The sequence below is a fragment of the Zalophus californianus genome, chromosome 14 (genome assembly GCF_009762305.2).
Source record: "Zalophus californianus isolate mZalCal1 chromosome 14, mZalCal1.pri.v2, whole genome shotgun sequence".
NCBI classification, from domain to species: Eukaryota; Metazoa; Chordata; class Mammalia; order Carnivora; family Otariidae; genus Zalophus; species Zalophus californianus.
The window spans coordinates 31971390-33016449 of record NC_045608.1 but is presented as its reverse complement, the minus strand read 5'-3'; the positions used below and the strand labels follow the sequence as shown (position 1 = coordinate 33016449).

Sequence of the window (1045060 nt, the reverse complement as noted above, 5' to 3'; positions counted from 1 at the left end):
AGCCAGGCATGTGGCCCCACATTGCCCAGGAAGCCTAACTGCTGGCGTACTAACTCAAGAAAGAGCAGTGGAGAGGGACCAGCTTTTGGAGAGAGCATCACTATACCGGGCGGTGAAAGCACTTGCGGTGCGTCTCCTTGAGAGACTGGGAAAAGATCCCTTCAATCGTTGGGCGAGAGAAACGGCTTCGTGCAGGGGCACCTCTCGAATCAGCTCTACTTTCAATGAAAGCAGCGTTAGTCCCGCCAGGGTGCGAGGAGGCCCGAGCCGCAGGGGGCTCCCTGGAAGGAACAACGCTGTGGGGAAACCGTGCTTTAGCTCCCGCCGTTCACTAGGTGAGAGGATGCCGTGTACCGTGCACTGTGGCTGGGAGCCCGGGGAACGGCCTCCCTATGTAATGCCGAGCGAGACAAAGGCCGGAGCCGGGGATGCCTCTCGACTCAGCTCTCGTTTCTGGGGCTAATACCGTTGCCCCGTGTGTGTGGGCAGGCCGAAAGCCAAACACCTACCTCCGAGGAACCACACTGTAGGGAGTACGTGCTTCAGCGAAAATCGCCGTTGCTGAGGGTGGAAGCTTTCTGCTGTGTGCGTACGAGAGAGCCCTGCCGCGGAGTCCAACACCGTCCTCTGGGTGAGACTCGGGCCGAGGCAGAAGGCAGACACGACTCTGCACTGGTTTCAGCAAGCTAGCCCTGCGGCCCCACTTCTGCAGACAAGTCCAATGGCTAGCGTGCAGCTCGAAGCAGGGAAGAGAAACCGTGCTTCAGCTACAGCCGACATCCCCGGGGGAGAAAGCGGCGTACGGTGTACCCTCGGTGAGAGCCTGGGGAACGGGTCCCATTTCGTACAAGCGAGGGAGAGAAGCAGGCCGGTGCGGAAGGCACCTCTCGGCTCGGCTCTTGATACCTGAGGCTAACGCCACCGCTCCAGAGTGGTTTGGAAGGCTCAGAGCGCAGCACTGCCTCGGCAGGAACGAGACTGTAAGGAAGCCCAGCTTCCACTTCCGTCGCCTCTGCCCAGTGTGGCCCCCTATTCAACTGTGCTTGTGTGCCAACCTGGGGAGTGGGTCGCAGCCGAATTCCAAGGGAGAAAGACCTGCTGCGCCCAAGGCACCTCTCGACCCAACTCCTCTTTCGCGGAGCAGAGCCGTCCGCCCGCTGGGTGCGTTTCGTCCTAAGTGCCATCCACCAAGCGCAGAGGAAGAAAACGGTTCTGCTTGCGGACCCAAGCGCCTCGGCCAAGAACGCCCTTCCCGAGCGCAAACCTCATTTGCTGTGTGCGTGTTTGTGGAAGCAGGAGAAATGGGACCTAGACGTTATGCTGACTGAGAAAGAGGCCTGCAAGCAAGGCTGCTCTCGACTCCCTTCTTGGGTGAGGAGGTGAGCCCTGCTGTACCCTGGGTGCCTGGATGCCTAGGTACCGAGCACAACCGGAAAGAATCCACGCTGTAGAGTTACCACAGGGTAGCCTGCATTGCTGCTCTTGAAGCTGAAGGAATCGGACAGTGTTCGTGTAGGAGAGACCGGGGAACCGGTCCCATCCGTGAAACCGAGTGAGAAACAGGACCGTGCAGAAGGCAGCTCTCACTCAACTCTTCTTTGTTTCATGAGGCTGGGCGTGTGGCCCCGTCTGTGCTTAACCTGGCAGGCATAAAGGCAGGCACCTCACTCGAGAAGACAACGCTGTAGAGAACCCGTCCTTCCTCTCCCGTCGCCTTTCTTCCGACTGGAGGCCTCTGGCCGTGAGTGTGCGTGCGAGTCCTGCAAGGGCCTCTGAAACCACATTCTGAGTGAGACTCAGGAGGGGTCAGAAGAAGGCAGAAGACGGCTCCCCTCTTGTTTCAGGAAGCCAGGCCTGTGGCCCCACATTGCCCAGGAAGCCTAACTGCTGGCGTACTAACTCAAGAAAGAGCAGTGGAGAGGGACCGCGTTTTGGCGAGAGCATTGCTATCCCGGGCGGTGAAAGCACTTGCGGTGCGTGTCCTTGAGAGACTGGGAAAAGATCCCTTCAATCGCTGGGCGAGAGAAACGGCTTCGTGCAGAGGCACCTCTCGAATCAGCTCTAGTTTCAACGAAGCCAGCGCTCCTCCCGCCTGGGTCCTTGGAGGCCCGTGCCCGAAGCGCCTCCTTGGAAGCAACAACGCTGAGGGGAAACCGTGCTTTTGCTCCCGCCGATCACTGGGTGGGAGTAAGTCATGAACCGTGCACTGTGGCTGGGTGCCCGGTGAACGGCCTCCCTACGTAAAGCCGAGCGAGACAAAGGCCGGAGGCTGAGACGCCTCTCGACTCAGCTCTCGTTTCTGGGGCTAGTACCGTTGCCCCGTGTGTGCAGGCAGGCCGAAAGTCAAATACCTACCTCGTAGGAACCACAGTGTAGGAAGTCCGTGCTTCGGCGAAAATCGCCTTGCTGAGGGTAGAAGCTTTCTGCTGTGTGCATGCGAGAGAGCCCTGCCGGGGAGTCCAACACCGTCCACTGGGTGAGACTCGGGCCGAGGCAGAAGCAGAACACGACTCCCCACTGGTTTCAGCAAGCCAGCCCTGCAACCCCACTTCTGAAGGCAAGTCCAAATGCTAGCGTGTAGCTCGAAGCAGCACCGGGAAGAGAAACCGTGCTTTAGCTACCGCCGACCTCCCCGGGGGAAAATGAAGTGTCCGGTGTACCGTCGCTGAGAGCCTGGGGAACGTGTCCCATTTCGTACAAGCGAGGGAGAGAAGCAGGCCAGTGCGGAAGGCACCTCTCGGCTCGGCTCTTGCTACCTGAGGCTAACGCCACCGCTCCAGAGGGGTTTGGAAGGCTCAGAGCACAGCACTGCCTCGGGAGGAACGAGGCTGTAAGGAAGACCAGCTTCCACTCCCGTCGCCTCTGCCCAGGGTGGCCCCCTTTCCAACTGTGCTTGTGTGCCATCCTGGGGAGTGTGTCGCAGCCGAATTCCAAGGGAGAAAGGCCCGCTGCGTCCAAGGCAACTCTCGACTCAACTCCTCTTTCGCGGAGCAGAGCCGTCCGCCCGCTGGGTGCTTTTCATCCTAAGTGCCATCCACCAAGCGCAGAGGAAGAAAACGGTTCCGCTTGGGGACCCAGCGCCTCGGCCAAGAAAGCCCTTCCCGAGCGCAAACCTCATCTGCTGTGTGTTTGTTTGTGGAAGCAGGAGAAATGGGACCTAGACGTTACCCTGACTGAGAAAGAGGCCTGCAAGCAAGGCTGCTCTCGACTCCCTTCTTGGGTGAGGAGGTGAGCCCTGCTGTACCCTGTGTGCCTGGATGCCTAGGTACCCGGCAACTACCGCAAAGAATCCAGGCTGTGGAGTTCCCGCACGGCACCTAGCATTGCTGTACTTGGAGCTGGAGGAATAAGACAGTGTTCGTGTAGGAGAGACCGGGGTACCGATCCCATCCGTGAAACCGAGTGAGAAAGAGAAGCGTTCAGAAGGCAGCTCTCACAAACCTTTTGTTTGTTTCATGAGGCTGGGCCTGTGTTCCCGTGTGTGCTTGGCTTGCAGGCGTAAAGGCAGGCACCTCACTCGAGAAGACAACGCTGTAGAGAACCCGTCCTTCCTCTCCCGTCGCCTTTCTTCAGACTGGAGGCCTCTGGCAGGGAGTGAGCGTGTGAGTCCTGCAAGGGCCTCTGAAACCACATTCTGAGTGAGACTCAGGACGCGGCAGAAGAAGGCAGAAGACGGCTCCCCTCTTGTTTCAGGAAGCCAGGCCTCGGCCCCACGTTGCCCAGGAAGCCTAACTGCTGGCGTACTAACTCAGGAAAGAGCAGTGGAGAGGGACCGGGTTTTGGAGAGAGCATCGCTATACCGGGCGGTCAAAGCCCTTGCCGTGCGTGTCCTGGAGAGACTGGGAAAAGATCCCTTCAATAGTTGCGCGAGAGAAACGGCTTCGTGCAGGGGCAACTTTCGAATCAGCTCTAGTTTCAACGAACGCAGCGTTTGTCCCGCCTGGGTGCATGGAGGCCCGAGCCGCAGGGGGTCCCTGGAACGAACAACGCTGTGGGGAAACCGTGCTTTAGCTCCCGCCGTTCACTGGGTGGGAGGATGCCGTGTACCGTGCACTGTGGCTGGGAGCCCGGGGAACGGCCTCCCTATGTAAAGCCGAGCGAGACAAAGGCCGGAGCCCGGGACGCCTCTCGACTCAGCTCTCGTTTCTGGGGCTAGTACCGTTGCCCCGTGTGTGCGGGCAGGCCGAAAGTCAACCACCTACCTCGGAGGAACCACACTGTAGGGAGTCCGTGCTTCGGCGAAAATCGCCGTTGCTGAGGGTGGAAGCTTTCTGCTGTGTGCGTGCGAGAGAGCCCTGTCGGGGAGTCCAACACCGTCCTCTGGGTGAGACTCGGGCCGAGGCAGAAGGCAGAACACGACTCCCCACTGGTTTCAGCAAGCCAGCCCTTCGGCCCCACTTCTGAAGGCAAGTCTAATGGCTAGCGTGCAGCTCGAAGCAGCACCGGGAAGAGAAACCGTGCTTTAGCTACCGCCGACCTCCCCGGGGGAAAATGAAGTGTCCGGTGTACCGTCGCTGAGAGCCTGGGGAACGGGTCCCATTTAGTACAAGCGAGGGAGAGAAGCAGGCCAGTGCGGAAGGCACCTCTCGGCTCGGCTCTTGCTACCTGAGGCTAACGCCACCGCTCCAGAGGGGTTTGGAAGGCTCAGAGCGCAGCACTGCCTCGGCAGGAACGAGCGTGAAAGGAAGCCCAGCTTCCACTCCCGTCGCCTCTGCCCAGTGTGGACCCCTATTCAACTGTGCTTGTGTGCCAAACTTCGGAGTGGGTCGCAGCCGAATTCCAAGGGAGAAAGACCCTTGCGTCCAAGGGTACTCTCCACTCAACTCCTCTTTCGCGGAGCAGAGCCGTCCGCCCGCTGGGTGCGGTTCATCCTAAGTGCCATCCACCAAGCACAGAGGAAGAAAACGGTTCCGCTTGGGGACCAAGCGCCTCGGCCAAAAACGCCTTTCCCGAGCGCAAACCTCATCTGCTGTGTGTGTGTTTGTGGAAGCAGGAGAAATGGGACCTAGACGTTACCCTGACTGAGAAAGAGGCCTGCAAGCAAGGCTGCTCTCGACTCCCCTCCTGGGTGAGGAGGTGAGCCCTGCTGTACCATGTGTGCCTGGATGCCTAGGTACCGAGCACAACCGGAAAGAATCCACGCTGTAGAGTTACCACAGGGTAGCCTGCATTGCTGCTCTTGAAGCTGAAGGAATCGGACAGTGTTCGTGTAGGAGAGACCGGGGAACCGGTCCCACCCGTGAAACCGACTGAAAACAGGAGCGTGTGGAAGGCAGTTCTCACTCACCTCTTGTTTGTTTCATGAGTCTGGGCGTGTGGCCCCGTCTGTGCTTAACCTGGCAGGCGTAAATGCAGGCACCTCACTCGAGAAGACAACGCTGTAGAGAACCCGTCCTTCCTCTCCCGTCGCCTTTCTTCAGAATGAAGGCCTCTGGCAGGGAGTGAGCGTGCGAGTCCTGCAAGGGCCTCTGAAACCACATTCTGAGTGAGACTCAGGAGGGGTCAGAAGAAGGCAGAAGACGGCTCCCCTCTTGTTTCAGGAAGCCAGGCATGTGGCCCCACATTGCCCAGGAAGCCTAACTGCTGGCGTACTAACTCAAGAAAGAGCAGTGGAGAGGGACCGCGTTTTGGCGAGAGCATTGCTATCCCGGGCGGTGAAAGCACTTGCGGTGCGTGTCCTTGAGAGACTGGGAAAAGATCCCTTCAATCGCTGGGCGAGAGAAACGGCTTCGTGCAGAGGCACCTCTCGAATCAGCTCTAGTTTCAACGAAGCCAGCGCTCCTCCCGCCTGGGTCCTTGGAGGCCCGTGGCCGAAGCGCCTCCTTGGAAGGAACAACGCTGTGGGGAAACCATGCTTTAGCTCCCGCCGATCACTGGGTGGGAGTAAGTCATGAACCGTGCAGTGTGGCTGGGAGACCGGGAAACGGCCTCCCTACGTAAAGCCGAGGAAGACAAAGGCCGGAGGCTGAGACGCCTCTCGACTCCGCTCTCGTTTCTGGGGCTAGTACCGTTGCCCCGTGTGTGCGGGTAGGCCGAAAGCCAACCACCTACCTCGGAGGAACCACACTGTAGGAAGTCCGTGCTTCTGCGAAAATCTCCGTTCCTGAGGGTGGAATCTTTCTGCTGTGTGCGTGCGAGAGAGCCCCCCAGGGAGTCCAACACCGTCCTCTGGGTGAGACTCGGGCCGAGGCAGAAGGCAGAACATGACTCCCCACTGGTTTCAGCAAGCCAGCCCTGCAGCCCAACTTCTGCAGACAAGTCTAGTGGCTAGCATGCAGCTCGAAGCCGCACCGGGAAGAGAAACCGTGCTTCAGCTACCGCCGACCTACCCGGGGGAGAAAGCCGCGTACGGTGTACCGTCGGAGAGAGCCTGGGGAACGGGTCCCATTTCGTACAAGCGGGGGAGAGAAGCAGGACGGTGCAGAAGGCTCCTCTAGGCTCGGCTCTTGCTACCTGAGTCTAACGCCACCGCTCCAGAGTGGTTTGGAAGGCTCATTGCGCAGCACTGGCTCGGCAGCAACGAGCCTGTAAGGAAGCGCAGCTTCCACTTCCGTCGCCTCTGCCCAGGGTGGCCCCCTATTCAACTGTGCTTGTGTGCCATCCTGGGGAGTGTGTCGCAGCCGAATTCCAAGGGAGAAAGGCCCGCTGCGTCCAAGACAACTCTCGACTCAACTCCTCTTTCGCGGAGCAGAGCCGTCTGCCCGCTGGGTGCTTTTCATCCTAAGTGCCATCCACCAAGCGCAGAGGAAGAAAACGGTTCCGCTTGGGGACCCGGCGCCTCGGCCAAGAAAGCCCTTCCCGAGCACAAACCTCATCTGCTGTGTGTTTGTTTGTGGAAGCAGGAGAAATGGGACCTAGACGTTACCCTGACTGAGAAAGAGGCCTGCAAGCAAGGCTGCTCTCGACTCCCTTCTTGGGTGAGGAGGTGAGCCCTGCTGTACCCTGTGTGCCTGGATGCCTAGGTACCCGGCAACTACCGCAAAGAATCCAGGCTGTGGAGTTCCCGCACGGCACCTAGCATTGCTGTACTTGGAGCTGGAGGAATAAGACAGTGTTCGTGTAGGAGAGACCGGGGTACCGATCCCATCCGTGAAACCGAGTGAGAAAGAGAACCGTGAAGAAGGCAGCTCTCCCAAACCTTTTGTTTGTTTCATGAGGCTGGGCCTGTGTTCCCGTGTGTGCTTGGCTTGCAGGCGTAAAGGCAGGCACCTCACTCGAGAAGACAACGCTGTAGAGAACCCGTCCTTCCTCTCCCGTCGCCTTTCTTCAGACTGGAGGCCTCTGGCAGGGAGTGAGCGTGTGAGTCCTGCAAGGGCCTCTGAAACCACATTCTGAGTGAGACTCAGGACGCGGCAGAAGAAGACAGAAGACGGCTCCCCTCTTGTTTCAGGAAGCCAGGCCTCGGCCCCACGTTGCCCAGGAAGCCTAACTGCTGGCGTACTAACTCAGGAAAGAGCAGTGGAGAGGGACCGGGTTTTGGAGAGAGCATCGCTATACCGGGCGGTCAAAGCCCTTGCCGTGCGTGTCCTGGAGAGACTGGGAAAAGATCCCTTCAATAGTTGCGCGAGAGAAACGGCTTCGTGCTTGGGGAACCCTCGAATCAGCTCTAGTTTCAACGAAAGCAGCGTTAGTCCCGCCTGGGTGCATGGAGGCCCGAGCTGCAGGGGGCTCCCTGGAAGGAACAATGCTGTCGGGAAACCGTGCTTTAGCTCCTGCCGTTCCCTGGGTGGGAGGATGCCGTGTACCGTGCACTGTGGCTGGGAGCCCGGGGAACGGCCTCCCTATGTAAAGCCGAGCGAGACAAAGGCCGGAGCCCGGGACGCCTCTCGACTCAGCTCTCGTTTCTGGGGCTAATACCGTTGCCCTGTGTGTGCGGGCAGGCCGAAAGCGAAACACCTACCTCGGAGGAACCACACTGTAGGTAGTCCGTGCTTCAGCGAAAATCGCCGTTGCTGAGGGTGGAAGCTTTCTGCTGTGTGCGTGCGAGAGAGCCCTGCCGCGGAGTCCAACACCGTCCTCTGGGTGAGACTCGGGCCGAGGCAGAAGGCAGAACACGACTCCGCACTGGTTTCAGCAAGCTAGCCCTGCGGCCCCACTTCTGCAGACAAGTCCAATGGCTAGCGTGCAGCTCGAAGCAGCACAGGGAAGAGAAACCGTGCTTCAGCTACCAACGACCTCCCCGGGGGAGAAAGCGGCGTACAGTGTACCATCGGTGAGAGCCTGGGGAACGGGTCCCATTTCATACAAGCGAGGGAGAGAAGCAGGCCGGTGCGGAAGGCACCTCTCGGCTCGGCTCTTGCTACCTGAAGCTAACGCCACCGCTCCAGAGTGGTTTGGAAGGCTCAGAGCGCAGCACTGCCTCGGCAGGAACGAGCGTGAAAGGAAGCCCAGCTTCCACTCCCGTCGCCTCTGCCCAGTGTGGACCCCTATTCAACTGTGCTTGTGTGCCAAACTTCGGAGTGGGTCGCAGCCGAATTCCAAGGGAGAAAGACCCTTGCGTCCAAGGGTACTCTCCACTCAACTCCTCTTTCGCGGAGCAGAGCCGTCCGCCCGCTGGGTGCGGTTCATCCTAAGTGCCATCCACCAAGCACAGAGGAAGAAAACGGTTCCGCTTGGGGACCAAGCGCCTCGGCCAAAAACGCCTTTCCCGAGCGCAAACCTCATCTGCTGTGTGTGTGTTTGTGGAAGCAGGAGAAATGGGACCTAGACGTTACCCTGACTGAGAAAGAGGCCTGCAAGCAAGGCTGCTCTCGACTCCCCTCCTGGGTGAGGAGGTGAGCCCTGCTGTACCATGTGTGCCTGGATGCCTAGGTACCGAGCACAACCGGAAAGAATCCACGCTGTAGAGTTACCACAGGGTAGCCTGCATTGCTGCTCTTGAAGCTGAAGGAATCGGACAGTGTTCGTGTAGGAGAGACCGGGGAACCGGTCCCACCCGTGAAACCGACTGAAAACAGGAGCGTGTGGAAGGCAGTTCTCACTCACCTCTTGTTTGTTTCATGAGTCTGGGCGTGTGGCCCCGTCTGTGCTTAACCTGGCAGGCGTAAATGCAGGCACCTCACTCGAGAAGACAACGCTGTAGAGAACCCGTCCTTCCTCTCCCGTCGCCTTTCTTCAGAATGAAGGCCTCTGGCAGGGAGTGAGCGTGCGAGTCCTGCAAGGGCCTCTGAAACCACATTCTGAGTGAGACTCAGGAGGGGTCAGAAGAAGGCAGAAGACGGCTCCCCTCTTGTTTCAGGAAGCCAGGCATGTGGCCCCACATTGCCCAGGAAGCCTAACTGCTGGCGTACTAACTCAAGAAAGAGCAGTGGAGAGGGACCGCGTTTTGGCGAGAGCATTGCTATCCCGGGCGGTGAAAGCACTTGCGGTGCGTGTCCTTGAGAGACTGGGAAAAGATCCCTTCAATCGCTGGGCGAGAGAAACGGCTTCGTGCAGAGGCACCTCTCGAATCAGCTCTAGTTTCAACGAAGCCAGCGCTCCTCCCGCCTGGGTCCTTGGAGGCCCGTGGCCGAAGCGCCTCCTTGGAAGGAACAACGCTGTGGGGAAACCATGCTTTAGCTCCCGCCGATCACTGGGTGGGAGTAAGTCATGAACCGTGCAGTGTGGCTGGGAGACCGGGAAACGGCCTCCCTACGTAAAGCCGAGGAAGACAAAGGCCGGAGGCTGAGACGCCTCTCGACTCCGCTCTCGTTTCTGGGGCTAGTACCGTTGCCCCGTGTGTGCGGGTAGGCCGAAAGCCAACCACCTACCTCGGAGGAACCACACTGTAGGAAGTCCGTGCTTCTGCGAAAATCTCCGTTCCTGAGGGTGGAATCTTTCTGCTGTGTGCGTGCGAGAGAGCCCCCCAGGGAGTCCAACACCGTCCTCTGGGTGAGACTCGGCCGAGGCAGAAGGCAGAACATGACTCCCCACTGGTTTCAGCAAGCCAGCCCTGCAGCCCAACTTCTGCAGACAAGTCTAGTGGCTAGCATGCAGCTCGAAGCCGCACCGGGAAGAGAAACCGTGCTTCAGCTACCGCCGACCTACCCGGGGGAGAAAGCCGCCTACGGTGTACCGTCGGAGAGAGCCTGGGGAACGGGTCCCATTTCGTACAAGCGGGGGAGAGAAGCAGGACGGTGCAGAAGGCTCCTCTAGGCTCGGCTCTTGCTACCTGAGTCTAACGCCACCGCTCCAGAGTGGTTTGGAAGGCTCATTGCACAACAATGGCTCGGCAGCAACGAGCCTGTAAGGAAGCGCAGCTTCCACTTCCGTCGCCTCTGCCCAGGGTGGCCCCCTATTCAACTGTGCTTGTGTGCCATCCTGGGGAGTGTGTCGCAGCCGAATTCCAAGGGAGAAAGGCCCGCTGCGTCCAAGACAACTCTCGACTCAACTCCTCTTTCGCGGAGCAGAGCCGTCTGCCCGCTGGGTGCTTTTCATCCTAAGTGCCATCCACCAAGCGCAGAGGAAGAAAACGGTTCCGCTTGGGGACCCAGCGCCTCGGCCAAGAAAGCTCTTCCCGAGCGCAAACCTCATCTGCTGTGTGTTTGTTTGTGGAAGCAGGAGAAATGGGACCTAGACGTTACCCTGACTGAGAAAGAGGCCTGCAAGCAAGGCTGCTCTCGACTCCCTTCTTGGGTGAGGAGGTGAGCCCTGCTGTACCCTGTGTGCCTGGATGCCTAGGTACCCGGCAACTACCGCAAAGAATCCAGGCTGTGGAGTTCCCGCACGGCACCTAGCATTGCTGTACTTGGAGCTGGAGGAATAAGACAGTGTTCGTGTAGGAGAGACCGGGGTACCGATCCCATCCGTGAAACCGAGTGAGAAAGAGAACCGTGAAGAAGGCAGCTCTCCCAAACCTTTTGTTTGTTTCATGAGGCTGGGCCTGTGTTCCCGTGTGTGCTTGGCTTGCAGGCGTAAAGGCAGGCACCTCACTCGAGAAGACAACGCTGTAGAGAACCCGTCCTTCCTCTCCCGTCGCCTTTCTTCAGACTGGAGGCCTCTGGCAGGGAGTGAGCGTGTGAGTCCTGCAAGGGCCTCTGAAACCACATTCTGAGTGAGACTCAGGACGCGGCAGAAGAAGACAGAAGACGGCTCCCCTCTTGTTTCAGGAAGCCAGGCCTCGGCCCCACGTTGCCCAGGAAGCCTAACTGCTGGCGTACTAACTCAGGAAAGAGCAGTGGAGAGGGACCGGGTTTTGGAGAGAGCATCGCTATACCGGGCGGTCAAAGCCCTTGCCGTGCGTGTCCTGGAGAGACTGGGAAAAGATCCCTTCAATAGTTGCGCGAGAGAAACGGCTTCGTGCTTGGGCAACCCTCGAATCAGCTCTAGTTTCAACGAAAGCAGCGTTAGTCCCGCCTGGGTGCATGGAGGCCCGAGCTGCAGGGGGCTCCCTGGAAGGAACAATGCTGTCGGGAAACCGTGCTTTAGCTCCTGCCGTTCCCTGGGTGGGAGGATGCCGTGTACCGTGCACTGTGGCTGGGAGCCCGGGGAACGGCCTCCCTATGTAAAGCCGAGCGAGACAAAGGCCGGAGCCCGGGACGCCTCTCGACTCAGCTCTCGTTTCTGGGGCTAATACCGTTGCCCTGTGTGTGCGGGCAGGCCGAAAGCGAAACACCTACCTCGGAGGAACCACACTGTAGGTAGTCCGTGCTTCAGCGAAAATCGCCGTTGCTGAGGGTGGAAGCTTTCTGCTGTGTGCGTGCGAGAGAGCCCTGCCGCAGAGTCCAACACCGTCCTCTGGGTGAGACTCGGGCCGAGGCAGAAGGCAGAACACGACTCCGCACTGGTTTCAGCAAGCTAGCCCTGCGGCCCCACTTCTGCAGACAAGTCCAATGGCTAGCGTGCAGCTCGAAGCAGCACAGGGAAGAGAAACCGTGCTTCAGCTACCAACGACCTCCCCGGGGGAGAAAGCGGCGTACAGTGTACCATCGGTGAGAGCCTGGGGAACGGGTCCCATTTCATACAAGCGAGGGAAAGAAGCAGGCCGGTGCGGAAGGCACCTCTCGGCTCGGCTCTTGCTACCTGAAACTAACGCCACCGCTCCAGAGTGGTTTGGAAGGCTCAGAGCGCAGCACTGCCTCGGCAGGAACGAGCGTGAAAGGAAGCCCAGCTTCCACTCCCGTCGCCTCTGCCCAGTGTGGACCCCTATTCAACTGTGCTTGTGTGCCAAACTTCGGAGTGGGTCGCAGCCGAATTCCAAGGGAGAAAGACCCTTGCGTCCAAGGGTACTCTCCACTCAACTCCTCTTTCGCGGAGCAGAGCCGTCCGCCCGCTGGGTGCGGTTCATCCTAAGTGCCATCCACCAAGCACAGAGGAAGAAAACGGTTCCGCTTGGGGACCAAGCGCCTCGGCCAAAAACGCCTTTCCCGAGCGCAAACCTCATCGGCTGTGTGTGTGTTTGTGGAAGCAGGAGAAATGGGACCTAGACGTTACCCTGACTGAGAAAGAGGCCTGCAAGCAAGGCTGCTCTCGACTCCCCTCCTGGGTGAGGAGGTGAGCCCTGCTGTACCATGTGTGCCTGGATGCCTAGGTACCGAGCACAACCGGAAAGAATCCACGCTGTAGAGTTACCACAGGGTAGCCTGCATTGCTGCTCTTGAAGCTGAAGGAATCGGACAGTGTTCGTGTAGGAGAGACCGGGGAACTGGTCCCACCCGTGAAACCGACTGAAAACAGGAGCGTGTGGAAGGCAGTTCTCACTCACCTCTTGTTTGTTTCATGAGTCTGGGCGTGTGGCCCCGTCTGTGCTTAACCTGGCAGGCGTAAATGCAGGCACCTCACTCGAGAAGACAACGCTGTAGAGAACCCGTCCTTCCTCTCCCGTCGCCTTTCTTCAGAATGAAGGCCTCTGGCAGGGAGTGAGTGTGCGAGTCCTGCAAGGGCCTCTGAAACCACATTCTGAGTGAGACTCAGGAGGGGTCAGAAGAAGGCAGAAGACGGCTCCCCTCTTGTTTCAGGAAGCCAGGCATGTGGCCCCACATTGCCCAGGAAGCCTAACTCCTGGCGTACTAACTCAAGAAAGAGCAGTGGAGAGGGACCGCGTTTTGGCGAGAGCATTGCTATCCCGGGCGGTGAAAGCACTTGCGGTGCGTGTCCTTGAGAGACTGGGAAAAGATCCCTTCAATCGCTGGGCGAGAGAAACGGCTTCGTGCAGAGGCACCTCTCGAATCAGCTCTAGTTTCAACGAAGCCAGCGCTCCTCCCGCCTGGGTCCTTGGAGGCCCGTGGCCGAAGCGCCTCCTTGAAGGAACAACGCTGTGGGGAAACCATGCTTTAGCTCCCGCCGATCACTGGGTGGGAGTAAGTCATGAACCGTGCAGTGTGGCTGGGAGACCGGGAAACGGCCTCCCTACGTAAAGCCGAGGAAGACAAAGGCCGGAGGCTGAGACGCCTCTCGACTCCGCTCTCGTTTCTGGGGCTAGTACCGTTGCCCCGTGTGTGCGGGTAGGCCGAAAGCCAACCACCTACCTCGGAGGAACCACACTGTAGGAAGTCCGTGCTTCTGCGAAAATCTCCGTTCCTGAGGGTGGAATCTTTCTGCTGTGTGCGTGCGAGAGAGCCCCCCCAGGGAGTCCAACACCGTCCTCTGGGTGAGACTCGGGCCGAGGCAGAAGGCAGAACATGACTCCCCACTGGTTTCAGCAAGCCAGCCCTGCAGCCCAACTTCTGCAGACAAGTCTAGTGGCTAGCATGCAGCTCGAAGCCGCACCGGGAAGAGAAACCGTGCTTCAGCTACCGCCGACCTACCCGGGGGAGAAAGCCGCGTACGGTGTACCGTCGGAGAGAGCCTGGGGAACGGGTCCCATTTCGTACAAGCGGGGGAGAGAAGCAGGACGGTGCAGAAGGCTCCTCTAGGCTCGGCTCTTGCTACCTGAGTCTAACGCCACCGCTCCAGAGTGGTTTGGAAGGCTCATTGCGCAGCACTGGCTCGGCAGCAACGAGCCTGTAAGGAAGCGCAGCTTCCACTTCCGTCGCCTCTGCCCAGGGTGGCCCCCTATTCAACTGTGCTTGTGTGCCATCCTGGGGAGTGTGTCGCAGCCGAATTCCAAGGGAGAAAGGCCCGCTGCGTCCAAGACAACTCTCGACTCAACTCCTCTTTCGCGGAGCAGAGCCGTCTGCCCGCTGGGTGCTTTTCATCCTAAGTGCCATCCACCAAGCGCAGAGGAAGAAAACGGTTCCGCTTGGGGACCCGGCGCCTCGGCCAAGAAAGCCCTTCCCGAGCACAAACCTCATCTGCTGTGTGTTTGTTTGTGGAAGCAGGAGATATGGGACCTAGACGTTACCCTGACTGAGAAAGAGGCCTGCAAGCAAGGCTGCTCTCGACTCCCTTCTTGGGTGAGGAGGTGAGCCCTGCTGTACCCTGTGTGCCTGGATGCCTAGGTACCCGGCAACTACCGCAAAGAATCCAGGCTGTGGAGTTCCCGCACGGCACCTAGCATTGCTGTACTTGGAGCTGGAGGAATAAGACAGTGTTCGTGTAGGAGAGACCGGGGTACCGATCCCATCCGTGAAACCGAGTGAGAAAGAGAACCGTGAAGAAGGCAGCTCTCCCAAACCTTTTGTTTGTTTCATGAGGCTGGGCCTGTGTTCCCGTGTGTGCTTGGCTTGCAGGCGTAAAGGCAGGCACCTCACTCGAGAAGACAACGCTGTAGAGAACCCGTCCTTCCTCTCCCGTCGCCTTTCTTCAGTCTGGAGGCCTCTGGCAGGGAGTGAGCGTGTGAGTCCTGCAAGGGCCTCTGAAACCACATTCTGAGTGAGACTCAGGACGCGGCAGAAGAAGGCAGAAGACGGCTCCCCTCTTGTTTCAGGAAGCCAGGCCTCGGCCCCACGTTGCCCAGGAAGCCTAACTGCTGGCGTACTAACTCAGGAAAGAGCAGTGGAGAGGGACCGGGTTTTGGAGAGAGCATCGCTATACCGGGCGGTCAAAGCCCTTGCCGTGCGTGTCTTTGAGAGACTGGGAAAAGATCCCTTCAATAGTTGCGCGAGAGAAACGGCTTCGTGCTTGGGCAACCCTCGAATCAGCTCTAGTTTCAACGAAAGCAGCGTTAGTCCCGCCTGGGTGCATGGAGGCCCGAGCTGCAGGGGGCTCCCTGGAAGGAACAATGCTGTCGGGAAACCGTGCTTTAGCTCCTGCCGTTCCCTGGGTGGGAGGATGCCGTGTACCGTGCACTGTGGCTGGGAGCCCGGGGAACGGCCTCCCTATGTAAAGCCGAGCGAGACAAAGGCCGGAGCCCGGGACGCCTCTCGACTCAGCTCTCGTTTCTGGGGCTAATACCGTTGCCCTGTGTGTGCGGGCAGGCCGAAAGCGAAACACCTACCTCGGAGGAACCACACTGTAGGTAGTCCGTGCTTCAGCGAAAATCGCCGTTGCTGAGGGTGGAAGCTTTCTGCTGTGTGCGTGCGAGAGAGCCCTGCCGCGGAGTCCAACACCGTCCTCTGGGTGAGACTCGGGCCGAGGCAGAAGGCAGAACACGACTCCGCACTGGTTTCAGCAAGCTAGCCCTGCGGCCCCACTTCTGCAGACAAGTCCAATGGCTAGCGTGCAGCTCGAAGCAGCACAGGGAAGAGAAACCGTGCTTCAGCTACCAACGACCTCCCCGGGGGAGAAAGCGGCGTACAGTGTACCATCGGTGAGAGCCTGGGGAACGGGTCCCATTTCATACAAGCGAGGGAGAGAAGCAGGCCGGTGCGGAAGGCACCTCTCGGCTCGGCTCTTGCTACCTGAAGCTAACGCCACCGCTCCAGAGTGGTTTGGAAGGCTCAGAGCGCAGCACTGCCTCGGCAGGAACGAGCGTGAAAGGAAGCCCAGCTTCCACTCCCGTCGCCTCTGCCCAGTGTGGACCCCTATTCAACTGTGCTTGTGTGCCAAACTTCGGAGTGGGTCGCAGCCGAATTCCAAGGGAGAAAGACCCTTGCGTCCAAGGGTACTCTCCACTCAACTCCTCTTTCGCGGAGCAGAGCCGTCCGCCCGCTGGGTGCGGTTCATCCTAAGTGCCATCCACCAAGCACAGAGGAAGAAAACGGTTCCGCTTGGGGACCAAGCGCCTCGGCCAAAAACGCCTTTCCCGAGCGCAAACCTCATCTGCTGTGTGTGTGTTTGTGGAAGCAGGAGAAATGGGACCTAGACGTTACCCTGACTGAGAAAGAGGCCTGCAAGCAAGGCTGCTCTCGACTCCCCTCCTGGGTGAGGAGGTGAGCCCTGCTGTACCATGTGTGCCTGGATGCCTAGGTACCGAGCACAACCGGAAAGAATCCACGCTGTAGAGTTACCACAGGGTAGCCTGCATTGCTGCTCTTGAAGCTGAAGGAATCGGACAGTGTTCGTGTAGGAGAGACCGGGGAACCGGTCCCACCCGTGAAACCGACTGAAAACAGGAGCGTGTGGAAGGCAGTTCTCACTCACCTCTTGTTTGTTTCATGAGTCTGGGCGTGTGGCCCCGTCTGTGCTTAACCTGGCAGGCGTAAATGCAGGCACCTCACTCGAGAAGACAACGCTGTAGAGAACCCGTCCTTCCTCTCCCGTCGCCTTTCTTCAGAATGAAGGCCTCTGGCAGGGAGTGAGCGTGCGAGTCCTGCAAGGGCCTCTGAAACCACATTCTGAGTGAGACTCAGGAGGGGTCAGAAGAAGGCAGAAGACGGCTCCCCTCTTGTTTCAGGAAGCCAGGCATGTGGCCCCACATTGCCCAGGAAGCCTAACTGCTGGCGTACTAACTCAAGAAAGAGCAGTGGAGAGGGACCGCGTTTTGGCGAGAGCATTGCTATCCCGGGCGGTGAAAGCACTTGCGGTGCGTGTCCTTGAGAGACTGGGAAAAGATCCCTTCAATCGCTGGGCGAGAGAAACGGCTTCGTGCAGAGGCACCTCTCGAATCAGCTCTAGTTTCAACGAAGCCAGCGCTCCTCCCGCCTGGGTCCTTGGAGGCCCGTGGCCGAAGCGCCTCCTTGGAAGGAACAACGCTGTGGGGAAACCATGCTTTAGCTCCCGCCGATCACTGGGTGGGAGTAAGTCATGAACCGTGCAGTGTGGCTGGGAGACCGGGAAACGGCCTCCCTACGTAAAGCCGAGGAAGACAAAGGCCGGAGGCTGAGACGCCTCTCGACTCCGCTCTCGTTTCTGGGGCTAGTACCGTTGCCCCGTGTGTGCGGGTAGGCGGAAAGCCAACCACCTACCTCGGAGGAACCACACTGTAGGAAGTCCGTGCTTCTGCGAAAATCTCCGTTCCTGAGGGTGGAATCTTTCTGCTGTGTGCGTGCGAGAGAGCCCCCCAGGGAGTCCAACACCGTCCTCTGGGTGAGACTCGGCCGAGGCAGAAGGCAGAACATGACTCCCCACTGGTTTCAGCAAGCCAGCCCTGCAGCCCAACTTCTGCAGACAAGTCTAGTGGCTAGCATGCAGCTCGAAGCCGCACCGGGAAGAGAAACCGTGCTTCAGCTACCGCCGACCTACCCGGGGGAGAAAGCCGCCTACGGTGTACCGTCGGAGAGAGCCTGGGGAACGGGTCCCATTTCGTACAAGCGGGGGAGAGAAGCAGGACGGTGCAGAAGGCTCCTCTAGGCTCGGCTCTTGCTACCTGAGTCTAACGCCACCGCTCCAGAGTGGTTTGGAAGGCTCATTGCACAACAATGGCTCGGCAGCAACGAGCCTGTAAGGAAGCGCAGCTTCCACTTCCGTCGCCTCTGCCCAGGGTGGCCCCCTATTCAACTGTGCTTGTGTGCCATCCTGGGGAGTGTGTCGCAGCCGAATTCCAAGGGAGAAAGGCCCGCTGCGTCCAAGACAACTCTCGACTCAACTCCTCTTTCGCGGAGCAGAGCCGTCTGCCCGCTGGGTGCTTTTCATCCTAAGTGCCATCCACCAAGCGCAGAGGAAGAAAACGGTTCCGCTTGGGGACCCAGCGCCTTGGCCAAGAAAGCTCTTCCCGAGCGCAAACCTCATCTGCTGTGTGTTTGTTTGTGGAAGCAGGAGAAATGGGACCTAGACGTTACCCTGACTGAGAAAGAGGCCTGCAAGCAAGGCTGCTCTCGACTCCCTTCTTGGGTGAGGAGGTGAGCCCTGCTGTACCCTGTGTGCCTGGATGCCTAGGTACCCGGCAACTACCGCAAAGAATCCAGGCTGTGGAGTTCCCGCACGGCACCTAGCATTGCTGTACTTGGAGCTGGAGGAATAAGACAGTGTTCGTGTAGGAGAGACCGGGGTACCGATCCCATCCGTGAAACCGAGTGAGAAAGAGAACCGTGAAGAAGGCAGCTCTCCCAAACCTTTTGTTTGTTTCATGAGGCTGGGCCTGTGTTCCCGTGTGTGCTTGGCTTGCAGGCGTAAAGGCAGGCACCTCACTCGAGAAGACAACGCTGTAGAGAACCCGTCCTTCCTCTCCCGTCGCCTTTCTTCAGACTGGAGGCCTCTGGCAGGGAGTGAGCGTGTGAGTCCTGCAAGGGCCTCTGAAACCACATTCTGAGTGAGACTCAGGACGCGGCAGAAGAAGACAGAAGACGGCTCCCCTCTTGTTTCAGGAAGCCAGGCCTCGGCCCCACGTTGCCCAGGAAGCCTAACTGCTGGCGTACTAACTCAGGAAAGAGCAGTGGAGAGGGACCGGGTTTTGGAGAGAGCATCGCTATACTGGGCGGTCAAAGCCCTTGCCGTGCGTGTCCTGGAGAGACTGGGAAAAGATCCCTTCAATAGTTGCGCGAGAGAAACGGCTTCGTGCTTGGGCAACCCTCGAATCAGCTCTAGTTTCAACGAAAGCAGCGTTAGTCCCGCCTGGGTGCATGGAGGCCCGAGCTGCAGGGGGCTCCCTGGAAGGAACAATGCTGTCGGGAAACCGTGCTTTAGCTCCTGCCGTTCCCTGGGTGGGAGGATGCCGTGTACCGTGCACTGTGGCTGGGAGCCCGGGGAACGGCCTCCCTATGTAAAGCCGAGCGAGACAAAGGCCGGAGCCCGGGACGCCTCTCGACTCAGCTCTCGTTTCTGGGGCTAATACCGTTGCCCTGTGTGTGCGGGCAGGCCGAAAGCGAAACACCTACCTCGGAGGAACCACACTGTAGGTAGTCCGTGCTTCAGCGAAAATCGCCGTTGCTGAGGGTGGAAGCTTTCTGCTGTGTGCGTGCGAGAGAGCCCTGCCGCGGAGTCCAACACCGTCCTCTGGGTGAGACTCGGGCCGAGGCAGAAGGCAGAACACGACTCCGCACTGGTTTCAGCAAGCTAGCCCTGCGGCCCCACTTCTGCAGACAAGTCCAATGGCTAGCGTGCAGCTCGAAGCAGCACAGGGAAGAGAAACCGTGCTTCAGCTACCAACGACCTCCCCGGGGGAGAAAGCGGCGTACAGTGTACCATCGGTGAGAGCCTGGGGAACGGGTCCCATTTCATACAAGCGAGGGAGAGAAGCAGGCCGGTGCGGAAGGCACCTCTCGGCTCGGCTCTTGCTACCTGAAACTAACGCCACCGCTCCAGAGTGGTTTGGAAGGCTCAGAGCGCAGCACTGCCTCGGCAGGAACGAGCGTGAAAGGAAGCCCAGCTTTTTTTGACAAAAATCTCTTGGAAATAAGTGATTATAGCAAGGTTGCAGGGTGCAAGTTAATATACAAAAGTTAACTGCTTTCTTATGTACCAGCAATGAGCAAGTGGAATATGAAATTAAAAATGCAATATCATTTACATTAGTCCCCCCACCCGCCAGATGAAATACGTAGGTCTAAATCTAACAAAATATGTATGAAATCTATATGAGGAAAACAAATCTGATGAATGAATTCAAAGAACTGAAGAGATGGAGGGAGGTTCCATGTTAATTTATATGAAAGACTTGATATTATCAAGATATTGGTTCTCTCCAAATTGGCCTATAGGTTCAATGCAATCCCAATCAATATCCCAGGAAGTAATTCTGTGCATATTGATAAACTGTTTTTAAGGTTTACATGGAAAGGCAAGAGACCCACAATAGTTAAGACAATATTGTTGGAGAAGATCAAGGTTGGAGGACAGGCACTACCTGACTTCAAGACTGGCTATAAACTACAGTAATGAAGACAGTGTGGTATTGGCAAAAGAATGGACAAATAGACCAATGGAACATAATAAAGAGGCCAGAAATAGACCCCCATAAATATAGTCAACAGATCTTTGCCAGAGGAACAAAAGCATTGCAATAGGGCGGAGAGTCTTTTCAACAAATGGCACTGGAACACCTGGATAGCCACATGCAAAAAAACAAAAACAAAAACAAACCCAAAGAGATGAACCATGAGAGACTATGGACTCTGAAAAACAAACTGAGGGTTCTAGAGGGGAGGGGGGTGAGGTGATGGGTTAGCCCAGTGATGGGTATTAAAGAGGGCACGTTTTGCATGGAGCACTGGGTGTTATATGCAAACAATGAATCATGGAACACTACATCAAAAACTAATGATGTAATGTATGGTGATTAACATAACATTAAAAAAAAAAACCCAAAAAACAAAACCCCAAAACAATTAGAAACAGACCTTACAGCCCTCACAAAAATTAACGGAAAATAGACTACAAACCTTGCATTTAAATGTGAAATACAAAACTATAAAACTCCTAAAAGATAAGATAGGAGGAAACCTACATGACCTTGGGTGTGGAGATGACTGTTTCAACACAACAACAAAGACATGATCCATGAAAGAAATCATTGACAAGTTGGATTTTATTAAAACTAAAAACTTCTGCTTTCCAAAAAAACAAACAAACAAACAAAAAACAATGTCAAGAGAATGAGAAGACAAAGCACAGAATGGCAGAAAATATTTGCAAAGGATACTCTGATAAAGGACTACTATCCAAAACATACACAGACCTCTTAAAACTCAACAACAAAATAAACAACCCAATTAAAAACTGGGCCACAGACCTTAGCAGACACCTCACCAAAGAAGACATACATATGAAGTAATGTTCCACACCATATGCCATCAGGAAATGCAAATTAAAACAATGAGATACTACTATGCACCTATTAGAATGGCCCAAATCCAGAACATTGATACCATCAAATATGGCTGAGGATGTGGAACAACAGAAACCTCACTCATTGCTGGTGGGAACACAAAATAGAGCAGCCGCTTTGGAAGACAGTTTAGTGTTTTCTTACAAAATTAAACATAGTCTTACCCTATGATCCCGAAATTGCACTCCTTGGTATTTACCCAAAGGAGCTGACAATTTATGTTCACACAAAAACCTGCACATGGATGTTATAGCAGCTTTATTCATAATTGCCCCAAATTGGAAGCAACCAAGATGTCCTTCAGGAGGTGAATGGATAAATAAATTGGTACATCGAAATAATGGAATATTATCCAACACTAAAAGCAAGTGAGCTAACAAGCCATGAAAAGACACAGAGGAATCTAAAATGCATATTTCTAAGTGAAAGAAGGTAATCTGAAAAAAAAAAAAACATACTGTATGATTCCAACTATGTGACATTCTGGAAAAGGCAAAACGATGCCGACAATAAGAAGATGAGTGGTTGTCAGACGTAGAGGGAAGGAAGGAATGAACAGGTGGAGCACAGAGGATTGTTAGGGAGGTGATAAAACTCTGTATGAATGCATAATGATGGACACATATCGTTATATATTTATTTTTCCTGATCAGGATTTGTTGTTGTTGTTTTGATCTATGGATTTATAATTTATAAATTGTTTATAATTTGTAGTAAATTTGGAAAAATCTCAACCATTATTTCTTTTTTTAAATTTATTTATTTGAGAGCGAGAATGAGATAGAGAGAGAGAGTATGAGAGAGGGGAGGGTCAGAAGGAGAAGCAGACTCCCTGCTGAGCAGGGAGCCCAATGAGGGACTCGATCCCAAGGACTCCAGGATCGTGACCTGAGCCGAAGGCAGTCACTTAACCAACTGAGCCACGCAGGTGCCCCTCAACCATTATTTCTTCGGATATTATTTTTTCTCCCCTCAGCTTTCCTTCTGATACTCATATGCTAGATGTATTGATATTGGACTCAAGTTTCTGAGGCTCTGTTCATCTGCTTTGGGTCTTTTTATCCTCGAGGCTTTAACTGGAGAATTTCTATGACTATGTCTTCAGGTTTATTAATCAAATTTCTGAAGTGCTGACTGATAATCCCATTAAGTAAAAATTTCCTCTTGGATGTTGTATTTTTTGTAGCAATAAATTCTATGTGTTTTTTTTTTTTTTAATTTCTTTGATCTCTCTTCTCATATTTTCTTTTAAATCCCTGAGCAGTGTGGGCATACTTGTGATAGTTACTTGAAAAGCTTTTCTCTTCTAATTCCATAATCTCTTTCATTTCCCTAATTCTATTGACTTATTTTTCTCCTGGCTTCCGACCATATATCTCTGCTTCTTAACATGTTTAGTAATTTTCGGTCAGTTGCTGGACATTGTGTATATGTTGTTGAGTGCTGGATTGTGTTCTCTTCTTTAAACAATGAAGATTGTTTTGTCAAGTATTCAAGTTGCTTGTGAATCCACCCAATCATTTTGAGGCTTGTTTATAATCTTTGTTAGGGTAGATCTCAGTGAGCCTTAACTCCCCTGATGTTCTATCCACTTTGGCTGGTCAGAACTCAAATATCCCCAACCCTGTGTGAATTCTGAGGATTGTTCTGCTTATAATTCTCCAGAATTTCTGCCTACCTCATGGAGCTTCACTGCACACACAAGCAGCTTAGTGTGGAGCAAAAAGCCTAAGGGGACATCTTTGAGATTTGTGGCTCTTTCTCTGTGTTGCTCCTTTCTCTCTGGCTCTCTGATCACTCATCCTTCTGGAACTCTGGTCTCTCACTCCTCAATGCACAAGACTGCCGGACCTTGCATGACAGTCCAGAAAGTGCCTCAAGTACAAATTTCAATAATCATAAGGTGCACTGTTCACTCTTATTCCCCTTTCTCAGAGATTACAGCTCTGAGTCCAATGTCTTTTTAGGAAAGTGTTTTTGTTTTTACATATCTGTCCAATTTTCTACCTGGAGGGGAAGTTTTTTTCTGGTTACTACCTCATGGCTGGGAGGAGAAATCCCTCACAGTCTTAAAGTTTGTGTTGATATTTTACCTTTTCCTAAAACCATTTTGGAAAAAAAAAATTATGGGCTAGAATGTTTTATAAATTGTTTCTAGAAGAAAATATCCCTTATTTACTCCCAGCCCTCCTTTAGAGTTTGGCCTAACATTAGTCATCCTTTTCTGTATAAAACAATTCTTTATAAAATAATTCTTATCTGGTTCCATCTTCCTGGTGCCTTGGTTCTGAATACACAACAGGAGAAACAAAGTTACCTACATTTAGATATCTGGGATAATCATGGAAGTGGGCACATGTTACATACAATAAATATTAAGGGTGTTTTTGTTGTTGTTGTTGTTTTTTGGCAGAGTAAGTACTCAGCTTTCAAAAGAAGCAAAAACTATGGTGCTAATAAAGGGAAATATTTTAGAAGGGGAAGAAATGTTTAAGAGTTAATAAGACTTAGTCCCCAAGTCAATATTGGATATTAGGGATGAGAGAAAGCCAAGCCTAGGCCATCTGGCACATTTTTGGCTCCTGAAAGTGTGTTCTCGGGGGTGCACACAAGAGGAATAGCAGGTTTCAGAGGAAGATAAACCATTGTTTCTCAGCCACACTAAATTGGGGGGCTCTTCTGACATGCAGGTGGAGATTCTCAGTCCACCGCTGGCTCTGTGGAAGCACCTGGGAGAACGGGGTGGAAGACAAGGGGTGGAAATAGAGGAATTTGTGACATAAAGGTAACAGCCGGCATGTGGGGGAGGGCGTCTGGGGAGAGGGAAGGGAGGAGGCCAGAGCAGAATGAAGATCTAGGGCAGACGTAGAAGTGTGTTTTTTAGTGGTTTATTGTCTTTTTAAGATAAGTATATGAAGCATGCTTATGTGCTGTGGCTACACACCATATACCCAGCAGGGTGGGTGGGATGAAGATTCAGAAGAGGGAAGGGACCATTGATGAAATGGGGTTTCCAATGAGAGGTGTGGTAAAATCCAGAGAGATAAGAATGAGCTCATGTTTAGACAAGAGGACAGACCCTTGTTCTTAGAGAAGGGGAAGGACTGCACCATAGGGCCCTCGCACGTCCCATGCAGACCATGGAGGCAGGGTTCATCGTCATCTGATCTGAGTCTTGGCAGAACGCCCGTGATCCTTCCAGGAATATGGCAAGTGAGGGGGCCTTGGAAGGGCTACTCCTGAGGCCATTCTTACCCACCTCCCTGCCTGGCACGAAGGAGGCTCCCTGTCTCGTGAGAGGCTGCCCTGGACAGTGTGTCATGTGCTTCCCTCTTCTGGTGGGACTAGGACATCCCCAGGCCGCTCTTGGGCACAGGCTGCAGCTATAAAGCCACTAAGGTATATTTTACAGTCGGCTCTCCTGTGATAGAGTGACCTTGGCTCATGACTGTTCCCTCGTTCCTCCAGTTTGGTGTCATCCCATGAGACTAGGAATGTGGGAGGCTAACACCAAGACAGTCTTGCTTCTGCTGTTCGTGTAAGTAATAAACCACTCAGAACCATTTCCCTTGCTGGTCAAATCCATGCAAGTGTGGCTTCAGCCAACCTGTGGTCCAGTGGTCACTGCTGCTTGGGGACAGCTGTACGGCTTGACAGAAAGTAATGTGTGGAGACAGACATGTTTGGTGGAGAAAGGGGGGCAGGAAGCACTTGTACGGTTCACTCTGTCCCTGAGAAATAGGCAAGGGTTTCCGGGGGTTTTAGCAGAGCAAGCACTTAGGAGAGGAGGAAGTTTTGTGGAAACCGTGAGTGACAGAACTGATGGACGCTGGGTGGCACTGGGTGATGTGGGTGTCTGTGTCCTGCGGGAGGGTTCGCTGCCCGGGGAGCATGGGCCCGGCCACCTGGTGGGTGCTCTGAAAGCCTCTCATGGGAGGTAGAGCTGTCCCTTGCCAAATGACAGATGTCCTGGGAGAGGCAACATGGTGACTGTCCCACAAGGGGATGTCCCGTGTCCCTCACAGCCCCAAACTGGGCCTCATGCTCACTGATAGGTAGAGTGGAGGAGGGACTCTAGGGGCCTCTCAGCCCAGAGGGATAAAGCTTCTTTTAGAAATGAGGTCCTTTGTTCAAGCACTGTCTTTCTCAGAAGCTGTCCTACAGAAAAGACAAAAGTAGAGTGACTCCGGTAACATGAAGCGTGGGGTCCTGGAGATTAGGACTCCAGGGGTCTTGGCGGGAAACCCATCTACAGGTTTTGTGGAGACAGTTCAAAAGCCATAGGCTTGATGCAACCCCATCTTGGTGCAAATGAGGAAATGCAGGCCCTGAGCAGAGAGGGACACCCCACAAACCACATGAGTGACTAGCGACAAGATCAATACCGACCCAGGTTTTTGATCCTTTGACCAGTGCCTCTTTATCCTCACCGTGTTTGTTGGAAAATTATCCCATGCAGGTGGCAGGAAACATAGGACTGAGTGAGGTGTGCACGGAGAAGGATGGGGCAAGGGTCCCTCAAGGGGGGCACTGGGGTAGCTCTTCCTTTGCTTAGGCAACCATACTTGTCCTTCACTTAACAAACACTCACCAAGCACCTCTGTGTCTGCATGATAGTAGGCACAGGATATGGCAGTGAAGACCGTTTTGCCCGTGCAGAGCATACATCCTAGCAGGGGAGAGAGACCCCCAATAAGTCATGACAATTTTGAATGTAATAATACTTAGATTCATCTGTGGGGTGTGTGTATACAGTTGATATTTAGTTCTAGGGAGAAGAGCATGCCATTTGATTCTTATGACAACTTTGGGCTTACAGGTGAGGAATCAGGTGGTCACACAGTTTAAGTGACTTGCCAATATGTCACAGCTGGGTCACACAAGAGCCCAGTTTTGTGGGGCTCCGAAACCCAGGCCCCGGGCCCCACCTGGCACGGCTCTGCCTCATTTCTGAACCTGTCCCACTTTTAGCTTCCATCTCCCACTCTGTGCAAACCCGCCATCCTCACCCTCCCCTTCCTCATGGGGGTTGAGGCCACAGAGGGAAAGCTGCCCCCGAGGGTGGCCCAGATCCCCCCAGAGTGACACAGAGCTCGGCACAGGGAGGGCACCTGAAGGCATGTGGGGAGCAAGGGCTGTCTTCCAACGGAAGTCGCGGCCTGGGGAGACTCTGTCAGGAGAGATGCTCATTTATTTCTCCTGTCTCTTCTTCGGCAAATTTTACTACCAAGGGTCTAGTTGGAAATTTTATGTTGGATTTGCTCACAGGTATTTCTGGAACATTGAGTATACGTGGAGAGTGAAATCCCTCCCTGGAGGGTGCCCAGGAGGACTTCTGCATTTATTGAAATCTCAACATCAGGGAGATCGTTTCACTTCACGGGAGCAAACACCATGAACCAGGGAGATCTCTGCAACTGAGAGGTCACTTCAAGATCCTTGCCTCCTTCCTCTCATTTAGGAAAAAGGAGTGCTTGCTTATAGCTAGGACTATTTTGACCTGCTTATAAGTGGGTCATGGATTTTGAATTATGGTCCCTGAACCTGGAAGAGCGTGTGTGTCTGTCCCTTAGGTTCGCTGCATTTCTGTCCCATGAAATCTCTCCCTGCCATTCCACAGTGTGAGCAATAGTGTGTCACCGAAAGCTGGACACTCCAGCATCCCACAGATGTCAGTCCTCAGATAGGTTACCAGATCCAAGGTTAGTCAGAAATGCTTCACTCAAACCCAGTCCAATCATTCTGAATCTTCTCCAAAGGTCATTTATCTTACGATCATCAGTATGTCAATGAAAGGGGGAAAGCGAACTCACTCTGTTTTACTTACTATGATTCATGTGTCCATTGTTCTAGAACCTGAGTCCTGTTTCATTTTGGCTTTCCCCTTGGCAAGAGCTTCCTCCCACATACTAGTTCTGTGTGGTCACTAGCACCCATTTCTCCTGAGCTGTCATAATGTTCAAGCCAGTCTTCATGTCCTTCCACGGGAGGGCTGGCCACTGGAACTTCCCAGGGCAGGCGAGAACTGTCTGACCTTAATGGGAAGCATGCCTTAGTGCTGAAGTCACGCCTTCCACAGCGGGGTTTACGTGGAGGGCTGTGGCCTGCAGCACCCAGCACTCAGTGAGCGAGAGTTGGGACGGATAGACTGACTGGGACCTGGCGAGGCCATGGGGCCAGGCAGATGTGGGAGCTGCCGCCCCGGGTACTGAGGAAACCTGTGGGACAGGAGGTGTTGTCTGGCTTCAGCACAGCCAATCAGACAGGACAGAGCGTGGAGTTCAAGTTCCAAATCCACTGCTAAGCAGACTGGAAATCCTGGGCCAGTGGCCTCCCTGCTGTGTCTCGGTTTCTTCATCCCTCCTGCGAGTCTTCCTCACAGATGTGGGGAAGATCAAAGGGCATGACTCAGGTGAAATGCTGAGTGCAGGGCCTGGATATGCTCCATTTCCCTTTGATGAGCACCTACTGTGTGCCAGGCCTGGGAGATGCAGAGAAAGAGGGGACGGCCCCTCCCACCCGGAGCTCCCAGTCTAACCCAGTGGTTCCCGCTGGAGCTGGTCTCCCAGAGACACTGCGTAACACCCACGACAGTTTTGGCTGCCCTGGCTTGAAGCAAAGGGTGCTAAAGGCATCCAGCGGGAGAGGCCAGTGGTGTTGCCAAACATCCTACAACATGAAGCACAGGCCCCAACAACCACCAATCAGCTGGCCCCCAATGTCAGTGCTGCTGAGGTTGAGAAACTCTGTACTAACTGCAGAGGCACAGGTAAATGGACTGTTGAAATTCAGTGTGAGGAGGATTTTAGGAACGGTGTGAGCCAGGTGCAGAGGGAACTTCCCCTTGTTCACCGTGAGGCCGAGTATTGGGTGAATGTAGTGTGATGCCCACAAGGCCCCCAGGCCCCGCCCATTTGTCAGGGATGCCTGGAAGGGTCTGATCCCTGCTTAGCTTGACCAGAACTCCTGCCCTCCCCACCCCCAATATCAGCATCCAGGGGAAGTCCACTTAAAATGTGGTGGCTCAAACAATGAATCATGGAACACTACATCAAAAACTAATGATGTAATGTATGGTGATTAACATAACAATAAAAAATTTTTAAAAAATGTGGTGGCTGCCATGGGCCAGACACCATGCTCCGCACTTTGTCTGCATTGACTCGTGTAAACCTATGCAAGGCCTATGAGAAACATCCTAATTTCAATCTCCTTTTGAGAGCTTTAGTGGCCTGAAGCTTGTGGGCTTAACCACGATACCATGAGTGTGTCTGTAAGGGAACCCCAGGACCTCACCGACCAGGAGGTCTGCCAGCACCATGGATCAGGGAAAGGGTGCCCAAAGCCAGTGGAAAATTCTGGAAGCTCTGAGTCCTGGGAAGAATTCCTTCCTTTCACAGTAAAGACAGAAGACCTCATGGAGGGTCTTGAGGGTGGAGACCGAGCACAGCCCGGTCCTCTCTGCAGACCTGTGTCCCACCCAGCTCACAGCGTTTGGCTGAATGCAGGAGGGCTGCTGGGAGCTGGCTCAATGTCGCTCCTCTCAGTTCATCAGTAAATTCAGCTCAAACTCAGTGAAGTCTCAGCTGTCCCTATGAGAAACACAGAATTGTTTTTAAAGACAAGCCATGTGGCAATCATGATCAGACTCCTTATCTGAAAAACATAAATCAAGAAGTTCATTATGTTTCTCTGAGAGAAAGCAGTGTGGAATCAGTGTAGGTAGCAGCCTGGAAACATTTAACATGAACTGCAATGAGGCAAGACCCTGGAAACGGTGACACTCGACTGGAAACACAGCAGAAGTGTGCCTACAACTCAGAACAATAGGGATCAGGAAAATGCATTCCATCTCCTGCTGGCAAGTCACACACACACACACACACACACACACACACACACACACACACACACACACGGCTGGCAGTGCTGCCTATCTTGAGCCTGGTGGCAGCTATAGGAGTTTCTTCATTTGTAAAAAATGCATCAAGATGAATGAATGAATGCACTTGAAATTTATGCATTTTAGTGAATAAAAATTATGCCTCTGTATTTCTGTGAACACTGACAAAAATGTTTGCATACTTTGCAGTAAGTATGTTATGCTTTAAGTTTTACAAGGTTACAAAAAACAGCTGATAAGTGAGTCTTTGATAAAACAGCAAGGAGACAACAGACTTGCAGGAGGCCCCACAGGCACAATGTGCACCAGAAGATCGGTGGGCCAACCATGACCTTGAGAAGCACTGCAGGAAGACATCATAACCAATAATTCACTTTGAAGTGTGTATGCAAGGTAGGAGCAAGGTAGGGGTTTGGGAGGTCCACTGACAATGATGACAGAGCCCTAAGTTTGAGAAAGGCCAAGAAAGATTACCATCAGGATTTTTTTGGGTGGATACAGGCGGCAAAACCCCAGATGGAGCTCACTGTATGGGGAGAAAGAGAGAAGGAACTGGACTTTTCTTACATTTGGAGCATTAGAGCAGTGGCTGGTTGTGGAAAGTTTGTGGTGTAAATCCAAAGTTACCTGGGGACTGAATAAGATCAGCGAAAATGTCCATTCCAAGCTCTGGAACAACCCTCTGCCTTCTAGAAATTCCATAACCTTCTGAAAAGGTTTGTCTTCCTGCCCCCCCATTTCTAAACTTAACAAAAAACCCAATAGGCATCATTTTTAGAACAGTTTAGATATACAGAAAAATTGAACTCACAGTACGTAGAACTCCATATACCTCCCGGCAGTTTTCCTGCATACTATCTTACATTTTAATGCTATATTTATTTCATTTGGTGAACCGATATTGATACATCATTATTAACTAAAGTCCAAAGACTCTATTCAGATTTTCTTAGTTTTTTTTTTAAAGATTTTATTTATTTATTTGAGAGCGAGCGAGCGAGAGAGAGAGAGCATGAGCAGGGGGGAGAAGCAGAGGGAGAGGGAGAAGCAGATTCCCCGATGAGCAGGTAGCCTGATGCGGAGCTCAATCCCAGGACCCTGAGATCAGGATCTGAGCTGAAGGCAGACACTTCACTGACTGAGCCACCCAGGCGCCCCCAGATTTTCTTAGTTTTTACCAAATCTCCTTTTTCTGTTCTAGGACCTCCCCCAGGGTACCACATTGCATGTAGTCATCATGTCCCTAGGCTCAGTTGCTTGGCTAGGGCAATTTCTGACTTCCCTTGTCTTTGATGACCCTGACAATTTTGAGGAATAGTGGTCAGGTGTATTACAGGCTGCTTCTCCAGAGAAAATTGTCTTATGTTTTCCTCTGAATAGACTGGGATTACGGAAACAAGGCCACAGAGAAAAGTGTCATTTTCATCAAGAGTGAAAAAAATGCTCCACATTACTGGGCATCAGGGAAATACAAATCAAAACCACAGTGAGATACCACCTCACACCAGTTGGAATGGCTAAAATTAACAAGTCAGGAAACCACAGGTATTGGCGAGTATGGGGAGAAAGGCGAACCCTCGTGTACTGTTGGTGGGAATCAGCTGGTGCAGCCACTCTGGAAAACAGTATGGCGATTCCTCAAAAACTTGAAAATAGAGCTACCCTATGACCCAGCAATTGCACTACTGGGTATTTACCCCAAAGACACAAAGGTAGTGAAACGAAGGGGCACCTGCACCCCAGTGTTTATAGCAGCAATGTCCACAATAGCCAAACTATAGAATGGATAAAGATGAATGGATAAAGAAGATATGGTGTATTTATACAATGGAATATTACACAGCCATCAAAAAGAATGAAATCTTGCCATTTGCAATGACGTGGATAGAACTAGAGGGTGTTATGCTAAGCGAAATAAGTCAATCAGAGAAAGACAATTATCATAGGATCTCACTGAAATGTGGAATTTAAGAAACAAAACAGAGGATCATAAGGGAAGAGAGGAAAAAGTAAAACAAGATGAAACCAGAGAGGAAGGTAAACCATAAGAGACTCTTAATCATAGGAAACAAACTGAGGGTTACTGGAGGTGAGGGAGGTGGGGGGAGGGGGTAACTAGGTGATGGACATTAAGGAGGGCATGTGATGTAAATGAGCACTGGGTGTTATATAAGACTAAAGAATCACAGGCCTGTATCTCTGAAACCAATAACACATTATATGTTAATTAATTGATTTTAAATAAAAAATGTTAAAAAAAAAAAAACAAAGAGTGCAGGCTACCAACATGATTTGTGGGCAGTGATGATGACCTTGCTCTCCTGGCTAAAGTAGTGTTTGTCAGTTTCTCCACTGTGGAGTTTCTCTCTTTCCCCCCTTCCACACTGTCCTTTCTGGAAGGAATCTCCATGCACAGTGCACGCTTTAGGAGCAGGGAGTTATGCTCTCCCGCCCTTTCAGAGTGGGATAACTACAAATGTTATTTGGACTTCTGCACTGGTGATTTGTCTCTTCTTACACATTTATTATTTTTTTGAGGTATAATTGACATACAACATTATATTAGTTTTGATGTACAACACAATGATTTGATATTTGTATATATTGCTAAATGAGCATAGTAAGTCTCATTAATATTTGTCATTGTACCTAGTTTCTGAATTTTTTCTTGTGCTGAGAACGTTCAAGATTTACTCTTTTAGCAACCTTCAAATATACACTATTATTATTATTATTATTATTATTATTATTTTAAGTAGGCTCCAATGTGGGGCTTGAACACATGACTCTTGAGATCAGGAACTGAGCTGAGATCAAGAGTTGGATGCTTAACCCACTGAGCCACCCAGGTGCCCCCAAATATATACTAAGTATTATTAACTATAGTCTCCATGATGTACATTTGACTCTTCTTACTCATTTATTAATTTCATCAGTCATTTATATCATTATGGACTCATGGATATTTATTTTATAGTTTGGGTTATAATCCATTCCTACATTATTTTGTTGCTCACGTTGCTCCTGCTTTGGCCACTGGGGGCTCTTTCAGGCTCCTGTGTCCCTTTGACATGCCCTCATCAATGTCTTCTTTCCTTCTTTCCTCCCTCCCTCCCTTCCCTCTTTCCTTCCCTCCCTCCCTCCCTCCCTCCCTCCCTTCATTCCTCCCTTCCTACCTTCTTCCCTCCCTTCCTCCCTTCCTTCCCTCCCTCCTTCCTCCCCCTTCCTCTCCTCTTTCTATAAACATTTCTATATGTAGCCATCTGTATGTATGTAAGGTTAAACACGAGCTCTTACTAACGTCTCTAACTGCAATTCAGTACCTCATGGGTCATTCTAGCCTCCTCCCCTTGCTGATCTGAAATTTCAACTCTACCAGTGAGAACCTGGCTCCCACCACCCACCGTCTCTTTACTCAGCCATTCAATTCCAGCACACACCTATGGCAGCAGCAAAATGGTTAGCCATATCCCCACGGGACTAAGTTTCATTGAGTAGGGTACAGTACCTACCTGCAGTGCCTCATGCCTTTAGTCTTACAGACTCCATTCATGCCCAAAGTTACTTAGGTCAGCACTTGTTCACCCATGCCTTCAATGAGGTTTTTCACCTATTCGTAGTAAGTTCTCTTCTCTTAGCTGTGAAAATTAATAAAAGGAAACCTCATTTGGAATGGCACTGGGAGGCTGCCAAGGGAAGCTCTCAGCCCTGCCACTCAGTTTCAACTGCAGACCCAACGGAAGAGACCCGTCTTGGAAGTGGATACTACTTTACTACCCTCCTCCCCTCTCCACAACAGCCCAGCCAATGAGAGACAGTGACAACCCAGCCAATGAGAAGCCACTAAACTTAGGACTCCCAGATTACTTCCAGGGACTTTTAGTTTATAATAGCCTTGTCAACCGCTGCCTTTTCTCTGTAAAAGAGCCTCCTCTTTGTTCTTGGGAGTTGCCTGTGGTTTTGCCGGGGCTTGCTTGTCCTGTATTATAATTCTCTTCTGTTCCCAAATAAGCCATTTTTTGCTGGTAAAATAACTGACAGTTCTGTTTTTAAGGTTCACAGTACCAAGGCTGCATTTTGGGTGAGGGGATTCTCCCAAGCTCCTAAACTAAAAAAAAATAAAAAATAAAAAAATAAAATAAAATAAAAAAATTGCATACATTAACATTCACTCTGTGTTGTAAAGTTTTATAGATTTTTACAAATGCATAATGTCATGTATCCACATTACAGCATTATGCAAAACACTTTCTCTGCCCTGAAAATCCCTTGAATTCCATTTACCCATCTGTTCCTGCCTCCTTCCTAACTCTTGTCAATCACTAAACTTTTTATTGTCACATACTTTTGTCTTTTCCAGAATGTCATAGAGTTGAACTTATACAGTGTGTAGCCTTTCCAGACTGGCTTTTTAAAATTTAGCAGTATCTATATAAAATTCCCCCCTGTCTTCTCATGGCTTGATAGCTCATTTCTTTGTATTGCTGAATAGTATCCCATTATATGGATGTACCAGTTTGTTTATCCATTCACCCACTGAAGAACATCTTGGTTGCTTCCAGTTTTTTGCAATTATAAATAAAGTTGATATAAACATCCATCTAGAGGTTTTTGTGTGTACATAAGTTTTCAGTTCACTTGGGTAAATACCAAGGAGTGCAATTGCTGGATCATATGGTAAGACTATGTTTAGCTTTGTAAGAAAGTGCCAAACTGCCTTCCAAGGTGCCTCTACCATTTTGCATTTCTGCCAATAACAAATGTGAGCTCCAGTTGCTCTGCATCTTCATCAGCATTTGGAATTGTTAGCTTTTTGGATTTTAGCCATTCTAACAAGTGTGTTGTGGTCTCTCGTTATTGTTTTAATTTATAATGCCCTAATGACAAATGATGTGAGCATCTTTTTATATACTAATTTGCCGTCTGTATATTTTATTTCATGAGGTGTCTGCTCAGATCTTTTGTCTTCCTTTAAAGTGAGTTTTCTTATTTTTGAGTTTTAAGAGTTCTTGGATACAAGTCATTTATCAGATATGTGTTTTGCAAATATTTTTCTCCCAATCTGTCTTCAGCAAAGCAGGAGTTTTTAAATTTTAATAAAGCCCAACATAAATTCTCTATCATGGATTGTGCTTTTGGTGTTATATCTAAAAACTCATCACCAAACCCAAGGTCACCCAGATTTTTCTCCTATGTCATAATCAAAAAATTATATAGTTTTGCATTTTACATAGAGCCTTATGATTCATCTTGAGCTAATTTTTGTGAAATGTGGTAGGTCTCTCTCTCTTTTTCTATTTCTCTCTCTCTCTCATCTATATCTAATGTATTTGCAGATAGGCATCCAACTGTTCCAGAACTCTTTGTTGAAAGGAATATGCTTCTTCCATTGAATTGCCTTTGCATCTTTGTCAGGGATCGGTTGACTATATTTGTGCAGGTCTATTTCTGGGCTCTCTGTTCCAGTGATCTATTTGTATGTTCTTTCACCCATATCACACTGTCTTGAATTACTGTAGCTTCATAGTAAATCTTGAGCATGGGTAATGTCAGCTCTCCAACTTTGTTCCTCTTCTTAGAGGAGGACTGTGTTGGTTATTCTGAGTCTTTCCATATAAACTTTAGAATCAGCCTGTTAACATCTACGAAATAACTTGTTGGGGATTTACTGGGATTGCACGGAATGTATAGATCAAATTGATAAGGACTGACATCTTAACAATATTAAGTGTTCCAATCAATGAATATGGAATATCTCTCCCTTGATTTCCTCTAAGTTTTGTAGTTTCTTCCATATAGGTCTTACACATGTTTTGTTAGGTCTCTATTTAAATATTTCATTTTTGTGCAAATGTAAATGGTAATTTACATCAATTTCAAATTCCACATGTTCACTGCTGGTATATAAAAAAAAGCAATTGATTTTTGTATATTAGCCTTTCCTGGGACCGTACCATAATCACTTCCCAGGAGGCTTTTGTTGCTGTTGGTGGTGGGGGTTTGTTCTTTGGGATACTTTGCATAGGTAATCATGTCATCTGTGGATTAAATTATGTCTTCCTTCCTACTCGGTATACCATTTATTTCTATTGCTAAGACCTAGGACTTCCAATACGATTGGAAAGGACATCCTCGTCTTATTCCTAGTCTTTGGGGTAAAGCATCCAGTTTCTCACCATCAAATATGTCATTATATATATATTATAGCTGTTGGATTTCTACAGATATTCTTTCTCATTCTTTATCAAGTTGAGGAAATTAACTTAGATTTCTAGTTTGCTAAGAGCTTTTATCATGAATGGATGTTGGTTTTGTCTAACTTTTTTTCTGAAACAATATGATCTTATGATCATTCATCTTTAGCCTGTTGAGGTGGTGAATTATTTGAACTGATTTTTGAATGTTGAACCAGTTTGCCTATGTGGACTAAATTCCACTTCACTGTGATGTGTAAGTCCTTTTATACATTGTTGGATTTGATTGACTAATATTTTGTTAAGGATTTTTGCATCTATGCATAAGAAATACTCTGGTTTTTCTTTCTTTTAGTTCTTCCTCTGCTTTTGGTATGAAGGTAATCATGGCCTCATAGAATGAATTGGAGTTGTTCCCTCTGCTTCTGTTTTCTGAGAGAGTTTTAAGAGAACTGGCAATATTTCTTCCTTAAATATTTGGTAGAATTCACCAGTAAAACCATCTGTGTCTGGTGTAGTCTTTTGTAAGATGATTATTTATTGATTCATTTTCTTTAATAGTTACAGGTCTATTCACACTATCTATTTCTTCTTGTGTGAGTTTTGGTAGTTTTCAAGGAAGTGATCCATTTCACCCTGGGTATCAAGTTTGTCGGTAGGGTTGCTTATAATAATTCTTTATCCTTTTAATGTGTATGAGATCAGTAGAGAAGACCCCCTTTTCAAGTCTGATGTTGGTAATCTGTGTCTTCTTTCTTTGTTCTTGGTTAGCCTGGCTAAGGGCTTGTCAAATTTATTGGTCTTTTCAAAGAATCAGATTTGGGTTTTGTTGACTTTTCTCTATTGATGTCCTGTTTTCAATTTCATTGATTTCTGCTCTAATTGTTTTAAGTTCTTTTCTTCTGATTGCTTTGGACATAAAGACAAGACTTTCAGTTCTTGTATTTCTCTGAACTCAAGGCATTCTTTCTTACTGCATATTTTTTCATGATTTTTGTAAAGAACATGACCTGAACAATGTGGAATAAGAGGAAGCAGCAGATGTGTGGGCAGCTCCCTGGAGTTGCCATGAAACAACAACCAGATGCAACAGTGTGTTGGCATTTTGAAGAGTGGGGCTCCTTCCTGATTTCTGCTGCTTAGCCTTGTTAACATTGGAATTGGACAGTCGGAAGCACGGCTGAACACTGTGTGTGCCCCTAAAATACTCCTTCTTGTCAAGCAGTGTTTTCACAGGACCCCTCGGTCAGAGTGAGACCTCTCAGGATGTGGATCCTGCTGGAATAAGCCTCCCATAGCACGTCTCCATCCAGAGAAGGAGGGGAGTCCCAGTCTGTGAGCAGCAGAACCCACTCTTGGCCCCATCCCCTGCAGATCAGACCTGCTCAAGTATCCCTTGGCAGTCAGGGGTAACTGAAAATTGGACCCCTAGTTTTACAATCCCTGTTGTTTTGTTGGAGATGAACTGAGGTGTCAGTTTCTTCGTGATAGCAGGGTTGATTTGGAGGATAGCTTGAGAACCATGAAAGGAACCATTTTCCAAAATCTGAGTAAGGAACAACTGCCATTTTCCTCCTCAGCAGACCTTTTAAATATACAGGGTTGCCTGAATTCCTAAGGAGCCTTCAAGGACAGATCAGGCCATGTTGGGCAGTGTGCATTGGGGTGGGGGTGGGGTTTACATTTACAGTCTCATCAGCGGATCCCAGTTAAGTGTTAAGAGTGTTAAGAGTTGTTCTGGAAACAAAGCCCTCTGGAGACTGCTGAGTCCCCATCAGAGAGCACAGGACCCAGCCTCCAAGTACAGGCTCCTTTGTTTGAAAGGTGCTCTCTGAGCAGCTCTGTAAGGACCACAGAACAGGCCCACAGCATCCCCTTCTGGTCTCAAGGCAAACACCTCCTCATGGGCCAAAGCCCTGAGAGCCCAGCTGGTTTCTGTCTGCTCAGTGTGGGGGCAGCCTTGATCCCCATGCGCTCAGCCCCTCCTAAATCAAATCCCCACTGCCTCAGACTCCTCCTCTGCAAACTCTGGGCTCAGGGCATTGTCCTCCATGAGTCCTAATGATTTCCCAGAGCTGTGCATGCTCTGACTGGGCTTCTTACTAACAAAATGGGGAAGGATTTTCACCTGGGCTCCTTTCATCAGAAACTGAAGGGTCACAACATCCTTACCTCTTATTGAAGCTGCTCTCCCTCCACAAGCCTCCATGTGGTCAGGTGCCCCCCATGCTGACATGGATTAGAAGCCATTCTTGGAATAATGCTGGTCAGGGAGGCAGAATGGGAGACTAAGGGGCAGAGTGAGCATGGGCTCTGACCCCTTGTCCACAAGTAGCACGTGCTTCCTCTGAGGAGATTTTGTGATCAAAGCAAGACCACAGGTGATCCACAAGAGTTTGTAATCTGTCAGAGAAAGCAACGCCCTAGTGAGAAACAGCTATGCAGTCTGCACTCACTGCTGACACAGTGGACCCTGTCCACACCCACACAGGACAAGCATGTTCAACACAGCAATGGGTGTATTTATTAACAATAACTCAATGAACAATAGCCCCGTGATTGATCACAGGCCTAATTTTCAGAGTCAGGTTTATGGGTAAATTCAGGGCATCCCTACAAGCCTACCTGCCTGTTGAGGTCAGTATTCCACCTTTTGGGAGGCTCTCTGGAGCAGGATTTAAAGCATCTCCAGGAGGCTCTACCCCATGGGCCCTAGAGGCCCAGAGCCAACACCACTGTCTCCCCCACATTTGGGGGCCGAGGAGTGTGACCTCTCAAAGTCACCAGTTCTCCTCTCCCGCTGACCAGCTCAAGCTCATGGACCATCTGATTTAGGTTTTCCAGGTGTCTAACCATTGTGCTCTTGACATGCTCGACTTCTGTAGGTGTCCACAGAGCTCACTGTGTGACTTTCAGAGTAAGAGGTGACAGCCCCATAGGGAATGGGGGACAATCAGAGCACCCGGTAAGTGTCCTAAAAGGTATTTTATCTCTCAGCGACTTTGGCCTTGACCTTTTGTCCTGAGTGAGGTCCCTGGTTAGGACCCAATCTGAGTGCTCCCCAGTCGTGCTGAGGAGGCCTTGGCCTCTCCCGGGGAGACAGAAGATTTGCCACGTGTGTCCATAGCACCGCTGAGGACTCAGCTGACAGGAGACAGAGAGGGCCTGTGTCATGACAGGAACTGGCCAGGCCATGGAGATGTTGCCACCACTGTCCCCAGCATGGTTCTTGGCTTCAGGATCTTCACATTCATATCAGGTGCAGAAGGAGGTGTGGAAAGGAGCCCATGGAGGCTGAGTGCTGGTGGATCAGGGGCCTGATGTGTATCTGCTTCAGATCTATCCCATAAGGAGGGAGATACCTGAGCATAGGAGGAGAGAGAAGAAGAGTCCCCTGCTGCACCATGCCTGTCACCAGTGCAGAACCTGGGGAGAATGGGGAGGAGACGGGTCCAGGCCAAGGTGCAGCCAACTCTGAGCTCTTCACCCGGAGATCTACAGATCTGCTCGGACCCCCTCAGTGTCCCTCTCTGCCACCCACATCCCTGAGGCAGGGGCTCCTCATGCACATCCACCCCCCCACCACTGGAGAAGTCTGACAGCTCCAAGACCATCAGGAGGGGGCTCACAGGTGGACCTGTCTGAGGGTCACTCTCCTCCTACCCTCCACAGTGTAGGGGGGGATGCATAGGGAGGAGGATGCAGGGGAAGAAGCGCATGAATATCCTGACCTAGAACCTAATCTGAGCCCAGATCTGAGTCTGCAAAGGCCCTTGGGTGTCCCTGAGGGAGGTCTCACTCCCAGGGGGACTCAACTGCTGGGAACCTTCTTCTCAGGGAGGGCAGGGCAGGGGTGGTCACAGCTGTGTCCAGGCAGCCCTGAGCTCCCTGTCCCTCCACAGCTGGACCCAGACATCCTGTCTTACTTCCCAGTGCAAACTAAAGACATGGGTCCTTTCTGACTCTCTAGTAAGACATGTCGAGATGGATGTCAACTGCACAAAAGTGCACATCGTGTGGTTCCTACTTATGACCACAAGTACTGTCTGTACAAAGTCAATCCATTAATTGTACTAGGATTTAAAACTTTTTTTAAAGATTTTATTTATTTATTTATTTGGCAGAGACAGAGATAGCGAGAGAGGGAACACAAGCAGCAGGAGTGGGAGAGGGAGAAGCAGGCTTCCCGCTGAGCAGGGAGCCCGAGGCGGGGCTCAATCCCCGGACCCTGGGATCATGACCTGAGCCGAAGGCAGATGCTGAATGACTGAGCCACCCAGGCGCCCCTAGAATTTAAAACTTTTATCTACAGGTATTATAAAGTAGAAGAAGTGTGAATTATGCCATAAATGGAATAATACTTCAAAACCTCTAAATATTATCATTTCTACAACAATAAACCCAGATGTCTTCCCACCATGAAACCCACTGCATGGAGTAACTCGCTGAAGAGAAGCTCAGTTGCAAAGTAATGTGGGTGCTGCCGTTTGCTTCCATGGCAGAGATGGTATGTAAGTGTGAGCTTTAAACCATCTTCATGCGCACAGACGTCAGTCCCCTGTAAGATGGGAGCCGGGGCTGCAGCCACATGTCACTCTCAGCCCTCAAGTGGCTGCATGAGGTACCTGGAGCCTGGGAAAGAGCGTCCAGTTCACAGCACCTTCACGTGTCCTCAGACGTGTGCAGACGGCACGGACAGACCCCATAGCTGACAGATCTGGCGACTGGATGGCAGAGCCACCTCTTGTTATGTGTGAAGCACACAACTCAGTGCCATTCACAAGGGGCTCAGGGCACTGACTGGGAAGGAAAAGAATTATTCTGGAACTTGACAGCTGCAGGTGCCAGGCAACAGGTGTCAGTGTCACACCTGGTCCCCTGCTGACCTTCACCGTGGGAGGAGCCTGCTGGTCAACCCCAGGACAATTAGAAATGCATAGCAGACAGGTGGAGAAAAATCAAATATTTGAGTTACTATTTCTGTGATGAGAAGGGTTATGTACACTTAAGTATCTTCTGAAATATTTGCTGTAATACAGTATAGAGAGACATGCTTGAAAATCCAATTTTAAATTGCATAACTGACTATTTTAGATATGTTGTCAATTAAAATCTTACTTAGTTGATGTGCATTATTTGGTTCCACACATATAAGTTTAATGTATTTCATTTTAATTACTATTTCAGGAATAAGGATGACTAATTCTGTAAAATAATTTACTCAGTTAAGAAAAACTAATATACAGAGTTTAAACTTTTGAAGCACTGAATTAGCTGACTATACAACTGGACCAATTACATGAAAGACCCTAAGTCTTTGATGTCATTGTTCAATTGTATGGGCTTGTAGATGTGATAAAATAACTACAGGTTGAACTTTAAAGATACAGAAAGAGTGTGTTGCCTCTATAATGGCCTTCAGTTCCTATGAGGACCTCTCTTGTGAGCACCACCACCACCACTAAGTATAAAAATAAAATATGTCTACGAACGCACAGAACTTTGGCTTTATACTAAAATTCAGCTGCTACAGAGGAGGCTTGCAATATCATTCTTATCCTCTCCCTTCTTTGTTAGTGACACAGGCCAAGTGGGACAGCAGACACACAGACTCTCACGTGAGCAGAGTGACATGTGACAGTGACCCCAGGGGAGGGGTGGGTGCAGTGGGCTGTGGGGCCGACACCCGAGCAAATCACTCTCCGTGGGCAGTGGAGACCTGGCAGGGAAGATGTCACACACACTAGACTGCGTGCATGACCAGACATCTTATGGCTACACGAGACTCACATCAGACAAGAGGAGCGTGCACGCGTGTGAGGAATCCATGGCAGGGAAGTAAATGGGAAAACAAGGAAGGAACATGTCAGACACGCTGAGGAGAGGGTCCCATAGGACCCATGTCTTCCTGTATCTGTGAGGGGAAGGACAGAGGGAATAAAACAGGAGTCTTGGCTGTCAGGTTTGGAGACTGCAAAGAAGAAGGGGCTCCCCTGAGTGAGGACAGGACAACAGAACCAGCAGGGAGAGGTGACAGTCAATGTGTGTGGAGGACACAGGGCAGGTGCCATCATGGCAGTGAATCCCTGTGGTCACAGCTGAGAGTCCAGCTCCTCCCAGGCGGAAGGTGGTCGTAAATGCTCATCCCCTTCAGGGCCCTTAGGAGGGATTAGCTGGCACCCAGAAATATCTCAGCAGAGCCTGGTGTGTGCCTGAGAGCCCTGTGGCTGGATCCTGTGGAGAAAGGGAGGGAGACAAGGAGAGGTCCCCCAGGCCGCTCTGGGACCCATGCAGAGAAGCACTCTTTTAACAAGTGTGGATTCATTCATTCTCCCCAGTCCTGTGGATCCAGGAGCTGATGCCCAAAGACCTCACCCCTCAGCTCCATCCCTCCCGTTCCTCTCCCCAGGTCTGGGGGTCTGTCCGTGGCAGCAAAGGCCAGCCCAGGGGTCCTGGGGCACAGAAGCAGGGACTGCATGGTGGTCTTGGGAAAGGAGGACATGGGGTCTCTGGAGAGGGGGCTCCAGAGACTCCAGACCTCAAGGAACAGGATCTGGAAGGATAGATGATATTGTGTGAGTCATTGATTAGGGCTCTCTTCCTCCTTCTCCTTTGTGATGCAAAGTGAGGCCAAGTGTAGTAAAATAGATACATATGCTCTGCCTTTATTTTACAGGAAATACATTCCCACCCATTGGAGAGGCCCTGGGGGTTCCCTGGCTCCACTGGATGGTTTGTTTGATTTTAAAATGAGAGGAAAAACCAAACAGAAAGAAACAACAACAATCACACAAGGTGTGAGCACCTTTGAGCCGAGCTGCCAGGGCTTTTTACATACCTGACCCAGAGACCGCATTTTATGTTAAAAGCAGGGCATTCAGACAATGTGGGTTCTGAACTCCAGACTCACTGCCAGTTCCAGGCAAACAAACACTGCTTTGGCGTGAAATCTCTGTTATGGAGGGGAGGCTCCTCAGAAAAGTTCATCTCTTTAATTGGCTTTCTCATTTGGAGGCAAAAAGCACAGCCTGGGGGCTGGGATAAGCAAACATATGCATCTAGAGGGGGCCTGGCTGGCTCAGTCCCTGGAGCATTTGACTCTTCATCTCAGGGTTGACAACCCACGCTGGGTGTTGACATTACTTAAAAATAAAATCTTAGAAGAGAATATACATACATGTGTAATGATTCCTAAAACATAGTATGATGTTGTGTGCTGCCATCTGGATGGATTTCATCTTCTGTTCCACACGTCTTACAAGGGAAAATATCTTAGTGATGTGAATATGTATTAGTATTAATAGACATTCTGTTTTACATTTTAGAGGCTCCTTGGGCACCGTGTGTAAGGAAAGGACAGAGTTCCATCGGGGCCCCATCTCATGCCCGAATCCCCGGGAATGTGTTCTACTGCTGTCACCAGTGAAGGGATTAAGCACCTCTGGACACGTGTCACCGCTTGGACCCTTGGGCCCCAGGACTTTGTCACCCCCCTCATGTGTCTCTGTCACTGTGCTTAGCGCCACTGACATACACCTGACAGGAAGCCCCACAGAAGCTTCTCGATGAAAAGGACCAGAGAGAAGGGCCCAAGGGTTTCCGTCTCACTTCCTCGTTGCCTGAGACGCGGTGAGGAGCGGTAGCTGCGCCCACTGCCAAGAACTACAGCTCAGTGATAGTCCGCCTCGGCCTCAGCCTGCAGCCCCGAGACGCGCAGAAGCCCCGCCTTGGCCGAGGCGTCTTTGGAGCCCGAGAAGCGGCCGGGGACCCCGGAGCCCTGGTGTTTCTCGGAGTCTGAGGAGAACCTCAGCAGATCCCGGGGAGGGCTCCCTGGCCGCTGCTGGATCCAGTAGCTGTCAGAGCCGCCCACACCGATGTCCCTGCTCAGGGTGCAGGTGAGTCCCTCAGTTGCTTCCAGAGCTGCAGAGAGGGAGGGCGGCCGGGTCAGCACGGGCCGAGAGGGGTGAGCGCAGACACAGGTCTCATGGGCAGGGACAAGTGTAAAGTTTCTCAGACTCTGTGACTGAGGAGCTGACACCAGCTGTAGGGCTGTCTTGTGTCCCTGAGGCCTGTCCCTACGGTGCCATGAGAAAGCAAAACAAGAAGGACAGGAATCCAGGCCATGGTGACACAGACCCAGGTCCCCACAGTGGGCTGGGCTGCCCCAGGCCTCCTTTTCTCCTCCACCCTCTGCCCCAGGAGGGGCTGTCCATGCAAACGGAGTCCACCCAGTGACTGCCCAGCCCCTCCCTGAGCCCTGGTGCTGGAGCTCAGCTCACAGACACACTGAGGAGGATGGGGGTTGGCCTCACCCCTGGGGAGAGCCCTGGGAGGACGCACCTGCTGACAGGACAGGTCCCTGCTCTGGGGAGTCTGCCAGACAGGAGAAGACACAGCAGCTGAGCCGCCTCAGGGAACACAAGACCCAGGCTCCTGTCCCAGGCTTCATTGAGTGAAACTCCCTCCTGAGCCTCCGCGGAGGGTCAGCCACCGTCTGGGCCCACAGCACCCCCTGCTGGTCACAGGGCGCACACCTCACAAGGCCCAAAGCCCTGAGAGCCCAGCTGGTTTCTGCAGGTCACCACGTCCCTGTCTCTATTTATACATCCACGTTCTGATTTCTAGTACAGGTTTCTTCTGCAATCTGACAGTTGAACATTCTTATTTTAACATGGCATAATGTGAAGGAGTATTTGCAATCAATTTACATGATTTTTTTTTTAATCCCACACCTAAAAAATAACCTCTCTTTGGCTTTTCTGACACGTTAGGAAACATTTCTAGCCGATGCAGAAAGTAAATGGAGCTAAAGCACAGACGCTCACAGAGAGTTCAAACATCTGGCAGCTCGATGCTACGATGGTAAGTGAAGTTCTTTTTTTTTTTTTCCATTATGATCAGATAGCCACCCTAGAGTACATCATAAGTTTTTGTTGTAGTGTTAGACAATTCATTAGTTGTGTATAACACCCAGCGCTCATCCCAACACGTGCCCTCCTTAATACCTATCACCCAGTCACCCCCTACCCCCCACCCCTCTCCCCTCTCTCCTCTATAGGTGAACATTTTCAGGGGAAAATTAACCATGCTAACATCAAATTAGGAGATTTATCCAAAGATCACACACACACAAAATGAAGAAAAAAACAAAAGCACGTGCTTCATACTCTGAAGTAAGAATGACACTTTCCCCTGAAGACATTTGTGTGAACATTTGTGTGAACGTTATAAAAAACCCTTTCCCTGTGCAGTTGCTAGGGAACAGAAAGAATGAGAAGGGTGGTTGTGGATGTGATGATGGATTTAGGAACAGCATACAATTCCCAGAGTAATAGATGAACGAGAAGCCACAAATTTGGAGTTCGTCCCATTATTCAATTAAAAAGGTGATTGCTCATTTCTGAATTGTTAGTAAATTGTTTAATGAAATTTTCATGATCATTTTTTTCCCTTTATAATCATCTGTGTTCAGAGACTTAAGCAACATCAGACATATATTCATATTAAATTCAGTGATATTTATTAAACAAAGTTATTCCTGAAAAAGTAGTTAATGTGTAACTATATGTATGAAATTTTGAGATGAAGAGGACCTGAAAATTAAGGGGAAACAGAACAATTAGAAAGGATAATTGAAACATCTGAAGATGTATGTATCTGTTCTCATCCATCACTACAAAATGATGAAGCAAATGAGGAGAAACAGAACAGTCATAAATACCATCTATGGGTATTGTTCATAAGGAAGCTGCATGTATTGCGTAGTTCATCGAGGATGAGCAGGGACACCATGGTTTCCACAAGGATTCCTGACCACTAGAAGGAGCCCTGAGACAACCCTGCTGATTGTCCCGGTCATTCTCATGGGTCCGCATTACTGAATTACCGTCCCTGAGGACTGTCTAGGGGCAAGTAGGAGCCAGCGCTGAATGGGAGAAGTGGGAAGCTGGATGAGGGAGAACCAGGGCACCAGGAGCCCCTCACAGTGAGAAGGACAGACAGCAGCTGTCCAGATGTTCCATGGTGATGCTGCTTGATGCAGCCAAGTGCTGCCCTTGGGCTGTGCTTTCAATCCCTGAAGGACATGCCCATGCACCCCTCCTGCCCTGGGCTAAGGTAGCAGCGAGTCCCAAGGCAATGTGTGCAGTGACCCCCCCCCTTCCCCCCACCCCACTTTCTGAGGGCTCAGGGGCTCTCTCGCTAACCGGGGCAGCTGACATACTGTACATATTACTTACCTCACATCTGCTGTCCCTGCAGGTTCATGCCCTCAAAATCTTTCCACTAGTGTCCTCATGGAACGCCTTTCTATGGATTGAGATTTGTGAAGGGCAGAGGAATCCTGGCCATGCTGAAGCCCCCAGACTCTGCTTGCAGAGGACAAGTATTTGGAAATCTGACACTCCCACCCACAGGTGTCACTGATCCTATGACCATTTGCCCTCATAGGCCAGGTATCTTCATACAAATCTGTCCCTGTGTTTGACTGTCCATCTATCCCTGCCTGGACGTAGGCCAGGATGACAACTCATGGTGATGGAGGATGAAATTTGATGCAGGGGTGTGAGTCAGTGCTGAGTACTCATGTGGTTTCTGGGGACCCAACATGCAGAAAGTCTCACTTCACTGAGGACACTGCTTGGTCAGTTATGCAACACTCAGTAGAGTATTTTCCTCGTTGGCTTAGCCAGAGCCCTGTCCCTTCTGGACAAGCTCAGCCGTGCCCCCTGCTGAACTCAGAGCCCCCCTGACACCACCCAGCTCTCCTGGACCATTCTGATGTCAGATGGATTTTTCTGATGGTACTACCCAGGTGCATAGAATGGGTAGGTCTCCTACACCATGATTGGGACTGTGACATTAATTTTTTTTTTTCCAGGTCACTAATGAACTCCAGAAAGCCAAGCACAGAATGTATTGCACAGTGATTATGTTACCAGATATTCAGAATTACCTGGCATTTGGATTTCTTCAGCCCTGTACTGGAGCCATCACCAATCCATGACCAGCTTGAACTGGTCCTTAAGATTAAGGTTTTATCTTCCCCAGAGTTCCCCCATGTTCGTAACTGGAATTGATTGTCCATGTGTTCCTCTTATAGGGTGTCTCATTGTGCTGTTGTTCTTGTTGGTGTAAGGGTGTCCTGTTAGGTTGCCCCAGCCCACATTGTACAGGACTTGACATTTGATGTCTGTATTCGTCATGAGACTATAACAGTGTTGGGAAAAGCGTCTTCTGCTCATTCATACCTCTCTTGGTTTCCATTTGCCCTGTAAACCTGGAAATTCCTCATTTTCTTCTGCTTCTCTGATATAGTGAACGTATTTTTAGTGGAGTTGTGTAATTGTGCTTAGTAAGACAATTGGTATAAGAAAGTCATTGCTATAGTGGAACCTCCTCTGAATTAGAGGTCCTCCTTCCACTTCTGAACTGCAGGACCCTCGTGAGCTGTTACTCACCAGCACAGGGTCTGATCAAGTTTGTTGAGAGCTCCATGGACCATCACTTAGAAAAACAAGACTATCTAGAAATTTTCCTATAATAAAAGTTTATCATTTTCATTTTTACAGTCATCTTCCATCCCTTCATTGTATCAACCCTTTTTTTGTACATATATGTCTTTCTTCCCTTAAAATTTTAGGAGGCACATTCTTCTAACAGACCAAAATACGCCCAAAATCTAGTGTGTGGCAGTTATCTATGCACTAGCCTGATCATATTTGATCATATTCTGCTTTTTTTTAATTTTGTTCTGTTTTTGTTTGTTTTTATCTTTTTCTTTTTTTTCTCCTCTTTCTTTTTTCTTTTTTTCCCTTTCTTTTCCCCTGGTTTCAGGTCTTTTCTGATTTGTATAAAGTATATTTGCTGGGGATGTTGTTAACCTGTTAGCATTTTGTTCTCTCATTCATCTAGTCTCCTCTGGACAAAATTACAAGACGAAAAAAATCACCTCAGCAAAAAGAACAAGAGTTAGTACGGTCAGCCAGGTACATACTCAATACGGACATTAGTACAATGTCGGACCTAGAGTTCAGAATCATGACTTTAAAGATACTAGCTGGGCTTGAAAAAAGCATGGAAGTTATTAGAGAAACCCTTTCTGGAGAAATAAAAGAACTAAAATCTAACCAAGTTGAAATCAAAAAGGCCATTAATGAGGTGCAATACAAAATGGGGGCACTACCTGCTAGGATAAATGAGGTAGAAGAGAGAATCAGCAATATACAAGACCAAATGATGGAAAATAAAGGGGCTGAGAAAAAGAGAGAGAAACAACTACAGGATCACGAGGGCAGAATTCGAGAGATAAGCAATACGATAAGACGAAACAACATTAGAATTATTGGGATCCCAGAAGAAGAGGGAAGAGAGAGAGGGGCAAAAGGTATATTGGAGCAAATTATAGCAAAGAACTTCCCTAATGTGGGGAAGGAAACAGGGATCAAAATCCAGGAGGCACAGAGAACCCCTCTCAAAATCAATAAAAATATGATAACACCTAAACATCTAATAGTAAAACTTATGAGTGTCAGAGACAAAGAGAAAATCCTGAGAGCAGCTCAGGAGAATAGATATGTAACCTACAATGGTAGAAACATTAGACTGGCAACAGACCTATCCACAGAGACCTGGCAGGCCAGAAAGGACTGGCAAGATATCTTCAGAGCACTTAACGAGAAAAATATGCAGCCAAGAATACTATATCCAGCTAGGCTATCACTGAAAATAGAAGGAGAGATAAAAAGCTTCTAGAACAAACAAAAACTAAAGGAATTTGCAAACACGAAACCAGCCCTCCAAGAAATATTGAGAGGGGTCCTCTAAGCAAAGAGAGAACCTAAAAGCAGCAAAGAGCAGAAACGAACACAGACAACAGACAGTTAACAGTCACCTTACAGGTAATACAATGGCACTAAATTCATACCTTTCAATAGTTACCCTGAATGTAAATGGGCTCAATGCCCCAATCAAAAGACACAGGCTATCAGATTGGATTAAAAAACAAGACCCATCCATATGCTGTCTGCAAGAGACTCATTTTAGGCCCAAAGACACACCCAGATTGAAAGTGAGGGGGTGGAAAACCATTTACCATGCTAATGGACACCAAAAGAAAGCCGGGGTGGCAATCCTTATATCAGACAAACTAGATTTTAAAACAAAGACTGTAATAAGAGATGAGGAAGGACACTATATCCTACTTAAAGGGTCTAGCCAACAAGAAGATCTAACAATTGTAAATATCTATGCCCTGAACATGGGAGCAGCCAATTATATAAGGCAATTAATACCAAAAGCAAAGAAACACATTGACAACAATACAATAATAGTGGGGGACTTTAACACCCCCCTGACTGAAATGGACAGATCATCTAAGCAAAAGATCAACAAGGAAATAAAGACTTTAAATGACACACTGGACCAAATGGACTTCACAGACATATTCAGAACATTCCATCCCAAAGCAACGGAATACACATTCTTCTCTAGTGCCCATGGAACATTCTCCAGAATTGATCACATCCTAGGTCACAAATCAGGTCTCAATCGGTACCAAAAGATTGGGATCATTCCCTGCATATTTTCAGAGCACAATGCTTTGAAACTAGAACTCAACCACAAGAGGAATGTCAGAAAGAACTCAAATACATGGAGGCTAAAGAGCATCCTACTAAAGAATGAATGGGTCAACCAAGAAATTAAAGAAGAATTAAAAAAATTCATGGAAACCAATGAAAATGAAAACACAACTGTTCAAAATCTTTGGGATACAGCAAAGGCAGTCCTGAGAGGAAAGTATATAGCAATACAAGCCTTTCTCAAGAAACAAGAAAGGTCTCAAATACACAACCTAACCCTACACCTAAAGGAGCTGGAGAAAGAACAGCAAATAAAACCTAAACCCAGCAGGAGAAGAGAAATCATAAAGATCAGAGCAGAAATCAATGAACTAGAAACCAAAAGAACAGTAGAACAGATCAACGAAACTAGGAGCTGGTTCTTTGAAAGAATTAACAAGATTGATAAACCCCTGGCCAGACTGATCAAAAAGAAAAGAGAAATGACCCAAATCCACAAAATCATGAATGAAAGAGGAGAGATCACAACCAACACCAAAGAAATACAAACAATTATAAGAACATATTATGAGCAACTCTATGCCAGCAAATTAGATAACCTGGAAGAAATGGGTGCATTCCTAGAGATGTATCAACTACCAAAATTGAACCAGGAAGAAATAGAAAACCTGAACAGACCTATAACCACTAAGGAAATTGAAACAGTCATCAAAAATCTCCCAAGAAACAAAAGCCCAGGGCCAGATAGCTTCCCAGGGGAATTCTATCAGACATTTCAAGAAGAATTAATACCTATTCTCCTGAAACTGTTCCAAAAAATAGAAATGGAAGGGAAACTTCCAAACTCATTTTATGAGGCCAGCATTACCTTGATCCCAAAACCAGACAAAGACCCCATCAAAAAAGAGAATTACAGACCAATATCCTTGATGAACATGGATGCAAAAATTCTCACCAAAATACTAGCCAATAGGATCCAACAGTACATTAAAAGGATTATTCACCATGACCAAGTGGGATTTCTTCCTGGGCTGCAAGGCTGGTTCAACATCCCCAAATCAATCAACGTGATACAATACATTAACAAAAGAAAGAGCAAGAATCATATGATCCTCTCAATAGATGCAGAAAAAGCATTTGACAAAGTACAACATCCTTTCTTGATCAAAACTCTTCAGAGTATAGGGATAGAGGGTACATACCTCAATAACATAAAAGCCGTCTATGAAAAACCTACAGCGAATATCATTCTCAATGGGGAAAGGCTGAGAGCTTTTCCCCTAAGGTCAGGAACGCGGCAGGGATGTCCACTCTCACCACTGCTATTCAACATAGTATTAGAAGTCCTAGCCACAGCAATCAGACAACAAAAAGAAATCAAAGGCATCCAAATCGGCAAAGAGGAAGTCAAACTCTCACTCTTTGCAGATGATATGATACTGTATGTGGAAAACCCAAAAGACTCCACCCCAAAACTGCTAGAACTCATACAGGAATTCAGTCAAGTAGCAGGCTATAAAATCAATGCACAGAAATCAGTGGCATTCCTATACACCAACAACAAGACAGAAGAGAGACAAATCAAGGAGTCTATCCCATTTACAATTGCACCCAAAACCATTAGATACCTAGGAATAAATCTAACCAAAGAGGCAAGGGATCTGTACTCAGAAAACTATAAAATACTCATGAAAGAAATTGAAGAAGACACAAAGAAATGGAAAAACGTTCCATGCTCATGGATTGGGAGAATCAACATTGTGAAGATGTCAATGCTACCTAGAGCAATCTACACATTCAATGCAATCCCCATCAAAATACCATCCACTTTTTTCAAAGAAATGGAACAAAGAATCCTAAAATTTGTATGGAACCAGAAGAGACCCAGAATAGCCAGAGGAATACTGAAAAAGAAAAGCAAAGCTGGCGGCATCACAATTCCGGACTTCCAGCTCTATTACAAAGCTGTCATCATCAAGACAGTATGGTACTGGCACAAAAACAGACACATAGATCAATGGAACAGAATCGAGAGCCCAGAAATGGACCCTCAACTCTATGGTCAACTTATTTTTGACAAAGCAGGAAAGAATGTCCAATGGAAAAAAGACAGTCTCTTCAACAAATGGTTTTGGGAACATTGAACAGCCACATGCAGAAGAATGAAACTGGACCATTTCCTTACACCACACAGAAAAATAGACTCCAAATGGTTGAAAGACCTCAACGTGAGACAGGAGTCCATCCAAATCCTAAAGGAGAACACAGGTAGCAACCTTTTCGACCTTAGCCGCAGCAACTTCTTCCTAGAAACATCACCAAAGGCACGGGAAGCCAGGGCAAAAATGAACTATTGGGATTTCATCAAGATAAAAAGCTTTTGCACAGCAAAAGAAACAGTCCCCAAAACCAAAACACAACCGACAGAACGGGAGAAAATATTTGCAAATGACATATCAGATAAAGGGCTAGTATCCAAAATCTATAAAGAACTTATCAAACTCAACACCCAAAGAACAAATAATCCAATCAAGAAATGGGCAGAAGACATGAACAGACATTTCCCCAAAGAAGACATCCAAATGGCCAACAGGCACATGAAAAAGTGCTCAACATCGCTCGGCATCAGGGAAATCCAAATCAAAACCTCCATGAGATACCACCTCACACCCGTCAGAATGTCTAAAATTAACAAGTCAGGGAACGACAGATGTTGGCGGGGATGTGGAGAAAGGGGAACCCTCCTACACTGTTGGTGGGAATGCAAGCTGGTGCAACCACTCTGGAAAACCGTATGGAGGTTCCTCAAACAGTTGAAATTAGAGCTACCGTTCTATCCAGCAATTGCACTACTGGGTATTTACCACAAAGATACAAATGTAGGGACCCGAAGGGGTACGTGTACCCCAATGTTTATAGCAGCAATGTCCACAATAGCCAAACTGTGGAAAGAGCCAAGATGCCCATCGACAGATGAATGGATAAAGAAGAGGTGGTATATATACACAATGGAATATTATGCAGCCATCAAAAGGAATGAGATCTTGCCATTTGCAACGACGTGGATGGAACTGGAGGGTGTTATGCTGAGTGAAATAAGTCAATCAGAGAAAGACATGTATCACATGACCTCACTGATATGAGGAATTCTTAATCTCAGGAAACAAACTGAGTGTTACTGGAGTGGTTGGGGGTGGGAGGGATGGGGTGGCTGGGTGATAGACATTGGGGAGGGTATGTGCTACGGTGAGCGCTGTGAATTGTGCAAGACTGTTGAATCACAGATCTGTACTTCTGAAACAAATAACGCAACATATTTTAAGAAAAAAGAAAAAGAAGAAGATAACAGGTGAGGAAGAAAAGGGGAGTATGTCAGAGGGGGAGACGAACCATGAGAGATGATGGACTCTGAAAAACACACTGAGGGTTCTAGAGGGGAGGGGGGTAGGGGGATGGGTTAACCTGGTGATGGGTATTGAGGAGGGCACGTTCTGCATGGAGCACTGGGTGTTATGAACAAACAATGAATCATGGAACACTGCACCAAAAACTAATGATGTAATATATGGTGATTAACATAACAATAAAAAATTAAAAAAAAAAAAAAAGAAAGGTCCACCTGCGAAGGTCAGAAAGCCCTCCCAGGAGTGCTGGGGAGTGACATGGGCTGGGGGGCATGATGTCTGAGGTCAGCAGCGGGCGCAGGTGGCCTCCTCCTGAGAGCTCAGGGTCTGGGCCAGGAAGACTAGGAAAATCAATCACTGACCTTTGCACACTAGGGCAAGCAGAGTCTTCAGTGTGTGTGACTTTCCTGCACCTGGGCTCCCAGGGGCCACAAGAGCCCTCAGCTCAGATTCACACATGCCTCATATTTCACCCTCCACTGCACCACGGATTACATTGTCCAGGCCTGATGTTCATGGAAAGATAGATGGACAGGACGATCACATAACAAAAACACATTTGCTCTATGAACTCAAGCTGCAATGGTCCTTGGGCAAAGGAGAGGGCACACAGGGGAAGGGACTGTCTCCATGACAACAATCAGGGCTCAGCAAGCAGGGCTCAGGGGCTTCTCCACCATGGCCTAGATTCTTTTCTTTACCTCCTCACTGAATGAATAGAGTTTCTTTTAGGGGAAAATGAAAGGGTGGGGCAGGCGGAAGGGCTCTGCTTTCTGCTCCTGTCATCTGCGTACAGGTGGGTGTCATCAAATCTTTCTGCTACCTTCTGACCTGCCTTCCAGGGTCCTAGGTCAGATGGGGCTCATTCTGTCCTCCACAGTGTTTAAGTCTTTGTAGAAAAAAATGGTTTATAATATATATTAAAATAGAGGGTGTGTTGCATTCTAGCAAATCAATGGAGGGAACACAACCCAAAAGAAGAGTATCAGATGTGAAAATTGCAGGAAGATCTCACTTATGAACTTGCTAATAGTTGCACAAATGACCCAAAATATGAGCTACTAGAATCCATGTTATCTGGGAACCTGGGTAGTTCAATTGGTTAAGTGTCTGCCTTCAGCTCAGGTCATGATCCTGGGGTCCTGGGAACAAGCTCCATATGGGGCTCCCTGCTCAGTGAGGAGCCTGCTTCTCCCTCGCTCTCTGCTCCCCCACCCCACTTTCTCACTCCCTCTCTCTGTCAAATAAATAAAATCTTAAAAAAAAAACCATTTTATCTTAGGAAAAATTGACCTTGACTGTCAGGGAGAATTTGGGCTGAGACTAGGTTGTGTGTGGTCTCTCAGTGTGAGGAACATAGAATGTGGGGAATCAGATATGAAGTGGCATGGACCATGGATCAGTTGCCCAAATGGGGTAGAGCTCCTGAGCTCCCAGTGCTGGTTCCCTGACCCTCTCTGGAGGAAAACAGTGGAGTCACTAGACACACCTCAGGGGACACACCTGGTCAGCCTGCATCAGCATCCCCTCAGAGATACAAGCACTGCCCAGAGGAAGCTCCTCCCTGACTCATGCAGGACCACACAGGACTCACAGGGGGTGCTGCTTCATGTACTTCCTGCATGTGAGGGGCTCCAGGGATCCTGGGTGCTTCTCCCATCTCCAGCCTATCAACCCCACCATTCTGCTCTGGCTGCAGATCCCCAGCGTGAATAGGACCCTGGTGTCTGGGGAATGGAAAACGTGTCCAGATGGGCACCCACAGGGACCCTTGCTGCTAGTTATGACTTCCATGTGCTCATGAGGCAAGACGCAGGAAGTTCCCGAGCCCTTTATCTGCCATCATTTCAGTTGTTATTTCATACCGATCTTTTTCTTTTATTCCAATACTTTATAGTGACTTATATAAACTGATATCATTCATGTTTTCAGCTTTCCAATTTTTTTCTTTTGAGTGTGAATACTGCTCCTTACCTCAAAATTTGATAGATAAGAAATTACCTATTGTTTTCTATTTTTTAAAAGATTATTTATTTATCTGACAGCGATAGAGAGAGTGAGAGATGGAACACAAGCAGGGGGAGTGGGAGAGGGAGAAGCAGGCATCCGCTGAGTGGGAAGCCTGACATGGGACTTAATCCCAGGACCCTGGGATCATGACCTGAGCCAAAGGCAGATGCTTAAGGACTGAGCCACCCAGGTGCCCCTACCTATCGTTTTCTAAAGTGTCAGGGATGCATTAGTTTAATAGGAACATCATTTAGTATAAGTATTTTTCTCTGATATGAGTTGGGGCTCTCAAACACATGAAGAGAAAGGGAAAATAATCATGCAGGATTTATCAAACCAACAATTTACTAGTGATTCCAAAATGAATGCCAATGATTTTTTTTTTAAGATTTTATTTATTTATTTGACAGAGAGAGAGACAGCAAGAGAGGGAACACAAGCAGGCAGAGCGGAAGAGGGGGAAGCAGGCTTCCCGCTGAGCAGGGAGCCCAACACGGGGCTCGATCCCAGGACCCTGGGATCATGACCTGAGCCGAAGGCAGACACTTAATGACTGAGTCACCCAGGCGCCCCAAATGCCAATCATTTTTATATCTCAAACAAACACCAGACCTCAGCCTCATCTTCCCCTATTCTTGGAGACCCTTTACACCCCTGCCACTCCTCCTTCTTCCCAGGCCCTTCCCCAGCCTTCCCAGTCCCTCTGATCCTCAGCAGAGCACAAAGGGAAATGGAGTTCAAAAAACTCCATGAGGTCACACCCACTTGTTCATCCAGTGTCTTTTTCATTTCTGATAACGACATACATGTTCATATTTTGTTATACTTGATGTAGCAAACTGTCTCATAATTTCATTGTGACCCTCTGACCTTTATCCACAAAACTTGCAGGTACATTGAAGCTACTTCATATAATTGGCAGCTTCTTAGAACAAAGGAGGATGTTTCCCCAGCCTGGCCATCCTGCTCAGTGTGATGCCCCCACCCCCAGTTGGCTCCCGCTTAGCAACTGCAGACAGGATCCACGACTGATTCAGAGGACACCAGCATCCCTACATCCCTCAGACATGGGCTTTGAGATTCCCTGTGTCCTCATTTCTGGAGGAGTGACTGCTAAGATCCTCCAAGGAGACAAGAAGGAATATATCTGGGAAGGGAAGAAAATGTTCCAGGGTTAGATCTGAGGTGAACTAGAAGCAGGGCCAAGAGGTGGAGCACACACCCATTTCCTTATTCAGCTCTCAGGCTTCCCAACAAGGAACCTTGGGATGGAGGTCACCAAGGTCATTGGGGATGTGATTTGGTGAAAGATGTCCCTCTGACACTTAGTGTCCCAGGTCACCTTGCAGTCATTGGTGTGTCTGAGGCCCCAGCATCTGCTCCTTTCAAGATCTTCCAGGGGACATGTAAGGAACCCTAGGGCAGGGAGAGAGAGGAAGCTGATTTGCATGAGGCACCTTCTCCTCCTAATGGGTCTGGAGACATGAAAAGGTCCAGGACACCCCATCCCAGCTTAAAAGCCTGTGAAGACCGCATACTGTGAGCGTCCCCAACATGCCTGGATGATGCTCCTTCTCGGGCTTCTTGCATATGGCTCAGGTCAAGGGTAGGGACTCTGGTGGGGGGGGCACATAAAAGCAGGGTCTCAAGCACTTCTTGTCTCCCATAATAGCATCTTTCTCTCCTGTTGGTTCTAGGAGCAGATTCTCAGACTCTGGTGATCCAGGAGCCACCGCCCTCAGTGTCTCCAGGAGGGACAGTCACCCTCACTTGTGGCCTTAGCTCTGGCTCAGTCTCTGCAAGTAACTCCCCTTGCTGGTTCCAGCAGACCCCAGGCCAGGCTCCCTGCATGCTCGTCTATAGCATAAGCAGCCACCCCTCTGGGATCCCTGATCACTTCTCTGGATCCATCTCTGGGAACAAAGCCATCCTCACTATCACGATGGTCAAGTCTAAGGATGAGGCCAACTATCACTGTTGGCTGTCTGTGGGTGGTGGTCTCTACATAGTGATTTAAATCTATGAGGAAGTGCAACCAGAACCTCCTCAAGTGCTCAGAAGGGCTCAGCCTTAGAGACAGGAGAAGGGGGGGGTAGTGGTCACCACCGCCACCATGGGAAGGGAAGCTCCATGGCCCCATTCTCCTCTTCCTTGGTTCATGGCCATGTGTCCCTCATCCTGATGATCCCAGGGTGTGTCCATCTCTCCAGAGTGACCCTCCCACACTGTGCTTCCTCTTTCATCTGCCTAAAGTGTTGAGTGGGGGCTCAGTTCCATTATATATAAATCAATACTGAGATTCAACCTGTTGCTACCAATAAGGACTATTATCCAGAGAGCATTGGTAGTTATAACTGTATTCATTAATTTGATAATGAGAGCCAGATTAATATTTTTTTAAATTGGAAGCTTCATAAAAATGCAATCCTCCTTCCTAGACCTTCTAAATCTGAAACCTGTGTTGGTTTTCATAGATCTACATTTAACAAGTCCTCCAGGAGATTTGTATGAATGCTAATGTTTGAGAAGCATCTTTTTTTATTATTATGACATTATTTCTGAAAACATCTCTTTAGAATGCAGTGAGAATAACATCTTCTGACTCAATCATTCCCCACATCCCACTGAAGACCAAAGAACACTGAGAAACAGATTCAAAATCCCAATCCACTGGTGGTCACAACATCCTGCTGTGGCACAATGCATGCTGGGAGATACAGAAGTGAGGGACAATATGTGACCAGTGGATGTAGATTTGTAATTCGGCCTGGAAACTGTATGATCTGAGAGCATTATGGTCCCTGAGTACAATAGGCTGCCAGGGAAATAGTGAGAGACGCATGATAACATAACATTATCTATTCTGTTTGGTCCCCCTGCCACTAAATGAGGCTGTGCAATACTTGACATTATATTTGGGTGGTTTCTATTACTTTTGTTTCAAAATACACCATCTGCATTAAAAATTACTAAACAATTCTGAAAATTAAATTATCAGTTTTTTATTCCACAATGATCTTATTCTCTTTAAATTTTTTATTGTTATGTCAATCACCATACATTACATCATTAGTTTTTGATGTAGTGTTCCATGATTCATTCTTTGTGCATAACACACAGTGCTCTACGCAGAACGTGCCCGCTTTAATACCCATCACCAGGCTAACCCGTCCCCCCACCCCCTCCCCTCTAGAGTCCTCAATTTGTTTTTCAGAGTCCATTGTCTCTCATGGTTCATCTCCCCCTCCGACTTCCCCCCCTTCATTCTTCCCCTCCTGCTATCTTCTTTTTTTTCTTAACATATATTGCCTTATTTGTTTCAGAGGTACAGATCTGTGATTCAACAGTCTTGCACAATTCACAGCGCTCACCATAGCTGAGTGAAGTAAGTCAATCAGAGAAAGACATGTATTTACAAGGATGTGGATGGAACTGGAGGGTGTTATGCTGAGTGAAATAAGTCAATCAGAGAAAGACATGTATCATATGACCTCACTGATATGAGGAATTCTCAATCTCAGGAAACAAACTGAGTGTTGCTGAGTGGTGGGGGGTGGGAGGGATGGGGTGGCTGGGTGATAGACATTGGGGAGGGTATGTGCTATGGTGAGCACTGTGAATTGTGCAAGACTGTTGAATCACAGATCTGTACCTCTGAAACAAATAAGGCAATATATGTTAAGAAAAAAAAAGAAGAAGAAGATAGCAGAAGGGAAGAATGAAGGGGAGTAAGTCGGAGGGGGAGACGAACCATGAGAGACAATGGACTCTGAAAAACAAACTGAGGGTTCTAGAGGGGAGGAGGATGGGGGGATGGGTTAGCCTGGTGATGGGTATTAAAGAGGGCACATTCTGCGTGGAGCACTGGGTGTTATGCACAAACAATGAATCATGGAACACTACATCAAAAACTAATGATGTAATGTATGGTGATTAACATAACAATAAAAAAAATAAAAAAAAAAGAATGCAGGGGCAGCTATTGGAGGACCCTCAGGAGAAAATGGTGCTGGGCAGATTGGGGAAGAAGACCAGGATTTAAGGACCTCCAGTGGTGGTGAGTTTGCCATTTTCCCTCCAGCATCACAGCCTGAATCGCAAGTAGCTGGAAACCCACATGTCAGCTGTGGGACACAGGCAGAGAGCGCTCAGGGGAAGCTGCTACCTTCAGCTCCAAGTCGAAAAATGCGACTACTAATCCCCAGAAAGGACAGCAGTGCCCTGGGCTTCCTTTTCTTTCTTCTTTCTTGTTTTCCCATTCTCTCATATCCTGGCCCTAGGACAATCCCATTGGTGGTGGCCGGTGAAGGGGCCAGCAGGAGCCCAAACTCAGAGAGGGGAGTTTCCTTCTATGTTCAGTGGAACTATGACTTCCAAAGGGCACCGACCCCGGGGACTTTCCTCTCCCTGTCCTCCCTCTACTTGGGCCCAAATGCAGTCCTAAATGCATAGGTGGCCAGCAGACCAAAGTGACTGGAGCCTTAAGCTTTGGCCAGAGAACCCTAAAGGGGGCCTCAGAACAGTGGAATGCCTCAATACATTGAAGGTGGAAACCATACCAAGTACACTTTCTAACAACAGAATTCGATGAGTGATTGATGACAAGAGAAAATTTGGGAAACTCACAGAGACATGGACTCAAAAACACACGTAGGGCAAACGAAGAAATCACAAACAGAATCAAAAAGTATTTTTCCATGAATGACAAGAAAATGCAATATACCAGAACTTAAAGAATGCAGTCAAAGAGTGCCTAAGGGAAATTTATAGTAGTAAAAAAAGAAAGATGAGGAATGATTCAAACCAATCCAGCCATTCCACCTTAACAAGCAAGAAATAGAAAAGCAAGCAAAACCCAAAGCGAGTAGAAGAGAAGGAAATCACAAAGAATAGAGCAGAAATATGATAAAATAGAGAAAAGAAAATCAATACAGAATATCAATATAACAAAAATAGGTTCTTGAAAGGATCAATAAAATTGACAAACCTTATAGACTGCCCAAGAGAGAAAACAAAAAACAAAAAACAAAAAAACCCTGGAAGAGTCAAATTACTAAAATCAAGACTGAAAGAGAAGGTGTGATTAGTGACTTCACAAAAATTAAAAAATATATATAAGGGAATTCTGTGAACAATTATTGTGATAGCCAAGATAACAAATGAGAGACAATTCCTAGAAATCCACAAACCACCAAAACCATCTCAGGAAAAAATAAGAAATCTGAATACATCTACAGCAAGTAAAGAGACTGAAGTAGCAATAAAACTTCCCATGAAGAAAAGCCCACAACCAAATGGCTACTCTGGTCAATTCTGTCAAACATTGAAAGAAGAATTAACACTAATGCCTAACAAACTCTTCCAAAAAATTAGAAGAAGAGATTTACTAATGAATTCTATGAGGTCAGAGTTACCCTGATACTGAAACCAGACAAAGATATATAAAAAAAATACCCCAACACTACACATCAATATCCCTTATGGATAGAGATGAAAAATCCTTAATAAAATCTTAGTAAATGAAGTCCAGCAACATAGGAAAAAGATATACTATGACCAACTGGGATGGAAAGTGAAGTTGGTTAATATGTGAAAACAGATCAATATAATAAAAACTTTAAGAGAATAAAGGACAAACACCATATGATCATCTCAATGGACAGGAAAAGCACTTGACAAAATTCAATACTCTTTCATAATACAAACACTCACCAAACTAGGAATAGAAGGGAACTTCCTCAACCTGATAGAGCATCTATGAAAAACCTGTATTTAGGACAGTTAGTGGTGAAAAATAGAAGGATTTCCCACTAGGATCAGTAAAAACACCATTATGCCTGCTTTTACGACTTTTGTCCCATGTTGTACTGGAAGCTTCAGCCAGGGTAGTTAAGGAACAAAAAGATATAAAAACATCCAGTTTTGAAAGGAAGAAGTAAAACCATCTCTATCTGCAGAGATATGATTTGGTATTTAGAAAATTTCAAAAAAATGCACTTAAAAAAACCTATTCAGACAAATGATGAGGTTAAGCAAGGTTTCTGGATGAAAGATCCACACAGAAATCACTTATATTTCTTTACACTGGCAATGAACAATCCTAAAATAAAATTAAGAAAAGAATTCCTTTTTTAATAGCATCAGAAGAGTCAAATAGGGGGCGCCTGTGTGGCTCAGTCGTTAAGCATCTGCCTTTGGCTCAGTTCATGATCCCTGGGTCCAGGGATCCAGCCTTGCATCAGGTTCCCTGCTCAGCAAGAAGCCTGCTTCTCCCTCTGCCACTCCCCCTGCTTCTGTTCCCTCTCTCACTGTCTCTCTCTCTCTGTCAAATAAATAAATAAATAAATAAAACTTTTTTTTTTAAAAAAGAGTGAAGAGTAAAATAGGAATACATTTAATAAATGAAGTTCAAAACTCATACACATTAAACTATGAAGCATGGCTGAAAATAAAAGTTCAAAAGATCTAAAGGAATGGAAAGACATCCCATATGCATGGATTAGAAGACTCATATTGTTATGATGGCAATGCTTCTCAAATTGTCTACCTATTCAAGAAATCCCTATCAAAATCCCAGCTACCCTTCCCCCCCCAGAAATTGACATACTCATCCTAAAATGCACATGGACATGCAAGGGACCCAGAATAGCAAAACTCTCTTGAAAAAGAAGAATAAAAATGAGTAAAAGCAATTTTTCATTTAAAAGCTTACAACAAAGCTACAGTAATCAAGATAATGTTCTACTGGCATAAGGATTGACAGTTGGATCAAGGGAACGGAATCCAGAGTCCAGAAATAAACCTTATATTTATGGTCGATTGATTTAGAAAAGGCTGCCAAGACAATTCAGGGGGAACTAATGGTCTTTTCAGGAAATGAGGCTGGAACAAGTAAACAGCCATAGGCAAAGGAACAAAATGGACCCCTTCCTCACATGATCCACAGGTATTGATTCAAAAGGATGATAAACCTAAGTGTGAGAGCTAAAACCACAACTAGAAGAAAACACAGGAGCAAATTTTCATGACCTTGGATTAGCCCAGGGGTCCTTAGATATGACATCAAAAGCACAAGCAAGAAAGAAAGATAAATCTGACATCATCAAAATTAAAAACTTTGGAGCTTTAAAGGAAAACATCAAGAAAGGGACAAGACAACCCACAGACTGGGACACAATGTTGGCAGATGTATATCTGATATGGAACATAAGACCTCTTACAACTCAGTAATAATTGACTTTTAAAAAATAACCGAATTTGAAAAATGTGGGCAAAGGATCCCAGCAGATATTTCTCTGAAGAAGATATGGGAACGGCCAAAAAGCACAGAAAAAGATGCCTAACGTCATAACCCTTAGGGAATCAGGAATCAAAACCACCACGAGCAACCACGCCCCACCCTCCAAGATGGCTGCGGGCACCAAGACAGAGAGTTGGCAAAGATGGGGAGAAATAGGAACCTTCGTGCAGCGCTGGCAGAAACGTGGGATGGATCCGCCACTTTGGAAAGCTCTTTGGCCGTTCCTCAAAACGCTAGACACAGAGGTATCATCTAGCCTGGAAGTTCGGCTCCTGGGTTTCTACCCAACAGGAATGAAAACACAGAAACTGTGTACATAAATGGGCATGGCCGCGTTACTGGTCATCCCTCCAAAGTGGAAGTAGACCAAGTGTCTATCTACTGATTAAATTGTAGTCTGCGCTCTATCCATGCAGTGGACTCCTTTTCAACAATAACATAGAACGAATTACAGAAACATGCTACCGTGTGGATGAACTTCGAAAGTATGTGAAATGAAAGAAACAGTCACAAAATACCACCTACTGTATGAGGCCCTCTGTCTCAAGTGCCCAGAAGGCAGATCTATAGGGAGAGAGTAAATTAGTGTTTGCCTGGGGCAGGAGGGTGCAGGTGATGTGGGGGGTGAATCCCAAGGTACAGGGTCTCTGTTGGGGGTGAAGAAACTCTTCTAAAATTTGATTTGAGATGGATATACTAAACATACTAAAATATATTATTTATAAAAATATATATAAAATATAAAATATGTAAAATAAAATATACTAAAATAGTATATACTGAAGATACTAAAAACCACTGAATTGTCAACTTTAACTGCTGAGTTGTATGGCATATGAATTCTCTCTCTCTCTCTCCATATGCCTACATATATATTTAAAGAATCAGCACACAATTCTGGCTGATTCTTAGGACCACTTCACCATTGACATCAGAGTTTATGAGTGTTCAAGTATCACAATAATCTGGGCTAAGGTCTTACTGGGCGGCTGCTGTTTTGGCAGGGGCAACAGCACTGGGCTTTGGGCCCTACTCAACATGATGGAAGCCTCCATTAATTTGGGTGAGTGCCAGCAGGTCCGTCATCTGTGTTGTCAGGCCCTAAGCAACCCCAAACCCCACATCTCAAGAGGACGGTGGGATAAGCCTGCTACAAGGCAGAGGTCACATCTTAGGGCTGTCCGGGCGCACAACTCCAGGGGTCACTGTTGACATTGTCATCTGTGGAGGGGGTGACCTCTCCTGTGAACAGTTGCACCTGGACTACTGCACGGCATAGGAAGCTGTGTTCTTACATCCTCTCCGTGAATTCTCGAAGCCACTACTTGCCACCAGGAGATGTTTATTTCTTCCTCAATATCCCTGTGGCCATTTAACAGCGAAGCAAAGAAGACCAGCTAGGACAGTGAAGCTCAGGAAACCTCCCCGAGTTTAGGCCTCCTGCAGCTTCCGGTTGCTGCCACCCTGCAGTGCTTGTGGCCACTTCGGGAAGAAGAACAGACTGCAGGAGATGTACTGAATACATTTTCCATTGCGGGAGCTCTGGTCCCTATGAGGCGTCTCCTGCCAAGGCCTTCAGGGCTGGACAGATGATGGACATGTCGCATAGAAGACAAGGCATGAGGGGGACAGCAGTTGAGGCTCATCTCCAGTGTCTGCTACCCATGGGAGGCCAGTTTGCAATGAGTCACATGTCACACGGGGCTCCTCTTGGGTGGGTGCGGGGCATGTGCAATGCAAACCATGGAACCCCCACTTCAGCACCAATATTTGTGTCAGTTCTGGTCTGAGGTCCTGATCTTTGGGGGCGGGAACGAACATCTGGAGTCCTAGGAAAATGCCACCCTACAGGAAGCCACATGGGGGCTTACTGGGGGTGCCACGGGGGAGGGAAGAGGCTCTGGGGGGTGTATTTTACCAACCATCTCTTCATAGTTTCACTTTTATGCACCCCCCTCCATTAGGGTGGGCCTAGCAAATGACCCCGATTTAAGAAGGAGCCCCAGGAGCCCCCAGCCACCTCCAGACTGGGTGACGGCCTCTGAGCAGCTGCGGCTCACCTGGGAGCCAGAGACAGCAATCCTGTCTGGCCCACAGCAGGCTGTCACGTCCCAGCACACACTGTTTCTGCCGTTAGTGATCGCCTGCCTGGAAGCCCACATCTCCACCTACACACTGCACAGCCCACCCACGACGGGCGGGACCTGCCGCGGAAGCTGCCCATGGTTTTCATCCTGTCACGACCCTGCATCCAATAGTAATTACCTGGAGATCGCAGTCCGTGACCCAGAGGAGATGCTGAGGGCCCACATGCCCTGGACTCCTGGCCGCGTGCACTGCTCAGACCGGCAGCGCGCTCTGCTCAGACCGGCAGCGCTCCAAAGACTTCTTTTTTTTTTTTTTAAAGATTTTATTTATTTATTTGAGAGAGAGAGAATGAGAGAGAGAGCACATGAGAGGGGGGAGGGTCAGAGGGAGAAGCCGACTCGCCGCCTAGCAGGGAGCCCGATGCGGGACTTGATCCTGAGACTCCAGGATCATTACCTGAGCGGAAGCAGTCGCTTAACCAACTGAGCCACCCAGGCGCCCCTCCAAAGACTTCTCTTGTCCCCTGAGCTGGAGCCCGGCTCTACTTGTCGCTAGAGGGAGCTAAAACAGCGAGAGGCAGGGCCATTTCTCTCTCTCTTCCAACCAGCAGGAATTAAAAATTCGGCCACTTACAAGAAAGGTAGAGCCTGCCATTCACATAAGTTTCTCATTCTTTAAAAAACAGCCAATCAATCATTGCAAGACACTTAGCGGTCTCCCAAAGCGACACTCAGGCCCAACGCGAACCACGTGGCCCCCAAAGCAACTGACGATGACATGCGTGACTGTCCATTTTCCCTTTTCAGCAGAAGTTGTCCTGTCAAAGAGCAAAGGTCAGGCTGCTGACCTGACCTCCCGTGGGCACTTCCCACTGGGCATAGGAGAAAGACCTGACTCCCTTGTTTGGAGGGAGAACCAGTGGAGACCTTCCTTTCCCTGGGGCGACAGGTGCTCCCCTTGACGGCACATCCGACATGGGCAGGCAGGTTTCACCCCTTCTACCCCGGGTGCACAGGGCGCTGTGGGATGCGTCCGAAGGGAGACTCGATGAAGGAACATGCCCACTGCACGCGTGTGTCTGTGGCACCAAGGGTACTGGGGGTCACAGGAATCACGGGGCAGATGCCACTGTCACGTGTCACCTTGCTTCAGGAGGAGGTGTCTCTGATTAGCCCTGTCCCCCCGCTTCTTCCCACCTGCTCTGAGACATGAAGTCCACCCACTTCACTTCACACCAACTCACTTCCCAGTGACCAGGATTCCCACAGCTGCTCTTCTGCCTTGTCTTCATGGAGTTTGGGGACACCTATTTGCAGGAAAGCAAAGACATTTAGGTCCCATTTGGTCCTAAGCTCAGGATGAGGAGCATTATGAGATGAGAGGTTGTGGTCCATGAGGAGGAAGACAGGACAGTCCCATCTGACAACAAAGGCAGACGTGTCCACACAGTGCCTGAGGATCTGGGCACAGAGAGACAAAGCTGGACGTGTACCTGGGGAGGGGGTCAGAGGCAGCTTTCCAAAGAAGAAGCCCCCGGAGTTGGGTCCTGGGCAGGAGGGGGAGGAATCAGGGCTAAGAAGGCTGAGCAGTGCTCCACATGCTGTGAGTACAGGACCTGTCAGGTCCTGTAGGCTTTAAAAACACTTTCAGCATCTCCTGCCAGTGCCCTCAGCAACACAGCTGGCTCGTCAGAGTGCGTGCAGGGTGTTAGAGGGCCCTGGAGCCCGAGATCGATGGGTAGGAAGCCCTCTTTCTCCTCTGGGGATTATGGGGTCCTGGAGGCTGACACCAATACGTGAGGAGAAAGCATGGGGAGAGGGTGGGTGCCAGGAGGAGATGGGCCGGGAGGACAGGTACCCTAGGGAGGAGCTGGAGTGGGACCCCTCCCTGAGAGTAGAGGGAGATGAGGGGCCCCGGGTGCAGGAGAAGCCTGCAAGCGCCTCAGGGCATGGCCCCCCGGCTGTAGCCTCCGCGGCTCCCCCTTCCCAGCCAGGTGCAGCATCAGCTCAGCGCTGCTGGAAAATACCGGTGCACCAGTGTTCGCAGCAGCTCTCCTCACAGAGCGCGGATGGCCAGGACAAGCCACATAACCAACAACAGCTCGGGAGAGACACAAAGTGTACATGCACACAGTGGAATATTCCCCAGCTGAGAGAAGGAACAAGGTGCTGACATGTGCAATGTACCTCAGAAACGTGTCTGGTGGAAGAAGCCAGCTCGAGAACACAGAAACTGTGAGACATTCAGCATCGGCAGATTCCAAAATCAGACAGTAACCTCCAGGCTGTAACCCTAGGGAAGCAGGACAAGGGGAGGGAGGGACAGCTGGATGGAAAGGGGGCTTCTCTCTGGGAAGGGGGGTTGTGCCCATGAGGGGGTGATGGCCCTGCCAGAGCGTTAGTGTGCCCCGTGCCATACCGTCTGCTTCCAGGCTGTGCGGGCGGCACACTTCACGCTGCATGCATTTTGCCCCGATACACGCCAACCAACCAATGCAGCAGAGAGCACAGGGCTGGCCTGCAGGCCCCTGGTGACCTGGCCGACCAGCACGGCTCCCTGTGCCTGCCTGCCTGCCTCCCTCCCTGGCTCCAGTCCTTTCCTCTGAGCATCTGCCCTGGCCCCTGTGACTCAGGCTGTGCCTCCAGTGGCCCCGGTCCAGGGTGCACGCCACCCATGGGCAGTTCAGGTGCTGCGGATGGAAGCTGGCCGGACGTGCGCTCCCCTCACCCCAGCCCCCCTGGGGACCAACGTGGGCCCAGGTGCTAGATAGGACTGGAGCCCCCGACTTCCAGACGGCGCGAGGCACTTCCCCTCCCTGCCCATGCTCCTGCTCGGGCTCGGAGGGCTCCTCTGAAGAGAGTCCCATCTGCCCCAAACGCTGGCTCCCTGGACCCCACCCCATCAGCCCGACTAACCACTGGCGACAGACCTACCGAGAAGCCAACACAACCTACACTCCAGGCATCATACTTCACTCATCCTCACTTGGTGCAGAAGGTTGCTTAACCCTTCCAGGAACACTTTTTTTTTTTTTTTAAGATTTTATTTATTTAGTTGAAGGAGAGAGACACAGAGAGAGAGGGAACAAGCAGGGGAAGTGGTAGAGGGAGAAGCAGACTCCGTGCAGAGCAGGGAGCCTGATGTGGGGCTAGACCCCAGGACCCTGGGACCATGACCAGAGCCAAAGGCAGATGCTTAATGACTGAGCCACCCAGGGTTTCTAACAGTAACCTCTCCAAATTTCGAAAGGTCACCGGACACATTTCTGTGGGCTGGCCCAGGGGCTGAACCACCTTCTGCTGCAAGCCTGGGGCTCTGTCCTCAGAAGGAATTCCTGTCATTCCTGGCCTGAAGCATGACCCTCTACCTGCCCCAGCTGATCTGAGCAGGAGCCCTGGCACAGGGTGGGAGAGCAGACAGGGCCCTCGGGTCAGACAGGAGCCCAATCTGCTCTCAACGAGACATCACCTCTCTCTGGGAGCCTCCACAGAAGGGAAAGCCCTGGGAACAAACTCAGGGGCTCCATCTTAGCTAAAAGGGGTACAAACAATGATCCACATTGCTTTCTGAGACCTGAGAAGGGGCCTTGACCAGGAGGTCAGGCTAATGTGCTGGGGTCCGCCAGGACCGTGGGCAACTGAGCACAGACTTCCCGGCAGAGGCCAAGGACCTACAAGCCTGGATTCCCATGGAGGCAGCAGCGTCACTCTGGGAGCACAACCTGGGATGCACGAGGAGGGCTCCGGGTGTGAAATTAACCCTCAGGTCTGAAAGCAAGACTGGACGGGTCTTCCAGGCCACTGGGTCCACCCAGCCCTGGCAGGTCCCGTCTCTCCCAGCAGGGACCTGGAACCTCCCGGCCGCACACCAGCACCATGCTCCTCATCACGGGCATGCTGCTGGGCCCCTGAGAGCACCAGGCCAGGCCTCCGAGAAGGCGGGGGCCCCCAGAGCTTACCGGCCTCGCCTATGAACACTTCCTCAGGCGTGCTGCCGGGCTCTCGCCGATGATGTTGTAGGCCGTCAGGATGACCTCATTATGCTGCTACTTCTTCAGACCTACAGGTGGAAGGAGACAGGGGTCAGCTGGCCCGGGAACATCTCCCTGCCTTGGAACCACACCAAGGGGCTGGGGCCAGGCCATGGGCGTCCCCAGAGGGTCTGTGGAGTGGCCTCCTCCTCCTTCCCTGGCCCCGGAACATCAGGGAGCATCAGGCCCTCTCCCAGAGGGGAGAGTGGAGGCGGCAGAACATGCAGTGGGCTTGACTTTGGTCGGGAACCTCTCCATAAGAACAGATGGAGAAAGACCCCGGCGTTTAAGGGGAACGTGTACTGTTTTTACGTACTATTGAATATTTTAATTTTGCAATTTTCCAATTGCTTATACTTTGCATTTCTCTTTGTAGTACTACTGAAAATGTCAAAATAATTGTTGCTCAAAGAATAGAAATCATTCACTAGATCTACCCAGAAACGAGACCCTAAGTAACATCTAGCACCTAGATGTGATTTCCTCAAATCTTCCTCTTACTAAGATGCGGTGCTAAGACTCACCTAGCACGGATTATCAAAAAACTAGGTAACTCCCACCTCCCAGGGGCATGATGGACCTGGAGCAGGTTGCCAACCACCCAGGCAATGAAATGGAATGGCAGGAAAATACAATTTGATCATTGATGTTTTCCTGTCAGAAAGATGTCAGAAAAAAGGTGGGCTGGAATTGTGAAAGAAGATTCAAAATGAGGTAGGCTTTGCTAAGAGAGCCACTCAAACTAGAATGGAAAGGACAATAACGAAGTAAAGCATATGCACGTCTCCTGTTTCAATTTTAAGAACACCAGGTACTTTTGACTTCTGGCACCTGTAACTGCTCAGTTGCAACTCGACCACCTCCTCCAACACATCCTTCTCCTTTGGACTGAAAGAGAGACAATGTAACAGCTGTTAGCTGCCGGCAATCATGGTAATTCTTTCAAAACCAGTGCCTGTGCTTTTCCTTCATAAACCCACACTCCCTGCTCAAAATTAGGGGCACATCTGATTTCTCTCCATGCTATGTCTCCCAGATGACTGTCCCTAATACCCCAAATGGAAGTTTCAGGTGTTTTCCACCATCTACTTCTTGATTGACAGGAATTATGGACAAAAGCAAAGCCCACTTTAGGGTATCTATGCATCATCAGGTTATGACAAACATCAGAGGAAACCTGAAAATGCCAAAGTACACTTAAATTCAGATTCCTGAAATTGATTTGTTTACAGTTAAATCTTTTTGGAAAATCTGTTTCACAAGAATCAGCTCTGGATGTCATAAATAAAATTTTTATTTTGATATCACATCAGAAATCCATCCCATGTCATCCATCATAGCCTATAAGGTACTCTAAATAGCTATACTAGGAATCACACCCCCAACAACAAAAAATCCTCTCAAAATCATAAATTAAAATTAGTTGTTATCTGACATTTGCCAAAGTGACAGAGATTACTTGATATTACTCAAAAACTAAGTTCTTAAAAGTATACATGAAATGACATAATAAAGCTTTCTAAAACTGTGCCAGGAAAATGATCTCTTTAGATATCAATTGGATAAAATGGTATGATTGCATTACCTAAAGAAACAAAAACATTGTTTTCTAATGTGTAAAGTTATGCTGTTACTCAGGTTGTTTTTCAATCCTATTATGTTTTATAAGTCATAAAATATTTTAAAGAAATCACTTTCTATTTGTTGCCTGGAACTGCCTATTTTCCCTGGCATTTTGCCCAAGGGGTTCTGAGTTTTCACTTTGCAAGGGACCACACAGCATGTATCCAGTCCCCCAGGTGGTTAAAAGGTGTGTGGCCCCCTGCATGACAGCTCTAGGGAGTGGAAGGACAAGGGGTGAAACCAGCAGACAGGTTTTGGGTCCGAACACTCAGAGTGAACAGATTGACTTCAGCAGCCAAGAGGGTCCTGCCCAGCTGTAACCTGTCTTATCTCATGAGTCCATGTAAGGAAACCCCCTGCAAGAGTAACCTGGACCCATGACCTGCATGCATGCCGTGGGAGGCCCCATCCCAGTGGTGGGGAGGGACCCCCTGTCCACAGGGAACTATCCTCATTGCAGCCCTGGCATTCAGGATGGAGGGTAGGAGAGAGGGAGGTCAATGCAACAGGGGCCTTTATAATCTGAAAGGCATGAGAAATCCATTGTTTTCCAAGAATATTTTTCTGTCCCCAGCAGAAAAGGAAGCTTGGAATCCAAACTAATGAAATTCATTAGAAAATGAGGGAGATATGTTTGCAAACTTAGCTTGTGGCTCAGGAAGTTCACCCCTGAGACAACACTAGTAATTGACATCCTTGGCTCCAACGGGCTCCTGGAAGGAAAACAGGGCCATCCCGCAGAGAGGGGCCCTGTAGGAAGGACTTATTTTTAAAACATTTGTTTATTTATTTGACAGATGAGAGTGATTGCCCACAGAGTGGGGTGAGGGGCAGAGGGAGAAGCAGACTCCCTGCTGAACAGGGTGCCTGATGCAGGGATGGAACATGGGACGCTGGGATCGTGACCTGAGCAAAATATCAGATGCTTAACTGACTGAGCCATGCAGGCACCCAGGCAAGACTTTATTTTTTACTTATATTTATTTATTTATTTATATTTATTATGCTCAGACACCATATATTACACCATTAGTTTTGTAAGTAGTGTTCAATAATTCATTAGTTTTATATAACACCCAGTGCTCATCACAACAGTAAAGATGTTTTTAAACAAGGTTTTTTAAATAAAAGATTTTAGAATAGCAGATATAAAATGAAAATTTAAGTCTCCTATGTGGCCCCTCCAGGGGTATTTTTTTTTTTTTTAGTTTATGTAAAATACAGTGCAGTATTGGTTTCTGGAGTAGAATTCAGTGGTTCATCACTTACACGCAGCACTCAGTGGTATAAAAGAGGACAACAAGTGCCCTCTTTTATACCCATCATCCATCTACCCATCCCAGACCCACTTCCCTCCATCAACCCACAGTGTGCAGAGCTGCCTGCACTCTGAAAGTTCTGTCATGACCAACCTATCGCCATGGTGACCAATGATACAACTTTTCCTTCCATTTCAACTGTCACTCTGTGAGCCGAGCCCTTGCAGTTTGGTAAAAGGTGTGAAGGTTCCCATGATGGGCAACCTGAATTGCTGTTCTACAGGTATGTTCCTATGGATTTTCTGAATTCTCTTCTCTCAAGTTGGCTGCCTCACTTCTAGAGAAATTCGTTTCCTGTTTTTTCTTTTCATGGCCACCTTCCAATTTGTCCACACTGATAGATGAATATTCTAGGTTTTCCGGATTAGTTACTTTTGATTGTTCAATGAAGCTGGCTTCCTTAAATAGCTTCTAAATCCAGAAAACTATACTATTTCTGAATACCAACTTCGTACATAGTCATACCGAGAACGCACACAGGGAACACACCACACTGCTCTCATTGGATCAGGAGAATCTTGATGCCATCCAGCAACACATTATAGGGAAAGGAATTACAAATCATTTCTTCGCAATGTGGATGACAAAATCTGGAAGCAGCTGTGAGCAGTTTAAATCCAGACATTTTTAGAAGGAGAGAAACTGGAATATCTTGTGGTATTTTCATGGGTTGATGTGGAAGGGTTCACTTGCTGTCTGGATGATGCTTGGGAGTGAACCAGAAGGGACTGTGCCATCGGGTAGGTGGAATGAACATTTGGCAGCTGAGTAGTGGGCTGTCTCCCTTCAAAGACAGTCCTGGGGTGGGTTCTCAAGGCCATGTGTAAGGAGGGGACTCTCTAAGAGGAGACAGGAGACTGTCCCCTACCCCTACAGTGTCCAGAAAGGATGAAGAGACCTGAGAGTAGAGAGTGGAAGTGGAGGAGGTAGGAAGGAGTAGGGAGGAACTCACTCCAGCCAGTGTAGCCTCACTTTAGTCCCGGCCCCTCAGACCATTCCTTAGATCAATAGTAGGACATTCAGCATCATAGATTGACTTCCTTAAAGCAAACATCCCCAGCCCCGATGGCCACTTCCATGATAATTCCTATGAATTGCTGCTCAGGATTGGTGAGCTGAAGGGAAGCGAATTCCTGGTAGGGTCACAGTGTGACAGTTGGTTTGGAATGGCCTGGATTTTGAATCCACCTGGGAGCCAAGCAGACTGCCCATCACAGTGGATGGCCAACTGGCCTTTAGGAAGACCCTGGGGACTGAGCTGACATTGCAAAGAACTGGGGGAAAGTGGCCAAGCTGTACTTCCCTGATGCCTCACTGGGGCTCAATTTGGAAGAATCTGTGGCACATCTTACTTCTGGGACCCTAACATAGAGGTGAATTGGGATTGAAATTGTTCTCATGGCACAGACACCTCCTGCAGGCCACAGGTGGATTTGAGAAAGTGAGGGCTGCTCTTGGTTCAGGGGTTCAGGACATTTTCTCGGGGGCCCTGGGCAGGTGTCAGGTCCTCAGGATCTCTCTCCCCAGGGAAACAACTACATTCCTGTCCAGGATCCATCACTCACCAGCATGGCCACTCTGGATAGTCACTTCATTTCCCTACCTTTCAGCGCCCTCCACTGTAAAATATGGGTTACCACCCCATATTTTCCGCTCTAATGGTGCTGGTGCCGGGATAACAAGAGTGGATGATACACTTTCTCTGAGAGCTATAAAGCTTCATTCCCATGTGAAGGATAAAGAGTGAGCTTCCAACCTCCCATGCAGTGGAGTCATCCAAGTCCCATACCTGGATTCACCCACTACCAGGTGTTTAGCTCATTCTATAGGAAATCAGAACCTGAATACCTCCAGAGCAATGGTGAAGCATCAGTCCTTAACTATGTCCAATCTCTACTTGGAGGAAATCACTTTTAGCGTCCCAACAGCACACGAATGAATAGGAGGTATGAATATTTCCACATTTCAGAGTAGGAAACTGAGACACAGAGGGCTCTCAGTCACTCTCTCAGGTATGGGTACCTTCTAAATGGGATGTGAATCCAGGCCATCAGGTGCGGTCACTGTGCTTTGCTGCATTTCTATCACGTCTCTGCTACATCATAGTAGTTGCCCACAAAACCTATCTGTTGGGGGATGTCAAGGCACACCGCATCGCAACATCTTCCTAAGTCCAGCGTTGAAGGGGGAATGTCTGCTAGACAGCTGGTGAGTAGGGGGAGCAGAAGGTTGAACTCAGAGTAAATTATGACTCCTGCCCCAATGGCAAGATGCCAACAATGCTCTCTATTTCTATGCAGTTCCCAGGACTGTGTGTGGAAAGAGAGAGGGAAGTTGTGGAGCCCCCCACAAGCACGTCGGCCCCTTCCAGACAAACCATTAAAAGAATCCGTTTTTCTCTCCACAATCAGGTGTTCCCAATTGCGGACACCGAGGAAGGTACTGTGGAAGTTTACTCATTAAGTTGATTTAAGGATAATTCTTTCATTCAATAGCACAGACATAACAGAAGAATATAAAAATGTTGAGATTTTTCTATTATTTCATATGTATAGATTTAAATTTATTAAGTCCATCACCAGTAAGTATAGAAGTCAGGATGAATTTCTCCCTGAAACTGGATCCATATGTCATAGGAATAAAAGGGTCTACTAGCCAAATGTATGGACCTTAGCTATTTTTTGAACACAAGTCAGTATAGATCTCTCCATGAAACTCTGTTTCTAGATTTTTAGTAAGTAAGAGACAGTATTTTGAACCAGTTTAGATTAATATAAAATTGGAACAGATGATTACAGGAAGTTTCCATACCCCCCCACTTTCTTCCATTAACCACATCTTACACGTGTGTACTACATACCTTACAATTAACGAAATAACCTCACAACATTTTATGAACTAAAGTACCACATTTACATTAAAATGCATTCTTTGTGTTTACCATTCTACTAGTTTGACAAATGCGTAATGTCAAGTATTCCCGTCCCGGTAACAGACAGAAATCTGTGCACCAATGTTCGAGACAGCAGTATTCCCAGTAGCCATAGACAGACACAACCCAAAAATCCATCCTGTGAGGAAAGGATGCATTAAATGGGATATGTACACATAATGGAATGCTATTCAGCCATAAGAAGAAACTAAAGTAGTCAATATGCTATGAAATGGATGGACCTTGAAAAACTAAGATGCTTTTTGAAAGAAGGCATGCACGGAAAGACGTGTGTTACACGATTCCACTTTTTGAGGAAACAAGGGCAGGGCAATTCATAGACCCAGAAAGTAGAAAGTAGGATGGAGGGAGGAAGGGGTGAGGTGCAGTCATTTTCATGGGTACAGAGGTTACTTCGGATGGAAATGCTTTGGGTATAGACGGTAGTGCTGACTACAAAGGCTTACGAATGTAAATAGTGTCGTTGAGTATACACTCATTAATAAAAGCATAAACACTACGTAGATTCCATCCCATAAAAACCTAATAATCCAAGGCAACAGAGGACAGATTCCGTCGCAGCATATATGCCATGATGAAAGCTGAACTGGTCCCGTGACAGGGGAGGAAGTGGGAATGTGCCTGGCCTTCATGGTGGGTTGGAGGGCTCAGGGGACTATGCCATGAAACACACTGTGCCTTGAGTGCTTCCCATTTTGAGACTGACGATTTCCCACTGAGGAGATCCCCTCAGCTTGAAAGCCACGGTCCCATTTCTCTTTTCCCTGCTGCTCCTCTCCTCTGTATTTCTTTGTACACCAAGGAGGTAGGCCAGGCAGCAGATCAGGCCTTGCTTGTTCACCGATCACATACATTCACTGTGGTCCCGTGTCCACATCAAGCAAAACTCCCTGAGTCATTCCTGAGCCATGCAACCAATACCCTGACAGAGTAGCTAGAGAATCCTAGGTGATTCTCATGAGGGGTCCCTTACATCAGTCCCGAGTCTGATGATTCATGTTTATACCACCTTCTTGTGAAGCTTTTGGCCCAATCCTGCTTTGGTGTTTCTTTGAAGCCTGCCTGACTCCAGTGTGTTCTTTCTGCCAGATCCCATTGTGGGGAGGTGGCCTGGTGGCCTGGTTAGGCTCCTTAGGTGACTGCTCTCTGCCAGGGTCCTTGTTCTATCCATTCTGCTTGGAGGCTTTGATTTTAGTATAGCGACTTACATCGGAGGTTTTTTTCTCTGTCTTCCGGCATTATTGTGTTTTCTGTTTTTTGTTTTGTTTTGTTATGTTTGTTGTTGTTGATGTTGTTTCTTTTTTTTTAATGTTTTCTCGGTCTCTTGTCCCAAGTGCAATGCAGGACAAAAGCTGCTTGCTATGAACCGCTGAGGGCTCAGGGCAGTGCCGAACCATGTGAGACGCAGCCATCTGCAAGGTTCATTAATATTTCACTGCCATGCTTCAGTCTGGGTGCCACGAAGCAGCATCATTCATAATTTAATGCTACTGCCGTGCTGTTCCCTAATGTGTCATTAGTGTTTTAGGATGGCCTGGCCCACAGAGTGCTCTGCATATGTGCTGGCAACCTCAGAGGTCAGGCTCTAGGCAGCTCCCCTGTGCCAGGGCGGGGAGAGCATGCTGCACAGAGCAGCCCAGCTGAGCCGTCTGCTAGCCAGAGGCACCAGGAGTCCACAGAGGTTACCCCAGAACTTTCCACAGCTCAATCCATCTCTGTTTTTGCACAAAGCCTTCCTACATGGAGACAGAACAACATTCATGGACATAAAATTTTCCTAAGAAAGAACTTTGCTGAGATTGAGATTGTACCAAAAATATAAACAGATGAATGCTTTATGAAAAACAGCTAGTAGACAAAAACTAATTTTATTTGGTCAGATTTTAAGCACCTATATTTCCACACTTGGAAGTGTATGTCCTTATGATTTGCTTTGTTTTAGACTTGCTAAAAAGCCATCTTGGTCCCCACGTTTTGTGTATTTGGTTGAATATGCCATCGTGTAGGGAGGTCAGGGTGGGGCTAAGGGATAGAAGTGTTTCACCCTGGTCTAGGTGCTCTGGGCATCACTCCAGGTGATGTCCTGCCCTGGGGACTCCAGAATTTTCCACTCTCACCCTCTCATATTTCCTACTCATCTGCCCTCCATATATCAAAACAGACTCTCTGAGATGATCCAGTCCTCGGCATAACTTCAAGGCAATGTGCTAGCTTTCCTGATGGTGCTGGCATGTAGGAATTCGCTCTGGCTAAGGGTAGAAAATTTATATTTTCTTTTCATATCATCTCTGGTGTAATCCAGTGGGAGGAGAATGATTTCATGTGAGGTGTGAGAGTCTTCTTAGTGTTACTGAACCCGTTCCAAGGGGGAGACTCGCCGCCTTTTCTAGTTGTCTTTGAGACCAAACTTGGGGCCACTGATTATGTCTCCCAGATTGTCATTTATTAATGAGGCTGACCAGACATTTCCAATTATTGGCTATTTGGTTCTGGGCCTGGAGTCTTCCCTTGTCAGCCATCATTTTTGTAAGGCTGCACACATTCTTCACTCTTCTCAGTAAACTTGACCTAGTTTTTCCAATGGATATTTGAGTAACGCCTGAGCAAATATAACTGATCAGGAAGTGAGTGAAAGGAAATGGACCCCTACCTTCCATCTCTCGAGCTCTAGTTTGTCAGTTGCTTTAGACATCCCTTTCATGGGGGTGGTGAGGACAGAACTTTGGAGGCAACTTGGGAAGGATGGCAGAGCCCACATTTGTTGTGCATCTTCTATATGTTATCATGATACCTTAGATATAGAGTCATCTGGCCAGATCCCCTCGAGGGCAGGATGGAAAGGGAGCATCCTCAAACCTGGCCCATTGTCAAAATCATCTGAAAGCATTTAAATACGTAAAGATTTGTAGACTCTGGCCTCCTAAGTAAGAGTCCTGGGGAGTCCAGAGTTTGTATTTTTTGACAAGAGCTGGAGATTATTCTAATGATTAGCTAGTGGACTAGATGTACTATCCTTAAACACAGATCCATGACCAATAGTTCAGAATCAGCTGGGCACTGATTAAAAAAGGGTATTTCTGGGCCCTAGGTCTATATGATCTGATGGTTGAATCTCGTAGGCTTCAGAAATCTATAGCTTTCTAAAGCTTTCTGTTGATTCTGGATCCTCAGAAAGATCTGGAAACTCTTGGAGTAGAGAGGATAGATGGAGAGTGGAAGCCTGCAAGCCCACAAAGGGGCAGCTGCAGTAAGCCATGAGGAGAGTGGGGGCAGAGTCACAGTACAAGAAGAGCAGAGGTTTAGGGGACTGGCCCAGAGAGACACCTGCTGGACTCAATGGCCTGAGTGAGTCTCAGACTCTCTGAAGTCCTCAGCTTGAGTGAATATTCTTTTCTTTTTAAAAAACGATTTTATTTATTTATTTGAGAGAGAGATTGAGAGAGAGGGAGAGCACATGAGAGGAGGGAGGGTCAGAGGGAGAAGCGGACTCCCTGCTGAGCAGGGAGCCCGATGCGGGACTTGATCCTGGAACTCCAGGATCATGACCTGAGCTTAAGTCAGTCGCTTAACCAACTGAGCCACCCAGGCGCCCTTGAGTGAATATTCTTAACAACTGTAAGGCAGGAAAGATAAAGAGAGCTGAGGTGAAAATCATGATTTTGGTTTTGGTCATATTGAATTTGAGCTGTCAATGGGTCACTAATGTAGAATTCCTCCGAGCAGTTAAGAGAAGCAGAACAGACAGAAAAGAAGTCAGACTGGATGTCTAGAACTGCCTGCATAGTGGGGATGTTCCATCTGTGGGCATGGGTGACATTCAATATCTGTGACACCAGCTTGGAAGAGAGAATCTTAAGAAGAAAAATGGACCCTAGGGAGTCTTTCAGTGCTGATCTTAAGTACTTTTAAAAGGGTTGCTTTGTATCTTGGGTGCATGGGAATGTGCAGGCACAGTTCTGTTCCTGTTGGATGATAGCTTGTCCTGTCTATGAGCTGGAACTTGGGTTCCTTATGAGGAAGAGTGCACATAGCTGCTCCTCCAGTAAGAGCCAGGCTCTTCACATTCCTTCTGTGACCCAGAAACTCCTGGGCTGTTCTGAACTCCCATGATCGCCTCTTAGTTTGGGTTGGAAACTGGTTGGTATCATCTTACACAAGGCAACAATGCCATCAATAAGCCTAGAGCCTGATGCCTCCTGAGTAATGGAAAGACATCTTTTAAAAATATAACCCAACTATATATAACTTATACAACTCTCCACACACACACACACACACACACACACACACACACACACAAAACCAACAAATAATCTGATTTAAAAATGGGCAGAGGACCTGAATAGATGTTTTCCCAAAGAAGACATCCAGATGACTCACAAACACATGCAAAGATGTTCAACATCACTCATCATCAGGGAAATGCAAATAAAACTCACAATGAGATCTCACTTCACACCTGTCAGGATGGCTAGAATAAAAAAGACAAGAAATAACAAGCGTTGTTGAGGATGTGGAGAAAAAGGAACCTTGTTGGTGGGAATGCAAACTGGTGCAGCCCCTGTGGCAAACAGTGTGGGGGTTCTTCAAAAACTTAAAAATAGAACTACCAGATGATCCAGTAATACTAGATATTTATTCAAAGAAAATGAAAACACTAGTTTGAAATGCACCCTTATATTTATTGCAGATTTATTTAAAACAGCCAAAATATGGAAGCAACCTAAGTGCCCATCTATAAATGAATGGATAAAGAAAATACATACAATGAAATATTACTCATTCATAAAAAAAAATGAGATCTTGCCATTTGTGACAACATGGTTGGACCTAGTTGGTATTATGCTAAGTAAAATAAGTCAGACAGAGAAAGACAAATACCATATGATTTCACTTATATTTGGAATCTAAAAAATAAAACAAACAAAAAACAGAACAAAGCCATAAATACAGAGAACAGGACTGATGGTTGCCAGAGAGGAGGGGGTGGGGGTTGAGCAGAATGGGTGAAGAGGAGTAGGGAGAGTCTAGTCTCTGGCAGGGACTGCCTGGAGGGCAGATCACTTGAAGGCCTCTCTTCCCTCCCTTCCTCCATTCTGAAAAACCAAAGGCCGCTTCCTGAGCCTTTTCCTAATCCTTCCCCTCTGTCCCAAGTAGCAACTGAAAGGGGACTTAGCAGAGGATGAAGGTCGCATAGACTGAAGGCCAGGAGGAACCAAGAAAGGGCCTGGGGAGGACTGAGCAAATGGAAGAGGCTGAGAGCTGTGAGGAGGGGATGGGGCATATTGGGGACACCTGGGTGCTTACGGTGGCCAGGGCAGACCATCTGGCAGGTGCACGTGTCAGAGACTGCACCCCTGCACCAAGCCCGCAGATATGGGAAATAGACAAGGCAGCTTCTCCCCCATCCAGCCCCTCTGGGCCTCTCCATACATGACATTGTTTGATGTAATACAGTGACCAAATGCTTTCCAGCATCCGTGCATTTGCTGACACAAGCCTGGGCTCCAGCCACCAAGCCTGACGAGCTCACTGAAATGAAGCAGCCAAGCTGCCAAGCTGTGCTAGAGCACCCTCCCAGAATGAACCCCCTGGCTTTTTCCAGAACTCTTGCTCCTGTATGTCAGAGCTGGTCGCCTGGCCTGGGACTCATCCACATCTTTGGATGCTCCTTCTGCATTATCCCCTCTCTCTCCTGCTTGTTAGTGGCCCCTGGCCACACCATTCTCCCATGGGCCACGAGTTGGTGATGGAAACTGCATCTCTTAGTTTCCTGGGTGAAGGTGGCCTTTCAGAAGTGCTTTCCCAGACCCCAGTGGTGGGACAGAGGGCAAGGCAACAGGGGTCTGGAACTCCTTAAATAGCATTGGTGGTTTCCTTTCCTCCTATGATGTTACCTGGATCATTAACTTCAGTTCCTTACTTTGCAAAAGGTTTTAAACTAATGTTTTGTTTTAGCTCTAGATAATTGCTTAACATCCCCCAAAGTGATGGAACTTGTCCTGAGTCCGAAACCCTTGGGTCCCTGGGCATGGCATCTAGGGCAGGGGAAGGCCTGACTTGTGGTGCTGGGCTAGCAGCAGGTGCTTGGCTAAGGGCTATGCCCCACGCGGTGCCTTATGTCCTCCTGGCTGGTGTTACTCACCTGTACTTCCCGAAAGAATGAGAATTAGAAATGTGGATGTGTGGAAATAAATGTTAAATAAAGACTTCAGAGAAAGTCTCCCGGCAACCTATTAAAAATTTTCCCTAAATCTACTGATTTCTCTTACCCTAAATGTGATTCTTGATGCATTGCTTTAGAGCTGCAAAACAGCTGCATCCTGCGGGTGCCACTGAGTGCCAGCAACATATATGCCTATGGTGGTGGCCTTCCATCAGCTGCCCCAGCATTCGTCTGCTTTTGTTCCTGGGAAGGGGCTGTGCAGAGGCTAACCTCGCATCCATGTAGCTGCTCCGCATACTGCGGAGTCAACCCCTCCCATAGCCTGGATAATTAACCACACATGAGGAGGAACCCTTGCCCAGGAGGCAGACTTTGGAGGTCTGAATAATTCTATGACAAGGGACAAGGGACAGTGGAAGCACTGCCACTTTGTGACTCAAATAGGAAGTACACCCAATAGCATTCCCATATACTCATTGCCCCCACAATTGCGCAGGCTCCCTCATTATCCCTGCCCCCCACCAGAGTGGTAGGTTTATTACAAATGACACATCATAATCACCCAGAGTCCATCATTTACATTAGGTTCACCCTTGGTTTTTACATTCCATGGATTCGGACAAATGTTTAATGACTTATATCCATCATTACAGTATCATAAACAGCATGCCCTAAAAAGCCTCTGTGCTCCATCTGTTGATCTCTCCCCACTATACCCCTTCCCCACCTCACCCCAGGCAACACTGACCTCTTTACTATCTCCACAATTTTGTCTTTTCCAGAAAGTCATATGGTTGGAATCATACAGTAGATAGCTTTTTCAGACTGGCTTCTTTCGCTTAATAATATGCATTTAAGTTTCCTCCATTTTTTTCCCATGGCTTGATAGATTTTTTTTTAATGTTGAATAATATTCCATTGTCTGGATGTATCCATTCACCCACCAGAGGTAATCATAGTTGCTTCCAAGTTTTGACAGTAATGCTGAAACTGCTATGTGCAGGTTTTTGTGTGGACAAAAGTTTTCAACTCCTCTGGGTAAATACCAAGGAGTGTGATTGCTGAATCATGTGGTAGGAGTATGTTTAGTTTTGTAAGAAACTGCCAGATGGTCTTGCCAAGTGCCTGTACCCTTTTGCTTCACACCAGCAATTAATGAGAGTTCTTGTCACTCCACATCCTCACCAGCATTTGGTGGACATTTTGGCCATTCTAGTAGGTGTGTAGTGGTATCTCACTGCTCTTTCAATTTACATTTCCCTCATGATATATAATGAGGTTGATATCTTTTCATATGCTTATTTGCCATCTGTAGATCTTTGGTGAGGTACTTGTTAAGGTCTTTGGCCCATTGTTTAATCAGGTTTATTTTTTATTGTTCTTCATACATTTTGGAAACAGTCCTTTATTAGATGTGTCTTTTGCAGATTTTCTCCCAGTCTGTTGCTTGTCTTCTAATCCTCTTGACATTATCTTTCAAAGACTAGTTTTTAACTTTAATGAAATCGATCCAGCTTATCAATGATTTCTTTCATGGATTATGCCCTTGGTGTTGTATCTAAAAAGTCCTTGCCACACACCCAAGGTCATGGTAGGTTTTCTCCTATGTTATCTTCTAGAAGCTTTACAGTTTTCTGTTTTACCTTTATGTCTGTGATCCATTTTGAGTTAGTTTTTGTGAAGGGGACAGGTGACATCTTACTCTCTCTGCTCTCCCTCCCTTTCCTCTTGCGTCAGAGCTGGTTTCAGAGTCCAAGAAGGCAAAACAAGGGTTCTTCCTTGGGCCTCCCTAAATTCTCAACATGTATTATTTGCTTCTGCTGTTTTTTTGTTTTGTTTTGTTTTCTTTTCATTAGAATGTCACCTCCATGAGGGCAGGGTTCTCCAAAGCCAGTAATTTCAAACTTACTTAAAAATCAGAATGACCCTTTGAGCATTTAAGACTCAAGTTGTTCAGGCCCTATATCCTCAGGTTTGGGTTGACAAAGCCCTGAGGGGATTGCAAACCTGAGAATGTGCATGTTTTTGTAAACTCCACTCAATTATCTGATGTGGTTCAGAGGTGTAGAATCAGCCTGTTGCATATGGAATAATTCCAGGAGTTGCTGAGGCATGAGGTTAGAGGTGAGAAACCGATCACAGTCAGATATCTCTGCTTTATTAGGAAAATAATGCCTGTTTGATTATTCATTTAGCACATTCATTATGAACTCAAACTTTCTGATTTTGGAAAGATTACAAAGGAAATAGAAGCTTAATCATTTACAAATTGCTAAACATATCAACCTACAAATTGTAGTGTTTATACCCTTTGATAGGACCGATTCCAGAAAATACAATCTGTAGATCTCATGGGGTTCTAGTTACTGGATTGGAGACTAAGAGTCTGCTACTACACTGGAACTGTGGAAGATTTAAGGCTTTCTTCAAGGGTAGAGCTTAGATATAAAAGCATTGTAGATGGAAAGGGTAGGTCTGGGGGGCTGAAAAAAATGAGTATATCCAGGAAGTCTACTGCCCAAAGAAATGACTGGCCCTGCCAGGCATAAGGACGCCATGACAGCTAGACCGATTCCACTCCCCATCCTCCAGCCTCTAGTTCCTGTCCCCTCCATGGGCTGTCTGATGGCAGCAGGTTCAGACATACCACACTGCTACTTTCTCCCACACCCGGCTGGAAGGGCTGTGATTCAGATGAGCAACATTAATTTATTTCACTGGGTGGCTTTTCTTCAATAACTGACACCTACAGAAATCATGACACCTTGTGCAGATACATTTCTCAAGTACATTAATAATTTCATCTTGACCAACTAACCCCTTTGTTGAAAACATTAAGCCCACATGCAAATACAAAGGGAAAAGTCAGGATAGCATGCAAGAATTGGTTAAGGAAGAGACGAGCATTTTATAAATGATCATGATATTAAGACCAGTACTTTATTTCACATGTGAAAAGGTTACTTGTGAATAATCTTCTTCCAGGTTTTCATATATTTTCCCTTGTCTGTGTTCATATTGACTTTCTTTGTAACTAGAAGATTGCCTGGGGGGATCTGGTTACATAACATGGTGGTTCCTAGCATGGTGGGAAGCATGGGTTATGAACACTGGCTATGCCACACTGGGAAAAACATTTAAACTCTCTTTTTTTTAAGATTTTATTTATTTATTCATGAGAGACAGAGAGAGAGAGAGAGAGGCAGAGGGAGAAGCAGGCTCCCAAGGAGTAGGGAGCCCGATGTGGGACTCGATCCCAGGACCCTGGAATCATGACCTGAGCCAAAGGCAGACGCTTAACCATCTGAGCCACCCAGGCGCCCAACATTTAAACTCTTTGTGCCTTAGTTTCTCATTTGTAAAATGAGAAAAACAATACCTACCCTTTGGGTTTGCTATGAGCACTAAGAGATAATCCATGTGAAGCCCTCAGCAAGGGGCTTGCCCCTACTAAAATGTCAGCACAGGCTGGTTGCTTCTTTGGAAGACACAGTAAAGGACGGACAGGAGAGTCACATGTCAGAGAGCACTTCACCCTCTCTTTAAATGTTCTTCTGCAAAGTCCATCACAATCGGGAATAGAGACACCACCTCCATTCTGGAACATGATTGATTTCCTTTTCTCCTTGTGTTTTGGCTGATCCAAGGAGTAGACTTGCCCAAGGGAAGGATGACATCTCAGTGACTCAAGAAAGCTCTTTTCCTACATATGGTTGAGAGCAAGTACCCAGACTCTGGAGGGACTCTGGGTTTGACTTATCCAGGTAAGCCCAGGCATGAGAGTCCCTGGGACAGGAGGGGAAGGGTGGGTTGTCTTCCCTTTGACAGTACTGGCTTTGAAGCTTGTATGCTTCTGTCAGCGTGAGTGAAATGGGGTAACTGGTGAAGGGCAATATAAAATCCAGCCAACTGCCCATGTCAAATGATATTCCTCTAGTCTCACTTTGGTGATTTCTTGAAAAGTCACAGTCTATTAAATCATTGATCTTTACGGTAGTATTTTTCTATATTGCCCATGTCTGGAGCATTATCCTATTCATCTGAGCTAATTTATTACTATCAAAGAATACAGAACGACCAGGCCATCAAGCACAAAAATCAGATTTTTAGGTTGAAAAAGAAACCGGAGAGATCCTAAAACTTTACCAAATGCCCATGTTTGACTTGGGTATGCCTACCTACCTGGGTGAGGGGCAGAGGGAGTCACCTCCATCACCCTTTGTCCCATTATGTGAGAAGTTCAGTGATATCTCCATGTGGAAAAGGGTGCATCTCACTGTGCCTTCCCTGCTCCCACCCCCAAAACTCAGTAGCCTGGGAAAGAAATATTATGGGGCCACAGAGATGGGATTGGGGAAGAACTGCTCAGTCATACCTAACCTTACACCAAATATACCATAAAGGTGTTCAGGAATCTAGGGGCCCAGTGAAGTCTGACAGGTGGGGGTGCTCACATTGGCAGCACAATGGAGGGCTGACCAAGGCTAAGTTAGGCAGGAACAGAGGCTGATGACAAGGAGACTTTAGTGGAGAGGTTGTGCCCACAGGAGGCTGGGGTTCAAACAGAAGGCTGGGCTTCTAGTGGCAAGGTGGGGTTCCAGTGGAGGCTGGCTTTCCAGTGGGATGCCGGGGTTCCGACAGGAGGCTGAGGTCTGGACAACAGGTGTGCTCCAGCAAAGCAGGCACAGTTCTAACAGTCAGATGGGGCAGGCAGTATTCTCAAGGGAGAGGAATCAAGTCCTGGCCCCAGCTATGCTCTGGGCAGGTACCTAAGCTTCTCTATGTCTCTGATTCCTTATGCTTTTTACTTTTGGCCCATAATAATGAGTCAATGCCAATCAACTCATTCTTTCCCTTCTCCTTCTTCTTCCTATTATTATTATTATTATTGTTATTATTGTTATAATTATATGAGTGGCTGGTATATCTGTCTCTAGCAATCTTTTCTGGGCTCACTGTGATAGAGTAGGGTCTGGGTGCAAGGGGCTAGGGATTTTTATCAGGCTTTCCCTGAACACTTGAAAGAAAGTCAGCGGCTGGTCCCAGAGTCCTGGAATGATTCAGAAGTTCTTCTCTTTCCACAACTTCCCACCGGGACCCTCAGCACTTCCCTCCCCTCTCCTCACCATCTCTGGCCCCACTTGTGCTATCAATACACGCCTTTCTTCTGGAATGCCATGAAATGGAAACCCACCCATAAAAGACTCTGGCACAGAACTTAGTCTTCTGTAGAAGAAAACATAAGGGGTCCCAAAGTCTTACGCAGATTTAAACTTTAATGGCTTTGGATAAAGAAGATGTGGTGTATATATACCATGGAATATTATGCAGCCATCAAAAGGATTGAAATCTTGCCATTTGCAACGACGTGGATGGAACTGGAAGGTATTATGCTGAGCGAAATAAGTCAATCAGAGAAAGACATGTATCATATGACCTCACTGGTATGAGGAATTCTTAATCTCAGGAAACAAACTGAGGGTTGCTGGAGTGGTGGAGGGTGGGAGGGATGGGGTGGCTGGATGATAGGCATTGGGGAGGGTATGTGCTATGGTGAGCGCTGTGAATTGTGTAAGACTGTTGAATCACAGACCTGTACCTCTGAAACAAATAATACATAATATGTTAAAAAAAAAAGATAGCAGGAAGGGAAGAATGAAGGGGGGAAATCAGAGGGGGAGATGAACCATGAGAGACTATGGACTCTGAAAAACAAACTGAGGGTTCTAGAGGGGAGGGGTGGGGGGATGGGTTAGCCTGGTGATGGGTATTAAAAAGGGCACATTCTGCATGGAGCGCTGGGTGTTATACGCAAACAATGAATCATGGAACACTCCATCAAAAACTAATGATGTAATGTATGGTGATTAACATAACATAATAGTAAAAAAATATTGACATTCAAAAAAAAAGAAGTATGAATTCTGCAGGCTTGGAAAAGGCAACGCTATAAAGGAGAATTATTTAAACTGTTAAGATGCTACTATCTTTTTTGATGCATTCAAGTTACCACAGTGTAGTGCTGACGGTTCTAGTCAGTCTTCAAATTGCAAACCCTGAGCAGGAGCAACTGTAAGGGCTGCATTTGCAGATTGTTCAAGAACAGGAATGCACAGGCTGGCCTGCACTCCTGACTCACCAACCACACGAGTGATGGAGGTGGGAGTGAGCCTCGCGGGGGCCTCTTCTCTTTGGCCACTGGCCTGGGGGAGGCCACCCTCACCATTGCACGTGTGGGATAAACACTAAACCATAATATTCAAAATTCACAAAGCTGAGGGGGTGCCTGGATGGCTTACTCAGTTAAACTTCTGACTCTTGATTTCAGCTCAGGTCATGATCTCAGGGTCGTGGGATCGAGCTTCACATAGGGCTTCGTGCTCAGCAGGGAGTCTGCTTAAAATTCTCTCTCTCCCTTTGCCCTCCTCCACTCTCTCTCTCTCTATTAAATAAAATCTTTAAAAAACACACAAAGCTGAATAAGCATGCAATATTTAAATAATTAAACTTTTAACTGATGATTTCTGTAAGCTTGGAGCATTTCCACTTCTGATCTGGGACACCCTGTATATAGCCTCACATAGCTACCATTGGAAAGAAAAATAAGGACTTCTGTACGCAACTCAGGAAGTTAGAATAAAGAATAACACACACACACACACACACACACATACACACACACACACAAAGAAAGGAAAAGAAAAGAAAGGAAAAGAAAAGAAAAGAAGGAATAAGAAAGGCAGAAGTCAAGATTTCTAAAGTAAAAAGCACATTAACTATAGGGGAGATTACCAACCACTCCTTGAAAATAGTAGGATAAATGGACAGAAAAATTGAATTAATAAAAATACGTGTGATCAGATTGGATTAAAAAACAAGAACCATCAATATGCTGTCTGCAAGAGACTCATTATAGACCCAAAGACACCCCCAGATTGAAAGTGAGGGGGTGCAAAACAATTTACCATGCTAATGGACACCAAAAGGAAGCTGGGGTGGCAATCCTTATATCAGACAAATTAGATTTTAAAACAAAGACTGTAATAAGAGATGAAGAAGGACACTATATCCTACTTAAAGGGTCTATCCAACAAGAAGATCTAACAATTGTAAATATCTATGCCCCGAACATGGGAGCAGCCAATTATATAAGGCAATTAATAACAAAAGCAAGAAACACATTGACAACAATACAGTATTAGTGGGGGACTTTAACACCCCCCTGACTGAAATGGACAGATCATCTAAGCAAAAGATCAACAAGGAAATAAAGACTTTAAATGACACACTGCACCAAATGGACTTCACAGACATATTCAGAACATTCCATCCCAAAGCAACGGAATACACATTCTTCTCTAGTGCCCATGGAACATTCTCCAGAATTGATCACATCCTAGGTCACAGATCAGGTCTCAACCAGTACCAAAAGATTGGGATTATTCCCCGCATATTTTCAGACCACAATGCTTTGAAACTAGAACTCAATCACAAGAGGAAAGTCGGGAAGAACTCAAAGACATGGAGGCTAAAGAGCATCCTACTAAGGAATGAATGAGTCAACCAGGAAATTAAAGAAGAATTAAAAATTCATGGAAACCAATGAAAATGAAAACACAACTGTTCAAAATCTCTGGAATACAGCAAAGGCAGTCCTGAGAGGAAAGTATAGAGCAATACAAGCCTTTCTCAAGAAACAAAAAAGGTCTCAAATACACAACCTAACCCTACACCTAAAGGAGCTGGAGAAAGAACAGCAAATAAAGCCTAAACCCAGCAGGAGAAGAGAAATAATAAGGATCAGAGCAGAAATCAATGAAATAGAAACCAAAAGAACAGTAGAACAGATCAACGAAACTAGGAGCTGGTTCTTTGAAAGAATTAACAAGATTGACAAACCCCTGGCCAGACTGATCAAAAAGAAAAGAGAAATGACCCAAATCCACAAAATCATGAATGAAAGAGGAGAGATCACAACCAACACCAAAGAAATACAAACAATTACAAGAACATATTATGAGCAACTCTATGCCAGCAAGTTAGATAACCTGGAAGAAATGGGTGCATTCCTAGAGATGTATCAACTACCAAAACTGAACCAGGAAGAAATAGAAAACCTGAACAGACCTATAACCACTAAGGAAATTGAAGCAGTCATCCAAAATCTCCCAACAAACAAAAGCCCAGGGCCAGATGGCTTCCCAAGGGAATTCTATCAGACATTTAAAGAAGAATTAATACCTATTCTCCTGAAACTGTTCCAAAAAATAGAAATGGAAGGAAAACTTCCAAACTCATTTTATGAGGCCACAATTCCCTTGATCCCAAAACCAGACAAAGACCCCACCAAAAAAGAGAATTACAGACCAATATCCTTGATGAACATGGATGCAAAAATTCTCACCAAAATACTAGCCAACAGGATCCAACAGTACATTAAAAGGATTATTCACCATGACCAAGTGGGATTTATCCCTGGGCTGCAAGGCTGGTTCAACACCCACAAATCCATCAACGTGATACAATACATTAACAAAAGAAAGAACAAGAATCGTATGATCCTCTCAATAGATGCAGAAAAAGCATTTGACAAAGTACAGCATCCTTTCTTGATCAAAACTCTTCAGAGTATAGGCATAGAGGGTACATACCTCAATATCATAAAAGCCATCTATGAAAAACCTACAGGAAATATCATTCTTAATGGGGAAAAGCTGAGAGCTTTTCCCCTAAGGTCGGGAACGCGGCAGGGATGTCCACTATCACCACTGCTATTCAACATAATATAAGTCCTAGCCACAGCAATCAGACAACAAAAAGAAATCAAAGGCATCCAAATCGGCAAAGAGGAAGTCAAACTCTCACTCTTTGCAGATGATATGATACTGTATGTGGAAAACCCAAAAGACTCCACCCCAAAACTGCTAGAACTCATACAGGAATTCAGTCAAGTAGCAGGATATAAAATCAATGCACAGAAATCAGTGGCATTCCTATACACCAACAACAAGACAGAAGAGAGACAAATCAAGGAGTCAATCCCATTTACAATTGCACCCAAAACCATAAGATACCTGGGAATAAATTTAACCAAAGAGGCAAGGGATCTGTACTCAGAAAACTATAAAATACTCATGAAAGAAATTGAAGAAGACACAAAGAAAGGGAAAAACGTTCCATGCTCATGGATTGGAAGAACAAACATTGTGAAGATGTCAGTGCTACCTAGAGCAATCTACACATTCAATGCAATCCTCATCAAAATACCATCCACTTTTTTCAAAGAAATGGAACAAAGAATCCTAAAATTTGTATGGAACCAGAAGAGACCCCGAATAGCCAGAGGAATACTGAAAAAGAAAAGCAAAGCTGGCGGCATCACAATTCCGGACTTCCAGCTCTATTACAAAGCTGTCATCATCAAGACAGTATGGTACTGGCACAAAAACAGACACATAGATCAATGGAACAGAATCAAGAACCCAGAGATGGACCCTCAACTCTATGGTCAACTCATCTTCGACAAAGCAGGAAAGAATGTTCAATGGAAAAAAGACAGTCTCTTCAACAAATGGTGTTGGGAACATTGGACAGCCACATGCAGAAGAATGAAACTGGACCATTTCCTTACACCACACACAAAAATAGACTCCAAATGGTTGAAAGACCTCAGCGTGAGACAGGAGTCCATCCAAATCCTAAAGGAGAACACAGGTAGCAACCTCTTCGACCTCAGCCGCAGCAACTTCTTCCTAGAAACATCGCCAAAGGCAAGGGAAGCAAGGGCAAAAATGAACTATTGGGATTTCATCAAGATAAAAAGCTTTTGCACAGCAATGAAACAGTCCCCAAAACCAAAAGACAACCGACAGAATGGGAGAAGATATTTGTAAATGACATATCAGATAAAGGGCTAGTATCCAAAATGTATAAAGAACTTATCAAACTCAAACCCAAAGAACAAATAATCCAATCAAGAAATGGGCAGAAGACATGAACAGACATTTTTCCAAGGAAGACATCCAAATGGCCAACAGACACATGAAAAAGTGCTCAACATTGCTCGGCATCAGGGAAATCCAAATCAAAACCTCAATGAGATACGACCTCACACCCATCAGAATGGCTAAAATTAACAAGTCAGGAAACGACAAATGCTGGTGGGGATGTGGAGAAAGGGGAACCCTCCTACACTGTTGGTGGGAATGCAAGCTGGTGCAACCACTCTGGAAAACAGTATGGAGGTTCCTCAAACAGTTGAAAATAGAGCTACCATACGATCCAGCAATTGCACTACTGGGTATTTACCACAAAGATGTAAATGTAGGGATCCGAAGGGGTACGTGCACCCCAATGTTTATAGCAGCAATGTCCACAATAGCCAAACTGTGGAAAGAGCCAAGATGTCCATCGACAGATGAATGGATAAAGAAGAAGTGGTATATATACACAATGGAATATTATGCAACCATCAAAAGGAATGAGATCTTGCCATTTGCAACGACGTGGCTAGAACTAGAGGGTGTTATGCTGAGTGAAATAAGTCAATCAGAGAAAGACATGTATCATATGACCTCACTGATATGAGGAATTCTTAATCTCAGGAAAGAAACTCAGTGTGGCTGGAATGGTGGGGGGTGGGAGGGATGGGGTGGGTGGGTGATAGACATTGGCGAGGGTATGTGCTATGGTGAGCGCTGTGAATTGTGCAAGACTGTTGAATCACAGATCTGTACTTCTGAAACAAATCATGCAACATATGTTAAGAAAAAAGAAAAAGAAGAAGATAGCAGGAGGGGAAGAATGAAGGGGAGTAAGTCAGAGGGGGAGATGAAGCATGAGAAATGATGGACTCTGAAAAACAAACTGAGGGTTCTAGAAGGGAGGGGGTGGGGGTATGGGTTAGCCTGGTGAAGGGTATTAAAGACAGCACATTCTGCGTGGAGCACTGGGTGTTATGCACAAACAATGAATCATGGAACACTCTATCAAAAACTAATGATGTAATGTATGGTGATTAACATAACAATAAAAAAATTAAAAAAATAAAATAAAATAAAAATAAAAATACGTGTGAACATAACCACAGATATCTATGACTTAAAACAATTAAAAATATCTTATTTTTTAAAAAATACCTCTTACTCCCAACAATGTAGGATCCTGAGAACCAGTCACTTGTGCACACTGAGTGTTCAAATGCAACTTTCTGCCGAACAATTCATGTAGGCAGGCCAATGAGATGTCAGGCTGTTATCCCTAGCTGGGAAATTAAATGTATTCTTCCTTGGTGAATACTGTGTTGACAGGCTCTGTTTAGAGGAATTAGGGTAGGTAAAGGCATGAGAAGCCTGGTGTCTGGTGCCTCCTCAGTCACTCTTTACCTTCCCTGCTCCCTCCAAAACGAGGCCAGCAAGGACAAACCCCACCGACTTCACGACATCAGCAAGACGTGTGTGGAGCATCCCTGATGCAGGAGGCAGAGGAGAGAAGCAATAGATCCTCTGGTGGAGCTGGATCAAGAGCCCATCATGGCAACACTGATGATCCCTGGGCACCCTGGGAGGGAATTGCACAAGTCCTCATTCTGGGGTGAAGGCAGGGGGTCAGCAGCAGGGGCTGAAGGAGCCAGGCAGGCTGGGCCTGCAAACTCTCAAAAAGAACTGATTGAAACTGCCTCTCAGCACCAGGCCCCACAATGCGGGGACACTGCTTGGAATAGAGGGGGCAGAACAGGTACAACTGGGGAGAGAGGCCCTTGGAGGGTGGGTGGGGAGAGCAGTGCCAGGGGCCTCAGAAGGGAGGGCGCATTTGTGGACACTCCAGAACTGTGGGCTCCAGAGTCAAGGAGCTAAAGGAGCCATCCCCCACCCAAAAGTTAGGGAACTAAGGTCACACACACAGGAGCCACAGAAAGGGGCTGCGCTTAAATACAGTATCAAATTCTTATCAGTAAAAAAGAGTAAGAACAGGATCAGGTCCTTAGAGACAAAAACAGTTTACCAGAAAGACATCTCCGCAAAATGGGTAGAAACTATAACCCAAGATTTCAAGACGAACTAGAATAGATTAAGAAAATAACAGACAATATTAAAGAACAATAGAAATCAGGATTTGAAAACTAGTGAAAAATGAAAATAATTATTTTAGAAAGGATAATTAAACAAAAGGACAATAAGAGAGTTCTGGCAAGGGACAGGGTCACCCCACCTTATAGATGGGATCACCTTATGCACAGGGTCACCTTATGGACAGGGGTAACTGGCCCAGGCCACCAGAGAGGGGAGGGCCAGGGCTGTACAGTGGGGGTGGGAGGAATGTGCTGGTGCTCAGGGGTCCCTGGGGGACTCAGTGCTGAACACCCAGACTGAAGAGTAAAGAGGTAAATGCAGCAGCTGTGACCAGAGCTCATCTGCAGCTGCACGGTGGGGCCGCTGTCCCTCTGCCTGATCCTGCCTTCCTCGCTGACCACTCTAACTCCTGGGACCACGGCCCAAATGTCCTTGGTGGCTGTTCATTTCAGAGGCTATCTCCAGAGAACCCAATCTAAGGTGGCAGGCCGCTCTCACAAGGAGCATCTACTGGGCCAGGGCTTAGAATGTGGCTGTGTACTGTAGAATGACCCCTTAATGTTGTCGGATACACGAGGCTGAACGGGGAAGTGACCTGCTGGCCTGGGGGTCCCCTGCCCCATGGTGGCCAGGCCAGCACTGGAAGACCTCCTCACTATCTGCCATTTCCACTCTATGCTCCACAGCCCTCCCTGGAAGAAGCACTTCCCTTCTACATTTCTTTATTTCTATCTTTTAAATTTCCTTTGACATTTCCCCCTCTGACACATGGGGAAGCTTTTTCTTGAACCTTGGAAATTATTCTCTTGAGGAACATTACCATTCTGGTATACTTTGACTTTACACTTTCTTTTAAGGAGCTTTGCCTACTTCTCCTCTTTCCTAAATGTGTCATAACACGTTCTCTGGAAATTCCCTTGAGTTGACATCTTTATTTTTATTTTTATTTTTTTATTTTTATTTTTTTTTAAGATTTTTATTTATTTATTTGGCAGAGAGAGAGAGAGAGAGCACAAGCAGGCAGAGTGGCAGGCAGATGGAGAGGGAGAAACAGCTCTCCGCTGAGCAGGGAGCCGGATGTGGGGCTCGATCCCAAGACCCCAGGATCATGACCTGAGCCGAAGGCAGCCACTTAACGGACTGAGCCACCCAGGCGCCCCTTGAGTTGACATCTTTAAAAGAAAGAATTCACAACCAGAAAATATGCACAGTGATTCTTGCTGTTGTTGGGAAATCAGAAAGTGGTCCAAAGAGTTCCCCTAAGTAGTCTGAGTTTATTGCTATGATGACTGGAGGAGTTGACTTCCGAAGTGTGGAAGTATGTTGGCTTTCACGTTTGAAGAACAAATATGCATTAGTTTTCTAGAAGACACTGAACAGCTCCATATTCACTGTAACTTTTGGAAATTAATTTGTTACCACTTGTGTCCTGTTTATATTATTCACATAGAATAATATAATCTTATTATTTGCATGAGAAAGGCAAATCCAAAAAGAAGTGAATTCTTCTCTCAGTTGATTTTTTTAAACACTTTGTACATAGTATTGAAAACAATCATTTTTCCTACTTAATGCAAAAGAGGCAGAATGAAGAATATTCTTGAAATGACTTTGCAAGATGTGCTTTATTTTAAGTCAGTCCTGAACCCAAACTACATAGGATCATGTTTTTGATGTATTCTAGTCCATTCGATGATTCCTCACAAACTGTATTTTAATACGGAATGAAAACTACATTTCAATCATAAATTTTCATGCTACATTGTTATTTAATGAAGAGGTTGTATTACCAATAATAATAATTTAAGAAAAGGCCATTTTTTATTTCCCCAAGCTCAATATACATATTTCTTTCATAATTATGAACTTAAAAAACCCGTCTCAGATGTAAAAATGTGAATTGGAATATGTAAACTTTTGATATACCTGAAAAACAGGAAGGAAAATGTCACATACTGGAAAACATCATTGCCTTAAATCATCGAAATGGGAAAAAGCGTGTGAGGGATGGGGAAAGGTAGAAGAGCATTCATGACCTCAGTTAGTAAAGAGTTACAAAGTCAGAGTATTCATTCCACACCCAGCTGGGCACCATTTTGATCCTTCTACCTGGAGCCTGTGTCTGACGAGGAGCAGTAACTCTGAAGCAGAACAGCCACCACCACTGAAGCGAGTCACGAGCTGGGCCTCAACAGCCGGTGTCCACATATTTGTTTTGCTGTTTTGTTTTGTTTTTTTCCTGAGAAGTCACTGGTGTTTAGTGGAAAGATTTTTTTATTAGTCTTAGTTAAGATAAGGCAGTAAGAGTGTCACTAATGTTAACTTTTTGCTTAGAACGAGGCTTATCCTTCCTCTGGTATCTTCATGGGTCTTTGGCTCCCTTTCTTGTTTCCCCCTAGAAATCCATTCAGGAGTTTCAGCCTCCTATTGCTGTTGCATATTTTCGGGTGTGCTGAGGCCATCTGTTCTCCTCACAGCAGCTTCCCTGTGGTGACAGAGCACAGCGTTTGCCATTATAGGATCTCTTCAGGTCCCTGCGCAGAAAAACATGGGCGTCTTTCTTTCTTCCTTCTTCTTCTCTCCTGTTTCTCTGAGGGAAGAGACCCATAAATGACTCCTTTGCATAGTCAATCAGAATGCAAGACACTGTTGACTAAAACATAAAACAAGTAGCCCTGATTTTTGGAGAAATGGAATTACAAATAACTTTTTCAACAGCGCCTTCATTTGCAAGGTAGCTTAGATTGCAAAAGGAAGTCAGCTCCTTTTGAACACCTGTCAGAAGAGAAACCATTTCTGTCCAACTAGAAATGCTTAGCTCTTATGAGAATATTGTGCTTTTTTAAAAATTCAAATGTTAACTTGATTTGCAGTCTGTGTCTTAATGTATCAATTTGTTTTTTCTCTAGTCCATTTGATCATGGTTTCTGGTGAGCGGTACAGGAATATTAATTTGGCATAGAGATCTTCCTCTAATTCCAGTTCCCCTGTCTCTCGAACTAAAAAAATATCTGTGCACAACTTCAGGATTCGATCCACATTTGGAAGCTCTTCAAACATGATGGAGTGAGAAATCCCACTGAAGAATTCACGGACAAACTTCCCAATCACAAGGACAACTGAAGCATATAATCCCATGATACTGAAAAAAAAAAAAAGTAGAAATTGTATCTACCAGTTAAATACAGTTAATAGAACACATCTAAGAGAAAAAAAAACAAACAGTATTTCCCTCCAATTCCATGAAGACATGATAAACTTATCAAAGCTTAAAGTTTTTCCCTTACAGAACCTATAAGACTTAAAAAATGAAAATTAAAAAAAAATCCCAATTCTGGAAATGACCAGTGTTAACAGTTTCATGGATGAACTTCAGGTAGTTTTACTGCATATATTATATAAAGAAACCACATACTATATTTGGTAGAAATGCCATTGTACTATGTACATTTTTCTGCACCTAGCTCTTTATTTTTATAAATACAATTTTGCATAGACAATTATTTTTTAACAGACATTCTTGTCTTGTTGGGGATATATGTGTCCTAGCATTTAAGGATCAGAAAACTGTGAAACAGTAGCTTCAGGCCATTCTGGACATCGGACCATGTCCCAAACTGCGACGTCTGACTGAGGCCATGTCTGCTAAGGTCAGAAGACAATCTAAACAGGAAAGAGGTAACCTTACATCAATTTTTATGTTTAAACACTTAGTGGCCTCAAACATAACAGGGAGGGTGTAGAGTGAAGAAACTGGACATAGGACTTCTAGACCTGTCCTTAAGGGTGTTACTGACATCAGGCATTTTGACTTCATTTTTTAAAATGATGGGCCAGTGACCTATGAATTTTAAGGTTGCAGCTATTAAGTTCAAGGATTCTAGGAAGATACAAGGCTTCCCATCCTGAACTTTATATGATACAGAAGTAGACTCTTGTAACTGTTGACTGTAAAATAAGTTCTTACCCGTAGCCAGCCAAGAACCCCAGACTTGGGGGGCTGACTTTGTCATTGAAGACCACCAGTTCCAAGGCCTGGGCATGCTGATTGAATATTCTATTGCCAGTAAGGTTGAGAACCCACCACTCACTGTTAGATTTAGTTGTATTGTCTCTGGACAAAATGATGGTGATATTCATGAAATTATTTTCTGGAAGAGGAGAAAAATGAATTCAAGTTAGCATGAGACTATTAGGATTTAATGCACATAAACAGTCCTCAGATGGCAAAACCTAGTTACTACTGTCCATAGCGTATGGTGCCAGGATAAGTAGGACACAGGGACATGGTAACAATGTGAGTGGAGAAAGAAAAGTGGGCCCTAGGTGTACATAAAGTTTCTCCTTGTCACAAGACAAGTAGCTCACTGCTGCTGAGTGAGCATGGCAGACACATCACAGGAGAGAGGGAAGACCCATCACCTGAGTGTCTTTGCTGATAATTCCAAACAACTAGTTAGACATTTAAAAACCCAAATCACCGACTTTTTAGTCAATTGACTAATTCAATCTTGTTACCAGCATTTATTGCATGTCTTTGAGGAGGAAGACACCCTGTCAGGTGATAAGGGTTACAAAGTTGAGTACAGCATGATTCCATATCTCAACAGGAACAGGCCATGTATACAAGTGGGACTTAATGGGCATGTGGCAACCACTATAGGACCTGCACCAATGAGGCTGTTAGCATGGGGAGACTACATCTGCTTGGTAGGATCCAGGAGGGCTTCGCAGAGGAGACGGCTTCTGAGTTGAGTTTTGCAGAGTGAGAACTTCAGTAAGTGGAGATGGAGGGGGAGAGGAGGCTAGTTCAGGAAGGCTTGGTGGCATGAAGCTCAGTAAAATTCTGAAAATCCATGATGTGTGATTAATGATTGCTTTCGTTAGAGCACAGAGTCAATATAAAAGAATAGGAAAAGGGTGGAAAAAAGCTTGGGAGTTCTCTGAGCAAGTCTTTCTAAGAAAATACCACCCCTGTCAATGATAATAGGGCCTCCGTTGAGAGTCCTGGTGGTGGACTGTGAGGGCAGGGGCTGTGTCTGCATTATTTCCTGCTAAATTCCTGGATCAGAGGAATCTGGGACAGTGCCTTTAGACATGTCTAAATGAATGTCTATTTGATGGATGGATGGATGGATGGGTGGATGGGTGGATGTATGGACTGATGGAGAGTGAGGCAGGAAACTGGTAAAGATAAAGAAACCCTTACCCAGGACAAATGTGAACCACCCAGAATGCTCAGGAACAAAAAGAATCTTGGTTCTGAAGTCTAGAGAGTTCTGAGAGGGAACATCTGGCCCAGGTTTGAATCTAGTTTGTTCACATACTGGCTGTATAACCACTGCTGAGTAATTCACACCCTGAGCCTCAGTTTCCTCCTTTATAGATTGGTGATAGCCACCAACCTATGCTAAAGATCAGACATAACTCAGTAAAGATCATCAGAGAAGCTGTGGGGTTGGCAGGACCCAAGAGCACCAAGACCATGTGGTCTGGGCAAGAAGTCATTGGCTGGACCTCAAATGACTCACAGCCAATAGGCCTGTGTTTGCAGAGCACAGAACATGTGGCTGAGAAAGGGGAAAATAAGGGTGGGGAGGGGCTGGGAATCTGGGCACAAAGTGAGGCTGACCCTGGAGGGAGGAGCCCCATCTTCCTGAAGCTGAAAGGAAGGGGGGGCACTGGTGAAAATTTGAGACCCATTACCAGGGACAGGGAGGCAGCTGAAGGAGTGCCCTAGCAGGCTTGCAGGATCATCTGATGAGGTGCAGCAGTTGTGAAGGGCCCACTGAGGGACAGAAGCATTTCAGAGGGAATGACTCATGGTTGAGCAATCTGTGCTCTTGGACTAAGCATTTCTAGAACTATTTGGACTGAAAGGGAAATACCAAAGTTCTCAATGCATCTCACAATTACCGTGTAAGACATATGTATTTTTGACTGTTGAGGAAGAAAAGCATAGAGATGTAGGACCCACCCATGCTTGTCTTCCAAACCTCTATCCTGCCTCTACTTCTGGTGATCTCAATGGGGGCTTCCAGTTGTTTACTTACATCTCATCAGACCACTGGAGCCTGGTCTCCGGTGCCTGATGCACTGCCTGGTGACCATGAGCGACCCACATTGACAAAGGAGTGAACATGATTTGGATAAAACTGCTTTGTCCTTCTACCTTTATCACATGTACACATCTGCTCTGATCCAGGCAATTGATGAAGTCAAACAATGCTTAGTAATTAATGCTTAAGAATCCCCAAACGTCAACATCCTACCATCACTGTTGTTTTGGGTAAACACAGTCCCTAGAGACTAACATTGATACTTAACCATCCTTGGGCTGAATCAAGTAGATTTCCTCCTCCATTTTTATTATTCTTATTGTGGGGCTTTCATATTTAATATTGCATAAGGCCATTTTCTGCCAAAGAGATGGATGCTAATAGAAACAAGTAAACAGACTGATGAATCAGTAACCAAAGCTGCTAAATGTGGACTTAAGCTAATCATGTCCTATATCAATGAAAACCATGAAGAATATGGCTGCTGGTGCCTGATTGGATCCTTCTGGCTGGTGACTGCAGCTGGGAGTCTCATGCTTCCTGTAAGCCGTGTCTCACAGGGAAAGAAAACTGGAAAGCAGCTTGAGAAAGGCTGAGAATGCAAACTGTAGACACTGAATAAAAGGATTTTAAAAAGTTCTGAAACAATTCCTTCTCATCCTTACCAGACAAAAGTTGCTTTATGGGTTTTGAGTTCGAATCACTAGGTGCTTTCACATAATATGGGTAGATCTTCTCTATAGTCCTGTGTGTTAAGAAAAAAAGGGGGGAGAGTAATAGAGTTTTAGTTGTTTTATCCACATAAAACTGATTTTTTGTTGCTATTTTTGACCTCATCTCAAATAAATGATGGTGAGTCTTTATACTTCTACGCAATGTGATGTCATCACAATTTCTGGGTTCCATTATAATCAGAAATTTCTGAAGCCAAACAAATTCAGTTGTTCTATTCGAATACTTAGGTAAACTCTGTACATGAGCTAGTTAATGCCTTAAAAACCGCTACAGAGATTTCCCACATCTGCGACCATTTCTGAAGCCAGGAGCTGTCTTTCGTGCTGGCATCTAAGTCCTTACTCTATGGAGATACATAATTGTATCTATAATCAAGCAGACTGCATGAATCTATCTAGTGCCAGGAGTGAGGCCCAAGGAGACAACTGGTAGCCTGGACCTGTCCCTCCCTCTGCTGAGGACAAACTGAGTAACATGCGCAGGTCACTCTGTCCCTCTAGGTCTGTTCTCTCATGGGGAAATGATGGGGGAAGATCTGACAATCTTTGAGGTTCCTTCAACTTTAGTGATTAAAAAAGGCTGTCTTAGGGAACACATGTGAGGACTATATCATGGCTGTTCTTATACTCAACACATCAAAGTGGGGCCAGCACAGACTGGAGGTTAGAACTAGACACTGGCTGGTGAACGTCATTTAGCAGTTTTGCACCCATAGCATTTCCCCCTCCTCCTACTAGTTCTCATATTAGAATCTAAACATCCCAGCTTGGATTTGTTTGAAGTGGAGTACTTATATGGCAGGATAATATATTAAGATAGAGTCCCCCCCCCCCCCGCCCAAATTTCCTTTTACCCCTTGTCTTCCCCACATCCCCCATCCATTAGCCAGGCATTCAATGAGCCCAAGTCAGGAGTAATAGTAGAAGGAGGGTCTCCCGGGGTCTTTCCCTGGCTTTTGCTGATTATGGTTAGATAATCAGCTTAGATAAGAACAAGGTTTGCTACCCAGAGACAAGATCAGGACTCCCGGGCCTATAGGTGGACAGAGAGTGAGAGTGAGAGGGTAGGAAGACAGAGCTGCTTTAATGCAACACAACGAGGCTTCCAAGTAGAGTTCACTTGAGTTACTGAAGAATGGAGAAAGTTGCATTTCTTGCATATGTGAATTTGCAAATGGAGATTTTGTACTAGATATAGCCATCTATTAAAGCTAATTAGCAGGAGGAATCACTTACACTGGTGTTCTTGAACTTTCTGTGTTGTTGCCGGCTATCATTTTAGCTATATTCTTACGTGTAATATTTTTAAGAGGAAAAGAAAGCTTATCCGTTGCTATTTCTGCTTTTGCACCCAGACTCATGTTTCTGTGAAGAAAGATAAAAGGCTCGATGTCAGTGATTATTCAGAAGTCTGGAAGAGAGATTCAAAAATTCATCTGACTCTTCATTTTATTAATCTCACCAAGTCTTCATTGGGTCCACAACTGTCAACCCCAACCTTTTCTGTCCACCTCACCTTTACGTCCAGCTTCTTAGACAACCAAGTTAGTAAACCCCAGGGAGGTCACAAACACCTTTAAAACAGATGGCAGGTGAGGAGGCTGTCTGCTGACTAAAAGAGAAACCGTCTTGAGGCTTTGGTATGAATTTCTGCAACACTCTTTATATTAATCCAATGAGGTTAGTCTCCATGGTGACTAATAGAATGCATGTTTTTAAAAGAATGTTCAATCAAAAGTTGATCTTTAATGTTGTTAATTTTTTGGTAGCTCTTCAAAGAAAAGGCTAAAAAATAAATTTTTGGCAGTCTAGAATTTCATGTGAGGAACTTGGGATGTAAATTCTAAAGGAGAAAATAAGATTCAGGAAGGAGTTCTTTCAATTCTGAACAGCCCCCCTTTGAAATCTTTCTTTACTATTTCCTTGGAAATTCATTTTAGATTGGAGAAGCTTTCTTAGGTCCCTATCATGATTCTAGAAGCCAGGAATCATGGACCCAAATGCACCTATCACTTGACTTCCCAAATAAGCTTGCATAGAATCCTGAACCACAAGACTGTGATAACAAACAAACAAACACCAAGCCTTTCAACTACTTTATCGTGTCGAGGTTCCTCAAGTGCTTCACTAACACGATGGGTTTTTGAATGCAGGAAATTTTCCTAAGACATGCTCTTAGGAATGGATAAGGAAGATGTGGTGTGTGTGTATAGATATAGATATTACTCAGCCACCAAAAAGAATGAAATCTGGTCATTTGCAAAGATGTGGATAAAGCTAGAGAGTATTATGTTAAGCAAAACAAGTCAGTCAGAGAAAGACAAATACCATATGATTTCACTCATCTGTGGAATTTAAGAAACAAAACAAATGAGCAAAGGTGAAAAAAAAAGTGAGAAGGAGGCAAACCAAGGAACAGACTGTTAACTACAGAGAGCAAACTGTTGGTTATCAGAGGGGAGGTGGGTGGGGGATGGGTGAAGTAGGTGACGGGATTAAGGATTAGGGCACTTGTGATGAGCACCCGGTGTTGTATGGAAGTGCTAGAATCACTATATTGTACATCTGAAACTAATATCACACTGTATGTTAACTGGAATTTAAATAAAAACTTAAAAAAAAAAAAACAAAAGAGCAAAGTAGTGGCTGCATGCTGGCCATTGGCTCAGGTTGGGTGAGAAGGAGTCTCAGCTTTCCCCCTCTTGGGGCTGCCAGGCTGCTCTCACACACCACGCATGGAGAAAAGATCTGTTAGGGTTTCCCCATGTTGGGGGATGTAATGAGAATTGCGGTTTCCAAGGCTGCAAGTTCTTCATTTCTTCATAAGACCAAAATTCACCCTTTCAGGGAAATCTTACAGTCATCAGACTATTTCATTTTATAAGTCCTCACCCTTTTCCTTTTCACTTTACCTCTCTCTCTTGTTCACAAAACTCATTGCCAGCCTCTCTTTAGAGACTGAAGTTAGTAGGAAAAAGGAAAACTAAGAAGGTCTTATTTTTGCCAGATTCCCAGGCAGATCATTATTTAATAAACACAAAGGTTAGCTGTAGTATCAAAAAGCATGTCAACTAAAATCCACATCAATTGAATTTTTCTTTCCTTCTAGCCTCCCACCCCCACCCCGAGTTTGGATTGGGGGGAAGGGGGAAATCATACATGGAAAGACAGTAACTACCTCTGAATACTCCATGAAAAAACAACAGAGAAGCTACTATTGGGGTCCATGAGTTCCTCTATCATTTTCTGCTTACTGGGAGGGCTGATGGTCCACAAAGAATTTGAATTTCCTTCCAGTTCTGCTACTGTTATGTCTTCTTTTTCATAATTTTCCAGAAATTGCATAGCACCCTGTATGTGCACAAATACACATGCATAATTAGACCATATACATGGTGATGAATAAATAAAAGTGATTACTCTTCCTTTTAACTGACTGCAGAAAGAGGATTTCTTCTCTGGGAGGACAGTTTCTACAGTGGATGGCCCTGGTGCTCCGTGGTACTATTTTGTTCCCTTCTGCATTGGGATGGGCAGCCCCAGTCATACAGAGCAATCTCAGTACCAGCATAGGTATGGAATCATTCCAATTAATAAAGAAAAATCAACGGATTTGGTGTCATTTTTCCTCCCCACTAAGAAGGAAATTTATCAGCTCTTGGGGTGTTCTCTCTCATGAGACAGTCAAATTTAATCCACCCACAATATCGTGGTCCTACCTTCACAGCTGCATATCCCTTGAGATGAGTTTGGGCAGCGTGCATTATAGGCTGATAATTTCATAAAAGAGCTAAGCATCTGTCTGCCTGATCATTTTCTTTAAATAAGAAAGTATTATTTGTAAAGCAAATCTTAATTATGAAAAATCAATTTATCATATTATTGTAAGTTTGCAATGGGGAGAAAAGAATACATCAGCCACAACTTTGCCAACAGAATATTATCACCATTATATGCAGTAGGAAATCATTTAAAAAATAATAGCATATATTCTTCTTCATTTATGTTTTATCTTGAGAAATGTGCATGCCACGCATAGTCTTTGTAATGATTACCTTGTATTACAAAAGAAGTTGCTTGGAAAATATTCAGACAGCATAGCATGTAAATAAAATTAAAAGTGGTAGCCCCCTTCTCCCATGTCGACCACCCTAGAGAAGCCAGTGCCTATCAGATTCACTCGATACATTTGCCATAATTTATTCAACCAGTCCCTACTTGTTGAGCCCTCTGTTGCTTCCAACTTTTGTCAATACAGAGCATGCCATCACAAGCAGGTACCTGCATGGAGCTTTTCCAGTATTTTAAATTACTCCCTGAAGATAGATTCTCAGAGTAGATCTACTGATCAAACGGATCAGTATCTACCATAATTAAAAACATTTAAAAATATAAAAGAGGACCTACATCTGTTGAGCTTACATTAAAATGTCCTGAATTAAAATTATGTTTATTGACACTTATATCCAACAATACAGACATAATGTCTCAGATTATCCAAGTGGCCACTGGCCACTGGTAATCCCTGAAGAGTCCTTCCCACCACCACAGGCCATGGCAGAACAGTGAATAAAATGACAAGCAGTAAGCTCACCTAGGTGAAATGTCTTCACAGACATCTACTATATGCATTTACTTACAGTGTCCCTAGAGAAAGCTTTCATAAATTTATTAAACTTTGGCTGATCCATAACTTTCAACTGGCTTTGCTGGGCACTCATTGTGAAAATGGGCTGGAAAACAAAGAAACAGTGATGTCAACACTCCCGAGGCTCGTCTCTGCATCCTGGGTTAAAAGAGAAATCTTTACACAGTATATCATCACCCACTGAGTACCCAATGGCAACTGGCCTCAGGGATCTCTTTTTGAAGTTATTACTCCGGTGCCCCACACCAGAACAGAACTACCCTTTCATTGTCTTCTGTGCTTTATCTCATATGTCACATATTTGCTGACCAGTTAAAATGCAGGGGGGAATCTGGCCGCAAGAGCTAACTGAACATCCTGTAGCTGGTGGTCAGGAAAGACACAGGCAGGGACATCAGACCTGGGGGGTGGTACACAACAGTTACCTGATACCCTCCCAGGGTAATTGTGACCGAGACATCCAGGGGCTGGTTGATGACCCCCGCCACAGATTTGATCAAGGACATGAAGAGAAGGGGAAACCAGACAATGCAGATGAGCAGAACGATGATCATGCCTCCCATGCCGTACTTCACCACTTTCTTCTTCTTCTGCCCCCGGGGCTGTGGGTATCTCTGCAACAGATGAGTCACACAGGGCTCAGGCTCCTGGCACCAGAAACAGGCAGGGGGGGGACGTGTGCTCTTCCCACAGGACCCGACTGAGGCCTGATTGTGCTCTGCTCACTCTGAAGTAGGGAGAGCAAACTTGTCCGCACGAAGTTAGGTAGTGATGTGAAGCTGTAATGAGTTCCCAACACATCTCCACAGTGGTACCATGAGGGGACCAATGGGACCTGAGAGACCTTCTCCTTAAAACTGTTGTGTGTGTGTGTGTGGGGGGGGCACCTGGCTGGCTCAGTCCATTAAACATCTGCCTTCAGCTCAGGTCATGATCTCAAGGTCCTGGGATCGAGCCCCACATCGCACTCCCTGCTCTTGCGGAGTCTGCTTCTCCCTCTCCCTCTACCCCCTGCTCATGCTTGCTCTCTCTCTCTCTCAGATAAATAAATAAAATCTTTGAAAAAACAGTAAACTATGACTAGGACCGAGTGGCCTGCGTTTGTGAGTGTTCATATGCCAAGACTCTGCCTTTCAGGAAACTGTTCTGGCTTCATAAAGTGTATCCATAAAGCCCCTGGAGCACAGCGTATTCGACTCTGAATAATCCCCAAGAAAAAGTACTGTTAAAAGAAGCTTACTCTTCTGCTTCACACCAGACAAGAGATTGTCACTGGTAAAGTTTCAGTCTCCAATGGGACAGGGTAGAAATGAGTGCCAGGTTCGCTTGGATTCCCTTGACACTGACCTCCCAGATGCCTAAGTTCCTCTGGGTGGCTCAGGCGGTTAAGCATCTGCCTTCCACTCAGGTCATGATCTCAGGGTCCTGGGAGGCTTTTTATTTCTTGAAGATAAAATAACAATAATTGTAAACCTTTTGTGGGCAGGAGTGCCTAGTGTTGTAGGGCAGAGCGACACCGGCCTGCACAAGGAGGACGGGCAATGGGTGTCACCTCCTCACTATGTTATTAAGAAGGTTGCACGTGTTGGCTCAAAGGCAGTGAAAGGCTTGTAAGAGCCAACAGATGGGGCCGACACAGCTGCTCCCATGAAAAGTGGCCCTGTATCAACATGTGGCAGTCGTGTGAGCTCTGACTCAGAAACCCCCTCATAAGAGCTCCCCACCCATTCGTCCAGAGGAAGTAGTACCTCAGTTTCCAGTGCCCCCGGGGACAGGCCCTGGGTCTTGGGATGCAGTCCTTCTCCCTTGCTGTCAGCATAGAAGCTCATCTATTTTATGGAGAAGCTGGGCTATGTGGTGTGTGTTTGTTCACTGCCCATCTTTCTCCAGCTTTCCTGTAGGATGGCCGTTCCTCTCCCCTACTACTAACTTGTTCACCTCAGATTCCACACTTTCCAGCACCCCCTCACCCCTCCTCCTGGTTCCCATTGGGACCTTCTTCCTTTGGCTCTGATACTAAAAACTTTTGCTTTTCTTTTTTCTACTATTCTTTTCCTTAACACCTATAGAGGTTCAGATCCTCTCCATTCTGAAATTATCCTCTCAACTTGCCTCTCTCTTGAACTGATTCTCTTTTGGCCTTTCTCTTGCCTGTGCTTGGTCCCTCTGAAAGGGCAGCCACAGGATGACCCTGGGCAAGTGTGACCAGTGGTATCCAGCCCAAACTGCCCACATGCACAATTGTGAGCAAAGGAAATGGTTGTCATTTTTAAGCCACTAAGTTTGGGGCGCCTGGGTGGTTCAGTCGGTTAAGTGTCCAACTCTTGGTTTCAGCTCAGGTCATGATCTCAGGGTTGTGGGATAAAGCCCCGTGTTGGACTCTGTGCTTGGTGTGGAGCCTGCTTGGGATTCTCTCTCTGCTTCACCTTCTGCCCCTCCCTGCCCTGTGCTTTCTCTCAAAAAAAAAAAATCTCTCTCTCTCTCTCTCTCTCTCTCTCTCTCTCTCTATATATATATATATATATATATAGATCACTATGTTTGAGGTTGTTTGACTGCAGCAATAGACAACTGATAAGGTAACTGCTGAATGAATAGCTCCTGGAGCTAGAGGAGGACCCGCGCTTCCCAGCACGAAGGGTCCAGGATGTGAGTTCTCCTAGTGTCACTATGTGTACATGGACACCTCCTGAGGCAGCCAAGCTGTGATGGGGTAGCTTCGAGTGCTAGAAAATTCTTCATATGCCATTGAAACTTACCAGAGCTTTTGCCCACCTGTCTTAACTCTGTTATCTTGAGTCTTACAAATAAATTCAGACGTTTCCTCTATTTCCCAGTATTTCGAATAGTTACAAATAGCTATTGTTTTTGCCTCCTTCCATTTTTTTTCTACTTCAGACAGAATAATTCTTGGTTTTTCTTATTCTTCTTCATTCTTCATGATTTCCAGACCTTTTGGCACCATGACTGTTACCTTCAAAGTCCCTTAGAACAGCTCTCATATCTCTCATATTCTGTCATTTTAACAGCTTTTCTGCTCCTTAAAAAATCAGGACAAGCTCTTTGATTTTAAGTTTACTGCCAGCCCTATTTGCTTCACTCCGACAAACTCCATAAACACAGGGGCCACAGGTCAGTAGGCCCCTGACCGTGAAGCTGAAACTCCCAGAAGCAGCAACAGAACATACTAGAAAATATATAGACTAGAGGGAGCTTTTCCAAAGAGGGTATTATCGAGAAGAGAAAAAAAAAAGACACTTTATACCACCTCAGCTAATGCTTGTTGAGTGGTCCTATTGCTATTATACAACAGACTCCTGTTTCAGATGTTAAACTTTTGAAAAATCCAATAAATAACAGTAATTTCATCCATATTCAAATCTTAATAGTCAATCTAACAGAATAAGCAAATATTTGCACTTCAAATTCCTTTGCACAAAGATGTTATATTGTCCCATCGCTCATCAAAGAGTGAATCAGAGGGTGAGCCTGAATCCAAGCCACCTGACCTCACTTTTCTCTACCATACCACATTCCCTTCTGCTCCCAAATGAGCCATTTAAGCATTATTGGGTCACACAGCAATATATCATTTCTTCTTTTTAAAATAACTAAAATATACATTTGCCAAGAGGGGAACACATCTGGATGCTATTGCTGACTAAGGCATCAGCGAGTCCAAAATTCCCAAGTCCAGGGGGTGGAAACCAATGGGACACTTATAGGTCCTCACCGTTTTTGCCCCCTGCCCCCATTTGTTTGGCCACAAAACTTGCAGAGGTTCACATTAATCTTATAACCAGCCTGATGGAAGGGAAACAGAAAAGGATCAGGCATTTTTATTGGCTTACTTTTTCAGACTCCCGCCAACACTTCAGGATGAATATGTGAGCATAGATGTCCTCCACACAGATCCAGCTGGAGAGGCTCAAGGTCGTGTCTGTCCATACCCAGTCCATCACAGCCCTCAGCTCAGTCAAAAAGGGAACGAGGCGGAACCTGCCAGAAGCCACATCTTGTTAGATGGATAGTTGTGGGGTGGCCTCCATCACCCTCCCAACCCCAGGAGCTCATGTAGTTCCCTACTGTGTTAGCCCTATGACTCAGGAACAATTAATTCTCAGGGTGACCCTTATGGTAAAATGCAACTGGGAATTACAATCTCTTTCCATCATGAGTCAGTGTATAAATTATATTTCCATTCCCTTTTTTGATTTTTTTTCTTTTTGCTGATGGTCTTAACAAATTAACGTTTCCCTTTTTATTTATTTTTTATTCTTAAAAAATTTTTTTTTATTTATTTGAGGGAGAGAGAGTGAGAGAGAGAACAGGAGCATTTGGGGAGGGGCAGGGGAGCAGCAGAGGGAGAAGCAGGCTCCCCACTGAGCAGGGAGAACAATGCGGAGCTCAATCCCAGAACCCAGAGATCATGACTTGAGCTGAAGGCAGACTCTTAACCAACTGAGCCACCCAGGCGCCCCAGGATTCCCTTTTTAAATAAGTTTGAAGGTGTCCTCTCCAATTTTTCTCAACAAAGGTTTGTAGTTTTCATTGTACAAATCTTTTTGGTTAGATTTATTTCTAAGTATTTCATTGTTGTTGGTGCTGTTGTGAATGGGATAGCTTTCTTTGTTTTGTTTTTTTTTCCATGATATTTTGTTTTTAGCATATGGAAACACCACTGATTTCTGCATGTTGATTTTTACTTCCTGCAACTTTACACTGAATTCATTGATTACTTCCAACAGTTTTCTGGTTGGGTCTTTAGGATTTTCTATATTTCTTCTGCAAAAAAACCCCTATAATTTTACTTTTTAAAACATTTGCTTATGAGAATCTATTGCTCTGAGGATTACAGAACATTGGGGTTTTGCTGCTGAATGAGCTAGGAAAAGTTATATAGCTGGTACGTGAAAGATGAGGGCAAATGAGAGCTGTCAGAGGGAGCAGGACATGTATTTGACCACACACAGTAGAGCCCACACCTGGTGGACTTAGTAGGTGCCTAAGTTTAATAAGATTCTGGCTTATCTTCTTGTATTTAGGAATGGGTTGGCCTGGGTTCCTCTTAGGTATGGAGACTATTCCTTGGGTTTATTTTTTTAATTGAAATTGAAATTTTATTTTTTATTTTTAAATATTTATTTATTTATTTATTTATATTATGTTCAATTAGCTGGCTAATTATTCCTTGTTTCTTGACTAACACAGAGCTTCTCTCTGGCTGGAGAACCTGGGTGGACCTCAGGGCCTTCACAGCAGCTTGGGTTACCACTCAGAAATTCTCCCCTAGGCCACTCGGCTCTGCCAAGTGAATGCTAATCCAACCCCTGGAAGAAGTATCAGGCCATCCACAGAACAACACTAAGTGACTCACTGAGCATGCTCAACACCTCTTCTGTGACTAAGTCACCATCCCTAGGTCTGGTACAACAGTGGAACCAGCAGTGCCATGAGCAGCCTGGCCTTTTATGCTGTGGTATAAATTCTAAGGGAACAGAGAGGAGATACTACCAAAGAAATCCTCACACAAAGAGCCAATATGCTTCATTTGAGTAGCTAACTCACTATCAGGAACAAGCAAGTCATGTGGCATTTAGGTTGACTCTAGGTGGAATAAAATGGCCCTCATCAATGGAGGAACTCATGGTCAACACAAAATCCCAAAGGTATTTTGAAACAGTCCAGATTCCAAATTTCTATTCCACTGTGCCCAGAAATATATTAATACTTAAGGATCACATATCCATATTTTTCATCCTGAAATATTACCACAGTAATTATGCAGGATACAGCAATAGAAAATTAACCCATGTGTCTGATTCTAGAACAATATACTGGCCAGGTGTGTGGCAATTATCCAGAGAAAGGTATTTAAAGGGGCATATCTGTCTTTTGCCAAACATCGCTCAGAGTTCCGTGATGATCCATATTGCTACGTCAGCATTCTGCACCCTCCTGTTCTTCCCAAGGAAACCAAATGCGTTTCTATTGCCAGTCTCCCCTCCATCAGTGACTGTGACAATTCAGAGTGTCCTTCCTTACCCTTGAAACAAGAAGAGGTTGACATAATTATAGCTCTTGGTGAGGAAGTTTCCAAGGACTCGCGTTGGATAGCCACAACGGATTTGGTAGGCAGACAACCCGAAGTAAACACATTTCACAAAGTACCAAAGCTGAGCAACCAGGTTCTGGCTGAACTTCCTAAAATGTAAAAACACAGAAAAGTGAAATAATGGAATATTCTTCGGGTACAATAGCACACCAGTGTAGGATTAAAAAAAAAAGAAAAGCCTAATTGTCCCTCTGGTGCTTAGAGTGCATTCAGCCCACTGTAAGGAATCCTCTGTACATAGTAGATTACTTCAAAGACAAAGAGTAGGGTAAGAATATCTAATAATTAAAAAAAATATAAATGGTGCCTCCTATGTATTAGTGCGTAATTCAGTTGTTTCAGCCATAATTAAACTTATTTATTTATTTTTAAATTTTTTATTGTTATGTTAATCACCATACATTACATCATTAGTTCTTGATGTAGAGTTCCATGATTCATTGATTGTGCATAACACCCAGTGCTCCATGCAGAATGTGCCCTCCTTAATACCCAACACCAGGCTAACCCATCCCCCCACCCCCCCCTAGAACCCTCAGTTTGTTTTTCAGAGTCCATCATCTCTCATGGTTCGTCTCCACCTCCGACTTACTCCCCTTCATTTTTCCCCTCCTGCTATCTTCTTCTTTTTCTTTTTTCTTAACATATCTTGCATTATTTGTTTCAGAAGTACAGATCTGTGATTCAACAGTCTTGCACAATTCACAGCGCTCACCATAGCACAACCCTACCCAGTGCCTATCACCCACCCACCCCATCCCTCCCACCCCCACCACTCAGCAACACTCAGTTGGTTTCCTGAGATTAAGAATTCCTCATATCAGTGAGGTCATATGATACATGTCTTTCTCTGATTGACTTACTTCACTCAGCATAACACCCTCCAGTTCCATCCACGTCGTTGCAAATGGCAAGATCTCATTCCTTTTGATGGCTGCATAATATTCCATTGTGTATATATACCACCTCTTCCTTATCCATTCATCTATCGATGGACATCTTGGCTCTTTCCACAGTTTGGCTATTGTGGACATTGCTGCTATAAACATTGGGGTGCATGTACCCCTTCGGATCCCTACATTTACATCTTTGTGGTAAATACCCAGTAGTGCAATTGCTGGATCGTATGGTAGCTCTATTTTCAACTGTTTGAGGAACCTCCATACTGTTTTCCAGAGTGGTTGCACCAGCTTGCATTCCCACCAACAGTGTAGGAGGGTTCCCCTTTCTCCGCATCCCCGCCAGCATCTGTCGTTTCCTGACTTGTTAATTTTAGCCATTCTGACTGGTGTGAGGTGGTATCTCATGGAGGTTTTGATTTGGATTTCCTTGATGCCGAGCAATGTTGAGCACTTTTTCATGTGTCTGTTGGCCATTTGGATGTCTTCTTTGGAAAAATGTCTGTTCATGTCTTCTGCCAATTGCTTGATTGGATTATTTGTTCTTTGGGTGTTGAGTTTGATAAGTTCTTTATACATTTTGGATACTAGCCCTTTATCTGATATGTCATTTGCAAATATCTTCTCCCATTCTGTCAGTTGTCTTTTGGTTTTGGGGATTGTTTCTTTTGCTGTGCAAAAGCTTTTTATCTTGATGAAATCCCAATAGTTCATTTTTGCCCTGGCTTCCCTTGCTTTTGGCGATGTTTCTGGGAAGAAGTTGCTGCAGCTGAGGTCGAAGAGGTTGCTACCTGTGTTCTCCTTTAGGATTTGGATGAACTCCTGTCTCACGTTGAGGTCTTTCAACCATTTGGAGTCTATTTTTGTGTGTGGTGTAAAGAAATGGTCCAGTTTCATTCTTCTGCATGTGGCTGTCCAATGTTCCCAACACCATTTGTTGAAGAGACTGTCTTTTTTCCATTGGACATTCTTTCCTGCTTTGTCGAAGATCAGTTGACCATAGAGTTGAGGGTCCATTTCTGGGCTCTCAATTCTGTTCCATTGATCTATGTGTCTGTTTTTGTGCCAGTACCATACCGTCTTGATGATGACAGCTTTGTAATAGAGCTGGAAGTCTGGAATTGTGATGCCGCCAGCTTTGCTTTCCTTTTTCAGTATTCCTCTGGCTATTCAGGGTCTCTTCTGGTTCCATACAAATTTTAGGATTCTTTGTTCCATTTCTTTGAAAAAAGTGGATGGTATTTTGATGGGGATTGCATTGAATGTGTAGATCGCTCTAGGTAGCACTGACATCTTCACAATGTTTGTTCTTCCAATCCATGAGCATGGAACGTTTTTCCATTTCTTTGTGTCTTCTTCAATTTCTTTCATGAGTATTTTATAGTTTTCTGAGTACAGATCCCTTGCCTCTTTGGTTAAATTTATTCCCAGGTATCTTATGGTTTTGGGTGCAATTGTAAATGGGATCGACTCCTTGATTTCTCTCTCTTCTGTCTTGTTGTTGGTGTCTAGGAATGCCACTGATTTCTGTGCATTGATTTTATATCCTGCTACTTGACTGAATTCCTGTATGAGTTCTAGCAGTTTTGGAGTGGAGTCTTTTGGGTTTTCCACATACAGTATCATATCATCTGCAGAGAGTGAGAGTTTGACTCTTCTTTGCCCATTTGGATGCCTTTGATTTCTTTTTGTTGTCTGATTGCTGTGGCTAGGACTTCTAATACTATGTTGAATAGCAGTGGTGATAGTGGACATCCCTGCCGCGTTCCCGACCTTAGGGGAAAAGCTCTCAGCTTTTCCCCATTAAGAATGATATTTCCTGTAGGTTTTTCATAGATGGCTTTTATGATATTGAGGTATGTACCCTCTATCCCTATTCTCTGAAGAGTTTTGATCAAGAAAAGATGCTGTACTTTGTCAAATGCTTTTTCGGCATCTATTGAGAGGATCATATGATTCTTGTTCTTTCTTTTGTTAATGTATTGTATCACGTTGATGGATTTGCGGGTGTTGAACCAGACTTGCAGCCCAGGGATAACTCCCACTTGGTCATGGTGAATAATCCTTTTAATGTACTGTTGGATCCTATTGGCTAGTATTTTGGTGAGAATTTTTGCATCCATGTTCATGAAGGATATTGGTCTGTAATTCTCCTTTTTGATGGGGTCTTTGTCTGGTTTTGGGGTCAAGGAAATGGTGGCCTCATAAAATGAGTTTGGAAGTTGTCCTTCCATTTCTATTTTTTGGAACAGTTTCAGGAGAATAGGTATTAATTCTTCTTGAAATGTCTGATAGAATTCCCCTGGGAAGCCATCTGGCCCTGGGTTTTTGTTTGTTGGGAGATTTTGGATGACTGCTTCAATTTCCTTTGTGGTTATAGGTCTGTTCAGGTTTTCTATTTCTTCCTGGTTCAATTTTGGTAGTTGATACATCTCTAGGAATGCAACCATTTCTTCTAGGTTATCTGATTTGCTGGCGTAGAGTTGCTCATAATATGTTCTTGTAATTGTTTGTATTTCTTTGGTGTTGGTTGTGATCTCTCCTCTTTCATTCATGATTTTGTTGATTTGGGTTCTTTCTCTTTTCTTTTTGATCAGTCTGGCCAGGGGTTTGTCAATCTTGTTAATTCTTTCAAAGAACCAGCTCCTAGTTTCGTTGATCTGTTCTACTGTTCTTTTGGTTTCTAGTTCATTGATTTCTGCTCTGATCCTTATTATTTCTCTTCTCCTGCTGGGTTTAGGCTTTATTTGCTGTTCTTTCTCCTGCTCCTTTAGGTGTAGGGTTAGGTTGTGTATTTGAGACCTTTTTTGTTTCTTGAGAAAGGCTTGTATTGCTCTATACTTTCCTCTCAGGACTGCCTTTGCTGTATTCCAGAGATTTTGAACAGTTGTGTTTTCATTTTCATTGGTTTCCCTGAATTTTTTTAATTCTTCTTTAATTTCCTGGTTGACCCATTCATTCCTTAGTAGGATGCTCTTTAGCCTCCATGTCTTTGAGTTCTTTCTGACTTTCCTCTTGTGATTGAGTTCTAGTTTCAAATCATTGTGGTCTGAAAATATGCAAGGTATAATCCCAATCTTTTGGTACCTGTTGAGACCTGATTTGTGACCTAGGATGTGATCAATTCTGGAGAATGTTTCATGGGCACTAGAGAAGAATGTGTATTCTGTTGGTTTGGGATGGAATGTTCTGAATATGTCTGTGAAGTCCATTTGGTCCAGTGTGTCATTTAAAGTCTTTATTTCCCTGTTGATCTTTTGTTTAGATGATCTGTCCATTTCAGTCAGGGGGGTGTTAAAGTCCCCCACTATTATTGTATTGCTGTCAATGTGTTTCTTCGCTTTTGTTATTAATTGCCTTATATAATTGGCTGCTCCCATGTTTGGGGCATAGATATTTACAATTGTTAGATCTTTTCGTTGGATAGACCCTTAAGTAGGATATAGTGTCCTTCCTCATCTCTTATTACAGTCTTTGTTTTAAAATCTAATTTGTCTGATATAAGGATTGCCACCTCAGCTTTCTTTTGGTGCCCATTAGCATGGTAAATGGTTTTCCACCCCCTCACTTTCAATCTGGGGGTCTCTTTGGGTCTAAAATGAGTCTCTTGCAGACAGCATATTGATGGGTCTTGTTTTTTAATCCAATCTGAATGCCTGTTTCTTTTGATTGGGGCATTTAGCCCATTTACATTCAGGGTAACTATTGAAAGGTATGAATTTAGTGCCATTGTATTGCCTGTAAGGTGACCGTTACTGTATATTGTCTCTGTTTCTTTCTGATCTGTGCTGCTTTTAGTCTCTCTCTTTGCTTAGAGGACCCCTTTCAATATTTCTTGGAGGGCTGGTTTTTGTGTTTGCAAATTCCTTTAGTTTTTGTTTGTCCTGGAAGATTTTTAACTCTCCTTCAATTTTCAATGACAGCCTAGCTGGATATAATATTCTTGGCTGCATATTTTTCTCGTTAAGTGCTCTGAAGATATCATGCCAGTCCTTTCTGGCCTGCCAGGTCTCTGTGGATAGGTCTGTTGCCAGTCTAATGTTTCTACCATTGTAGGTTACATATCTATTCTCCTGAGCTGCTTTCAGGATTTTCTCTTTGTCTCTGAGACTCATAAGTTTTACTATTAGATGTCGGCGTGTTGACCTATTTTTTTTGATTTTGAGAGGGGTTCTCTGTGCCTCCTGGATTTTGATATCTGTTTCCTTCCTCACATTAGGGAAGTTCTCTGCTATTATTTGCTCCAATATAGCTTCTGCCCCTCTCTCTCTTTCTTCTTCTTCTGGGATCCCAATTATTCTAATGTTGTTTCGTCTTATCATATCGCTTATCTCTCGAGTTCTGCCCTCGTGATTCTGTAGTTGTTTCTCTCTCTTTTTCTCAGCCTCTTTATTTTCCATCATTTGGTCTTCTATATTGCTGATTCTCTCTTCTGCCTCATTTATCCTATCATTTAGTGCCCCCATTTTTGATTGCACCTCATTAATAGCCTTTATGATTTCAACTTGGTTAGATTTTAGTTCTTTTATTTCTCCAGAAAGGGTTTCTCTAATAATTTCCATGCTTTTTTCAAGCCCAGCTAGTATCTTTAAAGTCATGATTCTGAACTCTAGGTCCGACATCGTACTAATGTCCGTATTGAGTAGATCCCTGGCTGATGGTACTAACTCTTGTTCTTTTTGCTGAGGTAATTTGTCTTGTCATTTTGTCCAGAGGAGAACAGATGAATGAGAGAACAAAATGCTAACAGGTTAACAACGTCCCCAGCAATTATACTCTATGCAAATCAGAAAAGACCTGAAACCAGGGGAAAAGAAGGGAAAGAAAGAAAAAAGAAAGAAAAAAAACCAAAAAGAAAAAGATTAAAAACTAAAACAGAACAATACAAAAAAACCCGAATATGATCAAATATGATCAGGTTAGTGCATAGATCAGTGCCACACACTAGATTTTGGGCATATTTTGGTCTGTTAGAAAAAAGTGCCTCCTAAAATTTTAAAGGAAGAAAGACTTATATATGTACAAAATAAGGGTTGATACAATGGATGGAAGATGACTGTAAAGATGAAAATTATAAAAGATTTTATAAAAGAAATTGATACGATAAGAAGTTGTTTGAAAAAAGAAAGAAGATTTTTTTAAAAAATGGGAGAGAATGTGATCAGCAGGAGACTAGAACAAAGCCCTACACTAGTGATTTAGGGTATATTGTGATCTGTTAGAAGAAACTGTATCTCAAAATTTTAAAGAGAGAACAACTTATATATATATATATGCCAAAAATAAGGGTAACTCCTATGAAGGGATAAAATATGACTCTAAAAATGAAAAATAAAAAATGTTTTTTTAAAAAAGGGATTGATAAGATGTTGGTTGAAAAAGGGAAACAGAGAAATTAAAAAAAAAGTTAAAAAAATTAACTTTGAAAAACTAATGAATCATGGTAAAAAAAGCCATGAATTCTATGTGCAGTATTCCCCGAGTGCTGGAGTTCTCCTGTTCTCCTTGATCAGTAAACTTGGTCTTGGCTTGCTGGCTGTTCGTGCTGATCCTCTGGGGCAGGGACCTGTTGCCGTGGTTCCCAAATGTCTTTGCTGGAGGCGGAATTGCCCCGCCCTTGTCGGTCCGGGCTAAGCAAGCTGCTTGGGTTTGCTCTCAGGAGCTTTTGTTCCCTGCAAGCTCTCGGTACAGCTTTGGAGGATGACAGTGAAAATGGCAGTCTCCCAATCTCTGCCCCAGAGGAGGCAAGAACTCGGGGCTCCGCTCCCCAGAGAAAAGCAGCCAGTCACTCCCGTGTTCCCGGTCTCCGGCCGCACTCCGTGCTCACCCAGCCTGTGACCGAGCATTTTATCTCTGGCACCCGACCCCGTGTGGAGTCTCCAAACCCAGCAGATCCCTGAGGTGTGCTCCCGCGCCGCTCCACCCGGGGGAGGAAGGGGAGTCTCCCCGGATCTGCCGCTTGTTGGGTCCCTGCTGGAGGAGCAGTGGCCCGACTGTGTCGCCAATCACAGTTTATGGCAACCCCGAGCTGAGAGCCCGCGCCTTGGCTCCGTCTCTGCAGCCAGCTTCCCTGCTCCAATACCTGGGAGCTCTGCCGCACTCAGGCACCCCCGGTCCTTCTGTGACCCCAAGGGTCCTGAGGCCACACTGTCCCGCGAGGGTTCCACCCCCCGCTTAGCCACTGGAGCGACGTCCCTCCGCGGAGCCAACTTCTAAGTTCTGATTTTGTGCTCCGCGGCTCTATCACTTGCCAGAAGCGGCCGACGGAGGCCCCCTCCCCCGCCGTCTATCCTCCCGAATATCGCCTCGGATTCACTTCTCCGCACGTCCTACCTTCCAGTAAGTGGTCGCTTTTCTGTTCAGAGAGTTGTTGCTATTCTTTTCTTCGATCTCCTGTTGAGTTCGTAGGTGTTCAGAATGGTTTGATCCCTATTCAGCTGAATTCCTGAGACCAGACGAAATCCAGGTCTCCAACTCCTCCGCCATCTTGCTCCGCCCCCCTAAACTTATTTATTTTTAAGCAAATTTACTAATATTTTCTCACAATGTGAAAGATGCTCCTATCATGATCCAAATTAAAGCTCATCAAAAAATGCATTGTTTTACTTCAAATGATCCATAATTTGGAAGATATAGGAGAGAGTATTCTGAGAAGTGAATTCCCTCCTCCCCACTTTTTTTTTTTTTTTTTTTTGCTATACATCTATAAAGATAGGTCATGGATTAACAGTTTCAACACCCAGATTTGGGTTCCAGTTGTGTTTACAAGCTATAGCATTTGTTCATCAAGACATCATGCTCAAGACATCCGTGGCTTTATTTGAAGATTTTTCCCTATCTCTGAAAATCTATGATTTCATGTGTCTCCAGCAATAGAAACCATAGTCCCTTCTCCTGGTGAATAATTAACGAAGAGACCCACAGTGCTGGACAGTTCATAAATGCTAGCATAAATTGGAGGAAAAACTTGGTGGAGCTAAATTTCACACCAGAATAAAAATCTGGAACCATTTTCAAAGGATGGTGAGCCACAGGACCATTTTTAACTTTGGATAAATGCAGAACTCTGCAAGAGTCTTAAACATGGTCAATACATTTTTAAAAGGAAATAAAAAATAAGACATATGGCTCAGCAAGACCTAGTTATCATCTTTCCTGGGTTTAAAATTAAGAGCAATACTTAAAAGTTTTTTACACATGCAATGTATTATTCTTTATATTTTGGATTTGTCTTGTTAACTTTTAATTTTGACATTAGAAGGAGATATGTGTTATTTTTTAAGTGAAAATAGCTCTTTAGTTGACCAGATCTAAGAACCATCCAGGAACACACGGACCTTTGTGTCTCAGGGCCTAGGAACCTCTATGTAGATCTCAATACCTAGAAATCTCAAAAATATTGCTTATAAGTGTCTCTACTATAGAGATACCAGCTTTGGTATTTCAGGTCCTAATAAATTACATATATTTGACCATGATCTAGCACTTGACAAGTTATGAATAAATAAATACTTTCCAGAGAGCCAATATCAACTATCCCTTCCTTCTCCTTTTCTAGGGACTGTTTCTATTGGTACAACAGTAGGAAAAAACATTCTTTTAGCTCTTCAGGGACATGCCCTTGGATTTTACAAATAATTTATACAAAAACTGCATGAGGAAAAATTCTGTATTTATCAAAATTATAATCAAAGACATAAAACTGTGCTGTCTTCTAGCCCTTATAAAAGGACCAACCCATATTGTGATGAGCACCGGGTGTTGTATGTTAAGTGTTGAATCACTAAATTGTATACCTAAAAGTAATATTACATTGTATGTTAAATAACTGGAATTTAAATAAAAACTTAAAAACAAACAAACAAATATTTCCCTTCCTACAACCTTAACGTGAATCAACTTGGAATAAGTCATAGTTAATCTGTAGTTACTGAAGTAATCATGTTAAATCTAATTAGGGACATTAAGGTTGTCCCATATTAGAAGACTCTTTTCTTTGGTGGTCTTTCCATGTTTTATTGCTGGAGGCTGGAGTCATGTCTTACTCATTTCTCCATCCCCCACACAACACCTGCCACACAGTGCTTTGTAGACTGTCAGCAACCACTGAAAGTTTGTAGACTAAATCACGTGCACATACACAGAAAAAGCCATTTATCAGATTAATTATTCAAAACACCGGAGCTTCTTGATGCTCAATATTATAACCGGTAGCCATAAATTTTTTCTGTATAGTTTAAAACTCCTAATCTGTTCCTTCCCTTGTTCTTTTCCTGTTTTGAAAAATATTTAGACAATATGACTATTAATGAATATTTTCTTTTGCACAATAATGAATTAAGTTTTCAGTAACAGTATCTGAAGGAGAAAAAATGAATTTGGGATGTTAACAAATAATGGCAGCATGGCTTGAAATGTCATGAAAGTATGCTGTCACTGACATACTGGCAATGAAGACTCAAGGCTCACCAATCCTAACATCTTGAATTAAATATCCAAAAATAAAGATAGGGTAATCCACTGCATTAGGAATGGTTGTTTAGGTGAGGCTCAAATGTGAGGTCCAGTGAGACAGACATGATCTCTGTGGCCATTTTAAAAAAATGTTTATAGCAGCTTACACATGCAGTGTGATCGTAATTGCCAAAGAAGTATAAACTACCCAAATGTCCTTCAACTTTTCTATATTTAAACACTCTTCAGTACATTTATACAATAGAATACTACTGACCAACAAAAAGTAAATAAGTACTGACACATGCAACGACATGGATGAATATCAAATACGTTACGCCAAGTAGAAACAGCCAGCCTCAAAAGCCATAGAATGTGTGATTCCATTTATATGACATTCTGGGAAAGGCAACATTGTAGGAACAGAAAATGGATGTACCAGAAGATAGAGGTGAAGGAGAAGGGTCCAACAGAGGGTACAGGAGAGTTTCTGGGTGATGGAACTGTTCAATATCTTTTTAACTTTTTTATTATTTTAAAGATTGAGATATTTTTGGCATATAACATTATATTAGTTTTAGATGTACAACTGCAACCAAACTTTTCAGTATTTATCATAGTGTCTCAATCCCTGGAAGCCATTGTGTGGTCCTTCCCACATGGGGCCAGGTCCCTGCTTTATGCACAGGGGAGTCATGGCCCTTTTCACCTGGTCTACTGCCCTGGACATAGCAGGTGCTCAATAAATGAAAAACTGACTTGAATACACATGATTGTAAATCACAAAAGAAGTTTTCATTCATTCAGTCATTATAACAAACATTCCAGCTCTGTTTGGTTTGGAAGGTACTACTGCCTAATTACTGTTACTTTTCGTGGCAAAGAAGACTTTATAGTTGAGATTGGGTTAAGGTCCTTGAGGTAGGAAGAGCGCCTGGGTTATCCAGGTGGGCTGAATCTAATCAACGAACACTTAGAGGGAGAAATCTCAGCTGTGGTCAGAGGCAGCCACGATGGTGGAGCAATAGGCAGAGTGGCGCAATGAGGAGAGGACCCCACACACTGATGGTGGCTTTGAAGGCTAAGGTGGAGTCATGAGCCAAGGAAGGCTGGCACCTCCAGGAACTGGAAAAGGAAAGGAAAGGGATTCTCCCCCAAAGCCTTTAGAAAGAACCGCAGCCCTGCCAACACCTTGATTTTAGTCCAGTGAGACCTGTGTCAGACGCCTGAACTACATAACAGTAAGATGGTACGTTTATTTTGTCTTAAGCTCTAAATTGGTGGTAATTTGTTATAGCATCAATAGGAAACTCATCCAAGTGGGAATAACCCAACTATTTGGCGATTTGATCCTGCTAAAGGATTCTCAGGGGCTTTGCCATTGCCATATTTCTGGAAGCATCAGTCTTTGTGAGGACTCTTCTATCTGGACAGGGCAAGATCCATGTTCTCGGGCTCTCTTCTGGGGATGGAAAAATCAAATCCTTTCACAACTGCATAATGAATAGTAAGCTATATTATTTTAACATCTGCTTGGAAGTGAGTACAGGATGCTTCCCATGGGAGGAGGGGTGTAGCATACAGTAGGGTCAAGACGTCTGTGATTGAGATCTGGTCTCACCACTAGCTAGCTGAGTGACTTTGGGGACATCACTCTTCTGTTTGGGTTTCACCTACCTTCTTCTGTGAAATTAGTAGGTCTAGAAAGCTTTTAAAGGTCTCTTTCATCTCTGAAATTAAGAGTTTCTAGGAAGGCTGGTGGAGAATGCCTACTGATGCTTTCAAATGTCACAGAAATAATCAACATGCATCATTCAACTACCATGGGTGTTGAATATGGTTTCTCTGAATTGATATATATATAGAATTATTTACAGAGAAAAATCACATTTACTCTATTTTAAAGACTAACGAATAAGATTCACAATGTTCTCATGAACAAGTTCTAGTACTTTTACAAAAGTTTGCCTTAATCTGAGTTATTTTTATCAGCCAAGCTATGTTTACTCTCCCCATACACAGTATGGTGTGAAAGAAGTACTGGGCTGTTGGTAGTCTTCTAGGTAGCTCCTTTCTTTACTTAGTCCTACTTCAGACTCATGGAAAATTATCCTAATTCCATTTTTCCTTTTAAAATATTTGCATTGCCACTAAAACCAAAAGGTCAAAGCCTAACCACTCAAGTGAGAGCAGACATGCAACTCTAGCACTGTCAGAAGAGATTTGGATCTCCTTGTCAGGAATGACATTTGAGTCAAGTTATGAAGCATACAAGTGAGGGAAGTTTTCATGACTTTCTAGTCACACTTTGGAAAAGCATTAGCCAGCCTGATTGGCATGTTATTCATGAGGCTTGGCCAGGAATGACCTTTGAGGAAGGATAAAAAGATCAATTTTACTGTTAAACGTGAAGACTTTTAATGATATGTTAATTAAATAGATCATTCCTATTACATTATATAGGTGCTTCCATGTGCCCTAGTGCTGACCCTTTGCTCCCATTACCTACCACTTATAGCAGTCCCCCTTATTTCTCTTCTATCCACTGACTCATTCATTTGTTCATGCATTAAGCACCGACTTGGTCCCAAGTAGTGTTTCGGGTGGAGGCAGCCCGGGAAATCTACAGTGAGGAGGAAGAGTGGGTTGGAGGTGGGACAGAAGGGCAGTGAACAAGGTCCTTTGAGGTGCAGGAGGATGTAGCATCCTCCAGGAACTGAAGAAGGTCAATATGGTCGGAGCTTAGAGTTCAAGGAGACAGAGTGAAAGGTGGTAGCCTTTCACCAAGGATCTCACCAGCCCTTTTCCCATTGAACTTTAGGCTGCTCTTTTTATGTGCCCCCCCCACTTCCCTTCCCATCTCCAGCACATCTTAACCAGCAGCAATAGTTGTATTAACAACAGGAGCATCATGGCGTCAATGCTCCCCCCCTCCACTCTCCTTCCTCTGCCAGGGGCTTTCCAAACACTGTCACATTGGATGCCCACAACTACCCTATGTGGCAGATACTACTGTCATCTGCCACCCACAACCCCTCTATATTTTCTTCTACTAAACGGTCTCCATTTTTTTCATCCATTTTTCACATGACATAGTCTGATATCCTCTCATCCTCTTAGGAATGCCCATAAGATCATGCTCCAGTTCACCTCTGTCTACTAAGGTATAGAGACAATGACAATGGAAGGACCCTGGTTTTCTCAGATTGCTAAGGCTGTCCTCTCATTCTGAAAACCCTATTTCTATGAATACATATGGACATGCAATGAAAATGTTTTTGAGGAACCAATTCACATTTTGGATTCATACCGAATTTAACATTGATGAAGACCTCTAACTTTTCCAACCCTATGGTGCTGTTCTGCCATGCCTCCATCTTTACCTGGTGATTTTGTTGTGGCGATGCATATGGGATGATAACCTTCTGGAATATATTTGCATTAAAGTGGGTGCATGCCTCCAGCTTCCACCTTACCTCTCAGTCACACCAGGCAAGATGAAGAACATCCAGAAGTGAATTCCAAACACAAGAATGACCTGAAAAATGACCTTTCCCAGCACAGTCTTCCTGAGGTATAGGGCTCGGTCCACCACCATGGTTCCAAACTGAATGAGGACCATCACCAAAAATGGCCCAGGAACCTGGTCCTCCGACAGTGAAGAGGTGATGTCTGCTGCTGCTGAGTGTTTCTGGGAAGGAAACAACAGGTTCAGGCACAAGTGGCATTTCACAAGACAGTATCACTCTTGCTCACTGGATGAATGGTGTCCTTTGCCCCCAACCTACCCCGAAGGCCCAGAAGCCAAAGACGATGATGACAAAGTCAACAGTGTCAGCCAGGAACATGAGCACATACACGTCGGTCACAGCACTGTAGTCTGGGTGGATGAGGTTGTAGAAGAACTGTCTGATGGGCACATATATTTGCAGAGTCCTGCAAAATAGAGACCCCCAGCACTTGCTTCAGGAGGGGCGGGATGGGAGGAATGACCAGACACCACCATTGTTCCATTCCTTTGCATCCCTCTCTCCAAGCAGGTCACACCTCCCTCTTCAGCCTCAGCAGAGTCTGCTGTGGGTGGTTCCTGCTCTAACAGAGAGTAGACAAATTCATTGCCAAGAAAGGCACTATGGCCCTTTTTGCTGATGAGACCACAGGCCTCTTCTCTTGCTTGAAGCATAACAGTGGTCTCAAGTCCTAGAAATGAGGCGCTGGGTTTGTCACCTGATTCATCAACTCCCTGTCTGGGAGGCCCTGAGCACACCACTTAGTTATCTGTGTTTTTGTTTCCTCTGTTGTAAACCTCGGGTAAGAAGCAGACCTGAGACCCAGGGCTGGGGTGAGAATTATATGGGACTACATGGCAGTGCTTAGACATGGAGTCTGACCCGAGCACCAAGGACACATTAGGTAGCCCCTGCTCTTCCCCTTTTTGGGTCCTGTGCCCCTCCTGGTTCCCAGGTAGTGCCTTGGGCTTTTAACTGCACCTTGTTCTGTCCAGCCTCTGCCTTCAATTCAAGGCCATGTTCAGGTTGGATGGCGCTCCTGGTCTCAGAGTCCACATCCAGGGCCAGCCCTGCTCAACCTCCTCCATTCCCATTGCTCAAGAGCTGCCTATGTCCCTGGCACTTGGGTGGGTGGGGGGAGAGTGCATTTTGCTGGAGACCAGCTATGTGATGTTGAACCTCAGTTTCCCCTCTCTAGGATGAGAGTGTTTCTCTAAGTCCCTTCCAACTCTGACATCATACACCTCTCCGTCTGGTTGGACGTTAGCATGATGATGCTTGGAAATACATACCAGGAGTCCTTGAAATCATTTATTCTATTCAAAAAGGAAAACTATGTTTATAAATGTAATGGATATAAAAATGAATCACACAGAAAAGTGATTTTTAAAAGCAACACATCCCCTCACACCTGTTAGAATGGTAATCAGCACAAACACAAGAAATAACAGGTGTTGGTGAGGATGTGGAAAGAAGGGAACCCTCGTGCACTGTTGGTGGGAATGTAAATTGGTGCAGTCATGGTGGAAAACAATATGGAGGCTCCCCCCAAAATTAACAATAGAACTATCATATGATACAGCAATTCCACTTCTGGGTGTTTATCTGAAGGAAATGAAAACTACTAACTCAAAAAGGTATCTGTACCCTAGGTTCAGTGCAGCATTATTTACAATAGCCAAGACAGGGAAGCAGCCTAAGTGTCCATTGATGGATGGATAACAGAAATATGGTGTGTGTGTACACACACACACACACACACACAACACGGCATATAATGAAATATATAATATATGGAACAAGTCAGAGAAAATCTGATAACATATGATCTCACTAATACATGGAATCTAAAAAGAAAAATCAAAACCAAAACCCCTTCCTCATAGAGACAGAGAACAAATTGATGGTTGCCAGAAGTGGGGGCTGGGCAAAATGGGTGAAGGGAATCAAAGCATACAAACTTCCCTTTATAAAATAAGTTAGTCCTGGGGATGTAATGTACAGCATGGTGACTGCAGTTAATTAATCCTGTACTGTACATTAACCTTAAATATTCTCATCATAAGAAAAAATTTTTGTAACTATATGTGGTGTTGAATGTGAACTACACTATTGTGGTGATCATTCCACAACATATGCATATATCAAATCATTATGTTGTACACCTGAACTTAACCTAATGTTATATATGTCAATTATATCTCCATTAAGAACAATACAATAATGGGCCATTTTCTTCTGCTTACACAGATGATGTCTGTGATATGAGAAGTAACTTCTCTACTCTTTAGCCCTGGTTTATATGAAACAATTGATACCAGCTCCCTGGCCCTAAAATAAAACACACCATCCAAGTGTCTTCAAGCACTCACTTCTTTATGGTAAATGCTTTTGCTTTGATTAAATGTTCTTGAAGCTTTTCCATATAAAGTTCCCTTTTGCTTTTCTGCTTGATGCTTAAAACACTGCTTCCTTTTTGACTGCTGTTCCGGGTGCTTGTGCTGCCTAGAAATAAAAAGAAACCAAGATGCGCTGAGTTACGGGTTTGTTGACATGAATACCGCAGAAGCCCTTGGAACCCACATGGCAGAGGGATGGCTTGAAGCGGATTTAGAAGGTGAGTATACACAGGTGCCTGTAAGAACAGTGACTGAGGACTTGGAATCTGCAGTTTCAACTCTGCCTCCACAGTAAAATGCATCTGTGGGCTTCTACACCCAACACTGGCTCTTCCTGGGGTTGTTATGTGATCTTTATCCCCGGAAGAAAGAGACTAGAGGTGCTAACTGGGGCCCCAGGTTGTGGGAGTTCCAGATTGGGTCCATGACCCATGTCTTTTTCATGTCCAGATTTCTCTAACTGTAAAATGAATATTGGAAGACTAAAAGGTGTATTCTGAAGATGAATATGCAGGTGTTTGGAAAGCTTTAGGCATTAGCACTATAAATACAAAAACCCAATTTCTCCAAGAGTGGCAACTGTCGGGCCTATCTATCTGCTGATGATACTCACTAGTTAGTACGAAATGAACAACTAGAGTATAAATAGATGGCTTTGCTAAAAGTTCCCTTGATTGAATCTAAAAATATTTTCAAAATAAAATGTGATTTATAGCATTCTGGACACACCCAGCAGAATTCTCTGGATATGACTTAAAAACTAGCATGTGCCCACACGGGCAGTGTCCTAGCCACTTTTCACAATTACCTGAAGTCTTTGTCCTGGGAAGGAATCAGACATTTTGAAGAATAATGTGACTGCCCCAGGTCACACAGCTGAGCCAGGATCTGACCTCGGGTCTGTCTGATTTCAAAGTACTTTCTTCTCATATCACAACATCTGTCTCCTTGATAGCACCCAATAAACACCCCTGCCCAAGACCCAGACCCACTAGAACCAGAACAACCAGAAAAGTCAGGAGTTATTCTAGCCTAAGTATATCATGGGACAGATACCTCTTTTGGACCTGTTGGAAGAAAAGCTGGATCTGGGGGATATCTGGGAGCTGCTTCCTGATCGCTTTCTCCGGATGGCGGTGGGCTGCTCCGGGAAGGATACATGTACCGACTCTGCCGATGTGGCCAGATTGATGGATTTCAGAGAATCGGAGGAGGCTCTTCTGCCACGACTGAGGGAGAGCTCATCATCTGACTCTTCCTTGTCTGTGCCACTGTCGGTTATGTCATCTTCATCCCACAAGCCATGGCACTGAGAAAGCATAAGGGACAACTCAGGGGGCCGTTCCAAGGGAGGGAGCTATATTCTGCCCTACAGTATCACATCCCCCATGATTAGAAAGCCAAACATGAGATATGGTGACTATAGTTGGTGACACTGTATTATGTAACTGACATGTGCTAAAAGAGTTAGAATTTAAATGTTCTCACCAAAAAAAGAAAAAAAAAGGAAAAGAACACAAACACATATGGGAGGTGATGGGTGGTAATTAGCTCCATGGAAGGGGTCCTTTCACAGTGTATCTGTAAATCACATCACCACAGCACGTTCACGGCACGTTCACATCACACTTTAAATCTACTACAATTTTTTGTCATTCATACTGCAGTAAAGCAGACAAAAGATTAGAAAACCAATGGATTCTAGGAAAGCTTATTATCTAGATGCTTATGATGGTTCCAGTAGAGTGAGGATGAGTGGGTGCAGATCAAAAGAGTTTGGCTAATTAACTGACAAATGGAGGCAGATGATGTTTGGCAGACGGAGTAAGGGTGGAATTAGAATCACTTGACTTGTTCCTGAGTGAAAGCACTTTCTAGAACATATTTCTCTGTGCTTACAAGTAACATTTTAAATATCAGTGGGTGAATTTAGCCCCACCGCACCATGTTCACCAAGTATCTATACTTGGATAATGATGCTGCCCTTCCCTCAACCTACACAGTAAGATGTGAACCCCTGGATCACCGATGGCTGAGTCAGGAACAGAGCAGCAAATACTTTACCCAAAAAATGTTGGTTCTCATATAAGACAGAGATTATGATGCACTCTGCAGAGTCTGGATTTTGCTTCAAAGAATGAGCAAAAGGGGCTGGTAGGACAGACAGGAGGAAGGACAGCAGAAGAGGCTGAGAAAAACCAGGGACCTTGCTGGTGCAAGATGCTGCCTGGACAGCAAATCCCCCTTCCAATGAACTTGCTGCTGCTGCTCGAAGCTCCTCAGTAAGCCCACTGCCTTCTGGGTTCCCAGACTGCCAGGCTATGCATTTATTCCTTAAGACCTTGCCCAGTCCTTCCTCTGACACAGGCTGTAGAGGATAAGAGCTCCAGGCCAATTTGCCAAAATTCAGTTGGTCAAAAAATAACTTGGAGAATGATCAGTTCATTAAAAGAAAAAGTCACCTAATTCACAGACTATTCTTAAATATTAATAGATATATTGTTTCTAAAAGATATTCAATGGATGCTATTCTTATAGCAAGCATTTTAGATTTTCATGAGATTTTTCAATTACTATTGATTTCTTTTAAATCACTTATTTTCTTTTAAATTATTTTAAAAGTTGTTTCTTTTGCCAACATTTGAACATACTTAGATTCTTTTACTACTTTCATAGTAGCATATTTGTTAGTTATTTCTTCCAATTATTTAGAAAATTTCTAGCAACTTGTATCAAATAGGATGGTTTTAGCCACTTTTGAAATTTCCATACAGTTTGAGCTGTTTGGTTTCCATAGCAGCATTGTTTAATAGGTTTCCAAAGCTGTAGGGTAGTTTTGTCTTCTTATGAAAAGATTTGTCATCCCCAAAACTATTTTTCATATCATTAGCCAAAATTTCAGCATAATAGTACCTCAAATACATTCACCATATATATGAAATTTTCTAAGAAGAAATCAGAGTAAGCATATCAATATGAAACACCAAAATTTTGTTTATTGTATGCTTTAAATATACAATTATAGCTCTTAAACCATTTAAATATTAATGAAAAGGCAGCAAAAATGCCTAAAGATTTATAAAAATTTTTAATTGATTTTTTATTTATTTTTATTTATTTTTTAAGATTTTATTTATTCATGAGAGACAGAGAGAGAGAGAGAGAGAGAGAGAGAGAGAGAAGCAGAGGGAGAAGCAGGCTTCCCCACTGAGCAGGGAGCCTGATGAGGGACTCAATCCCAGGACCCTGGGATCATGACCTGAGCCGAAGGCAGACGCTTAACCATCTGAGCCACCCAGGTGCCCTTGATTTTTTATTTTTAGCTTAAAAAAATTTTTTTTTAGAGAGTGTGAGCAGCAGGGGTGGGGCATAGGGAGAGGGAGAGAGGCTCCATGCCCCACGCAGAGCCGGATGCAGGGCTCAGTCTCACGACCCTGAGATCATGACCTGAACTGAAATCAAGAGGCGAACGCTTAACCAACTGAGCCACCCAGGTGCCCCCACAAACTTTTTAAATGATGCACAAAAGTTGCAAGAGAGTTCTGAAGTGACCCAATCTATATGATCATGTCTTTTTTTTTAAAAATTGAGGTGCAATTGACATACAACATAATACTACCATGTCTTAAATGCAGAAATTTAAATTTCTAGAACTAAAGAAATAATGTTAATATATTTGTTAATATATTCATAACAAGAATTAGTAAACTGTATGAATTCAGGTAATTTATCAGAAGAACTGGAAATTTTAGCCAAATTCAATTTTGGCTAACTGGTTTCCATGGATAATATACCTTTACAAACCCACCACACCCCTGTGACCCAGGTAAGCCTCCCCCTGAGTGGAGGGTCAGGGACTGGCACATTTTGCAAGGTGGTGAAGACAGAGTGAAGATCCTGACCAAGGTGTACGCAGAGGAAGCCCAGTTTGAAATAGCATACTGAGTAGGACAGAAGTCGAACACATTGTTACATATGTTTGTATGTGTGTGTGTATATTAACTTATGTCAGCTTGTTCTAAAAAGGAACTAATAAAGATACTACTTGATAAAATGAATTTGAAATATTTTATAAAAGGAGACAGGTTAAAATAAGAGAAGTAAGGTAGTGACAACTGGCACATTGATACATAAAATGTATATTATGCAGCAATTTCTAATTTTTAGAGTTGAGTAGTGTATTTGCAAGCTTAGCTAATAGTTCACAGTGTGCAAGAAGAAAAACCCACATGGTTTTTCAGGGGGATGACAAGAGTTGCTGAACGTGAGACAGACCATCCTGTAAACAGGTCTTGCCAGAGTAGTGTAATGAATGGCTCTCTCAACAATAAGCTTACAAGAAGCACAGCTTTGGGCTTCATGCAACCATTTAATGTATGGTCTCTCACTAAAACTAATAGTTTCATGACAAGAAGTATCCAACAAAAGCAATTCTACTAAAAGAAGGCAGGCAGAAGTTGGAATCGAGATGAGAGGCAATATGATCTGCCCTAAATTGTAGCTCTCTGGTGTTCTGGCTTAAACAAGGAGCAGAATTTAGTGTATTAAGCATGAAGACATTGCACACCATCCAAGCAATTCCCACAAATATGGATTAAGTATGATATGTTCATAATAGAAGTAGAAACATGGGGGAATTTTCTTCCAAATTTATAACAAGTTCCATTATTGAGCACATAGTGTTAGAGAAAATGTCCACTAAATGAACGAGAGCTGCTAAAGAAAGAAAAAGAGCATAAAAGTAGATGCACTCAATGGCCCCCTGGCCTCATGACCAATACTAATGTTCAGGTTCTCCAGGGATATCACAGGTGGCTGCAATTATCAATATGTGCTGGTCAGATATTAATGTGCCATACCTTCAAAATTGACCGATGGAAGAAAAGAGCCAGGAGCTGAATGAGATCGTAAAGGACATAACCTTCTTTCTTTTCCACTCCTATGATATTAGGTGGGTGGTAAGGTTTATCTTTGTTCAATTCCACATTCTTGTTCCAGGGAAAGAACCCAAATTGGAAGAAATACTTGACCACAATTGCCACCTACACACGGATGATGGAAATTAAAAAAAAAAAAAACAAAACTCCTTTTAAAAATGGCTATATATAAAAAACAGTGATTTAAAAAATTTAAAGATCATTTCATAATTTTGATGATAAGAATGAACATAATTATGTGGAATAATAACATTATCCTTCTCACATGGACTTTAGACCAAGAGTAATATTTTACTCTTGTGAGTGCCTCTGATTGCAGATACATGAGGGTCAGTCCGGTTACTCACAACACCTACTTAAATGATTTTCTCTATTTTTGAGGAGTTGTCTAATTTATACTGACTTAATGAGATATTTATATAGTTATTCGGCTATTAAAATATGGTAATGAGGAAAAACTTGAACAAAAAGAAGTTTATATTTTATGTATTTCTTTGATTTGTAATCTATCTGAGCATCTCAGGCAGTTTTGATGCCTATTTTCACTTTCCTCTGATCTCTTTCTTCTCACGATTTTATTGTTCCCTGGAAGTTCTCCTCAAGAAGAAATAAAGTAAATAAAACAAAGACTTGCCAGTTGTGGTGACTAGTTCAGGGTATAAATATTGTAGAGAGGTGGTTTGCGACAAAGACACATGAGAAATTTGATGTGCCTCATTTAAGCATCCCTCTAACATTTGTGTCACCAGAGGATAATTACAATATATGTAATTCATCAATAAAAATATTTCAAAAGTCCTCTTTTGACCCAGAGTCTCATTGTACCTCTTCTCCCGTCTCTCTCCTTCTTACAGTCAAGCTTCTGCAAAGAACAGTCCTGTGTTCCTTATCGTCTGAGCAGCACCATCACATCCCGGATGCCAGAACAGAAACCTGAAGACCATCCTTGACTTTCCCGTCTCACTCACACCCCAAACTGTTTTAGTCTCTTACTAGAACTTCTCATTTACCCATTCATCTTCAGCCTCATTGCCGTTGGGTCAGTTCACATCCTCTGACCTCTCACCTAGACAGTTTCCCAGCTGGTCTCCATGCCTTCACATGATTTCATTTTGTGTAAAACCTTGGTAAAGACAAGCATTACTGGGTCATGCCTCTGCTCAAATATTTCCATACGAGGGGGAGAAAGTCCTGAGCACAAACCCTGTTGACATTCCCAAGATCCTGCTACTGTGTTGTCCACTCACAGCCTGCCTTCCAGCCATCGCAAGCCACCTGTCATTCCTGGCACATGCTACAGCGTCATATGCCTGTGTTTCTTTGCATGGGTTATTCCCAAAGACTTGCAGGTCCCTTTGCTTTCCATTCTTTGGTGACCTTACATTCATCCCTCAAGACGCAGGTCCAAGATGTCTTCCATTGAGAAGTTGCCATGATAGCCTCTCTCCACTCCACTCAGCCTGCATGAGGCACAGTATCCATCTTTCTTGTATACTCTAATGCAGTTTTGTGTCATATTACAGGGCAGTTCTTTGTTTACAACATATGTTTGCCACATTAGTCTGTGAGCCATTGAGAAACAGAAAAACAACTTAAAAAAAACCAAACTTATTGTCCTTTTCTCATGCCTAGAACAGTTCTAGGGTTTTCTTTTCAGTTCTAGGGTTTGGGCACATAGTCTAAGTTGTAGAGTGAATTAACATCAACTTAATTTTCCACTTTCTCACTCCTTGGTGTGATGGAGAAAATGGAGAACCCAGTTTAACTTAACTAGGAAGAGTTTCTTTTATGATGAAAGCTACATATAAGTAGCTCTTGTTCCCTTTTCTAAGTTCTTAGTACGTGCCCTTCTTCGACTTCTAGGTTAGAAACTCCCTCACTCAAAGGTGTTAGAGAGAACAGACCCATTCCCCAAATAGAAAGTCATTTATGTCCCAGATCACAAAGTGATGTAGTGGAAGTAATACTTAAAAATGATTGCTTTGGCAAGATTGTGATGGACAGCCTACTTAAAATAATAGATATGTATTTGGCTTTACATCTTTTATTTTTATAAGCATTTAAATGTATTTAAATAATTATTATGGAAATGAGATACATAATACTTTAAATTGATGCTTTTGAGATGATTTGGCAAATAACCTTATTTTATTTTACTGAATTACCTATAAACCCACAAAATTTCTAGAATCTAAATGTATATCCATCATGAGTTCTTTCCTTTAAGGAGCAATTACAGTACCATTGCTAGCGAAAACTTTCCCTTATAAGACAGGTAAGGAAATCAGCCTTCTTCACAGACCCCAGAATACAAAGAACTACAATAACCCCAGGCACAAAGTCTATCGAGCCTCCCATTTTATGCCCAATTTTATTGCTGTCATGAAAATTTGTGATCTTCTATATATTTAATAAGGAAGAATAGAAAAGTAGGTTTAGACAATTGGGAAGAGTGTCTCCTGTCCCCTCACATGTGACAAAAATAAGGTAACTTACCCTGTGTCATTCAGATTTTTAGATAGGCACTTATATGGCTTTGTGTTTTGGTGTGTGGAAACTGGCTTTTAGGCTTAAAAATGGGAACTATGCCTGTGGTACCAAAACTATATTCAAAATACTTACTGTATTGTTTAATTCAGTGTCCACTCACTGGACATCCACCAGCACCAGGCACTATACTTAGTTCTGCATAACACATTATCTCAGTGGTTAATATCATAGGATGGATGACCAGATTTCAAAAGCCTACCCCACCATTTGCCAGCTGGGTAACTTTGGGAAATTATGTAGTCTCACTAAAGCTGTTTCCTTCTCTGTAGCACCTATTTTGTGTGAGGTGTGTAATGTAAAAAGATATACAATTGCTAGCACTAAACAGCTGTTAATAATAATCGTGTGCCTATCTAAGAGCATCCATCTAGCTGAATATCTTACTTCAACTGTCCTGAAGACAGGGCAGACCTGCCTAGAGTGAACGCCAAAAGTGATTTCCAGGAAGGTTCCATCCCAAGCTTACCTCTGTGTAGACAATGGCCATCATCCAGAATCGTCTACTGGGCCTGGGGACAGACAGCATGGCCCAGAGGAAGATCAGAATGGGGAGCACAAGGGTGATCATGGAGGCAGAGACCATGTGGTTTAGTATGATCACAAAATAGCACACCATTTCTGAGCGAGCCACCAGAGTGTTGTACATGGCATAGAACAACAGCAAGAACCGGGGCTGACCAACGTAGAATTTCTCTGACTCTTCAAGCTCGTCATCATGGAACATCCTGTTAAAATAAACAACATGATAACAAATGGTTCTTTCATTTCTCCAAATTACTGGTTTCCACCTTGCATGATCCCTCCTGTCCCTCCCCGTTTCGCATGTCCCCAGATTTCCGGTGGAGTCAACCTAATAGCCTATTACAGAAAGAAATGTGGGCACCAGAGTCTACTCTGGACAGCGTTTGCTAGTTCTATCGTTCACAACGGAAGCACCCAGCACCGTGTCTGTTTGCTTGACCCTCGAGGTGGACGGTTGTCCAAGGGAGTTTCTCTACCTCCAAGCACAGCAGGCACAGAAGCCCCCACGGGCCTCTTACTTGTTCAGCAGCAGCTCGCTGGCCGTCAGCTCATGAGTCAGGGGCGGTAAGATGCTGGACTCGAGCCTGTCCGAGCGGCTGTCGTCAGGACTCACGGCCATGTGGCTCTGGCCTGCAGAGTCATCCCTCGAGCCGAAGGACAGGCGCTCGAAGCTGACTGCCTTGCTGTAGGACGGCGGGGCCTCCACGTCCCCGTCCTCGGTGGAATACTGCGGCAGCTCAGCCTCCGGGGTGAGGCCGACTTCTGAGGCCTCCGAGGCCTCCTCCAGCCCCACATCCGCCGTGGCCTCCCCGCCCTGCCCGGCATCTCCGGCCGCCGCCTCGTCGTCCTGCTCGGCCTCCACTTCCGCTATGGTCTCCGTCGTCCCCTGGCGTGAGTACAGCATGGTGCACTGCGTGGGCTCGCTGTCCGGAGAGAGGGACGGCACACAGCCCGGTCTTAGTATCCTCCCGACTCTCACGACACCTTCTCAACACTCCCCAATAAAAACATTCAGAGAAAACTAAATACCCCATCCCCCCACCCCCACCCCGCCTGCTTTATTCCTTCAGGATATTCCGGTCTGGTCTGCAGAGACTGCAAAATGGCAGCCCCTTAAAAGCAAAAAGCCCACAGTGCACACACACGGTGGTTGAAAACCTGAGCAAGTCACATGACATGGCTCATAAGTTGCTAAACCCACCTATGCACAGAGGTGGTCTAAATCGGGTCAGGACTCACAGCCATGGTTTATTTACAAATCAAGACAGAGTTAGCGCAGCATACCTACCATTCTATTAAAGGAGGGTGCCTACTGGAAACAGGAAGCCTCCTTGCCAGCCTGGGTCTGTGGGTGTTGGCCAGGAGGTACTCTACTCAGTTCTACACAATGCATCCACCCCTACCCATAAGGGGAGGATAGGAATGATAAAACATTGGCTAAATTAAACAACTGCATGCTTTATGGGGTAAAAATGGCATTCTTCTTGAATATCTGTTCCTCCCCCCTATTTTTCCATACTTTGCCTTTTTCTTCCTGATGCTTATTACATTTGACTGAATTTTCACCATCTTTCCAGCTCCCAGCCACCCCTACTGGATTCTTTGCTTTGCACATGGGAACACCACCATTTTCCCACCCCAGTGCTATGGACCCTTGGCCCTTTGAACTGTTGGCTCAACCCCAGGGTGTACTCCTGCTCTCTCTCCCCCAAAAGACTTCAAATTATTTTCTTCTACCTGCTCCCCTTGGGGTGTTCATTCTCCCTAAGCTTCCCTACTTAGCTTAACCTTTTGTTTTTAGCAACCTGTCCATCTCTCTTGTACCTCTCCTTCTTTAGTCCTTTATCTCCTCGCGTTACCTGTTATGTCCCTGCTGGAGACTTTGGAAATGAAAAGACAGCAGCCACGCCAGGGAAATTCATGGCATGCCTGTTTTCATTGTCCATCCCAGCCCCCTGAAGGGGAGAAGGGCAAAGATGTTCTGGAGTTGTGGGATCTGGTGGATGTAGAGCCGTACTCTATTAGACTCTGAAATTGTACTGTTATTCGAATGGCATATAGTGAGCAGCTAGGGTCCATACACATTGAGATTCTCAAATACACAGATTGTACCCATTTTTTTTTGTCACAGACACCAGTGTGAACATGTCAATAAGTGAGTGGATGGATGCATGGATGGGTAGATGGGATGGATGGATGATCAGACCTAGGCAGAGCCCTTCGTGGCATCCTGAGACTGAAGAACATTTGTGTGAGCGCTTGGTGCCCACTCATGTGTTTAATGTTCCCAGGACCTTGGCCTTCAGTATGGACATCACATAGAAAGCTCTCGAAATGTCAAGGCAAACTGGATTTTTTTCTAGGACTTACCTCGATTAAACAGCCTCCTAGGAAGGTCATGAAATTGGTCACCCTAGACAATTTTCAGAGCAGTGGAGCCAAGCCCACATCAAGTCTAACTTCCAGTTGGACCCTAACCAATTACAAGCATGCTCTTTATGGTTTTGGATCAGGTCTAGCCCTAAGGGATTCAGCTAGTCCTGGTACCTTCAAGACTCAACCAAGTGGAATGGAATAGCATGTGCCTGCCAGGGAACATCTCAAACTGCCAAGGCATTCCCATCAATGCCAGGCTCCAGCATACTGCAGCACTGTTTTAAGATATTCAGCTGCCAACTAAAATAAGTTAACACCCCTCTGATTTGCCACTATGTACAGTCAACATTAAAATTTGTCTTGGATTGGGTTATTTTGGTGTCAGGATAAGCACAACGTAGCCGATGTTTCTGTGCCCCCATGGGCCATTCTAAAAGGCAATTCCAAAAAGAACTTTTGGACTGTATATAAATAATTTCATTTCTAAATGATTATGCTTTTATGGTAGGATTTAATGAGACAACTCAAGCCCAAAGCAGTACAAGTTATAGTCTACAAAGGTGATATATTCTACTGCATCATAATACTCTTGTCTAAATCCAATGGCAAAATATATTCTAACTTTTACAGAATTATTCTTATCAACTAAAGAGACTACAGGTGGTATATATATGTTTTTCCTCTTGCATGTATCTTTCCCGACACATTTTTCCCTGTGAGGACTGCCTACATGAGCTCTCAATCAAGGAGGAAGCATGCTTATTTCTTTAAAAATGGAAAGTGTAAAATACTTACAAAACGGAGGACAATGTTTATGATAAGGATTTTTAAGAAACTCCTAACAGACAAAAACTGAAGAGCGGTTAGTTTCAGAGAATGCCGTCCTGGGAATGAGCAGTTATGTCCCAGAATGAGGGGCGGTGATGCTCTGGTGAGTCATGCAAATTCTTAACATAAAAATTAATAAAACAAACAAACACATCACAAGAACTTATATCTGCAATGACATGAAGGGAAACAAGTGAGAAAATTCTGGAACGAAGCATGCACGAGTTAAGCACCTTGATGCTAAACTGCTACTGTCAGCTGATGAGGAGGACATATCCATGCTGAACATTTTACGAAGCCTAGGTCGAGCACGCTCACTTGTTTTAGGAACAGTTTCTTGTCCATCTAAATCATCAAGGGTAGACTGCCTTGAGAACAGCATGGTTGCTTCGGTGTAGCAGCTAGCAGCGCAAACAGTCACAGAGACACAGGGTTAAAACACCAGTGGTACATCAGTTTACACGCGGATCGATCGACCGACACACTGCCATGCAGCAAACCACACGCGACACCAACACTATGGACGCCGAGCACCACAGCGGGGCTCAGGGAAGGGAGGTCAGGAGGGGCCTGGTCGGCTGCGTGGTAAGACACAGCGGTTCTCAATTTGTAAAAATGTATCAGCTGGTGATAAATCATGAATGGTCCCCTCTCCGGGTCGGGCAGGGAACAGGAAAAATGACAAGTCCCAACATGCCTTGCGCAGAGTGGAATTCATACTTTTTAACTTTGTAACTGAGCTTTTTGCTGTTTTCATTAAAGGAAAGATGTTTTATTTGGAGCTCCCAATTCTGAGTTCATTGAAAGTATTTTGTAACCCAATTGCGGAAGCAGAAATATCTGCTTGTGTAAAATGTATACAGAACATTTCAATGTTTTAAAAATAACAGTCTCCAACAATGAGAGAGGGAAGCTCAGAAATGACCACAAGGAACTGAATTGTCCACCCTGTTTTTCTGAGTGGTATTCAGTTAAGCCAAACTAGATGCCTTGCGTGGAGAAGAGATGCTGGTTTGATATGCAACCGGATATAAACCAACATCCAAGAAAAATAAAAAAAGAAATGGTACAAAAAAAAAACAAAACAACCAAAAAACAACAGAGGAAGTCTAGCGACGGCAGGGTCATTTTGTCTGTTAACTTCTCATTTTGCCTAATTGCCTAAAAAAACTGAATTTTTTTCTTCTGGATCATGTTTTGGGACTTGACAGATATTATTAGGGCGAGAACCCATTGGCTAAAATCCTCATGTTGCCCCCACGGAGCAAAAATCAGGGAGGGAATGGTGGCGGATTCAGGACTGAGCACTGCGTGAGCTACTAGAGGAGAAGAAGCAGACACAGTTACAACTTAGGCATCATTTCAGTGCTGATGTATAGTTTAGCCCAAAGGGGGACAAGCACCCCAAAGAGCCTCTGAAGGAGGCTACTAGAATAAGAATCTTCCACCCCGAGCACCAATGGCCTGGCTCCTGAACATCTGTATTTAATTTCCTATTTTTAGAGGCGCACCCCCATGGCCTTTTAGGGGTTTGCAGGCAAAAAGATACCGTGTACCCTCCCCTGCGGCCCTGCTCAGATTTTCTGCGTGGGAATCACTGTTGGAATCCTGAAGTCTGACTCATCTTGTTAATGCCTGGGCCCACTGTCGCAGCAGCTGACCCTCACATCCCACACCAGCCCACCCGGTTGGGTTCTGTGGAGTGTGACCAATTGGTGGTCCAATCCAGGGCAGTTTTAAAAGTGAAAGGGAAGAGGAGGAGCTTTCTGATAACAGGCCCAGATGACAAGCCTGAAGGGACAGCTGCTGTCACCTCGTTGATCAGCCCACACTTTGAGCCACCCCGGGGCACACGGCAGCCTCTTAGGTGACATGTTTCAAGGGAGAACCACCTCCTTCATATCTAGGAATGCTCCTTAGACTGTCATCTAATGTGTCTTGCACAACTTAAAAGAATTAGTTTCTGGGAAAGTAGATGATATCTGATTTCATAAAACAACCATTAAAACAAGTGCCATTTTACAGCTGGATCTGAAGGAAATAGTGACTTTTGCAGTAAGTCAAAGGGAATACAAAGTCATTTGTTAGGCTCTCATCCCATCTGCAGTATGCCCAAAGGTGAAGATGGGTGACAGGGATGCCAGAGCAGGACCGTGGCCTGTGGGACAGCCCCACCCAGGCAGGGTACCTGCACAGGGGGCGGGGCCACACCGAGCATGCGCAGCCCCACTGGGGGCCAGTGCTAGACCCTAATGACGCAGGTGTCTCCCAGTGAACTTCCACCCTTGGAATCCTTTCTTGGGAAGACTCCTGCCTTTCTAGAAATCAGGTGGCTTCCAGTAGACTTTAATGTGGACAGATTTTGTCTGCAGATTTGACAGCTTCCTAAGGCAAAAAACTAGAAGTGGAGCTCAGCCATTAAGAAAAGGGCAGGTGTGTTAATTCATTTATTAACGACATAACGAACCCTCTTGTTTCTCCCCTTTCTTTAGGTTGAAATGAAAAGTAAAAGATACATTAGGAACTAATTTTAAAGGCACTGGTTTTCTACTAGTAAATTCATTGACTGATTGACCTAATCTTGGGTCCGATTTAAAGGCAGTTACTTGATTTTATTTTCAGTCTTCTTCTTCCTTTTTATCCCTCTTAGATTGTGATTTATAATATTAAGTTAATTTCTTAGCGGGGCATGTTGTCAGTTGTTATGCAGTTAAAGGTTACTAATACAGGAATCAAGTATGTTTATTTTATGGACAACTTATTTTCAATTCACTCTTTAATACTCTCTTTGATTTGTTTGATTCTGAGTTTGGTTCTTGAGCAGCTATTCTTAGGTCAGGAGGTCTGTGAAACCCTTGAAAATTTATGGAAAAAATTTGTATTTATTTGTACTTTTTCCCTTTGGGAGATAGTATATCTTAGCACTTTTCTCATCTTACCATTCTCCCCCTTTTTTTTCAAAACCAGTTCTTTGGTCATGAATAGGTTATAAAGTAGGTGGATTTGGAAACTCTGTGATCCCCTGTGGACCTTCATACACCCCTGTAACTAGGAAGCAGCATCTCTCAGCATCTTGAATATCCACTACATTCGGACAAAAGTTTTTTTTCACTCAAACAAATCTTGTCTCCCCCTGCCTCTGCCAACACACTTGCACATTTTTGCAAACGTGCTCATGCAGTGTTTATTTATTTTTAAGGGAAGAGCTATCCATGAAGCAACTTGGTATAATGTGGGTAAAAATGGATTTTCAGTTTTTGCATAAAAATGAATCAAAGCGAAAATAATTCTGTTTAAATTACTGATCTACATAGAGAAAATTGTTGAAACAAGAACAAATTTAAGAACGCTGGCAGCTTCCAAATAGGACAGTTATTTATGGTTTGCAAAAAATAAAAATAAAATACAAACCATAATGATTTTTTTGTCTCGATGGAGTCTTGCACAAAGAAAATGAAGCTCCCCTTTCAAAAATGCAGGTTGTGGGGCATTTTCAGGAAGGCACACAAGGGGGCGCTGTCAGAACTTGTCAATCAAGGAACATGACACTAAATTTTGACTTTGTAACTTTGCTTTTACTAATGGTTTTGGAAATTACTGATTAAGAAATGTGGGCATGTTTGGGTGGAGAGAGAATGAGAAACTTTTATTAGCATGCCCACTGTTGTAACAATCGCTTATTTTATTCTAGAAATTAAAAGCATCTGGAACAGGATCTCAGTTAGCAAATAAATGTTTTGACCTTGAAAGTCTTGAGAGTTTCTGTCCTCAGTGTCTCTTCTCACAGAAATCTACAATAGCTAAAATATGTCTGTTTCTTTGGAACTGACAAATTAGCAAGGATTATTCCCAAATTAAATCGAAAACATAATGCCTTTTATTATCCCTCAAAGAACTTTAAAAGAATCGCTACCAATTTTGAGGGATGGGCGGAGGGCAGGAAGGGATATATCCAAGCAGAATTTTATCTGTACAAAGATCACATTTAAATCAATATATGAATATATATGTTTTTTCACAAATAAAAATGAAGTTTTGGCATACATTCTATTTTAAACCTCGGCTTTTACTCAATTGCAGGGAATATCTTTCCATACCAATAAATATAGATCTGCATCAATAGGTAATTATTGGGTAGCAAGACAACAGGCACAATTGGAGAAGCTCAAATATAGCAACTCAGCAGCAGTGAAACATAGCCCTTCAAGGTAACCTTTTTTTTGCCCACCTCTCCCACTTCAGGCTACAATTTCAACTTGTGGTTATCTATTTGGGATTTGGTATCAATAAAATAGTCTCAGTTCCCTCCCCTCCCTTGTCCTGTAACATTTGCGTTATTTGTGGAGGACAGATATTCCGCCAGGCCTCTGAGGCTCTGCACAGTGTATGACGTGGGACTGCAGGCCATCCAGGCCTTCTAAGACAGGAGGCTTGCAGGCTGGGTCCGCGGCCCTTCCCACGGCAGGAATCCCAATCCCAATCCCAACTCAGTGGGTCTTTCTTCCCAGACTCCAACTACTTAGAGATGATGTATCTTTATGTGTCTATCTCACAGTCGAGTTCAGGGCCTGGCATGGAAGAGGTGCTTTTAGACATGTTTAATGAAAGCAACAAATGTCCTCAGTGATAACGTTCCTGACCTGTGAAAATGTATACAAGGTGTGATTCGTCCAGTCTAGCTAATCACCCCATTGGCATGTCAGCCACCTCCAAGGACACGACTTCTGCTTCAACTCAGAAGCTAGCTCTGTGCGAGCCGCAGCAGCTTTCTAGAGCCCTGAGGCAGAGAACTGGTGAGGCTCTACCGGGACAGGCAGGAAGAAAGAAAGGTCAGTTCTCCAAGTTGGCCTGGAGTGCAGGAAGAGGCCACGAGAGGCAGCACATCACGGTGATTGAGAGACTGGGCTCTGAGCCAACCCTTAAGGCTTTGGATCCTGACTCTCTTTTACAGTACTTCCTAGCCATGTGGCTCTGGGTACGTCACTTAACCTCTCTGTAACTGAAATTCGTGTTCTGTAAAATGGGGATGATAACATGCATCCTGTAGGGTCTTAGAAGGATACAGTGAGGTAACCCATATACAGTGCATCCTGCTTGCCCATGGCGAGGGCAAGGCCCCTGTAGTGAGACAATGCTCATGGTCACATGGGCCAGGGAAGATGGAAGCTAACAGAATCCCTTCTTGAATTTTTATCGTGGATCACAAAGTAACAATTCTGAAAGGAGAAGATCAAAGATAGCAACAGATGGTAGAAGATTCTAGTATAGAAAATACTCTGTGGGGCAGCATTTTTTCAGAGGAATTAAAGATGCAGCCCTTGACACAAATAGTCATTTTGTACCTTATGTGCTAAAAAACAAAAAGTCATTTTGTGATTGGGAAGGCTCATTTGGACTTGCCTCCAGCTTGGAAGTCTCTGTCCTGTGCCTGCGAGTCATACTGGTATTTCTAATATGGCCTATTTTTTTTTCTTTAAGTAGTGTGGAGTCCAACATGGGGCTCAACAGGGCTCAAACTCACAGCCCTGAGATGGAGACTCGTGGTGAGATCGAGTTGGACACTTAACTGACTGAGTGCCCCAGGCGCCCCTCTAATAGCCTATCACTGATACCTGATTTTATCTGGCTCAGTCGAGGGGAGGACAGTATTCCTTTTGCTTTGTTGCATGCAGGGAGGTCTCCTGAAGGGGGTGGGGATCCATGTATGTTTTTGATTAACTTTCACCTCACACATTCATGTCTCATATTGCTGAAGCCCAGCTTTTCACTTTGGTCAAAAGCAAACCCATTGTTTAGAACGGGAAGTACCTGGAGATACTGTCATGTGAATCTAAGCTATCCATCCTGTGGGCTGGCTGTGCACCGGAAGCAGCGCCCGGACGGTCATCAATGGTGTCCAGTCCAGACTCTCTGGAAAGGTTCATGATGTGGTTCTGGTAGTACATGTGGATGCTCTCCCGAGTGGGAACGTTGCCCTGCGGAGGGGAGACATTGCCACAGTCCTTACTTGCCCATGCAGCCACCTGGCATTTCTCAATACCAAGAACTCTCAGTTGGCATGCCCACCTTGTGCAAAGATTAAAACAAAGCTAGTCAAGGTGGGGATTGATGGTAACTCATTGCATTAATGGCCCCCAATATCACTGGGCAAGGCTCCCAAGAAATCCCTTCTTGGTTATGGGTGAAAATAGTCAAAAGGCACAAATTTCCAGTTATAAAATACATAAGTCCCGGGGACGTCATGGACAGCATGGTGACTGTACGGCACATGACTAGAACTTAGTAGTTCCCATCACAAGAAAAAACAATTGGAACAATGTGTGGTGATGGATGTTAAGTCGACTAACTGTGATCATTTTGCAATATATACAAATACGGAATCATTATATTGTACATCTGAAACTGATATGTTACAGATCAATTATATTGCAATAAAAATAAGATAAAATCTTTAAAAATCAAATCCTTTCTTATATGTAGATAGTTTGGCTAAGTGATAGTAACTTTTTCAGAAACAAACTATTAGTTTTAAATACTATCTATAAACTGTATATAACTATGTTTTATTGTTCTGCATATATCTTAATTTTTCTTCTGAGAAGTTGCAGATCAAACTTCCCAGACTAAACAACATAATCCATCAAGAGACTGCAGAGTCTGTGCACCTGCAAACTCATGAGGGGAAGGAACAGAATGAATAAACTGGCCACTGTCTCAGGACTCATGTGTATGTGTGTGTGTGTGTGTGTGTGTGTGTGTGTATGTGTGTGTGTGTGCGCGCATATAGTGTCTGATTATTTTAATTCTGTGCATGGAACAGATTTAAATATACAGAAAAACAGAGGGGCTATGTAAAGACCGTCCGAAAGACAGACTATAGATTTTGTGTTATCCTATTTGGAGCTCTTGACATTGACTTTTAAAATCTTTAGAATGTGGGAAGAAGAAAAAGAATTGTACCAACAGTGTTACCTTTTTAATTTCTCTGGTCAGCATGCATCTTTCAATTCTCAGAACTGTAGATATATCAATATGCTCCCTTGAAATGGAGTTAAGCCAAGTTGTGAAACTATCCACTGTTGCCAGAAACAGAACCCAGGTGAATTTCAAAATATTAAATATCCTCTTGATGATATTATCTAGGAAGAAGAAAAGCGACAAGATTTCAAAGGAGCAAAATGCCATCAGCCATTTTGCTGTTTTGTGTAGCACAGTGATATTTTACCAAAGGCAGACCTGGTTTCAGACCTGCATACCTAATACGGAGTGACGCTGTGACACTCAGCGCAATGGGGGGCGTGGAGGAGGACAGGCAGTATAGGAGGCTACGGGTGGGTCTTTCTACACATGCACTGGCAGCATCAAAACCAAACTGGGATAGAATTTTTATCCTGTGGTCAAAACATCAGTCAGAATAGGTCCATATACAGATAATAGGTTTGATAAAGAGTTGAGATTGCATTCAAAGATATTTCTGTTGTTGACACAGGGATAGAAACAGTCTATCTGTCCAGGAAACCAGATCCTTTAATGCTTTTTCTATAAATTTCTTCTTTTCTTAAGTCATGATTATTTTTGGAAACAATTCTATTGATTCAGTAAGACTTTTGATGCTTGGCACTGCAGCTGCGTTTCAGTTAAATCACTTGCCAGCTATTGTGTAAAGAGCTCGTACATATACAAGGAGCACACTGGTCCGACTGAGTTACCTTCATCATTCCTAGTTCATTCTACTGAGCTGGGCCAACTACAGAGTTCTGCACATAGGATCGATCCTGTCCAGACCAACAGACACTGTGAGATTCCTGATGTTCTTGGGTTGTCTTCCCTAACAGCAGCTATGATGTGGGGAGCCCGGCCAAGCTGCCAAGCATGATAGGCTCTGCTCAGACTGCCACCATGTCTGGGACATCATCTGGGTGCATACACGTGCCTCTCTTGTGCCCTCAGGGAATCCTCAAGAGCTCCCTGCTCATCCTCAAGTTTGGAGGAGGTTCCACAGTTGTGACCTAACTTATTTTAGGTCAGAATCAAAATAAAAGAGGGAAGATGGCATCTTAACTGTCTGTCTTACCCCTCCATTCCCATAAGCCAATGGTTTCTCAACTGGTACACAAGGAATGCTTCAATCCACCAAATTCTGATCCATGTTAATTTTTTAATTTGGTATTTGAAAAATTTTGTCTTATTAGCGATTTCAAACACTGCAGTAAAATGAATACCTAGTGAACACCACAATGAATTAAAAACTGCCTTAGTGTTTATTAACGAAACCCTAAAACACCACCACCAAGAAAAGCAACTGGTATCCCTCAACCTTCCCACAACCAAAACACCACAGTCTGACTCCGAATTTAATTTTGTAATAGGGGAAAAAAGTTATTTGTGAATTGGGTTGCCTAGAAGGAAGGCAGAATTTCTCTCAGGGAAAGGTTTGTTCTTTTCCAAAGGAGAAGCATTGAAGGGAAGTTTAGCTATGGACGGTGTGGCCTCAGGACAGAGTCCAGGTGGGCAAGGTAGAGACAAAGAAGAGTTGAACAGTTCTACCTACTGAAGGAACAGGAATCTTGGAGCTGCCAGCTGGTACCTGGGGAAGAAAGTGGGAATGATCTAATGAGCCAGGCCCCAGAGGCACCAGCTGGGGAGAGACCCACTGAGGCAGGAATAGTGATCACTGACTTCCCTTGGAAACTGTTGCCTACCTCCGCCATCACTGTCCCCCACCCCCAAAGCCTCTGTAAAATGCCATCACACCTAACACTATTCCATGAGGCGTACTTTAGGAAGGAAATGAGAGTATCTTCTGTTGAGCAAAGCCCAGGAAGGGACCAGGCCCTACGTGAAGCTGAAGGGAGGGAGGTCCTGCAGATTCCACAGAAGAGCCATTCTGAGCCAGAGGCGGCCAGGGGCACCTATATCACTCTTGCCCCTCCCCCCCAACCCGTTTTGGGTTTAATCTGAACAAGGTGCTATTTCCCTCAGTGCTTTGGGTGGAATCTCCAGCTCTGTTGTGTAGACATAAAAAGAAAGTCTGAGCCCTAGAAGCTTGAAGGACTTGGCAGTTACACCTATTAATAAACTTTAGTAGCATCTCACATTTTGGACAATTTATTTTTTTTCTCATATTCACAATGAGGTGGTGATGATACATATGATTATTTCACAGTTTTGCGGAGCATGGTCCTGATGCCAAGACTAAAATTGCCGTCTTGGAGACACAAATAACACACACTTTCTTAACTCGAGTGATCACAAACTAACATGAGAAATTGCATTTTTAATTTTTATTTATTTCTTAGCCAGAGAGGCAGTAAGGCACAGTGATGAAGGGCACACACTCTGGATTTAGACTTTTTTGGGTTTAAATCCCAATTCTACCCCTTAGTGGTTGTGTAGACTTGGAAAAGTTACCTAATCTTTCTCTGCCTCAGTTTCTTATCTGTTAAATGAGGATGAGGGTTTTCGAGGTAAACAGTGAAGATGTCTAACGCTCTTGGAAAAGTGCCCGGCAGAGATGTGTGATCTAAAGTGTTAGCTACTATTATTGTATGTAGCTTTGCAGCAATAATAGAACATCTGTTTCCACATATGTGTGAGTCAAATACTCTGGAATACTCTGGAAATGGGGGTTCAAGTTTAAGAATTGTGCCAAAGATGTGTTAGACAGCCTTGGGGAAGTCTCCTTTGGGGCCAGCAGATGACATCCTTGGAAGTATCTGTGTCCACAGTAACAGCACCTGAAAATCTGGCCTGCTGATAAATAATGTACACAGGAGTTCCAACCCTGTGACATGGAGGAAATGGCATGTTTATGGAATTAGAGAGGCATTTGAGTTCATTTCATTTGGAAGCTTTTTTTTTCCTTCAGGGAGAAATCTTCCTCCCAGTCACATCCTAGGTGAAGCCCAAACGGCACTATGACTGAGCTAGGAGTTAGAAAACATGGATTCGATCCCTGACTCCGTCGCTTATTAGTAGCTGTAGAATCCTGAGCAAACTCACTGGGAATTGGTGTTCCCTTCAGTCAAGTGACGACTTTGGCCTAAGCTTCTAGAGTATCTCTCATTTCCCCCACTGTACTTACCTCTCATTTAACTCCTTCTTTCTCTGTCCTTTAAAATTAATTGCCAATATTTTTTTGTGCTTTTATTTTGGTGGCTTCCATGGGACATTTATAATTTGCTCCCCAAAATCCCTTTTCATGGGTATTTGGGTAAGATAATTTACAAATTAACTCTAATCCAACATTTAATCCAACAGAGTAAGCGTCAGATCTACTTTAAGGATTCACTTGGAAATTTCACTAGAGATGAGATTTCAAGGGACACTGATTATTTAGTCAAAGTCCAGAAACAGTATTTGATGAATTATTTTTAGGCAGCCTTCCATGACATACCTTCTGGGAAAGCAACATTTTCAAATTTCCCCCAGCTCATAGTTGTCTGTGTGTGGTTACCTGGTCCATCAGATTTCTTTTTGACTGGTTCCTCCTCTCGGTCTTCCCACTCCACAGGACCTGCTGAGTGTGTTCAATAAACATGAGTTAGATCCTTTTAGGTTAAATTAAATGTCAACACTACTTTTCTGGACTAAAAGGAATTCTGTAATTAAATCTAGAATATTCTGCCTAATTTAAGAGTTCTCGGGGAGAAGTTGTAAGAATTCAAAGCTCTCAGAATTCAAAATTCTCTTTACTCCAGAGTAAGAATCACGTTTAACTGGGGATAAGTGAACTATGATGCACTGGCTAAATCCTGACAGCTTCCTCTTGTTAAATGGCCTATGAGTTCAACATAGTTTTTATATTTTTGGTAGTTGAAAAAAATCTTAAAAAGAGCAATATTTTGGCATGTGAAAATGATGTGAAATTCAGATTTTAATGAACAGAGCCACATGCATTTGTTTACACATTGTCTGTGGCTACTTTCCCCCTATCCTGGGAGAGATGAGTTGCCACAGAGATTTATGGCCTGCCAAACTTAAACATTTACTATTGGGCCCATTACAGAAAGAGTGTGTTGACTCCTGATACATACCATGACATTTTAATTTTGAATACCTTGAGGTGATGTTACATATTTTAGTGTGTCACCCCATAGAATAACATTATATAGGGCTCCACTTCATGTTTTAGCCTCTTATTTCAGGCTAAGGATGTCAGATCTAGCAAATGGAAATATGGGACAACCAGTTAGAGTTTATGAAAAAAAATTAATCTTTTTAGTTTAAGTCCCATACAGTATGTCCACATTTTACTTAGGCTAAAAAATTATTTGTTGTTTATCTAAAAATTCAACTATCACTATATCTGGTAGTACTAAGACCATTCATGAACTGACTTCAATTAACCTTTCCAAATGTATTTTCTACCATGCTGTTTTCCAACACATCTTGTCTTTACCAACTAAGCTGACCTGCTCTTTACTTTTCATACACAGTTTTTCTTTCTTCTGCCAGAATGATGTCAGGCTCTATTAAAACACTTTTTCATGAAGTACTTCATTCCTTTATACTCTTAGCTATAAGTCCTCCTTCCTCCTTCTGGCCCCACACTATTTTATCTATGCTTATTTTTTAAGTGGAACTTTGCAGTTTCTACATCATTAGGGATTTTTCCCCCTATACTTGTGTTCCCCATTTGTCAAGATAGAAAGGTTGGGAGTCAGGATGCCTGCATGAATTCCAGACCCATCTGGATGGCTGTGTGACCTTAGGTCAGTTCCTTCACTCTCTGGAATCTCATTTCCTCAAAGGATCAAATGAGTTACAGCCTAGAAAGCACTTATAATGGTACCGGGCACTTCAGAAGGGCTGAATTGATGTGCTTCATCTGTCTCGTAGTAATCTGGAAGGTACAAGCCCTTCTACCAAAGAAGAAGGGGCTAAATAAATATTAAAGGAATAAATAAAAATCTATTTTCATCCCAACACCTTTTAATTATTGCTGTCTTTGATCTGAAGGTAAGTATCTGTACATGGACTCATCTTCATGAAACTGAGTAATGAGATATTTACAAGATGATTAAAAACACATTTTTAGAGCTCATCAGAAAATTCTGTAAGAACAAATGTCTGAGGATAGTAAATGTAAGTTGGGGGGAAATAAAGAGGATGGTAAGGGGGAACTTGCAACACCAAATATTAAAACTAACTCGATAGCCGCTGGACTCAAAAATAGATGACCCTGGCCCAGAGCTAGACAGTAGGATAGTGGACCAAAGTCCAGAGTCCGGAAACAGGCCAAAGAATAAATGGGAGCTGAATATTGACAAAAGTAGCATCTAAATTCACTAGGAAAAGGGAGAATAATTTCATAAACAGGGATAGCATAATTACCTATGTAAAAGTAAACAAATTAGATCTCTACTTCACAGAATAATAAAAATTCAAAATATAAATAAAATTGGGAGGAAATAAAGGAAAATAATATCTGGGAGAAAGACTTTCTTAAGCAACATGGAAACCCTGAAACTGCAAAAAGAATTCGAGACCTCTTTGACATCAGAAAAAATTAAAAATTGTTTAGATAACATAGATCAAAAACTAAATCAAAAGATTAAACACTGCATGGATAAAAAATGCTTGTAACACATGAGAAAAGGATAATATCCATAATATATAAATATTCCCTAAATCAATAAGGACAAACAACCCAATAGGATGATATTATGGAAAATGATAAAAATGTTTAAATCTCAGATTTGGAAGTACAGAATACCATGACAATATGAAATAAAAAACGCTCAGTCTCATTAGTTAGGAAAATTCAGATGAAAATAAAAGCCATCTGTTATCCCTTTGAAAGACAAACAAAAAAATTCTGTAGGATAAGGCTACAGGGAAATGGATACCCCTGTACCTTATACCTAGGAGTGTGAATTTCTAAAACCTTTTAGGAAAATATATATTAAAGTAAAGAAAATCACATCCCCTTATTCAGAAATCCCACTTTTGATAATCTATTCTGTGGGAAGTCTGTGTTCTTCCTGACTTTTCGCTTTGCATTTAAATATACACACACATATGTATGTATGACTGTATGCATTTTTGTGCGAGGCTATCTATGATAGCATTATTCATTGTGGCAAAGATTTGGAAGCAAACTTAATGTCCATTAGTGATGGGATAGTTGAATAAATTATGCATATCCATATTATAGATGATTTTGCAGCCATTAAAAAAGGATGATATAGTTTTATAAATACTTAATTGGAGAAATGTTCATGACACATTGCTAATGAACATACCAGAGTGATCTGTATAGCATGAACTCATTTTTGAAAATAAACAAAGGAAATGGTGCCTGCATGCATTTACATACCCACATGAGTAAGGAGTGGAAATGAACACCACACATGGTGAGGACTTGGCACCTGCGGGGATGGGTTTCCACAGCAGATTATCACATCTACCCCTTGACTGTTCGACTTGTTACATTGGCTGTGTCTTCATTTTGTCTTTTGAACCAATAAAGTAGAATAAAATTAAAGCTACCAGGAGGCAGCAGGGAGCTGAATGGTCAAAGAGGAGAGAGAGTTTGTAGCTAGAATTCCATTAGTAACTATGCTTCCTTTTCTTTGATTTTTGAAGACATTTTTAATTTCACAAAAAAATCTATGTCTATTTTCTTTGTAAAGAATCAAAGTGTAACAGATAAGCCTAAAGTTCCCTGAAATCAACCACCTAATCTCAGTCTCTCCACAGAAGAGTCTCCTCTCCTACTCCTCTCCCAGAAGTAACCACTGTTATTAATTGCTAAGTATTCTTCCTGATCTTTCTTTTGCATTTATACACTATTATATGCATCCATTAAAAATGCAAAATCCTGTCTCGAGGATCATTGTTGGCGTCCACGGTTTCGTAAATGGTTTTAAAATGTGTATGCCATTTGCACCATAATACTTTTCATTTAACAATATGTCAAGTTCAAAGTACCATTGATCCTTGAACAACACAGGTTTGAACTGTGCAGTTCCACTTATACTCTGGTAATTTTTTTATAAATACAATGCAGTTCTGCAAATATATTTTGTCTTTCTTATGATTTTCTAGATAGCATTTTCTTTTCTCTAGCTTACTTCATTGTTAGAATACGATATATAATACATATAACATACAAAATATGTATTAATCAACTATGTTACTGGTAAGGCTTCTGGTCAATAGTAGGCTATTAGTAGTTAAATTTTGGGGGAACCAAAAGTTATACAAGATTTTTGACTGTGTGGGGGTCAGTGCCCCAACCTTGACATTGTTCTAGGATCAACTGTAATCCACTCATTTTTTAAACTACTGAATAGAATTCTAAGTTTTTGTTCATATTCGTAGTCATGGGTCTTGTGCACATGTGCAAATATTGCTTCAAGTTAAGCCACACATCTAGAAGTGGGACTGATCTGTAGTAGGATATGTACATTCAATATTTAAAAAAATTTATTATTTTTTTAAGATTTTTAGAATTTTTATTTACTTGTCAGAGAGAGAGAGAGCACAAGCAGGGGGAGCAGCAGAGGGAGAGGGAGAAGCAGACTCCCCACTGAGCAGGGAGCCCAACAAGGGGGTCAATCCCAGGACCCTGGGATCACAACCTGAGCAGAAGGCAGAAATTTACCAACTGAGCCACCCAGGTGCCCCAACAATTTTTTAGATTTCCACACATTGCTCTTCAAAGTTGATGCACTACTTTACTACACCATTTATAGTGTTGTATGGGTTATAACTCAAACAAACACTTATCTTCCCACTAGCTCCAAATAGTGATATTAACAAATGTTTGGGTTTTTGCCAATCTGATAGGTAAAAAAACAAACAAACAAAGAAAACAGTATGTCAAACTATTGTTGTGTTTCTTGCATTTGTAGTGAAGCTGAGCTTCTTTTGGCTATTTCTGTTTCCTGATCTACAGATTATTTTTCATATCTATTCATCTATTAGGTTGAATTTTTCTTTTACTACTCCTTAGGAGTTCTTAGTATATCCAGAATACTAATCTTTAGTCTGATATACATAATGAAAATATTTTTTCTGAGTGCCCCACTTTCACTTTCACTTTGCTTCTGGTGTATATTTGTAGCTTAGAATTTCCCCTGTCTTCAGAAATGTGTTCCTATTGTATGTTTTCAAAGACAATGTTGAAGATGCCATTGGTAGTTACATTCCATTTTTGGCTCCTGATACTGTTTGAGGGTGTTTTTCCTTTTCTTCTTAATTGTATTTCCAAAAGTTTATCCATCTTACTAGTTTTTTCTAAGAACAGCTTTTCACTTAATGATAGATCTTGTATTTTTTTTTCTGTGACTTAACATCTGCTTAAAAAATGAATTTTTTCCTTCTACTTTCTTAGGATTTATTTTGCTCCTCTCTCTCTTCTCATTTTATAAAATGTATCTTAACTTAAATTCATGTTTTTACTTATTCCAGGGGTCAGACATGAGCAATGATGGACAAGTAGAACTCTGTGCACTCCTTAGAGTATGAGAATGACGTTCCTCCAAAGCTTCTGTCCTTTGTAGCTCCCTGTTGTTGCTCAGGGCCACAGAAACAGAGTGCTGATGGGACCCTGCATTCACACAACACTTACCCTCCCCAGATCCTTTTCTCCTTCTTTTCTGTTCTTCTCTTGCAGACCTTTTTTTCTCTTTGCGTCTCTGTCGGAGTGCTGTTTTAGGGTCAGTGATCCAGGCTTGATAAACAAACTGAAGGGGGAAAGTTCAATTATTTTCTGGCTTTTTAATAATTTGAATGAAAAGAAAAGGGACCAACACCAAGCTTCCTGACTTTGGAAATATATTATATATATACATATATATATATATTTTTTTCTCCCAGCACAAACTAAATCTCCTGCTCCCATCTCCCTCAGTATTCTGAGTTGACCTGTGCTATTTCCATTATCATGAAATAAAATATGAAAACAGACATTGGAGGAATAGATTTCATTTGGTATCACAATCATGAGATACTTTGGGTAACCACCATTCCTCCCAAGTCCCTATGTACCACTACTACTTGTGAGGGTTACTGATTCTTTTGTATCACACACAATAGGAATAAGCTGGGCTCCTTGCTAAGTGTCACTGGAGTAGTTTTCTTCCCTTGCAAATAAACTTTGAATCAAAAACAAGATATCATTTATGCATTTATTTTGGTAAAATAGTTTTGCACATTTGATACTCTCCCTTGTGAAAAACAGCTATGACCAACAACTTGAGAAAGGGTTTTATAGATCAATTAGTATTTGGAGAGGAAAAAACAATGTGATATTAAGGTTAAGGAGTTATTCCAGAATGTTATGGAAGGAAAACTGTGGTGCTTTTGGTTGTCTTTTGTCATTTTTATTCAAGACCTGAAAATGGTTACATGAATATAATAAAACCGATAACCACCATAGAGCAACTTTCAACAGCCCGCCCACCAACAGTCTCCCAAGTCATGCAGAAGGAACCAAAAGAAAACCTCGATCCACAAAGTCAGCCATCTGTAATCATGAAGCCAAGCAGGCATGCTCCTCATGCACCCACAAACACACCTGGGTCTCAGGGAAGCTGGGTTTTCTGTTACGATAATAAAGTTAAAGGAATGTTTTGTGGGGACACTTTCACTGTATTCTATGTTATTTTCAGATTTCTGAAATCTTTGAAAAACACAGGTAAGCAAACCACTGGCATGGTGATGTCAGTAAAAGTAAAGAGGGATCCAACTTTTCAATGTATGGAAATGTAAAGGTCATAGGTGACTAAGGAAGAACATTTCTTTTTTCACTAGTAGAAATCTGAATCTATGGGCAATTAACACCAATGGAACATCAGTATTATTTCCGAAAAATAAACCCAGGAGGCAAAAAATAATCCTATTTTATGCCAAAAATGTCTTTTGAAGAATGAAAAGATTAACTGACTCTGGAAGAAGGACCAAATGAAGGAATTCATGGTAGATGTGTACTAAGCATGCTAATTGGGAACTCCATCAAGAATATCTTTGCCACGTATGTAAATTCCCTTGCTTATTAAACCTGCCACTCACCAAAAAGAATAGCTTTGAGGTTTAGTACATTAATAAGCAAACTTGCTTCAGCAAAATAATGATTCTTTTACAAAAATCTGAACCGCTAAATGCAAGAAATTTTCAGGTTTAAGAGCAACATACGATGACAATTCCTTTAAAGAAAAGGTTACAACAATATTGCTTTTAGATAATGCCAGAATCCCCAAAATAGAAAATAAAAAAGTAACTCAGGATCTGTGAATGTATTAGGTGTATAAGTTGGAGGAATTCTTTTGTTCTGGAGGAAAATGGGGAGGGAGGGTGAGAAGGAGAGAGAGAAGGCATTTAGGACAGAATTGCAGAACTCCTCTTGAAGAAGGGTGAGTGCCATTATTAAAAGGAAATTCCTGGTTCTAGCTATGATCCCTAAATGATTAAGCTTATCAGTGCTTTCTCACTGAGATGAGAATTTACATAATTCATATAAGGGGAAACAAGAGAGGGGGAGACAATCTTATGAGGAGTCCCTATTTGTAGGTAAATTATCTTACTATTGATGTTTAGAACTACAAACCCTGTATAGTGCCAGGAATATTTGATAAAGGCCAGTCTAATTGTTTTAGGAAATGATGATAACAAAGTATGAGGAAAGATTGCAATTCTTACCGAGTCAAGAAATAGAAGTTTCTTATGGGAACTTCTCAGTTCTCACATTGTAGTTATAACCACCACCCAAGTTCATGGGACACACATACCACTAACCAAGTAGAAGAAAATACATGAAAATGTCCATAAATGACCTTTGGTTTCTTCACATTGCCACTACTAGTCTGTATTCTTAAGATAAGATAGCTTATCTTAAATTTTTATTTATTTATTTATTATTTAGTTAGTTAGTTACTTCATCTTAAGTTTTATCTTAAGTCTGATCATGTGATTTTATCTTAAGTTTTATCATTTATGTTAGGGGGAAATAAGGTTCATTTTACTGAAAATGTACTATGCAAAAAGCATTTAATTTTTAAAACAGGAGAGAACTTTACTGAAGTGGATGGAGATTTTTCACTGAAATTGGTAAAATTTAAAAACTATCCTTTAATTCATGTGTGACCCAGGATTTTATGTTGTCTGTAAGAAGTTTTTTTGTTTGTTTCTGTTTTCGTTTTCTAGTGGGGAGTCTGCTTCTCCCTCTGACCCTCCCTCTTCTCGTGTTCTCTCTCTCATTCTCTCTCTCAAATAAATAAATAAAATCTTTAAAAAATAATAATAATAAAATAATAATATATATACCAAAGAAATATATCCCAAAATATTCTCTTTTATTCTTTTTTTTTTTTCCTAGAGAGGGAGTTGGGGGGCAGAGAGGTAGAGGCAAAGGGAGAGAGAGAATCTTAAGCAGGCTCCATGCCCAGTGTGGAGCCCAATGTGGGGCTTGATCTCACAACCCTGAGATCATGACCTGAGCCTGAGCCAAAGTCAAGAGTCAGAGGCTTAACCGATGCATGCAGGTTCTCCTCTGTTTTTATTTTTAAAGTAAGATGGAGGATAATTATGTTGCAATCTTTCATATGAATTCTTAAATATGAATGGAGAGGCTTATATGGTAGTCATAAAAGGGAAAAGAAAAAAGAATCCTAAGTGAACACATTGAATATTAAACTAACAATCAGAATCCTGGCATTTTAAAAATGGGAGGAACCTGGAAGTTCAGAACCCCCCTACTCAAGATGGACCAGCAGCTGTCTTTCCTCTGGGGGGGCTCAAGCAAAATACAGAATTATAAGTGCCATAGGCAGGACCTGCTTAATTTACATAACCTGCATTTAAATAAGATCCCAGGTGAAATGGGAGAAGTGCTGGCCTCCCTCACTACCCAAACATCTGCTTAACACATGAGCATAAAGACCTGAGAGTTTAAGTGCCTGCCCCAGATTATGTCAACAGAACCAGCTTTCTATAGAGTACACGAATAGTAATTCATTATTTATGATTTTCAGTAATGAGTGACCACAGCATAGGTAGCTGGATAATTTCTGCTGTGCATTGGATTAATTGACAAATAGCTTTCTCACAGCTTATTCCACACTCTCTGGGGTGACATGGGAGTGAGAAGCTATACAGATCTAATGGGCAGCACAGCCACAGGAGGGGTCGAACTAAAGTCAGAAGAGTAAATGGAAGACGACATCCAATTTAGGGAAGATGGAGACTTGAAAGGGAAGCCAACAAGGAGATGGAGCAAAACGAGTCTTTTATTAGCTCGTTCATAATTTTACCAGCTTTCTGAGAACAATTAGCACACATTTTAAACATCATGACTGATGCATGCAACCAGATGTGACCCTTTTAAAATGAGATGTGACTTAGGCAAAACTACAAGAAGAACAGAGTAGATGATTATCTGCATTTTCTCTCTCTATGTTTCGAAAGGCTCTGGTGTCATCTGAAAAACAAGAATCAAATAATAGGAAATTTGGCTTCTCAAAACTCTCCTTGGAAAGGTTTGCCTACTATTTTAAGTTCTTATACTTCCTCCTTTGTACAATCTATAGAACAGGGAAAATGCAGATGTAGGGCAACAGGGACCCGCTTGTCTAAAGTTCTATGGAGCAGAGGGTCACACACCACATGTCAGTGAAACATCAAATACCTTTGCAGCTCTGATTAAATACTGAAGAATAGTTTTGGGAAGTTTAATGACAGACTTTGGCAAGGCTAAAATGGCCGATGCAAACTTCCCAATAGCTCTCTACAAAGAAGGACAAAGCAAGAGTGATTAGTAGAAAAACACCAATAACTAATAATTTAACATATGACATCCGTAAGAGTTCATCTCTAGAATTACATCAACTAGGTTAAAACGTGCCAATCACTGAAGCTAGAATAAAATGTGCTCTGCTTGTAGGTTAGGAATAAGGAAAATAGTCATTGCATGTAATCCATAAACATGGCGAGGATGATCATGTTCTCTCCTTTGCTGAATGAGGAGTGATGGTTATAAGAAAACTCATTAGGATAAAAATGAACAAGTCATTAGTATCCAACAAGCCAGCCGCACACATGCACACAGATACCGTCTTAAGAAACACACTCAGGTTGCGATGGGGCCAGTGAGGAAGCATCAGAGCAAGGTGTCTCCACAAATAATTTGGTTCTTTAATTTCATTGGGAATACAGGGGTGGATGTAACCCTCCAGCTTGAGAAGACCTGGCCAGCAAAGTAACCATGACCTTTACATGGACACATCATGTGGCTTAATGGATATCCCTTTATGTGTCTTGGAGTATAATAACTGAGAAATAACAAACCTAACTTGTGATTCCTTCACAAAAGAAATATATACCAAGCTTTCACCCCATATGTAACTCTACTGACCAGTCCTCATCTTTAACAAGCATTGATTAGACATTCCCTGGATATACCATACTGGGCTTGTGAGTTATGTAACTAAGAATGATCTGGCAGGTTCTGAGAAGGAAAGGCAACTAAGCTGAAAAAATCAGAACTGTGCTCAATATTTTCAAGATTTCAATCAATTCTCAAAACTTTGGCAACACAAATGAAATGGATTTTCAAAATCTGAGGTATCATTTAAATGACCATTTGTTTCAAAACAAAGCAAGTGCTTTATTTTTATGATCAGCTATTTCACATATCAAAATATATATCCACTCAAGCGATCCAAAGTGATGGCAGAGAAGTCTTCTTCACCTCCTACTTGTGACAGAAAAATAAAGTTCACCCAAAGATTTATTTTTTGTTTATAGCATCAGAAGATTTTTTTTTTTTGCAAGTGAACGAAGACCTGATGAGAACAGTGTTCTTGCAGTAATTATACTGATGCTGAGAGCAAGCAGCATTACAGTTTAATGAGGAATAAACAATTTCAGGTGGAAATCAAAAGCTTCTGGAAGCTATGACACACATGAACATGGTGGCAGAAGTCTAGGCCTGCAATCAGGGTCTGTCAGAAAGAAAAGCTCTTCAACTAGTGGAGGACCTGGTTTTCCCAACCCCATACTTACCTGGAAAGCTGACCTTCTTGGAGGTTCTTCCTCTTCCTTTTTTAATTCTTCTTCTTCCTCCTCTTCGCTATCCGTTTCAAACAAATAATAATCTCCACTCCTGACCACTAAGCAAAACAGAATATTTACTTATTTCTTGAAAGAGATATGAGACCATTTAAGGGCTTATTAATGAAATGCCCCCCCTCCCAAAGATATACAAATTTTCCACAAAAGGCCACAGCAAGAGATGTTGGTAGGGAGGAAAAGACAAGAGATGAAGAGAACTCATTCTGGGCTAACATTACACGGTGTTGGCATGGTTGGGTCTAAAGAGTGCGAGGCCTTGTCTATACGGTGTAAGAAAACCAGCCACTACTGGGTTCATCTGATAGTTTCTTCCTTCTTCAGTGTCAATTTTACAAGATGCATCAGATCAACTCTGCAGCAACCAGTTTTGTTACCAAGATGGCCAAAATAATGGATGGAAAACTGTTAAGAGTTTCACAATTCAGACAATTTGGCAATTTGGGTTCTTTAGATGAGGCCAAAGTGAAGTGGAGGACTTGGTGTTGTCTGAAGGGGTCGAGTGTGTGGTAGAAATACCAATCAGGATGATTCAGGATCAAGAATCTGCATCACCAACTTCCACTTCACTTTCTACTGTGCAGACCTGGCTCCTCCACACGTGACACAGGGACATGACATATATGGCAAGACATTTGAAAAAAATTCAAAAAAACAAACGAACAGCCCAACAACAACAAACACATTGTCATGAGGAGGAAATGGGCAGGTAACATGAAAAAAAGAATATAACCACAAAAACACCACCACCACACTCTAGCTGTTTCTACACGTAGCACGGGACAGACTGAGGCAGGGCAGACAGGGTCTGTACGGTTTAGCACTGGTAGGCTTCTGGTCAACCAGGAGCTCTGGTTGCTTACTAAAGTGTGAGGGGAACCGTACTGACCATAAGACATAAAGCACAAACAGTACGGATTGCCGTTGTCTTGCCTGATATTTTCCCTGCAAGAACATATTGCTGTGTTAAAAGTTAGGAGCAGAGAAAGCGGAAATGTCCAGAGGACTTAAAGAAATTTGAGAATCCAATCTTTATCGGTTTGAGCATTATTTTAAGTTTATCAGGGAAAAGAGACCCAGCATATACATTTCTGATGCTACAAGAATATCATTGCAGGAGAAAATATGAATGTTTTCAAGTTATATTCAAGTTTTCAAATGCTGAGGTGTCTTTTGGATGACATCACATGATGTCTTTGGTTTTCTCTTGGATTCATACATTGTAAGGTAATGGAAAACCTTGGCTTGTTTAAAATTATTTGCTTGAATATCACTAAACATGGTCAAAAGGTAAATAATTTTGCCCATGATTTCAGACATATGAAGCCTCCATCTGTGAAGATGCAGAGTGAATGAATTGGGCCTTATATCCTTGAACAGAAGCACTATAATTTGTTATTTTTATTTTGAAGAAAGAACCAGGCCCAGAATACTGGGTCGAGGCCCGAGGGAATAAATGCAATACAACATAAGGTAAGAATAAGCAAGAACAAACCAAAGTTACAGCATTACATTTGACAGTGGAGAAGACCATTAAAGTAATGCCTTCATGTAAGCTCAGACATTTGCAGGAAAGTTATATGGATTCTATGTTACATGGTCATTTGGTAAAAACAGAGTATCACAAGATTGAGCATTTTACCCTCATTATAGGCTCTAAAACCAACGATAGCTTAAATTGTATTCAATCATACCTTCTATGACTTTTACTCTTATGGACACAGGGAGCCCAAATATGTGCTCATCTCAAGCAGTCCCAACACTGATTTGATCATTTAAAAAACTATGAATGTTTATGCAAGAAGTAGAATGAACACATTTTAAAAAAAAAGCAGGAAGTATTTAGGAAAGTCTCCTATTCTTTTATAAAATGTTATTGAAATAAAGGTAGAAAAACCACAGAGAATGTTTTCTTTAGTGCTAGCTGCTAATAAGAAGTAGAGAAGCTTTTGCATATACCCTTGTGAGTTCAGAGAGAGATCCTGCCTCCAGCCTGTGTCCACGAACATATCATGGATATTGATGTCATTGCTGCATTGAGTGTGGAAATAACTTTTAAAATCCTACCACATGTATCCCCAGAAAGCTGGACCTCGATTTCAGACATTTGACAATGAAGTGAGGCTTACATTGCTTTAGGCAGTACTGTATTGGCACGGGGACATACTTTCCTTGAATGGAAGGTATCATTGAATAGCAATAATGCGATCGTCTGTGTGCACATAGGTATGGAAGTGGAAGGTTTGCCACCTACAGACTATGCCAGTAATATGAACAACATAGCGACATTATTGTATCATTGACAGACTTACATGAGGGTATTCCAACTACATATATTCTCGTACTCTGCACCTGCATGAAATATCTATTTAAAAGCCCAGTGACTCAAGAGATCAAAATAAGGGCTTTTAATAAAGTGCTTCCAGTTCTAAAAATAAATTTTGGAACTCATCATGGTCTAAATAATAATTCACATATTCATTCCTTTCCTTTCCTCACAAGCCTGTAAAAGGAAACACATTTTATGAAAAATTTTAACACCATGGTCAGAATCTGATTCCAAACTATGAATTACACACATTCCTGCATTATTGCACCAAGAGGTGTTGTAACAAGGCATGTTTAATTTAATACCAGTCTTTAAGAACTTGATATAATGAGGGTGAAATGAATCAGAAAACTAAAGTCAATAACCTTCATAAGAAGTTCTTTAAATTATTACCAACTTGTAAGATGATTATCAAAGACCATATCCAATTCCTTCCAAAATGCAATGTTTAGATTAAGAAAAGGAAAGACAACTATGATTGCAATGGGAATGAGAAAACATTCAGTATGACACAATTTTGAAATGGATAGGTCTGTCTAAACTAGCAAAGGGCCCTTTAAAAACAGAAAGATAGGCACAGTTTACTTGTGACTTGATAGAAATAGGCTTATAGCACTGCATTATAGGAACGTTAGCATGATGAACATGGCCAATGAACAATAAATTAAAGAGTCACACAGAATTTTGACCTGAATCTTTGTCTTTTGACTTGGCAGCAAATGAAACAAAACCCTTTAAAACTCATGAATTTTTTTTTCTGTATCCATAAGCCTAAAAATTCAATATTTGGGATTAAACTTAATTACATTCAGGTATACTGAGCAAATTTTGTATAATAATTTCTGAAATTGGCTTGCTGATTTTAAAAAATTAATTTGGGGGTGAGAGAAGCCAATATCATATCTCAGTGATTCCAAGAATTAGGCACAGCAAAAGATTCGGATCGATTTGACTTTCTAGTGATTCTGAAGATCCTGTTAGTAGAGTCTCTCCCACAGTTGTGCGATGCTGTGGGCCTCCGTGATAATACCTGACTGATCACATTAGCTAGGCATAAAAGCCTAAAGATATTATAAGTAATGTGCAAAATAATTAGTAATTATTCCATAGTCTAACAAATGTAAGAAGGATCAGATCAAAATGGATCATTCCATTCTAAGACCACCCACTGGCCAAAAGTGAGTGTATTTCTTTTGCTAAGCAGAACAAATACAGCCACTGAGTTCCATAATTCCTCATTCCTCTTTATGATCAGGAGGGAAACAGTAATTCTCTGTGACTATGAAGCTCTGCTTTTCCAAACCACCTTTGCTCTTAATTGGTCATGGCTGAGTTTGCTGGTGGCTGTGCAGCCGTGCCACACGCTGGGCTTTGGATTGGGAGTGTAATTTGAGAGCCTTTAGAAACCGGGAGGAGGAAGAGCGAGAAAGTGAATGCATTTTAAGTGATCCTCATCTTTATATTTGATAAATTGCCAAAAAAACCTTACATGCAAATGAAATCAAAGCTCTGGGGAGAGAGGAGGAGAGACTCATTGGCATCCCCGCCTAGTGCCTTACAAAGCGGGTCACAATGCTTTGAACTGAATGATTATTCTCCCAGAATATAAGCCAAAATGAGCCAAAACTCATTTTTAATAAGGGTTTTCAGCCATAAAACAAATATACATCAGCAGAGCTCTGGACCTCAGAATCAGATAAAATGGTAGCAATTCTTCTTCCCTTTCTGAGCCCATAAATGGTGCTCGGGAGTGTGTCAGCCACATGCTGGGCTTTCTTTAGCCCGCATGGTAACCAGCTGATTTCTCTGGAAGAGTCCATCTCTGGGGCCCAGAGACCCATTTGCATCAGTTTTCTTAAACTCTGACCCCCTATCAAGTCACAAGGATCAAACCATGCACGGAACACACAGGTTATGGGGACGCCTGAATTCTGGTCAAGGATATAAGGGTTAGAATTGATGAAATCATAAGAGGATCAAGAAAACCTACTGGAAGCATGATCAACCCAAGGCCGCCACCACTGCTTTTTTTTGCCCTTGGCTTTCTGTTTGTCTGCTTCTCCTAAAATAAAATATGTCCAAATATTAATTCTTAGGAAGTGAGAAAACAAATTTTGAAAACCATGCTTTAACAACTCAATGGTCAAAATCTAGACAAGTCGCAAAAGTACATCAGAGGTCAGGGAAAGGAACAACACTGAATCTGAAATGTTTACACATATGAGCAAGTTGATTTCACAAGGCAAATACTAAGTGTTCTATGAACATTATGCCACATTTTCACTTCCTTTTTAGTACTGTAGGGCATATAAAGAAACATAAAAAAGAAGGGATTATCTCTCAAGAAGGCATCTCACATTGAATTCTTCATTGAATTAACAGAAAAAAGCATCACCTAAATTTTATAAGACAATTTAGTGGCAAATAATTTGTAAAAATGCATATATTCCAATCATCAGAAATTTCCTTGTGATTATTTTAAAGCATGGTTGGAAAAATATAAGTTTATTGCTGATTAGTAGATGCTATGCACTGGAAAATACCATGCTTTATTTCTCCATTCCCTCCAAACAGAAAAGCACGCAAACATTTATAAGAAGAACTTTTAAACTTAATTGGATATAACAAATCTATAATCAGATATAATAAATATATATTTCATTTTCAGTTTCATTGGAACAGACAATAATTGAAGGATATCTTAGCTACCATTATTCAGATGCCACATAAAATATGCATACATACTTCATTTTTGTATAAAATTTATAGAAATCAAAGATAACAACAGTAGACTGTGTATCTGAAATATCTTCCCTAAAGGAATAAATTAAGCAAATCCATGCTCATTGTCTTCAGAAACACATCTCTGTGAAACAGAAGCTAAGTTATGGGTTGACTAAATTTGTTTTGCTGAAGAGGAGATACTCATAAAATCATGGAGTCATTAAATATGCCCTTTATGAAACAAATACATGTATCCCATTCACAATCAGAAGATAAAACTTGCTAAGTTAAAAAAAAATTGGTAATATTGGCCGAGTAAGAGTAATGTTATTTAACAGCTCTACCCATCATCATGCTATCATTCAGCGTTAAGCTACTTGAACAAGAGGGAAATGTCTCAACATACTTTCATCATCCTCTTCAGAGAGTTTTTGGATGTCCTGGCCTTCCCCTGATTCCTGGGTCAAGCTCAGCATCCTCTCCTTACCCTTTTTGTATTTCTGTTGCCGGGCTTTGATGCGATCCATCCTGTCAAATAAAATAGCAGCAGCAATGCCAAGAACACACCCAGAGTCATCACATGGTCAGTTTGGGTTTAAACTTGTATGGATGTTGCTAAAATCACAGACAAAGCAGCCAACATTTGGGACTTATGAATTTTTTTTTAATCAGCAACAAGTATCTCCTTGGGGATGTCTATATGTGTGTATATGTATACAACCATGTTATTTTGCTAGTCTTACTAATATGGTCATAATTATGTTAAGGTTTGATATACAATACCTTATATCCACTTACACCTTGAACCGTTGCCATTTTGAACACAGTAAATGATGAAATGTAAGTCCTTTATTCTTCTAAGTTTTGCAATTTTTTAAAAATAGGATCTATCTAGGTCACATAGTTGTGAAGATCCAATGAAAAGGCGTAAAAGTGTGAGAACTGTTTTGTAAAAAGCACATTGCTCCCCAGATGTTCATAAGGATTCTCTTAGACCACATGACTCTTCTATATTTCAAATCTAATCTCTTATCGGTTCTGGAAAGAATGTATTATTGCATCTTTAATTATTGAGTCAGTGCCTTTTATTTTGTCTGCTTATTCAGGAAGCCCAACTATTCAGAAACTACAACGCTGAACTCTACTTCCCAGACGTGCCCTCCTGCGGTGTTCCATTTCTTAATTCAGTTTCTTAAAATTCTGCTCAAATTTTTAAGCTAAGTGCCATTTCTGCTTCCTGCAGCTTAAACAACACTTTTAGCTTCTCTTTTGCAATGATTATTACCTTCATTCTTTTATATTCTGACTTTCTCTCACCTAAGAGGAGTTATTCTTAAACAAATGGAAAAACTTGGTGAAGTGAATGATATTAACAGGTCTCCATAATGGGTAAATAGGAACTCATTCTAAATCTGGGTCCAAATTTGTTACTTCTCTTAGCCTGATATAGATAACTAGAAACAACAATGGCAACAGTTATACCATAACTGCTTATATAACAGTTTCTATTCCTCACATCTTTGATTGTGGAAATAACCATGCCATGGGATGGTGTAATTTATGCTAGCAAACATTTTTGCCTGGGAGAAAGGAGCTGCAAAATGCGGTCAGAATGGAATGAAGGAGTCTCAGCAAACTTGGGGAATTTTCCTGGTGGAGTGATCGAGTCTCTGCTTTCCTAGAGAAAGTGGCTAGGTTTTGAATTCTATGGCCATCCGCTCTTAAACACAGCCCCAAATGAAGTGCTACCAATCCTCAGAAGTTACATTTACAGGTAAAAACTTCACTCTAAGAAAATTCGTTTCAAGGGCTATTTTAAAAATTAACTAATTAATTTGAAAAAGAAATTCTCAAATCTCCTAGTAAAGTCAGTCTATTACTTGATTTATCCAGAACATGATGGTAGAAAAAAAGTCTTGAACTGAATACAGGGAAACAAGTATTTGTATTTGTATTTGTATTTCTAGTACTGCCTCTAGTTTGTTGTGGATTTTAAGTCATCTAATGTCATGGGTCATCAGTTTCTTCCCAGAGAGACTGTATTATAATATCTTTAGAGATCCTTCCAAAGCCAGGACTCTGTATTTATTCCCTTAATCCACAGATAGAATGAACATTTACTCCAACTGAATGGGACCAGGAAAGACCCTGTTTCATTCATTAGCTCATTTAATCTTTATAAAAACCCAGGTAGAATTGTGAACCTCAATTTAAAACAGAAGGCTGAAATTCAGAGAATTGGAATGACTTGCTCACGGTTCCAGAGGAAGCAGTTGAACCAACCAAGACTTGACATTGGTCTTGTCCCACATAGCTCCCCTTTCCACCACATTGCAGCTCTCTTTCTTTTCAACTACTTCCATTCTCAATCCAGTGAGCATAAGCCACCGCCCTTATGCAGAGCACATACCCAGAAACTCCTTAACACCAATAGGTTTTTCAGGGCTATTGAGGCTCCCTGGGAGGGGAGAACCAGCTGAACAGGATCAGACAAACCACAATTACAAGGAAAGGAGAAGGAGAGTAAAATCAAGCCTCCTTACTGCCTCTTCAGCTGATCCATTGACTTTTTCTCTTCTTCAATTCTTGCCTTTACAGCCTTTACAATTGTGGCCTGGAAAAGTTCAGCCCCTCTAGAGAAAAACAGGAAATAGAGAACAAATTAGTATTTCTATCCTTCTACTTATCTTCCCCTGAAAATGATTATCAAAGGTTAGAAAACATTTCTTTTTGGGCCATTGACTAGATAGAGTCTCCTGGCTGGGAGTGGGATTCCCAAGACCCTGGTATAGGAACCCCTTCCCAGTGGATGAACAGGGCACAGCCTCTCCTGGGAGGGAGTGGGCTGCTCACAACCATAGGAGCTCAGTCAAACAAACAAACAAAAACAAACAAAAAATGGTTTGTGTTTTCTAAGACATTAAACAGAATGCACCCCTTCAAACCTGTCCCACAGAACCTTACATCTCAGCAAAGCATTTCTCATCTGACCTTATTATAGTTGTCCCATGAGGGACCATTGGCAAGGAGGAGTGAGTTCAGATTAGTTTTCTACTCAATGAGCAGAAAAGGGTATGGAGTGAGCTTGGCTTCCCTAAGGAAAAATGCAAAGTTGGAGTTCAAGCGCCATCACTGGGATGTTCAGATTCCTGCCTCTTTGCTTCTCTTCTTCCTATCCTTCCATTCTCTTCTGTTTGTTCTCACTTTTTTAAGCCAACTCTAGGGTCCCCATTGATCTATTTCATCAGCCTCTCTTAATATGTGCAATTCTGGTCCATTGTCATTGGGTCACATCTGCTTGGTAAATCCCGAGTGGGTAGGAAACCAATGGTGTGCCTGCCCTTCGCTGGGCTGTTGTCAGAGGTTCAGAAAAGGCGTGACTGGGCACATTATCAGCTGACCCCTCATAGGCCCTGGAAATTCTTCTCTGTAGTGGCTATTTAAAACTCTCTACACTTTTCTCAAATCTGGAATTCTGTCAAAAGCTTTTCACTCCTAGTAAATAACCTAGTCTCCCACTTCCTGGAAAGAACATAAGTCATGAGGCAACAGTTTGCTCAGCTGCCTACCACCTACCCTGTAGACACCGTTTCCTGCATGGGCAGTAAGAGAGGCGACATCCTCACCTGCAGCCTGCCTGAGCTCTGGTCCTTCACCCCCCTGTAGACTGAGGGGCTCCATACTGCCCTTTCTTCCTTTTTCTGCATTCTCAGCCTTCCTGCTGCCACCAGATCCTCCTCAGAAGTATGTAAACATGCTGACATCTTACTAACCTTAGAAAAAAAATCCATGCCCACTGCACAGTTTTCCATCACTTTCCACAGCCTCCATCACTGTCCCTGCATGAATATCTCACAGCCACTGTCCCCAAGTCTTTCCCTTCAACCTCAGCTCACTGGTGTTGGGCTCTGTTCCCCAAGTGTTGAGGTCACTGCCTTCAGTGCTCAGTTTTCAGTCTTGGGTTTGTATGTCCTGTCTGCTGGACTTCTGCCTTGAAACAGCCTTCCTCAGGCTCCTAATGCACCATGCTCTTTTAGTTTTCCCTCTTCCTTTCTGGCTCAGAGTTGCTGGTCTTCTCTGCTCATCTCTTAAATGTGGATGCTCCCCAGGGTCCTCTTCTCATTCACATGCTCTTCAACCACTCACCTGCTCTAAATCCATCTGTGTCATGATGACCCTCAGTCCATTTCCACCTGCAGACCTATCCTCCCAGCTCTCTGTTAGACTCATCATGGGTTTAGTTTCACAAGCCCATGAGCCCTACAGGTCCCTGGTTGTGGTTAGCATTCTCCCAGCCTAGAGCTTCTCGGCTTCTTTACATTTGGGATCGGCACCACCCTTGGCTTCAGCCAGTATCCAGCCATATCACCCTCTATCCTCCTTTCCTTTCCACCCCCACCTCCCTTCCTTCCAATCAACTATCCAGTTGTGCCAATTTGACTCTTACGTATCTTCCTATTTTATCCCATCCTGGTCAGAGCCACTGTCTCTGTCCTGGATCATCAGAGCAGCCACCTACCTGGTCCCGTGTCCTTCACAGCACAGGCAGAGTGGGCTTCTGAAACGCAACTATAGCCACATCACTCCCTGGCTTCTTTGTATCTGTGGGATCACTTCTTTATAAGACCCATGATAATCGGACCTCTCCCTATCTCTCCAGCTAACTTGTCATCACTCACTATCTTCACCCTCAAATTTCTGTGTCTTGGCCACGCTGAGCTTCTCAGGGTTTCTTCATCAAAGCTTCCCCTGGTAAGTTCACTTGGGCTGTGTCCCCTGCCTTCCTCCTCTGACTCCTGTTCACTCCTCAGGCTGCAGCTTAGAATGGAAGCTGCTTTGGTTCCTGCCCCTTGCCAGTGGTTATGTATCCTTGATACAATTCCCACAGTTTCTTGAATGTCCCCTACCATCACACTAGTCACAAGCACTGTGTTTGCTTGCTGATATGTCCCTCTCCCCACCAGCTCTGTGAGGGCAGGACCAAGCAGCCACTTTCTTGGAACAGAGTGGCAATGAGTATATCAATGAATGAATGAACGAATGAATGCCTATTCTTCGGAAATTCTGTTTATTATTAAGACATGGCTTTTCTTTTGCAAGCACGAGCTGTATTCCAAACCAAAGAAATCGGTTTCCATAATATGAGGAATATGTTTTCTAAATAATTATGACAACTCCAAGGAAAAGATACTGGCTTACTATTATGTTCTGGATGTCTAAGGACCACATGCTTGGGAGAAGGAGAAAGGCCTATTTATCCACACAAATACCTGCTGCTCTATGAGTAAATAAAACTGCTGTTAGGATTAGATGGCATGGACAAATCCCCAAAAAGAAAGAAAAAGAAAAAAAAAAGGACAAGACATTGGGCTCTATAAAACTGATGTCCTGGGGGTTAGAAAAACAATTTTAATGGTAAATTCCAGGGTCAATCTTGTACATAAAATGAAGTCACTGTTCATCTATATAGTGAGGGCTTAGGGTACCACAAAGCTCCTCAGATTAAATGTAGGTCCCCTACTGAAAATTCTTTCTACTGGGCTCCAAGTTAGTTAACAAAGGCCAGGAATCGCTTCCCTATAAATGGACTTCTGAAACAAACATTTTGTTTATCCTGGCAGAGGAAAAGAATAGTCTCCAGGAACACTGGTGGTATAAACAGAAGTGTGTTAGTCTAAACCACAAATCAAAATGATAGATTTTTTGGAAATTTCATATGATACAAGCTGATGTTTATCAGGTTATTTAGCACCACAAATCTGAAGGGATCTAGCAAGGCTGGTGTCTCTGAGACAGACACAGCAGTCTAGGGCACTACAACCTCATCTCAATTTCATTCCCTTTAATATCTAGTTTTCTTCCCAGTCTTTTCCCCAAAACCTACAAGATCAGAGCAAAAGCTGAAAAAAGGGTGGATGGAGTTCAAGAATATGACAGCAGTAATGGAATAGAACCAGTGGCCCAGAGAAAAAAATCAGGTCACTGGGGGGAAAGATTGAAAGGATAAGAAAAGACAGATAAGGGGGTTTAGAATGAGCCTGAAGTATCACACTCCTCAACCTAAGGTCTGAATAATAATACATAATTGTGTTTTTCTCCATTTTCAGGAGTTTCTTCTAAACACAGAGTCAGAGAAGGGGAGTGTGGGCTAGTCTCTAGACCAACATGGCTTGTGTTACTGCTTTGGCTAAGGCCAGAATGAGCTACGTCTAGTGAGGCACTTTGTGCCCCGAAGGCTCTAGACAACCAGTTGTCTTTGACCTTCCATAGTGTCCCAGATCCTTTTAAGTGTGATTCTGAGCCAAAGTCTTTCTTGTTACTCTTCTATTTTAGGTTTTAAAGGTCTTGTGCTAAACCCTTCTTGGACTGGTTTTCCTAGAAGGAATTTCTTAATTTCTTTTTTTTTTTTGGCTTTTTATTTTTTTTATTATGTTACATTAATCACCATACATTAAATCATTAGTTTTTGTTGTAGTGTTCCATAATTCATTGTTTGCATATAACACCCAGTGCTCCATGCAGAGCGTGCCCTCTTTAATACCCATCACCAGGCTAACCCATCACCCCACCCCCCTCCCCTCTAGAACCCTCAGTTTGTTTCTCAGAGTCCACAGTCTCTCATGGTTCGTCTCCCTCTCTGATTTCCTCCCCCTTCATTCTTCCCTTCTGGCTATCTTCTTCTTCTTTTTTAACATATAATTTATTATTTTTTTTCAGAGGTACAGGTCTGTGAATCAACGGTCTTACACAATTCACAGCGCTCACCATAGCACATACCCTCCCCAATGTCTATCACCCAGCCACCCCATCCCTCCCACCTCCCCACCACTCCAGCAACCCTCAGTTTATTTCCTGATTTTAAGAATTCCTCATATCAGTGAAGTCATATGATACATGTCTTTCTCTGATTGAGTTATTTCGCTCAGCATAATATGCTCCAGTTCTATCCACGTCGTTGCAAATGGCAAGATCTCATTCCTTTTGATGGCTGCATAATATTCCATTGTGTGTGTGTGTGTGTGTGTGTGTGTGTGTGTGTGTGTGTGTGTATGTATATATATATGTATATATATATATATATATACCACTCTTCTTTGTCCATTCATCTATCAATGGACATCTTGGCTCTTTCCATAGTTTGGCTATTGTGGACATTGCTGCTATGAACATTGGGGTGCACATGGCCCTTCTTTTCACTACATCTGTGTCTTTGGGGTAAATACCCAGGAGTGCAATTGCTGGGTCATAGGGTAGCTCTATTTTTAAATTTTTGAGGAAACTCCACACTGTTTTCCAAAGTGGCTGTACCAACTTGCATTCCCACCAACAGTGTAAGAGGGTTCCCCTTTCTCCACCACCTCTCCAACATTTGTTGTTTCTTCTCATCCATTTTTGTCATTCTAACTGGTGTAAGGTGGTATCTCAATGTGGTTTTGATTTGAATTTCCCTGATGGCTAATGATGATGAACATTTTTTCATGTGTCTGTTAGCCATTTGTATGTCTTCTTCAGAGAAGTGTCTTTTCATATCTTCTTCCCACTTTTTGACTTGATTATTTGTTTTTTGGGTGTTGAGTTTGAGAAATTCTTTATAGATCTTGGATACCAGCCCTTTATCTGTAGTGTCATTTGCAAATCTCTTCTCCCATTCTGTGGGTTGCCTCTTTGTTTTGTTGACTGTTTCCTTTGCTGTGCAGAAGCTTTTTATCTCGATGAAGTCCCAAACGTTCATTTTTGCTTTTGTTTCACTAGCTTTTGGAGATGTATCTTGAAAGAAGCTGCTGTGGGCGATGTCAAAGAGGTTACTGCCTATGTTCTCCTCTAGGATTTTGATGGATTCCTGTCTCACATTGAGGTCTTTCATCCACTTTGAGTTTATCTTTGTGAATGGTGTTAGAGAATGGTTGAGTTTCATTCTTCTGCATGTGGCTGTCCAATTTTCCCAGCACCATTTATTGAAGAGACTTTTTTCCATTGCATGCTTTTTCCTGCTTTGTCAAAGATTATTTGACCATAGAGTTGAGGGTCCAAATCTGGCTTCTCTATTCTGTTCCATTGGTCTACATGTCTGTTTTTGTGCCAGTACCATGCTGTCTTGGTGATCATAGCTTTGTAATATAGCTTGAAATCGGGCAACGTGATGCCCCTAGGTTTGTTTTTTCTTTTTCAACATTTCCTTGGCGATTCGGGGTCTTTCTGATTCCATACAAATTTTAGGATTGTTTGTTCCAGCACTTTGAAAAATGTCATTGGAATTTTGATTGGGATGGCATTGAAGGTATAGATTGCTCTGGGTAGCATAGACATTTTAACAATGTTTATTCTTCCGATTCATGAGCATGGAATATTTTTCCATCTTTTTGTGTCTTCTTCAATTTCTTTCATGAGTGTTCTGTTGTTCCTAGAGTATAGATCCTTTACCTCTTTGGTTAGGTTTATTCCAAGGTATCTTATGGTTTTTGGTGCTATTGTAAATGGAATTGTTTCTCTAATTTCTCTTTCTACAGTTGCGTTGTTAGTGTATAAGAAAGCAACTGATTTCTGTGCATTGATTTTGTACTCTGGCACATTACTGAATTGCTGTATGAGTTCTAGTAATTTGGGGGTGGAGCCTTTTGGGTTTTCCACATAAAGTATCATGTCATCTAGGAAAAGAGAGAGTTTGACTTCTTCTTTGCCAATTTGAATACATTTTATTTCTTTTTGTTGCCTGATTGCTGTTGCTAGGACTTCTAGTACTATGTTGAACAATAGTGGTGAGAGTGGGCATAGTTTCTTAATTTCTTACGGGTTCTACAAGCAAGCTCAGGCAACAGCACAGTGCAATATTACTTCCAGACAGATTTTTTAAGAGAAACCACTTGATTCCATGGCCTGACCTACCTCGAAGCCAGGATCTGTGAAGCTTTTATATCAGCCACAACATGTAGGAAATAGTAACTCATGAAAACTCTTCTTTGCAGGAGAAGGAAGGCAAAACATATACTGTCCCAAATAATTCCTGCTTCACCACTGGGTAGTTTACATGAGGAATCATCATCAGCTGGGGTAAAAAAGTAGAAAAAAAAACAAATTAAAATTAACATCCATTTTCATTTTCATTTTATAATATCTGTAGCACAATCAGACTTGAGGAATCCCACAGGCATAAGAGCGACATTCTGATGCATGGACTCACTTATGGATGCGTTTATTTACAGGCAAAGATACACATTTCAAATCCAATATCAACGTTGATTCATAAGACTGACCACAAGTGACCTCTTGACAGTGTAAGGCACAGGAGGGTCTCTTTGTCAGGGATGGCTCTTGAGTGTTTCTCTCTCTTAGAGGGAGAGAGATCTCTTTCTCCCTGAACAAGGGCCATGGAGAAATAATGTCTGTATGTCCCAATGCCAGAGGCAATGCTCTGATACAAACAAACAAACAAAAACAAAAAACAAAACCACCTCTTCTGGCAACAATGATCTGGGGTAACCAGAAGAGCAGTTAACACAGTATTGTCTATTAGAAGAAGAGGTATCAACAAACATCTTATCCTAAATCAGAACAAATTCTCCGTTACTCTTCATCCTGGGCAAAGCATAGCCTGGATTGGAAGCCACAGTGGGGAGAGTGTCATGTTCAAGTTTCCCCATCCTGGGTGCCAAGGAGGACTGAGCATGGTGTTATCCTGGGTCATGGTGCAAGAGGCAGAGGGATGGAAATGGAAACTTCTGGAACTGTAGAGACCCTGAAGGTCCTCCCAGTTGTTTTCCTGAGTCTGAAGCGCCCTGAGCTTCCTGAGGAGAGAAGGACCTGGAAGCCAGAGGAACTTTCTGACAACCCAAGATTCTAGCGTCAACCACCACAGGCCTGTGGCCTTCGGTAACCCTTCCTAATATAACTCAAAGAAGTTTGGGGAGTATAATGGGCCACAACTAGTCCCCAGACCTGCCAGAGTCTGAGAAGTTTCCAGAGGATGATCAAAGATGCCTAGAATAGGAGCACTTCATGTTATGGACGATAGATTCATAATGAACTACAGTCCTACTGCCTTCATCTAGAGGTCGAATTGACTGTCACTGTTTTCTCTTTTCTTTATGTGCTTTGGCTCAATTTTAAAATTAGAACAATACAACCATCCTTTCTCTCTGTCCCTACACTTCCAAATTTGCCTTGCATACTTACGCATTTTATAGCCTTTGACAGTGCAGGCCAGGCTGAAAGCTTGGATCAACCAGCAACTATTCTGAACCAATTTTTCAATGTATCCACATGCTCCTATCTGAAAAACAAATGGGAGTGGCAAATTGTGAAACTCTATGCCCAGAAGAAGAGGTTGATGCTTTGTGATCCTACTCTGTGTAAGAATTCACAAAGTCTCCGTACCAATGATTCCAGGAGATACCTGTAGAACCTAAAATCTCAGTCAGCATGGGATAGTGCACTTGGTGCTTTAAAAGCACCATGATTTCCTTGGGGAAATAAACCCCATGAGTAAAGGCAGAGTCTTTAGTGTGATGATTTCAGCACTTAGAAGCACCTGTCTTTCCATAGAGAAAATCTTGGACTTCTGTAGGAACAAGCCAAACGCTGATATCAAATGGGTGAACAATTACGCCCAGGACTTTGATTTTGGTAGTTATTCTCTCACAAGATCGGACAAATTAAACCTATGCTGTTTGCCGGGAGATCATCACAAACATCAGCTGCATGGCATTCTTAAAACAGGAAAAGAACACGCATTTTGAGCCTTTTTTGGTTAATTCTCTGGGCAAAGGAATATTCTTTATTGATTGGCATGTTGTTGTCTCTCTCATAACAATGATTTATGTTAAGTTCACATGCTGAGGGGGAAGACGTTTAAACAGACAACCATTGCAAGCCAATACATAAAAGGGATGGCTGAACTGTGCATATTTCCTGCGAACATGTGAGGTGGGAGTATATTTAGAATTTGTTCCCAAGTTGGCAGTTACTCAGCTTGAGTCTCTGCACCCACTGGAACATGCTCTTCACATGACTATCTTTGTCCTACACGGCCATACTTGTGTTTGGGTTCTCTACGTTGGGAATGTCCTCCTCCCTTTGTCTCTCTGGACACCCTTGAATCTAGTTTTCAAGTCTCTGCTGGGTTCAAATGGCACTGCCTCCCAGAAGTCTGCTCCCAATTAATTCAGGCAAGGCATGAGGCACTCCTTTTTTGTTTTGGTTTCCTAAAATGTTGTGATATTTAGCATTCACAGACCACATTATAATTATTAATAAGTAGGTTTGTCTTCCCTTTAAGATTGTGAGTTCCTTAGGGTAAAACCTGAAGGCAATACCATATCTAGTTCTTCAAGGCAAAAACAGTGCCTAGCAAGTCTGCAGCATAGGTTTACAGGATGAATGAATGAATGAATGAACTTTGTGGCCATACGTTTCCAGGACTGGTTGTAAGAATCAGCCTCTGGCAACAGATCCCTCACTTTCAGACGGCTATCGAATGGAATGGTGTTCTGTTGTTCTCTCTGTCCAAGAACTTTCAATACTACCCCAAATGTACATAAATATTGGTGGGGTAAAATTGCTGCATAAGAGTCACTTTTACTATCAACTGATCTTAGACAAAATTTCAATGGTCTTAGACAAAATAAATGACTCAAATACATATTCATGGTGACACAGACTTCGTTTTCCAAGATCTCTAAACACAGCAATACACGTGCCAAAAAAAAAAAAAAAAATGAAATGCCCGCATAGTAGACTTGCCTGGTGAGCTCATCTTTCAGTAACCAGGAAGGTGAGAAGCAGGAAGCTATTACCTTACGGCCCCTCTAATGCACTATCAGTACTTGGCAGCAGCAGGTGCAAGGATTAACTCTGACTTAGGGCCAGCTAGAGATGTATTAACTCCTTCAGCTCATGAAAGGTTGTTGTTTAATTTCCTGAGATAGTAAATACCTTAGAAGGTGTCCCTGTGGCCCAAAAGATTTTATGCAATCCTGGGATGACTAGTGGGCCGAGTGAGTTACCTGCTCGGTCAGGGGGGAATGTGGTGCCCTGGGACATGGATATTTAATAGCAGAGCAGCTAAACTTTGTAGAGGAAGGATGTGTGTTTTGCCCCCACCCACTACTGGCTTATACTTCCATAATTCTTTCTAGGTAAGCCAACACAATATCAGTTTTGAAGAGATTCAATGACTAATTCGGGTCATAAAAGGGCCTTTTTGTAGCACAAACTGTGAATGGTGACAAATGATCCCTCAGAAGAAACAGGATTTTAACTTAAAAATACATTTTAGAATGTATTCCTACAAATCCCTATCCTTCTGCCATGTGACCTTGAGATGGTGGACATGAGCAAACAGGATTCTGCTTAATGTGGCAAAACGAGAGTAATAAATGGTTCTTTGAATTCTGACTTTGCATCATCTTATTTGGGGCTTTTAAGAGAGGAGTGTGACGGGCAATTGGGCTTTTAATAACCACTGAATGGACTGTTTACTCTTGTGCTAAAACCACAAATGTGTTATACAGTGGGAGGCACTTACTGACAGTATGTTTTTCATCGTAATCACAAAAACGTTGTAGGCAATCAGCCAGTCCCAGTAGCGCAGGATGCTCTTGATGGGTTTCAGCAGCAAATCACCCCCAAAGAGCAGGAAATAGAAGCAGGCTACCAAGTAACCCATGCAAAAGATGCTGATCCTGGTTGTTCCCGTGATGAAGATGATCGTGAGGACAAACCAGAAGAGGTAGCTGAAGATGATCACTTTGGACATGTCTAGGTACGATCTGGAAAACAAAACTGAACCATCAAACGACGACAACACACGTAAATAAACAATGAAGGCAGGAGATTCTACTGTAATGAGGGACAGACGTCGTACCATCCATTTGACTCAATATGGAAGCACTTTGCAAGTCATACTGTGAGTTCTGTACTCATCTTTCATTTAATACTGGGCAATCCTCACCCAGTTAGTAACAGACGAATAGGTAAGTTGTAAAAACACTTAACAGTACTTTATTTGGGTCAAATTTCCCACACACAACTTTAGTCGCCTTCTACTAACTAGATCCTTCAAGAAGAGTTAAGACACAAAGACTGGCTAGAATAAGAAATCTCATCTTCACCTTTCATGTAGAAGATTGCTGCTTACTCTTTCCATGAAGTCCTTTCTTTGTCTTTAAGTGCATGCCTTCCGGTGTGCTTATTTATTTTTATTGTCTCAAGGTAACATTTAAAATGTGTAATTAAAGTAAATAAATTACATTTTTGGCTTCATTATTGCATTTACAGGGATTTAATTGTACTTGGTAATTTATTTTTTCTTATTAGCCAAAAGTTCAGCATGTTGTTTTTGACAAATTAGGCGCCCATATGAATACTGCAAATCAGGACATTGTTTATCATTGTTGCTCTGAATCGTCCGAATGATCTTTTCAAGTTCTTGATTTTAAAGGCCCACGCTCAGCCTAGAAGACATTTGCTGTATAATTTGGTCAACAGTTTCCATTCTATTTGTATACTGTCATGATGTCTTTTTTTTTAAATAATTTTTTATTGTTATGTTAATCACCATACATTACATCATTAGTTCTTGATGTAGTGTTCCATGAGTCATTGTTTGTGCATAACACCCAGTGCTCCACGCAGAATGTGCCCTCTTTAACACCCGTCACCAGGCTAACCCATCCCCCCACCCCCCTCCCCTCTAGAACCCTCAGTTTGTTTTTCAGAGTCCATCATCTCTAATGGATCGTCTCCCCCTCCGACTTACTCCCCTTCATTCTTCCCCTCCTGCTATCGTCTTCTTCTTTTTTTTTTCTTAACATATATTGCATTATTTGTTTCAGAAGTACAGATCCGTGATTCATCAGTCTTGCACAATTCACTGTCATGATGTCTTAAATGACAGGAGTTACATACTGAGTTTTTATTTTTGGTTTGCCTTGAGCAAGGTAGTTGGATGTTTTGGCCATTATAATGTGAAACCACTTTTTTCTTTACAGTACTTGACCAAATTTGTGTGTCTATGATATTTGTAAATACATGCGATATCTGTGTTTCTTATCATAAGCCTATTTAGTTTTATTCTCAGTAGGGTTTTTGGACTGTACAGTGTTTATATGATCTGAACTCCTTATACATAAGAAGGTGTGTATATTAATCCAATTATGGACTTAAAATATTTTAAAAGTATAAATACCCTTATTTGCTGCAAAGACCAGTGTGTAGACATTTGCTTTTTAGCAATATTTTTAAGTGCTCCATTTTAATGCCAAGGAATAAGTCTTTTGGCAACACAAACTGGTCAATAATAGGTAATGCAGGTATGTTCAGGTTAAGCCAACAATGTTTTGCATTTTTATGCTTCTTTTCTGTCAACACTAATGAAGTCAACATTGCCTGAATGTCTGAATAATGAAACACATCCCTGTTTAAAAGTATGTAACTGAAAAAGAAATAAAAAATAAAGGTAGTTTTTAAAAAAAAATTTCCCACACACAGCAGTATCTTCTGCCTATTACTAGAGTACTCAAAATTCCTCCCTGTCTTCCCATAGGAGGCATGAATAATTGTATGGCAAGGGAAAGTCTAAGATACAGATGCCTCCTGAAGCAAGAGAACAGGTGAGACTGGATTCTCTTAAATGAACTAGAAATCGATAGACAAAACAAATTGTGTTACATTGAAGGTCTTACGGGAGGTGGAAATCCTTCCTTGCAGATGAGAAGTCATTCTCACAAAGCACACACAGCCACAATGAAGCCTGGAGGCTCTGTCCAACACTCAGCCTCATTAGAGAAAGCTGTTCCTAAAAGGTACATTGTCGGATAAGCAAACTTCTTTGACCTTTACTCTTTTGGGAGTAAAATACTCAATCCTTTAAAATGCTTTCATGAAATTTCCCTCTCAAATCTATTTCACCCTTCTTTGACGTTACAGCCAAAGGAGACTGTATAAAATGCTGGTATTTCTCAGCATCCCAGGAGCATCGTTGGTGAAATCAGTGATTCATTTGAGACGTAATACCGGAATCCCACAGGGCCTTCTCGTGTGTGTATGTGTGTGTGTGTGTGTGTGCGCGCGCGCACGCGTGCATGCACACTTTGAGTCAGCAGACTTGGCCTGCTGGCATTTTGAGTGAGTGTGTGTGCATGTAGAAACGTGTGTGTTACTGTAACATGTGCTTCCTGTGGATGTCCCTTCCTTGCCCACAGTTGTTCATTCCTACTCAAGGTGCCCCAGCCTCCGCTCCTCAGCACTTACCCTGCTTCAGGCTCAGAAATCACAAGACCAAGCTTGAAGGTCACATGGAAAACCCCAATGTGCCCTGAAGAGGAGGCTCAGGGACCCCGGAGCAGATGCATGAGCCCTGGGGACATGTAGTGAGGTGAAGAGGCTGCTTTCCAGAGCTGCAGAGAAACATGTACCCGCAGAGAGGGCTCGGGGATGCCACACCTCCCACAGCAAAGTGGTCGCTAGCTTCCCACTCACGACTGTGGTGTGTGACAGGTTACTGCCTGAGATGCACTTTTCTGGCAGTCCTCACTGAGAAATGGAATTAAAAGCTTGAAATAATTCAGTTTTTCAAAGATACCACTCTAAAAATCAGTGGTGCACAAAATTTTCGAGTTGATGTTTTAGGTTTTTCGTTAAGTACACTGTAGAGTTGAATACTTATCTTTCTCCAACTCTTCAACCTGATGTGATAAGACATTTGATTTTGTTCTAATTTCCTGTCACTGTGAATTGTTCAAGCATTGCTGATTCATGATAAAATGTAAACATGTGCTGTTAACGATTTCTTGTGGATTTTACTGTTCTGCCTTCGGATAAAAACTTTTTTGCGAGCCTAGGTGGCTCAGTTGGCTAAGCGTCTGCCTTCGGCACAGGTCATGATCCCAGGGTCCTGGGATTGAACCCCACATTGGGCTCCCTGCTCAGCGGGGAGTCTGCTTCTCCATCTGCCCCTCCCCTCACTTGTGCTCTTTCTCAAATGAATAAATAAAATCTTAAAGAAAAAAAACTTATTTTTCTCTCTTTCGATAGGTAAAAAGATCAGCTGCACTGATATTTTCTCTTAGTATCACAGAGAAGAGGTAAAAAGTGGAATTCATACCTTATCTTAGTGGTGAGTGTGGTATGTTATTCCTAAAAGGAATCTTTAGGTTTACATAGCTTCTCATTTTATTTCGTTGTTTTATTGTTAATTTTTGTTTTTATTATGTTTTAAAGATTTTATTGATTTGAGAGAGAGTGAGAGCATGGGCAGGGGGAAGGACAGAGGCAGAGAGAGAGGAAGAAGCAGACTCCCCACTGAGCAGGGAGCCTGACACTGGGCTCCATCCCAGGACCCTGAGATCAGGGCCTGAGCCGAATGCAGATGCTTAATTGACTGCGCCATGCAGGCGCCTCTAGCTTATCATTTTAAAGCAAATTCACTCACTGGTTTGTTCAGTACATGCTAAGCTCTTAGGCCACTGAGAGGCACATACGGGCCTCAGCACCCAGGTTTTGGAGCTAGGTTGATTGGGTTCAAATCCTTGCTCAGGCTGGGGGTGGGATAGGGTCTTCAGATAACAGTCCCGTGCAAACACGATTCTCTGGGACTCAGAAGGCAGGGAGCCAATCTCAGGTGAGGAGAGACACACCGGCTGGTGCAAGACTGATCTGCACGCTGCGCACTGCTGCACAGCCTCTCCCAGGAACAACAGCAGACCTGGAGGGTGGATGCTAACTAGTGAGACTCAGGGAGTCCAGAGGTGCGGGGCTGGTGAGGAGGCATAGAAACCCCCCCCCCCACTTCTGACCCCGACCACAGGGGGCAGAGCTGGACTGTGATTGCTGACCGTGGAGGCAGGGGGCGCCCGCCATGACGGGGCGGCAGGTGAGAAAAAGCACGAAGACTTGGGAACCCAGAGAACACATAAGGAACACAGAGTGAGAAATTTAGTCAGGTTTAAATGCAAACTCTGCTGAGGGGACGATCAAGCTGCCAAGATCAGCTGCCACCAGACTGTGGAGGACAGTGGAGAACAGAGAAGGTGCTACAGTCTACGCCATACCACCCTGAATGCGCCCGATCTCGTCTGATCTCGGAAGCTAAGGAGGGTCGGGCCTGGTTAGTACTTGGATGGGAGAAGGTGCTACAAGGGACAACCCACATACCAGAGAAGATAGCACACCAGGGGAATGACAGCATGGGACAGGCTGTGGTTCCCAGCCTGCCACGGTGCCCACTGAATATGGAGGACCAGGAGGAGGACAGGGGAAGGGGGAGAGGGTGGGGAATGGGGATCAGGAGGGACAGGGGTGAGGAACGGGGATCAGGAGGGACAGGGATGAGGAACAGGGATCAGGAGGGAAAGGGATGAGGAGGAGGGACCGAGGAGGAGGAGGAAGAGAAGACAAAGATGAGGGACAGTGAGTCAGAGGAGGGGTCTCTGCTGGAGCACCAGGAGGCAATATCATGGGCTCCCGTCAGTTTGTGGGGGGAGAAGTGGAGGGAAACTGAGGGGAAATGCGTGGTTCATGCTGAGAAAAGCAGAAGGAGAACTGTAATTCAGAGACTCAGCCTCTCGACCACCGAGCCCTCTGCCTGCATTTATGAGCCTGGCATGTACCATTAGCCGCCCAGTTTCCCAAGAATGGTGGAGAGAGAGTTGGAAGTGGAGCTACGTCCTCCAAGTGACACACACATGCAAAGTGGCTTTGGACTTGCGCAGCCACCCTCACCTGCAGTGGATGAAATCTGGCACGGGGTTATGCTGGCTGAAGGAGGCTGCGTCAAGGTTCATGCAGATCTCCACGTTGTCCCCTGCCATGATCCGCACTGCAGCCTTGTTTTCGTCCTCGAAGATCTGCCTTTGCAGGGAGGCACACAGGAGCAGCATGAAGTCATCTGCGGGACAGAGGGATCGCTGAGTCACTTCTCATCCAGGTTTCCATGATGCAGCAGACAGTCCCCACAAGGGATGAGTGAGTCATGTTCCCAAAGTTCCCAGTGTACAGTTTTCCCTGGATTCCAATCTAGGGCCCAAGTCCCACCTTGCCCGCCATGGAAGATGCAAGGGTGGGGGCACAGTCAGGGAGAGTGCAAGTATCAGTTGATAATCCCTAGTCTCCTGACTTTCTTATGGGATAATGTTTATTTGCATTTATCTCCCACCAAAATTTGGAGGAAGACAGTTGAATGTGCTTCCCCATCTTTATTTTTCACTTGGGGTAGAGGCAGGCACCTGTGGTTTTCTTCACGCTCTCCATCCCCCATTGTGTTTGTAACCAAAAGCTTCCCAGAGTGGACGGACAGGGCAATGAAGGTGGAGAGCATAGGTGAAGATCATGGCCAGTTATGGGCAGGCAGCCTCCCATACATTAAACCTGAATGTGTGGAGGCAGCATGGTCCCTCTGGAGGTGACCCTCTCGTCTTAGGTGGGGCTGCTCTGATGTTGGGATCATCAGCCCACCCTTGGAAGGGCCAGGGCTACAGTCTGGTGCTCGAGAGTCTGAAATTTGGGAGCATGTTCCTAGCTTCCATAGTCTTAGCATTAGCTTTGGTCTGTCCATGGTGGCAGCGTGAAAGAACCACTTTGCAAAAAACAAGGCCTCCTCTGCAGTCTACCTCCTAGAAGGTGGATGAGTAGAGTGGGGGGAGGGCAGCAGGAGAGTGGGTATGTGCGTGTGTTGGGAGGTAAAATACGGAAGTGGAGATGGTATTTCCAATGTTTATTTATTAATTTTGCAAATGGAGTGGGGGCCAGTAGAAGCCATTAAGGACTTGTGACATTAATGCATCAAGACAAGCTTTTACATGATCACCAAGTGCATTGGAGGAAGCAGGGGCACTGATGCACAGCACACCAAGAAGGATCAGCAAAGAGAAAACCAAACCCCAGTGCTCTGTGGTCCCGTGGCTCCAACACTTACAGACAAGAAACACGGGGTTGGGCCGCACAATGAAGTCTGGGAAGTACAGCCACTTTATGATGTTGTCATTGAAGCTAGCACCCTTGAATCTCCATGGGTAATCTGCAGGGCAGAAGTGGGAAAGAGCAAAATCAATACGCTTCTTCCCTGCCCTTGCCCCAACCGTCCACGACACAAGGGCTGATTGCAAGAGCAGCTGGCTTCTGGGGAAGGGCCCACGCACCTCTGCAAGGAGCTGCAGGGATGCCGATACAGATGAAGTACTGGAAGGTGATGATGCACGCCAGGAAGCAGCAGTACTTGGGCCAGATCTCTGCAATGGCCTTTCTTCTGCGCCGATATAAGACAGCTATCAGCCAGCAGGCGTGAATCATGGCATAGAAATCCATTCGCTGACCAATTACATTAACTGACATTAGGAAACAGGTCTGTGTAAGGATGAAAAGAGGCAAAAAAAAAAAAAAAATCGGGTTTACAGGGAAGGGGAGTGGTGTCACCTGTCAGCCCTGTGCCGGTGGTTCAGAGACCTGCATTCCCATGGGGTGTCTGTCTACACATGTTCACCAAGCCTTGCCTCTGTCCGATGTCTTACAGCTTGTATAAATTGCTTCCAAGGAAATCAATGACTACATCACTGTGAATAAGAACCACTTCAAACTGTGAAGAGAATAAAGCTACGCTCTCTTCATGAAGCATCACTGTTTCAAATTCTTTCTGTTAAGAGGCAGGCACTACCACAACCATTTCAGGTCAAACCAGTTCATTTTGGCGAAAGTTAAACTCTCAGAATGCACAAAACACAAAGAAGATTTGTAATACATTAAAGAAGCCAGTGAAAATGACAAAGTGGTATCTGTGCATCTGCAAGGCTACAAAGATCCAGAGAGGCCAAGTTCACTGCGGCAGAGTAGGGAGCACTGGCCTTGGTCTTAGAAAACTTTCAACCAGGCCAGGTGAACCCTACAGCAGAATGTCCTCATGCTGATCTTGAAGAGACAGTCATCAGAGCACAGAGATGTACAAGTAAGCTCTAGTGGCCAAATGGCCAAAAAAAGCAATTGGGATTTTCACAGAAAAAAGAAAAAAAAAAAACAAAACAACAAACCCACATCAGCAAGGAAACTCACCTCCAGACCAAACTTGTAGAAGAAGTAATTTATGAAATATTTGGCACAATTAATAAGTCCATTATCTAGATGGAGTCTTGTAATGTCATGAAAGATGGTTTTAGACACCGGGGCCGTGAGGTTGTTTCGACCTCGATAGTATTCCTGATGGCGGTAAATTGTAACCTCAAAGGCCAGAATGGCCAGCATTAGGAGATTATTCTACAAAGCAAGAAAACACAGTTGTGTGAAGCCAAATGCTTTAGCTTGGTCACTTTAAGTAACCCCCATAATCAATCTTTTTTTTTTTCACATTCTTGGTGTCTAAAAGAACAATGCTTTATAAAATCCCACCTCTATAGAAGTCTTGAATTCAATGTTCATTTTCCCTATGGTAGAGTAACAAGGTGGAGCTACCTGCACTGTGCAATCAGGGTAATTTCCAGGATGCTAGGATCTAGAATCTCTAGACAGAAGGCTGGTGATGCTCATTCCTGTTTCTGAAAAAGAACACTAGCCATAGGAAGATGCAGTGACTAGTTGCCTTGGGAGGGTGGTCCAAACTTGTTTGCAACTTTAAGTGCAAAATGATACAGGGCCATCTGGGAAACAGATGAAGCTGCAGGGGAAGTCTTTCAACACCTTGGAAATTTGGCTAGAGAGAGCTGCAGACTGACAAGCATGCTGCTGACCATAACATAATCATAGTGAAGATGAAAATAGTTAATGTTGATGGTACCGCATGTGCTATTCTGATTGCTTTTTTCAAATATCAGTTTCTTTTAGCCTTATAACAGTTCTTGACAGTAGGTAGCATTTGTATTGCTGCAAATCATGTCTGTCCTATGAGAAAAAAATGGGAAAGCTACCCACAAAAAAATGGGATGCTTAGTATTTTTAAAATTCCAGGTGATGAGTATAAATGCTTTATTTCTAAGTGCTTCTGTCAGTGTGGTATGAAGACCGCTCAGATTATCCATCAAAGTAAAATGGGAACAGTCCGAAGCATATTTTTTTCATTAATGTTTGTTTTGACTATTTGCAAAGTTTCTTTTCAAAGATAGGTTGTTAAAAATTGTATTATCTATAATGATAGCTAGCTGGAATTTTAAATAAAAACTTGAAGAAAAAATTATATTACCTTTCAGCATAATATAGGTCTTTTATTAAACATTGTAGAGAAACAATTTAGACAGCAAACATTTCTCATAAATGCTCTACCTACTTCTCAGGAATAACCGCTATAGACAATTTGGTATATTTTACTCGATATTTTTCCTTGTATCTAGAAGAGATCACACTATGCATGGTGTACTGAAATTTGCCCTTTTTTAAAAGCTAATATATTTTGGATGTCTTTCAACATCTCACATTATCAATCTACCTCAATCTTTTGGTGGTTATATAATATTCTAGTGAATATATTTGTCATACTTTATTCAATCAATCTCAAACTACTTGATCAATTTCTTTTCAGCACAATCCAACACTGATGGTAATGTTTAGTCATTTGTTTCAAAGGTGACTCCAAATGTCACATAAAAAGGCGAGGTTACCACTCCAGCAATCCTCAGTGTCGTTTAAAGAGAGCACATTCTGCATGGAGCACTGGGTGTTATACGCAAACAATGAATCATGGAACACTACATCAAAAACTAATGATGTAATGTATGGTGATTAACATAACATAATAAAAAAAAGGCGAGGTTATTATCAGATACGATATCAGAGGTCTCAAGGCAAAGGCTCTCAGGCGTTAACAGTGCAGAGGGGCATGCGAAGTATGGTGGAGGCCTTACCCTCAGGTAGACAAGCAGAGGGGAAGACTTCCTCAGGCCCACCCATTCTGTTGGGTCAATAGGAGCGCTGTAGAGCTGAGACTTGTTCAACTGGTGGATGGGTATATTCGTTTGGTTTTCATTTGGCTGAAAAGAAGAGAACAAAGAGTTTTAAAAAATGGTTGCAGAAATTGGAAGAGTTCAGATTTTTCTCCTCAAGCTTTGTGCAAAGGACACAGTGGGACTGGGAGGGAAAGATCCACTTCAGGGGGGGCGATCTCAGCAGGGGAAGAAGGTTAGGGCCAGGATGTATCGAACATGGCTGAGGTGACTGAAAGGCCGGACAGAATGTGCTTGGGGGTGTGGGCTCCCCAATATCTGTGTCACTTCCCTAAAGACCAGGCAAGAGGAGTCCCCTGTCTTCAAGGCTCACCAAGGAACAGTTAACAGAAAAGTTCTCAGGCTTAATGGTTTGCAGCTGGTACAACATTTTGCAGACGATGATTACACATGTCCAGACAGTGCAGACACTTGAAGCCAGACGGCGCAACTTGGCATATGGCAGAGCAAAAGCCCAAGAAATCAAAAATACATAGTTGAACAGAGACACCTGAAAAGATAAAATCAGAAATGGGGACAAAAATACATAACATGGCACAAGAGCCACAAAATGTGGCAACTCGATTTATTCAGTTTGGCAAAGTCTGATTGAGCTCCTGGCATGTTTGAGGCATTGCCCTAGGTGTGTGTGTGTGTTTGGGGGGGGGGGAATCTTGTATGACAGAAAGATACATAACCAGATGACGTCAATATAGCGTAGCAGTGGCTCAACCACAGATGGGAACAGGCTCCTGTAAGAAGACCCAGAAGGGGTCCTTGGCCCCATCTGGAGTGCCCAGAGCATTTTCTGGAAGGGATCCTGCCTGAGCTGGGCCTTGAAAAATGCGTAAACTTAGCCAGGCCAAGAAAGGTGAGAGGTGCCTTCCAGGTAAAGGATGTACAGGTACAGGCAGGAAAGCATGATGGGACATGGAAGGGACAGGTGGCCACAAACAACTGGAAATTCTGGACTTGAACATAGTGAATGGCAGCAGTAAATGAGGCTGGAGATGCAACTGAGAGTCACACTTTATGGACCCCTTTTAAACCATGCTATGGCCTGGGAACCCTCTGTGCGGAAAATAGAGAGTCAAGAGTTACCAGCAAAAATCTTAAGGAAAGATTTTCATTTTGTTGAAATAAGTATAACTGAAGAATGAAGATGCACCCATCAGAGTTCAGTGACAGGTGAGGAGACCCACTCATGGGTACTGCCAGGAGAACATGACCAGGGCCCAACTAGGGCCGTGGAGCAGGGATGGAGAGGAGTCACAGGTTTGAGATGAGAAGTAAAACTACCTGGAGTTGTTGACTGGTTGGCTGGATGGTGGCAATGGCTGGGGTAAAGGAGGGGGTGTAAGGAAAGCCTCCCAGGTTTCTGGCTTGGGAGCCAGAGCCCTGAGAGGATAATAGTGCCACTACTGAGACAGGATCTTGGTGGGGGTCAGGGGCAGGTGTAAAGAGGGAAGGCAGTGACATCAACTTGCTTTAGACTCTGTGTGTGTTTATCAATCTGGTAAGATGTCTAATCATTTCTAATGGTTCTCCATAGCCAACAGTTCATGGAACAATATAGAAGGACGGCCATTTCACTCATCCGTGGAAAACACTCAGGTGATTAAAATAATGATTAAAATAAGATCTGGATATTGTTAAAATAATGTTGTAAGAACACTTATTATCATCAGCATGAATTAATTAACATTAATAGCACATACTCAGTTGATAAAATTCAACATGTAGCCAGGGCTAAGTACTGTGGGCTATAAAACGTTTCGTCACCTGATTGGCTGACAAAACTACAAAACAAGAAATGAGGAGACTCTGGGACAGCATTTAAGTCTGTAATTTAGTAGCCACTACTTTTCTACTTGTCACTGTCCAGGCAAGGAACCTCTCTGAGAATAAAGCGCTGAAGTATTAGGGTAGTAAGAACTGCCTTTCAGAATTAATTGAGGAGGAAAGAAATACCACCTTGTGAACTCTACAGCGCTCACAAACACAATAAATGTTACATTTTAACAAAATATTTTGATTGGCTAAATGACTCTTCCTTCGTCATCAGCCAGTGTCATGTTAACTGGGATATTTAAAAACATTTCTTTTCTCCTCGATTAATTCTGTAAGCCTATAAAAGCTACTAAGAAATTAACTCTGTTATTCTTTTTAGTATGCATTTAAGGCACTGAGCATAAAAACAGCACAATGAATTTACATAGAACTCTTAATATTTTGAGTGTTAGAGAAAGATACATTTTATGAAGTCCTAACTAGGCTCAAGGTAGCATATCCTGTGTGGATTCCTGGCCTCAAGAAACACATGGGGTAGTGCCAGTGAGAACCGTGTAGACAGTCATGACAATATGGTGGAGGGGATGTCTGCCTGGGCTGAAGTTAGCTGTCTGGGAGCATGGGGCTGATCAGCTAGTCCAGGGTTAGGGAAGACTGTCCATGAGTGTTCAATCTAAACTGAGGTTGGAGATACAAATGGGAGTTAGCCAGGCAGGGGAACAGCAGGTGTGGGGCCTTCTGGCAAGGGAGAGCATGGGGTGGACATCCTTGGAGTAGCAAGTGGCTCACCATGAGAGCAGTGTGATCAGGGTTCCTTCAGAGGGCTTTGGAATCCATCTAGGCTAGGGTGTCTAGGAAAGAAAGTGGTGAAGTGGTCTAGGGCCGGATCATGAGGGTCCTGTAGCTAATGCTTGTGAGGACAGGAGAGCTGTTGAAAGTTTTTGAGTCGAGGATAACATGAACATATTTATGCACTGGAAAGACTGTTGTGGCTGCAAGATGGAATCCATACTGGCAGGAGGAGAGATTGGGGCATGGTTGGGCATCTGGTAGAGTAATCTAAAAGGGAAATGACGTGGAGATAGGGGGCTCAGGTTTAGAGATGTTGAAGGTGTTTTGGGACACTCAAGGATGAGGTCATATCCAGCTGTGACTTGGAGATACGGGCCTGGAGTTCAAAGACCGGATGGCATGAAGACACAGATTTACAATTCTTGCATGTAGATGGTGAGTGAACCACAAGAACTCATGAGACCACTCACAGAAGGTCTAGAATCAGAAAAGCGGGCTGCAGTTAGAACCTAGAGAAGAGAGGAGTTGGTAGGAAGAGAAACAGCCCATGAATGAGGCAGAAGGGAGGGGCCAGGGAATTGTGCTGTTTTGGAAGACAACAGAAGCTCTTCAAGGACAAGGAAATGATTGTCAATAGCCAATGTCATAGAGAATCAAGTAAAATGAGGCCTGAACAGTGTCGGTGAGGTGGGAAAATGGACTCGGAGAAGCACCATACTTCATCCAACATAAACATGGTTGATGATGGTCTTATCCTTTCCCTGATGGTGGGAATGTCGTGGAAAGTACTTAAAAATTTTACAAAAGACAAATATCTGGGCCCCAACCAATATCTGATGAAGCAGAATTTCTAGGGAAATCACTGGTCATCCATGTATCTAACACGTGTCCAGGTGATTCTTATTATCAAGAAATTTGGGGAAGTAATTTTATGCCATACGCCTCCCTCACAAAACACTTTTCCACAAATTTCACTTTCTCTGAATATAAACTTCTAAGGCTTGAGGCCACCACCTTGAGAGAGGAGCCCCTGAGAACTGTGGTCCCCACTGTAGAGTGGCCCAGCTGGCCTCCTCCCTCAGAGCACCTGCAGCCTTGGTGACCGCCTCCACAGTACGACCCCTGCATGACATGCCCTCCCTTGCACCCACAGCCTCCTGGGATGCCTTTAATGTGACTTTGGTTTCATTTGCCAGCCATGACTATCAGACTGAGAGCCAAGGCAAGAAATGTGTCTTTCACGCCTTTGTGCCAACATCTAGTGGAGTATAAGCATTCAATTTATTGTAATTTAGTTTAAGTGCATAATAGAGGCTAAATAAATGGTTACTGAGAGTGAAAATAATAATTAAAACATCAATTGACATGTAGGGTAAATATCAAGCTTGCAAAGACATTTTATTTCCTTTAGCCAGTAAACTTTACTGAGCTGCCACAATTGTCCAGGCCCCATAGGAGCTGCTCAGGATGCTAAAATAAGGTGTGGTCCCTTCCTCAAAGAATAACCTGATCTCTCAGAGCTTTCTGGGAAACTTTGAAATTAGAAACATATAGCTGCATATAAAAAAAGATGACAATGTTAGATATATATATATTTAAAATCTAGGTCCTTCCAAAGTGGTGTCCCTCTGGTAAGAGATAATGATGTAAAAGAATGGCCTCTATAATAAATTCTTTCTCATGGTCTCTTCTTCCTCTAATGCCCATGATGATAACCTTATAAAGGTTTAATGTTTGACCCCAAAATGACCTGAGAAATGACTCTGAAATTTTGTGAAAACAAGCAGCCTGCTGATGGCCTTGGATAAGGAAGAAGATTTCACTGGGGTCGTTGACTTTGTTCTCATTTTGCCATTTACTGATCAGCAATTTTTGAGAAAGGATATCTTTTGTACAAATCAAAGTTAATAAGCTATGAATGGAAACTATGTGTAGCAAATGTCATCACTGATGGGCTTCTCTGGTTGAGGATGAGCCAAGCCTTCAAAGGAGAAGAGGCCCCTGAAGGAATAAATCAGCAGCTCAGAGGTGCACAACATCAGGGGCTGCTGGTCACAGGTGAACAATGCCCCTGGAATTGTGCAGCATAGCTTCCTTCCTGCCCCCGCCCAATGTGAACCCTAGACATTTGTCTTTGTTATAAGCAGATAAGATTCAGACATATCATATCCTGGATTTGGCACATGGCTCCTTATAAGAATCAGTGTTTGTCTTTCTTCCCCAACTGTATACTCATTAGCATAGAAAGAGTTCAGTTGAAACCTCGTGAGGCACCAAGTTAGAACCAATGGAGGCAAAACCTTCCAAAATGAGGTGCTAGCCAGCCATGTAGAAATTTCAAAACAAAACTGTTGATGGGAAACCGTTTAGAGGGCTTTTCAAGCTCTTGGGGAGGGTACAAATGGGTCAAGATGGTGAAGCTGACAGGAGGGAGTGTGAAGAAATTTCTTCATAGGAGGTGCTTCTGTCAGTGCCCACCCCCCACAAGGTGATGGGGTAGGAAGGAAGGGATGCTACATTCTCTACCTAAACCCCAAACAAGGAGCTTCAAACAGTACCATAAAGAGATGCTAATTTGTGTATTCTGGAATCTGGACACTGATGGCCAACTTCACCCAGAAAACCCAGCTGGTACAGCTTTGGTGACTAGGCCAGGAGTTACCTCATTGCGAGACACATACACTAGCAGAGCACAGACTGCATGAGTGCGGCCCTTAGACCTGAAGGGGGAAGAGAGAGGGCCCGGAGCCGTCCTATGTCCTGCTCAGTGACACTGCCTGCCCGGGGAATGAGACTCCAACAGAAAGGGTCAGGAGGAGCCGATGCTGGAACCAGGCACTAGAGGAGCCCCTGAGAGAAGGGGGGGTTTAATCAGCCCCAGGCCACTGTGAGGCCATCCTAAGAAAGCACACCACCATTCCCACCTGAGGCTGTGGTCCAGCATGGGAGGCCTTATAATGCAAGTTAGTTCACTGGAAGGAAGGGCAGAGAGGGAGGCAGTGAAGGGTGTGTGTGTGAGAAAGAAAGAAGCTGCTAGAAGAGGAAACGCTTCTATCTGGTAAGAGATTAGAGTTTAGTGCTGGTGAGGATGCAGAGAAAAGGGAACTCTCGTGCACTGTCGGTGGGAATGCAAACTGGTGCAGCCACTGTGGAAGACAGTATGGAGCTTCCTCAAAAAGTTAGCAATAGATCATCTACCCTATGATCCAGCAATCACACTGCTAGGTATTTACCTAAAGAATACAAAACACTGATTCAAAGGGATACGTGCACCCTGATGTTTATAGTAGCATTATTTACAATAGCCTAATTATAGAAACAGACCAACTATCCATCAACTAATGAATGGATAAAGAAGATGTGGTACTGGAGTGTTACTTAGCCATAAGAAAGAATGAATTCTTGCCATTGGCGACGATGTGGATGGAGATAGAACATATTATGCTAAGCAAAATATGTCAGTCAAAGAAAGACAAATACCATGTAATTTCATTCATCTGTGGAACTTAAGAAGCAAAACAAATGAGCAAAGGGTAAAAAGAGAGAGACAGAGAGGCAAAGCAAGAAACAGACTTAACTGTAGAGAATACACTGATGGTCACCAGAGGGGAGGTGGGTGGGGGATGGGTGAAGTAGGTGACAAGGCTTAAGGAGGGCACTTGTGATGAGCACCCGGTGTTGTATGGAAGTGCTGAATCACTGTAGTGTACATCTGAAACTAATATCACACTGTATGTTAGCTCACTAGAATTTAAATAAAAACTTAACAAAATAAAAAATAAAAAGACTTCTAACTTCATGAGAACAAAAAGAGATCAGAGTGTGGTTCTTTTCTGTGACCTGACAAGTCTAAATAATGAAGTGAGATTCTGTTTGCTTTCTGAGGTAACTATAGGACTTTCTATTACCTGGGAATGATCAGAAAGTTTTGCAGTCAGGGACATGGAGAAAACTTTCTCTGTAGAATACATTTTAAAGGGACAGTTGAGGTCTGAAATGAAGTGATTTTTATGATTACAGCCCACGTGTTCTGATCGCTTGATACTGCAGTGACGTTAATAAGAATCAGTCATGAGGGGAAGCCCAGAGGCTGAAGTCAGTGCGTGGAGGACAGAGCTCATGATGTCCAAGGATCAGGCAGGAACTCACTCTTTGGGGCCGGAAACCCCTTATGCAGGTGGAATAACAGGATGTGAAACTAGGGTGACACACTTTGGGGCTAACTTTCTCACAAGGGGATTCTGGCAGATGTTAGCAGCAATGGGAGCAGTTTTTCTCTGAGGCATGAACATCTGATGTGCTTTAAAGTTATAAGTGAAAGAGATGGAATTAGGGAGGAAAGTTCTGGAAGTCTACACAATGTATGAATCCTAGAGAAGGAAATGGTCATACGGCATCAAAGGCCTTTTTCCTAATGGTGTAACGGGATGAACAGGTCATGACGCTTTATCAACTTGATAGTCTATGTACAAGACATTCTTGGGACTCATTAGGATGATTTTAACAAATATATGCCTGCCTTTTGTTTAGGATTTGTAAGAAGTGGTATCATTGAACTCTTCCTTTCTCTTTCTGAACTCCATAGGATGGATTTCAGATAGTGGATTTTCCGTGCCCTACTCACACTAACTTCTTTCATTTAATGCCCATTGGCATCATAAAATGTCTTCTCTGCAACAACTTCTCATGCCGTCCAAAGACATCTGTACATCAGATTTGGTTAATTCCGAAATGACCTTTGCTATTTGTAGCCAAATGCCTTCTCTTGCCCTTCTTCGTTGCTCTTTAATTCTCTACCCTTGAATTCTTTCTGAATTGGTCAATTTACGTCTACAGATGCTTAAACATCTTTGTCTTCAATGAATACACATGGCAGGCTAGATTTTAGTTCTAATTAATGTATAGACTGTTAACAGTGGAGTGCATGTCCCTTTCTGCTATAAATCTCACAGGTAGAGTAGTTTCTGTTTTTATTCCCACCTGGCAGTGATGATGGATCCATTCCAGATGGTTTGTATGAAGTAGAGAATTGTCTAGTTTAGACTGGGGAGCTCACATTAAGGTTCATCTCTTAGTTACCTACTTGTGAAACTTTTAGGTTTATGTTGTTGTAGTTGTAATATGATATTATTTAACTTTTTAAAAATTAGAGGCAGGAGTTCCCTGACTGAATTTTTAGAGGGCAAAGACTCTTTGAATTGTCACTCAAAACTAGTCCAGAGAAATGAGAAATATGTGTAAATTATCTGCTGAATAAATTGAAAAGAGCTAATCTCTTCATAGTCAGCATCAAATAATTGTTGGCTGAATGATGCCTCCCCTCCTTCTAGATGAGAAAAGAGAACTGCAATACAATGTTGAAACACGGTGTCTTGTCTCAAAACATCCAGTAATAAACAAGGTGAACTCTGGCACAGATTTTACTAAATTTGGGAAGCTGAGTTTACTCCTTGGTAACATAAACTGGCATATTATTGTTTTCCTCAAAGAGAGTTTATGCACAGGTAGTACAAAAGAGCAGCCTACTCTCGCACAATTCAACTAAAGACTCCATGGAAATAAGTAACCCTTCTGATATGACCAAGCCAAGGAGGAACTAAGCCAGGAGCTTCTTTCTGCCCTGCTATGTTTCCTACGTCTCAGGACAACTGCCCTTTGGTTTTCTACATGTCAAAGTGTATGTGCTGTCTCTGAGGCTTGGTGTTCTAATTTAATGGGGATTTCATTTAAAATAAAATCATGGACAGTTGGGAAAGGAAAGCGATGACCCACTGTGGTTTTGTTTGGCCTGAAGATACAACAAATGTTCACTTGCCTCTTTCACAGAAACCCAGATAATGTACGATGAAACAATTTTGATGATATGTAACTCCAAAATCCACCACATGAACACCTGCAGCTTGTGGAAATACTCCAGGAATTTTAAGAAGAGCACAGTGAGGCGGTCAATCACCAGATGCCATTTGTTCCTTAAATCTGCAAAATAGGAAATTCACCCAAGGGCATAAAACGTTGTGGGTTTTTTTTTTTTTTTTTGCATTATTATTTAAAGCAGATCTTGTAACATTCAGGTTGGAAGGAGAAGCTGCAAAATAATAGTGATGGATGAATTCTAAGAATTTCAAAATCTGGAGGAATGGGGTCTAAAAAGTCCCACATCATGATGATTTAGACGTCATGCACCAAGACTCTAAAGGACAAGGTTGCTCTCCTTAAATTCATTAAATCAGCATGAAGGAGTATTTTTTGACCTTATTTACTCTTATTTACTTTATTCCCTAATTTCTTGGGAATATTAGGTAACTGAGCTCCCTTGAAATGACACTTATCTTCCAACAACCGCGCTTCTGTAAGTTCCGGGAGCTTAAAGAGGGAGTGGACAAAGCTCACTGGTCACCCCGTTGGAGCGAGCGGCAAGAGCCTGCTCCTTGTTGCAACTGAGAGTGAACACTGAGTGTCTGAATGACCCAGTCCCAGTTCACGAAATGGGGTCAGACTCACCCTAATCATAATTTTTAATCATATTAGTCATCTCCTTCTTTCCACCTTGTGCTAAGTAGTAATATTTTGCAGACTGGGGTCATGCTTCTGTTTAGAAGGGTTGTTCATGTGAATGGAAGTCACCACAGAACTATTTTGTGGCATCAGAATGTCACCACATGTGTAGACAAAAGCTCATGAGCCCAGACAGATAAGACCTGAGCATCTCTAAGTAGCTTCTTCTTCACATGGCTGGGGTGGTTGTGGTAGTTATTGTCTTCAGTTCTAAAAGTTTCAGAAGGTCTCAGTTATTGTGAAAAATGCTTATATACAATAGTATAATAGTTGATACAAAGATTTCAGTCATAACCGAGCATAATTTAGAGGTGTAGATGGCAGGTATATGAGGGAGTGCCAGAACAAAGTACAATCCAGTTTTTGGTGAGATCCTTTTAGTAAAGCTCAAAACCTTCATGCAGTAGTAGAGCAAATCTTAGTCCTGGGTCCTTGGTCCCACCGAGCTTTGTTCTCCTTCACCCTGAGGAACAGCCAATGCTTAGACATGGACAGGGCCATTCTGGGTCCCTCTCAGGGTCTTCTGAGATGAGGGGGTAAAAGGGACCAGGTTTGGGGGAATTTGCCTTTGGGAGGGATCTTCTGCCTTGTGCTTTTTCATTTTCTAATCCTTTAAAGCACAGAGCACCAGAACAGACTAAGCATTCTGCCTTCTCTGTCAGATAAGGCGTCCTGATCACCACGGACGCTCAGTTCTCGTCATGCCCTATGAAACGTTACCTCAAGGCTATAAAGAAAATCAGAAAAAAGAGCCTAAAGAATAAAGAGGGAAAACCTAAACTGACAATGACAACAAAAAGACCTCTAGGACTTGGCTAGACATGATAATTATCTCATCGCTCATTTGCCCCTCCAGTTCCTAGGTCCTAAAACATTAGGACTGAACTATAAGTATGCTCTTAATTACCAGTTCCCTGGAGAAGTCCCAGACTGGTTTCTTTGAGAATGCATTTGAAAAGGCCCTGTCTAGAACTTTCTGAAATTCTACATAGTTGCCTACCTCTGCTGCTGGTAGGAAACATCCCTGACTAGGTTTCTGACTGAGCCCAGGTAAGAACCACACACACAGCCTGAGCCTGGCGGGGACCACCTCTGGTGGCTCAGGAGCTGACAATCAGCCATCTGCTCTCTTCTGCTACCTCAGGATCACAAGGAAAGGATGGGAGCAATTGGAACCGCACTGTTGTAACTATAGCAGCCAAAAGACCACAGCCCAGCTTCTACTTCATGGACTGGATCAAATCTCTATCCACCTGGAACAAGTCTGTTTCATTCACTGAGTCTGTCAGCCAGGATTTTCTGAGCCCCTGTTGGTCGTGGGCGGGTTACCTGATGTCTCTTCCTCCTCCTCTTCCTCCTCGTCCTCCTCTTCCTCCTCCTCCTCGCTGTCTTTCCCAAGCTCAGCCTTCTCAGGGCACCCCTCTGGTTTGTCATCCCCACGCTCGGCCAGCTTCCTGATGTCCGGCTTCTCCAGGCTGGCGGTCAGATTCATCATGGCAAGGTCCGGAAGGCTGCCTTCGGGGTGGGCCAGTCTGTTGGCAGAGAGCAGCCAAGTCAGGAGAGGAAAGAGTGCGGGAGAGATCTGAGTGAGGGGCAAGTAAAAGGAGGATAAATAAAAATGAAAATCAGTGCAGGTGCACAGGCCTTGCAATGTGGGGTTGTTAGTGTCTTGTCACTTTTTTTTTTTTTTAAGCTCTTTCTAAAAACAAACTGTAAACTCAGTTAGGTCTTGTTAGCTTTTCCAATTCGGGTTCTAATGATTAGTCAGAAATGAGAGCTATCAACACCTAAACTTGACATTTTTCCCGGAGGAGAAAATGGTCAGAGTTTAGGATGTAGAAGCATGAAATGGCAATCATGTAGAGCAAGCATTTCATGGCTTCACGGGGGACTTACTCATTTTGGTGGATTGGTAATTTTTTCTTGATGCTGCTCAAAGTAATTGAAATAGAAAGGAAAAAAAAAAAGGAGATGAGAACAGAAGAATTATAAGGAATGTCAGAGATCACACATCATGCTACATATCATTCACTATCGCATTCCTGTATGCGTTTGTGGTAAGTCCTAATGCCAAGTGCATTCCAGGATGGCGTCAATAGAGTGCTTTTGCTATGAACCCTGGGTTTGGCGGCTGAGTTGAGAGTGGACAGGATTGCAGGTCATAAAGGGAAGAACGTATAGACGACAGAGGCAAATCATGTCATGCTCTTTTAGTAATGCAGCAAACCATCCCACAAGAATCCAGTCATTCACACTCTAAATAGGATTTTTAAAAATTACTCTTAAATAACGTGTAATCGCAGTCAACCTTTGCACAGGCTCATCCCACTCTGCTGTCATCTAAAGCAATATGCAGTGGAGGCAAAATGCTTTCAGGAGTAAGAAGTCTGCATTAGGTCCCAGTCTGCAGGCACTGGTGCTTACTGGGGGACTAGCAGTCATGGGGACATGGGGTGTGACAGCCCAGGTGAGGCACGGCGACAGTTTCGCTGAGCCCGGACAGCAGCCAGAGCATTACAATTTATTTCATACTGGACAATAATGAGTACCATCTTCCTCCTAAATTGTTAGAAAGTAGATCTTTTTCCTCATAGCCAATTTGAAGGAACATTTGTGGGCAATAAAGAATATCAGGGAAAAATCCACTGGAAATACTGAGAGTCTTCTCCATTTATAATAATTAATGTATATTTCAGCCTGGTTGTAACAGGATGGACAATTAATAATGTTATCCTGCCTGTATAATTGTGGGCTCTGAGCATATTATTTAACCTTTCTGAAATTCACTTTTTTTTCTGTAAAATGAGTAAGTTTGGCTAGATAAAAACCTACACTTATTTGCAACTCATTGATTTTATATTTGAAACACATCTGTGAAGCTGGGTAACTATTGCAATGAATCTGCATTGTCCTTAGACTTTTAGAGTTTTATCATTCAAAAGTAATTCCTCTTAACAGGGTGCCAAGCAGGTAAATTATGGAATGCAGAAACATTGTGAATTGAATAAAGAAAGACCATCCTGAGGATGGCTCCACATTGGTGGAAGGAGTTACGATGACATACCACTTTCTTATTTTCCAAAGCTAGTCAATCCACCCTCCTGTCTTTGGGGAAGTTCCCCCCACCCCCCACTCCTGAAACTCCAATACCATATTTTACACACCAGCACTGCATGTCAAATCACAGGGGGCATATATGCTGTTCTTGCTTTGCTGGGACTCTGCATGTGAAATGGTGTTAAGTGTAAAAGCAGTCAGCTGTCACACAATTGCCAATATTTATATGTTCTCTTCAGCATTGGCAGGGGACGCATTTTGTAAGTGAGAAGATACCTCTCATTATGACATTTGGTGGAAGGATGACCATCTTGGAGTGCATTTTTACCATTCTACATCAGTACAGCCACGACTTAGTACTGACAAGAAAAACAACTTGCCAAGAATTAGAGCTAATTAATGGAATGAAACTTACAGAGATGAGGCTGTTTCTGCAGCTGTCATGCTGGCTATATAACAAAAAGTCCTCAAGCGAAGAGATCCCCAAAGTGTCTTGCCATAGGCAGGGCATATTGAGGGGAGATTAGCGAATGAAGGAATCAAAGAGAAACACTAGAGTAAACCTTGTGGAAGTGTGTCCAGAAGGTGGACTTCTGGAAACTTGTAACAGTCTACAAGAGATCTGGGACAAGATAATGTTGGGGAGAGAAGAGAACCGAATATCTGTGTCTGAACCAAGTATCTGCACATTTCCGTCTGACATAATCCTTGGGAGGAAACCAGGTATGTAAGATCCAGATGCCTTCTGGAGCAGTCTAAAGTTGGGAGCTTGTAATGGATGACAGAGAAAAAAGGGAAAACCTGTATCAGCCTGTTGTTTACTAGACTCTAGGAGTCTGTTAACTGAGAAATTGCATGAGAAAATCTGTGTGCACAAAATATGTACAGATGAAAATAGTTTTAGTGCCTGGAGTTTATGATTTTACAAAGGACACCTGTGTAAAGTCTTTCATTTTTCTTCAATTTTTTCATAGCAGTTTTTTTGAAGGCAATACAAAATAAGGTTAAAGCATGCTCATTGGAATCAGAAAGACTCAGATTCAAGCCTCACCTAGACAACTTACTAGCTAGATGATTTAGCAAAACTCCCTACTCTGTCCCCTAAGTCTCAGTCTGCTGATCTGCAAAATGGAATAATAGCACCTACTTCACAGGATGCTGGGAAAACTAAGGTGATTTCTGTTAAGCTGTTAATACAGTGCTTCGCGCACAGGGAATAGTTTTAAAGTAAAGAACCATCTGCTAATGATAGATCTTCATGTACCACTTTGATAATTTGTATCATGAAAAGGCGGAGTTAGAAATATGTCTTTGCAAGGGACCACACCATGCTGGACACCACCATGCTGGGACAAGGGCTCAGCTTGGACTATAACTCTGTCATTAGCACATTCTTAACAGAACTTGTATATTACAATGGCCATTTGGAAGAAAAAGAGCAAAGGTTTCTTCTTTGGGAGTCTGTGTCCACCATTCTCAACCTTCTGTGCTCTCTGCTGTCTGCCCACCACCTGCCACCATGCATTTGCTGAGGCTGGGCTGCTGCGCAGGTGGGGCTCTCTGCACAATGTGGAGCTCATGGGCAGAACTAGCCCCCAGTTTGCCATAGTGAACAGCTGGACTGAATCTCCTCTCCTAGAAAGCCTGTGTACGTCAGTGTAGATATCCCCCGCCCAATAAATTTTAAAAAGGGATCCTGTTATTTCAAAAAGTAAATTGGTAACCACACTCCCTGAAACTTACAATATAGGTAATTCTGTGCTGATCTTCGTGTGCAGATGATCTAATCAGCACTTGAAGGAGATTTATAAATAGACATGGTGATCAACTGGATTCTCAGAGAACCCCCTCCCCCACTTCCTTAAAACCCACCTTTTTGCATGCTTTTCCCCACTATGGAGTTCATTTTCTTTTCTTTTGCATTGTCTTTATCCATGCCTATAACTTCTTCACCTTGCTTTTACAATGCTCCGGGCTCTGCGCTGTAACCCTCTTACTGACTGACCATTTCTCCTTCCGCAGTCTAACAAAGCAGGTGATGTTCTCTTTGTGTTTTCACTCTTTCCTTCTGCACCCACAGCTTTCTTTATACGGTTCTTTATACGGTCCTTGATGCGTGCATCTCTCCATTTGTATCTACTTAATTTTAATCTAATGATGGTTCTGGGGGCTCTTCCTTTGAGGGTGGAAAGCCAGTCTTAACTCTCCTGGGCTCCCTTGCAAAATGTAGCACTGGGCTTGGTATACAACGTGACTCACTGAAGTTTGGCCAATAGATTCTACACACACCACATGGGCATTCTTATTTGAAACAGAAGAAACAAATTATGTTACATGGACAGTTGAAGAAACCTAATTCTGTATTGGGAACTAACTTTGAGTAAATATATGAAACCACATATTAAGGTAGTTTCCATGAAAGAAAATGGAAAGTCTACCATTGTAACATCTCCTTAGTCTAAATTCCACTTATTTTTATGACTGTTCTAATTTGGAATATGTAGTAATGTAAACTGCACCCACCCTATTCATTAGACTATTAGAGAAAAGAGGTGTCTTGCAAATTTCTAGTGTTTATAACTAATATTTAAATAATATTTATACTGCTTAAGATTATTTTCTAGAATGTATACACACTTTTAGAAGATGGTATTCACAGATGAGCACTTGATTTGTAAGTTTAATATCACATCTTAAATGGGCATGGTAGTAATTTCCTCCAAAAAAAACCTACTCAACAAATTGGGTGTAACATGGCCCTAGGTTCGCCATATGACACAGAAATGACCATTATTCCTGTTGAAATATTCTAATTCATTCTGTTTAGGAATTCAGTTGGAACTTCCTCTCAATTATTCGTATCATCAAAATTTTATCAGTCACCCACTGTTCTTACCACCCCTACCTCACACCTTGTTAGATCATGCCTACATTTTAATCAACCCAGAAGCTGAATGTAGGTATGTCTTCTCTTTCATCCAGAACTTACATTTACAAACACTTTATTCTGCTTATGAAATAACACTGAGCATACAAGGAAGAAATTATGGAAGAAAGAAAGCTTAATTAAAGGATTGACTTACTATTTTCATCAAGACCAGGTCCTATTCAAAATTGGACATGCTTTACACACAGCCTTTCAGAAACACAGTGAGGGAAGAGTTTATTGGGTAACATCTTCCCTGGGGAACGACTTTGGCCTTTTTTAATAAGCATTCAGACTAAAATGAAAGATTCCACAGCAAAGAAGATAGTGCTAACAGTGGAATGTTTTGAGTCTTTAATTATTTTAGATGACTCTGGATCTTGATCATTCTAAGAATTCCTGAGTGCATTCCCTGGCCTTGTGACTTGGGTTAATGGGGATAGGCATTCTCTCAAGAGAGAAGTCTGAGACAACCAGAACCATAACTTGTATCAGCCCCTCCTGTTAGAGCCCATCAAACTGACTTCTGCCTTCTTAAGTGTCCCAGCCATCTCCTCATATAGCAAATGATAAATACTTTACGGGAAGAAACAGAGACAGAAAGAGATGGATGGACAGGGGAAGAGGGAGAGAGGGAGAGGGATGGATGGAGGGATATGGGAGTAGAGGGGAGTGAGGGGGAGAGGGAAAGGAGGAGAAGGGGAGGTGAAGAGAGATTGAGAGAGAAGTTCCTTATGTTTAGAGAGATGAAATTTCAATAGTTGCTCAAGATGTCCAGCTAGAGTCTTTATCTTACTTCTCTGCCTATCAGCTAAAAACCCGAGGTTGACTCTCCTCTCTCAGGTTGTCAACAAAACTAGCTCCCAAAGGAACCAGCCAGTCTTCATCTCTCCTTCTTCAGTGATCTGCACAGTGATGCACTAATTTTTCACACTTCTTTCTAGAAGTTTTGGTCCCCAGGCTTTGCTATTTGGTTGTCTGCCTTGGGATGTTACTTAAGAGAAAAGCGAATGGAATAGAAAACCAACAGATCTTTCAAAGAGTTATTCTGCTAATTGGATTTATTGCAAAATACATGTTTCTATGAACTAAATTACTGGCTTAGGAGTGGATATTTTAATTCACTTATTTAATGAAGTCAGGATAGCTTTAGGAAATTAGATCCCAAAGGATCTTTTTCTCTGTACTCTTAGGGAAGTTGAGGATAACTCTGCAAACAACACTTATCAAAGCTTACTCTTTATTATGTGTGGTCATCTGCATGTTTTATCTCCCCAGCTGGGTGATAGGGCTCGAAGGTAGGGCCCTGTCTCAGTGCCCATCTCTGCATCTTTTGTGAAATCTGGTGACGTAAAAGATCTTTCTTCAATATGCTAATCTTTCAAGTTGGGGTATATTTGAAGAAACCAATATCTTAATTTTCTTTTAACCATATAATTGTTGTAACTATTACCACTTCGTTCAGGAAATATCCACTGAGGGTCAACAGATGGGTGAGGCCCTGAGGTAGGTGATAAGTGGACACGTGGTGAATTATACAAGGACTCCAGGCCTGAGGAGCTGACGCCTCTGGCAAGGGAGATAAGACAGGCAGGCAGACAGAGTGTCAGAAGGCAGCAATGGTACACTGGGCTGTGAAAATTCAGAGGAAGGGCAGAATATTGTAGCGGGGAAAGTTGGCATTTGTGGGCAGGTTTGTGGAGGAGGTGGTTCTTGAGCTGAGCTCTGAGTGATGTGTTCAAGAGGGCAATAAGCTCTCAGGCAAGCATTGAGCTAATTTACCAAAGAATAAAAGTAACGGGGCATCCATTTGAACCAAGACCAAAGGTTGAGCACCAGCTGAAGACCCTTGGAAACCTCTGAATCCACTTGCAGCACCATTCAGGATAAACATGAAATGGTTTGGTTGGCAAAATACATCCATGAGCATACCTGAAGACCACTGTCCACTATCTGATGACATCATTTACTATCTGATGACATCATTTTTCGTTTACAAAACAGCGAAGTGTTTAACACACCAAGAAACCGTTAAAAACAAACAAACAAACAAGAGAGAAAACATTGAGGTACCCACCTATTTATTATTAGATATACGCGCCCATTGACTTTGGCATGGCTACGAGGTGAGAGATGGAAGCACAAGGTGGCATGCGGATGAGGAGACAGGTGGGAGAGAGAAAGAGGAGACTGTTAGAGAGCAAAGAGGTAGACTGTCTTGCAAGCTTTAAGTATTCAGGTGTGTGCTCATCGATACTTCCATGCACGACGACGAGTCAGGGCAGCCAGGGTCAGGAGAATGCGAAGTTAGATTAGTCAGGAAAAATGCTTGAAGGGAACAAGTTGCTCCATTCTTCTCGTCCCTCCCCCTCTCACACACTTGACTAAAAATTGGTAATGTTTCAATTTTCAGAGCACAGTTATCAAGTAAAAGACAATCTAAAAGATGAATTCTTGCTCTTTCCCCCAAATTAAAAAAAAAATCCTACTAAGTAACCATATGCAACATAGTATTCCCTAGGTTTTCTAAGACTGAAGTTAAACAAAGTCATTTTGTTTCTATATGCATGTTCTAAAAGAAAGTATGGACAAATTGCAGGGATGGATATTTAATTATACAATGGATATTTCACACATTATTATTAAATATATATGTTATCAGAGACTGTTATTCCCAATTTGTGGGCCAGATTTTGTAAAACATCTACAAAGGAGGCAGGAGCAGAGAAGGCAAAGCATGACAGTCAATCCCAACTCTGTAAATACTTCTTTCTCTTCCTCATTTTGATCTTAATGTGGTCACTTATTAAGGGCTCCAGGGACAAAAAAAAATATTGTTAGTAAGGAAAATACCCGGATGGGAACAAGTTGCTTAAAAAGATGGGATATATATCCTACGCTCAAAGTTAAAATTTGGGGACTTTTATATTAAACTGTTACAGGAAATCCCAAAACACAGAACTTGAATTTGAACCAAACCTTGAACTCTATAAGGTCTTAGAAAACTGTTTTTCGAAGAACTAAAAATGAAATCCCATGTTCCTAACCTCTTTAGGTAGCTGGCCTTGTATACTCTCTCATCACTCTATGTCTTCTTGGTAGAAAATTGTTCAGGGCATGCTCGGGGCTAAATCCATGGCCACGAGGAAGGCAAGCAATGACCTCAAATGGCTACAGATCATTTAGATCTTCTTTCTCCTCTTGCCATGGCATGGAGGGTGAGGGCTGTGAGTGGAACAGCCATGGAAACGGAGCATCTCCACATGAGACTGTAGTCCTTCCCCAGAACCTACATAATTAAATAATGTTCTACATGCTTCCAGGGAACTCCGAGGAACAAATTCCATTTTCACATACCCTAGGTCTCAAAAATTGTGATTCTTTTGGGCTGGTACAATCTTTGTTGAGCTGCATGGTCTCCTACAAAACTGTGGTCCTGAAAATCTCTATTTTCCTGGAAACTGTAACCTATATCTCTATTTGATTGTGTGACATTAGATTCAAAGACATGATAATAAGAGCAAGGGCAGGAAAAAGCTCCTACATCCTGGAGGAACTTGGCACGAGGAGAAAAATAGAGATCCAAGGGAAGAAAGGCATTTAGAAGAAAAAAAAATTAAAGGCATCATTAGCAATTGCCAATCATTACATTTCTTTTACAAACATATAAATATACTTTGCTTACCAACAGGTTTTTCTTGATTATTGAATATGACCTTTTGAACAAATGGTGCTGGTTATAATGAAATAAAGCATGTTACCTTATCAGAGTTAAACATCAAATACTAATTTTATCCCCAGCATTCACAAGCAATGTCAAAAAAGTCCTCAAAAATACTTCTACTAATTATTGATAAATCTCATTTTCCTATAAGGGCACTGTGTTTGTAAGCTTTTAATCTTAGGGTGACTTCTTTTGCTAACAAGTTTGCCTAGAAGTAATCTCTCTTAGGGGGCTCCCAGACTTCTAATAACTACCTTATTTTTCCTAATACTTGATTATCACTGAGGGTAGCCACTGACCCCATCCGTGTCCTCTCCCTGGTGGGGTGTTGGGAGGAGACAGGTTTTAGCTGAGCTTGCTTATTGATGGTGCCTTGACAGAATAAGAAATAAATGCCCGATAACTCTGGATTCTACTGGTTGGGAGCCATTCACAGACTGAAAGGCATCTGGAGCATACTCAGAATAAAAAGGAAATGTAAACTCTGGTCCAAAAAACACAAAATGGAAAAGAAATCTGCTGGCCATCAATAAATAGATAGAGATTATAAAATGGTTTTCATCACCAAATAAAAGAGTCTTGGAGTTATCTACGACTCCAGTCCCTAGTATAGAAGAAAACTGAACATTTGGTAGTTCATAAAACTGTGCGTGATGAAATACTACTTCATCTTCTTTTGCTGTGCTCATTGTTTCCCTTGAAAAAGAATTCAGAGCGAGTCAAAAGGACTAAAGGGGATTGTCGGCTGGCACCTGCCCTCCCTCCATACAGCCCTTTGCTTCGTTGGTTGCTTAACAAGGGTTTTTCCAGGAAATGAATCATAAGCTAAATCTGAAGCAAAGAGAGAAATCAGTATGAATGTTCATTAGAAGAATGCTTGAAATTTCCCTGTAAGGGAACCGACTCTGAAATTTGTGATAAAACCATTGTGGTTGCAACACACAGGGGCCTGGAGAGAGACACCTCATCTGTTGCTTGTAAGCATTTTATATATTTATAGATGAGAAGACAACAGAGAGCTGATAAAAGCAAACACTGTTCATCACTTTAGTTCCTTACATGATCTGCTGATTAGTAGTAGACTGCACTTTCTATCCTTTTAGTGGAAGTTCATTTCCAAAGTGGAAGGAAAAATTCTGCACATCACATTTTGGTACGCTCTTGCTTCTTCACTGGTTGTTAGCACAACAGAAAACTCATCCTCTGAATCAGCCAGATTTCCTTAATGTTCTAAAAACACATCACAGCCCAGACACAAAATAGCCATCGCCAACTCTCAAGTATTTGCATCTGCGCAGCTAATTTAAATTTACTCACGTGACGATCAAGATCACTTTGCATTAACCAGTCATGAGTCACTATGTATTGTTTCAGAAGTTGTCATAAAATACTCCACATTTTTTTCTCATTTCTTTTTCTTACTCACAGGTGGGTACCCATGGAAAGCTTAAGGTTGAAATTCTAAGGTTAGTTATTGGCTTCCTGCAGGGGCCCAACACTCTCCACAGTAATGACAGTTATCTTTCTAAACTCTAAGGGTCTAATCATGTCACATTTTTTGCTGTATTTATATAGCAGATATATAAATATGTTTATATATTATATGTATTCTAATATATATCTTATATGTTACATATTATGCTTACCTTATACATTATATTCATATATATGTATTTCTATTACAGAAATATAAATAAAACTAAGTGTAATAAATGAAAAAAAATGAAGTGGGGAATTAAAGTGGTTGCGCCCAGAGCAAGAGGCTCGTGCTTCTTGCAAGCTCTCACCTGTAGATGGCGCTGTCTTCCTTGCTAGGAATGGACTTCAGGTCTGTGAGCTCCAGAAACCGATCATGGAAGTAGTGAAGGTGTAAAATGCACACCAACAGAAAGGAAGTTGGGATGAATATGCGAGTGAACAGTTCTGCCACGGTAAACTGTTTTAAGCCAAGATCCTCGAGCCTGTGAAACAAAAGAAAATGAAATGAAACAAAAAGCAATTGCCTTTCTTAGGCAATGAGCGCACTTTCTTTTTGCTATAAATCATATCATAGTCCTTCACTGTCCGGTTACACCATTTCTTGCAACCCTCTCTCCCATGCATTTGCTTTGGTTTTTGTCTCCATCAATCCAACTGACCTACTCTTCCAGCGGTCAGTAACAACCTCAATATTGTCAAATTCAGTGGCTGCTTCTCTATCTTTAATTCTGCCTCTAGTCCTTCTCGAAATAATTCTGGTCTTGGTGCCGCCACACTGGCCTGGTTTTTCTCTTCTGTCACTGTCTCCTCCTTTTTTATTGGACCTCCAGATGTGAAATAGCCCCAGACTTCAGTGTTGAGTCTCTTCTCCACTTATTTTTCCCTAGGTTATCTCATAAGTCCCAGGGATTTATACATCATCTTACCACCAAATGACTCAAATGTGCATTTACAACTCAGGCTTCTCCCGTGGACTCTTGTGCCCAAATGTTTACCAGAAGTTGTTGGTTTTTTTTGTTTTTCACAGTTATTTCATATTGTCTTCCAAACACTGTTCTTGGCTTCCTAGTTTTGCTCAGCGACGCTCCTCTCCAGCCCTGCCCCCCACCTGAGTCTTCCCTGGTGCCACCGCCTACCCTGTGCTACATTCTGGAATCAGGAACTCTGTCTTTTTCTGCCTTCACATCTCATTCTCACATTTCTGTCGGCCTCCTAGGCATCTCTTGAAGCTGCCCACTTCTGTTACCCGTCTCTGTGCCACCTACTCTAGATGAAACCACCATCATTTCTCACAGGACCCCTGCTGTTGCTGGCTAACCCGCCCTGTGGTTTCTACTCTTGCCCTCTGACAGCACTTTTTTTCAGCCCACCAAGTGTTCCTTAAAGACTTAAAATTTTCACCCAGAATAAAATGCCAACACCACTACCTATGAGCCATGCACATCCTGGGCGCCTGGCTGCATTCTCCACCTCTGCTCCGTCCACTGTCCCCCTTGCTCCTGGCAGCCGAACCGTCCTCTGCTTCCTCGTTCATGCCAAACTCAGTCTTGTCTCACGATCTTCACATTTGCTGCCAGGATGCTTTTCTGCATCTCAGCTCCCAACTTGTACACTTTCCTTAAGCCCTTCAGGTGGAGTTTAAATGGCACCTCCTCAGGGAAGCCTGTCCTGACCACTCTATTTATAGTCTGTATCCCCCACTGTTCACTGCCTCAGCCTCTTGTTTGTGTCCTTCACAGACTTGCCACCATTTGTAATTATTTTTTTTGCACAATTAAGCAGGGTTGTTTTTTGTTTTTTGTTTTGTCTCCTCCACTAGAATGTAAACTCTGCAGTGCTTAGACTCTGTCTGTCTTGCTCCCTGATGTGTCCCCAGGCAGAGTCAGTGTCTGGCACCTGGGAGGCGTTTGATAAATATTTATTAAATAAATGTTAAAGATGTGTCAGCCTAACTACATGGCGAACTTTCCTTTTAAACTTTTCTTTTAGCCACCTCAGTATATTCATTCAGCTCTGTGTAACTCATTTCAGAAGTTTACAGCAGCAAATCCGAAAAGGCTACAGTGCATGCACAGATCTGTCACACGCACATGAACAATTATTTCCTCATCAGTAGTCTTCTAGCACTTTTTCTATGGCATCAAGCACTCCTTAGAATCTTTGCACCAGCTCCATAAATGAAGAGAGGCGGATGCTTTATATTATAAGCCTATGAATCAACTGAACTGCTGAATGAGCTCAACTTGGAAAGTAGAAGGCCTGACCAGCAAAGGACTAAGCAGGTATTTCACGTGCAGCGGACATTTAAAAACGTTATTTCATTAAAATGGGGTCAAAAATGCACTTTTCGGTCAATATTCATCAAGTACATACTCTACATGTCAAGCCCAGGGCTCGGCAGAGAGACCACAGACTGACCTGTTCTCAAGGAACTTATAGACACTGATGACATCAGTTTTACTAAAACCTCCCCTCCAGATGGCTGAACACCATGCATGCAGCTCTTCATCCTGTTTGTCCCTTTCACAGTCCATTTTACACCAAATTGCTTACTTTTCTTTTTTCAACCCAGTCATATTTTGCCACAGTCCTGGGAAGTTCTCAAACTGATATGTGTAGATAAAGATAAGCACCAGCATGGTGTAAATAACCACAGACATCCAAAAGTACTTTAGAATTCGCCTCCACCACTCGTAGTGCACCTGTGAACCGGATGTTGAAAAACAAAGAAAAAAAGAATTGATTTATAAAAAAAAACTTACAAAAGCACCTCATTTATGCAAGTGTGACAGGTGATGATATTGACAAGTACTCAAAAATCAAATCTATTTCATTTTTTGGTTTTGAGGCTCTGTTCCTCATAGAGTCCACTGGATCTAGATTGGAGTCTCAGTACTGAGAGCTGCTAACTATATCTTGGGGTAAGTCGCGGGACCATTCTGAGCTTCTGTTTCCCCATCTGTAAGTACCTACTTTGAGAGCTGGAAAGAGGATGAAATCATCCTATTCATAAGCTAGTCTATTGGAGGCGTTCAAGGAATGATATGGAAGATGTTGCCATCATGGTAGTTATTGTTGGGAGAAAACTGCCTCCGTTTTGAAATTCCAGTATTTAAAAGTATTTCAAAACTTCATCAATTTTGGTTGAGATATTTTTATCTCTACAGGTGAATGAGTGTAGTTGCTTTATTTGTCCTGTTGGTTGCCTGCATGAAGAGTGTCCTGTTGCACTTGTTTCTATCCCTGAGTGACAATTTTTCTAGAAGTTAAGACTGAATTGGTGGAGGGGCGCCTGGGTGGCTCAGTCATTAAGCGTCTGCCTTCGGCTCAGGTTGTGATCCCGGGGTCCTGGGATTGAGCCCTGCAACGGGCTCCCTGCTCGGCAGGAAGCCTGCTTCTCCCTCTTCCACTCCCCCTGCTTGTGTTCCCTCTCTTGCTGTCTCTCTCTCTCTCTCTCTCTGTCAAATAAATAAATAAATCTTAAAAAAAAAAAGACTGAATTGGTGGAGAGGCTAACTCATTTTAGTAGAATCTTCTATAAATTCTAATGAATAAAATACTAAAGAGTTGATGCATTATGCACATATATGTGTACACGCACACACAGTCTCCTGATTCTAAAGTCTGAAGTACAAGTGAACTGGGAATCAACCCATATTTTAGATTATCTGGCCACTTTTCTTCACTGACTATTCAAAAATGAATTTAATTATACAGGTTTTTTTTTTTTATCAAGAAGTTTTGAAAAACTCATGAACTTTTTTGTTTTTTTACTTTTTAAGAGCCCCAAATTTTAAAATAATGAGTAAGCTGAAGATAGTCATTTCCCCTTTTAGGCCTTCTTAATATATAATGTTTGATTTGCATTGATCACTTTAGATAATCTGCTCAGGGGATGACAGTTATTTAGAATCTTGTCAAAGGAAGCTCAGTGTATTCCCAGGACAGCTACCAGGATTTAAAACAAAACAAAACAAAACAAAACAAAAAACAAACAAAACAAAACAGGACAATGGTTTACATACCTGATACAAGGCCACACAGAACAGAAACAGCACCATGTAGATGATTTTGTACATCACAATTTTACCCTCGAAGCTGACAAAGAAGAACATTCCTCCGCAGACGTAGATCCAATACTTGATGAACATGGCCACCACCAGATTGCCCAGCACTTTCATGATGTCCTGGTCGTCATCTTCCTCCACTTCCTCTTCCTCTTCCTTCTTTCTCTCTTGCTTCTCTTCCTTGGCTTCCTCTTCCTCCTTCTCTTCGGCCTCTCCTTCCATTTGTATATCTTGCTCATCATCTTCAAAATAGAAGACTGTGCTGTTATACTTAGCTGGTCCCCTGCCTGGAGCCTCACTCCGACTGGGTGTTGTGTGGGGGGCATGGAAGCGCATGTTTCATGTGTTACTCTGTGATTTGAATGATTTCGCACTGTTCCAGTAAACAAGGCAGCATTTATAATGCATCATAATCAAGTTGCATAACCTTCATGAAATATAGTTTAAAAGATATGAACCTGGTAATATTTTATGCTCATCTTTTACAATACCTGATTTCATTTCCAGGATCCAATGACAGCTTTATGTACTGCAGGATCTAGAAAAGTTAAGTACAGTGCCCCGGACCCCGTCCCCTCCATTCCGTGGTTTTGCTTTCCACCATTTTAGTTACCGAGGTCAACAGCAGTCCGCAAGCAGATGATCCTCCTCCTGACACATGGTCAGAAGGTCCATAACAGTCTAATGCCATGTCACCTGCCTATGTCATTTACCCCATCTCATTGCTGGGCCTTTTCTTATTTCATAGCATCACTAGAAGGCCAAGTACAACACGAGAATATTTTTTGAGAGAGAGTGAGACCACATTCACATAAATTTTATTACCATGTATTATTATAATTCTTCTATCTTATTACTAGTTGTTCATGGATTACTGTGCTTAATTTATAAATTAAACTTTATCATAGGCTTGGAGGTACAGGAAATGACATAGTATCTTTAGGGTTCAGTACTATCTGCAGTGTCAGGCATCCACAGGGGTCTTGGAACGCATCCCCTATGAACAAGGAGTCCCTTGCCCATGACAATAACACAAGTTAAAATGACTATATCAATTTCAAATTCTGATTGTTTCCTGGTTCTGAAAGTGTGACCTTGGATAAACTATTTAACTTCTCTGAACCTGTTTCTTCTTCCCTTAAGTGGGAATCAGTTTTGTGAGGATTGAATGAGAGCTCATTTCTGTAAGCTCCTTGTGAGCTCCCATGTGCGCACTAACTCGGCCCCACTGGAGCCCTGGTTTTGCATCACTCCAGGTTAATGCTCAGCTTTTATCTGCTCTGAAGTATAGAGGCTTTCTGATGTATGTGGGGAGCCCTCTCTCTCTGATTCTGCTGAGCACAAAACTCTCTAGTCACACCAATTTACCTTTTTCTTCATTTTCCTGACTTCCGATTTTGATCTCAGATAAAAGAGCTTCCTTTTCTTGAAGAGCTTTTTGCTCGGTGAGGTGCTGCCTCAGCAGGAGCCAAAAAGTAATGGTGAAAAGTATCTGAAAGTAGAGAATTAGCAGAACAAGAATTAAGCCACCCATTTGAAGTGTAAATTCATTTCAACATATACAATATTTTCTCCACATTTCAGTGGAAACACAATAAATAAGCTTCTCTGTATGAGACAGAGTCGGGTAGCCACTGGATTTCACCTGAAAGTCACTGGCTTTGAAATCCCCTTTGCTGATTTCAAAGACACGAACAAGCATGTCTGAGGGCCAGGAGGTCATTCGGCAGCGTGTGGGGGCCCAGGGAAGGTGTCCCAACAGCCCAAACTACTTCCATCTGGGCCAGAAGTCAGCTTTGGCAACTGGTCTCCCCGGAGGTACTAGTCCTTGCTTTCCTGTCCCGACTGTGACATAAACACAGTTGCAACAGGAAGACATATTTCTTCCATAATACTCGTTGACTCTGCAATGTTCCTTGGGATGAAAAATTCCACAGATGGGAAAAAGAACATTTCATCCCAGAAAACAGAACCCTTTAATATCCCATTCATCTCCCAAAGCTGAAGGAAGAATTGTTCTAAGTGTCCATACTTGTATGTTAAGGTTTTGTGGAGAGCTAGGGGAAAAAAAAAAGCTGATGCTTTTGGGGAGCTCCTTCTTCAGGGGATATAGGACCTGGCACATAGTGGTTGCTTCATACTAGCTTTATGGCAATACAGTTTACCATGCCATACAATTTACCCATTTGGAGTGTGCGACTCAGTGGTTTTTAGTAAAGTCACAAAGTTGTGCGACCAACACCGCGATCAATTGTAGAATATTCTCTTCACCCCACAAGAAGCCCCAGAACAGTCACCCCGTTCCTGCCCACCTCAGCCCTGGCCAACCACTAATTTACTTTCTGTCTCTACAGACTGCCTAATCTGGGCATTTAATGTAAGTAGAATTACTTACTAAACATTCTTTGGCCGGTGGCTTCTTTTATTTGGCATAATGTTTTCAAGGCTTATTCCTGTTGTAGCCTGTGCTGGCCCCTCACTTCTTTTTCTTATTTGGTAACATTCCATTGTATGGACAGACAACATTTCATTTCTCAGTTGATGGGCATTTAGGTTGTTACATTTTTTTGAGGCTATTAAGAATAACACTGCTATGAGCACTCATGCGCAGGTCTTTGCGTGGACATAGGTTTTCAGTTCTCTTGGGTATAATATCTAGGAGTAGAATTGCTGGGTCTTATGGCAATTCTATGTTTAACCTTTGGAGGAACTGACAGACCATTTTCTGAAGTGGCTGCAGCCTTCTCCATGCCCCTCAGCAGTGTATGGGGTTCCAGTTTCTCCACGTCCTCATTAATACTTATTATCGTCTGACTTTTTTTTTTAAAGATTTTATTTATTTATTTGAGAGAGAGTGAGCAGGAGAAAAGGAGCAGGGAGAAGGGGAAGCAGATTCCCCACTGAGCAGGGAGCCTGATGCAGGGCTCGATCCCAGGACCCTGAGATCATGACCTGAACTGAAGGCAGACACTTAACCGACTGAGCCACTCAGGTGCCCCCCATCTACCTTTTTGATTCTAGCCATCCTGGTGAGTGTGAAAGTGGCATTTCACTATGGTTCATAGTAGGATTTTAATAAACATTTGCCAAAGACCTGAAAAAAGTAGGCAAACGAACCAGACAATTTTACTCTAACTGCCCACCTGACAATCCATAAATATCCATTTCTCCTTTGCCTTCAGGATAAACCAGTCCCAATCAGTCCAGGACAACATGTTTAGGGCCTTAAGAAGTCAAGAACCAGAGTGCCTCCATTTCTGAAAACTTGGCATTAAACTTCTGGGAGTCACAACAAATTGAACTATAGCTGCAATTTGGGAAAGAAATCTGTCTCTCTAGTGCATGTCTAAAGAGCTTAGGAATACTCAGGGGCAGAAGGGGCACCTTTCCTGGAAAAGGTGATTTACAACCCAGTTTGGAAGGTGCAGTTGATGTAGTTTGATAGAGTGGGGAACACACTCTAGCAGCTGAAGGATGCTACCGAGGAGCTGAGTCTGGCTCCCCCAGACTGGCCAGACCTCTGAGGACCCAGGACATATTCTTTCTTTCTCTCACTTTCCATCACAGTGACCCATTCAGTACTCTGCAGTGTGTTTAATAATGTACTTTGACAAATGTCACCATGATATTTTATGATCTTAGGTTGTGTTGTTATCCTTGATAAGGCCTTGCATTTTTTTTTAATTCCTGGGTACACTAAAATACAAGTGCAGGCCCTATTTTCTCCAGAATAACACTGTTTTTTTAAAAAACAAATAATATATTTATTTCCCCAAAAATGTCCCCAACCCCAAGAGCTATTTTTTATTTTATTTATTTATTTGAGAGAGAGAGCAAGAACATGAGCAGGAGGAGGGATAGAGGGAAAGGAAAGGGAGAAGCAGACTCCCCACTGAGCAGGGGGCCTGACATGGGGGGATCCCAGGACCCCGGGATCATGACCTGAGCCGAAGGCAGATGCTTAACCACTGAGCCACCCAGGCACTCCAGAGCTGTTCATTTTAGATTAGACAGGAGGTAGTTAAACCAGTTAGCTGGCATACGTTTCAGATGTCCCACCAATATTCCAAGCCAGGTTGAAATGGATTTGCATAGTCAAAAGATGAGGTTTTGAATTTCTTTTATAAGGAAAAGACTAACTTCCCAGTTTGGGATGTGTGTTTAAGGGGAGAGAAGGAGAGGGAAGAGTGTGAGACAAAAGTGACTTGTTAGCGAAAATATTCTGTGGGACTGTCAGCATCGAGTGGGGTTTGAGAAAGGAAGGAAGTTGCCATGGTCTGTGAACACAGGGGATTATGATCTAATGTCTGTCATTACTATTCACCTGTTAGGAGTTTCTCCTTTACCCCAGTAGCCTTCCTCAAAAAGTCTGTTATGAGAACCAATCCTTGGTATCTACTAGCACCCCATTCACGCCTGGTTGCCTTGGATACGGGGTGTCTGGTAAGGTGTAAAAAAAAGTGCTTGCTCTGGGGAAAGGTGGGTTTCGTGTGCTGTAAATTCATGTCCCTTTCAGAGAGTGATTCTCTGCCTAGAGGAGAAAGGTGTTCAAGGCTCATGGAGTCAGGACACGAGACTGCTTTCACGGTCTTAACAAAATGTCATCAACACAATGGACACGTGTGTTTAGAGTCTGCCACGCTGCCCACAAAATAGAAAGGTTGGGGCATATAATCTTCTGAAATAAAAGCTATTAAAATGGACCATGAAAATAATGAGTACTGAAAGATCATGAACCTTGTTGCTACAAATGAAGGCATATCATATAATCTGAAGAAGGAAAAACAAGAAGGGTCATACTTAATTTTTGCTGCTAACAGTGTTTTTTAAGACATAACTGAAGAAAAAATGTTTTTACTAATAATCAATGATTATCTGTAATAGCAATGCATTCAGCCTGTTTTGAAAACTGAGATCAAAGAAAGTCCTCTAATACTTGGATACATTTTACACTGTATTTTCCTATTTCTCTATCTAATTTCTACTATACTGTAATTGACATTAAAGTATAGTGAACTATATTTCTCCTTTCAGTGGAAAGCTTTGTTATTTTAAATAAAATCTAAAAGCATGGTGTGATATTTATTCGTGTTTAAATTATAGAGACCACTAAGCATTATAAATTATTTCTTAGAGTTTTTAATCTATTCATTTTTGTAAAGCACTGAATATTTGGAACCCATGTAAGTAAGTCTGTGCTTGGATATGCTTATTATGATTATTGTGGATTTGTTTCAATGTTTTGTTTTCTTGTTTTCCTATTCACTTACCTTTGAGGCAAGTTCTCCTGGTTCTTTCTTTTCCAAGAATCCTGGGACCTTTTTAATTTCGGGAAGTTCAAAACTCCATATATACTGTAATATCAGCAGCAGATTTCCATAGACGACCATGAAAGGAGAGCTGATCATGGCATATTTTCTTCTGTTGCGAATCATCCAAAGGGTGCATGACCAAATCAACAACACAAATGTCAACCAGCTGTGATACGTGATGCTCCAAGCCTCAAGGAAGAAGGGAAAAGACAACACACAACGGTGATGAGTACAATGTAGTGTTCCCCTGCTCTGTTAACTTAGAAGTTCTCTAAAAAATATTCAATCCAGTGAGAAGAGAGAGTGGTGAAATCACAGACAGACATCCCAACCTGGGGCATAGGGACGAACTGAAGAGAAAAGACTTGATCTTGCCGAGAAGAACATTGTTTTTTAACTTCCCACACGGAATGGAGCCAAGGGCACGGGTGTCTTCTTTCTAATGTTTTTTCCCTTTAGGTATAAAGGTCTTCATCTTCACCCTACTTTACAGTATTAAAAGCAATTTTAAGTGCTTTATCCCTTCTTTTTCCAAACTAGCTTGGGAGTGATTTACGTCACTTAAGAGTGCCAGGTAGGGGCGTCTGGGTGGCTCAGTTGGTTAAGCGTCTGCCTTCGGCTCAGGTCATGATCCCAGAGTCCTGGGATTGAGCCCCACATCGGGGTCCCTGCTCAGCAGGGAGCCTGCTTCTCCCTCTCCCTCTGCCCGGTGCTTCCCCTGCTTGTATACTCTCTCTCTGTCAAAAATAAATAAAATCTTAAAAAAAAAAGAGTGCCAGGTAAATGTGGCCATAGCTGGGCTCCGAAATGGAAGCTGTGGGTATCACTAGAGTAAGCACACAAGTCGGGACTTAGAGATCACTCTGGGATTATCTAAGAAGATGTACACTGTAGAAATGAGAAAGTTTACACAAGGAAGGTGTGTCTTTGGCTTCTGCACACTCCAAACAATAAAACCAAGTTCATTTAAAGGCCAGCCTCAGCTTCTGTCCTGTAAGGGGTAGGACTAAAGAGCCATCAGACTCACTGGACAAATGATACATCTTCTTTCATTCACATGAAATTTACAAAGAATCAGAAATGTATCTCAAAGGGCAGCTACCAGAATAATACAAAAATCAGGCTCAAGACTATTATTAACTTCCAGAAATCCATCTTTTCTTACCATGATCTCTGATACTAAATCTTTGTAAAAAGATGTTTAAAAGCATTTTCTAGATATGTTTGAGGTTAACTGAAATCAATTGTATTCCTGAATATCATGAACTACCAAGAGTTAGTTTGAAAGTCCAAAATGTTTTACAAGTCTATTTTGCTTCTGGAAAATAGATAAGTATTAAGATAAATTGAAGTCAGTATAGAACAAACAGATGTTTCCTCTCAACAATTTGCAAATTTGTCCTAAAGGACAGCTAGCTTTCTAAGTGTTGAATTATTTAAAATTTTTGGATGAAACATATGATAAACAAACATTTTTATATGATAAATATATGATAAACATGGAAATAAAATTGCTTTTATTAAAATTAGTGACTGATAACCATTAGCAAGGCTGAATTATTTTCATGAAAATATGCTTTCTTGGAAATACTGTTTATCAGAAGTTAGGTAACATTAAATGCTTCTACATTTGCATTAAATAGTGTATTTAATGCATTTATCTCAGTATGAAATGCAGATGTGACTGCCATTTTTGTGTGTGACCTAAGAGAATAATCTTCAGAGATATTATAATTCCAGCAGATTGTTTCCCCCCCACACACTATTCTTGGGAAGGTGAGGATGATAGAGGAAGAAAAGCAAGTTATGAGGATTTTTTTAAACCTCTTTCCTTTTTAGTATTTAAGTCACATATGCCTTTCAGTCATGGTAGTTGGGATACTTCTGCATTACGTGCAGTTTCCAGAATGTCTGATAGTGTAGTAAATTTGTACTTTGTAGTTTTGAATAAATACATGTATCATTCTAACAGACTTGGCTCCTCAGGACTGCCCTTTCTGTCTGTGTTTAAAACTCTGCTGCTGTGGGGTGCTTCCACAGAAGTCAGGCACATTAAGAAACATTAATATTAAGCCTCCATTAAAACAATGAAAATGGAACCAGACAAGGGCACATCTTTAATGAAGGATCTGCTCTGTTATGTTGTTTTTACAATAGATTTTTTCTACTAAGTAGCAAAATGTGTTTTTTTTTAAAGCTCTCTTTCTTTACAAAAAAAAGACCAAACTAGGGGCACGTGGGTGGCTCAGTCGGTTAAGCATCTGCCTTCAGCTCAGGTCATGATCTTAGGGTCCCCCTGCATCGGGCTCCCTGCTCAGTGGGGAGTCTGCTTCTCCCTCTCCCTTTGCCCTCCCCTCCCCCTTTCTTGTGTGCACACGTACTCTCCCTCTCTCAAATAAATAAATAAAATCTTAAAAAAAAAAAAAAGACCAAACTTAACTGGCTTAGTTTTAGAAAGAGAGAAGAAAGGTGTATATATACTCTTTTGAGTTCAGAATCAGAATTGTAAATTGCATTTATATTTGGTATCTTAAAATTAGAATTTTGTTACAGTTTAAATTAGAGGTTGATATATCAAAAATGTCAAAAAGTACCAAGAGCACAGAATTAATATTATTTAAAGAATAGAGTTTGCAACACTAAATGAGCCATCTTTAATTTCAAGGAGCTTTCTCTTTGCCAGCCCTCTCTCAGATGTGTAGTGTTCCTTACTAGAAGCTGATGTTGACTGAACATACAGGTGCATTTGGAAGACATTTTGAGGGAGTCCCTGGAGAAACTGTGCTTAGGTATTTTCCCCCTAGAGGTATAGAATATTTTCATTTTTTATCATCAAAGTTTTCATGGCATCTCACCATTGGCCACAAAATATGGAAGAGTTTTGTGATTTTTTAAAAGATTTCATTTATTTATTTGACAGAGAGAGAGCCAGAGAGCACAATGGAAGGAAACAGCAGAGGGAGTGGGAGAAGCAGACTCCCCACTGAACAGGGAGCCCAATGTGGGGCTCGATCTCAGGACCCCAGGATTATGACCTGAGCTGAAGGCAGACACTTAACCAACTGAGCCACCCAATATGTAAGAGTTTTGTGTTAGATAAGTGTTAGGCTTCTCAAAAATAAATCAGATTTCCCATGCAAGTTTGTTTTTAAGAAGACTTTCTTTTGTCTTCTATCTCTAGGCCAAAGGACTATTTTTTTGAAGCTATGATGCCAGAGATGCAAGATGTACCTGCAAGTGAGTATGAATATGCATCAACTGAGCACTCACAATCGGAAAAGCTCTTGGGAACTCTATTTAGTTGCTTGATGTTCATCCTGGTAACAATTTATTGCAGCTAAGATGGAGTAAAGTCTCACTCAAATTTAGGGTAAAATGTGAATGTAACTTTCAATGTCTGAAGGAAACAAAAGCAATCTATGTTAATCTTGGACATCTTCAATACCACACAGAGAAACTACCCAATAGATCTTTTATTTTGTTATATTTATTATTATTATTATTATTTTAGAGAGAGAGGGAGGGCAGAGGGAGAGAGAGAATCTTAAGCAGGACCCATGCCCAGCACAGAGCCCAATGCAGGGCTGGATCTTACAACCTTGAGATCACAACCTATGCTGAAATCAAGAATTGGGTGCTTAACCAGCTGAGCCACCCAGGCACACCCCCAATAGATTCTTTTAAACTGGCAAAAAAGGGAACAGTCTCATTTCACAGGCTAATTTGAGAGAGATGTACTAATATTTAAAAGGAGGTTAAATAGAACAGAACATGATTTTGAAATCTGTAGTAGGAAGATCGGAAGAAGAATAAACATAACCAACCATCCCCACCAAGACACTGGGAAGATTAGATATTTGTGCCAGCCACGAGAGGATGGTGGGGCATCTGTCAAGCACGCTGACTGTCCCCTCTCATACATACCATCATGGCAATGAGGGCACAAATGTAACTTTGTTTCATAATAAACTGAAACACAGAGACCATGGCGTGAACTTTAACACTTCGTTTCTCCTCATGGCTCCTTTCCTCCTCAAATTCTTCCTTCTCATCCTCTTCTTCCTCTTTCTTTTCTAGATAGAGAAATAATTTATATATCTTTATGCTAATACGTAAATTCTGGGTAAATGTCCCCAGCACTGTAGCACATATATAGTTTCAGCAGAGACATTTTTTTTAATATTATTATGTTAGTCACCATACATCACATCATTAGTTTTTGATGTAGTGGTCCATGATTCATTGTTTGCGTATAACACCCAGTGCTCCATTCAATACATGGCCTCTTTAATACCCATCACCGGGCTAACCCATCCCCCCACTCCCCTCCCCTCTAGAATCTTCAATTTGTTTTTCAGAGTCCATCGTCTCTCAGGGTTCGTCTCCCCCTCCGATTTCCCCCCCTTCATTCTTCCCCTCCTGCTATCTTTTTTTTTTTTAACATATTATGTATTATTTGTTTCAGAGGTACAGGTCTGTGATTCAACAGTCCTACACAATTCACAGCGCTCACCATAGCACATACCCTCCCCAATGTCCATCACGCAGCCACCCCATCCCTCCCACCCCACCCCCACTTCAGCAACCCTCAGTTGTTTCCTGAGATTAAGAATTCCTCGTATCAGTGAGGTCATATGATACATGTCTTTCTCTGATTGACTTATTCACTCAGCATAATACCCTCCAGTCCCATCCACGTCATTGCAAATGGCAAGATCTCATTCCTTTTGATGGCTGCATAATATTCCATTGTGTATATACACCACATCTTCTTTATCCATTCATCTGTCGATGGACATCTTGGCTCTTTCCATAGTTTGGCTATTGTGGACATTGCTGCTATAAACATTGGGGTGCACGTACCCCTTCGGATCCCTACATTTGTATCTTTGGGGTAAATACCCAGTAGTGCAATTGCTGGATCATATGGTAGCTCTATTTTCAACTGTTTGAGGAACCTCCATACTATTTTCCAGAGTGGCTGCACCAGCTTGCATTCCCACCAACAGTGTAGGAGGGTTCCCCTTTCTCTAGCAGAGACTTTTATTTAAGACTTCAGAGATTATTTCCAACTAACAAAGCCCTCAGAATTCAAACAGATTCACTAAGTGCTGCCTGGTCAGTGTAATGGAATCCTGCCCTTAGAAATCCCAGAAAGAACATCTCAATTTAAGAGAATGTGGAAAGTAGCATGTAATATGGTTCCCAATGACCCTACCTCCTGATGTTCATGCCTTTGGGTAGTCCTCACCCCTTGAGTGTGGGTTGGACCTCTGATGAGCTGCTAACAAATAGGAGGGATGGAATATGATTTCCAAGATTCAGTTTAAAAAGATGGTAGCTTCCACCTTGGCTACTTTCTCTCATTTTCTTACTCATTCTGAGAGAAGCCAGCTGCCATGTTGTAAACTGCCCTAAGAAGAGGTCTGGATGGCAAGTAACTGGTGTCTCTGGCGAGCAGTCAGCAAGAGCTTGAGGCCGGTCAGTAACTACATGGGTGGGTGTGAAAGCAGATTCTCCTCAGGCGAGCCTTCAGATGAGACCACAGCCTAAGCCAGCAGCTTATCTACCACTTCACTGGAGACCCTGAGCCAGAGAAGCCCATCCTAGTCACACCCAATTCCTGCCCCACGGAAACTGTGACAGTAAATGTCTTAAGCCACTAGGTTTGGGAATAATTCATTATTCAGTAATAGATAACTAATACAAACAGTATCTGCAGTATGGATATGGTGAAGGTGCAGAAAACCAACCAAGCAACCAACTGACCAACCACTTTGCCAGTGTGAGCTCGGCAGCCCATGGTTTCCTTTTAGGTCATGCTGAGGCAGAAAAGTCCTACTAAGGATGGAAATATCATGTGAAAAGGAAGAGAAAGTGTGGAGGGCTGAGGGACCAGCAACGGGACAGTACTGGCATAGTGGTGAAGGAAGGATTTCTCCTCAAGATCCCTCCCACAAGGGGCCTCCGCCGGCCGCTTCTGGCAAGTGCTAGAGCCGCGGAGCACAAAATCGGACCTTTTAAAAGTTGGCTCGGCGGAGGGACGTCGCTGCAGTGGCTAAGCGGGGGGTGGAATCCTCCCGGGACAGTGTGGTCTCAGGACCCTTGGGGTCACAGAGAGACCGGGGGTGCCTGAGTGCAGCAGAGCTCCCAGGTATCAGAGCAGGGAAGCCGGCTGCAGAGACGGAGCAGAGTCGCGGGCTCTCAGCTCTGGGTTGCCACAAACTGTGATCTGCGGCCCAGTCAGGGCACGGCTCCCCCAGCAGGGACCCAACAAGCAGCAGATCCGGGGAGACTCCCCTTCCTTCCCGGGGAGGAGCGGTGCAGGAACGCACTGCAGGGATCTGCTGGGTTTGGAGACTCCGAGCGGGGTCGGGTGCCAGAGATAGCAACGCTCGATCACAGGCCGGGTGAGCACGGAGTGCGGCCAGAGACCGGGGACACGGGAGTGACTGCTTTTCTCTGGGGGCGCACTGAGGAGTGGGGCCCCGAGTTCTCGGCTCCTCCAGGCGGAGACTGGGAGGCCGCCATTTTCGCCCTGGTCCTCCAAAGCTGTACCGAGAGCTTGCAGGGAACAAAAGCTCCTGAGAGCAAACTGGAGCAGCTTCCTTAGCCCGGACCGACAAGGGCGGGGCAATTCCGCCTCCAGCAAAGACATTTGGAAACCACAGCAACAGGCCCCTCCCCCAGAAGATCAGCACAAACAGCCAGCAAGCCAAGACCAAGTTGATCGATCAAGGAGAATAGGAGAACTCCAGCGCTACGGGAATACTGCACATAGATTCATGGCTTCTTTTTTTTTTTTTTTTTTTTTTTACCATGATTCATTATTTCATCAAAGTTAATTTTTGTTGACTTTTTTTTATTTTTCTTTTTCCCTTTTTCAACCAACATCTTATAAATCCCTTTTTTTAAAAAAAAAAAACATTTTTTATTTTTTTTTCATTTTTAGAGTCATATTTTATCCCTTCATAGTAGTTATCCTTGTTTTTGGCATATATATATAAGTTGTTCTCTCTTTAAAATTTTGAGGTACAGTTTCTTCTAACAGATCAAAATATACCCTAAACCACTAGTGTATGGCTTTGTTCTAGTCTCCTGCCTGAACACATTCTCTCCCTTTTTCTTTTTTTTTTCCTTAAATCTTCTTTCTTTTTTCAAACAACTTATCTTACCAAGTCCTTTTATAAAATCTTTTATAATTTTCATCTTTACAGTCATCTTCCATCCCTTCATTGTATCAAACCTTATTTTGTACATATATGTCTTTCTTCCTTTAAAATTTTAGGAGGCACTTTTTTCTAACAGACCAAAATACGCCCAAAATCTAGTGTGTGGCACTGATCTATGCACTAGCCTGATCATATTTGATCATATTCTGCCTTTTCTGAATTGTTTTGTTTTTGTTTTTATCTTTTTTTTTCTTTTTTTTTTTTCTTTTTCTCTTTCTTTTTTCTTTCTTTCCCTTTCTTTTCCCCTGGTTTCAGATCTTTTCTGATTTGTATACAGTATATTTCCTGGGGACGTTGTAAACCTGTTAGCCTTTTGTTCTCTCATTCATCTATTCTCCTCTGGACAAAATGACAAGACGAAAGAAATCACCTCAGCAAAAAGAACAAGAGGTAGTACTGTCAGCCAGGGACCTACTCAATACGGACATTAGTACGATGTCGGACCTAGAGTTCAGAATCATGACTTTAAAGATACTAGCTGGGCTTGAAAAAAGCGTGGAAGTTATTAGAGAAACCCTTTCTGGAGAAATAAAAGAACTAAAATCTAACCAAATCGAAATCAAAAAGGCTATTGATGAGGTGCAATCAAAAATGGGGGCACTAAATGCTAGGATAAATGAGGCAGAAGAGAGAATCAGCGATATAGAAGACCAAATGATGGAAAATAAAGAGGCTGAGAAAAAGAGAGAGAAACAACTACAGGATCACGAGGGCAGAATTCGAGAGATAAGTGATACGATAAGACGAAACAACATTAGAATAATTGGGATCCCAGAAGAAGAAGAGAGAGAGAGAGGGGCAGAAGGTATATTGGAGCAAATTATAGCAGAGAACTTCCCTAATGTGAGGAAGGAAACAGGCATTAAAATCCAGGAGGCACAGAGGACCCCTCTCAAAATCAATAAAAATAGGTCAACACCCCGACATCTAATAGTAAAACGTACGAGTCTCAGAGACAAAGAGAAAATCCTGAAAGCAGCTCGGGAGAAGAGATATGTAACCTACAATGGTAGAAATATTAGATTGGCAACAGACCTATCCACAGAGACCTGGCAGGCCAGAAAGGACTGGCAAGATATCTTCAGAGCACTAAACGAGAAAAATATGCAGCCAAGAATACTATATCCAGCTAGGCTATCATTGAAAATAGAAGGAGAGATCAAAAGCTTCCAGAACAAACAAAAACTAAAGGAATTTGCAAACACGAAACCAGCCCTCCAAGAAATATTGAGAGGGGTCCTCTAAGCAAAGAGAGAACCTAAAAGCAGCAAAGAGCAGAAACGAACACAGACAACAGACAGTTAACAGTCACCTTACAGGTAATACAATGGCACTAAATTCATACCTTTCAATAGTTACCCTGAATGTAAATGGGCTAAATGCCCCAATCAAAAGACACAGGCTATCAGATTGGATTAAAAAACAAGACCCATCCATATGCTGTCTGCAAGAGACTCATTTTACACCCAAAGACACCCCCAGATTGAAAGTGAGGGGGTGGAAAACCATTTACCATGCTAATGGACACCAAAAGAAAGCTGGGGTGGCAATTCTTATATCAGACAAACTAGATTTTAAAACAAAGACTGTAATAAGAGATGAGGAAGGACACTATATCCTACTTAAAGGGTCTATCCAACAAGAAGATCTAACAATTGTAAATATCTATGCCCCGAACATGGGAGCAGCCAATTATATAAGGCAATTAATACCAAAAGCAAAGAAACACATTGACAACAATACAATAATAGTGGGGGACTTTAACACCCCCCTGACTGAAATGGACAGATCATCTAAGCAAAAGATCAACAAGGAAATAAAGACTTTAAATGACACACTGGACCAAATGGACTTCACAGACATATTCAGAACATTCCATCCCAAAGCAACGGAATACACATTCTTCTCTAGTGCCCATGGAACATTCTCCAGAATTGATCACATCCTAGGTCACAAATCAGGTCTCAATCGGTACCAAAAGATTGGGATCATTCCCTGAATATTTTCAGACCACAATGCTTTGAAACTAGAACTCAACCACAAGAGGAAAGTCGGAAAGAACTCAAATACATGGAGGCTAAAGAGCATCCTACTAAAGAATGAATGGGTCAACCAAGAAATTAAAGAAGAATTAAAAAAATTCATGGAAACCAATGAAAATGAAAACACAACTGTTCAAAATCTTTGGGATACAGCAAAGGCAGTCCTGAGAGGAAAGTATATAGCAATACAAGCCTTTCTCAAGAAACAAGAAAGGTCTCAAATATACAACCTAACCCTACACCTAAAGGAGCTGGAGAAAGAACAGCAAATAAAGCCTAAACCCAGCAGGAGAAGAGAAATCATAAAGATCAGAGCAGAAATCAATGAACTAGAAACCAAAAGAACAGTAGAACAGATCAACGAAACTAGGAGCTGGTTCTTTGAAAGAATTAACAAGATTGATAAACCCCTGGCCAGACTGATCAAAAAGAAAAGAGAAAGGACCCAAATCAACAAAATCATGAATGAAAGAGGAGAGATCACAACCAACACCAAAGAAATACAAACAATTATAAGAACATATTATGAGCAACTCTATGCCAGCAAATTAGATAACCTGGAAGAAATGGGTGCATTCCTAGAGATGTATCAACTACCAAAATTGAACCAGGAAGAAATAGAAAACCTGAACAGACCTATAACCACTAAGGCAATTGAAACAGTCATCAAAAATCTCCCAAGAAACAAAAGCCCAGGGCCAGATGGCTTCCCAGGGGAATTCTATCAGACATTTCAAGAAGAATTAATACCTATTCTCCTGAAACTGTTCCAAAAAATAGAAATGGAAGGGAAACTTCCAAACTCATTTTATGAGGCCAGCATTACCTTGATCCCAAAACCAGACAAAGACCCCATCAAAAAAGAGAATTACAGACCAATATCCTTGATGAACATGGATGCAAAAATTCTCACCAAAATACTAGCCAATAGGATCCAACAGTACATTAAAAGGATTATTCACCACGACCAAGTGGGATTTATTCCTGGGCTGCAAGGCTGGTTCAACATCCGCAAATCAATCAACGTGATACAATACATTAACAAAAGAAAGAACAAGAATCATATGATCCTCTCAATAGATGCAGAAAAAGCATTTGACAAAGTACAACATCCTTTCTTGATCAAAACTCTTCAGAGTATAGGGATAGAGGGGACATACCTCAATAACATAAAAGCCATCTATGAAAAACCTACAGCGAATATCATTCTCAATGGGGAAAGGCTGAGAGCTTTTCCCCTAAGGTCAGGAACGCGGCAGGGATGTCCACTCTCACCACTGCTATTCAACATAGTATTAGAAGTCCTAGCCACAGCAATCAGACAACAAAAAGAAATCAAAGGCATCCAAATCGGCAAAGAGGAAGTCAAACTCTCACTCTTTGCAGATGATATGATACTGTATGTGGAAAACCCAAAAGACTCCACCCCAAAACTGCTAGAACTCATACAGAAATTCAGTAAAGTAGCAGGCTATAAAATCAATGCACAGAAATCAGTGGCATTCCTATACACCAACAACAAGGCAGAAGAGAGACAAATCAAGGAGTCTATCCCATTTACAATTGCACCCAAAACCATTAGATACCTAGGAATAAATCTAACCAAAGAGGCAAAGGATCTGTACTCAGAAAATGATAAAATACTCAGGAAAGAAATTGAAGAAGACACAAAGAAATGGAAAAACGTTCCATGCTCATGGATTGGGAGAATCAACATTGTGAAGATGTCAATGCTACCTAGAGCAATCTACACATTCAATGCAATCCCCATCAAAATACCATCCACTTTTTTCAAAGAAATGGAACAAATAATCTTAAAATTTGTATGGAACCAGAAGAGACCCAGAATAGCCAGAGGAATACTGAAAAAGAAAAGCAAAGCTGGCGGCATCACAATTCCGGACTTCCAGCTCTATTACAAAGCTGTCATCATCAAGACAGTATGGTACTGGCACAAAAACAGACACATAGATCAATGGAACAGAATTGAGAGCCCAGAAATGGACCCTCAACTCTATGGTCAACTGATCTTCGACAAAGCAGGAAAGAATGTCCAATGGCAAAAAGACAGTCTCTTCAACAAATGGTGTTGGGAAAATTGGACAGCCACATGCAGAAGAATGAAACTGGACCATTTCCTTACACCACACACAAAAATAGACTCCAAATGGTTGAAAGACCTAAACGTGAGACAGGAGTCCATCCAAATCCTAAAGGAGAACACAGGTAGCAACCTTTTCGACCTCAGCCGCAGCAACTTCTTCCTAGAAACATCGCCAAAGGCACGGGAAGCCAGGGCAAAAATGAACTATTGGGATTTCATCAAGATAAAAAGCTTTTGCACAGCAAAAGAAACAGTCCACAAAACCAAAAGACAACCGACAGAATGGGAGAAAATATTTGCAAATGACATATCAGATAAAGGGCTAGTATCCAAAATCTATAAAGAAATTATCAAACTCAACACCCAAAGAACAAATAATCCAATCAAGAAATGGGCAGAAGACATGAACAGACATTTCTCCAAAGAAGACATCCAAATGGCCAACAGGCACATGAAAAAGTGCTCAACATCGCTTGGCATCAGGGAAATCCAAATCAAAACCTCAATGAGATACCACCTCACACCCGTCAGAATGGCTAAAATTAACAAGTCAGGGAACGACAGATGTTGGCGGGGATGTGGAGAAAGGGGAACCCTCCTACACTGTTGGTGGGAATGCAAGCTGGTGCAACCACTCTGGAAAACAGTATGGAGGTTCCTCAAACAGTTGAAATTAGAGCTACCATTCGATCCAGCAATTGCACTACTGGGTATTTACCACAAAGATACAAATGTAGGGACCCGAAGGGGTACGTGTACCCCAATGTTTATAGCAACAATGTCCACCATAGCCAAACTGTGGAAAGAGCCAAGATGCCCATCGACAGATGAATGGATAAAGAAGAGGTGGTATATATACACAATGGAATATTATGCAGCCATCAAAAGGAATGAGATCTTGCCATTTGCAACGACGTGGATGGAACTGGAGGGTATTATGCTGAGTGAAATAAGTCAATCAGAGAAAGACATGTATCACATGACCTCACTGATATGAGGAATTCTTAATCTCAGGAAAGAAACTGAGTGTTACTGGAGTGGTTGGGGGTGGGAGGGATGGGGTGGCTGGGTGATAGATATTGGGGAGAGTATGTGCTATGGTGAGCGCTCTGAATTGTGCAAGACTGTTGAATCACAGATCTGTACTTCTGAAACAAATAACGCAACATATTTTAAGAAAAAAGAAAAAGAAGAAGATAACAGGAGAGGAAGAAAAGGGGAGTATGTCAGAAGGGGAGACGAACCATGAGAGATGATGGACTCTGAAAAACAAACTGAGGGTTCTAGAGGGGAGGGGGGTAGGGGGATGGGTTAGCCTGGTGATGGGTATTGAGGAGGGCACGTTCTGCATGGAGCACTGGGTGTTATGAACAAACAATGAATCATGGAACACTGCACCAAAAACTAATGATGTAATATATGGTGATTAACATAACAATAAAAAATTAAAAAAAAAGATCCCTCCCACATGTCAGGAAAACTAATTTGATTTCAAAGATGAAGTAATGAGTGACACACTTATATGAAATGTCTTTTCTGTCCTGTTCAAATTCAATGGGCTACATGTAAGCGGGTTGCATTAGGGAGTTGCTCTGCACCATGAAGAGGATACATAAAACACTGAAACACCAGTGAGCATGCATAGCACCTTGCACAGGCTCCAGAACTAAGCCTCTAAGTGAGGTGGTGGTCTTTCCTCATACCGAAGCCCACTGCCCTCCACCCCTCCAATGTTGGGACTGGAGTCTATAAGGGGAAGTCCACGGATCAGAGACAGGAAAACACTGAGTCTGATGGATTCTACAGTTCCTGGTGCTACTTCTCTGGTTGTTACACTGTCTGCATATATAGATTCAAATTTAAAAAATAACTTTCCAGCTTTTGTTTTACCTTTGAAAGTTCAAGTTGTGATGTGAGTGTGTGTGTTTGCCCTCTCAGCAGCCAAATTCTGTTCATTTCTCTTTATGTTAGGTCATGTGTAAAGAAAAGATACCTGGCTATGGCCTGAGTGTCTCAAGCTTTAAAAGTCGCAAATGCTGGTTCTTGGGCCTGGCCTTTGTGATTCTGATGGCAAAGCACTGAAAAGCACACTTTAGAAAGTACAGTATTTCCTTGAGCTATTTGGTAAGTGAAAACCTTGGTTTAAGCCCAACTTACAAACTGAAGCACATGCACGTAGGAAGCAGAAATGGGTAATTAACCCATGGAGTCTGGTGCTCCGTGGAGATGGCAGGTGCCACATGGGGCTGGGAGGTTGGGCAGGGCTGCTGGCTTAGGGACCTGAACTCAGTCTGAGCTTACTGAGGAAGGCAGCAGAATGTGCCTAACCCTTTGTACTGCTCAGTGGATGCCAGGTCAGGGGCAACTGCAGGGTGTACTGATAACTACACAGAACACTACAGTAGAATAAGCCTGATAAAGAATTATGAAAAAAATTTCATTAAGCTGAATGTATCAATAATGTAGGCTGGATAGTTGCTGAGTTGCTGACCATTTACTCAAGGTAGGATCATGTGTAACAACTCTAGGTTTAATTCCATATAAATAGAAAACACCTGCATGTACTCTGCCTTTTTTTTTTTTTCTCCCATGTTGTAAACTTAGTTAATTCTGTCTCTATGAATTGTTGACAGGCATAGTCTCTGTCAGGGCAGTGACAACAGCGGTTGGGTCAACTCTGGCCTCGCAGGAACGAGGGGCTAGTGTTGCCAGATATTCACATTCTTCAAGGGATTCCAGAAACTTCCATATCTCAGTCAGAGCTGCACTTTTAAAATGCTGGTTACTTTCTTTCTTTCACTTTAGAAAATGGTACGTAGGCCAACAAAACAAAACACAACCCAAGTCACAGCCACCAATTTGTCATCTCTAGGAACTGCCTGTTTTCCTTCAACATAATAAACTGAGAGACAAGGGGAAAAAAGGCCTAATACTGGTTTGGACCCTCGCGCCCCTTTCTCTTACTAGACAAAAAGAACTCTTTCTGAAAACATTCATCCATTAACCAGCAAAACTACTGACCATGATTATAATATCAAATTCTAGAAAAAACAAAACACACATACACACATAGGTTTAACACTATAAATAAGTTGACATGTTTAAAATAATGTTTTACTCTTTATTTTTCAAAGTTTGCCCCAATTGTACCATTTATTTTGTATAGAAGGATAAACCACCCATAGCAATATGCTGGGGCAAAACACAGAACTGAAGGAAAGGAGCTTCATTACACTGACCATGGAAGACAACACCTGTTAGAAAAAATAAAACCGACGCAATAAACAACGAAACGCAAAGAGATGCCAAGCGCGTGCATGAGAGGAGATTAAAGCAGCAGAGCCAGCTCCTTACCTGAGGAGTCTTCAGAGGGCTCCCACCGGTACTGTGGGGTGGAGTACAGGTCGGCTTTGGCAGGGCCGTTCTCGATGGGCAGACTGGGGTGGATGGTGTGGTAGTCTACAGGATTGCCGTTCACAGTCACCAGCAGGCCCTGGCAGGGGAGCGCGGAGCAAAGGCACACCTGTGACAACAGCTCCAGTTTTCAGTGTAGACATTGAAAACTGCCTCCTTGCCTTATGCTAGCTAGATAGAACCCTGCAGTGAGACACTGATTGAGAGCTGAACAAGGCCGTCAATTACCCACTTGAGCAAAATGAATTGCATACATTCCTCTGTTCACATCTTTATTCCAGAGTGGTCCCAGTAAAAGTTGAATCTGATCTTCTTGTACTTCTGCTCAACACCATGCAAGGCACCCTCTGTTCTCAGGACCAAATGTAAAGGCTGGGAAAGGCAGGCTGAGGCTTCCTGATCTGGTCCGATCACCTCTCCAGCCTCTGTTCTCATGGCTTCTCCTCCCAGCCCTGTTTTCAGCTATTAGAACTACAGACCTTTCCTAGGCCCCAGCCAGAGCACCCCTGCCTTGGACCCTCCCCACCCTGCCCACACTCCAGTGCAGCTCTGCAGAGGACTAATGCAGTCTCAGGTTAGCTGGCACCCCCTCTGGAGATCTTTGCTGATGCTGCCAGCTTGCAATTCCTGTGATGAAGCACTTCATATACTAAGTGTAATTTCTTGTTTTTTTCCCCTTTGGCTTTATGATATGAATGTGTGTGTGTGTGTGTGTGTGTGTGTGTGTGTGTGTGTGTGTGTCTGTGAACATGCAAGACTTCCAATTCAAATTATGTAATAGGTCTATCTGCAGAGAAAAATGCTTCTAAAAACCCTCCAACGTGGCTTTTAAAAGTTTAAATACATTCTGTATGACTATAGTCGAGCTCTTTTATATGAGTTAGTGTTATAACAGCAATAAACCAGATACAATGTCTACAAGAAAAATATTCAAAAACTTAGGGAAATTTTATAGATCATTAAAATATACTCAAAGGAGCTAATTCCATTTATATCACTTCTACATCACTTACACGAGCATAAATGATAATTCTAAGAATATACTAACATCAGATGGTTTGTAGTCATCTTGGGTCATGGATAAAAGCTGCAAAAAGCAATGCAGGACAGCAATGTTAATATGTAAGCAAAAAGCATTGCAATGTTTAATATATATTTGTAAAGTTTTACTATGCACATACCCATTCCTTCAACTAGCTAGACGCTAGTATGTTAAAATTGCCATGCAAAATATAGAGGGACAAATAATTGAACCGGATGTTGCTATTTATTGTAACTGTTTTCCAGCTTCTGATGTTAACTTTTAATTGTAACAGCAAATAACCAGTCATAAACCATGTGACTATAAAAGTTGATCTACTTTTCAACTGTTTTGTTTTAATAGAATAAGCTGCTTCATTTAATACTCCCCAACCCCTTGAGACCTCTGCAGAATTTTGAAAATATTTACTTTTCAAGAAATAGAAGTTTCATACTAAAGAAAAATTGATTTGTAATGCAGGTTGAGATTATTTTAAGATTTACATATTGTTTACCACAAACTAATTATTACATGACTATGCTTTTAAACTATATTAGCACCAGGTAGTTTGGACCCCCCCACAAATAATAAGCACTTTCTGTGCTAATGGTTCTCCAACTTTTTTGGATCAGGATTCATTTATAATCATAAAAATCACTGAGAGTCCCAAAGAGTTTTTAATGATGTGGGTCCTATCTATCAGTATCTACTCTACTAGAAATTAAAATTAAGGCCTTTAAAAATATTTATTAGTTCATTAAATTTTTCTTAAAATTTAACATGTTCACATCAATCATTTCGTTCAAATAGCTATAGTTAAAAAACAAATAGTAAAAAAATAGTAGTATTTTATGCTTTTGCATATCTTTTTAATATCTGGCTTAAAAGAAGACAGCTGGATTCTTGTATCTGTTTGTGCATTTAATCTGCTGTGATATGTTATTCTGGTGGAAATATACGAAGAAAATCTGGCTTCACCGAGCTTTGTAGTTGGAAAAGAAGAGAGTATTTCAATTGGCTAGCCAGGTAATTGTGGACAGTTTTTTTTGTTTTGTTTTGTTTTGATACTACACCAAACTCAACAGGTGGTAGTAACCTGAAGATGAGCTGCTACTTGGAATCTGAAATTGTATCAATGAACGTTTCACACTCTGTTACGTTAAAATCCAGGGCTGTATCATGTGTTGGTGATTTGCAATCAGTGAGTTATACAGTCTACCAAATATTGACACATTTCATTACACAATATTTAAGAAGCACATTTGTTAATTTGATCTCACCACTGATCTCATCAGGGAGGTCCTCAAGTATGGGGAAGTTTTTAAGCTCTGAATAGGGGATACAAGTTTTCTAATATTCTAATTTTCACTCAAAAGTTCAAATTTTACTACCGGCAACAAACGCCGTCAGCTGTTCGCCTTGAAGTGTTGGGCTCACTTCATTTACTTCTCAGGATTTCTCTGCCAAATACCCATCTCTGAATACCGGTAATTTGTCCACTCGAGGCTCCTTCCAGGGGCTGTGGTCTGCGGTGGGTGACAGCGAGTTCAGCTCACACTTCCTACACCCGGCCAAGTGCTTCTCAGCAGGACGCCATCCCACTTTCACACGTGGTACTTTGTGCGACTTCCCATTTTGCCACACAGGATATTAAAAAGACTTGAGCTCCAAAGTGGAGATTTAAGAAAATGGATAACTGTTTTTGGCTCATCAAGGATATTCCTAAGTGAACTGACCTGGCTGCTTTGTTTTCTCTGAGTGCACAGCCCCGAAGGGCAGGGACTGTGGTTGTGGGGGTTCCTGCCACCCCCTGGGTTGGCTCAGTGCTTTTGTATCAGCAGAGTGCTTTTGTATCAGTGTGTCAGCACAGTGAAAAGAAGGGATGTATTTTAAATCTTATTTAAAAAGAGTTGTGAGCTCGTGGATCCCCATGAGGGTCTCAGGAATCCCCAGAGGTCTGCAGACCTCCATTTGAAAAATTCCTGAGCTATCCTCTATGGCTATCTGTCGTTTAGTAAAAGGAGCAGGATAATCTGACACATGGCATGATGAGAAAGGCCCCTGAAAATCCTGACATCTTAGGGCACTACATGGGCCCCGCAAGGCCATCCACTGCCTAAGGCAGGTCATTCATTGTTTTGCCCTCACTCAGCACATGGCAGCCATGCTGAGAATAAGGCCACGTGCCTTAGAGGAACTCACCTGCCACCAAATAAATTGGAAAATCTACTCCTCAATTCTCTAGCATTCTACCAAGCAAATACTTTGTATCTGTCATTACAACATTGCAAATGGGCATATTTAATGAGTCAATATAGCACTGAGCTGAGTTCAACATGGTCAATAAATGCTCAAAGGGTTATATGAATTACTCATTGTGACTCACTTTTCCTTTCAATCCATACGGTTGCCTCAGTGTAGTAAGAGATACTTAATCATATTCATATAGACTGTTTTCTTCTCTAAGTGGTTACTTGAGTTATTATTGTGGCCGGCTACCCAATAAAGTGAAATTATTTTCTGCAATGTATTTCAGCACTGAGACTTTCCCTGCCCGGTGCTAACAGTTGCTCTGTTATTTTTTGCTTGTTTTAAACACAAATTTATTTTTTTTAATAAAGTCTTTCTTTTGAGGATGAAGAGACTTCATGGAAAGCACTGAAATATACAATGGTGTTCTCCTAGGGTATGGTGAAACCATATTTTCCTTCAGAAGCACTGGGTTCCCCTCTCTGAATAGAGCTCTCTGCTACCAAGGACATCAAACTATTTCTATAAACTATGGGCAATCTGAGTTTGCATATGACATGTGACTCATATTCAGCAACATAACACAAAAGAAGCAAAATAAATTAGGAAATGGCAAATGCTTTCTTGTGGCTTACTTTTCTCTCATCAGTTGGGTAATGGGTGGCATACCACAGGCTCCGCCTCCTCTCGGCTGTCACTTGGATGGGGCCACAAGTCCGGGCTCTGTCCTCTTCCTTGGTCCTGTCATCCTGCACCTGAGACACACGACAACCCACAGGACCAGCTCTGCTTCCAAGAGCAGTTCCTTCAGTGGCCTGGCTGACCCAGAGAAAGTTTTTCACCCGTGCCTTGATAATGATATATTTTTTTAAATTAATGTATACAATATATGGGATTTCATCAAGACATTTTTAAGAATGACACCAGTGCTACCTTGTAAATGCTCAGCACATCAATGTTACCCCCGATCCCTCCTAAGCCCCGTAAATAACAGAGATAGGCTCTCATGTGCAAGATCCACACCTTCCCACTGTGTATTCCAAACTACACGATGCAAATGGTTTTTAAAGGAAGAACCTTCAAAAAAGTACTCAGTGCACTGTGTGACCCAGCCATGGGCAATCTTTGATTAAGGAGAAATTAAGTAAATTAAAGAGGGCACATACTGAATGGAGCACTGGGTGTTATGAGGAATTCTTAATCTCAGGAAACAAAGTGAGGGTTGCTGGAGTGGTGGGGGGTGGGAGGGATGGGGTGGCTGGGTGATAGACATTGGGGAGGGTATGTGCTATGGTGGGCGCTGTGAATTGTGTAAGACTGTTGAATCACAGATCTGTACCTCTGAAACAAATAATACATTATATGTTAAAAAAAAGGAAGATAGCAGGAAGGGAAGAATGAAGGGGGTGAAATCGGAGGGGGAGATGAACCATGAGAGATGATGGACTCTGAGAAATAAACTGAGGGTTCTAGAGGGGAGGGGGTGGGGGGATGGGTTAGCCTGGTGATGGGTATTAAAGAGGGCACGTTCTGCATGGAGCACTGGGTATTATGCACAAACAATGAATCATGGAACACTATATTAAAAACTAATGATGTAATGTATGGTGATTAACATAACAATAAAAATTAAAAATAAAAAAATTAAGTAAAGGCAGAATCATCGATAGCTTACACACAGCAGTAAGGAACAACATATCTAATGAACAAAACCATCACCTTGCCTTATGGGGCACTGGCCTAAGTTAGACAACTGGTCTAAAAGAGACATAGAGTATAAGGGGCAGAATGCCCTTGAGTGCTTTTGTATGGTTTTCCAACAAAAAGGGCATTAACACACCACTGATACTGAAGTGCAGGAAGGGAACTTAACAGTCTTGGTGCCCAATTTCCAGGTTCCAGTGTGCCAGGGTAGAGCACCCATGGGGAGTACCCAAATGCCCTGGGTGGGAATTCATGCTTGCCAGGTGGGAGCCATACACTATTTAACTCTCGACACCCGCTTCTCTCTCTCTTTCTTTCTCAAACATGCATCATAGACTTTCACCTCAGAACTCACATTTGCTGGCTGGCATTTTTCATGAAATGTGCCAGGTTATCTGGAACTATGATATAACCAGCCACCTGTCTTCCATTATTGCCTCAATGAGAAAGTGCTGTGTCCCAGCCCATTTAAAATATTGGCCGCCTGAAATGTTGACGCTGGTATGAATTAGGCCCTGTTCTCCACACACCCCTCTAGACACTGCCGTCTGTAAGACTGCTATTAACTCGACTTTCCTTTGCCCCCAGAGGGCCCAAGGCTGAGGAAGCCGAATGTCTCATGGGCCTGAGGCGCTCTAACACAGCCTTCACCCATATGGAAGCATGAAAACACGGGCACACAAGCCCCTGCCGTTCTGTGGGGCTGCCTGAGATCTCACAAAATGAAGAACACCTGGAACTCTTATTGGATGCCTTAAAGTAGTTTCCATCCCTTGTAAGACATTGCTCAGAAACCATTCCCATGATATATTTTAATTTCTTTGGTATACACTTTTATTTGCACATATGGCACATCCCTTACCTTCTGTGCGTTTATGGAGGAAGTGAACACAACGACTTCACGTTAAAGCATTTTATGGGCACATACACATTTTGGAAGAGAGTTGGAGAAAAATGTAACAAAATGATTGGGATTCCTTATGACCCCATAAAGCGTTTTGTTACATGCAGCCACCATCAGTGGGCCCAAAGAAAGACACCATATGAGAACCCTGTGAGCAAAAGTGCCTCTGTGGCCCTGGTCACACAGGGCTGTCTGCCCAGTGGGGAGGGGATGTCACACAGGAGGGAGGACAGGACAGAGCCCCATTTCTGCAGGGAACACTTCTGGGGAGGGTCGGGGACGTGCATCTCCCCTAGTGCCATTGTACTATCTGACTCGGATCCATTTACTTGTTTTGGGTGGTTTTTTCTCTTGTAGAATGTCCAGTTCCTCTGACTGGGGTCCTCGCCTGTGGGCGATGCTCTATCCCTGGGTCCCAGCTTAGCGTCTGAGAAAGGTGGCTTTCAATAAATATTCGCTGTCCGCCCATCAGGCTGCATGAGTGAATGTGTGGACAAGTCTTGTGGGTGTGAACACAGAAAAGACCCTAATCTAGAAGTGATAAGAGAGGACGCAGGACTTCATGCAGCCATGCTCATTAGGAATGGCTTCTCAGGTGTGGACGCTCCCCTGGTAGGTGGTGGAGGAGAGGTGTGATAACCCTCGTCTACGCTACTTTCCTCCCTCGTGTGCCGATAAGCTACCTTACGACTGAGCTCCTTAGAGTCAATTAGAGGAAGAAATGAAAGTGGCTGAAGTTTTCTCTCACCAAAACGGAAAAGAGAGAAGCTGCCCAGGCTCTCTGGCCCTGCTCTCAGAAGTGCCATGTACAGTGTTAACATCCCACGGGAATAAACCAGTTCTCTGTCGTGCCTAAAGGAAACCCCATGGTCCCCACACCGCACAGTGGGGTACTCAGGAGCCTCCAGGCACCACTGAGAGCTGGGGTGTCTTCCATCCACAGATGTCAGAGGTCTGAGAAGTTTCTGAAACTCGAGGCACCATGAGAACAGGCTGGGTAGTCCTGAAGGCGTAGCTTTGTTGTCAAACGTGGGTTCGAAGCTGATTTCTACTGCTCAGATCAATTTACCTCTCTAACCTCATTTTCCTCATCTCTAGGATGGGTACACTACCTATTCTTCAGAGTTACATAGTGCATGAAATGAGATAATGTATAGGAACAGCCTCGCGTATGGTCTGGCACTTAGTAAGTGCTCAATGAAAATGTCTCCAGTTCTCAGCACTGACATTCTTGCCAGCACGTGGTGACACATTGAAGGGAAACCTGGCTTTGTTCTAAAAGCATCTGTAGTCACATAGTGCTCTTTGCAGAAATAAAACACGAGAACCAGAACACTATAGCTGTTTTGGAATATAGGAATGAACTATTTCCCCTGGAGTTTCAAGATTACTTTGCCCATAAGATCTCTAAAACCTTTCGATCCTTACAAGGGGCTCCTGTAGCCAGATGCGGATGAGTGTTGCCAGCGTGTAGTACATCACCAGCAGGACGATGGGGTTGGCGTGGTGATACCATGACAGGTCTGGGTTTGCTATGATCTTCCAGGTGCTGGAACAGTCCGTGTGAATGACTGATTTGATACCAAACAACCTGTTTAAAAACAAAGGAAAATATTAGGAAGATACAATAAACTACATGTCCCTAACTTAGAATAAAAACATCTTGTTTTTAATATACTTACGAGCTAGCCTAGGCTAATCCATGCTAGTCTAGATATTTCATTACTCTTCTGTATATACAACTATATCTTTAAATGACATGTACACATACATATAATATACATATAATATAAAATATACATCTTTAAATCATATATGTGTGTTAGTGTGTGTGCATGTGTGTAAAATCAATGCCAACAATAGCCACCGGATCTTTACACTGGCTCAAAAATCGATCAAAAATCTATCTAATACTATCGAATCTAATATGATGTAATGCTAATACCATTAATCTAACTAATTGATCTAATAATAATTCCTTGCACACCTATTAGAAATTTACATTTTAATTTCTAATCAGCCCTATTAAATCCCTGAATTACTGAAATGCCAAGTATGTGGTAACATGTTACTAAGGTCAGTTAAATGAGCACCTATTTTGTTTTTGGCAGGATTTAGCATTAGCTATTGAGCTAATGCTGATATTATTGGGCAAATATTGAAATTGGACACAGTTCTATGATTCAGCCATAAAAGCCAAATACTATATACTAGAGTATCTGAAAGATATATTTCTGTCAAATTTCATTTATGGGCAATTTGATCATTTTAAAGCTTTATAATTAATTATTCATTTTGAAATATAACTTTATGAGGCTTGTTAAATTTTGAAATGATTTACTTTTTATGATATTCCTACTATATAATCAGAAGGTATCTGACTCTATAATGGGAAATTGTATAAATATGATTCATTTAGAAATTCATTTTATACAAGCTTTTTCTAAGAAAGGATTTTACTAAGTGAATAAAACTTTTACGTTAAGTGAGTCTCTTTCTATCGTTTGTATCTCTTACATAAGAACTTCCTCTAATTCTTATGTTACATTCTTCATTCAGTTATAAGATCTTCAAGGACTACATGTCCCTCACTTGTAAAACCCCTCAGGGCTCTTACTGTTTTCTATCACAAGGCAAGTGAATTGCTCAACATAGATTTTAAAGTAAGCTAAACAGAAACTAAAATTTCTTCAATTTTATCAGAAAAATGTTATATTAGAACTTGCTCTTATTACAGGGCTTTTCTTCTAAGTCTAGCCAGATTCTTTGTAGTTAGCATTAGAAAGAAAAATTTCCTGCTAACAGAAAGAGTTAAGTCCCTCTTAAAATTGTGTAATGTTCTGAAAATTGTTTTGCAGTCCTAGATTAAAATGTCAATTTCCTGTATACAGTGTGTGGAACTGAAAGCTTTGAAATTTTGAATCAAACATTAGCTGAAAGTCTCTGGATTAATCAGGCAGTAGGTTTCAGCCCCCATGTCTTTCCTCTTCTTGTCCCACATCTGGCGCATGCGCTAGCAATGACTTCATCAATCATCGGTTTACAAATACCTGTGTTGCCCCATCAGAAAGTCAGTAGTAATTTCTGCAGCTGTCTGTAAACTGAACCACATGCCTCCTGAAAGTCCACATTGACACTCCACAACTTACTGTTGATATCATGGCTTATTCCAAACTGATTTTGCAAAGGATCAGTCTGATGTTTTGTACTATAAGTATGGACTACCAAGCATGGGTAAGAAGCTACAGAATGATGGATTGTCATACCCTTTAAGGAACTTCTTCTAACAGAACTGTGCAAATACTCTAAGACATAAGAGTTCTCTTTTCTTTTTTCTTTTTTTAAATAGCCTGGATACTATAGAAAAATTTTTTTTATGTAAGATGGGAAGTTTGTACTTGACATTTCACATCCTTTGTGGCATTAAAAATTCCAGGATGCTGTGCAACATCCAACTATTATTTAAATTACTTAGTTTTTTCTTGTGAGCCTCCCATAATCCAGAATTGCTTCTTAATATTGACATTACAAAGAAAAGTGGAATTATCGGACCTGGCCTCCAGGAACTCACTCTCGATCTCACCACAGTGATGGGACATGCTTGTTTGAGGAGAGCAAGATGCTACAGAACCCCTTCTGTCTGGGGGTGTTTCTGTCTGGGAAGGGTAGTCAGGAGGAAGAATGTTACATGTCAGGATAGTAAAAAAAAGGTTGGATGAGTAAATGAGAGAAAAGAGAAGTCCTGTGAGATGCTGCCAGGCTATGGGGTTGAGCTGGGAAGAGAAATTGGGCAAAGGAAGAACAATCCTCTATTTTTGTTACTGGTGCATCACTGGATATTTATAAGCTTCCTTCCATCTTGATGATTCTCACATAACTGTTACTGTATTTACAGTGGTCCTAGTTCACATTGATTAAATAAAAATACCTATATTGTTTCTCGGTCATTAAAATACTAAAAAATGACTATCTTATATTTCTACATAGAAATGTCTCTTTGCCTGAGAAGTGTGGTGACACAGCTGTGGAGTTATACACTCCTGCTTATTGCTTATTTAGAAGCAGAAAGACAAAGTTTCTGACCTCTATGTATTTGGAAGATACTTGGACACCAGTCTGGTCTGTCAATAATAGACAAGGGTGCATTTGGTAGGTGGCTCATGGTCTCTAAAAATCCAGTTTCTTATAAAACCTAACAGAAGAGGGGAGGAGCAAGATGGCGGAGGAGTAGGAGATCTAAATTTCATCTGGTCCCAGGAATTCAGCTCCATAGGGATCAAACAATTCTGAACACCTACAAACTCAACAGGAGAGTGAAGAAAAGAATAGCAGCAACTCTCGGAACAGAAAAACAATCACTTTCTGGAAGGTAGGATGTGTGGAGAAGTTAATCCCACACGATATTCAGGAAGATAGAGGGCAGGGGAGGGGGCCTCCCTCAGCCGCTACCCGCAAGTGATAGAGCAGCAGAGCACAAAATCGGAACTTTTAGAAATCTGCTCTGCAGAGGGATGTCTCTCCAGTGGCTAAGCAGAGGGTGGAACCCTCACTGGGACAGTGTGGTCTCAGGACCCTCGGGGTCACAGAAAGGCCGGGCCTGCCTGAGTGCGGCAGAGCTCCCAGGTATCGGAGCGGGGCAGCCGACTGTAGAGATGGAGCTGAGGAGCGGGCTCTCTGGTTGGGGTTGCCATAAACCATGGTCCGTGGCACAGCTGGGCCACTGCTCTTCCAGCAGGGACCCAACAAGAGGCAGATCCTGGGAGACTCCCCTTCCTCCCCCGGGAGGAGTGGCATGGGAGTGCACCACAGGGATCTGCTGGGTTTGGAGATTCCACACGGGGTCGGGTGCCAGAGATAGAAATGCTCGGTCACAGGCCGGGTGAGCACGGAGTGTGGCTGCAGACCGGGGACACAGGAGTGATTGACTGCTTTTCTCTGGGGGCATACTGAGGAGTGTGGCCCCAAGTTCTCGGCTCCTCTGGGCAGAGATTGGGAGGCCGCCATTTTCACTCTTGTCCTCCAAAGCTGTACAGAAAGCTTTCACGGAACAAAAGCTCCCGAGATCAAACCTGAGCAGATTACTTAGCCCGGACCTGACTGGCAAGGGCAGGGCAATTCCACCTCCAGCAAAGACATTTGGGAACCACAGCAACAGGCCCCTCCCCCAGATCACCAGGAACAGCCAGCCAAGACCAAGTTTACCGATCAATGAGAACGGCAGAACTCCAGTACTATGGGAATACTGCACATAGAATTCATGGCTTTTCCCCCATGATTCTTTAGTTTTTCAAAGTTAATTTTTTTAATTTTCTTTTTTTTTGAATTTTTCCCTTTTTCAACTAACATCTTATCAATCCCTTTTTTAAAAAATCTTTTTTATTTTTCATTTTTAGAGTCATATTCTATCCCTTCATAATAGTTAACCTTATTTTATATATATATACATATATATATATATATATATATATATATGAAATTGTTCTCTCTTTAAAATTGTGGGATACAGGTTCTTCTAACAGACCAAAATATACCCTAAATTTCTAGTGTATGGCTTTGTTCTAATCTCCTGCCTGATCACATTATCTCCCCCCTTTTTTTTTAATCCTCTTCTTTTTTCAACCAACTTCTTATCAATTCCTCTTATAAAATCTTTTATAGTTTTCATCATTACAGTCATATTCCATCCCTTCATCGTATTTACCCTTACTTTTGTACATATATAAGTTTTTCTTTCTTTAAAATTTTGGGAGACACTTTCTTCTAACAGACCAAAATACGCCCAAAATCTAGTGTGTGGCACTGATCTATGCACCACCCTGATCATATTTAATCATATTCTGTTTTCCTTTTTTTGTTTATTTTTTTTATCTTATTCTTTTTCTTTTTTCTTTCTTTCCCTTTCTTTTCCCCCAGTTTTAGGACTATTCTGATTTGCTTAGTGTATGTTTTTCTGGAGTTGTTGTTACCCTGTTAGCATTTTGTTCTCTCATTCATCTACTGTCCTCTGGACAAAATGACAAGACAGAAAAAATCACCTCCAAAAAAAAAAAAAAAAGAACAAGAGGCAGTACTGACTGCCAGGGACCTAATCAATACGGCCATTAGTAAGGTATCGGAACTAGAGTTCAGAATGACAATTATAAAGATATTAGCTGGGCTTGAAAAAAGCATGGAAGATTTTAGAGAAACCCTTTCTGGAGAAATAAAAGAACTAAAATCTAACCAAATCGAAATCAAAAAGGCTATTAATGAGGTGTAATAAAAAATGGAGGCTCTAACTGCTAGGATAAATGAGGCAGAAGAGAGGATTAGTGATATAGAAGACCAAATGATGGAAAATAAAGAGGCTGAGAAAAAGAGAGATAAACAACTACTGGATCACGAGGGCAGATTCGAGAGATAAGTGATGCCATAAGACTTAACAATATTAGAATAATTGGGATCCCAGAAGAAGAAGAAAGAGAGAGGGGCAGAAGGTACATTGAGCAAATTAAAGCAGAAAACTTCCCTAATTTGGGGAAGGAAATAGGCATCAAAATCCAGGAGGCACAGAGAACCCCTCTCAAAATCAATAATAGTAAAATAGTATCAATAGTAAAATAGCAGTAAAACTTATGAGTCTCAGAGACAAAGAGAAAATCCTGAAAGCAGCTCGGGATAAAAGATCTGTAACCCAAAATGGTAGAAACATTAGATTGACAACAGACCTATCCACAGAGACCTGACAGGCCAGAAAGGACTGGCATGATATCTTCAGAGCACCAAACAAGAAAAATATGCAGCCAAGAATACTATATCCAGCTAGGCTGTCATTGAAAATAGAAGGAGAGATAAAAAAACTTCCAGGACAAACAAAAACTAAAGCAATTTGCAAACACGGAACCAGCCCTCCAAGAAATATTGAAAGGGGTCCTCTAAGCGAAGAGAGAGCCTAAAAGTAACATAGACCAGAAAGGAACACAGACAATATATGGTAACAGTCACCTTACAGGCAATACAATGGCACTAAATTTATATCTTTCAATAGTTACCTGGAAGGTAAATGGGCTAAGTGCCCCAATCAAAAGACACAGGCTATCAGATTGGATAAAAAGACAAGACCCATCGATATATTGTCTGCAAGAGACTCATTTTAGGCCCAAAGACACCTCCAGATTGAAAGTGAGGGGATGGAAAACCATTTACCATGCTAATGGACACCAAAAGAAAGCTGGGGTGGCAATCCTTATATCAGACAAATTAGATGTTAAACCAAAGGCTATAATAAGAGATGAGGAAGGACACTATATCCTACTTAAAGGGTCTATCCAACAAGAAGATTGAACAATTGTAAATATCTATGCCCCGAACATGGGAGCAACCAATTATATAAGCCAATTAATAACAAAAGCAAAGAAACACATCGACAACAATACAATAATAGTGGGGGACTTTAACAAGCCCCTCACTGAACTGGACAGATCATCTAAGCAAAAGATCAACAAGGAAATAAAGACTTTAAATGACACACTGGACCAAATGGACCTCACAGATATATTCAGAATATTCCATCCCAAAGCAACAGAATACACATTCTTCTCTAGTGCCCATGGAACATTCTCCAGAATAAATCACATCCTAGTTCACAAATCAGGTCTCAACTGGTACCAAAAGATTGGGATCATTCCCTGCATATTTTCTGACCACAGTGCTTTGAAACTAGAACTCAATCACAGGAGGAACATCAAAAACAACTCAAATACATGGAGGCTAAAGAGCATCTTACTAAAGAATGAATGGGTCAACCAGGAAATTAAAGAAGAATTTAAAAACTTCATGGAAACCAATGAAAATGAAAACACAACCGTTCAAAATCTTTGGGATGCAGCAAAGTCAGTCCTAAGAGAAAGTATATAGCAATAGAAGCCTTTCTCAAGAAACAAGAAAGGTCTCAAATACACAACGTAACCCTACACCTAAAGAAGCTGGAGAAAGAACAGCAAATAAAGTCTAGACCCAGCAGGAGAAGAGAAATAAGAAAGATCAAAGCAGAAATCAACGAAATAGAAACCAAAAGAACAGTAGAATAGATCAACGAAACTAGGAGCTGGTTCTTTGAAAGAATTAACAAGATTGATAAACCCCTGGCCAGACTTATCAAAAGAAAAAAGAAAGGACCAAATAAATAAAATCATGAATGAAAGTGGAGAGTTCACAAACCACACCAAAGAAATACAATCAATTATAAGAACATATTATGAGCAACTATATGCCAGCAAATTAGATAATCTGGAAGAAATGGATGCATTCCTAGAGGTGTATCCACTACCAAAACTGAATCAGGAAGAAAGAGAAAACCTGAACAGACCTATAACCACTAAGGAAATTGAAGCACTCATCAAAAATCTCCCAACAAACAAGAGCCTAGTGCCAGATGGCTTCCCAGGGGAATTCTACCAAACATTTAAAGAAGAATTAATACCTATTTTTCTGAAACTGTTCCAAAAAGTAGAAATGGAAGGAAAACTTCCAAACTCATATTATGAGGCCACCATTACCTTGATCCCAAAACAACGACCCCATCAAAAAGGAGAATTGCAGACCAATATCCTTGATGAACATGGATGCAAAAATTCTCACCAAAATACTAGCCAATAGGATCCAACAGTACACTAAAAGGATTATTCACCATGACTAAGTGGGATTTATTCCTGGGCTGCAAGTTGCGTTCAACATCCGCAAATCAATCAATGTGATATTATACAAAGAAAGAACAAGAACCATATGATCCTCTCAATAGATGCAGAAAAAGCATTTGACAAAGTACACCATCCTTTCTTGATCAAAACTCTTCAGAGTATAGGGATAGAGGGTACATACCTCAATATCATAAAAGCCATCTATGAAAAACCCACAGCGAAATCATTCTCATTGAAGAAAAACTGAGAGCTTTCCCCCTGAAGGTCAGGAACACAGCAGGGATGTCCACTATCACCACTGCTATTCAACCTAGTATTAGAAGTCCTAGCCACAGCAATCAGACAACAAAAAGAAATCAAAGGCCTCCAAATCGGCAAAGAAGAAGTCAAACTCTCACTCTTTGCACATGATATGATACTTTATGTGGAAAACCCAAAAGACTCCACCCCAAAACTGCTAGAACTCATACAGGAATTCAGTAAAGTGGCAGGATATAAAATCAATGCACAGAAATCAGTGGCATTCCTGTACACCAACAACAAGACAGAAGAGAGACAAATCAAGGAGTCAATCCCATTTACAATTGCACCCAAAATCATAAGATCCCTAGGAATGAATCTAACCAAAGAGGCAAAGACTCTGTACTCAGAAAACTATAAAATACTCATGAAAGAAATTGAAGAAGACACAAAGAAATGGAAAAACGTTCCATGCTCATGGAGTGGAAGACAAATATTGTGAAGATGTCAATGCTACCTAGAGCAAGCTACACATTCAATGCAATCTCCATCACAATACCATCAACTTTATTCAAAGAAATGGAACAAATAATCTTAAAATTTGTATGGAACCAGAAGAGACCCCGAATAGCCAGAGGAATACTGAAAAAGAAAAGCAAAGCTGGCGGCATCACAATTCCGGACTTCCAGCTCTATTACAAAGCTGTCCTCATCAAGACAGTTTGGTACTGGCACAAAAACAGACACATAGATCAATGGAACAGAATCGAGAGCCCAGAAATGGACCCTCAACTCTATGGTCAACTGATCTTCGACAAAGCAGGAAAGAATGTCCAATGGAAAAAAACAGTCTCTTCAACAAATGGTATTGGGAAAATTGGACAGCCACATGCAGAAGAATGAACCTGGACCATTTCTTTACACCACACACAAAAATAGACTCAAAATGGTTGAAAGACCTCAATGTGAGACAGGAGTCCATCAAAATCCTAAAGGAGAACACAGGCAGCGACCTCTTTGACCTCAGCCTCAGCAACTTCTTCCTAGAAACATCACCAAAGGCAAGGAAAGCAAGGTCAAAAAAAACTATTGGGACTTCATCAAGATAAAAAGCTTTTGCACAGCAAAAGAAACAGTCATCAAAACAAAAAGACAACCGACAGAATGGGAGAAGATATTTGCAAATGACATATCAGATAAAGGGCTAGTGTGCAAAATCTATAAGGAACTTATCAAACTCAACACCGAAAGAACAAATGCTCCAATCAAAAAATGGGCAGAGGACATGAACTTTGCTTTTTTGCAAAGAAGGCATCCAAATGGCCAACAGACCCATGAAAAAGTGCTCAACATCGCTTGGCATCAGGCAAATCCAAATCAAAACCTCAATGAGATACCACCTCACACCCGTCAGAATGGCTAAAATTAACAAGTCAGGAGATGACAGATGTTGGCAGTGATGCGGAGAAAAGGGAACCCTCCTACGGTATTGGTGGGAATGCAAGCTGGTGCAGCCACTCTGGAAAACAGGATGGAGGTTCCTCAGAAAGTTGAAAATAGAGCTGCCCTAAAACCCAGCAATTGTGCTACTGGGTATTTACCCCAAAGATACAAATGTAGGGTTCCAAAGGGTACGTGCACCCCGATGGTTATACCAGCAATGTCCACAATAGCCAAACTGTGGAAGGAGCCAAGATGTCCATCAACAATTGAATGGATAAAGAAAAGTGGTTTATATATAGAATGCAATATTATTCAGGCATCAAAAGGAATGAAATCTTGCCATTTGCAATGACATGGATGGAAGTGGAAGGTATTTTGCTGAGTGAAATAAGTCAATCAGAGAAAGACATGTATCATATGATCTCAGTGATATGAGGAATTCTTAATGTCAGGAAACAAACTGAGGGTTGCTGGAGTGGTGGGGGGGTGGGAGGGACGGGGTGGCTGGGTGATAAACACTGGGGAGGGTATATGCTATGTTGAGCGCTGTGAATTGCGTAAGACTGTTGAATCACAGACCTGTACCTCTGAAACAAATAATACATTAGATGTTAAAGAAATAAAAGAAGAAGATAGCAGGAAGGGAAAAATGAAGTAGGGGAATCGGAGGGGGAGAAGAACCATGAGAGACTATGGACTCTGAGAAACAAACTGAGAGTTATAGAGGGAAGGGGGGTGGTGGGATGGGTTAGCCTGGTGATGGGTATTTAAAGAGGGCACGTACTGAATGGAGCACTGGGTATTAAACGCAAACAATGAATCATGGACCACTACGTTAAAAACTAATGATGTGATCTATGGTGATTAACATAACATAAAAAAAAAGAATTAACTTAGTGCTTAGCATGAAAAATAAAAACAAAAAACCTAAAAGAATTGGGGGTAGGGAGGGGGTGTAAGCACATGAACAAAGAAAGGGCATTTTCCAGAAGATCTTATGCGAAGTGCTTAAGATCCACAAACTCTTCTATTTTTCAGAGGATGGCTGGAGAGACAGCTTCCTGTGTGATGGTCAGTTCCCAGTAGTAACATATCAGAACCTTGGGGCGCATACTCCTGCTTTGGTATCTGGCCTGTCTTGCTCTGCTCTTTATTTCATTCCCAACATCCCTGACCACAGAACACGTCCTCAGCTTCTTCCTGGACAATTATAACACAAAGGGCGGTCTCTAGCTTCTCTCCCCTCTACAGTGTGACCATTGCTAGAGTCACCTTCAGAAAACTCAAATTCAGCACTCCACCTTCCTCTTCCTATTTCCTATTCATTAGATGTCTGGAGAATAAGCCCAAGTCCCAGCAAAGTATCTCCCAGGCCTTGAGCAGCCAGGTCTCCTCTCCTTTCTCCCAGACACCAAGAACTCAAGCTACACTGGGCTATTTAGGGTTCACCATAAAAATCTCAGCCCCTTTGGTCTTGCTCCTTCTTGTTTTACCAGGGCGATTTCCAGGTAGTTGTGACTTTTCGGGGGTTTCCAAATCAACGATTGGGGTATGTGTGCCAGGGAAACTGTCCCAACACTCCTTGGCAATGCAAGTCCAAGGCAGCAGGCCAGGAAATGCTCACAGACTCTCAGATAGCCTTCAGGACAACTCCAGCCCCACCCCCAACGGCATCCCGTACGTAATCTACACATAACAGTGTATTCCTTCCAGGTATACTCAGCCACCCCAAATTACTGCAGGGGTCCCCAGAATACCAGTGGCCCAGGAATGCATAATCATATAACCATCATAGCCCATCACCTGAACCCTCATGCTCATTGATGACAGTTGTTCTTGCAGAAAGCATTAATTCTTCATTCTTTCTTTTGGTCCGAATGGTTGCTATAATTAATGTAAAGCTAATAATCTAAAAGCAATTTCCAGTACTCTTCACTTAGGCATGTTTTTCTTGTTCTTTTCTGTTTTTGTGGGATATCCTGGACATCATCAAGGCCTACCTCTAGGGAGCTAGGGAATCCACCTCTGGGAAACATGATTTCTTTTTTTTTTATTGTTATGTTAATCACCATATATTACATCATTAGTTTTTGATGCAGTGTTCCATGATTCATTGTTTGTTCATAACACCCAGTGCTCCATGCAGAACGTGCCCTCCTCAATACCCATCACCAGGCTAACCCATCCCCCTAACCTCCTCCCCTCTAGAACCCTCAGTTTGTTTTTCAGAGTCCATCATCTCTCATGGTTCGTCTCCCCCTCTGACATACTTCCCTTTTCTTCCTCTCCTGTTATCTTATTCTTTTTCTTTTTTCTTAAAATATGTTGCGTTATTTGTTTCAGAAGTACAGATCTGTGATTCAACAGTCTTGCACAATTCACAGCGCTCACCATAGCACATACCCTCCCCAATGTCTATCACCCAGCCACCGCATCCCTCCGACCCCAACCACTCCAGTAACACTCAGTTTATTTCCTGAGATTAAGAATTCCTCATATCAGTGAGGTCATATGATACATGTCTTTCTCTGATTGACTTATTTCACTCAGCATAACACCCTCCAGTTCCATCCACGTCATTGCAAATGGCAAGATCTCATTCCTTTTCATGGCTGCATAATATTCCATTGTGTATATATACCACTTCTTCTTTATTCATTCATCTGTCGATGGACATCTTGGCTCTTTCCACAGTTTGGCTATTGTGGACACTGCTGCTATAAACATTGGGGTACACGTACCCCTTCGGGTCCCTACATTTGTAACTTTGTGGTAAATACCCAGTAGTGCAATTGCTGGATCGAATGGTGGCTCTAATTTCAACTGTTTTAGGAACCTCCATACTGTTTTCCAGAGTGGTTTCACCAGCTTGCATTCCCACCAACAGTGTAGGAGGGTTCCCCTTTCTCCACATCCCCGCCAACATCTGTCATTCCCTGACTTGTTAATTTTAGCCATTCTGACGGGTGTGAGGTGGTATCTCATTGAGGTTTTGATTTGGATTTCCCTGATGCCGAGCGATGTTGAGCACTTTTTCATGTGCCTGTTGGCCATTTGGATTTCTTCTTTGGAAAAATGTCTGTTCATGTCTTCTGCCCATTTCTTGATTGGATTATTTGTTCTTTGGGTGTTGAGTTTGATAAGTTCTTTATAGATTTTGGATACAAGCCCTTTATCTGATATGTCATTTGCAAATATTTTCTCCCATTCTGTCGGTTGTCTTTTGGTTTTGTGGACTGTTTCTTTTGCTGTGCAAAAGCTTTTTATCTTGATGAAATCCCAATAGTTCATTTTTGCCCTGGCTTCCCTTGCCTTTGGCGATGTTTCTAGGAAGAAGTTGCTGCGGCTGAGGTCGAAAAGGTTGCTACCTGTGTTCTCCTTTAGGATTTGGATGGACTCCTGTCTCACGTTTAGGTCTTTCAACCATTTGGAGTCTATTTTTGTGTGTGGTGTAAGGAAATGGTCCAGTTTCATTCTTCTGCATGTGGCTGTCCAATTTTCCCAACACCATTTGTTGAAGAGACTGTCTTTTTGCCATTGGATATTCTTTCCTGCTTTGTCAAACATAAGTTGACCATAGAGTTGAGGGTCCATTTCTGGGCTCTCGATTCTGTTCCATTGATCTATGTGTCTGTTTTTGTGCCAGTACCATACTGTCTTGATGATGACAGCTGTGTAATAGAGCTGGAAGTCCGGAATTGTGATGCCGCCAGCTTTGCTTTTCTTTTTCAGTATTCCTCTGGCTATTCGGGGTCTCTTCTGGTTCCATACAAATTTTAGGATTATTTGTTCCATTTCTTTGAAAAAAGTGGATGGTATTTTGATGGGGATTGCATTGAATGTGTAGATTGCTCTAGGTAGCATTGACATCTTCACAATGTTGGTTCTCCCAATCCATGAGCATGGAACGTTTTTCCATTTCTTTGTGTCTTCTTCAATTTCTTTCAAGAGTATTTTATAGTTTTCTGAGTACAGACCCTTTGCCTCTTTCGTTAGATTTATTCCTAGGTATCTAATGGTTTAGGGTGCAATTGTAAATGGGATCGACTCCTTGATTTCTCTCTCTTCTGTCTTGTTGTTGGTGTATAGGAATGCCACTGATTTCTGTGCATTGATTTTATAGCCTGCTACTTGACTGAATTCCTGTATGAGTTCTAGCAGTTTTGGGGTGGAGTCTTTTGGGTTTTCCACATACAGTATCATATCATCTGCAAAGAGTGAGAGTTTGACTTCCTCTTTGCCGATTTGGATGCCTTTGATTTCTTTTTGTTGTCTGATTGCTGTGGCTAGGACTTCTAATACTATGTTGAATAGCAGTGGTGAGAGTGGACATCCCTGCCGCGTTCCTGACCTTAGGGGAAAAGCTCTCAGCCTTTCCCCATTGAGAATGATATTCGCTGTAGGTTTTTCATAGATGGCTTTTATGATATTGAGGTATGTACCCTCTAACCCTATACTCTGAAGAGTTTTGATCAAGAAAGGATGTTGTACTTTGTCAAATGCTTTTTCTGCATCTATTGAGAGGATCATATGATTCTTGCTCTTTCTTTTGTTAATGTATTGTATCACGTTGATTGATTTGCGGATGTTGAACCAACCTTGCACCCCAGGGATAAATCCCACTTGGTCATGGTGAATAATCCTTTTAATGTACTGTTGGATCCTATTGGCTAGTATTTTGGTGAGAATTTTTGCAACCATGTTCATCAAGGATATTGGTCTGTAATTCTCTTTTTTGATGGGGTCTTTGTCTGGTTTTGGGATCAAGGTAATGCTGGCCTCATAAAATGAGTTTGGAAGTTGTCCTTCCATTTCTATTTTTGGAACAGTTTCAGGAGAATAGGTATTAATTCTTCTTGAAATGTCTGATAGAATTCCCCTGGGAAGCCATCTGGCCCTGAGCTTTTGTTTCTTGGGAGATTTTTGATGACTGTTTCAATTTCCTTAGTGGTTATAGGTCTGTTCAGGTTTTCTATTTCTTCCTGGTTCAATTTTGATAGTTGATACATCTCTAGGAATGCACCCATTTCTCCCAGGTTATCTAATTTGCTGGCATAGAGTTGCTCATAATATGTTCTTATAATTGTTTGTATTTCTTTGGTGTTGGTTGTGATCTCTCCTCTTTCATTCATGATTTTGTTGATTTGGGTCATTTCTCTTTTCTTTTTGATAAGTCTGGCCAGGGGTTTATCAATCTTGTTAATTCTTTCAAAGAACCAGCTCCTAGTTTCGTTGATCTGTTCTACTGTTCTTTTGGTTTCTAGTTCATTGATTTCTGCTCTGATCTTTATGATTTCTCTTCTCCTGCTGGGTTTAGGCTTTATTTGCTGTTCTTTCTCCAGCTCCTTTAGGTGTAGGGTTTGGTTGTGTATTTGAGACCTTTCTTGTTTCTTGAGAAAGGCTTCTATTGCTATATACTTTCCTCTCAGGAATGCCTTTGCTGTATCCCAAAGATTTTGAACAGTTGTGTTTTCATTTTCATCGGTTTCCATGAATTTTTTTAATTCTTCTTTAATTTCTTGGTTGACCCATTCATTCTTTAGTAGGATGCTCTTTAGCCTCCATGTATTTGAGTTCTTTCCAACTTTTCTCTTGTGATTGAGTTCTAGTTTCAAAGCATTGTGGTCTGAAAACATGCAGGGAATGATCCCAATCTTTTGGTACCGATTAAGACCTGATTTGTGACCTAGGATGTCAATTCTGGAGAATGTTCCATGGGCACCAGAGAAGAATGTGTATTCCGTTGCTTTGGGATGGAATGTTCTGAATATGTCTGTGAAGTCCATTTGGTCCAGTGTGTCATTTAAAGTCTTTATTTCCTTGTTGATCTTTTGCTTAGAGGATATGTCCATTTCAGTCAGGGGGGTGTTAAAGTCCCCCACTATTATTGTATTGTTGTCAATGTGTTTCTTTGCTTTTGGTATTAATTGCCTTATATAATTGGCTGCTCCCATGTTCGGGGCATAGATATTTACAATTGTTCAATCTTCTTGTTGGATAGGCCCTTTAAGTAGGATATAGTGTCCTTCCTCATCTCTTATTACAGTCTTTGTTTTAAAATCTAATTTGTCTGATATAAGGATTGCCACCCCAGCTTTCTTTTGGTGTCCATTAGCATGGTAAATGGTTTTCCACCCCCTCACTTTCAATCTAGGGGTGTCTTTGGGTCTAAAATGAGTCTCTTGCAGACAGCATATGGATGGGTCTTGTTTTTTAATCCAATCTGATAGCCTGTGTCTTTTGATTGGGGCATTGAGCCCATTTACATTCAGGGTAACTATTGAAAGGTATGAATTTAGTGCCAATGTATTACCTGTAAGGTGACTGTTAACTGTCTGTTGTCTGTGTTCGTTTCTGCTCTTTGCTGCTTTTAGGTTCTCTCTTTGCTTAGAGGACCCCTCTCAATCTTTCTTGGAGGGCTGGTTTCATGTTTGCAAATTCGTTTAGTTTTTGTTTGTTCTGGAAGCTTTTTATCTCTCCTTCTATTTTCAATGACAGCCTAGCTGGATATAGTATCTTGGCTGCATATTTTTCTCGTTTAGTGCTCTGAAGATATCTTGCCAGTCCTTTCTGGCCTGCCAGGTCTCTGTGGATAGGTCTGTTGCCAATCTAATGTTTCTACCATTGTAGGTTACATATCTCTTCTCCCGAGCTGCTTTCAGGCATTTCTCTTTGTCTCTGAGACTCGTAAGTTTTACTATTAGATGTCGGGGTGTTGACCTATTATTATTGATTTTGAGAGGGGTTCTCTGTGCCTCCTGGATTTTGATGCCTGTTTCCTTCCTCACATTAGGGAAGTTCTCTGCTATTATTTGCTCCAATATACCTTCTGCCCTCCTCTCTCTCTCTTCTTCTTCTGGGATCCCAATTATTCTAATGTTGTTTCATCTTATCGTATCACTTATCTCTCGAATTCTGCCCTCGTGATCCTGTAGTTGTTTCTCTCTCTTTTTCTCAGCCTCTTTATTTTCCATCATTTGGTCTTCTATATCACTGATTCTCTCTTCTGCCTCATTTATCCTAGCAGTTAGTGCCCCCATTTTTGATTGCACCTCATCAATAGCCTTTTTGATTTCTATTTGGTTAGATTTTAGTTCTTTTATTTCTCCAGAAAGGGTTTCTCTAATAACTTCCACGCTTTTTTCAAGCCCAGCTAGTATCTTTAAAGTCATGATTCTGAACTCTAGGTCCGACATCGTACTAATGTCCGTATTGAGTAGGTCCCTGGCTAACGGTACTACCTCTTGTTCTTTTTGCTGAGGTGATTTTTTTCGTGTTCCAGTAAGTGGTCGCTTCTCTGTTCAGAGAGTTGTTGCTACTCTCCTGTTTGATCTCCTGTTGAGTTTGTAGGTGTTCAGAATGGTTTGATCCCTATTCAGCTGAATTCCTGAGACCAGACGAAATCTAGGTCTCCTACTCCTCCGCCATCTTGCTCCGCCCCCTGGGAAACATGATTTCTAACTGGAATAAATTTGTCCTGCCCAGCACATCCACAAAAACGGTATTTGTAGTCTTAGTTTGTAATTGGATTATTGTTAGTTTATGTGTTTATCTCTCTGCCCAGCTTGATTCTAATTCCTTCGAAAAAGGATATGTGTTTTGTCATCTTGCTTTGATGGAATTACCTAGCGTATAGCAAGTTTTAAGTGTAAGTTTATGGAAATGAATTAAAAGCACCAAGACTAAGTTATACCATGAAGTTATAGTAGGTGACCGTGGTTATAGTAGGAGTAGAGACTAAGGGATAGCAATGTTCCTGCTTTTGAAAAAGAAAAAGAGAAAGAAGGAATGGGAAGGAACCATAGTTCACAGGAGAATTCTAGAATTTTTAGAGAAACATTACTGCAGCCTAGGCCACACCAACCATAATTTTAGTGCCCGCAGTCTGGGAAATAAGAACACAGACTAAGAGCATAACAAAGGCACTGCAAGAACACTTTAAATTCTATCTTGAATCATATGTAACATAATTATTTTTGTTCTCTACAGTCTGCCAATAAGAATTTGGAACTTTATCTTTTGGATGGATCAGTAAATAAATGTATATAGTCAAGAAGTAACTTTTTCAACTCAAGAAGTTGATAATTAAGAAGAAATAAGAGATTCAAATACCCAGTAAGAGCAAAATATGGAGCATTCTGGATCATTCCTTCAAGACCCCCAAACAGCACTTTACCCAGATTATCATGTGTAAAAATTCATTCCACACCTTTTGCCAAAAGAGGACATCACAGCTGCATGAAGTATCTCTGATCACAGAACTTTGGTTATCCTTCCCCTGCAGGCCCAAGTGGACAGCTGACTCTCAGCTCTGTTGGGGGCTTTATAGGCTCATTGTAGACACCTCTCCACCTGCCAGGGGGCACTTGCTTTGCATTTTTTTTTCTTTTCCTCCAAAGCACTCATAATATCTGACAACATATGGTGAATATGAATTGGCAATGTATTTGTTTCAATTTGCATATGTTGGCAGATTTATAAAACCTCCACCTGGTTTCAGGTTCACTCCAGACCACATCTGCTTGGTTGCTAGTAATACAGAAACCTAGCCGCTTGCAAAAAACTATATAATACTGAAAATAACACCACCACACTTTTAAAAAATCTTAATTGTGGTAAAATACACGTATCATGAAGTTTACTATCTTAGATGTTTAATTGTACAGGGCAGTGGTATTAACTATAGTCACTGTGCTCTGCCACCAGAACTATTTCATCATGCAAAACTGAAACTCTGTACCCATTACCCAATAACTCCCTATTGCCCCCTTCCCTCAGCTCGTGGCACCCACCACTCTATTTTCTGTCTCTATGGATTTGACTCCCTAGGTTGCTCATACAAATGGAATCATGCAGTATTTGTCCTTTTGTGTCTGGCTTATTTCACCGAGCATTATGTCCTCGAGGGTCATCCCTGTTGTAGTCTGGGTCAGAAGTTCCTTCCTTTTTAAGATTGAATAACATTCCATTGTATGCATGGACCACATTTTGTTTATCCATTTCTCTGTAGATGAACACTTTCACCTTTAAGTCATTGTAAATAATGCTGCTATGACCACAAGTGTTCAAATATCTCTTCAAGTCCTTGCTTTAAATTCTTTTAGACATATGTGCAGAAGTAGGATTTTTGGATCACAGGGCCGTTCTATTTGTAATTTTGTGAGGAACCTCCACGCTGTTTTCCATCGTGGATACACCATTTACATCTCCACCAACAGAGCAGAAGGGCTCCAATTTCCCCACATCGTTCCCAACATTTGTTATATGTTCTCCTGTTTGATAGTAGCCATCCTAGTGGGTGTGAGGTTGGACATCACATTTTTCACTTAGCCTTTTCTTCTTCAGATCTCAGAGCTCTTTATGATCCAGGCCTCTCATGATACAGGAAGCATATTCTTCAGTTAAATAAGCATTTGCTAACGAGAGTGGATGAGTATGCAGTTAGGTTGATAGAAGTCTAGGCAGGTTTTAAATCTTCTTATGAAACCAGGGAATATATTCTTTCCAACTAGAGTAAAATGATTGCTTTGGGCAATAATTGTCTAGAGAAACTATCTTTTAACAATCTTCTCATTTTAACCTTAGATCCTTCAATAGAAATAAATGGGGGACTGAATGGAGGGAAGAAACAGAAAGGGCAGGGGAGACAGGTATTTCTTAGGAAGTTTGAGTGCGAAGTGTGGGCTGTAGGTTAGGAATCAAGCTAAGAAGGAAGGAGTCCTGCTGAAGCATAGCTCCATCAAGATAAGATTTTCCCATTGTCAGACCTCCAGGGTGCTTGCTTAGCCATTTTTATTCCAAGACCATTTTCCCTAGAAAGGGGTTTGGTGACAGACTCCAAGAGTCCCAGTGCTCCCCATGCTGAGTATTCTGGAGGTTCATGAAACACAAGAAGCCAAATGAATCAGCGGTCATTATCACTGACCATTATACACACTCACCTGAGTCAGGTGAGTACCCAGGAACAAAAAACAAATAGACTTCAAAGAGGGAAAGGTGAAGGCTCCCTTCTGTAATTAAGTCAAGGTTCAGAGGGAAGAATAGAGCCTTTGAGATGAACTGTGTTTGAAGGTATAAAGCTAGCCCTAAGTGCAGTTGCCCAGAAAAGGTCCTTGGGGACCTGATCTTTTATGCAAACATGAGCACCCTGAAGAAGTTTGTGGAAGTAACTCAGGGGTAAATCATCAACTACTTAAAAATAACCAACCTTTCTTTTTTCTTCCAGCTCTGCCCGCTCTTTCCCTACCCTGATGACCATAAGTCTAAGGGTAACAAAATGTGGGTTTATTTTTAAAGGTCAAAAAAAAAGTGATGAAGATTCAGGTGGTACATACTCTATAATATTTTGATTTTAAAGTTAATCAGAGTTAAACGGCCTCAGCATGAACTCATAATAAACTTAAAAATAATCGGAGGCTGTAGGGCTCAATGAAAAAGAACAGGAATCTAGATACGAATTCCAATCCTGCCTGAATTATCAGCTGTGTGACCTTGCATATGGCATTTACACTTTTCTGAGCCTCAATTTCCTCCCTTAGAAAATGAGGCTAGTCAATATGTACCTTGAAGAGATATTGTGAGAATTAGAAATGACAGACACAAAATTTAGAAATGATTCTCCTGCCAGTTCAACTTGGAATTGTTGAAATGGGGTTTGCAAATATCCTATGTAAAATAGTTTCGGATTCAAGCACTATAGCCAGTAAATTTCTTTTCAAATCGGACAGGTATTAATTTCTTCCTTGCATAAAAATATAGATCCAGATAGGTCAAGCTGGAATGATATATCTATTTTTTTGAACAGCAGTTTACATACCTAATATTTGGATTTGGTGATGTTAATGGGAAATAAATGGAGAATAGTTTCTTGACAGTACATTCAGGTTATAATCTAAATATTCATATGTACTTTTTAAAAAATATTTATTTATTTGAGAGAGAGCAGGGGGAGGGGAAGAGAGAGAAGCAGACTCCCTGCTGAGCAGGACCCAGTGCAGGGCTCCATCTCAAGACCTTGAGATTATAACCTGAGCCAAAGGCAGATGCTCAACCAACTGAGCCACCCAGGTGCCCCATAAATATCCCATAAATATCCATGTATACTTCCTTCTCATACAGAGAACATACCTTTCCTGCTCTAAGGAAAACCATTTCAAAATTCTACCCAGTTACACAACTCACCAGCAGGATCCCTACGTGATGCTTGGTCATTTCTTACAGTTCAAGAAATACTCCATATAGTTCTGCAAAATTGCACCAAACAGTAACATCACAATTGCAGCAAAATCTCCCATTGGGAAATAGAGAGTTTGGGCAACACACCACACTACCCGGCTGTAGTTATTATCAAATCCTACTAGACTGGAATTGATTGGGACAACTTCCTGCCTGGCAGACCAGTGAGTCTCTTGTTGGCAGCTCTTGGTTCTTCTCATTAGGAGGGACTTCTTTGTCCATTGTCTCTCCTGATCCATTAATCTCTGCCCCTATGAATCCCATCGACTCCCCAGACTCATCTCAACTGTTATGTGTGATTGACATTTTGGTGTATTTAACATCTATAGTCCTCATTTAAGCACAGATCACAATGTCTCATATCATTAGTCTTCCATTATATGTCTGTGTCCTGTGTCCTGAAATAGGTTGTAAACTACCTAAGGGCCAATATCATGCAGTTCTTGGCATCTTCTATAGCACCTACAATAGTTTTCCAAACAGCCCCTACTCAGATTATTACAAGCATGGCCCTAGGAGTAGCCTTTCTAATACATTTTCAAGAGTAATTCAAGATATCTGGGGCACCTGGGTGGCTCAGTCGTTAAGCGTCTGCCTTCGGCTCAGGTCATGATCCCAGGGTCCTGGAATCAAGCCCAGCATCAGGCTCCCTGTTCAGCGGGAAGCCTGCTTCTCCCACTCCCCCTGCTTGTGTTCCCTCTCTCACTGTGTCTCTCTTTCTCTGTCAAATAAATAAATAAAATCTTTAAAGAAAAAGAGTAATTCAAGATATCACTTATAGATTTTAGATTTCAATCATGTAATCAATGCAAAAACAATGCTGCCAACACAGCATTGCAAAAGTGTTTTTCAAGGACTCAGGTATGAAGGTCTTGAAATCGCCTCTTTCTTTGATCAGTCTGACACTGTCTTCTCTATCAATGTTTAACACCTTACTCAACAGCCCAAAGAGGAATGGTTCAAGGGTGGTTGATTCAGTGAACATCACTCAGGTGTGTTCTCTTTTCTCTCCTGATGTCCGCAATGCATTGCTGCTGTGCACTCTCACGCTCTTTCTTTCATGGTCATGACTTCAGTGCTGCGTCCTCAGACATGGTATCTCCACAAAAGTTCATTGATAGGTGGAGGAAAGAGGAATCTCATTCCAAGAGTTTTTTATTTTCAGCCCCAAGTTTCTACCTAGAATCACTTCTCTGTAATCTGAAGAACATCCCTTAATGCTTTGTGTAGTGCAGGGCTGCTCGTGCCAAATACTGTTTCTATTTCTCTAAAAAAATTTTGACCTTTATTTTCTCCACCTACATCCTTGAAGACACATATATACATTGATTTTTTTTCTTTTCTTTCAGCAGAACTTTAAAGATGTTGCCCTATTGCCTTTTGATGTGCATCATTTCTGGTCTATGACAATTCTTATCATTGTTCCCTTTTCCATACTATATTTTTCTGTTGGGTTGCTTTTAGTATTTTTCCCCACCACAGGAATTACAAAATTTAATTATATTGTGCTTTGGTGGGACTTTTTTTGTGTTTGTTTAGATTGAGGTTTGTTGAACTTCTTGAATTTGTGGGTTTATATACTTCATAATTTGGCAAAACATTTGCCCATTATTTCTTAAAATATGTTTTCCTGTCCTCATACCTTTCTAAGACTCCAATTACACTTATGTCAAACCTCTTGAAAATATCCTACAGTTCACTGTGGTTCTGTTTATTATTTTAATTTTTCAATGTCTTTTCCCTCTTTGTACTTAAGAGTTTGAATAACTTCTAAGTTGATTAAGTTGATTCATCTTTTCTTCTGTGGTACCTCATTTGCTCTTAAGCACCTTCAGTGGATTTATTTCATTTACGGTACTTTTTTAAACCTCTCCCAGCTCCATTTGTTCTTTTTTTTTTTTTAAAGATTCCATTTCTGTCTTCATTTTGTTCATGTTCTTTAATCTTGAATATAATTAAAAGAGCTGTCTTAAAGAGCTTGTCATTCCTAGGTCATCTCTTGATTATTTTTCCTTGATTCTGTATCTGTCTAATAATTTTCAACTGAATCCTGAATATTGTAATTTTTATATTATTGAGTGTCTAGATTTTGTTGTCCTTTTTTTATTTTTTTTAATTTAAATTCAATTAGCCAACGTATAGTACATCATAATTTGTTGTCCTTCTTTAGAGAGTGTTGACTTTTGTTTTGGCAGGCAGTTAAGTTCCTTGCAGATCAGTTTTATCCCAGCAGGTTTGTTCTTTTTTTTTTTAATAATTTTTTATTGTTATGTTAATCACCATACATTACATTAGTTTTTGATGTAGTGTTCCATGATTCATTGTTTGCACATAACACCCAGTGCTCCACGCAGAATGTGCCCTCTTTAATACCCATCACCAGGCTAACCCATCCCCCCACCCCCCTCCCCTCTAGAACCCTCAGTTTGTTTTTCAGAGTCCATCGTCTCTAATGCTTCGTCTCCCCCTCCGACTTACTCCCCTTCATTCTTCCCCTCCCCAGCAGGTTTGTTTGTAAGTTTGATTGTTGTAGGTCTGGAGTACCCTTTACTGTGTAACTAGTTTAACAGTTACACTGTTAACAGTTAGACTCAGTAGAGTAGTCTCTCCATTCTGATTGGCTAGAAAACTAAAGTGCTTTCCCAATCCTCTGTGAGCTCTGGGACTTACTGAGTTTACACTTCCTCAATGTTTGTTCTTTCCCCAGGAGTCTTGCTTTGTCTGGTTTCACCGAGTCTCACCCTATGCATGCACCCTATGCATGCAGTTGAAGTATCTGGGTGACCCCATGCAGATTTCTGGAGCTCTTTCTCTGTCCTGCTCCCCCATTAGTCTGTGCCACAGATTTCAGCCCCCTCAGCTTCTCCAAACTCTTATCTTTCTGCAGCCCAGCAAGACCACCATGCTCTGCTGGGATTCACCTTCCTATACAACATGCAGTAAAGTTTATCAGGTAGAAAGCTGGAGTAATCATAGAGCTTACCTTGGTTGTTTCCCTTCTGTCAAGTACATTAATCCTATATTTCCAGTTGGCCAGTGTTTGGAAACAGTTGTTTCATATGGATTGTCTAATTTTCACTGTGATTATGGCAGGAGTAGGGGGTTCTATTTAGAAAATTTTTATCATAGATTTACCATCTGTAAACACAACCTGAATAATAAATATCTAATCCAAAGGCCCATACATAAAAATGAATGATGATGTTCTTGACTCACTTTTCCTCTTCCCTCATTTCAGATGCAACCCCAAAGTTTTCCAGGTTGTTGTCACCAGGAATATTAGTCACGTGTCACCCCAGCATCTTTTTCTGTGTCTCACCTTCGACAACTTGCCCCCCACAGGAACGCACATTCTCCCGCATCTCCCCCCATGCTCACCTTTCTTCAACTCTTACCAAAGAACCTCAAGAAGACTTCTTCTTTTCATTCTCTCTTCACATTATTTGTAAATCTCAAAGTGATTTAGGTGACAAATTATAAATACAATAGTGCTAGTGAGGAGTATGTTTCAGGGAAATTCAAAAGTTACAGATTTTGTAATGAAAATAGATGTAAGGACAAGTTCAGTCACTTTCTAAAACATGTTTCCCAAACTACCTATGAAGACCATTTAGGAAATACCTATCCATTGCGTACAAATACATTTGTAAAATACAGTAAAAAGTAATTAATAGAAAAATAGTCACATGCCTGAATGCCACAGCAATGCCAAACTGCTATATAGGTTTTAAATGCTTTCTCTATTTAGATACATTTCTGTATTTAACTTGTTGAAAATTTGTTTCAAACAATTCATGGAACAGCAATGACCTGCTACATAGAGTATCTAGAGCCCTTGTCAGAATACTGTCAGTAGTCTATTACTAAAGGTTTGACCATCTCTAATTAACCTTTTCCTCAGATGCGTCTTTCAAAATAAATATTTATTTCTTAAATTCTACATATCAGTGAGATCATATGATTATTGTCTTTCTGTTTGACTTATTTCATTTAGCATAATACCCTCTAGTTCCATCCACATCGTTGCAAATGGCAAGATTTCATTTTTGATGGCTGCATAATATTCCATTGTGTGTGCATGTGTAAATACATATATATACACATATATATGCGTGTATATATATATATATATATATATATATATATATATATATATATACATATACCTCACATCTTCTTTAAGAAACAGGGCAGAGAATCATAGGGGAAGAGAGGAAAAAATGAAACAAGATGAAACCAGAGAGGGAGACAAAGCATAAGAGACTCTTAATCTTAGGAAACAAACATGGTTGCTGGACGGGAGGGGGTAGGGGGATGGGGTAACTGGGTGATGGACATTGGGGAGGGTATGTGTTGTAATGAGCACTGGATATTATACAAGACTGATGAATCACAGACCTATACCCCTGAAACAAATAACACATTTTATGTTGATTAAAAAAATAATAAAATAAACATTTAGAATTGCTCTTCACAATATAATTAATATTCTTAAAACTACCAATATAATGAACGATGAAGATGATAATTCCCTTATTGCTGTGTGTACAGGGGGAGATTCTTTAAAATCATTGAGGAAAGACTAACACATATTTTCTGTTGTGCTTTGTGTCATAGGGGTATCTGACAGCTAGCTGGACTAGGAGCTCCGTGATCTAGAACTGTAAAAGGAATGCTGGCACACCAAAGTGCTTCCTTCTAAATCCCAGAACCTGGAAAGAATGGAAGGAACCGGCCAAGATCTGATGGCCTCCAGTCAACCAACGGGAGCAGCTCTCGTGGGTGAAGAAGGTGGCTCTGACCTGGCACTTACCAGCTGCCACACTTCCTGTTGGATGTGACCCGCATCTCTCTTTGCAGTTTTCTATTTAGTGAGAACAGGATAGAGAGCACTAAGCTGCTCATGCGTGTCTACTTCCCAAGTTTCTAAAAATAGTGCAAGCCAAAAGACAGCCAAAAAAACAGAGGCATGATACTTTGGATTAAGCTAGCTTTCATAAATGAAACTTGAAAGTTAACATCTATATCTAACCCAAATAAATCAGTGGTTCCACAAACTTTTGGAACTGGACTGGACTGAAATCTGTGTACTTCTTTTATGTTATATTAGGTCACTATTTTTAAGTAAACAAAGTATATCTTAAATTAAGACATTCTTGAATATTATATAACTTTTTTTTTCAAGATTTGGAAAGTATTTTCAACCTTTCACGACCTTGCAGCCAATGTTGGGAACATCTGTTCCATTATACGGTATTACATGGGTAGAGGCATAAGGTGTGAGAATGTACACTGGTCCTCGGAAGTATCTGAGAATTTCTCTTTTAAGACAGAAAATGTTGGGACACCTGGGTGGTTCAGCTGGTTAAGCGTGGCTCAGGTCATGATCTCAGGGTCTTGGGATCGAGCCCTGCATTGGGCTCCCTGCTCACTGGGGAGTCTGCTTCTCCCTGTCCCTCCTGCCCCTGCTTGTGCTCTCTCTCCCTCTCTTTAAATAAACAAAATCTTTTTTAAAAAAAGACAGAAAATGTTTCCATTAATTTGTCTTAGTATTTTTGTCTTTTTAATTAAAAATAATTTTAGCTTTCAGATTGTTTACTTTTGAATAAGTAGTAATTTTCCTATTGTATATGTGACTTTGAATTGTTGACTTATTGCCTATTTTGGAGATTTCTCCTAATAAAAACTACCTGAGGCTTCTATCCTTATCCCCTTTTAACTATGATGCATTTTTAACTGTCCACTCAACAATGAAAGTATTTAAGAGAAACACTGCATACAGCCCTGAATTTTTTCTTCACACCCACTCCTGAAATCACTAAAACACCATCTATTACCCAGTGAATGTGGAAATAAAAGACAGCCCGAGAGCTGTGTACTATTTTGTTGAATGCTTGAGGGAATAATATTCTTCCTTGAGTTAGTTTTCATTCTCTTATATGGCCTTGCTTCAGTTGAAACAAAGTGTTAGGGGCGCCTGGGTGGCTCATTTGGTTAAGCATCTGACTCTTGGTATTGGCTCAGATCCTCAGCTCAGGGTTCTGAGATGAAGTCCCGCAGTGGCCTCCTTGGTCAGCAGGGAGTCTGCTTGGGAGTCTCTCTCCCTTTCCCTCTGCCCCTCCTGCCACTCATGCACACTAGCGTGCATGCACACACACGCACGCGCTCTCTCTCTCTCAAATAAAATAAATAAATCTTAAAAAAATAAAGGAAAGAACAAAGTGTCTGGAGAAAATGAAAAGGGAGAAGGAAATACAGTTATGTGTATTCAACAGGTACCAATATAGGCAAGATAAAGTACATCTTTGAAGTATCACAGGGAAGAAGAATCCTATAATAATTTGTCCACAGTGCAAGAGATTGAACTAAATTACATATAAATAAAATTATTTTAAATTTTAAAAACTGGATGTAAAAACAGAACTTATGAAACATTTACATAGATGTCCTTTGCTTAAATAAAACAGATACTAGCATTCTGCCACATTTGCTTCTTCTCTTATACTTAAGCAAAAAAAAAAAGTTAGTGGCCTTGACCATCATTCTCTTGCTCCTCTTCCCCATTTTCTACCAAATACTATCTTGAGATTAGTACATGTCATTTCCATAAGCATTTACTCACTTTTGCTACATAGGTCTACATCCATAAATAATGCCTACTAATTGTTACATGAATCTGACTTTATATAAATGGTTATATTTGTATATACTCTTAAGCACATATATAATAAGAGATCATTTTAATTTCTGGGTGCTATTTCACTGCATAAATAAACCAAGTACTCTAGAAATCCAGAAATGGAATATTTTACAGGAGAAGAAAGATACAAGTATCATTAATTTGTGGGGAAAACGTACTAAAAATAAAGGCAATAGGAAGGTGACATAAAATCCTTCAAGATCTCAATATTTTTAGAGCATTTGCTTCTTTTTTTAAGATGATGGATTTCTTTATTTTTATTTATTTTTATTTTTTATATATTTTATTTGTTTATTTGAGAGAGAGAAAAAGAGATAGCAAGAGACAGCACAAGCAGGGTAGAGAGGGAGAAGCAAGCTCCCCACTGAGCAGGAAGCCCCATGTAGGGCTTGATCCCAGGACCCTGGGATAATGACCTGAGCCAAGGGCAGAAGTTTAATTGACTGAGCAACCCAGGTGTCCCCTGCATTTTCTTCTTATATACGGCTTTCTCTATGGTACTTTTCAAAGCTTCTTTAGGATTTATGTGTTAGATATAGACAAATTCTTGCATATGTGTATACATGCATATTTAAGGATGTTTATGGGGCATGGGCAATAATGGGACAAAGCTACTAAATTTTTAAATGACCATGAAGGGTATGTCCAAGTAAGTTACGGCATATCCATATATATTATGGAACACTATGCACCATTAAAAATGATAAAGATTCTCTCTACATATATGACATAGAAAATGTTGCAAGGGATATCTTAAAGTAAGTTTTAAATCTTGGAATAATTTGAGATTTACAGAAAACTTGCAAAGATTTCATAGAGGTTTCTCCACACCCAATCTCCTCTATTGTTAACATCTTAAATTAGTATAGTAACTTTGTCACCACTTATGAACCAATACTAGCACATTTTTTAAAAACCAAAGTCTGTGCTTTTTTTCAGATTTCCTTAGTTTTTACCTAATGTTCTTTTCCTGTTCTGGAATCCCATCAAGAATAGAGAATCACAATTGGTCATCATGTCTCCTTAAGCTCCTCCAGATTGTGACATCTCAGCATTTTCTTGTTTTTGATGGCCTTGACAGTTTTGGGTACTGATCAGGTATTCTGTAGAATGTCCCTTAGTTTTGGTTTGTTTGTTTGCTCATGGTTAGCAAGAGTTATGGATTTGCGGGGGATGGGGGGAGGACCACAGAGGAAAAATGCCATTCTCATCACATTAAACCAAGGATACATGCCTTCAACATGCCTTAGTATCGATGAGGTTAACTGACAACTGAGCTGAGGTAGTGTTTGCTAGGTTTTTCCACTGTAAAGTTATCCTTTACCTCCTTTCCTTATTTTACACTTTGGAAAGAAGTTACTATGTTCAACCCACACTTACAGGGTGAGAAGTTATGCCCCACCTTCTTGAGGGGTCAGTATCAACATGAATGATGTGGAATTCTTTCATATGTGAGAATTGTCTCTTCTCCCCTATTTATTTATTAAATCATTTACTTAGATCCATATGGACTCATGAATTTGTGTTTTTTTAACTTAAAAAATTTTAAGTTAGTTTTTGATGTAGTGTTCCATGATTAAACTTTTTATTTTGAAGTAATTGTAGATTCACATGGAGATTCACAGGTGGATCCCCTGTACCCATTACCCAGTTCCCTCCAAGGGTAATAGTTCGCAAAATGCCAGTATGGTATCACAACCAGGATATTGACATGGACACATTGAAGCTACAGAACATTTCCATCACCACCAGCATCCTTCATGCTGTCCTAGCCACTTCCGTTCTGCTCCAGCTCCTTCCTTAACCCTTGAAATTGTTAATCTGTTATCCACTTCTATAATTTTGTCATTTCAAGAATGTTACATAAATGGAATTATGCATAAGCTTTCATTATCTTTGGGATAAATGCCCAGGTGTGCAGTTGCTGGGTCTATAATGCTTGAACGTTTGACTTTTAAAGAAACTGCCACACTGTTTCCTAGAGCAGCTGTGCCATTTTACATTCCTATCAGCAACATATGAGATGTCAGGTTCCTCCACATCTTTGCCAGCATTTGGTTTGTCACTATTTTATATTTTAGCAATCTGATGGGTGTGTAGTGATAGCTTATTGTGGGTTTAATTTAAATTTCCCTAATGGCTAATGATGTTGAACATCTTTTCATGGGCTTATTTGCCATCTCTTCATCCTCTTTGATGAAATGCTTTTTCATATCTTTTGCCTATTTTTGAATTGGATTGTTCGCTTTTTTACTCTTAAGTTGTGAGAGTTCTTTATATATTCTAGTTACTATCCTTTGTTGGTTATGGGGTTTGCAAATATTTCATCTCAGTCTATGGCTTGTCTTTTCATCTTCTTTTTTTTTATTTTATTATGTTATGTTAATCACCATACATTACATCATTAGTTTTTTGATGTAGTGTTCCATGATTCATTGTTTATGCATAACACCCAGTGCTCCATTCAGAACGTGCCCTCTTTAATACCCATCATCAGGCTAACCCATCCCCCCATCCCCCTCCTCTCTAGAACCCTCAGTTTGTTTCTCAGAGTCCATAGTCTCTCATGGTTCTCTCACGCTCCGATTTCCCCTACTTCATTTCTGCCTTCCTGATATCATTTTTTTTTAACATATAATGTATGATTTGTTGCAGAGGAACAGGTCTGGAATTCAACAGTCTTATACAATTCACAGTGTGCACCAGAGCAATATCCTCCCCAATGTCTATCACCTAGCCACCCCATCCCTCCCACCCCCCACCACTCCAGCAAAACTCAGTTTATTTCCTGAGATTAAGAATTCCGCATATCAAATATATGTTAAGGGGAAAAAAAAGAAGAAGATAGCAGGAGGGGAAGAATGAAGGGGAGTAAGTCAGAGGGGGAGACGAATCATAAGAGACGATGGACTCTGAAAAACAAACAGAGGGTTATAGAGGGGAGGGGGGTGGGGAGATGGGTTAGCCTGCTGAATAGTATTAAAGAGGGCACATTCTGCGTGGAGCACTGGGTGTTATGCACGAACAATGAATCATGGAACACTACATCAAAAACTAATGATGTAATGAATGGTGATTAACATAACAATAAAAAATATAAAAAAAAGAATTCCGCATATCAGTAAGATCATATGATACATGTCTTTCGCTGATTGACTTACTTCGCTCAGCATAATACCCTCCAGTTCCATCCACGTCGTTACAAATGGCAAGATTTCATTCCTTTTGATGGCTGCATAATATTCCATTGTGTGTGTGTGTGTGTGTGTGTGTGTGTGTGTGTGTGTGTGTATCTGTATCTATATATATATCTCATTCTTCTTTATCCAACATCTGTCGATGGACATCTTAGCTCTTTCCATAGTTTGGCTATTGTGGACATTGCTGCTATAAACATTGGGGTGCACATACCCTTCAGATCCCTACATTTGTATCTTTGGGGTAAATACCCAGTAGTGCAATTGCTGGATCGTAGGGCAGCTCTATTTTCAACTTTCTGAGGAACCTCCAACCTGTTTTTCAGAGTGGTTGCAGCAGCTTGCATTCCCACCAACAGTGTAGGAGGATTCCCCTTTCTCCACATCCCCGCCAGCATCTGTCATTTCCTGACTTGTTAATTTTAGCAATTCTGACTGGTGTGAGGTGGTATTTCATTGAGGTTTTGATTTGGATTTGCCTGATGAGGAGCAATGTTGAGCACTTTTTCATGTGTCTGTTGGCCATTTGGATGTCTTCTTTGCAAAAATGTCTGTTCATGTCCTATGCCCGTTTCTTGACTGGATCAGTTGTTCTTTCAGTGTTGAGTTTGATAAGTTCCTTATAGATTTTGCATGTTAGCCCTTTATCTGATATGTCATTTGAAAATATCTTCTCCCATTCTGTCAGTTGTCTTTTTGTTTTGATGACTGTTTCTTTTGCTGTGCAAAAGCTTTTTATCTTGATGAAGTCCCAATAGTTTTTTTTGAGCTTGCTTCCCTTGCCTTTGGCGATGTTTCTAGGAAGAAGTTGCTGAGGCTGAGGTCGAAGAGGTCGCTGCCTGTGTTCTCCTTTAGGATTTGGATGGACTCCTGTCTCACATTGAAGTCTTTCAACCATTTTGAGTCTATTTTTGTGTGTGGTGTAAACAAATGGTCCGGGTTCATTCTTCTACATGTGGCTGTCCAATTTTCCCAACACCATTTGTTGAAGAGACTGTCTTTTTTCCATTGGACATTCTTTCCTGCTTTGTCGAAGATCAGTTGACCATAGAGTTGAGGGTCCATTTCTGGGCTCTCTATTCTCTTCCATTGATCTATGGGTCTGTTTTTGTGCCAGTACCAAACTGTCTTGATGAAGACAGCTTTGTAATAGAGCTGGAAGTCCGGAAATGTGATGCCACCAGCTTTGCTTTTCTTTTTCAAAATTCCTCTTGGCTATTGGGGGTCTTTTCTGGTTCCATACAAATTTTAAGATTATTTGTTCCATTTCTTTGAAAAAAGTGGATGGTATTGTGATAGGGATTGCATTAAATGTGTAGCTTGCTCTAGGTAGCATTGACATCTTCACAATATTTGTTCTTCCACTCCATGAGCATGGAACGTTTTTCCATTTCTTTGTGTCTTCCTCAATTTCTTTCAAGAGTATTTTATAGTTTTCTGAGTACAGAGTCTTTGCCTCTTTGGTTAGATTTATTCCTAGGGATCTTATGCTTTTGGGTGCAATTGTAAATGGGATCGATTCCTTCATTTCTCTCTCTTCTGTCTTGTTGTTGGTGTATAGGAATGCCACTGATTTCTGTGCATTGATTTTATATTATGCCACTTTATTGAATTCCTGTATGCGTTTTGGGGTGGAGTCTTTTGGGTTTTCCACATAAAGTATCATATCATGTGCAAAGAGTGAGAGTTTGACTTCTTCTTTGCCGATTTGGAGGCCTTTGATTTCTTTTTGTTGTCTGATTGCTGTGGCTAGGACTTCTAATACTATGTTGAATAGCAGTGGTGAGAGTGGACATCCCTGCCGTGTTCCTGACCTTCAGGGGGAAAGCTCTCAGTTTTTCCTCACTGAGCATGATATTCGCTATGAGTTTTTCATAGATGGCTTTTATGATATTGAGGTATGTACCCTCTATCCCTATACTCTGAAGAGTTTTGATCAAGAAAGGAGGCTGTACTTTGTCAAAAGGTTTTTCTGCATCTATTGAGAGGATCATATGATTCTTGTTCTTTCTTTTATTAATGTATTGTATCACGTGATTGATTTGCGAATGTTGAAGCAACCTTGCACCTCAGGGATAAATCCCACTTGGTCATGGTGAATAATCCTTTTAATGTACTGTTGGATCCTTTGGCTAATATTTTAGTGAGGATTTTTGTATCCATGTTCATCAAGGATATCGGTCTGTAATTCTCCTTTTTGATGGGGTCTTTGGTTTTGGGAATCAAGGTAATGGTGGCCTCATAAAATGAGTTTGGAAGTTTTCCTTCCATTTCTACTTTTTGGAACAGTTTCAGAAAAATAGGTATTAATTCTTCTTTAAATGTTTGGTAGAATTCCCCTGGGAAGCCATCTGGCACTAGGCTCTTGTTTGTTGGGAGATTTTTGATGAGTGCTTCAATTTCCTTAGTGGTTATAGGTCTGTTCAGGTTTTCTCTTTCTTCCTGATTCAGTTTTGGTAGTGGATACACCTCTAGGAATGCATCCATTTCTTCCAGATTATCTAATTTGCTGGCATATAGTTGCTCATAATATGTTCTTATAATTGATTGTATTTCTTTGGTGTGGTTTGTGAACTCTCCACTTTCATTCATGATTTTATTTATTTGGGTCCTTTCTCTTTTCTTTTGATAAGTCTGGCCAGGGGTTTATCAATCTTGTTAATTCTTTCAAAGAACCAGCCCCTAGTTTCGTTGATCTATTCTACTGTTCTTTTGGTTTCTATTTCGTTGATTTCTGCTTTGATCTTTCTTATTTCTCTTCTCCTGCTGGGTCTAGACTTTATTTGCTGTTCTTTCTCCAGCTTCTTTAGGTGTAGGGTTACGTTGTGTATTTGAGACCTTTCTTGTTTCTTGAGAAAGGCTTCTATTGCTATATACTTCCTCTTAGGACTGACTTTGCTGCATCCCAAAGATTTTGAACGGTTGTGTTTTCATTTTCATTGGTTTCCATGAAGTTTTTAAATTCTTCTTTAATTTCCTGGTTGACCCATTCATTCTTTAGTAAGATGCTCTTTAGCCTCCATGTATTTGAGTTGTTTTTGACGTTCCGTGTTTGCAAATTCCTTTAGTTTTTGTTTGTCCTGGAAGTTTTTTATCTCTCCTTCTATTTTCAATGACAGCCTAGCTGGATATAGTATTCTTGGCTGCATATTTTTCTCACTTAGTGCTCTGAAGATATCATGCCAGTCCTTTCTGGCCTGCCAGGTCTCTGTGGATAGGTCTGTTGTCAATCTCAATCTAATGTTTCTACCATTTCGGTTACAGATCTTTTATCCCGAGCTGCTTTCAGGATTTTCTCTATGTCTCTGAGACTCATAAGTTTTACTGCTATTTTACTATTAATTCTATTTTACTATTATTGATTTTGAGAGGGGTCTCTGTGCCTCCTGGATTTTGATGCCTATTTACTTCCCCAAATTAGGGAAGTTTTCTGCTATAATTTGCTCAATATACCTTCTGCCCCTCTCGCTTTCTTTTTCTTCTGGGATCCCAATTATTCTAATATCGTTCTGTCTTATGGCATCACTTATCTCTCGAATTCTGCCCTCGTGATCCAGTAGTTGTTTATCTCCCTTTTTCTCAGCTTCTTTATTTTCCATCATTTGGTCTTCTATATCACTAATTCTCTCTTCTGCCTCATTTATCCTAGCAGTTAGAACCTCGATTTTTTATTACACCTCATTAATAGCCTTCTTGATTTCGATTTGGTTAGATTTTAGTTCTTTTATTTCTCCAGAAAGGGTTTCTCTAATATCTTCCATGATTTTTTTCAAGCCCAGCTAGTATCTTTATAATCATCATTCTGAACTCTAGTTCCGAGACCTTACTAATGTCCATATTGATTAGGTCCCTGGCAGTCAGTACTGCCTCTTGTTCTTTTTTTTTTTGGAGTCTTGTCATTTTGTCCAGAGGACAATAGATGAATGAGAGAACAAAATGCTAACCGGGTAAGAACTACCCCAGAAAAACATACACTAAACAAATCAGGAGAGTCCTAAAACTGGGGGAAAAGAAAGGGAAAGAAAGAAATAAAGAAAAAAGAAAGGGAAAGAAAGAAAAAAAAAGATAAAAAAATAAACAAAAAAAATAAAACAGAATATGATTAAATATGATCAGGGTGGTGCATAGATCAGTGCCACACACTACATTTTGGGAGTATTTTGGTCTGTTAGAATAAAGTGCCTCCCAAAATTTTAGAGAAAGAAAAACTGGGGGCAGAGCAAAATGGTGGAGTAAGAGACCTGGATTTCGTCTGGTCTCAGGAATTCAGCTGAATAGGGTTCAAACCATTCTGAACACCTACGAACTCAACAGGAGACGGAAGAAGAGAGTACCAAGAACTCTCTGAACAGAGAAGCGACCACTTACTGGAAGGTAGGACGTGCGGAGAAGTGAATCCGAGGCAATATTCGGGAGGATAGACGGCGGGGGAGGGGGCCTCCGTCGGCCGCTTCTGGCAAGTGATAGAGCCGCGGAGCACAAAATCGGAAATTTTAGAAGCCGGCTCCGCTAAGGGACGTCACACCAGTGGCTAAGCGGGGGGTGGAACCCTCATGGGACAGTGTGGTCTCAGGACCCGCAGGGTCACAGAAAGACCAGGGGTGCCTGAGTGCAGCAGAGCTCCCAGGTATTGGAGCGGGGAAGCCGGCTGCAGAGACAGAGCTGAGGCACAGGCTCTCAGCTCGGGGTTGCCATAAACTGTGATCTGAGTCCCAGTCGGGCCACGGCTCCTCCAGCAAGGACCCAGCAAGCAGCAGATCCGGGGAGACTCCCCTCCCTCCCCAGGGAGCAGCGGTGCAGAAGCGCATCGCAGGGATTTGCTGGGTTTGGAGACTCCACACAGGGTTGAGTGACAGAGATAGAAATGCTCGGTCACAGGCCGGGTGAGCACGCAGTGGGGTCAGAGACCAGGGAGACGGGAGGGATTGCTTTTCTCTGGGGGTGCAATGAGGAGAGGGGCCCCGAGTTCTCAGCTCCTCCGAGTGGAGATTGGGGTGCCACCATTTTCACCCTGGTCCTCCAAAGCTGTACCAGAGCTTGCAGGGAACAAAAGCCCCCGAGAGCAAACCTGAGCAGCTTGCTTAGCCCAGACCCACAAGGGCGGGGCAATTCCGCCTCCAGCAAAGACATTTGGGAACCACGGCAATAGGCCCTTCCCCCAGAAGATCAGCCCGAACAGCCAGCAAGGCAAGACCAAGTTTACCGATCAAGGAGAATGGGAGAACTCCAGTGCTAGGGGAATACTGCACATAGAATTAATGGCTTTTTTTAAGCATGATTCATTAGTTTTTCAAAGTTAATTTTTTAACTGTTTTTTTAATTTCTCTTTTTCCCTTTTTCAACCAACATCTTATCAATCCCTTTTTTTAAAAAAACATTTTTTATTTTTCATTTTTAGAGTCATATTTTATCCCTTCATAGGAGTTACCCTTATTTTTGGCATATATATATAAATTGTTCTCTCTTAATATTTTGAGACACAGTTTCTTCCAACAGATCAAAATATATCCTAAATCACTAGTGTATGGCTTTGTTCTAGTCTCCTGCCTGATCACATTTTCTCCCTTTTTTTTTTCTCTCGTTTTTTTTTCTTTTTTTTTTAAATCTTCTTCTTTCTTTTTTCAAACAACTTCTTATCAATCCCTTTTATAAAATCCTTTATAATTTTCATCTTTACAGTCATCTTCCATCCCTTCATTGTGTCAACCCTTGTTTTGTACATAAATAAGTCTTTCTTCCTTTAAAATTTTAGGAGGCACTTTTTTCTAACAGACCAAAATACGCCCAAAATCTAGTTTGTGGCTCTGATCTATGCACTAGCCTGATTATATTTGATCATATTCTGTTTTTTTGTATTGTTTTGTTTTTGTTTTTATCTTTTTCTTTTTGTTTTTTTTCTTTCTTTTCTCTTTCTTTTTTCTTTCTTTCCCTTTCCTTTCCCCTGGTTTCAGGTCGTTTCTGATTTGTTTAGAGTATATTTGCTGGGGACGTTGTTAACCTGTTGGCATTTTCTTCTCTCATTCATCTATTCTCCTCTGGACAAAAAGACAAGACAAAAAAATCACCTCAGCAAAAAGAACAAGAGATAGTACCATCAGCCAGGGCCCTACTCAATATGGACATTAGTACGATGTCAGACTTAGAGTTCAGAAGCATGACTTTAAAGATACTAGCTGGGCTTGAAAAAAGCGTGGAAGTTATTAGAGAAACCCTTTCTGGAGAAATAAAAGAACTAAAATCTAACCAAGTCGAAATCAAAAAGGCTATCAATGAGGTGCAATCAAAAATGGGGGCACTAACTGCTAGGATAAATGAAGCAGAAGAGAGAATCAGCGATATAGAAGACCAAATGATGGAAAATAAAGAGGCTGAGAAAAAGAGAGAGAAACAACTACAGGATCACGAGGGCAGAATTCGAGAGATAAGCGATACTATAAGACGAAACAACATTAGAATAATTGGGATCCCAGAAGAAGAAGAAAGAGAGAGAGGGGCAGAAGCTATATTGGAGCAAATTATAGCAGGAAACTTCCCTAATGTGAGGAAGAAAATAGGCATCAAATCCAAGAGGCACAGAGAACCCCTCTCAAAATCAATAAAATTAGGTCAACATGCCGACATCTAATAGTAAAACTTACGAGTCTCAGAGACAAAGAGAAAATCCTGAAAGCAGCTCGGGGGAAGAGATCTGTAACCTACAATGGTAGAAATATTAGATTGGCAACAGACCTATCCACAGAGACCTGGCAGGCCAGAAAGGACTGGCATGATATCTTCAGAGCACTAAACGAGAAAAATATGTAGCCAAGAATACTATATCCAGCTAGGCTGTCATTGAAAATAGAAGGAGAGATAAAAAGCTTCCAGGACAAACAAAAACTAAAGGAATTTGCAAACACGAAACCAGCCCTCCAAGAAATATTGAAAGGGGTCCTCTAAGCAAAGAGAGAGCCTAAAAGCAGCATAGATCAGAAAGGAACAGAGAAAATATACAGTAACAGTCACCTTACAGGCAATACAATGGCACTAAATTTATATCTTTCAATAGTTACCTGGAAGGTAAATGGGCTGAATGCCCCAATCAAAAGACACAGGCTATCAGATTGGATTAGAAAACAAGACCCATCAATATGCTCTCTGCAAGAGACTCATTTTAGACCCAAAGACAACCGCAGATTGAAAGTGAGGGGGTGGAAAAGCATTTACCATGCTAATGGACACCAAAAAAAGCTGGGGTGGCAATCCTTATATCAGACAAATTAGATTTTAAAACAAAGACTGTAATGAGACATGAGGAAGGACACTATATCCTACTTAAAGGGTCTATCCAACAAGAAGATCTAACAATTGTAAATATCTATCCCCCGAACATGGGAGCAGCCAATTATATAAGCCAATTAATAACAAAAGTGAAGAAACACATTGACACAATACAACAATAGTGGGGGACTTTAATACCCCCTTGACTGAACTGGACAGATCATCTAAGCAAAAGATTAACAAGGAAATAAAGACTTTAAATGACACACTGGACCAAATGGACTTCACAGACATATTCAGAACATTCCATCCCAAAGCAACGGAATACACATTCTTCTCTAGTGCCCATGGAACATTCTCCAGAATGGATCACACCTAGGTCACAAATCAGGTCTCAACCAGTACCAAAAGATTGGGATCATTCCCCGCATATTTTCAGACCACAATGCTTTGGAACTAGAACTCAATCACAAGAGGAAAGTCAGAAAGAACTCAAATATGGAGGCTAAAGAGCATCCTACTAAAGAATGAATGGGTCAACCAGGAAATTAAAGAAGAATTAAAAAAATTCATGGAAACCGATGAAAATGAAAACACAACTGTCCAAAATCTTTGGGATACAGCAAAGGCAGTCCTGAGAGGAAAGTATATAGCCATACAAGCCTTTCTAAAGAAACGAGAAATGTCTCAAATACACACCCTAACCCTACACCTAAATAAGCTGGAGAAAGAACAGCAAATAAAGCCTAAACCCAGCAGGAGAAGTGAAATCATAAAGATCAGAGCAGAAATCAATGAAGTAGAAACCAAAAGAACAGTAGAACAGATCAACGAAACTAGGAGCTGTTTTTTTGAAAGAATTAACAAGATTGAAAAACCCCTGGCCAGACTTATCAAAAAGAAAAGAGAAAGGACCCAAATCAACAAAATCATGAATGAAAGAGGAGACACCACAACCAACACCAAAGAAATACAAACAATTATAAGAACATATTATGAGCAACTCTATGCCAGCAAATTAGATAACCTGGGAGAAATGGGTGCATTCCTAGAGATGTATCGACTACCAAAACTGAACCAGGAAGAAAGAGAAAACCTGAACAGACCTATAACCACTAAGGCAATTGAAGCAGTCATCAAAAATCTCCCAAGAAACAAAAGCCCAGGGCCAGATGGCTTCCCAGGGGAATTCTATCAGACATTTCAAGAAGAATTAATACCTATTCTCCTGAAACTGTTCCAAAAATAGAAATGGAAGGAAAACTTCCGAACTCCTTTTATGAGGCCAGCATTACCTTGAACCCCAAACCAGACAAAGACCCCATCAAAAAGGAGAATTACAGACCAATATCCTTGATGAACATGGATGCAAAAATTCTCACCAAAATACTAGCCAATAGGATCCAACAGTACATTAAAAGGATTATTCACCATGACCAAGTGGGATTTATCCCTGGGCTGCAAGGTTGGTTCAACATCTGCAAATCCATCAATGTGATACAATAGATTAAGAAAAGAAAGAACAAGAATCATATGATCCTCTCAATAGATGCAGAAAAAGCATTTGACAAAGCACAGCATCCTTTCTTGATCAAAAGTCTTCAGAGCATAGGAGTAGAGGGTAAATACCTCAATATCATAAAAACCATCTATGAAAAACCCATAGCGAATATCATTCTCAATGTGGAAAAGCTGAGAGCTTTTCCCCTAAGGTCAGGAACACGGCAGGGATGTCCACTCTCACCACTGCTATTCAACATAGTATTAGAAGTCCTAGCCACAGCAATCAGACAACAAAAAGAAATCAAAGGCCTCCAAATCGGCAAAGAAGAAGTCAAACTCTCACTCTTTGCAGATGATATGATACTGTATGTGGAAAACCCAAAAGACTCCACCTCAAAACTGCTAGAACTCATACAGGAATTTAGTAAAGTAGCAGGATATAAAATCAATGCACAGAAATCAGTGGCATTCCTATATACCAACAACAAGACAGAAGAGAGACAAATCAAGGAGTCGATCCCATTTACAATTGCAGCCAAAATCATAAGATCCCTAGGAATAAATTTAACCAAAGAGGCAAGGGATCTGTACTCAGAAAACTATAAAATACTCATGAAAGAAATTGAAGAAGACACAGAGAAATGGAAAAACATTCCATCCTCATGGATTGGAAGAACAAAGATCTTGAAGATGTCAATGCTACCTAGAGCAATCTACACATTCAATGCAATCCCCATCAAAATACCATCCACTTTTTTCAAAGAAATGGAACAAATAATCCTAACCAGAATAGACCCCGAATAGCCAGAGGAATCTTGAAAAAGAAAAGCAAAGCTGGCGGCATCACAATTCCGGACTTCCAGCTCTACTACAAAGCTGTCATCATCAAGACAATATGGTACTGGCACAAAAACAGACACGTAGATCAATGGAACAGAATCGAGAGCCCAGAAATGGACCCTCAACTCTATGGTCAACTCATCTTTGACACAGCAGGAAAGAATGTCCAATGGCAAAAAGTCTCTTCAACAAATGGTGCTGGGAACATTGGACAGCCACATGCAGAAGAATGAAACTGGACCATTTCCTTACGCCACACACAAAAATAGACTCCAAATGGTTGAAAGACCTAAACATGAGACACTAGTCCATCAAAATCCTGAAGGAGAACACATATAGCACCCTCTTCCTCCTCAGCCGCAGCAACTTCTTCCTAGAAACATCGCCAAAGGCAAGGGAAGCAAGGACAAAAATGAACTATTGGGATTTCATCAAGATAAAATGCTTTTGCACAGCAAAAGAAAGTATCATCAAAACCAAAGAGAACCGACAGAATGGGAGAAAATATTTGCAAATGATATATCAGATAAAGGGCTAGTGTCCAAAATGTATAAAGAATTTATCAAACTCAACACCCAAAGAATAAATGATCCAGTCAAGAAATGGGCAGCAGACATGAACAGACATTTTTCCAAAGAAGACATCCAAATGGCCAAAAGACACATGAAAAAGTGCTCAACATCGCTCGGCATCAGGGAAATCCAAATCAAAACCTCCATGAGATACCACCTCACACCCGTCAGAATGGCTAAAATTAACAAGTCAGGGAACGACAGATGTCGGCGGGGATGCAGAGAAAGGGGAACCCTCCTACACTGTTGGTGGGATTGCAAGCTGGTGCAGCCACTCTGGGAAACAGTATGGAGGTTCCTCAAACAGTTGAAAATAGAGCTACCTTACGATCCAGCAATTGCAGTATTGGGTATTTATCCCAAAGATACAAATGTAGGGATCCGAAGGGGTACGTGCACCCCAATGTTTATAGCAGCAATGTCCACAATAGCCAAACTGTGGAAAGAGCCAAGATGTCCAACGAGAGATGAATGGATAAAGAAGAAGTGGTATATATACACAATGGAATATTATGCAGCCATTAAAAGGAATGAGATTTTGCCATTTGCAATGACGTGGATGGAACTGGAGGGTCTTATGCTGAGTGAAATAAGTCAATCAGAGAAAGACATGTATCATATGACCTCACTGATATGAGGAATTCTTAATCTCAGGAAACAAACTGAATGTTGCTGGAGTGTTGGGGGAGGGAGCGTTGGGGTGGCTGGGTGATAGACATTGGGTAGGGTATGTGCTATGATGAGCGCTGTGAATTGGCAAGACTATTGAATCACAGATTTGTACTTCTGAAACAAATAATGCAACATATGTTAAAAAAAAAAGAAAAAGAAGAAGATAGCAGGAGGGGAAGAATGAAGGGGAGTAAGTTGGAGGGGGAGACGAACCATGAGAGACGATGGACTCTCAAAAACAAACTGAGGGTTTTATAGGGGAGGAGAGTGGGGGGATGCGTTAGCCTGGTGATGGGTATTAAAGAGGGCACAGTCTGCGTGGAGCACTGGGTGTTATGCACAAAGAATAAATCATGGAACACTACATAAAGAACTAATGGTGTAATATATGGTGATTAACATAACAATAAAAAAATTTTAAAAAAGAAAAAAGAAAGAAAAACTTATATATGTACAAAAATAAGGGTAAATACGATGAAGGGATAGAAAATGACTCTAATCATGAAAATTATAAAAAATTTTATAAGAGGAATTGATAAGATCAGAGTTTGGGTGAAAAAAGAAAGAGGAATTAAAAAATAAACAGAGATAATGTGATCAGGCAGGAGACTAGAACAAAGCCATACACTAGAGATTTAAGGTATATTTTGGTTTGTTAGAAGAAACTGTATCCCAAAATTTTAAAGAGAGAATAACTTATATATATATATATATATATATATATATATACCAAAAATAATGTTAAGTATTATGAAGGGACAGAATATGACTCTAAAAATGAAAAATAAAAAAGATTTTTAAAAAGGGTTTGGTAAGATGGTGGTTGAAAAAGGGAAAAAGAACAAGAAAAAAAAGAAAATTAAAAAATTTAACTTTGAAAGGCTAAGGAATCACGGGGAAAAATGCCATGAATTCTATGTGCAGTATTCCCCTAGTGCTGGCGTTCTGCATTCTCACTGATATTTAAACTTGGTCTTGGCGGGTTTGCTCTCTGGAGTTTTTGTTCCCTGCAAGCTTTCCGTACAGCTTTGGAGGATGAGAGTGAAAATGGCGGCTTTCCAATCTCTGCCTGGAGGAGCCAAGAACTTGGGGCTCCACACCTCAGTGAGCCCCCAGAGAAAAGCAGTCAGTCACTCCCGTCTCCCCAGTCTCTGGCCGCACTCATGCTCACCTGGCCAGTGACCGAGCGTTTCTATCTCTGGCACCCGACCCCATGTGGAGTCTCCAAACCCAGCAGATCCCTGCAGTGCGCTCCCGCACCGCTCCTCCTGGGGGAGGAAGGGGAGTCTCCCTGGATCTGCAGCTTGTTGGGTACCTGATGGAGGAGCAGTGGCCTGACTGAGCCGTGGATCACGGTTTATGGCAACCCCAAGCTGAGAGCCCGTGCCTCGGCTCCATCTCTGCAGCTGGCTTCCCCGCTCTGATACCTGGGAGCTCTGCCGCACTCAAGGCACCCCCCGGTCTTTCTGTGACCCCGAGGGTCCTGAGACCACAGTGTCCCAGTGAGGGTTCCACCCCCGCTTAGCCACTGGAGCAACGTCCCTCCGCAGAGCCGACTTCTAAAAATTCTGATTTTGTCCCCTGCTGCTCTATCACTTGCCAGAAGCGGCCGACGGAGGCCCCCTCCCCCACTGTTTATCCTCCCGAATATCACCTCGGATTCACTTCTCCGCACATTCTACCTTCCAGAAAGTGGTGGCTTTTCTGTTCAGAGAGTTGCTATTCTTTTCTTCAATCTCCTGTTACATTTGTAGGTGTTCAGAATGGTTTGATCCCTATTTAGCTGAATTCCTGGCACCAGAGGAAATTTAGGTCTCCTACTCCTCCGCCATCTTGCTCCGCACCCCTCTGGATCTGTGTTTTATATGTATTTGTATCCATATGCACTCATGGATCTGGTTTTAATCCAATACTGCTTTCTTTATTTTGTTGCTCAAATTATTCCAGCTTTGACTACTGGAAGTTCTTTCAGTTTCTAGTGTTCCTTTGACAGGCCTATTACTTTGTTATTTTCTGGCACTACAAGATGCTCCAGACTCATAGTCCTTGACTAAACCCTAGAGACAGCCATTTCTCCCAGGAACACTGGTTCCTTTTGGAGAATGGTATTAGATACCAAGCCCTGGGCACTAAGTGTGCTCATTGTCACTGGGGAGTCACCCACTTGTATGCCCTCTCACCTGACAGAGCAAGGAACTACTTGTGTGCATTTTTACCCAAACACACACACGTATCTGTATATATTTGTGTATGAAACCATCTGTATCTATACTAATGTACACATGAGTTCATACTGATGTACGGATGTCTCCAACTCTATACTGCTATCAAATGGTTCTAGCCTTCTGCCCTTATCTGTGAACTTCCACTCAAACAGTGAGAAACCTGGCCTCCAATCTGCTTTGTATTTACTTATTTATTTAATCCCAGTATACATGTACAGCGGTCTCAGAACTATTAACACATAGCTCTATGGTATACAACTTTATCAACTAGAGTACAGTACTTATGTACTGTTCCTTTTGTCTCTGGTCTTACGATCTCTACTCATATCCAAGTTACTTAGGGTAAGCACCTTTCTCCAGATTCCCTTCAGTGAGGTTCTATCATACATTAAAACACAGATTATTTTGCCCCAGTCTGCATTCCATGCTGGGATCGTCCAGCCTCCTAATTGATTATTTTTAAATTTGCATACTTTGAGGTCCACTCTGTATGCTATAAACTTCATTGGGTTTTGACAAATGTTTGGTGTCATGTAGCCACCACTACAGTATCATACAGTGTAATTTTGCCATCGTAAAATGTCCCATGCTTCACTTATTCAGCCTTCTACCATCCCTCCCCACAAACTTCTGCAAACCACTGATATATTTACCATCTTTACAGTTTTGCCTTTTCTAAAATGTCACATATATGAAATCATACAGTATGCAGCATTTTGGAACTGGCTTTTTCACATAGCAATATGCATTTAGGTGTTATTCTCTCTGCCTTACTCTGACCTTACATATGTCCTTATGTGTATGTAAATATATTGGGAAAATGTTTGGAAAGATACTTATTACTGGACTCAGCTATTTCTGGTGAAGAGGAATTGAGTTACAGATAGCAACAAGGCAGAGGGAGGAAGCTTCTGATTTTATTTTATATATATGTATAATATATATATATTCTGGCTAATTTAGTCTTTTTCCAATGAACATGCATTACCACTGTAATATTAAAGATTATTAAAAATATTCCATTATCAGGGCTAGTATCCAAAATCTATAAAGAACTTATCAAACTCAACACCCAAAGAACAAATAATCCAATCAAGAAATGGGCAGAAGACATGAACAGACATTTTTCCAAAGAAGACATCCAAATGGCCAACAGGCACATGAAAAAGTGCTCAACATCGCTCGGCATCAGGGAAATCCAAATCAAAACCTCAATGAGATACCACCTCACACCCGTCAGAATGGCTAAAATTAACAAGTCAGGGAACGACAGATGTTGGCGGGGATGTGGAGAAAGGGGAACCCTCCTACACTGTTGGTGGGAATGCAAGCTGGTGCAACCCCTCTGGAAAACAGTATGGAGGTTCCTCAAACAGTTGAAATTAGAGTTACCATTCGATCCAGCAATTGCACTAGTGGGTATTTACCCCAAAGATACAAATGTAGGGACCCGAAGGGGTACGTGCACCCCAATGTTTATAGCAGCAATGTCCACAATAGCCAAACTGTGGAAAGAGCCAAGATGTCCATCGAGAGATGAATGGATAAAGAAGAAGTGGTATATATACACAATGGAATATTATGCAGCCATCAAAAGGAATGAGATCTTGCCATTTGCAACGACGTGGATGGAACTGGAGGGTCTTATGCTGAGTGAAATAAGTCAATCAGAGAAAGACATGTATCATATGACCTCACTGATATGAGGAATTCTTAATCTCAGGAACAAACTGAGGGTTGCTGGAGTGGTCGGGGGTGGGAGGGATGGGGTGGCTGGGTGATGGACATTGGGGAAGATATGTGCTACGGTGAGTGCTGTGAATTGTGTAAGACTGTTGAATCACAGATCTGTACTTCTGAAACAAATAACGCAACATATGTTAAGAAAAAAGAAAAAGAAGAAGATAGCAGGAGAGGAAGAATGAAGGGGAGTAAGTCAGAGGGGGAGACGAACCATGAGAGATGATGGACTCTGAAAAACAAACTGTGGTTTCTGGAGGGGCGGAGGGTGGGGGGATGGGTTAGCCTGGTGATGGGTATTGAGGAGGGCACGTTCTGCATGGAGCACTGGGTGTTATGAACAAACAATGAATCATGGAACAGTACACCAAAACAAATTATGTAATATATGGTGATTAACATAACAATAAAAAAATTAAAAAAAAATTACTCTGAGAACTACCAAGATGTGATTACATCAACCATTCTGAGAAAGACATGAGGAACTGGCATCATCTTCCAAAATTTCAGCTACAAGTTTTGCAGCAGTTACAGATAAAAGCAACCACAACCTTGGACAAGACCACAGCCGTGTACCCTTCTCTTCTCTTTACCTCATAAAAACTAAACCTTCTTCAGCTCGGGGAACTAAAATTTTGAGGGGCTTCTTGATGCACATGAAGTGAATGCCTTTAACTTCTATATGAGTATTTTAACTATCTTTTTTCTTTAACAATGTCAAAATGAAAAGTAGTTTCTGGTAAAAGAAAATCACCTATCCAAAAAATAAAGAACTAAGCAATTACATCTCAAGGGCATGTTATTACATAAGCAGGTTTTATAAGCAAAGGAGACAAAATATTGCCTTATCCCAAGGCAAGCTTAACAATGAATAAATCTAGGAAGACTCAAAATAGCATGATGGAATTTAATTAAAATAAAACCAATCTTGTAGATAGTCATATGTCACTGAACTTCAAACTTTAATAATTGGAGACAGGATGTTGAAGTATTACTTGATATAAACCTTTCCCACTTTCTTAGAAGTGTGCTAATAATGGAAAAATTTCCCAAGCTTTTACAGTTTGAAGTTGTTGGAGTTTGAATACTCACTAACTAAACTGGGTATTGGACAATAAATTCATCAAAATGAAAAACGGAGCTGCTGCCCTGTAGGGATCCCTATTTTAATAAAGTGGTTGGCAGCTCTGGTGCATTGTGACTGCTCTCTTCTATTAAAGGAGCCAAGTTTTCCTTCCATCACTTCCTAAATGAGCCTGAAAGAGCTCTAAACTAAAGGTAAAACCTACAGAGAGAACGGGTTCTAGGGAGATCATGGACTTAACTGCAGTGTGTAAGATTTGTTGTCCAGGTAGGCCGAACTGCAAACTCTGATTCTTCTCACTACCTGATACTTACACCAGTACTACCACCATGCAGGTGACAATACTGGGTCATATGTTCAGAGAGATTCCAACATCTGCAGTCTGAACATCCACAAAAGTATCAGAGCCTTATAATACATCCCACTCCCTTAATATCTAAGGCTGAAAGTTCCATCTCATCCCCTATCAGTACCAAAGTGCCATGTCCTCAGGGTTCTGGCAAATGCTCCTTGATTGCTTACATGAGTTCAATGTATGCAGAGATAAACCACACCAAGGCAGGAATTCACAGGTAAACTCGTCTTTCATGAGAAGTGATGTGCATTAATTTCCTGTCTGGCCATCAGTGGTTCATGGCTCTGTCCTGCTGTCTCCTCTCGGCTTCCCCAAACAAACCTAAGCCCGGTCAGGAACTGTCGTCCCTACCCCCAGCAGCTCCAGATCACCATCATCTTCCAGTTGTTGTTCAGCTCCTTCCCTCTCATGAATAATCCTGACTCCTGGCTCAAGCTGCTCATGCCCCACCCCCAGACCTTTCCCACAGCATGCTGTGTCCACATTGATCTCTCTTCTCTCCTCCAGTTTTTACCCCTTACTTACCTCAACTGTTGAGAGCTCCCTTGCATCTTTATGGTCATATATGATTTGTATCCAGTTACTTCCAAGGCCTTATGTTATTTGATGGGTACTAATTTCCTACTTGCAGGAGTAGAGAACTCATCTCAGTGATCTCTGAAATTCTCCTAAGAACCAGGGTTGAAATTTATGCTTCTTTGCATCACACAGAGCATGTAACTCAGCCTTTTCTCCAGCTGAGATGTTCTTCTATCGCCTAGAGACGCTGGTAAAATGTTGGGTCCTAGATCCTGGCTCTGTGCATTCTGCATCTCCATGACGGAGTGAAGCCCAGGGGAAAGCACTTTTTAAAACTTGTCCTCTAGTCCCCAACCCCAGAAATTCTTATGCCATGAAAATTTGAAAAGCTCTGATCAACTCAATGGCAGTCTAAAACAATGCTGAATAGATGCAAATGAAATGAAGTTGGAAACATTCTCATTAGACCAAGAACATTTCTAATACCTAATTTCTCAGTAGCATTGAAAGGAAGTGAGAATACTTGTGAAGGAAAGGACTCCTACAGGCAGACAAGGTACTGGGAGAAGCCATGCACGTGTTTCACTGAGGTTCCTCTGTAGGGCTACTGTCTGCACCCCGCGAGGTGGGTGCTATTATCGTGCTAACTTTACAGACAAAGATACACACAGAAAGAGTAATTTGCCAAAAGCACATGGTTCCTGGAAGTGGCTGAGCAACATTTGAATACAGACCAAATTGGCCCTCGAAGAGGGGAGAGGTATTTTGTCTTCTCAGCAAGAACAGAAATGGTAGGTGCTTGTTAATAATATTTGTTGAATGAACAAAAGCAGGAAGGAAGGACATGGGGAATTCGAACAAATAGAGCTCTGTAATCATGTCAATCCTTTCGAAGTGATAATCAGCGAGCTCGCCCACCCACCGAAATGTGCTGTGAAGTGCTTCTCTTTGTGGTTTCTTGTACACCTGAAGAACTTGTTAGAATGCCAATTTCCAGGCCCCCAGCTCTGAAGATTCTGGATTTTCAAGTCAGGTGGGACTCGGGGATAAGCATATTTTTTGGATCAGTACTTCAGGTAATCCCTACATTCACCCTTGAAAGACCCTGAGGGGCAGCTCTCCAGGACCTGCCCTTTCCACCGGAGGCCTGTCTCCCCCACCCTCCACAGCCTGCTCCAATGAGCCCACTTCATAACTGTGCAGGATCGAAGGCCGAGGAGAGGCATTTTCTTTAGACCTGGCTTGCTGGCAGCTGTGGCTCGGTGTGGCTGGGATGCGACCACCCCGGAAGGATGCAGTGATGGTGGGAGTGGCACCTGGTGAATGTCTGAGGGCTCGGAGAATGCTGGTCTGGGGTAGCAAGGTGATTAAGGGGGACAAGGATGAAACAGAGACCTGAGGCACTGGGTTCACCTTTTTCCCACCTTCTCTTCTGCTTTGGTACTTGGAACCTACCGTGGCTCCTGTAGCCTCTCTTCTCTCTTGGAGCCACCTGAGGCCCTTTTAAAGTACCACTGCCTGGCCCTACCTTGAACCACCTGGAATCTCTTCAGGTGGGGCTGAAGGTGGCAGAACAATTATAAAGCTCCCCTATGGGTTTGTATTTGCAGTCAGAGCTGAGAAGACCTACCTGTGACTATGCTGCCCACAAGAATGAGCAGCTCTACAGTACAAATTGTATACAAACGACCCAAGTTGTAAAGACCTCGCCTCATAGAGGCCTCAAGAATGAGTCTCCCTGCTTCAGTCTATTCTACCCTCAGGCTTAGACCAAGCTCATTAAGTTTCTAGGTCTCTGGAGCGATCCCTTCTTCTTTCCCCTCAGCTTTCACTCAAATATGCTTTCTTTCCTCAGTTTGGAACCTTAAGACTCCGCTTATAAAAATATATCTGCAAGTCATTTGTTTGGAGAACTCTTTAGTTTACTCTTCCCCTAAACCAAAGGTTGCCCTTGTAAACACATCCTTGGCACTGGCTAACATTCCTTCTGAATGCTTGTTTTTACTGCTTTTCTTCAGCACTCATTAACTTTGTGTGCAGTAGGAAAATGGGGTAGGGCAGTGATTTGGACTATGGGTTTCAGTCAGGTTTGACTTCAAATTCTGCCTCTCCCATTCCTGTCATGTGACTTGGGGTGACTCACTTAGCTTAACTACATCTTGCTTTTCTTTTCTTTAAAGTGGGGATACTAGAACCTACCTTACAATGTTGGGGGGGGATTCAATGCACTGATTAGAACATGCCAATAGTAAGGGTTCAATAAACCTTAACTATTGTAATTATGAACCCAGCCCCACCATGTGCCCTGGGTGCCTACTCTGCCTTTTGTGTCTTCACAGAGTCCTAGAGCTTTCCTGCCAGGCCCCTTATATCTACAGCCTGCATTAACACCTCATCAGTCCCACGAGGTGGATATTATCCAACCAATGACGGGATGGAGAAACCAAAACTCCAAGAGCTTACGTAACAGGCAGTCCCACAGAGAGTGAGCCATGGCACATGGGAACCCAGGCTGGTTGGAATGCTAAAGTCCCACACCTCATGAGGTCAAGCTGCTAAGCAAAGGGAGAGTTCCTGGATCAGTCGCTCAAGAAAGACTTCCCTTCCCGCTTGAGCAAGAAGCACCCAGTTTCCTTTCCTCACACCACCTCCATTTCTTCACTTTTAGAAGCATATCATCATAGGCTCTCCTAGGTTGAAGGCCATACAAATGACCTCAGTCTATTTGGTAAGGAGGTGGAAGACAGGGGATGAGAAACAGACATTCCAGATTTAGAATTTGAGCAAGAAGCCACGGAACAGTGTTCACCGTCCATTATAAAGCATTGTTCTAGAAAGAGAAACTTTCAAGATATCTGTTCAATTTTTTCCAGCATTTGTTACACCATCATTGCATCAAAACTGTTACACTGGCAATATGCCTGTGACAAAACTTGACTACACAGTAAAACTCCTCACCAAGTTCGTACATTGATAACATTCCTAGTAATTCTTACTAAATCCCAGTTCTGACTAGCAGTATCTTAGCCAAAGCTCCATTACAAAGATCCAATTAATGCTTTTATATTAATTTTCTTTATGGAAAAACATCCCCTTACTCTGATAGTGTAATTAGTGGCACTGCCAGAAACTGATATAAATGACTCAAAATTAGCCAGTGTCACTTACACTTCAATTTTCTCCCTATTAGAATGTAAAATAAAACTTCTGGTTTTCTAAACACTTTGCGTGATTCTCTTACTGGATTACATTAAAAAGTTCCTTCAAAATGTAATAAAATAACTCTAAGCCAGACATAACTTCTCTGGAATCACTCTCCAGATCTCCAAATTTAAGAGTCCTGAGTTATACTCACTTATCCCCCCTGACTTATGATTACTAGAATTTATAATGCCATACCTTAATAGTGAATGATAAAGCTGTCCCACGTCAACAAGCAATCCAAAGCCTATTGACTCAATTGTTTTAGGCCCTGGAGATCTATTTTAAATCATAAATATTTTTGAGCTGGAAAAGATTTAGCAATCACTGGCCTCTACCTCTGCTACTCCTGTCTCTACCCAGTGCCCTCCCCTCCCTTCTTTTCTGGTCCAGATATGATTTGCTAAAGGTCACAAACCACACAGGAGGGCTAAAACTAGAAGAAAGAACTCTGGAAAACTATTGTCAGTCCATTGGTAATTCCTCTACTTTGCTGCTAATGACTAGATTTAGGTAATGAGGAATATGATATAATGCAAATAAATCAATACCACCGAATGTGGCACATAATAGCTGCTCAAGAAATTCTGGCTACTGCTCTTCTTATTGCCATTATGATAAAGTATAACATGAACTTGGTGTAGGTCCAGCTCCCAGCTTTTTTATAATACCATATTGATGTTGCTCACAAATAAAAGTAGAAAAATGTCCTCTTTAAGATGGAATAGAATGACAATCCTCCTCAGGGTAAAATGGGTCTCTTCAAGGGTGGTAATATTTGGCACAGATTGGGACAGCATGGGTGAGATGGTAGGGAGAGCAGGTAAAACTTACCTCATTGCATAATTAATTAGGTTATTCACCAAGAAAAAAAATCTATTTCTTTCATCCTGGTAATGCAATCAAAGAAAGGAGATGTGGGCCCCTGAGAATACTCCAAATTGTAGATGGGGTTTCTGCAAAACATATATGCACTCTCATACATGCTAACTCTGTATGCATACTGCTTCTTGTATTAAACAAAGAAATCCTCTTTGCACAGAAACAATCTCCCAAGCCAGGAAGAACGTGAATGAGGCGAGGGTGTTGTGCAGTCTGGTATGGACATGAACTGGACACGAATCTATGCTTCTGGTGGGCTTCATTTCATGAACAGTCTTCACTAACTTTCTTTTTATGCTTTTCCAAGTCTGGAATGGAGAAAGTCTGTGGATTCAGTGATCCTCAAAGAGAAAAGGAAGTCCCCTCTAAGGGGGCAAGACAGAAACTCTTGAGGTCACCTTTTCAAATTGCCCCCACCCAGCCTGCTATCATCCTTCCCCCCAATCATTCTGACACATTTCCCTGAAGAATGCTCTAGCACCCTGAATCCTGGGACAGGGTAGGGGAGTGGGACGGAGAGAGAACTGTTCTTGAGAATATTGGGGCCAGAGAACAAGCTTGAAAAGCAACAGTAGATGCTGGCAGAATCTCTTCCCAATCCAAAATTGCATGGTGCGATTAGCACAAGTAAAGGTCCCAGATCTAACTGCTTGCAGAGGGGGAAACAGAATTGGTTTTTTGTATGTGAACAAAAGCAAGGACACGCTGTCAAAAAGGCAAGGGAAATCTGATGGGCACAAAAAGTGATGTTTGTATTCCCAACCCTTTTAAGAAGTGTCTTCAATGTTAGACAAATGTCTTTGCTGGAATAAGATTGAATCTATCTTTAAGTGATTTTTCCAGCAACCTTCTCTCTCTTTCTTAAGAAATCTCAGCCACATAATACTGCTTTTTACACATGAGTTTTTGCCACTTTGGCTTCCAATTCCCCTTTTCCCTCTGCATTGCATCATATGAAAAACACAGCCAATGTTTAACGATCTTTTTTCATTAGTTTCTTACTTGTGCTTTAAACACATTTCCCTGCCAAACCCATAGACACTTTTCGTGTGTGTGGGAAAATTGAATTCTGACAGGTTTCACACTACATTGTTTTTTTAAGCTTGGAAAAACTTTGCATTGAGTCCCCTGGGCTCTGCATCATGGCTTTGAAGTCTTTTTTGGCACACATGAGTCTTAACTGTTTGCCAATTTGCTATAATTGGGCTTTAGGCTACATGTGCAGAACGCTACTTTGTAATAAAGGCGTTCTGTCCAAAGGACAATTTCGCACCAGGTAGAAGGTGTGCCGTCTTCAGAACTGGGATTGCTGACAGACAAGCTGAGGCCATTTAAAAGGCTTTTCCATTTAACTATTAAGGCACTCTACCCTTCTCTGATGTCACATGTAGGTTTCATAAGAGAACATTTATATTCTATGAGTGTTTCAAATTTGTGGTCTATTTCCCTTGCCTGAACACATTTTCACCTCTGAGAGAAATGTGAGAAATGAGTCAGGACCAGAACTCCCAGGGTTGCTGCTCGTCCAGGCTCCTTCCTGTGCTGCTTCCTAGGACAGTAAAGTCCAAACTTGGTGCATAAGCCTCTGTGCTGGGGAGCACAAGATAAGAAGTAGTAAATGTAGGCTTTTCAATCACACACGAATATAACTTTCCCTAAGCAGCTATAATGTAAACATGAATTCAAATGCCTTGTTTTGAAGTCCTACATCGTTAATAACAAATGAAGTTGCAAAGTGGGAGAGAAGGAGACCAACACCCAGTAAGTGATTCCTCCGATGAATCAAGTACTTTGTTAAAAGGCTTACACCAACTCCAATGGGTATCTGCTATTGCTTCCATTTACATGGAGATTTGGGATACACATGACTAAAAGTTAGCAAGTGGTGAAGCTTATGAATCCAGGTCTCCTGGCTTTAAATCACATTGCCCTATTTCTCAGATGCAGTAAATGGTGGGATAAGAAAGCCCTGAAATGTTCAGGAAACCCTAAAGAAAGAGCATTAGTTTTACAGGGGTTCCATTACAGGACCACTTATTAATTCATCCTTTTATTTGCTGAGTCCTGACTCTGTGTTGGGTACTACCATCAGTGCTGGGGATACCCAGATATATAAGATATAAAGAGCACCACACTGTGTATATAGTGGAATGCTTTTAGGAAATTGGCTCTGACCTACTCTCCCCATAGGAAGATGGTTGTCAAGCTTCTCCCCTTACAGAATTCCTTTCCCTGGATGGTGGGTGGAGGGAGATGATAGCTTACCCCACCTCCTTCTGAGCAACAAAGCAGCAAGAGTTAACTCTGAAGGGCACCGGGGCTCCTCACTGACCCCACAGGAGGGGACATCACTTCCCAAGAGAGTAACTGCTTATCTGCTCTTGCATTTTAATTTACAGGAAAGGCAGTGATAAGAAACATGCAAATTAATGACCAAGGAGTTCAGGTAGTGCTAGAAATGTCAGAGAAATATAAGGAAGAAGACTGGATAATCCACTTATGGAAGTATACTCTAACAGGAGAAAGCAATAAATTTTGTGTTAAGAAAAGTTGTAGCTAACTAAAAGCTACTCAAGGAAGAAACAAACACATCTAGAAGAGGAAACAATCAGCAGAAGTCTAACTACTAACTCAGATTTTCTCACTTCAGGTCCAGGTAAAATGTTTCCATATATTCTGGGATAAAGTCCTAAGCTTCTGAGGTTCGTGTCAAGGAAATGACAATAACTTTCCATGAAATATCCTTGTAACATGACCCAACAAAAGTACAAGCTGAATGGACCATTCTTGGGAATTTTCTTTTTTAGGAAAAGAACATAAGTAAACATAAACATTTTAATATGCAAGATGCATCATGGAAATATGTTCAAAGTAATTTTAAAGAAAGGCAAAGGTCATCTTTATGAAAAAAATCCTCATCCATCAACACATGTCTGATAAGTAAATTATTGATTTGTCCTAAAATAATTTCTTATTTATGTCTACTGTCATGGAAATCAAATTAATATAGGATTTGCTCTTTCAGGTCATGCATGTTCGTGTCAGGTGGGATTAAAAGGTTTATAAAAGTGAAATATTAGCTTAATGGTCACATTAACCAGTTCCAAACCCAACGAAGCATTAGGATGAATGTTGGAGCTGTTTCCTTTTCACTCTGGGCAGCCGTGGTCAGGAAGGTGACCACAATTTCTCATCAATATTAGCTTCAGGTATGATTTCTTCCACAACTTTAAGTGAAACCAGTCCTTTCAAGAACAGGTGGGAAAAAATCTAGCTCAATAAAAGTAAAATATGTATAGTTTATAAACAAGCACTCAAAATGTCAGATTTTCACAATAAAAGGCCCATTTCTCATTAAAAGGTATAATGGAAAAATACTGGAATTGAATCCATTAAGTCAATTTAAAAGGTATCTACAGAAACAGATTAGATCTGCTATTGGAACCAGGCTCCTATTTGTTATGGTTGCCAGATTCTTCCTTACTGTTCTATTTGGGGGCTGGACACCAGATTTTCCAGAGTAGCTGGAAAAATGTAGAAACAAAATACATCTCTCTTGCTCAGTGACTTTTCACTGGATGTTCAGATTATTATCCAAATCCTTCTCATCAGTTATGATACAGATGCACTAGTTTCATGTGGGGTGTGAGGACAGCCTACATATGGCTGATAGAGAAAAGGCTCCTTCGTGTGTTTACCAGCATCATGGTCTAGGATGATTATAGAGGAAGGGATAAACAACATTCTGAACTTCTGTCATTAGCACCACTAATGACACAGAAATTTTTTTCTTGTCAAGGTGAGTGACAGCAATTGGATTTACCTTCTTTACTGGAACAACCAAACATACATGAAACAATGATCTGATAGACAGTGTATATCAGTGAATGAAGAGTAGTAATCTCTGAAAAAAAATGAGAGAAAACAAGATCATCTCTAAAATTATCCAGGTGTACTGCATTGAATTTCCAGTATGGAAATTCCCTCCCCTGATGCTGGGAGGAGAAGCCCAGGCAGTATATGGCAAATTCTCTGAGTTGAAGAGATGTTTGAGGAGAGTTTAGGGAATTCACAGTGGTTAAGTTTCAGAGGACAGAGCATCTAAAAGGAAGAGACTATTTACAGAGAGAACTCCAGAGACCAGAAAGAGACATCCTTGTCACTCTGCTGAGTAGAGTCCAGGGCCATGTATGGAGATGTATATGAGGAAACCATACTACACTATCAAAAAAACCACCTGGAAGACTTAGAGATAGCAGTACCTAATGTTCATAGACAGCATAGAATAGTGCCTGTCTCACCAATCAGAGTAAAAACCCTTATGATCATGAAGCATTGGGTAGTGTATCCAGACAAACCTTGCCTCAGTAGGGAGGAATAATTCATCCTACACTGAGCACTGCTTTCATCCCTCCTAACAAATCTTAATAAGACCTGCTTCCCAGAACACCCCTCATGGATAATTTTAGGAATACAAAATATTCAGCACCCAAGGTAGGTAAAAATAACATCTGGCATCCAAGAAAAATTACCAGGCATACAAGAATGCAAGTAATTATGACCTAATAAAAAGGAAAAAAAAAATCAATCTTGAAACTGACCTAGATTTGAGAGCAATGCTATATCAGTAACCAAAGTCAGATATTTCATAATATACAAAAAATTAAATAGTGGCATGGAAGATATAAGGAGACAAAACCTAAACTAAACTTCTATTGATAAAAACTAGGGTATGAGAAGAAAAATACAGTGGATGAGATTAACAGCAGATTAGATACTGCAAGAAAAATATCAGTGAACTTGAAGTAGAAAGTATACAAAATGTAACACAAAGAGAAAAGAAAATAATAAAAAAAGTGAACAGAACATAAGTGAGCTGAGGGACTATTTCAATTAGTCTAATATACGAATTATTGGAGTTCTCAAAAGGGATGTGTATTAGAATAAATAATGACCCCCAAATTTCCAGATTTGATGAAAACTATATACAAACATTTGCAAGATAATAAACCTCAAGAACAAGAAAAATAAAGAAAAATTATACCATACTGAAAACTCATGATTATGAGAAAATCTGAAAAGCAGCCAGAGGAGAAAGACATGTTACAGAGTAACAATTCTGAGAACTGCAGGTTTCTTGTTAGATATAGTGCAAGTGAAAAGATAGTGGGACAACACCTTTCAGGAAATAAAAACTTCACCCTACAGTTCTACAACAAGCAAAAATATCTATCATCAACAGATTTGCGATACAAAAAATGTGAAAGTAATTCTTTCATGAAGAAGAAAATTAATGAGATGAAAATATGGACATAAATAAAGGAATGAACAATATCAGAAATTATAATACATGAGTAAATACATGCTTTTTATTAATTAAAAATACTTAAAATATGGTTGACCCACAAATATAACAGTGTGGAATGGGCCTATTATATATATATGTAAAAAACATTTAACATATATAATGTATTTATATACATTACATATATTATAATATGTATTTTATATTATATTTATATATTATATATTTTATATTTATATAATTATATATATTTTATTTAATATTAAAATATATGTATAGTTTTATATTTAACATATAATATTTTATACTTAATATATAAATTTATCATATACATAAAGTAAAATGTATGACAATAGCACAAATTTGGGAAGAAAGAAATTGCAGTTTACCATTGAACAGTTCTTATGTTACACAAGAAATGGTACTATAATATACTTAAATTTGAATTAATTATGCCTTAAAGCAACCACCAATTTACCAAAACAAAAGCGATAAAATGAAATCATAAGAAATTTTAATTTACACAAAAAAGAGAAAGAGAAGAAAGAAGAATAAATGTGAAAATTCAAAAAAATCAAGAGGATAGATCTCAAGTTAAAATGTTAATAGTCACACTAAATGTAAATGATTTAAGTACCTCTAATTAAAAGGCAGAGATTGCATGTCAGGAAAGATAACTGACTAGAAAGTACTAAGAATCTGTCTCATGATCTAGACAATGATTGTACTGGCATAAAATTTATGAAGTAATTATTTTGGAATTCTAGAGTTTACTACAAGTCTTGACACTTCTAGAGAAATGCTTGGTTGGAAGCCATATTTAATACGGGTCAAATTCAGCCTTCTGTGTCCTAGTAGTTATACATCTCCCATGTTCCAGCCCCCTCACAGGCAGCAATGGGGATGGTGGTTTCCATTCCTGGTATGGCTTGCTGGAGCCAGAGTGGGCAATAAGGATCTTGCTCTCCAAATATCAGAGCTTGTATCTGAATTGCAGATTGCTGTTATTGGTCACTGAAGTGCGGGAGAGAGGTTAGCCACCATTGTTTCAGTCTCCATTGAGTGAAACAGCTTCCAGGGGATTTAAAGGAGCCACATCTGGGTTTTTTTTGGGGGGGGCATTCAAGAGCAAACATGTATAAGGAAGAATTTAGAAAGCTATCACAGACACACAGGGAAAGATACAGACTCATGAAAGACCAGGAAAGACCTGAAGTTTTCACCTCAGGCTGATCCCCAGCCAGGACACTCTGCAATTTAAAATAAAACAAAACAAAACAGCAAATTCTGGGAATTATTTCCAGAATTATCACATTATAAGATTCAAATACCCAGTTTTCAACAAAATATCACAAGGCACATAAAGAAACAAGGAAATATTACCTATTCAAAGGAATAAAAGAAATTGAAAGAAACCATTTCTGAAGATGTACAGACATTGGACTTACTAGACAAAGGCTTTTTATTTTTTTTTTTTAGGGATTTTTAAAAATTTATGTATTTGAGAGAGAGTGAGGGAAAGAGAGAGAGAGAGCATGAGTGGGTGGGGGAGAGCAGAGGAAGAAGGAGAAGCAGACTCCCTGCTGGGCAGAGAGCCAGACATGGGGCTCAATCCCAAGACTCTGGGATCATGACCTGAGCTGAAGGCAGCCAGCCACTTAAATGACTGAACCATCCAGGAGCCCCTAGACAGAGGCTTTTTAAAAACTATCTTAAAGATGTCAAAAGAGCTAAACAAAGACATGAACAAAGGCAAGAAAATGACATATGAACAAAATAATGGTACTGATAAGGAGAAATTATAAAAAGGAATCAAAAAGAAATTATGAAGCTAAAAAGTACAATAACTAAAACGAAAACTACACTTGAAGGGTCCAAAAGCAGATCTAAAAGGGCAGAAGATTAAGTAAACTTAAAGTGAGAACAATTGAAATTATTGAGTCTGAGGAACAGGAAGAAAAAATAATGAAGTGAAATGAATACAGCCTAAGGAACCTGTAGCACATCACTGGAGAGGACCAACAAATGCATTGTGGGACTCACAACAGAGAAAGAGAAAGGGGTAAAGAGAATATCTGAAGAAATAATGGCCCAAAACTTCCCAAATGTAACGAAAAGACATGAATGTTCAAGAAGCTTATAAACTTGAAAAGATGCCCACTGAGACAAATTATAATAAAACTGTCAAAAGCCAAAGAAAGAATCTTGAAAGCAACAGGAGAGAAGTGATTCATCACATACATGCAATCCTCAGCAAAATTATCGCTAATTTCTCATCAGAAGCCTTAGAGTTTAGAAGGCAGTGGGTTGATATGTTCAAAATGCTAGAAAAAAACAACTGTCAACTAAGAATTCTATATCTGGCAAAACTATCCTTCAAAAATGAGGGAGAAATAAAGATAAATTACGATAAACAAAAACTGAAAAAGTTCATTACCAGTAGGCCTGCCCTGCAAGAAATGCTAAATGGGGTCCTGCAGGATGAAATGATATGATGTTAGATAGTAACTTGGAGCCATAAGAAGAAATAAAGACCTCCAGTAAAGGTAAATAAATGGACAATTATAAAAGCTAGTGGTATTTTAACTTTGGTTTATAAAGCCACCTTTTAAATTTTCTACATGATTTAAAAGATAAATTCCTTAATTTCTCTTTCTTCTGCCTTGTTGTTGGTGTATAGGAATGCCACTGATTTCTGTGCATTGATTTTATATCCTGCCACTTTACTGAATTCCTGTATGAGTTCTAGCAGTTTTGGGGTGGATTCATTAAAATTCCATGTGGAAAATTTATGAAAATGGACCATATTGTGGATTAGAAAATGAATTCTATTCTCTGACAACAATGGAAGTAAATTAAAATCAAAAGAGAAACATCTCTGGAAAATCTCCAAATATTTGGAAACCAAATACATATATAAATAGCCAATGGATCAAAGAAGAAAGTCAAATGGAAATTAAAAATATTTTGAACTGAATGAAAAATAAAACATGGTAGCTACACTTGTGGTGAGCACAGTATAACGTATAAACTTGTCTAATCACTATATTGTACACCTGAAACTAATATAAACATTGTGTGTCAACTGTACTCAAAAAAAAATTTTTTTTTAAGGGATGCCTGGGTGGCTCAGTCAGGTAAGCATCTGCCTTTGGCTCAGGTCCTGATCCCAGGGTCCTGGGATCAAGGCCTGTATTGGGCTCCCTGCTCAGCAGGAAGCCTGCTTCTCTCTCTCCCTCTGCCCCTCTTCACTGCTTGTGCTCTCTCTCTCTCTCAAATAAATAAATAAATAAATAAATAAAATCTTAATTTTTAAAAAATCTACTATATCAAAGTTTGTAGGATGTTGTTACAGTAGTATTTAGGTGGAAATTTAGATCTCAATGTAATTAAAATTTTCTAAACACCTACATTAGAAAAGAAGAAAGATATCAAATTAATAACCTCAATTTCCACCTTTGAAACAGCAACAGAGAAGACAAATAAAAAGAAGAGTCAACCCAAAGTTTAATTTAATTAAATCAATTAAACAAAAAGGAAGTAGAATAAAGAAAACTAAAAAATCCGAGTTGCAATCAATGAACAGAAAATAGAACATAGATAGGGAAAAAATAATGGCTAGTACTTTGAGATAACACTGACAATTGATAACATCTAGCTACACTCACCAGGAGGAAAAGAGAGAAGGCATAAATTGCTAATTTCTGGAATAAACTAAATAATACCACTACAGATTCTACAGCTATTCAAAGGAAAATAAATATTATTAACAACTTTATGCCAATAAAGTTGACATCTTATATGCATAGGCAAATTCCTTGAAGGATAGAAAATACCAAAACTCATTCCAGAAGAAATAATGTGAAGAGTTTATATCTATTAAAGAAATCACATGTGTGGTTACAGACTTTCCTACAAAAGAAACTTCAAGCCCATATAGTTTTACCAGTGAATTCTACCAAACACTTACAGAAGAAATATGAATTCTAAACCAACTCTTCCAGATCATTGAAAAACAAGAAATACATCCCAAATCATTCTATGAGGCAAACATAACCCCATACCCAAACCAAACACACCCCAATAAAAGAAAATGACTGGCCATTATCTGTAATGAAATATGGATGTAAAAATTCTAAACAAAATTTTATCAATTAAATTCAATAATACATACAAAAAATATTGCTGCTTGATCATGTGAGATTTATCCTAGGAATATCAGGATGGTTTAATATTAAAAAAATCTATTCACCATATTAATTGCCTAGAGAAAAATTAAAAATTATGATTTCAATAGATGCAAAGCATCTGACAAAATCTAATATGCATTGTGGAAAAAACTCTCAGAAAACTAAGAATAGGTGGGGATTTTTGTCAATATGATAAAAAGCATCTATGAAAAACCTACGATCAACATCATACTTAATGATGGAAGACTGAAAGTTTTCCTCCGAAGAGGGAGAACAAGACAAGGCTGTCCACTCTCACCACTGCAATTCAACATTGAACTGGAATGTTGGCACGTGTGATAAAACAAGAAAAAGAAATAAAAGGTATCCAGACAAAAAAGGATGAAAGTAAACTATCTTTATTCATAGATGACATGGTAGAAAACCTGATGGAATCAGTAAAAAAAAAATCTTGTGGAACAAATACATGTGCTTAGTAAGGTGGCAGGATACAAGATCAATACATAGAAATCAATTGTATTTTAGCAATGAACAATCAGAAATAAAAATTAAAATTGCCAGTGGCAATGACATTAAAATCACGAAATCCTTAAGGGAGAACTCTGACATTAGATGTGCAATACCTATGAATTAAATATTAAAAAGCACTGCTGAGAGAAATTGAAAAAGACCTAAACAAAAAGAGAGATATAACATACTCATGCATCGGAAGACATAACATCCCCAAAAGATTATGCAGATTCAATGCAATTCCAACCAAAATCCCAGCAGGCTTTGCTGGAGAAATTGACAAACTGGTTTAAAATTCATATGGAAACATAGAAGTCTTAGAATAGCCTAAACAAAGAAACAAACAAATAAAAACCGAACTAACACTACCTAAGTTCAAGACTTAGCAGCCACCCCTTATCTGTTCTTTCACTTTCTGGAGTTTGTCAGGTACCTGTGGTCAACTGTGGTTCAGAAGCAGATGATCCTCCTGATGTATCACCAGAAGGTCAATAGTAGCCTAACATTATGTCACAAGCCTATCTCACTCACCTCACTTCATCTCATCACAGAGGCAATTTATTATCTCACATCACCTCAGGAATAAGAACAGTGGGTACAGTGAGACATTTTGAGAGAGACAGACACCACCTTCATGTAATTTTTATTACAGTATGTTGTTTTAACTGTTCTATTTTATTATTGTTGTTAGTTTCTTAGTGCACCTAATTTATAAATTAAACTTTATCTTAGGTATGTGTGTAAGGAAAAAGCATAATATATATAGGGTTCTTGGTACTATCCTCACTTTCAGGCATCCACTGAAGGTCTTTGAATGTATCCCCAGTGGGGGATGACAGATCAATGATACAGAATAGAGTCCATATATAAATGTAACCACAAATACATGGACATTTGATTTTTAACAAAACACAAAGGCAGTTCAGTGTACAAAGGATAATTATTTCAATAAATGATGATGGAACTATTTGAAATCAAAGGCAAAAATCCTATAAAACTTCTAGAAGAAAATACAGAATTTGGTTTGGCAAATATTTCTTAACTACACACCAAAAGCATGATTCATAAAAGAACAACAAAGTGCACTTCACCAAAAGTAAAAACTCTACTCTTACAAATTCATAGACTGGGGAAATATTTTCAAAAACATAGATGTGATAAATAATAAATGACTTGTATCTTGATTTTCTAAACAACTCTTAGAACTCATTTCTAAGAAAACAAATAGTTCTGATGATTTTAAAATATGGGTAAAATATTTTAATACACACTTCATCAAAAAAGCACACGAATGTAAAATTAGCTCATGAAAAGATTCTCAAGCTTTTTAGTCATTAGGAAAATGGAAATTAATTTAAACCCACAATGAATTGTCAGCACACACTTATTAGAATGCCTAAAATAAAAAAAAAAAAAAGATTGACCACACTGAATTAATGAGGATATAGAACTGAAGGTCCCCACACTACAACGTGGTTACATTTCAATTAGGCATAGTGAAAGAAGCCAGATCTACTCCTTGCCCCCTACCCAATAGGCAAATCATAATCATAATCAGCACAGACGGCATGATTCCATTTATACAAATCCTAGAATATGTAAACTCATGTAGTTACAAATAGCACATCAGTGGTCATCTGGGGATGGAATGGGAGGAGGATAAAGGGCAGGAAAGAAAAATTACAAAGGGTATGAGGAAATGTGGGTTTGTTGGATATGTTCATTATCTTGCTTGTGGCAATGGTTTCGTGGGTATGTTTATGTCAAAACTTACCTGATTGTACATGTTAAATATATGCACTTTATTACATATCAATAACACCTCAAGGAAGCAATCACACTCTTTCACTAACAATAAATAACTAGCAAGTTTATAAAAACCTTTGCCAAATTTTCTCAGTAAAAAGCCTCCATAGAGAAACTCAGGAACAAATCAAAGCATCTTGGGTCATTTTCAGAGTTCATCTTTTAAGCTCGAATCAGAGTTGCTTAGAACTAAAAAGGTGATCCAACCGCAGAAGTTACGGCATAAGCAACATTCGGAACATTAGTAAGCCAAGCAGTTATGAGGCAATATTGCTCATTATATTTATTCTCAAAATACTTCAAGAGTCAACTGAATCGGTTTATTTATAATCAAACTAAAAAAATTAATGAAGTGTTGCTGCAACTAATGAAAACCCAGACCATAATGAGAATCTTAACTCCAATAAACAAGATGGCCACACTTTCCAATAAAAAAGCTTAATAACTAAATACTTTTTTTTCCCAAAATGCCCTTTCTCAAAAGATCACTTTAGATTTAATTTTTCATAAGCTGTTATCATAACTTGAAGGAAGAGTTCATCTTTCCATTACAAAAAATTCTACCATCTTTATTTTGCTATTAATCTTTAAAGTTGAAAGAACCTAAATGTACCATCCAGGCATAGTTTATAATATGTTCATTAATGCCAATCATTTGGAGCAAATTTAGAAAAAAATATAATTGCAAACTATAACTTTACCCTTCTTCATATTTTGAAAGATTAAATGTAAAATGAGTCATTTTTTTCACCTAACAAGTGTTCATTAGAGCCTGTGGTATGCTAGGCATGGCTCCAGATGCTGAGAGAACACAATGATAGATTAGATGTGGTTTCTGCCCTTGAGTTGCTAGGTAAACCCTCTAGCACCACTCAGTGCCCAGATGTAAATGTTATGCGTCCAGAAGGACTAGTTCAGTCCACCTCCATTAGGTCCAGACCAACGGGCTTCCTCATGATGTTATGGCTACTGATGTCCCACATATGGGCTCACACTGCAGACCCCCTAGACCTCTGAGAGGGTAAGAAAATGCAAAGACTGGGTCACCCAAAAGTCATCTTGGAACCTGGTAGTATAAAGGGTTCTTCATCAATATTCTAGGAAGCCAGTGGAAACATTACTATTTTGTGAAGGTAGTGATGCTCAATACATCAAATAGGGCACAAGCTTCAGAGTCAGACAGAATCAGGTTAAAATCCTGGCTCTGTCCTTTAATAAACCTGTGGCCTTGATGTGTGACTCAACCTCTCTAAGTCTCAGTTTTGTCTTTGAAAAAATGTGCATAAAAATAACAGTACCTCCCTCCTGGGATTATTATCAAAATTAAATAAGATAAGAAGTGCAAAGCAGTAATGAAGTGTTTTGTACAAAGTCATGTACCAAAAATAAAAGCTATTTCTAAGTCATGCAGTAAGCACCTACAATTATATTGCCTAAAACCAAAATTGTTGTTTGAGCTCAAAGTTTACAAATAAAATATATAAAAGATTATAGCTATATATTGTTATTGAAGTTCTGATCAAAGGCTTGAATCCCTATTTTTAGACAATTTATTTAATAAGTTTATTTAATAAAGCCTCTTTACAGTTCTTACTATGTGCTAGGAGCCATTTTTTTTTACAAATATTAACTCACTTAATATTCATGACAAACCCATGGGGAAGGTACTATAGCTATTCTAATTATCCCCATTTTATACATATTCAGGTATATATATAAAATTTCAACTTAGGTGTGCCTATGGAATGTGTTTTGTTTTATAGGGAGGACACTGAGAAACAGAAATAAATACTGCTAAATTTTCCCAGAGCCAGGACTGATTTTTTGTTATCAATAATACAGTGACAGTGATGAGACTTTTATGGGAAGATGAAAAGAGTTACTTCATTAGAATAGATTCTACTAAACTACTAGATGCCATGCAAGTTGGAAATCAGCAAATAGAGAAAAACATTATTATTTACTAACCCTCACATATAATTTATGTAATTTGAGAGAAACCACAATATCACCAAGATGGCGAAATAGGTCATTCCTGACTTCATTCTCCCTCATAAGAAGAACTAATAACTATTCAAGAACAAGCACCAGTGAGAGAATCCTAGAGCACAGGGGTGAGGCTGAAGCTCCCCTGCACCACAGACACCAAGGCAGGCTGCATTAGAAGGGTAAGAGAAGTAGCTACAGTTGACTGTATTGCCCTTCCCCCAGGCCAGTGCAGTACCACATGGAGAGGTCCTCCTGAGCCTCCAGTTCTTCTAGGGAGAAGAAAAATAAACTGGTGAGGGCAGGGAGTGGACAACGATTGCCTCCCAGTATTATGGTCACGCCCCTACTCAGATCTCAACCCGAAGGGATTGCAGGGGAATCTGTGGGGCTCAATCACTGGGAATCAGGCTATGACAGAAAAGGGGGAAAAGGCTTGCAACAACCAGCACATAGAGCCTGGCAGATTGAGCTCATACCTGCCATGCCCGAGTAGCAGCTCCACCCAGCAGTTTTGCTCACTTGCAGAACCTTGTTAGGGGCATACTCAGACCAGGGAACTCAGTGGGATACATATCTGCCTGATAGGGATCCTCAAAGGAAGAGTTTTGTTGGCCCTAGAGCCCAGTTTGCCCATGCCCATGTAAGGAGTGGAGTTGTTGCCCCACCAACTGTGGAGTATCTTCCAGCCCCATCTCACCAAGAAGGTTGGCCACAATTCATGGAAGCTATGATGCCCAGAGACTCTCCAGTTAAGGGCAGGAAAAGCCAATAGTTTCCAAAACAAAGGCCATGGCCTTGTTCAACCAAAGAACAAAGGGTGTGGATTAGCTTGAGTTAAGACAAGGAAGTACTTTACTGGTTTTAGAGCTGCTTTTCTAGCTGCATCTCAGCAGAGAATTAATTTGTAGTCCTATTCATCCCTTAACAGCCTTCACCCTGCCTGACCAAGGAATCTAACCAGAGCATATGGGAAGCTGTGCAGCCCATTCAATGGCCCTATGTATGTGGCACTTTGAACACAGAGCACAGACCATGGCTTCCCCCAATGAAAGAGCAAAACTAGTGGCTTCACCTAACAAGAGAATTCAGGGCACACTGGCTTGATTTGGGTCCCCAAACAATGAGCTATAAAGGTACTGAGACCCAACTTGCTGCCCTGCCAGAGTAGGGAAGCTAATTCATGGCCTCTTCTACTACTAAACAGAGTATGCAGTCCTGACTATCTAGTAAGCTTCACCAGAGAATCCAGGCAACTGCAGAGCCTATCATACAGCCTTACTCAGGTGGGAACCAAGTCAATAGTCCTATTTTACTGTTGTCTGCCAGAGGTATACACCAATCATACTCATCCTCAGAGCTTGAACAGTTCTTTCTCCTAAAAATAGACCATAATGGAAGGTCCCACTTGTCCAAGGACAGCACCAGCAGGCACATCCAGAAAACCAAAATGAGCTGATTTGTGAAGAACACTCTCTGCCAAAGCAAACCTCTTAAAGGCTGGATAAAGAGGCCAACACTCAAATGCACAGATAACAACATAAAGAATCAAGAATCATGAAAAATGAGTTAAATAAGACACTACCAAAGGAAACTAATGAAACTCCAATAACTGACCACAATGAAATGGAGATCAGTGAACTGTCAGATAAAGAATTCCGAATAATTCTCCTAAACTTCCTAAAGGAAGTTTAGTGAACTATAAGAAAATACAGACAACTCAATGAAGTTAGGAAAACAATGCATGAACAAAACAAGTTCAGCAAGGAAATAGCAACCATCAAACAAACAGACAAACAGAAATCCCAGAGTTGATAAACACAATAATTGAACTGAATAAATCAATAAAGAATTTCAACAGTAGGCTCAACAATGCAGAAGAAAGAATTAGCAACTTGGAGGATAAGACACTGGAAATTACTCAGTAAGAAGAACAAAAGGAAAAATAGAATGAAAAAATGAAAAAAGCCTACAGGAATTATGGAATACAATAAAGAAACAATATTCAGATTATGGGAATTCCAGAAGTAAAAGAGGGGAAAAAGGGGACAGAAAGTATATTTCAAGCTAGAATGGCTGAAAACTTCCCAAACTTGGAGAAATGGACATCTGGGTCCATGAGGCTTAAAGGAGCCCAACTAGGTTGAATCTGAATAGGACTACACTGAGACAGATTATAATTAAATTGTCAAAGACAGAGAAAGAATTTTAAGAGTAGCAAGAGAAAAGAAAGAAGTAACATAAAATTATGGGTAGATATCTCAACAGAAACTTTTCAGGTCAGGAGAGAATGGGATGACATATTCAAAGTACTGAAAGAAAATAACTGTCAACCAAGAATTTTTTATCTAGCAAAGCTGTCCTTCAGAGATGCAGGAGAGATACAAACTTTCCTGAATAAACCAAAGTGAGGAAGTTCATTATCCCCAGACCAGCCTTATAAGAAATGTTACAGGGTGTTCCCTGAGTGGAAGTACAAGAACACTAATTAACATAAAACAATAAAAGGTAGCATAAACCTTGCTGGTAATGGTAAACATATGGCCATAGTTCTATAGTATAGGATTATGGTTCATAACTCATTTACATCTCTAGTTTAAAAGTTTAAAAAAAGTAGTAAAAGTAACCATAATTATAATATTCTGTTATTAGTTACACAATATAAAAACATGCAAATTGTAACAGCAATAACCTAAAGTGTAAGGGGGAGTAGAAGTAAAAGTGTAAAGCTTAAAAATTCTATTGAAGTTAAATTGTTATCAGTTTAAAATAGATCATAAGTTTAAGATATTTTATGTAAGCTTCATGGTAACCACAAGGGAAAATCTTGTAGTAATTACACAAAAGAACATAATAAAGATATCAAAGCACACCAATATCAAAGGACATCAACACACACACACATACACACACACAAAGACAGCAGAATGAGAAATAAGGAAAAAATGATTCTACAAAATAACCAGAAAACAATTAACAAAATGACAATAGTAAGTCTTTACCTATCAGTAATTACTTTAAAAATAAACAGATTAAATATGTTAGTGGAAAGACACAGAATAGCTGAATACATTAAAAACAAGATCCAACAATGTGCTACCTACAGTACGCTCATTTAGCTTTAAGGACACACTGAGAATAAAGGGATGGAAAAAGACATTTCAAGCAAATGATAACCAAAAACCAAAAACAACAAGAAAAAGGAAGGGTAGCTAAACTTATCTCAGATAAAATAGACTTTAAAGATGGGAAAAAGAGGGATGCCTGGGTGGCTCCGTGGGTTAAGCGTCTGTCTTTGGCTCAAGTCATGGGCCCAGGGTCCTGGAATCAAGTCCTGCATAGGACTCCTTGCCCACCAGGGAGCCTGCTTCTCCCTCTCTCTCTGCCACTCCCCTTGCTTATGCTCTCATTCTCTTTCTCTCTCTCCCTGACAAATTAATAAATAAAATCTTTTAAAAAATGGTAAAAAGAGACAAAGAAGGTCATTATATAATGATAAAGTTGTCAATCCATCAAGAAGAAGATATAGTAAATATTTTTGACCCCAACTTTAGAGCATTTAAATATATAAAGCAAAAGTAACAAAGCTCAAAGGAGAAGTAAACAATAATACAATAATAGTTGGGGATTTTGGTATCTCACTCCCAATAATGGATAGATTATCCAGTCAGAGAATCAATAAGGAAACAGCAGATTTGAACAACACTGTAGACCAAATGGACGTAACAGACATATACAGAGCATTCCATTCAACAAAAGCAGAATAAATATTCTCAAGTGCACATGGAACATTTTCTAGGACAGACCATATGTTAGGCCACAAAACAAGTCTTAGAAAATTTAAGAAGACTGAAAGCATACCAAGTATCTTCTCTGACCACAATGGCATAACACTAGAAATCAACAAAAGGAAAATTGGAAAATTCATGAACACATGGAAATTAAGCAACACTCTCTTGAACAACCAATGGATGAAAGAAGAAATTAAAGAGGAAATAAAAAAAACTTTCTTGAAACAAATGAGAGTGGAAATACAACATTCCAAAACACATGAGTGCAGCAAAAACAGTTCTAAGAGGGAAGTTCATAGCAATAAATGCATACTTTAAAAGGCATAAAGGTCCCAAATAAACAACACACCTGGACACCTTAAAGAACAGGGAAGAGAAGAACAAATGGATCTCAAAGCTAGCAGAAGAAAGGAAATAATAAAGATTAGAATAGAAATAAATGAAAAATTGAAAAACAGTAGAAAAGATTAACCAAACTAAAAGTTGGTTCTTTGAAAAGAACAAAATTTACAAATTTTTAGCTAGACTAAACAAGGAAAGAAGAGAAAGGACCCAAATCAACAAAATTATAAATGAAAAAGATAACATAGGAAATCAAAGAATCATAAGAGGCTACTATAAACAGCTACACACTGACAAACTGGACAACCTAGAAGAATTGGAAAAACTGTTAGAAACATACAAATTACCAAGATTGAATCAGGAAGAACTAAAAAATCTGAATAAACATAATAAGGAAATACAATCAATAATAAAAAAATCTTTCAACAAACAAAAGTCCAGGACCAGATGGCTTCACTGGTGAATTTTACCAAACTTTTAAAGAAGAATGAACACTAATCTTTCTTAAACTCTTCCAAGAAAACCAAAGAGGAGGGAATACTTTCAAATTCATTTTATGAAGCCAACATTACCAAAATCAGAAAAGGACACTACTAGAAAAGGAAATGATAGGCCATTATCTCTGATGAATACTGATTTAAAAATTCTCAATAAAATACTAGCAAACTGAATTCAGTGGCATTGAAAGATCATTTACCATGATCAAATGGGATTTCTCCAGGGATGGAAGGATGGTTCAACATACTCAAATCAATCATTGTGATATATCACATTAATAAAATGAAAAAATAAAATAACCACATGACCACATGATTATCTCAATAGACACAGAAAAAGCACTTGACAAAATTAAACATCCATTCATGATAAAAACTCTTAACAAATTAGTCATGGAAGGAACATATTTCAACATAATATAGGTCATATGTGAAAGCTTACATCTAATATCATACTCCACGATGAAAAGTTGAAAGCTTTTCCTCTTAGATCAGAAATAAGACAAGCTTCCCACTCTTACCACATCTATTTGACATAGTACTAGAAGTCCTAGCTACAGCAATCGGGCAAGAAGAAGAAATAAAACATATCAAAATTGGTAAGGAAGAAATAAAATTGTCTCTATTTACTATATTATACAGTAAATAAATTATATAAATAAATTATATATCATTCCATATATACATAGAAAATCCTAAAGACTGATTTAGTATAGACAAATCCTAAAGACTCAATGAAAAAACTGTCAGATACAAATAATGAATTCAGTAAAGTTGCAGGACACAAATTAACATACAAAAGCCAGTAAAGTTTCTATACACTAACAATTAATTTTCTTTCTTTAAAAACATTTTTTTTTAATTTATTTGACAGAGAGAGAGACAGTGAGAGAACACAAGCAGGGGGAGTGGTAGAGGGAGAAGCAGGCTTCCTGCTGAGCAGGAAGCCCAATACGGGGCTCAATCCCAGGACCCTGGGATCATGACCTGAGCCGAAGGCAGACACGTAATGACTGAGCCACTCGGGTGCCCCTACAACTAATTTTCTGAAAAAAAAAAAAAGAAAAAGAAAAAGAAATTGATTCCATTTATGATAGCATCAAAAACAATAAAATACCAGGAACAAATTTAACTAAGGAGGTATAAGATCTCTTGGTAGAAAGCTATAAGACATTGATGAAAGATTCCTAAACAGATACAAATAAGTGGAAAGATATTGGATTGGAAGAATTAATATTGTTAAATGTCAATACTACTGAAAGCCATCTATGACTCAATGCAATCCCTATCAAGATTCCAATGGAATTTTTTACAGAAAGAGATAAAACACTCCTAAAATGTATATGGAATCACAAAAACCCCCAAATAGCCAAAGAAGTCCCGAGAAAGAAGAACAAAGCAGGAGGCACCACACTTCCTGATTTCAAGCTATACTATAAATCTATAGTCATCAAACAGTATGATAAGAATCTGTCTTTTCTGTTTATCTACATGAAAAGACGGATGTTCATCGAACCTATTGTGGTAATCACTTCATAATATATATAATCCTACCACCATGCTGTATGCCTTAAACTTATACAGTGATGTATGTCAAATATTTTTCATTAAAACTGAGGGGGAAAAATCATGCTGTATATGCCTTCTACACAAAACCTACAGAGAAAAGTAGAACTAACATTTTTTAATTGCCTTCTGATTGCCAGGCCTGGGCAGACCCTTGTATACATCACTGCATCAATATTCACCATGGCTCTCCCATTTTGAAGACAAAGTCTAAAGAAATTAAAAAACAAGACAAAGTCTCTCAAAAATAAGAGATAAACCGGGTCCCTGAGAAACACTGAGTATGAACAGAAATAGAAATCTCTAATTTCTTCAAAAGTGAAAGCTACTTTCTACATTAACCTTGCTAATTAACTTTAACCATCAGGGATAAAGCTATTTTTGAATTTTGTAAATAAATAAAAGCAAAACCATCATTTTTTTCTCAAGCAAAAACTAAATATTTGCCAACACCACAAGTAAGGAACCACATGTACTGTAGCCTCCTTAGTTTCTCGCTGAACTTGACATTCACTAACTGGGGACAGGTACCACAGAGCAGCGCAGTGGGACCACTGTGGGTGCCCTGACACCGAGAGTGACCTCTCTGGGAAATAATCGCCCCATACATCGCATAGCAGGCGGCCCCATCTGTGGCTTCAAGTTCAGGAAAAGCCTAAACAAGTTTTACTTTACCTTGGTGCACAAGGAAATGAAATGCAAGTATTGCAGGAGACAGAGCAGAAACCAGACGGAACAGAGATTTCCTGAAAGCAGTGTGATCAGCAGTGTTAGAGCCTGAGGGTACCTGGGCCACCCGAACCCATCCCTAGAAGGGAGACACGTTCACAGCTGATCATTACGGGCCAGTGCTGCAAGTGCAAGGAAGCAAGTTTGCATAGAGTAATTGCCCAGAAGATCATTCTTGTGCTTTACAGAAGGAAACATGGAAGGTTCCAGAAGGAGGTGCATGTGCTGGGTTTGGAGGAAAGAATAGGAGCCAGTGGGATGAGGAAGTAGGACATTTCCCATGAAGGAAACAGCACAAGGGGCAGAGTAGCTCAGTGTTCTCAGGGAACCGCAGCTGAGGTGCCAGATAAGCTACGCTGTCAGATATGGGGAAGTCCGTTTGAATAAGAAAACTATTTTATGTACGTTAATATGATGTCTACAACAATAAAATCAGGTGCTTTTAAATACACATGCCACGGGGCCCAGCATTTGGTGAGTATTCTCCTATTTAATACATGACTCTTCTCGGAGACGAGCACTATTCTGGTCCCTATTTTGTAGGTAGGGAAACCCAAGCACAGAGCATGAAGTAACGTGGTGTGGGAATGCTCTATCTAGAAAGTAATGGGGCCAAGATTCGATCCCGAGGTGTTGGACTCCAGAGAATGAGTTTGCAAGCTTTAGCACAATCCTCTCAATATCTATCATAAGAGAATGGAGCCCCACTTTGTCCCTGATCACCAGGATAGCACTGGGGCAGAAAGTTCCTGCCCTGTTGCAGCGTGTATGCAGGGGGGCTGCTCTTGCATGTATGAACCTGATAGAATGAGACGACGGCACTGTCAGGTCAGCCACTGTCTAGTCCCCACAGAGAAGAAAGGAGATTTTCCATGAAGACGGAAAGGAGAGCCTTCCTGGGAGGCGCTCTCAATAAGCAAAAGGTGAGAAATTTGGTCCATAACATTTCATTAAGCCTGAAATTCTGGAAAGTGAGGTTGGGAAGTTTTAGGGCCCCTAGGGTAGACAGACATCCTGTGCCAAGGCTTGTCCCCCTGATCAGAAGCAGGAGCTGCTCCGCACGCAAGGCCAGGTGTCGTGGCTGGGTAGGGCACCCCATTTCTGAGGGACCCTGGGTCCACAATGCACCCACTTGTGGTCCTAAGTGACCATAAGATTATGGCAAACTGCCCAACTGGACTCAGAGGTTCTATTGATTTTGCATCTATTTGTGGAAAGCCAATTTCTCTTCTGGCTTCTATTTTTCATCTTTCAGATAAGTGCAGGTGAGCCCTGCTTGAGACATAAGAACAAGGCACTCCATCACTAAGAATCTTTTCAGAATGAAACCCACAGTTTGGTTATCATTGTATACCTACCAACTCTATAATTCTATAGATATCTGCCGGTGCCATCTTTTAACAAAAAGGTAAAGGAAAAGTGTTAACTTCTTTGGGTGAATTTACATTTCTTACCATGAAAATGTCCTGCTTTACATTTAGTCCTCCCCACCCTCCCCCTCCCCCCACTGGACTGCTTTCAGATGAAATTCTTGCCAACTGGTCTCCATTAAAAACAGTTTAGTCTTTCTGTGCTGTTTTTGTAACTAAACCTTAGATTACTCCAACGCAGTACGGGTATAACAGCAATCTGGGGCTGGGGTGCAAAAGCACATTCCTTTAAATCACCTGAATGACAGAACAGCTTATAAAGCAAACTGCAGCAGACCTAACAGAAAAACTGATTGCATTGTTCCATTTTTCTAAAGGACCCACTGGCTTTCCCAAATCAGAAGAAAGACATACAGCATTGAGGCCTTTATTATTCCCTATATATTATTGAGATTTTTATGACTAGCATTAAGAGAGTGTAAATATAATAAATGAGATTGTACTCTTCGTGCTTGTTTTATAACATTTTTCATAGAATAGTTAACTTGTAATGTTGGAGTTTTAGGCTTTTTCTTTTTTACATTGTTTTAATACTGAAATAAACATAAGCTTTTCCTTCACTAAACATAATGTGTTTTCTTATCATCATTATTTATTTAAAAAGGGTAACATAGGGCAAATCACTGTATATTTATTTTATAGAGAATCCTACTTTCACAGAGAATGGTCCAAAAATCTTTCTCATTCCTTCCCGCCTTTTCATGTTCAAACTTCACATCTTCAAGTGAAGAAGGCAGCAAATGAAGAAATTGAATTTGGGCAAACAAGTCCAATGTCTGCAGTTAACTCCTGCAAATGTTCTTGGAAAGTTCAGGAGTTGGAACGAAAGCCAGTTGCAGATCAGAATAGACAATTTATAAGAATGACCTACTCATCCCAATGCGTAACATATGCAAAATGTCCATGAATAGTGTTTCAAGTGTCTCCATCATAATTAAGAAAACAATTGGCATTTTAGTCTCCTGTCACATCTTCCACCCTGGCCTACATCAGAACTTTTACCTGTTTTACCGAGATAACTCAAGATTAACAGACAAAGAACCCACTTCTTGTCAGGATTGTTTTTAGAGAAGTTCAACTCAAAATTACTTTTGGTATTACCTCCACAAGGAAACATGGTCAGTGGTATGCTGCCAAACTGTTACAATGGGTTTTTAATTCATGCTACTAATAAGTAGAAGTTTATAGCATTCAAACGCATTTTAAAGCCTTTCAAGGTGCCTGCCATTCATGACAATGCAGAACAAATCAGGTCCACCTGCTCTTGGCCCCATCCCTACCCAGCACACCTTCTGCACTTTTAATGCAGAAAACCTGCGGGACGCAAATTGTCCAAGACTCAGCTTCATAAATGTGGCCAGTGCTACAGGTAGGGAAACAGGTGAGGATAAGCACAAGTGTAACTGGAGAAATCTGAACACGAGCCCACCACCTTTAATCTTGCGTCATGTCTTTCAAAATATGAGGTGTTTGCTGTCTATAGAAATTCCCTTGAAAATACAAAACCTTTAGAAGAGATTACACACTGCATTAGCAAAGCCAAATTTTGTTTAGTTCACCATTTTTGTTAGGGACACCTTCCAGAAAAAGCAGTTGTCATAGGGCTCTATATTCTATTAAACAAATTACGTTGACTGGGACATTCATGAGCTTACATACAGTTATGTGGATTTGTTCTGAAGTTTTATTTTGCTTGATCAACCCTTAGAAAACGGTATGTGCATTATGATTCAAAGTTTGTTTTAAAAATGCACATATATGCCTAGGAAAAATTCTAGAAGAATATAGACTCAGAAATAAACAGTATTTATTTCCAGAGGTTAGGATTACATTTTTAAAAGGTGGTTCTCCTTATCTTTCATTATATTTTTCCAAATAATCATCAACAAATATGTATTATACTCATGATAAGCAAATCAATTCAATTTTTCTAAAAATAAAGATAATTCTGACCAGAGAGCGTTTTTGAAAGCTTTTGAGAGAAGAAAAATGGCTTGGATTGTTTTAAGAACAACCACATCCGAAGCTGGATATATGCGCTGGAGTCTCTGTGGTTATGAAATTTTTGACAAATGTCCACACAAGATGAGTTTCTTTTGCCACTTTCCAGTTTATTTTCTACCAACTAAGAATTTGGGTTTAATAACAATGCACTGGAATTTTGCCTTATGAAAAAAGCTATTATTTTAGATACGTTAATTTCCAAGCTTTCTACGATTAAGATGCAATGCCTTGTTATCACCAAGTGAATGGGGGGAGGATGGGAATCTACAACAAGGCAGTGTATTTATTTATATTTATATTTCATTGTTTAGCTCAAACTGTCTATGCTCTAATAAGCAACTTAACTTTCAATGACTTACCTCTACGAGATTATAGTAATGGACCTTTTAAACTGTTTAAATGGATCATCTACAAAATGTAATTATAATTACATGTAATGTGATTATTATTACATGTAATAAATTATAATCATAATTTTGTTTGTGACAATTTGAGTGAACAATAAATACAGTATGTTATTACCTCATTCGGACTATTATTTTCTACACCATAGGTGGGCAAGCCTTGTTTACCATCTGTTTGGCTACAGCTTATGAGCTAACCATGGTTTTCACACATTTTTTGTTTTGTTTTGCTTTTATGTTTTTGAGTGGCTGGAAAAAATTAAAAGAAAAATAATATTTCATGAAATATGAAAATAATATGAAATTCAAACTTCAGTGTTCACAAAGTTTTACTGGAAGAGAACTGCACCATTCTTTTAAGTCTGCCCATGACTGCTTTTGCTAATTACGATGGCTTCTGAAAAGAATTGTGACAAAGTCTAAAACATGTATTTGCTGATCCTTGATACAAAAAGTGTTTTCAAGGTGGTTCTGAATATTATCTGTATTTCCCAACATCAGTCTCCAGATGGCAGAAAAGAGCCTTAAACTAGGGGGAAAGGGGATTATTGGCATGTAGAAGATATTTACATTCCCAATTAAATCACCCCCTGAAAGTCAGCCCTTCCAACAGCGCAAAACATTTTTTCTATGCATGTTCAATAAACCAAAAATTAAACGTCTAGAAGAAACCAAAGGATTCATTTAGTCTAGAACTACTGTCTGTACTGAAATTTAGCATTTATTCGCTCCTGCCTAAAATAAATAAATATTACATAAATGTGCACCATTGAAGAGGCTTCTCAGGTATAACCAACACATGAAATTGTAATATATTTAAAGTGTAAAATGTGATCATTTGATATACGTGTACATTGTGAAATGATTACTTCAATCAAGTTAATTAACACACCAATGACCTTACAACATCCCCTCCGCTTTTTTTTTGGTGAAACTGCTTAAGATCTATTCTCTTAGCAAATTTCAAGTATACAATATAGATACTATTAGCTATAGTGAGCTTGCTACACATTAGATCTTCATAATTTATTCACCTCCTAAGTGAGTTTGTATCCTTTTACCAGCCTGTCTTCCTTCCTCCCCACATGTCACCCCCAGCAACCACTTCCCTAAACTGTTTCTATGGGTTGACTCTTTTGTTTAGATTCCATATACAAGTGGACAAGTCTGACTTATTTCATTTGCATAATGCCCCCAAATTTCATCATGTTGTCATGAATGGCAAGATTTCCTTCTTTTATAAGGCTGAATGATATTTCATTGTGTTTAAATACAGATATATGTATGTATGTACATACACACCACATCTTTTTTCATCCATTCATCTGTCAATGGGCACTTAGCTTGTTTCCATATTGTGTTTCTTCAGTTTTGCTGTGTCTATAACTTTCTTGTCTCTATAGACTGAATTATACTTGTTAAGCCTCCAGATTATGCCAGCTGGGTTTAGAATTAGTTAGGTTGTAAGTGTGTTGAGTACTAACTTGTTTTAGTGGTTTTAGAACTTGAATTTTTTTCTAGCATTGTGTAGACATAGCTACAAACTAGACAGATTTTATGCATGAATCAATAAAAACAAGGTAAAGGGGGCCACACACACACTGCTGCTTCATATTTACTATCCCATGAAAACCAGATAAGGATCCCTTGAAAGAAGGATGCAAATCTATATCATCAGGATGATAATATTACTTATGTTCTTTTAAATTGCAGGTTTCTCATTTCTCAACAAGTGGACAAAAAGCACTTATACCACTTCCCAGACACATCAGAGACAAGGAAACTGGCACCGTTTTCATCCCCCTCACATTCTCTCCCGCCATTTCTGTCCCCCTTTATTTTTTCTGTAACTTCCAGTTATAAACTTTTCCACAGAGACAGAAACTTAAAACAGGACAATGGGTAACCTGATGCCAATCATACATTTTCTTGTATGCCCACACAATAATCATGCACCTGAGAATTAACAATGATTCTATACAATCAGCTAATAACCAATGAACGTTGAAACTTCCCCCATTTAACCTCAAAATGTCTTTTAGAGATTTATGGTTGAACCAGGATGTAATCTAGGGTTGGGCTTCACATCTGTTTGCTGGGTTTCCCCAGTTCTCCTTTAAACTAGAACCGTCCCTCCCCTCACTGCCTCTACACACACTTCTTTTCATGATGCTGAGTTTTCTAGAGATCAGATCATTTGCCTTGTAGAATCCATATTTTGGATTTCTCTGATTGTTTTCCTGTGGAGTCATTATTTTTCTATCCTTTATAAATTACTGTAATCAGGGGTTAGGTCTAAAAGTTTAACAATATGATGCTGTATACTTCATATTGCATCACATCACAAGTGTGAAATGTTGAGCTATCCCACTTTGGGTAGTACTAGTTTGATCAACTGGTTGTGGTGTTGATCACCATTACAAAGGTTTGATTTTCCATTTGCCATTGGCAAATAATCAATGAGGTTATACATTGTCATTCTGCAAACATCTTTTAGCCCAACAACCTTTTTCAAGTAATGGTTTCAGTTTGCAATGAGAATCACTATTTCATTAAGAACTGAGAAACAGGAATTTTCTAATTCTATTATTCCTTCCCCTTTCATTAGCTGGTGTTATCCTGTAAAGGTCGGTTTTGTCTCATCATGAGAATCACCTAGAACTCCTTCAAAAAGTCAAAGTAAATGCTGGATTCTTTACTCTTAATTCCCATTTTTCAAAGTAAGGAGTTGGTGTAATGGTTGTCTTCAGTTGAAGCAAATTAGCTCTCTATCTCTCTTTCCCCATGAATTCATGCCTTCTTATTTTTATATTTTTACAGTCAATTCATTATTATTTTTGATGCTCTATTATTTGGCCTGTGAGAGCATCCTCCAGCTGGATGCCTTAACGCTTTTTTTTATTCTTTGATTTAAAATGTTCTTATGGGATCTCTTTCCACAGCTGAGACCAAACAACAACCTCCCCTCTCTCCATGTCCCAGCAGCACCTCTGTCTGAAGAGACCTTCTACTTCCTTCTAGACGTTGTCATTCAATAACTTGAAAGCGCTAGATTGCTTCTCCCATCCCCACCAAACCTTTGCTGAGTGCATCAACTGGCAGTGAGAAGAACCCCTGCAAATTCAAACAAGATCATAAAGGAGGGCTAGCTCCCCTTGAAATGTCTTCACCATTTCTCTTACCTCGCATAGTAGTCATTGGGTGGAACCGCTTCTTGAAAGAATTGGAACTGGTATAAATAAAGTCCAATCAAGTGCCCCGCAGTGAAAATAGCCAGCAGAACACAGAGACAGCTGAACAGCAATGGATCGAATGTGCGGCACCAGGACCACCAGGTGCACAGACCCAAAAATACAAAGAAGTACACAGATGAGGTCAAAGATGGCAACATCATACCTAAGGAAGAAGAGATACGGTCATGACAAATTGCACAGAACCAGAAAATCATTTACCACTCAGGAAATGTAACTCTTGGAGATTATGGACATTTCCTTCATATGCTTTCAGGGATGGATCAAGTTATTAAAGTATGAATCACATTTTATTTATTAAATCAGAACTTACGCTATTTTTGTTGTGAAAAAAAGTCATACATAAAGTGATACTTGTAAATATAAGGAAACACAATATGATGAAGAAATTCTTCCCACGGTGTTTGAGCAGAGTAAATATCTACTTTTCAAACAATAGAATTTAGCATATTTGCTTGCCTGTTTCCATCTTTCTACTTCTCCCCCAATTTTTCAGGAGTACTTGTGTGTCCATTCCAACTTTCCCTGATATCATTTTTTATAATCACTTGCTTTTTTGTGTGGTTAAGTAGGATTCATAACAATATTACATCTGTGGCAAAGTCTCACTAAAACTTTGCCCTACCCAACAAAATTTGATTCGCACTATTACCACAAGGGGGCACGTAAAGTGAGGTCATTCTTTGACAGGCATTTAAAAACCTTGGCAGGGGGCATTTTGAAATGATCCTTTGTTACAATATTGGGATATATTTCTTGAGAAATTCTATTCTCTTTCCCACTTTTTAATTTCCCTATGAAAAAACAGTCACGTTGTTTCATCTCGTGCACTTTCAACAAAGAGGTATGGCCTAAACTTCCCAGCGGCCCTGGAGCAGCGCCAACAGTGGGCTGGAAAGAGGGAGAAGATGGAGATAACATTATTATGGAACAAGCGGTCGGCAGCCAAGATTTGAAGGAAGTGAGTGTCTGTGCTGCAAGATTACAATCTGAGGAAGAAAAATAGTATATCCTGGAGAGTTAAATTAAGATTACTAACGACCCAATGTAAACAGACATGCTTTCAGAAGGCACACATATGGCTCCGGAGGGGGACACCAACATTGCTCCTCAGAGCCCAGTGCCCTTCCTGGGCTCTGGGGGAGAAGAGTGGTTTTTCGGATCTACACATAAAACATGACATCACGTAAGACATAGGAAAAGGTGGCTTTACGGAGGTTGACAGAAACCAACTAAAAACCCAAACGCTACAACTGAACAGGAAAAATGATTTCTGTTGTGTGTGCTGTGTACACGTGGCTAGTTTTCCAGCAGCTACAGTTATGAGTTTGGTGTCACAGACCAGGATGGTTTCTTTCTGTATTTTCTCCTCAGCCATGTCTTTCATTATTCACCAAAGTGCTACCTGTGCTCCATTCGGTGCCGGAAACGCTCACCTGACGAACCGAGTAAAATCGTCACCACGACCTTTCCCGCGGTGGTGATCATGTTGCCGATAAACTCCTTAAGCTTGGAGGCCACAGAGGCGAGTCTGCGGAACATTTTTAATTTTGTGCTCTCTTCCACCTCGCCTTCAACACCGTCCCCTTCATCTAAATCCTCTTCGTAGATCAGTGCCTCTTCTGGATCTATTTTTTCTCCTCCAGCCTAAATAACGGAGAAACACAAAACACTGCAGTCCAGAACTCTGCCTCCCCACCCCGCAGATTATATGGTTTGTAATTTATGGGTCAGTCAGTGAGGTAAACTTCACAAACCAACGGAAAACTGCAGACAACCACTTATGTCCCCCCAGGTCTCAGACAGTGCTTGTGAAAGCCCAAGTCACTTGGATCTTTCCTAAAGAAGTAAACAGGAAACATCACCAATCAAAGGACCCTGAACAGCATGTTGTCTGAGCCACATGAACTCATTTTTTATAAGCAGAAGAAGAAACTGAAACATCTATCAAAATCTTCACTTTCATCAATCTGGGTTCGGTTCCTCACATTTATAGTCTGCCACCAAGGTGATAGGTAGTTTGATGAGAGTTATCTATGGCTTGAACCAAAATGGTGGTTCAATCAGTGCTTATGAAATCCCTTTTCTTTCTGAAGTAAATTCTGTCCATTATTTTAGTGTTTCCTGGCCATGGGAGGGTGAGTGGTCTTGGGTTACTTGACTAGATATACAGTCACTTCCTATTTTGTCCTTTTAGAGAATGATATACTGATTCAATCCTGAATGCTTCAGCCCCTCAGTACTATCATCAGAGATTTAGGGAAGAAACACATGGTCAGAATATATACGTATTTCTATGCATTATTTTATTTTATTTTTTAAAAGATTTTATTTATTTGACAGAGAGAGACACAGCGAGAGAGGGAACACAAGCAGGAGTGGGAGAGGGAGAAGCAGGCTTCCCGTGGAGCAGGGAGCCCGATGCTGGGCTCGATCCCAGAACCCTGGGATCATGACCTGAGCGGAAGGCAGACGCTTAACGACTGAGCCACCCAGGCGCCCCTATGCATTATTTTAAACTGGGTATACAAGGTGTTTTTGTCTGTTTTGTTTTCAGAGACTACCTCAAAAGGTTTTTTGGCTAATTAATTTTTCCTAGAAGGTTTAGGATTTTTTTTTTTAAAGTTGTTAGAAATAAGCCATCATTTTAAGACAGAAGGTTGTTTCAGATGCATGAGGTTTTATTTGCATTTGCCCCTAGGCTGGCAGTCTTCTCTTAAGCCCAATTGAAAATGCACTAGCTGAAGAGCCAGAAGGATTCTCAGGCCCAGTTCAGACATCTCTTTTAAGGTTTAAAGAGTACAGCCCAGCCTTTCCATTTTTCCCCTTTTAAAGGTTTTTTTTTTTTTTTTTTAGCCCAGCCTCTCCATTTTCCTATTTTAAAGGTTTTCTTCTTGATACACTTAGTTCAGATATTTAAATAATATTCACTAATGGGAACAACCTCTAACTATGCCCATGTGCACTAAAGGAAGCCAGCAAAGGAAGGCTGGTAGGAAGCTCCAACTAGTCCTGAGTGGCCTGAAGAACTCAGAGATCTTCTCTTTGCCTAGAAGGTACACGCCACTTGTAACTTCAGCTGTCTATTGCTGAAGCCAAGGGGCCAGGATGCATACTCACCCTCCACACCCCACACACAGATTTAATCTCGGGCCTATTCCAAGTCTATATACCCAAGGTGGGTTCTATTGTATTCCATCATGACACATTTGCATCTTTTCCTGAACGAAAAGGAATGTCTCATGCTTATTCATGAAGATTTCTCTACAGGTTCAGGGCCTAGTGTGTGCTAGTTATCTCCTAAGAGATGCAGTGATAAACATGTAGGCAAGTAGAAAATTAACAAGCTGAATATCTCTCAGTAACAAACCCTAGTCAGAGAATTAAAATAGGGTGATGTGACTGTGAGTAGCAGGGTGGCTATTTTAGGTTCTGAGGTCAGGGAGAGCCTCTCTGAGGAGGTGACATTTAAGCCACTATCTGAATGTCACAAAGTCACCAGCCATGTGCAAATCCTCAGCAAGAACATTCCAGATGGAGGGAAGACCTGGTCAAAGGCTCCGTGGTAGGTTCAGAAAGAAGGCACATGTTCTCTGACATACTTCATCTTCTACCAATTCACCCTCCCCGTTGTCAGCTGAGCCCCCTTCCTACTTCATGGAGAGAAGTGGGGCTAACCCTGGGCTGGCACATCACCCTGCCGAGCTAACGCTCACCTGTGCGGCAGGTAATCGGGCCCCCTGTCCTGTGACTGTGGATGAGCTGCATGCCCTGAGACACCAGGGAAAAGGACGGCCCCCGCCACCCTCACCACCCCCTCCCGCATTCCCTCATGCTCCCTCTCCCATATCGCCCCATCAACAAACAAAACATGCCTCACCATCTCCAACCCACACCCCTTCCGACCCGTATTTGCCTCTCAAAGTGACTCTCCAAGAGTTGGCTAAAAACATGGCGTCACTGCCCGTATGCCTCATTTCTCTTGAATTCACTCTAACAGAGTTTGATTGCCAATCACTCCACATAGTGAGGGCTATGACGTGGTCTGTTGCACATGGTGATGCCAAGGGAGACTGCAGTGAGGAGGCTATTGCTGTGGTCGAGGAGGAGATAGGAGCTCATGCAGCTGAAGAGAGGCTGGTGTCTCTGCTGTTTGTCTTAAAGGTCAAGTCAGCAGAACTCGTCGGTAAATTTGATGTGGAGGGAGGAGGGACAGAGGAAAATCAAAGATAGTTCCTGTATTTTTGTTATTATTGAGGAGATGGGGATGGGGATAAGCAAGGGGGAAGTGGGTTGGGGAATTCAGTTCTGAGATGCCCTTCAGGTATCTTGTTGGAGATGTTACAAGGGCTGCCAGCACAGGAATCCAGAGGGCTGGAGGGAGGTGGACACTGGAGAGGTCTCTCTGAAGTTCAGTGGTAGAGAGATGGTTTCTAAAGTCAGGGGTCTGATGAGATTACCTGGAGAGAATACAGAGCTTGCCCACCTCTCAGGCACTACCGCACTGGGAACCAGCCTGTCTCTCCAGCCTCACCCTCATCTTTGCCTGGAAGCACCTGCTGTAGGCAACCACGTGGGGAACCCAGAGTCCACGGGCTCTCTTGGCCTTGGGACGCGTCCTTGGCTGTGAGGTCCCCTCCCAAGCTCTGAAGGCCCCCATGTCCCATACCAGCTTGTCCCTTCCACCTGTTCTGGCTGCCCCAAGAGTTTCTGTGGGGACCCATCCAGAGAAGCTATTGCTATGGCACCCACACCACCATCCACATACAAACCATCTGTTCGTGGGGCATGTGTTGCTTAATTTTCCCCTCACAACAGGGTAACACATAAAAATCCTCCCTGAGGAAGAAAGTTGGGCCCAAACCTTCAGTCACCGTACTTGAAAAAGGAGACCTGGAGAGACAACACAGCTAGAGCTGCCTGGGTCCCAGTCAGAAACACACTCCTAACTTTCATAATAAATGGCTTATTATTCAGCTGTAGAATTGCTATGGATATAGATTAAATCAAATAAAGTTCTCTGGTCGAGAACCTTTGTGAGGTTAGACAAACGCATTTCCTTGACTTCTCTTGGGCGGGACTGGGGCCCCTGTGACTTTTATAAACATACCACTGTACTTGAGGGTTTTCAGCATTTTTGTACCGGAATCCCTGGGGCCCTCAGTCGGAAACGCTTTCTAAACCTGCCAAGCTGAGAGGGAGCCGAAAGTGAGCCAGGTTGGCCTCTGTGAGCCCCCACTGTCCAGGCTGGGGCCAGAACTGCCATTAGTCACATCAGGCCTGCTTTTTAACAGGCAGGCTTTCTCCCCCTAAATGATTCGTCTGGTGAAGTATAAACACTGATCCTCTGGAACAGCGTCCACTCGCTCAAATGTATTTACTAACAAGCAGCCTGGCTTGTGGGAGTTGTAATCTCTCCCGGCATTCGAATGCAACCAGACTCTGGCCTTGAAGCTAAGGAGTAGCTATAAAAGAAGATTTAATTCCCCTGGTTCCAAAGCGATCTTAGAAATTTAAAAGAGAACACTTTACGGTTTAGAAAGGCAAAAAAAAAAAAAAAAATTCCATATTATTTATGGAACTTGTCAACATCTAAAACTTATTTGAAGACATGTAAATCCTTTAACCTGCCTTTGCTAAAAGTTCCCCACTTCAAATGCACCAACATGTATTCCCGTGGCAGCTCTGGGAGAGGGTCTGAGCTCCAAGCAGCCGTCGCATCTCACCCCCACAGCTGCCTCCCCACACTCGGCACATGGCAGTCATTCCCACACAATTTGGACAGGGAAGATACGACAGTTAGTTTTGGTGGAACGCAAGCATCCATTTTTCTTTAGCAACGAGCACCCAAAGATTCAACCTGGGTGGGGGTAAGTCCTGGTGATCACCCGGGAATCTTTAAGAGAGCAGGCACCTACCTTCACCTCAAACTTCCTAAATGAGAAATTCTGGGAGCGAATCTCAGGCCCCCATATGATCAAAGACCTGCCCTATGTGATTCTGAAGCAGCCAATCAAGACTCCATGCGAAGGCTTCCATCCACAACGCCCGATCAACAGATTCCATGCTCAGCATGGACAAAACTGCAAACATCTTGTTGGAATCATACGCTAGGCAGACTCCCTTAACTGGAAAATACATGGAAGTAATTTATCTGTGGAACCTCCTTCCGGTTTCAGTCAACCTTTACGTGTTAGGCCAGAACTTCTCATCAGATGAATCCACTTTCTTCTTTGTGGCTAAAACCATGCTATAAAAACATGTCAACGGAGTATATCAAAGTCACAAACAAACGATCTGGAGGCAAAGGGAACGTTTTTCTGAAGTGTCATGAGTTGTTTATTCATTGTTCATTATTAAAAGTTAACAATTTACCTTTGCAGAATGGGTTCATCTCAACAGAAGAGCCCAAGGAAGGAAAAGGCAAGTGTGGTGCCTCACTGCACAAAGACAAACGCTATGGGCACCGTGTTGCCTGTGGAAGGGAGTAGAGAGGGTGCCTCGTCTGTGTGATGTCACCGTGTGTTATGTAAACCTAACGGGACAGCTTCGTACAGATAAACAAATATTTCCTTCTATGGCCACACTTGTTTTAGGAAGATTATTTTTCCAAACTTGCAAGAGCAGTGGAGCCTGGCGCCACCATCCACATCCCCATCCCTCCCTGACACTCTCATTCCATAGCTCTGGGATGAGCCCTGCATCAAACCTTCCAAAAGGTCCCAGGCCAAATCACCAACTTAGAGATTGCACCAATCTTTGAGAACCACCTGAACATCATTTGAAAAGGAAATGAACAATAATGGAAAGCAGCCAAATTGGACTAACCATTATTTTAAAGGTTTATATCTTTAGGGTTTATTTTAAAAACTCACCTAATGGCACACCATAAAACCAAGTCAGTATTAAAACACACACACACACACACACACACACACGTACACACGTACACACACACATACACACACACATACACACAATCTGATACCATCTATTCAGTTTGTCTCTGGTTAGAGAGATTATTACTGACCCTGAACCATCCATTTTCTCTTATAAGAAACAGCTGAGTTTAGCACTCCTGACATACCCGGTGTTCCCTCTAGAAATAAAGAATTCAGGAAGTGATAACGGCCGCATTTTGAGGGCACACAACCCTTCCTTTTGCTCCAAAATGTCCTGAAAGATTCAGGACCCATATAATACCTTCAGATGGGCTGAGATGTAAACAAAATGCAAGTCTGTTGTTAAAATGTTCAAAGGCTGAGCCCTTAGCTCTAGCTGCTCTGGAATCCACTCATTCCTTCCCCATTCTCCAGGACTGTTCCTTCCTCCCCTCAGAACTTTCCCTGAGCCTGAGCTCTGCTCTGAGCACTGTGCCAGGTCCAGGGTGGGAATCCACCCTGGGACCCCAGAAGTCTGCCCTTACTCGGAGGAAATAAACCAAGTGTATGTAACTGTTTATAAAGTGAGAATATAAAATCCTAATTACAGGGATTTGGAATGCCCAATTCCAGTTATTCCCAAAGCAAAGATGATGAAAAAAAAAAAAAAAGGACAAATGTCCTGGAAAGCAAAGCAAAAAAAAGAACAGTCCATGTTAGACCTTCCTTTTTGCCCATCCTAGTACATAGTAGGTACTGAAAAAATAAGCGTGCCCATGGATAAATACACATGCTTCTCTGCAGTCACAGCCAGGAGAGATCACTGAAGACAGATGTGTGGGGTTCCCTGGCCCTGCCAAGTCCTCTGATAGTTTGGGGGAGAAGCAGCTCTTTGCAGATAATCCTGGCCCAGGGCTGACTCCTTATGGTTTGTTGCTTTAGTTTTATACTTTAGGTTGCTTTGTGCAAGCCTCCATATTAATCAATTAACCATTTAACTTGATTAAGTATATAAGTATTACTATGTGTCCGATCTCAGGTTACTTTGCTAACTTAAGGTTTGCTGCAACAGAGAACAAGACAGCTTATACTTTAGTGAGGGAGATAGCAAATAACAACAACAAAAAGTGGTATGTAGAATAATTACAGAGTGGGATAAATGTTATGGATATAACAAGACAAAGACCAGGGAATAATCTGGGCGAGTGGGAAAGGGGTCACCTGATGATGGAGGAAGAACTAGCTGTGAACGAGCAGGGAGTGAACTCTAGGAAGAAGGGAAAGAGCTAGTTGGTTCTGGGCACAGAGAAGCACAGAGAGGGAGTGGGACAGAGCCCAGGATGAGGGTATGGAGGCAGGAAGTGCCATGGCCCTCAGGGTTAGGAGCCTGAATTTTGTTTGCATTTAATGAGACTCCAATGAGGTGTTTTAGCTAAGGAAGTGACACAGTCTGATTTATAATTTTACAAGGATAATCCGGATATAAAATTTATAATTTTACAAGGAAGTGACATAGTTTGATTTATAATTTTACAAGGGCAATCCGGATAAGGCAGAGAGTGTGGTAGCAGTGGAATAGACTAAGAACAGAGGCTGGAGGTGGGGAGATCCAGTTGTAGGTTATTTCGTGGTCTGGTTGAGAGGTGGGATGAGGACTGTGGCAGAAGAGACAGAGAAAGGCAACCAGATGTTAGACAAAATGTCGAGGAGCACCCATAGGACTTGTTGATGATAATGGATAAGGAGGCCAAGGAATCAAGGGTCTTACCAGGGCTCGGGGCTCTAGCAACGGAGTGAACGGCGATCCTGTGAACTTGGGTGGGCAGTCAGCAGGAAGGCTGGGTGGAAGGAGGGAAGGGAGCTCGAGCTCCTGCCCTCAAACATGCTACCAATACTTTGAAAGAAACATGGGGAATTAAATGACATGAAGTTGGTGACAATTCCATCTCAGTATTTACAGTTGAGAGAAGGATGGAAAGCACGACCAGCCTCAAAGGAGTGAGGGAGATGCAGACCGTATGGAGCAGGACCAGGCAGCAGGGGTGGGACACAAAGGTTCCTCTCTACCCACCGTGCCTGACCAAGCTACCCTCACTGAAGGAACACTGGGCTCTGCAATCTCCCCAGACAAGTCTCCCTTGTGGGTGCTTTGTTGTTATTTGCAATTCAAATGCACAAGATCGCCTGTCAAATATATCAAGGACAGAACAAAATATTCTGAAAATTTCTACAAACAGTGATCTGGACATATTTTTAAGGGTAAAAGCCGACTTCGGAGCTTTGATTTTCTTAAAAAATAAAGCAGGGAATAGGCACACACTGTTAAATGATGTTAAATGAATGAACAAATGGGAGAGAAATGAAGGTGTATTTAATTTGCAATAGTCTTATTTTAATAATGTAAAAATATTTGAGCTGCCTTCATAATTGCTTAGTCTTTCCTTTATTTTTACTACTGGTCACATATTCAAGTCCAGGCTGGTCAAAGTTCACTCAACTAGCATATGCCCATAATATAACATCCCTGCCTTTCCATGTGATAAAGTGAGTATGCTCTCCCCATGTGTTTCTCTCAGAGGAAAGGATGAGAGGGACTCCATGGTCTCACCTTGTGTCCCGGGAGATGTAGCTGAAAGATAGTGGGGGACACATTTAGCCATGGATCTAAAGATAACTTGTCTCCATGATACTCATCCTGAAGCTCATACTGTAATACTGAGCCTTCCCGAAGCTTTTTGAAGACAACAGGCCAATGATTTCCTCCAATTAGAAACTCTTTATTTAAACTAATGACATCTAAAATCACCACAATTAAAGGTTCCCCCAAACTGTAAATGTGTTTAACCCAGAGAAGACAGACCCAGGGAGCTACATTTTGGGGGACATAGGACAGTAAGTCCTTGCCTAGTTCCTGAGAGTGACCTTGAGGGGCAGCAAAAGCCAGGAAGCTCAAGCCTGGTAGGGCAAGTGGGCGGTTACCCAGCTTCTTACCCTACTGAACGCTGCCATGTTTCAGATGATCGTGTCTGCGTGCCTGAAAAGACAGGATCTAGAAAACTTAAAACAGGTGATTTTGGACTAAATCTCAGGGGAGATGCTGAATGCCTTATTAGAAGGTGACAGTAAAAAGATTGATTTCTTTCATTCTTTGTTCCTTGCTCTCCAAAAAGAAAAAAAAAAAAAGAAAAAGAATAGTAACTTCGAAAACCTCAATGCTGAAACTTGAGGCATAGCCCTGTTGGTGATTTTATGTGTCAGAATGCAGATGCCGTGGGAGGCTAATGGACATTAGGCATCAGAAAGGAGGGTACAACATAATAAAATAAAATTTTTAAAAAAAGGAGGATACAGGTTTTGTGGCTCAGAATGAACTTCCAAATAAAGCAGGATCCAAATATTGCATACCTGAATTTTTAACAGATGGTGGATGCTTATACTGAAATATTATTTTTATGCTTTGTATTTTGATTTGTCAGACTATTTAAGCAGACCAAGTCATGACTAAAATTCCTATTTGAATAAACATTTAGTTGCTCATAAATTTGGATTAATAATATATTAGAATACTATTTGCTTCCAAAAGAATAAAGCCTGAAATCTCATTAAATAGTTAGAAAGCTAGTAGTACAGAAATATACAAGGTAACAGCAGTTTGGTGAAATTACAAAGCGTTTCATTGCACAGGTGACCCTTTCCTACATGACTTAATTTTCATAATGTAACTCATTTTTTTTTAAGATATAAGATTAGGGATCTTTCACCCAGTTATGATTTGTAGATCTGCTTCTCAATTGCAATGAACAGATAAACAAGACTACAGATGTGTCAGTTGAAAGAGAACCTTTCTTGGCACTTGAGGAATTGGCTCCCTTACTGAGCTCTGTTCTCTGTACAATGCAAGATTCTCTGTAACATTGCAAGATCTGGGCAGATCCTCCCACCCACTGACTTTCCCTGGGGCTTTTTTTTGTGGGGGGAGGAATCCAGGGATTTGTGATGCCCTTTAAAACAGCAAACTTGAGCCTCATTATCAAGTTGAGCAAGATTAGGAAAGACTCTTGAGTCTCCTTCAGGGATTAGTTCCTAGTTTAAAACAATGCTGGATTTGAAAAGAACTTCTCGCAGGCACCAATGGATTAATCTTGCCATTTCTCCACTGAGATAAATGAAAGAAGAAACAATGCCAGCAAACACTATTCTTTCAAAGGATCCTCAAAAACCAAACATTCTACAGTGCAAATGTCAAGATTTATAAAAGGGAGGAAATATGTTGGGACCTTCCAAAACAAAATAAATTCTCCTACTTATTTTGGCCATGTGCTTCTATTCTTTTCAGACTCAAGCCAGATTGTTCACATGTAAGAAATATTTCCTTGTGGATTCATCTCAGAAGAGTCACACACCAGCCTGCTCCTCCCGGGCCACCTGGGGGGCTGGAATGCACTAAGAGAATGGAAGTTAAGATCTAAATGAGGCCAAAGCAAATCTAAAGGGGAAGAAATTCAACCTCATCATAATGATATTTCGTATTTTTCAAAGCTCCCAAATAAATAATATTTAGAATGTCTATCATCTTATTGTTATTTTTAAATAATGTGATTAATAATATAAAGAGTACAGATATTTAAACAGGTTTCAATTGGAAGAGAAGTTACCATAAGTTTATCTTTGAGAACTGTGTGAAATCCAAAAGGAAACATGATTTTAGAACTAATCCATTTGACGGTTCTGTGTTCTCTTCTTCACCAGATGTGTGACCTTAACATAACCTGAAATCTGCCAACTTCCATCAGTCAGTGTAGGCTTCCCTAGTCCTATGGCAAAAAAGCATCTGTCCTTAGTGACAGAAGTTCTTTTTATAAGAAGCTCTGCCATTCATTTAGGGCTATCTGTGACAAATAGCACAGAAGGAACTCTCTTACTGAGTGGGTTGGCTTCAAACTCACCACCCAACTTTACTTTCTATCATTCTAAGAGGACTCTGAATTTGAAACTGCTCTGGGGCCTGTCCAATGGAGAAGAGCAAGGTGAGGAGAGCAAGTAGCATCTCATTAAGCACCCCAATGAGTAGGCGCTGCACTAGGTGTGTTTTATTTGACATTTCATTTAGTGCTTACAGCAAATCCATGATGTAGGATTATGACCATCCTCATTTTGCAGAAGAAAGAGAATAAACAAGTTTCTCAACATCACATAACCACTGTTAGTAGCTTCTATGTCTGCCTTCAGAGTCTACTCCATTTACAATAAATATCCTTTATCTTCTATTTATAATATGAGGACAACTAAAAAACAATTTTGCCTTTATAAATAATAGTAATGAAAAATCCTAAGTCTGGAGGGTTTGTGGGGTTACTTTCACCAAACTTGGACAATTTTTGGCGATAATTATCAAAGCCAGATGATTTTCAAAGTTGTAACTATTATAAATTGAAGTTCAAATACAAAACTGGAAATTAAAATTTTAAGTTTTGCTTTAAAATTGGAAAGCCAACAAGAAAAGGCACTTTCATAGTTTTACCCATTTTTAAGACACTGACAAGTGCTACATAGTTTGTAGACTTAAATGCAAGATAGGGTTAGTTGCTACCTTGCTATAATTGTTTTTTACACCAAGTACTTGTTAATATTTGCCTTAAAAATAGCAGAATATTGATATGCAATGTGATTGATGTGATTGTCTTTTTTACCCATAAATGATTTTCAGCAGTAGTATCATTTCTAGATTGTATAGATCTGTTGAATTATAGCCTCACTTTATTGTTCTGTTTTTAATAACTATACAAGGTAATTTGCTGCTTATTTGTGAGGCACATAGGTCATTTGCCATAACTGAGACTTGTCTTCCTTGAGGCTTTTGTGATTACCATTCTCAAAGTAAGTGATTTCAATTAACTTCAGTTTTGCAGGTTAAAGTTCTTGCCAAAACTTCTGAATAAGAACATTTGGTAGCTGTGTCTTGGGTCAACTGTCCAGAGGAAGTTTTTTTTTGTAATTTTTTCTTTGTAAATTTCATCTTTCAATTACCAAACCAATTACTTTGTAAACTGATGTTGCTGAAACTCATATAACAAAATACAGTCATTAGAATGGATCAGTGTTCAGAAACAGGTCCAGGGACAGGGACGAGCTGTCTAACTTGCTCTCCATATGCCGAGTGAGATCTGACGTGCTCGTTGATCCTCCTGAAACTCTTTCTGCTAAAATACATAGCTAAAAATTAACATACATTTTCCTCAATAGCGTTATCTTTTTCCAATTCTCACACTTTCCCAAAGGTATATATTTTTTCTCTGGAATGCTTTAAAATAACTTGATCAAAACATGCTAACACAAGTCCACTCTGAAGAGCAAGGTGCACGGACCAGAAAGCTTCCCTTCAGGGAGGAATTACTTTTTTTCTCTCTAAATATTTTGTAATAACTAAGGCATCTAGACAATGGGCCATAATATTATGAATCTAGAAGGTTAACCATCTGAGATAATATTAGATGAGAGTGGAAAGAACACTGGGTCAGGATGAATGCTCCACGAAGGGCAGCCCTCTTGTTCCTTGAACTGGCTCCTCATGGCCAAGATATGGATGTGAATGTCTACCCATCAGAACCACACCAGGGGCTGTGCAATGTAACTGAAGCCAAGCAACCCAAAGCTTAAGTGCTTTGCACATTTCACTCTTACACAACTTATTAGAAGGTTCAAAGCCCTCAGAAATCAAAGAAGGAGGATAGATGCATGAAATCAGATTTACCAATTCTTCATTTTCAAACTCTGAGTTATACTGTGCTGCTTCTTCTGTCACTGGTTTCTGAACAATGTTTCTGCAGACGAGCCAGATGGTCAGGCTAGCAATGAACATCCCGATATCAGGCACGAACACTCTGATCCCATTGCCAGCATCAGCTCCCTTTAAGCTATGGAGGGAAAAAAAGAAAGGGAGGGGGAGGAAATTTAGTTGTTTTTCTATTTCTATGGTGACACTATCTCAAAATATGTCTGTATCTCATTAATGAATTTTAAAAAAGCAATACTCAGTTTCTGCCTACAAGACACAGGAAAGCTTTTCATCGACCTCAGAGTCTTAATGTAATCTGCTAAGATTCAGGAAGGCACCAGGGTTTCACTGGAGTTTCAGAAATATTATAAAGATTCCTAAACCAAGTCTCACTTCTAAAACATGCTAATGAACTATATTGTCTTTAAATGAGCCACATGCGCAGTACAGACCCAGGTGTCAGCAATCTAGCTGAAGCAGTTAAAAAACTAGACACGTACTAGCAGTCAGGAGATATTGCACTTTAGATGGAAATCAAAGCTGGAGGGAAAACAGAAAATGTTACAGCAATGCTTGAAGGCAGGACCTCTTCGTTATTTTGAATGTGTAGTTGATTTTGTTTTCCCTATTGTTCTAAGAAAGGCAGACCTGATAGGTTTCTTCTTTTAATATTGGAGAATGGACAGTGGACCTTAGAATTGGAAGGTTTGGGTTCAAGTGTAAGCCCGACACTGACAAGCGGCATTCCACTGGGGAGCTTCCCATGGCCATATGTTCCTCCTCCGTGTCAAAGAGATCCTATTCTTTGCCTTCTTTAACTCATTTGAGTCAAATGCAAGTGACTCAACGTTTATCAGAGATAAAACCTGTTTAGGGACTAAGCGTGTGTGTGATCAAATACATACTGGATTCATTTACATTGTATATATTATATATTTTGACAAAAACATAAAATATAATAAACAGCAAGATCCCCATTGCCTAGATATAACCACTGTTAACATTTTGATAAATTAAAGCATTGTTAATGATATCTACCACTAACTGAGCAATTGCTCTGTGTTAAGAATTTGGTACATAGTATTTCATCCAACCAACTACCATATAGAGTTAGGTATTTTTATTTATCCTCCTTTTACATAAAAAAAAAAACAATCTTCGGCTCCAAAAAGTAAAATTATTTCCCTGAAGTCACACAGATAGAGAGCAGAAATATACTCAAACTCCCTTTAGGTCCAAATTTTATGCTCTCGACCATGGCATTCTCATGTATGTACCTGCCTGGTTTTTCTTTCCAAGCTTCCTTGATACCTCAACACACACATTGAGAGTTTACAATGCTAAGCTCATACGTTACCTATTGCTTTGAAAATGATTAGTTCATTTAATATATCACTAATATTTTTATGACTCACTGATGATTTTTAAACATCAGCACTTTCATGATCAGATAGCATGTAACTATTCCACTACTGTTGTACATTTAGATTGTTTCCATTTATTTGTTACTAAAATAATATGTAAAAGTTAAAACTTAATTACTAAAGAGTCTAGGAAAAAATCTTCGGACCAGTCTAATTTGCTTTTTTAAAAAGTGGTCTGAAAGAGAGCATGCCCCCCATAAGCTTTGTTGTTTATACATGGCTATAAACCCTTCTGAACAGAGAAACATCAAAATGGGAAGAAATCCTTTTACCTCCATAAATGAAACAAACATGACTGTGTCAGAGGTATTAAAAACATTGCAAATTCCATTCATTTGCGGTACGAGGAAGAGAATTCAATTAAGAAAACTTCATCTAAACTACACTTATAACAGTGAAATCTAATGATTGATTTTATCACAGGACAAAGGTAGAAGTTTGTTGTATACTTTTAAAGTGATCAAACAGAGCAAACAAAAATTAGTATCATTACAGTGAGAAGAAAGAGGGGATCCAGGAGAGAGACCAGAAAACAAGGCCAGGCTCTGGTGGGTGTTTGCTGTGTGGGGCTACGGTCAGGAGAGCTACGAGTCCTAATCAGGGCGATTTAGGGGAATAGGTTATTAGAGCTCCTTCATGGGAAACAAATTGACTGTGACGTTGTATGAAAAGCACTAACCAAGTGGAGTTGAGGGAAAAAGAATTCTTAAAGGAAAGGTGACAAGGACTCCTACTGTGGCCTCAGCTGCTTCTTGCCCCAAGGTACAGAGGTACAGAGACGTGGGAAGCCAGAGAAGAGCCTTCTGCCTTTCCCACCTGTGGACTGCATTAAGCTCCCGGGCTGCAAACAGTCACTTTGAGGAAACAGTCTCAGCTTTGTGTTTCTTGGTCCCAAAAGACACATTTCACAGCATGCATATATTACGAGAGTAAATGAATGCTGTTTGCAAAAGCAATCACTCCACTCGCTGTGATAGAATTCAGCTACTGGATCCAGGATTGGGCTGTGATCCCAATTTGCAATGAAATCATTCAGCCACAGAGGTGCTAACCTATTAACTACTACTCTTGGCTTGCTGAGTGAACAAAGCAGTGCATTCATAATGCTGCCACTGCAGAAACAAAGAAACTTTTGAAGGATATAATGAAAAGCATGTCCAATGAACAGGTCATAGTCTAATTGATATATCATTTGGAGATCATCTTATCAATCAAGTTTCCTTCTTCATTGTTTAGACCAGTGTCTACTAAAGTACATTAATCAGAATGCTAGTCCTCAGAAATGAGGTGAATTAAACAAAACAAGGCAAAAGAAATGAAAAAAAAGGTCTTTGGTCAAATAAGTGTTAGAAAAATCACAATGTGTATTACTGCAGTAAAGAACCTGTGAAGTTATGTAGTAAAACAAGAAAGTTGAGTTTATTTACACCTCTGTTTCCCAAATTTATTTGACCAAAAATCATTTCTTAAAAATTTTATCTGGTGTCTGTCACATTTTACTGAGCTAGTGTTCATGGAACAGGTCTTAGGAAATGTTGAGCTAGAGTCTGCTCACTGGTCTAGATTTTTGATTGAAATGAATGGATAATTTGGAAATTATCCTAACATGCAGCTAATCCCTACAATTTCGATGTTTTATAGGTCTCTAATAACTTTTGAAGTCAGTGGCATCTCATTCCATTCTCTCATCCAATCGTCCAACTATCCATCCATTGACTCAGTAAGTCATTGAAATCATGAAGCTGGAAGATAACTAGAAATAGTCCAGTTCTCATCTGATAGATTGGAAACCAACAAGGGAAAGGGCTAAATGGTTGGCCCAGCTGCTCAGCTAGGGGCAGAGTACTTCTATTCAGAGCCTTCTGATGAGTATAGACAACTCTCACTGCACCTGTCCTTGCTCAGCCATCTTCTACCTACTGTAACAGGCTCCTTTGCCCACACTGCTCAGAAAACGCCCTGTCAAGGGTCACTAGTGATCGCCCCACTGCAAGGCCCAACCCATTCTAATTCTCATCCTACCCCACCTCTGTGCTGCACTTGACAAGCAAGATCAGCCCCTTCTGCTCTCAAACCTACTCCTTGGCTTTCTACCTTTTTCTTCTAGTTATCTACCTACTATGGATGTTCCTGGAAACTTGCATTGCTTAGTGGGAAACCCCACTAAGAAGTACTGGGCTGGGTTTTGCCCATCAGACTCTTCTTTTCTCCTCAAATATGGATGAGTCTGCAAGGTTCTACTCTTCACTTATTTTTTTCTAACACTACATGGTAAGCCTGGATGATTTATCTACGCCCCCCAGGCTCCCCCAGGCACCAACATGATGACTTACAAATCTACATACCCAGTCCAAACCTTTCCCCTGAGACATACCAACAGATATCCATTTTCCTACTAGATATGTCCACGTCTAAAGTTTTTAAAACTAAATGTTATCTTTATTCCAAAATCTGTTCTTCCTAACCTTCAAAAATGGTGCTGTCATCAATCTAGCAACCAAGACAGAACCTGGACCCTGCCATTCTCTCACTTTCAGCTTGAGGTTCTGTCTCCATAATGTTTCTCTTGCCACCATTTTATTGCCACATCTCAGTTCTGCTCCTGGATTACTGCAGTAGCACCCTTATTATTTTGTCTCAGGTAGTCCCCTCTGCCAACAGGTCTCCATGTTACTACCAGAGTTTTATTTTTAGAAGCATAAGGTTGACCATGTGAACGGTGCTGCTTATAGGAAATGTCCATATTCCTGAGCATGGCATATGAGGCCCTTGGTGTTCCAGGCCTGGTTATCTTAACTCTTACTATGATTTCCTTGTCCCTCAAATCCCATCCACCTGAATATACAAGTGTTTTTCCCTGTGAGCTACTGTGCAATCTTCTCCCTTACCCAAAAATGCCCTTCTCCCACACTTTTATATTCTCCTCAACTCTCAAACTCACTTTCCACATCTCCACTGTGAAGCCCTTCCATCACCCTTCCTTGACCACTTCCTCCTTTAGAGGCCTGCCATTCCTTGCACATACTTGACCATAAAATGTTTAACATTTTATGTCATTTACTTATTTACCAAATTGAGACCTTCCTGTGTACTTCCTCTCTGCAGCCAAGAACTATATATGTATGTATATATGTATGATACACACACACACACACACACACACACACACATGGTACAGTGTGCATGGAGTAAAGGCTGGGAGAATAAATGCTCTCTCTAAATGTCTACACTTTACTTTGTATAATAGTAGTTTGTGCAAAGTACTAGTGAAAAATTAGATGAGATATTTCAGTTTGTTTAGATCATTTCATTCAGGAAAAATAAAATACAAACCCAGACAGGAAGAAATGTTACTTTGTCTGGGAATAGCTAGACATCAGGAGTTCAGGACTAGTCTCAGTAACTTGGACACAAAGATGTAATTGCCAAAATTGGAAAATATAAATCATGAAATAAATATATATAATATATATTGTTAATATACAATAATATATAGTTATTATATATTAATAATAATAGAATATAACATAAATATAATAATAATATATATTGTTTTGTTAAACACATACATTGGAGAAAACATTTCAAGAACAAGAGATATGAAGTGTATCTAATGAACATTAAATGGCTCAATTTGGAAGAATTTTTTATTCATTCATTCAAAAAATATTTATTATGCATCTACAATGTGCCAAACACTGTCCTGGAAATTGATTGCTGGTTATGAAGATATGTAAGGGAGATAAAGTAAAAAAGATGGGTTAAGGTTGGGCCCAGCTGGGCTTGGATTTTTGGCAAAGAATCCACAGAGCCTGAACTACTGAAGGATTTGGAGCAAAGGAGGAACATAATCACCAGGGAAACAGAGAGACTATAGGAGAGATTGTGATTTGGTTGTAGGAAGTGGGGCTTGGAGGCAGTGTTCATGGTAATGTGAGGTGTAGTGCAGAGGCAATATTTCATGCTCGAAGCCACAATGGGATTTGTGCCTAAGAGAGAAATCATGGCTGAAGGGGTAGACTTGAGAGTTTCCTTCCATATATGTTGGCTAAAGTCAATAGAATAAATTAGATTGTCCAGAGATGGTGCATTGCATAGAGTAAATCTTTGGATAAGGTTCTCTGAACTAGTTATAAGTGTACATCCAGAGCATTTAACAATTAATTAAATTTTATTTCAAATAAATTCTACATTTGAAATCACGCTAACCAGGTTTTATGTAGAAGTCCTGTTTTAATGAATTAATGAGATTGATATATATATTTCCCTATAAAATGTTATCTTAGGGTTCCAGGCATACAAAAATTATATTTTTCATATATATGTATATATATATATATAAAAGCATATGCTAAACTGCTTAAAACATCTCTTAAACAGGCAAATATTTTCTTTCCAATCTTGCTCTAGTCACATTGATCTTATTTGTTGAGAGTGATTACACCTCTTGAAAGGGAATTGAGAAAGCTGGAAATTGGGAATAACCTACATATCCTTCAAGAGGAAAACGAATAGATTAAATTAGTACACCTCCACAAAATAGAATAAATACTATAAATGAATAAAGTAGTGCAAAATATGTGTGATGGATCTAAATATGGATGTATCATCTCACAACCATAATGTGCAACATAGAAGAAGCAAAAGTACCGAATGTAGATCACTTAGGGATTTATGCATAAAGAACAACATGAAAATGACAAACACTTATTTCTGGGAAGGGAAGAAGGATAGAAGAAACTATTGCATAAATACCAAAAATAAAATATGAGTGATGTTCAAGTCCTTAAATTGGTTGAAAGCTAGTTGGTAGGAACAAAAATATATCTTTAATACTTCGTATTATTTTTTAAAGTTGGAATAGTCATGCTGCTTAAAATTCCTTGTGTAGAACATATCTGAAAAACATGAAGTCAATTATCTTGGCTGGAAAAGACAATGACTTTTCTATTGAGGTAAAATTGGTGTACAGCATATTAATTTCAGGTGTACAATATAATAATTTGATGCTTGTACACACCACAAAGTGATCATCACAGTAAGTCTAGTTACTATCCATCACCATACAGTTCGATCCCTCCTTTACACTTTTTGCCCACTCTCAACCCCCTTCCCCTCTAATAACTACCAATCTGTTCTCTGTATCTCTGAGTTTTGTTTTGTCTTATTTGTTCATGTGTCTTCTTTGTTCATTTGTTTTGGTTTTCAGATGCCACATATAAGTGAAATCATATAGTATTTGTCTTTGTCTGACTTATTTCACTTGGCACAATATCCTCAAGGTCCATCCATTTTGTCACAAACGGCAACATTTTCTTCTTTTTATAGCCAAAGAGTATACCATTGTGTGTATATATCACATCTTCTTTATCCATTCATCTATCCATGAATACTTATGTTATTTCCATATCTTGATCATTGTAAATAATGCTGCAGTGAACATAGGGGTGCATATATCTTTTCAAATTAGTGTTTTCATTTTCTTTGGTTGAATATCCAAAAGTGGAATAGCTAGATCTAGATCACATGGTAGATCTATTTTTAGTTTTTTGAGGAACCTCCATATTGTTTTTTATAGTGGCTGCACCAACAGTGTAACAGGGGTTCCATTTCTCCACATCCTCTTCAACACTTGTTAGTTCATGTCTTTTTGATAATAGCCATTGTGAGGTGGTATCTCATTGTGGTTTTGATTTGCATTTTCCTGATAATTAGTATTGTTGACATGTTTTCATGTGCCTATTGGCCAGCTGTATGTCTTTTTTTGAGAAAAATGTCTATTTAGAGCCTCTGCCCATTCTTTTTAAATTGGATTGTTTGATTTTTTGCTATTGAGTTGAGTTTTTTATATATTTTGGATATCAGCCCTCATCAGATATATGATTTACAAATATTTTCTCCTGTTCAGTGAGTTGACTTTTCATTTTGTTGATGTTTCCTTTGCTGTGCAGAAGCTTTTAGTTCAATGTAGTCCCACTTGTTTATTTTTGCTTTTGGAGTCAGATCCAAAAATTCAACACTAAGATGTAAGAAGCTTATGGCCTATGTTGTTTTTTTTTTTCTAGGAGTTTTATGGCTTCAGGGGATAATAACAATTGATGCTCTAATGAGCATGATTATATTAGGTCTGACTCATTAATTGAATACCATCCTTCCTGGCAAGGTCCAGAGAAAAAGTGAAGCATGTGAGTATTTCCATGGGCAAACCACTTCATTTTTCCAAGTCTCGGGGTTTTTCTTTTTCTTTTTAAAGATTTTACTTATTTATTTGACAGAGAGAGACACAGAGAAAGAGGGAACACAAGCAGGGGGAGCGGGAGAGGGAGAAACAGGCTCCCCACCAAGCAGGGAGCCCAATGCAGGGCTCGATCCCAGGACCCTGGGATCATGACCTGAGCCAAAGGTAGATGCTTAATGACTGAGCCACCCAGGCGCCCCAGCAAGTTTCAGTTTTTCTCATCTACAAAATGATTTCTCAGTGTCTTTCTGACTTTAAAATTTCATTTCAACAAGGAAAATCCACAATAAGGACGCTGTAGAATTGAGATGGGACTGGGAAAGAGGAAAAATGTTGGAGTTTCAGATACTGCTGAGAAGAAGCAACCAGGCATAAATGCGACCACAGTCCTCTCCAGAAGTTGAAAAAGAGTAATTTCATTTATGCAACTCTTTGTGAGGTAAGTCCTTTGGTTCAGAGTTAGTAAAAAGGTCAACTTCAATGGAATTCCAATAAATGATTAAAATATCAAAGAGCATTATTTAAATGAATACAAACTATTAATATGTTCTACCTAGTACTCTGGTGGCCTCTGAAGTTGACAGACTGAGTTGGACTACTTTTGTTTTCCTTAAGCTTAAGTACTCTGTTTGATTGAGGTCCATCAGTCACTCAAATTTCATAATTCACCTTAAGAACAGGCAAAGTGAATGTATATCTAATAGTAAAAACTTAATGTAAGAGATAAAACTCTTATTTCAACTGCTTCCCACATGTCTTAAAAATATGTATGGAGGCTATCTTTTTACTGAATGTATGACTTCATGTGGCAAGTCACATAAAGAAGTATTAAATGGATTTGATGTTAGTGAAGAAAGGTTTGGATGAGAAATGTACCATTTATTGAGAATCACTTTCAATATTCAAGTCAAGGGATTCCACAGTTGTTGATCCATTGGAGAAGCCAAATAGCTCATTTCTATGAATTCAGAAACATTTTCTACCATTAAAATAGCAATTACATGCCAATTTCTAATTATCTAAAGGTATGAGCTAATGCTGGATTTTCAGGATTTTTTTTTTTTACATTAGTGGCAGGATTTTATTTTTTTCACCTTAAAGGTGAAACACTATTTGAGTATTTTAATCCACTTACCTCATTGTGAGAAGTTGCTATTCTGCATTCAGAACACACACACTTCATTCTTAAATAAAGTGTATTGATGACTTTTCACTTCTGTTATTTATGAGGCAGAGGGTCAGTTAAGAGAATACTAAGGTTCTTGCTTTGATGAAGCACATTCAGAGAAGTGAAGAGAAGGGAGAAAGGGGTTAGGAGACTGTCAAATATTCGTCCCTATGTATCAACTGTTCAGGAGTGTGGGGGAGCTGGCTGGTTCTAGCTCTGGGCTAAGTGACAATGTTTATTACTAGCTTGAAATTGACCACGGTGGGAATATTTACATAATGGAAGTTGGCAAATGCTGCCAATAGGGTACTTTTCACCCAGAGAGCTGGCTGGACTGGAATATTACTCATTCATAAAAAATAATGAAATCTTGCCATTTGCAATTACGTGGATGGAGCCAGAGAATATCATGCTAAGTGAAATAAGTCAGTCAGAGAAAGACAAATGCCATATGATTTCACTCATCTGCGGAATTTAAGAAAAAAAAAACAAATGATCAAGGAGGAAAATAGAGAGAGGCAAACCAAGAAACAGACTACTAACTAGAGAGAGCAAACTGATGGTTACCAGAGGGGAGGTGGGTGTGGAAGGATGGGTTAAATGGGTAATAGGGATTAAAGAGTGCACTTGTGATGAGCACCGGCTGTTGTACACCTGAAATTAACATTATACTGTGTGTTAACTAACTGGAATTCAAATAAAAAGTTTTAAAAACCCACTAAAACAAACAAAATAAAAAATAAAATACAACTCCAAAGCAGTACCAGTACAATTCACTCCTTTTGCCATGTGACTCTCTTGAGCAAAATTCTAAAAAATACCCTAAAACATCAAATCTAAAATCCTCTACCTGATGGTTAAGGTTCCCTATCCTTAAGCTTATTTCTGGTTCTTCCTAAACCTTCTCCTAGGGGCCTCACCATCTTAATACAAGGACATATTCCATCCAACTTCTGGATCTTTGCTAATGTACTTTCTATTATTGGAATTTTCAACCTCATCTTCTGCAATTGTCCCAATCAAAAATAATGCATGTGCTCTTTCAAACTTGTGGATAGAAACATGCAGCCATCAAAAGGAATGAAATCTTGCCATTTGCAATGATGTGGATAGAACTTGAGGGTGTAATGCTGAGCGAAATAAATCAGAGAAAGACATGTATCATATGATCTCACTGATATAAAGAATTCTTTTTTTTCTTAAATTTTATTGTTGTTATGTTAGTCACCATACCCTATATCATTAGTTTGTGAAGTAGTGTTCCATGATTCATTGTTTGTGCATAACACCCAGTGCTCCACGCAGAACGTGCCCTGTTTAATACCCATCACCAGGCTAACCCATCCCCGCACCCCCCTCCCCTCTAGAACCCTCAGTTTGTTTTTCAGAGTCCATCGTCGCTCATGGTTCATCCCCCCCCGATTTACCCCCCTTCATTCTTCCCCTCCTGCTATCTTTTTTTTCCTTAACATATATTGCATTATTTGTTTCAGAGGTACAGATCTGTGATTCAACAGTCTTGCACAATTAACAGCACTCGCCATAGCACATACCCTCCCCAATGTCTATCACCCAGGCACCACATCCCTCCCAACCCACCCCCACTCCAGCAACCCTCAGTTTGTTTCCTGAGATTAAGAATTCCTCATATCAGTGAGGTCATATGATACATGTCTTTCTCTGATTGACTTATTTCACTCAGCATAACACCCTCCACTTCCATCCACATCCTTGCAAATGGCAAGATCTCATTCCTTTTCATGGCTGCATAATATTCCATTGTGTATATATACCACTTTTCTATATCCATTCATCTGTCAATGGACATCTTGGCCCTTTCTACAGTTTGGCTATTGTGGACATTGCTGCTATAAACATTGGGGTGCACGTACCCCTTCGGATCCCTACATTTGTATCTTTGTGGTAAATACCCAGTAGTGCAATTGCTGGATCGAATGGTAGCTCTAATTTCAACTGTTTGAGGAACCTCCATACTGTTTTCCAGAATGGTTGCACCAGCTTGCATTCCCACCAACAGTGTAGGAGGGTTCCCCTTTCTCCGCATCCCCGCCAACATCTGTCGTTTCTTGACTTGTTAAATTTAGCCATTCTAACTGGTGTGAGGTGGTATCTCATTGAGGTTTTGATTTGGATTTCCCTGATGCCAAGGAATGTTGAGCACCTTTTCATGTGTCTGTGACATCCATTTGGATGTCTTCTTTGGAAAAATGTCTGTTCATGTCCTTTGCCCATTTCTTGATTGGATTATTTGTTCTTTGGGTGTTGAGTTTGATAAGTTATTTATTGATTTTGGATACTGGCCCTTTATCTGATATGTCATTTGCAAATATCTTCTCCCATTCTGTCAGTTGTCTTTTGGTTTTGTTGACTGTTTCTTTTCCTGTGCAAAAGACTTTTATCCTGGGGGGAAGAGCAAGATGGCAGAGCAGTAGGAGACCTGGATTTCGTCTGGTCTCAGGAATTCAGCTGAATGGGGATCAAACCATTCTGAACACCTATGAACTCAACAGGAGACGGAAGAAGAGAGTAGCAACAACTCTCTGAACAGAGAAGCGACCACTTACTGGAAGGTAGGACGTGCGGAGAAGTGAATCCGAGGTGATATTCGGGAGGATAGATGGCGGGGGACGGGGGCCTCCATTGGCCGCTTCTGGCAAGTGATAGAGCCACGGAGCACAAAATTGGAACTTTTAGAAGTTGGCTCCACTGAGGGACGTTGCTCCAGTAGCTAAGCAGGGGGTGGAACCCTCGTAGGACAGTGTGGTCTCAGGACCCTCGGGGTCACAGAAAGACCGGGGGTGCCTGAGTATGGCAGAACTCCCAGGTATCAGAGCGGGGAAGGCGGCTGCAGAGAGGGAGCCGAGGTGTGGGCTCTCAGCTCGGGGTTGCCATAAACTGTGATTGGCGACACAGTCGGGCCACTGCTCCTCCAGCAGGGACCCAACAAGCGGCAGATCTGGGGAGACTCCCCTTCCTCCCCCAGGAGGAGCGGCGCGGGAGCGCACTGCAGGGATCTGCTGGGGTTGGAGACTACACACAGAGTCAGGTGCCAGAGAGAAATGCTCGGTCACAGGCTGGGTGAGCACGGAGTGCAACTGGAGACTGGGGACACAGGGGTGACTGACTGCTTTACTCTGGGGGTGATCTGAGGAGCGGGGCCCTGAGTTCTCGGCTCCTCTGGGCGGAGATTGGGAGGCCACAATTTTCACTCTCATCCTCCAAAGCTGTACAGAAAGCTTGCAGGGAACAAAAGCTCCCAAGAGCAAACCTGAGCAGATTCCTTAGTCCGGACCGACAAGGGTGGGGCAATTCCGCCTCCCGCAAAGATATTCGGGAACCACGGCAACAGGCCCTTCCGCCAGAAGATCAGCACGAACAGCCAGCCAAGACGAAGTTTACCGGTCAAGGAGAACGGGAGAACTCCAGAGCTAGGGGAATACTGCACATAGAATTCATGGCTTTTTTTTTTACCATGGTTCATTAGTTTTTCAAAGTTAATTTTTTTTAATATTTATTTTTCCCTTTTTCAAACAACATCTTATCAATTCCTTTATGAAAAAAACATTTTTATTTTTCATTTTTAGAGTCATATTCTATCCCTTCATAGTAGATATCCTTATTTTTGGCACATATATATATATAAGTTGTTCTCTCTTTAAAATTTTGAGATACAGTTTCTTCTAACAGATCAAAATATACCCTAAATTACTAGTGTATAGCTTTGTTCTAATCTCCTACCTGATCAAAATCTCTCCCTTTTTTTCCCTTATTTTTAAATCTTCTTTCTTTTTTCAACCAACTTCTTATCAAATCCTTTTATAAAATGTTTTATAATTTTCATCTTTACAGTCAACTTCCATCCCTTCATTGTATCAATCCTTATTTTGTACATAAATAAGTCTTTCTTTCCTTAAAATTTTAGGAGGTGCTTTCTTCTAAAAGACCAAAATACACCCAAAATCTAGTGTGTGGCACTGACCTGATCATATTTGATCATATTCTTTTTTTTTGTTTTCTTCTGTTTTTGTTTGTTTTTATCTTTTTCTTTTGCTTTTTCTTTTCTCTTTCTTTTTTCTTTCTTTCCCTTTCTTTTCCCCTGGTTTCAGGTCTTTTCTGATTTGTTTTTTTTTTTTAAGATTTTATTTATTTATTCATGAGAAACACAGAGAGAGAGAGAGAGAGAGAGGCAGAGGAGAAGCAGGCTCCCAAGGAGCAGGGAGCCCGATGCGGGACTCGATCCCAGGACTCTGGGATCATGACCTGAGCTGAAGGCAGACGCTTAACCATCTAAGCCACCCAGGCGCCCTCTGATTTGTTTAGAGTATATTTGCTTGGGACATTGTTAACCTGTTAACATTTTGTTCTCCCATTCATCTATTCTCCTCTGGACAAAATGACAAGATTAAAAAAATCACCTCAGCAAAAAGAACAAGAGGTAGTACCGTCTGCCAGGGACCTACTCAGAACAGACATTAGTACGAAGTCAGACCTAGAGTTGAGAATCATGATCTTAAAGATACTAGCTGGGCTTGAAAAAAGCATGGAAGTTATTAGAGAAACCCTTCCTAGAGAAATAAAAGAACTAAAATCTAACCAAATCAAAATCAAAAAGGCTATTAATGAAGTGCAATAAAAAATGTTCGTACTAACTGCTGGGATAAATGAGGGAGAAGAGAGAATCAGTGATATAGAAGACCAAATGATGGAAAATAAAGAAGCTGAGAAAAAGAGAGATAAACAACTACTGGATCACGAGGGCAGAATTCGAGAGATAAGTGATACCATTAGATGAAACAACATTAGAATAATTGGGATCCCAGAAGAAGAAGAAAGAGAGAGAGGGGCAGAAGGTATATTGGAGCAAATTATAACAGAGAACTTCCCTAATGTGGGGAGGGAAACAGGCATCAAAATCCAGGAGAGAGCCCCTCTCAAAATCAATAAAAATAGGTCAACACGCCGACATCTAATAGTAAAACTTACAAGTCTCAGAGACAAAGAGAAAACCTTGAAAGCAACTCGGGAGAAGAGATACGTAACCTACAATGGTAGAAATATTAGATTGGCGACAGACCTATCCACAGAGACCTGGCAGGCCAGAAAGGACTGGCATGATATCTTCAGAGCACTAAACGAGAAAAATATGCACCCAAGAATACTATATCAAGCTAGGCTGTCATTGAAGGAGACATAAAAAGCTTCCACGACAAACAAAAAATTAAGAAATTTGCAAACACAAAACCAGCCCTCCAAGAAATATTGAAAGGGGTCCTCTAAGCAAAAAGAGAGCCTAAAAGCAGCATAGACCAGAAAGGAACACAGACGATATACAGTAACAGTCACCTTACAAGCAATACAATGGCACTAAATTCATAATTTTCAATTCTTACCCTGAATGTAAATGGGCTAAAAGACCCAATCAAAAGACACAGGCTATCAGATTGGATTAAAAAACAAGACCCTTCAATATGTTGTCTGCAAGAGACTCATTTTAGACCCAAAGGACGCCACATTGAAAGTGAGGGGGTGGAAAAAAATTTACCATGCTAATGGACACCAAAAGAAAGCTGGGGTGGCAATTCTCTATAAGACATATTAGATTTTAAAACAAAGACTGTAATAAGAAATGAGGAAGGACACTATATCCTACTTAAAGGGTCAATCCAACAAGAAGATCTAACAATTGTAAATATCTATGCCCCGAACATGGGAGCAGCCAATTATATAAGGCAATTAATAACAAAAGCAAAGAAACACATTGACAACAATACAATAATAGTGGGGGAATTTAACACCCCCCTGACTGAAATGGACAGATCATCTGAGTAAAAGATCAACAAGGAAATAAAGAGTTTAAACACACTGGAACAAATGGACTTCACAGACATATTCAGAACATTCCATCCCAAAGCAACAGAATACACATTCTTCTCTAGTGCCTATGGAACATTCTCCAGAAGAGATCACATCCTAGTCACAAATCAGGTCTCAACTGGTACCAAAAGATTGGGATCATTCCCCGCATATTTTCAGACCACAATGCTTTGAAACTAGAACTCAATCACAAGAGGAAAGGCGGAAAGAACTCAAATACATGGAGGCTAAAGAGCATCGTCCTAAACAATGAATGGGTCAACAAGGAAACTAAAGAACAAAAAAAAAAAATTCATGGACACCAATGGAAATGAAAACAAAACTGTTCATAATCTTTGGGATACAGCAAAGGCAGTCCTGAGAGGAATCTATATAGCAATACAAGCCTTTCTCAAGAAATAAGAACGGTCTCAAATACACAACCTAACCCTACACCTAAAGGAGCTGGAGAAAGAACAGCAAATAAAGCCTAAACCCAGCAGGAGAAGAGAAATAATAAAGATCAGAGCAGAAATCAATGAAATAGAAACCAAAAGATCAGTAGAGGAGATCAACAAAACTAGGAGCTGGTTTTTTGAAAGAATTAACAAGATTGATAAACCCCTGGCCAGACTTATCAAAAAGAAAAGAGAAAGGACCCAAATCAACAAAATCATGAATGAAAGAGGAGAGATCACAACCAACACCAAAGAAATACAAACAATTATAAGAACATATTATGAGCAACTCTATGCCAGCAAATTAGATAACCTGGAAGAAATGGGTGCATTCCTAGAGATGTATCAACTACCAAAATTGAACCAGGAAGAAATAGAAAACCTGAACAGACCTATAACCAATAAGGAAATTGTAGCAGTCATCAAAAATCTCCCAACAAACAAAGACCAGGACCAGATGGCTTCCCAGGGGATTTCTATCACACATTTAAAGAAGAATTAATACCTATTTTCCTGAAACTGTTCCAAAAAATAGAAATGGAAGGAAAATTTCCAAACTCATTTTATGAGGCCACCATTACCTTGATCCCAAAACCAGACAGAGACCCCATCAAAAAGGAGAATTACAGACCAATATCCTTGATGAACATGGATGCAAAAATTCTCACCAAAATACTAGCCAATAGGATCCAACAGTACATTAAAAGGATTATTCACCACGAGCAAGTGGGATTTATCCCTGGGCTGCAAGGCTGGTTCAACATCCGCAAATCCATCAATGTGATACAATACGTTAACAAAAGAAAGAACAAGAATCATATGATCTTCTCAATAGATGCAGAAAAAGCATTTGACAAAGTACAGCATCCTTTCTTGACCAAAACACTTCAGAGTATAGGGATACAGGGTACATACCTCAATATCATAAAAGCCATCTATGAAAAACCTACAGCGAATATCATTCTAAATAGGGAAAAGCTGAGAGCTTTTTCCCCAAGGTCAGGAACGCGGCAGGGATGTCCACTCTCACCACTGCTATTCAACATGGGATTAGAAGTCCTAGCCATAGCAATCAGACAACAAAAAGAAATCAAGGCATCCAAATCGGCAAAGAGGAAGTCAAACTCTCACTCTTTGCAGATGATATGATACTGTATGTGGAAAACCCAAAAGACTCCACCCCAAAACTGCTAGAACTGATACAGGAATTTAGTAAACTAGCAGGATATAAAATCAATGCACAGAAATCAGTGGCATTCCTAGACACCAACAACAAGACAGAAGAGAGACAAATCAAGGAGTCGATCCCATTTACAATTGCACCCAAAACCATTAGATACCTAGGAATAAATTTAACCAAAGAGGCAAAGGATCTGTACTCAGAAAACTATAAAATACTCATGAAAGAAATTGAAGAAGACACAAAGAAATGGAAAAACGTTCCATGCTCATGGATTGGAGGAACAAACATTGTGAAGATGTCAATGCTACTTAGAGCAATCTACACATTCAAAGCAATCCCCATCAAAATACCATCCACCTTTTTGAAAGAAATGGAACAAATAATCCTAAAATTTGTATGGAATCAGAAGAGACCCCGAATAGCCAGAGGAATATTGAAAAAGTAAAGCAAAGCTGGCGGCATCACAATTCCGGACTTCCAGCTCTATTACAAAGCTGTCATCATTAAGACAATATGGTACTGGCACAAAAACAAACACATAGATCGATGGAACAGAATCGAGAGCCCAGAAATGGACCCTCAACTCTATGGTCAACTCATCTTCGAGAAAGCAGGAAAGAATGTTCAATGGAAAAAAGACAGTCTCTTCAACAAATGGTGTTGGGAACATTGGACAGCCACATGCAGAAGAATGAAACTGGACAATTTCCTTACACCACACACAAAAATAGACTCCAAATGGTTGAAAGACCTGAACGTGAGACAGGAGTCCATCAAAATCCTAAAGGAGAACACAGGTAGCAACCTCTTCGACCTCAGCCACAGCAACTTCTTCCTAGAAACATCGCCAAAGGCAAGGGAAGCAAGGGCAAAAATGAACTATTGGGATTTCATCAAGATAAAAAGCTTTTGCACAGCAAAAGAAACAGTCCCCAAAACCAAAAGACAACCGACAGAATGGGAGAAGATATTTGCAAATGACATATCAGATAAAGGGCTAGTATCCAAAATCTTTAAATAACTTAACAAACTCAACACCCAAAGAACAAATAATCCAATCAAGAAATGGGCAGAATACATGAATAGACATTTTTCCAAAGAAGACATCCAAATGGCCCACAGACACATGAAAAGGTGCTCAACATTGCTCGGCATCAGGGAAACCCAAATCAGAACCTCAATGAGATACCACCTCACACCAGTCAGAATGGCTAAAATTAACAAGTCAGGAAATGACAGATGTTGGCGGGGATGTGGAGAAAGCGGAACCCTCCTACACTGTTGGTGGGAATGCAAGCTGGTGCAACCACTCTGGAAACCAGTATGGAGGTTCCTCAAACAGTTGAAAATAGAGCTACCATACGATCCAGCGATTGCACTACTGGGTATTTACCCCAAAGATACAAATGTAGGGATCCGAAGGGGTACGTGCACCCCGATGTTTATAGCAGCAATGTCCACAATAGCCAAACTGTGGAAAGAGCCAAGATGTCCATTGACAGATGAATGGATAAAGAAGAAGTGGTATATATACACAATGGAATATTATGCAGCCATCAAAAGGAATGAGATCTTGCCATTTGCAAGGATGTGGATGGAACTGGAGGGTGTTATCCTGAGTGAAATAAGTCAATCAGAGAAAGACATGTATCATATGACCTCACTGATATGAGGAATTCTTAATCTCAGGAAACAAACTGAGGGTTGCTGGAGTGGTGGGGGGTGGGATGGATTGGGTGGCTCGGTGATGGCCATTGGGGAGGGTATGTGCTATGGTGAATGCTGTGAATTTTACAAGACTGATGAATCAGGGATCTGTACTTCTGAAACAAATAATGCAATATATGTTAAGAAAAAAAAAAGAAGAAGAAGATAGCAGGAGGGGAAGAATGAAGGTGGAGTAAGTCGGAGGGGGAGACGAACCATTAGAGTTGATGGACTCTGAAAAACAAACTGAGGGTTCTAGAGGGTAGGTAGGTGGGGGGATGGGTTAGCTTTGTGATGGGTATTAAAGAGGGTACATTCTGCGTGGAGCACTGGGTGCTATGCACAAACAATGAATCATGGAACACATCAAAAACTAATGATGTAATGCATGGTGATTAACATAAGAATAAAAAATTGTTAAAAAAAAGAAAGGATGCTGTACTTTGTCAAATGCTTTTTCTGCATCTATTGAGAGGATCATATGATTCTTTTTTTTGTTTTTTTAATATATTGTATCACGTTGATTGATTTGCTGATGTTGAAGCAACCTTGCAGCCCAGGGATAAATCCCACTTTGTCGTGTGAATAATCGTTTTAATGTACCGTTGGATCCCATTGGCTAGTATTTTGGTGAGAATTTTTGCATCCATGTTCATCAAGGATATTGGTCTGTAATTCTTCTTTTTGATGGGGTCTTTGTCTGGTTTGGAGATCAAGGTAATGTGGCCTCATAAAACAATTTTGGAAGTTTTCCTTCAATTTCTATTTTTTGGAACAGTTTCAGGAGAATAGGTATTAATTCTTCTTTAAATGTTTGGTAGAATTTCCCTGGGAAGCCATCTGGCCCTGGGCTCTTGTTTGTTGGGAGATTTTTGATGACTGCTACAATTTCCTTATTGGTTATAGGTCTGTTCAGGTTTTCTATTTCATCCTGGTTCAGTTTTGGTAGTTGATACATCTCTTGGATTGCATCCATTTCTTCCAGGTTATCTAATTTGCTGGCATAGAGTTGCTCATAATATGTTCTTATAATTGTTTGTATTTCTTTGGTGTTGGTTGTGATCTCTCCTCTTTCATTCATGATTTTGTTGATTTGGGTCCTTTCTCTTTTCTTTTTGATAAGTCTGGCCAGGGGTTTATCAATCTTGTTAATTCTTTCAAAAAACCAGCTCCTAGTTTTGTTGATCTCCTCTACTGATCTTTTGGTTTCTATTTCATTGATTTCTGCTCTGATCTTTATTATTTCTCTTCTCCTGCTGGGTTTAGGCTTTATTTGCTGTTCTTTCTCCAGCTCCTTTAGGTGTAGGGTTAGGTTGTGTAGTTGAGACCATTCTTATTTCTTGAGAAAGGCTTGTATTGCTATATAGTTTCCTCTCAAGACTGCCTTTTCTGTATCCCAAAGATTATGAACAGTTTTGTTTTCATTTCCATTGGTGTCCATGAATTTTTTTTATTTATTCTTTAGTTTCCTTGTTGACCCATTCATTGTTTAGGACGATGCTCTTTAGCCTCCATGTATTTGAGTTCTTTCTGACTTTCCTCTTGTGATTGAGTTCTAGTTTCAAAGCATTGTGGTCTGAAAACATGCAGGGAATGATCCCAGTCTCTTGGTACCGGTTGAGACCTGATTTGTGACTAGGATGTGATCTATTCTGGAGAATGTTCCATGGGCACTAGAGAAGAATGTGTATTCCGTTGCTTTGGGATGGAATGTTCTGAATATGTCTGTGAAGTCCATTTGTTCCAGTGTGTTTAAACTCTTTATTTCCTTGTTGATCTTTTGCTTAGATGATCTGTCCATTTCAGTCAGGGGGTGTTAAAATCCCCCACTATTATTGTATTGTTGTCAATGTGTTTCTTTGCTTTTGTTATTAATTGCCTTATATAATTGGCTGCTCCCATGTTCGGGGCATAGATATTTACAATTGTTAGATCTTCTTGTTGGATTGACCCTTTAAGTAGGATGTAGTGTCCTTCTTCATCTCTTATTACAGTCTTTGTTTTAAAATCTAATTTGTCTGATAGAATAATTGCCCCCCAGCTTTCTTTTGGTGTCCATTAGCATGGTAAATGGTTTTCCACCCCCTCACTTTCAATGTGCGAGTGTCTTTGGTTCTAAAATGAGTCTCTGGCAGACAATGTATTGATGGGTCGTGTTTTTTAATCCATTCTGATAGCCTTTGTCTTTTGATTGGGGCATTTAGTCCATTTACATTCAGGGTAACTATTGAAAGATATGAATTTAGTGCCATTGTATTGCCTGTAAGGTGACTGTTACTGTATATTGTTTGTATTCCTTTCTGGTCTATGCTGCTTTTAGGCTCTCTCTTTGCTTAGAGGACCTTTTTCAATATTTCTTGGAGGGCTGGCTTCATGTTTGCAAATTCCTTAGTTTTTGTTTCTCCTGGAAGCTTTTATTTTTCTTTCTATTTTCAATGACAGCCTAGCTGGTTATAGTATTCTTGGGTGCATATTTTTCTCGTTTAGTGCTCTGAAGATATCATGCCAGTCCTTTCTGGCCTGCCAGGTCTCTGTGGATAAGTCTGTTGTCAATCTAATGTTTTACCATTATAGGTTACATATCTCTTCTCCCGACGTGCTTTCAGGATTTTCTCTTTGACTCTGAGACTCGCAAGTTTTAGTATTAGATTTTGGGGTGTTGACCTATTTTTATTGATTTTAAGAGGATTTCTCTGTGCCTCCTGGATTTTGATGCCTGTTTCCTTCCCCACATTAGGGAAGTTCTCTGTTATAATTTGCTCCAATATACCTTCTGCCCCTCCCTCTCTTTTTTCTTCTTCTGGGATCCCAATTATTCTAATGTTGTTTCGTCTTATGGTATCACTTATCTCTCGAATTCTGCCCTCGTGATCCAGTAGTTGTTTATCTCTCTTTTTCTCAGCTTCTTTATTTTCCATCATTTCTTCTTCTATATCGCTGATTCTCTCTTTTGCCTCATTTGTCCTAGCGGTTAGTGCCCCCATTTTTTATTGCACCTCATAAATAGCCTTTTTGATTTCGACTTAGTTAGATTTTAGTTCTTTTATTTCTCCAAGAAGGGTTTCTCTAATAACTTCCATGCTTTTTTCAAGCCCAGCTTGTATCTTTCAAATTACGATTCTGAACTCTAGGTGTGACATTGTACTAATATCCATACTGAGTAGGTCCCTGGCAGACGGTACTACTCTTTGTTCTTTTTGTTGAGGTGATTTTTTCCATCTTGTCATTTTGTCCAGAGGAGAACAGATGAATGGGAGAACAAAATGCTAACAGGGTAACAATATACCCTGAAAATATACTCTAAACAAATCAGAAAAGACCTGAAACCAGGAGAAAAGATAGGGAAAGAAAGAAAAAAGAAAGAGAAAAAAAAAGAAAAAGAAAAAGATAAAAACAAACAAAAACAGAACAAAACAAAAAAAACCCAGAATATGATCAAATATGATCAGGCTGGTGCATAGATCAGTGCCACACACTAGATTTTGGGTGTATTTCAGTCTGTTAGAAGAAAGTGCTTCCCAAAATTTTAAAGACAGAAAGACTTATATATGTATAAAATAAGGGTTGATACGATGAAGGGATGGAATATGACTGTAAAGATGAAAAGTATAAAAAATTTTATAAAAGGAATTGATAAGTTGTTTCAAAAAGAAAGAGGATTTAAAGAAAAAGAAAGAAAGAAAAAAAAGGGGAGAGAATGTGATCAGGCAGGAGACTAGAACAAAGAAATACACTAGAGATTTATGGTATATTTTGATCTGTTAGAAGAAACTGCATCTCAAAATTTTAAGTAGAGAACAACTTATAAATATATATATGCCAAAAATAAGGGTAACTACTCTGAAGGGATAGAACATGACTCTAAAAATGAAAAATAAAAATGTTTTTTTTAAAAAGGGGATTGATAAGATGATAGTTGAAAAAAGGAAAAAGAAAACTTCAAAAAAAAAGATAGTTAAAAGAAATTAACTTTGAAAGACTAAAGAATCATGTTTAAAATCCATGAATTCTATGTGCAGTATTCCCCTAGCGCTGGAGTTCTACCATTCTCATTGATCGGTAAACTTGGTCTTGGCTGGCTGTTCCTGGTGATTTGGGGGATGGGCCTGTTGCCGTGGTTCCCAAATGTCTTTGCCCGAGGCAGAATTGCCCTGCCCTTGCCGGTCAGGGCTAAGTAAGCTGCTCGGGTTTGCTCTCGAGCGCTTTTGTCCCCTGCAAGCTTTCCATACAGCTTTGGAGGATGAGAGTGAAAATGGCGGTCTCCCAATCTCCGCCCTGAAGGAGCCGAGAACTTGGGTCCCCGCTCCTCAGAGCACCCCCAGAGAAAAGCAGTCAGTCAGTCCTGTCTCCCCAGTCTCCGGCCGCACTCTGTGCTCACCCGGCCTGTGATGGAGCGTTTCTATCTCTGGCACCTGACTCAGTGTGGAGTCTCCTAACCCAGCAGATCCCTGCGGTGCGCTTCCATGCTACTCCTCCCAGGGGAGGAAGGGGAGTCTCCCAGATCTGCCATTTGTTGGGTCCCTGCTGGAGGAGCAGTGGCCCGACTGTGTCACCAATCACAGTTTATGGCAACCCCGAGCTGAGAGCCCGCGCCTCGGCTCCGTCTCTGCAGCGGGCTTCCCTGCTCCGATACCTGGGAGCTCTGCCGCACTCAGGCACCTCCGGTCTTTCTGTGACCCCGAGGGTCCTGAGACCACACTGTCCCGCGAGGGTTCCACCCCCCGCTAAGCCACTGGAGCGACGTCCCTCAGCGGAGCCAACTTCTAACAGTTCCGATTTTGTGCTCCGCGGCTCTATCACTTGCCAGAAGCGGCCAACGGAGGCCCCCTCCCCCGCCATCTATCCTCCCGAATATTGCCTCGGATTCACTTCTCCGCACGTCCTACCTTCCAGAAGGTGGTCGCTTTTCTTTTCAGAGAGTTGTTGCTATTCTTTTCTTTGATATCCTGTTGAGTTCGTAGGTGTTCAGAATGGTTTGATCCCTATCCAGCTGAATTCCTGAGACCAGACGAAATCCAGGTCTCCTACTCCTCTGCCATCTTGCTCCGCCCCCTCGAAGAATTCTTAATCTCAGGAAACAAACTGAGGGTTGCTGGAGTGATGAGGGATGGAGTGGCTGGGTGATAGAGATTGGGGAGGGTATGTGCTATGGTCAGCACTATGAATTGTGTAAGACTGTTGAATCACAGACCTGTACCTCTGAAACAAATAATACATTATATGTTTAAAAAAAAAGAAGATAGTAGGAAGGGAGAAATGAAGGGGGGAAATCAGAGCGGGAGACAAACCATGAGAAAGTGTGGACTCTGAGAAACAAACTGAGGGTTCTAGAGGGGAGGGGGTGGGGGGATGTGTTAGCCTGGTGATGGGTATTAAAGAGGGCACGTACTGCATGGAGCACTGAGTGTTATATGCAAACAATGAATCATGGAACACTACATCACAAACTAATGATGTAATGTATGGTGATTAACATAACATAATAATAAAAAAGGAACATTTGTGTAAATGATCATATATTCTCTCCACTGGTCTCACTTCCTGTCAACTTCTCTAAGCATTTGAGAGCTCCCTCCTGTGCCTCCTTTTTTTTATTGATTTTGTGATCATGACAAGGCTATCACCAAGGAAAGGTCCTGGTGAAAGCCTCTCAGACACCCTTTCTTAACTGCTAGTCAAAAATAATGATAACATATTGCAGTGACCCAAGAACTTCCTCCAGCTGCCCCCCTCCTTGCTGGGGAGGTGTGTATGCCCTGCCTCTTGGATTTGTCCTTCTTTTATTCTCTCTGAGCTCGCAAAGGATATTCTGTCCTCTATCAACAATACTCATTCCTATAGATCACTGTTTGGAGTCTCCACATCATTTATTCATAACAAAAGAGAAAACTCCATCATAACATTCATAAAAACAGAGCTGCACCACCTGGAGCCTATCCTAAAGTGACTTGCCTTCCAAGTTACAAACAAAGCATTGGTCACACTGTCCAGCTGGTGAGCTACCAGGTTCTGGTGGACATGGGGTTACAAGAACAATGTTAAAAACAATCTGAAATTTCCCTCTTTAAGCGACACTGGCGGTAAACACAACGTGCCATCTCAGATGTCCACTCTTGCTTGAATTACTGTGTTGAATAGCTTGGGGAAAATGAAGTCAAATTTATTTTGTTAAAAAGAAAGTAAGACACGCAACGGGTGGCTGCGACCAAGTAGCCCATTTATCTTCTTCATAAACACTCAATCCATAAAAAAGCAAACGCTTTGTGTCACTACTGGAAGCAAACACGGAATAAAGAAAACAGCATGAACTTTGGACTTAAAGACCTTGAAGTGAACCCCATCCCTGCTAATTTAATTCAAAAAATATGTATGAGTATGTATCAGGTCACAGGCATTTTGCCAGGTCCTAGGCAGATGGTGCCAAGCAAGACGCAGCGCCTGCCTGCAGCAAGGTCTTGTATAGTAAGAAAGGCCGATAGGAAGCAAATAAGGTTCCATAGGTGGGTGAAGGCAACAGTAGGCATGTGTGGAAGTGTCGGTAAAAAAGAGAGAACAAATCGACTCTATTTGTTAAGGAGGCAATAGGGGCTATCCCCTCAGTTGACCAAATCTGAGATGGGTTTCGAAGGCTATCTGAACTAGCAACAGTGTGTCTGGGGAATTATAAACAAATGGACTTGACTGTGATCTATAAGATGAGAATGAATGGTGGGAGACAGCCTTGAACGGTAGCAGGGTCCAGGCCAGGGATGAACTTGGATGACATTTGAACATGCAAATGCCAATGCCGAGGCATTTGAAGAGGTACTGGTCAATATTTATGAGCCACTTGATTTTATGTGTACATATGCAAGTTATTTAACTTCTCAGTTTCCTAACTTATAAAAGAAGAAAATATCACATCCCTTATAAGGGTGTGACAATAAATAGATGTTTGCTGTGTCCCTACCCAACTCCCCACCAGGCAAATTTTGGATGAGTGGAAGAAGCTGTATGTGGGATCAGTCAGAGCAGTGGGCTGGGATGAAAAAGAACCAGTGTTTATTCCTATTCAAGTGTGTGAGTTTGGAAAGGAAGAAAACTAGATGTCAAGTCCAAGGCAGCCACTGGAGACTAAATCCAGGATCTGAAGAGAACCTTAAACAAGACAGAATGGGCAAACAGAGCAAGCAATCCGAGGGACTGATAAGATGATCATACTACATGCGTGCCCACACACACACTGCAAATGTGGTCAAATCAAGAAAGCAGAAGCTTAGTCTAGGTACCGGAGGGTGGGTTGATGTGCTCTCTGCATTTGTGTGGGATGAATCAGACCAGGTATCAGGACCAGATATCTCCATCTGTGTCACCCCCTCTCTCTACACCATTGAGGACTTCTCCCATATAAGGACTCTCCTGCATTACCACCATGCATTCTTCCCCTTCAGGACATCGACATTGACACGCTTCCATCCAATGACAGACCCCATTCCTATTCCACCTCCTCTGGGGCCAGGACCCTCCCCGGAAGCATGCAGTGCATTTAGCTGTCATGTCTCCTCAGTCTCCTTCCATCTGGGACAACTTCTCAGTATGTCATTCTTAGTTTTTCATGCTCTGGGAGGTGAATGAGTACAGCCTTCATTATGGAGGATGATCCTCAGCCTGGCTCATGCTTCTTGTGAAGAGCACCACAGAAATGATGCTGTCCTCAGCGCACCAGGTGGGGGCCTGCCCTTCCAACACATCCCACCTGAATTATTTGGTTGAGTGGTTATTGCCATTTTCCCCTTTGTATTCAACTCATGTTTTGTGGGCAGATATATTCCAAAATTACAATAGTCTCAGTCCTTGTCAGACTTCCACCTACCAACCTTAGCCATCACCAACTCCTGCCAGGATCAACTACCATCATGATGGCTGCCAAAGCTGGTCAGCTGTGCCTGTCCTTATTAATTGGTGTCCTACTCCAAGAAAACACTTTGTCTTATCCCTAGAAAATTAATTACTTAGCCAACTGACATCAGTGTAGACCCATGAATTCCTACTTCACTGGATAGGTTGTATTTTGAAACTACATTATTTATTTTGATGCTCAGACTGCTCCTGAGCAGGGAGAGTCCCTGGAAGCTGGCTCCTGTGATATCCTTCTGGTTCATTAAGCATTTTCCTACTTTCTGACCCAGTAAGGTCTCAGGCCCATCCCCTATTTCCTCTTCCGCCAGCCCTTCTACTCTCTGGGCCCCAGAGCTGTTTTTACTTTCCGTGGTGTGTGGTATTCAGAACTGGGCTCTCAGAAGTCTGGTGCTTGGCAAGTTCATTGTTTCTGGGCCATCCCACCTGACAGGGTAGGAAACAGATAGGTGTGTTTATTTTAACACACACAAAGGTACACTTATCACTATTTCTATATCTTTCTGTGCACATATATTTTTAAAATACATGAATTCATTCTCATGCTTTCCATTTCAATTCAACACCTCAAGATTCTTTCTGGTCTCTGCCTCCCATGTTTATAAATCTTTGCTCAGAGAGTGAGAAACCCCACTCCCATTATGCTTTATATATTTAATTATGTACTCAATCTTTTTTTTTTTTTTTTTGATGGAACTAATTTCCAAACCACACCAGCTGCCGCATCCACCTGCCACTTCTGTAATCCCTAGCACGGGGTCACTTTCTTATATTGGGGACACTCGCTCCAGCACATCCACGCTGCCTTCTCCCCAGGCCCTGGCTTCCCACACACTGCCCTGTTGCAGCAGCCAGACCTTGGAGGCGGCCCTTCGCCCTAACTGCACACTTTGCGGACACCGGCAGCTCAATGCTTGATTGCAAAGGGGAGGAAGGAAAGATGGGGAGGCCAGGAAAGATGGGGAAGAACCTTACTGATTCTTGATACCAGGGAGATTAAGAAGAGACAATGGGAAGGAGAGATGTGAGCACCTTTGAGTTGGTCCATACGTGCACGGGCATTGCCATCACCGGCAATGCTCCGAGTTCAAATCCAGCTTTACACTCCTCCCACCTTCTCTCAGTCCCCTCCTTCCCCAATCTGAGACTTGCCTACTGAGTAAAGTACCACTGAGCAATGAGCAAGGGATGAGCAGCAAATTCATCTAAACTGCAGCCTATGGAAACAGAGTCGTTTGGTGAGGTCAGACTGAGAAATCTTTTTGTTTTGATGTTGAATTATTTTCAGGCCTTGGACCAAATGCTTGACCCCTCCGAATGATAAAATGTGGTTATAATGTCTCTGCCGACTGGAGAAATTAATGATGAGCATTTACAGTTTGGTTTTTGAAGACAGCGGTTAAAGGTATAGAGAATAATCATCTGCGGTTGAGAGTAACCTCCTAGGTGCTGGGTTGTGCTGGGTTAAGGTGGGGCTGTTTCTGGAATCCTGACCCTGCAGAGTTCTGAATCAGAAATGTCCCAGGAGAGGGGTGCTTGGGTGGCTCAGTTGTTAAGCGGCTGCCTTCGGCTCGGGTCGTGATCCCAGAGGGCCCCACACCGGGCTCCTTGCTCAGCAGGAAGCCTGCTTCTCCCTCTCCCACTCCCCCTGCTTGTGTTCCTGTTCTCGCTATCTCTCTCTTTGTCAAATAAATAAATAAAATCTTAAAAAAAAAAAGAAAGAAATGTCCCAGGAGCTACCTGGATGTGAGCTGGATGGTGCAAGTGAAGCAGGGCCATTGCATCTTTGGTCCTCTCACAGCTGGATGCAGTGACAGACTAACAGAGAGGTGACGGTAGGTTCCCCTTGTCCTGGCTCTCCTCCACTCCACACCCAGCCCTCCCTCCTGGAAGCTGGCCCCCTCAGGCCAAGTAGCCCAGGCCCGGCACCCCACCTGCTTGGGTGGCTGCACAGGCAGAGCTTCCCACGGACCTTTCCAGAAGCTTTCCACCAGGTCCCACTTCAAGTCCAGGATGTGCCCACTCCTCAGATGCACTGGCTCACCTCCATCTCTCTCGTCAGACCTTCACTTCCCCAGCTCCGCCCACAATTTATACAGTCTAGTTCCTGGAATAAATTCTTTATTGCATCACTGAGCAGCTCTGGGTCCCCCACAAGCCCTGACTGACACACTTTTACTGTAATTCTCTAATTGGCTTGCAAAGTTCTTGTGAATTACTGCAAAATGGGGAACAGGTAAGATCTACTCTGTCTGGAGGTCAGGGATTGGCTCCAGGTTATTGGAGGATATGCAGCCTTGGGGTCTCCATTTGCTTGGTCTCAAGAGTAGGGATGATGAATCTAATCCACACACATTTCTAAGGCAGAGCAGCTCTCATTTGTCAATGTGACAGTCCGCAAACACCATGAAGTACAAACATCTGTCATTGCAGTAATGTCTCACAGTAAGAAGCCAAAAGAGGAATTAACTTCTACTAATCTGCTTCTAGCTTTCTGTATATCATGCTGGGCATTACCATCCAGCTCAGTGGTTTTTTTTTTTTTTTTTCCAAATGCAAGCCATTACTAATCAGTTTCTTATCAAATACATGGAGTGGCCATCAACCAGCATTTCCTTTCTCATGAAGCAATAGAATAAAGTGGAACAAAAATCGAGGGGTGTATTGCATGTGGTAAGAGTAGCAATTGTTTTTTGCAACTTCATACATTTCATTGCACTGGATCATGACATAAAGGGTTGTAATGTAGTCACAGCAGAAAAAGGTTGGAGAATGATTCTCTAGCACATTCTATCAAACAGGTGGGGCAGTGTATAGGGCCCAGAAGAAGATGGTACACAGGTGGAGAACAGATGAAAATAACACAGATCCCCTCTCCAAATCTCTTGGAACCAAACATATTTCAAAATTCATACTCTTCCTGACTTCGGAGAGATACCTCTTACTATATGATTTAATACTGGCAGCTGGTACTCGGACAGTGACCCCATCCAAATACACACATCTGGGGCAACCCACACAAACTGCAATGATCTCCCCTTGGCTAACAGGTGAGTTCAGGTCAGGTTAGGTTTTGCCACCAACAAATTGGGCGCTAAAACGTTAAGTTTTTGCAGTGTTTTTGAATTTGAGATTGTGGGTAAGCGATGTGGATCTGTACTCAAGCAAATTATAGTGAACTAGTGGTACCAAGCTGTAAAACAAAACAAAATTGTCCCAGGAATAAATTTAAATTTAATAATCACATGAGCAAAAAAAAAAAAAAACTCTGCATTTTTAACTGTCCAAAAGTGTACGGATGCCACTTTTTGGCAGCCAAAAATGAAAATATAAATTTGTAAAGCAAAAATCACAGCATGCTGGTCTACACTGCAAATAGAAATGCCAGAGAGTATCTCTAAATAGACTTCCCCATGCAGTGAAAATGTGATTTAGTTTTCAAAAGTTTGTTCAGTAAGCATTTTGGGTAATGCAGAATTCATTAACTGGCAGGCGGAATGAAGGCAAAATAGACAATTTAGAGACTCCCAGAGTAAGAGAAACAAAAATATATATTCACACAAAGACCTAGATGCAAATGTTTTTAACAGCTTTATTTATAATCACCAAAAACTGAAAACAGCCCCAACATCCACCAACTGGTCAACAGATAATTGTGATCTACACAATGATCTATACAAAAGTATGTGATCAGCTATAAAAGGGAATGAAGTACAGATACTTTCAACTCTGTGGATGAACCTAAAAAGCATTATGCTAAGTGAAAGAAGACAGACACAGAAGATCACATGCTCCATGAGTCCATTCATAGGACAATTTGGAAAGATAAAACCACAGAAACAAAAATCAGATCAGTAGTTGAGCAGGGAGGGGGCCGACTACAAAAGGACAGAAGGAAACCTTCCAGGACAATGGAGATGTTATATACCTTGAAGGTGGTGGTGGGTACATGATGTGTATATCTGTGAAACTCAGAGAATTATACACCTCAAGGGGGGTGAATTTCACTGAATGTAAATTATACCTCAGTAAACCCAATGAGAGAGAGAGAAGGAGGGAGAGAGAGACTGAGAGAAAGAGAGCGAGCAAGCATGACAGCAAGCCAGAGTAATCCAGTATGAAATGACCAAGGCAATCTAGAATGACCCAGGTGGACCAGAGAAGAAAAGCCAACATCTGAGACAAAGTAAAGGAAGAAACACCACAACCAAACCTAGTGAGCACTTGATACAAATGGCATTTTTTAAAAATAAGCTGCATCTGTAAATAATGTAACTGTTGAAAATAAAACAGAAAATGCACTAAATGGTAGACTTTGTTCTGTGACATCTCAACATTCAAAAAGAAAGATGGTCCCAGAGGTCCTTTAGCATTTCACTACGATATTTCCACAGAAGTTGCTCATTGGCTTCTCCCAGGGGATTTCCCTAATAGAAAAATTTATGGGAAGGATAAAATTAACACTGCTGGATGCAGAGGAAATGGTTTCTTTTGTGAATCCCTTTGCTTGAAATTCTGGGAAATTATGTTTTAACAGTCCAAGACCTATTACCAAATCACTGATTAATGGGATTATGGCTAGGATATTGAGAGACTTTCTCCTAAACAAAGATTTGGTATTTTTATAAATAAACAAATAAACTCTCCTCAAGTGAGCTGTGGCCATTTGTATGCTTTCAAATCTGAACACTGTTTGTTTCTCTCCTGTTTTCAGGATACAAGTCTTCTACTCTAGCCAAGCCAGATTTCTCAGTGGTACTCATACAGGTCATGCCCACCCCATCCTTGCTCCTGTCACTGCCCCTCACAGACTCTCCCCTCTCCCCGTGCAAATACTAACTAACCCTCTTGATTCACCAAGATGCAACCAGAATTCCAAATTAGGTCTCTCTCTTCCAGTCCAGACCCATGGTCTCTCCACTTGGGTTCCTTGATAATTAATGCAAAAGCTGTCCATATTGACATCCTCCATATGGACAACTTTGGGGCATCTATTTGAGAATGAGTGAGCAATTCATGGTGAGACCAGTTCTTATGCTTCTTTCCCACCCTCTTTATGCCTACCACAAGGCTGAATATGAAGTATTTATTTAATTAACAACTTTATTGGACTGTATAAGAAATCGTCCTTTTTCATAGTTGGAAATTTGGTGGGACTGGTTGTTCAATAACAGCTCATTGTTTATGCTGCAATGAAGTTCTCATTTTACCATGCAATTCAACAAGCATGTCAATTAAATGTTCTTTGAGTGCTTAGGCACTGAGATGGCTCTAGAGCTTCCTCTTGGTACACATAACGTTACGTGTCTGCAGATTTCACAATCTCTCCCCTTCCTTACCAAGAGGAAATTCTTTCAGAGAGAAAAACATTTGGCTCATGCTTCCACCTGGTTTTTCCTCTCCTTACAGCCTTCATGGACAATCATTTGCCCAGAGAGAACTTTTGCCCTCCAGGTTCTCACAAGCCACCAGCTCTGGGCTACTCCTGGCTTGCTTGGTGGGGAATGCCAATGACCTTGTGAAGCCACTTGGCCACACACCAGAGCCACCAAAAGAACACATGGCTCAGGGGATGGTGCTGTTCGTCAAATAATGTGCAGTGTCAGGGTCTGGGAGGGACTGGCGATTGTGGGGTGCCTCACTCAGACAGAGTGGGAAACAAACTTTAGCTTACCCACTGGAATGAGTACTCTCCCTTTGACCCACAGGCTTTATCTCTACTTGATGCCTCTCTGCAACAGATGAAGTGGGTTTTTGGTTTTTATGTGTTTGTTTGTTTTGGCTTTTTTCTTCCTAAAAGTAACTCAGAGCAATGTGTGGATAACTCATAACCCACACTAGCATTCCTGGGTTGGTGGAGGTGGAGACCAACACTAACCATTCAACCACTTGGCAGATGTATTCTAGTGAAAATGAATGAATCAAGCAGAACAACATTCATATCTTACCATCATTTTCCTTCAAGAAGTTAAACACCTGTTTTCTGGAAAGTGCTGGTGACTACCCAACAACTGGGGGCAAAGCCTGAGCACTTGGTTTCAGATTTCTGGGGACAAGAATCCTCCGGACAATGGTCTAAATCCTCCTAATCCTCTGCACAATGGTCTACATCCATTAGTATTCTAATACAAAACATGCGCATTCACTGAAATTACATTCATTCCAGTATGGAATTCAATTATCTGTGTGGATTTCTATGTAAATATATTTCACCGGTCAGAGCAGAGAGCAGAGAAGATTGCAAACCCAAACAGTGCTCATGATGACCAAGGGAAAACAATTTTCTCTCTGTTTATGATAAGCAGGTCAATGAACAGCATCCGGTAGAAGCCATTTGCAGCTATCTCCGTGGCTTCTCTGACTCCTCTCATTTAATGTGGATACTTCCTTGTGCTATTGACTTGTTCCTTGTTCAACATTTTCCATTTGCTCTGTGAGCAACATGCTCTCAGGTATTTTCTCGTTCACAGCTTACGAGTGAGGACAGACATACAGGATTTTAGTGAAATGCTCTGCTGTGGAACTTTGTCACCACCTGTCTCTGGTGCTTGTTTGAAGAGCAGCTCTGTGTGCTTGTTTCTCCTCACCACCTACTGTGCCATTAAGAGTTGTGGGGGGTGGGGGTCTAGAACGATTTCTTCTCAGGTATGGCCTTAAACACAATTTCTGCAGAAGAAAAATCGCTCAGCCTCTCAGGATAAGGCACACCACTCCTAATTCGCTGCAGCAATAGAAGGATGCAGTATTCATTCCCAAGTCCTAAGACCCTCATGTGACAAACTAAACATACCCAGTAATGCCGATCACTCCTATAGCCATGGCCACTGATATGTAAAACTAGTCATGATTTTTTCCACTTCCAAGGACTTTAAACACATTTCAACGTACGTAGATGACTTCTGAAACTGTACTTTTAGAGTCAAAGGAAAATACAGTCTGCATTGCCAACAAATTATAATTATTTTATATGATTCTTTTATATGAAATAAGGGCAATGACTTTTGGATGTAATACAATTACTTAAGGATTTCTAAAGTACTCTTCCTCTTCCATCGGAAGAGAATACGCCGCATCTTCATAAAATATTCTCTTTATTTTTTTAAAAGATTTTATTTATTTATTTGACAGAGAGAGACACAGCAAGAGAGGGAACACAAGAGGGGGAAGTAGGAGAGGGAGAAGCAGGTTTCCCGCTGAGCAGGGAGCCCGATGTGGGGCTTGATCCTAGGACCCTGAGACCATGACCTGAGCTGAAGGCAGACACTTAACAACTGAGCCAACCAGGCCATCCCAAAATATACTCTCTTTAAAGTTTTCCCTGCTATAAAATGATATTCAGGTAGGCAGATGCAAACTCTGCAAATCCTCCTTCCTTAGGCAGATGAAAACATTTTCTTAAAGGTCTAGCTTACCAACTGTCTCTGAAATTCAGTGCAACAAATGTTATTTTGTATCTGCTCTGCATAAGGCTTTGTGCTGAGCACCCACCCATGAACATGGTTCTTTGTTTGGCATGGATGCTATCTGAAAGGTAAAACGTTTACAAAGAGAAACTATATATAACATGTAAAATCAGGACAGGGAGGTGTCAGAAACAGGTGAGGTGACATAAGGGGAATGCCTATTGGTAATAATTGACAAGATTTTGATAATAAGGCACAAAGCAAAAGGTATTCTGGATAGAAACAGAGGCTAGAAAGTGTGGGGTGGATTCAGACTCCAGTCTTCAGAAAACTGAAAATGTGCGTAGAAGGAAGTAGTGAGAGACAATTTGACTGGGAAATGTGGGTGTAGAGATCCAACTTGGGAAGGTTTGCAATATTAAGGTTGAAGACTTAGAAATTAATTCAGTAAGCAAATGAACGATTTCATCGTATCTGTTTTAGTAAAAACAACTTAGTTTTCCTGTCTAGCAGGAAGGGGATATGGAAAAGTTGGAATAGAGCAGTAAGATAAGACAGAAGGCCATTTCACATTCCCAAGGAAGAGTAAGGTGGACCTAAACCCAAGTAAGGACTGTAGGAAGTGTGTGGCCAGGAGGGGATGAATTTCAGAGCCTTTTCAGAGGTCAGGGAGTGCTTCTTGAATATGCGTAAATCAGTGAGGTGCAGGAGGGAGGCAAGAAGAGGGATGCAACAAATTGAGGCCAAAGAAGGTAGGAGAGGCAGATAACACAACCAGTGATATTGACACCATCACCACCCAGCACACGGATGGCACCTGATGGATTATACGACCTGCACAACATCTGAGAGGCTAGAGGAGCAGAGCATAGGCTGTACCATCAGAAAGACCTAACTACCACTTGCTTTAAGGGAGAGGCGTTCCTCCACATCTTCGAATCTTCATTACACGTCACCTGTGCCAATGAAGTGACTGAGCAATAGAAATGATGCAACATTGTAATTGTGTGCTGCTTCCCAGATTTTGTGTACATTTACACATGGTCGTGCGCCTACATACACGCATAAAGATCGATCATGAGGAAGAGTCAGAAGGAACTGGTTCTACTTTGTTCGTGATGCATTTCTAAGGGTCCTGATAGAAAACCCAAACAGTTCCTGTGAGACAGGCTTAACACAAACTGCCACTTTAAAAAAAAAAAAAGATTTATTTATTTATTTGAGAGAGAATGAGTGCACACGTGAGCCAGGGGAGGGGCAGAAGGAGAGGGAGAGAATCCTCAGGCAGACTCCCCACTGAGTGTGGAGCCCAATGCAGAGCCCAATGCTGGGACCCTGGGATCATGACCTGAGCAGAAACCAAGAGTCCGATGCTTATTCCACCAAGCCACCCAGGTGCCACCACAAACTGCCACTTTAAACAAGCAATAACGTCTTGGTCTCTAGTGAAGGTGTTTAACTGGAAAAGACATTTCATAGTAGTTTGAGCTATGAAAGAGCTAATTTAAGACTTGTAAGTAAGATGTAGAGCAAAGAAGAAATCTGAACCCCATGCCTGTATCTAATTATTAGCATAATTCTCCAAAACATTCCATCTTATAGACTCAACATCCAAATTTTACCTCCGTATCAAACAGCGTGAATTTCCTGCCTATTATTCATCATGCTGTCCACACCAAGACTTGAAATCTTTAAGTGATATATTATACAGTTCATTTGCTCATGTCACTAATGAAATCTAAAACATTCCTGCTGATACCTCTAATTTTGTATAGAACAAGGTGCCAAGGTAACCACATGAGAATTTAGATTTTTAGTTCAAGAATGCACCATTTTCCATAGGACCTGATCTTTATCACTCATTAACTCAGACTGTTTATATTAGTCATAATGACCTGACTTAGTGAAGATCGAGATTACAAATCAGAAAATCTTTTTTTCCAGTCATATTTTAAGAGAAAGAGAAATTTTAATGAAGGATTACATCTATTTTTTTTTTCCTAGAAGAAAAACAGATCTGTTCACCAAATACTTATTAAATGATGTCATTATACTTGAATTAAAAAAAAAAGTCGCTTTCTAAGTTGGGAGCCAAAGTCTGAGGGTAAAGCTTTCAATAGCCTAAGAAACGTAAATCGCCCACTTTTGTGATACACACACACACAGACACACTTATGTACATACATTAGTCTGTAGTTTTTAATCTATTTCAGGTATACACAAGATATTTTGGCAGATCAAAGAAATCTGCAAATTTGATCAATTGCCCAAGAAATGTTTAATGAAACAGATTACATGTTATCACAGAGATGTTAACACCTCAAATGGAAGATCTAACTTTTCTTCCAGCTGTGTGGGAGTTATGGGCACTTCTTATGCACTGAACGTCTGTGTTCCCTCAAAACTCTTATGTCAAAATCCTAACCCCCAATGTGATGGTATTAAAAGGTGGGCCTTTGGGAGGTCATGAGTGTGGAACCCCCACGAATGAAAAGAATGCCCTAATAAAAGAATCCCCAGAGAACTCTCCTGCTTTCTTTCTCTCCCCTTTTTTTAAGATTTATTTATTTATTTGAGAGAGACAGAGAGAGAGAACAGGGGAGGAGCAGAGGGAGAGAGAGAGAATCCTAAGCAGACTCCGTGCTGAGCAGGGAGCCAGACTCACGGCTTGATCCCAGGGGTCTGAGATCCTGACATGAGCCAAAACCAAGAGTGGGGGGCTTAACCCACAGAGCCTCCCAGGCGCCCTCTCTAGCACTTTCTGCCACACAAAGACACAGTGAAAAAAATGGCATTTATGAACCAGGAAGCATTCCTTCTGGCAGACACTGAATCTGCCAGGGTCTTGATTTTGGCCTTCTCAGGCCAGAGAACTGTAGTTTGTTGCTTACGCCACTCAATCGGTGGTATTCTGTTACAGCACTCTGCATGGACTAAAATAGCACTGAGTTCATACTTATAACAAGAATGAATGGAACCTCTCTCTACGATCTCATGATGAAATGCGGCTATCTCATGACTGTGGGTTTAGAGAAAATCTAAGACAGAGTTCTGGTCATCTTATAGGTGTGCTTTGGAGCCAGTACTTTATTTAGACTAAGATAAAATTATTCCATTGGTCTGGTCATAACACAGCGGTTTTCTCTAATGGTACCTAAGGGGACTTTTAGTCATTACATCCTTGCAAATCTTTTATGTATCCATTTTGATCCCAAATGGTGACATCCCCCTAGGCTAGGCTGGGGGTGTGAGGATGACCACCCTGGCACCATCCACAGTCTCCTTGGAAATGGAAAACAGGGGCAAGTACACTTCTACTCCCACCTCCACACCCAGGGCAGGTAGCTCTCTGACGTGCCCACAGCATACATTTTTGCCTAAAATCTTCTACACTGAGGGCTCCAATCAGCCACTAGCAATGAATCTGAGTTCCCTGGATATATGGTTATGGAAAACAATATTCTTGCTTAGTACTGTGCTTGATTCTTTATTTAATGATAAATTTTTGAAAAGAAAGAATAAAGGGAGAGGAAGAAAATATTTATTAAATAAAACAAAGTCTCTCAGTGCCAAAGATTATTTGATGTATGCACGCTACACTCATGTGAGAAAACTCAATTCTGTGACTTGAACCAAAGCTCAGAAAATGTCAAAGAGTGATGGTGGGATGCAGGGAGACTCAACCCATCTGATTCTCTGGTGTTTTTCCAAGCTTGCCTCATTGTTTCAAGGCAAAAGGGGTCTAGGCATTTGTTTTATTCTATATGAGGAGCATATCCATAGAATTGCTGTGAATGTTTCTACCATGAGGGGTCCTTCTTTGAGCCCCAGGGCCCTCGATTTAGCCTTTCTAATGGTGTGTTAAGGATTCTGGACTGTGTATCAGCTGTTGATGGGTGTAAAAGCAGGGAATGTAAATCACCTACTTTTCTTAATACATGCTTACACACACACACACACACACACACACACACACACGTGCACACAGCAGGGGGCATTAAGAGTAAAGGATAATTGAGTTATTTTTGACAACCGTCACTGTAACCTGAGGCAAGAAAGCAGGTGAATGGTTGGCGTTCCAAGAATAAATTTATCGTCTACTACTTACAAGCCACGTGGCCACTCGTTGAGATGCTCTTGGTTTCTCTATGCACAAACTGGCATGGTGCTAACAGCCATTGCAGGATAGTGGGTAGAAATGATGCACACACAATAATGTCTATGGTGCTTGGCTGAATATTATTACTTTGATGAATAATGATATAATTACTCTTACTAAATGGTGGCAAAACAAATTCATTAGTAATAAAATTCCATTTTATTGAATTTATGAAATTTAAACACAGACCTGGATTTTGACCAATCCCAATTTTAACAATCCTCTTTCTATCTTTCTGCTTAATTTCTTGGTGCCTTAATGTAACCATCTGCAAAAGAAGGGAGAGGTTCCCTCTGGGGTCTCTGGAGTCTCAAACTTCATGATTCCATGACCCCAGTTTAACTCCCACTGCCCATGTAGTTCCAAGAAATTGAGGGAGGAGAATAAATATTTGCAGATTTTATAATTTGAGAAAGAAATCCAAGAAGTCTTCATCTAAAATGGGGCTCTTTAACGGAGGTTCATGTACTGTGTTGTGCTTCAGAGTCTCTGTGAATCCCCTGAAACTGCAGGCACAATTTTTTGTCTATGTGGCTATGGAACGTTTCTGCGAGCAAGTCTATTACTTTCACCAGATTCTCTAGCAATCCATGACATGGCACCACCTATGCTCCCCCAAGAAGTTGTAAACCAAGGATTTCATATTACAAATACTAATAGTGCTGTTTTGTACTCATAGAATAAATCAATACCAATGATAAAATTGGAATCCAAGATTTTTAGTTTGATATCAGTTAAGGTACTTTAGTGCTGGAATCTTACTTCAGGTCTTCCAAAGGCCGACCTAGAGCAGAGGCCCTGGGTGCAAGTGGCTTATTTGGGAAGCCCTCCTGGAAAGTGCAAGAATGTGACAACGAGGGATGGAGAATGAGAGCAGCCCACAGAGTGCACTGCTGACAGGTCACTGCTGTAGAGGCTCCTATGGGTTGCCCTTCGGATTATCTAGGGCCGCTCCAGGACCTCTCCACTTACTTCTGCTGTCCACCGATGCTTCCAGCTCTTTTATCTCTGGCCCTTCCAGGCTGCCCTGCGTGTGGACACAGCAAATTTCCAAAAGGCTGGAGAAAGCCCTGGGGCAGAGAGCAGAGTGTTGCCAGCACCAGATGGAGACATAGCAGCCAGAGAGTGGAGTCAGCCAACAACTGGATGTGGTCTGTTTCAGAATCCTTCTCTCACACACCACATCCAATTATCCACCGAGTGGTAACTTCAAATTTTACAGCCTAAAGCACATTTGGTATACATCATCTCTATCTTGTTCAGTTGTCCCTGCCTCGGTTCAGACATGTGCAATCACTCCCCTGAACTCCTGCAATGCTTTCCTGCTCATCTTGCTTGTCTAAGCCATCCTCTGGTCTATACTGTGCCCATGTGACCCTTCTAGAAGTACATCTAACAGTATCTGCCCTAGGTTTCCCACTCTTCGATGGCTCCCAATACTATCAAAGAAGATCCAAACTCCTTGACATTCCTGTTGGGTTTTTCACCCCTTCTCAGGTTCATTTCCATCTTCGTTTGTGCCCCCTTGAGCTCCATCTCTAACATCTGATGGATGGTCTCCAATAAATTGCCCTTGCAAACCTCCCTGGGCAGTCCTTGAAGTGAAGCTTTCACAAGCCATTCCTCCCTGCCCCCCAACTAGGCATCCAGGCCTTGGTTCAATGCCACCCAGGCACATAGCTCCCCGGCCCCGGGGCTTTCTCTCCTCCACTCTGTACTACTTGTATCATTATTGTTGTGCCTGGCACATAGTGGCTGCTCAGAAACATTTTCAAATGACTGCACTACACAGTAGCACATAATCGCCATATTATATTGTACCTGTTGGTGGTGTGTTCCATAAGACCAAGACCCTGTCCTCCCATCTCTCACCTCCAGCCCTCAGTCTAGGAATAATAACGTGTGTCCAGCAAACACTTGTCAACGTGAAGCATCATAAATGCTGGCATGGTGGACTGGGAAAGAACGGAAGGTAGAGTCACAGAAAACCAAATTCATATCTTACCTTTGACACTCACTAGCTGTGTGGTCTTGAGTAAATTACTTAACTACTCTGAGTGTACTTTGCTCATTTATTAAATAGGGGTGGTATACTATGGTAGATTATATTACTGCTCCCCAATAGACACTTCTTTCCCGAAACAGTAGTATACACCCCTGGCTATTCCCGTGTGACCTACAATGCGCTTCTGCAGGAGGAGTGTGCTGCTGTGCCCACGGACCTTGAACTTGGCCACATGAAAGTGAGCAGATGTGGCACATGTCCCATCTGAGCAAAAGCTGAAAGAGCCACTGCTTGCCTTGGCCATCGTGACTTTCCCCAGCCACAAGAAGGGCATATGCCAAGTGAAGGCTCTGTTTCAGCCTGGATCCCAGAATGAAAAAGGCTCTTGGAGAAGAGCCACAGTTGCTCCACAGCCTCTAAAGCCGACATCAGATATGAGCAAGAAATAAATCCCTGGTCTTATAAGTCACTGGGATTTGAGCTTGTTAGATAGCCTAGCATAAGTCAGGAGAAGCCACTCCAGAATGTTGTAGAATGCATCAGATCAGATAAGCAGAGCACCTCTCAGAGAGGCCAGCATTTGATAGGTCTTTTAAAAAATCTAACTCCCTTGCCCCTGTCATGTTCTTCTGAAAACCCCAATCTAGCCCAGAGGTGGGCACAAAGTAGAGGTTTGAAAATATTCAAATGATAAGTGAATAAACACATAAGTTGGGCTTAATTTTAAAACCGAAATAGATGCATTTTTTTCGTCTAGTCATTTCCTGCATATAAATTACTTGACAAAAATTTTATATCATAATTTCAAAATAGCTTGCTAAAGCTTCCAGGAATATTTATATGTAGTCTGAAGGAATTAAAGACTTGAGTAGCTCATCTCTCAGAAAGCCAACACCACAACAGGGTTGATTTAATTGAGAAACTTCTAACAGGTATGTCTCACTTCTGCTGGCTTCACTGTTGAGTGTGATGGGACATTGTGAAAGCCCAGCTACGATTTCCTCTGTTTGACTCCACAGACCACAAGATTACAGCAATGGTGTGACTTGGATTGAATGTATTTTCCCTTCTGTATGCTTCTCTAAGGGGCAGTATAAAGAAATACTTGCCTTGATCTAAATGAATAGGTATTCAACATTATCTATTTTATCCTACAGTCTTATGATCTTAACTTAAAAAAATTCAGGAAGATATAGCAGAGACTATAGAAATTGATACCTTGGTTTCTGTCATAATTGATTCCACTTAACCATCACATTTCTTGGATGCAACTTTTCATATACAAAAACACATCATAAATCCATCATTGGAGTGTAGCTTTGCATTATTTTCCAACATTTTACATAGCATTCCCTGCAGAAACAGCATTAATTTCAATAACACAGCTAATGAGTTACATATAAAGCTGGAGGAGAAAAAAAAGAATTTAAAAATTGGCCTTACATTTCCTAAGGAATCTGTTCATTCTCCAAAGCCAACAGAAACTACAAATTATCAGGAAGAACAGATTCCAGGGGGCTGGACCAATAGAGAAATGACACACTAATATTTATTTGAAAGGCCATTTATTTATCAAACACTTATTAAGCACCTATTATTTGCCACCTCCTGAGCCAACACTGGAGATTATAAGATGGCCAGACAGAGGTCCTGCCCTCAGAAGGGTAGGTCTAGTCTGAGACTCGGACAAGTACATATAAGATTATGAATATACCCCATGGCTTTGTTCTAAAAGACAATTGGTAATAGGAAGACAGAAGAGGGACCCTGAGATGGTGTCAGTGGGGTTAGGGGAAGTCTCTGGAAGGAGGTAGGGGCTGGGCATGAACAACAGCAGTGTCCTGAAACCACAGGCAAGAATGGGGCAAAGCCAATGTAACATAGTACAAAGATGTTTGCTAAGCTGTCCTCCGGTTCTGTTGCCACAAAATCAGGTCCTCACTCATAAATTCCTTTATCCAACCATTTCACTTTGCTCACCTAAGTGAGTTAGGTGCAAAGTATCTCGGTTAACAAGACAGATATGGGGAGGGGGGGCTCCTGGGTGGCTCAGTCAGTTAAGCGTCTGCCTTCAGCTCAGGTCATGATCCCGGGGTCCTGGGATGGAGCCCCGTGTCGGGCTCCCTGTTCAGCAGGAGAGTCTGTTTCTCCCTCTCCCATTCGCCTCTTTCTCACTTGCTCTCTCCCTCAAATAAAGTACAATCTTTAAAAAACACGAAAAATGAAGAAACAAGACAGACATGGCTCCTGTCCTGGTGCCGCTCTCAATCTTATCGTAGGGATCCTATGATGGGGAGCAGCTGGGGCCGAACCTAGAACATCAGACTCAGTCGTTTGCGAAGAGAGACTCGGAATACTCCACATTAATACGAAGGTCAGCGAATTAAGTAATCGCTCACACTGACACACAGAGTAAAGCCACGTCTTCGTCCCTATGCTTTCAGGGATGAGCCGGCTCTAGCTGCAGCCTGCCCTATCCTCCCACAAGCCACTGCGGAGCAGTGAAAAAGAGATGCCGGGACCCTGGTCTCCTGCTTCCCAAGAAGCCCACACTTACATAATTACTCTCCGACCAAACCCCAGGGCCCCTCCCCACAGAGGACTAGGTTCTGTACTCAAGACATGTCTGATGAGCTAGCACACGGCAAGAGTGCCCTGGGCACCAGGGTATCGAGACAGTCCCATCCTCCACACGCTCACGGACTTCAAGGTCAAAGGAAGAGAAATGCGGAAAATAAGGTTCAATACAATGTGTCCATATGTCACACAATGTGAGGTATTTGACAAAACATGTCCACATTTCATCCACTGTAATATGGTCTTAATATGCCGTAGTAGAAGAATGTATGAAGTGTGATGGAAGAGGTGGGGCGCTGGGAGGAAGCCATGGGGAAAGGTTTCACAAAAACAGTAATGTTTAAAACCAGAATGGTGGGCGGAAGATCCTTATGGGATAGATGTAAGGGAGGAGTCTGATGACAGACAGGCTGTGGAAGGCTGCCCAGCCCCCCAGAGACAAAGCCATGCTTTTTGAATTATGTCTACATTGGGAAAAAAAAAATCCTTGGAATATTTGTATTTCATCCTAGCAGAGTGTTTTCAGGATTATTTGTATTTTAAAATATTCTTTGAAGGGGAAAGAGACTTCATTCCACAATTCAAGTAGAGCATCAAATAAAGTCACAAGCAGTATGGGAGTAATAACATCATCTGAGGTTCTGTGCTGATTCTACAGATTCGTTAAGAATATGTTCTCTGCATTTTAAGTAAAAAGGGGTGAGAGATCAGTAAAAGATTAGTATTTTAAAATAGGCAGCAATAAGATTTCCCAGAAAGTAGGAACTTTTATTTCTTTTGGCAATTTACTATGCATGAGCCTATTTACTTGCTAAAATATTTTCTTCTCAGATGAAAAGTGCAGCTTTGGAAAGAGACAAACCATTTCAGACCTTGCTCAGAGTTTATTGTGATAGATATTACTAGCACCATCTGCTATTTCTAGCTATTAGCCAACATTTAGTGACTGTGATTTACAATTATAAACTTCGACAATGTGCCTAGGAAGGTGAACTTTCTGATTGAGACCAAATGTTAGGCACAGATTTTTTTCTTTACAATAGCAACAAAGACAAAATAACAAAAAACCGGATGCCTGTTTTTGTTATGCAAATATAGATATTATAATAGCAGGAGTGGGGAGGGGGTATGGGAGGTCACATCCAAGACACATGAACTTATACCCTTCTTATGTTACAACACACTCCTATAATGAAGTCCTAAAATAAACTCCTGATGTCCCCCCATAGAGGGGCAGTGTGACTGTCTACAAGGTGAATAGAACATATTTTCTTGAACCACATAAATTGTGATGATGTGTACCTATTCTGAGATAATGTATATAATCCCACAGATTCTAGAAAGGAAATGGCTGAACACCATCTCATGGCAAGTGTTCCTGCAAGGAAAGCAGGTAGGACAGATCCCTGGGTCTTCCTTTCATTTACAAAATGTACAACAAAGGGCATCTTTGCTTTCTTATTCTTAGAGAAGACTTTGAAGCTTTAGCTGACTCAGTCACTTCTTTTCTTTAGATGTGGCCACTTTAATATAATCTGCTAGCAAACAGATTGATGGGCAAACTTCAAAGGACATAGCAATGAAAGGATCAATATCTCTATACAATCGCTCTAAAAAACCAGATAGCTTCATTTAAGATATAATTGGAATTCCCTTTAAGAGCAAGAAGAGGTTAAAACTCCAGAAGAAAAAAGCACATTTAACAGCATTGCCTGACACAATCTTTGCAACTGTAAATGCACAATAACCCCGAAGATCAATATTTGTTCTATATTTTAAGATGCGGGTACAATGCAGAGAACACTCACTGTGTTTCAGTGAGAAAACACAGGATAATCTGGGAAAACGCAAGATGACATTTTAAGGTAACATCTAAAAATCAGGATGTTCACCCAGCTGAGATTACAGTTCGAAAATAAAGCACTGCACTTGATATACTCCTTAACAATATTTTTATTTGTACATCTATTTGGAAGTATAACAATTTTAGGGAGGCATTGTAATATGAACTTTATACTGTCTGACTTTATTCAAATGAGAATATCCAATAAGACTGTGATTTGAGACCACATGCCCAGAGGTACAGGGATAGGAAACATAAAACAACATAAAACAAAAGAGACCTAAAATCAAGATTTTAGGGTGTTTTGGTCTAAAAACCTTCATCTTTGGAACTAGGCAAACTAGAACAGAATGTAGGTCAGTACTAATGCAGGTCAATGGCCATGACTGTATGTGTAGACTACTTGATTTCTTTGAGTTTCTTCATCTGTGAGTGGGCAACCAGAAGCTACAGTGGGGGCGGTCAATAAATGATGGCCACTTGCCGGTTTTGTAAATAAAGTTTTATTGGAATACAGCCATACTCATTGTCTATGGCTGCTTTATGCTACAGAGGTAAAGTTGAGAAATTACAACAGAAATCGTACGGCTCGTAAAACCTAAAATGTTTAGCATCTGTCCTTTATAGTAACTGTTTGCCAGTCCCTGGTCTGTGAGGTTGCTGTATGGATCCTAGAAATTATTTAACATAGTGCTTGGTACACGGTAGCTGTTTCGTTAGATCACTATTCAAGTAAGGGAAAGGTTAAGGTCATATAAGCTAGGAAGAAAATGTTTCAACTGCCAAATACTGTTGATCAATGAATCCTTAACCATCTGAGAAGAAGCTCTTGCCCAAAGCGCTTCACTTAGTTGACAGAAAAGATCTTAATCTGTTCTTTACTCTATGGAAAAATGATGCAGGGTAAATGCAAATTAAAGGGACACTGAGATACCATTTCTCATCTATCAGACTGGCAAAAATCTCAAGTCTGACAGCATATTCTGTTGGTGAGGCACTGGGGAAATACTCTCATGCATTTTTACCGGGAGTGCAAATTGTTGAAACTCTAGGGAGTGAAACTTGGCAAAATTAGCAAAATTCCATATAATTTACTCATTGATTGTCCTTGGGAATCTAATCCCTAAGATATCTGGCAAAATCACAAGTATGCACAGGGTTATTCATTACAACATTTTTCTGTAAGAGCAAAAGACCGAAAATAGCCTGAATGTTCCCCCACGAGGTACTGGAAAAGAAGGAGTTAAAGCAAGTTGCTTGTGATCCATTTTCCTCTGATTACAAAGGAGATACTGGGGTTGAGGGAAGAAGGAAAGTGACCTGATTTAGGCTTCTTGTATACATATTAACTAGATCACTGGGCAAAGAGAATAATTTTTTTTTTTTTCTAGGAGAAGAGTCCTCATCAAGCAGGAAAGCCCTGGTTTAGGACGTTATGATAAAAAAATCCTCATCATAGATTGATGAGTTATAACTCTCTGGAGAATGTCACATGAGCTCTTCAAATTTCTTAGGTGTAACCCTGGAGATGTTGCAAAATCATGTTTCCTACTATGTGAGGGACTTGCAAATCTCAATGGAAATCTCATCTATCTCTCTGGGCCAAAAAGTATATATATATATGATATCAAAAAGAAGGATGTGAGGAGCCACATGGGATATCCTGCCTGGTTTTCTCCCTCCATTACCAGTGTCCCTGGTTGCTTGAATCCTTAAAATTATTAGTAAAGCTTGATACTGGATGAGATTCCTGATTTAACCAAGCTCATCCTTTATATTGGCTCATCCACCTAAAGGAGTAGAAACTGCAAGATAATGGAGTGAAGAATACCTATATACACTGATGGGGAATGATTTCTATGATATACTCCTGGTGAAAAAAAAAATCAAAGGGCACAATAATATATATACTATGCCACTCTTCACGCAAGAACAGGGCGAGGATACAGTTATATGCAAGTATCAGCTTGCATATGTGAAAATAAATACTGAAAGCTTAAACCAAAAGCTAATAACCATGAAACTGGGGAAAGAAGAAGGCATAGGATGCAGGGGCAGGGGATGCATGTGACATTTCTCTGAAAACACTTTGTATATATAAAAACATATAATTTGTACTTGGAGACATATAAATGTTATATATTCAAAAATAAAATGAAATTTTAAAAATCCATTAAAATTGAAAAGATTCTGAAACAAATGAACCAAATTATATATAAAAGTTAGAATATGACCACATAGAAAAAAAAAAACTTAAGCAACTTAAGTTTTGAGTCTTTAATTGTACATCCTTAATGTACTATAAAATGAAGACTGAAAGCAAATTTTAAAACTTCATTTAATATTCTTGGGGCGCCTGGGTGGCTCAGTCAGTTAAGCATTCAACTTCTTGGTTTTGGCTCAGGTCATGATCTCATGGGTTGTGAGATCGAGCCCAGAGTCGGGCTCCATGCTCAATGGGGAGTCTGCTGGTGAGTCTCTCCCTTTGCCCCTCCTCCCACTTGCATGCGACCGCAAGCGCTCTCTCTCTCTCAAATAAATAAATCTTTTCAAAAAACAAAAAAATTAAAAACTTCATTTAATATTTTTATTATGAATGGTAATATTAGTGTTTGTATTTAAATATATATATACATTAAAATAAGTAAGTTTTGTTAAGAACAAAGATTTTTAGTGAAAAAGAAAATAAATGCAAATGTGGTACCAGAGAAATTAAAAATTCTGTAAGGCTACGTTTGATTTGGAAATAATGTAAGAATTCAGGTTATTTTTTTATTTAAAAAAGGTATTTTCAGGGTGCCTGGGTGGCTTAGTCAGTTAAGCATCTGCCTTCAGCTTGGGTCATGGTCCCTGGGTCCTGGGATTGAGCCCTGCATTGAGCTCCCCACTGAGTGGGAAGTCTGTCCCTCTCCCTCTCACCCTCACTCTGCTCATGGTCTTGCTCTCTCAAATGAATAAAGAAAAAAAATCTTAAAAAAAATAAAAAAGTTATTTTCTAGCTCTAACATATATTGAAACAGCTCAGAAACATGAAAGTCCAGATATGATGGGTGTCCCTAGTATTTAGACTGTGATTTCAAAATACCATTCTCCACAAAAAAACAGTCTCCTTGCCAGATCTGGAATACTGGATGGGCTTGTAGTTGTACTAGAAACATGGAAACTACCAAAGACTGGTAGTCCTGTGTCAAAAGGACAAAAAGTCAATATGAAGTTGTTCCCTGTGACCAAAAGGGAACAAAGTGGGAATGTAAATGAAACAGGGGGATAGAATAACAAGATAAACAATACCACAAACTGACAAACCCAGAATGCGACACCTTCCAACAATTGACCTGGTTTCTTGACAAGTCAATGACATGAAGAAAAACAAAATGAAGCTGGCAGGGAATTGTTACTTGAGCTGTAACAACAAGCTGGAATGTGTGGGCTTCAGAAGCATGGCGATTCAAACCAGTACCTGCACTATAACATTTTTGAAATGGTCAGGAAATGTAAACATTGACTGGATACTACATGATGCCAAGGACTTATTGTTATTTGTATTGGGCATGATAGTGGCATCATGATTCTGGAAGAAAATACCCACTTTTTTTTTTCAGAGATGTGTCCTCAACCTATGTAGGGACAAAATGACATGATGTTTGAGATTTCCTTTAAAATATTTTAACCCCTACCACCCCAAAAATAAACAAAGGAAGGATGACAAAGTCCTACTGAAACTGGATAATGACATTCAATTTGTTATTCTCTCCCCTTTGCTTCTGTGTTTGTCATAATATGAAGAGAGAATCAAGAGAAAGCTGCTTTGGGAAAAGATTTCACATGAAATGAAGGAGTAACATGATTTTTTTATGCTTTAGGCTGGCCTATGAGATCTGCCCAACTCAAGCCAACCTTCTGCAATAGCCTTCCTGTGAGACCTATGGCCATGGTGCTGATTCAGTGGGAGTTTATGTAGAGAAAGAAATAAATCTTTGAATCAAATAAAAAATGGTACAGGAAATGCCACCACAGTCAGTCTTGTGCTGAGCTATTCTCTCTTGCTACTGGAGAAAGGCATTTTAAAGTATTTTATCATTTCTCTAAGCACTCGGTCAGCTTGATTAATACACGGAAGAACAGGTTTTCAATATGATAAAAAGAACTAGTCAAAATCTGCCTTTAGAGGCGCCTCGTGGCTCAGATCATTAAGCATCTGCCTTCAGCTCAGGTCATGATCCCAGGGTCCCGGGATCGAGCCCCACATCGGGCTCCTGGCTCAGTGAGGAGCCTGCTTCTCCCTCTCCCTCTGCCTCTCTCCCTGCTCATGCTTTCTCTCTCTCTCTGTATCTCTGTGTCTCAAATGAATAAATAAAATTTTTAAAAAAATTTTAAAAAAATCTGCCTTTAGAGTAAAAAAAAGAAATTAAAATCACTTTTCTCTATTCCAATAGCTGTACTGATACGGTGAGCTCCAGAGAAGACACTAAATGCCACTGGGAGGGATCTGTCCCACAGGCTGCCACTGAGTTCCAAGGCAGGTGGGATAGTAACCTTACTGACCCTACCTCGACTTTGTCTGATGTTATAATGAGTCCATTTTAGGACTGCTTTTAGCTAGGAGTGCCATGATCCCAGCTTTCAAGTTGGAGCAGATAAGACCTAACAATTTTGATAACTGGGACGATGTCAATATCAATATACATTGTTTTGTGTGAAAACTATAGAACTGATATGACATAGGCAGTGATAAAGCTAGAAAAGACCAAACGACTTCATGGACTTCTCCAGTTAGACAACTCACCTTTGATGCTCTTTCCTAGTTTAAGAGGATTTTCATGTAAATTCCTCTGTGTGCAGGCAGGGATTTTATAACACAAAGGGTTACTTTGGAACAAACTTGGTGAGACCACTGATTTATCATCAATAAATTACTTAGAATGAAGCAGGGCATGAGAACCTAAAAGTGAAGACATGCTAACACGCTAAACCCTGCTTACCTTTCAAAGCCAATTTGTCGAAACGTCTTTTCCCATGTGGAGCCTACAAACAGAAGGAAAGAACATAATTAATTGATGCACACCACGCATGCAGTTAGTTCTGTCCTGGTTTTGCACATCCTGGTACATACTTGGTTCTAGAGTTAAGTGGGATGAGTTTCCCCTCAGGTGCATTGTTCTCCACCTCCAGTCCCTAAATAGCCCTTTGGAGAATAGTCCACATAACGTGCAGTGTGACAAAGCTCTCCATCATGTTCCTCTGGTCACGCTGCAGGCCACTAAAACATTCTCTAAACGTGTGAATGTGTCACAATAACATGAGTAAAACTCTCCTGTCAAAATTAATGCAAGAGCATAGTGTAAATGGAACTCTTTAAAATTCAACGTTTCGTGGGGCACATGGAAAGGAGATGGATCTCTGAAGGTCCAACTCTCTATACCAGGTGTTTATCTCACCATTGTTGAAGCACAGGATTAACATTTCTTTCTTTTTAAAGCTAAACATTTAAATCAGGAGTCTCTTGAATGCAAAAATACTGTTTCCAGTAACATGATTTGAAGTGTAGTATATCCAAATCCATAAAAGAACAGCTGGGTTTAAAAAAAAGATTTTCAGGGGCGCCTGGGTGGCTCAGCCATTAAGCGTCTGCCTTTGGCTCAGGTCATGATCCCAGGGTCCCGGGATTGAGCCCCACATCAGGGTCCCTGCTCCTTGGGAAGCTTGCTTCTCCCTCTTCCACTCCCCCTGCTTGTGTCTCTCTCTGTCAAATAAATAAATAAAATTTTTAAAAAATAAAGAAAATTAAAAAAAGATTTTCTATAATTTTTTCATGTAATAGTTCTTCCCTACATTATAGGCATAATAATTTTCTGAGTACTTGATATAAAGAAAAGTGCTAATTTTTATCAAAGACTTTAATAAAAACTGCATTAATAAAAGTTAAGGGTTTGTACTAAACCCATAGTTTTATATTTTACATAATCAATGGCAAAATTGTTTTGATTTCAGTAAACACCCACCTAGCCCTAAATTCGTGAGTTGTGCTATGCACTGATTGCTTGATAATCACAGCAGATAATCACTGTCTTTCTATGTAATTTATTTCTGCAAATGGGAAACGGTATTCAGCATTGGGTCTCCAGAGGCAGCTAAAGATCTACCTTGCTCCAGCCAATGTTAACTAGGATGGTGCTATGCTTCTTTCTTGAGAACTCTGCCTCTAACGCTTTACTGTCAGCTGACAACTCAGTGTCTCCTAGGCATTAGTCTTCTGGAAAGACAGGAAGTTATGCAGTATTTTCCCCAGGCCCTCTCTGAGGACTGAGCTGGTCCTAAGAGAACATGAACATTGTGTTTCACTGTGGGCTTTGGGTTCATATACTTGGTTATGATGAAGCATTTTAAGTAAATATGATACATACTAAAGGATTACATTTTGGATATGAATTACACACACACACACACACACACACAAATTTAAAGCAGATTCAGGCTTATCTCCTCAGATGAAGTCACTCTTATCCAATTGAATTCCAATATGCTTTGCTGAGTAGGAGTCAAAGTCATGGAATTTTAGTTAACCAGCCCAGGAATTTCCATGGCTCCTGGTCCAGGGGAGGAGGCCTAGATGAATGTTATCTGTCCTGTGAATCACATGCAAGACAATTCAAAATCCCTATCTCAGGAATTCTTGGAAGACAATTATCCTGCCCCAGAGATACTAGCAATTAAGACACTGGCAAAACATAACATAACCTAGTCAGAAACCACATAAAGACAGCAGGCAATTGTCTGGCCCAAACAGAAAAGTGGGGGAGATTAAGAGTCTCCTGCCAAGTGAGAACCAGACAGTCTGGGCTCAGACCAAGTGGGAAGGGTCTAGGGGAGGCTGGAGTGCTTGGTGAGGGGGTTCAGATGCTATTCTTCTTGACTTGCTTCTAGGGAGAAACAAAGCACCTTTACATTTTTTTCTATATTTCTATTTTTTTCCCCCAGATCTGCTCAGTGTATTCTTAAATCGATGTTTTAAATAAGTTTTTAAGAAAACCCCCCCTTCTTAATAGACTCAATCTATTATCAAGGTAAAATAAAAAGAAATCATTTTGTGATACTGCACTGTCAGGCTTTAAAACATGAAATTTTAATTAAGAAATAGGTTCCATCTTCACATTTCTTAGAAAAGTAAACTTACTCAAATAAACAGAACACGAGTTTTTGTTGTGAAACTTCCAGTACTCCTTAGAATAAACATTTTCAACTAAGCACAGCAGAGGTGGTAGAAAAATGACTTCCTTCTAGTAGCCATATATTAAAGTAATTGATAGGTTAAGCGTCTTACATACAACAGGCCTTCATCTTTGTTTGCTGTTGATACTCTACTAATCATCTTACTATGTTAGGTATAGGACTGAATATATTAAAATATGGTTTCTGCCCTCAAACACCACATACCCTAGGGGTTTGGGTTTTTATGTTTTTCTGTGAGCACTTAGTCATGATGAAATGAGAAACACACAATAAATGGAACAGACATATGCAGATCCCTTGGCACCAAGAATATTTTTGGCAGCTCATTATTCTGTTGTTGGGGAATTCTTTTAAAGCCATTAACCATGTTTTACATGGTAAGGTAATATTATTCTCCTTTGCTGGAGCAGTCCAACAGGGAGAGAAAAGTAGGGAAAACAAAAGTAGCTGGCAGACTTCCTTGATTCAACACTTTTTAAATGAGATTTATAATATGGAGCAGTCTAAAACATGTTACATTCTTCAGGGGAAAGCAAAGGACAGCAACAATGAAGAGAAAAATATATAGCATAGAGAAATGGGCCCAAAGCTTAGAGGGATTTTTCCTTTCCAGTCGTAGATGAAGTTAGAAATAATGAATTATGATTCCTCTCTTCCCAAATGTCCCCTTGATAGCACCAACATCCAACAACAGAACTGAAATCTGGAACAGAGCATCACAGCATCCAGAAGCTACAAACACACCCTAGACTCAAGGTCATTCAGTCTGCCCAGCAAGTTCCTGTATCTTATGTCCTGTGGTCCATGGTGACAAAATGCCCTTTGGCACCCTGCAGCACTGACACTCCGAGGAGGTGGGGGGACTGCCATGCCTAGGAGCTCAGGACATTTCCTCCTCGAACACATCAATCAGCAGTCACTCCTTTACAAACAAAACTCTACCTATCTCTTCTCCCTCCCTCTTTCACTCTCTCCCTCCCTCTCGCCCCCCATTTTCCTATTGGCCTCTGCAGATCCAAGCTCCAGTTCTTGCCATAAGAGAAAGGAGTTATGGAAACTTCTTTTCTTGGGAGCTACTTTCCCCAGACCAATGAGCTGATTCTGCTGGGGGCTCCCAGTTCTACTACCTCTCCTGACCTGGCCCAGCAGGCCAGGAAATCCAGGAGATTGGGGACCCCAGAGCTCTGAACTTCTTTACTTGTCACCCTTTGGGGGCTGTATTCTCCTCTTTCCTTCCTTCTTCATTTTCCTTTCCTTAATCTCCTTGCTATCATTCGTCTGTCACCCTGATCTGGCTATAATATGGAATTCAAAACAATTTTTTAATTCTACAAATTTTTCATGTCCTGATTATTAACTTTAGTAGCACACGAGAGCCTCTAGGAGAAGTTATATCATCAAGCAATTTCCCACACGACCTTCCGTCCAGGACCTGTGACTTTCCTTATGTTAATGTTGTTTAGCACTCAGCATGTCCAGCAGGAGTTCAGTCTGTACAAATACACACAGACAGAAGGCCACGTGCCAGTATGTCACTTGAAGATAAGGGGACAGGGCTGATTCATTTTTACTTCTTCTAATCTTTTGTAGTAGTTGTTTAAAATTGCAGGGATTTACCTGTCCCCTGAAACCAGACATATGAGTCCCAGGGTTTGCAACCATTACAACCTTTCAGTTTGTAATTTTCTGTTTTTCATAAACATTAAAGAAAATGCAAAAATCTATCTTTATGTCATAAATTGGTTACTTGTTTTATTATCACATTTCTTCTGTGATTACTATTCTCAATCATTCTTTCAATCAACTTGTTCAGTTTCTAATACAAGAAGAAAGAAACTGAATTTTTCCTCTAGGCTTCATAATGCAGTGGTGAAACTGGTAGCCAAATGAGGCAGAGATTTTCGGCAGTTTTATACCAGGTATGTCTCAGATGTTGAGAGCCACTTGAACTTGGACCTGCACCTCTGCGTTTTTCAAAATAATTAGCAGAAAAGGACTAATAATTCATAGAAGTGGTAGATTTTTGCCAGCACATTCCTATAAAATGGAAGTATTTTTATATATCACAGGACCTGCCAGGCCGCTGAACATGTGACCTGGCACAGAAAATGGTGATCAAACACAAATATCCAGAAATGATACCACTTCGAAGTTTTCTGGTGGAAGCTCCATTTACATTATTTTTAACTCTTTTTTTTAAAGATTTTATTTATTTACTAGAGAGAGAGAGAGTGAGAGAGAAAGCACAAACTGGTGGGGAGAGGCAGAAGGAGAGGGAGAAGCAGACTTCCCACTGAGCAGGGAGCCCAATGCGGAACTCGATCCCAGGACCCTGGGATCATAACCTGAGCTGAAGGCAGACGCTTAACCCACTGAGCCACCAAGGCGCCCCTATATTTAACTCTTTGAAAGATTTTCACATCTACTCTGTCAAGATTTAACCATGCCTCAAATGTTGACCATAATGTGAAATTCTAGGAGAAAAGTAGATGTTCCCAATGAGCCAGTAGTGACATTTTACTTTGCAAATATTAAGATGCTCTGGTGTTGAATTGTAGCTAAAATCTATTAAACCACAGAAATGGCTGCTCTAATGAATGACATGAACCCAAGTAATGCAACTTTCCCAGCCAGTGAGCATGACTGCAGCACTTTGGGTTAAATGGTGAGACCTAAAAATTTTTTGAGTCCTAATTCCCAGATGAGATTTGTCATTAATTGGTTAAAAGTAACTGTAAAAGATAAGAGATAAGAAAAAAATCTTCACCATCCCTTATTTAATAATTTTCATATTAAATGACCTATATATTTTTTAAATCATTTTCACCTCTACCTAGTACTCTTGTAATGCCCATCATCTTCTGCTCTGTCATTAGTAAATAGATGACACACCCCTTTAGTACACAGTAATTGTCATTCAGTTGCATACTTGGGTTTTCATTTCACTTACCCTTTGTCAGTTCTTTTCATAATATGCCTTAATTTTACTTCATCTACGGTCGATCGTTCATAAATAAGGGTCAGAAGTCTTCATTGTCACTAACAATATGGTGTTTATATAGAACATATGATTGACAGTACGCTTTTCAAAATAAACAGCTTTATATTTTTCCTTACTTGTAAAATAATATATAGTTGACCTTGAACAATGTGGGCGTTAGTGGTGCCGAGCCCTGTGCATTTGAAAATCCACATATAATTTTTGACTCCTCAGTAACCTAGCTACTAATAGCCTATTATTGACTGAAACCTTACCAGTCACATTAACACATATTTTGCATGTTACATGTATTCTATACTGTATTCTTACAATGAAGTAAGATAGAGAAAAGAAAATGTTATTAAGAAAATCATAAGAAAGAGAAAATACATTTACAGTACTATAGTGTATTTATTGAAGAAAATCTGTTTGTGAATACACCTGCGCAGTTCAAAACCATGTCGTTGTTTAAGGGTCAACTATAGATCATGACAAAACATGGAAATACTTATGCTCTTTTATTTTTGCATAAACACCCCTACACACTAAGACTCTCACATTCATACTTGTACATATAAAATAAGGGTCATCCTATTTTGAAACTTGTTTTAATCACTTAGTAATATATAATGTAACTCTTTCCATGTCAATAAATATAGGCATGTAACCATTTTATTACCCATATAGTATTCCATATTTTTTAAAAAATGCAAGTCTTTATTAATATTTATATTCTATCTACACTTTTGCTATTAACCATAAGAATGTGTTGAATACCTTTAACATGTATCTTTGAACATTTGTTCCATTAGTACTTCAAGATAAATTCCTAAAAGTAGAATTAATATGTCATGATATATGTATATAGAGTATATATTAATATATATAAATGTATATGCATATAACATGCATATATGTGCATCATATTTGATAGTATTAATTAAAATTTTGATTTTATTCAAATTTTATTCAAATACATGTTCTTGATTGAATTCAGTTTATGAATCATTTTACCTTTTATAAAACATTTTATTTTAATTTACATTTTCATAATTAGTAATGAAATTAAACAAATTTCCTAGGTTTTTAAGATTTTAATGTTTTGTATTATGAATTGCTTGTTCATGTTCACTGTCCATTTGCCTATTAGATATTTGTCTTTTATCTTATTGATTTATAACAACACTTTATATATTAGAGTTCATAATCCCAAATATGGTAAGTCTACAGGAAATGCATTTCCTTTGTAGGTTAAAAACCTGAGTACTTAATTATTTTATTTTCCTGAATAAAACTGTTAAATATTTGCATTATTAATCAATTTCTATCATTTGAGCTTTTCAATTTTTCAATTTGCAAGTTTGTTGCCCCAGTAGGTGGGAACAAATGTTACATTTGTTTCTTTGTATCCAAATATCTCAACTCCAGGAGGTCTTGAATGAGCATAATACATGTTTTATGCTGTCATCTGAGTTAACTGGTCAGTCTGAAATAAAACTCATTACCAGTATTCACTCTTTGTGAAGAGTAGGACAAGCCTATTCAGAAATATTCGGCAAGTCTATTCACAAATATGCCACACTCTCCTCTATGAATGGAGGGTGTTACAACACCATAAAAGATTTTCTTTTGAAAAATTATCTTCAAGGTACTCTAAAATGAAATGTAACTCCTAAATAATTAATCTCCTCATCAAAAAATGGATTTTTAAAGATAATTGTTGAGCACAAAATTTCTGGTTTAAGATTGGATCTTGGGTGCCTGGATCGCTCAACTGGTGGAGCATTCAACTCTTGATCTCAGGGCTGTGAGTTTGAGCCCCACATTGGGTGTAGAGATTACTTAAATCTTAAAAAAAAAAAGATTGGATTTTATTGGCAGTCCATGATGTTTCTTCTACCAACATCCCAGTCAGATAGCCATGGACACACTGGAAATGAGACACACACACACACACACACACACACACACACACACACGCATTCCAGAATAAATCTATTTTCAAGAATCTCAGAGGATCTTTCACAAGTAGGTCAACTGAACTGAATTGTGAAACTCAGCTTGTAGTGTTCTGTGCATTTGTCTCCCATGGAAACCAAACAAACCAGCCAGCCCTACAGAAGGTAAAAGTATGTTCCATTCTCTTCCCACCATACTCCCCCTGGTTCCGAAACACAGATCCATAGAGAACAGGAAGTGGAAGTTGTACCTTCTCTGCACAGAATGCCTCTTCCTGAGGAGGCCAGACTTCTTGTCCCTGTCATGGTCACCATCACCCTGCCCTCACCTGCCCTCCCTGCCTTCCAGATCTTTCCACATCTACTCCAACCCTCAGAAACTGATGCGTGCACGCGCGTGTGTGTGTGTGTGTGTGCATGTGTGGAAAGTGATAGACAGGAGGTAAGGGAATCAGGCCCCCTAGGCCCAGTACGTTTTAAGGCACACAGTCCTCATCAGGGAAAAGTTATAGGAGTACTTAGGGTCTGAAAATCCCTGGCAATTACCTATCCTGAGAACTAGAAATAGCCTAAATATTCAATGATTATAAAATGATTATATACACTATTAATACACAGTGGAATAGTATATAACATTAAAATTAGATTTCTAAATAGAAACTGATGAGATAATGAGACTCAGATCCTCCATAGAACTTAACAGAAATTGTAGTTGATGTGATGTCCCACATATTCAAACCAAGATTTCCATGATGCCAAATGATTTTGGGGGTTGGGAGGAGCCAGGGCAAGGCTATGGAAGTTCTACTAAACTAAAGAGGGAGGGAAGCAGTGTGAGCAGAGAGGAAGGATAGAGCCAGATTCCTTAGCGGCCATGAGAGGAGAAGACTCTGAGCAGGGAGAGGACACTGAGACCACAGGAGACAGACGAAGGAGAATGCTGTGGACCATCTCCGCAGCAGAGCACGTGCCACGCAGTTCATACAGCACTCTTTAAAGAGGGCAGGGAGTGAGGAATGTAAGCAATGGATATACAAAAAAGCATCCTGGATGATTGCCTACTTGGATAACTGCAGTCACTATACAGTCCATACATAGATTACTTTTTTCAGGGAATGATGTTATGTAGAACACTGAAATTATACAAATAAAGCCATCTGTTTTAGACAAATTAGAAAATACTTAAGAATCCTGCCATGTTCTTTATGATGAAGAACAACCTTTATTGTGGAAGCTTAGAATGCAGGGCTGCCTCTGAATTGGCCCCATGATATGCTCTGAAATCAACTTTAAAAATCAACCTTTTATGTCCATGTTTGTTTTCTCATAAAAGTTGACTACAGAAGACATTCCAGTAATGATAATTTCAGCTGTTTCAAAGCCAAATGAATGGGAGTTTCCTGCACAGCCTCATAAGTGAGGCATTTGCCCAGAAAACTGCTTGAATTTGACTTCGGACTTTTAGCCTACTGCACTGTGATAATGTGCCCATTCCCTAGCTTACTTGAAACTCTTAGATGCTTGCATAAGATTCCATTCCTGCTCATTCTTATAGGAACCTCATGATATGACTTGAGATAAAAACTTAATGAAATAAAGATATACATGAAACCAACTAATGAATGGAAAATCACTAGGAAGTACTAATTCTTAAATTCACAGTCTGCAATCCACCTCTGGTGGTGTTCAGCTTTGGGGAATATAGTGCAAATATATTCATGAGCAGCTGAAAATTCATGAGCAGCCCATTATAAGAAAGGCCTGAGTTCCAGCAGGAGACCAAGTTAGAGCATCGCCTTAAAGAGGGCATCAGAAGCCTGGTCATCTCAGTCCTCGTAAGTCACCACATCTTCAAGTTAATATTTAGTTCACATGTAGTTATTTTCTAGGCCTCAAATATAAAATTGTGCATTTCAGAGTCAATGATGCACAGCTTTTATCCTTTCCTAAACTAGCTTGCTATTTCATATACTTTGACTAGACCGCACCAATGATGCCAATTTCCTTCCATTTTGGGGTGTCAGTTTCTTTCTCCATACTCCAAAGATGGAGTATCTGAAATTTTGGCAGGACAGTAACTTAGCCCCAGCAGCAAAATAACGTTGGCCTTGACTCCCTTCCCTACTACCTGTCACGGTCAGGTGGTGTACTCACTTTAGGTCTCCAGGTTAGTTGAGGCATCTCTAAAATGAGATCAGCAGCACCTTCACACAAATCTGATGAGGACATATACTCAAAGCATCTTCTTGGTGTCTGGCATAAAGTCGGTGGTAGATAGCTGGTAGTCACTATTAATACATGGTTCTTGACTAGAGTTGAAATGTACTGCCACAGTGCAGACAGTACTTGGGAGCCTGAGAACTTTAACTGCACAGAATAACCAAAGCCCAATTTTCCCCTTGTCCACACACACACACACACACACACACACACACACACACACACTCAGACTTCCAGAAAGGCATGCATTGAATGTATACAAATAAGCTTTAGCATCATTCCTCTTTGTAATTGGCACATCATTATGTTTTGTGGTCGGTTTCAGTTAATCCGTGTTGTAGTACATAGTTTTCCTTTTAGTGTGTGTTTGCCAAAACTCTCCTAAAATTATCTTAGGGGAAAGTGAATGAGTATTTAGGTTAAACCCATAAATAGCTTCATTCATTTAAACTTAAGTCCTTCAGAAAGAGCTTACCAAGCGAATACAAGTATTCAAATTAGTGTTTATGAGGTTGTCCCTGAAAGATACACATGAGAACATGAATCACGTGGGAGAGCTCTTGTTATTTCCTATGCTGCTAGCCCCAGGCCTACGTCACACCCACAAAAAGAGGTGGTGGAATAATGAAATGCAAAGTTGACCTACAAGATCTCTTTAAAAACAAGTGCATTTCATTCTGCATGGAGCACTGGGTGTTATGCACAAACAATGAATCATGGAACACTACATCAAAAACTAATGATGTAATGTATGGTGATTAACCTAACAATAAAAAATTAAAAATAAAAAAATAAAAACAAGTGCATTTTCTCCACTAAAAATGCACTTACAGTATTCTTCTGAGAGAAGGAAGAAGAAGATAGAGTTAATTCAGTTTTCTTATTTCCCAGTATTTATAGAACATTGGCAAGCATTTCAATGGAGGATGCTTAGTTTCCCAGGATGAAGATTTTCTCTTTTATGTTCCTTTGGGCGTCTTTTATGACATTACAGTTCCTTTGTATGGTTTGGGGCTTTCTTTACACTAACTACAAACTCCCCTTTGCCAGAAGCGTGTGCCAAGGAGTGATGTTCACTTGTAAAAATTAAATAAAGCAACACTGGTGGACATTTTGATAGCTAGAAATTTTATGACAAAGAAAAACTTATGAAGCATATTTAGTTTAAAACTGCAACGGCAGCAGCTGAGTCCTTGTTTCCTCTGAACATGGGTCAAATATAAAGTGCAGACAAAAGACGATCATACCTATTTATTATATAGAGTGCTAGGTAGCTTGTAGTTCCTCATTTTTAATACAGTTGATAAAATATATACTATTCTATGTCATAAAATATTTAATGCATGTAGAGAAATCTCCTCTCGTCCTCTGTCACACATTTTAAAACTTTTATTTCAAGATTACCTTAATCCTGAGAACACTGCATATTTCTAAATGATTCAGGCTATAATTATTTTAATTATCTTTGCTGTTAAATGTCAGATATTATCTTTGGGTTAATATTATGGAAATAAAATGCACTCATTCTTTAATAATACCCATGAAAACAGGTAAAAGTAAGATATTCATTCAATTTATTCAATAGACTTTATCAAACTCTAATACATGCTAAGTAGTGGTAATATAGCAGTAAACATGAATCTTACTTTTACTGGGGTAGAAGTAATAAAAATAATCAGGCTATATACATACACATACACATACACATACACATACACATATATGTCCACATGCATACATACTATGGAGAAAATACAGAAGAGAGTAGGGTTAGGGAGATAAAAGTGCTATAGATTTAAAGATTTATTTATTTGAGAGGGAGAAAGTATGAGTGGGGGGGAGGGACAAAGGGAGAGAGAGACAACCATCAGGCCAACTCCCCACTGAGCATGGAACCCAATTCAGAGCTCGATTCCAGGACCCCAAGAGATCATGACCTGAATCGAAATCAAGAGTTGGCTGCTAAAGGGACTGAACCACCCAGATGCCCCCAGAGTGCTACAGACTTAAAAGGATTTAAGGATAAAAGTGTTAAGTAATAAATGAAGGGTTTATTTATAATGAAGTGAAACTTTTATGTTTTTAAATATTTTTGAGCCATCTTCAAGGTGGGTGATAAATTGGAATCTAAGGTTTGACTTTATGGTGGCCCTCTTTCATTCTAAGTTAGCCACATCCTCCTCAACTGGCTGCCAGTTTTACTTAGAGAAATACTAACACTGATTTTTTTCATTTCAGATACTGGGAAGTGCCTCCCCAGGACTCCCTCTCTGATTCAGTTTGCACTCCAGGGTAGAGCCCCATACTGGGAAAGGTACAGTGAACAAGCGTCTTCCAATGCCAGCTTGAGCGAGGAGGCTGAAGATCAGGGTTTGGCCCCCAGGGACATTTTTCAGCTGACCGCAGCCCGGGGAGGAGGGGTGTGCTGCAGGCAGCCGGCACCTGCTCCGGGCCTCTTCCTAACTCCAGTCAGTGCATCACATCCATAGCTTGGCGTCACCCATGGTTGGGGTAGGTCCAGGTATTTATGCCATGGAAATCGGTAAATACTACAAAGCAGGTGGCTTTCCCTCAATATCTGGTTGAATGTCAAATTCCCCAGTGCACCACTAGTTGGGACATGTTCCTGGTGGCCATCTTAGCACCTGGAAAGGCTCACTTCAATCAGACAGATGGAGTAGGTTAAAATAGGGGGCTTTGAGAATCTGGGCCCACTAAATCAACTAGAGAGAAAAGCAGTTATAATGAACCCAACTAGGTAGACACTTCAGTAATCCAGACTTCCACTGGATGCTAAATTGTGCACTTTTTCCCTCCAGTACTCTGCTTTCATGAAAAAAGAAATAATTGAAACAAACTGAAAGGCCAGATTTCATGAAAAGAATGGAGTCCAGGCTATTTCCTGCCCCTTCAGCAAACACCTTCATCCTTTCTCCGGGATCGGCTTGCAAAGATGAACAGCCACCGTGACTCTGAGATGTTCTTATTGGAGCAAGCAGACAAGAGCTTCACGCAAAGCTCTGCAATGGCAGGAGTCTACAGGGCTATCAGCTGCCTAGAAGACACAAACTGGACACTCTATGGGACTCATCCTTCGTTTTCCTGAGGTCTTACTGTAAACGACTAAGTATGCAGCCTGACAACTAAACGCACACCCCACACCGCACAGCCCCCATCCAATCTGCTTTTGTGAAAAAAACAATGAAAAGGTTTTACTCATGGCTGTTTTTCACTCAGTAGCCACCAGGAAGGAGGGACAGGCATGTGCTTGTCATCTGGGTCACACACAGGAGAAGGAGGCAAGCTGCAAACTTCCTGAATGTCCTCCCTGTGCATCCTCTGTTCTCCCCAGAGACCGGCAGCCACTTTTCCAAGTATTGTTATCAGATTCTCTCAGATGTCAGGATTTTCTTTTCTTTACTTTTTTTTCTTTTTTTAACAGAGATCTCTTTTGAAAGTTTGAGTTCCTGGCCCAAATAAGCATCTGTGGAGGAACTCTGCTTTCCACACAGAAACTTGAAATTGGTTAGCTGGGGATCTCCATGGGGAGTTTCCAGGCCCCAGATAGGGGAGGGGTCCTCAGGCTCCCCCCACTCCCCGAGCAACGGGGAGAGGCTGACGGAAGACAGTTTTGGAGCAGCCAAGCCTTTGCTTCAGAATCATGCTTTTTACTGATAAATACTGTGAACACTACATTCACATTTAAGAATGTCTGACTAATTTCTTGGCACAGAGCAGAATCCCCGAGTTTTAAATTTGAACCAGTTGAAAAGCAATCAATGCACATTTAAAGCATGCAGCAAATATCAGGCATTTTAAAAGTAGATAGATAGATGATAGATAGATAGATGATAGATAGATAGATAGATAGATAGATAGATAGATAGATAGATAGATACTGTTTTTTTTTCAAATATGAGGCATTGAGTAACACCTAAAATTTTAAGGGCAAAGCTTTCTTGGACAAACTGCAGAATTTTCCTTTCTGTGGTTTTCCAGTAGTCCAACTCAAATCAAGCCAGACTAACACTTGCAGACATAAGTTTTCTGGGGGCTGATAACTATAGCAGACTTCCTTTATTTTATTGTATACTCTCCATGCTTTAGGTCAAATTGGAGATATAAAAGCTGCATTTTTAGGGGAATAAAATGTTTATGACGAGGGCAGGAGACCAAAGCCCAAAGAACTTAGACGTGGATTAATGTATTTAGTCTAGGGAGGATTCAGAATTTCATAAGCATCTGCTTCCTTAATAACAATACCATACCTTTGCATGGCGACCCGGTTCCTAGAACAGCCTTTCAGATGGGACTTCACATGGAAGCATTAAGGGCAAGCTCACACACACACCAGGAGGAAAGAGGACAGAGTCGCTTCATTATGCTCTGCGGTGATTTCTCTGCTTCACCACGTGCTTCTCACTTCCCCTTTGAGGGGAAGGAGCCAGGGTCTTACTTTATTTTTTTAAATCCTCAGTTCTTAAACAGTGCCTGGCACATAAATGCTATAAATAAACAATGAAGAAGGGGTATTGTGAAAGACTAAATGTGATCAGCATGGAACAAATGATTTAACGGGTCCCTGGTCTCAATGCCATCGCATTCAGGCCCACAGGGACAGATTGGAACCAGGAGATCTTTCTAGATCTAGCATCACAATAGACAAAAGTTCCCCTTATTTATTAGTGACCTAAAGAGATCTGTGGTCACCTTCCTTAGAGCATCCATTTGTCCCCTCTTTTACTGGCCAAGACCTCTCTTCCTAGGCCGTAATTCAGAGCAAAAGAACATTTGGAAATAGCCCTATGAAGCACTGGGAATAAAAGGTGCCGGGTAAGACAAGTCTGGTCACAGTGTCTCAAAGCTAAACATCGCACTTTCCTATTTCTGCAAAACTTTCACAACACTTCACCTTCATCCCTGTTTAATGGTTTAATTCAGATGCATTAACAGGAAGAGAAAAAAAAAAGATTCTTGGTTTGTCTTAGTGCTGACTCAAAAAGATTTACAGGGCTTTGCTGAGGTTTTGGCTGACTGCAGCCTCCCAGCTGCTGAAAAGGTATCCATGCATCAATCTTTATGTAAACACTCATAGCATTAACCACGGCTGCAATGTAAATTGGAGCCACAGAAAATATTCTTGTTTCTGTGATGAGGTAGAGCATCGCAACTGACTGCCCCGCTCAAATATATAGAAGCTCAGTAAAAGAATCTGGAACAAGGTGTGATACGAGCCTCAAATGCTTGCAGACATCGCTAATGCATTCTTGTGCCTGGTGAACGGGGACATCCACCACAGGCTGTCTTCCCCTAATGCATTCAGAATGGGGCAGAACGGACACGGGGCAAAGAAGGTCTGAATGATTTTGACTGGATTCCTACACCTATTCCTGCAGCTGCAAGTAAGACTGGAATGTTTGAACAAAAGAAGAAAAAGCTCTCACTGGTTGCTCAGTGTAAACAATAATTGTTGCGTTTCAGCAGTATCACATTTGGGGGCCATTCCAAGTAAGGCACAGGTAGGTTGCTGGCTGCACACACACTCACCTCTGAGGGGCTGGGAAGCAGAACTTTACTGGTGAGGTGGTGAGAGGAGACTGTCCCCACCACTCTCTCAGACCTCGTTCACTGCCTGCACTTAGGACAGAGGCTGTTATTCTCACCCATAGTTTTTTTTTTAAAGCTCTTCCACAGTGTTTAATGGAGTTTGACACAAACTGGTAAATGGATGGAAAGTCAGAGTAAACATATGCTTGACCCAAGGGGATCTTGAGTTTTACAAAGTTCTAGTGGCTTCTTAGCTGGAGGTGAAGGAGGGAACTAATATTTACCAAGCCCCCAGTACATGCACGAATGGATGGACACCGTCTGTTCATAGTCGCTTTCGCAGGTTCTCGCTATACTTTGGAGAGAATAAGGTTGTAACTCTAAGATACTATTTCAAAAGCAAATATCTAGGGAGCTAGTAAAGATAAGAATTTTATAATTCTGTTATAAAGCTCAAATGTGCCTTAGGTTCAGAGAAAGAGGTGTTGGATGTCCCTTAAGGTAATCTCCTAACTCCTCAAAGCGCCACAGTGTGATAATCAGGAATGTTTTGCTTGATCTTTCTCAGCCCTTTTACTTTTAGTTTAAAACGGAGAACAGTTCATTTTAAATTGCAGAACTTCACACCGACTGCCCTGGACTTCAATGATAAAATCAAGAACTCTATGATGTAACTGTATTAAACATAAGTTGCTTGTGATTTGGGAGGGTCTGAGGTGTAGATCTCAATTGAATTATCATTGTAGGTCTCTCTTCCCTATTTATCTGCCATCGAACTATCTAAACATGTATCGACCTATAATTTTAATAAGTTCTAGAATTTAATATTTTCAAAGGATCTTTCCTTATAGCACAAATAATGGATATTCATTTAATTCATGAGTATCCCCACCACCTAGAAATTAACCATTGTTAATGTTGGTATATATCCCTCTGGACTTCTTATTGATCTGTGGGGTGTGTGTATGTGTGTGTGTGAGAGAGAGACAGAGAGAGAAAATCATATACACTGTTACATAATGTACTTTGCTTAACTTCATGTGGTAAAATGTGTCCCATCAACATATATTCTTAAAATTCCAGTGCATGGATGTACCCTAATTTAATTAGCTAGTTCTTTTTGATTAGACATTTAGGCTGTTTCAATCTTTTATTATTATTATTATTACTAAATTATCAAAAAGGCTGTGAGTATGGCCACCCTTCTGCATATCATATATATATGAAGATATATAGAGATATATATAGATATATCTCCTTAGATAAAGAAATAGCAAGATATGGGCATGTTTCCATCTTTTAATACTTTCAACTAAAAATGCCCTCTGAAAATCACATTAATTTATAAGTCAAGCCACATTAAATTGATGATAGTTGACAGAAATTTTGGCCTATAAGAACCATTTCATATGACGCAACATACCAGAAGCATAACATTTTGAGAAGAATCTTAATAACCCCACTTCATAAATGTATTCAGTCATTTGGAAAACGTGAGTGGGGCAGCTAAGCATTACATCTGGCCCTGTGTATAAATCAGTGAGCACACCACCCATGGTTCCTGCCTGTTTGCAGCTTATAGTCCAGAGCAGAAGATAAGCAATAAGACAATTAGATGATTAAAGATTAAAGCAAGTTTTAAGAAGTTAAAAAAAAGGTGGGGGAGAGAATACTTTAAATTGTTGGGAGGGAAAGAGGCATTTAGGCAGAGCAGACAAGGTGCTGCCGGAAGACCTTCCAGGCAGAGGCGACAGGAGGGAGAAGACCCAGAGCACAGTCGTCTATTAGCACCTTTGAGAACTTGCTGGATGCAGGTCAGAAGGGCCGAGAAAGTCGTAATCAGGGGACAAGACTGCAGGTTGCAGGCGGGAGAGCAGAAAGGGGCCATTTGCTTTTTACATCTTTACCAATTCTATAGGTAAAAAAATGTTACCTCATGTTTCCATTAATTGCAATTTCCTTAATCCTAATGATATGGAACTTCTTTTCACATTACATTGGCCAGAAAAAATTTAAAATTCTTTTTAATTGCCTGTTTTTGTCTTTTCTCTATTTTTCTTTGCTTTTTCCTTTTTTCCCTCTATTTTTCTATTGGAGTAATCATTTCCTTATTCATTCCTAAGATTACATGTTAATAATTTTTCATTTATTTTGCAATTTTTTCTCTAATTGTTATCTTTCAACATGGAATTGATTAGTGTGTGCTGTGCTCCATGCTGCAAAGGTCCCTGTCCCCGTAGTCAGGGGACAGACTACATCAATCACATCATCTGTCATTTATTTGAGATGATGGAATTATACCTTCTCTCTATCCATCCAACACACTTCTTGGAGAGATTTGAGAGCCCTACATATGACCACCGTTTGTCATGCAGACATGTAATGAAAGGATCTTTTCCTGAGTTCGAATTCAGGTGAACTGGTGGCACGATGTAACTATTTTTCGAAGTCTGGAAGAATGCCAGCCTGTAATTAAGGCCCTCCGTGACTGCATTAGCCATTTTATACCACCATCAAGTTTCCATTAAAGGGTTTTTCTAAGGAAAATTAGTGAGTGCCCATTGAAAACTCGTCATGTTCTCTGTCCCCCAGCAGAATTAACCACTGTAATTTCCCAGGACCTACATGGAGGACGGCGGCATTATGACCCCTCCCTGTCAGGGGGAGCGCTTCAGCCCCTCACCGACGTGTCCCCAGGAAGCTGACTGAGGTCAAAGACAGGCCAAGGTGAGCACTCGAAGCCCACGTGACCCTCATGGTGCATGTATTTCAACAGAGGGCATGGACAGAGAGTTCTGTGGTCCCACTCCCACCCCAAAGCAGACAGAAAAATCCACTTTAATTCTTGCATGGAAATTACAGAAAGCATCTGCTAATATGCTAAGGCATTCTGACTAATTTCAGTGGGTACTTAGTCTTATGCAAAGATTGAGAAATGAGAAGTGCTAGGAATTGTCAATATTATAAACATATTATATATTTACTGACCATATATTACTTTTGGCAAACATACAATGCCCTCATTGGTAAAATTTTTTGAACTGTGTTAGGCCTATTGGGCACAACAAAGAGCGTCAAAACCTAAACATCCGGAAAAATCACTTAATTTAATAACCAACTCTCCACTCCTCTTGAGACCTGCTCCAATAAGACAATTTCACCTTGGGTCTGTCTTATGAGCCCATGCTTTAACTGCCCCCTATCAGCATCTAAAGAAATCAAAAATCTTTCTTCTTAAATGACTTCCTTCACCCCTCTTTCCTACCTTCCTTCTTTCCTTCCTGCCTTCCTTCCTTCCTTTTCTATTTAATAAGCCATTTTATAGCACTTAATATGTACCAGGTATTACTGTAAGCCTTTACAAATATTAACTCATTTTATTAAATCCTCAGATCTCCTCTGTGAGATAGAGACTCTCATTAGATCTGTTTTACAGATGTGGGAGCTGAGGCCACAGAGAGGTTAACTAACTTGCCCTGAGTCACACAGTCACTGTGGAAGGGCCAGGATCCAGCATAGGCCATCTGACTCTGATGTTCTAACCACCATGCTACTGTGCTGTGGTTCCCCTGGTAAACAGCTGTGCATGTCTCTTGTAATAAAAAAAAAAGAAGAAGAAATAAAACAAAAAAAGCATGTCATTTTTTTAATAACTGAAGAGAATATCATGGTAGAATTCCTAGTTTTCTATTTGGGGACAGTGCACTGTGCATTCCCTATGGTACAACTGTGCTCGTGAGGAGGAATGTTTACTTGGCTAGAAGAAGCCTGGATTAGTTAGCCGGCAGTTGACAGAGAGGAAGGGAAACTTGACAACTCTTGCGAACATTCTAGTGCAGTGATGCTGGAGAGAAGCTAGGCTGCCCAGTGCTACTCAGAGAGCAAAATTAGAAGTCATCGATGAAAATGACAGCAAAGGTTCGTGTGACTCCTTCTCCCATCTAAGTACTAACCAGGCCCGACCCTGCTTAGCTTCCGAGATCAGACGAGATGGGGCGCGTTCAGGGTGGTATGGCCATAGATCGTGTGACTCCTTCTAAAAGGACACCACTTCTGAATTAGACTCTGTGAACGGTGATGTGGATAAAATCCCATGAAGCAGAGCACCCTGCAGGTCTTCCAAACCTAAGATTTCATGAGAAGGAGATTTACTGCACATTAACAGAAACCTGCAACATTAGAACTGTGAACAAATTCTGGCTTCAGTCAAGGCAAACTGTTCGAAAAGCAATCTGGGTGGCTGATTCAAGAGCCGGGACTCTTCATTCTATGGCCGGTCAAACCCACCTCGCCGCCCACAGCTTATTGAGCCTTCGCCTGTCTCCAGGACAACTGTGGCCACTGCTCTGCCCACTGCCTCGACAGTGGCAGCACCCTGCCCGTGGCACCCCTCAGAGCACCGGGCATGGCCCAACAGGGAGCTCTGCAGCTCACGTTTACCTGGAAGGAGATTCCAAGTCTCAACACTCTCTCCTTTCTATCACTTTTGAGGACAGATTCAGTGGGGTGTCCTCATGGGTGGTAATTCATTTAAAATGGTCCCCTTAAAGACCTTATTTTCCACCCATCGACCCTAGTTGATGTCTTTGAGGATGTCTTGTCTTTGAGGATGTCTAGGAGGCCGATTCTAATGACTTCTTGGAGCAACAGCAGAGAGGCTCCGTGGTGGGACATTCAGCACTGTAAGCTGGCACCTGCTCTCCCCACAACTCTCTCCTGCTAAAAATGAGGCTTGCTTTCTTGGAGCACGAATGCTTCTCCTGGGGCCCTGCCTTACTTTCTGTTGGAATAGTTTTCAGATCAGAGTTCTGAAATTGCAACATCTCAATGCCTTTTTTTTTTTTTTTTTCTTCTTTAAAGTAATGCAAACTTTACAGCTCATAAACCTTCATTGGATTTATGAAGGTGGAGCTGGCTTTGGAATGTCTCCTGGAGTCTGTGCATATTGAGATCGCTTTTGAACCCACTCTACAGAAAGGAAAGAAAGAAAAAAGAGAGTCTTAAAGTCACAGCAGGGAGGTTTCATCTGGAGCCTGGCTGGAGCAAGCCCTCAGTGCAGTGTCACCGATCTAAAAGCCCCTCACCCGTCCCTTTCTTTCTGCTGATGTGCTGGTAGGTGTTAACCCTCCTGACCAGGGGAAGTTCAAGGCCTGGCAGCTATGTTGCAGAAGTTTTGCCAAGATTAAAATACCTGGGGCTAGAATTAACAGTCTCTGGATGTAGGAAGGAAACAGTCAGATGTCACCTCCAGGCCAGGCAATCAAAAACTTAACCCAACAGAATACATCTTCGCTAGAGATAAAAACAAAACGCTGCCGACACTGAGTTCCGCTTTCAGGAAGGCGTAGACACAAACCAACAGCACACTCCTGTCAATACCACAGCTTTTCTGGCTTGAATCCTGTGAGGATCCTCCCCTTGAGCTCCCTCCTGGCGGACACCCCCAGCCCCTTGACATCCCCGGAGACCTGGGCAGTTTTTAAAACTTGTTTAGAATGCTCGTTTTAGTCTACTCTGGTTTCTCCACAACGACGACTTCTAAACAGACAAGCCAGCTTACTGTCATCAAGAGAAATGAATATTTAGTTTACGAAGAGTAAACTATTTGCTAGAAAATTACATGTAATGACCAGGAGATGGCACGAAATTAAACACAGCTCCTGGAGGCAGCTGAATGGAGCCCTGCCAGGAGCTACTATGGGAATGAATGAAAAGCCACCTCCCATTTGTTTGGTACTTTACTGAGTTCAGTGTTCTTTCCTACCAAACACTAGGTTGCATTTGGCATCTTGACGGAGGCATCCTAGACCTACCTATTGGAGATATGCTCTTCAAACCAGCTTGTGCACATGACAGCTTCGTGTGTTCTAAGCCTATAATGCTCACAGAGAGCTTCATATAGGGAAGAAAGGGTCAATGCTGATCTTGTGGCTGGGATTGGACAGATTCTGGGACTTATGGCAGATTTCCCTAAATTTCTACATGTTATCTCCCCTATGGACAGAGCTAGTGCATCATAATGTTGTCTTTAAGCTCCGTGTGATATGAAAACAATTTAAAAATAGCCCTCTAGTAGAGTCAAAACTGGATTTCCACAAAATCAGATTTTTTTTCTTTATTCCTCTCATTTTACTAGTGTTCTGTCTCCCAAATTGTGAGAAGTGGGAACTCCCTTCCAAGCACCTAACCTTCCAGCCACTTCCAGTTCCTCTTGAGCAATTTCCTGGGTTCTAGATGTCCTTCTTGTCATCTTCCCTGATGCTTTCTTGAACTATGCTCCAAATTCTCAAACGCTTTGACTTGGCTGTGATTATCTAGGAAAATGGTAAATTAATTCTTATTAGAGTGTTCCTTTAAAAAAATACATAGCCTTGGGCACCTGGGTGGCTCGGTCGGTTAAACAACTACCTTTCGCCTCAGGTCATGATTCCAGGGTCCTGGGATCGAGTGCTGCATCAGGATCCCTGCTCAGCGGGAGAGTCTGCTTCTCCCTCTGCCTGCCACCCTCCTTGCTTGTGCTCTCTCTCTCTCGTAAAAATAAATAAATAAATAAATATCTTAAGAAAATAAAGTAGCTTTAATTTAATTGGCTGAGACACAAACAGTGGATTTCAGACAGCAGAGCAGAGGTGAGAAAAATACTCTCAGTAAGAAATTATGTAGGTAAACTTCTAATAAGTCTTGTATGTGTGTGTTTATACATGTTTTTTTGTACATTTTATGCTTTTACTATGCAAATAACTTAGCCATCTGAAATGGCATGTAAAGGTCTCATTTTATAGTCAATTCTACTTCATAATCCACCAAAATGGGAAGTGAAGTATCTATGGAATAACAGAAAGAGCAAACTTGGTACTGTAGGACATATGGTTAAATCTTCATTCAACCCTGACTAACTGTGACCATGGGCCATTGGCCTCAGGTTTCTTATCTGTAAGATGAAATTAATAATACTTGTTTTATGTGGTTCTTAGCATTAAAATGAAATCATAGCACGGAAAGTGCTTTGCAAATTGCTCAGTACTGCAGAAATGTAAAAAACTGAATAAAAGTTAATATACGAGGCATCTAATAAGTATTAATAGCAGCAAGGTCTGACCACAGGCAAACACCTATTTTAAGCTCTGACTTGTGCCAAAAATCCAGGGTCAGATGGAGGAAGGAAAGGCCCATAAATCAGTCTCCTTAAGAAGTCTCCTTAGGAAGTCAGCAAAGATTTAAACATTTTTAGCTTTCAGTTTAATTAGCATTGAACAACTCCAGAAAAACACTAAAAATTAATTATTTAGGCCTCACATGTCATGAATAAAATATATTATTGTTCTAACAGTAATAAATATATTGTAAGATTCTTCATGACCAGAAAAAGAGACAATACCCAACAATTTTATAAATGAATCTATAAGTGAACTCATTTTATCAATGAAGATGATTTTCCAAATTTCCAATTCACAAAAGAGATAACCAGGGTATTGTTCACATTTCAAAAGTGGGTTTACATTCTCAACATAGTTTCAAGAGGAGACTCTTTAAAACGTGGGAGCTTTAGTGAATTTTATAGATTGTACCAAAAATTCAATCCCAAGCCACTTTTTAGCTCATAGATGCATGCGTATTTATGCCAGCAAAAGATCCGAGACTGACGATGAGAATCCCAAAAAGAAGAATCATCACAGGCTGTGTGAGATATGTGTGTGTTAGCGGATTTTCATCTGCACCCCAGGGACAGTCAGTTGCCCTTGTCAGAAACACACACTCCAACGGTGGGTAGCCAACATTTCCTACAAGAAGCCACACTAGAGAAGCTTCTAGTGTTTTGGCATCTCTATCTCTGATTCACACAGGTATTTGTTATTTACCAAAATAAATGTTAAAATGAGGGTTCCCAGGTGAAATTGGTGGTGTTCGAGCTATGTAGGTTGGTGGGCCCATGGCAAAGCCTTGGGACAAACACATCATATGAATCTAGTGAGCTCTCCCCCCAGCTCCCAAGCACAGGTGCAGTTGGGAGGACCGATGCTGTCATAGTACTGGGCCTACCTCCTGAGTTCACAGGATTCGTGCTGCACCGATGCCAATGACAGGTAGGACTGATCCTGCCTGTAGACTATCACAGTGTTTCCCTCCAGTGAACATGTCATGCGAGGTATGCTCAGAGCTCCTTCTAGGATTAGGCCCTGGAACTTTGTGAAGAATAGAGGACAGGATGTATCACTGCTTTTATGCCTGCTGATAATGAAGGTTTACAACTCTAAAAAATATTCAGTCTAAGACACTAAAAGATGGAATCTGAGTACTCATAACCCAAGCAGAGTTATAGAGAAAAGACATGTGGCCCTGAATTTTCTTTAAATATCAAGGACTACTGCTATTTACTAAAAATAACTTAATAGTTGTACAAGACTGGGGCACCTGCATGGCTCAGTCAGTTAAGCGTCTGCTTTCAGCTCAAGTCGTGATCCCAGGTCCTGGGATCGAGCCCTGCATCATGCTCCCTGCTCAGCAGGGAGTCTGCTTCTCCTTCTCCCTCTGCCCCTACCCCCTTCTTGCTCTCACATGCACACTCTCTCTCTCAAATAAACAAAAAAAATCTTAAAAAAAATAGTTGAGCATGACCAAATTTATTTGGGCCCATTTACAACTCTGACACATTGATTTGAAAAAGTGAAATGTCTCAAATTGAAATATTGAAACAGAAAGGGCTTCCATCTTTGGCAGTGTAGCCAACTAGATACCCTAAATGAAAAATTCTCCGAACTGAAAAATAAAAAGAAAAAATGTTGCATACAACATTTCAAGAGACATTTAAATGCATCGCTGACCTGAGAAGAACTTAAAGAATCCTCAGAGGACAGAGAATGAGTGAAGCGTAGGCCTGTGCTCCGGCAGTGTCTGCCTTACCCTGTAATGCTGATACAGTCACACAGACCACTGTGAAATGGTCATCAGTCCCAGGCTCCACCCGTGATAGGGAATCCAAACGGAGACATCTGGATAAAGTTGGCCCCGAAATGATTACACCCTTAGTGTGAATTTTAAGTGGAAATAATGCAACCCAGTGTGGTACATGGCAAGGTGAATTCCCGTCTCTGTTAAGCAGAGGGAGAAAAACATTTCTCCTGAGAATTCACACCCACAAACTACTCTACACACAGGTATGCTGCCTGAATTCACAAGACCTATGTGGTCTGAAAAACTTCTTCCCAAGAATTTATTTTGAGGCAATGCCAGGTTGATAGAACCCCTAGGTGCCTGGTAAAAGCCAACAAATTCTCTTGGAAAGTGACACACTTTCTAAGTTTCTAAGTATTCCTCTAAGACAAATTTCCCAGGAATAAGAGATGACAATTAAATAATAAGAGTCAAGAATTCAAACATCATGATTGAAAACCGAAAGTAACTACTGAGAGTTGAGATACTAGAATTATGAGGAGACACAGAATATAAAATGAGTTGGTTTAATATATTGACATAAACAAAAATGAAGATAGAAAATGATACCAAGGAAGAAAAAACTAAAATGACAAACAGGAGGATTTTTAAAAGAACCAAAAAACTAGAAAAGAAATGAAAACATAAATATGAAAACAAATACTCAGGGGATGAAGAAACCATCAGATCAGGCACAAGTGAAGAAAGGATCATGTATTCAAAATACATGAGGACACAGTTCTACCTAATCAGAGTTTCAAAAGGAGAGAATAAAAAGAAGAAAAAAAACAGTATTCAAAGACATAATGTGTATAAATTTTTCAGATTTGACTAAAAATATCAGTTCTTGAATTATATTACAACAATCCAATGAAACACAAATAAGAATAAACAAAAGGAAATTTACACAAACATCTTAGTCAATGTAAAGATCACCAAAAGACAACAGGCAATATTTAAAAACCAGCCTGAGAGCAAAAACAGATTACCTACAAAGAAGAAACAATTAACCTAACCCTTAACTCTAACAACATCAGAGGTATTAGTGGGTGGAATAATATTTTCAAATTGATGAATGAATTTCTGCTTCCAGCCAAGATGTAGTTATAAGAATCAGATTTATTCTCCCATCAGGGATAATCAAAAACTAAACAAAACAAACAAAAAATATACCAAAGACCAAACCATGAAACAATTACTTTCAAGACACTGACTCTTAGGCAACATCGGACAGTGGTCCTTGAGGAAAAAGAAAACAAACTAAGCACCCAACCATTGTCCCCAGATTACCACCATGACAGTATAGCAGGTAGCATGGAGGGGTGGGGGAGCCAGGTTAGTCCAGGGGACTCCCTGAATAGAGGAGACAGAGCTGAGCAACCAAGGAGACCAAGGATGGTACATTTCACAGAAGAGAGTCCCAGAGGGTAGGGATCAGCACAGAAAAAGGACCCTGGATATCTGCAGTGCTCTCCTTGGGGATTCAGCCTAGTCGTGGGTAGTACGTGGATGTGAGGAATGCATGAACCTGAAGGGAAACCATCTGAAAGAATTAGAAGGAATAGTAACTACCTTTCTTACAAGGTCAACAATATTGCCTATTCCTACCAGCCAGCATTGAAGAGAATAATCAAAAAGGTCCTGCCTCAGTAATGAAGAAAAACTGACCATAAACTTAACACTATTCTGGTCCTGCCTAACCAATGTTAAAAACAAGACCCAAAAGGATCAGAATGTTTACAAATAACTTCATTTCAGAACAGAGCTTAAGAACATTTATAGGAATTCATGAGGTGGGCATTCAATCAAAAATTACCAGATATATACAGAATCAGGAAAAATATGACCCATAACTAGCAGAAAAATCAATCCATTCCTCTCAGAATTGCCACAGATGTTCAAAGGAGATGTTCAAATGAGTAAATTAAAACAGCTGTTGTAATTGTATTCTATATGTTCAAGAAGTTAAGTAGATACACAGAAGATACTTTAAAAAACCCAAAAATTATACTTCTGGGGATGAAAACTATAATGCCTGAGATGAAAAATACATTGAAAGTGATTAACAGCAGATTAGATGTTGCAAAAGAAAAAGTTAGTGAGCATGAGTATATAACATCTGCAAGTAACCAAAATGAAACACAGAAAAGAAAAACAATCAATCAAAAAAAAAAAAAAAAAGGGATGCCTGGGTGGCTCAGTCAGTTAAGTGGCAGACTCTTGGTTTTGGCTCAGGTCATGATCTCAGGGTCCTGGGATCCAGCCTGGGGTTGGGCTCCCTGCTCAGTGGGGAGTCTACTTGAGGATTCTCCCTCTCCTTCTCCCCGCCCCTGACGAATAAATAAATGAATCTTTAAAAAAAAGTTAAAAGAAAGCATCATTGAACTATGGGCAACATCAAGTGGCATAGTATACAAGTGTGAGTTTATATAGATCCAAGAAGCTCAATGACCTCCTGGAACAAGAGAGATGGAAAAACATCACCCTACAGCATATCATAATTTAAATGCTCAAAATCAATGAAGAAGGAAAATCTTAAAAGCAGCCAGAGACAAAAGAAATGCTATAGACAGAGAAAAAAGATAAGAATGACTGAAGATTCTTTTTAAAAGATTTATTTGAGAGAGAGAGAGAGGTGGGGGAGGAGCAGAGGGAGAGAGAATCTCAAGCCAACTCCTTGCTGAGTGCAGAGCCTGACACTAGGCTTGATTTAAGACCCCCAAGATCATGACCTGAGCAGAAATCAAGAGTTGGACGCTTAACCAACTGAGCCACTGAGGCGCCCCTGACTACAGATTCCTTATTAGAGGCAATGAAATGAGAAGATAGTGCCACAACATATTTTAAGTATTGAGGGGGAAAAAAACCTGTCACTTGTAATTGTATCTCCTCTAAAGATAGCTTTCAAAAATGAAGGGGTGCATAGATAAGAACAGTGATTTCACCTCTGCTGTGCAGCAACAGAGCAGTGTGATTCTGCTTCCCATTCCCTGGTATTAGTAGGTTCAGCAAGGAGCTGAGCTTACACTTGAGAGGAATGAGGTGCTATGAGACAATACACCATTTTCACTAGGAAGGTGTAAATAGGGTCAATGGAAAGTTGAAATTCATCTCACATATCTCTAATAAGGCAGTGTATCAACATTCCACTTTTCTGGGCTGGTTCTGGCAGGGCCCTGGGGGAAGATGAACACCCACCTAGCCCTTGTGCTGCATCTCAACACAGGGACTACTTGTTTTAAAAAATATACATTAAATAGGATCCAGAATCTTGTCTATAACATCTAACATGTCCAGGATACAACTGAAAATCAGTCATCCTCACCAGAACCAGAAAAATCACAACTTGAATGAGGAAAAAAAAATTAACACAGACCAACACCGGGATGAATCAGATTCTGAAGATATTTGACAAGGATTTTAAATCAGCAACCACAAATATGCTTTAATAAACAATCATAAATTATCTTGAAACTAATGAAAATGGAAAATCTCAACAAAGAAATAAATTATAAAAAAGAACTAAATGAAAATTATATAACAAAAAAATGCAAATCCAAAATTTAAAAAAATTTTGCTTGATGGGCTCAGTAGTAGAGTGGACATGAAAGAGTATAGAATCAATATAATGAATTTGAAGAAAAAAATCTATAGAATCTGCCTAATTTTAAAAATAGAGAAAATGGAATGGGGAAAAAAAAAGGAATCAGATTTCAGGGACTTTTGGGTCAAGAACAAAAGAGCTAACATTCATATATTGGGATCCCAGATAAAAAGGACAGAGAGTAGAACTAAAAAAATATTCAAAGAATTAATGGGTGCAAACTTCCTAAATTTGGCAAAAGACTTAACCCTACAGATTCAAGAAGTTGAGCAAACCCCAAGTAAGCTCAACCCAAAGAAACTCTTGCCAAAACACATCTTAATTAAGCTTCTGAAAACTAAAGACAAAGAAAAAAACTCTGAAAGCAGCCAGAGAGAAATTGTGCATTATCTATGGGGAAGACCAGTTCAAATTAGGACATATATCTCATATGAAACCATGAAGACCAGAAGGAAGTGACACAAGATTTTTCAAGTATTGAAAGAAAAGAACTGTCAATCATGAATTCTATATCTGGTAAAAATTTCTTCCAGGAATGAAGGAGAAATAAAGACATTCTCAGATGAAGAAAACCTAAGAGGATTTCTTTCTAGCAACTCTACCTTTTAAGAATAACTAAATGAGACAAATGAACGGATAAAGAAGATGTGGTATATATATACAATGGAATATTATGCAGGCATCAGAAGGAATGAAATCTTGCCATTTGCAATGACATGGATAGAACTGGAGGGTATTATGCTGAGCGAAATAAGTCAATCAGAGAAAGACATGTATCATATGATCTCACTGATATGAGGAATTCTTAATCTCAGGAAACAAACTGAGGGTTGCTGGAGTGGTGGGAGGTGGGAGGGATGGGGTGGCTGGGTGATAGACATTGGGGAGGGTATGTGCTATGGTGAGCGCTGTGAATTGTGTAAGACTGTTGAATCACAGACCTGTACCTCTGAAACAAATAATACATTATATGTTAAAAAAAAAAAAAAAAAAGAAGATAGCAGGAAGGGAAAAATGAAGGGGGGAAATCAGAGAGGGAGACGAACCATGAGAGACTATGGACTCTGAGAAACAAATTGAGGGTTCTAGAGGGGAGGGGGGTGGGGGGATGGGTTAGCCTGGTGATGGGTATTAAAGAGGGCACGTACTGCATGGAGCACTGGGTGTTATATGCAAACAATGAATCATGGACCACTACATCAAAAACTAATGATGTAATGTATGGTGATTAACATAACATAATAATAGTAAAAAAAAGAATGACTAAATGAGGTGTGCCTGGGTGGCTCAGTCAGTTAAGCATCTGACTCTTGATTTCAGCTCAGGTCATGATCTCAGAGTAGTGAGATTGAGCTCTGTGTTGGGCTCCACACTAAGTACGGAGCCTGCTTAAGATTCTCTCTCTCTGTCCTCTCTCTCTGCCCCTTCGCCCCCAACCGCCCCCCACATGTGCACTTTCTCTCTCTCTTAAAAAAAAAGAATGACTAAATGATATTATTTAAACAGAAATGAAATGATAATAACAACAGAGGAAGGCTTGGAACTTCAGAAAGAAAAGAACATGGAATGGGTAAAAACTGGGCTAAATATAACAGACTATCCTTCTAATGAGTTTCTTAAATCACATTTGATGATTGAAGTAAAATTAATAACATCATTTGATATGGAACTGAGAAATGTAAAGGAAATAATTAAGACAACTGTATTTTTAGATAATAAAGGGACTTAAATGGAAGTAATCTATCTATACTTCATTTTAAGTGTTAAAACATCAATACCAATAATCTGTGATGTGTTATATATGTATATTGTAATACCTAGAGACACCACTAAGAAAACTGCACTGAGCAATACATTCAAAATATTGTAAATAAATCAAGATTTCATATAACCCACAGGAAAATTAAAGAGAAGAGAGAGAGAGAGAGAAAATAAACAATCAGTAAACAAGATAGTGGACTTAAGCCCTAGCATATCAATAACTACCTTAAATATAAGTGGTCTAAAAACATCAATTAAGAGAGATTGGCAGAGTGAATAAAAAGAAAAAATATGACCCATCAATATGCTGTCTATGGCATCTCATTTCAAATAGGACATAGGGATCATGAAAATAAAAGGATGGACAAAGATCATGTGAACACCAACCAAAAAATGGAGGTGAAATAGACTTCTTCAGACACCAGGAGACCTCCACTCAAGGAAGTCCTTCAGGTAGAAGGAAATGATACCAGATGAAAATATTAAAAGGATGAAGAACATTGGAACTGATAACTACATAGGTAAATATAGAAGATGTTTTATGTATTACATACATTTCTTTGAAAGATGACTACATAAACAAAAATAGCAGTGTATTGTGGTTTTTTTTTAACATGTATAAGTAAAATGTGACAAGAACAGCATAAATACTAGGAAGGGTTACATTCTAGTACACCATAGCAAAGGTTCATAATAAATGAAGTGTTATCACATCACATGAACATAGATTGTGACAGGTTAAAGGTGAATATTATAAGTTCAGAGAAAACCATATATACATAATGTAAAGCATAGTGACTATAGCTAATACCACTGTATTGCATATTTGAAAGTTACTAAGAGAATCTTAATCTTAAAAGTTCTCATCGCAAGAAAAAATATTTTAACTACATGTGGTGACAGATGTCAACTAAACTTATTGTGGTGATCATTGCACAATATATACCTATATCAAATCATTAAGCTGTACACCAAAATCTAATACAGTGTTATATGTCAATTACATCCCAATAAAACTGAAAAAAAAAGAAAACTATTAAAAGAACAAAGCAAAGAGTTTTAGATAATAAGTAAAAGTAAGAGAGGGATAAAATTTAATTGGAAAATACTAAATTGCAAAGAAGGTAGAAAAAAGGGGGAAAGAAAAGACAGTACAAATTGAAAATAATAGTGGATAAAAGACATAATCTTAAACATATCAATTACCATATTAAATGTAAATGGTCTCCAGATTGTGGAAGGGCACACTTGAGACTCCTAAGATATATGTAATGTCTTGGTTGTATTGCTAATCTTATCTTCAATATGATTTCAATATATATAATAAAAATTAAAATATACAGGGGCACCTGGGTGGCTCAGCTGGTTAAGCGTCTGACTGATTTTAGCTCAGGTCATGATCTCAAGGTTGTGAGATGGTGCCCTATGTCAGGCTCTGTGCTTGCTGCAGAATCTGCGGTCCCTCTCCCTCTACCCACCCCTTCTCTCTCTCTCTCAAATAAATAAATAAATAAATAAATAAATAAATAAATAAATAAAATCCTTAAAAAATTAAAATAATCAGAGGTGTTCATAGAATCTCATGCTAACAATTACTGTAACAATATTGATGCATATACAATGGAACTGTTTTTATATTCTGACCAATAGTTCTTTATTTATCTCAGATTCTTTATGAGATATAATTAATTTTGTTAAATTAGAAGAATTTTCTACAGGACATGTGTTCTTAAGAAATCCTATGGCGCATATTTTTTGATCAATGCAATCTTTGAATACCAGCAAATGTCAAATAATCCTAAAAAAATCTGACCTGGTTCTCAAATGGTTACATTGATGATGTTTTAAGATTTATACAGTTTTTGCTTCCTTGATTGGAAGTAGGTGTTGAGAGTGTATTCATGGATGGTCAGAAATGATAGGAATCAATATGGTACAGAACAGAAAAACTGTGGGGAGCAAGGAGGGGCAGGGATTACGTAAAGCTTTACACTTCCACAAGGAAAAAATATTTGGAAGCAGCTATAAAAGACCAGTTGATTCTTTTCCCGAACTTCTTATCATTCCCTCATAGTAATTCACAAAGATATAACTGTCTTTACAAATTTTAACTTATAGGGAATTTGACTCCAGGTTTTATTTTACAATGTGTGCACACGCGTGTGTGTGCACGCGTGTGTGTTACAAAAATACAAAAGTATGCAAATAAATTAAATGGTGTGTTTTGTATAGAGGCATGTGGACGTGTGCATTCACTCTCATGACAATATAAGTGAGATTGTTAATGCCTGTTTCTAAAAGCCAGACTCTTATAAACATGTTGATGTTATGTAAGCACCTACTATCTGCTCCAGAAAATAGATGGAACCTGTCTATTTCAATGCAAGGACAAAAACCCCTGAAAGAAGGCTAAATAATAGAACTCTGAGTATTAACACTAAGACAATCATTTATTGGTTAGTAGAAATTGTAGTTATATCTATTTTGAGATAACATTTCCTAGGAAGCAATAACATAAGGCTTGAATTTTGTAATTGGCTTATGACTGAGAAATAGGAAACATTATTTTTTCCTCATTTCCTGTCACTCTGTAGCAGCCTAAATCAATAGCAATGCAGGATATGAGTGAAGAGTCTGTGTGCATTTGCCCTTCACATAAGCAAAACAACCAGCCCTATAAGAACAAGAAAAAGCGAACAAATTACATCAATACCAACCTGAATAAGCCCAAATAATTTTTTAAAAAGGATGTTGGACAAGAACTTTATGGGGCTAAAGATGTCCCGCTTCTCAAATACACTTCCTAGCAATCCTCCCAGGGCTGTATTCTCCAGCCCAGAGGTGACAGGAAGGCTCCTATTCCCACTCCCTTAGTGTTAAGAGTTCAGGCAGACAAGGAAGCCATGCCAGTTCTCAGGCCCATGCAGCAACCTTGCACCAAACTCTTCTATGCCACCTGGATGAAAGATCTCAGAAAAGCATTCAATCTGGTCATGACACCAGCCACAACTGGCAGGAAAATCACTGCCTTCAGACTGCTAACAAGGCCAGCTGAAGCAGATTATTTGAGAGGTATGATGGCTTCACCCTATATATTTTAACAAGAGCTAATAATGAAAATATTATGATGAATTACAGTTTAACTCCAGTGAAGGGGTTAGCACAGATAAACCTACTATTTTCTGTTACACATTAATAGGCATGTAATGTGTATATAGGGGACTGAAGAAAGGTCATGTCATCACTTGAAAAAAAAATCTGTCTATTATGTGCCAGACACCTTGCTTGAAGCTGAAGATGAGAGGAGTAGGCTTCTCTGAAGGAGTTCACCATCTAATGGAAGAGGCAGGTACACACTTGAACAACGAATGGAAAATGAGAACTGAATGACACACACCGCGCAAACTAACTGATGATATTTTGTCATTTCAGCTGAAATCTCTGATTGCCAGTTGAATACGGCCCGACTTCAACTCTTTTGTTCCAACACAGGAGCAGGAAACGTAAGTTACTGTAAATGTGGCTTCATCTATTACCAACATCCTGATAACCTCCACATCTGTGTCTCCAAGGTGTCTTTTCTGAGCCATAGAGCCATTTACACAATGACCTATTGGACGTTTCCACTTATAAAGCACATCAATCTCAGGACAGACACATTGATCTCAGGATTTCAATTTCAAACACTGAACTGACTCCCATCTTCCCTCCTCCTCCCACCCCTTCCCTGCCCTCCTTCAAATCTGAGCTTCGTCGTGTGGTCTTATACTGTTTAAATGGCACCTCTATCCACTGAGTTTGCCTTTCTATTTCCTCCTTGTTGAATTAGACAATAAATCCCATTTCTTCTAAAATTCCTCTGTAATCTGCTTTGTTCAGATACCACTTTTCACCCAACAGTCCCCTGATTGGTCGTCCTGCCTCCATTGCCCCTATTTGTCATCACATACATATCCACACCCACCTGTACTCTAAAATTAACAGTGACCAGGATTACCTTCTAAGATATAACTTGCTCATGTTTCTACAACTACTTAAAATCCTCAGTGGCTCCTGTCACCTACAGACTATACTCTGAACTCTCTAAATGATGTACATGACCTTCTAAGTTCTGGGATTCCCTTCCATGGCCCCACAGCTGGAGTTCTTCGGGGACCACTTTATAACTATCTACAGCAGCGTCATCATGCATTGCTACAGGGATCTGTCTACAGGTCAACCTCACATCTTAGATGATGTGAGGGCAGGGGGCTATAGCTTACCTATGTAAGTCCCTGGGACTTCTTGGGACTTCTTGGGACACAGTAGGCCCATACAGTCAATAAATATTTGTTGAATAAATGCGAAGAAAATATAAGGTATAAAATTCTCTCAAAAACAGTATCTAATTTGGTATTTACAATTGCTCTTGACAAAAGTAATCTTGATCTTGAGAACTTACAGCCAGAAACAGAATCTACTGCTGTGATCCATCCACTCCTTGTTAAAGCAGCCCAAAAAATAATGGGGAAAAATTCCAATTTGTTCCAATTATGGTCACTGTTAAAATTTTTTTCTTCTTGAGATATCATTTACATAGAATAAAATTCACTGCTTTTTTTGTGTATAATTTTTCAAGTTCTGATAAAGGCACATGGCCATGTAACCACCACTTCTGTAAAGATATGAAGAAATTACATCAGCCCCAAATTCCCCCTGACATTTGTAGTCAACCACTGCCCTGATTGGAATATCAGATATGTAATCATGCAGCATGTAGTATTCTGAGACTGGCTGCTTTCACTTAGCATAATGCATTTGAGATTCATCGATGTTATTGTCGGTATCAATCCTTTGCTACTTATTATTGCTGATTAATATTCCATCCAAGAACCACAGTTTCTGCCTCCATTCACCAGCTGAAAGACATTTGTTTTGTTTCCCCAGTTTGGGGTAATTATAAATAAAACTGCTATAATCATTTGCTTAGAGATTTTTGTGTGAGCAGACATTTTCATCTCACCTGAATAAATATCCAACAGTGGGACTGCTGGGTTGAATGATAAGCATATGGTTAACTGTACAACTTACCACCAAACTGTTTTCAAATTGGCTGTACCATTTTGCATTCTCACCAATGATGTATTTAAATTCCAATTGTTCCACATCTTTGTCAGAACTTGGTATTGTTTCTTTTTTCTTTTACTTTGTTTTCTTTTTTTTTTTTTTGCCAGTCTAAGAGGTATATAGTGTTAATCTCATGTTTTAAATTTGCATTTCCCTAATGACTAATGATGTTAAGCATATTTGCATGTTTTTATTTGCCCTCTGTATATTTTCTTTAGTGAAGTGTCTCTTCAAATTTTTTGCCCATTTTTAAAAATTGAGATGCATGTTTTCTTAGTATTGAGTTTTGGGAGTTCTTCATATATTCTGGATACAAGTCCTTTATCAGATAAGTCATTTGCAAAAGTTTTTCTTCCAATTTGTGGCTTGCCTTTGTATCAGTTTCACAGTGGATTTTGAGGAGCAGAAGTTTAATTAGGTGAAGTCCAATTTATCATTTATTTCTCTTATGAATCATACTATTAGTGTCATATATAAGAAATTTTTGCCTTTGTCTAACCCAAGATCACAAAGATTTTCTCCTATATTTTTGTAAGAGTTTTATGGTTTTAACTTTTACATTTATGTCTATAACTCATTTTGAGTTAAATTTTGCATGTGGTGCAAGGTAGGTATTGACGTTGTTTTTTGTTTTCTTTTAAAAGACTTATTTATTTATTTTAGAGAGAGAGAGTGTGCACAAGTATGAGGGGCAGAGAGAGAAAGAGGGAGAATTTCAAGCAGACTCTTCCCAGTAGCCCTGGGTGGCGCTGGGAAACAGAACAAACCACCAGGGCTGTGGGAGGCAGGCTTTGTAATGTGCAGAGGATAGGGTAGCCCCGGTTACCCAGGAGGATGAGATGGGCTTGTCTGAATGTTCTGTGGACTAGCAGGGAATGAAGCCGAGCCTGAGGATGCTGGAGCTCCGCCGGTGCAACTGATAGAGCCTTTCTGACTGTACCCAGTGAAAGCAGGGGAGCTTCCACTTTGGCCCGGGGCCCTGGGAGGCTCTAAGATGTCAAGGCAGCACACGAAATTTTAGACCTCACATGACATAAGCAAATCTTGAAATCATATAGTGTAAATATTCCAACTTTCATTTTTCTTTTTTGAGATTATTTTGGCTATCCTAGTTCCTTTGTTTTTCCATATATATGTATTAGAATCAGCTATTTGATTTCTACAAAAAATACTCTACCAGAATTCTGCCTGCAATTGTGTTAAATCCATAGATCATTCAGGAGATAAATGCCATCTTGACAACACTGAGCTTTCCAATTTATGAACATAATATCTCTCTCCATCTGTTTAGATTTCATTTGATTTATTTGAGCAGCATGCAGATCTTGCACATATTTTGTTAGATTTATATAAAATCTGGTGCTATTTGGGGGCTATTAAAAATAGTACTTTAAAAAATTATATTTCCAATTGTTAATTGCTAGTATATAGAAATGCAACTGACTTTTGTATACTGACCTGGCATCCTGCAACCTTGATTGTTTGGAATTTTCTATTCAGACAGAGTCCCTGACAGAGTGCATGTTTATCTACGTATGAGAATCATTTATACATGTACTGCACAGAAATGATGCTGCGTAATCAGAACACAAAAACAAACAAGCAGGAAAACCATGATTTAGTCACTTAAATGAGTCTTCATCAGGTTCTTGAACTGCTCCTGGGAGATAGGTTTTGTTTTAACTTCCAGTTAGCAGTAGAAAGAAAGAACAGGGATTTGGTGGACGTGCTGACCCCATCCACACACCTGGGCTGGATTCAGAGTTCAGGAAGAGTGATGACTGACGCATGACAGCACACAGAGCCCAGAGCCAACTGGAATCCAGTAGGTCTGTTACTTACGTCCTGGAAAAAAGCCCATGTGACAGTTTAGAAGCCATACGTCAGATACCAGGAATGTTGAGGCAGTTGCCCACATTTCCTGGTCAACACCTTGTTGGGCAGGTACCCTGTGCTTAAGGCAGGGAGCAGTGCAAGCTTCCAGCCATCTACAGAAAGAAATCCCTGGGGAGACTTAGTCACTAAACAAATAATAATCACGAGAAGTGCCTTTGCTGTCCTGTGCTACGTCTATTCACTTATTTTCAAGAATGAAAATAATTGATGGCTGTTTTCCAAATCTTCAAAAATGATCAAGTGTTCATGACACTAGTTTTTCTCTAAAGCTAACACATCCTAGAACAGGTTGGTGAGTCATGAGAGCTAATAAACAGTTGAATAGGGCCCCATCTCTATGGGCTATTGGCAGATCAGATCTAAGCAATTTGAAACAGCCCAGAAAGTTCTGCTTCACTCTCCCTTCCATCCTCTGTGCAGGCTGGCTGGCAGACACACACCTTGTTTGGTTAAGTTAAATAAACAAACATGAAAGCTGTATTTAGAATTTCTAGAGATGTCTTATATCTATAAATGGATATATAAGCTTGATTAGTATGAAGATTTGGTTCTAAGTGCCTGAAGCCATAGATATATAGGAAAGAGGTCATCACCAGGAGCTCTAGGACTAGGGACAGCAAGCTACAGCATAGTTCTCTCAGTCTGGGTGCCCCAGAAGGCAGACCCTGAGGGACTTTTTTCAGGAGGGCAATCTCAAGGAGCAAGAGTGAAGTAGGGAAATGGACAATCTAGCAACTGGCCACCACCTGGGGACACACATAGTTCCATCTTGCAGGACTGTCTACCAAGAGTAGAAATAGTAACTGCTTCCCAGGACAATCCATCTTGGGAGAAAGGGAGATAAATCTATCCTTTTCCTGTCATGCACTGATGGAAGGTTCTTTCCCTGAGGTATCAATCCTCCCCACCCTTGATGTGTGGTGACCCTTAACTCCAGTGGCCTCCCCATAATCACACCTTAACATCACCAGGAGAACCTGTGGGCAGGAGGGCAAAGTCCGAGCCTGAGTGACTGGTGGCAGCCCACTCAGAGCTGGTTGCCATGATGATGGCTATGGCTGACACAAGTGACCAAAGGCTCCAGAGTCAGAGAGGCTGAGGGGATGTGAAGCAACATATAACAAGTATCTGGTATAAAGGTGAGCAGACTCCTCAGGATGCTGCTACTTTTTGCCCTCAATGTCCTCTCCTCATGATGCCCTGTGGGGAAGGAGGCTTCCTTCACCTCACAATGTGAGGGGTGCAGATGTCATAAGATGCTAGGTTCTCTACGTTCTTGTGGCACTTGAGACAATCCTTCACATGTCATGATTATTCAACAGAGAAGAGTAAGAAGAGAAGACAGAAGGGACAGGGAGAAGGAATGGAAAGGAAGAGAAGAAAGGAGAAGAGAAAGGGAAAAAGAGAAAGAGGAAGTGAAGCAGAGCTGAAAGGAAGTGAGTGTGTGCTTTATCTTAAAAGCTCTAGAAGAACATGTGTCCTCATGTTGTATTTCATGATGGAATTGAAATACACAAGTTCAAACAGAAAATATTTTCTAGAAATCAAGTCCAAATTATATCCAGACAAGGTCACCTTTATCTCCACTGACAACAGGGCCTGGGGGCAGAAGGAGTGAAGCTGGGCTCTAGCAGGAGAAATGCCCCTGATGTGGCCCAGAGGCCTGTGAGATGCCTGACAGAAGTTATTTAATTCTGTCTCATGTTTCCTCTCAGTTACCTGTTATCTGGGATCCTGAGGTGGGAAGGATGTGGACACACCATCACTAGGACAGAAATACTTGTGTTTTTGTGGGTTTTTTTTCCAAGCTACTTAACATTTCAGCTCTATAAACAACTCCATAGAGTGTGTGCTTTGGAAGCAAACTCATCTGAAAATAGAAGTTCTATAGAGGAGGAAGATTGCTGCTTTATTTTTTCATGTTTCCACTTTGTCTGTTTCCATGACCTCCCTATCTAAAATTTCAAGCACAGCTGACTTCAATATTTCATTCTTACCTTCCTGGATTGATTTTCTTCTCAGCAATTATTACCATCAGAATATTATGAAGCTCGCTTATTCATATGTCTTCCACATTACACAGTATCTGCTCCCCAAGAGCAAGGATTTCAGTTTTTGTTGTTCTTTTGAAACAACTTTATTCCTGACATCTGGAACAGAGTCTAATACATTGTGTTTGACTAACAAATATTTGTTGGGTGGATAACTAGATTTGGGCTGTGCTTTTCATGACTCTGACATTCTTGGGGTGGGGAAGGGGGTGCATCCTCTCTCTGTTTATTTAAATTAAGCATCTGCCATTATTTCCAGGAAATCAGATAGAAGGCCTTGAATGATTTGGCCTCCCAGGAATGATGAGTTTTATCATGATCCAGCTTCAGGATTCTCAGCCAGTCCCAATGTCCTTATAATAACACCTTGGTTTCACCCTAATGGAAACAAAAAGCCTACTTTTTCCAGAAGTGCATGCATGTACTTCAGGCAGCCTATCATTTAAAATAAGTGTTAAGGCCATAAAAATGTAGACATATTCATATTCTAGAGAATAAATTTGGTCACTCTGACTTTAAAACATAAATAAAAATACCAACTCTATGAGAATAGTATATTATTGAGTATAAAGTTTACTGGCATAGTTACTGAAACATAATAAATTTAAAAATTCATCATTATTGAGAATGTTTTTTTTATTTTTTATTGTTATGTTAATCACCATACATTACATCATTAGTTTTTGATGTAGTGTTCCATGATTCATTGTTTACTGCTATGACTCAATGTCAAGGAAAATAATAAATTGAAGAGTAAAATAAATGCCAGATACTGTTGATGATAATGTCTAGCTGTAACTGTAGCATGAAGACACCGAATATATTTGAATATGTTAATTATTCAATCTTATGAAGGGGATGCCTGTTCACTCTTTGCCTTTCACTAACCTATTGTTTCAAATTTTAAAATATGAACTAGTAACTCGAAGAGCTGTTTTAAATAGAAAATGTATTTTGTTTTATCTTGTTTGCAAAGTCTTTGAGGTAAAATGGTATGCTCACCTGCATCTGAATTAATGGAAAGCGCAAGTGATTTCATAAAGATTTCATTAAACACTTCACATCTTATTTTGATTTTAAGCTTATGATTATCTGAAGGGAGAATTTTAAATAATGTCTTAGGTTCTAGATCACTTAATTGTTTGGATTGAAGGAAATGTCACAAGGTGAATTTCCTTACCAATATGTCAGAACATCATTTAATCTACTGCAGGCATGGTTGACATGAGATGTCTTGTAACACATTCACCCAAATATAATGAATAAATTCTTAAAATGTATTATGACAACTCTGCATCACTCTGTCAGACAACACCTTAGCATACCAACACCTTCTGCAAGACTTCTGATCGGTTCATATGCTCCCACCACCACCCTTTTATTTCATGAAATCACAAAGTCCACTGAGGAACAGTGAAAACAGAAAGTCCGAAGAATTTTAGACTTAGTTAAGAGCCTCTGGTTTAAATCAGTTCTAATGTAATAAGCATCTGTATTTCTTTTAAGTAACATATTCATTCAAAATACCTTCAATAAGGTCAAATAAGTGACATAAATTCTAATCTCATCATTGGGTATATCAATAAGTCTTTATAGTATCCTAGGTACTTAGAAATGAAAACAAATACTGAAACTATTAAAGCTGCCATATTTCTAGTTTCAGAGAATCTTGAATTTATTTTATACATGGATGTTAACTTTTTAAATATTTGTAAAAGTCAAAAAATTATCAAATTGAGGGGCACCTGGGTAGCTCAGTGTCAAATAAATAAATAAAATCTTTAAAAAATTATCAAATTGAGGTAAATGAAGCTTTTTACCAGCTTTGGAATAATTGAGATCATAAGGCTCTGAGCTTGATCTTACAGAAATGCAGTTCTGCTTTTCATCTTTTTATTGAAATTAGGAAATCTTTACATGCCAAAACAATGTAACAATGTTAGTATGTACTTTAAATATTAACATTGGTTTTATTCAACCTAATGCTGCAGAATTCATTTAAAATGTTTTAAATATAGCTTTAAAAGGCTTAGCTACATGATAGTAAAAAGCAAAGCCTCTTACATGTCCAATTTCAAAGATCCTTTGCAAGAAACAATGAAGGCACTCTACAACAGAAGTAGGAATTTTCTAGCCTAAAAGCTATTGTCTTTAAACTATTGCTTATCTTCATTCAAACTCTAAAATGTAATTAAAAACATGAAACGTAGTATTTTCAGCCCTAAAAAAAGTCATTTATAGACACAGTATATCATAACACCTCCACTGACATCAAGAACAAATTAAGTAGTAATAATTATATGGCTATGGCCACAAAAAGTGAATTTTTTAACTTTATGGTTAACATCTACTTTTATTTGGTTTTCAAAAACCAACTGTGTGTGCAATTTTTTCTTCCTGCATTGACAACTCAGACCAGAAAAAGTGCCCTAGCCCTAATTTTAAATTGTACTCTCTGTTTTCTCAAAAACATTAGTAGATGAGCAGTGGACTAGGTGCCCTATTGTGATCTTTGTAATAAGCTCTCAGTGACCTTGGGAAAGTCATAGAACTACTGTTTGCTTATCCTTGAAGTGAAAAGTTTGGATGGGATAATCTATAATATTCCACTGGGTAGAAGAGCCCATTATCCTGTGGATATAGACATTCAAAAACGAGTCAGCACATATATAATACAATTCCCAGGAGGGTAAATTCCATTTAGAATGGTGCTTCCAGGTATCTTCTTAAGTTAAAGATGAACACAGGAAGTTTTGCACTCTTTAATTACACTGCTAGGGATCTAACTTCACAGAGGGAATTTGAGTTCAGTAGAGGATATTTTCATGGGTGATCTAAGGCCACACTTCTCCAACCTTAAATGTAAAGGTCAATATGGCCAGATGGCTCTTATATCTGAGAGGAAATAAACTGAAACAAATAACAAAGAAACAGAAAACAAGGATTTGCCCTAAAAATCCATTAATGAAAATGTCCACAACCAAACATCAGCATTAAAGAGTGTTATGTTAGCTTTCCCTGAAGACCGTATAGAAATTTAGGTGGGCCACCTCACAGTTTGGGCTGCGTGAAAAGCCATCCTTGTATGCACCCTGATTCTCACAACATCCACACTTTTTCATCCAAGAACCTATGACCAAAGACTATGATTAACTACATAAGCAAGACAACAAACACTTTCTACTGTGGGCTTGTACTCATCCCCCAAATTGCAACTGAATTAGAATTCTTTCCACAGCTCTGTTCAATGAAAGAGCTTCAAAAGGAGTGCAAGAGAATGGCATCCCAGGCTGGTGTGTGTGTGTGTGTGTGTGTGTGTGTGTGTGTGTGTGTGTGTGTGTGTGTGTGTGTGTGTGTGTGAGAGAGAGAGAGAGAGAGAGAGAGAGAGAGAGAGAGAGAGAGAGCTGGCTTTTATCTCATTTCCTCCACAAAGATGTAAGCCCTCCTCATCTTCTCAGAGAGAAAGTCACCTGCCTGGCCCTGCTTCTGCTGAGGGGAACCTACCTCTGTATGTGTGCAGTAGGTCAGACCCACAACCACTGGCCTCCTGCCCGTCTGTTATCATCTCCCCTCTGCCAGCCCACAGCTTCTCCTGGGGACACACTGCCCACCTATTCACCGCCCAGAGCCTCCTACTGATAACCAGCATTCCTTCCAATGCATTCTCATTTTTTCAGTGAGTGGAGAAAGGTAAGGCCTGGAGCACAAGAGCTGCACACAGGCTTCATTCACCCCTTGCTCCTTTCCTTGGGATTCAGGGCTGACTCCCATCCAGTCTCAAGAGTTATGATGGCAGAAGAACCAGACTTTTGTGCTTCATACACTGTGCCACATTGCCCCTCCTTCTCCCTTTCCTCCCTCCACTGACACACTTCCAGTACTCACCCTGAGAAGCAGTATCATCCCCACGATGTGTCTGTTATTGAACCTCTTTAAATGGAAGGGTCCTTTCTAGTGACCACATTCAATGAGTATATGTTAGCAATATAAGGGGTTACTTTGCCCTAGAAGCTGTATAAGCTGATGGCTATTTGTTGTAACAACCATGAAAGCTTTATTCTACCAAGAAATGCATACACCTCTATCATCTTGTGGACTCTAAAATATTAGACTTGGCTCTGGGGCTATAAACACACTCATGAACATTCCTCCAATCAAGATTCTGTAGAAATAGCCTCAGAAAGAATCAGTTTACTGAGACTTTGGATAGCTCTTTAAACAGTAGCATTTACTCTATAAACTAAAAGCAATATTTCTATACCTCTTCCTGGAGTCTAATTGAAGAATTGCACCAAAGACATATCAGATTTAAAGTTGAGATCTTGACCAGATGCGTAACATCTGGAAAAAGTCAGAGATGGTTTTCCACATTAACTGGTTATACTAGATAACAATAAGGAAAAATTATATTTCTCTTGATCTTTATCTTCTGCTTCTCCCAAATAAGATGTACTTATTCGTACTGACATAATCCATGGAAGAATGACAGATAAAAACACTTATAAATGAAAGGTGAGCAGAGTGTGCAAATACATGGTACGATATTACCTTTACCAGAAGGTATTTCTCAATCTTATGGTTTGGTAATGAGACACACAGAGTTGATGCCTTACTCGGAAATGAAGGTGTATTAGCATATACCAATAGTTGCTAATTCAGGTATTATCATCTGCATTTGGGGAATCTGCATTTTCTACTTGCATTTTGGTTTTTCAGGCTTATTCAAAATCTTCCCCAAATAGAATTTCAAGTTTCACCATAAAAAGAAGCTTGAGGAGGGGAGAAGAAAACAGAAGAAAAAGAAGCAGCAAGAGAAGCAGATGTATTAAAGAAACTAGGTACTGAACAAGCCACCTTTCTGCCAGGCCTCAGAGAAGAGTGCCTTGCACACAAGCAAAGCTACCCCACTGGTAGCAAAGAAAGAACCATGTAAGCAATGCCAATAGGAAACTTAATAGCTTTATGGAAAAAAATCCATTATCCAAGGTTTCTATGCAAAATAAACTCTAGATGAATTAAAGAGTTGCATATATTTTAAGATGTAAAAAAATAAAAAAGTAGAGTACTATAAATATCAGCTCTGTAAATTTACAACATTGAAGCAGTAAGAAAAAAGAGGAATAATAGATTACAATTCTAAACATGAAAAAACTCAATGAAATGACAGTTAACAAAAATCAGCTTTAAAAATCAAACTTGTAAAATATGTTTACAAAGAATAATATGAGCAAGTCTTCTACACAAATAAATATAAATAGTAAACATATGGGAAAATGTTTGTTTTTACCAAAAATTATTTTTAGAAAAAGCACTGGGTTTTTAACATCTAGTAGAGTGGCAAAAATGCTTTCTTCAAATGCTGACAAGACGTCAGTGAATACAGTACACTCTTATTCTTTTTTCCTTTGTGGAGATGAAGTTCATATACATATAATTAACCATTTGAAAGCAAACAATTCAGTGGCCTTTAGTATATTCACAATGTTATGCAAACATCACTTCTCTCTACTTCTAAAACATTTCCATCACCCAGAAGACTGCCCCACACTCATTAAATAATCATTCCCCTTTGCTCCCTCCCCACATTTGGTTTATCCATTCACCCTTTGATGGATATTTGGCTATTATGAATTATGCTGCTATGAAGATTCATGTATAAGTATCTGAACACCTGCTTTCAATTATTTTGAGCATATACCTAGGAATGGAATTGCTGATCATAAGGTACTTATGTTTTATATTTTAAAGAACCACAAAACTGTATTCCAAAGTGACTGCACCATTGTATAGTGTCTGAGAGTTCCAACTTCTCCACATCCTCACCAATGCTTGTTATCATCTTGTCTTTTTTTATTATAGCCATCCTAGTGGGAGGTGGTATCTCATTGTGGGCATGATTTGGATGATCCTAATGACTAATGTTGAGCATTTTTTATGTGTTCATTAGCCAGCTGTATGTCAGAATGAGGCTGTGAGCAAGGATTTCTCTGAGTCCTCAAGGTGTCCAAAGGCTTCAAAGTCTATGATACATTCTTAAATATCTATCTACCTATCTATCTACTCTCTATCAATTTATTTATCTATCTATCCATCCATCCTTCCATCTATTCATCATTTATTTATTTTTACAGGTGGCATTCCAAAAGGTACAAACAATATGCTACAATACAGGAATTTAAATTCTTTGACCTAGTAAATCCACTCTTGGAAATTTACCCTAAGGAAATAAACTACAGATTTACATGTATACTTGCTCACCAACAATACGGAATGGCAAAAATTAAAACCACCCAAGGAAAATGTTGGGACACTCTTATGTATCAGCATGAAGAAAGATTATGCCAGAAATGAAATATTTATAAAGACTATATAGAAATATGGAAACATAACACATGGCAAAAAAAAGAGTTCTGATTTCCATCAATGTGACCCAGGTTTGATGTCAGTCACAGGGACACAGATTTGAAGGGAACGCCCTCATCCTTTGGGTTTCTGCTTCAATATAACTTCCTTCAGGGAGTCTCCCACCCCAGGCCAAAGTAGGTACATACTATGTATATTTCTGTCATTCTTTGTGTGACCACAATAATAGCGCTTACCACACTCTGTTATTGTCATTCTTTTATTTGTCTGCTTCTACCTTCCCCCGGCAGACTGTAAAGTCTGTAAGGGCAGGACCTGCGGTGTATATTGGCTGTTGTATGATAAGCACCTAACAGAACGAATGCACACAGCAGGGATTCAATAAACGGTTATCAAATAAATTTACATGTGACAGGATCATGGGATTATGAATAACCTGAATTCCTTAAAACTAATTTTCTTTGTGGCTGTTGTGGTAGCTACCTTATGGGAAATATTTTCAAAAATGACAATGCAAGATATCATAATTATCATTATTATAATCTAAATGTAACATTCTTCCAAATTTCTCAATTAGGAAATTCTTATCTGCAAAAACAAAAAGAAGGAAATTTGTGCATGCTCTATCCTGATTACAGTATGTGGTTTATATGTCATGATTGCCTTGATTTTTGTTACCCGTTGGCAGTGGGGAAGAAGCAATCACCATGTGAGAATTTTTAGAAATCAGCCATCGAATCTTATTCCACAGCACTGCTTCCTAACAATGGTTTTGGGCCCTTTGAGAATGATGGCTCACTTAAAAACTAGAGATTATTACTAAGTAACCATGCGAGGTAACAAAAGAAAAACATTTGATACCATAATTATCAATTCAATGCACGTTTGCAAAGCAAATACTTTTTCAGAAAATAAATGATAAAGCAATATGCAAACCTTTGTCTGTAATTATATCATAATATTTTTATAGTAGTATCCTCACTATTAATATTCTATATATGTCCATAACCTGCAATGGGAATCTCAGGAAATGTTTACATGTCTCTAAAAATGAATATAAGAGAGAAATTACATTAGCAACTTCTTTGCAGATCTTCTGCATCCTTGAAATATGTTTTTAATATGTGAAATCAAGAGGGATTTTCTAAATCCAACTTCTGTTTATAGGAAGAAATGGTAGTCACTTAGGAATCCACATACCTAAGCCCTAAGATATATATCAGTTTTGTAAGTCTGAAGAATAACTAGACTTGTGTCATACGATTAATATTTTCTGGAATGTCAAGACTATTTCTGGCCCAATTTTGCTGCTTCCACTCTGCCCTTGAAATATCCTTCCATTATATTATGAGTTTCAAAACATACAATTATAGCTTTATGTTGTCCGTCTATCACTTTGAGGTTAAGTTTACTCCCATACCACACAGACTTGCCTTAGTGCTTTGATGGTAAATAATTTACACTAGAAATGCTGCATCATGAAACTGAGGTTAGGGAAATTGTTATTTAAGCAAACACAATCGATCCCATATCATTTTAAATTTCCTGCCCTGTGATTTATCTTCCAGCAAGGACCGGTGGGCCCAGAGTGGGAGCAACGAGCTCGAGGAGAATGGCACGCCTATTATCGCTTGCAGGCTTCTCCTCCCTCCTTAATTATTAACGAGGTTGCCCTGCTACGGCACACCTGCCCCTCACAGCTCTTCTCCTCTTCCCCCCTTGCTACCTCCCGCCTTGTCTTCTCCACGTTCATCTCCGATTTCCCCAAATCCAAGTGGAAATCCAAATTTCCTTTTGCCAAGAAAATCAATACCAAGTTACTTTATTTGGTATATAATTTTCCAAAAGAAACAAAAGCCCTCATGTGGATGTATCCTTCTCGTATTTCCTCCTGAACTGAAAAGAGGGGGATGGCAACAAGGATCAGAGCAGGACTTCCAGGATGCACACGGGGGATGGAGAGAGCGGAGCAAGTTCCTGGCAGAGGGGACATTGTTCATGACAGGTGCTCTTGATGGCTCAGCCACCTCGATGGGGAGGATTCCACTGAAAATTGGGGATGAAACAAGAGTCATCCCCTTTCATCTTTGTCACACATTCATTTCCTTTTTTTTTTTTTTTTTTTTTTGCTGCTATTAATTCATTGATTTGCTCTTCAAACCCTTACTGGGCAGTATACTATATATGGGGCCCTGTCCTAGGTACTCAGGTTACAAAAATAAATAAAATGTGATAGTCCCTGCCCTCCATCTGATCATATTCTAATGGGAGAATATATAAAATGAAAGATAAAACTCAGCACGAGAAGATCAATGATCGATGCTTAGAACATATAGGGAGCAGACAGGCACCTGACACAGTCGGCCCGGGCCTCTTGGAGGAGGCGCTCAGTACTGAAGGGTGGGTCCAGTGAAGGAACAGGATGGGTGGTGTGGGTAAGAACACTCTCCCAGAGGACTAAAAAGAGCAAAGGTATGGATGGGGAACTGGAAACTTGCAGGACTGGGAAGGAGGAGGCAGAAACAACACCCATGGAGTGGGGAGAAGTAAAGCTGGTGAGGTCATCTTTCTGCTTTGGGCGTAGCTCTTCCTCGCCTGTGTAGACAACCCCACCGTCCTGCACACACACGGACTGCAGGGAGCCGCCACCATCCTCATGACCCTGCATATGGTCACATTTCTCACTTTTTTATCTAATCAGAACCTAACTCTTCTGTTGCTGCTCAGTTTCTTTATCTGCAAATGAGTAAAATAGCAAGCACCTTGCAGAATTATGCAGAATGGAGATAGGACACAGAAACTATGCCTGCCCTGTAAGGGGCAATTATACATCGAAGCCATTACCAATACTGATTTAGAGCAAAACTTAGAACCAGAAAGATGTTATTTTTTAAAAAATGAAGAAGAGGGGGGCGGAGCTGGGTGTGAGATATGGTGAGGTGGGAGCAAGAATGAAGGAAAACAAGACTTACTGGTGTGCTTGATCTGTGCCAGGAGCTACGCACACTTTACCTCGTTTAGGGATGAGATGGGGGTGATATATGGTAAGAAAAGAGTTCTACTCAAGGAGAATCAAAATCCCAAATCAAGGATGGGGGACATCTGCCTTAAGGGAATTAGAAGTTGGATTGCACAAGAAATAGATTGCATATTTTAAGTAAGAAAAGATCTACATGGCAAATGTACAATACATGACAGACCCATAATTTTAGCTATGGGGAAAACGACCGTTTCCAGAACAAGGAAAGTCACAGCCCCATGATGTTTGGCATTAACGGAGCCACAGCTACCCCACCTGATAAGACACTGATGTGTTCTTCTCCAAACATCCACACAAGACTCTGATGAGCTGAGCAGATAGCAGAGCGGAGGGACTCAAGATGGATCTGAAAGAAATACTTAGATGTGACATCCCAGCTGCCTTCAAATATTTGAAAGACTGTTGTGTAGAGAACACCTTAGACTATATGATGTGTCATTCTGGAAACAGTCTCAGGATCCAGGATCTCAGGAGTTCACATTTCAGGGAAGTAGATTTCCACACACCGAAAGGCATCCCATACATTCTTGTTGATTTATTGACTGATTAACATGTTCAGGAAAAAAACACCTCCAATTTTCTCAGGCTTGAAGAAGACAGGTTAAAACCACTCACAGACCAGAGGGCAGCCATTGTTAGCAAGGACCCACCTAAAGTGAGGCAGGTGGGAGCAGTGGATCAGGCAGGAATAGGAAATAAGCATCCCACCCCCAGCAAATTTGCACCCATACACCCAAACATGCAGCCCTGTAGAGTCCACATGGCTCACTCTTGGGGGTGAAGATAGTCTTAAAGGCCCATATTTGCCAAGTAAAACATACTACCAACAATTAATGCTTTACCTAGAGTGAGTATGGCAGAGTAATTATCCTCTCCCCCAGCAGATCCTCCCAAATTTGTGTACCCTAATCTTATCTATTTCTCAGAATCTAATTAACCAAAGCCCAACTTCTCCATAAAGTTTTCCCTGCACAGTTACAAGGCTGCATGACACACTGTAAAGAACATGGGCTATGGAGTCCAGAAGACCTCAGTTTGAATTCTGGCTCTACCACTGAGTGACCTTATGCAAGACACTCTCCACCTCTGGTCCTCACGTCCCTGTCAGTAACATGGTAGTGAGAACCAGTCTGTTTTCAGAGACATGGGGGAATTTAAGTGAGACAATATGAGTAAAGTGTTAGTGTACTTTACCAAAAAAGAAAAAGTTAGCACCTCTCTTCCTAACATTTTAATCCTTTGTCTCATCTAAAATTCCATAACATAGAAAGGGTAATAAATAGTGAATAATATATTAGTACTTAGTCCTCTGTGCTAGAGGGCATGGGGTGGATGACAAGCTTTGGGGCAGGGAGGGAATGGGGAAAGGACTGTCATGTATTCACAAGTCCAGACCCAGCACCACAGCCACGGGGCAGGTGAGGTGGGAGTTTTCAATGGGGAAGGTGCTCTTGAAGAGGAGAAAAAAAAGCACTGAAGGCGACTGGCGTGTCACTAAATACACATGTCACTGACACCATCTTCCAACCTGCACCATTTTACCCTATTATCCAGGATTTCAACCACACCACGGGGAGTGGGTATAAATCCAAATATAACAGAATTAGTAGGGAATTAAGATAAAGATTATAATAGAGAATTATTTGGTACCATGGAAGTTTCATACATTTCATAATTTCAAAGTTTTATCCATGTGATTGTGTATAATTTGGAGACAAGATTCAGTTCTGAGCAGTTCCTGTTACTTTGTAGTTGTGCATAACCCTGGGCAAGAAAGATGACTCCTCTAATAAGACCCACAACAGTAATACTAGCTTGTCCTTAATGTGCACTTACTGTGGGTCAGGCACCTTTCTAAGGCCATGGACCGGATTAACTCAACCGCCACAACAACCCTTTGAGATGGCAGACTGTTACATTCACAGTCAAGGACACTGAGGCACAGAGATGAGTAACTTGCCCAAGGTCACGCAAGATCCTGCATTTATTCATTTACTGGATAATAGAAGTAATTCTCATGAAAAGTCTTTCTCCCAATAAAATGACATATTCTATTTGAAAAACACTATGTAAACTGCATGATTATCACGCCAAGAGAAATCAGATATCAGCAAGGTGCTGGCCTAAGAAATTTTCATCCTGATGTGGTTTCTCTCCCGCATGGTGCCACCCTCTGAATCTTCCCTCTTGCCTGTAGAATTCTGGCTTTTGACAGGAAACACTGGATGTATTCCTTCTTCCAAGAAAGTAGGCTCCATCAAATCTCAGGTTGCCAGAGTTCTCTTTCAGCAATGCTTCCCATGCAGAGACTACAGATCACAAATTAGTCTTAGACTGGAACCACCCTCCTTACCCACAGTGCTGAGCGCCAGGCCCCATCACAGGCTGACACGTGCCTGTGTCAGGGGACTGAAACAGCAATCTGCCTCAACTACCACGGGCTGACGGAAATAACACCTAAGGCTAACTTATAATAATGGCACTTATAATAATAATAAGGCACTTATAATAAATGTGATTGGAAGGTGTATGGATGATCCAGATGCTTTTAGACTATTTTAGTTAAGACAAAAGTAGACCAATACCCTCATCCTGGCACAAATGACCAGGGGATTATAACTTGGTCTGGATTTTTTTCTAATGGTTGTATTGAGAGGCAGTATGTCCTTTCAGGAAGCTGTCAGGGGAGAGAAGAAAAGGAGGAGGAGAATCAAGGCTCTTCCAGATGCTACCTCCCAGGGTCTCCAGGCTAGCTTCCAGGAGAAAGCAAGCAGCAGGAAGTGACTTCAAAATTACTCTTCAAGCAAGCACAGGGCTAGTTTCCTTTTACATATTTTGTGCCCCACTCCATAAATATTAACTCTTTCCTCCACAGTACTGTGTCAAATGTAAAAAATCAAGACCATCCATAGGGATTATTTATATGAGGATGGACTCATCAAGTAACTCTGCAAATCTAGGGGCCTATCTCTAATTAACACAATTAATGATGAGCATGATTAACGATGGAGTTTCTGGCTACATGTGCCAAAAGACAAGTCAGCACTGCCACCAAAAAGCAGAGTGTTCACAAGAGAGGCTCACTCTAAGCATCCACCTCACAATCATCAAGATGAAATGCCAAACTGCCAGGCCCGTGTCTGTCCCTTAGTGCTCTTATCACACTCTAATGTTTCATACATTGGGTCTCAGCACAGGAACCCTATGTTTTGATCACAGAAGAGCATTAGGATAGAGGGGGCGGAGAAGGGGGCAGAGGAGTAGGAGACCTGGATTTCGTCTGGTCTCAGGAATTCAGCTGAATAGGGATGAAACCATTCTGAACACCTACGAACTCAACGGGAGATCGAAGAGGAGAATAGCAGCAACTCTCTGAACAGAGAAGCGACCACTTACTGGAAGGTAGGACGTGCGGAGAAGTGAATCCGAGGCGATATTCGGGAGGATAGACGGCGGGGGAGGGGGCCTCCGTCGGCCGCTTCTGGCAAGTGATAGAACCGCGGAGCACAAAATCGGAACTTTGAGAAGTTGGCTCCGCTGAGGGACGGCGCTCCAGTGGCTAAGCGGGGGGTGGAACCCTCGTAGAACAGTGTGGTCTCAGGACCCTCGGGGTCACAGAAAGACCGGGGGTGCCTGAGTGCGGCAGAGCTCCCAGGTATTGGAGCGGGGAAGCCGGCTGCAGAGACAGAGCTGAAGCGCGGGTTCTCAGCTCGGGGTTGCCACAAACTGTGATCCGCGGCCCAGTCGGGCCACTGCTCCTCCAGCAGGGACCCAACAAGCGGCAGAGCCGGGGAGACTCCCCTTTCTCCCCCGGGAGGAGCGGCGCGGGAGCGCACCGCAGGGATCTGCTGGGTTTGGAGACTCCACACGGGGTCGGGTGCCAGAGATAGAAACGCTCAGTAACAGGCCGGGTGAGCACGGAGTGCGGCCGGAGACCGGGGACACGGGAGTGACTGCTATTCTCTGGGGGTGCACTGAGGAGCGGGGCCCCGAGTTCTCGGCTCCTCCGGGTGGAGATTGGGAGGCCACCATTTTCGCCCTGGACCTCCAAAGCTATACCGAGAGCTTGCAGGGAACAAAAGCTCCTGAGAGCAAACTGGAGCCCCTTGCTTAGACCAGACCGACAAGGGCGGGGCAATTCAGCCTCCAGCAAAGACATTTAGGAACCACGGCAATAGGCCCCTCCCCCAGAAGATCAGCACGAACAGCCAGCAAGCCAAGACCAAGTTTACCCATCAAGGAGAACGGGAGAACTCCAGCGCTAGGGGAATACTGCACATAGAATTCATGGCTTTTTTTTTTTTTTACCGTGATTCATTAGTTCATCAAAGTTAATTTTTTTAACTCTTTTTTTTCTTTTTCCCTTTTTGAACCAACATCTTATCAATCCCTTTTTTAAAAAAAACATTTTTTATTTTTCATTTTTAGGGTCATATTTTATCCCTTCATAGTAGTTACCCTTATTTTTGGCATATATATATATATAAGTTCTCTCTTTAAAATTTTGAGATACAGTTTCTTCTAACAGATCAAAATATACCCTAAATCACTAGTGTATGGCTTTGTTCTAGTCTCCTGCCTGACCACATTCTCTCCCTTTTTTCGTTTTTTTTTTAAATCTTCTTCTTTCTTTTTTCAAACAACTTATCTTATCAATTCCTTTTATAAAATCTTTTATACTTTTCATCTTTACAGTCATCTGCATCCCTTCATTGTATCGACCCTTATTTTGTACATATATGTCTTTTATCCTTTAAAATTTTAGGAGGCACTTTTTTCTAACAGACCAAAATACGCCCAAAATCTAGTGTGTGGCACTGATCTATGCACGAGCCTGATCATATTTGATCATATTCTGCTTTTTTTGTATGGTTCTGTTTTTGTTTTTATCTTTTTCTTTTCTTTTTTTTTTCTCCTTCTTTTTTCTTTCTTTCCTTTTCTTTTCCCCTGGTTTCAGGTCTTTTCTGATTTGTATACAGTATATTTGCTGGGGACGTTGTTAACCTGTTAGCATTTTGTTCTCTCATTCATCTATTCTCCTCTGGACAAAATGACAAGACGAAAAAAATCACCTCAGCAAAAAGAACAAGAGGTAGTACCGTCAGCCAGGGACCTACTCAATATGGACATTAGTATGATGTTGGACCTCGAGTTCAGAGTCATGACTTTAAAGATACTAGCTGGGCTTGAAAAAGGCGTGGAAGTTATTAGAGAAACCCTTTCTGGAGAAATAAAAGAACTAAGATCTAACCAAGTCGAAATCAAAAAGGCTATTGATGAGCTGCAATAAACAATGGGGGCACTCACTGCTAGGATAAATGAGGCAGAAGAGAGAATCAGCGATATAGAAGACCAAATGATGGAAAATAAAGAGGCTCAGAAAAAGAGAGAGAAACAACTACAGGATCACGAGGGCAGAATTTGAGAGATAAGCAATACTATAAGACAAAACAACATTAGAATAATTGGGATCCCAGAAGAAGAAGAGAGAGAGAGAGGGGCAGAAGGTATATTGGAGGAAATAATAGCAGAGAACTTCCCTAATGTGAGGAAGGAAACAGGCATCAAAATGCAGGAGGCACAGAGAACCCCTCTTAAAATCAATAATAATAGGTCAACCCCGACATTTAATAGTAAAACTTACACGTCTCAGAGACAAAGAGAAAATCCTGAAGGCAGCTCGGGAGAAGAGATCTGTAACCTACAATGGTAGAAATATTAGATTGGCAACAGACCTATCCACAGAGACCTGGCAGGCCAGAAAGGACTTGCAAGATATCTTCAGAGCACTAAACAAGACAATATGCAGCCAAGAATACTATATCCAGCTAGGCTGTCATTGAAAATAGAAGGAAAGATCAAAAGCTACCAGGACTAACAAAAACTAAAGGAATTTGCAAACACGGAACCACCCCTCCAAGAAATATTGAAAGGGGTCCTCTAAGCAAAGAGAGAGCCTAAAAGCAGCATAGATCAGAAAGGAACAGAGACAATATACAGTAACAGTCACCTTACAGGCAATACAATGGCACTAAATTCATACCTTTCAATAGTTACCCTGAATGTAAATGGGCTCAATGCCCCAATCAAAAGACACAGGCTATCAGACTGGATTAAAAAACAAGACCCATCAATATGCTGTCTGCAAGAGACTCATTTTAGACCCAGACACCCGCAGATTGAAAGTGAGGGGGTGGAAAACCATTTACCATACTAATGGACACCAAAAGAAAGCTGGGGTGGCAATCCTTATATCGGACAAATTAGATTTTGAAAACAAAGACTGTAATAAGAAATGAGGAAGGACACTATATCCTACTTAAAGGGTCTATCCAACAAGAACATCTAACAATTGTAAATATCTATGCCCCTAACACGGGAGCAGCCAATTATATAAGGCAATTAATAACAAAAGCGAAGAAACACATTGACAAGGATACAATAATAGTGGGGGAATTTAACACCCCCCCTGACTTAAATGGACAGATCATCTAAGCAAAAGATCAACAAGGAAATAAAGACTTTAAATGACACACTGGACCAAATGGACTTCACAGACATATTCAGAACATTCCATCCCAAAGCAACAGAATACACATTCTTCTCTAGTGCCCATGGAACATTCTCCAGAATAGATCACATTCTAGGTCACAAATCAGGTCTCAACTGGTACCAAAAGATTGGGATCATTCCCTGCATGTTTTCAGACCACAATGCTTTGAAACTAGAACTCAATCACAAGAGGAAAGTCAGAGAGAACTCAAATATATGGAGGCTAAAGAGCATCCTACTAAAGAATGAATGTGTCAACCAGGAAATTAAAGAAGAAATAAGAAAATTCATGGAAACCAATGAAAATGAAAACACAACTGTTCAAAATCTTTGGAAACAGCAAAGGCAGTCCTAAGAGGAAAGTATATAGCAACACAAGCGTTTCTCAAGAAACAAGAAAGGTCTCAAATATACAACCTAACCCTACACTAAAGGAGCTGGAGAAAGAACAGCAAATAAAGCCTAAACACAGCAGGAGAAGAGAAATCATAAAGATCAGAGCAGAAATCAATGAAATAGAAACCAAAAGAACAGTAGAACAGATCAACGAAACTAGGAGCTGGTTCATTGAAAGAACTAACAAGACTGATAAACCCCTGGCCAGACTTATCAAAAAGAAAAGAGAAAGGACCCGAATCAACAAAATCATGAATCAAAAAGGAGAGATAACAACCAACTCCAAAGAAATACAAACAATTATAAGAACATATTATGAGCAACTCTATGCCAGCAAATTAGATAACCTGGAAGAAATGGGTGCATTCCTAGAGATGTATCAACAACCAAAACTGAACCAGGAAGAAAAGGAAACCTGAACAGACCTATAGCCACTAAGGAAATTGAAGCAGTCATCAAAAATCTCCCAAGAAAGAAAAGCCTGGGGCCAGATGACTTCTCAGCGGAATTCCATCAGACATTTAAAGAAGAATTAATATCTATTCTCCTGAAACTGTTCCATAAAATAGAAATGGAAGGAAAACTTCCAAACTCATTTTATGAGGCCACCATTACCTTGATCCCAAAACCAGACACAGACCCCATCAAAAAGAAGAATTAGAGACCAATACCCTTGAGGAACATGGATGCAAAACTTCTCACCAAAATACTAGCCAATAGGATCGAACAGTACATTAAAAGGATTATTCACCATGACCAAGTGGGATTTATCCCTGGGCGGCAAGGATGGTTGAACATCCGCAAATCAATCAACATGATACAATACCTTAACAAAAGAAAGAACAAGAATCATATGATCCTCTCAATAGATGCAGAAAAAGCATTTGACAAAGTACAGCATCCTTTCTTGATCAAAACTCTTCAGAGTATAGGGATAGAGGGTACATACCTCAATATCATAAAAGCTATCTATGAAAAACCTACAGCCAATATCATTCTCAATGGGGAAAAGCTGAGAGCTTTTCCCCTAAGGTCAGGAACGCGGCAAGGATGTCCACTCTCACCACTGCTATTCAACATAGTATTAGAAGTCCTAGCCACAGCAATCAGACAACAAAAAGAAATCAAAGGCATCCAAATCGGCAAAGAGGAAGTCAAACTCTCACTCTTTGTAGATGATATGATACTGTATGTGGAAAACCCAAAAGACTCCACCCCAAAACTGCTAGAAGTCATACAGGAATTCAGGAAAGTAGCAGGATAAAAAATCAATGCACAGAAATCAGTGGCATTCCTATACACCAACAACAAGACAGAAGAGAGACAAATCAAGGAGTCGATCCCATTTACAATTGCACCCAAAACCATAAGATACCTAAGAATGAATTTAATCAAAGAGGCAAGGGATCTGTACTCAGAAAACTATAAAATACTCATGAAAGAAATTGAAGAAGACATAAAGAAATGGAAAAACGTTCCATGCTCATGGATTGGAAGAACAAACATTGTGAAGATGTCAATGCTACCTAGAGCAATCTACACATTCAATGCAATCCCCATCAAAATACCATCCACTTTTTTCAAAGAAATGGAACAAAGAATCCTAAAATTTGTATGGAACCAGAAGAGACCCCGAAAAGCCAGAGGAATATTGAAAAAGAAAAGCAAAGCTGGCGGCATCACAATTCCAGACTTCCAGCTCTATTACAAAGCTGTCATCATCAAGACAGTATGGTACTGGCACAAAAACAGACACATAGATCAATGGAACAGAATCGAGAGCCCAGAAAAGGACCCTCAACTCTATGGTCAACTCATCTTTGACAAAGCAGGAAAGAATGTCCAATGGCAAAAAGACAGTCTATTCAAAAAATGGTGTTGGGAACATTGGACAGCCACATGCAGAAGAATGAAACTGGACCATTTCCTTACACCACACACAAAAATAGACTCCAAATGGTTGAAAGACCTCAACGTGAGACAGGAGTCCATCAAAATCCTAAAGGAGAACACAGGTAGCAACCTCTTCGACCTCAGCTGCAGCAACTTCTTCCTAGAAACATCGCCAAAGGCAAGGGAAGCAAGTGCAAAAATGAACTATTGGGATTTCATCAAGATAAAAAGCTTTTGCACAGCAAAACAAATAGTCCACAAAACCAAAAGACGACCAACAGAATGGGAGAAAATATTCGCAAATGACAGATCAGATAAAGGGCTAGTGTCCAAAATCTATAAAGAACTTATCAAACTCAACACCCAAAGAACAAATAATCCAATCAAGAAATGGGCAGAAGACACGAACAGACATTTTTCCAAAGAAGACATCCAAATGGCCAACAGACACATGAGAAAGTGCTCAACATCGCTCGGCATCAGGGAAATCCAAATCAAAACCTCAATGAGATACCACCTCACACCAGTCAGAATGGCTAAAATTAACAAGTCAGGAAACGACAGATGTTGGGCGGGGATGTGGAGAAAGGGGAACCCTCCTACACTGTTGGTGGGAATGCAAGCTGGTGCAGCCACTCTGGAAAACAGTATGGAGGTTCCTCAAGCAGTTGAAAATAGAGCTACCATATGATCCAGCAATTGCACTACTGGCTATTTACCCCAAAGATACAAATGTAGGGATCCGAAGGAGTACGTGCACCCCGATGTTTATAGCAGCAATGTCCACAATAGCCAAACTGTGGAAAGAGCCAAGATGTCCATTGACAGATGAATGGATAAAGAAGAAGTGGTATATATACACAATGGAATATTATGCAGCCATCAAAAGGAATGAGATCTTGCCATTTGCGACGACATGGATGGAACTGGAGGGTGTTATGCTGAATGAAATAAGTCAATCAGAGAAAGACATGTATCATATGACCTCACTGATATGAGGAATTCTTAATCTCAGGGAACAAACTGAGGGTTGCTGGAGTGGTGGGGGGTGGGAGAGATGGGGTGGCTGGGTGATAGACATTGGGGAGGGTATGTGCTATGGTGAGCACTCTCAATTGTGCAAGACTGTTGAGTCGCAGATCTGTACTTCTGCAACAAATAATGCAACATATGTTAAGAAAAAAGAAAAAGAAGAAGATAGCAGGAGGGGAAGAATGAGGGGGAGTAATTCAGAGGGGGAGACGAACCATGAGAGACGATGGACTCTGAAAAACAAACTGAGGGTTCTAGAGGGGAGGGGGTGGGGGGATGGGTTAGCCTGGTGATGGGTATTAAAGAGGGCACGTTCTGCATGGAGCACTGGGTGTTATGCACAAACAATGAATCATGGAACACGACATCAAAAGCTAATGATGTAATGTATGGTGATTAACATAACAATAAAAAAGATTAAGGTTGATTTAAAAAAAAGAAAAAAAAAAGAGCTTTAGGATAAACTACTATTAAGGCCTATAATAGTCTCTTGGTCAGTGGGCTTCTAGGCCCAGTTTCCTGTGCTCTTAGTGAGAAAAATTAGAACTCTAGATTCTTCTCCCTCTAAAGGGGGAGAAAGCAGCTGATCTGAGGGGTCTTCCCTCAGGGGAAAAGGACTCTAACTGTGAATGCTACAACTGAATTAAGTAAAGGAAATATCATAAGGACTTACGAGCAACTTATTGAAGTCCTGCGAGACTAGACTAATCCAAAATCCTAGGAAGTGCGATGGAGGAAGTAATCCTAAGTAGATGATAAATAAGGAGTTCCTCAAATAGAAGGAAAGAGGGTGGAAAGCCGGGCAGGTCAGTGCTCAGATCCCAGTTCAGATGTGTGACAGCCTGGGTGCCTCACTTGCTCTCCTGGAGCCCATTTCCTCATCTTCATGCTCAATGCTACCCTCACCCCTGCCTCATCGTCATTAGCCTCATCCTTACCTCAGCACCACCAGCAGACAAGGCACTGCACTTATACAAAAGAAAGGCACCTCCTTGGGGGCATAACCCTACAGGGGCAAGGCTTGGCCAGCAGACTACCTCTTTGTAGGAATAAAATGATCCCCTATGTCCAGCTTAATCCAGCCTGGAAGAGGTCGCCAGCCTGGTGCTCAGAACCTAGGGTGGACGGCAGCTCCTACTCACCTCCTCAGGGAAGCCCAGGCAGGGCACGGCTGTCCTTCTGCACAGCCTGACCCACCCTAAGGACCTGCTCAGAGAATGGAACCAGGTCATGCGTACGGAGTACCCTACCTAAGAACATTCGAGCTCATCTGTAATAAGAAAAAAATGAATCCTTAGTTAGAAAAGGAATATAATGCTCCCTGGGGTCTGACAGCTAGTAGACGCTCTACAAATAGTACCTGTTATCACCACAAATTTTTTTTTCATAATTTGGAACTCAAAAGTTTCTTTCAATCAGTAACATACTTTAGCACAGCACAAGAATCCAGAGTGGCCTTGAAATTTCACTAACATCGCCACACATCCACCAGTGAGTCAAACAAACTACTTCTATGGAATCTGTAATGACATAATTGAAACCGGGTTTACGTTTACTTAAATAGTATGGTTTTGATGGAATGAACATTTTAGTAGGCAGCACAACACATGTTTGAGGAAAATTTAGAGGTACCCCCTGCCCCCACAGATTTCCTCACTTACCTATAAGCACTGTTTTGGAAATGAAGAGAGAGAAAGAGGGGGTGGGGGAGTTAAGTTTCACATCTGTACAACAAACCTGCCAGCTAGTCAGAAACGAAATAGGCTGGTTTGAAAAACTCTTTACTGCTGCCAGTTAATATTCACAGGACTCTAGGGGAACAAGAACTTTCAATGATGCAATATTTATAAATGCTACTGTTGTCCCCCATACATGTATCTTAGATTCCTGAGGGATCCTGGGAGCTTTTGCTATAATGAGGGTGAAGGTATATGAGTTTTAAATGGGGAGAGGAGTAGGTAGGGAAACAAAATTGAACACATATAAATGAGCACTTGGTGGTCTTGAATTTGAATATGACTTCAACGATTGGGAAATCTGACCTGCGTGGGTCATTGCATTTTAATTTACCAATGTCTTAAACAGAGAGAAAGCAGTCAAACCGCACAGCCCTGCTGGCCAAGACACTTTTTTTGTCTTTTTGTTTGAAATTTTGCTGCTGTGTGTCCACAGATGCCAAAAAAGGCTACCCTTCAAATGTAGGATATCAAACTAGCTGAGTTTGTGTTTACAACTCTGATGGTGTAATCGAAACTCCAAATGCTCAAGGAACAATAACATTAGTGAAGTGAAGTCAGCTCTAAATTAAAAGTCAGTGTTTCCATTACCCACTCTCACAGTATTTTCTGGAGTTTATATAACTTGATCATTAAAAAATGCTTGAAGCTGAAAACCTGTTCTGTGTCAATCTTGGACTAACCTAGTTTGCAAAGCTCTGAAGTTGTTTGCTCTTCCCTTTTATCCCTTTTCAAGAATGTATTGCTTTTAAATGTTACACATGAAACTGGACCAAAAAAATCTGTAACACCCCATGAGCCAGTGCTGTTACATGCATCACTCGTTTTTCAGAAGAAATTTACGATTTCTGTAAACTCACTTTCAAGGTGTCTGTGAATGAAAGTAAAGAGTTCAAATTCCTTTTTCAAACTCAGTCTTTAGCACATCCTTTCTCTGTTGGTGACCTCATCAAAAATATTGTAACTGCAAATTGGAATATTAACTTTTGTAGGAATAAATTTCACACTAGAATTTTTAACTTGGTAGAAATAAAGTTTACTATTATGATTTCCATTATATTGGCTCTCTGTGGAATAGAATAGAGATTTTATATGGGGACATCAAAAAAAGGAAGGGAAGAGAGTATGTGAGATCATTCTTCACTGACAGTAGATGGTAATTGTGCATGAATAAAAATATCTCTGAGAGAGACATGGAAATATCTGGGTATCTGAGAACCCAAATACTTAGGATATGAGGTTAGGAAAGGCAGAGTTAACTCCCCAAGATTGAGTTGTAAGGAATGCTTATGTCGAGAGGCCAGCTCTGACTACACTCAAGATGGCCCCCACATCTTTGCCACTGAGAAGTGCAGGCTTCTTTGTGGTGTTAACACAGGATCCAACCAAAGGGTCCAGGTAATTTGCTCCTTGTCTGGGAAGAAGGACACAAAGGAAAAACAAATTTCTCTCTCCCTCTCTGTGTGTGCGTGTGTGTGTGTAAGTCTGCATGTCTTTCTGTACCTTATAGGGAAGGCCATACATAGAATAAATATACTTATAAATGTGGAAAGGGGAATGTTGTTTTAACATTTCATGTTACATTTTTATTTTGATCTTTGTAGAACTGTGAAAAATCATCCCTTTTTTTTTAAAGATTTTATTTATTTATTCATGAGAGACAGAGGGGGAGAGAGAGAGGGAGAGAGAGAGAGAGAGAGAGAGAAGCAGGCTCCCAAGGAGCAGGGAGCCCGATGTGGGACTCGATCCCAGGACCCCGGGATCATGACCTGAGCCGAAGGCAGACGCTTAACCATCTGAGCCACCCAGGCGCCCAAAATCATCCTTTTTAAAGTTTTATTTATTTAAGAAATCTCTACACCCTACTCGGGGCTTGAACTCACAACACCAAGATTACATGTTCTTCCAACTGAGCCAGCCAAGCACCCCGAAAATCATCATTTTGAATAAAAATTAGAAATACCTAGACTCTGGGTCAGAAGAAATGATGAACTGCACTTCCTAATCTAGACAACCTCCAGTACAGGTGTTTCCACAATATCACTCAGCATCTAAATTCCTTTGTAGAAACTGGCAAGATATATATTTATAAACTCAAATTTTAAAAATCTGAATGAGTTGTAATATATCTTGTGATTAAATAATTCCAGTGATGGATAACTCATTATCCATGCAATAGCCTTTTATTCAGACAACATTTTTGGTTAAAAAAATCTTTCCACTGGAATGGTGGGGAGTGGGAGGGATGGGGTGGCTGGGTGATAGACAATGGGGAGGGTATGTGCTATGGTGAGCGCTGTGAATTGTGTAAGACTGTTGAATCACAGACCTGTACCCCTGAAACAAATAATACATTATATGTTAAAAAGAAGAAGAAGAAGAAGAAGAAGAAGGAGAAGAAGATAGCAGGAAGGGAAGAATGAAGGGGGGAAAATCGGAGGGGGGGATGAACCATGAGAGACAATGGACTCTGAGAAACAAACTGAGGGTTCTAGAGGGGAGGGGGTGAGGGGATGGGTCAGCCTGGTGATGGGTATTAAAGAGGCCACATACTGCATGGAGCACTGGGTGTTATATGCAAAAAATGAATCATGGAATGCTACATCAAAAACTAATGATGTAATGTATGGTGATTAACATAACATAATAAAAAAATAAAAATAAAATGCAAAAAAATAAAATAAATACTTAAAAAAATCTTTCCTTATGATCCTAGGAATGCCTTCTTAAGAAGTATCCAAAGGATTTGTGATTGAGAAGCGAAAGGAAATATGGCTGCTAATATTTCTAAGTTCAAAAATATCTGAACCCAGTCAAATGTAATAAATGTTTTTTTATCATTATAACATAACTAAAGTAACTAAAGTACCATTATTTAAACATTTCATTTTATCAAGTTTTGAATAACAAAGTGACTTTTACCAAACCAAAAAGCCACATGTTAACAATGGAATATTATGCAGCCATGAAAAGGAATGAAGTACTGACCCACACTACAACATGGATGAACCTTGAGAACATCATGCTCCGTGAAGGAAGCCATACACAGAAGGTTACATATTGTATAATTCTGTTTAGATGAAAAGTCCAGAACAGGTAAATCTAACAGAGGCAGAAGTAAATTAGTATTTGCCTAGGGCTGGATGGAAAGGGAATGGGGAATTACTCTTCCATGGGGAGGGGGCCAATGGAAGTGTTCTGGAATCAGAGAGCAGCAATGGTTGCACACTCTAAAAACCACTCACAGGTGAATTTTATGGTATATGAGTTATACCCCAACTTCAAAACAAGAACCATATCTTAAATCATAGATTTTAAAACAAAACCATTTTGATAGGCATTATTATCCAATGGATTCTGAACTCAATAAAATGGCCAAAATGAATACCAACTTTAGATCTGTAAAAGGTAGCTTTCTAAAAGTTATATGCTGAAGGATACTGAATAATTTATAAATATGGATTTTACTAAATGACCTCTCACTAGATTTATGTTAACAGTCTTTGATCCATGAAGAATTTTGATATTTTTTTATTTTATAGGGAAGTGTATGTTTACTTCCTATTACTCGGGCTTGCCTTTATGAAAGATCAAGAAATTTAAAACTCATAAATGGGTTCCTCAAAGAAAAACACAATTTAAAACTTATTATAATCTATTTCAAATATGTCAGGGTTTCTTTAGGTTTAACTTAAAACATGAGGATTGTATTCCATCTACTTGAAACACTTCTGCTTTTTTCAAAAGACAATCACATCCTAGAAAAACTGAAGTCGAATTTGTCCAATAGCAGGTTAATTTTAGAAACATGATGCTGTCCAGATAAAGAACATAGATGTTGACATTTTCAGATCGTAACTTCAAAATACAATGCATATAAGACACATAATATGAATAGCAATAAAAAACTCCCAATTAAAAAAGAAACTACGTGTTGTTACATTTTTTCCCATAAAGACATATGAAGTCTTATATTATGCTGTAGAAAAGATTGAGGTCACAGTCATATAATCTTATTCAATTTTTGTACTCATATTAATCATGTTAGAAATTGTACATGTCTTGCTCACTTAGCTGTACTGTATGCTCCAGGGACTAATATAAATCTTGATTTTTTAATTAAGCCCAGTAATAATGTCTTGCATACGAATAGGGGCCTAATATCTAATTTTTGTTGAAAATTCACTAATTAAGTTGCTTGTATTACCCAATTTTCCATGACAGTTTCTTTATATGAATTTATAGTACATGACTGCCAATGACCAGAAAAGATCATGAATTCTATCATGTAATTGTTGTATAGATTGCTATGAGGATTATGACACATAGCTTTATTCATACATAAGATGAAGAAAAAAATTACCATAATACTCACAGTTGTAACTAGGTCCAATACGGTGTTGAGCTTCCAGACTAGCCAACGTGATGTGGAAAATGATATGCAGCAACAGGAAGGAAAGACTGGTGAAGCACAGAGACTTTAATAACCGGCCCGTATGTCCTAGAAGGTAAGAAGCACAGAGACAGTGAGGGAGCTTCAGATGCAACACACTCATTCCGACCTGTGTAGTATTCCACATGGATCCCATTTCTGCCTAATCTATTATATAAACACACTTAGAAGTGTATCAGGTTCAACAATTACTCTCTTACTTATTAGTCTAAAGCTAAAGCTATCTTATTGCCTTTGTAAAATTATACAACTAATATTGATTAAAAATTCAGGCACCTGGGTGGCTCAGTCAGTTAAGCATCTGCCTTTGGCTCAGGTCATGAACCTAGGGTCCTGAGATCGAGTCCTGCATCGGGGTCCCTGCTCAGTGGGGAGTCTGCTTCTCCCTCTGCCCTTCCCCCAGCTCATGCTCTGTCCCCAAAATAAATAAATAAATTCTGAATGAAAATTAAATGTACAAGAAAAATGCTTTCCTACATATTAGATGACAAATTATCACAACATGGAACCACAAATAGCCCCTGGCTCAGAAAATTTTATAAGAGTTCCACCAAAGTCTAAAGAACAAACAACCCCTATTTTATACAAGTAGTTTCAGAGAGTAGGAAAAGAAGGGAAGTTGCCTAAAACATTTTACAAAGTTAGAGTAACTTGAAATTTAAAATAAAATAAGGTTAGAATATAAAAAGGAGTTATAAGCCTGTTTTACTTATGAACATAGACATAAATTATTAAAAATGATATTTGCTAACCAACTGAACTAGCATAGTAAAAATATAACACATCATAATAAGCTAGGATTTAAAAGAGCAGAATCAGACCTATAAATACAGAGAACAAACCAGTGGTTGCCAGAGGGGAGAGGGGTGGAGGGATGAGCAAATGGGCAAAAAGACACAGGCTTCTAGTTATGGAACAAATAAGTCATGGGAATAAAAGGTACGGCATAGGGAATATAGTTACTGATATTGTAATAGTGTTGTATGATGACAGATGAATGGTAGCTACACTTGTGGTGAGCAAAGCATAACATACAGAAAAGGTGAATCACTATGTTGTACACCTGAAACTAATAAAACATCTCGTGTCAACTATACCTGCCCCCTACCTCAAAATAGACTAGGGTTTATTTATTGCTGAGAAGCAAGTGTGATTTAATGTTAATAAATGTCTAGGTTTAAGTCATACACCAGTGGGCTGATATCATAATTTTCTAAATGGATGTAGAAGAAGCATTTCATAAAGTTCAAATTTTATTTATGATAAAAGGAGGGCACGTGTTGTGATGAGTACTGGGTGTTATACACAACTAATGAATCATTGAACACTACCTCAAAAACTAGTGATGTACTATACAGTGGCTAACTGAACATAATAAAAAAAATAACACTCAATAAACTGGGAATAGAAGGTAATATCCTTAAAATGATGAAGGATTTATACCATAACTAAAGCAAGCATCCTGTTTGTGGTGGAACTTTAGACATACATTACTGTTAGAGAATGATCAGGGACACTTGCTATCCTTGCCACCACTTAACATACCACTGGGCACATTGGCCAATGTCATAAGATAAGAAAAAGAATGATGAATTGTAATAATTACAATTGTTTGCAGATAATATCAAATTAAACTATTTGTAGATGATATTATCACCAACATAGAATGTGAAAGTGAAGCCACAGACCAACCATTAGAACAAACACAAGAATTCATAAAATGATTTAGATATAATATCATCTTACAAAAATCAATATAGCTCCTTTATATTAGCAATCATCAAATAGAAAACGAGATACAACTTAAATTAGCAAACAAAACTGTACTTTAAATGGTTTTGCCAATGTGTCAATTTGGCTGGGCAATAGTCCCCAGTTATTTAATCAAACACTAATCTAGATGTTGCCATGAATTTAGAGATGTGATTGAAGTCCATAATCAACTGACTTTAAGTAAGGATATTATCCTTGACAATTTGGGCAGGCCTGAGTCAGTCAGTTGGAAGTCTTGAAAACCGGTCTGAATAGAGAAAGGGAGGGTGGGGGGAGAGAAAGGAAACTCTTGTCACCTGTGCACAGTAGCTTCAAACTGTGCCCATGAATTTCAACTTGCCCATGACCATACTTCTTCCCTTCCTGAAAGCCTACCCTATGGATTTTGGACTTGCTTACCAAGTTCATATAATCAATAGTCCAATTCCTTGTAATAAATTATATACATATAAACATATCCTACAGGTTGAACCTGGACTGAAAAAAATTATGTAAGAATTAGATAGCAGGAGGGGAAGAATGAAGGGGGAGAAATCGGAGGGGGAGATGAACCATGAGAGACAATGGACTCTGAATAACAAACTGAGGGTTCTAGAGGGGAGGGGGTGGGGGGATGGGTTAGCCTGGTGATGGGTATTAAAGAGGCCACGTTCTGCGTGGAGCACTGGGTGTTATGCACAAACAATGAATCATGGAACACTACATCAAAAACTAATGATGTAATGTATGCTGATTAACATAACAATAAAAAATTTAAAGAAAAAAAAGAACCTTAACAAAAAATGCACAAGACCTTTATGGACAAAACTGTAAAACCCAGCAGAAAAACAAAGTAAAAGTCCTGAATAAATGAAGAGATATACCACATTCATGAATGAGGTAACCTAATATGACAAAAATATCAATTTTTCCCAAATTTAGTCTACAAATTCAATGCAACTTCAAATAAAATGCCAGGAGAAACTTTCAGGCCACCAGCAAACATATTTCAAAATATATAAGAACAGAATTTTTGAGGAACTCAACAAATTTATTTAAAAATATATTTGGATAAACAAAAACCTAGGAATTGCCAGGCCAACTTTGAAATTTTGAGAAGATAAAAAACGGGTGAGTTGTGTTTGTACTAAAAGACAATTAAGGTATGCTATAAACCCATAAGTTAAAATAAAACAAACAGAATTTAGATTCCTTACAGAAAGGAAAAAAAGTCAAATGGAATACCACACAGAATTCAGAAAAAAAAACTAATTTACCTATGAATTTGATAAATGTCAAAGTTGATCCCACAAGTCAAGAGGAGAACAGGCTAGCTAGCAGATGAAAAGCTGGCTTCAATAAAATAATAATAATAATGCTAGATCCCTGCCACAAAGGTGATCTTCAGGTGAATAAAGACCTAAATGTGAAAGATAAAATTCTAAAGTCTATAGATGAAAACATAGAAGAATAACTTTGTGCCTTTTCCATGGGGACTGCCTCTAAAATAAGACCCCAAACATAAGTTATAAGACCAAAAAATAGATGAATTTGACCACATTAAAGTTGAAAATTCAACAAAGTCACCATAAATAAAATTCACAGATATTTAGCTGGGACATCTAAGATTAGAGATGAGATTAATATTCGAATAGATAAAGAATGCCTGCATAGCAACAAGACAGGTCAACCAATAGAGAAGGGAGCAAAATATCTAAATAAGCATCTTACAAGGGAAAACTTGAGAGGGCAATATGTTTATACAGAGGAACTAAAAGCATAGAGGCATTTAATGGAGACATTATAGTTAAAACACAAATGGGTTAACAGTTTACATCCATCATATTAAATTATAAAGATTCATAATAATGTTTTTTGTGAGGGGGAACCAATGTTTTGCTAGTAGTGTGAAATTGGTAGTCTTTCTGGAGGTCAGTACTTAAGTATGCCAAAGTCTCTGACTTGGCAATCACACTCTGAGTTATAAAATTCAGATAAATTTTTGCAGCAGGTCTACATGGGGACTTGAGTCATGATATTCTTCACATCCTTGTCTGTAGTAGCAGAGAATTGGAGATATTCCAATTTTCCACCATTAAAGAGATGAATATGTAAAAATGAGATGAACGTGCATCTTAAAATACATTCAACCATTAGGTGCATGAAAGTAGAAGAATAACATATGTGGATCTTAAAATAAATTGGGTTAACAAATGATAAGAAAAAAAAATGGGCCACAGACCACAAGATCATTCACATAAATTAAGAACACAGACCTGGAAAAATAACATATATGTTTAACACCAATGTGTTTATGTATATTTAATATATGTATAAAACACATTTGCGTAGTTTCATACAGGGAGGCAGGAAACAGGAATGAAAATGGGGTATAAACAAGCAAGAGTAAATCAAAAACATGAGAGACACTCTGAACAATTCTAAAATAAAACTATTCTTGTGAATTGAAGAGTAAACTGTTGCAACACTTCTCTGGAGAGGACTAGGTGGGTGTTGGACTAGATGACCTACATTCTGGTCCTTGGTCTGCCTCTGGCCATGCAACTCTGATTAGACAGGCCGCCAGGCCTTTGAAACTCTAAGACTTTATACATAAATAAAATTTATTTATATGGCAAATATGTACGTGATAGCTATGTGGTACACTTACGTATTTATGTATGTATAACTTTTATATTTACATACTGATAAATACATAAGCTAAGTATATATATGTAATTTGGTATATATAATTTTATATTTTAGTATACATGTACAAATACATACACAGATCTTTAAGATCTAACCAAAAGTTACATTATCTCATTTCAGTATAAAATCCTTCTTTAGTGGTTAAGAAAACTGCCTGCCACAGTCTAATGACTTGATTACTACTCTGATGTCACAAAAGAAAAGTGAGGCATTAAATTAAAATATCGAGATACCATAAATTGAATAGCTTTCAGGTCTACATTCAACAAGCCCATACTGGAAAGAGGGATTTCTCAGTAGCCCAGGAGGAGATTCCATTAAATCCTGTGCAATATGTGTCTTTTAGGCAAAGCAGAGTCATGGGAAACCACCCATCTCCTAGTCCCCTCCTTTCAGCCACTGCGTTACCAGCCCGACCCGCTGCCTTGGCTGCTGGGGCACTGGCTCCCCCCAGGCTCTGAGCTCAGGATATTTACTTCTGTGTTTCTAATGTTGACTCGCCTCAGTGAGTGCTGCTCACTTGGACCTAAGGCAGAGGAACCCATAAAATGCCCTCAGGGAAAACATGGAACTGCCAAAAAAAAAATGAAACTTAAAGGCTTAAAATGTCATAAATATATAAATATATACACCTAAAATGTGCATTTCATTCTAAAATACCTTTTCTTTCAATTTTTCTAACTTTTGACATAATATAGTTTTGGCATGTAGTCAGTTTTAAAAACATAGCTTAAGGAAGCTGAATTTTATTAGCCTTTTAGGGAAATGAAAAGTTTAAAATAAATGTAAGCAGAAGACAAGGGGATTTGTCTGAGTTCTTCTCAATCCTACTATAGCTTTTATTGATTTCTTTAGGGACAACTAAGGATTAAATAATGTATAATTATGTGATATAAACAATTGGATTTTACTTGTCAAGTATTTCCTTACATTTCCTGATTTTATATATGTACACATCAGTATATATATAAATTTATATATATACACAAATATATATAAAAATTCAGTGGCATTTAGTACATTCCCAATGTTGCGCCATTTTCTCTACTTTACAAAACACTTTCATCACTCCAAAAGCACCCACTAAGCAGTTACTTTTTCAATATTCCTGCTTCTCCTCACTGCTGGAAACCACAAATCAACTTTTTATCTCTGGATATTTCCCATAAATATTATCATACACTATGTGGCCTTTTGTGTCTGGCTTCTTTTCCTTTAACATGATGTTTTCAAGGTTCATCCATGTCATTGTGTGTATCAGTGTTTCATCATTTTATGGCTGAAAATTATTCCATTGTATGTATGAACACCTGTACATTTATTCATCTGTTGATGGATATTTAAGTTGTATCTACCTTTTGACTACTGCGAATAGTGCTGGTATGAACATGTATGTATATGTATTTGTTAGAGTACTTTTCCCACTTATTTTATGTACATATTTAGGAATTGTACATACTAGGACTATATGGTAATTACATATTTAGCTTTCCGGGAAGCAGCCAAACTGTTTTCCATAGCAGGTGCACCATTTTACATTCCTACAAACCATGTACAAGAGTTCCAATTTCTCCATATCTCTGCCAGCAATGGTATTTTCTGATTTTTAAAATTATTTATTATAATAGTCATTCTAGTGGATGTCAAGTGGTATCACATTGTGGTTTTGATTTCCATTTTCCTAATGACTAATGATGTTGAGCATCTGGTTCATGTGTTTGTTGGTCATTTGCATATCTTCTTTGGAGAACACTCAATTCTATTTTATTGGTTTACATTTCTATCCTTATAGAAATACCATATTTTCATTACCATAGCTTTGTAGTAAGCACTAAAATCAGGAGGCAGAAGTATGAGTGCTGAAACTTTGTTCTTTTCCAATATTGTTCTGGCTATTTGGGACCCCTTGCAATTCCATATGAATTTAAGGATTACATTTTTTATTTCTGCAAAAAAGACCATTGGAATTTTGACAGGGATTGCGCTTCATCTATAGTTTGTTTTGGGTAATAATGACATCTTAAGGATATTATATTTTCTAACCCATAAGCACAGGATGTCTTTCCATTTATTTCAGTCCTCTTTAACTTTTGTCAGCATGTTTAACATTTTCAGTGTATAAGTCTTTCACCTCATTGATTAAACTTATTCCTAGGTATTTTATTATTTGGTTTGCTAAGGCAAATGGAATTGTTTTCTTAATTTCTTCTACAGATTGTCATTGCCCATGTACAGAAACATAATTGATTTTTGTGTGTTGATCTTGCACCTTGCAACTTTTCTGAATTTCTTTATTAGCTCTGGTAGTATTTTTATGGATTCTTGGAAATTTTCTGTATATGGGAACATGCCATCTTCAAATAAGGATAGTTTTACTTTTGCTTTTCCAATTTGGTAGTCTTTTACTTTTTTTCACCTAACTTCTCTGGCCAGAACTTGTTGCACAATGTTGACTAGCAATTGTAAAAGCAGATGTATTAATTTGCCAGGGCTGCCAGAACAAAGTACCACAATCGGGGGGCTTAAGCAACAGAATTTTATTTTCTCACAGTTCTAAAGGCAAAATATCCAAGTTCAAGATGTCAGCAATTCCTGCTTTCTTCTGAGGCCTCTCTGTTTCACTTGCTGCCTTCACGTGGTTGCCTTTTTGCTGTGTCCTCACATGGTCTGTTCTTTATGCACATGCAACCCTGGTATCTTTCTGTGTCCAAATGTCTCCTTTTTATAACACCAGACAGACTGTATTAGGACTCACTCTAATGGTTCATTTTAATTTACTTCTTTAATGGCCAAATCTGGGTCAATTGAGATGATTATGTTTTTGTTTCCCTTTTGTCCTATTCATGGGATGCATTACATTGATTTTCTTATGTTGAACCACCCTTGCAGGATAAAATAAATTCCACTTGTCACAATGTGTAATCCTTTTAAAGTGCTGTTGGATTCAGTTCACTAGTATTTCACTGGGGACTTTTGCATCTATATTCATAAGGGGTATTGGACTGCAGTTTTGGGTTTTTTTTCCCCTTGTGTTGTCTCTGGCTTTGTTACTGGTCTTACAGAGTAAGTTAGGAAATGTTCCCTCCTATTATATTTTACATTTTGGAAAACTTTGAGAAGTACTGGTGTTAGTTTTTCTTTAAATTTTTGGTAGAATTTACCAGTGAAGCTATCTGGTACAAGACTTTTCTGTGTTGAGAGGTTTCTGATTACTGATTCAGTTCTTTAATTTTATAGGTCTGTTTATATTTTCTGTTTCCTTTTGTGTCAATTTTGGTAATTTGTATGTTTCTAGAAAGTCCACTATTTCAATTAGGTTATCTAATTTGTTGGCATATCCTTGTTCATAGTACTCACATATAATTATTTTAATTCTGTACAGGTGGTAGTATTGTCTCCACTTTCATTTCTGATTTTATCATTTGCATCTTTTCTCACTTTAGATTTGTGAATTTAGCTAAAGGTTTGTCAATTCTATTGATCTCTTCAAAGAACTGACTTTTAGTTTTGTTGTTTCTCTCAACAAATTCTCTCTCAATTTATTGCATCCAATAAATTTTGGTATATTGAGTTTCTGTTTCCATTTGTCTCAAAGTATTCTCTAATTTTCCTTGTAATTACCTCTTTGACCCACTGGTGTTTAAGAATGCATTGTTTAATTTCCAGGTATCTGCAAATTTTCCACTTTTTCTTCTGTTATTAATTTCTGGCTTTATTCCATTATAATCTGAAAAATACTTGATATGATTCAATCTTTTAAAACTTCTTGAGTATTCTTTCCTGGCCCCACATATGGTCTCTCCTATATTTCATGTAAACTTGAGAAGAATATGTATTCTTTTACTGTTCAGTACAGTGATATTTATCTCTCTTTCTCTCTCTCTCTGTATATATATATATATATATATATATATATATATATATATATATATGCCAACAAGACTATATATATAGTATTTTCAAGTCTTCTTTTTCCTTATTGATCTTCGGTCTAGATGTGCTTTCCAGTATTGAAAGTGGGCTATTGAAATATCCGATTATTACTGTAGAATTGTCTATCCTTTTCAAGACTGCCAATGTTTGATTCCCATATTTGGGGATTCTGTCGCTTGGTGAGTACATGTTTATCACTGTTGTATATTCTTGATGAATTGACCTTTTATTGATATATAATACCTTCTTTGTAACAGTTTTTGACTTAAAGTATATTTTGTGTAATATTAATGTAATGACCTCTGCACTTTTTGTTTATAATTTGCATAGTATATCTTTTTCCATCCTTCCACTTTCAACCAACTTTGTCTTTGAATATTTAGTTTCCTGAAGGCAGCACACAACTGAATCATGTTTTATCATCCATTTCACCATCTTTGCCTTTCATTGGAGAGTTTAATCCACTTATATAAAAATAATTACTAAGGACATGCTTCTATAATTTTGCTTTTTTTTTTCTGTATGTCTTATACCCTTTTTGTTCTTCACTTCCTCTATTATTTCATTCTTTTGTATTTAATCGATTTTTGTAGGGTATCATTTTGACTCCTTGCACATTTTCTTTTATGTATATTTTTAAAGATATTTTCCTACTGGTTACCAGAGGGATTATAGTTGATATCCTAAATTTATAACAATCTAGTTTGAACTGATAACAACTTAGCTCCAATATCATACAAAATCTCTGCTTCCATACGGCCTCATTCCTTTTTATGTTGTTGTTCTCACAATTTACATCTTTATACATTGTGTCCCTATTAGTATAGATTTATAATTATTGTTTTATGCATCTTTTAAATCATATAGGAAATTAAAAGAGAAGTAAAGAACCAACTGTGTTTTATATTTACCTATACAGTACCTTTATCGGAGTTCTTCAAATGTCTTTGAGTTATTGTCTGTTTTTGTTTTTTTTTTTTCATCTCATCCTGAAGGATTCCCTTCAGCATTTCTTCTAGAATAGACCTATGAGTAACAAATTACTTTTTGTTTATCTGGGATTTTCTTGTTCTCCTTTGTTTTTAAAAAAATTAATTTGCATGATATAAGATTCTTGGTTAACAGTTTTTTTCTTTTCTTTTTGTTTTTCTTTCAGTACTTTAAAAGCATCACTTTTCTGGCTTCCATGGTTTCTCAAGAGAGTCTGTCCTTAATCTTATTGAAGTTCCCTTGATGGTGGTGAATCACTTCTTTCTTGCTGTTTTCAAGATTTTTCCTTTGCCCTTGGCTTTGACAATTTGATTATGATGTGATTCAGTTTTATCCTCTTGGAAGTTATTGAGATTTTCATGTGTTTCATGTGTTTTTCAAACTTTTCAAGTTTTTGGTTGCTATTCCTTCAAATATTCTTTCTGGCCCTTTCATTTTCTTCTCTCTTTCTGGGACTCCCATTATGTGTGTTGATATGCTTGACACTGTCCCTGAATTCTCTTAGACTATGTTCATTTTTCTTCATTTTTTTTTTCTATCTGATCTCAGACTGGATAATTTCAACTGACCTGTCTTCAAATTCATTCAGTCTTTATTCTGCCTGCTCAGATCTGCAATCTGAACACTCTAATGAGTTTTTTCATTTCAGCTATTACACTCTCCAGTTCCAGAATTTCTGTTTGGTTACCTTTTATAATTTCCATCTCTTTATTGATTTTCTCTATTTGATTAGAAGTTATTTTCATTTGCTTTAGCTCTTTTCTCATGGCTTCCTTTAGCTCCTTGAACATACTCAACACAGGCAACATAAAGTCTTTGTCTAGTAAGTTCAATGTCTGCTTCCTCAGTGAAAGTTTCTGTTGATTTCCACTATGAATAGGTCATGTTTTTTGTTTGTTTGTTTGTTTGCACGTTTCATAATTTTATGCTGAAAACTAGACATTTTGAATACTACCATATGACAATTCTGGAAATCAGATTCTTCTGCCTCAGAATTTGTTTTTGTTGATTGCTGTAGGCTATAGCTGTATGTTACTTTTTTTTTTTTAAGATTTCTATTTATTTATTTGAGAGAGAGAGCATAAGCAGGGTGGGGAGGAGGGGCATAGGGAGAGAAAGAAGCAGACTCCCCACTGAGCAGGGAGCCCAATGCAGAGCTCAATCCCAGGACCCCAAGATCATGAACTGAACCAAAGGCAGATGCTTAACTGACTGAGCCACTCAGATACCCTTGTATGTTACTTTTCTAAACTATTTATTATGAAATCTACATCTTTTTCCATGTGTGGTCCATTCCTTTGTGTTGTCTTTCACTAGTGTTTACACAGAAATGTTTTTGAGTATCAAGGAGCATGTGTGTGTGTGTGTGTGTGAGACAGAGAGAGAGAGAGAGAGAGAGAAGGCTATTTACAACTCTGCCTTAGCATACATTTTCTACTTGCACCGAGACTAGAGATCCTACAGAAGTGAAAACTTGGAGTCTTCTCAGGCCTTTTCAGAGTATGCATCTTGCCCTGGGCATGCATATGACTTTCTATATTCGCCAGTAGACATGGGCACTTTGGGATGCCATAATTTCCCAAAGAAACTCTCTTTTAACTTATCAAACTCAACACCCAAAGAACAAATAATCCAATCAAGAAATGGGCAGAAGACATGAACAGACATTTTTCCAAAGACATCCAAATGGCCAACAGACACATGAAAAAGTGTTCAACATCGCTCGGCATCAGGGAAATCCAAATCAAAACCTCAATGAGATACCACCTCACATCAGTCAGAATGGCTAAAATTAACAAGTCAGGAACTGACAGATATTGGCGGGGATGAGGAGAAAGGGGAACCCTCCTACACTGTTGGTGGGAATGCAAGTTGGTGCAACCACTCTGGAAAACAGTATGGAGATTCCTCAAACAGTTGAAAATAGAGCTACCATAGGATCCAGCAATTGCACTACTGGGTATTTACCACAAAGATACAAATGTAGGGATCCAAAGGGGTATGTGCACCCTGATGTTTACAGCAGCAATGTTCACGATAGCCAAACTGTGGAAAGAGCCAAGATGTCCATCAATAGATGAATGGATAAAGAAGAAGTGGTATATATACACAATGGAATATTATGCAGCCATCAAAAGGAATGAGATCTTGCCATTTGCAATGACGTGGATAGAACTGGAGAGTGTTATGCTGAGCGAAATAAGTCAATCAGAGAAAGATATGTATCATATGACCTCACTGATATGAGGAATTCTTAATCTCAGGAAACAAACTGAGGGTTGCTGGAATGGGGATGGGTGGGAGGGATGGGGTGGCTGGGTGATAGACATTGGGGAGGGTATGTGCTATGGTGAGTGCTGTGAATTGTGCAAGACTGTTGAATCACAGATCTATACCTCTGAAACAAATAATGCAATATATGTTAAGAAAAAAAAAGAAGATAGCAGGAGGGGAAGAGTGAAGGGGGGGAAATCAGAGGGGGAGACGAACCATGAGAGACAATGGACTCTGAAAAACAAACTGAGGGTTCTAGAGGGGAAGCGGGTGGGGGGATGGGTTAGCCTGGTGATGGGTATTAAAGAGGGCACATTCTGCATGGAACACTGGGTGTTATGCACAAACAATTAATCATGGAACACTGGGTGTTATGCACAAACAATTAATCATGGAACACTACATCAAAAGCTAATGATGTAATGTATGCTGATTAATATAACAATAAAAAATTAAAAAAAAAAACTCTCTTTTCAGCTATCACTCCCAGGCTTTCAGCACTCTATTGTTTTCCTCAGCTGGAACCTTCTGAAACAAGCAGCTGTGAGTTGTTCATTTGCTTTACAAGGTTTCGAGAAATGCCTGCTCTTCTCTGCCTTGAATGAGTTCTGAATTAGGTGAAACAAGTCAAGTGTCCATCAACCTTTCAGGCAGCCCCAGACATATAAGAATACACAAACACAATTATTTGAGAATAGGTCTGCTCTCTTCCCTCTGGAACCAGGGACCAGGGTCCCACACTGGAAATGCTGGCAGCTGTCTTCAGGACTGCCAACATGCTGGGGTTGGGCATGGAGCAAAGATAAATAAAAATGCCAAAATACTATTCTGCCATTGTTACCTTCTTCTTGATTCAACATTTCTTTGTTGTTGTAAATCTTTCACTGTTTTCTGGAGTTCTAAGAAAGTTATTCTATTTTTGCTTGAATTTTAACTGATGCTGTGGAGGGAAAGCTCTTCTTGCTATGTTCTCTGCCATTGTCATTGATGTCTTCTTTTGGTTTCAAACCATTTTTTTTATTCCAACTTCTGGTTTTTTAATTCTTGTGTGTACATGTATTGTGTATATATATTGTGCATATATATACTCTTTCAAACTAATTGAATAGGAGACAATTATGCATTTATATAAATAAAATGCCGCAAAATAACTAAATCTAACAGGTAATAATACCAAGAGCCATTAGTAATACCCTGCTCTATTCTCATAACTTCCTGCCAATAAAACCAGATAAGTAATTGGACTATAACACCATCAAATATGTCCCCTTTCAACCTTATTTTCTCTAGTCCTGCTCCAAAGACTGTCCTAGTTGCAAAGCTGCACTGCTGTTACTGCCCTGAAGGCATCTAAAGTCCCCACCTCCTCCCCCCTCCCAGTTTTATCTCTGATTAGAGGAACTAGGGAATGGGATCCCAAGAGTTAAAGATTAAAGGGGAGATACTGGCAAGAAAAAAGCCAGACACGGGGAGGTTCCTCTAAATCTGTTACAAATCAGTACAAGTCTGCTCTCACCCCAAAGTACATATGCATGGAATGAACCCAAAAGACTTTTGATTACTGAACTATGATATAATGAACTACTCAAGTACCAGTCTGATCCCTGAGTGGTGCACATGCAGGGAAGACCCAAACAGAAAAGCAAAGAATTTGAGAACTGAACTGACATTGAACCCATAGAAAGTGAACAAAATTTGTGACTTGAAATGCACCCAACTAACTGCAGAAACAAAGAAAAACAAATCAACAGTTCCCCAAAAACTTTAACATGACACAGGGTCTCATAACATAATCTTCAAAGTGACCAGGATACAATCCCAAATTACTTGACATACAAAACACCAGGAAAATCTGACCAATTCTCAAGAGAAAAGACAATAAAGCCAACTCTGAGATTACCCAGATGTTGAAATTATTACAAAATGATTTTAAAACATCCATTACAACCACATTCCATGAGGTAAAGGTAAACAACCTTGAATGAATGGAAAGATCAAAGTTGTCAGCAGAGAAATAGAAAGTACAAGAAGAAAATAAATAAAATTTTAGAACTGAAAATATTCAGTATCTGAAATTTAAAATTCCCTCAATGGGCTCCGTAGTAGAAGAGAGGTAACAAAGGAATGAGTCAGTAAACTTAAAAAGATTAGTAGAAATTATCCAACACAAGTAACACAAAGCAAAAGATTAAAAATCTTAATAGACACTCAGGGATCTGAGGGTCAAAAAGTCTATAATTTGTGTCATTGTGCCCTTAGAGTTATCAAAGGAAAAGAGAAAGAGACTGGTGCAGGAAAAAAATGGATAATAGCTAAAAATTCCCCAAATTAGGTGCACACATAATTTACATATTCAATAAGCTTAGCAAACCCTAAAGAGGATGAACTCAAAGAAACCACTCCCTGATACATAATAACCAAGGTAAAGAAAAATTGAAAGCAGCAAGAGAAAAATGTCACATTACATATAGGGAGACAACTATTTGAATTACCATGTATTTTTCATCACAAACCATGAAGACCAGAACACTGTGGACCAATACCTTTGAAGTTATGAAAGAAAAAATCTATGAACCCAGAATTCTATATCTTGTGAAGATATCCTTCAGGAATGAAGGCAAAACACAGACATTCTCAAATGAAAAAACAAACAAACAACAAAAACTAAGAGTATTTGTCATCAGAATTTCTGCTCTAAAAGAAATGCTAACACAAGTTCTTCAGGCTGAAGGGAAATGGTACTGAGGGAAAACTTGGAACTTCAGTCATTAAGAACAGCAACAAAAATGGATAAAAATGTATTTGTTTTCTCTCTCTCTCTCTCTCTCTCTCTCTGTCTCTGTCTCACACACACACACACAATTTTGACCATGCCCCAATTAAGTCATGGCATTTCTAGAAATGATTCCTGGTTTTTCCGGTTTTGGAAATATTTTGTGTGTGCAGAAATAATTGAGGGTATTATGTTGCCCATATGTTTTGAGTAGTCACTCTTATTTATACAAGAAATATGAAATATCCAAAGATATGTCACCTAATAAATAATCACTCATAATTAGAAACATAAGAAAATGAGGCATATATTAAAAAGGATTAAAAATACATATCCTAACTTCAAGATGATTTGCAAACGTACCCAAATAGCAGATTTACAAAATGAAAAATTTATGGCCAGAATGACAGGGTACCAAACTCTGTATTTATATACTATATTTCTCTAATTATTAGAATGTGAAGGCAGAAAAAATTTAAAAAGTGGTAGGTATCAAAAGAAATAGAAAACAAGGAGAAAACAGTTTTTCTCAATAAATTTTAATTTGAGGGTTTTTAATATATTCTGTTTATTTATCATATATTTTCTCAAATAGAGCTAAAAAAAAAGACTATTATCACTTTATGGATTTCATCCAGGTACTTGGATTTAAACACAGGCATAAAGTTAACTTAGGTATAAATCTAAACATAGGAATAATAATTTATTATACTTTTGAAAGTAATTCAGAGGTTATTGCCTTAACCAACATTTCCAATTCTCTAGCTTTCAAGGGATTCAAAATGTGACATGCAAATGTGGAAGATCCACGGTTCTCATGATTGTGCCAATATGTGTAAGCTAATTTTCAAGTTTTCCACTGAAGAAGTAGGGCATTCCCTAAACCTAGCCATTCTTAAAGGAGAGCTCTGAGCCTTGTGGTCATTTGCTTTTTGGTGAAAATGAAACAGCAAGAAGTTTCATTGGTATGGGTTTATAGGTAAGTTAATGAATTTAATGCAAATTCTGCCTAAAAACAGAGTTTGGAGAGTTCTACATATATTTCAAAGTCTTCAGCTTATACCCCCAAGATATTTTTATTATTTATTTGCAACACCATGTAGCCAATGTACATGGTATCTAGGAAAAAATACCTTGGGAAGCAAATATTTATATTTAAAGGACTTCCCACAATTTTATGCTCCAGACAGAACAAATGAAAATCAAGTTGATACACAAAACTGAGGTTTTTCTTTTCAATTCAAAATGAGGTTAAATATAGATAACTATTAGCTGGAAAGAGTGTGCTGGGACTTCAAAATCAACTAAGCAGTCAAGCTTTTAGGTTGAGTACATGAACTTGCTAATACTAACCATTTTGATCTACAGGAATGGCCATTTCATTAGCATCAAACTCATACAAATAGAATAAATACATGTCTACTACATAATTCTATTTGAAATCTTATTGAGTTCCTTATTCCAGCACTCCTCAAACCTTTTTTTGCTAAAAACAGCAAGAGAGTCTTTCTGGGAACACTACAAAGCCAACGGAAGAATGAATGACAAGATCATTTCCTTCAGAGTTCTCCCCACCTTCACAAATTGGACTAAAAACTTCCACTGCATGTCTCCAAGTGGGACTTGGAATTCCCCACCACACCCACCTCTTAATCCTCCCTTGCAAAAGCTCAATTTTCTATTCCCAATTTTTTTATTGACATATTGTTGGAGCCAAAAAAAAAGATTTTTTTTTCCCTTCTGCCTTCCCATTTGGATCCATCATTTATTACCTTGGCTTTATGTGCTATTGTTTTATAACTTTTAAAGTATTGTAATTTCTGCCTAAAGGTTCCCCACATGAACTGATATAATCAGAGAGAAAAGTGGTGCCAGAAAGAAAAATGGCATTCTGGGAACATAGAAGAATGATAAGTGAGGAACTAGGAAAAGGACGTGAAGCTGCCAGCATCACAAATGTCCACTCCATTCTTCCTTCTAAATTTATCATTTATGACCAGGTCTCAGGTCTTCTATATCTTTCCTTACTACTCTGACCTGAAGGGATCTCTTTCTGAGTCCTATATTGTATAATGTCTTTATCTGACACCTGGTGGCTGGGCCACCAGGAAAAGACTCAGATTGAGATTGATGTACAGGAAGTTACTGGAGAGGGCTCTCAGCAACACCCCCAATAGGGGAGTGAGAAAGGCAGGACTGAGTCAGGGGACAAGCTGGACTGGGGATGCAGTTGCAGTGGAACCCTTGGAGCGTCCTTAGGGAGCTTTGGAGCTGGAATGGTCGTTCACAACTGTCCAGAATCGAGACAAGGGGGCAGAGCCTGTGTATCCCCACTTACCCCCATCACTGGCCAGAAAGTGGATGTGGGCTGTCCCCAGAGATGAGTGTTATGTGGGCAAGGCAGCTTCCTACAGTTAAAGACCGTGATTGCTATGAGTAGTCATGAATCAATTCTCCAGGAACCTGCGGGGATCAGTACCACCATCATGGAAGGGGTAGGGGCAACACCCCACAGGGCAACTAGGTCATCTTGTTCTAGACATTCATTGTCCTCAGCATAAGCATCCTGAAGGTAGGGACCACTCTTAGCATAAGATCTCAAGCTTAACAGCTACCTCACAGCTGAATATCTGGAACAAGATGCAGAACTGAGAGTATGAAGCAGTAGATCTTTCTCACTCCAGAAAACACTGAGACTTGCAGGGGAGACTGCAATTCTCACTTTGAGGTACCTCCTTTGCCCTAAACACGTGGAGATAGAGTTGACACTTGAACAACATGGGTTTGAGCTGGACAGGTCCACTCATACATAGATTTTTTTAAGAGTTGACAGCAAAAGCCAGAAGACTTTTCTTTACAACTGCTCGCCTCCAGTCTCCACAGCACCCAACAAAAGGCGATCGGCACAGGGGTCATGCCTGCTGCCCTCTGTGGGTGCAGGAGGCCCCCTGGGAGGCCCAGGCAAGGGCAGGACCTGGCAGGGCTGCAGGTCGCCCCGTGTATTGATGGGGGTGGTCAGGGTGAGCACCAGGGCTGGCAGGCAGGAGGCTGGGCTGAAGCAAAGGAACCTGCCCAGAGGACAGGGATGGCACAATGGTAAAGCACAGGGAGCCCCTCCCCGATTTGGCCCCTGCCCCCCTCCAAAGGCCAGTGCACTCACATGTGGCCTTGGTTGCTGATGACCCCCCATTGTTGCTGGTCACCTCCAGGCACATAGGGCAGCTGTCCCTGCCTGCAGTCCCCTCTGGCAGCTAAGTCAAGGCCCCCCCCCAACTGCCAAACATTGCCATGCCATCCTGGGGTAGGACCCATCACTGCCCCTGCACTTGTCCCAGCCGGGCCTGCCTATCCCTGTATTTTTTTTTCAGTAAATATACATAAAGCAATATAAATGTATTTTCTCTTCCTTAGGATTTTCTTATCAATATTTTCTCTTCTCTAGCTTACTTTATTGTAAGAATACAGTATATAATACTGTAACACACAAAATATGTGTTAATCGACTATATTATCAGTAAGGCTTCCTGTCAATAGTAGGTTATTAGTAGTTACATTTTGGGGAGTCAAAAGTTACAGGTGGATTTTCCACTGCATGGTGGGGTGGGGGGTGGGCAGAGCTCCTAACCCCTTCATTGTTCAAGGGTCAACTGTAATAAGTATATTATGAAGCTGATGGCCAAGAAGATATAACCAGACACCAGCCAAGGATAATTACCTCTAAAGGGCAGAACTAGAAGAGAAATTCAAAGCTGAGTGTGAGCTGCTCTTGAAGCAGGCAAAAAAAAAAAAATAGTTGGCTTCATGGTGAACATCTAATTACATGCTTGGTATGAGCAAGGAAACCATCATTAGGAAGCCTGATTAAAACAAGGGTTTGGGTTACAGATCCTCAGATTTTGAAAGGATGCTGGAAAAAAATCTGCTCCTGACCACTTTGTGATTTATAGTTTATTATAAGAAGCTGTGTGCTTGGGGAAGAGGGAAAACGTGGATTGTGACCACATACCAGGGAAGTCCAAATCCCCAATGTCATCACAGGACAGATTTCTGTCTCCACGGGGATCCCATGGGTCCAGGTGGGAGCAACTGGAAAGCTTTAGAAAGAAAGATGAGCATGGAGGATGTGGAGGAGGAGAAAGCTAGAACCAGAGCAAGAGACAGAGGGAGGGGCTGTGACCAAGGAAGCCTTCTTATTCAGTATGAGTAAACAAATAGTAATTCAAAACACATGAAGAAACACGAATTCACCAAAGGTAAAATGAAAAAATTATGCAACATACTGAAAATGACTTTAAATTCAGTTTCTTGGGGTTCTCCAAAAGATAAAGTAAATCCTGAAAAGGGAACAAAAAATTATTTTTTCAAACATAGGAGAAATGAAATAAAATAGATAACACTGAAAAACAGCAACCAAATGTCTTAGAAATTTAAAATACAGTCATTTAACTATTTAAATAGATCAATAGGGAAACTACTCCCTAGATCAGGTGGAGACAAAGATAAATTTAGTGAACTGGATGACAGGACTGAGGAGCTCACCCAGAACTCAGCACAAGATTAAAAAGAACATGTAAAACAGCAATCAGCTGACATGGAGGACAGATGGGAAAAACTCAACAAAGACTGTTAAGGATTCCATTAGAGCAGCAGAAACTGTGGAAGAACTATTTGATGAATTGCCTTCCCATTACTTGTGAATTTATTCATGAAACAAACCAGTTTCATAACTATTGTGTGAGAGACATCTTGTTAAAGACCTCAGTAGAACAAGGCATATTGTACCCTTGTGATCACACATATTACAGAGAAGCAGAAAACAGGTTAGTTATATCATAAAGATAACAAATTTCCAAATTCGCAAGAAATTTGAAATGACATTTTTCTTAATTAGAAACCCTATTTATTTTTTTTCATTTTATTTATTTATTCGACAGAGAGAGATAGCGAGAGCAGGAACACAAGCAGCGGGAGTGGGAGAGGGAGAAGCAGGCTTTCTGTGGAGCAGGACCCTGGGATCATGACCTGAGCCAAAGGCAGATGCTTAACGACTGAGCCAACCAGGCACCCCTAGAAACCGTATTTGTAAAAAGATATAGTTGACTCTTAATGTGGGGTTAGGGCTACTGACCCCCCCCCACACAACACACAGTCAAAAATCTATATATAGGTTTGGACTCCCCCCAATTTGACTACTAATAGCCTGCTATTGACCTGAAGCCTTAACAACAACATAAACAGCTGATTAACATGTTTTGTATCTTATATGTATTATATCCTGTATTCTTACAATAAAGTAAGCTAGAGAAAAGAAAATGGTATTAAGAAAATCATAGGGGCGACTGTGTGGCTTGGTCGGTTGAGCGTCCAACTCTTGATTTTGGCTTAGGACATGATCTCAGTGTCATGGGATGGACTCCCAGGTCAGGCTCTGTGCTCAGTGGTGAGTCTCCTTGAGATTCTTTCCCTCTCCCCCTCCCCCAGCTCATGCATGCTCTCTCTCACTCTCTCTAAAAATAAGTAAATGAGGGGTGCCTGGGTGGCTCAGCTGGTTAAGCGTCTGCCTTTGGCTCAGGTCATGATCTCAGGGTCCTGGGATTGAGTCCCACATCGGGCTCCCTGCTCAGCGGGGAGCCTGCTTCTCCTTCTCCCTCTGCCTGCCGTTCCCCCTGCTTGTGCTCTCTCTCTCTTCCTTTCTGTCTCAGTCAAATAAATAACATCTATACATAAATAAATAAATAAATAAATAAATAAATAAATAAAACTTTTTAAAAAGACAAAAGGAAAATCATAAAAAAGAGAAAATACATCTACAGTATTGTACCATATTTACTGGAAAAAGAACAACATGTACATAGGCCTGGGCAATCCAAACCTGTGTTGTTCAAGGGTCAACTGTGCAGGTAAATGAACATGTAGAGTTGGCAAGAAGCCAAAACTTTCAGCAGAATTAGAAATTGTAGGTCCTCCATCTCTGAAGGCCAGACAGTAAATATTTTAAGCAAGGACACAATTCTGCCATTTTAGTACAAAAGCAGTCACACACAATACACAGACACATTAATAATGGCTGTATTCCAGTAAAACTTTATTTATGGAGACTGAAATTTGAATGTCCCATAATTCTCATATGTCAGGAAATAATGTGGATTGTTTTTCAACCATTTAAATTAACTCACAAGTCATATAAAAACAGGGGTGGATTGAGACAGTGTTGGCCTGTAGGTTGCAGTTTTCTTACCCCTGCTCTAGCAGAAGAAAGCACACTTGAAGGCAAACTGTTCATAAGTATAGAGAAACAAAAAGGACTGTGCTTTGACGTTCAAGAAATGTTCTAGTAGGTATTCCACGGATTCCGTGATGTCTGAGGGTCATTCCCCTTTTATGGAGAGGTAACAAAGCGCAGCGTGACTCATTCACACCAGGTGGTAAGCACCTGCCCTCACTGCCTGCACCCATGCGGTTTGTTCCTCTGACAAGACGCCCCCCCCACAGTTTCACCTTCTCTAATTTCACCATTTCCAAAAGGAAGTCAGGCCAAAAATCAGAGCCCAAGTTGTAAGTATATGCCAAATTCTTAATATCAGGAGGTAGCTGTTCTCTTGTGATGTTTTATTAGAAGGGAAAAAAAAGATATTCAGGTAGAAATGTATTCATATACACAGAGACTTGTGTAAGCACACTTACAAATACCTGCTGAGGTCTCATAAGCTGAACTGTGGAAAGGAGACCAAATTGGATAATGCAAGCACCCAAATAAAATGGCTTTCCTTGCACATTCTCATGGCCCTCCACAGGCGGGCTTGGCAGAGAACAGGCCAATACAAACATCCAATGTGGATATGAAGAATGTCCTTTAGTAGGATCAATTGATTAACCAGTCCCACTCACACAGAGGAAGGCATTTCCAAGTGCAGTGAGCCTTGGGACTACCTCGTGGAATGGCCAACGCCTTTGCAGGAAGTCAAGGGCAGAGATCCAAACACAGGAGAGAGGAAGTCGCTCAGCCTTCTGCAGAGCCACCCAGTGATGAGCCTTGGCCTTGTCCTTCCAGGTCTTCCTTCTGGAGGGGAGGAGAGCACTTGGAGGCTGAATGATGCAGTGGGATCAAGAATATGGATGCTATTTGCTAGAGCACTGAGAAAAGCTTTTATGTAAAAGTGAAACCTCTGAATTGGGGCTTTTTGCCAATTCAGTAAACAAATTATAGGACTAAGGGAAGAGAGAGAACAGTCAGTATTTTTTGGAGCTTTTACTTTTTGTGTGTTTTAAACCATGCTATGACATCAGCAACTCACTCTAAACAACTGATGGTTTCCATGTCTTTCTGTGAAGGCCTGAGAAGTATAGGGTGTGAGTGTGGGCCTGGCCACTGTAGAAACTCCCTGACTGCAGACATCTTCTGACTGCAGACATGTCCTGCCCATGCCCCTGCTAGCTCCCTGGAATCTACATATGGTGCACAGGGCGGGGAGTGGTTAGCAGTGACACCCCTGAGCACTGGGAGCTGAGGGGCAGCTACACTGTTCCCTGGTTCCCTCTGGATGAAAATCCTGCAAATTTCACAGTGAAACAAAATAAGACAGGAACTTAGATATTTACCAGACTCGGCCCCATTCCACCTCCGATTCTGGGACTTCACAGATTTTCCAGACTGAGCTGTCTGACCCCCTCATTTATCCTCAAAGAAATGACATGGCAATTCATGTATATCAGGGAGTGGCCATTTGGGAATAAAAAGCCTTAGTCATTTTTTAGATGATTCAAACTATGAGCCAGTATGGTTTGATATCCATACATTTCCTTTCAGTTGGAGAGGATGTGGAAGGAAGAAAACACAAAATAAACAAGTAGGATATGAGAAAAATCTGCTCTGCTGATCAAGCTGTCAAAATTAGAGGGGAAAATTTTAAGGAAATTCTGAACTTATGAATGGTTTCATTTCTAAGAACTTCAGTTATCTCAATAATTCGTTATTTCAGGGAAGAAAATGTGCCCTTCTGAAATGTGTGCTTCCCCAATCCTCACTGCATTCACCACGATGCAGTTTTGACAGAGAAGTCCTTTCCAACATCTTGCTCCAGATAATTGATTGGTGCATTTCCTAATGTTGACCAGACTATAAGTTCCTTGAAGGTAGGAGCCAAATATCACACCTCTCTAGACACTCCCGAGTGTCTAGCACAGCGCTCTGCACATAAGAGTCCCCATTAAATGGCTCCTGAAAGGACATAATAAATGAAAATCACATAAATGAGAAAAGGTAGTCCTTGTGTACTGATCTCAATATATATTGGCAAGAACGTTTTGCATCAAGCCAACAAGAAGTCTGCATACTTCTTGTTATTTTACAAGGCCAGTTTGCCAAATTCGGCACCAAGGGAACTACAAATGGTAATGAATGGACGAAAACAATTAGGTTACTGAGTCCATTCCCCAGCAAGGCAGGCTCATTCCCTGTGGAGCATTCTTCCAGCAATTAGCTTTAGATGTTTTCTGCACAGTTATTCTGCAATTCCTTTAGGAAAACAGTGAATTCAATTCTGAAAAAAAAAAAGTCTCTTCTGCTACACTTCATTCTCTTAGACCCCATATAACTTTGCCTTTGTCTCTTTTTTCTTTCACATCTCTCTAGGAAGTCTGGCTTAGTTCCACATGTATTGTCAGGCATGAATACGTGTAGAAAGGAGTTATTGTCTTCAGCTTCATGTTGACAGAAATTAGGAAGCTGGGGGGATGGGTGAGGTGGAAAGTGATGCTCATCAAAGGCAGGTGGAGATTAGTTACTGTCATCATGCTTCCAGCAGCTCTCCTCCTTCATCCCCTCCCCACCCCCCGCCACTTTTCTATTGGCATGAGATGCCCAGATTAGGTGGCCAGGAGGGTCTTTCTGTCCTGGCCAGCTCATCAAGAGAGACTTCTGCACTGTTATCAGCTCATTTTCCCCACAGGGAACGTGCACCAGGTTGCTATGACTAAGTGACCTGCAATGTTTATGCTCCCCATCCAGGAGCTCCCTTTTCAGGCTGGGGGAGCCAGGCAGGGCAGCCGTCAGCCAGCACCGCCTTCTGTCGGTGGTTTGTGCTCCCAAGCACCAGAGGAATGACTCATCTGCAAAGGGGGGTCTCCAGTAAAAGGCACATTGTATCCTCAACATCTCTCCCCAGAAACAGCCTAGCACATTTTCAAAAATCAGCTTTTTAATTATTTTTTTTTGCCATTGCTACAAGGGTATGTTTTCATTTGTCTATAAAACTGGCAAGAATACAATGCAATTTCTCTTTTTAGATTGTATGTGCCTGTCTCCTTCCTTTGGCTCAGGTCTCAGTTCAGATGTTTACACCTTCCCTGGTCCTGCAAGCGAAGAGGGACACCATCTCCCCAGGTGTTGATGTTACCCTGCTTTGCACACCTCACTACCTGCAATTACTTTATTTTCTTTTTTTATTCTCTTTCTCTGTCTCTATCTCTACCAAATGCAAGTTTCACAAGTCCAAGATCCTGTTTCTCCTGCTTGGTTATCACTATACCCCAGATGCATAGAAAAGTGCTTAGCAGATAGTTAGCACACAACAACTATTAGTTGAATGAATGAACAAATGAATGAAATGTAACAGGTGAACATAGTAAGTCATGTTCATTCACAGCTGTTAACACAGCCATGTAGTGAACACAATGTAAAATCTTTAATCTACACCAAGGTAAAAGATTGAAGGATGCAGGATGTTAGCATATGGCAGGGAAGGGAATAGGCAGCACTTATCTCCTCACAGATCAATTCATGGAGTTCAAAAATTTACCTACTATTAGCTTATTGGCCTTGCATTCACATTCACATTCCTACATCTGCTACGAAACAGAGCAGCCAAATCTACAGATCCCTCCTTTCCATCATTTTCAAGTTCATTCATCCTTTCCCTCCCTCCCTCCCTCCCTCCATTCCTTCCTTCTTTACCTCCCTCCCTTCCCTCCTTCATTCCTTCCTTCCTTTCCCGTTCTCCCCACGCACACACGCAGACACGCACACACACATTGTTAAGATGCTTCCCTTTTAGTTTTATCTGTTATTTGATTCTTCAGTATATTTCTTAGTATGAAGATCTTTTCTGAATAGTCAAAAAATGATCTTAATGTATTTTTGTTTTTTATTATATTACCTATTTCTTTCATTTTAACCAGGACTTACATCATTTAGAAGAAAAATATATGGCAGAGATTTTAAAAGTGTCTTCAGAAACAAATTAGTAAATTGAATTCCCACATTTAGTCACAATAGACTCAATTATGAGAGAAAATACATCTAGCTCCCATAGATTACACTTTAAAAAAAAATCAAAGCTCTAAGTCACTTGTCTAGACTGAATAAAGTGAAATACATAGGTATTTAGTATAAGATTCAATGAGTTTTGGGAAACGTTTGCATCTGTGAAACAATGTGACAAGATCTAGAATATTTACATCACCCAAAATGTTCTTCATGCCCTTTCCAGACAATTCTTACCCCTTCTAGAGATTTAAGAATCTCAGTGCAACCTAAGCAAAATAAGCTCAAAGAGAAATCACTGTGGGATACATCACAGTCAAATTACTGAGAGTCCAAGATAAAGAGAAAATGTTTAAAGGAACCAGAGGAAAACATATGAAGTAAGGGAGAACAATCCCAAGATTTATGATGGACATCATCAACAACTATGGAAGCCAGAAGATACTGGAATGACATATTTATCACACAGAAGCAGAGAGGGAAAAGTCTTTCAACCAAAAATTCTATACCTACTGAAGCTATCCTTCATAAGTGAAGGCAAATATGAAGACACTTTTACACAAACAAAAACCAAGAGGATTCACAACCAACAAACTTGTACTATCAGGAATGCTAAAAGAAGTTCTTCAGGAAAGGAAAATCACACTACCTGAGAACTCCTATATACGGGAAGGAATGAAGAATACAAAAGTGGTAAGTATGTGAGTAAATAGAAAAATCTGCCCCTTGGCCCATACCAACTTATGTCAGACAGAGTCTCACTAGTTCCCACTGCCTTCAGAGGGCTCATCTTCCTCCTCACTTGGCAAGTACAATGTGTACTCGACAAAAGGGTGCTACGTGTATCTACAGAATAATCTATAAACCTAGGAGTCCTTCTTCCAATAGTTTTTCCCCTCAATCACTTTGTAGGCATCAAACTCCCTGAATTTAGAAATGCCCCCTTAAAAAGGAATCTTTTTTGCCAGATCATTTGGTAGATGGCCAAACTACCTTTGTCTTTTGTGCCTATAATATACATTCCAGCCATAGCAGTGACCTTGGGCTAATCACCCAAGATGCTGTCTCTGCACTGAAAACAGGCCAACCACACCAGAGCACTGTGTTCTGTCCAACCAACAAACATCAAAGTCAATCCCAAACACACGCCCTTGTCTTAGTTAGTTCATACTGCAATGGCTAGTTAACTCTTATGGCTGTCTTGCCCCCTGGCTACCTGCACAGTTCACGACTCAGTGATGACTTCCCCAGTTCCTCAATTGTTTTCCTATGCACATCTGTATTTGGCTAGCCCCTGGGCCCCACTTTTTATTGGGCTCACTGGCTTCTGCAATACATCCTGGCTGTTGACCCTTGGTCACTGCTACCTCTGGTCCTCTAGTTCTTATCATCTGGATTCCAAATCACTTTTATGGTCCAAAATTCCATGCTTTGCATATCTCTTACTCACCCCTCATCCATTCTAGCATTTGTTAGCTGCATACTATATGCCAGCATTATACTGGTTGCTATGGTGACAAGGGTGAACAACACACAGTTCCTGCACTGGAACCACTCACATTTCTGAAAGGCTGAGGGGTCAGCTAGTTGATTTAAACATAGAGGGGGTGACAAGGTGTTCCAAAGGCTTAAGGCTCAAAGAAATGTATACTGTTTTTCACAAACTTAATTAAAGATCATAAGTATTTTAGAGCCCTCCCATTATGATAATAATAAAACTTTCAGCTGATTAATTCAATAGGGTAATAGTCACAGAAACTTTTTCATACAATGATAATTGTTTTTATTAACTTCTTATATTATCCCTTATACTGTGCCGAGGATTAAATTTGCTACACAACTACTTAGTTGATGTTGCTCAGGTCCTTCAGAAACTCCGTGACACACTCTCTTACTACATCAAATTGGAGGTTGCCTCAAAGCAGAAATTGGGGTTGTCTGTTCTTGAGGTGTAGTTGTCATTTAACTGGACAATGTATACCAACAGTTCTTATGAAATAATTTTTAACTAAGTCTGAGTCCCTGAAGGGTGCAGGGATTCACAGAGGTCACTAAAGCTCCTTGGGGGCCTTTGTAAACAGAAGAGCGAGACTCTGCTCTCAAAGCTCATGATTACATTGCTCTGGGACAGGTTAAATCATGGGTTTGTTGTCAAGGCTCCCCAGGTAATTCCCGCAGTAAGCTGGGGCTGAGAACTACTGTGCAGAAAGTGCTGGATAAGAAAAGGTTAGGCCTGACTGGGCAAGTAGACTGGTCGAGATAGATGGTGGAAGTGTTGTAGAGGTCTTAATAGGTCTTAATTTTTAAAGATTCTTAAACTTCAGTTGTATTCATACAGAGTAATAATATAAGTAGAGCCCCATAAAAATAAATGTTGTGGGCTGAGTTGTGTCCCCCTCAAATGCTTATGTTGAGGGCCTAGCCCCCAGTACCTCAGACTGTGACTGTATTTGGAGATAGGTTTTACCAAAAGGTAATGTTTCCTATAAATTAAAATGAGGACTGAGGTAGGGTGGAAGGGGAGGGGTTGGTAACATTACAATGAGAGATTAGGACACAGACACACACAAAGGGAAGATCTTGTGAAGACACAGGGAGAAGATGACAATTAACAAGCCAAGGAGAGAGGTCTCAGAAGAAACCAACCAATGCTGACACCTTGATCTTGGACTTCCAGTCTCCAGAGCTGTGATACTTTGTTATAGCAGCCCTAGCAAATGGAAAAGATAAAGATTATGAAGGAACTTTCTTGAACCTTCAAGATGTTCTTAATCAATAGATCCCCCACCAAAGTGTTACATAGCTTTAATTCAATAAATATGTACCAAATACCTACTAAGTAATGTATATTGCACCTGCCTTTGAATAACACATTGATTTAATGCTTGTAAAAAGCTCTGAGAAGGATGGTATGCTATATACAACCCAGGAAGGACAGACACCTAATCACACAATCCCCTGGGAGGCCAGAATCTGACCCCACTCACTTCATAGACATCAATAAAATCTCTGAAGACAGAAATGTACCAGTGAAACGCATCTTCATTCTAAGTGTGCATGAATCAAGTCACCTATTCAAAGGATCTTTACTCATTAACCCTCATTTATCCTCATTACTCTCTAGCTGTTTTCTTGGAAAAACTCAACAACTTGGAATGGGTGGCTCTGAATAAATGGAGAAAAACAAAACTACAAATGGTTATCTGTAGGTCTTTAATAATATAAGAATCTAATACACTATTACTTTGCCTTCATGGTAACTGCCATGAAGATGGGGCTTTTGTCTATCTTCTATGTGTTCATACACTTAGTCCAAAGATGTACTTGGCCCAAAGAGGAAGCCCAATAAATATTTTTTAAGAGAATAAGTATATTATTATAAACATCTTCCTATTGAATCAACAAATAGCTGAAATGTTAGTTTTTAACCCACTAAATTTGTTCATTCAGTATCTATTCATTGTACATTTAGAGTAGATAAGACACTATGTTACATAGTGTAAAAAAGAGAAGGCACAGCCTCTAACTACCAGCTGCTACATCCAGTCCCTTAGCCATAACATGCCAGGACCTTCCTATAAACTGCAAGAATAAAGCACTTAGGAACTATTAAAATATATATATTCGTCTCTTTGACATTTGAATTTTCAAATTAAATCTTTTATTTCTTTATTCATTCATCTGTTTGACAAGGATTTGTTTACACATGTTCTATGCTTCTTATAAGTGTACTTTTAAAAAGGGTTTTAATTCAATTATATTACCAATGATTGAAAAATGGGGTTAAGGTTATAAGCGTCAGTATCAAATTAATCTCTCCTGGCAATGGGAATCTACTACATGTAAGTTGGACTTTTTTCTTTTATGTAAATCAGAGCATGAGTGCATGCTAATCCTTTTTCCTTTTGTAGTATAATGAAACTTACAATTAAATATTTCCTTCTCACAGCTAATAAAGACCTTATTACTGCATGTATTAGCACAATGTTTATATTTTAAATATGCTAGATAATTTTACTTTAAGTCTCTTACATATAACAGAATTCCAGTTCTATTTTAAATAGAATATTAAAAACTTCACAATGGGCATTCATATTTCCTTTCTAGCACATTTGTTTTCCATCACTCAACTACTAGAACTTCATCGGGAAGATCCACTGCCTAGATAGCCCATAGCACACTGCCTTAGAAGAAACACCTTTCAGACAGGTAGTTAGCTACTCTTTGACTTGCATTCCCAAGGAAAATTAAATCTACAATCCTTGATATATCTAAGGCAACCAAAAAAATTAAATATAAACATGCATATAATCGAAAACAGCTATATTATATCACCAATGGATTTCATTGTATAGTCCCTTAGCAAAAGGAAAAAAAAGTTTTAGGTTGTGTTCTATTCTTGAAGGTAGAATAATTTCAAAAGTATATAAACCTGAATGATTGTTACTTATAACTTTAGAAAATAATTTTCAGCATCCTCTTTGACTGCCTTAAGTGCTCCATTAGACATCTAAATGTGAGCTAAAGCATCTACCCATAATGTTTAATGAGCAGGTTTTTTCTTAAGTGCCACACATCCTCAAACTAAGGTACAGGAATCATCTATATTCCCAACACCTAGAACACGTACAGTCATTCAGTCCTTATTCATCTCATATCTAATCTCCACAGACACTGCGAAAAGCCTATTAAACTCCTCTAGATGCTAACAACCTTTAATTAAGCTTCATTTCTATTAATAATTAAAGAGAAGCAAGAACTTGTATGAGCAATTTAAATGTAAATGTCTGATTTTCATTGCACACTCTAGGCTGTCAGCCCAGGTGGTAATTTAAGTTGATTTCTTTTTGCATTCCTCATTATATCACACCATGCAAAAGAAAACATCTTTAAACAAGAAAATGGATGGCCATCCTTTTCTATCCATTAGTCTGTAAACTAATGTAATATTTAATTTGACTTACATTGGCACTGGTTATCAGTGCAGTCTTTCAAAACATTACGTTATTCATATATTCTAAAATTTTCTGATTAAATCTTTTATTTCTTCATTATCCATTTGAAAAGTTATTTGGCAAAATAATGGCCCTTGAGAATGCCCACACCCCAATCCCCAGAATCTGAAAATATGTTTCCTTACTTGGCAAAAAGGACTTTGCAGATGTGATTAAGTTAAAGATCTTAAGATAGGGAGATGAACTTGAATTATCCTGGAGGACTCAGTATCATCACAGGGGTTAAGATGAAGGCAGGAAAGAGATGGCATCATGAGAAAGACTCAACCAGTCATTGCTGGCTTTGAAGATGGAAGGGGCCATGAGCAAAAAAAAAAATCCCTGGAAGCTTCTAGAAGCCGCAAATGACAAGAAAATGGGTTCTCTCCGAGCCTCCAGGAAGCATTAGAGCCCTTAATTTTAGCCCATTTCAGACTGTGGACCTCCAGAACCATAAGAGAATATATTTATGTTGTTTTATGACACTAAGTTTGTGGTAACTTGTTACAGCAGCAGTAGGAAACAATAGGTTTCATCAACATTTGATCTTGACTGTACCATCTTCTATTAACTTTAGTCACTAATTCAAGATCATCCACAGACCAGAAAAATCGGCCTTTTTAAGCAATTTGGGAGGTTGTGAATAGAGCAGATGGACCAGCTGCTACCCCTACCAGTTCCAGAGCTAACCACCTAATGGTGAACAATGGGATGCAACATCTTAATTCATTAGGAGCATTACAGTCCATGTGGGTGGTCTGATGGGGGCCTCAATCAGAAACTAAATGATCTCTTTAAAGTGGTGATATGGGAAACCTAACACTTAGATAAAACTTGTTAAAGAGACGTCTAACAGCTGTATGGTGCCCAAGACTGCACTGTTTGAATCCTCAAATGTGTTATTCCTCCTCAAATAGAGGCTGTTCAAAAACACAAAGTTCCAAAATTCTCCCAAGTTTTATAGAAGTGATACCAGAAAGCTAATGTGACATTAAGAACATTGCAAGTGGGCTAAGAAACCTGGAGGAACAAAAGTAAACGATGGTTTATCGGGTCATGAATAGAGAGACGACCTAGTCAGTCCCTAATGAAACCCACAGCATCTGTTGATATTAGCAATTTGGAGGCCCCATCTCCTGCTTCAGGTGCTGGCATAAATCCAAACGACAGACACCTAGGCCCCTCTCCCATGCCTCAGAGTCCCAGCATCACCAAACCTCCCTGATTTCATCTAGACATCACAAAAGAATATTCTCCGGCAATAAAGATTTATCACTTTTCCCACCTTGCTCACTTGGTTATTTCACCTTGAGGGGAACAGGGCACAGTTCTTACATGAACAGGAAAAAAAAACTGGCATGTATAATACTTCATTTCTGTTTACTTGCATGGCCCTCTATGGCAGACTTGAATTCCTTATGGAAAGTTAAAACCCAGACACACATGTGAAAACCCCTGAAGACATACAGTTTCAGTTAGAACTGATGGGAGATACATGTGTGTTCAACTTCATATTTCAGATATGATTTTGGAGATGGAAACCTTTCCAACTATATTGTTACATTTCCTTGTTTCAATAACAGTTTTAGTCTTTGAAAACTGACTCTGCATTAGTGACAAACAGCGATGCATCAGACACAGTGCTGGTGACATACTCCCTCCTCCTTCTTGCCTTGCTGGTCCTTTCCTTCCTCACCTCCTTCAGTTGTTTCTCCCTCTTTCCCACCATTCTGGTACACCAAACCCAACAAGGACAACAGAAACTTTTATTAACCTATGTTTATGCCTCCATGTAGCAAATGTAATATGTACTGTGAGCAGGAGGAAGGAAATGAGCTTTTGATGATTCTCTAGGGAGCTGGACTCCCATGGGCAGAGAAATAGAGGTTGAGTGGCCAAAATGGGCCAGATAGAATGACAGTGAATTTGATCGTAATAACTGGACAGATGTGAACAATGAAAGTACAGAAAACAGGAGCAAAGAAAGAGGCACAGACAGAATACAGAAAATATGGAAGCCATAGTGAGGATAAGGGGTATTAAACAAACAAACAGAAGCCCAGACAATTCGGGGTGCCTGGGTAGCTCAGTCATTAGGCGTCTGCCTTCGGGTCAGGTCATGGTTCCAGGATCCCCAGGATCGAGCCCGGCATCAGGCTCCCTGCTCCGCGGGAAGCCTGCTTCTCCCTCTCCCACTCCCCCTGCTTGTGTTCCCTCTCTTGCTGCATTTCTCTCTGTCAAGTAAATAAATAAAAATTAAAAATAAAAGAAGCCTAGACAATTCAAGGTCCAGGGGAGAAAGTGAACACTGAAGACCAAAGCACTCAACAGAGGATAAAGCCAGAAAAAAATGTAGAGAGTTCACCAAAAACAGGCAACAAGGGTTGCATGAAAACAAGGGATCAGAAGACGAAAGAAGAGACACAAAATTTTCATATGGGTTGAGCTCTAGAAAGGGCAAAAGCAAAAGTGTGTGAAAACAGACATATGGTACGAAAAAGATAAATTTTAATTATAAAAACTGCATCCAGGTATAGAGTATATTTTCATTGGAAGCATATTCCCTTCCAGTTTTTGTCCACATGCATTCAGATTTTATATATTTATTTTTTTTAATTCTGTACATGGGAAAAATTCATTGTTTCTTGCTCAAAACCTTTTGTGATTTTCTTCTCCCCTCAGTATTGATTTTTAACGTGGACACTCTGACCTGCTAATGTTTAAGCACAGAGTTGGGAGAGATGCTGGGGAGCTGAAGGGCTGGGGTGCTAGAGAGTTGGTGGGAGCCAGAAACAACTTCAGATGGAAGACTCTGGCACACCAAGCTAGGGAAAATTCTTACCAGAAAGTGGCATTGTCACATCTAAATGGCTTTTGGGGGGCCAAGAAATGGAATTTAACTTTGAGATTTTTCAAAGAACATAACTCGGGAAAGTTGCTGAAGTCATCAAGAGATGTGTTTTGCTCTCTAAGGTCAAAACTTCTAAATGTCAAATGGTTGGGCTGCCTGGAAGTCAATGAGTTCCTTATCTGACCAGAAGTGTTTAAGTAGAAATGAAGTGACCTATTCATGGTAACGTAGGAAGAGGGCTCTTCAGCATTAAGAAGAGAGTTCTTCCAGAGATAACCTCTAATGTCTCTTACCAGTTCTAGAAACGGTGGTATTTTTAATACTCCAAGGAAGTACAAATGACTCTCACCATAATACATTTTATTGCAAGTAGGCAATCGTTATTAAAGCACGAATGTTTTTCTTTATATTCACTGGGTATTTATAATATAATATCTATTTCAATCATTCCAGGGATGGGAAGCCTGCTATAAAATTTCATTCCTATTTATTTTCTCAGTGTTTCTGATAGTTGCATCACATAATGATGCTGAAGTGAGATAGCAACATGCTGCCCAAACGAGTGCTCTTTTTTTTTTAAGATTTTATTTATTTATTTGACAGAGAGAGACATGGCGAGAGACGGAACACAAGCAGGGGAGTGGGAGACGGAGAAGCAGGCTTCCTGGGGAGCAAGGAGCCTGATGTGGGTTTTGACCCCAGGACCCTGGAATCACGACCCGATCTGAAGGCAGACGCTTAACGACTGAGCCACCCAGGTGCCCTGCTAACCAGTGCTCTTTACTCTGCCTGGAACATTCTCCCTTAGGGCCTTTGCACTGATGGATTCTTTTCATCCTCAGATTCAGACCTCTTTCTCTTAGCTCAGACAAACTTTTGCATCAAACCACCTGCCTAGGCATTATATTAGCTTCTTTTGGCCACCATAAGAAAGTACTACAAACTGCGTGGCCTAAAACAACAGATATTGCCTCACGGTTCTAGAGGCTGGAAGTCTGCAGTCAAGTTGTCAGCCATGATCTCCCTGAAGGCTCTAGGGCAGAACTGTCCCATGCCTCCTCCAGTTTCTGGGGTGGCCAGAAACCCTGGCATTCCTTGTCTTGCAACTGCATCACTGTGATCTCTGTCTCAGTCATGACGTGGTACTGGGTATGTGTGTGTGGGGGGGGTTGTGTGTTTGGATTTGTCCATGTCTCTCTCTTTTCTTGTAAGGACACCAGTCATATTGGAGTAGGGCCCATCCTACTCCAGTATGACCTCATCTTAACTAATAACATATGCAATAAACCAGTTTCCAAATAAGGTCACATACTGGGGCACCTGGGTGGCTCAGTCAGTTGAGCATCCAACTCTTGATTTCAGTTCAGGTCATGAGGTCAGGGTTGTGGGATCAGGCTCTGTGCTCAGTGTGGAGTCTGCTTGTCTCTCTCCCTCTGCTCCTCCCCCAGCTCACGCTCACTCTATCTATCTATCTCTATCTCTAAAATAGATAAATAAATCTTTAAAAAATAAGGTCACATACTGAAATCCTGTGGGTTAGGATTTCATCATATCTTTTCTATCTTTTCAAGACACAATTCAACCCATAATAGTTATCTTTAACAGAAGGTATCAAAAGTGAATCTCTTAATTCTATCCCAAAACACTTCCCCACCTATTTTCTTCATGTCAATAAATATCACCATAATCCATCTAGTTGATCAATGCAAAAATTCAGGAGAAATTCTTGATTTTTCTGCTTCCCTGACAGTCCACATCCAAGCCATCAGCGAAACCTGCTGAGTTACCTCCCAGATGTCCGCTAATCCATCCCCTCCCCCATCTGCACTGACATCTCCACTGACAGTGAGCCCAAGCCACCACCACCTCTGTCCTGGGCCATGGAAAGCAACAGCCTTCTAAGGAGTCTCCCTGGCAACCCTTTCACTCCCTTGCCATGCGTTTTTGATAGAGGTCTTGTAAGGACATTGATCTTCTCACATAATCCCCTACTTAAAACCCTTTAAGACTTCCCATAGCACTGAGAATGAAATTAAAACTCCTTACCAAGGTCTACAAGATCCCCAGGGCCAACCTCTCCGTATCACTCTCATATTCACTCATATTATTCTCCTTCATCCATATGGGCTCCCTTTCACATTACGGGAACAGGTAAGCCTTTTACTACCTGAGAAATTTTGTACTGCCTGGCTGGGAAACTCATCCAGACTGTCAGCATGACTGGCTGTTTTCCCTCCCTCTAAATGTCTCTTCCCCTGAGAGGCCTTCCCAGGTCACACTAAAACATTTTTTTAGCTTCTCTCAGCCTTGCAGCAGTGTTTGATATCGGTGTCTTTGTCATGGCTCAACCTGGACAGAATGTCCTTACTTCCCTGCCCCTATACACATGAATGAGCAAGAAATGCTGATTTTTGTATTATCATTGGGATATTGTGGTTGTTTGTTATGCAGCACAAGGTGACTGATACACTTTCTATCTCACCATCCTGCTTCTTTTCTTCATAGTACTAGTTACAATCTGTAATGGAATTATGTACCTGATCACTTCCTTGTTGATTAGCTCTCACTAGAGAGTAAACCCATGAAGACAGGAGGCATCTCACCCCCAAAGCTGTGCCTGATATATACACAAGAAGTGCTTTGTGTAATGCATGCAGGAACTCCCTTTGGGGCTGATTTTATGTAATCTTCATTTGACCCAATTTGTACTCTTTTTAAAATATGCTTTCTATGAAACAAATTAGATACTTCAACTTCAATTTCCTATTTTTCAGAATTTGGGATTTGGAGACAGGCTTAAAACACAAAAACAACTCTTCCTTTTCAGCAAGGAAAGACAACAGAACAGACCACTTTTACAAAGCTTAGATGTGACTTTTGATTATATATATTATGCAATTACATAGTTTGTAATACTCAGTCCTCCTCTGTCTGATGGACTCCATTAACATCTCAAAATTACCCTAAGAGCTCTAGGGCTTCAGTGCTTCGGATGATTCAACAGTCTTCACCAAGCGACTTCCCACAATAATATTCTGCTTGGCTTAAACTGAACTGGCACTTGGGGTGCAATTATTTCCCATCATGAATTCAAGTCAAAATGCAAAAATTAGGTATTTCCAATTTGCACATTTACATACCCGTTGTTTTCCTGTCTATGCCTGGCACTGATGAATTACTGTATTTTTCTAGAAAAAAAGTAACTCTCACTTCTCTTGGGGCTGCGGACAAGATCATGGCAGACAGCTGGTGTCCAAACTGCCCAATAATTGTGGAGTAGTGCTTTGAAAATATTAAAATCACAGGTCTTTAGCAATTTGCTAACCACTAAATAGAAGTTGGGAATAAGGGACAGGAAAACTCATACTTTATATTTCACAAAGTGAGCCCTGTCTTTTTAAACAATTAATGGGTCTCTCTACTATAATCCTTTCTTGAAGCCCAAGGCCTCACAGGCAGCTTTAAGAATATGTGAAATTCATTGTTTTATAAGAAAGTTAGTAACTGGCTACTATATTCTTCTATCTTATACTTCGAGTTATTTTCTGGTTATCTTTCAAGCCAAAAAACAAAAGAAATAAACTAACATGAACCCTAGAGAAAAACAAAGAAGTAGGGGAGGTGAACAAGTGAGAAAGCAGACGGGTATTAAAATGATTTCATTACCCGAGGTAGACATACATGCCTAGCCCATGAGCACCAACAGGTGTGGCTCCACCAGGAAACAGGTCATCTGGGCTAGGCAGATAAACCCGAACCCCACTCACGGGATCTACAGTTAGCTTCCGGTTCATAAAAAAGGAAATTCCAACCATCTCCACCTGTCCCGGAACCACATCATCTCAAGCAGCTCAAATGTCACAACCTAACCTAAAGGTGCTGGTCACAGGTGCCAAGGAAATGGGTAACCCCTCTTGGAAGAACTCAAGCTGGTTTTTCATGGAGCAAAATGGGAAGTGATATTGTTCCTCCTTGTTTCCTCGTCTCCTCCACTCTGGAAAAACATGTTCTTTCCCCTTTAACAAAAGTATCATATAGCATGTGTTCTGTGCAGTCTGGGTGTTTCTGAAAGAATGTCTCCTCTTCTCCTCCATACCACACAGGCTCAATGCATGTGCTTTGCTGATGGTGGTGTTGGGAATGTGAGCTGAGCTTCTGCGCAGATCCGAATGCTCCACCCTCTGATGGCTTTCCTCCTCCACCCTCAGATGGACTTCCTCCTCCTCCATCTCTCAAGGATAAGACGCAGCATCATGAAAACCCCTACATGGGGCACCTGGGGACTTCCTTTCCCTCAGATCTCATTATCCAGCCCATGCTAAGACTGCTGATGGAATGAATGAGAAACCCATGTCCTTTCCATCTGTACCTTCATAACCTCATTCTACTCAGCATGTGCACTTGAACACCTCCAGTGTACCAGGCATTACTTTAGAACTGGGGATTACAGACATAAGTGAGGGAAATGCCCAGCCCTGACTTGGCACCATTCTTCTCAATCTTAACGTGATTGTCCAGGTGCCCAATGTTCTTGACAGCATCCTTTGGCCTTCCCTTCTTCTAGTTGTTCCTCAAGCACTTCAACGGAGCCTCCAAAAAATAAGGTGGGTCTGCAGGAGGACGACTTATGAGCAAACCCCATGCATTCACCCTGTGTTTGCAGTCTCCTATAGTTGCCAGGTTTGAATGCCTTATGACCTGTCTCTACCAGGGCTCACTTTGGCAAGCAGGCTGGTTGCATGAAAAAGTGGGACAGAGGGAGGCTGTTTAAAGTTGGATAGATGCTGCCAATGCTTCCAGTTCATGGGTCCCTAAAAGAATGGCATTTCTGCCCATGCAGGGCTGCATACAGTGGCACAGCACACTCGCTTCTCAGGCCTGGGCTTTGGACAGGGTGCAACAGTAGCAGCATCTGCAAAAAATTGCTTTGTTCTTGTTCTGAGGGAAAGAAAAATGAACTCTTAAAAAATTACTCTTGAAGCGAAGTCACTAAACAGCAAGGCAGCATCTCAGGCATATTTCTACTGTCTTCATCTGCTCAGGCTGCCATAACCAAGTGCCACACACTAGTGACTTGGAAATTTGTTTTTAGCACAAATAAACATGGTGGCTGGAAGTTCAGAATCAAAGTATTGACAAGGTTCTTTCTCATAAGGCTTCTCTCCTTGGTTTTCAGACAGCCAACTTCTTGTTGTATCATCAGAGAGATGTGTGACATCCTCTGTGTATGCAATGTCTCTGGTCTCTCTTCCTCCTCTTATGAAAGCAGTCCTATGGGATTAGGGTCCCCCTTATGACCTCATGTAACCCTAATTACCTCCGTAGAGGCCCCGTCCCCAATACAGTCACGTGGGGACTAGGGTTTCAACATACTAATTTCAGGGGACACAGTTCAGTCCATAACAACTGCATAATGCTCTGACCTTACAATGTGAATAGAATTCTGGATCTCTATAGTACAAAATTCTGTTTAATTACATAAATGAAAATATCTGCTCTTGGCTGTAAAAGAAAAGGGAAAAAGAAGGATGGGGGAAGGTAAAGAGGGAGGGAGGGGAGGAAAAAAGATTTACGATCTATTTAAGGGTTTTTAAAGTAATTTTTACAGTATGTGATTTTTGCCTTACAGGTGAATGTGGAACACATCCACCGCACAAGGTGGAACTCCATTTTACACCAGAGCCTTTCTGCAGGTGTCATCTCTCTGGGGGGACTGACTGTAGTGAGGAGGAATGTAGTCTATGCCAAACTGCCTTCATTCACATCCCAGCCCCCACAGTTAAAAGAGTGAGTGGTGAGCCCTTCCACTCTTACTGCCGTCTGTCCTCATCAGTAAAATAAAGATGATAATCAACATATTACCCTCATTTTTTGGTTATATTAAAATATATAACGCTTAAAAATAAAGTAAAATAAAACTTTTAACACTCTTGAAACAGTGTCTTTTAAATAGTAAGCCATCAATATATGTGTCTTGTGGTTTTTGATCCTCACAAATCTTATGTGAGGTAAAAAAAGCAGACATTTGTATTTGTTGTCTCGCAGGAAATATTCAGGGTTTGAGAGGATTGCCCAAGGATGCACAGCATCCCAGGAACTCAGGTTTCAACTCCAAGTGTTCTTTCCAGTGGAGGGAGTACAGGGCGAACTTGGAAAGAGACAACAGGCTTAAGGGGCATGAGGAACGCTGGTGATCTTATCCCATTAACCCCATTATTCAGAAGATCTTATCCCAGCAGAACTCAGGGAACTCTGCTCCTCTCTCCATCCCAGGATGGATATGTTTTGTACCTTTCTGGAATCAGAAGGCTCTCTGTTTTTGACTCTGACATTTCCTGAATGCCTGCCCCACGTAAGACCATGAAGACAGAATGAGGCCCCCTTAATTTGCTCACAGCCTCTAAGGACAACTGTCCAGAAAATGAGAACATCCCCTAATTTACTCTCCCCCTGTGTAGTGGTTGGGGGAAGTTCTGGCTGGCCCCAGTGAGTATGGCACAACTTCCACTGAGTCAGTAAGAGCAGAAGATGGAGCTCAGATTAACTCCACAGATTGTCAACTCTGGGTTCCACTCAGAAAAGGAGCAGCATGAAGCTTCAGGGGCCACCAGGCTTGTTGGGGCCCCCTTTTGAGAGCTGCTCCACACAGTCACAAGTCAGAAGTGAGACCCTCCCAATTCTTGTCAATAGGTTGGTAGTGAGACCCAGAAAATGCATTGCCTTCTAAGCTTACAAGGACCTGTCTACTATTCAGCTGGGGGTGAGGGAGAGGGGTGCGGGGCTTGGGATTGCTCCTTCTTTATGAACGTGCTTTTAAGTTGCACCAGAAGCCATTGCTAATACCCAAGGCCACCAAAGAAATGAGGAAGTAGTTAGTCTGGAGCTGTTCTGAGTGATTGCCTTTAATTTTTCTCACACCATATGCTTATGTTTATTAATATTTTGAAATTACGGTTTCATTTAGAATTTGTTGCACAACTAAACAAATCCAGTCAAAATGTATCAGAACAGAAGCAATGCTCACCTCCCTGCATCCAGCCAGGTCTCAATCTTATCCATAAAAAGAAAGCTTGCCATTCTGCTCACTTCCTTAGAACTCTTCTGTGGCTTTCTGATGTCTCAGATAGCTCCAAGCTCCTGGGCACAATCTATGACCTGATCTCATCCACATTTCCAACTTCTAGGACTCCTTGTCTTGAATCTACTAGCAAACAGTAAGAGCAAACTAAGGGCAAAGCACTGATGTATATGCATTTTGCTCTCAGTGCTATTGCCTGCACTCTGGGTGGATTGAACTCCATATTCCAAACTAGTGCTCAGGTTCTTAGGGCTTCTTCCTCTGTTCAGAACTCCCTCTACTGCCCCTCACCTGCTCAACCTTGTTCATCCTTCCCCTGAATTCCCAAAGGCTCAAATGTCTCACTTCTATCTCCCCAACACCCTCTTCAAAGTTCTGCTTTACACTTATGTATCATGTATTAAATGAATTTCTGATGTATCTGTCTCCCCAACTAACCTGTAAGTGGCTAAGAACACAGACCACATCACATTCGGCTCTATAACTTCAGCTACCAGACAGGATGAGGGAAAAAGAGGTATTTAGTAAATGTGTGCAGAATTGAATCATTCAGAAGGAAGGAGAGACAAAGGAAAGCCCACTGCTCTGGAAAGAGCCAAATAGAAGTATCTATGGCAGCAATTGAACCCTTCCAAGTTCTGTACAGGATTTATGGTTATTAGATTTGACTCTGCTGGAGAGCATCTAACAAACCACTTGGTGACACAAGACCAACATGAGTGAAATATCACAGAGCAGTCAACTGCTCAACTGCGTGAGAAGAAATGTGAGCTCAACCACATTTTAATGATACAGAGAGATTCAGACAAACTGAAGGAAGTGCCAGAATTCACGGTGGGTGGGGATGGTATCTTAAGAGCCCCCAGAGTATGGGTAAAACCTGGAGAGATGAAAATGAATGGCATTTGAGATGAAAGAACAGAAGGAGCTAACTGTGAATCCTGACCTCTGAGCTCCTGTAGGACCCAGCTCTGTTGAATGTATGCCTGAATAAATGAGGGGCTGCTCCAACTGGTCAACCAAATACTGCAGGGACCACCAGGCCACCACGAATGGTCCTGTCAGGGAGTTCTGGTAATAAGGCTCACGAGGTTAAAAAAAATCAAATTGACAATGAAATGGGGAATATCATTGAAAATTTAATTTTCAAGATAACCTAAGCTTTGCATGAGAGTCAGACCTAAAAATCATCTGGAACAATCTTCAAGTTCACATTTTATTTGCATGGTTTTCTTCAGAAGCTATTGTCAGTATCTTAAAAAAAAAAAACTGGAGAAAATTTAATTTAAACATCTGTCTTAGGTAATTGGTTGATGGACAAATAGAAGTGCAGTGGGGCTTAAGTTCCATTTGGGGTATTCTTTCACAATTATGCTGTATAAACAAACATAAAAATCATTAACATTAACTGAAAATAGCCATTCACTGTAACTCCAAGTCTCATAGTGATCTTGATATATCATTTAGAGTTTCAGTTCAATACTGGAGTCTCAGCTCATGATGTGGTAAGTGGTTTTTCCATTTGAGAGGTTTTTACTTTGTTTTGTCTTTTTTTTTTTTTTAACAGCAGAACAGACTTAACTGTTAAGTAGATGAAAAGAGTTTTACTAAGATAAGGTCTTTTTTGATAAATTCTTCAAAAACCCTATCTTGAGAAGGACAACATAGAACCAGGAGATTTGATTTCCATGGTTAGTTCAGGGTGACCTGCAAGTAATGTTTACACAAGTGCCTTCACGGGACAAGCAGTGGGGACTTCTGTTTCTAGATCTGATGCTCACATTCATATTTAGGTATGGTGTCACCATGAGCTGTAAATTCAAGAAATTCCAGTTGGCATTCTGCTTTCAGAATCAAATGCCAGGAAAGAAACTAGGCTTTGCTGCACTGGGGCATCTCATGGAGGGAAGGAGCCTCACGTACGTGTGACAGCATAGTCACTGAGGTTTCCTTTAACATCTCCTGTGATGTCATGTGATCAAGTGGAGCCAGACCACAAAGTCTGCCATTTTAGGCATTGGTGTTTCCTTGGACAGATCCTCAAATATTCTGGAAAGAGATGGAACTGACAGTCTGAGCAGTTCTGAATAGTATGTGGCCACCCAGAGTTGGCCACAGGGTTGAGATCATTAGTCTTGGACTTTCTTGTACTTGGTACTTTATCAAAATACCCACTAGTTCGTTTCCTCAGCAAACAGTCAAGTGCCCCCATGCCAAAGACAATGTTCAATGTCACAGGAACAGAGTTGAAAAAGAAAATTAGTGAAGATGGCACAAAACCTCTTACTTTGCATCTAAAACACCACGGATGGCAAGCTGCACATCCATTACTTCAGTGACAGCTGGAGGAACACCATGCTAACTGTAAAATTTTACTAATTTATAATAGCATAGGATTACCACGATATTACATTAAATTCTCACAATCACAGTTAAAATTTAACCTAGGCCTTCTTCATATTCCATTTGGAAATATATCTGAATTCGGCCCACATGGCAGTGCTGTTTGGGAGATTCCTGGCCAACTCAAACATAACACATCCAAAAGGAAACTCTGGTTTTTCCTCCATGGGCTCTGCATTACCTCCATTTCAGTAAACGTGCACCACCCCTAGCCAGTTGCTCAAACTTGAAACCAAGGACTTTTCTTTAATCCCCTGACCCCACTCCCTACCACCTTCCATATCAAATCCATCTGCAAGTCTTGCTGATTTTTCCCCCCTAACAGATTGTGAATGTCTGCCCCTCACTGCCGCAACCCCCCACGCTGGCCCGAACCCCACGCCAGCCGCATTTCATCTCTCCTCCCACTCTGGCCTTGGATGGATTGTTTTCTTCCCATTGAGCTCTAACTGACATGTAGTATTGTGTTAGTTCTAGGTGCATAACATACTGATGTGATAGATGTATATATTGTGAAATAGTTAGCAAAATATGGTCAGTTAACATCCATCACCTTGCATAGTTATAATCTTTAAAACAGCAAATAAGACCACACCATTCTCCTCTTAAAACCCGTTAAAGGTTCTCCATTGCATGTAGAATAACATTTAAATTCTTGGCCAGTGCCTACACGGCACTTCTTATCAGTGGGAGCCCAGCTCTGGGCATCTCTCACTCCTGTCAGAGCCACTCTGCCCTCCTTCCATTCCTCAGTAGGCCAGCAGGCATTTACAGTTCTCTCTGCCCCAGCAACCCGTTTGTGTCCCCCCTCTGCCCCATTCTTCGCTTGACTGGTTTTTCTTCCTTCATCAGAGATGCCTAACCTGCCCCCCCTAATGAAGGTGGCCCCTCCAGCACCTGTCTCCTCTCCCACAGCACCGCCCTCATCTTCTTCACAGCACTGAACCCAGTTAGTAACTACATGGCTGTCACTTTCCTTGGGGATTGTCCCCCTCACTGGGCTGCAAGATGTATGAATTGATCTGAACACAGTAACTAGCCTGAAAAGACTTCCTCTCTCTGAAAAATGGAGGGGGGGGTGGTTTATGGCCTTTAAGTAATATAAGAAGGCAAAAAAAAAGAAAAAGAAAAAGGCAATGTTCTGCATACACATCTTTCAATGTCAATGCTTCTCATACTATGCTATTTCAAAAGAATTTTAAATGACAAGTTACCACCCAAAATTTCAGCCAAGAAACCAACTTTGTAGTACTTTTCTTTTTTCATTAGTTTCAGAGGTAGAATTTAGTGATTCATCAGTTGCATATACCACTCAATGCTCATGACATCAAGTGCCTTCCTTAATGCCCATCGCCCAATTACTTCTTCCCCCACCCACCTCCCCTCCAGCAACCTTTAGTTTGTTTCCTATAGTTTGGCATTTCTTATAGTTTGCCTCCCTCTCAATTTTCATCTTATTTTATTTTTCCTTGTAGTGTTTTTACATGAACAAATTCAACTAAGGTGTCAAGTGCCTGAATAGACCCATGGTCGAGTCCATAGGTGTGATGGAAATAGAGACTATAAGACAATTTGCTTCTCCATTGTGAGCCATTTTATAATTTTTAAAAATTCCAAAAGAAGAAGAAAAATGTATCAAGGAATCAAGAAAAATCAGCATAGCTTCTTAGTATTCTCTATAAAATTCCCTTTAGTTTTGGGACCACCTTTCCTTTATTATCTAGAAGTATCCCTTTGTACTCCTTGAGTTCAACCCCTCACCTTGTGATGAGAAAATGGAGGCCCAAGTAGGTGACTTTGTCTAAGGTCAGACAACTGCTCGATGTAACTAGGAGTGCCTGATATCAGTTAGAAAGCTCTAGCATTTATGCACTTGATACCATCAACAAGTTTTACTTCCATTCTGGTTTCCAAAAGTGAAACACAATGTTAGCTTGGTTCGCTCCCCAGTGAAGGGCTAGAAACTCTGGTCTCCTCTGGGTCCATGGTGAGGACCCAGGCTGTCCAGGCAGGGGTGGTGCTGTCCACTTGTGGTTTCTTGGCAAGACCTAGTCCAGGGCTGGACACATTCAAGATGACTCACTGATTGGGATTATAAAGTATGTCCATAAAAATGAGCATCTAGAAAAAAAGGTATTTCACTAAATAATCACTTTTTTTATTAACTTGGGTTTTGTTCTAGTTACTCTGCAAAATGCATTGATACTTTTAGCAGGATTTCAGAGTCAAGTTCAAATAGACCACTTTGTGGTGATAAAATCTTTCTTTTGTAATTTTTTAATTGGCCCATCAGATCTTGAATGAGTTTACTTTTGTCTCCAAGAAAATAAATTTCACACATCATGATTTTTAAAATTATATTCTACTCTTAATTCTCAGATTTTATATCAGAAAAAAATTTGGTGAAGACTACTAGAATTTTTTTAATTGGCCTACTCATTTCTCGAAGCAGCTCAATTTTACAATTCTGGAACTTATACTATTTTGATATTTTAATCTTCACAAAGGTGATATTCAAATTGTACTGTTTTTATATTTTTATAATTTTTCCAGTAATAATATTCAAGTTATTTAACCACCAGTCTGGCCCAGAAACCAACTACTCAGAGCTAATGCTAGTTTTATCACTGGGGCAGGGTTCTGGGGGTCTTCAGATAAGCCAGATGTAACGCTCTAGATGCTATACCATAAGGTGATCTCATGGTCCTGGAGGAGGGGTTGAGAGCTGGGACATTAGGGCAGTAGAGGAGGGGCTCAGGGCTCAGGGCAATGACTATTTGTTAACCTATTGGGTATATTTTAATATTCTAGAATCTATTTGGCTGCACAGGTGCATGCCAGCTGAATATCAGCCCAACTCTTTATTTTCACCATCACATCTTCAAGATATAAGACAAAACTCTTTCACACACACACACACACACATTTACAGCTGATTCTCATGATGATGATGACAATAATAATGAGAACTAACATTTTTGAGGAACTGTCATGTGCCAGAAATACATGATATTAATTATTTTATTTAATTTGAACAATAAACCTGTGAAGTTAAAAAGGCTTTGTGAATGGCAAGAATTTAAAACTCCAATGAACATGGCAGCAGAGAGCCTTCAGTTCCAACATTGATTTTCAGGTCTCCAGTATGGTCTAAAGGACAGAGGACTACATTTGAAACACACAAAACTCAGGGGTCTTTTAACTAGGCCCCAGAGATTTCTGCAAAGGAATCCATGACATTGATGCCACTATTGGCCATTCATTTCTGTGTCTGCAGACAGAAGGTAATAGCATCTGCCCATTATAGCCTTCCCTCACCTGGGAATAAAGACTCGCTGAATTTCAGCCCATACTCTCTTAGTACAAGGAGCTATTCTGGGACTGCCCTAGAGCAAGCATAAATACTTTAGCCACTCTGGCTGGCACATGGACAAGGAATAGGAATTCCAGGTCCTGAGACCTTTCAGTCCAGGATAGTGCTCAACTCATAGCCCAGGAAAATAAGGAATGAGGGTACAAGTGATCAGTGGCATCAGACACTCTTCTTCCAACCTGTCAGATATGAACAAGTAGGGAAATAATGAGAGCTAACACCTGTTAAGTATCCGCTCTGAGTCTGACACACTGTGTCATTGAATGCTTTCTATGACACTGAGGTGGGCACTATTCTTTTTTTTTAACTGAAGTATAACTGACATACAAAAGCCTATTAATTTCAGGTGTACATAATAATGGTTCAATATTTTTATGTTACAAAATGATCACCATGATAAATCTAGTTACCGTCACCATACAGAATTACTACATTATTATTGACTATATTCCCTATACTGTACATTACATCCCCATGATTTATTTATCTTATAACTGGAGTTTGTACCTTTCAATCCCCTTCACCTATTTCACCCACTACTAACCTCTTCTGCCTCTGGTAACCAACAGTTTCTTCCTGTATCTATAAGTCTGTTTCTGTCCGTTTCAAAACATTTGTTTTGTTTTTTTAGATTCTATATATAAGTGAAATCACACAATATTTGTCTCTCTCTGTCTGACTTATTTCACTTAGCATAATACCTTCTAAGCCCATCCATGTTGTCACAAATGGCAAGATTTCATTCTTTTTTATAACTGAGTAATAGTCCAGTGTGTGTGTGTGTGTGTGTGTGTGTGTGTGTGTGTGTGTGTGTGTGTGTTTATATAAACACACACCATATCTTTATCCATTCATCTAGCAATGGACACTTGGGTTGCTTCCATATCTCAGCTACCATAAATGCTGCAGTGAACATACAGGTGCATATATCTCTTCAAATTGGTGATTTTGTTTCCTTCAAATAAATCCCCAGAAGTGAAATTGCTAAATTGTATGGTAGTTTTATTTTTAATTACTTGAGGAACCTTCACACTGTTTTCCATAGTGGCAGCACCAATTTACATTTTCACCAACAATGTAGGAGGCATTACCACCAAGAATACTCTATCCAGCAAGGTTATTGTTCAGAACTGAAGGAGACATAAAGAGTTTCCCAGACAAGCAAAAGCGAAAGGAGTTCACCACAACTAAAACGGTCTTACAAAAAACGTCAAAGGATGTTCTTTAAGCAGAAAAGAGAAGGCCATAACTAGAAATAAAAATATATATATAAAAGAAAAAAATCTCACTAGTAAAGACAAATATATAGAAAAGACAGTGAATCAGCCACTTAAAAAGTTAGTATGAAAGTTGAAAGACAAAAATAGTAAAATCAACTATAACTATAATAAGTTGTTATAAGTTAAGGGATACATAATAAGTTAAGGGATGCACATAATAAAAAGATGCAAAATACAACATCAAAAACATAAAATGGGGAGGAGCCAAAAATGGAAAGCTTTTAGAATGCAGTCAAATTTAAGTGACTTTCAGCTTAAAATAAAATTTTATCTATATATACGTAGATAGATATATATGAACCTCATGGTAACTACAAACCAAAACTTAGAATAGATACACACAAAAAAAGAAAGGAACCCAAACATAGCACTGAAGAAAACCATCAAGCCATAAGAGGAGAAACCAAAAGATGAAGAAAGGAACAAAGAAGAACTGCAAGAACAACCAGAAAAAATTAACAAATAAGTACATTCCTCCCAATAATTACTTTAAATATAAATGGGTTAATGTTCTAATCAAAAGACAGAGGGTGGCTGAGTGGGTGAAAAAATAAGACCCATTTATTTATATGCTGCCTACAAGAGATTCACTTCAGATCTAAAGAAAGTGAAGGGATGGGAAATGATATTCTGTGCAAATGGAAATGAAGAGAAAGTCGGTATAACAATGCTCATATCAGAGAAAATCGACTTTAAAACAGAGACTATAACAAAAGACAAAGAAGGGCATTACTTAATGATAAGGAGGCCAATCCAAGAAGAAGACATAAAGTTCATTAATATTTATGCACCCAACACCGAAGCACCTAAATATATAAAGCAAACACTAACAGACATAAAAGGAGAAATGTACAGTAATATAATAATAGTAGGGGGCTTTGGACCCCACTCACATCAGTGGATAGATCATCCAGACAGAAGATCAATAAAGAAATACTGGCTTTAAATGACACATTAGACCAGAGAGACTTAATAGATATTTACAGAACATTCCATCCAAGAAACAGCAGAATACAATATTCTTGTCAAGTGCACAGGGAACATGCTCTAGGATGGAGCACAGGTTCGGCCCCAAAACGATTCTCAATAAATTCAAGGTGGGTACTATTCTAACCTTCATTTTACCAATGAGGAAACTCAGGTTTAGAGGCACAGCGTGACTTACCAAAGCCCCAAGATTACTCAGTGGAGGAGGGGGGATTTGATGCTAAGTTCTCAGGATTCCTGAATCTAGACACTAGACCACTAGCAATTCTTGGGTCGACTCTGGCTAGCAATGCCCATCTCTTTCCTGCCAATCTCACGCAGATATGGCACTGGTCCTGTGCAAGCCTTCTGTCACGTATTTGTATTTAGAGTGTGATTAATGTCAAAGTTAGCATAATGTTGACTTAGAGAAAGGCTTATTTTGCCATGTTTTTCGACAGCACAACCTAGAAGATGCTGGAGGAACACATTCCATGACAAATGTCTGACTCCTGGAAACTGTCTCCAATGCCTAATGTCAAAATAACTGCATTTCACTGAGAGAGTCAGTCTCAAAACATAAACAATATAACAAGAGTCAGACGCATAGAGCACAGGCCAGAAATGAAACCCTCTCTGCCATGTGAACCCGCCAGGCTTGGGGGTGATAAGCATCGCTCTCACCGTGGCCGCTTGGAGGAACTCAAAATATGATTTAAAGCTGGCACGGCACTGAACAGGCTTGGGATCCTTAGCATAATTAGGTGCATAATCACTGACCGCGAAGAATGTGCAAAACTGACCAGTAGGTTTTTCCCCAGCATCCTACCAAAAATATTATCTGCAGATTTTACTAGGTTGGGTTATAACCCACCACTTGAAAAACTCCACCTAACTTTGAGCTGAATTGAAACTGAAAGGAAAAAAAAGGTCAGATTTGAAACTTTGACACTATTTTTAAAAGTCCCCAGACATTGGCAGGGCTTATCAGTGGCTTCCTCCTACCCGGTGCTGTGAACGCACATTTCCAAGGAAACCTGGAGCTGACCCACGACTTTGAGTTGTGTCTGAGGTCATACTCGCTGCCTCGCTCTCCTGAGCTGCTGGAGTGAAAAGTTTCACTTCACTCGCTTCTGGCTCAGTCAGGAACAGCATTATTTTCTCTCTATAAGGAAGGACTGGGGGAGAAGTAAGGTCTATTTATTAAATTAAAGATGCCATCCTTTTAGGATTGTCTCCAGCCCGTCCTCCGGACCCCTTGCCCATAATCTGAACTGAAACAAACACCTAGGCTTCCACGTGCTTAAAAAATTATCCGGCAGTCAGAATCATTTTGAAATTGTGTATCACATGCTCAGCAAATGGCAGGCTTCCTGCCTGCCAGGCTGTGCTTTTTCATCAGCATTAGAAATGAGTCAGGAGGTCTCTTGAGACCACCTTGATCCCATGGAGCAAAGCCAGGAGCAGCCCCACTTCTCAGCTGCCCAGCAAGCCACTTGGCCAGAGAGAACACATCTCACATCACAGGATGTAGATGCGGGCAAGCTGAGGACTGCTCTGACTCCTGCTAGAGGCGGACATGGGCAGAGTGCTCCGGAGAGGGAGGTTACAGGCTAACTGGCAGGAGGTAGAAACAATATCCAGGACCTCCCGTGTGGATGGGAAGTCACTTTTGCCCCTGAAAAATGTCCACAGAGGGCTAGGAAGTAAGATAATGCTGAGAAGCTCAGTAGTCCACACGGTGGGAAGATGTGCTAAAGAGGGGCAGCATCTCCTTGTAAATAAGCTGTCTCCAAAAACATGATGCCCTGACTCTAAAAGTCCATGGGGTTCTCTCCTAATGAGCAGCAATCATATCTGTACTCCAGATATCTCTGTTGGAGGGCAGAAATTCAAGATCTCTGCCAGTCCTGACCTATGCATGTTAGCAAGAAGTCGGTGTCCGGAGGATGGCCTGTACGCCAAGGCCCGGCCCCGGCAGAGCTCCGGAACACCAGGGAATCGTTGGAACCGCCCAGTGCTGGGCCCTCAGCCACACCGTTGGAGCCAACTGGAGGCCCAGGTGCAAATTCAGTAGGTCAGCCTAATGCAACTGCAGCAGGGAGAATCTCAGCCTGAAACAAATGCAATCTTCGGTTCCCTTGGGGAATCTACATTTTATCTGATGCATAAGATACACCAGGAGGTAGTCCCTGTTATTTTGTTTACTGAAGAGAGTGTAAGAATGAGGGTCACAGCATCTCACAGGCTCCCTGTCCTGAGGATGAATAAGAATGAACTCTACACCATAACATTAGGAATTGTTCTACTTCTGGGAAGTCTAATGGTTTACATCATAGGGTCTCTGCATTCTTTCTCTAGCTGTTTTCCTCTTTGACTTGGCTGCTAACATGCTTGGTGTTTCCTATGAACCACCTCTGCTAAAGTCTGCAGGACCTTGGGTATTAACTTTATCTCTGGATTTATCTTTTTTCCTATGCTATGTATTATGCTATCTATTATGCTATATATATTTTTGTAAGCCATTTTACATCCTATTTGGAATAAAGTGGGATATAAATTTAAGAACCAAATATTTATATTTGATAAATATATGTAAATATTTTATATAAACCTTTTGATAGTGCTGAAGGCACTGAATTATTAAAGTCTTCTTTCACCTGTGTAACCAGTCTGGCTGATCCTATCAGGTACATTCTATGGGATAAATTGGGAGAAAGTATCACTAAAATCATAATAAAATGAATTACATTTGTATCTTCTTGATGCAGAATTATTCTAATATTGGGTAAGCATCTGCATGCCAGACCAGGTTACTCTGGTGGTCACCGTTATGCCTGCCCCTGAGACCAATGACTCAAGACACTGTGCTCATACTGTAGAAGGACAAACTTTACTCAAGTCTAGGCACTTTGTGTTTACAGTTGGAACTTTTCATTTTTTAAAAAGATTTAATTATTTATTTGTCAGAGAGAGAGAGCACGAGCATGGGGAGTGGCAGACAGAGGGAGAGAAGCAGGCTCCCCATTGAGCAAGGAGCCTGATGCAGAACTCTATCCCAGCACCGAGGGATCATGACCTGAGCTGAAAGCAGATGCTTAACCAACTGAGCCAGCCAGGCGTCCCTATAGTTGGAACTTTTAAAAACACCCTGGGCCTCTAACTCATAAAACAGGAAAGTCTCATACAGAATAATTCTGTAACACCTATCACAGGTAAGTTATATATTTACCACAATAATCCATCATTTCAGCTTGAAAACAGGTAGCCTAGAAAACATCTGATAAATAAAGGTGGATTAGAAGCAGAAATGAAAACTTGTATTGATAATTTATCCATTTAAAAATAAGCCAAACTATACAACTCAACACCCAAAAACCAAATAATCCAATTAAAAATAGGGAGAAGATCAAAAGGAATGAGATCTTGCCATTTGCAATGACATGGATGGAACTGGAGGGTGTTATGCTGAGTGAAATAAGTCAATCAGAGAAAGACATGTATCATATGACCTCACTGATATGAGGAATTCTTAATCTCAGGAAACAACCTGAGTGTTGCTGGAGTGGTGGGGGGTGGGTGGGATGGGGTGGCTGGGTGATAGACATTGGGGAGGGTATGTGCTATGGTGAGCGCTGTGAATTGTGCAATCACAGATCTGTACTTCTGAAACACAGATCTGTACTTCTGAAACAAATAATGCAACATATGTTAAGAAAAAAGAAAAAGAAGAAGATAGCTGGAGGGGAAAAATGAAGGGGAGTAAGTCAGAGGGGAAGACGAACCATGAGAGACGATGGACTCCGAAAAACAAACTGAGGGTTCTAGAGGGGAGGAGGGAGGGGGATGGGTTAGCCTGGTGATGGGTATTAAAGAGGGCACAGTCTGCGTGGAGCACTGGGTGTTATGCACAAACAATGAATCATGGAACACTACATCAAGAACTAATGAGGTAATGTATGGTGATTAACATAACAATAAAAAATAACCAGTAAAAATAGGCAGAAGATGTGAACAGACATTTCTCCAATGAAGACATCCAGATGCCCAACAGACAAAGATGAAAAGATGCTCATCAGCACTCATCATACAGAATAAATTCAAATCAAAACTACAATGAGATATCACCTCACACCTGTCAGAATGACTAAAATCAACAACACAAGAAACAACAGGTGCTGGCGAGGATGCAGAGAAAGGGGAACCCTCTTACACTGCTGGTAGGAATGCAAGCTGGTGCAACCACTCTAGAAAATAGTATGGAGGTTCCTCAAAAAGTTAAAAATAGAACTACCTTATGACCCAGTAATTCCACTACTGGGTATTTACCCAAAGAAAATGAAAACACTAATTTGAAAAGATACATGTATCTCTATGTTTATTGCAGCATTATTTATAATGGCCAAGGTAGGGAAATAGCCCAAGTGTCCCATCAATGGGTAAATGGATAAAAAAGATGTGATATATATATAATGGAATATTATTTAGCCATAAAAAGAAGGAAATCTTGCCATTTGTGATGACACAGATGGAGTTAGAGTATAACGCTAAGCGAAATAAGTCAGTCAGAGAAAGACAAATACCAGATAATTTCACTCATGTGGAATTTAAGAAACAAAACAAATGAGCAGAGGAAAAGAGAGAGAGAGGGACAAACCAAGAAACAGACTCCTAACTATAGAAAACAACGTGATGGTTACCGGCGGGGGGGGGGGGGGGGATGGGTGATATTGGGGATAGGAAAAAAGAAAAAAGAAAAAGAAAAAGAAGCTAAACTACAAAGCAATTATTGAGCTCTCACTCTGTCTCCTATGAGAGAGGTTAGAATAAAATGAAAATGCAGCCTCAATGGTGAGGTTCAGACTTTATGTCCCATAGGGGTTCAGAAGAGTAAGCTTGTTATAGATTGGAAGGAGAGGGAGTTTCACGCACACACAGAAGATGACACCCTTCCGCTGCTTCTGCAAGGACCCTCTGTGCTTCCAGCCCTGCCTTCCAGAAGACCTCCCGGCTGAGAGACGCAGGTGAAACCAGGGCCAGGCACGCTGGCGTCTGCCAGAGCAGGCGTCCTACCTGAAGAAAGACCAAGTAGTAAAGTCTGAAAACCTTGTCGGGATTTCTTCCAGTACCATGATTCCCCATGGAAGCACCTGAGGTTCTGGAAATAACTGGGTACCCCCTTGCGACTTCTCAGGTGCGATCTAATGTGCAAAATTTTCTGACTTTTCCAACCAAGTAGGATTATTAAACATTTAAATAATTTTGGCAAACTAATTTTCTTTACAAGTTTGCATTTCCCCAAATAAAAAAGACTTCTGGTCCAAATAAGAACCTGAATGTCTCTCTACCACACACAGGCATGCATGCACATGCACCTGGACTTCCAAGTTGAGTAAAACAAGCAAGAAGTTAAGACAAGACAGATGGTATCACACTTGTCTTTTTGTTGGTTCAAACACTCAAACATCTTTTAAGATGTTCAGCACACCTTAGGAGAACTTTAGCAATATCAGAGCCTGTGTAACTTTTCTCCTCCCCAGATCCCAGGCACTGGAATCACTATAAAACAACATAGCCATAAACATCATACCACCCATTCACATAGAGTTCATCAAATTATATTTGGATAACGTAAACTCCTTGCAAGGAAAAGCCATAACCCTTCAAGCTACCTAGCTGAGCAATATTATTTCTAAGTTGTGTTCTTCTCCCTAGTTTTTAACCCAGACTTACTCAATGACCAGAAATTGAAAGGTAACCATTTACCACACCAAGTGTAAGTCAGGCCTTTATTTGAGAATCTCCATCCATTTTAGAAGTGTGAGTTTCAATCCCATTTCTCCTCGTCACCTGTCATTTTTCAACAGGCCCAGGGGTCTAGGGGATAGTGCTTCTTCTGCAAACTTCCTGCAAGCGCCTGTGGCTCGTAGGCACCCAGCCTGTTCTTGCAAAGCAGAGTGGTAGTTAGCAAAGAGCACTGGATTCGAAGTCAGGGGTGTGGCTCCCTATATGGGCTTCACCTCTCGCTCTTTTTGTGGCTTTAGATAAATGATGTAACTTCTCTATATTTCAATCTCTTCCTTGGTAAAATGCAAAAGAGAAGGAAAGAGAAGAGGAAAAAAGAAAAGGAAAGGGAAAAGGCAAAGGAAAAGAAAAAGGAAAGAAAGGAAAAGAGGAGAAAAGAAAAGAAAAAGGGGGAAAAAAACTCCATACAAATCATAAGTGTAGTTGTGAGGGACAATTAGATTAAAAATTACAATTTTCCAATTTTTCCATTTTTCCATTTCTTCGAGATTATAGCCTTGAAACCACGGTAGCCCTGACTGGAAGTAGGTGGGTAGGTGTTGAATGCATCCTGAAACAAAATAAGGGACCCAGGGGCACTGTTCATAGCATGTCTGATTTACAAAATTAGTCTTAACCAAACTCAGTGTCTGTCAGATCACATGAAACTGAAGAGGAAAGGAAAGGAAGGAAGTAAAGGGCTGGGGGGGAAGCAGGTATACCTGAGGGGTATACCAGCGTGACTGAGGGTAAAAAGCAGGAATGCAGTGCGTTAGCTCCGTCTGTCGTCTGCCCTGCACGCAGAAGGCCCACGGGCACTGCCCCCTCAACCAATGACTAGCTGACAGCAGTGAATTCTCTGCAGAAGGTAACGCCCAAACACTGGCTTTACTTTTTCAGACAAGTGGAACATTCTATAGGCAGAAAGGAAAAAAAGCTGTGCCAAGTTCCATAACATGGTAGAGACATCATTTTAACAGATTTCATCTAAAACCAGTCTGCTCTGGGCAAGGTTTTTGTTATGCCCCGCTTTCTGGCTTTATGTTACAGAACTATTCTCCTACAGTACTCTTCTCCTTTCAAACATGCGGACAAATGGTGAGGCAAATTCTCCTGACTTTCTCATTCTCCCCTTTCTTCTCATCCCCTTGACCAAAATAACCCACTTCTTAAGTTGGATCTATATTAAATAGACATGTATGGTAGTCCCCCCAGACACACATGCATGTGTATACACACACATATATACATGTACACACATACACACAGGTACACACATATATGCACACAGACACATGTACTCACAGATACACGTACATACATACATACACGCACAGACACCTGAACACATGCACACACACATGCACATACATACACACATGCACATGCACTTTCTTTCCCTTTCCATCACTACCCTCAGGATTAAAAATTAGCAAAAACAAGCTTAAACACTGGATATGTTAAGATTCCCCCAAGGATTTCTTTTCCTGATGTTTTACTATGAACAGGAAATTTAACTGTATTAACGTCCTCAATCCTCCCAGCTCCCTACAGACACACAAACGGACTCATACTTTTTAACCAAGAGCTGTATAGTTGAAACAGCCTTTAGATAAACAGTAGCCCAGAAAAACACAAATACAGCTCTTCACAGATGACATGGATCTGCTTTCACTTTTTAGGAGAAGCCGTAAAAAACATATAGAGTTGTTAATGGCCAAATGCTGTCTGAAGGAGGGACTGAATAGTAATTATGCCAAAGTAAAATCAGGACTTCCAGTAGATTCTCCTCACCATCCAGGACAAGCCCACCCTCTTTAGTTACATAAGAGTAAACTTTAGTTATTTGTGATTATTCCTATTATTGACACAATGTTACATCATTTAACATTATATCCAAGCAAAATCTCAGAATTAGATGGTAAACTCCTTGAGTTCAGATACACTGGATTCTTTCTATTCCTCTGTATCCTACATCCTAACTTTAAAAATCTCCAATAAAGATCTCAGAGGTAATGGGTATACTGAACATAATGAGAACATAATGAGAACATACCTGTCATCTTCACTACTGATAAAATAATTGCATCACATGTCTGTGATATAATGAAATTAGTTACATAAGTGGATATTTTGCTGCTATTCTTGAATGACAGCACAGAAAGATGTGGCTGGAAATGCTCTGTAATGTTCTGGGGTCTATTATTCATATAGAAAATACAATCTACTATTATCTACATATCTACTTATAAAGGTTACTTTCTGCCATGGTACTTATGGCAGCATACTTCCCTTTCTGAAATCTTTTCTCCTGCTCTTTGGTCCCCACCCCCATAACTAACCTCAAATTGGAGGGAAAGAATGTATTTTGGTTTTATCATTAAGTCAGTTATTGAATTAGTGCTACTTTTCTTGCTAGTAAATTTGATTTTCATGAAGCTGTGTTCTGTTCGTCTTCTTTTCAAAAACATTCTGGGAGGGCGGAGCAAGATGGCGGAGGAGTAGGAGACCTGGATTTCATCTGGTCTCAGGAATTCAGCTGGATAGGGATCAAACCATTCTGAACACCTACAAACTAAACAGGAGATCGAAGAAAAGAATAGCAACAACTCTCTGAACAGAAAAGTGACCACTTTCTGGAAGGTAGGACATGCAGAGAAATGAATCTGAGGCGATATTCGGGAGGATAGACGGCAGGGGAGGGGGCCTCCGTCGGCCGCTTCTGGCAAGTGATAGAGCCGCGGAGCACAAAATCGGAACTTTTAGAAGTCGGCTCCGCGGAGGGACGTCGCTCCAGTGGCTAAGCAGGGGGGGGGGGGGTGGAACCCTCGCGGGACAGTGTGGTCTCAGGACCCTCGGGGTCACAGAAAGACCGGGGGTGCCTGAGTGCGGCAGAGCTCCCAGGTATGGGAGCAGGGAAGCCGGCTGCAGAGATGGAGCCAAGGCACGGGCTCTCAGCTCGGGGTTGCCATAAACTGTGATCCGTGGCCCAGTCGGGCCACTGCTCCTCCAGCAGGGACCCAACAAGCGGCAGAGCCGGGGAGACTCCCCTTCCTCCCCCCGGGAGGAGCAGTGGGGGAGCGCACCGCAGGGATCTGCTGGGTTGGAGACTCCACACGGGGTTGGGTGCCAGAGATAGAAATGCTCGATCACAGGCCGGGTGAGCACAGAGTGGGGCCAGAGACCAGGGAGAGAGGAGTGACTGCTTTTCTCTGGGGGCGCACTGAGGAGTGGGGCCCTGACTTCTAGGCTCCTCTGGGGTGGAGATTGGGAGGCCGCCATTTTCACTCTCATCCTCCAAAGCTGTACGGAAAGCTTGCAGGGAACAAAAGAGTCCGAGAGCAAACCTGGGCAGATTACTTAGCCCGGACCCTGGCAAGGACGGGGCAATTCCGCCTCCAGCAAGGACATTAGGGAACCATGGCAAGAGGCCCCTCCCCCAGAAGATCAGCATGAACAGTCGGCCAAGACCAAGTTTACGGATCAATGAGAACAGCAGAACTCCAGCACTAGGGGAATACAGCACGTAGAATTCATGGCTTTTTTCCTCCTGATTTTTTACTCTTTCAAACTTAATTTTTTTAATTTTCTTTTTTTCTTTTTTTAATTTTTCTTTTTCCCTTTTTTGACCAACATCTTATCAAACCCTTTTTTTAAAAATCTATTTTATTTTTCATTTTTAGAGTCCTATCCCTTCATAGTAGTTACCCTTATATTTGTTATATATATAAGTTGTTCTCTCTTTAAAATTTTGGGATACAGTTTCTTCTAACAGACCAAAATATACCCTAAATATCTAGTGCATGGCTTTGTTCTAGTCTCCTGCCTGATCCCATCCTCTCCTTTTTTTTTAAATCCTCTTCTTTCTTTTTTCAACCAACTTTTTATCTTCTCAATTCCTCTTATAAAATCTTTTATAATTTTCATCTTTGCAATCATATTCCATCCCTTCATCATATTTACCCTTATTTTTGTATAAGCTTTTCTTTCTTTAAAATTTTAGGAGGTAATTTCTTCAAACAGACCAAATATGCCCCAAATCTAGTCTGTGGCACTGATCTATTCACCAACCTGATCATATTTGATCATATTCTTTTTTTTTTCTTTTTTCTTTCTTTCCCTTTCTTTCCCCCCGGTTTCAGGTCTCTTCTGATTTGTTTAGTGTATATTGTTCTGGGGTAGTTGTTACACTGTTAGCATTTTGTTATCTCATTCATCTGTTCTCCTCTGGACAAAATGACAAGATGGAAAAAATCATCTCAAAAAAAAGAACAAGAGGCAGTACCAACTGCCAGGGACCTAATCAATAGACATTAGTAAGATGTGTCAGAACTAGAGTTCAGAATGACGATTTTAAAGATACGAGCTGGGCTTCAAAAAAGCATGGAAAATATTAGAGAAACCGTTTTGGAGAAATAAAAGAACTAAAATCTAACCAAGTCGAAATCAAAAAGGCTATTAATAAGGTGCAATCAAAAATGGAGGCTCTAACTGCTAGGATAAATGAGGCAGAAGAGAGAATCAGTGACATAGAAGACCAAATGATGGAAAATAAAGAAGGTGAGAAAAAGAGAGATCAACAACTCCTGGATCACGAGGGCAGAATTCGAGAGATAAGTGATACAATAAGATAAAACAATATTAAAATAATTGGGATCATAGAAGAAGAAGAAAGAGAGAGAAGGGCAGAAGGTATATTGGAGCAAATTATAGCAGAGAATTTCCCTAATGTGGGGAAGGAAACAGGCATCAAAATCCAGGAGGCACAGAGAACCCCTCTCAAAATCAGTAAAAATAGGTCAACACCCCGACATCCAATAGTAAAACTTACAGGTCTCAGAGACAAAGAGAAAATCCTGAAAGTGGCTCAGGAGAACAGATCTGTAAACTACAAAGGTAGAAACATTACATGGCAACAGACCTATCCACAGAGACCTGGCAGGCCAGAAAGGACTGGCATGATATATTCAGAGCACTAAATGACAAAAATATGCACCCAAGAATACTATATCCAGCTAGGCTGTCCCTGAAAATAGAAGGAGACATAAAAAGCTTCCAGGACAAACAAAAACAAAAGAATTTGCAAACATGAAACCATCCCTACAAGAAATATTGAAAGGGGTCCTCTAAGCAAAGAGAGAGCCTAAAAGCAGCATAGACCACAAAGGAACACAGACAATATACAGTAACAATAACCTTACAGGCCATACAATGGCAGTAAATTCAAATCGTTCAAGAGTTACCCTGAATGTAAATGAGCTAAATGCCCCAATCAAAAGACACTGGGTATCAGATTGGATAAAAAAACAAGACCCATCAATACATTGTCTGCAAGAGACTCATTTTAGACCCAAAGACACCTTCAGATTGAAAGTGAGGGGGTGGAAAACCATTACCATGCTAATGGACACCAAAAGAAAGCTGGGGTGGTAATCCTTATATCAGACAAATTAGATTTTAAGCCAAAGACTATAATAAGAGATGAGGAAGGACACTATATCATACATAAAGGGTCTATCCAACAAGATTTAACAATTGTAAATATCTATGCCCTTAGCATGGAAGCAGCCAATTATATAAGCCAATTAATAACAACAACAAAGAAACACATCGAAAACAATAAAATAATAGAAGGGGACTTTAACACCCCCCTGACTGAAATGGACAGATCATCTAAGCAAAAGATCAACAAGGAAATAAAGACTTTAAATGACACACTGGACCAAATGGACTCCACAGATATATTCAGAACATTCCATCCCAAAGCAACAGAACACACATTCTTCTCTAGTGCCCATGGAACATTCTCCAGAATAGATCACATCCTAGGTCACAAATCAGGTCTCAACCGGTACCAAAAGATTAGGATCATTCCCTGCATATTTTAGGACCACAATGCTTTGAAACTAGAACTCAATCACAAGAGGAAAGTTGGAAAGAACTCAAATACATGGAGGCTAAAGAGCATCCTACTAAAGAATGAATGGGTCAACCAGGAAATTAAAGAAGAATTTAAAAAATTCATGGAAACCAATAAAAATGAAAACACAACTGTTCAAAATCTTTGGGATGCAGCTAAGGCAGTCCTAAGAGGAAAGTATATAGCAATACAAGCCTTTCTCAAGAAACAAGAAAGGTCTCAATACACAACCTAACCCTACACCTAAAGGAACTGGAGAAAGAACAGCAAATAAAGCCTAAACCCAGCAGGAGAAGAGAAATAATAAAGATCAGAGCAGAAATCAATGAAATAGACACCAAAAGAACAGTAGAACAGATCAATGAGACTGGGAGCTGGCTCTTTGAAAGAATTAACAAGATTGATAAACCCCTGGCCAGACTTATCAAAAAGAAAAGAAAAAGGACCCAAATAAATAAAATCATGAATGAGAGAGGAGAGATCACAACCAACACCAAAGAGATACAAACAATTACAAGAACATATTATGAGCAAATATATACCAGCAAATTAGATAATCTGGAAGAAATGGATGCATTCCTAGAGATGTATCAATTACCAAAAACTGAACCAGGAAGAAATAGAAAACCTGAACAGACCTATAACCACTAAGGAAATTGAAGCAATAATCAAAAATCTCCCAACAAACAAAAGCCCACAGCCAGAAGGCTTACCAGGGGAATTCTACCAAACATGTAAAGAAGACTTAATACCTATTCTTCTGAAACTGTTCCAAAAAATAGAAATGGAAGGAAAACTTCCAAAATTGTTTTATGAGGCCAGCATTACCTTGATCCCCAAACCAGACAAAGACCCCATCAAAAAGGAAAATTACAGACCAATATCCTTGATGAACATGGATGCAAAAATTCTCACCAAAATACTAGCCAATAGGATCCAACAGTACATTAAAAGGATTATTCACCATGACCAAGTGGGATTTATCCCTGGGCTGCAAGGTTGGTTCAACATCCACAAATCAATCAATGCGATACAATACATTAACAAAAGAAAGAACAAGAACCATATAATGCTCTCAATAGATGCAGAAAAAGCATTTGACAAAGTACAGCATCCTTTCTTGATCAAAACTCTTCAGAGTGTAGGGATAGAGGGTACATACCTCAATATCATAAAAGCCATCTATGAAAAACCCACAGCGAATATCATTCTCAATGGGGAAAAACTAAGAGCTTTCCCCCTAAGGTCAGGAACGCGGCAGGGATGTCCACTATCACCACTGCTATTCAACAGTCCTAGCCACAGCAATCAGACAACAAAAAGAAATAAAAGGCATCCGAATCGGCAAAGAAGAAGTCAAACTCTCACTGTTTGCAGATGATATGATACTGTATGTGGAAAACCCAAAAGACTCCACCCCAAAACTGCTAGAACTCATACAGGAATTCAGTCAAGTGGCAGGATATAAAACCAATGCACAGAAATCAGTGGCATTCCTAGACACCAACAACAAGACAGAAGAAAGACAAATCAAGGAGTCGATCCCATTTACAATTGCACCCAAAAGCATAAGATCCCTAGGAATAAATCTAACCAAAGAGGCAAAGAATCTGTCCTCAGAAAACTATAAAATACTCATGAAAGAAATTGAGGAAGACACAAAGAAATGGAAAAATGTTCCATGCTCATGGATTGGAAGAACATATATTGTGAAGATGTCAATGCTAAATAGAGCAATCTACACATTCAATGCAATCCCTACAAAATACCACCACGTTTTTCAAAGAAATGGAACAAATAATCCTAAAATTTGTATGGAACCAGAAAAGACCCCAAATAGCCAGAGGAATGTTGAAAAAGAAAAACAAAGCTGGTGGCATCACAATTCCGGACTTCAAGCTCTATTACAAAGCTGTCATCATCAAGACAGTATGGTACTGGCACAAAAACAGACCCATAGATCAATGGAACAGAACAGAAAGCCCAGACATGGACCCTCAACTCTATGGTCAACTCATCTTTGACAAAGCAGGAAAGAATGTCCAATGGAAAAAAGACAGTCTCTTCAACAAATGGTGTGTAAATTGGACAACCACATGCAGAAGAATGAACCTGGACAATTTCCTTACACCACACACAAAAATAGACGCCAAATGGTTGAAAGACTTAAATGTGAGACAGGAGTCCATCAACATCCTAAAGGAGAACATAAGCAGCAACCTCTTCGACCTCAGCCGCAGCAACTTCTTTCCTAGAAACATTGCCAAAGGCAAGGGAAGCAAGGGCAAAAATGAACTATTGGGATTTCATCAAGATAAAAAGCTTTTGCACAGCAAAAGATACAGTCAACAAAACCAAAAGACAAGAGACAGAATGGGAGAAGATATTTGCAAATGACATCAGATAAAGGGCTAGTATCTAAAATTTTAAGGAACTTATCAAACTCAACACCCAAAAAATAAATAATCCAATCAAGGAATGGGCAGAAGACATGAACAGACATTTTTCCAAAGAAGACATCCAAATGGCCAACAGATACATGAAAACGTGCTCAACATCGCTCAGCATCAGGGAAATCCAAATCAAAACCTCAATGAGATCCCACCTCACACCAGTCAGAATGGCTAAAATTAACAAGTCAGGAAACGACAGATGTTGGTGGGGATGCGGAGAAAGGGGAACCCTCCTACACTGTTGGTGGGAATGCAAGCTGGTGCAACCACTCTGGAAAACAGTATGGAGGTTCCTCAAAAAGTTGAAAATAGAGCTACCATAGGATCCAGCAATTGCACTACTAGGTATTTACCCCAAAGATACAAATGTAGGGATCCGAAGGGGTACGTGCACCCCGATGTTTACAGCAGCAATGTCCACAATAGCCAAACTATGGAAAGAGCGAAGATGTCCATTGACAGATGAATGGATAAAGAAGAGTGGTATATATATACAATGGAGTATTATGTAGCCATCAAAAGGAATGAAATTTTGTCATTTGCAACGACATGTATGGAACTCGAGGGTAGTATGCTGAGTGAAATAAGTCAATTAGAGAAAGACATGTATCATATGACCTCACTGATATGAGGAATTCTTAATCTCAGGAAACAAACTGAGTGTTGCTGGAGTGGTGGGGGGTGGGAGGCATGGGGTGGCTGGGTGATAGACATTGGGGAGGGTATGTGCTATGGTGAGTGCTGTGATTTGTGTAAGACTGTTGAATCACAGATCTGTACCTCTGAAACAAATAATACATTATATGCTAAAAGAAAAGAAGAAGATAGTAGGAAGGGAAAAATGAAGGCGGGATATCAAAGGGGGAGACGAACCATGAGAGACTATGGACTCTGAGAAACAAACTGAGGGTTCTAGAGGGGAGGGGGGTGGGGGGATGCGTTAGCCTGGTGATGGGTATTAAGGAGGGCACATATTGAATGGAGCAATGGGTATTATACGCAAACAATGAATCATGGAACACTATATCAAAAACTAATGATGTAATGTATGGTGATTAACATAATATAATAAAAATAACTTTGAAATACTCTCAAAAAAAAAAACCATTCTGGTTTTTCCTCACAATTTAAAATCAAATAATACTCAATATAAAGGATTACTGAAATTTATCTTTATTTTTCTAGAGAAAAATATAAATGAGGCCAATTCAATGGGGTTAGTGGGAATTGTCCAAAAGGCCTAGAAAACCAGTAGCTGGGAAACTGTTTTGGGCAAAGTGGCTCCCTCTGGTGGAAACAGAATCCTCTCTCTGACAGGACACTGTTGTTCCAGAACCCAGAATGTTCGGCTGTCTCCTGAAGATGTCGCAGTGAGGAGAGAGAGTCAGCTATTGGTATTTTGATAGACTGTGGCAGGTTGGAAAACTGAAGAAAATTCTAAAACATGACTCGTCAAGTTTGCATGGTTTACATTCCACTAAACTGTTCTAATCGTTGCCCCAAACCCTCTGGGGTAGCAAGCCAGGGGAACCCTGAACAGTGATGTGTTCCCCAAAATATGCACACTTGGGAGTTCACAAGAGTTGCTAAGGAGATGGTATGACATGACTCACAACTTCCCCAAACTTAATCCCAGGGCTCTAGGAATGAAGGGAACGAACAATTCAATAACGAAGCTCAGGAGCTGTGAAAGGTCCATGCACCAAAAGATGTGTGAGCTGGGCAGCATGGCCCTGAGATCATGAATGGACAAAGCCATAATTTCAAAGCAAAAACAGCACTATAGAGCCCATCCTGTGCTCCAGACAGCCACTCTCATTGTTTCTAAAGGTCAGTGGGTTTTTAAACTAAATAGTTGGAACTGGAGGAAATCATGATGTTAGTCATTGTTTATTTTACCATATTATCTCCCCACATCTGTGGTCATTTTGTGTTTAGACTAAATGTGTTCATCATTTTTCTGCTATTTCAATTGTATGGGTCTTCTTAATGTGAGAAAGCATTACAAATCAGCTTTGCTTTAATACAACTTTTAAAATTATAAATGCTGTGCAATTTGGAAAATTAAGTAAAAATTCCTGTAAGGAACGAATCCCCTTGCTACTTCATCCATTTCTCCAATGGAGTAACAGCTGCTCACTCAATATCTATAGTGCCCCTTGGTGCAAAATCCAGTGACATGAAAAATTATACCTGGTACTAAACTTTTAGAGCGCCTACTCACCTATTACAACGTCCCACCTGTCTTGCCCTAGATGGCCATTTGACCCGAGCTCCTGGTTGGCTATCTTCTCTCCATGACATCTATTTCACACTATTCATAAAGGACAAATGCCCTCCCCAGGAAAGATGCTGTCCTTCAGCAGTGTTTTTTGGGGGAAGGCAACATGGAGCACCCTGTAACCATTTCTCCCCTGAGAGTTATAACATGTGTTTTCATTTGGGTCAACCAAGAGAAAACCTGCCTCTGACCAAGTGAGATGCGAAAAAATGTACACTGCAGAGACAGACCCCGGGTATCAGCCCCAATCATGTGCTGTCCCCTCCGATCTCAGGAGAACTCACAGCCTTCACAGCCCAGTCACACGGGGTCAGTGTCACACACACACATATACCTCCTGGCCGGGGCACGAACTGTGTGCACTTTGTACACACAGCCCCCACTGACCCTTGTGTGGCCTAGTGTCAGATGTCTAGTGTGGGAAAAGGAAGTTTTGCTGCTTCACCAATAAGCACATTCCAACACTCACCGGACTGTGAATAAATACCACCAATGATTACTCAGTGGCCTGTCCGCAGAACAATGATGACCTGGAGGGAATGCTGCCCGAAATGGATTTGTTAGAAGTCTGGAGGGGAGAGAGAGAGACGAAGTGGATCTCCTGAGAGCCTGAGAGGAAGCTATCAGAAAGTCACCTGTCACAGTTGGCAGGACAGGTGTGTTTGATGAAGGATCCACCAGGATGTTATCATATAGCTGTGAGAGGCAGGAATAGGAATGCCAGAAATCAGACCCACAGCAGTTTAATTGTAAAATGTAGGCACTTGAAGTTAAGAAAGTAACTCAAGGACCCTAACCAGCCTCCTAGGTTGAATTAAATTTATAGTTAATTTATATAACTATATATATATATATATATATATATATATATATATATCAGTATTCTGCTGATAATTTTCAGTTTCAATTTTATCAGTAAGCTAGCTCTGACCCCCCCAAAAAATGTTATCAAAAAAGTATTTGGGCATATAAAGGGGGGGTATTCTAGATACAAGTTTAATCAGCTAACTATAATCCCAGCCTGATGAAATTTTCAAACTCTTTTGTGTTAACATGCTAAACATCTGTATAAATAAACAGTTGGTAGAGTAAATCAACATTTTGCATTAAATTGAAAAGTACAGTTTAGAAATGCTTATTGTATGGAGCCCATATTGAGCCAAGCAAATGGTGATTTGAAAAAGTAGAGAATATCTCCTCCCTTTACAAACACACACACACATACACACACATGATTATTATCAAGGTTACCAGATTTAGCATATAAAAATGCAAAAAATCCAGTTACATTTGAATTTCAAATAAAAACGAATAATTAAATTTTGTAGTCTTAAGTATGTTTCATACAACTTGGGAAAAATTATACTAAAATGTTATTCAGTGTTTACCTAAAATTCAAATGTACCTGGCCATACTGCATTTTATCTAGTAATTATAATGATTACATATACATATGTATATATAGATTATCTATAATTTGCATGTTTTTTTAGACATTTTGCCCCTGTGTAGGCAAGACAGAGGTTGTGAGAGAGAGCAAATCTATCGGGTATTCAAGAACCAAGAATTAAGAAACAAACATTCATGAAATTCACGGGGAAAAAGGTACCCATTTTCTGCCTAACCATATTTACTTCCTGAAATAGAGAGCTGACTGATATGTTTTAAAATAATACCAGTTAGTGAAAATTGTCTTATCGATACGCTAGTCCTGACATTATCCAAGATTCCTGATAACATCCCTCTTACACATTTCATAATTTGGATTCATTAGATCAGCAATGGGGATAGAAAAATTTAGGAGAAAGTTTATATATTTATATATAATACTTATATATTTATCCAAACATCTAGCAAATTAACCTGAACCAATTTCTCATTTGTAAGGTAGGAAAATAATAATACCAAACTCTTAGGATATTGTTGGAATGTTTTAGAAATAAAAAAAGTAGACGTCTTTGTGAAATGTAAAAACAAATATTATTATTAAATTAATGGATAATTTATTTAAACATTGAATATTTTAAAAAGCGCAAGCTTCTCCACACCCCTCCTATACACCCTATCTGTAAGGATAACGCCTATCTAACACAGTGTGCCACTCCCAGAGATAGATCTGTGTCTCAAGTTTAAAATTCCAGGCCTCTAAGAAAAAAATTGAGAAAAGACACTGTTACCTGCAAATCAGAGAATTCCTCCCCAAAGAGGGAGTTACAACAACTTTACAGAGGCTTTCCTCGGCCACACTATCTCCCAAGCTGTCATTACATAACTCACCTTAAAGAAAATTCTAACAGCAATATTTAAGAAATTGCTTTCCAACAATATGATAGTTATACTCTCCTACTTTAAGCTCTATATTGCTATAATCCTAACCCTCACATTCTGGCACAAAATGTACACAATTAATTCCTGTTATTCGAGGTAGTTAGGTGCCATGATGCTGCCATGAGCACTGAATTAGAGAATACCGAACCACTGCTCCTAGGGGAAATACAGGGTCAGGCTCCCGAGAATCTCTCCTTATAATATTTTCATCATCTGATCAATAGACAGCCTTATTTTATGTGTATGTCTGTTTAAAGACACATTATTTAATATATAGTGTTGATTCATTAACTCTGAACTCATGGCCAAGAGCGCCATGACTCAGGCCCAACCCTTTCCTGATAAACGTACTTTCTCCACAGAGCCCTTCACATCCCTCTTGCACTTGGGAACACGAGGCAGCACTTCAACACTACCCTGGGATGGGTGGGGGGGAGGCATTTTAAACAGCAACATCACCAGTGCAAAGAACAAAATGTGGAAAATGTGGCACTCAATAGGTGCAGAAAGGACTCTTGTTTGTGGTCTGGGAGGTAAAACAAGAAGGCAGAGCTTCTGCTCATTCTTCTTCCGCTGGGAATGTGCATGGCAGGTGACTCCAAGTGTTTGCCACTCTGCACACGCCCACAAAAGGCCACGGAAGCACTGCAAGTATTATTCTGGCCTAATAGATAGATAGATACATTATAGCAGGTAGACAAATTCACAAATATAGACTCTTTGAAGGATGAGGATTGACTATATTTAGACTCTAGAACATATTCTAAACAGTTAAATGTACACTTAATCTAGTATCACCAACTAGATGGTAAATTTCTGGATTACAGGGGCTGTGTTTCTTTTTCCTTACTGTTGTACTACTGGTTCTTAACATCCTGTTTGCAAAAAGTAAATGCCTCATAAGTATTTGTCAGATCAATCAATCAATCAGCACTTCATCTTGCCCTGGTCACTCAGTGTAGTTCTATCTTCCTATAATAGGTGGTCCCACAAATAAATGTAGGGGACCTGTTCATTCAGATTCTATTAGGGTGTTATAAACAAAGTGAAAAAATATCAGCAAAATCCTGGACCACAAATATTTTTAGATTTCCTAGGTAACCATTCTCCTACCCCCTCTTCCTTCCTTTCAACTAGCTGGTGCTCAAACAAAAAAGCCAAGCACAGCTTTCAGAAGCTGAGTCTCCTTATTCCCTGCTGCATGTGCACGTGCCTACAAAAAGCCTTTGTAAAAGCTCTAGTTGCTGAATATTTGATGAGCAACATATGGCTGAATGATAGAACCAGTTCCTGCTATTGAAAGACAGATGCAGCCCAGTCAGCACCTTGTCACTGTCTGCTGCTCACTCAGATGGACAAGTGTTTGCTAAGCACTCATTTTAATGAAAAAGTAGCCTTCGAGGCCTGTGTCCATGATCATGGCTTTCTAATAACCCAGCCGTTGAATGAGCATGGCAGGAAAAATATAATCAATCCTCACCTACTGCACAGTCCACTGGCTAGTCACTGTGGAACAAAGAGAGAGTGCCAGGTGGTAACAGATCACATGATCAGAAGACCCTCATCCAGCACCTTTGTTGCCCTCACCCCTTCGAGGACCCTGCCTTACCATCAAGCCACTTCCTCTACTCTCTCTGTCTCTCGGGCCCTTAATACCCTGACCACTTACTAACTCTCATTATGTGATAAAGCAGTGATGGACCATTTCAATCATTCATTCTGCCACCTGCATAGCTAAGTTGCTCCAGGCAGGCAGAGGTAGGAATCTCATAGACTGAGGGCATGTCATGGTGTCTCTCAAGAATGCTGAAGAAGTTAGGAGGGGACTTTTACAGGAACGGTTTGAGTAAGACAGTGCTCACCTTCAGGAAAACTGTGCATTGCTCTAAAATGTGTCCATGGTATGCTCTCCTACTTTTTTCTGCAGGGCCATTCTTAGCTCACCCATCCTCTGGAAGCAAGTGATTCTTCACTGGAGTATTATTTTGTTAGTCAGCAAAACAAGGGCCAGAATTCAGTCTCCATGAGTCCTCTTGGCCAGAACCCCAATGTGGAACAGGGCCTATCTGAGCACTGTGAGCTGCCCTGTTTCCTAACATGTGTCCCCCCACCAACCCTATTCCAGGGTTACTTCCTCTGTGGTGTCTCTCAGGATCCATCCTTGCTCTCAGAGGGAGGGATGGGGAATCTGGACAGAGCACTAGAGACCCACCACAGGAAAGTTAAGGCATTCCCTGCTGACTACTGGAGTTCTACCTTGCCAAGTGTCCTTGCATTTTAAAAGAACAATTTTCATTTTGCAGATGCCATTAAACCCAAAGGAAGGTGACCTATGGTGAAGAGATTGATACATGAGGGTGACAATCCTTCACATCCAATTGTAAGGGATCCTGTAACACTGATCATGCCTGGCCGGGTTGTAGACAAAGAAGAAGGAGGCTACCTTAATGATTTGAAACCACTCCAGAATACACACGTGCAATCTTCAAAACATAAATACCCACAGATTCTAGGCCTTGCTCTCTCCAGGTCTGGAGCTCTGGACAGGGTCTCCAGGCCAGCCCACCCTGTGTCACCTCTCCCAGCCTTGACGGCTCTGGCTCTAGGCCACCGGAAGTGGCTGCTGGTGGCTTTCCCCAATGTTCCCTAAATGCACATAGTATTGGCAAGTGGGGATGTAGAAAACAGACTTAGGCAAAATTAATTAAAAAAAAATAATGAAGAAAGAAAGAATAGGAGGAAGGGAGGAAAGAGAGAGGGAAGGAGGGAGGCCCAAATGGTGAGCTGTATGATTAAAAGAATCAGTGTTTCAGTTACTTGTAGCTCTAGCCGAGTTGATTGCCTGGCCCACTTCAGACACTCAATAATGCTTTCTCAGTGAACAAGCAACAATTAATGCATATTTTGTATCAATATCCTCAGTGCACCCCTTCCTGCTTAGCGCTGAAGAAATACACTAAAAAATGGTTTACAGTACAATAATTGTCCATTTTTATTGTCACAAGGCAACTAGACAACATGCATAATCTGTTTTCACTGTATATTAATTTTATAATAAAATATAGTCAAATGAGGGAAATGTCTATGTAGGTAACTGAATTATTTATATCAGATGCTCTCACACATTGAATCAATTTAAAACCTGTTCATTTCAGGAATTACTCATTAACCTTTGTGTGTTTCTCAGTTTCCTTATCTGTAAAATATAATAATACCAAACCCTATCTCGTAAGGGCACTGTAAGAATTAAATGAGTTACTGTCTAGAAAGCTTGGAGTGTTGCCTGGCATGTAGCAAGCTCTGAATGTGATACTTATTCTTCTTATAACTAATCATCAGCACTGTTTAAAAGTTAAATATAAGTTTTCATGTCAAAAGGCTATTTTGTATAAATCTGTGCAAACACAGGTGGGTTGTTTAAGAGAAACAGTCACACATGACAAAAATCCAGACTCCCTAACATATGAATCAATCAGAAATTAGTCTTGTCCAGCCTTTGAAGTAAATCAAGTTCAAAACAGCAATAAATTGACTAAACATACATACTTAAACATATCAAATCAGTTGGAACATATTCAAAGGGAAAATATATTTTAAAAGTAAAAGGAGGGCACCTGGGTGGCTCAGTTGGTTAAGCGTCTGCTTCAGCTCAGGTAGTGGTTCCGGGATCCTCGGATGGAGCCCTGTATCCAGCTCCCTGGTCAGTGGGGAGTCCGCTTTCCCCTCTCCCTCTGCCCCTCCCCTCCCATCCTGCTCTCTTTCTGATAAATAAATAAAATCTTATAAAAAGAAAAAATAAAAGGAGTCTCTCTCTCTCTCTCTCTCTCCCCCTCTCTTTTCTTGATGAGTCTGGCTTAAGGTTGATCAATTTTACTTATCTTTTCAAAGAACCAGCTTAGTTTTGTTGATCTTTTCTATTGTTTTTTTTCAGTCCCTATTTCACTTATTTACTCTCTGAGCTTTATTATTTCCTTCCTTCTACTAACTTTGTGCTTTGTTTGTTCTTCTTTTTCTAGTTCTTTTAGGTGTAAGTTTAGATTGTTTGAGATTCTTCTTGTTTCCTCACGTAGGTCTGTATCATTATAAGCTTCCCTCCTAGAAGTGCTTCTGCTGCATCCCAAAGATTTTGAACTGTTGTGCTTCCATTTTAATTTGTCTCAAAGTATTTTTTGACTCCCCTTTTGATTTCTTCATTGACCACTGGTTGGGTAGCATTTAGTAGCATATTGTTTAGCTTCCATGTGTTTGTGGTTGTTCCGTGGTGTTTTTGTTGGTGTGGTGGTGGTGGTGGTTGTTTTCATTTTTTCTTTTGTAACTGATTTCGAGTTTCACACTATGATCAGAAAAGATGCTTGATATGATTTCAATCTTCTGTAATTTATTGAGACTTATTTTAGGGCTTCACATGTGATCTATCCTGGAGAATGTACCATGGGCAGTTGAGAAGAATGTTGTATTCTGCTACTTTTGCATAGAATGTTCTGTAAATATCTATTAAATCCTTCTGGTCTAATGTGTTATTTAAGGCTGATGTTTCCTTATCAATTTTCTGTCTGGATGTAAGTGGGATACTAAAGTCCCCTACTAGTATTGTATTACTGTCAATGTCTCCGTTTATGTCTGTTAATATTCGCTTTTTATATTTAGGCACTCCTATGTTGGGTGCATAAATATTTACAAATGTTAGATCCTCTTCTTGGATTGACCCCTCTATCATTATGTAATGCCCTTCTTTGTTTCTTGCTACTGTCTTTCTTTTAAAGTCTATTTTGTCTGATATGAGTATTACTACCCCAGCTTTCTTTTCATTCCCAATTTGCATGGAATATCCTTTCCCATCCCTTCACTTTCAGTCTGTGTGTGTTTTCAGATCTGAAATGAGTCTCTTGCAGGCAGCACATAGACAGGTCTTATTTTTTCATCCATTCAACCACCCCGTGTCTTTTGATTGGAGCACTTAGTTCATTTACATTTAAAGCAATTGATAGATATGTACTTATTGCCATTTTGTTGATCATTTTCTGGTAGTTTTTGTAGCTCTCTGTTCCTTTCTTCTTTTCCTGCTCTCTTTCCTTGTGATTTGGTGACTTTCCTTAGTGTTACATTTGTATTCCTTTCTCTTCCTTTCTCTATTCTTTGTGTATCTATTATAGGTATTTTGTTTGTGGTTCCCATGAGATTCATATGTAAAATCCTACATATATAGAGTATATATATATTTTTTAAAGATTTTTATTTTATTTGACAGAGAGATAGACAGCACAAGTAAGCAGAGAGGCAGGCAGAGAGGGAGAAGCAGGCTCTCTGCTGAGCAGGGAGCCTGTCGCGGGGCTTGATCCCAGGACCCCAGGATCATGACCTGAGCCGAAGGCAGCCGCTTAACCGACTGAGCCACCCAGGCGCCCCTAGAGTATATTTTAAGTTAAATTACATTTAAGGTGATGGTAGCTTAAGTTCAAACACATTCTTTCTTTTAAGATTTTATTTATTTATTTGAGAGAGAAAGAGAGAGAGAGAGAGCACAAGAGGGGGGACAGTCAGAGGGAGAAGCAGACTCCCCAGTGAGCAGGGAGCCTAATGTGGGACTTGATCCCGGGACTCCAGGATCATGACCTGAGCCAAAGGCAGTCGCCTAACCAACTGAGCCACCCAGGCACCCCTCAAACACATTCTAAAAGCACTACATTTTTACTCCCACCTCCTATGTTTTGTTTTTGATGCCATATTTTACATCTTATTATGTTGTGTATCGTTTGACTAATTATTGTATACATAGATGATTTTACCACTTTTATCTTTTAACTTTCATACTAGCTATGTAGGTGGTTGATCCACCAACTTTACTATATGTTCATCAAGAAAAAAGAGAAAGGTCCCAAATAAATAAAATTATAAATTAGAGGAGAGGTTATAACTGATACCACAGAAACACAAAGGATTATAAGACACTACTATAAAGAATTATTTACCAATAAATGGAACAAGCTGGAAGAAATGGATAAATTCATGGAAACATATAATCTTCTAAGACTGAATCAAGAAGAAATATAAAATCTGAACAGACCAAGTATCAGTAATAAATTGAATCAAAAAACTCCCAACAAACATAGGTGCAAGACCATATGGTTTCACAGGCGAGTTCTACCAAACACTTAAAGAAGTGTTAACAGCTTTCCATCTAAAACTATACCCAAAATTTCAAGAGGAAGGAATGCTCCAAACTCCTTCCTTCTGTGAGGCTAGCAATACTCTGATATCACAACCAGAAAAAGACACCACAAAAAAGGAAAATTATAGGCCAATATCCCTGATGAACATAGATGCAAAAAAAATCCTCAACAAAGTATTAGCAAACCAATTAGCAAGCCACCTTACCAAACAAACAAACAAAATAAAAATCATATGATTGTCTCAATAGAGAAAAAGCACTTTGTGAAGTTCAGCATCCACTATGATAAAAAATCTCAAAAAAGCATATATAGAGGGAACATACCCCAGAATAATAAAGTCCATATATGAAAAACCACAGCTGAGGGCGCCTGGGTGGCTCAGATGGTTAAGCGTCTGCCTTCGGCTCAGGTCATGATCCCGGGGTCCTGGGATCGAGTCCCGCATCGGGCTCCCTGCTCAGTGGGGAGTCTGTTTCTCCCTCTGCTTCTCTCTCTCTCTCCCTGTCTCTCATGAATAAATAAATAAAATCTTTAAAAAAAAAAAAAAAAGAAAAACCACAGCTGACATCATACTCAATGGTGAAAACAAGACAAAGATGTCCACTCTTGACACTTTATTCAGCAGAGTATTGGAAGTCCTAGCCACATCAATCAGACAACAAAAAGAAATGAAAGACATCCAAATTGAAAATAGTGAAACTGTCACTATTTGCAGATGACATGAGACTATATATAGAAAAAACCTAAAGACTTCACTAAAAAACTATCAGAACTAATGAATTCAATAAAGTTACAGGATTCAAAGTTAATATACAGAAATCTGTTGCATTTCTATATACTAATAATAAGCTATCAGAAAAAGAAATTTTTAAAAACAATCTCATTTACAGTTACATCAAGAAGAATAAAATATGTAGGAATGAATTTAAGCAAGGAGGTGAAAGACCTGTGCTCTGAAAACTCTAAAACACTGATGAAAGAAATTGAAAATAAATGGAAAGATATTCTATGTTCATGGATTGGAAGAACCAATATTGTTAAAATGTCCATACTACCCAAAGCAATCTACAGATTTACTGTCGTCCCTAGCAAAATGTCATTTTTTCACAAAACTATAACAATCCAAAAATTTGTATGGAACCAAAAAAGACCCCGAATAGCCAAAGCAATCTTGAGAAAGAAGAACAAAGCTGGAGGTATCATGCTCCCTGACTTCAAACTATACTACAAAGCTATGGTAATCAAAACTGTGTTGTACTGGCATAAAAACAGACACACAGATCAATATAGAAAACCCAGAAATAAACCCACACTTACACAGTCAGTTAATCTTTAAAAAGGAGGCAAGAATATACACTGGGGAAAGGACTCCTCAATAAACGGTGTTGGGAAACCTGAACAGCTCCATGCAAAAGAATGAAACTGGACTACTTTCTACACCAGACACAAAAATAAATTTGAAATGGATTAAAGCCTTAAATGTAAGACCAGAAGTATAAAACTTCTAGAAAAAACCATAGGCAGTAAAACTTCTAGAAAAAAACCATAGGCAATAAAAAAAACTCTTGGACATCAGATTTAACAATAGTTTTTTGTATCTTCCTCCTCAGGCAAGGCCAACAAAAGCTAAACTAAAGAAACGGGACTACCATAAAACTAAAAAGCTTCTGCATAGCAAAGGAAACCATCAACCAAACAAAAAAGGCAACCTACTGAATGGGAGAAGATATTTTCAAATGATATAATCAATAAGGGCTAATATCCAAAATATATAAGGGACTAATACAACACTATATCAAAAAATCAAACAACCCAATTTAGAAATGGGCAGAGGATCTGAATAGACATTTCTCCAAAGAGGACCTACAGATGGCCAACAGACACATGCAAAGAGGCTCAGTATCCTTAATCATCAGGGAAAAGCAAATCAAAACCACAACGAGATATCATTTTTGGTGTGTACATGGAGAAAAGGAAACCCTCTTGCACAGCTGGTGGGAATGAAAATTGATACAGTCACTGTGTAAAACAGTACAGAGGTTCCTCAAAAAATTAAAAATAGATCTACCATATGATCCAGCAATTCCACTCCTAAGTATTTATCCAAAGCAAATGAAAACACTAATTCAAAAAGATAAATGCACCCTATGGTCACTGCAGCATTACTTAGTCAAGATATGGAAGTAAACTAAGCATCCATTGATAGATGAATGGATTAAGAAAAAAATACACACACACACACACACACACACACACACACAGTATATACAAATAGTGGAATATTACTCAGCCATAAAAAAGCATGAAATCTTGCCATTTGTGACAACATGGATGGACCTAGAAGATACTGTGCTAAGTAAAATATGTCAGATGGAGAAAAACGAATACTGTATGATTTCACTTATATATGGAATCTAAAATACAAACGAGAGGCAGACTTATAGAAACAGAGAACAATCTGGTGGTTGTTGGAGGAAGGTAGGGGATAGATGAAATTGGGGAATTAGGATGGAAAAACACAAACTTCCAGTTATCAGGTAAATAAGTCATAGGAATGCAATGTACAGCATGCGGAATACAGTTAATAATATTATAACAACCTTGTATGGTGACAGTTGGTGGTCAGATGTATGGAGGTGATCACTTCATAAAGTATGTAAATGCTGAATCACTATGTTGTACACCTGAAACTAATATAACAATGTATGTTGACTACAATAAAAACTGTAGGAAAGGAGCTATGATTTCTAGAGCTCTTTATCCATCGATGCAGCACATATTACACAACTAGGTTCCCATGAACACAACATCCCCACACATAGATCTCTTAATATTGTGTCTAGGGCCAGTGCCAAGGACTCTGAGAATGTAAGAAACTTGCCCAAGACCATGAAATTAATAAATGGCAGAGTTGGATTCATATCCTAGGGACAGAGAGCCTGTACTATTTACCTTAGTATATCCAATTGCCCCCAATACAAGGCCTGACAGGGTAGGCACCCGTAAATGTTTGTCAAATGAATAAACAAAAGAACAGTAATTTGAAGATGAGGTCAACAAACTGATATCAAGTCAGGTGAACTGCCTCACTGTAATGATAGGATAGCATTTGAACAACAGCTGAAGCCATATTATAGGTTTGGCATATCATAGCCAAATAAAGCAAAAAGTGTGGGACTCCTGAAAACCTATCCCTAGTCATAAGATAACATGAACCAATGTTTTCTGAGCTGAGAATTACATGTATATTCCCTGAAAGTCCCTCTGTCTGACTGAGCAGTGTTTGCCAAATTCAAAACAATAGAATATTACATCTGTACCATCCCCCAAAAAGGACCTATAATTAATTCACTCAAAAATCCAAGAAACAAGCTTCTCATTATATTTGTTAGCACTCCTTTTGGTGGTGAGTTGATATTCATAGTAAAACACCTAATAATTTACTCAAATATTTTCTTGCTTTTTACTTTATTATGACATAACAAAATATAGTAATAATAAGTCTAATGGTATAAAGACTAACAGTGTTTTTAACAAAAACCAGATGCAAGCAGTTTTAAATATCTGCTACTATTTCCTCTCTGACGTCTAAACATGTTTCAACAAGTTAGCAGACCTCTTTGCCTCTTCATGTAGACAAACTGAATATCATTCTTCTTTTCTTGGGGTGCTGTTAGTGATTCTAGTATAGTCCATCCTGGGTGAGAACCTCAGAATAAGGTCCTTTTGATGACTATTTTACACACACATACACTGACTTCTTATGGTTAGTACAGTACAATTTCCTCCTAAACTAAGACCCTTGTTCAGAGTTGGATAGAAGAAAATATCTTTTTTCTCCCCTGTCATCTGAGAATAACTTAGGCCATTATTTACAAAAGTTAACTCGGCCTGCTAAAAACTTCACTTGCTCACCATTGTCACTAAAGCACAATGAAGCCTCTCCTTTACTACCCTCCCTAATTCTATCCCCCTGCCAAATGTTGAAAGAGATCCCAACGACCAGAAAAAAATATGTTCTTAGTAACTTGTGTGTGTAAATGCAAGCAATTATACCAGGGAAATTGGTACCTTGCTCAAAATAACAATGCAAAGTTTATTAGGAAAAAAAAAAGATCTTTCAGAGACTCACTCCTTTCATCACAGGGAAGAAAAAGGTCTCCTCCACAAAACCACATATTGAAAAATATTTGAGGGCAAAGCCGGAAATTGTTGGCAGTGTGCTGTTCTGTTATTCCTCTGGCAATCTGACTGGCCTGGGCACAGAACTGGGCCCACTACCTGTGCCCCACCTACACCGGGAGGAGCCAGCCATTGTAACTGAAGAGACAAAACTTAAGAAAGATCCACACAGGCACCCAAAGTCCTTCCCTTCCCCCCACCACTGGGAGTTTTGTTCTTATCTCTCACAGGGTTGCCCAATCTTGGCCTAACATTTGGAAAGAAGGCTCTCAGAAAGAGAGACAAGAAGACAACATTGTCATTAGAAAATAATTACACACCTTAGACAACAATTATCTCCATTTGCCTTAGTGTGTGTGTGTGTGTGTGCGTGTGTGTGTGTGTGTGTGTGCGATGTAAATATTTCACATGTGAACTGATGAGATGATGATGCTTCTAAGCTATTCTTCCTGTAGGTCAATGGTTAATATTGCCCAGGGAGTGCTGTTGTCTTGTAATTTGGAGAATTTCTATTCAAGTAGCCCCCAATAAGTAAGTGACTGTACTAGTTGAACAGTACTAGTAAGATAAGACCCTTTTATCTGCCAGCCTGGAAGAGAACACATGACCAAAGATAACTTGCTAGCAGGACCAAGCAAGCAGACAGAAGAAATTTCTAGCAAATAACAAATTTCACACTGTAGCTAGATGTACGCCTCTAATATTAGAACTATTATTTATCAAGAGTATATGAAAAGATGTAAAACTTCCTGTTGGAACCAACTGAAAAACGCTCTGGACCCTGAACATTTACAGAGTCAAAACCTAAGGATTTACGGTCAGGTACATGAAAGGAAGCCAGTCTATCCCAGCTTTATGGGAAAGGACTCCTGTGGACACATGGAAAGACTCGGTGAAGTGGGATGGCAAAGGAGAACAGGAATCTAGACTGGCCAAAATGTGACTAAGTCTCACTAACGTAGCTTTACCACCAATGCCTTAATAAAGAGGAGACAGTCATACCAGTACCTTAGTATGTGGTATTCCTAGTTTGTCAAGTGGATTTATAATCCAGTTCACAATAAATGTGGTTTTTTTTCACTCCAGAATGGAGGTTCTGCCCTTTCAATAAATCGTTTTTCTATCTTCTAATTAAATGAGTTAATATATAAGGAGTAATTAGAACAGTACCTGCGACATAAAAGTTGGCTACTTTTATTATTACCAACATCTTCAGTTCAGGCACATCTCCAGATATTACATCTGATGCTCTGGTCTGGGTCAAGCAGGCACTGCCTAACTATCATAGTCAAGATTCCAGAGCAAATCTAGTTAATCACTGCTTCCTTCGGGATTCTGCCTTCTCGTCTGGGTATCTCATTTCATAATGACATCCTAGAGGTAATGTATCCTTACATCTACATATACCCATTATGGAAAGATGCTCCATGTGTATTTGTCATTTGTGGGTGTATCAACAATGGTATTCTCATTCAAAGAAACTTTAAACCTCATTTATAATGAGTGACCTTCAGATACTTTGTCTATACTAAATACTCTGGGTTTTATCTTTTTTTTTCCCCTAAAATTGACATAATTTCATTATCAGTTTTTTTTCCCATTGAACTTGACACCCAATGTTGTGCATATCAGACCCACCTTAAAAGGACAATGGCTTGTAACCATTGAGCCTACTCAAGGCAAACTCTTTAAGCAACTACAAGTAATGTGAGATCAGTTTAGAGAAATGACAGCATCACTGAATAAGTATATGGCTTCCAAAGATGACCTCTCTTTGCAAGAGGTTTCTCGTTCGATGAGATATATAATATCCCTGTGTTTGGGAGGCTACTCCAGTGAAGAACCCAGTTTTCTTCTCCTTTTTTATCCTCCACAAATGCAAACACAGTGTTGTGTGAAGTGTAGTCTTTCAATTAATAGTTACTGAAGGAAATAACCAGTCACACTTAATAAGATGTATTTTCTATATAACATAACATGTATGTCACCAATGCAAATTAAAATATCTCCTTTAAATATACTCAAACTATTTCTCCAGACCATTGTACCCTGGGCCTGGTAATCTATCAGCCATCAAGTATTCATTAAGTGACTAGGTTTCCCTTGTCCCTCGCAAATCTCCAGAGGACCTTGTTCTGTCCTGGGTATGAGTCAGAACAACACAGTAGCTAAGAGTGCACAGCCACCCACATGGCACCTGTGTGTCCTGGGGCTTGTTCTCAACCCACCTGGAATTCAGTTTCTGACTGTGAGGATTTTTGATAACAGTTTTTAATAACAGTAGCAGCTCCCTCAAAAGGTCACTGCGAGAATTAAACTAGTTCATGCATCCAAATAATAATATGTACTTAGTAGGTAGAACTATTTGCTCTCTATTTTTTTTAATATTTTATTTATTTGACAGAGAGAGACACAGCGAGAAGAGGGAACACAAGCAGGGGGAGTGGGAGAGGGAGAAGCAGGCTCCCCACTGAGCAGGGAGCCCGATGTGGGGCTCTATCCCAGGACCCTGAGATCATGACCTGAGCCAAAGGCAGATGCTTAAAGACTGAGCCACCCAGGCGCCCCTATTGGCTCTCTATTAACAGGTTACTTGACTTAAATATTATTTAGCAAGAAACCCTGGAAATCACATAATTCTTAGCTGAATATTTAGAGAGCACTAGGAAAAGTCCTGAGATAAATATTGGCAATGGTCATACACATGAGACTGAGATGTCTAAATCTTGCTCACTCTGATGTTCAAAGTAATGATGTTGTTCTTCAAAATAATACTATTATTAGCCAATATATACTGAGCATGTAGCATGGTCTTCTTCCATATCTCGTATGTTTTATTACTTATATTCCATCCAAACAAAATACAACTCTTCCACCATATTGGCTGATGTGGTGTACTCCATATGCCATAAGGTATGGGGAACCCGTGTCTGGCTAAAGTACTTAACAGCTCCTCAACTTCGAATATTTGGGCCACCTGCAGCTAATTATATATTAGTTCATCTTTAATGGAGTGCAGTCTCAATCTGAATGCAAAGCACACTATTAAGTAAACAGAAAAAGATTTATTTCCCTTCCCACAATATTATATGCTTAAAGAAAATGCTTATAATTTTAAGTAAAAGCATAAAACATCTTGATTTATTAAATTTCTCATGATCATCTGATCCCACTTAAATCTAAAATAGCAAAGTCCCAAGGCCCATTCTACCCTAAGCTTCTGTCTCCAAAGGACAGTTATATGAAATAAACTGTTGTTCTGTGATGTTTGCTATTATGGATATTAAAGTAAGCATAGCTGTGTTTATAAATGCTTCTAAAATGTGAGGCTCTGAGAATAAATTCATCCATTTACTCATTCATTCATCCCATAAATATTTACTGAGACTGCCTACCATACACCAGGCATTGTTTCTGTATCCCTGAAATACAGTAGTAAACAAAAGAGCAAAATCTTTCCCATCTTGAAGTTTACATATTAGAAGAGAAAGAGACTCTCTATATAAATGTATTAAAATGGGACTCTGGGGTACACCTGGGTGGCTCAGTCATTAAGCGTCTGCCTTTGGCTCAGGTCATGATCCCGGGGTCCTGAGATCGAGCCCCGCATCAGGCTCCCTTTTCCGCAGAAATGTTAAAGAAACATTTAAAGAAAGTGAAAGAAATGTTTCTGCTTCTCCCTCTCCCACTCCCCCTGCTTGTGTTCCCTCTCTCACTGTGTCTCTCTCTGTCAAATAAATAAATAAAATCTTAAAAAATAATAATAATAATAAATAAATAAAAATAAAATGGGACTCCGGCTCAGTTTCAGGTGCAACCCTAAAAAGCTGAGGCACCAAGCCTCCCTCACTTTTCAGTGAACACCATGACAAAGGACGTTTGTTTTCAAACTGTGGTTCCCTGCCCCATGGAGGATATGAAAGAGAATATTGAAGAAGCCGAGAGAATTAGATATTGTACAAAGATTTCCAAGCCTGGTGAGAGTGGCTTCCAAGACACACCCATGAGCTCAGGGGACATGCTGCCCCGAAATCTGACTTGCCCCGGAAATTCAAAAGGCAAGAAGAGAGGTGAGGGTCTGTTGAGGGAACTAATTGCACACTGACCCGGGGCAGATCAAACGTGCGTGCTCTCCATGGGCTGAGTGTGCACACCTGTGTGTATGTGCACATGCACGTGTGTGTGTGTGCGTGTGTGCGTGTTTGGGGGGGCTGTACCCCTTCAGCCACTAATTCACAGGAAGAAATTCCACTGTGCGCTGTTACAGACAAGGCCTTCCGAGGGCTGGGGGATGGGTGCCTCAGTCCTCAGAGGGGATTCCAAATTTCCACCTCAGCTTCCTGCAGACAGGAGCTTAGAAGAGATTCTGACAGGGGGAAGCGCCTCCAGGGGACAGAATGAAGGGAAAGACGATCCCCTCCACCACCCCCCCTCACATTTGAAAAGCTACAGGTAGTTTACTGACAATGAACATGAAACGGTCTCATTTGACGCATTTGACTAACAGGAAGAGTGCTAGTCATGGCCTGTCTGCACAGATCAGTTCCCTGACGGCCACCTGTGGTTCTAGTTTCTGAGTCCTGCTCGTGACTTCCCTTCTTCCCGCCATTCCTCCCTGCTCTGCTGAGACCTAGGTCCCCCAACCTTCCTTTTGATTTCCTGGCTCTTCCACCATCTCTGGTAACCCACCCCCTCCATCACGTTTCCTCTTAAAGTACCTAGAGTGGCTTGTGGTTTCTGGTTGGGCCCTGACTGATACAATCCTACTAAGGTAATTACACATTTTTTTATTATTATGTTATGTAAATCACTATACATTACATCATTAGTTTTTGATGTAGTGTTCCATGATTTGAAGATCTTTAACAGAAAAAAAATGAGAATTCCAAAATCCTAGATTTATAAAAGACCCACAAAATGATGTAGCCGAAGCCAATCCCACCACCATATTACTATAATCTAATTATGTGATCTTCTAATGACTATAATCCTCCAGCTTCTGTTAATTCTTTCTTTGTTGCTCTGGGTTGGATACCATGGCTTGTGTACCCTTGTGCAGCTGGGCGGACCTCAGGTCTATCCACGAAAGAACTACCTAAAACCTCCCAGGGAGACAGGGAGTCCCTGGTGCATCAATGACTCTGAAGAGACAGCAGGCACGTTGTGGAAAGGCCTCCACCACTGGTTGTCGGAACATGTTCAGTGACTCCTAGAAGCTCCTCTGACTCTAGCCTCAGTGGTTCACATGAGGCCCACAGATAAGCTGCCAAGCCACCATCCTTACTCCGATTCCTTTTCTTTTTAACTTGATACCATCTCAGCATATGACTGTTAACTGCCCCTGATCTTCCCTGCTATAGGACGCAGTCATTTCCAGCCTTACAGCAAATCTTCGCTAAGGCACAGGCCAGGGGAGCATCTCCCTAACACTCCAATGTTCTGGGTGCTGCGGAGTGCACTGAGATCAAAATAAGTAGACATCCTTGTCTTTTTTTTTAATGTTCAGTTAGTCACTGTACAGTACATCATTAGTTTTTGATGTAGTGTTCAATGATTCATTAGTTAAGTATAACACCCAAGTGCTCATCACAGCACGTGTCCTCCTCAATACCCATCACCCTGTTACCTCCTCCCCCCACCTCCTCCCTTCTGAAACCCCCAGTTTGTTTCCTGGGGTCCATCGCCTCTCATGTTTCATCTCCCTCTCTGATTTCTCCCCCTTTGGATTTCCCTCCCTTCCCCTATGGTCCTCTGTGCTGTTGCTTATATTCCACATATGAGTGAAGCCATATGATAATTGTCTTTCTCTGACTATTTCACTCAGCATAATACCCTTCAGTTCCATCCATATCAATGCAAATGGTGGATGTTCATCCTTTCTGATGGCTGAGTAATAGTCCATTGTATATATGGACTGCATCTTCTTTATCCATTCATCTGTTGAAGGGTATTTGGGCTCTTTCCACAGTTTAGCTACTGTAGACATTGCTGCTATGAACATTGTGCTGCATGTGGCCCTTCTTTTCACTACATCTGTTATCTTTGGGGTAAATACCTAGTAATGCAATTGCTGGGTCATAGGGTGGCTCTCTTTTTAACGTCTTGAGGAACCTCCACACTGTTCTCCAGAGTGGCTGCACCAGCTTGCATTCCCACCAACAGTGCAAGAGGGTTCCCCTTTCTCTCCACATCCTCGCCAACATTTGTTGTTTCCTGTTTTGATAATTTTTGCCATTCTAACTGGTATAAGGTGGTATCTCATTGTGATTTTGATTTGTATTCCCCTGATGGCTAGTGATGTTGAACATTTTTTCATGTGTCTGTTGGCCATTTGGATGTCTTCTTTGGAGAAGTGTCTGTTCATTCTGCCCAATTTTTGACTGGGTTATTAGTATTTTGAGTGTTGAGTCTGAGAAGCTCTTTATAGATCTTGGATATCAGCCCTTTACCTGATTAACAGAAGCTGGAGGATTATAGTCATTAGAAGATCACATAATTAGATTATAGTAATATGGTGATGGGATTGGCTTCGGCTACATCATTTTGTGGGTCTTTTATAAATCTAGGATTTTGGAATTCTCATTTTTTTTCTGTTAAAGATCTTCAAATCATGGAACACTACATCAAAAACATTACAGGTAATGTCATTTGCAACATCCTTGTCTTAAACAGCAACAGTGGAGAGAGTGGGATTTACATTCAGAACTATCCCAGGAATGGGGTGCCTGAATGGCTCAGTCAGTTAAGTGACTGCCTTCGGCTCGTGTAATGATCCCAGGGTCCTGGGATCGAGCCCCACATTGGGCTCCCTGCTCAGTGGGAATCCTGTTTCTCCCTCTGCCTGCCGCTCCCCCTGCTTATGCTCTCTCTTTCACTCTCTCTGACAAATAAATAAATAGAATTTAAAAAAACAAAGAACTATCCCAGGAACGAAGCCACAGGAACACTCTCTGAGTTACGACTGGGAAATTCTCCACATGCTAGGCCCTCTATGGATACACTTAGAAGAAAATAATCCCACAAGAAAAAAAATAAATCCAACAGACCAAATGCAGGGCAGAAGGGCATAGAGTAACTTTTACACGTCTGCACCACACTTCCAGCCCAGGGGTGTCTACGTCATTTCATGGTCCTGACAATGTGCACAAACACCGTTGGCTCCAGGGGCAGTCCGAATTCACTTGTGGTTTCAGGCAGGCTGTCTGCGAGCAGGTGGTGTGGAGGTTGCTGACAGTTCTTTCAGTCTGACAATGTACTTTCTTACTGAATCAGGAGAAATGTGTGTGAACATGAACAAGGTCTGAGTATGTGTGAGCCTGAGTCTTCCAGAAAAGCCAACACCACGTTCACTCTTCCAGACCCATGGTTGCTTGTGTCCATGCCACGTCGCCTTCGATGTCCTGGACCGTGCACAGCCAGAAGTGCCCAGCATGGGATATCTCAAAACACAGGTTTTAGAAATGCCTGGACTGTGAGCCCTACATGTTCAGAAAAATAAGGTGTGGAACATCCTCTCCTAGAGACCCTCTGTGTTTCCATAAACAAGCAAATAAATAAATAAATGAGGTTCTGTTGACTATCAGTCACGCTGCTTGGCACTGAAATGCAGGAAATAGGAAAGTAATCACAACACTGCTTCCATAATACTAACTGGAAAGATGCCTGTGGGTTTCCCTTTCGGGCCCTGTGCTTCCCTCTCCAGCACTAGGAGCAGCACCAGCAGACACGTGTGGGTGCTCATTGTGCTTTGTTTGTGCATCGACCTGGTCACATTTTGTTAACTCAGGATATTTCTTTACATAGAGAAGAGCGGCTGTTTGCTTTTGATTTTATGTTTCACCTCTGAGCTTCCTGACACCGGTCCCTGGTGCACCCGGGTATACACAATGGGCTGATTGTCCCACACTTTGGACACAGTTGCACACCAACTCCTACAGGGACTGAGGCAGCCCGACGGAAAGCAGGGCTGGTTAGCCAAGAAGAACACAAAGCCAGGTGCTGTCCCCTATGTCTGAAGGGCAAAATCCCATTACCCAATTTCCACATAAAATAATAAGCAGACACCCTGATATAAAAGGAAGAGATAATGTAATTGAATCTATACACTCATTTTTAAAGCACTTTCTCCTGAATGTGTATATTTTATGATCCAAGCCATGAAATACAGCTTGCCTGTATGTTATAATCTCGGCTCTGAGGCCCAAAACGAGTCTGTTTCAATGTTTTTGTTAATGTTGAACTGTCCGAATGAGGCTAGACTGGGTGTGGTCGCATGAACAGGCATTTTGAAGTTTGAGGAGGATTTGTACACATTCACTTTCCTCCAGCTCTTCTTTCTGTGTTAAGGATTTCAGTGACTTAGAAGAGCTATCACTTAAGTTCTTGCTCAGGCAGGGAAGTCATCATAGCATCTGCAGTCCTAACTATTCAGATGAGGAAACATAATACACATTCTAAATGCAATAGCTAAGGGGGAGAATGGGAAAAGCAGAGCCATGATGTGTTCTGAGTACACAAGTCTTCACTTCTTTTCCTGAATAGTCACCACCAGGAGTTGAGGACAACAACCAATGGCCTTTCCCATGCCACTCCGTTGGTGGGGTCAAACACAACTTCCTTTTTTTTTTCCCAGCTTAATATAAAGACGTCACACTCACTTAAGACACTGGGCACAGTCCTTGTTGCTGATGGTATTGTTTGGAAAGCTAAGCTATTAAATTGATTTGGTGTGGTTTAATGTTTATCCTTGTGGAAAAACTTCAAATATATAAATTTACAAGCCAGACCATGCTTCCTAATTAGAGCCTTAGAAGAAACAGTCACATTCTTTTCTATGCCTGCAGATTCTTGCAGAGCAATGGGAGATGGATCTACAATTTTGCAGTGACATGCTTGAGACACTGTCCCTCAGACTCACATTACTCTCTTTCAGTACTCGATTGAGGCATATGTAAGAGATCTCAGCTGGTGTATAAACAAGTCATGACTGGGACCCGGTCTTACCCAGTTCTCCTGCTACGTGGCTTGGAAATGTAAGATGATGCTCTTCCTCCTTCCCATGTCCTGCCACATTCTCCCCAGCAACCCAATATGCAAAGCATGTGCCAATGTTGCTCCACCCTCTGCCTTATTTTGTTGAAAATACATTGAGTTCGTCTTAACTAGCCAAAATGTTCCAGATACACGCAAGCCTACCAATAGAGACCTACTCAGGAACTTGTATGGGAGGATAGCTGTGTAAGTGACAAAAATGTGTCACCAACAAGCTCCACACCACTCAACTTGCAGCTGCCCAAATGCCTGATGCCTGCTCCTAGCTGGACCAGCGTGACGCACAGACAGCAGCTCTTCCATCAGACAAAGACAAACCAAACAGCCACCCAAACTCATTCAGAGCGTGCTAGGGACCAGCGAACATCAACAGCCCAGCCAAACTCATTCAGAGCGTGCTAGGGAGCGAACATCTCTTACCTTGCATCGTTGCTTTTGTTGGTTCTGAGAACAAAGGGATGAGCAAGAGGTAGATGAGGTAGACAAAGGAGAGCCCATTGTACCGGAACGCACATGCTGCAGTTGGGAAGAGAGAAGAGAGGGAGAATGTCATTAATAATGGCAGGCTGCTGGGACCAGGGTGCATAGGCCTGTGTGGGTTACTGTGTCAGGAACCGGTGGATCAAATGGTGACCTAAGTAGATATGTCAGTTAGGAAGAAAAGACTGAGCATTTATTCTGTGTTTATCACTATGTTGAGCACCATGAGAAACGCAGAATTAAAATGCATGGTGCCTGCTCTTAAAATCTAACCGAGAAGGCAATACCCATATAACACCTGAATGAAGTCAGTCCATAAATAAGTCATAAATTAAGCTGGAGAAATTAAAATTGTTACAGAAATATAGAGGGCAATGGGATTGGCGAGGGTTTGGGATCAGGTAAGGCTGGCCATGGAAGAGAGGAGACAGAAGAGAAAGAAAATTGAAGCAGATTTGCTCAATGCTCCATGGCAGGGCTTTACACAAATTATCTCATTTAATCATCATTTTATAAGTAAGAATGCTCAGGCTCAGAAACACTCAATCATTCACCTGAATCTCCCAACTAGGGTTTTACCAAGTTAGGATTCACCTCAGGTCGGCCAGGCTCCCGACCCCATTCTCCTTCTTCTGCATCACTTATCTTAGAGCTAGAACTCCAGAGACTTGCTCCAAGGGCGTGCCTTCCCTCTCCACGTTCCCATTTCCCCATCTGTGAAGCAGACCTGATAACTGTCTCTAACACATAGACTCATTATGAGGATTAAATAGAATGATATATAATAATACCTATGGCTCAGCAATTATACACAGGAAGCCCTCAAAAACATGAGCATTTATCATAAGCGTCCTCATTATTATCCAGGGAGAAGAAAGTGTGCAGTGTTCCATGCAGAAAGAAAATGAGCACATAATAGCAATAAAAAATAAATTTATTGGATGACTAAAGAAAAACTAAAGATGAGAAGGATTGAGTATGAGTCTGCAGGATGAGGAAATCTGTTTAATGATGACACAGGTGGAAAAATGTTGGTAGGAGAGAAAATGGAGGGCGAGAGACATGGTACCCAGACAGGGAGACCAGATCAAGAAGTGCTGGACTTGAGAAAGGATTTGAACAGGAGCATTGCATAGGCCAGCCCCCAGCCCTTGCTTCGGATAGTTTACTCTAGAAGCCAGCAATCAGAGACACAGTAGAGCAAAGTGAGGCGTGGTGTCTTAGGGAAGGAGGGAAGCCACAAACAGTGCTTTTTCATTCCAAAGGAATCGTGCACATATTTGTGGCTTTTCTACCTTCATGGACATTCCTAACCTCCTTTATGAAAGACCCAAGGTGGAAAGAAACTTTCACACTATTGATGGGGCTGACAGGAAAATATATAAATAAGACAATGTAAAAGAATAAAAACATATGTTGGAACTGTCTTTCTAGATTTTTTTTTACTTCTGCTTCTTATTTCTCAACCATAGTGGAAGCTCCTTCAAAATAATTCAAAGATATTTGGGGATTCATTCAGTCGACAAATATTTTCTGAGCATGTGCTATGTGCTGGGACCCACAAAGATCCTTTTCTACCTCAGGAAACTTACATTTTGGTGGGGGGATGTATGACAAACAACAAACATAATGAAAGGTCAATCACAAGGAACGCTGGAAGATAAGCACTATGTGAACAGGAAGTCAGCAGGGAACGGGGGAGCAGGGGGCACTGGGCGGGGAGGACTGACTGCAGCATTCAGTAGGAGCACTGAAGGTAGACCACTGTCAAGGAGAAAGTGAGATGTGGGTCAACAGGTGAGGTAGGTGAGCCACTTGACAGAGCCTCTGTGGAAGACGGTGCCAGGCGGGCACTTGGAGAAGAAGGCCTGACCTGTGTGACCTGCCCCAGACAACCCCACGGGGAGGCGGGGATGCCAGCAGAGTCCTGGACAGGGCCAGATCCCGTGGACTTGCGAGAGATCTGAAGGCACTGGCTGTCACTTTGAGGTGTCAGCTGAGTGCCGGCTGTCACCCTCGGTCAAAGGCTGCAAGCCGGGCTCCCACCCCCACCTGCAGCTCCATGCCCCACCAATACATTCCCTGCGTTCTGCACCACTGCCCAACTGAGCAGCCAGCATCTTCTATATGCTATGTGGCTTCCTAACTCTAGATCATGCCAACACCACTCTCTCCAACTGCAACACCTTCCCATCCTTCCTCCATCAGGCATACTGCTACATGGCTTACAAGTTTCCTTTTCTGGGTCATGGCATGGATCATGTCCACAACCTCCCCAAACAGATACATTTCACTCCCCGGTGCCTTTTCCAGAGCACTTGTCATTCAGTGTCACAGGCCTCTGTTTCGATGCCTGTGACCATCTCTGCTATCGCCACGGCCCAGGGCAGGAGGTGCTCATGCCCACGTCAGGAAGGAACAGTGAATAAATGAATGAAATGGAATGAAAAAGACGTGAGGGCATCTGGAAAGGAAATCAGGGTATTAAGGTGCACAGCATGCCTGGTCACATAAAAACATCACAGCTGACATTTCAACAAAAATAAACAAACATAAACATCTAATCAACTGGAATGTTTCTTTCTTTTTAGCCTTCGAATGTTTTGTCAACCTTAAAATTAGGATGGTGCAGCAAAGTCACCTAATTCTGAGTATTTCTGGGTAAAAACTAAAATAGAACCCACTTATATGATCGTAGCACTTTAAAGAGCATTCTCAGAGACCCATCTGCTGTTAATTTATCTCAGTAATAGCTTACAATGTGCTTGCTCTGTGTCAAGCCCTGATGGGTACACTTCATGTACATTAACTCATACTATTACTATCCTCCTTTTACAGAGACTGTTATTACTCTCTTTCTACACAAGAAAAAGCAGGAAGCGCAGTTAAGGAACCAGGCCGTGGTTTGAGCCTGGGAATCCAGTTCCCGAGGCTGCACTATCATTAGGAAGCGTCATGGCCCCAGCCTGACAACATGTCCTCACCCGTCCATCCTGTCCCTAGTTAACCCTCAGGGGTTCAGTGAGCAGGAGCCTGCCCTCCACAGGATGGCAAACGTTCTTGTATATATCTTGCTGTTTCAGTTTTATAACCTCATTCTGTAAAGTTTCATATTATGCATGGTGGAAACGTGTTTACTGAGGAAATTCTCAAAGATTAACTTTGGAGGGGGGAGAATGGAGTCTGCTCTGGGTTTCCCATATCACAGCCTTCAGTTGTCATTATTTATAGCAAAGTCCAAAGAGCTTACGGAGAGGACAGGGACAACCCAGGGTGATAGGCAGCCTCCAAATGGTCCCCAGTAATTGCCACCTCCTGATTGTCACGCCAGGATGTCATCCCCTGCTCTTGAATAGGGGTTTGAACTAACGGCTCACTTCCAGCGAATAGAAACTGTAAAAGTATCGCGATCCCTCGTGGTGGCTTCTATCCCGGGTGCCCATCTGCCTCTCCCCTTGCTCACTGTGAGGGAAGCCAGCTGCCGGGTTGTGAGTTATCCCAGGGAGAGGCATAGGGCAAGAGCTGAAGTCTCTAGCCAGTAGCCAGCCCTCACCAGCCAACAGCCACATGAGTTCGCTTGGAAGCAGCTCCTCCGGAGGCTGTGTCCTCACCACCCCTTTGGCTACAGCCCTGTGAGACAGCCTGTGTCGGAGGTGCCCACCCGAGCCACACCTGGCTTCCTGACTCCCAGAAACTCAGTGTGTTGCTTTAAGCTGCTAAATACTTAGGTAATTTGTATGCAGCAATAGATACACAAACTTAAAAAAAAAAAATCAAGCCACTTGTAAAAATCCAACTTCATTTATTTTGTCTGAATTTATCCCATTTGACTGATGACAGTAGCCCAACTGCTTAATTCCCTGCTTTACTTTTTATGTGTAAAGTTGCTACTCAGGAGCTCCCCCAAGCTTATGGGGACTTTGAATGACATTTCTAAGTGAGTTATCCTCATCAAGGGCAAAACATGCCTTTGAACTTGTCAATAAAACACATTCAAGCTAGAAAAGCCTTAGAAGGCAAATAGGAACAGCTCCTTTGTCAAACATGCTGTCGCCTTTGTTCAGGAGCACATTCATTACTCTTCATAAGGAGCTTTCTCGTATTCTGGCTGCACAGCGTTCCCAGATACCCCCCACCTCTCATGGACTGTCAGGTCACCTGGACCTCCGCCCTCTGCCTCAAACATTTAACTGCTGATAGTACAATTTTTTGAATTGCAGACCAAGGTGTTCAAAGGAGAAAGACTCTGATTTTGTGAAGAATGCACGGGAGTTTCCACTATCCTACCTGGTTTTAACCACCCAGAATTATGTGGAAACCTCCCCAAAGGGATGACAACAGTTGACAGGAATTTCCCAAACCAAAGACCTTGCCAGGCCTAGAGAGCTCACAATTACAAACTGTGAGTCAACAAGTTATCAAGTGGAGTGCTTCACAAACATTAATAGCATTATTTGAAATGTAAACAATTGAACTCTCCACATTAACAAGCTTCATTTTCTAAAGATGAAAGCTGGTAAGCAGTTTTGGCAAAACTCTCTAAGAAGGAAATGATTTGACTTTGACAACTTAGTTTATCACAATAGAAAGGGGAAAAATGTCTTGCAAGTATGAAGTTGTTAAGATGGCCATGTAATATTTATAAAAATACTTGGTTATAGTTTGTGTACAGATCTTTCTCGACTTACAATGCGGTTATGTCCCAGTAAAACCAAAGTACGTTGAAAATATCATAAATTGAAAATGCATTGAATACACCTAACCTATTGAATATCACAGCTCAGCCAAGCCTACCTTAAACGTGTGCAGGATGCTACAGTTGAGCAGATCATCTGACACAAAGCGGGTTGTATAACCACGTGTTGAATAGTTCATGTAACTGACCGACTTCCTTACTGAAAGTGACAAACACAGGCTGTATGGATACAGAATGGTAAGAATGTAAGTGTTGGCTACTGACCCTCCTGCCCGCAGGATGGACTGGGAGCAGCTGCTGCCCCCCAGAATCATGGGAGAACACTGCACTGCAGGTCGCTAGCCCAGGAAAAGATCCAAATTCAAAATTCAAAATAAAAGGTTCCTATTGAATGCATATTGCTTTCACTACCCTCTAAAAATTGTTAAGTCGAATCATTGTAAAGTCAGGACCGTCTGTATAATAATTTCCCCCATCATTACAATATGACCATGGAGAAGTTTATGCACATTGTAATTTGCCCTTCCATAATATTTGAAGGCAATAATTTTAGATTATGTTATTAAAGGTACGTGCTCTCGGAGCTGAATTTTTAGCCAGATGTGATCTCCTACTTCCTTCATACCTTTTAGCAAGGAGAAACAACATCTCACTATTAATGGCCTGGGAGACAATGCTTTAAATGTTTAGAATCTCCATTTCAACTAAGTACATTCTAAATGCTCTTTATTGCTTCCAGGAGCTTTGTTTATTTTAACAGTTGCCGGAGCAGTAGATACACATTACTCAGAATAAGCAACTTCAATACCAAGTGACAAAATAGTTCTGTCAATTCAGTGATTCCAGGAATTTTTTTTCATTCGTACTTTTAATATTTTTCCTTCTCGACTCTGAAGCAATCAATTTCTTTTAAAAAGATATCCTCTCAAAATTCTGGTTATTTTATTTAAAAAAAAATGACAAGAGAATTTGCAAGTATTTACAATGGAGCAGGAAAAAAAATTAAACAATGGTAGATTTTTCCTAAGAAAACTAGCAAAGAAATGAGAGACAGGAAAAAGGCTGTTATGTCACCTGATTCATTGCCTACTTGTGTAGAATTCTTTTTCCCATTATACACTCCTGTGGTTTACATCCGGTTAAAGTCATAAACGTCTCAAGTAGTGGTGCTTTAGAACTGACAATCAAGACCCAGTGCCCTGAGCTCTTCCCATTTCCTTTATGTCTGACCTCCACATCCCTGAGAGGTGTTGTCCCAACAGCTTCCTTCAGAAAGTTACAAAAATAGTTTCATCAAGAAAGATGCTAGCAGATTGTCTCTCCCACTACAGTTCATAAAGGCAAAACATATGCTTGCACACTTATTTTTATCACGTAGCTCCTGCATTATATTCTTCGTGCATACCCTAAGAATGCTCATACATTTGTGCCACAAAAGGCTAATAGAAATAATTTTCAAATAAGAAAATATGTTATCACACTGAGGGATAGTCCCTATATTTTAACATTACATTTTGATCCAGAGATGTATGAAAGGTGACTTTGGGCCTGGGAGTTTGTCAGTATAACACTGAATCCATCAGTCATGTATTTCTCACTCTTCAAGAAATAGAAGTAGCTCCCCACAAAAAAGAAATAGTAATGATGTGACACGATGGAGGTGTTAGCTACACCACAGTGGTCATCATTTTGCATTATATATCAAATCAACACATTGCATACCTTAAATCTACATGATGTTTTATGTCAATTCTATCTCAGAAAAACTGGAAAAGAAGAGAAAATTATACTGTACATTAATTTGTTAAAGAAGTTGGTTAAAAGAATGTAATTTTAGAATAAAACCTCAAGGAAAATAAGACTTTTATAAGGTAATGGATTGCAAGGTCTTAGAATCAAATTGTAGTAGCAAAAAACCATAACCATTACTAACCATAACCATTGCTAAAATTTCTAAGCCAGTAAGGAAAAATCAGGTGAAAGCATCTCATTTATAAAGGATAGAAGCCTTTGGTCTGACTTTTCTACTTATGCAAAATAAGCTGGAGTACTATCTGCAAAATATGAGTTGAACCAGGGGGGTCACTAAAATCTTAGATTTTTTTTTTTTTGGCCTATGAATTTAAACAGTCATTGCCTTTTAAATTCTTATAAAAAGGAAGGATTCTGTTTTCTATTTTAATTAATTTAATATACATCAATAAATATTACTAACAGTATTAAAAATTTAACTGAGTTTTCCAAACTCATCCTGATTGATTATACAGTTTGCATAAAACAAATTTTAAAGAATACAGTGCTAACTTTTCCCTCCTTATAAATATCTTTTAATATGTTATTCACCATCTCATAAGTTTCCCCACAGAAATTTGTCACATTTAAAATGCAAATCCTTCTGCTCAAGCTTGACCCTGCTCATGCTAAGTGACTCCCTCTGATTCAAGAGAAAAACAGCACAGGTTATCTCCTGTGATTGCAAATGAGGAAACAAAGCTTTTATGCTAACGGATAGTTCCTTAAGCTATCTGAAAAATTATATTAGGAATTAGATCTATTTCATTAAGAGTATGAAGAGCCTTACGTTTAAATCCACAGTTCCTCAGCTTACCCCAAATAAAACTTGCTCTCTTACCACCGTGATAAATAAGACATTAGGATGAGCGGGTGAATGCTGACAAAGATCAAACTTTACAACTGTTTATTTGCCCACTCATTTTGGTAGCTTTTTTATCTATAGAAGAGGACAGTCAGTATTTGCAGACCGGGAGACCGAGACTGAAGACGGGGCTAGCTTGCTCAGATTCCTGTCACTGTGTTTACTGATTTAGAAATCACTCCTCCTCTTTCATACTCACATTAATTCTCAAGGGAGGAAGGTACCTTTTAACTCAGTCTTAATTCACTTCCATGTAGCTGAACAATTTACAAAGCTATGGGTCATTATACCTCTCCAGCAGTCTGTTACTAGCAGAATATAGATCCTCTTTTAGTTTTTCAAATTATTGATCACAATGAAGCCTTAGCCTGTAAAAAAGATTAATTGTAAGAATTTAAAAACTTATTTTCCTCAGTAAAAACATTATTTTTAAAGTAAGAGAGCTGTCACTCATGTTTAATCTTATACTAACTTTTCAGTTCTAGCTTTTGACTTTTAATTAATTCTGTCTTCATGAACTTGATCTTACTTATTTTTAATTAATGCTACTTTTCTGTAAATTTCCCAAAGGTTAACCTCTCTTCCTAAAATATATAAATTCTACGATACTGGGGCACCTGGGTGGCTCAGTCAGTTAAGTGACTGCCTTCAGCTCAGGGCAGGATCTCAGGGTCCTGGGATCCAGCCCAGCATGGCATCAGGCTCCCTGCTCAGCAGGATGCCTGCTTCTCCTTCTCCCACTCCCCCTGCTTGTGTTCCCTCTCTTGCTGTCTCTCTCTCTGTCAAATAAATAAATAAAATCTTTAAAATAAAATAAAATATATAAATTCTACTATATGACAAATTCACTGTAGCAGGGTTTTTACATCATTGGTCTTCTGAAAAACCTAAGAGAAGTGGTTAGGACCCTAATGATAAAGCAAAGTTCCTCACTTGACTTTTGTTTACTTAGATTTGTTAATGCCACAATCTTTCACAAGTTCACCTTTACAGACTCATGGAGACTTCAAATTTAGAAACTCATCCCCATCCAGGTGGTTGTCAGTATCTCTAAACTATTAGGTTGAGCCACTGAGCTTGATATGTCATAAATGGTTAAATAGTAGCAAGTTCATATGAGTCAAACTGTGTTACAAGTGGAGGATAAACATCACTTCCATTTCAGAAATAAGAGAATCACCGCAATGCCATCCTATCTGTAAGCAACTTGAGACAGCTACAGAAATGGTGGGACAGCCCAGGGCCAGAATACAGATGGATACATGTAGAAATGTAGGTTCTGTGTAAGCAGCAGTGGCTTTTTTATAACAGGATTGATTTATACCTGCCACAGTTTCCTTCTTTGAAGGACTTAGTAAACTGTGAATTTCATGTGTAGGCTGTCCCTGTAGGTTGTAGAATAGTCTCCATTATTCTCGGCCACATCCTTTCTGGGCTGCTATGCACACTAGCACAAGAAGAAATCAATGCAGTTCACTATAGTAAAGGCAAGTTTCTTCCATCAGCACGCAATTCTGCTCAGTGTTGTATCTTGTTCAATAACTAATATGGCTCAAAATTGGTGAAAAAATGACCATTTTTATCTTGACAAATTTACTTGGACATCCTAACACCATCACAGTGGGTGAGAGTTAAAATATATACATACATAGGAAACTTTAACATCATGAGATAAAAAAGACACTTGTTCTCCCTCCTTCAATGTCTTTTCTCAGAGGGAACCACTGGTAGTAGTCTGATATATTCCTAAAGATGTTCTCAGTGCATAAGATGGTGCTTCTTTAAGCATAAGTGCTTCTTTCTGGAAACACCTTCTTCCCTGCCATCTATAGACCTATTGTTATTGGCTTCCAAATATTTCTGGTGCCAGAGAAGTAGTAGACACACTTTTCATGGCATGAATTCAACCCTTGCCCATGTCTGGGGTTTATGCTTATGACACCACACTAATGAGGAACAGCCTCTGACCACAGTGTCAAATCCTCACTCCCAGAACAACATCCAAAATGAAATGAGTTGGACTAATGCCTCAAAATTAGCCTCTTCTGCCAGATCTCTTTGTTCTGTCTCTAACTCTGCAGAATCTTTGACCTTGGATTTAGTCCCTTCCTCATCACTTCAAATGCTGATTGCACACAAAGTCTGTGTCTCTTAGAACGGAGTGGGTACAAAAGAATCCTTGCACTGAACAAACTAAAGAGATGTCTAGGCTTGCCCACCCAACCACATCCCACTTCCCAGACTGCCTTGGCCTTTCCTACTCTCTTCCTTATTACCTTTGTTTTCAGTATACACCACATTCTCCTGCCTTATAAAATTAAGTTTAAAATTTTTAAAATTAGTTCAAAAATTGTTTGTAGGAAGCTCTACTTAGAGAATGAGAGTAACAATTCCAGTAATGTATTTAAGCTTATTCCAGGTGTTTTCATTGGCTCACAGCCTTGACCTGATAAAGCATTTGATTTCTGGTCAATAGATAAAGAAGTCCTGGATCTCCTAAATTTCCAGGCATAAGATGACATTTTACTCTTTCTGACCCATCATTATGCCCTGTATTTACTAGATGATCCATAATGTGTCAGAACTTTCCCTAAAGTCCCCCCACATGAGACTGGGTATCGTGGTCTATCTCCAAAATGCAGGTATGAATCATGAGCCACTGTGAAGCTAAGCTGGAAGGTTCGTATCAAAATCCTGCAGAGGTCTGGTTACCTCTACAAATGTCTTTGCAAAGTCACCTGGTAATATTTTATTGGGAGACAGGGAGGCTGCAGAACCATGCCACCATTGGCCTATCTCTTGAAAAAGCTCTAGCCACAATGCACCTCCTTAAATATACCTCCGTTCTAGCCAGAGCCCCCTATTACCCATTCCCTAAACATGCATATCACCAGGCATAGGTCACTTTCGAACAGGGGCTCTTTCCAGTTCATTACTCTATTTCCAGTTCTATTCCAAAACACAGTATGTATTGAATAAATATTTACTGAAAGAGCAAATAAATTCCTACCTCTTTCTTTGTCAGCCTGTTAATGCCCTCTGCCCAACAGTGTATTCCAAATTCCTAAGCACCCTTTGACCTAGCTCAAATGTTTGTCTCCTCCCAGAGAATGTCCTAATTATCCCAATAAGAAAGTAATCTGTTCTGAATAAGAAAGCATGTATGTCTAGCAGTAAGGGCATAATTCAGTAAGGATTGTCAGTCACACCGTGCAACTCTGCAACAGTCACAGAATGATTATTGCACATGTACATGAACATTAAAAGATGTTCATAATACACGTGGTAAAAAAACAGGTTATAAAATCGTATAGAATATGACACGTCTAAGAGGTAGCTATTAACAATATCCCCCACTTTCAGGAAACTTAAGGCACCGAAATGATATGTAACTTGTCCAAGGTCAAGGTAAATTGGGATTTAATCCCACTGGGAGATCATTCACCCAGGACGACCCCAGCACCTGTACTCTACACCACTGCCCTCTGCTCCCCATCTTATGCACTGAGAACATCTTTAGGAATATATCAGACTACTACCAATGGTTGCCTCTGAGAAGACATTGAAGGAGGGAGAACAGTGTCTTTTTTATCTCACGATGTTAAAGTTTCCTATGTATGTATATATTTTATATTTTAAAATAAAATTAAATCTAAGATAAAGTAATCTCTTCCATCTCTGAATATTCACAACATTTGGCTTTCTCACTCTTGTGCCTTGACTACATACAGCCTGGTAGTATTTTACTGTGTAAACATGTTACTTGCTTGATTAAGCCCCTTAAAAGCAGGGTTTGAGCTGTGTCTTTGGACACCTAGTATAGTATCTCACACATTATAAGCACACAGTGACTGTGCAGAATGAATATAGAGATGAAAGGTTGAACTTCCACTGCCCTTAAAAACAGAAAGGTCAGAGAAGAGCTACTATAACTGATTATGGTGTAAATGTTCATCACTTTTCACCAAATAGATCATTCTGCAATACTCCATCTGGCTACCATAATGACATGGCTACAACAACATCAAAAAGGAATGAGATGAAAGTGTCTGTTGGAAAAAAATTGGGCAGGGTGTAATAATTTTCTCTCAGGCATCCAGGAAGAGGCAAGAAAGAAGAGAGCCTCTTGAATCATGAACATTTTCTGTCACAAAGAAGTGAAGCTACAGGGTGTTTATGCGGGGAGAAAAAGATGTGTGAAGTTAAAACCCAAGTCTTAACCACTATTTCTCACAAACGGATTCAATGAAAATCCTACATCACCAAAAGAGGCTCTATGAAATTTTGGTCAGCTCTCCAGGATGGAAAAGACACTTATTAACCTTAAATATAACACAAAGAAAGTGGGGCAAGGGGCTTTCCACTGTCCATCTTTAGCAAACATTCACTGAACCTCATAACATGACTTCTAACTGGTGACAACCAGAAGAGAAAGTCAAAATAGTAATCCCAGCAGAGCCACATTAAGAGAACCCATTAATACCCCAAGGCTCAGCTTCCCTTCACAAAAAAGGAACACTTTCAGGTGTAATTTTTTAATGTTACTAAAGGCTAGTTCAACTAGAAATGCTCAAATAAGCCATGGGGTGAATCCCAAGGAGCCGTCCTGGGGCCACTTCTCTGCTAGTGGGACTGAGTTTTCAGCTGGGACAGTGCCTACCGGGGGTGATCTGAGTGAGGCTTTGACGTCCATCTTGGGGGCTGGAGAAGAAACATGGGAGCAGGAGCGTTGAGTACAAAACATTTCCAGTCAACACGAAAACAAACACACCCTTCAGGACCTCCAGCGAAGTCTTCTTCCTTTTCTTTCTCAGTTAAAAATGGGCAGGAATCTTGCAAAACTAAGCTTACACGATTTGGGGTGAATCACACAATGGCCAACAAGTCACCCCTAACCACGCCATTGATAAGAACTAGCATAGTAAACCAACTAAACCTTCATAGTAATAACATAAGTAGGAAGGCAAGACCAGGGACACAGAGATTATGCGTTGTCATTGTCTTCTATTTGAATGCACACCATCCCGAGGTTGCTTTGTATTTTTAAGCTGACTAGCCCTTCTTTGGCACAAATGAATCCTGAAGAACAACTCATTCTTCTCACTTTTGTCTCAGAAAAAGAACAAATTGGTGGGTGTTTTCTCAGCTCTCATCTGGAACCTGTTAATTTTTGCAGCAGATTGCCTAGAAATACAACTTGGAGAGTAATGGAGAGCAAACTCCTACTTTCTTCTTCTTACTCATTTTCCTTAGAAATCTACCCTGGAGTCCCCAAATTCCTCTTGCCCAGGCCTCTTCCAGACTGCAATAATGGGGCAGGGGGGAGGGGCATTTCAACAGAGAAAGAGCACAATTCGGTGCTAGCAAATTATCTTAAACTCACACACTAGCATGTAGGGATGTGGAGACACAGTGGACTGAGTCAATCTGGAGCCTCCTGTGAATCCGAGAAAACACTTTCTGGCACAGAAGTCACAGCCACCAGAGCGGCCATCACCTCCTTCAAGTTTGCAGGACTCATTCAGGGTGAGCCCAGCAACCCCCTCCACCTGCCAGCCCCCACATTCACAGCCTGAGGGTCCGGCCCATGCTGCTTTTTCCTTCCTTTCATTCCTAACCAGCAGCTGGTGTAAGGACAGTCCTCTCACTCAGGCAAATCTGAGTATGATCAGTTTACAGATGAAGACCATTAGCAGACTGACGTATATGTTTTAACTTCATTTCATGTCTAGCTACTCTAAAAAACTGATTTGTTGTGTTTTATTACAAGATGGAGGTATTTTTATTCAATTCAACCAGAGTCTCTCTTACAAAGACTATTTGTTTGGATGTTGGGCAGAATGAGAGATCCTGAGGAGGCCAGGTAAGGGCACAAATGCTCTGCTAGAGAGAGTGATGCCGTCTGGGCTTCAAAAGTGGAGAGACAATAGAGCAAGAACACTGAGCATGGAGGTGAAGCCACTGAAATGTGTAAGTTCTGCAGGACGTGGCATGACCTCCTCCTGGGCCACGGGGAATTCATGGAAGGTTTGGTGCAAGTGCCTAAAAGGACTGTTCTTTGCATCCAACTTGACTTGAAGTAGAACTGAGGTAGGCCACAGACACAGAAAGCCCCAAGGCCAAAAGGCTTGGGGAATTTTGCAGAAATCATCCTCAGAGAGCTCTGGACTCTCACAGGCCAAGTAACTGGGGGCTCAGGGCACAGGAAAGCTCCATATGACAGCTATTGTAGATGTGTAGACCAGTCTATGTCATCCATTGTGATTAAAAAGCCAACCAATTCAATTAGGAGAAAGAAGAGGTAGAAAAGGGAAGCCTAGTTATTTGATATCTGATAGAATTAATTTTTCTCTTTATAACCCCTTGTTGAATCAATCAAATTTTAAAGAGCATTTGTCAAGTTCTAGGGAAAATTAACTTGCCAGTGCTGTTCAGCTTACCAAGGCTTTATCTCATTTGATATACTCTGTGGTCCAGTAAAGTAGGAGTTGTCATCACCCTTTTACAAAGAGCACATATCAGACAAGGATTAGGATGTAGAACCAGAACTCAAACCTTGGATTCCAGAAGCTTTCCTTCATTCACACTGGCCATCCATCACCACAGAGACCCAACCAAAGGGGGTTTGTCATGCAAACTTCCTCCTTTCTCATTGCTCCCCCTTGAACACACAGGGTTTGGGCTTGGATCCCCACGTGATTGAATTTTACTTATCCTTAGAAGTCTTTACCCTACTTTTGTTAACTCTTTTATCTAATGAGAACTCGATTCTAATAATTTGAGATGGTAGAAACTCCACTGGACATCACACCAGTAGCAAATGGGAGCTTCCCACTTCCCATTTTCAAGGAATGCAAGGCTCCCAGCATCATCTTCCTAAGATACAAATGTGATCATGTCCCTCCTTTGCCTTCAACTAGCTGTGGGAGGATGGCACTAATAACAATTATTAGTCATATACATATTGTATCATCTATTAGTTGTCTTTATGTTAGAGACTCAACATCATTTGGCTCTTTGTTTTATCCACCTCCCCCAGAATGAGGATGTCAAGTAGCAGTTACTAAGCAAATGAGTTGAGGACAGAATAGACCCATATATGAATATATTTTTTATCTTCCCAAAGCCCCACGTGGTACTGTCATTTTTATTTTAAAGATGAACACAATGTGACTCTGAAAGGATATGTTGCCCTTAGTCATGTCACTAGCCGGAAGACAACAGGACAAGAATCGAAACTTGATCAATCTCTCAATTTCAGACTTCTTCTGCTTCCTTACACCGACTCTCATCCACAATAGTCCACACCCTCTAAAATCTGGACAACCCCTCTCAGCCTCACGCCTCGTCACACCACAAACTCCAGTCACCTGCTTGCTTTTCCTGAAATATTCAAAAATTTTCATTCTTCCTTTCTTTCTGATGGGCTGTCCATTTTCCTGGAAAGCCCCTCCTCTTCCTTCCCCTTCAAATGTATCTGGTGAAATCAGCTCCAATACCACATGCTGGCTGAGCTTCACCCCAGCCTCTCACATGCCCACCCTGACTGAGAGGGTTCCTACACACATCTTTTACTCTTGAAACTGTTTACTGATCATAAACAATTAGCCAGTGCTCTTATCATGATAAATTATGAATCTCCTACCCTTCCTTCTTCCTGAGCCCCTCTTCCCTTCTCTATTAAAGCTGCAATTGCCTAGACCTTAATGGGAGGTTAAATATGGAATAACACACATGGCTATGAAAATATAGAATATTTTTTTTAAAATGTTACTTGAATTATAATGCTTATTGGAATACACACACACACACACACACACACAATACTGCTTTGAGAAGGAAAGAAGAAAAGAAAGGAGGAGGGAGGGAGGGAGGGAGAGCAAGAGATAGGAAAGGCATACTTTCCATAATGAAAACCCTAATGGGTACACGGGGTGATCTCAACCTTGTGAAGTACCCAGGACAGAGACTATAATGACCCTCTTGCACTCCCAGCATCTAGTACAACGTTCTGGCATGGAACAAGTGAGTGACAAATAAATATATGTTATATTGAACTGGATTGATATGACTTACAAGAAAATAATATTAATTATGATATACACAGATTTTTGAAAATTTAGAGTATGTGAATAGTGGGAAATGTTAAAATTATGAGTAGCCATAAAAGTTAAATTGAGGTAAAGTTGACTTTTAAAAACATTATCTTGCCTCTTCCAGTGATATGAAAATTCAATGTGGAAGTGCTAAACAGGTTAATGAGACTGACAAGTAAGTGGAAAAAGTAAGTAAAAGGAAAACTTGATGTTATTATAAAATACCCAAACAATAAGAGCAAGTTTACAAATTTGCCTGTAATTGTTCTGAAGGAAGTGACAGATGCGAAAAACACAATCATGTGGTAGATCCCTGCTTATAGAGCCAAGCTCTCTTATAATAAAAAAAATGAGGCAAATAAATAATTCAAGTTTTTTTTAAATGGGAAGAATTTTTTCTAAGTCGAAGAAGTTCACATATGTAAGAGAATAGGATTTTTAAGTCCAAATTGTACCTCAATCCCCAAGGTTTTTCTTCCCAGGGAAGAATGTAAGTCTTGTCCATTTGGGATAAAAGCAAGTGCCAGTCACGTCTATAGCATGGCAGGAAATTGGCCAAACCCCTCAGTGTCCCCCAAGGCCGTCAGAGTGGACGCGTCAGCACGAGGACCAAACTACCCTCTCTGCAGGCAGAAGCCTGTGTCTGTGCACAAGCACCTCTCCCCAAGCCATACTCTTGGTCCTTCTTCATTTTAATGTAAATATATTTATCTGACTCTAGACAATAAAAGTGTTTCTCCTCTGCAAATGAGTAAGAACATGGTGCCGGAGCTCCAGGAGTTTACAGCCTTGATGTACAGTGACAAGAGAACAGCTTTATGTTCTGGGGTTTTCTATGGATGCTGACAATTTTATTCCCCACTTTGTTTATGTACCTCTTCACTTCCCCTAAAACCACCATACTCACCTTCTATTCTGTACCCTTTCCCCAACTTTTCAGCACAAGTGCATAAAGCCCCATGTCAGGTTTTCATTTGTGTTTCTATTCAGCTATAGAAAGTCTTCATCTTTCTCCAAGGGGGACCCCTCCAGGGTCAGAAACAAGATGCGGCAACAGGAGAGCTCTGTGTGCAATCCAGACACATGGGTGCCCTGGCTCCTTCTGCTTTTTACCTCGCACCTTCTGAGCAAGCTCAGGACCTCAAGCACAACAACCCTCAGGCAGCTCCCATTGCTGCTGCTTCTTTTCTGGTTTTCTCTTTGCCTTTGTGTTCAAACATACTGCTTCCTGTGTTTCCTTCTTAATCACTCAAGGGTCTCATTCAGTAAGTCATCTCTTAAACACCTGATGATGGGTGAGGCATTTCTTTGGCTGTGTTCCCATGAGGCCTCGTACAAACTCCTATGTGTAGGCAACCCTTGAATTGTTTGGTTACAAGTCTTCCCCCCCTTCCACCTACCCACAAACTATAAGCACCTAAAAGCATCCGCTATGTCCTATTTGTTCCTGTATCCCTGGGCACTTGACACAGAGAAGGTCCTGAAACTAACACATGAGAGCAGAATTCCAAGACCATTAGAATAATGAAGGACTCTAATTTTGATACTCTTATGATAACTGCTTGATTGAGGAAACCTAGATGAAATGAAGTACTAGGACATACCCTGAGATGAGAAACCCAGAACATTCTCTATGACTGCCAATTCATTGGCTTTCCATATTGAGGAAAACTTCTTCAGCTCTACAGAGCAGAAATAAGAAATGTTCATAGGAGAACCTTAATGCTCCTGGCCGACTGAGTGAACTGTATTGATAGGTTCTGCTATGTTCTAATTTTCTTTTTTCTTTGAGCCCTAGTATAATCAATTTAGTGATTGCTTTCTTTATCTCATGTATCACTTCCTAGCTACAAATAAAGAAGGCCATGTCAAACAAGGTCCTAGTAGAGCACAGGTGGTACACTCAAATCGGGTCATTGAAGAAAGTGTAAAGAAGGGCTATATCCGGTGGGGTCACCTGGGTTACAAAAAGGTACAAAGGATGGCAGAGGACCAGAGCACGATCAACAGTGGGGAGCCACCACACCTGCACTCTCTCCTCCTGCCCTCTGACCCTTTGCCTGAGCGGCTCATTGGCCAAAGCCATCCAGAATCGCAAGGGCAGAAAAACACCTCAATGTAGTCCACACAGGGCAACCTCCCAGTGCCCCCAAGGTGGCCTGTGGTCTAGAGGAGTAAATGGAAAATTTCCAACTCAGTGACTGATGCCCACTGAGACCAGCAAGTTCAGAGAAACATGGGAATTAGCACGTGTCCATGGGAATTAGCCTGCTAACTATACAAGTAGCATTTAGATTTATTTTGTTATCATAGAAACTGCTCTCCCGATACACTGTTTGCAAATCAATGACAGCAATTATTAGTCTGCCTAGTGTTAATGATACGTGCACACGTGTGAATCCTCTTCACTGGCCAGCGGTCCTTACAACTGGCCATGTGTTAGAACCTTCGGGGTGGTCCCAGTCACACTCACTGAGTCCAAATCCCCAGGGGCGGTGCCGCAACAACCATATCTTTCCAAAGTATTCCAGGGATGTAGATGTGCATAATGATTGATAACCAGCCCTGCAAACTCTCAGAGCTTAACTCATCTTAATTCATCTTGACAATAGAATGCTAAACAGGGTACACCGAGGATCTCCCTAGTAAGACCTAAAACCTGTTGCTGGATTGAATGAGAACGGAATACAATATGCAATCGGGCACTTGCAATAGAAAAGACATAATTGAATTCATGAAACATTCACTTCATCAAGAGATAAGAATCTAAAGCAGTGACTGACCGCATCTGAATCAGAAGCAGCCTCCATGACCTCTCAAGACGCCTTCCCATCCCAGGACTCTCAAAACAATGAGGAAAGGATGTGTGTACAAAGATTAACTGCCCAAACTTGAAATTCGTTTTAAGAGACAAGCTTGTATAACTGAATTTCAGGTGAAAAGATAGGGGTGGCAGGAGAGAAGAACGATTCCTTTTTTGAGGAATAATAACCACTCTCTAGCATTCTGGAACACCAACTGTATGCTAGGTACTCTGCTAAGTTCCCAGAAACGCCACCACAGAACTTTCTAATTGGCATATGGTTTATTGACCTGATAGCACAAGAATGTTGACAGGTGGAGGGTACATCTATCTCCTCAAATATTCTATCAGTCAAGGACTGCTTCAGAGGTCCTCAACAGGAGGACGAGAGGTTCCTTTCCGTGTCTGCAGGGCCTGAGGAGTAAGTAGTGTTTCAAGCACAGATATCTCCAAGCTCTGTGCAAGGAGCATTTCCTGTCCTAGCCCTTCACTGCAATCTCGATGTGAGCTCTGATAAAAATCCAGTCTATTTTAAGTCCTACAAAGAGAACCTATTGATCTCATGAGCTGTGGTCTCAAACGGGATCACAAAATCATGACGAAAGATGTCAAAACCTTTCCAATTCGTCTTCTCATGATGGAAAAGAGATGTGCACAAAGAGTTCAATTTGAAATTCTAAAATGGGCCTCAAGGTAATGCCCAGCCAGGTAGAACCCTTCTGAAAGGGAAAGGATGGGGAAGCGAAGCAGGGAACCTAACAGTCCTGATGCCCAGATTCTGCTGGTTTGTGCCTCTCGTTCAGCTCAGCTTGCCATGATTTTTCCTTTCTATCGATTCTCCATTACAGAGAATCTGTAACGGTGCCTTTTCCTGGAACAGACTGCAGAATTCCCCTCTGACCTTTGATAAGCTGGCTGCCAAATCTGGCCTACCAAATTAAGTGACAAGGAAGAAAAGAGAGAGAGGGAGGATGTTGGGGGGGGGGGCGCAGGAGGAAGGAGATTAAAAAAAAAAGGGAAAACTAAGAATTTATATTGGCTTTAAGCTTGGAAATGGAAGTGAATGTGAGACCCTCGATGTGGGATGCACCAAATTCGACAATCTAATGGCTTGACAATATCCACTGGCTGGACTAGCCAAACACTATGGAAACCTATTTTGGACCTGAAGGGATAGGGGCTCCGGGGAGAGGGAGAGGGCAAGTGAAGTCAATTAGTTCTAGGCAAACTGCCCAATAAGCAAGCTTAAAGTATAAATACAAGGCAAAAAACAGATGCACAACCATTTTATCTTTCCAGTCAGAGTTTCACAACCACAGCCCCTACTTCCTTTAAGAGTCTGTGCGGGACACATTGTTTTGTGAAAGACAGCACTATACATTTCCATAGGGAAGACGCATTTGTTAAGAAAGCCACAAATGTAGGGCTGCAGGGATCCCTATGTTCGTACACATAAAATGTCACCTCTTTAACCTCTTTAAAATTAAACAAGAAATATTCCCTAATAAACTTACAGGTAGAGTGGAGAAATTACAAGAATGGTGGGTTTTGAACACTGGCATTAATAAGGGATGCTTATATTGAAAACACTTACTTAGCAACTAACAACACATTTGGCATGAACGTTTCTTGTTCTGTTGTCTCATCTACAATGGAAGGATAAGAAGACTACCTACTTCGTGGGTGACATGGAAGGGGTTCAATAAGGTGTGACCATGCCCAGAAAGGGCTGCCCATCATGAGCACTATCAAAGTGCTTCTTTTGTTCATAATGCTATTGCTGTTATTGGAATCCTTCTAGCACTCAAGGTGTTCTCTGAATAAAGATTTGTTAACTGCCAATCCTTGATTCAGTTCTCAGAATCAGGGAGGAGTAACCGGATACCAGTTTCCAAAGACAGCAGCCCCCATTCAACAGCACCAGGCAGGTCTCACCTGTCTGTCAGAGTCACAACTCAGAGATAATCAGAAGTCCTCCGGCCACCTCAACACCCTCCCAAAGCAGAGCATGCTGTCACCCGGTTCAGCAAAGGGTACAAAAGTGGGTTTTCCACTGCAATTAGTGAAACACAGCCAGTATTCCAATAAAAGACTCTTTCAAGTGTGTGGCAAATGTGGTTTTTGATGCAGGCTTAATTTCACTGAGAGAGGTGGCTAAAAAGTCAGCTTTCAAGAGGTTGCCTGGCACCCTGGCTGTAAAAGGAGATTTGAGGATAGAGATTCATGGGGTATATTCTGCTCCAAGACCAACAATATAGCCTTTCATACACTATTGATAAAAGAATTGGAAATAACAATAAGTTATAGTTAAATATAGTTAAAAATATTAAGGGAAGTCCAAATTATAGAATACTGTTCACCCATCTGAAATCATGTTAATGATGAACATTTACCAAGAGATTGCTAAATAATTACAGCAAATTACCCAAAATATATAGCATATGATTGTATTTTATTAAGATACCATACAAAGTGATATCTAAATATTCATTTGATAAAATCTAGGGTAAGGGAAGATAAAAAATAGTAGTGATAGTCATTACTCAGTAGGAGAATACAATTGATTTGTACGCTGTTATTTACAGATTTCAGTCTATTTTTATATTTCCTAGAATTAACATAGATTTTTTTCTGTAACCAGGAAAAGAAGTTATCAATTTTAAAGTTTTTTTTGAATTCCCATGAAAAAACCTAGACACATTTTTTTAATAACCAAGAATAAACTTAACTGGGCAGGGCAATCTGGAGTCAACTTTGGATGTTGAAGAAATTTGAACAAAAAGAGTTTTATAAAACCAGGAAAGAGACTCACAGATGAAGTTCAGTTTTTGCCCATTAGGTGGAATCATTAGGGTTGGAAGTGAGAAAATTATGGTGCAGGGAGCTCCTCTACCTGCCTTCACCAACCTCACAATACCCACACACCTATCCTTTGAGCAAGTAGCAGATCTGCATAATTTCTCTTGCTTTTCCCTGTCAAAAACTTCTCCTCAGAAAAAAATGGGTTAATTAAATATGTCTAAGGTGTTGCTTAAAACCACCCCATTTCTCACTTTCCGAATGCCCAAGAACTTACAATATTAAATGTTTGAAGCCAGGGTTATTTGGTTTCCAGAAGATTTTCAAACTAGAGAATGATTTCTGGAAACAAAAATAATATGGAGTAGATTGTCAGGACAAGTAGTGGAAGACAGTATCTTTCCTCTTTCATCTATAAGGTGACTTGCCATTTCCAGAAATGTGGTGTGGCCTAAATAAAGCAGAGTCACCATTTTGAGCCAATGGCCCAACCCCACCACGCAAGCTGGTTCCGGACCAACATCCTCCATGGCAAACACTATTGATCCAGTATGAAGATCCTGAAAGAGTCCTAAAATCACTTCATTTTAATGTATACAATTTAACAAAAACAACTAGAGGCTTTTTTTTTTCATCTTTTTATGACTTCATGTTAATTCACCAAGAAGAAAATAAGCTTGTTCTGATGATGTAATTAGATGATGATAATCACCTTAAGTTTGGGGCACAGATATTCTCTGCTACAAAATTCCCCCTTTACAGACTCTGGGTAGATGCCAAAAACTGGATTTCTCTTTGGTATCAAATCTATTCACTCAACATCTTACACTACCTTAAAAGACACTTTAAAAGTTTTAAGTCCTTAGCATTTTAGGCTAAATAAAATGTTCTCTGACTGTAAGGACCTTGAAGGTACATAACGTGTCTTTTTTGTTCATCCCCATACACTCAGCACCTGGCACAGAGCCTAGCGCATGCATGGTGAACACTCAATAAATGGGTATTAAGTGACAGAATGTTAAATGTACAGCCATGTAAGTCTAGTGGATTGGATGGCTAACATAATTCAACTTTTCCACTCTAAAAATCTGATCTGCTGTTCTGTGATTGGCTGTTCTGTGTTCAACCTTTCCCCTCCCAAACCCCTGGGGAAGCCATTTATCATTAAAATGTCAACACTGAGGCATCTATGGCAAAGTCACCTTTGTAAAGTCACATGGAGAGAAGGTAGCTTTAGTAGAACTCAAACCCAGGCCTCTGACTCCAAATTGCAGACTTTTCCACTATTTTACAGTTTCCTAGCAGCTGAAGCAACTCCATTCTCTCAAAGACCTAGTGCCAGAATACAGGAGGTCAGGCAGCTGTAGGTGTCTGGAGGAAGCAGCAGCATCTGCCATTTATCAGACACTGGCCAGCCCCTCAAGCCTTCCTACTAACTCCAGCTATTCTTTTGAGTCTTTTAATAAAGTGAAGATATACCTTCTTAATTTTCTGTACAGATTCTAAACAGGGAAGAAAAACAGGAGCTGGGTGAAGGGCTGATTATTCTACATAAATTGTAAAATATCTTTAAACATGGCCTGGGACCATTTTCCAGTTCTCGTAAAAATGTCTCTTCTATGTAAACATTAGTCTGCAAATTTAGAAGCACTTAATAAAAAGGCAAGTGAAGCACCACAGGGATGGCTTGACTGAGAGTTGTCTCAGAATCTCTGTCAGCTCTTCTGAGGAATCTGAAAACCATCCATTGGAAAGGGGTCGAAGGCCAGGTTAGCACACCATTGCCACTGAGGGGCCTCATCCTTGGGGCTGGGGAGAGAAGCCTGCTCTGGTCCCTGCTCACTGCCCATGCTCTCACCCTTCCGGGGGGTCGGGGGAGGGACTTCCCGCTCATGCCAAGATGCTGCTGCTTGCGTTCTTCTGAGTGGGAGGGAGATTCTGAAGTTTGCCATGTGGTTAAGTGAAAATGGCTGCTAACTGTGGAGACCCGTGGAAGAGTAGCCATTTCTCTTCCATCTGGAAGATCATGAATAAAAGCATATACCTAATCAGGACTTGGAGTTGAAATCTAGACATTGGCCTCCTTCCCTTTTCTTCTGAGGCCCAATGAGAAAAAATAATAATAATATTCTCCTTCCTTGCCATGCAGGAGATACAAGCTACTTACAAAGAAAAATGCCCTAACTCTGTTTTGGAATCGTGGTCTGTTTGAACTCAGTGGCTTTCATTTGAAACGTGAGGAAATGGACACCCGGCCAGGCGAACTGACTTGTCCTAGATCAGAGCTAACCCAGAACTCAGGTCAACATCAACCTAGCACTTATTTATTCCATTCCACAACTTTCTTCCCCTGTTTTTAAAATCAATGCAATAGTGGCTCAAGATATTTCTGAACAATACAGAACACATAGCAAACTCATATAACACTAGTGAAAATTACTTTGTTCAGCCCAATCAAGAATCAAATGGGAGTGGGAAAGAAATAGGCATATCCTGTTTTGCAGTTAATAAAAGTTAATAACCTCAACATGAACCCCCTTTCATAGGATTCCTGGGTCCTAAATCAGGACATCAACCAATTTGGAAGATTTGATCTAAAGAGCCCTGAAATCCCCTGCAGCAGATTAGAGGAGAGACAGAAGTGAATTGGGCCCTTTTTCCTTTACGGGCCCCCATGACATCCAAAAATAATACTCTGGCCCAGCTGTTCAGTAAGGCCTTTGGTTTATTTGTAGTTAGTTGAAGTAGAAGACTATAAATTAAATTCAGATGCCATGAGGGAGAAATGTCAATCCTTCCAAATTCAATATTGAAAAGCCTTTCTTGTTTTCGTGCTGAATGAAAGACTATGGGAGCCATGGAGCCTTGACCCAGTACTCCACCGATTCCAGGATAAAAGGCCTAGGAAAAAGTGGAGTTATTCTAAAATGGTTCACATTCTCTCAACCAGCAAGCCAACTCCAGTCCCTTGTTGGAATCCCCAGAGGTACCTGGGCAGGAGCCGATCTGAGAAGCAGCACAGTGGCTGAGCTACCGCCAGGCCCCTAGCCTTCCTGGGCACGGCCTGTGGGCTGAGTGAAGCTGCCATAGCAGAGGGACCACAGTGCCCTTTCTCCAACCGAGCCCATCCACCAGAAAGACCCTGTGGGCTCTGGGCTTTGGGTTCCATATCCTGCTACCAAATACCATTTCATTGGCTTCTGTGATATTTGCTTGGCTTTTAATGCTGAAGCCTGTCCAAACGGGTGGAGGCCCCAAGCAGGAATACAGAAGCCCCAATTCTGAGTTCCAGACCTGCTCCTGCCCCTAGAAACGGGCAACCTGAGACACACAACTCACTGTTTCTGGGTTTCGACTGGCTCATCATTAAAATGAAGATGCTCTGGGAGGCCATCTATGTGGCCATCTCCAGCTCTCTTCACAAGGATTTGAGGGAAACCGGAAGTAGACGACCTTGAAGACCTAACTTCTCCAATGGATGCTTTCTTTTCTGCACTTCACCCTCATCCCCAACCCCCCGTTGCTACTTCTGTCATTCAAACAAAGTCTGTCTGAAAACCGGAACAGAGGAAGCCATGGGGAGAGAAGGAGGAACAGTGTGTCACCACGGTAACTTGGGAAGAGCAAACTGACGGGACAAGCATTCCTCCTCCTGGGTTGCCTGCTGCCCACTGCCGGCAAAATTAGAGACTTGCTTCTAAGCCCACCTTCCAGCCCCACCCTGGGAGATGAGAACTAGCAACAGATTTTCATTCGCTTTGTCTGAGAAAGATTTCACATCTCAAGACAACAAGGTTTTTCCTCTAGGACATGTCAGACAAAAATAGCTAATGAGTTCAGTCTGTCTCCAGGGCAGGACCTTTCTTTTGTATGTAAGGCAATTCCATCCTTTCCTTGGAAGAGATTCCAGTTCCATTTTCTGTGAACAGGTGTTGGAAAACCATATCCCATGGGTCAAACCCTGCTTCACCAGTTAAAAATGGTTTTTACATTTTTAAATGATAGAAGTCAAAAGGATATTTCATGAAATGTGAAAATTATATGAAAGTCAGATTTCAGCATTCCTAAATAAATTCGATGGCAGCACAACCATGTTCTTTTCCTTTTAATATTGTCTACAGCTGCTTTTTAGCTACGACAGCAGAATCAAGCTTTTGCAACCGAGCCTGTGTGGCGTGCAAAGCCTGAAATATTGATTGTCTAGCCCTTCACAGAAAAGGTGTGCCAATCCCAGATGGAGAAGGATTGAGTCCCGAATTTAGGACCAAGCAAGCACTGAGCTGGGAGCCCTCTGACAAAACACAGGGCTTGGCCAGAACCAGCTTACAGTTTGAGGAGGGCAAGAAGCTATTTACCAACAAAGAGCCCACCCGCCACTAGTCAAGTCTTCTTCACTGACCTCTCCCCGCTGGGGGCTAGTCTCATTCTAAAAGCACTCCACTTCATTTTAACGTGAATATGCTACCTGTCTTCTTGCGTTACAAACATCTTCATTTACTCCTTAGAGAGATTATTTTGTATTAAATGGTTGGAAATACTGTTTTATGGCAGATGCCTATTCCTAAATCAGAAATAGTTGACTCACTTGGCTGTTTTCTGAAGACATCTGTGGATTTCTATGTTTTTCCCATTATTTAAATGGTACATGTTGGCTGACAGAGGAAATATGTGGGCCTTTTATTTTTCACCTCACAGTCTTCTGTTCTATGATTTTCAAAATTAAATTACACTAATTATAAAAATGAATGGGTAATGAAACAAATGCTCACATAGTTTAATCTAGTAAACTTACTTCTAGGAATTTATTTTAAGGAAATAATAGAGATGCAAGCAGAGATTTATGCATCAGGATGGTAGACTCAGCAGTAGCTGCAATACTTAAAACTTAGAAACAAAGTTAATATCCAACAATATGGAATAATTAAATTAATTATGATGTTGGCTGGTGCAGGATATCATAAGCCACTATTAAATAGGATTTTTCCAAAAATACTGACAAATGGGAAAATCTGAAACAAGAGACATACACAAGCATATGTGGGAATATATAGATGAAAGTATGATCCCAAAAGGTTAACAATAGTTACATGTAGATGGTGAAATTAGGGGTGCCTTTTGTCTCTCCCTGTGTTGCTTTATTTTCCAATTTTCTAATTTTTTCTTACAAAATAATAAATGCTCTTCATAAAATTTTCCAACATGAAAAAGTTCATAAAATAAAAATAAAATTCCCCACTCCCCACAGTGAATTCCATTCCTCACAAGTCCCCATTATTAACTTTTAGTGTGTATTCTTCCAAACCAGTTTCTTTTATATAAAAACAAGAATATATTACAGGCTATGTTCTATGACTTGCCTTTTTCGGTAAACAATCAATTTATTATGTTAGTACATAAATATGTATTGTATTCCTTTTCAAAAGACGGCATAGTTTCCATGACTACCATGATTTATGGAACCAGGCTCATGTGACCAGACCTCAGATTTCAGTCCTGCATTCATCCATGCTATCCACATGCCTCTGTTCCTGTGAGCCAATATTTCTGTAAGGTTAACATCCCCATGGAAGAAAACATGGGCATATTTTAAATTTTGATAGATAATACCAAACTTTCCTCCAGAATAAGTTGAAAAACATATGCTCCATATAGAAGTTACTTATTAAATGCACCCTCAGCACTACCAAATGAGTCCACTTATTTCTCAATACATGAGGTGTAGGATCTTGTTATCATTTAAATTCATAGCTTTGTTATTAATGAGTTTAATTTTATTTTTCTATGACTTATTGGTAATTTGTACTTCTTCTTTTGTAAGTTGTTGATTAGTATGATTTTCCATTTTCCTTGTAGCCTCTTTCTTTTTTTATTCCAGCTGAACTGCTCTATCTTCTTATATATTATGGAGATTGTTAGTTACATGCCCTACAAATGTTTACTCCTAGTATGTCATTTGCCTTTATACTTTGTTTTTGAAGTCTTTCACCATAAAAAATACTTTTAATTATTATTTTTATATTAAGAAAATTAAAGGTATTTTAAAATAGATCAATATAAAGCTTTCAACAGATATGGGTAAAATGGAAAGTTGAAGCATTAATACACTGGCCATTTTTTCCTCAACTACTCGCACACTAAGTTGTATCTTGCTCTGCAGGGAAGATTTAAAAGTTTAGACTTAGAAGAGTTTCCATAATTATTCAAAAAGAATGAGGTTTTTAATTGAATACACCCATTGCCCTAAATCCACAATCATTTGATTGTCTTGCTAAAACAATTGATGTTTCAAATGATTGCCCCATTTGATTTTTCCTTCCATCTGAATGCTTTTTAAAAAGCAATGGAATTAATTATCATAAAAAATATTCATGTAATAGAGTCAACTGTCTCTTGAAACTAAAGTGATAATTTAGATGATCTAGCTGGCTGGAACTCAGCCAGCTTCTATCCTAAAATGCCACAGACGTTTTAAGTTCATTCTGCTCATGGAGAACTTCAACTGTATCCTGTGTTTCTTTACATATCATGACACACTCTTTGATTCTGTCCGGTGTCATGCTCACCACATTTTCACTTTTGTAATGCTCCAAAAGTGCCTTGGGCACCTGGGGCCATACAAAGGTGAGTAGAAATGAGCAACTTAACCTCAGGTGGCCATAGCAAACTCAGGAGTTCACTCCAGGTGGGACAGCCTTCCCGGCTGGAGATGCACTTTTGGAAGGTGTTTAATAATCGTGGCATCCCCAGGGGTCTAGGAGCACGGTTTGGTCTGGCCTCTTTACAAGCTTCCCAAGGTGAAGTGGCACCCCTGCATTGAGTTAGATTCATCCTACTCAAGCCCAGTTTGGGTTCCTTCCAACTGAGCCAACCTGAGCCTCCTACTGGCCTTTCCTAATCCTCAAAACATTCCTAGAGATTTTGAAATCCCCTCCAGAGTCTGGGGACTTGACTGAGTCCATCGAGTGGCTCTGGGAGCAGCTGTATGCACCTCCCCATGTACCCCTTACTGGCCCCAGGACCCTTTCCAGAGGACCCTGGTAATAGAAATGCAAGTGGTTCTCTTTAACACTGTAGAAAAATGTAAAAATGTCTGTTTTCAGCAAATCCCTTCTTTGTTATACTATTTTATACAAGAAACCATGGATTATAATGTACAACATCATTGTTAGGTACCAGTAAGGAAAAAAGCTGCCAAATATTTTAACATATCAATAATTTTAAAATACATTATAAAGTCATTAAAATTTTTTAAATAAAAAATGTGATATTTTCCCTGCAAAATTCCATTTTTCACTTGTCCATTTGGAAAAAAAAATAAGATAGTGATGATGTATATCCTCACAAAGAATTTCCTAAAGTATTTAAGGTAAGTTGGGCTGGTCACTTTCCTCTTAGGTCACTGTGAAAAACTGTTACACATATATCACCCTGAGGAAACCATGTAGACACTCAGGTGGCAGGTGGCAGAAGGCCCCTGGTATCTAGGGGTGCCTGGGTGGCTCAGTTGGTTAAGCATCTGACTCTTGATTTTAGCTCAGGTCATGAACTCAAGTCATGATCTCGGGGTCATGATCTCAGGGTTGTGAGATTGAGCCCTGAGTAGGGCTCTGCAATCAGCAGGGAGTCTGCTTGAAATCCTCTCCCTCTACCCTTCCCCCCTCAAAATAAATAAATAAAATCTTAAAAAGAAGAAGAAGAAGAAGAAGAAGAAGAAGAAGAAGAAGAAGAAGAAGAAGAAGAAGAAAAGAAAAAGAAGAAGAAGGAGAAGAAGAAGAAGAAGAAGAAGAAGAAGAAGAAGAAGAAGGAGGAGGAGGAGGAGGAGGAGGAGGAGGAGGAGGAGGAGGAGGAGGAGGAGGAGGAGAAGAAGAAGAAGAAGAAGACGGCCTCTGGTATCCAGTGCAAATTTTCTAGGATACACAAACTCTTATACTTAGCTTACTAATTATAAGCTGTTGAATGTAAAGCCATACACAGTGTTTTGAAAGTGAATAAAAAAATAGGTCAAGCATCTGTATTTTTCAATGAAAGCCAAATTCTTTTAAAATTCCTTGAAACCACTCTTTGCTTTCCTTATTTCTGCTCTGTATTTTTTCTAGACCAATGACACAAAAGTGATGGAGGGATTATGGTTGTCCTAGGACCTGTCCTGATCATTGTCATTTTAGAAATTCTCAGTAAAAAAATGAGGATGTCAATTGTTATAAAGAGATAATTATAAAGGAATTTAGCTTTTCATCTTACGATATGTTACATATTCTTTATTTGGTTTAGGCTTAGCTCATATAGAACAATGTTCTGCATAAAACTTTTTTCTTTTTACTTCAAATTCTAGGTGGCTTAACTGTAGAGGCACATGGTTTGCCTGTTGAATGGATTCTGAGTGAATGGACCTTGTTGGTCCTGTCTCTATCACTCTTAACAAATAAAGATCTCTTTGATATTTAAAATAAAACTGTTCTCGAGGGCATGAAACATACCTACAAAGCCTTCTAAAGTTACTGGATATTACAGGAGGTACATTTAATTAAGCATCAGTTATTAAATATGAAGCTTATAGAACATATAGCTTCTATATTCAGAGTGGAATAATTCCATGACATCATGTAGTAGAAATCTGATTTACTTCTACATCTTCCCCCTCATCCTCCAGAAGCAGCACCTTTTGTTGGGGGGCACATTCCCTTAGGCAACTTTCCAAACATTTCTTCCTAGCAATTGCCTCAATCCTAGTACACCTTGGCCCTGGCCAAGGATGATTGGACCAGAGTACATCCCTGACGCACCGAAGACCAGTGAGAGTCCTTCCCTGGGTTTTTGTTTGTTTGCTTGTTTGTTTTTTAGTTATCCCTGGGAAAAGAGGCTTGATCCCTCCCCATTGGCAAAACTGGGAAGTACAGTGCCCTAGAGATGGATCAGCCAAGTTTCTAGACTTGCAAATGAAGTGTACTGATTTGGGATAATAGAGTTAACCCAGAGAGGGAACTAGAGATACCCAATGTAAAAGGAGAATCCAGGTGGCATTGGAATTCCTGGTCCCAATTTCCCTGATGTCAACTGTTTTCCTGATTTTCCTGCAATCGCACAAATATTCTAGAGCTTGCTTCTCTTTGTCTGAAGTAGTCTGAGTTAGACAGCTGTGACTTGGAAGCAAGAGGTCCTTATGGACCCTATGTCCTTCCTGTTCTAAACAGTAAGAGGGGATTGTGTTCAAATTATATGTATAATTACCTCACCACTCTCTGGACATCTAGAATATTCCCATTGAACTGTAAATGCAATTAAGAGTCATGAAAGAAAGTAGTGAAAAAAGTCACTATTGACATGCTCATTCACAAACTAGACCTGGATCTAACATCTCTACATGGTGATTTACAGACAATGAGGGTTATACCAGCAATGGCTGTGTCCTTGGCTGACGATCCAGTTTGACTCCGGAACCAAGCAACTGGGTGAAACTCTGTACACCTCTTTGCCTCTGTGAGGCTCTCTGTTCCAATTTCTAACATGCAAATCCGAATAGGTAATATCCAAGGTAAGTGCCAATTCTTTTTAGCTCCCACAATACCTATCTGGAGCATTCTCTTTCCTCAAACAGCCATTGTCTAAGAGCAATCTCTCTGGATATAATAGAAAAAAATCTAAGAAAAGCCAAACATTCCTGCTGGGTTTGTGACTTAGAGAAAGTCATGTAACTGCTCTATATCCAGTTAACCTGTCACACAGAAAGTGCCAGTTCCACTAGTCTCTCTCCTCTCCTCCCTGCAGCAGGAAGGTCTCAGGACCCACGTCAGAGGAGCTTCAGGAAGAAAAGTCTTGAGGAAAGGCAAGGAAAATGAGCTCATTGGCAAGCCAAAGTCCTAGGAATAGACTTCACAGCACGAATTATAAAAGCTATTTTTTCAGCCTTTCAAAGTACTGGACAAGTACTCACGAAGTTTAATAATTAACCTACTGCCATGGTCCCAAGCAAAGTTATCAGTATAAAAGTTTCCCAAAGGGCGCCTGGGTATCTCAGTCGGTTAGGCATCTGCCTTCAGCTCAGGTCATGATCCCAGGGTCCTAGGATCGAGTCCCATGTCGGGCTCCTTGCTCAGCAGGGAGCCTACTTCTCCTTCTCCCTCTGCCTACTGCTCCCCTTGTTTGTGCTCTTTCTCTCTCTCTGTCAAATGAATAAATAAAATCTTTAAAATAAATAAATAGATAGCAAATAAATAAAGGTTCCCAAAAAGCACCTAGCTTAACTTCCTGGCCTATTCCCTTCCACTAACCAGATGCTCACCATATTTTCCATGGCTAGCTATACCCTGAGACTTCTCCTTACCTGACAAGATCCCAGGTACTTTCACTCTTCATGACTCAGCACACCCCCACTCGGCCCACATGCTCTTCAAGGGTGGGCCCCAGAACTATGGCCCGAGGGTCCACTGCAGTAGAGCCAGCTGTGGGCCTGCGCCATTCAGCCCAACACCCCAGGGTGTGTGAAGGCCCTTCTCTCACACATTTGGGCACTATTCACTGCCATTTTTTGACTGCTTTTCTAGTATATTATTATTCACAATTGTGGCTGCAGCCCCATTCTCATGTAAGAGAATCACATGATCCCCTCTACTGACACAAGGCTTGACTTTGTGATTTACTTGACCAGCCGTATGAGAGAGCATTGGTACTTTTGAGCAAAAGCTTTAAGAACAACTGTGTGGCCAGTCACTTTCTCTCTTTCTCTGCCATAAAAGGAGCAGTACCCTATGGGCTGTTTCATCAGCCTGTCCCACAATAAAGAAGTCTCAGGACAGGGTTGTGGTCAAAATGCAGTGAACATGCAGGGAGAGCAAGAGATGTACGTTTGCTGTTGCAAACTACTGGGATCTTGGGGTTGTGTGTTGCTGTAGCATAACTTCACCTCCTCCTTTTGGGGAACACTCTCCTTCAACACAGTTTATAAAGTTCAGAAGTGGTTGACCATATCCTCCAGTCCTAGATGTGACCTGGTTTGGTCAGTGAAGTCCCTCCTCCCAACCCCTTCCCACTTAATTCCCACTAAAATCCCAGCAAGACCATTAGCATTGTCTCAGGGACTGCTGTTAGAGCTGGTGGAAAAGAGATTCTTTTCCTGGGAGTCACCAGCTATATGTCCATTAGCATAGAACCACCTCTTGCCTCATTTGGCAAGACACAGCCTGACTAAGAATGACAGCAATACAGAAGAAAGCAGGGAATAGAAAAGAAGTGAGATCTGGACCCCAAGCCTCGCCATGACTAAGGGAGTGCCAGTGAATCGTCCACTTTCTGTAACCAAGATTTTGCTTCTGAAACTTGCAACCCAAAACTCTAGTTATGAGCCCAAACACTGCAAACCAAAATAGACTCACATCCCCTGTTTGACGGTGTCCAGGTGGAAGGGTACTTGAAAATCAAACTTCTTCCTCTACCCTGTGGACTAGACAGAAACTAAGCCATTCTAATTGGTAGGAATATGCCCCATTTGTAAAATGTTTCTAAGGATATGTAGGAAATAGCTTGATGCAGAAATTCATTCCAGCATTTAACATCATCATCACAGCACACTTCCACACTTAGAACAGCTGCTTGGCAAGCATCTCTAGGTCAGTTTATCTCAATCTCCCCAGCCTCTTATCAGCTCAGGGAGCTTTAGGTGTGAGGTTTTAACAAAATGGATCCAATCAACCGCCTAGTGCTTGAGTCCGACCCAAACGACCCCACGGTATTCGGAAAGCATCCTTAGAACAATATCATGACATCACATGTCCCTCAATGGCCAGAACTGGGGAATATTTCATTAAATGCCATTGCTTCCTGAGGTTTGACTGTAAAGTTCCATAACTGCATAAAAATTACATTATAAAATATAAGCAAAATTATGTTGGACAACAACCAGCAAAGCATTTAGATTGATCCTCCCTCCAGGCAAGATTCAGCTAGAAGCGTCAGTGGCCTAATGGACCACACAGATTTCCTGAACATCTAGTGCCTCTGCTCTAAGGGTTATCTGACTGATTAGGTCATTCCAAGGGCTTTTCAAAAGGACCAAATACCTTCTGTTTATTTGAAAAGTTCAAGCTTCATTTTTTGGCACATGGGAGGAAAAGTCATTCATGAATAAATTTTTAAAATGTCTCCTGGTCGTTGTGCCTAAACATATCTGCAAAATGCTGCTTTAGGCCAACACTCAGACGGCAGCTGTTTTTATCAACAGGCCATTGCCTCACGACCGTTCAACCATAGGGCTCTATTCAGCCTTCTTCTCTTTCATGCACCAACTCTAAGTAGGGTGACATCTAGGGAATGCCCTCACACACAAATGTGGAGATAACACCAGCAGCCTTCCCTGAGACATCCCAGGAAGGACTGGCTTAGGAATGCTTCCAGGGGGGACAGTTCTTATAAATACTACTCCAGGGAAAGCTGCCAGTTCTTGGGATTAGAAAGAGTTGATACAATTCTGCTGGGAAACAAACCCTCCCAGAGGGTGTCCTGAACCCTGAGAAGATGGACCACTGGGGAGAGTTCTATGAATCAGATAACGTTTCAGTTTGACAAACCATTTCTGGTTGACCTATGTAGGGATTCAAAATGAGTCACCCCAAGATGTGCCACTTTGGCATGCAGGTTATTTCAAGCTGAAAATAATCAAGGCCCAAAAGACTCAGGAAGAACCTTTGACCTATCCCCTAACTGCCTAAAAGAATTTAAAGAGAGGACCTGCTCCAGGAAGAGAACACCACCATAGATAACCACAGTATAATATGAACTAGATGTGGCAGATAGGGAGAAACTTAGTAAGGTCTGTTTGGTAAAATTCCTCTCTATGTCCCATTGTTTCTGAGTGGCCCAGCAAACATTTGTTTACCAAACATTTACTTTGTCATCTTCCTGCAAATTGCTTTCCTTCTCTTTGCAGTCCCAGGCCCCTACCTACATCCTTCTCCTTCATTCAGGATGACATATATATCTCATTTTGCTTGACAGTCTTTGAAATCTCATGTTCATGTGCATTCCCTGTAGGTATGAAATTACATTTGATTTTCTCCTGTTAATCTGTTTCATGTCAATTTCTTAGACCAACCAGAAGAACCTTGAAGGGAAGAATAAAAATTTCCTCCCCAACACCTACCAGTGGTTTTGTCCTCCAAACTTGATTGTTGTGACTTCATACACCCTTTTTTTGGGTGGATAAAAATGCTGTCTGAATTATTTTAAAAACAGATCACATTTCTAAGGGGAAGGAAGAGATGCATATCAATAGCATGCATCCCCTATGGCTGTTGTGAGGCTTAAATGTATACAAAGGGCTTAGAACAGTGCATAGACCCCCAAAAAAAACACTCAGTGAAGGTATTTGCTATTATGATTAGACTTCAAAATATTGTTATAAGCTTGCTTTGTTCCCAAAGTGTGAGAAAACATGCCAGGAGATGTTATTAGATTATCAACCTTCAGGAACTCCTGGGTGGGAGGGGGCAGGGAAGGGAGACAATAAACAGATAAAATTTAAGTATTTGAATAAAATAACATAGGAATCTAGTGGGAAGATAATATGTTTTTGCTTCTCCAAAGTAAAATATTCAAAAACTCAGTTGAGTCAGTTTTTTCAAAGGAAAGCTTTAAAAATTTATATAGAATACTATGGAGTTTACTAGACAATAGATTTCTTTCACAGCCATGCTTCTACACGATGGCATTACAGAACATTCAAAATTGCAGAGACCCAAATTTAATACTAGTGAGTTTGAAATCTTAGCCCTGCTGAAATTTGGGGGAGGTCACTAAAAAGTCCTTTGATTTCACTTTGTATTTAGATAAATCAGAAGGTAATTTTTTTGTTTGGATGAGAGGGGCTCAGAAGTATCTTTTAATTATGAAAGTTAATACTAAAGCCAGCAGCAAAGAAAAACCAATCCTTTCCCTCCAACTTTCTGCAAAATTGAGTAAATCCAGAACACATATTTGTAGTTTGACAGTGGCTTTAAGTATACAATATACGTTACCAAACATATCCTTTATATTAACTTGCTCTGATTTAACCTACAAGTAGTGTAGGTTTGGGGGAAAACCAAAGTCAACTGGGCTCCACAAAAACAAAGAAGTCATAAGAATTCACATTTGCTAGTGCTGATTATGTTATATTGTTAACTAAACAAAAATCTGAGCTACTTCTTTGTCACTGAAATTACTGATAGAAAGTTCTCATTGAAACTCCACACCCAGCGTACTGGTGTGCTGCGCATTTGCTTGAGAAAAAGTACAGAGCAGAATATTACACATTTACCACACATGTTCAGATCTGCAGCCTCACAAAAAAATTACAATATTTTGATTCTAAAAAAATAGCTAGATTCTACCTGTGGAGTTTCAGAAGTGAAAAGCATCACAGTACAAACCTGAGTAGGAAAAGTCATTAAGCAAAAGTGCAAGAATAACAACTGACATTGAGTTTTACAGTTTAAAACATATTTTTATGTGTTATCTAATTTTATTCTCACTATAGCCCTGTGAGATGGGTCTTGTTTGTCCCGGGTTTTTTATTTTTTACTTATTTTTTTTATCGTATTTATTTCTGTGAGAGAGAGAGAGCGTGCGCGAGTGAGCGTGCACTAGAAGTGGGGAGGGGCAGAGGGAGAAGCAGTCTCCCCTCTGAGCAAGGAGCCCTCCAGGACCCTGAGATCATGACCTGAGTGAAAGGCAAAAGCATAACTGACTGAGCCACTCAGGTGCCCCATTATTTGTCCCATTTTTGATGCAGGTATAGGCACCAAGAGTTAACATCCACATCACAGCTGTTAAGGGACCAGCACAGGGGGAGCAAGTTGACAACCAGTGTTCTTTCCCCTGTGCCCTCCAACACATGGGTAAAAAGATGCAGGAATATCACCAGTGGAAATGTTACAGAGTCATGTGGATTTCGTCTTGCACGGGAACTCTTTCCAAGAGATTTTTGAGGAAAGCTACCCTTTCCCTGGGCAGAGCACAGCCAATACCAATGTGGAGTGACCAGCCAGCTCACTGGGTCTGCATCTGTCAGACACGCCTTGCCTCCAGGGAATTAGGGAAAGGTGACATCATGTCAGGGCTTCAGTAATGACACTGAACAAACAGTCTGCAGAACTCACTAACCACATCTCCACAACTCCACTGAGCCCCCAATCTCACACCAGAGTGGCTGGAGATTTCATTAGTGCCTTATGGTCCCCATGATCCTTGTGGTCCCCATGATCCTTATGGTCCCCATGATCCTTGTGGTCCCCCTGATCCTTTAAGATTTCATTAGTGCCTTATGGTCCCCATGATCCTTGTGGTCCCCATGATCCTTATGGTCCCCATGATCCTTATGGTCCCCATGATCCTTCAAGGGACAAAAGCTTCTTTAGCCAGAGGCATTGCTGAATTAAATAATATGAACAAATCTCTGTGAGAAGAAAATTACTGTACTCTCCATGTATCTGTAATGGACTTGTTCCTTTGGCAGTTTATATGCCATGTTTGTGGGCAAGGGAGGCTATCTTTATTTCAATTATGGAACTAAACACAGCAAATTTAATACCAAGAAGTAAAAAGTTGTATGCTTTGGTCAATTCTTAATATAGGCGAGATGCTGAAATCTTAGTTTGCAGACCCTTCCTCTCTTGCAATCTTTTTTTTTTTTTTTTTTGGTAAAATTTCTAGTTAGGTTTGACTTTATAGGCATCTAAAGTGGAACAAGGCAATTTTTTTTTTGATCAGAAGTTGAAAAGAAAGTAGATGGCTAGAACTGAAACAAAGTTCTCATTTTTACAACATAAGCCCTCAAACTGTGCTCCCTCCCACTCCATGGGCACCTTTGGCAGAGGAAGGCAAGTTCAAGTGCAGTGGGAAGCTCTTCATTTTCCGGGGGCTGCAGCTCTGGCATTTCCATCCCCACTTTTCTAATAAACATACATAAAATGTCTTAAAAAGCAAATTTCAACTCTTTCTTCTACAAAAACATCATTTTATTTAAGAAGAAAATAGGAATATCACCATCCTGTGTTAAGAACTGACCTTCCACCACATGCTCGCCCACAGGCCTTTGTGATGGGTAGTGAGGACTTGAGTCCTCCCAAATCCAATGGTTTCCCACATGATTTTAGTCCAATCGTTTACCTTACTGTGATATTGTGATTTGTAATAAGAAATACATATTTGGTCTTTGTCCCTGGTTTTGGCACAGAGTTCCTAGAACCTTTGGAATTTCCTAAGTAATAAGAGACTCAGAGTGTCTTCTGTTATTCCTAACAGGCCCTTTCAAACATGTCAGAGTTTATGTTAATGAGGTGACTTTTGGAAAGCCCCTAGGGATGGGGGCTAGTTGCCAGGGGAACCAACCATGTGATTGGAGGTCTAGAACTTTCAACTTCACCCTCCAACCTCTGGGGGATGGCGGAGGACCTGGATATTGCCTTAATCACCAATGGCCAGTGATTTAATCAATCATGCCTACCTAATGAAGCCTTCAGGAAAACCCAAAAGGACAGGGTTCAGAGAGCTTCCCGGTTGATGAACACAAGGTGGGACTGGGAGAGTGGCACCCCCAGACGGCATGGGAGATCCGCCCCTTCTCCATACCTTGCCCTGAGCATCTCTTCCATCTGATTGTTCCAGAGTTATAGCCTTTATAAAAACTGGTAATCTAGTAAGTAAAACACTTCTCTGAGTTCTATGAGCCACTCTAGGAAATCAATGGAACCTAAGGGGGGTGGTTATTGGAACTCCCATCCATAGCTGGCTGGTATCACCTGGGTTTGTGAGTGGCATCTAAAGCTAGGGGGAGGGACTGAGCCCTTAACCTGTAGGATCTGATGCTATCACCGGATCCATTGTGTCAGAATTCAATTAATTGCCTGATAGTATTGGAAAAAAACACACACTGGACCTATTAAGTGTCTGGGCCTTTCTTTGAATAAATGAGAAATCAAAGATGTGGGGAAAATGGTATGGCTCTACTATTTCTGAGATACTGGGAGTTTGGAACAGGGGAGCAAAATGAATTCAGTAAGCCAGGCTTGGCCCAATCCTTAAGTCAATCAAATTGATTTAGTGCCTTGCCATCTCTTCTGAACCAGCCTGCCTCCTGACGCCTTTCTGTCCGTCCTGGGTCCTGCGCTTCCTGCCATTCCTCGCATCCAGCTGACCACAGGCAGCTCTGGCCCACACATGCATTTTCTTTGGAACACACAGTGTTGGCTAGCGCAGCATTTTAAATTTGCATTATTTGCCAAAACACAAAGTCCAGGAGTGGGCTGGATTGTCTGCCATCCAGTCTCCACCAAGGCCACCCCCTTGTAAGGCCCTCTCTGCACAGGAAGGGGAGACCAGGACTGCTCGGCCCAGAAACCTCTACTCTCTCTACTCCATGAGGTTCTGTGTTAGAGTTTGCCAGAAGAAACCCTACACAGACTCAGAAGGGAGGAGAAGTCGAGATGCTTCTGGAGGAGCTCACACAGACATGCAGGTCAGGGGGCAAACATGAGGTCTCAGCAGCCTCCCAAGGGCCCGGGGAATGACCCACTTCAGTGCCACAGGCACCAAGACCAATGGCAGCAGTGTCTTGGGGTCCCTGGAGCACTGGGGCTGCCAGCCTACAGCGTCTCGGGGTGCTCTGAGAGCAGCCAAGGACACCCTGTGGTGGCAGGGGCTTCCTGGTACCACAGACAGAGGACTGTGGGTCTGTGAGAACTTCCTTTGCTCACAACCTTCCCAAGCGGTATAAAACCTGCAGTTCCCTTACTTGGATAAAATGGCTCTGTTTTCCTTACCAAATCTTGAACTGACTCTAAGATTTCCTATGAACACCTGGTTTTCCAATTTTTTCTTTTATTGTACTGTCTGGTAGCGACGGTCCCCAGAGGCTTGTCCTTTCAGAAAAGCACACATCCTCCAGGGACCAGGATCCCCCATATCTGTGACACTGAAGCCACTCTGCACCACCTCCACCTACTGGTACCTGCAGGCACTTGACCTTGATAGTCCCCATCCAGTTCTCCTGCCACCCCTACTTCCTCTCTTCTTTTCAGGTCACATTGAATCCCTACTTAAACTTGAAGCTAACACAGCTTCTTGAAGCAGGTACCAGTGTGCACTCGGGCATGGTGGGACTGTGGCCAATATCCCCAAGGCTTCTAGACTGGTATGCTGTTCTTAGTGAGAAGCAATTTTTAAAATATTATTTTTATATCAAAACAACTGTGGATAAATTATAAACTAGAATAATAAAACTGTGTCTCTTTCGAGATAAAACACAAGATCTCCAATAAACTTTGATTTTGGGCTGGCCTCTCCATGAATACTCATGAGCTCTCTGGTTCTCACTGAAGAGTGAGGCTCTTTACTGGGTTGGAGGAGCCCTGGCTGAATTCTTTATACTCCTGACAGTATGTAGTATATACTAACAAAGAACTCTTCATAACTGAGAGGAGTAAAACAGACTAAAGGTAATTTCACTTTAAAATAGGATTTTGGGGGTTATGATGAATTCTTATGAACACCCAGATATTCCTATTTGGAATTTACCTTGTAGGTATTTATTATCTACAGGATTTGGCTTTGAGTATTTGCAAAGATAAAAGTGACTTTTTAAACTCTGAATAAACAGGAGTTTTTTGTTTGAGATTTTTTTTATTTTTTATTTTTTAAATTTTATTAATTTTTTATTTTTGGTATCAGGGGTTTAAGATCAATTAAAACCATTGTTTGAAAGGAATGCTTTGGTCCATTAGAGATTTCCCGACCAGTCTGTCCATCTAAAGGCATACGCGTCTTTATTGAGAGCAACTCTTCAATACTTTAATCTCCCACGAGGAACTCAAAGAGGTCTACAACCTCAGAATCTAAGTGTCAGGACCAAAATACATACTCCACATCCATCATTTATTTATATGGTGCTACTAAGAGTCAAGACTCCAAATTACACAGCAATTGATGAGTCCAGTGCACATGGATAAAGTTATCACAGATTGGCACTGCTATAGTTGTTGAAATCACATAAATGTTTGATGTCGGTCAGGGTCTTGCTAGGGTTGTGAAAAAGAGTTACAGACTTGATTGTAAATCAGCATTTTCTAAATCAGGTACAGAAAAAAACCATTTACTTTCTGAAAATTAAGCTAAGAATGCATGCTCTGCTATCTACTGTGAAAACACATAATGGCCCAGGATTTGCCCAGAAATTTGGACCCTGCCTCTTCTTCTGTAGATAGTGCATATACAGGAGGGAAGCACTTCAGAGAAGAAGGAACATGCAAGGCTGCCCAGAATCCAGACACCTTGATCCTTGGACAGCCTCAAACACAGTCTCTGGGTCTACCACATTAATCACTACTTCCGCAGGGTTTTCTCAGAGTCAACTCAGACCTGGAGGAAAAAGGTCATTGTTCGTTTACTCATTTTTGCCACGACCCCATGCTAGCACAGTGTAGACACTTAAGAACTGTTCACTTGTGTATGGTGATTAACATAACAATAAAAAAGAACTGTTCACTTGAATTGGTTGATTCATGAAATGCCAGAGTATACCTTTGGTATACATAAAGCAATACAGAACTTCAAGTGAGCCCTGTGCCCCTGTTTTAGTTTTACTGTTTTAGTAATGGTTAAGAAACTCCCCATCCATCAGGACACTGGGAGCCCAGTCACACTTTGGGATTCAGGGGGAGTAAGAAACAGATTTGGGTGGTGCGTGCAAAATCAAATTTTAAAACATTATCCTTTTAAAACAGGTATGACATACTTATACGTGATATAATACTTGTACATGTAAAATCTCTCTATATTTGTTCAATTTGAGCCACTAAATCTAAGACAATGTACATGTGTACAATGAAAAATTTAAATTCTTATTTTCCCCAGCACAGTATAAAATCACCTTTCTCTGACAGTGAGATTTGCATATTTAATATTAACAGCTTTGCTCACTTCCTGATGAGGGGGGTTGAGTACCTAACTGGTAATGGAACTCTGGGGTTCAAAGTTACTTTTAAATGCAGGTACAAATAACTGTCAAAAACAATATTATTAAAATGCATTTATTATCAAAAGAAAGGAAAAAGAACCCCCTCCCTTTCTTGTTCTAGGAAAAGTTTCACTGCAAAGAATCTCCCACCCCCTATGACGTGGATGAAATTCTCAGATGCCCTCCTTGTCTACCAAAACAAGGTCAGACACAGATCCTCCACACTCTCATTCTTTGTCTCATAAATATTATTAACAGAACTGTTTGTCCCCATTGACCAAATAGGACAAAATATCACTTTCTTCACTTGACCAAACTTCAGTCAAATGCTCCCCATAAAGGCCTTGGACATGATCAACCCATGAGCAGAACACCCCACTCCTTAAGAGGTCTCCTGAGAACAGAATGACCCCAGGGAACGGAGTATTGTCCCATGATGCCACCTGTTCATCCCACTCCCCACACGTTGTTTACCTGTTTACTCCTCCCTATGAAGGAAAAGCCCTTTCTTCTTGACCTTTGAGATGCTGGCAGATCTCACAGCCAGAACATCCTCCCCTCTGCCATAAGTCTTCTTGAATAAAATCTGAATTTGGGACTTTACTTCACAGAAGGAACTGCTCTAGTACCAGCAAATAGTTATCCCCTTGTACATTATCTATGGCAGTGAAGGTCCTCCCAGCCACCACCTCCCCAACCCACTCCAGAGATGTGATCATGAGGAAAGGCCAGAAGCAGACAGAGCCAAAGTAGAGGATGCCTGGACTTTTGGTGTGTTCCCAGCCACATCACCCTTTCAGACATAATTTTTTAGCACTGTCCTTTTTTAATATTTATCATACCACTACCCTATGATGAAATATTCATGTGGTTTCAATAGCTACAGCAAAGCCAAGTCTATGACAACTCTGCTGATGCACAATGGAGTCTACTACATTAATGTAATGGATACACTAAGTCATCAAATATCATTGTAGGCTGAAAATCTACTTCAAAAAGTATATGCCTCTTTTAATAAGTCATTACACTGGTCTAGTTCCATACACAGCCTTAAAATAAGCACCTTAAGAAGTTTAGGCTAAGGGAGGTTCTATCATGTTTCCCCTCCGCACAAACTTCAAGTTCTTTAGTTTGGCACCCAAGGTCCTCAGAAACCTCCTCTCAAACCACGTCCCAAGCTTATCTTGAAATGCTAGCTGTAATAAGATAAGGCTCTTTCCCATCATAAGGAGGAGGCATGTGCAACTGTCTTCAGTAATAAGGCATTCTTCTAGAGCTGCCAGAGAACATGAGATCTTCTGAGGAATCCTCTTCTTAGCCACAGACGCTGGATTTCAAGGTCAGCAGTCCTCATGGAAAATAGTTCAGCATCTCTCAGAATGCCTTCTGCTCTTTCGTGAGCTTACTCTCTGTGCAGCTCCACTTCCGAAATATAGGGCATGGAAATATATCAGAACACTGTTTCAAATTAAGACAAATTTTATTGTATCTGAATAAGAGACAACACAAAACTCTTGCTTATAAATTAGGCAAATAAATCTAAATCTTGCTTCATGACAACTCCATTGCTTTAGATTCTTCCCCTACCCAATTGAAATCCAAGTCAGATTTTAGACCTAAAACTTTCTAACTGGAATAAAAAAAATCATACCTGGTATAAAGATGTTTTAAAATTGTAGTTGTGGAGGGTAAGCTTATCAAACTTTCATATGGTCTCAGGAGATTTACTTTCTAAATATTTTTCTCTTATTAATTGAATTATAATTAACATACAGTGTTATATTAGTTTCAAGTGTATAATTAATGATTCAACAATTCTCTACAGTACTCCGAGCTCACTGAGGTCAGTGTACTCTTTTTTTTAATTGTTATGTTAATCACCATACATTACATCATTAGTTCTTGACGTAGTGTTCCATGATTCATTGTTTGTGTATAACACCCAGTGCTCCATGCAATATGTGCCCTCTTTAATACCCATCACCAGGCTAACCCATCCCCCCACCCCCCTCCCCTCTAGAACCCTCAGTTTGTTTTTCAGAGTCCATCGTCTCTCATGGTTCGTCTCCCCCTCCGACTTACTCCCCTTCATTCTTCCCCTCCTGCTATCTTCTTCTTCTTTTTTTTTCCTTAACATATATTGCATTATGTGTTTCAGAAGTATAGATCTGTGATTCAACAGTCTTGCACAATTCACAGCGCTCACCATAGCACTGGAGGGTGTTATGCTGAGTGAAATAAGTCAATCAGAGAAAGACATGTATCATATGACCTCACTGATATGAGGAATTCTTAATCTCAGGAAACAAACTGAGGGTTGCTGGAGTGGTGGGGGGTGGGAGGGAGGGGGTGGCTGGGTGATAGACATTTAGGTCAGTGTCCTCTTAATCCCCTTTATCATTTCACCCATCCCCCGCCCACCTCCCCTCTGGCAAGCAGATTGTTCTCTGTATTTGAGAGTCTGTTTTTGTCTCTTTTTTTTTTCCTGTTTGTTTTGTTTCTTAAATTCCACATATGGGTGAAGTCATGGTATTTCACTTTCTCTGACTCACTTATTTTACTTAGCATATAATACATCCATGGTGTGCACATGGCAATATCTCATTCTTTTCCATGGCTGAGTCATACTGCATTGTGTTTGTGTATATCTACCACATCTTCTTTATCCATTCATCTATGGATGGACACTTGGGTTGCATCCATATCTTGGCTATTGTAAATAATACTGCAATAAACATATATCTTTTTCAAATTAGTGCATATACCTTTTCAAATTAGTGTTTTTGCTTTCTTTGGGTAAATACCCAATAGTTGAAATACTGGTTCATACAGTATTTTATTCTTAATCTTTTGGGGAACCTCCCTACGGCCTTCCACAATGGCTGCACCAGTTTGCATTCCTGCCGACAGTGCATGAGAGTTCCAAACTTCCAGCAAACAAAGTCTAGGACCAGATGGCTTCACAGGTGAACTCTACCAAACATTTAGAGAAAAATTAATACCTATTCTTCTCAAACTATTTCAATACAATAGAAGAGGATGGAAAGTTTCCAAATTCATTCTATCAGGCCAACATTACCCCAATTCCAAAATCCGATAAGACGCTACAAAAAAAAAAGAGAACTACAGGCCAATATCTCTGATGAACATAGATGCAAAACTCCTCCACAAAATACTAACAAACAGAATCCTATAATATGTTAAAAAATTCATTCACCACAATCAACTAGAATTTATTCCAAGGATGCAAGGGTAGTTCAATATTCATACATCAAACAATTTTCTAAATAATTTTACAAAAAACTGAAACGTTTTCACTTTGTGAAAATAAATACAGTTTATCTAGAAAACCATGTGTAGAAGTAACAATAAAGATTCATTGTAATAAATAATATGTTGTTTACAATGTCTTAAAATTTGACCTATTATAAATTAGGGACTTTAGGTGATAATGATGTGTCAGTGTAGGTTCACCAATTGCAACAAATGTACCACTCTGGTGCTAGATGTTGATAGCAGGGGAGGGGTATGTGTGCACGGTAGTGGGAGTATATGGGAAATCTCTGTACTTTCTGCTCAGTTTTGCTGTGAACCTAAAACAGCTCTAAAAAATTAAAGTCTATTTAAAAAGAAACACATTTTTAATGTATTATGAAAAATAAGTATCTGAATAGACATCAAACTCATCTTCCCTCATCTTTCTGTGCCAATTATAGCCCAAGATTCTATGAGAAAAGAAAAATGCACTTGATTCTAACTCAGCTACATGAATCCCTCCCACAAGTTCCTTGCTCATCTAGCCCTAAAGCTGAGTAACCATTTTTGAATGCCCTTACACTGATTAATCACGCAAAGCTAACATATAAGGACTTAGAAGCACTTTTCCCAAATATCATATGATGTCACTAAACATTAACAGAAAGAAGTCCTAGATCCAGAGAACAGATTGGTGGCTGCAATAGGCAGAGGTAGGGGGTGCGCAAAATGGGTAGAGGTGGATCAAATGGGTCAAAAGGTACAAACTTTCAGTTATAAAATATGTAAGTCCTGGGAGTGAAATATGTAGCATGGTGACTATAATTCACAACACTGTTGTGTATTTGAAAATTGCTAAGAGAATAGATCTTAAAAGTTGTCATCACAAGAAAAAATATATAACTATGTGTGGTGATGGATGTTAACTACACATATCGTGATCATTTCTTAATATATACCAATGCTGAATCATTGTTATACACCTGAAACTAATATATTATATATCAATTATAGCTCAATTAAAAAACAGCATTTTTGTCACCCTAAAAGTTTCCCATTGAAATAGGAAAAATGTGGCCATGTTTGTCTTACTGCAATTGTTCTCAACTCACCCGGAGCACTCGACAAAACATAGGCACCTGAGCCCTAGTCTCAGCTTCAGAGTCGGTGTGTCTTGTGTGTAGATTAGGAATTTCCATTTCTAACAAATTTGAGGTGATGTTCATGATGCTGGTTTGAAAACTGAGAATCACTGTCTTTGTATAATATATTAGGAAACTCCAGGAGGTGGTTTTTAGTATATAAAGCAGCAAAGTTTACAATATATATATATACACACATATATATGTATATTTATGTATATATTAAATATGTATGACTGTTGGGTATAATAGGTAAATATCCACTCACTTAAGTGTTTGCTTACTTTTTTCCTTCAATGTCAATTAAGGCAAAGTTGTTTTTTGTTTTGTTTTGTTTTGTTTTATCCCTACTTAAAAAAGGCAGATGATAGGTAACAACAGCTAGGCTATACTGTTCTCTACTGAACATAAAAAGTTTCACAGATTGTCACAAATGATCACCAAAAGTAAGATAAGGCTAGTGGGCTTCAAAACCAAAAAGAAGCTCACAGACTATTTCTAAATCTGTCAAAACTCTGATCAAGCTAACTAATCAACAATAGAGGAGCAATTAGTTTGACTCTGAACTAAATAGGTCAGGAGTTTTGCATCACCTAAATCTAGTTATAGATAAGAGCAAACATAAAAATGCGTAACTACTAAGATATTTTCTTTTCCTTTTATTCTTCTGTCTCTCCCCAAAGCTAATGTCAATTGTTTTCTATATGATATTCAAGAGCTTTGAAGGTTTTGGTACCTAAGGACGAGGGCACATAGAATTGATGGTTTAGTTATGAACAGTTAAATGAGTACTCATGAAGGCATGGAAATCAGAAATCTCACACTTTAAGTATCTGAGATTTTAAAAAGTATTTTTCACTTATTACACACTTGGTAATTGACAGTTAACTTGTATAAATGGTTATTTATTAAGCTTTAAAAAGTCTATAACATAAATTAACATCACAAAAGAATTAAAATCCTTCTTTGAGTTTATCCCTAGCCATGCTCCACCTTCTAAATCCCTTTGAGGTAAAGAAAGAGGTTTTCAAGTATTGCTCTAAGTGAAAATAGTTGAGATATCCTAAATGTTCAAAATAGGGAACTGTTACATAAGCATGTTATATTTAACTCATGTTAATTGTATACAGCCATTTAGTAATAACTATGAAGACTACGTAACAAAATAGAAATACTATTATGTTGTAAGACTAATAAGAAAAATGCAAAATTCACATACATGTAGTGTCGCAATTATGCACAAAATATATAAATGTGGATAAAACCATAAGTAACCCTCCAAAATACTTCAAGGAGCAAACTATACTAAAAAAAAAAGTGCACTGTTTATCTGAAATTCAAATTTGACTGAGAATCTTCTATTTTATTTGGCAACCCTAATATGAAGTGAAAATGCACTAAATTATATTATAAACACTCAAAATATTTTAGGTGTTATAATTTAATTAAACAAGCTTGCATCCTAGGTTGAGGATAAGAATAAAGAGCATCACAGCCTATAAAAAGAAGCTTCATTCCTCAAAATGACAGAATATGAATATATATGCATATTTTGAAAAGAAAATTTAAATATCAATAAATATTTTAACTTTTCATTGGTTTGGGATAAACTTCTCAGACCTATTTTAGAAGGAAACATAGGAACAGTTGACCCTTGAACAATGCACAGGTTAGGAATACTGACTCCTGCACAGCTAAAAATCTGTGTATAGCCTTAGAGTTCCCAAAACCTAATTACTAAGAGCCTACTGTTGACTGGAAGCCTTACCGAATAACATAGACAGTTGATTAACACATATTTTATACATCATATGTATTATATACTGTATATATTCTTACAATAAAGTAACCCAGAGAAAAAAATTATTTAGAAAATCAGAAGAAAGACAAAGTACATTTACAGTACTGCACTGTATTTATTGAAAAAAAAAAAAAGCCCATGTGTAAGTGGACCCATGCAGTTCAAACCTGTGTTGTTCAAGGATCAACTGTAGTTGAAAGGAAAAGTATTTCCACAATGTTTAAAGCTGGTAATAAACACAATAACAAGTTTGAGAAAGTACCCTATAAAAATACAGTAGCTGAAATAATTGTTAGTCTCCAAAACATATCATAAGAAATTTTCAAAGAACTATAAAAGTGAGAAAATGAGTGTTCAATATCTGGCCTTCCATATCCTACTTGGTATTTGATTTTGGAAACTTCCAAGGGTGTGGGGCTCCCATGATGGGCAGTGGATTCAAGCCTCAGAGATACTGATAGATGATGTACTTGGGAACCTTGAGAAGATAGCTTCCAGAAGGCATGAAAATGCCCCTCTGTGATGCTTGATTTGTTCCCTGGATGTGAATGAGTAAGATTTGCAAGCTTCCTTTCTTATCCCATGGTACTGAGTTGAAAATCACTTTCCTTGTGAAAGAGAACTACACCTAAAGTTAAAAGAGCTCTAGTTAAATCCCAGGGAGGCCTTCAAACTTCAAAGTCATCAGACTGCAAGCAAAAACAGACAATGAGAAGCTAAGTGACTGAAAGACTCAACATGGCTGAAATTACATGAGTCACGATTTTATTGAGCACTTAGGGAAATAAAATTTACATGACCACCTAAGGACACTCTAAAAAATTATCACGGTATACAGATTTCACGATCTGATTTGTAAATAGCCAATGCAAACAATTTGTCTGACTGGCTGGTGAACTCACATTTTAGTCTTGGGAATCCTTAAAGCTCACAATTCCCAAAAGTCATGGCATTCCACAAAGTGAGATAGGACTCGAGACATTAAGTGCAACTTTTCTCTGTAAAGAAGGAGACACAGATCCTGTCCTGATTTATAGAAGTTCAATGTAATAAAACAAGTCATTTAGGACTTTTTCCTTACATTTGACTCATCACCTACACCAGTTAAGTCTTAAAATTTCCAAAGCCTAAGAATTTAAATATTTCTAGTTGAGACAGACAGAAAATTTGCCTTTGGATGTTTGTCTACGGGATCAAAATGTGGCATCGACTTGAAAGACCCAGCTAACCTTTGAAAGAAGGTTGGATGGGAAGAGTTGTGGAATCAATGGGGTTCTTCTTTAGGTGTCAGTCTTCACTAGGAGCATCATCGGGTCCAACAGAGGGACATGAAGTCAGTGCCTTCTGCTTCCAAAAGACTGAATTCCGCAAGGATATTCGTGCTCAAATAGAGCTGCTCCAAAGCCAAGGGATACAGAGGCTGCATTCAAAGACGTTCCTAAGAGCAACATGTTGGCTTCTCTTCCATTGATTCGGAATACTAAGCTTTCTGTTTATTTACTAGTTGGATGGCTAAGCGTTTACGTTGTCAGCACACATGTACAAATTTTTTACTTCCTTCAATCCCTGTAAATTTCTTGACACATTCCACAGAATTTGCATTTATTTTTACCTCTGTTAAGTCCATCATCTACTCATTCTACTTGTGTAAATTATTTCTTGGGGTACTGTTATCACCACAAATGGGCACGTCTGAAGCATAGCGTATGCCAACCACCTGCCATCGACAGCCAGATGTGAACCCAAGCACTCATGTTTCACTTTGCATGATCTTTACCACTACACACTCTGCCTCTCTAATCCTGTGCTTCTGAGGGGCTCTGGGTCTCAGATGTTGCCCAAGCCTTGTCCTCTTTCACACTTGTTTCCTTTTCATTTCATTGCACAATTGATTGAGATGCCTGGAGGGAGAACTCCGAGATGTGTTAGCATCATTCACTTCCAACTGGCCTAAGCTGAGGACAAACTATTCCAAACAGCATTAGAACATTAGACAAAATAGTAAGGCACGATTGATTGCACCTAACCTTTGGATCTCATTCAAATGTCAAATAATGCCAGAATGTTTCATAATAGAAATAATGTAAAAAGAAAAAAATATCATCAAGAAGTGGAATAAGAAGTATGAGAAACACCTCACATGCCCTTATGTAATTGTAAAATAGTTTCCTAAGGATAAATCACTGACACAGATTCTGGTTGACTGCCATTGTTTCACAGCATTTTAACTTAAAGAATTAGTCAGATAAAAAAACACTCATCCATCAGATCAGTTTAGTTACACCAAAAAAGAGTCTTAAGCACCGGACTCTGTTGAAAGAATTTGCCGTTCAATTAAATGGATGGAAGGTAGGCAGTGAAAGACCCAGGCCAAGAAACACAAACACTAATCTGTAGACAAATTTTTAAATTCCCATCTTGAGGAGTGCCTGGGTGGCTCAGTTGGTTAAGCCTCCAACTCGATTTCAGCTCTCTCGGTTTTAAGATCTCGAGAGATCTTTCAGATCTCTCGGTTGTAAGATCAAGCCCCACATTGGGCTCCACGCTCAGCATGGAGTCTGCTTAAGATTCTCTCTCTCTCTCTCTCTCTCTCTCTCCCTCTCCCTCTAAAAAAAAATGTATAAATCCCCATCTTGAGAACAATTGAAGCCTAAAAAAATCTATCTCTAGGGAGACCTGTATCCTGTCACATGGTTATATAAGTGAAGTTTGCTTTGTCCCACCTCTAAAGGGATATAAATGTAGAGTAAGGACAAAGCTAGGATAGTTGAATGAACATTCTTGCTGATTGATAACAATATTAAAAAGATAAAAAGAAGATTTCGTTGGGTGGATGAGAAAAGCAACAGAACAAACATTTACAACTGATTACAAATAAAACTAAGTCACTCTGGCTCAATTAAAAAAAATCACCAACTGATAACTGTCTTTGCCTAATTATGTTCCAAAAGAACTGTGTGTATGATTTTCTCATAACTGACTTGCTGAAGTTAATTTGGCTTCTATGGTTTACATTTACAATGAAATATAAAGACAGCAGGATTGCAGAATAGGGAGAAGGCAACAGAACTTGGTTCTTGAACGTAACTCAGCATCTGGACCGCCGGCATGTACTTGAATTGGAACACTGCCTCTTATCATGGGCAGCACCAGATCATGCCAGGAGAAATAATGTAGGAGGTGACTGTTTAAAACAGCTTTCCTTTCTGTGGCTTAAAATACACTAAACTACTAGTCTCAGAGTTTCTCACAGTAAATAAATAATTGTATGAACGTGAATGCAGTGAAAAACAACCACAGCTTGGAACTATTCACTAGTTGATAGTTCATAAAACTTCTGTGGTTTTGGTAATCAGAATGTAAGTTTAGAGGTTGGGTTTATTCCCTGTCCAAATTTGAAATTGTTATAAAATAATCAGAATAATCAGACTGTGTCCAGCAGAAGCAGTCATAATTGCCTAGGACATGACGTCTCCCCACCTATGTGCTCATGCTGCCATCATAGTGCCAATCAGCCTTCCAGACCCAGCTGTAGTTAAAATGACCGCCAGCCAAAGTTGCCACCAACCTAGAATAACACCAAGCCACACTTAGTTAATAAGTCACCCAGCCTTCTTTTAAGCTTCACATCTGCTACAAAGCACCGGCAAGATCATACCATTGTGCCCCAGGTGTGGGTTCAGTGGCATCTTTTTAATGAAAAATATTTACCACAAATTAGATTCTCCTCAGAAAGACATGTTTTGTTGCTTTACATTGTTAGCTACATTTTCTTCAGTGCATTCTTCACATTGTTAGGGAAGTTAGGCATCTCAGCATTTAAACAAGACAAATAAATGTTGACCCACTTCCTGGTTCCCACCCAGGTAACTGGCAGAAAAAAAACAGTGCAACACGTTTTATTAAGCACATACTATATCTTAGGAGGACAGGGAGGGCTACCAAATAGGAAAATAAACAGCTAAATCTACCCAACATGGGTTTAAAAGACTGCTAAGCACCCTGTGACCCCAAACCTTAAAAAGAATAAAATTAAAAAAGAAAGCTTTGAAGAATTATCAGCAATTTATGGAAATTCTAGTTATGCAAATCAAATCTAAATCTAACAACATATCTTTATAATCATGGCTACAGGACTTTGAGGATATTCATGTTAATATGAATCAAATACCTAACTGCAAAGCCCTGTTACTATTTCTATTTATCTGTAGTTTTAGGAACTATGCTTACATTGTATTTTTTCTTTTTTTTTTTTTAATGTTTTCTATTAGTAGTTTATTTTCTTTGTTGGAGATTTCATTGCATGAATGTACATAATTTGTTTATTCATTCTCCTATTTCTTTTTAATTTTTTTATTGTTATGTTAATCACCATATATTACATCATTAGTTTTTGGTGCAGTGTTCCATGATTCATTGTTTGTTCATAACACCCAGTGCTCCATGCAGAACGTGCCCTCCTCAATACCCATCACCAGGCTGACCCATCCCCTTACCCCCTCCCCTCTAGAACCCTCAGTTTGTTTTTCAGAGTCCATCATCTCTCATGGTTCATCTCCCCCTCTGACATACTCCCCTTTTCTTCCTCTCCTGTTATCTTCTTCTTTTTCTTTTTTCTTAAAATATGTTGCGTTATTTGTTTCAGAAGTACAGATCTGTGATTCAACAGTCTTGCACAATTCACAGCGCTCACCGTAGCACATACCCTACCCAATGTCCATCACCCAGCCACCCTATCCCTCCCACCCCCAGCCACTCCAGTAACACTCAGTTTGTTTCCTGAGATTAAGAATTCCTCATATCAGTGAGGTCATGTGATACATGTCTTTCTCTGATTGACTTATTTCACTCAGCATAACACCCTCCAGTTCCATCCACGTCATTGCAAATGGCAAGATCTCATTCCTTTTGATGGCTGCATAATATTCCATTGTGTATATATACCACCTCTTCTTTATCCATTCATCTGTCGATGGGCATCTTGGCTCTTTCCACAGTTTGGCTATTGTGGACATTGCTGCTATAAACATTGGGGTACACGTACCCCTTCGGGTCCCTACATTTGTATCTTTGGGGTAAATACCCAGTAGTGCAATTGCTGGATCGAACGGTAGCTCTAATTTCAACTGTTTGAGGAACCTCCATACGGTTTTCCAGAGGGGTTGCACCAGCTTGCATTCCCACCAACAGTGTAGGAGGGTTCCCCTTTCTCCACATCCCCGCGAACATCTGTCGTTCCCTGACTTGTTAATTTTAGCCATTCTGACGGGTGTGAGGTGGTATCTCATTGAGGTTTTGATTTGGATTTCCCTGATGCCGAGCGATGTTGAGCACTTTTTCATGTGCCTGTTGGCCATTTGGATGTCTTCTTTGGGGAAATGTCTGTTCATGTCTTCTGCCCATTTCTTGATTGGATTATTTGTTGTTTGGGTGTTGAGTTTGATAAGTTCTTTATAGATTTTGGATACTAGCCCTTTATCTGATATGTCGTTTGCAAATATTTTCTCCCATTCTGTCGGTTGTCTTTTGGTTTTGTGGACTGTTCCTTTGCTGTGCAAAAGCTTTTTATCTTGATGAAATCCTAATAGTTCATTTTTGCCCTGGCTTCCCTTGCCTTTGGCGATGTTTCTAGGAAGAAGTTGCTGCGACTAAGGTCGAAAAGGTTGCTACCTGTGTTCTCCTTTAGGATTTGGATGGACTCCTGTCTCACGTTTAGGTCTTTCAACCATTTGGAGTCTATTTTTCTGTGTGGTGTAAGGAAATAGTCCAGTTTCATTCTTCTGCATGTGGCTGTCCAATTTTCCCAACACCATTTGTTGAAGAGACTGTCTTTTTGCCATTGGACATTCTTTCCTGCGTTGTCAAAAATAAGTTGACCATAGAGTTGAGGGTCCATTTCTGGGCTCTCGATTCTGTTCCATTGATCGATGTGTCTGTTTTTGTGCCAGTACCATACTGTCTTGATGATGACAGCTTTGTAATAGAGCTGGAAGTCCGGAATTGTGATGCCGCCAGCTTTGCTTTTCTTTTTCAGTATTCCTCTGGCTATTCTGGGTCTCTTCTGGTTCCATACAAATTTTAAGATTATTTGTTCCATTTCTTTGAAAAAAGTGGATGGTATTTTGATGGGGATTGCATTGAATGTGTAGATTTCTCTAGGTAGCACTGACATCTTCACAATGTTTATTCTCCCAATCCATGAGCATGGAACGTTTTTCCATTTCTTTGTGTCTTCTTCAATTTCTTTCATGAGTATTTTATAGTTTTCTGAGTACAGATCCTTTGCCTCCTTGGTTAGATTTATTCCTAGGTATCTAATGGTTTTGGGTGTAATTGTAAATGGGATAGACTCCTTGATTTGTCTCTCTTCTGTCTTCTTGTTGGTGTATAGGAATGCCACTGATTTCTGTGCATTGATTTTATATCCTACTTTACTGAATTCCTGTATGAGTTCTAGCAGTTTTGGGGTGGAGTCTTTTGGGTTTTCCACATACAGTATCATATCATCTGCAAAGAGTGAGAGTTTGACTTCCTCTTTGCCGATTTGGATGCCTTTGATTTCTTTTTGTTGTCTGATTGCTGTGGCTAGGACATCTAATACTATGTTGAATAGCAGTGGTGAGAGTGGACATCCCTGCCGCGTTCCTGACCTTAGGGGAAAAGCTCTCAGCCTTTCCCCATTGAGAATGATATTTGCTGTAGGTTTTTCATAGATGGCTTTTATGATATTGAGGTATGTCCCCTCTATCCCTATACTCTGAAGAGTTTTGATCAAGAAAGGATGTTGTACTTTGTCAAATGCTTTTTCTGCATCTATTGAGAGGATCATATGATTCTTGTTCTTTCTTTTGTTAATGTATTGTATCACGTTGATTGATTTGCGAATGTTGAACCAGCCTTGCAGCCCAGGAATATATCCCACTTGGTCATGGTGAATAATCCTTTTAATGTACTGTTGGATCCTATTGGCTAGTATTTTGGTGAGAATTTTTGCATCCATGTTCATCAAGGATATTGGTCTGTAATTCTCTTTTTTGATGGGGTCTTTGTCTGGTTTTGGGATCAAGGTAATGCTGGCCTCATAAAATGAGTTTGGAAGTTTCCCTTCCATTTCTATTTTTTGGAACAGTTTCAGGAGAATAGGTATTAATTCTTCTTGAAATGTCTGATAGAATTCCCCTGGGAAGCCATCTGGCCCTGGGATTTTGTTTCTTGGGAGATTTTTGATGACTGCTTCAATTTCCTTAGTGGTTATAGGTCTGTTCAGGTTTTCTATTTTTTCCTGGTTCAATTTTGGTAGTTGATACATCTCTAGGAATGCACCCATTTCTTCCAGGTTATCTAATTTGCTGGCATAGAGTTGCTCATAATATGTTCTTATAATTGTTTGTATTTCTTTGGTGTTGGTTGTGATCTCTCCTCTTTCATTCATGATTTTGTGGATTTGGGTCATTTCTCTTTTCTTCTTGATCAGTCTGGCCAGGGGTTTATCAATCTTGTTAATTCTTTCAAAGAATCAGCTCCTAGTTTCGTTGACCTGTTCTACTGTTCTTTTGGTTTCTAGTTCATTGATTTCTGCTCTGATCTTTATGATTTCTCTTCTCCTGCTGGGTTTAGGCTTTATTTGCTGTTCTTTCTCCAGCTCCTTTAGGTGTAGGGTTAGGTTGTGTATTTGAGACCTTTCTTGTTTCTTGAGAAAGGCTTGTATTGCTATATACTTTCCTCTCAGGACTGCCTTTGCTGTATCCCAAAGATTTTGAACAGTTGTGTTTTCATTTTCATTGGTTTCCATGAATTTTTTTAATTCTTCATTAATTTCTTGGTTGACCCATTCATTCTTTAGTAGGATGCTCTTTAGCCTCCATGTATTTGAGTTCTTTCCGACTTTCCTCTTGTAGTTGAGTTCTAGTTTCAAAGCATTGTGGTCTGAAAATATGCAGAGAATGATCCCAATCTTTTGGTACCGATTGAGACCTGATTTGTGACCTAGGATGTGATCTATTCTGGAGAATGTTCCAAGGGCACTAGAGAAGAATGTGTATTCCGTTGCTTTGGGATGGAATGTTCTCAATATGTCTGTGAAGTCCATTTGGTCCAGTGTGTCATTTAAAGTCTTTATTTCCTTGTTGATCTTTTGCTTAGAGGATCTGTCCATTTCAGTCAGGGGGGTGTTAAAGTCCCCCACTATTATTGTATTGTTGTCAATGTGTTTCTTTGCTTTTGTTATTAATTGCCTTATATAATTGGCTGCTCCCATGTTCGGGGCATAGATATTTACAATTGTTAGATCTTCTTGTTGGATAGACCCTTTAAGTAGGATATAGTGTCCTTCCTCATCTCTTATTACAGTCTTTGTTTTAAAATCTAGTTTGTCTGATATAAGGATTGCCACCCCAGCTTTCTTTTGGTGTCCATTAGCATGGTAAATGGTTTTCCACCCCCTCACTTTCAATCTGGGGGTGTCTTTGGGTCTAAAATGAGTCTCTTGCAGACAGCATATGGATGGGTCTTGTTTTTTAATCCAATCTGATAGCCTGTGTCTTTTGATTGGGGCATTGAGCCCATTTACATTCAGGGTAACTATTGAAAGGTATGAATTTAGTGCCATTGTATTACCTGTAAAGTGACTGTTAACTGTCTGTTGTCTGTGTTCATTTCTGCTCTTTGCTGCTTTTAGGTTCTCTCTTTGCTTAGAGGACCCCTCTCAATATTTCTTGGAGGGCTGGTTTCGTGTTTGCAAATTCCTTTAGTTTTTGTTTGTTCTGGAAGCTTTTTATCTCTCCTTCTATTTTCAGTGATAGCCTAGCTGGATATAGTATTCTTGGCTGCATATTTTTCTCGTTTAGTGCTCTGAAGATATCTTGCCAGTCCTTTCTGGCCTGCCAGGTCTCTGTGGATAGGTCTGTTGCCAATCTAATGTTTCTACCATTGTAGGTTACATATCTCTTCTCCCGAGCTGCTTTCAGGATTTTCTCTTTGTCTCTGAGACTCGTAAGTTTTACTATTAGATGTCGGGGTGTTGACCTATTATTATTGATTTTGAGAGGGGTTCGCTGTGCCTCCTGGATTTTGATGCCTGTTTCCTTCCTCACATTAGGGAAGTTCTCTGCTATAATTTGCTCCAATATACCTTCTGCCCCTCTCTCTCTCTGTTCTTCTTCTGGGATCCCAATTATTCTAATGTTTCGTCTTATCGTATCACTTATCTCTCGAATTCTGCCCTCGTTATCCTGTAGTTGTTTCTCTCTCTTTTTCTCAGCCTCTTTATTTTCCATCATTTGGTCTTCTATATCGCTGATTCTCTCTTCTGCCTCATTTATCCTAGCATTTAGTGCCCCCATTTTTGATTGCACCTCATCAATAGCCTTTTTGATTTCGATTTGGTTAGATTTAGTTCTTTTATTTCTCCAGAAAGGGTTTCTCTAATAACTTCCACGCTTTTTTAAAGCCCAGCTAGTATCTTTAAAGTCATGATTCTGAACTCTAGGTCTGACATCGTACTAATGTCCGTATTGAGTAGGTCCCTGGCTGACGGTACTACCTCTTGTTCTTTTTGCTGAGGTGATTTCTTTTGTCTTGTCATTTTGTCCAGAGGAGAACAGATGAATGAGAGAACAAAATGCTAACAGGTTTACAACGTCCCCAGGAAATATACTGTATACAAATCAGAAAAGACCTGAAACCAGGGGAAAAGAAAGGGAAAGAAAGAAAAAAGAAAGAGAAAAAGAAAAAAAAAAGAAAAGAAAAAAAGATAAAAACAAAAACAAAACAATACCAAAAAAAGCAGAATACGATCAAATATGATCAGGCTAGTGCATAGATCAGTGCCACACACTAGATTTTGGGCGTATTTTGGTCTGTTAGAAAAAAGTGCCTCCTAAAATTTTAAAGGAAGAAAGACATATATGTACAAAATAAGGGTTGATACAATGAAGGGATGGAAGATGACTGTAAAGATGAAAATTATAAAAGATTTTATAAAAGGACTTGGTAAGATAAGTTGTTTGAGAAAAGAAAAGATTTAAGAAAAAAAAAAAGGAAAAAGGGAGAGAATGTGATCAGGCAGGAGACTAGAACAAAGCCATACACTAGTGAGTTAGGGTATATTTTGATCTGTTAGAAGAAACTGTACCTCAAAATTTTAAAGAGAGAACAACTTATATATATATGCCAAAAATAAGGGTAACTACTATGAAGGGATAAAATATGACTCTAAAAATGAAAAATAAAAAATGTTTTTTTTTTTTAAAAAAGGGATTGATAAGATGTTGGTTGAAAAAGGGAAAAAGAAAAATAAAAAAAACAGTCAACAAAAATTAACTTTGATGAAATAATGAATCATGGTAAAAAAAAAAAAAAAAAAACCATGAATCTATGTGCAGTATTCCCCTAGCGCTGGAGTTCTCCCATTCTCCTTGATCGATCAACTTGGTCTTGGCTTGCTGGCTGTTTGTGCTGATCTTCTGGGGGAGGGGCCTGTTGCTGTGGTTTCCAAATGTCTTTGCCCGAGGCGGAATTTCCCCGCCCTTGTCGGTCTGGGCTAAGGAAGCTGCTCCGGTTTGCTCTCAGGAGCTTTTGTTCCCTGTAAGCTCTCGGTACAGCTTTGGAGGACCAGGGCAGAAATGGTCGCCTCCCAATCTCCGCCCGGAGGAGCTGAGAACTCGGGGCCCCACTCCTCAGTGTGCCCCCAGAGAAAAGCAGTCACTTCCGTGTCCCCAGTCTCCGGCCACACTCCGTGCTCACCCGGCCTGTGACCGAGCGTTGCTATCTCTGGCACCCGACCCCGCACGGAGTCTCCAAACCCAGCAGATCCCTGCAGTGCGTTCCCGCACCGCTCCTCCCCGGGAAGGAAGGGGAGTCTCCCCGGATCTGCTGCTTGTTGGGTCCCTGCTGGGGGAGCCGTGCCCCGACTGGGCCGCAGATCACAGTTTATGGCAACCCCGAGCTGAGAGCCCGCGACTCTGCTCCGTCTCTGCAGCCAGCTTCCCCGCTCTGATATCTGGGAGCTCTGGCGCACTCAGGCACCCCCGGTCTCTCTGTGACCCCAAGGGTCCTGAGACCACACTGTCCTGGGAGGATTCCACCCCCCGCTTAGCCACTGCAGCGACGTCCCTCCGCCGAGCCAACTTCTAAAAGGTCCGATTTTGTGCTCCGCGGCTCTAGCACTTGCCAGAAGCGGCCGGCGGAGGCCCCTCCCCCGCCGTCTATCCTCCCGAATATCGCCTCGGATTCACTTCTCCGCACGCCCTACCTTCCAGTAAGTGGTCGCTTCTCTTTTCAGAGAATTGTTGCTACTCTCCTGTTCGATCTCCTGTTGAGTTCGTAGGTGTTCAGAATGGTTTGATCCCTATTCAGCTGAATTCCTGAGACCAGACGAAATCTAGGTCTCCTACTCCTCCGCCATCTTGCTCCGCCCCCACATGTATTTTTTCAATAACAAAAATATGTAAATTAAATCACATTTTATTTTGAACAAATCACCTTTATGAAGAAATATAAAATTATATGGAAAATATAAAATTCAGCAAAACATGTCAGCTCTATTTTTTCCATTAACCAATAAAGTTGATGGAGTACTATTTCATCCTCATGTATCTGAGGAATTGGGCTTACTCCATAATGGCTCATGCTCCCCAACATTCTCAAATATCTCTTAGCAAGTCTTTCCTTCAAGTTCCAAAACGTATTATAGCCTGAAAGGTCAAAGTCTTCTCTGATACCAAATGTGGCTAAGCAGTGAAGACTATCCTTATTACAGAATTAGATCCAGCAATGAGAGGACATACTTGTACATATCCCCATGACCAAAATGTAGGTGTATTCAACCTTTCATTTATCTGTAGGTAAGTTCTCCTTTGTGAACTCTCAATGACTCATCTCAATGATAATGTGAACTGAACGTATATACTTCATGACAAAATTATGCATTAAATGAGAAGACTTCTTTCAATCTCATTTGGGACTTTTCAACTCTTCCAGTGCCTTTGATAATGTATTCCAGACATTATCCCGATTTACCTTCTAAAAGTCATGACTTAAGCAATTAGTCAAGAATTGTTTTGTAACCTCTTACAGCAGATGCAAATGGCAATGAATACCATCACTAAGAGTTTTATTCCACAAGTTTTACATAAAACACTAAAATGATCATTTTCCTTCCTTAAAATTCCAGCCCAAGAATAAACATTCACACATAGCTTCCACCTCATATGGTCGGTCAGTGGGTCCTTTTATTTTAGATCTAATGTCATGGTAATTAGTAGCAAAACTGCATAAGAAACAAACCAAAGTTCTGAAATAAATTCTTCAAAATAATTATTCACCAATAGGTTTTTCTATCAATAAAAAGTGAGGTGAAATTAGTAACATTAGTAGGGAGGGAAAGTCTCAGAGTCTTGTCCTTGAAAGTAGCAAGCTTTGTCTACAAGACACAGAGATAAAATCTTACTCATCCAAGAGCAGCCAGCAGAGTCATTCTAATACACAGATAGTCTAATTTTATAAAACCCTTACATACTGGAGTTTTAAAGCAATATTATCATTTAATTCCTTGAAAATTAAAGGTGATTGGGCACCTGGGTGGCTCAGTTGGTTGGGCGACTGCCTTCGGCTCAGGTCATGATCCTGGAGTCCCGGGATTGAGTCCCGCATCGGGCTCCCTGCTCAGCAGTGAGTCTGCTTCTCCCTCTGACCCTCTTCCCTCTCGTGCTCTCTCTCTCTCTCTCTATCTCATTCTCTCTCTCAAATAAATAAATAAAATCTTTAAAAAAAGAAAATTAAAGGTGATCAATATACATAAAATTTGTGGGTTTTTTTTTTCAAGTAAGCGAACAGAATATTAGTCTTTCATTGAGACACACATAACTATATTTTTCCCCCCGTTCAATAATGTACTAACTTAAAACAGAGCAGGTGAAGTAGATGAAGTAGATGCTTCAATTGTAAACACTTTCCAATGAAATGAAGACTTGCCAATTCCAAGAGAGAAAAATCTGCTGTAAGCTTTTTAATTTCTAGACAAGTAAAATTTCACTAAATTAGGCTAATTGGTAGAGACCATTCTGTGTTAGTATGAAGGCTGACCACTCACTACTTAGGAAGGAATTCTTTCATTTTCAAGAACATAAATGGACTTAATTAAGTTAACCTCTACACTGGGCAGAGATCCCATAGTCTCCTTTGCTATAAAGATAAACTAAGCAGAGCACAGGTAAATATAGGTAGCACACTGTCCCTGACAAGACAGGAGGTATTTTCACCACATATTTGTTGGATAAAGGAATGAGTGACAGCCTATAAAGGACATTTCAGGGAAACTGCAATTAAATATGTGAAAGTTACTCAACAGGAGACAAGATCTTTTGGCAACTTTATATTCCTCCAAGATCACAATGGCTACTATGTAAGGGCCCAAAAGGAATGAAGACAAGGAATTCATGAATTTAATTCCTAGTTCTTCCCAGCGTTTGCTGTGTTACTCAAGCAATGATTTATTGTGTCAGCTGTGCAAGAAAATACAACAGTGCTGTGCAAGAGGAAAAACAATCCAAAAATGCTAGTTGAAAACATCTACAGGACATGTGTTAGTGAAAGATGTCCCTGAAGCAATGTGCAGAAATGTGGAACATCTTAAACCTTAGCAGTTAAAGCCAGGAGTTCCCAGTGAGGACATTTAGATAGGAGGAAGCACCATGACAATGACCTCATCTTACCTGCCCCTCTAGACAGCACCTAAGACCTGTGTCAGTGCACCAGCAGAAGCCTGACTCCAGGTAGGATGAGACCCTCAGAGAAATGACAGCATTGTCTTTCCCCGTTGGCAGAGTCGAGAAAATCCAGCAGGAAACACGGGCCCCTTTATCGGTTCCTCAGAGTAAATGACGACCTCGATTCTAAAAGCTAAAGCTACATTTTATGCATTAGATTTTACATGGTCAGATTTTCAACTTAAAAAGTTCACTCTGGGGGCACCTGGTGGCTCTGTCATTAAGCATCTGCCTTAGGCTCAGGTCATGATCCCAGAGTCCTGGGATAAAGCCCCACCTCGGGCTCCCTGCTCAGTGGAGAGCCTGTTTCTCCTTCTCCCTCTGATGCTGTCCCTGCTTGTGCTCTCTCTCTCTGAAATAAATAAATAAAATCTTTTAAAAAAATCACTCTGGCAGAAATGGGGAAAATAGACAGAAAGATCCAGATTAGGAGCATTCATGAGAGTCAGTACTGGATGAGAATCTTTATTTTTCTTCCTCTTCTTCTTCTTCTTCTTCTTCTTCTTCTTCTTCTTCTTCTTCTTCTTCTTCTTTCTTCTTCTTTTTTTTTTTTGTAGCCAGGAATCACTTTTCTGTAGACTAGACCAAGACTTCAGAAAGAATACCAGAAGCCCAGGTCAAGGTCCAGCACCTTCTTGACACTGGACCACAAAAAAAGTTAATTTGGGGGGCACCTGGGTAGCTCAGTGGTTTTAAGAATCTGCCTTTAGCTCAGGTCATGATCCCAGGGTCCTGGGATGGAGCCCCTCATTGGGCTCCCTGCTTAGTGGGAAGCCTTCTTCTCCCTCTGCCTTCTGCTCCCCCTGCTTGTGCGTGCTCTCTCTCTCTCTGCCAAATAAATAAATAAAATCTTTTTTTAAAAAAAGTTAATTTTTCCGAGTTTTTATTTTCTCATGTAAAATCTATTTCCTCCTTCCATTTCCTCGAATGTAAATTCAACATAGTAATAACCTATTTCTCACAGCACTTCCAAGTATTAAATGAGAGAAGAATGCTTAAATAGATCCAGGAACACAAGCATGCACACATAGGTAAGTACACAAGTACAGCGGGTCCTCTATCTGCCAGGCAGCCTGAGCTCTGGAGTGGGGGATGGGATGAAGACTGGCGTGAAAAAGAAAACCACAGTCCCTGTCCCTCTTGAGCTTATAATGCAAAACGTATATGAACGTTTTATAAATTGCAATGTGTTAGATAAAGGCATTGATATTTGGTGAACAGCACTGTTACAGCACTTGCAATGACGAATGTGCCATTTCAACAATTTTTAAAATCGAATGTTTGCCATTATCTCAAGATACTTGAGGAAGGAAATAAGTCATTCCTATCACATATACAACTAGATCACTCTGTTTACTGACACAACTCATGTTGAGTGCTAGAAGACCAGCACACTTCATTAAACTGTTGCATTTTTTCCTCCACATATCTGAGGAAACCGAGACACACTGCATTCTAAATAAAGGATTATCCTTCAGGGAAGAGCCTGGTTTTATGAAGCCCCATTGTAACCACAAGGAAAGAAAGAAAGAAACTTCAAAGCCAGGATTGAACAGCTCTATGCCAAAAAAAGAGACCCTAGCCCAAGACTGGAGAACCTTCTAGCCCTGGCTGACAGTAACTTTGGATCCTCTTTTTGAGCAGTGCCAGTTTTTTCGAAGAGTTTAGATGTCTGTGTCCGCACTGGTTCTTCATCGGTTTGGCTGCATGAAGTGGCCAGGCATGTCCAGGATAAGGGATGACAAGTTCCCCGAAGGCAACTACAGATAGAATAATTCACATCTACTACTGCACGGATTTCCGGTGCAATTCTGGTACACAACTTTAGAGGGAAGATACGGCCTACCTACCAGAAGATGGGCAAATAAGAAGTCACAATGGTTTTATGCATGGAGTGTTGTCCTCACCCCAAATCAAAGAATGTGTAACTCTAGTGACTTCCCCAAATATGTTGGCTTACCCCTGGATCTGCCTTACAGGAAGAACAGCTGGGCAGCCAAGCCCTGACAACATCAGGGGCGGCTGGGAGACCCCATCACCTCGTCTCTGCCCATGCCCACAAAAGGCCTATGGAAAGGTAACCCCACGTGTAAAAAATCTCCACACTTGAGATTTGCTCTTTGGTTTAAAGTCTCTGTCCCCTGCTTTAAATATTCCCAGAAGTCTCAACGCATTCTTTTCAGCCACAGTTTTATCACATCATTTTCTGAAAGTGAGTTTTGGCAGTGAAGGGAGGTCTCTTTTTAGCCAGGCATTACTTTCCCTCCATTCTCTGTTCTCCTTGGCCTTTGACTCATTCTAGGACTCATCTCACTGGGCTGCACTGGACTGTGAGCTCCCAGATGGCAAGTTCTGTGACTTTTTCATATTCATGTCCCCCTAGCCTTATTAAAGTGCTACCATTCACACACCAGAAACTCCTTTTCTTACCCTTGGTTGAGTTTCTTGTTCACCATCCACCATCATTCAAAATATTTAGTGGAGTAATTGAATGGACACTATTTGCCATTTCCCATTCTGAGTAATACAGCAAATCTGGGCTACCTAAAGTTTAAGGAGAATCTTAAAGGCAGGTACCATGCCTTATACATTTTTCTATATTCACAGGATCCAGCCATATTGGTTGACCAATAAATGACTATTGAATGGATCAGTGAAAGATCAACATTATCATAATTATATTTATTGAATGCTTACGATATGCCAGATACTATGTTAGTAACACTTTAAATATGTTATTTTCTTTATTTCCAAGTTACCCTATGAGATAAATACTTTATTATCTCCATTTTACGGATGGGGAAACTGAGACACAAATGAATGAAGGAACAAATGAACATGATGATACCACTCCACTGTCTTTGTATAAACTTTAACGTAACATATTGAATTGTGTGCTCACTGGAAGCAAGGCCCTATTCAAGATGCTGAAATCAGAGCATCTGGGGGAAAATCAGAAGTGGTGGGAGGCATATAAAGCATTTCTTAGAGATACTGCAATTTCGGTTGCAGGCCACTGCAATAAATCAAGTCAAATGAATTTCCTGGTTTCCCAGTGCATATAAAAGTTATGTTTATACTAAACTGTAGTCTAATAAGTGTGCAATACCATTATGTCTTAAAAAGCAACATTCATACCTTAATTAAAAAATACTTCATTGTGAAAAAAATGCTAACCATCATGTGAGCTTTCAGCAGGTCACAATCTTTTTGCTGGTGTAAGGTCTTACCTTGATGTTGACGGCTGCTGACTGTGGATCAGGGCGGCCACCTCAACTGACTCTCCCTTTCACAATTTCTCCGTAGCATGAGATGCTGTTTGGTAGCATCTTACTCAGAGTAAAACTTCTTTCAGAATTGGAGTCAATCCTCTCAAACCCTGCTGCTGCTTTTATCAACTAAGTTTATGGACTATTCTAACTCCTTTGTTGTCATTTCAACAATCTTCACCAGGAGTAGACTCCATCTCAACAAACCACTTTCTTCGCTCATCCATAAGAAGCAGCTCCTCATCCATCCAAGTTTTATCATGAGATTGCTGCAATTCAGTCACATCTTCAGACTCTACTTCTAATTCTAGTTTTCTTGCTGTTTCCACCATATCTGTAGTTACTTCCTTCCCAGAAGTCCTGAACCCCCCCTTCCCAGAAGTCCTGAACCCCTCAAGGTCATCCATGAGGGTTGAAACTGACTTCTTCCAACCTTTTTTATTGTTGCTAGTTTGACTTCTTCCCATGAACCATGAATGTTCTTAATGTCATTTAGAATGGTGAATCCTTTCCAGAAGGTTTTTCATTTACTTTGCCCAGATGTAGCAAATGATTCACGATGTATGGTAGCTATAGCCTTACAAAATGTATTTCCTAAATAATAAGGCTTGGAAGTCAAAATTATTCCAAGATCCATGGGTTGCAGAATGGAAATTGTGTTTGCAGGCATGAAAACAACATTAATCTCGTACATCTCCATCAGAGTTCTTGGATGTTTTGTCAATAAGCAGTAATATTGTGAAAGGAATCTTTTTTTTTTTTTAAGCAGCAGGTCTCAACAGTGGCCTTAAAATATTCAGAAAACGATGTTGTAAACAGATGTGCTGTCATCCAGGCTTTGTTGTTCTACTTACAGAGCACAGGCAGAGTAGATTTAGCATAATTCTTAAGGGTCCTAGGATTTTCAGAACGGTAAAAAAGCTCTGGCTTCAGCTTAAAGTCACCAGCTGCATTAGTAACGAACGAGAGTGTCACCCTATCCTTTGAAGCTTTGTAGGCAGGCACTGACTTCTCCTCTCTAGCTATGAAGCTCTTAAATGACATCTTCTTCTAATATAAGGCAGTTTTGTCTACATCGAAAAGTGTTTAATGTAGCCACCCTCTTGAACTATCTCAGCTAAACTTTCTGGATCACTTGCTGCAGCTTCTACATCAGCACTTGCTTTTCCTCTTGCACTTTTATGTCAGCTTCTTTCCTTAAACCTCACAAACCACCCTCTGGCAGATTCCAACTTTTCTTCTGCAGCTTCCTCACCTCTCTCAGCCTTCACAGAATTGAAGAGACTTAGGGCCTGGCTCTGGATTAGGCTTGGCTCAAGGGCTGGTTTGATCTTCTATCCAGACCACTCAAACTTTCTCCATATCAGCAATAAGGCTGTTTCACTTTCTTATCATTAGTGTGTTCACTGGAGTAGTACTTTGAATTTCTTTAAGAACTTTCCTTTGCATTCACAACTTGGCTAAGTGTTTGGCCCAAGTAGCCTTGCTTTTTGGCCTATCTCAATTTTTGACATGCCTTCCTTACTGAGCTTAATCACTTCTATCTTTTGATTTAAAGTGAGAGACATGTGACTCTTCCTTTCACTTGAACACTTAGAGGCCCCTGTAGGGTTGTTAATTGGCCTAATGTCAATATTGTTGTGTCTCAGGGAATAGGGATGCCCAAGCAGAGGGAGAGAGACAGAGAATGATCAGTCACTGGAGAAGTCAGAACATACACAATATTTATTGATTAAATTTGCAATCTTATATGTGCACGGTTCATGGTGCCCCAAAACAATTACAATGGTAACGTCAAAGATCATGATCACAGATCACCTTAACAAATATATGGACTACTATATAATATATATATGTGTGTACTATATATATATATAATATACAAATATGTAAACTAATGGAAAAGTTTTAAATATTGTGAGAATTACCAAAATGTGACACGGAGACACAAAGTGAGCAAATGCTTTTGGAAAAATGGCGCCGACAGATTTGCTGGATGCAGGCTTGCCACAGACTTTAAATCTGTAAAAAACGCAGTGTCCGTGAAGCACAATAAAGGGAAGTACAATTGAAGGAGGTCTGCCTGGAATCATAAAGAAACTCACTAACAGGAAAGGAATGGGAGAGTAATAAGCACTGTGGAGACCCTTCCAGCAGTGTGGCAGGGCCAGTGCTTGAGGGCTGGGGCATCAGGTGGTGTGGAAAGATGTCCCTAAGAAGTGCCAGTCACACTGAGGCCTAGTAGAAGCTGCTCCTTAGAGCAAACAGCAAAGGCAAACACCCTAAAGCAAAAAAAAAAGAAAAAAAAGCTGTATCTGAGTTTTGCAAACAATTCCGGGGTGGTCAGAAGGTGCAAGAACCATGGGCTATATTTATAGGCCAAGATGGGGATTCAAGTGTTTGTTTTTTAAGTGCAATGAGATAGCACTAGAGGTCTCACAGTGCAGGGAAGATATCTTGCTGACTTAAATGTAAAAGATCACTGTGACTGGTGTGTGGAGAAGGGTCTGTGTATAGAGGTAGGCAACACAGGGAGACCCTCAGTGGGGGGTCTCAGTCCAGAGAGGACAACAGGGATGCTGAAAGAAGTGGTCCGGCTGATTGTAACCCCTTGTTGCTTTTTCACTCTGGCGCTGCTAGGCCTGGAAATGTGTACAGGCTGCTCATTTGCAGGTCTTCTACAACAGCTGGAATATCTAATTTCTCAAATGGTTTCTCTCCTTTTGACCACTTTGCTTTTAAAATAAACCACGGTACAAACATAAGTCAGCAATTATATATAAGAAAAGAACAATACGTTTATTCCATCCTATAGTTGGTTTGACAGGGACCACCAGTCAGGGTTGGCTTCCTGCCCACACCTAAAAGGAAACTGGAGGTCTTCTGAAAGGCCCCCTCATCCCAACATCTTCATTGGTCTACCAGTTAGTCCAAAGTTCCTACAGAACTTTCCAATATGTGCTTCCCAGGGCACTGGGGCCAAGGGAAACAAGTAAGGGTTCTGTGGTCAAATAGGTTTGGGAAACTCTGCATGTTATACCAAATTCCTAGACATTCATCATTTGCATTAGATACTAAGTTCTGAACAGTGTCACCATAAAGAACATTTACATTTATATTTAGCCCTGTGTTTCTCAAAAATATCTAATTATGAAACTTTTAGTATCTCACGACCATAAAATGCTGGATTAAGATATTGAACGTTTATATAAAATAAAAATATTTCCTGACAGGAATTACATCATAAAATTCAAAAAGCCCCATGGGAAAGAAAGAGCAGTAGATGATTTACTGAGTATCATTCTCTCTGAGTCACAAAGTCACCCCTGAAATGGCTGGGGTAGCATTTTCCACTCTTTCTGTGAACAACTGAGTCACAGACCACCAGCGCTGGGACAGACAGCCAAACTCCATATTCTACTCCTTGGGTTCAAAACCAGACCTGGCTAGGATCACAAAGTGAGTGTGTGACAGGACAATATTTAGAATCCAGCTGGTCTACCAAACCCACGGAAACATACTGCCATGGGCACCTTCCCCCCTGCAGTTAAACCCTATCCCATGCCTTCAGAAACAGGAGGCACAACAGACCTGGAATCTTTGGAATTGTTGTTCTACTTTAATATAAAGTCTATGACTTTGGGAAAATCACTGGGACTATCTAAAACAGTGTTTTCACCTCTAAAGTAAGACTTAATGCATACTGTGGAGAGTTTTAAGAATGAATAAGGAGTGATATATGCAAAATACCTGGGATCTAAGACCAGCTGGTTTTTCCTTTAGCTCATTTGTTTCTTTTGCATTCCTCACAGTCACATGCATAAAACAGTCACATTAAATTTTATTAAAAGATTGAATAAATCAACTATTCCAAATCTTTTTTCATTTTTTTTCATACTTCAAGTTTTCCACAGCAAAGGCATATAATAAATTCTAGATATTTTACATATTGAGGTTTATATTTTTAAGATTTTATTTATTTGAGAGAGAGCGAGAGCGAGAGAGAGCACAAGCTGGGGGAGAGGAAGAGGCACACTCCCCGCTGAGCAGGGAGCCCAACATGGGGCTTGATTCCAGGACCCTGGGATCATGACCCGAGCTGAAGACAGACACTTAACTGACTAAGCCACCCAGGTGCCCTGCATATTGAGGCTTAAAATATACCAGGCACTTCTAAATTTAATTCTCTGAGCAACTCTATGAGATAGGTCATTACTATTCCCATTTTATACATGGGAAAACTGAGGTGCAGAGAGTTCAGTAGCTTGCCCTATGTCACTCAGGTCCCATGTTGCAGAGGTGGGAATCAGACCAGGGCAGGCTGGCTTCATACCAGATGCTCAGCTACCATTGACCTGGTGACTATTTAACTCTGTGTAGTGACTTTCTATGACAGAGTGTAAAATTGATGGTAAGGTGGAAAAATTAGACAAACAAAGTAGAATGTGAGAAGCACTTTATTTTTTTAAGTAGAATCAAGGCCTGCCTTGATTTGACCCACTCTAGAATGGGTCAGATTAATAGCTGTGACTATATGAAAATATGCAAGATTTTTGTAAAGGTGTTTGAATTCCCCAATTGTGTCAATTAATTGTAATAAGTAAGGCATCAGTTCTGAGTTAACAAATTATTGTTTGCCACACTGATAAAATATCCAAAGCCTGACTTCATTTATTTGCTCATTCCTTTCTCACATAGAGAAATTGGCCAACATCTGATGTGTCACATATACAAATGTTAACAAACAGATTCAGAACAACTCTGCACTTTCTGAGTTTTTCTGTTGATTTTTAAGCTTTTATTTGAATTCCAGTTAGTTAACATACAGTGTTGTATTAGTTTCAGGTGGACAATATAGTGATTCAACACTTCCATACATCACCCAATGCTCATCACAGCACGTGCGCTCCTCAGTTCCCCCTCCCCTTTGGTAACCATCAGTTTGTTCTCTATAATTAAGAGTCTGTTTCCTAGTTTGCCTCTTTTCTCTCTCTTATTTCTTCCCTTTGTTTGTTTGTTTTGTTTCTTAAATGCCACATATGAGTGAAATCATATGGTATTTGTCTTTGACTGACTTAATTCGCTTAGCATTCTACTCCTTAGTTCCATCCACATCATTACAAATGGCAAGATTTCACTCTTTTTTATGAGTAATATTCCATTGCATGTGTGTGTGTGCACATGCACATCACATCTTCTTCATCCATTTCTCAGCTGATGGACACTTGGGTTGCTTTTATCTCTTACCTATTGTAAATAATGCTTCAATAAACATGGGGTGCATGTATCCTTTTGAATTAGTGTTCTTGTATTCTTTGGGTAAATACCCAGTAGTGTGATTGTTGGATCATAAAGTAATTCTATTTTTAACTTTCTGAAGAGCCTCCATACTGTTTTCCACAGTGGCTGCATCACTTTACATTCCCACTAACAGTGGATCAGAGTTCCTTTTTCTCCACATCCTCACCAACACCTGTTGTTTCTTGTGTTGTTGACTTTAGTGTTCTGACAGGTGGGTTTCCACTGATTCTAATATATCACAGATCTATGAGGAGGCTTATGATGCCTTAACATCTCTTCCTGGAAATTAATAGGATCTGACATTTGTAGTGTACCTGCAAGCTCCACCCTGAATTCCCTATAAGATTGTATAAGACACCTAGTAGAAATGCAAATGTAGCTTCAAACTTTGGGTCAATTATGTTAAAATTTCATAAAACTCTGTCTGACTATATTAGGAGCTAAACTGAAATAGCACAATCCACTGCCCTAAGTACTACAAATCCATGTAACACATAATGAAAATGTCTTCTTAGCAGGAGTTTTGACATTATCAAAATTCTTGGCACTCTCGTGGTAGTTAAAATATCCCCAAGAGGGCTACCTGGATGGCTCAGTCAGTTAAGCATCCGACTCTTGATTTTGGCTCAGGTCCTGCTCTCAGTCCTGTGGTCGAGCCCCACGTCAGGCTCCCAGCTGAATGCAGAGTCTGCTTGAGATTCTCTCTCTCCCTCTGCCCCTCCCCCTGCTCATATGCACATGCTCTCTCTTGTTCTCTCTCTCTCAAATAAATAAATAAATCTTTAAAAAAATATATCCTCGGACCAAAAGATTGTATAAGATTAAAAAATTTGACACAAAAATATTTATTTTCCTTAATGTCTTTCACTTCTTACAAAAATTATTAATTTTTATATTGTAGATAAGCACAGAGAACGACATTTGTATTATGTCTTTAAAGTTTTTCTTTAAATTGTGAAAAACATGATAGTCTTTGCTACCGTTTTAGAATTCTCAATATTTGGCTCAGCTAACTATCATAAAATCATTCATTCTTTTTTTTTTATTTTTTTTATTGTTACGTTAATCACCATACATTACATCATTAGTTTTTGATGTAGTGTTCCATGATTCATTCTTTGTGCATAACACCCACGCAGAATGTGCCCTCTTTAATACCCATCACCAGGCTAACCCATCCCCCCACCCCCCTCCCCTCTAGAACCCTCAGTTTGTTTTTCAGAGCCCATCGTCTCTCATGGTTCGTCTCCCCCTCCGACTTACTCCACTTCATTCGTCCCCTCCTGCTATCTTCTTCTTTTTCTTTTTTCTTAACATATATTGCATTATTTGTTTCAGAAGTACAGATCTGTGATTCAACAGTCTTGCACAATTCACAGCGCTCACCATAGCACATACCCTCCCCAATGTCTATCACCCAGCCAGCCACCCCATCCCTCCCACCCCACCCTCACTGCAGCAACCCTCAGTTTCTTTCCTGAGATTAAGAATTCCTCATATCAGTGAGGTCATACGATACATGTCTTTCTCTGATTGACTTATTTCACTCAGCATAACACCCTCCAGTTCCAACCACGTTGTTGCAAATGGCAAGATCTCATTCCTTTTGATGGCTGCATTATATTCCATTGTGTATATATACCTCTCTTCTTTATCCATTCATCTGTCGATGGACATCTTGGCTCTTTCCACAGTTTGGCTATTGTGGACATTGCTGCTATAAACATTGGGGTGCACGTACCCCTTAGGATCCCTACATTTGTAACTTGGTGGTAAATAGCCAGTACTGCAATTGCTGGATCATAGGGTAACTCTATTTTCAACTGTTTGAGGAAACTCCATAGTGTTTTCCAGAGGGGTTGCACCAGCTTGCATTCCCACCAACAGTGTACGAGGGTTCGCCTTTCTCCGCATCCCCACCAATATCTGTCGTTCCCTGACTTGTTAATTTTAGACATTCTGACTCGTGTGAGATTATATCTCACTGAGGTTTTGATTTGGATTTCCTGATGCCGAGCGATGTTGAGCACTTTTTCATGTATCTGTTGGCCATTTGGATGTCTTCTTTGGAAAAATGTCTGTTCATGTCTTCTACCCATTTCTTGATTGGATTATTTGATCTTTAGGTGTTGAGTTTGATAAGTTCTTTAAGGATTTTGGATACTAGCCCTTTATCTGATATGTCATTTGCAAATATTTTCTCCCATTCTGTCAGTTGTCTTTTGGTTTTGTGGACTGTTTCTTTTGCTGTGCAAAAGGTTTTATCTTGATGAAATCCCAATAGTTCATTTTTGCCCTGGCTTCCCTTGCCTTGGGCGATGTTTCTAGGAAGAAGTTGCTGTGGCTGAGGTCGAAGAGGTTGCTGCCTGTGTTCTCCTTTAGGATTTTGATGGACTCCTGTCTCCCGTTGAGGTCTTTCAACCATTTGGAGTCTATTTTTGTGTGTGGTGTAAGGAAATGATCCAGTTTCATTCTTCTGCATGTGGCTGTCCAATTTTCCCAACACCATTTGTTGAAGAGACTGTCTTTTTGCCATTGGACATTCTTTCCTGCTTTGTCAAAGATGAGTTGTCCATAGAGTTGAGGGTCCATCTCTGGGCTCTCTATTCTGTTCCATTGATCTATGTGTCTGTTTTTGTGCCAGTACCATACTGTCTTGAAGATGACACTTTTGTAATAGAGCTGGAAGTCCAGAATTGTGATGCCACCAGCTTTGCTCTTCTTTTTCAACATTCCTCTGGCTATTCAGGGTCTCTTCTGGTTCCATACAAATTTTAGGATTCTTTGTTCCATTTCTTTGAAAAAAGTGGATGGTATTTTGATAGGGATTGCATTGAATGTGTAGATTTCTCTAGGTAGCATTGACATCTTCACAATGTTTGTTCTTCCAATCCATGAGCATGGAAAGTTTTTCCATTTCTTTGTGTCTTCTTCAATTTCTTTCATGAGTATTTTATAGTTTTCTGAGTAAAGATCCTTTGCCTCTTTGGTTAGATTTATTCCTAGGGATCTTATGGTTTTGGGTGCAATTGTAAATGGGATCGACTCCTTGATTTCTCTCTCTTCTGTCTTGTTGTTGGTGTATAGGAATGCCACTGATTTCTGTGCATTGATTTTATATCCTGCTACTTTACTGAATTCCTGTATGAAATCTAGCAGTTTTGGGGTGGAGTCTTTTGGGTTTTCCACATACAGTATCATATCATCTGCAAAGAGTGAGAGTTTGACTTCCTCCTTGCTGATTTGGATGCCTTTGATTGCTTTTTGTTGTCTGATTGCTGTGGCTAGGACTTCTAATACTATGTTGAATAGCAGTGGTGAGAGTGGACATCTCTGCCACGTTCCGGACCTTAGGGGAAAAGCTCTCAGCTTTTCCCCATTGAGAATGATATTTGCTGTAGGTTTTTCATAGATAGCTTTTAGAATATTGAGGTATGTACTCTCTATCCCTATACTCTGAAGAGTTTTGATCAAGAAAGGATGCTGTACTTTGTCAAATGCTTTTTCTGCATCTATTGAGAGGATCATATGATTCTTGTTCTTTCTTTTGTTAATGTATTGTATCACGTTGATTGATTTGAGGATGTTCAACCAACCTTGCAGCCCAGGAATAAATCCCACTTGGTCAGGGTGAATAATCCTTTTAATGTACTGTTGGATCGTATTGGCTAGTATTTTGGTGAGAATTTTTGCATCTGTTCATCAAAGATATTGGTCTGTAATCCTCCTTTTTGATGGGGTCTTTGGTTTTGGGATCAAGGTAATGCTGGCCTCATAAAATGAGTTGGAAAGTTTTCCTTCCATTTCTATTTTTTGGAACAGTTTCAGAAGAATAGGTATTAATTCTTCTTTAAATGTCTGATAGAATTCCCCTGGGAAGCCATCTGGCCCTGGGCTTTTGTTTGTTGGGAGATTTTTGATGACTGCTTCAATTTCCTTAGTGGTCATAGGTCTGTTCAGGTTTTCTCTTTCTTCCTTGTTCAATTTTGGTAGTTGATACATCTCTAGGAATGCACCCATTTTTTCCAGGTTATCTAATTTGCTGGCATAGAGTTGCTCATAATATGTTCTTATAATTGTTTGTATTTCTTTGGTGTTGGTTGTGATCTCTCCTCTTTCATTCATGATTTTGTTGATTTGGGTCCTTTCTCTTTTCTTTTTGATAAGTCTGGCCAGGGGTTTATCAATCTTGTTAATTCTTTCAAGAATCAGCTCCTAGTTTCGTTGATCTATTCTACTGTTCTTTTCATTTCTATTTCATTGATTTCTGCTCTGATCTTTATGATTTCTCTTCTCCTGCTGGGTTTAGGCTTTATTTGCTGTTCTTTCTCCAGCTCCTTCAGGTATAGGATTAGGTTGTGTATTTGAGACCTTTCTTGTTTCTTGAGAAAGGCTTGTATTGCTATACTTTCCTCTCAGGACTGCCTTTGCTGTATCCCAGAGATTTTGAACAGTTGTGTTTTCATTTTCATTGGTTTCCATGAATTTTTTTAATTCTTCTTTCATTTCCTGGTTGACCCATTCATTCTTTAGTAGGATGCTCTTTAGCCTCCATGTATTTGAGTTCTTTCCGACCTTCCTCTTCTGATTGAGTTCTAGTTTCAAAGCATTGTGGTCTGAAAATATGCAGGGAATGATCCCAATCTTTTGGTACCAGTTGAGACCTGATTTGTGACCTAGGATGTGATCTATTCTGGAGAATGTTCCATGGGCACTAGAGAAGAATGTGTATTCCGTTGCTTTGGGATGGAATGTTCTGAATATGTCTGTAAAGTCCATTTGGTCCAGTGTGTCATTTAAAGTCTTTATTTCCTTGTTGATCTTTTGCTTAGATGATCTGTCCATTTCAGTCAGGGCGGTGTTAAAGTCCCCCACTATTATTGTATTGTTGTCAATGTGTTTCTTTGCTTTTGTTATTAATCGCCTTATAAAATTGGCTGCTCCCACGTTAGGGGCATAGATATTTACAATTGTTAGATCTTCTTGTTGGATAGATCCTTTAAGTAGGATATAGTATCCTTCTTCATCTCTTACTACAGTCTTTGTTTTAAAATCTAATTTGTCTGATATAAGGATTGCCACCCCAGCTTTCTTTTGGTGTCCATTAGCATGGTAAATGGTTTTCCACTCCCTCACTTTCAATCTGGGGGTATCTTTGGGTCTAAAATGAGTCTCTTGCAGACAGCATATTGATGGGTCTTGTTTTTTAATCCAATCTGATAGCCTGTGTCTTTAATTGGGGCATTGAGCCCATTTACATTCAGGGTAACTATTGAAAGGTACGAATTTAGTGCCATTGTATTGCCTGTAACGTGACTGTTACTGTGTATTGTCTGTGCTCCTTTCTGATCTATGCTGCTTTTAGGCTCTCTTTTTGCTTAAAGGACCTCTTTCAATATTTCTTGTAGGGCTGGTTTTGTGTTTGCAAATTCCTTTAGTTTTTGTTTGTCCTGGAAGCTTTTTATCTCTCCTTCTATTTTCAATGACAGCCTAGCTGGATATAGTATTCTTGGCTGCGTATTTTTCTCATTTAGTGCTCTGAAGATATCATGCCAGTCCTTTCTGGCCTGCCAGGTCTCTGTGGATAGGTCTGTTGCCAATCTAATGTTTCTACCATTGTAGGTTACATATCTCTTCTCCCGAGCTGCTTTCAGGATTTTCTCTTTGTCTCTGAGACTCGTCAGTTTTACTATTAGATGTCAGGGTGTTGACCTATTTTTATTGATTTTGAGAGGGGTTCTCTGTGCCTCCTGGATTTTGATGCCTGTTTCCTTCCTCACATTAGGGAAGTTCTCTGCTATAATTTGCTCCAATATACCTTCTGCCCCTCTCTCTCTTTCTTCTTCTTCTGGGATCCCAATTATTCTAATGTTGTTTTGTCTTATCATATCGCTTATCTCTCGAATTCTGCCCTCATGATCCTGTAGTTGTTTCTCTCTCTTTTTCTCAGCCTCTTTATTTCCTATCATTTGGTCTTCTATATTGCTGATTCTCTCTTCTGCTTCATTTATCCTAGCAGTGAGTGCCCCCATTGTTTATTGCAGCTCATCAATAGCCTTTTTGATTTCGACTTGGTTAGATTTTAGTTCTTTTATTTCTCCAGAAAGGGTTTCTCTAATAACTTCCACGCTTTTTTCAAGCCCAGCTAGTATCTTTAAAGTCATGATTCTGAACTCTAGGTCCGACATCGTACTAATGTCTGTATTGAGTAGGTCCCTGGCTGACGGTACTACCTCTTGTTCTTTTTGCTGAGGTGATTTTTTTCATCTTGTCATTTTGTCCAGAGGAGAACAAATGAATGAGAGAACAAAATGCTAACAGGTTAACAACGTCCCCAGCAAATATACTCTATACAAATCAGAAAAGACCTGAAACCAGGGGAAAAGAAAGGGAAAGAAAGAAAAACGAAAGAAAAAAAAAAGGAAAAGAAAAAGATAAAAACAAAAACAGAACAATACAAAAAAAAACAGAATATGATCAAATATGATCAGGCTAGTGCATAGATCAGTGCCACACACTAGATTTTGGGCATATTTTGGTCTGTTAGAAAAAAGTGCCTCCTAAAATTTTAAAGGAAGAAAGACTTATATATGTCCAAAATAAGGGTTGATACAATGAAGGGATGGCAGATGACTGTAAAGATGAAAATTATAAAACATTTTATAAAAGGATTTGATAAGACATTGTTTGAAAAATGAAAGAAGATTAAAAAAAAAAGAAAAATAAAGGGAGAGAATGTGATCAGGCAGGAGAGTAGAACAAAGCCATACACTAGTGATTTAGGGTATATTTTGATCTGTTAGAAGAAACTGTATCTCAAAATTTTAAAGAGAACAAGTTATATATACATGCCAAAAATAAGGGTAACTACTATGAAGGGATAAAATATGACTCTAAAAGTGAAAAATAAAAAATGTTTTTTTTAAAAAAGGTATTGATAAGATGTTGGTTTAAAAAGGGAAAAAGAAAAATTCAAAAAAAACACAGTTAAAAAAATTAACTTTGAAAAACTAATGAATCATGGTAAAAAAGCCATGAATTCTATGTGCAGTATTCCCTAGCGCTGGAATTCTCCTGTTCTCCTTATCAGTAAACTTGGTCTTGGCTTGCTGGCTGTTCGTGCTGATCTTCTGGGGGAGGGGCCTGTTGTCATGGTTTCCAAATGTCTTTGCCGGAGGCGGAATTGCCCCACCCTTGTCAGTCCGGGCTAAGCAAGCTGCTGGGCTTTGCTCTCGGGAGCTTTTGTTCCCTGCAATCTCTTGGTACAGCTTTGGACGACCAGGGTGAAAATGGTGGCATCCCAATCTCCACCCGGAGGAGCCGAGAACTCGGGGCCCCGCTCCTCAGTGTGCCCCCAGAGAAAAGCAGTCACTCCCATCTCCCCGTTCTCCGGCCACACTCCGTGCTCACCTCGCCTGTGACCGAGCATTTCTATCTCTGGCACCCGACCCCGTGTGGAGTCTCCAAACCCAGCAGATCCCTGCGGTGTGCTCCAGTGCCACTCCTCCCGGGGGAGCAAGGGGAGTCCCCCAGATCTGCCGTTTTTTGGGTCCCTGCTAGAGGAGCAGTGGTCTGACTGAGCCGCGGATCACAGATAATGGCAACCCCGAGCTGAGAGCCCGTGCCTTGGCTCCGTCTCTGCAGCTGGCTTCCCCTTCCGATACCTGGGAGCTCTGCTACACTCAGGCACCCCCGGTCTTTCTGTGATCCCGAGGGTCCTGAGACCACACTGTCCCGCGAGGGTTCCACCCCCGCTTAGCCACTGGAGCGATGTCTCTCAGCGGAGCCGACTTCTAAAAGTTTCGATTTTGTGCTCCGCGGCTCTATCACTTGCCAGAAGCAGCCGACGGAGGCCCCCCTCCCCCGCCGTCTATCCTCCCGACTATTGCCTCGGATTCACTTCTCCGCACGTCCTACCTTCCAGTAAGTGGTCGCTTCTCTGTTCAGAGAGTTGTTGCTACTCTCTTCTTCGATCTCCTGTTGAGTTCGTAGGTGTTCAGAATGGTTTGATCCCTGAATTCAGCTTAATTCCTGAGACCAGATGAAATCCAGGTCTCCTACTCCTCCGCCATCTTGCTCCACCCCCCAAAATCATTCATTCTTAAATGATTCTTAAAATATGTCTAAATCAGAAAACTATAATTATTAAATCCATCCAACTACATAAGCCATCCTTAAAGGAATCCTTTAAAAAAATACTCTTGGTAGATTAATTTGACACCTAACATACTCGATTTGAAGCAGGCTCTAAAGGCAAAGGAAATTATCCAATTCCACTCAGATTTTTGTAAAATCACCTGTTATCACTTAAACCTCATATTGGGAACACGTTCACTCAATTTGAATATCCTAGGAATTACAATTAGGGAAAATTAAGATATCCAAAACTTAAAATATAAGACATTTTACACCTATTAAGTTCAGTGTCTGAAATAATAAGAAAAAAAATCAAGGAATAAACTCAAGTATTAAATATACTTGATACACTGATATAGTATACTGATATAAGACTTGAAAATAAGTTTTACTGCCTTAACATAGCGAGCCTGCGACAAGTCACAGTTGGATAACCTTCATCACTCTCTACCACCATTTAAGATGGATCCACCTCAGTTCCTACCCTTTGCAGATTTTACTAAAGAATTTTAACTGAATTGCAGGCACCATGAGCTCCACAGAACTCATTTTTCCAGCCCATTGGAAGCAGACCTGGTCTTCTTTTCTCCTCACCAGTCACTGAATTCCCATCCTCAGAAATGCCCTCATTTTGGTAACAGCTTTTTGCCTACTTGACATCAGGTGCCCCTGAGGGGCAAACACACGTAGTCAATAACACTTTCTCTTGATGCCTGACCAATTCACAAGGCTCTGAACCAGAGGAGCCAAGGCCATGATATTCAGGGTCCAGTGTTCAGAAGACAGGTGGGTAGGGAGAGACCCAGGCACGTGGAAGAGAGAGGGAGAGAAACAACAGAACATTCAGGCTAATTAGCCCTTCATTTATCGGCACTGTTCTAGGCGCTTGACTTACATCCTTTCATTTACTCCTTACTAGTATTTTTGAGATACATGGGATGTCTGCCATTTTTCATTCTGAGAAACTGAGGCTCAGAGAAGCTATACAACTTCAACTTGTCTTCATCTTACCACTAATGAGGAGTTAAGCAAAAGTTTGACTCCTTGTCTGATGAACCCCTCAGCCCAGGTTCCTCCCTCATCTGTCACACTGCTGGAAAAGTTCTGGAAGCCCATGGAGGAAGGCAGAGGGAAGAGAAGGTGAGGGAATAGTTATTACTGAAGGCAGGCAAGCTCAGCAGGAAGGGGGCAGCTTGTCTGGGCAGGGTCCATTTTTGCCTAGGACAGCTCTAAGTGGAAACCTTGTGATTCTGAGAGTCTATAAACTTCAAAACTCTACTTGATGAGAGATGGCCATACTTTGTGTTTAAATAGCCACATGTCAGACCAATCTCTATGACACTCTAGAGAAAAATGGTGAGAGTGAAAGAAAACATGGTTGTCCTGGACTCATGGAAGGAAGAATATCAAGAAGACAAGAGCTGAGGTGCTCAATGAAGGGCATGTTCACAAAGCAACTGCAATTTAATTAGTTTTGATAGAAATACACACCAAGAATGAGTGTATCCATGACAAAGGCCTTTTATGAACACCTACTAGCTTACTGCCAGCACAGGAAACAGGCACCCCAGGAGCTCAGATACCTCCTGCTGCAGGCAGTGGGGGGTGGTGCACAGCAATCTAGTGAGGACTGCAGCCTGGGGTCAGCACCAAGCTACAAACACCACGGATGACCTGTAAACCTCTCTTATACTTATCCCTCCATGTTGTTTAATGTTTAAGGAGAAAGAAGAAAGTAGGTGACCAAAAAAAAAAAAATCTTTCCTTATGTTTTGAGAATTGAGATGAAGTGCCAATAATTGAGCCAGAAATCTACTGGTGGAAGGGTCTAGTTAGAGAACTTTAAAAATGAGATTTTAAACAATTGTCAAATTCCTCTTGGGCAATTGCCAAAAAAGAAACCTAGAAAGCAATAAAGTCAAAAGTGATAGAGAGAGGTGAGTCAGCAAAAAAACCAGCCCGTGAGTTTTCTTTGACATTGGAGTAAACAAAAGCCAATGCTATTTTAAGACAGGAAAGACTGGGCACATTATGAAACAGTCTTGGATTACTGTATATTTGAGTGCATTCTGGGAAATGTATAATGGGATGTATAAAGGGTGAGAAAAATTGGTCAGAATCAGAATAAAAAATAAAGAAAGTCATCAAGAACTATTAAAATCACATTTCAAATATGTTCTTTTTAAGAAACTGCATTATATGCATATTCAAATTTATGTACTGTGATTATAGTGTGGCTTATACTTGCAAAGATATTCTAAAGGGAGTTTGAGTAGCACACTGTCCCTCTCTGGTAGACCAGCACTACATTTAACTTTTTTTTAACTTTAAAACCTTTTATTTTAAAATAATTTGGGGCTTACATAAGAGTTGCAAAATTAACTCAGAAAGTTCCCATGATTACTTCACTCAGCTTCCCAACATCCTGCATAACCTCAGTACAATTCTCAAAATTGAGAATTAAGTTTAATATAATACTCTTAACTAAACTGTCAATTTTATTTGGATTTCACCAGTTTACTACTAATATACTTCTTCCATTCCAGGGACCCAATCCAGGATACCACAATGCATTTAGTTTCCTGTCTTCTTTGTGTTTTCCAATCTGTCAAAGTTCCTTAGTCTCTCCTGTCTTTCATGATTGTGATATTTTTTAATAGCCAGCACTACATTTAAAATATACTTTCTGCTAGATCTAATATACAAATCGGAGTACTGGAACAGATAACTGATCAGTGTCATAAGGATAATATCTGAGATTTGTTCCCTTCTAGGTAGCAACTTTGTGTGGTCACCCTTATTCTAAAAATAATTGCTCAAAATATTTTGATATCCAGTTTAACAAACACCTCGAGGGCCTGTGCCATATCCCTTCTGATTAACCTCTATGGTGGGAAATTGTTGCATGTCAAGAGTGGTTTTAGTGTTTGAAAATAGCCCAAGGTGAGCAAGAGGTGGGGAGTGTTGACCAAGGCCAAAGCAGGGCAGAGTACTGTACGACCCTATGGCAATGCAACAGCAAGAACAGGGACACCCTGAAAATTATTGCCAAAGAGGTTTGTGGTCATTAACAATAAATTCCAGGGAGCTAGAGGTTTCTGGAAAATACTGGCTCCCCAGAAACAAACCCCATTTTATGTCTCTCCATCTTCCTGTAACCTTGTAATCTGACCTTTAACTGTCTCTCCTGCCTGAGGATGACCCACCAGGGGCAGAGTGCTACAGCGGGGTGTCAAGCCTGGCTCCAGCTAGGAAGGCTTCATTATTTATCAGCTGTAGTGACTTCAGACCCCAAAGCCAACAAGAGTCAGGATTCCCCTGGCCAAGCTAATTCAAAAGACTTTTAAAACCATAAGTCTCAAAAGACTGAAAGAGGAGGAGTGGATAGAGGCTTGGAAGTGCTGGAAGCTCACACCCCACAGTATCCCCAAAGCCAGGAGAGAGCAGTGCCCATATAGGGGAGCCCCCACCCCCCACGCAGGCTAGGACTCTTATCTACACACACCTGTAGTTTTTGTGCCCCTCCTATGTCCTCATCTGCATAACAGAATGGCCCAGCTAAAATCTTATGAGGTCTGAAATGTCACTGATATGCTACGTTTTGTGATAAATTCAACATTTGGCTCAAAATAAATCTTTTCCTGGTTCAAATGCTGTTTATATAATTCTAGGTCTCTACAGTTTCATTTACCTCCAAGTAATAACTCCACATGTTTAGGTTTTCCTTATAGGCATGTCTGACCATAAACGATGGATGGTAAAATTCCTTTAGTTCTGCAAAGCTACACAAAGACAATTCTAAACCAGATTTGACCACACATTTTTTGTTCTTTATTATCATCCCCGATGACGATGTGTGTGTGTGATTCTGTGTTGGGAGCAAGGGATGGAGACTCACTGAAATGTCAGGCTCACAAAAACCTAAACTCTCATCCATACCAACTGTTATGAAAAAACCCTCAAATACCTAACATGATACAAAATTATTTTCCTTTCCTTTCCTAACATTTCTTTGAGGTAAAGCGTGAAATGATTTACGTATGATAGCTATTAAGGGCCCAGAACAATTTAGATGTAAAACTTCTGGTGTGTTGATTAAGAAGCAATGCTTTACAGTCATATTTTCTAATATTGAAGAAAAAAATTATGTGCAGAAATATTACTGTGAGGATCATGAAAATATTTCTCAGTCTTGAGCACCTCATATTCTAGATGATATAATTGAGGAATAGAGAGTTTCTGTGACTTGGCAAAGTCACATAGCTCATTATGAATAGGGTCGAGATTTATTCCTTAGACTTTCAGACCAGAACCTTTTCCAAAATACTCGCGGTGTAGATTCTCCAGCAGGGACACATACTCCTGTGGCAATGCCAAAGTGGAATGCTGCTAGCAAGCAGGTACAGTCTAGGGAAGGCAGAAGGAGAAAAGAAATGGCAGGGGCAGGAACAACTCAATGCTGCACGGATCTATAATTCATTTCCATGGAGCTCTGGTTCAGAATCATCAGCTTGTTAAGGTTCTACACTCTTCCTCCTTCCTGCACCTGTGGCCAAAACTGCTAACTGAGCAGATTTGACCACAACAGAAAACAGATCAATTTGTGTGGTTCCAGGAGAGCTGAAAACATTTCAAAAAATCATATGCACTCCAAGGATGATGTTCCGGGCAATCTTTACCATTGTCAAATGCATTTCTCCTTCTCTAGTCACTGCAAAGCAAGTAAAATTTATTCATCCCCATGTTGATCAAATTCACATTTTGAAAGTCAGAGGGCATGTAAATTGGACTGTTGTGAATTTTATATTCAAAGACAGAAAACCCAATGGCTAGAATATGCTAGACCTAACTGAATTTTCCCACTTCTGAGATATTCAAGAGAAAATGTTTAGCCCATGAATTCCTTAATTAATCAATTAGCAAATATTTCTTCAGTATTCACTGGATATTGTAGCCCTTGCTAGACAGCTGAAGTGTAATGACTGAACACAACTCTGCAGCCAAAAAAAAAAAAAACCTAATTCAAAAGATATATATATTTTAAAATACCTACTATGTGTTAGGCAATAAATGAGTGGTAAGGAGATCAAGAAGGATTACAGAGGGTCCCTGAACTTGCAGATACATGGAACGGAAGAGAACAATCATACAACTAAGTACAAAATTCTGTGATAATATGAACCAAGTGTCAGGTGAACATTAAATTCTGCCTCGGAAGGAGAATTAAAGAAGGGGAAAAGATGTCACAGATGTCACATTGTTCCAAAGGTAACAATAAACAATGGTGCCTTCCAGCATATATGATGGGGGAATGGGGAGAGAGGCCGTAGGGGTCCAGACAGACAGTACTCAACTTCCAACAGGTCTCATTCCAAAGCTTCTTTGAAGTTGACTGGAATTTCAAATCATCTGCCCATTGAAATTATGTTGCTCTTGATAAGCAGGTCCCCAAAGGAGGCTTTGACTAATTTCTTTCGATATCACTGTAACAGAACCATATTCCCCATTGTTGGCTGAGCTCATTACGCCAAACTAAAGATATTTCCCAGATTTCCTTGCAGTTAGGTTGGTAAATAATATTATTAAACTCAAGCTAATGGGATGTGAACAGAAGCGATTCATGCAACTTCCAGGTTGTGTCCTTAGAGGGTGAGGAAGAAGTGTCCCTTCTGTGTTTACTTCCTCCATCCTTCAGCTTGATGTAAACATGGGAACAGATTACCTTCAACCACAGGGATGACTACAACACCTGCAAGGTAGCAAAGCAATGGTGGCTTACCCAGGTAACATCATAGATCATGGTTAACGTACCAGCTTTGAATCACCTACATCTTGACTATCATGTGAGAAATATAAAGTTTATCTTATCTAAGCCTCATTAGCCTGAGAAACCTGTATTTTAAAAAGGACTTGCAAAGAATAGAATTGTCTTTGATTGAAACTGGCTTAAATGGTCATCTGTCGACTGGAGAAAAGAATCTACTTGCTCCCAGGAGAGGAATACAAACTTCCTGGGCTGATAACCAAGCACTGTATGGAATGTAGAATGACAACAGTGGTTTGTCTGATTTGACTGGGGTGAAGCTGGAATGTAACTGATGCTGACAAAAGCTCCATGTTCTGTAGAATCAATTCTGGAAAGCTTTGAGCAGGCTCAGTACATGGGAAGGATGGAAAGAGGCCAAGAGGCCAAGATGGAGGTTTGAGGTTCTCTAACACTACAGAACACGCAGGATGTGAACACAAGACAACCGTCTGTTGACTGAGATGAAAGAGCAAAGACAAACCTAGAGGAATATCTATGAACAAGATACTTGATTTGCAAAGCCCTTGCACCTGAGGGTCAATGACACCAACAGTATCATTGTAAATGTGCAAGTCAAAGAGAGGAGGGAAATCTTGTACTGAGCTCACAAGAGCTGGCTGCAGGAGAAAGATAAGAAGCTTGGTGTTGACCAAACCAAGTCTAAAGGGAGGAGGAGGGGAGTGAGGTAGACAGCTCAGAGTTGGAAAAAATACTTAAAGGAGAATCCATCTGAATTTGGGTAAGAGAATAAATAACTCCTCAAAAAAGAAGTTAATGCACTAATAATGAAATTTTCAAAAAATAAAGAAATTTCCAATAGCATCAAAAGCAATAAAATTGGAAGAAATTTAACAATAAAATACTAAGAAGATGAAAGATATCTATGCTGAAAACGACAAGATATTGATGAAAGAAATTGAAGGTGACACAAATAAATGGAATGGTATCCCATGTTCATGGATTGGAAGAATTAATATTGTTAAAATGTCAATACTACCAAGAGCCAGCTATAGATTCAACGCAATCCTTATCAAGATTCCAATAGCATTGTTTACAGAAGTAGACAAAACACTCCTAAAGTTTATATGAAACCACAAAAGACCCTGAATAGCCAAAGAAATCTTGAGAAAGACAAAGCAGGAGGCATCATGCTTCTTGATTTCAAGTTATATAATAAAGCTACAGTCATAAAAACAGTATGGTATTGGCATAAAGATAGTCAAGCAGACAAACAGAACAGAATTGAGAGCCCAGATATAAACCCAAACATATACAGTCAACTAATATTTGATAAGGGAGCCAAGAATTCTCAATGGAGAAAACACAGTCTCCTTAATAAGTGATCCTGGAAAAACCGGATATGTGAAAGAATGAAACTGAACCCATATCTTATACCACTCATAGAAATTAACTCAAAATGACTGAAGACTGAAAAAGACAAGACCTGAAGCCATGAAATTTCTAGAAGAAAACAAGAACAAAGCTCCTTGGCATGAGAATTGGTAATGAATTTTTGGATGTGACACCTAAAGCATAAGGAACAAAACCAAAAATAAACAAGTGGGACTACATCAAACTAAAAAGTTTTTGCATGGAAAAACAACAACAAAGTGAAATGACAACCTATGGGGAAAATATTGCAAATATTGCAAACCTCATATCTAATAAGGGGTTAATATCCAAACTATATAAAGAACTCCAACAACTCAATAGCTAAAAAACCAAATAACCCAAATAAAAAATGGGCAAAGAACCTGGATAGACATTATTCCAAAGAAGATATACAAAAGGCCAACAGGTACATGAAAGGATACTCAACATCACTTATCATCAGGGAAATACAATTTAAAACTACAGTGAGATAGCATCTCACACCCATTAGGATGGCCGTCATCAAAAAGATGAGATGACAAATGCTGGCATGGATGTGAAGAAAAGAGAACCCTTGTGACTGTCGGTGGGATTGTAAAATGCTGTGGCCACCATTGAAAATAGTATGAAGAATCCTCAAAAAAAGGAAAAATAGAACTACTATATCATCCAGCAACTCCACTTCTGGGAATATATCCAATGATAATGAAAACACTAACTCAGAAAAATATCTGCACCCCCATTTTCATAGCAGCTCTGTTTACAATAGCAAAGACATGGGAACAACTTAAGTGTCTATCGATGGATGAATGTATAAAGAAATATACATATATACGTACATACACACACACAATGGAATATTATTCTGCCATTAAAAAATTAGGAAATCCTACCATTTGCAACAACATGGATGGACCGCAAGGGCACTATGCTAACTGAAATAAGTCAGATAGAGAAACACAAAATAAATACTGTATAATTTCACTTATATGTGTAATCTAAAAAAAATATGCAGGGGGTGGGAGAGGGAGAGGAATTAGAGGAAGCTGGTCAAAAGATACAACCCTTCAGTTATGAGATATACAAGTACTAGGGATATAATGCACAGCATGATGACCACAGTTAACCCTGCCATGTGAGTTATAGCAAAGGTGTGAAGAGAAGAAATCTTAAGAATTCCCAACACAAGAATTCTTCTCCTTTATTCTTTTCTTTCTGTTCATTTTATGGTATCTATGTGAAAGATAGATGTTAGCTGAACCTACTGTGGTGATCACATCACAATATATGTAAGTCAAGCCATCATGCCGCGCTCCTTTCATTTACACAGGGATGTATGTCAGTCATTTCTCAATAAAACTGGAAAATAAAAATAAAATAAAAAGAGAGAGTAAAGTCTCAGCAACACCTTCACCCCCAGAAGACTGGTGAAATTGCAACAGAAAGCTGGAACTAACCCCACAGATAGATACAGCAGACCTATTCTTTTTTATAAAGTGTACCTAAAATTTGGAATTCACATACCAAGAAGTTTAAATATGTCCATCCATAATATCCTTGTTGAATTGTGCCTACAAGTACAGCAAATAAGATAATTCAAAAGTGGCAATCAGAAAACTTTACCATCCTGATGATAAAACAAAGCAAAAAAAATGTATATTCTGCAAGAGACTTGAAATGCATTTTAATTGCTATTATATATAGTTTTTTTTTAAAAATCTACCAATAAATAGAAAAGATGCAAAAATTTATGTTATCATTCTTAAATTTCAAAATGATTTAGCTAAATGCTCCAGACCCATTAAGATTACTGGATAGGTCACAATTATGAAATTGTCAAAAATATCTGATGTGCTCTCTCCACAGATACTGAGGATTTATCTTTCTTGACCCTGCCATGTCCTGATGGGTCTGAAAGGCCAAGTGGAGGATCTGGTGAATGTGATAAGCCTCATATACGCTTATCACTTATAGCCAAATACTTTAAAAATGTCTTCCAATACACCTTTGTGTTTAGCCTCAATTCAATGATATACTTGTTTTATTGTGTATACCTGATTCCACGTCCTCAAAACAACTGTTTAAATCTACAAATCTTACAAAATTTAATGTTTTACATTATATGTGTTGTATCATCATATTGTTCTCAATCAACTGCTCTTAAATATCCAGGTGTGCCTATACTATTCTAAGTTCTCCTGAATATTTATGGGAAAAGTTAAATATTATATACTGTTACTGTGCAACTTCATATACAATTATAGTAGCATAGGAACCAAAAGGAAAATGCCTGTGTAAAAGCAGATAAATAAATAAAATTATATTCAATAAATACCATGAAATTGGTGGTTTAGTGTCAGAAAGTCAAAAGTAAGCACTGTCAGCATAGGTCTATGCAAACCCTATTATTTAACCAGAAGAATGCAATTGTGCATATGTGGAATATTGAGCAAAACTGGTGTGAAAAATCCTGATAATTAAAAATTCTCCCACGGGGCGCCTGGGTGGCTCAGTTGCTAAGCGTCTGCCTTTGGCTCGGGTCATGATCCCAGGGTCCCAGGATCGAGCCCCGCATCAGGCTCCCTGCTTGGCGGGAAGCCTGCTTCTCCCTCTCCCACTCCCCTTGCTTGTGTTCCTGCTCTTGCTATCTCTCTCTCTCTCAAATAAATAAAATCTTTAAAAAAAAAATTCTCCCACAACACACCCACACTCACTTTCAATTGCATAATTTGGCTGTAGGAAGGTACAGAGTTGCTTTCATGTGAATCCCACCGACTCATATCAGTATCTTTATGACCCATGTCACTACCTGTTAGTCTTAATTTCTATCAAGACATTCTTCAAGCATCCCTGCTCTTCTGCTCATCTACATAAATGCAATAATAATACCTCCCACTTTGAGCACATACAGGTTAGCCTTCCTTCTGTTAGCCCAGAAGATGCGTGGGAATCCAGAAGTGTAAGCTGGAAAGGGAAGGTGGCCAAGGATCACCTGGGCTGACTCCGGCTTTCCCTGGAGGTATGGAGCAGGACAAGGGGGGGCGGGGAGGGAGGGCTAGGCATTATACAAGGTGTGGCTGGGCACACTATCTCACACCTGCCCAAGGAAGGAGGCATTAATAACTCCCTTTTACAAAAAGAAAAGAGAAACAAGCAAAACCAACTCTATGATCACATAGTAAAGGGCAGAGCCAGGATGTGAAAGCAGAACTTTGAAATTGCCAAGTCACAACCTCTTTTCCCCCCGAAGGTGAGGTCCAAAGCAGCCTGCTTATTGCCGATTATGCACAAGCATATATTCCCTGTAAAGCAACATGCCCACTGCCAAACCCACAGGCTTGACACACAGCTCCAGCTTCTACAACCCATGCAACAAAATGATCATGTCCATCTGTGTTTACAAAATTATTTTATTTTAGAATTAAACTACATATTTCTAATCCTTTCCACTATTACTTTTCTCCTTTCTGAAAATGATAAATAGTATCTACCTATATAAGACTGAGAAGGTGTAACAGAAAAGAAAGTAACTTTCATCACTGTTAATGCATCCTTCAACAGCTGAAACCTCCTTCTTCTGAGAGCTATAGCAGGGCATCATCTATAATTCTTGGGGTGTATGTAAGTGTGATTTCAAAATGACACATGCCACACAGGGAGAAATATATTATGCTGTAGAGAAAAAATTACATTTAGATAGATACACCCATACCTATTTCAAAAGTGACTCCATGGTTTTGCTCCAATTTTTATCCAATATCTCTGAAAGGAATTTTAGAAATTATTCCAGGTTTTGCACAATTACCCAAGTGTGATTTTTTTCTCAGAGCACTAGTTGGTTGGTTGATTGTTTTTGTGTGCTCTATAGTCTCCTGTTCTGCTCTGTTCTCTCCTAAGCTCTGGTCACTTCATTTAAGGGAAGCATAAAGTAGTGATGCCACTGTGGTTCTGCCCCTCCTGGACCAATCTGTTCTGTTCAAGCCAGCTCCCCTCCCCTGATCTGAAAATGGTTAAGTTGGCTCTTTAGGCAAGACATTAGGAAACTCCAAGCAGCGCTAGGCAAAATGGAATGAATGGGTCAAGTGCATGTGAGTTAAAATGTACAAATCCAGTTCTGACCCATGAATAGACTCAAATCATAAAGATGGGGGCACAGTACAATCACGTTAAAAGAAAAATGAGTGTAAAAATATTTTTAAAGTGCTCAACAATGATTAGATATTATAATTATTAGAGATTTCATAATATTATGGAAGCTTTTGTCTGTTTTGTTTTTTTCCCCGATGCATCATCTGTAAGAAAAAAGTCAGAATGGCTACCCAAGTAATCATAAATAATTCTGGAGATCTTTAAAATTTTCAGTTTCTACTGATGTGGAAAAATCTGTCACTGGATATTCATTTTGGATGGTAAACAACATATTTTATATTATATTATATTTATTATATTATATTATATTATGGTTTCTATTTTGCTTTTAATGCTCAAGAACCACGTAATACCTGCATAACAGAGGCCTGATTTCACTTCTCACTTCTCTGTAAACTTTTTTCTACAGGAAAAAAGAAAAACCTTAAGCATCAGTTTAAACAAAATGGCAGTTAATTTTAATATCTACCGTTAGTCAAAATGGCTAGAGCATACCTGTGCAGAAAAATTTCAACAGCAATGTTAGAGAAATGTTTTGTTTTGTTTTGTTTTGTTTTGTTTTGTTTTTAAATACACAAGCTTCTACAAAGGCCTGGCTTTGAAGGTTGCCTTGCCCAGGTATAAAAATAGATGGCTAAAATGTAAAAATCGATTCTAACGGCAAACAGATCATTGCACTCTCCATGACCAGGATATTAGGGAAACCTGAATATTTGATTTAGTAGCACCTTGGGAGTAGGCAGACCTGAAAATCCTCCAATAACCTTGAAAATATCCACTTCTTGTTGAGAATTGAATGCCCAATCAGGCGACACCTACCCAGTCCCTTTCTGTCTCTAGAAGTACAATGATTAGAAGGCATCTAGTCGCTAGGAAGTGGGTTGTCTTTCCTAAGCAGCTGCCAACAAGTGAGGGGGTACTCAAGGGATCAGCCCTCCCGTCTTCCCAGGAGTTCTCGCTCTCTTTCAGGCAGGGGAGGAAGTCTGAGGTCCGAGGTCCTTGTGCTTCACCTTCCCTTACGTCGGCTTTCCACAACGGTGGGGGAAGCAACAGGCTCCAGACCGAGCTGGGGGCCTCCACAGCACCCCCACCCACCCACCCAGCCAGCCACATACAGGTTAGCCTTCCTTCTCTTAGCCCAGAAGATGCGTGGGAATCCAGAAGCGTAAGCTGGAAAGGGAAGGCGGCCGAGGATCACCTGGGCCGACTCCGGCTTTCCCTGGAGCTATGGAGCAGGACAAGGGGCGCGGGGTGGAGGGGTAGCGTCTGAGTCCCTGGAAGCAGTTTTCCTTCCAGGAAGGTCAGGTCCCGAGGGCAAGCCACTGCGCGGGACCCACGGGGCGCCGAGGAACAAGTCAGAGGGCGGGAGTCAGGGGCCGGGCGGGGCCGGGATCCGGTCCGCGCGCAGCGCTCCCGCTCCGCGTGAACCCCTGGTAGCCTCCGCTGAGGGCTGGAGTCGCGGCTGCCGCCTCGAACCTCGGGGCGCGGGAGCTGGGAGTGCGGTAGGACCCTGCCCCTCTGGAGGGCAGAGCTCAGAGCAGTCCCACCGATTGGGTTTTGCGGTGTAGACCACCAGTGATTAGACGGAATGACATGGCCCGGGCCCCTGCAGCCGCGGAGCATCCCGTGCGGCCGAGCTGCCTTCTGCAAGGGCCGAAGCTCAGGGCGAGGTGGGTGGCCAACAGCGGGTAATCCCTGCTGTCACAACACTCAGCTCAGACTGGACTGAGCGGGCAGCAGGTAACCACCTGCCCAGCTCTTCCAAGAGTCGCCTCGAGCTGCTACCCGGAGAGGAGGCGGGGAGGGGGAAAAGGCTGGGGTGGGGGAAGAAGTGGGGATGGTGAGGTGCGGAGAGGGGAAGAGAGTGCCTTCTGACCCTCGTGCCACTCCCCAGGCCTCCTGCCCCGTCAGCACGGACAACCACAAATCGGCCCTCAGACTGAAAGCCCGTTGTTAACTCAGGCTCTGGCTTCCACTGGGCAAACAGTAAAGGAGCCAGGCACGGTTCCAGGTGCTTCAGATACTCAGACGATTCCCCAGACCGTGTGTACGTAAGGCACCAGAAGTATCCCGGCGCTCTTTTCCCCACAGCGCTCTCCCAGAGCCTTTTCCGTTTTGAAACTTAAGCAAACTGGCAGAGAGAGACGTCCACGTAAACCCCGTGGATGCTGCGCTTCTCACCTCCGTGCGCGGTTGTTAAGGATGAAGATGCCTGCAAAATGGTCCTGCCTGGAAACTCAAATGGCAAAGAAAGACCAGCACTTGCGCCCCGAGCCCTCCAGCTGCCGAGGACCTTGTGTCTTCGCTAGGGACTGTTTTCACTCTAGAAGCGTTCTCTGGCTTTCTGCGGAGGCTTCTGACACCTTAATACTCGACTACAAAATCCTCCCAAGTAGCTGGCATTAGACCCTCAGGAAACACTCTGGAGCCCCCCTATCTATTACCTGAGCAAATAAAAACACTTAGCACAGGTGTGATCTTGAGTCCTCAACCTCTAGCAAACTGCAGAAATGTGGCTTTTTCTGCGAAGGCCACGCTTTCTTTGTAAATGCAGCTGCTGCTTGGTAAAAGGTGTTCTGTTTTCTAGCTCTGGTGGGGGAAGTGAAAAGTAAGGCGCTGTCAGTCATTCCTAGAAGTGGGATTCGGTGTAACAGGCACCTTCTATTAGAGGAGAAACTCAGAAACTCTCACTCCAGGCAGGATGCCAGTCTTTAGACCTGAGACCCAGTTGCTTTTAAAGCCCCGCCAACCCTATAGAAATAGTGAGATCCTTTACTGGGAGTCGAAGGGGTTCCCTTCTGGCCTTCCCTTAACCCTCACCGGTCCCAGGGAGTCGCAGTCCGGCTCTCCAACCCTTTAAAGATTTGTAAGGGCGGACGCCTGGACGGCGGAACTGCGTCTTGGTCCTCTATGGCCCCAGCACCCAGCGCTTTTGTTGTAGGGGCTTTTGTGCAATAAAAGAAAAGTAAGCAACGTGAGGACACTGTTTCCCTGTACCTTCTAATTTATTTTCTTTTTAGAATGGCCAGAGTCCTTCACTTCTTCCCTCACAGTTGCTGGGATAGGGGGTGGGGGCGAAATGGCTTCGGTACGGTCTGGATACAACCAGGTGCTGTGCGTCTGCGGACGGGGGGCGGAGGGGAATCTGGTTCGACGCTGCACTGTACCTGGGAAGGCAGTATACAACCGCCTTCCAGAAAGATTCGCATCCTTTGTGCACAAGTCAATACTCGACGAAAGAAATTCCACGTGTAACTAAGTTCAACACAAAGAGTCTTGAGCACATGCCAATCCTGGCCGCCAGAACCCTGGGCGGTTCTGAGAGACCCCGGTCGTGCGCCCCAGCGCGGGAAGGGAGAGCGCCCAGCTGTGGCACTCGCGACAGCACGCGTCTGACTCCCCTGGTACAAGAACAGTGGCGCGGGCTTCCCCAACCAAGTTCCCGAGCACTAGAGCCCTTAACTTAAGGTTTAGTCGGAAGCCTGGCCCCCTCCCTAGGCGCCCCCTTTAGCCTCCCCAAGTAACCTCCGCGAGCGGACCACACTTACCTACTGCCAGGCAGATGGGGAGCAGCAGCCTGAAGATGAGCCCGCACACCACTTCCGAGGCCATCGCGTCGGTCCGGCGAGTCCAAGAAGAGAGGCGAATTTCGAGGGTCCCTAAGACTGGGGCGCCAGGTCCATGTCCACCTAGGGCCTCGGGCGGCGGGCGGCTCGCAGCCGACCTGGCATCGCCTCGCAGAGGGCCGCCGCGCTGTCCGCCCCGAGGGGCGCGCTCCCCGGGCTGTGGGCCACCCCTCACCGGGCTCTCGCTCGCCCCTTGGCCCGTCTCTCTGCGGCGCCTCGCCGGGCGCTCGGCCTCCCCTAACCAGGCTCTAGGTAGCCCCCTCGCCAAGCGCCCGACCCCCCCACTGTCGGCCCATGAAGTGTGGAATCCCCAACCCGGTGGCAGCAGCCTCTTCAGCGGGTGGCCGGGGCCAGAGTCGTGGACGGGGGCACTCCGGGAGGGTCCCGGGGGGCGGCGCGGCGAGGAAAGGGGGCAGGAAGGGCGTGTTGTCCTTTAGCCCGGCTCCTGGGGCGTCGCTCAGGGCCGGGAGGGGAGTTTTCTTCGCGGAACCCCCACTGGAGGTGAGAGCCAACGTGCCTCTGCTGCCGGGCGCCGGCCCCCTGCCCACGCAGGCTGTGGCGCGCCGCCCTCTGCCCGCACTCTCGGACCTGCCCGAGGTCCCGAGCCGCCCCGCGGCGGCTCCTCGAGCGGCGGCGCAGCTCAGCCTCTGCGCCCCCCAGCTTCGTGCCGGAGAGACCCGGGTGGGAGCGGCCAAGCGCGCAGAACCATCCCCGACTGCACCGGGCTCGAGCTATCGGTCCGGGGGTGGGGCTGCGAGTCCCTCCCTCACTAGGAGGAATCGTGCGAGCTTGGGCAGAAATCGAGACGAAAGCACACAGCCAGTGGGTCCGGCTCCAATTCCCTCCTCCACGGCCTCAACTTAAAAAAATAAATAAATAAAATGAAAACCAAACGCCGTCCGGATGCCAGCTCGCCCCCCGCCCGCCGCGGTGCAGCCTCACCCAGGCGGCGCAGCCCCCGCTCCCGGGCAGGCGCGCACTTCTCCACCTTCAATGAAACTTTCGAAGCCTCACTCGGGGACGGGCGTGCCCCCGGACCAATGGGACTGCGGCTCCGGAGCCGGCGCGCGGGGAGCCCGGCCCTGCGCTGCAGCTCGGGAGGCGGGCGCGGAGCACGGACGCGGCGAGCGCGCCCCCATCCGCGGCGGCGAGCGCGCCCCCATCCGCGGCGCCGGCGCGCAGGGAGAAGCGCGGCCTCTCCCGCCGGCTGGACTTTTAAGCGTTCTGTCACCGGGGCTCGGCGCCTTTCCACCGCTGCTGGCTCCAGCAGACCCTCAGCCCTGCTCTGTCTGGTCATTCTGCAGAACAGAAGCCATACATCCTTGCATCCTGTCCACAGGGAGTGCCCCTGAACTTACCCAAACGCAGAGAATCGTTGGGTGCGCCAGGAAAACTGCACAGGTGTGGCACAAGAGTAGTCAGGGGCTTGAACAACTTTGTGGGACTGTCACTTGTGCCGGGTTCACGCGTACCCACTTGCACTGATTAAGAAAAATAGAACCCGGAATCAATCCAGACCAATGACCCCGTCCATATTTAACCTTGTGAGAAGTTTCAAAGCTGAATGGGCTCTGAGAAATCCCCGGTCTTACCGAGAATAGCTGAATGGGCGTTCAGCTATGTACCCCCTTAGTACATTTTGGAGAACTCTTCTTTTCGCCTCAGATTTGTTTGTTGCTTGTTATAACTCCTGGGAAAAAGTGCCGTTTCCCTTTTCTCCTAATAACCTCCTTTTTTTTTTTCTTGTTCTCTGGGTGAGATCTAGAGAAATCTGGTACCAGCAGGGAGACTCCAGTGTGTCTGGATCCCTCATTTCCCCATTATCCAAGAACTGGGGAGATCTGCTCCGGCTGGAATTCTCAGAAACAGAAGGCAGATAGATGATTTTCTGATCTCTAGGGAGGACCATTCAGAATTGGTTTTTCCCCCAAGAGGACAGAGAGGGAAGAATTTAACTTCATTCAGACCAGCATTCTAGGCTGGATTGGTTGGAGATGATGAAAAATCTACTGATGAAAATTATTCAAACCTTGGTTCTCTGTGTTAACCAGGTCTCCCTTCTTTGAGATACAGTAAACTTGCGTTTTAAGTTCAGATGCCTTCCCAAATTCTCTGAGAATGATAAACTGAACCGTTACTTTTTTTATGAGACTGGAGGTAGCAAAATCTTGTGAAGATACTCCAAAACTTAGACCATTTGTGTGTTCTGGAGCTCTGAAGAAGCCTGGATATCTAAACCCCAAATGTGGTCATGAGCCTAAAAGTAGGGGTGAAGGAGACAATAGGAACTTAAAATTATCAGCAAATCATTGATTACTACCAAGAACTGTTTTGTGTTTTGCAGAATCTGTACCCTTTCTGACCTGCCTAGCATTTGGACGTTCATAGATGGTGTTCTCCCTTTTTCTCCACTCTCTCTCCTTGATACAACTTGTTCTTGGGGCCTAACTAAGAAGTCTCAAAGCCCTCCTGAATTTTGAAAAGTGTTGTGTAACTACATGAATGCTCAGTATTTTCTGAATATTTCCTCACATCCTTTCTAGGCTTTCTATATACCAGCCATATAGATGCCTTCAAAATAACTAATGCGGATGCCTAAGTTAGAAAACACAAGAAACCCAGCAGATAGGTGATCTTACCAAATGTATATCTTGCTTTCTCTGCCACATTGTGTGCCAATATGGCTGTTTGGTTCTTAAAGATACTAAGACCCGGATCCCTCTTCTTAGTCTTACCAGCACATACACCCTAAGGAGTTTTAATTGTCTAGACTACACATATAAAGTGTTCTCCATCTTGGCTGCATGTGACAGTCACCTGGGGAACTTCTAATGGAATCTCAATTCTCAGTCTCCACACCCAGAAATTCTGATATAATCCCCCCACCATCCCCTCCATGCTTGTAGTTTTGTGAAAGCTCTCAAGTGATTCTGAGGTGTGCAGTCTGAGTAGAGAATCACTATCCTCATTTACATAACAGAACTCAGAGACCTGCTACTGGTTTTCAATAGGAGCATCACCAAACTAAATCCACATTTTGAGGGCTACATTTTCACAATGGGGTGACACAGGCATGCATATCAGTAGCCAATGGCATTGTCTTTACAAGAGCTATTTTACCCTAAAATTTACCTAAATTGAGAAGCAGTATCTAATATCTAGACAGTCTTGTTTTTGTTTTTGTTTTTGTTTTAATTTTTTTATTATGTTAATCACCATACATTACATCATTAGTTTTTGATGTAGTGTTCCATGATTCATTGTTTGTGCATAACACCCAGTGCTCCACGAAGAATGTGCCCTCTTTAATACCCATCACCAGGCTAACCCATCCCCCCACCCCCCTCCCCTCTAGAACCCTCAGTATGTTTTTCAGAGTCCATCGTCTCTCATGGTTCCTATCCCCCTCCAACTTACTCCCCTTCATTCTTCCCCTCCTGCTATCTTCTTCTTTTTTTTTCTTAACATATATTGCATTATTTGTTTCAGAGGTACAGATCTGTGATTCAACAGTCTTGCACAATTCACAGCACTCAACATAGCACATACCCTCCCCAATGTCTATCACCCAGCAACCCAATCCCTCCCACCCCCCACCACTCCAGCAACCCTCAGTTTGTTTCCTGAGATTAAGAATTCCTTATAACAGTGAGGTCATATGATACATGTCTTTCTCTGATTGACTTATTTCACTCAGCATAACACCCTCCAGTTCCATCCACGTTGTTGCAAATGGCAAGATCTCATTCCTTTTGATGGCTGCATAATATTCCATTGTGTATATATACCACTTCTTCTTTATCCATTCATCTGTTGATGGACATCTTGACTCTTTCCACAGTTTGGCTATTGTGGACATTGCTGCTATAAACATTGGGGTGCACGTACCCCTTCGGATCCCTACATTTGTATCTTTGGGGTAAATACCCAGTAGTGCAATTGCTGGATCATAGGGTAGCTCTATTTTCAACTGTTGAGGAATGTCCATACTGTTTTCCAGAGTGGCTGCACCAGCTTGCATTCCCACCAACAGTATACGAGGGTTCCCCTTTCTCCACATCCCCGCCAACATCTGTCTTTTCCGGACTTGTTAATTTTAGCCATTCTGACTGGTGTGAGGTGGTATCTCATTGAGGTTTTGATTGGATTTCCCTGATGCCGAGCAATGTTGAGCACTTTTTCATGTGTCTGTTGGCCATTTGGATGTCTTCTTTGGAAAAATGTCTGTTCGTGTCTTCTGCCCATTTCTTGATTGGATTATTTGTTCTTTGGGTGTTGAGTTTGATAAGTTCTTTATAGATTTTGGATACTAGCCCTTTATCTGATATGTCATTTGCAAATATTTTCTCCCATTCTGTCGGTCATCTTTCGGTTTTGTGGACTGTTTGTTTTGCTGTGCAAAAGCATTTTATCTTGATGAAATCCCAATAGTTCATTTTTGCCCTTGCTTCCCTTGCCTTTGACAATGTTTCTAGGAAGAAGTTGCTGTGGCTGAGGTCGAAGAGGTTGCTGCCTGTGTTCTCCTTTAGGATTTTGATGGACTCCTGTCTCACGTTTAGGTCTTTCAACCATTTGGAGTCTATTTTTGTGTGTGGTGTAAGGAAATGGTCCAGTTTCAGTCTTCTGCATGTGGCTGTCCAATGTTCCCAACACCATTTGTTGAAGAGACTGTCTTTTTGCCATTGGACATTCTTTCCTGCTTTGTCAAAGATTAGTTGACCATAGAGTTGAGGGTCCATTTCTGGGCTCTCTATTCTGTTCCATTGATCTATGTGTCTGTTTTTGTGCCAGTACCATACTGTCTTGAAGATGACAGCTTTGTAATAGAGCTGGAAGTCTGGAATTGTGATGCCACCGGCTTTGCTTTTCTTTTTCAATATTCCTCTGGCTATTCGGGGTCTCTTCTGGTTCCATAAAATTTTAGGATTATTTGTTCCATTTCTTTGAAAAAGGTGGATGGTATTTTGATGGGGATTGCATTGAATGTGTAGATTGCTCTAGGTAGCATTGACATCTTCACAATGTTTGTTCTTCCAATCCATGAGCATGGAATGTTTTTCCATTTCTTTGTGTCTTCTTCAATTTCTTTCATGAGTATTTTATAGTTTTCTGAGTAAAGATCCTTGCCTCTTTGGTTAGATTTATTCCTAGGGATCTTATGGTTTTGGGTGCAATTGTAAATGGGATCGACTCCTTGATTTCTCTCTCTTCTGTCTTGTTGTTGGTGTATAGGAATGCCACTGATTTCTGGCACTGATTTTATATCCTGCTACTTTACTGAATTCCTGTATGAGTTCTAGCAGTTTTGGGGTGGAGTCTTTTGGGTTTTCCACATACAGTATCATATCATCTTCAAAGAGTGAGAGTTTGACTTCCTCTTTGCCGATTTGGATGCCTTTGATTTCTTTTTGTTGTCTGATTGCTGTGGCTAGGACTTCTAATACTATGTTGAATAGCAGTGGTGAGAGTGGACATCCCTGCAGCGTTCCGGACCTTAGGGGAAAAGCTCTCAGCTTTTCCCCATGGAGAATGATATTTGCTGTAGGTTTTTCATAGATGGCTTTTATGATATTGAGGTATGTACCCTCTATCCCTATACTCTGAAGAGTTTTGATCAAGAAAGGATGCTGTACTTTGTCAAATGCTTTTTCTGCATCTATTGAGAGGATCATATGATTCTTGTTCTTTCTTTTGTTAATGTATTGTATCACGTTGATTGATTTCCGGATGTTGAACCAGCCTTGCAGCCCAGGAATAAATCCCACTTGGTCATGGTGAATAATCCTTTTAATGTACTGTTGGATCCTATTGGCTAGTATTTTGGTGAGAATTTTTGCATCCATGTTCATCAAGGATATTGGTCTGTAATTCTCCTTTTGATGGGGTCTTTGTCTGGTTTTGAGATCAAGGGAATGGTGGCCTCATAAAATGAGTTGGGAAGTTTTCCTTCCATTTCTATTTTTTGGAACAGTTTCAGGAGAATAGGTATTAATTCTTCTTGAAATGTTTGGTAGAATTCCACTGGGAAGCCATCTGGCCCTGGGCTTTTGTTTTTTGGGAGATTTTTGATGACTGCTTCAATTTCCTTAGTGGTTATAGGTCTGTTCAGGTTTTCTCTTTCTTCCTGGTTCAATTTTGGTAGTTGATACATTTCTAGGAATGCATCCATTTCTTCCAGGTTATCTAATTTGCTGGCATAGAGTTGCTCATAATATGTTCTTATAATTGTATTTCTTTGGTGTTGGTTGTGATCGCTCCTCTTTCATTCATGATTTTGTTGATTTGGGTCATTTTTCTTTTCTTTTTGATAAGTCTGGCCAGGGGTTTATCAATCTTGTTAATTCTTTCAAAGAACCAGCTCCTAGTTTCGTTGATCTGTTCTACTGTTCTTTTGGTTTCTAGTTCATAGATTTCTGCTCTGATCTTTATGATTTCTCTTCTCCTGCTGGGTTTGGGCTTTATCTGCTGTTCTTTCTCCAGCTCCTTTAGGTGTAGGGTTAGGTTGTGTATTTGAGACCTTTCTTGTTTCTTGAGAAAGGCTTGTATTGCTCTATACTTTCCTCTCAGGACTGCCTTTGCTGTATCCCAAAGATTTTGAACAGTGTGTTTTTATTTTCATTGGTTTCCATGAATTTTTTTAATTCTTCTTTAATTTCCTGGTTGACCCATTCATTCTTTAGTAGGATGCTCTTTAGCCTCTATGTATTTGAGTTCTTTCCGACTTTCCTCTTCTGATTAAGTTCTAGTTTCAAAGCATTGTGGTCTGAAAATATGCAGGGAATGATCCCAGTCTTTTGGTACCGGTTGAGACCTGATTTGTGACCTAGGATGTGATCAATTCTGGAGAATGTTCCATGGGCACTAGAGAAGAATGTGTATTCCGTTGCTTTGGGATGGAATGTTCTGAATATGTCTGTGAAGTCCATTTGGTCCAGTGTGTCATTTAAAGTCTTTATTTCCTTGTCGATCTTTTGCTTCAATGATCTGTCCATTTCAGTCAGGGGGGTGTTAAAGTCCCCCACTATTATTGTATTGTTGTCAATGTGTTTCTTTGATTTTGTTATTAGTTAGACAGCCTTGTTTTTAAAGACTTTCCAGCCCACAAGAGTATTGATCCCATTGGTCAGGAGTCTCATGTGGCTAGAGACCTTAATCCTTAATCTGAGCATGAAAACTGGCATGAGGTGGAAAATACTTTGGGGGAGAAAATTAACTACATAGAATACTCATAAACACATTACTTTGATAATTGATGAGTGCCTAAAGCATATGACCCCAAGTTTAGCACAGGTGATGAATTAAGCACCAGTCTGCATCTCTGCATCTACATGGACCATCAATGGCTTCTTTTGATCATTACTGAGAGTTTAGTGCCCTGGCGTCCTTGTCTAAGTTGAAGAAAGTCATAAAACCTGCATAATATGCAGTGGTATATACAGATAGAGACAATTTATAGGGTGCTAAGAAAAGTGCCTGGTGCATAGTAATCATTCAATGAATATTAACTGCCATTATTACCATTATTATTACTACTGTCATTGCTATTGCTGGAAAACAAGGACTGGTCCTGTATTTCTGAGACTGTCACGTTGAAGCACAGTAACCTGCTCCTGTACTCAGAAAGATGCACTGGATCTAAGTAATACGTTTACAAACCATGGCACAGTTGAGTAATAAATAATTTCCTAAGTGTTTTGAGTTTTAGCCATAAAGAATATGGCACTTTGTGCCTTGCTTGAGTTTCGTCTCATCTGTTGAGATTTGATCTTTCCTGAACTTGGTTTAATGCTACGCTTATTGACAAAATCATTCAGAAACACCGTCTTTGTCCCCAGTGCTAATTTTCTCTAGCATGCTCAATATTCAAACAGTGTCCCATATCGTGTCTTGCCCTATGTCATTTATTATTCCCTCAAATGCTTTGTTGGCTTCTTTTGGAAGATCTCAGGGGTGGATATTGTCTCAAACGGTCACTCTGCAAACCAGTATTTCCCAGAGGAACATGAAGTTGTCAACCTGACATTTTCTTCTCCCGGTGACATCTGCCAAAACCCCTCGGCGCCATCTAGCCGATAGAGGATGGGAGGCCTTCCTCCTGCCAGCTAGAGGATGTTTCTAGCATTGGTAACATATGTTCTCCTTACATATGTACTCATACAACATTTTTAGATGTGTCCATTTCTATGTTTTCATTTATAAGTCACAATATTTGTTTAGAAGTTATTTTAGTTAGAAGCCACACAGTTTTGGGCTCCTATACTTGAAAAAACTTGGAAGCAGAATGGAAGCTTTTTTCTTTTTGCAAATATATTCTGTGGTTGCAACTTTTTTAAGTTGTCAATTTCATGTTTACAGCAGACTATTTTCAAGGCCTCTGAATTCCAAAAACCTAGACCACTTTTAATGATTTGTAGGAAACATCACCGTGTTACACCTCTGCTACACAGGTTATCCCCCCAACGGTCTTTCCCAAGTCATCTACAGGGAAAATGCACAAAACTTCTCATGTAGCCAGCAGACTGCTGATTTTGTGTCTTTTGTTCAAGAACCTTGAAAAATCAGCTGACATGAATATGTGTTTTATTTTTCCAGTCAGATTTTAGGCTTTCAGGGCACGGACAAAATTTCATCCACAAAGCAAAATATAAAGCAGGGTATACAGCCAAACATTGTTTCTAAATGAATTGCATTCTATTCATTTGCTATTTGTTTCCATGACACAAACACATGTACAAACACATGTAAGAAAGGGTAAGGAAGATCTCATATGAGAATAATGGAGCATGTAAAATTGTATTTGTTTTTTGTAAGGTTGACACGTAAAGGAAGAGATTATGAATTTGTAGGGAGGGTGCTCAGCCAAAGCTGATGACTTGCCTTGGGCACACGGTGCCCAGATGGCTGACACTAACACATGGAAACCACCATTCATTATTCACAGCCAACACCATGAGCAGATTTTTATCTCAGGGGTTGTCTAGCTGCTTTCTGTGTATTTGCTTCTGAAGTCTTTGAAGAGGTTGCTGGTTTTAACACTATTTGGTCTAAAATGCTTATCAAACTATGGGGAGAATTTTAAAATGGGAACTGAAATTAGGGGGACAATTTAACAGTGAATTACAGTTGTTCGAAGCAAGTTAATATACAAAACAAAAATCACGAGATTTTCTCCTTACCTATAGCTTCCCTGTCTATATCCTAGTGGATATTTATTAGTTAATAAATACACATTTCAGAATGATTTCAATTCCAATTGTGTGTGTTGGAACTCCATCAAGATCTCTTCAATGGTCTTAGAAACAGTAGTATTCTCAGTAAGCCTAAATAATCTTCATTCACTGGTCTTTTATAGAGGTTTCCAATATGGGTATGCACTGAGTGTAAACAAGTTTTGGAACTGGCTCTATCTAGTTATTAACTTTAGCCCGTAAGGAGGACTCATTCAATGACTATTAAGTCCTCTAGGTTGAAGCTTCATTCACTTATTCTCCTGTAGTGCCACCTTTTGGCTAAAAGTATACTGAAAAAAATAGAACTTAGAGTGGAAAGGAAGCAATTAGGCACCATCAACAAAGGTCTCTTGCAGCCAAAGATATGCTGATGGGCTCAGAAATACAGCAGGGAGCAGAACCAAGTCGACCGCTGCCTTCATGAAGGGAGCATGCTATCAAGACAGTAATAAAATAATTATAAATAATCAAGTAAACAACACACATGTGAAGAGCATTAAACGAGTATTAGGCATTATGGGAGAGTATAAATGGTGAACCTAACTCATTCCCAGGGAGTTCAGGGAGGACAGATTCCTCAAGGGGGTCGTGCTTATTGCAGTTTGGAGGGTGACGGATCCTGCAGAGTGTAAGCTGCATGAGGGCAGGGACTTTGGATGTGGACCCTAGCAGACACTGTCTAGATACTTGTTGAATGAATAAAGGAGTTATCTAGGTGAGTCGAGGAGCAATGACAAACACAAGGCAGGAAGAACAGCCAGCCTCCTGGAGGCAGAGAACATGATGTGATGAAGGAATAAGAAGCAGCTCACAGTCAATTTCCATATTTTACCAACGATGGGTCCTCCACAGCTTACACAATGATTTCCAATCCATGTTCTTTCTATGTTCTTTTTAATTCGATTGTAACAGTAATAACCACTTATTAAGCACAAGTGGAATAATGGACACAGCCAGGCATGTTAAAGGAATAAGGATGGTCGCCCCCCAAACCTGGGGAATTTACCAGTCTACGTGGACCTGTCTTTGCGCTGCTCCTCAGCACAGAGTTTCAGTCGGAGACAGTGGTAGGAAGTTTCCAGACTTGGGTCATCATTGCCGCTCTGGCTGAAATGAACATACATAAGTCACTTGACCTTGTTGGATTTTGTACAAGTTTTCCCCACTTTGGAGTTTCTGTGTGTTTAGCTTACCTTCTTCTAAATCTTTATAGAGAGAGAGCATATTTATCTGTGTTCTCTGGGCCTGTGGCCACACTGTAGCCAATGAGATTCTTTAGGCCTGGAATGTATCCGTGCTGTCCACTCACTCTTCAGTCCATGGAAGGCACTGGCGGTTATGAGCAATACTCACCACACTTGCCAAACAAGCAAAGTAGATGTCGTTGGTGGACTTCCTGACTCTGGAAAGTCCAATCCGTTTTCTCCGTGGATCAGCGTGAAACTTTTTCTGCTTGCCCAGCGATGAGAGAAACATCACAGGTTTTTCCAAGATTCTTTCAGGTCCTTCAAACAAGCATTTTGCTTGTTTGTTTTGGGGATGTGAAGAAATGGCCCCTCTTACTAAAATAAATATAAGACACCAGTCTCCTTTCTCCCAAGGCTGAAGCACGATATCCAGGTCAGAACCCCCCCAGCAGAGCAGAGTCTTCATCCCCGCTGCTGTAGAGCTAGACCCAGGGTTCACTTTCCCTCCCTTTCTAATGGGGGAGAAAATGCCTCTTTCTGTATCCTGTTAAAAAGCTGAGAAAAGTAGACACTTTAAAAACAAAGAGTGCTACAAAATTAAAGGTGAGCAAACCATGAATGGTATAAAGTGCCTTTTCCAAAATACAAGTTGTTGATGTTATACATCTCACAACAGTGACAGCATTCAGAGACACCCTAAAATAATTGGCCTCCCCTTCCCCCGCCCCCAGAATGAATCCAGGGCCAGCTACACAGTTTGTAAGTTCCAGTGCAAAATTATTCCAGTGCAAAACATGGGCTCCTTGTTCAAAGAGCAGGAGAAAAGTGCTGCTAAGAGTACCAGAATAGAAAACTCTTCGCTTTCTCCCACAGCATTTCTCTCCAATTGCCATAGCATTTTTAATTTGCCATTTAATGATGTTCTATGTGAAAAAAATTAAAATTATTTAAGCTATTAGCATAGACTTAACCATAAATCTTGTTATCCTGCAATGCCAGTTTTATTCTTTTTTTTTTAAGATTTTATTTATTTGACAGAGAGAGAGAGCACAAGCAGGGGGAGCGGCAGGCAGACGGAGAAACAGACTCCCCGCCAAGCAGGGAGCCTGATGTGGGGCTCAATCCCAGGACCCTGAGATCATGACCTGAGCCAAAGGCAGACTGAGCCACCCAGGTGTCCCTCCTGCAATGCCAGTTTTAAGTGTAAATATAAGAGCATGTACCTCATATGCAGAATCATTGAACTCATATAATTCATATTTTGTAATTGTGCATGCATTTGTAACTTGTGCATGCATTGGTATTTTGTTCTAAGCAAAACTGTTGACATGAAACGAATTCAACTGTTTTTATTTCCCTTCTTGGTACACACATGTGCTACCAGCACGCTGGACTTTGTTTACTGATGAGGAGGAAAAGACTAAGAGGAAAAGAAAAGAAATTTTGGATTGTCTTTTTCTCTGTCCATGTTATTATCACTCAGAGCATTCGTGGTTGGCTAACCCAGGGAAGTCCATAAGTAAGAATAGAGTTCCTTTGTCACTAGTGGTTTTTACAGTGCCATTGCCTTCTTTCTGCCCTCTTGTTCAAACAGAAGGTGTGGATTCTGGGGGCTGTCAGTGCTCCCCCAGCTTCCTCAGTCATAGGTAAGACACCTGCTGTGTACTCCCCTGCATCGCGGGTCCACTGGAATTCTGTGCTCACGGGCATTAGGCAGGTCAAATGTGAACAGAGCAGCAAGGTACGGTATTATTGCATGGATCTCTGCTCACGCCATGCTCCATTGTGCCATGGATGTCACTTGCAAAACATAATTTCAAAGATAAAATTATTAAAAATTGCAAGATAGGGAGAACAGAGCATTCAACCAAGTCCAAAGCCCTTCTTGGGCGGGGGAGAGGTTGTGTGACTTGTCAGGTGGCACGTGAGTGAATCCAGTCCTGGGCAAGTCCTAGGCATCCTTCTCCTGGCCATTCACTCAGCTCCTCCTCTCCAGCTGAGTGTCCACTCATGTTGCTTCACCTGGACACTAGCTCCATTCCCAGAAGACTCCCAGCCACTCATATGATCAAAACCTATCACAGTCCACCTGCTGTCCCTCTTAGGATCCAAATATGTAGTTCCAGGTTCTGGTCTACACAAGCTGCTAAGATAAAAACATAGGTTTCAAGGTTCCCTGCTAGCATGCCTGGACCCCAGGAAATTACTTCTCTTTTTATTTTTCACTCCAAGAACCCCTGAGGCTCCCCATTATCCCTCACCGTACACACCTTCATGAAGCTAGGCTTGCACAAGCCTACACTAAAGGTTTTTAATATTGTTCGACTTTAACCATTCAATAAAAAAGCATATAAAAAGTATTAGCATCATGAAAATATGAAAAGAAAACAACAGACTGAGGGGGATATTCACAATATATATGACAATGAGTTATGATTGCTAGCCATATTGTTTAAATAATTCATGAAATTTACTTAGGAGAAAAATAATACACAGGAAGATACTCATCCTTGCTAAAACTATGATTAGAAAAATTAAAATCAAAGTGCAGTACAGTTTTTCACCCATGAAATACATGATTAACCTCAAAGTGTAGTAAATGATGTTGGCAAAATTATGATGAAAGGCAAACATGTGTTTCTTGTTTAATCCAATGTAAATTTGAAGACTCCTTTCATAAAGGAATGTGGGAAAATGTATCCCACATGAATTCTATAAACTTATCCTGAGAACTAAACAAAATAGGCAAGACCAAACATTGTTTGATGATAGTGAAAAAGCTGGAGATAATACCCGATTATCTAGCAATAAGGAAACAGATTAATAGATCTCACTTATAGGTTATTCATAGAATAGTATTTAAATATTTTAATTATGAAAAAAATCAGTAGCAAGACGTTTCTGATATGTTAAAAAAAACCACAAAATTCTGGCTAAGCTATGATTTCATTATGTGAAAGGAAGTATGCTAAATAACAGAACAAATTAATATAGTTTGATTCAGTCAGCGGTAGATTGCAGTATTTTCCCCTTTTATCTTGGATTGCCATGACATTTTATGGTATTTGTTGGGCAATCACAATATTTTATTGTGATTAAATTCATATACCATTTAATTTTCTCAGTAATTATATGCTGACATTGATTTATGATTTGGCATAAGCAAGCCCAACTAAACACATGAGGTTGCTGGAAAAACAAAATGAGGAAACACACTTGAAAATATTTAATAACATATAAACTATGAAATGTAAACCAGTATGTAATATCATTACCATGATTAACACAATTTTTAGTTAATGCTATATTTTTTAAGCCATCAGCTTTGAGAAGAATTCTCCTAGAAATATGTGTATCAAGCATATTTCTCCCCATGAGTCCTGACTCCATTCATTTCATGCACTGGAAGAGCAAATCATATTAGATCTGACAGCATGGTAGAAACTTAGATGCAAAGAGAGGGGCCTATGGGGCATTTCTTTACCCCATGGAGTGAGCCATATGTTTCTTAAGATAGTTTCTAAAACATGTCAGCATTAGTGACTTCAGGAAGAAGTTCTGATTCAGAATGAGAAAAATAGTACAACTGAGGAACAGAACATGAGCCAGAAATCCAGGAAGTGGATGTGTTGCTGTCTTCATGGCCTCCTTACCAAGGAATAGAACACAAGCCACACAGCCTCTCTGAACTACAGCTTCGGCAGCCAGAAAACCTAAGCAATCATATTAGTAATCCTTATTTCTTAGGGCTCTTACGAAGATCAAATGTACCAGATACTATAAAGCTTTGTATGACTACTACCATTTGGTTTGGAGACTTTATGGAGGGATGGTCTCCATGCTTTCTGGATCACATACACACACACTTATCAGAAAAGGGTTTTGTGCATATGCCCCACCTATGAGTAATTATATGTTTTTAAGTTATAAATTACATATAAAGGTATTGTATGCATTATCTATATCTGATAATAGCTAAATGTATATTGTTATATATATTTATATTTACAGTATGTTAATATGTACGATACTTATATGCATGATATGTATATATTTTCTATAATATTTATACTTATATATGTATATATTATATTTATATTTTATATATGTGGTATTAATATTTAGCATATATATACACATCTCACTATCATTACCTAATAAATCAGGGAACACAACAACTTTAGGACAAGAATCATCATTTATAAGACATAATTCAAACATCTCTTGATAGTGCTGAATGTTTTGTTCAATTCCTATTGGATCTGATGGAATGAAAATTGCTTTGATGGAAACCCTACAGTTGTGGCTTAAACAAACAAGAATAAATTTTTCTCACATGCCCAGAGTCCCAAGATGGGTGGTCCTGGGCTCGTGCAGCTGTGCTGTAACATCTCCAGCATCTGAGGCTGCTTTGCTACTTTCGTCTTGTCGTTGTGGCCACTGATTTTCCTCTTCATGGTGACTCTCATGTGTGTAAGACAGTGTCTCGACCTCTAGTGCCCAGCCTGCTTTCCAGGCTGGAAGAAGACAGTGACAGGGGAGTGAAATATGCACTGGTTAGTGTGTCCAGGTGTGTTTTGAGAAGAAGCACCTCAGGTTAAGAGTCTGTGACTTAATCTTCATTTCTTGCCCCTAAAACGTACCTTTCAAAATAAATAAAATAAAATGTACTTTTCACCTCTTTCCCAACTCATGTGGCACCCGTGTTGCATGGAGGTTTGACTAGTTCAAGGTCTCTTGGTGAGCAAGGGGCAGAGTTAGGACCAGCAGCCAGATGGGCAGATTGGACCAGAGTCCTTTCCACAGCTCTGTGGTGGCTCCGGGACAATGGGCACAATGTACGCCATGGGCAGGCACCAAACACATTTTGGGGGCTACCTGGGATGTGCCTCCACCCTCAGCATCCATGTCCTGGCATTGACCTTGGAGATCCACAAAAACATGCAGATACCGTGGTTCTTGAACACAGGGCTTGAAGGGGACTCAAGAGTTCAGTGAGAATGACAGAATCCGCACCGTGAGTTAAAAGCACTCTGCCTCCCACCCCCCGCCCCAGAGCCCTTACCACAAGAGGAATATACCCACCTCAGCTGCAATTGCTACATAGTGTGATTCAACCTCATTCACTTTCTCCCCGTTTCTCCTCATCATGGAATGAGGGAGGTTAGGGAAACTATTTCTTATCCTTAGAAAAACAAGAGTATGTGAGGAAGGGATTTGAGGTTAAACAGATCAACACTCAAATCCCAGTGTGTGCACTTAGAAGCTATATGACCTATAATGGGTGACTTAAAATTTTGTACTATTGTTTCTGTTAAAACAATGAAGGTGAAGTGTGGCCAGAGAGAGCAGCAAACTCACAACCTGTACAGAAACCAAAGGTCTGGCCACTTGGGTACAGGACTGCTGGAAAGGAAGAAGCAGCTTAATCGTTTTCCCAGAAGCATGAAAGTCAAGCAGAATGTAGTGACTATAATGAGGATACCTTGCGTTTATCTGGTTCCTTTCTCTTAAGAGCTCAGAGTGCTTCTCAGACGTTATCTCATTAATTTGCAAATCAGTCCTGGGAGTTAGGTAGGAATAAAGCCAAACAAAAGTTTCTAGCTTACCACTTTACGAAGAGCCAAAGATTGAAATATCCTCTCTGCAAGTCAATGCACCTTCTGTGCACAGATAAACTATTACATAAAGCATGTACAGGGAAGATCCATCGGCAGATTCTTGCGATCTTTAAAATAATACACATCTTGTAGAAAATAAGGTATTGTAATAAAAGTCTTCTTTCTTGATTTCTTAATAAAAGAAGGGGTTTATGGACTTATGCTCCCAGAAGTGAAATAGGAAGCCAGTGAGATTCAAACCTCCTATGGTATTTAGTATATGTAAATGTGAGCTTTCTCCCTCAGCACATGTCAATGACTTGGAGTACTACTGTCCTTAAAAAAGAATAGAAAGGAAATATTTTCTAGTGACCAAATAAACAGTGTGCAATAGAAAAGGACACTGATCAATACACTGCCAATATTTGGTCCCATTAGCAAGGAAGTTCCTAGAGGGAACATTTCCCCTGACGATTGTTTTTGGCACGAGGATAAGGAGGTAAACATGAAGTCCCTAAGTGCATTGAGTCTGGAAAACAGATATCCAACTGGGGGGAATCGTTCCAGGCAGAGAGCAAAGCACTTGTCAAGAAGGAAGATGAACTCTGGCTGCCTTAGGTCAGGATCTCTAGAAGCCCAGCCTGAGTGGGGGTTTTGGTGCAAGTGACTGCTTGGCAGGGGCGGGGGGTTGTCAGGAGAAGAAGGGTGGGAGAGCAGCTGGGCAGGGGAAGAGAGCCAAATAAGGATGGGGACTCTAACACAGACTGGGGTCAGCCTGGTCACAAGAAGCACTCAGAAAGGCAAATTACATTGCAGAAATGGCCACACTTTACGAAAGGGACTGCTGTTGTACCTCTTCGTCAGTCAGTCACTGGCCATGAGGTGCCCAACGCACGTGGTGGGGTCATAACCTGCAGTTCAAGCAAGGGCAATGCGCTGCAAAGGGGCAGCTGTGACCACGAGCAGTGGGTGCTCAGCGTGCCTGGTGAGGTGGTGAAGGGCAGGTGCTGAGGAGAACTCCTGGGTTGGCTTTAGCGCTGCTCAACAACTAGGCAGCCGAAAACACTTGTGGTCTTTCCCAAAACAGACACTTTGGGGGAGTCATTCTTTCCTCGCCCAACATTTTCCCTTCTCTTCCAATAAACCCATATACAGGCGACCAAGAAACCAACTAGTCAAAATAATAAAGTAGCCAGTCATGTGCAACAAGGTGTTCAGTAAAAGCTATGAAATGCCCTCTATTCTTAAAGCACAGTGGCCGAACAATTCCTCCCTTTCTCTTCACTGCTCTAAATCCCATCCATCCCTTCAGCTCAGGTCATGATCCCAGGGTTCTGGGATCGAGCCCAGCATCAGGCTCCCTGCTCCGCAGGAAGCCTTCTTCTCCCTCTCCCACTCCCCCTGCTTGTGTTCCTTCTCTCGCTGTGTCTCTCTCTGTCAAATAAATAAATAAAATCTTTTAAAAAAATAAATAAATAAATAAATAAATAAATCCCATTCATCAACTTAGGCAACGCTTTTGGGAGCTTTGGGGGGGGTGTTGTTGTTGTTGTTTTTCTTTTTGTTGTTTGTTGTTGTTTGCTGTTTTTGCATTTGCTCTATTTCAGACACTGTCCTTGGCTCTGGGCACACAGTAATAAAAAATGGAGTTCCTGCCCCATGTCCAGTCCAGAGTAGGACCTTTTCAGGAGCCATGGCACAGCCTATGAGGCCCCCACACAAAAAGAGTGTTGGGTCACAAAGCCAGTGTTCTCTCTTCATTGGCTTGGTATGTTACTGAGATTCATGTCAGGTCTTTCCTTGCCCAAGTGGACAGTCGCCAATTAGGTCTGCTTTGCTCTGCAAGATTCAGACAGATGCCAGGGGCTGGGCCATCCTGGTTGTACATGTTGCAGCCAATCCTGTCCCACAAGGTGGCCCAAATGTGGTTTGACAACTCCCCCTTACAGAGTAGTCATGAATCCTGGCCAAGGACAACACATTTTATTTCTAATATACTTTCTATATTAAAAAGGATTAGAAGTGGGCATTGATATTGGCTGAACGCCTTGGATATGCAGCTAAGCAAGTGGTTTTGATTTCACTCCATATGAAAACACCAAGTTCTTTTTCTTTTTAAGGCTCACACATCTGGTTTCTCTCCCCAGAAACTCATCTTCCTTGTCTTCTTGTGAAGGTGTTATTCTCATTCTTTAGTCGTGGCTTCGGACCCCCTCCTGAGAGAATCCTTCCCTATCCCCCCCAGTCTGTAGCTTCCATTCCCTCTTCCCAAATTTTCATTATTCTACTTCTCAGTGGGCTGTTCCTTTTCTTCATAGCAGTTATCACCATCCTAAGCTTTACATGTGTCTGTGTGCGCATTTGTGTCTTTTTGCATCTGTTGTCACACTAGACTGAAAGCCCATGAGGGCTGCAAACATATTTTGTTCAGTGCTCAGATCCAATTCCCAGAAGAGAGCCTGGCACAGAAAACATACCATTTGAGGAGACAGTCTGGTGCAGTGGCTGAGAGCATGGACTCAGGATTCAAATCCTGACCTATCCCTCACTAGCTCTGGGGCCTTCAATCTCTCTAGGCCTCAGTTTCCCTATCAGTAGAGTGAGGATATTGATAACACCCATGTTTCTGTGTTATTGTCATATTTAGATGGACTACTTCATGTAAAGTGCTCAGATAAGTCCCTGGCACATGGTAAGCACTTAACAAATATAAGCCACTTTTGTTTGTAGCTTGGATGAAGAGGTAGGAGGTATAGAGCACTTCAAAATCCTGTGATTCTAATAGCTCTATTTGCACCAAGCAACTGATTTGGAAGAATGAAAACTTTCAGACTCTCCACTGAGTATTTCTCTTGAAGCTTTGACATTCTGTTTTGCTTGCTTTTCAGTTATCCCTTACCATCCTGGTGAGAGATGAGAAAGTGAACGCTCGCTTTCCCTTGGGGCTGCCCCTGCTGACCTGACTGCAGGGAGTGGAGAAGCAGAAGCAGCAAGCCCACAGGGCCCTGGCTAGGCAGGTGCAGCGGCGGCCCTTCCAGCACCACACAGCCTGCTAATCACTAAAGCATGTGAGGGACAAGCTTCTGCATGGCTGAGCACTCTGTGGAAGGGGGCCGTCTCTACCACTCACCATAAAATGTGCGACCTTATGAGAAGACCCCATAAGCACAGATGCAAAAGAAAATGATGACTTGCAAGTGGAAAAAGATTAAGGGAGATGAATTTATCTTTATTATCTACAGAGAAGAAATTACATCCGTGGAGACCCAAAAGAAAACTATTCCTCCCCACAAGACATTTATAATCTAGGAACTCAAACTAGGCTCAAATTAAGCGAATGTCTGCCACAGGAAGAAACAGCAAATGGGAGAATTTGCCCATGCTATAATCATGAATCCTGTTTGCTTTCATGAAGGCTTTCCCATATATAAGTATGAATAGTATTTAGATTCTTTTTTTTCTTCAGTATTTAGATTCTTGATTTGAGAGGTAGTATCTGTGAATTTTAAAAATGGTAGTGAAATTTAAACAAAGTTCCTTTGATGAAGGGCCACTTATTCTAAATTGCTCTGATACATAAGTGTCTGAGATCACATGGCATAGGGTTATTATGAGGCACTGACCCACACTGTGAAGTGGTATAGTGGTATTTGAAAGTGGACTTGCATTAATTGTAAATGCATATTGCAAACTCTAAGGCAACCATTTAAAAATGTAAAAAAAAAAGAAGTATAACTTATTTGCTATCTGTATATATTTCTGGGAGAAAATATTTGCAAAAGACACATCTGATAAAGGACTGTATCCAAAAATATACAGAGAACTTCTAAAACTCAATAATAAGAAAATAAACAACTTGATTTAAAAAAATGGGCCAAAGGCCAACCTCATCAAAGAAAGCACATGAAGAGATACTCCACATCATAAGTCACCAGGGAAATCCAAATTAGAACCATGAGAAACCACTACACACCTATTCAAATGAACAAAATGCAGAACACCAACAACAGCAAATGCTGACAAGGATATGGAACATCAGGAACTCTCATTCATTGCTGATGGGAATACAAAATGATATGGCCACTTTGGAGACGGTTTGGTCATTTCTTACAAAACTAAATATATTCTTACCATATGATCCAGCAATCACATTCTTTGGTATTGATCCAAGAGTCAGCAAATTATGTCCACACAAACACCTGCATATGGATGTTGGTAGTGGCTTATTCACAATAGCCAAAACCTAGAAGCAACCAAGGTGTCCTTTAGTAGGTGAGTGGGTAAATATACTGGGGCACATCCAGACAATGGAATATTATTCAGGGCTAAAAGAAATAAGCCATCAGGCCATGAAAATACATGGAGGAAACTTACATGTATATTACTAGGTGAAAAGAGCCAATCTGAAAAGGCTACGTACTGTATAATTCCAACTATATGACATTCTGGAAAGGACAGAACTATGGAGACTATAAAAAGGCCAGTGGTTGCCAGGGGTAGGGCAGAGTCCAGACTGCTCCAGGAAGAAATAAAGAATTTGACTTGCTGCACATCTAGTAAAAACATATTTTTTAAATTAAAATCTCCAAATCAAGGAAACCTTCGTTCCAGATATTATTGGTAAATTCTATAAAACATTTAAGGAAAAAATACTATCAGTTGTATATATTCACTTTCTAAAAATAGCAGAGGAAGAAACACTTCCCCATTTTATGAGGCCAACGTTGTTCTGACACCAAAATCAAAGATATTACAAGGTAAGAAAATTCCAGATCAATATCCCCAAGGAACATAGACTAAGAATTCTTATGAAAATATTAAATCAAATTCAACAATATGTAAAGAGAATAATGCTTCATAAAAACATAGTGTTTATTGCAGGATTGCAGCAAGGTTTCCAATTTGATAAACTATTAATATAATTCACCACATTAGAATAAATCTAAAAAATACACGTGATTATCTCAATAGATGCAAAAGTCAACCTACAGCTGGGGACAAGCTGCTATGGGACATCAGTTGCATTGCTGACTTATCCCCAGCTGAAGCAAAGGGCCTCGAGGTGACTCATGTCAGGAAAGGTCAAAAAGCAATTTTCTGGAGAAGGGGGCAGTAGTGAGGGAATAACTGGACATTGGGTCTACCAGCCAATAAAGGACATCTTTGGGGAGGGGGGTCCCGCAACACCTTCTGTATAATATATATTCTAAAATATGGTATCTCTTCAATTTGTTTCTTATACCTTCATCAATAGATCAAATGGTTAATATAGCAACAAGTATGTGTGTGTACATATATGTATAGCTTATGTTTTCTATCGTTTGAATTCTTGGATCATATGAACACACACACATACACATAGAGAGAGAGAGAAAGTGGACAAATATCAAATATGAATGTTAGAAAATTTTAGATCTTGGGACGCCTGGGTGGCTCAGTCGTTAAGCATCTCCCTTCAGCTCAGGTTATGATCTCGGAGTCCCAGGATCCAGTCCCAAGTCCTGTGTCGGGCTTCCCTGCTTAATGGGAGAGTCTGCTTCTCCTTCTCCGTCCCCCTATTCCTGCTCTCTCTCCCTCTCTCTTGCTCACTCTCTCAAATAAATAAATGAAATCTTAAAAAAAAAATTTTAGATCTATGTAATGGATGTATAAGCATTTATTGGATTACCTTTTAACTTTTTCCGTGGGTGTAAAAATTTTGAAGTCAATGAAACATAAGTATCCCCTTTAAGTATAAAATAATTCTACAACAATATAAAAAATGATGCTTTGGGGGGGCCTAGCAAGATGGCGGAGGAGTAGGAGACCTGGATTTCATCTGGTCTCAGGAATTCAGCTGAATAGGGATCAAACCATTCTGAACACCTATGAACTCCACAGGAGATCGAGGATAAGAAGAGTAACAACAGTCTGAACAGAAAAGCGACCACTTTCTGGAAGGTAGGACGTGCAGAGAAGTGAATCCGAGGCGATAGTCGGGAGGATAGACGGCGGGGGAGGGGGCCTCCGTAGGCCACTTCTGGCAAGTGATAGAGCCGCGGAGCAAAAAATCGGAACTTTTAGAAGCCAGCTCCACTGAGGGACGTCGCTTCAGTGGCTTAGCGGGGGGTGGAACCCTCGCGGGACAGTATGGTCTCAGGACCCTCGGGGTCACAGAAAGACCGGGGGTGCCTGAGTGTGGCAGAGTTCCCAGGTATCGGAGCAGGGAAGCCGGCTGAGGAGAGGGAGCCGAGGCACGGGCTCTCAGGTCGGGGTGGCCATAAACTGTGATCCGCGGCCCAGTGGGGCTACTGCTCCTCCAGCAGGGACCCAACAAGCGGCAGAGCCGGGGAGACTCCCCTTCCTCCCACCGGGAGGAGCGGCGCGGGAGCACGCCACAGGGATCTGCTGGGTTTGGAGACTCCACACGGGGTCGGGTGCCAGAGACAGAAACGCTCGGTCACAGGCCGGGTGAGCACGGAGTGCGGCCGGAGACCGGGGAGATGGGAGTGACTGCTTTTCTCTGGGGAAACACTGAGGAGCGGGGCCCCGAGTTCTCAGCTCCTCCAGGCGGAGGTTGGGAGGCCACCATTTTCACCCTGGGCCTCCAAAGCTGTACCGAGAGCTTGCAGGGAACAAAAGCTCCTGAGAGCAAACCCGAGCAGCTTGCTTAGCCCGGACACACAAGGGTGGGGCAATTCCGCCTCCGGCAAAGACATTTGGGAACCACGGCAACAGGCCCCTCCCCCAGAAGATCAGCACGAACAGCCAGCAAGCCAAGACCAAGTTTACCAATCAAGGAGAATGGGAGAAGTCCAGCGCTAGGGGAATACTGCACATAGAATTCATGGCTTTTTTACCATAATTCATTAGTTTTTCAAAGAATTTTTTAACTGTTTTTTTTATTTTTCTTTTTCCCTTTTTCAAACAACATCTTATCAATCCCTTTTTTAAAAAAAACGTTTTTTATTTTTCATTTTTAGAGTCATATTTTTATCCCTTCATAGTAGTTACCCTTATTTTTGGCATGTATATATAAGTTGTTCTCTCTTTAAAATTTTGAGATACAATTTCTTCCAACAGATCAAAATATACCCTAAATCACTATGGTATGGCTTTGTTCTAGTCTCCTGCCTGATCACATTCTCTCCCTTTTTTTTTTCTTATTTCTTTTTCTTTTTAAATCTTCTTCTTTCTTTTTAAAAACAACATCTTATCAATTCCTTCTATCAAATCTTTTATAATTTCATCTTTACAGTCATCTGCCATCCCTTCATTGTATGAACCCTTATTTTGGACATATTAAGTCTTTATTCCTTTAAAATATTAACAGGCACTTTCTTCTAACAGACCAAAATATGCCCAAAAGCTAGTGTGTGGCACTGGTCTATGCACTAGCCTGATCATATTTGATCATACTCTGCTTTTTTGTTTTGTTTTGTTCTGTTTTTGTTTCTTTCTTTCTTTTTCTTTTCCTTTTATTTTCCTCTTCCTTCTTTCCCTTTCTTGTCCCCTGGTTTCAGGTCTTTTCTGATTTGTATAGAGTATATTTGCTGGGGACGTTGTTAACCTGTTAGCATTTTGTTCTCTCATTCATCTGTTATCCTCTGGACAAAATGACAAGATGAAAAAAATCACCTCAGCAAAAAGAACAAGAGGTAGTACCGTCTGCCAGGGACCTACTGAATACGGACATTAGTACGATGTCGGACCTAGAGTTCAGAATCATGACTTTAAAGATACTACCTGGGCTTGGAAAAGGTGTGGAAGTTATTAGAGAAACGCTTTCTGGAGAAATAAAAGAACTCAAATCTAACCAAGTCGAAATCAAAAAGGCTATTAATGAGCTGCAATAAACAATGGGGGCACTCACTGCTAGGATAAATGAGGCAGAAGAGAGAATCAGCGATATAGAAGACCAAATGATAGGAAATAAAGAGGCTGAGAAAAAGAGAGAGAAACAACTACAGGATCACGAGGGCAGAATTCGAGAGATAAGCGATACAATAAGACAAAACAACATTAGAATAATTGGGATCCCAGAAGAAGAAGAAAGAGAGAGAGGGGCAGAAGGTATATTGGAGCAAATTATAGCAGAGAACTTCCCTAATGTGAGGAAGGAAACAGGCATCAAAATCCAGGAGGCACAGAGAACCCCTCTCAAAATCAATAAAAATAGGTCAACACCCTGACATCTAATAGTAAAACTGACGAGTCTCAGAGACAAAGAGAAAATCCTGAAAGCAGCTCGGGAGAAGAGATATGTAACCTACAATGGTAGAAACATTAGATTGGCAACAGACCTATCCACAGAGACCTGGCAGGCCAGAAAGGACTGGCATGATATCTTCAGAGCACTAAATGAGAAAAATATGCAGCCAAGAATACTATATCCAGCTAGGCTGTCATTGAAAATAGAAGGAGAGATAAAAAGCTTCCAGGACAAACAAAAACTAAAGGAATTTGCAAACACGAAACCAGCCCTACAAGAAATATTGAAAGAGGTCCTCTAAGCAAAAAGAGAGCCTAAAAGCAGCATAGATCAGAAAGGAGCACAGACAATACACAGTAACAGTCACATTACAGGCAATACAATGGCACTAAATTCATACCTTTCAATAGTTACCCTGAATGTAAATGGGCTCAATGCCCCAATCAAAAGACACAGGCTATCAGATTGGATTAAAAAACAAGACCCATCAATATGCTGTCTGCAAGAGACTCATTTTAGACCCAAAGACACCCCCAGATTGAAAGTGAGGGAGTGGAAAACCATTTACCATGCTAATGGACACCAAAAGAAAGCTGGGGTGGCAATCCTTATATCAGACAAATTAGATTTTAAAACAAAGACTGTAGTAAGAGATGAAGAAGGATACTATATCCTACTTAAAGGGTCTATCCAACAAGAAGATCTAACAATTGTAAATATCTATGCCCCTAACGTGGGAGCAGCCAATTTTATAAGGCGATTAATAACAAAAGCAAAGAAACACATTGACAACAATACAATAATAGTGGAGGACTTTAACACCCCCCTGACTGAAATGGACAGATCAATTAAGCAAAAGGTCAACAAGGAAATAAAGACTTTAAATGACACACTGGACCAAATGGACTTTACAGACATATTCAGAACATTCCATCCCAAAGCAATGGAATACACATTCTTCTCTAGTGCCCATGGAACATTCTCCAGAATAGATCACATCCTAGGTCACAAATCAGGTCTCAACTGGTACCAAAAGATTGGGATCATTCCCTGCATATTTTCAGACCACAATGCTTTGAAACTAGAACTCAATCAGAAGAGGAAAGTCGGAAGGAACTCAAATACATGGAGGCTAAAGAGCATCCTACTAAAGAATGAATGGGTCAACCAGGAAATGAAAGAAGAATTAAAAAAATTCATGGAAACCAATGAAAATGAAAACACAACTGTTCAAAATCTCTGGGATACAGCAAAGGCAGTCCTGAGAGGAAAGTATAGCAATACAAGCCTTTCTCAAGAAACAAGAAAGGTCTCAAATACACAACCTAACCCTACACCTAAAGGAGCTGGAGAAAGAACAGCAAATAAAGCCTAAACCCAGCAGGAGAAGAGAAATAATAAAGATCAGAGCAGAAAGCAATGAAATAGAAACCAAAAGAACAGTAGAACAGATCAACGAAACTAGGAGCTGATTCTTGAAAGAATTAACGAGATTGATAAACCCCTGGCCAGACTTATCAAAAAGAAAAGAGAAATGACCCAAATCAACAAAATCATGAATGAAAGAAATACAAACAATTATAAGAACATATTATGAGCAACTCTATGCCAGCAAATTAGGTAACCTGGAAGAAATGGGTGCATTCCTAGAGATGTATCAGCTACCAAAATTGAACCAGGAAGAAAGAGAAAACCTGAACAGACCTATAACCACTAAGGAAATTGAAGCAGTCATCAAACATCTCCCAAAAAACAAAAGCCCAGATGGCTTCCCAGGGGATTCTATCAGATATTTCAAGAAGAATTAAACCTATTCTCCTGAAACTGTTCCAAAAAATAGAAATGGAAGGAAAACTTCCCAACTCGTTTTATGAGGCCACCATTCCCTTGATCCTAAAACCAGACAAAGACCCCATCAAAAAGGAGAATTACAGACCAATATCCTTGATGAACATGGATGCAAAAATTCTCACCAAAATACTAGCCAATAGGATCCAACAGTACATTAAAAGGATTATTCACCATGACCAAGTGGGATTTATTCCTGGGCTGCAAGGCTGGTTCAACATCCGCAAATCCATTAACAGGATACAATACATTAACAAAAGAAAGAACAAGAATCATATGATCCTCTCAATAGATGCAGAAAAAGCATTTGACAAAGTACAGCATCCTTTCTTGATCAAAACTCTTCAAAGTATAGGGATAGAGGGTACATACCTCAATATCATAAAAGCCATCTGTGAAAAACCTACAGCAAATATCATTCTCAATGGGGAAAAGCTGAGAGCTTTTCCCCTAAAGTCAGGAACGCCGCAGGGATGTCCACTCTCACCACTGCTATTCAACATAGTATTAGAAGTCCTAGCCACAGCAATCAGACAACAAAAAGAAATCAAAGGCATCCAAATCGGCAAAAAGGAAGTCAAACTCTCACTCTTTGCAGATATGATACTGTATGTGGCAAACCCAAAAGACTCCACCTCAAAACTGCTAGAACTCATACAGGAATTCAGTAAAGTAGCAGGATATAAAATCAATGCACAGAAATCAGTGGCATTCCTATACACCAACAACAAGACAGAAGAGAGAGAAATCAAGGAGTCGATCCCATTTACAATTGCACCCAAAACCATAAGATCCCTAGGAATAAATCTAACCAAAGAGGCAAAGGATCTTTACTCAGAAAACTATAAAATACTCATGAAAGAAATTGAAGAAGACACAAAGAAATGGAAAAACGTTCCATGCTCATGGATTGGAAGAACAAACATTGTGAAGATGTCAGTGCTACCTAGAGCAATCTACACATTCAATGCAATCCCCATCAAAATACCATCCACCTTTTTCAAAGAAATGGAACACAGAATCCTAAAATTTTTATGGAACCAGAAGAGACCCCGAATAGCCAGAGGAATATTGAAAAAGAAAAGCAAAGCCGGTGGCATCACAATTCCAGACTTCCAGCTCTATTACAAAGCTGTCATCTTCAAGACAGTATGGTACTGGCACAAAACAGACACATAGATCAATGGAACAGAATAGAGAGCCCAGAAATGGACCCTCAACTCTATGTCAACTCATCTTTGACAAAGCAGGAAAGAATGTCCAATGGAAAAAAGACAGTCTCTTCAACAAATGGTGTTGGGAAAATTGGAGAGCCACATGCAGAAGAATGAAACTGGACCATTTCCTTACACCACACACAAAAACAGACTCCAAATGGTTGAAAGACCTAACGGGAGACAGGAATCCATCAAAATCCTAAAGGAGAACACAGGCAGCAACCTCTTTGACCTCAGCCACAGCAACTTCTTCCTAGAAACATCGCCAAAGGCAAGGGAAGCAAGGGCAAAAAAGAACTATTGGGATTTCATCAAGACAAAAAGCTTTTGCACAGCAAAAGAAAGAGTCCACAAAACCAAAAGACAACCAACAGAATGGGAGAAAATATTTGCAAATGACATATCAGATAAAGGGCTGGTATCCAAAATCTATAAAGAACTTATCAAACTCAACACCCAAGGAACAAATAATCCAATCAAGAAATGGGCAGAAGACACGAACAGACATTTTTCCAAAGAAGACATCCAAATGGCCAGCAGACACATGAAAAAGTGCTCAACATCACTCGGCATCAGGGAAATCCAAATCAAAACCTCCGTGAGATACCACCTCACACCCGTCAGAATGGCTAAAATTAACAAGTCAGGAAACGACAGATGTTGGCGGGGATGTGGAGAAAGGGGAACCCTCCTACACTGTTGGTGGGAATGCAAGCTGGTGCAACCACTCTGGGAAACAGTGTGGAGGTTCCTCAAACAGTTGAAAATAGAGCTACCATACGATCCAGCGATTGCACTACTGGGTATTTACCCCAAAAATACAAATGTAGGGATCCGAAGGGGTACGTGCACCCCAATGTTTATAGCAGCAATGTCCACAATAGCCAAACTGTGGAAAGAGCCAAGATGTCCATCGACAGATGAATGGATAAAGAAGATGAGGTATATATACACAATGGAATATTATGCAACCATCAAAAGGAATGAGATCTTGCCATTTGCAATGACGTGGATGGAACTGGAGGGTGTTATGCTGAGTGAAATAAGTCAATCAGAGAAAGACATGTATCATATGACCTCACTGCTATGAGGAATTCTTAATCTCAGGAAACAAACTGAGGGTTGCTGGAGTGGTGGGGGGTGGGAGGGATTGGGTGGCTGGGTGATAGACATTGGGGAGGGTATGTGCTATGATGAGCACTGTGAATTGTACAAGACTGATTAATCACGGATCTGTACTTCTGAAACAAATAATGCAATATATGTTAAGAAAAAAAAAGAAGAAGATAGCAGGAGGGGAAGAATGAAGGGGAGTAAGTCGGAGGGGGAGACCAACCATGAGAGACGATGGACTCTGAAAAACAAACTGAGGGTTCTAGAGGGCAGGGGGGGTGGGGGGATGGGTTAGCCTGGTGATGGGTATTAAAGAGGGCACATATTGCATGGAGCACTGGGTGTTATACGCAAACAATGAATCATGGAACACTACATCAAGAACTAATGATGTAATGTATGGTGATTAACATAACAATAAAATATTATTTAAAAAATGATGCTTTTTCCTCAAACACATGGAAGGTGCTCTGTAAAGCTTTGCTGACTTTAGGAGGCTTGCTTTCAATTTAGTTGTGTGCAAATAACAAATTGCTTATACGATTAGATTTTCTGAGAAAAATACGTCCCAGAAATATTCAGACCTTATAAAACTGTGAAAGCGAAATGCCTTTTAATTTGCAAATAGTTTATGTCTTTTCATATACACATATTTTTAAATGATTTTAGCCTGTAAGGTTTTTCATATGTCTCATATATAATTAAAGAAAAGCTTCTTCTTACTTGCAAAACTTTAAAAAGTTAAAAAATGTAAAATTATTTGAAGAGGTTTTATGAAGTTTACGAGAAATATGCAGCAGTTTTGTGACTGCATAGCTTGGCACGCACCTAGTATTTTGGTTTGGTAATTACAGAGCTATGGTATTTAACATCATATTTTTACAGTTTTGTCACTGTATTATGCTATTCTGCAGCCAGGAGGAAAAATAGCAAACCATTTTTCATCTGATTTCCCCCCCCAAAAAAGAGAAACACCACCATGACAATGAAGCCAGGGTATTAAGTTAACAAAAACCTGCAAATTCAAAAAAGGAGTTCTTCCTAACTTTGAAGAATCCTGGCTAGAACAGATTCACCTAATTCTCCACCACACTTTTTCTCGTCTCATTTTCTGTCTCTTCTGAAGCATCTTCGGAAACAGGGACAGGGCAGGCAAAAGTGACTCTGCAGGTGCCATGAAAAACAAAGGCACAGAAGGCTGGATTTCTGGGAGAGCCAAGACACACAGAGCTCAGGAGACACAGATCAGCAAAGCACCAGGTCATTTGCCACCGCAGCCCTGGCCGCGGGGACCACTTCTACTTTTCATCCAGAGAGAATCCCATGTTCCTCTCTCTTACCTCCTGCTTCTCTATTTCTTTCTCTTTTCTCCCTCCCATTCCTTCCTTCCTTTGCTGCCCAATGCCACGTTCAGTTCAATAAGCAGCCAGTCTGAGCCTGCAGCAGCCTCGTGTGCCCTCTATTACATCACTGATTCTAGAAGGTTACGCCCATCCCTTCTCTGGTCCTCCTTCCACTCCTGAAGGCCCCAGACACACTCAGAAGTTACCATGAACGAGCAGCCTAAGAAGGAGAGGGGTAAAGAAATCTTTGACACAGAGATGCAGCGAACAGTTCCCTCCGAGTGCCCTATATTCTGTGTTTCTACACTCAATGTAGTCAAAATATAAAAGTCAATCTTTGATATAGTAACCCTATCTTCAAATATTATTTTACAAGAAAAGTCATAAGTAAGTTGATTGACTAGGTTTATAGAAAGGATTGAAGTTATTTGCAAAGTAAAGGAAACCCCATTGTCACTATCATTACTCTTCTTGCTTTTAAAATCACAGTTTATCAAATGCAAAGCAGACATTGCACTATATTCATGTTAGCAACAGGAAAGAGGCACAGGGCTCCAGAACCACCCCCAAGTTCCAGTTGTGTACAGCTTCAAACATCTTTAAGTGCAACTGTTGGAATAGACTCTTTTCATAATATCTTACACCTGTAATAGCGCCTTATGATTTGTAACCTCAGCCCCAGACACATCTTGGCAAGCCCTCCCTAATCCAGGATAGTTAATATTAAGTGTCTCTTGGAATGATTGTACTTTTCAGGCTATGCCACTTGGTAAATTCCATGATGCTTTGGCGGAGTCTATCCATCTCCTCCCTCCGCAAGTCTCTCAGGATTGCCAACTGAAGCGATTCCATGTGACTCAGACCATCCCTGGTCCCACATCTCCTGCAAAAACCATCAGAAGTCAGTGCAGAGTTGAGTAAAGCTCAAAAGAACCATCAGGTGATAATGCATTTTCCTTGGAACAACAGTCCTGAAATAACCTCTTCAATGGCCAGAGCAGGCAATACCCCTTGGAAGCATCACACAGACATTACAGCTTGAAAAATAAAAACTGGACTTGCCCCAAGAAAGAACTAAAAAGGCACCAATTAGCGATACCACAAAGCCACAAACAAACCTGCCCCCTTCATCCTGTCCTGCTCTTTTAATTAAAAACATCAGTAATATGTGTAGTGTTCAGAAACATTCACTGAGCACCTACTGCCGCAGCCTCTACTTCTCCTCTCCTTGCCTGGCAATTAGTTACACCTGCCCCCCTCCAACCCCGGCCACCATGAGCTTCGTTATGTAACTTTTCACACACAACTGTAACTCCTTCTTTACTTGCTGTGCCCCCTCCCCCCCGAACTCCTCAATCCTAAACTCTTTGATGTGCCTTATTCAGAGTTGTATCCTCCAAACATATTTGGGTGCTCAGCACATAGTAGGCACTCAGTGATTAGCTGTTGAGTGAATGAATCATCAATGGAGGACTTGTCAAGCACTGCTGGAATCTGAACATAAAAAAAATCTTTTCTGAGACCTTACTGTGCTATAGGCAATGTGTTTAAAAAGTATGTTACATTGTTTCATTCAGTCTTAACAAAGCTCTGCAAAACAAGTGCCATGATACCTGGATTACAGAGGAGGCCATTCAGAGGGAAGAGGTCAGACAATGTGTGTGTGGTCAACAGCAGAATCAGGATTTGACCCCCAATCTCTCTGGTACCATAGATGTCCCTCATCCTCCACGGAGCCGACAATTTCTAGAGAGAAGGCTTATGTGACCGCAGGCTAAGCGTCCTAATTACTCTTCACTTAGATTTCTGTGAGGCTACAGGGGAGCTCATTGCTGATGGGATGTGGAGGGAGAGAGAGAAGGGTAAGAAAGGGTTAAGCTGACCTGTGAAGGACAAAGAGAGTGGGGAATCTGCAGAAAGTTCCTAACCAGGAAGGACATAAAAGAGCATGCTTGGGAAGCAAAGTAGTGGGTCACAGTAGACCAGCTGTCCTCAGGGAAACCCTCCTGAGTCACTAGACAAAGCCAGACTCTTCTCTGGCTGGTAGAGGAGCCGATGGGGTCACAGAGAGGCCTGACTGACTCCCATTTGTGGGGCAGAAAAAATGTTCTTAGCAACAACGTCTTTGTCTAGTGACTCAGGAGGGTTTCCCTGAGGACAGCTGGTCTACTGGAGTGGGGTAGATCCTGGGGAGAGGATAAGGGCTAGTTTCTAGTTAAAACTAGCAAGAAAGATAAATGAATATGGGGGGTGAAGGGCAGAGAAGAATTTAAAAGGAACTCCATCTCAGAGAGTTGGGTGAAAAAGTGGAGAGGTTGTCTGTAGAGGATCCAAAAAGTTTGATGAGTAAATAAAGTAGCGGAAGTGGTCTGATACATTTTTTGAAGGATTTGCTTGCATATAGTTTTCACTCAGCAATTCTTCTCATGAAGATATTGGTCGAAGGTTCCAGGCCTGAAGGACATTGCCCGGCCCAGATCACTCATTACTATAGAAAATCCTTGATGAAATTAGAGCGCCCACAGTTCTGGCTTCCTGGTCCTCTGACTGTGTCATCCCTTGTCATTACACTATAGTTCCCTTGGGGCTGAATTACCCAGGAGAAGTCATCAGAGAACCTGAGTAGCAAGACACAGCAATTTCTCCAGGTGTAGAGCACACAGCGTGCAGATCTCGGTTCAGCGAGGCTCCCCACACCCCGCTAGGGACCTTGTCCACAATGGCAGGTTGGTGGCTAAACAAGTCTTGATGGTGAGGTTCCAAATGTAAGGGACAATAGGATGCTTACCTGGGATTTTGGAATGTGAGAAAGAGACAAGCTCTGGTTAAACTCACCCTCAGCAGAGGGAAGAAAAATACAAACTTGGTTCAATGTAGCCTTTTCCATGCATCCTGTACCTGGTCCCCCCCTTTTTTTTTTAAAGATTTTATTTATTTATTAATGAGAGACAGAGAGAGAGGCAGAGGGAGAAGCAGGCTCCCAAGGAGCAGGGAGCCCGATGTGGGACTCGATCCCAGGATCCTGGGATCATGACCTGAGCTGAAGGCAGACGCTCAACCATCTGAGCCACTCAGGTGCCCCCCTGGTCCCCTTTTATAACCAACTCGCTGTCACTGCCTGTGGGTCTGCTCTGGCCCATGAGGGATGTGCAGGAAAGCCTGCTTGTCTCCTGGAAACCCAGGGTGCTTTGCAAGCACCATTTGGAGCTCGCTTCTGGAATGAGCAACAGCACAGGTACCTACAGTTAGGTACCAGCTAAGTTTGGAGATGTGGCTTTGGAGTCAAGCCAACTGATGTGGAGGTGGGAACATCTCTGGCATTGCCCTTTGGGGCCTTACTGATGGTGGGTAGGTAGGGATAGCAGGTACTTTTGCAAATTCAAAAAAGATACTCTCCTATTGTAGGAAATTGGCCATTCTGACTTTTTTTTCATTTGAAAACTCATTCCTCTCCTTCTAGCCTAGAGAGAGGGCGGGGGCGGGACAGATAGAGAGACAGAGAGAGAAAGAGAAGCTAAGAGACAGACAGAGACACACACACAGAGCCACTATAGGAACCACAAAGTCAGGAGATAACCCCAGGCTTTGTGAACAAAAAAGTCAGGAAGGAATTTAGAAGGATTAAGAAGGGATTTCTGGCTTAGCCTTATAAAACAGGCAACAAAACCCAATGCTTGAACCCAGGCTGGTAACTCAACAGGATGCAAAACTGAGCGGGAACCATGATCTATGGACATGTCAAACTCGCGGCAGTCTTGCGTTTGTTTGGGGCACAGCACCTTCAGAGGTGCCTAAGTCATTGCTACCAAATGCTGGGAAGGGGGGAGGTGGGGGAGGGTTCTCAGATCCCTCCATGTGTGCACACACCTTCTTTGCATATTTACTTTTAATTTGTTATTTATTTTTTTAAAGATTTTATTTATTTATTTGAGAGAGAGAGCATGAGTGAGGTGGAGGGGCAGAGGGAGAAGCATACTCCCCGCTGAGTGGGGAGCCTGATGCGGGACTTGATCCCAGGACCCTGGGATCATGGCCTGAGTCGAAGGCAGATGCTTAACCGACTGAGCCACCCAGGTGCCCCAATATTTTAAAACTGAGATATAATTGACATGTAACATTATATTAGTTTCAAGTGTACAACATAACAATTTGGTGTATGTATACACTGAGAAATTATCACCACAGTGAGTCTACTTAACATCTGTCATCATACAAAGTTACAATGTTTTTTTTCTTGCTATGAGAACTTCTAGGATTTATTTACTCTCTTGGCTACTTTCAAGTATGCAGTAAGGTATTATTGACTACAGTCACCCTGCTCTAGAGTACATCCCTGTGACTTATTTATTTCATAACTGGAAAGTTTGTTCCTTCTTGACCCTCTTTACCCATTTCTCCCACTCCCGAAACCCCCTTCCCCAGACATCTCCCTTCTGTTCTCTGTATCCATGAGTTTTGTTGTTTGTTCATTCGGCTTTTTTTTGTTTTGTTTTGTTTTTTTAGATCCACATATAAGAGAGGTCTTGCAGCTGTGTCTTTCTCTGCCTGACTTATTTCACATAGCTAATTCCCTCTAGATCTATCCATGTTTTCACAAACGGCAAGATTTCATTCTTTTTATGGCTCAGTAATATTCCATTGTGTTCTTTATCTATTCGACTATCTATGCATCTTTATTCGTCTATCAATGGACACTTGTAAATCAATTGACTATTGTAAATCATGCTGCAATGAACATAGATGGCAGGTGTCCGTTCAAATTAGTGTTTTCATTTTCTTTGGATAAACACCCAGAAGTGGAATTGCTGTCATATGGTAGTTCTATTTTTAATTTTTTGAGGAACCATCATCATACTGTTTTCCACAGTGACTGTACCAATTTACATTCCCACCAACAGTGCACAGTAGTACCCTTTCCTCCATCCATACCAACACTTTATATTTCTTGTCCTTTAGATAATTCAGAGCCATTCTAACAGGTGTAGTCATATCTCATTGTGGTTTTGATTTGCATTTCCTTGATGATTAGTGATATTAAGCATCTTTTCATGTATCTGTTGGCCATCTGTATGGCTTCTTTGGAAAATTGTCTATTAAGTTCCTCCGCCCACTTTTTAATCCAGCTGGTTGTTTTTTTTTGTTTTGTTTTGTTTTTTGGTTTTTGCTACTCAATTATATGAGTTATTTAAATGTCTTAGGTATTAACCCCTATCAGATATATGATTTGCAAGTATATTCTCCCACTCAGTAGGTTGCCTTTTAATTTTGGTGATGGTTTCCTTTGTTTTGTGAAAGTTTTTAGTTTGATATAGTCCTATTTATTTATTTTTGCTTTTGGAATCAAATCCAAAAAATCATCACCAAGACCAATGTCAAGGAGCTTACTGCCTATGTTTTCTTCTAAAATTTTTTATGGATTCAGGTATTGCATTTAAGTCTTTAATCCATTTGGGGTTAATTTTTTTGTGTGCCATAAGATGTAGTCTAGTCATTCTTTGGCATGTAACTGTCCAGTTTCCCAGACTGTTTACTGAAGAGACTGTCTTGCCCTATTGTACATTCTTGCTGCCTCTGTTATGATTAATTGACCATATAAGTGAGGACTTATTTCTGGGCTCTCTATTCTATTCCAGTGATCTCTGTGTCTGTTTTTATGACAACACCATACTGTTTTGATTATCATAGCTTTGTTTGAAATCAAGGAGCATGATGCCTCTGGCTTTGTTTTCCTTTCTCAGTGTTGTTCTTTCTCTTCAAGGTCTTTTCTGGTTCCATACAAATTTTAAAATTGTTTGTTCTATTTCTGTGAAAAATGTCACTGGAATTTTGATAAGGATTGTATTGAATCTGTAGATTGCTTTGGGCAGTATGGACATTTTAATGATATTTTCTAATCCATGAACAGGGAATATCTTTTCATCCGTGTCTTCAATTTCATCAGTGCCTTATAGTTTTCAGTGTATAGGTCTTTCACCTCCTTGGTTAAATTTATTCCTAGGTATTTTTTTTTTTGATGCAATTGTAAGTGGGATGGTTTTCTTCTCTTTCTGATAGTTTGTTGTTAGTATATAGAAATATAACAGATTTTTTATATTGATTTATTATCCTGCAGCTTTACTGAATTCATTTATTGGTTCTAGCAGTTTTGAGGTCGGAGTCTTTAGGGTTTTTTATATATAGTCTCATGTCATCCACAAATAGTGACAGTTTTACTTCTTCCTTTTCAATTTGGATGCCTTTTCCTTTTCTTGTCCAATTGTTCTGACTTCTAATACTATGTTGAATAAAAGTGGAGTGAGTGGACATCCTTGTCTTGTTCCTGATCTTAGAGGTCAATCTTTCAGTTTTTTATTGTTGAGTATGTTGTTAGCTGTGGGTTTGTCATAAATCGCCTTTATTATGTTGAGTTACATTCCCTGTATACCTATATACATTCCCTGTATACTATCACGTTGATGTTGAACCATTCTTGCATTCCTGGAATAAACCCACTTGATCATGTTGTGTGATCCTTTGAAAGTATTTTTGAATTTGGTTTTGTTAAGCAATTTTGCATCTATGTTCATCAGGGATATTGGCCTATAACTTTCTTTCTTTGCGTGTGTGGTGTCTTTGTCTGGTTTTGGTATCAGCGTATTGCTGGCCTCATAAAATGAGTTTGGAAGTAGCCTCTCCTCTTTGCTGTTTTGGAAGAATTTGAGAAGGACAGGTATCATACCTTTCTTGAATATTTGGTAGAATTTGCCAGTGAAGTGTTCTGATCCTGGGCTTTTTTGTTGAGAGGTTTTTTGATTCTGATTCAATTTCCTTACTGTAATTGGTCTATTCAGATTTACTATTTCTTCCTAATTTAGTTTTAGAAGATTGTTTATTTCTCGGAATTTATTAAATTCTTCTAGGTTGTCCAGCTTGTTGGCATATAATTATTCATATTCACGATCATTTGTACTTTTGTGGCATCTGTTACAATTTCTCTTTCATTTTGTGTTTTATTTATTTGAGCCTCCTTTTTTTCCCATTAAATCTAGCTCAAAGTTTGTCAATTTTGTTCATATTTTCAAAGAACCAGCTCTTAGTTTCATTGATCTTTTCTAATGTCTTTTTAGTCTCTATTTTATTTCCATTCTAATCTTTGTTATTTCCTTCTTTCTACTAACATTAGGCTTCATTTGTTTTTGTTTTTCTAGGTCCTTTAGATGTAAAGTTAGATTGCTTATTTGAGATTTTTCTTATTTCTGAGGTAGACCTGTATCTCAATGAACTTCCCTCTTAGTACTCCTTTTTCTGCATCCCATAGATTTTGATATGTTGTATTTTCACTTTCATCTGTCTCAAGGCATCTTTAATTTCCTCATTGATTTCTTAATTGATCCACTGGTTGTTCAGTAGCATGTTGTTTAATCTTCACATATTTGTGATTTTTTTCAGTTGTTTTTTTTTTTGTAATTGATTTCTAGACTCATATTATTGTGATCAGAGAAGATGTTTGATATGATTTCAATTGTCTTAAATTTATTGAGACCTGTTTTGTGGTCTAACATATGATCTATCCTGGAGACTGTTCCTTGTGCAATTGAGAAGAATTCCACTGTTTTCAGATGGAATGTACTCTATATGTCTATTAAGTTTATCTAGTCTAATGTATCATTTAAGGCTGATGCTTCCTTATTAATTTTCTGTCTGGATAATCTACCCATTGATGTAAGTGGGATATTAAAGTCCCTTATTATTTTTATATTGCTGTCAATTTCCCACTTTAGGTCTGTTAATATTTGCTTTATATATTTAGGTCCTCCTATATTGGGTTCATAAACATTTACAAATGTTATATTGTCTTGTTGGACTGACCCTTTTAGTATTATATAATGCCCTTTGTTGTCTTTTACCATTGTCTTTGATTTAAAATCTATTTTGTCTAAGTATAGCTACTCCAGCTTTCTTTTGGTTTCCCTTTTCATGGAATAGCTCTCTCCATCCTTTCATTTTCAATCTGTGTGTGTGTCCTTATATCTAAAGTGAGTCTTTTGTAGGCAGCATATAGATGGGTGCACAGACCTTCTTTGTTGAGCAGAGTTAATAGCAGTCGACCCTTAAGCTCTCATTTCTCCTAGAGTATTTTAAATTTGACTCAGAAAAGAAAGATCAAATGTTTAAAAGATTATTTTGGGCTCATTTTTCATCCAGATTTATTCAGTTTTAGAAAAACAAACTTATTTTCAAGGAACACAGTCTTTGTCAATCATTGAAGAATCTGTATCAAAGTACAGAAGTAATTTAACAGGGATACTGCTACACTTATATGTATTCATAATATACGCTTTGCTTTAAAAGAGCAGTAAGATGGCACTTTTATAAATCTGAAACTGTCATCAGAACAATATACCCATTCGTTTTACTAAATATAATAAATTACAACAGTAGAACCATACTTCTTGAGAATAATCTATCTCAAACATCTAAGAGAAGAATGCAAATTAGCAAAATGATGTGTGTTCCTAAAGTTTAATTATATTTCAGTTAATTTTGCTTTAAATCCAGAACAGGAAGAGGAGGGTTACAATTGTAACAACAAATAAGCCAATTCATTCAGGATAATTTAACCCATTGTCCAACTAAATCCCGGTACTTCAATATCTAGCCACCATTTAAAACCACATTTCTGAAGCAAACAAAGAAACAAACACCATATTTCTGTAGCAAATAACTTCAGGTTCCAATGTAGGATACTAGGGAAAAAAACAACGCCCACACCTCCTCAGTTCATCGCCTAGGAACTGAGAGCCTGGGTGTGAAATCTGGGCGAGGTGCTGAGCTCCCTCAACTGGTGACTCCCGTCACCCTGTGCAGGCTCCAGCCAGGAAGAGAAGTGCTTATTATAGAGCTAGGAGCTGGGGAGGTGCTAAGAAGCAGAGACATTTTCCTTCTGTTTCACTTCATTCTCCTCCTGGCAGAGCCTGATAAATATTTAGTTGAAAGATTGATTCATAAACGAGAAGTGGATGTGCTTTCCCCTCAATGCACAAAAGAAGTAATTAATTATTTGTAATTATTTTTCTAATGCCTCCTTTTCCCACTAGATTTCCAGCTCCAGGATGTCAGGTCCCTATGTGTCTCATCCTTTGCTGGCCATCAGCATGGACCCTTGCCCATACTAGAATACATTTGTATTCATAAAACAAATGGAAAAAAAATGAGTGAATCAATGGATATTACTGATGACAATGGAGGCTCAGGAGGGATTTGTTGATTGTTATATATTTTATTCTGGCATTAAAAAAATCACCCACAGGGTCTATTGTCATATTGTATGTCAAGAACGAGAGAATTTACAAAAGCTTGGAGTGCTCCATAAATAAGATTCCCATATAGATCTCAAGGGACCCCCAAAGCAGCTCTCTGCATAACACTGGATGATACCAGGAGGACTGGAGATTCAAACATACCTAAGATCCCAAATATCAGGAAACCTTTCAATCCCAGGAATATCTACTCTATATCAGACCACAGTGATTTGCAGGTACTCCCTCCCTCCACCCACCTCAGCGATAACCTTGAAAGTGATCCTGTAAGGAACATTGCAGTTCTTGGAAGTCAGAACCTAGCAGAGGACTTTGTGTATATTGTTTACCAAATCTCAACTTTCTGTTGATGTAGACAATTTCAAAGTTGGACTTTGATCCAACTTGTTACACTAACTCATGAATTCTTACATTGAGACAAAAGTGTTTCCAAAAGTAGAGTCTACTTTTGGAGGCCACTTGAATACAATCAAAGGTTGCAGCAGATGGGTTAATCCTGGCTCTGGAGAGTCCAGAACCTTCAAAGAAGAGCCCCACGGACCTGGTGTGCAAGGAGCACTTTTACACCTTTCCACCCATTTCTCAACAACTACCCTATTTCTAAACAATTCTGCAAGTGAGGTCTCTTCAATTTTTAAAAAGTATTTTATTTATTTGAGAGTGAGCGAGTGAGAGACAGCATGAGCAGGGGGAGGAGCAGAGAGAGAAGGAGAAGCCGACTCCCCACAGAGCAGGGAGCCTGATGTGGGGCTCGATCCCCAGACTCCAGGATCATGACCTGAGTTGAAGGTAGATACTTAGCCGACTGAGCCACCCAGGAACCCTGAGATCTCTTCAATTTATATTCAAGAGGTCACATCACCTCGGGAGCTTGTTTAAACAAAATACTCTACAAACCTAAGTGAGGTTCAGACATGAGTAATTTGAAAAAGAGCTTGGGCCAATTTTGAAATGGTTAGGAAGATCTGTTCTAGAGTCATCATCTTCAGGTTTTTTCAACCACAACCTGCGTGGTAAGAAATGCATTTTCCTTCCAGACCACACATGCATACACACAAAATCAGAAACAAAATTTTGCTGAACAATGTACCATGTGGCCTATTTGCTGTTCTTTTCTATTTCATTAAATTGGGGAAGGGGTTGTGACCCATTAATTGATTGAGACTTTTAGCTCAGCAAACACTTTTAGAAGATACTAAAACCTGTTTCTAAGGTCACTACAGAAAGTTTATTTTAATGAGTAGATTTTTCTATCTTGATTTCATCATCATGCATCATAAAATCCTCACCATTGCTCCATCCCCTGTGTCTCTTAATCCCACTGAGCATTATTGGAAATTATTCAATCAATTTTTGGTTTAATCACCTTTTAAGATAATATTGTGATACATGATTTCTTGCACCTGGGCAAGCATTTAGCTTTCCATTATTTTTTGATACAGCTTTATAGAAATGGGAATGATTTGTGAGTTTCAGTTCCTAGCACATGTCATGCTAGGGATCAAATGTATAAAACAGAATTGAGTCAGGTTATTTGGAAGAATATCAGTTACAAGTACTTTAATTACTCATATTTCTAAAATCTCTGAGTCTTAGAATCTTTAAAAGGACAAATAAAATGGGACTGTGTAAGGGTGATAAAATATATTAAACAATGGAAGTATTCCTCATTGTGCACAGTAGAAATCACTGAACCTTAAAGCTGAGAGGGAATTCTAGAAATTATCTCCTCCTATGTACCTCCTCCTATGTTCCTTTTGCTTTAAATTGCTGCACTAACATAGAGCAGTACACTCATGTCCCTTCTTTTGGTTACCTTTTGTAAAACTGTATGTTTCAAACTCCTAAAGAATGGCCATAAAAGTTTTGCAAGAACAAGGGTGTTTAAAAATACATTATGCAGGGGCACCTGCGTGGCTCAGTCGGTTAAGCATCTGCCTTCTGATTGGGTCATGATCCCAGGGTCCTGGCCCCACGTTGGGCTCCAGGCTGGGTGGGGAGTCTGCTTCTCTGCTTCTCCCTTCCTCTCTGCCTCTCCCCCATCTCCCCACCCCCACTCGTGCTCTCTCTCTCTTCTCTCAAATAAATAAAACTTTTAAAAAAATACATTATGCAATGCATGATAGACCTTTTCAGGCTCAGATCATGTAAGCTCAAAATAAACTCGACTTAGGAAAACACTTGGGACGTGTGTCCTAATCTTTGACTCAAATATTTAATTTAGCTTCTTGCCATATTCCAGTCTCAACTAAAAAACGTTGATGAACCAAATGCAAGTTTCTACTAATTAACTTACTAAATTCACTTTAACCTTTCTAATTAAGAGCAATAATACTAATAATGGTCTTCTTAATATTTTCCTCATTTAGGGTTAAGCAACAACATAGCCAGCTAAAGAGAGTTCTTGATTTTAAATAGGGAGGGGTGCTGTATCTAGTACAGAACTAAGCACGTGGCAGGTATTTGAAAGAATTAATATTAATTAATTCATTAAGAATGATTTAATAACTCCTGAAAATTTCACTGCCGAGATTTTGGTTTTAAAATGGCAAAAAAGAAAAGAAAGAAAGAAAGAAAGAAAGAAAGAAAGAAAGAAAAGAAAAAGAAAGAAAAGAAAGAAGAAAGAAAGAACTATGGACAAAAACAAGACAGGATACCGTCAATGTGGTTTTTGCTATAAACTACCCAAAGCCGAAACATTTCAGCAGTGCAAATTATTCAGTCACTATACTGAAACCTCCCAGAAACATTCTGAATGGAGCATAGAGATAACATGTTTCTATTTCAAAGTTACCAAAATGGAAGTTCTTTTGAAAGCATATAGGCAAAAATGTACCACGGGTGTCATATAATCAGGCAGTTGATTGCTGAATGATAAGATATAATGTATTTGATTAATTTTGGCTGAAACTGGTATTGTGAAAAAAGACCAACTTCATCAACTATAAAAACAAATTTGAACACAGCAAGTCCCACAATTTACAAGTAGATCTGTGATAGACCAGAGTGAACTGATGAAATGTAAACAACAGAACTAAAAGCAGAAAATCAGTACTTCTTATTTTCAACATAATTCATGATTAAGCAGAGAGGAGATACTGACTCTGCATACAATGTGAATAATGCTTAATAATCTGTTGAGTGTATAAAATTTTATACATCACCGAAGAGGCAAGAAGAAAAATAAAACACCAAGATACTGAATGACTCATACATGCTTTTCAAGTGAAAAACACCTCCTTATGGAAATTATGACTATTTAGAATGACAGAGTTAAAGCTAAACATTCATTGCCTGCCTATGGAAACAAAGTACAATTTGTCTTTTATCTAATTTAATTATCACAATTATAAATTAATAGGGTCTGCCTTCCCAAAAGTCTCTACCCAGTTTCTAGAGCATGACTCTCAGCATTTGGAAAATCATTAATTTCCATCACTCTGCTAAAAGGTTTCAAGAGCCAGAGAAGCTGGGTCATCAGTCTGGAAGTCATACAGTCAAAGAAAAGTTAACCACAAAATGCAAACTTGCTTTTAAGTTCACAGGGCAGTTTATAAAGGTTACTCCCATACTTACTGCAAATTGAATCACACAAGTCAATACATAAAAATATATTGCCTTTGTTCGATAAGGACGTTTTTACAGCCCATGCCAATGTTTTTACACAGACCTCTGCAAAGTCAGCAAATCAACAAGGAATTCAAATCTATGGAGCCTTTAATTCACTTTTGGGGTAAGGGTGAAGGGAATTATAACAATAATGTGACAGCCTAAATGTTTCAGTAATCTCAGACATTTTTGTTGATTTAGCAGAAAACACAGCAGGGGAGATGAATTATAAGAAATCCTTTAGGTAACAGTCCTTTGTGTTCTGCTTATTTGTTTTCTTTTCTAATGAAAATCATCTCATTTATACCATATTGTGAAAGCATTACTAAAATGTTTAGTCAGGGGTGCCTGGGTGGCTCAGTCATTTAAGCATCTGCCTTCAGCTCAGGTCATGATCCCAGGGTCCTGGGATCGAGCCCCATATCGGGCTCCCTGCTTGGCGGGAAGCCTGCTTCTCCCTCTCCCACTCCCCCGCTGTGTTCCCTCTCTTGCTGTGTCTCTCTCTGTCAAATAAATAAACAAAATCGTTAAAAATAAATAAATAAATAAATAAATAAATAAATAACATAAAATGTTTAGTCATTCTTTATGCCAGAAAAAAAATATATTCTAATAGACAGTATTAATATAATCTTTTTTAAATTTAAATTCAATTAGCCAACATAGAGTACATCATTAGTCTCAGATGTAGAGTTCGATAATTCATCAGTTGCGTATAACACCCAATGCTGATCACATCACGTGCCCTCCTTAATGCCCATCATATAATCTTATAATTAGTTAAGTTGAGAGATTTATAAGAAATCCAGAGTTCAATAGCCTAAGAATTGTGAGCTTTATCAAGGGAGGACCATTTACAGTTATAGATACAAAAATGAGCACATTCAAGTATGCCAAATTGTTCTTTCTTCCAACTCACCTTCTTTTCATGTTTATCCATCATTCTGTGAAGCACCTACAATCGTGACTATTTGCTGACAAGGTATGGACACAGGGAATGGTCCGAACTTTGGACCATGCACATACGATGGTATCTTCTAAGATGGTTTTCTTTTCCAAATAACCTACAAGAATGCAGCCACATTGCAGGGACAGATGCACAAGAAGGCCAGAACTAGGCCTGCTTTATTTTCAAATTTCTCTAGAATTGCTTTGCCAAAAAACAAAACTGGCAAGAAACGTCTTCCTTCATTCTCTCTCTAGTATTAGTTTGATTTGGAACTTTGGTTTCATTATTGGTCCAGGATGTTCTATTGTTACCTGCAGGCTACAACTGTATATAATGGTTTTGAAATCAATTGATTTCTGATAAGCAAATCCTTAGTTTGAAAATAATATGATAGTTGAAAATTGTTAGATTCAGATCAGAAGACTAGACCTCTAAATCCTGATTACAGGCTTAAGACTACCCAGGGATGTCTGCATACTAATACCCAGAGCCTATGACAATGTTAGGTTACATGACAAAGGGGAGATTAGGATTGCTAATTAGCTGACCTTGAAATAAGGAGATTATTCAATTTAAAAAAGGGCAGAGGACCTGAATAGACATTTTTCCAAAGAAGGCATACAAATGGTCAACAGGTACAAGAAAAGGTGCTCATCATCACTAATCATCAGGGAAATGCAAATCAAAACCACAATGAGATATTACCTCACACCTGTCAGAATGTCTAGAAATAAAAAGAAATAACAAATGTTGGCAAGGATGTGGAGAAAAGGGGACCCTTGTGCACTGTTGGTGGGAATGTAAGCATGTTCAGCCACTGTGGAAAACAGTATGGAGTTTCCTCAAAAAATTAAAAATAAAACTATCATCTGATCCTGTAATTCTACTACTTATTACCCAAAGAAAATGAAAACACTGATTCAAAAAGATATATGCACCCTAAATTCACTGCAGCATTATTTTTTTTAAAGATTTCACCTATTTATTTGAGAGAGAGAATGAGATAGAGAGAGAGCATGAGAGGGGAGACGGTCAGAGGGAGAAGCAGACTCCCTGCTGAGCAGGGAGCCCAATGTGGGACTCGATCCCAGGACTCCAGGATCATGACCTGAGCCAAAGGTAGTCGCTTAACCAACTGAGCCACCCAGGCGCCCTCACTGCAGCATTATTTACAAGAGCCGAGATACCAAGATATGGAAGCAACCTAAGTGCCCATCAATGGATGAATGGATAAAGAAGATATAGTATCTATCTACAATGGAATGTTACTCAGTCATAATATTAATCTTTACTGAGGGCTTACTATGCATCAGATACTGTGCAGTGTCCTTCCTATATATTTTATCAATTCCCCAACAACCTCATGAAATAGATATAAAAATTATGCCCATTTTTTCTGTATGAAAACCGAGGCTTATTGATACTCTTTTTGTCTCAGGTCATACACCTGTGTAAGTGGCTGAGCTGTGATTTGAACCCCGACACCTAACTACTAAGCCTACCTTTTCAACCACCCCATGATTCTGGTTGGCCACTACTTATACATTCACCAAATATTTCATCAACCAGCAAATATTTATTGAGTACTCACTATGTGACAGACATTATTTCATGTAATGAGGTTATAGCAACAATTAAAAAAAAAGATAATGCCAAGCTTTCAAAGAGTTTGCAATCAGTAGCAATTGATATATTCAACAAATATTTTTCAAGTGCTCATCATATGCCAGGTATTATGCAAGGGAGTTCACTGAATGTCGGAGCCTACATCTAGTATATGCATCACAGACATAGGCCAGGGGTAAATATCTGAGAATCGGCTCATCCAAAATCATTGTCTGATGCATCACGGCCTGTCCCATACAGACTGAAGTTTTTATTGCTTGCCATATGGGGGGGCTCTGTTTTCACTAAACAACAAACAGTAAATCTGACAACTGCTGAAATTCATCAAAGCCTTGAAGACTTGAACTTTACTGCTACCTAGAAATGAGAAGGAAAACAGTGTCAGAAAAAAGAGATTTTGTACATATTAGGTACATCGAATTTACTTAGTATTATGTTTTCAAATTATAGTAGATATACTGTAGTTAGAATAGGTCCAGTTTCTAATTGGAAAGGACATTGTTTAGTGGAAGAAAAGCCATGTATATCATACCAAAGGTTGAATTTTTAAAAATCACTACCTTTGCTCTCACACAGTGTTAGCAATGATGACAAAGAATTTTGGCTTGTCGCATTCCTGCCTTTCATCATAGTTTGCTTGTGAAAGGCTTTCAAGCTTAAAAAGTCACAATACAGCAATATTTATTCCTATCAACTTTTATTCCAAAAATAATTTGTGGTAGCTAAATGTCAGAATTTTAAGGATTTAGAGAGTAAATCCACTAAATGCATAATTTTAGCAGATTCTCCAAAAGGGCTTAATCTTTGTTCCTAAAGCACCACAAATCTTCACAAGAGATCTTTTAAGAATGCATCCAGGATTCTTTCTCACTCTGTACAGACATAAATCACACCAGAATACCATCATGGAATTTGGTTTCTACTAAGCTTTTAAATTTTATGAAAACCATATTTTGATAAAATAGTGTTAAAATCGTGAGGTTTGACTATGGCAAAAGGAAGAGTACATTCCTACTTAATAAATTACTAAAGTGAAGTGGGCATACATAGAGAAAGCTAGGGATGAGGGAATATCATAGATATGGTTCTTTTGACCCTAAATGATGAAATCCTAATGAAAGCCCAGTGAGGATATAAATTTATATATTTAAAATGAGAAAAAATATCTTGATTATACAAATTTTTTTTCTCTACCAACAAATTTTAAGTTTCCCTCAAAAGGAAATATTAGAGATTATTCTCTGAGCTCATACCATATGTTTCAAGGAATATGTACTCTCTCCGCTAAGGCAGCAGAGTTTCATCTTTCAAAGGATTATTCCTCCTAAGAAAAGAAAACAGTTTTGGTTTTTGGTTTTTGGTTTTTGCTTTGTTTTTGGTAGTTCCATCTCTCCTCTGGAAATTAACCGATAAAGTAGGCTGTACGTGTAAATGTGTGTTACACACACACACACACACAGGTACAACCTCACAATTGCGCTAGATACCCAAAAAGTCAAGTAGGAGGTGGGGAAAAAATGTGGCCAATCTGCCTTTGAAAAAAAAAAAAAATGCCATCCATTATAAAGATCCAAACTTCTGGATTAAGAGGGAAAAGGGAGGGGTGCCTGGGTGGCTCAGTTGAGAGTCTGCCTTCAGCTCAGGTCATTATCCCGAGAGCCCCCTGGCTCGAGCCCTGCACCTGGGCTCCCTGCTCAGGGGGAGTCTGCTTCTCCCTCTCTCTCTGCCCCTCCCTGGGCTCCTACTAGCTCTCTTGCTCTCTCTCTCACTTGCAAATAAATAAATAAAATCTTAAAAAAAAAAAAAAAGAAGGAACAGGGAATTAACTTGGGTAGAACATCTCAATGTGCAAATCCCTTTAGTGGGTTGCTGGGTGGTGTGGAGACTAACCATTAGGTCTGATGGTCTCTGAAACCATTGCTGCAAGACTCCAGGCAGCCAAAGCACTGCAGCTCAAGATGACTATACAGTAGGAAGGAAGAGAAGACCAGGGAGGGACCATCATCCTTATGACTCAAATGTAGGCTTTACAAAAAGTCCTATGATATTAGGAAGATGGTCAGAAGATTTCTACGCAGCATCTACTACTAAAATGTTTGCTTTGAAAAGATAATTATAGAAGGAATTCATTGCTTACCTCATCTGTTTTGGGAAGAAAGAATATTACATTATAAGATAAAGAAAATAAAGAAACAGACTTTTAGTGCTGGAACTCTAAAGTTCAATTGCAGTAATTCTAGAAGGGCAGAAGATAAAAAAGCCAAATAAGAGCCTTGTCAGCAGTCACAAAGACTCTGTATAGAGCTAAAGAAAATGCATTGTAGGTATTCTCAATTGTTTAATGAAGATTTCATGGCCAACTGTAGACATCTCCAGCCTTGGCAGTACCTGGCTTATCTGAAACGTTTTCTATAAATTTCAGTAGACTGCTGACCTAAGTGTTATGTAAAAGGTCTGTACCCATTAGGTCTGGAATGCCATAGATAAGTGTGATTCCTGGTTTAATTTTAAGGTAAATATGATTGATCTCAAACCCCACATTGAATATATACATGGTAAACATCTCTACATGTAGATTACTTTTAAACATACCTCTGTAATTAATGTGTATGTCTAATGAAGATTTTTGGTGGGTAAAAGGATATTTGGATTTTTTAAATAAAATCTTGCCTAAGTTCCTTCTATATCCCAATTTAGGTTAATAATAACTCCCTGAACACAAACACTTCTAATAGGAATTGTATTAAAAATGATCTTGTTTTAGAAAGAGTCCGTCTTGGTATTAATGCAAAATCATGGCAGTTGTCATTTATAGGAACTTCCTATATGGGGAGGAGAGTTTAAGAGACAGTTACACTGATAGACCTCTGACCCTTACTCATCAGTGTCTTTGCTCTTCGGGTGGCCCAAACACCACGAAGCAGTCATGCCCACAACTGGCCACAGGAACCCTCTGTATATTTTACAACAGCCCTCATCCTTCCGTTGACATCAGGCCAGAAGCCCCTTGGGACCTTGAGTCATTTTTGTCTCCAAAGAAACCCGGGCTGACATTTGTGATATTGGGATAAGCCACTCCTTCTGGGACTTTTCATCACCGCCTTCTCTTCCCACCGCGCGCATCTCCTGCACAGAGCCTCATCTGTACCATACCTCCCCACCATACTTTCCCAGCCTCCATATGGTCATGAACCCAGCCTCCTCCCACACCTTTCCAGTGTTCATTCTGGAACTGCCAATTATCAACCAGTTCCTTTACACTACTGTGGTTTTGAGGAAACACCTTTTCTTTTTTTTTATTATTATGTTCAGTTAGCCAACATACAGTTCTATCCACTTGCCTCATCCATTTGCACCCACAAAACAGTGGGTATACCGTGTCCATTCATATTTTCCTGCCTCCTCACTGCCTTGTGTGTTCTAAACTTTCTCTAGCACTTTCTCACTAGCTCTCCTTGGGCCTCTGAAATGAAAGCACTTATAACCAAACTTTCTTGCCATTGTCACTTGCTAATCTCCCTCAAACCACAATCTCAAGCTCTACCCTAACTCCTGCCTCCATCTTAGAAGACTTAATATCCACTATAACAACCCATCCAATAACTAGCTTTACAAAGACTACATATTCGCCTACACTTGACTTCATAGATTGACTTCCTCATTCACTGCCTTGATCTTGTTTTCACTGGAGATTCCTCAACATCTGAAATCTTAAACTGCAGTGTACAGCCTTCTTTCTGCTGTTTTTTAACCATTTTTATTGAGGGGTAATTGAGATATATTAAGTATTTAGAGTATACAATTTGGAAAGTTTTGACATATCTATCCTTGCATAAAACCACTACCACAATCAAAAGAATGAAGATTTTTATCATCCCCCAAAGTTTTCTCCTATCTTTTTTTTTTTTTTTTTTTTATAATTCCTCCCAATCTTTCCATTCCCTGCACCTTGTCCAAGGCAAACACTAATCCACTTTTGGTCACTATACGTTAGTTTGCATTTCCAAGTATTTTACATAAATGGAAACATAGAATATGTGTTCTTTTTTGTCTAGCTCTCTTCAGTCAGTATGATTATTTTAAAATTCAAACGTGTGTGTATCAATAGTTCATTCCATTTTATCGTGTGGGGAGGTATTCCGTTGTAAGCATACACCATAATTTGTTCATTTGTTGGACTGTTACCGGGTTTTGGCTATTACAAATAAAGCTGCTGGGAGCATTCATGCACAAGTCCCTGCATGGACATTTGATTTCATTAATCTTGAGAAAAGACCTAAAAGTGAAAGAGCTGGCTCTATAGTAGGTGTATGTACAATTATTTAAGAAACTTCCAAACTTTTTTCCAAAGTAGTATACCATTTTTCATTCCCATCTGCAGTGCTGTGAGAGTTCTGATTGTTGCATGTCCTTGTCAACACAAAGTTAGATCCGTCTTTTAGTTTTATACATTCTAATAGATACATAGAATATTTCATTGTGGTTTTGATTTGCATCTACCTAATAACTAATAAAATGGAGCATTTTATCATGTGTGTATTTAACATCTGTATGTCTTCTTTGGTGAAACATCTATTCAAATCTTTTGCCCATTTTTCATTGGATTGTGTTCTTACAATTGAGTTGTGATAATTCTTTATGTATTCTAGACAGAGGACCTTTATCAGATATGTGATTTTCAGATGTCTATTCCAAACCTGTAAAATGTCTGTGTCTAAGCTCATGAAAAATATTTGTCTATAGTTTTCTTTTTTGTTGTTCTATTTTAAGTTTTAGTGTCAGAGTAATATAAACCTCATAAGATTATTTGGGAAAGTATTCCCTCTGCCTATGTTTTCTGAAAGAGATTATATAAAATTCATGCTCATTCTTTTTTATATGTTTGGTAGAACTCTTCAGAGAACCTATCTGACCTTGGCTGTTTTCTCTTCAGAAACATTATAATTTAAGTTACAAATCAATATTTGTAATGTGATTCAAATAACCTATTTCATGTTGGTTGAGTTTTGGTGGTTTGTGATTTTTGAGGAATTTGTCCATTTCTTTAAGTTATTGATTGGTGATTTCTTGTCAGTATTGCTGGAGGTTTATCATTTTTGTTGATACCTTTTTGGGAATCAGCTTTGCTTTCATTCATTTTTTGTCTATTGTTTTCTTGTTTTCAGCTTCATTGATTTCTCTGCTGATCATTAGAGTTTTGTTCCTTCTACTTGCTTTGAGTTTATATTGCTGTTCTGTTTCTAGTTCATTAAGGTAGGAATTTAGATAATTGGTTTGAAACCTTTCCTCATTTTTTTTTTTTTTTTAGATTTTATTTGAGAGAGAGAAAGAGAGAGAGAGAGAGAGAGATCACGAGCAGTCGGAGAAGGGTAGAGGGAGAAGCAGACTCTCCGCTGAGCAGGGAGCCAGATGCAGGACTCGATTCCAGGACCCTGGGATCATGACCTGAGCCAAAGGCAGCTGCTTACCCGACTGAGCCACCCAGGCACCCCTTTCCTCTTTTTTTATGTAAGCATTTAATGCCATAAATTTTCCTCTTGGCATTGCTTTAGCTATGTCCTACATATTTTGATATACTATATTTCATTAATCTATGCATTTTAAAATTTCCTGAGACTTGCTCTTTGACACATGGATTATTTCGAGATGGATGTTTGATTTCCAAGTGTTTGGAAAATTTATCTTTCTTTTTTTGATTTTTCAATTGATTCCATTATGGTCAGACAACAAACTTTGTAGAATTCCAATTCTTAAATTTAATGAGTTTTTTATTATCCGAGGATACAGGTTATCTTGGTGAATGTTTCTGGGCACTTAAAAAATATTTCTTCTATTGTTGTTGAATGGAGTGTTCTTTTATACATGTCAGTTAAATCCAGTTGGTTGACTATTTGGTTCTTCTGTATGCTTGCTGATCTTCCATCTAGTGCTTCTAGCAATTACTGAAGTTTTGAAGTCTCCAACTATAATTGTGGATTAGTCTTTTTCTCCTTTCAACTGTATAACTTTTTGCTTTGTGTGTTTTTAGGCTTTGTTGTTTGGTGGATATACATTTACTATTGTTGCTTTCTAGAGGAATCATCCTTTTATCATTTTATAATGTTCCCCTTTTTATCTCACCCCAAAGTCTACTTTATATGATATTAATAGAGTGAGGGGGACAGATTATAGGTAGCATGATATATCTTTTCCCTTCAACCTACCTACATGTGTTTGAAGTGAGTTTATTTTAAAGAGCATATAATTGGTTCATGGGTGTTTTTAATTCACTCTGCCAATCTCTGTCTTTTAGTTGGTATATTTAGAAAATTTACATTTAGTAATTATGGCCATGTTAAGGCTTAAGTCTGACATTTTACTTTATATTTTCTGTTTGTCTTCTGTTTCTGTTTTCCTGCCTTCTTGTGGGTTGCTTGAAAATTTTGAAGAACTCTATCTTGTTTTATTTATACTGAGTTTGAGCATATTGCTTTTTTTGTATAATTTCTTAGTGGTTTCTCTAGATGTTACAATATACATACAGAACTTATCACAGCCTACAGGTGTAGATGTTTTACAACTTTGAGTTAATTATTGAAATCTTCTTTCCATTCACATCTCTTTGCATTCACCACTATCAAAATATAATTGTCTCAAGTATTTCCTCTACATACACTGAGGCAAACATCAGATAATATCATTTCTGCTTCAACCACGATTTAAAAAGAACACGATTTAAGAAAATCATGAGGGTAATGATATTCTATTATATTTATCCCTCTGTTTACCCAGCTGTTGTTCTTTCCTTTCTGAGGTCCCAAGCCTTCTTATGTTATCATATTCTTTACATATGGAGAACTTCTTCTAGCCATTCCTTAAGTGTTGGTCTGCTAGTGAAAAATTCTCTTACTTTCCTTCGTCTGAGGATGTGTTTATTTTCCCTTTATCCCTTCATCATTTTGCTGGAAATAAAATTTGCAATTGACAGTATGTCCAGTACTTGAAAATGTTTTGCCACCTCTTTGGGGCCTCTATGGTTTCAGGTGAGTTACCAACTCTAACTCAAATTGCTCCCCCATCGGTAAGGCATCATTCCTCTCTGGCTCCTTTTAAGATGTTTTCTTGGTCTCTAGTTCTCAGAAGTTTAATTATGATATATGTTGGCCTGTTTTTTGGGGGGGGTTATTTTTGTTTATTTGTTTCATTCAACTTCTTGGATCTATAGGTTTATATCTTTTTGTAAATTTGAATTTGGAAGTTTCCAGCCAGTAGTTACTTGAATATTTTTTTAGTCTCACATTCTTTCTCTTCTCCTTCTGGCCTTCACAAACTATATAATCTGCAATAGATCTTTTGTTATTGTCTACAACTACCTGAAAAGCTTTACTTTCTTACAGTCTACTTTCTCTCTGTTGGATTGAATAAATTATATTGATCTGTCCTCAAGTTCACTAACTCTTTCCTCTCTCATCTTCAGTCTACTTTTGAGCCTATCCAGTGGGTATGAGTTTTTTAACTTTGGTTATTGTACTTTTCACTTCTATAACTTCCATTTGTTTCTCTTTTTTAAGTATTATTTCTTTGCTGATATTTTGTATTTTGTACTGGCTTTTGGAGACGTTTTTATAATAGCTGCTTTCAAATTGTCAGATAATTTTAACATCTCATTATAGTGATTTTTAAAATTAATATTTTATTTTTAGAGAGTCAATATTTTCTTCATTCTTGTTAAGACAAATGATTTTTTATTGAATCCTGGACATTTTCACATATTATTTTAGGAGAGTCCAGATTCTATTTAATTCTTCTATTTTAGCATGCATTCTTTCTGTTTAGGTTTAGTGTGTAGATTCTGGCTTTTTTGGTGGGCAGTGATTCCAATGACAATTTAGATTTCAGAATCCTTGTCATGTGATTCTAGTCTGCTTCATCTACCTGACCCCACTGGGGTACCTGCTTAATTCTAGGTGGCGCCATCTTCAGGGACAAAACACTTTTTTCTTGGCCTGTTGTTATTAGGTAGGACACACAAGGTACAGATGGAGAGAACGTTCCATCACTCCAGGCTGCTAGGTGCTGGCAGAGCTCATGCCGCTCCCTAAGAGTGCCACTGTCAGGGTCAGAAGAAGCCTCCCTGGAATGCACAGTGCCTCTAGGTAGAAAGTGTGGCCACTGGGCCTGCCTTCCACATGACGTGGTTCTAGGGAGCTGCCGGCTTGGTTTCTGCCAGTACAGCTGGGAGGAGGAGAACACCTATCTGGACCCCTTTCTGCTCCTGCGAGTAAGTGTGCTGAGCTACTGACTTGAAGTGAACCCTTGGGGCGCCTGGGTGGGCTGTCGGTTAAGTGTCTGCCTTCAGCTCAGGTCATGATCTCAGGGTCCTGGGATCGAGCCCCACATCGGGCTCCCTGCTCAGCGGGAAGCCTGCTTCTCTCTATCCCTCTGCCTGTGCTCTCTCTCTCTCAAATAAATAAATAATCTTAAAAAAAAAAAAAAAAGGAAGTGAGCCCTCTGCAGATCTCCAGAACTCCAGCATGTCTTTAAAGGCCATGCTCAAAATTGCTATCAATGCATTAATCAACAGAATAGTATAAACCAATTCTGACAATGTATAATGTATTTATACTCTTCTCTAGTCATTGTTTAAAAGTTAAACATAAACACATTTATGTCTTTACTTTTTCTCAGTAGTGGCTTACAGTCTTTAGTGTATTAGTCTGGCACATCTTTTGTCAGATTTATCCCTATGTATCTCATTTTTATGCTCTCCACTGTCATTTTATATATATATTGAATTCTATGTACTATGATTTTTGTTAGATATTTTTGCATTTATGCTTATGAAGAATATTTATCTATAGTTTTCATTTGTTTCCATATCTTTGTTTGTAGTATCAAAGTGATTCTGACTTCATAGAAGGAGTTGGGAAATACCCTCTAACTTTCATTTTTTGGAAGAATTTATCTATAATTGCTACTATTTATTCCTTAAATGCTTGGTAGAATTTGCCAACAAAGACATCCAGGCATGGAGTTTTCTTTTCAACTACATTAATAAATACAGTGGAATTCAGTTTCTCAATTTCTTGAGCAAGCCTTGTTAGGTTCTTTCTTTCAAGGAATTGTCCATTTCATCTACATTATTGATTTTTTTTGTCTTAAAGTTATTCATAAGTGTCTCATCATTTTTCAATGTCTCTACAATCTATTGTGATGTCACCTATCTGAATTCTGATGTTGGAATTTTTTTTCCACTTTTTGTTATCAGTCTGAATGGATGACTTCATTTCGTTAAATTGCATTTTCATTAAATTCAAAATACCCTCTACCTTCCCCCTCCTTTATTTCCCCCCTTTTCCATGGACTACTTGGTATGTGACTTTGTTTCCAAATATTTGGGGATTTTCCAGATATTTTTCTGTCATTGACCTTTAGATTATTTTCATTGTGGTCAAAGAACGTAGTTTGTATGACTTGGATCTTTTTGAATTTTGGGGACTTGTTTCATGGCCCAGAATATACTCCGTTTTGGTAAGTGTTCCATGTGGACTTCTGAGCACTCTACCCGATGCCCCATGAATTATGAGGTGTTCCACTCTGGCTGCTGGGAACAGGAAATATTCCCACCTGATGTGCACTCCAGCTTCATTTCCTCTCTTCCTTTTGGGTGGGTCTTTCCCCAGCACTGGGTATTTTCCTTATTTTCATGTAGTGATTCATATGTTCTCGGCTGAAGGCTCAAGGGCAAAGATCCCCAGAGCTCTTTATGAAGCTTGCTCTTCTGGTATCCCCTCTCTGTGAAGTCCCGAGGCTTTGCCCTCCCCAGGCTCATAGCTTCCCTTCTTCACTCAGTAAGTTCACCCTACTCTCCCTGGTTCCCCCTTCCTTGTGCTTCATATAGAGTAGCTGGATTCTCATACCTGTTTCCAAATTCAAACTGTTGTAATGTGTTGTTTAGGATGAATAAAATCTGGCTTCACAGAGAGGTATGACGTATTTGGAAAATACAACATTATTTTAGTAATTTTTCCAGATTATTATAGGTATTTTTTTTGACAGTGCACCAAAATTTGACAAATAACAATTTCTAAAGGTTTACTTGCAGTGAGGTATCTGTAATTATATTGATGAAATATTTTTGTTACAATAAGAGTCTTCAGTCTATCTTTCACTTGCAATGGATCATTTATCTATACACGATTTTGTTAATCACACAGTCATCATCTAGAAAATATTGACTCAGAGTTATGCTGACTTTAGAAACGTTACATTTTATTACACACTATAAAACATTCACAATTGTTATTTTCATCACAAATCTCACATAAATTCTTTAAAATTGGGAAGATGTCAGGCTCACAGTGGCTACAAGTTTTCAAGAATTCTGATTTTCACTCAAAATTTCTATCATGGCAACAAATACCATTTGTTGTTTTCCTTAAGGGGACACTCACTTTGTTTTTGAGAAAGCTTTGGCTGAAACCCAAGTCTGAGAAATTGAGTTTGTCAGTTGTTCTTTCAGTCACAATTGCATTGTATGCCTCTGAAGTAATCTCATGAGTGCTTCTGCACAGGCATTGACCCTTCTGGACCCTGTAGTGAGTGCACTTCCCATTTTTCTACACAAAACATTAAAAGGATTTATAGTGCCATATGGTGACAGAGGGTAACTACACTTGTGGTGAGCATAGTATCATGCAGAGAGAAGATGAATTGCTAAGTTGTACACCTGAAATTAATGTCACATTGTGTGTCAACTATATTCAAATCAAAATTTTTTTAAAAAAATTTATTCAGGGCCAAAATTCCATACAATTAATAATACTTAGTTTTACCAATGACATTCTGAAGTGAAACTGACATTCCCTTTTAACCATGTGTGGCAGTGAACAGTACAATGACAACAGAGTTTTTCTTAACTTGTGCTAAGGTGCTAACATTTCTTTTCATCTTAAATACAAAAGTTGGGGTGCTGGGTGGCTCAGTCAGTTAAGCCTCCGCACTTGGTTTCCACTCAGGTCATGATCTCATGGGTCGTGGGACTGAGGACTGCTTTGGGCTCCACAGGGAGTCCTCTCCCTCTGTCTCTCCCCCCACTCTTATGCACAGTCTCTATCCCTCTCTCAAATAAATAAATAAATCTTAAAAAAATAAACACAGAAGTCAACATGGTTAAAAAGACAAATAACATCTTAGTTTTATTATGAACATATTCTAAGCTCATGAATTCCTTGAAAAATCCACAGAAACTCCTAAGAGTCCAAATTTTGAAATCCCACTTTGAGAGTCACTGGTTCAGGAAAAGTAAATATGATTACACATTACAACAATTAATTGAACCAATTCTCTTGAGTAGAACTGACTCCCAGCTCTTTCCCCCACCCCATCCCGAATGTCTTCTCAGTCTTATGTCTGCTACCTGGTAGAGTTACGAAGTGTGGTGAGGTGAAAGAGAGAAATTCAATTTTTCTTTGCAGCCAAGTCTTACTTCTACCACCTTTTTCTTATTAGCTTTCGTGTCATTCTGCATTTCATTAGGTCAGAGTTATTAGAGCTAAAAGCACTATTTTTTCAGAGTTAGATTCTTTATTGCCAAAAGCTAGCTAAGCTATGCTCAGGCAGAGTTTTCTTTCTGTCTTGAGGCAAAAGAAACAAAAAAAGTCTAAACAAAAGATGTCCAGACCAGGAGGTTTGATGCTGCTACTGAATTTTAATGTGCAGACATACCGTCTTGCCAGAAATCTGACTTCCAGCCACTGACTCCTGCCAGGCCTCAAGTTCTTTTGTACTATGTCACTCGTAAATTGGGTTGGGTGGAAAGGAAGGGATATATTTTAATTGCGAAAATATGTATTTTCTTTGAAATTATTTTAAGTTATAGTTATTGACTCATACGTTGAATTAAAACATATTTGCATGACTATATTTTATTTCGCTATTTCAAGTGAAACCTAAAAGAAAAATCATTTGAAGGCTAATGTTTTCATTGTGGGTTTTTGTTTTGTTTTGTTTTGTTTTTTTGTAGCAGCACCCTTTGTTTATGACCTGCTGGAAATCCTGGCCATCCCATCCTAGAACTCACTGTGCTATCAAATGAGACTTGCACCTTTATCCCTTTCCAAATGTTCTGCATTTGATTGAGAACAGAAATCTGGGGTCAACAGAACAGCCTCAATACATAGCCACCTTCCTATTAAAAGTATTTGAGGGCTCCATAATCATTCTTGAAATTTTTTTAATGATTATTACTTTAACTTAAGATACTGATGACCCATTACACATGCTTCATGTTACCTGGGAGAGGTAATATGTTACTAAGGTATTACTCTTCCTATCCAAGATGAGATATCCCCAAATTTTCAGGTAGTCACCAAGGAAGATCATGAAATTGGGAGATAAGACAAATAAAGTTTAAAGATTACGAGGGAGTAGAGGGCACAGCATGAGAAATATGTGGCATCTTGTTCTTCGAGTCATTCAGATACCTTCCAGTGCACTGTCAACAGCAATGCTTTCTGTGAGTCACCAACAACCATATTTTTCTTAACACCTGGTTTGAGTCAACATGGAGACAATTGTGGAGAAATTACTACATATCATATATCTCTATTTAAAAAAAAGAAATAACTGAGCCCATTTTACAGGGATATGAAATAATTTTTGTTAGGAAAAAAGTTCTGCTTTTCTTAAAAATTGTATGCAAATTAGTTAAGAGCTGGAAGCGTGTAGAAAACAAGATAACAAATTCTACGAATTGTGGCTGAAATGTCAAAACTCATTGTAGAGGTCACAAGCCTACTGCCGGAAAATCTCCTAATTAGAAGGAAAACATCCTAATGTTTAAAATGCCTGACTTAACATTCTTTCTTTGTTCTCTCTGACTTGAGGGAAATCGAGATAAGGAGCCAATAAAAGGGAAGAGAGAGCCAATGACTTGGACTCTTATTAACAGCAGAATATAAAATTACTTTCCCTAGATCCTCTTAGAACTATGATTGTGCACAAAAGAGCTGCCTAAAGTCTGCAAACAGACTTTCACAGTGAAGGGGAACAGCAAGAGAAAACAAAACAAAATAAAACCAGAAAAATGAAACAGAAGATACAGTTGCAGATACATGAAAAATAGTTTCATTTTTACTTTTGTTTAAATTACGTCATCTTATAATTAGCATTTGGAGATCTATTCTGGAAGTCCTACTGGAAGCCTGGCTGTCTGGACAAAGGAGATGTTGCTGTCACCCGGCTCTCTAAACACTGTCAGCTGCTCACACTTCATCTCTACCAAGGAAGAGAGCAGTAGCTTCGTATGCGCTAGCAAACGCCAGGCCGATACGGGAAAAGGAGCTTGCATGCTCATTAGGCCAGTGTCGGTGGTGGCAAAGGATCACACTGGTCTTGAAATAAATCCACTACAGTGGCTTTTTCCCCCTCCTGATAGAAATGTTCAGTATGAAACTACCTCTGCTCCACAGCGCACCAAATGCACCACGGGGATGTTTATGTCATTAGAGAGAACATTAATCAGGTTTGGAGGCTGCTCCGTATTTTTTGAACAACGATCTAATATTTGAAGAATTTCATCCCCCGGGCAAAGCCAGCAACTCACCTCCCGCCTCCCCTGCTTATCTGGGCCTCCCTGTGGTGCAAGCTCCCGGGTCAAACACACCGATGAGAAACTTCTGTGCAGAAGCCCGCGCCAGAGAAGCCAGCTGATCCGATCAGTGTCTGGTGAAAGCGGGGGGGAGAGGTAGCCAGAGCTGTGGGGAGGGGCTGCAGTGCGGGGGGCTTCTGGCCTCGTGGCCCCAGAGGGGCGGGGAGCCGAGGGCGCAGAGCTGCGCGCGCAGCAGTAGTGGCGCGACTCCGTGGGCGCATGTGCAGCGGAGCAGTTTGGGCCTGTGCGCAGCTGCGAGGTTCTCTTTTCTGGCCACCGCCGCGGCGGGGGTGCGACGCGCTAATACCCTTCAACAAATTCGGTTTCAGTTTTCACCTGTGGAGTGGGCTCTGGAGCTTGCATCCAGAACAGTAAATGGGTTGTGTGCCCATTTCCTTCGCACTGACCGTCCTTTAGTAATGAACTGCAGGTCTGGTTGAAGGTGTCGGAGTGCCAGGCGCCACTCACGAAGACCTTGATAGGCTCCGCTACAGGCTCTTCAGGAAGCTGTGAGTCCAGCCTGTGGAGGAGCAAGCAGGCTGAGCCCAGGCTTCAGAGTCAGAAAGACGTGGCAGTTACAAGGTTAGTAATTTACACGGAAAGTACGACCACTTAGTATGGAGGTGGCCTGACCCGCAGTAGGCTCTGCACCTCCTATCCATGGTGACTTAGTGCAATTGCTGTTGCTATTATTATATACATTGTATAGACTAGAAACTAGAACCTAAACAAGATAAGTAATTCTCACAATTATGCAGCCAGCATAGATTGAGCTAAAATTCAAAACCAAAATCGTTTTCCATTTCCAAAGTCCATCCATGTCCTTTCGATGCTACAATGCTACATAAATGTCTGGAGTTTAGGGAGAAACCTTTCTAGGCTTGCTTGCTTGCTTTCTTGCTTTCTTTCTTTCTTTTTTTTAAATTTCTACATGGAACTTTTGGCTTCCTCAGTAGACCAGACTGGCATATTCCCTTCCACATCCACAGCTGTGGTGACTGTCTTCAGCTCCTAACATGTGGTGTGTGAGTGTGTGGACAGAGTTATGTGGGACAGAGTCATCAGGCATTTTGTATTGGGAGATAAGAATGAAAAAAGTAGTTTCTGCCCATCTGGCGAATTTTACTTACTACTGTGCTTCTCAGCACTGATTAGGATAAAGTAAAGTGAACTGAAAACAGAAACATACAGAGCAGGGTAGCAGATTGTCTTTTGTCCCTTTATTACACTTCAATTCTTTCATTGGCTCCATTTTTCCCACATGGAGTAAGTACAACAAACTTCTCATGGTCTTTCTGTTTATTAACGAATAAAAAAGCACTAAAGTTTTCATGAAATTAGAGTTGGTTGGAAGCACACCTTTATAATTTATACAGATATTTACTTAAATACTACATAGTAGGGCTTAATAATTCTTAATTCTTGTCTGAATTGAGTTTTTTAACATCTATAGGGCAGACATAAAATACCTATTATTCTTGAATAACTGAATTAATTTCCAACACTCATTTTTTTAATCCGTGGAATGATGTAGACTTTGGAGGAAAACAGGCATGCTATACTTTCCATTTCTGCCTGAATGCATACCACAAACTTCGTGGCTAAAAACAACACCCACTTATCATCTCACAGTGTGGATGTTGGAAGACATGTCACAGTGTGGCTCAGCTGGTTCTGTACTCTAGGGCTCATAGGTGTCAGCAGGGCTGTGATCCCTCCTGGAAGCTCTAGGGATGAACTGCTTCTGAGCCATGCTGGTTGTTGGCAGTTCCATTCTGCGCTGTGTCACTGAGCTTTCCATTCCCTTGTTGACTGTCAATTGGCAGGCATTCTTGGCTTCCAGAGGCCACCTATCCCTTGGCTCACGGTCCCCTTCTTTCATCTCCCAAGCCAGCAACAGCAGGCTGAGTTCTCCTCATGCTTCAAATCACTCTGACCTCCCTGTGCCACCTTCTCTGGCAGGCTCCTCGGTCTCCCTCTTTCTGCTTTTAAGGATCATGAGATTCACTAGGTTCCCCTGGATAGTCCAGCATGCTTGCCACATCATAAAGTCAACTATTTCGTCACCTTAACAGCATCTGCAAAGTTTCTTCACAGCAGTACTAGGTTAGTTTTTGATGGAATAAACCAGAAAAAGGAACCTTAAAGGACCCTCTCTAGAATTCTGCAGACCCCATGTGGGCATGACTCCAATTTAACAAACTGAGTAATCCTTGACTAATCCATTAAATTCAAAGAACCTTGATTTTTCTTTTTTCTTTTTGTAAAATGGAACTAATTATGATATAGTTCACAGAATTGCTATAAAGATTAAAAGAGACTGCCTATGTGAAGTGCTTGGCACAGTGGTTTGGCAAATAGTAATGTGATCAATATATTATAGACAGGAGGAGGAGGAGGAGGAACAGGAGTCATAGTAAAAGTATTGTCTTTAGAACAGAGTGGATGCTTAATAAATGCTGATTTTCTTTATTCCTACATACGTTAGATTTAAGCACTAAGCTTTCATGTCTCAGGTCTTTCAGGGGAGATTATACTTTGATGGTCCTGGAGCCTAAGGTGTACGCTCTTCACAGATCCTTCTCCTGCTCTCATGCAGCTAACTCCATCACTGACATATGGACAGTTATAACTGTGTAGTAGTCATGTGGTAGGACATTGAAACCTATGAGGAATGAGGCAAAGAGTCTGTTCTATATCAAATATTGAATTAAACTCAAAAGGCCAATTCATCAAGAGGACATAACAATCCTAAGTGTTTATATACTTAATAACAAAGCTTTAAAATACAAGAAGCCGTAACAGATCTGCAAGGAAAAATAAACATGCAATTATAGGTGATGGTTTCTGTATCTCCCTTTCAATAACTGATGGAACAAATAGGAAATCTGTAAGGATATAGATGGTTTTATCAACTATCAGACAATTTGACCTAATCAATATTTATAGGACATTCTATCCAACAACAGTCAAGTACACATTCTTTCCAAATGCACAAGAACATCATAACACTTAGCAAGATAAACAATACTTTGAGTCATAAAACAAGTCTCAATAAGTTAAAATCAATACATCCAAGTCCTACAAACTATGTTCTGTGATCATAATGGAATTGGATTAAAAATCCATAGCAGAAAGATCTCTGAAAAATCTTCAAAGATTTGGAAACGAAGTAACACACTTCTAAGTAAGGCACGGGTCAAAGAAGAAATCAAAAGAGTAAGTAAAAAGTATTTTGAAGTGAATGAAAACAAAAATACAAGATATCAAGATCTGAAAAATTATTTAAAGTTGTGTTTGCCAGAGGGGAGGGTTTGGGGAATAGGCAAAATAGGTGAAAGAGGTTAAGAGGTAGAAGCTTTCCAGCTATAAAATAAATAAGTTACAGGGATATAAAGTCCAGCATAAGGAGTACAGACAATGCTGTAATAACTATGTATGGTGACAGATAGTAACTAGACTTGCGATGATCATTTCATAGTGTATACAAATGTCGAGGCACTATGTTATACACCTAGAACTATAATATTCTATGTCAACTATACATCAAAAAAAAAAAAAAGATGTCAAGATTTGTAGGATGCTGTTAAAGCAGTCCATGGGGGGAAATTTAATAGTGCTGTTTTGAAAAGAACAAAGGCCTCAAGTAATCTCAGATTTTACCTTAGAAAAAAAAATTCAATTAAATTCTTATTTCTGTAAGAATTAAAAAGGTGATGATAATGTGGTCAGCAGAATTTAAGATGGCCTCCAAAATTCCTTCCTGTTCGTGTATGAACCCTGTATAATATTCTCCTTTTGAGTGTGGGCAGGATCTGTGAATAAATTAGGATATTGCTCCTAGTATGGCAAAGGAATTTTGCATGTGTTAATTGGGTTACTAATCAGCGGACAGTGAATTAATAAAAAAACAAAAAGATCATCTTAGGTGGGCCTGACCTGATCAGGTGAACCTTTAAAAGAAGGTGCAGCATTAGAGGGATGCTCCTGCTGTTCTTGAAGAAGAAAGCAAAGAGCCATGTTGTAAACTGCCTATGGAACTAAATGGCATGTGGCTGCTGAGTGACCCCAGGCCAACAAGTAGAAAGAAAATGGAGACTACCACCACAGAGAACTGAATTTTATCAAAACATGATGAGCTTGGGGCAGGACTTGAGCATCAGATAAGATCACAGCTCCAGCTTACACCTCGACTACAGCCTAGTGAAATCTTGAACAGAGGATCCAGTTAACCCATGTCCTGACTCCTGATCCACAGAATAGCTTCAATGATAAATTTGTGTTGGTTTAAGCTATTAAATTTGTGGTAATTTGTTATGCAGCAATAGAAAACTAATACAGATAAAAACTGAACAGAAATAAAATAGAAAACAAAAAAATGATGGAGAAAATTAATAAAACCAAGAGCAGATGTTGTGTAGGAAGGTTTTCAAAATCGATCCACTGGGCACCTGTGTGGCTCAGTGGGTTAAGCGTCTGCCTTCAGCTCAGGTCATGATCCCAGGGTCCTGGGATCAAGTCCCGCATCGGGCTCCCTGCTCTGCAGGGAGCCTGCTTCTCCCTCTGCCTCTCTCTCTCTCTCTCTCTCTCTGTCTCTCATGAATAAACAAATAAAATCTTTAAAAAAATAAAAATCAATCCACTAATCAGAAATAAAAGAAGGAGATACAGATTCCCAATATCTGGAATTAGAGATGTGACACCACTATAGATTTTAGGGGATCGTAATAGAATATTACAACAAATTTATGCCCATAAACTTGAAGATTATATGAAGTGAAAGTATTCCTTACAAGACACAATCTTCTCAATGCCTACTTAAGAAATAGACAACTTGAATAGCCCTCTATACATGAAGAAATTGGACTGAAAAAATTCTCACAAAGAAATCTGTAGTAGATAGATTCGTTAGTAAATTCCACCAACTGTTTAAGAAGTTAGTGATCCAATTCTTCAGAAACACTCCAGAAAATTGAAAAGAAAGAATACTTCCCAGCTAATTATATGAAACCCGCATTACTCTGATACCAAAACCAAACAGATATATTCCATAAAAGTAAACCATAGACCAGTGTCCCTCAGGAACACTGATATAAAAATTCTAGGCAAAATTCCAGTAAATCAAATCCAATGTATATAAAATGATAATATATCCTAACCAAGTGGAATTTATCACAGGAATAAAAAGCTGGTCTACCATTTGAAAATTAAGCGATGTAATTGCCCATATTGACAGACTGAAAAAGGAAAGTCATTATCCACTTAATATATACAGAAAAAGCACTGGACAAAATCTAACATCCATTCTTGACAAAAACTCTCAGCAAACTAGAAATACAAAGGAACTGCCCTAACCTGATCAAAGGGATTTATGAAAAATGTAGAACTATTATACTGTTATCATACTTAATGTTAAAAGACTGAATTCTTTCCCCCAAAGATGTCTACTCTCACCATTTTTATTTAACATTGTACTGGAGAGTCTAGCCAGTGCAAAGGCAAGGAAAAGAAATAAAAGGCATCCAGATTGGGATGTAGGAAGAAAAATTCACTTTATTTTCAAACAACATAATACCTATGGAGAAAAATCTAATGAAATTTACAAAACTTATACTGGAATTACTATATGTGTTTAGCAATGTGGCAGGATACGAGATCAATATATAAAATTTATGTTTCTATATATTATAAATGAACATTTGGGAATTGAATTTGATAAAACTAATAAATCTGAAAAAAGATGTGCAAGATCTGTGCACTCTACATTGCTAAACGTTGCTGACAGAAATTAAAGAAGGCCTTTAGACGTGGATAAAGGAAAGATATACCATGTTCATGGGTCAGAAGACTGAATTAATATTGCTTAGACATCAGTTCTCCCAAATTGATCTATAAATTGAATTTAATCCCACTCCCAATTCTGGCAAGCATCTTTGAACAAAATTGAAAAGCTGATCCCAAAATTCACATAAAATTGCAATGTATCTACAATAGCTAAAACAGTGTTAAAGAAGAACAAAATTGGAGTGCTGACACTACCTGATTTCAAGACTTATTGTAAAGCTACAGTATTCAAGACGGTAAGGCATTGTTGCCTTGATAGACAGTACGATCAACTCAAGTAAATAGAAACTCCAAAAATAGACCAACTTGTTTATAAGCAACTAATTTTTGACAAAAGTGCAAAGGCAATCAGTGGGAAAAAATGGTCTTTTTAATAAATGGTAGTAGAACAAATGGATATCCGTGGGCAAAAATGTGAAGTGTAGTTCGTACCTCACACCATTTACCCAGATTAATTCAAAATGGATCCATGACTTCAATGCAAAACTTAAATCTATGAAACTTGTAAAAAAAAACAAAACAGAAAAATTTTGTGACATTGGATTAGGCTAAGATCTCTTAGATATGACACTAAAATACAATCTATTAAAAAAAGTTGATGAATTTAATTTTATCAAAATCAAAAATGAAAAATCTAAGCCACAATATGGAGAAAATATTTGAAGTCCTATATATGATAAAAGATTTGTATTTAGAATTGTAAATAATTTAAAAAGTCAGTAACAAGGAAACAACCCAATACAAATGAAAAAAAATTTGAACTTCACCGAAGATGGCAAATAAGCATATAAAAAATGGTCCATATTATTAGTTATTATGGAAATTCAAATTAAAACCACAATAAGATAGCACCTCACACCTATTACAATAGTTCTACTTGTGAATACTGACAATATAAAGTATTGATAAGGATGTGGAAGAACTGGAATTCTCATAAACTGCTGGTAGGACTTTAAAATGGTACAAAGACTTTTGGGAAAAAACAACCCTGTCAGTTTCTTGAATAGTTAAGTCCTATACCTTTCATACAATCCAGCCATTTAAATTCTAGATATTTATTCTAGAGAAATAAGAGCATAATTCATAAAATTATTTATATGTGAATATTCACAATAGTTTTATTTTCAGTAGTCAAAAAATGGAAGCAACCTCAATGTCCATTAATGGGTGAATGAATAAACATTGTGGTATCTCCATACAATGGAAAACAGCAATAAAAAAATGAATCATTGATACATACAACAACATGGATAAATCTCAAAAAACATGCTGAGTAAATAAAGTCAGACAAAAGACAACCCTATTATATGTTTCTATATAAAATTCTAGGAAATGAAAATTAACCTAGTGTGTCAGAAAGCAGACCAGTGTTTGCCCCTTGAAGAGCAGAGGGGCAGGCGGGAGGATTGCAAAGGAACATGGGGAAACTTTTGCGGCTGATGGGTATGTCCACCCAACTCAAGATGAGTATTTTTGGCCAGGGTCTCTTGGTGATGACCCATGGTCATCTATTCCATTTCTACCAAAGCCCAGTAGTTTGCTGAGAACTTCTTTCCCGTTGGTGTCTAATTCTTCTCAGCAGAAGTGTGGTCTTGCTGCAGAACCCCAGGGGACTGCACAGACTCTCTCCTAGCCAGAGACTCCCTAGGGATCTATGTGTACCACGGATAACTCTGTGGGATCTTCCAGGTCATATGGTCCAAGGGAGTGGGCTGTTTGTATCTCAGCATGAACCTGATGCAGAACTTTCTCTCTTAAGGATTCCCCTTAAAACTGACAGCCTTGCATGCCATTTGGTATGTGAGTTGGAGCAAAATTCCAAACTGTGGTATATGCTGGCTTTGAAACCGAAAGAGGCCTTCCAAGCACTATACTTCTCCCTTAGTGGGAGGAGTGCAATAGCTCTCAAGGGCAATAGCTTGTTCTTTCCCTTGGAAGACACGTCCTGACATTTCCCAGGTAATTGGACTTCATTAATGTGACAGTTGCCTTAAACTTTATAGGATTTATGTCCAACTCACTAGCCCATGTGTATCTTACCAGTGTACTCCAGTACATGGCAATAAACGTGATGGCACCAATATAGGGAAACAATGAAATGGTCTGTGAAACATCCAGATGACACACTACAATAAAGAGCAGGGAAATTAACATAGCCCTGAGGCAAGACTAGAAATATATATTGCTATAACTGTCTCTGATGGTTCTCCTCCTGGATGGGGACTGAAAAGCAGTCACTCATCAGATCAATAACCTCATACAGCATTGATCTGCTCTCATATCATTGTAGCCTAGCAACTGGGATTGAGATTGTGGCTCCTACTTTACTACTTTATTAAGTCCGCCATTAAAAGTGCCATTTTCTTTCTTCCCGCCCTCCCTCCCTCCCTCCCTTCCTTCTCATTCTCCTCCTCTGATTTTCTTTCTCCTTCTTCCTTTTTTGTTTATTTTTGGTGTGTGTGTTTTTGTATATGCCTTTGTTTGTAGCTGAAGCCCCTGAAACAGCCTCTACCTATAGCTACTATTAATTAGCTATATTAATAAATTAAAATGACACCACAAATTAAAAATGATTAAAAAAAAATACCACATCCCACATGGAACAGGAGAGATTTTCATGGTCCTTAAAGAAGAAAGGATGCAGGGTTTAAGTCACCGGTCTGAAACCAAGATAGAAACATTAATTTATCTTATAGGCTGTAATCCGATAATGCTTTAGAAAAAGGTCGTGGAATTGTTCACACCAGTACGAGAAACTCCTAAATATAATCATGCATTTCTGATGCATTTTGTGATTAAAAACTACAACTCTGAATTCAGGTAGACATGCCAGGGAAAAGGACAAATATTGATGTGATTTTCAACTTAAAAACTAGCAAAATAAAGGATTCAGTCAAACATGAAACCGAATTGTGTGGCATGGAGATTAGTCACGTTCCTTAATCTTAGCCTAAGATCAGAATGTGCTCAGTCTTCTCTTTGCAGAAAATAAAGTCAGCTAAGATGAAGACAATTTGGGGGTGCCTGCGTGGCTCAGTTAAGCATCTGCCTTTCGGCTCAGGTCATGATTCTGGGGTCCTGGGATCGAGCCCCTGCTGAGCAGGGAACCTGCTTCTCCCTCTCCCTCTGCCTGCTACTCCCACCTGTTTGTACTCTCTCTCATTCTGTCAAATAAAAAATTTAAAAAAATTCTTCTGGGGGCAGAGCAAGATGGCGGAGGAGGAGGAGACCTGGATTTCGTCTGGTCACAGGAATTCAGCTGAAAAGGAATCAAACCATTCTGAACAGCTACGAACTCAACAGGAGATTGAAGAAAAGGATAGCAACAATGCTCTGAACAGAAAGCGACCACTTACTGGAAGGTAGGACGTGCGGATAAGTGAATCAGAGGTGATATTCGGGAGGATAGACGGGGGAGGGGGCCTCCATCGACCGCTTCTGGCAAGTGATAGAGCTGCGGAGCACAAAATCAGAACTTTTAGAAGTTGGCCCCGCTGAGGGACATTGCTCCAATGGCTAAGCTCGGGGTGGAACCCTCATAGGACAGTGTGGTCTCAGGAACCTCGGGGTCACAGAAAGACTGGAGGTGCCTGAGTGCGGCAGAGCGCCCAGGTATCGGAGCGGGGAAGCCGGCTGCAGAGACGGAGCTGAGGCACGGGCTCTCACCTCGGGGTTGCCATAAACTGTGATCCGCGGCCCAGTCGGGCCACTGCTCCTCCAGCAGGGACCCAACAAGCGGCAGAGCTGGGGAGACTCCCCTTCCTTCCCGGGGAGGAGCAGCGCGGGAACGCACCGCAGGGATCTGCTGGGTTTGGAGACTCCACACGGGGACGGGAGCCAGAGATAGCAACCCTCGGTCACAGGCCGGGTGAGCACGGAGTGCGGCCGGAGACCAGGGAGACGGGAGTGACTGCTTTTCTCTGGGGGCACACTGAGGAGCAGGGCCCTGAGTTCTCAGCTCCTCCGGGTGGAGATTGGGAGGCCACCATTTTTGCCCTGGTCCTCCAAAGCTGTACCGAGAGCTTGCAGGGAACAAAAGCTCCTGAGAGCAAACCTGAGCAGCTTCCTTAGCCCGGACCTACAAGGGCGGGGCAATTCCACCTCCGGCAAAGACATTTGGGAACCACGACAACAGGCCCCTCCCCCAGAAGATCAGCACAAACAGCCAGCAAGCCAAGACCAAGTTTACCGATCAAGGAGAATGGAAGAAATCCAGCGCTAGAGGAATACTGCACATAGAATTCATGGCTCTTTTACCATGATTCATTAGTATTTCAAATGAATTTCAAATTTTTTTTAATTTTTTCAATTTTTTCAAAATTTCAAATTCAAAAAAATTTCAAATTTTTTTAAACTTTTTTTTTAATTCTTCATTTCCCTTTTTCAACCATCTTATCAATCCCTTTTTTTAAAAAAAACTATTTTTCATTTTTAGAATCATATTTTATCCCTTCATAATAGTTACCCTTATTTTTGGCATATATATATAAGTTGTTCTCTCTTTAAAATTTTGAGATACAGTTTCTTCTAACGGACCAAGATATACCCGAAATCACTAGTGTATGGCTTTGTTCTAGTATCCTGCCTGATCACATTCTGTCCCTTTTTCTTTACCTTTTTTTTTAATCTTCTTTCTTTTTAAAAAACAACTTCTTATCTTCTCAATTCCTTTTATAAAATCTTTTATAATTTTCATCTTTACAGTCATCTTCCATTCCTTAATTGTATCGACCCTTATTTTGTACATATATAAGTCTTTCTTTCTTTAAAATTTTGGGAGGCACTTTCTTCTAACAGGCCAAAATACGCCCAAAATCTAGTGTGTGGCACTGATCTAGACACTAGCCTGATCATATTTGATCATATTCTCTTTTTTTTGTTTTCTTCTGTGTATGTTTGTTTTTATCTTTTTTTTTCTTCCAACAGATCAAAATATACCCTAAATCACTACTGTATGGCTTTGTTCTAGTCTCCTGCCTGATCACATTCTCTCCCTTTTTTTTTTCTTATTTCTTTTTCTTTTTAAATCTTCTTCTTTCTTTTTAAAAACAACATCTTATCAATTCCTTCTATAAAATCTTTTATAATTTCATCTTTACAGTCCTCTGCCATCCCTTCATTGTATCAGCCCTTATTTTGGACATATATAAGTCTTTATTCCTTTAAAATATTAGCAGGCACTTTCTTCTAACAGACCAAAATATGGCCAAAAGCTAGTGTGTGGCACTGGTCTATGCACTAGCCTGATCATATTTGATCATACTCTGCTTTTTTGTTTTGTTTTGTTCTGTTTTTGTTTCTTTCTTTCTTTTTCTTTTCCTTTTTTTTTCTCTCTTCCTTCTTTCCCTTTCTTGTCCCCTGGTTTCAGGTCTTTCCTGATTTGTATAGAGTATATTTGCTGGGGACGTTGTTAACCTGTTAGCATTTTGTTCTCTCATTCATCTGTTCTCCTCTGGACAAAATGACAAGATGAAAAAAATCACCTCAGCAAAAAGAACAAGAGGTAGTACCGTCTGCCAGGGACCTACTCAATACGGACATTAGTACGATCTCAGACCTAGAGTTCAGAATCATGACTATAAAGATACTAGCTGGGCTTGAAAAAAGCGTGGAAGTTATTAGAGAAACGCTTTCTGGAGAAATAAAAGAACTAAAATCTAACCAAGTCAAAATCAAAAAGGCTATTAATCACGTGCAATCAAAAAAGGGTACACTAACTGCTAGGATAAATGAGGCAGAAGAGAGAATCAGTGATATAGAAGACCAAATGATGGAAAATAAAGAGGCAGAGAAAAAAAGAAACAACTACAGGATCACGAGGGCAGAATTCGAGAGATAAGCGATACGATAAGATGAAACAACATTGGACTAATTGGGATCCCAGAAGAAGAAGAAAGAGAGAGAGGGGCAGAAGGTATATTGGAGCAAATTATACCAGAGAACTTCCGTAATGTGAGGAAGGAAACAGGCATGAAAATCCAGGAGGCACAGAGAACCCCTCTCAAAATCAATAAAAATAGGTCAGTACCCCAACATCTAATAGTAAAACTTACGAGTCTCAGAGACAAAGAGAAAATTCTGAAAGCAGCTCGGGACAAGAGATATGTAACCTAAAATGGGAGAAACATTAGATTGGCAACAGACCTATCCACAGAGACCTGGCAGGCCAGAAAGGAATGGCATGATATCTTCAGAGCACTAAACGAGAAACATATGCAGCCAAGAATACTATATCCAGCTAGGCTGCCATTAAAAATTGCAGGAGAGATAAAAAGCTTCCAGGACAAACAAAAATTAAGGAATTTGCAAACACGAAACCAGCCCTCCAAGAAATATTGAAAGGGGTCCTCTAAGCAAAGAGAGAGCCTAAAAGCAGCATAGATCAGAAAGGAGCACAGACAATATACAGTAAAAGTCACCATACAGGCAATACAATGGCACTAAATTCCTATCTTTCAATAGTTACCCTGAATGTAAATGGGTTAAAGCCCCAATCAAAAGACACAGACTATCAGATTGGATTAAAAAACAAGACCCATCCATATGCTGTCTGCAAGAGAATCATCTTAGACCCAAAGACACCCCCAGATTGAAAGTGAGGGGGTGGAAAACACTTTACCATGCTAATGGACACCAAAAGAAAGCTGGGGTGGCAATCCTTATATCAGACAAACTAGATTTTAAAACAAAGACTGTAATAAGAGATGAGGAAGGACACTATATCCTTCTTAAAGGGTCTATCCAACAGGAAGATCTAACAATTGTAAATATCTATGCCCCTAACATGGGGGCAGCCAATTATATAAGGCAATTAATAACAAAAGCATAGAAACACATTGACAACAATACAATAATAGTGGGGGAATTTAACACCCCCCTGACTGAAATGGACAGATCATCTAAGCAAAAGATCAACGAGGAAATAAAGACTTTAAATGACACACTGGACCAAATGGATTTCACAGACATATTCAGAACAGTCCATCCCAAAGCAACGGAATACACATTCTTCTCTAGTGCCCATGGAACATTCTCCAGAGTACATCACATCCTAGGTCACAAATCAGGTCTCAACCAGTACCAAAAGATTGGGATTATTCCCTGCATATTTTCAGACCACAATGCTTTGAAACTAGACCTCAATCACAAGAGGAAAGTCAGAAATAACTCAAATACATGGAGGCTAAAGAGCATCCTACTAAAGAATGAATGGGTCAACCAGGAAATTAAAGAGGAATTAAAAAAATTCATGGATACCAATGAAAATGAAAACACAACTGTTCAAAATCTCTGGGATACAGCAAAAGCAGTCCTGAGAGGAAAGTTTATAGCAATACAAGCCTTTCTCAAGAAACAAGAAAGGTCTCAAATATGCAACCTAACCCTACACCTAAAGGAGCTAGAGAAAAACAGCAAATAAAGCCTAAACCCAGCAGGAGAAGAGAAATAATAAAGATCAGAGCAGAAATCAATGAACTAGAAACCAAAAGAACAGTAGAACAGATCAACGAAACTAGGAGCTGGTTCTTTGAAAGAATTAACAAGATTGATAAACCCCTGGCCAGACTTATCAAAAAGAAAAGAGAAAGAACCCAAATCAACAAAGTCATGAATGAAAGAGGAGAGATCACAACCAACACCAAAGAAATACAAACAACTATAAGAACATATTATGAGCAACTCTATGCCAGCAAATTAGATAACCTGGAAGAAATGGGTGCATTCCTAGAGATGTATCAACTACCAAAATTGAACCAGGAAGAAATAGAAAACCTGAACAGACCTATAACCACTAAGGAAATTGAAGCAGTCATCAAAAATCTCCCAAGAAACAAAATCCCAGGGCCAGATGGCTTCCCAGTGGAATTCTATCAGACATTTCAAGAAGAATTAATACCTATTCTCCTGAAACTGTTCCAAAAAATAGAAATGGAAGGAAAACTTCCAAACTCATTTTTTGAGGCCACCATTCCCTTGATCCCAAAACCAGACAAAGACCCCATCAAAAAGGAGAATTACAGACCAATATCTTTGATGAACATGGATGCAAAAATTCTCACCAAAATCCTAGCCAATAGGATCCAACAGTACATTAAAAGGATTGTTCACCATGACCAAGTGGGATTTATCCCTGGGCTGCAAGGATGGTTCAACATCCGAAAATCAACCAACGTGATACAATATATTAACAAAAGAAAGAACAAGAATCATATGATCCTCTCAATAGATGCAGAAAAAGCATTTGACAAAGTACAGCATCCTCCTTGATGAAAACTCTTCAGAGTATAGGGATAGAGGGTACATACCTCAATATTCTAAAAGCCATCTATGAAAAACCTACAGCAAATATCATTCTCAATGGGGAAAAGCTGAGAGCTTTCCCCTTAGGGGAAAACCTAAGGTCAGGAATGCGGCAGGGATATCCACTATCACCACTGCTATTCAACATAGTATTAGAAGTCCTAGCCACAGCAGTCAGACAACAAAAAGAAATCAAAGGCATCCAAATCGGCAAAGAGGAAGTCAAACTCTCACTCTTTGCAGATGATATGATACTGTATGTGAAAAACCCAAAAGACTCCACCCCAAAACTGCTAGAACTCATACAGGAATTCAGTAAAGTAGCAGGATATAAAATCAATGCACAGAAATCAGTGGCATTCCTATACACCAACAACAAGACAGAAGAGAGAGATATCAAGGAGTCGATCCCATTTACAACTGTACCCCAAACCATAAGATACCTAGGAATAAATTTAACTAAAGAGGCAAAGGATCTGTACTCAGAAAACTATAAAATACTCATGAAAGAAATTGAAGAAGACACAAAGAAATGGAAAAACGTTCCATGCTCATGGATTAGAAGAACAAACATTGTGAAGATGTCAATGCTACCTAGAGCAATCTACATATTCAATGCAATCCCATCAAAATACCATCCACTTTTTTCAAAGAAATGGAACAAAGAATCCTAAAATTTGTATGGAACCAAAAGAGACCCCGAAAAGCCAGAGCAATGTTGAAAAAGAAAAGCAAAGCTGGCGGCATCACGATTCCGGACTTCCAGCTCTATTACAAAGCTGTCATCATCAAGACAGTATGGTACTGGCACAAAAACAGACACATAGATCAATGGAATAGAATAGAGAGCCCAGAAATGGACCCTCAACTCTATGGTCAACTAATCTTCAACAAAGCAGGAAAGAATCTCCAATGGCAAACAGACAGTCTCTTCAACAAATGGTGTTGGGAACATTGGACAGCCACATGCAGAAGAATGAAACTGGACCATTTCCTTACACTACACACAAAAATAGATTCCAAATGGTTGAAAGACCTAAACAGGAGACAGGAGTCCATCCAAATCCTAAAGGAGAACACAGGCAGCAACCTCTTCGACCTCAGCCGCAGCAACTTCTTTCTAGAAACATCGCCAAAGGCAAGGGAAGCAAGGGCAAAAATGAACTATTGGGATTTCATCAAGATAAATTTCTTTTGCACAGCAAAAGAAACAGTCCACAAAACCAAAAGACAACCGACAGAATGGGAGAAAATATTTGCAAATGACATATCAGATAAAGGGCTAGTATCCAAAATCTATAAAGAACCTATCAAACTCAACACCCAAAGAACAACAATGACAAAATGGGCAGAAGACACGAACAGACATTTTTCCAAAGAAGACATCCAAATGGCCAACAAACACATGAAAAAGTGCTCAACATCGCTTGGCATCAGGGAAATCCAAATCAAAACCTCAATGAGATACCACCTCACACCAGTCAGAATGGCTAAAATTAACAAGACAGGAAACCACAGATGTTGGCGGGGATGTGGAGAAATGGGAACCCTCCTACACTGTTGGTGGGAATGCAAGCTGGTGCAACCACTCTGGAAAACTGTATGGAGGTTCCTCAAGCAGTTGAAAATAGAACTACCCTACGATCCAGCAATTGCACTACTGGGTATTTACCACAAAGATACAAATGTAGGGATCCGAAGGGGTACATACACCCCAATGTTTATAGCAGCAATGTCCACAATAGCCAAACTGTGGAAAGAGCCAAGATGTCCTTCCACAGATGAATGGATAAAGAAGATGTGGTGTATATATACACAAGGGAATATTATGCAACCATCAAAAGGAATGAGATCTTGCCATTTGCAATGACATGGATGGAACTGGAGGGTGTTATGCTGAGTGAAATTAGTCAATCAGAGAAAGACATGTATCATATGACCTCACTGATATGAGGAATTCTTAATCTCAGGAAACAAACTGAGTGTTGCTGAGTGGTGGGGGGTGGGAGGGATGGGGTGGCTGGGTGATAGACATATGGGAGGGTATGTGCTATGGTGAGTGCTGTGAATTGTGCAAGACTGTTGAATCACAAATCTGTACTTCTGAAACAAACAATGCAATATATGTTAAGGGAAAAAAAAGAAGATAGCAGGGGGGGAAGAATTAAGGGGAATAAGTCGGAGGGGGAGACAAACCATGAGAGATGATGGACTCTGAAAAACAAACTGAGGGTTCTAGAGGGGAGGGGGTGGGGGGATGGGTTAGCCTGGTGATGGGTATTATAGAGGGCACATTCTGCGTGGAGCACTGGGTGTTATGCACAAACAATGAATCATGGAACACTACATTAAAAACTAATGTTGTAATGTATGGTGATTAACATAACAATAATAAATTTTTAAAAATTCCTTTAAAAAAAGATGAAGACAATCTGGCCCACTTTCCTTTCATGTGCTATAAGTCAAAGGACAATGTCTGTAAGTAACAAAGCTAATTAAAACTAGCTTAAGGAAAAAGGAGGGAATTTAGCAAAACCTAAACTTTAGGTTAACAGTGGTGGACCTGGCTTTCCAAACCATTCACTAATACCCTAACCACCTCAGAGTCTCTCCTGCCTCTGGGATATCTTCCCTCCCCTCCCTACAGATGATAAACCCTCTCCACACAGCAGGCAGTGCACCACAAGCAACTCTAAACTCACATTCTTCTAACTTATCCAGGCCTGGAAAGAGAGACATCTCCCTCTCTACCAGCTCCAATTAGAAACATCCCAGGAAGCTCGCCGTTGTCCTAGCTTAGACTTCATCTGCCTCTTGACTCAAACTCCATGGCTACAAGGCTAGGACTACCTGCCTCTGTTACATGTGTATGTGTGTGGTTAGGAAGACAGGGTATGTTATGTTAAGATTGGAGGGGTCAGTGATAGGTAAATAATAATCAGCACTACCCATACTTTTTACTTGAAGCTGACAAGAAACTTTTGAATTATACCAAACCTAAGTCTTATAGATCCTTGTGTATATGTGCATATCCTTTACTCACCTACTCTATGGAAGGTGCTATATAAGTTGCAAAGGTGAGCATCACTGTATCTCAAAATTACTAACCTCAAGAGCTTTAATGTTCAAGAAAATAGCAACAATGACAACAAAACTGGCAATGAAGGGCTAAACGGCCAAGTGCTCTAAGAAAGATATGAGAATGTATTGTAATTCAATGAATTTGGTGAAGAATCGTATATTTATTCATCCACCCACCATAGATCAGAATCACTCTTGGAGTGCTGAAAAATCCAGACAACTAGGTCAACCTTCAGAGATGCTGATTTGAGGGTCTGGGATAAGGTTTGAACATCCATATTTTTAAGGACTAATGTGAGACATGGGGCTAAAGCTGCAAATCAGTTAGTGTTAAGAGCCAACATTTGGAAACTTGCACTGGAGGACAGTATTAACTGTACCTTAGGTGCTTTTGATTGCCACAGCCTCCATCTCAAAGAAATATATTGCCAGTTGTATGACACAGCTACTAACCAAACAACTAGATAGGGAACCAGGCCATCCCCGCCCATGAAGTTCCCCTTCTGGGAAGCCTTGGGTAAACTTGATAGCTGACCACTTGAGCGAGCGACCTCGCTTCTTCCTTCCCAGGGCCTAATTCCCACTGTTATATTTTAAATTTGCTGATCAAAAGTGAAATGAATCTGTGAAACCCAGGCACCCAGTCTTGACCACAATAAAGACAGAGCCCAGGTAGGCTCTCTCTCTCTCTCTCTCTCTCTCTCTCTCTCTCTCTCTCTCTCTCTCTCTCTCTCTCCCTCTCCTCTCTCTGTGACCCCAGGCATCTTGTGTGTCCTCTAGAACGTGAGTAATAAACCTTGATGTTTCAAAGGCCCCGATGGTTGTTGCTGAGGTGTGTCTTGCAATCTGAACAAGAACCACAAGGGCTAGTCCAGCCACAACATTGGCTGTGGTTGAGGACTTCTCTGTTGGGGCTCGTCACAAGAAGTACTGGCCCAGGTGAGTGCCTCAGGCGTTCCGACTTGGTAACATCACTATCAATAGGCTGAGATTGACAGGAAATATGCACTTAGTATGAAATTTGTATAATTTTCAAGTATCAAATTTTGGGGGAAATGAAACAAAGGTTATAAAATCTCTTGATGCCAAGTCTACAATGCTACTTCGCTTTAAAGTATGAACTGGTGGTAATAGTATTACTTCAAATACTCAGATTGTATTGGTTATAAAACTATGTATTTGAATTATTTGGTCCCATTGGCACCCATCTTAGCAATGGGAAGTTATCTGTTTACAGCTTGTAAGTTTCCTGTGCTCGTCCAGAAACAACTCATCAAAAGAAATAACTAACCAAGCAAAATGGGACAGTCAGCTTGAATAGATCCTTAAGAGTGGGTTGTAGGTGCCCTCTGCAATGGAATCCATAACATACAGAGCCCAGTGGCTGCTCCAACCTCAATTTTAAAGGAATATATCCACTCTTTTTTCAGACAGAACATTTTCAGTAGGTGACAGAAACTCAGGGTAAACTTCTCTAAATTTAACAAGTCCAGAGGCAAGTTGAATTTCAGAGTTGGTTGATGGACTGAGTCAGCAATCTATCTGGGACCCAGGTGCTTTCTGCTGGGGTCAGCTATGTCAGCTGTGGCCCTGCTCTGTCAACTATGGCCTCCCATCATCAATCTGTCCTCTTTCATGGTAATAATAACATAGCAAATTGGTTCTTCATGCTTCTTTGTTCATGGACAGCCCCAGATGGAGGTGAAACCAGGAGCCTGGCTGTGTCGAGAATTTTCCCTGAAGCCTCCACCAAACCTCTCCTGACATCCCACTGACCAGAATTCGGTAATATGCTTATTCTCAAACAATCATTGATGAAGAAAATAGGATTACCAATCAGACTCACCCCAGAGACGAAATGACTTACTCAAACCACATTACTGATACTCTGTGGGGGAGAGAGTGGAATAGACATTGGACAGTAGCTGCAATGCTCACTAGAACCTTGGAAATTGGTGCCTGCTTTTGCCTCCATTTCTCCTCTTCTGAGGGGCTACAGAAGAAACCTATGGTTGATGACAATAAAGTCAAAATATGAATATTTTTGTTAAAGTTGTAAAGATAGTAAGAGAAACATGACTAAGATAAATCCATAATTCAAAAACTCTTGTCTCCACATTCTGGAAGTCTACTTGTATGAGTGGTGAGGAAAACAGATACAGCTCCTGCTCTCATGTAGATTGTAGTCTGGCTCAGGGAGTGATGAACACATTCACATGGGAGATCACAGGAGACATGTTCTTTCCAGGGTTCATAGGGTGTGGTCATGAAGTATGGGAGAAAGAGCAGCATGAGTATAGTCCTGGTGATGGCAAGCATAGACTCTGAGAACAGCACACAGTACAACTTACTATAGGACATATATAAAGGAGTAGTGAAATACAAGGCCAGAGAGATCTTCTGAAAGATATTGCAGCAAATCTCAGGCATCAGACCAAAGAACTTATACTTTGTTGTTCAAATGTAGGCTATGTGAAACCAATGGAAATTTTAGAGCAGGAAAGTAAAATGATTGAAGCTGAGATTTAAGAAGTAATCTTGCAGTGAATATGACTGGTGTTAAAATCATCTAACACATGACTTGGAGGATGTAGATGATGAGAGCATCAGTGGACAGAGGAGCAGAGCAGATATAATAGTTGTTATTGACAGTCTTGTCTTATCAGTGGGACGTGGAAACTGATCTGATTACAGGGCAGGGTACACATAAGAGTCAGGGGTGATCCAAAATTTCATGTCTGGATGGCTGGAAGAAAACAGGGCTTTTAATAGGAAAGAGATAGGTCTGGGCAGAAAGGTAGGAGTTTGGTTTCATTCACTGATGGAATAATCATATGGTAATAGTTAGAAGGTAGCTGGTTAGAATGTTGGGACAGAAGCCTTCACTAGAGTCAGAGATTCTCACTTTGGACAAAGGCAGTTATGTGCCTGTATTCTAAACATGAACCACTGAATTAGAATCTTCAAGAATGGACTATAGAATCTGTGTTTTAAAAAGCATCATGGTTGATTCTGATGCACAGAGAGTGCTGATTATCACCAACTAAGTGCTACTTTTCACTGACAGAATGCTTCTGCAAGGGAGCTTCCATTTGACCAACTCCACTTATAGGCTGTGTTTAGACAAAGTTTTTTCAATTTATTTATGTCAAAAGCCCATTTTGTATATCCCACAGAACCCCTTCTCTCAACACATGAGAGCAATTAAAGGCCTATCACTTTTCTAAGACTTCAGCACTTTTAAAAACCACATTATTGCAATTTATTTGTGTGCTGTAAATGTTGTCCTAAACAAGTCAAGCTCAACCACATTCTTTAAATCAGTTTGAATGGAGTACATATTACAATTTCCTTTCCTAGATTTTAGAGAAGAAAAGAAATTTAAATGATGCACATTCTCATCGAAAACTGGTGATGTATTGTATGGTGACTAACATAATAAAATAAAATTTTAAAAAAATGACCCACATTCTTCACACTCTGTTAAATGGCATAGCAAACCACAAATTTGAGATGAACAGGTCTGTGTCACAAAGTGCCATTTCGGGAGTTTTCCATAGTTTGTACATAGGTAACAAGGCACTGCTTTTTCATGCACTGTTTCTACTAAACCAGAAAAGAGATTTTAAAAAGAAAAATATTCCTAATGATTGTACCTACTTCATAATTCTGCCAAGAGTTAATCTTACTTCAGTCCAACACAAAGAGAAAGTAGCGCACAAAAACAAAGTACTAGCGAGAATAATATGGACAACAGACCAAATATTTGTATCAGATTATATAGGGGATATCTACATTCAATTTTAAAATAAAGATAAGTAATCTTGGAATACATATGACTTATAAATATAAAGAAGTCCACTTGGGAAACACTCTTAACCTGTTGGTAGGAACACAAACTGGTGTAGCCACTCTGGAAAACAGTATGGAGGTTCCTTAAAAAGTTAAAAATAGAACTACCCTATGATCCAGTAATTATACTACTAGGTATTTATTTATCCAAAGGATGCAAATATAGTGATTTGAAGGGGCACATGTGTCCCAATGTTTATAGCAGCAGTGTCCACAATAGCCAAAATAGGGAAAGAGCCCAGATGTCCACTGACAGATGAATGGATAAAGTAGTAGTGGTGTATATATACAGTGGAATATTACTCAGCCATCAAAAAATGAAATCTTACCATTTGTAATGACGTGGATGGAACTAGAGGATATTATGCTAAGTGAAATAAGTCAGTGAGAGAAAGACAAATACCATATGATTTCACTCATATGTGGAATTTAAGAAACAAAACAGATGAACATAGGGGAAGGGAAGGAAAAATAAAATAAGATGAAAACAGGGAGGCAAACTGTTAAGACACTCTTAACTCTAGGAAACAAACAGGAATGCTGGAAGGGAGGGGTTAGGGGGATGGGGTAATTGGGTGATGGGCATTAAGGAGGGCATGTGATGTGATGAGCACTGGGTGTCATATAAGACTAATGAATCACTAAATTCTATTCTACTGCTGAAACTAACGTACACTCTATGTTAACTAAATTAAGTTTAAATAAAATTTTTAAGAAGTCTACTTAAGAAATAAAAAATAATAAATAAAATAGAATATGTTCAACTTATAAGTCAGTAGTACTAAGGCAACAAGAAGATTCTGGTTTTTTCTTTTTCATCTGTCATACTCAGATAACTAAAGACTTTGACATTTTGATGCAATTTAGGATGTGGAGAAATTGATGGTTTTGACATATTATTGATGGACATGTAATTTGGCACCCTTTGCATGAATTTAGCAGTTTCTGTTTATATGTTTATTTATTTTTAATTTTTTATTGCAGCTAACATAAATGGCATACTAGTTTCAAGTGTACAACATAGTGATGCAGCAATTCTATAAGTGATGCAGTGCTCACCATGATACATGCATTCGCCATCCTTCACCATATAAAGTAAGTACCGTATTATTGACTGTATTCCCTATGCTGTACTTTTAAACCCAAGACTTTATTTTATAACTGGAAGTTTGTATCTTTTAATCTTCTTTACCTATTTTGCCCATTCTTCCATTTCCCTCTCCTCTGGCAACCACCAGTTTGTTCTATCTTTATGACAAAGCTTTGATGTGTGTGTGTTTCTTCTTTGTTTTTGTTTTTTTTTAGGTTCCACACCTAAGTGAAATCATACAGTTTTTGCCTTTCTCTGTCTGACTTACTTCACTTAGCATAATACCCTCTAAGTCCATCCATGTTGCTGCAAATGACAAGATTTCATTTCTTTTTGATGGCTGAGTAATAGTCTATCATATATATATGTATCTATCTCCTGGATCTGAAATTCCCCTTGTCTGTATCTAATCTGGAGAAATACACACATGCAAGAGGACATATATAAAGGATATTATTACAACATTGTTTATAGGGGGAGAAGTCAAAAAAATAAAGTAACCAAATCAAAACAGCAATAAAATACAAGATTAATTGTGATACATACCTATGATGTAAACCATATAGCAGATAAATATAATGAGGTTCATCTTTATGACCTTGGAAATAGATACTTTGTTGTATAGAAAAGGAAAGGATAGAATTTACAACTTGATAATAATGCTAAAATAATAAATTAATATGAAGTATTTTGGTGGGGGCAGCATATCTGCTTTTCAAAGCAGGAACCCACCACTGTTTTTAGCTTTGAGTGAAAAGGTGTGACAGGACTGCACAGTCATGGGGGGGAGGGCTGGCATGGAAGGCAGTGGTCAAAAGGAACTTTAGTCTGACCTGCAATGCTGCCATCTTGTATCAAAATAATTGGACTCATATATTACTTGGCAAATAAATTATTTTTTTTTTAATTTTATTTATTTGACAGAGAGAGACACAGAGAGGGAACACAAGCAGAGGGAGTGGGAGAGGGAGAAGCAGGCTTCCCACCGAGCAGGGAGCCCAATTTGGGGCTCAATCCCAGAACCTGGGATCATGACCTGAGCCGAAAGCAGATGCTTAATGACTGAGCCACCCAAGCGCCCCTACTTGGCAAATAAATTGTTAATAATTCCAAAAGACAAGACTGGTTATATGTCTTGTGCCTGTGCACATAGCTGAAAAGATGGAATAATTCTAATTCGTTGAATGCTACTTTGTAGAGCCTTTCTCTTCTACATTTCAGCTCATTTTTCTTTATACTTTTTAAGTAACTAGGTACTTTCAAATGTATCATCTCACTTATCACTCCTTATCTGTCAAGTAGGGTAAGGAATGAGGCTCCGGGTAATTATGTAACTTTACTAATAACCTATAGCTCATAATTGACAGAGTCTAAATAAGAATTGAGGTCTTCTGAGGTCAGGTCCACTGTATCACTTTCGCATCTCTCTGATTGACAAATGTAACATAATCCCCTTTCCATCTTTTGTCCTGAATTGGTCCTACCTGGATACATGCCAAAGACCAACACAACTGGGCCAGATGAGCTTCATTAATCCCAGAGTTGTTTAATATGCAGTATGCTCATTAGCATACAAGCAAGCATGAGTTAACCTTCCATCTATCATTCAGCTTGCCAGGTGAACACAGCAAGATCCAAATACATTCCTGCTCTCTGTGCTGTGGAACTGGAACAAGGGTCACTTACCAGACCTCTTGGCAGTCCTACAACAGGCCCTGCGATCACCAAACTGTATCCTTCAGTCCAAGGGAAAACTATTCCACATTCACATATAAATTCATAAGAATTGTTTTTCAAAATTCATGGAACAAGCATTGGACTTCTCAAGTGTCCCATCATGTTCACAATATTATACAAATAGATGTCGAGGGGAAAAATCTCACCAAAATCCTTCACTGTTTTACATTTCTTTAGAATATATTAACTGTATCTCCCACCCTCTCTTGAATTATAGCTTGACAGCACTGAGCAAAATAGCAGAGTTTTTCCCAGGAAAAAGAGATAAGAGTCAAGGAATAGTGGGCAGCCTGTGTGTTATTAAGTACCGAGAAGGATGCCAAAATCCCTTTGGCATCCGAGTGCTATTTTATAGCCTCTCTGAGGAACAGAGGACAGACGTCTTGGAAAGATTGAGCCTCTGGAGGGTCAGTTGGGTGACCTCTTCTCTCAACTGAATCCAATGTTGGCAGAGACTGAAAGACTGAGAAAGACAGTGAGCCATGAAAATCATGGCTAATAACACAAGTGATTATATCCTCAAAAAATGTATCATGAGAATCCCTAATAAAAGTTGATGCAAACAGTACATAAAAGAAAACCAGGAACATCCTTGGAAATTTTTTAAACATAAGTCACTATTGTTAAGGTGGGAAGGCAGCATGCAGAGTGTGGAAATTAACTGTTTCCATTGGACACAACAAAGTGGATTCAGGACCATTGTGCCCTTGCTACCCAAGTGACCTTAGGAAGCAATTTTGTCAATTTTGTCTATTGGTTCATCTGTTGTTTCAGAGAGAAAACAACTTTATAAGTTGTTGCCAGAATCAAATGAAATATTTGTGCACAGATTAGCTCTTACTGTTGCAAAAATCCTTTTGTAGAACCCCGGGTATCATCAGATACACATCTGTAAAGACAGGTTTTTAAAATTATTCACACTATGTTTTCTTTTTTTCCTCACAAAAGTCTACTGTTCTTATAATTTTATCGCCTGTCATTTTCTAAGGAAAATATGTACAATAGTGTACAGGCTCTCAAAATAGACGTCAAATCACAACTCTGCTAGGGTGATATTTGGGAAAAATTTAACCTTTCTGCACCTCAGTTTCCTAAAAAGAAAAAAAAAAAATGGCGATTAAAAATAGAGCCCAATCCGTAGTTTCTATAGACATTAAATAAATGGTACCTACAGAGTACTTAGCACAGTACTCAGCACATAGTGAACATTCAGTAAAAGGAATGATGATGATCATCTTCTAACTGACGAGTGAGGGGCATTTTTAAAACTGGCTCAGCCATATCAAGATGGCAGAAAACCAGGAGATATGCCACAGCTCTATCATAGAACCATATCAGTGACCAAAAATGGAGCACTTTTGGTGTCTACACTAGGATACTTCAGCCCCTGTAAAACCCTAGAATTGATTCACTGAGTCATTTTACCAGTGATTGTTGGTTGCTTATAATGTGACACGCACAGGAGATTCAAAGGACAAAAATGATCATGGTCCTTGTCTTTGTGGCACTGACAGTCTAGAGAAGAGAAAGAATGTAATCACCTGGCCACACCAACAAATGTAAACTTACAACAGTGGGAAGGGCTAAAAGGAAGTCAGTCAGGGCTCCAAGTACATACATGGTTGGGTTGAGTGTGGGCCATTGTGGGTTTCCCTGGGGGACGGTGGGAGAAGGATGAGTGGGGTCAAGGAGATAAAAGGAGGAAGTGGTTAGTTTGCCAAGCACAGTCCATGGAAAGCCTGTGGCAAGGGGAGCAGGCATGTCTGAGGAACTGAGAAGGGCAATGTGGATGTAATGTGGAGGAGCCAGGAATATGGAGAGAGTTAAGGCTGAAGAGTAAGGAGAACCCAACTGTGTGGGCCCAGGAGATCAGAATCGAAATTTTAAGGTTTACTCCAAGAGAAACAGAAAATCTCTGATATTTGTGTAGAAGTGGGGGCTGAGTGGAGCATATGAGGGCTTGTGATAGGAGAGTGTTGACAATCATTTGCATTTTAAAGACTCTCTGGCTGAGGTCTAGAGAATGGACCATTTCAACACTTGTTTGAGGAACGGAAAGAAGAGCTTAGAATGTGGGTGATTACAGCATTAGGAGAAAAGGGGAAAAAGACAGAAAAAGGCCAGTGTAGACTGGGTAAGGGATTGGAATGAGGAGGAAGGAGGCAGAAGGAATTAGAAATGATTCCCAAATGTTGGGCTTCAGCAACTAGGTGGTGGTGTTATTCACTGAGATTGTGTTCCCTAGAGGCATCTGGTGCAGATGGATTTATGCTTTGAGTGGGGAGGCATAGGGCATGCTCATTTGGTAAAACTACTTTATCTGAGAAGTAAGAGAAGATCTAATCAGTGAGCATGAGAGGGAAAGCACTAGGAAATTTGAGAAGCTTGAAGGAAACTTTCAATAATTTTTGGAGAATTAGAAACAGTTATCAAGGAGACTTACAACTAGTACTTGGCCCTGTTTGAGGCTGGAGATCATGAATTCTTGGTAGTAGCAACATTCTCTGTTGTAATCTTTTAGCAAGAATTCACTGCTGACATTCAGGTAGAAACATATCCAGGGCTGCGGTTTTAGCTAGTGGGAGTAAAGGAAAGAACAGGTGAAAAAGTGGAGGGTATTAGCAGGAACAGTACTTAAATCTATGGGCCATGGAATCTAAAGATATAGTTGAACTGCACAGCGATCATCCAACTGGACTTAATTGATATTTGTAGAATATTTATCCAAAAACAGAATACACATTCTTCTCAAGCTCACATGGAACAGTCACCAAGAAAGACCACATTCTGGGCCATATGACACACCTTACCACATTTAAAAGAATAGAAATCATACAAAGTATGTTCGTAGGCTACAATGGAATTAAACCAGCAATCAGAAACAGAGAAATAGCTGGAAAATCCCAAAAGATATGGTAACTAATCAACACACCTTTAAATAACACATGGGTCAAAGAAGAACACTAAAGAGAAAATATTTAATATTTTGAATAAATAAAATAAAAATACCACTCACAATATCTTGTGGGATGCAGTGACAGCAATGCTTTGAAGGAAACTTATAGCATTAAATGTATATATTAACAAAGAAGAAATATCTAAAATCAATAATCTAAGCTTTCACCTTAGGGAACTAGAGAGATGAGAGCAATTTAAACCTAAACCCAGTAGAAGAAATAAGTAATAGAAAGTAGAGCAGAAATCATGGAAATTGAAAACAGCAAAATAATACAGAAAACCAACAAAACCTAAGGTTAGTTATTTGAAATTATCAATAAAATTGGTAAACCTCCGGCCAGGCTAACAAGAAAAAATATAGAGAAAATATAAATTATTGATATCATAAATAAAAGAGCTAGCTATTACTGCTTTAATGTCTATTAAAGACATTAAAAGGATAATTAAGATTTATAATGAATGATTCCAAGGTCACAAATTTGATAATTTAGATGAAATGGAACAATTCCAAAAGACGTACAGCCAACAAAACACACAAAGAGAAATACATAATCTGAATAAGCCTCTATCTATTAAAGACATTGAATAAATAATTAATTACCTCCCACAAAACAAAGCACCAGGCTCATACAGTTTCACTGGTGAATTCTACCAAATATTTTAGGAAGAAATGGTACCAATTCTCTACAGTCACTTTGAGAAAATAGAGCCAGAGGAACACTTCTTAAATCATTCTAGGAGACCAGTAATACCACAAAATCGAAACCAGATGAAGACATTACAAGAAAGGAAAACTAAACAACAACGTCTCTCATGAGCATAGGTGCAAAATATCTTCAACAGAATGCTAACAGCCTTATTTATAATTGAAAAACTGGGAGTAGGGTCACCTCGGTGGCTGTCGTTAAGCATCTGCCTTTGGCTCAGGTCATGATCCCAGGGTCCTGGGATCGAGGCCCGCATCGGGCTCCCTGCTCCTCAGGAAGCCTGCGTCTCCCTCACGCACTCCCCCTGCTTGTGTTCCCCCTTTCGCTGTGTCTCTGTCTGTCAAATAAATAAAATCTGAAAAAAAAAAAATGGAAGTAACCAAGATGTCCTTTAATAGGTGAATGGTAAAACAAACTGGTACATCTATACAACGGCAATAAAAAGAAATGAGCTATCAAGACACAAAAAAGCATGGAGGAAACTTAAATGCATGTTACAAAGTGAAATAAGCCGATCTAAAAAGACTGCACATCATTTGATTCCACTTTATGACTTTCTGGAAAAAGCAGAAAAGGGCAAAGAATCTGAAAGACGTTTCTCCAAAGAAGAAACGAAACTGGCCAATAAGTCCATGAAAAAGTACTCAACACCATTAGTCATTAGGAAAAATCAAAGAAAAACCACAAAATACCACCTCATACCCACTGGGATGACTGTAATAAAAAAGACAGTCAATCACAATGTTGGAGAAGAGAAATCTGAACCCTCATACCTTGCTGTTGGGAATATAAAATGGTACAGTCGCTTTCAAAAACAGTTTGGCCATTCCTCAAAACAGGAAATGTAGTTTTCCTATGATCCAGCGATTCCACTTCTGTGTATACACCCAACAGAAATGAAAACATACTTTAACATGAAAACATGGACAGAACTATTCATAATAAAAAAAAATCAACCAATGAAAGGATAAATGTTGACTATCCACACGATGCAGTATTATTTAACAATAATAAGGAATGAAGTATCAGTAGATGCTGCAACATGGATAAACCTGGAAAACATGATGCTAAGTGAAAGAAGCCAGTCACAAAACCTCATATGTACATTTGTATGTTTCCATTTATGTTAAATGGTCCAGAATGAGCACATCGACAGAAGCAGAAAGTAGATTAGTGGTTGCCTTGAGTTAGGAGGGGGAAGGAATGGGGAATTCACTAATGGGTCTAGGGTTTTAATTTGGAGTGATGAATATAGTCAAATGCTAGCTTGTGGTGATGGTTCCACAACTCTCTCTATATGCTAAAAACTATTGCATTGTGTGCAATTGGGTAAATTGTATGTTATGTGAACTATATCTCAATAAAACTTAAAAAATGCAGCATAAGTATTTTCATACATTTTGGGTAGAGAAGAATTTTCCTAATATGCCATGAAAGCCAGAGCCAGAAAAATTATGAGCCATAGATTTGACTTCATAAGTATTTTTAAATTCTTTTAGGCAAATAAATACACCACGGAGTTAAAAGAAAAAGATGGATAATATTTAAAATATACATGACCAGTACAGGTTTACTATCCTTAACAAATAAAGATTTCTACAAATACAGTAATCAAAGAAAAAAACCATTGAAAATGCACAATGAAAACCTTGACAAAAAAAAATCAACTGGGAAATAAAGATGTGAAAGAAATCAATCCTATCTTTCTATAATCAGAGAAAATATAACCAAAAATAATACATAGATATATTTCCCTATCACCTTGGAAAAGACTTAAAAAGATTGATAATATCCAATAGTGGAAAAAAATGAGGAAATGGAGGTGAATACAATGGTATGGACCATAAAGAGGACAACATAGCAACAGGTGTCCAAATTTTAAATTACCAGAAATTTTGCTTCTTGAATTTTAAGGAAATGATTGAACAACTAAATTTACAAAGGAATCTATAAAAGAATTTTTATCATACCACTGCTTGTAAGAGTGAAAACTCCATATAAGATAGAAGTCCATGAAAAGGAGATGTTTTTATTTAATGCTGTATATTTACACCGTGGAATAATGTAGATCTCCTTTTTTACTTTATTTTATTTTATTTTATATTTTATTTTATTTTTTATTTATGTTATGTTAATTACCATACATTACATCATTAGTTTTTAAAGTAGTGCTCCATGATTCATTGTTTGCGTATAACACCCAGTGCTCCATTCAATACGTGGCCTCTTTAATACCCATCACCAGGCTAACCCATCCCCCCACCCCCCTCCCCCTAGAACCCTCAGTTTGTTTCTCAGAGTCCATAGTCTCTCATGGTTCGTCTCCCCCTCCTATTTCCCCCCCTTCATTCTTCCCTTCCTGCTATCTTCTTTTCTTTTAACATATAATGTATTATTTGTTTCAGAGGTACAGGTCTGTAATTCAACACTCTTACACAATTCACAGAGCTCACCATAGCACATACCCTCACCAATGTCTATCACCCAGCCACCCCATCCCTCCCAACCCCCACCACTCCAGCAACCCTCAGTTTCTTTCCTGAGATTAAGAACTCCTCATATCAGTGAGGTCATATGATACATGTCTTCCTCTGATTGACTTATTTCGCTCAGCATAATACCCTCCAGTTCTATCCACGTTGTTGCAAATGGCAAGATTTCATAACTTTTGATGGCTTCATAATATTCCTTTGTATATATATACCACTCTTCTTTATCCATTCATCTCTCGATGTACATCATGGCTCTTTCCATAGTTTGGATATTGTGGACATTGCTGCTATAAACATCAGGGTTCACGTAACCCTTCAGATTCCTACATTTGTATCCTTGGGGTAAATACCCAGTAGTGCAATTCCTGGGTTGTAGGGTAGCTCTATTTTCAGCTTTTTGAGGAACCTCCATACTGTTTTCCAGAGTGGCTGCACCAGCTTGCATTCCCACCAACAGTGTACGAGGGTTCCCCTTTCTCCTCATTGGCGCCAACATCTGTCTTTTCCTGACTTGTTAATTTTAGCCATTCTGACTGATGTGAGATGGTATCTCATGGACGTTTTGATTTGGATTTCCCTGATGCCGAGCGATGTTCAGCACTTTTCACGTGTCTGTTGGCCATTTGGATGTCTTCTTTGGAAAAATGTCTGTTCGTGTCTTCTGCCCATTTCTTGATTGGATTATTTGTTATTTGAATGTTGAGTTTGATAAGTTCTTTATAGATTTTGGATACTAGCCCTTTATCTGATATGTCATTTGCAAATATTTTCTCCCATTCTGTCGGTTGTGTTTTGGTTTTGTGGACTGTTTCTTTTGCTGTGCAAAAGCTTTTTATCTTGATGAAATCCCAATAGTTCATTTTTGCCCTTGCTTCCCTTGCCTTTGGCGATGTTTCTAGGAAGAAGTTGCTGCGGCTGAGGTCGAAGAGGTTGCTACCTGTGTTCTCCTTTAGGGTTTGGATGGACTCCTGTCTCCCGTTTAGGTCTTTCAACCATTTGGAGTCTATTTTTGTGTGTGGTGTAAGGAAATGGTCCAGTTTCATTCTTCTGCATGTGGCTGTCCAATGTTCCCAACACCATTTGTTGAAGAGACTGTCTTATTTCCATTAGACATTCTTTCCTGCTTTGTTGAAGATTAGTTGACCATAGAGTTGAGGGTCCATTTCTGGGCTCTCGATTCTGTTCCATTGATCTATGTGTCTGTTTCTGTGCCAGTACCATACTGTCTTGATGATTACAGCTTTGTAATAGAGCTGGAAGTCCGGAATTGTGATGCCGCCAGCTTTGCTTTCCTTTTTCACATTCCTCTGGCTATGCGGGGTCTTTTCTGGTTCCATACAAATTTTAGGATTATTTGTTTCATTTCTGTGAAAAAAAGTGGATGGTATTTTGACAGGGATTGCATTAAATGTGTAGATTGCTCTAGGTAGCATTGACATCTTCACAGTATTTGTTCTTCCAATCCATGAGCATGGAATGTTTTTCCCTTTCTTTGTGTCTTCCTCAATTTCTTTCATGAGTATTTTATAGTTTTCTGAGTACAGATCCTTTGCCTCTTTCGTTAGATTTATTCCTAGGTATCTTATGGTTTTGGATGCAGTTGTAAATGGGATCGACCCCTTCATTTCTCTTTCTTCTGTCTTGTTGGTGTATAGGAATGCCACTGATTTCTGTGCATTGATATTATATCTTGCCACTCTGCTGAATTCCTGTATGAGTTCTAGCAGTTTTGGGGTGGAGTCTTTTGGGTTTTCCACATAAAGTATCATATTATCTCCAAAGAGTGAGAGTTTGACTTCTTTGCCGATTCGGAAGCATTTGATTTCTTTTTGTTGTCTGATTGCTGTGGCTGGGACTTCTAATACTATGTTGAATAGCAGTGGTGAGAGTGGACATCCCTGCCGCATTCCTGACCTTAGGGGGAAAGCTATCAGCTTTTCCCCATTGAGAATGATATTCACTGTAGGTTTTTCATAGGTGGCTTTTATGATAATGAGGTATGTACCCTCTATCCCTATACTCTGAAGAGTTTTGATCAAGAAAGGATGCTGTACTTTGTCAAATGCTTTTACTGCATCTATTGTGAGGATCATTTGGTGTTTGTTCTTTCTTCTATTAATGGATGGTATCACGTTGATTGATTTGCAGATGTTGAACCAACCTTGCAGCCCAGGGATAAATCCCACTTGGTCGTGGTGAATAATCCTTTTAATGTACTGTTGGATCCTATTGGCTGGGATTTTGGTGAGAATTTTTGCATCCATGTTCATCAAGGATATTGGTCTGTAATTCTCCTTTTTGATGGGGTCTTTGGTTTGGCGATCAAGGGAATGGTGGCCTCATAAAATGAGTTTGGAAGTTTTCCTTCCATTTCTATTTTTGGAACGGTTTCAGGAGAATAGGTATTAATTCTTCTCTAAATGTTTGGTAGAATTTCCCTGGGAAGCCATCTGGCCCTGGGCTCTTGTTTGTCAGGAAGTTTTTGATTACTGATTCAATTTCCTTAGTGGTTATAAGTCTTTCAGTTTTTCTATTTCTTCCTGGTTCAGTTTTGGTAGTTGATACATCTCTAGGAATGCACCCATTTCTTCCAGGTTATCTAATTTGCTGGCATAGAGTTGCTCATATAATGTTCTTACAATTGTTTGTATTTCTTTGGTGTTATGTGTGATCTCTCCTCTTTCATTCATGATTTTATTGATTTGGGTTCTTTCTCTTTTCTTTTTGATAAGTCTGGCCAGGGGTTTATCAATCTTGTTAATTCTTTCAAAGAACCAACTCCTAGTTTTGTTGATTGTTTCTACTATTCTTTTGGTGTCTATTTCATTGATTTCTGCTCTGATCTTCATTATTTTTCTTCTCCTGTTGGGTTTAGGCTTTATTTGCTGTTCTTTCTCCAGCTCCTTTACGTGTAGGGTTAGGTTGTGTATTTGAGACCTTTCTTGTTTCTTGAGAAGGGCTTGTATTGCTATATACTTTCCTCTTAGGACCCCCTTTGCTGCATCCCAAAGATTTTTTTGATTTTCATTCGTTTCCATTAATTTTTTTAATTCTTCTTTAATTTCCTGGTTGACCCATTCATTCTTTAGGAGGATGCTCTTTAGCCTCCATGTATTTGAGATCTTTTTGACTTTCCTCCTGTGGTTGAGTTCTAGTTTCAAAGCATTGTGGTCTGAAAATATGCAGGGAATAATCCCAATCTTTTGGTACCAGTTGAGACCTGATTTGTAACCTAGGATGTGATCTATTCTGGAGAATGTTCCATGGGTGCTAGAGAAGAATGTGTATTCTGTTGCTTTGGGATGGAATGTTCTGAATATGTTTGTGAAGTCCATTTGGTCCAGTGTCATTTAAAGTCTTTATTTCCTTGTTGATCTTTTACTTAGTTGATCTGTCCATTTCATTGAGGGGGGTGTTAAAATCCCCTACTATTGTATAGTTGCCAATGTGTTTCTTTGCTTTTGTTATTAATTGCCTTATATAATTGGCTGTTCCCATATTAGCGCCATAGATATTTACAATTGTTAAATCTTCTTGTTGGATAGACCCTTTCAGTAAGATTTAGTGTCCTTCCTCATCTCTTGTTATAGTCTTTGGTTTAAAATCTAATTTGTCTGATAGAAGGATTGCCACCCCCGCTTTCTTTTGGTGTCCCATTAGCATGGTAAATTTTTTTCCACCCCGTCACTTTAAACCTGGAGGTGTCTTTGGGTCTAAAATGAGTCTCTTGCCTACAACATATCAATGGGTCTTGCTTTTTTATCCATTCTGATAGCCTGTGTCTTTTTATTGGGACATTTAGCCCATTTACATTCAGGGTAACTATTGAAAGATAGGAATTTAGTGCCATTGTATTGTCTGTAAGGTGACTGTTACTGTATATTGTCTGTGTTCCTTTCTGGTCTATGTTACTTTTAGGCTCTCTCTTTGCCCTTTCAATATTTCTTGTAGGGCTGTTTTCGTGTTTGCAAATTTCTTTAGTTTTTGCTTGTCCTGGAAGCTTTTTATCTCTCCTTCTATTTTCAATGACAGCCTAGCTGGATATAGTATTCTTGGCTACATATTTTTCTCGTTTAGTGCTCTGAAGATATCATGCCAGTCCTTTCTGGCCTGCCAGTTCTCTGTGGATAGGTCTGTTGTCAATCTAATGTTTTTACCATTGTAGGTTACATATCTCTTCTCCTGAGCTGCTTTCAGGACTTTCTCTTTGTCTCTGAGATTCGTAAGCTTTACTATTGGATGTCGGGGTGTTGACCTATTTTTATTGATTTTGAGGGGGGTTTTCTGTGCCTCCTGGATTTTGATGCCTGTTTCCTTCCCCACATTAGGGAAGTTCTCTGCTATAATTTGCTCCAATATACCTTCTGCCCCTCTCTTCTTCTGGGATCCCAATTATTCTAATTTTGTTTCATCTTATGGTATCACTTATCTCTCGAATTCTGCCCTCATGATCCAGTAGTTGTTTATCTCTCTTTTTCTCAACTTCTTTATTTTCCATCATTTGGTCTTCTGTATCTCTAATTTTCTCTTCTGTGTCATTTATCCTCGCAGTTAGAGCCTCCATTTTTTATTGCACCTCATTAATAGTCTTTTTGATTTCGACTTGGTTGGATTTTAGTTCTTTTATTTCTCCAGAAAGGGTTTCTCTAATATCTTCCATGATTTTTTCAAGCCCAGCTAGTATCTTTAAAATCATCATTCTGAACTCTAGTTCTGGCATATTACTAATATCTGTATCGATTAGGTCCCTGGCAGTCGGTACTGCCTCTTGTTCTTTTTTTTTTGAGGTGATTTTTTCCATCTTGTCATTTTGTCCAGAGGAGAACAGATGAATGAGAGACAAAATGCTAACAGGGTAACAACAACCCCAGAAAAATATACACTAAACAAATCAGAAGAGACCTGAAACTGGGGGAAAAGAAAAAGAAAAGAAAAAAAAAGGAAAAGAAAAAGATTTAAAAAAAAGAATATGATCAAATATGATCATGCTGGTGCATAGATCAGTGCCACACAGTGGATTTTCGGTGTATTTTGGTCTGTTAGAAGAAACTGCCTCCTAAAATTTTAAAGAAAGTAAGCTTCTATATGTACAAAAATAAGGGTAGATACAATGAAGTGATGGAATATGACTGTAAAGTAGAAAATTATAAAAGATTTTATAAAAGGTATTGATAAGAAGTTGGTTATAAAAAGAAAGAAGAGAAATTTTAAAAAAAGAAAAGAAAAGGGAGAGAATGTGATCAGGCAGGAGACTAGAACAAAGCCATACACTAGAGATTTAGGGTATGTTTTGTTCTGTTAGAAGAAACTATATCCCAAAATTTTAAAGAGATTATATATATATATATATATATATATATACACACACACACACACACACACCAAAAATAAGGTTAACTACTACTATGAAGGGCTAGAATATGACTCAAAATGAAAAATAAAAAAAGATTTTAAAAAAGGGATTGATAAGATGTTGGTTGAAAAAGGGAAAAAGAAAAATTCAAAAAAAAAATTTAAAAAATTAACTTTGAGAGTAAAGAATCATGGGGAGAAAGCTATGAATTCTATGCACAGTATTCCCCTAGCGCTGGAGTTCTTCCGTTCTCATTGATCGGTAGATTTGGTCTTGGCTGGCTTTTCTTGCTGATCTTCTGGGGGGAGGGGCCTGGAGGGGCCTGTTGCCATGGTTCTCAAATGTCTTTGCCCGGAGGCCGAATTGCCCTTCCCTTGCCGGTCAGGTCCGGGCTAAGTAATCTGCTCGGGTTTGCTCTCGGGCGCTTTTGTTCCTTGCAAGCTTTCCGTACAGCTTTGGAGGACGAGAGTGAAAATGGCGACCTCCCAATCTCCGCCCCAGAGGAGCCAAGAACTCTGGGCCTCACTCCTCAGTGTGCCCCCAGAGAAAAGCGGTCAATCACTCCCGTCTCCCCAGTCTTCGGCTGCACTCCGTGCTCACCCGGCCTGTGACCGAGCGTTTCTATCTCTGGCACCTGACTCGGTGTGGAGTCTCCAAACCCAGCAGATTCCTGCAGGGCGCTCCCGCACCACTACTCCTGGGGGAGGAAGGGGAGTCTCCCCGGATCTGCCACTTGTTGGGTCCCTGCTGGAGGAGCAGTGGCCTGATTGGGCCGCGGATCACAGTTTATGGCAACCCCGAGCTGACAGCCCACTCCTCGGCTCTGTCTTTGTAGCTGGCTTCCCCACTCTGATACCTGGGAGCTCTGCTGCACTCAGGCATACCTGGTCTTTCTGTTACCCCAAGGGTCCTGAGACCACACTGTCCCGTGAGGGTTCCACCCCCTGCTTAGCCACTGGAGTGATGTCCCTCAGCAGAGCTGACTTCTAAAAGTTCCGATTTTGTGCTCCGCTGCTTTATCACTTGCCACTAGCGGCTGATGAAGGCTCCCTCCCCCCGTGGTCTATCTTCCTGAATATCGCCTCGGATTCACTTCTCCACAGCTCCTACCTTCCAGAAAGTGGTTCAGAGTGTTGCTGCTATTCTTTTCTTCTATCTCCTGTTGAGTTTGCAGGTTCAGAATGGTTTGATCCCTATCTAGCTGAATTCCTGGGAACAGATGAAATTTAGGTCACCTACTCCCCTGCCATCTTGCTCCAGGCATAATGTAGATCTCATAAAAATGTCTAGGTTATACTGTTGAAGAGTGATTTACAAACTAGTATATAGAAAAATTGTAGAAAAAACACATATCAAACTACAATCAGTACTCATCTGTCAATCTGGGGTTATAGTTGATTTTTACTTTCTTCTTTATATATTTCTAAGTTATTTTCATTAAAAAAATAGATCAATATTCATTTCTTAAAATAAATAACAAAAATATTTCCAAAAATCCAATCTTATTTAAATAAGGCCAAAAATAGAGAAATAGGAAGATAGGCCTTGCACCACTAGAGAAAATATTCACTTCCCAGATGTCATCTGCAGACAGAGAATTATGAAGTTTCTGATCTTAACACAGATTTTCATTAACAGTGTTTGCCATTCAGGTTCTCTGTTTAGCATGTACCGTCTTCAGTAGAATTTAGAGTGAATGGTAGCATGGGGCAGATGGCAAATTTTCAGTTGGGCTGCAGCAGTGCTGGGAAGTCAAATATTTAGAATAAAACATTCCCTATGTTCATGAAGCATGAAAAGAGTAACATCCTCTTGGAAGAAAATAATAGAATCTGGAATGTGAGCCCCAGCTGCCCTAGTGTTTGTCATACCAGTATTCATGAAGTGTTCCTAGGTAAACAAGAGTTCTAGGAACAGAGTAAGAAATGGTCTGAAATCTTCATCTATAGCACAAACAATAGATCAAACAGTAAAAATGTTTCAAGTTCAATAACAGTAGGTTGTTTTATATGAATCATATTAGGCAGAATTAGATCTTCTTTGATAGGAATTGACTCAATAATAATTTACAATCAATTTCATGATAAAATTATGATTAAGTTGTAAGAACATAAAACATCAAGTAATATTTTATGTCAAGTTGAATCATATCACGGGATGTAGTAGGCATGGTGCAGTTAAGTAAAATGGAATGTGGGGACGCTAAGTCCTTGACTAGAGCCTAACCTGGGAGCTCCTCCCACTGCCAAAGCTGAAAGTAAGTGAAGCTCAGACCTCAGGGCCATGGAAGCCATAGACCCCATCCCAGCATAAGAGGGTGTAAGGGAACCAGTCAGGACAGTCCTTCCTACTGATAAGGCAAGGATAGTACAGGGAACCTAGAGACAGGCAAAGCTCATGAACCTAGGCAGCCACTGTTGGAAGAGCTTGATGGAAGATGGTTGGGCCATAGATGCACGTGTGATGGGGGTGGTGATGTTCAGAAGACCGGTCAACAAGAGTATAGATGAACTAAAGACACTTGGAGCCACTGCAAAGGCAAAGGCCTAATTTGAAGACCTGTGTCCCAAGACCATGGAAGAACTCCTATCCCAAGTGATGTAACTGTATCAAGCTGCTTCAGCACTTCCCACCTAAGATTGTGACTGGTCTTGAATATCATTGTAGAAGCAGAGAAAGCAGAAGCATTGAGATTGGGCAAGGACTTCCAACTCTGTGAGGGAAGAAGGGGACATATGAGTATCTTTTAAGCTCATCTACAAGAGAAAAGTAGTTACTTATGCTTTACATATCACAGAAGTAGGGATGCAGAGAATTGACTACAAAAAGCTAAAATTGTAAACATAAAAATAAAAGCCCTCAGGTGAAATGGTCCTTAAAGCACAACCCTTGGTAGCAAGATCTTGGAAGTCCTGTCAGTCCTTCTCTTCCAGAGCTGTGGCCCATGATGAGCCACACATGTGGCAGGCTAACCGGAGCACTCTGCATTTCTGGATCTCTTCTAGTGGCACTGGGCTGAAATGTATGCCCGATGAAAGGCTGGCCAATATCAATGCTTAGCCACAAAGGAGCGCTTCTGTTGCAAAGCGTGCAGTCTGTCTTTGAGTGCCAGTGTTCCCATCTGGAGGCCATTTGCAAAAGTGCATGCATATCTTTTTTTTTTTTAACTTTCTACAAATGTCTAATTTTAGTATCTAGAGACATAGGTAGAGCTGACATGTGTCTTTACAAATGCAAAGCTGTTATTTACTCCGAAATATTTCACATTGTTGCTTACCCTTCTCTGCCCACCCCTGAAACTACATAGCAACATATCTTAGAAAGTCTGTTTCTCTGCATGAGCCAAAGAGTGAGTTGCCCCTCTCCCAGAGACAGTCACTAGAATCTCTATGGGGCATGCATCTTTTGAAAAAGCACATTCAGTTTTATGCAGTTTTATCTTTGGAAAAAAAGGTAAAGCATAATATCATAAAACCAATGGCAGAAAATAAAACTCAACAAAACCTTTTTGACAAGAATATGTTGGTAGGGTCAGTCAATTTGACTTTCTTTCTGATGTCATTCCCCCGGTAATATGTATTTCCCACCCTACTACCTCCATTCAATTACAAATTCCTTGAGGACAGAAAAAAACAATACTTTCCACATTTGCATAGACCTTTGCAAAATGGTAAGGCGTTTCTGTTGTGAAACACAGCACAATGAAATGGGGAGCTGTAGAAAGACTGCCTGAGTTCAAATCCTGACCATCGAGATAAAACTTCATGACCTTGAGCGAGTCCTTTCTTCCATAACATGGTGACAGTACTGTTACATTCTCATAGGATAACTGTGCAGATTAAATGAGTTATGTATACAAAACATTTAGCATAGTCCTAGCTCATAGTGAATGCAATGTAAGTCCTGGCTTTTATGTCACATGTGATATATGTGACAAATACATGTGTTCCTGGGTAATCCTTATAACGATCTTATGACGCCATAAGGGAAGTTAGCTCCCTTTTGTTAACTGGGTGTCAGGAAACCTTGCCTAAACCTTGTAGCTCCTGAGAGGTGAAGCTAAAACTAGGTCCCAATTCTTAGACCACTGCTCTTCCCAGGACCTATGGTACATTGTGTTTTAATTCATGTCAAGGAATTGATTGGGAAATCTTGTTGATAACTTTAGACCCCTTTAGGCTACATTGATCTGGGTATAAGTTAGGATCACAACAACAACAATAAAACATTTCTCTGGCCTAACTTCACCAATTGAAAGATTCCAACCCCCATAAATTCATTTGAGCTGGTCTGGGAGTCTTGGGAGTGTATGATATGCCCTTTGACACAGTTCCTCTTTGCTGTCATTTGACAAGTAATCTTGTTCCTCACTGACTTCATCCACCGAGGAGTTGGTGGTACGTGGGGCACCCGTATCTCTGCCAAAGCTGTCAACCTATAGCCTATAGGTCTCTCCCTACTCGTTCTCATTTTCACAGCCCAGGTACAGGACTAGTTAGCCTCTGTGGGAGCTGCTGGGCCAGCCTGGCACACAGCCCTCTGCTGAGCCCCCGACATGCCTCAAACCAAGCTCAGTTGTGACCCATTCCTTATATAGAAAACCGGGGATTTAATTATTTCTTTACCAATATATTAAGTCCTTATTAGTAACAAATGTGAAAGTATAATTTTCAAACACATAAAACATGATTCTCAGGCAAATATGATGTGAGTATAGGTCAAAGACTTTATTTAACCCGCTCATTAATGAGGGGACCAGTAAGATGCCATAACCATTCAAAAAGCATTGTAGAAGCTAAGGCATTTATAGAAGGATAAAATTGCTGGGCTTAAACACAAAACTGGCTAATGCCCACCAGGACCATAAGTAAACCAAAACATTATTCTAGAGAAATATGGAATCCTTCCAATCAAGCAGGTTTAAGGAAAGGTAAAAAATAATCTTTTCACCTCTTGTTAAGAGTTCTAAGATAAATCAATCATCTCAATAGAGAGAAGCCAAGTTCAAGTTTTAATATCACATATTTCACAGCAAAAGTTCCACAAGTTTTTTCCCCCATGAGTAAATCCATCAAAAATAAGCCAACTTTGTCAAAATTTTGATATATTTTATTGCATCTTTCAGACTGACTATTATAAATCAAAGTAAATAAAAATTTCCTTTCAACAAATCATCTGCAACTTTCTATACCCCCTCAGATATATTTCTGAAATAACCAGACACTTACAGACACTATTCCTCTACTCTCTTTTTAGCTTGACAAATCAGAACATAACAAACAAGAATGTATCTCTGACCTTCAGTTGTATTTCTGTTACCACTGCTTACAGTAGAGTCTCACCTACCTATATTTGTCATAACTTTTAATTAAAGTAACTTTTATTATAAGAGAAATCTGGGAGGTAGAAAATTAAGAACTGTCGTGTACAAATATTTCAGCAACAAATACATGTAAAGCAACACACATCCTTTTTCTTCCTTTTCAAAATGGCCAAATGAATAGCTTTATTAATGTGACAAATTAGCAAATGAAAATGAGAAATAAAAGTATGTAATTTTAATTTTGCTTAATGAGGTCTCAGCATTCAATTTTACTTAGAAATTATCTAGGCATACAAAGATTATTTAGTAATTATATTGATTTAATATTAAACGAGTTGTTAAGTAATCTAAGGATCTTGGACTATTTAAACTGCTATACTATTTAACATAATTACTGTTGATTGACAATGTTGGCAGAATAATGATTTAATTTACTTGAACACAAATTCATCTTTTCCATAGTCTTAAACATGATGTAGCATCAGTGACTGTTTTTTGATCAGTAAGCCAATATAAAAGGTTTGGAAGATCCAACATAAAACAAACTTAAATATTATGAAGAGTGTACACCTGTATTATATTTAACCTCAACCAGAGAAAAGACTTATAGCTGTTTTTTTCTCTCTTAAGCCAAAATTAATAAACCAGACTGTTTTTTTCCAAAAATTTATCTTAATTATATAAACTTTGGATGTGTTAAGACATTTCTGAGGTAACAGTTTTTATGAGAATGTGTATGTTCCTAAAAATATATCACGTTTGAAATATTAGAAGTTCTATTTAATTTAAGTGATATTTGGGGGTGCCTGGGTGGCTCAGTCATTAAGCATCTGCCTTCAGCTCAGGTCATGATCCCAGGGTCCTGGGATCGAGCCCTGCATTGGGCTACCTGCTCCACGGGGAAGCCTGCTTCTCCCTCTCCCACTCCCCCTGCTGTGTTCCCTCTCTCGCTGTCTCTCTCTCTGTCAAATAAATAAATAAAATCTTAAAAAAAAATTTAAGTGATATTTGGGGATATTATATTTATGTAAGTGCTTATTTATCTCTATTAACCAATCAGAACAGAGATCCTTTAATTTAGGAGACTTCATAATCTAATGTATTAATAATATCTGATGGTAAGAAAATATTTCACACTCATGCAATGATAGTCAAAGGCCTTCCTATATTACAGACACACAGACACATAGAGTTTATAGTTTTACTTCTACACCTTCAGCCATAGGTTAAAAGTAAATACAGAAACACAAAATCTCACCTGTTCAAATCTCAAAGAGGTGCTTTCTCAAGCAAGCACAAAATTCTTAATTGATTTGACCACACAAATAGATGAAGAAAGACTAATAAACTGCATTCTTTATCATCTCTCACCCAATAGGGAGTATATCTATATCATCCATCCAATAGATAGCACCATATGGGCAAACCATAAAACCATAAAACCAAATTCTCCAACATTGCTACTACCAATGGGAATAACTTATCAGCCATATATGAACCAGAAACAAAACCAAAACAAAATTATTAGAAAGGGAAAAAGAAATAAAATGCAAGTGAGTCAGTGAAGTAGAAGTTGTGTTGCTATTTGGGATTCATTCAGGAAGCCAAGAAAAGATGCCTGGGCTTAAACAAACCATGACATCTACTTCACAGACCTGGTCTAAGTTTGGGCACAGTTTGCTTGGCTCAGTCAGGTGAGTCTACCTGGGCTTCTTGGTGGACCTCCAAAACAGTTCAAGTTTCAAAGAGTAAAATCATGACTTTCATGCAAATACAAAAGGAGTATATGTATCAAAGATTTTATTTAACTCACTAAATAATGAGGTATTGTGGACTGAATGTCTGCATCACCCCAAAATTCATATGTTGAAATCCAAACCACTGATGTGATGGTATATGGTGGTGGGGCATTTGGGAGGTGATTACATCATGAGGATTAGTGTCCTTATACAAAGAAACAGAGGAGAGCTTTCTCTCTTACACCTTTCTTTGTCTGTCTCTGTCTCTCTTTCCTATATGGAGAAACCAGTGGGACCTCACCAGAACCTGACCATGCTAGCAGCCTCATGTCAGACTCCCGGTCTCCAGAGCTCTGAGAAATAAAGGTTTGCTGGTGAAATAACCCAATCTATGGTATTCTTGTAGTAGCAGCCTGAAATGACTAAGACATGAGGGAACCTGTAAGATGTTATGACCCATGAAAGGAACATTTGAGAAGCTAGGATGTTTAAAGAAGGATAAGAATGCCTGGTTGGTTAGATATAAAACTAATTAATTTCCACAGGGCAATAAAACCTTGGAGTTATATGTTCTGTTGGATAGAAGTTATTGTATATTTATAAAAAAATGTACAAGTTAAAATGAAATTTGATAATCCCAGGACATTGAATCAGTGAGGAACAATGAGTTGTATTATGTGCAATACTGGAGACAATCCTTGCCTGGTCCTCAGGCCATGAGACTTAGAAGTCATGCCTCCCACTTTCCAAAATGTAATGTTCAACTTTTGGATAATTTTTCTGATTTATATCACAGAAATTAAAGAACTGTGGTACAGTGGTTATTCAATTTAACTTTATAAAAGAAGAGTAAGAACCCAGAATTTTGTAAAGCCATAATGTAAATGTTTACTATTCATAAATTTTGTAAAGCCATAATGTAAATGTTTACTATTCATAAATTCATAAATTCATAATATTACTACTGTGAATATTAAAGTTTCTCTCCACCATCTCTCATCTTTCCTTCCTTATACTCTTCTTATATTCTTTTCTTGGTGTAATCTCCCTTTCCCCACTCCCATTCACAGTAAATACAGTTTCTAGGAAACCACAATTGATTATACACACAGCAACACACACACATAAATATTCCTCCCTGCACTCTGTACCATGTTCAAATTATCCTTCCTTTTCTGAAATACCTTTTCCCTAGTTCACTGCTATTAACCAAATCTGTTAATGGTTGAAAGAGCTCCCACCAGATTGATTGTAGCTAGCATTGTAGATAGCTGGAGCAGTTCGGTGAGTGGAGCTGGTTTTTCAGTTTTCCACAAATATAACAAAAGATCAAAAAAGATGACATTATAATCCATGTAGAAAATCTCAAGGAATCAACAGAAATACTGTTGGAACTAACAAGTGATTATTAGAAAGTTAGCAGGATGCAAGGCTAAACAACCCATCTGAATGGAACTATAATTAGTAAGGAGATTGAATTAGTAATAAAAAATCTCCAGACAAAAAAAGGCCAGGACCTAATGGCTTCATTGGTGAATTCTACCAAATATTTAGAAAAGAATTAACACCAATCCTTCTCAAATTTTCCCAAAAAAATTTAAGGGAGGTAATACTTCCTAACTTGTTCTATGAGTCCAGCATTGCCTTGATACCAAAGCCAAAGACACTACAAGAAAAGGACATTTACAGACCGATATCTTTTATGAACATTGATGCAAAAATCCTCAACAGATTCCTAGCAAACTGAATTAAGCAACATATTAAAAGGATTATAAACCATGACCAAGTGGTGTATAAAAAACAGTTGCTTTCCTGTCTACCAGAAATGAACAACTAGAATTTGAAATTAAAAACACAATACCATTGGGGCATCTGGGTGGCACAGTCAGTTAAGTGTCTGATTCTTGGTTTCAGCTCAGGTCATGAGATTGAGCCCTGTGTGAGGTTCTGTGCTCAGTGTGGCATCTGCTTGAGATTTGCTCTCCTTTTTCCTGCCTCCCCACCCCCTGCCCCACTCTCTCTCTCTCAAATAAATAAATAAATCTTAAAAAATAAAAACACAATACCATTTACATTAGCACCAGAAAAAAAAAAAAAAAGAAATTCTTAACTAAATACCTAACATAGTATGTATAAGATCTGTATAAAGAAAACTACAACAACTCTGATGGAAGAAAGCAAAGAAGATTTAACTATATGAATGCAACTATATGACATTCTGGAAAAGGCAAAACATCAGTGGTTTACAGCAGTTTTGGGGAGGAGCGGAGGAATGAATAGGTGGATTTTTAGGGCAGTGAAGCTATCCTGTATGATACCATAATAGTGGACATATGGCCATGTACATTTGTCAAAACCCATATAACTATATGGTAACATAAACTCTGGTCTTTATTGAACAATGATGTATTAATATTGATTGTCAGTTGTAACAAGTGTACGACACTAATGTAATATGTTAAGTAGGGGGCATAAACAATAGCACAGAGGACCATAGCAGAAAGGAGGGAAATCTGAAGGGGGAGAAATCAGAGGAAGATGAACCATGAGAGTGTATGGACCCCGGAAAATAAACTGAGGGTTCCAGAGGGGAGGGGGGTGGGGAATGGGATAACAGGGTAATGGCTATTAAGGAGGGCACTGTGATGAGCACTGGGTGTTATACACAACTAATGAATCCTTGAACACTACATCAAAAACTAATGTACTACACAGTGGCTAACTGAACATAATAAAAAAATGAAAAAAATAAAGGTTTTTATCAGCAAAATACACACACACACACACACACACACACAGACACACACACATATGTTAAGTAGGGGAAACTGGGAGAAGAGAGGAGGTATATGGGAACTCTGTACCACTCTGTAAACCTAAAGCTTCTCTAATAAATATTTTTAACAAGTAATTTACACAACTGTTTGCAAAATAGACTAATTTACATCAGTTCTTCTTATCCTGTGGCCCCAAATAAGATAAAATATCCACTGACAATCACATAGTTTTGACACTTAAGATAGAGAGAACCCAATAACTTATCCATTTTGGAATGTTGGCGTGTTTGATCTCAGTTGTACACAGGTTCAGGTTATAATGGAATCTGTTCTTTGTGAATCAGGTTTGGAAGGTGGGACTAAAGGGGAACTTTTCTAACATCCCAAGTACCTATGGGAACTTGCATACCACCCTGAGGACTCCCAACTGCTCTGTCTCCCCCAGATCAGGTCACAGTAGAACCTTCTGGAATGAAAGAACTGGTTTAGAGGAAAGGCATTAGGTGGGTGTGTAGAGTGTATCTCTTCCAGAAATAGGTGGCAGGTGTATTTGTGTATGTGTGTGTGTGTGTGCATGTGCATGGTTTTCATGGTTCTATGATCAGGTAAAATCTGAAAATTATTTGAATTTCTTTACTGGAACTCTGATTTTTGAGCTCTGGATATTGTATGACCATGATCACTATCTCCACTGGTATATTAGGACAAAATTAGGTGGTCTAAATAAAATTTTAGCATAGCATTCAGTAGATTATGTTCAGGACTGATATACATTATAATTGCTAGAAATTAGAAGAAAAATAATAAAGGAGTCAAGTAGAGAAAAAAATAATTAAAATATAAGGAAGAAATCTAAATAGGCAAGGGCAATCTTGAATAATGTGTAGTTCAGGAAAACAAATGAAGGGAAGATGACCAACACACGGGGATACACCTGTTCATGTTCAAGCATAATTGACCAAAGTTTCCCTCTTTGAGAAGATAGTGTGATAATGAATTCTGTGTGGTAACTTAACTGGGGCATGGGGTGAGTAGATTTTTGATTAAACACTATTCTGGGTGTTGTCTAGGAGGGTGTTTTTGGATAAGATTAAAATTTATGTTGGTAGACTGAGTAAAACAGATTGCCTTTCTCAGTGTTGGTGGGCACCATCCAATCCCTTGAAAACTTGAGTTGAACAAAAGGCAGTTTTTGTCTGATTGTCTTTGAGAAACTGGACACCAGCCTTCTCAATTCTCAAGCTTACACCATCAGCTCCCCTGGTTCTCAGGCCTTCAGACTGTAGATCTTGGGGCTTTTCAGCCTCCTCCATAATTGCGGGAGCCGATTACTATAATCTCTCTTTCTTTCCCTATCTCTCTCTCTCTCTCAGTTCTATTTCTCTGCAGAACTCTAATACAGATTTTGGTATTGAGAGTGACTCTACAGAATCAGAATTTTAAAAATGAATTTTCTTTCTCATTTTTTAAAGATTTATCCACTTATTTGAGAGAGAGAGAGAGAGAGTGAGAGAGAGAGAGTAAGCAAGCGGGAGTAGGGGCACAGTGAGGAGAGCGAGAGTCTCAAGCAGACTTCATTCTGAGTGTGGAGCCCAGTGCATGGCTCGATTCCACAACCTTGAGATCATGACCTGAACTGAAACTAAGAGTCAGATGCTTAACCAACTGAGTCGCCCAGGCACCCCAAGAATGAATTTGCTGAATTGGTTCTGAAATTTCTGGAATTGACTATCTCATATGATTAGATTTAAACACATTACTGACTCTGTTTCTGGAAGTAAAGAGAACACTAATGGTCCATGGTGTGATCTGATAATAGAGACATACAAATAACCTGCACTGAATACTTTTAAAAAACCACTTACAAAAGACAAGGAGTTCAGTGAATGTGTATATAATTTTTTTAGGTTTTCATTTAAATTCCAGTTAATATACAGTGTATTATTAGTTTTGGGTGTACAATAGAGTGATTCAACACTTGCATACAACACCTGTTGCTCATCACAAGTGCCCTCCTTAATCCCCATCACCTATTTGACCCATCCCCCCACCCATCTCCCCTCTGATAGCCATCAGTTTGTTCTCTATAGGAGTCTTTTTCTTTGTTTGTCTCTCTTTTTCCCCCCTTATGTTTAATGTCTTGTTTCTTAAATTCCACATATGAGTGAAATCATTGTCTTTCTCTGACTTATTTCACTTAACATGATGCTCTCTAGCTCCATCCAACTCATTGCAAATGGCATGATTTCATTCTTTTTTATGGCTGAGTAATATTCCACTATATATATATATATATATATATATATATATATATATATAGCACATCTCCTTTATCCATTCATTAGCTGATGGACGTTTGGGGTCTTTCCATAATTTGGCTATTGTTGATAATGCTGCTATGAATATCAGGTGCATATATCCCTTTGAATTCGTATTTTTGTATTATTTGGGTAAAAACCCAGTAGTGCAATTGCTAGATCTTAGGGTAGTTCTATTTTTAACTTTTTGAGGAACCTCCATACTGTTTTCCAGAGTGGTTGCATCACTTCCCATTCTCACCAACAGTGGAAGAGAGTTCTTCTTTCTCCACATCCTTGCCAAAACCTGTTTCCTGTGTTGTTAATTTTAGCCATTCTGACTGGTGTGAGGTGATAGCTCATTGTAGTTTTAATTTATATTTCCCTGATGATGAGTGATGGTGAACATCTTTTCATTTGTCTGTTGGCCAACTGTATGTATTCTTTGGAAAAATGTCTATTCATGTCTTCTGCCCATTTTCTCACTGGATTATTTGTTTTTTGCCTGTTGACTTTGATAAGTTCTTTATATATTTAGGATACTAGTCCTTTATCAGATATGTCATTTGCAGATATCTCTCCTATTCCATAGGTTGCCTTTTAGTTTTGTTGATTGTTTCCTTTGCTGTGTAGAAGTTTTTTATTTTGATGAAATTCCAATAGTTTATTTTTGCTTTTGTTTCCCTTGCCTCAGGAGATATATCTAGTAAGAAGTTGCTATGGCCGATGTCAAAGAGGTTACTGCCTATGTTATCCTCTAGGATTTTAATGGTTTTGTGTCTCATATTTAGGTCTTTAATCCATTTTTAATTTATTTTTGTGTATGGTGTGAGAAAATGGTCCAGTTTCATTCTTTTGCATGTGTATGTCCAGTTTTCCCAACAACATTTGTTGAAGAGACTTTTTTTTAAAAAAACTTTATTTTATTATGTTAGTCACCATACAGTACATCATTCGTTTTTGACATAGTGTTCCATGATTCATTGTTTTCGTATAACACCCAGTGCTCCATTCAGTATGTGCCCTCCTTAATACCCATTACCAGGCTAACCCATCCCCCCACCTCCCTCCTGTCTAAAACCCTCAGTTTGTTTCTCAGAGTCCATAGTCTCTCATGATTTGTCTCCGCCTCCGATTTCCCCCCCTTCATTCTTCCCTTCCTTCCCCTAATGTCCTTCATGCTATTCCTTATGTTCCACAAATAAGTGAAACCATATAATTGACTTTCTCTGCTTGACTTATTTCACTTAGCATAATCTCCTCCAGTCCCATCCACGTTGATGTAAAAGTTGAGTATTCATCCTTTCTGATGGCTGAGTAATATTCCATTGTATATATGGACCACATCTTCTTTATCCATCCATCTGTTGAAGAGCATCTCAGCTCTTTACACAGTTTGGCTATTGTGGACATTGCTACTATGAACACTGGGGTGCATATGGTCTTTTCTTTCACTACATCTGTGTCTTTAGGGTAAGTACCCAGGAGTGTAATTGCTGAGTGATAGGGTAGTTCTATTTTTAATTTTTTGAGGAACCTCCACACTTTTCCAAAGTGGCTGTACCAACTTGAATTCCCACCAACAGTGTAAGAGGGTTCCCTTTTCTCCACAACATCTCCAACATTTGTTATTTCTTGCCTTGTCAATTTTTGCCATTCTAAATGGTGTAAGGTGGTATCTCAGTGTGGTTTTGATTTGAATTTTCCTGATGGCTAATGATGATGAACATTTTTGCATGTGTCTGTTAGCCATTTGTATGTCTTCTTCAGAGAAGTGTCTGTTCATGCCTTCTACCCATTTTTTGACTTGATTATTTGTTTTTTGGGTGTTGAGTTTGAGAAGTTCTTTATAGATCTTCTCTATCAGCCCTTTGTCTATAGTATCATTTGCAAATATCTTCTCCCATTCTGTGGGTTGCCTCTTTGTTTTGTTGACTGTTTCCTTTGCTGTGTAGAAGCTTTTTATCTTGATGAAGTTGCAAGAGTTCATTTTTGCTTTTGTTTCACTTGCCTTTGGAGATGTATCTTGAAAGAAGTTGCTGTGGCCAATGTCGAAGAGGTTATTGCCTATGTTCTCCTCTAGGATTTTGATGGATTCCTGTCTCACATTGAGGTCTTTCATCCATTTAGAGTTTATCTTTGTGTATGGTGTAAGAGAATGGTTGAGTTTCATTCTTCTGAATATACCTGTCCAATTTTCCCGGTACCATTTATTGAAGAGACTATCTTTTTGACGTTGCATATTTTTTCCTGCTTTATCGAAGATTATTTGACTATAGAGTTGAGGGTCCATATCTGGGCTCTCTATTCTGTTCCACTGGCCTATATGTCTGTTTTTGTGCCAGTACCATACTGTCTTGGTGATCACTGCTTTGTAATATAGCTTGAAATCAGGCAACGTGATGCCCTCAGCTTTGTTTTTCTTTTTCAACATTTGCTTGGCGATTTGGGGTCTTTTCTGATTCCATACAAATTTTAGGATTGTTTGTTCCAGCACTTTGAAAAATGTCATTGGAATTTTGATCAGGATGGCATTGAAGGTACAGATTTCTTTGGGCAGCATAGACATTTTAACAATGTTTATTTTTTCATCCTTAAAAATGCTATCAATAAGATCCAATCTAATCTAGATCTAACAGCTACGGTAAGCGAGGCAGAAGAAGGAATTAGTGATCTAAAAGACCAGTTGACAGGAAAAAAAGGAAAAAGAAGAGGCCAGGGAGAAACACCTCAAAATTCATGAAAACAAAATTAGAGAAATAAGTGACACCATGAAACATTCCAATGTCAGAATTATGGGGATCTCTGAGGGGGGAAGGGGTGGAGAGGGAGAGAGGTCTAGAAGATATATTTGAGCAAATTGTAGCTGAGAAATTCCCTAATCTGGGGAATGAAACAAGCATTCGTGGCCTAGAGGCGGAGAGGACCCCTCCCAAGGTCAAGGAAAACAGGCCAACTCGCAAATCTTAGAACCAAGGAAAACTTGCAAATCTTAGAACCAGGGAAACCATCTTAAGGGCAGTTAGGGGGAAGAGATTCCTTACGTACAGAGGGAGGAACATCAGAATAACGTCAGACCTATCCACAGAGACCTGACAAGCCAGAAGGGACTGGCAAGACATATTCAGGGTACTAAATGAGAAGAACATGCAGCCAAGAATACTTTATCCAGCAAGGCTATCATTTAGAATGGATGGAGAGATGCAGAGCTTCCAAGACCGGCAGAAACTGAAAGAATATGTGACCACTAAGCCGGCTCTGCAAAAAACATTAAAGGGATTCTATAAAAGGAGAAAGACCCCAAGAGTGATATAGAACAGAAATTTACAGAGACAATCTATAGAAACAAGGACTTCACAGGCAATATGATGACAATCAATTCATATCTTTCAATAATCACTCTCAATGTGAACGGCCTAAATGCTCCCATAAAACAGCACAGCGTTGCAGATTGGATAAAAAGACAGGACCCATCCATATGCTGTCTACAAGAGACTCATTTTGAACCTAAAGATACATCCAGACTGAAAGTGAAGGGATGGACATCCATCTTCCATGCCAACGGACCTCAGAGGAAATCTGGGGTAGCAATTCTTATATCAGACAAATTAGATTTTATGCTAAAGACTGTAGTTAGAGACACAGAAGGACACTATATCATTCTTAAAGGATCTATCCAACAAGAAGATCTAATATTTATAAATATCTATGCCCCCAACATGGGAACAGCCAACTACATAAGCCAACTGTTAACCTAAATAAAAAGTCATATTGATAATAATACATTAATTGTAGGAGACCTCAATACTCCAGTCTCAGCAATAGACATATCATCTAAGCAGAAAATCAACAAAGAAAAAAGAGCTTTGAATGACACACTGGACCAGATGGACCTCATAGATATATACAGAACATTCCACCCTAAAACAACAGAATACTCATTCTTCTCGAACACACATGGAACTATCTCCAGAATAGACCACATACTGGGTCACAGATCAGGTCTCAACTGATACCAAAAGATTGAGATTATTCCCTGCATATTCTCAGACCATAATTTCTTTAAAAAAACTGGAACCCATCACAAGAAAAAATTTGGCAGAAATTCAAACACTTGGAAACTAAAGACCACTCTGCTCAAGAATGTTTGGTTCAACCAGGAAATCAAAAAAAGAACTTAAACAATTCATGGAAACCAATGAGAACAAAAACACATCGATCGAAAACCTGTGGGATACTGGAAAGGTGGTCCTAATATATATATATATATATATATATATGTATATATATATATAGCCATCCAAGCCTCACTCAAAAAAGTAGAAAAATTTCGAATTCACCAACTAACTCTACATCTTAAAGAACTAGAGAAAAAGCAACAAACGATGCCTAAACCATGCATTAGAAGAGAAATAATTAAGATTAGAGCAGAGAACAATGAATTAGAAACCAGAAACACAGTAGATCAGATCAACGAAACTAGAAGCTGGTTCTTTGAAAGAATTAATAAGATCGATAAACCACCAAAAGAAGAGAAAGGACCCAAATTAATAAAATTATGAATGAAAGGGGAGAGATCATGACTAACACCAAGGAAATAGGAACAATGATTAGAAATTATTATCAACAACTCTATGCCAATAAACTGAGTAATCTGGATGAAATGGTTGCCTTCCTGGAAACCTATAAGCTGCCAAGACTGAATCAGGAAGAAATTGACAACCTGAATCGGCCAATAACCAGTAACGAGATTGAAGCAGTGATCAAACACCTCCCAAAAAACAAGAGTCCAAGGCCTGATGGATTCCCCAGGGAAATCTACCAAACATTCAAAGAAATAATACCTATTCCCTGGAAGCTGTTTCAAAAAATAGAAATAACAGAAGGAATGCCTCCAGACTCATTTTATTAGGCCAGCATTACCTTAATCCCCAAACCAGGGATGCAAGGGTGGTTCAACATTTGCAAATCAATCAGTGTGATAGAACACATTAATAAGAGGAGAGAGAAGAACAATATGGTCCCCTCAATGGATGCAGAAAAAGCATTTGACAAAATAGAGCATTCTTTCCTGATTAAAACTTTTCAGAGTATAGTGATAGAGGGACTATTGCTCAATTTCATAAAATACATCTATGAAAAACCCACAGCAAATATCATCCTCAATGGGCAAAAGCTGAGAGCCTTTTCCTTAAGATCAGGAACACGACAAGGATGCCTACTCTCACCACTATTGTTTCACATAGTACTAGAAGTTCTAGCAACAGCAGACAACAAAAAGAAATAAAAGGTATTCAAATTGGCAAAGAAGTCAAACTCTCTCTCTTCACAGATGACATGATAAATTATGTGGAAAACCCAAAAGACCCCACCCCCAAATTACTAGAACTCATACAGCAATTCAGTAGTGTGGCAGGATACAAAATCAATGCACAGAAATCAATTGCTTTCTTATACACTAACAATGCAACTGTAGAAAGAGGAATTAGAGAAACGATTCCATTTACAATAGCACCAAAAACCATATTTCGGAATAAAACTAACCAAAGCGGTAAAGGATCTGTATACTCTAGGAACTACAGAACATTCATGAAAGAAATTGAAGAAGACACAAAAAGTTGGAAAAACATTTCATGCTCATGGATCTGAAGAGACTTTTTTCCATTGGATTTTCTTTCCTGCTTTGTTGAAGATTAATTGACCTTATAGTTGTGGGTTTATTTCTGGGTTTTCTATTCTGTTCTATTGATCTATGTGTCTGTTTTTGTGCTAGTACCATACTATGTTGATGACTACAGCTTTGTATTATAACTTGAAGAGTGGAATTGTGATACCTCCAGCTTTGGTTTTCTTTTTCAAGGTTGCTTTGGCTATTCGAAGTCTTTTGTGGTTCGATACAAATTTTAAGATTATTTCTTCAAGCTCGGTGAAAAATGTTGGTATTTTGACAAGGATTCCATTAAATGTGTAGTTTGTTTGTGTAGTATAGACATTGTAACAATATTTTTACTTCCAATCCATGAGCATGAAATGTCTTTTCATTTCTTTGACAGTTTCTTTCATCAGAGCTTTATAAGTTTCAGAGTATAGGTATTTCACCTCTTTGGTCAGGTTTATTCCTACGCATCTTATTATTTTTGGTGCTATTATAAATGGGGTGGATTCCTTAATTTCTCTTTCTGCTGCTTCATTATTGGTGTGTAGAAATGCAACAGATTTCTCTGTGCTGATACTCAATCCTGTGACCGCTGAATTCGTGTATCAGTTCTAGCAATTTTTGGTAGACTCTTTCAGGTTTTCTATATAGAATATCATGTCATCTGCAAATAAGGAAAGCTTGACATCTTCCTTGCTGATTTGGATGCCTTTTATTTCTTTTTGTCTGATTGCTGTGTCTAATATTTCCAGTACTGTATTAAATAATATTGATGAGAGTGAACATCCCTGTCTTGTTCCTGACTATAAAGGAAAAACAGTTTTTCCCCTTTGAGGACTATATTAGCTATGGAGTATTTTTTGATTTTTTTTTTTTTCATGATAATCACCATACATTACATTATTAGCTTTTGATGTAGTGTTCCATGATTCATTGTTTGTGCATAACACCCAGTACTCCATGCAGAATGTGCCCTCTTTAATACCCCTCACCAGCCTAACCCATCCCCCCACCCCCTCCCCTCTGGAACCCTCAGTTTGTTTTTCAGAGTCCATTCTCTCACATGGCTCCTCTCCGCTTCCAACTTACTCCCCTTCATTCTTCCCCTCCTGCTATCTTCTCCTTCTTTTTCTTAACATATATTGAATTATTTGTTACAGAGGTACAGATCTGTGATTCAACACTCTTGCACAATTCACAGCGCTCACCATATCACATAAACTCCCCAATGTCTATCACCCAGCCACAGGCTCGCTCACACCCCCCAATACCCCAGCAAACCTCAGTTTCTTTCCTGAAATTAGGAATTCCTCATATCAGTGAGGTCATATGATACATGTCTTTCGCTGATTCACTTATTTCAGTCAGCATAACACCCTCCAGTTCCATCCACGTCGTTGCAAATGGCAAGATCTAGTTCCTTTTGATGGTTGCATAATATTCCATTGTGTATATATACCACTTCTACTTTATCCATTCATCTATCGATGGACATCTTGACTCTTACCACAGTTTGGCTATTGTGGATATTGCTGCTATAAACATTGGGGTGCACGTACCCCTACAGATCCCTACATTTGTAGCTTCGTGGTAAATACCCAGTAGTACACTTCCTGGATGGTATGGGAGCTCTATTTTCAACTTTTTAAGGAACCTCCATAATGTTTTCCAGAGTGGCTGCACCAGCTTGCATTCCCACAAACAATGTAGGAGGGTTCCCCTTTCTCCGCATCCCCGCCAACATCTGTCCTTTCCAGACTTGTTAATTTTAGCCATTCTGACTGGTGTGAGGTGGTATCTCATTGAGGTTTTGATTTGGATTTCCCTGATGCCGAGCGATGTTGAGCACTTTTTCATGTGTCTGTTGGCCATTTGGATGTCTTCTTTGGAAAAATGTCTGTTCATGTCTTCTGCCCATTTCTTGATTGGATTATTTGTTCTTTGGGTGTTGAGTTTGATAAGTTCTTTATAGATTTTGGATACTAGCCCTTTATCTGATATGTCATTTGCAAATATTTTCTCCCATTCTATCAGTTGTATTTTGGTTTTGTGGACTGTTTCTTTTGCTGTGCAAAAGAAATTTATCTTGATGAAATCCCAATAGTTCATTTTTGCCCTTGCTTCCCTTGCCTTTGGCGATGTTTCTAGGAAGAAGTTGCTGCGGCTGAGGTCGAAGAGGTTGCTGCCTGTGTTCTCCTTCAAGATTTTGATGGACTCCTGTCTCACGTTTAGGCCTTTCAACCATTTGGAGTCTATTTTTGTGTGTGGTGTAAGGAAATGGTCCAGTTTCATTCTTCTGCATGTGGCTGTCCAATGTTCCCAACACCATTTGTTGAAGAGACTGTCTTTTTTCCATTGGACATTCTTTCCTGCTTTGTCAAAGATGAGTTGACCATGGAGTTGAGGGTCCATTTGTGGGCTCTCGATTCTGTTCCATTGATCTATGGGTCTGTTTTTGTGCCAGTACCATACTGTCTTGATGATGACAGCTTTGTAATAGAGCTGGAAATCCGGAATTGTGATGCCACCAGCTTTGCTTTTCTTTTTCAATATTCCTCTGGCTATTCGGGGTCTCTTCTCGTTCCATTCAAATTTTAGGATTATTTGTTCCATTTCTTTGAAAAAAGTGGATGGTATTTTGATGGGGATTGCATTGAATGTGTAGATTGCTCTAGGTAGCATTGACATCTTCACAATGTTTGTTCTTCCAATCCATGAGCATGGAACGTTTTTCCATTTCTCTCTGTCTTCTTCAATTCCTTTCATGAGTATTGTATAGTTTTCTGAGTACAGATCCTTTGCCTCTTTGGTTAGATTTATTCCTAGATATCTTATGGTTTTGGGTGCAATTGAAAATGGGATCGACTCCTTGAATTGTCGCTTTTCTGTCTTGTTGTTGGTGTATAGGAATGCCACTGATTTCTGTGCACTTATTTTATATCCTGCTACTTTACTGAATTCCTGTATGAGTTCTAGCAGTTTTGGGGTGGAGTCTTTTGGGTTTTCCACATACAGTATCATATCATCTGCAAAGAGTGAGAGTTTGACTTCTTCTTTGCCAATTTGGATGCCTTTGATTTCTTTTTGTTGTCTGATTGCTGTGGCTAGGACTTCTAATACTATGTTGAAAGCAGTGGTGAGAGTGGACATCCCTGCTGTGTTTCTGACCTTAGGGGGAAAGCTCTCAGCTTTTCCCCATTGAGAATAATATTCGCTGTGGGTTTTTCATAGGTGGCTTTTATGATATTGAGGTATGTACCCTCTATCCCTATACTCTGAAGAATTTTGATCAAGAAAGGATGCTGTACTTTGTCAAATGCTTTTTCTGCATCTATTGAGAGGATCATATGATTCTTGTTCTTTCTTTTGGTAATGTATTGTATCACGTTGATGGATTTGCGGATGTTGAACCAGCCTTGCAGCCCAGGGATAAATCGCACTTGGTCATGGTGAATAATCCTTTTAATGTACTGTGGGATCCTATTGGCTAGTATTTTGCTGAGAATTTTTGCGTCCATGTTCATCAAGGATATTGGTCTGTAATTCTCCTTTTTGATGGGGTCTTTGTCGGGTTTTGTGATCAAGGGAATGGTGGCCTCAAAAAATGAGTTTGGAAGTTTTCCTTCCATTTCTATTTTTTGGAACAGTTTCAGGAGAATAGGTATTAATTCTTCTTGAAATGTTTGGTAGAATTCCCCTGGGAAGCCATCTGGCCCTGGGCTTTTGTTTATTGGGAGATTTTTGATGACTGCTTCAATTTCCTTAGTGGTTATAGGTCTGTTCAGGTTTTCTCTTTCTTCCTGGTTCAATTTTGGTAGTTGATACATCTCTAGGAATGCACCCATTTCTTCCAGGTTATCTAATTTGCTGGCATAGAGTTGCTCATAATATGTTCTTATAATTGTTTGTATTTCCTTGGTGTTGTTTGTGACCTCTCCTCTTTCATTCATGATTGTGTTGATTTGGGTCCTTTCTCTTTTCTTTTTGATAAGTCTGGCCAGGGGTTTATCAATCTTGTTAATTCTTTCAGAGAACCAGCTCCTAGTTTCGTTGAACTGTTCTACTGTTCTTTTGGTTTCTATTTCATTGATTTCTGCTCTGATCTTTGTGATTTCTCTTCTCCTGCTGGGTTTAGGCTTTATTTGCTGTTTTTTCTCTAGCTCCATTAGGTTAGGTTGTGTATTTGAGACCTTTCTTGTTTCTTGAGAAAGGCTTGTATTGCTATATACTGTCCTCTCAGGACTGCTTTTGCTGTATCCCAGAGATTTTGAACAGTTGTGTTTTCATTTTCATTGGTTTCCTTGAAATTTTTTAATTCTTCTTTAATTTCCTGGTTGACCTATTCATTCTTTAGTAGGATGCTCTTTAGCCTCCATGTATTTGAGTTCTTTCTGACGTTCCTCTTGTGATTGAGGTCTAGTTTCAAAGCATTGGGGTCTGAAAATATGCAGGGAGTAATCCCAATCTTTTGGTACCAGTTGAGACCTGATTTGTGAGCTAGGATGTGATCAATTCTGGAGAATGTTCCATGGGCACTAGAGAAGAATGTGTATTCCGTTGCTTTGGGAACGAATGTTCGGAATATGTCTGTGAAGTCCGTTTGGTCCAGTGTGTCATTTAAAGTCTTTATTTCCTTGTTAATCTTTTGCTTAGATGATCTGTCCATTTCAGTCAGGGGGGTGTTAAAGTCCCCCACTATTATTGTATTGTTGTCAATGTGTTTCTTTGCTTTTGTTATTAATTGCCTTATATAATTGGCTGCTCCCACGTTAGGGGCATAGATATTTACAATTGTTAGATCTTCTTGTTGGATAGACACTTTAGGTAGGATATAGTGTCCTTCCTCATCTCCTATTAGAGTCTTTGTTTTAAAATCTAATTTGTCTGATATAAGGATTGCCACCCCAGCTTTCTTTTGGTGTCCATTAGCATGGTAAAGTGTTTTCCACCCCTCACTTTCAATCTGGTGGTGTCTTGGGTCTAAAATGAGTCTCTTGCAGACAGCATATTGATGGGTCTTGTTTTTTAATCCAATCTGATAGCCTGTGTCTTTTGATTGGGGCATTTAGCCCATTTACATTCAGAGTAACTATTGAAAGATAGGAATTTAGTGCCATTGTATTGCTTCTAAGGTGACTGTTACTCTATATTCTCTGTGTTCCTTTCTGATATATGCTGCTTTTAGGCTCTCTCTTTGCTTAGAGGACCCCTTTCAATATTTCTTGGAGGGCTGGTTTCGTGTTTGCAAATTCCTTTAGTTTTTGTTTGTCCTGGAAGCTTTTTATCTCTCCTTCTATTTTCAATGACAGCCTAGCTGGATATAGTATTCTTGGCTGCATATTTGTCTCGTTTAGTGCTCTGAAGATATCATGCCAGTCCTTTCTGGCCTGCCAAGTCTCTGTGGATAGGTCTGTTGCCAATCTAATGTTTCTACCATTGTAGGTTACATATCTCTTCTCCTGAGCTGCTTTCAGGATTTTCTCTTTGTCTCTGAGACTCGTAAGTTTTACTATTAGAATTCGGGGTGTTGACCTATTTTTATTGATTTTGAGAGGGGTTCTCTGTGTCTCCTGGATTTTGATGCCTGTTTCCTTACTCACATTAGGGAAGTCCTCTGCTATTATTTGCTCCAATATACCATCATACTAATGTCCGTATTGAGTAGGTCCCTGGCAGATGGTACTACCTCTTGTTCTTTTTGCTGAGGTGATTTTTTTCATCTTGTCATTTTGTCCAGAGGAGAATAGATGAATGGGAGAACAAAATGCTAACAGGTTAACAATGTCCCCAGCAAATATACTCTATACAAATCAGAAAAGACCCGAAACCAGGGGAAAAAAGGGAAAGAAAGAAAAAAGAAAGAGGAAAAAAAAAGATAAAAACAAACAAAAACAGAACAAAAAAAAAAAAAACAGAATATGATCAAATAACGATCAGGTTAGTGCGTAGATCAGTGCCACACCCTGGATTTTGGGCGTATTTTGGTGTGTTAGAAGAAAGTGCCTCCTAAAATTTTAAAGAAAGAAAGACTTATATATGTACAAAATAAGGGTTGATACAATGAAGGAATGGAAGATGAGTGTAAAGATGAAAATTATAAAAGATTTTATAAAAGGAATTGATAAGATAAGAAGTTGTTTGAAAAAAGAAAAAGATTAAAAAAAAAAGGAGAGAATGTGATCAGGCAGGAGACTAGAACAAAGCCATACACTAGTGAATTAGGGTATATTTTGATCTGTTAGAAGAAACTGTATCTCAAAATTTTAAAGAGAGAACAACTTATATATATATGCCAAAAATAAGGGTCACTACTATGAAGGGATAAAATATGACTCTAAAAAAGAAAAATAAAAAATGTTTTTTTAAAAAAGAGATTGATAAGATGTTGGTTGGAAAAGAGAAAAAGAAAAATTCAAAAAAAAAAAACATTTAAAAAATGAACTTTGAAAAACTAATGAATCATGGTAAAAAAAAAGCCATGAATTCTATGTGCAGTATTCCCCTAGCAGTGGAGTTCTCCCGTTCTCCTTGATCGGTAAACTTGGTCTTGGCTTGCTGGCTGTTTGTGCTGATCTTCTGGGGGAGGGGCCTGTTGCCGTGGTTCCCAAATATCTTTGCCGCAGGTGGAATAGCCCTGCCCTTGTCGGTCTGGGCTAAGCAATCTGCTCAGGTTTGCTTACCCGACCTTTTGTTCCCTGGAAGTTCTCGGTACAGCTTTGGAGGATCAGAGTGAAAATGGTGGCCTCCCAATCTCCGCCCAGAGGAGCCGAGAACTCGGGGCCCCGCTCCTTATTGCGCCCCCAGAGAAAAGCAGTCACTCCCGTCTCCCCGGTCTCCGGCCGCACTGCGTGCTCACCTGGCCTGTGATGAGTGTTTCTATCTCTGGCTCCCGACCCCGTGTGGAGTCTCCAAACCCAGCAGATCCCTGCGGTGCTCACCCATGCCACTCTTCCCAGGGGAGGAAGGGGAGTCTTCCCGGCTCTGCCGCTTGTTGGGTCCCTGCTGGAGGAGCAGTGGCCCGACTGGGCCACGGATCACAGTTTATGGCAACCCCGAGCTGAGAGCCCGCGCCTCGGCTCCATCTCTGCAGCCGGCTTCCCCGCTCCGATACCTGGGAGCTCTGCTACACTCAGGCACCCCCGGTCTTTCTTGACCCCGAGGGTCCTGAGACCACACTGTCCCGCGAGGGTTCCAACCCCTGCCCCTCTTAGCCACTGGAGCGACATCCCTCAGTGGAGCCAAGTTCTAAAACTTCCGATTTTGTGTTCCGTGGCTCTCTCATTTGCCAGAAGCGGCCAACGGAGGCCCCTCCCCTGCCCTCTATCTTCCCGAATATCGCCTCGGATTCACTTCTCCACACGTCCTACCTTCCAGTAAGTGGTCGCTTCTCTGTTCAGAGAGTTGTTGCTACTCTCTTCTTCAGTCTCCTGTTGAGTTCGTAGGTGTTGAAAATGGTTTGATCCCTATTCAGCTGAATTCCTGAGACCAGACGAAATCCAGGTCTCCTACTCCTCTGCCATCTTGCTCTGCACCCCCACCTTCCACAAGTTTTAATGGCATGTGCCATTATCGTCTCCCTGAGAGCATGCGAGCTTAATGGCACCTCCAGCCTCTAGAACAGTACCTGGCACACAGCATGTTGCTGACTGAAAAACCCTGGCTCGTCCCTGGGGATGGACCAGCCTCCATCCTACCTGTGGGTTTTTTGTATTTGGCCTTTATTATGTTGAGGTATGTTTCCTCTCAGCCTACTTTGTTGAGAATTTTTTTATCATGAATGGATGTTGTACTTTGTCAAATGCCAGTCACAGGCCGGGTGAGCACGGAGTGCGGCTGGAGACCGGGAAGATGGGAGTGACTGACTATTTTTCTCTGGGGGCTCACTGAGGAGCAGGGCCCCGAGTTCTCGGCTCCTCCAGGGCGGAGACTGGGAGGCCGCCATTTTCACTCTCATCCTCCAAAGCTGTACGGAAAGCTTGCAGGGAACAAAAGCTCCCAAGAGCAAACCCGAGCAGATTACTTAGCCCGGACTGGCAAGGGTGGGGCAATTCCGCCTCCGGCGGACATTTGGGAACCACAGCAACAGGCCCCTCCCCTAGAAGATCAGCATGAACAGCCAGCCAAGACCAAGTTTACTGATCAATGAGAACGGGAGAACTCCAGCACTAGGGGAATACTGCACATAGAATTCATGGCTTTTGTTTACCATGATTTATTAGTCTTTCAAAGTTAATTTTTAACTGTTTTTTTTCCTGAATTTTTCTTTTTCCCTTTTTCAACCAACATCTTATCAATCCCTTTTTTAAAAAACATTTATATTTTTCATTTTTAGTTATATTCTATCCCGTCATAGTAGTTACCATTATTTTCGGCATATATATATATATAAGTTGTTCTCTCTTTAAAATATTGAGATACAATTTCTTCTAACATATCAAAATATACCCTAAATCTCTAGTGTATGGCTTTGTTGTAGTCTCCTGCCTGATCACATTCTCTCCCCCCCTTTTTTTCTTTCTTTCTTTCTTTTTTTTAATCCTCTTCTTTCTTTTTTCAAACACCTTCTTAACAATTTCTTTTTAAAAATTTTTATAATTTTCATCTTTACAGTCATATTCCATCCCTTCATTGTATCAACCCTTAATTTGTACATATATAAGTCTTTATTTCTTTAAAATTTTAGGAGGCACTTTCTTCTAACACACCAAAATACGTGCAAAATCTACTGTGTGGCACTGATCTATGCACCAGCCTGATCATATTTGATCATATTCTGTTTTTTTGTTTTGTTCTGTTTTTGTTTGTTTTTATCTTTTTCTCTTTCTCTTTTTCTTTCTTTTTTCTTTCTTTCCCTTTTTTTCCCCTGGTTTCAGGTCTTTTCTGATTTGTTTGGAGTATATTTTCTGGGGACATTGTTAACCTGTTAGCATTTTGTTCTCTCATTCATCTAGTCTCCTCTGGACAAAATGACAAGACGAAAAAAATCACCTCAACAAAAAGAACAAGAGGTAGTACCGTCTGCCAGGGACCTACTCAATACGGACATTAGTACGATGTCGGACGTAGAGTTCAGAATCATGATTTTAAAGATACTAGCTTCCCTTGGAAAAAGCATGGAAGTTATTAGAAAAACCCTTTCTGGAGAAATAAAAGGACTAAAATCTAACAAGTCGAAATCAAAATGGCTATCAATGAGGTGCAAACAAAAATGGGGGCACTAACTGCTAGGATAAATGAGGCATAAGAGAGAAATAGCGATATAGAAGACCAAATGGTAGAAAATAAAGAAGCTGAGAAAAAGAGAGATAAACAACTATTGGATCATGAAAGCAGAATTCGAGAGATAAGTGATACGATAAGACGAAACAACATTAGAATAATTGGGATCCCAGAAGAAGAAGAAAGAGAGAAGGGCAGAAGGTATATTGGAGCAAATTATAGCAGAGAACTTCCCTAATGTGGGGAAGGAAACAGGCATCAAAATCCAGGAGGCACAGAGAACCCCTCTCAAAATCAATAAAAATAGGTCAACACCCCGACATCTAATAGTAAAACTTACGAGTCTCAGAGACAAAGAGAAAATCTTGAAAGCAGTTCGGGAGAAGAGATATGTATCCTATAATGGTAGAAACATTAGATTGGGAACACACCTCTCCACAGAGACCTGGCAGGCCAGAAAAGACAGGCATGATATAGTCAGAGCACTAAACGAGAAAAATATGCAGCCAAGAATATTATATCCAGGTAGGCTGTCATTGAAAATAGAAGAAGAGATAAAAAGCTTCCAGGACAAACAAAAACTAAAGGAATTTGCAAACACGAAACCAGCCCTCCAAGAAATATTGAAAGGGGTCCTCTCAGCAAAGAGAGAGCCTAAAAGCAGCATAGACAAGGAAGGAACAAGACACAATGGCACTAAATTCCTATCATTCAATAGTTACCCTGAATGTAAATGGGCTAAAGCCCCAATCAAAAGACACAGGCTATCAGATTGGATTAAAAAATAAAACCCATCGGTATACTGTCAGCAAGAGATTCATTTTAGACCCAAAGACACCTCCACATTGAAAATGAGGGGGTGGAAAACACTTTACCATGCTAATGGACACCAAAAGAAAGCTAGGGTGGCAATCCTTATATCAGACAAATTAGATTTTAAAACAAAGACTCTAATAGGAGATGAAGAAGGACACTATATCCTACCTAAAGTGTCTATCCAACAAGAAGATCTAACAATTGTAAATATCTATGCCCCTAACGTGGGAACAGCCAGTTTTATAAGGCGATTAATAACAAAAGCAAAGAAACACATTGACAACAATACAATAATAGTGGGGGACTTTAACACCCCCCCTGACTGAAATGGACAGATCATCTAAGCAAAAGATCAACAAGGAAATAAAGACTTTAAATGACACACTGGACCAAATAGACTTCACAGACATATTCAGAACATTCCATCCCAAAGCAACGGAATACACATTCTTTAGTGTCTATGGAGCATTCTCCAGAGTAGATCACATCCTAGGTCACAAATCGGGTCTCAACCGGTACCAAAAGATTGGGATCATTCCCTGCATATTTTCAGACCACAGTGCTTTGAAACTAGAACTCAGTCACAAGAGGAAAGTCAGAAAGAACTCAAATTCATGGAGGCTAAAGATATCCTCCTAAAGAATGAATGGGTCAACCAGGAAATGAAAGAAGAATTAAAAAAATTCATGGAAACCAGTGAAAATGAAAACACAACTGTTCAAAATCTTTGTGATGCAGCAAAGGCAGTCCTGAGAGGAAAGTATATAGTAATACAAGCCTTTCTCAAGAAACAAGAAAGGTCTCAAATACACAACATCACCCTACACCTAAAGGAGCTGGACAAAGAACAGCAAATAAAGCCTAAACCCAGCAGGAGAAGAGAAATCACAAAGATCAGAGCAGAAATCAATGAAATAGAAACCAAAAGAACAGTAGAACAGATCAATGAAACTAGGAGCTGGTTCTTTGAAAGAATTAACAAGATTGATAAACCCCTGGCCAGACTTATCAAAAAGAAAAGAGAAAGGACCCAAATCAACAAAATCATGAATGAAAGAGGAGAGATCACAACCAACACCAAAGAAATACAAACAATTATAAGAACATATTATGAGCAACTCTATGCCAGCAAATTAGATAACCTGGAAGAAATGGGTGCATTCCTAGAGATGTATCAACTACCAAAATTGAACCAGGAAGAAAGAGAAAACCTGAACAGACCTATAACCACTAAGGAAATTGAAGCGGTCATCAAGAATCTCCCAACAAACAAAAGCCCGAGGCCAGATGGCTTCCCAGTGGAATTCTACCAAACATTTCATGAAGAACTAATACCTATTCTCCTGAAACTGTTCCAAAAAATAGAAATGGAAGGAAAACTTCCAAACTCATTTTTTGAGGCCACCATTCCCTTGATCTCAAAACCAGACAAAGACCCCATCAAAAAGGAGAATTACAGACCAATATCCTTGATGAACATGGATGCAAAAATTCTCAGCAAAATACTAGCCAATAGGATCCCACAGTACATTAAAAGGATTATTCACCATGACCAAGTGCGATTTATCCCGGGGCTGCAAGGCTGATTCAACATCCGCAAATCCATTAACGTGATACAATACATTACCAAAAGAAAGAACAAGAATCATATGATCCTCTCAATAGATGCAGAAAAAGCATTTGACAAAGTACAGCATCCTTTCTTGATCAAAATTCTTCAGAGTATAGGGATAGAGGGTACATACCTCAATATCATAAAAGCCACCTATGAAAAACCCACAGCGAATATTATTCTCAATGGGGAAAAGCTGAGAGCTTTCCCCCTAAGGTCAGGAACACGGCAGGGATCTCCCCTCTCACTACTGCTATTCAACATAGTATTAGAAGTCCTAGCCATAGCAATCAGACAACAAAAAGAAATCAAAGGCATCCAAATTGGCAAGAAGAAGTCAAATAGCCATTGTTTGCAGATGATATGATACTTTAAGTGTAAAACCCAAAAGACTCCACCTCAAGACTGCTAGAACTCATACAGGAATTCAGTAAAGTAGCAGGATATAAAATCAATGCACAGAAATCAGTGGCATTCCTGTACATCAACAACAAGACAAAAGAGAGAGAAATTAAGGAGTCAATCCCATTTACAATTGCGCCCAAAACCATAAGATACCTAGGAATAAATCTAACCAAAGAGGCAAAGGATCTGTACTCAGAAAACTATAAAATACTCATGAAAGAAATTGAGGAAGACACAAAGAAATGGAAAAACGTTCCATGCTCATGGATTGGAAGAACAAACATTGTGAAGATGTCAATGCTACCTAGAGCAATCTACACATTCAATGCAATCCCCATCAAAATACCATCCACTTTTTTCAAAGAAATGGAACAAAGAATCCTAAAATTTGTATGGAAACAGAAGAGACCCCGGATAGCCAGAGGAATGTTGAAAAAGAAAAGCAAAGCTGGCGGCATCACAATTCCGGACTTCCAGCTCTATTACAAAGCTGTCGTCATCAAGACAGTATGGTCCTGGCACAAAAACAGACCCATAGATCAATGGAACAGAATCGAGAGCCCACAAATGGACCCTCAACTCCATGGTCAACTCATCTTTGACAAAGCAGGAAAGAATGTCCAATGGAAAAAAGACAGTCTCTTCAACAAATGGTGTTGGGAACTTTGGACAGCCACATGCAGAAGAATGAAACTGGACCATTTCCTTACACCACACACAAAAATAGACTCCAAATGGTTGAAAGGCCTAAACGTGAGACAGGAGTCCATCAAAATCTTGAAGGAGAACACAGGCAGCAACCTCTTCGACCTCAGCCGCAGCAACTTCTTCCTAGAAACATCGCCAAAGGCAAGGGAAGCAAGGGCAAAAATGAACTATTGGGACTTCATCAAGATAAAAATTTTTGCACAGCAAAAGAAACAATCCACAAAACCAAAAGACAAGTGACAGAATGGGAGAAGATATTTGCAAATGACCTATCAGATAAAGGACTAGTATCCAAAATCTATAAAGAACTTATCAAACTCAACACCCAAAGAACAAATAATCCAATCAAGAAATGGGCAGAAGACATGAACAGACATTTTTCCAAAGAAGACATCCAAATGGCCAACAGACACATGAAAAAGTGCTCAACATCGCTTGGCATCAGGGAAATCCAAATCAAAACCTCAATGAGATACCATCTCACATCAGTAAGAATGGCTAAAATTAACAAGTCAGGAAATGACAGATGTTGGCAGGGATGCAGAGAAAGGGGAACCCTCTATACTGTTGGTGGGAATGCAAGTTGGTGCAGCCACTCTGGAAAACAGTATGGAGGTTCCTCAAAAAGTCTAAAATAGAGCTACCATATGATCCAGCAATTACACTACTGGGTATTTACCACAAAGATACAAATGTAGGGATCCGAAGGGGTACATGCATCCCAATGTTTATAGCAGCAATGTCTACAATAGCAAACTGTGGAAAGAGTCAAGATGTCCATCGACAGATGAATGGATAAAGAAGATGTGGTATATATACACAATGGAATATTAGGCAGTCATCAGAAGGAATGAGATCTTGCCATTTGCAACGACATGGATGGAACTGGAGAGTGTTATGTGAGTGATATAAATCAATCAGAGAAAGACATGTATCATATGACCTCACTGATATGAGGTATTCTTAATCTCAGGAAACAAACTGAGGGTTGCTGGAGTAGTGGGGGAGTGGGAGGGATGGGGTGGCTGGGTGATAGACATTGGGGAGGGTATGTGCTATGGTGAGTGCTTAAATTGTGCAAGACTGTTGAATCACAGATCTGTACCTCTGAAACATATAATATAATATCTGTTAAGAAAAATAAAAGAAGATAGCAGGAAGGGAAGAATGAAGAGGAGTAAATTGGAGGGGGAGACGAACCATGAGAGACGATGGACTCTGAAAAACAACCGGAGGGTTCTAGAGGGGAAAGGGGTGGGGTAATGGGTTAGCCTGGTGATGGGTATTAAAGAGGGCACGTTCTGTGTGGAGCACTTGGTGTTATGCCCCAACAATGAATCATGGAACACTACGTCAAAAACCAATGATGTAATGTTTTGTGATTAACATAACAATAAAAAAATTAGAAAAGAAAATGTAATTGGAATATATTTATCAGCCTGCAGAGTCCTCACATTAGTGTCCTGACTTGTGGAGTAACGGCAGTTTTATGGTGGGAAAAGCCCAGGGGAAGTCTAATAGAACTGCCTCTAAATAGTATGTCAAAATAATAGCACATTTATGGAGGTATTGTAGAGATTAGTGCCATCATCAAGGACTTGAAAGTTGCAGGGGTAGTGAATCCCAGCACATCCCCATCCAACTCTTCTATCTGGTCTATGCAGAAGACAGATGAATCTTGGAGAATGACAGTGGATTACCAGAAGCTTAACCATGTGGTAACTCCAATTGCAACTGCTGTATCATACGTGGTTTCATTGTTTGATTAAATCAGTACATCTCCTGGTATCAGGTATGCAGCTGTTGATCTGACAAAGGCCTTTTTCTCCACCCCTGTTATTAACTTTCAGAAGCAGTTTTCTTTCAGCTGGCAAGGCCATCAATACATCTTCGCTGCCCTAGTTCAGAAGTATATCAACTCCTCACCGCTTTGTCATAATATAGTTAAAAGTAGGGCTGTCCTTCAGAAATAAAGGAGACTTTATTTCTCAGACATTTTCAGACAAATAAGAGCTGTGAGAATTCATCACCACTAGAACTTCCTTACAGTGCTAAAGAGAACACTTGAATGAAAGCATGCTAACTAATATCATGAAAATACATGAAAACATAAATCTCACTATAAAGGTAAGATTATAGTCTAATCCAGAATATTCTAATAGTGTAATGATATGTAAATCACTTTTAACTGTAGTATTAAAGTTAAAAGACAAAAGTATTAAAAATATAGCTACAATAGTTTGTTAACAGATACACAATATATAAAAGATATAAATTGTGACATTAATAATACAAAATGTGGGAGAAGGAGAACTTAAAGTGTAGTTTTTTATAGGTCAACATTAAGTTGCTACCAGTTTTAAAATATTGTTATACCATAAGATGTTTTATGTAAACCTCATGGTAACCGGAAAGAAAAAAAACCAATGGTATGTACACAAAAGATAAGGAGAAAGAAATACGACCATACCACTACAGAAAAATCAAATCACAAAGGAAGACAAGAGAAGAAGAAAGAGACAAAGGATCTACAAACCAGTCAGAAAACAGTTAACTAAATGGCAATAGTAAGTTCTTACCCATCAATAAAGAATTTAAATGTAGGTGGATTAAATTCATAAATCAAAAGACATACAGTATCTGAATTGATTTTTAAAAAAGGATCAAATACTATATGTTGCCCACGAAACTAAATGTACTTATATAGTGATAAAATAGACCTTAAGTCAAAAACTATCAGAAAAGATAAAGGTCACTATATAATGTGTAAAGGGGTTAAATCCATCGACGCATATAACATTTGTAAATATTTGTGCACCTAATATTAAAGTACCTAAATATATAAAGCAAATATTAATAGACCCAAAGGAAGAAACAGACAGGGATACAGTAATGCTAGGGTACTTCAGTATTCCACTTTCAACAATGGATAGATCATCCAGACATAAATACAATAAGGAAACATCAAACTTGAACAACGCTGTACACCAAATGGTCCTAACTGACACATATATAGAACATTCCATCCAACAAGAGAAGAATACACATTCTTCTCAAATGCACATGGAACATTTTCCAGGATGAATCATATGTTAGGACACAAAACAAGTCTTAACAAACTTAAGAAGATCAAAATCATATCAAGTGTCTTTTTTGACCACAATAATATGAGACTATAAATCAATGACATGAGAAAAACTGGAAAATTCACAAATATGTGGAAATTCAACAATGTGCTCCTAAAACAGTTAATGAGTCAAAGAAGAAATCATAAGGGAAATTAAGAAATATCTTGACACAAATGAAAATGGAAACACAACATATCACAACAGAGTCAGATGGGACAATTTTTATATTCCCTGGCAACCCCTAATGTAGCTCTGGGGACTTTAAGGAGCCATAAATACTCAGACAGTTATACAATGATGAGTGTAGTGCCTTCTGTGTGTCAGGTGATTACATTACATCACTTCCACATCTATGTCATGTCACATCACCCCTTTGAGAGACAAGGGATGGGAAGCAGAGAGATTGAGCACTCACTCAAGTTCAGCCAGGTGGTGCCTGGCAGAGCTGGACCCTGTCCCAAGGGTCTCAAGCTGCCTCTCATCCATTTCCACCATGACAGCCCTGTGTTTACTATGTAGCTACTGCCTCACATGGAGCTTTGGGTAGAGGAGGGCCTAGAGGTTCTGAGGGGTCACTGGTCTTTTCTGCCCACATCACTGTGCTCTCCCCCAGGCTTTGCTCCTTAGGACAGTCTGTCTTCATCCTGCCTTGTTGATCAGGGACTGTAGACACCTGCAGATTTATTCAAGTTCAATGCCAAATGCCGGGGAAAAGCCAGGAGACTATGGAGTTCTCCCAAGGTCCAAACACTAAACAGAGAAACTCACACAGACCCATCTGCCTTTTGCTTTCCACCCCCATTCCCCATACTCCCTCAGCACCACAAGTAGTTACTTCCACCTTGACTTTATCTTTCATAAAATTGTAAATCTTATACCTTGAGGACATCATGCTAAGTGAAATTATTCATACAGAGAAAGAAAAATACTATATGATCTCACTTATATGTGGAATTAAAAAAAAAATCAACTCCTAGAAACAGAGTAGATTAGTGGTTGTGAGAGTGGAGGAAATGGGTGAAGTTGGTCAAACAGTGCAAACTTCCAGTTATAAGATTAATAAATTATGGGATCTAATGTACAGCATAGTGACTGTAGTTAATAATACTGTATTAAATACATGAAAATTACTTAGAGAGTAAATCTTGAGAGTTCTCACCACACACACACAACATGGTAACTATGTGAGATGATGGTTGTCTTAACATATGGTATTAATCATTTTGCAATAAATACATGTATCAAGTCATCATGTTGTTACACCCTAAAATTACACAATGTTATATGACAATTATATCTCAATAAAGCTATAAAAAAATAAATCCAACATATACAAAGATTGGCATCAAAGACCTTACTTGATCTTTTGCTATTTTACTTGTTACAGTTTTATAAATTAACAACAAAAATTTTTAAATATTGCATTTATATAATATTTGTTTATTAAATGATATTGCAATATTAGCTTCCATTATATTGTATAATTGGGTTTCTATAAGAAAAAGTTGGTCTCAGAATAAACAAAGAAACAATTTGATGTGTTGGTGAGAATGTGGAGAAGAAAGCATTGTTGCTGGGAAGGTTGCATTGTTGGTGGGAAGGTAAATTGGTACGGCCACTGTGGAAAACAGTATGGAGTTTCCTCAAAAAATTAAAAGTAGAAATAATGTATGATTCAATAATTCCACTACTGGGTATTTATCCCCCTAAAATGAAAACACTAATTCAAAAAGATACATATACCCCTATGTTTATTGCAGCATTATTTACAATAGCCAAGCTATTGAAACAACCTAAGAGTCTATCAACTGATGAATGGGTAAGGAAGGTGGATACATACACACACACACACACACACACAAGAATATTACTCAACGATATAAAAAAGGATGAGATCTTGCCATTTGCAACAACATGGATGGACCTAGAGGGTATTATGCTCGGGGAAATAAATCAGACAGAAAGACAATTACCATATGATTTCGCTCATATATGGGATCTGAAAAATAAATGAATAAACAAACAAAAAGCAGAATGAGACCTATAAATACAGAGAACAAACTGATGGTTGCCAGAGGGAAGGGGATAGTAAGAAGGACAGAATGGGTGAAGGGAAATGGGAGATACAGGCTTTCAGTTGTGGAACGAGTATGTCATGGCAGTAAAAGGCACAACATAGGAAATATAGCTGATGATATTGTAATAGCATTGTATGGTGACACACAGTACCTACACTTGTGGTGAGCATAGCATAACAGAGACAGAAGTTGAATCACTATGTTGTACACCTGGAACGAATGTAACATTGTGTGTCAACTATACTCAAATTTTAAAATTTTTTAAAAAGAAACAATTTTAATCAGTACACTATTAAGTGTTACTGAGACAGCTCTTAAGTTGTCAAAAATAATTTATGGCAGAAAATGAAATATGAATTGATGTCTAAAGAAGGTCAGGATTTATACAATCTTCAAAGGGGAGAAATATACCCCAGGGAGTAGGATAGGGAAGAATTGAGGCATAGAGGTAGTAAAAAGCAAGACAACAAAACAGATGCCTAAGATGGAGCCACTGAAGGCTTTTGAGTAGTGTTAGATATTTTGCAATCTCCATAACCCAATATTAGAAGAAAATCACTGTTTCTGCCTTTCCTGGGGTCCATTTGTTCAGGATTATAACAAGATTTCTTTATAGTATAAAGTTGCCAGCTGCCCAGAATGGAATGGGTGAAGAGACGCTTTGTGTGTTTTCAGATAGAACAAATCTGGGGAGATACTAGAATAGATAAGCTATTTCTTACTTTACCTTAGACTCAAGTAGCTTGAGTGTAGGTTGGATAGTTTTGTGCTCTTCATTTGGTCTGAATATACTTTTTAAAAAGCCATAAGGTTTATATGAGGTTTTGTGTTCATGGTCATTGTTCCTCTAAATTTTATAATTTTATTCAAGTATTATCCAATTGAAACATGTGAAATATGATCTTAGAAAACCGCATATAAAATATTTGCATAATAAATGCCATTTTAATAGGAAAAACATGTTTCTAAAAACATATTCAGACTGAACATAAAATAAGAATGGAAATATTCAAATAAAACAGATGCATAGGAGCGCCTGTGTGGCTCAGTCAGCTGAGCGTCTACCTTTGGCTCAGGTCATGATCCCATGGTCCTGGGATCAAGCCCTGCATTGGGCTCCCTGCTCAGTAGGGTGTCTGCTTCTCCCTCTCCCTCTGCCCCTCCCCCTGCTTGTGTTCCCTCTCTCTCTCTCTCCCTCTCGCTTGTGTGCTCACTCTCAAATAAATAAATTCTTTTAAAAATAAATAAAACAGATGCATAAGGGAATATTTTGCTTTGGTTAATAAGCAGGCAACAGCATTTAATTTCCCCCACAACTTATGATAAAAATTAATTAAATGGACAGTCACTTCAGTCATGACGATTTTAGCCATTATGTTTGATATATCAATGTTCTAAGGCAGTATTTTTCAAAATATGTTCCTTAAATATCCACAAAATGTTCCTCCAAAAACTGCATCATGCATACATGGGTGTGAGGACCACCACATATGTTATCCCCTCTTGAAATTACTTTGATGTTAGCATATTAAAGGTTCTCAGAAGCCCTGAAATAAATGAACCTGCTTTGTATTGTTTATCACACAGTATATTGTAAAACCTAAAATTTTAGGTGTTACCTTCACATTTTTGAGCATCACAGGGCCTCAGAGGTCTAACCAAGAGTTTCCCTGTTCCATCAGATATGTCTGCCCATCCACCCAGCAGGAAGGGCTCCCCACCTGGCTAGCTCCCCTAGCAGATGGATCAGCTGAATTGTACTCAGTCCTAATTCTGAGGGGTTTCAATTCTCTGCCAGCCATTAAATTATTTAAACAAGCTAATCCCATCCTCCCAAAGAAACCAGGAGGTACTCCATGCCCTGTTACTACAAAGTTTGCCCCTTCTGATTCACTCTGCTCCTGAGTGCAGTTTTCATGTGGCCCTGCATATTGTGCAGTGTTCTCCTCCCCAAGGGTGGGTATATGTGACTAGTTAACTGCTGTCAATCTCATCTGTTTAATGGCAGGTGTTGTGTGTTCAACCACCTCATATAACTTAGAGTAGGAAATCCCTTCTTCACCAACAGGGTGAGTAGGAGGTGATCAGAATACATGATTTCCCTATACTTTATGAAAACAGAACTCTGTTCCTTCTATTGAAATAAGTGTCTCAGATACCCATAAACATATTTGGAGAAATGCTATTCTGTGTTATTGAGCAAAGACTCTATGGCTAAAGAACTATCTAGCATTGATTTTTCTGGACAGCACTCACCAAATCAACAGTAGAAAAGAGCAAAAAGAACAAAACTTTGAATTGATAAACTGTTATGTGCACTAAGCATGGCTCTTAGAATACTAAGAGGTACATTATATGATTGTTATATTCAGGCATCTAAGAATTATGTGATCTGCTTTGAAATTTCATTTAATATACTAAAAGTTTTATTAAGGCTCAGTCATGAAGAGTCAAAGGGACTTGAAAAGGAAGATGAAATATTAACTAGTCCCTGAAAACGCTGGTAGGGATTACACAATGTAGAGTAAAGAAGAGCAACCAAGGCATCAGTATGTGTAAGAGCTAAGGCACAGTCGAGGAAAAGGGTAACAGGTTCTTAGTTTCAGGCTTATTGTGTTTGTAGAACCAAGAATAGAGAAGGATATTTTACAAAGAGCAAATTCTTTTGTTAGGAAGAGTATTAAATTAAAAGTGACAGATGTAGAACAAGATGGAAGGAATTATAGGACCAATATGGAGTTAAACTTTATCCAGAAAACAATAGAAGGAACAAGGGTGTCTGAGTTGAGAAATAATGTTTAAAAAGAATAAAGGGCTCTAATTCTAATTCTTCAAATAACTGAATACATGACATTTTAAAAAAAGGGAAGTGACATAGCTAGTGAAATTCTGTGTACACTTTTCCCACAGTGTCTGTGTTCACAATTTCAGTAGTTATTTTAAAATTATATGAACTCTCACATAATGGTAACTTAAAATTTCCAAATATTTGGAAATTAACAACACTCTTCTAAAAAAATCCATGGGTCAAAGAGGAAGTCTCAAGAGAAATTAGAAAATATTTAAGCTGAATAAAATAAAAATATAATATATCAAAACTTGTGTGATACAGCTAAAATAACGTTTACAGGGAAATCTATGTCATTCAATGCTTATGTTAATAAAGAAGAAAGATTTTAAATTAATATTTTAAACTTCTGTATCAAGAAACCAGAAAAAAAGCAGAAGAGATTAATATAAATAAGATCAGAAATAAATGAAATTGAAAACAGAATAGAGAAAATAAATGAAACAAGGCTGATTTTTGAAAAGATTATTAAAATTTATATACCTCTAGATAGACTGACAAATAGAGATGTCATAAATTACCAATATGAAAAATAAAAGAGGTTATATCAGTACTCACAAACATTATGTGAAAAATAAGGAAATATTATTAACAACTCTATACAAATAATTTAAACAACTCAGAAAAAGCCATTTTCATGAAAGTAGTAAAAATTACAATGATGAAGTAAAACTCACCCAAGATGAAATAGATAACCTGAATAGTCCTATATCTGCTAAATAGTTTAAAATCTTAATAAAAAGAAAACTCTATGCAGAGATCATTTCAGGAATATAACCGAATATTTAATGAAATAATAACACCAATTCTACACCAATCTTTTCCAGAAAAAGAAGGGAACATTTTATTCAGTTTAAACTTTTCTAGTTTCCCTTGCGATTTTCCTCTTTGACCCATGAATTTTTTAGAAGGGTACTGTTTAATTTCCAAGTACTTGGAGACTTTCCATTTGTCATTATGTTAGAGTTCATATCATTTTAACATAACTAAAATGCTAAACAAAGATGCTATGAGAAGGGTGTTAACATACATCCTTTTTAATATTGGGTGTTCATATATGTAAAGAATCAGAACTCTTTATATTATACACTTTGAGTCTGAAATTACCTTGATGCCAAAACCAGACAAGGATGTTCCAAGTAAAGAAAACTACTGATTAATACCCCTCGTGAATGTAGAAAATTTCTCAAAAGATATTAGCCAATCAAATCCATCAATATATAACAAGAAAAATACACCATGGTCAAGTAGAATTTTCCCCAGGAATGCAAGCCTAGTTTAATACTCAAAATCAAGCAAGAGTAACTCATCAAATTAATAATCTAAGGAACAAAAAACATGAGATCATAACAAATTTGGTGGAAGAAATATTTGAGAAAATTCAACATCCACTCACAATAAAAATTCTTAGCAAAGCAGTAGGAAAAGAATTTCCTTAACTTGATAAAAGGTACCTACAAAAACCCACATCTAACAATACTTAATGGTGAAATACTAAATCCCCATCCCCTCAAGATTAGGAACAAGGAAAGTATTGTTAATATCACCACTCCTATTATTTAATATTGTACTTAAAGTCCTTGTCAGTGCAACAAAGCAAGAAAAAGAAAGTGTACAGGTTGTTAAGTAAACAAGAAAGCTGGAATTGTTCAGAGACTACACTGAAAATATCAAGGAATCTACAAAAAAAAATCTTTAATTAATAAGTGAGTTTATCAAAACCACAGGATACAAGGTCATCTTTCAGAAATTAATTGTATTTCTATATGATAGTAAAGAACAATTGGAGACCCACATTTGAAAAACAATATCATGTACAAAAATTCTCAAAAAATACTTCAGTATACATCTATTAAAACATGTTCAGGATCTATATGTTAAAACTATACAATGTTGTTGAACAAAATCAACAACCTAAATAAGGTAAGAGACATACCATGGATTGCAAGACTAAAAATACTCAAGATGTCAATTCTTTTCAAATTGATCTATAGATATGATGTCATTCCAATCAAAATCCCAACAGGATTTTTTGTAAATATAAACATATCTAAAATTTATATGTTAAAGAAGAACAATTATAATAGCAAAATGATTTTGGAAAAAAAAACAATAAATATGGAGAACTCACATTACCCATTTTAAGGCAAAACAAAACCACACCAATTAAGATTATGATATTTGAGAAGTTATATATCCAGAGGTCAATAAAATAGAATACGGAACTCAGAAACAGACCTACCCAAATATCTGCAATTGGTTTTTGACAAAGGTGCAGAGGAAACTCAATTGAGTAAGAATAGTATTTTCAACAAATAGTATTTCAAGAAATAGCATTTGCATATTGGACAACCATGTGCAAAAACATGAACCTGTATCTAAACCTCATGCTCTATACAAAAATTAACTCAAGATGATTTTACTTTTATAGATCTAAAAGTAAAACATAGAACTATACAACTTTTAGAAGAAACTCAGAGAAATTAAAATGAAAAATGCTTGCTCTTCAAAAAACACTAAGAATGAAAGAGATGTTACACACATGAAGAAAATATTTGTAAATCACATATCTAACATAGGACTCGTAACCAGAATAGACAAAGAATTCTGAAAACTGAACAATAAGAATATAGCACAATTAAAAAAAGGACAGATTTGACCAGCTGCCAAAGGTGATATATAGATGGCAAATAAGCACATACAAAGATGTTCAACATCATTAGCCATTAGGAAAATGGAAAATTAATAGTACTATAAGATATTACTACAATTAGAATAGCTGAGATATTTTTTTTTTAATGATGTAGCAAGTGTTGATGAGAATATGAAGCAACTAGAACTCTTACACATTGCTGGTGGGAATGCAAAATGGTATAGGTGCTCTGGAAAAATAGTTTGACAGTGTGTTATAAATTTGTACATGTAATCACCAGATGATTTAGCAATCCCTCTTTTAGTTATTTCCCACAGAAAAATGAGCACTTAACTTTCTTAAAAACATCTCTACCTAAATGTTTATGGTATCTTTACTCATAATTGTTGAAAAATGAAAAAAATCAAGTGTCCTGCAATAGATGAATGGGTAAGTAAACTGTGGATACAATGGAATACAATTCAGCAATAAGCAAGAACAAACTGTTGATACACAAAAGAATGTGGATGAATCTCAAAGGTATTATGTAAAAAAAGAGTGTCAAAAGGTTACATACTGTGATTCCATTTATGTAACATTTTGGGGAAGGCAAAATTATAGGGAAAGAGATCAGAGATTGCCAGGGGTTCCAGTGGAGGGAAAGTTTGACTGTAAAGGGACAGCATGAGAGAATTTTTGGCAGTGATAAAAAATATTTTGTATCCTGAATGTGATGTTGGTCACAAGAATAGGCATATATATTAAAAATCAGAGTCATACATCAATAAAGAGTATTCTATATAAATTTTAAAATAATAATGGTTTTTAAAATACTAGAAATTATTGAATAGTTGCCTTGAATAGCTAAGTAGAGAAGAGGCATATTGGTTAGAAAGAAAGGCATTGTTTTTCTTGCATAGACTAACAGGAAGATAACTTGAAAGAGCAATGAAGGAGAAAAACAACTTTTGTCATAACACACATTACAACCACTCATTGTATGAATTGAGACAGGACTTGGGGAATAACAACAACAACAAAAAAGACCACAGTCTTGTTCTATCCACTCCAAGAAGGAATGGGCAGCAGGCAGTGTTAGTGAAGAGAAAATTTGGGAGAAAAGGAATTATAATAAATAATCAGTTCCCTGGTTCTATGTCATGGTCCTAAGTCTCCTAAATGCAGTCCTGTTGCTTTCAAATGACTTAAAAGTGGGAAAATCATTATGAAATCAACTCATTTACTTGCTGGGGTGGCCCTATTAATCAAGTCAATCAATAAATACTTATGGAGCACCTGCTATTTGCTAGATGGCAATATAGTCACTAGGAATAGAGAAGTGAATAAGATAAAGTCTCTGGTCTCAGGAGCTTACATTCTAATGTATAACAGGTGATAAGTGCTGCTCTTAAGAAGAATGTGGTAGAGTCAGGGAAAGGGAGAAGGATGGACAGGTGGTAATGGTTGCTATTTGGAGTGATCCTGGAAGACCTCTCATAAAGTGATACAGAAGAGTGACCTAAATGGAGCCAGTAGAAGCAGGGGCATATCTGGTAGGAGATTTTTAATCTGAAGGAACCGAGAGCAAAGGCTGTGAGGGAAGTGTGGGTTCAACAGGTCCTAGGAACAACAAGGAGACCAGGGAGGTGGGAGTGGAGAGAGTGAAAAAGAGAGGGAGAAGAAATGAAGTCAGAGGTGGTAGGCATCACATCCAGTAGGACATTGAAGGCCATAGTAAGGACTAGATTTTTCTCTCTATGATAGAGTTGACCATGAGGGTTTTCAGCAGGGGAGTGACATGATCTGAATTATGTTTTAAAAGACTCATTTTGGGCAATGTGTGGACACTAATCTCCAGCAGAATAAGAGTGGGAGAAGGGAGGCCAGTCGGGAGGTGATTTCAGCAGCCTACTTAGACCACAGTGGTAGCAGTGCAAGTAATGGAAAGGAGTTTCAGGTTCTGTATCCACTTTGTTTGTGGGGTTTTTCCCCACAATTCTTGGATACCATCTGGATGTCCTAAATTACCTCAATTCGGACACAATCTACAGGGAGGTAACATTGGATCCTACAGGTTAAGGTATTAGTCCTACAAAACTCTCCCTACTTCAGAAAGCAGTCACAAGCCCGGATTGTCACATGTACTTCTGGCTAATTAGGTACACCTGAGAGGTTCCAATAACACCCCCCCCCCCCCCCCCGCCTCACTGGGTTCAATTAATTTGCTAGAATGGCTCACAGAACTCAGGAAACCAGTTTACTTATTAGATAACTGGTTTATAATAAAGCATATGACTTGGAAGCAGCCAGATGGAAGGGATGCAGACAGAGGGCAAAGTGTGGGGAAGGGCATGGACCTTCAATGCCTCTTCCAAGAGTGAGACACTCTCCCCAAATCTCCAATGTTCACCAACCCAGAAGCTCTCCAAACCCCATTCTTTTGAGTTTTTATGGGACTTCATTACATAGACATGATTGATTAAATCATTGGCCACTGGTGGTTGATTTCAACCATCAGCTCCTCTCCTCTCTCCTCTCTTAGGAGGTCAGGGAATGGGACTGAAAGTTCCAACTCTCCAATTACATGGTTGGCTCCACTGGCAATCAACCCCCATCCTGAGGTACTTTTCAAAAGTCACCTCATTAACATACAAAAGACACCTTTGTTGCTCTCATCACTTAAGAAAGTCCAATAGTTTTAGATGCTCTGTGCCAAGGACGAAGACCAAATATGTATTTTTTATTATAAATCACAAGATCACAGGTTAGTTACGTTTGGATGTATTGCAAAGTTGGATGCAAAAGAATTGCTGTGAAATTGGATCTGGTGTGTATGTGTTAGTGGTGGGTCTCTAGGTAGATTTCAAGGTTTGAAGCCCAGCTTAAGAAACTAGGAGCCAAAGCCATCCAAGAAGATGGCTATCTTCTTAAAAATTGTAGTTGACATACATTATTAGTTTCAGGTATGCAACACAGTGATTCAACATTTATATACATTATAAAGACAGTAAGTTTATTTGCCATCTGTCACCATACAAAGTTATTATGATATTATTAACTATATTCCCTACACTGTACATTACATCTCTGTGACTTACTTATTCTATAACTGGAAGTTTGTACCTCTTAATCCCCTTCACCTATTTTGCCCATATTCCTACCCTCCCTCCCCTCTGGCAACCACCAGTTCTCTGTATTTGAGTCTGTTTCTGTTTTGTTTTGCTTGTTATTTTGTTTTGTGTTTCAGATTCCACATATATGTGAAGTCATACAGTATTTGTTTCTCTGTCTAACTTACTTCATTTAGCGTAATACCCTCTAGGTCCAACCATGTTGTCACAAATGGCAAGATTTTAATCATTTTTAAGCTAATATTCTGCCATGTGTGTATATATATATATATATATATCTCCCATCTTCTTTATCCATTCATCTTCTTTTTTTAAGATTTTATTTATTTATTTGACAGAGAGATGGTGAAAGAGGGAACACAAACAGGGGGAGTGGGAGAGGGAGAAGCAGGCTTCCCGCTGAGCAGGGAGTCCAATGTGGGGCTTGATCCCAGGACCCTGGGATCATGACCTGAGCCGAAAGTAGACGCTTAATGACTGAGCCACCCAGGCGCCCCTATCCACTTATCTTTTGATGGGCACTTAGGTTGCTTCCATAATTTAGCCATTGTAAAAATGTTGAAATGAACATAGGGGTGCATATGTCTTTTTGAATTAATGTTTTTCTTTATATAAATACCCCAAAATTGGCATTACTGTATTATATGGTAGTTCTATGTTTAATGTCTTGATGAATCTCCATACTGTTTTCCACAGTGGCTGCACCAATTTACATTCCTACCAATAGTGGGAATTATGTTCATTCTGACAAAAGAGGGAATAGAGAGAAATTTGTGCAAAAAAAATCATGTGTTAATTTTTAGATGATCTGAAGTGATAGGAGAATAATGATTAGATATCCAGTTAGAGATGTGGGCCTAACACGAAGTAGTGGGTGTGAGAATATGAGAAATTGAGGCTTTTGGTTAATAATAATATCAATAGCAAATATTTGTTGCATCCTTACTGGGTACCAAGCATTATTCTTAGACTTTCTACATGTATTATTTAATTTAGGTTTAACAATTCCACAGGTTAAGGACTTTTATTGTCCTCATTTCAAAAGTGAAGAAGTTGTCGGGCAGAGAGGTTAAATGCCTATCCCATCTGCCAGGATTCCAGCTGTAGTGTTTGACTCTGTAGTCCCTATTCTTACACAGGGACTGTGTCCTGGATTATGTTAGTTGAATATAAAAGCTTATATTCAAAAACCACACACAAAATAATGGTAGCATCTCCTTTAAGTTCAGTCACTTAAATTGTTTTTTTTTTAATCTTTCTTAACTGGGGGGCCTGGGTGGCTCAGTTAAGTGTCTGCCTTCAGCTCAGGTCATGATCCCAAGGTCCTGGGATCAAGCCCCACGTGGAGCTCCCTGCTCAGTGGGAAGTCTGCTTCTCCTTCTGCCTCTGCTCCTCTCTCCACTCATGCCCTCTCTCTCTCTCTCTCTTTCTTTCTCTTGCTCTCAAATAAATAAAATCTTTAAAAAACAAAGCTTTCTTAATCATGTATAAACTTTTAAACTTTTTTCTTTCTTCTTTTAAACCTGCTCAAGGTGGGGTCTGAAAACAGCACTGTTAAATTTAGAATAAATTTAGAGGCTGCTGACAATGGGCCATGCAACGTGTCAGAGCCCTGAGATGGAAGCTCTCTGGTGAAGAACCAACCCACTAAGAAATCTTCATTTTGCATTGAGTTTGTTCTAATATATTGGAAAACATTATGTCACTCCTATTGGATCTCAATAAAAATCAAACACTATTTATTATTGTGAAAGAAAATCCCTTTAACAGGATTGGGAGGTGACTGGAAAGAAGAAATAAATTTCAAAAGAGAGGAAAGTACCATTCAGAGGCAAAAGAGTCCAGAGCAGCAGATTAGGAAGGAAAGTAGCAATATTCCCATGCCAGGAAGAACAGGAAGTTAACTTCCTTTATCGACTGAAAGAAAGTCCTGAGAAGTAAGGACCGCCATAAATCCCCTCCCACTACACAAACAAACCTTGCTAAGCTAGCCCTTCTTTTCCATTTGTTTCTTCCATATATTTATCTTCCCACATTTTGCCACCTTTGGAAGCCCAAATCTCTTTTCCAATCAATATGTCACATGTCCACAATTTTTCAGTCTTTGTTGAAATGGCATATAAGCTCTCAGGCCTATCCACTTCTTTGGGTCCTCACTTCTTTCATAGGAAGGCCCCCTCCTCATGTACGGTTTAACATCAAATAAAATTTGTATGCTTTTCTCCTGTTAATCTGTGTCAAACTGGCAGGGTCCCAGGTAACGAACCTAAGAGGAAGAGGGGAAAGTTTTTCCTCCCCTACACCTGCTAATTGGATTCAACTGAATTCATACATCTAGCTAATTCTTCAATGAGGATAAAGACACAAAAGTTTAGGGAACAGTTTATAACAATGTTGCCATTAATAAGGTTAGTTCAGTTTGTGAGAGCAATGTGGTGCATTTGTTCCCCAAAGGGGCACTTCACACGGAGACAACCAGTCCTACAAGGGAGACACAGCCAATATGGGCTACCAGACATGGATGTGATCTGTTTTCAATGTTGGTGATAGTAGAACTTCATCTCCACTCTTGGAAAATCAACTCCAACTGATGTCAGTGGGTCAACAGCATGTGTGTGTGGCAGATCAGCCATTCAGACACAAATTACTCTAATAAATTGCTCTAAGAAGAGGGATATCCAGGTTTAAAAACAGTGAACCAGAAGGTAACCTTGAACACATTTGTTTGTAGCCTTGAATAAATAAAAACTCTCTTGAGCAAAAAGTAGTCAACACACAAGAAGTAGAACTTTCAGAAGCCAATTCAAAGATTTGATAAACATCCCAGCATAGTGGGAGGCTGGTGATACTCTCTTACTTTAATTTATTTCTTCTGCAGGCAAAGGGATGCCAAGTCATTATTTGGTTGATGCCAGTTCCTTCTTTATCAAAGTTAAAGAGATGACGTAAAGGATTATTGCAAACGTTTTTACATCATAGTCACTAAAATGCCCTTGAATAAAGAAGACTAAAAATACTTTTCTTTCCTTCTTGATATGTAATGAATTAAAAGTTATTTATGCAATTAGGAAGGACTTATGTTTTATTGGAAGGACACACTAGACAATTGACTAACAAAAAAATTCCAAATATTTATTAAGGATACAGAAAGTCAATATTAATAAACCAACCAATCACATCTTATTCCTTCTTCCTCTAAACCTCCCTCAAGAAAAAGATGTAGAAAGCACACACATGTATTTTCCCCATTGTTCTGTGGTAATTATATTAAAGGTGTGAAATCTTTAGCAGAACAGAGCTATGCTGCAGCAAGAAATTAATATCTACAATGCTTAAGGACTACTTAATGTTTTCCCTAAATGTTTGTATAAACACAACCTAAAAAACCTAGCCTCCACTTTATTCCTAGATAAACTGAGGGGGGGAAATATTAGTTTAGAATAACAAGACTGCCACTAATCTAAACAAATAATGGCAGAAAATAATTGTCAAAGAGTATTTCTAATCATCCTTCTGAAGAACAAACTTTTATTTGTTTGACACTCAACATTCCTGTTGCCATTTGCCTAAACATATTTCATAAGCCTATCTCCTATATGTAGAATATAAAGAAAATTTAATGCTAGAGAGATGGTGTAAAGATCTGAATATGTACAAATAAAGTTCCTCCAACTGATTGAAATGAAAACTTTTTTTTCTATTTCTGGTAAAAATTCAAATCAAAACCTTAATATTTATCTTAATTAGTGAGTCATACCTCTACAGTTTTAGTATGGCAATTCTAACTGGAGATCCCAGGTCCCTTTTGATCATCAGTGTCCCTTCTTCCCAGGTAGATTCTGGCCTCCGTAAGTAAGTAGTACTACTCTGATCCCATCCTTACAGTTGGTTCAGGCAAGCCCAACCGCCTGTATTCCACAACTAATAAATCTCACAAAGTTCATGGAAACTCCATCTACAAAGCATCTCATCTCTAAAGCTGGGCTGCAGACAAATTTTTTATTTGCAATTAATTGTCTCCAGCTGTTGGAGAGCGAAGAAAGAACACTCAAAGCATCAAATGAATATTTTTCATGCCCATGGGGTACAAAGTTCATTTTGCTCATGTGAACCCCACAGAATGGGAAGGGGCATTAAAAAACATTTAATCTAACACTTTCAGCTTCATGGGAGAAGTGAGGCTCAGAGATTGTGAGTTCTAGGCCCAAGGTCAAATTTTTAATAAGTGGTTGGTCCAGAACATACTGAGTCTAGAGATTTTGTATAGTATGTGTTTTTTGAACATTAACATTTTTCCACTTCCTTAAGGAGGAATCTTAGATACTATGACCTACCCTCAGTTGTACACTGCAAAGAAACTTGTGTGTGTGTGTTTGTGTGTGTGTTTGGTGGGTGGGCACAGGGAAAAGTAAGTGAAGGAAGAGGGAAAGGGTAAAACAAGAGCAACATGAATAAAGGTAAACCCTAAGAAGCATGTTAGCCAATGGGTACGTGCTCTATCAAATTATTTCCCAGAGCTACTAAAGGAGAAAACAAAATGGTGAGTTGGTTCTTCCTGCTCTCATTGCAACCTCCTATGGAAATGATGTCATGCAATGAATCGGACAAAGGATGAGCAACTGGAGGGAAAAACAAGAGAGAGAAAGAGATTGGAATCCATAAAGTGCAACCCCTCAATTATTGAGCATTGACTGCAGAATTACATTTGGAGAGTACTGGAATGCCATCAAAGTTTTAGTTGATAGAGTTGGGAAGTAATAATGTAAGCATTTTGTTCACTATGATAATCATAAGGTACCAGGTAACAACTAGCCTTGTCTCAGGAAACTGTTTTAGAAAGGTACTAAGACACACCCTCTGATTAAGAATCACAAATAAGTGAAGATACCCACCAAAACCACAGGATCACTGCCTGTCACTTAGTGTACAATAAGAAGCATTGTGCCTTCCATTTATAGTCCCATCTCTTTCTTCCAGCCACTTGGCAGCAGCACAGTTTAGCCATGAGATTACTTGAAGGGATCAAAGGCAAGTCCCCATGCTGCTCTCCAGCACAGAACCACTGTGAAATTATGGTAAATTATGTCAGCACCTCTCCGTGTTTTTCCAAGTTCTCATCTGTAACATGTTAACAGTAATCTGTGAAATGCAAACCCTGCATTTCCTTGTGTTCTTAGAACATAGTGACGACGTGTGAGATCATGGCTACCCACATGGCATGGTGATTGTGGTGCCTCTGGTTGGAACCTGTCATCCTGGCCAGTGGTGATAAGGCCCATGGCTCTTTAGAGGATCCCTACTCCTAGCCCTCCACTATTGTTGCTGGCAGAGGCTGCCTGAAGGCCACAAATGATGCCCCCCACCCCCCCCCCCACACACACACACCACAAACTGAGTGTAGTACACATGCTGAAATGGGCCATGTGTTTCTTACCTCTGAGACTTCACACATGCTGCTGCCTTTGCTTCCCATGCTCTCTCTTCATTCAGGCCCTGGATGACTCCGGGTGTCATCCCCTAGAATTCATGTCAGAGCCCAGATCTCCATTAGGCCTACTCTATTCCCTCCAGAGCTTGACTGGGGCTTCCTTAAGGCCTTTTGTAGAAGGTCTGCAAGCCCTAAACTTCTGAATTGAAATTACATGTTTCTGTGTCTGTTGTCTTCACTACATTGTCTTTATCTCAGGAATCTAGCACTTAGTTGGTGCCCAATGAATTAAATAATAAATGACTGGTGAGTGAGTGAGTGGATTTGGCACAGAAACGATTACTTGGGAGAGACATATAAATCTGGGATAGGCTGCCTTTAATCAGAAAATTCCCAGATGTGATCCTTTGAACAATTTTTTAAAAAATATGTATTTATTTGTTTTAGAGAGAATTATTGGGGGGGGTGCAGAGAGAGAGGGAGAGTCTTAAGCAGACTCCTCACTTAGCATGGAGCCCAAAAGGCAGGGCTTGATCCCATGACACAGATCACCACCTGAGCCAAAACCAAGAGTCAGACGCTCAACCGACTGCACCTCCCAGGCACTCATCCTTTGAACAATTTATCCACCATCTAGTGAAAACAGCAAGATTTGGTGAATTCGACACCTAGCATGTTGATCCCACACAGCCTTATAACACACATGCATCCCATTTCCAGAGAAGCACTGTGGTTATCAGCAATCTTTGTGTTTAGACACATGTCCACAGACCGCACAACTGCTGTGAAGTATGTAACACATAGATGGATGTATAAATAGCAGAATGAACTGGCTACTCTGTTCACACAGCCTGGGAGCCACTACTTTTGAGCTGAAATCTGTGGCCCTCCTTTTTTACGTTGTCCATACTTTTCTTCATTCTGTAAGTCTCTTACTCTGCTTCCTTGCTGAGAATTTACTTTTTTGTTTCAGAGCTCCTCATATGAAGTCTTAACTGAGGGTTTTTTAATTCTTTCTTGGCAAACCTGCCTATTTTGCAAAATGCTTACTTACCAGGTCCAAGAAACCCTCTAGCCAAGAATCATAAATTTTCAGTATTTCTTGGGCTCTCTTTTGTTAAGATACCAGAGAATTCACTTCCCATTCTCGTCATTCTCTGTACAGGGAGGCCCTCCTCTGCTCCAGGAAATTTCAAATTTTGAATTTTCTTACATGTGAGAACAATTTAGGAAACCCCCCCTTTTTTTCCCAGTGTGACCATTTGGTACAAATGGCAGGATGAATGGAACAAATACAGTGTGACAATAACAAGCTGATGTATTGATTTCCCCACCTTCCCCCAGGAAGACCCACCCTCCCCTCCCCCCCCCGGCTGCCCTGGACTCACTATAGTCTAAAAATAGTTACTAGATCAAGATCACATTCTTTCACCTATGAAAGTATACCCATTAGTTAAGACTCCCATTTTCCAATAAGACAGACTTACCTCAGACTCTATAAAGCAAAACAGCATGCTTATGATTAAGATAGTGGGATCAGAGACTGAGGGAAGGACTGTGGTTAAGCTTCAGGCTCAAGTGGGACCAGACTCAACTGACGTCAAGATTTTCTCTCCTTCTCATCTCTCTACATTTTGGTGTGTCTGGATTATTCATATCCACAGTCAGCCTCCTCTGCTTCTTTGGTCGGCTTGGCTATCATCTGGCCCTGACCTTTGTATCATAAATTGAAGACATCCAGAAAAGGCTGATTTATTCTTTCTTTTTTCCTTCTAAAATTCTTGAATTTTTTTTTATTAACCTTGAATCTCATGTCCACCCCTTGTCAAATAAATGATGGTCTTGAGGTGGGGTCACCTTACTAATATGGTAGGTCCTACAATAGTCATATGAACCAAGATTGAGGAGGGCAATTTTTTTTTTTAAATCTTGGTACTTTTTTTTTTTAAGATTTTATTTATTTATTTGACAGAGAGAGAGATACAGCGAGAGAGGAAACACAAGCAGGGGGAGTGGGAGATGGAGAAGCAGGCTTCCCGCGGAGCAGGGAGCCCGATGCGGGGCTCGATCCCAGGGATCTGGGATCATGACCTGAGCCGAAGGCAGACGCTTAACGACTGAGCCACCCAGGCGCCCAAGGAGGGCAATTTTTAAAAGGATGCTGGATACAAATTTCTGCTGGTCTTCATTATAGTAGCTGTTGATGTATCTAGGACAAAATACTGTCTATCTCTGTGTGTCTCAGATACAACTAAAGTATATTGTTAGTTATATCTTATCTTCCTCCCTTGACCTTGCTTATACCTAGCTTATTCTTCCCCCAACACACACACACACACACACACACACACACACACACACTCTTGATGCACAAAGAATCCATTCCCATATACAAGCTAGATAGCATGTCTTAGGAAATTATTGACCTGGATCATGAGATAAATGCTACCAAGTAAAATTTTTTTTCCTAAAAATCTCAGCAAATGAAGTTCATTTGGAAATGTTAACCCTTGATCTCTAGGCTAGTTGAATATTTTGTTTAAAACTTCATTAAGATCTTATCTTGCCCCAAAAGCTGACTTCATCATTTCTTCTGTCAAATATGCCTAAAAGCTGATAGAATAGTGTTTGTGATTTCTGGAATAGTTGTTTCTTCTCTCTCAATATTCTCAGTCACTGGAACAATTTCCATCAAATCTTCTCTGTGCACAGTTTACCCATCCAGAATTAGAGGTAGGTGTGGCAGAATATTTGCTACCATGGCAGAACCACCGGTGAATAATGCTTTATGTTAAGGGTGGGCTTACTTTGGTGACATATTCCATTATTCTCAGAAAGATCATTTGTGAATATAGGAATACAACTTTTATTATGCTTTAGGTCCTCTAATAAGACGATAGTTCACATGGGAAAGCATGGAGGATATTCAAGTGTTGAGGGAGTTGTGTTGGAAGCAGGGAGAAAAACAATGCTATTTCAGCCAGGCACTGGAGAGATGTAGATCTAATAATGGGATACTTGCAGTTATTTTTCCTGCTGTTCTAGTTGTGGCTAAGACCCCAAAGTCTGAGATCATTGCATTAGATGCCAAGTCTGATCACATGATGAGAGGCCACTAGACCACCTGCAAGGTCTCTTGCTTAGAGAATGCACAATGGGTTCTTTACAGCACTAGCCCACTGCCTGCCTCCAGACTGTGTGAGATGGTAAATCACTCACCATGGAGCCTGAAGGAACAGCAATTAGGAATCCTTTGAAGATCAGTGTGACTGGGCCCTCTGTTTTCCTCCCCCATAGGCACAGGGATATGCTCCATGTGAAGGTGGAGCTTCCAGAGAGCCACAGCATGGTACCTGTTCCGTGGAATCTGAAGGACCCAGGACTTGTGTCTAGCTCAGACCATCGAACTATGAAGGTAGGTGTCTGGCTGGCTGCCTCGAGATGGCAGAGGGAGGAGGTGTGGAAACTCTGTGGTGGCAGAATTAAGAGGAAAGGCAGTGCAGGTTCTGTGGGCCTGATGGGAACCCCACCATGGAGATCCAGGCTAAGATCTTGAGAGAAACTCTACCCAAGAGGACTACTTGAAGGGTGAGTTGAACTCAAAAAGGGGTGAATCGCAAGAAACAAGAGTCAGACAAGGAAATCATAAGCAACCAACTGGAGAAGGAAGGACACACCTAAGATAAGAGAACCCCATTCAGTCTTCAAAAAGAGTCCAGAGGACCCCCTAGGAAAGGAAGAATCAGCTCTTGGAATCCATGAGACCCAGATGGCAATTTTACCAGATAAGTAAGACAGTGCATGTTCCTTACCTTTCTTCCCAACTTTTAACTAGAATTTTGTATTGTTACCAAAATAACAACCACTGAGGGGGAGAGGAAGTGGGGTCAGAAAGAGAAAACAATCAAGGGCGCCCCTTCCTCTGGAGGCTTCCCTGGCTGAGTCGGGCTCAATGTGTGAATGAAATCCAGATCCGAGGATTTACGTTACACTGAACAGGAGATTGGTACTTGGAAAACAGAAACCATTTTGTTTTTCACCTAGTAGCGATTGGAAAATACTAAGAATCGCCTGAAATTGCATCCAGGAAACAGGTATGAAGGGATAGTGATGAGAAAGAACAGTTTCCACTTGTCTCTTCCCCAGTTGTCTGTCCAGTTAATTGGTTACACTGCAGATGACTTCATCCCCTGCTTGCATTTTTATAGTCTCCTACAGCTCTTCAAAGACGTTCTAGGAGTTGTGCTTGCACTCTTAGGGCTTGTCCCCTATGCACAGAAAAGGATGGAGATGTCTCCCTAATACTTGTTTGGAAAATAACAAATACTAAATAATATCTGGAAGCAATTACAGAATACCTCCATTAGGAAATGATCTCAAGTTGTCGCCTACCTCTTTATCTGGACTTCCAGGGCCACAAGCCAATTAACCTTTGAAAGATCAATTTAATAAGAAAAATAGACCACCAAAAAAGCCTCATTCCAGACTTACCAATACTCTGTTTGGACCATCTTGAAGTTAAAGGGGGACCACACCACCTCCCATTCATGACTCGATGGTTTAATTAACGTCACCTGAATTTGCATGATCTCTGGGGGCAGTGACATCACACTGCTGACCTGGAGCTAAAACCTCTAATCCTCTCTCACACGTGACTTTATTGAACAGAGTAAGCCCCATTTTGAGGGCACAAATGCTTATCTTTGTATTTGGTTCTCTTAAATGCTACTTCTTTCTTGGCTCAGTACAGTCACAAATTTTGCCTCTTTATTATCACTTAATTTCTCTTTAAAATACCACTAAAGCCCCAGAAGAGATGCATTTAACCCCTATGGGTCTCTCAGCCTGTCTTTAATTCACCTCTAAGATAAAGAGGTGATTCTCAGGTTAGTCAATAGGGAGCACCCCCGAGTATGGATCTATCTGGCTCAAAACTTCACTAGCTGTGGAACCATGGGCAAGGTATTTAATCTCTCGGGGCTTTTCTTCATCATCTGAGAAAGAGGAATAGTGTGTACCTCACAGTGGTCCTGTAAAGATCAAGGAAGGTGCTACATAGGCAGCAATAGGCTACCACTTGGCCTCTTACCATGAAACTCTCTTCTGCGACAGGACTAGGCACCAATTTCAAAGATTTTATTTATTTATTTATTTATTTATTTTTATTTATTTATGAGGGAAAGAGAGTGCAAGCAGGGTGAGGAACAGGAGAGAGAGAATCTCAAGCAGACTCCCCGCTGAGCATGGAACCCAACATGGGGCTCGATCTCACAACCCTAAGATCATGGCCTGAGCCAAAATCAAGAGTCAGATGCTTAATAAACTGTGCCAACCAAGCATCCCTAGGCACCAATTTTAAAATTTAATCTCATTTGGAGAATCTGTCAATTTAAATTAGGGCCTCAGCAATTCTGGTAAAGAAGTTCTTGAATTTTGTAATGATTTTCCCATTCCCTGAGGCAGCATGTTGACTTCTCAGAGGTTGTCAGGGACACCAACGTGCAAACCTCTCTGCCTATTCTGTCCATTTTATGACTCCCAAAGGCCAGATCACCAAGACCTAAGAGTCATGTGAAACATGAGGAGAAGGGATCTGGGATTTCCAAATTGCCATTCCTGGGAATTTAACATCTTGTCTTTCTTTCTGATGCCCCACTGTCTTAGGTGTGGAGACAAGATGCTTGGCCCTGTTCCTGTTCTTGGCTTTGGTGATTCAAAGAGCACTACTTCTTTTATTTTTCTTAAATAAAAGAGTAAAAAAAGAAAAGAAAGAAAAAGGGAGAAGAATGAGGTTATTGCGTTTTTCCACATCTACCAAAGCAAAACCAATAGTCCCCTTCAAGCATTTCTCAAATGCCCCAGGGCTGATTCACAGGAACTCACAGAAAAGTTTTTGCACTCTCAGCTCTTTCTGATTCAGCAGCCCCACCCTCAGGGAGGACTCCATACCTCTTCCCCCACAACCCCCCAGGCAGCACCTCCATACTTGTGGTTTCCCACTCCTGTGGCCTGCTCCTCCCACTCAGGCCCTGGGGCTAGAATGTGCCCACTCTGCCCACTCAGTGAGGCTATAGGGCCCTTGCACTACACAAAGGGCCATATGTTCTGTGGTAATTGGAGCAAATGCCCCTTTGCTTTTTGAGGTTATGTTGGTTGAGGTAGCCAAGCAGTTTTACCTTACATTTAATGAAAATGGTTCTTCTGTTTTTACTCATATTATCTTCCTCCTTAAAACAGTGAACTCGTGATTACAGACCCAAGGAAAATCATCAGATGCTAGGTTTTAATGAGAATCCCCTCATTAAGGCTTTGCAATGGGGTCATTGTGCAGTACCTGGGTACAATAATAGGACCTACTTTGTTGGGTTGTAGTTGATATGAGTTAATACTCAGGTCTTGGCACAGATGAGTGCTCAATAAATCTTACTACTGTTACTATTTTTATTACTGTTATCACCTCCCTTATAATGTTTTCTCCTAAAAAGTTTCTCTTGCCCCCAGCAAGTAAACTTCTGTGGCCTGCCTCCCTGATTTTTCCGGGATGTCTCTGAGTGGCTCTGGTGGATTGTCCTCCTCTTACCTGCCCCGGCCCAGAACGAATGAGACATAAGTCCAAGATAGGGACAGATGGAGATCCAAAATATTTTCTTTATTACAGATAAAGGCTAAGTTGGAAGATGTATCTAAAGGTGAGAAAAGAATGGACTGCTCACTCCAGACCATAGGCACTGCCTGCATCAATGACAATGACAATGACATTGATGGTGACAATGACAGTGATGGTGACCACAGTGGTGAGTGTGGAAGCAGCCATCTCTTGATAGTAATTTACAAAACATGTTGGCACACAGTAAAATGCTTTTAAATATATGTTCCTTCTGGGAGATTAAAAAAAAAAAAACCTATTTATAAGATAGAGTTCTTAATACCAAAAAGCTTAGAGTATAGTAGATAAGACACAGCAAGGAAATAAATCACTACCTAACAGGGTGAGAGGGGCCAAGTTCTAAAGCAGTGTAGCTAAAATGTTAAGAGAACCCAGAGGAAGGAGTAAATACTTCTTGCGCAGAGTTTTAGGATAGACTTCAGTGAGGAGCAGAATGTTAGCCAAATCTTAAAGTGTGGGTAAAATTTGGAAATTTAGAGTGGTAAGGTGCATCCCAGAGAAGGGAGGTGTTTCAGCCAAATAATGGGAAAAGAAGCTAGACAGAGTCCCAGGCGTGGCATGTCCAGACTTACAGAAGCAACACAGAGAGAAGAGTGGTGTTGTGGTGGTTTCACTGCTGTTTCACTGCTGTTCATCTCAGGGTGTGGGCTGTGGGCTGTTCCCACCATGCCAGACACTGTCACCACCCTGGCCAAACTGAAACCACACCCTATGAGCCTTTTAATGAGGTCTACACTACATGTCAAGAGTGCAATTTGATGAGGAAACAATGAAGTTTGTTCAAGTCCCGACAAACAAATCCCGAGACCTTTACCATCTCCTACTGAACCACAACCAGACAATCCCACTAGAATGTCAAGACCAATAAGAAAAGTCTCGTTTAGAACCATGAGAGACTATGGACTCTGAAAAACAAACTGAGGGTTCTAGAGGGGAGGGGGCGGGGGGATGGGCTAGCCTGGTAATGGGTATTAAAGAGGGCACGTACTGCATGGAGCACTGGGTGTTATACGCAAACAATGAATCATGGAACACTACATCAAAAACTAATGATGTAATGTATGGTGATTAACATAACATAATAAAATTTTTTAAAAACTCTCTGCTGTCTGCCCTAGAGGGTCTTCAGGTGACACATCTAATTATAAAAAGTCCCAACTTCATACATAATATTAAGTCATTATTCATTTTAGGGTCCATGGTATTAACTATATTGTATATGATGCATACTAAATTATATATATATTTATATAACTAAGTGTAAATATTATGTTCAGCCAGATTTAGTCATCTCAAAATTATAAATCATCTAAAATCCCTAGGATTTTTGAGAATGCTAAAACAATTACCATAAATGTCCTTGCATTTATATGAGGCCATTAAATAATGTTTACCTTTATCCATTTAATTAAAAAAAACTAATGCAAATTCAAGATCTGTAGTAAGTATTCAGCCATTTTCTATAGTAAAATACTCCTGGTGGTGACTAACTCAGAAGATATGACATATTTCACCAAATCTAAGACACTTCATGGTTTCAGAGATAATAAAATGAGAAAAAAAATGTGTCTCAGGATCAATAAAATGAGATCTGATATTTTCTTCATGTGTGAGAAAGAACATCAATTTTTTTTCATGAAAAGGATCTGTATCCTGATACTGTCATTTCTAATGGAAAAATACTTTTTTACAAAAGTATTTTATTAAAAGTAAAAATTTTATTAAAAATAATACTATTTACTTTTACTATTTCTATAGTAATAATACTATTGTACTTGAAAAGTCCCTTTAAGTGGACAACCAAATAGTAGGGTTAAAAAAAGCAGTATTAGGATAGTTGCCCACAAAATATATAATGGGATGCTGATAAATTGGTTTTTTTACTGTTTATTAATCCATCCATCTATCTTCCGGAAGTGTAGACAGGAGTCATGTTAGAAGAGATTCTCTTCATTTTGGGGAAAGCTCTCCCTTAGTTGTACCCCAGGGGAACGTTATAAGTCAGTCTTTATGTTTAGATTTGTGCTGTACTGTCATCTCTCTGGTGGAACAAAAGTGTCCTTTGTCTGACATGGAACTTTCTGGAGGACAGTTAGACTGGTCTGCACAGGAAGGGATTGAAACTGCCCAATAGTTTTTTACAAACCTTTGAAGTTAAGGCTACCAGTCCGCATGACTGTGGCAAGTGGTGCGTGTCCCAGACCAGAGGGTCCCATGTCAATTTCATTACTAATGGAGAAGTGAAAATATACTTATTCTACATATTATTAATTCAACCTTAACTACCTGAAAATACAACCAGTGCTTCAGAGGGAAATTCAAATTGAAAAAAAGGGGTGTTTGAGTTGTTGACTGGAATTCAAAAACACTATGGACAGACAGGAGTGAGCTGGTCTCATGCATGTGGGTAAGTTTGGAAGCTGCTGCTCCCCACCCCCATCCCACAGTCATGTGTGGCCGTGATGTCAAAACTCCTGCAATAGAACAAAGAAATGCTTTTTAACTGAGAACAATGGGTAGAAAATCTGCTTTAGTTTCAGTTTGACTTTGAAGAAAAGAGAGAGAGGTAAAATGGCAAAAATAATCCTGGCCACGGCTTTAAGCAAAAGAGAATATTAATACTGTCTCTGTCAGCACTTGAGCAGATTTGCCTTACCAAGAGAAGAGGTGTTGGATTCACTCTTCTCTGGGAGGTGAGAAAACAGAAAAAGAAAACCCCCAAAATAGCAGTACAAATTGAAAATTAAGCCATTATGGGGCGCTTGGGTGGTTCAATAGGTTGGGCAACTGCCTTCAGCTCAGGTCATGATTCCAGGGTCCTGGTGATCGAGCCCCACGTCGGGCTCTCTGCTTGGTGGGGAACCTGCTTCTCCCTCTCCCTCTGCCTGCCACTCCCCCTGCTTGAGCTCTCTCTCATTCTCTTGCTCTCTGTCTGTCAAATAAATAAGTAAAATTAAAAAAATAAAATAAAATTAAGCCAGTAAATACAAGACAAACATTTGATACTATCATGGACTAAAGAGTCTATCATAAACAATGTGTGTGCAAAGCCTTTTGTCCAATGGCTGCCAGAGAGAGTTCCTTGGTGACCCTAGGCCATCCAAAAATGTTTAAATATTTCCTAGGAGTTCTGTAATTACAATATTTTATGAAATAACTCTCACTCAGGGAAATGACTGCACTTTTACAGATTATTGTACATTCTCAAGCCATCCAGAACCAGAAAGAATTATGTTGATAAAGGTGCTCAAAGAATAATACTTTTCTTTTGGAAAAGAAAGGAGTATCTTCAACTCTGAACTGAGAGCCTACTACCCATGAATTTCTAGTATGTATTAAAGTTGTTTGAAAACATTGTTTTAATATTAATATTAGCATATAAAGATACATATCTCCTGCACAACATTAAAAAATACATTTTATAGGGGAGCCTGGGTGGCTCAGTCAGTTGTCTGCCTTGGGCTCAGGTCATGATCCCAGGGTCCTGGGATCGAGCCCCACGTCAGAATCTCTGTTCAGCGGTGAGCCTGCTTCTCCCCCTCCCTCTGTCCCTCCTCCCCCACTCGTTCTCTCTCTGCCTCTCAAATAAATAAATAAAATCTTTTAAAAAAATAACATTTTATAGAAGCCAAATTTGGCCATTTTATCAGTAACACCCTCCTATCAGAATCAAGATCCTGTCCACAGGTCAGCAGATCCCTTATTGCCATCTTGATGTCCTAGCAGAACCCCTCAGAGAATCTGAGACAGGAGAAAGAGGTGACATGAGCAGTCTGGGACAGACACCAAGGACAGTGCAAAGATGATGGGATTATCTTGCATTGTGATAACTGTGCTTCTGTGTGATTTTCATTTTTAAAAAATAGATATCAACCATCTTAGTTGCACTTTACATCTCAGAATCACATAAGAGCACAGGCCATTCGGTAAGGAACTGCCTTATATAGGACTTGACATATTGGCCCATGTTGAATTAGATTTACTTTGTAAACACTTGGGTTTTATTTCATCATGAATAAGCAAATTTATTATAAAGATTTATTCCTGTGATTAAAAATCTGTGCATTGTGTTACCAAAAAGTCAATCAAGAAAACAATGACAAAGTTTGTGATGTCTCAGCCAGAAAGATGACAGTGACTGATGAAGTTGGAGCATTAAGCTCTTCTTCGAAGACACCACATCATCACAGTCTGTCTGGCAACCTCTTCTACCTCCCACCAATAAAATGTAAAATAGGGCGCCTGAGTGGCTCAGTCGGTTAAGTGTGTGCCTTCAGCTGAGGTCCTGATCCTGGGATCCTGTGACTGAACCCCTCCTCAGGTTCCCTGCTCAGTGGGGAGCCCCCTTCTCCCTCTCTCTGCCCCTCCTCCCACTCATGCTCTCTCTCTCTCTCTCTCAAATAAATAAATAAAATCTTTTAAAACATAAAATGTAATGTAAATAATGTAAAATGTCAAGAACAAATGTTTATTCTGTGTCAGAATATTTCTGGAATGAAATGGAATGGAATCCACAAAATCAAAGAAAGGAAACAAAAAGTGTTCACTAAATAATCTGTAGTTTTTCTTTAAGCCTTCGTTCTTTATTTACATCCTTGACAACTGATTACCTCACCTGGTGATACAATGAGAAGTGGATACTGTCTTCCCTCAGCAGGATTCATTGCACTGAGCTCCTTGAAGATCTTTCTGGACATTCCTGGTGTTTGAGATGTGGGAAATGGCTCAGTTGAAACCAATCAGGAGAAGAGCAGTGGGCAGGGGTTGCCAGACTTAGAGTAAAATGTGCTTTCATGTCTTGAGCGCAGCAGGATAAATGTTTCATACAAAATGGTAAAGTTTGAGTGCTTATTTGCACATATTTTTAAAATACCTAGTGAAAATAAGTTGGGTGAATCTGCTAACAGGCACAGACCACACTCTTGCTTGTGGAGTCCCTTGATCGGAGCCACCCTGCCAAAGCTGAAACTGATTTTCAGGTGTCATCACCTCCTGTCTCAAAGAAGAATGTAAAAACCTGATGCAATCACACCATGTTCAGAAAGTGGCCACAGCATGTCCAGAAAGGATGCCTGGCTGGTAGTTTTTCAATTGCCACCAACTGCGGCATCTTTAAAAGTTCTGGTAGTGAGAAATAGGACTTGGACTTAATCAATTCTGATACTGTTATAGGAATAGGGAATCATGCCGTGTCGCAAAGCAGTGTCACCAATGGTATGATGAAAACACCATTTCAACAGAGATGTCTATTCAGAGGTAATGCAACAAGTTCTAAGATGAAGCAAATGAATCACCAACATGGCCCAGTTCAAAAGGGGAGTGGAAGGAGGTATCCCTGCCCGAGAGTCCTCCTGCCATCCTGCAGTGGTCATTGGCTGGGGCGAGTGTGGGTCCATGACTACTCCTTTAAAATACCCTCAGTCCTAACAGTAGGAATAAAGAAGCTGGCGTGGAGATCAGTCCACATGTAAGAGACACTTCTGGGGATGGAAGAATCAGAAGAAAAGACAGTTGACTACATATTTGTGGGTCAAGAGCAGAGACTGTAAGGGAACTTTTACTTATGGTGGCCAATAAGGATACATCTTCAATGAATCATAGTTTTTAAAAAATATTATAATCCTTTATGTTATAAAAAGATCTTCTGGAATATTGAGCTTTTCAGTAAATCACAGGGGTTTTTTTTCCTAGTCTTTAAATACAATATTAAAAGACCCTTTGAAATATTGAGATTTAAGGCATTAGAATTTTCTAAAAGCCCTTCTTAAAACATATGTGTGGCTTGTCAATACATACCTGTCAGAGCAACTTGAAGCAACTCTGTGGGTAGGTATGATCAGCATACACAAGGGTTTGTTCGTAGGATCTGATCCAGGGCCCCCTTGAAACAGATGTTGGGAAATATCTGACATCTTTACACATTATCGCTCAGGCGTAGAGCCAACACGAGGGAAAGCTGAGAATTGGAAAGTGTGTCTTTAGCACCCTTCCACCTCTTTCATCAGTGCTCCATCCTCCCCTCTCTGATGTGTGCGTGTCCTCACTCCCAACCTCTCCCCAGACGGCACACCAAGCCTTTTCCTTCTGAGCCACTACAGCAGGTTCCACGCTGCAATTACTCTGTATCTCCCTCTCCGTGTGGAAGAAGGTGGTCTGGTTCATTGCTCTATCCCCCCGGGTATCTAGAGCATGTCCCCAGTGCATTTATCTTGGGGAGACCCTGCAGAGAGACCCAGTAGGTGCCCAGTAAGGGTTTGGTAAGGCCTGGGGGCCGCCATGACACTGCTTTCTCTTACACCAGCATCAAACATTAAACACAGTCTCCTTGGCTACTTGCAATGCCCTACCTAAAATTGCCCCCTTCCATTTACACACTTGCTCTATAAGTCATGCCCGCCATGCCTGGTCCTGCTCCCCCTCCATCTCGCTCTGTCTTTGCCCCTCCCTCCATGTCACTCATATCGACATATTGATTGTTTTCCTCCACCAGCATCCCTAAGCCAATATACAAATATAGATAACTCCAAGTCCACCTTCCCCTTGAGACCTTGAAAATGAAAAAGAGCAAATGTACTACTCTGCAGTGATATAAAGCTGTAGATATATGCCATGCAATGGACCTTCAGGAAATAAACTGAAGATGTACTGATTGATGCAATGAGTAAACAGAGCTAGAATCTGGTGAGTAAAGAAAGAAACCACAACTAGTAGGCATTTCAACGGCTGTTAGATGGGAATTTGATTTCTACAAACTAGAAAGAAAACAAGAAACAGAGCAGGACACAGTTGGAGAGAAAAAATCTCACAGAGATGAAATCTCAGACGATGGCTTGTTTTGACCTAGGATTTACTGGCTAGTGCTCTTGAGAAAGCCTAAGTCAAATCAGAAGCAGAGCATGAACTGGGAAGAGTTTCCATTGGACTCTTTCTGTACGTGACACATCAAAAAACCCGTTTTCAGATGGCTGCTTCTGGTCATAGTTCTCACTGCTGTGAGCCCCTTCCCAGCTTCTAACTGCCACCTCTCCAGACTCTTCACATTCATTTTAACATTTCATTGCTCTCTTGAAAGAGGGAGGAGCAGTATGTGCATGTTCCTTTTAATCGATTCATTATGGCAATTATTATTATTATTACTATTTTACTCCAGCGGATGCTAGAGAGACTGCTACTACTTCCCTGAAAGGGAGAGTTTTAGAAGCTTGTGTAATGCAACTGATATTCCCCTTGTACCACATACAGGGTATTCCCGAGGGATTCTCCTGTGTTTGTGAAAAGTCTTCAGGTTAATTTCTAAGACCTGTTTTAGGGTGAGGCAATCCTCATCCTCTGGTGAACTCATTGTCAGGCCCGCCCACTAGTGATTGAATAATACCTTAGGAAAGAGAGTATCTGGCCACAGGTTTCCCTCAAGAGAAAGTTCTGGATAAGCCCAGTTTCCGTGAACATGCCCTAGTAGCTTCCCACCATTCCCAACCAAAACTCCTACAGAGCCCTGACTCTTCATCCCTGTCTTATGAACAGCCAATGAGCTATTCGTCTTGTGCTTCCAGATTTGGAAACACTTGTTGCAAGTAACACTGATGAATTTTACATCATTACATTCTGGCAATTTCATAAATCCAATGTGGTAATAATATGCAAAGTAGAATCCATTGATTAACTGAAAAATATCAGGTAGCATTATACTAAACTGAACAACCTAGCAAATGTTTCTTCCTTCCTTCCTTCCTCCCTCTTTCTTTCATTTGTATTCCATTGATTAAAATCATTTATTCATAAATATTAAGCATCTATCATGTGATGTGCACTATTTGGGTACTAGAGATAAAACAGTGAAACAGATTGGGAAACAAGGAAGTAGACTGTGTCCATGTCTGAGGAACAGAATTCCAGGCAGAGGGAACAGCAAAGGCTCCGAGGAGGTGAGTGTGTGCCTGACAGGATATAAGGAGGTAAAGGGGCCCATGGCCAGTGGGGTAGAGTCAGAGAATCCACTGTAAGTGCTTTGGTTTTCACTCCAAGTGAGACAGGCAGCTGTTGGCAGGCTTGAAGCTGCAGAGTAATATGACATGACTCGGGTTAACAGGGTCACCATGGTCACTATGAGGAGACCAAACCAGAGAGGACTGTTCCCATCATGTGTTGTAACTGTCCTCATTTTCTAAACTTGAATACGCCACCTGTGTCGAATTGCATAGTCATAACCTATAGACAATATCTGAAATGGTATATAAAGTCTAGTCACACTGAAGAAAGTGGTAATTAAAAGCAAAACCATGAAATTCTCTGTAAAAACAAAACAGCCACTTTCTGGGGCGCAAAGTACAGCAAAGTTTTGATTTAGCCTTGAGGAATGCCACATGCTGATTATTTTCTGATTAACAGGTTAATCTGATGGGAAAATAAGTGAGAAAGAAAACTATCAAATTTCCCTGTCTTATTAAGCAAAGCATATAAAGTATAATGAGGTCATTCTGAGGACAACATCTTCTTCATACTTCAAGTCATGGTCGGAAATACCTCAAGCTGCAGATGGCACAGAGCTGGGGTGCTGAGAAGGTAGGCATAGGGGCACCGGAAGGGAATTCCAGGCAGGAAGGACCCTGGAGGGAGCTGAGGGGGGAGTAGGAGGCACAGCAAATAGCAGACACTTGACTGTGGTTCTACTGCAGAGTCAATGCCTTTAACTGAACTAAGGAAAAGGGATCCTGGACCTCATCAAAGTGAGAGGAGACACTTCCACAGAAGTATCCAGTCTCAAGATCCTTGGCCAGCATCATGGGCACAGGAGGGGCCTTTTACAAATTGGCCAACATGCTGCCCTGTGCCCTTTTACCTACATTGACTCATATCATTTATCTGTTATTATCCCTGTCTCCTGGGCTCACTCACAGAATAAACTTGTCCTCAGCAAAAGGTTTTAGACCATTGGCCAAATCACCCACAAACACAGGTTGATCTTTCCCAGAATTCCTTTTATTTTAATAATTTAAGTCTCATCAGAGAGCACTGTCTGACCCTGAAAGCATTTGAAATGTTTTGTTTTGATTTTTTTTTTTCCCCAAGTGATTGAGTTGCTTCTTTGCTCTCTGCAGTCCCCCAGTGGAGCGGGCTGCTGAGCCCTGGGATTTAGACCCTGGAATAACATTCCTTAGCTTAGCAGCAGCTAGAGCACCCACAAAGCAATATGGCCAATCTGTCCCCTCAGCCTTTTAGAAGCAAGAGGTGTGAGCACATGAACTTGTGCTGTTGATTCGATGGATGTGAATATTAGTATCTCAGTGACAAAATATAAAGACATTCACACGTGGTTCTGGAATGAGCTAACACTTCTACATGTCCATTTAAGAGATCTGGGCACTGGAGCTAGATGTATGTGCATTAAAACAGGCCCGAATGTGAGGCAAAAGTATCAAATGCATCTTCACGGCCCCCCACTTCCAGCCCTCACTGGGCCAGGCCAAGGGGCGGCCTCTGCTGAGCTGCACAACAAACAATGTGCAATCTATCAGCCTCGGGGCCCCAGGAAACCCAACCTGGACCAGAATACTGAGATTATCTTTTGTCATTTTTCCCTACTTTAAGGTTTTTAGCTAGAAGTGGGCCATGCATTCATTTCTTCACCAAACACTTCCAGAGCACCCATGTAGAGAGAAAAGCTGAGAAGTCCCAGTCGTCCAGAGGCACAGGAATCCTGAGGGCCCAGAGTTGGAAGAGCACGGTGTGGGGAAAGTGCCCTTCCCCTGACTTACATTCTCTACTTTCCAACAACTAAACTGGGGGACATTAACACTGGGCTTTACTGAGAATAAAGACAGCACAATAAAAATGACCTGAGGGGATATTTTGACATCTGTCCACATCTCCTTCCTTATCATGTGTATCTTCTGCTCTGAATAATATTGCATTTGTTTCCAAAAGTTGAAGAGATTGTATTTCATTCTGGCTAAATGTATCTCCACGATCTGAAAGACTGATGTGATTAACTAAATCATAGAGCTTAGAGCATAATGTTTGCTATTGTTTCTCAAATACATTTGACATATTTCTCAAATGCTACACAAGTATATCTTCATATACATTATTTAATAACAAAAAGGCAGGAAAATGTTGTATCTAACAGCACAGGCTCTGGGGACAAAAGCCGGCTCTGTCACTTCTTAGCTGTATGACCTCATCTCAGGGTGCCCCACCTCCTCATTTTTAAATTGGGGATTATAATAAAACATCTACCTTGAAGGATGTTCTCAGAGGTAAAATCAAGGAACATACATCAAGCACTTAAGGGCAGGAGACACATGAAAAATCCCAGAAAAGTGTACTGACTAAGGTTGGCTCTTAATCATTAATCAATCATCCTGTCATCAATAATCCTCAGGAAAATTATGTAGTGTTATCAGTTTTTACAAATAAAGAAATGGAAGCCAGAGCCATTACATAACATAGAGCAGGAATTCATCTCTAGACTGTCTAACTTCATGGCTCAGGTTTATATAACTACACCAGTCTGCATACCCCTCAAAGTATCCTTCATTAATAAGTGGTATTCATAACTATTAAAATCAATTCAGCAGACATGTATCTAACATCTGAAACATAGACATTTTGTTTGGTTGCAAGTTGATGGCCCCCAAACTTACCTTGCTGGTGTTGGGATAGGAGGATAAAGGTTGGAGAAAGATCATGGGCCCTGATACATTAAAAACAAAATGAGAGGAATCAAAAACTAATGATGTAATGTATGGTGATTAACATAATATAATAAAAAAAATGAGAGGAATATTCTGATGATGTCACATTCACAGTAGACTTTGAACTGAATTTGTTGAATTTAAAAGGTTGATGAAGAAATGGTTCTAATCAAATCAAGATGTGATGAGTGGGGTATAAGGACATAGATAGAGAATAATTTCAGCATTTTTTAAAAAGATTTTATTTATTTATTTGACACAGAAAGACACAGCGAGAGAGGGAACACAAGCAGGGGGAGTGAGAGAGGGAGAAGCAGGCTTCCTGCTGAACAGGGAGCCAGACGTGGGGCTTGATCCCAGGACCCTGGAATCATGACCCAAGCCGAAGGCAGATGCTTAACAGTTGAGCCACCCAGGCGCCCCTAATTTTAGCATTTCACTTGGGTGTGTGTCAGGGAGGATTGGGGAATGAACCAGGTGTACCAGCAGAGAAGGTAACATTTATACTGGCCCACAAAGACTTGATAGGATGTGGAAGGATACGTAGACTGAGGTAAAAGGGCATAACAGAGAAAACAGTCTGAGCAAAGACCATGAGGCTGAAAAGCAATTATACTTTCAGAAAAGTTGTGTTCAGATGCTCAGAAAAATTGAGGGTACACAGAGGATTGAAATGTAATAGGAAATGAGGCACAAGAATTAGTATGGCAGGATACAAAGGCAGATGATTCCTATGGCTGTTGGGGTTGAGAAGAGAGTAACAGGCTCCCCGTGGGCCTGGCAAAAGAACTCTGTCGCCTCAGTGAGGCACGGGTGGGAAGCAGGGAGGTGAGAGACAGGGAGCAAGGAGCCATTGAGGGGAGAAGCAAAGAAGCCAGCTCTAGAGCTATTCCAGAGGGGATTTAATAATCAGTAAAGAAGACAAGATAGGAGAGTTGGAGTATCAGTACAGTTTAGTGATCGGAAAGGGAATGAGGGGCACAGAGGAATACAAAATGGCTAAGGTTTGGGGTTAGGTGGGAGAAGACGGACCCGTGTCACTGAGAAAAGAGGTGTAAGAGGCAAGAATCTCTTTCCCTGGACATGAGTAAGGAGAGAAGCAGAGCTGGGAAAGATCCTGAGTGCCCTTGTGAGCCCACCGAGTTGAGGTCCTGCAAGGGCATCTGGGTGCTGATGCCTGACAGGAAGCTGGAAATGGGGGTCCAGATTCGAGCAGAGTTTAGGGAGTTACATGTCAGCGGTGACCGTCCACACTATGGGAGAAGATAAACCGAGAATAGATACTTGTATTTTAATGTGGAACCAAAGAAGAAAAACCAGCAGAAGAAACATGGAGACAAGAGTGGAAAACAATGACCAGTGGAAGATTGCTGAGAACAGAGAGATAGAAATTGGCCCGGGGAAGGGCGGGGGAGAGGGAGGGTGGACCAAGGGATTGCTAGAAAGAGGCAGAGCGACAGGAACACTGAAGAGAACCCTCTAGGTATGTGAATAAATAAAACATTTCAGGCATGTCAAGAAGGTTGAATATTTTAACAAGTCCTCCTATTGCATTAACTTAAGAGGAAAATTGTCAAAGAGAGCTCCAGAAGCATGCTTTAATTGCAAACAAATGCTTTTGGGGACCTGTAAATAGTTTTGAATGCCATACTATAACTCAAATAACAGTATAAAGTATTTAAAACTATAGATCAAATGAACTGGTCAGATCACTGTTTTTCTACTTATGTCTCTTTCCCCATCAAAGCAGATGAATTTTTGCACTAGGTGTCTATTTACACGTTAACTTCATAACAATGTATGTTTTCACCAATCTCCTGGTACCCACTGTTAAAACACCAAAAGAATAATCCTTCAATTTGTTTAGCCCACTGAATTTTGAAGAGACTGAAAGAGTAAAAAAAAGTTGGCAATTTGTCGGAAATAAGAGTGTCCTTTTAGAAAAGAAAAGGTTCCCCAGAGAACATTTTAATACTACTGAGCATTTAGTAAGAAAAACATACAGAAATAAGCAACATCCGTGGACTTGTGAAGCCTGCAGATCTGTCAGGAAGTTTCAAAGGAGAGGCAGGCTAACTCCGGCAGACAGTGCATTGCTGGAGACGAAGATTGCCTTCCTAATCAACTTTCACCATTTAAAAATGTAGACACATCATTATGAATTGCTTCTGATAGCCGAATGTTCACAGCAGAGGATCTGTTCTTAACTATTTTTCTACTGCCAAGTTGTGCTCAGTCGCAGCATTTTAAATTATGTGCTTGTTGATGAAATTGGATGCACTGCTTTTTAAGTTTTCATCCAGCTAAGATCATGTTTGGGGAGAAGCCAACTGTAGATGCAGTTTTCTGCCTCTGAGCTGGAAACTCCAAGTTCACTAAAGTTCAGGAAGTTCAGAAAGACAGATGACAGGGGAGAGAATAGCCCTGCCTGTTTGGTGGTTCAGGACCGTCCCAGGATGCCCTCACCTCCCTCACCCAGGCAAGTTCAGGTCCACACGCAGCATGGTAATGATGCATGATTTTCTCCCTTGCTCAGCTGGCCTCCATTTCCTTTCTCATGGAAGACCCTTAACAAATATGCGCTAACTTGGCTTTGTCTTCTGAAGATATGCCATGTTTTGTTTCCAGAAATCCTATTTAGTTAAAATAGCACTCTGACTTGCAAAATAAAAAAAAAAAATTTCAAAGGGGTCTTTTTCCCACATTTTTATCTCTCATTGCAATGTAGAAATGACTGCACGGACTTACCGACTCCAATTAGCCTCCCAGGCACCCAAAGAAAGAGCATTTTAATACCTTCGCAGTGGCCTCCCCATGACGTCAGGGGATGCTGGGCTTCAGGCCAGACTTGCTGGCTCCACAAGGGTACACACTCTCTTCATCCCACAGAATGCAAACCTGCAGGACTCTGAATTCAGACTTGAAAATGGAAAGGAACTTGGAAAGCAAAACATAGTATAGAGAGGCCTAGAAACCATGATGAAAAATCTCAAATAGGAACTCTATATCCAAAAGGCAAAAAAGTTAACTTAAAAAATTCAGCGTTATCCAAGGTAAGGGAATGTTTTCTGGCCCAGAAGACCTGTGCCCAGGATGGCTGGACGGGAGTAGAGAGAATTACTCTCTCAGCACCGTGCCCTGCAATTCAGTCCCTGGCACTAATGATCTATCTCGTCTGGTGGGTGGCAGATCAGTTTCCGTAAAGGGAAGTATCTCAGGCCTTGGGAGCCATGTGAAGGCAAATCTTCCACCCTGCCCCTGTAGTGGGAAAGCACCCGTAGAAACCATGTAAACAAACTAGCCTGACTGTATTCAAGAGGTTTTCTTTGCAGACTCAGGCAGACCTTGTCTAGTATGTTTACCATTAAACCATTTGTTCAAGCCTTTCATCCAGTAATGATTAATATCATCATCATCAAGAACACCTTCAACTGAATTTGGAAGAAACTTTGACTCGCGCCGCTTCATAAGGCCACAACATTGCCCTAAATCCTTATCAGAAGACCAAAACGGTTTCTGATTTTTAAAACAATTTCGCACTGAGGGGGGCGGAGCAAGATGGCGGAGAAGGAGGAGACCTGGATCTCAACTGGTCTCAGGAATTCAGCTGGATAGGGATCAAACCGTTCTGAACACCTACGAACTCAAGAGGAGATCGAAGAAAAGAATAGCAACAACTCTCTGAACAGAAAAGCAACCACTTTCTGGAAGGTAGGACGTGCGGAGAAGTGAATCCGAGGTGATATTCGGGAGGATAGACGGTGGGGGAGGGGGCCTCCATTGGCCGCTTCTGGCAAGTGATAGAGCTGCGGAGCACAAAATCGGAAATTTTAGAAGTCGGCTCTGCTGAGGGACATCACTCTAGTGGCTAAGTGGGGCGTGGAACTGTCCCTCGCGGGACAGTGTGGTTGCAGGACCCTCGGGGTCACAGAAAGACCGGGGGTGCCTGAGTGAGGAAGAGCTCCCAGGTATCGCAGCGGGGAAGCCGGCTGCAGAGACGGAGCCGAGCCGCAGGCTCTCAGCTCGGGGTTGCCATAAACTGTGATCCGCGACCCAGTCGAGCCACTGTTCCTCCAGCAGGGACCCAACGAGCCGCAGATCTGGGGACACTCCCGTTCCTCCCCCAGGAGGAGCAGCGCGGGAGCGCACCACAGGGATCTGCTGGGTTTGGAGACTCCACACAGGGTCAGGTGCCAGAGATAGAAACGCTCGGTCACAAGCCGGGTGAGCACGGAGTGCGGCCAGAGACCAGGGAGACGGGAGTGACTGCTTTTCTCTGGGGGCACACTGAGGAGCGGGACCCCAAGTTCTTGTTTGCTCCTGGCGGAGATTGGGAGGCTGCCATTTTCACTCTGGTCCTCCAAAGCTGTACCGAGAGCTTGCAGGGAACAAAAGCTCCTGAGAGCAAACCGGAGCAGCTTCCTTAGCCTGGACTGACAAGGGCGGGGCAATTCTGCCTCCAGCACAGACATTTGGAAACCACAGCAACAGGCCCCTCCCCCAGAAGATCAGCACAAACAGCCAGCAAGCTAAGACCAAGTTGATCGATCAAGGAGAATAGGAGAACTCCAGCGCTAGGGGAATACTGCACATAGATTCATGGCTTTTTTTTTTTTTTTTTTTACCATGATTCATTATTTCATCAAAGTTAATTTTTGTTGACTTTTTTTTATTTTTCTTTTCCCCTTTTTCAACCAACATCTTATAAATCCCTTTTTTTAAAAAAAAAACATTTTTTATTTTTTTTTCATTTTTAGAGTCATATTTTATCCCTTCATAGTGGTTACCCTTCTTTTTGGCATATATATATAAGTTGTTCTCTCTTTCAAATTTTGAGGTACAGTTTCTTCTAACAGATCAAAATATACCCTAAATCACTAGTATATGGCTTTGTCCTAGTCTCCTGCCTGATCACATTCTCTCCCTTTTTCCTTTTTTTTTTCCCTTAAATCTTCTTTCTTTTTTCAAACAACTTATCTTACCAAGTCCTTTTATAAAATCTTTTATAATTTTCATCTTTACAGTCATCTTCCATCCCTTCATTGTATCAACCCTTATTTTGTACATATATATCTTTCTTCCTTTAAAATTTTAGGAGGCACTTTTTTCTAACAGACCAAAATACGCCCAAAATCTAGTGTGTGGCACTGATCTATGCACTAGCCTGATCATATTTGATCATACTCTCCTTTTTTGAATTGTTTTGTTTTTGTTTTTATCTTTTTTTCTTTTTTTTTTTTCTTTTTCTCTTTCTTTTTTCTTTCTTTCCCTTTCTTTTCCCCTGGTTTCAGGTCTTTTCTGATTTGTATACAGTATATTTCCTGGGGACGTTGTAAACCTGTTAGCATTTTGTTCTCTCATTCATCTATTCCCCTCTGGACAAAATGACAAGACGAAAGAAATCACCTCAGCAAAAAGAACAAGAGGTAGTACCGTCAGCCAGGGACCTACTCAATACGGACATTAGTACGATGTCAGACCTAGAGTTCAGAATCATGACTTTAAAGATACTAGCTGGGCTTGAAAAAAGCGTGGAAGTTATTAGAGAAACCCTTTCTGGAGAAATAAAAGAACTAAAATCTAACCAAATCGAAATCAAAAAGGCTATTGATGAGGTGCAATCAAAAATGGGGGCACTAAATGCTAGGATAAATGAGGCAGAAGAGAGAATCAGCGATATAGAAGACCAAATGATGGAAAATAAAGAGGCTGAGAAAAAGAGAGAGAAACAACTACAGGATCACGAGGGCAGAATTCGAGAGATAAGTGATACGATAAGATGAAACAACATTAGAATAATTGGGATCCCAGAAGAAGAAGAGAGAGAGAGAGGGGCAGAAGGTATATTGGAGCAAATTATAGCAGAGAACTTCCCTAATGTGAGGAAGGAAACAGGCATTAAAATCCAGGAGGCACAGAGAACCCCTCTCAAAATCAATAATAATAGGTCAACACCCCAACATCTAATAGTAAAACTTATGAGTCTCAGAGACAAAGAGAAAATCCTGAAAGCAGCTCGGGAGAAGAGATATGTAACCTACAATGGTAGAAACATTAGATTGGCAACAGACCTATCCACAGAGACCTGGCAGGCCAGAAAGGACTGGCAAGATGTCTTCAGAGCACTAAACGAGAAAAATATGCAGCTAGGCTATCATTGAAAATAGAAGGAGAGATCAAAAGCTTCCAGAACAAACAAAAACTAAAGGAATTTGCAAACACGAAACCAGCCCTCCAGGAAATATTGAGAGGGGTCCTCTCAGCCAAGAGAGAACCTAAAAGCAGCAAAGAGCAGAAACGAACACAGACAACAGACAGTTAACAGTCACCTTACAGGTAATACAATGGCACTAAATTCATACCTTTCAATAGTTACCCTGAATGTAAATGGGCTAAATGCCCCAATCAAAAGACACAGGCTATCAGATTGGATTAAAAAACAAGACCCATCCATATGCTGTCTGCAAGAGACTCATTTTAGACCCAAAGACACCCCCAGATTGAAAGTGAGGGGGTGGAAAACCATTTACCATGCTAATGGACACCAAAAGAAAGCTGGGGTGGCAATCCTTATATCAAACTAGATTTTAAAACAAAGACTGTAATAAGAGATGAGGAAGGACACTATATCCTACTTAAAGGGTCTATCCAACAAGAAGATCTAACAATTGTAAATATCTATGCCCCGAACATGGGAGCAGCCAATTATATAAGGCAATTAATAACAAAAGCAAAGAAACACATTGACAACAATACAATAATAGTGGGGGACTTTAACACCCCCCTGACTGAAATGGACAGATCATCTAAGCAAAAGATCAACAAGGAAATAACGACTTTAAATGATACACTGGACCAAATGGACTTCACAGACATATTCAGAACATTCCATCCCAAAGCAAAGGAATACACATTCTTCTCTAGTGCCCATGGAACATTCTCCAGAATTGATCACATCCTAGGTCACAAATCAGGTCTCAATCGGTACCAAAAGATTGGGATCATTCCCTGCATATTTTCAGACCACAATGCTTTGAAACTAGAACTCAACCACAAGAGGAAAGTCGGAAAGAACTCAAATACATGGAGGCTAAAGAGCATCCTACTAAAGAATGAATGGGTCAACCAAGAAATTAAAGAAGAATTAAAAAAATTCATGGAAACCAATGAAAATGAAAACACAACTGTTCAAAATCTTTGGGATACAGCAAAGGCAGTCCTGAGAGGAAAGTATAGAGCAATACAAGCCTTTCTCAAGAAACAAGAAAGGTCTCAAATACACAACCTAACCCTACACCTAAAGGAGCTGGAGAAAGAACAGCAAATAAAGCCTAAACCCAGCAGGAGAAGAGAAATCATAAAGATCAGAGCAGAAATCAATGAACTAGAAACCAAAAGAACAGTAGAACAGATCAACGAAACTAGGAGCTGGTTCTTTGAAAGAATTAACAAGATTGATAAACCCCTGGCCAGACTGATCAAAAAGAAAAGAGAAATGACCCAAATCCACAAAATCATGAATGAAAGAGGAGAGATCACAACCAACACCAAAGAAATACAAACAATTATAAGAACATATTATGAGCAACTCTATGCCAGCAAATTAGATAACCTGGAAGAAATGGGTGCATTCCTAGAGATGTATCAACTACCAAAATGGAACCAGGAAGAAATAGAAAACCTGAACAGACCTATAACCACTAAGGAAATTGAAGCAGTCATCAAAAATCTCCCAAGAAACAAAAGCCCAGGGCCAGATGGCTTCCCAGGGGAATTCTATCAGACATTTCAAGAAGAATTAATACCTATTCTCCTGAAAATGTTCCAAAAAATAGAAATGGAAGGGAAACTTCCAAACTCATTTTATGAGGCCAGCATTACCTTGATCCCAAAACCAGACAAAGACCCCATCAAAAAAGAGAATTACAGACCAATATCCTTGATGAACATGGATGCAAAAATTCTCACCAAAATACTAGCCAATAGGATCCAACAGTACATTAAAAGGATTATTCACCACGACCAAGTGGGATTTATTCCTGGGCTGCAAGGCTGGTTCAACATCCGCAAATCAATCAGCGTGATACAATACATTAACAAAAGAAAGAACAAGAATCATATGATCCTCTCAATAGATGCAGAAAAAGCATTTGACAAAGTACAACATCCTTTCTTGATCAAAACGCTTCAGAGTATAGGGATAGAGGGTACATACCTCAATATCATAAAAGCCATCTATGAAAAACCTACAGCGAATATCATTCTCAATGGGGAAAGGCTGAGAGCTTTTCCCCTAAGGTCAGGAACGCGGCAGGGATGTCCACTCTCACCACTGCTATTCAACATAGTATTAGAAGTCCTAGCCACAGCAATCAGACAACAAAAAGAAATCAAAGGCATCCAAATCGGCAAAGAGGAAGTCAAACTCTCACTCTTTGCAGATGATATGATACTGTACGTGGAAAACCCAAAAGACTCCACCCCAAAACTGCTAGAACTCATACAGGAATTCAGTCAAGTAGCAGGATATAAAATCAATGCACAGAAATCAGTGGCATTCCTATACACCAACAACAAGACAGAAGAGAGACAAATCAAGGAGTCGATCCCATTTACAATTGCACCCAAAACCATTAGATACCTAGGAATAAATCTAACCAAAGAGGCAAAGGATCTGTACTCAGAAAACTATAAAATACTCAGGAAAGAAATTGAAGAAGACACAAAGAAATGGAAAAACGTTCCATGCTCATGGATTGGGAGAATCAACATTGTGAAGATGTCAATGCTACCTAGAGCAATCTACACATTCAATGCAATCCCCATCAAAATACCATCCACTTTTTTCAAAGAAATGGAACAAATAATCCTAAAATTTGTATGGAACCAGAAGAGACCCAGAATAGCCAGAGGAATACTGAAAAAGAAAAGCAAAGCTGGCGGCATCACAATTCCGGACTTCCAGCTCTATTACAAAGCTGTCATCATCAAGACAGTATGGTACTGGCACAAAAACAGACACATCGATCAATGGAACAGAATCGAGAGCCCAGAAATGGACCCTCAACTCTATGGTCAACTCATTTTTGACAAAGCAGGAAAGAATGTCCAATGGCAAAAAGACAGTCTCTTCAACAAATGGTGTTGGGAAAATTGGACAGCCACATGCAGAAGAATGAAACTGGACCATTTCCTTACACCACACACAAAAATAGACTCCAAATGGTTGAAAGACCTAAACGTGAGACAGGAGTCCATCCAAATCCTAAAGGAGAACACAGGTAGCAACCTCTTCGACCTTAGCCGCAGCAACTTCTTCCTAGAAACATCGCCAAAGGCAAGGGAAGCCAGGGCAAAAATGAACTATTGGGATTTCATCAAGATAAAAAGCTTCTGCACAGCAAAAGAAACAGTCCACAAAACCAAAAGACAACCGACAGAATGGGAGAAAATATTTGCAAATGACATATCAGATAAAGGGCTAGTATCCAAAATCTATAAAGAACTTATCAAACTCAACACCCAAAGAACAAATAATCCAATCAAGAAATGGGCAGAAGACATGAACAGACATTTCTCCAAAGAAGACATCCAAATGGCCAACAGGCACATGAAAAAGTGCTCAACATCGCTTGGCATCAGGGAAATCCAAATCAAAACCTCAATGAGATACCACCTCACACCCGTCAGAATGGCTAAAATTAACAAGTCAGGGAACGACAGATGTTGGCGGGGATGTGGAGAAAGGGGAACCCTCCTACACTGTTGGTGGGAATGCAAGCTGGTGCAACCCCTCTGGAAAACAGTATGGAGGTTCCTCAAACAGTTGAAATTAGAGCTACCGTTCGATCCAGCAATTGCACTACTGGGTATTTACCACAAAGATACAAATGTAGGGACCCGAAGGGGTACGTGTACCCCAATGTTTATAGCAGCAATGTCCACCATAGCCAAACTGTGGAAAGAGCCAAGATGCCCATCGACAGATCAATGGATAAAGAAGAGGTGGTATATATACACAATGGAATATTATGCAGCCATCAAAAGGAATGAGATCTTGCCATTTGCAACGACGTGGTTGGAACTGGAGGGTGTTATGCTGAGTGAAATAAGTCAGTCAGAGAAAGACATGTATCACATGACCTCACTGATATGAGGAATTCTTAATCTCAGGAAAGAAACTGAGTGTTACTGGAGTGGTTGGGGGTGGGAGGGATGGGGTGGCTGGGTGATAGACATTGGGGAGGGTATGTGCTACGGTGAGCGCTGTGAATTGTGCAAGACTGTTGAATCACAGATCTGTACTTCTGAAACAAATAACGCAACATATTTTAAGAAAAAAGAAAAAGAAGAAGATAACAGGAGAGGAAGAAAAGGGGAGTATGTCAGAGGGGGAGACGAACCATGAGAGATGATGGACTCTGAAAAACAAACTGAGGGTTCTAGAGGGGAGGGGGGTGGGGGGATGGGTTAGCCTGGTGATGGGTATTGAGGAGGGCACGTTTGCATGGAGCACTGGGTGTTATGAACAAACAATGAATCATGGAACACTGCACCAAAAACTAATGATGTAATATATGGTGATTAACATAACAATAAAAAAATTTAAAAAAAAATAAAGACAAAGGAACCACTGAGTTCCAAATAGTCACACTTAGGCTTCAAGTAGGACCTTTGGTTCTTGTTATTTTATAATTTAGGTGTTTTTTTTTCCTACTGTGCAACTATGTTTTGGATTGTTACAGTTAATATATTTCTATGTCCTTTAAATCTTACATTAAGAACAACTTAAATATTTCTTGCTAGAAAATGAGAATCCAAAATCAAGAACAATCTTGAAATTAAGAATCTGACATTCTTAAACAGCTACCTGATGTTGATCTATTTGCCTAAATGCAGTTATTCTTAGCTCATATACAGAAAACAAAAAGTTTCAAACTATGAAATGAGGTTCCCAGCATTTTAAAAATCTCCTGAATTACTGACTCCCACTACTTGTTTTTATGAGAAATTAAATTTATCAAGAAAAGCACAAACTTGCCTTGTCTTATTTAATCTGTATTTGAGAAGTTCCCATTTACTTCAGTTTAATGAATCTACTTGAATTGGCTTCTGGTTAGCATCAAATGTTCCTTTGGAATGTTTTGCAAGGAAGTTATATTTTTTGAAGAAAAACAGTCTTTGTTAAATACCATAATATCACTAAATCAGGCAATTTATCTCCAACAAGTAACAGACTCAGACCATTAAAAACATCCTAAGTAAAGGCCTTTAATATAAAACTTTGAAAAACATAGAAATGTATTTGTAAGAATGTATCAGTGTTAAAATTTATGGCATACCTTGTAATTTGATCTTTCTTATAGTTTAAACTATAGGTCTTTTTAAGGATTTGAGATATGAGAATAAGTTCTCAGGAAGTTCAGTTATTAAATAATTTGAGGAGATAATCCTAAAGTATGTTTAATCCACCTCAAGTCCCTGATTACAACACATGTGTCTAGAGTTCCCACGGGGAACCTCCCATGACAGAGGGACCAACAAAATTACTTTGTTTTGTTGACTGATTCCTTTCTATGTGGCCTTCTTTCTTCCCGAGGATATTTTTCTTTTGACCATGGTGACAGAACAAAATGATATGCCTGACAGAAAGTTGTGACACAGAAGGATCCCAATAATAGAGCCACTGAGGGGTGGGCAAAGGCACTGTGGACGGAGAGACCTGAGTTCTAAGCCCAGCTCCGCAGTCTTACTTACAACTGGATAACTACTACCGCCTTTTGCACCTGTTTGTTCATCTGTAAAAAAGGGATAAGAATACCTACCTTGAAGAGTTAGAATCGCATTCATTGAAAAAGTAATTACCATTTTCTCCCAGATGCCCTGGCTCCACCACTTCCTGGCTGTGCCATCTTTAGCAAGTTACTTAACTTCTCTGTGCTTTTTTCGTTTCATCTGTAAAATGAGGCTGTTACCATAGCTATCTCTCATTGAGAGAGAGGATTATGAGACCTACATGCAGGTTCAGAACAATACATAGCACATGGTAAGTGCACAATAAATATTACATATTGTTCTGATCGTCATTTTTTAAAGTATGGTTAATGGTGGCTGATAAACAACTAGGTATTAGGCTTACAGGCTAGCGGGGGCGAGACCAAAAATGCCAATGATGTTGTCTGGCACTTGCTATCACAGAGAAGAAAAGGGAAGGCGAGGGAAAGGTGGAGGGCAGCTTCTAAACCTGAAAGAAACGCCTCCCGCACTGACGCCGGGTCAGGTAGCAGAGCATGGGATGGGGGCCGGACCACAGGTGGGAAGAAAGGACGTGGCCTTGCTACACGGAGCGTTTGAAATGCTAAGTACAAGGATGAGGGGAGGGGAAAAGTGAAGGTAGAGGGTTAGGTAGAGGCAAACCCACAGAGCACCCTGCAAACCTTACTGGGCGCTTTTTTTTTTTTTTTTTTTTTAAATCCTGACAGCTATGGAAAGCCTGAAAAGAGATTTAAGTGGGAAACTGAGAAGAGTTTCCTTTGAGAGGCGTGGGCTGGGCTGCCTTTAAAAGACTCCATTGAAGAGGCAGGACTGGGGGCTGGCGACCAGGTAGGAGGGTGCAGGGGGGAAAGAGCCAGGTAATGCAGGGGGGCATGGGGAAGAGGAGGTGTCTTTGCGAACTGAACTGTGGAGGGGCTGACTTCACATACCAGCTAAGTTTATTGCTGTTGTGGAGACACTCATTTATTCGACCCGCCAAGTTAGGTTGTAAGAAAATTGGGCCAGTAGTTGAGGAGTGTCCATGAAGTAGCAAAATATCTCACTTGACGTACAAAGAGCCTGTGAAAGATGCTGCGTGAGTCGTTTTCGACGCCTTTGCTGGAATTAACTAACAGGAAGATGATCACAGGCCCTGAGTGGGATCCTGGGGCAGAGGCTCTGGACAAAAAGTCCAGGCCTCCCAGCACTGCCAAGAGAAGGAAGCCTAGGAGTCCCACACATCTCGTGTCAAGCTGACTTCCCAACTCAGGCTTTCTCTGCCTGCCCCCATGTCTTGTCCCTTCCCATATTATTCTTGTTGTTGTTTTATTCTGTTTATCAGTGATATATCATTGACATACAATGTTAAATTAGTTTTAGGTGTACAACATATGGGTTCAACAATTCTATGTATTACTCAGTGCTCACCATGGTAAGTGTAATTACCATCTGTCACCTTACAAAGTTATTATTACCTTATTATTGACTATATTCCCTATGCTCTACTTTTCCATCTCTGTGACTTATTTATTTTATAGCTGGAGGTTTGTACTTTCCCATGGTATTCTGATGACAAGCACATCATTTAGGGTGATTTAGGCCACAAAGAACAGAACACCTACTTCTAACTGCTTTTAAAAAGGAGAAATTGTTATTTCATATAACAAAAAATCTGTAGGGCAAATTGTTTCATTTAGTGGAGAGTCTCTGCAGCCTCCCCAGGGACCTGGGTTCATACTTCTCTACCTTCAGCTTTCCTCCTCAAGCTGGTCCCCTCATGGCTGCAAGATGGCTTTGTCAGCCCCAAATATCCTGTCCTTGCAGAGACTCCTGAGGGGAGGGTGACAGAATGACCAGTCCTCTGACGCTTGTGGGAAAATCTTCCCTAATACTATGCTACCACTCCCCTTACTTCTCATGGACCAGAACATCATCTCATGCCCATGTCCCGAATAAATCTGGCAAGTGAATAAGGCTTTGGAAGCCGGGGCAGGGTTGGGCCCAGGGTCCGCTGAAGTGCTTGGCAGCCAACACCTGAAGGGAATCCAAGTGCTGGTATGAAGAATGGGACAGGCCACCCGCAGGGGGTGCCACAGCAAGCCTGGTGATAAGGTGACTACTGGCTGAGGTTAGACCACAAATCCTATTTGACCCAGACTTGAAAGTTGTAAAGAAGATTTCTTTTGTGGTCTAGTCAGCAAACTTGAATGGTCACCCTTACCTTTTCTGGATCAAAAAATGCCTTCTACTCTCCTTGGTGGTGCTTAACCCTGGGGTGTTAATAACCACAGTCAGATCCATTGAGACCTATGGATCCTCTGCCCCCAAGGGAAAATTGCTCATGAATTCACATATAGAATTTTACTTATGATTTCCGAGGGTCATGAGCTTCCTGAAGCTCACTCACAGCCCAGCTGGAGGTTCATGCCCAGGTGTTCTGGTCAGGACCCTTCAGGCCCTGCTAAGCCCTTTGCAGTCCCTGACATGGAAACAAAGCTGCTAGCTGAGACCTAGTCATTCCTGATACCCACATCCCTGCAAGACGCTTATCCATTGAGGAACCTATTCAAGTTAGACCCCTAAATTGCTCAAGATAATAACTTTTTCACCTTTTTAGTTGGTACTTAAAGCACTCTCATACTCCTTCCATCAACATATGAATGCCCTTCCCACGAATGTGCCTAAGTGAAATGACCACTATCTATCTCCTGACAAAATGCCAATAGAAAGCTTAGATGTAAAAAACAGGTAAAAAATACTCGAAGCACCTTTACTCAAGGTTCTCTAACTTCTACAGATGAATCAAGTTGTGTTTACAGAAAACTATATCGATAGATCACACTCACCAGACTAACAGTGTACCTTAACACATTAGTTTTGGATTTATACCCTTAGCTTTTAATGAGATTCATCAATGGGTGGCCAACTGATGACTGTTAAATTCATTATCTGTAACCCTGAGGTGCTGGGGCTCAGGGAACCAGTGCAGGAAAATACAGGTTTTCTGGATACTGCAATAAAGTACTTTGTCTCTGACCCAGCCGTCTTGTGTCTTCTGTCAGTATCCATGACACTGTGACTGGCTAAGTTGTTAGCTTATGAGTAGGGAAAAATCTCACAATTTTTGACCAATACTCTTCATTTGGGGAACCATGTATGGTCAGAGAATTTATTGCCTGTGAAAAACTTTTCTGATATGAAAAGTCCATTTTCTTCTGGTAAGTACTAAATGAATTAATAGCCCAGAATGTGGCTAACCAGGACTATTATGGTGTCTAACCATGCTAAATAATTATTTCTATTAAAAGATACAACCCAGATGCCTAGGCCCTCTCTTTTCAGGAGCTTGATGTAGCCAGGGTCTTCAGTGAATCTACGAAGCAGGGCTTGGGTGAGACATACTATGGCAGCAGCTCTTGAGCCCTCCTCAGGTAGTAGGATTCTTGAGAATTCTCACAAACATGGGCTTATATGACTCCTTCCCTACCTAGTTCCTGGTGAAGTGCAAGGCATAAATCCAAGATGTAGGAATGCTGAGGGCATAAACTCAGAAGGCAAAGAGGATTAAATATAGACTCCCAACAATGGGGTACCAGCAAACGCTCCAGCAGTGTCCAGACTTCTATAGAAGCAGAGGCTGGGACAGAGTTGCAAGTGTGTTTGATTTATTAAGAAAATTCTGTTGAGAAAAACTCTGTGAGGGAAGGAGGGAAGCAGGATAAAGTAGAAGGAAAGGACCAAGCAAGGTGTGTGGTCTTGGTTTAAGGCTATCCTTGACCTGAATTTTGGCAAGGGAATGGGTGGAATGCCTCCAATGAGGCAAGTGTTAGCCTTGGTGAGGAGGACATGCAGGACACATACCTGCCCACTTCAGGCAATGTGGCTCCCATTGGCTGAGGGACAGTTCTCCAGAGAACCATAGCAGTGAGCTGTTGGGAACCAACACTCCCAGAAGGCGGGGGGAGATATGCCATCTTGGTAAAGGAGACAGACAGTGAAGGGTACCACCAACAACCACCATCTACTACAGCAGTGATGATGTGTGAGGGAGTAAGCCAGTGGGGACCAGCAGGGGACAAGACAGCATGGAGCATGTGGGGTCATACTGGAGTTGCTGTGATGACAGTCTTCCTGACTGGATGATGCTGGGTCACTGCTGTGCTTGATATCGAGACTTGGGGGACTCTGTGTACCAACAGTATCTACAAATGGCCTCTTCCAGGATTAAAGTCAATTAGCAACTTATTCCATTTTATTATGCTTTCTGCAACTCTGCAATTCTAACTTACATGGAATCATGATAGTGTTGTCTCCCCATTTTCATGCAGAAGGAACACAAGTCAGCTGGTCTCTACGGTCCAGGAGAACATGCAGTCAGATCTTTTTTAAGACTTAGCAATGTGGTAGTGCCTGGGTGGCTCAGTTGGTTAAGCGTCTGCCTTCGGCTCAGGTCATGATCTCAGGGGTCCTGGGATCAAGACCCGCATTAGGCTCTCCACTGAGCAGTGAGTCTGCCTCCCCCTCTGCCTCTGTGATCCCTTTAGTTCTCTCTCAAATAAATAAAATCTTAAAAAAAAAAAGACTTAGCAATGCGGTTCACCGTGGAACAAAGAGGATCAACAAGTGCCCATCACCTTTTTCCTGCTGATGGGAAAAATACAAGTTAAAGAGTGAAATCAACCTGGTTACAAATTCAAGAAAAGTAGGACAACATTGGGCTGAGCTTCTAGGCCACGGGTTTATCTTTACAATTTTGTACATAATGTAGCCGCCACGTCTCTAGAGAGACCATGTCCTCCCAGTCACCAAGTTATTTTTTAGCAAATTCTCAAGCAAAACTTTGTTCAATTTATACACACTGAGGTTTGGGGGAGTCTAGGAGAAGTATCATTTTGCATGTCACAGGTCAGAAGTGCCATGTGAAGAGGAGTTAAGAGTCAGCACAAAACCACATGAGCACAAACTTGCTGCTTTAGTTCCAGACATCTTTAGACCAGGAAATTGCAAATGAGTCCCACTGGGATTGAGTTCTTTATGAGAAGTAATCATTCCCACTGCACCACAAGAAGTCCCTAGTAATGGAATCTACTACTACTAAGTATGTATTAATTGCTCACTTGACATTGTACAGCACAAGAAGCTCATGGAAGATTTCAGCTTTTCTAGAGTAGAAAGGCTAGCACCATCCCCCACCTGCCACCCAAACTGGACCATTCAAAATGGGATCCAAATAATCTCCCATCTACAAGAAATCATCTCCAGAATTGATGCAGTAGCCCTGAGTGGTCATTAGGAAGTATCACTGGGCCTGAAAGGCAGTGAGGGAAATCCCAGGTCATGTGTAGGGATAAGGATAGCTCTGAGTGACTTAAATTTGGGAGGTTTCAAGTTGCAGGCTTGTATAATATCTGACATGGTCTTTTGAACATACTTGTTCTCTCCTTGGCTGTGTGAATACTTCTCCTCCCAGAAGAAGAGGGGATTGTACCAATGGGTGAGTAAGTATTCATTAAGTTCCTTGAAAATAAAAGACAAGTTATGCCCTAAAGGGGCCTATCAAAGGAATCAAATATTTTGCAAAGAAATTCCTTTTTTTTGGAGGGTGGAGCAAGATGGCAGAGGAGTTGGAGACCTAGATTTCGTCTAGTCTCAGGAATTCAGCTGGATAGGGATCAAACCATTCTGAACACCTATGAACTCAACAGGAGATCGAAGAGGAGAGTAGCAACAACTCTCTGAACAGAGAAGCGACCACTTACTGGAAGGTAGGGCGTGCGGAGAAGTGAACCCGAGGCGATATTTGGGAGGATAGGCGGCGGGGGAGGGGGCCACCGTCGGCTGCTTCTGGCAAGTGATAGAGCCGCAGAGCACAAAATCGGAAATTTAGAAGCCGGCGCCACTGAGGGACGTCGCTCCAGTGGCTAAGCAGGGCGTGGAACCCTCACGGGACACTGTGGTCTCAGGACCCTCGGGGTCACAGAAAGACCAGGGGTGCCTGAGTGCACCAGAGCACCCAGGATTCGGAGCGGGGAAGCCGGCTGCAGAGACGGAGCCGAGGCGCAGGCTCTCAGCTCGGGGTTGCCATAAACTGTGATCCGCAGCCCACTCGGGCCACTGCTCCTCCAGCAGGGACCATACAAGCGACAGATCCAGGGAGACTCCCCTCCCTCCCCTGGGAGGAGCGGCGCAGGAGCGCACCGCAGGGATCTGCTGGGTTTGGAGACTCCACACGGGGTCAGGTGCCAGAGATAGAAATGCTCGGTCACAGGCCGGGTGAGCACGGAGTGTGGCCGGAGACTGGGGACACGGGAGTGACTGGCTGCTTTTCTCTGGGGGCGCACTGAGGAGCGGAGCCCCAAGTTCTTGCCTCCTCTGGGGAGGAGATTGGGAGGCCGCCATTTTCACTGTCGTCCTCCAAAGCCATACGGAAAGCTTGCAGGGAACAAAAGCTCCTGAGAGCAAACCCGAGCAGCTTGCTTAGCCCGGACCCACAAGGGCAGGGCAATTCCACCTCTGGCAAAGACATTTGGAAACCACAGCAACAGGCCCCTCCCCCAGAAGATCAGCACAAACAGCCAGCAAGCCAAGACCAAGTTTACCGATCAAGGAGAACGGGAGAACTCCAGCGCTAGGGGAATACTGCACATAGAATTCATGGCTTTTTTTTACCATGATTCATTAGTTTTTCAAAGTTAATTTTTTTAACTGTTTTTTTAATTTCTCTTTTTCCCTTTTTCAACCAACATCTATCTTATCAATCCTTTTTTTTTTTTTTAAGATTTTATTTATTTATTTGAGAGAGAGAGAATGAGAGAGAAAGCACATGAGATGGGGGGAGGGTCAGAGGGAGAAGCAGACTCCCTGCCGAGCAGGGAGCCCAATGCGGGACTCGATCCAGGGACTCCAGGATCATGACCTGAGCCAAAGGCAGTCGCTTAACCAACTGAGCCACCCAGGCGCCCTCAATCCCTTTTTTAAAAAAAAAACTTTTTATTTTTCATTTTAGAGTCATATTTTATTCCTTCATAGTAGTTACCCTTATTTTTGGCATATATATATAAGTTGTTCTCTCTTTAAAATTTTGAGATACAGTTTCTTCTAAAAGATCAAAATATATCCTAAATCACTAGTGTATGGCGTTGTTCTAGTCTCCTGCCTGATCATATTTCTCCTTTTTTTTTCTTAAATCTTCTTCTTTCTTTTTTCAAACAACGTCTTATCGTATCAATTCCTTTTATAAAATCTTTTATAATTTTCATCTTTACACTCATCTTCCATCCCTTCATTGTATCAGCCCTTATTTTGTACATATATGTCTTTCTTCATTAAAATTTTAGGAGGCACTTTTTTCTAACAGACCAAAATACGCCCAAAATCTACTGTGTGGCACTGATCTATGCACTAGCCTGATCATATTTGATCATATACGGGTTTTTTTGTATTGTTCTGTTTTTGTTTTTAAACTTTTTCTTTTTTTTTCTTTCTTTTCTCTTTCTTTTTTTTCCTTTCCCTTTCTTTTCCCCTGGTTTCAGGTCTTTTCTGATTTGTATAGACTATATTTGCTGGGGACATTGTTAACCTGTTAACATTTTGTTCTCTCATTCATTTGTTCTCCTCTGGACAAAATGACAAGATGAAAAAATCACCTCAGCAAAAAGAACAACAGATAGTACTATCAGCCAGGGACCTACTCAATATGGACATTAGTACGATGTTGGACCTAGAGTTCAGAATCATGACTTTAAAGATACTAGCTGGGCTTGAAAAAGCGTGGAAGTTATTAGAGAAACACTTTCTGGAGAAATAAAAGAACTAAAATCTAACCAAGTCGAAATCAAAAAGGCTATTAATGAGCTGCAATAAAAAATGGGGGCACTAACTGCTAGGATAAATGAGGCAGAAGAGAGAATCAGTGATATAGACCAAATGATGGAAAATAAAGAGGTTGAGAAAAAGAGAGAGAAACAACTACAGGATCACGAGGCAGAATTCGAGAGATAAGCGATACGATAAGATGAAACAACATTAGAATAATTGGGATCCCAGAAGAAGAAGAAAGAGAGAGAGGGGCTATTATTGGAGCATATAATAGCAGAGAACTTCCCTAAGGTGAGGAAGGAAACAGGCATCAAAATGCAGGAGGCACAGAGAACCCCTCTCAAAATCAATAAAAATAGGTCAACACCCCGACATCTAATAATAAAACTTACGAGTCTCAGAGACAAAGAGAAAATCCTGAAAGCAGCTCGGGAGAAGAGATATGTAACCTACAATGGTAGAAACATTAGATTGGCAACAGACCTATCCACAGAGACCTGGCAGGACAGAAAGGACTGGCATGATATCTTCAGAGCACTAAACGAGACAAATATGCAGCCAAGAATACTATATCCAGCTAGGCTGACATTGAAAATAGAAGGAGAGATAAAAAGCTTCCAGGACAAATGAATGAATGGGTCAACCAAGAAATTAAAGAAGAATTAAAAAAATTCATGGAAACCAATGAAAATGAAAACACAACTGTTCAAAATCTTTGGGATACAGCAAAGGCAGTCCTGAGAGGAAAGTATAGAGCAACACAAGCCTTTCTCAAGAAACAAGAAAGGTCTCAAATACACAACCTAACCCTACATCTAAAGGAGCTGGAGAAAGAACAGCAAATAAAGCCTAAACCCAACAGGGGAAGAGAAATAATAAAGATCAGAGCAGAAATCAATGAAATAGAAACCAAAAGAACAGTAGAACAGATCAACGAAACAAGGAGCTGGTTCTTTGAAAGAATTAACAAGATTGATAAACCCCTGGCCAGACTTACCAAAAAGAAAAGAGAAAGGACCCAAATCAACAAAATCATGAATGAAAGAGGAGAGATCACAACCAACACCAAAGACATACAAACAATTATAAGAACATATTATGAGCAACACTATGCCAGCAAATTAGATAACCTGGAAGAAATGGGTGCATTCCCAGAGATGTATCAACTACCAAAATGGAACCAGGAAGAAAGAGAAAACCTGAACAGACCTATAACCACTAAGGAAATTGAAGCAGTCATCAAAAATCTCCCAAGAAACAAAAGCCCAGGGCCAGATGGCTTCCCAGGGGAATTCTATCAGACATTTAAAGAAGAATTAATACCTATTCTCCTGAAACTGTTCCAAAAAATAGAAATGGAAGGAAAACTTCCAAACTCATTTTATGAGGCCACCATTCCCGTGATCCCAAAACCAGACAAAGACCCAATCTAAAAGGAGAATTACAGACCAATATCCTTGATGAACATGGATGCAAAAATTCTCACCAAAATACTAGCCAGTAGGGTCCAACAGTACATTAAAAGGATTATTCACCCTGACCAAGTGGGATTTATTCCTGGGCTGCAAGTCTGGTTCAACATCCGCAAATCAATCAACGTGATACAATACATTAACAAAAGAAAGAACAAGAATCATATGATCCTCTCAATAGGTGCACAAAAAGCATTTGACAAAGTACAGCATCCTTTCTTGATCAAAACTCTTCAGAGTATAGGGATAGAGGGTACATACCTCAATATCTTAAAAGCCATCTATGAAAAACCTACAGCCAATATCATTCTCAATGGGGAAAAATTGAGAGCTTTTCCCCTAAGGTCAGGAACACGGCAGGGATGTCCACTCTCACCACTGCTATTCAACATAGTATTAGAAGTCCTAGCCACAGCAATCAGACAAGAAAAAGAAATCAAAGGCATCCAAATCGGCAAAGAGGAAGTCAAACTCTCACTCTTTGCAGATGATATGACATTGTATGTGGAAAACCCAAAAGACTCCACCTCAAGACTGCTAGAACTCATACAGGAATTCAGTCAAGTAGCAGGATATAAAATCAATGCACAGAAATCAGTGGCATTCCTATACACCAACAACAAGGCAGAAAAGAGACAAATCAAGGAGTCGATTCCATTTACAATTGCACCCAAAACCATAAGATCCCTAGGAATAAATTTAACCAAAGAGACAAAGGATCTGTACTCAGAAAACCATAAAATACTCATGAAAGAAATTGAGGAAGACACAAAGAAAGGGAAAAACGTTCCATGCTCATGGATTGGAAGAACAAACGTTGTGAAGATGTCAATGCTACCTAGAGCAATCTACACATTCAATGCAATCCCCATCAAAATACCATCCAGTTTTTTCAAAGAAATGGAACACAGAATCCTAAAATTTGTATGGAACCAGAAGAGACCCTGAATAGCCAGAGGAATCTTGAAAAAGAAAAGCAAAGCTGGCGGCATCACGATTCCAGACTTCCAGCTCTATTACAAAGCTGTCATCATCAAGACAGTGTGGTACTGGCAAAAAAACAGACACATAGATCAATGGAACAGAATAGAGAGCCCAGAAATGGACCCTCAACTCCATGGTCAACTCATCTTTGACAAAGCAGGTAAGAATGTCCAATGGAAAAAAGACAGTCTCTTCGACAAATGGTGTTGGGAATATTGGACAGCCACATGCAGAAGAATGAAACTGGACCATTTCCGTACACCACACACAAAAATAGACTCCAAATGGCTGAAAGACCTAAACGTGAGACAGGAGTCCATCAAAATCCTAAAGGAGAACACAGGCAGCAACCTCTTCGACCTCAGCCACAGCAACTTCTTCCTAGAAACATCGCCAAAAGCAAGAGAAGCAAGGGCAAAAATGAACTATTGGGATTTCATCAAGATAAAAAGCTTTTGCACAGCAAACGAAACAGTCCACAAAACCAAAAGACAACCGACAGAATGGGAGAAAATATTTGCAAATGACATATCAGATAAAGGGCTAGTATCCAGAATCTATAAAGAATTTATCAAACTCAACACCCAAAGAACAAATAATCCAATCAAGAAATGGGCAGAAGATATGAACAGACATTTTTCCAAAGAAGACATCCAAATGGCCAACAGACACATGAGAAAGTGCTCAACATTGCTCGGCATCAGGGAAATCCAAATCAAAATCTCTATGAGATACCACCTCACACCCGTCAGAATGGCTAAAATTAACAAGTCAGGAAACGACAGATGCTGGCAGGGATGTGGAGAAAGGGGAACCCTCCTACACTGTTGGTGGGAATGCAAGCTGGTGCAGCCACCTGGAAAACAGTATGGAGGTTCCTCAAACAGTTGAAAATAGAGCTACCATATGATCCAGCGATTGCACTAATGGGTATTTACCACAAAGATACAAATGTAGGGATCCAAAGGGGTACGTGCACCCCAATGTTTACAGCAGCAATGTCCACAATAGGCAAACTGTAGAAAGAGCCAAGATGTCCATCGAGAGATGAATGGATAAAGAAGAAGTGGTATATATACACAATGGAATATTATGCAGCCATCAAAAGGAATGAGATCTTGCCATTTGCAACGACGTGGATGGAACTGGAGGGTGTTATGCTGAGTGAAATAAGTCAATCAGAGAAAGACATGTATCATATGACCTCACTGATAGGAGGAATTCTTAATCTCAGGAAACAAACTGAGGGTTGCTGATTTCTGGGGGTTGGGAGAGATGGGGTGGCTGGGTGACAGACATTGGGTAGGGTATGTGCTATGGTGAGTGCTGTGAATTGTGCAAGACTGTTGAATCACAGATCTGTACTTCTGAAACAAATAATGCAAGATATGTTAAGAAAAAAGAAAAAGAAGAAGATAGCAGGAGGGGAAGAATGAAGGGGAGTAAGTCGGAGGGGGCGACGAACCATGAGAGACGATGGACTCTGAAAAACAAACTGAGGGTTCTAGAGGGGAGGGGGATGGGGGGATGGGTTAGCCTGGTAATGGGTATTAAGGAGGGCATGTTCTGCGTGGAGCACTGGGTGTTATGCACAATCAATGAATCATGGAACTCTACATCAAGAACTAATGATGTAATGTATGGTGATTAACATAACAATAAAATTTAAATAAATAAATAAATAAATAAAAAGCTAAAAAAAGTCCTTTTTTTACCTTATTCCTTACTTTATTTTCTTTTAAAAAATGTATTATTGAAGTATAATTGATATACAATGTTATATTAGTTTCGGGTGTACAGCATATTGATTTGATAATTCTGTACATTATTTAGTGCTCACGATGATAAGTGTAGTTATATCTGTCACCATACAATATTACACTTATATTATTGACTATATTCCCTAACCTGTACTTTTCCTCAATGTGATTTATTTATCTTATAACTGAAAGTTTGTATCTCTTTTTTTAAGGTTTCTTTTAAGTTGTTTTTTTTTTTTAAGTAATCTCTACTTCTAACTGAGCCAGCCATGTGCCCCTGGAAGTTTGTACGTCTTAATCCCCTTGATCAATTTCACCCATTCCCCAACCTACCTCCTCTCTGGCAACCATGGGTTTGCTCTCTGTATTTAAGAGTCCGCTTGGTTTTTTGTTTGTTTGTTTACTTGTTTTGTTTTTTAGGTTTCACATATAAGTGAAATCATATGGTATTTGCCTTTCTCTGTCTGACTTATTACACCCAGTAGTGAAATTATTGAATCATATGATATTTCTATTTTTAACTTTTTGAGGAACTTCCATAATAGTTTCCACAGTGACTGTGCCAATTTACATTCCCACAAATAGTACATGAAGTTTCCCTTTTCTCCATATCCTTGTCAACACTTGTTATTTCTTGTCTTTTTGTTAACTAGCCACTCTGACTGGTAGTTTTAATTTGCCTTTCTCTGCTAATTAGTGAGATTGTGCATCTTCTCATTGTCTGTTGGCCATCTGTATGTCTTTTTTGGAAAAATGTCTATTCAGGTCCTTTGTCCATTTTTAAAATCAGATTTTTTTTCGTGTTGAACTGTATAAATTCTTCATATATTTTCAATATTTTCCATTTGTTGGTTGTATTGTTTGCAAATATTTTCTCCCATGCACTAGGTTTCCTTTTCGTTTTGTTGATAGTTTCCTTTGCTAAGGGAACTTTTTATTTTGATGTAGTCCCAATAGTTTATTTTTGCTTTTTATTTCTTTTTCCTGAAGAGACAGATCCATAAATATGTTACTAAAGCCAGTGTCTAAGAGATTACCACCTATGTTTTCTTTTAGGAGTTTTATGGCTTCAGGTCTCACATTTAGGTCTTTAATCCATTTTGAATTTACTTTTGTGTATGGTGTGAGAAAGTGGTCCAGTTTCATTCTTTTGCGTGTGGTTGTCCAGTTTTCCCAACATTATTTATTGAAAACATTTTTCCCATTGCATAGTCTTGCCTCCTTTATTATAGGTAAATTGACCACATAGACTTGTGTTTATTTCTGGGTTCTCTACCTTGTTCTGTTGATCTATGTGTCTGTTTTTGTGCCAGTACCATACTGTTTTGATTACTACAGCTTTGGTGTTGACGGCAGAAAACTAATCTTGGCTGAATATAATTGGTTGCTAAGGCTATCACTAAGCAAAAGTCTGTTATTATACAAGCAACATGCAGGTGTTCGTGCTGAGTCCTTGGCGAATTTGTGGTTTGGCCCAATTCAAAAGTTCATGGTTCCAGCAGTGAAGATGTGTGTAAGGCCCACCACCTTTATGGCCTCCAGGCTCCATTTTAAAACCCCTGGACACAAGTGACGCCATTTCATTTCATCTTTCACAGAATCAACAGTCTGATGGGAAAGAGACCAGTAAATAGGCAATTGTGACAGTGTGAAATACACACTCTCTGATGAAGGTGGTCACAGGGTGTTGCGGGACCTGATAGGTGAGGCCAGGCTCAGCTTTGGGAATGCAGAGAAGGAAGAACAAGCTCTCAGAGGTTGGGCCTTCCTTCTAGCACAACTCAGTGCCCTTCTTCATCTCCTAAGCATCCACTTCTGGCATGAAATGGGATCTTGCCTTGGAAAGCAATGTTTGCAAGGTCAGACCACAGTCCACTGTTGTTTTAGGCTCAGAAATTTATAAGGGGGTTCTCCAAGAGGTGCACATGCACCCAGGGATGCAAAATGGAGTGCTAACATCCATTTTTGTCTTTTAAAAAAATAGAAAAGACTTGGGCTTTTTCACATTGAACATGGACAGGCAGTTAGGTCCTCGCCCAATGTGAGCATCAGTCACTGGCCGGAAGTGGTGGAGCACCTCTTTCTAGCTGCTTCGCTTTAGCTTAATGTGATGAATGTGATAATTTTACATGGCCGACTCTATGTGCTCACAATTTACTAATCATATTATTTAGATTTAACTGACCCTCACAGATTGAAGACAGTTCTTGTGATACGAGCTCAAAGGAACAAAAAAGTGGAGGAGCTAACACTCCGGAAATGAACCATGTTTGCAGGTAAAAATAATTATTTCATTTTTATGTTAACCTTTATAAATTTCTATTTCACTTAAAATTTATAGTGTACAAAATAGGCCTGTACAACAGTATTCTCAAATCTATAAGTAAATACCTAAATTCACACTATGCTCAAAAATGGTGATGGTATTAAAGAAGGCACATACTGCATGGAGCCCTGGGTGTTATACACAAACAATGAACCATGGAACACTACATCAAAAACTAATGATGTAATGTATGGTGATTAACATAATAAAAAAATGTTTCATTGATAGTGATTTTTCATTAAAAATGCTTATGGACTCAGTCAGTTAAACGTCTGACTCTTGATCTCTGTTCAGGTCTCAATCTCATGGTTCTGAGTTCAAGCCCCGCATTGGGCTCCATGCTGGGTATGGAGCCTACTTAAAAAAAAAAATACTTAGGGACCATTGCTTTAGATTGCCAATCTCCACCTCAAAGGAGGTAGTCCATCTGTCAGGTAGCTCATTTTGTCCTCACCTAGTGGTGTCAACTTTCCTCCATACAAGAATTTCTGGCATCTATGGGTCCCAGTGGTGGAACACAGAAACAAAAACAATGCCTTAAGTAAATTGCAAAGTACAAGCCCAGAGAAACTCTTCCTGTTTCCTGGCTGACATCCCACACAGGTATGAGAGCAACAGAGAGCTCCTTCCTGGATGTGGCAGACCACTGTCTTCTCTGGTGACAGGCACGCTGCTCACTGTCTGCTGGGAGGGGCCACCCAGCTCCACGATGGTTTTATGAAATCCTCTTTGATTTGGTTCCTGGTGGTTTGCCATTTGAAGTCTTACCTTGTTCTGGATGGAAACCATGTAAAACTATCACATTCTATGTTGTTTCCATTCTAGACTATGAATTCATTGGTACCCATCCAAATCAAACCTCAGTCCTGATTTCCTCAATATTTGGCTCATATTTACAAACCTCAGAGAACCTCCCAGCCAACCTGACTTGAATCTGAAACTTCCTTACCCACATTTTACACAGCCTTGCTTTCAAAACCAGCAAGCCTGCAATTGACTGCTCAGGAATCCCACAGCTTCCTTCCAGTCCTGTTATATGTAACTTCTGTATTATTTGTTTAAAAAAAGAAGCAGCAAGATAATTTGGTGGCTCAAATCCAGTTAGCTTGATAGAATTGTAATGATCTTGGCGATCATTTTTGAAGCGGCAATAGCTAATCATTGTAGATCTAGCTATATGTCCAGACAGACACATGGAGAATATTAATGGAAATCTTCCAACAAAGTTTCTTTCAGAGCAGGCCTGCAATTTGCTAAGTGTTCTTCCTCACTTTCTGTAGAAAAGGTCATAGTCCCCTTTTAAAAAAATATTCTAATGCGTTGTACAAATGTAATACTGTTACAGTTGTAAAAATACATACAGGCAAAAATACATATATGCGTACAAATATATTTGTAAAAATACATAGATGTGTGTGAAGTCCCAAATAGGAGCAGCATTTACACGTGGTGACATGTTGCAATCTGCATCATGACATTGCAGAGTTAACACCACCTGTGAAAAATATTGGCTCTGTAATGAATGCTTATATTGTAAGTACAGTAGAAATACACCATGTGTGTTACACCCTATAAATGTAATACAGGAAATTAACATAAAGGCATTTGCAAAGTCAACGTTTATATAGCTCTCTCCCACGGAGGGTCCTAAGACTTGACTTCATCCCGAAACTGCTGGGCAGGGATGCTTTATAAGTTGATTCTTCATCAGTCCTGTATACACTCCCAGATATGTGGAGAGAAAAAGGCTCCGTTTATTTTCCTTTCCTAATATTTATTATAGCACCTGGGACATATAAGCAGGAGATGCAAACCTCTGGCCAAATTCAAAGACTGGCGTAGGAAAGCATGTGTACCGCTGCCTCCCCACGCTGAGCCTGATAGAAAAGGGTGACGAGCACTCCTCACAGGCTTCTTGCATGCGTGCAGGCTTCCTGTTACATGCTGGGATTAATGCTTGCAGCTGAGATCAGCCTGTACTTTAGAATTACTCAGGGTAAACGGAAAGGAACAACACGCTGTTTTAGGTAAGAAGCTGAGTCTTAAGGCACATGCAAGAAAAACAGAAAGGGGAGAGGCCAGAGAAGCACATGTGTTACAAGTTAAAAAAGAACCCCCCCCCCACCCCTTAACCTGAAGTTTAGAAACTGGAGCAGGAGAGGGAACAGGTCTTAACAGACCCAGATTGTTTACATGAACACAACCTATTTCTCTGCACAACCTTCCATCTCATTTTGTGGGGTAAGAAATAGACATAGACTTCTGTGTGAAGTTCTCGTGACACTGTTGTCCTTATCAAGGCCTTTGCCCATGTTGAAACTGAGTTTCTCATTCACGAATCAAGCAGCAGGATGAAATACGGATTCCTAAATCAAATGAGAGGTTATTGAGGAGGATCATCTCCTGGATGGTAAACTGGAATGTCTCGCAGTTAATTCATGGCCTTACCCTACTATCTTCATTTATTTAACAACTACCGTCATTCAGCAAATCTAAGACACCACTGATTGCCACATGCACCCTTACTTCATGTACCTCTAAGAAAAAGAATACACTCAATTATAATGTCAGAGCCATCAATTGAAAGACGCACAGTGATTTCAGAGGTATTAAGTGTGAAAATACACGTGACTTGGAATTCATGATGTAGTGTATTTCTCATGGGCCTATTAGATGTCACGTACTGTAGAGATTTTTCCTTTTCTTCATGAAACTTGCTGCCTCATCAGATATGGGACAAACCCTCATCTGTAAGGCCTTCAGTTCTTCCATAGGACTGACCGCAAGGAAGCCAGGCGGCCTCTCTTCACTATTTCACTTCAGGAGGACAAGTTAACCCTTTCTGCCTGCTCCGTTTAACAACAGGTGAGCAGCATGGAGCACTGGGTGTTATATGCAAACAATGAATCATGGAACACTACATCAACAACTAATGATGTAATATATGGTGATTAACATAACATAATAAAATAAATAAATAAATAAATAGGTGAGCAAGTAAACAAAAGAAAATGGGAAGATAGTACAAATCTTCAAAATAGCAAGCACATGAATTCTACAGTGCTGGAAACCTTATAGAACCTAATTTCAGCGACTCCCCCTTGATTCCTGTTTTGTTTGCAAATACGTTTCCTGTATTTTTTCCTTGGGAATAAATAGTACAGACTGGTTCCTTTTTAGAGAAACAAACATGTGCGGTTTCATAGTGGTACACTGTGGACAAAGAAAAGAGGGTATGTTAGGCAGAACCCTGATGGAGATCACACACTTTGAAGTCAGATTTTAAAAATAGATTGTTAATCACCTATACTTCTCCAGAGAGTCTTAACCCATCTTGCTTTACAGGTACAACTTGGAGGACGGTTTTTGCTTTGACTGGATTTGGCTATTATTTACCCATTGAGAGCCACTTCCAAAAGTGATCAGGACAGAGATTTAAGACAGGCGGGTGGGCTGTATGCCTGTATGCCTATTGGCTCCCCCCTGTGTCTTTACACAGAACCCCTGTTCTGTGTACTTTGTCTTTGAACCCCCAGCTATTGACAACCCATCCAAAGAAAAGGAATCGATTTCTTTTTCACCCCTTCTCTCTGTCAGGAACACTTTCTCATACATGCAGATAGGAGCCAGACTTAATTCTCTGAAATTAATTATCTTCTTCATTTTGCTTCATTAAAAAAAAAATGTTCCATTGAACCTTGATGCATCTGATTGCCGCCCTATCCAGTCTTAAAGAAAACAGTGCTTTTGGAAAGGTCGTATGTATGGAACTGGAAGGGATTATGCTAAGTGAAGTAAGTCAAGCAGAGAAAGACAATTATCATAGGGTTTCACTCATATGTGGAACATAAGCAATAGCACGGAGGACCATAGGGGAAGGGAGGGAAATCCGAAGGGGGAGAAATCAGAGAGGGAGACAAACGATGAGAGATTATGGACTCATGGAAATAAACTGAGGGTTTCAGAGGGGAGGGTGATGGGGGGGTTAAGAGGGTGATGGGTATTAAGGAGGGCACACGTGGTGATGAGCACTGGGTGTTATACGTAACTAATGAACCATTGAACACTACATCAAAAACTAACGATGTACTATATACAGTGGCTAACTGAACGTAATAAAAAAAAAACAAAGGAAAGGTCATCTGTAGTATTTTGAGTAGTAAAATGGTCTATAAACCTGAATGTGTAATGTAAACTCAGAAATGTCACGTCAACCTCCTCCTTACTGTAGTCACAGCATTGGTTAGGGTAGCTCTCCTGGGCTATTTAGTTTCATTTCGATTATTTAAGTTGCTGTCGGTTTATTTGTTTATTTGTTTGTTTTTAATATATTCAATGATACTGACATTGGCAGATTTGGGCTTTTACTGCGTCTGTCTTTCCATAAAAATAGTTTGCTCGTTAGTTAGCCCAAGTACTTTTATCAATGTTTCTCAAGGTCAAGGTTGGCTGCTTCATTTTATTTTTGTTCTTTCTCCTTACAATATAAATGAATAAAAATAAATCTTATCTTTGTATAATGCTTTGCAGTTTCCAAGATACTTTTTCATAAACTGTTATATTTGAAATTCACAAAAATCTTTGTTAAGTGACCAACCAAAGCCTTTTATTTGTTTTTTAAGATTTTATTTATTTACTTGAGAGTGAGAAAGAGTGAGAACACAAAGGCAGAGGGAGAAGCACACTCCCCGCTGAGCAGAGCACTGTCTGGGGGCTGATCCCAGGATCTTGAGATCATGACCTGAGCCGAAGGCAGATGCTTAACTGACTGAGTCACCCAGGTGCCCCCCAACCAAAGCCTTTTAGGCATGAAGCTTTCATTTTTATAATCATCCTTAGGGAGAGGACAGGGACATGGATTCATCAGTCTCCATTCCAGCGTTTTGTCAATTTTAACACTAAAAGATGTAGACAAAATAATCTTGAAACATAGACTTAAATAAAGATCATAGTCATGACATATTACAGAATAAGACCTTTTCTCCTCCTATGTAAATAATGAGAATGATTTGAAGATGGCGGAGGAGTAGGAGACCTAGATTTTGTCTGGTCTCAGGAATTCAGCTGAATAGGGATCAAACCATTCTGAACACCTACGAACTCAACAGGAGATCGAACAGGAGAGTAGCAACAACTCTCTGAACAGAGAAGCGACCACTTACTGGAAGGTAGGGCGTGCGGAGAAGTGAATCCGAGGCGATATTCGGGAGGATAGACGGCGGGGGAGGGGCCTCCGCCGGCCGCTTCTGGCAAGTGCTAGAGCCGCGGAGCACAAAATCGGACCTTTTAGAAGTTGACTCGGCGGAGGGACGTCGCTGCAGTGGCTAAGCGGGGGGTGGAATCCTCCCGGGACAGTGTGGTCTCAGGACCCTTGGGGTCACAGAGAGACCGGGGGTGCCTGAGTGCGCCAGAGCTCCCAGGTATCAGAGCAGGGAAGCCGGCTGCGGAGACGGAGCAGAGTCGCGGGCTCTCAGCTCGGGGTTGCCATAAACTGTGATCTGCAGCCCAGTCGGGGCACGGCTCCCCCAGCAGGGACCCAACAAGCAGCAGATCCGGGGAGACTCCCCTTCCTTCCCGGGGAGGAGCGGTGCGGGAACGCACTGCAGGGATCTGCTGGGTTTGGAGACTCCGCGCGGGGTCGGGTGCCAGACATAGCAACGCTCAATCACAGGCCGGGTGAGCACGGAGTGCGGCCGGAGACCGGGGACACGGAAGTGACTGCTTTTCTCTGGGGGCACACTGAGGAGCGGGGCCCCGAGTTCTCAGCTCCTCCGAGTGGAGATTGGGAGGCCACCATTTCTGCCCTGGTCCTCCAAAGCTGTACCGAGAACTTGCAGGGAACAAAAGCTCCTGAGAGCAAACCGGAGAAGCTTCCTTAGCCCGGACCGACAAGGGCGGGGCAATTCCGCCTCCGGCAAAGACATGTGGAAACCACAGCAACAGGCCCCTCCCCCAGAAGATCAGCACAAAGAGCCAGCAAGGCAAGACCAAGTTGATCGATCAAGGAGAATAGGAGAACTCCAGCGCTAGGGGAATACTGCACATAGATTCATGGCTTTTTTTTTTTTTTTTTTAACCATGATTCATTATTTCATCAAAGTTAATTTTTGTTGACTGTTTTTTTTTATTTTTCTTTTTCCCTTTTTCAACCAACATCTTATCAATCCCTTTTTTAAAAAAAAAAAAAAATTTTTTATTTTTCATTTTTAGAGTCATATTTTATCCCTTCATAGTAGTTACCCTTATTTTTGGCATATATATATAAGTTGTTCTCTCTTTAAAATTTTGAGGTACAGTTTCTTCTAACAGATCAAAATATACCCTAAATCACTAATGTATGGCTTTGTTCTAGTCTCCTGCCTGATCACATTCTCTCCCTTTTTCCTTTTTTTTTTTCTTAAATCTTCTTTCTTTTTTCAAACAACTTATCTTACCAAGTCCTTTTATAAAATCTTTTATAATTTTCATCTTTACAGTCATCTTCCATCCCTTCATTGTATCAACCCTTATTTTGTACATATATGTCTTTCTTCCTTTAAAATTTTAGGAGGCACTTTTTTCTAACAGACCAAAATACGCCCAAAATCTAGTGTGTGGCACTGATCTATGCACTAGCCTGATCATATTTGATCATATTCTGCCTTTTTTGTATTGTTTTGTTTTTGTTTTTATCTTTTTTTTTTCTTTTTCTCTTTCTTTTTTCTTTCTTTCCCTTTCTTTTCCCCTGGTTTCAGGTCTTTTCTGATTTGTATACAGTATATTTCCTGGGGACGTTGTAAACCTGTTAGCATTTTGTTCTCCCATGCATCTATTCTCCTCTGGACAAAATGACAAGACGAAAGAAATCACCTCAGCAAAAAGAACAAGAGGTAGTACCGTCAGCCAGGGACCTACTCAATACGGACATTAGTACGATGTCGGACCTAGAGTTCAGAATCATGACTTTAAAGATACTAGCTGGGCTTGAAAAAAGCGTGGAAGTTATTAGAGAAACCCTTTCTGGAGAAATAAAAGAACTAAAATCTAACCAAATCGAAATCAAAAAGGCTATTGATGAGGTGCAATCAAAAATGGGGGCACTAAATGCTAGGATAAATGAGGCAGAAGAGAGAATCAGCGATATAGAAGACCAAATGATGGAAAATAAAGAGGCTCAGAAAAAGAGAGAGAAACAACTACAGGATCACGAGGGCAGAATTCGAGAGATAAGTGATACGATAAGACGAAACAACATTAGAATAATTGGGATCCCAGAAGAAGAAGAGAGAGAGAGAGGGGCAGAAGGTATATTGGAGCAAATTATAGCAGAGAACTTCCCTAATGTGAGGAAGGAAACAGGCATTAAAATCCAGGAGGCACAGAGAACCCCTCTCAAAATCAATAATAATAGGTCAACACCCCGACATCTAATAGTAAAACTTACGAGTCTCAGAGACAAAGAGAAAATCCTGAAAGCAGCTCAGGAGAAGAGATATGTAACCTACAATGGTAGAAACATTAGATTGGCAACAGACCTATCCACAGAGACCTGGCAGGCCAGAAAGGACTGGCAAGATATCTTCAGAGCACTAAACGAGAAAAATATGCAGCCAAGAATACTATATCCAGCTAGGCTGACATTGAAAATAGAAGGAGAGATAAAAAGCTTCCAGAACAAACAAAAACTAAAGGAATTTGCAAACACGAAACCAGCCCTCCAAGAAATATTGAGAGGGGTCCTCTAAGCAAAGAGAGAACCTAAAAGCAGCAAAGAGCAGAAACGAACACAGACAACAGACAGTTAACAGTCACCTTACAGGTAATACAATGGCACTAAATTCATACCTTTCAATAGTTACCCTGAATGTAAATGGGCTCAATGCCCCAATCAAAAGACACAGGCTATCAGATTGGATTAAAAAACAAGACCCATCCATATGCTGTCTGCAAGAGACTCATTTTACACCCAAAGACACCCCCAGATTGAAAGTGAGGGGGTGGAAAACCATTTACCATGCTAATGGACACCAAAAGAAAGCTGGGGTGGCAATCCTTATATCAGACAAACTAGATTTTAAAACAAAGACTGTAATAAGAGATGAGGAAGGACACTATATCCTACTTAAAGGGTCTATCCAACAAGAAGATCTAACAATTGTAAATATCTATGCCCCGAACATGGGAGCAGCCAATTATATAAGGCAATTAATAACAAAAGCAAAGAAACACATTGACAACAATACAATAATAGTGGGGGACTTTAACACCCCCCTGACTGAAATGGACAGATCCTCTAAGCAAAAGATCAACAAGGAAATAAAGACTTTAAATGACACACTGGACCAAATGGACTTCACAGACATATTCAGAACATTCCATCCCAAAGCAAAGGAATACACATTCTTCTCTAGTGCCCATGGAACATTCTCCAGAATTGATCACATCCTAGGTCACAAATCAGGTCTCAATCGGTACCAAAAGATTGGGATCATTCCCTGCATATTTTCAGACCACACTGCTTTGAAACTAGAACTCAACCACAAGAGGAAAGTCGGAAAGAACTCAAATACATGGAGGCTAAAGAGCATCCTACTAAAGAATGAATGGGTCAACCAAGAAATTAAAGAAGAATTAAAAAAATTCATGGAAACCAATGAAAATGAAAACACAACTGTTCAAAATCTTTGGGATACAGCAAAGGCAGTCCTGAGAGGAAAGTATAGAGCAATACAAGCCTTTCTCAAGAAACAAGAAAGGTCTCAAATACACAACCTAACCCTACACCTAAAGGAGCTGGAGAAAGAACAGCAAATAAAGCCTAAACCCAGCAGGAGAAGAGAAATCATAAAAATCAGAGCAGAAATCAATGAACTAGAAACCAAAAGAACAGTAGAACAGATCAACCAAACTAGGAGCTGGTTCTTTGAAAGAATTAACAAGATTGATAAACCCCTGGCCAGACTGATCAAAAAGAAAAGAGAAATGACCCAAATCCACAAAATCATGAATGAGAGAGGAGAGACCACAACCAACACCAAAGAAATACAAACAATTATAAGAACATATTATGAGCAACTCTATGCCAGCAAATTAGATAACCTGGAAGAAATGGGTGCATTCCTAGAGATGTATCAACTACCAAAATGGAACCAGGAAGAAATAGAAAACCTGAACAGACCTATAACCACTAAGGAAATTGAAGCAGTCATCAAAAATCTCCCAAGAAACAAAAGCCCAGGGCCAGATGGCTTCCCAGGGGAATTCTATCAGACATTTCAAGAAGAATTAATACCTATTCTCCTGAAACTGTTCCAAAAAATAGAAATGGAAGGGAAACTTCCAAACTCATTTTATGAGGCCAGCATTACCTTGATCCCAAAACCAGACAAAGACCCCATCAAAAAAGAGAATTACAGACCAATATCCTTGATGAACATGGATGCAAAAATTCTCACCAAAATACTAGCCAATAGGATCCAACAGTACATTAAAAGGATTATTCACCACGACCAAGTGGGATTTATTCCTGGGCTGCAAGGCTGGTTCAACATCCGCAAATCAATCAGCGTGATACAATACATTAACAAAAGAAAGAACAAGAATCATATGATCCTCTCAATAGATGCAGAAAAAGCATTTGACAAAGTACAACATCCTTTCTTGATCAAAACTCTTCAGAGTATAGGGATAGAGGGTACATACCTCAATATCATAAAAGCCATCTATGAAAAACCTACAGCGAATATCATTCTCAATGGGGAAAGGCTGAGAGCTTTTCCCCTAAGGTCAGGAACGCGGCAGGGATGTCCACTCTCACCACTGCTATTCAACATAGTATTAGAAGTCCTAGCCACAGCAATCAGACAACAAAAAGAAATCAAAGGCATCCAAATCGGCAAAGAGGAAGTCAAACTCTCACTCTTTGCAGATGATATGATACTGTACGTGGAAAACCCAAAAGACTCCACCCCAAAACTGCTAGAACTCATACAGGAATTCAGTAAAGTAGCAGGATATAAAATCAATGCACAGAAATCAGTGGCATTCCTATACACCAACAACAAGACAGAAGAGAGACAAATCAAGGAGTCGATCCCATTTACAATTGCACCCAAAACCATTAGATACCTAGGAATAAATCTAACCAAAGAGGCAAAGGATCTGTACTCAGAAAACTATAAAATACTCAGGAAAGAAATTGAAGAAGACACAAAGAAATGGAAAAACGTTCCATGCTCATGGATTGGGAGAATCAACATTGTGAAGATGTCAATGCTACCTAGAGCAATCTACACATTCAATGCAATCCCCATCAAAATACCATCCACTTTTTTCAAAGAAATGGAACAAATAATCCTAAAATTTGTATGGAACCAGAAGAGACCCCGAATAGCCAGAGGAATACTGAAAAAGAAAAGCAAAGCTGGCGGCATCACAATTCCGGACTTCCAGCTCTATTACAAAGCTGTCATCATCAAGACAGTATGGTACTGGCACAAAAACAGACGCATAGATCAATGGAACAGAATCGAGAGCCCAGAAATGGACCCTCAACTCTATGGTCAGCTTATCTTTGACAAAGCAGGAAAGAATGTCCAATGGAAAAGAGACAGTCTCTTCAACAAATGGTGTTGGGAAAATTGGACAGCCACATGCAGAAGAATGAAACTGGACCATTTCCTTACACCACACACAAAAATAGACTCCAAATGGTTGAAAGACCTAAACGTGAGACAGGAGTCCATCCAAATCCTAAAGGAGAACACAGGTAGCAACCTTTTCGACCTTAGCCGCAGCAACTTCTTCCTAGAAACATCGCCAAAGGCACGGGAAGCCAGGGCAAAAATGAACTATTGGGATTTCATCAAGATAAAAGGCTTTTGCACAGCAAAAGAAACAGTCCACAAAACCAAAAGACAACCGACAGAATGGGAGAAAATATTTGCAAGTGACATATCAGATAAAGGGCTAGTATCCAAAATCTATAAAGAACTTATCAAACTCAACACCCAAAGAACAAATAATCCAATCAATCAAAAAATGGGCAGAAGACATGAACAGACATTTCTCCAAAGAAGACATCCAAATGCCCAACAGGCACATTAAGAAGTGCTCAACATCGCTCGGCATCAGGGAAATCCAAATCAAAACCTCAATGAGATACCACCTCACACCCATCAGAATGGCTAAAATTAACAAGTCAGGAAACGACAGATGTTGGCGGGGATGTGGAGAAAGGGGAACCCTCCTACACTGTTGGTGGGAATGCAAGCTGGTGCAACCCCTCTGGAAAACAGTATGGAGGTTCCTCAAACAGTTGAAATTAGAGCTACCGTTCGATCCAGCAATTGCACTACTGGGTATTTACCACAAAGATACAAATGTAGGGACCCGAAGGGGTACGTGTACCCCAATGTTTATAGCAGCAATGTCCACCATAGCCAAACTGTGGAAAGAGCCAAGATGCCCATCGACAGATGAATGGATAAAGAAGAAGTGGTATATATACACAATGGAATATTATGCAGCCATCAAAAGGAATGAGATCTTGCCATTTGCAAAGACGTGGATGGAACTGGAGAGTGTTATGCTAAGTGAATAAGTCAATCAGAGAAAGACATGTATCACATGACCTCACTGATATGAGGAATTTTCAATCTCAGGAAAGAAACTGAGTGTTACTGGAGTGGTTGGGAGTGGGAGGGATGGGGTGGCTGGGTGATAGACATTGGGGAGGGTATGTGCTACGGTGAGCGCTGTGAATTGTGCAAGACTGTTGAATCACAGATCTGTACTTCTGAAACAAATAACGCAACATATTTTAAGAAAAAAGAAAAAGAAGAAGATAACAGGAGAGGAAGAAAAGGGGAGTATGTCAGAGGGGGAGACGAACCATGAGAGATGATGGACTCTGAAAAACAAACTGAGGGTTCTAGAGGGGAGGGGGGTAGGGGGATGGGTTAGCCTGGTGATGGGTATTGAGGAGGGCACGTTCTGCATGGAGCACTGGGTGTTATGAACAAACAATGAATCATGGAACACTGCACCAAAAACTAATGATGTAATATATGGTGATTAACATAACAATAAAAAAATTTAAAAAAAATAATGAGAATGATTCAATTCCATTCAAGTGTCTAAAAATAAAGATTAAAACACAAAGTGGTACTTATAGTTTGAGCATGGTAGCATGAAGTTGACATCTACATCTTCTTTACTTGGAAATCACTTAATTGCCACGAGAGGATTAAGAAACAAATGGAAATTCCATTTGCAGTGAAACTCAGAGGCACCTGAAATCACAAACCATAACACAAAGAGAGAACTTTCCAAAAGGGGCAGATGGAGCCAGTGGGGGTGCGGAGGACACAAGTCTCAGGAAAAGCTGGGCTTCAAAGATAAAGAGTACTTTGGGCAGTTGGGCAAAACTGTCAAATCATTTATAGACTTTTCCACAGGAACTAACACCTACAGGGTCCTAAAGGAAAGGAAGTTTGTTCCAAGAAAATTTCTATCCATCCTTATTTAATGAAAGTATGAAGTAACAGACAAAAAGATTTGCTCTTTTGAGAACTCAGGAAATATTGTCCCCATGGGTTCCTCAAGAATAATCCAAGAGGAGTACTAGAGGCACCGAGAGATGCTGAGGGTGGTGGTTGGGAAGGGGGCAGAAATATGGCAGAAAGACCAGCTTTGTGCCTGGACTTTGTTTAATTGGTGGACTGACTGAAGGGAATTGGAGAATTATGTTTGCAAAACAGAATATAAGTTTCATAAATCAGAGAAAATGTAGAGACATTAAAACTGACAAAGAAAAGAAGTAGAGGTGGAGACAGTGTCAATTCACTGATTTTCTTATCTTTACTAATTGGGAGTTAACATATATTATTGTGAGGCTAAAAACCAAGGGGTAGAGGTATAATTCCATTTAGTAGTGTAAACATGAATAGTTACACTGAGATCATCAAAATGTCTAAGTGGGTGGTGCAGAGAGATGGAAATGGGGATGAAGAGGAAATAAGAGGAAGCACAGTTTCTTTACACATAAAGGTAAAGGGATTAAATTTGCCATTAAGATTGTCAGATTGGATCACGAAGTAGGTTGAAGGAATGAATACATACAAAATTGAACTCAATCATTAGAAACAAAGATTAAAGAAATAGTATTAAAAATAAATAGTAAAAAAATTAAGTAAATAGTAAAAAAATAAGTTAAAAAATTAAAGAGCTTATTTTTTGAAAACAATGGGTAAGTTTTACCTTCAAAAACCCTAGCATATATAATAGAAAATGACAAAAAGAAAATGACCACTGACATAATTTAGTTAAAATAATTAAAGTCAGGATAAGAAATTATTTTACTTTATTCTATATAAATAAATTTGAAACTTAGACAAAATATACACTTCCATAAGAAAACACAATCTGCCAGGTTGCCTGGGTGACTCAGTTGGTTATTAAGCACCTAGCTCTTGGTTTTGGCTCAGGTCATGATCTCAGGGTCCTGAGATTGATCCCTGCATCAGGCTCTGTGCTGGGTGAGGAGTCTGCTTCTCCCTTTCCCTCTGCTCCTCCCCTCCCTCTCTGCCCCCACTCAAGTACTCTCTCTCTCTCTTAAATAAACAAATAAATAAAATATTAAAAAAACAAAAACAAAACACAATATGCCAAGGTGAACTCTAACGAATCTTATTAGACTATTACAAAATATATAAAGTTTTCTAAAGTTATCCTTTTAAAAAAAACAAAAAACTAGCCTCAAATGGCTTCACAGGGGATTTTTCCATATCTATAAAAATCAGGTAACTGTAATGCCATTATAGATCATAGAAAAGAAAAAATTTCCTAAATTATTTTAAAGAAGGAATGTAAGGTTGATCCAAACCCTGAAAAGGCCACCTATGCACACACAAATTATCCTAAATAAAATAGTAACAAACAGAATCCAGGAGTATATTAAAAATTAATATGTCATGACTAATTGTGGTTGATTTTAGGAATGATGAGATCTTTCAGATCAGGAAAACTATTAATGCATTTTACCATCTTAATAGCTATAAGAAGAAAAATTATAAGATAACTCATACATTCAGAAAACATATTTAGTATGATTAAACAAACTTTCTCAGGTTAATCACTTCTACCAAGACAGAAATGGGCAGGTACTTCTTTTATATGCTAAAATATCAATCTCATCCTAAACACTGGTTTCATGCTTAATGGGGGAAAAATCCTATAAAATATATTAATGTTGGGATGCCTGGGTGGCTCAGTTAGTGTCTGCCTTCAGCTCAGGTCATGATCCCAGGGTCCTGGGATCGAGTCCCACATCAGACTCCCTGCTCAGTGGGGAGTCCACTTCCCCCTCTGCCTGCCCCTCCCCCTGCTTGTGCTCTGTATCTCTCTCTGACAAATAAATAAAATCAAAAAATTAAAAACAAAATATATTAATATCATAACTCTACACCATCCACAATTATATAACATTATTCTGGAGGGCTTAGCTAATGCAACTAAATAAGATAAAGAGGTTACTGTATTGTTACAATAGTTGGAAGGGAGAAGATAAAATATTATATTTATATTTTAAAGATTATATACTTGGAAGATCCAATATTATAATATGTAATACTACAATGATAAAAATAATTCAATGAAGTACCTAGGTACAAAATTAACATACAGAAAGCAGTTGCCTTCTTGTATACAAACAATGATTGGAAGACAAAATAGCAATAAAGACCCCACTTACGACAACCCAAAAGATAAAATATGTAGGCATGAATTAAACAAAAACTATCAAGATTCACATAAAGAAAAAAGTTCAATGCTTAGAAGACAAACAAAAGGAAACTTGAAAAAATGAAAAGGTATACAATACAATGTGCATTACTTAATCCATTAGGCAGCTGTTCACTAAGTACCATTTATTGCCATTTTGAGATCTTTCAGAGATCTTTACCTTTTGGTACAATAACCAGAATGCTAAACATGATAGTGGCTTTGCCAGTGTGGGCCTCTGAATGATTGTGATGGTAGATCCTCCTGCTAACTCATGGAGGATGCATATCATAAGAAATAAACCTCCGTTATTTAAACTTTTGAGATATTGGGATATTTTATGTTTCATCATAACCTAGCCTCTCCTGACTAATACAATGTTCCCATGCACACTTTCTAAATGCAGGACTTTCTTATATGCAGTATTTCCACAATCATCTTTATTCATTGCATTCTTTAAAGTCTTATACGCTTCCACTTATCTACAGGATAGAATCCTTGTTGACTCGAGGATTTACTCCTGCACTTGACCTCTCTTTTCTTGTTTATATTTTTCTCCCTACTGGATCATTCATAAACATACAAATATACCAAAATTTTCCAAATTTAAAAATATGTTCCCTTGACCCAATTTCCTCATACCTCTGTCTGTTCAGGTTGCTATAACAAAGTACCACAGACTGGGTGGCTTATAAATGATAGAAATTTATTTCTTGAAGTTCTGGACCTTCAAAGTCTGAGATCAGGGTGCCAGCATGGGTAGGTGAGAGATTTCTTGAAGACTTCTTCTTTCTTTTCTTCTTCTTCTTCTTCTTCTTCTTCTTCTTCTTCTTCTTCTTCTTCTTCTTCTTCTTCTTCTTCTTCTTCTTCTTCTTCTTTTCTTCTTCTTCTTCCTCTTCTTCTTCCTTCTTCTTTTCCTTACAGACTTCTTATATCCTCATGTAGCAGAAGGGGTGAAGGATCTCTCTGGAGCCTCTTTTATAAAACACTAATCCCACTGATGAGGGTTGCACCTTCATGACTTAAGAACATCTCAACGGCTCCACTTACTAATATCATCCCCTTCAGGGGTTAGGGTTTCAATATATGAATTTGGGGGGATGCAAATATTTAGACCACAGCCCACTGCCCCCTGTTTCTCTGTTATTAAAAACTTGAGAATCTACCTTTCCCCCAATTCTCTAGTTGACCTCTTTAAATCTCCTTTTGTCCCTACCATCTCAACACTGTTCCTACCACCCACCAATGGCTTTCATGTTACCAAAGTTAATGGTCAATAATGCCCAGTACTTCAGAACCACAGCTACGTTGAACACATTTGCTCATTCCCTCTTCCTTTTCTTAATCCCCTTGGCCTGTTTCCTTTATTTTCCTAAACTCTAAGCATTCCTCACATACTTGGAAACCATCAATGGATAGATTGTGTTTAACAACATGGGAATGAAGGTCACTTATGGAGTGACCATGACAAGAGGGAAAAAGAAAGAAGTTTGGGTAAAGTTTAATAATGGGAATTATCATTAGGTTAGCCTAGCAAACTCTGCATAAAGACTTGGATATTTTGAGGTCTCACCTTCTCCCTCATCCTGACCTGGTTTCTTCTTCCTGAGTATTGGCATCACAGCTCATATTGTTCTCCCTCGGGACATCATTGCTTCCCTCTGTGTCTCTGTTTTCTCTCTCTCATTTTCTCCCAACTTGATGACTTTCTCCCTAGTCTCTTAATCTTTTCTGAAGAATTTGCCTGGTTTAATAACCATCACCTTAGTTGAGTAGAAATTTTCATGGCAGGTCACCTCAGTGGCAGCAGCCAGCTTAGAGATTCACTGACATTAGATCAGTTGTCTACATTTAGATCGATTAGTGTCAGTCACTTCCTCGAAACATAGCCTGGGCCATCACTTTCAGCACAAAGCTGGGGGAGGGACAGTGGGCGTTGTCAGGCAACTTGGTTGAAGACCTCGGTGTTCTGAGTGTAGACTATTGGTCTGCATATTTCGCTATATTGTCTTGTAGATTAGAAAGCTTGCAAGTATGTAATGGGCTACTGCTCATAACCAGGGTGCAGCTCTTTCTGCCCACTGGTCCTTTCCCCTTATTTTAATAAAACCACCTTTTTGCAGGGTGCCTGGGTGGCTCAGTCATTAAGCATCTGTCTTCAGCTCAGGTCATGATCCCAGGGTTCTGGGATCGAAGTCTGCTTCTCCCTCTCCCACTCTCCCTGCTTGTGTTCCCTCTCTCGCTGTCTCTCTCTCTCTGTCAAATAAATAAATAAAATCTTTAAAAATAAATAAATAAAACATTTTTTTTAAAAACCTCACCTTTTTGCACCAAAAAAAAGAAAAAAAAGAAAGCATTAAAATATTTAGACGATTTACCTAAAATAGTTTTTTATTAATTCAAAATCCCTGAGAGTCTATTGACCATAGTTTAAGAAATAGATTCCACCTAAATTCAAGCTGAGTGATAATATTTGAATTATGTTCATCATAAAATTCTATAATACCGTAACAAAAACCTAACCAGACTTATTATGCTATTCACAATTCATGTACTTCTGTTCCGATGTGGGCCATACAATTTATCTCCAAGAAAGTGTGGAAAAGTCACCTAGATGCTTAGGAAAAGCTCAATTTTGCTCCTATATTTAAATATGAAATTCTTTATTTTCAGCTCTGAGCCACTGACAGTATCACCATAGATACAATAAAATAAATTTTAAGAACAAAAAATCAAAGGGGTAATAATTAAAGTGTTATGAAAAATCATGAGTAGTTGCTTTGTCTGAAGTCCTTGTACCTAGAGTAAATCTATTCAGCACGGTCACCACTGTGTCTTACTGGACTCCAGTATGCACCAAAGAAATCTGGTGCCTATGTGTGTGGGTGATACCATGGTGAAGAACATGGGTTGGGCTTCCAATCCGGGCTCTATTGCTGACCAGCTATGCTGCCTTGGGAAAAGCAGTTGAACTCTCTCCATTTTCCCACTAGGAATGATAAAAATGTGATTAATAACTAATGCATCTGAGTTATTGTAAGAAGTAACTGAAATAATATGTCAGAAAAGCTTCAAACTATGTCCGACACTTAACAAAATCCTGTACACATATAATTTGTATTTATTTTAGCATATATCTCCCAACCTACTCACTAAGGATGGCATTTCCTTTGTGCACACTTTCATTTGGTAAAATGTAATTGTGACAAGACTTATTAGATATCCTATTGTATTAACAATTATTATCATAAACCTCAAGGAATTTGTAACATATGGAAATGTAAAATATGGAAACACATTAAAATAACTCAGTTTCCTTAAAAAGTGGGTGCTTCTCAAAATCTAATGTGTATAAGAACCACCTGAGGGGAAACAAACTGAGGGTTGCTGGAGTGGTGGGGGGGTGGGAGGGATGGGGTGGCTGGGTAATAGATATTGGGGAGGGTATGTGCTATGGTGAGCACTGTGAATTGTGCAAGACTGTTGAATCACAGATCTGTACCTCTGAAACAAATAATGCAATATATGTTAAGGAAAAAAAAAAGAAGATAGCAGGAGGGGAAGAATGAAGGGGGGTAAATTGGAGGGGGAGACGAACCATGAGAGACGATGGACTCTGAAAAACAAACTGAGGGTTCTAGAGGGGAAGGGGGTGGGGGGATGGGTTAGCCTGGTGATGGGTATTAAAGAGGGCACGTTCTGCATAGAGCACTGGGTGTTACGCACAAACAATGAATCATGGAACACTACATCAAAACTAATGATGTAATGTATGGTGATTAACATAACAATAAAAAATTTAAAGGAAAAAAAAAAGAACCACCTGAGGCCCTCACTAAAATGTAAATTCTGACTCAGTAGGCCTGGATGAAATCTGACTAAATGTCTAACAAGTTCTAAATGTCTAACTAAATGTCTAACAAGTTCCCATATGACAGTGATGTCCCTGGTCTTTGGACCACAATTGAGTAGGAAGGCTCCAAAACACTAGCTAAGAGTTGAAATTTAAATATTACTGTGGTGTGTATAGCTTTGAATTGAAAATGTAAAGGTGTCAAATCAAGACAAAATGTGAACAAAGTTTAGGCCAAGTGGTATATTAACCCAGGGGTGTTTGCAAAAATCTCCTAAATAAATGGCTTTCTTGACAAAAACAGGTTAGATTGTAGACTTTCACTCTTTTTCATATTCTCAATTCGTATTTTACACAAGCGTGTAGTGACCATACTTCTTGAACTGTGAAGACACATGATGTGGATAATGATAACAGATGAAAATATTTGAAGCAGTGATCAAAAACCTCCCAAAAAACAAGAGTCCAGGGTCTGATGGATTCCCTGGGGAATTCTACCAAACATTCAAAGAAGAAATAATACCTATTCTACTGAAGCTGTTTCAAAAAAATAGAAACAGAAGGAAAACTTCCAAACTCATTCTATGAATCCAACATTACCTTGATTCCAAAACCAGGCAAAGACCCCATCAAAAAGGAGAATTACAGACCAATATCCCTGATGAACATGGATACCAAAATTCTCAACAAGATCCTAGCCAGTAGGCTCCAATGGTACATTAAAAGGATTATCCATCATGACCAGGTGGAATTTATCTCTGGGATGCAATGGTGGTTCAACATTCACAAATCAATCAGTGTGATAGAACAGATTAATAAGAGAAGAGACAAGAACCATATGGTCCTCTCAATTGATGCAGAAAAAGCATTTGACAAAATACAACATCTTTTCCAGACTAAAAATTTTCAGAGTGTACGGATAGAGGGAACATTCCTCAATTTCATAAAAACTGTCTATGAACAGCCCACAATGAATACCATTCTCAACAGGGAAAAGCTGAGAGTCTTCCCCTTAAGATCAGGAACACGACAAGGATGCCCACTCTCACCACTATTGTTCCACATAGGACTAGAAGTCCTAGCAACAGCAATCAGACAACAAAAAGAAATAAAAGGTATTCAAATTGTCAGAAGAAGTCAAACTCTCTCTCTTCACAGATGACATGATACTTTATGTGGAAAATCCAAAAGACTCCACCCCCAAATTACTAGAACTCATACAGCAATTCAGTAATGTGAAAGGATACAAAATCAATGCACAAAAATCAGTTGCTTTCTTATACACTAACAATGTAACTGTACAAAGAAAAATTAGGGAATTGATTCCATTTACAATAGCACCAAAACCCATAAGATACCTTGGAATAAATCTAACCAAAGAGATAAAGAATCTATACCCTAGAAACTACAGAACACTCATGAAAGAAATTGAAGAAGACACAAAAAGATGGAAAAACATTCGATGTTCATGGGGCAGAAGAATAAACATTGTTAAAATGTCTATGCTGCCCAAAGAAATCTGTACCTTCAATGCCATCCCAATCAAAATACCAATGGCATTTTTCAAAGTGCTGGAACAAACAATCCTAAAATTTGTGTGGAACCAGAAAAGACCCCGAATTGCCAAGTAAATGTTGAAAAAGAAAAACAAAGCTGGGGGTATCATGTTGCCTGAGTTCAAGCTATATTACAAAACTGTGATCACCGAGACAGCATGGTACTGGCACAGAAACAGACACATAGATCAATGGAACAGAACAGAGAACCAGATATGGACCCTCAACTAATCAACTGTCAAATAATCTTCGACAAAGCAGGAAAAAACATGCAATGGAAAAAAGACAGTCTCTTCAATAAATGGTGCTGGGAAAATTGGACAGCCACATGCAGAAGAATGAAACTCGACCACTCTCTAACACCATACAAAAAGATAAACTCAAAATGGATGAAAGACCTCAATGTGAGACAGGAATCCATCAAAATCCTAGAGGAGAACATAGGCAGTAACCTCTTTGACATCAGCCACAGCAACTTCTTTCAAGATACATCTCCAAAGGCTAGTGAAACAAAAGCAAAAATGAACTTTTGGGACTTAATCAAGATAAAAAACTTCTGCACAGCAAAAGAACAGTCAACAAAACAAAGAGGCAACCCACAGAATGGGAGAAGATATTTGCAAATGACACTGCAGATAAAGGGCTGGTATCCAAGATCTATAAAGAACTTCTCAAAATCAACACCCAAAAAACAAATAATCAAGTCAAAAAATGGGCAGAAGACATGAACAGACCCTTCTCCAAAGACTTACAAATGGCTAACAGACACATGAAAAAAATGTTCGTCATCATTAGCCATCAGGGAAATTCAAATCAAAACCACACTGAGATACCACCTTACACCAGTTGGAATGGCAAAAATTGACAATGCAAGAGACAACAAATGTTGTGGAGAAAGGGGAACTCTCTTACACTGTTGGTGGGAATGCAAATTGGTACAGCCACTTTGGATAACAGTGTGGGTATGCCTCAAAAAGTTAAAAATAAAGCTACTTTATGACCCAGCAATTGCACTCCTGGGTATTTACCCCAAAGACACAGATGTAGTGAAAAGAAGGGCCACATGCACCCCAATGTTCATAGCAGCAATGTCCACAACAACCAAGCTGTGGAAAGAGCCAAGATGCCCTTCAACAGATGAATGGATAAAGAAGATGGGGTCCATATATACAATAGAATATTACTCAGCCATCAGAAAGGATGAATACCCAACTCTTACATCAACATGGATGGGACTGGAGGAGATGATAAGTGAAATAATTCAAGCAGAGAAAGTCAATTATCATATGGTCTCACTTACTTGTGGAACATGAGGAATAGCAGGGAGGACATTAGGAGAAGGAAGGGAAAAATGAAGGGGGGGAATCGGAGGGAGAGATGAACCATGAGAGACTATGGACTCTGAGAAACAAACTGAGGGTGTTAAGGGGAGGGGGGTGGGGGGATGGGTTAGCCTGGTGATGGGTATTAAAGAGGGCACGTACTGCATGGAGCACTGGGTGTTACAAGCAAACAATGAATCATGGAACACTACATCAAAAAACTAATGATGTACTGTGTGGTGCTTAACATAATATAATAAAAAAATGTTTTTTAAAAAAATATTTGAAATAAGGACTATCCTAAAAATTTGAGATATCTGCTTTCAGTGGCTGATAGGCTTGCACAGTCCCACAGTGGAATCTCTGATTTCTGAATCTATAAAAAGGCTTTAAATATATTTTTGGAAATCATATTTGCCTTTTCTTTCCAAGATCCTGATAACTGTGTAATGAAACACACATTTCTTTTCTTTTACTTACAAAAGAGTCGTTGTTATCTAAATTAAAATGGAGACACCACACACACATGAGAAATTCCCCATCACCACCACTCCTTCGGTCAGGGTTTGAAAAGTGAGGGATGAGGGTGGGAGGATGGCAGGACAGGGTCTGGAAGGATTTCTCCACCAGAGCTCAGCATCAAACGGTCGTCTTTGGGGTCAAGGGTAAGTGCGAGAAAAAGCTTTTCATTCAATCTTTAAAGATAAGATAAAACAAGTCACCACCCCTGGGAGTGGATATGCACAGATTTAAATTTATCCTATAAATGGATTGTATTTTTTAAATTTATTATACCTTCCTTTATAAAAGCAAACGAAGGTAGTTCATATAGATACATACACATGGTAGCAAAATTTAAAATAGAGGCAATGAGGAAATCACAAAGGAAGAAGCAATAAAGTGATTAAAGCAGCAAAGCAGAAGTAAAGCCAATATCTATGCCAATATCAATGCCTGGAGGCCTTTTATATTTACAAGAAATATTTTTAAAAAAAAGGTAAAGTTCTGAGTCTTTTGGCCACTGATTAAAAGAGTGAAATAATAGTTATAAGACTCGAAAAGGTAACACGAAACAGTTGGTGGAGGACCACACACTGCGAATGAGAGCAAAGAGTGGCTCCTTCTTCATGTAAAGGACGGGGAAGAATAGAGACAACACCTGGCTATCAGCACAGTCAAGACAAGCTGCTAATCTTCCCTCCAACGCTCTCCCAAAGTGGGTACATAGCAGCAGAACAAAGCAGGATTCAGTAACAGCAAGTTCGCAGTTGGATCCAACATGCAGATTGCTATTAGCCAACATAATCCAAGAATCGATTTTATACTATCTAGAAAAATACATTGATTGACAATTGTCCGGATAATCACTTATAAATATTTCTTCTGAAATATTTCCTTAGGTAAGAAAGAGCGTGGTTCGAATTTCCACTCTGGAGTAGAGTATACTGTATGGGAACGATGTTGTTCAAATGCAGTGGTAGCATTTGCTGAGTTAAGGGCTGAGGTAGGACTGTGGTCTTCCTGTGACAAGAACAGCCCCCGGACACAACACCACTTGGAGATACGGTCCAGATGGGGGCCACGGGGCTGCTTCCGAAGAGCCAAACATCCTGAAGAAACAGTTCTGGTCCACTATGACAAGATACTGAAGGGCCATCTAGTCCCTAAAGTTCTGGGTCATAAAGCAGTGCTGTCAAGTGGTTGTAACAATGAAACTCTTTATGCAAATAAAATCTCATGTGCATGCCTAGTATCTATCAAAGCAACAAAGGTGTCTGCCCCATTGAGGCAGGGGCAGCCCACCCCTCTAGTCTTGTGTGGAGGACTCACAGTGGCCCTGGAGGCACCTCAATAGCAGGTCTGAAAAGATAACCCCACATTCTACCAACAAGTTCCAGAAAGCTGTTTCTTGTTGAGGTTAACAAAAACAACCAGAAATCTTTAAAATCAAGAATATTGAAGCACCTACCTTGTAATTGGAAAAAAAAATCAATAAAGCTCTCATGGAATATTTAATACTAAGCAATAAAACTTCCTGATGCACTCACCAAGATTAAATAGTTGCAAAGTGCATGTCTGAGCAACTAAGTAAGTTTATTAACTCAAAGGCAATCAAATGTTGGTCGATGCCTAACAAAATTATGTAATCTGACAATATTGTCAATTGACTCTAACAGCCTGGTTAATGACATGGAACCTATTCAGCTTCACCGGAAGGAATGCTGTTGTCCTCTGTGAATAAGGAAGTCATTCAAAAGAGTTTTTGAAAAAATTTCATTTTTTAAATGTTAAATGTTTAAAAGTCTAAATGTTAAGAAAGTGCACATTAAAAAAATAAGCTTAAAAATTAAAAAGTATTTCAGAATAGATTACTGCTTCACTCCCCAGGAAGTGCTTTTCTCATTCTTCAAAAGATGGTGCCTGTCAAACTTGACCTTCAAGGTAATATAAAGGACAGATTCTGAATAAGGGCCAGAAACTAGAGAGGTGGCACTGAACTTCTTCAGCTAATTCCATTATAGACATATGTCCAATTTAATATAAATATATATATACCCATAAAATTAAAATTAAGTGGGATGTAACAGTGTCCAGAATTGGACTAGCCCAGCTTGAATTCCAGAAGTTCCTTGTTAGCCTGAGAAAAACCTTTTTTTTTTTTAAATTTGAGTGTAGTTGACATACAATCCTGCATTACTTTCAGTTGTACAACAGTGATTTGACAAGTTCATACACTATGCTATGCTCACCACAAGTGTGGCTACCATCTGTCCCATTACATCCCTCCTGCAATTATCACTGACTGTATTCCTTATGCTGTGTGTTTTATTCCCAGGTCTTACTCATTCCATAACCAGAAGCCGGTGTCTCCCACTCCACTTCTCCCATTTTCCCACCCCTCTCCCCTCTGGCAACCACTATTTTGTTCTCTGTATTTATAGGTCTAATTCTGCATTTTATTTATTCATTTGTTTTTGGATCCTGTTTATGAATGGAATCACATGGTATTTGTCTTTCTCTTCTGACTTATTTCACTTTGCATAATAGCCCCTAGGTCCATCCAAGAAAAAAACATTTGTAAGTTTAATTAAGAAAACAGCTGCCATCATATGACTCATATAATATCTCTTTCAGGGAAAAAAGGGACAAACTTTTTAAAAATTGGGTAAACTATGCATTGGATCCACCAGGTACAAACATGCTCATATAATCACAAAATTGGTAAAATAAACAGTAATGGCCAAGAACAAAATGTGCATTTCCAATTTGGCCTTAAACTGTTTCAGAGGCAAGAAATTTTTTTCCAGTTTTGTTCTGCTTTCAATTTGATTCAACCATACAATAGAGGAAAATGATTCATATAGTAACTTGAGGAGGTATAAATGATTAAAGTCAGATTATTTCTGAGAAGACACTTGAGTCAGTAGACTATATACCTGATCTTACAGGTGAGAGAGAGGGTGAGCACACAACTGTGTGCTGGCAGATGCAGAAAGCAGAGGCTGGGGAATGTGGACAAAAATGTATCAGGCAAATGATTTTTTTTTAAAAAGACAAGTAAATGATTACATAAAGGATGCTATTACTCTGGTCACAAGTTTATTTGTTATGAAATGCAGTCTCATTTAAAATTCCAGCATTGTTTTTATAAAGTGTGAAATATTCTGAAGTATGTGTGTGCATGTGTTTGTGTGTGTGTGTGTATATAAAATAGGCTAACATAGCCTAAATGTATTTTACAAAGAAGTAGAATGAAGGTAATGCTAGCTGTTAAAACACAATAAGTAATTACAGTAGTGATGAGTTCATAATTGGAACAGAAATAAACAGTCAGTAAAACAGGCTGAAGTCCAGAGACACATGCATATATATGGGAATGTGATGCATAATAATAACAGTATTTCACCCAATCATTGTATAATATTATAAATCAAAAGTGTTTTTAAGATGGCATGTCCACTTGAAAAATAATAAATTTTGATTCTTACCTCACACCATACAAAAAAAAAAGGAAACTCTCAATCCATTGAATAGTTATATATAAAAACCCAAACTATAAAAACACTAGCAGAAAATATTGGAAGATGTTTGTATAATCATACAATGGAGGAGTTTTTCCTCAGCTATAAAACCTGAAACCTTAGAGAAGATTTAAGTTAAAATTTAAAGGTTTTGTACAGTAAAGATAACATTTAAAAAATTAAAAGACAGGAGCACCTGGGTGGCTCAGTGGGGAGAGCTTATGACCCTTGATCTCGGGGTCATGAGTTTGTGCCCCATGATGGGTGAAGATTACTTAAAAATAATAAAAAATTAAAAGACAAACAAGATACCAGGAATTTAACAAAGAAAAGGTTAATTCTTATAAAAAGACTTCCTAAAAATAAATTTTAAAAAGGCAAACATAATATAAAAGTAGACAAAAGACAAGAAAACATAATTTTGTCACATCACGTTGGCACCAATTTACAAAATTTGACAATAGTGTTTATGAGATTGTATGGACAGAAACTCTCAAACTCTATATAAAAACACTCGGTTGGAGTAGCATGCTTTAGTGTAATTTGGTGTATCTACCCTACTCTAAGTTAAACGTTTTGTGCATCTTTATGGCACAAAATTATCATATCCAGAGCTATAACTTACATAAATAATATCCCTAATGTGTAAAGATATACATAGTTTCAGTGAAACATTGTTTATCGATGGAGAGTTAGAAGTGGTTAAATGCCATGAAGTGGAGTACATCTCCAGCTGTGGAATTCCCCATGTTATCAAGCAGGAAGAGGATATGATTTTCAAGAAGAGCAAGCATTCCTGGTGACCCACTGTCCACCTGGTGACCAGCTGTCCTGTCTTCATCTCAGGCTGGCGCTGGCCATGTTTCTGAGTGTCTTTGCATGCAGTAAGGATGCCTTCCTGGAATAAATCCAGGAACCAGTTACATCTCTGGCATCTGAGGCCTGGCAGGGTCTGAAAGGAGTCTATGCCCTCTAGCTCCAAACACCAAATCTCTAAAAGCAAATTCTAGCAGCCCCTGGAAATCCACACACATATTACAAAAGTATGTATAAAAAATTGCAGAACCAAAATAAACTCAAGTCTTTTTCCTTGGTGGTACCCACTGTGTTAATCAAATCTCGTCTAAAATAATGTATTCACAACCCCAGGCACCGGGAAGGAATTTAAATCCAGTAGTGATTTAGAATCAAAGAAGAAACACAGCATGTGTCTCTGGCATAAAGAGAAAGCCTGGGGGACAGGATGAGGCTTTGAAAGGAATATGTACCCTTCAAGCCACCGGGTCCAAGGAGCTTTCAGTACGAAAAGATAAGGAGGTCATTTTCACTGGAGGGCCTACATGAAAGAATTTTTAAACTTAAATAGTTAGCGAAGGTACTGAGGATTTGGGGATGCTTTGATTTGTTAGTTATTAGTGTGCTAAGATCAGGCTTATAGATAATCCACAACGTAGGAAAGTAAATTAATAACCTAACACTCTATTACCTTTGCAGTACCTGTGACAGCTCTTTGTTATTATCATAGTGGGTAATAATGAAAAAAAACCCACATTATTCCTCAAGGATTTTTTTATTAAGTTTCAGGACTGTAAATAAAGGGGGTTATAGACTGAAAATAACCCTAAGGAATAAATGCCTAGCTTATATTTGCGCATATATTAACTTACTGGAATCTAAAGTAAGGAAGATGGGGAAGGAACAGATCAAGGAGCAGGGCAGAGAGGTAAAGAGGAAAAGTCTGTTTTGGACATGTTTGGTTTCAGCTGCTACAGGAAACTCAACAAGAATGTCCTGTGCAGAGTTGCTTATACGAATTTAGAATCTGGAAAAATTTGCTGAAGAGATATAAATGTAGGAGTAAACAGTATCTAAATAGTACCAAAGTCATGGAAGAGAATGTGGACAAAGGTGAGGACCGGAGGCAAAGGTCTGGGATTTCTCTGCAGGGTAAACAAAAAGTGCAATGTGAAAGACCAATAAAGCCTATTTTGCTTATAAGGGTTTCCTGCCATCTTCAAAACAATAGATTGATCAGCTGGCACTTCAGGACCCCTCACAATGGGCGGTAAACAGAAGTTAGTGAAAAGGTATTTACCGATATGTGATCAGGCTTAAAAGCAACAAGAGATGGCAAAACACCCAGGATCATGTAAACACTACCAGCCCAATCCCGCCTCGTGTCAGCGCAGGGTGCAGGGCACATAAGCACACTACCCTCCTGAAGCTCCTGTTGACCAAGCCCAATGGAGACCAGTGCCCAAGGCATTACTGAGACAATCCAAGAAACCAGCTCCCCAGGGCACAGGGCAGGGGGACTAGCGGGGATGGTAGATGTAGAAGGGGAAACTGAGAATCAACATAACTAATTACAACTGACTGGGCAGGTGGTTGCTGTCTACCTGAGACACCACTAACCCAGCGTGTGTATGCCATTCAGACCTTGTCTTTCAAATTGCAAACTTCCCTGGCGGAAGTAGAAAAGTCTAGTTCAGTTTTGCCTGTCACTAAAGGACCTATAAAGCAGTATCTGTACCCTAACTTTAATATTTTATTGAATATCCCATCTTTGTTTTGTAAAATGATTGGAAAAAAGAATTATAAAGACTGATGCTATTCATAGGAAACATAAGCCTTACAGTTGTATATTATGAAACAAAAATGGAAATCATAATGTACTAATCTGAAGCCAATCTTAGTTTTCATATACCTTGTCTCATTTAGAACTCATCCCAGCTTTGTGAATAAAGAAAGTGAAGTTTGTTAAAACCACTCAGCTAGTTAGTGACAGATGTAGGATTTGAACCAGGCACATTTAGTCTTAAAAGCTAGGTCGTATGGACTCTGAGAAACAAACTGAGGGTTCTAGAGGGGAAGGGTGTGTGGGGATGGGTTAGCCTGGTGATGGGTATTAAAGTGGGCACGTTCTGCATGGAGCACTGGGTGTTATATGCAAACAATGAGTCATGGAACACTACATCAAAAACTAATGATGTAATGTATGGTGACTAACATAACATAATAAAATTTAAAAAAGTGTAAAATAAAAAAAAAAAAATCCCTGCCTTCAAAAAAAGAAAAAAAAAGAGCTAGGTCATATTGGTCAGTCTTCCTGGAGCTGCAGTATAGAGCGGTAGTTGAGAGCTCCCTGCAAGTGTAGCTTTGGGGTCAGGCGGCTCTCGGGTCAAGTTCCGGTTCTATCAATAACTTGCTCGTGGCCTTGGATTAGTTATCTAACTTCCCCAAAGCACACTTTCTTCATGTGCAAAGTGGGGGCAATAATAGCCCCTCCTTGTTACATAATATTGTAGAACATTGTAGGTGCACTTCATGGTATTACAATGTGCACAACTCACTAACCATATTATTGTTACATGCAAAAATTCATTTCAAAGCATTTTTTAATTTGGTCACTAAAGCAGAATCCCAAAGACTTCGATCCAGTCATGCTTTCTTGGACTTCTTTGAAATAATGATTAGGTTGAGAGTATAACACGATATCCCTAATTTTTAAAATCTCAAAAAAGCGGGGAACAAAAGCCTCATTTCATCTAGCAGATTTTTTTCCAGTTTTTATTTTTTTTTATTTTTTTTTAAATTTTTATTGTTATGTTAATCACCATATATTACATCATTAGTTTTTTGGTGCAGTGTTCCATGATTCATTGTTTGTTCATAACACCCAGTGCTCCATGCAGAACGTGCCCTCCTCAATACCCATCACCAGGCTAACCCATCCCCCCACCCCCTCCCCTCTAGAACCCTCAGTTTGTTTTTCAGAGTCCATCATCTCTCATGGTTCGTCTCCCCCTCTGACATACTCCCCTTTTCTTCCTCTCCTGTTATCTTCTTCTTTTTTTTTTTTCTTAAAATATGTTGCGTTATTTGTTTCAGAAGTACAGATCTGTGATTCAACAGTCTTGCACAATTCACAGCGCTCACCGTAGCACATACCCTCCCCAATGTCTATCACCCAGCCACCCCATCCCTCCCACCCCCAACCACTCCAGTAACACTCAGTTTCTTTCCTGAGATTAAGAATTCCTCATATCAGTGAGGTCATGTGATACATGTCTTTCTCTGATTGACTTATTTCACTCAGCATAACACCCTCCAGTTCCATCCACGTCGTTGCAAATGGCAAGATCTCATTCCTTTTGATGGCTGCATAATATTCCATTGTGTATATATACCACCTCTTCTTTATCCATTCATCTGTCGATGGGCATCTTGGCTCTTTCCACAGTTTGGCTATTGTGGACATTGCTGCTATAAACATTGGGGTACACGTACCCCTTCGGGTCCCTACATTTATATCTTTGTGGTAAATACCCAGTAGTGCAATTGCTGGATCGAACGGTAACTCTAATTTCAACTGTTTGAGGAACCTCCATACTGTTTTCCAGAGGGGTTGCACCAGCTTGCATTCCCACCAACAGTGTAGGAGGGTTCCCCTTTCTCCACATCCCCGCCAACATCTGTCGTTCCCTGACTTGTTAATTTTAGCCATTCTGACGGGTGTGAGGTGGTATCTCATTGAGGTTTTGATTTGGATTTCCCTGATGCCGAGCGATGTTGAGCACTTTTTCATGTGCCTGTTGGCCATTTGGATGTCTTCTTTGGAGAAATGTCTGTTCATGTCTTCAGCCCATTTCTTGATTGGATTATTTGTTGTTTGGGTGTTGAGCTTGATAAGTTCTTTATAGATTTTGGATACTAGCCCTTTATCTGGTATGTCGTTTGCAAATATTTTCTCCCATTCTGTCGGTTGTCTTTTGGTTTTGTGGACTGTTTCTTTTGCTGTGCAAAAGCTTTTTATCTTGATGAAATCCCAATAGTTCATTTTTGCCCTGGCTTCCCGTGCCTTTGGCGATGTTTCTAGGAAGAAGTTGCTGCGGCTAAGGTCAAAAAGGTTGCTACCTGTGTTCTCCTTTAGGATTTGGATGGACTCCTGTCTCACGTTTAGGTCTTTCAACCATTTGGAGTCTATTTTTGTGTGTGGTGTAAGGAAATGGTCCAGTTTCATTCTTCTGCACGTGGCTGTCCAATTTTCCCAACACCATTTGTTGAAGAGACTGTCTCTTTTCCATTGGACATTCTTTCCTGCTTTGTCAAAGATAAGCTGACCATAGAGTTGAGGGTCCATTTCTGGGCTCTCGATTCTGTTCCATTGATCGATGTGTCTGTTTTTGTGCCAGTACCATACTGTCTTGATGATGACAGCTTTGTAATAGAGCTGGAAGTCCGGAATTGTGATGCCGCCAGCTTTGCTTTTCTTTTTCAGTATTCCTCTGGATATTCTGGGTCTCTTCTGGTTCCATACAAATTTTAGGATTATTTGTTCCATTTCTTTGAAAAAAGTGGATGGTATTTTGATGGGGATTGCATTGAATGTGTAGATTGCTCTAGGTAGCATTGACATCTTCACAATGTTGATTCTCCCAATCCATGAGCATGGAACGTTTTTCCATTTCTTTGTGTCTTCTTCAATTTCTTTCCTGAGTATTTTATAGTTTTCTGAGTACAGATCCTTTGCCTCTTTGGTTAGATTTATTCCTAGGTATCTAATGGTTTTGGGTGCAATAGTAAATGGGATAGACTCCTTGATTTGTCTCTCTTCTGTCTTGTTGTTGGTGTATAGGAATGCCACTGATTTCTGTGCATTGATTTTATATCCTGCTACTTTACTGAATTCCTGTATGAGTTCTAGCAGTTTTGGGGTGGAGTCTTTTGGGTTTTCCACGTACAGTATCATATCATCTGCAAAGAGTGAGAGTTTGACTTCCTCTTTGCCGATTTGGATGCCTTTGATTTCTTTTTGTTGTCTGATTGCTGTGGCTAGGACTTCTAATACTATGTTGAATAGCAGTGGTGAGAGTGGACATCCCTGCCGCGTTCCTGACCTTAGGGGAAAAGCTCTCAGCCTTTCCCCATTGAGAATGATATTCGCTGTAGGTTTTTCATAGATGGCTTTTATGATATTGAGGTATGTACCCTCTATCCCTACACTCTGAAGAGTTTTGATCAAGAAAGGATGTTGTACTTTGTCAAATGCTTTTTCTGCATCTATTGAGAGGATCATATGATTCTTGTTCTTTCTTTTGTTAATGTATTGTATCACGTTGATTGATTTGCGGATGTTGAACCAGCCTTGCAGCCCAGGAATAAATCCCACTTGGTCGTGGTGAATAATCCTTTTAATGTACTGTTGGATCCTATTGGCTAGTATTTTGGTGAGAATTTTTGCATCCATGTTCATCAGGGATATTGGTCTGTAATTCTCCTTTTTGATGGGGTCTTTGTCTGGTTTTGGGATCAAGGTAATGCTGGCCTCATAAAATGAGTTTGGAAGTTTTCCTTCCATTTCTATTTTTTGGAACAGTTTCAGGAGAATAGGTATTATTTCTGCTTGAAATGTCTGATAGAATTCCCCTGGGAAGCCATCTGGCCCTGGGCTTTTGTTTCTTGGGAGATTTTTGATGACTGTTTCAATTTCCTTAGTGGTTATAGGTCTGTTCAGGTTTTCTATTTCTTCCTGGTTCAATTTTGGTAGTTGATACATCTCTAGGAATGCACCCATTTCTTCCAGGTTATCTAATTTGCTGGCATAGAGTTGCTCATAATATGTTCTTATAATTGTTTGGATTTCTTTGGTGTTGCTTGTGATCTCTCCTCTTTCATTCATGATTTTGTGGATTTGGGTCATTTCTCTTTTCTTTTTGATCAGTCTGGCCAGGGGTTTATCAATCTTGTTAATTCTTTCAAAGAACCAGCTCCTAGTTTGGTTGATCTGTTCTACTGTTCTTTTGGTTTCTAGTTCATTGATTTCTGCTCTGATCTTTATGATTTCTCTTCTCCTGCTGGGTTTAGGCTTTATTTGCTGTTCTTTCTCCAGCTCCTTTAGGTGTAGGGTTAGGTTGTGTATTTGAGACCTTTCTTGTTTCTTGAGAAAGGCTTGTATTGCTATATACTTTCCTCTCAGGACTGCCTTTGCTGTATCCCAAAGATTTTGAACAGTTGTGTTTTCATTTTCATTGGTTTCCATGAATTTTTTTAATTCTTCTTTAATTTCTTGGTTGACCCATTCATTCTTTAGTAGGATGCTCTTTAGCCTCCATGTATTTGAGTTCTTTCCGACTTTCCTCTTGTGGTTGAGTTCTAGTTTCAAAGCAGTGTGGTCTGAAAATATGCAGGGAATGATCCCAATCTTTTGGTACCGATTGAGACCTGATTTGTGACCTAGGATGTGATCAATTCTGGAGAATGTTCCATGGGCACTAGAGAAGAATGTGTATTCCTTTGCTTTGGGATGGAATGTTCTGAATATGTCTGTGAAGTCCATTTGGTCCAGTGTGTCATTTAAAGTCTTTATTTCCTTGTTGATCTTTTGCTTAGAGGATCTGTCCATTTCAGTCAGGGGGGTGTTAAAGTCCCCCACTATTATTGTATTGTTGTCAATGTGTTTCTTTGCTTTTGGTATTAATTGCCTTATATAATTGGCTGCTCCCATGTTCGGGGCATAGATATTTACAATTGTTAGATCTTCTTGTTGGATAGACCCTTTAAGTAGGATATAGTGTCCTTCCTCATCTCTTATTACAGTCTTTGTTTTAAAATCTAGGTTGTCTGATATAAGGATTGCCACCCCAGCTTTCTTTTGGTGTCCATTAGCATGGTAAATGGTTTTCCACCCCCTCACTTTCAATCTGGGGGTGCCTTTGGGTCTAAAATGAGTCTCTTGCAGACAGCATATGGATGGGTCTTGTTTTTTAATCCAATCTGATAGCCTGTGTCTTTTGATTGGGGCATTGAGCCCATTTACATTCAGGGTAACTATTGAAAGGTATGAATTTAGTGCCATTGTATTACCTGTAAGGTGACTGTTAACTGTCTGTTGTCTGTGTTCGTTTCTGCTCTTTGCTGCTTTTAGGTTCTCTCTTTGCTTAGAGGACCCCTCTCAATATTTCTTGGAGGGCTGGTTTCGTGTTTGCAAATTCCTTTAGTTTTTGTTTGTTCTGGAAGCTTTTGATCTCTCCTTCTATTTTCAGTGCTAGCCTAGCTGGATATAGTATTCTTGGCTGCATATTTTTCTCGTTTAGTGCTCTGAAGATATCTTGCCAGTCCTTTCTGGCCTGCCAGGTCTCTGTGGATAGATCTGTTGCCAATCTAATGTTTCTACCATTGTAGGTTACATATCTCTTCTCCCGAGCTGCTTTCAGGATTTTCTCTTTGTCTCTGAGACTCGTAAGTTTTACTATTAGATGTCGGGGTGTTGACCTATTATTATTGATTTTGAGAGGGGTTCTCTGTGCCTCCTGGATTTTGATGCCTGTTTCCTTCCTCACATTAGGGAAGTTCTATGCTATTATTTGCTCCAATATACCTTCTGCCCCTCTCTCTCTCTCTTCTTCTTCTGGGATCCCAATTATTCTAATGTTGTTTCATCTTATCGTATCACTTATCTCTCGAATTCTGCCCTCGTGATCCTGTAGTTGTTTCTCTCTCTTTTTCTCAGCCTCTTTATTTTCCATCATTTGGTCTTCTATATCGCTGATTCTCTCTTCTGCCTCATTTATCCTAGCATTTAGTGCCCCCATTTTTGATTGCACCTCATCAATAGCCTTTTTGATTTCGATTTGGTTAGATTTTAGTTCTTTTATTTCTCCAGAAAGGTTTCTCTAATAACTTCCACGCTTTTTTCAAGCCCAGCTAGTATCTTTAAAGTCATGATTCTGAACTCTAGGTCCGACATCGTACTAATGTCCGTATTGAGTAGGTCCCTGGCTGACGGTACTACCTCTTGTTCTTTTTGCTGAGGTGATTTCTTTCGTCTTGTCATTTTGTCCAGAGGGGAATAGATGAATGAGAGAACAAAATGCTAACAGGTTTACAACGTCCCCAGGAAATATACTGTATACAAATCAGAAAAGACCTGAAACCAGGGGAAAAGAAAGGGAAAGAAAGAAAAAAGAAAGAGAAAAAGAAGAAAAACAAAAAAAAAAGAAAAGAAAAGATAAAAACAAAAACAAAACAATACAAAAAAAAGCAGAATATGATCAAATATGATCAGGCTAGTGCATAGATCAGTGCCACACACTAGATTTTGGCGTATTTTGGTCTGTTAGAAAAAAGTGCGTCCTAAAATTTTAAAGGAAGAAAGACATATATGTACAAAATAAGGGTTGATACAATGAAGGGATGGAAGATGACTGTAAAGATGAAAGTTATAAAAGATTTTATAAAAGGACTTGGTAAGATAAGTTGGTTGAAAAAAGAAAGAAGATTTAAGAAAAAAAAGAAAAAAAAAAGGAGAAAGGGAGAGAATGTGATCAGGCAGGAGACTAGAACAAAGCCATACACTAGTGATTTAGGGTATATTTTGATCTGTTAGAAGAAACTGTACCTCAAAGTTTTAAAGAGAGAACAACTTATATATATATGCCAAAAATAAGGGTAACTACTATGAAGGGATAAAATATGACTCTAAAAATGAAAAATAAAAAATGTTTTTTTTCTTTAAAAAAAAAAGGGATTGATAAGATGTTGGTTGAAAAAGGGAAAAAGAAAAATAAAAAAAAAACAGTCAACAAAAATTAACTTTGATGAAATAATGAATCATGGTTAAAAAAAAAAAAAAAGCCATGAATCTATGTGCAGTATTCCCCTAGCGCTGGAGTTCTCCCATTCTCCTTGATCGATCAACTTGGTCTTGGCTTGCTGGCTGTTCGTGCTGATCTTCTGGGGGAGGGGCCTGTTGCTGTGGTTTCCAAATGTCTTTGCCGGAGGCGGAATTGCCCCGCCCTTGTCGGTCCGGGCTAAGGAAGCTGCTCCGGTTTGCTCTCAGGAGCTTTTGTTCCCTGCAAGCTCTCGGTACAGCTTTGGAGGACCAGGGCAGAAATGGTGCCTCCCAATCTCCGCCCGGAGGAGCCGAGAACTCGGGGCCCGGCTCCTCAGTGTGCTCCCAGAGAAAAGCAGTCACTTCCGTGTCCCCGGTCTCCGGCCACACTCCGTGCTCACCCGGCCTGTGACCGAGCGTTGCTATCTCTGGCACCCGACCCTGCACGGAGTCTCCAAACCCAGCAGATCCCTGCAGTGCGTTCCCGCACCGCTCCTCCCCGGGAAGGAAGGGGAGTCTCCCCGGATCTGCTGCTTGTTGGGTCCCTGCTGGGGGAGCCGTGCCCCGACTGGGCTGCAGATCACAGTTTATGGCAACCCCGAGCTGAGAGCCCGCGCCTCGGCTCCGTCTCTGCAGCCGGCTTCCCTGCTCTGATATCTGGGAGCTCTGGCGCACTCAGGCACACCCGGTCTCTCTGTGACCCCAAGGGTCCTGAGACCACACTGTCCCGGGAGGATTCCACCCCCCGCTTAGCCACTGCAGCGACGTCCCTCCGCCGAGCCAACTTCTAAAAGGTCCGATTTTGTGCCCCGCGGCTCTAGCACTTGCCAGAAGCGGCCGGCGGAGGCCCCTCCCCCGCCGTCTATCCTCCCGAATATCGCCTCGGATTCACTTCTCCGCACGTCCTACCTTCCAGTAAGTGGTCGCTTCTCTGTTCAGAGAGTTGTTGCTACTCTCCTGTTCGATCTCCTGTTGAGTTCGTAGGTGTTCAGAATGGTTTGATCCCTATTCAGCTGAATTCCTGAGACCAGACGAAATCTAGGTCTCCTACTCCTCCGCCATCTTGCTCCGCCCCCCTCCCGTTTTTTTAAGTAGGTGGTTTAGGGGTTGTTTGGTTTTGCCTTCAGTAGTAATGACTGAAGAGAGTACGATTTCAACAACTATCTGATATGGTGGCAAACACTGGCCTGCATGTCAGCCCCTGGCCAGTCCTGAGGAGGTGACCCTTGAGTGTCTGAAAGGGAGGGGTCATTTGAGCCATAGAGGTCGCCAGAGTCCACTTGAAACTACGTGGCCTCAGAGTCCTAGAGTTGCTCCCAGTTTCCAGATCTTTCCCAGTGGAGCAATCCTGAAGGGAGGAAAAGAAATCATACTTTAAAGATTAGTCTCTCAATCCCTCTGCCCTGAGAGCCAAAGATTCAGGCACATAATTTTTTAAAAAAATATTTGGCCCTGTGCTAGTGCTCTGTCAAATATCAGATGTTACCAATATTTTATATTGATTCTATTATTTTTTCCAGAGGGTTGTATCATAGCTAGCCAGGTACAGATTCATAATAATATAAATTAATCTTGTTGACTATTATATTAAATTCTGGGGAATTGCTGACCGTCCTTCAGAAAGCCAAGAATTTTTCTCAGATGAAGTTTTTCTCAACTCAAGCCAGATTTTTCACGGTTCATATGTCAGGCAGTTATGTTCATGGGGCAAGGATCAAATAGTCTACAATGCCTTCGGGCAGGTTGACATTTACAACTTCGATGCAACTGTGGAGACAATGGGACATTGAGAAGAGTGGGTGACAAAGGAAAAGGCACGGTGCTGTACGGTCTAAAAATTCAGATTTCTCTTGTGAGCTTTTTTTTTTCTTTTTTTAATTTAAATTCGATTAGCCAACATATAGTACATCATTAGTTTTTGATGTATTGTTCTATTTGTTGCATATAACACCCAGTGCTCATCACATCTCTTATGAGTTTTAAAAGGGTTGGCTGGCTCACATGAGAAGAACAGTGGGCTATAACAACCACAAAGATTTCAGAAATATTGTTGATTCAGAGCAAAATGACGCTCTGCAGCCTTCTTAGGGATATGGCTTACCTTCGTGGGACACGTATGTGAAGTGGACAATGAACCTAGTCCACACTTAATATCGAAAGTAGGATTATAGGTGACCACGTGAGGAGGGACCAAGCAGGAAAGAGCCATGGGCTGAAGCCTGAGATGCTTGGAATGAAATAAAGGGCCTTTTCATTCTCCACCCATAGCATCCACATGGGACAGGTGACAGTGGAAGGAAAGTCTTAGGTTTGACCCAGGCACCATGTTTGGTGCTCTCAGAACCAATCCCTGCTTCAGCTACTGATGTTTTTTCTTGGTGGAAACACTGTTCATTTCTACATAGTCAACTCCTTAATTTAAAACCAATGTTTGTGTAGTTCTGATTCAACTACTATGGTTCCTTGAAGCTTGAGACCTGTGGAGTAAATGGTGTGTTGCAATGACAAAATGACTAATGGCAAAAAAAGATCTTAGTACTAACACAACAAGTAGTGACCCAAGTCATGGACGAAGTTTTGCACATTGGCCTTAAATTTAACACATTTCAATCTGATAAATTTTTAAACTTACTGCTGAGAATGGTTCCAGTTGTTTACCAGAAAAGTCAGAAAGATAGGAATTTAGAAAAAAAAAGGCATTTAGAAAGATGGATTCTCAAGGCAGAGCACAGGCAGTTAGCAGCAGATCGGAACACCATGTGGGATATCCGTTTCTCAGAACAGTCTTCTCATGGCAAAATGGGTCAAGTACTCTCAAGCTGCAGCCAAATGTAGGATGACCATGCCAACTGTGATTACTGCCAGGATTATACTGTTGGAAGGGATGCTTCTGAAATTACTGCCATGTTAAAATTGAAGGTATTCCCGGTGATGGTGAAGAAGATATCACTGCAGAAAGAAACTAAAATATTATAGAAGGAATCCAGCAGTGTTATTATATTGTGAATCCTTGTGCTGTTTTTTGCTAACTGGTTTTGGAATACTTTCAGTTGATTTGGGATCTAGTATAGCACTGAGAAGCTGCAATGGTTTGAGATTTGGGGAGATATGGGGAGGGGTGAATACATTTTCCATGGGAGATGGACATGGATCTTTGGGTGCCAGTGGGTGGGTCATAGTAGACATATTCATATTCAAATAATCAGAACCTATAAATATGTTACCTTATGTGGCAAAAGGGACCATGCAGATGTGACCAGTATAAGGATTTTGAGGGAGGAAGATGATCCTGGATGATCTAGGTGGGCCCAATGGAAACACAAAGATCCTTATAAGAGAGAGGTAGAAGGTTTGAGTGAGAGACGAGATGTGGTGATGGAAACAAAAGTCAGACACAGAAACTGAGGCAGAGATAGAGGAGGTTCTGCTGACACCTTGATTTTAGGACATCTGATCTCTAGAACAGCAAGATTATAAATACGCGTTGCTTTAAGTTACTAAATCTGTGGTCATTTGTAACAGCCATGATAATAGGAAACTAATACAGCAGTGTTTTTTGGGTTTTGCATTTTTTTGTTTTTGTTTTTGTTTTAAGTAACACAAGTTTTTCTTTTAGTCTTGTACTTCTTGGTCTCCAAGGGAGCTTGGAAATGACGTGGGCATCCAGATTTCCCACTGCAGCAAATATTGGCAGGATTCATCCATTGAAGAGTAGAACCTAAAAATTGGGGATTTAAAACAGGTTCTGGCTATAATAAGTTGGTTTTCTTGCAGCTATAACAGCAATTGTTTTGGGTTGGATCCCAGAGGGAAAATAGGACTTGGGTCATTCCATACTTCTGTGCCCTGATAGAGTGTAGTGACCTTCGCTGCATCTTTTCTCCAGGGAATAATACTGGTTGGGGTTATCCCTAGTGCCAAGGAGAATGGTATAAACCCTGATAATGTCACTACACCATGGTGTGGGCAACCTTGTAACTCCATCTACATCCCCCTGGATAACTCAAGGTCTGTACCCCTGCCTCAAGCCCTCTTACTGTGTATTCGTTGGTGCCTTTTCCATGGTTCTAACTCTTATCTGAATTGTAATGGCTGCCAAACTTGCAGTTCTGTGCTCAGGCTGAGAGCCTGCCCTAACACCTATGGCTAGAAGTGACTTAGCCTTATTATAGAAACACCTGTATCTGACCCAGCTTGACCGAGATTGTTGCTTCTGCATTGTTGTTATACAGTTTACCAATGCTCTTGGTAGTAATTTGGCAGCTATTCATGCTAGTGGGATTTCTATTAGCCCCATTTACATAGCACGCCAGGAGAATGGCCTGAGGAACCCAAAGGTACTTATAGCTCATTTAGAACATTTTTGGTCCAGGACTTAATAGGAAGCCTGCTGAAGTTCTACTGCTTTCGGTGATTCCTCAACACTTTATTCCTTTACAATTTCACTTGATGAAAAGTGGCTACACTTTTTTCACTGTGATCTTCATAGTAATTTATTGATTTGCTACTTTATTACAAGTATTAATCTTAAAACATTTGTGGGTTTCTGACTGGATGGTCATGTCATCAACAAATAAAGACTGGTTTTCTTCTTTCTATCTGGTTTTTATTCATTTTCTAACTTTTATTTGCCTTATTGAACTTGTCGTACAATATGATCATAGAAATCCTGAGAAAGGACATCTTTGGCTTTTCTTCTATTTAGTAAACTAAAAGCTGTAGAAGAAATCTACAGCTAATATCATACTCCATGTAACATCATATATCATTTCTTTTAAGATTTGTTTGTTTATTTGAGAGAGAGATTGAGAGGGCACACAAGCGGGGGGGTGGGCAGAAGGAGGAGAGAATCTCAAGCAGGCTCTGACTCTGGAGCCTGATCTGGGGCTTGATCTCACCACCCTGAGATCATGACCTGAGCCAAAATCAAGAGTTGGCTGCTTAACCGACTGAGCCACCCAGGCGCCTCTATTATTTTTAAATTGTAGAAAAATACATTTTAAATTGCATTTAAATGGAAATATGAGAGTATGGAGTATAATGTTAGCTATAGATTTCCAATACACTTATTTTATCAGATTTCAGAAGTGACCTTTTGTTCCTTATTTTCAAGAGTTTTTTTTTTTTCCCAATCATGAATAGGTGTTGAATCTTGCCAAATAACTTTCCTACATCTAGAAAATGATGATAGGGCTTTCCTCCTTTATCCTTCTTATATGATGAATCACAATGATAAGTTATCAGATGTTAAATCAGCCTTTAAGCCTTGTGATCATTTTTACTTACTACTGGATTTCATTCACTGAAATTGTGTTAATAAGCGATATTAGTCTGGAGTGATCTTTTCTTGTGATACATTTTTTTGGGTCTGGTTATCAAAATAATACTGTTCTCAAAAAATATTTTTAATTTGTTCACTCCTCTCTTTTCTTTCAAAGAGTCTTGTAGAATATATATTACTTATCCCTTCCCTACTTCCCTGCTTAGGGTCCAAATACATTGAGAAATGAGGTGAAAGCATCAGCAGCTGGAAAACTGTAACATCTCCTAAATTGAAGGACATAACTTACTTCGAGATCACATGGGTGTGACAATCTGTGAATTAGGCAGACGGCCCCCATCCTGGTATCACTGCACCAGGGCAGGAGGCTCTGAGGGGTCTCCTCATGTAAGATTGTCAAGATGGAGGAACAGAGGAAAATTCCTTCTTCCTGCAGAAAGCTTATTCCCAAAAGGGAAAAAAAAATGAAGAGCTGTACTGGAATAAATAAGCCCCACTTAATTTTCTTTTCTTTTTTTTTTTAAGATTTTATTTATTTGAGAGAGAGAGAGGGAGAGTATGAGCCAGGGGTGGGTAGGGGCTGAGGGACAAGAGACTCCATGGGGAGCAGGGAGCCCCACACAGCTCATGTCGCAGGACCCCGGGATCATGACCTGAGTTGAAGGCAGACACTTAACCAACTAAGCCGCCCAGGCGCCCCTCCTCCCCCCACTCCCGCCGCTTAATTTTCTTAAATCTACTAATGTTTTAAATCATTCCACCTCGCCAAGGGTAAAGGAGTAGAAGGAGGCTAGAAGTGTTACACAAATCAAGTTCCCTCAATGTAAAAACAGTAGGAGCAGAGAAGAACCATTCCACCTCGATAATCAGGACTAGTTAGAACGAGCACAACTGTAGCAGGGGTCACTGAGTATAAAAGATAGCAAGAAAATCAGACGCCTTACCGTTTTGCCAAGAAACTATAAGCCCCAGCCTCACTTCCCACTCCCAGGAGAAAGTGTCATAAAGGAAGAGGGATGTAGCCCGAATTGGGCCAAAATTTGGTGTTAAGAGTCAACTTTAAACCCAGATGATGCTGCAAATGGGCAAAGAATTGTTATCAACATAAATAGGAGCTAAAGCTAATTTCAATTATATAGGAAGAAAAAACCCACATTATTGTATATCGCATGGTGATTTTAAAATTGCAACCCATGACTTTGTAAATATCAACACAAGCACTATTTAATTTCAGAGAAAGACACTATGAAACAGGAAAGCCAAACAAAACCTCCCCCTGGGTATCCTGTTACATTTAATGAACCTAGTTTTATACAGGTAAACTCTTCTGATCCAGGTAATGAATTATTCAACACCAAATATCTGAGTCAAAAGGAAGACAGACTAGCTTCATTAAGTGCCAGACTCATAGTAGAAATCTGATGAGTTAAGGACTTTAGAGGTGTAGCTTTCTGCAACTGACATATTTTATTTGAAGCTCTGTTATAACATATCCTGCGGCCAGATTCCCTCTTTAAGAGTGAGGCTTCCAGGGCGCCTGGGTGGCTCAGTTGTTGGGCGTCTGCCTTCAGCTCTGGTCATGTTCCCAGGGTCCTGGGATCAAGCCCCACATTGGGCTCCCTGCTCAGCGGGAAGCCTGCTTCTCCCTCTCCCTCTCCCACTCCCCCTGCTTGTGTTCCCTCTCTCGCTGTGTCTCTGTCAGATAAATAGAATCTTTAAAAAAAAAAAAAAAAGAGTGAGGCATCCATCACCCAGCTGCTGAGAACAACCACTCCTAATTGCATTCCTTCCTGGGAATTCTCCTGGGCCACAAGAAGTACCCCACCCAAAGTTATGCCCCCTCCAGGGGAAGCCTGCATCAATGACTGGTCAATGCAAACTTACAAAGCCCTGACACTCTTTCTAATTTGGGGCAACTCTGAAGAGCCATTCAACTCCAGAGCTCCCTGGAGGATTGGCTGCAGCACTGACTGCACCTGCATTGTGAGTCAGCTTCCTCTCTGTCCTCTTTACCACAGGACCGACTCCTGACAGCAATCCTCAGAAGAACTTTGATAAACCTGTTTCTGCATCTGTGTTCAGGAAACCCAGTCTGAGAGTGTTGGTACCAGTTGTGGACCTAGAAAGCAGCTTCTTAAGAGGGGATTTGAAGATGGATCATTATGGGCATTGAGGACGCCATCTCTGGTTGTTGGTGGAGTCTGTATAGCCCCTGGCATGGTCGAGTGGTACAATGTCTGTTTTTTTCACTGGCATTGAAATGGGATGACACAGTAATAAAAGGGGGCACACTGGCTGATGCACAACTTTTGCACTTGTGAGGTCTGAGGGAAATGGTAAATTATAAGGGCTATGGAAGTATATGGACGTGGGAGTGCCACTGATTTATTGAAGAGAGGCAATAACTGGGCAGGGTGATTAATGAACAATGAGTGGAAAGTGTCATGTGAAAGCCAGAGCCCCCCCCTCCCCCCGCCGCCTTGGTGGTATTTAATGAAACCCTCATTAAGCTAAAGGACAAAAACCAGAGTGAAGCACCAAGCCCAAGGCTTCAGCATAGGAATAGCAGAAATTCAGAGTGTGAGTTCTCAGCCCCGCAGTTCCCCTACATGGTGGTCAGAGCTCCCGTAATGGAGAGGGACAGTGAAACATGGACTGGGAAAATCTGGTGGGTGCAGTTAGGAATTTTGAATTCCCAGATTGCCTTGGACACATTAGGCTTGCAGAAATGACCTACTTCTCCTTGTTAGAAGATTACCCCACCTTGTTTGATGATCATGCAGAGGTCCCAGATGAGGCAGTTTCCTTATAAGCCAATGCTCATCCCTTTGGGATTGGCCCCTACCTTCTCTCTTGGCAAGCAGGCCAATCACAATGACCAAATCCCAGAAGAAAAATGGGAATGTAATGGGTCTACTAAGGAAATAGTGAGATGAAGTGCCAAAGAAGCTAGAGCACCACGATGCTTTTAATGATTCTACACTAAAAAATAGAATCTTATGTATTTCCACATGTGATGCAGGTTGCTTATGGGAAGCTTCCTGCTATTTTCATGCTAAAAACAGAACATACATTATATCTTATATCTAACCCACAAAAAGAACAAATAGTAAGAAACTGTAGGAAATAATGGCAGATTTGAAGACATGACAAATTTCTTTGGTATTGCTCATTTAGTAGCCAGTGGATAAAATTTATTGAAAGGAGTTTTGGAAGGCTTTGAAATGAATTTCCATGAAATAAAAGTGGAAAAATGTTCCTTTATTTTAAAATACAACCTTGATTTGCTAAAAAGTTCATTCTTCATCCCTATGCAATAAATTAAATAATCACCTGGTTTATGCTGAACCAGAAGCTACTAAACAGAGGCAAATCACTAAATTTTAAAGTACTTGTATATATCAAAATATTTCAAACTGTGGGGTGCCTGGGTGTCTCAGTCAGTGAAGCGACTGACTCTTGATTTTAGCTCAGGGCATGATCTCAGGGTTGTGAGATCAAGCTCTGTGTAGGGCTCTGAGCTCAGTGTAGAGTCTGCTTAAGATTCTCTCTCCCTCTCTCTCTGCCCCTTCCCCCCAAACCCTGCTCGCACTCCCTCTCTAAAAAAAAAAATTTCAAACCGTACAGCATATTGATAATAAACACCATGAAACAGGTCCTACATTGCCTGGTCTTAGGTCTACATCACAAATTGTTTAAACTATTTGAAATAGAACTCTGTGTGGCAAACAAAAAGAAATATAAACATATTAATTGCACAACACTACTTCTATTTAATCAAAGTATATTATTTGGCTAAAAGTTAAGTTTCCTATATTTTAAATGTTTGGAAATTTGGAGGAAGTCAAGATTCAGAAGTATTCTCCTACTCACTGCAAGATAGAAAACTGAAGCAATTTACCATTGTTCCTGACAGATTATATCTATTTGAGAAAATTTATTTCTAATAAACTTCTTCCTCTATTTTTTAGAAAAATAATTTCTAATAAATTCTTTCCTCTATTTTTTATTTATTTCTAATAATTTTGTTCCCCATTTTGCCAGCTCAAAAAACCTTTTAAGAGTCATTCTAAGAATATGTATAAATTTTCCTTAAGTGATCTCTAAACAACACCAAGGAAAATTAATTTCATTAATATTATTATGCATAGACATTAAAAAAAAGTCTCCAAGTACAGAAATTCTCAGTACTCTAAAATTTAAACCAACTAATTGGCCATAATTAATCAAGGATATTTTTTGTTCTTATAGATTTTTTCCTAATGTTAACAAAGAACTATGATAACTTTAAAATGTCATTATTTAGTCTTAAGAGGAGCTTGATTTTTTCTTTACTAAAATGCTGTCATTCATGTTCAATAAAATATTGGCTTTTTCCCTTTCTATAAGCTTGTCACATGACACATCAGAGCCCATACACTGTGACTGCAGGATATCAGGAGGGTAGGTGTTTGTGCAAGAAGTTTGGAGCTTTCTCTAAAATTAACCCACAGAATTTTCCTTAAGAACTTCTTTTCTCAAAGCACTTCTGCTTTTAGCCAAGGGCCAGATTTCTAATTCCACATGAAACAACTAAAAGCCAGGATAAAATATATGAAATAATAATTTTTTATACCAGACATCAGGCAGCACAGGACTGACCCTTGAGAGATGGGAAACAAATGAGGGGAGCCCACCATTGTGCCATTTTACCACCTAGACTGTCCAGGTGGCAACACCCCAAAATCACCCAGCAATCTCCTTGACTTGAGGAGAGGGACCGGGGAACCTGGGGGGAGGCCTCAGCTGAAGTTCACGTGGAGAAAACAGGAGAGGGGAGAGGTACACAGAGAGAGCACTCTGGAGGGTCTTCAGCTGAATTCAGGTGGATCATCACACACATGGGAGGGAAACACACACCAGGAAAAGAAGCACCCAGAGGAGTAGAGGGACCAATCCCTGTGACTCACACACACAGGCTTCAGAGAAGTTCATGTTCCCACCAGCCACGGTACAAAACTTGGTAATTCCTGGGGAGGCAGGTAGAATACTTAAGTTATTGTATCCACAAAGCTTAAAACTGAGCTGTGACAAGATCAAATCATTTGTAGAACAAAGCTCAGCATATAAAAATATCCAGCAGCCAACAAGGCAAGTTTCACAGTGACATCCCAGGCAAATATTACCGAGTGGGCATGCAAAGAAGCAGGAAAACACAATCCATAATAAGAACATCAGTCCATTAACACACACAGACCAAGAAATGATATAAATGGTGGAAGTATTAGAAAAAAACATTCAAATGTTATTATATCTATATTCCATATGTTAAAGAAGGTGGAGGAAATTTGGGGCATGTTAAGATACAGAAGGTATAGGGGCGCGTGAGTGACTCAGTCAGTTAAAGCGTGTGCCTTCTGCTGGGGTAATGATCTAAGGGTACTGGGATCCATGGGGCTCTCTGCTGATCTGGAAGTTGGCTTCTCCCTCTCAGTCTCCCTCTGTGCTCTCTCTCTCTCTCAAATAGATAAAATCTTTTTTTTAAAAAAAAGATACAGGAGGTATAAAATATTCCCAATTAAAATCCCAGGTTAAAAAAAAAAACACAATGCCTGAGATGAAAAACACACCGAGTGGGAGAAACTATAGATTAGATACTGCAGAATAAAAGATTAACAAGTTTAAACACAGCAATAGCAACTATTCAAAACGATGAAACACAGAAAGAAAAATACAGAAAAATAAATAAATAGAGCATCAGTGAGCTGTGGAACAACATACGTGTAACTTGAGTTCCTGTAGAAGTGGCACAGAAAAAAATTTGAGAAAATGACTTAAAATTTTCAAGATTTCATGAAAACTATAAACCCACAGATCTAAGGTCAATGAAACTCAAGTATAAAAAACATGCTGAAAATTAGACCAACACACATTATAATCAAATAACTTAAAACCAGTAATTAAAACAGTTCTTCAAGTTTTTAAAAATTATATTTATATTACAACCATAGTGCATTGGAGCTTATATCTTAAAGATGTTAGGTCTAAAGATCTCATACATTTTTTATACATGAAATATAGTCTGGAAACATCCCTTTATAGAGCAAGTAAATTTGGGGGATGGAGCAAGCTAAAATATAAACATGGACAAATCATGGTCAATTTATCATCAATTTATTAATTTTGACCATTTTTATGAAAAAAAACTATTATGGAAACCCTATAACTTCAAAAATCTCTGTTACTTCAAGGTTAAATAGCCATTGGCAGCAATCCAAAATAAATCTGCACCTGAATCCCATGGGTTATTTGGTGGTAATTTTTTGTGGGCTGAGATTTTGTTTTGCTTCTTGGTTTGTTGATTTTAAGGGAAAAAAGAAAACCCAGAGGAGCAATGTAGATATTTATTTTACAAAAGTAGAATTAAAATGAACAAAAACTGAGGGTGACTGGCAATTTAGAGAAGAAAATCCAAGCAGTAAAAAGACAAGAATTCACAAAATGACTTACAAGCTGAGGTCTGCCCAGATACTAGGGAATGGTTTCAGATGATACCAATTTACTCATAAGTCTGGTTAAATATTTCTGACATTATGTAGTTGAATAGGAAAAGGAACAGAATGCAGCTAATATGAAAACCATAATAATTACAGCTATAGTTTAGTGCATTCTGTGTGGCAAGTCCTTTTTATACATTACAGTATTTAATCCTTAATATAACTGTGTCATGTATGAGTTATTAGTTATTAATCCTATTATTACAGAAGTAATAACTAAGTAAAAATTGAGGTTTTGAGATAATACCATTTATAGATGGTCCCCAATTTACAATGGTTCCACTTAGGATTTTTAGACTTTACAATGGTATGGAAGCCATATGCATTCAGTAGAAATCATACTTTGAAATTGGAATTTTGATCTTTTATTTTAAGTTTTAATTTGAATTCTAGTTAGTTAACCTACGGTGTGTATATTAGTTTCAGGTGTACAATATAGTGATTCAACACTTTCATACATCACCCGGTGCTCATGATGACAAGTGCACTCCTTAATCCCCATCAGCTATTTAACCCATCACTTACCCACCTCCCTTCTGGTAACCATCAGTTTGTTCTCAATAGTTAGGAGTCTGTTTCTTAGTTTGCCCCTCTCTCTCTTTTCCCCTTTGCTCATTTGTTTTGTTTCTTAAATCCCCCAGACCAATATGCGGTAAATACTCCCCTGTGATGCATCTGCCAGGCAACCACGCCATCAGGAATGTGAAAAACAGAAACACTTACAGCCATTCTGTACCCATCCTGCCGTTCTGTTTCTCACTTTCAGTATAGTATTCAGTCACTTACATGAGATATTCAACACTTTATTATAAAATAGACTTTATGTTAGAAGATATTGCCCAACAGTAGGCTAATGTAAGTGTCTTGAGCACATTTAATGCACACAAGGCTGAGCTATGATGTTCAGTAGGTTAGGCGTATTCAATGCATTTTCAACATACAATGGGTTTATCAGGACATGACCCCATTGTAAGTCGAGGAAGATCTGGATGCCATATTTAAGTCACACAGAATATGAAGCAATAGCAAATATAAGGCACACAACAAAGAAAGCCAAAACCATCTTTTCAATGAGAAGATCTAAAAATCATGTCTGGCTCTTTTCCATCCTTTCAGTCTCATTCTTGAAAGTCTCAACTCCTTGGACAGTCTCCCTGACAAGTCTATGTTTGTTGGTTCTTACCCAATATCCACAGGAATTTTTTATCAGAGTTTTCCATAATTTGGAACTATTTCTGTATATGTTTGTTTATTATCTTAGTAGGTTTAAGCCTCATGGAAAAAAAGGGGCAGTGCTTTCTTCACTTATCACTCACCACTGTATACCAGTACTACTACTGCTAATAACAATAGTATAGTACTAAATGTAGTGTTACATAAGTACTTTCGTATTTACGTAGTCTAGAAGGAAAATGGAGGATGGAGTGAAGGACTTTCCATTTTTGTCACTTTGATAAAAACAATAATAAAATAAAAAAGTCAAAATATATTTAGTGTGATAAAGAGAGCAAGACATTCCTTTTTTCTTAAAGATTTATTTATTTATTTATTTTAGAGACAGAGCATGCATGTGGTGGGGAGGGACAGAGAGAGAGAGAATCTCCAGCAGACTCCCCACTGAGCGCAGATCCCCATGCAGGGGCTTGATCTCACAACACTGAGATCATGACCTGAGCCAAAATCAAGAGTTGAATGTGTAACAGAATGAGCCACCCAGGTGTTCCAAGAGAGCAAGACATTTTAAATTAAAACTAGTTGAATTATCAGTCAAGCATGCTATTTAAGAGTCTTTACGTTAGAGACTATTTCAATAGAAATAGACACTTACATTAGAAGTAGCCATTGTTTTGACTTCAAGGAAATCTTGTTGGCTAAGCAAGTTTGCATAAGAGGAAAGTAACCAAATAAACCTCCACTTCATGATTTCTAAATCTGTGCAATGTTTTGAAAGTAATTAAAATTTTTGTGGTTTTTGTATATTTGAAATCATCAAGCCAACAATCTCCTCACCCTTATTTTCCTAATTCTCCCATTCCAATATTCATTCTGGTCACCAACTGGCTTATGGTTTCATTTAATGAAGTGCAGAGCTCCATAAGTATTTAACATAAAACACATGGTAATGTACACACCCAGAAGCCATTAAATAAATTCAAAATTCAGAATGCACTTCATTCCCTACACCTTGGAGTTCCGAAGTGTGAACCAGTCACATCCCTCTAGGACACTGTGCACCAAATGCTTGGAGCAAGACATTTTTAGAAAAAGAATCACAGAAGAGGTTTCTTTGAGTAACAGATCCATATAAATCTATTAATTGGCCTCAAACCTTAATAGGAAAATCAATTACCCAGTTTAAAATTTGGCAAAAATTTTAGTAGACACTTCACCAAAGAAGATATATGGCTGAAAAATAAGTACATTAAAGGATGCTCAACACCATTAGATATTAGGAAATTCAGATTAAAACCACAACAATCTGAATAAAATACTACTATAAAGTTTTTAGAAGAGCTATTCAAATGAAAAGTGACAAGATAAAATGCTGATGAGAATGCAGAGCAATCAGAACGTTCATGCATTACCGGGAATGCAAAATGGTACAGACACCATGAAAATAGTTTGGCAGTTTCTTATAAGGTTGACATATAGTTAACACATGACCCACCAGTTCCACGCTTAGGTTTTTGCCCCAGGGAAATGAAAACTTATGTTCAGAGAAATCTGAAGGTTTATATCAGCTTTATTTAGAACTGCCAAAAACTCAGAACAAGCCACATTTCCCTTAACTGGGGAATGGATAAATAAACTGCAGTCTATCCCTACTATGGAATACTTTCAAGCAATAAAAAGAACAAACTATTGAAACATGCAATAACATGGATGGATCTAAAAGGTATTATACTAAGTAAAAGAAGCCAGCCTAAACCCGTGTTGTTCCCATGTTGTTCAAAGAGGGGGAAAAAAGCCAGACCAAATACTGTATGAATGCATTCATATGATAATCAGGAAGAGGCAGAAGTATAGGAATGGAGAATAAATCATTGGTTGCCAGGAGTTAAAGAGGTAGAGAGGAAAGTTTAGCTAAAATGCGTAGCACAGGTGATGTAGGGAGCCAGCGTGATGTAAGCGTTCTGTGCATTGATTTTGGAGGTGGTGCACAGCTCAATGCGTTGGTCAAAACTCAGAACTGTACACCAAAAGGCGAATTTTACTGTATGTAAATTATTTTTAACTAAAACAATAATAACAACAAGGATAAACAACAAAACAAATGTAATACAATGTATTTTGTCTTTATAACCTGTAAATCTAAAATATATGACAATAGCATAACAGATGGAAGAAATTAGAAATTTGCGGGGCGCCTGAGTGGCTGTTGGTTGAGCGTCTGCTTCGGCTCAGGTCATGACAGGGTCCTGGAATTGAGCCCCATATCAAGCTCTCTGCTCAGCGAGGAGCCTGCTTCTCCCTCTCCCTCTGTATACTGCTCTGCCTACTTGTGCTCTCTCTGTCAAATAAATAAATAAAATCTTTTAAAAAAAAGAAACTAGAAATTTGCTGCTGTAAGGCTTTAATACTACAAATGAAGTGGCATTATATTATGTATTATTTGGAAATGGCAAGTTAAAACAGAAAAAGAGGCATAAGCTAGTAAGCCAATATTGGGGTAATTTGAAATCCTAAAAATAATTAATCCAAAACAAAGCTGATAAGAAAGGAAAATGGAAAAAGATCATATTTAACAAATGGAAAATAATCAACAAGATGGCAATAAATGTAAATATTTTAAATACTCCAATTAAAAGATAGATTTTATTAGAGTGGATAAAAAGGCAAAATCCAACAATACATTATCTATAAAATTCCACTTTATTTATTTATTTATTTTTTAAAGACTTTATTTATTTATTTGACAGAGAAAGACACAGCGGGAGAGGGAACACAAGCAGGGGGAGTGGGAGAGGGAGAAGCAGGCTTCCCGTGGAGCAGGGAGCCCGATGCAGGGCTCGATCCCAGGACCCTGGGATCATGACCTGAGCCGAAGGCAGACGCTTAACGACTGAGGCACCCAGGCGCCCCTAAAATTCCACTTTAAAAGACACAACTAACTTAAAAGTAAAATTAAAATTTTCTGCTTATTAACAAAGAAGATATGTCTGAGAGAAAATGTTCAATATATATACTGCAAATTTACCTGACAAAGGACTTGTATCCAGAATGTATTTAAAATGCCTATGGGGCTCCTGGGTGACTCAGTTGTTAAGCCACCGACTCTTGGTTTTGACTCAGGTCATGATCTCTGGGTCCTGAGATGGAACCGCACTTTGAACTCTCCACACTCAGTGCATCTGCTTGTCCCTCTCCTGCTCCCCCCTCACTTGTACTTGCTCCTTAAATTAATTAATTAATTAATTAATTAAATCTTAAAATGATAAAATTCTAACTGTATATTATCATGTCTTTTTTCCCTATGATTAATAATTTATACACCTACATTTGCTCAGCTTTGTCAAAAGTTTGTGTATTTTTATTTCATTAATTTCCATTTTTATTATTATTTCTTTTACTATTTTGGGAATGAGTCTTTTGTTCTATTTCTAAATTCTTGACTTTGATTCTTAACTCAAAAATTTTAATTAATTATTATACATAATTATATGTAATATATAAATTATAATATTACACATACTTTGTATATTATATAAGGATCCTGGGTCTTTGCCCTTTGGAATGGTAGTGTCTCCAGGGGAAAGATAACGTAAGCATCCAATAAAGAGTTTTATCCCTTTGAAATGTAAACATCTAGGAAAATAATTCTCCACATCTCTCAGATGATCTCAGGGTTATGTAGTCTCCCTTTCTAGTGTCCCAGGTCCCTAACGCAGCCTTTTGTCTCAGAAGTAAACGAAGGTTTATTATCCTTTGGTTGTGAGTAAATTAACTTTATCTTTAAAGAGAGCAATATGCAGATGTAATACACAAAGCATGTGAAAAATAGAATATTTGAGGAGTAAAGTAAAACCATCTCTAGCTTCATAGCATGTCAATTTCAGTGATTGAAGACTAGAGCTTTGCAGGAATAAGAGAAATCCAAGGAAGATTGATTTCCCCATGCATATGTTTTAAGGCTACAAATTTCCCTCTATTGGCTTATTTAACTGCATTTCACAAATGTTGCCTTGGAATTTACATTCTCTTCTAAATATTTTCTAATTTCTACTGAGGCTTCCTTCCTTCCTTTTTCTTTCTTTTTTTTTAAGATTTTATTTATGTATTTGACAGAGAGAGACACAGTGAGAGAGGGAACACAACAAGGGGGAGTGGGAGAGGGAGAAGCAGGCTTCCCTCGGAGCAGGGAGCCCGTTGTGGGGCTCCATCCCAGGACCCTAGGATCATGACCTGAGCCGAAGGCAGATGCTTAACGACTGAGTCACCCAGGCACCCCTTTCTTTCTTTCTCTACTTCCCTCTTTCCTTCTTTCTTTTTTCCTCCCTCCCTCCCATTTTTCTTTCTTTTTCTTTTTTTTTGTACCTTGAACTATTATTGTGCACACTTAGTTTCTAAACATTTTGAGGCAAGGTATGGATTTCTTTGGCTATCCATTTTATTGTGGACTTCCACTTGCATTGCACATGGTCAAAGAACCTAATCAGAAGCTGGTATCAGTTCTTTGGCTGGTGTTCTTTGAATAGTCTAGTATACCTTGTGCTATTCTGTTCCACATGGATTTTTTGTATGTGTATGTGGTAAAATATAAATAGCATAAAATTTGCCATTTTAAACATTTTTAAGCATATGATTCAGTGGCATTAGTAAGGTTTCATATTTTCTAATTGTTAGTTGCAAGCTTATTACATATCTACTAAATCAATTTTGTGTGTTCTTTAAATCTTCTATATCCTTATTAACATTTTGTTGCTTTTTCTACCCAATATTGAAAGAGGCACAAATTTTCTCACTGTAATTTTGTAATTTTTTTACTTGTAATCTTGTACTTTTTACACCATAGATTTTTCCATTATGTTGTAAGATCCACAAGTATGTTATCTTCCCAGCAAATTATTCATCTTCTCAGTATATAGTTATCCTAATGAGCAATTATCAATTGTTGCCTAAAAATTTATTTCATTTTATATGCTGTTATTACCAGGATCAAGTGGAGTGACCTAAGATAGTGGAACTTCCAGTAGATAGGACATGGCAAGATTTATTTTCCTTTCAGTGGATGGGCTATGTGAAAATAGCTATTAACCTTGGGGAAGAGGGAATTCTGTGGAATGAAAAACAAAGGCAAGTTTTTATAGGATTCAATCCTCTGTGGGATCGCTGTGCTTTCCCTTCTCTGTGGTCAGTCGACTTTCCCCTGAAGTTATGCAGTATGCTGCTGCTCCACGTGGCTATGAGTCATCCTCTTTGAAGTGACCTGGGGTTTGGAAATTCACGATACCTGATATTTCTTCTTCTCTCCTACATATGTGTTATTTTCAGCCTCAGAAAGTGGGATTTCAGACAAATGGGGTTTCTCAGTCATTACCCCCTAAGATAGTGATACTCCTTGCTTTGTTCCTTGGCCATGGAGGTTGGGAGTGGAAGCCATGATCCTTCTGATGGCACGTTCTATTTTTATAGCAGTCAGCATTCACTGAGATCCACCCCCGCAGTATTCCCAGGAGGCATGGAAAGCCCTGCTAGTCATATTTATGTTGGTTGAATTAGAATGAAAATAAAATTAGATGGTGAGGAAATAGATCTTGATCATGGCGGCAATGGGAATAAATAAAGATTGCTATGAAACACTATACACCCACATCTTGATTTTCACTTTTAAAGACTAGACTGAACTCCTACCGACATTGCCCTGTTCCTGTTTTGTCAAACATTCTTTGTCTGTTTTAGGCGTCAGAGGAAATCAGCAGTTTGTTTCAAACAGACTGTTGGGTGCCATTCCCTGCTCTTCATGTGAAACATAGCCCCTACCATTTTGCCCAACAAAAAGATGCCCGCATTCTCTCTGCTGCGGTTTGCAAAGGACTTCTACTCCCTTCGCACATTTCACTCCTCTTCTCCCTCTCACGGGACATTTTAGTATATCACTTTTTAAAAAAAGATTATTTATGCTACTGAAAGCTTTCTAATTCTATAAAATATCCCAACTTAACAGCACTGGCTATTGGTGCCCTTTGGCATCTTTGGAAGTAATCAAATGGACATCAACCTCTGTCTTCCCATCTGTTCCTGGGATGTTTATTCTTTTGTAAGAGGTTTCCCACTGAATATGGTATTCCCATATTTCCCACATCTCTCAGAGTCACTTCACAAACTGAGAAATCTCCCTGCTAAATTCAATAAATTTGGGGGGGGTTTCCTTTTAGATCAGTCGACTATTTTTGTTTCTTTTAATTATGGTAAAATACACATAATATAAAATGTACCATCTCAGCCATTATTAAGTGTAAAGGTCAGTGGTACTAAGTGCATTCATATTGTTGTGCAACCATCAGCACCTTCCATCCCCAGAGCTCTTCATCTTACAAAACTGAAACTCTGTCCCCATTAAACAATGACTCCCCACTTCTTCCTCCCCCTAAATTCTGGTAACCAATGTTCTACTTTCTATCGTGATGAGTTTGACTCTTCTAGGTACCTTGTGTAAGTGAGACCATACAGTATTTGTCTTTTTGTGACTGGCTTATTTCACTTAGCATAATGGCCTCAAGTTTCATCCATGTTGTAGCCTCTGTCAGGATTTTCTTTCTTTTTACAGATGAATAGTATTCCATTGTATGTATAAACCACATTTTGTTTATCCATTCATCCATCGGTAAACACTTGGGTTGCTTCTGCCTTAGAGCTATTAGGTCAAATGATTCCTATAAAAACCAAAAACAAAACTTCACACAACACAGAAAAGTAAAACTAGAAATGTAAAGCCCCCTCATTTTTCATGGGCAAAAAGGCAACCATTCTTATCATTTTTGTGTATGACCTTCCAGTCATTTCTCTATCTTTTTATATTATACATCTGTAGATACAGACACAGAATAACAGTTTTACATATAGTTATACTGTATGTGCTGTCCTATAATGTCATTTTTAAAAAATTTTTTATTGTTATGTTAATCACCATACATTACATCATTAGTTTTTGATGTAGTGTTCCATGATTCATTGTTTGTGTGTAACACCCAGTGCTCCACGCAGAATGTGCCCTCTTTAATACTCATCACCAAGCTGACCCATCCTCCCAACCCCCTCCCCTCTAGAACCCTCAGTTTGTTTTTCAGAGTCCATCGTCTCACATGGTTCGTCTCCCCCTCCGATTTCCCCCCCTTCATTCTTCTCCTCCTGCTATCTTCTTCTTTTTTTTTCTTAACATTATTTGTTTCAGAAGTACAGATCTGTGATTCAACAGTCTTGCACAATTCACAGTGCTCACCACAGCACATACCCTCCCCATGTCTATCACCCAGCCACCCCATCCCTCCCACCCCCCACCACTCCAGCAGCCCTCAGTTTGTTTCCTGAGATTAAGAATTCCTCATATCAGTGAGGTCATATGATACATGTCTTTCTCTGATTGACTTATTTCGCTCAGCATAATACCCTCCAGTTACATCCATGTCATTGAAAATGGCAAGATCTCATTCCTTTGATGGCTGCATAATATTCCATTTTATATATAAAATACCACATCTTCTTTATCCAATCATCTGTCAATGGACATCTTGCTCTTTCCAAGGTTTGGTTATTGTGGACATTGCTGCTATAAACATCAGGGTGCATGTACCCCTTTGGATAACTACATTTGTATCATTGGGGTAAACACCCAGTAGTGCAATAGCTGGATTGTATGGTAGCTCTAGTTTCAACTTTCTGAGGAACCTCCATACTGTTTTCCAGAGTGGTTGCACCAACTTGCATTCCCACCAACAACGTAGAGAGTTCCCCTTTCTCTGCAGCCCCGCCAACATATGTCGTTTCCTGACTTGTTAATTTTAGCCATTCTGACTGGTGTGAGGTGCTTTCTCATTGAGGTTTTGATTTGGATTTCCCTGATGCCTAGCGATGTTGAGCACTTTTTCATGGGTCTGTTGGCCATTTGGATGTCTTCTTTGGAAAACTGTCTATTCATGTCTTCTGCCCATTTCTTGATTGGATTATTTGTTCTTTGGGTGTTGAGTTTGATAAGTTCTTTATAGCTTTTGGATACTAGCCCTTTATCTGATATGTCATTTGCAAATATCTTCTCCCATTCTGTCAGTTGTCTTTTGGTTTTGTTCATTGTTTCTTTTGCTGTGCAAAAGCTTTTTATCTTGATGAAGTCCCAATAGTTCATTTTTGCCCTTGCTCCCCTTGCCTTTGGCAATGTTTCTAGGAAGAAGTTGCTGTGGCTGAGGTCAAAGAGGTTGCTGCCTGTGTTCTCCTTTAGGATTTGGATGGACTCCTGTCTCACGTTGAGGTCTTTCAACCATTTGGAGTCTATTTTTGTGTGTGGTGTAAGGAAATGGTCCAGTTTCATTCTTCTGCATGTGGCTGTCCAATGTTCCCAATACCATTTGTTGAAGAGACTGTCTTTTTTCCATTGGACCTTCTTTCCTGCTTTGTCGAAGATGAGTTGACCATAGAGTTGAGGGTCCATTTCTGGGCTCTCTATTCTGTTCCATTGATCTATGGGTCTGTTTTTGTGCCAATACCATACTGTCTTGATGATGACAGCTTTGTAATAGAGCTGGAAGTCCGAAATTGTGATGCTGCCAGCTTTCCTTTTCTTTTTCAACATTCCTCTGGCTATTCGGGGTCTTTTCTGGTTCCATACAAATTTTAGGATTCTTTGTTCCATTTCTTTGAAAAAAGTGGATGGTATTTTGATGGGGATTGCATTGAATGTGTAGATTCCTCTAGGTAGCATTGACATCTTCACAATATTTGTTCTTCCAATCCATGAGCATGGAACATTTTTCCATTTCTTTGTGTCTTCCTCAATTTCTTTCATGAGTATTTTATGGTTTTCTGAGTACAGATTCTTTGCCTCTTTGTTTAAATTTATTCCTAGGTATCTTATGGTTTTGGATGCAGTTGTAAATGGTATTGACTCCTTCATTTCTCTTTCTTCTGTCTTGTTGTTGGTGTATAGGAATGCCACTGATTTCTGTGCATTGATTTTATAGCCTGCCACTTGACTGAATTCCTGTATGGGTTCTAGCAGTTTTGGGGTGGCGTCTTTTGGGTTTTCCACATAAAGTATAATATCATCTGCAAACAGTGTTTGAGTTTGACTTCTTCTTTGCCAATTTGGATGCCTTTGATTTCTTTTTGTTGTCTGATTGCTATGGCTAGGACTTCTAATACTATGTTGAATAGCAGTGGTGATAGAGGACATCCCTGCCTCGTTCCTGACCTTAGGGGAAAAGCTCTCAGCTTTTCCCCATTGAGAATGATATTTGCTGTGGGTTCTTCATAAATAGCTTTTATGATATTGAGGTAGGTACCCTCTATCCCTATACTCTGAAGAGTTTTGATCAAGAAAGGATGCTGTACTTTGTCAAATGCTTTTTCTGCATCTATTGAGAGGATCATATGACTCTTGTTCTTTCTGTTGTTAATGTATTGTATCATGTTGATGGATTTGTGGATGTTGAACCAGCCTTGCAGCCCAGGGATAAATCCCACTTGATCATGGTGAATAATCCTTTTAATGTACTGTTGGATACTATTGGCTAGTATTTTGGTGAGGATTTTTGCATCCATGTTCATCAAGGATATTGGTCTGTAATTCTTTTTGATGGGTCTTTGTCTGGTTTGGGGATCAAGGGAATGGTGGCCTCAAAAAACGCGTTTGGAAGTTTTCCTTCCATTTCTATTTTTGGAACAGTTTCAGAAGAATAGGTATTAATTCTTCTTTAAATGTTTGGTAGAATTCCCCTGGGAAGCCATCTGGCCCTGGGCTTTTTGTTGAGGTGACTTTTTCCATCTTGTTATTTTGTCCAGAGGAGAATAGATGAATGAGAGAACAAAATGCTAACAGGGTAACAATGTCCCCAGAAAATATACTCTAAACAAGTCAGAAAAGACCTGAAGCCAGGAGAAAAGAAAGGCAAAGAAAGAAAAAAGAAAAAGAAAAAGATAAAAACAAACAAAAACAGAACCAAAAAAAACAGATTATGATTAAATATGATCAGGCTGGTGCATAGATCACTGCCACACACTAGATTTTGGGTGTATTTTGGTCTTTTAGAAGAAAGCACCTCCCAAAATTTTAAAGAAAGAAAAACTTATATATGTACAAAAATAAGGGTTGATACAATGAAGGGATAGAATATGACTGTAAAGATGAAAATTATAAAAAAATTTTATAAAAGGAATTGATAAGATAAGAAGTTGTTTAAAAAGAGAAAGAAGAGGTTTTAAAAAAGAGAGAGAGAGAAAACAAAGGGAGGGAATGTGATCAGGCAGGAGACTAGAACAAAGCCATACACTAGAGACTTGGGTATATTTTGATCTATTAGAAGAAACTGTATCTCAAAATTTTAAAGAGAGAACAACTTATATATATATATATCTGCCAAAAATAAGGGTAACTACTATGAAGGGATAAAATATCACTCTAAAAATGAAAAATAAAAATGTTATTTAAAAAAGCGATTGATAAGATGTTGGTTGAAAAAGGGAAAAAGAAAAATTCAAAAAAAAAGTTTAAAAAAATTAACTTTGGAAGACTAAAGAATCATGGTAAAAAAGCCATGGATTCTATGTACAGTATTGCCTAGCTCTGGAGTTCTCCCGTTCTCATTGCTCGGTAAACTTGGTCTTGGCTGGCTGTTCTTGCTGATCTTCTGGGGGAGGGGCCTGTTGCCGTGGTTCCCAAATGTCTTTGCTGGAGGCTGAATTGCCCCGCCCTTGTCTGTCCGGGCTAAGCAATTTGCTCGGGTTTGCTCTCGGGAGCTTTTGTTCTCTGCAAGATTTCCGTACAGCTTTGGAGGACGAGAGTAAAAATGGCGGCCTCCCAATCTCCGCCCCGGAGGAGCCAAAAACTCGGGGCCCCACTCCTCAGTGCGCCCCCAGAGAAAAGCAGACAGTCACTCACTCCTGACTCCCCGGTCTCCGGCTGCACTCCATGCTCACCCGGCCTGTGACGGAGCGTTTCTATCTCTGGCACCCGACCCCGTGTGGAGTCTCCAAACCCAGCAGATCCCTGCGGTGTGCTCCCGCGCCGCTCCTCCTGGGGGAGGAAAGGGAGTCTCCCCAGCTCTGCCGCTTGTTGGGTCCCTGCTGGAGGAGCAGTGGCCTGACTGTGATGCGGATTATGGTTTTTGGCAACCCTGAGCTGAGAGCCCCGCGCCTCGGCTCCGTTTCTGCAGCCGGCTTTCCCACTCCGATACCTGGGAGCTCTGCCGCACTCAGGCACCCCTGGTCTTTCTGTGACCCCATGGGTCCTGAGACCACACTGTCCTTCGAGGGTTCCAGCCCCCACTTAGCCACTGGAGCGACGTCCCTCAGCGGAGCCGATTTCTAAAATTTACGATTTTGTGCTCCATGGCTCTATCACTTGCCAGAAGCGGCCTACAGAGGCCCCCTCTCCTGCCATCTATCCTCCCGAATATCGCCTCGGAATCACTTCTCCAAACGTCCTACCTTCCAGAAAGTGGTTGCTTTTCTGTTCAGAGAGTTGTTGCTACTCTCCTCTTCAATCTCCTGTTGAGTTCGTAGGTGTTCAGAATGGTTTGATTCCCTGTCCAGCTGAATTCCTGAGACCAGACGAAATCCACATCTCCTACTCCCCATCTTGCTCCACCCCTTAATGTCATTTTTAACTGAACAAGACTCCATGATCCTGTTGCCATGTCAAAAATTGGCTATCTACATTATCCAATTCATGATTGGATTGTAGTCAATTAAATGATCATGCAGTGATTTACTTAACCCATTCCCTATAAGTAGAAATATAGTATGATCTTTTTTCACATAGTGTAAACAAGACAGTGATGACAATATCAGGCAAATTTCTTAAAGTAGGATTTGAGCTCAAAGGAAAAACATTCGGTAAAAAGATTAAAATGCTCAGTATTTTTCTTTTATCTTGAAAGTGAATTGTAAAGGAAAACAATAATATCTAATTTAATGTGTGTCATCGAGGTTAACAATCGTTTGATATGCCTATCGGTTATTTGTACTTTTTTCATGAATTGTCTAGATACATCTTTTGCATAAATTTTTGTTATTTATTTATTGTTTTAAAAGATTTTATTTATTTATTTGAGCGAGTGAGAAAGCACAAGCAGGGGGAGGGGCAGAGGGAGAGGGAGAAGCAGGCTCCCAAGGAGCAGGAAGCCCAATGCGGGACTCGATCCCAGGACCCTGGGATCATGACCTAAGCCAAAGGTAGATGCTTAACCGACTGAGCCACCCATGCACCACCCCTATTCTTTTATTTTTTAAAAGAACCTCTTTGTCCTTACAATACTACTTATAGTTCAACAACCTTGTTCAAACCTGTTTACCTCTTTTTTGGTTTTTCTTTCAGTTTCTCAAAGGTATCTTTTGACATAAAGGAGTTTTATTCTTGTGGAAGTAAATTTATCTTTTTTTGTGGCATCTGATTTTTCTGACATTCTGAGGTTCTCATCCCTACAATCATCCCGTTGCATCTGACACACACATACATGTATACATGATCATAAAATGTAATTAGCTACATTTTCTAATAATATTTTATTTTTCAATTTTTAAATATAAAAGTGCATACGTTTGGAATTAATTTTTACATCAGAGTGAGGTAATTCAGATTTCCTAGTGCCATAGATCAAATAATTTATTTCCCCTTATTGACTTAAAATGTCATGTTTATCATATACTGAAGCTCACAGACACCTCAGCTTTATTTCTGGATTCTCTATCCCATCAAATGGAATGACTAATATCTTACTGATAATGCAGAGTTCTCATTATTGCACTTTTAAAATACATGTAATGCAGATATGGCTTGTGCCTTCTTGCTTTTTTTTCATAATTTTTAGATTTTCTTTCAGTTTTTTCAAGAGAAACATAACAATTACCAGAAACTTTCAAAAGAGTCTTTTTGGTATTGCCCTGGAATATATTAACTTCAGGAAAATTACTTTTTAATAAAATTACCTCTTTATCAAGAAACAGGTACATTACTCAATTTATTCAATTTTTCCTTTATGTTCTTCAGTCAAATTTTATCATTTTTTTCTATAGGTAGAAAAAATACTTGCTAATTTTACTAAGAGTACTTCATAATTTTGAAGATTATTTTAATTTTTTAAAATTAACATAATGTATTATTTGTTTCAGGGGTACAGGTCTGTGATTCATCAGTCTGAAGAGATTTCTGTTGTCAATGGTTTCTTTTTTTCTAATATATCTTATAATTCATTATTTCTGCTCATATAAAAAGTACCTGCTGGCTTTAATATATTAATTATAACTAATATAATCTTACTGAATAGCATATCTGAAATCATTTAGCTCACCCTTTTGAGTTTTTACAATTACAGTTATATTATTTCTGTATGATGTCTATAACTTCTTTTTGGTGCTGTAATTGTATGATCTAATACTTCCAGAAGAATATTTAAAAACAATGCTGAGAATAAAAACAGTGTTATTTTCCTCACTTTAATAGGAATGCTTCTACCATTCTGTTATGAAGCTTGAAGTTGGCTTATGGTCAGGTATATATATGTATGTACGTGTATAAATATATATATTTGTCCTACTAAGCTATCCACCTACTTTACCAAAGGTGTTTAGCATTTACATTAGAAATAGTTGTCAAGGGGTGCCTGGGTAGCTTAGTCGGTTAAATATCTAACTTTTGCTCAGGGCATGATCTAGGGCTCCTGGGATCAAGCCCCGTGACCTGACCACCTCCCTGCTTGGCAGGGAGTCTACTTCTCCTCTGCCCCTCCCCCCACTCATGCTCGTGCTCACACACACTCTCTCGCTCAAATAAATAAATAATATCTTTAAAAATAAAAAAAATAGTTGTCAAATTTTTGACACATATGGAAACTATAAACACATAATGTCTCCTCTTTGGAACTATTAATACTGTGAATTATTTCAGTCATTCCTAATATTGAACCATTTTATACTTCTCAAAATTATTTAAATTTTTACAAGTTATTTGTAAAAAGAAAACACAAGATTTTATTAAAGTTGTAAGCATAGTACAATAAAATTTTCTATATTCTTTACCTAGATTGATCAGCTGTTAACTTCTTGCTATATCTACCTCACCCCCATACATTTATATTTACTGAACTATTTGAGAGGAAATTGCAGATATGATTAATCTGTTACTCCATATACTTCAGAATGTCTGCAGTATAAACTAGAACATTCTATCATACAACCACAGGTATAATGATAAAATTTAGTAACTTGTTAACATTGATATAATGCTATTATCTAACCTATGATTTATATTAAAGTTTTTCCAATTGTCCCAGATGTTTTTTACAGCTTTTATTTTTCTGATCTAGGATCCAGTGCAAGCTTGCACATTAAATTCAGTTGTCTCTTCAGTATGTTTTAATATGGAGAAGTTCCTCGGGATTTATTTTCCTTGTAATGACATTAAAATTTTGAACAACACAGGCCAATAGCTTTATAGAATATCCCTCAAATTGAGATTTTCTTGTGTCTTAGTGATTAAGTTCAGCCTTTCTGACAGGAATGCCATGGAATTGTTATGTCTTACTCTGTGCATCACAAGAGACATCTGTCCATCCATGTTTGGTCATGTGGACTTTGATAACACAATGTCTGCCAGGTTAAATCACCATTTTCTTCTGAGTAATTAATAAGTAACCTGTGGAGGTAGACACATATTGAAGACTGTATAGCATCTTTTTTCTCATCCACATTTCACCCATGAGTTTTAGAATATTGATCATTTTTGCCTGAATCAAATAGTATTGTGCTGGTAGTTACATGGTACTTCAAATTCTGCCATTTGTTTTTATATTTATTGGTTAACATTTTGTTATAGGGAAGAGCTTCCCTTCTTCCTAGTTCCCTACTTCCCCCTTTCTTTCCTTCCTTCCTATGAACGCATGCATTCTTTTATCCCCAATGGGTTATAATCCATTACTATCCTTATTATGTATTCTTTCATTGTACTGCCAGATTCCATTTCTTAATATTTTATTTATTTGTCATCAATATTTATAAGTGACACTCATCTAGTTTTTATATTGTGTGCTACCTTTATCGGGATTTAGTACAGCTCTTATATAGGCATTGTAAGAGTAATCAGAAAGCTTTAGAACAGTTGAAACAACATAAAAATTCATCTGTTTTTTTAAGTTTGAAAGAATTTCCTTATAAAGTTTTTGAGATTGAGTAGATCTTTTGGTGTCTCTCTCTCTCTGTGTCCAGTTTTGTGGTTATAGTTTTATTTTATCTTATATTTGATTTTATTCAGGATAGACTTGTGTAAATACAATTTTATAACTATTTTAAGTTTTTTTATAACTGGTTATTTCCCTGTTCTCATTTCCATTTTGGCATTATTACACTCTTTTCTGTACCCACCCCTTGATTTACTTATCTACTGAGTTTTATCTAAATTATTGTTTATTTTTCCCTTGAAGGTATAACCCTTGATCTATGCACCAATTCTGTAATTTTTACTTTTTCTGACTTACAATATCTTCTTAGGTAATTTTTCCCTTCTGCTCTTCCTAGGTTTGTTTTCTGGTACTTTTTAACAACCTAAGTTTTCTTCTAAATTCTATTTTTCTCTGAGTATAAGTTTGGCAGTAAGTCATGGATTTTTATTTGGAGTTTTCCCATTATTGTTATTTCCTAAATAATCTGCAATTTCAGGCTCACCTTTCTTTATGATCCTAAAGTCATTTTCCAGAAGTTTTTATAAATTCAGAATGATTGTGGTTTTATTATTTTGTTTCATGGTTGGCACTTATTTATAATATTATTGCATAGCCAGAAATAAACAATTTTGATTCTGAGTCTTATTTGCAATGTTATGTTTCTTTGTAATCTAATATATTGCTAGTTTTTATAAGTTTTCCATGAACATTTGAATTGAAAGTCTAGTGTCTGCTTATAAGGTATACATTTCAATGTATGTTAGATCTATTTGGTAAACCTCACTTCACTCAAACATTCTATACATGGACTTACAATATATTTGATCATCAAGGACTGAGAAAAAAGGTGTTAAACTCTCCTACTTCTGTGTTTTGTTGATTTCTTTATGGCTCAAATTCAACTTTCTATTATATCCCCTGCTTTATATGTTTTTTAAAATTTGCCCGTTAGTTCTCTATCCAGTTTACTCTAAGAAAATCAAATTTGACAAATGAAACGAAACCAAGTCCAAACAAAACCTGAGAAGTAAAGCCCATGCTTTGTGCCCTCCCATCCCCCACCTCCTCCCATCCAGCAGAGCTCTTGTTCTTTCCATTGCAGAGCTTCCCCTCTGCTCTGGATCGGGGTCAGTAGGCTTCAGGAAGTCTTAGCCTTCTAAGAAAAACTCATTTTATGCCTACAGTAATGGATCTCAATGAAAAATTGCAGTCTCCATGACAAAGTGAGAAATATATTTGGACACAGAGTATCCCACTGAGGTCCTGGCGTCAGGCTGCCCCTAACACAGCCTTTCTATGCCAAACCTACTTCACAGTGGTCCCTACACCAGGTCCCCCAAAGTCTCATCATTTTATTTAAGCTCTAAGAGAATGTGTTTTTTCTGCACATACCGTGAGACTATATGCTAACATTTACGATATGCCCAGCACCACTGAGGCTGTCATAAACCTTATCCTCAAGCAATAACATCTAACCTTTTCTAGATTCCAGTGATGTAGTATTTGTCTTCAAAGTCTCTCACCTCAACCCCCAACACTGATATCAAGAAGATTTCCAAAAAATCACACAGATACTAAAGATATGAAGCTGGGTCTGCCTAGCTTCCACATCAGGACTATTTCTCAACTTTTGGGGGCATATGAATCACCTAGAGTGCTCATTTAGAATGTTCATTCCAACCCTCCCCAGCCTCAAAATCTAATTCTGTAGGTCTGTCCTGTGGCCCAGAAATCTAAGTTTTTACCAAGGTGCTCATTTAAATCTGATGCAGTGGTTACTAGTCTGCGCCTTGCAAACTGCTCACCGTGCTGGTTGAAATTGGATGCTTTCACCTGCTTATATGAACCTCAACAAAAAAGTAGATTTTAATCTCTGATATGAAAGACCAGTAAAAATACTTGATTTTTCTGTTTTCTAATGTCATTGGGTAAAATGTTGAAGAAAAATAAAAGTTTTGTTCTGAGTTATTTCTGATTTAGGTCATTACAGTATCTAAAAAGGTCTTCATTCCATCAACATAGGTTGTAATTTATGACTCATATTTACAGGGCTTTTAAAAATCCTTTACCCCCCAAACAAAGTTATTCAATATAGTTTTCCCCTTTGTATATATAACATCAAATATAATATAAAGCACTAGAGAGGAAAAAGGAAAGACAGAACAATGAAAAAATAAAGTTTTCTTCTGCCAGAAGGTAAATACTATTGCATCCAGACTGCCCTCCCCCAATCCACCTTTTTTTTGAAGATATTTTTGTTGAACACAGAGAGTTCTTTATTCTCTTTTAAATTGTAACAGGAAGAATAACTTGGGTGACTGTTTGACCCTTACCAGTTGGGTAACTTTATTTGGTAGAAAAATACGAGCTATATATTCAAAAGTGAGTAGTAGCAAGTGACTGGTCAATAACACCCTTCAAAGGAAAGACCACAAAATTGAGTCTGGTGTTTAATCCAGGCACAGCTCATTCATCAATCTGGAAAGTTCACTCAATTTCACTCCAAAGTCTTACTTTTCATGATCACCATAGGAAACAGTCCCAGGACCCAGAGTTTAGAGTGGGAGGGTTCCTCACTGTCTCTTAACAAGATGCTTGACTTTGGACAAGTTGCCAAATACTCTCAGCCTCTATTTATCCATGTGAAAAAGAAACCATGCTGTTCATGCAGGGGATTGCTGTGAAGATTAAAATGAGATGATACGTATATGTTCCCTCCTCCAACCTTTCTGATGACATTATGGTCTGTGATGAAGCAACAGCACAGTACAGGAGGTCCTGGGCTGTTACCACGCCATAAAGCTCTGTAGATTTACTTGGATATAGCTACTTCTTATCTCCCCAACATCGTTCCACGGTTCCTCATCCTCATAAAGCTATGCTGCATATTACTTATTATTAAATATGGTTTGTCTGCTAAATTAGTTGTACATGTGTGATAACTTCATGTAGGTAACTTCAAGAGAAAATATGGGACATCTAACAACACAGGATATAAGAGTCATAAGAGGCCACAGCCTCTGGCCCAGGGACCCTTAGACTTTCAGGTGATGTGTTAGGAGGCAGAGTGGGAAGCAGGTGAGAGGAGTGTAATGCACTCTTGGTTCACAATTCTGTTAAACACAAACCCAAGAATGTTGGTTGTATGTACCTGGCATCCATAAATGTTTTTTGAAGAAGTTGTTCACTAAAATATTTGAAAACCCACTGAAACTATCTGGACTTTTCATCCAGGGCAAGAAACATAAAAGAACTGTCCCATTCACATGTCTTCTGGTATCAAGATGCAGGATGAGGCCCTGGGTTTTCCAAGCCTCAATCAGTGTTCTTTCAACTCTAACATTTGGAGGGATATTCCATGTACTGAGACACAGACTGGGTTGTGGGATAATTTAGTAGGGGATTAAGCTCTGTGTGTCACATAACAAAGACAGTTTTGACTTCTGTCCTCTTCCTACCCTCGTAATGTGGGAACCATCAAATGGTATATTTTTGAGAAATTTAAAAAAACATAATTGCTATTTTAAATTGATCCTGTGACCCAAGCTATGTTTATTTGGAATATTTTCTTTTTGATATGAAGCTGAGCATCTACTTAAGAAGTTATAAAGCATGATTTTTCAGTAACTAAGTAGAAGGAGATTTCATTTCCCCAACTGCATACATAACTGAATTTTTTGAACCCTTTAAATGAGTCTAAGAAATGCCTTCCAAAAATCATGACTTCTATGTTAGCTTAAAATCCTGTTTGATATGAGAGACTGCCTGGGTAATTTGGGGAGGGCCTGGGGATGGGGGTCATGGTGGGAAAAGGAGCAGGAACTTAGCAACAGCCAAGCAGCACTGCCTCAAAACACACGCATTGAAATGAGAGTCCTGCACTTTAATAATGGATTTGGTTCCTGATGAAGCTTTGGTTTCAGCCATTAATCTCTGCACAGTGGGGGATAAAAACCAAGTTGTGTTGTTTTAGCTGATACTCATTACCAAAATCATCAGTCTGTTGCTCCACAGCACTGCAAAGCCCCAAAATGCTGAGCGGGGAGCTCAAAGTGTAGGAGTTAATGTTTCTGACCATGAAAACCTTTATCAATCCTTCTCCTTCAAATCATCACAACTGCTCTAACAGCTGAAGTAGAGGAAAAAACTATTGTCTTCAGCAAAAAAAGAATCTGTCTAGAAAAATGAGGCAGGCAGGATGGGATTAATCCATTTCTTTGGGAAGTTTCTCACCTTCTTACCAAAGACTTTGAAGGTTGGCTGCAAAAGGAGCAAAATGGCTAGAATTAGGAGGAATATCACAGAAGGAGATGTTAGCAGGTACCTGAGATACGGGGTTTGCTTTTGTCCCGAAGCACATTGGGTTAACATGGTTCTATTTTTCTGACAAAAAAAAAATTCCCACAAAAAATACATTTTTTGGCACCTATACATTAGATGAACCAGGTATTCATCACTTGGTGCCTTATGTAGAGAATATGGCAATTTTGGTACCTTGGTACCTTGGAAGGAGGATGGAGATGAATGTGACGCCCAAGACATTTAACTATAGCTCCCCAGAGGATTGCTGAGACCCCTTTAAATGCATAATTTCGGTATTAATACTCCATACGAGCTGAGTACATCATTTAAGTGAATTATGACACAACGAGGGCATTTCTGTGCTGAGCTCCGGCAGGAAACAAAGGTCACAAACAGAGCAGCTTGGAAGGGGTTTAGTGAGGGATTATTTACGAAGGTGTGGGAAGAGACTACAGAAACGCCAGGTGCCCTAAAGGACCTCAGGACTAACAGAGGCCTGAATCAGGAAGAGAGGAACAGTTGCCAAGGCTTGGGAACAGAGAGGGCTGTAAAGGAAGCTGGAACGTTCGGTGGAGAGTCACAGCCGGCGGAAACGGAGCCCGGAGACACAGGCCAGGCCAGGCCGGATTCTCCTCCCGCCCTCTCATCTCCCGCCCGGGATTCCCAGGCCAAGCCCAGAGAGGAGTCAGAAGTCAAGTCAAGAGGAGGCTGCTGTGCATCCAGGAGGCTCCTGGAGCAGGGGAGATTGGAGGACGGTGGAGAGCAGATGAGCAGGTCACGGGAGGACCCCAGCACAGTCCAGAGGATGGAGACAACACAGTCCCTGCGCTGTGGCAGCTTCAGAACCAGGCATCTGAGTCCGAACCCCGACTCCTGCACTGCCCGGCCGGGTGGCTTGGGCAAATGATTAACTTCAAGGAGCCCGACCTCCTCATTTGTGGTATAGCCACCCTTCCAGAGGATTGTAAGGACAAAACAAGTTACAATTTCTCATGCACCCCACGGAGTCTCAACACTTCAGAAACATTAATCACATCTTAGCTAACTTCAGATACTCCGATGGACCAACTGCGCTTCCCGGGACCTAGCGGTCCTCTGATCAATGAACTGCAGCCAGAATGTCTATCACATGCACAGCTGCAGGGAGAGCCACAGTGATGCCGCAGAGACAGAGCCAAGCAGGCTATTGTTTGCCGCCACAGATCGCTAGGCCAAAGATGACCGGCTTCCTTTAAGGCCCTGCTAAAATAGCTGCGCACGCTCACACCGGCGCACCGCCGCCAGGCCACTTTCCGAATGGGGGAAAGCCTCCAGTGTACACGCATGCGGAAGAAAGGGAAGAAAGGGCCATCGCGCGTCCTTGTAGGATACTCATTGACTAAAACCCTACCACATAACATGCAAAATGATCACTTCACCTGAAGACGATGACAGACTTCCAGTTAATGTTAAGGAAAAGCCCTCTAAAATCCTTTTGGTGGCCAGGCAGGGTTTAGATACATAAACCGCCAACTAACACACAGAAACCTCTTTGTCCGTTTTCCAACTTGGGATGAATGAAGCAGCATTGCAGACTCGGGAGCTACCCCCAAAAATCACAAAATAACTTCGAAATGCTGTAAATTCTTCATCAGTCAGAAAATTCGCTATATCTTGTTTCAAGGCTCCTAGTAACCCTGTGAGACTCCTTCTTGATGTAGTTAAACCTTTGGTTAATTTATGGAATATCCAAGCATCAGATAAGCTTGTAGGGCAGCCACCTCCTCCCTCCCCCACCCCAGGCTAGTTCAAACAGTCAAGCTCTTGAATGAAAGAAAAATACTTTTTCTTATTCAGAAAACTCCTTCAGCTTTGGTAAATAGATTATTTATGGACTCAGGAGCTATTTTTAGATATATCTTGTCTTTGGAGGATAAGCAAGGGAGCCCGAGCTCTCCAACAATGTGTGCCATGAGACACGGAGGCTCCACAGTTTGAGCCTGGAGCGCTAACTCAGGAGAGCACCGCAGAGCTGCCCCTTTGTGCTGCTGTGGGTCTGGGAGAGTGGACAGACCTTCTGAGAAACACAAGCAGCTGCTGTGCCGGGCATGGAATCCGGCGGTGGAAATGGAGACAAGAGAGAGACAAAGTCTCTGGTTAAGGGAGCCACAAGCTTGTTACAGAGGCTATTGCTCTAGCGAGTGTGAAAGAGTATCCATAAAATGAAATAGATAAGTCAGAGCGTTTGGGAGAAGTTGATGGAGAATGTAATGAATCTGTGATCTTGTATAAGTTCCAGGATGGATGTTCTGAATCCATAACCACGTTACAGTTATTCAAACAAACAAAACAAGCATCCTTTTAAAATATCATTGTCCTGAGACCATTTGAATTACAATAAAATTTGAAAACAAGTTTCTTTTAGAAGAGTATAGGTCTCTGTGCAAAGTCTGCTCCTCTTGATTAGTTTTCTAGCATTTATCACCACTCTGCGGCAGGCTCGTTTCTAAGCCATTAACTTCTTTTTTTTTTTTTTTTGTACAGTTAATTGAAATAAAGAAATGTTGTGGTGAGGCAATAAGAGGAAATTCTTCTCATAACAAGGAAATTAAGATTTCATTTTATTGTTATTACTATCATTATGGTTGATTGCAGCTTATTAGTGAATTGCAGGACCAATGAGAAACTAGGATATTATGAGCTAGGATACTTCATTCATTGTCATTTATGAAGGCAGGCACGCCAAAATTCTGAGACACAGAAAGGAGGGAAGGGAGACAGGGAGGGAGGGATGGGATGGGTTTCATCTTCCCGGTACAACCACAGAAGCAAGCTCTGAGCCCCTGTTTGCTGTGGATGGATAAAGCTGGTAGATGACAGAGAAAAAGGAAGACTGTATCTGTACTGCCTTGTAAATAAGATGAGGAATAATGGCTGGCAGACCAAGACCAGTAGGATAGAGGCCATTAGGAGGAAAGGAAGGCCAGCCGTGGGGGATGCCCTGAGGGACCCCAGTTGCTCTAAGTGTCGTGGCATCCTGGCTTTCCAAGGTTGGATCAGTTTTATCTTGAGGGTTTTGCACCGGTATCCTCAGTATACCAGCCAGGACCATGGCAAGAAGTAGAGACACACTCCCATTTGGTGATAGAGCAGGTTATATTTACAAAGGGCCAGGAAGCCAAGAGGCATAGTGCCAAAGCCAGGGGCTAATAACACTGAGCACCCTTACCACTAAGGAGAGCAAGGAGAGGGAGCTGTCCTGGGAGAGGGAGAGAGAGAGAGAAAGAGAGACTGAGACCTGTGGAACAGAGGTGGCCAGAGCAAGACAACTGTAGGAAATGAGCTGAGCGATAAGCCAGGGAAGGGAGCTGGACAATGAAGGCCCTTGGATCCTGAGGTCGTAGGATTTCAGTGCAGTTTGCACATTTCAGCCTCCCAGGGCACAGAACAGAGGCAGAAGGGTGGAGTTATGGAGAGGCACATGAAAGGGGGATTTTGTATACTCATCCAACTGTTGTTGATTGTCCCATCTGGCTCTGTTTACTGAATTAGAAAGATATAAATTAAGTGGGACTGCAGTCTGGATGTACAACCGTCGAGACAGAGGGGCTGGAGAAGCTGAGGTGGCAGACAAACTACTACCCAGGCGGTATGATAACAGACATTAGGTGGTTCACTAGGTAGATCCAATCCTGGGAACACAATTCCCCTAAAACAGATCTGTGACCACCAGTGGGGAACCCAGGAGATCCAGGGGCAGGTGGCATGCTGATGCCCAAGTAGGTGTTATATTTCAGGAAGTGACCTTGCTACCAGAGTCACAGGCACCATGATGGTGCTCAGAAAGAGTCTGAGTGGGGGCCAGGTTGTGGGCAGGTTTTTATGGCATCCACATCCCAGAACAGACAGGAAGCTCGACTAAGGCTAAGGTTTGAATTAATTTTGAATATACCAATAAAGAGTTGCGTGGCAACATATTTAAATACTTTATTTCACTGGGTTTCAAAATAGCTGTTATTATGAATGGAAGAGCTAGATGAGCCTCCTTAAAACTAGATCTTATTCCTTATTAAATAGAATATTTATTGAACATCTCTGCACTGGGTGCCATCCCAGGTGAAGAGGATGTCAAGAAGAAAAAGACAGATTGTCATGAGGTTTGCTTGGTGAAGAGTCTAAAAGTAACTGAAATTTTTATACACAACTGAATGTTAATACTTTAAGAACAGAGATTTTATATGTTTTGTTCTGAGCAGGATTCCAGAACCAGGGCTATTTGTTGACTGACTCACTATTCGCATATTCAGTAAGAACATGACTGGCCAAGAAAGACATCATCTCCGAGTGCTTACTGAACTGTACAAACACACGCCAGCCAACCAAAAATGAGGCTGCATATGAAACTCAGTAGGATCCCATGATCGAGGATGAATTATGACACAACTGTAAGAGGTAGATTACCTCTGGTAATCTAGGTCATCTAGGTAATCTACCTCAATTACCACAGTTGATCAGACCCACAAAAGAAAAATACCATTAGAGAACATTTTTATCTTGTGCCCCTTCCATTTTGGGGAGAGGGGGATAAACATGGCATCACTATTTTGCTGACCTGTGTCTTCAAAATTCTGCATGGGTTGAGTCTTTCCTTAAAGTGAGCACGTGATTGGAGGAAAATATTTCTAAAGACATTTATACTCTACAGGCTGTTTATTTTATATCCCTGATGCCCACATTTATTCTCAATTAAATTTTTTTCAAAATCATCACATTTAAAATTTAGCACTAATAATTGCAAAATTCTTAGCACATTCATTCTTTCAAGCAATTATTTTAGTAACTGTCTTTAATCTTCCCTCCTTGACCATGTTGTTTCAAACAATGACAAGATTTATAACTGAGAGAGTTATTGACTCCATACATCAGAGCATTTTTTTTTCTAGGACCGGGGACGTTAATAGAAAATGAGGAATGGCTCCTGATGGTTGTTTTGAAAAATCTGCACAGCATAAAAATTGATAACAGTTGAGTCACTCAGTGCAGGAAAAGGAAAATTAGTAAAACATTTCTCATAAGGAGCAAACTTTTGAACTTTTGGTATTTGCTTTTTCTCTCAGAAGCTTCAGCAGTTTTGTCCACTTTTGGTACAAAATGATCAGAAAGGCCCCACTTAAAAAAAAAAAAAAAAAAAAAAACAAAGTACTTTTCAAGAACCATGATTTTGTGTGTCCCTGGGGAATTTGGAGGTGAAAGCCAAAAACGAAGGCAATCTTCAAATTCAGGGAAAACTCTGGCAGTCAACCCTGCTCACAATGAGAACCCTTCATAACTCTGTGTGCTAGGAAATAAAATAGAAATTCAGGCGTCACCATGGCCATTTTCCTAAAGAGAGATTGGAGTTTCTTCAGCTCACTATTATCCCTGGTGTGAAAGCAGAAAAAAAGCAGTATAAATCACGAAGCTGCTGGAAAACATTATCTATAACATTACCAAACCTACCATAAAACAGGAGCGGGAGAATTGAAAACTTGCTGAAAATTCATGTCAAATGCGAGTGGATCCTAAAGATTATGTACATTCGCTTTATTTTATTTTGGAAGAAAGGACAATATTATCACTATGAAAATATCAGTTGGTTTTTTTTTTATGTATTAGAAAATCCTAAGGGAAAGAGGCAAGATGAGAGCATTCTATCTTTTAAACAGGATAAAATAAATATTTTAGTTTAAGGAAATGCCTTGAAAATGAAAAATAATGCAATATATTATCTTTGATTATAAATAGATCTTTCTTATATCCACATATAGATTATTCTTTGGGCAAATAATGAGCTTCTTTGTTGTTCTACATTGGCATTGCTTTTCTCAAGGGATCTTAGTGAGTCAACCAGGAAGATAGAAAAGCAGCAGTTTAGTAGAGACAATATGTAAATCACCACTAAAATCATTTCATTTCATTGTTTGCCATAGAGCCACATTGAGCTGTGGCGGGTTGAAATGTTTCTGATTAAAATGAGGATTTTTCAACAGCTTTCTTGATTGAATGAATGTCTACTATTTGCTTTAAAAAAATCTGATGTAAATCTTAACTATTGCTCTATCACAAATGAATGCTTAAATAAAACTAGGAGATTATCTTTCAAATATCTGGTGATGACTTAATCTGAAAAGAGTGTCAGAAGAAAGTTTTGAACCAGTTTAATTTTGATGGTGTAGAAAAGGAGGGAAAGGTAATATTTAGGAAACTCTACCACTTAATTTCCTATTTTATCTGGATCTTTGATAATATATTTAAAACAGAACATGTTATCTCACATTAAGCAAAATCACAAGTTCTGATCCCATGGTTTCCAGTGGCATACAGCTCAGGGTTAAAGCAAAGGTAAAAATCTTTTTTCTATAGGAAAATCATTATATATTGCCAAGGGAATAAGCAATATATAAAACAGCATATTTGGTATTCTCCCATTTTGGTAAAATGTAACAAAATATAGCAAATATGTTAAATTGCACAGAACTTGGTAAAATTAATATGTAGGTGATGTTTATCTAAGAGTGATATATACAGGCAGATGTGATATGCATATGTATGGATGATATATGTATGTGTCATTTATCAGTGCATGCCAGATGTACGCAGATAGAAAGGAGGGAGGGGAAAGACTGGAGTGACATATGCCAAAATGGTAATCTCTGGAAATTTTGGTCTTTTGTCTTTAGGCTATTTGCAACTTCCCAAAATTTCTGCAAGGACCATATGTGAGTTTTTTAAAATGAGTATGATAGGTGCCCTCTTTGCCTTCCAAGGTCCTGACTGCCTTTCAAGTCACTCTTTTATACCCTGCTGTGTTTCGTGGATGGCTGAAATGTATAGACTGCATCCATGGACTCAAATGATTGGTTTGGGCAATTGGATCTCAATTTGGTTTGGCAACACAGAGCATTTGCAGGGAATTTCGGGAGAAATCAGTGTGAAGTTAGGTATCTATTTCCCTGGCTCTTTGTTAGTGATGTCACTGAGGATGATTCTATCCCTTGACCAACAATGGCTATTTGCAAACATCCTCCCTCTTTCCATGGGTTTCATTAATAATCCCCTAGCCCCAAGTGCTCTTACTAGTCTTGGGGTGCTGTGCTATTCCTATATCAGGTCCACACCTTTTAAATAATCTCTTCAATATCACCTTATAAATAACACAATTGCATGTGTGATCTTGTTGCTACTGGCAACATACCTGAAACATAGGGATAATTTCTATGACTACATTTTTCTGTAGCTTCACTATTAATGCTGTTCTTGGGACTTCACTGAGCATGGGAATTCATTGTAGATAGAGTTCAAGATACACTCATGTAACACCATATATTGCAATGGAATTACTGTGAGAGATGTCAATGTTTGAACTAAGGTAGCTGGGATAGAGTCAACCAGTGTTATGAATCTTTCACTTGTTATTGGGACATAAAGCCATTCTGAAAGTTTTTAAGGTCCCAGATTGCCTTTATAACCATCCTGAAACAAACTCATTTTCTCTCCTACTTCCCAATTTTAATTCATTTTCCCCATGGTCTTTCCTGGTATCACCAATGCCTTTCCCATCCAAGTTTGCCATATGTGCTGGGGGAAGGGAACACTTTCTCTCTCATGATAAGAATCAGCTGGCATAGACAGTATTAAAAAGGATTCCAATTTTTTCTTTTAAAAAAAGAAACAAAACAAACTTCCACTCTGACAACGATGAAGTAACTGGAACCAAAATTAAACTCTTGCCTGAAAAGACATGTATATGAGGAAATGATCCAAGGCCTGGGAAAGAAGCATTGCAAAAGGCAAATGAAATAATTCCTGGAGCTCACACATGGCCAGGAATACTATTCGCTCCCTACCAGCCAGACTGTGATAAATCTTGCAAGTAACAGGGCAAAAAGATGAGTACTCAGAACAATGTTGCCTCAGTAATGAGAATAAAGAGGTCCTATGCTGAAGGCTGCGTTGATATTGCTTAACAAAATTAAGAGCAAGCTTTAAAAGAATTAAGCTATTCTCAAAGAACTTAACTCTGTTCCAGAAAGTAACTTACACATATTTCCAGGAACACCAAAACTTTAGCAATCCACAACAGAAAATCACAATGTTGGGCATTCATTCAGAAATTACAGAAATTGCAGCAGTAGGAAAAAACAACCCACACTGAAGAAAATAATCAGTCAATAGAAATAGACAGGAATGAAAAAAGTAATAAAATCAGTAGATAATGACATCCAACTATACACTTCAAAGAAGTACAGCTTAAAAAAATAAATAAATAAAATTAAAGAAGTACAACTTATTGTGTGTCAAGTTTACTATAATAAAGCTGTGAGGCTTTTTTCCCAATCAGTTGACATAAGTCACTTGATATTTTTCCTTCCACAAAACCAGCCACCCACTCTCAGTGTGGCCACAATCAAAGGAAGGAGGAACCTGCAAATGATGATTATAAGAATGTCCCTTCTGTCACTTCTTCCTTTAAGCTGTCTTTCCTGTTTTATTAAGTTGCTCATAGTGATCCCAAAAGATGCAATGCCCAAAGTGATTCACCTGGCAATCCGAAAGTTGAGGAGCCGGAAGTGAAGGGAAAGTAAAAGCCAGAAGGAAGAATGAAGTGAGGTTGCCACAGCCACGGCAGAGAGCTGGCCTGCATTATTCCATGCCCACAGAGAATTCCACAAGTACAAATAAGGCTACTGACTGTTGCTCCCAAAGGCTGCAAAACAAAATCTGTCCAACTTCATAGTGAGAACCCAAGTAAGTGAACACAAGCAAAACAAATCTTCCATGGTATGGTATAGTTATTTGTCCAAGCACAGTATCGCAAGTCTTAAATCTTATGTACCTCTACCCACAACGTTCCTTTTTCCTCACCCTTCCTATTCTCACAGGCATGTCTGTGCTGAGGACCACACAGTCAAGGGAGTTGATAACAAGTGTGAAGAGTGGAATTGAGACAGGAAAATTAATGTCTTACTCTTTCAGATGCGTTCAAATTACAAGTGCATTAACTCATTTGATTCCCACAAATTGCTTGTAAAGCAAGCAGCACCAGCATAATCATCTCAGTGTGACCAATGAAGAGAGAATGGAACACAGAGACATTAAATGGAATGAGGCATTCTTGTCAAGGCCAACTTAGGTGTGAATATCCCATATGGCTCAAAGTAAACCCACTGTGATCTGTTACCTGTGTATCTGGACCCTGAGCCAGTGGGGCTCCAGCCTTTATCTTTGAGGTCTGGTAGAGTTCTGTGGAAGACACCTTTTCATTGTCAGGGACTGTTTAGGAATGTGGTGCTAAATATTTTTTACTAAATGAGAAAATAAACATCTAGGGAAACTATCAATGCAAAGATAAGGGCAAAGAATCTGAAGGGAAGACATGAGCCAATCTGTCGCTGTTTGTTTACTATGCATTAGCAGAAACCATCAATATAGTCGGCATATTTTCAACTGAAGAGACATCACAATTAAACGACTTCCGTGAAGCACTTTGATGAGCTTAAATAATATTCTCAGTTACCAACACCAGAGTTGAGTCTCCCATTATCATGAGTTTTCTCCTTCAGCATTAGTCCAAACTGGAGAGAACCAGAGACTTCCGTTGGTGCAATAAAAACATAAATAATTAAAAAGATTAAGTTGCCCTTTCCTTTAACATATCCTATCCAAAAAGGCCATAAATCACTTCAATAAAAATGACTCATTTTTTAAACCCTGTGTCTGTATTTAGGTTATGTGTTTCCATTTGTTTTATGCATCTGACACAGCAAGAATTAAATGACCTGTTCTACTACGTCCTAGATATGGGACCACCACTCAGTACTGCCAGCAGGGGGAGGCTACAAACAGATTTCACAGGAGACCACCCATCACTTTCTCCTTCTTCCAGGGATTTCACCCTCCATGCTCTAAACCAGATCATTAGCCATAATTAATTAACTCTAATCAGGGAGCCCTTTTAAGAATAGACAGTCTGGGAGCACCAATAGCAACAACTATAGCTACTAAGATCCTTTCCTTAATCAAAACACTCAAACATAAGTATGCATGGTTAATTCTGTTTTCTCCATTTTGCAGACTTAAAATGATAATGGTCTTGACTAAAGTCTCCATAAATAACCAGGAGAAACTGGACTTGATTCAAGTTCTCTCTGACTTAAAGATCTCATCAATAAACCTTTCTTTCAAAAAAAAATATGACTCTGGTCAATTAGTAGAAAAGGATGAGATGTCAATTGCTTTAACAGTTGTCTTCAAAACAAAATTATGACCATGTAGTAAGGCTACTAACTTCTTTAGGGAAAGCAATTTCTCAAACTGCTTCCATGCCCACCCTTGGGCCATTCTATACCTATAAATTCAGTTCTGAAATGTTGCTTACCCTCTGAGTAGGCTGTTCTAGTTTTACTCAATCCCATCTAGACAGTACCTAGCTGTAGTAATAAGTAATACATACCAAGTGCAGGAACATGATACAGCTAATCCACCTTTCTGGCAATTTCTCAGCCTCTATGTATTGCAACAAGATGGAATTTGACATCATAATTGGATTACAAGCAACCTGGCAATGCAGAAAATGAATAGATTTGGGAGATAGGCATAATTGGATTTAAATCCCAGCTTCATCACTTAACAACTGATTAATCTTAAGAACATCACTTAACCTCAGAGTATTATCTTTCTCGTCTTGAAAATGGGTTAATACAACTCTCCTTATACATATTGATAGGAGTTTTAAATGAGATAATGCAAGCAAGATACTTGGTGATAAGTGTAACTGTTATTATTATCATAGAAAAAATATTTATATATAACAGCTCAATTGTTCTAGAATTAATTTGATCTCCCTTTATGTATACCTGTGGACTTACTAATAAAATGCCCCTCAACATGCTCTTCCACACAAGTTTCATTTGTGAGAAAACACTGCAGTGTTGTCTGAAGTAAGCTGAGGAAATACTGAACACTATGATTATCCCCAGATTTGGAAGGACAAGGAGAAAACTAGGAACAAAATGGATGAACACTTTCTGGTTCTATAATAAAAAGATGGAGCAACAAAGATGTGTGTCCCTCAGTTTTCTTTTTCCCTTCTAACTCCACTCTCTGATACCATCGTGCATGTTTTTTGACATGTGCATAACATCCTTCTAATCTGGAAGGGGATTCTAGAAGCAAGGGAGGGACACTTTTAAAATCTCCTTGGAATCATTTTTCTGGCAGTTGACTTTCAACTTGAACAATTTAAGACAGAATAATATGCATGTAAATATCTCAAACTAAATGTCTTTATTTGAAATCTATCTATTTAAAGTGATTTCACCAAAGTAGTTAATTCACTGTCAGAGTGGGGAGAAAAATCAAATTTAAGGGGAATACTCTAATTCCTTGGGGTATACTCCTGTAGGGGAAGAAAAATATTTCTCCCTCTATTCTTCTGAGTTCTTGGCTGGGACCCCTGTAATAAAAGACAGATTAACAAGAAAAAAACAAACAGTTTACTAATATGTATTCCTCATGTACACATAGGAGAGACCCAGGAAAAAAATGAGTGCCTCAAAGGGTTGGCTTAGAACCCCAGTTATTATATAGCATCTTGAACAAAGAACAATAAATTTGTGGAGAAATGACAGGACAAAGGAAAACAGTTTGAGGTTTCTGAGGTCGGCAAACTGGGGGAAGGTCAACTAACAGTATAGACTAGTCAATAAAGTTTGTTATGTAGATTTCTCTGGTACCATTCCCAGGCTGATAGAATCTAAAATTATCTCCAGTGAGCAACTTTTGTCCTTCCTGGTAGAGAAGGAAGGAGAGACACCTTTGATTAGCAATAATCGCGCCTCGGATAAACCTCATTGGCTACGATACTGCCACTGCGCAAAGCTGGGAGGAGAGACACCTTTGAAATGTATATCCTGCTTTTAGGCAATGGGGAAAGGAACACGGAGCTTCTTTTGTATCTGCTTCTTCTCAGTTGCCTTCAGCTCAAAACACTCCTTATGCCAAAGTGGCATATTCTGGGGTGGCATATTCTGCCACCCTTCATTCCCAACCTAGAAACCTTGACTGTTAGGCAATGGATTTTTACAAATACCAAGAGAAAGCACTGAGAGACAAATCTCCATGACCTCCAGGTGCCCACAGTCCCAGCTCTTTCTCTGCTTCCTTAAAGAATTTAACAAATGAACTATCATTTATCATTCCATTGTGTTTATATTGCAGAAAACTCAGTCTACACTAGATTAAATAATAATGGGTATTTATTAGCTCATGTACCTGAATGCCCAATTATGGAGTGGAATACAGGATTTCTTAATCCAGCTGTATAGGATGCCGTCTGTTCACTAAGTCTTTCATAGTACTACAAGGCATAGAGTGGCTGCAGGAACAATCTGTCCCCTGGTGAGTGGTTATCTTTGATGAGGGCAATAGAATATGTTAATAGACATAGCTAAAAGTGACACCCTAGAGCTAGGGATCAGTTTTCTCCTACATGCATGAGCTGATTGGAGAGGAATGCATATACTAATGAACATCTGGTATTATTTGAAAGAGGTAGAGGACAATAGGGCACTGGGTAGGTATACAAAAAGTAAATGAAAACAATATAAGCCATCATTATCTAGGACCTCTGTGGTTTTAATGGGGATATTCAAACTAGCCCCCTTTAATTAAGAAATGAATCAAAACAGCAGAAAAAAGTGATCTACACTATTTTGGAAACAGACTAACTCTTTAAAATGAGCAGATGAAATAATATATATCATAGAATCTGTGTCCATTAGGAATGTGTCTGGTTACATGCAATGGAACAACTCAAAATACCAGTAAATTAAGCAAGTTAAAAGGTTTTTTTCTTATGTGAAAGAATATAGAAAGATCTGGTATGGTGATTCCTTGAATTAATAAAGGAAGCAAAAATAATGAAGGGACCTCTAGCACCTATTTTCTGCTCTTCAGTGCTGGCTTACATCTTCACTCAGCTCAAAGTTTAAAGTATCTGTTAAAGTTCTAGTCATTATTTCTACATTGCAAGCAAGTAAGAGGAGCAAGAATGAAAGGAAAACCAAAAAATATTTGCCAGTCCCCCACCACCCACTTTTGAAAGAAACCTCTTCACAGTCCTATACAACACTTTTGCTTGCTTCAGATTGGCCAGACTCTTGTCACATGACCAAATTTATGCGAAAAGAAGACTGCCAAGAAGTGTAACTTTTTAGTAAGATACACGGCCTACCCTTTGGAACCAAAGGACAAAAGCAAGAATAAATATTGGAAACTATTAATGATATCATTCTCAGAACCATGAAAATGATCTAGAACAACCAAAACAAATTGAAAGAAAAAGAACAAATTTGGAAGGCTTATATTATTTGTTTTCAAGAATTATAATAACAGTAAAATAATCAAAAGAGTGTAGCACTGGCATAAGAATAAACATACACAACCACGGAACAGAACAGAGTATACAAAAACAGATGTAAACAAATATAGTCAATTTTTGGCAAAGTTTCCAAGGGAATTCAATGGGAAAGAAAAGTCGTTTGAAAGAATGTTTGATCTAACAACTGGATATCAGTTTAGGAAAAAACTTAACCTCAACCATTGTTTCACAACATACATAAAAATGATACAAAATGGAACACAGGAGTTAAGTCTAGGAGCTAAAATTCTCAAGTTTCTAGAAGAAAATATAAAAGAAAATCAATGTGTCATGGGTTTAAGCAAGAATTTCTCAAAGAGGACACAAAACCCACAAACAATATAAGAAAAATATGATAAAACTGACCTCATTAAAATTAGAAACTTGTGCTCTTCAAAGGATAGAGTTGGGAATTGAAAAGGTAATTTACAGAGTGAGAGCAAATGGTTACATAACACATATCAGACTAAGGGCATGGGTCCAGGGTTTAAAGGAAAGCCTTAAAACTTAATAATAAGTAAGAAACCCACTGATTGAAAAATAGGCAACATTTATCAATAGACACACACAGAAGACAATATATGAACAGCCATTAAAAACATAGAAAGTTGCCCAATACAATTAGTAATCAGGGCAATGTGAATTTAAAACCACAATGAGCCATTACTATTAGGTCACTTTCATGACTAAAATTTAAAAACTGTTCAATATTCAAAGTTGATAAGAATGTAGAGCAACTGGAACTCTAATATATTGCTGGTAGTGGCACAAAATGGTGCAGCTGGAAAACAGTTTCAAAGTGTCATATAAAGTTAAATATACACTTACCATATGAACCAGCTATCCCACTGTTACAATTTACTCAAGAAAAATTAAAAGATCTGTCCACACAAAAATGCACTTGAATATTTATAGCAGCTTTATTCATGCTGACTCAACATGAAACAATTCAAATGCTGATCAACTGGTGAGTGGATTAACAAATTATGGTATATTTATAGTATGGAATACTATTTAGCAATAAAAACAAACAAAATACTACACACAAAAATATTATACTAAGTAAAAGGAGAAACACAAAATAATACATACTGGATGATTCAGTTTATATGAAATTACAAAAGAGGCAAAACTATAGAGACAGAAAATAGATCAATGGTTACCTATGTTGGGGACAGAGGGATATTTTCTAGGTGCACAGGAGCACAAGAAAATTGATTTTGATGGTGGTCAGAAGACTGTGTACAACTGCTAAAATCTATCAAACTTCAAATGGGCAAATTGAACTGTATACAAATTCTACCTCAGTAAAGTGGGGTGAAAACAAAGAATTCATAAACAAGTAAGTAAAGGTATGAATAGCTGGTGGCAAATGCTAAGTCTAAGGCCAATAAGTCTAAAGAACCATTAATAACTTTAACTGACAAATAGAATGTAGATATTATAATCCCCCCAAAAATATGTCATGTAAATAATGTAAAATTATTATCATTTAAATATACAGGGACAAGAATTTCAATTTCATGCCCTTAAAAACACACAAAAGATAATAATAAAGAAAAAGTAAAATTATTATTCATTATAAAGTTCAAAAATGAAAGCATTGAACAAAGAGGCTTATTTTCTTATTAAAGGAAGGTATGGTACATAATGGAGATATGCTTGCCACGAACCTATATGTTACAAAAAGCTACAGCCTTAAAATTAAAAATTTACACACATACACACACGCATATATATACATATATCAGAAATTACTAAAATTTTAAAGAAAACTTGACAAAATCAAAATAGATACTTTATAACATTTCAATTGGACATTGACATTGTAGGTAGAAATAAACATGATAATTGACTGTTTAAACAAAAGCAGTAATGTACTGTGGGATTTTAATGTACAGAAAGTAAAATGTGTGACAAAAATAATACCAAGACTGGTAGGGATGAAATGGAAGTATATTATTATAAGGTTGTTATCCTATATGTAAAGTGGTATAATATTACTTAAAAAGAGACTGTGCTAAAAGTGTGTGTTATAAAACTCTATAAACCACAATTAAAAGGCAGAAATTTTCAGATTTGCTAAAAAAGCAAGACTCTACTTGATACTTCCTACTACAATATACAGTAAATATAAAGAATTTTTTAAAGTAATTTTTTCTCCACAAATTTTTAAAATTTGTAAAAATTTTTACTTTTTACAAATTTTTAAAAGTAAAACAATGGAAGAATATATACCATGCTAACAAGAAACAAAAAAATCTAGAGCAACTATATTAATATCAAAGTAGATTTCAGAGAAAGGCCATTACCAGAGATAAAGTAGTATATTTCATAATGATAAAAGTATCAATTCAGGAAGAGGACATAAAAATCCTAAAGGTTTATGTACATAATTATACAACTTCAAAATGCATGACCCTAAAACTGCTGGAACTGCAAGAATGAAAAACACAATCCACAAATATAGTAGGAGAGTTCAATGCTCATTTAACAATAATTGATGGAACAAGCAAAAAGAAAATCAGTAAGGATATAGAGAAATTGAACACTATTGACCAATTTGTTATTTTTTAAATACTCAACACAAAATCAAAATTCACAATCTTTCAAATATACAAACAACATTTAGCAAGACAGACTATATTCTGAAACAAATCTAGATACATTTTAAAGAATTCTTGCAAACTATGTTCTCTGTCACAATGGAATTAAAATAAATAAAAGAAATATATCAAGAAAATCAACAAACATTAGGAAACTACATAACATACATCTAAGTGACCTATGGGTAAAAAAAGAATTAAAAAAAGGAAATTTAAAAGAATTGAAAAAAATGAAAATGATAACAATAGCAACTAAAAATGTGTGGAATGTCACTAAAACAGTATTTAGGGGGAAATTTATAGCACTAAATGTCTATATTAAAAATTATTTTCGGGGGGGCGGAGCAAGATGGCGGAGGAGTAGGAGACCTAGATTTCGTCTGGTCTCAGGAATTCAACTGGATAGGGATCAAACCATTCTGAACACCTACGAACTCAACAGGAGATCACAAAAGAGAGTAGCAACAACTCTCTGAACAGAGAAGAGACCACTTACTGGAAGGTAGGACGTGTGGAAAAGTGAATCTGAGGCGACATTCGGGAGGATAGACGGCGGGGGAGGGGCCTCCGTCCGCTGCTTCTCGCAAGTGATAGAGCCGCGGGGCACAAAATCGGAACTTTTAGAAGCCGGCTCCGCTGAGGGACATCACTCCAGTGGCTAAGCGGGGGGTGGAATCCTCGCGGGACAGTGTGGTCTCAGGACCCTTGGGGTCACAGAAAGACCAGGGGTACCTTAGTGCAGCAGAGCTCCCAGGTATCGGAGCGGGGAAGCCGGCTGCAGAGACGGAGCCGAGGAGCGGGCTTTCAGCTCGGGGTTGCCATAAACTGTGATCCGCGGCCCAGTCGGACCACTGCTCCTCCAGCAGGGACCCAACAAGCGGCAGAGCCGGGGAGACTCCCCTTTCTCCCCCGGGAGGAGCGGCGCGGGAACGCACCGCAGGGATCTGCTGGGTTTGGAGATGCCACACGGGGTCGGGTGCCAGAGATAGAAACGCTCGGTCACAGGCCAGGTGAGCACGGAGTGCGGCCGGAGACCAGGGAGACAGGAGTGACTGCTTTTCTCTGGGGGCGCACTGAGGAACGGGGCCCTGAGTTCTCAGCTCCTCCGGGTGGAGATTGGGAGGCCACCATTTTTGCCCTGGTCCTCCAAAGCTGTACCGAGAGCTTGCAGGGAACAAAAGCTCCTGAGAACAAACCTGAGCAGCTTCCTTAGTCCGGACCGACAAGGGCGGGGCAATTCCGCCTCCGGCAAAGACATTTGGGAACCACGGTAACAGGCCCCTCCCCCAGAAGATCAGCACAAACAGCCAGCAAGCCAAGACCAAGTTTACCGATCAAGGAGAACGGGAGAATTCCAGCGCTAGGGGAATACTGCACATAGAATTCATAGCTTTGTTTTTACCATGATTCATTAGTTCATCAAAGTTAATTTTTGTTAACTTTAATTTTTCTTTTTCCCTTTTTCAACCAACAACTTATCAATCCCTTTTAAAAAAAAAAAAACATTTTTTATTTTTCATTTTTAGAGTCATATTTTATCCCTTCATAATAGTTACCCTTATTTTTGGCATATATATATAAGTTGTTCTCTCTTTAAAATTTCGAGATACAGTTTCTTCTAACACATCAAAATATACCCTAATTCACTAGTGTATGGCTTTGTTCTAGTCTCCTGCCTGATCACATTCTCTCCCTTTTTCCTTTTTTTTTTCTTAAATCTTCTTCTTTCTTACTTCAAACAACTTCTTATCTTATCAAGTCCTTTTATAAAATCTTTTATAATTTTCATCTTTACAGTCATCTTCCATCCCTTCATTGTATCAACCCTTATTTTGTACATATATGTCTTTCTTCCTTCAAAATTTTAGGAGACACTTTTTTCTAACAGACAAAAATATGCCCAAAATCTAGTGTGTGGCACTGATCTATGCACTAGCCTGATCATATTTGATCATATTCTGCTTTTTTTGTATTATTCTGTTTTTGTTTTTATCTTTTTTTTTTTTCCTCTTTCTTTTTTCTTTCTTTCCCTTTCTTTTCCCCTGGTTTCAGGTCTTTTCTGATTGGTGTACAGTATATTTGCTGGGGACGTTCTAAACCTGTTAGCATTTTGTTCTCTCATTCATCTATTTTCCTCTGGACAAAGTGACAAGACGAAAAAAATCACCTCAGCAAAAAGAACAAGAGGTAGTACCGTCTGCCAGGGACCTACTCAATACAGACATTAGTACGATGTCAGACCTAGAGTTCAGAATCATGACTTTAAAGATACTAGCTGGGCTTGAAAAAAGCGTGGAAGTTATTAGAGAAACCCTTTCTGAAGAAATAAAAGAACTAAAATCTAACCAAGTCGAAATCAAAAAGGCTATTGATGAGGTGCAATCAAAAATGGGGGCACTAAATGCTAGGATAAATGAGGCAGAAGAGAGAATCAGAGATATAGAAGACCAAATGATGGAAAATAAAGAGGTTGAGAAAAAGAGAGAGAAACAACTACAGGATCACGAGGGCAGAATTCGAGAGATAAGTGATACAATAAGACGAAACAACATTAGAATAATTGGGATCCCAGAAGAAGAAGAGAGAGAGAGGGGGGCAGAAGGTATATTGGAGCAAATAATAGCAGAGAACTTCCCTAATGTGAGGAAGGAAACAGGCATCAAAATCCAGGAGGCACAGAGAACCCCTCTCAAAATCAATAAAAATAGGTCAACACCCCGAGATCTAATAGTAAAACTTATGAGTCTCAGAGACAAAGAGAAAATCCTGAAAGCAGCTCGGGAGAAGAGATACGTAACCTACAATGGTAGAAACATTAGATTGGCAACAGACCTATCCACAGAGACCTGGCAGGCCAGAAAGGACTGGCATGATATCTTCAGAGCACTAAACGAGAAAAAAACGCAACCAAGAATACTATATCCAGCTAAGCTGTCATTGAAAACAGAAGGAGAGATAAAAAGCTTCCAGGACAAACAAAAACTAAAGGAATTTGCAAACACGAAACCAGCCCTCCAAGAAATATTGAAAGGGGTCCTCCCTTTAGAGAGAGCCTAAAAGCAGCAAATATCAGAAAGGAACACAGACAACATACAGTAACAGTCACCTAACAGGCAATACAATGACACTAAATTCATACCTTTCAATAGTTACCCTGAATGTAAATGGGCTCAATGCCCCAATCAAAAGACACAGGCTATCAGATTGGATTAAAAAACAAGACCCGTCAATATGCTGTCTGCAAGAGACTCATTTTACACCCAAAGACACCCCCAGATTGAAAGTAAGGGGGTGGAAAACACTTTACCATGCTAATGGACACCAAAAGAAAGCTGGGGTGGCAATCCTTATATCAGACAAACTAGATTTTAAAACAAAGACTGTAATAAGAGATGAGGAAGGACACTATATCCTACTTAAAGGGTCTATCCAACAAGAAGATCTAACAATTGTAAATATCTATGCCCCGAACATGGGAGCAGCCAATTATATAAGGCAATTAATAACAAAAGCAAAGAAACACATTGACAACAATACAATAATAGTGGGGGACTTTAACACCCCCCTGACTGAAATGGACAGATCCTCTAAGCAAAAGATCAACAAGGAAATAAAGACTTTAAATGACACACTGGACCAAATGGACTTCACAGACATATTCAGAACATTCCATCCCAAAGCAACGGAATACACATTCTTCTCTAATGCCCATGGAACATTCTCCAGAATTGATCACATCCTATGTCACAAATCAGGTCTCAACCGGTACCAAAAGATTGGGATCATTCCCTGCATGTTTTCAGACCACAATGCTTTGAAACTAGAACTCAATCACAAGAGGAAAGTCAGAAAGAACTCAAACACATGGAGGCTAAAGAGCATCCTACTAAAGAATGAATGGGCCAACCAGGAAATTAAAGAAGAATTTAAAAAACTCATGGAAACCAATGAAAATGAAAACACAACTGTTCAAAATCTTTGGGATACAGCAAAGGCAGTCCTGAGAGGAAAGTATAGAGCAATACAAGCCTTTCTCAAGAAACAAGAAAGGTCTCAAATACACAACCTAACCCTACACCTAAAGGAGCTGGAGAAAGAACAGCAAATAAAGCCTAAACCCAGCAGGAGAAGAGAAATCATAAAGATCAGAGCAGAAATCAATGAACTAGAAACCAAAAGAACAGTAGAACAGATCAACGAGACTAGGAGCTGGTTCTCTGAAAGAATTAACAAGATTGATAAACCCCTGGCCAGACTGATCAAAAAGAAAAGAGAAATGACCCAAATCCACAAAATCATGAATGAAAGAGGAGAGATCACAACCAACACCAAAGAAATACAAACAATTATAAGAACATATTATGAGCAACTCTATGCCAGCAAATTAGATAACCTGGAAGAAATGGATGCATTCCTAGAGATGTATCAACTACCAAAACTGAACCAGGAAGAAATAGAAAACATGAACAGACCTATAACCACCAAGGAAATTGAAGCAGTCATCAAAAATCTCCCAAGAAACAAAAGCCCAGGACCAGATGCCTTCCCAGGGGAATTCTATCAGACATTTAAAGAAGAATTAATACCTATTCTCCTGAAACTGTTCCAAAAATAGAAATGGAAGGGAAACTTCCAAACGCGTTTTATGAGGCCAGCATTACCTTGATCCCAAAACCAGACAAAGACCCTATCAAAAAGGAGAATTACAGACCAATATCCTTGATGAACATGGATGCAAAAATTCTCACCAAAATACTAGCCAATAGGATCCAACAATACATTAAAAGGATTATTCACCACGACCAAGTGGGATTTATCCCTGGGCTGCAAGGCTGGTTCAACATCTGCAAATCAATCAACGTGATACAATACATTACAAAAGAAAGAACAAGAATCATATGATCCTCTCAATAGATGCAGAAAAAGCATTTGACAAAGTACAGCATCCTTTCTTGATCAAAACTCTTCAGAGTATAGGGTTAGAGGGTACATACCTCAATATCATAAAAGCCATCTATGAAAAACCTACAGCGAATATCATTCTCAATGGGGAAAGGCTGAGAGCTTTTCCCCTAAGGTCAGGAATGCCGCAGTGATGTCCACTCTCACCACTGCTATTCAACATAGTATTAGAAGTTCTAGCTACAGCAATCAGACAACAAAAAGAAATCAAAGGCATCCAAATCGGCCAAGAGGAAGTTAAACTCTCACTCTTTGCAGATGATATGATACTGTATGTGGAAACCCCAAAAGACTCCACCCCAAAACTGCTAGAACTCATACAGGAATTCAGTAAAGTAGCAGAATATAAAATCAATGCACAGAAATCAGTGGCATTCCTATACACCAACAACAAGACAGAAGAGAGACAAATCAAGGAGTTGATCCCATTTACAATTGCATCGAAAACCATAAGATCCCTAGGAATAAATTTAACCAAAGAGGCAAAGGATCTGTACTCAGAAAACTATAAAATACTCATGAAAGAAATTGAAGAAGACACAAAGAAATGGAAAAACGTTCCATGCTCATGGATTGGGAGAAACAACATTGTGAAGATGTCAATCCTACCTAGAGCGATCTAGACATTCAATGCAATCCCCATCAAAATACCATCCACCTTTTTTCAAAGAAATGGAACAAATAATCCTAAAATTTGTATGGAACCAGAAGAGACTCTGAATAGCCAGAGGAATCTTGAAAAAGAAAAGCAAAGCTGGCGGCATCACGGTTCCGGACTTCCAGCTCTATTACAAAGCTGTCATCATCAAGACAGTATGGTACTGGCACAAAAACAGACACATAGATCAATGGAACAGAATCGAGAGCCCAGAAATGGACCCTCAACTCTATGGTCAACTTATCTTTGACAAAGCAGGAAAGAATGTCCAATGGAAAAAAGTCTCTTCAACAAATGGTGTTGGGAAAATTGGACAGCCACATGCAGAAGAATGAAACTAGACCATTTCCTTACACCACACACAAAAATAGACTCCAAATGGTTGAAAGACCTAAACGTGAGACAGGAGTCCATCCAAATCCTAAAGAACACAGGCAGCAACCTCTTCGACCTCAGCCGCAGCAACTTCTTCCTAGATACATCGCCAAAAGCACGGGAAGCCAGGGCAAAAATGAACTATTGGGACTTCATCAAGATAAAAAGCTTTTGCACAGCAAAAGAAACAGTCTACAAAACCAAAACACAACCGACAGAAAGGGAGAAAATATTTGCAAATGACATATCAGATAAAGGGCTAGTATCCAAAAGCTATAAAGAACTTATCAAACTCAACACCCAAAGAACAAATAATCCAATCAAGAAATGGGCAGAAGACATGAACAGACATTTTTCCAAAGAAGACATCCAAATGCCCAACAGGCACATGAAAAAGTACTCAACATCACTCGGCATGAGGGAAATCCAAATCAAAACCTCAATGAGATACCACCTCACACCCGTCAGAATGGCTAAAATTAACAAGTCAGGGAACGACATATGTTGGCGGGGATGCGGAGAAAGGGGAACCCTCCTACACTGTTGGTGGGAATGCAAGCTGGTGCAACCACTCTGGAAAACAGTATGGAAGTTCCTCAAACAGTTGAAATTAGAGCTACCATTCGATCCAGCAATTGCACTACTGCGTATTTACCACAAAGATACAAATGTAGGAATCCGAAGGGGTATGTGCACCCCAATGTTTATAGCAGCAATATCCACAATAGCCAAACTGTGGAAAGAGCCAAGATGTCCAAGGACAGAGCTGAATAGGGATCAAACCATTCTGAACACCTACGAACTCAACAGGAGATCGAACAGGAGAGTAGCAACAACTCTCTGAACAGAGAAGCGACCACTTACTGGAAGGTAGGGCGTGCGGAGAAGTGAATCCGAGGCGATATTCGGGAGGATAGACGGCGGGGGAGGGGCCTCCGCCGGCCGCTTCTGGCAAGTGCTAGAGCCGCGGAGCACAAAATCGGACCTTTTAAAAGTTGGCTCGGTGGAGGGACGTCGCTGCAGTGGCTAAGCGGGGGGTGGAATCCTCCCGGGACAGTGTGGTCTCAGGACCCTTGAGGTCACAGAGAGACCGGGGGTGCCTGAGTGTGGCAGAGCTCCCAGGTATCAGAGCAGGGAAGCCGGCTGCAGAGACGGAGCAGAGTCGTGGGCTCTCAGCTCTGGGTTGCCACAAACTGTGATCTGCGGCCCAGTCGGGGCACGGCTCCCCCAGCAGGGACCCAACAAGCAGCAGATCCGGGGAGACTCCCCTTCCTTCCCGGGGAGGAGCGGTGCGGGAACACACTGCAGGGATCTGCTGGGTTTGGAGACTCCGAGCGGGGTCGGGTGCCAGAGATAGCAACGCTCGGTCACAGGCCGGGTGAGCACGGAGTGCGGCCAGAGACCGGGGACACGGGAGTGACTGCTTTTCTCTGGGGGCGCACTGAGGAGTGGGGCCCCGAGTTCTCGGCTCCTCCGAGCGGAGACTGGGAGGCCGCCATTTTCGCCCTGGTCCTCCAAAGCTGTACCGAGAGCTTGCAGGGAACAAAAGCTCCTGAGAGCAAACTGGAGCAGCTTCCTTAGCCCGGACCGACAAGGGCGGGGCAATTCCGCCTCCGGCAAAGACATTTGGAAACCACAGCAACAGGCCCCTCCCCCAGAAGATCAGCACAAACAGCCAGCAAGCCAAGACCAAGTTGATCGATCAAGGAGAATAGGAGAACTCCAGCGCTAGGGGAATACTGCACATAGATTCATGGCTTCTTTTTTTTTTTTTTTTTTTTTTTACCATGATTCATTATTTCATCAAAGTTAATTTTTGTTGACTTTTTTTTATTTTTCCTTTTCCCTTTTTCAACCAACATCTTATAAATCCCTTTTTTTAAAAAAAAAACATTTTTTATTTTTTTTTCATTTTTAGAGTCATATTTTATCCCTTCATAGTAGTTATCCTTGTTTTTGGCATATATATATAAGTTGTTCTCTCTTTAAAATTTTGAGGTACAGTTTCTTCTAACAGATCAAAATATACCCTAAACCACTAGTGTATGGCTTTGTTCTAGTCTCCTGCCTGATCACATTCTCTCCCTTTTTCCTTTTTTTTTTTCCTTAAATCTTCTTTCTTTTTTCAAACAACTTATCTTACCAAGTCCTTTTATTAAATCTTTTATAATTTTCATCTTTACAGTCATCTTCCATCCCTTCATTGTATCAACCCTTATTTTGTACATATATGTCTTTCTTCCTTTAAAATTTTAGGAGGCACTTTTTTCTAACAGACCAAAATACGCCCAAAATCTAGTGTGTGGCACTGATCTATGCACTAGCCTGATCATATTTGATCATATTCTGCCTTTTTTGAATTGTTTTGTTTTTGTTTTTATCTTTTTTTCTTTTTTTTTTCTTTTTCTCTTTCTTTTTTCTTTCTTTCCCTTTCCTTTCCCCTGGTTTCAGGTCTTTTCTGATTTGTATACAGTATATTTGCTGGGGACGTTGTAAACCTGTTAGCCTTTTGTTCTCTCATTCATCTATTCTCCTCTGGACAAAATGACAAGACGAAAGAAATCACCTCAGCAAAAAGAACAAGAGGTAGTACCGTCTGCCAGGGACCTACTCAATACGGACATTAGTACGATGTCAGACCTAGAGTTCAGAATCATGACTTTAAAGATACTAGCTGGGCTTGAAAAAAGCGTGGAAGTTATTAGAGAAACCCTTTCTGGAGAAATAAAAGAACTAAAATCTAACCAAATCGAAATCAAAAAGGCTATTGATGAGGTGCAATCAAAAATGGGGGCACTGAATGCTAGGATAAATGAGGCAGAAGAGAGAATCAGCGATATAGAAGACCAAATGATAGAAAATAAAGAGGCTGAGAAAAAGAGAGAGAAACAACTACAGGATCACGAGGGCAGAATTCGAGAGATAAGTGATACGATAAGACGAAACAACATTAGAATAATTGGGATCCCAGAAGAAGAAGAGAGAGAGAGAGGGGCAGAAGGTATATTGGAGCAAATTATAGCAGAGAACTTCCCTAATGTGAGGAAGGAAACAGGCATCAAAATCCAGGAGGCACAGAGAACCCCTCTCAAAATCAATAAAAATAGGTCAACACCCCGACATCTAATAGTAAAACTTACGAGTCTCAGAGACAAAGAGAAAATCCTGAAAGCAGCTCGGGAGAAGAGATATGTAACCTACAATGGTAGAAACATTAGATTGGCAACAGACCTATCCACAGAGACCTGGCAGGCCAGAAAGGACTGGCAAGATATCTTCAGAGCACTAAACGAGAAAAATATGCAGCCAAGAATACTATATCCAGCTAGGCTATCATTGAAAATAGAAGGAGAGATCAAAAGCTTCCAGAACAAACAAAAACTAAAGGAATTTGCAAACACGAAACCAGCCCTCCAAGAAATATTGAGAGGGGTCCTCTAAGCAAAGAGAGAACCTAAAAGCAGCAAAGAGCAGAAACGAACACAGACAACAGACAGTTAACAGTCACCTTACAGGTAATACAATGGCACTAAATTCATACCTTTCAATAGTTACCCTGAATGTAAATGGGCTCAATGCCCCAATCAAAAGACACAGGCTATCAGATTGGATTAAAAAACAAGACCCATCCATATGCTGTCTGCAAGAGACTCATTTTACACCCAAAGACACCCCCAGATTGAAAGTGAGGGGGTGGAAAACCATTTACCATGCTAATGGACACCAAAAGAAAGCTGGGGTGGCAATCCTTATATCAGACAAACTAGATTTTAAAACAAAGACTGTAATAAGAGATGAGGAAGGACACTATATCCTACTTAAAGGGTCTATCCAACAAGAAGATCTAACAATTGTAAATATCTATGCCCCTAACATGGGAGCAGCCAATTATATAAGGCAATTAATAACAAAAGCAAAGAAACACATTGACAACAATACAATAATAGTGGGGGACTTTAACACCCCCCTGACTGAAATGGACAGATCATCTAAGCAAAAGATCAACAAGGAAATAAAGACTTTAAATGACACACTGGACCAAATGGACTTCACAGACATATTCAGAACATTCCATCCCAAAGCAACGGAATACACATTCTTCTCTAGTGCCCATGGAACATTCTCCAGAATTGATCACATCCTAGGTCACAAATCAGGTCTCAACCGGTACCAAAAGATTGGGATCATTCCCTGCATATTTTCAGACCACAATGCTTTGAAACTAGAACTCAACCACAAGAGGAAAGTTGGAAAGAACTCAAATACATGGAGGCTAAAGAGCATCCTACTAAAGAATGAATGGGTCAACCAAGAAATTAAAGAAGAATTAAAAAAATTCATGGAAACCAATGAAAATGAAAACACAACTGTTCAAAATCTTTGGGATACAGCAAAGGCAGTCCTGAGAGGAAAGTATATAGCAATACAAGCCTTTCTCAAGAAACAAGAAAGGTCTCAAATACACAACCTAACCCTACACCTAAAGGAGCTGGAGAAAGAACAACAAAGAAAGCCTAAACCCAGCAGGAGAAGAGAAATCATAAAGATCAGAGCAGAAATCAATGAACTAGAAACCAAAAGAACAGTAGAACAGATCAACGAAACTAGGAGCTGGTTCTTTGAAAGAATTAACAAGATTGATAAACCCCTGGCCAGACTGATCAAAAAGAAAAGAGAAATGACCCAAATCAACAAAATCATGAATGAAAGAGGAGAGATCACAAGCAACACCAAAGAAATACAAACAATTATAAGAACATATTATGAGCAACTCTATGCCAGCAAATTAGATAACCTGGAAGAAATGGGTGCATTCCTAGAGAAGTATCAACTACCAAAATTGAACCAGGAAGAAATAGAAAACCTGAACAGACCTATAACCACTAAGGAAATTGAAACAGTCATAAAAAATCTCCCAAGAAACAAAAGCCCAGGGCCAGATGGCTTCCCAGGGGAATTCTATCAGACATTTCAAGAAGAATTAATACCTATTCTCCTGAAACTGTTCCAAAAAATAGAAATGGAAGGGAAACTTCCAAACTCATTTTATGAGGCCAGCATTACCTTGATCCCAAAACCAGACAAAGACCCCATCAAAAAAGAGAATTACAGACCAATATCCTTGATGAACATGGATGCAAAAATTCTCACCAAAATACTAGCCAATAGGATCCAACAGTACATTAAAAGGATTATTCACCACGACCAAGTGGGATTTATCCCTGGGCTGCAAGGCTGGTTCAACATCCGCAAATCAATCAACGTGATACAATACATTAACAAAAGAAAGAACAAGAATCATATGATCCTCTCAATAGATGCAGAAAAAGCATTTGACAAAGTGCAACATCCTTTCTTGATCAAAACTCTTCAGAGTATAGGGATAGAGGGTACATACCTCAATATCATAAAAGCCATCTACGAAAAACCTACAGCGAATATCATTCTCAATGGGGAAAGGCTGAGAGCTTTTCCCCTAAGGTCAGGAACGCGGCAGGGATGTCCACTCTCACCACTGCTATTCAACATAGTATTAGAAGTCCTAGCCACAGCAATCAGACAACAAAAAGAAATCAAAGGCATCCAAATCGGCAAAGAGGAAGTCAAACTCTCACTCTTTGCAGATGATATGATACTGTATGTGGAAAACCCAAAAGACTCCACCCCAAAACTGCTAGAACTCATACAGGAATTCAGTAAAGTAGCAGGATATAAAATCAATGCACAGAAATCAGTGGCATTCCTATACACCAACAACAAGACAGAAGAGAGACAAATCAAGGAGTCGATCCCATTTACAATTGCACCCAAAACCATTAGATACCTAGGAATAAATCTAACCAAAGAGGCAAAGGATCTGTACTCAGAAAACTATAAAATACTCAGGAAAGAAATTGAAGAAGACACAAAGAAATGGAAAAACGTTCCATGCTCATGGATTGGGAGAATCAACATTGTGAAGATGTCAATGCTACCTAGAGCAATCTACACATTCAATGCAATCCCCATCAAAATACCATCCACTTTTTTCAAAGAAATGGAACAAATAATCCTAAAATTTGTATGGAACCAGAAGAGACCCAGAATAGCCAGAGGAATACTGAAAAAGAAAAGCAAAGCTGGCGGCATCACAATTCCGGACTTCCAGCTCTATTACAAAGCTGTCATCATCAAGACAGTATGGTACTGGCACAAAAACAGACACATAGATCAATGGAACAGAATTGAGAGCCCAGAAATGGACCCTCAACTCTATGGTCAACTTATTTTTGACAAAGCAGGAAAGAATGTCCAATGGCAAAAAGACAGTCTCTTCAACAAATGGTGTTGGGAAAATTGGACAGCCACATGCAGAAGAATGAAACTGGACCATTTCCTTACACCACACACAAAAATAGACTCCAAATGGTTGAAAGACCTAAACGTGAGACAGGAGTCCATCCAAATCCTAAAGGAGAACACAGGTAGCAACCTTTTCGACCTTAGCCGCAGCAACTTCTTCCTAGAAACATCGCCAAAGGCACGGGAAGCCAGGGCAAAAATGAACTATTGGGATTTCATCAAGATAAAAAGCTTCTGCACAGCAAAAGAAACAGTCCACAAAACCAAAAGACAACCGACAGAATGGGAGAAAATATTTGCAAATGACATATCAGATAAAGGGCTGGTATCCAAAATCTATAAAGAACTTATCAAACTCAACACCCAAAGAACAAATAATCCAATCAAGAAATGGGCAGAAGACATGAACAGACATTTCTCCAAAGAAGACATCCAAATGGCCAACAGGCACATGAAAAAGTGCTCAACATCGCTTGGCATCAGGGAAATCCAAATCAAAACCTCAATGAGATACCACCTCACACCCGTCAGAATGGCTAAAATTAACAAGTCAGGGAACGACAGATGTTGGCGGGGATGTGGAGAAAGGGGAACCCTCCTACACTGTTGGTGGGAATGCAAGCTGGTGCAACCCCTCTGGAAAACAGTATGGAGGTTCCTCAAACAGTTGAAATTAGAGCTACCGTTCGATCCAGCAATTGCACTACTGGGTATTTACCACAAAGATACAAATGTAGGGACCCGAAGGGGTACGTGTACCCCAATGTTTATAGCAGCAATGTCCACCATAGCCAAACTGTGGAAAGAGCCAAGATGCCCATCGACAGATGAATGGATAAAGAAGATGTGGTATATATACACAATGGAATATTATGCAGCCATCAAAAGGAATGAGTCTTGCCATTTGCAACGACGTGGATGGAACTGGAGGGTGTTATGCTGAGTGAAATAAGTCAATCAGAGAAAGACATGTATCACATGACCTCACTGATATGAGGAATTCTTAATCTCAGGAAACAAACTGAGTGTTACTGGAGTGGTCGGGGGTGGGAGGGATGGGGTGGCTGGGTGATAGATATTGGGGAGGGTATGTGCTACGGTGAGCGCTGTGAATTGTGCAAGACTGTTGAATCACAGATCTGTACTTCTGAAACAAATACGCAACATATTTTAAGAAAAAGAAAGAAGATAATAGAAGAGGAAGAAAAGGGGAGTATGTCAGAGGGGGAGACGAACCATGAGAGATGATGGACTCTGATAAACAAACTGAGGGTTTCTAGAGGGGAGGGGGGGTAGGGGGATGGGTTAGCCTGGTGATGGGTATTGAGGAGGGCACCGTTCTGCATGGAGCACTGGGTGTTATGAACAAACAATGAATCATGGAACACTGCACCAAAAACTAATGATGTAATATATGGTGATTAACATAACAATAAAAAATTAAAAAAAAAAAAAAAAAAAAAAGATGTCCAAGGACAGATGAATGGATAAAGAAGAAGTGGTATATACACACAATGGAATATTATGCAGCCATCAAAAGGAATGAGATCTTGCCATTTGCAACGACGTGGATGGAACTGGAGGATCTTATGCTGAGTGAAATAAGTCAATCAGAGACAGACATGTATCATAATACCTCACTGATATGAGGAATTCTTAATCTCAGGAAACAAAGTGAGGGTTGCTGGAGTGGTGGGGGGTGGGAGGGATGGGGTGTCTGGGTGATAGACATTGGGGAGGGTATGTGCTATGGTGAGCGCTGTGAATTGTGCAGGACTGTTGAATCACAGATCTGTACTTCTGAAACAAATAACGCAACATATTTTAAGAAAAAAGAAAAAGAAGAAGATAGCAGGAGAGGAGGAATGAAGGGGAGTAAGTCAGAGGGGGAGACGAACCATGAGAGAGGATAGACTCTGAAAAACAAACTGAGGGTTCTAGAGGGGAGGAGTGTACGGGGATGGGTTAACCTGGTGATGGGTATTAAAGAGGGCACATTCTGCATGGAGCACTGGGTGTTATGAACAAACAATGAATCATGGAACACTACATCAAAAACTAATGATGTAATATATGGCGATTAACATAACAATAAAAAAATTTAAAAAAAATTTTTTTCGTATCAGTGACCTAAGCTTCTACCTTAACAAACTAGAAATAGAAATGCAAATTAAATCCAAAAAAAAAAGGATAGGAAATAATACAAATTAAAATCAAAATCTATGAATTAGGAAATAGGAAAAAATAGGTAAGTCAAGAAACGAATGGCTGCTTCTTTGAGATCAATAAAATTGATAAACCTTTAATCAGATCAGGAGAAAGAGAGAGAAGACACAAATTACCATTATCAGCAATAAGAGAACTAATATTGTTACAATTAGAACACATACTAGAAGGATAAGAAGAGAATATAATGAACGGTTTTAGGCTTATATATTTGACTACTTAAGCCGATTATAAAAATTCCTTGAAAGATACAAACCACTAAAGCCTACTCAAAAACTGGAATAGCCCTTTCACTAACAAAGAAATTGAAATTGTATTTTAAATCCTTCCCACAAAGAAAACATCAGGCCAAGATGATTTCACTTGTGAACTATACAAAACATGTAAGAAAAAATAATACCATTTATACACAACCACTTCCGGAAAATTAGAAGAAGCCAAAGTTCCAAACTAATTCTATAAAGCCAGCATTGCCTGAAACCAAACCCAGATAAAAACATTATAAAAAAATAAAACTACAGAGCAATATTTTCATGAAAATACACATAAAAACCCCAAACAAGATTTCAGCAAATAAAATCCAAAGACATGAAAAGGATTATATATCATGTCCAAGTAACATTTATCCCAGAAATGTAATGTAGGTTTAACACTGGAAAATTAATCACTGTAATTATTCGTATTAACACACTCAGAAAGAAAAGTCATGTAACTATCTCGATGGAGATAGAAACATACTCAGTAAAATCTATCATCCATTCCTAATAAAATTCTCAGCAACTTAGGAATAGAAAGGAAATACCTCAACCTGACAAAAGGCACTATGAAAACCTACAGCTGATATCACACTAAATTCATGAAAGATGGGATGCTTCCCCCTGAGCCGAGAAACAGGACAAAGATGTTTGTTCTTATTACTTTAATATTGTACTGGATGTTCTGGTCACTACAATAGACAAGAAAAAGAAATCGAAGGAATTGACATTAGAAAAACAGATATAAAGCTGTCCTTATTAGCAAAAAACATGATTACCTAAGTAGAAATTTGATGGAAATGTCAAAAAAGCTACTAGAATTAATAAGTGATTGGAGCAAAGTTACAAGATACATGATCATTACTTAAAACTCAACTGTATTCCTGTATATAAGCAACAAACAACCAGATTTTGAAATTTAAAAGTTGATATCATTTGCAATAGCATTAAAAATATAAAATATTTTGGAACGAATTTAACAAAAATATGCAGGAGGTATGCACTAAAAAGTACAAACACTGTTGGGAGAAATAAAAGAAGACCTAAATAAATGAATAAATACACCCTGTTGATGGTTTGGAGGACTCAATATTGCTAGAATGTCAATTCTCTCCAAATTGATTATAAATTCTAGCAAAACCAGCCAAAATATCAGCAGGCCTTTTTTTGTGTGAAATTCTTTAGCTGATTCTAAAATTCACACAGAAATGCAAAACATATAGAATAGCAAAAACAACTTTGAAAAATAACAACAAAGTTGGAGGACTTTTACACTACCTGATTTCAAGATATATTAAAAAGGTAATGAGACATGTTGGTATTAAGCTCAAGATAGAGGAATAGATCAATGAAATTTATTACAAAGCCCGGAAATAACCCATAAAAATATGGTCAGTGGCTTTTTGACAAAAGTAGTATTAAGACAATTTAATAGAGAAAGGAGAGTTTTTTCAGCACATTGTACTAGAATTATTGGATATCTAGCAGCAAAAACAACAACAACAATACAAAAAAAACTTAAAATGAATTATAGAACTAAGTGCAGAACCTAAACTATAAAACTTCTAGAAGAAAAAATAGGAGAAAATCATTGCACACTACATTAGGCAAAGATTTCTTAGATACAGTACTGAAAGTATGATCCATTAAAAATCAAAATTGATAAATTGAACTTCATCAAAATTAAGACTGTCTATTCTTCCAGAGTAGAAGAAAATAGAGACAATTCAAGGGCTGGGAGAAAAATATTTTCAAATTACACATTGGATAAAAAAACTTCATATTAGTTATCCACTACTGCATAAAACATGACCCCCAAAATTAACAGCTTAAAACAACACATTTATCATTTCACAGTTTCTATGAGTCAGAAATCCTAGCATAGCTTAGCTGCATCTTCTGCATCAGGGTTTTTCACAATATGTCTGCCAGGAATGCAATCTCATCTGAAGGCTCAGTTAGGGAAAGATCCACTTACAAGCCCTTTCACACGATTTTCAGCAGGATCCAGTTTCTGAAGGGCTGTTGGACTGAGGGCCTCAGTTCCTCATCAGCAATTGGTCAGAAGTCACCTCATGTTCCTTGCCACATGGGCCTCTCCAGCTTGCATCATCAGAGTAACATGCATGAGAAGCCAGAGAGAAAGTACGGTCAGAGAGAGTACTAGTAAAATGCGAGTCATGATCTTTTGTAACCTCATCGCAGAAGTTATACCCCATTACTTTAGCCTACTTTGTTTATTAGAGGCTATTCCCTCAGTCCATCATACACTCAAAATGAGATCACACCAGTACATGCACCTGTGGAGGCAGAATCACTGGGGACCATCTTAGTAGTCTGCCTGCTATAGACATCTTCCTGGAATATATTTTTTAAAAAACCCTTAAAGCAGAACAATTAAAAAATAAAACCAATTAAAAATGGACAGTTTGAACAGATACTTTATGGATGAAGATGTACCAATGGCACATGAGCACACAAAAATATTCAACATCATTGGTCATTAGGGAAATGCAAATTAAAACCTTAATGAGGTATCATTGCAAACCCATCAGAATGTGTAAAATGAAGAGACTGGATACAACAAGTGTTGGAAGGAGCTAGAGCAGTTGGAACTCTCATACACTGCTGATGGATATTAAAAATGGTACAATTCCTTTGGAAAATCATTTGGCACTTTCTAAAATGTTCAACTTATAATTACTGTAGAATTCAGCCATTCCACATGTAGATATTTCTTCAAGAGTAAGAAATACATATATTCATACAAATATGAATCTATACTAATGTTCATTGCAGCCTTATTTGTATCAGTCAAAACTTGGCAACAATCCAAATTTTCATTAGAGGATGAATGGATAAACAAATTGTGTCATATGTTATAGTGGAATACTACTCTGCAGTATTAATTAATGCACTCAGAAAGTGTTTTTGTTATTGCAAATCTTGTGATTCTTTCCCTGAAATGTCCAAGAGTTCAGTAAATATCTGAAAACAGTATATTCAATAAGAGAAATTGCCAAAATGGGCAAGTATAAAATAAGATATAAAAATTAAGTTTTTCATTGTTATTAATAAATAGAAATATTATGACTAAAACTTACCTTTTCAATACCAACAAATTATAATATACATAAATACACAGATACCATGTATTGTGTAAGGTTTATAAGGAAAAAACTAGAAATAGGTACTGAAAAACTTAACTGACTTAAGTAAATTTATAGATATAATTCATTTTTATAGGGGAAGACTCAAAACTGAAAAGATTCTAAATTTCTCCCAAATTAATTTATAAATGCAATGCAATTCCAGTGTAAATTTCAATGTTATTTTGGGGAGGGAAGTGGTACTTGAAAACTGTTAATCTGATTTTAAAATGTGTCTGAAGGTGGGTCATGAGATCAAACTTGGCCTCAGGCTCCATGCTAAGCATGGAGCCTGCATACGATTTTCTCTCTCTCCTTCTCCCTCGTACCCTCCCCGCCTCCCTCCTGCCCTCTCAAAAAAAAAAAAGTGTCTGAAAGACAAACCATGGGAGAAGATTCTGAAAAAGTAGAACAATATGTTGGAACTTATGCAACAAATGGAAGGTTTTGCACTTAGTTCTATAATTCATTTAGAATGAATCCATTTTAAGTTTTTTTTATATGATGTGAGGCACAGATTGAAGTTTTTTGTGTTGTGGATTTTAAATCTATAGTGGAAAACGAATTATTCAATAAATAATGTTGAGGCAAATTATTGTCATTAGAAATAATAAAAATGGGTACTTACCCTTATGACATAACCTAGATGGGTTAAATTGGATATGAAAAAAATGACTATATAAAAAAGTAAAAAAAGAAATTACAGCTCCGTGTATTTTTGCCCTAGGAATGTGAAGTCTTTTCTAAGAATGACACTAAATTCAGAAACTGTAAAAGAATTAACGATATATTTAACTATATAAAAATTTTAATTTTCTGTTCTTCAAACATTTTTTTACAAAAGATGAATAACAAACTGGAAGAAATATTTCCATTTTATATGCCAAAGACCTATAGCATTTAATGTACAAAGGGTTATTACCAAGTAATAAGAAAGACACAATAGAAAACTGGATAAGACATGATAGGCAATTTACAAATGGCCAATAAATACAAGAAAAGGTAATCTATTATATAGTAAAGAAGAAATACACATAAACACAAGGATTTTGCATTATAGTAAGCAATTTTTAAAATACTCACAATACGCATATTTGGCTATCCATATTGTAAAAAGCACATTTATGGGCCATTTTGGACATTCTATCACCAAGCTATTAAAAATTATAACTCTGTTCATGAACATGCTAATATATTCTTAAAGTAGTCAAGTGGGAAAAGCAGCTTATCAAAAACCATTAAAATGATCCCAGTTTTAAAAAAATGCACATAGACACCTATTTGTGCATGCATGTAAATGCTCAGAGAAAAGTCTATAATACAAGAGTCAGCATTTATTCTCATTGTGTAATGAAAAGAAGATGATTGCAGGTTGGGTAGTGATGGCGCATGAGGTAGGACGTCTACTTTGGTTGTGGACCTTAATTCTCAACACATCACTGGTTGTCATTTTTGCTGCTGAATGCTTTGAATGCAGGGACTCTCCCATCCAGTCCTCCTAACATCCAACCTGTCTCAAAGGCCTGGGAATGTTGGCATAATTATGCATTTTGAAAAGTGTATATTTTAAAATCTTCCATGTCAAAATGCCAGAGGTCAAAATGGAATCATAAATGGGACCAAAATGAGTCCATTATATTCTCATTATTACATCAGTCACATGCAGGACCTGAGCCAACCGTTGCCTTCCCTTTACAAGGAAAGGGAAGAAGTCATGGTCTGTGGGTGCTCTTGTTACAATGTTATAGAAGACTTGCAATTACTTTAAAAAGCCAAAGATAATGTATATTAACTAAAGCTGAGGAACTCTTCCAAACAACATTATCTTCTCAAACAATTTATTTTACCAAATGAAGTTGAAAAGCAAAACTGCAGAGCCAAGCAGTGTGTGTGAATATTCTGGTTCCACTACTCCACTTTAGCTATCAAGCACCAGATCCTTCCCTTACCAAAATTTAGACAATGGAATAACACTGGAATAATGCTATTGCAGAATAATTTTTGAAATCATTAAAGAGACCAAAACCTAGAGGGAAAGGAAATTGTAGAAAGACTGCATTATTTATGAAGTTAAACCATTTCCTGGAAAGCATCCCCAATGGATGTTATTGAGCAGGGAGACCTTGACTGCTGTGATCAAGCCACTCAAATCTGCCCCATGTACATGATCTAGCAGGTAGGTGGTTTTAGCCCATGCTGATGATGTGAATTACAAAAATATGCAATAGTGTACATGCTACAGTTTGTACTACTTTAATCATTGTCCTTAAAATAAATATGAACTGTTACTTACAAAAACTCAATGAAATGTTTCTAATGGCATTATTGCCTAATTATATTATGCAATTGCTCAGTCTCATCTTTGTGTTCTATTATTGCTGGGTAATTACATAAGAGTGCAATGTGCATAACTTTACCTGTTTTTCTTTCATCCTTGCAACTCTTAGGTAAACTGCCAACTTATTTACACTCCCATCTTTTTACATAACTCTTGCTGAAATAAATAATAATAATTGTACATTCAGCTGTCTCAAAGCAGAATAATCAAAGTGTTCTCTCTATTCTTCCATCACCTCTCATTTCAAGAAACTCAAATATCTTCTTAGCACCCATCCAACCTCAACATTCAGGAAAATGAATCCATCTTTGATCTCTTTGTCTGATACAACCCACACTTATAGCTATCACAAGTTGGCCTCATGAGCATGAGACTGTACAATAAATAGACACAAACTGTCTCCTTATGGATCTTCCTCACCACTTAGCTGCTGCCTGAACCTGTTTCCCATCCAGCGATCACAGCTAGACAAACCTTGCCTCCTTCTAAATCTGCTTCTTGTTCTCCTTTGTCAGATAATTCTCCTTGATGCACAATTTAATCTACCCTTTGCCCTGAATGGAAAACAACTCTTTAAAATGACAGTGAATAAGAGAAGTGACCCATATGCAACAAGACAGGAAAAATAAGTCCTGATCCTTGAAATTAATGCATTCTATAAGGAATTATTGATAATTATCCCATCAGTCAATGAAACCAAGAAACATCAGTGAGACTTGTTGTTCTGCAAAAGCAGAAACTGATTGAGTCTACAATGAATGGGTCTACGAATACGAATTAGTATCAATCCTGAATGAATAAAAAACTTGAAGGAAAAAACCTACCCATTCAAATGTTTTTAGCCAAAAGGTGAATCCATCATGTTGAAATAAAAAACAATCAACAAGCACTTACTAGCTACTGAGTCAAATAAGACATTTTAAAAATATGATAGACTAATTAGAAATTAATGACAGAAATATTTATTAAATGTGGCCTGCATAATTTCTGGTTTGGGAAAATACTGCTTTTTGTGGTCTAATACATTATTCATTTTTAAATGTATTCAATGAACAATGACAGTCATTCTTGATGTGTAGGATAAAAAGTTCATATGCATGTATTAAAATAGCTTACACTATTTAGTAAATTTTTAGTCACTTAGCAAAACTCTAGTGATTTAGTAAGCTTTCAACTCTTCTATTTTCTTTACTACCATTAGCCTTAGATACTGAGAAATATTTTAAAGTCTCCCAATGCTATTTCATTTCTGTCAATTTCCCACTGAATTACTAAGATCTTTTGCTTTATATATTTTAATGCAATTAGTTTTAGCAGTTTCACAGAACTAATATTGACAAGATGAGTATTTATCATTTAATTTTTAATTTTTATTTATGCACTGTACAATATTTAAGAAAATAAAGTTATAAAAATAATGCAAAAAATATATGAAAACCAAAAGATTGACAGCACAATTAATTAATCTTTGTGATCCTTCCCCAGGGCCATCTGTCTTCCTTCCTCTTCAATTGAAACCTTTATATTACTTCTTAAGTCTACACTTCTCATAAATTTTTATATACTTATATAATTTTTTAGTTCTGAATCCAAAAATAATATACTATTATAGTACTTCATGCAACAGTATTTTATGCAGCAATGAAAATAAATGACCTTTGGTAAGACCTTTTAAGTTGTATGATTATCAAAAAATATTTAGGAAAAATAAGCAAATACACAAAAATATGTGCAGCATTAAACCATTTATATCATGTATTAAAGTAAAAATTGCACATTATTGATATAAAATAGTTTCTTTTCTCCCATTTTATTCTTTCTGCCTTGAATTGTTTCTTATCTTTAAAAATTTAATTCTGATGTTTGGTTTATTTTGTTTCCCTGTTCATGATTTACAAGTGGCCACACTTGTAAAGTATGTTTATTTACACCACACGTTTGTCTCAGATCCAATGTGAAAGAAGCAAATAATTTCACTCTCAGAGATGGAGAATTTAACACAAGAGTCAGCAACCTTTTTCTCTAAAGTTCCAGAGAGTAAATATTTTAGGTTTTCAACATATTCTTTGGGGAGTGTGTGTGTGTGTGTGTGTGTGTGTGTGTGTGTGTGTGTGTGTGTTTATAAACATTTAGGAAAGCAAAAAAATTCTTAACAGCCTTTGGACCAGCAACTGATAGGACAGTCAGACAGAAGAATCAGCAAAGACAGAGAATGGTTGAACAACACTATCAATAACCTAGAGCAAATTAATATTTATAGGACACTACACCCAACAGTAGCAGAATACATATTCTTTGCAAGTATATAAAATATATTTACCAGCATGCAGGATATAATCAGTCATACAAAAATCTAAAATTTAAGAGATTGGAATCATCTGAGTATGCTGGCCACAACAGTATTGAATTAAAACTCAGTAACAACATAGTATATAGGAAAACTCTAAATGTTTAGAAACTAATCACTTTCAAATAATCAATGGGCCAAACAAGAAATCCCAAGGGATGTCATTCAGTGATTAAACCAAATAATCAAAAAATACAAAAAAGTCAAAATTTGTCAGATGCAGACAAAGTAGTACTTAGAAATTAAATACTGATGCTGGAAAAGAAGAACTAAAATCAGTGTTCTGAGTTCTCACCTTAAGAAATTAAAAAAAGAACAAATTAGAACCAATGTAAGTAGAAAAAGGAAATAGAAACAGAGAAAGAAGAAGAAAGCAATAAAGTGGAACATGAAAAAAAAAAACAACAGAGAAAATAAATAAAACCAGTGTCTTGCTCTTTAAAAAGATAAATAAAATTGGTAAGTCTCTTGCAAGATTGATTTTTTGGGGAAAAAAGATACAAATTATCATTATGAGAAGTGGACAAGAAGAGGGAGGAGTAGGAGACCTGGATTTCGTCTGGTCTCAGGAATTCAGCTGAATAGGGATCAAACCAGCCTGAACACCTACGAACTCAACAGGAGATCACAAAAGAGAGTAGCAACAACTCTCTGAACAGAGAAGCGACCATTTTCTGGAAGGTAGGACATGCGGAGAAGTGAATCCGAGGCGATATTCGGGAGGATAGACGGCGGGGGAGGGGGCCACCGTCGGCCGCTTCTGGCAAGTGATAGAGCCCCGGGAGCACAAAATCGGAACTTTTAGAAATCAGCTCCGCTGAGGGACGTCGCTTCAGTGGCTCAGAGCGGGGGTGGAACCATCGCGGGACAGTGTGGCCTCAGGACCCTTGGGGTCACAGAAAGACCGGGGGTGCCTGAGTGCAGCAGAGCTCCCAGGTATCGGAGCGGGGAAGCTGGCTGCAGAGGCGGAGCCAAGGCGCGGGCTCGCAGCTCGGGGTTGCCATAAACTGTGATCCGCGGCCCAATGGGGCCACTGCCCCTCCAGCAGGGACCCAACAAGCGGCAGAGCTGGGGAGACTCCCCTTCCTCCCCCAGGAGGAGCGACGCGGGAGTGCACCGCAGGGATCTGCTGGGTTGGGAGACTCCACACAGGGTCGGATGCCAGAGATAAAAACACTCGGTCACAGGCCGGGTGAGCGCGGAGTGCGGCGGAGACCGTGGACGCGGGAGTGATTGACTGCTTTTCTCTGGGGGCGCACTGAGGAGCGGGGCCCCGAGTTCTCAGTTCCTCCGGGCAGAGAGTGGGAGGCCACCATTTTCGCCCTGGTCCTCCAAACCTGTACCCAGAGCTTCAGGGAACAAAAGCTCCTGAGAGCAAACCCAAGCAGCTGGCTTAGCCCCGACCGACAAGAGTGGGCAATTCCGCCTCTGGCAAAAGACATTTGGGAACCACGGCAACAGGCCCCCTCCCCCAGAAGATCAGCAGAACAGCCAGCAAGCCAAGACCAAGTTTACCAATCAAGGAGAATGGGAGAACTCCAGCGCTAGGGGAATACTGAACATAGAATTCATGGCTTTTTTACCATGATTCATTAGTTTTTCAAAGTTAATTTTTTTAACTGTTTTCTGTTGTTTTTTTTGAATTTTTCTTTTTCCCTTTTTCAACCAACATCTTATCAATCCCTTTTTTAAAAAAAATTGTTATTTTTCATTTTTAGAGTAATATATATTTTATCCCTTCATAGTGGTTACCCTTATTTTTGCAATATATATATATAAGTTGTTCTCTCTTTAAAATTTTGATATACAGTTTCTTCTAATAGATCAAAATATACCCTAAATCACTAGTGTATGGCTTTGTTCTAGTCTCCTGCCTGATCACATTCTCTCCCATTTTTTTCTTTTTTTTCTTTTTTTTAATCTTCTTCTTTCTTCTTTCAAACAACTACTTATCAATTCCGTTTATAAAACCTTTTATAAGATTCATCTTTACACTCATCTTCCATTCCTTCATTGTATCAACCCTTATTTTGTACATATATGTCTTTTTCATTTAAAATTTTAGGAGGCACTTTCTTCTAACAGACTAAAATACACCCAAAATCTAGTGTGTGGCACTGATCTATGCACCAGCCTGATCTTATTTGATCATATTCTGGTTTTTGTTTTGTTTTGTTCTGTTTTTGTTTGTTTTTATCGTTTTCTTTCTCTTTTTTTTTCTCTTTCCTTTTTCTTTCTTTCCCTTTCTTTTCCCCTGGTTTCAGGTCTTTTCTGATTTGTATAGAGTATATTTGCTGGGGACGTTGTTAACCTGTTAGCATTTTGTTCTCTCATTTATCTGTTCTCCTCTGGACAAAAGACGAAAAAAATCACCTCAGCAAAAAGAAAAAGAGATAGTACCGTCTGCCAGGGACCTACTCAATACTGACATCAGTACGATGTCGGACCTAGAGTTCAGAATCATGACTTTAAAGATACTAGCTGGGCTTGAAAAAAGCGTGGAAGTTATTAAAGAAACCCTTTCTGGAGAAATAAAAGAACTAAAATCTAACCAAGTCGAAATCAAAAAGGCTATTAATGAGGTGCAATAAAAAATGGGGGCACTAACTGCTAGGATAAATGAGGCAGAAGAGAGAATCAGCGATATAGAAGACCAAATGATGGGAAATAAAGAGGCTGAGAAAAAGAGAGAGAAACAACTACAGGATCACAAGGACAGAATTCGAGAGATAAGTGATACAATAAGATGAAACAACATTAGAATAATTGGGATCCCAGAAGAAGAAGAAAGAGAGAGAGGGGCAGAAGGTATATTAGAGCAAATAATAGCAGAGAACTTCCCTAATGTGGGGAAGGAAACAGGCATCAAAATCCAGGAGGCACAGAGAACCCCTCTCAAAATCAATAAAAATAGGTCAACACCCTGACATCTAATAGTAAAAATTACGAGTCTCAGAGACAAAGAGAAAATCCTGAAAGCAGGTCAGGAGAAGAGATATGTAACCTACAATGGTAGAAACATTAGATTGACAACAGACCTATCCACAGAGACCTGGCAGGCCAGAAAGGACTGGCATGATATCTTCAGAGCACTAAACGAGAAAATATGCAGCCAAGAATACTATATCCAGCAAGGCTGTCATTGAAAATAGAAGGAGAGATAAAAAGCTTCCAGGACAAACAAAAACTAAAGGAATTTGCAAACACAAAACCAGCCCTAAAAGAAATATTGAGGGGGTCCTTTAAGCAAAGAGAGAGCTAAAAGCAGCATAGATCAGAAAAGGAACACAGACAATAAACAGTCACAGTCACCTTACAGGCAATACAATGGCACTAAATTCCTATCTTTCAATAGTTACCCTGAATGTAAATGGGCTAAATGCCCCAATCAAAAGACATAGGCTATCAGATTGGATTAAAAAACAAGACCCATCAATATGCTGTCAGCAAGAGACTCATTTTAGACCCAAAGACACCCCCAGATTGAAAGTAAGGGGGTGGAAAACACTTTACCATGCTAATGGACACCAAAAGAAAGCTGGGGTGGCAATCTTATATCAGACAAACTAGATTAAAACAAAGACTGTAATAAGAGATGAGGAAGGACACTATATCTTACTTAAAGGGTCTATCCAACAAGAAGAGCTAACAATTGTAAATATCTATGCACGAACATGGGAGCAGCCAATTATATTAAGGCAATTAATAACAAAGCAAAGAAACACATTGACACAATACAATAATAGTGGGGGACTTTGACACCTCCTGACTGAAATGGACAGATCATCTAAGCAAAAGATCAACAAGGAAATAAGACTTGAAATGAACACTCTGGACCAAACGGACTTACAGACATATTCAGAACATTCGTTCCCAAAGCAACGGAATACACATTCTTCTCTAATGCCCATGGAACATTCTCCAGAATAGATCACATCTAGTCACAAATCAGGTCTCAACCGGTACCAAAAGATTGGGATTCATTCCCTGCATATTTTTCAGACCACAGTGCTTTGAAAAACTAGAACTCAATCACAAGAGGAAGTCGGAAAGAACTCAAATACATGGAGGCTAAAGAGCATCCTACTAAAGAATGAATGGGTCAACCAGGAAATTAAAGAAGAATTTAAAAAACTCATGGAAACCAATGAAAATGAAAACACAACTGTTCAAAATCTTTGGGATACAGCAAAGGCAGTCCTGAGAGGAAAGTATAGAGCAATACAAGTCTTTCTCAAGAAACAAGAAAGGTCTCAAATACACAACCTAACCCTACACCTAAGGAGCTGGAGAAAGAACAGCAAATAAAGCCTAACCCAGCAGGAGAAGAGAAATCATAAAGATCAGAGCAGAAATCAATGAACTAGAAACCAAAAGAACAGTAGAACAGATCAACGAAACTAGGAGCTGGTTCTTTGAAAGAATTAACAAGATTGATAAACCCCTGGCCAGACTGATCAAAAAGAAAAGAGAATGACCCAAATCATCACAAAATCATGAATGAAAGAGGAGAGATCACAACCAACACCAAAGAAATACAAACAATTATAAGAACATATTATGAGCAACTCTATGCTCAGCAAATTAGATAACCTGGAAGAAATGGATGCATTCCTAGAGATGTATCAACTACCAAAACTGAACCAGGAAGAAATAGAAACCTGAACAGACCTATAACCACTAAGGAAATTGAAGCAGTCATCAAAAACCTCCCAACAAACAAAAGCCCAGGGCCAGATGGCTTCCCAGGGGAATTCTATCAGACCTTAAAGAAAAATTAATACCTATTCTCCTGAAACTGTTCCAAAAAATAGAAATGGAAGGAAAACTTCCAACTCATTTATGTGCCAGCATTACCCTGATCCCCCAACCAGACAAAGACCCCATGTGAAAGGAGAATTACAGACCAATATTCTTGATGAACATGGATGCAAAAAATCTCACCAAAATCCTAGCCAATAGGATCCAACAGTACATTAAAAGGATTATTCACCACGACCAAGTGGGATTTATCCCTGGACAGCAAGGTTGGTTCAACATCTGCAAAATCAATCAACGTGATACCATCCATTAATAGAAGAAAGAACAAACACCAAATGATCCTCTCAATAGATGCAGTAAAAGCATTTGACAAAGCACAGCATCCTTTCTTGATCAAAACTCTTCAGAGTATAGGGAAAGAGGGTACATACCTCAATATCATAAAAGCCATCTATGAAAAACCTACAGCGAATATCATTCTCAGTGGGGAAAAGCTCTCAGCTTTTCCCTAAGGTCAGGAACGCGGCAAGGATGTCCACTCTCACCACTGCTATTCAACATAGTATTGAAGTCCTAGCCATAGCAATCACAACAAAAAGAAATCAAAGGCATCCGAATCGGCAGAAGTCAAACTCTCACTCTTTGCAGATGATATGATACTTTATGTGGAAAAACCCAAAAGACTCCACCCCAAAAACTGCTAGAACTCATACAGGAATTCAGTCAAGTAGCAGGATATAAAATCAATGCACAGAAATCAGTGGCATTCCTATACACCAACAACAAGACAGAAGAGAGACAAATCAAGGAGTCGATCCCATTTATAATTGCACCCAAAACCATAAGATACCTTGGAATAAATTTAAACAGAGGCAAAAGATCTGTACTCAGGAAACTATAAAATACTCATGAAAGAAATTGAAGAAGACACAAAGAAATGGAAAAACGTTCCATGCTCATGGATTGGAAGAACCAACATTGTGAAGATGTCAATGCTACCTAGAGGAATCTACACATTCAATGCAATCCCCATCAAAATACCATCCACTTTTTTCAAAGAAATGGAACAAAGAATTCTAAAATTTGAATGGAACCAGAAGAGACCCCGAATAGCCAGAGGAATCTTGAAAAAGAAAAGCAAAGCTGGCGGCATCACGATTCCAGACTTCCAGCTCTATTACAAAGCTGTCATCAAGACAGTATGGTACTGGCACAAAAACAGACACATAGATCAATGGAACAGAATCGAGAGCCCAGAAATGGACCCTCAACTCTATGGTCAACTCATCTTTGACAAAGCAGGAAAGAATGTCCAATGGAATAAAAACAGTCTCTTCAACAAATGGTGTTGGGAAAATTGGACAGCGACCTGCAGAAGAAAGAAACTGGACCATTTCCTTACACCACACACAAAAGTAGACTCCAAATTGTTGAAAAACCTAAACGTGAGACAGGAGTCCATCAAAATCCTAAAGGAGAACACAGGTAGCAACCTCTTCGACCTCAGCCGCAGCAACTTCCTAGAAACATTGCCAAAGGCAAGGGAAGCAAGGGCAAAAATGAACTATTGGGATTTCATCAAGATAAAAAGCTTTTGCACAGCAAAAGAAACAGTCCACAAAACAAAAGACAACCGACAGAATGGGAGAAATATTTGCAAATGACATATCAGATAAAGGGCTAGTATCCAAAATCTATAAAGAACTTATCAAACTCAACACCTAAAGAACAAATAATCCAATCAAGAAATGGGCAGAAGACATGAACAGACATTTTTCCAAAGAAGACATCCAAATGGCCAACGACACATGAAAAGTGCTCAACATCGCTCGGCATCAGGGAAATCCAAATCAAAACCTCAATGAGATACCACATCACACCCGTCAGAACGGCTAGAATTAACAAGTCAGGAAATGACAGATGTTGGCAGGGATGTGGAGAAAGGGAGACCCTCCTACACTGTTGGTGGGAATGCAAGCTGGTGCAACCCCTCTGGAAAACAGTATGGAGTTTCCTCAAACAGTTGAAAATAGAGCTACCATAGAATCCAGCAATTGCACTACTGGGTATTTACCCCAAAGATAGAAATGTAGGGATCCGAGCGGGTATGTGCACCCCAATGTTTATAGCAGCAATGTCCACAATAGCCAAACTGTGGAAAGAGCCAAGATGTCCATCGACAGATGAATGGATAAAGAAGAAGTGGTATATATACACAATGGAATATTATGCAGCTATCAAAAGGAATGAGATCTTGCCATTTGCAACGACGTGGATGGAACTGGAGCGTGTTATGCTGTGAAATAAGTCAATCAGAGAAATACATGTATCTTATGACCTCGCTGATATGAGGAATTTTTAACCTCAGGAAACAAACTGAGGGTTGCTGGTGTGGTGGGGGTTGGGAGGGATGGGGTGGCTGGGTGACAGACATTGGGGAGGGTATGTGCTATGGTGAGCGCTGTGAATTGTGCAAGACTTTGAAACACAGATCTGTACTTCTGAAACAAATAATGCAATATATGTTTAGAAAAAAAAAGAAGAAGAAGATAGCAGGAGGGGAGGAATGAATGGGAGTAATTCGGAGGGGGAGACGAACCATGAGAGACGATGGACTCTGAAAAACAAACTGAAGTTTCTAGAGGGGAGGGGGTTGGGGGGTAGGTTAGCCTGGTGATGGGTATTAAAGAGGGCACGTTCTGTGTGGAGCACTGGGTGTTATGCACAAACAATGAAAAATGGAACACTACATCAAAAACTAATGATATATGGTGATTAACATAACAATAAAAAATTTTTAAAAAATAGTATTGGCAGTCCTAGCCAGAACAATTAGACAGGAAAAAAAGAAATTAAAAATACCCACATCAGAAAGGAAAGAGTAAAATTATCTCTGTTTTCAGATGACATGTTCTTATATGTAGTAAAGTTTAAAGACTGAAAAAAAAACCTTTTGGAGCTAATAGATGAATTCAGCAAAGCTGCAGGATACAAAATCAATATACAAAAAGCAGCTATGTTTTTATACCCTACCAATGAATTATCTGAAAAGGGAATTAACAAAACAATCCCACTTATAATAGCATTGAAATGAATAAAATACTTAAAAATAAATTTAACCAAAAAGGTGAAAGAATTGAAAACTATAAAACACTGATGAAAGAAATTTGAAAAGACACAAATAAATGAAAAGACATCCTATATTCATGGATTGAGAGAATTAATGTTGTTAAACTGCCTAAAGTACTCTACCAATTCAATGCAATCTCTATCAAAAAATCCCAATGGCATTTTTTATAGAAATAGAAAAAAACAACTCTAAAATTCATATGGAACCATAAAAGACCTCAAAGAGCCAAACAACTTTAAGAAGAACAAAGCAGGAGCCATCACACTTTCTGGTTTCAATTATATTACAAAGCTACAGTAAACAAAACAGTATGATACTCACATAAAAACAGACATATCAATCAATGTAACATAATAGAGAACGCAGAAACAAACCCACATGTATATGGTCAAGTCATCTTTGAAAAGGCTGTGAGACTACATGGTGCAGAAAGCATAGTCTCTTCAATAAATGGTTTTGGGAAAACTAGATATCCACCAAAAGAAAGAAGAAGAAAGGAAAGAAAGAAAGAGAAAGAAGAAAGAAAGAAAGAAAGAAAGAAAGAAAGAAAGAAAGAAAGAAAGAAAAGAAAGAAAGAAAGAAAGAAAGAAAGAAAGAAAGAAAGAGAAAGAAAGAAAGAAAGAAAGAAAAGAAAGAAAGAAGAAAGAAAGAAAGAAAGAAAAAGAAAGAAAGAAAAGAAAGAAAGAAAGAAAGAAAAAGGAAAGGAAGGAAGGAAGGAAAGAAGAAAGAGAAGAAAGAAAGAAGAAAAGAGAGAAAGAAAGAAGAAAGAAAGAAGAAAAAAGAAAGAAAGAAAGAAAGAAAAGAAAGAAAGAAAAGAAAGAAAGAAAGAAAGAAAGAAAGAAAGAAAGAAAGAAGAAGAAGAAAGAAAGAAGAAAAAGCAGAAAGAAAGAAAGAAAGAGAGATAGAAAGAAAGAAAGAAAGAAAAGGAAGGGAGGGAAGGGAAGGGGAAGGGAAGGGAAGGGAAGAAAATTGGATCCTATTTCACACCACACAAAAATCAACTCAAAATGAATTCAAGACTTAAATATAAGAGCTGAATTCTTGGTAAATGTTAAGACCTTAACTTTTAGAAGAAAACATAGGGGAAAACTTCTGCATATTGGCTTTAATGACATGACACCAAAAGCACAAGGGACAAAAGCAAAAAATAGACAAGTGGAATTACCTCAAACTAAAAAGCTCTGCACAGCAACAGAAACTATCAACAAAATCAAAAGGTGACCAATGTAATTGAAGAAAATATTTTCAGACCGTATATCTGATAGTTAATATTCAAATATATAAAGAACTCCTACAACTCAATAGCAAAAAACCACCCAATTTAAAAATGGGCAAAGGAACTAAATAGACATTTCTCCAAAAAAGACGTACAAATAGCTGACAGGTATATGAAAAAGTGCTCAACATCAATGATCATCAGGGAAATGCAAAGCAAAACCACAATGAAATATCACCTCACACCTGCTAGAATATGGCTACTTTCAAAAAACAAAATGAAAGAAAAGATAACAAATGTTGGCAAGGATGTGGAGAAAAGGGACCCTTGTTTATTGTTCTTGGGAATGTAAATTGGTACAGCTCAAAAAATTAAAAACGGAACTATCATATGATCTAGCAATCCTACTTCTGGGTATTAGCAAAGGAATTGAAATCAGCATCTCGAAGGCATATCTGCACTCCCACATTTATTGCAACATTATTCACAATAGCCAAGACATGTTCACAACCTAAATGTTCACTGAGGGATGAATGTACAAAGAAAATGTGATGTATACATGTAATGGAGTATTATTCAGCCTTAAAGAAAGAAAGAAATTCTGCTATTTGCAAGAATATGAATGAACCTAGAAGATATATGGGAAGTGAAATAAGCCAGACACAGAAAGGCAAATACCATATGATATCACTAATATTATGAATAAAATAGTCAAAGTCATAGAAGCAGAGAGTGGATTGGTAATTGCCATTTGGCCAAAGAGTACAAAGTTTTGGTTGTATGAGATAAAAAAGTCCTAGAGATCTGCTGAACGGCATAGTGCCTATAGTTAGCAATACTGTACTATATACTTAAAAATTTGCTAAAAGTGTAAATCTTTTTTATCTGTTTTGCTCATTTTAGTTATTATTTTTTTATTATGTTCAGTTAGCCATCATTAGTTTTTGACGTAGTGTTCAATGATTCATTGGTTGCATATAACACCCATTGCTCATCATACCACTGCCCTCCTTATTGCCCATCACCCAGTTACCTAATCCCCCACCCACTTCCCTTTCCACAACCTAAGAGGGTAAATCTTATTTTAACTGTTCTTATCACAAAAAATAATAAATAATAGGGTGGGAGGAAGCTTTTGGAGGTGATGGATAGGTTTATGACAGAGAATGTGGTGATGGTTTCACAGATGTATATTTGTCTCTAAAGTCATCAAGTTGTATACATTATGCACAGCTTTTGGCATTTAAACAAATTTTCTCTAAAAAATTATTTATATATCCTTTTCTTTCCTTCTTGACTACCTTAGTCCAATCCTTTACCCTCTCTTAGCCAGAGCACTGCAACCCACTGTCTACATAACTGCTGGACAGAGCTTGAAAGACCTTTCTAATGTGCATGAGATAAGGCCCAATATCCCCAGCACAGCATATAAGGCCTCTTATGAATGGATCTCCATTCTCCAGTTTGCTTTCTTACCAGTTTTCAAATCACATTTTGCTCCTAGAATTCCAAACTGTAATGCTTACATAAACTTTTACTCTCTGTGCCTTTGCTTGTAATGTTCCCTATTTGTGAATTGTCCTTCTGAACTGTGTTTGTAGATGCCTCTAGATACTTTAAGACTCAGATTAAATATCACCTTTCCTGACGAATTTAAGCTGTTTAGTGCCCTTAATCTCTGTTCACATTGCCCTTATCTGTAACTACATTTGATCATTTACCACATTTTACTGAGATTTCTCTTCCATTTTGTCCAATTCCCCAGAAAAATGTTAAGTGCTATACTCACCTACACCTAACGTAAATCTCACATGAACACTAGATAAATGTGAAACTTTTCAAATTCCCTCTAATTTTTAGATAAGGAGAAAGGAATTTTTATGCCTTAAACTCCCACAATTTTCTCTGGCATATTAAAGACGTCCTTTAGTTTTTAACAATCCAGGAATCTTCAACTTATAGAATAGAGAGCACTGTAGTATGACCATCACTGGTGTGGTTAATCTGGAGTACTGCATGACCACCCTCACTGGTGTGGTTAGCTGTCACAATCTGGACTAGATACTCATGACACTAGCCCATAACTGTAGTCTCTTATTCAACCATTTGGAGCCATTTGCACACTAAGTGAACAATTAACCAGGATAAGCGAAGTGTGATGTTCAAGTTTTAACATGCATTTTTTGACTTTTCCAGGACTAAGTCAAGCCATGATATTACTTTAAGTGATTGATTATTGCCTGCATGGAATTTCAGACTTCTCAAGTGAAACGTTCTAAATGTGGAAAATGCAAAGACCTGCTGTATTTCTATCTTTAAAATGTATTGTGAACCTCCAGATTGCTTGTACCTTTGATGAGACTTACCTTCTATAGTACCTAGTAAGTAACAAGTGCCCATGAATGTGTGTGACTGAGTCAGTAAGACTGTTCTCAGAAATAATTTTTACATTTCTCTGGTTGCTACAAACAGTAAAAATTTAGTGCAATGATCACATTAAGGTAGGTATATCTATGGAGGAAAATGTGCATTGGTGACATTTCTGAACTGAGAAACACTTTTCCAAATGGGCGGATCTATTCAGTACACTGTATGACTCACTCTGGAATGACTGAGTCCAAATATAATTGACTACTAAGATATCTAGAGTCTCCCCAGCAGGGCTTGATTAATTAAGCCTGAGCAGTTTCCCCAGGACTACTCCATATTGCATCTGCACATCTCAAATTTGGCCAAAACCAGACCTGCCTCAATGGGTTCAATGGTCAAGAACTCTTGGCCCTTCTGATCCATGGATAATGGATGTCCAGTTATGGGGGAGGCTTTCTCTCTGTTAGAATCCTCCCTTCTTTCATCACACTTCAGATGCTTCTATTAAGTTCAGTGCATAACAAGGGTCTGAATGTTTCAGATGCTGGTTAGTTAAAAATATAAGTGACTCTTTAACCAGGTTGTGGGTGACCACCAGAAAGGTCAAAGGCAGAGGGAAAGGAAGTAATTCAATAAATAATTAGACTCTCTAATACACGGTTGAATCCCTTGTGTGCAGTATGTTATTTTTTATGCAATCTCTTGGCCTTACTGGCAAAAGTTCTCAGGCATTTACTCTGCAAAATATTTGTTTGTTCAAAGTTTTTCATCATAAACAGGAAGGCAGAGATTTGCAGAGCTCTTCTCTATGCTTTATTTTCTTTGTGAGTAATTACTTAAAGCTTTTGAGATTACTAGAAAGATTTTAGAAAGATGACACAGATGGTACTTGTTAGTATTTGTGCTTTAAGTTTTGATTATTTAAAGCAGAGAAAGAGGGAACTGGGCAGTTGGCCCAGCCATCCATACCATTCACAAGAACAAGTTGACTAATAAGAGAACCAGGCAAACACTATTTTTTCCTGGTAAATGCAAACAAGCAAAGAAACTAACAAAACATTAGATGCAGAACTAAAAAGGGGAAAGAAATCTGGAGGAGAAGGTGGAGGTAGCAAGAGAATTTCTGCATGTGTTATCCATTACTAGACTGAGCCTCAGCCAAATCCCCAACAGGGATGAAAAATTAAACTTTTAACCAATTAATGATGGCCTGTTTTTTTAGAAAGTTGGTCTTTTTGAGTAAAAGAGTTCTCAGAGTACCCCATTTTCCTGGTCCCTTGAGAACAGCAGGTCTTTCCAGCCACCAAATGGCTTTCCCCTTAACCAAGCTTTAACCAAGTAGTAGAGAAAGGCTCATGGAGGGAGTGGGGAGATCTTTCACTCTTTCTCTGCTTGCTGGTAGCTATATAAAAGTGTTCATCCTCCAGAAGCATCATCCAGGCATTCTTTGTCTTAAAAATAAAGCAGAATAGAAATGTTAGGAAGAAAATTCATGTATCCTTTTCAAAGAATTAGATATGATTTGACAGCAGCGCCCCATGCTCCCAGCACAGTCACCAGGCTATTGTTGAGAAATATCAAGGGTTAACTTGCCAAATGCCATCACACTGCTCTGCTTGAGTGAGCCCCCCAGGCCTGGGAAGAGGCTTTTTTTGTCAGCAAAGACGCAGAGGCTAGAGCTTCTCTCAGACCATCTCCCATTCTGTAGGCCAGCCAGCCAGGCTTATGGCCTGAGTTCACACTCTATCAACTTCTGCTTCACAGCTGTTGCTTAGTGACCACAGGCACCAAACTCAAATTCAAGCCTGGCCTTACATATCCAGTTTGCAGACACTGTATGGAGGAAGAGAAGACGAGAGTATTCGTTTCCTAGGGCAGGTAACAAATCACCACAGTCTGTGCTTAAAACAACAGAAATTTACTCTCTCACAATTCTGAAGGCCAGAATGTCCAAAATGAAGGTGCTGCCAGAGCAGTGCTCCTTCCAGGGGCTCGAGGGGAGATTGCATATCTTTCTTCATCCAGCTTCTGGGAGCTGTCAACCTTCCTGGCCTTGTGGCTGCATCAATCCAACCTCTGCATCTGTGGTCACCTTGCCTCCTCCTCTTCTGTGTGTCTGGAGTCTCTCTTTATTTCTTACTCACAAGGACACATGAGATTGGATTTGAGCCCTCAGATGATTCTGGATAATTTCTTAATGTCAAGACCTTTAATTTGAAACTTTTTCCTGTTAAGTAACATGCATTGTTTGCAGAATTAGGACATGATGTTTTTGTGTGGCCATGACTCAGCCTACTGCAGAGGGTAGGAAGAGTCTCCTTTATTTAATTCAATCTTCTTTTATTATACCTGATGTCTTAGTCTGCTAAGTTTGACATAACAAAATACCATAGGCTGGGTGGTTTATGCAACAAAAATTTATTTTCTCATAGTTCTGGAGCCTGGAAGTTTAAGATGAAGGAGCTAGCATAGCTGGGTCCTGGTGAAGTCTGTCTTCTTGGCCAATGGATAGCCATCTTCTATCATGTCCATGCATGGCCTCTTAATTTAGTGTGTTTGAGGAGAGAGAACAAGATCTCTGGTGTCTCTCTTTATAAGGGCACTAACCCCATTGTGAGGGCCACCTCCTCATGAACTCGTTTAATCCTGAGTAGCTTCCAAAGACTCCAAATTCAAAGACCATCACACTGGGGGTTAGGGCTTCAACCTGAGATTTGGAGAGACACAAACATTCAGTCCATAGCACATAACAATGTGTTCAATCTTGGGCTAAAAACACACACCTACAAATTCCAAGAAGGAATAGAATCCAAGACCCAGAATCATCCTAGAGTCGCTGAGTACAGCTCTGCCAAAGATGGAACTAGCTGAGTGAAGAGTAGAGCACTTTTCCTTCCAGAGTGAAGATGGTGTTCAGGCTTTCTGGCACGTGGGTGGGGATAGAATAAACACTTTACAGGGCAAAAGCTTATGTCATCAGATTTTTTCACCTTCAGACCTGCTAGTATCTCATTCTCTTTCAGCTAATGACACAAACATAATGAAAAGTACAACATATTTTAAATTACCTTGTTTTAATAACATCTAGGTCATACTAACCCTTGAGACCCAGAGGTTTCATAACCTTCACAAGATTCCAGACCATATGTTACACATTTCTCTCTGCAAATTTACATTCTGGATCTATATCTGGGCCTAATCCGAAAATATCATGTAATCATTCTGCAGTGCAATAAATTTTATGACAAGCTAAAGAATGCAAAACCATAATCTAACATTAAAGCATATATTTTTCACTACTAAATAGTTTAGCTGCTTATCCTCAGAGATCAGTAATGCAGCCACTGAATCCAACTTCCCTTCATGTGTTCTGAACAAGGAGTTTCAGAAATATCTATCCTTCTTGAACTTTTATATGGTCTGTGAAAAGAAGAAGAAATCACAGATATTTACATCAGGCAGTGCTTAGAAAGATAGGCTACAGAGCACTTATTAGAACATCCTAAATGAGAGAGAGAATGAGAGGAGGTGAGAGAGACTGAGGCAGATAGACAGAAAGGTGAATACATTGGAAAGACTTGGAACAAATAAGAAAGATTACTCTGGAGCCAGCTGGCCCTGTAGCTGAACCTTTAAACCGTTTGTAAAAAGTATTTTATATTATTTATGGAGAAATTTCCCCATGGATATTGCCCAATTCTTCTTGTGATCATTTAGACCATCTTCTGTTTTGAAGGAAATAAAAGCAATGTATAATTTAAAAATAAGGAATAAAAAACAGAGGTTAAAATCTCTAAAACTCTTTGTTTCCTCTGAGAGTAGAACAATACATTAAATATACAGCATTTTGCTGAGATAAACACACCATCAACCAACCTCTTTCCCTTTCATATACATGGGGTCTTTTCCTTGTTCCTAAATTGGTTGTTTATTGCTGAGTGCTTCTTTTTGGATGTGTTTTTTTCCCTCCTCCCTCCCTCCCTCCCTCCCTTCCTCCCTCCCTCCCTTCCTTCCTTCCTTCCTTCCTTCCTTCCTTCCTTCCTTCCTTCATTCATTCATTCCTTCCTTTCTTCCTTCCTTCCTTCCTCCCATTCTTTCAAGAACACAGAGGACTATGATGAGTATGAAGGATAACATAATTTATAAACCTAACATTCATAATGCTGCAACTCATAGACAAATAGCTGGCCTGTTAGAATACACAGAAAGAATAGGCTGTTATTTTTTGAAAAAAAAACATGTGGAATCTGCTTCTGGGATTTCTGTAGCATGACCTTAAGTGTTGCTCTTAGGGTTTGTTGAGGAAATATTCTGAAATGTATATTTATAAGGAAGCCTACATACACATGGCTTGATTGGCAAGAATGTATTAAAGGTAGCTTCCAACCTAAGAATGGGTGGCACTCCCATTGATCTGTCCTAAGTTGATTGTTTGCCATTAAGACTCTTCCTCCAGGTAATCACATAGTGGGTAAACTACCTGGCCAGAAACCCATTTTACCCAACTGCCATTGAATTGGTTCTGCCCAGAGAAATGGCTCCTCTGGCTGTGGCTTCAGCAATGACAGGCAGCCAGAAAAGTCTATTTGTGCTACCTAGTTGTTCATAAATCAAGGATTTATGAACTGAGGATGTCCAAGCTCTCTCTTTGTTGACAAGTGTATTCTTTAACTGAAGAAGGCCCTGAAGTTTTCATAAATGCAAAGTAGTCTCAGAACAGCAAGATGGGTAAGAAAACATTATTTCAAGAAGGACCAGTATCTTTCTGTTATTGAAAGTATTCTTTTTAAAAAATTTTCAACTTATTGTATTTTTAATTATATTACTTAAAAATGAAAAACAGTTGTATTTTCAGAATAGCAACTATTAAATAATTTCAAGTGCCAAATTATATCTGAAGAATATATTGGATTTTCTAATGGTGGAAATTCAGAGATCTTTACATGAATAAAGCCTTTAGAAATGACAGAGTATTTGTGAATACCCATCTATCTTGGATAGAAACATTATAAAGGCAAACGTTTACCATTGAATTGGCTGCAAATTGGCACCAGGCCTCTGTTGTCAGCCTGCCTGTGCTGTGGTTTTATGATTACTATTGCCTGTATCATCAATTTGTATTTACTATATTCCACTCTTAAGTGAAAACACAGTTTACTGCATAAACCACAAAAGCCTCTTGTTATCCTTCTCAGTCAGGCATTAATAATGCATCCTGATGTCCTGTTCATAAATGCAAGTGCATTTACAAACTTCACATTAACCATTGAAGCCTTCACAGGGCCTGGTGCCCTCTTACAACCATCAGAGGGAGGAGAGGTGGAGCATCCCTGGCCTCGGCCCAACACCTGCCTCTCCGTGGGTAACAGCCCCCAGCACCTCACAGTTTCCCCATCTGCTCCACTGGGACCCAAACTTTGGGTCTAATGAATTAACCTCTTTCAAAGAAAGAATAGTTATTTTAAAATTTGATTGACTGCATTACAGCCATGGGTTGACAGGTAAAACACCCTAGACATTCACCAAAAGTTAACATATTCATAGCAAATGAAGTAAAGCTTTTTCCATGGAGGATCCTTTTTACTATTTCAAGACAATCCTAATAGTTTTCTCCACAACAAGTGATTTTTAGTAAAATTCATCTCTTTAGGTTCAACTGAGGTAATTTTAGGAAAAGAGACCAGTGTCCTATATATACCTGTAACTCTTGCCATCTTGACAAACATCTTGTCAAAGATGAAGACCCCACCTTGACACGGAATATGCCAGAGCACCTCCTTGCTTTATTCCCACCCTCATCTCTATCCTTCCAATTCTTATGGCCCTTTTTTCATTCTCACGTTCATCCTATACATTATCCTATTCCTTCTGTCTTTCCCACCTTTCCTCTCTTTCTTCTTTCCTTCTTTCTTCCTGCCCTCCCTCCTCCTTCTCCTTCTTCTCCTTCCTTTTCCTTTTCTTCCTCTTCCTCTTCTTCCCCTCCTCTTCTTCCTCCTCCTCCTCCTTCTCTTCCTCCTCCTTCTTCTTCTTTTCCTTCTCCTCCTCTCCCTCTTCCTCCTCCTCCTCCTCCTCCTTCTTCTTCTTCTTCTTCTTCTTCTTCTTCTTCTTCTTCTTCTTCTTCTTCTTCTTCTTCTTCTTCTTCTTCTTCTTCTTCTTCTTCTTCTTCCCCTCTCTCTCTCTTTTTCTCTCTCTCTCCCCCTCCCTCCTAATCAAGGATTTGGACTCTGACCCACCTTGGTTCGATAGCAGCTTTATCCTTTGTGAGCTGTGTGACCCCCAAAAAATGTATCTTGACTTTCAGCAACCTCAACAGCAGACCTGGAAATAATAATACTTCCCTTGCAAAATTTTTGTGAGAATTAAGTGAAATTACATATGTAAAAGTACTTAGCACAGCCTGGAATATAAAAATATGGTACATACTTTTCAACTTCTGCTTATCTTTCTTTCTTCCTCTGTGACTGGTATTTCCCTTACACTTGACTGTGCAATTTGACTTGATCTGAGACATTTAATACCAGTTATGATTAATATTTAACAACATAACCTCTAATAATTTTCTGATTCATATGAGAATTGCTCTTTCCTACAGTAATCCAGGTGTCAATGCCTGATAAGAGCATCATGTAAAAAAGTGATAGTAAAAAGAATTCACACTTCATATTCCTACCATTCACTTCAGAAACAGCCTTACCCTCTTCAATGCCCAGACTAGCTGTATTTAATTTAATCCCACAAATCCCTTTAAAAAGTCAGTTGAATAAGAAATCTGTGTTATCTTGCACATTAAGTTAAAAGGGCTCATAAATTGAGATATAATAGGTAATCCAGTTAACTATGAGTTTCTATCATATTTCTTGGGACTCAAATAGTTAAACTCCACACAAGCAATGACATTAGGTTTTTAGTGGAATTTCTTAAATGTACTCATCATATGGGAATGCTTTCTATGACCACTTAGATAAGATAAGGAAAATGGGACAGGTACTTAATAGCAAAAGAAGAACCTTCTCTTTCAGTGGTCTTGTTCAGCTATGAGTAAGCATGTGTTACCCCTACTAATTCATAGAATCTTAACATGGGGAAGAAATCTGGAAGTCATCTACCAGTTCAAAACAGAAATTTTCCTTGACCCCTTTCCAATATACTAGAAGGGATATCTCTAAGAAAAAAAGATATTTAGTTGCCTTGTTTTGTTTCTCTAAATAATGAAATGCTTACATGATAAAAAGTAAATCCAAGATTATCTCAATAAACTGTGAGTGCATACTAAAGAGGTAAATAAGTTTCATCATGAGCAAGTTTAAGTTTTAAAAGTAAAATTCTCTGAAGGAATTATATAAGAAACATGTACTTGGTTTCTATTTTATATAGAACATGTTTTAGAAAGTGTGGGAGTTTTTAAACTAGTAGAGGTTATATACAAAAAATATTTGCCAAAAAAAAATTTTTTTGTGCAAGCTAAGCATAAGTAATATCAGAAAGGTACAGATAAAGGGTCTTGGTGTGTAGAGCCGAGAAAATGTGCTTCCTGCTGAAGGGTAGGTTTAATTGTTAAGAAAATTTAAAAAGCACTGAAGTCATGTCTTCCCTAGATACATTAATTTAATGAATTACAACATATCAAAATTCCAAGAAGTGTAGTGAATCACTGGAGTCTATTACAGACCACACACATAGTACTTGCCAAGTAAATCTTTATTCCATGAATCCATGAGGGAAATTTTTTAAAATAAAATGGAAGGCATGCAGCTAAATGTGAGTCTTCACCTGAAATACAGGTGATTCTGAGATTCAGAAAAAAAAACCCAAACAATTATTGAGATTGTCAGATTTTTCATATGAGGATAGATTAAAAATATCAAAACCCTCTGGGGCACATGGGTCATTCAGTCGGTTAAGCATCTGATTCTTGGTGTCAGCTCAGGTCATGATCTCAGGGTCATGAGATAGAGCCCCACATCAGGCTCCCCGCTCATTGGAGAGTCTGCTTCTCTCCCTCTCCCTTTGACCCTCCCCCCACTTGCTCTCTCTCTCTCAAATAAATAAATATATCTTTAAAAAAATCAAAACCCTTTAGAGCAAATCGCAGAACAACTTTAATTCATATAGAAGAGTAAACCTCTCAAGTTCATGTCACTGAAGCTTCTTAAATTTTGAAAAAAATATATGGAGTGAACACAGATTATGTCATCAAATTGGATTGAGGAAGATTGATTTCACTTTGTTAGCTTTACCTGCAACTAAAACATTGACAGCATCAGACAAAAGTCTGTGGGCCTAACTGGATCTTTCCTGAGTGTCCACTCTCTAGATCCTCAGCCCAGATACAGATTTGCACTAAAAGTTATTTGATTTGCATAAAGTCTTAGTTTGGGTTCTCTTGGGAGTGGACCTTGAGACAAGTATTTGAGTACTCCTAGTTTACTGGGGAGATGAAGAAAACAGCACTGTGGGAGTAAGAGTTGAGACAAGGCAGTAAAAGTAGCCAACAAATGGTGCATTGTCAAACCAGCTACCACTGAGGGCCCAGGGGGGATTCTGGGAACCAGTGAATCTGGGAGCCACATATCTCAGCCAAGGGTTGGAATCGCTGGGGTATTTATCTGCCAACTTTTGTTGTTGGTTGAAGACCACTCCCCAGATAGTGTTAATTTCCCAAGTAATTTCTTTGCTGCTTTGCTGCCTGGGACAGCCAAGGCTTTGATGGCCAAAGAAAGCCCTTAGGTAAAGACATGCAGAGGTGGGCAAGAAGTTGGACAGTGGACTGAAGTTGTGCAAGCAAGGTGGCATGTGAGGGTATGGCAGCATCTGCCACCCATAGAATGCATGTCTTGGCCTTTGATAACCATCTTAAAAGCTGTCACAACTGAGGTCTCGGAGACAATGGAGAAGCCAGCTCCAGAATATCACCCTTGGTCATGCCATCTTATGTTACAGTGTTGGGAGTAAGCTAACTCTTCCACTCTACCTGTCTGCTTCCTCTTCCTCTCACACTAGAAAAAAGAAATGCACAAACAGATCCTACAGCCAAAACTAAAACCAATTCTGTCTCAGAGCATCACAGAAGTGAGCTCTGACATGCAATGGTTTTCTGGTAACAATCTCGCTAACAAACTACAGAGAGAAAGAAAACAGAATGCTGTTCCTGCCACACTCTGCCAAGATTAAGCAGGCAAGCAGCTTGGTCCTTACTTAAGTGCTTTAAGAAAAATTATAAAGTTTATGCCAATGAGGCTGAAAACATCGCTGGTAGTTTTAAGGAGTTTTAAAATAAATTAACATATCTGAAGCCTCTAATGGCTATCTGTTGACCTAGAGATTTGAAGGGAAAACTTCCCACTAACATTAAGCAGCTGTCAGCAGCCTCTGTCTGACCATAATGCACACAGCCAGCTTTCCAAAGCATCAAGCCCATGAAAAATACCACTGTCAGACCAGCAGCCACATTACTAAAATGTCAGTAAGAAAATGACCCTTCTATTCACATTTCTTATAACTATGGCGATGGTATCATCACTTAAAATTTACTCCTCTGCACTCTTGCAAAAACAATGAAGCCTGACTTACTTAATCTAAAGGAGTAATAGTTTCCATATAGTCTTGGGATTTCTGGGAAATGTGCTATTTACAAAGCTATAACTTATTGAAATTCTCAAAGAAAACAAATTCTCCACATTCTACCTATGTCTACATCAGGGACCTCTGCAAGACTAAATATCTGGGGTTCCAGAAACCCTGCTTGGTCCACGGAGACACACACAATTGGAAACTCTTAAAAAAGGTACAATAAATAAGCCAAGTTGGCTTACTCTTATGTAAATTTAGGCAGGTGTTGTAATGTTTATTTTGCAAGTTTATCCCTTAATTCATTCAACAAATATTGGCCCACCTACTTTCTTTTTATTATGTTAATCACCATACATTACATCATTAGTTTTTGATGTAGTGTTCCATGATTCATTATTTGCATATAACACCCAGTACTCCATGCAGAACATGCCCTCCTTAATACCCATCACCGGGCTAACCCATCCCCCACCCCCCTACCCTCTAGAACCCTCAGTATGTTTTTCAGAGTCCATCGTCTCTCATGGTTCATCTCCCCCTCCAATTTCCCCCCTTCATTCTTCCCCTCCTGCTATCTTCTTCTTCTTCTTTTTTTTTAACATATAATGTATTATTTGTTTCAGAGGTACACATCTGTGATTCAACAGTCTTGCATAATTCACAGTGCTCACCATAACACATGCCCTACCCAATGTCTATCACCCAGCCACCCCATCCCTCCCACCCCCCACTACTCCAGCAACCCTCAGTTTGTTTCCTGAGATTAAGAATTCCTCATATCAGTGAGGTCATATGATACATATCTTTCTCTGATTGACTTATTTCGCTCAGCATAACACTCTCCAGTTCCAACCACGTCGTTACAAATGGCAAGATTTCATTCCTTTTGATGGCTGCATAATATTCCATTGTATATATATACCACACTTCTTTATCCATTCATCTGTCAACGAACATCTTGGCTCGTTCCACAGTTTGGCCATTTGACCAACCTACTTTTGAATGCCAGACCCTGTACTAAATGTTAGGTAATCAATGGTGAGCAAAGCAGACAGTCTCTCCTTTTTTATTACTTATGACACATACAGCATCAGAATTACCCTTACAGAAATCAAAGTGAAGAAAACTGCCCAGAATGCTGTCATCCCTATTTGATTTTGTGACCTCATAACCTTCAGGGGCTCATTCTTACAATAAAAAAAAACTCCTTTATGTGGTGTGGAGCATGTGTAAGATTTTACTTTAGGTAATTTTTAAGAAGATATTCCATTGAAAAAGTGATGCATTCAGTGGAAATCTTTTTTTTTCCATTTCTTTTTCTTTAAATTTTTTTATTGTTACGTTAATCACCATACATTACATCATTAGTTTTTGATGTACTGTTCCATGATTCATTGTTTGTACATAACACCCAGTGCTCCACGCAGAACGTGCCCACTTTAATACCTATCACCAAGCAACCCATCCCCCCACCACCCTCCCCTCTAGAACCCTCAGTTTATTTTTCAGAGTCCATTGTCTCTCATGGATCGTCTCCCCTCCAATTTACTCCCCTTCATTCTTCCCCCCCTGCTAACTTATTCTTTTTTTTTCTTAACATATATTGCATTATTAGTTTCAGAGATACAGATCTGTAATTCAACAGTCTTGCACAATTCACAGCACTAACCATAGCACATAGCCTCCCCAATGGTATCACCCACCCACCCCATCCCCCCACACCCCCACCACTCCAGCAACCCTCAGTTTGTTTCCTGAGATTAAAAATTCCTCATATCAGTGAGGTCATATGATACATGTCTTTCTCTGATTGACTTATTTCACTCAGCATACCACCCTGCATTTCCATCCACATCGTTGCAAATGGCAAGATCTCATTCCTTTTGATGGCTGCATAACATTTCATTTTATATATACATATATATATAAATATATATATATATACCAAATCTTCTTTATCCATTCATCTGTCAATGGACATCTTGGCTCTATCAACAGTTTGGCTATTGTAGACATTGCTGCTATAAAAATTGGGGTGAATGTAACCTTTTCGATCCCTACATTTGTAGCTTTGTGGTAAATACGCAGTAGTGCAATTGCTGGATCGTATGGTAGCTCTGTTTTCAACTTTTTGAGGAACCTCCATACTGTTTTCCAGAGTGGTTGCACAAGCTTGCATTCCCACCAACAGTGTAGGAGGGTTCCCCTTTCTTTGCATCCCCGCCAAAATCTATCCTTTCCTGCCTTGTTAATTTTAGCCATTCTGACGGGTGTGAGGTGGTATCTCATTGAGGTTTTGATTCGGATTTCCCTGATGCCCAGCGATGTTGAGCAAATTTTCATGTGTCTGTTGGCCAATTGGATGTCTTCTTTGGAAAAATGTCTGTTCATGTCTTCTGCCCATTTCTTGATTAGATTATTTGTTCTTTGGGTGTTGAGTTTGATAAGTTCTTTAAGGATTTTGGATACTAGCTCTTTATCTGATAGGTCATTTGCAAATATCTTCTCCCATTCTGTCGGTTGTCTTTTGGTTTTGTGGACTGCTTCTTTTGCTGTGCAAAAGCTTTTTATCTTGATGAAATCCCAATAGTTCATTTTTGCCCTTGCTTCCCTTGCCTTTGGCGATGTTTCTAGGAAGAAGTTGCTGTGGCTGAGGTGGAAGAGGTTGCTGCCTATGTTCTCCTTTAGGATTTTGATGGACTCCTGTCTCACATTGAGGTCTTTCAACCATTTGGAATCTATTTTTCTGTGTGGTGTAAGGAAATGGTCCAGTTTCATTCTTCTGCATGTGGCTGTCCAGTTTTCCCAACACCATTTGTTGAAGAGACTATCTTTTTTCCATTGGACCTTCTTTCCTGCTTTGTCGAAGATGAGTTGACCATAGAGTTAAGGGTCCATTTCTGGGCTCTCTATTCTGTTCCATTGATCTATGTGTCTGTTTTTGTGCCAGTACCATACTGTCTTGATGATGACAGCTTTGTAATAGAGCTGGAATTCCGAAATCGTGATGCTGCCGGCATTGCTTTTCTTTTTCAACATTCCTCTGGCTATTCGGGGTCTCTTCTGGTTCCATACAAATTTTAGGATTCTTTGTTCCATTTCTTTGAAAAAGGTGGATGGTATTTTGATGGGGATTGCATTGAATGTGTAGATTGCTCTAGGGAGAATTGACATCTTCACAACGTTTGTTCTTTCAATCCATGAGCACGGAAAGTTTTTCCATTTCTTTCTGTCTTCTTCAATTTCTTTCATGAGTATTTTATAGTTTTTTGAGTACAGATCCTTTGCCTCTTTCATTAGATTTATTCCTAAGTATCTTATGGTTTTGGGTGCAATTGTAAATGGGATCGACTCCTTAATTTCTCTCTCTTCTGTCTTGTTGTTGGTGTATAGGAGTGCCACTGATTTCTGTGCATTGATTTATATCATGCCACTTGACTGAATTCCTGTATGAGTTCTAGCAGTTTTGGGGTGGAGTCTTTTGGATTTTCCACATAAATTATCATATCATCTGCAAACAGTAAGAGTTTGACTTCCTCTTTGTCGATTCAGATGCCTTTGATTTCTTTTTGTTGTCTGATTGCTGTGGCTAGGACTTCTAATACTATGTTGAATAGCAGTGGTGAGAGTGGACATCCCTGCCGTGTTCCTGACCTTATCGGGAAAGCTTTCAGCTTTTCCCCATTGAGAATGATATTCACTGTAGGTTTTTCATAGATGGATTTTACGATATTGAGATAGGTACCCTCTATCACTATACTCTGAGGAGTTTTGATCAAGAAAGGATGCTGTACTTTGTCAAATGCTTTTTCTGCATCTATTGAGAGGATATGATTCTTGTTCTTTCTTTTGTTAATATATTGTATCACGTTGATTGATTTGCGGATGTTGAACCAACCTTGCAGCCCAGGGATAAATCCCACTTGGTCATGGTGAATAATCCTTTTAATGTATTGTTGGATCCTATTGGCTAGTATTTTGGTGAGAATTTTTGCATCCATGTTCATCAAGGATATGGTCTGTAATTCTCTTTTTTGACGGGGTCTTTGTCTGGTTTGGGGATCAAGGGAATGGTGGCCTCACAAAACGAGTTTGGAAGTTTTCCTTCCATTTCTATTTTTGGGAACAATTTCAGAAGAATAGGTATTAATTCTTCCTGAAATGTTTGGTAGAATTCCCCTGGGAAGCCATCTGGTCCTGGGCTTTTGTTTTTTGGGAGATTTTTGATGACTGCTTCAATTTCCTTAGTGGTTATAGGTCTGTTCAGGTTTTCTATTTCTTCCTGGTTCAGTTTTGGTAGTTGATACATCTCTAGGAATGCATCCATTTCTTCCAGGTTATCTAATTTGCTGACATACAGTCGCTCATAATATGTTCTTATAATTGTTTGTATGTCTTTGGTGTTGGTTGTGATCTCTCCTCTTTCATTCATGATTTTGTTGATTTGGGTAATTTCTCTTTTCTTTTTGATCAGTCTGGCCAGGGGTTTATCAATCTTGTTAATTCTTTCAAAGAACCAGCTCCTAGTTTCGTTGATCTGTTCTACTGTTCTTTTGGTTTCTAGTTCATTGATTTCTGCTCTGATCTTTATGATTTCTCTTCTCCTGCTGGGTTTAGGCTTTATTTGCTGTTCTTTCTCCAGCTCCTTTAGGTGTAGGGTTAGGTTGTGTATTTGAGACCTTTCTTGTTTCTTGAGAAAGGCTTGTATTGCTCTATATTTTCCTCTCAGGACTGCCTTTGCTGTATCCCAAAGATTTTGAACAGTTGTGTTTTCATTTTCATTGGTTTCCATGAATTTTTTAATTCTTCTTTAATTTCCTGGTTGACCCATTCATTCTTTAGTAAGATGCTCTTCAGCCTCCATGTGTTTGAGTTCTTTCCAACCTTCCTCTTATGATTCAGTTCTAGTTTCAAAGCATTGTGGTCTGAAAATATGCAGGGAATAATCCCAATCTTTTGGTATTGGTTGAGACCTGATTTGTGACTAGGATGTGATCTCTTCTGGGGAATGTTCCATGGGCACTAGAGAAGAATGTGTATTCTGTTGCTTTGGGATGGAATGTTCTGAATATGTCTGTGAAGTCCATTTGGTCCAGTGTGTCATTTAAGTCCTTATTTCCTTGTTGATCTTTTGCTTAGATGATCTGTCCATTTCAGTGAGGGGGTGTTAAAGTCCCCCACTATTATTGTATTGTTGTCAATGTGTTTCTTTGCTTTTGTTATTAATTGCCTTATATAATTGGCTGCTCCCATGTTCAGGGCATAGATATTTACAATTGTTAGATCTTCTTGTTGGATAGACCCTTTAAGTAGGATATCGTGTCCTTCCTCATCTCTTATTACAGTCTTTGTTTTAAAATCTAATTTGTCTGAAAGAAGGATTGCCACCCCAGCTTTCTTTTGGTGTCCATTAGCATGGTAAATGGTTTTCCACCCCCTCACTTTCAATCTGCGGGTGTCTTTGGGTCTAAAATGAGTCTCCTGCTGACAGCATATCGATGGGTCTTGTTTTTTAATCCAATCTGATAGCCTATGTCTTTTGATTGGGGCATTTAGCCCATTTACATTCAGGGTAACTATTGAAAGATAGGAATTTAGTGCCATTGTATTGCCTGTAAGGTGACTGTTACTGTATATTGTCTGTCTTCCTTTCTGGTCTATGTTGCTTTTAGGCTCTCTCTTTGCTTAGAGGACCCTTTTCAATATTTCTTGTAGGGCTTGTTTCATGTTTGCAAATTCCTTTAGTTTTTGTTTGTCCTGGAAGCTTTTTATCTCTCCTTCTATTTTCAATGACAGCCTAGCTGGATATAGTATTCTTGGCTGCATATTTTTCACGTTAGTGCTTTGAAGATACATGCTAGTCCTTTCTGGCCTGCCAGGTCTCTGTGGATAGGTTGTTGCCAATCTAATGTTTCTACCATTGTAGGTTACATGTCTCTTCTCCCGAGCTGCTTTCAAGATTTTCTTTTTCTCTGAGACTCGTAAGTTTTACTATTAGATGTCGGGTGAGTAGGTCCCTGACAGATGGTACTACCTCTCATTCTTTTTGCTGAGGTGATTTTTTTCATCTTGTCATTTTGTCCAGAGGAGAATAGATGAATGAGAGAACAAAATGCTCACAGGTTAACAACGTCCCCAGAAAATATACTCTAAACAAATCAGAAAAGACCTGAAACCAGGGGAAAAGAAAGGGAAAGAAAAAAAAAGAAAGGGAGAGAAAAAAAGAAAAAGATAAAAACATAAAGAGAACCAAACAAAAAAACAGAATATGATCAAATACGATCAGGCTAGTGCATAGATCAATGCCACACACTAGATTTTGGGTGTATTTTGGTCTGTTAGAAGAAAGTGCCTCCTAAAATTTTTAAGAAAGAAAGAGTTATATATGTACAAAATAAGGGTTGATACAATGAAGGGATGCAACATGGCTGTAAAGATGAAAATTATAAAAGATTTTATAGACAGAATTGATAAAATAAGAAGTTGTTTGAAAAAAAAAAGGGAGAGAATGTGATCAGGCAGGAGACTAGAACAAAGCCAAACACTAGTGATTTAGGGTATATTTTGATCTGTTAGAAGAAACTGTATCTCAAAATTTTGAAGAGAGAACAACTTATATATATATGCCAAAAATAAGAGTAGCTAATATGAAGGGATAGAATATGACTCTAAAAATGAAAAATAAAAATGTTTTTTTAAAAAAGGGATTGATAAGATGTTCGAAAAAGGGAAAAAGAAAAATTAAAAAAAACAGTTAAAAAATTAACTTTGAAAGACTAATGAATCATGGTAAAAAAAAGCCATGAATTCTATGTGCAGTATTGCCCTAGCGCTGGAGTTCTCCCATTCTCATTGATCGGTAAACTTGGTCTTGGCTTGCTGGCTGTTCATGCTGATCTTCTGGGGGAGGGGCCTGTTGCCGTGGTTCCCAAATGTCTTTGCCAGAGGCGGAATTGCCCCGCCCTTGTCAGTTCGGACTAAGCAATCTGCTCGGGTTTGCTCTCAGGAGCTTTTGTTCCCTGCAAGCTCTCAGTACAGCTTTGGAGGACGAGAGTGAAAATGGTGGCCTCCCAATCTCTGCCCAGAGGGGAGCCGAGAACTCGGGGCCCCACTCCTCAGTGCGCCCCCAGAGAAAAGCCGTCACTCCCGTCTCCCTGGTCTCCGGCCGCACTCCGTGCTCACCCAGCCTGTGACCGAGCGTTTCTATCTCTGGCACCCGACCCCGTGTGGAGTCTCCAAACCCAGCAGATCCCTGTGGTGTGCTCCCGCGCCGCTCCTCCCAGGGGAGGAAGGGGAGTCTCCCCGGCTCTGCCGCTTGTTGGGTCCCTGCTGGAGGAGCAGTGGCCCGACTGGGCCGCAGATCACGGTTTATGGCAGCCGCAAGCTGAGAGCCCGCTCCTCGGCTCCGTCTCTGCAGCCGGCTTCCCCGCTCTGATACCTGAGGGCTCTGCCACACTCAGGCACCCCCGGTCTTTCTGTGACCCCGAGGGTCCTGAGACCACACTGTCCCACGAGGGTTCCACCCCCCGCTTAGCCACTGGAGTGACGTCCCTCCCCGGAGCCAACTTCTAAAAGTTCCAATTTTGTGTTCTGCGGTTCTATCACTTACTAGACGTGGCCGACGGAGGCCCCCTCCCCCGCTGTCTATCCTCCCGAATATCGCCTCGGATTCACTTCTCCGCACGTCCTACCTTCCAGACAGTGGTCGCTTTTCTGTTCAGAGAGTTTTTGCTAATCTTTTCTTCTATCTCCTGTTGAGTTCGTAGGTGTTCAGAATGGTTTGATCCCTATTCAGCTGAATTCCTGAGCCCAGATGAAATCCAGGTCTCCTACTCCTCCTCCATCTTGCTCCCACATTTTTTTACCTTTCTTTATTCCACAACTTCTTTGCAAACATAGCTAACAGAGTACCCTAGCCAGTTTTATAGAAGAATAGAGACTCTATTCAGATATGCAAGTCAATTCAAGTTAAAAATGCTCAAACAGTCATTCATTGGTTCCTAGAAAAGCATGGAAGTGTAATGTATAGGGGATTCAATAAGATGAAAAATTTTCCAATTTTTAAATATGATAAATGTACATTTTAGGTTTAGGTTTCAATATTTAAAAGTTTGAGGAATCTAAAACTCTTTCAGAAAAAATGTCATGTCTTCATATTCCTACAACCCTGTCACTGTCATCTGACAAATCATAGTTAGAATAGGTTTTTATATTTATAGGCAGAAATATTATTAGAGATGTTTTTCAATCATGTGTTTCTCTAAGTCTTTTAGAAAGATTTTCTTTTTCCTTGAAGATACCTAGGCTTATTTACTTGTAAGCCTAAACCAGACACCAGCAGATAAAAAAATGTTCTCAGTTCACTTCAGCCAATTAAGGATAATTTATTCATGGAGAACGCAGAGAAAAAAATTCATTCACCCATTCAACAAAGTATTTATTAAGTGTTTATCATGTGCCAAGTGCTGTTTCAAGCACTTCAAATTGAATATAAGCAGAAAAGTCCCAGAGCTCATGAAGCTCTTATATAGAGTCAGAAGGGCTAATTCTAGCCCACAGTCTATGTGCAAAATGGGTAAGTGAGCCAGGGTAGAACATATTGCACTTGGGGACTTCAGGTTCCACTTGTAAAAGTGAAGAAGCTTTCAGTTCTAAACTTCTATGGTTTACACTAAGGATAATACCAAATAGAAAATGCCTCATGTAGATGAAGGTGATATTGGTAATAAGAAACATTTTCCCATTTAAGAGGATGAATCTCTGCAAACCCACTCACATTCTCTTGCTAATCCCTTAATATAAAGGTAAATTATCTATTGTCCCAAGGATCTGATGTGGATGGATTCTAAGCTGGCTTTAAACACATTAATCTTAGGGTGCCTGGGTGGCTCAGTCAGGTAAGCACCAACTCTTGATTTCAGCTCAGGTCATGATCTCAGGATCCTGGGATCAAGCCCCCCTCAGCAAGCTCCATGTTCAGTTGGGAGTCTGCTTGAGGATTCTCTCTCTCCCTCTCCCCCTCTCCCCACTCGTGCTCTCATTCTCTCTCTAAGATAAATCAATCAAAAAATAAAAAATAAACACATTAATCTTAAATTCCAAGCAACTGATTCATAGATTGAATCTAGTTTAAATTATTTTCATGGACCAAATATGGTAAACTAAATGAAGTGTAACATTTACTACATAAAATAATTCAAGTACTCAAAAATATTGGAAATATTGAAATCACATCATCATTATCAAAGCAAAATACTGTGTATTCACTAGAATATGAGTTACATGAGGGCAGAGATTTGTATCTGTTTCATTCAGTCCCTCAGACCCAACAGCTTATACACTACCTACATATAGGAGACACTTCATATATACTTGGGGTTTTTGTTTGTTGTTGTTGTTTCTCAGAGAGATCAACAAAGCTCAACCTAGAGCAATAGAACTGGCCATAGATTCATGAGCAATAGTAAATGGTTATAGTTTTAAACCACTGTGTCTGGGGACATTCATTACACAGCATTATTGTGGCCATAGATGACTGATACAAGTGGTTTATAGAATCACATGGAGGGCTGAAGAAGTGTACTTTGGGGCCTCATCACAGAACAGACTCCCTGATTTCAAAAAGTTGTACAATCAGAAGACCCCTTGCTAAGTTGACAAGCTAAAGCTACAGACCCTGGTTCCACAGCCCTCTCACTTCTTCTGTGATCAGGAAGCTCATGATAGAGCTGCCAACTCAGGACCATGTTACTGCTGCTACTGTTATGATTAATACCATCAGAATAGAAGCCCATATTTCACCTTTATTCCATCTAATTCAGTTATGCTGCTGCTTCTCACCAGCAGAATATAAGTTACATGTGAACTTCAGCTGCAAAGGAGTCTAGAATCAGAGGGATTTTTTAAATAAAAATTAACTTTATTTTTTGTTATTTGTTTTTTAACTAAGATTAATTAATATATAACATTATATTTGTTTCAGGTGTAAAACATAATGATTAAATATTTGTGTATATTATAAAATCATCACCATAATAAGTCTAGTTAATATCCATCACCACATAGTTACAGACTTTTTTCTTGTAATGAGAACTTTTAATATCTGCTATCTTAGCAACTTCCAAACATACAATGCAGTACTACTAATTATAGTTTCATACTGTACCACAGTATTACTATAATATAAAAATTAATTAATTGAATATTTTAAAATATATTAAAAATATTTTTAGGCCTACATATACTTGAATTAACTGCTAACTAACATGTCAATTGGTAAGTCCAAATTATAGGAGAAAGATGGTAATTCAAAGATATATAAAGAATTGGATGTTTAAAGGGGCTATCAAAGAGTATCCTTTTCTTCCAATCCAAATAGAAAGAGTTCTCCTGAAGGAGCCAATATTATAAAAGCTGTTTCAAAAAGGAAAGTGGAAGTTGGAGAAAGGATTTCAATAATTACAAATTGTAGAGTTCTCCAAGCCTAAGGGAAAGAGACCTAGGAAAAATCACCGAGATTGATATGCTGTCTTTTCATGCTCCTTGACAAAAGGGTTTGAATGGGTTTATATCTTCAGTACTTAACCATAATGCTTAGCAGGTTGTATGGGACTAAATGCACGTATGATTAAAAGTTGGCTTCAGAAATGACTGAGGGAATAAGAGACAAATATTCAATCAAATAAGAGAGACACATTCAATCAAACCATTACAAGGAGCAAGTCAGTAACCTCAGAATCGGAATACTGGAGCCATCCGCAGTTATTTGATTACACCAGCATACAAGAAACGTTGCTTTACAAATATAGATAAAGGAAAATGCAAGAGTGAATAGGAGATCTAAGACTAGGCCCTCGGTGGAAGAGGGTGGGAAGAGCAACCATTGCTGGAAGGCTAAGGGTTTTTGAAGGAAAGGATTGCAATGAACTCCAAACCCATCAGAACGGTAGTTAAACCTTATTTAATACCTATTATACTTGAACATTATTTATATTGCTGGAGTTATTCTTAATGGAAACTAGAAGAGTGATTAAGAGTAAGGTGTAGACTGTTGGTGGGAATGCAAGCTGGTGCAACCACTCTGGAAAACAGTAAGGAGGTTCCTCAAACAGATGAAAATAGAGTTACCATATGATCCAGGAATTGCACTACTGGGTATTTACCACCATGATACAAATGTAGGGATCCGAAGGGGTACATGCTCCCCAATGTTTATAGCAGCAATGTCCACAATAGCCAAACTGTGGAAAGAGCCAAAATGTCCATCGACAGATGAATGGATAAAGAAGATGTGGTATATATACACAATGGAATGTTATGCAGCCATAAAAAGGAATGAGATCTTGCTATTTGCAACGATGTGGATGGAACTGGAGAGTGTTATGCTGAGTGAAATAAGTCAATCAGAGAAAGACATGTATCATATGACCTCACTGATATGAGGAATTCTTAATCTCAGGAAACAAACTGAGGGTTGCTGGAGTGGTGGGGGGTGGGAGGGATGGGGTGGCTGGGTGATAGACATTGGGTAGGGTATGTGCTATGGTGAGCGCTGTGAATTGTGCAAGGCTGTTGAATCACAGATTTGTACTTTTGAAACAAATCATGCAATATATGTTAAGAAAAAAGAAAAAGAAGAAGAAGATAGCAGGAGGGGAAGAATGAAGGGGAGTAAGTCGGAAGGGGAGAAGAACCATGAGAGACAATGAACTCTGAAAAACAAACTGAGGGTTCTAGAGGGGAGGGGGGTGGGGGGATGGGTTAGCCTGGTGATGGGTATTAAAGAGGGCACATTCTGCGTGGAGCACTGGGTGTTATGCACAAACAATGAATCATGGAACACTACATCAAAAACTAATGATGTAATGTATGGTGATTAACATAACAATAAAAAAATTAAAATGGTTAAAAATAAAAAGAGTAAGGTGTAGAACCAATACCCCTAAGATGGAAACAAAGTCCCCAGAGCATACTATAAGAACACAGGCCCAGTACATACACAAAAATCTGGACAGCAACTTAAAGAATCGCAGGGCATAGAGTAGAGGTTCAAGTCTATGTACTTAAAATCTCAAATGGCCGGGACACACAAATTCATATACATATGCATGGGTTTGCTTCGTATTTTATTTATAGGAAAAGTTTCTTTTTCATACCATTATATTGAAGTGTAGGCATTCTGTTCTTCCTGGCTTTCTTTGACTTGCTGCCCTTGAGATGTTGTTTTATGTCCATTCAGCACCCAACTTCTTATTGGCTTTTGTTTCACATACTATTAGATACATACCTTTCTTTGGATCACTTCTGGTACTTCTGACTTCTTGCAGGTTCTTTGCTAAGCCCCATCCTCAACTGGATTTACATCAGAGCTCAACAAACAGCAAGTAAATGCAGAAACCTAAATCATCCCCCCAAAATGTGATACAATACTATACACAAAGACCAAAGATAAAATTCTAGAAGAAGCAAGGAACGTAATATGAATAATCATATTACAGTATTTGAAATGTGGCATCCGATTAAACAATACATCTTGGAATCTCTTAAAAAAACATTGAATCATAGGTCCAACATTCACCTTTATTATTAAGAGTTTATACACATGCTTCAGCAGATATTTTATTGCACATTAGGTGGGAAATGCCAGATTAGAGATTGAAAAGGTGAAAGTTGAAATAAAAGGCATTTACTTGTACTATGGGTCAAATTTAGGGATACATATACTAAATTTTTGTCCAAATAATGGCTATGCATGCGAAACTAGCCACTGGATTTTATTATAAGAATCCCTCAAGCATTTAAAATATTTACTAGGAAATCCAATTGTCTAAGTCAAGGGGGCTATCAAACCATAGAAAACTGTCTTTAAATACAACCATAAATAAATAAATACAACAACAAAATTATAAATGATTGACAGAAATTGCTGCAGACAACTGGGGTGTTATAGGAATAAAGATGTAGTTCTCACTTGGGGGCTGAGTCAATTCTAGAATAAATGTGGAAATCTGGAGCTTCTTAGGATTAGTTGGAAGGTTTTTTTTTTCAGATTTTTTTTATTTATTTATTTGAGAGAGAGAGAGAATGAAAGAGAGAGAGTACGAGAGGGAAGAGGGTCAGAGGGAGAAGCAGACTCCCTGCTGAGTAGGGAGCCCGATGCGGGACTCGATCCCGGGACTCCAGGATCATGACCTGAGCCGAAGGCAGTCGCTTAACCAACTGAGCCACCCAGGCGCCCTAGTTGGAAGGTTTTTGAAGGGATATATGTTCTCGACAAAGACTTCATGACAGAAAACAGTAGAACGGAAGGAAGAAACAAAACAGAAGAAAGACTTATTACAGAATTTTTTTCCAAGAAAAAAAAACCCAGGTAATGTTTCTTTCATAACTTCATGATCTAAACTACACTGTGTGTTCTTTACCTCATATCTTTTAGCAAATAGCTGTTCATTTTCTTTATTCTCTCTTTTTTTTATCACTCCCCTGGCCCATAATGAACTTGGTCACCCCATGTGCTGGGATGGCATAGCTATAAAGATGGAAGTGTTTAATGGCGCTCTTTGATGATAATAAAATAACAAAGTATACAGTTCCTATCATTTCATTTGTATGACAAAGACTGACTAGAAGTTCTGCCTGCTTTTCATTCTTCCCAAGCTCCCAGAGAGATGACATTTCTCAACCTTGGTGTCAGCATGTGACACTAATGTCCAATGGAATGTGAAGCAGAAATTATATCCTCCCCTTCCCATCTTATCCGGTTAGATCACCTGAATAATTATTCACTCTACCTTTTCCCCTGACTAAAGGCTTGAGGCATAGCATCTAACAGAAGACTCTGAGGCATAGGAATTAGCCAAGCCACAGGTAGAAAGAGGTTGGGTCCCTGCACTGCAGTGTGTAGAGTCTCCTATTGAATACTGGTATCAGACACTTATGAGGCCAGAAAATAGATTTCTATAGTGCTATGCCACAGTACATGTGGAGGCTTGTTACTAAGGCTTTGTCCAACCTGAATAATATGGTTTGCTACTCCAAAAAATGTTATCAGTTTTGTAATGCAGTGCTCTTCAAACTAACTGTGGTGAAGGACTAGGGGTCTTTTTGTTTTTGATTATTTTGTATTTTAAATTTCTAATCTAGTGTGGGTTGACAACTTTGTAAAATACAATAAAAATTGTTACTAGAAAATAAAAATAATAAGTATATCCAATGGGGCGCCTGGGTGGCTTAGTCATTAAGCATCTGCCTTTGGCTCAGGTCATGATCCCAGGGCTGGGATCGAGCCCCGCACTGGGCTCCCTGCTCAGTGGGGAGCCTGCTTCTCCCTCTCCCATTCCCCCTGCTTGTGTTCCCTCTTTCGCTGTGTCTCTCTCTGTCAAATAAATAAATAAAATCTTTAAAAAATAATAAAAAAATAAAAATAAATAAATAAAAATAATAAGGATATCCAAAATATAAACAGAAATTTATTACTAGAGTCAATGGACATTATCCAATTGCTATAAAGTTTCTAAACTTTCCTTGCTCTAATGTATCCTTTCATAATTTCTTTTTAAAATCACAGTTTTTAGGGGCACCTGGGTGGCTCAGTTGGTTAAGTGTCCAACTCTTGGTTTCAGCTCAGGTCACGTTTTCATGGGTCCTGAGATCAAGTCCCTCAACAGGCTCCACATTCAGCAGGAATGCTTAAGATTCTCTCCCTCTGTCCCTCCCCACACACGCATGCATGCTCTTTCTCTTTTTCTAAAAATAAATAAATAAATCTTTTAAAAAAATAAATGAATAAAATCACAGGTTTTTTTTAAAGACTTTATTTATTTGAAAGAGAGAGAATGAGAGAGAGAGAGCACATGAGGGGGGAGGGTCAGAGGGAGAAGCAGACTCCCCGCTGAGCAGGGAGCCAGATGCGGGACTCGATCCCCAGATTCCAGGATCATGACCTTAGCTGAAGGCAGCCTCTTAATCAACTGAGCCACCCAGGTGCCCCAAAATCATAGTTTTTAAAACCTAACAATAGGAAAACAAATAATTCAACTAAAAAATGGGCAAAGATCTGGACAGACACCTCACCAAAGATATACAGGTGGCAAATGAGTAGATGAAAAGATGTTCAACATCATTTGCCATTAGGGAAATGTGAATTAAACAACAATGAGATACCACTACATACTTACTAGAATGGCCAAAATCCAAAACAGTGACAATACTAAATGCTGGGAGTAGAGATAGGGGCACAGGAATTCTCATCCATTGCTGGTGGGGAATGCAAAATAGTATAGCCACTCTGGAATACAGTTTGACAATTTCTACAAAACTAAATATTACCTTCTCTAGCAATCTTGTCCACACAAAAGTGGGCACATGAATGTTAATACTTTTATTTATCATCACCAAAAATGTGAATGCAATCAAGACATCCTTCAGTTAGGTGAATGGATAAACAAACTGGTGTATCTGTAAGATAAAGTGCTATCCAGCAACTTTAATAAATAAACTATTAAGCCATGTGAAGATATGATTGAATCTTAAATGCATATTGCAAAGTGAAAAGAACCCAGTCTGAAAAGGCTACATACTGTAGGTTCCATTTATATGACACTCTGTAAAAAGAAAAGCTATAGAGATGGTAAACAGATGAGTGGTTGCAGGAATTTGGGGGAGGGGAGTGAGGTAGGCTAGAACAGATGAAACACAGGGGATATTTTAGGGTGATGAAACTTTCTATAGTGATGGATATATGGCACTATGCATTTGTCAAAATCCATAAAACTTTACAACAGAAAGAATGAACTCCAATGTACACAACTTTTTTAACAAATCAGTTAGCAGAGGGATCCCAGGGTGGAATACAGACTGTGACAAGAGTATCTGACTATACTACAAATGGATGAAACAAACTAACTGAAGGGGGTAGAGGACAGAGGTACTGACTAAACTTTGGAAATTAGTGAAGTCTGTAAGATGGAAGACAAAATAAACTGTGCATAAGCACCATACTCTACTTGATAAAATTATTTCCCACAGAAGTACAAGTTAAAAATTCAGAAATCACTAAGCCAATACACTAGAACTGAACAAGTAAGTAAATGTGTGGCAGAGCATGGGAGCCATATTTCTCAGTGTTGGAGTGGAAGGTTAAAAGCAAGAAAAGGAAGAGGCTATAATGGTCCACGAGGCAATGGATACAGTTGGAGACATCAGTAGGAGCTCATGCTGGGTTTAATACAGATACAGATTGCTATATATAGAAATATACATATAGATATGTATATGAGCATGAGTTAGTACCACACACATATTCCCCTTGCTGGCACCTGAGAGGCCTAGGAGCAGTAAAACTCCAGTGGTAGTGAGCACACTGAGTAACCAATCATGGTTTCCAGTACCAACCTCCAATGAAAGAAACCAAGCCTTCTTGGACAAAGAGCTGATTCCAGGACTGAGGCAGCAAATATGCAAGGTGACCCTGGAGCATCTTGTAGTCAGAAAGTATGGAAGTATTCCCAAAAATGCCTAATCTGATGCAGCCATGTCAGAAGAACACATTGGAACCAATTGAAAGAGCTTCCACTGTCCAAAACTAGAACAATCTGAGGAGAAAAATAAAGTAGCTCTGGCTTATAACCCTAGTATAAAGTAAATATCCAGGAGTCAATGCTGATATAAATAAATGACTCAATAAATAAATAAAAGAGAATAGATAAATCTCTCATGGAGTAGAATTCAAAATAATTTATGTAAACACTTGGCCCTCAAGGAGCATAACTCTCAATGTGGGCTTCCTTCCAAAACATACATCGTGACTTCCTTCCAAAAGTACAATATGGGCCTTTTAGGTTGCAAAACACCAGACCAACCTATCATTGCTTGTGATGCAGTATTTGAATGAATATGCTTTCTCAAGAAAATCTTTATGGAAACTCAGTGATAAAAGAAATAAAATATCTTCCATAGTTTCAATTTCATTAAACATCTTTAGTGTATATGTAATAACAATGATTCAAGATGTAAAGAAGAATTATTGGGATGATACTAGGTCAGCCTCAAAAAAGTTAATCTGAGAACATCATCGATGTTTTTGCTGATCAAAAGCACTTTTACTATCATAATATGTAAAATTTTCTCAGTTACCTTTTGCATATCAAAGAAAAGGGAACTCTGGAATTAAACCAGAAGTCTAAATTTCTGGGTGAAGCTTAAATAGAAATTTTTCTTAAACAAACTGAGTGTTCTAGAGGGGAGAGGGGTGGGAGGATGGGTTAGCCTGGTGATGGGTATTAAAGAGGGCACGTTCTGCATGGAGCACCAGGTGTTATATGCAAACAATGAATCATGGAACACTACATCAAAAACTAATGATGTAATATATGGTGATTAACATAACAATAAAAAATTTAAAGGAAAAAAATAGAAATCTTTCTTTGTATCCCTATAAACTTTGGGGAAAAGGTGTATTTAGGAACAATTTAGATGGTGTATTAGTTTGCTGGGGCTACTATAGCAAAATATCAGAGACTGGGTGGCTTAAACAACATAAATTTAATTTATCTGTTTTCTCACAGTTCTGAAGGCCAGACACCCAAGCAGGGTAGGTTTTTGGTGAAATCTTTCTTCCTGGCTTACAGATACTACTTGCTGTGTCCTCACATGGCCTTTCCTTGGTGTGCACACATAAGAAGAGAGCTCTCTGGTGTCTCTTGCTCTTCTGCCAAGGACATTCTATCAGATTAAAGCCCCACCCTTGTGACTTTATTTAACCTTAATTAACTCTTTGAAGGCTTCATTTAAATACAGTCACATTGAGGTTAGGGCAACATATGAATTGCAGGAAGACACAATTCAGCCCATAACAGATGGATAATCAAAATTCACTTTTTGGGTGACCTTTTGCTTTCCACATGCCCATTATGTTTTCAGTGTATTAAAACTGTCCAGTAAAATTAAATATAAGGCCTGAAGTTAGCCAGTACTACATCCTACTATTTCTTTTAGATGTTTATAGGCTTCATACTTTCACTTTTCTTGACAGTCATAAATAACGTTATTTATGTTCATATTGGAAAAAAAATAGAGCATTACTACTTCCTTTTATTTTACCAGAGGAATCTGAAAAAAAATATATTACATAACTTATTCAATATGACCACAGAAAAATTGCAAAGTAAGATTAAGACGCAGTATACCAGGCCTTCCTATCCACATAATGCTGGTTTTCTAGTTGCTTCTCATGATACTCAGCAGTTAGACATAACACAAAGACTTTTACTTCTATATTCTAGACTTTAAAGAACACAAAACCTTCTTCAAGTTTCACCTATTATTTAGATAGAGACACTGGGGAGTTTTCATCCCTACCTCTTTTTTATTAATTTAACAAAGGAGTCCTGAGGGCTCAAAAGACAAACTGGACTTGCCTGGTTAAGTGAGGCCACAGCAGGAAGAAAGGTCAGAAATCTTCAACTTCACACCATTTCAAGGAAGTTATTGAAGACCACAAAAACATAGGTGTTTGTAAAACACATAGGATCATAGACTCTTTCTGTCTGTTGAGATTACATATTCTCTTTGAGCCAACATAATCACTACACATTTCTATAATCATCATTTGACCCTGGTAAAATTATGATTATTATGTTATCAATTGATAGGAAAATGTGGTAGCACCTCTGGAAAATTATTAATTAGTAATCAAAACATGTTAAGAGAAGTGAGGCAATGTGGAGAAGGGTGAGCTATCCTAAAAAAATGAAAATCACCTTTAAATCTTTCCAATTTCCACTGGGTATTTTGCTGAAAGCAGTTGTAAATTTATGACATGTACAAACTTCAGCAGCCTGCCCAGTAGGCGTAGGCTGAGCTCTAAATCAGTGAGCTAAGAGCTGAGTGTAACCATGTAGTTTTTTCTTGTATCAAAAAATTTTTATTGGACATATTTAATATTGTATAAATTTAAGGTTTACATGTTAAATTGATACATTTATATGTTGTAATATGTTTGTGGTTGTAATGATATTTATCACATTACATAATTATAGTACAATTATGTCCATATTTGTTATACTGGATGTTAGATATCCAGCTTATTTGCTACCCACTGGAAGTTTTTTTTATTATGTTATGTTAATCACCATACATTACATCATTAGTTTTTCATGTACTGTTCCATGATTCATTGTTTGCTTACAACACCCAGTGCTCCATTCAGTACATACCCTCTTTATTTTTTTATTTTTTCAAATATTTTATTTATTTATTTGACAGAGAGAGACACAGCGAGAGAGGGAACACAAGCAAGGGCAGCGGGGGAGGGAGAAGTAGGCTCCCCGCTGAGCAAGGAGCCTGACATGGGACTCAATCCCAGGACCCTGGGATCATGACCTGAGCTGAAGGCAGATGCTTAACGACTGAGCCACCCAGGCGCCCTGCCCTCTTTATACCCATCACCAGGCTAACCCATCCTCCCACCCCCCTCCCCTCTAGAAACCTCAGTTTCTTTCTCAGAGTCCATAGTCTCTCATGGTTCATCTCCCCCTCTGATTCCCCCCTCTTCATTATTTCCTTCCTCCTATCTTCTTCTTTTTTTTTTTTTAACATATAATGTATTATTTGTTTTAGTGGTACAGGTGTGTGATTCAACAGTCTTACACAATTCACAGTGCTCACCATAGCACATACCCTCCCCAGGGTCTATCATCCAGTCACCCCATCCCTCCCAACCCCCAATACTCCAACAACCCTCAGTTTGTTTCCTGAGAATAAGATTTCCTCACATCAGTGAGGTCATATGATACATGTCTTTCTCTGATTGACTTATTTCGCTCAGTAGAACACCCCCCAGTTCCAGCCACGTGGTTGCAAATGGCAAGATTTCATTCTTTTTGATAGCTGCATAATATTCCATCATATATATATATATATATATATATACACACACACACACACACACATATACACCACTCTTCTTTATTCATTCATCTGTCGATGGACATTGGATATCTTGGCGCTTTCCACAGTTTGGCTATTGTGGACATTGCTGCTATAAACATTGGGGTGCACATACCCCTTCAGATCCCTACATTTGATTCTTTGGGGTAAATACCCAGTAGTGCAATTGCTGGGTCTTAAGGTAGCTCTATTTTCAACTTTTTGAGGTACCTACATACTATTTCCCAGAGTGACTGCACGAGCTTGCATTCCCACCAACAGTGTAGGAGGGTTCCCCTTTCTCCACATCCCCGCCAACATCTGTCATTTCCTGATTTTTTAATTTTAGCCATTCTGACTGGTGTGAGGTGGTATCAGATTTCCCTGATGCTGAGCGATGTTGAGCACTTTTTCATGTGTCTGTTGGCCATTTGGATGTCTTCTTTGGAAAACTGTCTATTCATGGCTTCTGCCCATTTCTTGATTGGATTATTTGTTCTTTGGGTGTCGAGTTTGATAAGTTCTTTATAAATTTTGGATACTAGCCCTTTATCTGATATGCCATTTGCAAATATCTTCTCCCATTCTGTCGGTTGTCTTTTGGTTTTGTGGACTGTTTCTTTTGCTGTGCAAAAGCTTTTTATCTTGATGAAATCCCAATAGTTTTTTGCCCTTGCTTCCCTTACCTTTGGCGATATTTCTAGGAAGAAGTTGCTGTGGCTGAGGTTGGAGAGGTTGCTGCCTGTGTTCTCCTTTAGGATTTGGATGGACTCCTGTCTCACGTTTAGGTCTTTCAACCATTTGGAGTCTATTTTTGTGTGTGGTGTAAGGAAATGGTCCAGTTTCATTCTTCTACATGTGGCTGTCCAATTTTCCCAACACCAATGTTGAAGAGACTGTCTTTTTTCCATTGGACCTTCTTTCCTGCTTTGTCAAGGATGAGTTGACCATAGAGTTGAGGGTCCATTTCTGGGCTCTCTATTCTGTTCCATTGATCGATGTGCCTGTTTTTGTGCCAGTACCATACTGTCTTGATGATGACAGCTTTGTAATAGAGCTGGAAGTCTGGAATTGTGATGCCACCAGCTTTGCTTTTCTTTTTCAACATTCCTCTGGCTATTCGGGGTCTCTTCTGGTTCCATAAAATTTTAGGATTCTTTGTTCCAGTTCTTTGAAAAAAGTGGATGGTATTTTCATGGGGATTGCATTGAATGTGTAGATTGCTCTAGGTAGCATTGACATCTTCACATTGTTTGTTCTTCCAATCCATGAGCATGGAACTTTTTTCCATTTCTTTGTGTCTTCCTCAATTTCTTTCCTGAGTATTTTATAGTTTTCTGAGTACAGATCCTTTGCCTCTTTCGTTAGATTTATTCCTAAGTATCTTATGGTTTTGGGCGCAATTGTAAATGGGATTGACTCCTTAATTTCTCTCTCTTCTGTCTTGTTGGTGTATAGGAATGCCACTGATTTCTGTGCATTGATTTTATATCCTGCCACTTGACTGAATTCCTGTATGAGTTCTAGCAGTTTTGGGGTGGAGTCTTTTGGGTTTTCCACATAAAGTATCATATCATCTGCAAAGAGTGAGAGTTTGACTTCTTCTTTGCCGATTCGGATGCCTTTGATTTCTTTTTGTTGTCTGATTGCTGTGGCTAGGACTTCTAATACTATGTTGAATAGCATTGGTGATAGTGGACATCCCTGCGGCGTTCCTGACCTTACTGGGAAAGCTCTCAGTTTTTCCCCATTGAGAATGATATTCGCTGTAGGTTTTTCATACATGGCTTTTATGATATTGAGGTATGTACCTTCTATTCCTATACTCTGAAGCGTTTTGAACAAGAAAGGATGCTGTACTTTGTCAAATGCTTTTTCTGCATCTATTGAGTGGATATGTTTCTTGTTCTTTCTTTTGTTAATGTTTTTATCACATTGATTGATTTGTGGTTGTTGAACAAACTTTACAGCCCAGGGATAAATCCCACTTGGTCGTGGTGAATAACCCATTTAATGTACTGTGGGATCCTATTGGCTAGTATTTTGGTGAGAATTTTTGCATCCATGTTCATCAAGGATATTGGTCTGTAATTCTCCTTTCTGATGGGGTGTTTGTCTGGTTGGGGGATCAAGGGAATGGTGGCCTCACAAAACGAATTTGGAAGTTTTCTTTCCATTTCTATTTTTGGGAACAGTTTCAAAAGAATAGGTATTAATGCTTCTTGAAATGTTTGGTAGAATTCCTCTGGGAAGCCATCTGGCCCTGGGCTTTTGTTTGTTGGGAGATGTTTGATGACTGCTTCAATTTCCTTAGTGGTTATAGGTCTGTTCAGGTTTTCTATTTCTTGCTGGTTCAGTTTTGGTAGTTGATACATCTCTAGGAATGCATCCATTTCCTCCAGGTTATCTATTTTGCTGGCATAGAGTTGCTCATAATATGTTCTTATAATTGTTTGTATTTCTTTGGTGTTGGTTGTGATCTCTCCTCTTTCATTCATGATTTTGTTGATTTGGGTCCTTTCTCTTTTCTTTTTGATCAGTCTGGCCAGGGGTTTATCAATCTTGTTAATTCTTTCAAAGAACCAGCTCCTAGTTTCGTTGATCTGTTCTACTGTTTTTTGCTTTCTATTTCATTGATTTCTGCTCTGATATTTATGATTTCTCTTCTCCTGCTGGGTTTAGGCTTTATTTGCTGTTCTTTCTCCAGCTCCTTTAGGTGTAGGGTTAGATTGTGAATTTGAACCTTTCTTGTTTCTTGAGAAAAGCTTGTATTGCTATATACTTTCCTTTAGGACTGCCTTTGCTGTATCCCAAAGATTTTGAATAGTTGTGTTTTCATTTTCGTTGGTTTCCATGAATTTTTTAATTCTTCTTTAATTTCCTGGTTGACCCATTCATTCTTTAGTAGGATGCTCTTCAACCTCCATGTCTTTGAGTTCTTTCTAACTTTCCTCTTGTGATTGAGTTCTAGTTTCAAAGCACTGTGGTCTGAAAATATGCAGAGAATGATCCCAATCTTTTGGTACTGATTGAGACCTGATTTGTGACCTAGGATGTGATCTATTCTGGAGAATATTCCATGGGCACTAGGGAAGAATGTGTAGTTCGTTGCTTTGGGATGGAATGTTCTGAATATGTCTGTGAAGTCCATTTGCTCCAGTGTGTCATTTAAAGTCCTTATTTCCTTGTTGATCTTTTGCTTAGATGATCTGTCCATTTCAGTGAGGGGGTGTTAAAGTCCCCCACTACTATTGTATTGTTGTCAATGTGTTTCTTTGCTTTTGTTATTAATTGCCTTATATAATTGGTTGCTCCCATGTTAGGGGCATAGATATTTACAATTGTTAGAAATTCTTTTTGGATAGACCCTTTAAGTAGGATATAGTGTCCTTCCTCATCTCTTATTACAGTCTTTGGTTTAAAATCTAATTTGATAGAAGGATTGCCACCTCAGCTTTCTTTTGGTGTACATTAGCATGGTAAATGGTTTTCCACCCCCTTACTTTTAATTTGGGGATGTCTTTGGGTCTAAAATGAGTCTCTTGCAGACAGCACATCAGTGGGTCTTGTTTTTTTTTTATCTAATCTGATAGCCTGTGTCTTTTGACTGGGGCATTTAGCTCATTTACTTTCAGGGTAACTATTGAAAGATAGGAATTTAGTGCCATTGTATTGTCTGTAAGGTGACTGTTACTGTATATTGTCTGTCTTCCTTTCTGGTCTATGTTGCTTTTAGGCTCTCTCTTTGCTTATAGGACCCCTTTCAATATTTCTTGTAGGGCTTGTTTCGTGTTTGCAAATTCCTTTAGTTGTTTGTCCTGGAAGCTTTTTATCTCTCCTAGTTTCAGTGACAGCCTAGCTGGATATAGTATACTTGGCTGCATATTTTTCTTGTTTAGTGCTCTGAATTTATCATGCAGTCCTTTCTGGCCTGCCAGGTTTCTGTGGATAGGTCTGCTGCCAATTTAACCTTTCTACCATTGTAGATTACAGACCTTTTGTTCTGAGCTGCTTTCAGGATTTTCTCTTTGTCTTTGAGACTTGTGAGTTTTACTATTAGATGTCAGGGTGTTAACCTATTTTTATTGATTTTGGGGGGGTTCTCTGTGCCTCCTGGATTTTGATGAATTTTCCTTCCCCATATTAGGGACGTTCTCTGCTATAATTTGCTCCAATATACCTTCTGCCCCTCTCTCTCTTTCTTCCTCTCCTGGGATCCCAATTATTCTAATATTGTTTTGTCTTATGGTATCACTTATCTCTCAAATTCTCCCCTCGTGATCCAGTAGTTCTTTAATTCTCTTTTTCTCAGCTTCTTTATTATCCATCATGTGACTTCTGTATCACTAATTCTCACTTCTGCCTCATTTATCATAGCAGTTAGAGCCTCCATTTTTTAATGCATCTCATTAATAGCCTTTTTGATTTCGACTTGGTTAGATTTTAGTTCTTTTATTTCTCCAGAAAGGGATTCTCTAGTATCTTCTATGCTTTTTTCAAGCCTAGCTAGTATCTTTATAATCGTCATTCTAAACCTTAGTTCTGACATCTTACTAATGTTTGTATTGATTAGATCCCTGGCAGTTAGTATTGCCTCTTGTTCTTTTTCTTAAGATGAGTTTTTCCATCTTGTCCTTTTGTCCCAAGAAGAAAAGATGAATTAGAGAACAAAATGCTAAAAGGGTAACAACAATCTCAGAAAAATATACTCTAAACAAATCAGAAGAGACCCAAAACTGGGGAGAAAAGAAAGGAAAAAAAAAAAAGAATATGACCAGGCTGGTGAATAGATCAGTGCCACACACTAGATTTTGGGTGTATTTTGGTCTGTTAGTAGAAATTGCCTCCCAAAATTTTAAAGAAAAACTTATATATATATATACAAAAATAAGAGTAAATACAATGAAGGGATGGAATATGACTGTAAAGAGGAAAATTTAAAAAGATTTTTTAAAAGGATTGATAAGATAAGAAGTTGATTGAAAAAAGAATGAAAATAATTTTTTAAAAAAAAGGAGAGTATGTGATCAGGCAGGAGACTAGGACAAAGTCACACATTAGATTTAGGGTATATTTTGGTCTGTTAGAAGGACCTATATCCCAAAATTTTAAAGAAAGAAAAACTCATATATATATATACAAAAAATAAGGTTAAATACAATGAAGGGATAGAATATGACTGTAAAAATGAAAATTAAAAAAGATTTTTAAAAAGGAATTGATAAGATGTTGGTTGAAAAAGGAAATAAATATCTTCTCCCATTCTGTTCATTGTCTTTTGGTTTTGTTGACTGTTTCTTTTGTTGTGCAAAAGCTTTTTATCTTGATGAGGTCCCAATAGTTCATTTTTGCTCTTGCTTCCCTTGCCTTTGGTGATGTTTCTAGGAAGAAGTTGCTGCGGCTGAGGTCGTGCAAGTCTGTTGAATCAGACTTGTACTTCAGAAACAAATAATAGAGTATATGTTAAAAAAAAAAAAGAAGATAGCAGGAGGGGAAGAATGAAGGGGGGGAAATCGGAGGGGGAGATGAACCATGAGAGATGATGAACTCTGAAAAACAAACTGAGGGTTCTAGAGGGGAGGGGGGGTAGGAGAATAGGTTAGCCTGGTGATGGGCATTAAAGAGGGCACATTCTGCATGGAGCAGTGGGTGTTATAAGCCAACAATGAATCATGGAACACTACATCAAAAACTAATGATGTAATGTATGCGATTAACATAGCATAATTATAAAAAAAGTAAAAGAAAAGAAAAAATTCAAAAAAGAAAAAAAAGAAAATTTAAAAAATTAACTTTGAAAGACTAAAGACTCATGGGGAAAAAGCCATGAATTCTATGTGCAGTATTCCCCTAGCGGTGAGTTCTGCCTTCTCGTTGATCGGTAAACTTGCTCTTGGCTGGCTGTTCTTGCTGATCTTCTGGGGGAGGGACCTGTTGCTGTGGTTCCCAAATGTCTTTGCGGGAGGTGGAATTGCCCCGCCCTTGCCGGGTCCGCGCTAAGTAATCTGCTCGGGTTTGCTCTTGGGAGCTTTTATTCCCTGCAAGCTTTCTGTACACATTTGGAGGATGAGAGTGAAAATGGTGGCTTCTCAATCTCCGCCCCAGAGGATTTGAGAACTTGGGGCCCCACTTCTCAGTGTGCCCCCAGAGAAAAGCAGTCAGTCACTCCCATCTCCCAGTCTCTGGCCACACTCCATGCTCACCCGGCCTGTGACTGAGTGTTTCTATCTCTGGCACCCAAGCCAGTGTGTAGTCTCCAAACCCAGCAGATCCCTGTGGTGCACTCCCACGCTGCTCCTCCCGGGGGAGGAAGGGGAGTCTCCCCAGATCTGCCACTTGTTGGGTCCCTGCTGGAGGAGCTGTGGCCCAACTGTACCACAGATCACGGTTTATGGCAACCCCGAGCTGAGAGCCCGCGCCTCGGCTCCATGTCTGCAGCCGGCTTCCCCACTCCCATACCTGGGAGCTCTGCCACACTCAGGCACCCCCCGGTCTTTCTGTGACCCCAAGGGTCCTGAGACCACACTGTCCCCACTTAGCTGCCAGAGCGACATCCCTCAGCAGAGCCGACTTCTAAACACCGATTTTGTGCTCTGCTGCTCTATCACTTGCCAGTAGGAGGCCCCCTCCCCCGCCGTCTATCCTCCCGAATATCGCCTCGGATTCACTTCTCCGCATGTCCTACCTTCCAGAAAGTGGTCGCTTTTCTGTTCAGAGAGTTGTTGCTATTCTTTTCTTTGATTTCCTGTTGAGTTCGTAGGTGTTCAGAATGGTTTGATCCCTATCCAGCTGAATTCCTGAGACCAGACGAAATCCAGGTCTCCTACTCCTCCGCCATATTGCTCCTCTCCCCAAATCTTTTTTTATCTTCAAAGTAGATAATTTCTGTTCATTACTCTTCATAGTGACTGACTTTTTCTTTTTCTATCTCTAATTTGCTGTTAAGCTTAATTCATTAAGTTTTGAATTTTAAATACTGTACTTTCTCTGTCATTCTATTTCCACTGGCTTTTTGCATAGCTCCCACTTCTTTGCTAAAATACCACATCTATTCACTCATTGTGACCATCTTTTCCTTTAAGTTCATATTACTATCTTCTAAATTGTTGCTTTAGTCACTGTTAATTCTAACATAATTTCCTTGTGACTACTTTCTCTCTTAACTGTTACATTTTTGCTAATTATCCCCATACATAATAATTTTATGTTGTATAGTGGACATTGCTGATGATATGACAGAAATTTTTTGATTCTGTTATTCTATTCTAAATAGTGTTTATTTTGTTCTAGCATGCAATTACTAATTCATCATTTTGTACATGTGGAGGCTACATTTTGCAATTAAAGTGCAAATTTGTCAGATTTCCTTTAAATCTTAGAGCTTATCCTATCGTTGGGACATATTTTTTCCTACATTATAGCCCCTCTGGGATTTCAATGGAAAAGGCCAAATGCTTCTAACTTGATGAGATTAAATTTCAATCTTTTCCTCCCCTGTGGTGGGAAGAAGCTAAAGTTTTCCTTAGATTTTTCAGCCTTTGTGTTGTTGCTCCTTTAGTTCTCTCCCTGCACAGTTCATGGGTAAGCCAAGTATATGGGGATGGTGTATATGAGATTTGTGGGGTCTATATTCTGTGGCTCCTTGTTCTTCAAAATTTCCTTTCTCAACTTCTAATGTCTCTGGCAGCCCTGAACTCCATATTTGATACTGCAGTAAGACAATGGTGTTTTTCTGCTTGAACTCTAGCTACTTTCACAGTGTGTGGACTGGAAATTGTTTTCAAGAGAACATATAAGTGTAAATCTCACCCATTGCATTTTTTTCTTTTAAGGGTCAAACTTCCTGCAGTTTCATGCTGGTTTTTTTTTTATTCTTAGTTGGTTTTTTTTTTAATATTTCATGCAAAGTGTATAATTGCTATATGTAAGAAGTAGCCTGATAAAAAATTACCCCATTACTTTTGGGTCTGGAACTACACAAGCTATGTTTAAATATGATTGCATAGAAGAACCAGACAAATGTCAGTGTGAGCAGGATTCAACTTAGCATTGCTGTCTTTGAAAGTGCATGAAGAGGTCACAAGCAGAGACATGTGGGTGACCTCTAGAAGCTGGAAAATGCAAGGAAATTGTTTCTCCCCAGAATCTCCAGAAGGAATTAGCTCTCCCTGTTGAAACCTTGAATTTAGCTCACCGAAATCTGTATTTGGTTTCTGACCTCCAGAACTATATGATAACCAATTTGTGTTGTTTTAAGCCACCAAGTTTATGGTAATTTTTATGACAGAATTGAGAAACTAATACAGGTACCTAATTCACTGAGTCAATGCAGAGATTCGTGAGATAGTGACTATGAAAAGCTGACCAAAGCCCACAGTGTCACTATTACCATCATTGTTGTTATTTCATTACTCAGGGAGTACAGTCAGCGTCAGATATAGCCCCAGGCAGGACAGCTCCTGGGGCAGCTCAGGCCTGCACTCAGCAGCCTGAGCACACTGAAGGGGAAATTGCAGACAGAGAAGCAATGGCAAGCTTCCTTTTGTATGCTACATCTACACAGTCATTCTCCCTTTGCAAAGCCTTTCACTACCTCTATTTCATTTACTCAGGAAGCAGTGTGAAAACGAACTTTACAGCCCTGCCCTCAATTTGGAAATAGGGGTTCACTTTAGGCCTCCAGGAAAATGGAAGTTATCTCAGAAAAGATTTAGCTCACCCTTGGGCCAGGCAACATCCCCATCATTTAAGGGGGGCACATATTTAAGCCTTTCCTTAGAAATCTCCAGGAAAAGGAAATTTATAGGCTCCCTTTGGGGACTGATTACAGTCTCAAAACTCTTAAAATCGGGTTATCAGAGGACTGTGGGGTTGCCACTTCACAAGGAATGTGAAGGTCCATCTAGTCACCAAATATTTGGGGTCACCAAATATCTTCTATAAAAAGGCTGAGTCAATACTTCCAGTGTTACAAGCCATAGTCTGTCACAGCTATTCAATTCTACCCTGGTAGTGTACACACTTCATGGTCAGGCTCTGCACTGAAAACTCAAAAGGAATAGGAAATGTATTCACATTTAATTGTGAAATCCCAGTCACCTAGTTTTCTGCACCTTTATGGCCAGCTGGTCAAGACTTCTGCCTCAGGTCCACTACCTTTACCTGTGCTATCCCCTAAGAGTTAGCCATCAACTGAATGTGTGCCCCAAGACAGGAGGGCATGATCAATTTTGAAAAAGCATAGGGCTCTCCTCTTGCCTGACCTCTTACTGTCAAACATCATCAACCTGGTCGTGGATCCCACTAATATTGTTTGACATGCTAAGCCATAATTTAGTGAGGATGTATTTTCTCAGTCTGCTTTTACTTTATTCTACCTTAGGAGGGCCTGGTCTGGCACACTGAACAAGGCTCAGTTTGGCCCCAGCTGCAGGCAAGGAATGAGCATCCATGGGCAACAGAGCACAATCAAATCCTTTTAAGTGAGCATGTAATCTATCCAACATGGTACCTGAAAAGATGGACTTTGCTTAGAGGGGCCAATTATGCAAACTTCTGTGCCTTCAGAAGAAAGAAAAATAATATGGAAATTATGTTTGGCACCTAATGCCTCACTGAGAGAAAAAGATAAGTCTATTTCATAGATAAAGATCTTAAAACAGATGCCAATCAAACAAATCAACAGCTAGCTAACAGCCCCAGATACCTGGGTTTAATAAATAATTTTGAGACAGCCTACTAATAAACCCCCATAGAAGAAAGAACTAAAAATTTGGAATTTTAACAGAGAATGTTCACTTGGCCTGGAGATTGAGCCAAACTAAATGGGAAGAACCATATGACACATAAAGTACCTCCCACCCCTCCATGCATGAATTCAGAATGAAGACAAGTTTTCTGGTTTACTCTGTCTAGAAGGGAAGTCTAAGACCGAGCTCAGGGAAGGCAGGGATTTTTCTTTTATCTATTACCTGATGGGAACTGTGTTCTCAACAAATGAATACATTTGGGAGAGGAGTTGTTTAGTTTTTTTAATTTTTTAATTTGAGGATAGTTGACACACAATGTCACATTAGTTCAGCCATAAAGAAAGGATGAGATCTTGCCATCTGCGACAACATGGATGGACCTAGAGGGTATTACAAATGCATTTTTGAACTATTTTCTTTTTTTTTAATTTTTTATTGTTATGTTAATCACCATATATTACATCATTTGTTTTGGTGTAGTGTTCCATGATTCATTGTTTGTTCATAACACCCAGTGCTCCATGCAGAATGTGCCCTCTTTAATACCCATCACCAGGCTAACCCATCCCCCTACCCTCCTCCCCTCTAGAAACCTAAGTTTGTTTTTCAGAGTCTATCCTCTCTCATGGTTCGTCTCCCCCTCTGACTTACTCCCCTTCATTGTTCCTCTCCTGCTATCTTCTTCTTTTTCTTTTTTCTTAAAATATGTTGTGTTATTTGTTTCAGAAGTACAGATCTGTGATTCAACAGTCTTACACAATTCACAGCGCTCACCGTAGCACATACCCTCCCCAATGTCTATCACCCAGCCACTCCATCCCTCCCACCCCCGACCACTCCAGCAACCCTCAGTTTGTTCCTGAGATTAAGAATTCCTCATATCAGTGAGGTCATGTGATACATGTCTTTCTCTGATTGACTTATTTCACTCAGCATAACACCCTCCAGTTCCATCCACGTCGTTGCAAATGGCAAGATCTCATTCCTTTTGATGGCTGCATAATATTCCATTGTGTATATATACCACTTCTTCTTTATCCATTCATCTGTCGATGGACATCTTGGCTCTTTCCACAGTTTGGCTATTGTGGACATTGCTGCTATAAACATTGGGGTGCACGTACCCCTTCGGGTCCCTACATTTGTATCTTTGTGGTAAATACCCAGTAGTGCAATTGCTGGATCAAATGGTAGCTCTAATTTCAACTGTTTGAGGAACCTCCATACTGTTTTCCAGAGGGGTTGCACCAGCTTGCATTCCCACCAACAGTGTAGGAGGTGAACTATTTTCTATTTCATGGCAATTTGAATCTCATTGTTGACTTGCTCAAATAAATCTTAATGAAATGCAAAATTAATCACTTAGTTTATGGTTTATCAGATGAAGGAAGCAATATACATTCAAACCACAAACCACATAAGGATAGGCCTATGGTTACAAATTCTCAGATATAATTCTTTTTTTGTGCCCAGAACTCAGACTGAAATAAACAAATTCATTTGTCATTTCACTATGCCAAAGTACAATTTTTTATTCACAATTTCTTTGATGGTATTGTGTCCCAAAAGTCCCCGGTTCATATAAGGAGCTCTGATCCAGCAATTATCTTTACTTCATATGACATAACCAAACTCTTATTGCTCTGTGGTCACTGAAACCCAATCCTTTTGGTTCTTAATACCAATAACTCTGGCAAAGGCAGCCACAAGGACAGCATATCATGTTTATTTTCCAGTTTCTTCTTGGTTTACTGTCAGGTCACACTATTTACTTAATATACCATTTTGATATCTAATAGAAACTTCAAACATTATATACCTATGATAGCGCTCCTGATTTTTCTTCCATCAACTCTCTTTCCCCCAGACTTCTACATCCTAGTAAATAGCATCATTATTCATCCAGTGTTTCAAGTTCCTTCAATTCTATATCCAAAATAGATCTTAAATGTGTCCACCTGTCTCTCCACCATCTCCCTAATATCAACCTTTCTTATCTCTCACCTGGGTAATTGCAATGCTTACAACAAGGCTTCTTATTCTACCCTTCTCCAAAATACCTCCACAAGCAGCCCAACTAAGTTTTTTATCAGTCAGAGATCATATTTTGTCAATAGAGATCATGTTATGTCACTTCTCTGCTCAAAACAGTATAATGGGTTTTTTTTAATCTCTGTACCCAGTGTGGGGCTTGAACTCATGACCCCAAGATCAGAGTTCCATGCTCTACCAACTGAGCCAGTCTAATGGTTTTATATGAATAAATGATTATATTTATATGATTAAATGATTTTAGTGCAACACTCAAACTCTCACCCTGGGCCACAAGTTCCACCATGATCAGAATCATACACACCTGTCCAATCTCCCAGTACACATCAGCCACACTGGTCTTCACATACCTCTTAATTTATTCTTCCATCCATCTGGAATGTTCCTTTACATATTATCTATGTCTTAGCTCAAGTGTCAACATCCCAAAAAGATCTTCTCTGAAAAATTTATTTCACTCTTATTCCATTCTCATGGTTAACCTACCTATTTCCCTCATATCAGCCACTGTTATCTGAAAGGATCATTTTAGGAACTTAAATACTTCTTGTTTGTTCATCTACTAGAATGTAAAATCTATGAGGGCCAAGATCTTCTGGCTTTACCACTAAATTTTTAGATCATACTATAGTGTCTGCATTTATAACAATCTAGAAGTTCAACAAATGCATCTTGATATAAGCCAGGAAAGGAAGAAGGAAAATATGAAAGCTAAGAGAAAATCTTCCAGTCAAGGCAAAGTGATCCTGCTGAATAAAGAAAATCAAATATGACTGGAGCGGTATTGAAGGAGGTACAATCTTGTGTTGATTTATCTTGTGTTGATTTAAGGAACAATCTGTTGCTAAGCAAATTGAGTGTAGGTCTCCAAAGAAGAAAGATATAGCTTCTGTGTGTCTATAAGAAAGATCTTCACTCCACCAGCATCAGAAGAATGTTCCCTATAAAGCCCCCTTAGGGGATGGAGACAGGAAATTTCGGGAGAGGAATCTTTAGCTAGAAGGGCAACAATAATAGTAATAACTAAAGCAATTAAAATAAACCAATTATCTTATTCTCAGTAGAGAAAAGGGGTATTTAACATAAGATTCAAAAAGGAAAACCAATGAGCAATAAACTGGTTGATGCCAGCAATGCTTGCATTAAACTAAATTACTGGAAAAGAGTTCAACAAAATTGGGAGAAAGCAGGAAGAAAACTAAGAATGCAAGTACATTCTAAATGGGGATTAGATTGCCAACGACGAGCTATGGCCACTTGCCTTTTCCATAGGATGGTTCTAGTGAGAACTCAGTAAATTACAATCCTTCTGGGTGACTACTTTAACTCCCTCTAATTCATATTTCTCTGCCACCTTCCTGTGTGTGCATGCATGTGTGCACAGGTGTACACACACACACACACACACACAGTGAAACCACATTATATTCTTTCCCTCTTTAATACCATTTAACCTGTTCCTCTCATTTCTTCCTTTTCCACTGTGCCTGGCTTACATATCTTCATTCTTCTTACCTCGGTTATTGCAATAGCTTCTTAGCTGGTCTCCCTCGTTCTAGGTTAGCCCCCACTATGTTTCACAGTCTACTCTGCTACCAGAATAGTCTTCCTAAAACACAAGGCTGGTTGTCACTTCTCTGCTTGAAATCCTTGGTGTGGCTTTTTTCAGCTTACAGAAAATGTTTTGACTTCTTAACCCAGCACACACAACCATTCTTGACCTGATAAACCAGTCTTATTTCCCTCAATTTCTCTACATACACTCTCTACTATGACCAAAAAAATCTATTTGAAATTCCCTGGATGAGTCAAGCCTTTGAAGCCTCTATGCTTTTCTATACACAGTACACTATATATGTAGATAGATGATAGATAGATAGAGACAGATACAGAGAGAGACTATATATTTTTTCTACATTAGTATAGATATAGAGAAAATATATATATAAAGTATATAATGTATATATGTATATATACTTTCTATGTTAGTCACTATCCCTGCGCTGTTATTCCCCCATCTCCTTCTTTAGGTAAGTTAGACTTCATTCATCCTCCAAAACTCAGCTCAAGCCCCATTTCCTCCAGAATTTCCTGAGTATGATTGACACACTGTTATGTGTTCCCATTACGTTCTTTATACACCATGATCATTGATTAATTGTCTATGTCCTCCACAAGGTTATCTTTGGGGACAAACATAACATTTTAATTTACCTCTTAGCCTCAGTTTCTGGTTACATAGTAGTTGCTGAATAAATGTTTGTTAGAGGGATAAATGAATGATTGAATGACAAGTAAATGCAACCCATGACAAAACTCCCTTAGTCTATCTGGTCACTGCGTTCTCCATGATGCCAGGGTTGCTGGTTATGGCCACAATAACAAATGATTAGAATTCTTAAATCATTTCCATTGGATAATTTGCAGTTAGGCATGAAGACATTGTGGAGTAAAGGTAACAGCCCCCAGATGAGAAAAACTGGATCCGGGTCCTGATTCCCCAAACACTCACCATACATGAATCATCTCATTATGATTCTGTATATCAATATTTTATCATCCATAATGCAGTGATACTACCAATGGCCACATCCCTGATTGGTCATGTTATTTAAAAATGTATCATTTTTGGGGGCACCTGGGTGGCTCAGTCAGTTAAGCGTCTGCCTTCAGCTCAGGTCATGATCCCAGGGTCCTGGGATCAAGCCCCGCGTCGGGCTCCCTGCTCTGCGGGGAGCTTGCTTCTCCCTCTCTCTCTTCCTGCCGCTCTGCCTACTTCTGTTCTCTCTCTCTGTCAAATAAATAAATAAAATATTTTAAAAAATCATTTTTAACTTATTAATCCCTCTACAGGTTCTAAATAACAAGTATTTTGGTTAAAGTTTGCTTTTTCACTACTTAAAAGCAGTGAAAGAACTGACACAGATAATAACAAAATATAGTTCCACCCCTCCACTGCATTATTCTTGTCTATTTAGTTCTATGATCAGGATTCTTATAAGCAAGTCACTTCCTTGCACCCACAACTTGGAAAAGATGTAATCTTGTGTATTGGAGAATAAGGGTGGCCTATGTGAAAGCACTGACCACACAGCAGTGGCACAAATGTCATCCAACATGGTGACTGAGAACACAGGATCCCAGCCCACAAGATTAGAAAACCTGTGGCACAACCAGCTCTTTCTTTAAAAGATGGAGAGATGCAGGGGTGGGGAGTGTGCATATGGCTGTTGCAATAGTTGGAAGCAGTAAAAAGGTCCCATAGATTGTTAACTTCCAACAGTTGGACATTTCTAGCTTGAAAGATTACTGGGAGAGGCAACCTTACAATGAATTTCTTCCTTATAGTGTTCAACTCGAGCAGGGGTAGGCAAACTTTTTCTTTACAAGGCCAGAAAGTAAATATTTTAGACTTTGCAGGGAAAGCACTCTCTGTTGCAGTGACTTAACTCTGGAGCTTATGCAAAATGAGCTGTAGACAATATGCAAATAGACGGGCATGCCTGTGTACCAGTAAAACTTTATTTAGGGACACAGAAGTTTGGATTTCATATCATTTTCATGTGTCATGAAATACTATTCTTCTTTTGACTTTTTTAAAACCATTTGAGGGCGCCTGGGTGGCTCAGTCGTTAAGCGTCTGCCTTCGGCTCAGGTCATGGTCCCGGGGTCCTGGGATCGAGTTCCGCATCGGGCTCCCTGCTCCACGGGAAGCCTGCTTCTCCCTCTCCCACTCCCCCTGCTTGTGTTCCTGCTCTCGCTATCTCTCTCTGTCAAATAAATAAAATCTTTTAAAAAAAAATAAAATAAAAAATAAAACCATTTGAAAATGTAAAAATTGTTCTTAGTTCACAGGCTATATGAAACAGGTGATGGAGAAGATTTGGGTCCTGGGCCATAATTCACCAGCTCCTGAGCTAGAGCTCCCTTGGGGCTATGGTGCAGACTGCTCTAGTTAAATTTTCTGCATGTCTTGGGGGTCTAGGCTGGAGCTGGCTTGCTTTTCTCTTGAAGCTCTGGAATTCTAACATGTTCCAGGAAAGTGTTGATGTTGGCAATCTATGGTCTGAGTATATCCCAGACCATGTCAGAATGAGGCCTCAGTCTTTGATTCAGTTGCCACCCAGGCCACCCCAGGCAAATTTGCCCCAGCTGTTCACTTACAACCCACCACAAAAACTGAGTCAGCTAGAGGTTGAGACTGCTGCCTTCAGTCTACCAGCCACTGACATGATTCTAACTGCATAGGGGTAAAGAGGACTCTACTGGGCAGTGCTTCCAGTGAGGCCATGATTGGGTGGGGGGAGTTGGGGGGAGTTAGGGGTGGGGAGGACCCTCTTGCCTTCTGGAACAGGAGTAGCTGGAGCCTAGGAAATGCTGGAGGAAACATGTTAGAGTACAAGGAGCATGGACCTGGGCAATGTGCAGACCCAGGTTTGAAGCTATTCTCACTGTGAACTCAGAGTAAGTTATATCAACCCTGAACCTCCATTTCGCCATGTCACAGGTGAGAGTGATGATTCCCTCCCAGACTCCAATGGTATCAGACGTGGTGGGAGCCCAGCTAATGACAGTCACTCAATCCTGTCATGCATACATCTATTAGGTGGCTCACCCTGAACGAAACACTGGTCTTAAGAACAAGATAGCATCTCTGTGCTCATGAGGTTTATAGTGTAGCAGAGAACACAGAGAATTAAGGAAATATTAACAATACAACGAGAACAGTGCTGTGATGGAAGAAAACCAGATGACCTTGAGAACAGATACCAGGAGGTCCAACTGCTATCCGAAGTCAGAGAAGGCTCTGGAAGTCCTCGCTGTTTAAGCTGAAGGCTTGAAAACTGAGAATGAGGGGCAACAAAAATGCAGTTACGGCCTCAGCAAATACTCTCAGCACAGTGCGCTAAAGAGTGGGCTGGTTAGAATACTAAAGCTAAGGCCAAGAGGGCATGGACTCCTGGGATATTGCCCCAGCTTTTTACCAATGTAGAATAAACAAGTTGCAAGGGAAATGCCTCTTTGCTCTCCTATAGCAGAGGGTTAACATTTAAGTTTGACAAGGATCCATTTCCTTTAGGCTTCTAAAAAGTTTGCAATTCAGGAATATCGATCTCTGTAAAGTAGAATATTGGCCTTTAGTAAGCAATAAAAGAAAAGCATAAACAATCTCTTCTCTGCCAAAGAATTTTGTTTTATTTTCTAAGCACCCTGTGCCTTTGAGAAGGCTGAACCCTGTCAGTCATCAGTGCTTCCAGCAAGGTTAGTGAAATACTTGAGAAATAAGAAGCAATTAAAAGTGCTTTGCTAAGGAGGCATTGGATAATTTTGATTTTCATTAAATAATTTCAAATGTTAATGATACTAATTTTCTTGACTACAGTACCCAAATCAGAAACCTCTAGAATACAGTGTCCTTAAAAATAGTTAATACTATGCTATAAACAATTCACATTATTTCCTCGTCTCTTTGTCACTCTGCTGGCCCACTTCTACCCTCAAGAAGTGTGTGTGTGTGTGTGTGTGTGTGTGTGTGCGCGTGCGCGCGCACGCGCGCGCGCACTATTTAGTCATTCAGTTTCCTTTTATAAACAAACAATTAAAATGCATCCCAGTAGCTTTCTAACACTTCTGATTATCATACTAAATCTTCAACCACCGGTTCACACTGGTTCTCCATAACCTAATTGTGAAACTTAAGAAGTACTGATCCTAAGTGATGATGAAATCATTTGAATGTTCCTTTCACAGGCTATAGAAACATTTTTTATAAAGAATGCTAATAATAAATAAAATATTTTTTTTAAAAATGGGGGGCATACCTGGGTGGCTCAGTCAGTTAAGCCTCTGCCTTTGGCTCAGGTCATGATCCCAGGGTCCTGGGATTGAGTCCCACATCCGGCTCCTTGTTCAGCGGGAAGCCTGCTTCTCCCTCTCCTGCTCCCCCTGCTTGTGCTCTCTCTCTCTCTCTCACAGACAAGTAAACAAATAAAATCTTTAAAAAAAAAAGAATGCTAATAACATAAGGCCATTCAATAAAATAAGTATAAAACTAATGGAACTTTCTAATGTGATCTCAAATTACTTGCCCTGATATCTTATTACAAGCTCAGTTCTCATCTCTCAACTCCTGAAAATCATAGGTTGAGGGGAGATTCAAAACTGCACCAAAAAAGAATGAATTAGAGAGGAACAGAAGGATGGCTATTTTTCCTTTATAAATATCAAAAAATTTATAAGTCCACTTTTTATTAAAATCCCATCTTTTCCCTTCACAAAAGGAAAGTAAGCTGAATCAGCAAAATGACTCTGTCTAGGATTCTGACTCCATGTTCTGGGATGAATGTGTATTCTTAAGGTTATCTGCAATGTGACTAAAAGAGCATTGAGCAGAGAAGTGAGTGATAGTTTCCCTAGTACAAGTCCTGCCTCTACAGTGTTGTGTCAGCTTGGGCTGGTTACTGATGTCTTTAGGTCTCATTTTTTTTTTTAACACTTTATGACCATCATAGCAAGTGCATAGCAAAAAACCCTCAATATGATATCAAAATAGCCTCCTACTTACCCTAGGATGTCTCCCTGTTTGTCTTCTAAAATTTAGGTAAATATTACATCATCCTTTTTGTAGGAAGGATTTTTTTCAATTAATCTTGTCCCACTGGTGTCAGATAAACAGGCTTTGCTTCTACCTGCAGAGTGCTTCATAGTCTACAAAGTCTTTCCATGAAGCATTCCTCCCAAACCAATAAAATAGATATTATGTTACCAACACTGTGGATTACAAAATAGTCTCCAAGTTAACAATTTATTTGCTCAGTTAGTAAACAAACAAAGGCTCAAATTCCAGATAAATTTCTCTTGTATCATGCCACCTTCCAGGGGTTGTTTTAACTTGTTACTGCACTGTGTTTCCTCTGCTCCCTTACAATGCCAGTTAATGTTTTCTCCAGTTAGAATATCTGTAAAATAAAACTGTACTATCATCTTTCAAAACTTAATAGAAAGGTAATAAATATCAGCGTGTGAAGTCCATATCATTTTGGAAGGAAAAATCTAAAATGGTAAGGGCAATCAATTTTCCAAGTCTCATTGAATTTATACTCTGTTGACTAAGGTTTATCACTTTTCTTTTACTAGTTAAAGTTTTTCTGCCCAATGATTAATACAGTGAAGAGATAACTCGAAAAATGAACAAATTAATTAAAGCATAAAAATGAAAACCAAAAGCCTCCAAATGGAAATTCACCTTTATTCACTATTAGAAATAAGGCAAATAGGAAACAAATAATTCAAAGTGATTCATTCCAAGTATATGATGAAATTAGTGTCAAAATCACCTCTTCATTCATAATAATTAACTTTTTAGACTTTTTATTTCAAAATAATTCTAGATTCACATGTAGTTCTGAGATATAATGCAGAGAGGTCCTTTGTACCCTTTACCCAGTTTCCCTCAGTTATAATTTATCTCTAAATTATAGTACAATATCACAACCAAGATATTGGCAATGATACTGTCAAGATACAGAATAATTCCATTACAGAAAGGATCCCTCTTGCTGCCCGTTTTTAGCCACATCTACTTCCCTCTGGGCCTTCCTCCCACCTACCTTTAACTCCTGGCAATCTAAGTCTGTTCTCCATTTTTATAATTTTATCATTTATCATTTAATAATGCTATATAAGTGAAATCAGAAAGTATGTAATCTTTCGGAATTGGCTTTTTTCACTTAGCATCATTCTCTGGAGTTTCATCCAGGGCATCGTATGTATTAACAATTTATTATTTTTTATTGCTGAGTAGTATTCCATGGTGTGGATGTAGTACACATAGTTTAACCATTTACCCATGGAGGAACATACAGACTGTTTGACATTACTAAGAATAAAGCTGCTATAAACATTCAAATATGAACTTTTTTGTGAACATGAACTTTCATTTCTCTGACATAAATGACAAAAAATGCAATTACTAGGTCACACATTAGTTGCATGGTTAGTTGTTGTTTTTTTTTAACTATTAAGCTTTTTCTAGTGTGGCTGCACCATCTTACATTCCCACCACTGTCTCTCTCTACATCCTCGCCAGCATATGGCAATGCCACTATTTTTGTTTTAGTTATTCTGGTAAGTGTGTAGTGATACCTCATTGTGGTATTAATTTGCATTTCCCTAATAACTAAAAATGTTGAACATATTTTCATGTGTTTATTTTCCACCTGTATATTCTCATTTGTAAGATTCTACTATATCTTTGCATATCCTCTAATTTTAATTATTTCTTTATAGTCGTTTGGAGAATTGTTATGTATTTTAGACACAAGAACTTCGACAGATGCTGTTTTCAAATATATTCTCCTAGTCCATGGCTGTTATTTTTGTCCTCTTAACAGGCTTCTTTGTAGAATAAACGTTTTAAATTTTGATGAAGTCTAGTTTATGATTTTTTTTTTTACTTTTATGGATTGTGCTTTTAGCATTTAATCTAAGAACTCTTTGCCTTGCCCTAGATACCAAAGATTTTCCCCTGTTTTTTCTAGAAGTTTTATAGTTTTAAATTTTACATTTAAGTCTGTGATCAATTTTAAGTTAATTTTTATATAAAGTATGAGGATTAGGTTGAGGTTTGTTTTTTGGCTTATGCATGTCTAATTATTCCAGCACATTTATTTAAAAAACTGTCAGTTCAAATGTAGGGATCTGAAGGGGTACATGCACCCCAATGTTTATAGCAGCAATGTCCACAATAGCCAAACTGTGGAAAGAGCCAAGATGTCCATCGACAGATGAATGGATAAAGAAGATGTGGTATATATACACAATGGAATATTATGCAGCCATCAAAAGGAATGAGATCTTGAGGAGGCGGAGCAAGATGGCGGAGGAGTAGGAGACCTAGATTTTGTCTGGTCTCAGGAATTCAACTGAATAGGGATCAAACCATTCTGAACACCTACGAACTCAACAGGAGATCGAACAGGAGAGTAGCAACAACTCTCTGAACAGAGAAGCGACCACTTACTGGAAGGTAGGACATGCAGAGAAGTGAATCCGAGGCGATATTCGGGAGGATAGACGGCGGGGGAGGGGCCTCCGCCGGCCGCTTCTGGCAAGTGCTAGAGCCGCGGAGCACAAAATCGGAACTTTTAAAAGTTGGCTCGGCGGAGGGACGTCGCTGCAGTGGCTAAGCGGGGGGTGGAATCCTCCCAGGACAGTGTGGTCTCAGGAGCCTTGGGGTCACAGAGAGACCGGGGGTGCCTGAGTGCGGCAGAGCTCCCAGGTGTCGGGGCGGGGAAGCCGGCTGCAGATACGGAGCAGAGTCGCGGGCTCTCAGCTCGGGGTTGCCATAAACTGTGATCTGCGGCCCAGTCGGGGCACGGCTCCCCCAGCAAGGACCCAACAAGCAGCAGATCCGGGGAGACTCCCCTTCCTTCCCGGGGAGGAGCGGTGCGGGAACGCACTGCAGGGATCTGCTGGGTTTGGAGACTCCGAGCGGGGTCAGGTGCCAGAGATAGCAATGCTCGATCACAGGCCGGGTGAGCACGGAGTGCGGCCAGAGACCGGGGACACGGGAGTGACTGCTTTTCTCTGGGGGCGCACTGAGAAGTGGGGCCCCGAGTTCTCGGCTCCTGCGGGCGGAGACTGGGAGGCCGCCATTTTCGCCCTGGTCCTCCAAAGCTGTACCGAGAGCTTGCAGGGAACAAAAGCTCCTGAGAGCAAACTGGAGCAGCTTCCTTAGCCCGGACCGACAAGGGCGGGGCAATTCCGCCTCCGGCAAAGACATTTGGAAACCACAGCAACAGGCCCCTCCCCCAGAAGATCAACACAAACAGCCAGCAAGCCAAGACCAAGTTGATCGATCAAGGAGAATAGGAGAACTCCAGCGCTAGGGGAATACTGCACATAGATTCATGGCTTCTTTTTTTTTTCTTTTTTTTTTTTCCATGATTCATTATTTCATCAAAGTTAATTTTTGTTGACTTTTTTTTATTTTTCTTTTTCCCTTTTTCAACCAACATCTTATAAATCCCTTTTTTTAAAAAAAAAAAAACATTTTTTTTTTTTTTTCATTTTTAGAGTCATATTTTATCCCTTCATAGTAGTTATCCTTGTTTTTGGCATATATATATAAGTTGTTCTCTCTTTAAAATTTTGAGGTACAGTTTCTTCTAACAGATCAAAATATACCCTAAACCACTAGTGTATGGCTTTGTTCTAGTCTCCTGCCTGATCACATTCTCTCCCTTTTTCCTTTTTTTTTTTTTCCTTAAATCTCCTTTCTTTTTTCAAACAACTTATCTTACCAAGTCCTTTTATAAAATCTTTTATAATTTTCATCTTTACAGTCATCTTCCATCCCTTCATTGTATCAACCCTTATTTTGTACATATATGTCTTTCTTCCTTTAAAATTTTAGGAGGCACTTTTTTCTAACAGACCAAAATACGCCCAAAATCTAGTGTGTGGCACTGATCTATGCACTAGCCTGATCATATTTGATCATATTCTGCCTTTTTTGAATTGTTTTGTTTTTGTTTTTATCTTTTTTTTTCTTTTTTTTTTCTTTTTCTCTTTCTTTTTTCTTTCTTTCCCTTTCTTTTCCCCTGGTTTCAGGTCTTTTCTGATTTGTATACAGTATATTTGCTGGGGACGTTGTAAACCTGTTAGCCTTTTGTTCTCTCATTCATCTATTCTCCTCTGGACAAAATGACAAGACGAAAGAAATCACCTCAGCAAAAAGAACAAGAGGTAGTACCGTCAGCCAGGGACCTACTCAATACGGACATTAGTACGATGTCGGACCTAGAGTTCAGAATCATGACTTTAAAGATACTAGCTGGGCTTGAAAAAAGCGTGGAAGTTATTAGAGAAACCCTTTCTGGAGAAATAAAAGAACTAAAATCTAACCAAATCGAAATCAAAAAGGCTATTGATGAGGTGCAATCAAAAATGGGGCACTAAATGCTAGGATAAATGAGGCAGAAGAGAGAATCAGCGATATAGAAGACCAAATGATAGAAAATAAAGAGGCTGAGAAAAAGAGAGAGAAACAACTACAGGATCACGAGGGCAGAATTCGAGAGATAAGTGATACGATAAGACGAAACAACATTAGAATAATTGGGATCCAGAAGAAGAAGAGAGAGAGAGAGGGGCAGAAGGTATATTGGAGCAAATTATAGCAGAGAACTTCCCTAATGTGAGGAAGGAAACAGGCATCAAAATCCAGGAGGCACAGAGAACCCCTCTCAAAATCAATAAAAATAGGTCAACACCCCGACATCTAATAGTAAAACTTACGAGTCTCAGAGACAAAGAGAAAATCCTGAAAGCAGCTCGGGAGAAGAGATATGTAACCTACAATGGTAGAAACATTAGATTGGCAACAGACCTATCCACAGAGACCTGGCAGGCCAGAAAGGACTGGCAAGATATCTTCAGAGGACTAAACGAGAAAAATATGCAGCCAAGAATACTATATCCAGCTAGGCTATCATTGAAAATAGAAGGAGAGATCAAAAGCTTCCAGAACAAACAAAAACTAAAGGAATTTGCAAACACGAAACCAGCCCTCCAAGAAATACTGAGAGGGGTCCTCTAAGCAAAGAGAGAACCTAAAAGCAGCAAAGAGCAGAAACGAACACAGACAACAGACAGTTAACAGTCACATTACAGGTAATACAATGGCACTAAATTCATACCTTTCAATAGTTACCCTGAATGTAAATGGGCTAAATGCCCCAATCAAAAGACACAGGCTATCAGATTGGATTAAAAAACAAGACCCATCAATATGCTGTCTGCAAGAGACTCATTTTACACCCAAAGACACCCCCAGATTGAAAGTGAGGGGGTGGAAAACCATTTACCATGCTAATGGACACCAAAAGAAAGCTGGGGTGGCAATCCTTATATCAGACAAACTAGATTTTAAAACAAAGACTGTAATAAGAGATGAGGAAGGACACTATATCCTACTTAAAGGGTCTATCCAACAAGAAGATCTAACAATTGTAAATATCTATGCCCCGAACATGGGAGCAGCCAATTATATAAGGCAATTAATAACAAAAGCAAAGAAACACATTGACAACAATACAATAATAGTGGGGGACTTTAACACCCCCCTGACTGAAATGGACAGATCATCTAAGCAAAAGATCAACAAGGAAATAAAGACTTTAAATGACACACTGGACCAAATGGACTTCACAGACATATTCAGAACATTCCATCCCAAAGCAACGGAATACACATTCTTCTCTAGTGCCCATGGAACATTCTCCAGAATTGATCACATCCTAGGTCACAAATCAGGTCTCAATCAGTACCAAAAGATTGGGATCATTCCCTGCATATTTTCAGACCACAATGCTTTGAAACTAGAACTCAACCACAAGAGGAAAGTCGGAAAGAACTCAAATACATGGAGGCTAAAGAGCATCCTACTAAAGAATGAATGGGTCAACCAAGAAATTAAAGAAGAATTTAAAAAATTCATGGAAACCAATGAAAATGAAAACACAACTGTTCAAAATCTTTGGGATACAGCAAAGGCAGTCCTGAGAGGAAAGTATATAGCAATACAAGCCTTTCTCAAGAAACAAGAAAGGTCTCAAATACACAACCTAACCCTACACCTAAAGGAGCTGGAGAAAGAACAGCAAAGAAAGCCTAAACCCAGCAGGAGAAGAGAAATCATAAAGATCAGAGCAGAAATCAATGAACTAGAAACCAAAAGAACAGTAGAACAGATCAACGAAACTAGGAGCTGGTTCTTTGAAAGAATTAACAAGATTGATAAACCCCTGGCCAGACTGATCAAAAAGAAAAGAGAAATGACCCAAATCAACAAAATCATGAATGAAAGAGGAGAGATCACAAGCAACACCAAAGAAATACAAACAATTATAAGAACATATTATGAGCAACTCTATGCCAGCAAATTAGATAACCTGGAAGAAATGGGTGCATTCCTAGAGATGTATCAACTACCAAAATTGAACCAGGAAGAAATAGAAAACCTGAACAGACCTATAACCACTAAGGAAATTGAAACAGTCATCAAAAATCTCCCAAGAAACAAAAGCCCAGGGCCAGATGGCTTCCCAGGGGAATTCTATCAGACATTTCAAGAAGAATTAATACCTATTCTCCTGAAACTGTTCCAAAAAATAGAAATGGAAGGGAAACTTCCAAACTCATTTTATGAGGCCAGCATTACCTTGATCCCAAAACCAGACAAAGACCCCATCAAAAAAGAGAATTACAGACCAATATCCTTGATGAACATGGATGCAAAAATTCTCACCAAAATACTAGCCAATAGGATCCAACAGTACATTAAAAGGATTATTCACCACGACCAAGTGGGATTTATCCCTGGGCTGCAAGGCTGGTTCAACATCCGCAAATCAATCAACGTGATACAATACATTAACAAAAGAAAGAACAAGAATCATATGATCCTCTCAATAGATGCAGAAAAAGCATTTGACAAAGTACAACATCCTTTCTTGATCAAAACGCTTCAGAGTATAGGGATAGAGGGTACATACCTCAATATCATAAAAGCCATCTACGAAAAACCTACAGCGAATATCATTCTCAATGGGGAAGGCTGAGAGCTTTTCCCCTAAGGTCAGGAACGCGGCAGGGATGTCCACTCTCACCACTGCTATTCAACATAGTATTAGAAGTCCTAGCCACAGCAATCAGACAACAAAAAGAAATCAAAGGCATCCAAATAGGCAAAGAGGAAGTCAAACTCTCACTCTTTGCAGATGATATGATACTGTATGTGGAAAACCCAAAAGACTCCACCCCAAAACTGCTAGAACTCATACAGGAATTCAGTAAAGTAGCAGGATATAAAATCAATGCACAGAAATCAGTGGCATTCCTATACACCAACAACAAGACAGAAGAGAGACAAATCAAGGAGTCGATCCCATTTACAATTGCACCCAAAACCATTAGATACCTAGGAATAAATCTAACCAAAGAGGCAAAGGATCTGTACTCAGAAAACTATAAAATACTCATGAAAGAAATTGAAGAAGACACAAAGAAATGGAAAAACGTTCCATGCTCATGGATTGGGAGAATCAACATTGTGAAGATGTCAATGCTACCTAGAGCAATCTACACATTCAATGCAATCCCCATCAAAATACCATCCACTTTTTTCAAAGAAATGGAACAAATAATCCTAAAATTTGTATGGAACCAGAAGAGACCCAGAATAGCCAGAGGAATACTGAAAAAGAAAAGCAAAGCTGGCGGCATCACAATTCCGGACTGCCAGCTCTATTACAAAGCTGTCATCATGAAGACAGTATGGTACTGGCACAAAAACAGACACATAGATCAATGGAACAGAATTGAGAGCCCAGAAATGGACCCTCAACTCTATGGTCAACTTATTTTTGACAAAGCAGGAAAGAATGTCCAATGGCAAAAAGACAGTCTCTTCAACAAATGGTGTTGGGAAAATTGGACAGCCACATGCAGAAGAATGAAACTGGACCATTTCCTTACACCACACACAAAAATAGACTCCAAATGGTTGAAAGACCTAAACGTGAGACAGGAGTCCATCCAAATCCTAAAGGAGAACACAGGTAGCAACCTTTTCGACCTTAGCCGCAGCAACTTCTTCCTAGAAACATCGCCAAAGGCACGGGAAGCCAGGGCAAAAATGAACTATTGGGATTTCATCAAGATAAAAAGCTTCTGCACAGCAAAAGAAACAGTCCACAAAACCAAAAGACAACCGACAGAATGGGAGAAAATATTTGCAAATGACATATCAGAAAGGGCTAGTATCCAAAATCTATAAAGAACTTATCAAAGTCAACACCCAAGGAACAAATAATCCAATCAAGAAATGGGCAGAAGACATGAACAGACATTTCTCCAAAGAAGACATCCAAATGGCCAACAGGCACATGAAAAAGTGCTCAACATCGCTCGGCATCAGGGAAATCCAAATCAAAACCTCAATGAGATACCACCTCACACCCGTCAGAATGGCTAAAATTAACAAGTCAGGGAACGACAGAGGTTGGCGGGGATGTGGAGAAAGGGGAACCCTCCTACACTGCTGGTGGGAATGCAAGCTGGTGCAACCCCTCTGGCAAACAGTATGGAGGTTCCTCAAACAGTTGAAATTAGAGCTACCGTTCGATCCAGCAATTGCACTCCCGGGTATTTACCACAAAGATACAAATGTAGGGACCCGAAGGGGTACGTGTACCCCAATGTTTATAGCAGCAATGTCCACCATAGCCAAACTGTGGAAAGAGCCAAGATGCCATCGACAGATGAATGGATAAGAAGAAGTGGTATATATACACAATGGAATATTATGCAGCCATCAAAAGGAATGAGATCTTGCCATTTGCAACGACGTGGATGGAACTGGAGGGTGTTATGCTGAGTGAAATAAGTCAATCAGAGAAAGACATGTATCACATGACCTCACTGATATGAGGAATTCTTAATCTCAGGAAAGAAACTGAGTGTTACTGGAGTGGTTGGGGGTGGGAGGGATGGGGTGGCTGGGTGATAGACATTGGGGAGGGTATGTGCTACGGTGAGCACTGTGAATTGTGCAAGACTGTTGAATCACAGATCTGTACTTCTGAAACAAATAATGCAACATATTTTGAGAAAAAAGAAAAAGAAGAAGATAACAGGAGAGGAAGAAAAGGGGAGTATGTCAGAGGGGGAGACGAACCATGAGAGATGATGGACTCTGAAAAACAAACTGAGGGTTCTAGAGGGGAGGGGGTAGGGGGATGGGTTAGCCTGGTGATGGGCATTGAGGAGGGCACGTTCTGCATGGAGCACTGGGTGTTATGAACAAACAATGAATCATGGAACACTGCACCAAAAACTAATGATGTAATATATGGTGATTAACATAACAATAAAAAAAATAAAAAATAAAAGGAATGAGATCTTGCCATTTGCAACGACATGGATGGAACTGGAGGGTGTTAGGTTGAGTGAAATAAGTCACTCAGAGAAAGACATGTATCATATGACCTCACTGATATGAGGAATTCTTAATCTCAGGAAACAAAGTGAGGGTTGCTGGAGTGGGGGGATGGGAGGGATGAGGTGGCTGGGTGATAGACATTGGGGAGGGTATGTGCTATGGTGAGCGCTGTGAATTGTGCAAGACTGTTGAATCACAGATCTGTACTTCTGAAACAAATAATGAAATATATGTTAAAAAAAAGAAGAAGATAGCAGGAGGGGAAGAATGAAGGGGAGTAAGTCGGAGGGGGAGACGAACCATGAGAGACGATGGACTCTGAAAAACAAACTGAGGGTTCTAGAGGGGAGGGGGATGGGGAGATGGGTTAGCCTGGTGATGGGTATTAAAGAGAGCACGTTCTGCATGGAGCACTGGGTGTTATGCACAAACAATGAATCATGGAACACTACATCAAAAACTAATGATGTAATGTATGGTGATTAACATAACAATAAAAAATTTGTAAAAAAAGAATAAAACAAAAGAAAATAAAAGCATGCATGAAGCATTGGTACAAGAAAATAAAAAGATTTGAAATTTCTGAGGGAAAAAAATAAAAAATTAAAAAAATTAAAAACCGTCAGTTCTCCATTGAATTGCTTTTGAACCTTTGTGAAAACTAAGGTAGGTGTATTTGTGTGCATCTATTTCTTGGTTCTTGATTGGGTTCCATTTGTCTGTATGTCTGTCACTCCACCCATACCACACTGTCTTAAATACTAAAGCTACATAATAAGACTTCAAATCAGGTAGAATGAATCTCCCAACTTTATTATTCTTTCTAAACATTATTTTACTTACTCTAATATCTTTGCATTCCTGTATAAATTTTAAAATAATTTCATCTATCTCTATTCAAATGTCTTGCCTTAATTTCAATAGGAAATGGATTAAATCTGTGTATCTTTCCAATTTGAAAAGAATTGACATCTTTACTATGTTAAGTCTTTCAATCCATGAACATGACATGCCCCTTTACTTATTTATATCTCTTTTTTAATTCCTTTTATCAGTGGTTTGTGGTTTTCAGCTTACAACTCCTGCATATGTTTGTTAGATTTATACCTAAGTATTTCCACTTTCTGAGAAGTTGTAAATGGTACTGTATTTTTAATCTCAGTGTCCTTGTGGTCATCAGTAGTATATAAAAATGTGGTTGGTTTTTGTATATCCTTTATACTGAAAACTTGCTGAACTCGTTTATTAGTTCCAGGAGTTTTTGGTAGATTTGTTGGGATTTTCTACATAAACCGTCATGTCAAATACAGAAAGGGAAAGTTTTATTTCTTCCTTTCCAATCTGTGTGCCCTTTATTTCCTTTTCTGGTCTTACTGCATTGGCTAGAACTTCCAGTACTGAATTGGATAAAAATGGTGGGAGTGGACATCCTTCCTTTATTCCTCTTACAGGAAAGCCTTTAGTCTCTTACTATTAAGAATAACGTTATCTGTAGGTATTTTGTAGATGATTTTTTTATCAAGTTGAGGAAGTTCCTATCTTTCTATTTTTCTGGAAGTTTTTTGTCATATATTGGTATTGAATTTTGTCGAATACATCTTCTGCATCAATTGATACGATCATGTGATGTTTCTTCTTTACCCTATTTATACAGTGTTTTATATTGAATGATTTTCATTTATAGAACTAGCCTTGCATCCCTGGGAAAAAATTTTGTCCATGTATAATTCTTTTCATATGTTGCTGAAATCTGTTTAACAATAGTTTGTTAAAGATACTCGCATCTATATTCATGAGGAATATTGATGTGTAGATATTTTTATTTTTGGTACTGTCTTTGTCTGGTTTTAGTACCAGTATAGCACCAGCTTCCTAAAATGAATAAGGAAGTGTTTCCTCCATTCCCTTTTCTGAAATATCCCTTTCATATCCCTTTTATGTGAGTATTGTAGTAGTTTGGAATTGGTTTTAGAATCGGGCCATTTAATTTTTTCTTGTTATCCTTTTGATGTCTGTAGGATCTACAGTGATAGTTCCTTTTTCATTGTTGATATTGTCAGATTGTGTCTTCTCTCTTTTTTCCTTTGGCAGTCTTGTTGGAAGTTTGTCAATTTTTTTAAAAGCCAAAAAAAAAAGTTTGTCTATTTTATTATCCTTTAAAAGAACCAACTTTTTGTTTTATTGATTTTCTTTATTATTTTCTTATTTTCAATTTCATTTATTTCTACTATTATCTTTATAATTTTCTTCCTTCTGCTTGTTTGCTTTTGCTCCTCTTTTTCTAGGTTCTTGAGATGACTTAGATTATTGATTTGAGACCTTCGCTCTTTTTAATTGTGAGCATTCAGTGCTATAAATTTCCTTCTCAGGACTGCTTTAGCTGTGCCCTGAAAATTCTGATGTGTTGTATTTTTACTTTCATGCAATCAATATATATTTTTTTATTTCCCTTGATACTTTCTCTTTGATGTATGGATTATCTGCAAGTGCATTGTTAGTTTGTCAGTATTTGAAGATTTTTCTATTATCTTTTTCAATGATTTCTGGGTTGATTCCATTGTGATCAGAAGACATACTCTGCATGATTTCAATTCTTTTGAAGCTGTTGAAGTTTATTTTATGGAACAAGAAATGGTCTGTATTGGTGTATGTTCAATGGATACTTGTAAATAATATGTATTCTGTTCTGAGGTGGAATGTTCTATAAATGTCAGTTAGATCCTGTTGGTTTGTGGCACTTTTGAGTTCCTCTATAACCTTGCTGGTTTTCTGTCTAGTTGTTCTAACTGTTGTTGAGAGAGGGGTGCTGATGTCTCTAACTGTAAATGTGGATTTCCCTGTTTCTCCTTTCAGGTAAATCAGCTTTTGTTTTACATGTTTTGAAGCTCTGTTGTTTTGTGATACACATTTAGGATTGCTACATCTTCTTGGTGGTTTGACCATTTTATAATTATATAATGTCCTTCCTGGTCTCTGGTCATTTTCTTTGCTCTAAATTGTACTTTATCTGATAATAATGTAGCCATTCCTGCCTTTCTTTTGAATAATGTTTGTGTGATATATCTTCCTCTTTAACAATATTAAGGATCCTCTGTCCCCCATGGGTTTCTACAGAGTCTGAGTGGGAAACCTGGACTTCTACTCTCATCTGGTGGTAATGAAGCACACTTCCTTCCTTCCTCTGTTGGAGTGGTATTGGGAGGAAGTCAGCTAGGTTTAAATAAGACCCAGAATTTCATAAGATAACACCCAAAATATCCAGATTTCAAAAGAAAATCACTCCTCATACTGAGAACTAGGAAAATCTCAAATTGAATGAAAAAATATAATCAATAGTTGGTAACACTGAGATGACCGTGATGTTAGAGTTATCTGACAAAAGTTTCAAAGCAGCCATCATAAAGATATTTCAGTGAACAATTACATTCTTAAACAAACAAATAAATAATAAGAAAGTCTCAGCAAAAAAGAACCAAATGAAAATTTTAGAACTAAAAATATATAATAACCAAATTAAAACCAAATTGATAGGCTGAATAAGAGAATGGATATTATGGAGAAAAAAAAATCAGTAAATTTGAAGAGAGAATAGAAATTACCCCAATCTAGGGCACTGGGTGGCTCAGTCGGTTCAAGAATCTGCCTTCGGCACAGATCACAATCCCAGAGTCCTGGGATCAAGTCTTGCATTGGGCTCCCTGCTCTGTGGGGAGTCTGCTTCTCCCTCTGCCCCTCCCCTCTGTCATGCTCGCTTTCTCTCTCTCTTTCTCCCTCTCTCTCTCACAAAAGTAAATAAACAAAATCTTTAAAAAAAATTACCCAATCTGAACAACAAGAATAAATAGACTGAAAAAAAAAAGAAAAAGAAAAGAGCCTGAGGCACCTGTAGGACTACAATATCAAACCTAATATTTGTGTTATTGCAGTCCCAGAAGGAGAGGACAGGAAGGCAGGGCTGGAAATTTCCCAAATTCCAACAAAATATATATATTTATAGATTCTAGAATCTGAGAGAATCCCAAAATGGCCAACCAAAAGAAATCCCACCAAAAACACATAGTCAAACCTCCAAAATTTAAAGACAAAATCTTGAAAGCAGTGAGAGGGGAAAGACACTTATAGGGGGAAAATAATTCAAATGACAGTGGATTTCTGATCACAAACCATGGAGAACAAAGGAAGTGGCATGACATTTTTGAAGTACTGAAAGAAAACAATTGTTAACCCAAAATCCTCTATCCCATGAAAATATCCTTCAAGATTGAAAGAGAAATCATGATGAAGGGGGAAATTCTCAGATGAAGGAAAATAAAAAGATGTTACCAGCAATCCTACTATAAAAGAACAGCTAAATAAGTTCTCTAAAGAGTAAAGAAAGAATAAGAGGAGGAATCTTTGAACATCAGGAAGGAAAAAAGAACAATGGAAAAAGTAAAATGTGGGAAAATGCAATATAAGTTTTTTTCCTCTTGAGTATTCTAAATTATATTTGGTAGTCAAAAAAAATTATAGCATTATCTGATGTGTATCTAACCATATGTAGAGGAACTATTTAAGACAATTATAAGTGGATGATGGTAAACAGATACAAAAGGAGGTACATTTTCCATTCTTGAATCGGTAAACTAGTAACACCAGTAGACTGCAATAAATTATGTATATACAATATAGTATCCTAGAGTAACACCAGGGAAACTATACAGAGAGATAAACTTGAAAACACTATACATAAATAAAAATAAAGTTTTAAATAAATGTTCAAGTAACCCACAGGAAGGAAAAAAAAAGAGAACAGAAATGAAAAACAGAGATGACAAATGGAAGTTAAAAAACAAAAGGACTGGGGAGCAGAGCAAGATGGCGTAGGAGTAGGATACCTGGATTTCGTCTGGTCTCAGGAATTCAGCTGAATAGGGACCCAAACCATTTTGAACACCTACGAGCTCAACAGGAGATCGAAGATAAGAATAGTAACAACACTCTGAACAGAAAGCAACCACTTTCTGGAAGGAAGGACGTGCAGAGAAGTGAATCCGAGGCAATATTTGTGAGGATAGACGGCGGGGGAGGGGGCCTCCATCAGCCACTTCTGGCAAGTGATAGAGCCGCGGAGCACAAAACCAGAATTTTTAGAAGTCGGCTCCGCTGAGGGACGTCGCTCCAGTGGCTAAGCGGGGGGGGGTGGAATCCTCCAAGGAGAGTGTGGTCTCAGGACCCTCGGGGTCACAGAAAGACCGGGGGTGCCTGAGTGTGGCAGAGCTCCCAGGTATCGGAGCGGGGAAGCCGGCTGCAGAGACGGAGCCGAGGAGCGGGCTGTCAGCTCGGGGTTGCCATAAACTGTGATCCGCAGCCCAGTTGGGCCACTGCTCCTCCAGCAGGGACCCAACAAGCGGCAGAGCCGGGGAGACTCCACTTCCTCCCCTGGGAGGAGCGGCACGAGAACAAACCGCAGGGATCTGCTGGGTTTGGAGACTCCACACGGGGTCGGGTGCCAGGGACAGAAACGCTCCGTCACAGGCCGGGTGAGCACGGAGTGCGGCCGGAGACCGGGGACAAGGGAGTGACTGCTTTTCTCTGGGGACACACTGAGGAGCGGGGCCCCGAGTTCTCAGCTCCTCCGGGCAGAGATTGGGAGGCCACCATTTTCACCCTGGTCCTCCAAAGCTGTACCGAGAGATTGCAGGGAACAAAAGCTCCTGAGAGCAAACCCGAGCAGCTTGCTTAGCCCAGACTGACAAGGGCGGGGCAATTCCGCCTCCGGCAAAGACATTTGGGAACCACGGCAACAGGCCCCTCCCCCAGAAGATCCACACAAACAGCCAGCAAGACAAGACCAAGTTTACCGATCAAGGAGAACGGGAGAACTCCAGCGCTAGGGGAATACTGCACATAGAATTCATGGCTTTTTTACCATGATTCATTAATTTTCAAAGTTAATTTTTTTAACTGTTTTTTTTTTAATTTTTCTTTTTCCCCTTTCCAAACAACATCTTATCAATCCCATTTTTAAAAAAATTTTTTTTATTTTTCATTTTTAGAGTCATATTTTTATCCCTTCAAATAGTTACCCTTATTTTTGGCATATATATATAAGTTGTTCTCTCTTTAAAATTTTGAGATACAATTTCATCTAACATCAAAATATACCCTAAATCACTAGTGTATGGCTTTGTTCTAGTCTCCTGCCTGATCACATTCTCTCCCTTTTTTTTTCTTTTTTCTTTTTTCTTTTTCTTTTTAAATCTTCTTCTTTCTTTTTAAAACAACTTCTTATCTTGTCAATTCCTTTTATAAAATCTTTTATAATTATCATCTTTACAGTCATCTGCCATCCCTTCATTGTATCAACCCTTATTTTGTACATATATGTCTTTCTTCCTTTAAAATTTTAGGAGGCACTTTCTTCTAACAGACCAAAATATGCCCAAAAGCTAGTGTGTGGCACTGATCTATGCACTAACCTGATCATATTTGATTATATTCTGTTTTTTTTGTTTTGTTTTGTTCTGTTGTTGTTTGTTTTTATCTTTTTCTTTTTCCTTTTTTTTTTCCTCTTCTTTCTTTCCCTTTCTTGTCCCCTGGTTTCAGGTCTTTTGTGATTTGTATAGAGTATATTTGCTGGAGACGTTGTTAACCTGTTAGCATTCTGTTCTCTCATTCATCTGTTCTCCTCTGGACAAAATGACAAGACGAAAAAAATCACCTCAGCAAAAAGAACAAGAGGTAGTACCGTCTACCAGGGACCTACTCAATACTGACATTAGTACGATGTCGGACCTAGAGTTCAGAATCATGACTTTAAAGATACTAGCTGGGCTTGAAAAAAGCGTGGAAGTTATTAGAGAAACCCTTTCTGGAGAAATAAAAGAACTAAAATCTAACCAAGTCGAAATCAAAAAGGCTATTAATGAGGTGCAATAAAAAATGGGGGCACTAACTGCTAGGATAAATGAGGCAGAAGAGAGAATCAGTGATATAGAAGACCAAATGATGGAAAATAAAGAGGCTGAGAAAAAGAGAGATAAACAACTGCAGCATCACGAGGGCAGAATTCGAGAGATAAGTGATACGATAAGATGAAACAACATTAGAATAATTAGGATCCCAGAAGAAGAAGAAAGAGAGAGAGGGGCAAAAGGTATATTGGAGCAAATTATAGCAGAGAACTTCCCTAATGTGGGGAGGAAACAGGCATCAAAATCCAGGAGGCACAGAGAACCCCTCTCAAAATCAATAAAAATAGGTCAACACCCCAACATCTAATAGTAAAACGTACAAGTCTCAGAGACAAAGAGAAAATCCTGAAAGCAGGTAAGGAGAAGAGATATGTAACCTACAATGGTAGAAACATTGATTGGCAACAGACCTATCCACAGAGACCTGGCAGGCCAGACTGCCATGATATCTTCAGAGCACTAAACGAGAAAAATATGCAGCCAAGAATACTATATCCAGCTAGGCTGTCATTGAACATAGAAGGAGAGATAAAAAGCTTCCAGGACAAACAAAAACTAAAGGAATTTGCAAACACAAAACCAGCACTACAAGAAATATTAAAAGAGTTCCTCTAAGCAAAAAGAGAGCCTAAAAGCAGCATAGATCAGAAAGGAACACAGAAAATATAGAGTAACAGTCACCTTACAGGCAATACAATGGCACTAAATTCATACCTTTCAATAGTTACCCTGAATGTAAATGAGTTTAATGCCCCAATGAAAAGACACAGGTTATCAGATTGGATTAAAAAACAAGACCCATCCATATGCTGTCTGCAAGAGACTCATTTTAGACCCAAAGACAGCTGCAGATTGAAAGTAAGGGGGTGGCGGTCGGAGCAAGATGGCGGAGGAGTAGGAGACCTAGATTTCGTCTGGTCTCAGGAATTCAGCTGAATAGGGATCAAACCATTCTGAACACCTACGAACTCAAGAGGAGATCGAAGAGGAGAGTAGCAACAACTATCTGAACAGCGACCACTTACTGGAAGGTAGGACGTGCGGAGAAGTGAATCCGAGGCGATATTCGGGAGGATAGACGGCGGGGGAGGAGCCTCCGCCGGCCGCTTCTGGCAAGTGGTAGAGCCAAGGAGCACAAAATCGGAAATTTTAGGAGTCGGCTCCGATGAGGGACGTCCCTCCTGTGGCTAAGCGGGGGTGGAACCCTCGCGGGACAGTGGGGTCTCAGGACCCTTGGGGTCACAGAAAGGCCGGGGGAGCCTGAGTGCGCCAGAGCTCCCAGGTATCGGAGCGGGGAAGCCGGCTGCAGAGACGGAGCCAAGGCGCGGGCTCTCAGCTTGGGGTTCCCATAAACTGTGATCCGCGGCCCAGTCGGGCCACTGCCCCTGCAGCAGGGACCCAACAGGTGGCAGATCCGGGGAGACTCCCCTTCCTTCCCGGGGAGGAGCGGCGCGGGAACGCACCGCAGGGATCTGCTGGGTTTGGAGACTCCACACGGGGTCGGGCGCCAGAGATAGAAACGCTCGGTCACAGGCCGGTGAGCACGGAGTGCGGCCGGAGACCGGGGAGACGGGAGTGACTGCTTTTCTCTGGGGGTGCACTGAGGAGCGGGGCCCCAAGTTGTCAGCTCCTCCGGGTGGAGATTGGGAGGCCACCATTTTTGCCCTGGTCCTCCAAGGCTGTACGGAGAGCTCGCAGGGAACAAAAGCTCCTGAGATCAAACCTGAGCAGCTTGCTTAGCCCGGACAGACAAGGGCGGGGCAATTCAGCCTCCGGCAAAGACATTTGGAAATCACAGCAACAGGCCCCTCCCCCCAAAAGATCAGCACGAAGAGCCAGCAAGCCAAGACCAAGTTTACCGATCAAGGAGAACGGGAGAACTCCAGCGCTAGGGGAATACTCCACATAGAATTCATGGCTTTTTTTTACCATGATTCATTAGTTCATCAAAGTTAATTTTTGTTAAATGTTTTTTGTTTTTATTTCTTTTTCTTTTTCCCTTTTTCAACCAACATCTTATCAATCTCTTTTTTAAAAAAAAAAAAAACATTTTTTATTTTTCAATTTTGGAGTCATATTTTATCCCTTCATAGTAGTTACCCTTATTTTTGGCATATATATATAAGTTGTTCTCTCTTTAAAATTTTGAGATACAGTTTCTTCTAACAGATAAAAATATACCCTAAATCACTAGTGTGTGGTTCTGTTCTAGTCTCCTCCCTGATCACATTCTCTCCCATTTTTATTTAAATCTTCTTTCTTTTTTCAAACAACTTCCTATCTTATCAAGTCCTTTTATAAAATCTTTTATAATTGTCATCTTTACAGTCATCTTCATTCCCTTCATTGTATCAACCCTTATTTTGTACATATATGTATTCCTTCCTTTAAAATTTTAGGAGGCACTTTTTTCTAACAGACCAAAATACGCCCAAAATCTAGTGTGTGGCACTGATCTACGCACTAGCCTGATCATATTTGATCACATTCTGCTTTTTTTGTATTGTTCTGTTTTTGTTTTTATCTTTTTTTTTTCTCTTTCTTTTTTCTTTCTTTCCCTTTCTTTTCCCCTGGTTTCAGGTCTTTTCTGATTGGTGTACAGTATATTTGCTGGGGACGTTCTAAACCTGTTAGCATTTTGTTCTCTCATTCATCTATTCTCCTCTGGACAAAATGACAAGACGAAAAAAATCACCTCAGCAAAAAGAACAAGAGGTAGTGCCGTCAGCCAGGGACCTACTCAATACGGACATTAGTACGATGTCGGACCTAGAGTTCAGAATCATGATTTTAAAGATACTAGCTGGGCTTGAAAAAAGCGTGGAAGTTATTAGAGAAACCGTTTCTGGAGAAATAAAAGAACTAAAATCTAACCAAAACGAAATCAAAAAGGCTATTGATGAGGTGCAATCAAAAATGGGGGCACTAACTGCTAGGAAAAATGAGGCAGAAGAGAGAATCAGCGATATAGAAGACCAAATGATGTAAAGTAAAGAGGCTGAGAAAAAGAAGGAGAAACAACTACAGGATCACGAGGGCAGAATTCGAGAGATAAGTGATTCGATAAGATGAAACAACATTAGAATAATTGGGATCTCAGAAGAAGAAGAAACAGAGAGAGAGGCAGAAGGTATATTGGAGCAAATAATAGCAGAGAACTTCCCTAATGTGAGGAAGGAAACAGGCATCAAAATCCAGGAGGCACAGAGAACCCCTCTCAAAATCAATAAAAATAGGTCAACACCCCGACATCTAATAGTAAAACTTACGAGTCTCAGAGACAAAGAGAAAATCCTGAAAACAGCTCGGAAGAAGAGATATGTAACCTACAACGGTAAAAATATTAGATTGGCAACAGACCTATCCACAGAGACCTGGCAGGCCAGAAAGGACTGGCAAGATATCTTCAGAACACTAAACGAGAAAAATATGCAGCCAAGAATACTATATCCAGCTAGGCTGTCATTGAAAACAGAAGGAGAGATAAAAAGCTTCCAGAACAAACAAAAGCTAAAGGAATTTGCAAACACGAAACCAGCCCTCCAAGAAATATTGAAAGGGGTCCTCTAAGCAAAGAGAGAGCCTAAAAGCAGCAAAGATCAGAAAGGAACACAGACAACACACAGTAACAGTCACCTTACAGGCAATATAATGGCACGAAATTCATACCTTTCAATAGTTACCCTGAATGTAAATGGGCTCAATGCCCCATTCAAAAGACACAGGCTATCAGATTGGATTAAAAAACAAGACCCATCCATATGCTGTCTGCAAGAGATTCATTTTAGACCCAAAGACACCCCCAGATTGAAAGTGAGGGGGTGGAAAACAATTTACCATGCTAATGGACACCAAAAGAAAGCTGAGGTGGCAATCCTTCTATCAGACAAACTAGATTTTAAAACAAAGACTGTAATAAGAGATGAAGAAGGAAACTATATCCTAATTAAAGGGTCTATCCAACAAGAAGATATAACAATTGTAAATATCTATGCCCCGAACATGGGAGCAGCCAATTATATAAGGCAATTAATAACAAAAGCAAACAAAAACATTGACAACAATACAATAAAAGTGGGGGACTTTAACACCCCCTCACTGAAATGGACAGATCCTCTAAGCAAAAGATCAACAAGGAAATAAAGACTTTAAATGAAACACTGGACCAAATGGACTTTGCAGACATATTCAGAACATTCCATCCCAAAGGAACAGAATACACATTCTTCTCTAGTGCTCATGGAACATTCTCCAGAATTGATCACATCTGGGTCACAAATCAGGTCTCAACCGGTACCAAAAGATTGGGATCATTCCCTGCATATTTTCAGACCACAATGCTTTGAAACTAGACCTCAATCACAAGAGGAAAGTCGGAAAGAACTCAAAGACATGGAGGCTAAAGAGCATCCTACTAAAGAATGAATGGGTCAACCAGGAAATTAAAGAAGAATTTAAAAACTTCATGGAAACCAATGAAAATGAAAACACAACAGTTCAAAATCTTTGGGATACAGCAAAGGCACTCCTGAGAGGAAAGTATATAACAATACAAGCCTTTCTCAAGAAACAAGAAAGGTCTCAAATACACAACCTAACCCTACACCTAAAGGAGCTGGAGAAAGAACAGCAAATAAAGCCTAAACCCAGCAGGAGAAGAGAAATAATAAAGATCAGAGCAGAAATCAACGAAATAGAAAGCAAAAGAACAGTAGAACAGATCAACGAAACTAGGAGCTGGTTCTTTGAAAGAATTAACAAGATTGATAAACCCCTGGCCAGACTTATCAAAAAGAGAAGAGAAAGGACCCAAATCAACAAAATCATGAATGAAAGAGGAGAGATCACAAGCAACACCAAAGAAATACAAACAATTATAAGAACATATTATGAGCAACTCTATGCCAGCAAATTAGATAACCTGGAAGAAATGGGTGCATTCCTCGAGATGTATCAACTACTAAAATTGAACCAGGAAGAAATAGAAAACCTGAACAGACCTATAACCACTAAGGAAATTGAAGCGGTCATCAAGAATCTCCCAACAAACAAAAGCCCGGGGCCAGGTGGCTTCCCAGTGGAATTCTACCAAACATTTCATGAAGAACTAACACCTATTCTCCTGAAACTGTTCCAAAAAATAGAAATGGAAGGACAACTTCCAAACTCATTTTTTGAGGCCACCATTCCCTTGATCCCAAAACCAGACAAAGACCCCATCAAAAAGGAGAATTACAGACCAATATCCTTGATGAACATGCATGCAAAAATTCTCACCAAAATACTAGCCAATAGGATCCCACAGTACATTAAAAGGATTACTCACCATGACCAAGTGGGGTTTATCCCTGGGCTGCAAGGCTGGTTCAACATCCGCAAATCCATCAACGTGATACAATACCTTAACAAAAGAAAGAACAAGAGTCATATGATCCTCTCAATAGATGCAGAGAAAGCATTTGACAAAGTACAGCATCCTTTCTTGATCAAAACTCCTCAGAGTATAGGGATAGGAGGTACATACCTCAATATCATAAAAGCCATCTACGAAAAACCTACAGCGAATATCATTCTCAATGGGGAAAAGTTGAGAGCTTTTCCCCTAAGGTCAGGAATGCGGCAGGGATGTCCACTCTCACCACTGCTATTCAACATAGTATTAGAAGTCCTAGCCACAGCAATCAGACAACAAAAAGAAATCAAAGGCATCCAAATTGGCAAAGAGGAAGTCAAACTCTCACTCTTTGCAGATGATATGATACTGTATGTGGAAAACCCAAAAGACTCCACCCCAAAACTGCTAGAACTCATACAGGAATTCAGTCAAGTAGCAGGATATAAAATCAATGCACAGAAATCAGTGGCATTCCTATACACCAACAACAAGACAGAAGAGAGACAAATCAAGGAGTCGATCCCATTTACAATTGCACCCAAAACCATTAGATACCTAGGAATAAATCTAACCAAAGAGGCAAAGGATCTGTACTCAGAAAACTATAAAATACTCATGAAAGAAATTGAAGAAGACACAAAGAAATGGAAAAACGTTCCATGCTCATGGATTGGGAGAATCAACATTGTGAAGATGTCAATGCTACCTAGAGCAATCTACACATTCAATGCAATCCCCATCAAAATACCATCCACTTTTTTCAAAGAAATGGAACAAATAATCCTAAAATTTGTATGGAACCAGAAGAGACCCAGAATAGCCAGAGGAATACTGAAAAAGAAAAGCAAAGCTGGCGGCATCACAATTCCGGACTGCCAGCTCTATTACAAAGCTGTCATCATCAAGACAGTATGGTACTGGCACAAAAACAGACACATCGATCAATGGAACAGAATCGAGAGCCCAGAAATGGACCCTCAACTCTATGGTCAACTCATCTTTGACAAAGCAGGAAAGAAGGCCCAATGGAAAAGAGACAGTCTCTTCAACAAATGGTGTTGGGAAAATTGGACAGCCACATGCAGAAGAATGAAACTGGACCATTTCCTTACACCACACACAAAAATAGACTCCAAATGGTTGAAAGACCTAAACGTGAGACAGGAGTCCATCCAAATCCTAAAGGAGAACACAGGTAGCAACCTTTTCGACCTTAGCCGCAGCAACTTCTTCCTAGAAACATCGCCAAAGGCACGGGAAGCCAGGGCAAAAAATGAACTATTGGGATTTCATCAAGATAAAAAGCTTCTGCACAGCAAAAGAAACAGTCCACAAAACCAAAAGACAACCGACAGAATGGGAGAAAATATTTGCAAATGACATATCAGATAAAGGGCTAGTATCCAAAATCTATAAAGAACTTATCAAAGTCAACACCCAAGGAACAAATAATCCAATCAAGAAATGGGCAGAAGACATGAACAGACATTTCTCCAAAGAAGACATCCAAATGGCCAACAGGCACATGAAAAAGTGCTCAACATCGCTCGGCATCAGGGAAATCCAAATCAAAACCTCAATGAGATACCACCTCACACCCGTCAGAATGGCTAAAATTAACAAGTCAGGGAACGACAGATGTTGGCGGGGATGTGGAGAAAGGGGAACCCTCCTACACTGCTGGTGGGAATGCAAGCTGGTGCAACCCCTCTGGAAAACAGTATGGAGGTTCCTCAAACAGTTGAAATTAGAGCTACCGTTCGATCCAGCAATTGCACTACTGGGTATTTACCACAAAGATACAAATGTAGGGACCCGAAGGGGTACGTGTACCCCAATGTTTATAGCAGCAATGTCCACCATAGCCAAACTGTGGAAAGAGCCAAGATGCCCATCGACAGATGAATGGATAAAGAAGAAGTGGTATATATACACAATGGAATATTATGCAGCCATCAAAAGGAATGAGATCTTGCCATTTGCAACGACGTGGATGGAACTGGAGGGTGTTATGCTGAGTGAAATAAGTCAATCAGAGAAAGACATGTATCACATGACCTCACTGATATGAGGAATTCTTAATCTCAGGAAAGAAACTGAGTGTTACTGGAGTGGTTGGGGGTGAGAGGGATGGGGTGGCTGGGTGATAGACATTGGGGAGGGTATGTGCTATGGTGAGTGCTGTGAATTGTGCAAGACTGTTGAATCACAGTTCTGTACTTCTGAAACAAATAACGCAACATATTTTAAGAAAAAAGAAAAAGAAGAAGATAACAGGAGAGGAAGAAAAGGGGAGTATGTCAGAGGGGGAGACGAACCATGAGAGATGATGGACTCTGAAAAACAAACTGAGGGTTCTAGAGGGGAGGGGGGTAGGGGGATGGGTTAGCTTGGTGATGGGTATTGAGGAGGGCACGTTCTGCATGGAGCACTGGGTGTTATGAACAAACAATGAATCATGGAACACTGCACCAAAAACTAATGATGTAATATATGGTGATTAACATAACAATAAAAAAAAGAAGTCCTAGCCACAGCAATCAGACAACAAAAAGAAATCAAAGGCATCCAAATTGGCAAAGAGGAAGTCAAACTCTCACTCTTTGCAGATGATATGATACTGTATGTGGAAACCCCAAAAGACTCCACCCCAAAACTGTTAGAACTCATACAGGAATTCAATCAAGTAGCAGGATATAAAATCAATGCACAGAAATCAGTGGCATTCCTATACACCAACAACAAGACAGAAGAGAGACAATTCAAGGAGTCGATCTCATTTACAATTGCACCCAAAACCATAAGATACCTCGGAATAAATTTAACCAAAGAGGCAAAGGATCTGTACTCAGAAAACTATAAAATACTCAGGAAAGAAATTGAAGAAGACACAAAGAAATGGAAAAACGTTCCATGCTCATGGACTGGAAGAACAAACATTGTGAAGATGTCAGTGCTCCCTAGAGCAATCTACACATTCAATGCAATCCCCATCAAAATACCATCCACCTTTTTCAAAAAAATTGAACAAATAATCCTAAAATGTATGGAACCAGAAGAGACCCGGAATAGCCAGAGGAATCTTGAAAAAGAAAAGCAAAGCTGGCGGCATCACAATTCCGGACTTCCAGCTCTATTACAAAGCTGTCATCTTTAAGACAGTATGGTACTGGCACAAAAACAGACACATAGATCAATGGAACAGAATCGGAGCCCAGAAATGGACCCTCAACTCTATGGTCAGCTCATCTTCGACAAAGCAGGAAAGAAGGTCCAATGGAAAAAAGACAAGTCTGTTCAACAAATGGTGTTCGGTAAATTGGACAGCCACATGCAGAAGAATGAAACTGGACCATTTCCTTACACCACACACAAAAATAGACTCCAAATGGTTGAAAGACCTCAACGTGAGACAGGAGTCCATCCAAATCCTAAAGGAGAACACAGGCAGCAACCTCTTCGACCTCAGCCACAGCAACTTCTTCCTAGAAAGATCGCCAAAGGCAAGGGAAGCCAGGGCAAAAATTAACTATTGGGATTTCATCAAGATAAAAAGCTTTTGCACAGCAAAAGTAACAGTCCACAAAACCAAAAGACAACCGAAAGAATGGGAGAAAATATTTGCAAATGACATATCAGATAAAGGGCTAGTATCCAAAATTTATAAAGAACTTATCAAACTCAACACCTAAAGAACAAATAATCCAATGAAGAAATGGGCAGAAGATATGAACAGACATTTTTCCAAAGAAGACATCCAAATGGCCAACAGACACATGAAAAAGTGCTCAACATCGCTCGGCATCAGGGAAATCCAAATCAAAACCTCCAGGAGATACCACCTCACACCCGTCAGAATGGCTAAAATAACAAGTCAGGAAATGAGAGATGTTGGCGGGGATGTGGAGAAAGGGGAACCCTCCTACACTGTTGGTGGGAATGCAAGCTGGTGCAACCCCTCTGGAAAACAGTATGGAGGTTCCTCAAACAGTTGAAAATAGATATGATCCAGCAATTGCACTACTGGGTATTTACCACAAAAATACAAATGTAGGGACCCGAAGGGGTACGTGCACCCCAATGTTTATAGCAGCAATGTCCACAATAGCCAAACTGTGGAAAGAGTCAAGATGTCCATCGACGGATGAATTGATAAAGAAGAAGTGGTATATATACACAATGGAATATTATGCAGCCATCAAAACGAATGAGATCTTGCCATTTGCAACAACTTGGATGGAACTGGAGGGTCTTATGCTGAGTGAAATAAGTCAATCAGAGAAAGACATGTATCACATGACCTCACTGATATGAGGAATTCTTAATCTCAGGAAATAAACTGAGGGTTGCTGGAGTGGTGGGGGGTGGGAAGGATTGGGTGGCTGGGTGATAGACATTGGGGAGGGTATGTGCTATGGTGAGCACTGTGAATTGTACAAGACTGATGAATCATGGTCTCTACTTCTGAAACAAATAATGCAATATATGTTAAAAAAAAAAAAAAAGAAGAAGATAGTAGGAGGGAAAGAATGAAGGGGAGTAAGTCGGAGGGGGAGATGAACCATGAGAGATGATGGACTCTGAAAAACAAACTGAGGGTTCTAGAGGGGAGGGGGGTGGGGGTTTGGGTTAGCCTGGTGATGGGTATTAAAGAGGGCACATTCTGCGTGGAGCACTGTGTGTTATGCACAAAGAATGAATCATGGAACACTACATCAAAAACTAATGATGTAATGTATGGTGATTAACATAACAATAAAAAATTATTAAAAAAAACAAAAGGACTGACTTAAGTTCTAACATATCAATAATTATATTAAATGTAATTACATTCATGTAAATGGTTTGCATATACAAATTAAAAGATAGGAATTGACAGAATGGATTTAAAAAACATGGATATCAAGGAGGGCATATGATGGAATGAGCACTGCGTATTGTATAAGACTGATGAATCAGTGGGCGCCTGGGTGGCTCAGTCGTTAAGCGTCTGCCTTCTGCTCAGATCATGATCTCAGGGTCCTGGGATTGAGTCCCACATCGGGCTCCCTGCTCAGCAGGAAGCCTGCTTCTCCCTCTCCCACTCCCCCTGCTTGTGTTCCCTCTCTCACTGTGTCTCTCTCTCTCAAATAAATAAATAAAATCTTTAAAAAAAAAAAGACTGATGAATCACTGACCTCTACCTCTGAAACTAATAATACATTATATATTATATAGTAATCAATTGAATTTAAATCAAAAAAAATTAAAAAAACCATGGTCAAACATATGCTATCTACAAGAAATGCACCTCAAATATAATGGTGTAGATAGGTTGAAAGTCTCATATGCCTCATTACTCCTAGACAGGGACAAAAGTCCTGAGTATCAGTTCAACTTCCCACAAGGCCTCTGCTAATATTGCCCCGAGTTTCCAATAGGCTTTCTCTGACACCACCCTCATTTCCATCGAATAAGGAGAAGTACAGCCTTCCCTCATGGCCTCCACTGGCCCTGTAGCTGGCTGGCAGGGCTGGAAGTCCGAACTCTCTACCTCATCTCCTTTGACACCACCCCTGTGTGGGGTTGGGGTTCCTCACTGCAGCCTGACGAGAGTGGAAGTCTAAGTACCCCATTCAACTATACTGGAAATGGTGGGACCACCCAGTTTTGTTCCGTGGTATTTGGTTGCAGTAGAGCAATTATTCTCTAAAAGTTTTCTCACTTACTAGGCTGTCCCTTTCATGGGTCTTTCTTTGACTAGAGACAGTGGGGTTTGGTTGGGTTTTTGTTGTCTGTGCCCATTGGTTGCTGACTTCTTCAACTCCAACTCTGGAATATATAAAGCAAAGAGAAAACCAAAGGAACCTGCCATTATGCTATTTATTAGGTCCCCCACACACTCTTAGCCAGTCTGCTTTCTTCTCTACCTTTCACAGTCTTTATTTGTTTTATATAAAACGTGCAAGATTTTTCGTTGTACTTGGTGAGAGGAATAAGGGAAACTAAATCTACTCCATCTTCCCAGAAGTAGAAGTCCCAACAATTAACTATTTAGGAAACTTATCTGCCATTTATTTTTCTGAAATATTTAAGAACCTTTTAGATTTGCCAATTCATCTAATTGAAGCAAATGTTTCAGTGAGGCAGTCTGAAGACTCCATCCAGCAACACCCCATTGGGAGGAACGAACAAGACCAAAAGAAAGTAAACAATAACAAAGAAAACTCTAAAGGAGCAAATCAAAATGGAGTTGAAGGATAAGGGGAAATATATCTACTCCTACCATCTCAGAGTCAATCTAGATGAAAAATTAGTCTATGAGATAAAGGATGGACATAAGCACACAACAGCCACATCAGGTAAACATGAAGTGATTCAGATGCAGGATGCAAATTGCTATTAATAAGGATTAAATACCTGTCCATTATCTTTTTAGTAACCATATATGGAAGTCATTAAGCCTTAACTTGTTGGAAGGAACAGAGGGAGTGAGGAAGGAATGTTTTTGCTCTCTGCCATCTGCAGTACCAAACCTACTCATAGATAGGATTGTGCCTCAGCCAGTCATAATGCTCTAAGTGATGTACCAATGAATAAGATGGTATTTTCACCTCTGTTACCCATTTTCCTACTGCTTAGGACTTTAAATATGACTGTTTGTGGCATCCTTTACACTCTGCTTTACTCACTGTTAGTAACACTTGGGTTCAACAGTAGGGGGTTCTCTCCGGCAACTTTTTCCCCTAGGAACTCGGAAAGTGGACAATGTCTGAGAGTGAAACTTTACAACAAACATTTAATGGGTTAGAACAGAGTTATTACAATTGACCATCAAGAGACAGAACGGCTCTCAGACCAGCAGTACCTGACTAGAACCAGAAAGATACTAGCCTCCCTAAAGAAACGTGCCTAGAAGAATGGGGATGATCAGTAATGCAGGCAAAGGAAAAAGGCAGGTGAGGGGAAAGTTCTGACACTGTGTCTCCTGCCCTGTGCCAGGGAAAAGATGCCCAACCCCGGGTAGTAGAAACCTGTTCTTGTGGCAGAATACCCCGTGATAAGGAGTGAAGGTATGTACTAATGCATCAGACATCTAAGAGCCTAGAGGCAAGCAGCCTCTGATTATCATTTGGCTCCCATGTAGATTTGTCTACAAAGAGAAAATAAGCTGGGCAGAAGATCTAATATTTACTCTGCTTCGAATTCTTATTATAAAGTAAGAAAATGGTATTTTGGGTTTTAATCATCAGTCTATGTAAGTCAGTCATCCAGCTCAATTACTTCTGAAGACACTGACAATCACCTTCTTAGCCCTAAAAGCCAAGGCCCAGAGAAGGCTAATCTGCCTCCTGCACTCTTGTTGAGACCTGTGGTGGACAGTCAGCCTTCCTCATGGGATGCCTTCTGGTCTCATTGCTTGTTTTTTTTTTTTTAAACTGCAACATACAACCTCTACCTCCCTTCAGATTCCCAGTGCCTTGTCTTTTCATTAAGGTAGACCCCCTGATGCACCATCCTTTTAAAATACCACATCCAGTTGCCAGACTAGACTTTTGCTCAGTGTCTGAGGCTGCATGTGTTCCACACCTGCCCCATCCAAGACTTTAGTTCCAGGCACTCGTCCATGGATACCTAGGCCTTAACCATGGTTACCTGGACCATCCTTGGCTATGTCTTGAGAAACAGAACTGGCCAAGAAGTAGCAAACATAATTGAATACTTTTAACACGTACGGCCTCTCCAAAGATTATAAATCATTACTATTGAAGACTTTGGGTCTGAAGCTTATGAAAAAAACTTGAAAGTATTCGATAATGTCTCAATATTTAGGTGCATAATGGAACTGCATATGCAAGGAATGTTTATTTTACTGATATAATTATGAACATGACCCAAGAATCATGTGACACAAGTCATACATCATAATCTTCCTGTTAAGTCTTGTCAAGGTATCAAAACACAACTCAAGATAAGAACATCTTTCTTCTAAAGCTAAATCAACTAATGCTATTTCACCCATGAATTCAGCCTCCAAACAGGGAACATTTGAGCACACAGAGACACAGGTAGCCTTCTTTTGTGAGTAGATAACTTTTTGTGGTCAGCCATGGAACCACATAAAAAAACAACTATATGATGGGGGTAATCCTGGGGTGGGAGTACTCCCTCCAGAGCTCAGCATTTCCCCACTTTCTTCTTCCCACTTGTAAGGGAAGGGACATCCCTCAGGTCCTCAGCCACTGGCTACAGCACCCTAAGGCCTGTACAAAACCCATATAGCTCTGGGGACCTCAAGTAGTCAGAAATAGCAAAGCACAAAGGAACCCCAACTTCTTCAGCAGCTGTGGCTGCAAGAGGGACTGAATTCATCCATCCATCCTTTGAAGTCCTTCATCCTACTTGTTTCCAAATAGCTTCAAAGATAATGTGTGGCAATAACATGTATACATAGATAATTAGATTAAGTGAGAAATATGTTCCAGCTCTCAAATGTTATTCCTTTTCCACACTTACAGGTACAGTAACATGACACACCCTAAGGTATTTCCACTTGGATAGACAAAAATATTTTCTCAGTCTTTGGCTGACCATAGTAGAAAAACTGAACAACTCTCCAGGCTTTTGTTATTTTTCTTATAAATGCAAATATAATTTCCTTAAACCAGCATTTCCCAATCTGTGTTTCAGATACTATGAGGTGCTAGAAAAAGGATCTCATAGTTAAAAAAAGTTTGGAAATGCTGCATAAGATGTCTAATGCTTACAGACTCACAAGAAACATTAGTATATTAGAATCTTAAAGGTTCTACTACATCAAAAACTAATGATGTAATGTATGGTGATTAACATAACATAATAATAAAAAAAAAGAAAATAGCCAGGAGGGTTGAGATTACAACAGTGATTTCAAACTGTTAGCAACACAACTCTGAAATAGTTTAGCTATTAGGTAGGATCACAGCACACAATACAGTTGACCTTTGAGCTGCATGGGTCTACTTATATCTGGATTTTTTTTTCAATAAGTACAATACTGTGAATGTATGTTAGGATTTTCTTAACATTTTCTCTAGCTTTATCATAGGAATATATAATAAATATAATATACAAAAAAAAGAATCTTAAAGGTTCTGGGAGTCTTGCAATTAAGAACAAACTGAATATTATTTAACTGGATTTTTTATTGGTTTATGTTTGTGTATATATATGTATGAAATATCTGTTGTCAAAAGCTTCTTCAGGTATGATTTGCCTACTATCATATGTACTCATTTATATGCCACAGTTTAATGAGTTTTGACAAATGTATTCACCCATGTACCATCACCACAATAAAAAATATAGAATATTTCCATCACTCCAAATTTTTCTGATTATTCTTTCCATAAATCTGTAACCCATGTACAATGATGAGAAAAACATCACACAAGCCCAAATTGAAAGACATTGCACAAAATACCTGATCAGCACTCCTCAAAATGATCAAATCAAGAAAAAAAAAGTGATAAACTGTACCAGATTTCAGGATAGGAAAGGAACATCACAACTAAATGTAGAGTCCTGTATTGGATTCTGGAACAGTAAAAGGGCATTAATAGAAAAACTAGCACAATCTGAATAAAGACTAGAGTTTAGTTAATAGTAGTGGATGGATGTTGATTTCTTGGTTTTATTAAATGGACCACAGTAATGCAACCTGATAACATTAAGGAAAAAAGAAACTGGATGAGGAATGTTAAGGAACTCTCTGTACCCATCCATTATCTGACAGCTTCAGTAGGTTAGGAGTCCCAGCATGGCTAAGCTGATCCTGCTTGGGGTATCATAGGCTGTAATCAAGGTGTCAGTCAAGCTGCATTTCTTTCTAGAACAAGGAGTCTTATTCCAAGTTCACAGAAATGTTGGAAGAATCATAGTTCCTTGCAATTACAAGAATGAAGTTTTCTGTTGGCTATCAGCTGGAGGTCACTCTCAGAGGTCACTACTAGAGGTTGCTCACAGCTCCATGCCAGGTGGCCCTGCCAAACATGGCAGCTCACTTCTTGGAGGCCAGCAGGAGAATCTTCCTCCAGTCTGTTAAAATAGAGTCTTATATAGATTGATGTAGTCATGAGAATGACATCCCATCAACTATTCTGTACAATCTAACTGAACCAAGGGAGTGACATCTCATCAGCATATTCTATTTATTAGAAGAAAGCCACAGTCCTGCTCACACTCAAAAGAGGGAATTGCACAGGAGTTACATGGGGGAGCCAAGATCAGGATTCTTTAAATATGTGCTTTGTATGGATTCCACTATCCCTTTTAAGAGAGAATTTTGGAGACAAAGAGACACAAAAATAAATCTAGTCACAACCCTTAATTTGACAGAAGAAGAAGCTGAAACGCAACAAAGTGAAATGACCATTTCAGGCACATAAATGATTAAAGATAAAGGGCCAGACCTGCAGGTCTTATGAAAGGAAAACTTTTCTGAAACTCTATAAAGTTTTTAATTTAGATTTTAAAAATTTTATTCCACATTAAAATAAATTTGTAGCTTTCATTGATATGATGCCTACATTTTCAGTCAGATAAACATTACCAAATGCCAATTATTAAGCATCCCCTAAGGGTGGGCACAAATTTAAAAGTTTATTAAATGAGCATGCTATCTGTAATTGGATGAACACAATAAAACAAGGTTCAGCAATAAAGCTTTAGCAAGATTTGGAAAGTTATGAAAAAGCTAGGGTGAGAAACCATGCTACATCTTGTGATGATCATGTTCTCATAACTTCTAACACAAATTCTGCATCCAAATCTTTTCATCTTCAATCACTTTGCTCAGATTATTTCACAGCAAACAAAATATCTTTCAATTACAGGAGTAATATTTCATCTGGACAACTACAAGAGATACTATCTTATATTTGGGTCAATATATATATATATATATTGCTTACAGTATATTTGTCATGGGACAAAACAGTAGCTGTGTTGTTCTCTAGGATGTAGCATGGAAACAGAAAAATATTGTTTGTTTTGTTCTTTTGTTTTCAAATAAATATTTATCAGAAACATTTAGATAGCCCATTCTAAAAGAGAAATAATACTAAATTAATTTTGGGGCACCTGGGTGCCTCAGTAGTTAAGCGTCTGCCTTTGGCTCAGGTCATGATCCCAGGGTCCTGGGATCGAGCCCCATATTGGGCTCCCTGCTCAGCAGGAAGCCTGCTTCTTCCTCTCCCACTCCCCCCTGCTTGTGTTCCCTCTCTCGCTGTGTCTCTCTCTGTCAAATAAATAAATAAAATCTTTAAAAAAAAAGACTAAATTAATTTTAATAACAGTGGTTTTTATGCGATGCAAAACCCACACTACATACTGTAGCATAAAATAACAGGAAAGAATTTCTAAACAACAACTAAAATGACCTATTTATATGAAAAATAACATATTATTTCCTCTAGGCTGACTGGTCCAAAATAAGGATTACAGGAGAATTCTCAGAATTAACAAACTAGGAAACTGTAGGAAAAGTATTCCTTAAAAAATGTAAATGAGGAAGAGGAGTTAAGATGGCAGAGTTGTAGGGGGACCCTGGGCTTGCTTCATCCTTTGAACACAGCTAGATCAACATCAAATCATTTTGAACAACTAGGAAATCAATCTGAGGATTAAGAAAACAATCTGCACTACTAAAGGGAAAGAACATGGCAGCTGTGAGGTTCCAAGATGTGAATTGGGGGAGAGAAAAGCTTGGGTGCTGCAGAGGGCTGGGAGCCCTTTCATTGGAGAGAAGTCAGGGAGAGAGGAAAAGAGTAAGAGAAAGAGCAGCATGTAGGGTTTGTGCAAGATGCCATGGTGTGGGAATCCCCTAGGTCACAGGGGGAGAGAACGTTCCCCTTCCTGGAGCACATTTGGAAGAGAGTATATTGCCTCTCCAAGACAAAAGGCCCACTGGGTGCCATTGAGCAGCCATTCAACAGCACGGTACAGAGGCACACACAGAGGGCAGATAACCTGGTCGAAGCTGTTCACTGTGCTTCACCATAGACTCTAGGCACCTGTACTTTACTGGGACAGAATGGGGGTTGGGAGCAGCACTGTGAAGCTCTCCTCCAGAGGAGGGGAGTAGGTCCACACTGTGCTGGGTCCTTTAAGATTTGGAGTTTTGAATCCCAGCCACCAGCCAGAGATAAAACAGAGAACTGTGGTACCAGGCGTGCCCATGGCCTGGGCATGACAGGTTGAGGGCAGAAACTGATGAAAGCCTGGGACACAGGATGGGAGATTCTTTGTTTTTCTGTGAGGGCCTCCTGAACAGCAGTGGCCACAAGTTCCCCTCCCCAGGAATGAAAGGGCAGGGTGACACCAATTTCCATGCGCCCCCTCCCCCCAACCACCAGGACAGTCAGACAGCACCTCCAGTGGAGGCTGGAGTTTCTTACACCAAACCCCATTCCTCTGCACCTGACAGGGGCATCTTTACTAGGGCAGGGGTCTGACTGTAAGCCAGTGCAGCTGGCCTCTCCCTCAGAAGACCAACACAGGGCCCCTGCATGTGCCAAGTCTACTGATCATAGAGTGCTCCAAAGCATCAGTTTCAGTTTTGGTGGAAATAAGACCAGGCATTCTTTTTTTCCCCCCTTTTCTTTTTCCTTTGGAATAAGGCTTATAGTTTTTGTTCATCTCTTGGTTTGTTTGTTTCCTTTTCTTGTTTTTTTTAGATCAGACTACTTTAAAAAAAAAATCAGGCTTATCTGAACAAACAAATCAAAGCACACATAGTTAAATGTCCAGATACTCCCCACTGCAAGCAAGGAGGAACCCTGCAGAGGACTAACCTGTGGGAAAGAGTAGCCAAAACACAACAGCAGGTGCACAGCATACACCAAAAACACTTCCTGAAGCACCAGGCCCTGGACAGTGTATGACCCCTTCTTAATATAGTATTACTCTCAGGAGCAGGAAACATAAGCTTTCATAACACACACACACACACACACACACACACACACACACACACACACACAAAACAAACAGAAAATTAAACATAATAACAAGATGGAGGAATTCTCCCCAAAAGAAAGATCAAGAAGAAATCACAGCCAGGGATTTGCTCAAAACAGATATAAGCAATATATCTGAATGAGACTTTAGAACAACAGTCATAAGAATACAGGCTGGGCTTGAAAGAAGCATGGGAAACACCAGAGAAACACTTGCTGCAGAAATAAAAGACCTAAAAACTAGTCAGGCCAAAATAAAAAAATGCTGTAACTGAAATGCAAAACTGACTGGATGCAGTCACAATGAGGACGAAAGAAACAGAGAAGAGAATAGGTGATATAGAAAATAAAATTATGGAAAATAATAAAGCTAAAAAGAAGAGGGAAAGAAAACTATTAGATCATGAATACAGACTTAAGGAACTCAGCAATTCCACAAAGCACAATAGTATCCCTATTATAGGAGTCCCAGAAGGAGAATAATGGAAAAGGGGGGCAAAAGGTTTTTTTGAACAAATTATAGCTGACAACTTCCCTAATCTGGGGAAGGAAACAGGCATTCAAGTCCAAGAGGCAGAGAGAACCCCCCTCAAAATTAACAAAAGCAGGTCAACACCAACACATATCATAGTGAAATTTGCAAAATACAAAGATAAAGAGAGAATTTGGAAAGCAGCTAGGGACAAAAAGCCCTTAACCTATAGAGGAGACACATAAGGTCAGCAGCAGATCTGTCCACAGAAACTTGGCAGGCCAGAAGAAAGTGACATGATATATTCAACATGCTAAATGGGAAAAATATGCAGCCAAGAATATCATATCCAGCAAGGATGTATTTCAGAATAGAAGGAGAGATAAAGAGCTTCCAAGGCAAGCAAAAACTAAAGGACTTCATGAACACTAAATCAGCTCTGTAAGAAATATTAAAGGGGATTCTTTGAATGGGAAAGAGAAACCAAATGCAACAAAAACTAGAGAGGAACAGAGACAATCTATAGGAATAGTGAGTTTACAGGTAATATAATGACACTAGATGCATATCTATCAACAATTACTCTGAATGTAAATGGGCTAAATGCTCCAATCAAAAGATATAGGTTATCAGAATGAATAAAAAAAAGAGACCCATTGATATGCTGCTTATAAGAGACGTGTTTTATACCCAAAGACACCTCCATATTGAATGTGAGGGAGTGGAGAACCATCTATCATGCTAATGGACATCAAAAGAAAGCTGGATTAGCCATACTTATATCACACAAACTAGATTTTAAATCAAAGACTGTAATAAGAGATAAAAAAGGGCACTATATCATAATAAAGGGGTCTATAAAACAAGAAGATCTAACAATTGTAAATATTTATACCCCCAACTTGGGAGCAGCCAAATATATAAATCAATTAATAACAAACTTAAAGAAACTCATTGATAGGGGCACCTGAGTGGCTCAGTCACTAAGTGTCTGCCTTTGGCTCAGGTCATGATCCCAGGGTCCTGGGATTGAGCCCCACATCGGGCTTTCTGATCAGCAGGAAGCCTGCTTCTCCCTCTCCCACTGACCCTGCTTGTGTTCCCTCTTTCGCTGTCTCTCTCTCTCTGTCAAAAGATAAATAAAATCTTTAAAAAAAAAAATAAAGAAGAGTTAATACCTATTCTTCTCAAACTGTTTCAAAAAATAGAAATGGAAGGAAAACTACCAAATTCATTCTATAAGGCCAGCATTACCTTGATTCTAAAACCAAAGACCCCACCAAAAAAGGGAATTACAGGCCAATATCCCTGACAAACATGGATGCAAAAATCCTCAACAAAATACTAGGAACATCAAATCCAATAGTACATTAAAAGAATCATTCACCACAATCAGGTGGGATTTATTCATTGGGCTGCAGGGGTGGTTCAATATCCACAAATCAATCAACATGATACACCACATTAATAAAAGAAAGGATAAGAACCAAATGATCCTCTCAATAGATGCAGAAAAAGCATTAGACAAAATACAGCATCTTTTCTTGATAAAAACCCTCAAGAAAGTAGGGATAGAAGGAACATACTTCAACATCATAAGGCCATATATGAAAGATGCACAGCTAATATCATCTTCAATAGGGATAAACTGAGAGCTTTTCCACTAGGGTCAGGAACATGACAGGGGTGTTCACTCTCACCACTGTTGTTCAACATAGTATGGGAAGTCCTAGCCTCAGCAATCAGACAACAAAAAGAAATATAAGGTATCCAAATCAGCAAGGAAGAAGCAAAACTTTCACTCTTCACAGATGAGATAATACTCTGTGTAGAAAACCCAAGACACTCCACCAAAAAATTGCTAGAACTGATGCATGAATTCAGCAAAGTCACAGGATATAAAATCAATGTACAGAAATCTGTTGCATTTCTATACACCAATAATGAAGCAGCAGAAAGAGAATTCAAGGAATTGATCTCATTTATAATTACACCAAAAATTATAAGATACCTAGTAATAAACGTCTTTGGTTAAAGAGGTAAAAGATCTGTACACTGAAAATTATAGAACACTTATGAGAGAAACCGAAGAAAACACAAAGAAGTGGAAAACATTCCTTGCTCATGGATTGGAAGAACAAATGTTAAACTGTCTATATTACCTAAAGCAATCTACACATTCAATGCAATCCTGATCATAATAACACCAGCATTTTTCACAGAACTAGAACAAACAATCCTAAAATATTTTGTGCATGGAACCAGAGAAGTCCCTGAATAGTCCCTGAATAGCCAAAGTAATGTTGAAAAAGAAAAGCAAAGTGGGAGGCATCAATACAAGCTGTATTGCAAAGCTGTAATCATCAAGACAGTATGGTACTGGCACAAAAACAGACACATAGATCAATGAAACAGAGTAGAGAACCCAGAAATTGACTCACAACTATATGGTCAACTAATCTTCAATAAATCAGGAAAGAATATCCAGTGGAAAAAAGACAGTCTCTTCAACAAAGACTGTTGGGAAAACTAGACAGCTACATGCAGAAGAATGAAACTGGGCCACTTTCTTATACCATACACAAAAATAAATTCAAAGTGGATGAAAGACCTAAATTTAAGACAGGAAACCATCAAAATCCTACAGGAGAAAACAGGCAGCAACCTCTTTGATATGAGCCATAGCAAATTCTTGCTAGACACATTTCCAGAGGCAAGGGAAACAAAAGCAAAAATGAACTATTGGGACCTCATCAAGATAGAAAGCCTCTGCACAGTGAACGAAACAATCAACAAAACTAAAAGGCAACTGATGGAATGGGAGAAGATATTTGCAACTGACATATTGGATAAAGGGCTAGTATCCAGAATCTATAAAAACTCATCAAAATCACACCCATAAAATAAATAATCCAGTTAAGAAATGGATGGAAGACATGAACAGACATTTCTCCAAAGAAGACATACAAATGGCCAACAGACACATGAAAAATGCTCAACATCATTCAGCAACAGGGAAATACAAATGAAAACCACAATGAGATACCACCTCTCACCAGTCAGAATGGCTAAAATTAATGAGTCAGGAAATGACAGACGTTGGTGAAGATGCAGAGAAAGGGGAATCTTTTTGCACTGTTGGGAATGCAAACTGGTGCAGCCACTCTGGAAAACAATATGGAGTTCCTCAAAAAGTTAATAGAACTACCCTAAAACCCAGCAATCACACTACTAGGTATTTATCCAAAGGATACAAACATAGTGATTTGAAGGGGCACATGTACCCCAATGTTTATAGCAGCAATGTCTGTAATAGCCGAAATAGGGAAAAGAGCCCAGATGTCCATTAGCAGATGAATGGATAAAGTAGTAGTGGTGTATATATACAATGGAGTATTACTTAGCCATCAAAAAGAATGAAATCTTGCCATTTGCAGTGATGTGGATGGAACTAGAGGGTATTATGCTATGTGAAATAAGTCATTCAGAGAAAGATAAATATCATATGATTTCACTCATATGTGGAATTCAAGAAATAAAACAGACGAACATAGGGAAGGGAAGGAAAAATAAAATAAGAAAAACAGAGAGGGAGGCCAACTGTAAGATACTCTTAACTATAGAGAACAAACTGAGGGTTGCTGGAGGGGAGTTGGGTAGGGAGATGGGCTAAATGGGTGATGGGCATTAGGGAGGGCACTTGTTGGGATGAACACTGGGTGTTACATGTAAGTGATGAATCACTAAATTCTACTCCTAAAACCAATACTGCACTATATGTTAACTAACTTGAATTTAAATAAAGAAAATGTAGATGAACCCTGAATGCATAAGAGATTTTTTTTAAAAAAAGTGTTCTTACATACTTCCCAGAAAGCATAGAATTGAATAACAAAACACGATGTATTAGAAGAATGTTTCCATGACACTCATAAAGGAATGAAGAGGAGTTGGGTAAGCTGTGGCAATTATTCAATTTAGTCCATAAATCATCAACGCAGCTGAATACAGGAAGCAGCTAAGCAGGTTCATTCCTTTTCCTCAGTTCTTTCTGTCACCATGAAGACCACACAGGCAACCTTGTCATGGTTGTTGGCAGGACATGAGCACTGACAGAATCCACAGAGGAACCACATCCCATGTTCCTAGGAATTCCACTGGGATGACAGACACCAAAGTCAGTTCATCTTCAAAATCACATGAACACTGCACACAGAGAAAATTGCATAGAGAGGAAACTGCAAGTAATATCAATGTCCCCAAATCATCTATGAACTGTGATTGAAACCAAAGAAGGCTTAGAATTTTTGAGCTATAAGGAGTCTTAGCAATTATCAAATGAAGACATTCACATTTTGCAGTGAAACATTTAACCATGTTTGAAAACAGCATTTACATTGGGAATTATAATTTAAGTTGTATTTTTCATGCATATATGTGTTATTCTAAAGTTTTTATTAAACTGTATTCTAATGCTCGTTCATATTTCTGAGATACATATTGTGTCAACATGTTTAAGATTATGTGATATTTCAGTGTTTTCCCAAACCTGCAATAGTCAAGCCTTTACTTTAAGAGATGATCTAATATTGCTTGTATATCTGAAATCAGATAGATGACTAAAAGATAAAAGAATGTTACTTTAAAAGCATAAATCTTCTCTGGATCCAATTATTTGTGAGTGCTCCTTAGCTCCCTCAGGAAAGGAAAGAAACTGCTGACATCCTGAAGAAGAAACAGGCTAAGTACACATTGCTAAGGACTCAGGCTGGCTTGTTCTTTTTTGTGCATATTCTCCTTTAACAAAACATAAGGTAAGTAGAACAGAGTTATTCTTTTCTTGTCTTCCCAAAATTCATCAAGAGAAATAGTGGAGTGCCTAGCACACTACATGCATACAAGCACATGCATAACACCATGTCTCATAGAAGCTATCCGAATCCAAAGAAACATTTAAAATGAGGCCCCCTTGGGGCACCTGGGTGGCTCAGAAGTTAAGCATCCTACTCTTGGTTTCGGCTCAGGTCATGTTCTCAAGTTCATGAGATCAAGCCCCATTGGGCTCCATATTTAGCTCAGAGTCTGCTTGACAGTCTTTCCCTCCTCCCTCTCCCTCCCCCCAGTAATACCCCCCCACTCACTGTATCTTTCTCAAATAAATAAATAAATAAAATATTTTAAAAATAAAATATAAAATGAGGCCACTTGTAAGGAGCTGCCATTCTGGACATAACCCTGCTCAACATAATTTACTTTCCTCTCAAAAACATCTCAAAGAAAGCAAACCTTCAGTGCCCTTAGGAGGAATGTGATCATTCTTGGTCTTCCCAGAAGGAAATTTAATTATTACTTTATCATAAAGGGCAAATTGCCTATTTGCTTCAAATCAGTGTATGTGTATGTGTGGCTGGTTTCTCAGGTTCTGGCAGCCCCTTGGGTGAGTAGACAAAGCAGGGGTCAGAGCCAGGAGCAGTTAGCATTAAGATGTCTGCACCCCAATGGCCAAGACATTCTTATTATGTGCTCTGGCCTGACAGGTTTCCATTGTGATAATAGCTACTAGAACGAAGTAAACTTGATACTTAAGACCCTGAGCTCAAATATAACTCGTATCTTCTCACTTTGATGTGAATTCTTACTCTGTGTTCTCCCCAGCGAAATCTAAACTAGCAGCCAAACTCTCATCTATAGAATCCAGACACATCTGTGAGCCTGAGGAATTTTTGGTGCTGCATCAGGATCAGAGAGGTTTGTGAAGGTAATCAAGGGCTCCTGTGTCCTTCATGTACTTTGCACTACATGCATTGTATGTATTAACCGGTTTAACCGTTCCAGTGACCCTCAGAACAGAGGTTCTAAAAGTGTGGCCCATGGATCCCTGGGATTTCTCCAAGGCACTTTCATGTCTTATTATTTCATTTTAATATCTTGCAATAATTTTATTACATTTTATATTTTTTATGATTTTCCTTTCTGATCTTCATATAAATTTGTATAGTACTATAGTGACATCACTTGCCTTTCTCACTATGTTGACATGCGCACTCTTGGCACAAAAGCCAAGGTAAAACTCCTGGTATCTGAGCAAAAACAAATTACTGCAGTGGCACCACACTGTATGGGCAGTCATTGTATTCTTCATCTCCAAACAAACACTGGAAGTTGCCCAGAAAAAGCCAGTTTCACACAAGAATACTTTTTAAGATTTTTATTATTTATTTATTTATTTATTTGAGAGAGCGAGAATGAGAGAGAGAGAGAGCACGTGAGATGGGGGAGGGTCAGAGGGAGAAGCAGACTCCCCGCTGAGCAGCAGGGAGCCGGATGCGGGACTTGATCCCAGGACTCCAGGATCATGACCTGAGCCGAAGACAGTCGCTTAACCAACTGAGCCACCCAGGTGCCCCACACAAGAATATTTTTGATAAAGGAGTAAAAATGTTTAATTCTATTAAATCTCGACCCTTTAGTATACATCATTTTCATAATTTGTGAGACAAATTCTCTTAAAGCACTTCTGCTGTATATGGAAGATGATAGTTGTCTCAAGAAAAAGGCACACACAGTTGTCTAAGTCATGAGCTGACCCAACTGCTATTTTCTTGGAATGACATTTTTTATAGTGCTTGAAAGAATGATTGACAGATCAACTATGATCATTGAAATGGATATCTGGCTGACATTTTCTTAAAAATAAACAAAGTAAGGATGTAATGTCAAGGAAAACAACTGAGTATATTTGTTTCCAATGAGAAAGAGCTTTCAAGCAAAAATTAGAAAATTGGAAAACTGTGTTTATCATAGTAAGTGTGACATCTTCCCACAATTTAAAAGCTTTTTAGATCAGTAGTAATATTAACAAATGTGGATTTCTTGTGTTATCATGGAATACAACGTGTCAACATTTGGAAGCCCTACATAGCTCAGGGAGGCCATGCATAATGTTTCAAAATCATTTAGGGTTAAAAGATCCATTCAAAGTGCAAGCTAGACCAGTAGACTTTAATGTAATCGAGAATGAAGAGTTTACTGATGTGCTTTAGATTGTACAATGCAACTAGCCTTTAAGAAACTACTACTTGTTCAGTTTTGGCATGGCATCAAAGAAAAATACTCACACCTATCTTAAAAGGCTATTAAAATACTCCTCCCCTTTCTATTATATATCTGTGTGAGGCCAGATTTTCCTCATATACCTCAATCAAAACAACATAGCACTGAATTGAATGCAGAAGCAGATATGAATCAGCTGTCCTTTACTATTAAAAAGACAAAAGATAGTAAAGAGATTTCAAAAGTGTAAAACAGAGCCACTGTTCTAAATTTTTTCTTTGTTTTAGAAAATATAGTTCTTTGTCATTAAAAAGTATGTCATTTATGTTAGTTTTAAAATTAATTTATATAGAGAGATTTTAAAGTTTCTCATTTTAAGTTTCTAATATGATAAATTAATATGGCTTTTCTGGGGTACTCAATAATTTGTATGGGTGCAAACAGATCTTGAGACCAAGAATGTTGTGAATTGCTACCTTAGAGGTAAGTGTTTCAGTGGAATCCCACCTGTCTGCTACAACTCAGGCTGGTAGTAGAACTCTGAGGAAAAACAGTTAAGTCTGGAAATCATAAAACAATGATACAGTCATACCTTAACATTATACTTTAAAAGAAAAGATGCAAATATACATTTCTGTCACTCTTTGATGTAAGGATAAGACATTTTCCTTGTGTATGGATCTGCATTTTGGGGTTTTGCAATGTCTTTCTTGTATAAACTACCTATAAGCCATCATCAAAGGTTTCTTTTTTTTTAATGGAAAAATAATTAAAAATACTCGAAATTAGACTAAATGAATACCGTCTCTATATTTTTTAATTATCTTACACTATTTGTTCCAATTTTCATTTTTTTTTATGTTATGTTAGTCACCATACAATACATCATTAGTTTTTGAATAGTGTTCCATGATTCATTGTTTGTGTATAACACCAGTGTTCCATGCAATAATGCCCTCCTTAATACCCATCACCAGGCTAACCTATCCCCCCACCCCCCCTCCCATCTAAAACCCTCAGTTTGTTTCCTGGAGTCCTTAGTCTCTCATGGTTCATCTCCCCCTCTGATTTCCCCCCCTTCATTTTTCCCTTCCATCTCCTAATGTCCTCCATGCTCTTCCTTATGTTCCACAAATAAGTGAAACCATGTGACAACTGACTTTCTCTGTTTGACTTATTTCACTTAGCATGATCTCCTCCAGTTCCATCCTTGTTGATGGCTAATATCCATTGTATATAAGGAACACATCTTCTTTATCCATTCATCTGTTGAAGGGCATCTCGGCTCTTACCACAGTTTGGCTATTGTGGACATTGCTACTATGAACATTGGGGTGCAAGTGGCCCTTCTTTTCACTACATCTGTGTCTTTGGGGTAAATGCCCAGGAGTGCAATTGCTGCATCATAGGGTAGCTCTATTTTTAACATCTTGAGGAACCTCCATTCTGTTTTCCAGAATGACTGTATCAACTTGCATTCCCACCAACAGTGTAACAGGGTTCCCCTTTTTCCACAACCTCTCCAATATTTGTTGTTTCTTGCCTTTTCAATTTTTGCCATTCTAACTGGTGTAAGGTAATATCTCAATGTGGTTTTGATTTGAATTTCCCTAATGGCTAATGATGATGAACAATTTTTCATGTGTCTGTTAGCCATTTGTATGTCCTCTTTGGAGAAGTGTCTGTTCATATCTTCTGCCCATTTTTTGACTTGATTATTTGTTTTTTGGGTGTTGAGTTTGAGAAGTTCTTTAAAGATCTTGGATATCAGCCCTTTATCTGTAGTGTCATTTGCAAATATCTTCTCACATTCCATGGGTTGCCTCTTCATTTTGTTGACTGTTTCCTTTGCTGTGCAGAAGCTTTTTATTTTGGTGAAGTCCCAAAAGTTCATTTTCGCTTTTGTTTCCCTTGCCTTTGGAGACGTGTCTTGAAAGAAGTTGCTGTGGCCGATGTCGAAGAGGTTACTGCCTATGTTCTCCTCTAGGATTTTGATGGATTCCTGTCTCACACTGAGGTCTTTCATCCATTTAGAGTTTATCTTTGTGTATGGTGTAAGAGAATGGTCGAGTTTCATTCTTCTGTATATAGCTGTCCAATTTTCCCAATACCATTTATTGAAGAGACTGTCTTTTTCCATTGGATATTTTTTTCTGCTTTGTCAAAGATTAGTTGACCATAGAGTTGAGGGTCCATATCTGGGCTCTCTATTTTGTTCCATTGATCTATGTGTCTGTTTTTGTGCCAGTACCATGCTGTCTTGGTGATCACGGCTTTGTAATATAGCTTGAAATCAAGAAACGTGATGCCTCTAGCTTTGTTTTTCTTTTTCAACATTTACTTGGCAATTCGGGGTCTTTTCTGGTTCCACACAAATTTTAGGATTGTTTGTTCCAGCACTTTGAAAAATGCCATTGGTATTTTGATCGGAGTGGCATTGACAGTATAGATTGCTCTAGGCAGCGTAGACATTTTAACAATGTTTATTCTTCTGATCCATGAACATGGAATGTTTTTCCATCTTTTTGTGTCTTCTTCGATTTCTTTCATGAGTGTTCTGTAGTTTCTTGAGTATAGATCCTTACCATCTTTGGTTAGGTTTATTCCAAGGTATCTTATGGTTTTTGGTGCTATAGTAAATGGAATCAATTCCCTAATTTCTCTTTCTATAGTTATATTGTTTGTGTATAGGAAAGCAACTGATTTCTGTGCATTGATTTTGTACCCTGCCACATTATTGAATTACTGTATGAGTTCTAGTAGTTTAGGAGTGGAGTCTTTTGGGTTTTTCACATAAAGTATCATGTCATCTGCAAAGAGAGAGAGTTTGACTTCTTTTTTGCCAATTTGAATACCTTTTATTTCTTTTTGTTGTCTGATTGCTGTTGCTAGGACTATGTGGAACAATAGTGGTGAGAGTGGGCATCCTCGTCATGTTCCTGATCTTAAGGGAAAGGCTCTCAGCTTTTCCCCATTGAGAATGATATTTGCTGTGGGCTTTTCATAGATGGTTTTTATGAAATTGAGGAATGTTCCCTTCATCCCTACACTCTGAAGACTGTAATCTCACTCACAGCTAATTCAACATAAAAAATATAGACCACCACTTTGTTACACTCTTCAAAACATCCAACTTAATTTTATAAAAGTAGCAACTCTCTACACAGAGACATCTTAGTAGGCTGAGACATCTTAGTAGGTTATGTAATATGTAAAATATCTTATTCACAATGATCATTTCAATAAGCATACACTGGTTTGGGAACAAATGCAACGATATGGGGAGGAATTGCTATGGTTGACTTAAAACATATATTAGTAAAGCATAAGAATTTTAAGAATTTTTTAAGGAATGGACACTTTCTTATTGGAAACTTGACCATGTTTACAGGTTGGGCAACCTGTAGTATTTATTCTAAAAGTTTATATGATCTCTTTCATGCACACATTTTACTTTTTCTCTTTGACTAACCCCAGGATCATTCTAAAACTAATTGAATAATGCTGGTATAAACCTGGTTTTCTAAGCTGAGTTGGAAAATATTTATTTAGCTACTCAAGAGGCAACCAGTCTTCTAAATGTAGAGACTGAACAATCGAAAAAGTCCACTTCCTAGAAAATTAGAGATTTCTATGTGGTTCTACTCTTCCAAAATAGGAAGCAAATGTCTGTTATCTGCCCTCTTGTTTTTAACCAAATGCCTACAGGATTTATACAGATTTGTGTCTTGGTCATGGAAAAAAAGATAATGTGCATAAAATAAATTTTCCTATACCTATCTTTTTTATTTCTAGCTGGGTGACTCAAATGGGTTAACACATTTGATTCTATTCACATCATGGGATGGAATTACCTCAAGGCCTACAAGCCACATAGCTTCCCACTTCCTACAATATTAAATCTATGCCAGGAAAGTTAGAGGGAGAATGCCCAGGCTTTTCAGAAAAATAACATGGCTGCTTTCTAGTCAGTCATGACCTCCAGAAGATTCTCACCTTCTAAGAAAAAGTAGCTCAACTAACTGGAGGAGTTCTGTTGTCCATGCTACCTTCAACATGGATTTCATAGAACACCATACACTGCTGTAGGAGAATTCTTTTTTCTTTTCTTTTCTTTTTAAAGATTTTATTTATTTATTTGACAGAGAGAGACAGTGAGAGAGGGAACACAGGCAGGGAGGGGAGTGGGAAAGGGAGAAGCAGGCTTCCGCTGAGCAAGGAGCCTGATGTGGGCCTTGATCCCAGGACCCGGGGATCATGACCTGAGCCGAAGGCAGACGCTTAACGACTGAGCCACCCAGGCACCCCTCTTTTTTCTAAAGTAGACCTTATGAGGGGCTCCTGGTTGGCTCAGTTGTTAAGCATCTGCCTTTGGCTCAAGTCGTGATACCAGGGTCCGGGAATCAAACCCCGCATCGGGTTCCCTGCTCCGGGGGAAGCCTGCTTCTCCCTCACCCACTCCCCCTGCTTGTGTTCCCTCTCTCACTGTGTCTCTCTCTGTCAAATAAATAAAATCTTTAAAAATAAAATTAAATAAATAAATAAATAAATAAATAAGTAGACCTTATGAGTAGAGAGTAATATGAAGACTTCAGAGAACAGGTTCAGAAGGTAATCAAAATAAAAACTAAGCTCATAGCTGTACTGAATTTCTTCTTATTATTTAAGTTGAGAATTGTCTTCAACTTCTGGAAGTCTTCCATAAATGCAGTGCTTTCCCTCTTGACTTGCTACTCTTTCCAAGATTAAAATTTGTGATGTATTTTAGTCAGGGTTTAGGCAATTTGAAGGTGGGATAAAAGGAAATAACCAAGCAAATTCATTTTAAAATTAAAATGTAGTGTTTTTTAGGTGACTTGTAGTTTAATTCTCAGCTCTGTTTGTTATTGGTTTTTATTGAAGTTGAATATCTTTGAAGCATCTGAGAAATTAGGGCATTATTTGGCATTTTGTAACTTCATAAACACTAGAGAGAGCACTTCAAACATCTCTACTGATGCATTTTGGAATACATTTTTCAGAGTATTTTTTTAACCTCAGCATTTTTTTTAAGTTTATTTATTTATTTGTTTGTTTAGAGAGAGAGCACAAATGGGGGAGGGGCAGAAGGAGGGAGAGAGAGAGAGAGAGAGAGAATCTCAAGCAGACTCTGTGCTGAGCACAGAGCTGATGTGTTGCTCGATCCCAGGACCCGGGACTATGAACCGAGCCAAAAGCAGAAGCTTAACCGACTGAGCCACCCAGCTGCCCAACCTCAGCATCTTTGTCAGTGAACTAAATCTGACAATACTTAATATTTTAAGGTGGCCATGAAGAGCACATTCTATGTGTACATTCTATAGATTGACCAATTAGATATCACCTGCTCCTTGAGGAGCACCCACAGATCTACATAATAATTACAAGTGCAACTCATAGTAACATGGTCAAAAAGAGAAGAATGTCTCTATACACACATGAGTATTCCCTCATCAGTCATAAACTGTCAACAAAATCATAGAGTCATAGGACTTTTAATCAATAAGAGAAGCTAAACATCATCCAGCAAAGCCCCAAAAGAGATCAGGGCCCAGTTTTTTTTTTCAGATAAAATAAATTAATTCTTTAGGTAACAATATAACCTTATAATAATATATAATAATGCAAAAATATATAAAATATGTGATATGTTTTATATAACACTTATAAATCTTTTATATAATAAAAATAAGTCCAGATAAAAATACAATTGCATTACATACATTTGTTCTAAAGAGCGCTTAACTTTTTTCCTAAAACATATAGAAAATTATTTTAAAATAAATGGAGTGTTTCACAGTTAGATTTGTACAGTATAATTGTTTAAATTGGATTTTCCAATACGCTGGCACCTAGAAAACTGATACAAGGCCATTAATTGCCTCTGGCAGTCCAATCTCTGCTTTTACTGCAGCCCTAAAGGAGGTAGGCTTCCCAAAACCACTGACAGAGACTCTCAGAATGACTTTCAGGCACCCTTAGATGGTTGGAAGGGCAGGTTTGGAGCCAGAATCAGCAGAGGTGGAAAGGAAACAGTTGAGAGAACAAGAGGCAATTTTGGCAGAGTTGGTATTCAGCAAATTCACAGAAAGAAGCATATGTTATCTTCTCTCCTTTCCTGATCCAACATTACCCACCTTTTTCATGCTATATCAGCAACTGAACACATAACGTCTTAGTGTCCCACCTGTAATCCATTATTTAAGGAGTCTATGCATAATCCATCACTTGTAGGTACCTTCTTGCTCACATTACTACCGCACATGCAAGCAGTACTGAGCAAGGAATTACAGTAAAGGACAAGGAGAGAGAAAAGTTAGTCATCTTAAATGATGAAAAAGCACTTCGTATATTTACTGGTTGACTGCCTGTGGGTAACACTGTGCTGCAAAAAAAAAAAAAAAAAAGAGCATTGTTTGAAAGACAACACTGCATAGTCTAAGTGTGCATAGGCAGACAGACTTGGGTTCACTTGGACTTTGTGAAAATTATATAACATCCATGTATTTCAGTTTCCTCATTGATAAATAGATACTTCATACTCTCCTGCTTGGGATATTGTAAGGATTCCAGAAAATACTCAGAAAGACCTGGCCCTGCACCTGAATCCCAGCAGATGTAATAAATGAATGGCAACAGTAGCAGGGGCCATAGGAAGAGTGACACTTCCTTAGAAGTTCTTTATTTTTTTTTTTTGATGAACTGAAGTTTATTTTTTTTATTATTATGTTATGTTAATCACCATATATTACATCATTAATTTTTGATGTAGTGTTCCATGATCCATTGTTTGCATATAACACCCAGTGCTCCATTCAGTACCTGCCCTCCAGGTTAACGCATCCCCCCACCCCCTTCCCCTCTAGAACCCTCAGTTTGTTTCTCAGAGTCCAGAGTCTCTCATGGTTCGTCTCCCCCTCTGATTTCCCACCCTTCAGTTTTCCCTTCCTGTTATCTTCTTTTTTTTTTTTTAACATAATGTATTATTTGTTTCAGAGGTACAAGTCTGTAATTCAACAGTCTTACACAATTCACAGCACTCACCATAGCTCATACCCTCCCCAATGTCTATCACCCAGCCACCCCATCCCTCCCACCCCCCTCACTCCAGCAACCCTCAGTTTGTTTCCTGAGATTAAGAATTCCTCATATCAGTGAGGTCATATGATACATGTCTTTCTCTGATTGACTTATTTCACTCAGCATAACACACTCCAGTTCCATCCACGTCGTTGCAAATGGCAAGATCTCATTCCTTTTGATGGCTGCATAATATTCCATTGTGTATATATACCACATCTTCTTTACCAGTTCATCTGTTGATGGACGTCTTGGCTCTTTCCACAGTTTGGCTACTGTGGACATTGCTGCTATAAACATTGGGGTGCACGTACCCCTTCTGATCCCTACATTTGTATCTTTCTGGTAAACACCCAGTAGTGCAATTGCTGGATCGTAGGGTAGCTCTATTTTCAACTGTTTGAGGAACCTCCTTATTGTTTTCCAGAGTGGTTGCACCAACTTGCATTCCCACCAACAGTGTAAGAGGTTTCCCCTTTCTCTGCATCCCCGCCAACATCTGTCATTTCCTGACTTGTTAATTTTAGCCATTCTGACGGGTGTGAGGTGGTATCTCCTGGAGGTTTTGATTTGGATTTCCCTGATGCCGAGCGATGTTGAGCACTTTTTCATGTGTCTGTTGGCCATTCTAACCACAAAAACAGAGGTCCAAGACTTGCTTTTGAAATCTACAAGAAACTGATTTCTCTGAGACAGGATTTCCCCAAAGGTATTCTGTGTCTATTAGTCCCCTCCAGATAATAGATGGTGTTAGGAAGAAAAAATATGGCTGGGGGAATGCATCTGGTCACATAAGTTTTGGATATTGGGGGTTAAAAAAGAACACTATTTTAGTACTCCAGTTACAGGTCTTCCGAATTCACCATTATTTTCTTTTTCTTTATTATGTTTTGTTATGTCACATAATATAAACCTAAATCAAGTACTTAAGGATGCTTCATCCAAGTAGTTATATTCATTTCTAAATAACCCATTAAATTGCCCAAATTTCATTATGTAACATAACTAAAATTAAACTTTTACAGCAGAAAATTAAAAACAAGAACAAAAACAAAAACCACTAGGTCCAGAGGGGAAGGGAGCAAGATGGCGGAGGAGTAGAAGACCTGGATTTTGTCTGGTCTCAGGAATTAAGTTGGATAGGGATCAAACCATTCTGAACACCTACAAACTCAACAGGAGATCGAAGAGAAGAATAGTAACAACACTCTGAACAGAAAAGTCACCACTTTCTGGAAGGTAGGACGTGTGGAGAAGTGAATCCGAGGCGATATTCGGGAGGATAGACGGCGGGGGAGGGAGCCTCCATCAGCCACTTCTGGCAAGTGATAGAGCCGCGGAGCACAAAATCGGAACTTTTAGAAGTCGGCTCCACTGAGGGACGTCGCTCCAGTGACTAAGCTGATGGTGGAACCCTCGCAGGACAGTGTGATCTCAGGACCCTCGGGGTCACAGAAAGACCGGGGGTGCCTGAGTGCAGCAGAGCTCCCAGGTATTGGAACAGGGAGGCCGGCTGCAGAGACAGAGCCGAGGCACAGGCTCTCAGCTCGGGGTTGCCATAACCTGCAATCCACAGCACAGTCGGGCCACTGCTCCTCCAGCAGGGACCCAACAAGCAGCAGAGCTGGGGAGACTCCCCTTCCTCCCCCGGGAGGAGGAGCGCGGGAGCGCACCACAGGGATCTGCTGGGTTTGGAGACTACACACGGGGTCGGGTGCCAGAGATAGAAACACTCGGTCATAGACCAGGGAGCACAGAGTGCGGCCGGGGACTGGGGAGACGGGAGTGACTGACTGCTTTTATCTAGGGGTGCACTGAGGAGTGGGGCCGAGTTCTCGGCTCCTCACAGGTGGAGATTGGGAGGCCGCCATTTTCACTCTCGTCATCCAAAGCTGTACAGAAAGCTTGCAGGGAAAAAGAGCTCCTGAGAACAGACCCGAGCAGATTACTTAGCCCGGACTGGCAAGGGCGGGACAATTCCGCCTCCGGCAAAGACATTTGGGAACCACAGCAAGAGGCCCCTCCCCCAGAAGATCAGCAGGAACAGCCAGCCAAGACTAAGTTTACCGATCAATGAGAACAGGAGAACTCCAGAGCTAGGGGAATGCTGCATATAGAATTCAAGGCTTTCTTATCATGATTCATTTGTCTTTCAAAATTAATTTTTTTAACTATCTTTTTTTTTGAATTTTTCTTTTTTGCTTTTTCAACCAAAATCTTATCAATTGCTTTTTAAAAAAAAATTTTTTTTATTTTTCATTTTTAGAGTCATATTCTATCCCTTCATAGTAGTTACCCTTATTTTTGGCATATATATATAAGTTGTTCTTTCTTTAAAATTTTGAGATAAGTTTCTTCTAACATATCAATATATACCCTAAATCTCTAGTGTATGGCTTTGTTCTAGTCTCCCGCCTGATCACATTCTCTCCCTTTTTTTCTTTCTTTCTTTATTTTTTTAATCTTCTTCTTTCTTTTCTCAAACACCTTCTTATCAATTCCTTTTTCAAATTTTTTATAATTTTCATCTTTAGAGTCATATTATAACCCTTCATCATATCAACCCTTATTTTGTACATATTTAAGTCTTTCTTTCTTTAAAATTTTAGGAGGCACTTTCTTCTAACAGACCAAAATACACCCAAAATCTACGGTGTGGCAATGATCTATGCACCAGCCTGATCTTATTTGATCATATTCTGTTTTTTTTTTCGGTTTGTTCTGTTTTCATTTGTTTTTATCTTTTTCTTTTTTTCTCTTTCTTTTTTCTTTCTTTCTCTTTCTTTTCCCCTGGTTTCAGGTCTTTTCTGATTTCTTTAGAGTATATTTTCTGGGGACGTTGTTAACCTCTTAGCATTTTGTTCTCTCATTCATCTATTCTCCTCTGGACAAAATGACAAGATGAAAAAACTGATCTCAACAAAAGAACAAGAGGTAGTAACGTCTGCCAGGGACCTACTCAATAAGGACATTAGTACGATGTTGGACCTAGAGTTCAGAATCATGATTTTAAAGATACTAGCTGGGCTTGACAAAAGCATGGAAGTTATTAGAGAAACCCTTCCTGGAGTAATAAAAGAACTAAAATCTAACCAAAACGAAATCAAAAAGGCTATTAATGAAGTGCAATCAAAAATGGGGGCACTAACTGCTAGGATAAATGAGGCAGAAGAGAGAATCAGCGATATAGAAGACCAAATGATGGGAAATAAAGAAGTTGAAAAAAGAGACATAAACAACTACTGGATCACGAGGGCAGAATTCAAGAGAGAAGCAATACGATAAGACGAAACATTGGAATAATTGGGATCCCAGAAGAAGAAGAAAGAGAGAGAGGGGCGGAAGCTATATTGGAGCAAATTATAGCAGAGAACTTCCCTAATGTGGGGAAGGAAACAGGCATCAAAATCCAGGAGGCACAGAGAACCCCTCTCAAAATCAATAATAATAGGTCAACACCCCGACATCTAATAGTAAAACTTACAAGTCTCAGAGAAAAAGGAAATCTTGAAAGCAGCTCGGGAGAAGAGATATGTAACCTACAATGGTAGAAACATTCGATTGGCAACAGACCTATCCACAGAGACCTGGCAGGCCAGAAAGGACTGGCATGATATCTTCAGAGCACCAAACAAGAAAAATATGCAGCCAAGAATACTATAGCCATCTAGGCTGTCATTGAAAATAGAAGGAGAGATGAAAGCTTCCAAGACAAACAAAAACTAAAGGAATTTGCAAACACGAACCAGCCCTACAAGAAATATTGAAAGGGGTTCTCTAAGCAAAGAGAGAGCCTAAAAGCAACATAGACCAGAAAGGAAGACAGACAATATACAGTAACAGTCACCTTACAGGCAATACAATGACAATAAATTCCCAATTTCAATAGTTACCCTGAATGTAAATGGGCTAAATGCCCCAATCAAAAGACACAGGCTATCAGATTGGATTAAAAAATAAGACCCATCGATATGCTGTCAGCAAGAGACTCATTTTAGACCCAAAGACACCCCCAGATTGAAAGTGAGGGGGTGGAAAACCATTTACCATGCTAATGGACACCAAAAGAAAGCTGGGGTGGCAATCCTTCTATCAGACAAATTAGATTTTAAAACAAAGACTGTAATAAGAGATGAGGAAGGACACTATATCCTACTTAAAGGGTCTATCCAACAAGAAGATCTAACAATTGTAAATATCTATGCCCCTAACGTGGGAGCAGCCAATTATATAAGGCAATTAATAACAAAAGCAAAGAAACACATTGACAACAATACAATAAAAGTGGGGGACTTTAACACCCCCTCACTGAAATTGGTTAGATCATCTAAGCAAAAGATCAAAAAGGAAATAAGGACTTTAAATGACACACTGGACCAAATGGACTTCACAGACATATTCAGAACATTCCATCCCAAAGCAACGGAAACCACATTCTTCTCTAGTGCCCATGGAACATTCTCCAGAATAGATCACATCCTAGTCACAAATCAGGTCTCAACTGGTACCAAAAGATTGGGATTATTCCCTGCATATTTTCAGACCACAATGCTTTGAAACTAGACCTCAATCACAAGAGGAAAGTCGGAAAGAACTCAAATACATGGAGGCTAAAGAACATCCTACTAAAGAATGAATGGGTCAACCAGGAAACTAAAGAAGAATTAAAAAATTAATGGAAACCAATGAAAATGAAAACACAACTGTTCAAAATCTTTGGGATACAGCAAAGGCAGTCCTAAGAGGAAAGTATATGGCAATACAAGCCTTTCTCAAGAAACAAGGTCTCAAATACACAACCTAACCCTAAACCTAAAGGAGCTGGTATCAACTACCAAAACTGAACCAGGAAGAAATAGAAAACCTTAACAGACCTATAACCATTAAGGAAATTGAAGCGGTCATCCAAAATCTCCCAATAAACAAAAGCCCAGGGCCAGATGGCTTCCCAGGGGAATTCTACCAGACATTTAAAGAAGAATTAATACGTTTTCTCCTGAAAATGTTCAAAAAAATAGAAATGGAAGAAAAATTCCAAACTCATTTTATGAGGCCAGCATTACCTTGATCCCAAAACCAGACAAAGACCCCATCAAAAGGAGAATTATAGACCAATATCCTTGATGAACATGGATGCAAAAATTCTCACCAAAATACTAGCCAATAGGATCCAATAGTACATTAAAAGGATCATTCACCACAACCACGTGGGATTTATTCCTGGGCTGCAAGGTTGGTTCAACATCCGCAAATCAATCAACGTAATACAATACAATAACAAAAGAAAGAACAAGAATCATATGATCCTCTCAATAGATGCAGAAAAAGCATTTGACAAAGTACAGCATCCTTTCTTGATCAAAACTCCTCAGAGTATAGGGATAGAGGGTACATACCTCAGTATCATAAAAACCATCTATGAAAAAAACTTACAGCGAATATCATTCTCAATGGGGAAAACCTGAGAGCTTTCCCCCTAAGGTCAGGAACGCGGCAGGGATGTCCACTCTCACCACTGCTATTCAACATAGTATTAGAAGTCCTAGCCACAGCAATCAGACAACAAAATGAAATCAAAGGCATCTGAATCGGCAAAGAGGAAGTCAAACTCTCACTCTTTGCAGATGATATGATACGTTATGTGGAAAACCCAAAAGACTCCACCCCAAAACTGCCATAATTCATACAGGAATTCAGTCAAGTGGCAGGATTTAAAATCAATGCACAGAAATCAGTGGCACTCCTATACATCAACAACAAGACAGAAGAGAGAGAAATTAAGGAGTCGATCCCATTTACAATTGCACCCAAAAACAGTAGATACCTAGGAATAAATCTAACCAAAGAGGCAAAGGATCTGTACTCAGAAAACTATAAAATACTCAGGAAAGAAATTGAGGAAGACACAAAGAAATGGAAAAACGTTCCATGCTCATGGATTGGAAGGACAAACATTGTGAAGATGTCAGTGCTACCTAGAGCAATCTACACATTCAATGCAATCCCCATGAAAATACCATCCACTTTTTTCAAAGAAATGGAACAAAGAATCCTAAAATTTGTATGGAACCAGAAAAGACCCCGAATAGCCAGAGGAATATTGAAAAAGAAAAGCAAAGCTGGCGGCATCACAATTCCGGACTTCCAGCTCTATTACAAAGCTGTCATCATCAAGACAGTATGGTACTGGCACAAAAACAGACACATAGATCAATGGAACAGAATCGAGAGCCCAGAAATGGACCCTCAACTCTATGGTCAACTTATCTTCGACAAAGCAAGAAAGAATGTCCAATGGCAAACAGACAGTCTCTTCAACAAATGGTGTTGGGAAAATTGGACAGCCACATGCAGAAGAATGAAACTGGACCATTTCCTTACACCACACACAAAAACAGACTCCAAATGGTTGAAAGACCTCAACGTGAGACAGGAGTCTATCAAAATCCTAAAAGAGAACACAGGCAGCAACCTCCTTGACCTCAGCCGCAGCAACTTCTTCCTAGAAACATTGCCAAAGGCAAGGGGAGCAAGGGCAAAAATGAACTATTGGGACTTCATCAAGATAAAAAGCTTTTGCACAGCAAAAGAAACAGTCCACAAAACCAAAAGACAAGTAACAGAATGGGAGAAAATATTTGCAAATGACATATCAGATAAAGGGCTAGTATCCAAAATCTATAAAGAACTTATCAAACTCAACACCCAAAGAACAAATAATCCAATCAAGAAATGATCAGAAGACATGAACAGACATTTTTGCAAGGAAGACATCCAAATGGCCAACAGACACATGAAAAAGTGCTCAACATCACTCGGCATCAGGGAAATCCAAATCAAAACCTCCAGGAGATACCACCTCACACCCGTAAGAATGGCTAAAATTAACAAGTCAGGAAACAACAGATGTTCGCGGGGATGCGGAGAAAGGGGAACCCTCCTACACTGTTGGTGGGAATGCAAGTTGGTGCAACCACTCTGGAAAACAGTATGGAGGTTCCTCAGAAAGTTGAAAATAGAGCTACCCTACGATCCAGCAATTGCACTACTGGGTGTTTACCAGACAGATACAAATGTAGGGATCCGAAGGGGTACGTGCACCCCAATGTTTATAGCAGCAATGTCCACAGTAGCCAAACTGTGGAAAGAGCCAAGATGTCCATCGACAGATGAATGGATAAAGAAGATGTGGTATATATACCAATGGAATATTATGCAGCCATCAAAAGGAATGAGATCTTGCCATTTGCAATGACGTGGTTGGAACTGGAGGGTGTTATGCTGAGTGAAATAAGTCAATCAGAGAAAGACATGTATCATATGACCTCACTGATATGAGGAATTCTTAATCTCAGGAAACAAACTGAGGGTTGCTGGAGTGGGGTTGCGGTAGTAGGGAATGGGTGGGTGAGTGATAGACATTGGGGAGGGTATGAGCTATGATGAGCGCTGTGAATTGTGCAAGACTGTTGAATCACAAATCTGTACCTCTGAAACAAGCCAATATATGTTAAGAAAAAAAAAGAAGAAGATAGCAGGAGGGGAAGAATGAAGGGGGTAAATCGGAGGGGGAGACGAACCATGAGAGACTATGGACTATGAAAAACAAACTGAGGGTTCTAGAGGGGAGGGGGGGATGGGTTAGCCTGGTGATGGGTATTAAACAGGGCACATTCTGTGTAGAGCACTGGGTGTTATGCACAAACAATGGATCATGGAACACTACATCAAAAACTAATGATGTAATGTATGGTGATTAACATAACCATAAAAAATTTTTAAAAAACTAATAAAAAATTTTAAAGGAAAACAAAACAAAACAAAACAAAAAACACTATTTTCTTACCAAAGATTTCTTGGGAACTTAATATGCTAACACACATTAAAATGCTCCATCAGGGTAATATATGAAGTGCACTCCAAAAACTTATTCATCAGCAGGATTATTTTTGAGGGAGCCTTATATAGGACTAGTGATTTATGGACATAAAATTTGGAAATTGCTGCTGTAAAGATACAAGGGATCACAAAAAATTTCAATTTGACAATGTAAATGGAGAATAATAGAACAAATGTTAGCGTGAAACACAATAGAATTCTTTGATAAGTTTATTATTAATAACATCAACAATTCTGCAAATCTCTTTCTGGCTTTTTATCTGTGTAGTCTAAGTATATACGTAAAGAGTCAAACATTCGTGGTCCTAAAGGAGCCATAGGTTATGCCAGTTCTTGTCTCAGAAATAATGGCTAACACAGCCCTGGAGCTCAGTGATGTCAATTCAACAGTTCATCAGTCCAGCCACAAAGGCAGAGATCCGACCTCTGGAGAGGCTATTTGGGTGGGCCAGAGCAGTGTTGGGCCTGGGAAGAAATGAGCAAAATTCTCCCAGTTCTGTACAGAGTTTTGTCACCTAAACCCCAAACCAACATTGTGCATATCCAAAGGTTTACAAGTCTTATGAAAGTATATCCTTTCATTTCTGTTCCTAACTCATGTCTCCACTGGAGGAAAAAAAAGTCAAAGAGACCAAATGGGGAATGAATGTTAGGCTGCCAATTATAGAAACCATCCCATCTCACAGTTCAAGCCAAACCCAAGACTACCAATTCATACAAATAAGTGCCCAGGTGAGTCACTGGCCCACAAGTGCACAAACTACCAAGCCCTGAATCCCACTTCTTGCTGAATTTGAACAGATGGTATTCAAGAATATGAACAGAAAAAATTAGGGGAGATATGTGCAAAGGTGGGATTCAGTGACAAAAGCAACTCCTTATATTTAAGGGATAGTGAGGGAGACAGAGACCCATCAATACCTCCACCTTAAAGTTTATCATTAGGAATCTATTTCAATATTCTTCCATGTTTTTAATCACTGAACACAATAATGCCAGTATTCCTTGGAAGACTAATACATTAAACTGTCTACATGTCCCACACAGAGCAAATACTCATTCAGTGTCCACTAACCATAAGCCATGCACTGTTCTAGATGCTGTCATTACAGCAATAAGTAAACCAAACAGAAATCCCTGCCCCTGTAGAGTTTGGATTCTATTGTGATTATGAACAACTGAAAAATCTCTGATGTTAGTTTTGATGTTATAGCCCACTAAGAGCTGGGTTGGAATAACAGCTTGTTTAAGCACATTCAGCAGATAATAAACATTGCTGAAGGAGAACAGACCAAAACAGAGTCTTGGAAAGCACAAAATCTGAAGATCCTGGGCACTGAATCCATGTTGTGTGTGTGTGTGTGTGTGTGTGTGTGTGTGTGTGTGTGTGTGTGTGTGTGTGATGTGTACATGCATCATATTTGGAACAGATATTGAAAGCATTCATGCAAACAAAATTGAGGCAAGTATGCCAACCTCAAAATTCATCCTAGGCCTGGCTCAAATAAAAATGGTACGAGAAATAAAAATAAATTGATGCCCACAAAGTACTTTGCTAAAGCAATATTGCCATCTCTATAGTAAGTCTGATGAGTTTCATTAACTATTTACATAGGCTTTGCTAATTGCAAAGGGCACTTGGGGAATTCTAAGAGGGTGCATACTTTTAATGGGTGAATAGAAATTCTGAGTCTGACAGTACAGTTTTAAAATAAATTGAGGGAGGAAAAATGGTGTAATAAATATAGCAGGCCTTTCAAACTGTCTACCTAGTTGAAAGGACAGCCTGTGAGCTCATGGTCAGGCCCCTAACCCTGGTCCCAGCCACAGCTGACTGAACCAGTGAGGACACCAGACCCAAGTTTGGAAAATCAGTTTGTAACTGGGGCTATACAATTCTCATTTAGTCTGTGCTAGTCTCCTTTAAATAGAATATCTTGTTAATGCTCAAAAAAGCTTGAGGGATTGTTGTCCCCATCTCAGTGACATGATATTGAGGACCATGGAATACTATATCCTTCTTTCCTCCTGCCCTACATGTAGACTGAAAAGCAGAGTCAGAATGCAAAAAGAGAGAAGATTGAAATAGATGCAAAGAAAGAAATTTCTCAGGTACCTAATGGTTTTGCAAATACCACTGAAAGGCCACATACTGTGTTTTCCAAAGACAACCAAAGTGACGTATCCCATTCCACGTTGCCATTTACTTCCCGATCAAGACATGGAGTTCAGTTCCTCCCGTTTGAGTCTGGTGGGTCTTGTGACTCACTGGTGACCAATAGAATGCAGCAGCATCAGTGGCATGTGACTTCTGAAGCTAGGACACAAAAGGTGGTACAGCTCCTGCCTTCCAAGCTGCAACACTCCTTAGGAGTCCTGAGCCACTACATAAGAAGTCTGACTACCCTGAGGCCACCATATTGTAAGGAAGCCCAAGTCACATGAAGAAGTCATGTAAATGTACCACAACAGCCTCAAATAATGCTCTGCTGACAACCAGCTCCAACCAAAGGATAGCTGCAGAACTCCAAGCTCCAGATGCCAATGCATTCTCAGCCTCTGAATCTTCCAGCTGAAGCTTCTGGCATTGTGGAGTAGAGACAAGACATCCCTATGTGGATTCCTCACCCACAGAATCCATGCACAGGCAAAATGGTTGTTGTATGTCACAAGTTTTGGGGTTGTTGGTTTACCAGCAACAATAAGTGGAACAGAGACCTGGTTTGATTCCTATGCTAAGTTCCAGGAGATTCACTGAATTTTGTTTTTAGCCTTCCCTAGGTTTCAAGGATTTCCATCACTTGCTAAAACCCATTGAAATGTATAAGAAGACTGATATTGGAATGGGGTTGTGGAGAAAATGTGGGACTGACTGAGTCAAGAAGGAGGGGGTGCAGCAAGAAGTCTGTTGCTTTGGGATGGAGAGTAGGCAATGCATATATGATGGTAGCAATACGTCTTCTTTCTTGGGATTGAGACTTTCTATTTCATCACTGAGTGAAGCTCTAGAGGAATTCATTGTTGAAATGCCAGAATATCAGATTGAGCAATTCCTCATGGCCTTCAGTAACGCAAGATGAAATGCAAACTCCAGCCTAGAGCTGCTCAGTGGAAACCAATGGCAGAGAGAGAGTAGAAGGTACCCAGGAGACTACAGGACTCCAGATCCTAAAATCCACTATTAGCTGGACCAAACTGCAATCAGGAATTTGAGGGATTAGGCCCGCACGCGCATGTGTGAGATTATGTACTGATTGAGAAACTGAGGATTACTAGCAAATGGAATGAGAATACACAGAAAGTGCCAGAAACTTTAGCAAATCCATCAAATTGTACCTTCTCACTCACCAAGCAAAAATGATGTCTCCCTTTGCAATACTCATTTGCCTGTAATGAAATATTTTGGTAATACTCCAAAGCAGATTTGAAAAGAAATGCTCCCTGCAGCCCATGCCAGATCTCCAATCCATCATATCCCACTCATGCCCTGAGGTTGTTATGAGAAAACATGGAAATAGATGGAGCCCTAGAATTCCCACTGGTATGACTTAGCCCTAGGAGTTTATAAGGGCAGGAGATTCACAAAGCATGTCTCAGCAATATTCCTGACATTAGTCTTTAGCAAATATAGTTCTCAAAAATGAAACTAGCAGAGAGCTGACTAAGGTTTTACAAGAATGGTACTGCAAGAAAGATCCCTCAAATTAACATCCACCTAAAACCTTTAAGCACAAGTACGGACAAGGCTGGTAACAGTTGAAAATGGACTAAGGTCCCTGTCCCCCTCCTCCACAGAGAAACCCTTCCCTTCCTGATAGTCTAGAAGGATAAGGAGCAAATAAAAATCTCTCAGAGGACAGAATCTGTGGCAGTCTTTTTGACTGACCAAGAAATTTATTTTTCACCAAAAAATTAGTCAAGTGAATGTTTATGAGAGCTGTTGGTCTTTTGATTTACTCTATCATCCCTGTATGAGCCTCTAGTCTTCTAAACAACATATGGCACTGTCTTGGGGGTAGTTCCCCTTTCTTCCTGGGACCATGAAAAGTTGCTCGAGACAGAAATAGAGGGAAGATACCACCCAGTGATAAGGAGCTTTATGAGGAGTGGCTCCAGAACATCATCTCTAGATGAATGGTGGGATTGAACTTGGTTTGTTTTCTCTTTGGGGGGGCACTAAGTGGGTTTGTAGTTACACATGTGTCACATCAGATGGGATTCTTTTCAATGTATGGGATGAAAGGTGTGCAGGACATTCAAGGAACAGATTGTAGAAACATCTTAGGGTAAGTTCCCTAGAAGCAGAACCTGAGATGGAATATTTGTGCAAGGCATTTATTAATGGAGCACTCTGGTGAGAAAGCTGTGGGGGCATGAGGGGAGCCTACAGGCAAGGGGGAAGCAAGTTAAAGAAGATTGTGGTTTCAGCTGAAGTCAGCATTTCCTGAATTGTACTGAAATTACAGTTTTCTGTGTCCTTCCCAGCCAACATACCAGGTATGGGCAGGGCATGAGGGGGACCACAGGGCCAGAGGCCCTTCTCAGGAGGACCTTGAGGTCTGAAAGGGTCACACTGGGCCCTGAGTCCCCTGTCTCCCCCCATTCCTGAAACCACATCCCATCCTGCTGTCAGCCCCTCCTATGTGAAGACTGGCAGTACCTCCAGGGACACTGGCTCCAGCCAACTTAGAGGACTTGGCCCAAAAATGAGACCATTGACGAGTGATGCCGATATGACCATGTCACAAGATAAGTCAGGAACAAAGGAGGCAACCTAGTGAGAAAGACAATGCATTTGGTTTATGATGAGAAATATCAGGCCATGCAATGCCTTACCTCTTGGACTCTCTATTTTTCCTTTTTCTGGCAGCAAATCTCTGATACCTAATTTTGGCAAAAGGCAGCACCAGAGTGGAGCTGAAGTTACTGAGCATGATGTGTGAGCCTACAGTGACTATAATTAGAAAATTCAAGGGGCCTGGAAAAAGAGAAGGGAACATTTCTGGGTGCCTACTTTGGGCTAGGTGCCAAACAAGACACTTGAGATAACACAGGCATTTTAAGGTTACATATTACTGTGGAGAGAAATTCTAATGTTTGGGTTTTTTTAACGCAGAGGAATCTAATGTTTAGAAAATTGAAGTGACATGGGAGGCAATTTAACAGCAGAAATTCAAGTCAGACTCTTTCTTACATGCCCTGTCCTGTGCCCTAGGCAGCTATATACATCAGGGTTGCAGGGAAGGAACCAAGCCTATTGAGAAGCAGCTTTACATCTCAACTAGTCATGGTCATGATGGTGATAACTGAAAACAAGAAGGAAACCGGGGCAGAAAGCAGAAAAGTTTATCTCTGAAGACTCAGAGTAATAAAATCCTAGGATAAGGAAGGTCTCCTGCAGACACATGGCCTGACCTCCCATATGGTGGAGGACTTGCCTCCTCACATCCCTGTGGACATCCTTCTGCCTCTACCTGAGGAAGGCCAGGTGGGATGGGAGGCAGGGTGGTAGGAGCAGAAAGGAGGGCTTGCACATCTTCAGGTCACAAGGTCCTTTCTTAGGCTGGAGCAAAATCTGTCTCCCTGCATCTGCTCATTGCTTCCTGTTCTTTTGTCTGGAGCAACACAATACACTCTGAGTTCCTTCTCGGCCGGTCACCAGCTCTCTTGTTAGCAGTGGTCCAGACTAAACACCCTCTTTTTCTTCAATTAGTCCATATATGACACACTTTCTGATCTTCGACATTCTTGTGGTCCAAGAGGTCTGTTCAAATATGTTGCAAATATTTTTAATCACACTTTATAATTATGGATCAAAAATAAACAGTATTTTGGGGGCACCTGGGTGGCTTAGTCAGTTAAGCACCAGCCTTCAGCTCAGGTCATGATCCCAGATCCTGGAATCTAGTCCCACATTGGGCTCCCTGCTCAGCAAGGAGCCTGCTTCTCCCTTGCTGCTCCCCCTGCTTGTGCTCTCTCTCTCTCTATCAAATAAATAAATCTTAAAAAAAAAAAAAGAAAAGAAAAGAAACACTATTTCCATAAAAGTGGACATTGGAGATTTGGGTTTTTTAATTTTCAGAGTGGACAATTTGAACTGTTTTGCTTCCTAAATCTACAAATACTCCCTTTAAAACTCAATTTCTTTCCTAATTTCTGTATTCCACACTCAAGCTGAATCCACCTCCCAGGTGCATTTCTCATCACACTGTGGTACCAAAGTGCACAGGAAATGCTTAACTCTTTCTTTTAGTGCAAAATTGAGACGTTTTGAATTAAATTGAATGATCATGTTTGTGGTTTTGTTTTCCTCTCTTTTAATTTTTTGTTGATGTAGAATTAATTATACATCAGTGTTATAATTATACATTGGTTTATATATAACATATAAAGTGTGAAACTAATATAACATATAAAGTGAAACTAATAAGTTTCAGGTGTACAATATTATGATCCAACAAATGCTTAATCTCAAAGTACCTGTCACTATCCTCCCTGACAGATGCCCACATCTCAATGTCCAAGCCCTTCAATTTATGCTACTGCTTTTAAGACACATTTCCCAGTATTTGATAAGTCAGTGGAGAACTGAACTGGTTCCAAAATCCTGCTCAAAAGTTAACCTATAATAAAAAATGTTTTGATGCAGCAATGTCTGCAGTCATTACCTGTCTGGGCTTCCCAGCTGCAACTCCAGACCATCAGGGAGAGGGAAGGGGCAGCAATTTTATGCCATTTACATGCCTCCCTTCCAGCAAAGTCTCTGGATCACCTTGTTGTGAAGCTGCAAAAGAATGAAATCATCCAAATGATGATTCATCTCTCCACCTTTAGCTTAATTAACTATCTTCAATCTGATGTAATAATAACAACTTACCAATTGCTTTATTTTTAAAATTTTTTATTTAAATTCAATTAGCCAACATACAGTACATCATTAGTTTCAGATATAGTGTTCAATAATTTATCAGTTGTGTATAACACCCAGTGCTCATCACATCACATGCCCTCCTAAATGCCCAATTACCCCATCCCCCACCCACCTCCTCTCCAGCAACCCTCAGTTTGTTCCCTATGGTTAAGAGCCTCTCATGGTTTTTCTCTCTCTCTGATGACTTCCTCTTCAGTTTTTCTTCCCTTACCCTGTGATCCTCTGTGCTATTTCTTATTTTCCACATATGAGTGAAGCCATATGATAATTGTCTTTCTCTGACTATTTCACTCAGCATAATACCCTTCAGTTCCATCCATATTGCAAATGGTGGATGTGTCTCATAGCTGAGTAATATTCCATTGTATATATGGACCACATCTTCTTTATCCATTCATCTGTCAATGGACATCTAAGCTCTTCCCACAATTTGGCTATTGTGGACATTGCTGCTATGAACATTGGGGTGCATGTGGCCCTTTTTTTCACTACACCTGTATCTTTGGGGTAAATGCCCAGTAATGCAATTCCTGGGTCAAAAGGTAGCTCTAATTTTCTTCTTGAGGAACCTCCATACCACTTTCCAGAGTGGCTCTATCAGTTTGCATTCCCACCAACAGTGTAAGAGGGTTCCCCTTCTCCTCATCCTCACCAACATTTGTTGTTTCCTGACTTTTTAACTTTAGCCATTCTGACTGTTGTAAGGTGGTATCTCCTGTGGTTTTGATTTGTATTTTGCTGATGCCAAGTGCTGTGTCTGTTGGCCATTTGTATGTCTTCTTTGGAGAAATGTCTGTCTTGACTGGATTACTGGGTTTTTGGGTGTTGAGTTTGATAAGTTCTTTATAGATCTTGGATACTAGCTCTGTATCTAATATATCATTTGTGCATATCTTCTCCAGTTGCTTTAACTCTCCCTTTCTTAATGTGATTTCAATCACTCATCTTTCAAAGATTATTTTATGGACCAGCCCATAAGTTCCAACCCAATTTCATTCCTTTCAGTGGCTGTACAATGTGCCTCCCAGGATTGCAATTTTCAGTCTCCCTACTGTGGGAAGCATCGGCACTGTTTCCAAGAATTAATATTAATAATTACTTATATATCTGAAATGGGTTAAATAGTTTTATCACTGACAGTGAAACTTTCAGTAATGTAGTAAAATAAGGACAAGATAGAAATCAGAAGACTCAGTTTCCACTCCTGCTCTAACGAGTTCTGTGACCTCTTCCAGCTCACTTCACTCTCTGGCCTCAGTTTCTTTATTTGTAGAGCAAAGAAACATCTATGATGTACTTACAAATCTAGCACTCTATAATTGTAGGGTGACACCCTAGGCCTCCAGTGTAATTGTTTTACTCTCAGGGCTATTAAAAAAAGTAGCAAAGAATGGGAAATTTCTAAAGACGCCATTTCTAGGGCACTGTGGTGGAAATTCTTCCTCAATAACATTTTTAAACAATCTCCAATGTACAGCATAGGCAAATTCTGCTCTGTGCTATTTGTATCCACAGCAACAAACATGTCTGGCACATAGTAGGAGCTCAAATTCTTGATAAATGAGTAAATAATATTTACACAAATGGATGTTTCCATTTCTGAACATTATCTTACAAGAACTCTGCTTATCCAGAGGGAACATAAAAAATTCTATTGAATGAATAAGCCCATGTATCAGATATTTTACCATTATCTACTTACCAGTCTACTTGGCAAAAATATCCTTTTAGAAAATATTTCAATAGAGAAACAATAATTATTCAATTATTGTATCTGACTATGATCTAAATATTTTAACTAAGCCAACATGAAGTTCAAATTGTTGATTTACTGTTTAGAGTAATCTTTTAAAACTGTTTTGGAGAGGGGAGCCTGGGTGGCTCAGATGGTTAAGAGTCTGCCTTCGGCTCAGGTCATGATCTCAGGGTCCTGGGATTGAGCCCCACATAGGGCTCCCTGCTTCTCCCTCTCCCTCTGCCTCCCACTCCCCCTGCTTGTACTCTCTCCCTGTCTAATAAAAAAATAAAAAATCTTTTTAAAAAATTGTTTTGGAGAGAAAGTGCTTTCAAAATGCTTCCATAGGGGTGCCTGAGTGGCTCAGTCATTAAGCGTCTGCCTTCTACTCAGGTCATGATCCCAGGGTCCTGGGATCAAGCTCTGCACTGGGCTCCCTGCTCAGTGGGAAGCCTGCTTCTCCCTCTCACACTCCCCTTGCTTGTGTTCCCTCTCTCGCTATCTCTCTCTCTGTCAAATAAATAAAATCTTAAAAAAAAAAACTGCTTCCATAAACATTGGAGGGCTATGGGGGCACCTCAGTCAGTTGAGTAGCCTACTCTTGGTTTTGGCTCAGGTCATGATCTCAGGGTCCTGGGATCGAGCCCCAGTTGGGCTCTGCACTCAGTGGAGTGTCTGCTTCTCCCTCTACCTCTGCCCCTCCCCCTGTTCTCGCTCTCTCTCTCTCTCTCTCTCTCTCATATAAATAAATAAATCTTTAAAACAAAACCAAACAAAACATTGGAGGGCTATGATCACATGGGTTGTGTGCTGAATTCCAGTTCTTGTTCTTAGACTTAGTTCACAACAATTTTGAAGGGATTTTGACATTTGACATTCCAATGAGCTCTGCATAAAATAGATGTGCATGACTCTTCCATGCTGTGATCTAAGGATGCACCTGCACACCTGTTAATGCTTCACCTCCAGATTTATCTGCTAGTACTGGCCTTGGGAACAGGTGTGTGTAGTACTGCGAGTATGAGTTTTGCAGTCACACACCCTCTGTTTTCAGTCCCAGTTCCACTACTGGTTAGATAGATAACTTTTCCCATCTGTAAACTGTGTATAGCAATAGATAATATTATGAGAGCTCATACAATAAAATGCTTATCACAGTACTTAACATATAGTAAGCACTTATATGTATATGTTAGCACAAATTATTATGATCATGGTAAAGCATATATGGTATTTTAGATCTTTGGAATTATTTTTAATCTATAAAAAAAAGTTTAGATGATTATTGGGATCTCCGGTTTTGAATTTTATAATTCTGTGTTCTCTATTTTAGAAGCTGATGCATGTCACATTGAGTGGATTTTTGAGTCTAAGACGTAATCATTTCCCCTGTACTTTCAAATGTCCAGCTGGAAAGATCATGCAGGAGTTTCACCCAAGTTAGATGGATATTCCAAAACCTATGAGCCAAAAATACTATGGAGACAAATGTCTTTTACTTAAACACTGACCAAAGAAATTGTTGACATATCAGTATACTTAAACACTACAGAGAAGCCAAAGATGATCTGTTTTAAATGTGAATTCTCTTGCTACTCAGAAATGCAACTATGAAACATTACACGAAAAAAGTAAAATTTCAAGGAGTATGATAAGCCACTGTATCCAGAAGGTTATCATGTCAGGTTTAATTTGTGCATCTCTCCACATCTGCACTCTTACCTTCTGTAGTATCAGGAGGGTCCTACAGGCCCCTCCAGGTGCTTCCATGCTCTGGATAGCTGTCAATAGCGATGTCTTCAACTACACATGTGTAAGAGACAACTAAGATTTCAGACCCCTAAGGTCTAGACCCCTGAGGGTTAAAGGCCTGGGCTCCTCCACCAGTCAAACCACCCAGACCAGCTGAAGTGCCTGTTAATGGTGAGGAAATTTTGAATGGCCAGTAAAGAGAGAAAATAATGAATATTAACTAGGATCCCAGGGCATCTGCAGCAGTGGAAACTGTAGCTTGGCTTACAGACCCCCTGGCAATCTACAAGAGCCTGCAACTGACCATCTTTCCTTTCTGGGAAAAAGTGAGGTCATCTTGTTCCTGGTTTTTTAGTTTGTAAAGAACAGAGATGTGCCAGGACGCTTAAATCAATTCTCCAAATGTGGTGTACAAATAGCAGCGCATTTTCTTATTGGATCAGTTCTCTGGATGATAGTTTTCCCATATTAAAATAAATATATTAAAGACTTGTCAAATCACTATGTTGTACACCTGAAACTAATGTAACATTGTATGTCAACTATACGTCAATAAAAAGAAAAAAGATCTATCCTCTTAGCAATAGTGTCTTGTGCATTTGAAATTTGCTAACTATAGTCACCATTTTATATATATAAAATAGATTGAAATGTGAAAATCAGGTACATTTTTGAGATAACAGGAAAGTGAAAGACTCTCTCACTCACTGTCTGCAGCTTTGGCTAGGTCTCTAGACCTCCAGGGCTCCTGTCACAGTTCTCGGACCGTCGGGTACTTTGATTTGAACTTTTGAGGAACATTGCCTTAGGTGTTAGAGGCTTATGATCATGATGAAAGGGAAACATCTCAGAAGGTACATAGCCAGGCCTCATGGGGAAATGGAAGAGGCCCCCATTGTCTGCACACAGCATAACAAAGTCACCCTGAACACCACTCAGGAGCAGATGCCCATGGCTTCCTCTCGATTGGCTCTAGCCTTCCCATGACACAGTTTCTCTCACTCAACTCTTTCCCCCTCTAAGTCTTCCACTTCTGTCTCTTACTATACTTACCCTTGGTCTTTACTTGTCTTTCTGTTTCACATTTAAAAAAATACAAGATTGTGTGGGCTGATAGCTACTCAATCTGAAGCATTGCTAACAGATGACATCCTTGTGCTGGAACACCTTATAAGCCAGAACTGCACCCAATGCTTAGTTAATGTTCAAATTTGCCCCATCAGTTTTGGGGCAGTATACCTGGTTTCTGTGGGTGTGTGTGGTGTCTTTGTCTTGAGAGAAGACACTTAGCTTGCATCAGATTCTCAAAGGTACCCATGACATGCAGAAAGGTAACCAGTGTTGCTCTAAATATAAATATTTTTTTCCTGTATGTGGCTAGGCTATGTATTAAATATATTTCAATAGATCAACTTTTTTCTTAATCGAAGTATAATTGACATATAACATTATATTAGTCTCATATGTACAACATAATGATTTGATATTTATATATATTATGAAATAATCACCACAATAAATCTGGTTAACATCTGTCACCATACATATTTACAAATTTTTTTCTTGTGATGAGAACTTTTAAGATTTACTCTCTTAGTAATTTTCAAATATGCAATACAGTGTTCTTAACTGTAGTCACCATACTGTACCTTATAGCCCCAGGACATATTTATTATAACTGGAATATAATAACTGGAAGTTTGTACCTTTTGACCCCCTTCATCTATTTCACCCACCCCAATTTCTGACCTCTGGCAACCACTAATTTGTTCCCTATATCTATGAGCTTGGTTTATTTGTTTGTTTGTTCTTCATTTTTAGATTCTACAGAGTGATGTCATATGATATTGGTCTTTCTCAATCTGACTTATTTCACTTAGCCTAACACCCTCAATAGCCATCCATATTGGGCAAATGGCAGGATTTCCTTCTTTTTATGGCTGAATAATATTCCTCTGTGTGTGTGTGTGTGTGACATCTTCTTTATCCATTCAGCCATTCATGGACACTTAGGTTGTGTCCATATGTGGCTATTGTAAATAACGTTGCAGTAAACATGGGGGTGCATATATTTTGTGAATTATTGTCTTTGTTTTCTTCAGATAAGAACCCAGAAGTAGAATTGTTGGGTCCTATAGTATTTCTACTTTTAATTTTTTGAGAAACCTCCCTACTGTTTTCCAGAGTGGTTGCATCAATTTACATACCCACCAATGGTGCACAATGGCTCCCTCTTCTCCACATCCTCACCAATACTTGTTCCTTATCTTGTTAATAATAGCCATTCTAAAGGGTGTGGGGCAATATCTCTTTGTGGTTTTGATTTGCATTTCCCTTATGATTAGTGATGTTGAGAATCTTTTTCATTTACCTGTTAGCCATCTCTATGTCTTCTTTGAAAAAATAAATATTCAGATGATTGTCCATTTTTTAATCAGATTTTTTTACTATAGCTCTTTATATATCTTAGATACTATCCCTTTCTCAGATATATGATTTGCAAATATTTTCTCCCATACAGTATGTTGCTTTTTCATTTTGTTGATAATTTCCTTTGCTGTGCAGAAGCTTTTAGTTAGTGGATCAAATTTTAACAGTTTTCATTGTTTCCCAAGATTTCATTATAATTTCTTTATTATGTTATGTTAGTCACCATACAGTACATCATTAATTTTTGATGTAGTGTTTCATGATTCATTGTTTGCATATAACACCCAGTGTTCCATGCAATATGTGCCCTCCTTAATAGCCATCACCATGCTCACCCATCCACCACCTCCCTCTAAAACCCTCAGTTTGATTCCCAGAGTCCATAGTCTCTCATGGTTCTTCTCCCCCTCTGATTTTCCTCCCTTCATTTTCCCCTTCCTTTTCCTAATGTCCTCCATGTTATTCCTTATGTTCCACAAATAAGTGAAACCATATGATAATTGACTTTCTCTGTTTGACTTACTTCACTTAGCATAATCTCCTCCAGTTCCATCCATGTTGATGCAAATGTTGGGTATTCATCCTTTCTGATGGCTGAGTAATATTCCATTGTGTATATGGACCACATCTTCTTTATCCATTTGTCTGTTGAAGGGTATCACAGCTCTTTCCACAGTTTGGCTATTGCAGACATTACTGCTATGAACATTGGGGTGCATGTGGCCCTTCTTTTCACTACATCTATGTCTTTGGGGTAAATGCCCAGTAATGAAATTCCTGGGTCAAAAGGTAGCTCTATTTTTAACTTCTTGAGGAACCTCCATACCATTTTCCAAAGTGGCTATACCAGTTTACATTCCCACCAAGAGTGTAAGAGGGTTCCCCTTTCTCCACAACCTCTCCAACATTTGTTGTTTCTTGTCTTGTCAATTTTTGCCATTCTAACTAGTGTAAGGTGGTATTTCAATATGGTTTTGATTTGAATTTCCCTGATGGCTAATGATGCTGAACAGTTTTTCATGTGTCTGTTAACCTTTTGTATGTCTTCTTTGGAGAAGTGTCTGTTTCCCAGGATTTCAATATAAATTTTGAAAAAATTCAAATATCCCATTCAAACTAAATTTAATATTTTTTCCGTCATATCCAAAGTCAGTTTAAACTACCATGTTTTTTAATTATTCTACTGGCACTATAGAATACAAAGTGACTAAAACTGCCTTTCTAATTATTTCTCCCAATGAGACATAATTCTCAAAGTTCCTAGCCTTCCAGAATTCAGGGAGCTTTCAGTACACAAGAATATCTTTCTCTTTGTTGCAAAATTAGTTCCTTCTAATATTTTTTTTTAAATTGAGTCCAAAATGCAACAATGGCAGGACTAAGTGGTTTTGATAGACCCACCAAAAGTCATAAACATTAATGACTTTCTGTTGAAGACAATTCCATCAATACATTGTTTCCAAACATCTTCTAAATACCCAGTGATGCCTCTTGTGGAATCTCTTATGAGGCATAAAAACTACTGGCACAGAAGATAATTGAGTTTTACTTCTATCATGAACATTATCTAATGTTCCTTAGAGGTTTTATGAAACCAGGGAATCATCCATTCCCAGTTGTGTTTATTCCTGAAAATCTGGGCCTTGGTGTTACAGAGAGACCATGATTACACATGGCCTCAAGAGTAAACATGAGCTCACCCACCAGAGAGGGAGAACAAAGCTCACTTGCACATGCAAAGAAAATTAAAAGGAAAGCAGGAAGACAAAAATCTTACAATTTTAGAAAAACGTACAAAGAATTTCCTCATCCAGTGATGAAAATATTATAGCAAATGCCTAACTAGCTTAATTGAGCAGACAAAATTAGAGGTTCACTTTGATGAACCTAATTATTGCAATTTTAAAACTACAAATGGCTTAGTGGGGAGAAAACAACCTAAAGCAGCCCAGCTTTCAAGTGAAAAGCTGAAACCCAGAGAAGCTGAGTAAATTACCCCCCAAAATAGTGTAGATCCAGCAGCAGAATGGAACTTTTGCTCATTGCCCTTATGTCCCCATGGGAGAGAACCCCCACTGGTACTTAAGGGTCTCTAGGAATTATTTCATAACCTGAAGCCTCTGATATACAAGAGCTGCTGCCACTCAGACAGTAAGTGGATCTGATGAAGGTGAGTTAGTTACAGTTGGCTAAAGAAGGATCAAAGATTAGCATGCAGGTCTTCAGGTTACTCTTTTTCTCCCCACTTAGATGTATTACCTTTCTTCCCAACACTACTGTTTGTCCAAAATGCTATGAATCTCCCC

At 40.4% G+C, this 1045060-nt stretch overlaps 1 protein-coding gene, 1 long non-coding RNA gene, 1 pseudogene and 1 gene segment (V, D, J or C); 1 reads left to right on the top strand and 3 right to left on the bottom strand.

The window, feature by feature from the left end:
• Positions 1-42707: 42707 nt before the first annotated feature.
• Positions 42708-43162, bottom strand: LOC113935278. The segment is given in 2 exon segments: positions 42708-43019; positions 43118-43162. Coding segments are annotated over 2 exon segments (357 nt in total).
• Positions 43163-70540: 27378 nt separating this feature from the next.
• LOC113913262 lies at positions 70541-130412 on the top strand. Of its 2 annotated transcripts, XR_003517131.2 has the most exons (4): positions 70541-70615; positions 72693-72831; positions 124510-124617; positions 130191-130412. It is a non-coding gene; the product is annotated as an uncharacterized LOC113913262 (long non-coding RNA). The 2 variants fall into 2 exon arrangements; XR_003517132.1 differs by lacking the exons at positions 124510-124617; positions 130191-130412 and adding an exon at positions 94492-94608.
• On the bottom strand, positions 93145-619475 carry PIEZO2 (piezo type mechanosensitive ion channel component 2). The gene is made up of 54 exons (XM_035724088.1): positions 619366-619475; positions 526731-526826; positions 440424-440549; positions 376735-376777; positions 327794-327956; positions 315598-315808; positions 314093-314306; positions 235433-235595; positions 232032-232151; positions 229174-229212; positions 228066-228204; positions 217258-217406; positions 213292-213522; positions 209390-209513; positions 207980-208263; positions 206508-206656; positions 204263-204436; positions 200829-200870; positions 194098-194300; positions 192029-192189; positions 183965-184141; positions 183553-183678; positions 181775-181975; positions 180871-181075; positions 180648-180749; positions 179456-179621; positions 174261-174504; positions 171911-172007; positions 170624-170783; positions 164284-164373; positions 162147-162268; positions 161007-161078; positions 156622-156728; positions 151193-151307; positions 146069-146131; positions 142585-142751; positions 141421-141587; positions 135846-136013; positions 132927-133331; positions 132353-132611; positions 129259-129441; positions 125456-125708; positions 124373-124505; positions 122280-122427; positions 121968-122182; positions 109069-109227; positions 106875-107022; positions 103449-103637; positions 103016-103108; positions 101554-101726; positions 99612-99740; positions 98307-98386; positions 95550-95733; positions 93145-94724 (listed from the first exon to the last, which is right to left on the bottom strand). The coding sequence occupies exons 1-54, from the start codon at positions 619427-619429 to the stop codon at positions 94472-94474; spliced, it is 8448 nt and encodes a 2815-aa protein (XP_035579981.1). The 5' UTR covers positions 619430-619475; the 3' UTR covers positions 93145-94471.
• Positions 619476-886331: 266856 nt separating this feature from the next.
• Positions 886332-886481, bottom strand: LOC113913439 (annotated as a pseudogene).
• Positions 886482-1045060: the final 158579 nt, after the last annotated feature.

Coding starts and splice junctions, on each gene's coding strand:
- PIEZO2 (XM_035724088.1), bottom strand. CDS start 619,429: ATGGCCTCGGAAGTGGTGTGCGGGCTCATCTTCAGGCTGCTGCTCCCC. Junction 181,076..181,774: donor TCTACAAGTTTGGTCTGGAG/GTGAGTTTCCTT, acceptor ATCCTTACACAG/ACCTGTTTCCTAATGTCAGT. Junction 142,752..146,068: donor AAAGAAATCTGATGGACCAG/GTAACCACACAC, acceptor TCTTCTTCCTAG/ATAATATCATCAAGAGGATA.